The 1,065,811-nt window shown below is 44.0% G+C and overlaps 2 protein-coding genes across 6 annotated transcripts; one reads left to right on the top strand and one right to left on the bottom strand.

Moving 5' to 3' along the window:
- Window positions 1-20,107: 20,107 nt before the first annotated feature.
- DPF3 (double PHD fingers 3) lies at window positions 20,108-278,718 on the top strand. Its single transcript, XM_044230777.1, has 11 exons — window positions 20,108-20,139; window positions 123,198-123,358; window positions 149,919-150,026; window positions 168,445-168,572; window positions 176,220-176,315; window positions 184,744-184,822; window positions 204,224-204,361; window positions 221,234-221,362; window positions 267,979-268,091; window positions 277,967-278,048; window positions 278,584-278,718. Exons 1-11 carry the CDS (start codon window positions 20,108-20,110, stop codon window positions 278,652-278,654), a joined length of 1,137 nt encoding a protein of 378 aa, XP_044086712.1. The 3' UTR covers window positions 278,655-278,718.
- Window positions 278,719-332,765: 54,047 nt separating this feature from the next.
- On the bottom strand, window positions 332,766-886,254 carry RGS6 (regulator of G protein signaling 6). 5 transcript variants are annotated; one of them, XM_044231757.1, is made up of 19 exons: window positions 886,104-886,254; window positions 862,259-862,362; window positions 496,547-496,646; window positions 423,691-423,741; window positions 420,574-420,680; window positions 419,316-419,367; window positions 413,715-413,779; window positions 410,152-410,228; window positions 407,699-407,780; window positions 405,715-405,789; window positions 403,965-404,063; window positions 402,837-402,898; window positions 385,893-386,003; window positions 379,517-379,642; window positions 371,881-372,067; window positions 357,634-357,723; window positions 353,843-353,896; window positions 341,545-341,611; window positions 332,766-333,026 (listed from the first exon to the last, which is right to left on the bottom strand). In XM_044231757.1, exons 2-19 carry the CDS (start codon window positions 862,343-862,345, stop codon window positions 332,860-332,862), a joined length of 1,659 nt encoding a protein of 552 aa, XP_044087692.1. In that variant the 5' UTR covers window positions 862,346-862,362; window positions 886,104-886,254; the 3' UTR covers window positions 332,766-332,859. The 5 variants fall into 5 exon arrangements, with proteins under 5 accessions (XP_044087692.1, XP_044087693.1, XP_044087694.1 ...); XM_044231758.1 differs by lacking the exon at window positions 353,843-353,896; XM_044231759.1 differs by lacking the exon at window positions 341,545-341,611 and having other exon boundaries at window positions 332,947-333,026.
- Window positions 886,255-1,065,811: the final 179,557 nt, after the last annotated feature.

Genomic DNA, 1,065,811 nt, shown 5'->3' with positions numbered 1-1,065,811 from the left:
AGTTGAAAACATTGTTAAGTTGAAAACACACTTAAGGGATACCTGGGTGGCTCTAGTGGGTTAGGCGTCTGCCTTCGGCTGAGGTCATGGTCCCAGGGTCCTGGGTTCAAGTTCTGCATTGGACTTCAAGCTTCTTGGAGAGCCTGCTTCTCACTCTCCCTCTGCCTGCCACTCCCCTGCTTCTGGGCTCTCTCTTTCTCTTTCTCTCTCTCTCTGTATCAAATAAATAAATAAAATCTTTGGGGAAAAAAAGAAGACACATTTAACATGCCTAACCTACAGAACATCAGAGGTCAGCCTAGCTTGCCTTAAATGGGCTCAGAACTCTTCCGTTAGTTTACCGTTGGGCAAAATCATTCAACACAAAACCAACTTTACAATTAAGTGTTGGATATCTCATGTAACTTATTGGATGCTGTACTGAAAGTGACAAACAGGATGGTCATATGGGTGCAGAGTGGTTGTCAACGTGTGGGTTGTTTACCCTCCTGATCTTGGTTGGAAGCTGTGGCTGGCCACCACTGCCCCACACCGTGAGAGAGGATTCTACACATATCACTATCCTGGGAAAAGATAAAAATTCAAAATTCAAAGTACAGTTTTCACTGAATGTGTATGACTTTTGCACCATTGTAAAGTAAAAAAATCGTAAAACTAACCATCCTCAGTCAGGGACCATCTGATCTGCTCAATAGTCCATTGGCCTAAGAAAGCCATATGGTCAAATCTGAACTCAGTGGGCATGTAGTATCCTACTGTGGGCGAAGAGGGAGTAAACAATTGAGAAAAAGAATATAGCTATAACTTAAATGAAGAAATATGTTTCTAAATAACCCATGGGTTGAGGGAGAAATTTTTTTTTAAAGATTTTTATATATTTGTCAGAACAAGAGAGAGAGCACAAGCAGGGGGAGCGTCAGGCAAAGGAAGAAGCAGGCTCCCTGCTATGCAAGGAGCCCAATGCAGGGGCTCAATCCCAGGACCCTGGGATCGTGACTGGAGCCAAATGGGCAGATGCTTAACTGACTGAGCCACCCAGGTGTCCCAAGGAAGAAATTACAGTGAGCACTAGATTAATAATGAAAAAAAAAAAAAAAAACCAAACACATTACAATCCTAGGATGCAGTTAAAGCAGTTTTTAGAAGAAAATTTATACTTAAATGCATATGTTAAAAATGAAGAAAGACGGACAATTAGTGGGATAAGCATTCATCTCCAGAAGTGAGAGAAGAGCCTCCCTGCACTGGTTGTGTCTCAGGAGGGTGCGGAGTGGCTGGGGGACATGAGCAGAAAGTTACTTTCCACTGTTTGTTTTTTTTTTTCCTTTTAAGTTTCATTTTATATGCACTCACTTATCTTTAGGGAAATGCAGTATTGAACATGGCTTATAATGCATCCGTTATTTTGTATACATTTGGTTTGAGGAGTTTGAAAGAAAAAAGAAAAAGAGCAAAAATAGACTGGTTTAGGAATGAGAGGGAAGACATAATCATAGCACAAAACAGAAAAAGATTAGAGGGATTTTGATAGACTGTGACATATGACTCCATGGCAGTGAATTTGAAGTGGTATCTTACCAAAAGGGGTGGTATCTTACCAAAATACAAACTATCAAATTTGACCCAAGATGAAATGAAAGAGAAGAATAGGTTACTTACCAGAGGAGATATCAGAAAGATGATTCAAAATCTGCCATTAAAAAATCTACCATTAAAAATGAGCCTGGATGTCTCAGTGGGTTAAAGCCTCTGCCTTCCGCTCAGGTCAGGATCCCAGGGTCCTAGGATTGAGCCCCACATCGGGCTCTTTGCTCAGCAGGGAGCCTGCTTCCTCCTGCCCCCACCACCTGCCTCTCTGCCTCCTTATGATCTCTGTCTGTCAAATAAATAAATAAAATCTTTAAAAAGAAATGGGGAACAGATAGATTCAAAGCAGAGTGTTATCTAATCTTTAAAGAATGGATGATTCTGGGGTTATTTAATATATTCCAAGCTACAGGAAAATATTAACTCCCCCAACTTATTTTACAAAGCCAGCATAATTTTATAATCCAAACTGGGTAAAGGTAGTACCAAAGAGAATTCTAGAACAATCTCACTAATGAATATATATTTGCAGAAACTGAAAACATCAGTAAATCGAATCTAGCAGAAACAGCCTAGAAGTTTATCAAACACACACACAAAACAGAACAAAACAAAACAGTAGAAGTAACCCCCACTCCTGATGTACCAGGACCAGAAAGGCTTTCTTGAGATGATTCAATATCAGAAAACTTTGAATAAAATTCATAATAAGAAAAACTATATGATCATATAATAGAAGCTAAAAGATATTTGATAAAATTCATCTCATTCCTAATAAAAACTCTAAGGAAATAGTAACAGAAAGAAACAAACATGTCAAAAGCTATTTATCAAAAACTAAAAGCAAATAATGTCCTACGTGGTGAAACATGAAAATAATTTCCATTAAAATCATTATTATAATTTGAATGGCAAATTGGAAAACAACAGAAAAACATTTTTTTCCCCTGATGATATGATTATATACCTAGAAAAACTCACAGACTCAGGTTAAAAAAAAAAAAGAGAATATAAGAATTAATAAAATAATCTGGGGGTGCCCGGGTGGCTCAGTGGGTTAAGCCTCTGCCTTCGGCTCAGGTCAGATCCTAGGGTCTTGGGATGGAGCCCCGCAACAGGCTTTCTGCTCAGCGGGGAGCCTGCCTCCTCTTCTCTCTCTGCCTACTTGTGATCGCTTTCTCTATCAAATAAATAAATAAAATCTTTAAAAAATTAAATAATCTGGTAATGGGGTTGGAATTTATTTATTTATAAATTTTTATTTATTTATTTGACAGAGATCACAAGTAGGCAGAGAGGCAGGCAGAGAGAGAGAGGGAAAGCAGGCTCGCTGAGCAGAGAGCCTGACGTGGGGTTCGATTCCAGGACTCTGGGATCATAACCTGAGCCGAAGGCAGACGGTTAACCCACTGAGCCACTCAGGTGCCCCAGGGTTGGAATTTAAATACTTGTAAAGAGCAGGGCACCTGGCTGGCCCAGTAGATAGAGTGTGTGACTCTGGATCTCAGGGTCGTGAGTTCAAGCCCCACCTTGGGTGTAGAGTTACTTAAAAAGAAAATCTTAAAAAAAAAAAAAGTGAAAATGGAAAAAAGTATTACATTTACAACAACAAAAACAATGACATACTTAGATATAAATCTAACAAGACACCAGACTTATAAAGAAAGCTACAGAATACAGTGATAAAAACACAAACGAAGATCTGAATGAATGCAAAGGCCTATCATGTTCTTGGATATGAAGACAATATTTAAAATGTCATTTCTCCACAAGATAATATATACACTTAATGCAATTCCATTTAGGACACTCATAGGTTTTTTTTCTGAACCAGATAAAATAATCTCTAACTTTATAAAATAATCTCCAAGCGATACAAAGTATAACTGATTTGTCATGGGAAAAAAGCATATCAGCTATCAGAACTGACTGGTATAAGCATTGGTGTTGGTCTAGGAATCATTAGAGCAGTGGAACGGTGAGAATCCAGCCCTGGCACATTAGAGATTAGTATCCACAAAGGAGGTATTTGAATTCAGCAGCTAGGGGATGAATTAGTTTTTTAAAAAAGGTTTATTTATTTATTTTAGAGATAGATAGAAAAAGAGAGAGCCCGCCATGAGTGTGAGCCTGGGAGAGGAGGGTGGGGAGAGGGAGAAGAAGAGGGAGAGAATCCACAAGCCAACTTATCAGTGAGCATGGAGGTGATGCGGGTCTTGATTTCACGACCCTGAGATCATAACTGGAGCCTGAGATTATGAACTGAACCAAAACCAAGAGCTTAACCAACTGAACCACTCAGGTAGCCCAGGGATTAAACCCTTTTAAAAACTATGTGAGTTCAGGGCTCCTGGCTGACTCAGTTGGTGGAACACGTGACTCTTGGTTCTGAGTTCAAACCCCACCCACACTGGGTGTAGAGCTTACTTTAAAAACCACTTAAGTAAATAAATAAATAGATAAAATCATGTGAGTTCAGCTGGTATCCTGATGGAAGAAGAAAGAAATTTGGACCTCCATCTTACTTCATATGCACAAATAAATTCCAGATGGAAAAAATGATAAATGTAAAAAATGGAATAAATATTTTACAAGATAATTGAAGACATTACATGTGTTTTCTAAAGATCAAAAATGCCTTTTTAACTAAGCCCAAAAGTTATAAAAGAAAAAATAAACATATTTGATTAGAAGATTAGGGGTTAAAAAAAGGGGGAAGAGTTTTAAAAAATAGATTTAAAAAATTCATATCATGAATGGTACCATAAGCAAAGGGGCGAATGATAGCTAACATCTATATATTAGAGATGGTAGTCAAAGAATTAATTTCTATAAACTTAATCTTACAAATTGCAGTTCTTATAAATGGACAAGAAAAATACTAAATAATTCCATAGGAAAATGGGCAATTGATTATAAAGAGAAAATTCACAGAAGAGCAAGTTCAGATATCCTGCCATATATGAAGATGGTCCAGTTTCTTGAGGTCAGGACAGGGCCATTGGCAGCCCATTCCTATCACCTAGAAAAGTTCCTTCCTCTGCACTGAACACAGCCAGGATGCTTGGTTTTGCAAGCCTTTTGTGGGCTGGATTTTAGCCCCTACAAACTGTGCACATTGCACAATGCATGCAGTAGTCCAGAATCAGAGAAATGTAAGTTCATAACGAAACACCACTTTATACCCATCAAACTGGCAAAAACAAAAACAAAAACAAAAAAAACAAAACAACCTGTAAAACTGTAATACCTGTTGCCAACAGGGATGTGGAGGGAAAGTGTGCTCTCGTATGTTGAAGTTGTAAAGCGTTCCAGCCTTTTTGGAAGGCAATCTGGCACTATCTATTAAAATTAAAAATACATCTTCCCCTTGACCCTAGAATCCTACTCCTAGGAATCTATTCCATAAAAATAAAAGTGCTAATTTGTAAGGACATGTGTGCAAGAATGTTTATTGCAGGATTGTTTGTAGCTGCCAAGAACTGGAAACATGGTGAATGGCTGTTCATCAGGGAATGGCTGAAAAATTAAAATATATTCCTCCATAGAATATTACATGGCCATTAAATGAAATGAATTATCACCTTACCAGATGTCTGAGAGAGATTTCCATGAGATAGCGGTGATTCAGGAAAGCAAGATGCAAAATGAGTGTAATATGATTCCATTATGGCAAAAAGCAAAACAAAAAAACCCTCCCTCTGTTTGTGGGTGTGTATGAATGGGAATGTGTGTGTGTGTGTGTGTGTGTGTGTATGTGTGTGATAACAAAGGGAAATCTGCATGGACACAGTCTAGTTAATGTTAGAGGGAAGGGAGGAAGAGTTGCCCACAATAAAAGCAGCAGGTGTGATATTGTGTAATATTGTGCGAGCATCTGCGCACAGCTGTGTGTGTGTGTGTGTGTGACTATGTGGGTCTCTCCTTGACTCACAACACATTTATTTGCACCCTTCCGTGTTGCTGGGAGGGTGACATTTCAGGGGACTTTCATTTTCACAACTGTTTCTGGTATATTGTTCTGATTCTTTATAGGGGACATGTATTACTTTTATATCCATTTTGAAAACGAAACAACCACAAAAACCAAATAAACCCCGAATTCCAACTACTAATATGACTCCGTGACACACATATTCTTATTTATAGTTGGCTCGAGGGGACTCAAGTTGGAAAAGTGATGCCACAGAATGAACAAAGCAAATGTCTGTTGCTCTGAAGTATTACCTTCATCACAAATTATGGGGCAGTTGGGAAAATGTTTTAAAGGTGCACGTATATTTTGTTACGGAACATCTTCTGGATGGTTTCGCTGTGTCAGCAGAATTATTCGCTGCCTTTTGTAAACTTTTAAAAACTTTTAGTAGATGTCTGATAGTTCGGTGTTTGGTTTTTCTTTATGGGAGGGCTTGGAGGGGGTAAGGGGGAATGCGCGGTATAAGGAAAAGGTGGGCTGGCCTGTCCAGCTGTGGGGGGCTCTAGCGCAGTGTTAAAACCATCAGGTGTATGGTTTTAACCATTAGGAAGGAGGTTTCCGACTTACTTTTCAGAAAGGGCTAATGAAAATGGCACTATGTGGTATTACAAACCCAGCATTGCAACTTTTTAGATTTGGGAGAGAAATTCATTTTTTGGCGTTTTGGACCTGAGAGGGTTATTTGCACTGGGGTTTAGAGAGTGGGAAACGTGTTGACCTAGTTTTAAGGCAAGGCTGCTAGTTAGTATGTATTCGCTTTTACCCAGTTACCCCTTTACAAACCGAGAAAACAAGGGAAATCTTTCCTGCCTGGTGAACGAGGATCCTGAGAGTACATACACTTAACCAGGCTGAAACGAAGACGGCGCTTTAGAACGGTGCCTGCACTTAGGAAGCGCTATGTGAGTGTTGCTCTGATTATTATTATTATTACTGTTACTAATCGTGTCTCATTGATTGGGTTCGACTGCTTGCATAGGAAGCACTTACTTTCTTTTGGGAATGACTTACAATATAAAGCGCTGATGTCGTTTAAGATTCTGCCGTGCTGCCCGAATTACTCTGTGTGTGGTATTTTACCCAACGCTGTGAACTTGAGGGCACTCTCTTCTATTTGACGGCAGAATTAAATCAATAGTTACTTATAGTCACCTCCTAATGACATTTAGCGATTTAATGGGACATTAAAAATACTTTTGATTTTTTAAAAAAGATTTTATTATATTTATTTAACAGAGAGCGAGAGAGATCACAAATAGGCAGAGAGGCAGGCAGAGAGAGAGGTAGGGAAGCAGGCTTCCTGCCCAACAGAGAGCCTGATGCGGGACTCGATCCCAGGACCCGGGGACCATGCCCGAGCCGAAGGCAGAGGCCTTAACCCACTGAGCCATCCAGGCGCCCCATTCTTTTGATTTTTTTAAAAAAAAAGAGAGAGAGCACACAAACAGGGGCAGAGGGAGAGGAAGAAGGAGAAGCAGACTTTCCTGCTGAGCAGGGAGCCCGATGTAGGGCTCATCCCTGGGACTCTGGGATCACGACCTGAGCCAAAGGCAAGTGCTTAACCGACGGAGCCACCCAGGTGCCCCAGTACTTTTGATTTTTAAAGATAAATGTGTTTTTCAATAAAATCAGCTGTTGTCCATGCTCGGTTTGGGATGGGACACAGAGAAAGTATAGCCTTATTGGGATATCCAGCAGTGTTCACCAAGGATATCCTTTTCCAATAATTAAAAGAAGAACCTTTGAAAACATCATGCGATGAGGACGAGTTAAGTTTTGCTTTTGGGTTTGGTGTTTTGTTTCATTCCGTTACAATGTCCCACCACCTCCATGACCTCTATAGTTCTGAGTGCAGTGTCTTGGAATGCTGTACTCTTTCTACCTCCTTCACCCTCCCCGAGTTCTAGATAAGCTGTTTTGACCCACCCACTGGGAGAGCAGTCCTGGTGTGGGAAGGTCAGGAGCCCAGACAAGAAGCCTGGAGACGAGAAGGCCTCATTTCTCTGTTAGCTGTGAGCCAGAAAAAGCAACCCCCTGCAGTTGGAAAAGTACCCCGGTGCCTAATGACAATCGTGGGAGTGTAGAAGAAATGCAGGAGGACTCTGCCCCTCTCCGACCTCATTCCTTGTAGTCCTTACTTAAAATAGTAACCAGTTAAATGTGGTGACCAGTGGTAGCCTGAATTTTTACTCCTAATGCTCACCTACCTGCCTTACTTTTGGGAAATGATGAGTATAAGTGCCAGCCTGTTGGGTATCCTCTCCTAAGGGATTTTATCTGGGGAACAGAGTTATACCCCCTTCCCGGTGACACCCTGTGCTCTTGATGCATTTAAGGCATCTGCTTTCCCTTTGTCCTCTGGGTCCTGAAAACAAGATTGGGAATGATCATTGGAGTTTTCATAGTCTGCTCTCTGGGTACCTCTCACCAGAGTGTCTGGGGCACGGATCTGTCTGTGACTTCTAGGCCATGTAGTTACCGGAAGCATCAGCAGTCAGTAAGTATGGCTTTTGGGGATTTTTCCAAAAGGCAGGGCAGACCTGGTCTGTAAGATAACATCTCAGGCAGTTCTGCTTGGATGTTCAATTTCAAGTAATCGACCGTTTCGGGGGACATAGATACAGGCTAGAGATACAATACAATATACACTAGGTATACTAGGCTGCCATTCACATAGGAAGGAATGGGAGGTGTTCCAGATTTTACAAGCTAAGAAGTAGCATGTGCTTGTCATCATTCGCACTGCAGTTGCATGGGGCATGTCTTTCGAAGTTCTCTCCAAGCAGGGATAATGCAGGTTCCAATATACTGCCGGCTTTTCCAGAAATCCAGGCACTCTGATCAAAGTAGATCATTGCATGTCAGGGCTTCTGTCCCCTTCCCCAACCACCCCCCCCAAGACTTGCGATCCTTCTTGACAAAATTGGAATAGCCAGGAAACAGTTGTTTCATATTATGTCAAATCTACTGAATCTAAATTTCGGACAACAAAAGAAACTGGAATGGCGAGCAATTTGAGGTAAGGCTATGTGGTTGATTTTTTATTCCCCCTCTCCGTGTAGTAACAGATCTGATGCCAAACATCTTTGGCTATAGAACTGAGCATGCTTTTTCCACCTGACTCAGCATGGGTGATAAATAAATCAGGTATGTTTTACAGCTCTTAACACTATGTAGGATCATGGGTAAACTTTTCTCAGAGGTAAACCATGTTCTTCACTCCCCCCAACTTTGCAGATGGACTCGCCAGAGCTCAGAGAGGAAGAGACGGCTTGCTTTTTATGACATGCACATTTTGGTTGACCTAGTGGGGCCGTTTCCTTAATTTCAACCAGGTGACACAGCCGTAGTTCTTACTCAAGTGTATCACTCAGAAAGTATCCTAAAGTCCAAACAGTCGAGTTTTCCATTGCTGCATCAGTTTGACAGGTGGTGTATTCCCTGCACAGCAGTGCCCTGATGTGGCATTAATCCAGGACTGTTTGCATGGACCTAATGCCCTTCACTCATTCAGCAAATATCTTGTGAATCCTGCTATGTTCCAGAATATGAAGAAAAAAAGGACCCAGTTGTGTCATACTGATGCCTTTTCAGTTTTTTGTTTTTTTTTTTTTTTTTTTTTGCCTTTGAGGTCTCACTGTGAACATTGCTGTGTTTGGCAGTTTCTTCCAGAGTTGGAACCCTGCGGGGTTTCCCAATTTTAGGACTTTCGAAGGGTGCCTTCCCCACTATCTGACACTAGAGGGCGCTCAATCGCCAGTAACAAATTTGGACACTTCGATTTTGCTGACTATTTCAAGACTTTGGTTTTACTCTTTTCAGTAAAGAACAGTTGCACAACACCGGTCTCCTTCTAATGGGATGTCAAAAGAGGGGACCTTCTAACGTGGACTACACGTTCGTTTCCATGAAGGCTTTCCCCCTTAAAATCCAGGCTATGTAATATCCCTGTTAACAGTGGGTAACTTGCTAGGAACTGCGCGTCCTACGCATAACATTCAATGGCATCCTACTGCCATCCACCACATCCACGTGGGGGTCCATGATATGCCAAAAGGAAAGTCTTGACAGGACAGACTCCTTTACGAACTCAAAGAATTTACCGAGAGGCCAATTCGGCTCTCATTTTGCTATTCCCTCCAACGCCCTTTTCCCTTGAGCACAGGGAGTCTGGCCTCCCATTTTGGCCCGGGATTTTTCTGGCTTCAGCCGATTTAAGGGATCACATTCTGTTAACCCTGGACTCCACCTAACTCCCCCATCCCGTATCTTCTTTTCTTTCCTTCTTTGTACCTTTCAAGCACCAATCAGTCCTCAGTCCTCTAAGGAGAACATATTTATCGAACGCTCACTATGGGTCAGTCGCTTTTTCTTTATGTCCCTTACACTGTCACGTGTGTACCTCCCAACAACCCTCAGAAGCTGGTTCCAAGCTCCCCATTTTACAGATGAATAAACTGAGGGCCAGGATTAAGTCACCTGCCAGAATTTGTGTACTTTGTAAGTAAGTAGTCAAGCCAGGTTCCAGTTCTATGATTTTCTGATTCGCTTTGTTCTGCACTGCCCTCCTTCCTCAGACTTTCACGCTGCTTAGCATTGTCATCAGTGGCATCCCCTTGTATCGATCCTTGTCATGTGCCTTGGTTTTTACCAGGTGAACCAAAATTCACAACGTATGATGAAAACTAGCGAAAGACAATGTAAAAATGAAAACAGACCTCAATTTGGATGAAATCGCTGCTCCCACCCCCATGATAGTTCAGAATTAAAAAGAAGCCAAACTTGACGTTGGAGTTGCTTTGGTTCTTAGGTAAAACGGGTTCTTGGTTCGGCCCTTTTGTGATGAAGATTTCACCTTAGGAGTCACGTTGGAGCGACTAATATGCAAGTTTAAAACATTTGTATTTGATTGTCTAGGAAGACTTCCTAGAAACCCGAAAGCTCATTGACATGAGCTCATATGTTGGTCATAGTGATAGCTTTAATGTGTTGAGTTTTTCAGGGCAAGGAGTTTCTGTGTTACTTAGTATGAAATGAGAGGCTAACATGAATATAGAATCACCAGGTTGAAAACTGAATTCCCTCCAACAGTGTATGTTTTCTACACATCTAATACGGTTCTAAAGGAAAAATGACTGTGGAAATATCTGGGTTAGTGAGTGTTTGGCATTTATTATGAGTAGAGATTTTTATTATTTTTTTAATTTTTTATTTTATTTTATTTTATTTTTATTATTTTGAGTAGAGATTTTTAAAAGATGGTTTTATTGGGATATCATTTACATACCAAACAGTACACCCATTTAAAGTGTATGATTGAATGGGTCTTAGGATACTCACAGCTACGTACAGCTATTGCCACATTTGGTTTTGGAATATTTTCATCACCTGCAGGAGAAATCCTATATCCTGTATTGTCACCCTCCTTTTCCCTATACCAACCTCACGTGTAGCCCTAAGTAACCACTAATTTACTTTCTGTCTATGGATTTCCCTACTCTGGACTTATACAGGCATAGAATCTTATAGCATGTAGCCTTTCGTATCTGGCTTCTTTCACTTAGTATACTGTTTTCAAGGTTCACTCACGCTGTGGCATGGGTCAGGGCTTCATCCCTTTTTTGTGGCTGACTAATATTCTGTTGGATGACATGTCACCTTTCATGTATCCATTCATCTGTTGACAGGCATTGAGGTGTTTCCACCTTTTGGTGATTAGGAACTTTCGTGTGCACATTTTGGAGTAGACATATGTTTTCCCTTCTTTCGGATATCCACCTGGGAGTGGAATGGCTGGATCATAGGGCAATTTAGGCTTAATTGTTTGCAGACCTACCGGATTATTTTCCAAAGCAGCTGGACAATTTTACAATCCCGCTGGTAGTGGATGAGGGTTCTGACTTCTCTCTGTCCTTTTCAACACTTGCTGTCATTTGACTTTTTGATTCTAGCCATCCTAGTGGGTGTGAAGTAGAGTTTTTTTAAAAATAATTTTTAAAACAATCCCTTTAAAAATTATATTTATAAAATTATATTATATATAGTATATATGTATATATACTATATATTATATTATATTATATTTATAAAATTATATTTATAAAAAATTAATAATTAATTTAAAAAATAATCCCTTTAAATAGGGATTTATGTCCCTACATAGTTATCTTTGTTTTTATTTATTCTTTCCACTACCCTTTATGAAGTATTTGCTAGCCTTGGACCAGGCTCAGGAAATTTAAAGGTGCTACAGCTGCCCTCCACATCTCCTGGGACAGGGAGACAGAAAATGGGACACACGGCAATATAAGTGTTTCTCCTTCTTTTATCTGTTTTACTCATCTCCCCAGCCCCCTCCCCTCTGGCAGCCACCAGTGTGTTCTCTGGAGTTATCAGTCTATGTCTGATTATTCATTTGTTTTGTTTTTTAGATTCTACATATGCCTGAAATCCTATGGTATTTGTCTTTCTCTGTCTGACTTATTTCATTTAGCATAATACCCTCCAGGTCCATCTATGTGTCACAAATAGCAAGATCTCATTCTTTTTTATGGCTTAGTAATATTCCATTGTGCATGTGTATATACCATGTCTTCCTTATCTGCTCATCTCTTGATGGACACTTGGGTTACTTCCATATCTTGGCTATTGTAAATGATGCTGCAATAAGCAGGGATGCATATATCTTTTCAAACTAGTGTTTTCATTTTCTTCGGGTAAATATCCAGTAATGGAATTACTAGATCATATGGCATTACTATTTTTAATTTTTTGAGGAACCAAGTATTTTAAATAGCTATGGATAAAACTCTGTGAAAGCCAAAAGTAGCAAGTGACTAATTTGAGATCCATTTAATCTGCATAGGTTTATAGTCACGCCATGAAATAGAGAAAAGCATTTAATACCAGCTTTATGAAAAGCCATTCTAGAAACATGTTGGCTTTCAGAGTCATTGTCATTGAACCCACTCATGTCTAGAAAATAGCCCTGGTTTTCAGAATTGTCACTGAGTGCCAACTATTACAATATGGCAACGATACCAATTTTTGCCTGTTGAACGGGGATAAAATAAGTTGATTGGTGAGAACAGAGGACAAGGACATATGGTGATTTTGGGAATCCAGGTACCAAAATAAAATTCATTTCTTGCCTAGACCTTGATAATCCCATTCCATTGGATTTGTGCTTTTCTTCTTCACCAGAACCGGTTGCTTCCTTTCTGTCTTCTCTTCCAGAAGTCCCCCTCACTCATTTCCCTGCCCGGTTCCTCCGCCATTAGTTTCTTGGGGGGTTTCAGGCCGCCAAGCCTCTGTCTGGAAGTCCAAAGCCTCATCACAGAAGCAGTCATCAGGGTGTCTGGCGGTTGGCTTAGAGGCATTTAAAACACACTGGGCCCACTATGGGCTTCAGGGATGTTTTCTGACCACCTCCCTCTCCCCTCTTGAATCGAATAAACATGGAGTTGTCCCTTTGTGGTCCTGTAGACAAGAGTCCACCGCCTAGAGCTGTCAGAGAACAGAAAGCACCTGCCGCAATTCAGGAGGGCGGGTCCCCCTCTTGGCCGGAAAGTGGGACATTTTAGGTCCCTTGGCTTATCCCTCATCCATCTCTCCTGCTTGCAGACACCTGTTTTAATAGGGTGGCATGAATATCTACAGAACAAATAGACTTCACATGTTCTCCTGTGCTTGGATTTCAGACCTCTCCTGGATGAGCCCTCACGGCAGAGGAGAAGCCTGAGGTCCCAGCAATGGTGTGAGTGTGGGAAACGGGTGCCTCAGAAGGGTCTCCATACTTAACGCAATACCCCTCAGAAAGACCATTTTGTAGATGAAAGGAAGTTTCTTTCCCTAGGAAATGGCTGAGGGAGTAAGTTTATTTCTTTATATGTGGACTCAGGCTTAAGAGAAATTGGTTCACACGTGTCTTGGTCCAAACAGGGTTCTAGTCTCTCGTCATGGTGGTAATGGTGGAGTTCTTTTTTCTTTTTCTTTTTTTCCTTTGCTCCATCCTGCCTTTCTCTGGCAGGAGGACCTTGCCAGGTGCTTTGATTTTGGATGCGGGGGCTGCCAGGCGACGAGGCAGCTACAAAGGCAGTCCTGACCTTCCTGTCTGGTCGGTGCCAGCATTTCAGATGTGCTGTCCATGGAGACAGGCCAAGAGGGGACTTGGAAAACGTGGATGGGCAGGTGGTGGGGGGGATAAGAGAGAGGAATTAGCTCTCTTAGATAAATAGACACAGCAGAAGGTCTATAACCAGTGGCTCTACTGGGAGGAAGAAGTAAGGCCCGCTGTGGTTGTCTAGCATGAGTGCGGGACAGCAGGGACTGGGCCAGTCCTCAGAGCAGACTGGGATTACTCTGTGTGCTGTGAGTGGAGAAAGCTCCGGTATAAAAATAACCCATTCGCTGGCTTTCCTGGTGCCCAAGATTCTAACCAAGGCGTTGCTTCTACGTGCGTGCGTGCCGTGTGTCTCATGAAGTCTTGAGCCCCTCCTTGTGAAGGAAGGTTTTGGGGCGTCCTAGAATCCCCTGTTAAGATGCAACTATCCAGGAGGGAGAGTCTATTAAGCCGATTCAGAGCATGCCCTGAAAGAAAGGGTGGGGATTAGCAGGAAGGGATTTGGAAGAGGTCCTTGACTCAAGGTGGAATCCATACAACAAGGAAGAGCCGGAGGACAGGGGCGGAAGAGGATCCCAGCCCTGGTCACTGGCCTGCCAGGGGAAGAGACTGACACTGCTTTCAGGGAGTGATGAGGGGTGGGGGCTCAGGCGTTCCTGTGAGGCAAGCCCCTCTGCCACCGCAGAAGGTCGCAGTGCTTCTATTGGCCTCCAGCCTTCAGACCTTGGCTCTGACGTCTTGTTTTTCCAGGCAAGGGGAGCTGACTGATGTCCATTCCCAGAAGCGAGAAACCTGGCAGCATCCGGGACCTTCCCGGGTCCCGCAGGCCCACGGCCTGCCTGCCACCATGGCCTGCAGGTTCCTAAGAAATCCCCGATTCTGCCCCTCCTCTTCTCCCTGATACCACAGCCTTCTGGCAGGTTCCCAGGCCTTCAGCTCACCCTCTCTCCAATTCATGGTCACACTGCTGATGGGAAGGGCTTTCTGAAAAGGCAACCTCTTCATCGTCACCCCCAGTTTAAAAATCTTTCCGTGTCGACCGGTTGCCTTCCAGGTAAAACTCTTCCTCTCAGCGTTGGCACCCACTCCTGTCTCTCCAGCTTCTTGGGTCTTGCTCAGACCTCTGCCACTCCCTGCCTACCAGAGGGATCCCAGAAATCACAGCACTCTCTCTCTCTCTCTCTCACTTCCCGGGGGGGGGGTGGTTTACATGCTGCCACTTCCGTGGGGGACATTTTTCCTTCTACCATATTCTGGGTCTATGAATATGAACCCTGACCTTCCCGTCTGGCTGTAGTGCCTCGTCCAGCCCCACAGTGCCCCCTTTCTTCTGCTGCATGGCTCTGTGTTTGTCACTGCCTGCTTTTCCCTCCCTCCGTTTTAAAGGTGGGAACTGTCTTAGGTCTCTCCACATCCCAAGACCCAGCATGAATGAGGCATGGTGGCACAGAGTAGGGAACCTACAAATATTTGTTGGATGAATGAGTTGTTCTTAGATTATAGTTTGGGTCTGGAAGGCCTGTCCTTCTTTGGCTCATTTCTGAAGTCTACCCAACCAAGGCCCAAATTAAATGTGACCATCTCCATGGGGCCTTTCCCTTCTGCCAACGTTGGAGGTACTTGCTCCCTTCACAAAGGTTCCTGGACATATATCCCTTCTCCCCTGTTGTAGACCGACTTGTGAAAATCTCAATACCATGAAACCTTGAAAACCCAAAGGAGAGAAGGCACTCCATAAACACCCAAGCGTGCATCCATTGGGATTATGGGCACCGTGCCAGGAAAAGGAGAGCCTGGCTGGGCAGGCTGCTTTTCCCTTTTAAGTCGCATCAAGTAATTACTCTGCTTGCTTGTAGGGTTGGGCCTACTATCTTTATTCTCTCTCCAGATGGACGGGAATTGCTTTTTGCGGGTTTTTTTTCCCTGTCTGGTTTATTTTTGTATCGCCACCTGTGCCTAGCACAATGCCTCCCTCAAAGAGAGCCTCCAGTGGATGAGTGAATGAATGAACTGAGTTAGTGGGAAGCAGCAGGCATTGGTTTCTGTTCGGCTTTCCCTTGAAATAAGAGGTTTCAGAGATCCGGCCCTAGGAGTGTCATGCGTGCCCAAAACTTGACTTTTTTTTTTTTTTTTTCTTTTTCTCCTTCTGTGCTCTGAGATATTATGAAAGGAAAGGAGTAAGACCCTCTCCATCCACATCCCCAAGAGGAGAGAAAATCAGATTATAGTTTTGGTGCCCCCTTTTTGGCTTAGTGTCTAGAACATACCAGAGCTGGTTCTGGATCTCAGGGAAACAGCCTGGCCAATCAGCTGCCAAAGCCATGACTTATTGTTTTGTGGATGAATAGGGGGATTGAGGGTGAGGTTTTTCTTAATTTTTACACACCTATAGGACTTAAAATTCCTTCAGCTCCCAGAGACTGTTGCATTTATTTTGGACGGCTTTTGTGGCACACTTCCTCTTTCAAATGAACTCTTTGGCTGTTGGTGATTTCTGCATCTCCTTCCGCCCTTTCTCTTATTTTGATGTGCCTCAAGAAAAGTCAGCCACAGAGGCCAACATTTGCTACAGAAATGCCATTCTTCCCTGCTTCTGCAGGGGCATCTCCTTACGGCTTTGACTCATGGTCTGCTGAAACAGCCCTCAAGCTTTTTAAAGGAAAACAGATTTGGAAGTCCCTAGTGGTTTGGGTACTTGGGTCTGTCTGTGGTCACACCCCAAATGTTCCTTTGGTTGGTGGCATTGGTCACATACTTGAGATGGATTGGGGAGTTTTGCTAACTGATGTTAAGGCTGAATTTGTGAAGGGTCCACAAGATGGGTTAACACGACTGAGAAAGGCCTCACCCTCCACACACTGTCTGGAGCAATCCTGTATAATACAAATACAATACCAGCTGCATGAGTAATTCAAAATTTCCTAGTAGCCACCCTTCAAAAGAAACGGGTGAAATGAGCTTTAATAACATTTTTTACTTAACTTAGTAAGTCCAAAATATTGTCATGTTAACATGTAATCAATATAAAAATCATTAATGAGCTACTTTACATTTTTTTTTTTGGTATTAAGTCTATGAAATCTGGTGTGTACTTAACAGTTACAGCCCACCTCCATTTGGACTAGTCACATTTCAAGTGCTTAGTAGCTACATATGACTCCTGGCTCCCATGTTGGATAGCATAGCTCTAGACTTTCTGGGTGGGATGGAGAGTGGTTATTCTGGGCCCCTTCTGACCTCCAAATTAAGCTACCCAACCAGCTAAATCATGATGAGAGAGATGGGCAACTAAACTCAACAACAACAACAACAACAACAAAGGAAATTGAAAGAGAGGGGGAAGGGATGGAGTATATTTAAATCTCTATCTATATATAGCTATGGAGTATCCAGAGCTTCAGAGATGGGTTTTAAAAGTCTTGATATCACAATCAGCAAGAAGACATTTTTTGGGCTTAAGTAGTTATATGGTTCCTAACTAAAGTAGTCTGATTTATTATTTTGCCCACATGAAAGTTGTTCTTTGTTCATTCTTCTTGATTTCATGAGTTTAAAAAACTAAACTTGATAGACAATTTTAATTTTTGTTGTGTCTTTTTGTTCAGATCCCCTGCATTCCTTATGCCATCAGGAAAGAATTAAATATCTCAATAAAAATGATAAACAACATGTATTGAGAGGTTGCTGTGTGCCAGACACTTGATGCAAGTCCTGAGTCCTATGAAATAGGCTCCATCATTACTGCCATTTTTCAGATGAGGAAACTGAAACATTCAAGTTGCTAAGTAAACTTGCCCAAGATACCCCAGCTGGTAATGGTGAACTCGGGCAAGTAGATTTTGAGGTCTACACTTCTAACCATATATACCACTTCTTTGCAAAATTAATGTGAAACTTTGCATTCTCCGAAACTGTTCAAGAGTCAGTCTCCTTTAAACATGACCACTCTAAGCACCCTTGCTTTTGAGTGTCCTGGCAAAAAAAAAAAACATATGTCTTTTTGTGGGCCGGAGTCAGTACATCTTAAGCCCTATTTGGAAAATCTGGCCTCACTGTTGAGGGGTCAGACCATTTGCAAACTGACAGAATCTGCCTCACCATTGGAAAAAACAAAACAAAACACAAAACTTTGATCAATGGTATAAAAACCAAAGTTAAGGTAATAACTCTTATATGTCTTAGAATTGTGAAAGGTGGATTCACAACAATTCCTGTTTACTCAAAAGTCATACCACTGATAGACTTAAAATGACATTCACTAGATTATAAAATGCAAGAGTAGCCTACTTTAAAAAGATTATCTTTAATTCATTATTTTTTCCAGTTCAGTCATTATAAAATGCAACTTAAGTGTTTAAGTTCTGGATAAAATTTCTCAAAGTGAAGACAGATCTGATCTGCCATTTTCAAGTGTGCCAGGTAGTAAGGAATTATGCTGGTTTCTGCATCTGGGCCTTAACACATAAACGATTATACATGTTCAGAGTCTATATATCTTTTCAGTTTGTAATATAAATTTGTCTTCCTTCTCCTATTAATCTGTAAGCCTCTTTCAGGGTAGGCTCCACATTTCTTGCTTCCTTTATCAAGCTGTGTATATTAAAATATGCTGTTGTCTTCCAGTCTGAACTGCTGTGGTTTTGATATCTCAAAGAGGTTGGTGGGAGTTCTGGCTGATATTTAAAACTCATCATAGTTCTTGGGTCTGAATACAGTGCTTGCTTTTTAATGTTCTCAAACCCCATCCCAGGCTAAGAACTAGCTTCTGAACCATTCCTTTGACAAATTAATAAGAAAGGGATTTTTTTCAAACTTTCATTTTAGAAAAATGGATAATTTTTTCAAATGGCAAGATGCTGTGCAAGGGGGTGACAAAAAGTACTGGCCTATGCTATTAATTAGGCAGAAAGAAGGAGTTTAAATTTCAAGCCTTACAAACATACCCATTCAGCCCTGTTCTGTTTTTCTGTAACTCTAACAGTGTATGAACGTGAACCCTGAAAGTTCTGGAACTTTGTTGTTGTTATTATTATTATTATTATTTTAATTCATTGACATGAGATGAGCCCTGAGAAAGGAAGTGAGAGGGCACAGCTCTGAAGAACTGGCAATTTGGCATCTCCAATCTTCTTAAACCCCTCCCCCGCTATTTTAGCTATTTGACCTGATTAAACAACTTTGGGATGTTAGCCAGATTTCTGTATGCTAACGAGGCCCCTATTCATGATTTAGTGCGATTTCATCTACTGGGGAGCTTCCCCGGCTGCCCAGTGGAAGCCTGGCTTCACAGAAGTCTCCCAGTTTTGTCAGGGGTTCGCCAGTGAGGAGTTCAAGCTGACTTGGAGCCAACACAGACAACGAAAGCCTCGGGTCATAGCGGATTATTCAGTAGCAAATTTTCCACCTTGTATCTCAATAGTGAAAAGTGACGCCAGAATCCCGTGTGCTACTCCCCGAAAGAGACTCTGGCAATACCTTCGGTCTAGTTACTCTCTTTCCTAGTAGCAGAAAGCGTTTCTAAAAGTTTTCTTAAACCTTCTCTGTCCCTAAGCCTAAAGGTCAGAGCGCCAGGTCCCACTTGGCTCCCCAGTCGGCCGGAATCTGATCATTTCAGAAGTTTCGGCGGGGGGAGGGGAGGGTGTAGATGAGAAGAGGTAGTAGTGGGGAACCGCGCAGAGTGACCACCGCGCATTACGTAACGAAAGCCCTGGCTGCAGGAGGGAGCGAGCCTGACATTGAGACATTCCAGGGGGAGGGGAGTTGCTGTCCTGGAGTCGCCAGGAACGGCGGCTGCAGTTCCAAGAAACCGAGAGAGAGAGAGAGAGAGAGAGAGAGAGAGAGAGAGAGAGATGGCCGAGATAAAGAAAACACTACGGGAATGAGAATGTTAAAAAGCCTTAGGACCCAGAGCATTAGCAAACGGCTGGGCACGTGTAGTAATTTGTTAGACGAAACGGCAGCCTTCCAACTTCTACAAGGGAACAAGGGGATTTGCCCTTTGGGGGACTAGAAACGTTAACAGCAAAGCCAAAAGCTAATGAATGGGGTTCAGTGGTTTGTTGGCAATACTTAAATATTTCTATCCAGGAGCGCAAACTCTCTGCAGTTACTCAGAAAGTAGGATCTCAAACCAAACTAGAATACTCTCCCGTGCGTCTCCACTTTCCCCAATCCGAAAAGGAGCTGCTCGCGCGGTACTGCCCCTTTAAGACCTGCTTGCTCTCGGGCTCTACAAAAGGGAGTGACCTCTGGGCTTTGACAGCTCCCCTAATAACTACCACCGTGCAGGCCCCGCCCATCTGGCGACCAGCAGCGCCAATTGGCCAGCAGGCCGGTATCCCGTGCTCTGATTGGCTCGCCGCTTCCCCTGAGCGAACCTTTAGAACTCTGAGACAGACAATATTCTGTTACATTGTAGCAAAATGGCGACTGTCATTCACAACCCCCTGAAAGCGTAAGTAAGACTAAAAAATGTACATATTCCGCCTGGTTTCAATATGAAAAAAAAAGGCGCCTTCCGCGTGCCGAGCGCTGCCAATGCACTGCGCTTGCAGGCGCCTGCAGCCGCGGCGGGGCTTCTCTTTTCTTTCAGCTCTTACTTCTTCATCTTCTTTTTTTTTCCCCCCAACGCGCAGAAATGTCAAGAGATGAAATTAACAAGAAGAAAATTGTTACATTTGTGTTCTGCTTAATTGGAGGACGCACCGAGACGGGTTTTCGGCAGGGGAGCCAGGCGCTCGAGCGCTCTGCAGGGGGGTCGTGGGCAGCTCGGGGACAGCACGGTCCCCCGAGTGCCCGGCCTCGCGGGGCGGCGAGCGCGGCGCGGGGGGCGGCCGTGCTGGGGGCGAGCGCCGGGCAGGGGCCGCCTGGGTGCACTTGGCTGAGCCCCGCGCCTCCTGAGTCCGCAGCCCCTGTCGGGCTGCTGGGTCCGCCGGGGCGAGCGGACCGTGGCACCTCCGGAGTTTGCCGGGCGCTTTACGCCTTCCGATCGCTTGCGGGGAGTTTGTGCAAACCTTCCGGAGTTGGGAGGACCGCAGGGGGAGCAGTGGGTCCCGGGAGCCCTGCGGCCCAGGTGGTTGCCCGGGGCTTTCCTGCAGGGGCAGCCCCCCGAGCGTGACGGCGCTCCGGGCGGTCACCGGTGTGTGTGTGTGTGTGTGTGTGTGTTTATGCGTGTGTGTTTGTGGGTGAGCTGGCTGTAGTATATTAACGACTCGGGTTAACTTGGGGTTGATTTGGAGGCAGGGAACCTGCAGGTCTTATGAATGGTGTTCTCGCCTCCTCTGGGTGAAAAGCCGAAGCGGGCGGAGAGGCAGCTTGGGGCTCCCCGCCTGAGCAGGCAGCTTCTGCTCCCGGCCAGAGCGAGGGGCAGGTGCCTCTGGCCGCCGCCGGGAGACTTTGAGCGGACGCCCAGATCCCGGACGCAGGGGGGCGGGCTGGGCGAGGACATGCGGGGACCAGTCCCCGAGTCCGACAGCCAATTCCTGCCTGCCTTCCTTCCTCCTCCTTTTCATCCTGGCTTCCTTCCTTCCTTCCAGTCGGTGGAACTGTTAAGCCGCCAAGTCCGAACGCGATCGCGGAGCTTCGGAAAACTAGCGTCGCTCTACAAGGGGTGCTATTGGCAATGATGCTGGCAGAGGAGAGCTCCCCTCCGGATCGCCGCGCGATGTGGCTCCGGGGTCCGCGCCTCTGGGACCAGGACTTCCCAGCTGGGCTGGAAGCCTAGGGCGAAGGGAGGGGGAGGTGCCGGTGGGGGGCGTTTCATGCAGAATTCTCCCGGGTGTGTGACCGATGTCCGTGCAGGTTCTTTCAACTCAGCGCACCGCGTTGGCACCCCAGGCTCCTCCTGGAGTTGAAAACCAGGTTCGCACCGGGGGAGGGGGGGCGCTGTTCCCAGCGCGAAGGAACGCGCGACAGTAATAGCACGTGTTTGCACCAGCTTATCTCCCATCAGTAATAGGGAAAAAGGTAGTAATGCCTCCCGTATCGGAGTTTTAAATACACATATATATTAAAGCTGCCGTTAAGAGGATACTGTAAGATGATGTTGATCATAGAGCGGCTCCCGGCTTTAGTTCTCGCTCGCAGGCTCCGATACACTGCACTTGAACGCCACAGCGTTTCACCCAAGAAAGAAAATGTTTTATGGCAGAATAAATGGGCGAACTTCGCAGCATCCTCGCTCCGGGTCGCTCGCCAGCCACACCGCTGATGCTGTGAGTTTCTACCGAACCTACAGCTGGTTTGCAGTTTCCCCATTTCCAGCCGAAATCACATAGGCGGGCCGATGCCACCTGGTAAACTCAAGTTAGAGAAATCAATTTCACATGTGCGCCAGGTTTGTTTCCTACTGGGAAAGCGGTACCATCGTTACCCTGGAGCTTGCTCACGCGCGGGCAGGCGCAGTATCTCTACGCTCCAGGGTTTCCCAGCTCGCTCCAGTTTTTTTGTTTGTTTGTTTTTTGAACTGCAGAAGGGTGCGTGTTTGGCGAGGGTGTCTGAGTAGGGTGGCATTAGAGGTGGAGGAAGGGACGGAGAAGCGGGCTGGTTGAGTGGAATTAGTTTTGAATTATTATACTCGTACTTTGTATAATTAGAGACAGTTGCAATGAGATGTTTTGTAATTCTGTGTCGCCATACGCACACACACGCACACACACGCAAACGCACGCGCTAGCATATACACAACACCCCTGCCTGCTTTTTCTAGATGGGAGTTGAGTGGTCATTTTTAGTTAGCCTCTCCTTTTTGCATCCCAAACCCTTTCCCTGGAGGTAATGGGGTGTAAACAATACTCACCTCCCTCTCCCTGCGAGCCAAGCCTCCTGCGCTCCGGACGGTTTTTAACTCCTAATGCGGGAGCACACACGTTGTTATTGGGAAACCTATACCATAAGCCTTAATTTTAGAAAACAACTTGTTTAATAAAGCATCTTATACATTTCATTTGTTTTTAAAAGTTGCTAATCGGGGAAACAATACACACGTAAATAAATTATGCATAGGATAAATTAGAACAAAGCGCAGAGACACATCCAGCTAAAGGGATGGATGGTGGTGTTGGGAGGAGGGGAGCAGGGAGAATGGTTTGGAGAGCTAGGTTTTTATCCTCTTGTGTCCCTCCTGACAATGAAACGGAGCTGAACGACATTAGCATTTTCTCTGTGTGCGTCGGAGTCTCTCTCTTCCTTTCCTAAAAAAAAGCTAACAACACGGACGCCCCCTACAGAAACCATCACACAAAGGTTTCCTCTAGGATTGGGGAATAAAGTGGTGGTAGGTTAATATGCTGGGGAGAAGTAAGCTCCGGTTTCATGCAACACCTCTGTAGGGCTCTGCCTACCCAGAGTATGGACCATTTTTCATTATAGCTTTTCCATGTGGGACATTTAATAATTTAGTAGCTCGGGTGACTGGATGGTACAATTTGAATCTCATTGCTTTGGGGTCTTCCTTAGGGTCCCAAGCTCCTTGGAACCACATCTCCTCTCTTAGCAGTTTGGCTTTCTTCCTGCCTGTCTTTGATCTCCCCTCAACTCCCTTTCTTATTCTTCCTCCTCGTACCCTTCACCCCCTTCCTCTCTGAAGCTGACAGTCTGGTTTCTCTCTGTTGGCGCCTTTAACATCTTATTACTGCCCAACAGGGTGTTAGAGGCAGAAACAGGAGCCGCCTGGACTGATCAGATCACAAAGAGGACACGGCGGGTGGCCCCACAACCAAGCAGTCACATCTGGACAAATAGAATTTAACAGCATTGATAGACTTGTATGATGTGTAAATGGGTATTACATATTATTTAATTTAGCAGCTACATTGTCTGAGCTTAGACTGTGAGTAACCCTCACTTCTTACGTGGACAAGCAAGTGAAGGGCCATGTAATGAGGTAAAACCCATGCAGGTAACATAGATATGGATTTGGTAAAGGTCTATGTAGAAGTAAGTCACATAACGTATTCTGGTTGATTTCTGTATACCTAGGAAACATGATGCTTTTAATATAGATTCTAATCTTACTCGATATTCTAGTTCAAGTAAACCACCCTCCCCCAAATCTGCTATCAACACTTTAAACAACTTACTCTTTTATTAAGTTATCAAAACCCTGGTTTGTATGCACTTAACTGGGAATGTCTGCCACCTTCTGCCAGACTTGATTATGCACATACGCATCTATTATTATAACTGCCTGCTTAGAAAAGAATAACTGTTATTATTATTTAATTATTCTATATAAACCAACAGGGCTTTTCCTCAAGTAACTATTTGTTTAAAAAGAATGAGACCAGTGAACTATTTCGTCATGCTTCTAACTGTGAACCTACAGATACATAATTGTACTGAAACTCTTTTGTAAGTAGTTTCCCTTGCTTGGAGGTATGTGTCTCTATCTGTTTTGTTATTAAGGACACAGTTCTGGGAGAAAAAAATACACACTTACTTAGCCAAGGTTAAACAACAGGTCATGTGAGTAGATGGACTTCAAATCTTCATCTCTTTATACATCCTAGGATATGGGTATACTGTATTGTAATCTAAAGTGGTTTTAGTGCCTGTGAATGTTGTGCAATTGTGGCCATTTGGGAGCCAGACCTCACTCTTGCTGTGGCACTCAGTTTAGATATCAGGGAAGAGAGGGTGGGGGGAGCTGCATTCCTGGTTCTAATCTCCTCTTAGCTCTTTCTGTCTGAGTAGGGGGGACCGTGGGTAGGTACTAAGTGGGGGATATGGCGGTTGGGACTTTGTGAACTTGTTGCCTTTTATGGACATTATTTTAGCCCCTTATGAAAAAGGACCCTCAGATATTTTAAGCCAACAGATGCCTAAGAGACACCTTCTCCATTTACTTCTGGTTGCCACTCAAAAAAAAAAAAAACAATCCCTGAATTCCCCAAACTTCATTAGCACACATTATTTTTCAGCAGGAAGAGTGTCTGGTTTTGATGAGATACCCATAAAGGATATTAATTTCTGCCAGAACCCAAGTAGAGGCATTGTCCCAGGGTAAATCTCTGAAAATAGCCTGCCTTGCAGACCACCTGGGAGACCTCTAGAGATGGCTAAGAGAATGGACAATGCCGAGATCCCCAAGGTGGGCTGGCATTCAGAGGGCACTTAATTGGACATCTCATCTTTCTCTGTCTTTATGCAATCATGCAGGGAGCTGGAATTTGGATACATCTGAGAAAGACCATAATGTCTAAAGCTGCTTCAGAGCCCTCTGCTCAGATCAAGGCAAAAAATAAAATGCCACGGTCAGCAGGCTTTGTTTTGCACCAGAAACAGAAAGGAAACTGAGGCTGACTTCTCTGTTTTCAAAGCAGAGCCTCCACCGATGGTAGTGGTGGTGGTGGGGGGGGCGTGGTGGGGGGGGTCATAAAAGACACCAGAATCCAAGTCTGTTTATTATCCCAACCTCGACAAAATAACTTTTGTGGTTTTTGAATGTTCTGAAAGTCAGTAGAAGACAGAAGCGTAGCCAAATGTGGCAAGCCCAGGATCTAAGAAAGACCACAACCTGCTGAAGAGTTTTGGGGCAGCCTCGGTTTATCCAGCAGGAGCCACTGTAAGTGTGATTCCCAGCTCGAGATAGTCTTTGACTATGTAGCTCTTTAACAAGGAAAGATAAAGTGTGGCCTGGGGCTGGGATGGGTGGCGAGTAGGTGAGTGGGTAAAACCCCTGTGTGGTCCGGAACTCTGAAAAGATGACCGTTTCACGGGCAGAGAGCCCGATATTCTGATCTATAGCAAGTTCCAAAGTTTTCTTTCGTCGTGTCAGTGACTGGGGCGTGATGAGGTGTTGTGGTGTTTTTCTCATTTGTTTTTCTTATTGGTCCGGTTACTAGTGTTTCACAGTCTGTGAGGCCATATGGATGAATGGGGCTTAGCATCGTAAAACTGTCACCCAAGGAAGGTTTTTGAAGCCTGTGATTTGCATCAGAGTTTTAAAAGCAGTGGTTAGAAGGTGTTGGGTGGGGGTGGGTGGGAAAAGGGGAGAGGGCTGTTTTGGGAATTTCTAGGCTGTGTTTGTGAAAAGTAGTGGTGTGGGGGGGTGGGAAGGGGGAGAGAGAGAAGCCTTGAGAAGGCTAAGAGTTAGGGGCTATGTTTGGAAGTAGGGAGGGGCGAGGGGATTAGACTCAGAGTGCCTAATAATGGGGTTCGAATAGCCCACAGTGAGTCCTTCTCCACCCCGGACTTGGATAGGTGTCTGGGAAACAATGATGACACATGCCTAATCCCCCTTTTCCCCACTTCTCTCCCCCCACTGAATCCAGAGACTGTGGTCATCTCAGGTTGCTGTGACATGAGCGCATTTGTGTCGTTATTCACTTTGAAAACCTGCTGTGTGTATTAATTGCCATTGGAAGCTCCAGCAGAAAAGGTTTTGCATCTCCAGCTTCCCACCTGGCATCAGTGTGGCCCCTATCTCGAACTGTGTCACTCTCCCATGTTCATTTCTCACCACTTGCTTGTCTCTGTAGCTGTGATGACTTCAGAGTCACGGAGAAGAAAAAGCTCTGAGAGAGAAATCCAGAGCCCTGAGCACCTGCTCCCAGTGGCGCCATGAACCTGCCACTGAATCTTGGACACAGAGCTTCTCTGAGCTGCAGACCCCTTGTCTTTAAGGCGAGGGGGATGCACCCAAATTCCCAATTGGATGCCCAGATTCGTTTCAGGTCAAAAGCTTGGTGGTAGCTCTTACTATGGTTGATTAGGAGAGGGGGGATGGTTAGGGGCCAAAGTTCAAATTCTTTCTCATTTTTAAAGTGTGTTTCTGAGGGGGATTTGTTAAGACTGGGGAGTTTTTTGTTAGTTTCATCTTCTTGGGTCCAGTCCTGCCACATCATGCTACCGGTTGGGGTTCTAACCCGGATGGCACCCCTTTCCCTTCTCAGCACCTAAGGCTGAGGACCAGGTGGTGGGCCCTTTAGAACATGGGTTTTTCTTCTGATTCTCCTCCGCGAATACTTTTCTTCTCATTAGCACCCCAACCAGAGGAGGGAGAGAGGAGAAGTGGGAAGACTTATCTGGCCTCTTTTGCTGTTTATTAGCACTCAGATAAAGTTTTTGGTGGTAGAAAAGACTGGAATTATTGACAACACCTGTCTCCCCTCCCCCCACCTTCTTTTCTTTAAATGTGTGGAGGGAGAGGGGGAAGCAAGCAGAAGATTTTTCTCTTTTGGATTTCATTTATCCACAGTCTCCCTGGACATGGTCTCTCCTCCCCTATGGCACCCATTCTATTGACATGGAAATAAAAGTGCTTACTTCACTTCCATATGGGCAGCTGCAGAGCCCTGTCTGTTTAGTGAGCTGAAGTAAGTGGACCCGTACTGATGTCTCACTGTGCTTCCTTTAGTGGACCCCGTGTTGCCGCTGAGGGAATGGAGGTGGCTAGCAGACTTGCAGGGGCTAGCTGTATCCTGGTGGGTATTAGCAATTATCTAAATTGGAATTCACTGCCTCTCCTCTTCCTCCTCTTGTGATGTGCCTCCAGAATATCCCAGATTCCTCTGGGGGAGTTATTATCAGGCTTTCCTTTGGTTGAAACCTCCTTTGGTAATTTTCTACAAGCCTAAAGGAGGAAGAGGGGGTTGCAAAACCCATCAGAGAATTCACAGAAGCCCAAATTGTGATTCTCAGGCAAAATAAGAGAGAAACCAAAATGGTTACCCTGACCTCCAGCAGACAGACGCAGCCCCTTAATTTTTTTTCTCATTGTGGTAAAATATACATAACATGTATATTTAACATTGGTGACATATAAATGGGCCTTTGGAGCCATTCTATAGTGTACAATTCAGTGGCATTAAGTACATTCATAATGTTGTGCAACCATTGATAGAATCCATCTCCAGAATATTTCTATCATTCCAAGCAGAAACTCTGTACCTATTAAACAGTAACTCCCCATCTCTGGTAACAGCCATTCTGCTTTCTGTCTTTATGAATTTACCTTTTCTAAGCACCTAATCACACAATATTTGTCCTTTTGTGATGGTTTATTTCACTTAACATCATGTCCTCAAGGTTCACTTATGTTGTAAAATGTGCCACAATTTCCTTCCTTTTAAAAAAAAAGATGTATTTATTTATTTTAGAGAGAGAGAGTGAGAGAGAGAGAGCAAGCCTATGAGAGTGTGAAAGGAAGGGGGAGCAGAGGGAGTGGGAGAGAGAAACTTAAGCAGATTCTCCACTTAGTAGGGAGCCTGACTTGGGGTTCCATCTCACAACCCTGAGATCAGGACTGGAGCTGAAACCAGGAGTCAGATGCTTAACCGACTGTGTCACCCAGGGGCTCCAAGAATTTCCTTCCTTTTAAAGACTGAATAGTGCTCCATGGTAGGTACATACCACATTTTGTTGGTCTACTCCCCTGAAGAGGGACACTTGGCTTCCTTCTGTCTCTTACCTATTGTGAGTAACGTGGTTATGAAGATGGGTGTGTGCATAGCTGAGTTCCTGCTTTCAATTCTCTTGGGTATATGCCCTTCATTTTTAGACTCTTTAAAACTTAGGGACTACTTTTCTAAATAGTAGAGGCAATGCCCACTTTGTAAACTTAGGGAAAAATACTAATACTGTTGTAAAATGCAACCTCCTTATCCCCTCTCCCCTGTAGGAATACCATTATTTTTTTGGCCAGGTGACTCCTTTGAGAACCCAAAGACTCCCTACTTTTATCCCCAGCCATGGAGATCGCATTCCCCTTGTCTCCACTGCCTCTGGAGGGCTCGGGGTGTGTCAGGGTTGGGCGTGGGGAGGCTCCAGGACCTGGTGAACCTTGGAGTGAAGGTATGGTTTGTTTCCTGGGCAGGGTGGAAGTTTCGTTAGGCAACTGGGGGCAAGGGAGCACCGGGGAGCATGGGACAGCTTAAAAGGCCAGAGTTAGTAAATCAGACCTATCGGCTTCCTCAGCAAGAAGGGTTTGGGAGGTCTCCTTTCTCCTCCCTTCCCCCTGCACCCGGCCCTGCTTGGCCCCCAAGGTGTCCGAAATAATGGGTGCGAAGACATTTCCACAGGTGTGAAGTGCACATGGGACGTGTAACTAGGAGGATGGGGGTTTCAGGGAGCTGACTGAGGCCTTCTCAGAGTCAACCATTCCTCATATATTAAACATTATTTTTATATATTAAAACTCAAATAAATGAAATGAGTACGGCCTTACACAGCAAGCCTAATCATTGTTTCTCAGGAAATGCAAAGCCTTACTCATCCAGCTGCGTGTAAATAGCCCCAGATCTCACTGGGATTTTCCCCATTGTCTGGGTTTGAAATAGGTGAGAATATGAGCTTAGGGGAAGCCCTCATTTCTTTTCCCATTGTCAGCTCTGAGCTGAGTGGGCCCCACAACATCAGAGGAAACACAAGCTCGGAGGGCAGAGGGGAGAGCTTTCCGGGAGCTTGGGCTTCCGTCATCTGGCAGTATCTGGCTCCTTCCATCAAGTCAACTTTAAGGAAGAGGGGAGGAGAGGCGGGGGGGGGCGGGGGGGCTCAAGCTTTGCTCTGCTGGTCAACGAGGAAGGTGCGCTTTTAACACAGGAGATCAGGTGCCCGAGTTGATTCTTTATGTCAAAGTAGACCATGGGGCGCATGGTGGCGGTGGTCAAAATTCTAGAGAGTTCCATCTTCATCACCAGCCTTCAGAGTCAAGCTTGCTGCAACACTCCAACATTCCTTTACCTTATAAAAGCAAATTAAGTAAAAAATGTCACCTGGGCTCCCATTATCCTCAACTAACAACTCTTTACATATCTTTGTTTGCTGCCCGGTGAACTCAGGAGAACTGTCTCACCCTCTTCGGGGCTTTCTTCATCCTGTCCTGGCCAACACCGATGGCCAGCTTGCCCCTCAGAACTCGGGCAGCAGGGTAGCCTCCCTCCCTGCATCCAGAAGCTTCCCCTCCAAGGAAGGCCTCCAGTCTGTCCGTGTCTCCTTCCAGACTCTGGTTCTTTGGCAGGGCAAAGTAAGTCCTTGTAAGCCAGAAGGCGGGACTCTCCCCCTAGGCTTTTCCTAGGGAAACCACTGTGGATTGGGGGGTGGGGAGGGGAGGCAATGTGGTGCTGGGGATGGGGGAGGGCAGGGTGGATGGGGTAGTGGGAGTGGAGAGAATATATTCTCTCCTGCTAATTATTTTCCCTGAGGACTTAGCCAATGCAGAACCATCTATTATCGTGGGAGCGCTCTATGGTGGTTCTGCCTGTGATGAATGCTAAGTGGAAACAAGCAAGAAAAATTAACAGGCGGCTGCTTCTGTCCACCTAATTAAAATGCATATCCAAATGCATAATTCCTTATGTTTCCCCATGCACACACTCCCCTTCCAATCCCAGTTCTATGGAGGAGAAAAAACACTTTCCCCCAATCATTTCTCTTGATTATATTTCCATCAAGGAAGAGCTGGCGGGTTCCCTTAGAATAGAGAAGGGCTGTTCTTGTAACACTTTGAAAGTCGCTGTTTTGTAACTTAGATTGATTCTGAAAATTCTGAGCTGTTTTTTGTTTAAAACGAAAAACAAAAACTTTATCGGACTGCAGAAAAAAAGGGGAAGGAAGGATGTAGAGAAAGAAAGGGGGGAAAAAGGAGAGAAAGCAAGCAAGCAAGAAAAAAAAGTTCCCATCATTTTTGCTGACGTTTTTGTTTTGTGCTAAAAGTCTGTGTTTTTTTTTTTTGTGTTTTTTTTTTTTTGTTTTTTGAGTTTTTTTGGGGGTTTTTGTCTTTTGGTGCTAAAAGTCAGCAATGAGAATTTTTAAGGTCTTTCCTATCTGCCCTCCCTCTGTTCCTTTCCCTGACTTGGCCCTACCTCCCTCAACCACCCCCCCCCCCCGCCCCCGGGCAAACATCACCCAGAGTTTTGTAGAGAGATCGGAGAAGGTGCAGCTATCTGTGATCAGATAGAGAGAGAGAGAGAAGAAAAAAAAAAAGGCAAAAGCTTCTGCATTTGGGGCAAGATCAGAGATACTGACATCACGTTTCCAAGTATGTTTTGAATCCAACAAACAATACCTCTTCATCCATATCTTCTCCCCTCTTTGTTTGCTGATCATTTTCTCCCCATCGAAGAACAACTTTATTCAGTGGCCATAAAATATTTAACAGACGCGAAACTTAAGTCGCGGGGTTCAATTTGACGTCACGGCTGTTTCTGCAGCAACCCCCCTCCCTGGACGGTAACCCCCCCAGCCCCCCGAAGCCCCTTGACTGCCCTCCACAGCAGCCCCAGCTGTTGATTTATCAGGGCTGGCTGGCTCAGCAGTGCATGGAGATTGCTTTTAATTAACTCTCTTCATTTTTCCCAATCTTCAGGGAGCAGCAGCCCTTTAATGATTTTAATATTTTATCTGGATTTATATCCGCCTTATTTGTTGTTGTTTGACTTCCGCATTTGTTCTTCCCGAATCTCTTTCAGACTGATGTATTTATTGGCCCTTTCCCCCAGCCCCCAAGACCTTTCTGGAGAAGGGATGACGTGTTCTAAGAAGGCCCCGTCTACCCAACTTTTCTAGCACCTGCCCAGGGAGAGGGGCCGGTGTTGGCCTGTGTGATGGTTTGGGTGAGAGCCTTTGTGTTGGGATTCCCAGGCTCACCTGACTCAGCTGCAGGAATTTCTGAGCTTTCCATTAAAAAAAAAAAAAAAATCGGAATTTTAGAAAGTAAGATCTCTTTGCCTCTTTCGGGCTTGCTGCTTCTGAAAGGGAGGAAGCTGCCTGCAGAGTTGGATAGAGGCTGCTTCCTGGGTCCCCAGTTAGCTGTAGATGGAGGTCTGGATGGAGGTGCAAGTCAGATCTTTGCCACTTGATGTGGCTTCCGAAATGGCTGGGAAGAGCCTGTGTGGAGGCGCCAGATGCCTTCTCTACTCCGGCTGCCTTCTCCCTCAACCCTCAGTTCTGTGTTCCTGTGCCTGCTTCCCAATGTGGGGGCAGGTGGGTGGGGGGAAACACACCATCACTTGCACACCTTCCCAGCTCTGCCTTCCAGCTGCAAAGTCAACCCCTTCCCCCCACCCCACCCCCGCATCCCAGAGAGATCTGGCAGGCAGACTTGCGTGGGGGGCTCTTTTTCGGCACCAGCTTGTCCACAAAACGCCTTTTTGGCATCTCGGTTTGGTGATGTGTCTTCGGGGTGACCTGTTGCTAGGCAACTGCCAGCTAAAGTTTGAGCCTGATCTGGGGATTGCAGAGAATTGCCCTGGGTGACTCGTATTCACATTTCGGGACCTGGCTTTGCAATTCTAGCTCTGGGAGTAGGAGGCCGAAAAGACATATTTCCCCGGGTTTATGGAAAGAGGTATTGGTTTTTAAAACCGTGCCCAGCACCTGGCACACAGTCAGTATACCTAGATGTTGGTTTTGGTGATGAGAACGGTGATTTCTTCCCCTCTTCTTGCCCTCATCCTCTTCGCTCTGCTACTTCTGAAAACCTAGGCCATTTCAGAGACCAAACTCTATGTGGGAGGCAGAGACAGAAAACCATGGTTTCCACCCCATGCTGTGGGGTTCAGGCTACTTAATGTCCTGTGGAATGTCTCTTCCTCATTTCTCCTTGGCAACTGTAGACCCTTTTGAGAATCCTATAATTGTGGTGGGTTGTCTTCTCAGAAAAATAAAATGCATATACATGTGAACATCTACATGTGGGGTTCCTGGACCTTGAGGAGCCCATTTGTGGATACCCTGGGGGTCCAGAGGCTCCAGGTTAAGAACCCCAGAATGCAGGGCGTGGGAGAGCTTGTGATCTTAAACTGATGCTTCTGTATCCCTGCTCAGAGGGACCATGACCCCATCCTCTCCTATAGTCTTACCAAACCGCTGTGGCTCCTCCAGCCCCTCCCTGCCCCAGGCACATTCCGCGGGCACCTACCTGCTCAACTTCCAGGCACTTCGGAGGCCCCCCTTTTTCCAGTGAAGTCCTTGCAGACCCTCAGGTAGAATCGGCCACGCCTGCCTCGGCGCCATCGTCCCAAGATCTTGGCCGCTGAACTACTCAACTCTGGTTAGTTGGAACAAGGCCCTGGAAGGCTGGAATGGTGGTTGCCTGTGCCTGTCCACTCCAGGCTCTAGCACAGCAGGCCTGGAAGAACTCCGTGTGGAATAACTGAGCAAATGAAATCTCAAGCAGACATACTGCCCTTCCTACTTACTTCGCTTCCGGCCCCGTAGGGTGGACACGTTTCTCACTGTCTCCCTTGACTGTAGGAGTCTGGAAAAGGCAGCAGAATTCCTCTCTCTAAATTCTTCAGTTTCAGGAGTTGGGAAACAGGCACCAGCCTAGCCTTGCTTGCACGTGGCATGTTTGGCTCTGATGAACGTCGGTGTCAGTTATACGAGCCCTTTGTTTCTTCACCGCTTCATTTTTGTGGAGCGAAGACCCACTTTGGTCTTGGGAAGCCAAGACAAGTCTTCTCACTTTGCTCCTTTCAGGGACGAAGTAAGTAACCTGAGGCTTGTGAACAGCTACTGATAAATTGACCATGTTTTTCTTGAGCATCTACTATGTGCTCAGCTATGTATGTATAGGATTTCCTATAGCGTTATTTATTTATTTATTTTTAAAAAGATTTTATTTATTTATTTGACAGACAGAGATCATAAGTAGGCAGAGAGAGAAGTGGGGGTGGGGGAAGCAGGCTCCCCGCTGAGCAGAGAGGCCCGTGCGGGTCTCGATCCCAGGACCCTGGGATCATGACCTGAGCCGAAGGCAGAGGCTTTAACCCACTGAGCCACTCAGGTACTCCCTGTAGCATTCTTTATATCTGAGGATTTTTAATGAGTTTTTAAGATGGAGGAGGCCAGAAGGTGAGAGTACCATAATGGTTTAGCCCAGTGTTGGGACCTGTCCCATTGAGTTTTGGAGGTAAAGATGGCCCAGTCACTGTTTTCAGATGTATATTCTTGGAGACGATGCATTTTGCGTACTTTCATGGAACCAACACCTACATGGATAAAGCTTTCTGAATGACTCGTTGTCCCGACTATGTTCAATGCAGATAAATTCGCTTGACAGTGAAGCAAAAAATGATGTCTTGGAGATCATGTGGGGGTCTCCGTTTTTCATATCAAGAGAGAGAAAAATATCACTGTCACTTTTGTATGTACCCTTACTGCTTTTCCACGCTCCACATCATTCCGCGGTGGGGCTCTTTGGGAGAAGGGACCACCCAGCAGAGAGGCCTGGTTCTGGGTCAGGAGTAAGGTGAAGACCAAAGGTGGTGATGGGCTCCTCGAGTCAAGTTTTATTTCAGATTCTGGTCCACCAGACATCCTGGTGCAGGAAGCCAGAGAAAATGCTGATGGCGCACCAAACTTAGGTTGTAGAAGCAGAATTGTACAAAAGTGTTCGTCAACTCAGAAAGGTCACACCGCACCAGCACTTTCTCTCCAAGTGACTGTGCCTTAGTCCCAGTGTGTAGCCTTCGGTGCAGAGGACTCGCACAGGGCCGGCCGGTTCCTGGTGCTCATTTCCTTTCTGGGCAGTCATCCCAGTATAACACATACTTATACATATTCTGTCCTCATTTTATCTAATTACACACATCTCTGGGGGATGGGAAACAGGTTTGGATCATTCGGTTTTAGGTCAGTGATGCACAAGGTGGCTGAGATGAACCCTCCTCCATAGAGTTCTGTGAAATTCGGAGAGTTCCCATGGTTCCGCGGTCCAGAGCACACCAGGGGGCATTGGTTGCCATCCCAGGGGCTGGAGTTTTGGGTCAGCATGAGAGGAGGGATGGAGCCTGATTGGTTCGTGAGGCTGAGCCTTCTGAGACCAAGCTAGCCCTTGCTGTCCTTTGAGAGGTAGGATTCTTGTGTTAGTATTTGTTGAGCTGCCAAAGTGAGAAGACCCTATAGTATAGGTCCCTCTTCTGGCAATCATTCATTCCCACCCATGACCTGCCCGGAATGGGATTGGTTTCCTGAGAAGTACAGAACAAAAGATGCTCTGATTGATGGAACGATCTTGGTTATTGCCCCGTGGAGTTCCTGTCTCCTTTTCGACCCAAATGAACTACTTTGGACAATATGAAAGATCTGAAACATGCCCACCCTTCTCCAAGACCCACGTTGGGCAGCCTTGGGCCACTTCCTGGCCTCTCTCCTTCAGGCTGTATTGTAGCTTTTTGAAATTCCCAGGAAAGAAAAGTCCGCTGGTTACCCTTTTATTTTTCTTTTGCTTTCTGCTTCTTATTTCATTTCTTGACTCAGGCCTAAGCCTCCCCAGCGTTCTCTGAGCCCTAGATAGAGGAATAATCCACTTAATGCCTAATATCAAGGTTTGTATCTCCAGCCTTGGTTTCTTTCTGACCCCTTGTCCCCTTTGTCCTTGCCCTGTTGACATCTTTCTCCTTTTCCTCGTGCATCGTACCTTGATCAAAAAGCCCTGAAGGGGCACAAAAAGAAGGGAAGAGTATTTGCTTTGTCCCCAGGAGGGCACACTCAATCTCGTGCATGTGGGAGTGGGGAGAAGGAAGGAGGAAAAGGTCAAAGCTTGCACACAGCAAACCAGGTGAGAAGAAACACAGTGTGTGAGGTTACTCTGCACTAAATGAGCGGACCAGCCCCTTAGGGGTCTGTGAAATCAGAAAAGAAAAAGCGTGTCCTGAGCTGAGTCTGGAAGGACAATGGGGTCTGGTCAGGCTTAGAGGAGCAGTGGAGGGCGGAGGGTGGGGAAGGGCAGGCATGACAGGGAAGTGAACAGAGATCTGGGAATCATTTGAGTAATTCCTTCTAGAATCCCCTTCCTTTCTGGGGGAGAAAAGGCCAGATGGGAAGGAATGTGTGGAAGGGAGCGAATGGATCTGTTTGGCTGGATGGGAGTGGAAAGGTGGTCCATGAACAGAAGGTAAAGATGGGAAATAGCCTGGCACCTGGTTGCTCTGAGTGGAGTCCCAGTGTGGCAGCTAATCCCTGGGAAGTACTTGAACACCTCGGAGGCCAAGAGAGGCTTCAGGGGGAGGCTGAGCTGCCAGCCTCTGGCCCCCAGCAGGGAGGAGGATTGCCTGCCTCTAAAGACTTCCTCACTAAGGTTGAATGGAATCCTCATTCTTGGTTTCCTACATAATATGTTCTGGGTCCTTTTCAGGGTTCCTCCCAGAGGTGTAGGGTGCAGGGGGCACGCGGGGGGCCTATGCTGGTGTGAGCCCCCATCCCATCCACTATAGGGCAGTCCTGGCCCACACATGGGCAGAACTGTGGGGCGCCTGGGTGGCTCAGTGGGTTAAAGCCTCTGCCTTCAGCTCAGGTCATGATCCTAAGGTCCTGGGATCGAGCCCCACATCTGGCTCTTTGCTCAGCAGGGGCCCTGCTTCCTCTTCTCTCTCTGCCTGCCTCTCTGCCTACTTGTGGTCTGTCTGTCAAATAAATAAATAAAATCTTAATAAATAAATAAATAAATAAATAGGGAAGGACTGTAGCATAAAGCCTGTTGAAGCAGTCAAACTAAAAATCTTTCCCCCTTTCTATCATTCAGTCACCACATCTTTTCTTTCAAAATAACAGCAATAACCCATAAAGGGTATAAATAAAATATACACATGCGGTCAAGGGAGGAAACCATAAACGCTGATCCTCGTGGCTCAAATCAAAGCCTGGTTCAAATCGGGGGAGCGGGGCTGCCAGTCTCTAGGACTCTAGGATGGTGTTTCCTTCTGGGACGACTCAGCTGGTTTATCCTGCAGGTCTTACTCCCTCAAAGCCACCCAGGCACATGGGCCCCCATGGCCCATTCAGCCTGTGCACCTGTGTGTTGCCCTCTCCCTCCTGCAGGAAGGCCTGGGGCGCAGGGAGCTTTCGGGGGGAGGCGGGACATCACCCCGGTGCTCAGCGTTCCTTAGAGCCCTGCACTCTGGACGCCCCAGCACTGTCCCAGGGGACAGCAGTGTGGCAGGCAGGGTCTCTCTGGCTGGGTTCTGGAACTCGGATGCAGGCTATGGGGCTAGAGAGTCTGGGTGCAAATGCAAAGTCCCTGACAGTGGGCAGGATTCCTAACCCCTCTGTGCCTCCGTTGCTTCATCTGTAAAATAGGAACGATAGTTTCTGCCTTCTGAGGGTTGTTGGGAGAATTAAATAAGTTAATACATGTTAAATGCTCGGAAGAGTTGGCCCTTATGACCTTCTTACTAGATGTTCACAGGGGCCCTGCTTTTCTATCTGTAAGATGGAAAGATGAACTAGCTGATTTCCCCCCACATGGTCGTCTTAAGGAAAATGGGATCTTAAGTAAGACAGCCTCTGATTTCGTCAGAAGAAAGAAGCTCTAGAACTCTATGGCATTATTATTATTATTTTATTTTTTACTCTTTGAAGAATGTGTGAGGGAACTTTGGGAAAGATTTCTCTGTGGGATGTTTTGTCCGGGAGTTTCGATTATTGCATGCTACTTAATCGGTGCCCACGGTGGGTCCTTCTGGGAAAGATCGAGAATGTCATCGAAGCAGAAACAGCACTCGGAGGTGAACAGACTCGGCTGTGATTGAACTTCAGGCTCATGCTTCCATCTACTGCAGCCTCCTCCAAGGGGGAGACAAGCCCTTCCTTCCTGGAGGAGCCCAGCCCCATCCACAGCTAGAAGAGGGCTTGGAAGTCCTTCCGAGCGAAGTGGGGGGCCGTGGAGAGTTGGTCTGCGTTCTCGTGCCGGGGCGGGCACCGTGCTGGTCTCTGGCCCTCCTTTCCCGGCGGGCGTGTGTAAGCATGTTCCTAGCACACGCTTGTGGTCGGCAGTGCTCTGGATTTGACAAGCTGGCATTCCACACTCCAGATCTTCCAAACACCAGACCCCTATGTTATTTTTAACCGTCCAAAGTTTTTTCCACGTGGTGTAATTGATGGGACTCGGTAGCCTAGTCAGAGGACCTAAACTTCAGCTCGCCTGGCCTCCCTTGAATGGGCATGTGTCTGATGGCCCAGCAGAAAAACCACCCTGTTTTCTGAATTGACTGGTCTAAATTTCCCCACCCGCCCTACCTCCCAGTTCATCGCTGGGGGAGAAGAGCATGCAGATAACCTGAGCTCGCCTGTTTCTGTGGCTCCAGATAGGAGGGAGGAAGATGGGTGCTGTCTGTGACTTTCTCCTCCTTGTTCTCTCTGAGTCCCATTACTGAGGGACAAAGTTCCGGGTCCAGAGAGGTGACAGGAAGGGCACTGAGGAGGTTGGTCCTCAGTCTGCTACCTCCTCAGTCTGCTCTGGCCTCTTTTCCAGCCCCTATTTTCCCTGAGGGCTAAGTCACATTCTCATCGCCCTCTGGGGACAGTCCTGGACAGATTTTTTTTTTTTTTTAAAGAGCCTGAGATCTTGTTGTGTCTGGTGACCACTGTTCTTGTGATAATGGAGAAGCTTCTCAATTACCCACGTTCAGGAGAAAGTGCACTGTTTCACTGCCCTGTCATGTACATCATGAATTTCTCCAGCTTGTGTCTTGTTTCTCTTTTTCATTCACAATCTCTCCAGACAAGGGTGTACTTGGCATTTATTTTATAGTAGTAGAGCAAATATAATGTACCAGTTATGGCAATGGAAGCAAAACCGATTTGGACCTTATCTTTATAGAGCTTACAGTCTAGTTGGGGAGACAGACACTAATCATATAAATATATAAATAAAAGTTGGATCTGTGTTATACTGGAAAAGCCAGGAGGATGTAAGAGAGTATAGCAGGGAACACTGTTCTGGTCTTGTGTGTTGAGGGAAAGTCTCCTTAAAGAGGCAACATTTTATCCCAGGCAGAGGAATGGCACAGGCAAAGGTCCTGTGGCATATTGGAGGAACCAGGGAAGGCTGTTGGGGCTGGAGTGCCATAAAAGAAGGGAAAATGGGGCTCATGGTATGGTGAGAGGTGAGGAGGGATGAGAACACACGGGCCTTGATGGGAATTTTAGAGATGTGTACTTTTCCCAAAGAGCTGGGACCAGTTGTAGAGTTTTCAAGTTAGGAATTGGCTTGATCCAATCCACATTCTAAAAATATCCCCCTGGATATATAGGGAGATTTAGCAGTAGGCCATGGGAAGGGAAGGACAAGTAAGTTCTGATGAGACTTTTCTGGGTAAAATGTAGAAAACAGAAATACGATAGGAGCATGTAAATGATGGACAGGGTATGAACTGGAAAAGGCCATGACAGTAGAGTTCTCCCTGTACCTGTACCTGTACCTGCTTTCCTCCTTCCGGTCATTCTCAGGCCCATCTGGTAGTAGAAAGAAACTGACGCCCTGTCCCCAGCCTTGGAAGCTTTTGATTCTGTGGCTAGATGGATTTTCTTCCCAAGTAGAGCTTGGAGCAGTTTGCCTCCCTCTGCTGTGCCTGCGTCTTGTTCCAAACCGTTCCTTTGGGCTTCTCAAGGTTGGACTAGCTACAGGAGGTGCACCTGTGTGACTGATGGACCGGTAGGCAGCTGGCCTTCCCTTAGACCGATCGAACCAGAATCTTGGGGGTGAGGCTGTGCAGTCTAATTCTTCTGTCTTCTAAAGCTTGAGAACCACCGTCCCTCCAGCCCTGTACCTGCAGCAACAAATGTAATGAAGCTTTAACTGTGGGGTTGGGTACATGTGGACCAAGGGCTTTGGAGGCACAGATGGTCTCCTTTGGGCCAGGCAACAGTACACCGGAGCAGACAAGGATCTGGGGACCGTAGTATCCTAGCTGACACCATTACAAAGTGACAGAGCCCATGGGAGGAGGGGGCTCAACGCTTCATGGCTATCCCCAGACACCCCACTGTGCCTTTCTTCACCCCTCTATTCTCTAGTGTGCAAGGTGAAAAAATAGTGAATCCTTACAATTTCCAGATGTAGTTCTTTAAAAAAAAAAAAAAATTCAGTACCTTTTTTTTGGGGGGGGGCAGGTTTCAGAAGATCCATCCAGAAAGTAAGTATCTAGCACAGGAAAGGGTGGAATGAGGTGGGTTTTTCATTATTTTAACTTTTTTTAGTATGGATGATAGCAAACCCGTATGAAAGTAGACAGACTAGCATAAAGAACCTCCATAAAGCCATCACCCAGGTTCAACAGTGATAACGGGGCCAGGGGCGGGCGTCTTTTCAATGGTTCAGACTTTGCCCTGGGATGCCCTCATTTTTATGTCTGTTGAATGAAACACCTGATAGAATGAGCAGAAGGATCAGACGAGCTTTTAAAGGACCCCATACGAGCTAATGACCAGAGAGGGAGAGAGCTCTTTTGACTCAGTCTGTCCCTTAACAGGACAGCTCATAGGCATAGCCAGTGACTGGAACTGCAGATCTAGGGAATATCTTCGAGACTACCTGTGGTCTCTCTTACTGTCTGGACACAGCTGCAGAGGCCTGGTGAGGTCTAGGCCGGTGTCCAGGCCTCACGCGCCTCATAAAGGCACAACACACCACGGAGGGTCTCGGCACTTTTTTTCTCATTTGCTTTTTTACTTTTTACTTTTTAAAGTTTAGATTTATGTAGCATTTGACATTATATAAATTTCAGGTGTACAACATAACGATTAAGTATTTATATATATTACAAAGTGATCACCACCGTAAGTCTAATTAACATCACCAGACATACAACTTTTTTTTTTTTTTTGTGATGAGAGCTTTTTTAATTAAAAAAAATTTTTTTAGAAGATTATTTATTTGAGAGAGAGTGAGTGTGAAAGAGAGAGAAGGAGTTGGGGGACAGAAAGGGATAAACAGACTCACCACTGAGCAGAAAGTGGGACTCCGGGCTTGATCCCAGGACCCTGGGATCATGACCTGAGCCAAAGGCAGATGCTTAGCCACCTGAGACGCCCCGGCACCCTGAAAACTTTTTTAAAAATATATTTTTAGAAGTTTTTTATTTATGTAGGTAATCTTTACACCCCATGTGGGCGTTAAGCTCATGACCCCGAGATCACTAGTCCCATGCTCTTCCGACTGAGCCAGCCAGGGGTCCCTAAAATCTACTCTCTAAGTAATTTTCAAATATACCATTATTTTTAAAAAAGATTTTATTTATTTATTTGACAGACAGAGATCACAAGTAGGCAGAGAGGCAGGCAGAGAGAGAGGGGGGAAGCAGGCTCCCCACTGAGCAGAGAGCCTGATGCCGGGGCTCGATCCCAGGACCCTGAGATCTTGACCTGAGCTGAAGGCAGAGGCTTTAACCCACTGAGCCACCCAGGCACCCCTCAAATATACCATTATTAACTATAGTCACTATGTTGTACCTTATATCCCCAGGACTTACTTATTTTGTAACTGGAAGTTTGTATCTTTTAAAGACCTTCTGCCATTTCACTCCCCCAACCCTCCTTCTGCTCTCTCATTCCACATATAAGTGAGATCATATAGTATTTGTCTTTCTCTGTCTGACTTACTTCTCATAATGCCCTTGAGGTCTATCCATGTTGCAAATGGCAGGATTTCCTTCTTTTTTATGGACAAATAATACTCCATTGTATATATACACATGCCACATTTCTGTTATTCATTCATCCATTGATAAACACTTAGGTGGTTCCCATGTCTTGGCTATTGTAAATAACGCTGCAATGAACATGGGAGTGCAGATATTTTTCTGAGTTAGTGTTTTCATTTGCTTTGGATAAATACCCAGAAGTGGGATTGCTGGACCATAGGGTAGTTCTATTTTTAATTTTCTGAGGCTTCCTCCATGCTGTTTTCCACAGTGGCTGCACCAGTTTACATTCCCACCAGAGGTATCCAGGGGTTCCCTTTTCTCCACACCCTGGACAACACTTGTTCACTCTTGTCTTTTTGGTAATAGCCATTCTAATAGGGGTGAGGTGGTAGCCCATTGTGCTCTAGTGTTTGTTTTCGTTCTGGGCTCTGATGGTTGGACTTTGTTGGCACAAAACCACAGGAGACAGAAGCCCTATGAAAAAGCTGTCCAGGGTCCCAATGGTTGACATCACCTCAACCTTTGCTTCCTCCTCATGAAAAAGACCTGTGGTACAGCCTGGCGGTCCCCTGATCTGGTTAGAAAAGCATATAAAACAAGTACTGGTGAAAGCGAGGTAGACTGCATGTGTATTCCCCCTTAGTTCTACCTGTCCTAAAAGTCTAGAAGTTCTAAGGCAATACATGACAAGATACTGGGAGCCATAGACTTTCAGGGAAGGAAGCAATCAATTTCACCGGCCAGCTTCATGGAGAAGGTAAGGCTGAAGGGGGCCCTGATGGATGGGCAGAAGTTAGGGAGCAGAGGAGAGAGAAGCCTTCCCTTTAAGAGGGGGGAGCCATCTCTTAGCCAGGCACATGAATCAGGAATTATTTAGCACTTCCTGAAGTGGAGGGCTCTGTGCTTCACACTGGTGGGGGGAGGGGGATACCAAGGAACAGAGGATACAATTTCTGTTCTCCACGAAATTTCTGTCTAGCTGAGGGACAAGACGTATGTTGAATATTAATGTAAGTTGAAGACTTTAAGACTCTAAGCTGCAAGTTGACTTTTAAGATCAGCCCAAAGAAGAAGAGTGCACTGGAAACCAAGAGGCGCATCCCAGAGCAGAACACAGTAGTAATGTTAATGGCCGTGGACCCAGTGTCTTCTGAGTGTGTGTGTGTGTGTGTGTGTGTGGCCCACGTGCCGGTCGTTCCACAGCAGCCTCTTCAAGTAACGCTTGTTCTCGTTCCAGTGACCATCTCTTAAACACCTACACTCTGCTCAGTGGTCCTGTGCCGCGTGCTTCACACATATTAACTCATGCCGTCCTCCTGGGAAGCAGATAACAGTAACTATTTTGTAGAGGAGAAAACTCTCCAGAGTTGAAGCAACTTGCCCATGATGCTGAGCCACAGACCAGGGTCTGTTCACACAAACAGGGTTGGGTTCAAAAAGGAATGGCAGCCAGACTGGGTAGTTGGGAGAGGAGAGGCTGGACCAGCAATGAAGCCCCCGGTTATAAGCATCGGTATGAAAACCTTGGTGCTGATCCTGTAGGTGCTGGGGAGATCTTTAAGATGTGGCGGGATGGACATTGAAGGCAATTAATTTGTGGGAAGGCTTGAGTGGGGAGGCTGTAGCAGAAACACAGAAGGAAGGGACTGGACTCTGTGGGGGAGGGGCGGCGGTGGTGGGAATGTGCCTGGTCAAACCAAGTAATGAAAACCCTCACAGTCCATCAAACTTGATTAAAATCAAATAAACACTCCAGCAAACCCATCTCGCACCAAGTGGGGATAGAGATTCCAGATCACTCTTAGGGCATTAATGCTGGTTTCAATAAAGCTGCAGGGACATAAAGCTTCATTGATATATAATTTTTTAAAAATATGTGTATGGTCCTCATCGATAGGCTCCCTTACACATTATGGTTTTGGCCCTCAGCTAGGTCCTCAGTGCCCAACCATAACCTCTTTCCTGAGCCTTTTTCATTTCTCCCCTGCAGCACTTGTTCCAGGATTTTCCATTGACCTGAAAACCCACTCCATCCTCTCACTCTGAGCAGATGATTTCACCAGACTTGTACAGGAAAATCAAAGGCACAAAGCGAGGAACTTCCTTGTCATTCCTGCCCTCCACCTCACTATGGCAAAAGCCACTTCTTCAGAGGGGCCTCCCCTGACCTTCACATTTGAGGCAACAGTTGCCCTGGTATATTACGTTGGTATATTTTTTTTCATAGTGCAGACAACCATTCGAAATGATGTATCTGCTCTTCACCGGTTTTTAGTCTGCCGTTTCCCTTGGAATGTAAGTTCCATGAGAGCACAGGCCTTGCCTGTCTTGGGCACCGCAATATCCATAGCTCCTAGTACATACTAAGTGCTCGGGACATGGAAAGTGCTGAAAATAGAAATGAATAGGTAAATTCCCATGGCTTTGGCCAGTGCTCACAATTCGATCTTCTCTCCTCCTGATTATCCTATTGCCCACTCCATTTCTCCTTGGCGTTTCCCTCCAAACTTATATCCTAAATGAATTCTTCTTCTTTCCTTAAAGCTGCTAATTCCCCTTGGGGCTCACTATTATTGAAGCAAAAATCTCAGGGTCATCTTTGGCTCCTCTCTCTTTTCACCCCCACATACACCTGGTCCCTGGGTTCTGTTGACTTAACCTTGGCAATGTCCCTGGACTCTGTCTCCTCCTCCAATTACACAGGCAACACTAGTGCTCATAGGGACACTGGCAGGAGCTTCCAAACTGACTTCTCAGCTGCAGTTTCTCTCATGTCAAGCTATCCCTAGTCATAGGGAGTTTTGCATCCTTCAGTTTCTTTATACTGTCAGTGGCTCCTAATGATTATAGAATCCATCCATCTACCCATCCACCCATCTGTGCATCCATCCATCCACCCACTCACCTAGCCACCCCTCATCCATGCATCCATCCACCCACCCACCCAGCCACCCCCATCCATCCATCCATCCATCCTCCATCCACCCATCCATCCACGCATCCATCCATCCATCCACCTCTCCATCATCCATCCGTCCACCCACCCACCCACCTAGCCACCCCCATCCATCCGTCTGTTCATCCATCCATCTATCCACGCATCCATCCATCCATCCACCCATCCATCATCCATCCATCCACCCACCCACCCACCTAGCCACCCCCATCCATCTGTCTGTCCATCCATCCATCTATCCATCCACCCATCCATCCATCCATCCATCCACCCATCCATCCATGCATCCATCCATCCATCCATCCATCCATCCATCCATCAATCCACCCATCCATCCATGCATCCATCCATCCATCCACCCATCCATCCATCCACCCACCCACCCACCTAGCCACCCCCATCCATCCATCTGTCCATCCATCCATCTATCCATCCATCCATCCACCCATCCATCCATCCATCCACCCACCCACCTAGCCACCCCCATCCATCCGTCTGTCTATCCATCCATCTATCCATCCACCCATCTGCCACATCCACCCATCCATCCACCCACGCATCCATCCATCATCCATCCATCTACCCACTAGCCACCCCCATCCATCCATCCACCCACATATTCACCCATCCACCCACCCACCTAGCCACCCCCATCCATTCGTTTGTCCATCCATCCATCTATCCATCCACCCATCCATCCATCCATCCATCATCCATCCATCCACCCACTAGCCACATCCATCCATCCATCTGCTATTTACTGAGTACCAACCTGTGCAGCTCTGTGTGGGTGCTGGGATGGAGAACCGAGAGCACAATCTTTGCTTTCATATCAACTTTCAATCTTGTAGGTGGGGACAGATAGAAATAGCCAAAATTATTCAGGTGTTACAGGGGCTTCAAATCATTCATCGGATATTTATTGAGCTCCCACTATGTGCCACACACAGTGGGTGTTGGGGACACAGCAGTCAATAAAACAAAGTCCTTACCTTTGTGGAACGCACATTCTACCGGACAAATGCTGTGGAGAGAATGGTGAAGGGGTATACGTGTGTGGATTTGCCCCTTTGCAGGCTTGTTCAGAGACGGCTTCCCGGAGAAGGTGACAGTTGAGCAGAGACCTGCAGAACTGGAGGGACTGGCACTCGCAGATGTCTGGGGTTAAGGAAAGGCATTCTAAGCAGAGGGAACAGTCCATGCCCTGTGCTGATGCCCTGGGCTGGAAGTGGGCTTTGAGGAGGAGTGCATATGGGGTGTGATGGGATGCAAAGGAGGGGAGGAATCTGTTCTATGTAGAGGGACTGGGGACACCCTCACAGGATGCCACCATCCTAGCCTCACATTCACAATTCAGCCCCTTCCCATGAGTCCATGGACTCAGCTCAGATCATGCTGGACTATGGACTTCCCGCCTCCTGGCCTTCACTTCTCTGGCATTCTCTGCTAGGACTTCCCCTCTGACCCCATGCCCCCGCCTGGTGATCCTCTCCAGGTTCCACTCACCCTTCAGGGTCAGAGCCTCCTTTGGCAGAGCCATTGTGCTTTGTTCCTGCTAGCAGAGCACTCAGTGTGGGCCTCTGGTGGACTTGTCTGCGCCAGTCCCCTCCGCCTTCCCGAGCTCCTCACAAGGAGGAACCACCTCCAGGGGCACCTGGCTCAGTGGGGTAAGCCTCTGCCTTCGGCTCAGGTCACGATCCCAGGTCCTGGGATCGAGCCCTATATCGGGCTCTCTTCTCAGCGGGGAGTCTGCTTCCCCCTCTTTCTCTCTGCCTGCTTCTCTGCCTACTTGTGATCTCCGTCTGTCAAATGAAAAAAAAAAAAAAAAAAGAAGGAACCACCTCCAGCCCTTTGCCCTGTGTGAAGCACACAGTAGGTGGTTTAATGTACATCCCTTGCAAACTTCGTTGGAAAACAACCCATTTTATTACCAGACCACTCTGTTTAGACATGTAGGCAGACATACATGCCCTTCTTCTACATATTATTTGCCCTTTTTTTTTTTTTTTTCTTTTTGAGTCCTGTAGTTCCTAATGAGAGCAACAGGGTCATGAAATTAATTTGTCATTCTGGTGCCAGCTTCACTCAGCTGACTCATGGCCTGGGTTGGGATTTTTAAACATGTGTTTCTCATCTATGTGATAATTTCTCTTTTCCTTCTTGGTTGTTTCTCTTCCCCTCAGATTTGTGGGTGGTAACTGCCTTTGGGTCTCGTGGCACCTACACCTTCTCCTGCATCTTCCAAACAGATGCTTTCCAGCTTTGGGCTGAGAAGGGGGAGGGGGACCCTGACTTGGGAAGGGTCGGGAGGAGTAAAGACGAAATGAGATTCCCTCCCCTCTTGAAATGCATTAGATCATATTTGTTGGAGAAACGCCTGATTTTTATTTTATTTATTTATTTATTGCTATGAACTGAATCATATGTCTTTCAGAGGATTCTGTGATCTTCCCTCCATGATGGAGAAATGAGAATATTTCCCGGTGTCCTGAGATTAATTTGTTAATTTAAGTATTTATGGAGTACCCGCCACTATTCTGGGTGTTGGACATAAAGCAGTGAAAAAAATGGGTGAAATCCTTGCCTTCCTGGAGCTTATGTTCTAGTGGGGCAGACAGAGGATGACCTAAGTAAATAAATAAATGAGATGGTAATAACGTATGAAGGTAATGAAAGCGGGGAGTTGAGACAGGGAGTGTTGGGGGAGGACAGTTTAAAATAAGGTGGCCATGGATGACCTCCCTGAAAAGTGTTATTTGAGAGTCACCTGGGAGAAGCAGATTCAAGGCAGAGAGAACAGCAAGTGCCAAGGTCCTGAGGTAGAAGCATGGCTGCTGTTTTGAAAAGCAGCAAGAATGCCCATGTGGCTGGATGGAGCAGGGTGGAAGAGAGGGAGAATAGTAGGAGAACTTTAGCTTATCTTTGTCACTGGGAACCCACTAGAAGATTTTTTACAGGGTCTCCCCGGCTGCTGAGTTGAGAGTTTATGGAGGAAAGCTGGGGCCAAATAGGGAGACCAGGAAGGAGGCAGTGGGTGGAGCAAGGTGGAAATTGTAAAGGTTGTGAGAAGTGGCTGGATTTTGAATACATTTCATACATAGGGATGGCAGCATCTGCAAAGGAATTGGAAGTGGGCTCTAACAAGAGAGGTTTCATGGGTGACCCCAAGGTTTTTGGCTCAAACAAGCAGACGAATTGGATGATAGGACCATGGAGGCAGTGGTTGGTTGTGTGTGGGCTCAGCTTCGCCCTTGGTAGGCTTGAGATGGTGATTTGACATCTAGGTGGAGATGTCCAGTAGGCTGGGGCGTTACTGGGCCTGCCTTTGTTGGACCTCCACCCAGGGAAGAGATTAGGAAACATTCCAGTGGGTCTTACTGGGACATGGATGGCAAACTGGTTGATCCAAAGGCACAGGGAATTATCGCTAGGCATGTGTCACTGAACTTAAAATTAAAAAAAAAAAAAATCAGTTAAAAAAGCATAGTGGGATTCAATTCAAGAAGTATTTACTAGCATCAACTAACAGGCCAGACATTGTGGAAGGTGCTGAGGGTGTAACACAGGAGTTCATAACACAAGGACTGAAATGAGTTTTGCCTCTTAGAGCCTATAGGCAATGGAGAAAGTTGTGCAAAGCCTGCATTTTTATTAGGACAGTGGCAAATCCACAACTAATATGAGAATAGACCCTATATCTTGATGAGTAAATTAAAACCTTTACTCATGACACTCTTATTTCCATTATTGTGATAAAGCCAGAAAATTTGAAAATGTTTGTGGTTTTCCAAATGGAACGTTTTTTGCTGAGAAATTTGATTTGGAAGTCCTTGTGACCGTGTGCAGGTAGAAGTGAGCGCTGAACAAGCCTAAACGCTTTTCCATGACCAAGCATTTACATAGGAGGCCCGTGGTGATAGAGATTAGATAAGTCATCCTCGGATGGGAAGTTTTGTTTTTAAAAACTGCTATAATCATGCATGCCATTAAAGTTTTATTTAGTTGAGCCTCAAAAATGGATGAGAAATTTTTTTTAAAGGATTTTATTTATTTATTTGAGAGAGAGACAGTGAGAGAGAGCATGAGCGAGGAGAAGGTCAGAGGGTGAAGCAGACTCCCCGTGGAGCTGGGAGCCTGATGCGGGACTCGATCCTAGGACTCCGGGATCATGACCTGAGCTGAAGGCAGTCGTCCAACCAACTGAGCCACCCAGGCGTCCCTGGATGAGAAATTTTTGTCAAAGTGATAGCAAAGGTGATAAAAATTCTGTTAGGAATATGACACCCGTGGTTCTGGAACATTCTGGCCCAGTTGCCCTATTGTCTGCCACCGTTTACTTACCCAGGGGTGGTGGTCTTCATCATTTCGGTCTTTGTGTCCCATGAACTGGGAATTGGACTAGGGTAAGGAGTTGGGTGGTATTCTCTCTCTTGGCATCAGATCATGTCTGTCTTTATTTTGGACCCGATCCCAGGTTGGGGATGTCTTGAGGAAGAGATCCCTGACCCTAAACTAAGTCTTGGAGGGTTGGGGAGATGACGTTGGGAGTAGCTCCTTGTCTAGCATGAACTATGCGAAGGTGACAATTTTGTCTTGTTCACTACGGATCCCCAGCAGGTGACTCAGTGCCTGGTGCAAAGTAGGTGATTGACAAGTATTTGTTGAATGAATAAATGAGACGTGCCTCCCACCCCCCACCGGTCAAGCTGTTCTGTCTCTAGAGCAAACAGAGTCTGAGACCAGCTGACTTTGAACAGAAGTGCGTGGGAGTATTGCTCAGGCCCATACCCTCTGGCCCCTGGGCAAGGGTAAGGTCAGATAGAGTGGCCTGGGCACCAGAATATACCAACAGACATGATGGATGATTCCAGAAGGTTTGGGGGAATGGTGTGGGGTGGAAGGAAACCACGGAGGACAAATGAAGTTAAACTGTATAGTCGAAGACAGAGTTAGCCAAAGATGGTAAAACGCTCAGGCGAAAGAGGTTGCCAGCTGGGGGACTTAGTTTAGCTTTTGGGATATACCCTCACCCTCCCACACCAGGGATTATTTTGAAATAAATCCCAGATAGCATTTATTTTATCTGTAAAAACTTTAGTATGTATCTGTAAAAATCAGGATTCTTTTCTTTTTTTTTTAATATTTTTTTAAAAGATTATTTATTTATTTATTTGACAGAGATCACAAGTAGGCAGAGAGGCAGGCGGAGAGAAAGGAGGAAGCAGGCTCCCGCTGAGCAGAGAGCCTGACGTGGGACTCGATCCCAGGACCCTGGGATCATAACCTGAGCTGAAGGCAGAGGCTTTAACCCACTGAGCCATCCAGGTGCTCCCAGGATTCTTTTCTTTTAAAAGATTTTATTTATTTGTCAGAGAGAGAGTGAGCACAAGCAGGGGGAATGGCAGGCTGAGGGAAAAGCAAGCTCCCCAGTGAGTAAGGAGCCCCATGTAGGATTCGATTCCAGAATCCCAGGATCATGACCTGAGCTGAAGGCAGATGCTTAACCAACTGAGCCACCCAGGTTTCCCAAAAGAAGGATTCTTTTAACAAACATTGTCATCCAAGTTAATAATAATTTCTTAATATTACAAAATATCCAGTTAGTGATGAAATACTTGTCTGTATACAAACCCACTTACATATACACAAACACACAGATATATTATAGTTCTAGCAGTATTTGAAAAATAACTTCATTGCTTTTATGGAAATGTGTACTTGTTACTGAAAATTGAAGTAACACAAAAAAGTAAAAAGTTGGGAGCAAATGTGGGAGCGAACCCGTTAGACGGACTTCATTTCAACTATCCCTCCATGGGTATGTTCACTTAGGAGAACAAACAGAAGATGGCTATAGACACTGTCAGAAATACTTTAATATTTATTTTAAAAATGCTAAGTATTATTTTAAATATTTTATTTATTTGGGGGAGAAAGAGAACATGTGAGCGGGGGAGGAGCAGAGTCAGAGGGAGAAGGGGGTGGAGAATCTCAAGCAAACTCCGCATTAAGTACAGAGCCCAATGCGCTCGATCTCAGGACCCTGTGTTCACGACCTGAGCTGAAACCAAGAGCTGGTTGCTCAACCCACTGAGCCCCTCAGGTGACCTGCTAAGCGTTATTTTAGAGCTGAAAGGGCTCCTAAGGCTTTTGCATAAGGCAGGGCTGGACTGCAGAGCCCTGGAGGGCTGGGCTGTGCCTCATCTGTATTTAGATACCCGCCGCCCCCATCATGGAGCTTGGCACCCAGTGGTCCATTCCAGTGGTTTGAATGGAAGAGGCGCTTGAGAAATCACTAGCCGTCTTGTGGAACTGGAGGGCCCACGAGGTGAAATCACCTGCTGAGATCCAACAGCTGGGGAGGCCACAGGGGGGGCGGGGAGCCCTGGGTCCTCACTCTTCCTTTGGTGTGGGATGGAGCTTTGTGGCCCTGTGGTGGTTACACACCCCTGGGCTTGATTCTCCTCTGAATCTTGCCCCATGACTTAGCAGCAGTTTCTCTCTCTCTCTCTCTCTTTTTTTTCCCCTAAAGATTTAATTTATTAGAGAGAGAGAGAGAGAGAGAATGAGAGGGGAGAAGGTCAGAAGGAGAAGCAGACTCCCCGCAGAGATGGGAGCCGGATGCGGGACTCGATCCTGGGACTCCAGGATCATGACCTGAGCCTAAGGCAACCGCTTAACCAACAGAGCCACCCAGGTGCCCCTGGTGTGACGTCTCTTACCGGCACCTCGCACCTACTTCAGAGGACTGGTGCGAAGAGTCAATGAGATAATGCTTGGGAAGCTTCGGGCACGGTTCCTCGTCTGTAACAGGGGCCCCCTCAACGTTGGCCATGATCGTTACCGTTCTGTGTAGGAACAGCAGCAGCGGTAGTAATAGTCCCATTCTTTTTTTAAAAGATTTTATTTATTTATCTGAGAGAGGGAACACAAGCAGGGGGAGTGGGACAGGGAGAAGCAGGCTTTCTGCGCAGCAAGGCTAGGATCACGATCTGAGCCGAAGGCAGATGCTTAACCACTGAGCCACCCAGGCGCCCCTCATCCTACTGTTCTTATCCCACTGGAAATGTCAGCTGGAGCTCAAAGGAAGTGCAACCCTCCCCCCTTCCCCTCCGCCTCCACTCAGGTTCAGAGGGAACCCAGTTTATAACTTTGACTTTTGCTTTATTCCTGCCATTGGGAAGAAAAGATTGCTGCGTGTGGGAATCCTTTTCCTGGATTGCGTCAGCTTCTGGCTGGCCGTTTCCGTTTACGGGTCAAGGTTCACGTGTCTTCTGTCTATACGTAGTTCAGCCGTGCTGCCTTAACGAGAGCTTTGCAAATAATTATTCTAAGCTCTCCAAATAGAAATCCTGGGCAAAGGGCTGGGTGCAAGACGTCTGGCCTCCGGTCTGCTGAGTTAGCAGCTCTTCCAGGGCCCTCCTCCAGGCCCTGGGTCTGTCAGGTCACTAATGGAATCTGCTGGAAGCAGATGAACTCCTGAAAAAAAAGGGCCAACAAATCACTCCGATGGCTGGTGTCTGCCCCAGGATGGCTGGCACTTCCCCGTCCACTCATAAGTCTTCACCCCACATTTCGTACCTCTCTTGGGGAGCCCCCACTTTCTCTTGCGTGGTTCCTGGGAGGCATGGAGGCTGTTCTGAAATTTCAGCCCCTGACAGCAGGGCTGTGGCCTGTGCATGTGCGAGGGCCATCTGTGTGGCCCGGCGCGCCCCCCACCCCCCATGTGGGAGGCCTGCAAGTGGGTTGCATATGTTATTCACACTTCTGGGTTGGGGTTGGCTTAACCATGTGCTCTAAGTCACGGCTGGAAAAAGGGGGCCAGGCAGGTAGGGGAGAAAACAGCTATGCTTTTAAGCCTAGGCCTGGTCTCTTCTTTCCTGGCCAAATGTGTGCTCTTTTAAGAATATGATCCCCCCCGGGGCGTAGGATCCAGGCTTCACATGGGTCTGCCCCAGCCCCCTGCATTTCTCAAATGCAGCTTTCCTCCCTAGCCATCTACAGAGCTTGGGGGGCCTTCAGAAAGCAGGCTGGAAGTGCCAGGCCACCATTGTGACCTCCTTCCTCCTCTTTCTTCAACCCTCTTGGCTCTCCTGAGGTTGCCTCATGGGTTCCTGGGTAAATTGCGGGTGTTCTGGGATGTGCGTATGCGCGTGCGTGCATGTGTGTGTGTGTGCATGTGTTCTGATGGCTATAACAGGAGTGATAAGAGAAGAGGGAAAGATGCTCTCCTTCTGCCTCAGAGAGGGGGAGTCCAGTGGGGAAGGGTTTTGTGGGGCCAGAGAGCTTGGAAGAGAATCTGAGTAGTGGAATGGGGGTGTGGTGGTCACTGGTGATGTGTCGGGGTTGGAGGAAGCGTAGACATCCTCTCCCCACGCCGTAGGTGGGGAATGTTAAGAGAAGTCTTGCCATGCCTAAAGCCATCACGTCGGGATGAGCTATGTGAAGACCCAAACAGGCCAGGCCACAGAAGACACTCATGACACACTTGCTTCTGTCTTTCATTTTAACTCACCCAGCTCTTGGAGAGCAACGGGTGATCTAGATTCTAGAACATTCCCTGCTAAGAACAGAAATTACACCTGAGTACAGGTATCACGGTTTTCCTGCTGATCACTCATGTCTTAACATGAGAGGCTTAACCATTATAGCCTCCTGAGGTATGAAGTCCCTGCCAACAGCACCCAGGGGCTCAGTCCTTGGTGCTCAGTCCTTGGTGCTGTCTTCTGTCTTCGGCCAGGGACTTGGGGTGGCGCATGTGCGCTCTGGACCACGTGGACATTTGGGACACTTGCCTTCCCCACCTATGCCTTGGCCAGCGGGACTCTGAGAGTATCTTAGATCCAAGGCTCCCTGTGAGCTAAGCTGTGTAGAAGCAGGATGAGCCCAAGGAGAAGGTTCTAGGCTGATCTGGAGGAGGCCTGAGTTTTGTGTCTCCCAGCTGGCCAAGTCCTGCAGGCACCACCTAGAATTGTCCTCCTACAGGTCAGTATCACTGAAATGCGTTTCAACATGTTGGACTGACCTATGCTTTTTCTACAGACCACGCTGCCTTGGTCAACTCCCCAGACTGTGCCTCAGTTGCTTTTTCTGTAAAACAGAGCTAATAATAAGGATCTGTTGTTTCACCAGGGGTGATGAGAAGATGATGTGTGGGAAATCTCTTTAGAAAGAAGGCAACGGATGGGCTCATTTCCTATTTCCGGCATTCATGCTGTTATTATTATTTTTGGTCATGGCAGATAAACCATTGGAAGTTCACTTCATTCATCTCACAGATAAAAAGGTGGAGAAGTAAGTATACATCGTCTTTGCTTCGTAAGTCAGAGTGACCGTCACTGGCGAGTCGGCACTGGAGCTGGCAGAAGCTGGGCCCGGGGTCTCCCAGTTTGGTGTCCCCGCCCCTCCTGCCTGTTACTTTTTCATATTCCATATCAAAGTCCCAGTCATCCTTTCAAGTCCTATGTAGCTTGGATTCTGATCATCTGGAGACTGCACAACTCTTATTAATATTAAAGGGGAGGGTTTTCTTAACCTGCTTCCCTCTTTTCTAAGCGAGTCTCGGAAAGGAGAAGGAAAAATGGAATTGCAAGGACATCCATACCCCAGAAGGAACGCATCCTGGTTTGTTGCAAATTCGGGTTCCTGCTGGTGACTTTCAGGTTTGTGAGGAGTGGAGTGTGAATGGTATCTGATTAGCGGCAGGACTTCTGTGACCATCAGCAAGCTTTGATTTCAGGGTTGGGCTGGAATTGCCAGTTTGATCGTGCAGTCCGAGAGACCCAGAACGTGCATTTTCCTTCACTTCAAATCCCCAGTCACTGATTGGCTGATAACAGCTCTATCTAGCTTTAGTCAGGCAAAAAGCAGCTGTAAGCGAACATCCTGTAAATGAACTGGATTTTCCTATTGACGTCATCACACCAACACTGTTTTTGTTTTTTGGTTTTTTTTTTTTGACTTCTTTTTTAATTACTTTGCAACTGGTAAGGGTCCTTTGAGATTAGCTCTCCATTTCTCAAGCTTCCAAAGGAAATATTCTCTCAATAAACATGAAATCATGGAAGAGGTTGGTGTTACTTGAAAAGTCTGTTCTTTAAGAGAAGAAGATGGTCTTCAGATTTGGAGGGATTCTAGCCTATTGGCTGATTTTGTGAGTGTGTGTTCTGACCATTGGTGGTGATAGGGGAGCTGGAGCAGGAGGTGTGTCCCATGAACGCAGAAAGACAGAGCTATTCAGCCCGGTTTCTCAGGTTATCCTTAAGCCAGTCAGGTCAAGAAGCCTGAGTCATGGGGCACCTGGGTGGCTCAGTGGGTTAAAGTCTCTGTCTCTGGCTCAGGTCATGATTCCAGGGTCTTGGGATTGAGCCCTGCGTTGGGCTCTCTGCTCAGTGGGGAGCCTGCTTCCCTTCCTCTCTCTGCCTGCCTCTCTGCCTACTTGTGGTCTCTGTCTCTGTCAAATAAATAAATAAAATCTTAAAAAACAAAACAAAACAAAACAAAAAAGGAAGCCTGAGTCATTCCCCTGGTCTTGGAACTGTGTTTCTGACTTAATGTCCGCTTGAGGCAGCTTCAGACTCCTCTGTGAGGTGGGTTTCAAGTTCTTGTCCTTAGTTTGGTGCATTCTGAATGAAATGAAAGTTTATAACTTTTTTGGGTAAAAGATAGTGAGATATTTCCAAAACCTACTGACTTATTTTGTACAGGCATCAGATCAAAATGCCACTCGGGGGAGAACTAAAGGATCTTAGAGTGACTTTTTCATTTTATAATTTTAAACATTTAGAAAGTAACATGCTGACTGTAAAAAATGCATAGAAGAAAAGGATGTAAAACAAGACAAAAGAGAATAGAAAAAAAAAAGAAAGAGAAGGGAAGAAAAAGAAAAAGAAAACCAAAAAGAAAGACTTCTTCCCTGACTCCCCATTTTGTTCCCCACTGTTAAGGACAACTTTTTGGTGTATCTTTCCAGATATTTTCCTATGATTCTGAAAACACACACACACACACACACACACACACACACGGCTATGTTAGGATAGTTGTTGGGTATTTGAATTAAAAAAAGAAAAAGTCAGTTGTAGGGTAATTTCCTTTATTTCTTTGACTTATGGTAAATTGAGAGAAAACTCATTCAGACCCTTGAAGAAAATCCTTTCGACAAATACTTAAAATCTCTAATCAGCCTATAATTTACACATTGCCTGGGCTCTCTTTAGGCAAACAACGTGTCGTGTGTGGCCATGAAAGTTAATCTAAGTTTTTTAACGAAGTGCAGGCTGACCGTAGAGATCAGTATATGAGGTAGTAACACCGCCTGTGTGTGGAGAAGAGATCTTGGGGTGTTTTTTATAACATTTGATCAGTGGCATACAATTTCTCCAGGAATCTCAGAGGAAGATATTAAAGGTCGAATAAATGCGTAATGTGAGAATGTGTGACATTTGTTGCCAACCACAGTGACAGGGGTGCCCCATAGAGTGTGAGCTGTAGGAAGCCGTGGATGGGTTCGCTTAAGATGGAAGGACCCGCCAGGCAGGGCGTCCCCTTGGTTTACACATACAAGCCCCTTCTCCCCTTCCTAAGAATGGGGGGCTGGTAGGATTACCAAAACAGGCTCTGTAGGACAAATTGGATCCAGATTTCAGCTTTTCCTTTTCCCATGGACTTAATGGTCATTAGGCTGAAAGAGTTCCCATCATGTGAACTGTGGTTCGGTTCCGGGCTGGTGCACACATAGGTCTCCCGCTGTGTTTTCACCTGTAGCCTGTTCTCGGATGGAGGAGCAGTGGGAGCCTCGAGTAGAACCTTCCCTCCAAAGCAGCAGCATCTCTGTTGCCTCCTTTGCCTCAGTTCTGTGGGTCCATTCTTCTGCTGCAACTTGACTCTCTCTGGAGAACCGGATCTGGGGCTGGGAGCCCAGTGCTGTTTTCCCCCCTGCCCTCCCTTCAACTACCTAGCGCACCTCTTAGCTTCCCCATGCTCAAAAGGGATAATGTTCTCCTTGAAAGCGTCTTTTGAGGATTAATTGATGTTTGCTCTGTGCTTTGAAGAGAGAACCCTATCAAGTCTCTCTACTGTCCTCAAAGCTGGCGGCGGTTCCAGCTGGTGCCAGGCCTGGCCAATCGGGACGCAGCGCGAGCCTGCCTCTCATTGGCCGCCTTTCTGGGGCATATCTGTCGCCTGCTCGTGGCCCACAGTAGAAGGGTGACTCTCCGAATAGGAGGCACAGACCCTCCCGTGGACGTTGTACATCGCATGGTTTTCACTTGGAGTATTTGCCCCCCTCTGATCGTCCCTGGGGAAGTTAGTTTGTGGCTTTCTGTGACACTTCGCCATTTAGAAATTGTTCTTTCTTTCTCTTTGTAAAAGCTGTGTAAGTGTAGTTGGACTCTGCCATGTCTCAAAGAAGTGCCTTCGCCAGGCCATTTATATGGTAATTGCGTGTGGTTTGGGGAGGAAAAGGATGTTACCTGTTTGATGATAAGCACTTTCATATCAGTGACTTCTTTGTTAGAGTTGTTTAATCAAAGAAATGGAAGCTGCAACCTACTTATTGGGAAGATCTAGATAATAGAGTGTGAGTTAAGGACCTGAGGGTCCCAGGGAGAAGATGGTTGAGAAAAAGAAAAAAATAAAAATAAGGCTTGTTTTAAGGACAGACCAAGTAGGGAATTAAAACAATGGAAGTCAAAGACATCTTTGTAGTTTTGTCATCAAGGAGGACAAGGCTGGAGGGCAAAGCCGGCCAAGCACACTAGGGTCCCTTTCTGTGTCCTCAGATGGGCGTCAGGACATGGCAGGGGATGGAGAACCTGCTGCTGACTGCTCCAGTGGGGAATTTCAAGGGGAGCCTTCAGATCCTGCCATTCCTATCAGCCCCCCAGCGTCGGAGCCTCAGGAAGTGTCTCAAGCACCTGGGGGCTTGTTTTTAGCACTGGGCTTATAACTAGACATCAGTGTTTCACTTTTCTAAATGATATTCCTTGTTTCTTGCAAAATTCAGGATCTGGCAACCCCGAGGCTTCATCTCATCAAGGTGAACGTCAGCAGCGGCAGCCCTTTTTGATAGGGGCAGTGAGAAAGACACTGTCTGGTTCACTGACCAGGGCACATGCTGACTTCTCACCTGTCCGCGAGGTTAGTGGAGGGATAGGGAGCACAGACATGTGAGCACAGACATGTACACACACATGCACACACCTGTTGCCAGGATTCAGGCCCAGAAGGGATTACCTTATAGAAAGCTCAACTCTTTGCAGGTTTAGGGTGTGTAATCTGGACAAGAGATTTGAGAAAATTGAGTCTTAGGGTGAGAGGAGGATAATCAGATGATCAAGGCACACAGGGAAAGAGATGCTGGTGTCGTGTGCATTGCAAAAAGCTAGTGTCTTTCTCTGGTACACCCAGGTGTTTGGAGCAGCAGTGTGCTTCAGTGTAGGGACTGGGCAGAAGCAGGGACAAGGGGCTATATTTGAACCTCTGTGATGCTCTGGGTAGGGCATGGGGCACTCAGGGAGTTGATCAGTATTGGCTAATGAGAACCAGCCGTGGGTTTGTGGATGAATGCAATCTGGAGAACTGGAAGAATAATTCCTCTTCTCCTGTTTGCAGTGTGCGCACCACCATAGCAGGCATTGTGAACTCTGGTGCGTGTGGTGGCCAGGCTTGGCGTGTGAGTGAGTGAAGGGATGTCTGGATGGGAAAAGCAGAATAAGGAGTGGAGAAGATGGTGGTCAGCTGGTGCCCATCCAGTGAGATGTCCAAGTTCAACTCCAGCTTATCACATGGGAAGGCGAGCCCAGCATTGCTCACGCCTGACTTTTCAAGAGAGGCTTGAAATCTGAATTTGTCTGCAAACTCTAACAACTTTTGATGTGATGAATTAACTTTTTGAAAAACATAGTGCAGCCAAACAAAACATACTCAGGGGCCACGTTTGATCTGTAAGTCCTAGATTTGCAAGCTCTGGGGTAAAGCCTGGTTGGTGTCTCCTTACCAGCTCTACTGGGGACCAACTCTACTTTGCTGTGCTTATGGGATGAGGAGGAAGGAACTGTTGTAGATAAGAATGGTTATGAGGACAAAGTTGGGGTGGAGGTGGGAAGGGAAACTTGGACCACACCATTACCAGGCTAGACAGGCAGATCTGGATCCGGGTGTATTGGCCTCAGCACAGTTGCAAGGCCAGGCAAGAACTGTGCAGAGAGGCAGGTGGGAGGGCAAATCCAGGGGAGGCGGGCTGAGGGAAAGGGCAGAGGCCATGAGTGGCAGTAGTATGGGCAGCAGTGGGGCCCGGGAGAGAGCAAGAGCAAGAAGGAGCTGGGTGGACTGTGTGGCTGAGGTAGTTTGCCCTCTCCCTTGCTCTAGCCTGGTGGGTGTGTGCAGCCCCCCGCCAACCATGCCCAGCAGAAAAGTGTCCTGGCTACACGGGAAGCTCTGTTCATTGTGCATCTCTTCAGAAAGACACAAAACTCGGTCCAGCCTCCCAAACTTGTAATCATAGATAGGAATATAAGTCTGTCTTACATGAAGAGGCAGTGTAGCCTTTTTCATTTAGTAGCCATGCAGCTGGGGCAAGTTAGCTTCTTTTTGAGCCCACTTCGCTCATGTGGGGATAACAGCAGTTCCTACCTTGTAGGGTTGTTATGAGGATTGAGTGAACACAAATGCCTTAATATTTGTGAAGTGCTTAGTACAGGACCTGGCACAAAGTAAGTGTTCCAATTGTGCTCATTGTCATTGTGAGACAAGCAATAACCTCAGCTACCTTGTGGTTAAGCACAAAATCCTTCGTCTCAGCAGAGAGTCGACAATAGATGCAGTAAAATTTGACTCCTCCCCTACTGCAAATGCTTCCCTAGACATAAACTCTTTGGCCTGAGCTCCTGTTTGCCAGAAAAGCAGGAGACATTGTACTCACCTGATAAGGGTCACCTCCAGAGCTTAGGTAAGTCTGTTTGGCCCCAGTACCACCTGGTTTATATAATAGTGTTTTCATTCATCTAACAAATATTGGCTGAGTAACAGCTATGCTCCAAGCATTAAGAAAGGGTTTTGGTGATGCTGACTAGAGGAAGAGAAGCGTTGGGCCTGAAGGTACTGAGTCTAACATGTAGGATAAGCTGGTATAACACAGATCTCCAAATAGAACAGCTAAATAAGATAGAAGTTTATTTCTGTCTTGTGTAAGCCCCAGGGTAGGCACACCAAGGTGGCAAAGTAGGTCCATGAACTCATTCATGGACCCAAGTTTCTTACTATTTTGCATCTCTAAGTCTGTGTTTCAGGGCGTGGGAAGTAGGTGATGAAATCCAAGACAAGGAGCTAATAATTAAGAAGCATCCACTCCCATCCCAATGGTTGGAGCTTGGTCATATGGCCACAGCTAGCTGCAAGGGATGTTGGGAAATGTAGTCTAGAGCAGATGGCCAGGTGCCTATGCAAAACTTGGGAGTGGAGGTTATTATAAGAAGAAAGAAGGGAGAATGAATACTGGAGGGAAGCTGGCAGTTTATGATTCAGGAAGATAGGGAAGTAAAGGAATACTCTAACAGACAAATGCTCTATAGCCCCAGCTGTAATCCTTGAGTCCAGAAATATGTTGTGGCCCTCATGGGAGCTTGGGATTTAGAGTCAGACTTTTGGGTTCAAATCCCAGTTCTATCACTTACCACAGGATTGGTATAAGAATTAAGTAAGTCAATCCATCTGGTGCTTTTAGGATATGTATGGTCTGGTCCAGAGCCAATGCTCAGCAAGTGTAAGCTATTACTGTTAGAGGGTGGGATGTGTCAAGAAAGTCAATGACTCAGGATCTGGGGAATTGCTCATGGATTGGCCACCTCCTTTGGTTTTATAGCTTCCCATACGCCTTGTCTCTCTGGATGCAAGCACTGGGCCTCGAACCCTCGGCCCATCTCGTTGCAGAGAAATGTTAATGAAAACAAGCAAGGCCATCTGATGGAGTCAGTGTTTTGAAAAAATAGAGTCAATTTATGTTTGCCTGAACTGGACCTAGGGGATGAATTTAGAGAGGATATTTCAAGGTCAGCTTTCTACTGCTTGAGTAGGAGCCAGTGAATTTAATACATGGTCTGTAAGCCTCTGTGGGAAAAGTAAGAGCCCTTCTTTATTGGGTGTGTCTCTAGGTAAAGAGCTTGAGAAATTACTTTAAAATTTTCCTATGTAGCTAAGTAAAAGGGATAGTGAGGCCTCACAGGAGCTGGGGAAATCTTTGCCCTTGGGGAAGCCCCTGGTGGCCTGTCTAGGGCCCCCCCAGCAAGAGGGGAAAACTGGAAAAGCCACCCCTGCTGGATGCTGCACTGGCGGGAGTTGGGGTGTCCTCTTACTGGGAGCTGGTGTTCTAGGATATGCAGAAGGTGTCATGTTTTCCATCTCCTGCAGATGTCATATGGAAAGAGAATCTTCCTAGCTTCAGAACAAGAGACTTAACTTTCCTTGGCAACTCACACAGTGGGTAGATCTTAGCAGAAAAATAAACAGACACTGAAAGATGATTTTCTACCAGTTTTCTGCACTGTCTCATTTTCAGAGGCTTGAGGAGGTTTTATACCCTTTTTAACCCCAGATCTGGGAATCAGGCCACACACTACTCTGGAAAAAAGTAGCATTGGATGCTGACTCACAATGGGTACCATTTTGACACCCTAAAAACATCTAATGGCCTCCCAGGCAATGGGGTGGACATACAGGAGGGAGCACATGTTGGAAGACTCACATGTTGGAGGACCGCACCTGTGCCTGTTGGAGAGCCAGCAGAGGTGGGCCAGGGCTGAGAGTGGGGCATCTGAAGGATTGGGTAGGAGCTAGTTCACAGGCAAGTAGGCAGGTGGTTGTATCCCTCCTGCCTGCCTCTCGTAACCTTGGCTGACCTCCTGGTCTTGACTTCTTGGTGTCATGAAGATCCTATACCTGGCTAGTCTGGTTCTGTAGGTGTTCATGGGCTTGGGTTTTCACCCACATTTTCTCCAGCTCTGTGAACCTCATATCTTCTCTCTCATCAGTTCCCAACTGGGCCTTCACTCTTCCTTACCACTGGGGTCAATCTTTTATTCTCTTTCCCTTAAGGAAATCTTATCAAGGGAGTGGGGACAATAGTGAGATCTGATTCAACGAGGGTCTCCAGTCCTATAGGCTCCAGATGAAACTGGGATGCTGTCTCTGTGTGAGATGACACTTGTCGTTTCAGGAATGTCCCTCCCAGGGCATCAGATGTATACTCTGTGCCTAGACCACACCATCCAGAGGTGCTATGATTTAATATTAAGTAGAGTAGATCCTGTAATTCTCTTGAGAACAAAATAATTTTTTAAAGAGATTTATTTATTAATTTTAGAGAGAGAGTGTGAGAGAGTGGGGTGAGGGTCAGGGGCAGGTGGGGAGAGATAGAAAGAGAGAGAGAGAGAATCTCAAGCAGACTCCCCACTGAATGTGGAGCCCGAAGTGGGGCTTGACCTCACGACCCTGAGATCATGACCTGAGCCGAAAGCAACAGTCACAGGCTTAACCGACTGAGCCACCCTGGTTCCCCTTGAGAGCATAAGAATTTTACATTGTATTTGGGTTTGTGTGTGTGCATGTGAAGAGTGTGCATTTATTGAGTGTGAGCCTTTCAAACAGGCCATACATGCTATAATCCTGCTTTGAATTTCTTCATTTTTTAATCACCTGGGCACCTGGTTGGGGGGTGCCTCTGCTGCTCTGAGGGACTCTGTATGCAGGCCTGCTCGAGCAGGGGTAAACAACCCTTCTTACACAAGAGGGCAATCCAGGAAAAATCAACAAACATATTTACAGGTCATCTCTGCCCCTTCATCAACCCAAAGAGAGCGTTATGGAGTCTCATGGTGGGTGGGGCGTCAAGGAATGTTGATTCTTACAATTTACTCTACTGATAATAGTATCAGTGAGAAAAGGGGCACTGCTTTTTGAGTCATTGAAAACGTAATATCCGGATGTTTGGAGACAGTTTTCCAGTTTTTCATTCTGAAATTAGACGTGGGGATGCCCACGTGATCCTTGTCGCTGCAAGGATGCACCCCGGCATCCTCGGACTCATGCTCTCAGTCCATCTCTCGCCCAGCATAGAGCCCAGTGCAGAGTAGGTGCTTAATAAATGACTACTGGGCAGCAATATGGTAGAATGGCTAAGAACACAGACTTCACCAGACTGCCTCCTTCTGTCACTTAGTAGCTGTGTGACTTCGGCAAGCTTCTTAACCTCTCTGGGCCTTTGTAGTAGTCTGTAAAGTGGGGAGGATATCAATCCCTACCTCATAGGTGGGGACTGAATGAGTTAATACATGTTAGTACTTACAATAGTGCTTCGCGTATACAAACCTGTGTAAGGGTTACCTGTTGTTATAGATAATGCTGTTGAGCTGAGTGGAAACCCCATGTCTAGATAGTGCTAGAGCCTTACAGAGAATTCTTTCCAACCCTGGCTTCTGCTTAGTTACCGTTGATCAGATTGTCTCTCTAGTCTCTTGTCTGTGAAAATACATTTGATTTCCACATGAAATAACTATATTCCTCACTCCAGACTTCAAAAAAAATTGTATTTATGTATTAACACAGAGAGAGAGAGAGAGCAAGAACACAAGCAGGGAGAGGGGTAGAAGGAGCGGGAGAAACAGGCTCCCCACTGAGGAGGGAGCCTGATATGGGGCTCAATCCCAGGACCCTGAGATTATGACTTGAACTGAAGGCAGCCACTTAACTGACTAAGCCACCCAGGCACCTCTCCAAACTTTTTATTTAAGGCAAAAAAACCCAAAAAACAACCCTAAGTATTTTTGAAGCAGACATGGGTCCATGTGTAATAGATAGCGCCTTGGATTAATAACCTGGGTGAAGGCTGCCCAACCAGATTTGGGGAAGCTGCTCTTTTCCAAAGAAAGTTCTGGGCTCTCCCCTTCCATCTCTCCTCACAGAATGCCCTGCCTGTTCCCTCAGCCACTGGATCTGGTCTTTGCATTAACAGGAGAGCTCCTGGGCGTGAAGCATGCCAGATACAGTCTGGCTCCCGGAGCCTTGTCTACCTAATGATTTTATTCATAACCACTTTATTTTCATTCACTGACTTTTTCTTTAAAGTTTTAAATATTGAAATACAGCATACACACAGAAAGGAGCTCATGTGTCCGGCTCAGTACACTTTGACAAGCTGAACTTATCTGTGTCCTCAACACCCAGATTAAGAAACAACAGGACGGAAACCCAGCTGTGGCTCTTCCAGTTACTACCTCACTCCTTACTGAACTCTGCCAAGGGAGATCATCCTGGCTCTAACCCCGTTGGATGGAATCTTCTAGAATTTTCACTCAGTGTCTGGATTTTCTCCTTCAACACTATGAGAGTCATTTATAGGGTCGACTGTCCTCGTAGGTTGTTCATACTTAGTGCTGTATAGTATGCCATTGTGTGAGCAGACCATGATTTCTTTGCCATTCTACTCGTGATGGGCTTGTGGCAATTTCTGGTTGGAGAGTTCTAGGAGTCTCACTACCGGGAACATGGTGGCACGTCTTCTGGGGGTGACATGCATCTACCCAATGATGGGCTAGCTGGGTCTCAGGGTGGGTATCAATTCTGTAAGTGCTGCCAAACACTCTTCCAGAGTAGAGGTGCCAGTCATTTGCCTGATTTTGATGAAGAAAATTATTCCATATTCAGATTTGATTTGAGTTTTAAAGCAGAATATCACTGAACTGATTCTGTTGATTTCGTCATTCCCATTTCTCCCCTCTCATGTGCGTGAACCGTATGGTAACCAGGCAAAGTCACTCAAGTTGCTGTAACTACCTTTTTTGGGGGGGAGGCTCTTGACTTTTAGACCTGCTACCTAAAATGGAAGGTTTAAGATTCGTCTCCCCCACTAAAATGTCTGCTTTATTTTCAAGAATAGAAAATACTGATCACATCCCCTGGGGGGGGGCGGGGAAAATTCTCTTCCACCCTCCCAACCCTCCTTACACCTTTTACTGAATGAAATTTAGAGCTTGGGGAAGTTTTGAGGGAAAATCAAACACCAGTGAGATTATGGATTTTCTGGATCTTGCTTGCTGGATCAGTCCACTCATAACTTCAGTTACAGGTGCCCTTCTCTGGTATTTGACAAAGCTGGGCAAATGGAGAGTGAAAAGTCTCCTGGTCTAGTCCTGACTTTCAGTTATAGACAACCGTGGTGCAAGGTGCTTTGTGGTGCAGAGAGACAGAAAGGCTTCCTGTCCAGCCCCAGACACCTTATAAATAAGGACCTCTGAGTCCTAGAGTCCTAGAGGGACTTTAATTGAATCTGTTCATTTTGGCTTGCCCTCCCTTCCTTGACCCCCAGACGACAAGCTAGAAACCACATCCCAGAGAATAACAGCAAAAATATAATTTCACACACTGCTTCCTCATAAAAATCACTCACAAAGCACTCAAATCCTGCAGCACCGGAAAGTTATTCTTTTATTTTATAGATGAGAGAATTAAGACCCACAGAGTTGACTTGACACTACAGGATCCTGGAAGAATGGGTGGTTGGAAGCCAGGTGCGTGCCTGGGATTTGCCCTTCTAGGAACAGGGGAGTCTTTTCTAAGAGGAGTTTTAAGGATGCGTGGCTATGTCAGGAGCTCATCCTGAGGTCCTTTTGATGGGTGACCTTCACCTCCCAGAGCTTGGCATTTTATCTGGTTAGAAGTGGTCTTCGGTGAGGACATATACAAGGAACTGATCGCTGGTTTGTTTGTAGTGGCTAAGAGTGGAAACTCAGTGAGCACCTACGTAGGGAAATGGCCCCGTAGCTACGCTACCTTCATACCTTGGATCGTTCCAGAGCTGTTAGAAGGATTTTGGCAATGTGTGGCAGAATAAATAAGAGGGAGAAAAGCGTATATGTGATTCTATTTTTTTAAATGAACAATAACCACCCTCCTCAAAACCACAATTAGTGTGTGTGTGTGTGTGTGTGTGTCTGAAATTACATGAGTCTGGGGAAAAGTGTGGATGGACACAAACTCACATGTTAACATGGGTTTACCTGGGGAAAGAAGGGCTGAGGTTGGGAGTGCTGCTGTGGGAGAACAAGCTATAGCAAAATAGCATGCGATAAAATGTCATCTGAATAAATTATATATATGCATATATATGTATCCATATGCATAAGGAAATGCATAAAAAGTACATGCATACATTTGAAAGGCAAACGAGTTGTTCCAGAAAGAACAAGGCTGTGAACCCTATATGGGTCAGTTCGCTTGCAAGGGCGCGAGCTCACTTCTGTGGCTGATGGCTTTACCCCCATGTCGTTATGTTGTAAGCGAAGGACGTTGGCCGGAAGTGGAATGGGAAAATGTGTGGGTGTCTGAGCACGGGCACGCGGCTGCATTCGGCACACCAGTGATTGTAATGACCACCCAGCTGTGTCTACCGTGTGCTGGCATTTTCGTACTTTCTAGAAGTTAGACATTTTTGTCTCTGTTTCACGATGAGGAAAGCTGAGGCGTGAGTACCTCAAGGCCACGTAGTGGGTGAGCGGTGCTGAGGTTCAAGCCCAGGTCCGGAACTGCTGCATTTTAGATCTCTTCACAGCTTGGGGTTTAGTGGGGGTGCTCGGGGCTGGCCTGCTTTGCTCTACACAGAGATTTTTGTGAGGTCCTCTCTCACAGGATCCTAATGTGTAGGTTTTGCTGTTAAACTGACCACGCCACCATCTAGGGAATGTTTTCTGCATGTTCTCGTTGGCCTGGTTTTGGATGGCAGAGCTTCTTGCCCGGGTGAGGGAGAGCAGCCTGCTCGGGCCTCTTCCTTGAGGGAGCAGGGCTTCATAGAAAAGTAGGGCACATGGACACCCACCTCAGGACAGGTGAGAGACAGACCGGCTTGTTAGAAAAGGAGGACAGTGTGATCACATCTGGCTTTTTTTGGTCCCTGGCCCATCTCAACAGCCACTTTGGGAGTGAGTGCTTGGGTTTTATGGGGCTCTCTCTCCCCGCTCTCCTTGACCCCTCCCCCTCCCCCCTTCCCAGCCCTGCTAAACACAAAAGAGCAAACAGTCCTGGCTTCTTTGGTGGCCTGGGAGTGTGACTCCAATCCAAAGTGCCGAGTACTTGCGCTGTCACCAAGGTTGCCCCAAAGTGAGTATTTAAGATACAAATCTCAGATCTGCAAGTCCATGTCACCTGTGACCCCCTTCTCTCTCCTTGGCTTTGCTTTCCTCATTCACCAAATGGGGGTCGGATTTTTCTCTTGCTGATGATTAAAAGAATAGGCCATCTAGAATCCATTTTGTCAAATGATAAGAAGCGAGCCATCTGTTTAGAAAGGCAAGGCTGTTTCTGCGAGTTAGGTTGTGGCTACAGACAACAGTGCTGCCGACACCAATGGTCAGCGCCATTTTTACCGAACAAGTCTGGGTGTTTCCAGTGCGGCAGGACCACTGTTCTCTACAGGGAGCTGGGTCTTGTCCACAGCGGAACTGGTGACTTCCAGGAGCCGGGCTGTGGTGAACGTGGCTGCAGAGGGTGAGGTGGCCACCAGGGTGCCCTTCCCTGGGCCCTCCTGACCTCTCTCTGAGGCTGCTGATCCCCTGGTGTGGCTGCTGGAGCCCCTGCCTACTGCCTTCCTTCACTGTCAGAGGATGCACCGGGGGTCCTGGTGGCGGGGGCGGGGGGTGGTGCATGCAACCAGAATGAGGAGAGAGCGTGCGGCAGGCTGTGGTCCACACTTTCACTCCTGTCCACAGATTGCATACTGAACTCATTTAAAGGATTTTGCTTGAACGACCAGACAATTTGTCCTCAGCCATGAAGCTCAGTCTGCACTCCTCTATGCATGATAAAGTGTGGGACTTGGACACCTTTTCCTCTATCCTTAATCCTCTTTGCATTTATTTTACTTAAAAAGTGATTTCCGGGGTGCTGGGTGGCTCAGTGGGTTGAGTGTCCGACTCTTGATTTTGGCTCAGGTCACGATCTTAGGGTCGTGGGTTGTGCATTGGTCTCTGTGGTGGGGAGTCTGTTTGGAATTGGGATTCTCTCTCTCCCTCTTCCCCTCCCCCACCTTGTAGTTGCTTGCTCTCTCTCTCAAATAAATAAATAAATCTTAAAAAAAAAAAGATCTCTTTCTGACCAATTAAATAAAATGGATAGGACCTAATTATACATCCCTCTTCTGTTTGCAATTTTGAATGGAGAAGGTTAAATCTGTGCCCTGCTTGATTCTGCTTAAACATAGGGATAGACGGAGCAGTTCGGGAGAGCTTTCCTGTATCCTACAAACTGCTCCTAACTCTTCCCTGTTCCCATTGGGACTACAGAGTCTCCTGAGGTCCCCAGACAGAGTGGTTTACGTGGGTCTAGATAGGACGAGGGCTGGAGTTCCCAGTGGGCTTCCAGGCACTGGATCCTAGGGTATCCTTTAGAGAAAAGGGGAAAAAAAAAATCCACCCAAAAGGGGTGATAAAGGAATGACATCACAGTAGGCATAGCAACTGCAGGGTAATCATAGTCTCTGCACGAAGTGGTCAGAACCCCAAGGGAAGGCCTAGTTTCATTGTGTTCCTTTTCCCATCGGAGTAGGCAGGAGCAAGGAGGCCTGGAGGAGGGGTTGCTTATCCCATTGCTAGTTGAGGCCGGAGGTTTCTTCGCTTTCTCAACCCGCCTCCCTGCTCGGACAGTCTCTCTGGGGGTGGTGGTGTACCTCCTTGAAGTGTTTGATTCTGTTACTTTATTATCATAAATTCCAAGAGTTGCCTCCAGAATTTGGCTAGAGAGGGGGAACAAAAACAGAGGGAAGCCCATCAACGGAGAGGAAGGTCGAGGAGTGAAATTGTCATCAGGAAGTTTCGTGGAAGCCTGGAGCCCAGTCCTCAAGTTCTTCTGCCCAGAGGCGAGGAGCTTCCCTGACATGCACACATGGTCTGCCTCCTGTCCCTTACTTGCTTCTTTGGGCTTTGGCTTCTGTAGCAGACGGTGCTGAGCTGGGTGTAAACCACTGAAGCTGTGCTAATTTCAAAATCACTTGTGCCTAGAGCCCAGAGCAATGCACCTTCCTGGGGCACCTTGTAGATAAGGCAGCTGTCTGTATATGGTGAGGGCTGACACTCTGGGACAGCTTCGAATGTGGTCTCAGGAGGTCATCTCAAACACACTGCAAGGCTTGTAGGTATCGAAGAGTTGATTAAAGGACATGAACTGGGGGACTGCTATGCTGGGGCTTTGGTGATATTCCACACCCAGAAATCATTTCTCCTTTCCTGTCATTGTGGGATGACTACAACGGATCCTGCCTGGTTGCTGGTTCTTGGAGGTCAAATCATGGTTGTCTCTTTGTCTCCCTGGCACCCTTAGATTCTGAAATCTTAAAAGTGGGTGCGGAGCCTGACCAATGCAGGTGTAGCTATCATGAGGCTGAACGCACCATCTCCACTCTCCAGCAGGGCTGCTCATCCCCAGCCTATGGACTGGTAGTTAAAGCCTTTTGGGAAGTATGCTCTTTGACTTCTTTGGTTCGAGTATCTGGAATTTTGTCTTCTTTACGCAGAACATCTGGACAAGCTGGAGAAATCCCTTACCCAGCAGCTCTCGGCTATGGGTAACTTTGTAGAGTGAGTTAATTATTTGAATTTTTTATTGAGATAAGATACACACAACAAAAAGTTCACCATCTTAACTGTGCATGATTCCTTGGTTTTTAGGTTAAAAATGTACGATTCAATGGTTTTAGTAAATCTAAATATTGAGCAACCATCACTACTACCTAATTCTGGACCTTTTTGTCACCCCAAAAGGAAATCTTGTACCCATTAAGTAGTCACTCCTTATTTCCCCCTGTCCCCAGCCCCTGGAACCCACCAGTCTGCTTTCAGTCTCTCTGGACTGCCCTACTTTGAATTTGTCATATGAATGGAATCAGACAATATTTGTGGCCTTCTGTGTCTGGATTCTTCAACTTAGCATGTTTTCAGTGTCTAACATTATTGTAGCATATATATCGATACTGCCTCTTAAAAAATGGCAGAATAATATTCCATGATGTGGTATACCACATTTTATTTATCCATTTAAATAGGTTTGATGGATGGATCAATCCATCCATCCATGATGGACATTTGGGTTCTTTTCCACTTGTTGGCTATTACGAGGAAGCATTCAAATACAAGTCTTTGGGTGGACATACGCTTTTAGTTTTTTTGACTGTATACCTAGGATTGAAACTGCTGGGTCAGATGATAACTGTATGTTTTATTTTTGGAGACACCGCCATCGGTTTCCACAGTGGCTGCGCTGATTTACATTCTCACCAGCAAAAGTGTGAGGGTCCCATCTCCCCACTTCCTTGCTGACACTTGTGACTATCTGCCTTTCTGTTTCTAGCCATCCTCGTGGGTGTAAGTGGTGTCTCACGGCTTTGATTTGCATTTCTCTAATGGTTAATGATGCTGAGCATCTTTTCATGTGATTTTTTACCATTTTCATACTTTCTTTGGAGAAATGTCTATTCAAATCCTTTGCCCATGTTTTCATTGGGTCATTCGTTTTTTGGCTGTTAAGAAGTGAGTTTGTTTTAATGCATCATTGTTCCTTCCTCTACTCTGACATGGTCTGACCAGTCCGTGGAGATGGAGGGTTTAGTGGGTCACTTAAAAGCAGCCAGAGGTCTGGTGTTTTTTTTTTTTTAAAATATTTTTTTATTTTTTATTTTTTAATTTTTTAATTTTTATTTATTTGACAGAGAGAAATCACAAGTAGGACAAGTAGGCAGAGAGGCAGGCAGAGAGAGAGGAGGAAGCAGGCTCCCCGCTGAGCAGAGAGCCCGATGTGGGGCTCGATCCCAGGACCCTGAGATCATGACCTGAGCCGAAGGCAGCGGCTTAACCCACTGAGCCACCCAGGCGCCCCAGGTCTGGTGTTCTTGGAAGGAATCTCTTTGTTGCCCACACTTAACAGTTTGCTCCCCCAGAGCTTCAGTTCTTGAGCCCATTCTTATTTTGCTCTCGGTTCCTTCCCCGTTGAGCTCCTCTGCACCCATGGTGTCTACTATCATATAAATGTTGATTACTTCCAAATGCATATATCCAGCTTGGAGTTCTCTCTGGAACTCCATATTTACTTATCCACATGGAATGTCAACATGTCCCAAACCTGCTACATTCCTCTGCCAAAGCTTCTCCTGGGTTCCCCGTCTGGATGACTGGCAGCATCATCTACCAGGTCAGAAAAGCTGGAAGTCATCTTTGACTCCTTTCTCTCTCTCTAGGGCACATCTACCCTCTTCCTGTCATGTAATACGCGTTGGCTTTCTTTAGTAGCTCTCTTTCACTTGTCTTCAGTTCTTCACTCCATGCCGACTACCTTAGTTCAGGTCTTTGTCATTCCAACTAGATCCCCTAGTTTTGAGTTACTTCCATCTATCCATCCTCTGCCAGAATGATCCGGTTATATTCCTCCCATCTTAAAGTGGTGCCTTGTTACCTAAGATAAACTTCTTACTCCTTTGTGGAGTGTACAGGCCCTCTTGGATCTGACCTCTATCTATCTCTCCAACTCTATATTCCCCTGCTCATTCTTTCCTCAGCCCTAATTTTAGCCATAAGGAGTGCTTTCAGGTTTCTTGGATGGCTTGTGTTCCCTCAAATCTCCAGTGAGTTTTTCCTCTGTGGTCAAGGATAGATTTTCAGGGCTGGATTACAGATCCAATGTGGCCCCAGTTAAATATGACTGTGGAGAGCCAACATGGTGACTGTAGCTTAGATGTAGATTTTGATTTAGTAATTTATTTATGTGAAAGGATTTCCAAACTGAATAGAAATTATTATGAGCCACCTGTATTGCAAAGGGGATGGACTTTTTGGGAAAAATTCTGACATCTGCCCCATCTATCCGTAGCCTGTTGTTACTTTAGTTAACTTTCTGAATCAAGAACACCAAGATACATGATGTGACAAGTATATGCGTATTTTGGGAGCTAAGGGCACAAAATATTTGAAATCAGATTTGGATTCCAAGGTTGCCGTAGCTACTGACTAGTATGAACACGAGCGTCACGTGTTTGTTTGCAGCGCTATACCTCTAACCTCTGTGGCATCTTCTTGTTTTGAAGATGTTAGTCCTTAGATAAAGAAGCTCAGTGAAACTGAAAGAATGATTCCTGGTCCTTTCCAAATATTTTTATTTTAAAAAATTATTTATTAGATTTATTTATATATTTTTTTGTTTTTGTTTTTAAATTTTGTTTTTAGATTTATTTATTTTTAGAGAGAGAGAGTGAGCAGGGGGAGGGGCAGAGGGAGAGGGAGAGAGAGAGAATCCCAAACAGATTCCCCCCCTTGAGCATGAGCCTAACTCGAAGCCCAGTCCCAGGACCCTGAGATCATGCCTGAGCTGAAACCAAGAGTTGTCCAACTGACTGAGCCAGTGTGGCACCCCTCTCCAAATATTTTTAAAAACAACTAAATTTAGTTTGGATTACTCTTTAGTGCTTTCTTACTCTCCCTCAAATTTTTTACTTAGAAAAATTTCAAGTTTCTGGAAAGCTGCAGGAAGACTACAGTGAGCATCACTGTCCTCTTTGCTCAGATTTGCCATTTCCTAGTAGTTTTCCACCTCACTGTCCCCTTTTTCCTCCCCTGTGTGCACCCCCTGCCCCACTTCCCCTAAACGGTCTTATCGTCCTCTTTGTATTTTGGTCACAGTATCACATAGTCTGAAGTGGACCGACAATGCTTGATGGGGCAGAGAAGTTCGTTGCCGGATTCCCCTGCGGATAGAACTTTATTCTCTCACAGTTTCCAAACTGAAAGAGAAGCTGTGGGACCAGATCAATGGCTCCTTCTGAGAATTTATTCATCCTCCCTTCATCTGAAGCTGCAGATGTGATCATCTATTTTTTTCAGGAAGAGTGAGATTTAGTTCACAAAACACCATCTCTTCTGGGGATGGGTCGAAGCTCCTGGCAAAGCTGAGTGCCAGAGCTGAAGCTCTGAGCTGTTGGCTCAGCTCTGCCACCGACCGGAACACCCTTGGCCTGTTCCAAGCACGTTCCTTTCTCGTGGTGAGCCTCAGTTTCCCCAACTGTAGAATGAGAGTTTGGATTCCCTGCTCTTTAAGTCCCCTTCCTGTGCTCAAGCCCTATGACACTGTGACAGCCAGAAAAATTCTGTCCTTCGGGGGAAATTGCCACAGATACTCATCGCGCTTGTGAGGCCAACTCCAGGATTGATCGCTGGCTGGGCTTCGGCCGGGACCATTTCTACTTTTTGACAATCTCCCCTTGTAAGAACCACCAGTGCCCTTTCTGCCTGCGGAGGCAGGAGGTGGGCTTGGCGGGGACGGAGGAAGCTGCGGGAACTCTGACCCTTGGTTGGAGCCTCCCCAGCTCCTTTCCTTTGAGGTTGTCTGCTTGTTTAATTTGTCGTTTGCCTTGCTTCCCACGCCCTTTTATAGCTACTTTTGTTCAAGGCTATTGCCATCTCCTTTTCCTGTCCCTGGCCTACCTCCAGGTAAAATATCTAGGGAGGACAGCAGCCACCTGAAGATGCGGTGAAGTGGGTGACGGTGGTCGTGGGTGGTGGTGGATGGTGCTGCACACTCATTGGTGGGGTCGGTGTCATTTGAAGTCCAGAGAGTGGGTGGCGCATTGATACCGTGGGCGTGACTGGCCTGCAAGGTTCCCACCCACAGGGCCCCCCTGCAGAGGTCCTGGACTGGCCAGTCTTCTTTTATCATTTAATCCCCATGGGTTGGGTTTGAGAAAGTTCTCATAAAAGAGAAAAGGACTTCGATGTGGCAGAGTTGAAGAAAGGAGCTGTGGGAGCCGGGTGACAGGGTTCGTGTGTTCATTTGATAAATGTTTATTGCAGACCTACTATGTTATGTGCAAGGTCCGTTACTCAAAGTCTTCAATCTGGGTAGCCGCTGTTCATGTGCTATGTGTTTAGAAGCATTGGAAATAGTACCAATAATGGTCACACTTCCTCTCCCAAGAATCATGTGCCAGGCATGTGGTTAAGTGGGTTACATCTATTCCATCGAATCCTGTCAACCCCTCTGACAAGGTAGACCCTGTTCTCTTTCTCCAGGGGAGGAGAGGGAGGTTTAGAGAAGTCACTTGCTCAGGGTCAGGCAACGGGAAGGAGGAAGAAGTGGGGTTTGAGTTCAAGTCTGATTTTCTTTCCTCCTTTTTTTTTTTTTTTTTAAAGATTTTATTTACTTATTTGACAGAGAAAGAGAGATCACAAATAGGCAGAGAGGCAGGCAGAAGGAGAGGGGGAAGCAGGCTCCCTGCTGAGCAGAGAGCCTGATGCGGGGCTTGATCCCAGGACCCTGAGATCATGACCTGAGCTGAAGGCAGAGGCTTACCCACTGAGCCGCCCAGCCGCCCCAAGTCTGATTTTCAATCCTACCTTTGTGCCTCTTTGCCTTTGGTTTATGGATGGATACTAAAGTTTTCACTGGTCTACAAGCTAAGGACAACAGAGCTAGGTTTTTAATAAGGCTTTATTTAATTCAGTGGCTCTCAACTGAGATGATTTTGCCCCAAGGGGATGTTTGGCTATGCCTGGAGACATTTTTTGGTGGTCACAACTTAGGAGGCGCTACTGATGTGTAACGAGTAGTGGCTAGAGCTGCTGCTAGGTCTCCCTCTGTGCACAGGACAGCACCCTTGTCCCCCTTCGTTCCCATAGCAAAGATTTAGCGGCCTCAGTTGTCAATAGGGCTAAGGTTGAGGAACTCTGGTTTAATTTGAAGGATTGCTCTTAATCTTATATTATTCTGACTTTCAGGATATGTACTAATTTTTTTTTTCTTTTAAGAAAGAAAGTAGTAGCTAGATTATCCTTATTTGACAAAATAAAAAAAAATTGGCAAGATTTTGTTGATCCATCTAATTTTTATTGTTGTTACAAATTTCCTGGATGATGACATCCAGACCTCTAGGAATTGATGTTTTACAAACATCAGTTTGCAATGTACAATTATAAATTGTAAATTTATAAACAATTCCTTGATATAGGAATCATGTTTTACAAATACTGTTTGTTGAGGATTGACCAAAGAAAGTGGCTTGAGTTGCCCATAAGGACAATGCCTAGGGTGCCCTTGGGCTCTTGGGGTTTAATAACAAACGTTTGTTGACCACTTAGCGCCTCCTACATGCCAGGCCCGATGAGAGGTCAAAAGAAATTCTGCCTTGATGAGTTTATAATCTTCTAGGACAAAAAGCGTATGTGCATTAAACCAGTAGGGAATGAGGAAAGAGTGTGGCAATCGAGGGCTCAGTTTAGTCACAAGTTGATGGCAAAACCAAGGGGTTTCTACTGGAAAGAATTTTAGGTTTCTGACTTCAGCCTGCCATCCACTAATTTATGGGACCTTAGACAAGACACTTAATTTCTGCACCTCTTGCTTTCTTGTTGGTTTCCTGGCTTGGATGAGGGCCCCTCAAGCCTGAGCACCGACACCTCCTTTCCTTCCTATCTCTAGTGGGGCACCCAGTCCTGTGGATTCTATTTTGGAAATATCTCTGGAGTCTGCCCATTCTCTTCCGATTCTAGTGCATTCTCCACCCAGCAGCCGGAAGAATCTTGCTAAAACATAAATCTGATCATGTCACCTGTCTCTGCTTAAAACCCTTAGTGGTTTCCTCATTGCCCATGGGATAAAGTCCAAACTCCTTGGCAAGGCATTCTTGGCTCTGTGGTCTGGGCCCGGCCAACCTCTTCTGTCTCCTTTCTCTCCTTTGCCCTTCACCGCCACTCACCCCACGGTCTGGACGCGTCAGACAGCTCATTCTTCTCCGAGCACAAATCGCTGACCCATCTCCCTGGAATCTCTCTCGCCTCTTTTCCACCTGGCAAAATCACAGTTACCTTTAAAGGTTCGTCTCCATCATTTCCTCTGGAAGACGCTCCACGTCCTGGAGGCGGACCACGTTTCCTTGGCTCTCTCCCGCATTGGACTATGGCCCCCGTTGAAGACAGGGCTTGCCTTTGCCTTGTGTCTCGAATACTTCATTCCCAGCATGGTCATGGCAAATGGCTGCTGTCCAACCATGCTTGAGTAGAAAAAAAAGGAAAAAGGCGGAAAATTGAAAGTGGAGATGAAAATGTTTTTCCTTTGTTTACCACCCAAGGTGGCTGGTGGCATGAACATAAAGTAGTGATTATTGAGGACCTGAAAAATGAGAGGCTACACGCTTGCAGCACGTGGTCTTGTCATCGTTTCCAAAGGGAGACGATGCTAACTTTTGAACCACAGATGGAAAAAAACTTCGAATTTCCTCCATTATATCACTGTTCACATGCACGCTTATGCATACGGATGCGGTATTGTTAAGAGTAAAGGCACGTGGTTGTCAGGTACTGGGAACTGGTATATCAGATAGAAAACTCCAGATGGCTAGAATTTTGTGCAATTCAGCAAAAATGTGCCTTGTTGGTACAGGACCATACATGCCTCAAATCATGACTCAGTGGCCTCGACCTGCCTGGAGACCGCTAGTGACAGTCTGTCCTTTGCTCTCCTGGAACTAGGGCTAAACTCAGAGCAGGGGCAGGAAGGAGGAGCTTGGTTTCCTTTTTCTTTTTGGTCCCATTTTTCTTTCTCCTTTTTCTGATTCCCCTGTTTTTTGTTTTGTTTTGTTTTGTTTTCAATATTATCTGCCCCAGTCACCCAGATTGGCCATGGTACATCAAAGAAAGAAGCAGCAAAGAAATGAAAAGAAAGGTCTGAACTTGCGTAGTTGTTTGCAAATGACACTGTATTAACTTTTATTATCTATATCTGTGGATATGCCTTATTTCCAACACCACCTCCCAGACTGTATACAGTTCCGTCGAAGGGAGGTATTTTCATTGTATACTTTTACACCCTGTTCGGGTGTCTTGCCCTGCGGTAAGAGTACATGAACGTTTGCCAAATGAATGAGTGAATGGGCTCACCAAGTAGGAAGAAATTTCCCTCTTGTGCCAGTTCCTTAGGGCAGCATGTCTGTTGTTTTTCCTATTTTCTGGAAGGCGTCTTCTTCCTTTTACCCAGAGCAGGTTAGAGGCAGTTTTCTTGGACTCTCCTTCTGGGAGCTGGTTTGACTCTCCTCGGCAAACCCCCTGAGATCTCAGAGACTTCGAGTCTCTGGGTCAGATCCCTCCACTTCCGGACCCCTGGAGGTGGCCCGATCTCAGCAGGGGCCGCGGGGAGTCAGCAGGCTGCGGGGAGGAAGCCCAAAGGATTAATTGGTTCAACTTTATTACAAAGGCTGGTTCTATTGTTTACAGGCCAGTAAAAACCGTGATCATCTTCCCAGGCTGGGCAGACAGCAGCTAGCTGCTTTGATGCATGTCTTAGAGAGATAAGGAAAATTTATCCCTTGTTTTGACTTCAGGATTTCTCTTGGGTTTGTTATTTAACTCACTGTTCAGCTTTGTCTCCAAATGTCCCTGGTCTTAGACAACTTTTTCAAGTTGTTGGCAGGGGAGGTTCAGATTAGAATTCTATAATTTAGGAGTCGAAAGAGACCTGGGTTCAGTGACCGTCCCTAACCTACCCCCGTCTCTTCCCACACTCCTGGTCTCCCCCTAGAGCAGAGCAGTTCCAGGACACACCAGCTTCTCGAGTAATCTGCACGTATCGATCCTGTCTAAAGGACAGGCTTTTCTCACGACCTTCAGCAGATGCTCCCCCATCCAGGACTACATCTGCTCTGCTGAGACGACTTTCTAGAGCTCTCCCCCGACCCCAAGTTCCCAGCTCCTCTTCCTAGCATTCCCCAGAGTCCATAAAGGATAGTGGCTTAACTCTGAACAGGGGTGGGGGGGTGAGGGGGTGGGTTCAGGGGAACTCTGGGTTGGGAGAAGGTTTTGAAGGATTTCAATGGACAGGGAAGAGAGAAGAAGGATGAAAGGCAGATCACATTGGTGAACACCTGGGGCAAAAGTTGTGAGACGTGCCACAGACCAGTCCTGGCAGCCCCAATCCAAAGCCACATCTCTCATCAGCCAGGGTGGCTCCAAATCCATCTTAGACAACACCGAATAATCCCAGGAATTTTTTCCAGGCGTCTGACCCTGGGGCAAGGCTTGGGGCAGACATTCCTTTCCTCCAGACTTCGGGAGGGCCCTGTGTTGCCGGATTTTGCTCTTCAGAAGGTACAGAGGACACACTCAGAGACGGCCTGGAGTTGGCGAGGGGCAGATCCCTCAGTTTCCTTGAGACTTTTCTTTGCCCCTCCCCCCACGTCATCCTCACTGCCAAGACAAGAGCTACACCTCTCCCAAGGCTTTACTCGTGCTCTTCCCTGTCCTCCCATACCTGTTGTCCAAGTGCGTCCATCCTTCTCCAGAGATCCAGCCTCCTCCTGGAAGGAAGCCCACCTTTTCTGAGTCCCCAGAGCCTACCCCCAACCCCTGGCTGAGGGTGGGGAGGAGATGGGCCCCTCCCAGAGAGCAGAAGGGAGCTTCCTACTCTCCTCATTTTATTGCAAATCAGTATCCAGGGTCAACGTGATTTTAACACATTAAAAACTCATACCCAAGCCCCCGATTTTTCATGTTCTCAAGCTGTTTAGTTCCATTCCAGGGAGAGAGAGGCAGCCAAGAAGGAGAATTCTTAGTCTTGGGGAGAGGACTGAGTGCAGAAATGTCTTGGAAATGGAAGAGTCCCTTGGCTCCTTGCTACGGCAGCACTACAGCCCATCTATAACCGAGGCTGAGCTCCCCCTCTCCGCGTCGCTTATCTCTGCCTCACATTCACAGACTCACCAGCCTGGAGTCTCTCTGGATGTTGGCCAAGCCAGTTGGGAATGCATAATAGCTGAGATATGGGATGGGGTGAGCCCGCCATATCCTTGCGCGCCGCCGTGAAGGTCTTCCTTCTCCCCTTCTTTCCCCTCTTCTGGCCTCTTCTCTGGCACTGGGAGCTAATCTTTGTGGTCCCACTTCCCTTGTATTTGAAAGAAGGGGGATCCATATTCCATGTCTGCAGGTGGCTGTACTAGTAATTATGGACACTCCTTAGCGAGCGGGGTGGGGAGTTTGGGTGAGCAGATTTAGACCAAATGGAGTTCAGCTAGCTGCCATTTTAAAACCTCAGGTAAAGGGGCTTAGGAGCTTAAAACCTTCCCTATAACTCCTCCCTCCACCTCTACCCCCTGAGCTTACTTGGATTTTATGACCAAGATTTTGTCCTTCTGTTTTGCTTTCTGGCAGAAATAGGGATAAGGACAAGAAAGGCCTCTGGAGAGGAGTCTAGCCTGATGGGAGCAAGGGCTGCTGGGAAAGTTGGTGAGGTCTTGGTGGGAATCCAGAGCCTGTACTGGAGGTGCGGTGCCCTGCACCCAGGTGGCACAGAGTCCTGCTGTAAGTGCTTCTGCTCTGGGAGAGCCTCACAACAGTCGAGTGCCCCTTGAATCCCTGAATGCTGATAGAAGGACGGTACAGTTGGGAAAACTAGAGCTTCCTTTTTGAAGACGTCTTGGGCGCTGACAGAATGGATCATTTCCATTCCACAGACAAACTAGAGTTACCAGGGGGTCTTCTGGTATATTCTTTTCTTCCAGGGTCTTTAATTCAACACTATTCTCTGGGCCTTGGTCTCTTTCCCCTAAGTGGGTGGTGCACTATTGATGTACAGGACTATAATAAGGTCAGATGCCTCTGTTGTTTTACTTTTTAAAATTGTGTGTGTGTGTGTGTGTGTGTGTGTGTGTGTGTGTGTGTGTGAGAGAGAGAGAGAGAGAGAGAGAGAGAGCACAAGAGAGGGAGAAAAACATTTACTCCAGAGCTGTGGGGGTGGGAGTGGCGTTACTTGATGGATTAGTTATGGGAGAAGATGCTAGTGATCTTTGTTTCTAGGATGGTTGGTTTGATCTTTGTAAACCTTATCATTTTTTTTTGTTTGATTTCATGTTGTTTTGTTTGATTTTATATTCATCCCTCTATTATTAATCTGCTCAGGTGGCTGTGGTACAATACCACACACTGAGTGTCTTAAGCAACAAAATTTATTGCCTCACAGTTCTGAAGGCCAGAAGTCCAAGATCAAGGTGTTGACCGCTTCTGGCCGTTTGCTGGCAGGCTTTGGGGCCTATTGGCTATTAGAGACATTACCTCCATTTCTGCCTTCGTCTTTACATGGTGTTCTCTCTGTGTGCGTGCCTGTGTCCGAATTTCCTCTTTTTATAAGAACACCAGACATATTGGACTAGAGCCCATCCTAATTACCTCATCCTAACTAATTACATCTGCAGTGACCCTATTTCCAACTAAGATCACATTGTGAGATGAGATGCTGGGGGTTGGGAAGTCATCAACGTATGCATTTTGGGGGAAACAATTCAATCCATAACACTCCCCTTCCTTTTAAAAAAAACTGTGAGTGTGTTTTTTCTTTTTTGAGTAAGACTTCTATATAATAAAAAATTCAAAAATTATAGCAGAGTAAACCAGAAGAGAAAAATAAATCTAAGCCTCCCTCCCATCAGAGCCAACTATTGGTATTGTTTTGTTTTTTCCCGTCTATCTTTTTAGAAATGTCTGTGAACATAAATTTTCTATCTATCCTTCTTCCCCTGCCTCCAAATAGGTGTGTTCCAAACGCCCTGTTCTGCAACTTGCTTTTTAAATTTAATGATGCATCTTGAGATTATTCCCTATCAACAGCCCTTTGTCTCTCTTATTTTTAACAGATGCATAGTATTTCATTGGGTGGATTTACCTTGATTTATTTTATTTTAAGGTTTGTTTATTTGAGAGAAAGAGAGAGTGAGCATGTACAAGGTGGGGAGGGGCAGAAGGAAATTATCTTCAAGCAGACTCCTCCACTGAGTGCGGAGCCCTACTGGAGGGCTACGCATGCTGCTTGATCCCATGAACTTTGAGATCATGACCTGAGCCGAAACCAGGAGTAGGACATTCAACTTGATTGAGCCACCCAGGCTCCCCACCATGATTTATTGAACTTCACCTCTTTTGATGGACAGTTAGGTGACTTCCAATCTTTGCCGAATGAAAAAAAATTTATATATATTTCTCTGCCCATCAGTGTAGGTCATCTGTACATCTCACTCTTTAAAGTTCTCATATAGTATATTAATTGAGTACATTTGAAAAATATTTGTTAAGGGGCGCCTGGGTGGCTCAGTGGGTTGGGCCTCTGCCTTCAGCTCAGGTCATGATCCCAGGGTCATGGGATCGGGCCTCCATATAGGGCTCTCTGCTCAGTGGGGAACCTGCTTCCCCCTTTCTCTCTCTGCCTGGCTCTCTGCCTACTTGTGATCTCTGTCAAATAAATAAATAAAATCTTAAAAAAAAAAAGGAAATATCTGTTAAGTTCCCATCACCAACAAATATTTGGTATTTCATTATTTTGCTGTATGCATATTTACTTAGCCCAATGGCTTGTTCTAAATCAGCAATGAAAATTTTTACATGTAGATCTCTAATTTTGATAACTCGTCTTTGATTATTCTTTATCGTTGGTTTCTAAAAGTGAGTAAAATAATCTGGAAATTGCTAAGGCTCTGAATCCGTATTGCCAAATTGTGTTCCAGAAATGTATCAATTTATATTTTTGCCAGCAGAGTGCCCATCTTGCCCTACTAGCTTTATTACTAAAACAAAAAATTTTGCTAATTTGGTAGGTGGAGTATGGTGTTTCATTGATTTAATTTTTTATTTGCTTGTAAGCTCTTTTGTGGCTTATTTGTGTCCTTTGGCCTCTAATCTATTAGAGTCTTAATGCTTTTTATATTTGTTTCTGTGTTCGCTTTATATATTAAGGATATTGATTTGTTGTGTCTGTTATATTGTGGCAGAAGTTTTCACCAGATTGTGGTCTTATTTTTTTTTTTTTTTTAAAAGATTTTTTATTTATTTATTTGAGAGAGAGAGAGACAGTGAGAGAGAGCATGAGCGAGGAGAAGGTCAGAGAGCGAAGCAGACTCCCCATGGAGCTGGGAGCCCGATGTGGGACTCGATCCCGGGACTCCAGGATCACGCCCTGAGCCGAAGGCAGTCGTCCAACCAACTGAGCCACCCAGGCGTCCCTGTGGTCTTATTTTTAAAAAGCTCTTTTTTAAACCAACTTTATTGTGGCATAATTTACATATATTCATGTGCACTCATTTTTAAGTATATAGTTCTATGAGTTTTAACAGATGTATACACTCTTGTAACCACAACCACAGTAGAAGATTTCTCTTGTCCTCTTAAATTTCCCAATGTCTCTCTGTAGCTCATTCCATTTCTGGTCCCAGGCAACCATTGATCTGCCTTTTGTCACTATAGATTGGTTTTGCTGCTTCTAAAATTTCATGTAAATAGAATCATATCATATGTACTTAACAAAAAACCCATTTATCCATGTTACCGTATACAGTAGTATTTTTTTCCTTTTTATTGCTGAGCATATGCCATCGTATGAATATACCACGATTTTTATCCATTCACCGGCTGATGGACATTTGGGTTGCTTCCAGTTTTGGGTATTATGAATGAAGCTGCCATGAGCATTTGTGTATACGTTCTTTTGTGGACATATTTTTCCCCTCATTTCTCTTGGGTAGTTGCTTAGAAATGAAACTGCTCAGTCATATGGCAAGCACATTTTGTTTTGTTTTGTTTTTTATAAGCAACTGCCATACTCTTTCCCGAAGTGGTTGGCCACTTTACATTTCCATTGACAATGTATGAACATTTTGGTTGCTACATATTTTTACCGGCATTTGATATGATTAATCTTTTCAATTTTAGCTATTTTAGTGGGTGTGAGTGGTATATCATTGTAGGTTTTTGCGTTTTTGTTTGTTTGTTTGTTTTTAAAGATTTTATTTATTTATTTGACAGAGAGAGATCACAAGTAGGTAGGTGGAGAGAGACGGGGAAGCAGGCTCCCTGCTGAGCGGAGAGCCTGATGTGGGGCTCAATCCCAGGGCCCTGGGATCATGACCCGAGTCGAAGGCAGAGGCTTTAACCCTCCGAGCCACCCAGGCGCCCCTCATTGTAGTTTTAATGCATTGTCCTGATGACTAATGATATTGAGCATATTTTCATGTGCTTCTTGACTACTTCTGTGTTTGTGAAAAGTCTGTTCAAATCTTTGCCCAGTTGAAAAGGGGATTGTGGGGGTGCCTGGGTGGCTCAGTGGGTTAAGCCTCTGCCTTCGGCTCGGGTCGTTATCCCAGGGTCCTTGGATCGAGCCCCACGTTGGGGCTCTCTGCTCGGCAGGGAGCCTGCTTCCTCCTCTCTCTCTGCCTGCCTCTCTGCCTACTTGTGATCTCTCTCCCTCTGTCAAATAAATAAATAAAATCCTTAAAAAAAAAAAAAGAAAAGGAGATTGTCTTCTTATTACTGAGTTGCTAGGGTTTATTTTTTTTAATCTTTTTTAATAGATTCTGAATATAGGTCTTTTGTTATATATATGTACTATTAATATTTTTGGTTGTGGCTTGCCTATTTGTGTTCTTAACAGTGTTTTTTTTTTTTAAGATTTTATTTCTTTATTTGACAGACAGAGATCACAAGTAGGCAGAGAAGCAGGGTGGGGGGGAAGCAAGCAAGCTCCCTCTGAACAGAGAGCCTGATGCGGGGTTTCGATCCCAGAACCCCGGGTCCATGACCTGAGCTGAAGGCAGAGGCTTTAACCCATTGAGCCACCCGGGCGCCCCTGTTTTGTTTTTAAATGAGGATAAAATAGGGGTGCCTGGGTCACTCAGTTGGTTAGGCCTCTGCCTTTGGCTCAGGTCATGATCCTAGGGTCTTGGGATTGAGCCCTGAGAGGGGCTCAGTGTTCAGTGGGGAGCTTGCTTCTCCTTCTCCTGCCTGCTGCTCCCCCTTGCTTGTGCTCTCTCAGTCTGTCAAATAAATAAAAAAATAAATTGTGATAAAATATATATAAAAGTTGTCATTTTAATCACGTTAAGCATACAAGTCAGTGGCATTAATTACATTCACACTGTTGCACAACTGTTAATCCTGTCTTTAGCAGTGTCTTTTGAAGAGTAGAAATTTTTAATTTTGATAAAGTCTAAATTATTTTTTTCTTTTTGTGATTCTTGCCCTTTGTATCTTCAGAGTCTTTGCCTACACCAAGCTCATGAAGACTTTCCCTTATGTTTTCTTTTGGGAGTTTTATAGTTTTAGCTTTTGCTTTAATTCTGTGATCCATTTGGAGTTTTTGCACTTGTGTGTGTGTAATAGATGAGGTCAAGTCTGAGGTTTATTTATTTATTCCTAATACTGCTGTTCAGTTAAAATAGACACAGGTAAACATAAGTAGATATTAACTATTACAGTTGACCTTTGAACAACATTGGGTTTGAACTACGTGGGTCTACTTACAAGTGGATTTTTTATAAATTTATTCTTTATAAATATACGTATAGTATTACACATGTATTTTGTCTTTTTTTGTGAATTTTTAAAAAAGATTTATTTATTTGACAGACAGAGATCCCAAGTAGGCAGAGAGGCAGGCAGAGAGAGAGGAAGGGAAGCAGGCTCTGCACCGAGCTGATGCGGGGCTTGATCCCAGGGATCATGACCTGAGCCGAAGGCAGAGGCTTTAACCCACTGAGCCACCCAGGCACCCCTTTTTTTGTGAATTTCTTAATAACATTTTCTCTAGCTTACTTTTTGTGAGAATATAGTATGTAATGCATATGACATACCAAATATGTGTTAATTAATTTTTTATGTTATTAGTAAGGCTTCCTTCAGGTCAACAGCAGGCTGATAGTCAACATACGGAGCCCTGCATTGCTCAAGGGTCAACTGTATTCCTTTTTGTTATCCTCTGATTTATCCCATTGTTATTTAGCTTAGAAGTGCATACTCCTAATTCAGTTATCCTGTGGATATTCATCTGTGTAATCTGCTGGATTCTTTTTTTTTTTTTCTCTATTTTTCTCCTCAGTGTTTTGATTCACTTAGAATAGGTTTGGGTTTAAGAGTTGAAGGCTTAATTTAATTTTCTTCTCTCTCCCTTCTCCCAGCTAAGTGAATAGTGGGAAAGGGAGTTCTTAGTGGGGATGTAAGGGGAAGAGACGGTAGAGCTTTTGGGAAAAGGGGGCCACTTGAACTTGGAGGGAGCCTTGGAGGAGCATTTGTGGGTGACCAGCCAGAGAGGCTGGCTGGGCCAGCCCATGGGGGACTCGGGAGTCCTGAGTCATGTTAGCATTGTATAGTTTGGTTCTGATAGGGAAGAATCGGGGCATGAGGACTGAAAGTAGGTGCTGGCAATTTCTTGTTTGGGGAGGGACTAATGGTGCCAGAGAGGATGGGATAGGCTGGGGCGTGGGGGAATGGCCAGTTCTTGACTTTAGAAAGAGTGAAGCCAGAAGGAGGAATTAAAGATTAAGCTTGAGGTTGATGTTGAGAGGCTGGCTAGAACTTCTGTACTTCGCCAGGACATAAAGAAAGCAGGAGAAGAATCTGACTTTCAGAAGGATTAAAAGAAACTTTTAGAGAAAAATGGTGACTTTCCTTGAGAGGACAATTAGAATAGTTCCTTATATTTTGTACATGTCAAAGTTTCCAAGGTGCTTTTATATACTATTTCTCCCCCCCCCATTCCTGGTGGGCAGGAATTACCCCATTTTCCATCTTATAGATGAAGAAGGTGAGGGTCAGCTCACTTAGGAGTCTTGTCTCAGCTCGATTCTCTGCATTAACAGGCCCTTGTGGTGTGAAGAGGGGGAAGCCAGGAGAGGATTTTGATCTTGGTTTTGCCTCACTTGCTGCGTGAATTTGCTGCGCCCACCTTCAGCACCTCAGCTTTCTTATCTGCTCAATGGGCTTGGTAATATCTGTGCCCTTAGCCTCACACAACGGGGAAGGCCAAAGAAAATAATCCAAGTGAAAGAGTGTTGACAAATAGAAAGCAGGATGTAATATCGATCCTCTTAAGGTTGGAATTTCATCAGACTGGGATGGAATTGGCTGGTCGCAGGGTGGGGAGATGGGGAGACCCAGGGTCATGTCACCTGCAAAGGCTGAGCTGCTGAGGAGGAGTATAAAGTATAGGAGTATAGAGTATAGACTGTCTCCGGCTGGGTGGGGAAGGGGGCGCAGGGTCTCTGAGTCGTGGGAAAGATGCCCATACAGCCTCTAGGGCTGGAGGTCTTTAAGGTCAAGTTGGCAAAGTCTGAGGGCTCATATATAGTGGGAAGAAGTCTGTATTTAGATTCAGAATGTAGCTTTTACCATGTGCAAAACCTGGGACGAGACTATCTCTTCGAATCTGTTTCCTTATCTTCGCAACGTCACATGATACACCCTGGAAATATGGAACTGCTTAGAAGTTCAAACTCGCCATGCCTCTGTGCCTTTGGTCAAACGACTCCTTCAAGCAGACTTGACTTTGAGGAAGGGACAGGAGCCAAGGAAGGCAGGTGGTCTCTAGAAACTGAAAAAGATGTGTAAACAGGTTTTCTCCTTGAAGCCTCCAAAAGGATCCCGTCCCGCTGACACCTTGACATTAGCCTGGTGAAACTGATCTTTGACTTCTGGGTCTCCAGAACGATAAGCTAAATTTTGTGGCGCCTTAAGCCATTAAGTTTGTGGTAATTTGTTAGAGCAGCGATAGGACATGAAAGCAACGCCCTGAAGATTCACTCCTGTTGTTGCCGTATGGGCGCCTTCCGCTGAATGGATAGATCTCAGCTTGCTTATTCTTTTACCATTTGATGGGCACTTGGGTTGTTTCCAGGTTTTGGCTGTTAAGAATAAAGCTACTCTGAACATTCATGTGTACAGATCTTTGTGCGGACCTATGTTTTCATTTCTCTTGGGCAAGTGCCTAGGAGTAGGACTGCTAGGTCGTAACTGTATGTTTAACTTTGTAAGAAACTGCCAAACTGTTTTCCAAAGTGGGTGTACCATTTTGCATTTCCAACAGCAGTGCGTGAGAGTTTCAGTTGTTCTATAATCTTGCCAGTGCTTGGCATTGTCAGTCTTTTTAATTTTGCCATCATAATAGTTGTTTAGTGGTATCTCATTGTGATTTTAATTGCATTTTCCTGATGACTAATGATGTTGAACCTTTTTTCATAGGCATGTTGGCCCATCCGTAGTACTTCTTTTGTGAAATGTCTGTTCAGTGCTTTTTAGCCATTAAAAAAATTGGGTCATTTGTCTTCTTATTATTGAATTTTTAGAGTTCTTTATATATTTTGACTACATGTCCTTTATCAGATGTATGTTTTGCAAATATTTTCTTCCAGTCTGTGGCTTGTGTTTTTATTTTCATATTAGTGCCTTTCCAAGAGCAGACAGTTTAAATTTTGATCAAGTCCAGTATATCCATTTTTGGTTTTATGGTTTGAGCTCTCTGTGTCCTATCTAGAAAAACTTGGCCTGACCTAAGTTCATAACGATTTTCTTTCAATTGCTCTTATAGAAGTTTTGTCGTTTCAGCTCTTACATTTAACTGTATGATCTATTGGGAGTACATTTTTTATAGGGTGTGAGGTAAGGGTTAAGGTTTTTAAAATTTAAAATAAGTTTTTTGGTGGGGGTGATGTCTTTGACTGGTTTTGGTATCAGGGTAACGCCGGCCTCACAGAATGAGCTAGCATTGTGTTAGATGCTCTGGGAATAGAAAAGGGAAGATCCAGCCACCGCTGGAATCACACACATACACACCACCCCCCTCCCAGGAGGATAAAGGCAGAGTTTGATGAGCTCCAGCACAGAAGTACAGATGAACTGCCATTGGCATTCAAAGAGAAAAGAGGCAAGGGAAGCCTGGGAAAAGGCTTCCTGAAGGTGAGGACACCAAAGAAGGGCTTTAGTAGGGCTGAGGCCTCGCCGGACTCTGGAGGCACCCTTCACGTGCTGGTCTCTTGAAGAGGGCTCCCTTCAGGGCACAGGGAATAGAACACAGATGGTGCCCACCTAGAGTTGTACGACATAGAGACCCTGTTAAAAGAAGTCTAGCAGCTGAGAGACTATCAGCTGGTGGGGGTGGGGGACGGTGGTGGCGGAGGCGGAGGGCAGGGACCCGTGTTCTGGAGTGGAGGGGGTTCTATTAACCGCGTGACTCATTTTATATAAACATGCCTTTGTCCCCCCATCTTTTAATTTGAGCTCCCACTGATCTACCTCCTCCTTGCAGTGAAGGTGGGGCTGGAGGGCCCAGAGAGGAAGGTGGGAAGGAAGGGGGCCAGCCCTCAGGGAGCTGCCCCCCCACCCCCGTGCTTGGCACCCTGGATACAGGGTCTCCTTAATCTTCCCACCAGCTCTCCACCCGAAGCTTCCTTCTTGCCACTTCTGCAGATGGAAAAAGGAGACTCATAAAGGTGAAATGCCTTGCCCAGGGTCAGCCCTGGGTGGGCTGTGGGGCTGAGGGTGCCGGTGGGCCCGCTGGGGCCCCGGCCCCATGCTCCCCTCTGCTCTGGGAAAACCATAATTTCTGAGGAAAGCAGCACCTAGAAAGGAACGGGAACCAGGCAGAGGTCAGGACTAGATATTTCGGAGTGGGTCTGTTCTGATTTAGCAAAAACTCTCTCAGCACCGCGGGCTGGACTGTGGCGGGCGGGCTGCGTGGTCAGGGTTTGCAAAGCTTCCAAAGATCCTTTTGCTAGAAGGGCTTTAAAAGCTGCATGCTCTCAGCAGTTTCCATCAGCCGGGATTCTTTCCCCTCCAGAGTGAATCCTGTCAGGGTTTTGCTGGCTTATATGTTCCCACAACGACCCCACCTCTCCCTCACCTGAGCAACATCCGCTTTGCCACTCACCCCATTTTCTGTCACCAGATAGCTCTAGAAAGAATTCTTCCCCAGCGCTGAGTTTTGGCTCCTAACCTCCCCCTCTTCACTCTCTCAGCACCCCTGGTTTCTCCATCACAGATGAAGGAACACCAGGACCTCATTTTGATTCCAGATTTGGGGGTTTGTTCCCCTTCCTGGTCTCCCATTTTGAACTATTTTCAAAAGAGCCCCTGCAGAACAGGGGTACTATGGAGAAGCTCGTGCTGTGAGTGTGTCCGGGAAATCAGGGGTACACTGTAGGAACGTTCTCATTGTCTCTGCCTCCAACCCCAGCCTATTGATTCCAGTCCTCTGGAACATCCCGAATGCCCTTGTCCTCAGACCCCTCTCAGGCACCCTTGCCTGCTTGCCTTTAGGTATTTGGCGTCTTGTCCTTTGTTTGGTCACCATGGGCCTGCCCCTGCCAACTCGGAGGCAAACAGAGATAGGGCCAGGCCCTGGCTGCCCAGCCTTGTGAATAGCATTATACACTGCTCTCGTCAGCAGAAAAAGTAGTCCCCATAACTTGCATTCTAGAGGGCCGTGTCCCCCACTGCCCTGGAGTTCCCTTCCTCGGCCTTCAAGGCCTCTGCACCCGGCCAATCCTGCCCACCCGGCTAGCAGCGCTCCAGGAATCCCAAAGTGCAGCTCGGGTTGGCTCTGGGTGACTTCGTGGGAAGGATTCTGGGTTGGTTCTCCTTGCCTCCACCTCCTTCGGGACTGACTTGCCCAGGAGGATGATGCCCGCAAGCCCCTCCCTCCTACCACACCACCAGCCCTGCTTCCTGGCCCTGCCAGAAAATGCTTAGCACATTAGCAAGTTGAGCTGCCACAGTTGTAGTCATTTAGAAGGCTGCAGAGAGGCACAGAGATTTCATTCTGGAAGTCTTTCCAGCTGCATGCTATTTTGACAACACAGGGTGGCACCGTTACCAGGAACCTGGCCTGCCTGTGAGATAGCAGTGCTGGGGGGTCTGGGGGTGGGTTGGGGAGGAGGAGGCCAGGAGGCTGGTGGGGACAGCAGCAGCAGCAGCCGTGAGAAGGGAGGGTGGAGGGCGCCAGTCTCTGTTCGCCCTGGCTGGCCTCCCTTCTTGCCTTCCCGAGCTTGGCTGGAGCAGATCTTGGATACTCGCAACTTCTTTCCAATTGCCTCAGTGCAGGGGCTTCTGCTTGCGAGAGAGGCGAGAGGCAAGAGGCTCCAAGACGGCCAGAGAGGCAGTAAGACAGAGAAAAGAAAGCAAGCCCGCCAAACATTTTCCCAGACTCGGAAGACCTCGCCGCACATGCTTCCCTGCCGCTTAGTGGCCGAGCACTCCAAGGCAAGTCGCCGCCTCTCCAGAACTCACCATCCTCATCCGCAGAAGGGGGATCCCAGGACTGACCCCCTGTCTCACCGCGAGGTTAGGGGCAGACGAGAGACGAGACACGTGGACGTGTTTTGTAAACTGTTAAGGGACAAGCATCAGCATACCTGTGCGCTAGACTAGACTATGTCTAGTAGATCTTTGAGTTCCTCCCGTGAGGTCTGCTTTGTTGGATAGAAAAGTAAATATAGTGACTTTCTCAAAGTTTCTGATTCTCCTCATTGATGATCCGTGTGGTGAAGACAAGTAGGGCTGTGAGCGTTTTGGGTTGTTAGGGTTGCCGTAACAAAGTACAGACTGTGGGGTGTTTCTTTTTTCTTTTCTTTTCTTTTTTTTTTTTTTTAAAGATTTTATTTATTCATTTGACAGACAGAGATCACAAGTGGGCAGAGAGGCAGGCAGAGAGAGAGGAAGGGAAGCGGGCTCCCTGCTGAGCAGAGAGCCTGATGTGGGGCTCGATCCCAGGACCCTGGGATCATGACCTGAGCTGAAGGTAGAGGCTTTAACCCACTGAGCCACCCAGGTGCCCTTGTGGGGTGTTTCAATAGCGGAAATGTATTGTCTCCGTTCTGGAGGCTGGAGGTCAGGGTCAAGGTGTCTGCAGGGTGGCTTCTTTCCTAGGGCTGGGAGGGGGATTCTGGCTTTTAGAAGCATCGCCCTAAGCTCTACCTTTATCTCCCATGGTATTCTCCCCATGTGCCTTCTCTGTATCCAAACTTCCCCATTTCATAAGGACACTAGTTGTGTTCAATTAGGGCCCACCCTAAGTGTAACTAATCACATGTACAGTGACACTATTTTCACATATGGTGGGCAGGGGGCTCCTGAGCCCAGGGGCCAGCTTCAGGACAGGGGAGACCAAGGCTTGACTGGGAAAAGAAGTTATTCTAATGCACACATAGGTGATGACTGGGTGAGGGACCCCATTTTCTACTACCGTTCCTGGATTTTGGGGTGTGTGTGTGTGTCTTTGTTCCTAGAGTTAATTTTTTTTTTTTCCTTCTGAGTCCCTCCTGTTAAATAGAGTCACTCTGTGTGTGTTTTAGACCCCAGTGCAGTGCCCATTCTCACTCTTCAAACCCCCTTCCTTCTTATGGCCCTCTATCTCCCTTCAAGCCACTCACCCCCCGCATATGTGACCCCCCTCCTTTATAACTCTGAAGCCTGGGGACACAGCTACCAATACAGTAGCTCACCCTCTTCATCTTCCTCCTCTGTTGCCATCCTTTTGGTCCTCTGCCACTGTCCCCTCCCAGAGCAGATCCCTGACGGGAGCACCCCCTGCCCCTCCTGCCTCATGCGTCCCCCTTCGCCCTGGTTGCTCGCACATCAGCAAGCGTGTTCTGAGTTGGCGGGATCCACACCGAGCGTGTTCTTGAACCACAGCTTTGGCGCTGGTTGTGCACGGCACAGGTAGACCTTGGGGGCCCTGCCTTCTGTAGTGGCACCGCTCGTATCCTCCCTGGGATGCGCTGCAGTTCAGGAAGGGGCTGATGTGGAAGGAGGCATTTACAAAGCCATCCCCGGAATAACAAGAAGGAACCTACTGAATTCTTACTGCTCGGCAGGCTTGAGGCCGGGCGCCTCCGCTCCCCTGGCTGTTCCTCCCGCCAGTCCGAAGAAGCAGCTACTCATTTGCATCATCCTCATTTTCTAGATGGACAGTGGACGTTTTGAAAGGACTGAAAGGAAATGGCAGGGCTCGAAGTAGCTCAGCTGGCGAGGGAATTCGCACCCCTCTCTGGAACCTCAAATTCTTTGCTCTCCTCACAGCGTGGCTCTGAGTGTGGGGTGGGAGCCGCTTGCTTCAGCCTCCCTGGATGGCAGAGTGTGAAGTCAGGCTCCTGCTCTCCACCCTGATGTACGGAACCCGAAGAGGGTGGGATGGGGCTGGAAATCTACACTCCAAAGGAGCCCCTCACCCCAGGACTCTTGCACACGCCCCACTGCGGTGCCTTCTCCCTGGTTCCCAAGGAGTCTCAGAACCTGCTCGTCCCCCACACGGGGTTCTGAAATGTGGGGCAGCCCAACTTCCCCTTTCCTCCCTGGCATAGAGTGGCCCCAAATCTCTGGGAGAAGTAATGCGACTGGGCTGCACATGGGTTGGGAGAGAGGGCTTGTGAGGACCACGTTGAGCTGTGGCCTCTTACCTTTTCTGTGGCTCCCGTGTTGTTCCCCTGCTGCGCTCTGCCCAAGGTCCTCATGGGAGGAACCAGGACTGTGTCCTTAGGCAGCAGCCAGGCCAGTGCTGGGCAGGCCTGAGCGCCGTCTGGTGATGGTGTTCAGTTTCCCTGTGATTGAAAGGGAGTCAGTATTTCCGAGTGAAATCTTAGCGTGAGCCCAGCAGGATATGGGGCCTCCGTGTAGAACCATACTTCCTTTCCCTGCTTTGTCTTCCTCTGCACTCATTCTGCCTACCTCACGTTCTTCAGTTTCCTGCACATTCCAGCAACTGAATATAAAAAGTCTGAAGGAAGAAGTTCTGTTGTCCTGTTTACTGATGGACAGCAATGACTTGCTCACCCACAAGCTTTAATTCAGATCCTGTGGACCATCTGCTGGATCTCCGAGGTGGTGGTCCTCACAGACTCTTAGGAGTCATACAGTATTGGGGCTAGAATGTCAGCCCCACGAAGGCAGGAACCTGCCATAGGCCCACCGTCTAGAAGGGTGTCCAGCATGTAGTAGGTGTTCAGTGAACATTGCTCGACTGAGTAATGTTAGAGCTGAAAGGCTGTGCTAAGTTAAGCTTGTCCAGAAGGACCGGGGGAGCGAACAGAAGCTCAGAGAGGTGAAATCACTTGCTTGAGTTGTCGCAGCGTGTAGGTGGTATGGCTGGGGGCTAGAACCCAGATCAACAGGATTATTCCTGAATTGCCGAGAGTATTAAAATCTAAGTCATGGCGTTTGAAATGTACGTCCTATACCCAGAGATCTCTGGCTATTTTTTTTTTTTTTTTTTGGTGGGAGAAGCTGTTCAGACCCCACTCTTTTTCTTGGGTCCCAGACCTCAGGGATCTGGACAGAATCAACAAGCTGTTTTTTTTTTTTTTTTTTTTTTTTTTTTTGCCCCCTCTCAGAATAGACAGCATCCCTGAAAATGCTAGTTTGGATTTTCAGGCTGACATTCTAAACACTACCTCATCCTAAAAGTAAATGGTGAACTATTTTCATACACTCTTAAAATTTTAATTTGGAAAACGCCTGTCCTTGGAATGCAAAATTCACCAGGCATTTTATATCCTGCAGGCTGAACTAGTTACTAGAACCTTCTTGCCAGTCCCGCTTGTGAGTCCCACTTGTGGAAAAGGACCAGAGGATTTGATCAGAATAGTGACTTACTCTCTGAGTCAAAATGTCTTGTTGGCTTAAAAATGTTCACTCAGTTCAGATTTCTTCTTTCTTTCCCTCCTTCTCTCCCCCTTTCACAAAGTGGGGCATTTTGATGCTGTGGTGGGGAGTGGGGGTGAAAAATTAAAATGATGAATGTGAGCATCAATCGGACAGTCCTAAATTTTGCCTCACTTGAGCACCCTCCAACACTGACTCCATTTCCGACCTCCTCGCTCCAAGACCCTTCATCCAACTTTGGTGTTCCCCCTTCCTAGTCTTCTCTGAGCTTATCTTTTGTCACCCCCTCCAAAGTTAGGGTGGGGTGGCCTCAGGGAGGGAGGGAGAAAGATCTGTTTCTCACACTACCTCAGATTATTTATTTATTTATAAAAAGATTTTATTTATTTATTTGACACAGAAGGAGAGATCATGAATAGGCAGAGAGGCAGGTGTGGGGGTGGCGGGAAGCAGGCTCCCTGCTGAGCAGAGATCCCGATGTGGGGCTCGATCCCAGGATCCTGAGATCATGACCTGAGCCGAAGGCAGAGGCTTTAACCCACTGAGCCACCCAGGCACCCCTCGGATTTTTTAAAAGCTGAAAGTCTAGTGGTTTGTTTTGTTTTAAAGATTTTATTTATTTATTTGAGAGAGGGAGCATGAGAGGGGGAAGGTCAGAGGGAGAAGCAGACTCCCCACCCAGCAGGGAGCCGGATGTGGGACTTGATCCCAGGACTCCAGGCTCATGACCTGAGTGAAGACAGTCGCCCAGCCAGCTGAGCCACCCAGGTGCCCCTGGTGGTTTGTTTCTGAGGCATTGTCAAAAGGCTGTTGTGTCAGAACTAGCCAGTTCAGAAGGGCAGCATCCAAGTTATGTAGGAGTCCATGTTGTGTACCCTTTCTAACCTGTCAAGAACAATAATAATGATAAAGTTAATGACGTGTTTATCAAGACTCTGCTACGTAGTAAGCACAGCCTAGGCACTTCCCCTAGTGTGTGTTTGTCAAATCCTCCTAACAATCCCAGGAGACCTGTACTTCGATCTTTATTCTATTGACGGGAAAGCAGGGACAAATGTCTGAAGGAGCTTGCTCGAGGGCATGCAGTGACTGAGGAAGGCAATCACAGAATTACTAAGTGACACAAACTCATTAAGTCTGCACCCTGAGTAGGTGAAATGCTGGCTGCAGGGTCCTGCTTGGACGTCTTAGTGTGGTGTGATGGCGGCCTTCGGAATGCCCACGGTCAGAGAGAACTCACCCCCTCAACCGTGTCGGTAGGCAAGACTTCCCACAGGTCAAGCCAGAAATGAACCCAGGGATAGCTTCCCAAAGGTGCAGACCAGCCTGGGGGAATGGTGTAGAGCTGAGATTCGATGCTGAGTTTCTTCCTGCTCCTGCTGCATCTCAACAAATATTTAAGCACTGAGCAGTTATGCGGACGAAAGAGAGACCAGTCTATCCCATGCCCTCCCGGCCCTCACAGCTTAGAGACGGGCGCCGTTCCCTCTGTGGTAAGGGACACACAGCAAAGCACTCAGGGAGAGGGGCCAGGTTGCTGAGCCCTCGGGGAAGGACTGACACACAAAATCATGTCACGTTTCCAGAGTCACTTAAAGGTACTTCCATCACAGGTTTCCCACACTGCCAGAGTCGGGTCAGTTGCAAGAACAGGCTCCTTTTTTTTTTTTTTCCCCAGGAGAAAAATTATTACAGTGTGAAATGTTTTTCCAAAGTGTGCAGGACTAGACTCTGTCATCACATCAGGTGGTGAGTTGGGCGCGTTCTGAGTCCCTTAAAGCCCTTTGGCTGATGTCAGTAGTAGATGTGGAGAGATGAGCAGAAGGTGAGACCTGGCTCTTGTTGTTGCCTTATCCCACTACCCAGCACAGGATGGAGGGAACGTTCGCTGAGGGAACTAAATGAGTGAGTAGAATCAAGGTTCTGAGAGTTCCCAAGAACCCATGGCTAATACTGTTGATGTTGGTCAAGCAACACGATGACCGAGAAGTGGCCTTTGGGTTTGGCAAGACAAGGAGGAAATTAGTTAGTATGAAATAGTGGCTTCTGAGGAAGGATGGTTAATGGTTTCCTTTTTTGTTTGTTTGTTTTTTAATTTTAATTTTAATTTTTTTTAAAGATTTTATTATTTGACAGAAAGAAATCACAAGTAGACGGAGAGGCAGGTAGAGAGAGAGAGAGAGGGAAGCAGGCTCCCCGCTGAGCAGAGAGCCCGATGCGGGACTCGAACCCAGGACCCTGAGATCATGACCTGAGCCGAAGGCAGAGGCCCAACCCACTGAGCCACCCAGGCGCCCATGTTTGTTTGTTTTTTTAAAGATTTATTTATTTGAGAGAGAGGAAGAGTGTGAGAGAGCACATGAGTGGGAGCAGGGGCAGAGGGAGAGGGAGAGAGAGAGACTCCTAAGCAGCCTCCATGCTCAGCATGGAGCCCAATGCAGTCCAGGGCGGGGCTTGATCTCACAACCCAGAGATCATGCCCCAAGCTGAGATCAAGAGTCAGATGCTTAACCGGTGAGCCACCCAGGTGCCCCTGGTTAATGGCTTCTACAGGGAATGGACAGATGAGAATATTATGCATTTGAGGACAGCTTGTCCATACATGGAAGGAGTGAGGTGGGATCCTTGCTAGGAGGGCCCTTGGACAGTTAATGGCATCTCCTGCAGTCCCTAGTTAGTGTGTGAAGGTGGAAGAAAGGGAGGCCTTTGAGGGGAGGAGCGCTGGCCAGGTCCAGAAGAGGCAGAGTGCATGGGGCTCTGGTTCAGGAGGAGGGCTCGCCTTGAAAGAGAAGACAGACCTTTGCTTAGAAACTAGAGTTGTGTTTGAAAAAGAAAACATCGATTTTCCACACCCTAGCTTTTTACCAGGACACGCAAAGATGACCCCATGTGCCCCTGGTAGGTGGCTTCTGCTCCTCTGCTCTGAGAGTTCTGGCTTCACCTCTGTTTTAGAAGCGGCAGGCTCTCTCCTTCCTCGGTGACAGCCTGTTGGAGATGGTCTTGGTCAGTGTGGCCCACGCCGGGCAGCGTGGGGCCGCCCCTCGAGTTTGGAAGTGTGCGTGTGAGCGTGCGTGAGTGTGTGTGAGTGTGCAGGAGTGCGCCTCCGTGCGTGTGTGTGCGTGTGTGTCTCCAGGGCCCGTAGGTCTCTTGGTCTGCATCTGAGGAAACTGAGGCTCGGCGGGGAGCGTCACTGTCTTTTGTTACTTTCCTCAGTGGCTGGCTCCGTGCCTCGCGTGTGGCATGGATGGAACACACAGTTACTGACTGAACAAGGCGGAAGTGGCAGGGGGATGGGGACTCACAGAAACGGATTGTTATTTGGTCACCGTCTTTCCTGTGTATTCTACACCAATGTCCCGTGACACCGGTTCCACTGGCGTGGTGGGAAGGAATCTCGATGAACGGGATGGACTCACCGAGTGGACTCAGCCCTCTGAGGGCGGCCTGCGGGTCACAGCCTGGCCTTGGCACTGTCTCGTGTCTTCCACTTCCTTTACTCTCTGCCCCCTTATTGAAAAAAAAAAAAAAAGATACAACTGCTCAACCCCTGCCCCCAGTACTCTCCCAATTCCAGTGAAAGAAGGCCTTGTGCTTAAATAATCATGTGAAAAGAAAAAAAAAAATCCCACCCTCATAGAAATGTGAAAGGGTACTGGCTCCGGGCAGCTTTCAGTCTTCATTTAAATTAGGGATTTTGTGGATTGTTGTTGTTTTGTTGTTGTTGTTGTTGTGGGATGGTATCCAGTATCCCAATGTTCATGTAATGCCTTGACTTCACTATCGCTTCTCCTAGGATAATTATAGGTTGGCATAATGTGCCCATTGTTCTCCTCCACAAAGCAGCACTGTTGCGGAACGGTGGAGGGTTGGGAGGGGTGCAGTGTGGATCTGGAAGGAGGACCTTTGTGTTTGTGTGAGTGTGTGTGTCCTGGATGGCCAGGCTGCATCTTAAATTATTTCTTGGGTTCCTTCTTTGGGTCCCTACCCACCTAGGCGCCATTCCCGTCGCTGTGTGTCCCTCCTGTTCCTCCCCACGCTCCCGGTTTGGGTTTCTCTGCACACTTGCCTCCGGGGGCGTCACTCGGGGCTGGGCACAGTCTGAGGGCCTCAGTGATGGCTGCTGAGCTGAGGTGTTGAAGAAAGCATTTTACATTCTTTCAGTGAAATCCTTTTCTTGCCCAAAGAGGACAGGCCCAAGGGCTCGTGGTATGGCAGATGACCTCGGAGGTCATTCGGGCCGGCCCTTATCATCTGGACATGTTTGTGTTTCTCATTTGAGTTGTTCAGGGCCCTTTGGTCTACAAAGCTCATGATACTTTTTGGGACATAGTGGATAACGTAGACATTCATTCACGCATTCGACAGAAGCTCATGGAGGGCTCGCTGGGAGGCCGGGCCGCGGACAAGATGGTGGCTGTTTGGTGATGACAAGCGTGTCAGCAGCTCTGGCCTCGTGACGCTTCCGCTCCAGCTGCCCATTTCTGTGGCTCTTGTCAGACCCGCTTGACCGTTACGGAGTCCAGAGCTGGGGGACGTGCTGGGCTTATCTCTTATAGCCAGAAACTAGAAGTTCATGGCCCACGTGGCAGCCTTTGCCAGGTGACACTTTTTTTTTTTTTTAAATTAAAAGATTTTGCTTATTTGTTCATGAGAGACAGAGAGACACAGAGGCACAAGGAGAAGCAGGCTCCCCGCTGAGCAAAGAGCCCGATGCGGGACTCGATCCCAGGACCCTGAGATCATGACCTGAGCTGAACGCAGATGCTTAACCAACTGAGCCACCCATGCACCCCTCTTTTGTTTTTAAAGATTTTATTTATTTGAGAGAGAGAGTGAGCTCGAGCAGGGGAGGGGCAGAGAGAGAGGGAGAAGCAGCCTTCGCTGAATAGGGCGCCAGCTGTGGGACTCCATCCCAGGACCCCGAGATCATGACCTGAGCCGCAGGCAGAAGCTCAACCAACTGAGCCATGCAGGCGCCCAGTTTTTTTAAAAGTGAGATCTCTCAGACTGAGATGTCCCCCACAGACCTTTATGGCAGGACGGATCTCACATTTCCTTCCCCACTTCCCCTCTCGCCAGCCCCTTTTGTACTGGGCCTGGAAGCTCTGGGTAGAAATGTTTTATACTTTGGCCATTAGCAGTTTTTTGACCAAGCACCACTGACATGGAAACTACCTGTGTTACCGTGAGCCTTGGAAGCGGAGGCCTTCCCTCACCCAGAAAGAGGCAAAGGCAGACTTCAGCGAGGCCAGGGGACACAAAGGCCCTTGGGCTGAGGTTCTGTGACCACAGGCCTAGAGGGAGAGAATTTTTCTATCCTTGGAAGGAAACTGCCTCAGTTTTGCTGCCTGGAAAGGCAAATATTACACAAAAATATATGTCTGTAAACTAACGCTCAAAATGAACTGGGATTCCATAATTTTATCTGGTGATCTTACTGTGTGGGGTGGATGGGAAGGCGGGCAGTAGGCAGGACCCTGCACCTCCATGAGGGTGATGATGGCAGGATGTGGTCATTGGAGCCCCGAGGTCCTGAAGGATAATGTGACAGTAGCCTCTGACCAGGTATCAAACTGAGACAGGTCAGGAAATGAGAGATCTAAGATCCTGGGCATTTGTGGTATTTGGAGAAATGACCATGGAGGCATAGTCCTCACACAAGCCAAGAGAAAGGTCTGTAGCCTTGCTCCTCACCAGTTGTACCTGAAAATACATCCCGCAAAATGAACAGGTGCATTCCCTTTGTATATATTTTACAGGAACCCAAATTCTTTCCTCCTGGAAAGTTAAAACACCCAGGGCTAAAAATACATGTATTCAGGGATATCCGAAAGGGTGTCTCAGCCTTGGGGGGCTTGGGGCCACGTCTCTTGAGGTGTGTGCTGTCCTGAGAGGCCGAGGGCTCAGCCTCTTTGCTCTCATTCCCAGGAGCGGATTCTGAACGTTCAGACTCTCCCAAGGCATTGCGTCTGAACCCTGGGTGGCCCCTGGAAGATCAGCTACTCTGACAACCAGGAACTCACCCAACTTTTGAGCCATGAGGGGTCTCACTTTAACAGACGGGGAATCTGGAAGCCAGAAAACTCCATGGTGGGCTTCAAGTCCAAGGTCATGGAGCAGGATGAGAACCGGGTCTCTTGACTCCAGGTCATCCACGGTTTTCCTCTGCTGTGGAAGCTCCTGGGTCTTGTTGCCTCTGTCAGATAGAAGCATGTTGAGGGTAGAGACAATGTGTCAGTCTTCTGTAGTGTTCAGGAGGCTGGTGACTGTCCCATATACCCAGCTGTTCCTTAGCAACAGGCAAGGGAACACTTGCTTGCTGGTGGTACTCACATTTGTTGGTCCTTTGGTCCTTGGCGGGAGTCCCTATCCCATGACTCATCCCACACTTGTGTTTCCTCAGCTCTGGGACTGGGTCATCTGGCTAGTGGGTGCCTGGCAGGGATGCTGTCCACCATGAAGGCTGATTTCCTGAGGAAGCTGGTACTTCTTACCTCTCAGCATCTACCTTTTTTCTATGCCCGTGGGAGTCAGTGTGTGCAGCTCTGTTTTCTCCCACTGTTCTGTATACTCATTTCCTGGCTGTAAAGACAGACGAGGGGCAGAGGCCTCACATTCTGTGTTTCGTTCCTAACGTTTGGGGTGACATGGCCCGAACAGGCCTCGTCCTGGTGCCGCTGAGTCTGAGTGTTGCTTTCCTGGTCTGTCTCAGGAAAAGAGGGATTCTTTGACACTGAGCTGTGTGAGGACTTCACAGACAGTGGTGGGGGAACACGCTTCACAGTGGAGTGGACGCTATGTAGCGTCTGAGGCGAGCAGTGGCCTGAGCTGTGGGCGTACACAACCACAACGAACAGCTCACAGTGTGGCTCTTTGTGAATCACCACCTACTTCCCTGACGTCGTGCGGATGCCTCCAACCAGGTGTCCAAGGGATGGGCCTTGTCTTGGCTCTGAGCTCCATTGTCACTGTCTTTCGGTTTTTTCCCTCAGTTCTCTGAGCCCCCTGGTGCCCCTCCCTGGTCACCCTGGACCCCTTAGATCCTTGTTTCAAGGCAAGAGCCTCATGGATCCATTCGTGGACACGGCCAATGATTACCCCAAGTCCAGGCACCAAAACAGTGCCTGCATTCTCTGTAGTTCCTTCTGTTTCTGTGGCTGGTGTCCGGGTCCGCGTGGGTGCTGGGACGGGTGGGAGGCTACCTCCTCGGGCCAGGGTTTCTTCTGAGGGAGCTGCCTGTGAGTGCAGGAGTGGTTTCCCCTCGTGCTGCACGGTTGGTGGGATCGTGTCAACCACCTGGGGTTGGGAGGGAGGAGAACACCTGTGGCGTGTGTGCTGCCCAGAGAGGCATCCCCCATTATTCCAGAGACCCGAGCTGCGCAGAAGTCAGTCTGTGGCTATTTCCCCCTGTTTTATGAAATGCTACCATCCCCTGATGGTAGCAGCCTGAGATTTAATTGTTTCTGTTGTGCCTGTTTGTAGGCAGGATCAATGTACCAATCCATACCCACCTGCCCGTCTGCCCATCTACTCCTCTGTCCACGGCTTACCCACTGATAGATCAACAGATCCATCTACCTACCCGTCCTTTCCTCCATCCATGTGTAAGGGACGATACATTGACATATACTTCAAGGGACCAGATGAATAAAGTAAATGAGGAGAATGCAGCAGATGAAGACAAGAGGGAGTGGTAGGGACTCGGGACAGTTTACTGAGCTGCCGTCTACAACATTCCCCAACTGACCGCCTCTTGATAGGTGGCCCCTGATGACCCGTCTTTATATGAAAGGCATTTGGGTAGCATTTGAGCAGCCCAGAGGTGTTGGGGTGGGGCCGGGCCTGGCTCTTCAGCCTTGTGTGGGAATTTGTTGGTAAAATTAGACTCTGGAATGTGCATCAATTTGGGCTTCTTAAGGTTGTGAATGGCAGGAAATCCAACTCAGATTGCTGGGGCACAAATGTGTGTATGGGCTCAGATAACTGAAAGTTCAGGAGTGCGTCCCCTTCACTTGGGCCTGGGTCTGGGTGTTCAACAAGGTCATCCAAGCTCTCTCCACCTCCCCTTCCTATTGGTTCTGCTTTCCTTGACACCAGCCTCTTTGCAGACGGGGCTGCTTCTTGGATGTCTCCCAGCAGCTTCAGGTAAACACTTTTAATCAGCTTTTCCACAGGAAGAGAAAGAAAGCCCCTCTTTCCCACAGAAACTCGAGGGTTGACCTGAGTTTGCCTGTCTTCTACCATGTGTTCACCCTTGAATCAATCAGTCAGGCCAGGAGAGGTGGTTTTCTCCTGGATCATAAGCCTGTCTCTAAAGCTGCAAGTTTCAGTCACTTGGTGGTGGGGGAAAGAGGGTTCCCTGGAGGAAAATGGGGGTATTATGATGGCAGCTCCGTAGGCAGACATACCTGTGACGCCCACAGGGGGATGTGTTGGCAGAAGGACCGGACTCTTGCATTTGCCCTGTAAAGCAAGGCCCAGGACGCTGAGCATGACTCCCCGCTCCCCTTCCTGTCCTAGCTCCCAGCTGGACGTCTGTCCAGCTCCCGTGGTGCACAGGAGGAGGAAAGCATGGGAATAGGTGGGCCAGGCGTGGGCCTTGCACTGCCTCCTACGCATGTCCCCGAGATGCTTGCCTCTGAGGAAACCAATGTTTACTCCAGAGCGGAGACTTTCAAAGTGTCCGTTGTTTGGGGAAAGGACAGTAACCCGAGGGGGTGCCGAAGGGCTCAGAATGCTCCGTGAACTCCCACCCAGCTTCTGCCGTTGCGGGAGGAGTTGCCAGGATCCAGGCCCCCCTCTGAGTGGGGTTGACTCAGGCCGGGATATGGCCGCACAGATTCCAGGACTTGGCCCAAGGCAAGAACTGAGGCCGTGGAAGAGCCATGCTTGCAATTTGGAGCCTCTGACTTCCACCCTGGGCAGAAGCCGCCTGGAGGAGAGGGGGACCCAGCTTCATTCTCTGCAGCTGGCAGCCCCCGGTGCAGCCCCAGTGGGGACCCAGAGTCCTCCTTTGGAACTTTGGTCCCAGAGAGTAAATCAGGCAGATCAGGTCTGACCACAGTCACGTGTAGTGGTCTTACTGCCAGAAATACCAGCTCTCTCAGGGTTGAGCAATAGTTTTCTCCTCACCATCAAGGATGATCTTAACTGTTTCCTACCTTGGATATTTGTTACTGTTGAAAATAGTTCCCAGAGAGCAGAAAGTGAAGAGGAAGATGGAGAAAAGGTACATGGAGATCATAAAAGGATGTGTTTATAAAAACACTAGAAGCTATCGATACATAAAACTCTGCTTCTAGGGGGAGTAGAATCACTCACCGTGGAAAGCGTCCAAGAACCTTCATACCCTATCTCACATGCTGCGACAACCCAGTGAGGTTGTTAGGGAAGGGCCATTTTCTTTTGGTATGTCTATATCTCACAGATGTGGACATGGTAATTAAGAGCATTTTTAAGAAGTTTTTTTAAAAATAAGTTTATTGGAGTGTGAGAGAGAGTAGAGTGAGAGAGATCATGAGTGCGGGAGGCAGAGGGAGAGGCAGAAGCAGACTCCCCGCCGAACAGAGAGCCCAACGCAGGGCTCTGTCCCAGTATGACCTGAGCTGAAGGCAGATGCTCAGCAGACTGAGCCACCCAGGCACCCCCATGAAGGGGGTTATTATTATTTTTTTTTAAAAGATTTTATTTATTTATCTGAGAGAGAGACAGTGAGAGAGAGCACGAGAGAGGAGAAGGTCAGAGGGAGAAGCAGACTCCCCATGGAGCCGGGAGCCCGATGCGGGACTTGATCCCGGGACTCCAGGATCATGACCCGAGCTGAAGGCAGTCGTCCAACCAACTGAGCCACCCAGGCGTCCCGAAGGGGCTTATTTTTAAGAGGATTAAGTTTTGTTGTCTCCTATCTATGCACCATGTGTAGACCTATCTCCTATGTGCCTTACTTCTCTTGTCACTTTAATACCTCACTTTACCCCAGTGGGGAAGATCTGCCCTCTCTCTGTCATCCTTTTCTCCAATTCTCCTTACCTTCCAGATTCCACCTTTATCGAACCTTCTGGAATGATTCCAGACTCAACGAATCTCTTCATTCTTTTTATCAGCAACAGTGCTTGTGGATTGCATTTATTACTCTCAGTCTATTTGAGTTAGCGGCTAAAGACGCAAGAAAAAAATCCCTGCCCTTCAGAGGCCTACATTCTAGGAAAATGGCAATAATAAGACCTAAATGAATTAATATACATAGAGTGCTTAGCATAGTGCCTGAGACATAGTCAGTGCTCCATAGACCAACATGCCAAGGTTTTATGTGATATTTAATTCATGCAACCGATTTTCCTGTCTCCTTTCATAGATAAAGAAAGGGATGCTCAGATAAGTTATGCGATTTTCCTGTAGTCACACAGCTAATTAGCAGGAGAGCTGGGCTTCAAATTCTAAAACTCTCCCTTTCAGTGATGAAGGCAAATGATGCACAGTGTTGTTATAAAATAAAATCCTTGTTCCTTTGGTGCCTGCCTCAGTTTGCCCATCTACGGAATGGGAGGGTGGAATGATTACAATTTAAAATAGCACCATTGTTTGCAGGAGAGAGGCACATAGGGGAATGGAGCATGGGCTTGTGGAAGATTGCTGGGGTCTCCCACTTGTCTTCTTTCTGCAGAAAGTAAACTCAGATCCAGACCATGTCTGATCTAGGAAATTCTGATCACAAATCCAGAACTTTGGGTGCCTCTGGGGGGTGGGGGGCTCTGCATTGGGCCGAATGGCCCCTCTGATTCCCAGAACCTGACAGGGCTTTGCTGGTATTTGCTGACTGACAACTAGCTCATGTCAAGCTGGTTTATTTAGTCACTGGGCCTGATAGAACCAAAGCAACGGGCTAACAGAACTAGGGGGCAGCTCGTTAGTTGCTTTTCCTGAGCACTAACTGTGTCCCTGGCATGGAGTGAAGGCTTCCGGGTGCATTTTTTCCCTTTATTTCTCGTGATACAAGGACCCTTCAAAATCAGTACTTCAGTTGGGGGAAACAGACACTCACACAGACATGTCTCTTAGGTACCTCACACTTTATACTTAGGTGGATTTTTTGCTGCAAAGTAGGATGTTTTCAGTATTCTCGAGCTCAGGGCACAACCTTATTTCCTACTACAGTCCCTCACTGTCGCTGTAACAGTTCTCAAGTGCATTTTGCAGCAGAACATACCTTTCTAGACAGAATAGAGGCCCCACAAGGAGGTCTGTGTCCGAATGCCTGGAATCTGTGAAAAGGTTCCCTTATAAGGTAAAAGGGACTTCGCAGATGTGATTAAATTAAAGGTTTTGAGAGGGGGAGATTCTCCTGGATTATGTGGGTGGGTCCAATGTCATCACAGGGGTCCCTATATGAGGGAGGCAGGTGGGGTCTGGGCCAGCGATGTGACAGTGGGAGGTAAGGAGCCACAAAGTGATGACCGCAGGCATCCTCCTGAACCTGGAAAAGGCAAGGAGACACACTCTCCTCAAGAGCTTCCAGAAGCAAACAGCCTGCCTTGACCTTGATTTCAGCCCTTTGCAACTCATTTCTGACTTGTGACCCATAGAACTGGAAGATAATGAATTTGGGTTGTTTGAAGCCATTACGTTTGTGGGAATTTGTTACAGCAGCAATAGGACACCAACATGCCGCCTTTCCACCGGTCCTGCTGGATATTCTAAAGTTGCAGCCAACTAAGCTCCTCTTCCTGTGGGTCCCAGTGCCCTTTAATCAAAGGGGACAGGTGCTCTCCACCCACCACCGGGAGGGTATGTACTAGAGTTGGGTTTTTGCGGGTGGGGGTGTTTTTGTACTGAACCATCCATGCACTTGTGGTTGTGCTTCTGACCACTGACCCTCCTGGCTAGACAGCTGACTGGTGGTGGGGGGCAAGACGAGCCAATGGCATGGAGCTGTTTTATTTTTTAATACATTCTGCTAATGCTTATCTGTGTGGACAGAGAAGCCAGTGGAACAGATGATACTGTCTGGGAGTTAACTCACGAGCTTTTCCTACTACTGATGATGGCGGGGAGTCGCAGGTGGGACCCCACGTCAGAGTAACAGCAGCTAATATTTACCCATCACTCCTGGTGAGTTTCTATCATTGGTTCTCAGTGATCCGAGGAGGAGGATGCTACAGTCTTCCCCCTTTACAGATGAGGAAAGGGAAGATCAGGAGGTTAGGGGGTCAGACAGCCAGTAAACGAGGAGCCAGGACTCAAACCCAGCACTCTTGCTGCTCACTTGAATGGTGGGCCCCCTCTCACACATGTGCTAGAGCACGGCCTAGGTGCTGCTTAAGCGCTTACTGGTTGAATGAATGACTGATGGCCACTCAGGCCAGGAGCATTTTATGAACCCCATCCAGAGGCAGGTAGACTGAGGGGCTGCTGGAAAACCCAGCTGGACAGCAAGGAATTTATTCCTGCAGGTGCAAAGATAGCACAGGCCTGGCTATCTTACTTAGCATCTCCCATCAAGACTCATGGGGAGGCCCAGCTAAATTCTTGTTGAATTTGTCGGCATCTTCTATCCAGTGGAGCCCCAGGCGCCAAGCAGGAGGCAGGGATGGTGATCTCTGGAGATCTCCCTTGCCCCTGGGGCTTCCCACACCCCCCATCTTGGGATGCTCCAAATGGCCCAGCTGGTGATCAAGGGGGATGTCGGGTGTAGGCTTGTTAACTTCCTTTCTTCCTCACTGAATATGGATGAGAGAGATGGGGAGGGGGCAGTGGTGATGGACATAAACTTGGTACGAAGCTGCAGGGGACCCCTACGGCCTTTGCCCGTCTAGAAATGACCAATGTCCCTAATATATGACAGCCTGTGTGGCTGCTTCTTCCCTTTTGCTTTCTTTTGTGTCTTGCTTTTGTGAGCGAGATGAGAATTTACCACTGATGAGCCTTGTGTTACATAATGAATAGAAGCCAAGTGACCCCAGCTGTCTCCCCCTCCTGTCATCCCCAGGAATGTCTTGTCAGCCTTAGTGGTCTTCACTGGGCTAGTTCAGACGGCTGCTGCTGCTTCGTTAAATGGCCTTGTGGCTGCCGTCTGAGGCTTTTGGTTTCCTTCTTCAAATCTCTCTCAAGTTATTAGTTCATCTACAGCAGTGGTCAGAGCAAGGAAATCCTATCGATTTTCCTTCTTTGCTCTCAGTTTCTCCATATATTAATTGGGTCTAACCGCGTTCACCGTCCTCCTACTTTAGGGAGATTCAGATTTTGGTGTCTAATGGGAGGGACGGAGAGCAGTTTTGACTGGACCCAGGCTACTCCAAGTCCGCGAGGGCACAGATTTTCAGACGGAGCTCAGTTTTGCATTTCAGTATTGTTTTGTTTTTGTCTTTATTTTATTTCAAAGAACACTCTCTGTTTTGGATGTTTTCCAGTCTCTCCAGTGCTGTGGGAGCCATTCACCTAGAGATGTCACATCCGTGATGGGAGATTTGGGGGGGCGGGGGGAGAGGACGTTCAGGACAGCTCTGGAGATTTGGGCCCCCTCTCATGCTGGGTCACTGGAAACGGCCTCCGCTAATTGGACCTTGTCCTGTCAGGACATATCAGACAGGGCCACGGCCCTCCACCTACTGCCCCCTCCCCCAACCCCGCTGAGCTTGTTGGGGGTGGGACCGTCTGCAGAAGCAGGTGTCACTGCTGCTGGGTCCTGGCAGGCTTTGTTCCTCTGGGGCGCGGGAGCCGGCCAGCAGTCCCGTGGCCCGAGGTTGGGAGGTTTTGCAGAGCTGGCTTCTCTCGGAGCCTGGGAGAGCCAGTGCTGAGGTCAGGGCTATGGGCGGGTCTGTGGGGCCAGAACTGGTATGTGTGTGTCCTCATGAGTGAGGATGTTTGCCTTCGAGAACAATCCTAACACTAGAAATGTGGGCAGGTTTTTTTTTTTTTTTTTTTTTTCCTTTCTTTGGCCATTGCCTTCTAAAAAAGACAAAACAAAACCCTTTAGTCCTTGAATTATGTTACGGTGAACATAAATTTTGGCTGCAGGGAGGGCGGGAGGAAGCACAGTTGTGCCCCAGGTCCCGGAGCAGGAAGCCTTCCTCCCTTTTTGTTGCTGCCTGGTCCCTCTGGCCTGCCCTTCAGAGTTTCCTTGTGACTGTCCCCAGTGAGGGCGGGAGGGCCCAGGGCTGCGGGCTTGTCTTGTTGACATGCTGGTGTGTGCCCAAGGACAAGCACACGGCTCCCTGCTGGCTCTGCGGGAAGGAGCTGTGGGGGCAGGTCCCAGTGCCCGTGGCTGGGCCGTGCCTGCCGTGGCCGAGTGGTGCCACGGCCCGTGGACAGAGGGACTCCACGCAGCATGGAGCATGCCACACTCTTCCCCGAGCCCATTCCCCCCGCCACCTGCCCCTCTCGCTGTCACAGGTGGCCAGTGTCTCGGAGCCGCCTGCGTGGGTGGGAGCGTGTGGCCCTCCTGCGGAAGGACGGGGGTGTCAGGCAGCGTGGCTGTGGGAAAATACGTCTGTGGGTTTGGGCTGAGCTGTACTCTAATCCCAGCTGCTCTGTGGCTTCGGTTGAATTCCACGTCTTCTGTGTGCTTCAGTTTCCTTATCTATTAATATAATGATGAAGGAACGCCCACGGCGCTTGAGTAGGGGCCTGCCACTGAGCTGTGGCTCCACCGACTGTGCTAAGATGGTCGAAGCTGCGACGTTGGCTTTGCTTGAGCTGATGGTCCATCACCTATAAAGTCCTCCAACACCCTGCAGAGGACGAGCCCGATCCAAGCAAAGCAGACCCCACATTGGGCCTGATTACCTCTGGGTTCATGCTGGTCACAGGCAGACAGCTTGTTGGGTCCTCACAGGCCTCCCGAAGCACCCCTCTCTCCCCGATGTTTAGTGGTTAGCAAAGGGGCTGGTGGGCCCTGGCAAAGTGCGGAGGCTGCCAGGGCAAACCTTCAAGCCAGCAAGTCAACATTTATTTATAGGTCTTGGAGGGATTCAACACCCCAGGCAGTGGAGGAGAGCCTGGCAGAGGCAGCTACAGGGGACAGGGGGCAGGGCAGGGGGCCAGGGGCCGTGATGGTGGGGACATGGCTGGAGGAGACAGAGAGGCCAGGTGGCATTTGGAGAGCCAGGGTTCCAGCAGAAAGCAGCACATTCCAACACAATAAACTGAGGTGTGTTTAATAAGATGGCTATTTATAAAAGTGTGGGCAGGGAAACGTCTGACTGAGATAGTGCAGTACCCGGGGGCTAGGTCAAGGGGAGAGGGTAGTTATATGGAGAGGGCTGGCTGGCAGGAGCCGTGACCTTCAGCTGACCCAGCAAGGAGGCGGCGGGGGGGGGGCGGTAAATGCCCCATCTTGCTCTCTTCCCTCCATCTCACCCGCTGCTGGCATCTGCCCTTGGCCCCGCTGCCAGAGGCAGAGGGAAGATGGCAGATGGCTGACCATGTAGGACATGCTCCTGGAGGCCCGGAGCAGGGAGAAGAACGGTGGAGAGAGAACCTGGAAGGGCCAGTGGAAGAGAGTTGGCACAGAGAAGCAAGGGCTTGGGGAAAAGGAAGGCCGGGGACATTTAGGGATACAAGGGTGAAGAGAGTTGAGCTCCCCAGGGGGCCCAGCCAGAGGCCCTGGTGCACAATGATTAGTATCAGTGACTCAGAGAGGCAGACAGAATGGGGACTGATTTCACCCTACTTCTGTGTGAACCGCTCAAAGCCCGTCTCCTCATCCATGAAGTGAGAATAATAAAGATGGTATTTCCTACTTCCTAGCGGGGTATAGTGCAATACTAGAGTACCCTGCAGGAAGCCGGAGACGCTGGAACCCGGTGAAGACAGGGTTCCCTGAAATCGCTTTCCACGAAACAGAGCGCCCCTCCGAGCAGGCCGCAAGGATTGTGTGAGGCCCAGTGGGGATATCATTTATCCAACTCCTGCGCACCACATACCTAGTTTGAATGCGGAGGTGAACAAACTAGGCCAGGCTTTCTCCCGGGGAGCTTACGTGTCTAGTGTGGAAAGACAGATAGTAAGTAAATATGAATAAAATAATTTTTGATAATTTTTGATAGTTGGCAAAGTGCTCAAAAGACCAGAAACCAGGGTTTACCCAACCGGGTTGGGTAAAGAAAGAGTGAGGGCTGTAGAGCAGGAGTTTGGGGAAGGAGGTGAGCATGAGCACAGGGCCCAGGGCCCAGCGGCCGCTGCCCTGTGACGATGAGGGGAGTGAGTGTCCCCTTGACCTGGAGGGGACCTAGCAGGTGCCAAGGCCTGGAAGAGGGGAAGGCTGGTGTTTCCGGGACAGAGAGGTGGCTGGGGGGATGCAGCTCCCCGCTGGTCAGAGCAGCGGCCCCTGGGGGGACGTCAGGACTAAGTGGAGAGCACCCATACGTGCTCGAGGACCTTAGTTGTTCGCTGATATTGAGATTACTTTAACGGAAATTACTGTTTTAGAGCAGGAGGGCAAAAGAAGTGCGTAGATACGGTATAAAATGCCCCAGTGGCTCAACAGACATTGACTGCCAGGCAGTGCCGAGCGTCAAAGAGTCCAGACTTGGAGATGGGAACGCCTGGTTCAAGTCCTGGCTTGGCTGCTCCTTAGGTGGCCCTTGGGCCCACGACCGCAGCTGTCACAGTGTTCTCACCTGTGTCATGGGGAAGAGGAATAGAGGCTCTCACATGGGGTTGCTGCAAAGATGAAAGCCCTTATTCTTTGTCATGCACTTAGAACATTCTGGAACCTGGCCTGCAGTAAGGGTGACCTGGTGGTATCATCCCTGCTGAGGCTCAGGAGTGGACCTGGTGCCAGAGCGGGGGGCCAAGGGTGCCTTCGGCAAGGAGCTCATAGGGGGTTCTGAGACGTGTGTTCGTGGGGATACTGGCCATGCAAGGCAGTGTATGCTGATCATTGAATGAGCAGCCCCACTGGTGGGGTGAGGGGGGGCATCATCAAAAGGCTGGAGGAGGGAAGGGAAGGCTTTCAGGGGGTTGTAGAGGCAAGAAGATGAAATTACGGACCAGATATGACGGCATCAGGCAAAGCAAATATAATCAAATCGGGGCTTCTGCCCTTCTCAAAGAGCCTTTTGTAGCCATGTGCCCTTCCCCAGGCTGGGCCTCAACTTACCTCTCCTATGGGTCAGAAAGGCAGATTCCCCACCCCCTGCATCACCCCCAGGGGCCCCTAAATCTGATGCAAGGTGCTGAGACTCTTCTACCCTCAACTTCCCCCAGGCCAGAGAGAGGAGAGGTTAGAGGTTGGAGGATGGGACCTGGGGAGCTGGTGGGACAAGTTGGAGGTGGGCGGCGGTGTGGATGGAATTAACCAGAACCCTGTGTGTCTGGCAACCGGCAGATTCTTGTGGTAAGATAAGTGGAACCCTCTGCAAGGTAATTATTAGAGAGCATAAATTCCCCAGATAAGCTGTCCTCAGAAGAGATATTGATGGCTGTGGGCATGTGCAGGAGGCTGCCCTCCCTCCACAAATATTGACTCCCGTCCCCCACCTCCTCTGTCCCCCTCCTCTGCCTTCTTTGTTGCCTTTCCTCTAATCAGCGGCCAGTCCAGCCCTTCTCCCCTACAGACCTCAGCCTACAGCTCAAGGAGGCTCTTCTTTCTGCTTGTGTCTTGGCTTTCTTGATGATGGAGGTCCCAGAACACAGCATGCCCACCCGCACCCCTGCGGTTCAGCAGGATTGGTGGACCAGGAGCAGCCCCCTGCGGAGAAGAGTTTCAAAGAGCAGAAGGAAGCCCTGAGCTTCCCCTGGGTCCAGGTCCTCCGAAATGTACTTACCGGGGGCTGTTGGGTCAAAGTCAGGATCTGATTAGGGCCAGGGCCCTACCTGGTCTCGGGGCTGAAGAGAAGGCTAAGCAGGTGCTTAGCACAGCAGCAGGCAGTGGACTCCTGTGGGTACCTGCCCTGCTCCTAGCACTTTCGGAAGCCCCTCTTCTCTCCAAGCCGTAGGCCTCTTGGGGAACTCACACTTCGGCTCACATTCTCTAGGTATTTGTTTCACAACTATAAAAACAAGCAAAAGGCCTGATGAGGGTCAGCTGGAGGAACAGGACCGCTGGAGGCAGTCTTTCCTGTCTTGTCCTGAGTTCTGTTCTGGCCCGAGACCTGTACCCCAAGTCTTGACTAAACCGGATGTGACCTCCTTAGAAGCCCATTTATAGCCACCACCGACCACGTTCAGGGCAGAGGGGCCCTTACCTCTCTCTGACCCTGAACAGCTTATCAATGGAATGACCTTATCATGAGAACTGGGACCGTACTGTGCAAGATGGGTCCTATCTGTCAAAGCTCTCTGCCTGAGATAATGCTGTTAAGTAGAAGCCTTTCCAACTTCCACGGTTCTCTGATGTTCTAATCCCAGTCAGACTGGACTCACCGCCTGGCTGGCTCACTTCCCCTCGCCCCTGTGTTCTGACTCTGTGCGTGTTCCATTGTTTGGAGTAGGCGAGGATGATTCTCTCCACTTGACACTTGGGAGCCTGGGGCTCAGAGGCGTTGAGAGACTTGCCGAAGATCCACAAAAATCCACCAAATTTCAACTTTGACCTGGACCCCAAGTCCAACCTTGATTCCCACATGGGCCTCTCAGGGGCCAAGCCCCATCCCTCCACTCCGGGGCATGACAGAATGTCCTCACCACAACAGTCAAGGGCTGGGATGCCTCTGGGAGCCGAGTGCAGCCTCTGATCACATTCTGGAGAGCAGAAAGGGGATGAGGGAGGCAGGGAGGCACCCCACCAGGAGAAGCCTGAACATGAGCCTCTCCTGTGCTTGGTGGTGCCTAACAATGATACTGGGAAAGGGGGGCCAAGGAGGGTTTCGGCACCTTCCTGTTGGGCAGGGAGCACCCCAGGGAGGGGACAATGATCTCAATGCCCCCATTTTCACTCCACAGGAGGAGATGAGGCCTCTGCAAGCCATAGGGAGCATGCTTTGCCCATCGGCCAATAGCGCTTTCTAATGAAAAAGAGCTTTGGAGAGAGGCTAGAGAAAAAGGAATTTCCAGCGATGAGTTTTGCATCCTGTAGTTAACTATAATTAATAAATAGGTAGGGTAAGCTAGTGCTTGTTTTCCTTATTATTAGCGGTATTTATGGGTTTTTATTAAGTTGTGCCAAGCTGGGATAATTGTAAAACACTCTGCTTGAACTGTGTGACTCTTGGGCCTCCTGTGCTATTTTCTTTCATTCCAAGGGCAGAGTCTTTTCATCATTCAAGACTTAGGTTATAAACCAGGAGCTGGCAAACTTTTTCTCTAAAGGTACAGAAGGTCTTGCAGGCCACACAGTCCCTGTTGGAACCCCTCAACGCTGCTGTCGCGGTGGATGACAGTGACCGGACCATATGTCAATGAATGTTCATGGCTGTTTTCCAATAAAACTTTATTTATAGGAATTTGTGGGGGCTCCCTTTGGCCCAGACCCCTGCTGTAAACAGTGGAGAAATCCCGGGAGGAGGAGCGTGGGCATGGAGTATCTGATCTCAGCCCTGCCCTGGTGTGACTAGAGGAAATTACTTCCCCTCTCTAGTGATCGGTTTTCCTTGCAGGACAACAAGCGCTTTGCATTAGACAATCTCTAACACCTGGGATTCTTATGGTAATCTGGCATTTTCCTTTTTGTCCCCTCAGTCAACGTTCAGGGAGCCCCAGGGCCTCTGAAAGCCCATTACCTCTTGCTCACCTTTGGGATGGATTTGGTTTCTAAACCACATAAAATGTTTTGTATTTCTCTGATGGTATCTTTTCAGGCAGCTCCGTAACCAACCTACTTCTCGAGTTGCTAAGAGGTGGCTCTGTGATATGCTCCGTGACTCACAGTATCTCTGGAACTGTTTGGCAGTTTGGGAAACTGAGGCACAAAAAGAGAAATGGCTTAGATTGCTCAGCCAATTAATGATGCCCTTAGAGAAACCTGGCGCCTGCACACCCCCCCAAAAAAGAAGCGCTGTTCAGCTTGTGCCAGTTCCAGAGGCTCAGCTCTCGGTGAGGGACAGTCGTGTGTCTGTGAGGGGCTGGTACTGTGAGGGGCTGGTACTGGCCAAGAACAAGGTTCTGGACTGAAAACTTCTCGCTTCACAGCACCACTTGACAATCAGCACAAATCACTGAGCACTCTGTGTGCCTCAGTTTCCTAATCTGTGAAATTGGGGGAAATAATAAGATGGGGCCATGTGAGGAGGAAATGAGATAATCCGGTCGAGCACTTATAACAGTGGCACACACAGTAAGTGCTCAGAAAATGGCGGCCAGGCCACAGTTTTTGTGAGCGCCATCTTGTCACTTTTCTGTAAGTAGGCTGAGGATGTCTCTTCCTCATTTTTATATCCGACTCATCTTCAACTTTGGGATTGGAGATGTGGGCTGACCTGTCTGTCAAGTGATTCTTGATGAGGTGGAAAGACCAGAGGGAGGGAACTTGGGAAATAGGTCTACGAGGAAAGGAGGGTCAGATTTTAAATATAGTCAAGTCCTCTTATGTTATTGGGCTGTCAAGAAAAATAGACCTCCTTTCGGTGGTTTGGAGGTTCTGGTATCTTTTATTCTTAGACCACAATGTAGAGGTTCTGAAGGAAGACTTAGGTATTTCTAGGGTGCACTTAACTTTTGGTTTTGGTCTTCTTAGTTTCCCGGAGTATTTCTATCTTTTCTACCAGAGAGCTTAAGTTTGGTGATATGACCAGCCTCTTGGTCAACCTGGCTTTGTTCTGTCCTTATTAAAAGGTTTACAAGCATGTGCCTCCAAAAAACAGCAGGCCTGAGGCAGTTTTCTCAGAGGGCTGCCAAGAGAAATTGGGGTGACTCTCAACCTTGTGGCAGGTTAAATGAGACTCAGTGCTTCTTTGTTTGGCTTGATGTCCCTTAGAAGGGCAGCCTGGAGATCATTTGGTCTGCAGGGCGTTTGCTTCTCCTGGCTGATTTTAACCAACTCTGACAGGAGGGCAGAGGCCCCCAAGCGAGGTCAGGACCACAAATCCCATCCCAGCAGGTGCATGATGGGGAGACAGCGCCCTCCGGATGACCTTCAAGTTCCCATTGATTTCCCGTCAAGCCGTGCTTCCCCACCCCCATCCTGCTCCTGCCCCTGCCTCTACCCATAGTCTCAGTGCTCCTGAAGAGGACATGGATCGGCTCTCTGGGAAAGAACATGCAGAGGAGGTTAATTCAGAGACAGGTCCTTTCAGGAAACCGGAGTAGGTACACTGGGGACCATCTTTCGATACTGCTAGTTTACAGTGCTAGTAGCAGGCCTGGAATGTTCTTTTTGGGCATAGAAAAGAAGAGCTGATGTCATGAAGGGCATCATTTATCCTCTTGGCCCGACTTCTTTACAGGTTTTGCAGTATGTGGGTGGCATTGTTGGGCCATGGGCCAAATTCATGTATGGACAGTGGAATGGGCTCCTAACCCACTCATGACTAAGTGGGCAAAGATGATCAGAAGGGAGAAGGCGGTGGTGTCATTCTCATTCCCTGCGCTCGGGGCCTCCTCCTAGCGATGACTTCCTTGCCCTCTGGAAAGCCAGGCTCCCATAGCTTTCAAGCTGTCTCTTGCAGGTAGCCTCGGTCTTTCTCTTCTTTGTTCAGTGTTATCTGTTGAGAAATTTCTTCTGTGCCAAATCATGTGATGGGTTCAGAGAGTGGTAAACAAGAGAAATAAAGACCTGGCTCTCATGGAGTTCATAATTTTATTATATAGAAACAATCAGCAGGCAAAGAAAAGAACAGAAAAAGTTTGGTTGTGGTAAGTATACTGAAAAAGATAGAGTAGAATGGGACACAGCAAGGACTAGGGCAGGAGTGGAGTTGGGTGGGCTGCCTTAGGGTGGGTCAAAGAAGAATCTTCCAAGAAGAGCCCAGCCATGAGATGACCTGGGGGAACTGTGTACCAAGAAGAGGGAATATAGCACATGCAAGGGTCCTGAGGGGATGATTTTGGTATATTCGCAGGGCAGAGAGAAGCGCAGTAAGGATGGAGTTGAGCAGGCAAGAGCGGGTGCAGGGACAAGGAGAAGTAGAAAAGGTGGGCACGGCTGGACAGTGTGGGAGCCCATAGCTATGGGAAGGAGTTTAGATTTTATTTTGATTGCAGTGAAAGCTTTTGGAGGGATTTAAGGAGGAGAATGTCATGATCTGATTTCCATTTTTAAAAGATCACTTGGACTGCTGCGTTGAGAATTGACTACAGAGGGTGTGTTCTTTGTGGCTGTGTTTTAAATGCCAGGCCAATATTCTCTGTATCGGGGAGGGTAGCCTTGAGGCCCTTGTATTCTAGCCGCAAAGATGGGGGTCTGAGAATATGTTTGTCCAAGAATTGTCTCTAATCAATCGTCCGCTTCTCCTGGAGAAGCACACCCAGGGGACAACATACTGGTGCCTGGCTTTTCTCTGGGGTATCAGAGAGGACTCAGTCTAGGAACTGGGGAAAGTAAAAATCCTCCCTCAATCAATGAAGTTTCTGTGATGGGTATGTGTTTTCTTTCTAGGTATGTGTTACCCTAAGATAAAGCAGTCTTTTTTTCCCCCACTTTTGAAAGTTGGTTGCATTCTACACATTCTTCAGGCTCCAGAAGAGAGATTTATTTTGTCACGTCTGGATGCCATTTAAAAGGCAAACCTTGGCTACCAGAAAAGCTACAGTCTTCTTCCTCCCCAGAGCATCCCCCTTTCCTGACCCCCCCCCCCATTATTTACTGGAAGGAATCATCCTTTTTCCCTCCTGCCTCCAGTCTCTTGTCCTTGGCAGCCCCTTGACTTCAACCCTGAGTTGCGTATGTCATCAGAACGCCCAGTGGCAGCTCAGAAATCACGGCCAGGTTCAACATAAATTCCGTCTTGCTTAGGCAGCTTTGCATAATAAGTCCCTGAAAAGTCTTCACCAGGGTAGATGCTGGAAAAGGGATTTATTGGGTCTAGCAGGACTGAACATCAGACTGCATGGCATTTAAGTCATGATGGGAGTTTTAGGTTCAGATTCTTCATCGGTCTTGGCTTTTGCAAGGCGATACCCTTCTCCCCAAGGTGCCTTTCCTGTGACGTTATGAAGGTCAGAGTTACTGCCAGAGTGACTCAAAGAAAGTCACCATCTCCTCCATAAATTTGCATTCAGCCGGCCTCTTGGATGTTTTGTGAGGGGTGAGGATTTCTGTGGGACTAGTCTGCTATAGGTTAGTGTTGCTTTGTCCATGCCAGCTGCCAGGAAAAAAAAATTTTCAGGAACAAACCCAGTTGAGTTAAAGTCAGTTAACTGGGCTGTCCTGTTCTGCCATGAGAACGTGGCCAAAAGAGCATCACAAGGCCCTCTTGTTCTTCCCCTTGCCTTGGAGGTTGGGGAGCCATCCTTAGGTCAGTGAGTCTCCTATGTCTCAGAATCACTGGGGGGTCTATCAGAAACCCAGATGTCTGGATTACACACCAGACCAGCGGAAGCAGAATGTCACAGCCTCCCCCGCCCTCACCGATCCTGACACAAACCAAAGTTGGAGACCATTCTCCTGGAGAGTGGGGGTTGGTGTTCTGGATAAGCACTGAAGGCGCATTTCCTGCATCAGCAGAGGAAGAACTAGTCCCCACCCCCTCCAGGTGGTCTGATGACAGCACGGTATTCAGTGAGCTTCTCGAAAAGTTCAGAGAAGCGGGAATATGCATTCTGTGTCTTGCAGAGTGCCATGAATTTTGTAGATGGAGAAATGAAAATCTTGAGAGCTGAAGGGATTTCTTTAAGATGCTAGGGAGCATTCAGGGAGATGGGAGCTTGCAGGACATCCGTTTTCAATCAGCCAAGCTTGCACACTGGAAAAGCTGGATGACTTCAGGGTTACCTCATCTGCATGTGGGGAGACATCAACCCAAGCATCTCGGCTGGGAAGCTTCCATTAGGATGGCCTGGCGTTTCAATCACGTAATCAGTATTTATCACGTGCTTCTATATCCCAGCACTGGGGTTGGTAGGGTAACATGGAAATAGAGAACTCTTAGTTCCTGTCTTCAGGATTCCTCTGTTCTAGTTGGGTTGGGAGAGAGAAGGAGGATGGTAGAGACTGGCCAAGCACAACTGAGACAATCAGGGAACTCTGAGAGGGCAGAGAGAAAACACTTATGGGCAGGGGTAGCTGCAGAGGTGTCCCGGAAGAGGCAGGCTTTCAGCCAGCCCTTGAACAGGTTAAGATTAGCCAGGCCAGGGGCAAGAGGCAAGAGTTTCAGGTGGGAAGAAGAACCTGGATAACATATATGGTTGGGGTCCAGGGGTAGGACTGTCTGATTCATCTATGCAGGAAGGTCAGATGAAGATTCATTCATTCATTTATTCATTGTTCAACCCAACATGGCAAGCTCTGTGTTGGGCGTGGGGATAGAGCCGCAGACAAGCCAGGGGCTGGCTCTGTACTCGGGCAGGCTTTGAACTCCTGATCATGCAACAGCTCTTCAGCTTTCCTTGATGCCTTACGCTTGACCTCAGCCACCCTGCCGCCTCAGGTCTTGGGACAGACGTTTGGGTTGACGTCCCCCAGCCTCAAAGACACTGCGTCAGTGAGTGTGGTGTGTGGGGTGTGTGTGTCGCGCGGAGGGGGTCAACTAGCTGAAGCAGATGGCGTGCCACAGACGGGCAGAAATGCTCCTCTCTGAGGGGAGGAGAAAGGAGCCACTGTTGATGAAAGGGATTTCCCTCTGTGTGCCAGAGGTTCCTTGTCATTTAATTCTCTCACAGACCTGAAGTAGGGGTTGCGGGAAGCAGAGCTGAGGCTTGGGGAGGGTAAGTAACTGGCCCCGGGGGGTTGTGTAATTAGTCAGCCTTGTTGCTGGGCTCAGATCTGCCTGATCCCATGTCTCTGTTCTTTCTGTGCCACCCCACTCCCTTGGCTCTCCAAGGGCGCTGTCAGCCTCCAGAGGAAATTGGGCACCAGTGGGAGCCATCTTGGCTTCCATCCTGAGGTGAGAAAGACTAAAAACTGGGCTCCAGGGAGATTTCTTTTTGTCAGGATGGGTAGAAGAGCTGTCCTGATTACAGTCAGGGGACTGCTGCAGTAACCCAGGAGCCGGGGGTTGAGGACTGAACGGGAGTGGTTGCAGGCATTTTCTCGAATTTTTTTTTTTTTTTTTGACAAGTTGTGACTAGGCCTCCATGCAGTCTAAATCACCAATCTATAACCTATACGTGCAACAAACTGAAGACTGTCCAAGTGGAAGCACCTACTGTATGTGTAGGAGTTGTTGTTGAACGCAGTTCACCGGTGTGCTGGGCTCTGTGCTGACGGCGGGGGAGAAGTCAGGAAAAGGGCCAGGCTTACAGGGTCACTGGAGCACCTGTGTGGTTTAGTGCAAAGCCTGGTGGCTGTGTGCGGTGGCCCTGGAGATGTGGTCTCTGCCCTCAGGGTTTATAGCCTCGGAAAGAAGACCGACACTAAGCATGGCATGGAATTGAAATTGACCTCATGAAGACTGTTGCCATCTTTGTTGGAAGAGGACAGAAGGAGGGAAGAAGGGGACTGGCATCATGCTCCACCATCCTCTAGGGGCCTTTCCTCTTTTAAATATCAGAAACACTGCTTTAGCTTGGGCTGCTGTGACAGAATATCAGAGAGCAAATGGCTTAAGCACCAGAGATTCATTTACTTCCCCAGATATTTATGTCTGGAGGCTGGGAAGCCCGTGATTAGGGTGCCAGCATGGTCTTGTTCTGGTGAGAAACTTCTTGGCTTGTAGATGGCTGCCTTCTTGCTGTGTGCTCACATGGGAGAGAGAGAGAGAGAGAGACAGAGATGGAGGGGGGAGAGAGAGAGAGAGAGAGAGAGAATGAGAATGAGAGAGGCTGGTCATTTTCTCATCTCTCTCTCTCTCTCTTTTTTTTTTTTTTTTAAAGATTTTATGTATTTATTCAACAGAGAGACAGCACAAGTAAGCAGAGCAGCAGGCAGAGGGAGAAGGAGAAGCAGGCTCTCCGATGAGCAGGGAACCTGATGCGGGACTCCATCCCAGGACCCCGGAATCATGACCCGAGCTGAAGGCAGATGCTTAACCAACTGAGCCACCCAGGCGCCCCTTTCTTGTCTCTTCTTATAGGGGCACCAATCCCATCATAAGGGCTCTATCCTCATGAACTAATTACCTCCCAAAGGCCCATCTCCAAATACAAGAACTTTGGTGGGGGGGGCGTTAGGGCTTCAATGTATGAATTTCAGGTGAAACAATTCAGTCCACAGCAAATTCCCCACCTGGCTTTCTTTGAAGGGCAGCTCTAGGAACAATGTCACTGTGAGGAAAATGGAAAGCTGCTTCTGCCTGGCCAAATATTGCCCCCCACTAGCTAGGTTATCGTAAAGTGCTGCATCAATGGGAGATGGCTTTCCACAGTGCAGTTAGAGTTAAATGTATTTAAATGTATACAGGAGGAAGTTAGCATATTGGGTTCGCTGAGACTTAATGTGCGTTTGTGGGCGGTGGTGGAAGGGTGGGCAGCTGGGTGAGACAGCAGGAAATCCAGGTGCCCACAGCGAAGAGGAGGGGCCCATGGTGGGGAAGGAGGGGCCAGAGAGCCTGCCGCAGGCTAGGGCTTCTTGTTATCTCTGCTTATCTCTGTTTCTGTGCGCAAATAGCGATGATGGGCCAAGGTCCTGTTTTTACAGTCAAAGGGGACTGACTGGTGGCTATGCAGTAGGGATGGAGAGAAATCAAAGACTAAGAAATCAAAGACTCCAGTGCCAGATGGGATGAAGGAAAGGGAAGGGTCAAGGACACCTTGCTGGGGAGATACAGGAGCAGTGTTCTCTGGGGTCTCCCCCGCCCCCACCCCAGCAGAAGAATGGAGACTCCGGGGAGGGAGCAGGCTTCTGGCAGGACGTGAGGAATTTGCTTCTGGACACATGTTTGGGCTATGGCAGGACACCTGTTTTTGGGTCAGAACACAGGACCAGAGGGAAGGGGAAGAGGGAGGAGCCCCAGATGTCTGGGTGGGAGGGTTGGACCAGAGAATCAGCTCAGGGCAGTGGATATGGGATTGAAGAGAACAGATGAGGTGTTAAGAGAGAGAGGAAGAAGCATGAGGCAGAGAAAGGAGCAGAGGGTCTTGGAGGGCCTGGGATGGGCTCTGAAAAAGCACATCTGGAGCCCAGTTGGCAGTCATTTCAGAGAAGTCTTATTTATACCCGTTCGAATCCTCTTTGGTTCCCTTTTTCCACAGATATGCTCAAGGAGGGTCCGTGGAAAACTCTAAGAACTATGGCTTTCTTACTCCAGATTTGATCGCTGAGGGATCTCACCCCTCACGGTGCCCCCAGCACAGGACAGCCAGCGCTGAGCCAGGCCTCAGGACGTGGGGTGGGGTGGGCTCCTGCTCTGGCAGAGAGCCCCGCAATTTGTTCCCCTGTGCCTTTTCTGCTTCTGATCGCGGCCGTGGGTAGCCTGAGCTAGGCTGTTGATGAGAACATCATTGTACTCTGCCTTGTGCCAGCTTCTTCCATCCCAAGACATCTATCATCCTGTGGTAATCCAGCCCTGTTGGTTTGATGCAGACAGGTGATGGCTGAGGCTGGGCTGTGCCTGACCCAGCCTGGGGCATGCTGGTCTCTGCTCCACAAAATGAGTCATTCACTGCCAGCCTTTCCCCCGCTCTCTCTGACCCTTGCAACTTGAATGCAAATGTCACCTGTGGGACCCTATCATTGTGGGATTTTTTTTTTTTTTTAAAGATATCCCATATTGAAAAGGACATTTGTCCTCTCTCCTGTTTAAATTGCTTTCCACAGGTTAGGAAGACCTGGCCATCGATTTTCTTCTACAGAACAGAACAAGCCCTGTGAAGATTTTGGCTAATTAACTTTTGGAGAGGTGCTGCTTGAATTTATCAAAAAGGCTGAAGTCTCTTTTCTCCTCTTGTATCTTGAAAAAGGCTTTAAACTTTTGTTTCCGAGTTGCTGCCAACGCCTGGTCTGTTTAAAAGTGACTTCCCTGGAGACAGGGGCAGGGAGGGTGTTGGATGTCACATTTTTGCAGGTTCAATCTTTAATACAGTTGTTCCAGTCTGGAGAAGGGTTTCTCTGTTTATGTAAGAGAGGTATCGTTCACACAAAGATTATGTTTAAAAATACACATTTGCCCCCCAGCACGCCTGTTACTCATAACATTGCATGTTATGGAAAGTGGAAAGTATTTAAGATGAAATTAATTTTCGCCCAGTGTACCACTTTGTTTGACTTTCTCATTCCATTTGGTGTGGGTCAAACTCACTTTTCATTTTCAGCAGCTTCCCTTTCTTGTTCCTCTCTTTGGGACCATTGGAAGCAAGTTAGGAGGGTCTCAGGAAAAATCTAATTGGAGATCCCGCTGTTGTTTTCCTTGATCCCGGCTTCCAGAGTTTGTTTTGAAGATGGAAACCTTCTTTCCAGTCCCTGAGTTCTAGGATGCCATTTGCTTGGCTTATAGATTCTCCTTCAGCATAATTTCTGGGGTTAGAAGAGTTAAATCTATTTTGGCCATCTGCCAAAACATCGTGGGAAACCTGATGACTGTTTCTCACATTGGACACCTCTCTGTTATGTGTTCTTGTCAGTTCTCATCAATGTGGCGCGGCTGGTCGCTGTTTCGTGAAGGAGCTGGAGCACGCAGGACACCCCGGATGGGGCTGTGTGTCATCTTGGCTGGGCTGAAACTGTCTGGGAAAGTTCTGTCGCGCTGAGCTATGTCACGTTATCAGTGGAGGCATTGAAGCTGGTGGGACCCAGATGTGAATGCTTTGTAGGAAATGGTTCTTTATTTTTGATCAATCTCATGATCCTTGTTACGATCTTTGATTACATCAGCTCATGTTCTGTTTTATAGCATTTTAATGGGCTTCCATCCCCCCAGTTCATTTCCAGCTGTGTGGCTATTATAATTTGATTACGGTTTGGTTTTGCAACTGCTAGGACACTTGCTGAGCACGTTATGCCTTCCTCGTGAGGCTGAAGATGTTCAGAGAGGGAAAAGGAGCAAGGGGCACTTTTTTTCTTTTTTTAAAGAGGTATGTCAATAAGTAATTTCCAAAAGATGCCTCAGTAGCTTTCATGGTTGTATCCTCCCAGAATAAGAAATTTGTTTAAACTCTTAGGTAGACTCTGACCTGATTTTTTTTTTTTAAGAGTATAGAAAAATTCCTCTCAAATTTTGCTTTCTTTAATTCTCTAAATATTTTGTTTAAGAAATACATTTTTTATAAAGATTTTATTTATTTATTTGACAGAGAGAGATCACCAGTAGGCAGAGAGGTGGGCAGAGAGAGGGAGGGAAGCAAGCTCCCCGCTGAGCAGAGAGCCCGATGCAGGGCTCGATCCCAGGACCCTAAGATCATGACCCGAACCAAAGGCAGAGGCTTAACCCATTGAACCACCCAGGTGCCCCTAGAAATACATTATTATTTTTTTTTTTTTAAAGATTTTATTTATTTATTTGACAGAGAGAAATCACAAGTAGATGGAGAGGCAGGCAGAGAGAGAGGGAAGCAGGCTCCCCGCTGAGCAGAGAGCCCGATGCGGGACTCTATCCCAGGACCCTGAGATCATGACCTGAGCCGAAGGCAGCGGCTTAACCCACTGAGCCACCCAGGCGCCCCGAAATACATTATTTTTAACTTAGAGACTTTCTCACCCTGATTTTGGCTTCTTCAAATCTACACAGAACCAAAACAAAAGGACATTCATAATATCACTTCAAAATGAGCTACTTGATTCTCCTCTCTGGCCCAGCAATCCCTGTGGCTCCTCCCCTTCCTGCCTCCCCCTTCCCTCCCAGCTCCCCACAAAGAAGTGCAAGTCTACTGGCAGAGGTTATGGTATTACATTTGTATTTCTTTGAGACATTTATTAACCTCCAGCATGTGCCTGTCTTTTATTTGTTAGGTATTTGATCTCCCTGATTTTTTTTCTTTACATTCAATCGGTTTTATCAATGTTATATTTTTGGTCTTTGAAAAGGAGCCTATCTTAAAATTAGTAGCATCACCACATGTCCAAGGATACCCAAGATTCGAGAACATAAAATTTACTGTGCTTAATCTCATCACCACTCCAACAAACCAGAAAGGTCTTTCTCTTCGTGTTGTAGACCCCAGGGATTAAATTATCTTGAATTCAAAATTCAACTATTATTACAAATGCTCCCTTTGTTTTCAATTAGAAAGTTGTTTTTTTTTTTTTAAGTGTGTGGTTTAGTCACCTCCTTTCACCATAACAGCTCTGCTTTTATGGGATGTTTCCTCAGTCTTTCTTGTCTGTGTTTATATGGTTGTTTCTCTTCTATTGTATTGGAAAGCCATGCGTCTATGCTGGTGTTTTGGGTTCATTTTAGAGTGCCTTTGCTGGCAATTACTGAGAACAAAGTGTGGCTAAGGGAGGATGTGAATGAGGGGACTCTAGAAGCCTGAGCTCCCGGTAAACCCAGGTAGAAGATTGTTCCAGAACCTTCTATTCTGGAGCAGCACTTCAGTACTTCCTGGAACAGGAAGTTGTCCGGGTGGTTTATCTAGGGGCCCTAGGCTCTTTGTTAAAGGGGATTCGAAATTCCCTGGTGGATCTGGTATGGGAAATAGAACCTGGTTGAGACCTGACACCAGCCTGGATTCTAACCCTTGCAAGGCTCTCGGTCTGAGTCGCCTGGGTCTTCATAACTCTGTAATGTCCCCAGGGAGGTAGGTGGGTAACATCGGTTTCCCTCTGGGTGTGTTTCCATTTTTGCCGGCCTCAGTCCTCCTCTTTCCCTCTCCTGGGCAGGCTCGGGGACCAGTTCTACAAGGAAGCCATCGAGCACTGCCGCAGCTACAACTCGCGGCTCTGCGCAGAGCGCAGCGTGCGCCTCCCCTTCCTGGACTCGCAGACCGGGGTGGCCCAGAACAACTGCTACATCTGGATGGAGAAGAGGCACCGCGGCCCAGGTGAGCCACGCCAGCCTGGCACGGGAGCATGTTCTGGCTTCCCCCGGGAATCGCCACGGTGTGGCTGGGGATGGGCAGGTTGTTCCGCGGGCCTGGGGTACTCTCTAGAAATTCAAGCACTTTTCCAGCTCTTGGCATGAGGTTCAGGGATGGTGTGGGGCAGCGAAGCCACTTGGTGGAGGAGGCAGCGGTAGAGTGAAAGAACTCAGGACTTAGACCCCCAAAGGGAAGACAGGGGATGCGACACCGTCTTTGTCTTTTGCCTTTGCTTCGCTGAATGGTTATAAACCGGAAATCCGCGGTCAGATCTGGGTTTGACAATTGGCTCCTTCATCCAACCTCTCTCCTTCAGGCTCCTCACCTGGAAAATGGGAATAATAATAATAGTATTTACTTCAGGACTTTATCAGGATTTTTTTTTTTCTTTATCAGGATTAAATGGAGATATTCCTAAAAGACATAAGAGTTTGTGCACAGTATGTGCTCCAAAAATGCTGGCTGGAATTGTAGATATTACTATTATTGTTATTATGACACTAGTCTTCTAGGTGCCAGAGAACAGAATAAAGACCAGTGGGTGGAGATTAGGGAGGCAGCCAAAGGGATGCAGTTTTCTGGCTGTTTATGGGTGTACTTAAAAAATTTTTTTTTATTATGAAAAATTCCAAACCCATTCAAAACTGGAGAGAATAGTAAAATGAGTGTCCATGTACTAATCTCCTGGTGTCAACAATGATCCATTCATGGCCAGTCTTCTTATACCCACCTTCCACGTCCCTCGACCCTTGGTTATTTTGAGGTAATCCAAAGCAACAAATTATTTCATCTGTAAGTTTTTCAGTATGCATCCACAATAACTACCAAAGCTCCAAGTTAATAATAAGACATTAATTGAATCAAATATTTGTTCAACATTTATTTCCCCCTGTAGCTGAAATCAGAATCCAAGTAGGATCCCTACATTGTTAATTGGCTGATGTATTTCTGAAGCCATTTTAAGTCTGTAGGTCTTGGTGTGTGTGTGTGTGTGTGTGTGTGTGTGTGTGTGTATCTGTCTCTCTCCCCCTTGCCTGTTATTTGTAGAAGAAACTGGGTTGTTTGCACTGTAGGGTTTCCCAGAGTCTGGGTTTTCTGATTGCATCCCCATGGTGTTATTCCTGTGAACTGGTATTTAGGACTAGAGACCCAAGCAAATTCAAGTGCAATTTTTTGGGGGGGCAGGAACAACTCCTAAGTGGTGGTGTATACTTGCATCATGAGGCTCATGTTGCCTGGTTATTTCTCTGTTACTGATGTCAGCAGCCTTCCTTGATAGTTGCCTAGATCCTTTATTCAATTAAGGGCTGCAAAAAGGTAACATTCAATTCAAGGGCTGTCACTACTTTTTCATTTATTAGCTCTGTAACCTATAAAGAGAAGCATCTCCTCATTAAAATTTTGGTTATTGTGAGGTATAGTTCTCCTATGAAAGGTGGGATAAAGAATTTTGCCCCTTTATTTACCAGTTTATTTTATTTTAGTGTTCATCCTGATAAGTGTACTCTTTAACCCCTATCCCCTATTTCACACCCCACACTACCTCCCCTCTGTTAACCATCAGTTTGTTCTCTGTAGTTAAGAGTCTGTTTCTTGGTTTGTCTCTCTCTCTCTCTCTTTTTTTCTTTGCTTGTTTGTTTCGATTATTAAATTCCACATTTTAATGAGGTCATTATTTGTCTTTCTTTTACTGCCTTATTTTAACTTAGTATTGTACTCTCTAGCTCCATCCATGTTGTTACAAATGCTAAGATATCATTCTTTTAATGGCTGAATAATATTCCATTGTGTATATATACTACTTCCTCTGTATCCATTCATCTATCCATGATGAATGGACATTTGGGCTGCTTCCATAATTTGACTTTGTAAATAATGTATTTACCAGTTTTCAAAATAATGAGTTGGTTCCCAGTATTCACCAAAGGTGATCAATAAAGTTATTATTTTGTTGAGTACCTGCATGGATTTACAGATTAAAACACACCGGATACATTTTAATCCATTGTAGCTATTACTCATATTGATGCTTCTATTGTCCCATCTTTGGCCACTGGGGTTTGGGCCAGTGTTGGTGTTTTGAAAGAATACTAGTCATTTCAGATAACTACCTTGCTATCCTAATATTAAGATGGAGGTTTTAGGGTCATCTCATACACTTCGTGCCCAGACCTGGGACCTGCTATTTCTCTAAAAAATCCTCTGGCCTTTTTGTAGGAAATGTTATTTAAAGACCATAATCTGGTGGTGCTTATTATTGTTCCTGGGTTGGCTGCTATTTCTAGGACTTTTTAGGGAGCAGATCTAAGAAATATGATTTCTTTTCTGAAAAGAGAAAATACACCTATATTTCCCATTCATTTCAGTTTTACACAGTTTTTTTTTTTTAAAGATTATTTATTTATTTATTTGACAGACAGAGATCACAAGTAGGCAGAGAGGCAGGCAGAGAGAGAAGAGGAAGCAGGCTCCCTGCTGAGCAGAGAGCCCAATGCAGAGCTCGATCACAGGACCCCGGGATCATGACCCGAGCCAAAGGCAGAGGCTTTAACCCACTGAGCCACCCAGGCGCCCCCAGTTTTACACAGTTTTAACTTAAGTCTCTTAATTGTCTGTCTCCTTTCTCCCACACTGAAAAAATCCTGGCTCTTAATGATGCTAACATAATTACTTATTTGTTTTATCCCACAACATACACACCAGAGTATCAGAAGAAAATGAGACTTCCAACGATAAAATTACTGAAAATGGTTTCTTCTCCTCCTCCTCCTTTTTGTAATTCCTTTTGTCCTTAACATATTGCCCATTAAGGATGTAGAGTCCAATTAGTGTGTTTTAAGGTCACTTGAAAGAGTTCCTCTGAGTGGTTGTGCCACTAACTGAATGCACAGTTAGATTTGCTTCATTTTGCTTTTACTCATTAGGTATTCCTTTTTAAAAAATTTCTTTTTAAAATTAGTTTTTATTTTGAATAATTGTAGATCCACAGGATGTTGCAAACATAGTACATATGTTCTGTGTACTATGGATACATGGCAGATGGATCCTCCATATCCTCCACCCAGTTTCCCTCAATGGATACATCTTATGTAATCATAATACAATCTGGAAACCAGAAAATTTGATATTGGTAAATGTGTGTGCATTGTTCAATGCCATTTCGTTACACGTAGAGATTTGTGGAACCACCTTTATAATCAAGATACAAAACTATTCCATCACCAGAAAGATCTCCCTCATACTACCCCTTTATAATCATACTCACCTGCCCCTCATCATTTCAATAATTTTACAGTGTCTTTTTTTTTTTTTAAAGATTATTTATTTATTTATTTATTTGACAGAGAGAGAGATCACAAGTAGGCAGAGAGGCAGGCAGAGAGACAGAGAGGAGGAAGCAGGCTCCCTGCTGAGCAGAGAGCCCAATGCGGGACTCGATTCCAGGACCCTGAGATCATGACCTGAGGCGAAGGCAGCGGCTTAATCACTGAGCCACCCAGGCGCCCTAATTTTACAGTGTCTTAAACATTTCCTCTACACACACTGAAAATCTTGGCGGACAGAATTTTTGCTTTGATTATCAAACCGTTAACTTAGAATATTTAAGAAAATGTCTATTGTATTTACTCACATTTTTACTCTTTAATCATTCATTCTTCCTTCCCGGTGTTCCAAGGTGTCTTCTCTCATAATTCCTTTCTGATTAAGTACTTTTCTTTTAAAGTAGATCTATTGGTAACAAGTTATCTTAAATTTTCTCTCTTCTGAGAATGTCTTGATTTTTTCCCTTTGTTCCAGAAGGATATTTTTGCTGGATATAAAATTCTGGGTTACTAATCCTTTTATTTTTAGCATTTGAAAAATGTTTTGCATTTCCTTTTGACATACGATGAGGTTTGTGTTGAGATATTTGCTGTTATTCAAATTCTTTTCCTTTTTAAGTGGGTTGTCATTTCTCTATCACTGCTTTCAAGACTTTGTCTTTAGTTCTCAAAAATTTAATTTTGATGTGTTTTGGTGTGGATTTGTTTGAGTTTATCCTTTTGGGGATTTGGGGAAATCTGTAGGTTTATATCTTTTGCCAAATTTAGCAACATTTCAGCTATTATTTTTTTGAATATATATTTAACCCCACTCTCTTTCCCTTATTCTTCTGGGACTCTACTAGCAAATTTTTTAAAATTAATATATAATGTATTATTTCCTTCAGGGGTACAGGTCTGTGAATCATCAGTCTTAACACAATTCACAGCACCCAACATACATAGCACATACCCTCCCCAATGTCCATACGCCAGCCACCCTCTCCCTCTCCTCCCACCCTTCAGCAACCCTCAGTTTGTTTCCAGAGATTAAGAGTCTCTTATGGTTTGTCTCCCTCCCAATCCCATATTGTTTCATTCCCCCCCACCCCCCATGACCCCCTGCTCTGCCTCTCAAATTCCTCTTAACAGAGATTATATGATAATTGTTTTCTCTGACTTATTTTGCTTAGCATAATACCCTCTAGTCCCATCCATGTCGTTGCAAATGGCAAGATTTTGTTTCTTTTGATGGCTGCATAATATTCCATTGTATATATATACCACATCTTCTTTATCCATTCATCTATTGATGGACATCTAGGTTCTTTCCATAGTTTGGCTATTGTGGACATTGCTACTATAAACATTGGGGTGCATGTGCCCCTTTGGATAACTACATTTGTATCTTTACAGTTATACCCAGTAGTGCGATCACTGGGTCATAGAGTAGCTCTATTGTCAACTCTTGGAGGAACCTCCATACTGTTTTCCATAGTGGCTTTACCAGCTTGCATTCCCACCAATAGTGTAGGAGGGGTTCCTCCTTCTCTGCATCCTCACCAACATCTGTCATTTCCTGACTTGTTAATTTTAGCCATTCTGACTGCTGTGAGGTGGTATCTCACTGTGCTGTTGATTTGTATTTCCCGATGCTGAGTGATGTTGAACAGGTTTTCATGTGTCTGTTGGCTATTTGGATGTCTTATTTGCAGAAATGCCTGTTCATGTCTTCTACCCATTTCTTAATTGGATTATTTGTTCTTTGGGTATTGAGTTTGAGAAGTTCTTTATAGATTTTGGATACTAGCCCTATATCTTATATGTCGTTTACAAATATATTCTCCCATTCTGCCAGTTGCTTTTGGTTTTGTTGACTGTTTCCTTTGCTGTGCAAAAAGTTTTGATCTTGATGAAGTCCTAATAGTTCATTTTTGCCCTTATTCCCTTGCCTTTGGTGATGTTTCTAGGAAGAAGTTGCTGCGGCTGAGGTCAAAGAGGTTGCTGTTTGTTCTCCTCAAGGTTTTTGATAAATTCCTGTCTCACAATGAGGTCTTTCATCCATTTTGAGTCTATTTTTGTGTGTGGTGTAAAGAAATGGTCCAGTTTCATTCTTCTGCATGTGGCTGTCCAATTTTCCCAACACTACTTGCTGAAGAGACTTTTTTCCATTGGACATTATTTCCTGCTTTGTCGAAGATTAGTTGAACATACAGTTGAGGGTCCATTTCTGGGCTCTCTATTCTATTCCATTGATCTATGTGTCTGTTTTTGTGTCAGTACCATACTGTCTTAATGATGACAGTTTTGTAATAGAGCTTGAAGTCTGGAATTGTGATGCTACCAACTTTGTCTTTCTTTTTCAACATTCCTCTGGCTATTTGGGGTCTTTTCTGGTTCCATATAAATTTTAGGATTATTTGTTCCATTTCTTTGAAAACAACAACAACAGATACTCTTTTGATAGGGGTTGCATTAAATGTGTAGATTGCTTTAGGTAGCATAGACATTTTCACAATATTTGTTCTTCCAATCCATGAGCATCAAACGTTTTCCATTTCTTTGTGTCTTTCTCAGTTTCTTTCATGAGTACTTTATAGTTTTCTGAGTACAGATTCTTTGTCTCCTTTGTTAGGTTTATTCCTAGGTATCTTATGGTTTTGGGTGTAGTTGTAAATGGGATCGACTCCTTCATTTCTCTTTCTTTTGTCTTGCTGTTGGTGTATAGAAATGCAACTGATTTCTGTGCATTGATTTTATATCCTGACACTTTACTGAATTCCTGTATGAGTTCTAGCAGTTTAGGATTGGAGTCTTTTGGGTTTTCCACATAGAGTATCATATCATGATATGATATGATAGCGTGAAAGTTTGATTTCTTCTTTGCCGATTCGGATGCCTTTTATTTGTGTTTGTTGTCTGACTGCTGAGGATAGGAATCTAATACTATGTTGAATAACAGTGGTGATAGTGGACAGCCCTGCCGTGGTCCTGACCTTAGTGGAAAAGCTTTCAGTTTTTCCCATGGAGAATGATGTACGCTGTGGGTTTTTCATAGATGGCTTTGATGATATTGACATATGTACCCTCTATCCCTACACTGTGAAGAGTTTTGATCAAGAAAAATGCTGTACTTTGTCAAATGCTTTTTCAGCATCTATTGAGAGTATAATATGGTTTTTGTTCTTTCTTTTATTAATGTGTTGTATAACATTGATTGATTTGTGGATATTGAACCAACTGTGCAGTCCAGGAATAAATCCTACTTTGTTATGGTGAATAATCCTTTTAATGTACTGTTGGATCCTATTGGCTAGTATTTTGGTAAGAATTTTTGCATCTGTGTTCATCAAGGATGTTGGTCTGTAATTATCCTTTTTGTTGGGGTCTTTGTCTGATTTTGGGATCAAGGTCATGCTGGCCTCATAAAATGAGTTTGGAAGTTTCCCTTCCATTTCTATTTTTTGGAACAGTTTCAGGATAATAAGTATTAATTCTTCTTTAAATGTTTGTTATTTAAAGCCATCTGACCCTAGGCTCTTGTTGGGAGATTTTTTAAATTTTTATTTTAAAGAATTTATTTATTTATTTGACAGACAGAGATCACAAGTAGGCAGAGAGGCAGGCAGAGAGAGAGGAGGAAGCTGGCTCCCTGCCGGGTAGAGAGCCTGATGCAGGGCTCAATCCCCAAATCCTGAGATCATGACCTGAGCTGAAGGCAGAGGCTTTAACCTACTGAGCCACCCAGGTGCTGCTTGTTGGGAGATTTTTAATGACTGCTTCAATCTCCTTACTGGTTATGGGTTTGTTCAGGTTTTCTGTTTCTTCCTGGTTCAGTTTTGGTAGTTTATGTTTCTAGGAATGCATCCATTTTTTCCAGATTGTCAAATTTGCTAGTATATAGTTGCTCATAATATGTTCTTAAAATTGTTTGTATTTTTTGGTATTGGTTGCAAGCTCTCCTCTTTCCTTCATGATTTTATTAATTTGGGTCCTTTCTCTTTTCTTTTTGATAAGTCTGGCCAGGGGTTTATCAATCTTATTAATTCTTTCAAAGAACCAGCTCCTAGTTTCGTTGATTTGTTCTACTGTTCTTTTGGTTTCTATTTCATTGATTTCTGCTCTGATCTTGATTATTTCTCTTCTCCTGCTGGGTTTAGGCTTTCTTTGCTGTTCTTTCTCCAGCTCCTTTAGGTGTATGGTTAGGTTGTGTACTTGAGACTTTTCTTGTTTCTTGAGAAAGGCTTGTATTGCTATACACTTTCCTCTCAGGACTGCTTTTTCTGTGTTCCAAAGATTTTTGAACAGTTGTGTTTTCATTTTCATTTGTTTCCATGAATTTTTAAAAAGTCTTCTTTAATTTCCTTGTTGATCCATTCATTCTTTAGTAGGATGCTTTTTAGCTTCTATGTATTTGAGTTCTTTCCAACTTTCCTCTTGTGGCTGAGTTCTTGTTTGAAAGCACTGTGGTCTGAAAATATGTAAAGGATGATCCTAATCTTTTGGTGCCAGTTGAGACCTGATTTGTGACCCAGGATGTGATCTATTCTGGAGAATGTTCCATGTGCACTAGAGAAGAATATGTATTTTCTGTTGCTTTGGGTTGGAATGTTCTGAATATATCTCTGATGTTCTTCTGGTCCAGTATGTCATTTAAAGCCTTTATTTTCTTGTTGATCTTTTGCTTAGATGATCTATTTCAGTGATGGGGGTGTTAAAGTCCCCTACTATTACTGTATTATTGTTGATGTGTTTCTTTGATTTGTTATTAATTGGTTTGTATAATTGGCTGCTCCCATGTTAGGGCATAGATACTTAAAATTGTTAGATCTTCTTGTTGGACAGACCCTTTAAGTATGATATAGTGTCCTTCTTCATCTCTTATTATAGTCTTTGGTTTCAAATCTAATTTATATGATATGAGGATTGCCATGCCAGCTTTCTTTTGATGTCCATTAGCATGGCACATTGTTTTCCACCCCCTCACTTTAAATCTGGAGGTGACTTTGGGTCTAAAATGAGTTTCTTGCAGACGGCATATTGATGGGACTTCTTCTTCTTTTTTTTTTAATCCATTCTGATAACCTGTGTCTTTTGATTGGGGCATTTAGCCCATTTACATTCAGGGTAATTATTGAAAGATATGAATTTCAGGGGCACCTGGGTGACTCAGTGGGTTAAAGCCTCTGCTTTTGGCTCAGGTCATGATCCCAGGGTCCTGGGATTGAGCCCCACATTGGGCTCTCTGCTCGGCAGGGAGCCTGCTTTCTCCTCTCTCTCTGCCTGCTTCTCTGCCTACTTGTGATCTCCATCTGTCAAATAAACAAATAAAATCTTTAAAAAAAAAAAGGAAAGATATAAATTTCATGCCACTGTATTGCCTATAAAGTGACTGTTACTGTATAATGTCTCTATTCATTTCTGGTCTGTTACTTTTAAGCTCTCTCTTTGGTTAGAGGACTCCTTTCAATATTTCCTGTAGGGCTGGTTTGGTGTTTGCAAATTCTTTTAGTTTTTGTTTGTCCTAGAAGCTTTTTATTGCTCCTTCTGTTTTCAATGACAGGCTAGCTGGACATAGTATTTTTGGCTGCCTATTTTTCTTGTTTAGTGTGCTGAATATATCATGCTCAGTCCTTTCTGGCCTGCCAGGTCTCTGTGAATAGGTCTGCTGCCAATCTAATATTTCTACCATTGTATGTTATAGACCTCTTGTCCCGAGCTGCTTTCAGGATTTTCTCTTTGTCACTGAGACTTGTAAGATAACAAGGTGTGGACTTATTTTTATTGATTTTGAGGGGGTTTCTCTGTGCCTCCTGGATTTTGATTCTTGTTCCCTTTGCCAAATTAGGGAAATTCTCTGCTATAATTGGCTCCAGTATACCTCTTGTCCCCCTCTCTCTCTCTTCTTCTTCTGGAATCCCAGTTATTCTAAAATTATTTTGTCTCTTGGTATCACTTATCTCTTGAATTCTCTCCTCGTCGTCAGTAGTTGTTTGTCTCTCTTTTTCTCAGCTTCTTTATTCTCCCCTCATTTGGTCTTCTATATCACTAATTTTCTCTTCCGCCTCATTTATCCTAACAGTAAGAGCCTCCATTTTTGATGGCACTTCATTAATAGCTTTTTTGATTACAACTTGGTTAGATTTTAGTTCTTTTATTTATCCAGAAAGGGATTATCTAGTATCTTCCATGCTTTTTTTGGAGCCCAAGTAGCACCTTGATAATTGTCATTCTGAACTCTAGTTCTGACATATTACCAATGTCTATATTGATTATGTCCCCAGTCATTGATACTGCTTCCTGTTTTTTTTTTTTGTGTGTGTGTGTGTTAAGTTTTTCTGCCTTGTCATTTTATCCAGGTAAGAATAGATGAATGAGAGAACAAAATACTAAAGGGATAGCAACAACCCCAGAAAGATATACCCTAACCAAATCTGAAGACACCCAAAGATGGAGGGAGAAGAAAGGAGAAAAAAGAAGAAGAAAGGAGAAAAAAATTTATATATAATATGCATATATATATATATATATATATGTTAGACTGATGAGTAGAACAGAGCCACAAACTAGATTTTGGGTTTATTTTGGTCTGTTAGAAGAAACTACCTCCCTCCCCAGATTTTAAAGAAAAAAAAAAAATAGATATGTAGATATATATCTATATATCTGTATCTATCTATCTATCTATATATAAAGGGTAAACACAATGAATGGATGGAATGTGGCTGTGAAGATGAAAATTAAATTCTAAAAAAGATTCTAAAAAAATTCTAAAAAAGGAATTGATAAGAAATCGGTTGAAAAAAGAAAAAAGAGGAAAGAATGTGTTTAGCCTGGAGACCAGAACAAAGCCATGCGCTAGATTTAGGGTGTATTTTGATCTATTAGAAGAAACTGTATCCCAAAATTTTAAGAGAGAAAACCCTATATGTGTACAACAAATAAATTTAAATACAATAAAGTGATAGAATATGACTATAACAATGAAAATTTAAAAAGATTTTTAAAAAAGTTATTGATAAGATAAAGTAGTTAAAAAAATTAAAATAGAAAGGAGGAAAAATTTTAAAAAGTAGAATAAAAAAATAAAATTAAAAAAATTTAACTTTGAAAGACTAAAGAATCATAGGAAAAAAGCCATGAATTCTATGTTTTGCTTTCCCCTAGCTCTAGAGTTCTGCAGTTCTCATTGATTGATGAACTTGGTCTTGGCTGGATGTTCTTGCTAATCTTCTGGGGGAGGGGCCTGTTGCCATTATTCTCAAATGTCTTTGCCCGAGGAGGAATTGCACCACCCTTGCCAGGGGCCAGGCTAACTAATCTGCTCTGGTTCATTCTTGGGAGCTTATGTTCCCTGATGCTTTCCGTACAGCTTTAGCAGACGGGAATGAGGATTGGCCTCCCAATCTCCGACTGTAGAAGCCAAGAGCTTGGGGCCCCACTCCTCAGTGTGCCCTCAGAGAAAAGCAGTCAATCCCTCCCATACCCTTGGTTTCCAGCTGCTCTCCATGCTCACCCGGCCTGTGACTGTTTCTATCTGGGGCGCTCAGCCCTGTTTGGAATCTCCAAACCTAGCAGATTCCTGCTGCCATTATCGTGCCACTCCTTCTGGAGGGGGAAGAAAGGGGTCTCCCTGGATCTGCCCCTTGTGGGGTCCCTGCTTGAAAAGCAGTGGCCTGATTGCATCTTAGGTTATAGTTTAAGGTAACTCCAAGCTGAGAGCCCTTCCTCCACTCTGTCTCTGCTGCTGGCTTCCCGCTCCAATACCTAGGAGCTCTGCCATACTCAGACATCCCTGGTCTTTCTGTCTTTCTGTCTTTCTGTGACCCCGCAGGTCCTGAGACCACACTGTCCCTTCAAGGGTTCCTATCCCCCCACCACCCACGGCTTAGCCTTTGGAGTGATGTCTTTCAGTGGAGCAGGCTTCTAAAAGTTCTGATTTTGTGCTCCGCTGCTCTACTGCTTGCCAGGAGCTAACCCTTCCCCCCTGTCTCACCTCAGATTCACTTCTCTGCATGTCTTATCTTCCAGAAAGTGGTCGATTTTCTGTTCCTAGAATTGCTGCTCTTCTTCTCTTGACCTCCTGTTGAGTTTGTAGGTGTTCAGAATGGTTTCATAACTATTTAGCTGACCTCCTGGGACCTGACGATACTTAGGTCTCCTGTTTCTCTGCCATTTTGCTCCTCCCCACTTCTCCTAAGAAAATTTTTAAATTTTTTGTTATATCCCACAAACCCCCCAGGCTCTGTTTGTTTGTTTTTGTTTTTAGTCTGTTTTCTATGTTGCTCAGGGTTATTTTTATTTTTCTTTCTTCAAGTTCACTGCTTCTTTCTTCTATTCTCTACATTTGTTATTGTTGTTGTTGTTGTTTTTTTTAATCAGCGGATAGAATTTTTTTTTTTAAAGATTTTATTTATTTATTTGACAGAGAGAGATCACAAGTAGGCAGAGAGTCAGGCAGAGAGAGAGAGAGAGGAGGAAGCAGGCTCCCTGCTGAGCAGAGAGCCCGATGCGGGACTGGATCCCAGGATCCTGAGATCATGACCCGAGCTGAAGGCAGCGGCTTAACCCACTGAGCCACCCAGGCGCCCCTGTTATTGTTGTTTTATTGTGTTTTTCAGTTTCCATTTGGTTCTTCTTTATAACTTCATTTTTTTGCTGAGACTTAAAATGTTTTCATTTGTTTCAGATGTTCATGATTATTGTTGAAACATGTTTATGATGCCTCCTTCAAAATCTTAATTCAGATAATTAGGATTTGGGATTGGTATTTCTTTTTTTTTTTTTTTTAAGATTTTATTTATTTATTTGACAGACAGAGATCACAAGTAGGCAGAGAGGCAGCCAGAGAGAGAGAGGAGGAAGCAGGCTCCCTGCTGAGCAGAGAGCCCCACTGAGCCACCCAGGTGCCCCAGGATTGGTATTTCTAATAATTTTATCAGAATATTGTCAGACAATTCTAGTATTGGTATTGATATGTTATCTTTTATTCAAGTTGAAATTTTCCTGGCTCTTCACATACGTGATTTTGATTGAGTCCTAGACATTTTGGCCATGTTGTTATAAGACTATATGTTCTTAAATAAAGTGTGCAAATATTTTAACCATTTAAAAGTTGGATTTTTTAAAAAATTGAATTCATTTAAACAGTGTTTCAGTTTAAGGTGTAAAACATGTTAAATTTATACATTTATATATTATAATATGATTGCCATTGTAGTGATAATTATCAGATCTGTCACATTGCAAAATAATCTTTCTTTAAGTGGTTGGAATAATTGAGTTCTAATCTCTTAGCAAATTTGATGATTATAATATTGTTGTCTGTTTTCTCTATACTCTATATTAGATCTCTAGAGGGGAATTGTTTGTTTTCTTATTATCAAATTTTGATAGTCCTTTATATATTTTAGATTCAAGACCTTTATCTGATATATGTTTGCAAATATTTTCTCCCTGTCTATGGCTTATATTTTCATTATCTTAACAGCATCTTTCAGAGAGCAGATACTTTAAATTTTGATTAAGTTCAAATTTATCAATTTGTTATTTTATGAATTGAGATTTTGTTGTTCTATGTAAAAAATTGATACTTAATCCAAGGCCAAGCAATATTTGTTTGTTTTCCCTAGAAGTTTTATGATTGTGGGTTTTATACTTAGGTCTATGATCCATTTTGAATTAATTTAAAAATATAATTTGTGGTACAGATTAAAGTTTATCTTTTTGCAGATAGCTATCTAATTGTTCGATCATAATTCTTTGAAAAGACGAGCCTTTCTCAACTGAATTGCCTTTGTAGCTTTGTCAAAAATCAAATGTTCATATGTATGTGGGTCTATTTCTAGACATATAGTTTCATTTCATTGATCTATTTTTCTATCCTCACACTAATATCCTACTGATTTTGTCATGCTTTTTGAAATCAGGTAATGTTAGCCCTCTAAATTTGTTTTTCTTTTACTAAGTTATTTTGACTATTCTAGTCCTTTGCATTGCTGCATGAATTTTCATCAGTTTGTCCATTTTTACAAAAACTCTGCTGGGATTTTGATTGGGATTATGTGGAATCCTTAGATTAGTTTTGGGGAAAATGAACAATTCTCAATCCTGAGTCTTCTAATCCCTGAATATAATATGTCTCTCCATTTGTGGTCTTCTTTAATTTTTCCCATTGATGATTTCTAGTTTTTCATGTATAGATATTCCACATTTTTGTCAGTTTTATTTCTAAGTACTTAATATTTTTGACACTATTGTAAATGGATTTAAAAAAATTTCAATTTCTGATTATTCCTTGTTAGTTTACAGAAATATAGTAAATTTGGTATGTTCATTCTGTATCCTACAGCCTTCCTGTACTCATTTATTTTTCACATCTTTCTATGGATTTTCTACATAATTGATTGTTAGTGAAAAAGAAAACTTTTCAATATGGATGACTCTTGTTTATTTTACTTGTCTGTTGCACTGACTAGAATGTCTAGTATAATATTAAGAAAAAGTATTTAGAGAGGACATCCTTATGTTTTTCCTGATCTTAAGGGAAAAGTCCATTATTAAATACAATGCTAGCTATGGGGCATTTTATGGTAGCCTTTTATTAGACTGAGGATGTACTTGTTTCTAGTTTGAGAATTTTAAATCAAGAACTGATGTTGGATTTTATGAACTGATTTTTCTGAGTCTGTTGAGATGATCATGTGATTTTTCTTTTGTGGTTTGTTAACATGATGGGTTACATTGATTGATATTTGAATGTTTAACATTGTACTCCTAGGATAAACCCCACTTTGTCATGATGTATTATCTTTTTTATATATCATAGATTCATTTTGTTGAATTTTTATTAGAGGTTTGCATCTATGTTTATGAGAGGTATTTATCTATAGTTTACTTGTTGTAACACAACACTTGTTGTGTCTGGTTTGAGTGTCAAGATGATGTTGGCCTCATATAATGAGTTGGGAATTTTTGTGTTTTCAGTTTTCTGGAAGAGTTTATGTAGAGTTGATATTTTTTCCTTAAAGTGTTTTGTAGCATTTACCAGTGGATTCATCTGGGCCTGGCACTTTCTTTGTAGGAATGTCTTTAAAACTACAAATTTAATTTCTTTAACAGGTATTTAGGTTATTCATTTTATACTGACTGAGTTTTGGCAGTTTGTGACTTCAAGGAATTTGGCCATTTCATCCAAGTTGCCAAAATTAGTTGTAAAATGCTGTTCATACCTTTGGTGTATTATTCTTTTAATATCTATAGAACCTTGTGATATATTCTCTCTTATTCCTTATGTTGATAATTTGAATTTTCTTTTTGACCCAATCAGTCTAACTGGAGGTTTATCAATTTTATTGATCTTCTCAAAGAAATAGCTTTTGATGTAATAGATTTTTCCCATTTTTTTTCTGTGTTCTACTTTATGATTTCTGCTCTGATATTTATTTTTCTTTTATTCTACTTACTTTGGATTTAATTTACTCTTCGATTTCTTCCATTTTTTTCTTTAGATGGAAATTGTGGTTATTGATTTGAGACTGTTCTTCTTTTCTACTATAGGTTTTTTCCTGCGTAGTTTATCCCCAAATATAAATACTGCTTTAGTCTCATTTTACAAATGTCAGTATCGTATCTTCATTGTCATTTAATTAAAAATGTTTTCTAATTTGTCTTTCAAGTTCTTCTTTTACCTATGTATTATTTATAAGTGTGTTACTTAGTTTCCAGACATTTGAGGGATTTTCCAAATATATGCCTGTTACTTATTCCTCATTCCTATATGGTCAGAGAATACTTTGTATGACTTGAATCGTTTAAAATTTATTCCGACTTGTTTTATGGTTCAGAATATGGCCTATCTTGGATAAATTTTCTCTTTGGTCTGGAAAAAAATGTGTATTTTCTTGTTGGTGGTTGGAATGTTCTATAAATATCAATTAAATCAAGTTGGTTGATAGTATGGCTCAACTCTACATCTCTATTGATTTTTCTGTTGATTTGTTCTATGAATTATCAAGAGAGAGTATTGAAATTTCTATATATATTTGTGACTTGGTCTATTTATCCTTACAATTTTATTAGTTCTTGGTTCATATGTTTTGAAGCTCTGTTATTAAGGGAATACACATTTAGGGTTGTTACATCCTCTTGATAAATTTGTCCATTATCATTATGTAAAAACCTTCTTTATCTCTACTAATATTCTTTATTATTCAGTCTGCTTCCTGTGATACTAATATAGCCATTCCAGCTTTCTTTTGATTAACGTTAGCATGGCATATCATTTTCCATTCATTTACTGTTAATATATTTGGCTCTTTATGTTAAAAGTAGATTTTATTTTATTTTATTTTTATTTTTTATTTTTTTAGTAGGCATATATAGTTGTGTCTTGCTTTTTAAATGCAATCTGACAGGGGCACCTTGGTGGCCTAGCCAGTTAAGTGCCTGACTCTTGATTTTGGCTCAGGTCATGATCTCAGGGTTATGGGGTTGAGCCCCATTTTGGGCTCTATGCTGGGCATGGAGCCTGCTGAAGATTCTCTTCCTCTCCCTTTCCCCTCCTCCCCCACTCATGTGCACACCCACATGCACTCTCTGTCTAGGAAAAAAAAATGCAAGCTGATAATCTGTGTTTTTAAAATAGGGATATTTAGATTCTTTACATTTAATGTGATTATGGCTATAGTTAGGTTTAGAGCCATCATTTTGCTATTTGTTTCCTATTTATCAGTCTACTTGTTCCTTTTCCTCTCATTTTTTCCTTTTTGGGAATTAATTAAGTTTTTGTGATTCCATTTTATTTCCTTTCTTGGTTTGATAACTCTTTGTTTTGTTATTATAGTGATTGCTTAATGTTTGTAATCTCCATCTTTAATTACAATTTGCCTTCAGGTGATACTTTACTATTTCATGAATAGCATAAAAGCTCTACATTACTATTTCAGTAAACAGAATAATGCTATCCATAAAGATATCCACACCTGGAACTCATGGAAATGTTACCTGACATGGCAAAAGAAACTTTGCTGATATAATTAAGTTAAGGACCTTATATGGCGAGATAATTATTATTAACCAGATGTTGTCAATATAATCATAAGGGTCTTTTACGGGAGAGACAGCAGGTCAGAGTCAGAGCAGGAAATGTGACAGCAGATGCAGAGGTTGAAGTGATGCCATTAAGGAAGAGGCCACAAGCCAAAGATGTGGGTGGCCTGTTGAGGCCAAGGAATGAAACCCTGCTGAAATCTTGGTTTTAGCTCAGTGATACTGATTTTAGACTTTTAACCTCCAGAATTGTGGGACAACAAATTCATGTGTTAAGGCTCTGAGTTTGTAGCACTTCATTATGGCAGAAACAGGAAATGAATACAAATGTACTTTTATTTCTTTAAAGATTTTATTCATTTATTTATGAGAGAGAGAGAGAGAGCATGAGAGGGGGAGGGTCAGAGGGAGAAGCCAGCTTCCTGCTGAGCAGGGAGCCTGATGTGGGACTCAATCCTGGGACTCCAGGATCATGACCTGATCTGAAGGCAGTCACTTAACCAACTGAGCCACTTAGGCACCCTACAAGTGTACTTTTATCTTTCCCTTACTGACCTTTGTGCAGTTGCTGCCATATATTTTAGTTTTACATATGGTATAAACCTTTTTACTACACTATCATTATCTCTGTTTAGTTAGTCATCTTTTAAAGAGTTTTAAAAAAATAAGAAAAGAAACCTTACATAATTACTCTTGTATTAAACCATTCCTGATGCTTTTTATTTCATTGTGTACATCTATATTTAGATCTGGTATCACTTTCCTTCTGCCTAAAGGACTTCTTTTAGTATTTCTTGTAGTGTGGGTCTGCTGATTAATTTTTTCAACTTCTGTGTATCTTGAAATATCTTTAGTTTGCTTTAGTTTTTTTGAGAGATATTTTTATGGAGTATAGAATTTAGGTTGACAAGTTTTTTCCCCCCCTTTCAATACTATGATGATGTTGAACCACTGTTTTCTTGCTTGCATGGTTTCTATTGTTTCTGATGAAAAATCACCCTTGTCTTTGAGCCTCTCCATATAATATGGCTCCTTTCTCTGGCTGCTTTTAATATTTTTTCTTTATCCCTTTTTTTTGGTTTGGTTGCCTTTTTTTTTTTTTTTTTTTTTGGCTGAGTGGCTGCAAAGACATTATCAAATTATTTATAATGTTAGCATTTAAGTATTCATATCTATACATTAAATAACTACATAGACTATCACTATTTTGAACAATTATGTTTATGATGTGCTTTGTTATTGTTTTCTTCTCTTTTTTTAAAGATTTTATTCATTTATTTGACAGACAGAGATCACAGGTAGGCAGAGAGACTGGGAGAGAGAGAGGAAGGGAAGCAGGCTCCCTGCTGAGCAGATCACCCAATGTGGGGCTTGATCCCAGGACCCTGGGATCACAACCCGAGCCAAAGGCAGAGGCCTCAACCCACTGAGCCACTTAGGTGCCCCTGTTTTCTTCATGTTTCTTGCACTTAATTTTATTGAATTTCTTGAATTCTTTATTGAATTTCTTGAATTTTATTGAATTTCATAAAATTTTGAAAATTTCTAGCCATTATTTCTACAAATGTTTTTTTCTTCCCTTTCTCCTCCTTGGGGACTCCAATTACACAAATATTAGGCTGTTTGAAGTTGTCCCACAGCTCACTATGCTGTTCTTCTAAAAAAATTCTTTTTTTCCCATGGTTTTCATTTTGGATGGTTTCTATTGCTGTGTTTTCAAGTGCACCAATTTTTTTTTTTCTTCTGCAGTGTCTAATCTGACATTAATCCCATTCAGTATTTTTATCTCACACATTGTGATTTTCATTTCTAGAAGCTAAATTTGAATCCTTTGCTCCAACTCTTTGAAAAGTGTTTGTGGAATTTTGATTGGAATAGCATTGAAAGTATAGATTGCTTTGGGAAATATAGACATTTTAATAATGTTTATTCTTTTGATCCATGACCATGGAATGGTCTTCCAACTTTTTGTGTCTTCTTCAATTTCTTTCATGAGTGTTCTGTAGTTCCTTGAGTACAGATCCTTTACCTCTTAAAAAAAAAAATGAGGCAACTATAAAAAATTTTGAATCTTTAAAAAAAATCAATTTTTTACCTAACTTTTGGACATATGGAATATAAATGATTTTTTAATGTTCTTGCTGCTAATTTTACTGTCACTATCAGTTCTTTGTTGGTTTTAGTCAATTCTTTCCACCCTTATTATAGGTCATATTTTTCTGTTTCTTTATATATGCCCTGTAATTTTGGGTTGGATGCCAGACATCATGAATTTTACCTTGTAGGTGCTGTCTATATCATTTATTTTTGTAAATATCCTGGAGCTTTGTTTTGGGACAATTTACTTGGAAACAGTTTGATCTGTAGGTGATACTAGAGCAGTGCTTAGTCTAGGGCTAAATATTCCCTTTCAGAGAGATAAGCCCCTTCTTTGACTATATCCAGTACCTTACAAATTATGAGGCCTAACAGCTGGTAAGAACAGAATGTTTCCTGTCCCTTTGCATACCAGGCACTCTTATTTCTATTCTTACTGGGTGGTGCTTTCTTCAAAATTGAGTAGTTTCCTCATAAGCATGCACTAACTAGTACTGAATTGAATACTCAAAGGGGACTCTCTGTGACCTCCAAAGTTCCTTCTCTATGCAACTCTCCTCTGTTTAGTATTCTGTTTCTTGAATTCTAGTCACCTTGGTTTCCCCAGACTCTCAGCTCTTTCTTTTCACTCAGTCACAGAGAGTCTCTTGGTTTCTACCTAAGTTCCTCTTCCATGTGCTGCAATCTGGAAGTTCACTTGAGGTAGTGAGGTGGGGCAATCATAGGGCTTGTCTTGTTGATTTCCAGTGTTTCAGGCATCACTGTCCTTCATTTCCTGATGTCCAGGGTCTTGAGAACTTTTCTTTTGTATTTTCGCTCTCTTTGGTTTCATGTAGGAGGGTAAATATGATCCTGATACTCCCAGCTAGCCAGAAGCAGATGTTTGCCTTTTAAATTTAACTGTATAAAATATTCACATGGTTCTAAAGTCATATCAATAAAGCATGGTGTAGTCAGAGAAAGTCTTGTTCTATTTCTGTCATTTTACTCTGTCCCTTTCCTGTTTCTATAGACAACTTCCTCTTCACCTTGTTACTATTAATTTGCTTTTGTTCTTTTTCTAAGTAACTTTTCCCTAAGCTTTTGGTTTGAAAAAACTATGAGAACACATGACATATATATTTATGTGTATATATATATGTATATCCCCATTTGTTAGACAAATGATAGTATGTTATACACGCTATTATCCACTTTGCTTTTCCCCCTCCATTGAAGTATATACTTCCCTTCCTCTATGTCTCAACAGCTTCATAATAGTCCATTATGTGTATATCCTATTGTTTATTCAACCAGTTCCCTATAGATAGGTTATTTATAGTCTCTTTCTAGTATTAAACATGATAAAATAGATACATATTTTTGTATTTTTGCATCTGAATCTGTGATATAGATTCCTGGAAATGGAATTGCAGGGTCTAAGGGCAAATTCATATGAAGTTTTGCTAGAAATGCTAAATTTTCCTCCATAGGATTGTACCACTTTGCATCCTTACCATTCTTACCATCTGATCTTTGGATCAGATTGGTAGGTATATTTCTAACAATATTTCAATAGCACAATAGACTGCTTCATAAATGGGTGAAATGAAATGAATGAAATGAATGAAAGGGTGAGGACTAGAATAATTGAAACAAAGGCCAAGGTGGAGACCCTTGTCAGAGATGTTCGAGAGGTGATTCTTATATCAGGTAAGAGTCAGACCCAATAACATTTAGGCTCCCTCCTCATGTTATAATGCTATTATTCTTAAAGTTTCTTTTTCTGATGAATTTAGAAGGTATGTAGTGGTTGTTTTTCTGATTCCCCATACATTTTCTGTGCCTCTCAGCAATGCTTTTATATTATCAGGATGCATTTCTCCACGAGTTACTTTAGTTGGTGATGTGGAAGGAAATGAAAAATAAATTCCATAAGTGGCTTGATGGAGGTGGGTGGGAGGGCTGGGGGATATTTTCCTGATAGTTTTGGTGTGAGGAGCTGCTTTCCCAAGGAAAGGACTCTGGGGTTCAAGCATGCTGTGTGTGGAGCAGTAATGGGTTGGCTTGGCGGGGAGTTAGGTTAGTGGAGAAGTTTTGAGCGTTGGCTGTGACCTCTGTTACCCTTTGAGTTGTATGGCCCTGTACCAGTTACTTAATCACAGTTAGCCTTACTGTCCTTGTCCTTTAAATGTCTCACAGGACATAGGAAGGATGGTTGAGATACAGGTGAGTATTAACAGTGAGTGTGAGGTACTAGCCTAGGACAGTGTATGAGTTCAGCAAATGTTAGCTATTGTTACTGTGTCAGTTTTTGAGTGTGATGGGACCAGTGAGGGGCTTAGGAAGCTCTGGGCCAGAAGGAGCAGGCAGCAGACTGGATTTGAGGCCTAGCTTGCCAGTGTAGTCTTGGTACATGGGACATTAGAATTGAATATTAGAGAGAGAAGCTTATGGAGAAGAATGGGAAAGGTGGTTGGAGGGGTTGGTTGGTGAGCCAGATAGAGAGCTGTGCTGAGGACTGAGGTGGGGTGTCTAGTGCCCAGACTTCATGCTTTTAGAGAAAAGAAAAGGTGCTGTGGCCAGGGATGGTTGAGGGGGACTTCACTGAACAGGTGGTCCACAAAGTCAGGACAGCTTTTAAATAAGCCGAGATAAGAGAGGAAGGCAGAGAACCAGGAAATATCATGGGTGTAAGTGCTTGTGGGATACATCTTGCCCACACCTCAAGACTTGCCTCTGGAGTTATGGCTCATCCCTCCAGCTCTGTAGAGTTGGTCTAAGTTGGTGTTTCAGCCACAAGCATTAATGGAGCTCCTGTTATGTCCTGGGCCTTGGGAATATAAATATGAGTAAGAGTTGATCTAGTTGCATCCTCATGTAGGAGTTTTCCAAACAACAATGGCCTTGGTTATCTCTGATGTTCTGATTTAGTAGGATTGAGCTGGAGTCCAGGCATCTGTCCTTTCCAATAACTACTTGTGCCATTCTGATGCCCAGTCTTGGTGAAGAACCCCTGGCTTGTGTCATTATCTGTTTATAAATATGAAGGCTATTGTTGACCCAGTGTGGAGACATTCAGTAGGAGCAACATGCAGAGGAGCTTTTTAATGGCAGTGATGTCTGAAGAGAAGCCTGTTGTTCCATCCCTTTCCTGTCCAATGCGGGGTGGGCAAAGGGAAGATGATGAAAGGGAAGCAGTGTTTGGATTCTTAATTTGGAACCTTGAATCCTGTTACCCCAGTTCTGAGCAGGTATGGTCACTGCCTCTCTCCTGTAACTCCCATGCCCTCTAGTTCCTCAGCCTCTCAGTAGACTGTCCTTCAAACCCAAGTGAGTGGACGGGAAGGATGGTTGAGATACAGGTGATCCCTGTCCACCCTGGGGACAGAGAGTGGACAAATTGGCGTAAGCTACAGGAAGGTAGATTTTGATTCAAAACGAGGGTGAAGCAAAACTGTTTCTCACAATGAGAGTTGACCAGTCACAGGAAGTCTGTCTGGTGAAGCGGTGAGGTTTCCATTACCGGGAGTGTTCGGCGGCGGCCTGCTGGTCCACCTCTCTGAGATGCGGCAGGGCGGGCTTGAACTGCCACCGTGCAACCCTGGCTGGGGGAAGAGGAATTACTCCAGTTCTTCTCTTCTTTTTCAAACCCTGTTCCTAGCTCCTGTCATCCTGCCTTCTCTTTTCTATCCCACTTTTTCTTCTGATTTTTTAATAGCTTATGCTGTGTCTGTCAGAGATAACCATGACATTGAGGATCCCCCTTGGTGATTTGGTCAATGCTGGTAGCAAGCGACTTGTCTGGAGTCTGCTGACCATCCAGGCATCAAAGCCCACCCTGCTGTTTTTTTCTTTGGAGACAGTTCTCCCTCCAGCAAGTGTGTGAGTTCCTGTGTGGGTATGTGTGTGTGTCTGCGTGTGAGAGATGTCTGTGCTGGCACATGAAGATGGGTGGTGTAGCTGGACTTGCAGCTCAAAGTGACAGAAAAGCAGTTTGCTTAGTGAAGGTGGCTGTGGCCTTGGTTACCAGGAAAGACTGGTCCCCCTCTTGTGTCCTGCCTCCTTTCCTCCCTCCTCCATCCTCCCCCTAGCCCCAGGCTCACTCCTTCAGGTTAATTTCCCTGGCTGCAGCTGTGACTCCCTCCTCCTCCTCCCCCTTCCCTCCCTCCTCCATCTACCACACACACAGGCTGTGAGTTATGTGCCTCCTGTTCTAATGAGATAAACAACATAACTCTCACGGGGCTCTGCTCGTCCCTCTGTAAGTGGAACTCCAGGGCTGAATGTGTTGGCCCTATAAAGGCACCCTGGTGCTTGTCAGCCTAGGGAGGAGGGCAAAGAAGGGGGGCTGGAGCCCCAAGAGAGTTCTTGGGGCCATTTGCTTGTTGAGATGAGGTGGAGTCAAGGCAGACATCAAAGAGAAGCACGCGGGACGGAGGCCTTGTCATGCCACATGGCCATGGCGTCCATACTCATCTAAGTCAGCTAACTCATGATAATTAGTAACTGACATTTGCACGAGGCTTCATGGTTTCAAAGAGCTTCTTCTTGAATTTAAGCTAATCCCCACAACAGCCCCTGTGAGGTAGGTATTATTAATGTTCTTATCTTACTGGTAAGGAGACAGGCTCAGAAATGCGTGGTGATATTTCCAAGGTTACAGGAGTGGTGGTATGAGGACTCACGTGTTCTTCCTCTGCCCCGTGGGCCTTCTGTAATCCGTCAGAGAAAGTTAAAGAGTGGTATAAAAATAGTCCCTCTTCTGGCCATTTAGACTACCTACTACTAAGAGAGTGAGTGAGTCTGCAGCTAGAAAGTGAGTGGCCCGAGGCTGCCTTGAGGCTGCTGGCCAACAAGTGCAGTGACCAGGGTTTCAGGGAGGGCAGAGGCCCTTGGGCAAGTGTTGACAATTCTGACCTCTTGTCATTTAGATCTTTTGAAAGTGCTGTCTGAACTAGTCCCTTCTTCCTCACCTGCCCTTCATCAGGTTAGAAATGCTATGAAGCAGCGTGTGGGGCAAGAAGGAACTTAAGTCACAGAGACTGCCATCTTGGGTTGAGTTCTGTACTCACTCCTGGGGCTACTTCTGTGGTCCCTCTTAGATGGTTTAGATGTGGGTGCATGAGTCTCCTGGAGCCAGGAATAACAGGTCATTCACTTCCTGCATTTCTGAATCTGATTCAGTTCTGGTTGAATTCATTTGATAAGTACTTCTTGATATGTCTACCAGGGATTGCGCCAAGTATTAGGGTTACTAGAGATGGATATAGTTCCTGTCATCCTGGGTCTTATAAAACTGGTAGGGGAGATAGTCCAGTAAGCTGGAAATTAATGACAGCATGTTGGGGGAAACACTGGAACCTTGAGATGATTTTGGGAAGGCCATGAAACCAGTCTTGGTACATCCGAGAGAATATCCAGGCAAGTGACGAGATGATGCTTAGACCTCCAGGGGTTCTTGGCCAGACGTTGGAAAAATCTATAAGGTTCTTTAAAAAATAGTTGGCCTACTTCCTCTATCCACTTACACTCAGAGTGGGTAGTTCTGGAATGACTTTTTGGCCTTACTATTATTAAGAAGTTCTCCAGGTTCAGTCTAGATTTTTAGGTTCAGTCTGGATGAAGAATCACTAACCCAAGATGAGTGGGGGTATGTGAGGCTGGTTCTGGGTTGTAGAGTACTGGCTCAGCCCTTGTACTTCACCTCTGTTGGGATCCTGGGGCATACCAGCCCCAGAGGTGGCTCAAGGGACCAGAATCAATGCAGCCATTCAGGAATTCTAGAGTCAGAGATGACATGGCCCTGGAGTGAATCACATCAGAAACATCAAACTGAATGATCCAAAGGGGCACGTGCACCTAAATGTTTATAGCAGCAATGTCTACAATAGCCAAACTATGGAAAGAACGTAGATGTCCATCAACAGATGAATGGATAAAGAAGATGTGGTATATATACACAATGGAATACTATGCATCCATCAAAAGAAATGAAATCTTGCCATTTGCGAAGACCTGGATGGAACTAGAGGTTATCATGCTTAGCGAAATAAGTCAATCAGAGAATGACAGCTATCATATGATCTCACTGATAGGAGGAAGTGGAGATGCAACATGGGGGGTTAAGTGGGTAGGAGAAGAATAAATGAAACAAGATGGGATTGGGAGGGAGACAAACCATAATTGACTCTTAATCTCACAAAACAAACTGAGGGTTGCTGGGGGGACCCTCAGCAACAGTTTGATGTTCCCGGTGGTGCCTTCCTTCAAAAATAGGTCAAAACTGGGCCTTCTGTGGAAGGGAGAGCAATCTTACTTTGATTCATTTATTCTTTTCCAATCAACCACAAGCCTGCTCCTCAGAGCACAGGGAGCTCAGAACTTTGAGATCTTCTACTATGCAGAAGCTATGAAGTTAGCAACAAAGTTAAGTATTAGGATGACTCTTGGACATGAAAAGCCATTAGCGCATGACATCAGAGATTTTTCTGGAGCCTCGAGGCTCCATGATCCTAATGGTTTCTGAGAACCCAAACGGGGAGGGGGTAGGGGACCTCCAGCTTTTTCATTGCCTTGCAACCTGTGGGAACAGCTATGTGGTTAAAAATGAAACTTAGCACAGAAAGAGTATTTGAAAATTTTGCTTCCTATAGTGCTGGAATAGTTGTTTCTGCTTTGGATCCAAACCAATAAGTGGGTAGAGAAGACTAGTAAGAATGAAAAATGAATAAAAGGGTATATAGCAGTGAAGCTTTTGTAGATTGTCTCGGCAGAAGGTCCCCAAATAGCAGACAGCAGATGGGAACAGAGTCGTGATATTTTCTATCTCTGTGGCCCTAGGTCTAGGAAGTGGCCTTCCCACATGGGTCTGATGGTGGTCGTCACATGTCCCATTTACCTACAGACTGAGTTGTGACTGATCACAGTGAAGCGGGAATGTATTCCTTTACTCATTCATTCAGCAAATGTTTAGTTTGATTCTTCTAGGTGTCACACAGAGGGTTCTGGGGATTCTGATGAGGATGAGACTAAGTCTTGGTCTTTACCAGGATTTTTACTCTAACAGGAGTGGATTGCTTAGCTTCCGCTTGTTTCTTTTGGGATGCACCAGGCAAGTCTTTTCAGTCTGCACACCACCTACCCAGTCTTAAGCCCCTCTCCTTCTCTCCTTAGCCTCCGCCCTCTGCCCCTTTTTTTCGAATAGCCCATGGTCTGGAGTGAAAAGTCCACCCACATTGCTCCACGTCCTCTCGCTGCCACACTAAGTGCCCCAGGAGCCGTAAGAATGTTGTCTGATAGGCAAGAAGGCTCCTCCCGGGGTGGTGGTTATGAAGATGACGCTGGTGTGGAACTTTGTTGCCGAAGGCCAAATCAAAATGGAGACTCTGGAGAGACAGTTTGGTTGGTGTATCAGCCCAGTCACTGGACTCTTGCCCATTTCTTTCTGTAAGGCCCAGGCAAGGGGGCAGGGATGTAGAAGAATGCTGGCTCTGCAGGCCGAGGATCCTGGTCCCCAGAGTAGGCTTCTATTCCTCTGGAGGTTCTTGGGGCTCCCGCTGGCTTCAGTGAGCTGCCAGCAGCTAACAGCGGGTAGAGGAAGTCAGTAGGTAGGAGATTTGGTTCCTTGATCTGGTTTCCTTAAAATGCTTCCCAATCCCCACCATCTGTAGGTAGGCAGACTGACTTCGGCTGCTTTGCCTTGAAGAGAACCTGCTTAACCTACACCTGTAGAGAGGGGCAGTTGGTGGGTAGAAGCTGGAGGTCCACTGCCTTGGAAACACTGTATGAGGTTGAATCTGGAAAGATCCCTCTGATCTCCCCAGACCAGGAGGGGAGAGCTGTTTTGGTCATGGTGATGATGGTCATGGACTTGCAGAGACAGCATGGTGGAGCAGACAGGGCAAGGGTCCTAGGGTCAGATGAACTCGATACTGCCTCTGCTCTACTGTTGACCAGCTGCATGACCTTGACAAGTCACACTACCTTTCTGGACTTCAGTTTCCTCTCACTGTGAGTGAGAAGCTTGGACAGAAAGGTTTCCAAGGCCCCTGCTAGCCTGAAGCCTTTAACCTTTATGCTGTCTCTGTCCACAGGCCTCGCCCCGGGCCAGCTATACACATACCCTGCCCGCTGCTGGCGTAAGAAGAGACGATTGCACCCGCCTGAGGATCCAAAGCTTCGACTGCTGGAAATAAAACCTGGTCAGTGCCCTCTGGAGCTGGTGGGAGAGGTGGGGAGGTCTGGGCTGGCCCAGGCAAGGTTGCTTTTCTCCTTTGTCTATAGAGCTAAGTTCCGTGGGAGAGTGAACCTGGCCCATGGTGCCCAAAGGTGTGCCTCTCTGCCTGTTCTCTTGTGTAAACATGTCCATGTATTTTCCCAAGCGTCTCTTCCCTCTGGTGTCTTGTGCCTTCCCTTTCCTCTCATCTCCCTCTTGCCACCCTGTGGAGTAAAGCAAGCAGGCAAGGGTGGGAACAGGCCCAGAGGAGGAATGGCTTTCCGGACAGGGCCCCAGGAGCTATAAAAAACAGAACCCATCTGGGCATGGAAATGGAAGAGTCTGAGCTCAAAATTTGCCTCTAGGTGATGCCGAGTGCTTTGTGGCCATGCAGAAGGAACCAGTTACTTTTCCAGACCACTGACCTGTTAGAACACTTCTGACTCGATGGCTGCCTTCAGACCTGTGTCTGGGTTGTAGCAAGGCCAAGTGATCACCCTGGGTCTTCATCTTTCAGGGAGCCTCTGGTTTTGGGGGTGCTACTAGGGCTGGGAGGTGACTCAGGGTGGTGGGAACAGTGTTTTTAAGTGGAACAAAGGTAGAGCTGACATGTCCCCTCCCACTGTCACCAAAAAACACAGACCTGACTAAGGAAGGCTGCCTGGCAAGTTTCCCTCACACCTACCTTTCTATATTGACTTCTTAGGCTGTGTCTTCTCTGCAAAATCTCTGTTCACAATTGTTTGGGATGCTTTCACTCATGGTTCTATGGTTAACCTGTTTCAATTGTTTATTTTAACCCAGATTTCACTCATCATAGAAGTTTTATTTGGGGCGCCTGGGTGGTTCAATTGGTTGGGCGAATGCCTTTGGCTCAGGTCATGATCCTGGAGTCCTGGGATGGAGTCCCACATCTGGCTCCCTGCTTGACAAGGAGTCTGCTTCTCCCACTAACATTTCTCCACTTATGCTCTCTCTCTCAAATAAATAAATAAAATCCTTTTAAAAAAAAGTTTTATTTGTTGGAGATGGGTGGGGACTAGGTTTTTCAATGAGCTCCATCCAAGTTCTCAATGGCCCTGTAGAATTTTCAGACCCTTGCAAACACTTCTGGGTGGTGACTGAGATTGTTCCAAACTTTCTTCTTAAGATGGAGTTTGGGGGCGCCTGGGTGGCTCAGTGGGTTAAAGCCTCTGCCTTTGACTCGGGTCATGGTCTCAGGGTCCTGGGATCGAGCCCCGCATCAAGCTCTCTGCTCAGGGGGAGACTACTTCCTCCTCTCTCTCTGCCTGCCTCTCTGCCTACTTGTCATCTCTGTCAAATAAATAAATAAAATCTTAAAAAAAAAAAAAGATGGAGTTTGATGGAGGGCCAAGTCTCCCTGAGCAGCATAATCCGGTAGAGATATAATGCCAGCCACAAGTATCATTTTATACTTTCTGGTAGTCACATTAAACAAGGGGAAAAAGTCCAGGTGAAATTAATTTTAATTATAGATTCCATTTAACCCAACACAGCAGTAATATTATCATTTTAGCATGTAATCAATATAGAAATGATGAGTGAGATAGTATACATTCTTTTTTTGTATTGTTTTTTAAATTCCAGTGTGAATTTACACTTTTAGCTCATCTCCTTACAGACTGGCCACATCACAGGCCCAAACTGGCTAGGGGTGCCCATATTGGTGGGTGTGGTCTTGACCGCACAGGCAGCCCCAGGGAGCTCGGTGGAGATGCAGAATCTTGAACCTCACCCCAGACCTGCTAAGTCAGAGTCTGCATTTTACCATATCCCCGAGGACTGCATTCCCCACGATGCACACTGAAGTTTGGGGAAACACTGGTTTTAAAGACTCCCACGTGGCCAGATCAGAAGTCCGCGTGGCGTGTCACCCCTGTTTCTTTATCTTAGAGGTGGGGACTTCCTCCTTCTTTGTTCCAGAATCATTGATCCTGTTTTTTTGGAAGAGCCATAGATGAGTGCGGAGGTAACCCCTGGCTCGATCTTTATTGGGACCGGTTTCATTCTACCCCTTCTGGGGCTCTGCAGGAGGGGCTGTAGTGGGAGGCTGACTCCATGCTGGGTCTTCTGTGTGGATTTTGAAGGGAGGGTATTGCTGACGCGTCTACCACTAGCTCGGTATGTCTTTGTGGCATAGTGTGCGAACCCTCTGGGTATATTTTCCCACCTATACACAGGCAAAGTGGTACTTGGGGTTTCCTAGTTGGGTTTCCACTTAACCATGAGGATCACCTAAATCATATGTAATAGTATTTGCCCCCCACTTTTTTTTTTACTGCCCCTCCCCCTTCTTACTCTTTTAATTAAAAATTTGAAAAATTTGAATAACTGACACAGTCACATGTTTTGACATTCCAAGGATAAAAAGCATATATTGTATGCAGAGTGAAAAATGAGACCTAGTCCTCAAAGAGGCAATCAGGCCCATCAGTGGCACAGTCTTTTCAGATCCTTCAAGAGATTGTCTATGTGCACACCAAGAATTACATCCATATGACCTTTTCCTTGTCTTTTGATATAGCAGGCCACCTTGTGTTTTGCCCGTTCCATTGAAAAATGTGCCTCAGGCATCAGCCCTATCAATATATAAAGAATTTCCTCATTCTTTTTTTACAGTTACACAATATTCCATTGTATGAATGTACCACAACTATTTTAACCAAGTTGTTCCCAATTTTTGTCTCCAGTTTTTCCAATTTGCAGTGAATATTTTCATATTCATATATGAATTCATATTAACTTTCATATTGGAGGACATCTCATATGCAGCTTGTCAGTTTAAAAGATTGTAAGTACTTGATGCTGATTTAAATTGTTAATCTTTGTTCTTAACATTTATAGAGAAAGTCTTTTTATAAAAAGATTTATTTATTTATTTTAGAGAGAGAGAACAGGAGCAGAGGGACAGAGAGAGAGGGAGAGAGAATCACAAGCAAAACCCACACTGATCTCAGATGGAGCTTGCTTTCATGATCACAGGACCCTGAGATCATAATCTGAGCAGAAAGCAAGCATCAGACACTTAACTGACCATGCCATCTGGGTGCCCTAGAAAGTCTTCTTCTTCTTCTTTAAAGATTGTATTTGTTTATTTGACAGAGAGAGAGGAATCACAAGTAGGCAGAGAGGCAGGCAGAGAGAGAGGGAAACAGGCTCCTTGCCGAGCAGAGAGCCCTATGTGAGGCTTGATCCCAGGACCCTGAGATTATGACCCGAGCCGAAGGCAGAGGCTTAACCCACTGAGCCACCCAGGCACCCCTAGAAAGTCTTTCTTAAGAACACTTTGTATTAGACTAATTGGATTGTCTTTTATGGAATTGAAGACATTTCATGCTGTTAAATACCTTAAACATCATTAACTCCAATTCCTTATTTTATGAGGTTCAGGCAGGTTAGGACACTTACTCAAAGTCACACAGTAATTCTTGTGGGAACAAGCAGAGAATACATGTTTTTTGTATTTCTCTGTTCAGTGCTTTTTCTGCTTCTTTGCATTGTTCATAGTTATACTAACTTAAAAAAAACTTTAACAAAGCTTTTCCCTTAAAAACTTTATTTTATGATTAGAAAACTAATATTTAAATGATTCAAATGCACCCGAGAGATACTTGGAATTCCTTTAGTTATAAATGTCAAACACACAATCTAACCAGCCTAAGGTAGAAAGAAGGAAAGTTGGTTCATGTAATGGTAGATCTCAGAGCTGCTCTGGTTTCAGGCATAGCTGCGTCCAGGGGTTCAAACATTGTAGTGAGGGCTCTGAGCCTCTTTCCACCTCTAATTCTCTCCTCTTTGTGGGGCAGACAAGGTGGCCATCCGGAGCCCCAGACTCAGCACTCCTTGGACTCAGCAGAAAGCAGCAGTCCTCTTCGATAGCTGTGGCAGAAAATTCCTGGGAAGGACTGATTAGCTGGCTTGGGTTTGCGTCTGCCCTACCAATCACTGCCACCCAGGGGATGGGGAACTCTGATTGAATCATCATCGTCATCATCATAACCAGTGTCTGAACAGCACACTGTAATTTACAAAGCCCTTTACAAAGCATTTTCATTTATAGCATTTCCTTTGGTCCTTACCATAGCCCTGGGAGGTAAAGCAGGAAGGAGGGATCAAAGTGGAATAAGCCCACTTTATATGTTAGGGAAATCAGGCTGCGGACAGCGCCAAGCCAAGCAAGGTTTACTGTGCTGCTCACATTTCTGGGAACTGACAGTCTCATTGTTAGTGAGACTGAGGAAGAAGTTACTTTATGAGCGTCTCGCCCTCTTGTCTACAGACACGTACTTTGAGCACACTGGCCTCCCCGTGGCTGAACGTGGAGCAGCTGTCATCACAGCTGGCTTTGGGTTTGCCCCATCCTTGGACCTGTCATGGCCTGTGGGTGGTGGGAATGGGAAGAGCCCCAGGGTTGGGAGTTTGCTGGAGCCAAGTGCCCACCAGCCCATCGTGCCTCTATCTGTGATCCTTTGAAAGGTGTCCTTGGTCTCTGCCCTTGAACGTGGGGCAGAGGCTGAGGTAGATGGTCCAAGTCTCAGGCTAATAAAGACCTCGCCCCTGAGATGTCTAGAATCCTGGGGGAGGACCTTTCTGGGAAAAGTGAGTGCCAGCTTGTTAAGGATGGGTTCTCAGAGGCATATCCGTGTCCCAACGTGGCAAAAGACCTTAAGTTTGAGGGTGTGTGGTTGGCTCAGTCAGCTAAGCAGCTGTCTCCGTCTCAGGTCATGAGCCCCGTGGCAGGTTCCCTGCTTCTCCCTCTCCCTCTGCCTGCCTCTCTGTCTACTTGTGCTCTCTCTCTGTCAAATAAATAAAAACTTAAAAAAAAACCCCAAAAGATCCTAAGTTTGTTGGGCTCACCCAAGGCAGGCTTGTTCCTTCCTGCCACCATCCAGGCACTGAGAAACAGTAAAAAGCCAGGCCTGAAATAAATAGCTCTTTCTCAGGTGAACTTATTTCTCCTCTTTGGGGAATCAGATCTACGGCTAAGCCTTCGGAAAACAAAAACCCCCAAGCCACGGGGCAAATGCGAGTCACTTCCATATGCCGCTCTGAGTCTGTACTGGGAACCTGGGGACCGCGCTCAGGCTGCCCCTCACACCGGCGGCCTCCGCAGAGCGTCAGGGCGCATCGTGAGAACGCGAAGCAGCACCGTCTCTCTCGTCCTGGAGGTGCCTCACGTTTGACGTTGACTTTTTCACACAAGACAAAATGTCAGAAAAGGGCCTTCCTCCGGGGCCTCAACTACGCCCCCTCTGGCCGCATGTTTGCAGAATGCTGTCCCTACTGCTGGCTGAGCAGAGCCCAAGCCGGCTCTCAGCCACTCTCTGTCCCTTTGGGCACGTCCCCACCTTTCAGCGGCTCTGCCCACTTTTGAGTGTGGCTCAGGGTAGAGTCATGGCGAGGGTCCCTGGAGCATTTGCTATAAACTCCTAGGAGGTGGCGACAGGCAGTTGATTGAAGGAAAGCCCGCCTTCCCAGCGATAGAGGAGCCGCTGAAGGAAACGGACGGGGGGAGACACACTGCTGTGGGACTGGGTCTAACCTTTTGGAAGGTCGGCGCTTAGTACCTATCAGTATTTAAAAGACAATCACCTTTGGCCTAGAAATTCTGCTGCTAGGAATTGATCCTACGGATAAATATATACTCCAGATGTGTGCGGTCATCCATTGTGATATTGTTTGTAACAACAACAACAAGAAGAAAGAATGGGAACAGCCAAAAGGTCCGTTGATAGGGGACTACTTAAATATATAGTACATTCATCGAATAGAATACTATTTTGGCTTTTAAAGAAATGAGTAGAAAAAAAAAGGAAAGATATCTAAGATATATTGTTAGGTAGAAAAAGAAAAGCAAATTGCACAACATTATGTATAATCCTTTTTGGGCAAACCTTGATGAAAATCGATAATCAATTTGTCTAACCTGAGCTGAATCTCTTTAAATTTATGGAAACTAGAAGACTAAGTTTATGTTGAAAGAAAACCAATGAATGAACCAATCAATCCTTGGCACGCCTCCACTACCCAGCGCCTAGGATGCCATGCTATCTTCTCTCTTCCCTCCCAGGCTCCCGCCGTGAGTCTCCTGAGGTCCCTTTGACAAGCTCCAGGAATGTAGTTATGTCTGTGATGCTCGGAGCCTCCCCTGGGCTTCACCCTCAGCACCCTCATTTCCTCGGGGGAGAGGGAGAGAAGTTCCTCTGATCTGTGAGAGATGGGGGCACTGGCCCAGAGCAGAATTGTCTCAAGGCATGAGTTTCCTTCCATGTCAGGCCCCTCAACGGATAATAAGGAGACGCCGCAAGCAATTTATCATGCCAACACCCAGTTTGTACCTTCTGTCTTCCTTTGTGTCCCTGCCTGGGTCCTGCCAGTGGTAGGCAGCTTTTGGCAACAGCAGCCATCAAGTAAGAGTTGTCCTTGACCTCAGGTCTGCAGAGCTGAGGGCTCTGTCAGGAAACCAGGTCAAGGCAAGAGGAAGGGGTGTAGATTAAGGAATCTCGAGGGACCTTGGAGAAGGTCTGAGGACAGGGCTGCAGAACCGTCTACCTCTGGTTCAGCCCCCGAAAGGCACAGAGCTGGTCTGGGTTAAGGACGCGTCTTGGGGCGGGGAGAGGAGAGGGGGGGATCACGGCTGCTGCTCAGTCATTGTTCAGGGCTAGATCACACACCAATGGATTACCCACCCCCCACATCCTGCTTTCCTCGTCCCATCTCCCTCATTGTGACTATGACATCCTGCCCGTCTTTCTGTACTACTTGCTGAACATAAGAATATGTCTGTGTGCGGGTGGGATGGGGCTGAGAGCTGGGGAGAGCTCTCTGGGTCCTGAAAACATTCTGTGTCCCCGGACCTATGTGTTTCTCACGCCTAACATCACCCCTCCAATCTGTCTTGAATAAATATCTTGCAACCTCCTACTTGCCTGGGCGTCTGAAGGACAACACATACAACATTATTTCTCTCCGCTGACTGACAATGGACTTCAGTGTTCCCTGCAGCTTGCACTTGGCTGCAGAGGGGAACGCAAGGTGTTTCACGACGCAGCCATCACAATTCAGGCAACATGAAGACTGGGGCAGAGGCCTGGTGCCAGAGAGGGGGGCCTCCCCTGGACCATTTCCCCAAGAATGGAGCTCTGTCCTCGCGAAGGGGGAGCCGAGCTGGCAGGAGAGAAAGGTGGATAGTAAATATCCACCAGAAGGCCCTGGAGCAGGGCAGATGTTGGGCAAAAGCCAGCTGATTAAAAATGAGGCCTTTAACTTCACTTTGTGTGTGTTTGTTTGTGTGTGTGTGTGTGTGTGTGTGTGTGTCCGTGCGCACGCGCGCCCGTGTGTTTGAATGAAGAAAAGAAAAAGGCTGGGAACAAACTTTTCCTTGTGTCTCTTTGGATTAAATGCTTGGCTGGTCTGCCTAGATCAGTTTAGCATCTTCCAACCCCAGACCTTTTGCTACCCCTGGTCTAGGGGAGACTTTATCTTTGTTTTAGAGGTTGGGGAACTGTGGCACTGAATTAGGAGGTTAATTTCCCCGGGGAGATCAGTGGTGAGGCCAAGGAGAGAACCCTCAGGGAGAGCCTGTTGGAACGGGCACCATGTTGCTCCAGGACCCAACACACACGTTCACGGTGGTGTTCCCACACCAACACGACCTTTATAACAGATGTTCTTTCTGCTCCTGGAATGTACCTGAGGCCTTGTAAATCCCTTCTGCTCCAGGATACATGGGGAACAACCCGGCTCTTTGCCACCCTTGCCGAATTCCAAGGGTGGTGGAAGGGAAGGCAGCCAGGAATAATAGGGTTCTGGTTCTTTCTCTAGGTTTTTTTTTTTTTTCCTTTTTCTCCCCTTTGGCAGTCACTCAATGACTGGGGATGAATGACCCGGATGGTCACCACCCACCTCACATCGTTGGGGGAACATAAGCAGAAGGGCCGGACCCCTGAGGAGACGGTAGGCCAGGGTGCCTCAAAGCAGAGGGTGCCCCAGCAGATCAGCAAGCGAGTCATGGGGACCCTCCGAAGGGTGCCCATCCCCCAAGGGGCGGTCCAGGCAGAGAGGCTTGAGTTCTGCCTGCTTGGGCAGGGGTGGAGAGGCCTGTTTCGCTGGCCTAGGGTGCTGTCCCCGCCACACTGAACTGCCAGCACTCCACAGATGGGAGCAGGCTGTGGCCAACTTCCCCAGCTTTTGCAAATCCTGCATCTTAATTAGTTCCCTACTGCTTTTGTACATGGCCCACATTTTAATAGTCTCCAGGCTTCTTCCACCATTTGCTCTCTGATGTTCGGCGTGATTTCTCTTCTCCTCCAGACAGTCCCCTTGACTCCTCCAGCACCCTCCCAGTCCAGGAACAACTTAAGGGACGCCGATGTGCCAAGCGTGTAGCCTGAGATTGATGAGCCTGTCAGCGGGCTCCCTCTGCCCCTCGCCCTCCGCTTCCCCCGGGTGCTCCTCCCGGGTTGAGCCTGCAGGGGGGTGGGGGGGGATGTGTGAGAGTGGGCGAGGTGGGAGGCCAAGGAAGGGACCCATGGAGCCCCCAGCCAGGTGCGAGCCAGTGGACACCGTGAGCTTCTCCCGGCCTGCGGAGGAGTCTGGCTGTGTCCTTCTGAGGGGGAAGGACACTCCAGCTCCCACCCGCATCTGTCAGTGCTTATCTGGCTCGGCGCGGGGGGCTGCCTGAGCTTGGTACAGCTGGGAGAATGGATGCCTTCAAGTGCATCAGGGGGAAATGACCAGTCATTTATCTCCTTCCCGCAGTGTCACAGCCCGCAGCCATCCATCCTGGAAGCTTGCAACAGCGGCTTCTTCAGCTCTCGTTGGCCTCAGGAGCAGGAGAGCTGGGGAGAGGTGGGCAGCCCCCCGCTTCACGCTGCGACTGTTCGTGCTCCTTTTGCTTTCCTGGCAGTCTGGGGGACCGAGCTGGGGCTGTCTCAGGCCTGCTTGCAGCCTGCGGGGCTCCGGGGGCTGGGGCTGGCGGACGACACGGGTGGCAGCAGGGAGTGAGCGGGGCAGCGTGCCCAGCTGCTGCCGAATCTCCATGGTCACGTGGGCCGTCCCCCTACCCCCGGGTGACACCACGTTTAGAACACGGGTCTTCAGCCTGTGGAGCCGCCCTGTGACTCCCTGCCCATTCGCTGGTATCTTTCCCCACTGGGAGGTACAGTCCACACTTTAAGGGCAGGGACCCACCTGTTTCTTCATGTGTCTCCCCAGCACCCGGCAACAGGCTTGGCGCATAGCAAGGGGACAGTAAAGATTTATGAAAGGGATGGAGGAAAGGTGCCCGTGTTTGGTCTCAGCCTCGGAGAACGCGGTGTATCGGACCGCATGCCGGTTTCACAGGTGAGGGAGACTGAGCAGAGAGAAGCCCGGGGCAACTGACCCCTTGGGCTTCCTGTCCGGTTCCGAGCCTGGGCTGTGGGGCCTGTCCCAGCTTTGCCATCTTGCCTCTCTTCGACTTTAGGTCATAGGGGCCTTTCCTGTGCCTGACTGCTGTGCTCTGCAGGAGAAAGGGCACCAGAGGATCCCAAGGCCTGGGTTCAAGTCCAGACCCCTCCAGCCAGGGGCTGTGTGATTTGGGGCAGTTACATAACAACTCTGGCCTTGGTTCTTTGTCGGTGAAAGGCGGACCCTGGCAGCTGCTTTACTCACATTGTAGGGCTGTTCTGAGAGTCCCCAGGGAGGGTGGATCTGGAGGGTTTCCACGGTGACGGTGTCCCCATGCTGTGCTACTGGGTGGGCCGCGGGGGTCTCTGCTAACCCCGTGTCTGTCCCCTGCACAGGGACGTGCCCGTTGCTTGAAGAGTGTGTGCTGGCTGGCCTGGAATGGCACTGCATTCTGCCTTTGAGTCTTTTAAAAACCCCAAGTATGGGACCTTCTGCACTGAGGAAAAAAGACCTGGCACCTGGCTATGGGATCCGTCTCCACCAGGCCCACAGCTTAAAAAAGTCACCCCTTGTGTCCCAGAACTCTGGCATCCATTGCCCAGGGCACAGAGGTCAACTTGGAAGGCTTCCTTCCCACTCTACTGACACCTGTCACCCCATGGTGTGGTAGGCCAGGCCTGTCTGATTGGCATGGCAAGGCCGTGTTTGCCCATGGCCTTGGCTGGTCTCCCTTCTTCTGGAAAGCCCTTCCTCTGGGGACTTGCTCTAGTGTCCCTACCTCTACCCCTCAGTGCTGGGCACCCGGCCTCCGCACCTGCCCTCTGTCCTTGTTCACTGTGTGGGGATGCCTGTGCTCAGGGGCCAGGGGCCTGCTCCAGACCCCTACTGCCCTCTGGATGTTTCTGGAAACCAGGGTGTGCGTGCCATGAAGACAGGGCTCCGGTGGGTCGTGCGCAGCCCAGTCCTAAGCACCGGGCCCATCGGGGGGTTCCCACCCACATTGCAGTAACTCCTGATCGCTCTCCCCACTCTGCCTTTCCTCCTTCAGCTGTTTTCTTAGTGACCCTCTTAAAATACACTCTTTGCTCGAAACTTCCAGTGGCTTCTGATCACACTCACAGTGGCAGTCAACCTCCTCTCGGTGGCCTGCATGGCCCTTCCAAGGCCCCTGTAATAACTCTGGATTGGTCTCCAGGCAGATGGGCCCTGGCTTCAGGCCATTGTATCAATGTCTCCTTGGCCCAGCATGTCCTTTCTAAGATATCAGCGTGCCCCCTTCCCCTCTCCTCAGGTTTGTGTTTTCCTGGCCACATTTCAAAATGTAACCCACCCCCACTTCCCCCAATACTCCAGCATCCCCTTCTCTGCTCTGTTTTCCCCCAAAGCACTGATTATCATCTGTTGTGCTCTAGGTCTCACTCATTTGATTTTAGGTATTGTTCCCCCACCCCCAATAGCTTCCCTACTAGAATACAGTTTCTATGAGGGCAGGACTTTTCCTCTCTTGTTCACAGTGGTGTCTTCAGCATCTAGAATAGAACCTGGTGCATAGTAGGGGCTCAGTAATGGTTTGTCCAATGAATGAATAGGGCAAGGAAGGCATTTTCCATGCAGTTCTGCTGTGATTTCCAAATCTGCAGGACGGTGCCCACCCTGGACCTGAAGCAGGGCCAGCCTCTGGCCTTCGAGCTGGGTCTCGCCCGTGGCCCCCTCTGTCCCCAGTACAGCTCTGAGCTCAGCCTCTTCACGGCTGCTCTCCCTGGGCCCATGCCCCAGCTGGGGGAAGCTGGGCCCCACTGGTTCTGATGGTTGAGAAGATCCGAGGGTTAAGACCTTGCTGGGAAGTGCCACAACTTTGTGGAGGCAGAAGGGAGGGCGCTCACGTTGCTTGAACATCATACCCCTTGTGCAGACACTCTGTGTCCCTTGGCTCCGTTGGCCCCACAGCAACGCTGGGAAGTGGGGTGTGATCGCTTAGTTTTACATACAGAGAGCTTAAGGCCCAGTGTGTGGTGTTGGGAACTAGAGCCGAGCTTCCACTCCAGAACTCTTGCACTTTCTGGTTATCTCTACCCCTTGGACACAAGGGAGATGTCACTCCTGCATGAGTGGCCACCATTCCTCCCTTCCCCCACCGTCCTGCTAAGCTGCTTTGACCTGGTCTGCCAGCCAGCCCAGGGGTGAGCTTCCTTTGGCCGTGTGGGTGTTTTTCTGGGTCTCCAGGGTGGGGAGATGCGTATCTGTGGTGTTCACCCCTAGATGAGGGGGTGCACGAGGGCCCATCCTTGCATGCGGGCTGCGCTGTGAGTGGATAGGCACACCAGGAAATGGGGGGCAGAGGCCATAGGGGGAGACAGGCAGCCCTCCTACTGTGTGGCTATCCTGGGATTCTAAAACAGGTGGTAATAACGGGCCTGCAGGGTGCAGCCTGGGTGATGGGTCCTCAACGGGAGCCTCATCTATTTTGAGTCTTATGAATCACAAAATAGGGAATCAAGAAACAGGGTGCCAAGAAAACAGGGTGCCAAGAAAATGGCACCCCCTGAGGAAGGAGCAGATGGATTCCCGGGCCTACGACCATCTCAGGGAACCGGGGCTTCGGTCTGTTCCCCACCCGATCTCTTCCCCCCATTCTTTCTCCCCATGAGTCTGAGAGTCTGAAGGAGATAAATGAATTAATGACTCTTAAGCTCCTGGCTTCTTGGTGTAAGTTGGTGTATAAATCCAAGGAAATAGGATGAGCTTAACTCCTTACACTAATAAGCACTCGGAAGCGAAAACTGCACATTTGTATTTTTAAAGAAAAACTAGAGGCAGGTAAAACAACAACGACGACGACAAAAACCGAAAAAACAAAACAAAAAACAACCAAAAATCTGAGCACTCCTGATGTAGCAGGAGGATCGTCTGCCATTGTCTGTGGGGTCTCTCCCTCCCTTTTGCTCTGCTGCTCTGTTTCCAGGCCCCTGCGTCACAGAGAACCCGTGATGGATGGACGGATGGATGGGTCTTGTCGGGGTGTTTCACCACTATTTCCCTCGGGGCAGACTGTCTGTTGGCGGAGCACAGCCTCCCGAAAGATGGTATCTCTTGCAAACTCGACAGCTAACAGACAGCTCCTCTCTTTGTATATTTCCCCAAAGAAGAACTGTCTTAATCTGTTTTTTATATGGCATATTTTATTATAATCCATATATGACTTGCAGGTTCCCAGTCCTCCACCCTGAGCCAAAAAACGCATGAGGAGTCAGAGGCTCTGGGAGCCTGTGACATCCAGGCGTTTGCATTTTTAAATGGCCTGGGATTTAATTACTCACTATGCTCCCATGGTGCACTTTCGGGCTCATCTCGCCTGCATCCTGTTAATGAGCTCCAACAACCCAGCAGAAGCTCTGCTTTCAGTGTGTTGGGTGGCAGGCTTGGGGCACCTGTGTCAAAAGCCTGTGGCTTTGATTTCCACCCGAGAGGATGGCTGCCCTGTCCACGGCCCGAGAGAGAAGCCACGGCTCTCCTCTGACATTTTTTCTTCTTCTTTTTGCTTCGATTTGTGCATTTCTCTCTTTCCTTCTTTCTCTTCTTCTTTCTTTTTTAAAAGGCCTTCTGTGCTTCAATCCTTGTTTGTCTAAGAGGTTTTTTTCTTATTTGGAAACCGATTTGCTTCGGTTTGCACAGAAGCTGTCTCTGGTGTGATGGATCGTGCTGGAAGTCACCCAAGGAGTATCTCTGTTCCCAATTAGAAGTGGAGGTAGAGCTGCTTACAGGGGCCCAGGGAGGCGGCTGGCTTGGGTGACAGCTGCTGCCGCTCTGGAGAGAGTAACGATCCGTGGGTTTATATCCCTGTGTATAAAATCAGGCTAATTTAAAGATGAATTATGTGTGGGTTTTGGACCATTTTCTTTTAATGTTAAATGTCTGATGGCTCTTGTCAGGTGATGTGGTCCCCAAATTGGTGCGAGGGTCAAAATGAGTACACGTATAAAGAATGACTAAATCCTATGTCTAGATGGAATGTATTAGAATAAAACAATCAATGAAATCCCTAAGGGCTTGCTAGGGAGCGTGCCTAGGATGCACGTTGTGCAAGAGCTTGGACCTGTTACCTTGTTTTTCCCTTCACTCTGGGACCTCCTGTGGTCAGGGGCCAGGGAATGTACCCTCTGTTGGTTTGCTGGGAGGGCACTGGTTAGCCTGTCATTCTGACCTTGCAAGCCTTACCCAGAATGCTTTGAAACCAGGGTTTGCCAGTGGTCAGCTAGAACGCTGTCCTGGAAGAGTGCTCCTCCGGGGATGAAGAAGGCGACGTTAAGAACCATATCCTTCCATTTTGGGGGAAACAAAATAGTAGTCCCTGTTACTTTTAAGGGTAGAAACCTGCACCGATACGGCAGCCACTGGCCACAGGTGGCTGTGGAACCCTGGAAGTCTGGCTAAATCTGAATTGAGAGGCGCTGTCATTATAAAAATAAACACCAGATTTTGAAGACTCAATGCAAATCAAAGAATGCAAAATATTGAATTAATTTTTTTATATTCACTACATGTTGAAATGATAATGTTTTGGATAGGCTGGGTTAGAAAAAATATATTAAAATTAATTGCACCTGTTGCTCTTTCAAAATGTGGCTGCTGGAAAGCTTAAAATTATGTAAGTGGCTTGCATGATGTTTCTATTGGACTATGCTGCTGTACCATTAAAATTAGAATTATTCTAACTTCACACTAATAAGCGGTAGCATTTATAGGGCACAAGGACAATGCCAGGCTCTTCACGTATTCAATCTAATTTCGAATTATGAGTTTTGAAGAGAAGAACCAAAACCCAAACAGAAATTGATATACTTCATTTTCCGCTGTGTTTCCATGCTTCTGTGCTGGTTTTTTGTGGGTCATCCAGTTTCTTTATGCAGTGTATTTATTACCTTGTTTCATTTTCCCATCAATATTATGAAATATTGTGGCCATCCTCAGTTAATATGTAAGGAAACAGAGACTCAGGGGTCTGAAGAACTAGCCTTTTGGCTAATGGTCCTTTGACTAATACATTGCCAGACTAGAGCTTGACTCCAGGGCCATCTGGAAACAGCACTTCTATGAACCCATCAGATATTTTGGTAATGAGGCAAGGATAATGCCACGGAGTTCCTCTCTGACCCTGGGAAGGGCTCCTTATCATTCTGTGCTACACTTTCCTCCCAGAGGGGTTGGACTCTAGATGCTCCTGGAAGTCCCTGGAAGTCCCTCCTGGCCCTTTACCTATAGAGAGCCCATCTCGCTGTTCCTAATTTGGTTCTTTTGTCTCTCTTGGTGCTTCAACTGTGCCCATCTGGTAAATGACCAGAGGACCCAGAGAGTGGAATGCATTGTGGGAAAACAGGATGGAGGAATATGGAGCAGGGGAGGAAGATGGAGTTGGAGGAGGAGGAGGAAGTTCACAGTGGATGGAGAGTTCCGTGGGGGGCGGTCAGTACTGTTGCAGAAGGGGTGAACCCCACATGGGATGTTCGTATATAGCAGAGCCCAGAACCATGACACAGACCTGCCTCAGCCTCAGTAAAGGGCTGTCTTTTATCTTGAAATATGAAGTCTATGGAGAGAGTTTGGGGTGCAGTGGAAAATGCACAAACATTTTGGAAAGGACTTTTTGAGGAAGAACCAAAGAGAGACAAAGCAATGTCTGTACGAGCTAGAGAGTATGTGAACGGCTTGGCGGGGCAGTTTGGGGACAAGGCTGGGCTTTGCCCCCAAACAGCTGTGTGATATTAAACAAATTCCATACCTCCCTAAGCTGCAGCGTCCTCATCTGTGAAACGGGATAGTAACTGCTCACCTCTTGGGTCACGGTGGGGATTAAGCAACACACAGCTAGGGACAGCTACCGTATATTGAACGGTTCATGTGTGCGGAGCCATCCTCGTGGACACAACCGTATCAGTGCCCTCTGGGGCTCAGCCTGGGCCTGCAAACTGCTGATAAGGATGCATCAAGTGGGGCTCCCATCCTGATCTTAACGGCATCTAGGAAAGACCACTGGGCTGCGTTCTTGTTCCGCTGTGTGACTTTCTGTGAATTACGCAACATCTCTGAGCCTCGGATCCCTCATTTATAAAATGAGGTGATTAAAGCAGATGATCTGTGAGGCTTTTTTTCAGCTCTCAAATGCTGGGCGATTCTGGAAATGGGATTTATTTAGTGTTGAGAGGCTACGGGGAATACTAAGATACGAACTTCAAATATATGTATATGTGATTACCATAAGTTAAGAGGACAGTGACCAGCTGTTCTCTTCTGACTGAGGGCAGGACACAAGGCAACATGCTTTAATTGTTTTATGAGAAATGTTTGGAAGCCTTTTTTTTTTTTGACTTGGGAGAAAGAGTGATGTCATCAGAGCAGGCTCTGGGGTCGCACGCTCTGAACTCGTTAAGGCCGACAGTGCACTATTTTCCTGACACTCAACTTCAGTGTAACTGACTTCAGTTACTGACTTCAGACCCATCACCTGGGTCTTCCCTGACCCCCTGATCTAGAGCAAGCCGCCCACTGTATTCTCCCTTCACATCGCACTCTGTTGTTTTCCTTCGCTGCCTGTAGGACAATTTGTCATTCCGTATTAATTTTGTATGCAGTGTTTAGTATCTGTCTCTTTGGACTGTAAACCCCCTAAAGGCCAGGACTGTCTTTATCTGGTACACCTCCTGGGTACCCAGGGGAAGCACCGTGGTTCTTTGTGGAATGAATATGTGTGTGGATGAGTTCCGGGGCTGGTTGATTTGGTGGTAGTTTTTCTTTTCTTTTCTTTTTTAAAAAATTTTATTTATTTATTTGACAGACAGAGATCACAAGTAGGCAGACAGGCAGGCAGAGAGAGAGGAAGGGAAGCAGGCTCCCAGCTGAGCAGAGAGCCTGATGCGGGGCTCGATCCCAGGATCTTGAGACCATGACCTGAGCCAAAGGCAGAGGCTTAACCCACTGAGCTACCCAGGCACCCCTGGTGGTAGTATTTCTTGATGGAAATGGATGGAGGGGGATCCTGGGTTTGCCGAAGACCTTGTCTCTCGAGGGACTTTAGATACTGTTTCTCCTTCCCACTGGCTTTTTCTGGGGGCCGGTCACTTGTAGGTATGGATTTCTTCAGTTTTAATGAGATGTCCTAGTGTCCCTTTCGTGTGGACTGGCCAGCCTGCCTCTGGTTCTGGACAGATGGAAGGGGTAGACAGAGTTGCATTTGAGTCGCAATGAAGCCCAGCAGAGCAGGGTTTGATTTTGCTGGTTATTTCCATTTCTGCCCTGTCCCCCTGCCCCCACCCCACCCACTCTTCATCCTGGGGCCCTGAGCTGGGCCCCAGGAAGCTGACCTTGGTGTGCTGTGTCAATGAGACTGCCTTGCCCCCTGGTGTCTAGTTGAGGTTGGCCAATCAGAAGGCAGAGCAGGAAGACAAGTGTGGAAAGAAAGAGCTTGGGCCATGCGCCTCTTTACCTTGGTTCTCTCTTTCATGAGCTCACTGAGGCTGCAAGCCACAGATCCCTCCGGGTTCTTGCAAATGCTCTCCCCATGTCCCCTCTGTCTCCCTCTGTCTAGGAAGAGCGGTGGTAATGGCGCCCCATTGCCAACTCCCGGGGGTACTTCACCTTTCCGTGTAGTTCCCTCACTCTTGTGCACAACACTGTGAATAGCCCTACACCCCACTCTCAACTCCGCCATTCCCTCCGCCATTCCCAGGGACCATTCCCTTCCCGGGGCTGCTTTCTAGGGCACCAATCCCTCATATTCTTGTCTTTATCTTACCTGATAACAGGACAGAGGCCACACATCTAATTGCCAAGGGGGTATGAGGTACAAGATCAGAGAAGAGATCAGAGGAATGTTTCTTAGCAAATCAAAACAGGATCCCCTGTACCTGAGGCTTCTGCTTTTACTGTAACAAAAGCAAAAATAATATCCCTGGGGCGCCTGGGTGGCTCAATCCTTAAGCATCTGCCTTCGGCTCAGGTCATGATCCCTGGGTCTTGGGATGGAGCCCCACATCTGGCTCTCTGCTCTGCGGGAAGCCTGCTTCTCCCTCTCTCACTCCTCCTGCTTGTGCGCCCTCTCTTGCTGTGTCTCTCTCTGTCAAATAAATAAATGAAATAAAAAAAAAAAAGAAAATCTCCTTTTGGGTTAAGAGCTTGGGGGGTATCTTGAGAAAGGAGTTCAGCTTCTTTCTCTGGTCTCTTTCAGACAGGGCTGACTCTGGCTACCAGAACTTAGCTGGCCCCATGACCTCAGGCCCCATGACCTCAAGCCCCAGGTAGCCGACCAGACTCTGACCTTTCCAGAAAAGGTGCCCTGCTGTGCAGGCGCTGCAGCTCCCAGCCACGGAGCTGGGGTCTGCTAGACATCTGTGCTCCCTATTCTCTTCCCTTGGCTTTGGTGGTCTTTGTATCCCTCGAGGGAAACAGCCTCTCTGAGGTCGAAATAGTTTTTCATGGAGCAACCTGGAGCCGGGCACCCAGCATGGCTGAGGGGAGTTCACGGAGTTGCCAGACGAGACCTGGGGTAGAGGGAGAGAACACTAAGATTTGAGGCTAACGTTGGTGTATTGCTGTAGAATTTTCAAAATACTTTCACGTAAGGGGCATGTTTATGCCCCACAAAAGGCCCTGTGGGGGTACTGGCCATTGTTGTCCTCACTTTGTGGATGCAGAAACGGGCTCCGGGATCGTTGAGTGGCCTGTTCACCGCCACTGTCCGTCTGGTGCCCTTCGCTCTCCTCTGCTCTGAGGCTACGGACAGGGTTGCCATTTGTCTCTGGGGCTGGAAACAGGAGACGGGGAAGCCAGACCCAGCTCCGGGGCTCCTGTTCCACCCAGAGGTGAGGGCACAGGCTGCCTCTAGCCCTACCCAGAGCGCCAGTTCCTGCGTGCTCTCCAGGGCCAGCCCCTGTCCCTCCTGGTCCTCCTGTCCCCCCTTGCTTCTAACCGCCTGACCCTGCTTCTCTGTCCTTACTTTGCAGAAGTGGAGCTGCCCCTGAAGAAGGATGGCTTCACCTCGGAAAGCACCACCCTGGAAGCCTTGCTGCGGGGTGAGGGTGTGGAGAAGAAGGTGGATGCCAGGGAGGAGGAAAGCATGCAGGAAATACAGGTATTTCTGCGCCTGCCTGTGGAGGGTGTGTCTAGAGCGCGGGCGCCGGGCTTCCCGGAGGGCCCGGGCTGGAGGTGGCTCTTGCTCCCAGACTGCCCGGTGCACGGCTGCGGGCAGACTCATCCTGCCTTCCTCCCGTAATCCGGTCTGCAGAACAAGTCTTCACCCCTCTCTTGGTGTCCCCATGTGGCTGTTCAGAATATATCTTTCCAGCCTGCTGTATGCCAGGGGCTGGGCTAGGTCTCGGGGACACGATGGTGAGCAAAACAGACAAGAGTCCTCACCCCGTGGAGCGGGCAGGCCAGAATTCAGGCTTGAAACCTCGGGGTCGTCTACACCAGTTTGTCCCCAGGAGTCCCTGCCTTCCTGAGACCCGGTCCTCACACCCTGTCCTCAGCTCTAGTTCTCAGCACGGCCCTCTCCTCCTTCAAGGCCAGTGTAGCGTCATGCTCCAGGCGGGGCTGGTGGATCCTGTCCCTGCTGATTTCCCGCCCACTCTTCCCAGTCCTGTGGAGGCTCTCACTCCCCAAGATCGCCGTGGCGCACTCTGACCAGTTCTCATTCCTTTGTCTTCAGTCTCTGTTGTCGAATTCGATGGTTGGCATGGAGTATTATAGTAATATTAATTAATATAAATATTAAACAATAGTAATAATTAAATAGAATTCAATTATTAAAATAAAGTTACATTGATATTAAATGTATATTTCATGATACTTTATATTTTGTGTGATACTTACCGCATATTACATATTTATTAATTGCATATCCAATGTAGTGTTTAGTATTTGCATATTCATTTACTGACGTTACAATTAAAGTAATAGCAGTTACACGTCTGGTTTGCCTCTTGAGTGCCACCGGTCAGTGAGTTCCAAGGACTCGGGGACCATGCGGTCGCGCTCACCATCATCCCCTTGGGGCCTTGCCCGCTCCCACAGAGCCGAGTCTCAACAAAGATGCAAAGGTGCAGCCGAGAACTGGCTCCTCCCCTGCCATCCCAGATGGGCCATCGGTCCTGTCCCTGTCACAGCACGGCCTCTGTGGGTTGCCTCTGCTCCTCAGAGCTACGGCCCTCCTGAAGGTCCTTAATTGCTATGACCTCCACGTGCCTAATGCACCTCGGAGTCATCTGCTGCCCCCGTCTTTCCGTCGCTCCCAGCGTCTGGTGCATCAGAATCCAGCCCGCTGTGCCCGCAACCAGAGCACAGGCTTCTCTCACCGTGTGCCCCCATGACTGCCCCGGTACCTGGTTGCTGTCATCGCCTGTCTGAACGGCTGCAACAACTTTCTAAGCGGTGCCCCTGCTGATGGCTGAGAGGGAGCCCTTTAAACCGAAGTGGGATCCTGTTTTTCCTGTGCTCCAAACCAGACACAGGCTCCTGTTCTCCCCGAATAGAAGTCAAGGCCCTCTTACCTCTCCGACTCGGTTTCTGGGCCTTTCCCTTGCTCATTTCTGTTGCCGGCACCCTGACCTCATGTTGTTCCTTCTAGAACACACCAGGCACTCGGTTGCCTCAGGGTTCTGCTCGGCCTGTCTCCTCTGCCTGCAGGTTCCTCAGCCCAGGCATCAGCTGGGGCCTCACCTTCACCTTCTTCAATCTGTGTCTCTTCCTCTCTGTGAAGCTGACCCTTACCCTGTGGGTACTACCGCATCCTGTGCCCTCCCCGCCCTCCAGATCTCCCGATCCCCTAACTCTGCTTTCCTTTGCTTTTTCTTTTTCCCCATAGCTTTGATCACTATCTACCATACTTTGTAATTTGCTGATTTATAATGTTATTGGGTATTTTCTGTTTTCTTCCAATGGCATGTAAACTCAAGGGTGGGATGATTGTCTTTTTCACTATATACCTGAAATAGACAAACAGTGCCTAGTGCTTAGTAGGTGCACAGTAAGTATCTGTTGGGGGATGTACAAGTGAACAGATTCCTGACAGTCGCCCCAGGGGGCAATCTGTCCCTTCGCGGACATGAACTACTTTGCTAGCTGATCTTTCATCCTGAAAGAAAGCTCTGCTTGTGCCCATCCCTTGTATAAAAAACTTAGCTGAAATGCTTGTGTCTTACTGGGTAAATCCAAAATGGTGAGTGTGATCTTCTTGGGCCTCCTCTCTCTGCTCCTAAGCTAGTTTTCAGGCTTATTTTCTTCCACTTCTGTGCTCCCCTGTTCTGCATTCTTCCTTCTCTCCTCTGTTCCTGTGGTCATATCGTGTCCTTTACTTGGGGAATCTTTTCTTCTACTCTACATGTATAAATACACCCAACGGTCAGGCTCAGCCCCAATGCCACCTCTCTTGATGGTCCCACAGCCAGAGGGATTCTTCTTGTCACTGGCATTTAGGATGACTCATTTTCTTCTTTGTTTTCCCTATTCACATTTCTCCCACCTTTCCCCAGTTTTCGGACTTCTCAGGTCTTTGAAATTAAGGCATATCATATCTGTGTTGTGTAGTTAGTATAATTTCACTGAATCAGTGGATCGGACAGAACCATTGCCCAGAAACCCTGACACTCTAGTGACAGATAGCCTCTTATGCTTTCAAGCTGGTAGGTTCAAGGTCCTCTCAGGCAGTGTTGGGCTAATCTATGGGACATAGCTATGGAATCATCACCATTGCCATCCTCCCTGATGTGAAAAGATGAGGAGAGCATGGGCAGAGCATGGGTCTACCTTCTACCATGCTAGAAGTGGAAATCAGGACCATAAGCCAAATGAGTTTATGTGTTCTCATCAACTTTGGTTATAAAAATAAAGTACGTATGTAGTAAATGGATTATATTTGTTCATTTGTTCATATTTTTCATTCATTCATTCAACCAAAGTTTATCGAGTGTCTCCTCTGAGAAGGTACTGTGCTAGGTTCTGCGGGGACAGAGAAACCAAGAGAGAGCAGTCCCTACTGTTCATATTTATATTCTAGTAATGACAGACAGACAGACAGAAGACAAGTACACAAACGAAATAATTGCATTTCACGATAAATGACCATAAAAAGAACAGAGTGTGAAGATTCAGTATAAGAGAAGGAACAGATTCTAGGTAGTATCCTAAGTGAGATAAGGGATTTAACCTCATCCTAAAGGATGAGAAGGAGCGGGCAAAGTAAGAATATGGGGAGGAGATTTCTGGGCAGAGGAACAGTATGCTTGAAGGCCTTGAGATAGGTCTGAGTTTATAGTTTTGAAAGAACAGACGGAAGATGCAGAACTCATACAACTCAATAACAAAAACCCAAACAATTCAATCACAAAATGGGCAGAGGACCTGAACAGACATTTTTTTTTCCAAAGAAGACATGCAGATGGTCAACAGGCACATGAAAAGATGCTCAACATCATTCCTCATCAAGGAGAAGCAAATCAAACCATAGTGAAATCAGCCCACACCTGTCAGGATGGCTATTATCAAAAGACAAAAGACAACAAGTGTTGATGAGCATGTGGAGGAAAGGAAACCCTGATGCACTGGTTGTAGGAATGTAAATTGGTGTAGCAACTATGGAAAAATATGGAAAAGTACGATGGTATAGAACCACCATATGACCCACAACTCCACTTTCAGGTATGTATCTGAAGAAAATGGAAACACTAGTTCAAAAAGATGCATGCACCCTTATGTTTGCTACAGCATTATTTACAGTAGCTAAGACATGGAAATGATCTAAACGTCCGCTGATGGATGGATAAAGAAGATATGGTATGTAGACGCAACAGAATACTACTTAGCCATCAAAAAGAATGAAGTCTTACCATTTGTGACAACATGGGTGGCTGTAAAGACATGATATTAAGTGAAATAAATCAGAGAAAGACTACCACATGACTTCACTTATTTATAGAATCTAAAAAACAAAACCAAACCCAGACTTACAGATATAGAGAACAGATTGGTCATTGTCAGAGAGGAGGGGGATTGGGAGGGTATGAAGTGGGTGAAGGGGATTATGCAGAATGTAGTCAGTAACATTATACTAATTTTGTAGGGTGACAGATGGCAACTAGCCTCACTGTAGTGACCATTTCGCAGTGCCTACAAATGTCAAATCACTGTGTTGTTCACCTGAAACTGATGCAATATTGCATGTCTATTACACCTCGATAGATAAAAAGAAAAAGAAAAAAAGGAAAAAAAGGAAAGAAGGTTCATGTGGCCAGAGCAGAGTGCTGGGGTGCCAGGGAGAGAAGGGCCTAGGATGGAGTGGGAGGGTTGGGCTGTGTCCGATGACTCTGGCCTCTCAGGACATGGAGGAGGCTCTTGATTTCATGGAAATGAAGAAGGAAGCCATTTTATTTATTTATTCATTTATCTATCTATTTATTTATTATGTTAAAAAATATTTTATTTTATTATTTATTTGACAGAGAGAGAGATCACAAATAGGCAGAGAGGCAGGCAGAGAGAGAGGGGGAAGCAGGGTTCCTGCTGAGCAGAGAGCCTGATGTGGGGCTTGATCCCAGGACCCTGAGATCATGATCTGAGTCAAAGGCAGAGGCGTTAACCCACTGAGCCACCCAGACACCCCTGAAGGAAGCCATTTTAATGAGGGCAGCGAAAAGAGACTGGATGCAGGGCTGTGGAAGAAGGAGGGAAATCAGTTAGGAGGTTTTTGCGCATTCCAGGCTACAGATAATGGAGTCTTTTAACGGCATTCCTTCATCTTTTTTAACACAACCACAAACAATTGTTATCATCACTGTAAAGACTGTTTAGAGTAACAGGGAGAAAAGTTATTTTAAAATGTGTTTATTTTCCAGATAATGTCCTTGGACAGGGAATGCAAATGTGTTAATGGGGGTTCAGCTGCATCTTAGTTGGACCTCTGCCCTTGACTCCTCTGCACAGGATGCCCCCTCTGCTTCCTGAGCCCTGAAGGCATGCTTTGTTTGTTAGGAACTCCTGGCTCCTCCCTGGTTATGTAGAGAGGCTTTTGGGTGTCAGGGCCACACCATCGCAGGAAATGCAAACACACTGGAATGGCCTCTGTCACTTCAGAGGTCTGGGGAACAGACTAGGGGTTCTCAAGATGCAGGGAGACCAACAGGAAAGGGAGGGAGAAGTCCATTTACTTCTGGACATTGAGGCCTTGTGGTGGGCAGTGCTGGTGACTAGCTAAGTCACCTTCACCAGGTTTCACTTCCAACCTGGGGTTCAGGTTGCAGGTCAAAAATATCTGCATGACAAAAAATGAGGGTGGAGTCAGGTTGTACGGCATGCCAGAGGCCATGACCTTTAAATTCGAGGTCCTTGGAACTCACCATGATTAAATGACTTCAAGACCCAGAAGTTGGCAAGACAGCTGTTTGAACAGCCACAACAGTCATAACAACAACACCTCATATTTATACCACATCTTTTCACCGAAGTTTGCCGAGTGTTCGACTTGTCATCCTCTTGCCTTCCACTTGTGTTCCCACCTATGGTTCAGAAAGCCAAGATGCAGACAGCCTAGGAGGCCTGATGGGAACTTGGACCAACCTTTCCTCGCTGTGGGCCAGAGGCAGTGTCTCATAGACAGCACTACTTCTGTTAGATGGCTGCGGTGGGCCCAGAGACCCCTCGTGCTGTCAGCTGATGGCTTCCCAAGTAAGCCTAGTAGAGAAGCCGGAGGAATATTTACAAGACCTGTTTTGAGCTCTGTGTGAGTATTTGTAATCAGCAGTGCCCTGACACCTGTGACTGGGAGAGAACTCTGATGAGAAGGCCGTGGAAGAAGGTCTCTGGAAACTCACCCTTGGGCTTCCTACTTGGAGGACAGCCTGGAGGCATTGTCTGGGAGGAACAGTGCTGGAACAGTGATGATGATTCCATGTGTCAGTAAAGTGTGTGCTGCCTCTAAGCCTTTTCATAGTTTGTGTCATTGTCATGCCATCACAGGGATGGATGCTGATGCTGTTATCCTGTATAGTATGGTGCCTGCCCTCCTTTCTAGATTCTTCTCATGCCAATCTCTCCTGAATCACTGAGCTCTGGTCACCCTGGCCTCTTTCTGCAACATGGACAAGCCATGTTCCTTTTCCTTCCTTCTGCCTGGAACACTTTTCCTTTCTCCCTGCCCTTGGTCTCCATTCCCAAGGCTAGTCTCTGCTCATCCTATATATCTTAACTCACTTAGGTCACTTCCTCAGGTAAGCCTTTCCAGACCCTCAAATTAGGCAAAATTCCCTCTAATAGCCTCACTTAGCAGCTTGTACTTGCCTGTCATTGTGTTTATGGCAGTTGTAACTATATGCTGTGGATGTTGTTTAAATCTGTCCTCACTTCACTATACTGTAGAATCCTTTTAGGCCACCGACTATAGTTATTCTGTGGCTTGTCTAGCACGGTGCCCACCATATAGTCAGCACTAAACAAGGGTTTGTTGATCAAATGAATAAATGAATTTCTATTTTATAATTGGGGAAACTGAGGCATGAAGAGGCGATGACTCACCCAAGGTTGCACAGTGAATCCATACAGAGGTTTCTACGGCTCATGACATGGAGTCCAGTGAGCTCCGTGCCCCTTCTCCTTATCCCACTTTATCCCACTTTCAGTCTGGGGAGCTGGGTCCTCTGCCACTATTTTTCATTCTGCCCTTAAACCTAAAGACACACAGCTTACCTGCCCTCCCCTCCCTACAAAGGGAGTGAAGTGTTCAGGTTCCTACAGGAAGGGTCTACATAATATACCTTCAATCTTTAGACACATGGCTGAGAAACGACCAGGAGACTCTGAGCTGATGAACCTGACTTGGCTTTGGCCATGGCTTCGCTGTATGACCTTGGGCAATTGAAACTGTTTTTAGCCTCAGTTTATTCACCTGTAAAATGGAAATTGGATTCTCTGCTGCTGTGTGAACCACAGATCTGTTGGAGAGAGATAATTAAATTCATGAACTTTAAGCTTCATTATAAGTAATGTGCTGTAATGAAAATCCATTTTTCTTAAAAAAAAAAACGATGGATGAATAAGAACAACACATTAATGTCAAATTCTGGTCAGATGAACAGGAAATTGCTTGTTTTCATCAAATAGGGCAGGGTCCCAGAATGGCAGAGAAAGGAGGAATGTATTTTCATATTTAGGAACAAAAGGAATGTTACATTAAAAAAGTAAGTTTTGGGGGCGCCTGGGTGGCTCAGTGGGTTAAAGCCTCTGCCTTCGGCTCAGGTCGTGATCCCAGGGTCCTGGGATCAAGCCCCGCATCGAGCTATCTGCTCAGCGGAGAGCCTGCTTCCCTTCCTCTCTCTCTGCCTGCCTCTCTGCCTACTTGTGATCTCTGTCTGTCAAATAAATAAATAAAATCTTTAAAAAAAAAAAAAAAGTAAGTTTTGAAAAACATCTTGGGTTCACGTAGAAAAGTGCCCCTACTAGAGTATACTCTTTTTAGAAAATGCTTTTTGGGTAAAAAGAGTTGAAAAAAGTCAGTGTTCTGGGAGGACCAGGCTGGAAGGGGCCCAGGGGTTTGAGACACTTGTTATGGCCAAGAGCTCGGACTCTGGGCGGCCTTTTGGAGGCCCTGCTTCCCCAGCAATGGGAGTATCTTCACCTTGTTAGAGCACAGCAACAAAACAGACCTCCTGCCCCTGCCTCAAATTACCCTCTGATGGCTTCCTCCTTTGCATTTTATTTCTCAACCCCTCTGCTCATTTTCTTGTCATTTCAGAGGGTTTTGGAAAATGACGAAAATGTAGAAGAAGGAAACGAAGAAGAAGATTTAGAAGAGGATATCCCCAAGCGCAAGAACAGGACCAGAGGACGGGTAAGCTGGGGACACCGTGAGGGAGGGAAGAGTTAAGGGAGGCGGAGGCCCGGAGAACAATTGGTCCCCAGACCCAAAGTCCCATTGCATTTCCTCTCATATCCATGGTCTCCCTTGAAGAAGACACAGAGAGCAGGAACTCCAGAAGAGCTCTGACCCCAGGGGATAGCCTGTAAGAGTTTAGCGCTGGCCAGAGGGAGAAGAGGAGAGAGAGGGTGTCCTGAGGGGACAGTGAGGGTCCTGGGAGGGTTGGGGTGGGGGTCCGGGGAGGGTGGAGGAAGGGGAGAATGTGACTGCTGTACCCATGACTTGGTCTTAAAAGAAGGCTGCATTTTCCTGTCCCTGGGGCTGCCCCAGAATCACCTGCTTTGGGGTGTTCTTCACTAGGTGGAGAGTAGAATCACTCTGGGAGAGCGTGGCGGCCACAGCTAATGGTTTCCAAGTGGGAGGGGGATGGGCTTTTGGTGTGGGGCCCCGGATGTGGCAAGAGGCGGCCAGAAGCCTGGGGCGTGGCCGAGGGGAAATCCCTGGTGGAAGGTATACAACTTATGGGAGCGGTGCTTGAGGGGAGGGACCCAAGGCTGAGCGGTGGTGCTCTCAGGCTTGCGAGTTGCTCCTCCAGGGTCCTCCAGGGTCCTCGTGTTCAAGCCCAAGGGGCTTTTGGTGGTCACCCTCAGGGGTCTGCAAGGGCATTTGACAATGAATAATAATGAGGTGGAGACAGACCTCCAGGGTAAACTTGCTTGCTGTCTAGAGAATTAGGATTAGGCATTCTAGCCCCTTTAGGCTGTAGGCAGGACCTCTTACCCATGGGTGCCCTTTGGGTTGGGGTCCAAGGCTATTCACGGTCTGCCTCCCAATTCTTCTGCTTCTTGGGCTTCAGTATCCATCAGAGTCACCAGGAGACCCTATCAAAATGCAGATTCCCAGGACCCACTCCCAGAAGTCCTGATTTAGGAGGTTGAGGTTAGGGTTCAGAAAGCTGTATTATAAGCAGATTCCCAGGTGGCTGGTATAAGCAGCGGTCCAGGGCTGCCCACATTGAGCTCGGCTGCTCTGGCTTATTGGCAGGGGCTGGCATTTCTCAGGCCGGGCAGGGCAGCTCTCTGATATTGGATGCCTTCTCTAGTGGCCAAGCAGCTTCAGCCATGATCTTGTTTTATTTGTTCTTTACTCCCACTTTTTGTTGGTACGTATATTCGACTTTTGGGAGAATATCTGAAAGGAAGTCCTAGACATTTTATCATTTAACCTGCACATACCTTAATGTATTTCTCTAACAAATAGCGCTATTATATCCAATAAAAACAACGACACTTCTAATATCTATGCTCTAGTCCCGGATGATTTCCCTGGATTTTTCTCACAAATGCCTTTTTATAGTTGGCTTGTTTGAAACTTAAGCTTTTTTTATTCGAGACATACCTCTTCCTTGCTCTACCCACCCCACCATGCACACACATATTTTTTTCTCCATGCTATTTATTTGTTGAAGAAGTTGGGTGGTTTTTATTTTGCAGAATTCCCCACATTCTAGATTTGGTGGATGGGTGATATTTAATGTATCCTTTTCACTTTCTGGAAACTTGATTAGGCTCAGACTGTTTGAATATGGGTGTAAATTCTTTTTGGAGGGGCAAGGACCCTTCCTATTTCTCTTACTGTATCATGTATCACATCATGAGGTATGCGTTGTCCAGCTGTTCTGCTCTCAGGGCTGAGGTGGGGGTGGGGAATGGATCAGTAGATTCAGGTGTTGTCAGCCGGATCTCGCCCTAGAAGGTTCCCCATCAAGTTCTCCTCTAACTGTTTCAGCAACCAATGATAATGCCTAGACTCATGACTTCATTGCATTGCATTGCAAAGTAGTGAATATCTAATTCCATCATTAGAGGAGGTTTTAGAATCTCTGGACCTTGTGTGAACTCCAAGAGCTGTGTGCCACCAGGCCTGCTTCCATCCCGTCCCTCACCCCAAACCACAGTTACTAGGGTAGATTGTGGACAGTGGTCCTCTTCACATCTTCTCCACTCCCATCCTAGATCTAGATGATTGATCTCGGCGGAGCATGGATGTGAACTGGGTGTCTCACCTGTAAGAACACAGCAGTAGTACTCGCTCAGTGTGCTTCCTGGCCACCAGGCCATGTGCTGGGGCTCTTTACAACAAGAGCTACGCATTGAGAGTGACAACTATGTACTTTGTCCCGCACTCTTGATTTCTCCCCTGTTCCTCATAGGGACATGTGGCAACTGAGCACTTAAAGTATTGCCAGTTCAAGTTACAATGTGCTGTAAAGGTAAAATACATACCAGATTTCAAACACTTAGTATGAGAAGAATGCAAAGCAGCTCATTAATATTTCTTATATTGATTATATATTGAAATGATAATAGTTTGAAAAATTGGGTTGAATAGATGATATTATTAACATCCATTGTACCTGTTTCTCTTTTTACTCTTTTAAAAAAAAATATGGCTACTAGAAAATTTAAAATGATGTGTGTGGTTTACATTATGTCTCTATTGGCCAGCACTTCTTGTTTCATTCCCAGATTCTGGGACTATTACTCCCAGACAGATTATGGAACTTGCTCAAGGTCATCTAACCTAGTAAAGAAGAAGTCAGGATTTGAACACAGATCTGTGCTTTTGTTATGGAGTCATGCCTGGCCCAGTGCCCATCACGGGACTAAAGACCAGCTTGTCGAATGAATGACTGAGTGTTAGGAAAGAAAGAAAAGTTCTGTTTCAACTTTCTGGGAGTGGAGAGAAGGCCTGAGGACAGTGAGGGAGCTGGATGGGCTTCGCCTCGCTCAGGGCCCATCTGATGTTGACCAAGAGCCAGCTAAATGGCTCGATGTTGGGTAGGGACACCGTGGACATGTCACCCATGGTGGGAGCCATGGGATGGCCTAGAAGGGCGTGAGCAGGCCTGCCTGGGCTGGAATACAGGTGTGAGGCTGCTTCACCCATAGCCTCAGTTAAGCTACGCTTTTAAGTGGTATATTCAGGCAGCGGCAGGTTCCCGGAGAGCGTTTCTGTTGTCAGAACTGATAGGTGGAACCTCAGTGTGTGGTCCCTGGGCTTCGACCTCAGGACCACTTGGGGGTTATCAGACACACAGGGCCCTGGACTCCACCCGAGATGGACCAAATTAGAGCCTGCACTTTGACAAGACCCCTAGGTGCTTTGTGCACTCATTGAGGAAGTCAGGGGTGAGGTAGTGATTCCAAGAACAGCCTCTGCCCTGTTTGAACCATGAGTTCAAATCCCAGCTCCACTATTTACTAGACTTTGGGTGAATTATGTAACCTCATCATCTTGATTAAATTATAGCAATACTCTGGGCCTCAGTTTTTCATCAGGAAAATGGGAGTACTAACACCCAGACAATTCTGAGTGCTTAATAAAGTCTAGACATTGCTCAGAGGGTGCAAAGGGAACAACACTTGGAGTTCTGACGATCAGATCCAACAATTAATAATTGCACCTTTGCTAACTTTAGCCCAAGGAATCCAAGCTCTTTAAAATTCATGAAAGCCCTGGAAGCCATCCATGTGAGCATTATCAATCAATCAATCAATCAATCAGGAACTGTTTATTGATGTGCTGTGGTGCAGTCCCGTGCTTCTCAAACTAATGTGCATGAGAAGCTCGTGGTGATCTTGTTAAAGTGCAAATTCAGACGCAGTGGGTCTGGGGGTGTGGGAGGCACTGAGAGTTTGGTTAGCAAGCTCCCAGGTGATGCCCGCACTGCTGGTCTGAGGGCCACATTTTAAATAGCAAGGATGGGGGGGCACCTGGGTGGCTCAGTCTGTTGAGTGTCTGCTTTCGGCTCAGGTCATGATCCCAGGGTCCTGGGATGGAGCCCTCCATCCAGCTCCCTGCTCGGCAGGGAATCTGTTCTCCCTCTCCTCCTCATTCATGCTTTCTCTCTCAAATAAATAAATAAAATATTTTAAAAACCCCACAAATAAATAAATAGCAAGAATAGGGAGCTATGGTTCTCTCCCTCCCCTTTTTTTTGTCTCAGGAATTCTTTTTTTTTTTTTTTTTTTAAGATTTTATTTTATTTATTTGAGAGAGAGAGACAGTGAGAGAGAGAATGAGCGAGGAGAAGGTCAGAGAGCGAAGCAGACTCCCCATGGAGCTGGGAGCCTGATGTGGGACTCGATCCCGGGACTCCAGGATCACGCCCTGAGCCGGAGGCAGTCGTTTAACCAACTGCGCCACCCAGGCGTCCCTGTCTCAGGAATTCTTGACTTAAAAATTACTGAGAGCCCCCCTGAAAGCTATTGTTCTGGTGGGTTATAACTAGTGATACTTATTGTATTAGAAATTCAAGCAGAAAAAATGTTAATCTTCAGAATACACCAGCACCCAGAGCGAGGACATCATCATGTCAGGGAGCCTCTGGAAAATGCCGCACGGTGCACTTGTGAGAGAACGAGAGTGTAAAGTTTCAAGGAACATTCTCGGAATATTCAGTGCTGTGATGCAGACCCCCGTGTGAGCCATTACTTGAGAACAGCTCCCCTAGAGGAACTAGCTCCCTGAGCCCAAGTCAAGGGTCTTTTAATTGCAAGAAACTCCACACTTCAGCAAAAACGGGGAGTATTTGAAAAGCGGCTGGGTTATTGCCCCAAATATGTACAATTTCTGAAGCTTCAACTCTCAGGAAGGGCAAGAAAATGGCAGGAACTTAGGACAGGGAAAGAACCTAGGCCGTTTGTGGACCCTGCTGCTTCTTTATTTTTCGGTCAGAAGACCGTGTTTCCTGCTTCTCTGTGTCCTTGGCTCCCTAGCTCCCGCATTGACGGGCTCCCAGTTCATGTGCCTGTGTTCACTGCAGTCATTGCCGCAACGCTAGGTGCTTTGGAGGTGGAATCTGATTGGCCCAGCTTAGGTCATGTGACCACCTTTGAGCCAGCCAATCAACTGAGGCCAGTGGGGCCAGGCCACGTGGTACAATCAAGGCTGTCTTAATCAAGGCTTACCAGTGTCTGAATGGGAGGTGGGGTGGGGAGGAGTGGAGTGGGATGGACAATTCTCAGAGAGGGAGGACTTCCCAAAGTTTTACAGAATAGAGACTAGAACCTAGGCTGTGCTCCTTCTACTGATTCTGTTACTGTGGATGAGTCACAAACCTTAGAGCTGGTCTCATCATGTGCCGATGAGAATAGTATTACTTTCTGTAACTCATGGTGTATGGTAGGAATGAACTGATTTAATACATGTAAGAGAGCTTGGGATGCTCTGGGCCCAACATCGATCTAAGTGTTGGGTGTTGGTACCAAAGTGTGAAATGCCGTCTTTGCTCTTAAGGACCTTGGGATTAAATTGAGGAGAAAATGCGAGTGGCCATGATACAATTAGAAAACAGCAGGCTTCTGCCTGTGCGCTAACCAAATGCAATAAAAGTTCAGAGGAGAGAGAAGAGATCAGCTTGGACAAGAAGGGGACGTAATTTATCAAGCACTTCCTGTGGCTGTGGCTCTGTCCCCTGTGGTTTCACACGCTCTTAGCGCAAACCCTCTCAGCAACTCTGCACTAAAGGTGTTGCTGTGCCCATTTTACAGCTGAGAAAATGAAAACCTAGAGAAGTAACTTGTTTACAGACACATGCCTGGTGATTAAGCCCATGCCTGACTTTAAAGCTGATGTTCTTTTTACTCCTTGGTCTGGCGGGAGGAAAGTTCTTGGAGGCGTGGGATGTTAGTGGGGCAAAACCGCGGAGCACTGTGGGTGGCAGAGGAGAGGCTGGTCAGTGGCAGGGATCATATATGAGCATGAGAGGAACCTGATAAGACTGGCACTAGGTTGCTGTTGGGTGTGTCAGTGGGTGTTAGATGGCAATGAATGAATGAATGAGTGACCCTAACTGATCTGGGAGTCCCAGGGTGGACTGGGAAGGGCAGTGCAGAGGTAGAACCCCAGCTGGGGCATTCTTTGAGCCACTCAGGGTCAGTGGATGGGCTCCTGGATTAAAATGTGGAACAGAAGGGAAACGCAAAGTCTAAGATGGCCTTTGAAGGAAGAAACAACAGCATTTTGATATAAAGAATGAAGGAGAACCAAAGATGGCCGACTCGCTGACTGACTGACCGACCAACTGATTCAGCCCAGGCTTATTAAATGTGTCTTAAGTGGCAGGCCCCGTATCAGGTTCTGAATATAGTGCGGCCCAAGTAGACGTTTTCCAGCTCTTATTCGGGCCCGTATCAGGTTCTGAATATAGTGCGGCCCAAGTAGACGTTTTCCAGCTCTTATTCGGGAGAGAGATCAACAGGTACAGCAAAAACATGTATAATATAATGTCAGACCACGCTGAGTGTCGGGACCAAACATACAGCTGGGCAGGGGAAAGAGAATGATGGAGAGGCTATGAATGGATCTAGGTTGGTCAGGGAGGGCTTCTCGGGGGAGGTGACATCTGAGCAAACTAGTGGGATTTCAAGTTTGAGCGATTCCCTTGCATGTACCCATTTTGCAGTTGAGGAAACCAAGGCTCAGGGAGAGTGTGGAAGCCACGGTGCTGGTCTGTCTTGCGGGGTGAGATCCAGCCCTGGCTCTCAGCGGGGGCCCTCCCCCTTCCGCTGGCGGCTCCCCCACGAGTGCGCCACTTCCCCTCCTCTTGGCCCAGGTGGTATTTTTAGTCTCAGAGCCCCTTCCCCGCGTCTGCTGTTGGCTCGTCATTCTGCTTGACTTGCTTTCACCTGCTGCAGGCGGCTGTGACAGGGCTGCGGGCTGCGCACGTCAAGCTGTCCCTGGCTTCACCATGGGGGCGTGGGGGGGGGCAGCTGAGTGTGACCTCCCTCCCTGTCGTCCTCGTCGTTGTCGTCGTCGCGGTAGCGGGCAGGCGGGGAGGCCTGTCTGTGCCCCCGGGTGACCGCAGCACCTCACAGCTCCCCCTGCAGGTCACCTCTAAGTAATGCGGGCCGGGGGTGGGGGGGCGGCTACTGGGGGCAGCCGGCTTGGATGGGGGCTGGGGAGGCAGCGAGGCAAAGCGGTGGGAGGGAGGGAAGCAGGGAGGTGGAATTTCGTAATTTGTTTTGGAGAGAGATGCGCTGAGGAGGCGGCGGAGGTGGTAGCTTGGCAGGTGGTGTTGACTGTGAAGAGTGCGCGTTTTGTGAGAGCGTGTGAACATCGCAGGCCTGGGGTACAGGCCTTTCCGCTGTGAAATCCCCCGCAAGTGAGTGAGAGAGAGAGAGAGTGTGTGTGTGTGTGTGTGTGTGTGTGTGTGTTTGTGAGCATCACAGTCCTTTTGGCCCTGAAGTTCCCAGGACCGCTTGTCCAGGCCCAGCCCCTGGGACTGCCCCGTTTCCCCTGCACCCCAGGTGGCTGCCATGTTTTATTTCTCATCTGCTGCGGCCCCTTCTCTGTCCCCAAAGCCCTCAGCAGGCCCTTTCCCTGGTTGGGAGTTTACTGCTACTCATTACCAGAGAATGACCTGGAGGCGGCCGGGGTGCTACCCACGTGACCGTGTGGGACTTACAAAGGTTTAAAAATAAACCTTGCCACGTTCTTGCAGCCGCTGTCCCGGGGCTGCGGGCTGCCAGCACCCTCTCTGGCTGCTCTCCTCCACCCCTGGAGCTGGAACGCTTCCCGCCCCCATCCCAGGCCCGGCCGGCTCTTTCTGGAGATGCCCGCAGGGTGGTGGGATCAGGAGTCTGGCCCCAGGAGACTGTGAGGTGTCAGGGTCTTTGTTACTGGCCAAGGCCTGAGGCAGGTCACACCGGGAGGCCTCAGCGGAGGCTCACCCCCAGAAGGAGCAGGGGAGAGGGCTGAGGAGAGCTCACCGCCATGCCCGGGCTGGATTCCAGGCCTGGCTGGCCCCTGAGAGACTTGAAGAGGACTGTGCGAGCCTGGGGCGAGAGCCCGGGGTGATGACTGCAGTCACACTCCCTGCTCCAGGCCGCCATCATCCGGTCGGCTGAGGGGAGCAGGGTGGGCACTCCATGTGGGGCCGATGACGCTAGAAGGGTAGGCAGCGGCGGGGGGAGGAGGTCCCTGTGGCAACCATAGAGAACAGGGACGGGGAAGATGAAGGCTTTTGCAGTCAGACTGTTGTGAGTTTACATCCTGGCTCCGCACTTCATAGCGGAGGGACCCTGGGCGAGCTACTTCACCTGGGGTTGCCTCAGTCTCCCGATCTGTAAAATGGGGAGAAAAGTCGTACCTCTCTTGGAGTTTGAGCATTTCATGAGATGATGTGGGTGAGTAGCTGAGTGCTCCGGAGCAAGTTCCCTGACCTCTCTGGGCCTCAGTTTCCAGGCCTGTAAAATGGGGTTGGTATTGGTTCGAAGGCTGTGAGGAAGACCGGAGGAAGAGAGGTAGGTGAAGCGCTCGGGGCCTCACAGAGGACGTGCTCAGGAGCCGCAGCGAGCATCTCCATAACGGGCATCCCGGTTCCTTGTCTCCCCAGGCCCGTGGCTCGGCAGGTGGCCGGAGGAGGCACGATGCCGCCTCTCAGGAAGACCACGACAAACCTTACGTCTGTGACAGTAAGTACGGCCAGGGCTGCCTTCCTGACCCTGCCTCTGCCCACCCCCCCCCTTGCACCCCTTTCCCTGCGCTTCCCTGGCTGTCGCACCCCCAGCCTCAGCCTCGATGCTCCCCCTCTTGGGCCTGCCCCCTAGCTTGCATGCCTGCCGCCAAGGCACCATTTCTTGTCGCCCGCAGCTGGTCAAGGCTTCGCCCACCCAGGTGTTAGTGCGTGAGGGAGAAGCCAGCCAGGGGCGCCGGCCTCCTGTCTCTGGCCGCTTTTCCACCGTGGCTTTCTTCTGGCGAGCTCTCTCTCTCTCTCTCTCTCTCAGATTCATCCTCTGTTTCTTTCTCTGTTTCAGAGAGTTACAAACAAAAGCATAACTCAAACTCCTCCGACAAAGGTACTTGGCTCCTTTGGCGTTTCATGTTTCGCTTTCATTTCCTTCTCTCTCTCCTGTCCCAGGTAGGGCAAGTTACGAATCTTCCTCGGACGACGACTTAGCTTAATAAGTGGCCCACTGGAGGTCCAGCTCCGGCCTTTCTTGCTTGCTTCAGAGGCACCTCTTGGGCAAGGACTGGCTGGTCCTGGTTTAGGGGGTGCAGACAGGGCTGGGGCAGGGAGCAGGGATTGACCCTTCAGCTCCGAGGGATTGCTCTCGGCTGGAACACTGTTGTCTTTCTCTCCTACTGGAGCGTTGGGTGGTGGGTTTAAAATCCTTGCCCTAGATATCTCTCACTTTATGGGGCGCCATCTGCTCGTTTCACAGCAGGGACTGCCCTAGAAACCACACTCCCTGACCATCTTCCCTTCATGTCTTTTCTGCTCCAAGGACGCAGAGCTGGGCCACGGGGGAAGGGCAGCGAGGTGGCTCGGGCAGGGCTGTGGCTCGGTGGTTCCTTCCGCAGGCATCTGGCGGTGTCCGCATTCGCTGTGGAAGCAGAGGGCGAATGGGGGAGACGGGGCTCAGGGAGCACATCGGGGGTGGTGCTCCTTTCCTCCCTCTTCACTGGCCTCTTTTGATTTCAAAAAGTTGTTCTGTGCCTGGTGGGGTGACAGCTGGTTGGAGAACATTTTGCTAGAAGAACTCAAACTCCATGACCCCCATTTGGCTGCTTAATACACCGTACCGATGGCACTCACGAGACAACTCTTGCAGGTAACATCTCCGTCCCACAGCGGTTTTGTTCCAGAGCCAGGAGGAGGCAGGGCACGGGAGCTGGTGACTCTTGGCGAAGTCAAGAGGTCCCTGCTTTGGCCTGGGTCTTGCCTCCCGGAAGGGCCTCTGTTTTGTTCGGCTGCACCGAAGCCCTAGCACGTGAGCCCTCTGGGGACTGGTTGCGGGCTGAGAAGGGTCCTTCTGACCCTGGCAGAGTAGACTTTCCAGCTGTGTCTGGCTGGAGCCGCCCAGCCCCCAAGAATGCCAACAGCTGCTTTGGGACTGGGGCACTGCCATTCAATTTCTCTTTTAAATAGCTTCATTTTTGTGATCTGATTTTCTGCTCCCATAGCTAGTGGGATTACTTTTTTGCTCCATCTCTTCAGTTTTCATGGGACTTGCAGCCCATAATCCCATAAATTCCCAGACATCCCTGGCACGCCCTTCCTCACCCACCTCTGACTTCCTCTCACCCACCTCTCAGTTCCTCTCTTCACTCCTTTTTCTGCCATCCTCCTCCTCACCTGTTGCCTCCATGGAGCCCCCTCTGTGGGTGTCCCTCTCTTGCCTGCCCCCCCCCCTCTTTCTGCACCGAGTGCTTATGTCCTGTCCTTCCCCCAACCCTTGTCACTGTGATTAGGAGCTCCCAGGGCCGTTTGCTCTTTTCCTGCCCCCTTCCCCGCAGTCTCTTCCTCCTTCTGTTTACCCCGTGATGCTCCGGACGACTATACAAAGGCCTGATGTTGGCTTTCTGGAAGTCTCAGTGGCTGATTCCTTGGCTCTGCCCATGCAGCCGCTGCCTCCCTTCTCCTCCCTCGGGGACCATGGTCCACCGTAGATTGCCCTTCTCTCTCCTGGCTCTCGTAGGGAATTGTGTGGCAGCTTGGTGATTAATAGACTTTATTTTTATCTGGTGCCCTTCAGACACATGATCCTTTGGGATAGGGATGACCTTTGGAGAGGTCATGAGGCCCACCCTCCACCCCCGAACTGAGCAAGGAATGCTTTTAATAATCTCTAATGGATCCTAAGTAGAGAGGTGTCCGGTCACCTCCTTGAGTGTCCCCAGGGATGGTGTTACCATAAACTACCCTTTCTTTCATGGTTCCAACTGTGCTCTGAATGATTGTTTTCCCTTAAAAGGAGATAAATTTTCCATTTTAGCAGATTTTGTCTTTTGCCCCCTTATCTTTTACATATCTTTCTCCCCAAAATAGGCACATTGAGTATCTTGTCTATTCTGGGGGTGCTTTTCACGTCCCCTTGTATTCTTGGTTTATTATCTAGGGCCACATCCCATAACCTCTGTGATGGTCTGCTCTAAATTCCCTTCCTGGTTTACGTTTAAGTCCGGCACTCCCACTGCAAGTAACACCAAGGCCAAGTAGCCCAAGAGCAGCAGACACACTTCCCTGTTTATTTTACACATCGGCTCTTAATAACAGCCGGTATGTGTAGAGAACTGAAGTACTTGCCCCCCCCCCATTGCCCTGTGCGCTATGCCCACGACCTCCCATGCCAGGCCTGTCCTGACCCCATGCCTCGCCAGGTGCATGCCCCTTTCTACTTCATGCATTTGATGATTCTTTCTTCCATAAATCACTCTGCATTTAGCCCTATTGAGTCTCAATAAAGAGATACAATAATATGTGACTTCAATATACAAGATTCAATAAAGGCAAATTTAAAGACATTGCCCCGTAGTTGAATTTCATCCTCTGCAGATTTGCAATCCCTGCCATTGTTGTGTTGTCTATGGTTTGATTTGCATAATCCCAGAGTTATTTATGAAAATATTAGGCCACCTTGTACCCCGCCACCTCCTCCTGGGTTTATATGTGGAGTAGTAATAGCTATCTTTCAGGTGTGATTATGTTTAACCCTTCTTGGTTGTATTCCTAAATGTAGTTGTCCTATTGTGTTCTTGGTCCAAGCATCCCTCTCAGGATGGGTGGTTGAAATATTGTCTTAGCTGCTAACTTCAGGTGATAGATAGTTTGCCTGTTGCCTTTCACTCAGCCATCGAATTTATTCCATCTCAGAGAAGTACTAAATCATCTGAACATAATTTATTTTTTTTACCCAGTCTGTGTGGTGTGTGTGTACGTGAATGCTTCATCTTCCAGCAAGTAACCAATCCCTGTAATTATCCTTAATGTTTACCAAGCTTTAGGAGTAAAATTCTGGTTCTTCTGTTTCAATCTCTTGCCAAAGAAAAGTGTTTCTTATCCACAGAGCAACTGAGTATGACTTTGTGGGGAAGGCTGTCGGTGTTTGTCGAAATGTGGACCTGGGCCATCTGCACAGAGAGAACCGAGATGCTTATTAAAATGTGATTCCTGGGCCTCATACTGGACCTTCTGCATCAGAACTATGGGGAGCAGGCTCAGGAACCTATATTTTTTTGCGAGCTCCTCAGGGGAATTCCTTCTGTATTATCAGAGTGACTGGTCTACTTCATTCAAATTTGAAGGCTTCTAGCCTTTTTATTGTTCCCTGCTTTTGGCATCCGGAAGTTCTAGAGTCTTCAGGAATTCTCCAAGCCCATGGCCATAGGCTTGCCGCACTGTTTTAGTTGGTCTCTTTAGAAATTTTCCTTTCCCGTTTTTTTCCCAGCATTGATCTAAAACTCAGCAGTCCTCTATAAAGCTCAGCAATCCAGCACTTGGCCTTAATTTACTTAATAGCTTTAAATCCTAACAGTATCATTAGCCCCCTTTTAAAGGTGGGATGATAACTGGAGACAGACATACGAAAGCAATCCTTGGGTTGGGCTACTGGGATGTTTTAAAAATCGTTCTAAATGTTTATCTCTTCTCTCTCCAACCGCTCCCAGCCCTGAATTTTCTATTAGCATCACTGGGACTGACTCTGGATGAGACCCACTTTGCCATTGTCTTTGTTCAAGTAGCATCATAGGAGAGAGGATGGTGGTGGGGTGGGGGGATGATTTTCAGATGGGAGAAACGGAGAACATTGTGTCTCTAAGCAGCAGCCATGTAGAGTGGAGCAAAGCCCCCATTTACCCCTTTCCCTGGGCACAATGAAAGTGAGTCATGGAGGGTTTTTTTTTTTTTTTCCTTCTTTCCCATTTTTTTTCTTTTCTCTTCCTTTTTTTCTTTTTTTAAAAAGATTTTAAAAATTTAATTGAGAGAGTGAGAGAGTGCAAGCAGCGGGGAGGGGCAGAGGGAGAGGGTGAAGCAAGCTCTCCGCGGAGCAGGGCTCCATCCCGGGTCCCCAGGATCATGACCTGAGCCAAAGGCAGATACTTAACTGGTGGAGCCATCCAGCTGCCCATTCCCAGTTTTTTCTTTAAAAATTTAAAAAAAAATTAACTTTAAGTTTATTTTACTGTAGAAAGAATACTTAACACCTACCTTCTTAATACATTTTTAGTGTACGATAGATATTGCTGAATACAGGCACGGTGCTGGGCAGAAGATGTGTACGGCTTATTCATCTTCCTCGACTGAAACCTTCTGCCCATTGCTTAGTGATTTCCTAACCCCCTTCTCCACCAGCCTCCGGCAACCACCACTGCCCCCTCGGATGCTACGAGGTTGGCTACTCGTGTAAGTGGAGTCACGCAGTATTGGCTTTGCTGGGACTGGCTTATTTCACAGCACAACGTCCTCGAGATCCATTCATGCTGTCGCATATTGAAGGATTCCTTCTTTTTTAAAAGATGGGGAATATTCTGTTGTATGGATCTACCAAATTTTCGTCATCAGTTCATCTGTTAATGGACAATTAGGTTGTTTCCACATCTTGGCTACTGTGAATAGTGTTGCCATGAACCTGGGAGTGCTAATATTTCTTTGAGATCCTGATTTCCGTTCTTTTGGACAAATACCCAGACGTGGGATTGCTGGAGCCTGTGGCAATTCTATTTTTAGTTTTTTGAGGCACCTTCGTACTATTTTCCAGAGCAGCTGCACCATTTTGCATTCTCACCAGCAGCGTCCAAGTGTTCCAGTTTCTCCACAGCCTTGCCAGCGCTTGTCTTTTGTTCCCAGTTCTTTCGGATCGCGGTGATAACGCCTGCTCACAGCGCTTAGAGCGTGCAGAGTGCGGTGCCGAGCGTGTTCCGTGCGTTGTCTCTGTAAGTCCTCACCGTAACCTTGAGAGGCAGGGACAGTTGACCTCGCTTTAGTATGAAGAAACCAGGGTGCAGAGAGGTGAAGGGACGTGTCCACACATACTGCCGGGAAAATACGCCCTCCTACCCTGGAGTTTGGCTCTCCTGAGAGTTGAGGAAAAAACACGTTTTAAAAGTGAATTAGGGGTGCCTGGGTGGCACAGCCAGTTAAGCGTCTGACTCTTGGTTTTGGCTCTGGTTGTGATCTCAGGATTATGAGATCAAGCCCCGCATTGGGCTCTGCACTCAGCCCGAGGTCTGCTTAAGATTCTCTCTCTATCTCGCCCCCTCTGCCCCTCCCCTGCCTCAAATAAATAAATAAATAAATAAACCTTTGAAAGTGAATTAATGGAGCGCCTCAGTGGCTCAGTTGGTTGAGTGTCTGACTCTTGATTTTGGCTCAGGTCATGAGCCTGGGCCCTGAGTCGGCTCCTCACTGGCCGTGGAGCCTGCTTAGGATTCTTCTCCCCTCTCCCTCCGCCCCTCCACCCCTCCGCCCACCCTGTCTCTCCATCTCTAAAGAACAACCGGAAGTGAATTAATGATCGCATACATCTCACTGATGAGATGAAGCCATGTCCGCTGGTAACAGATGGCTTCTAGGCGTCAGGCTGGCAGGAACGGAATAGATTATACACTTTTAAGCCTTTTACATTTAAATCTATTAAAATCACCCTCACCCCCAAACTGGGGCATTAGAGTGGATTAGTGACAAAAGGCAAATAGGCATGGTGAGAGCCCTCCCGGGAGCATGACTCAGCTCTGAGTGCTGTCTGGTACTCACACTCCAGGAGTGGGGGCGCCCAACTCAGTCTCTAGATCAGTAAAAACCTTGGTCCCCATCACCTCTCCCCCTACAGGCATGTGTTTTTGATTGTGTGGCCCGTGACTGAAAACACGGCCACTTTGCGGTGTTGCCTCCCTTCTAGAAATTCAGTGGGGGTTAACTATGTCCAAATGGGGCAGTTTCAGAATAGGGTTTGGGGTTCCTTCCTGCCATTCTTGGTGGTGGAATCCTGGAGGGAGAAGGGTATGGGAGGAAAAGCAAGAAGTCTGGGGGTATGGTCCTGGTTCTCCCCTTCAGGGGCTAGGACGTCTCTTTCCTGATTCGTCAATGAGGGGTCTCCTTTCTTGAGTATCTCGACCTCCCCCATCAGCACCCCTTCCCCACGCCATGGGCTCCTTTCTTCCCAGGCAGTGGCTTAACGATGAGTCTCTTCTCCCTGGAGACAAGATGTCGGACCATCACATTCGCAGGCTGAGAGGGGCTGTGGGCTGGGTGGACTGGCAAATGGGGCAGATGCAGCTTGTACCCAACGTAGTCTCAGAAAATCTGCTTGACCTCAACTTCCTAAAATTACTCTGGATTCCCCCTTACCTGAGTGTACCGGGAGAATCAGATGACTATTGCAGTCTTATTAAAAAAAAATTTTTTTTTTTTTTTTTTTTTTGAGGACATTAAGGCCCCACATTCTCTAAGGCTCATGTGCTTTTAGCTTCGAGCTGCAGTGGAAAAGCCAATAACGCGGCCTTCAGGCTGTCTGCCCCTGTCACTGAAGGGAAGCCGGGCTCATCACTCAGTTGTCCGCGCTATTATCTTGCGGGTCCTTGCATGGGGTGCGGCAGGGGAGGGTGAGGAAGGCTCCGTGCCCCAGAAACTTGATTTGTGGAGCAGGGCCAGTGGCATGGGATTGATCCCTGGAGATTGAGTGCATTTGTTACGGCAAAGCTGGGTCTTTTTAAATATTTAAATGCCATCCTGTCACGGACACAGGTTGCACGGTGTCCCAGCAGGGCGGTCCCGCAGGCAGGGCTGAAGAGAAGCTGCCCGCTTTTCTCCCTGCTCCCCTCACACCTGCCTGTCTCTCCTTCCTTTGCTCCTGCGGCCTGCCCTGCCCTCCCCGCCCCTGGCCCGCACCTCCGGGGCTCTCAAGGACTTGGTTTGCCTTTTCTGAGCTGTAGCCCACGCCCTCTTGAATTATTTTGTCCTCCAGCCAGAGCCGATTCTCAGCTAGCCGTTCCTGAATGCAAACTTGGTGGCAAATAATTCCCACCAAGATGCAGAGGACCAGTAACAGGATAGATATGAAAATGGGCAGCAGTTTTTTGGTTTTTTTTAATGATCTTTTCTATGGAAATAATACCTACTCATTGCAGAAAAATCAGTAATCACAGATATGCATAAAGGAGAAATAAGTCACCCATAAGCTTTCTCCTGAGAGATAGCTTCCGTTTTGGTTTTGTATACCATTTGAGGATTCTATCTCCGTCTCTCTGTACAGACACACACACACACACACACACACACACACAAGCACACAGACATACACATGTACACACATGTGCGCGCATGCGTGCACACCATGGTACACTGTTTTCACGCATCCCCCCACTCACCAGTACATGGGAAGCATCGCTTTAGGTCAGTAAAGGCATGTTAATGACATTGGAGGGCTATATGGTGTCCCATCACGTGGGCACGCCCCAGTTTGCTCCAGCCGTGTTCCGCTTGTTGGACATTTAGGCAGTTTAAAGTTTGTTCACTATTGCCAACAATATTGAGGCTGTATCTTTGCATAATGCTTTCATGATTTCCTAGGAGTGGAGTTGTGAGGTCAAAGGGCCTGGGGCACAGCCTTTGATGTGTCTCACTTCCAGCTGCAGTGGGGGGTAAGGGAAGTGGGCAGCAAGGTCAGGGCCGCCCAGGTGAGAGAGAGAGAGAGAGAGAGCTCTGTGAAGAGGGACGTGACCTGACTTTGGAGTGAGAAAAAGCCGAGGTCAAATGGCGGTTCTGCTGGTCGTTCGCTTGTTACCTGGGGCCTTTTGAAATAATCATTTTGCAGCTGGGAGGCTCCAGGTCCAGGTGTGGAGTGGGGATGGTGCATGGTTGGGAAAGGCGCGTGCGATGATGTATATAAAAATGTTTGCACCTGGGATATGCTTAATGAATGTTTCTTCCTCCTTCGCTGGTTCCTTCTGTCCTCCATCTCCAGTAGAGTTGGAAAGATAAGGCCGCTATCACAGAGATAACACCCGGCCAGGTATAGTTCACTGAGGAGATAGAGAGCGCAGTCGGGATTCAGGGGAGGGAGTGGTGGGCGGGGGGCAGGAGCTGGTGTGCCAGAGGCTGCTTCCCTAGGAGGCCAAGCAGAGCTTGCTTGAATGTGTTTTGAATTGAATTTATTCTCCCCGGAGGGAGGGGTATGTATGTGTGGGAGTTGGTGGTGGCAGACCAGCGGGGTAATAGCAATAATAGCAGAAGTTCGTGGACTTATATTATGGGCCTGGAACGTTCTGTGGGTTTTATCTATATTAATTCTTTAACCCTCACAGAAGTGCCATGAGACAGATGGTATGGTCACCTCCATCCTACAGATAAGGAGACTGGGGAGAAGAGGGGTTAATTAGCTTTCCTGAGGTCACCCAGCAAAAAAAATGGTGGAGCCAGGATTGGATCCCAGTCAGCAATGCCTCCCTCCCCCACCCTACAGTGCCTCCCCCCACTCCTGTCACTCACCTTTTCCTGGGATCTGCCTTACCTTGTGTAGGCCAGCACCTGTCACACTGGATGATGGCAGTCTGTCAGTTCTTTGGGCTGGACTGTGAGCCTCCGGAGGGCAGGAGGTATGCTACATTCACCCTGCATCCCAGCCCTAGCACAGTGGTTGCTCCCAAAATGTGCAGGAGTGTGGGATGCACAGAGCAGGATGGGGAGAGACCAGCTTGGCCAGAACAGAGCACTGGGGTAAGGAAGATTGGGGGGTTCAGCATGGGACAGGGGAACTGGGAATGGCCGGCTGATTTGCTTAGAGGTGGGCCTGCATCATCCGTTGTGAACATGATGATCCCAGAAAGGTGTGTTCTGGAAAGGTGTATTCAGGGCAGAGAGCCCGCAGCCTGAGGGCTGAGAAGGAGATAGGAGAAGATGTGAAGTCTGGATGGTGGTGACAGCAAGGACAAAGTAGATGGGGCCAACAGGAGAGACTTTATGAGTGAAAATCCTGCAGAATGGGATGTGGGGTCCAAGCGAGAGGGAGGAGCTCTCGAAGTCTTGAGCTTGGGTCATGAAGACATGAGGAGGCTTAACTGGAATATTCTAGAGGAGAGGTTAATTTTGGGGAATGAGGAAACGGACACAGGAGTATGTGGAACTAGTAGGACATCCAGGCAGCAATATTTACCACACGCTAATGGGTATTTGGTTCCCCAAAGGAAGCAAGGCACTTATGTGGATGCTGTAGGTGGATGGGGGTCTACCTCGGGGAAAGGCCAGTGGGACACACCGGGTAGGTCGGGACTCCCAGACAAAGCCCCATCTGCATCTGAGGCAGAGTTGATGGCAGATGTTCCTGTGGAGAGCCTGAGGGAGAGCACCCTAGCCACATTTCCAGATCTGGGGGCTGCCATACTTTATGGTAACATGTCTAATTTTTTTTTTAACATTTCTTTGTTTATTTTCCCCGAAAATGTTGACATTTACATTTATTATTTAGGTAATTTTTAATGCATGATTAAAAACAGAATTATATTTTGTCCTTTAAGTAGATTAAGGACGTGCCAGGGTAGGACACACCAGAATAAGGGCTGAAGATACCGTCTCTGCAAGGGGGCCCCAGGAGGTGGTTCTTGAGTCAGAACTCCAGGATTTGAATCTTTGCTACATCATTTCCTGGCTGTGACCTTGGGCAAATCCCCAAACCTCTCTGAGCTTTGCTTTCTTTTTGTGTCAAGTGAGCACAGTAAGATTAACCTTAGAGGGTTTCCCAGAGGGTTAAATGAGACTGTGTGCAAAAACAGCTCACTGTCTGGTTCATAGTTGTGCTCAATAAATATTTATTTATTTTTTTTAATGCCAAGTTAGGAAAGTAGAGCTTGGGTCCCCAGTTCTGTTCTGTGCCCTGCCTGCTGGAGGCGTCAGGGACCAGAGAAGCTAGCAAGCACGCCTTACGTTGAGTGGGTGTAAGGCCATCACTGTGTTGAGTACTTCCCAAGGATGAGCTCTTTCAGTTCTCATAACACCCAGTGACACCCCATTTTCCAGACCAGGAAACCAAGGTTTGGAGAGATTAAGTAACTTGCCCAAGGTCACCCAGCCAGTTACCTGCCTCAAGCAGGCAGATCCCAGAGTTCACTAGAGTTCTGCTACCCTGCTTCTCAGTGAGGCAGGGAAGAGTCCCACTAACACACTTAATGCTTTGGTTTGGGGAGTTTCTGCATTCTCTGCTGGGGATCTGAAATCGGGTTATATAGTATTTAGAAATGGAAGGCTTGTTGCTTGTCTCCATTCTTCCTGTTTTTTAAAAACCAGAGTCACATTCAGTATACAGCAAATTCCTGAAATAAGCAGAATGCCCTCCCTCATTGAAGACACAGGACTTGCGGATCACTGGCATTTGATAGATCCTGTCTCTGGGCTCATTCCTAATACATGGGTCCGTGCCAGGCCCCAAGGAATGTGGCTTTGAAAAATCAGGATGTTACATCCCACCCTTATTCCATCCCCGCTGTGCTTCTATCTGGAAGAACTCGGTTTAAAATAAGCACCAAGTGTGGCCTGGAAGAAGAAACGAAGCCACAGGAAGGCAGCTGCCGACCTGGCTTGGTTGGGGGATGGGGATGGGGATGTAGGCAGCCCTGGGTGGGTCCTAAGGCCGAGAGCAGACACTGGTTTTCTCTCAGGGTCCAGGGACTAGTTGCTGAGGCATACAGGCCTCAGAGAGCCCAGAGAAAACAGAGAATCACCAGTGCTAGAATCAAAGGACTTTGAGATCATTTGATTCAACTGTCCTGTTTTACAGTTGGGGAAACCAAGGCCCAAAGAAGTATGGGGTTTGTCCACAGGTGCATAGCTAGTGAGTAGGAGAGCCAGGGCCAGATCCCCGGCCTCCCAAAGGCCACCCAACATGTCTGGGCCTTGGACATCTGGACCAGGAGGAAGAGCCCACTGGGACTTGCCCAAGGGGGGCCTCTTGATGCCAAGACACTGCAGGACCCGGGCTCCCCTCATTTGGGTTCGTGGAGCCATCATTGGCTCTTTAAGGCCTAGGCATTAAAAATAGTCGTAGGGATTAATACCCCACCATGAGCAAGTCTGCCCTGGTGGCTTTTTGAAGTAGCCTCCGAGTTTTATCCCACGCTGAGTCCTGCAGGGCTTTCCTCACTGGGGCTTCTCCCTACCCCGGGGGACTGGTTGCCGGCGTTCCTCCATCCCCCACATGGTTCTGCGGAGAGAAGTCAGGAAGGCATGGGCAGCCCCAAATGTCTATGACCCAGTCTGGTAGGGTATGATTCCCTTGTCAGATCAGCCTCCTTGTGTATCCGTCCTGGGCCCAGTGGGACATAGGATTCTACTCAGAAGGGCTGAAGGGAAGAGAAGCGGCTGACAGGACGATGAAGGAGATGTGGGCCCGAAAGCCAGTGCCGGCAGGGAGAGGGGGAAGGTGCCAAGGGGCAGGGGGAGGACACATGGTGCCCAGGACGAGGGAGGGTGGGGTGGTGCCTGTGCCAGCACGCTGCCCAAGCAGGGAGGGCAGGGCACAAATTCCCATCTTCCTCTTCTCACCCGCCATTCTTCTGTCTGTGCCTCCCGCCGGCCAAACCAGAGGCAGAGGGCGAGGGGCCGTGGAGGTCAGCTCCAGGCAGTGGCAGGGGCGTCCCGATGGAGGATAGCACATTGTTCAGTCACGTGCTTCAAAGCCAGGCAGACCTGAGTTCAAATCCTGCCCTGCCATTGAGGGAGTTGCTTCAACGCCCTCAGACTCAGTTTCCCCATCTGTAACGTGGGGCCGACAATCCTTATCTTGTGGGCCGCTCTGAACTCCCGCGCGGGACCGTGTGCCTGCCTCGCAGTCTGTAAGTGTGGCGGTCTGGAGGCCTCGGCCGCCGACAGGCACTGCTGGGTCGATTTTACAGACTGAGGAAGTGGAGCTGCAGAGAAGGGAAGTAGCATCCTCGGGTCGTGTGAAAAGTGCCACGGGGCAGAACTGGGAATGAGATGCGGCCCGGTGACTCCCAAGGCCCAGGCTTTGTCGTTGGACGCTCATCCTGTAATTGCTTTCAGTCTCTCGGAAACCACTGGCTCAGATACCCACTGCGTGCTCCAAGTTGGGCTGATGAAAATGTGCCAGAGTCATTAAGTTATCAGTGGGGAAGGCGGCTGCTTCTCCCCTGCAGGAAGGATTCTGCTGTCTGCGGCAGCCGGCTTTGTTCGCACAAACTGCCCCTGATTCCCCGCCCTCCTCCTCCGCCACTGCCTCCTCCCTGCACCCTGCTCCCCCAGACTGGGCGCCAGCAGGGTGGGCTTGGAGCGGGGAGGGGGGCGCTGTAGGTATTCTGGGGCAACACTGAAGGTATTCATAACTCCAGGCGGGAGGTGCTACCTGGAGAATCCAGCCCCTGGATGGGGAAGTGGGCAAGCACTATTTCTGCAACTTGACAGATGGATGCGCCCCAGGGGAAGGAGAGAGAGGAAGGCAGGCTGGACCTTCCTTACTGTCACAGCCGGTCCCCTCCGAGCGCCGTGCCAGGAACACAAATCCAGGTGCACATTTGCCAAGGTGAAAAGAAGGGCCTCGGGCTGTGCCTGGACCGGGCTTGACCCGTCCCTGGGGTGATGGCTTCAGAGGGCCAGGACACAAAGGAGCGGGCTCCAGGGACAGAGACTGCGGTAGGAAGATGGGGCGCTGCCATCTCTGAACGCTTCAGCAGTCCTGGGGCTCGGTGGGATTCTGCACGGTGGAGAATTCCAGAGTGAGGCTGCTGACGTGATAAAGGGATAGCAGATGGTTCTAAGACTTTATTTTCAGTGTACTTTCCCCACCCTTTTTTTCTGGCGACTCCCTGCCCCCATCTGCAGAGGAGAGATGACTAGCTACCCCCTCCCCTTTTGGGTTTATTCCCTTTGCTTTGATGGCCGTGATGCTGGTAATAGCGGACAATGGCTGCCCCTCCCGACCAGCCAGGCTCTGTTTCATTTTTTTAAATTTATTTTTAAAAAAGATTTATATATTTATTTGACAGAGAGATAGAGAGAGAGCACAAGTAAGCAGAGCAGCAGAGGGAGAGAAACGGGCACCCTGCTGAGCAGGGAACCTGATGCGGGGCTCTATCCCAGGACCCTGGGATCATGACCTGAGCCGAAGGCAGCCACTTAACCAACTGAACCACCCAGACGCCCCTCGGCACTGTTTTAAATGTGCTTCTTTCACAGAGAGGCGCCTCAGACGAAGTGAGGCAGATGTGCTGTGGTGATCATCCCTGTTGTCTCCAGAGGATGCAGAGGCACAGAGAGGTTTAGCAACTCAGCCCAGATCACACAGGTGGTCGGTAGCAGACGTGACAGGGCTTTGAGTCCCAGCAGCTCAGACCCAGCCTACCCCCTTACTCACCAGCCAGAAGCTGCCTCTCTGAAGGGTGGCACAGGCATGCCTGGGCCAGACTTTCAAGGTTACCGCAGAGGGTGTTTTACTCCCAGCTCAGGGCTGCTTGGGGTCTGTGTTCCATGAGGCAGCACCTGCCTATTGGCACTGTCAGGTTCTTTGTTTTGAGTAACTTATTCCCTGATCTCTGACCCTAGCCCCAGCAGGTTTCCAAGACCAGATACACAATTTATGGGGCCCAGTGCAAAATGACGATGAGGGACCCTTTATTCAATATGTGTTCAGAATTTCAAGATGGTGACAGCAAAGCCTTAGGCCAAGCGTGGGGCCCTTCTGAGCACGGACCCCGTCTGAAGGCACAGGTCCCATGCCCGTGAAGCTGGTCGGTCTGTGTTCAGTGTGGCAGGGAGGTATCATTAAATAGCACTGGGTTTTCCTTTGCTTCCAATCCAGTCAAAGTAGGATTTCTAAGGATTTCTTTCCATCAAAACGTAGCAGTCTGATCCAGGTACAATTCCACTAAGATAAATCTTAGAAATCTTTTGTCCCTGGGAGGAAGTCATTCAAAGGCCTGGTACTTGGGTTAGAAGCTTTATTTTGGGGTCAGACATCTTGCTGTATTATCTCCAATTCCTCCTAACCCTGCCTTTTAAACTCCCTCCCGCCTCCTTCCTTTTAGCCTGTGAGCCTGCTCCAGGGTGTGCCCTGTTAAAGAACGAGGCCCACTCAGCCTCCCCGACCCCCATGCCCATCCGCCACCCAGCCTCACTGGTGGCAGGAGTGGTCTGTCAGCCCTGTCACCACTTCCTCGTTTCCGGGAGCACCCTAGGCCTCTGAAGTCTTGTCCTCCTTGAGGTCGTGGATTCCCTTCTCATGAAGGTGGCCTCCTGTCACCTCCACGGATCTCTTTCTAGTCTCTGTCTTTCTTGACCCTTCTCAGGCATCTGGTATTCTCCGGACTCTGCCGGCTTCTCTTCTGTAAAATGGGGACTTGGGTTGCTGTGAGAAAATTGACTGGAAACAAGAGAACAGGTCTCACACTTGGTACACAGTCAATAGCTGTTCGCCGTGGCCGTGACGGTTTGTATCCTTGGTCCTGTCATCTGGAAATCCTACCTCTTTTTAAAAAAAAATTTTTTTTGAAAAATTCCAGTATAATTTACATCCCAGTATAATTTACTACCTTGAATACTAGTTTCAGATGTACAATGTGGTGATTCAACAATTCTATATATTTTGTGCGGTGTTTATCGTATTAAGTATACTCTTGATCTCCATTCTTAAGATACTGGAGTTTTCTGAGTTCTGTCCTCTGTCCACGTTTTTTCTCTCTCTCCATCATCTCCGAACTCCCGTTGCCACCCTTTCAACCTCCCACATCCGTGTCTCTTTCCTAAGCTCAGGGTGTGCAGGGCAACCCCAGATTGAACTCATTCTCTTCCTTCTTTAAATCTGGTTTTCCTCCTCATCCTTAGGCCTATTGCTCTGTAGTGTTTTTGTTGTTTCCCTTAACTGACCTCGCGTGCTGGCTGTGCGCTTCCCCATGCTGGTCATTGGGGATGCAGCAGTGTGCCAAGACACAGGGGCTGCCATGCTTGCTGCTGGTGGGGGGCACACATAGTGATCCATGATTTGTCCTAGGAAGGTAACAAACTGGGGTCCTAATTTTGATCGGAGAGACTTCCCTGGAGAAGGACATTTGAACTGACATCTGAAGAATGATGAAGTGTTAATCAGGCATACTGGGGCTGGGGACCATTGTGGGCCATGGGAAGAGCTTGTGCAAAGGCTCTGTGGTAGAAAAAAAGATGTTTATGGAGTAGAAAGACAATGGGGCAGAAGAGCAGAGAAGGTGGTAGAATGTGGTGTCAGGCGAGGCTGGGGAGCTAAGCTGGGGCTGGATGGGGCATGGCCAGGAAGACCAAGTTACTGTCATTCTCGGTTCTTCCTCGCTGCTTGTACCCACCCCTTGCCACCAGACTCCTTCTCTTTAACCCCTCTTCCATCCTGAAATCCTCATTGTTCACACATAGAAAATTAAAATAGCCTCTTGCCACCTTCAAATCCGTCTTCTGCGCTATAGTCTTAAATAGGATTTCTAAAATGTAAATCTGAATAAGTCGGTCCTCAGGCTACAATCCTTCCCTAGCTCCCCATTTTCCGGACAAAGTCTTGCCCGGCTTCCTTGCTCGTTCGCTCCTTCACGTCATGGGGCTGGGCACATATGAGGTGTTAAATACATGTTTTCTTGAAGACCTGATGATGAAGGAATAAGATGGGATAAACAGGTGGAGAAAAAAGGCAGCTCCATTAGGAGAGCTCTGTAGTTCTGTGTAGGGGGGTGATGGGTACGAGGTCTGGTTTCCATGACCTCCCTGTACTGTCTGCTTCTGTTTCCTCTAATGACCGAGCATGAGTCTCACTGTCCCCACCGGCCACTTCCACCATCCCAAAGGGCAGGTGCACCAGGGTGAGCAGAGTCAAGCCCAAATCTATTCATTCTTCTAGCAGAGCGGTTCTTAGACTGTAGCGTGTAGGGGAATCACCTGGAAGGCTTGTTAAAACAGAGATTTCTGGCCCCATCCCCGGAGCTTCCGATTCGATAGATGTAAGCGGGAGCCCAAGAACATGCATCTCTAAGCTCTTCGCAGGTGACGCTGATGGTGCTGGTCTGGGGACCACTCTTCAGGAATCTCTTTTCTAGCCAAAGGATTTGCTTTAAAAATAATGACTCTCTATGGTGTTGGAGAAGGAGATGTGGGAAGCTTTTTGCTTGGGTTTGGTTTTGTAGGTTTAAAGACCTATTACTATGAGATTAATGTGGATAGATGGATCAGATTCTACACTCTTCCCTCCCCCCCGCCATCTCCTGGCTTTCCCACAAAGTATTTCTGTGTTCATTCATCAGTTGGTCAATGGATGCGTTCTGAGGCCGTGATATGTGCATGGCAACACAAGATGTGGAGTTGTTATTAAGCCGAAACTGGCATGAAACTGTCCTTAAGAGAAGTCCTCTGGTACAGATGTAACTAGGATTTAAGGACATCAAAGAAGAAACGCCTGTTTGGGTGGGTCGTGATTCTCTGATCCGTGGAATTGTCCCAGGCATCGAGCATTAGTGGGAATAAAACAATCTGATGAGTGAGACCACATGACTTTTAAGACCCTGAAATTCTGTGATTAAGGAAGATGGTGGCAATTGACATGACAAAATGGCGCAAACGGAATGCTGTGGAGTTGGTAGTAGGGAGGTCTGCAGACTGGTTTCCGGAGTCAGCGGAGGCGTCCTCATGGAAATACTGAGATGACTGTCCTGATTCTTTTTTTAAAAGCAATTCTCAGCCATTTCTTTTTTTTCTTTTCTTTTTTTTTTTTTTAAGATTTTATTTATTTATTTGACAGAGAGATCACAAGATCTCTCTTGTGAGAGGCAGGCGGAGAGAGAAGGGAGAACCAAGCTCCCCATGGAGCAGAGAGCCGGATGCAGGACTCGATCCCAAGATCCTGAGATCATGACCTGAGCTGAAGGCAGAGGCTCAATCCACTGAGTCACCCAGGCACCCTGATGACGGTCCTGATTCTTTTCTTTCTTTCTTTCTTTTTTTTTTTTTTAAGATTTTATTTATTTAACAGACAGAGATCACAAGTAGGCAGAGAAGCAGGCAGAGAGAGAGGAGAAAGCAGCAGAGAGCCTGATGTGGGGCTTGATCCCAGGACCCTGAGATCATGACCTGAGCTAAAGGCAGAGGCTTTAACCCACTGAGCCACCCAGGCGCCCCGACGGTCCTGATTCTTAATAAACATTTACGCTTTGTTACTAAGTGGATTTATAGCCGATGACCCCACTATTTGCTGTTTATTGACCTCAGATCGTTGCAGAGGTTAAAAAGAAGAAGCCACAAACAGGCCTCTAGTGTGCCTTGGGGGCCTCTTTAGGTCCCATTTCCCCAGTCAAATGGAATTGAGATGTGGAGTGCCGTTTTATTTTTTTGATATATTTACTAGAGAGAGAGAGAGAGAGAGAGAGAAAGAGGAAGAGAATGTAAGTAACCAATTGTAGGACTTGAACTTAGAGCCACTGGGTCACCAACTTGAATTTCAGACTCTCACCTTATTAAGAAAGTCCAACCAATTGTTAAATTTTACAGTTTGAGGCCAGGGTCAAAGTCCCTCTTTCAGGAGGGCCCAACCCTTAGCACTTGGCACTTCAGGCTAAGCTGAAGCCCCTCGCCCTGGCCCCTCGCCCCTCTTCAACATTTATCGGCATCTGTTATGTGCAGGATACTGAGTGAGATACAAATATTATCTACAACCCTTCACGGTAAGTAGTACTATCATCATTTCCAGATACGAAAAAAGGCACAGAGAGGCTACTTAGCTTGTCCAGTTTCACACAGCAATTTGCCTCAATTCATTTTTGGAAGTCAATATAACCGTAAAATCAAAATGTGGTAGAAGATAGGTCAAAAATTCTAGCTCCATCTCAGATCTGAGTATAGATCCAAAACACAAGATTGGAAAACAGAATGCAGCAGTTTATGAAGTGGATAATGTACTTTCACCCAACAGGGAGCATTCTAGGAATATAGGAATGGCCCAAGAAGAAGAAACATTAGGAAATCAACATAATTCACCATACCAACAAACTGAAGGAGAGTCATACACTAGTAGATACTGAAAGGCTGATCAGATTTTCCTGTAATAAAACTCAACACAGGGATAAGAGGAAATACTTAAATTTGGTAAAGAATAATAATTAGCCACACGTATCGTTCTAAATTGTGAAGCACTAAATCCAACTTCATTGACAGTGGGGGTGGTCTGGTCTTCAGCCATTTAGCTGGGCTTCTGCTTCTGAGGTACTGGGCAGCCAACCAATGGAACTGCCCCTTTCTTCTTCTGTGCTCCAACAAAGACGTATTTATGCGGCCGGGTGTCCTTGTCTCATACTGTCCACGCGAGAGGTCGTGTTTGTGAGGACACATTCCTAGATTTTTGGGTACCAGAGGCTTCCTGGGGCACCAAGGGCACAAGTTTTTGGTTGCCACATCTACCAGTGATGGCTTGGCTTCATGGTTTTCATGGCAGAAGAGAGATGTGTTTTTCTAGCACGGATCACCATGTGATACATCAAAAATATTATCTGTATCAACTTTTGTACTTTATACAGAGTTAACCACCATGTGCTGGGGAAGGAGCACTGCATGGGGATCCGGGAGACCTGAGTTCTCGTGACTCTGCCTCAATTAGCTGTGTGTTCCCAGGCAAATCACTTAGGCTTGCTGGGCCTCACTTGGCTCACCTCTGCCATGGGATGTTGGACTGGATGGACTGCCAGTGCTCTTTGCCCTCAAAGTTGTAATCATCATCACCCTTACCATGTGCCACACACTGTTACAAGTGTTCTGCACAGAGATGAACTCAACCCAGCAACACTATGAGTTAAATACTATCATTATTCCCATTTTCTCTCTGCAGAAACTGAGGCCCAGAGAGGGTAAGTGACTTGCCCAGGGACAGGAAAGGAGCTCTTACAGAGTTCAACTTCCATCCTTTACTTTTCTGGTTTTTCTAATCCAGGGCCCGTGCTGGGGTGTTGGCTCTGTCCAAGAGTGGGAGACACTTCCCCGCAAGGGAAATGCAGCTCTGGGGCAGACGGATGGGAGTCACTTCCTGGGAGAATGCGGGCAGTGACTGCAGAGGTTGCTCATCTTTGCTTTTTCCCTCTTCTCTTTCCCTGTCTAGTCTGTGGCAAGCGCTACAAGAACCGGCCAGGACTTAGCTACCACTACGCTCACACTCACCTGGCCAGCGAGGAGGGGGATGAAGCTCAGGACCAGGAGACCCGGTCCCCGCCTAACCACAGAAATGAGAACCACAGACGTGAGTTTCCAGTCGTTGGGTTGGGGCAGTGATGAAGTGGGTGGGCAGGGCGAGAGAGTGTTCTTTTCACCTCTGGCATCTTTGGTGGCCCCCGTGGGTTGGTTTCAATGTCCTGTGGTGACTTGGCTCTTTTAATGTAACCCCAGCTTCCCCGTGGGTCCTCTGAGCCCCAGGCTTAGAGTGAGCTGGGCCAGGTGACGACCCCAGTTCTGTTCCCAGAGGAAGGGAGGTGAGTGTTAAGCAGAGGGGAAGCCAGTTATCTGGCTGTTGTCCAATGCCAGACCTGTTTCTCTCCTTCCCTCAGCTCTAGAAGTTCCATTCACAGGGGCTGACCTGACTTGGGCATAGCCTTTTGGCATGTCAATTCAGATGGACATTTCAAATGTTGCCTTGGCCACCAAGAGCTGTAGAATATTCTGGATCTGTTGCCTTGGCTGTTATAGGGGGTCACAGTTTTGGTTCAGGGCTCTCCTGCCTTAGAAATACTGCCCTTGAGCCTCCATGCTTTTCACTCAAACATTCCCTCAGCAAGCGTGATGAGTGCACTTGTCAAAAACTCAAAATGGGGTGGCATGATGGAGTCTAAGGAGCTTGTTTCGAGGTGTGGGTCATTTTAAGATCATTAGGTGAAGAATAACTGTGGACATGCCCTCTATTTTTTTATTTTGTTCACAAGATTTTGTGGTAGGTATTCTTCAGGCGAACGATGCGGTGTAATGAAAGCGATCAGACTCTAGGGTCTGGGGGTGGCTTCTGCGCATTTTAGTCCATCAGCTGAGTCAACGGATGTCCATCGGCTACTCATCGGATATTTGAAATAATTACCATACTCTGGCCAAGACCTTTCTTGGGATTAGTGTCAGTGTTGCCTAACCTCACCCTCCTTTCTCCTTGTGACGTCGCCTTCTGAATTATGGTGCTCAGGCTGCCATAACAAAATACCACAGACTGGGTGGCTTAAAGACCAGAGATTTCTTTTCTTGTTCTTCTGGAGGCTGCAAGACCCAGACCAGTGTGTCATGGGGGGCGGTCCCCTCAGAGGCCTCTGTCGTGGAGTTGTAGGCGTCCGCGCTCTCTCTGCCTCTTCGCACGGTGGTCCGTCTGTGATCATGCACCTCTGCTGTCTCTCTGTGTGCCCCAGTCTCCTCTTGGAAGGATACCAGTGACTTAGAAGGATACCCACCATAACCCAATCACCTCTTTAAAGGCCCTATCCCAGAAGAGCCACGTCCTGAGGCCTGGGTTGGGGCTTCAACATACACATTTTTGGGGGGACCCAGTTCAGCCCACATACCTTCTTTAATACCTACTCACTCACGGGGTTCAAGCCTTTCATGTGACAGACCCTTATTTCCTTGCCTGCTCTTATCATCTGGACAGAACCTGGGAAACAGGACAGGGGCATCTGGCCCACCTCCCCGTGCCAGCTTCTGAGTCGTGCTGAGTGCTCTCTCTCTCTCTCTCTCTCTCGCTCTCGCTCTCGCTCTCTCTCTCTCCTCCCTGGGGAGAGGTTCCTGTGGTTGAGCCTTTCAGAAAGGAAAATGTACAGTGCAGCTGGCATTTGCGTCCCTCTGTTTCTCCTCTTATCCCTTCTCTGATCTAAGTGGCCTAGGCATACCTATTGTCTCTTCTGGCAAAGGAGGCCGAGAATGATCTCTTTTGATTGGGGTTGCTATCTGGAAAGTATTTATTAGCCACGGTTGCTCTCTCTGAAGTATTTGTTAACTCGGTATTATTTCCCAGTCCTCCCAGTGCTGGCTTATCTTCTTTACATCTCTTCTCAAATGTCAAGCCATTTGGTCCCTGTGTTGTGCTTTACTCATGCAGTAGGGTCTGGAATGCTTCTCTTTTGTCTGTGTCTCTTTTGTGTGTGTGCACCGCGATGGCCACAGCAGAGGAAGGTTCCTCGTGGTCCCCCAGGTACGCTGCGAGCCTGAAGCGGATCAAGGAAATCTCTTCCTCAGACATCCCCGCTGGCTCCCCCACACCTGCACCCACCCCCGCTGGCTCTTGACTTCTGGGGTGTGTGCTGGCCCATTTCCCTCCGTCTACCGGGATCTCCTTGAGTACGCTCGTGACGCAGCGTCTTCTGTCTCCTCATGTCTTCACCGTGAGGCCAGATGGCCTCGCTTAGTCAGGAAATGGTGTCTGTCTTCCTCCTGGATGGAGATGCGTCCTGAGTCTGACTGCGAGTCCTCTCCCCTTCCCTCTCACCTGCTGGTGACAAACTGAATTCTTCAAAAAGCCTCATCGGACTACCCCAGGGTTTTGAGCTGCATAAAAAGCAATAGCCGTCCCTGGATTCATCTGGGGCCTCCTGACATGAGGAAAGTTCCAGAACCTTCACAAACATCTTTTTAACAACATCTGCTCACAATGCCTCTGAGAACTCTGTGATTAACTCCAATTTTGCTAGCAAGGAGGGTGTGGCAGGAAGGCCCCCGGGTCCACAGAAGCCATTCCTTTCCTCTTGCCCAATTTCTCTGAAGAAATCTAAGAGACAGAAGCTCTTCCCAGGTTCTCTGCACCGTGCACGCCACCCATCTGTCTGCTGCTCTGAATGTCTGCTCCGTTCCCTCCCACATTCCCCTGGTGAGCGGCCCCCCAACCATTTTCTCGTGAGCGCTAATTGCCGGCATCATTAATACCCAGTCATTAGCTGCTCCCACTGTTTGGGGTGGGGGTGGGCTCCCATCCATCCTGCCCCTAAATGCCACTGGGGCCGTGTGGTGAATTGAACGTGACAGCTCTGCAGCCTCGAAGGTCCCAGCTTTGTGATCCTTCCTTGGCAAGGCTTCTGGGCTGGGGGAGGGAGGCAGGAGAGCTTCATCCAAGAGGCTGATCTGCAGTTTCCCCCAGGAAAAGTTCTGGACGCCGACAAAGTGGGAATGCGGACTTCTCCCTCTTTAGCAGAGCCGCAGGGCGACCCAGCTGCTGGTGAGCCCACGCAGGCCCGGGAGAAGCAGCGCGGCTTGGGCATCTGTGCTCGCACCACCTGCAGCAGGAGAGACCTTCTGACTTTGGTCTGCCTGCCGTCCCTTGCCGCACCCCCCGACTGTGCCTCCAGCCAAGACGAGGCTCACGCCTGTGCCTGCTGCTGCTTTCGGGCAGAGCGGACTGCAGGAGCCAGCTCTGACCTCCCTCCCCGCCCAGCCCCAGGCCGCCCCAGGCCGCCCCAGGCCACGGGCTCAGCAATCCATGGCCCCTCCTGCCCATGTTCTCTTGCCTTTGTTCCTGTCCTCGCTGCTCATTTTCTCCTGAGGACACCCTTCTTGTCCCTTCTGTAGGTTTGTCCCCTTACCTTCATGCCCTTGACTCTCTGCCTCCACTCTAGGCAGTGCTGGGATGCTTGGAGCTCCGACCTTCACCTTGGGGGAATAGTACTTTTCTGATGGGATCTTCCCTACCTAAGCCGTCACCCTTCCCCTCTCTCTCTCCCTGTGTGAGGTCAGATTCTTCTTCCTTCTTGCATTTCTCTGAGCACCTTTGTTTGCGTTGTACAAATGAAATCACTGTGTGTGTGTGTGTGTGTGTGTGTGTGTGTGTACCGGTACACACACGTAGACTACATGTGTGTGGGGGGGACTGGGGCAGGTTAGGACTCCGTGTGGTGCCACTCAGAAGCATTCTCTCTCTCTCTCGCTAACAATTTATTTATTTGTAAAAGATTTTATTTATTTGAGAGAGAGAGCAAGCAAGCATGAATGGGTGGGGGGCAAAGGGAAGGAGAAGCAGACTCCCGGCTGATCAGGGAGCCCATGGGGCTTGATCCCGGGACCCTGAGATCATGACTTGAGCCTAAGGCAGACGCTTAGCCAACTGAGCCATGCAGATGCCCCTATTTATTTTAGAGAGAGAGAGAAAGAGAGAGAGAGAAAGAGAGAGTCCGTGAGTGAGCAGGGGGAGGGACAGAAGGTGAGGGACAAGAAGAGGGAGAGAATCTCCAGCAGACTTCCCACTGAGCACAGAGCCCAGTGTGGGGCTCAATTGCTTGATCTTGAGATTAGGACCTGAGCCGAAATCAAGAGTCAGATGCTTATTAACTGACTGAGCTACCCGGGCGGCCCACTCAGAACCATCCTCTTGTGACTTCTGAAATGCCACTTGGTATACAGTCCTGGGGGACCAGCGTAGCAGAGAGAACTGGATCAGAATTCCGAGCTCTTTGACCCATGCTCACCATGCCGCAACTCTTCTTGAACTTCCTTTTATCTTCCACGCACAATGAGAATCTACTAAAGTGATGATTTCAAGGTAGTTTTCTGGGAGGTGGGGTGGGTGTGAGCACTGATGAGGTCCTGTACCAATGGAAAAGCTGTGTAAATAAATTCAATCTAATACGTGCATCCGTCTGTCCATCCATCTATCCATCCATCCACTGGCTTCATATCCCTGTACTAGATACTGTCTTAATCTCTGTCCTGAGAAGGAGTGTGTAATGGAGTGTGTCTAGAATAGTGAAGGGCCAAGGGCTCAAGGGCATGGTACACTTTGTACCCCTTAGGGCAGCCATGCTCCCAGTGTGACATCAGAATCCCCTGGGAACTTGTTGGAAATGCAGATTCTTGATTCCACCAGACCTGAAACAGAGACTCTGCGGGTGGGGGTGGCAGTCTGTATTTTACTGGGCACTCTGGGGCACGCAGAAGCTTGAGAACCACTGCACTGGGGATTTGCGAAGACTTCACTCAGGAGGGGACATTCAGGTTAGCTCTGGAAGATTCAAGAGGAACTTCCCAGGAGGGAGAGGGCTTCCCAGGTAGGGGCAAAGGCAGGGAGGTATGAAATAGCACAATGCCCCAGACAAGGGATTGTAGTTGGGTCTGATGGTAGCATTGGAAGAATGGTGGGAAAGTGAGCAGGAGCTGCCATTGGAAGCATCTTCTATGCCAGGCTGTGTAGCTGGCATCCTGTGTGCAAAGGAGAGCCACAGTAGCAATTACTAGAAGGCAAGGACAAATGATTTATAAAGAAAGTTGTTTGATATAGTATTAATTGTCCCATGGTATATCTCTTTTACCTGATAGTGTAAACGAGTAGAAATGTCCTGTATAACATACTTGGAGCTCCTAAGAGGGAAGTGATTTTAAAAACATGGATCTATAAAATTTATGTCAAGCCTGTGTCTCAGGTCCCTGGAATGGAAGTTGGGTTGTCCTGGGTCCTGATAGGCGTCTTTTCTTCTGCCCAGTGATGGTGTGCCTGGCACATAGGTAGGCTTTCGGTATCTGCCAAGAGAAGAGAAGGCCCCACACTAGCACGCCTTTGGAGGGCATATTGTACTCCGCAGGACTGGAATAGGAGAGCTGAGTTGATTAGGGGTAATGTCGGCTGATTAGATAATCTGAAAATTAGTCTGATAATGTGCAAATTACCTAAAAGAAGCATATGATGTCATTGCTACACTGATGGGAAAGATCTAACAGACGTTAGTCTCCTGACATCTCTGTCCTCTAGCATATGGCCCGGGGCAACGAAGAGAGCTTTAGGAGAGAGAGTGAAAATTGCCTTTGACACAAGCTTAAGGATTTTGGATCACTCTGAAGGTGCCTGAGAAACCATAAAGCACACACAATCCACCACTTACCAACCTTGACTCGGGAAATTCAGGCTTTGTTCCAGGGGAGAGAGAAGAAAATTCAGACACAGGGCTCTGTCTGGAGAAGCGAGCTGCTTCTCACTTCCTGAAGAATGAATTTGGAATCTAACCACAGGTGTTCTTCATGTGAATTATTATTTAACTAAAGAGTTATAGATTATGAAGCAAGCAAAGAGCAACCTGAAGGCTCCCTCTGGCCTTGAGGATAGAGTTGGAGTTAATTTTTCAGGGCTTTTGGCTGGGAGAATGGCCATGGAATTGGCCAGGCCAGAGTCTGAATTCCGTCCCTGCCACGCTGCCATCTTGTGCCTGTGTGATGGTGGGTCGGTCCGTCACTCACACTTCTTTGCTCCTTTGTTGCGTCATCTGTAAGATGGAGAGAGTAACCATACTGACCTCCTGAGTTTGTGCTGGTCTTCAGCGAGATGATGTGGGTGTTTGGCACCTTGCCTGCCCACTGCGAATGCTGATATCCCATCTCTGTGCCGTTCGGACCAACAGAGCATGTCTATGACCACAGATGGCTAATCTGAATCAGGGCTTGTCTGTGGCTGTGTGATACCGGGAAGCTAACTGCCTATGAGGGGACTCGCTGGCATCAGGCGTACCTACCAGAGCGCGGCCCGGCTGTGGTGCATCTTTTGCGAAACCATAGATAGTCCCACACAGGCGAAACATGGGTATTTACTGAGCACTTACTGTACATGTGGCCATGTGTGGGAGGGACTAGGTATAATTGGGCCTTTAAAAAAACATAGCACATTCCCCTTACCTTCCCGGGATCCTCTTTGATTTCTCTCACATTTTGGCCCAATTACCTAGAAGATTCTGGACTGAAGAGTTTCACGTTCTGAGTAATGACCATGACAGTAATACTTCCTGACAGTCCTTGAATGTGTCAGACAGACACTGCGCTGGGCAGGCCACATTTCTCTCATTCCCTCTTCGCAGCAGCCCCATAAGGAAGGTGGGTGCTGTGTCCCCTAGAGGACACCAAGGCACATGGGCTCCAGCCGATGTGCTTATAGACGTGAAGCATGAATGTGAATTCTCCCATCATGTGTCACTTCTTGGGAAGTGTCTTTAGGCCTTTGATTCCCCCCACCCCCTGCCTTTATCAGAAATAAAATTTCACATAAGAGAAGAAAGAGGAGAAGAAAGGACAGAAGGCTTACTAGGTGCCGGGCACTCTGCACATATTGTCTCGTATAAAGTTCACAGCCCATGAAGCACGTGCTGGGACTGAGGCTTGGAAAGGTGGCATTGCTTGCCCCAAGTTACATGGTTAGCAGGATGGGAAGCTGAGATGTGAATGTACTTGAGTTGGACACCATTCAATTAAGTCAGGACATTGGAGCCTTAAGTGATGGCTCCTAATCTTAAAGATGGGATCTTTGTCCTAGTGGTATCTCTTAATTTTCACCTGTAGGCCAATTGTGGAGTGCATCATAGGGTACAGCGGCTTTTCAAAAGAAACAAATGTATTAATGGACACTTCTCTTGGATTGCCTAGTAGAATACCAGAGACTAAATGCCTTAAACAATAGGAATTTATTTCTTACAATCTTGAAGACTGGAAGTCCAATATGAAAGTGCTGCTGTGTCTGTGTTCAGTGAGGGCTCTCCTCTTGGGTTGAAGATGGCCACCTTCTTGCCGTGTCTTCGCATGGCTTTTCCTTGATACAGGATGGTAGAGAGAAGTGAGCTCTCTGGTGTCTTTTCATATAAGGGCACTATTCCTGCCGTCCTCATGACCTCAACTAAACCTAATCACCTCCTAATACCATCACCCGGAGGGGTAGGGTTTCAACATATGCATTTTGGGGGAGATGCAATCTAGTCCATGGTAAGCATGTTTAATCTTCAAAACTAACTTTAGCTGTTTGTGGTTTATGTGAAACGCTCCCCATTACAAATTCTGCCCAAGATTTTAATTTGTAAATGAATCTCACTCTAGAAAAAAAAAAAACGTACATCGCGTAGTTCAGTAACTTTTCTGCATCTTCCATTTGTGCCTCTCACAGTCTTTCCTGTCTTAGCTCTCGTATATTTCTCTTTCTGACCTCGTTCTTTAAAAACAATAATGCTGTGCCCAAAGTGAAACCTAGGATTCATCCTTGGCTTTATTTTCCTTCACTACCTGCATCAGCTTCCCCTCCAAAATAGACTCCAAGGCCGTCTTCCTATCTTCATCTCCTGGCCTCCACCAGATCCTGCTTGGAATCCCTGCAACTTCTTTATTGGTCTTTTAGCCTGTTTTTACTCCATGGATTGGCCAAAGCGGTCTTTTTATTTATTTTCATTTAAAGGTATGTTTTTTTTAAGTAGGCTCCACACCCAGCCCAGAGCCCAATGCAGGGCTTGAACTCACAACCGTTAGATTGAGACCTGAGCCGAGAGCAAGAGTCAGAAGCTCAACTGACCAAGCCCCCGCGCCTCAGGTGCCACAGGTCTTTTTTAAAACATAAAATAGATTATGCTATATTCCACTTTCAGAACTTATAATGCATTTAAATACGATCCAAACTTTTCACCTTGTGGGTCTGTGTTATTTCTTCTCAAAGTGAGATCAGTAGCTTCAACATGCGCTGGGACCCAGGTGGCCAACTCCTCCAGGTTTGCCCAGGACATTCCCAGTTACAGACTGAAAGTCCTGTGCCCTGGGAACCCCCCAGTGCCAGGCAAACCTCCACGGTTGGCTACCCAGTGGGGGAGCTTATAAGAAATGTGGAGTCTTAGGCTCTAAGCCAGACCAATGAATCCTAATCTGAATTTTAGTGAGAAGCCTACCTGGTTTGTTTGCACAGCACTCACATTTGAGAAGCCCTGAGGCCTGCCATCCACCCTGACTTGACTTCCCTCAGGTGTGTGGCTTCTGTGGCCAGGGCACGGTAGTAGCTGGTGGGCCTGGGAGCCAGTGTAGCCACTTGCTGACACGTGACCCAAGACTGCCTTGCTTCTTTGTGCCATGAGAGTCATCTATGTAAAACCAGAACATTGATGCGTCTATCTCACGGGGCTACGTGAAGATTCAATAAGTCAATTCATATAAAGCACAGCATGAACAGAACACATATGGGACATGCGTGTGGTCATAGAGCAGTGATTCTTAAGCTTGAGCCCATCAGAATCACCTGTTCCTTAGCATAGAGACTGCTCGGTCCTCCTACAGGAGTTTGGACTTGGTAGGTCTGCGGAGGGACCTAGTATTTGCATTTTTAACAAGTTCCCAGGTGAACCATTGCCTTAGAGAAATCCAGTTTTTGGAGGCTGATGTTTAGTTTTTTTTTTTCTTTTTTCTTGTGGATTCACCGAATTAAGATGACTGACCAGGAACAAGGTTGCACTGTGAAAACCAGGGGATAGACTTAGTTTTCACTCTTTTCCTAAAGCTCTGTCCTAGGATGGCAAACGACGTGTCTGTGGCTCTCAGCAGCGGCTTCCTGGCTTGCTTTCTGGGTGTGTCCCCCATCTGGGCCCTCATTCCTGGGCTGGGCTGCCCTTCTGCTCTGTGGTCTCTTGACTCTGTCCTAATCCTCAGACATGACAGTAGTCATATCCTTTTCATTTTCTCGAGGACTGCTTTTCAGTCCGAAGGACCTAGAAAATGCTCACCATTGTGGGCTGCTGGGGTTGACATGGCCGAGTCCCCTGGAGGTGGTGGTGAGGAGGGGTGGAGACAGGCAAGGCTGAACAAGAGACCGAGGGGCTTGCTGAATTCTAATATCACAGTCATAATATCCTGACAACTTATACGGATGAGGCTTACCGTGCTCTAAAACACAGAGATGTCCTGCAATTCTCTAAGGGGAATGACTCCACTTCATTCAGAGCCCTGTTGACATAGTTACTCTCAGATTAAATGTTGCTCCTTTCCTCTAACTCATTTGGTGGCAATAACAAGTTGCTACGCCAGGGCATGAACTGACCCACATGACCTTCCACTGGAAAATTGAAATATCTTCTCGTGCTTTCCCTAATCAGCCCTGCAAAAAGTCATCAGCTCTGCTTGGTTTTTTTCCCCTCACTTCTCTGAAGCCTTGGTGACAATCCCAAAGTTGCCAGCCAGGGGCTGGAGCACAAAGGACATGGCCGATGGGTCACGTGACCACCTCGGCCTAGAATCGGGGATGTCCTGTCCAAACTCCCGGCCACTCACAGCTCTAACCGAGTAATGTCTGTCAGGACGGAGACATCGATGTGAGCGGATGTGTCTTCTGTTGTCACGGCACAGCGTTTAGGAGTCAGTGTTCTCAAGGTGTGTGTCTAATGGTGTGAGTTTTGGACTCCACAAAAATGGAAGAAAAGAAGTAGATGCAAGGGTGAGTGGGGTGACTGGCACCACCTTTAAACTTGTCTGGAGATTCTGCAGCCCCTCAGACACGTAGTAAGACAAGCTGTTCTCTCTCCAGCTCTGTGGGGTTCCTGGTGAGAGGCCCTCGAGCATGGGGTTCAAGGGGCTCCGAAGCCAACCCAGTCTGGGAATTCTTAACTCCCTCCATCTTGGTTTTCCAAGAAATGTCTCAGGGAGAGGATTCCTGAGGGAGGGAAGGCGCCCTGGCTTTCTCCACCACAGCGTTCTTCTCTCCGATGGCGACTTCTGCTGCTCCCTCTTTCTGTCCCTGTGATGAACAGGACTGATGCCGTCAGTGCCTTAGAATGGTCACTTGGTCCTCGGGGGACACTGGACACCCACTCGACTCCTAGTCTTTGACTTCCCTTTGCCTCAATGTTTGCTTTGTCCAAAGCGCCTCTGTGAAGATTGTCCAGCCTTTCCTGAAGTGTTTGCTGGCCAGCACGGCGTCGGCCACGGTGCCGGGTGCTGGGGATTCCGCCATTAAGGACACTGCTCCTGCCCTCAGGGAGCTGGTGGCAGACAGGGAGAGAGACACGGCCACGCACGTGACACAGTGACGAGAGGCTGAGGTCCCTCTGTGTTTGGAAGACGTCCCTTTTCTGATTCTTCCTTCGCGCCATTAGAATCATCGAATCATAGGCTAGAAAGGGACCTTACAGTGTCCCCTAGCATATTCTTCTGCCTCTAGCCAGGCAGGCATGCCACCCTGGGGCCCAAGGCCTCTTCAGAGAAGCCCGCTCCTCCTCCCGTGTCTTTGTCCGACTGGCTCGGCTCCCAGCTTTTCTGCAAGAATCTCTGCCACTTCAGCCCATTCTTTCTCATGTCGTCCTGAACACCACGGACTGTGGCGAATTTAGGCCCATCCATAAACTTGAAGACACTGAATCAGCCCTCGGCCTTCGCTTCCGCCGGGGCGACTGACCTCAGGGCCTGGCATCACTCTGCCTTGGCAGCCCCTCTCAACCCCACCTACGTTCACTTTGTCCCCAGCGCTAGGGGGCACAACGGCCGGTGAGGGAGAGCGAGTTCTCTGCCGGGGAGGACTCTGGCGGCCCAACCGGCGGGTGGGGAATGGCCTCTGGTGTCCGTTTCCCTGCCGGGCTCCGCGGTCCCCTTGCCTTCCCGCATGGGGGGAGGTCGGCCTCGTTTGTCTTCCTTCTGGGGCCCTGGGGTGGGGCCTGAATTAGTGGCCGGGAGGAATGGGCCTGAACGGAATCCCAACGTTTTTATTCCTTGGATCTGTAGGATTTATTTTTTCATCAGTTCTGGGGAAGCAGGGAAGAAAGGTGTCAGGCCTTGGGGATAATTTATATGAGTAAACACGTAAGGAGTAGGGTGAGCAAGAGCATGAGAATTAAGGCCATTTATCCAGGCTTTGAGGCTCTGTTTGCCCTCTGGTCCAGCCTTCCCCACAGTCTTTATCTTGCTCCTTTAACCCTCTCCTTGCCCTGCTCGGCGTGGGCCCACGCAGAGCTGTGTGCAGCTGCCCCGGCGCCCGCCCGCCGCCCGCCCCTCCCACAGCCCTCATTAAAGGCTGGGTACAAGGTAGCGGGATGTGGTGGTGGCCTCCAGCTGAGGCCTGCTCGCTGATTCTGCAGGGAAGGCACGTTGGCGTCCACCCTCCCTCCTCGCCTTCCCTTCCTCTTCTTGCCGGGCCTGGCCCGTGTGCGTGTCCTGGGTGGCCAGCCTGGGGCTGCCTCTCTGCGTTCCCTCTTTCCTCGGCCCTTTTCTTTCCTCCGTCCTCTGAAGACGCGCTCTGCACAGCCAAGTGGCCCTGGCTAGGATGCTTTACACTTGAGAGATGAAGTAATAACAGGTGGCAAGACCAGAGGCTGCCGGAGCCCAGGATTCCGGTTGCCATGGAAACAGGTCAGCCCCGTGGAGGGATGGGAACTGTCAGCCAGGGAGGGTGGTGGGGGAGCCAGTAAGAAGGGCGCGGAGAAGCAAGGCTCCTCCTGGAGGGCTCTTCTCACTGCCCCCCTGGTCCCGCAAGGGCTACACATCCCAACTCGCAGGCCCGGAAGGGAGAGCTGGTGGGTGGCGGGGCTGGGCGGCAGGGCTGGGCGGTAGGCATGGAGCACGGCCGCGTGCTTGTGCGCACCAGGCCCTGGCAGGCGGTCTGAGCGTCTGCTCAGAATGTGAAGTCATGCTTTTGTGGATGGGCTGTGGGGTTGGGAGGGCGGCGCGAAACTTCTGGCTTGCTTCCGGTTTCCCTAGGACACTTGGGATGCAGCTTCTGTCTTGGCAGGACCGGATGGGGGGCTGTTGCTGGTAGCCAGGCTGTCCTGGCCACGCCTCCCATTTCTGGAGTGGCAGGCAGGTCGCTGCAGGGATGGGACCCACGGGGGGAAAGACAACCTTGTCTGGGTGGTAGTTTTAGGGAAGATTTGGGGCCTCGTTAGCCAGAGACATGTGGCCCTATCAAAGTGGACTATAAATACCTTTCCAGAAGGACTGATCACCCTTAACTGAGTGTGGTGGTGGGACTCTTTGGGGCTTGGCTTTTCCTTTCTCTTGGTTTGATTGGAAGGCTCCCTCCCACCTCCTACTGATTTATATATGTGTGCATGCATGTGAGTGTTTCTTCATGAACTTTGTTCTTGATTTCCATCCCTCCCCTCTTGAGCTTTGTAGAGTTAGTTCCCCCAGGTAAATTCCTAAAGCCTCAAGGCTCACTTTATTTTCTTGGCAGCTTCCTTGTATCTCTTACATGATCTCAGCCCATGAACATTCATCAACAGAACGCCAAATCCATCATTATGGACGCTGCCATCGAGAAACCATTCGGGTCTTTGCCCTCCCGTTGTCTTATTCCATGAAGTGGGACTCAATTTCCCATAAGCAGAAGCAGAATCTCTATTTAAATCCCTCTTGCAAGGTCTGTGTGAGCTTCCTATTTATAGTAAAATCCTTTTTATAATGATCTCATACACAGTACCAGGAAATTGCTCATGGCTGGGTCAGGCCATAGGCCAGTAGAGCTGTGGTGTAAGCCTTACTTAAAAAAAATTCCTTCTAGAGCCTCTGAAATTCTCTGGAGAAGTGTTTTCACAGAGAATGGGACAATAAACAGGATTGCCCCGTATGGATTACTGTGGTAGGGACATGGAATTTAAGTTCAAAGGGAATTTCTGCTTTTATGAGGCCAATCGCAATCATTTTTATCCCTTTGGGCTTCCAAAATGACGTATTGGGTGAATCAAGTTGAGTCTAAAGAGATTTATGAAATGTTTTATATGCAAGGTGTGGCCAGGGAGTGTTTGCCTCTGGACTTTCCAGGAGACAGAGTCTCTGGGGACATAGACGACCCACGGGTGAAGCCAAGACCATAATCTCTTTGGTTTTTGGTTACGTCATCTTCAAATAATCCCCGCTTTACCATGTTTTTGTGAGAATCAGTGAAACAATGTACGTAAAACCTCCAGTGGAAGATCCGTCATGGTTTTATAGTGTAATAAATGTCTGCTTCTTTTTCTTTTCAAGAAACTGTTTAACAGGAGGGAGGCTACATGGGTAGGAGCAAGCTGGTGTCCCCTTGTCAAGGACAGTGAATTGTGGTCTTATGCTTTCTTACGTGTTTGCGTACGAGATGGTGTTTCCCCTCCCATAGTAGGGGTGTGTGGGGTTATTATTCCAGCAACCCAGGGCCCTCAGCCACCCTCTCTTGTTTGCCGTGGGAGCTAGACCTGACACTAGGCCAGAGGACTGACCAATCCATCCGGACGTGGACCAGCACTTCTCTCTGAGGACTTGGGAAATAAGCTGTGTCGTGAATGATATTCAGAGTGACAGATAACTCTACCACAGGGAAAACAAACACAGTGCTCTGTCCCCACTAGGAGGATGTCCCAGGGGTGTCACTGGGCTGTCTGCTCACATCTCTGCCGTCCTTTTCTAAGCCATTTGTCCTCTGCATTGTGGTTAACCATTTCCTGGGTGCAGGGCCAGGTGTTTCAGTGATGAGTTAGATATGGTATCTGACCTGAAAGAGGAGATCATTCAGTACAGGGAGTAGAGGCAGGTGTACCCATGTAGAAAGAAGAGAAGGGTCAGAAAGTGATGTCAAGAGAATGGCCTCCCCAAGGCCTGACCGGTCCTTCTGGCTGGGGACCTGGGAGAGCTCTATAGGAAAACCCTCACCCTGAAACCAATCCTAAATACCCAAAAGTATGAGAACCAGAACCAGAAGCTTTTGCTTTGTCAATCCTACGCCATTTGACCAAGATGAAACGAGGCTCTGAGCTCAGTGTTACAAGAAGAGTGTAGGATTTTGCCAAAAATGAAGCATAGGTATTCACTGTCACTTTCTTTCCTGGGTCACTGCTAGACTAAAATGGTACCCCTGATATGTCACAGCTCCACACAGCAGAGCCTTCAACTGGGGTCTTAGCACCTTCTTTTCACCCTTGGCCAGGGACTTTGTATGGCCAGCAACCAACACAGATATATGTGGGCATCCTGCTCTGATTCAGCCCTCTTAGAAATTTCTCTTCATTAGATGAATTAAATTCTGTTTCTTTGTTCTTTTTTACACAGGACCAATTTCTCTATCACCATCTGCTTTGCCCAATTAGATCATTTCTGAATTTTTAATTTCTTGCAGTATTGGAGCCCCTGATTCAATGAGGGTATTCTTCCCATGGTCTGTTGGTGGGAAAGACTGTGAAGAATCACCCAGGTGTTCCTATACTCTATTCTACTTCATCCTCATAAGTCACAAGGCATACACCGTGTTGGAGAAAACCAGATTCTTTGGTTGTTTAAAGATTTTGTGAAAGGAGAGAAAATCTGACAGGAGAGGTAGATGGTGAGGCTTCGGCTCCTGAGATTTTTAGTGGGATGATACACGTGGATGTCTTTGTATATGTGCTGCCGAAGTGAGCACACACGTGGATGTCTTTGATCTTTGATTGCTTTTCATATGGGAAGCTACCTGAGTTGTGACTGGCATCTCCATATTTTCTTTCTAGATCCTATCACTCATGAAAGTTAGCTCTGGCTTACACTCAGCCCTGGAATTTCATACACCCCACTTCTTCCTGTTCCCCTTTTGATTGATTGCTAGGATAGACTCCTAATGAGAAAATCCCGAGTTTATTTGCTTCGTAGACATGCTTGGATTTTCTTGAGAGTTCTAGAAACGTTGAAGAAGGCAAATGAGAGAGAGGGATGAAAGGAGCTTTCTTCTGGATTTGGGCAATGAAAATTTTAGAGGACAATTTTTGCAGGGGTACTGATTTGGGAGATTATTTGCAAAACCGCTTTTTAATGACCTGTAGTGTCTTTGAGATGCAGTGAATGATAAAGAAAAAATCCACACCCAAGAGGCCGTAGGGTGTGGCCAGCTCCTCTGTCTGCCCCCAACAACCAACACCTTTTTTTTGCAGAGAATTGTCTGCCTCCCTGAAGATGAAAATCAATGACTTAGAAACTGATTAAACAATCCAAATAGCAACTGATAAATGGATTAACTCTCTATAATGTAATTCTGTGAGCTTTTGTCTTCTGCCTTCCCCAGGTAAGTTTTTCTATTCCTGGAGGCAAAGCAGAGGCATGGAAGAAGCGAAGGCCAGAGGGAATCATATTAAAGTGGGTGAATCCGTTTATCACTTACTGTCTGGATGGTATTTCTGCTCACATATCTGCTTCCTTTTACAGATTCGTACCCTACGGGACCCTGATTAATGTTAGCCAGTAAATAATGAAAGATAGCAGCAGACATTGGGTATAGCGAGGAGGAAGGTACCCCCGTGGTTTAGGCTGATCCCATAAACAGGCAGACTTTTCTTCTTAGTTGCAAACAGGGAGTGTTCATGTGACAAATGAATCTCCACAATAGGGATCAAAAAACAGGAGAATGGAGGCATTTCTCCCCATGCAAAGAAACCTGTCCAAGCTATTTCAGCCATCCCCTAGAACTGAGAATGATCTCAGTGCTTGAGAATGTGCCGTTCTCACAAGCTTTGTTTTTTAAGATCAAGTCCCAACATTCAACTTTGCCTTTGGATAAGGACCTTGGGCAGGGTGGCTTAGGAAGGTCTTGAGCCTCAAGGCGCGCTCACCAACTCACCATTCAACTTATCTTTGGCAAGAGGCTGAGCTGAGTGCCCCGGTCTGGTTCTAGGCTCTTGAGGTTTGTAGGTTAACTAGTTCTGGGTTCTCTCCACACACGTGAGTCTGGACTTCAGGGAGATGAGGCTGAACAAGAGTGGACCTTTGTGTACCTGGCAAGATGTTCATCAGAGTCCCCAGAAGCATCTTCAGTGTCCTTCCTGGAAATGACTACCATCAGTGCTTCTTTGTTTTCATTTTCAGGGACAGAAGGAATACCTCCCAAACAAGAGCATCTTTCCCAAGGACAAAACCTAGACATTGCCCATTCTCTCTCCCACTCATCCCACCACTGTTTATGGTTGCTACCTGCTGTTTGAGGCCTGAGCCCTGAGAGCTGGTTGTTCAGAGATGAGAGAAGTTGACTTGACTAGTAGGCCTTCTGGATGCTTTGTTCATCCAGGAAACGCGATCAGAGGAGCAAGGTAGTTTCTATAAAAAAATATTGCAAATATTGCAGAAGTTAAACTAAACTCTGGGTAGCTTGCAAGGGATTAAAACTATTGAGTTGAATGTGTGCCTGGGTGGCTCAGTTGGTTGAGCGACTGCCTTCAACGCAAGTCATGATCCTGGAGTCCCAGGATCAAGTCCCACATCAGGAATCCCTGCTCAGTGGGGGTTCTGCTTCTCCTTCTGACCTTACCCCTCTCATTCTCGCTCTCTCTCTCGCAAATAAATAAATAAAATCTTTAAAGAAAAGGAACTATCGAGCTGAAGAGGATCAAAAAGAAAACATAGCGCAAGGGCCAGTAGAAACGCATGTCAGCCTAAAATCAGATTTTTTTTCCTTTTAATGTTTCTATAGCCCAGAAAGGACCGGATGGGACAGTCATTCCCAACAACTACTGTGACTTCTGCTTGGGGGGCTCTAACATGAACAAGAAGAGCGGACGGCCTGAAGAGCTGGTGTCCTGTGCAGACTGTGGACGCTCTGGTGAGTGTGGCCCCTTCTTGCATCTGTGCCTGTAGAGCGGGAGCTGTTTCTCTTGTATCCCTCCGCCATCTTGTGTTGGGGCTGGAGGGTGGAGTGGAGAAGACGTGGAGGTGATTCTGAGTGCAGAGGAGTTTTCAGGTCATTTTGATATTTTTCCTCTTTGAGTCTTAAGAACCAAGAGTTGTGCCCTGGGATGTAGGAAGAGGGAAAGGAGATTTTGACTGGTCTGGCCTCTCCATGAGGTGGATATTTCTTTGTGTGTATTGTCGTGGACGACAGTGAGGGAATGTCTGAGAAACACCTAGAGACACAGGCAATATGCTTCCTTGAATCAGATGGTGTGTACCTAACACAGAGATGTGTGTGTCCTATGGACGTGCCTGGGGCAGACTGGAAGAGTGTGGAAACAGGAATGTAGGGAAAGCAGCTATGTCTTGAACTGTGGGAGTCTGAAACACTGGGGTTCATGGGCAGCTGGGTAAAGACCATCTCCATTGGCCGTGCATCCCATTTTCTCATATAAAACAGACAAAAGAGACCCTGATAGATCAAGGGGGCCAAAGGTCAGGTGTTCTCAGGGCTGATTTGGAGTTAACTTGTTATGTTTTGAAATTTTCATCTTTGAGTTCTCCAAAGACCAAATCTGACAAAAACAGATTTGGGTCTTATTCTCTCATTCTTAAACTGAGTTCAGGCCTTCAAGTTTTGTTTAAGATGTTTCATTTTGCAATTCTAACCAAACCATTATCTTTGGCTGGTTGTGGTTGGTTGGTGTGACCTACTTTTCATATTGTTTGATGTACTAGTGAAGCCAAAAGCACAAGGTAGGGAGGAGAAATGATCTCAGGTTCATCTTTAGTCTGACCCAGCGCTGACCAGTGGGTGAGATGCTGTTCGGCTGGGTGGCTGGTATAAGCAGTGAGAAGCCACTTCTCCTTCCCTTATTTCTCCCTAAGGTCTTTTCTGCTCCAAGGCCCGGGAGACGGACCGAGGTGACCACACCTGGGTTTACTGTAACAACTCGGTTCTTCCCTTGCAAACCTGAACTTCCGTCCTTTTATATTTGATGTTGAAGTTGTTTAGGGTTCCAGACTGACTTGAGTAGCAAATCTGTAATTGGAAAAGGACTGTGATCTCTATTGCACATACCCTCAACACTGGGACCTGACTGGGTGCCCATCCATGTTCATTTGTTTTCTAAACATGATACCTCACGTTGAACTCTTTACTCTGCCGGGGCTAGCTTAGAGGAGAGGGCTCACGTGACAGTGCACTCTGGGTTTTAAATACTTAAAGTGAATAGTTTTAGAAATAATTAAAGAAAACGAAACAAGTGAAATTCAATTCAGTGTTTTTTAAAAGCAAACGATCAGACAAAGTCTCTATCGCCCGAAGCAAAGTCACCTGGCAGAGCGATATTCTAGGCAGAAGGTGATGGACTGTTCTGGTTTGGGGTGCATTAGAAAGGGCAGCTTCAGAATGCTCACTGCAAGCTGCTTGCATCTTCCCTTTTTCTTCCCTACGAACAATGGGGTACTTGGATCTGATCCACGGGGGACCAGAAGTGGGCAGTTGGTATTGTCTATCCAAAGCCCCTCTCCTCGCAGCCTTTATTCAGCGTTCCTCCACCCAACCCTCCACCCCCCGCCACCCCTCTCAACCCAAGATCTGTCTGCTATGTGACTCAGGGACTATTTGATACCAGCCTAGGTATTGTCATTGCATTTGCCGATTTTGGTGGATGATTTAGTCAAGGTCTAACTCTGATGCTCCTGAAATAGGCAGCACCTTGGGAATAAACAGGTGGCATTAGCCCATGAGACATGCTTGTGAAGGCAGGTGGGCGAATACTTCTCTAGGGCCTCCTTGGAGTCCTTCCAAGGAAGAGTGTGAAGTTCAGAAAAACTGTCTTTCCCTTCCCATCTTCCCCGCTACCGCTGTTTCCTGGGGAGAAAATGAGATTCTTAAAATTGACACCATAAGTGAAACACTGTGACCTCATTCTGGGGCAGTCTTGGGTCTCATTTACAGTGTGAATAAGTTTAAACCTGAGTTCTCTAGATTTCAGGACACTATATTTTATTAGGCTTTTGAAACCCCTAATTCCCGCTTTTTTGGTGCTCTGAGTTAGGGACTGGACAACTCTGGACTTTGTGGAGTCACGAAGACCTGGGTGTGTTTAGTGGCTGGAGGGTGTGCGTGTGTTTGTGTGTGAGTGTGCACGTGTGCACGTGTGTGCACACAGGTGTGTATGTGCGCCCGGGTGCACATACGTGGGTGCACATACGTGGGTGCAGATCCCTGAAGTTTCCTCCAGTCGTTAAAGAAAACGAGAGACTCTTCTATTGCCTACCGCTTGTCAGACTTTGCAACTTCTCGCTTTCAGTGCAAATGAACTACATGCTCTAAGTGCAGAACTGAAAGGGTGCCATAAGAATGGGATTAGAAACGGGTACAAATAAAAATAAAACGGATGGAGGCTTGACCATCTCGAATGGGTTATCCGACAGTAATACCTTTGTAAAGCTACTGTCAAAGCGAAGGACAAACAGTGTTCAAGGAAACACCAGCTGAAAACACCAAAGAAATTACCAACCAGGCTTAAAAACCACTAAGGCAACTCCTTATCTGGGGCGGGGCTGAGCGGGCATGCATGCGTATGTGTGCGGACAGAAGAGGAGAAGGACAGACTGCGGTTGAATCTGTCACCGTCAGAGCTGTGGACACATGCATTATCGTAGAGATGGTGCCTTTCTGGGGCGGGAGGAATCCTTTCCCCCCGAAATGTTGGCTTTGTCCCGTGACCCTTGAATCCCAGTCGCCGGGTGATGCCCCCAGCTAATCCCTTTTGGTGTGAAAGGGCTTTTGGTCTTGCTATTAAGAGTAACGTAAGAATGTAATAAGAATATTAATAATGCTGTCTGTTGCTTAACCCATGTGCTGATATATTCATCATACATGTCAGCTCATTTGGGAGGAGAAGGCAGGAAGGAGGAGGCAACGGCCGCAGCACGCACCACGGAGGACTTATTCGGTTCCACGTCAGAAAGTGACACGTCAACTTTCCACGGCTTTGATGAGGACGATTTGGAAGAGCCTCGCTCCTGCCGAGGACGCCGCAGTGGTCGGGGTTCGCCCACAGCAGATAAAAAGGGCAGTTGCTAAACCCACGGGACAGACTCTCTGGGCAACTAGCCGTCGCCCTCTGACTTTGGTCACTATTTTGGGTCTGATATACATTTTTTTTTTTTAAATGAAAGTCAACTTTAGGTTTTCCCTTCATCCTTGCTTTTTCCCTCTCTCCTTCCACACTCCTTCCCGCCCCCTTGCCCCCGTGTCTTGGGTAGGTACAACAGAAGCACAAACTACTGAAACAAAACAGAACAAAAGAGCAGGATAACAGTCCTTCAGAGAGATGCCATCATGACGTGCTGTTCATTTTCCGTAGAAATGGGAAGTTAGGTGGATTGTCTCTCTTTGGGAGAGGTGGGGGGGGGTGGGGAATCTTTTTGACATGAGCAGAGTCAATTTCCTCACTTTTCCTATTTATTGGCAAAGCGAAGAGAGGAGGAACATTGGGTTTGGAAACAAAAAATGAATAACATTAAAATGATTACTTATGTGTTCTAGCTATTATTAGAAATGGACCTTTTTTTTTTTCTTGAGAGAGAGAGAGAAGGGAAATCAAAGCAATGGAAGCGATATCCTGCTTGGGAGAGAGCCGCTGGGGGAGGGATTGATTCAAGGACACCTAGTCGGGAGGATTTCCTCGCTGGGAGATGATGGCACTTTTGTACCCCACGGAGTGTGTGGCTCCCTACAGCAGACCCCCTCCCCATTTCTGCTCCCTGACCTTTCCATCTTCCTCCCTGCTTGCGAGAAAATGTCAGCAGCTCCTGGGAAGTCTGGGCCTCCGTGTGTGGCCTCCCTCCAGTGCCTGGGCCCCGCCTGCCAGCACCTCCTGGACTCCTCCCGGCACCGGCATAGCCGTGGTGGTGTTGTCCCTGGGGCTTCTCCTCACTTTCCTTCTGGTGAAGAGCAATTTCCAAACGCAAGAACGGAATACAAACAGAAAGTCATGGACTTGGCAGTGACAAAGCAACCCGAGGCCGCGCTCACGGATGGAAGAATGATACCTCACAGTATACGTCCCTCTCCCCTGGCCCCTGTTGACAAACATAAATTCCCGTTGGACGATCAAGTCTCCCGTGTTTCTTCTTCTATTTTTTTTTATAGTGCCCTCCAGGCACTTTGTTTTATGTTTCCAATAGCACCTCCTGAAATAAACCAAAGCAACACTTGTTCAAGGTCCCTGGGGCGATGGAGAAGACCGTTCACCTTGTTGGCAGTCCCAAGAAGGAACAGCTGTGCAGTCCTAGTTCAAAGGTACGTGTCAGCTGGCCTGTCTTACAGGGAGGGCAAAACCATCATAGTTGTTTTCTGTTGTTGTTGTTTTTTGTTAGCTAGTTTGTTTTTTTCTTTCCTTCTTTCCTTTTCCTCCCCTGGCTTGTCTTTTGTTTTCCTGGGCTCACACCCCCAGTATGAGTGTGCCTACGGGTGTAGAGTGTCTTCCCTCCGGCCCTCTGCTTCCTGTGTGTGCATGCTTCCCGATGTGAGCCTGGGCCTAGTGTGGCAACGGAGGCTTGCTTGGACTGTGGGAGGGGCCCCGTACGGAGAGTGGTGGGCTTCTGGCTTCTGGCTTCAACCATAAGAGAAAAGTGGCTGGGGAAGTGCTTGGCTCCCTCTGCCTTCCTTGGCTGCAGCTGGTGGGTAGAGACCAGGGATCTGAGGCTGGGGCTGGCTGTTGTACTTGGGCAGAATGACAGAGGGCGGCCACCAGGGTCTGCATGTCTAGGGCCGTGTTCTTTGCTCCATGGACCGACTTAGCTGCCAAAGGGATGAGTCCACATTAAAGAGGACCTCTGATTAGGAAAACACTCAACTGCGCTGATCTGAAGATCCTAAACTTCCACTAAGTGTGGTCAGGGTCTCCGGCCTCCATGAGAGCACAGGTCCAGAGACACGGGTACTGCCATGGGGCTTGGGTTGGGAGAGCCAAGTAACCGCCCCCCAGACAACAGGCTGCTTCTAAGTGTTTGGGAAGATCCACTTTGACAATCCAGGCTTTGGGAATCTTCATGAATGAGACCTCTCATTAAAATAACAAACGCACCGAACAAAAGCCAAGACTAAGCAAAGAAACCCGCGAATGGACCCTTTGTGCTTCCCTGGTAGCCTGAGACAGAAAGAACTTCTACTTTTCTCCTGCCTGAAGTGTGTAAGTGCTGGCCTGGGCATTTGCTCTCATTTGTGAGAGGATGAAAGGAACAACCTCATCCATTTTGGGGATGTCCTGCCTAGTCTCTGTGTGGCCTTGCTCCTAGAGAATATGGGATAAACCCTCCATGTTGTAATATTCCTGTCCTGCATGCTCACCTGTGTGAAAAAGCCCACATAGTTGGTTCCCGTTGACTTCTGTTAAGGGGGTACAACCCGTTCTTGCTGTCCTTCTCCTCCTTGTCATCTGTTCTGTCGCTTTGACTTAGATGTTGGATTCATAGCGCTGCGACTTGCTCTCATTGGTGAAGTGTGAGCTTCTATGTTAATAAAAATATGTCCAACCAATCTATATGATCATTTAAAATCTGTGTAGTTGTTTGTAGTTGTAACATTTTCAATGACAGCTTGCCTTTGAACTTGAAACTAAACAAAAACTTAATTTAAATTATAAAAAGCCACCTAATTTCAGAGTCTAGCTTGGAGTTCTAAAGGAGAACCAAAAGGAAGACCTGTCTAACAAGGCAACGTCCCATGGAAAGATTTATCTGAGGGTGGCTGTTGCTTCTCTATTTTAATTTTACGAGCAGAGCCTGATCTTCAATTTCTCCTTTTGGGGGTAGTAGACATTCTCATCTTTCTCAGTTGGTGCGACCAACCAAGCATGGTAACCTATCCTAGCATGGCCTGAGCCCCTTGGTCTCACCTTGCTTATGGTATCTTCCAACAGACTCAGAATTTACATCCTTTCAAAAAAAAAAAGAAGAAGAAACCAGAGGGGACTTTGAAGATGATCAAGTTCAAATTTTCCACTTTTCAGCTGAGAAAGATCAATCCAGAGAGGTTGAGTGAGGTTTGAGGGAGTGGAGTGAACGTGGCTTTGAAAACAAATGTCTTAAGGTGAAGGAAGGAAACTCAGAGGAGGCACAGGAGGAGGAAGCTGGCTATCGTGGGTTTCCGAATGCCTGCACGGTTGATGTTACACCTTTGCCCCCCTTTCTCTCTATAACAACCACCGACGTTCATGTACCTACCAGACATTGTTCTGAGTGCTTTCCCTAGGTCAGTTCCTTGAGCCTCATGATTACCCCAGGAGGTAGGTGCTTATATTAGCCCCAGTTTACAGATATGGAATCTGAGGCTTAACGCTAAGGTTCAGCGATGTCCTAAGGCCTCCCAGTTAATAAGGCGCCTGATTTTGATCCCTGGCAGCGTGACTCCAGGACCTGTATTCCTTTATTATTGTTCTGTGGTACCACTTTCATGGTCCTATATATGGAATATAGGAATATATGAAATACACCCATATCTATTTTTTAATTTTTTATTTATAATTTTTAAAAGTTTGGATAGCATTAGTTTATTATAAAAGAGAGACATGGAAATTCTTTACATGGTGAGAGAGTTCAGAATTCAGTGGAATGGCAGCTTCCTGTGATGCCTTTTCAATAGTGATTTTTTTTTTCCAATCTACGCATTTCCCAACAATGTCACGCATCGCCTCTAAATAAAAACTAATCCTTGTCATCTAGAACTACTTTCGTGCCTCTGTATCTTGGGGGAAGAACTTTATTTCCAACTTTCATGCTGACTGGTTGAATCTTTCCACCCCTTCCTTTAGAGCCTGAGTCAACAAGCTAGTACAGTTGTTGACAATACTTTTCCTTGAATTTTTCTGGAATCAGAATGCCTCCTTTGGTTATGGTTTTGGCTGCACTTCTTTCAACTAATGCTCCTTTTCCAACTACTACTTGGTCAAAAAGGGGAAGATATAGAAAGGTAGGTAGGTAGTTAGATAGCCCCTGCTTTTTCTCAGGTCCAATCAAAGAAAGGGGTGTTGTAATGAATATAGCTTTTAAAGATAACCTTATTAAGGCAATTTTAAAATGGAAGAGTAAACAATTAGATCCCCCGAAAGACAATTCCAGTTGAAATTCTGTGCAGAATATTGCAGAGAACTCATCTTCTTTCTAAACTATCAATTCTAGACATTCCCTCCTGACTGACATCTATTAGGAACAAAGCCTTTTTTTTTTTTTTTTTTTGGTGACCTCAGGAGTTGTAAGAGATGTGCCAGCTCTCAACCCATCTATCATTTTGTTGTTGCTCTTGTTAAATAAGTGTCACTACTCAAATTCAATATAAAAGAAATTACGATCATCAAGATGAAAAAGATCTGACTAGCATCCTTTGTCCTCAGCTCAGGAAAACACCACCGAAAGTGCTTCAGACATGTCACCAAAGTTTCCAAGTCTTAGCCCAAAGATAGGAAAACCAAAGATACAGAACTTTCTAAATTTGTTACAACCTTCCAATCCCCTGGGGAGAACTGTTGATGTAAAAGCAATGACTGTTGTTGTCTGTCTGATGTTTTTTTCCCACCTAGAACAATCTACTCCTTTATTTCTGTTACTGAGACTGTGTCGAGATCAGGTCCTGTAACCCTGGGAGTGAGAAATACACTTTTAATTTTTTAAAGGTACTTTAAAGTCAGTAATGCAATTTGCTACTGGTATTTTAGAGAGAAGGATTTAATAAAAATATGATGTTCACATCCATTGTACCCCTTTAAACCTTCCTGCTTACTTTGCATCTCTCTACCCACCTAATGGGCTGCGGCCCGATATTGCCTTTAGATAGCACTTGAGGGAACACAGGATCATTACTCGGGGAGAGAACTAAAAGCTGTTTGGAGGTAGTCACTTCATGGTAAAATAAAACTAATTAATATTATCCCAGTATGCCTCCTGTTACATCTGATGAATATGATCTTAAACTTGTACTTAAAGTTTGAGTAGTTTCATATAGTAGGAATTTTTCTGCAGGAGATTTTGTTTAGTGTTTGGAAGTGAAGTTAATTGTGTTGTAAATTCTTGGAGTGAGGCATTTTTGATTCCAAGGAGTAGAAAACTAGAGTAGAAATAAAAAGTTCTGGGTTCTGGACCCAGTCCCTGTGTGAATTTGTTGCCATGAACCTCTGCCTCAGTTTCTCTATCCTTAGCATGTGGATGTTTCTTACCCTATCATAATATATAACCAAGATTTTCTCATGATGATTCTTAAAACCACCATGGGGGATGGGATAGATGTCATTCGTTACCATGTTACTGATGAGGAGACAGGCTGACCACATTAGGTAACTGAAGTTCCAGCCTCGCGGTGTTCGGATCTTCTGATAATCTTTTCTCATTCTGTACTGACTTCTCCTGTAGATTGCAGTTTTGAGATTTATTGAGTAAAATCAGTGAAGCTTTTGCAGTCTTTCATTCAAGACCTCCTCGGATTGAGAGGAGGTATTTGATGCTGTAAAAATAAAACAAGACAGAGCAGAATCACATTAGAGTCCTGCTGAGACAGAGCGACGTTGAAGTTCTTGTGAACTTTCCCAAGGAACTGAGGTTGAGCTTCTTAAACGGGCAGTGTTTTGGTGGTGACATCAGGGCAGGGGTGAGGGTGGGTGGGGTGAATGTCAGGGAGTGAACACTTCACAAGCCCAAGTGCTTCTAACACTGAAGAATTGAATTATATGATACTGTTTTGGGCAATAAAAGTGATTTCTGGCCATTTTCTCAAAATAACAGTACAGGAAAAACCATTCTGCTTGATTGATTTACAGAATACCAAGAATGATGGAAGAACACTGTCAGAACTGAATTATTAGCTAAAAAGCATTGTCAGTTAGGTTTTCAAAGTATCTCCATACTGGCCTTCAACCAATGATGAAGGCCTAAAAATTGTTAATTTTGAAATAATTTCAGATTTATAAGAAACTCATGCAAAAAACACAAAGAATTCTTATGTACTCTTGGATTCTTCAACTAATCTCAATAAACGGATCACGATCAGGAAATTAATATTGATGCAATACTTCCCCATCTATAGACCTTATTCAGATTGTGTCAAGAGTCTCACTAATAATGTCCTTTTTCTGGTCCAGGATTCATGTAGGATCACATGTTGTATTTAGTTGTCATGTCGTCTTAAAGTCCTTTAATCTGGAGCAGTTAGTTCCATACTCTTTGTCTTTCATACTGTGAAACTAGTCAATTCCTAGGAAGCCCTTCTCTTTGGGATTGTGTACTATTTCCTAAGGGCTACCTACAGTCGGGTTATGAATTGGGGTAAGAGTACCGTAGAAATGGTGTTGCATCCTTCTCCGGCCTCGTATCAGGGGGCACGTGATTGATTTATCCCATGATTGGTGACTCCGACATTTGTCCTTTCAGCTCAGGTTCACGCTAGTATATTTATATACTTTGCACAATAATATTTTCATTCATATATGCCTTTGTTTATTTGGTGACTAGCGGCTGAGTAACAGTGAACTATGTATGACTGTTCAGCTCTGTGAAGGATAGGCTGAAGTTAAACATGGGACCAATGGATTTGGTGTCCTCCGGAGTTTTGGCAATCCAGGTGGGCAGAGCAGATAGTCACAAGTAGTTGAAAAATGTGTGAGAGCATCATGGCCTGATATGTGATTTTTTTTTTCTTTTTTTTCCGCTGGGGATCACAGTAGCCAGGGAGATTTTCTTAAGAGTGCTTATTACAACATGACTGTAGTCTTTCCCATCAAATAGATGGTGTGTTCCTTGAGGGCAAAGATGATGTCACTCATGTCCCTTGGACAGTGCCTGATGCCATTGTGCCATAATTATTTGTTGAAATAAACTGAGAACTGAGCAATGTTTCTGAGCTAATTAGTAGAAGGGTTTAGTGTCTCATTCCATACATGGTGGATGTTCCATAAGTACCGTGGACAGACAGGTTGGAGAGGACATATCTGGACACAGTATCTATTGATCAAGTCAGAGGAGGACTGGTTCTCCAGGAGCCAGTGAGGTAGTGATGGGGGTGGGAGGGCAGGAGGGAGAATGAGGGTGTGAGGAGAGGGTAAGGGGAATGTTGAAGATGTGTGTAAAGATGGAAAGGTAGCTTCCTTGAAGGGGATTGAAAGCAGAAGACTGAGAGGCAGGGAGACATTTTCGATGGCCTGCGTTTTGCCCAGCCAGAGGAAATGAAGGAGGAGATGGATGGATGTTAGGAGGACAAGGTTGAGAACCAACCAGCTATTTTCTAGGTTGCTTCAGTGGGGGCAAATAAGTGTGTGTGTGTGTGTGTGTGTGTGTTGAGGGGTCAAGGATGGAAATTTGAGGAAGTTGAAAGGGCATGAGGGTATGGTATGAGATAGACTCACTAGAAGAGTGGTAGATGGTTTCTGACTGGAGGGGTTGCAGGCACTGAGAGAGGCACAGAAAGACTCCTGCAAGGGAGTGAAAATTTGGGGGCCCAGTAAGCGACCATTTGGCAGGCACCTGTGGGAGGTTTGAACGCCAACTCGTTTTATCAGTGGAGTGAAGGGGCTAGAGGCAGGAGGGACAGCGAAAGGATGAGCACTAGGGCAGGCGCTACAGTCTGGGAGAGGGCACTGGGAAAGCAGACTTGAGAGGTGAGACCGTGGGGGGGCCTGGGATGGGATTCAGGGGAAGGAAATAGGAGCAGATGGAGAGGGAGGGCTTGGTGGTAGGTAGAGGTGAGGCTCTTCTCAGCCTCCATCTGAAACCATTAACTAGACAGATAGAGTCAGTCTTGGAGGCATCTGTAACAGTCCTGTACCCCTGAGCCCTGAGCAATGACTTGGGTATCAGAAAGAAAGATGGTGGATGGCAGAGGGCATGTGTGTTCAACTGAGCGGCTCATTTGGTTTTGAAATTTGGTCCTTGCTGCCTTGGCCATTTTCAAGTTGGGCCCCTCCTTCCTCCCCCTCCCCCAGCCTAATACGTAACATGACCTGTTTAGGGGTGCCTACCTCTGCTCTCTGCTTCTGGGGTGAAATGTGATAGTACTTGGTTGTATTCCTTTGTGTGGAATACTCCATTCCAAAGACTGAAATAACTTAGCAGATTTCATTTCAGCTAGAAGTAAAATCCACTCCTGGTGGGTACTCATCCAGGCTAATAGACCCATCAGGTCTGAACTGCCACCAGGTTCCAAGGCCGACCTTTGGGATCACTGGGCTAGTTGAGAACACGAATGAAGCTTTGGGCTTGGGTCCCTTCCTGAGTGATTCTGACAGCCTGCAATCATTTGGGGTTGGGGTTGAGGGTATGTGCATGAAGGCTGAGGGCCCAATGGGGGTATCTGTTGGGGCTTTTGTCACCGCCACTGGTCCCACACCCTAGAACTACACATTTCCACTTAGGTGACAGGCAGACCGATTGCACTGGAATGGTCCTTCTGGGGTCTTTTAATAGCAGAAAGATTCAGCAAACCAAGCAGAGGAGAAAGAACAATAGATTTTGCCAGCTCCCATTCTTACCTACTCCACCACCTAGGGACTGAAAATCCCGCCGTGTTCCTCGCTGTTTCTCGTGGCCTCTGGTTGCCCCGGGCGCAGACGGCCTGCCCCATCGCTGGCTGATCTTGAGCTGCTGGGGCTCGGCCCAGGAGACGCCAGCCTGGCTCTCCGTGCACAGAGCTGTGGGCTCATGCGCATGGCCGTAGCTAGTAACTTCTCAACCTTCCTTCTTTCGTTTTTTCTTTTCAACTCATTTCATGGCCATCACCCCCTTAATTTGAATCTTTCCTTTTTTAGATAGTTGTCCTGTGCTGTTGTTTTGTTTTATCTTTCATTGCCTTTCCCTCTGCAGTCAACTCTCTGACCTGGGGACTCCCGCATCCTCCAAGCAAGCCATTTCCGAAGAAGGTGACAAGAAGCCACGTTGATTTATGCCTCCTCCTCCTCCTCTTCCTCTTCCCTTGCCTGGCCCCCTCCTGAGCGTGTGTTTCAGCCAACACAGGAGCCTGGATTGTGGAAAAGCCTCTACTGCGACTCAGCTCAGCTCAGAGAAGTCTTGGGAATGGCCTAAGTTTGTGCAATAAGAAGATTTTTTTTTTCCTTTTTTAAAATTCTTCATTACATTTTCTTTGAGTGTCTGTGAGAACGTACCCAGGTCAGACTGGAATTGCTCTACAATAGAAATAACTGAACACGAACAAACTGATGAAAAAAAAAAAAGAGTTAACTATTTTATTTATTTCAATATTTAAAAGAAAAAGTGCTGACGTAGCACCGTATTTTTGTTTAAAGTACCTTCTACTTCGAAAGTTAAAAGCAATTTTGTGAAGACACGAAATCAAAAGAGTACTTAATGTAAAATAAAGACTGCCTATTAACTCTAAGGAAAAATACCCCACATTTTTAATAAGAAAATAAAGATCAACTCTGCTCTCTCAGGCTTTTAAAAAAGCCATTCATGTATGTGCTTTAGGTATTTTTATTTCTGCGAGTTGGTAAGTGAGGAGTGATTGTTTTTTTTTTTTTCCCTTCTTCAAAATTCTGTTGAAAGTGTTGGTGATGTTATATGGTTATATGTTAAGACGTGACAGAAATAAATTAGCCACAAAGGCTATCAGGAGTCTCTCCACTCCTGCCCCTCCCCCCAAAAAACCCCTCTCCCCGCCCCCTCCCCGTAAGCAATCCCCATTTATCTGGATGTCAAGAAGCAGCTCTCCTTCTGGTCGTCATGTCTGATGAGGCCTAGTTCAGAAAGGAATTTCATCTAGTGATTAACCATATCTCTGCGAGTGCCACATTTTCAAACACAGCTTTGTTTTAAAATAATGCAGTGAAGAGAGAGAGAGAGAAAAAAAAAAGGACGACAAAATATACATCAGCTGAGGTGATACTCACTTGGTCGCCCAACAGCTTCCAGAGGAGACTGGCAAAGGGAGCCTTCTGCTGATCTGGCTTTGGGGGGCCTAATGTTCTAGAATGTCCCCAGGGGCAAGGAAGGCCAACCTGAGTGACAGAAGCCTCAAGCTCAGCTGCTCGTGGGGGTGAAGGAGAAAGGTGCGTGCTCTAACGTGTTCCCTTGTGGCCGTGTGGGTGACAGTGAACGTGATGGCTATGAAATGGAATTCATCTCTGTGTCTGTGGCCTAGCAGAGGAGCTGGGCTGACTGGCTGGGCCACTCCGTTCTACTCCAGGTCTTCTGTGTGCCCACGTTCTTGACCTTGTCTCATTGGCAAACAGAGTCATCATCATGAACGTACAGCCTAATGCCAGATATACCCTCATCAGCAAGTCCTTGAGTTTCAGTGTTACTGAAATGGGTCTGAGCTTGCGACTCTCTCTTGCCTTTGAGAGGGGAGATTGGATGGCACAGACATCCTGCTAGCCCCTTCAGCTTTCTCATTCAAGGCCAGTCCCGGGGGGAGCTCACGGAGAGCGTCTTTGTATACTTCTGAAGCCCTTTTCGGTGACATTTTCTGATAGAAAAGGTCCCTTTTCAAAATGCTAATAATTATAATAATAACCCACTCTCCAACCAACTCCCGCAAGTTATAATGTGTAGAGTTGTGATAAAGCTTTGCATAATGTAGGGTTTGTATCAAATTTGTGTAAGTTTCTGTTAAATAAAAGCCTGTTTCCAATGCTCCTATAGCATCTCTGTAAATTTTGCTTTACTGACCTCATCCTACTTGAGTTCGACTTTCATATCATCTTGAAAGGCTTCTGCCCACTTGCACGCCCAAGGTGTGTTGAACCTTATTGTTTTATTCAGAAGTGGAGTGCAGAACAGTGGTTGCCGCTGGCTCGGCTGACAGGTGGTTGGCTTGGGAAGTGAATGGTGCCCAGAGCTGGTGCCAGTACCTGGTGTCTGAGTCCAGAGTTACTGTCATCGACCCATCGTCACCACGGCCATTGTCACTCTCTCCACGGAGAACCTCTTTACGTGTCCAGACTTGATATACCTGTCGGATGTTGCTGATATATCTGGGCCAAGAATAGTTTGGCATAAGAATGCAAGATTTAGTGTGTGCTTGGAAAGATCTGGGAGGTTAATGTTTCCATTGCCTGAGAAGTGCTCTCGGTATAGTGTCCCCATGCTGCCAATCGGTACCGCTGTCAACCAGACCCTCTGACAGGTCTCTTCTTGTGTGTGGAAGTGAATACTTTTCTCGTTTGGGTGCTCTAGGTCAGGTGGAACCAGACCAGCCTTTCAGGCCATGTCTTGTCCTCTGAGCATTGTCACATTGTGACATTTATTATGGGCATATAAGTTTCCCTAGCAGTTAAAAGCTACCCCCACCCATGTACTCTCCTTAGAGTTTTGTTTTCTTTTTATTGTCATATAATATGCATTATATAATATGTACCATTTTAATGTTCAGTGGCATTAAGTGCATTCACACTGTTGGACAACCATCACCTCTGTCCATCTCCAGAAATTTTTCATCTTCTCCAACGGGAACTCTGTGCCTGTTAAACAGAACTCCTCATTCTCTCCTCTCTTGAGCCCCTGGCTACCCCTATTCTACTTTCTGTCTCTGTGAACAAGGCTGCTCTAGGTATCTCATGTAAGTGAAAACATACGGTATTTGTCCTTTAGTGGCGGCCTTATTTCTCTTAGCATGATGTCTTCAGGGTTATCTCTGTTGTGGCAGGTAACAGGATGCCCTTCCTTAAGGCTGAGTGACATTCCATGGTATGCATACACCACATTTTATTTATCCACTCATCTGTTGATAGATACTCAGTGTAAATAGGTTTTTCACATTTATTATGTTATCACCCGCTTCCTATAGTGACTTAAATTTGAGACACTAGATACAATTCAGAGGTCACCAATGGGATTAAATATCTTCTCAGGACGGAAATTGCACCTGAAGACTTCCTTCTAATTTGTGACCTAGAAAAGGGGACCTTGATTCTGATGAGCAAACATTTTCTCTGTGTAAAGTAGATCTTACCCCGTGACATAGGCTCTCTTTGTAGGTATTGTCTTTGGGCTGCTTTTAGGGATAAGATGTCTAGCACGCAGCTGTAGTACCAGTGCAAATAAACAAGGATTAGAGGGGACCCAGTAGAGTCATTTGTCTTTAATCGTGGACCATGAGGTTAGGGAGTGCCTTTTTCAAATGATAGTGAGTTGTTGGCAAAGTGTGCATGTGGTTTATTTCTGTAAAGGGTCACTGATCAAGAGAGAGGTGGAAAGTATACACGTGAGCCAAAGAATGAGAAAGAGAAAAACCACTTTCCTCATCCATTTGGAAATATATTAGCTCCTATCAAAGGTTAGTTCTGGGGTCAAATTCAGATGCCTACAGAGCAGGTATCTTCAGTGAGTGAAGCAGGCCAGGCATGAGAAAATTAGCAGTGCCAGGGAAAGGGGGCAGCCCTTGACACTCAACCTTAGGACATGTGGAGACCCTAGGCAGAGGGAGGGAGTATATGGAGCCAGACAGCACCCACGCTTTGAATGGGACAGCTTCTATATACACTCAAGGGATACTACCAGCAGGCATGGGGCTTAGAGTTCTCAGGTCCCAGGTTTTTTGAAAGGGACCAAAAATTCAGAAATTTTGGTGAGATCTCCCCAAAATGTTGGTAGTAAATTGAAAACACTGAAAATCAGTTTTGTGTGGACAAAACTATGAGTGTGTATCAGACACCCTTTGATGACTTTGGGACAGCCTTCCCCAAGGGCTCCAGTCTAGGTAAGGTTGAAGCTGAGGATGGAATGCCTTGACCAAACTCCTTCGCTTCACCAATGGATGTGTCTAATGGTAACCTGACAGAATTGTTATGTGCTGGGAATGGGCCCCTGGGTTGGTCTCTGGATGGAGCTAGGTCATTATTGAGCACATTAGGAATTCAGAATGAAATTCTAGTAGAAGATATAACCCTATCCAGTCCCTCTCCCTCTGCATGTAAACAAAAGTGTTTCTCTTTAAAACCCTGGATGGGACTATACAGTTTAAAGATATATATATATCAGTTTATATATATATATATATATATATATATACAGTTTAAAGATATATATATCATATGATATATATAAACTATACATAAATAAGTATATATTCATATATGTATATATAATATTTATATTATATTTATATATTTATATTTGTATATATAATAAATATAATTATACATGTATATAATATATGTTATATATTATATTATATGTATGTTATATATTATATGATATATATCATATGATATATCACATATATCATATAATATATATTATATATACATATATAAATATATACTTATTTTCATATCTATTTAAAGATTATATGTATATTTTTAAAGATTTTATGTATTTCAGAGAGAGAGAAATCTTGCACATGAAAGAACATGCAAACTTGGGGTGGGGGAAGGGGCAGAGGAAGAAGCAGAATCCTGCTGAGCAAGGAGCTCAATGCAGGGTTTGATCCCAGTACCCTGGGATTATGACCTGAGCCAAAGGTAGATGCTTAACTGACTGAGCCACCTAGGCACTCCAAAGATATGGTTTTTATTCCTTATCTTTATTTTACTTTATTCTTATAGCTGACCAGTCTTCTGTTAGATCATATTCCTTATACCCTTCTCTTCTTTTCTAAGATCTCCAAATTACTCCATGTGACTAGAACTCAGTTCAAGTTTTACTGTATCTCCAAAAGAGCAAATTTAGAACTAACTTTGATTAAAAGAAATATATATTTTTAAAGGATATTAGAAAAGTATATACATAAAAAAGTATATAAAGTATATATATTTATATACATATCAAAAAGTATATATATATAAATATGAATGTGTGTGTGTGTGTATATATATATATATATATATATATTTTTTTTTTTTTTTTTTAAATTAGAGAGGGGGAGGTGGGGAGAGGCAAAGGGAGAGGGAAAGAGAGAATCATAAGCGGGCTTAGTGGCTAGTGCCTAGCCTGACATGGGACTTGATCTTATGACCCTGAGATCATGACCTTAAGCCAAAATCAAGAGTCAGATATTTACCTGACTGAGCCCCTCAGATTCCCCTAAACAAATACATATTTTACAAAGCGTTCTCTGAAATGAGATGCATAGAAGATGTAAAATACTGAAAAGAAATAAAAATTCTGGAGAAATATACTTATTTATATTTTATATATTATTATACATAAATATATATATTAAAGATTTTATTTATTTGAGAGAGAGAGAGAAAGAGCATGGGGCAAGCAGAGGGGGAGGGAGAGGGACAAGCAGACTTCACACAGAGCACAGCGCCCAACACGGGCGCTTGACCACAGGACCCTGAGATCATGAGCTGAGCAGAAACTAAGAATTGGATGCCCCACCAACGGAGCCACGCAGGTGCCCTGGGGTTAATGTATATTTTGTATAAAAATATATATGTCACCCCAGAATTTTTGTTACTTAAATTCTTCTTAAGTATTTCACATCTTATATGCATCTTATTTCAGAAGACACTACAACGGAGAAGATATTTCATGTGAAGTAGCATATACAAAAACCAGTCACTTGGGTCAGGGTTGTTTTCTTGCTTTATTTCCTTTGGTCCAGATGAGGAGAAGGCTATTCTGAATAAGCAGTTTGTTTTCCCTTCGCTTTATAACAGGGACTCTGTAAACTTTTCCTGTAAAGGGCTAGATAGTAAATATTTCGGCTTTGCAGTCCCGATGTCTGTTGCCCCGATTCAGGTCTGGGGTTGTGGCATGAAAGCAGCCACGGACAATATATAAAAGAATGGGCACGGCCGTCTTCCTATAAAACTTGATTTATAGAAATAAGCAGCTCACTGGTCAGATTTTGGTCAGATTTGGCCCGTGGGCCATCGTTTGCTGATCCTGACTCAGAGAGTATTATACTGTTAAATTGGGGGGTAGCAGTGTTGACATTTAAGGCCTTTTCTAAGCATCAGGACTCAGAGAAGAATTTCACATCACCAGGGGAAGGGCAAAAGGTGCATTTCATGATCAGTAATGCAAGCTGTATTGAGGCCCATATCCAAAAATGTTTTTGAGCCAAAAAATTCGATCACAAGATGTTAGAAAGCCATTAAGTTTTCTAGTTTTGGTGCCGAGTCCAGACGACAATAGTACAGTGCTTACCAAAACTACCTGTGAATAATCCAGCCAGTTGACATCCTCGCCATACATAATGGTGACTCTTGGAGCCATAATGACTAACATCATTCATCTCTACCGACTTAAGTATGAAAAAGGGCCAAATTTAAAATAGCTGAATTCAGGCAAATGGCTCCTAGGAGCTAAGGTCATGGTTTGGGTACAAGGTAAATGATAAAGGACATATTTAGTAGAGCCCAGCTTAGGCGGCGTGGGGTTGCTGCAGTTAAATAAATGGCCTCTTTCCGCTCCCCCAATGGCTGTGGCTCCCTGAAGTCGTTAGTGATGAGGGGTGTTGAGGTTGTCGCTGAGGTGCATGTCTACCTAAGAGCTCCGACGCTTGTGGTCACATTCAGAATCAGAACACTCCTTCCACTCAGTACCTCCCAGCCCAAAAAACTGATGAGTAATCGTCTTTCCTAAATGGTAATGAAGATTCCTGATGCCAGACATACTACAGAATCCAAACCTTCTTGCAAGTGAGTGTGGGATGGTCCTGATGGGCCAGTCATGCTATGAAGCAGCGACCTTCCCAAATTTAACTAAGAGATGTTCTTCAGCCAGTGTGAGAGGACACTCCCTTGTTTTGAGAGAATGAGTTGCTTTTCAGATGTCACGGTGTGTGTTAGGGGTGCTTATTGCTAAGTTCCCTGAATTACTTCCAAGTTTTCTTAATAGGGTTCAGGTTTGCAATCAGTGTGTTGTATGTCTGCTCCATTTGCTCCAAGTTCCACCCTGTGATCATACCCAAGGTCACCCAGATGTTCGCTTTTAGGCATTGACTAGAAGGAGAAAGATTCTAGTGAGAAAACAGTATGTTTTATATTTTGAATAAATAATGACTCAAGGAGCACAACCCCTTGGTTACCTGATCTTTCCTTCCACCAGAATAGGAACTATTTTGATGAGAGGCGGTAACAGTGACCACCAATGGTTTAGTACACGCTTGACTGATGTGATTACGGTGACTGTGCTGTTAGGGATCACCTGGCAAGACACCGTCGTCACAGATGGACCTGGAAGTTCTAGCGGAACTGGCTGAAGGAGCAGCATGCTGTTTAGTTTTAAATTAGCGAGATGCCAGGCTGTGTTATACTGGGCACAATGTGCAAGGGCTGGCGAGTGCTTCTCCACGTCTCCTTAATATTTGACACCACTGTGTTTGAATGCACTGAAAATAACTGGGAAAACAAAAAAGTACAGAAAAGAATCTTAGAAATAATTAAAGGGATGAACAATAGAGCCCTTTAAGAAAAGCCGAAAGGATTTGGGGTTAACTTGGGGAAGAGGATTGGGGCCACTTAATAACTATCATTATGTGCATCACTGAGACAAAAGACGATGATCTTTTTGGTCTCTAGAGAGGACAAGAGAAGTTGGGGCTGACAAACGGTTCCTTTGACATCAAGAATTTGTGACTATTGAGGCTGATCTGACCTCACTGATAGCCAAACACTTGTGCGTAGGAGTTAGGGGTGTGGGCTAGATGGTCTCTCAGGTCTCGCCAAGTTTGGCAGTGCTCTGAATTGTAGTTGGGGAACCTGCAAGGTTGGTGTCTGACTCACCACCCAGGACTGGGGAGGCATGGGGAGAACTGGTCTTATGAATGCGTATTGTGATCATGAACCAAAATTACATTTCCAGGCTTGTTCCTATTCATACGGAAGCAATGTCACAGGGCTGTGTGGGGACTTCCATTGTTTGGGTAATGTGAGACACCAGCTGGAAAGTGAATGCAGTGGCAAGAGACGTTTTCCTCCAGAGAAATGTTAAATATGTAAAAACCGAACAGTGAGAAGCAACTGGAAAGGACAGTAAGGCCGAAAGGCTCCAGGAGAAAATAGTTTTGCTGACAACTCCATCTGAGTTCTGAGTTTCAAGCCAGTTCTCATCTCACTGGGCTCCCCCATGCCCAGCATCATCATCGGGGCACAGAGTTCGTCCTTGCTCGTAGGACCCAGATATGATTCTCAACTTGATTTTGGTTGAACAACTTCACCAATATTCATGGTTGTCTGCTCCCCTCTCCCCAACTTTGTAGGTAGGGGAAGAAAGATCTTATTAAAAGATAATTTTATATTTATATGTATGAAACAAAAACTCTGTTGGAAAAGGCTGTGGTCAGGCTTCTTTCTATATTAACTTAGAAAAGAACTTTTATCGTTTTGCTCTATGTTTGATTTGAAGATGTAGGAGGGATTGTACTGTAACTGTTGGTGTATGAAATCAACTTTCTGAGGACCTGAAATATAAAACAGGCTGGGAATGGGGAGAGCTTGTGTAAGAATGGGTGAAGGAAGGATGTGACAAGTTTTTGGCTTTAACGCTTAGGCTGAAATTTCTCCCTGGCTGAGTGATGGGTTCTAAGAGACTGGCAGTTTCCAATCCTGAGATGTTCTTTCGTTAAAATAGATTGTTTTCCCTCCGTAGACATCAACCTTTTTGTCCGTAATTGAGAAACAGATCAATACATTTTGGCCACATACTGTTACTTTGTATAATGACCCTCCAGTTATTGGTTTGCTTTATTCTTCTGATCAATTAATCAAACACTTATTGAATGTCTTCTATGTCACAATCCCATGCTTAGTTTTGCAGGGTATGAAAGAGAAGCAAAGGGGAGTTGAAACAAACTTCTCGGGGGTACTTTCTGTGTACTATCCCCAATAGGCTTCTTATAGATGTTAGCTTGTTAAAGCCATCTATCAGTCTTTTCAGGTTCAGATTCCTATTCCTATTTCACAGATATGGAAGTTAAGGCTCGGGGAGATTGAGTTGACAATGGCAGTTGTCACAGCAGGTAATGTCTGATCTTTCCAATCGAGGATTTTCTGCCTCTGACCCTCTCCACTGTTTAAGTCATCTTTTTTGTTCATGGAGAGAGGAGACAGGTGGCTACCATATTATTCAAGATGAGACCATTTATAATTAAGTGCCAAGTTGGTACAAAATGTGAATGCCATACGGGTTGAGCGAAGGGAGTTTCTGGTGAAGGTGGAAGTAGTGGGACCATGAGTACAGTTGGGGTGAGCAAAGAGAAGACAGGCCATTGAACGTGGGATGTACCTGAGCTAAAGCTCAGAGGTATAAACTGCACGGTGGTGTTGCAGGCAGAGTGAAGTGAGCCTGAGTGGAGTTGGGGAAGGTCCTGGGCTGTGGAGAGAAGTCAGAGGAATGCACAGAGCAGCCATGTCTTGGTGAGGCTGGATCCACAATGCTGGAAACAGGAATGATGAATGGGATGTTTGGGATGGCTATGTGAGGACAGCCAAGCTCCACGTCTAGAAGTTTGGGTTCATATACTCTTCCCTACCAGACTGTCTTTGACCCTGTTGTGACTGTGGGATCGTACCACTTGCGGGGGGGAAGAAGACGTCAGGATTCCTTCTAAATGACTGCGATGGAACCCCAGTGTAGCCTTTCTTTTGTTTGATGCTTGGCCAATGGAAGAAACGTTCATCTTGCTGAGTATCGAATGATTCCGTGGGCTCTTTCTACCAAGTATTATTCTGAAACTGTCTTCTAGTATCTCCGGGTTTGTAACACATTTGAGGAGGAGTGTGGGCTATCCTGAGAGGCTGGTTGGCCCCAGACAGCTTTGTATCTAAGAGACTAAAATTTGGGATCAAATCGATGAGTGTCCTTTTTATCACTTTGGAGCAAGTTGACTTGAAAAAGTGTCCTTTATACCTACCAGTCATTGAATGGAGTTGAGGAAAATCAAGGAGAGGGGGCTCAGATTCTGGCCATTGCCCTGGTTTGGGGGAGGGGGGTGCAAGCTCGTTCTGGCCCCGCTGCCTGCTTATGCTTAGCCATTTTCCATGTGGAGGAATCAAGAAGTCCCGAGATTACAGTTCCTGAGTCCTCACACCCATTTCGACCTCCCGTGCTCATGTTTCCCTGCTTCTTCTCATTGGTGGGTTCTTCACTGGCTCCCAGGGCTGAAAGAGGTGTAGCCCTGCGTGGAGAAGATGCACTGTGAGTCCAAAGAGTAGGGCCATCTTCTCTGGGTGGCCAAGAACGGTTGGCATTTCCACCAGGCTCTCCAGGTTAGTTTCCTAGCAGCCTGGCCGGGTTACTGTCCCACTTAGCAGGTGCATGGGCCCAAACTCAGCAGGGTTAGATGAGGCAGTCAGCATCGCAAGGGAGGGGAGAGCAGGGGCCGGGGCCGTGCTAGACACTAGATCTCCCGTGCATTTGCCTTTGCTTATCATTTGCCTGAAATGTTCAGTGGCACATGTTGTTGCGGGTATGTCCCAAAGTGGCAGAGCCCTGGATGGAGAGGGTCACCTGCTGGCACCGAATTGAAACCCCCGATAGAGGAATACCCATCTTCTGAGAAAAGCAATACGATGCCAGCTTCTGGATCCACCCCTGCCCCCCGCGCCCCCCCCCCCGCGCTCCACCCACGCAGACATTTACGCAGCACCCGGGCCTCATGTGGCACCGTCTCACCGAACCCTGTCGAATTCTCTGTTTCCTTCCTCTGCCTTTCAACTGTAGCATTGCCGCAGATCTGGTAGGACCGGTGCTGTGCAGCCCAGTGCTAACTGCGGCGGGTGCAATGTTCTGTGTCTGTTTCATGCTGCCACCTACCTCACCTATGTACTGGCTTGCAATTTCACTGTGTGCCCTGCAGAAAACACCCCAGGCCTGCCTCTAATGGCACATTAGGTCCATCACAGGCAGCTCTCAGAGTTGATTTTGCCCTACAGAGGTTGAGAAGGTTGGCTTTAAAAAAGAAGTCCCTGCCTGGTGATTGGCGCAGAAAGAGATCTTCTGAGACAGCAAGTTGCCCTTCCTGCTCCCTCTCCATTAATTCCAGGAAACTCTGCAGCTCACTCTCCCCTGCCCCCATCCTCTGGGCTCTGAGCTGAGCTAATCACAGCTCATTTCTGCTGCATGCCTCATTTGGGGGAAGAGCACTCCAGGGCTCCCAAAGTATGAACGGGGAAATTAAGGACAGTTGGCCAAATGAGTCACCCTACCGTCACAGGGACAGCCCTCCTCCTCCCCCCGAAGGTCCCCGTGCCTTGTTCCAGGATTTACTGGGAAAGGGTTTCTCCTGGGGCTTTTCCTCTGGACCAGATGGGGTTTTGTATTGTAAAGGAGAGAAGGGACACCAGGCTCCCTGACCAGTCACACGCCATCATGTGTTCTCCAGTCTTGTCACCTCCACTAACAACCCTGGCATGTTGGGCCCATCTTACAGCTGAGGGAAAGAGGAGGAGGAATGACAAGCAGTCACGTGCCTGAAACCTGGTAGATGCACATGTCTCTTTGACTTCAAAAGCCGGTGTTCTTTTGTTCCTTTCTAACCATTGACCGGGGAGGGGGCCCTTCTGCATCACCCCCTGTCCACTTCTTAAACCAAGAGCTCTGGGCTTCTGTACACTCTTGTTTCCTCTCCCCCAACCTCCAATGTGAAAGTATACTTTTTTTTTTTTTTTTTTTTTTTTTTTGTAGGAACGAGAGTCTTGCTGGCTCCTGGGAGAATCCATCCTGGCCGGGAGTCCTGTGACCCCCTGGCCGGTGAGCACTGTGGGTTTAGCCAATATGCTAATGAGCCTACATTTCCCAGCAAGGGCTGACTGGGGCATTGCAAAGAGCCAGCTGCCCTGGCCGGGCTCCCCTCTGCCAGGCAGCTCTGTAGGACCGTACTAGGTGTCTGTGCATCTGTCCAGAGGGGAGAAAGAGCTTCCTTTCAATCCCAGACAGGATACTTGTCTTTTCCTGGGGCTTCTTTGCCTCTCATTACCTCATTTTAAGGCTCCAGGCATCATCTGGTTGATCTGCTTCCAAAGAAACTCATTCTCTGTCTTGGTAAATAACAAAATCCAACCTAGTTTATTAGTCCGATGAACTCCAAGTTCCACGATACCATTTAGGTGAGAATGTGCCATTAACCAAATGAACAAACCTACCTTTTTCTTCCATCCCCCTGTTTGCTTGCCTTTTGTCCAGAGGAATGTTTCTTAGGAGGGTCCTTTTTCTGTGAAAGCCTTTAGAGTTATCCCCGTTGGGACACTTCTTTTACCCAGGAGGCCGTGGAAAGGGAGGTGGGTGCAGAAAGGACAGCACCCAGGAATATTTGGGCCCCAGGATTTTGATGTGCATTCATCCTTCTGGAAGGCAGGGTCAGGGAGGAGTCAGCTGGCGAGGCCCCAGGGGCTCTTTTTTGCTGTGGTGGCTGAACAGGAGCAGGGGCAGCCCCAGGAGCAGGACGCCACGATTCCAGACCACCTGACTTACACTCCCAGGAGCCAGTCCACGCTGTAGAAAGACCTAGGAGACCCGAGTCAACCTTCCAAGGGGCCTTGCTGCTTCCTTGCCCCATGGCCCTGGGCTGGTCACCTTTGGGGGCTCTGTGTCTTCAGGTATTTGGAGAAGGGTTTGGCCCTGGGTGGTCCCAGGCTCACTGTGGTGCTGACGGTCAGAGGCTCTGAGGAGACAGAGTCAGGAACCTGTGAGGGAGTCACCTGGTCTGACAGACTAGCTTTGCATTTTTAACTGTGGCTTTTTGGAAGTCAAGTTTTTAAGCCACGGGGTGTTGGTTCCGTGGTGGAAGTTCCAGGCCTTGTTCCAAGGGTTTGGGAAAGAGAGATGGCAGTTTGTACCTTACCCTGCGCCCCCCCCCCCCATTACTGGTTATGCTGTGGGAGCCGAGGTCTCCCCTGTCCTCTCTGTCCCCACACCCCTGTGAATCCCGGCCTGCCCAGATCCATCCGTCTCTTTCCCTGCTTGGAGAGGCAGATGGAGAACTGACTGGGCTTGGTTAGACCAGGCATCTGCCATGTGGCGCCCGGGACCCCTGTGGGGGGCGCACCTGCGGAGAAGCCTTGATATGTCACCCAGCTCTGGACCTGCAGAGATCAGGCTCTGTCATCTCACAGGCTGGGCCCATTCACAGGAGGCTGCATTGGCCCCTTCTGCCACTCTGTCCGAGGCTGCTGGGTGCAGAGACCAGGCCTCAGAGCAGACCCAACAGAGGGGGAAACAGACAGTCGCTGCCAAGATTTCAGAGCTTGAGGAGCATGGAGGCCTGAGGCTCTGGACTCCAACTTGAGTGCTCTCATCTTTGGACCTCCTCCTCCAGCTATCCCCTCTATGCAGGCTCTGTACCTCCCCTTTTGGTTTTAAGGAGCTCATTAGCTTCTTTGCCTTAAAGCTCTTCCAGTTCCTCACCTTTAACTCTGTGAGGGTCGGGTTTGGAGGTGGCCTGACCTGATTTTGCCCTGGGGTAACTCAGGAGTGCCTTTAATCCAGGACCCTGGATTAGCTGTGGGGGCTGGGATGACACGTTCTCCCAGATCCTCACCCCCCTGCTGACTGCTCCGATTCCCCTCGCACTCCCTAGCCTCAAGGGGATGGGCTCGTGGAGAGGAAAGCAGGACCTTAGCACAGGAGGGCAGCCCTCTGACTGGAGAAGCCCCCGGACGCTCAGAAGGCCCAGTGCTCCCTCGAGGGTCGCCCATTGGCCCTTCAGCCTCCTTGTATGAGGAGAAGGGTCTCTCCATGGTCTGTCTCCTGTGACTCAGTGGTGTGGTAGCTGTTGGCACAGAGGTTGGGTTATGAGGCAGCCGTGCGTTGTGCTTCCGCCAACTGTTCGCTAGGACCTCTTGAGTATATTCTCCCCAACTCTGAGCTTCAGCTTCTGTAAAATGGGGACAGTGACACCTGGGTCACAAGTTATTTCAAGCATTAGAGGAGGACGTGTGTTCAAAGCGTCCAGTGCTCAGGAAGCAGATTGATAAATGGGAACTGTTCGCAGTCATAGTGCTGAATACTCTTCTGGGGAAGACTCAGAGAGTTGAGTTTCTACATCTTTTTAAGAATTCAGCCAGAATGCTTGTTGTGTCTCCTGAATATGTAAGAACCTAGATCTCTTTTCTGGGTTCTTATTTTCATTCTCTTACCCATTCCTTCCTGCTTCCTTCTTTGTCTCCTGTCTCCCTCCCCACCCCATGTCCTTCACCCCGGATTTACTTGTTCTTCCTCTTCTCACTTCATCTCTCCTCTCTGTTCTCACGATTTCTAGAACCTGTGATCCCCTCTTTACTTATTCATGGTCCCACATGCATCCTGGGAGTTCTGAAAGCTGGTGTCATCAGCTTCCCTGCTTGCTATGAGTTCTACCTCCCAGCTCCATGAAGATACTCTAGCTCCCCCCCAACTGCAGGCTCCACTCCTGGCTTTAGGGTCCCCACCCCTCTTGAGATGGAGATTTTCCCACAGTGATCCTCCGCCATCTTGGATCTTTCTTACTTTTAGTCTTTGAGTTCCCAGCCAACAAGGCAGGTGGATACGTGAGCGTGGAACTCAGGGCACAGGTCTGTGCTGGAGAGATCAATTTGAGAATGACAAGTGTGTAGATGATATTTGGGGGCAAGTGAGTTTAACTAGATAAAAATAAGGGTCTAGAGTTAGAAAGAAGAGGGGATTCCAACAAAGGAGATTGATCAGGGATAGCTGGGGAGGTGCAAGGAGGGCAGGAGAGTGCAGAAAGGGGGTGGAGGGTGCTGGCCCTTTCGAGGAGTCAGGCTGAAAAGAGGAACAGAAATTGGGTCCTTGGTCGAGGGGATGCTCAGTCAGGAAAGATCTCTTTGAAAGACGGGAGCTCTTACAATGTGTTTGTATGCCAGCAGAACTGTTGACTAGAGAGAGAAATGGATGCCAGAGGAAAGAACAGCAGGAACAGAGTTCTCAAGGAGGCATGAGAGTTTGGGATCCAGGCACAACTGGAGGATTAGCCTTGGGTAGGAGCTGGGAGAGTTTGTTTCTGATAATAGGAGGGACACAGGTGCAAGGGGCTGCTGGGGGGATGTGCATGGAGAAGGTGAGATCATTCTATTTTGATGACCAATGTATTTTTTCAATGAAATAAGGAGAGTGTGAGGAAGTGATACAAGCTCTGGGAGACTGGAGAAAATGGAAAGGTGTGGGAGAGTGGTTTACCCAGGGAGATATGGGGGTACTGCCAAGATTTGTGGCGGCCATTTCAAAGGAGGCTGGTCAGCACCATGACTGGGATATAGGCACAGAGCAGGCAAGGCTTGGGCTTAAAAGAGAGGGAGTCTGAAGATATGTGCACAGTTGTGACTTCAAGGACAGACGTGGAGTCTCTGGATACAGGTGTGCAAGAAGCCGCACAGGGAGGGTGGTGCGTGGTAAGGAGTTGCAGTCGGAGCTTCCAAGGAGGGAAGGAAGTTGCCGGGGCACTCAGTAATGGTGACCCAGCCTCTGATGAGCTGTGCCCTTCTGGTGTGGGCTCCCCTGTTCTCCTCTTAAGATGGTTAAATAGACGGTACAATAGAAAATGGTGGAAAGCAATGCTTGTTCTGGGGCTAATTCATTCATCGTTGCAAGAGTGCGGCTTAGTTAGCCTGCAAGGGCACTCAGTGGTTCATAACGACACAATGGAAATGCCCCCTTAACTCTCCTCCTAACACTGGGGTGGGCACTTGGGTTTGCTCTTATTGACACAAAAAGAAATTTTCTGAGCGCTTCGTTGTCTAAGGGGTCTTATCTTGGGGAGACAGTGTATGTTGCCTGTCTGCAGCCCCTGAGAGGAAGCGAGGGCCTCCTGTTTATGCACGGGACCCATGGGTCTCTGGCACACAGAACTGCTATCTGGAAGATGTAGCTTATGCCTGGACACCGGCCAGTATGAATTGATGTCTTTTGCATCCAACAATCACAGGACTGTCTGAAACACTTAAGAGTATGTCAACAGTAGGCTATGAGGTTGAGAGAAATGCAGAATTTCTGGGAATGAGAATAGAGGCTATTGGTTGGTGCCAAAACAAAGCAGAAGAGTGGTAAAACCTTGCTTTTTCTTTTTTGTTTTTTGAAAAGTGTTTTCTGGTTTAGCAAAGTAGTAGCACATACCCTATTGCCATGATCCTCACAACTGAAGGATGAGAGCAGGAAAGGTTCTGGAGCCTCATTCGACCAAGGCGGACTCAGGATCAGAGTAGCTGGTGGACTTGCCTGTGGTCCCATATTCCAGCATTGTGGCATGGTTTGCTGATGTGCGGGAGCCTTGAGGAGAGTCTAGGAGGCAGAAGTTCCCCAAGTTTGGCCCCAGAACTCCCACCCCTGTCAGGATCTGCATCTTCCCTGGTGGTTCTTACGGGCTCTGAGGTGGGAAAGCTGCAGGATCACCATAGTGGCTTTGCCTTGGCGTGGGGACAGGGGGAGACCAGTGACTCTTTCCTCTCTGAAGTCCTTGTGCCCCAAAGGAAAAGAAGAACTTCCACCTCAAGGCAAGGAGCGTGAGAGAGGTGGAGCTGCTTGGGAAGGGGTGGGGAGATTAGGCAGTGCACACGGCGGTAGACAGGAAGTAGAACAAGGGTACCAGATATGATCAGCCAGCATGGGGCCTTGGCCACAAAGCAACATTAGACCCCCCCATTCCTCTTCCAGCCTTGGAACTCTGCCTCTGACCGTGGCTGCAAGGGCCTTCTATGGGAGATCATGGGCATCCTTCCTAACATCACTCAAAGTGGCCTAGTGTGGGTGCCGAGAGTATGCGCTGGCTGTGGTCCGGCAGTGCTCGCAGCCTCTCAGCGCCTGGGTTTCCTTGTCTGCTTTGGTCTTTACAGAAGTGGGGCTGGGCTTGAAGGATAAATACAAATCCCAAAGGTAGGCAAAAGGTGGAGGTGGTTTTTTGTTGATTCTTTTTTTTTTTCTTATATGAATTACCAGTTTCCCTCATTCAGTGAGAGTTGTTTTGGTGGAGGGCTGGGGAGAGAAGTCAGATTAGAGAGAATGAAGACTGAGTGGGGATCCCGGAAAGAGAAGAGGTGGATTTAGGGCAGGGCATCTCAAAATTCCCCGTGCACACGACTCACCTGGAGATCTTGTTAAAATGCAGATTTAGGTTCGTAGGTCAGGAGTGGGTGTTTCTAACAAGCTCCCAGGTGATGCTCAGGCTGCTGGTTCATGGACCCCACTTTATGTAGCTGGAGTGTAGACCATCTGCTTGACAGGTTTGGCTGTGAGTGGGAGCTGAGGGATAGGACAGAGAGACCTTTGTGTGCAAAAGTGTGAAGTGTAAGAAGAGCAGATTTTGGGGGTGGGGTGGGGTGGGGAGAGGGAGGAACTCAGCAAGTGTTTTTCTGTGTGGCTGTTGCATGCAGTGTAGTGGTAGTTGGGTCAGTGGTCATGAAAGAAGATGAATCTAAAAAAGGCAGTTGTGACCAGACAGCAAAGAGGCTTGTAATGCTAAGGAGCTTAGTTCTCGCCACAGGCAATGAGACACAGAGGAATTACTTAAGGAGGGGTGGGTTGATACCGCAGGAGTGCTGGAGGAGTTTTAAAAACTATTAACCACTATTTTTTAAAATCTCTTTAGAAAGGATCTTTCAGATCATTTTCTGTGAAAACAGAAGTATATGGCTGTGGGAATACAGCCTCTTCATCCAACCACCAAAGATGGCCACGGTCGGGTTAGTGGTCCTAGTTGTTTGGATGGGGCTCTGACTCTGAGAAAGGGAAACAGGAGTTAAATATTTTACTGGTGAACTGCTTAAGGCTTGAATCCTTAATTCTCACAGGAGGCTTTTAACCTATTAAGCTTATCAGCTTCTGGCTCAGAGGAAGCCACTCTTTTCCTTTTATATGAAAACTCAGCTTGGTAAAGGTTGCTTGGAGGGCGGGAGTAAGAAGGATCCAAAGGTCTCAGCTGTGAGGCTTGGAAGAGAATGTTGAATTGATTAGTGATGTCTGCTGTGAGTATGGGATGGAAAAGTGGCATCTGTGCCACATATTTAGCTCTCTCTGAAGGGAAGTTAGGTTTATGGTGACTCTCATTCCTATCCTTCAGGTGAACCAGAACCATATCAGAGATGCTCATTTCATTTTCCTGGTTATGGAATGGGAGTTGACTGCCCCTTTTTCAGAAGGGACTTGTGAGTCTTCCAACAGTTATGAGGCTCTGGTCCACATTTACAAACTACCAGCAAAAGCTCTCCTGCTGCGGTACTCTAACATCGATGGGTGTTATTATCCTGAATAAACTACTTGTCTTAAAGCATCATTTCTGGGACGCCTGGGTGGCGCAGTTGGTTGGACGACTGCCTTCGGCTCAGGGCGTGATCCTGGAGTCCCGGGATCGAGTCCCACATCAGGCTCCCAGCTCCATGGGGAGTCTGCTTCGCTCTCTGACCTTCTCCTCGCTCATGCTCTCTCTCACTGTCTCTCTCAAATAAATAAATAAAAAAAAAATCTTTAATAAAAAAAAAAAAAAAAAAAGCATCATTTCTATTAAATCTGAAGACAGATGCTGATACCTGGAAATAGCCATTGATTTGCTTTCTCTTGTACTATCTCAACTCCCTAATTTATCCGGAGGAAAAAATAAAGCCCATGTAAAATCAACTCTTCTAGCTTTCTAAGTAAACAGCGAGATCAATCTTATTCATGAATTTGTTGGATAAATGTTTGTTTGATTATAAGGAAAGGCAGATTAATCTTGAATGAGAATTTGACTGGTGGAAAATGATCTATGAGCTGGACCGAGTGACCAAAGACGCAGGAGGAGTGCAGAGCTGGTAGTGCCTTTGCGCTGGAGGTCGGAAGCAAATGCAGAGACCAGACTGTGCTGGGTTTTAATGGAATCCCATGGAGCCCAGGGATGTTTCTCCTTTGAGCAGTGTTGGTTCAGTGTGATTCTTGTTTCCTTCTTGCTGAGGGTGTTGAAGGGCATTGGGGACCTTGGGGGCTCAAGGGGCTTTGGTAGGAGGCATCAGGGGAGGCTAGCTGTCACCACCACCATCTTCACTTTCCATTCTCCTGCCATCTCGATTTGCAGAGGGAGCTAGTGACTCAGGACAATTGGGAGGTGAAGAGGGAAGAGGGTTGGGAGCAGTTGGTGAGTCTCTTTTGGGGCTTTAGGGTGGAGGATAAGGGTGATGGGTGTCTTGACTGCAGCACAGTCTGGTGAATGCGAGGAGGGGTACTCTGTCTGTCTGCTCTTTTGTTCTTCTCCTAAATAAAGTGAAAAGGGAACACTCCTGTCCTTTCTTGACTTGACAGTGTAATGGAGGTGTCTGGGCCTGTTATGAAATTGGCTCTGGTTGCCAGACATCTTTTTGTGCTTCTCTCAGAGGCTTTGCCAGGAGAGCTGATGGGGGCAGTCCACTCAGGGTAGCGCTAGGGAGGACTTGGACAGCCGGCTCCATGCAGGAATAACTGGCCAGTAGGACTAAGTGGGATGGTGAGGAGGGAAGAGGGGAATGATTCCTTTCCTCTGTAGCCCCTGGCAGAGGAGCTGTAGCTAGTGAGGTCGAGGACCTCTGTTGAGATTCTTAGGAGCCAAAGCCCAGTAATCCCACCAGAGGCTGCTGGCTCACTTCTGGCAACCTCCAGGGCCCCTTTGTATGGGATGGACTGGCTTACTCCTGGGCCATTCTTCCCCAGGGATTTCCAGGATTCGTCACTGAGAGATGGTGAGGACTTGACACCTTGTGTCATGTGAGGAAGCCTGGCTTTCTGAGAGGTTTTGCTTGAGGTATGGAACAATGAAGCCCAAAGGGGAGCCCTTAGGGGAGAGCTAGTTCAACTTTGGGTGGTACAAATTGAGGAGGCAGAGGTACAGAGAAATTCAGTGACCAACATTACTGTGCCTTAGCCAACTTCTTATGAATAAAAGGGGGAAATGCTGTTATGTTTAACATCTCAAAGTAAGAAGCTGAAATGATGCTGGGCAGCTGCATTTGGGTCATCTTGGATATCATCTTGGAACATCTTGGAACATCTTGGAACACCACCACGTAGTGAGAAACCGCAGGGTGAAATAAAGGGTCCAGAGGACTAAAGGGTGAAGACATGGATGCTAACCTAGCCTGTCTCCACAGCTTGCTGGCTGCCTTAGCCACTCTAAGTGGCAGTTTCCTCACCTATGAATCAGAAATATTTATACCTGTCCTGTCTACCTCACAGAGTTGCTGTCCCTGCAACAATGAAATCAATAGTTTCATCAAATGAAACCATGACTAGAAAGATGCTTACTTGAAAACGCTAGGAGTAACGATCATTTAGCTATGCGAGCACTGCTCCCTTTTGGCCAAAATACTGACTATAGGTTGTTGCTCTGCTCGTATAGTCTAGTGAACTTCCGGGAAGTCCCTGACTTTCTAAAATGAGGGACTCGTTCCAGGGAATCTGATCAGAAAGGTTGTTGGAGGTGAGAAGTGCACTCAGAAAGGTGGAAGGAGGGTGGAACAGGGTGAGGGTGAGACAAAGGAGTAGAGGACAAGATGAGAGGCCAAAGGCAGCAGCTTGTACGGTGGAGAAGGGCTCTTTGGTCCACACGTCCAGCAGGAAGCTGTGGATGCGCTCCCATTGTGTTGTGAGTTTTCACACCTACTCATTTCTTTTTGTAGTCATCCCTACATCATCCCTTAAGTTATCTTTGTTCCCGCTCTTAGCTCTTTTAAAGAAGATTTATTTAAAAAACAAGACTCTCCTTGGAGAAGAGGAAATGAGATAAAATCCCAAATCCTACTTCTGCCTTTATTATTCAGCCCTGGACCTCACTGTGGCTGGGATCCTGCCTAGGCAGTAGTCCTATCAAATGTCTGGCTTTTCTAGAGCCTTCCCCCCCAACCCCTTACTTTTCCTCCTTTGCCAGTTTATTAGTTATCTCTTGCTGTGTAAAAAATTGCTCCCAAACTTAGCAGCTTAGAGCAACAAACATTAGCTCATAGTATCTGGGGGTCAGGAATCTGGGAATGGCTTAGCTGCATGGTTTTGGCACATGCTCTTCCTTTTTTTTTTTTAAATTATTTTTTATTTTTTATTTACATATAATGTATTATTAGCCCTGGGGTACAGGTCTGTGAATCGCCAGGTTTATACACTTCACAGCACTCACCATAGCACACACCCTCCCCAATGTCCATAACCGCACCACCCTCTTTACCCCTCTCCCCCCAGCAACCCTCAGTTTGTTTTGTGAGATTAAGAGTCTCTTATGGTTCGTCTCCCTCCTGATCCCATCTTGTTTCATTTATTCTTTTCCTACCCCCAAGCCACCCACATTGCCTCTCAACTTCCTCATATCAGGGAGATCATATGATAATTGTCTTTCTCTGATTGACTTATTTCACTAGCGTAATACCCTCTAGTTCCATCCACATCGCAAATGGCAAAATTTCATTTCTTTTGATGGCTGCATAGTATTCCATTGTATATATAAACCACTTCTTTGTCCATTCATCTGTTGATGGACATCTAGGTTTTTTCCATAGTTTGGCTATTGTGGATATTGCTGCTATAAACATTTGGGTGCACATGCCCCTTCGGATCACTACATTTGTATCTTTAGGGTAAATACCCAGTAGTGCAATTGCTGGGTCATAGGGTAGCTCTATTTTCAACTTTTTGAGGAACCTCCAAGCTGTTTTCCAGAGTGGTTGCACCAGCTTGCATCCCACCAACAGTGTAGGAGGGTTCCCCTTTCCCCACATCCTTGCCAGCATCTGTCATTCCCTGACTTGTTAATTTTAGCCATTCTGGCTGGTGTGAGGTGGTATCTCATTATGGTTTTGATATGTATTTCCCTGATGCCGAGTGATATGGACCACTTTTTCATGTGTCTGTTGGCCATCTGGATGTCTTCTTTGCAGAAATGTCTGTTCATGTCCTCTGCCCATTTCTTGATTGGATTATTTGTTCTTTGGGTATTGAGTTTGAGAAGTTCTTTATAGATTTTGGATACTAGCCCTTTATCTGATATGTCATTTGCAAATATCTTCTCCCATTCTGTCAGTTGTCTTTTGGTTTTGTTAACTGTTTCCTTTGCTGTGCAAAAGCTTTTGATCTTGATGAAGTCCCAATATTTCATTTTTCCCTTGTTTCCCTTGCCTTTGGCGATGTTCCTAGGAAGAAGATGCTGTGGCTGAGGTCGAAGAGGTTGTTGCCTGTGTTCTCCTCAAGGATTTTGATGGATTCTTGTCTCACATTGAGGTCCTTCATCCATTTCGAGTCTATTTTTGTGTGTGGTATAAGGAAATGGTCCCGTTTCATTTTTCTGCATGTGACTGTCCAATTTTTCAAACACCATTTGTTGAAGAGACAGTCTTTTTTCCATTGGACATTCTTTCCTGCTTTGACAAAGATTAGTTGACCATAGAGTTGAGGGTCTATTTCTGGGCTCTCTATTCTGTTCCATTGATCTCTGTGTCTTTTTTTGTGCCAGTACCATACTGTCTTGATGATGACAGCTTTGTAATAGAGCTTGAAGTCTGGAATTGTGATGCCATCACAATTTCAATATTTCGTTTTCAATATTCCTCTGGCTATTCGAGGTCTCTCCTGGTTCCATGTAAATTTTGGGATTATTTTTTCTATTTCTTTGAAAAAAATTGATGGGATTTTGATAGGGGTTGCATTAAATGTGTAGATTGCTTTGGGTAGCATAGACATTTTCATTGGCACATGCTCTTTTCTGAGATGGTGGCTGGACGTTGGATGTTTGAGGCTTGGCTGAGGCTGAAGGAGTCACTTCTAGGCTTGCTCACATGTTGTGGATAGGCCTTCCTTCATCTGCATTCATCTCAGGCTGTTAGACTGAGGGCCTCAGTTCTCTGCTGGTTGTTGGCCAGAGGCTGATCTCAGTTCTTTGCCATGTGGACCTTTCCATTGGGCACCTTGTAATGCAGCTTCTGACTTTATCCAGAGTAAGGTGGGGGGAGGGAAGCAGGGAGGGTTGGGCAGAGGGAGGGAGAGACCAAACGGAAACTTGAGTTGTCTTTTTATAACTCCAAAGTTGCATATTGTTTTTCCTCTCTTATGATTATTTGTTAAAACAAGTGAAGTCCAACCCACATTCAGTGGTTGGGGAGTGGCCTCTACCTCTTGAAAACAGGAGGATCAAAGAATTTGCAGGCATTAAAAAAAAAATACCACAGCCACCAACATTGCTGCCTGGTGATCATTTCCATCCTCCCCTCTCCTCACCATTCTGTCTGACTCACAGGGCTGTTCTCCTGCTTGTGCCACCAACTTCCCTCCTGGATCTGGGCATTTCTAGAGAATATGAAGGTGCACTTGACCAGACGCTGGGCTGTGAGAGAAGCCTCCACCAAGACCTGCCCCAGCCTTGCAGGCAGGGCTCTGAGACCAGGGACTGAAGAGCTTCAATCCAACACCAGAGAGAAAGGATTGGTTTCCAGAGACTTGATGCATCTCCTGGGACAAAGATGGAAACTGATCCTGGTAGAGCCTAGCTTTGGCCCTGGAATCTTCATCAAAAAGTGATCCGTGCTATCAGTGAATGGAATCAGATATTCCTGAGACTATTTCATATGGTACTTCCAAGCTTGAGAGTGAGGGACAAAGCCTGTGGAAGAAGAAGCATGTTGTGAGAGAATCTTCTTGTGAATTCTTCCCTCTATAATGCTGAAACCATCCAGTCATCCAGAGAGTTGCCTGGGTCAACCATTCCAAGAGACCACTTTATCTAGTTTCAAAGACCAGTAGCTTGCTCAGGGTAACATACTCACTTTGATTCTTATGTTACTTTATCTCTCACTTGATGCCATGGCCCACCCTTCCATTTTCTTTCTTTCTTCTTCCCTTTCCTTCCTTCCTTCCTTCCTTCCTTCCTTCCTTCTGACATTTTCTTTCTTTTAAGTTTTTATTTGTCAGAAAGAGAGAGAGAGAGAAAGAAAGAGTGAGTGCACAAGCAGGGGGAGAAGCAGGAAGAGGGAGAAGCAGGCTCCTGCTGAGCAAGAAGCCTGATGCAGGGAGCCTGATGCAGGGCTTGATCTCAGGATCCAGGGATCATGACTTGAGCCGAAGGCAGATGCTTAAGAGCCTGAGCCATGCAGGCATCTTTTTTTTTTTTTTTTTTTTTTTAATGTGTTCTCCTCCCTTCCCTTTTCTTGGATGCCATTAAGGGCTCTCTCCAGGCTCTCCTGGCCCTTTTGTGACCACATTATCTATGTCTTTTTCACTGAGTTCTCTTCTTGCTGCCCTGTGATGCCTTCAGTTCCATTGGTTACCCTCCCCCTCCTCCCAAGGAGATCCTTTTGACCTTTCTCTCTGTGGTCTTTCCCCAAATATTTCACCAAGTACCAAGGCTCCACCTACCGCTCACACTTGATGATTTCTAAATTGACATCTCCAGCCTGTCCTCTCTCCTGAACATAGACTCGTATTTTCTCCCTGACACCTGAACATGTTCACCCAATGTCTCATCTGCACAACAGATGTCATGTGCTGAAAGTAACTCTGTATTGCTCTCTGCAAGCTCGCCATCCCTATCTCAGCTAATGTGTGGCCCACCTTCTCTGTGGCCCAATTTGGGAAACTTGGTGTCATCTTTGACTCCTCCCTTGTGCTCACACCCTTTGTCTAGCAGGTATCATGTCTTGTTGACCAGTTCTACTTCTCAAATATTTCCCACACTTATCCCCACAGTTATAAGACTGATTCTCTACTAGTGTCCCAACTCTGAAGCCTAAGCTCCACATTAGTAGGAGCTTTTGTCTGTGTAATTCATTGTTTAGCACTTCCCACAATGCCTGGCACATCATAAGTGCTCAATAAAAATTTGTAGAATAATTTTTACTGGATATTATAACTTGTCTTCCTTCCTGGGATTGATCCTTGCATCGGTCTCACTGCTTGGTGGGAAGACTGCTTCTCCCTCTCTCACTCCCCCGCTTGTGTTCTCTCTCTTGCTGTCTCTCTCTCTGTCAAATAAATAAATAAAATCTTTAAAAAAGAATCTCTGAGGATTCCTCAGTGCCTACAGAAGCAAATTCAGATCTTCATGCCTGCATAAGGGAAAGACTTTGACAGTCTTTCTCCTTACAGTTTTAGCATCATCTTTTGCCACTCGCCTTTTCTTCTGCTTTCCTTGAGCCACACTGTTTTGCGTAAGTGGATCATGTACTTTAAATTTCCTGATAGTTCTTCTCCCTGTAGTGGTCTTTTCTCTCTCTCTCTCTTTTCTTTTCCCCCACTTAGAAAACTCCTCTTGGGGAGCCTGGGTGGCTCAGTGGGTTAAAGCCTCTGCCTTTGGCTCAGGTCATGATCCCAAGGTCCTGGGATTGAGCCCCGAATCGAGCTCTCTGCTCAGCGGGGAGCCTGCTTCCTCCTCTCTCTCTCTGCCTGCTTCTCTGCCTACTTGTAATCTCTGTCTGTCAAATAAATAAATAAAATCTTTTTTTTTTAAAAAAAAAAAAGAAAACTCCTCTTCATCCTCCAAGGCCCAGATCAAATATTATCTCCTCTCTGTGTCTTTCCCCAAGTCCCCCATTATTTATTCCTTTTCCATCTGTAAGAATTTTATTTGTTCTCCTGTTACAGTGCTTAGTATATTGTATTATAATCATTTAAAAAAATATGACCTTAATAGTTATGTGTTGCTGTATAACAAATTACCCCAAAACCTAACAGCTTAAAACAATAAGCATTTATTATCTCATAGTTTCTGTGGGCAGGAATCCATATGGTTTAGCTGAGTGCCTCTGGATCAAGGCCTCCCATGAAGTGGCGGTCAGCTTGTCATTTAGGGCCATGGTCTCATCTGAAGGCTTGATAGGAGAGGATCCAATTCCAAGCTCATTCACATGGTTGTGACAGGATTCATTTCCCCCCCAGGCTATTGGACTGAGGCCTCCCCTTATTTGTCGCCATATGGATTTCTCCATAGAGTATCTCACAACATAGTAGCTGGCTTCCCTTAGAGTAGTTTTTGAGAAAACATAAGAGAGGGTTCCAATGATGCAAGCCACAGTCTTTTTCTTTACTCAGTGTTAGGGGGGAAATCCCATCACTTCTCATATTCTGCTTGACAGAGGTGAGTCAGTAAGTCTAGCCACACTTAAGAGGAGAGAATTACACAAGCTTATAAATACCAGGAGAGGGGAAATTTTGGTGGCCATCGTACAGGCCACCTATCATACTTCCTGAACTTGAGCTCCTCAAGGCAGAATCCATGTCTCATTTTTCTTTGAAACTTCATCATTTAGCACAGTTCCTAGCAGTTAATAGGTGCTCAATGAATTTAGTCAAATTAAATAGAATTATCTTTCAGTAAGAACCTAATCACATCAGGTAAATTGCAGCCAGAAGAACCCTCAAAAATAGAATAAAAATGATTTAAAAAATAAAGTGTAAAACAAAGTGTCACAAAAGGTCACAGGCATACTCTCAGTCCTCTGCTTCTAGACACTTCTATGATTGCCTCCCTGTTTCACATAGAAAAAGACAAAAAAGCAAGAAAGTATCTTTTTCCTTTTGGCTTAGTACAACTTTGAAATATTTTTGAAAGAAATAAATAATACCATCTCAAGGTCCTCAGAGAATTCAAGAACTTAGACTACTCATGAATCCATCTTCCAATTTATGGAAGACTGGCAGCTGGAGGATACAGGTAATCACGTGTTGATGAATCACTGTTCTTTTCCACCAACTATCCATCAGTTATACCACAAAACCCTCAGGAAGGAAGCACAGGGGTTGCACAGGGATTAAACACAATCTGAGCAACAGTTTCTTCATCAGGCTCACTTTTCCAAGGAAAACCCAGAGTCTTTAGCCAAGGCCCATGGCTAGATGCTCCTAATGTCCAGAGAGACACAACCTGAGATGCACAACCAATGTCAGGGATTCTTATCTGATATTCATGTTGGGCCCTGGAAAGTGATTCAGTCTGGCCTCCACACACTTGTGGAGCAAACCTCACCAGCAGATGGTTGCCTACAATCTCAATTCCAGCTAAAGGTTTGAAAGACAAGTCAACCTGAGTTGCTTCATTCCAATGGTTACATTTCCCCCTCTGCCCAAAGAGGTCCTTTCTATTTTTTACTTTGGGTCTTTCCTGAGTATCTCATCAAATGCCACGGCTTCATCTACCACCCACACCTGATGATTTCTGAATCTACATCTCCAGCCTGTCCTGTCTCCTGAATATATGTTGGTGACCCTCTTCTTCCACTGCTTGCCAGGCAGTACCTGTGCCCTGTCCCATGACCTGCTCACCCCAGATCTAATATTCTTCACGGATGAAAACTCTCCCAAGGCCTCTGCCTGCAGATTCATTGACAGCACATCTGATTAGTGCAACTTCTTGCATGGATGTAGGCGGTGAGATTGATGAGAAGTGCTTTAGGTTTCTAGACTTCTTTTGCTTTCTTTCATAGTATTGGACAAGTACTGGGCTCATCCAGTGAAAAAAGAGAAGTGAATTCTAGCAGTACTAACTACTTATTTTAATTTCCGTCCTAGTTTTTTTTCTCACTTTTGAGTTTTAGCTGGTGAACTTTAGAAGACTTGTTTATCCCACCAACCGGGATGGCAATTTGGGATTAATGGTATCTCTGAAAATACTGTTCATGAGTGGCATAGGAAGGGCCACAGCTTTGTGGATAGCAGATTTTTATCCTTTCGTTTAGTATATTGGAAAACTAACACTCACAGAGGCAAAATGACTTGTCCAACAGACTCAGAGGCTGCAGTAGATCTCAAATTGTGGTATTTGTCCCATGAGGATAGGATTTGGTTTTTCTCATTGCTGTATTCCCAATGCCCAGAAAAGTGCCTACCACATTTATCTATTCAACAGATACTATTAAGGGAATGAGCAAATGGATAAATCATCACTGGTCCTCAGGTGTGGTGATGAATTAGGGATGCTGGTATCATTACTGTGGCTCTTGACATCCTAATAGCCCCATCCTAATGGCCCCAACCTGGGCCAGCCAAGTAACTTCTATAAATCCAGGTCAAGTCTGCCTCATCCTATTATTTCACTTGGAGGGATCAACCACTACCCTCAGGTTTATAGCTGAGACTCTATCTTGGACCATTCTTGACCATGAAAACTTGGGTGGGGGGAGACTTCTAGGGGCCTTTGAGAATGGTGCCATGAGCCCTTAGCTGTTTAGCCCCATTAAATGTGTCCTTAATACTTTTGTACAAATATGCTTTCTATTGTTATTGATAATAATGACCACTGCACCAATCTCTGTGGCTTGCCTCCCACCTGGTACTTGGGTGCCCTAGAGTTTGGCAGCTTTGTGGGAGGATAAGCAGACCTCTAAGATGAGTTGAATTTGCTGCTGCACAGTGAAGTGTTTGTTCGAACAAAATGCAGCTAGGGCTCACACCATCATTTATTTTTAATGCATTTTTGTTTGTTTGGTCTTTACCCTTTCTACTCTCTTTCTCCTCTTTTCCCTTTGAAGTACACTAAAAATGGTAAGGAAGAAAGGGAGCCACGCAGGTGCCTCTGGAATGCTATTGTGATCATCGATTTGCAGATGTCTTAGCATTAGAAGTAACGTTGGGGAAGGTGAGAGTTGAATCTGCAGACCATTGCAGAAGGTTTACAAAGCAGGGCTTGGGAAAGCATCCATGTGAAGAAGCAGTGCCTGGTTAACATACTTGTCATCGCATATGTGTGCAGAGGTTGAATTCTTGATTGTTCAGAATTGGTTCGCCCCTTTACAGATGAAGTATAATGACTCAGAGCCTCATTCCCTCCACCTGACAAGCTGGTTCTCAAAGTGAGGGGTGAGAGAGAGAAATAGAGGGAGGGAGAGGCTGAGACAGAGACAGACAGGAGTGAGGGAGAGAGAATAAATGAGAACGAATGGATCTGATTGAATGAGAGGCTTCCCAAAGTGAGCTACTAATACTTTTTTCTTCTCAAATTACTCTTTAGCATGAATGATTCCAATTTGACGGCATTTTGCATAATTCTTCAGTTAAAGCTTCTTATATAGTTTTGCAGTATGTAAATATTAGAAATTTTGTGTGTGTATGAATATAGAGAAGTGTTAGAAATTTGAACCAAATTATTTTTTAATGAATGCCCATGGAGACTTGTTTTTGGTGCCATTTCAGCCTGGAATCGATCCTACGTATTTTATATAATGTAATTTCTGTAAACTAAGCATCAGACCAAGGAGCACAGTTTGAGGTTTGTATCTACTTGCCCAGGAATCATGGATACTTAGGTTTTTCTTTCCCGAGAAATTAATTTTTAAGAGATCAACATTGATAAATAAGGTAATAAAACATAATTAGATGTTTATAATTTCACAATGAATAAATAATAGACTATGCTAGTTCCACAGCATATTATTATTTGTATCTGTTTTATTTATATTTTCAGCTCATACCTAGCAAGATAATGTTGTGTTTGTTTTTTTTTTCCTGGAGCTATAATTTGATCAGCAATGTGGCCTAGCCTAGTCCAAATTAAATATTGGTGATGATGAAATAAAAGACTCTTTTAATAAGGACCATAATATAAGAGATGCATGTCACAGCCCCGTGTCCAGTTTTGCCCAGGGTTTGTTGACAATTAACTGTGTTTTTCTTGCGGTGTTGAGTATCTGTAGAGAGACATTGACTGGTTTATGACTTCTTTTAGCTTCTAAGTCACAATTGTAATGTGAGGGTAATCAACAAGGCCTGTTTAGATATTTCTTTCCCTGAAAGGTTGGGAATATCCACGTGTGTGGGCAGTAGTACGTGAGCAAATGTAGGCATAGGCAACCTCTGAGAGTGAAATTGGTTCCTGCCTGGTTATCTCTCCATGTGCCTTCTCAAATACCACGAAATCCCATTTGCTGTTCCTGGCAATTCTCCATCCAGGGGTTCTGAAGAGATAAGAAATGGGTTCTTTGGGTGGTGAGGGAGCAGTCCCTGCTTTCAGATGCTGGCCCTTCTCTCTTTCACTGAGCTCAGCAGACTCTAGTCAGCCACCGTAGCCTTGGGGATGGGTTTCTTTCTGAGAAGCTTCTTATACCCGGCTGGTTCCCTCTTTCTTCCCATCTTCTGAAATAGCACCCTGAAGACAAATTCCTATTGTCTGAAAACCTTGTTCAGAAGTTCCGTTTCCTGCCATGGTGGCCATGTGTTAATTTTTTTTTCCCCCTAGCGTTTACGGAGGTCAATTTTGGAAGGGGTTAGCGTTGCATTAGGAAGGCCTCTTTGCACCAAGTCACTATCGGACCAATTAAGCAAGCAGGCAGATTTACTGAACCCTCCTGATAGAATGAATCTGGCGGAACGCTCAGGAAGGACTTGGTTTCTAATGATCTGGCTGGGCTGAATCATGCACACTGCACCACTTTCTAAATTCATTTTAGTAATTGGAATCTTATAAATGTCCTGTTGAATCATCTGGACCAGGGGGACCTGGGATGGGTTGTTTCCCCTTCACTCCACTGGGCTAGTTGAATAGCAATACAGGTATGCCTTGTTTTAAGAAAACTGGAGATGAGAAAAAAAAAAATCTACATTTCCAAGCAAATGCATTAGAGACTGATAGTTAACTCTACAAAAGAGTTAAGAATCTTTAAGTAGTGAGTGACTGTACGTAAATTGTTCTACAGCGGCGTGTCTCTTTTTTTCTACCCTTGAATTGGGAAGACTGTATCTACTGTCTTTGAAGAGTTTTATGAAGTAGTTCTGGGCAAAAATAGGGAGTTCTAGCAGTCAAACTTAGAAATGGGCTACTAGCACTTTCCTTAGAAACTTTTCCCTTTGTCCAACAGTGTGCATTATTTCAGTCATTTCCACGGTAGATAAGAATTTGTATTCTTACAGTTTTATCTGGTGAATGACTTTTCCAGTTAGTGGAGTTAGGCAGGAGGCAGCCCACCTGTTATGACAACACTGAGGACTTAGCTCTGGACATAATTTTTGTACCTGCTAATGGCTACTGGGGTGACTTTAGTTCTCGTGCCTCGTCCTCCCCAGCTAAGAAGTTGCATCCCCCACTTTCTTCTTGAACCTCAGTGACACCTAGGTTCTGAGCTGAAGGACCTCTCCAGCCATTGGTGAGGCTGATCTGACTTCTACATTTTTCTGGGGGTACTGGGGGAGCTGGGAGAAGGCAGTGTGAACTTTGTCCCCTTCCTTTGGGTTTGAAGGTCCTTACGGGAAGCTGATGACTTTCTCAAGACAGGAACACAGAAAAAGCCCCAGGGACTTTTTTCAGAGACTTCCAACAGGAGTTTCCAAAACCCATTTGCTACTGTTCACTGGTCAAAAGCTATCCCAGAAAATGTCTTCAGAGTTCGACACCATGGTCTAGGAGAACGTGAACATAGCATTAGCTCTTAATAAATATTTATGGAATGTTGTTGGCGCAAAACACACATACCACCCTCCACCCCTACCCACAGAGGCACTCCACATGCACATTTGACTACTGAATTCCATGTCGTGCTCTGGAATGTGCTGACCTTCCTTCCGAGGGAAGATGACACTGCGCAAGTGTTATTATTAGTAGGGCAGCTTTTGCTCTGATCTGTCAACACTCCCTCACTCCGGCTCTTTATTAAGCAATGACAAACTCAAGAACCTGTGGCAGTCGACACAACGAACCCCCCCCCCTTTCTTGAAATCTCTTCTTTTGGCTGCTCTGACCCCATTCTTGCACAGTTTGTGTCTACCTCTCTGGCCGTCCTTCCCAGTTTCCTCGCTAGTTTCTTTCTTTTCATTGTTCAGTAGTTGAATCTAGGGCTCCTCTACAAGCAGTCCTAAACTTTTTTCTCTCTTTTCTTCTCTCCTCATCCTTTCTCTTCTCTTTTCCCTTTTCTTAGATAACTTCATTTGTTCTCATGGTTTTGATGACTGCCAATTTAGCAACGGCTCCTAAATTGATATGTCCAGTCCACATTTCTCTTTTGAGTTAGAAATCCGTATCTTTGACTCTCCCCGTGACATTTCCACCAGCGGTCTCCCAAACTTGGCAAGTTCAATATGCCCCACACAGAGCCCCCGCCCCCCATCATCCCCTACTACATCTGCTTCCTCTCTGCTTGCTATACTCTTTCTTATCTGAGTAAGTTTCTCTGTAACCCACCCAGTTTCTTAGGTCAGAAACTTGAGACTCTGTCTCAGTATCCCCACATGCTCAACCTTCAAAGAATGGTCGGGTCCTATCCATTATTTCTTTACCATCCTGAAATTTCCACCTTGGTTTAACGATCCTTGTCTCTCTCCCAGTAGCTGCGTCAGCCTTCTAACTGGCTTCCTGGCAGCAATTCCTACACCTCTCCTTTCCCCTGCCCCCCACAAATTCTTTTTTTAGACAGAAGCTTCTTCCTTCCTTCCTACCTTCCTTTTTGATGATTTAAATCTTTATTTGTGCTTTCCTTATTTAAAAATACCTTTTCAACTTTCCATCCTGAAAGGATGATAGCTTCGTAGAAAGTTACAAAAATATATTATAGGGAGGTCCCCTGTGTCAGTTTTTCCCCGTGGTAACAGCTTTCGTCACTACAGTACACTCTCAGAACCAGGCAATTGACGTGGATGAATTAGTCCTATTTTACCAGTTTTACATGCAACACAGACATATGGTGTTTATGTGTCTGTATGTGTATGGCTCTGTGCAGTCTGACCACATATGTAACCACCACCACCATCAAGGTACAGACTGCTTCATCACCCCCAAAGGTATCTCATGCTAAAGAATGCTCCTTTAAAGCACAACAGGATCTAGTCACCGCCTTGCTTAAAACCCTTTAATGAGGGGCGCCTGGGCGGCTCAGTCGGTTAAGCATCTGCCTTCGGCTCACGTCACGATCTCAGGGTCCTGGGATCAAGCCCCGTGTTGGACTCCCTGCTCAGTGGGGAGCCTGCTTCTCCCTCTTCGTCTCCTGCTCCTCCTGCTTGTGCTCTCTCTCTTGATCTCTCTCTTTCTCAAATAAATAAATAAAATCTTCTTTAAAAAATGCATTAATGGTTTTCAAGCCCCAAATCCTTAAGAAAGTGCTGTGGGTGCCTGAGTCTTCTGGCTCCAGCTGCCTCTCCTGCTGCGCCTCCCCTGCCCCCGACCCTCACCAGCCCAGCCAAAGTCCTCTTCATCTGCCAGGTATCAGCTTTAAAGATCTTTCTTGGAAGGTTTCCTTGACACCTCTGACTAGGTGAGGTTCTCATGTGGTTTGTTTTCATTATGATTTGCCTTCATGGAACCCCTCACATGTGTGTACGTAAATAGATACGCATGTGGCTTATGATTTTGAGTTCTCTCTGGTTGCACTGGAAGGGCCCCGGTGTCTTGCTCACCGCCTTGTCTTTTCTGCCCACTGCAACGGCTGGCCTAGCGGGTGCTCAGTGAGTGCCCGTTAAGGTCACGAACAATTATTGCAAGTCCGCTGGCTGTGGCTAAGATGTGGCCTGAGGCCATAGAACTGGACAAAATCGTCTTGTGTGTATGGGTATCTGTTCCATGGACTCATCTTCAACCTTCCCAGGGGTGCCCTATCTGAGAAACCAGACATCATGGCCCAAACCACTTGAAACCTCAAGCTGGTGTTTTCTTTCTTGCTCCCACCTCAGTATTGTCTCTGGGAGATTGGAATAGAGGGTAACCCTGGCCAGTGTTCTTCTGAGACAGATCTTTGAAAAGTTTCCAAGAAGATTAGCTGGGTGGTGGTGTTGGGGGGGCACCTGGATGGCTCAGTCTGTTAAATGTTTGCCTTCGGCTCAGGTTATGATCCCAGGGTCCTGGGATTGAGCCCTGCATTGGGCTCCCTGCTCATCGGAGAGCCTGCTTCTCCTTCTCCCTCTGCCTCCTTCTCTGCCTACTTGTACAGTCTCTCTCTGTCAAATAAATGAATAAAATCTTTAAAAAAAAGAGTATGAGCTGGATTTTTATCTAGGCTTCTTTCTTTCTGGGTCAGTGTCACAGTGTCACTTTGAGAGGGTTATTCGTCTAGTGCGGTGGGAGCTCCTAAGTTGGATGGCACCTGGTGAGTCCTTGAAAGGCTTTTAGATCTTTCCTCTCCCGGTGCTTCCATGGGTTCCTTGCGAAGCGTCCCCCATGCTCCCCACTGATGAGTCATTTCCATCCCCACTCTTACTCCCTCAGGGATAAGTCTGTGGGGTTTGCATCTGTGGAGCTTCATAGTTGAAGGGTCCTTATGTTCACTGCATAGACAGTGTGTTCCCAAGTGACCGCAATATAACCAGCAGTCTCAATACTTGGAAGGGAGGAAATGGGGACCTCTTGCTGGGATGTGGCTTTGCCGAGTGATGGTGGTGTCATGTGGGGTCCTGACCATCTTTGGAGGGCACTAGGTTGATGGGACTAACGCTAGCTGATGTCCCCTCTCTGTGCTATCCTTCTTCGGAAGCACATTTCCTTATGTGCGAGGAGCAGTGCAATGCGCTACGTGGCTGGTTTGGCAGAGCTGGGAGCTCCGGAGCAGGGCGAGCCCCCAGCAGTAGGCAAAGCCCTCAGTTCGTCTGTGACAGACTCAGTTATGGGCTTTGCCCTGGGTGCTCTGAGCAGATTCCTGCAAAATCTGGGAACATCACCCAAGTTTCTCTTCCCTGCCAAGTAGAAGGTCAAGTGTCTTCACATTCTGTGGCTCCTAGCTGTCCTCTCAGTGCTGGCACTGACCCTAATGCTGCCATTTCTGCTTCTTGCAGGTCACCCAACATGCCTGCAGTTCACCCTGAACATGACCGAGGCTGTCAAGACCTACAAGTGGCAGTGCATAGAGTGCAAATCTTGCATCCTCTGCGGCACCTCGGAGAATGACGTGAGTCTGGGACTCCCCTTGCAGGAGGGAGCACTCCCAGGGGTGGAGAGGAGGGGAGGATTCTTGTCAGTGGGCTCCTGGGGAAAATGTCAGTTGGAGCCTCCCCACCCCCCTTGCCTCTAGGACCTTTGGGATCCTTGCACAACAGGGACCCTGGGTACTCTTTGTGCCTGTGGGGAGAGGTGTGGAGGTGATGGCCCGAGGGTGCCTCACTGACCACTTGCCCTCCAGGGCTCAAGGAGAGGCAGCGTTGCCTGCTGCTTCTGTGATTTCACTGGGTCTCACTGTTAGCGATAATAAATGCAGAATTAGAAAAAAAAAAACCACTTTCTGTTATAGACGATTTCAGACTTATGCAAAGGAACAGAAATAATGAAACTGATGTAGCCTTTTACCAGCTTCAGCTCTGATCAATACATGTCCAACCTTGTTTTATAAATACTCCCACCTCCTCCCACATAATTCCAGTCATAATATCACTTTACTTGTCAATATTCCATAGGTTTACAAAAAAGAGAAGGACTTACTTTTTAACAAAAATGATAAATATGTTAATGCAGCTAAAAAAATCAATAATTTCTTGATATAATCAAACATGCAGTTAACATCCTAATTACTGCAATTGTTTTAAATGCTGTCTGGTCTTAAATTTTTTTTATATAGCTTTTTTATTTGAATTAGGATCCACATAAGGCCCATACATTGTGACTAGTTGATATTTTCTTTTGGGAGGGGGGAAGGAGGGGCAGAGAGAGAATCTTAAGCAGGCTCCATGCCTAGCACGGAGCCTGAAGCAGAGCTCCATCTCACAACTCCGAGCTCATGACCTGAGCCCAAATCGAGAGTCAGATGCCTAACTGACTGAGCCACCCAGGCGCCCCTATTTTTATTTTCTTTTTTTTTTTTAGGTTTCATTTATTTATTTGAGAGAGAGAGAGAGAGAGAGCGCGCATGAGGTGGGGGGAGGGTCAGAGGGAGAAGCTGAGTGGGGAGCTCCAAGTAAGGCTCGATCTTGGGACTCCAGGATCATGACCTGAGCTGAAGGCAGACGCTTAACCAACTGAGCCATGCAGGTGCCCCTGGGTACTCCTATTTTTAAAGTTTCTTTTAATATGTAGGTTTTCCCTCCATTTTGCTCTTTTATCCCCTTCAAATTTTTTTTTTAAGATTTTATTTATTTACTTGACAGAGAGAGATTACAAGTGGGCAGAGAGGTAGACAGAGAGAGAGAGGAGGAAGCAGGCTCCCTGCCGAGCAGAGAGCCGGATGCGGGACTCGATCCCAGGACCCTGAGATCATGACCCGAGCCGAAGGCAGTGGCTTAACCCACTGAGCCACCCAGGCGCCCCTATCCCCTTCAAATTTTTGTTGAAGAAATCAGTGAGGGGTGCTTGGGTGGCTCATATAAATATATATGATATATATATATAATATTATATATATACTATTATATAGGATATATAATATAAAATGATATCCTATATAATATATATTATATATCCTATACATTATATAGAATATATATTATATAATCTATATATAATATAGATTATATATGGACCTTGATTTGATTATATACACATATAAACATTAATACATATAAACCTGTATATATTTATATATATCAAGACTACTTCATAAATAGTGGTGTATTTTTCTTTATCAGAAAGTATGTAATGCCTGGTACATCTCTCTTTTGTTAAGGTAGCAGTATCGATGATCTTCAACGAAACTACTGCATTAGAGGCTGCAAAATAGTGATATTCTATATAGCTAAGAAATTTTATAATTCCTTCTTTTTTATTAGCTGGAGTAATAAGGCAAAAACTTTTGGTTTCTGAGAGTAATTTGGCTACTCTCAGGTTTAGATTATACAGAAAGATAGGAATACACACACACACACACACACACATATAAGTGTATATATATGAAGATAGATTATATAGAAAAGATAGGGAAAATGCTTGATTCTTTCCCTTTATTTATCAGTTTTCACAATTACAAGGTAGCTTCAATACCTATCCATGAAAAAAAAACCACTCAAGAAAATAGGAATTGTGCAATACTTTCTTAATATTATAAACTTTTTATACCTTAGAACTAAAACCATTATTTTATTGAATGAGGAAACACTAGAGGCATTTCTACTAAGATCAAGAATCAAATAAGGATGCCTGCTATTTTCATTATTATTATTTTTTTTATTGGACTAGGATATTTTATTTTTATTTATTTTTTAAAAATTATTATTTATTTATTTATTTTCAGAAAAACAGTATTCATTATTTTTTCACCACACCCAGTGCTTATAGAGATATTAGCTAATGTGATTAGAAAAGAGAAATCAACTAGAGGTATAAGAATACTAACAAAGTAGCAAAACTCTATTTCATAAACTATAATAGTATATCTGGGAAGCCCTAGAGAATCAGTGATAAAGCTAACTCAAACATTAAAAGTAGCAGGATATAGAATTATCATACAAAAATTGATAGCCTTCATGTGCACAAATAACAACCAGTTCAAGTTTACAGTAGTAGAGAAATCCCATTTATGAGAGCAACAAAAAACAAATACTCAGAAATAAACCTAACAATAATTTGTAAAATCTATATGAAGAAAAAAAAATTTTAAAGAAAATTTTAAAGCACTGGGAAAAAACACAGAGGTAGACCTGAGCAAATGGAAAGACATTGTGTGATCTTGGATAGAGCGATTCAACATGATAAAGATGTCAGTTCTTCCTGAGTTAATTTACAAATTTAATTCAAACTCAATAAAAACAGCGAACATTTAGACAAATTGATAGTAAAGCTCATCTGGAAAAATAAACATGCAAGAATAGTCAAGAAAACACTGAAAACAACAAATTATGAGGGGAGACTAGCCCTCCCAGATATTAAAACATACTATAAAGCCTCTAATTAAAACAAGATAGACAAACAGACCAATGGAATAGAAAAGAATCCATAAATTGACCCATCTACATATGGACATTTAGTATTAGGATAAAGTTACATTTTCATTTCTAAAATTACATTTTCATGAATGGTGCTGAGATAATAGGGTACCCATTTGGGAAAAGATAAAATTAGGCCCATATCTCACAAAATACATAAAAATAGTCTCCAAATGAACTGGGGATCTAAACATAAAAAATAAAACCATATTAGTGTTAGATCTCAAACTAAGGCAAAACTGGGATACTATTTCTTATCAATAAAACTGGGAAAAAAGTATGAGAATACATTCTGTTGATGGCTATGGGAAAATTGACATGCTCATACACTGTCAGTGGGAATACAAAGTGGTACCAGTCTTCTGTAGGGACATTTAGCAATACTTAACACAACTACTATGCCTTTACCTCTTGACTTAGCAATCTCATCTATTAGGAATCCACTATAAAGATATAACACAATGAAAATACATGTGCATAAAGTTATTCATGGGTGCAACTGTTTATCATTATAAAATATTAGAAATGACCTAAATGTTATACAGAAGAATGGTTGAATAATGATGGCATAGTCACACATTGGAATACAGCTATAAAAAAATGAGGCAGATTCCATACATTGAGATGGAATAATTTCCAGTTTATTTCCAAATTTGCTGTTTTTAAATGAAGAAAGCTAAGTAAAGACAACATCTATATAGTATGCTGTCATTCTTGTAAGAAAAGTGTAAGAAAATATACATGTATCTGTTACTTGTGTTAAAGAAACACAGGAAGGATAAAGTAAAGGAACTAAAGAGACTGCTTACTTACCAGTGGGTGGGATTGAGGTAGAAAGAATGGGGAAACAGGTGTGGGATAGTAGGGAAAAGGGGAGATGGCACTTCTCAGGGGATGCCTTTTGGTACAGCTCTAACGCTTAGGACCAACGTATTGTTGCACATATCCTGTTACAGGTAAATACCAAAATCAGCTAGGATGTAGGGGGGTTGGGACTAAACTGGGATATGAATAGTAGCAAATGAACCTAACTATAATGTAAATAGAGCAACCATATTGAAGGGTGGGGAAGGAAAGAACTAACTTTCGTAAATTTAGAAAGCTGTATATGACTGTATTTTAAGACTAAAGGATAGAAATGACTATGTAAATATTATACTTTAGTTGGTAAATGTGTTTCTTTTTTTTTTTAAAGATTTTATTTTTTAAAATTTATTTGACAGACAGAGGGAGATCACAAGTAGGCAGAGAGGCAGGCAGAGAGAGCGGGGGAAGCTGGCTCCCTGCTGAGCAGAGAGCCCATGTGGGACTCGATTCCAGGACCCTGAGATCATGACCTGAGCTGAGGCAGAGGATTAACCCACTGAGCCACTCAGGCTCCCCTAGTAAATGTATTTCTCACAGGCATGTAAGTTAGTCATTCTGCAACTACTTTATGTGTGTCCAGGTGTGAACTAATACTGATACATTTTACTAATGAGAGCCAGGTTTCTCAATGCCAGAGAAAGAATAATCAAACAGAGGGAAGGCTACACTGAATCCTATGGTGTTGGGTGGAATAGGGGTTATCAGGGAATGTTTTGATACAACATATTGTGTGTATATATGTGTGTGTGTATATATACACATATATATATCTATATACATGTATGCATACATATAGATAGATACAGAAATAAATACAGATGTGGGCATGTGTCCTACATATACATTTACTTCCTAATTCTATTGGCTGGGAGGTCCTAGAAGCAATGACAACCCAGAGGCAATGAGAATCCATGGTACCCAGATATTGGTTTCTAAATACCATTCTCCAATAAAAGGAACTAGGAACCCTTGGATAAATGGCTGATGCTAGGGTTGGAAAATATAAGGGGAGCTTGGAATATCCTGTGGTACTGGAAAGTAGGGAAATGATCAAAAATTGATAAAGGACACAGGAACTAATTTTTGAAGGAACTCCTAATGATAAGTCTAGGACAAGTTGAACAACAAAATAAATAATGATAGTGTTGAAATGTAATTCAAAGAACAAAATTCATACTGATATTACAAAACTTGAATAAATAAATAGGGAAGAGTTAAATTCTTCCTCAGAACAGAATTATAATTAATAAATGTAGAGGGAAGAAGGAAATCACTGGTAGGCAAGCATCACCATTCTGGTTGTTGTAAGCAAGATCTGGCTCACTAATGCCAAAATTAGTGAGAAAAGTATGGTCAGAAACAGAATATTTGCATGATCTCAAAGTATCTCTCTCACCAGATTACTTTTAATACATTATGAAGGGAAAAATTACAACATTATAGTGGAAAAACTGACAGACACTACTTTACACAAATCAGAGTAACATTATTAGTAACAAGACGTATTGGTATCAATGTGCCCCCATACGATACACTGAGAAGGGCACATCATCTCTTTTGTAGTATTCTTGCCAAAAGTGTATAACCTCAACCTCCTCATGAAAAAAGATCAGACAAACTCAAAGTGAGTGACATTCTACAAAATCACTGGCCTAGTTTCTTCAAAAGTATCAAGGTCATGGAAGATAAAGAAACTGAGAAACTGTCATAGATTCAAGGACACTAAGAAAACATGACAACTAAATACGATGTAAGATCCTGGATTGGATACTGGAAAAGAGGGCAGAAGTGTGAAAACTGGTGAATTTCAAATGAGGTCTGCAGCGTAGTCAATAGTATAATGTTAATATAATATCCAGCTTTTCATAATTGTACTATCATAACATAAGACAGTAACATTAAGGGAAGCTGAGTAAAGTGTGTACAGAAACTCTCTGTACCATTTTGCAACGTTCTCTGAGACTAAAATTATATCAAGATAATAAATAAAAAAATAGGATGTTTCCCTAGCATCTTCCAAAGGTGACAACCTTTTTTTTAATAGTATCTTTATGAACTCAAGGATTTAAACATATTTGATTGATTTCAATCCATTACAGTAAAAATTGTCTTATATTTGGGCAGTGAGAGTGCAATCAGTTTTGATCTTTAGTCCTTTTGACATGACCCCAATAGTATTTGCTTTCTAATATGTGAAAGTATTTACACATTTCATGCCCTGGACCTGGAACCAGCCATTTCTTCAAGACTCCTGGTTCCCTTTAGTGGCCAGTGGTCTGTAGAGAACATAATAGGAGTGCTAAGGGTGCTGATTTTTACTGCTTTTGTCATTGTTTTGGGGCATTTTAAATGGACAAAACTAGACAATATGTTTTATTTGTTTTAAAGATAAAATGCTGTATTTGTATGGATACTTGAATTTATACTGATACTTCTAATTCATACGCAGAACTAACAGTAGGGTTTTTACTTAACTCAATCAATCTTACATCTGTATTTTCTTTCAAGTATGTCAAAATTCTTCTTAGTTACAACATAATCACTCATTTGATACATACAGGTCTCAGAATATTAATTCCACTATTACCACTAACAATGTGGTGTCTGGAAATACACACACACACACACACACACACACACATTTTTGTTCTTAAGGTATACTTGACTCAGGATGTATAGTCAAGCTACTTGTTTTAAAGTCACTTGGAATAGTTACTTTCTATGTGGTTATGCCATCAACTAATACATAATTAGATACACTTGTTTCATTTTTCTTTTTTTTTAAGGGACAATAACAGTGTGAATTTTGTTTTATGACAATGAAAAATATTTACTCGTTCCAGAATCAAGTCTCTTAAATAAACAGGATATTCAAAGAAATCTAGCTTCTGTTCCTACTCTTTCATACTATTGCCTCACTCTGCTCATAGGTGACCATTAAAAAAATTATGGCTTATCTTTTCCTTCTATTTAAATATAACACATTACACGTATATGTGTATGAATCCATAAGAATTCATGTGTATGAATAAAAAAAAAGAACACATTTTCGGGGGGGGGAGGTTGGAGTACCAGGTGGTGGGTATTATAGAGGGCATGGATTGCATGGAGCACTGGGCATGGTGAAAAAATAATGAATACTGTTTTTCTGAAAATAAATAAATTGAAAAAATTAAAAAAAAAAGAACACATTTTCTTACACAATAGTAGCAGACACCCCTGTTTTCCACACCTTGCTTTTTCAGTGGATGTCCTAGATTACTCACTCCACCACAATGTATAGACATAATCTTTTTTCCTACAGCTGCATAGTTCTTCATTAGTTTATTCACCTAGTCTCTTACTGATAGACATTTGGGTTGGTTCTGGTCTTTAGCTTTACAAATAGTATCAATATGGAGAGTTTTCATTGACTTGGCAGAGCTGTAGGGGAGGATTCAAGGGGTGAGGCTGCCAGGGAAGTAGAGTTCTTCGCACATAGTCAGAGATTTACCCTGCACAGACCAGAATGGGGTTCCTATTCTACTGGAACTGTAGCCATTCTACTGGAACTAGTTCTTGGGGACTTGAGAGTTAGGAGGCATTTAAATTGTGTTTTTCATTGGGGTTAGCATGAACTGGCTGATATGGGTGGTTTTGATAGGCAGTTATCTTAAAAAGCACATGAGAAAGAAGAGAATGTGGTGCAAGACAACAATCAGCCATGAAAAATGTATTTAAATCCACAGACGCCTGGTTTCCCTTTGGGAAAATCTGATCCAGGGTATTCTACCTTCTCATATTTCTTGTATCAGCACTATATCAGGAATTATGTGTCTTTAAGACTTTGGTAGTACTCTCTCTGACAAATCTCTCCCTATTTTCTGTTCCCATCCTAACTTATTCGTCCTTGAATTATTCCTAAATTATACTGTAATGTAGTTCACTTCAGCACCAAGACAATGGTGTAAATTTTTTTGGAGTAAACCACACTGTCCTGGTTTTCATCCTACCTCTTGGAGCCTGTGTCTTAGTCTCTTTTTTCTCTGCCTATCCCTCAAGATTGGTGTTCTCAGGGTCTGATTTTGGCCTTTATCTCAATAATGTTTTTTGAGTCCTTGATTTTTCAGAAGTTTCAATGAAAGCTATGGACTTACTCTTTTCTCAGAAAAATGTACATTTGTACCTATACATTAAGTTGTGCATATGATTTCAAGAAGGTCATGGACATCCCTCCATGACCTCAAGTTCAAGGACATCTGTGACATACTCTGGGCTTCCTCTCTTAGGACCTCCATTATCATCTAATCACCAATGATTCCCAAATCCATATCTCATGGTCAAGCATCTTTCCTGATGTCCAGCTGCCTCCAGGTCATCTCCATTGCGTGATCTGTGAATGTGCAGAACATGTCTCTAGCTTAGGCTGCTTTCTGGCTCCCATGGATCTACTCTTCTGCTCACGTCTCAATGGGTAGCTGTATCATCCGGCTTGCTGACCAAGCACAACCTAGGAGACATTCTTGATTTCTTTGCCATCATCTAATCAATAACTTTCAAATGGGAACAAGACCCTTGCCTTTCCCCTATGCCCCAATCCTAATTCAGGCCACCATCACCTCTTACCTGGATGGTGGTAGTAGCATTCTAAGTGGTTTTCCAGCCTCTAGAACCAACCTTCCTCCACCCAGGTATCTATTCTTACACAGCAGCTGGGGAGAGCTTTCTAAATTCCATGTGTGACCAGTCACTCCTCTGTTGCTAACTCTTCAAAGGCTTCCCATTGCCCTGTTGAAAAGTGTCAGGGTGATAAAAAAAAAAAAAAAAAAAAAAAAAAAAAAGTCTTCATGATATCTCCTGCCTTATTGCTTGCTTGCCAGGGTTTCCAACTTCAATATCTACTTTTTCGAGGATCATTGTGCTGAGGGGAGCCAAGGTGAGATTTGATGCAAAACTTAGTTTTGCAAACATCTTATAAGCCATTCAAGCAGGTCCAAAGAATAGAGCAGAACTGAACCTGGATAATGGGGAGCAGATCACAAACACGTAGCTACTGTGTACCAGTTCTGAAGGAGATGTGGAGATGAGTTAAGACAAGGTTCTGCCCCAAAGGCCTTACAATCCATAAAGGAGTAGGCGAAGGAGGCATATTCCAAAAGAACTATTCAAGAAAACCTTCGTGCGTAGATGTCTACCATATACCAGGCTTTGTGCCATGAAGGAAAATGCAATTAAATGTCATAAGAAAGAGGGAGGACTATGGGGATGCAAGAGGGGTGAGAGAATTTTCATTTGAGCTAGATTAGGGACATCTCTGTAGGATGGAGGAGCTGGAAGACTTGAAGGGTGGGTAGGGAATGGTTTAGAAGAGCAGGGGTCAGGGCCTGGGAGAGCGTCTAGGCCCAGGAACTTGGGGAGTGAAGGTGAAGACTGCATCCTTTGAAGTTAAACACCATGCTAGGGGGTCCTGTTCTCACCTGGGCTCCAGCCTCCAGTCCCTGAGGAGGCTCTGGGGATCTGAAAGGTGGTATCGCATTGTTTGCATTCCTCTATATTCTTGTAATGAAACCCTGAATAGGTTCTGAGGTGTTATGGATGTTACCATCAAGGATGGCCGTTGCCCTTTTCACAGATGGAAAGGGTGAGGTTAAGAAGAATTTAGCTAAAATTTGCAAACATTTGAAGTATTTTTTGTGTACTAGGCAATCCTTATGGGGAACGTAGAAGCAAAGAGATGTGGTTTTCCTCCTTTATGGAAACAGAGTTATTGGCTACAGGAGTCCTGAAGAATAAGGAATCTCTTTAAACTCGAATGTAAGGTGGTAGTCAAGGCAGGCTTCTTGGAGGAGGCCTGATTTGAGCAGAACCCTAAAGTGGGAGTATGGTTGGCATAGTTGGGGAGACAGGGGGATTTCCAGGCCTGGGCAAAGCACTGAGTACATTCAGGGGGCAGTGAAGACCTCAGCTGGGGCCTGGAAAGGGGGACTCAGGGAGATGGGTCTGCACGGACCAGTCTGGAGGAATATTCACACTCTCTCTCCTCCCCTCTACCCACTCTGTCTTCCACCAGGACCAGCTCCTCTTCTGCGATGACTGTGACCGTGGCTATCACATGTACTGTTTAAATCCCCCTGTGGCTGAGCCCCCAGAAGGTAACGATGATGAGGTCAACAGTAGCAACAACAGCTACTCCTACCACTTAGGGAGCCCTCACTATGGTGCGGGCCTTGTGCTAAGGTGTTTCCTTGTCTCGTCTCATTCAATCATCACAGTCCTGTGAGGCATGTAGGACCGCTACCAGTTGACAGATGAGGAAGCGGAGGCACGGTTCCACCCCCTGGAACTCCAGCATGGGGCTGAGGAAATGTTCCTGGACGTGTGGCTGAAGTGGTGCTGGTGGGAGGGCGGCTGTGAGCTTCTCGGGGAACAGGCTCAGGTCTGGTGCTGTTGCTGGAGACCCCGTCCAGGAAGGAGGTTCAGCTGATGGCCTCCGAGCACCCAAGTGTTCTCTGAGCAGCCCTTACCCTCTGCCGAGTTACAACCTCCAGCCCATGTTGAGGACCGGGCCTCGGTCTCTGAACTGGGAAAGTGGAAAGAGCAATGGGGCTTGCAGGAGTCAGGGCCAAGGGGCGGGGCCTCAGGGCGGGAGAGGGGCCGCTGGTGACCAGGGCGTCTCGTCTCTTGTAGGAAGCTGGAGCTGCCACCTGTGTTGGGAACTGCTCAAAGAGAAAGCCTCAGCCTTCGGCTGCCAAGCCTAGGGCCCCAGGTCCCAGACCGTGACCTGCTGCTGGAGAGGCGTACGCGGAGCCCACTTCAAACCGGATCAAGCCCCCACTCCCAAATATCCAGAGAGACCAACTGTAAGGAAGACCCGCGGTCACAGAGGGCTTGGACGTGCGGCACCGAGAGGGTGAGGGGTCTGCTTACCTCCTACACACAGGTTGCAGCATTTCGGCCAGCCCCTCCTCGTTTCCACCGGAAGGATGTCGCACTTTTGAAGAACACCCCCAGCCCCAGCCCTGTGGGACCCCCTCACGTTGCCCCTGGCCCTGCAGCCCTCTCACTGGTTCCCATTTTAAGGGAAGCTGTTTTGTGACCACCGATCGGTCACTCATGTGTAGTCTGGTGTTTTCTATCTATTGTGTTCCAAGAAATCTTCACACAGCCTCCCGCCTCCTGCTTCGGCTCTTTATCCTGAACTCAGCAAAGGAACAAAAGGCTGTGGAGAAGTTGTTATTTATTACAAGCCTCCCTGGAAACTTCCAGACTCGGAGTCGGGAGGCCATCTTGATGATGAAACTCCCTCTTTGTTCCTTGGTCTCTGTGAAGAAGAAAAGAGGTTTTCTGCCCTCCCCCCACCCCCCCAACCCCCACCCAGATACCTCGTGATGTCTATACCCAGGGTGGTCTCTTGACGGGGCTGGAGAGGGACGAAGTGCTGAGGGGTGGGTGGAAATGTTGGGAAGCAAATTCAGAGGTCCTGCCGCAGCCAGTCCGTCTTTGTTATCCATCCGGGGGGGCTTTGTGGTTCCTCGACCTTCGGAGCTGGGGTGTCCTTGAGGTGAGCTAAGGCACAGCCTGTGGCCGGGGAAGATGCTAGGGCTCTGCCTCCCCACCAGCCTGGGTCTGGAACTTTCCCCGGCGGGACTCAAGAACCAGGAAAGTGGGTGAAGGCTGCCCAGTCCAGAATCTGAATGTTGGCACAAAGGACGCAGCTTTGCGAAACCCGTCAGTATTGGTGTGGCACCACAAAGTCCTTTCCCCAAGTAATTTCTTCCTTCTACACGGTGTGTGTTGGCCACTGTCTGCTGACTGTCACCCGACTCTGGGGATTTGAGGATGGGGTCGAGGTGATTGTCACCTCAACAAATAACTGGGGTGGGGGGGATTCTTTATGATCACGGCGGCAGTGACGCACGCTCCTCAGCCGGAGGGCTGCTTTTGCCCTCTAAGCTCCCCAGTACGTGCTGGACTCTTGTTTTCCAAAAAAAAGAAAAAAAAATGTTTTGAGAAGAAAGAGGTGGGAAGCTGAGCTTCTGAGAAGCCTGTGTTGGAAGTCAGCCCTGAGGGCCGGAGTGGCTCAAGCTGTCTTTGAATCTCAGAGGCGATGGCCACGGCAGCAGCACACAGTAACTGACACGTTTCTGGAAAAATCATTTGCCCAAAGGGCGGGTCTCGGTGAGGGGGACCCTCGCGCATGCTTGGCTTCCTTGAAATCAGCTCCATCTCCGTGGCCCGGCTGCTCCCAACAAAGGCCGAGGTTATTTTTAGTCCTCCAGCTCCTGAGGAAGCCCCTGGAGACTCGGAGGCTTGTTGGGCCACTTCTGCCCGGCTGTGGGGTTCGCTCCATGACTTGGCAAGAGCCTCCCTCCTGGGCTCACTGCTCTCGGCCAGTGGCCTCAGGGCAGCCTGGCGTGGAGCCGAGCGGGGCCGGTCTCACCCAGGCCCTTGCAGAGTGACCCGTGGGGTCAGTCTCCTGGAGGGGCCCGTGGCCTGTGAGTGAGCTGCGTGCATACAGAACAGGCTGGTTTGAAGGGCCCTGTCCAGACGGGGTTTTCATTCTGCTCCTATGATATGTCCTTCCCCCTGCTGGCTGGGGAGGCGGTTTTGGATTCTGGAGGTGCAGGGAGGGTTTGGGGAGCTGCTGTGCCGTCTTGTCATCTGTTCCCCAGAAGTGTCACATCAGAGGAGCGGATGTCCTCTCCCGACTGCTCTGGCTCTCTGTCTTCCCACAAAACCCAAAGTGGGGTGTCCTCAAAGGCTGATTGCTGGTTTTGAAAATCACTTTGACTTAATTTTAGAGAAAAAGTGACCAGAATGTTCCCAAATGCCACAATGGCTTAAAGGTTAAAAAAGGAAGTCTGAAACCCCAAACTGGGGCCCTCCTACTTGACAAACCCTCTTTGGAGGGTGTACACATGCGTTCCACGAGGGGGGATTGAATCTTGCAAGGGAAGGTGCTGTAACCCACAGTGGGGTCAGGGACGGGAGCTCAGGGCCCTAGAATGGGTGTGAAGAGGGTCCAGAGTTCCCTTCCTGGTTGCATGCCCAGTGGGATCAGTGCTGCCTCTTCCTCTTTGAGGTCTCAGTTTCCCCATCTGGAAAGTGGGAATAGCAAGGCCAGCTTATGGGATGACACTTTTGGGGGACAGCAAGCAGACAAAATCTCTAGAGTCACATTTATCACTTTCTGTATTGAGACCAAGAAAATGATGGTAAACTTCAGATTGGTCTTTCTCTGACCCCCAGAGAATGAGCTAGAATCATGGGGTGCACGTGGCTGATCAGGGTTTTGGTTTTGCCTTTGCTATTCAGTAACAAAGTGACCTCGGGCAAGTCACCTAGCGTCTCTGAACCTCAGTTCGCCCCACCTATAAAACAGAGATAATAACCCTTGCCCTGTCTGTTCCACAGTGACACTGGGAGACTGAAAAAGCTTAATGTTATATAAACAACCACCGGAAAGCAGGGCTTTCTGGGGAGGGATCCCTAATGATTTCTATGTCCCTTTCTTGTGTGAATTAGCCAAGGTTATCTAACCTTGAAAAGATAACTTTGAACCTATAACCAGAATCTCCCTTTTGACCCAAATGGGTTTATGTTTTAGGGGCTGGGCTGCCTGTGGTCAGAGGCAGTAAGCCAAAGCTGTGACAAGGACCCGTGCTTGGGTTTGCTGTTGGTGGGAGGTGAGGGATTTACCCTGGGGTTGGGGATTTCAGAATGAAGATACTTGGGGGTACTCCTTTCTACAAGATCATCATCACCTAGTCTGGGGAGCCAACTTCTGGAGAGGACTATGATTCAGTTCAATGTAACATTCACTTAGAAACTTTGGTGTAAAGCCCAGCTCGGCTACATTTCTAGCTGGTTGACCTTGGGCAAATTCTGGGACTCCTTTTCCATGTCTGTGAGGCAGGGAGATGTGGCCTGTCCAGCAGGGTTGTTGCCGGGATGAGCACTAGGGCTGGTGAAGGTCTGGCCCCAGGGCCTGTCCTGATGGAGGCCCCCACACTTGGGTGTCTCTTGTCACTGGGTAGAGAGGCCACCAATGGGAGATAATGACACTCTTGCCTGCCAGCTAGAATCCCTGGAACAGCCAAGGAGACTTTGCACCCCTATATTGTGGCTCCACCCAGCCAGAGAGGGGGCGAGGCCATGAGATCTGCGCCGGAAGTGGAAACCCTTTTTTTTCTGAGACAGTTCTTTTTTGCTCCTGCAGCAAATCCAGTGCTGGCAACGTTGTGAGGCTCTCCAGGCAAGGCCTCTGCTAGGAGACTGACATTCTGTTTTCCTTCTCAACCCCGCACGGACGCCTAGCACCTAGAGCAGGAGCCCCAGGGTCCCACGGCGCCCCTGCTGCTGTCAGCGCCCCAGGGCCTGGTGGGAAGTCGAGGCAGGCCGCAAGGAGCAGCTGCTTCCTGGGGCTACGCTCAGATGGGAGACTGGAACTAGGGTGGTGAGCCATGGGTGGGTGCAAGGGAGGCCGGAGTCCTCCAGAACTGAAAAAGGTGACGGGTTGAAAGTTTCGGGTTCAGATTTCACTGTGATGGTTTCACGATACCCCAGAGAGTTCCGCTCGTGGTGCATTTTAGGCTTTCTTCGTTGAACACAGTAGAAGGATTCCTTTCAGCCCTCCCCTTGAAGAGCTCAGATCATTAAGGAAGAAAAATGAGATGATTATTATTACTTTTCCTATTGGGGCAAGTTTAGGAGACAGAGCCGTGTTCTTGAAGAAGGATTACTGGCAACTTCAGGCTTTAGATTCAGAGAAGAGGGGCCCCTGGGTCTGTGGTTGAGGGGAGGGCCGGGAGCCCCACGGACCACATTCCCTGTCCCTAAACTGGTTTTCAAGCTAGGCTACAAGTTGGGGGATGGCAGCCTCCCTTCTTCTCTCACTCCCTGACCATCCCCCAGGGCAGGTCCCTCCTCAGGACGTGCGGATGTCACACCCCAAGGAGATGTTGACTCCCTGGGCCAGAGCGACGCTCAGACTCCAGCGAAGACACCCAGCCTGCCACAGCTGGCTCCTTTTCGGAGCTGTGCGTTGGTGTCACCTGTAGTGGGTTCATTATTTTGCAGGAGGGAGGGAGGGAGGGGGGCCCAGAGGAAGGAGAGGGGGAATGTCAAAGGTCTTTCGTCTTTCATGTCAGGCAAAGCAAAATGAAGAGAAGGTGGGGAGGGCACTTGAGGAGGGCCCGGAAACCTGATTTGCACTTAGAAGTCCCAGAGTTAAATAACTAGAGGGTGTGTGGGGGGAGGCAGAGCGCTGCTGACTGCTCGGTGCCTTGAATGTGGGAGGATGAGCAGAGCCCCCAGACAGACGCACTGAGGGCTTTCTTTGAGCATCTCAGCAGCTGCTCCCAGGAAGGCCTGGCTGCATGGCCCCCTCTCCATGCTTCCAGCCCAGGCTGCTGAGAAGAGAGGCCCAAAGGAAGCACCTCCAGGAAATGGTGATGGGGAGGGGTCTGGGCCTTGCCCCGTCCTCCTCCAACTGGCTTCGTAGAATGAACAGGGGGCTCCCTGTGTGAGGGGAAGGATCTGGAAGTGGGTGGATTCCCAGGGAATGTTCTGTCTTGGCTCTGAGTGAGGCCTGGCTGTGTCTCTGCTGATGGCTGAGACCTGGCGTGACTCCCTAGGGTCTTATGCGGCTGTGGGGGGTGGGCGTGGATAACAGGGGTCAGAGGGTATAGGAATGCCCCTTAGTCAGTCTCTTTGTTCCCAACTCCCTTCCTTTCTTTGCTCCAGTGCCTTGAAAGAGGGTCATTCCAGGGTTTCCCCCTCTTTGGCCCCACCAAGAGAAGGAAGCATTTGTGCTGATGGTGACATTTCGCAGGGCAGGCCAGAGGAAGGCAGGAACCGGGACTGGCGGGCAGCCAGAGCCCTCCTCAACAGAGATATAAATACCAATAATGACCTCTAGCCCAGGCAGCGAGCAAAGTGGCCATTGAGGGCAGCACCGACCCAATCTGGCACGTACGTGCACCGTGGGGGAAAGAGGGGAAGGGGAAGTGGTCCCTGCAGGACTTGGGGGAGGCCCCCAAACCCCTGTATTTCCCCTCAGTCTTCTCTCCAGGTTATATTCACGCCCACTGCATCCTGTTTGCCTGCCTCTTTGCATCTCTATTATTTCCACCAATGTTACCAATATTGATGATGAAAATGGGGACACACGCACACACACAGCTTGACAAACTAAAGTGAACCTTCTGCGTTGCTCCAGGATGAGAGGGAGAACTACTTGTCACAGGGGGTCTTTCCCTGAGGTCCAGCCGGGCCCACCCCAGGCTCCAGCCCCTGCACACCTCCGGGACTTGTACTGGGAGCCTTATGCTTGGAGGGCCCCTGACGCACCCTCTCTCCTTCCCCTCTTCCTTCACTTCTGCTTCTTTGCGGGGAAGGTGTTTGGCAATTACCGCAAACTTGGAAGCAAACATCTCAATTCTGCTGTCAAAGGGACACGCAGATTTTATGGCTGGAATTGGGATTGTGGTTCCTATTGACTTTGCCCTGTCGTGTTTACCTCCCACCTGAGACCTTGGTTCTCCTCTTGCTTGGCCCGCCCCCTCCTTTCTTGCAGCCGCCCCTCCCTTCCCTCCTGCCACGCTAGATGCTGAAGGGCGGGGTGCTGGCGGGCACGAAAGAAAAAGAAAATATACTCCCTGCACATTTTCAACATGTAGTTGAAGAGGTCTAAATTGGGTACTGTAGAAAAAAGAAGGGAACATTGCTAGATAATATGTGAGTGACAGAATGAAACTGTAGAATGGTTCGCTCAGAGCAGAGGAGGTGGGAGCAGGTGGCCGGAGAGGGGCTAGGGAGGCAGAGAGCCCTAGCTTCCAGATGCATCTGGTCCCTGGAACATTTGGGAAAGCAGGGGAGTCGCGCTGTGGTCGGAAACGGTCAGAGGCTTCATGAGCGTTTGTGCCTTTGGTTGGGAAAATGAGAGAAATGTCCACCTGAGTTCCTCACTGTTTATCTGCCATGTTTGCCCACAGGGCATTTTTGTTCTGAAGGAAAATGAGCACATTTCTTGCCCGCCATGAGCGGTTGCTGGGCAGGCTGGTACTCACTGAAACACTTGGCAGGGCACCCACTATGTGCAGAGCAACACCCTAGGTCCCCTGGGGGCTGGAAAAAGAAACCACATCCTGGCCCAGGCTTCAGCCTGCTTTTCCATTCCCAAATCACAGTCTCCCAGTGTTCTGATCTCCTGTCAGGTAACGTACCATCCGGGAAGGCCTCCATGTATCTAGGTCTCTCCTTTCGTGTTCATGTGTGTGCATGGATAGAAGAAGAGCGGGCTCAAGCATCTGGTTGTTCCCACCCTCTGGAGGTTGGGCGGGAAGAACACAGTTGACCCCAGCCCAGTTGCTTGTATCCATTGGCCCAAGCACCGGCTGCCTTTGGAAGGCGACCGTCTTTACCACGCGTTTCAGCAATGATGAAGGCACCTGGGTTGGAGTGCGCTGAGTGGCCCAAGGAAACAGAGGCTGTGCCTCCAAATGCCGCTTTAGACTCCCGGGGTGGTGGGCAGGGAGGTGCGATGGGCAGGGCCCGACCAGAGCTGGAAAGTGACTCACCTGACGGTCTTGTCCCATCGCCACTCGGAAGAGCAGAGGGCGAACGGTGGGACGGGGGCATCATGCTCAGTCCGGGTGGACTCCCACGGAGATCCCGCCAGCCTGCCTCGGCGGCCTCCTGTGCGGGGCTGGCAAGGGCAGCAGGAGGTGGCGTGGGGGGAGAGGCTTAGCGTGAGGAGGGGTTTCCAGGAACCTTCTCATGCCCACCTTGGTTCAGATGCTCATGGGATCACGCCTCAGTAGACTCCCTGTTGTCCGAATTGACAGCATCAGGAATAAGCCATTTGTTCCATCTTTTCTCTGCACATGTGATGGCCAGACTGCAGCTTCTCCCTGCTCCCTGAAGCAGTCACACTGAGCTTGCTTTCAAGCAGGGTGCCCGGGCTGGGGTGGGGCAGGTATCTGCCCCGGGGTGGGTGTTAGTGCCCGGTGGGCCTAATGCAGCCTTCAGTTTCTCTGTTGGGGAGGCTGTGGGAAGGCTCTTTAGGGTCCCTGGACAGGATGTGGCTCTAAGCAAGGCAGAATTTTGCTGATTTCTGTGAGAGACTCGGGGACATAAGATGGTTGGCCCCAGGACTGGGTTTTAAAGTGTGTGAGAACCTGAAATGCATTCTGGGCTTTGACCCCTGCCCGTGTGAAAGCCTTCGGTTCTTTTGAACTGAGCCTCCTTTGAATGACCCTGATTGACTGGGTCTCTCCTGCTGGTGACAGAGGGGAGAGTCATCTGACCTGGGTCCCGTCCAGGCTAGACAGGCAGCACCACTCCCCGGCAGCTGGCTTCAGACTCTGAGCCCACTGGCCCCCTCAGCTCCACGGGAAAGGGCCTGGGAGCAGGACAGCTCTGAGCCCCGAGACAGTCTCCCTCCCACCTCCACCCAAGTAGACTCTCGGGCTGAGAACACAGCCTGCTCAGCCCCCTCCCGGCCTGATGCTGACCCACCGGACTGATGAGGAAATTGACACCGGAAGGACAGACTGGCCTGTTCACATGACACCATGCACTGGGGCACAAGCCAGTCCTCAGGTAGGTCTGCTCCCCCACCCCTCGTGTTTAGGCTGAGGGCAATTTTAAAGCCCAGTTTTTTTTTTTTTTAATTTTATTTATTTATTTGACAGACAGAGATTACAAGTAGGCAGAGAGGCAGGCAGAGAGAGGAGGAATTAGGCTCCCTCCTGAGCAGAGAGCCCGATGCGGGGCTCAATCCCAGGACCCTGGGATCATGATCTGAGCCGAAGGCAGAGGCTTTAACCCACTGAGCCACCCAGGCGCCCCTTAAAGCCCAGTTTTGAAAACATTCCCTTTTGAGAGCCAAGAAATGGAGCATCTCTGCCAAGAAGCCAAAAGAAATTCCTTTTCTTCTTCTAGCTCCCTGATGCCTCACCGTGTTCTCCTCAGGAGGAGGCTGGGTTCTGGGGGCTCTGGTGAGGGCGGCCAGCGCATACGAGGCCTGGAGTCGTGGGCTGGCTAGGGTAGAAAGGATGAAGGGGTCCTTTAGAAGAAGCTGCTTGTCCGGGGGCCTCGTGAGGGAGCTCATGCCCATGTAGGTTCTGGGAAGGGTGCGGCAGCCCTTGGGCTGGGCTCAGAGTTGGAGAAGTCTGGGAAGGACTTAGTCTTCCCTGCTCTGTCTCAGCTGGAGAATAGATCCTGGGGGCCGTGCAGCCTCGAGAATCTACTGGCCCCAGATGGCTTTGGCTGTATTCGGAAAGGGTAGCCCTGGAAACGTCCCAGCCATCTCCCATTGCTCAGTCTCCACGATATCTCTAGACCCGCAGATGCGATGCCAACTCGGGGTGGGCACAAGAGAGGGAAACCCTTCCGACAGTACATCCCCATCGCTCCAGAGTGCTTTCTTGTCTCGTGTACTCTCTCAGCCCACCCCCGCCCCGCCCCAGCTCGCTCTGAAACGCTCAGTTGTGACCGAATGGCTGAGAGAGCGGGCCTTGGCGATAGACATGCTTGCGACAGGGGGTCTTGCTTTTACGCCCCCTTGGACTCCCTCCCTATAGGACCTTGGGTACCAACACCGCATTACCTCCTGCTGACTGGACAACTTGGGGTTTTTGCCTTGAGCAGCTCGGGCACATTGGACAGTGTCCAGGACGGAGGCTGGCACAGCTTTCATGAGACTAGCGAGAAGGGCTCCAGGCTTAGGAAGCTGTACAGAATGGTCTGAAGACGTCCCTGTTGGTTCCTCTCAAAAGCAACCAGCACAACAGGCAAACAAACAGTCCCCCCAGCCCTGCCCCCAGCTCCGCCCCCCCCCCGACTCTTCCAGGTGTGATGTGATGCACTCTCAGTGTGTAGGTGTGTGCCCCGCTCTGCCCCCGTCTTCTGGGGTGCTCCTTTCTCCTGTGTCAAGTCTCCCTTCTCCCGTGGCTCCCGAAGTGGAAGGTGCTGTGATGTTTCTGCCCTCTCTGTGGGATGTATCACGAGCTCTCGTATTTCAGTATGGGAGGTGAGGCCGTGCTCCATCTCCCACTGTCTGAAGGGGCCACCCGGGTTCTGTGACTTCCCCGAGAGCTGGTGTGCTCTGCAAGTCTCCAGGAGGATCTCCAGGTTGGAAACAGACCACATCCCAATTTTTAGGCCCACCTGGAAGCCGAGGCAGCTGCTTTGTTCGGGAAGGTTGCCTGGAGGGGCTGCCCAGGACCCAGGACCCCTTCCTCTCTGCCTGCCTTTGCCCCTGTCCTGACTGGGTTCTGGCAGGAGGGCAGGAGATGTCAAGACCAGGAGCCAACATAATGTGGCATCAAGCAGTCTTTGTCTTGGGGAGCCTGCTGGATGGCAGGAGATGTCAAGACCAGGAGCCAACATAATGTGGCATCAAGCAGTCTTTGTCTTGGGGAGCCCTGGAATCCCAGCCCGTCTGCGGAGCCCTTGCACGCTCACAAGGACTGAGTCACGGGCCCCGTCCCTTCTTTGCTGTGGTTAGTATCTTGTTCTGTGGTTGGTTAGCCGTGTTGATGACCTATGTAGCAAATCTCTTTTGTCTGCAATTTAGAGAATGTGTAAACAAATAAAAGGCTTTAAAATGCTTGGGAACTTTTGGTTATTTCCCCCCTCTTACCCATTTCCTACCCCAGTCTTCAGAAAATCAACTGGAAACACACGGATCCTGGGACAGTAGGGCTCTTTCACGCTGGGGTATACAGTGGGACTACATGTGTGCACGCAGTGTGCGTGTGCTTGCGAGTCAGGCTCCAGAGAAACCCCGGTGCTTCCATGTATGTGAGGAGACACTCAGTCCGGGGGTCAGTTGTTGCTGGTGAGGGGCTTCTACGACCCCTCCCCAAGCTCCTGGGAAGCCTCAGTACCTGCAGCTTTCGTGGTTACAGCAGGCACCTAGAGCTCCCCGGAGGAGGAGGCCCCCATGAGAGGCCAGGGCATTCTGGAGAGAACCCCCTGGAATTCTGGGGGAGGGGAGGTGCATGATTGAGATGACTCATGGCCCAACAAGATGGGGGAACTTGGTGGGGGAAAGAGACCTCAGGCTCAGGACCCATCTAGAAGCCCGATGAGTCATTGCTCCTCCCCTCTCAGGTCAGAAACCACCTTCCATAAAAGGCAGTGAGATGGCTGCCTTGAGCAAGGAGCAGGAGGCTTTGCAGAAGACACATCTGCGCTTAGAGTCTCCCCAGCCTGCTTAGCAACTACCTTAAAGGAACAGTGGGACTTCGGGACCACGCAGCCAGAGGGGTCCTAAGGCCAAGGGCTCGGAGTCAGTCTTCCAAAAACACACTGCAGATAAGTCAGCAAATAAAGCCTCTCCCATGTATCGGGCACTGGGGGTCCAGCAGGGAAGACAAGGCCCTCCCCATCACTCGGCTTACGAGCCAGACAGGAAATAACACAACATATGATGGCCAGGGTCAAGGGGGATGTGTGGGGGAGGGGCTAGAGCCCCAGCAGGGACTTTGGTCTCAGTCCATCAGTGGGCTTGTAGTTGGAATCTGTTTGGGCTTTCCAGGAAGACCCGGGTGGACAAGGCAGTGGGGAAGAGCAGGTATCCCTCAGTGCCTCTGCTGGGGACGTGCTTTCCTGTTCTGAAGTTGGTGTGCCTTCAGCCTTTTCTTTCCAAGCTGAGTCTGGGCTCGTTTTCTCTAGCCCATGAGCCACTGCTGCTGCTGTAGACACCTGCCATCCAGCAGGTTGCCGGGGACAACTTGCGTGGGGACATCTCTACGGGGGTCAGAATGGAAAGGCAGGCCCTCCACCCAGAGTGATCTCAGGAGCCACAGATGTCCGCTGTGGGGGCCCATTAGCTCAGGACAAAGTCTGGGTACCGAGAGATAGCCCAGGTACTCACGCACAGGTCTTCCGTCTGCAAGGACGGTGGGGAAGTTCCCCCTCGGAACCCTGGGAACCCAGCTTTGCCTCCTAGGCTCATTCCACCAGTTGCTGAGAGAGGCAAGCAGTCAGCTGGGCCTGGGAAAGTTCTCCAACACAGCCCAGACGCTGATGTTGCTCTCGGGAGTTGCGGGGACAGTGGAGGGAGGGGGGACCTGGAGGGACCCACCTTATGTTCAAGCAAAGCCCAAGCAGGTGGGTGAGGTAGGGGACTAAGAAGAAGGGACCAAGGGGATAGCACCCTGTGTTAGAGAGAGCCCAAGGCTGTGGACTTGGGACACAGACACAGTGGGGTTTCCCCATCTTGGAGCAGAGGGGACACTGGGACGGGAATCAGAGGCTACAGTCCTGTTGTCTAGCCAGCTGACGTGTGACTTTTCAGACACGGGCATGAGCTTCTATCAGCTCAGCAGGTTTAGAGAAGGGGCTAAGAGGCCAGGTGGATGTACGCACAAGCACCATATCCATCCTGCAGCCCCGACGCCCAGGCTCCCAGCCCTCCGTGGTGGCTGACGCAGTCTGCCCCACGCAGCCCCGTGTGTGGACGGGCGGGGGAAGGCCAGACACAACGAAGCCAGAGGCTGAGCTGGCTCTACATCACCGCTCTTCAAGTGAATTCTGCAGAAGCCTGAACTTCTGGAAGGGACTCTGGGGGTGCCCAATGTCCTCGGACGGCAGGGGTGGAAAAAACGTTCCTGGGCCCCAACCTTTCACGCAAGCCACTGACCAGCACCAATGGGATGTCATCTAGTTCCTAAGCTGCTCGTTCGCTGCTTTAAAAATCCCACAGTTTGAAATCCCACATCTTTGGGGCCACATGGTAGGGGCCCTAGGGGGTGTCCCCCGAGGCTGCAGGAGGCAGTGGGATGACGGGAGGCCATTTGTCAAGTACAAACAAGTTCCGTCTCTGCTCCCAGCTTTCTCCAAAAGGGGCCTGACTTCCACCAGGGGCTTCTCCCTTGGGTTCCTCTTAAGCAGAGCAGAGGAACGTGGGTGTTATGACTGGGAGGCTTCACTTCCTCCTGTCCTGGGGGTCCCTGCGGCCTGCAGGACCCGCTGCCCTCCCTCCCCCACTGCACTTCCCATGCTGCTCTGTCCTACCTGGGGTCTGCTGTCCCCTCCTTGTCCCCAGCTCCAGCCGCAGTCCCTCAGGGCTCTCCAAGGGCCAGAACAACAGCGAGCTCCCAAGGTGGGTGGGTTGAGAATGTTCGGGCTAAACTTGAGGTAATTAGCATTGTTAATGCTCGTTCTGTGATACCACAGCTGTGAGCCTCATTAAAGTGCTCTCCAGGGGGAGGAAGCGGGATTCAGGTGTCAGCCCTGCTCTTCTGCACAGCGCCTGCTTGCCATCTCCAAGCCTCTGTTCAGAGGCCCGATTCGCTCCCAGCCCTCCTGGGCTCCCGCTCCCTGTCTGCTGGCATCTGGGCCCCCGCCTCCCTCAGCTGGGCCTGCTCCTTCAGCTTCCCTCCAGCGGAAAGCTCTCAGGGAGCCAGAGGGCGGCTGCTGTCCACCCAGCCCCAACTCAGCTTCTAGAGAAAGGGTTCTTGCCTCCGCAGGATACCGGGTCCATCCTGGGAGCACCCGGGGCTTTTTATCCAGGCCCGTTCCCTCTTTCTCTTCCTGCCCTGCCTCTGCAGAGAAACCGCAGGGCCTGGTGCCCCCACCCCGGCTCCTGGCTGCATCTCCGCACTCCGCTCGCATCTGCTGCAGAGCCCCCTTCCTCAGAAAGAAACCAGAGTCCCTCCGGTTTTAATTTCTGGGATTCCTGATGCCTGGGAAGGGAGGGAGGGGGACAGACTGTTTGCCAAACAGAGAAATATGAAACGCCCTTCAACCCCCTTGAAACCTTGAGGAAAATAATGCCGGCCCCACCAGGGATTACACACAGGCTCAACCCCAAACAGAGGGAAAACACAATTCCAGAGAGGCTCCCTGGGGTCTCGGGGTGCTAAGGAGGGCCTGGTGGTCTCCTTACAGCCCTGGGTCCTCCATGTCCACAGAGGTGCATGGAAGGGTCATCTTAGACATTGTTCATGACATAACTTGACCATCTTCTATGAGCTACAGACTCGGAGGACACAGAGCTCAGTATCAACCTGAGAGCCTCTCAGGGGGAACAAGGGCTCCACCAGGGGGACGGACACGTACACAAGTGACTTGAATTCAGGATGAGATGACAGAGGTATGGTCCTGAAGGGAAATAGGGGGCAGAGGAGAACGTGCTCCAAAGGGCTAGGCACCTTGGAGCCGTGGGACTCCCACAGCAGTGGAATTTGGGAGTGGGCTTTCCAAGTGAAGACAGAAATGAGAGCAAAGGCCTCCTTTTATCTAGGGGCCATGGGCTAGCCTGGGACCTGTGCCTTAGGCCCCAGGATCCAGGCTGCCGCCCAGATCTGGGGGAAACTCTTCCACCGGCCCTAGTTGCCAACAGCGCTGCACAGAGAGCCTCTTCTGAAGCTAAGAGCTGGTGTTGGAGGCTCTCCGAGCCCTGAACCTGTGCGAGGTAAGCAACTCTACTGCCATTTTGTTTGACGTGTGGGCTTGGATCCTTGCAACCCTTACTCCTTCTCCCCGCCCTCCGAACATCCTCCCCAAGGGTAGGTCCTTAAGCTCGTCTTAGTTCTTGAACCTTCATCTCGATCCTTTTTAGGTAGATCTTTCACAATCCTCCTTTCCCACAACTACTCAGAACTTCTCCAACATTCCATTTGGTCTTTTGTCAATGAGTCCAAGTTGTGAATAAGTCAGAAGAAATGGGGTGGGGCCTGGAGATACAGGTCTTTTCCCCTCTGGGGCAAGGTCCTGGCAGAACCAGCAACAGGTCCTGCACCACGGGCCCTGGCTCCTGTGGGGAACGTGGATCTGCTGAGTGGGAAGGCCCGGGGTGGCCGAACCTTTACCCAACACTCTCTTTTGGGTTACTACGGCCCACTTAGAACATGAACCCTTCAAGTCCCACTGCATTATTTACAAGATTTACATTAAGTGGACCAGCCTGTGTTGTTCTTAAAGGAAATCCACTCTGCACTTAAAAAAATAATAAATTATGAAAATAATTTCTATGCCTCTCTGAGGCAAAAAGACCAGTGCTCTCCTTAAAGAGCTCAGAAAGGACCCTGAAAAAAGACATTATTAGATTAATTCCAAACAGCCAACTAGAGGTTAAAGCCATTTGTGAAGAGCACCTAAAAGCACAGGGCTTAAAACCGGTGGTTTATAACTATCTTTTGGTTTTAAAGGACTACGTAAGCTCATGACCCATCTTCCTCCAACCAGGCTCAAACAATGGAGGTGGTGAAATGCAGCTCTTGTAATGGTGCTTTTGCTGTGCCATAAAGTCATTAGCCTTCCTCTGGTTACACCATTCCAAGGATATGCGCTGCACCCCTGTATGCTTTTACTTATGTCTTGAGGCCGAAATAATTGCCCCCAGGAATACAGTTCCAATCAGGGAAGGCAGAAAAAAAATTTTTTTTTTCAATTACTAAAGTCACTGGGCTCTCACACTTGGGGACCTATTTGCGGACTAGAAGGAGGCAGCCAGAAAGCTCATCCCTGCCTCAAGGCACACTGAGAAGCTGCTGGTCTGGGGGTGCTTGGGGGCCTGAGAAGTCTGGGAGGGAAGGCCAGCGCTGCTCCTCGAGGTCACTGCCGGTGAGCATTGTTACCTGCCCTCCAGGAGCCTCAGCTGCCTCATCTGTAACACGGGGGTAAGGATACACATTTGTACCCATTTCGTAGAGTAGCAGTGAAGGCGAAAGACAGTCACACATGTATAGTGCCTGGTGAGGCTTAAGGCAGAGGCTTAACCCACTGAGCCACCCAGGTGCCCCCCTCCCACCATTTAATCTCAGGTGTGGCAATAGCTTCGATCTAGAAGAAAAGTGGGTAAGATCCTATCCTCAAGATAGGAGGAGTTCCCTCAAGAAATTCAGGCACAAAAGGCAGAGGAAGGGGCACCTGGGTGGCTCGGTGGGTTAAGGCCTCTGCTTTCAGCTCAGGTCATGATCACAGGGTCCTGGAATCGAGCCCCACATCGGGCTCTTTGCTCAGCAGGGAGCCTGCTTCCCCCTCTCTCTCTGCCTGCCTCTCTGCCTACTTGTGATCTCTTTCTGTCAAAAAAATAAATAAAATCTTAAAAAAAAAAAAAAAGGCAGAGGAAAGTCCATGAGATGGGAACCAGAGAGAGGTGGCTTTGGCCCTTGGTCTCTGACCAGAGATAATTTCATCAACCATATGTCTTGCATTTGTACAAAGAGGCAATGGGACAACGCAGGTAAAGCTCTTGACCCCATACCTGGCACACTAGAGGTGTCCACTAGTAATTGTACAGTCTTAGACTATGGAGTTTATCCTCAGAAATGAGGGGAACATGTCCAAGGTCACAGAAGCTGTCAGATAATGAGAGTCACGTCAGGAGAGGACTTCTAACTAGAGAGAAAGCTAGGAAGGCTTCAGAGAGGAGGTGCCATTTTAGGTAATCTGGACATTAGGTGATGGAAGGAGCAGCGAGAGGGAGACAGAGAACTTGCGGCATGTGTGTGGACATAAGAAAATGTGGGTAGTGGTTCAGACAGGTCAGTGTGGACAGAGTTTCAGGAGCTGAGGCAGAAATGCCTAGGGCTGGGGTGTGACCTGGAAAGCCTTCAGCAGGGGAATGGAGTTGGGAGCTTCTGATGGAGAGGGTCTAAAGGCTCCTGAGTAGGGGAGGTGTGGTGGACTGCGCTCAGCCTGCTGGATGGGAGGAGCAGGGCCTTGTCCCGCAGAGCTTGCTGCTCACCGCAGGAGGACACACAGGCCAGGTCAAGGTCAGATGCCAAGTGGGGACAGGTGCCCTGTGGACTGTAGTTCCCAGGCCAGGGTTCTGGGGTCTGAGAAGGAGGGACCAGAGGCTGTGCCCCCTCGGCTCTCTGCCCTGTCTGCTGAGTGGCCCACTCCCCTCTCCACCTGTTTCCCAGGGGTCTGGAGGTGTGTTAAAGACGGCCGGGGCAAGCTGTGCAGGGGGCCCTACCCTCCTGTGAGTCCCTCTGGCATTTCCAGTCCAGGGCACCAGGAGGTTCAGCTAGCATGGTGTGGAGGGGCTGGGCCCAGGTCCGAGACTCAGAACTTGAGCACGGACAAGACCCCTGGATAGTCTTTCTGTAGTTCGTGGATGGACTTCCAACCTGTCTGTAAAATTTTATGCGGGGTGTATGTGTATGTGATGTGTATGGATTCTCAAAGGGATCTGTGACATCCCCCAAGTTGAAGCATGCCTTGTCAGCGTGATCCCTACTTTCTCCAAATGAAGAAACTAAGGGAGACTGACTCCTGATGGCTAGGGAACCGCTGTCCGCAAACTATGTCTGTCAGGAGAGTAGGGGTGCTGGGAGCTGGACCCGGAGTGGAAACAGAAGGGAGAGAGGGACTGGGGTGGGGGGAGGAAAGGAACGCCCAGAACTGCCCAGGGATTAACCATCTGTGTGTTTTGTAGGGGCCAGTCCCCCCGGGATACCTGATCCCCTTCTCCAGCTATTGTTCAAATGCTTTCCCAGGGATGGACTGGGCTGGGCTGGCAGGTGGGGGGGGGAGGGGGAGGGGAGAGGGAGAGATTGAAGGCCGAGGCAAGCTGGGGGTGGAGAGAGAGAGAGAGAGAGAGAGAGAGAAAGTGAGCGCGCATGCTTGAGGACTTACAAGGTCGGCAAGCCCTCCTCAGCTGCCCTCAGAGGGGAGTTCACTAGACTCAGGCCATCCAGGGCCAGGATGGATGTGGAGGGAGGCGGAGAGCCTCCCGCAGGATTTTCCAGAAGGCAGTTCCGCAAATACAAACTTAAGGGCTGAGTGTGTTTCACAGGTTTGCTAGCTGCCCTTGAGTCTTGCCATCAGTTTAAAATCCTTTTTCAGGGGCGCCTGGGTGGTTCAGTGAGTTGGGCCTCTGCCTTTGGCTCAGGTCATGGTCTTGAGGTCCTGGGATCGAGCCCTGCATCGGGCTCTCTGCTCAGCGGGGAGTCTGCTTCCCCCTCTCTCTCTGCCTGCCTCTCTGCCTACTTGTGATCTCCGTCTGTCAAACAAATAAATCAAATCTTGAAAAAAAAATCCTTTTTCATTCCCCCTCAGCCTCACTTACCCACTTCTCAGGCTGCCATTACTGGCCTTGAAACCACAGACTCTGGCAGCAGGAAGCGATCTTAGGGACCAGTGAGCCCAGTGGTTTTCACACTGTGCTCTGATGGGCCTCAGGGGCCCCATGAGGTCAGCAGGTGAGGGAGAGCCTGACTGATCTTTTCCTCCCAGAGCTGTGGCCACCAGGCAGCACAGCTCTACGGGATCGGAGGTCCCTCTAAGATTTCATTGGGGGAAGGAGTTCCTTGGCTAAAACATGATTCTAAGCTCCCTGCCCCACCCTCAAATTTAGAGAAGGGGAAACTGAGGCTGAGACTTGCTAGGGATGATAGGGAATCTAGGGGCTGAGCTGGGTTTCAGGTCAGGCCTCTCCTTTCCCAGGCCAATTGCCTGGTCTCTTTTTCCTCCCCGGGGCTCAGCAAGGGAAGGGAAGGCCTTGCAGAGAGGGACGGGACTGGGTGGTGTTGAGGCCAGGGAAAGGGGATGTGGGAACCCCAGAAAAGTGCAGCTCTTCTTATGCTAAGGCATGGGGAAGTCCTCCCCCCAGTGCCCTGGCTAGAATCCTGGACCTTGGACCTGGCCTTCTGTTCCTGCCCAGCAGGGGAAGAGGGGCAGAGTGGGGGTGAGGAGTGGGCCGTGGGATGGCGAGAGAGACCCCAATTTCATACTCCAGAGATTTAAGCTCTTTACGCCTCCAGTGCAGGGGTGTTGGGATGACTCTGTGTCCCTGTCAGCTTGGTGGGAGGCTCTGGCAAGCGCCTCTCTCTCTTTCTTCCAAGGCTCAGTAGACAGATGAAAGCAGGCCCCAGCCGCTGAGCGCTGAGCGGGGGTGCTCCAGCAGAGGTGGCTTCTGGACAGCTGTGGAAGGCCTCGTTTGCATATATGCAAATGAGTGCCTGGTTCCTTTCTTTCCCAGCATCATTTAGGCAGACCCAGGTGCTGTTGGAAGAGTCCCAGATCCTGCATCAAAATGCCTCTTGAATGGGTTGTTGGTCTGCCAATGTGAGATTTCCTTTGAACTCCTTCCCAAACTCTGGGAACCTTCCCAGTCCCCAGCTCTGCCTCCCTTCCAGTCACGGTAGCTCCTCAAACCCTAAGAATGAGAGCTGAAGAAAACGATTTAGAGACAGCCAGGGGCAGAGGGCAGGGCAATCAAGAGGTTCTAGACGCTGGTCCTGGCTCTGCCACGGGTTCGGTGTTGCCTGGGGTCAACCGCCTAACCTCTTGGCACTGCAGTGTCCCCAGTGGGTAAACAGAGAGAGGGACTGGAGGTCCCTTCCAGATCCAAGAGTCTGCAAATGTTAGTGAACACCTGTGCCTTAGAGCTCCGTGGGGGTCACTAACAGAATTCAAGGCCACCAAACTGAAGCAGAGGGAGGAGGACACAGGCTGTCTCAAGAGGGGCAACACGGCTGGTTCAGAAGGGAAGGATGCAGAGCTGTCCAGCCCGCCCTCTCTGCTCTCAGTCCTTTCTTGGCAACTACTTGCATCCCCTTTCTCTCTCTCTTTCTCTCTCTCTCCCTTTTTAGAGAGAGAGAGGGGACAGCAGAGGGGCAGTGGGAGACGGAGAGAGAGAATGCTAAGCAGGCTTCACGCCAGCACAGAGCCCCACGGGGCCTCAGTCTCACAACCCTGAGATCATGACCTGAGCTGAAATCAAGAGTCCACACCCAACCAACTGAGCCACCAGGCGCGCCTACCCCCCTTCTGCTCTTAAGACTGACATTTCTCTCTTTTTCAGTGCATGTGGTGAAAAATGAATGCCCTCCAAAGCCAGGTCCAGGGAAAGTGACCCCCAGAGACGGAGTCAGATGTCTGGTGGGGGTCTGATTCCAGATTCCCTGTAGAGAACGCCTGTTGGCTTGGCTCAGGGGAGCACCAGGGGACCCATCAGCCGGGGCCAGGAGGTCAGGGACACAGAGGAGAAACAGGACCGCCTGAGGCCCAGAGCCGGATGCTGGGAGAAGGTATCTGGGTGCTGAGCAGACACTGAAGGACTGTCTACTACACCCTGTGTGGTGTGAGGTCCCGAGCCTTACGATGAAACAGACACTGGGTTAACCGTATTTCATACAAGATTGAACAGACCAGTGAATGAGATGCTACTCTTATCACAGTTAATCCTCACACCTTATCGCTATCCCTTGAGGTGGGTCACTCTACCCACTTTACGGATGGGGACTCTGAGTCTCTCACAGCACCAGATTTCTCTTCTCTGAAATAGTAACTTCTATTTAGTAGGACTCTTGTAAGGAATAAGTGATGGGAAGTCGGGCAAGTGCTTAGTAGAGTGCTTGGCACATAGGAACCGCTTCTTTAGGATGAAGTGGCCCTTTGGCCTTTACCTGAAGCCCTGTAGGAATGGGGAATTCGATGGAAGGAAGTTCTACTTCCAGGCACCTCTGACTATTGAAAAGATCTTTGTTTCCTGAACTTGTAGACGGGACTGAAAACGGACACTCAGTAACTTCTATCTGCTGATCTTAACCATCCCAGTTAGGGGCTGCGGCAGACAGGGGCTGGTGGCGCCTTGAAGATGTCCACGTCCTTGTCCTCAGAATATGTCACGTTGCATGACAAGGGGGCCTTAAGGTTGCAGATGGAATCAAGGTTGTTCATCAGCTGATCTTAAAATAGGGAGAGTCATCTGGATTACACAGATGGGTCCAACATAAAAGGGTCTTTAATTTTATATATATATATATATATATATATATGATTTTATTTATTTATTTGACAGAGAGAGATCACAAATAGGCAGAGAGACAGGACGCAGAGAGAGAGAGAGGAGGAAGCAGGCTCCCTGCTGAGTAGAGAGCCCGATGTGGGGCTCGATCCCAGGATCCTGGGATCATGACCTGAGCCAAAGGCAAAGGCTTCAAGCCCCTGGGCCACCCAGGTGCCCCTAAAAGGGTCTTTAAACATAGAGGAAGGAGACAGAAGAGTCCGCTTCAGGTCAGGTGATGTGAGAAGGATTAGAGCCACCACTACTGGCTTCCAGGATGGAGGAAGGGGAGTCAAGGCATGTGGGCGGCCTCTAGAAACTGGAAAAGGCGAGACAGCGGATCCTCCCCTAAGGCATCCAGAAAGAATCCAGCCTTGCTGGCACCTTGATTTTAGGACCTCTGAACCAAAAGATAATGAATTTGTGTTATTTTAAGGCACCGGCTTCTGATACCAATGATAAAACAAAGACAAAAACAAAAAATAAAACGAATAGAGGGGCATTCCAAGCAAACCAGATCCTTGAAACCAGTATCTTCTTCGTCTGAGTGTCTTCTCCAGGCTGTAAACCCTGGTCCTTCGAGGGCTCCTTACATGCATGTTTCAAAGAGGGCGAACCATGTCAGAACCAAAAGGAGAGACATACGGTTAGCAATTACCGGGTTGCTGGTGACTTTCCATGGAGGCGAGCCCCCCGGGCGGCATAGACTGGGTGGAGTGTAGACCGCCTGGGTTCGCGGTGATGGCCTTGGTGATGGAGAAGAGTAAATGCAGGCATAATTTATCACGTCTCGGCCCCTCTCAACCCCCTGCTAAATATCAGAGTAACCTTTAAAGAAGGCAGAGACCATCAATTAAATAAACAGATGCCTTGATGGAGAATAGAAGTGTAAACACAGGCACCCTTTCATAATTTACTGATGGTAAATCAGCCTTGTTCTCTCAGTGGGCTGTTCTCCAACTGCACGAAAGAAAAAGGAGGCAATCCATCAGGACAGGGCGAGGACCTTCGTGAGACCCGCTAACCAACAAAACATTACCGAGAAAGCTTTGATATCTTCCTGGGGTTGAGATTTTTTTTTTTTAAAAACAAGACTTTGCATATGAGTTTGTTTGGAATGATTGAGGAGGTGCCTTTGGCGGTGTGGGAGGGTGGTTGAGATGACTTTTGGACGGTTCATACCGCCTTTTACTTCTAGTATCCAAAGGTTGGGATTTGCTCTTGCACGTTCACGCTCGTGATTAAACCACATACACAGGTTGCTTAATACCGCTAGAAAAACACACCGAACCATAGTTCTGGTGGCTTGAGGATGCGTATGACATATTCAGCAAAACTGGGCCGGGAATTAATATTGCTAAGGTCAGTGTGGTCATTTGGGGCACACGAGGGGAAATCTTTCATGAGGGTTCACCACTCTTCGGTATCTTAGTTCATCTGTAATGGACTGGCAGAGAGAGATGGTTATTAGAAAATCAAATGCACTTAAGAGTCCCCCCATGAATCATTTATGGAAGATACCATGCTTCCAGAGACCATGAAAACATGGCTGTTAAGGGCAACTCAGTCACTATTTCTGGATGGCTTTCAAGCATGACTACAGACTTGAGAAATGGGCCTGCAAGAAACTGGGAAGATCTAAACTTTCAGGGGGAAGGGCAGAAGCATAGACAGAGGTGAGCTTGGGGGGGCAGCCTTCACAAGCCACCACTTGGTGATACCCATCCTGGGAGGGGTCCCTCGTAGGAGAAAGTGTCCCTGGCCTTCCTCTCCTTCCCGTTCCCACTATAGGCCAGAGGAAGAGAGGTCAGCTGAAGCGGCAATTAATTCAACAGAACCGAGGTTTGGGCAATTAACTTCTAAACATGCAAGCAGTTCAGGAGGGGGAGGAAGTGGTTTCCTCCTAGCACGGCTGGTGAAAGACGGTGCGATGTTATCAAGACTCTTGGGTAACCAGCAGAAGTGTTTTAATCCCCACTCTGCCCACACTCAGAATATCGGAGCCACGAAAGCCGAATGATGGGGGCCTCAGGAGCCGAAGAAGGAAAGAATCGGCGCTCTGTGGGTCAACTATAAATAGAGCTTAAGATCTTTCTAGAAGGCTGGGGGAAGCAATCAGCTAACCAAAGAACTGTGCAGGAGTTTGCCCAAGGGTGCTGTTTGACCTAGGCTTTTTGTTTCCTTTACAGTCAATAAGTGAGGGGAAATGTCTTTGCTTCTTGCAGGTGTATCTGATCACAGCGGACCTCCTGCTGGAGAGGGAGTGGAGGCTGCACCTTCCTTTGAATTCTGGCACCACCGTGTTTGAGTTGTGGGATCCTCAATAAGTCACTGAACCTGCTCTGACCCCCTGTAAAGCAGGGGTCAAAATACTCACAAAATCTCACCCTGTTATGAGGATTAATAGATGGTTAATAAACATGCACTACTTTCTAGGGCTACAGGGAGACAAACTACTGGCCCAGGTGGTTAGATTTTGGTTCTTCTAACTTCCACCACCTGCCCATTCTCTTCTCATAGAACAGGGGGGCACACCAGGTTCCTCCACAGTCTCTGGGTGACTCAGATGCCCCGGCCCCTCTCCTGGAGGTTCTGGTTCAGAAGAGGTAGGTTGGGCCTAGGAATTTGTTTCTTAGCCCTGGAGATGTTTGAGAAACCTGGATGGGATTATTTTCTTCTTCGAACATCTCAGATCGTAAGAGTTATAGCATACAGAGAAAAATGCAGAATTCCACCACCTCTAGCAAGGAGGGCTAGAAAGTTGCATTTTAATTTTTTAAAATATTTCATTTGTTTGTTTGTTTGTTTGTTTTAGAGAGATTGAGAGAGAAAGAGCGTGCAAGAGTGAGCTCAAGGAGGGGAGGAGGAGCAGAGCGGGAGGGAGGGGAGAAGAACCTCTTGTAGACTCCCTGTGGAGCATGGAGCCAGGCATGGGGCTCGATCTCCTGACCCAAAGATCATGACCAGAGCTGAAACCCAGAGTCAGACACCCAACAAACTGAGCTACCCAGGCACCCCTGGAAAGTTGTATTTCTTTTTTTAAAAGATTTATTTACTTATTTTAGAGAGAGAGAGAGACAGAGAGAAAGAGAAAGAGCATGCACACGTGAGTAGTGGGGAGGGGCAGAGGAAGAGAATCTTTAAGCAGACTCCGCTCAGAGCCTTCAGCCCACTGTGGGGTTCATCTCATGATCCATGAGATCATGAGCTGAGCCAAAATCAAGACTGAGCCACCCTGGTGCCCTAGCAATTCTATTTTCATTTCCATTGTTTTGTCAATATATTCATGAAGGAAAGTTCTTCCTTCCCATTGGAAGGAAACTCATGCTGTTTTATGTCTTTTCAGCTTCCTCCTAGAGAACAAAAGTCCTGCAGTCATGCTAAGTCACCAGACACTGTCTCAGCCCAGAAATCAGAATCCCCAGGCCCATGCAACACCAGCGCTACAACTCATCGATATGGCTATTTGCTTGGCAGGAAGCCTGTGGTTGGTGAAGGGATGGGGACAGTAGGTTTCTTTTTCCTCTCAGTTCCTCCTCCTGGGCAGTCATTATCCTCTAGCTCATCACAACACTTCCCACACTCAAAGGAACTGGAGACCATTTCAGCTTCTCCTTACAGGAGTGTTAACCCCTCAAGAAGGCCCTTCTTGGACAGTGCCCAGCCTGACCACATCTGTTCTCTCTTGCATCATTGGCAAGAGAAATAGGGGAAATATCCAGTTGTTCCTGCCCGGGCATACATCAGGATTTATAGGTTCTTCTAAGCTGCAGAATTAGCTCCTTCCATCCATGTTGGGGGAGCCAACCAGCCCATCTCTTCCTGCTTTTTAGATGTCCAGCCTGGAATCCATCACGGGTCCACTGTGTGCCTCCAGTCCCATGAGACATGTACCAAGCTTTCTGAAGTCCCTTTCATGAGATTTGAGATGGGAAATAGGCACCTCCCACTCTCCCTCTTGGAAGGATTGAAGCTTACAGCACATCAATATGTTTTTTTTCCAAAGAAATCTCTACAGATCTCTGCAGATCCTTTCCCTTAATCTCTGAAAGCCAGACCATTTCAGGCCCTCAGTGTGAGTGTCAGTGAGAAGCTTGAGTTTGGTAACAAATTTTTGGATCTTACCTTGAAAATGTGCATCTTCTTCCAGCACCACATTAGAATGTTACGGCTATCATGATGCCTCAGACAAAATTTAACATCGTGCTATATTTACTTTGGTCTTGATGCAGTCGCAGGTGAAGATGGTGTAGCCAAGGGAGTTCTGATGCTTGAAACAGAGATCACTGTGCATCCATGCTCATGCCATGCATTTCTTGTTGTCTTGTTGTTGACAGTCTCTTGGGAATCAGCAAATTTGGCTGGGAGTCTTGGGGATGCCCTTGGCCAGGGAACACACTGGGTACTTCTTAGCCTTCCCTTGGAGAGCATTTTTAGAGAGAGCAGTGAACTTTACAGAGAGTTCAGTGAATTTTTGCTTCTTTTTGACTTCTTTGCTTCTCCGTATGAAGACTGATTAAGCCTAGCTCCCCTGGAGTCAAGTGTGGTTGGGTGGTAAAGAATCCCAGGTGTTTGTTGCTTTCCATTCTTGTCTCAGACATTTGGAGGACTCTTGCCTCTGGGGCTGGGGAGGGGCAAGGGGAGGAGAACTGGTTTCCCAGAGCCTCTCTTGGTTTTAGGTGGCAGAAGGGGAAGTGGGCATTGGGAGGAGAAGAAGGAGGGGAGAGGAGAGCCTGCCTTTGAGGATTCTACCACCAAGGATTTCCAACTGGGGACTGGCCTAGAAAGGATACCCACCCCTTCAGCCTAGATGTACCCATTCACTGTAGCTATGGGCAAATTTTGCATCTGCTTTACATGTGGGTGTTTCTCCTCTTCTGCAGACTAGTCTGCTCCTTGGCAAGATGAGAGTTGGCTGGCACCTCCGACCAGCACCCACACAGCCTCTCCTGCACGTCATTGGACACAGCAGGCACCAGGTCAATGTGGAGGTGCTGAGGCCCACTGGCTGAGATAGAAGTAGAAACCAGAGAACCTCCTTTCCACTTAGTTCTGTTAATGCAACAAGTGCTCATTCAGGGCCATCTAGGTGTCAGCACCACACAGAGGCATTGCATAATTGTTTGGTCTGAAGCCAAAGGAAAGATGAAATTTACTTGTCCAGCCAAACCTGGCTTCATATGCTTATTATGAAAAATATATATCGGGGAAAAAAAGGAACGTTAGGATGACAAATATTACCCATAACGCTACCACCAAGATAATTACAGTCAATGTCTTCTTAAATCTATTTCGTGCCTATTGTTTTAAATAACCGAATTCACTTTTATATTCAATTTTGTTTCCTTCATTTCCAGTATCATGTAAAACTGGTTTCTAAACGTTGTTTTGATTTTTCATATAACTTTTTTTCTGTTTCTAAAAATAATGGATGCTCATTGTACAAAATTTGGGAAAATGGAAAAGTAGGGAGAAGAAGCTAAATAGCATAACACAACTTTGCCCAGATATAGCTACTATATTTCCTCCTAGTCTTTTTTTCTATGAATTTATTTGTGCATATTTTGGAATATAATATAAAACTGTATGCTGTTTACGGTTCTTTTAAGTGTTTTTTAAAAATCAGTGAAGTAATATGTACACATGATTAAATAACAGTGGCAAGTGTAGGAGAGTTTAGGCTGAGGAGCAGTTCCGCTGTTGACCTCCTCCCATCCCCAGTCCTGATCCTCAGAGGCAGCTGCTTTGAGCCCTTCTGGTATTTCTGTCTGGTGGTTATGTCAGCCTGTGTCTCCAGTTGACATGGGTCTACCACAATTTCCTGCTTATCAGTGTTAGACATTATCCCCTAGACTTCCTGCTCTCATGATGTGGCTTCTCCAGCCCCGTCTCCTCGACGGTGATAATTCCCCCACCGGTTCCTTTTCACTACGAGCAACAAACTCATATCTTCTTAACCTTGTTCTGTCAACTCTACAGTTATTTTGACTCTCCGTGTCCTACAGGGAGGATAGCAACTCTCCCCAGGTGCCTGCCCTTTCTCAGGTCCCCTTCCCAGATTCCATGGACCAATGGCACAGTGGGCAATAGGTTAGCTTTTCCATAGTGTTCCACATGCCACCATTAAGTTTTCCCTCTTTCCTAAATGTTCTTCTGGAAAGCTGAGAATCGGTAAACAGTGTTTATGACATGGTGGCTGTGTCATCATGGTTCCTGCAGAGCCGAGCAGTAACCCAACCACGCATTTGTCCTTTGAACGGCTCTGTTTTTGCCTAGGTTTTCCTTGTCTATTTACTTTCTCTTCAACAAATTTTCTCTTTTACCCTAACTTTTTCATCCATCCAGGTATGTATGTTACTTTCTAGAGGCTCTTCTCCTGGCTTCTCTGTCTCACTCTGACCTATGCTGACTGTAGATCAATATCTTCTAGGTTTCTGTTCAGTTACAGTCCATTAAGTAACTTCCAGAAATGTGGTGTGAAGAAGGTAAATTTTTGGAGTCCTCAAATATTCCCTATCACACCTGATTTGTGCTTTTGTCAGGTGTGGAATTCTAAATTCAGGGCAATTTGCTCTCAGAACATCGAAATCATCACCCTCACCACTTATGAGAAACCTAAGGCCAGCCTAATTCTGATTCCCTTGCAGATGACTTCTTTTTTACGCCCTGGAAACTTTCAATATTTTAACTTCATCCCTAGGATTCTGAAATTTTCAACCATGTACCAAGGACATGTAGTTTTCCAGTCATTGTGTTAGGCATTTGAGAGTCCCTTTTATTCCGGAGACTCGCGTCCTTCAGTTCTGGAAAGTTTTGTTGTATTATTATTATTATTATTATTTTTTATAATTTCTTCTTCGTATTTTCTCTATTCTCCCTTGGAGCCCTGCTATTAGAATACGGAGGTTTTGGATTGAGTCTTGGTTTCCTTATCTTTTCTGTCCTCTATAATTTTGATTTACTTTCTTGAAGGGTTCCTATAATCTGGGACTTCCATATCGATACATCTGTGTGTATATGTGTGTGCGTGTGTGGCTACGTGTTTAAGAGTAGAACACACTGATGTCTTATTGCAGATGAGGTGGGGGGGCACTTGACTGCACCGTGTGCCACAGCACAGCAGAGTACGGGAACAGACCGTCCCATCTACAGATATTCAATGAGTCCTTCTGCAGTCACTCCATGGTCTCACTCCTGCCCTGATTCACACTGACATTTCTGAGGGCCCAGCCTTCTTCCTTTGGCCAAATCACCCAGAAATGTGTTCTAGATTGAGGGACTCCTCACCCCACTGGGTCAGTTAACTCCCTGTCCATCCAATTTCCAAGCTGGTCACGTCTTTTGAAGTTGAGCTCCCCTACTTGCTCTTTTTCCCCTTCACTGTCATTTAGTGGGGTCTCAAAGAGAGATGCGTGTAGTTAACCTGCTATTTTTTTTTTTTTTTTACTGGAAGTCTCTGTAACATATTTTTTAACAAAAAAACTTTATTGAGAGAAAATAAAACAAAATGCACCCCTTTTAGGTGCATAGTTCATGGAGTTTGAACAAGCACATCGCAGTCAAGATGTAGTACATTTCCATCTCCAAGACATTCCTTTGTTCCTCTCCTGTCAATTCTTACATCTCCTTCCTCACCCAGCACCAAGGAACTACTGGTTTTGCCTGCCCTTGGATTTTACACACATGGAACATACAGTATGTCCACTTTGTGTCTGGCTTCTTTTTCCTGGAATGATGTTTTTGAGATTCTTCTAGAATGTTGTATAAATCACCTGTTTGTTCTTTTTATTGCCAAGGAATATTCTGTTATTTATAGGATCCACAGTTTGCTTATTCATTCATTCATCTGTTGGTCAGCATTTGGGTTGCTGCCCATTTTGATGAAGTGATGATGAGTGTTCATACTCAAGTATTTTTTGTGGACACACACTTTTGTTTTTCTTGGTTAAATACCTAGGAGTGGGGCTGCTGGATTGTGTGGTGACAGTATGTTTAACTTTATGAGAACCTGCCAAACCATTCTCTAAAGTTGTTGAACTATTTTCAGCCCTCACCAGCAGTGAACAAGGGTTCCATTTGCTCTGAATCTTTGCAATACTTAGTCTTTATTCCCCCTTTCTGACTGTAGACATTCTGGTAAGTGTGTAGTGCTAGCTAATTGGTTTCCTTCGGATTTCTCTGATGGCTACTGATGTGGACCATCTTTTCATGGGGTTTGGTGACTTGCATGCTTTTTTGGGTGAAGTGTCTTTAAATCTTTAGCTCACTTTTTAACCCCTGGTTACCATCTTATTTTGTTGGAGAGTTGTTTTACATTTTAGAGTCAGGTCTTTTGGTCAGATAGTCCCTATGTGTCTTTAAGCCTTGTCCTTCCCCCATTATTATTGTATTATAAGAAGTGTTTCATGTAATTACTTTGTTTGAAAACAAGATATTTAACAATTCTTAATATCCTGCCATATGCATGTGCCATTATTTATTTACTGGGTTTTGCTGTTGAACACTTATGTTTCCACTTTTGTTTTGTGGTTGCTCTAATAACAGTACAGTGCACGTCCTCTTGCAGAAATCTCATTTGTTCCTTCAGGTAGATTCCTAGAAGCAGAGCAACAAAGTCAAAGGGTAGAACATATGAAGGGCTTTTTGATATGTGCCACCAGATGGCTTCCCGAAAAGTGTGTACCAATTTAAAGCATCACCAGTAGAAGATAACCCCCACCCCCACATTTATACCACTGTTGCCAGCTTTGGGTACTCTTATTTGAAAATTTCTTTTTACTAATTTAATGGGTGGTCATGGTAGCTGGTTTTAAGCAGCATTACTTAAATTATTAGTGTGGTTGGACGCCTTTCCAAGTGTTCAGTCATCATTTGCTTTTCCTCCTCTGTGAACTGTTTATTCATATCTTTTGTTCTCAGATGACTTTCTGAGGCACGTTTCCCAACTCTGCAAAGAAGTTTCAGTGGGCGGAAGTGTTCAGCGTTGGAGGTACGGGAAGAGAGAATCAGGTTGGCAGCTGACTAGGAAGCAGGGGGCTGGCTTGATGAGGCACCCCGGGCATTCGGGCACCCTGCACACTCCTTTCTCCTGTTCCTTTCTGTGACTAGCAAGAGGGTAACATGGAGGGGGTCCTGAAGAAGGAGGGACAAAACTTGCCTTCGGGGAGTTGAATGGTAACTTTGTTGCCTCCTGGAGTAGTTGATAAGCAAGGTCACCAGACAGGAGCAGAATGGCTCCAAGGCCTGCAAGTTTTGGTAGTGACCTCAACAAAAGAATTGCCAGACCTAAATAATCAGTTTGTCTCTCAGGAGTGGGGAAAGGTTGCAATGCTCAGTAACCAAAATGAATGTGAAGGTGCCCCCAGGCCTGTGGGGAAAAGAAGGTCACATGAGTTGTAATCCTTAAATTTCCCTAGATTTTGACTCAATCTGGTCATGCAGAATGCTCCCTGGAATATTTTAAGCCCAGGAGTGCCTCATTCACTCTCCCAGTAAGTGCTCCAGTATAGAGGTGGGAGATATCCATCAACCATGTGTCTCTCAGATATTCATCAACCATGGTCTTTGCCTGGTCCTTCTAGGAGTCCTAAGGACATGTCTCCCATGTGTTCTTGATAACATTTATGGGGATGCCTGAGAAACACTACACATAAGCCCACCAACAAGTCTTCCCCACATATCTCTGGGAACTCCCAGGGGCTCACAGATGAGGGTTCTCCCAGTATTGCTGGGGTCCCCAAATAGTGTCTCACAACTGTACTTCAACATGCTCCCCTGCCCAGATATCCTGGGAGAACCCAGGGAGAGATCACAAACAAGACCTCCCCTTTCTAGTGTAACCAGTGTTCCAGCTGGGGGCTCCCCAGGTTCTAGTGCCTCCCACTGGTCATCTGAACAGGCACTGCTAGCTCTTGGGGGTGATGATGTCCTCCTCTCATGGAAGCCTTTGGGATGCCATACCTGCAGAATAATTTGAAGCCAAGTGGGACAGAATCTATCTTTTTACTCTGTTGGAAAGGGAGTGGCCAAGCAGGGGTGGCCATGACTCAATGTTTTACATAGTGTTAGTTGACAGGTCTTTCTATTTTTACTGACAGTTCTCCTGTTCTTAATGGGATTCTGATCAGAGCCTCTGTGGGCTGGGCCAGGAGATGCATGTGAATGACAGAATTATCCTTCTGATGATGACAGAGGCTCTGCTGCTGGGTTAAGTTCACCACAGATGGCTGCTTGTTCCCCCCAGAGCATACCCTTTCCAATCCATAGGCCTTATTATAAATGGGTGTACTGTTCAAATTCTAGTTTAAGGATGAGATAAAGGGATTTATTATAAGATATTGGGTTGATGTGACCAAAGGTCAGGAGACCAGCCAGGAGAAACGCCGGACTGTTGGAGCAGAAGCCCACTGCTGGGCCCACCTGCATCTATGTCATGATTTCCGAGGCAAGGCCTGAGCAATAGAATTTCTATCACAATTCCTACCAAGAACCAAACACCTCTGTCCCCAGTTCTGATCTGGTGGCACATGGCTGCCACCTCACATTACTCATTTCCACTTTCTATCTGATGGGTGTGTCTGCTTGGTAGAAAGTAGGTCACAGGAGGTCTGGAAATGGATGTGGTTTTTTGTTCTCTGTCTCTATAGGGCAGGGAGGCATGTGAGAAGGGGTTTGGCATGAATATTAGGTGAGTCATGGTGGGCTTCTTGTGGACACGTCTACCAGCTTACCAGAAATACACCGACATGGCGGACCTTCAGCTTATGTTAGAACCATGATCGGGGATACAGTGTTGTCATGGCTGCACAGTCCTTACATTCTGTGGAGGCTGTTGCTTTGGTATGAGGATTCATTCTCTCCATTCCTTGTGGCTATTGCTCCCTATTGGGTAAATGAGCTACTTAGAGTACCTCGTTTTGGTATTAAATAGTCAGACATGGGCACCTGAGTGGCTTAACTGGATAAGCATCTGCCTTTGGCTCAGGTCATGATCCCAGGGTCCTGGGATGGAGTCCCATGTTGGGCTCAGTGGGGAGCCTGCTTTTCCCTCTCTTCCCTGCTTATGTTTTCTCTCACTATGTCTGTCTCTGTCTCTGTCTCTCTCAATTAAATAAATAAATAAATAAATAAATAAATCTTTTAAAAAAAAACAGACAATGTTACTAACTTCTCTTATTCTCATTGGTTGACTAAATTGATTCATTCATCAAATATTTACTGAGTGCCTATTATGTGTCATGCACTGTGATAGTATTTGGGATATTACAAAGAATATGATATAGTCTCTTTTTTTAGGGATCTTGCTGAATCACAGGCAAGAGGGACAAGGCACCAGGTTATTATGAGAGAACTGTGAATGCTGGGATAGAGGCAAGGCCAAGATGACATGGTGGGGCTGGGGTAGTGGGATGGATGTTTATATTGTTTTAGGATTGAACACTGCAGTAAGTCCCAAAAGTCAGAGAGGATGGAGATTGGAAATGCTTTCCTGGCCAAAGAGCCACATGTGCAAAGGAGAACTTAGGGAACACAGGACTCACACAGGAGGCCAAAGCACAGAGTCTGGGGTGGGAGTAGGGACAGACAAGGACAAAGGCATCGACAGGGTCAGGTCATGAAGGATCTGAAATTCTGTGATCTGAAATTTAGATTTCATCCTGAAGAGAATTCAGATTTTATTCTGGAGATAGCTTCCAAAGAGTTTTAAGGAGTAGAGCAGTGGACTTAGATTTATGTCTTAGAAAAATAAGACAGCTATATGGCAACCATGTGGAGTATGGACTGGAGGGGCCCAGGGAGAGCAGGTTGAAGAGCTAGTACGATGAGCAGTGTTGAGACAGGGTGGAGAGGTGGAAGAGATGTATAAAAGTTAGACTCCCCACCACCCCAAAACTCAGGACAGGTCTCATCTCCATAGGATGGTGGGAATGAAGCAAAGGGAGAAGTAGATGTTTTCAGAAGTAGATGTTTGAGGTATTACCTGGAATCCTTCAAGACTAAAGGACTTAAACCTCTAGCCCCAGGGAGAATCGTCCTCAGCTAAAGACTGTTATCGTGTCCAAGGCCACACCACCCTCATGGATAGCTTACATTCAGTGTTGGGTTGACATCAGGGTACAAAATCCACATCCCAGCCCCCCTGTCCTGCCTTGACACAACTCTGAGGCTGCTTGGGGTTGGCTGAAGCCTTGGTTGGCTCTTCACTGCAGCTCAACATCTTCTTTTTCCAATCCTGCTTTCCTCCTTTTCTTTCCACAGGTGGGCATCCCAAGAACCTTTTCTAGCACCTTACACTACACTTCATCTAAGAGGCTGCTTCATGGGAAACCCAAACCTGGGTGACGTCCAACCTCTTGGTTTGTGAGCAGCATGGATAGTGACATCATTCACTGATCCGTAGACTACAGAAAGAGGAGGTGGCTTGGGAGGGACACCAGGAGTTCACCTGTGGAAAAGTTGAGCTTGAACTTCATGAGACTTCAGGGATGAGACTACATTTCAAGGTCAGTGTGTAGGCTGCAGGTATAAATCTGGGAGTCATTAGTGTTCGGAGCATCAGTCTGTCTCACCTCGGGCTTTTGCATTTGTTATTCCCTTGATGCCTGTGTGGTTAGTTGGTTCTTCCTTGTCATTCAGACTGTAGCTTCAGATGTCAGCTTTTCCAAAAGGACCTCTTAGTCACCAAATCTAAAGTGCCACCCACTTCTTTGTTATCACGTCACTCTACTTTACCTTTCTGCATAGCACTTTGTGCTATCTGATGTATTCTTATTTGTATCTCTGTCCTCCCCCAAATGGAATGTAAGTCTCTAAAACAGAGGGTCCTTATGGAAATTGCTCACCTTTCTGCCCCTAGCATCCAGAAGAGTGCTGGCTCATGATAGGTGTGCAATAAACATTGAACAATCCGCTGAATGAATCAGTTCTTTGTCTGCTGTGGGCACTTATTAGATGGTTTGTTAGACTGAGCACCCCCTACATAATACATCAACTGAAATTACATATGAGGTCCCAAACCCTTTGTCTCCAAGTTTCTGGCATTCTCTGAAACAAAGCCTGCCTGAAATATGGCCATTTACGCTATGTGAACCCAGACCATCCCTTCCTTGGTCACCAGTCATTTCACCTCTTGGGCGATGATTCTTTCTCATTTTGTTTCCCCCTGCACCACTGGCTTGATTGGTGGTGATTAGCAGAGGGTAGTCCATTTATGTGAAACACCTGCTTCCCACCTGTGTCCTCATGAGCAGTCAGCTTTGGACCTAGTGCAGGAAGCTGGTGGGTGTCCTTCATAGCTGAGTGGGCTTCCAGAATTTTCTCCAGGAGTCAGATCCAAACTGGCACCATATGGGTAACCATCTGTATGTCATTGTGCCAGCATTGCATCAAACACATCTGCCGGCTTGTGAAAGAGACCAGGGGAGGGCTGGGGCACCAAGGAGGATTGACAGAAAACCTGGCCCAAGAAGAAGGCTGAGCCAGAGAGAGAAGTTTCCACTTTGTGAATCAGGTTGTCTTTCAATTAGACCCTCTTTACTTGCTCATGAAACCAGCAAACATCGGCCCAGAAGGGTGTGTTCTTTCATTGCTCTTATCAACCCACTCTGAAGAGAGCAGATAAATGTGTCAAAAGTTACTTTAGGGATGCCTGGGTGGCGCAGTTGGTTGGACGACTGCCTTCGGCTCAGGGCGTGATCCTGGAGTCCCCGGATCGAGTCCCACATCGGGCTCCCAGCTCCATGGGGAGTCTGCTTCGCTCTCTGACCTTCTCCTCGCTCATGCTCTCTCTCACTGTCTCTCTCTCTCAAATAAATAAATAAAATCTTAAAAAAAAAAAAAAGTTACTTTATCTAACCCAGAATGAAAAAGCACCTCCTGGGGCATCAGAGTTCACAGGGTAGGGGAACTAGACAAGATGGCGGCTGTGCTTATGCCTAGTCCCTGCGTTAATAGCGAAGTCATTCGTCCAACATCTAGTCAGGCTACGCAATGGGCCAATTACAAACGTTGTTCCTTGGGTCACTGAGAAGACGTACAGAACCAAAAGTCAGCACATCTGATTGGATGGGACTGGGCGGATCATACCAGTCCAAAGTGCAGGGAAATCTCTGAGGGGAAGCTGAGGGTACTCTGCTTGAAAACACTCCCTAGTTCTGCGTGTGTGATTTGCACACATGGTTCTGCTATCTCAACCAGTCACTCAACAAGCTATTGTCCCATGGGGTCATTGGGTGCTTTGTCACCTCCTCTGTTATGTTATTTGTTCTTTCGTGAATCCAACCATGTGATCCTTTTGAAACGCTTTTTAACTGTTCCGTGCTGTAGTAGGCACAGGCGATCCAGGGTTGACTGCAACATCATCCTTGCCTGGAAGGAGCCCAGATGGCCAGAGGAGATAGATGTGCAGATAATATACCATACCAAGCCCCTAAGAAGGGCATCCTTACCCCAGACTTGGGGGAAAGAGGGATCAGAGGAGGTTTCTGGAGAGAGGGAGGGCTTGAGCCAAGCTCCGAAGGAGGAATGGGGTTCAGTGAGGAGGGAGGAGAAGGGAAAGCATTCCAGGCAGAGGCAGCCGCATGTGTGAAGCCGCTGGTGAGAGAAAGCAGAGCTCCCAGACGCCGTGAGCCGGCTCAGTCTGGCCGCGACACTGGCGCCAAGAAGCCGAGGGGCAGATGTGGCGTTGGGACACCGCCCGAAGCATAAGGAGAGCTCTGAAAGGATGGGTGGGAGGCGGCAGAGGGTCAGACCTGAAACCTGTGGGCCATGATTCCTGCTGACTTGCACACGGAGGGCCCTGCTAGGCTGTGGCTGTGGGAAACCGGAATGGACTGGGAGCGAGGAGGGTGGCCGAAGAGATCCAAAGGCAGATTTTGTCACCGATTGGTTGTGGAGGGGCTGAAGGAAAGGGCAAAGGGTCCTGCTTTAGGCTTGAGGAAATGGATGGCCGAGGGGGTGCCACGAACAAGGATGAGGCACCTCAGGGAGGAGCAGGTGGGAACACCCTTTCCTCTTCTTCAGCCTCGGAAGGAGGCGTGGGTCCGCTCCATGGCTAAGAAGGAGCTGGGCAAGAGGCTTCATCTACAGGGACTCCGAGGTCCCTTCTGTCAGCAAGAAGCTGCTCTTAGAAACGAGACCGCTGTTGAATCCCCTTGGGAAGCCCGAAGGGGAGGGGATGGCCACACGGAGCACTGGCCAGTAGACACTGCCCGCACTGGGGCGCAGAAGGAGGCCACTGCCTGTGAACTAAAGGAAGTATTTTTGCTCTGGATGCGGACTGGGAGTGTGCAAAGGGGGCCCACGGCCCACACCTGCTCACACGGCGGGGCAGGTGGAGCAGGTATAGGGCAGGGCTCTGGCTGGCATGCTCTGGAACACCCTGATCCCTTTGGAGGCCAAAGTGGTGGCCAGTTCTGACCGTGGTTAGCCGGAGACCCAAGTCCTAGCTCCTGGGTCATGTAGGCAGCAGAAGAGCCACTTGAAAGAGATCACGTGCATAGATTAAACCAACACGGACCCCGCTTTCTCTGGAAAGCAATTTCAAAACCACTTCATCTCCACCTGCATTTGGCTAATGGCCTGATTATAGCCACACTAATAACCTTCAAACACTCTCAGGAGCGGCTTTGGCTCTGAAAGTTCCGCCTCCCTTCCTCCTTGCCCTATTTCATGCTTCTCTGGGACTGCAGGGACAACAGCTGTTTATTTCTCCCAGGGCCCGAGTTACTTGGAGGAGAGGCAGATGGCTGTGGGCTAATTCCTGAAGTATCCTTCTGGGGACCATTCGCCCCCGCTCCTCGGCCGACATCCCACACAGGACCACAGGTCAGAACGCGAATGGTTGCCATGAATATGCATGCCGTGGATGGAGACTGATTGCTTCTGTCCTGTAGGGCAAAACTGTCGCCCTGGGTGGGGATGACATTTTTGCTGAGATACAGGGTCTGGCTGGGGGAGGAGTGTTGTCTCCTGAGTCCCAGGGCAAAATGTTTTAAGATTTAGGATACCGGCCTCTCCGAGAAAGGTGTTACTGTTCGGAGAGGGAGCGCGGAGAGGGCATTGTGTCTGCCGGACGGTCTTTCCATTCAGTTCTTTTCTCTTACCTTGACAGCACCCAACTGGTGACAAGCCTGGATGGTTGGGGCTGCAGGAGGGGTTTTATGACAGGTGAGAATCTGGATGGGTGAGCAGCAAGTTGTTGTTTTCCGGTGATAAGGACCCAGGTGTTTTGGTTCCAGGAGTTGGCAGACAGTGCTCCCTCAGCTCGTCCCTTGCCCCGTCTCTTAGATTCCAGATCCCACCCAAGCTCCATGGTTCAGCGTATGCCCTACCTGCCTGCTCCTTGGATCCATCTCTGATGAGTCCAGGCCCCATGGAGCTGACTTTTACTCTCTGCTACTGACCATGGCTGGCCACGTCATTGCAGGCTGCTTGCTGGCTCTGCATGGGTCTCACCTGGGCCCTGAGACCGTGAGCACTGTGTGGTCAGAGACAGTGGCCTTGACTGTAGTTGGTCTCAGGTAGCCCTCGATTAGTGCTGAGCAACCAGCATTCTAAGGGACGAGTCTCTAGGACCTCAGTGGGGCTGGTCACTATCACTGGATATTGTTATCCTGGGGCTGTCGGACAGCTTCCCCAAGAGAGACGCCACTGAAGACGAATCCATCTGCTTCCCTGGGCAGTGTCTCTGGGCATGGGGGCTGGACATTTCCTCCTCCTCCTGCCCTTCTGTAGCCGCTTAGTGGGTCTGTAGGATGCATTCTGAATTGGGTTTGTTACTAGGATGACTGACTTCCCACCTAGTGCGGCAGCCAGCCAGAGTGCTGCACTCTGGCCTAATTTCGATGGTCTGCTAGAGATGGTACATGTAGCACATGACAGTGATGGCCGGGGACAGTGATTACCTGTTCAAGGGCCCTGTCCACTCAGAGACTTCTATAGTCCTGTGCTTTTGCCCATGCCATTCCTTTCCTGAAAGATCTCTCCAGCATCTCTTTTATTAGTGTCCCCCTTGACAAATGCCTACGTACCCCGTAAGCCTCCATCCAAATATCACCAATCCTCTGTAGTTTCTCCCAACCTCTGGCCTCCAGAATTCCAAAATAGTTTATACTTCCTTTCACTTTAGCGCTTTTCACATGAAGCCGTATTCATCTATGCGCCTATGCCCCCCGGCAGACTCCCGGGAACCATTCAAGGGCACAGACTGCACCGTGGACGCCTTTCTGTCCTCGACACTAGCCTGATATATCCCGAGTGCGTAATACACACTGGGCGACGGGCCCGAGTGAATTCTGAGGCAACAGGGAGGCCCTGGGATGTTTCAAGCAGGAAATGAGTGTATGTTGATAGCGCTTTTTGACCGAAGACAGGGATGTGACTGCAAACAGCCAAGGTCAAGCTCTGTATCTCAGCTAAGGCAGAGGCAGTACAGATGGAGTGAAGCAGAACTGACAGGATTCGATGTGCAGTAGGACTGGAGGCTGAAGGAGAGGCAGTCAAGGTCGGCTGCAGGCTGTTGGACGGTGGGGCTGTGGAGTATCACCAAGGGAGGCAGTCATTTGGGAAGATGAAGAGAAGGACATGGCTGTGTCCCAGAAGCTCATGAAGGACTTCCCAAACCAAAGAAAAACTCAGAGCATTTTTTTTCCCCCAAACAAGTAAAACGAGGATCTCTCCAATGAGCAGCATCAAGTTGTAATGGTCAGCGCAGGTAGATTGGCTATTTGTGTCCTGGGTGGAAGGGAGAAGTATGCAAGCCCCAAGTCTGTGTCCAGGCATAAGTTGTAGCTAATTTCAACTGCTTGGTGTGAGGGCTAAGGCAGTGAGGAGGGCAAGAGCTCCAGCCCCTGGAGGGACAGGACAGGTGTACATAAAGCCTCTGTGTGCACCTTGAAGGTGACACACTCGAACTTCTTCCTCTATAGAAAGTGAAATGCCATTCGGGTTTTGAAAGCAATGTCTATCTGTTACCAGGGATGATGGCCTGGGTTAGATAGCCACTAATCTGAGCTGTTTGCTTGTCCCTCCGATCTGGAAATAGCAGCTGAGTGACACGAGGAAGCAGCTTTCTGTGGTGGGGGCTGTGCTGGGCTTCTTCCAAGGACACTGGGAGACGTAAGTCACCTTTCAGACTTGAGTGGGAGGTGGTATTTCAGGTTGGTTTGTATACCCGGGACTCTAGCATCACGGTTCAGACAGGTGTGTGGCATGGAAACACATCTCCTTGGGTATGTTTTTATTACATTCATGGCCAAACGAACCCAGTTTTCTTCAAAGTGTAATGTTTCCTGGTGACATTTCAATAATTGCTTTGACATGAGGAGAAACGGGGCTGTGCTAAACGTGTGTGCTTTTCAGAGGCAGGGTCGAAAGGGGTCCACGATGGAGGTAAGAGAAGTGAGAGAGAGAGGCAAGAGGTGAGTGCTGAGAGCTGGTGAATGCCACAGGAATGTAGAAGCCAGGCCGTGCTTCCTCATAGGGAACGCTGTTTCTTCTCTAGGAGATTGTGCTCAGATGCCCAGCATCTAGGCACCCTGGACCTCCCTTAACAGATGACGCTGTAAATTTTCAATGAATTTGTTCTGTTCATAGAGGGATGAATTTCATATGAATATGAATTTAGAATTCTGGGCAAGAAAAATTTCTTCATTGCTTAGGTACCACCCCTGAGTTAGAGACAGTGTAGGGCTCTGTCGTTGGTATCAATAATATCCTTGTCTGTTACAGCCCCCCTTGGGGAACATCAGTGCAGGTAAGTCTGAAGGTAACTTTAATAAACAAAATGAGGGGTTCAGCCTTGTGAGCTTGGGGACCCTCTGGCAGCAGCCACACTCTTCTGATGGCACCAACAGTTCCAGAAAGAAGAAGGAAGTGATCTCTGCAACAGAGGTCAATACTGTCACAAAGCCCTTGGATTTACTTCACCTGGAAGACCTGCAGAAGGCATCTCAGTCTTGGGCTCTCAAACCGGACCTCAGATGTAGAATTTGGTATAAATTAATATTACTAATGAAATCTGCATGATTTTAGAGCTCCTTTGAAGATCATTTATCCTTCCCAAGGGATAGGGAAGCAGGTTAGGAGCACTGAGGGCCTGGAAGAGGGCAGCCTTGGGTCCATCGTGCTGAGAACCCCCAACTGACAGATTCCTACATTCCAAGGCTGCACGTGTCCTGGGACCACTGCATGGCTTTCGCGACCTCCCTGTATCACAAAGCTGTGTCATTAGGAATACTCGTGTTGATGACATTTCTGCAAATAATTCCGTTCCACATGTTTAAAACCGACAAAAGTATTTATGCTTCAAAGTGCAGGAAACATTCTATGAAATTACGGATCTGTCCTAACCTGTCTGCTTCTTTAATGGTACACTAAAGGAATGACCTTACTGTGTTGGGGACCTGGGTCCGTCAGCTATAAATCGTCATCTTTTATTTTATTTCTATTGTAGATTCCAGGATGATGCTGTTTGATGAAGGCTCAGTATGCACTTTTTGGGGAAGAGAACAACAGGATCTCTCTTTGTTCTTGGGAACTCCATAGGTGGCAGGCCAGTGTGTATAGGTGCCCACCTTTCTGCGGCCAAACGCGGACTATCTAAATGGGTTTTATGGGACTTGGAGGATATGTCCTAAATAGAAAAACAGGAAGAATAAAACCTGTATTGCTTTTGTGAAAAGGAAAGCAAAAAGGTGACAGGAGAGCCACAAACAAAGGCGAGCTGTCCTTAGCTGTGTTCAGTGGAGACTGGAATTTGGTAAGAGCCCTGTTCACCTTGAGCCCCACAGAGGGGTCTGATGACTAAAAAAGTAAAGGCCTATGTGCACAGACCGCTGCCCAGAGAGGCGGTCCCACCAGATGGCCCTTGAAGACCAGGAGGGGGCGCTTCCCGCCATCTTGGACCCCTTCCCAGAGTGGAACAGGGCAGATGAGAAGGAGATGTGAGCAGAAGTCATCCAGCCTAGGGTTCAGGTCTGTGCAAAACACCACACACACGTCGGCTTCCAAATGGGACTGGCTTTTATTTCTAGAGGTGGTGGAGGATGTTTCATTCCAGCCGTACTTCTGAGGACAATCTGGATGAAGCTGGAGACTGGCATGCCCACTCCCTCTCGCTGTTGTCTTTAGGCCACTGAAGAGTGAACTCTGCTCAGGAGCCCTTCTCCATCCCGAGGAATGTTGGCTGGTGGTCTGTCCTCTCCTCATCCTCAGTCCCTCATCTATGGACCTCCAGGTCACCTCTCCAGAATCCCCTGGGATAAGGACTTTAGTCCCCACCTCCTATGCTCTTCCTCTATTCTGCCTCTCCCAGTCATCCTAAGTGGCCTCAGTATCCACTGGGACGACCCTTCCCTCCTCCACTCTGGCCTGCCTCCTCCTCTCCAGTTCCACTACTCCCATGGCCAGATCCCAAACTGCTCCACCTCTGAAATAATCAAGTCTGAAATGCCCTCTCAAACATCACCTCCTATCGTTCCCCCTCCCACTGCCTTTATTCTCAGGAAGCCTGCTCCTCGCCGGCCAGCTCTGTTCTCATGCCCCTTGGACCAGGTCTTAGGTGTTCTGACCCCACAGCCTTCTTCCATCCTGATGTGATCCCTCTGAAACATCCTTATCTCTTCTCTCCCTGTCCAACCCCCATGTTCGTTGAGTTATGGTGGAGCTTTATAATCTCCCCCAGCATGTTGTGAGTCTGTCCTGTCTCTCGCTCTTTACTGCCAGGCCCTGCCCTGGTTTGAGACATCATGATACCTCTTTGGTCCGTAGCTCTGACCTTTCTTCTTCCTTCACCCACCCATTGCAGGCCTCCATATACTCCATGCTCCCGTCCGGGGTCCACTCACGGCTTCCTAAATAGGCCAGAAAATTTCATGCCACCCTCTTCCTCTCTTCCTCCTACATTGAATGAGTTGCATTTTATGTGTAGCTGTGCCCCTCTGCCCTGTGTCCCAGTTGGTTGGTTACATGTCTGTATCTTCTACTGGAAGGTGTGGTCTCTGAAGACAAGGACCACTTTTACTCAACCGTATAAGCTTAGCAGCTAGCTCAATGCCTGTCACATGGCCAATGTCAATAAATATTTATAGACTTAAATGTGCCAGGATGTGCCTTCCATTAGAACTGCCCCCTGGGTTGTCAGGTCAGCTACCAAATCCTGCCTCATTCCCATCTATCTTCTTTGGGAGGGGGGAATGCTCTCCTGCTGTCTGCCAATTCCTCCTTCCTCTGTGGGGCCAATTGCTGGGGGGTCCTTCCCATTCTGCCATAACATGAGGCTGGGTTGTGGACAGGGTGGGAGGGGCAGCAGGGAGCAGGGGAGTGGCCTGGAACACTGCATGAGTGAACTGGCAGACGTTCTGTGGGCTTTGCCAGATGGTACCATGTGGGAGAACCAAAAGGAAAGTTGGTTTTCTCCAGCCCAAGGCTCAGACTCCTGAGTGCAGTCACAAGCCTTAGTGCTACAGGCTTAGGAGGAAGAAGTATCAAGGTCCCCTCTGCCTTATGCCTGACCAGGAAGGGACCTGGTGGATGTTGTGTGTGTTCATGTATGTGGATGTTGCCAACCACTGAGCATGTCCAAAGAGCTCAAGACATGATTCACAGTGGGACAAGAGGAGCAGCCATTGATTCAATTTGTAATTTATTGTTTGGTTTGATCTCAGTGTTTTCCCTTTGTTTCTGACCTGATGGATTTGTCTGCAGGCTCAGTGGGTTCAAGCTGGCAAAGTTTTGCATACATAGCATTTAATGACTTAATAGATTGGCCCATGGTCATGCGCATGAGTGTTTGCAGGCATACATGGAGTCTCCTCGACCCCCAAGTGAGGGGCCTTTCTTCCAGAAGACAACCCAGAATTGGTTGCTTTGTGAGAGTGACAAGCAGAGAACCAGTGGAGGGGGATGGAATTGGTTTAAAGAAATTCTGGGTGTAGCCAGGCTGCAACACATAGGCCTTTACCCTCCATCTTTGGTTGGAGAAGGAGACAGGAAATTACATGTCTTTTCTGAAATTCAATCAAACCCTCTTCCCATACAGTTCTCAGGATGAAAGACCCATAGGAAGCATCTAGTCCAATGGCTCACATCTGACTGTGTTATCAGGATCACCTAAGATTACATTTTCTCCAGTTTTACTGAGATTTAATTAACATATCACATTGTATTATCTTTAGGTGTACAACATAATGATTTGATATATGTATATATTGTGAAGTGACTACCACAATAAGTTTAGTTCTTTCTTAGCAAATTCCAAATATATAGTACAGTATTGTTAACTGTAGTAGATTCCCCAGAATTTATTTTTCTTATAACTGGAACTTTGTACCTTTTGATCACCTTCATCCATTTCCCCCATCTCCCATTCCTGCCTCTGGCAATCACCAATCTGTTCTCTGTTTTTGTGAGTTTCTTTGTTGTTGTTGTTGTTTTTTAGATTCCACATATAAGTGAGATCATATAGTCTTTGTCCTTTCTGTTGAATTATTCCACTTAGCATAATATCCTCAAGGTCCATCCGTGTTGTCTCATATGGCAAGATTTTCTTCTTTTTTATGGCCTAATAATATTTTATATGTGTTTTCTTTTTATATTATTACTTATTATATATATTTCCTTTTTTTCCACATTTTCTTTATCTGTTCATCCATTTAATGGCCACATAGGTTGTTTCCTTGTCCTGGGTATTGTCAATAATACTGTAATGAACATGGTAGTGCAGATGGCTCTTCAAGACAATGATTTCATTTCTTTTGGATATATACTCTGAAGTGGGTATATATTGCTGGATCATATAGGAGTTCTGTTTTCAATTTCTTGAGGTAGATCTATACTGTTTTCATAGTGACTGCACCAATTTACCTTCCCACCAACAGTGCTCAAGAGTTCCTTTTTCTCCACACCCTTACTAACTTTCGTTATCTCTTATCTTGTTGATAATAGCAATCCCCTATGAGTAGCGATCTTGAGCCCCTTTTCATGTGTTTGTTGCCCCTTTTCATGTATTTGTTGCCCATTTGTACATCTTCTTTGGAAAAATGCCTATTGAGTTTCTCTGTCCATTTTTAAATTGGATTTTTGTTGTTGTTGTTGTTGTTATTAAGTTGTTTGAGTTCTTTATATATTTTGGATACTAACCACTTATGGTTGGCAAATATTTTCTCTCATTCACTACATTGCCTTTTCATTTTGTTGATGATTTCCTTTGCAGTGAAGATAGGATACTCACTAAAAATGGAAATTCCCGGGGTTCTGCTCAAACCTCCTGATTTGGAACCTCTGCAGGTGGGGCTTGGCATTCTTTATTTTCAACGTTTGCCTCAGGTGGCCTGAGGTACCATGAGCTGCCTAAGACCACACAGCTATTGGTGGCAAGATCCAAGACCAGAACCAGAGTCTTGTGACTCCATCAAGGGCATTTCTCTTACAGTTTGAATGTCCCTAGGGCTTAACGCTTTGGGAAACAAGGCTTATATTGGATGCAGGAGAGTGGGTTGAGTGGATTTCTTATCCAACAGACTAGTAATCCACCTAATTTAATTAGTTCCTTACAAGGCAGAGCTCAAGGGCTTGAATTATTGACATAGACATAGACCACTTGCTCTGACATAGTTGACATAGACCACTTGATCTGGGATGACCTGTTACCTGCTGACCTTGTCCTTGCAACTACGTAGGATTTCAAAGTCCTCTGTGCCTACCTCCACCCACGCTCTCTGGGGACCAGCCCTGCTCTCTTGGTGACTTAGAAAAGCAGGCTTGGATTTCTTTCTGATCTATAGCTGTCTCATCTCCCATCCTTCCTCCCCACCTCCTTCCTTTCTTCCTCCTCTTTGTTCTCTTCCTTCCATCCCTCCCTCCTCTCCCCCCCTCCTCTCCCATTCTCTTTCTCTCTCTTTTTTACTGGAATGTGATCCAGATATCATACAGTTTACTCATTTATTTTATTATTTTTTTAAAGATTTTATTTATTTATTTGACAGAGAGAGATCATAAGTAGGCAGAGAGACAGGCAGAGAGAGGAGGGGAAGCAGGCTCCCCGCTGAGTGGAGAGCCCGATGCGGGTCTCGATCCCAGGACCCTGAGACCAGGGCCTGAGAAATTTACTCATTTAAAGTGTACAAGTCAATGTTTTTTTTTAATATATTCATAGGGTAGTGCAACATCATCACAATCAATTTTAAAATATTTTCATCACCCCTGAAAGAAATCTCATAGCTATTAGCAATGACTTTTCTGCCCCCTCTTCTGGCCTACCCTACCTAGCTCTAGGCAATCACTAATCCACTTCCTGTATCTATAGATTGGTCTCTTCTGCACATTGCAAATAAATGGAATCATATAATATATGGTCCTTTGTGACTAGCTTCTTTCACTTAGTATGTTTTCAAGGCTCATCTATGTTATACTATGTATCAGTACTTCATTCCTCTTTATGGCCAAATAATATTCCATTACATGGATATATCACATTTTGCTTATGCATTTATTAGCTGACAGACATTTGGATTATTTCCATTTTTGGTTATTATGAATAATGCTATAAATATTAGTGTCTAATTTTTGTATGGTCAGATGTTTTCTTTTTTTCTGGGTATATACGGAGGAGTGGAATAGCTGGGTCATACAGCAATTCCATGTTTAACCTTTTGAAGAAATGCCAAAATGTTTTCCGAAGTGGCTGCATGATTTTACATCCCCACCAGCAGCGTGTGAGAACTCCAGTTTCTCCACGTCCTCACCAACACTTGTTATTATCTGTCTCTTTCATTATAGCCTACCCAGTGGGTGTGAAGTGGTATCACACTGTGTTTTTGATTTCCGTTTCCCTGACGATTTATGGTGTTGAACATCTTTTCATGAGTTTGTTGAACATATTTTCTTTGAAGAACATCTATATCAATCCTTTGCCCACCTTTTAATTGTGTTGTCTTTTTATTACTGAGTTTTAAGAGATATATACTATAGAGATAAGCATCTGTCAGTTGTATAATTCTCAAGTATTTTCTCCCAATCTAGGGATTGTCTTTTCTCTTACTTGATGGCATCCTTTGAAGCACAAATGTTTTTAATTTTGATGAAGCTCAGTTTCCTAGTTGTTGTTGTTATTTGCATTTCTGGTGTTATATAAGAAATGATTGCTTATTCCAAGGTCATGAAGATTTGTCTCCATATTTTCTTCTAAGAATTTTACAGTATGTCTGTAAGACATACTGTAAATGTAAATACATTAATGTCTTTGATCGATGTTGAATTCATTTTTATATGGTGTGATGCACGGGTCCAGCTTCATTCTTCAACTTTAGTTGTTCCAGCACCAGTTTTTGAAAAGTTCTTTCCCCCACTGAATTGTTTTGGTACTCCTGTTAAAAACCAACTGACCATAATATATGGACCTATTTTTAGACTCTTGACTCTATCTCATTGACCTACATGTCTATCTACACCAGTACCACACTGTATTGATTACTGTAGCTTTATAGTTAAGTTTTGAAATTGGGTACATTGACTTTCTGCATCTACTTTTCAGTGCACACAGCAAAGGCTGGGATGTGGTCCGAGTGGAAGGGCCTGAGTAGGTGGGTTGAGGGTGTGTAAGGAGAGGTAGGTCTCTGGGAAGCAGAAGGGATCGAGATTCTGGAGGCCTAGTTTTTTAATCCATAGGCCTGTGTAACCTTATGTAAGTTGGTTCATATTTCTGGGCCTCTGTTTCCTGTTCTGTAGAATGAAGACTCCAGGATAGTTGGTTGTTAAGAGAATCTTTAATTCTAATAGTCAGGAGGCACAGGACACTCAGTTTCCATAGGCAAAGTCTACCACAAGACCCCCTGATGTTATGGCCAAGCGTTCGTTAGACATTCACTCACATGGAACTTAGGTATGAGACAGGAAATGTACAAGATGATTCTGGGCTATTTTGCCGTATCATATAGTAACAAAGCTATCAAAGACCTTCCAGGTTATATGTAAAGGACTCAGGAGCCAACATGAAGAGGCTCTTACCCCACATGGGACACTTTGGATATCGATATCGATATCAATAAAGATAATAAATGAGATTGAAATAATCAAATGTATTTAAATTCATGAATTCATAATGATATTCATAATGATATTCATAATGATATTTATTTGGAACTTTTGGATTTTGAGGTCTCTAACCAAGAGAACCCCAGGTCATCTCTTCCTCGTGGCTTGGGTTTCACGACTGTACCATTCTACCCTAGATCCCTATGTCCCTGGGATTTGTCCCACACTTTGCTTCAGGTATAGTTTATCACTTCATTATTCTGTGTTAATCTATTTGCAAAAAGACTGGGAAAGCTCCAGAGGTATTGGTAGTGGTCTACAAAGCACTACTTGTTAACTGAATAAATAAAGATTCACTCTGATATGCACCATTGCTTCCCTTGGCTTCTGAGTGAGTAGCTTCTGGTAGATGAATAATTGTGCATTCTCTTCAGTGTACATGTTTTCTCATCATGTGCTCTCTCAGACGAGCCCGGGGATTTGGGGGACTTAAGAATGACTGTTTACTGAAGAAGTTGTGGCCAACAAGCCTGTGGCCTGGCTGGGAATAGGGACTTGGACTCTAGGCCCTGTTCCTCAACCTCCTCTCTGCCTTCTGCCTCAGGACCCGTTTCTTTATGCTTAAAAACAAAACATCAGGAACGTCCTACTGATATATGCAACAGTGTGCTTTGTGCTAAGTGAGGGAAGCTGTACTCAGAAGCACATACTGTATGATTCCCATTCTGTGACTCTCAGAAAAAGGCACAACTTTGGGTTCAGAAAACAGATACATAGTTGTCAGAAGCAGGTGAATGAAGAGAGGGGATTAGCTACAAAGAATCATAGGGAACTTTTGGGGGTGACAGAATTACTCCTTATCTTGGTTTTTGATGGTGGTTACATCACTGTGTCAGTTGGCCAAAATTTATAATGCTGTATCTAAAGAGTGAATTTTACTGTATGTAAATTATACTTTAATAAACACAAAAATGCAGGGCAACTGGGTGGCTCAGTCAGTTAAACACCTGCTTTTGGCTCAGGTCTTGATCCCAGAGTCTGGGGGTCAAGCCTGAGTGGGGAGCCTGCTTCTCCTTCTCCCTCAGTCCCTTCCCTGTTCCCCACGTGCTCTCTCTCGTGCATACTCTCTTTCTCTCTCAAATAAATCATCTTAAAAAAAAAAAAACCCACAGAGGCGTTTGGGTGGCTCAGTGGGTTCAGCCTCTGCCTTCGGTTCAGGTCATGATCTCAGGATCCTGCAATCCAGCCCTGCATCGGGCTCTCTGCTCAGCAGGGAGCCTGCTTCCCTCTCCCTCTCTGCCCACCTCTCTGCCTACTTGTGATCTCTCTCTGTCAAATAAATAAATAAAATATTTTTAAAAAATTCATGAAAATGTGAGCCATGTGCACACACACCTTCACTATGTAATTTGAAAATCTCTAAGGTCCCCCTCAGGGTCAGGATTCACTGGTTCTCCACTGAAGGTCCACTCACGGACAGAGCCACAGGAAGAGATGCCCAGACCTCATCTCATTTTAAAACTTCCTTCTTTCCCAACTCAAAACGATCTTCCTGGGATGTAATGGGCAAAGGAGGAAAAACAGGCTTCTTTCGTTCGGTTGGACATTTTAGGAACAAGGCCAGTCCCTCCACGGACATACGTGCAACCGTGGGCATGCTGACCGTTCTCAGAGGACAGGCCTCACCTAGCCGTGGGTCGCCTAGACCTGAGCTCTGAATCACCGGCCTGAAATGGCATATTTCTGAGCAAGAGCTCAGAATCCCCAAACCCTAATGAAACAGCCACGGAGGCCTGTCAGGTGGGTAAGGATCTAGATGGAGAAAGAGGGCTTCTGCTTCCATTTTCCATCCAGGGTCTGAGGGAGGAGCTCCCAGAAGTCTGGGATCACTGAGGCCATCCAAGCGACACAGGGCAAGGGAACCAGGTTCTGGAGGGAAAAGGAGAGCAAGGGGCTGGACCCTGGCAGGGTTACACTGCTACCTGCACAGGCCGAGAAACCACAGCCTCCCTGCCGGCAAGAAGAGCCAACTGTCTGTCTGTCTGGGGCCTGTCTTCAGGGAAAGCTGCCTCGGAGGGATCTAGAAATGTGTTCCCCCGCCTCTCAGTGCCTTTCTCAGATGCAGCGATAGCTAACGCCAGCTTCTGTTTCATGGGCACCTACTACGTGCAGGGCACATCTCATTCACGACAGTCGTAAGATTTTAAAATCCCCCCCCTTTTTTTTAAAAGATTTTATTTATGTATTTGTCAGAGGAAGAGCGCATCAGCATAAGCAGGGAGAGTGGCAGGTAGAGGGAGAAGCAGGCTCCCTGTTGAGCAGGGCATCCGATCTGGGCTCGATCCTGGGACCCTGGGATCATGGCCTAAGCTAAAGGCAGACACTTAACTGATGGAGCCACCCAGTCGTCCCAGGACTTTAAAATTCTTATCCCTGTTTTACAAATGAGGGAACGGACACTCAAGCCGAGGATGTGTGGCTCAGCCTTGGCAATCAGGGGCTGTCTCTCTCTTTCGTCTGTTGAAATAATCCAGACCTGACCAGGCTAGCTGCAGGGCCCTGGGGGGACAGAAGCCACGCTTGAAGGGAGCAGGAGTGTAACAGAGAGCTCTGGTCCTGATGGAGCTCATGTCAAGCTACATCCCCCACTCTGAGCCCCTTTAGAACAAGTCGCCCCATGTAGCTTCTCCTTGGCCAGGGAGCCCTGCCCCTCGGTGTATGGGGTCAGGGACAGGCTCGGTAACCCCATGGCGGGTGCCGAAGGGCTGGGTACAGGGATAGGGGTCCAGCTTCATGCACAGGAAGTCCAAGTAAGGGAAGCCAGGAGATCAGGTCACATGGACGCTTCTGCTCAGGAAGGCAGACTGAGGGAAAGCACGCCACGAGAACGCTGAGACCCAGTGGCAGACATGTCCCTCAGAGGGCCTCCTGGTTGCTTCTCTAAGCCACAGAGTTTGGAGGCTGCCACATCCCAGAAAAGGTCCTAAGAGATGGGTGTTGACCCCCTGGAAGCTGGGACCAATGAGCAAGTGGAGGCTGGCACCAAGGGAAGGGACAGCCTCATGGCCTTTGCATCAGGGTCCCCAAGAGGGAGTGGGGACGAGAGGCTTGCAGGGTGGAGCACAGACATCCCTGGTGGGCACAGCTTTTCGTGTTCTAACTGGCAGCCCCAATCTCCCCTCCGCCCTGTACCTGAGCAGACCTCTGTTCTTGGGGGCCCGAAGTATACCTAGACGGTGGTCGCTTGTTAAAGGAAGGTTCTGTAAATAAGCCAGATTGCTTTGCTGGATAGGAGGAGTTCTGGGTTCCCTGGAGGTGGTGGTCTTGATCCAGGAGGACAGGGAAGCAAGGTTTTCTTGTGGTGGGCCAAGACCTGACAGCGGGATACCCTATAGACTTGACGATTCAGGCGCTGTGGCCGGGTGGACGTGGCCTTGACTGGGTGAGGCAGGAAGTCCCACTCTGGGAGGTGGCCCAGGGGTTTGGAGACAAGTTGATTCCCTTGCAGGTGTGACTGAGGACCCATTCCTATGCCTTTAAGATCACAGCTACCTTCAGAAGCAGGGTTTCTGCCACTGAAGCAGGCTGCTAGGTACCAGCCTTGTTGTTAATGGAAAGACCGCAGGTGTGTGTGGCTCCTTTTTCCCTCACTCTCGTCCTCTTCTTGTCAACCTGACTTCCAGGCTCTTAGAACCCTGCTGCTTCAATATTAGTGGGAGAAGGGATTGTCTGTCGCTTAGGAAACCAAGGCTCCCTGTAAGCAGCGCCATCTGTATGCAGCAGACCTCAATCTTGGGACTTTATTTGAGGGCATCAGCGTGTTCGTCAGGCCACTGAGTTTTGTGGCTGAGTACAAACCAGGGGGCACAGAGGCCATGCAGCCAAGGAGAACTTGGCAGGGTGGGAGGCCCCAGCCTCCTGGGGACACCATTGTCCCAACCTGCCAGGATGAGTCCCATACCCCAGAGATCTGGCTTTCCTGAGCTTTCTGCTAGGGAGTGAGGCGGCGGGGGTTGGGGGGGGGCAGATGGTGCCCGTGTGTGTGTGTGTGTGTGTGTGTGTGTGTGTGTGTGTGTGATTAATGGGGCTGGGTGGGGAGTGGGGAAGGAAGAGAGGTGGTACATTTTTGTTTTCCTAGCAGCAAATCCTGACCAATAAACCCCACACCAAGGAGCCACACAGAGTTAGCTGGATTAGAGTGGGTTCAAGTCATTTATTTTTAGACTGTACCAGCATGTTGGGTTCTGGGGTCCAATCCCCAAATTCCAGAAAAATAAACTAATGAGAACCACATGCACTATGAGAAGGCCATTCCAACGTGTCCGTGATCATGCTGTGAGTGGGCGTAGTATACAGACCTGGAACCCTCCCTAGACAGCTGACAGCAGCTGGCTCTGAGCCCTCCTTGGGACTGGGGAGAGGGCCAAGACCGGATCATTTGAACCCTGTCCCTTTAAGGCCCCGAGCCCCTTATTGCTACATTTGCTACTTTGCTACTTGATGGCCCCTGGGTCGTGCCCAGGGGAGGCCTTATCACTGGGTGGTACTAATGAGTAGGCTGCTGGCCTTTGTCCTTGCCATTGTGACCACAGCATAGAACTCTTTTCCGAGGGTCCCGGGCTGAGTGGTTATGGGGGATTCATTTGACCACTATCTAACTGTGCCACATAGGGTCCTTGCTACATACTCAGCTTGGCCATCCCTGCTGGAAGCCAGTGGCCCATTATCTACCCCCAAAGCCAGGGCTTTTCAGCCCAGCAGCCCCACAGCCCAATGAAGAACACCTCCCTCCAACATATTCTGCAAGGTCCAAAGACCAACAGCCTGCTATCCTTTCCAGCGTGGGGCAAGGCTTCTTAGTGGTGGCTTTTGAAGCCCATGCATTTGGAGCACAAGGGGAAGGGTGCATTTTAGGAGAAACATCAACTTCCACCGAGAGCCAAAAGGCCGGCTGGGTGGCAGGCTCCTGGTGGCAGGCTCCTGGTTCAGTGTCCTGTTGGTGAGGTAGTTTGAACACACCAGCCATCCTGCCAGGAAGAGCACGCCTGGAGCATGTCCCCATCTGTTCACCAGTCTCAGCAACAACTCGGAGTGGTGAGTGGGGCCCCGGGGGGCTGGCCTGGACCTGACTCCTCGGCCCTCGTGGGCCGGGGGCACCACCCAGATGACTGCCCTGGTGGGCTGGGCCCCACTGTGCTCCTGGGGGATAGCCACACCTGACAGCAGAACGAAGCATCACTTTTTGAAAGAGAAGGAGCCCTCTCCCCAGCGAGAGCATTCCTGCTGCTTGGGCTGAGCCCTCTGGCTGCTGCTGGGCACTTTGCACATGCCATCCTCCAAGTTTTCTTCTTTCCACGAGGCAAATGTGATTTCAGTCCGATGTCTGGTGCCTGGCATCCTTACGTCTGACTTGCTGTCTGGGTGGTCGCTTCTGCGGCTGCCCTGTGGGGCTGCCAACACGATTTGTATCCTGGGAGCTGTCAATGGGAAGAGTCCCAGGTCCAGAGATAGTGCCCAGTCAGCGGGGGCTAAGGAAGCTTCCGGAGGCAGGGGAACCTACTTTGCTCTGGAACTGCCTTCAAAAGTCTACTCTGGTTTGAAGTTTTGGCTGTGTAGACCAGGCCAATGGAAAACTGGCCAAGAACATATTTTTGAAGTGTGTTTGCATTCTAAGGTCTGCACAGTAGATGGACCTTGGACTGGCCAACTGGGCAGAGCAACGGCACCCCCACCCCCTGCATTGCTTGGCTTGATCTACTGGGGAGAACATGGTGGTCACAGGACTGAGCATGCCTGGTTGGGAGACGGGGTGACGATGGGGTTTATTGCTCTGGATCTGAATATGTCTGGAGCACCCTTACTTCTATTGAGCCTACGGGCCCGTCCTTTCCTCCGGATGTCCCCAGGGGTGTTTGGAAACCTTCAGCTTTCACCATCTCAGAGGTACAGTCCACCTGGCTCTGGGTGGGCCCTCTGGGGGCCTCCAGGGCTGGTCAAGTCAGCCAGCACTGCTCAGGAGTAGAGGCCAGGAGGATTGGGGAAGCCAACCCTGTGCTGTCCACAGCCCATGGGGAAGGGCAGGAGGCAGCAAGGAATTTGCCCTGGTAACTGAGGGCACAGAGGCACTGGCTGTTCTAGAACTTGCCCTGTCCACACACCCTGTGCCTCGATGTCAACACAGCTCGGGGACCTTTAACAGGGAGGGGCTTTTTTTGGGCAATGTTGGGTGCAGAAAAGCTTAGGCGGCATTTTGGTTCTGAGAAAGAAGCCCTGTGTGAAAAGCAAGGAGATAAAAACGGGTGGAACCAGGAGAGGAGATCCAAAGACCCTATTACATGGAACAGGGCTTCCTTTCACTCACTTACTCATCAAGTAGTTACTAAGGATCTACAAGGGCCAGGACCCCTGCTGAGGTTGTGTGGAACCAGGGTGTGGGAGTGCCTGACGGGAATCTACGTCTGTATTGCCACCACTGGAGACAACCTCAGGACCCAACCCGTGTCATCTCTCTACTGTCTACTGTACCTGGCAGAGACAGCAGCTACAGCCAGTGGGGGAAACTGAGGCATGGTGGTCAAGAACTCACAAGGGCACAACTGTAGCCAAGACTCCTAATGCCCATAGTAGTCCTGCTGTGAGGGATGGAAGCCCTGGGGACAGGGCCCTGCGGACAGGGCCCCATGGAATCAGACATACTATGGCACAGACTTGGGGGCTACAAAGATGGTCACGGAAGCACTCAGGACGCAAGGTCTGCAAACAAGCTTATGAACCTTTGGTCACCAGCTGGTGAATTTGCCTACATGAGTAAAGAAATACCAGTGATCACTTTGTTTTTTTTTTTTTCTGCTTCTGTGTTTGCTGTTTTTTATACTCCCCAGGGAAAATTTTCACCTATGGCCAAAAATAGATTGAGGGAGGCTAGTTCTAGCAGGTGGAGTGAGTGTCTGAATTAAAAAACATGTTGCTTAATAGCGCTCCATCTGAGGGCTTGCGGGTGTCACAATGGTGACAGTGAAAGCGAGGACAGTTATAGCTACCGTTTGCTGAGCACCTACTTTGTGCCAAGCACCTGACTCAGTGCTTTCCATATATTACCTCCCAGCCCATTGGCAGATAGTCATCTTGACACACACGAAGGGAGTACAAGTGGGTTTTTTGCAGGTTTCCGCAGGTTCTGCTTTGTGTCGGCTTTTTCCCTTGAGGACCTACTGTTTAGCAGGTGACCCTGCTGGGCTGTCAGAGGAGTGTCTGGCCCCGGCCTAGGCCCTCCGTCACAGGCTCAGCCCCAGCTTCAGCCCCAGCTGAGACCTGGCCCAGCAGGGGCCCAGCCATGCCCATCAGGATGCCACAGTGTCGAGCTGCCAGCTGTGTGACCCAGCCACCTCCCCCCTCCCCGGGGCCGGGAACTCTCCCAGCTTCCACCGGGGCTGCCGGAGGGGAGGATCCCAGTGGCCCCTGAGTTCACGGCCATGTTTATTTTGAGTCGAACAGGAGGGAACAAGCCAAGGAGAAGGGGCAACACCAGAATAAATTAGGAAATAATAAATGTTTTAAAAGATGGTCAGAACCTCCACAGCTGTCAAACCACGAGCTCTTTTGTGGACACCGGTGCTTCCTCTGGTGTGGGACCCTTGAGGCGTGTGACAGGACCCGAGGGCAGCCCCACGCCCGTGGGGGCCTCTTGCAGAGCGGGCCTGGGGGTGCCGAAAGAACTGGTGGGGGGGCAAGCCGTGAGTTTGCTCACCATTGTAGCCACGGCGGGGACGCGTTGCGCTGGGGGGCCTTCCACAGACATGGGGTGAGGCAGGGGGCCGTCAGGACACAGTGGCTGTCACTACAGGGGGTGCGGGGCGTAATACTGGATGTGCTCAGGGCCAGCCGGTCCCCCTTGCAGGTGCCGGAAGGCGCGCTCCCCCCAGACAGAGGGAAGAGTGACGGTAATAAGATTATAATCTCAAGTGATATGTCATGGCAGGAGCCCCACGAGTTGACGCGCCCCGAACGAGTTAGGGCCCGGGACCTCCTCGAGAACGGGGCGTCGGCGCACAACTGTACAAGGAAGAGAGGGTTGTCAACGGGGGCCTCTGCAGGGCCGAGCCCAGGCTCTGTGGACTCGTTCTCTACGGCGTCCCCAGTCACCCACCGAGTCTCCCCTCTGCTGCCCGTCCTCGCCCTCACTCCTTCTCTTTCACAGTGACCAGGTCCCCTCGGAGGGAGACTCTGTCCGCGGAGGTGGAGCGCCGCCGCCTGCCCGCGGGGTCGTCGGGCCCGGGCCCCGCGGTGGGCACCGTCAGGAGGACTGCATCAGGCCGGTGAGCCGCTTGCCCGCCAGCGACTTTCCCTGCAGAGACAGGCGACAGAGTTGGCACGCACAGGCGCGCAGGTGCACACACACACATACAGACAGGGACAGAGACAGAGAGCCAGACAGGTGAATTAATTGCTGCAAGAGCCACAGAGGCCAAAGGACTTCACTAACTGACCCTGTTGATCTCTGGGTTCGGGAGCCCTGACTGCAGACAGCCGGAACCAGCAGGCCTCTGGGAGGCAGGAAGGGCATTGAAGGTGTGTTGCTGGTACTCTTTTTGGGGTGTGGGAATTTTCCGTACCCCAAAAGGAGGCACTTTCACTCGTAAGTAGAGTGTCTCCTACTACTTAATTTGACCCTGCACTTAATTTGATTCAAGGGAGGAAGGAGCGTGGACTGGGGGGTGAGCTCGGGGAGGGTGGGTTGACCCACACAGGGGATGGTTGGTTCTGGGTGACTAGAAGCTAGGAGAGACCCAGTCTTAAGGATGCAGGAGATGTGTGAATGCAGAAGAATGCAGACAACCTGGGATCCTGTCTGAAAGGCAGGATGGAGACCTTTTTGGGAGAGACACACAGGCTTGCCACCTCTTAACGACCGGTTCTGGGACTGAGGAAATACAGGGGCCTGTGCCAAGGCTGGGAGTCGGGGCTGGGGATCGGGGGTTCCCACAGGCCCCAGGGCGACACACTCCTGCTGTGGCCTGTGTTCCTGGCTCCCTGGGTAGGGAAGGAGTGTGATGACTTCCCACAGGGACCTCTACCAGCCCTTCACTTGCCACCCGCACAGAAGGTCTTGAAAAGGAAAAAAACTAAATGGGACCATATTCTAGTGCCTGAGGCACTGAGATCCTGGCAGGGGCCAGTCACTTGTGTGCCTGGGAGAAAGTGGCCGAGGAGCCTCTGAAGTGGGACTGGGCACCACAAGGGTGGATGAGGAGGATGACCGAGTCTCCATCGTTCTGCTTGTTCCCCTTGACGCAGCCTGTGCCCGTTCCCAGCTCACCCTCTAAAGGAAGCCAGAATGTCGGACAGGGGTCTAGAGGAGAGCCTGGCTGGATCCGAGCAGACTGATCTCTGTCTGAGAAAAAATACTCAAAACCCATGCTATTACTGACAGCCGGCCGGCGACACTGTCACCATCTGTGAAGGGGAGCACATGTCCTCATCGGCATGGGCTGCGGTGTTTGGTACTGAGAGGCCGCAAGGGCCAGCGGTCTCTCATGTTCATTTCCAAGTGGGGTGTGAGGGCTCATCTTGTTTACTGGGCTTGGCTGCGTGCAAGCTGGAGGTAATTAAAAGAAATTGATCAGGTTTGTGAAGCCTGGTAGAGTACTCAATAAACTGGCTGATTGATGAATTGATGGATAATGGGTAGATCTAGTAAATGAACAAGGGTTGTGAGTTTGCTGGATGCAAGACAACATGTCATCTGGCTTAGCTCTCCACAGAGGGACATGCCAGCTTGACTTTGAGAATTCCAGTGGCATGCACGGGAGCTTGTCCAGAAATGGAACTGCCCCCGGGAGCTGTCGGAAGGTCTGTGTCGACGTCCCCTTGCTCTATTTCCCCTAGTATTTCACTCCTCATTTTCACAAATAAGACCAAACTTCCTTTTTTCTCCCCTATTTTAAACACACACACACACACACACACACACACACCACACATCTCCCCAATAGCAACCTTATCTGCATCTTCAAATACACTAAACTTAGCCAGCAGCAGGGTACATGTATATCAGGCTAAGGATTTTTTAATCAGAGTTTTTAATCCTAGAGGGTTACAGTGCCAGTCTTTGCAAGTCACTAAAAGCTAGGTGGCTATTCCTCTGTGGAGAGTGGGTTAGATAGGACAAGAGCTTGCAGCTGGCAGAGGCTGACCTTCAAGGACTTTGTCCAGCCCTGGATTCTAAGGCACAGACATGGCTGGTGCTCTCCTTGACTGCCCTTTCTTAGATGGAGCTCGAGGCATTTGTCATCATCCTGTTGGTTCACCTGCCTCCTTGGTGCAGCCCTGAAGGCAGGAAGCGCCGGGATGTGTGTGTGAGGTCCTCTCGGGGGAAATGTGGAGCTGATGAGTCTAGGGGCCTCCTGGTCCAAGAGTTCTAACAAACCTCCCCCGGCCCCCTTCACCCATGTCCATCCCTGCTCATGTGAAAGGCACTGCGGGATTCTGCTCGCCTCTCGGTGCCCCTTATTTCTGCAGTTACCGCGCACCAAATACTGGCTCCTCCCCGTCTCCTCTTGTCTGTTTTCCATCAGGGCAACAAATGACATCTTGTGTCACTAAATGTATATCTTTTGGCTTGACCACCCATGGTATTCGGGTCTGAGCTGGCGGATGTGGAAAAAAAAAAATCACTAAAGCCCCCAGATAGCAGTCTATTGTGAGTGTGTATGTGAAGAGCCCAGAAACAAAGCAGGTGACGTTTACCAGGCATCCAAACCCTCATTAAGGCTTCTTCCTCATTAGTGAGATCATTTTGGCTGGAGAGGGGGCTGTAGGGTAAGCAAGGCTGAAGTTTCTATATCTGGATTATTATGGGACTGCCTATCTGTTTTAGTGCCTTTGGTCCTGAGGTGCCCCACCTTCCACCCCTCCCTGTTCTGTAGAAGGGGCTGTGTTGGGCTTGGGGGCGCTAATTAATGTCCTCCCGCTTGAGTCCTGGAGCTCAGCCTCCCAGCTCTGCGGCTGCTGTCAATGCCTTCCCCTCCCCTCCCCCCCAGCTGCTTCCATCTCTCAGGACTTCAGAGGCCAGCCTAGATCACTTGCCCTGAGATTGTTCTCAGCCTCTCAGCAATCCAGGTGGTGTTCCTTGGCATTTCTGTCTCCCTCCCCCCACCCCTGCACACACACATTTTTCAAATGCCAGTTCTGCTGCTAAAGGAGGTCGTGAGGTTTCGGGTCCGCTCAGGGGGCAGCTCAGTCCAACTGCAATCTGTCTGCTACTCAGTGACCTCCCGCGTGGGGCTGGAAGGTGGTTATTCATGCAGGACGCAGGCATGGCTAGATGCCTGGCCTCGGGCTTTGGGGAAGAAATCCTGCAATCACACTGGCTCAGCAGCTGCCTCTCTTCTGAAGAGCTGAGGCTCCTGGAATTTTCAGGGATCAAAGAGAAATCTGACAGCAGAGGCTACCTGTGTTTGGAGATGAGCTACCCCAGGGTCTGTGCTGCTAGGTCTTGCTGGGAGCCCCTGAGCAACCTGCTCTGTCCAGAGAGGAGAGCTCCTGCCCTGCACCCTCCTGGGCTCTTTCCTCCCTCTTCTTCACCCCCTCCCCTGCCTCATTGGATGATCCTGTAGGAAACAGGAAGGGCAGGGGAAATTCTACTTCCACCCGGCATCTTGCACAGTTATAGGGGAAGCCATTGTCTCAGGGTCTGAATGTGTGATGTTCCCCAGTGCCAGTCAGTTGGGAACGGATCATGGTACAGGGAGCTGCAGCCAGCTCCGCCTGAGGCCTTGGCGTAGCTGAGTGAGGCGGCTGAAGGTGGCTGAAAATGCTATTAGCAGGCAGCCTTTGTCCCAGCGAAAAAATACACAGTGATTAAGAACTGAACTGCAGAAGGTACATTCCAGAGACACCAAAGCTCTGCATCCAGACAAAGTGCTTTTCACCTTTGAGACGGTTGGGAAAGTTAATCCAAGAGAATCAGGATCCTTCAATTGCATGGCCTGGGTTCACAACACACCCACCCTCCACCCTGACTAATCACTTCAGCTCTGTGGCCATCTTGATGGCTAGAAGCCTGGAAAGAAGGTGGTCATGGAATCTTTTGTTTCTAAAAGGAAATGCACAAAAGGAATGGCTCCCTTTTGTGCAGTGCTTTAAGAGAAATCGACATGCTGCTTGACATGCTGTGGCTCTGGGCGTCGCACTTCCAGATATTAATCAACAAAGCATGCACGACCCGGGGTACCAAGAGCTTTCGCCACTTACTTACCTGGGTCACTGATGCTACACTCTTTGGCTGGGAGGAGGGCTGTGGCTCAGAGAGTAACCTTGGGGGTTAGGTGGCATTTTGGGGGCAGCAGAGCCAAGCGCTAGGGACTCAGGCAGGACTCTTTCCAATTCTAAGGGAGTAAAGATATCTGAGCTGCTGATGGGACTCTCAGGCTGATTTGCCCAGGTGATCTAAGACCAAAGGTACAGATCTCAGGTCCACCCAGTCTAAGGCCACGTTACTATGGGGATAGAGATCAACTGTGGTTGCCTCTGGAGGAGAAGGAGGGAACTGATCGGAAGCGGCATGAGGTTACTTTCCAGAGTCATGGGGCTTAGGTGACACTGGTGCATAGATTTGTTAAATTCACTGAACCACACACTTCAGATCTGTTCCTTCTGCTATCTGGAATTACCATCAAAAGAAAAAGAAAAGATTAGGGGAAAAATATCCATCACATCTCTCCTTTGAAGTTTCCCACTCCTTACTCTCTTTCAGTGGCTGGCCCCATGAATTTGCCTTTCGGCTCAATCCAATGCTTCCTCCTCCAGCGTAGGGGAAACCCGGCTCCTCTGCGAGAGGAACTGGAACTTGCAATAGGACCAGTTTGGAACCCTGTGCCTAGTGCGTTGATCCAAACGGATCACCTTGTCGTGATACGGGCATTTTTCATCCTTATTAATGAAAATCAGGTTTTGCTGAATGAGGCTCGCCAAATGACCTCAGTGGGCAAGAAGTGGAGGCTCCAGAGATGAGCCGTCCTCTCAAGGAGACTGAAGGACACCCACGAGGAGATGATGCTCGGGTTCATAAATGATGGGTGAGCTTGTGATCACAAGCCCGGGTGACCTTGCTGAGGAGAGCAGCCAGGAGCCCAAGAGCCAGGTGGGAAGGTAAGGGTCCTGGCTTGGGAGAAGTCAAGAACCTGAGTTCATCGGGTGACTTCTCTGGAGGTTGTTGACCCCTGGCGCCCCTTCTCCACAGAACAAAACAAAAGGAATGATTTCAAAAGGGCCTATAAGGAATTCTGTGACATCCTCTTTCTCAATGGTGTTTCAAGCTGGGGAGAGAGTGCCTACTTGCTTGGGGTGTAGAGGTTTTCAAAGTTGGCAGAGGATTGGCAGGAAAATCCATCCTGAATACAGAAGAGTTTCAAAAATCTTCTCAACGCTCCATCTCTCATCCACTCGCCCTCTGTTGAACTTCATGCAAGGTGGGGCAGATGAAAGGGGGAAAACCTGGTCTTGGGACTAGCCAAAGCTCACACACTGCTAATCCACAGCAGAGCTAGGCCAGAGCTGCACAGGGAGGAGGGGAGGGTGCTTCTGGCTTCCTCACTCCTCAGTAGTGGGGGGGCTGGAGCCCGTGGCAAAATCCATTCCTGGGGTCTGTATGACTCCTGGGTCCTTGCAAAGCTTTCTGATCTCTCTCAGGAGCTGAAGGGCATTTTATATGGCTTTAAAATATTCTATTTGACTTTCAAAAATAAGATGCCACAAACATAAAACAAACACTCAAATAAAAAAAAGTCAAGGAACAGGTGAAAATTGAATAATAAAAAAAAATCCACTGGCTGAAGAATTAATATTCATCCCTGTACATGTAAACCTGTTAAAAAAATAATGAATATCATCATAATAAAAATAACGGATTCTTTTCACACAGGTCGCTACCTTAGGTCCAGTGGTATAAACCACTGAATTTTGCCAAGGAAATGGCGGGCCTATGGAATCTACCAGTAGTTGTATCTTCTGAAAACAATTCCCATAAACGGTCACTGGGACTGTTAGCAGAAAACTTACTCTAGCCTATATTGGCAGCTACCAGTGATTTTAATTTTTCCTTAAAAAATGTTTATTTTTAAATTTAGAAATGTGAGTTTCCAGCGCTCCTAACTATACTAAATGTGAAAGGACCAACCTATCCCATATCCATCTCCTAGGGACCTTCTCTGTGAATTTCTTATCCTTGCTTGGTGGGCTGGCGTCAGGATCCCAGGTACACTCCTTTCTCTTCAATTAGCGCAGACCTTGATGGTGACAGGGTAGGGATAGGCCTATTATCAGGGGTACAGGTTAGCTACTGAGGACTGTTACTAACAGCCACCTGTTGACTGAACATTGAACAACTATTGGGTCAAACACACTAGGCATTGCCCAGACACTTGTGTTAATGTCCCCACTCTCCTTGCCAATCTAAAGTCTTGAGACACCTTAGGTTAAAGTCTTAGGGTATATTACGTCAGGACAGATGAAGATACAGGCTCAAACAGAGTTTGAGTCCCTTGCCTGGAGCATACAGCTAGCCAGTGGCAGAGCGAAGTGGGTCGGCCTTCATGAGCCACACACTTTCTACTCTGTATGCGGCCCTCACTCTCTCGGAAGGAGGCACATGGAAACGCTCAGAGACTAGCGACTCCTCCATGCCCATCTCCTCTAGGCAATCTCTTTGGGCAGCCCAGGGAGATTTTCTCAACCTCACTGAGAAAGAAGCTTCCACCCCTGGGCATGCCTGAGACCATCTCAAGCATTTCTGCTCTGCCTGACGTTCTTCCCTTCCTCACATTTGGGACTCCTGGGAGAGAAGGCGCCACCTTCTGGCCGGCAAGCCTGGCAACGTGAGCCTGGCTGGGGCACCGAGCTGGGCACCCATCACCACTGCCTGCGGCACGTGGCTTTAAGGTGCACCTGCTGGACAGGCCAAGTGATGCCACCGCTTCTCTTTGTGCTCTCATGTTATTGGTGCTGCTGCCTCTAGGGTCTCCATAGCAACTGTCCCACGGAGGAGAGAAGCAGGTGTAATGTTTACCTTTCTAAGGAGGGGCAGCCAGAGCTGCCTTTCTCCAATTAGAACCAATTCCAATTAGAACCAAGGGCCTAAATCAGGGGGCTGGAGAAGTCCTCTGTGGGTGGTGTTCCTAGCCCTCTGACTCCTATCCTCCATCCGGCTCATCACTTCTGGGGCTCTTTGCAATGGCCAACCTCTGCCTGTTAGTTTTGGTGGGTGGTGGGACAGCTTCCTCCACGTCCCCCAGCTATGCAGGGACAAATCTAGAACCAGGCAGGCATGCCAGAAATGACAATGGGAGAGCAGCTGTGCCCTATGCTGGTGGCCCACTGCCCAGGCACTGATCCCCCAGCTTCCTTCCCAAGCCGTGCATTTCCACCTTGCCTGTGATCTTCCTGTGCTGGGGAAATGCCTCCCACCTTTCACATCAGATCTCCATCCGTCCTTCCTCTGGTTCTGACTGAAAACCATGGTGCTCTCTGTATACTCAGCCTGCAGGGAAGCTTTTTGGGGGCTCAGGAGTGGAGTGGAGGTGGGCATTTCACTTGTGAGATCCCTCAGTAGTATATCTCCCTTTAGCCCATGCAATGCCTTCCTCTTCCTTGTTCCTCTGTCTCCTCCCGGATGTACTTTAGGATCTTCGTTCTGGTTCACTCCAAATTAGGCAATGGTCAAAAGACTGGAGGAAACAGGGACATGGCTGTGTTGCTACTAGCAACGACATGATGCTTTTTTCCAAGTAGGACATTCAACTGACCCTTGGCCATGGCTCCAGGGGGGAGTGCCACTGAAGTTTAGTGGAAGAGACAGCAGGAAGAATCATTTGCTTGGCAGCATGTGACTCTCCTGCAGAACCATGGGACTCTAACTCCGCCTCCCAAGGGCACCTCTCCTCTCCTACATACACGGTTACCCAAAACTCATCCATAGGTTGGGGCCCATGGTTAAGCCAGCTGCCAAAGCAGAGCCTAGAAGGCACAGGCAGTGAACTTGATGACCGCCTCCCTCCACCCCAAAGCATAATCTTTCCATGAATGTCCATGTCCATTGGGACACAAAGGCAGGGGAGAGCTACTTAGTTCTTTTTCTTCCCTACCACCAGGAACACGCCACAACAGGCATTTATCACACATGTATTTCTGACCTGAAAAAGTGCATCAGGGGATTGGTAAAGCAGCATTTTCAGAGATCTCTTGATAGAAACTTGGGTCAATGGATGGGAACCTTCTTCCCTAAGGACCCTTTTTATCTGTTGTTGTAAAGCTTTTTGCGTCTGTGGAACAGAGGATAGGTGCTCGCCCAGCTTCCTTCTCCCCTGATGGTCTAGTATGTAGAAATGTGAGATTTGCAAGTTTCCTGCAGGACTTGGCCCTGGGCCACAGAGGAAGGGTTATGGGAACCATAAGCCCAAGGATGCTGCTGTTGGATTTAAAAAGCATCATGGAAGGTAGTGAGCATTTCTCTCCCGTTTTGCTAGGGGCCCAGGAGAAGTGATCAGTACCTAAAGACATTATTTGCACATTGCCTCTGGGACAAGGGACTTACATCTTAGCATCATTTTGGAACCCCTGGCTCCTTGCCTCTTATGAAGAAAAAACTATGGACGCAAAAAAAAAAAAAAAAAAAAAAAAAGGCAGAAAAATGGGGACACCAAAAACTAGGTGCTGCTGACTGTTCGTGGAACGAGGGCGTGGGAACGAGAGTGATGGGCAGAGACAAGGCCACGGACAAACAGATCATCTCTTCCGGATTTTGGAGCACCTTCTGTGCAGAAGGATCCCAAAAAAGGTTAGAGAGTGCGGACGCCGGGATCACTCACCCACTGCTGGAAGGAAGCCACCTCGGGGGTGAAATGCAGCGGCCATTCTGACTCTGCGCCAGCAGCACTAGGCAATTGTGTTTTTAGGAAGGGAAGTGAAGAATAACTTATCCAGCTGAAACCATGAATACCTGCGGCTTTCGGGATGGCCCCTGCCCAGACATGCGCACGGCTGCAGCGGGCATGCAACGCATGCGCAGAGGCACATGCAAGGCGGCAGCGTATGTTACTCACGTCCCATACACTGAATGCAGAGGCCCGGGCCAGGCAGGCCGCGCAGGCACCTGTGCGGACAGCGGGGGGCAGGCTCGCGTGCGTGTTTGCGGCGCAGGCGCTCACAGAAGCATCTCGTGCAAGCTGCATAAGCAACCATGTGATTGGCTGCAGAGCTTTCTATCAGGCTCCTAAAATGCCAATCTTTGACAAACACTGCAAACTTCAAGAAGTTACTTAAAAAGATCCATATGTAAAACCCGGATTCTCCCCCCGGAAGAAGCCATTCGTGTCCGTGGAAATGGCCTCGCTTCGGTGTCTGTCGATACTACAAGCAGGAGAAGCGTGTACCCCGGGGATCTGGTTTTGGAGGGATTTCAAAGCATCCCCTGCCACTTGCTTCTGACTCCTCCGACAACCCCACTTTGTAGTGTGTGGCTGAACAAAATCCAAGCCTTTGTTTATCTGGCAGACGGAGCGGCCAGACTCGGTGAGGTGGGGCCGCCCAGGGCGGCTGCAGACGGGCAGACAGCGGAGAGGTGAGGGTTTCTGGGAACGAGGCTTCTGTTGAGTGGAATGCTACATCTGGAGGGCTGCATTTCACGCTCTTATGGGAAGAACCACTCCTGATCCGTGTCTGGAAGCAGGAGGTGTCTCAGGGGTTGTACGCTTCGGTGGGGGTGGGGGGCTGGTAAATGCCAGGTCCTGATAAAGGATGCAACAATTTCTAGGTGGCTCTCCCCACTCCCCGTACCACACAGCTCCCATGGCCTCCTGGGAAGTGCTGAGGGGGCCCCCAAGAAACTGACTACAGGGCAAAAGCTGGTTTGCCAGTCACCTCGGTCCCTCTGTTCTCAGGGAAAGCAGAGAAACTGGCTCTGGACTTTAAAAACAAGCCAATAATAAGAGCTACCAAATATCAAGTCATTCTATGAGCTGGTCACTGTGGCAACTGGATGCATCTAGCATACACTGTCTTATATGAGATATATACGTAGCCGCCCTTGACTGCAAAAGAAATAGAACGATGCCTACTCAGAGAATACTCTGGGAAATTAAGTAAGGTAATAGGAACTAAGCAGGGGGTGGGGGCAGCGGGGACAAACAAAAATGTAACAATGAAAATAGTAATGGGAAGGGTTCCACTTGAGCACATATGCTACCAACACTCTGCTAAGCACCTGGTGTATTTTTCCCCCACTTAATTATTTACTCTTATCTCCCCTCTACAGATGAGGAAACCGAGCCTTCGAGAAGCTGCTAAGCAGCAGAGCTGACATGGAACCAAAGTCCTTGCTGGCCAAGCTCAGCGTGGTGCAGACACCCACAGTAGAGCACTGTGAGCCCCCGAGAAATGGCAGGGACTACTATTACGCCCTCATTCAGTGCCAGCATCCACTGTGTGCAGTAGGCTGGGGCTGTGTTACACCCGCCGGCCAAGTGAGTGGCTCCCCTGGGGTCTTACGCCAATCTCAGGCGGACAGACAGGAGTCAGCCGGGACTGTCCATCTCTAACCCAGCCTGCCTTTCTGCATTCCGAGCGACGCCAAAGGGACATTGTTCTCGGGGCAAGGTGAACAGGTGGTCGCAGTTGGAAATGTCGCTGCCAAGTTTTAACAGCATTTGGCTCTGGATGGCTGGCACTGCTCAGGCACAGCCCAGATGTGACTATCTGCTACAGCCGGGGTCAGGCGTGGTCTGGACAGCTCTGGGCAGTAGCCACGAGGAGCCTCTCAGAGCAGGAGGGGCAAGGGGCACCTTGCTGGGCTTCCTCATACGGTCCTGGGGAAGGTGGAGAGGAAGAGGACCCTGACACGAAACCTGAGCAAAGCTGCCGAAGGGCAGGTTGGGAGTTCCAGTGGCCACCAACCCACCTGCACTTCTTCCTGGTGATCCTTCCCATAACGTCCTACAAATCTAGAAACAATTTGGGAAAAGCTACCTTTGAGAGCTACCAAATGACGGGCTCTGGAGCTGTGTCATTATCAAGGAAACCACCATCAAGTAGAGGATCCCTGCGTGGCTATCACTCACAAATGCCAATGGTTGACTCCTCTACATATTTAGAAAAATGGATGCCCCAGAACCTTCCAGTATCATCCAGGAGAGAAAACCCATCAGGACTTCCTCTCTACTTTTGCTGCAGATGACAAGTTTGGGTTGGGTTTTGTACTGATTGCTCTAGCTCTATGTTCCAACTTAATCCGTTATGATCTAAAGGCCAGGCCTTCTACCCTTGTTTGACGGTCCCATTGGGCATGAGGGTTCAGATGCATCCTGCTCTTGGTGCAAATGAGAAAGGCCAGGGGCGTGGCATGGAATGTTCTCCAACCCCTGAAAAAGCATGGGTGCCTTCCGGATCCCCCTACCTTTCCCTCTCCACCTCTTCTATTTGGGTCCCAATGGTGTCTGACAGAGTTTTAAAGGACTGTCTGAGGGAACATAGTACCAATCAACCCTAAGTGGGTTTTCTTTAGCTTTAAAAGATGTCTTATTAAAACTTTGCTGACTTTACGGGGATCGCCATGTTTAATGAGAGACCTCAAAGAATCTGAAAGCGAGAGATGAGGAGAGGAAAAAAGCCATAAGCTGTAATCACCATAATTATACAATCCCATGATGAGTTGAAAGCAGCCCCGATAAAGCCTGGGAGAAGAGGGAGTGTCATCTGCAATCGTGCTGGTCTTTAGGACAGCTGGAAAGAATGTGACATAAGAGCCCTTCCTTCCCCGGAGCTGGGCTGAAGAGAAGTCCTCCAGGCAGAGCCCAGGAGGAGGGGCCCCAGAAGGGGAGTTTCTCCCTGGTCTGAGGCCTTGGGGAGCGCGTTCTGCTCACGGCCACGTGGAGAGGGGCCTGGAACCAGCTCGCCCACCTGAAATCTACTATTAGCATTGGGTGAAAGGCACCTGGCTTTCTCATCTTTGCTGTTTTCAGAAAAGCACCCTTTCTGGGTGGGAAGGAGGACAGGCCAAGCTCTCTCCAACTCAGAGCCAGAGTCCCCCATGCACAAGCCCACCCTGGCTGTGCTTGGCCTGACTGTACCATCGTCACTCAGCTGCCCTGGGCTAGCAGGCGCCGGTGTCCTCTGCTCGCTGACCTCCTTTCAGGCATTGAGGGAGAGAGGCCTCTTGCCAGAGCTCAGCTGCAGCAGCCTCGATTGACTTAAAAAAAAAAAAACACCCAACAAAACAAAAGGCAAGGATGAATGTGAAAGGCAGTAATTCCACTCCTTGACAGTTTCCCTTGCTTGGCCTGGGCCATCATCTGGCTTTTTCTCCCTCAAGGCCTCCAGAGGCGAATCTGACTCTTGGATCCTTCTCCTCCAATCTCAGCAAACTCCCTCCATATGATACACTTTCCTTTTCTAAGGCTTATTTAGAAACCATAGAATAATAGTAGTAGGATCCATTTAACAAATACTTAATGCACCAGAGGATTCCAGCTAAAATAGAGGCTCAAGGAGCACCTGGGTGGCTCGGTTGGCTGAGCAGCCGACTCTTGATTTCTGCTTGGGTCTTGATCTCAGGGTCGTGAGCTCTAGCCCAGCACCGGGTTTTGACACTCTGGGCATGGAGGCTGCATAAGATTGTCTCCTTCCCTCTCCTTCTGCTCCTCCCCCACATTTCTCCCTCTCTCTTCTTCTCTCATTCTTCTCTCTATCTTCTACTCATTTCTCCTAGCTTTGCCTGAAACTACCCAGAAAAGCCCACTTACCGTGGAAGACAGACACAAATAGATCTCCCGTTGGGAAACTAGTCTCCTGAGGGGCTAGGCATCTCTATCCCACCTGACATGGCTTCCCCAGCTACTCTCTTCCCAATTTTCCCTGGATTGTCCAAGTTCCTGACAAATTGCTTGGGGGAGGGGAGCTTAGAACCAAGATTCAACACAGTCCAGAACAACACAAAAGCTGTGCGACACTTTTCTCTTTTGGTCATGCCACTTTGGTTATTATAGCCTAAAGCAGCAGCAGCTGCTGCTTCTGCTGCTTCTTCTTTTAAGGCAATTGCATCTTGCTTTTGCTTCTATGAAACTCATAGCCAACTACAACCCCAGAATTTCTTTTACTTGAATTACAGCAAAGGCTATGAATGCCATGCTATAGTTATGAGGCTGAATTTTTTTAAACATAAATTTTATCTTATGAAATTTTATGTGGTTGTTTTGGACCCACCATCCCACCTGAAGGAGATACTCTTCCAATAGAATTCCATTGTCTACCGAATGAACAACACCTTGCAGGTGCGGATCTGTGAATAGGACCGATATGTTTTCTCTTCATCTGAGTCCTCCAAAGTGATGTTGATAGGGTAGGGCTATGTGACCGGAAACTGCCTTTCTGGTTGACACAGATCTATGAATTCACCCTCTTACCAGCCATTGAATACACTTGCTTTACTCAATTCTGGGCAAACACAGAGAGTGGAGGTGGGGGCGGGGAGGGACAGGAATATTGGTTTCAACCTTAGGGCAGCTCCCGAATAAATATTCTCTACAGCAGGGGGCTGTAGTGATGACTGTCAGCCTTCTACCATCCTCCACGCTGACAAGGGGGTTGTGGAAAGTTCCTGCCAAATAGAATCCCAATAAGAACCCTTTCTGTTGGGACTGAGGTGCTCAGGTCGAAAGGATTCAGCGGTGATAAGGGAGAGTGGAAGGATCACTCATTTCAGGGCCCTGCCCCTGCTGGGGAGGGTCTCTGCTCCCAGCCCTGCCTCACCTTCCTATCTGCTGGGGAGCCACCGAAGGGTCCTTCTCTCATGGGCCTTCAGGTAACACCAAACTGACAACCCCCTCCTTTCAGGGGTTGAGCCTTTCTCAACCCCCTCCCCCGCAGCAGTGTCCAGTGAGAATTTGGCTACATGGCCACATTTCACAGATCGTTCCTATGGAAGATTTTATATCCTGCCCTCCTTCCAGAATGCTGAGATTCCCAAACTGGACTCGAAGCAAAGACATACACTTGCCGCTGTACAAAAGGGGAGACCCCTGAGTCATTTTCACTGGGAGCTCATTTGGGGGGAACTCCAAGGTGGTTTTACTTCTTAGCCTTTAAGGTCCTTAGACCTTGAACTCTGACTTTTAACTTTCCCGTCTGGACACAGGCAGACTTGGGTCTCTTCTCCTTGACCCTGCCATTGGCAGCTTTGTTCCCTTCCTAGGTTCCTGCTATTCCAAAGCCTGACTAACCCCTGGGGGTTTCTCTCTCCATCCCCTTTGTCCTCGGCGCAGGATAGAACTGGATTCCCTCCTTTGCAGAAGTGGGTATCCTGCCTACTGAGCCATCTGTATTTCTCGCTCTGCCTCCCACTGAGGGCCCTGCGGTCACCTTCACCCTCTACCTTCTCACTGGACAGATGGGAGCCCGCGGCTGTTCCGATGTGGCTGCCTGGGGACAGGTGCCAAGCGTCTGACTATGTAAGTGACAAGGAACAGGATGAAATCCCACAACCCCACCAGCCGCTATTAAAGTGAGAGCTCCTTCTAGAAGGACGTCTTTCCTGAGTTGGGGGGTGAGGAAGGCTCTGATGTGGCAAAGGGCTGCAGGTCACTTCCCAAAATAGACTCCCGCCTGGCACATACAGACACAGTTTGCCCCCAGCCTGCCTTGCGGGAGACTGGCAGGGTCTGCGATTTGGATCTGAATCAGTGGCTGTAAACACACAGCTGTGCCTTTCTGCCTCAGAGGAGTTCCATTTGCACTTGACTGCTCCTCACACTAGGGTCTAGGGAAGGCGAAAGAGGGCCTGGGTGGTGGGGAGGGAGGGCTGGCGAGAAGAAGGGAGGGCAGCTCTGCAGAGCCTGGCTCCGTGTGCCCCACATGCCGCCTGTGTGGGGACACTGAGTCACTGCTGGGTTTTCTCTCCGGTGGGGGGGGGGGCACTCCGTGCGGGAGAGGGGGTTTGGCTGCTTTGGGTTGACAGGTTGAATCATCAGCTGCAACAGCTGGGGGTTCCTCCTTCTGAAAGGAGCAGCAGGACGTAGGGCTAAGCTTCTCCAAACTGACAACATCTGACCCTTTGTGATACACAAAAATCACACTCTTGCCCAAAGTTTCGGAAGACCCATGCCCGTCCCTTGCCATCAGGAATCCCTGGACCACGTTTCCTTTTCTGCCTCCCAGCAGCCACGCTGATTTGGTTGTCCGACACGTTATAGCATGTGCATAAAAAATAGACTTTTACATTTGCCTTTTCCAGCTACAACCCTCTACTACTAAGTAAGCTTTGGGGAGCTTTACTTGGAGCCAAGATGGAGAGAGAGGGACAGAGGAGGCTTCGCTGACCACCAGCTATGACCAGGAGAGCACACACTTGGGTAACCTCCTTTTGCCCATCTCTGAGAGAGGACAGTGGCCAGCTGGCCCAGAGTTCTCCAGGGACCCAGAAAGTGTGGGAGCAGGTGAGCCACCGAGTGATGCTGAGGTCCCCAGATGCTCACCTTGTGTTCCTTCCCAAGCCCTACAAGGCACGGGGTGGGTGGGGTGCCGCGGCACCCACTCTGGAGCCTGCCCTTCTGCCCAGTGGACCTCACCCCTTACCTCCCCCTACACACCCAGCTGGGCATCCCTCTGGAAGGGCGGGGACTGCAGAACTGGCAGGCATGTTGCTGACCGTGTTTCTGGGGACCCCTCCTCCCTGCCCTTCAAGGATCACAGGGTGTGTGAGCCTGGGGATCTGAGCAGGCCTATGGCTTAGGGAGCCCATGGCCCTCTTAGTTCTGCTGCTGCTTTATCCTTACAGCCTTGCCCAGGGCTTTTAAATACAGATCCAACTCAGTGCTATCCATGGTTTCAGTCCTGTCTCCAAGGCTGGCAGCTGCCTTCCCATCAGGAAGGCAGCTAGCTCTTTGTTCATTCTGAGAGATGATTCACACAATTCAGGAATCTTAGCCTAGAAAGAAGCCCAGACCTATGGGCTGGAAAAGTCTTTCCCAGCTGGAAAAGTCTGTAGAGATTATTTAGTCCAAGCCATTGTATTTAGGAAGAAACCAGGGCTCAGAGAGGGCTAGCGGTTTGCCTGAGGTTGCCCAGGTAGCAAGCTGCGACTAGAAGCAGGAGCCATTCTGCGTGGTCCCAGAAGTCCTCACTGCTTGAGACAGGCAGGAGTCTACGCTTCCCCTCCCGGATACTACCACGGAAGTCCTCCTCCATCCCTAGGCCACCACGGTTTTACTACTGCCGGGCCTCCGGGCTCTGATGCTCTGACGTGGTAGAGCCTAGAATGACAGTCCGACCCAGTGGTTCCAGAGGGGACCAAAAATTGTCTGCAATCAAGACCGACCCTATATAAAGATTTTTAGCCACAAGTTCTTTGCTGGAGGCCCAAAAGGATTTTTCTTTTTTTTTGGCTGAGGTCAAAGCCCTTTGGGGGCTCTGCTGAGTCTAGGTATTTGAGAACTCATTCCATCCGAGTGGGTGGCTGTCCGCCAGGATGCTGCGGGGGGAGGGGAAACAGCCTCCTGGGGGAAGGAGCTGTTACTGATGGGCTGGTGGGGCGCTCTGCCTGTCTGCCCGCTGCTGCCCCCCACCCCCCCCTGCAGCCTCAGACTTCTTCCTGTTCAGCATCTGGGCCTGGAGCTGGGGTTTCTTCCTGCAGAGCTGCCTGGAAAGGAGGGGAGGTGAGCGGCTGACTTTTCCTCTCTCATGAGCTTTCCTTTTGGCCGGGGAGGGAGGAGGAGGGTAGAGGGAGGGGCGAGGGAGGGCGGGTGACAGCTGGCTCCCAGAGCTTCCTGGTCTCTGCCTGGCTTTCCCTCCGCATTCCTTGGCTGGCAGGATGGAAACGCCTGTGGCGGAGAAGCTCGTGGGAACAGGCCAGGCCCCCTCAGCTTCCGGGCCTGAGGTTTCAGTTCCAAGGAGCACCTGGACGAAGCTCCATTGCCAAATTCTCTCAGGTGGGTGAACCTGGTCCTCAACTCAGCTCCCCTCTGGGGGGCCTCTCGTGCTTGCTCAGGCACCTCAGTCCCATTTCCCATCTTTGGAGCCTGAGGCTCTGGCTGATGAAGCTCTCAAGGGGGCAGCTGGGGCTTTAGCCAAACCCCCAGGCCCAGGTGTCAAGGAAGGCTGCTGCCCGCCGCCACCCCCCTGGAGAGCATCACCCCCGAGGCCGCTTCCACAGAACTGTTCTCAAGGAGAAGAGGACGTTCCCTGCTTCTCCTCCCCAGGGAGCTTCAGCAAGTGCTCGGAAAGGGACAGCCAAATGGCCGCTGCTGAGCCTTGGCAGCAGGAGCTTTGCTTCCTGTCCCCTCCTCCTATGCCTCCTGGGTCCTCTGTGTCAGAGTCAGCCCATGGCGGGTGGGTGGTGGCTCACAGGAGACCCTGAGGGAAGGAGCATGCATAAGAGAAGGCAAGGCGGCAGCAAGCCTTTCTGCTCTGGCCACCCTCACACCTGCCTCGTCGCCAGGAGGGTGGCAGAGAACGAACAGCAGACTGCTGGGCGCTGATCGGCAGGGAGCAGTCTGGAGTTTGAGAAGTCCCCTGCTCCACCAGGTGGTCACAACAGGACCCCCACCAAGCAGTCGGAGGAGGGGGACAGGGAGGCAAAGATGAGCCACAGTGGTGGCCCTCACGCTCCCCGCGGTGGCTCTCCCATTTCACAGCCATGGTGGGAGGAAGCCTCCCAGTGCACAGGACTCAGGGGGTATAGGCTGGGTTCATATAATTCGAAACCACGTGTGGGTCCATCCTCCCCCTTGTGAAGCTGCTGTAGGTTAGAGTTCTTGGACTGGGCCTCCTTGGAGCAGACCCCCACCATGTGCAGTGGTGTGGGTCATTCACTGCTCAAGGGCAGGTGAAGGTCAAGTAGGGGCTGAAATCCAGCCTGCACCGTGCTTGGTCAACTGGCCCTCTCTGGGGCTGGGGCCCATCGGGGGTATCCTGTCTCCTGTTCTGAATGAAGGTTGCACCTTCATTCAAGGTGCATGGTTGAACCATGTCATAGACTTTCAGTTACCTTTGGTCTTAGACATGAGCCTTCCTACCAAATCAGCAGGGCTTTGTGCATCCCCTGGGGCTCGAGCGTCCCACAACTTCAGATGTTTGGCATAGCATATCCCCCTAAAAATGCACTGTATACCAAGTTCTGGGTGACTCAGAATGAAATTTCCACTGGAAGGAGAAGCTCACAGAGCTGCCTCTACTGGGCATTGCAAGGCTTGTTCTGCACCCAAACTAGCATGGCCCCAGTAGCTTTCATGAAGCACGTGGAATGACTCCTTAGCATCTCCTAGGAAAGAGGCCATTGCTGGTCTTTAACAGATAAGCCCTCCATGTCATAAGACCTCTTAAGACTTGGAAACAACAATTTGCTATCTCCAAAGTTTTCTCTTTTCCCAAGAAAAGAAAGGACACTGGCATAGGAGGCCAGTTGAGGGAGCTCTCCGACCACCTGGATCCAGGCCTCTTGCCATCGTTTAGTCCTAGCTGGTAGCTGGCCACATCCTTGGTCCACAAACTGTGTAGCTTCACTCCTTCGTTTTTTCATTGTTAGTCCCATGACATGGGTGGTCTTCGTATCCACCTTTCCCAGTAACGTGGGAATGCTATTCAACTAGTCTTCCATTGAGTTTTATAGTTTGCAGGAGATAGCAGATGACTTAGTCATACAGATCTCCCTTTAGAGAGATCTAGCACGTTATCGACAATATATCCGGAAAATGGCTACCAGATTGCAAAGCATATTGGTTGGTGGGTTAATTCCATTTGGTTAGAACACTGGGATGTTTTAGACCAAGTTCTGGTGTTCCAGCTTCAAATCCTCTGAGAGTTGCCACTGTCCTACAGTCACAGACCATTTCCTCAGACACAGCCACATCTTGTGGGGATGTGGTGTTGCCCCCAGGGCACAGGAAGTGTGGCGGCATCAATGTAAATCCATTTCCACCACTGGAACCGTAAACTTGGAATGCATCGCCCATCAGGGTCATCACAAAAAGAACAGCAGGGAATTTATAACTTTTTTTTTTTTTTTTTTTTTTTTGCAGTTTGGACCTTTTATCATATAGATGCCAAAATTCTCAGAAGCTTGGAAGATTTTTCTCCTCCAGCTAGCCCTGAAAACATCTCTGTAATTTGTCCCACATGCACACTTGAGACGCCTGGAAGGTGTCTGGTATTTTCTCGTTCCAAATGCTTTGTTAACGGACTTCACAAAACCACTGACCCAACACTACTTCTGGGAGGAAGGGACATGATTAAAAGCTCTTCACAGAGCTTCACCGAGATCCTTCTTGCCTTTCCCGATACCCACTTCTTGTGAAAAGCAGCCTGGAGATGTTTGAGCCTCTTGTCTGGGGACCAGCCTTTCTCTCTCACACCCTCAGCCCACATGTCAAGCTGAAGGGTTTCCACGGGGCTCTGGGAGCTCTCCTCTCCTGAAGTTTGCACCCAGTGGTCCAGCTGGCCTCACAGGACACTCTAGGTTTATCGACAGAATCCTTAAATTTCCTCTACCCACAGCGTGCACCTCAAAAGCAAGAGGGAAGCCTGGGTTCCCACCACTCTGCATAGGGCTGCAGGGGTGGGGAAACTCCATAGGCCTTGCCTCTGACAGCCTCTGGCAGCCTCTGTGTGTGGGAAGCCACACAGCCATGGCAAACCAGCCACGAAGACACACCAGGGACCGCAGGCCTTCTATTCGGCAAATTCTGATTTCTCATGAGGAAAGGCCACAGAGAGAGAGAGAGAGAGAGGACCAAAGAAGCAAAGGGGTGAACACTCATATCTTAAATCGTCTCCTACCACAGCTATTGTGATGTTTACATCTGTAACAAATTCAAAATCATGTCTAAATTCCGTAAAAATGCATCTAGCTATGACAGGTTGCTTTCAACCCAGAATTCTTAGAATTTATGTTAAAAAGATGAACGAGATCTACGGATCACACAAGGGTCAGGTTTATAAGGACTCTTACCTTCAACAGAGGGGGAAGAAAAGGGCAAGTCAGCATCAGTTGGGTTGCTGTCTTTTGGGAAGGGAAATGGGATATGGGCGTCCCGTTCTCTGGCTGCCATTTTGCTTCCCCCTAGTCTGACATTAACAGTGCTGGTTGGGCTCCATGGACTCAGCAGCTTGTTTTTGATGAGTGAGGGGCTCGGTGAGCCCAAATCCTTCCTGAACACTGAGGCCCATGCTCGAATCTTGGAGAGAATGTCACAAAGAGGAGAGATGGGTCTGTGGTGTTCTACAGACCCCAGGACAGAAGAACCTGCGCCATGCGCCATGGAGAAGGTCCACGAATTCAGAGGTCTCGCCTCTTAACCATGGGGTCTCCTATCTGCCACCGTGTTGCTCTCCAGCCCCCTCGAAGCTGGATGTGCATGAGAAACAGGCCACTTCCCTACAAGAAGAGTCAACCCGGAGCCCACCTTCACTCCCTTGGTCACAGTCAAGGCCCCAGGGAACTTGATCAGGTCTTGACCCTGGGAGCACAGGGGAGAGCACAGGGACTTCCTCGGCTTCATGCCTACTGCCCCTCCTCTCCCTGTCCCGCTACGTGGATGAGGCTGACAGGGACCGTAAGGGACGTCGGAACTCATGCAGAGGCCACTAACACACACGGCAGCTAGACGGCATCGCCAGGACCCATGCAGCACGGCACCTTCTGCCCCCGCAAAAGCCGCTACGTGGCAGCATCAGCTCGCGACCTGCACCTGTGTGATGGCTAGAGCTCACGGATGGAAATTTGGATTTTTTTTTTTTTCTTTAGATGAGCTATGGTTCTGAGCCAATCTATTTCATGGTACAGTTCGATGGCCTTCTCCCTGGGCTGCCGCAGAAGATGCATACGCCGTGCAGCCCCAAGGGCAGCAGGGTCCTTCCAATTCAAAGCCCTGAACAGAAGATCAAACGCGCGGCCCGAGGCTGGGCGGCGGTGTGCACCTTCTGCAGAGGGAGGTGCTCAGGGTCTGCACCCCCACCCCTAGAAGAGAAGCGGCAGACGCTCGCAAAAGAAAAAGGGTGTATCGAGTCGGGGAAAGCCTTGGACTCCCTCCCGCCCCGAAGGAAACGACAACCAACAACAAAAAAATTTAAGAAACAAAGAAAAACCAGAAGAAACGTTGAGGGAAGAAAACCAGCTGAACTTACCACACTGCGAGTGAACTTTTCTAAGGAAGTTCTACGACCTTGCTCACTTTCTGGCTTTAGGGGGGGAAAAAAAAAAGGTAGGGAGAAAAATACAGAAAAAAAAACTCTTCAGCTTACATGTGGTTTCCAAACAGCAGCAGCGGCAGCTAATGAACAAAAACAACAGCAAAACAGGGGGAAAAAACGGGAGAAGAGAAGCAGCCAGCGCCGTAGGTGAGAGGCAGCGGGAGAGACAGCTAACAGAAGCCTGCCAGAGATGCTGCCTCGTTAGCAAAGGGGGTGTTTGCTTCTAAGGGCACCGCCCGTGGCGCTGTTGGGCTCGGAGTCCAAGCCTCTGTGCCTTTGCACGAGACTCCGCCTGCTCCCTGCGTCCCACGGGCTGTGCTCCCGGGCTGGCGCCCCCCAATTTGCCCCCATTTGCAGGCAGATGCCTGGGGGCCTCACATGGGGACCCAGAACAGACTACTCCTGAAGGTTGGGGATCCTGATGGGACGTCAGGACGTGGCTGTGGGCAAGGTGAGGTCACCAACGCCTCTGGAAGTAGGGCCTAGGACTCTGGGATTTTTTTTCCCCACCCAGACGCAGCCAGAAATTTCACTCACTTCAGGGACTTCCTACTGGTCCCCTGTTGAATTTCATTCTGTGTCCTTAGAGCAAGGAGGGTCTGCCCATGTCTGCTCTGTTGACAAAATGTTTTGGGCCTCAGAAAAAGTGTTTTGAACAGAAAGTGCCCTCTCAGTGTGTAGACAGGTGACCCCTTCTGAGGTTTACGCGGGGCAGGTGACAGGAGGCTCAGGGACCTCTGTGAAGAACTCTTAGCTAAGGAGCCCCTGCCAGGGGCAAGAAGAGGCAAAGCCCTTGACACCTCCTCCCAGGCCTAGTCACTCACTACCGCACAGTACCACAGGAAGAGAGGAGGGTGTGGTGCGCTCCCGGCCCTCTCCCTAAGTTTCCTGCTTTGCCAAGAGGTTTGGGAGAGAATTACATGAATTATATCCCAAATACTGGCTAGTTGATCCTAGAGCCGTCCTAGAGCCCTGTTCTAGGGTCTTGAGCCCGAGACTGGGACATCTGGAGAGTATGGTCACTCACATGGAAACACACACACACTCTCTCTCTCAGCAAAAATGGAAAGTGGAGAGCTGAAGGAGCGGCCAGGTGCCCGTGGGTCTGCAGGGTGCTGGAAGCAGGGGGTGGGGTGCGTGTGGGGGGCAAGGGCAGCCACCTGACTGTGCGGTCAAGGTCAGAGGGCTCCTTTGGTGGTGGTCATGCCCCTATCCCCTCTGCTGGCTGCCAGGAGACAGGACGTCGCAGAAGGAAAACAACACAACACACACATACACACACGACACACCATGGCAGAGCCAGGCTGGTCCTTTTCCTCCCACAAGAAGCCAAAGGTTACCGTAGCAAGTCTTGGCTCTGGGGACGGCAGGACTCAGCTTCCATCCTGTGCGCGGCATAGGCGGCACACACTCGGCTGGGGTCGGGCTGGTCCTGGGCCCTGCAGCTAGCACGATGTGCCTGTCATTCTTGTCCTCTGGCTACGGTGTTGCTGCTCACAGATGGGCACCATTGTCTGACTCATTCGGGTTCCTGCCTTGCGTATCCTGGAGGAGCCCTGGAAACCCAGCTCACCTGCTCCTTGAGAACCTGCTTTGCTAGAGCAGCTAACCTTATCTTTGACAATATTGGGAAAGAGGATGACCTAGGGAGGAAGGCTTGGGAGGCTGTGGCTCCAGACTCCATCACGAGATGGAAAGGCAATAAAGTGAGGTAGGATGAGATTCCCTCTTGCAGCTGGAGCGTGGGACCTCTCACGTACCTTTACGACCTGGACATTGATATCACACAGCAAGCCCATCTCTGACATCAGGGTACTTCTAGGCCTACCTGAAAATGCCGAGTTACAACTCCAATCCATACCTGGAAACTCTCAGGGAGAAATGGAAGAAAAAGTAGGTTTTGTCACTGTTTTTGGAAACGATTAACCCCTGGATATTGCAAGGGCATTGGCATCTGCAAGAACTTTTCTTCCAGAGAACATCCCTTCATTTGGGGGCTGGGAGGATCACTCTAATCAGTTTCACATGTAACATTTCACAGGCAAGCTGTGGCGGGTCCCTTCCTCACGTGAGGGGTTTCCTCTGAGAAGTTCTCCTCTTAAGGGAGGACCTGTGGGCACAGGTGTATCGGTTCCACTTCCTGAGCTGGAGTGTGTTACCCCTTTGTGTTAAGACCTCTAAGAGGACTGCATGGACTCTGGCTTCTCCTGGGTATGTGGCTGGGCCCAGATGAGCCAGACTGCTAGAAGCTCAGAATTTCTCCAAACTGTGACCAGTTCAGGGTCTTGAGACAGGAGAAACTGGAACATTCATTTTGGCCTTCCCCCATGAGATCTGGGCTGGAGATACCAGAAGTGTCTGTAGCTTTTCTTGAAAAAAATGGGCATCTGGTGTTCCCCTCCCTCAGAACCCCCCTACCTACACCCTCCTGCAAGGCCAACAGCCCGAGGCCAGGCTTCCCATTTTCCATTGAAGAGTGACACTTGTTGGAAGGGGTGCAGACAACCAATAAAGCTGGGTTTCTGACAGCTTGGGCATTCCAGAATTCCCTTTCCCTTCCTCAGACTATCAGGAATATTCTCAGGGCTACCTAACGTCAGAAGAACGGGAAACAAAGGCTGTTCTAGACCCTGTAGTTCAATGGTACCAACCAGATACGCAGACAGGATCCTGGCACACGAGGGAGACAGACAGTACACAGAGAGGAGGACTGTGTGGCCGGGAGAGGCAGCCCGACAGAGGGCGCAGGGGTGGACAGCCGTAAGCTCAGGGACTGGGGTTGGCTGCGAGGGGGAGCCGAGGGGATACCCATGGTCCTGAGTGGCGTGGCACGGAAGCTGTGGATTTGGGTGCAAGGAGAGCCGCACTTAACCACACGTGGGCCTCGGAGCAGAGCTGCAAAGCGCAGAGGGTTTGCAGGCATACTGGAGTCCCAAACCATCTCTCCTGCCTCCCCTTTTCCAGACCCCAGGCCCCTCCCGCTCTGCCTGCCCTCCTCCCAGAAACCCAGGAGAGTTCTTCCTGTTTCAGCTGCCCCTTGTCACCTACATGCTGTGGGTCCCTGGGCCCCACCCCACCCCCAGTCCAGATGCCAAGGGCTACAGGGAACCATGACTTGATTCCAAGGGGAGGAGAATTACGAAGCTAGCGAGCAGTTATTTCGTGGCTGAAAGAAAAGGCAAGCACTGTGGGGCATCGGGGAAGGGACAATTCCAGGAGTTACTTCCGGGGCCAGACTGGTGTCTGGGGGGAGGACTTGAAATCTGTAAGGTTTCCTACTCAGTGAGGGGGTCGCCCCGAGCCTTGCCTCGTCCTCATCACTGAGCAGGTCAGATTTTACCTAAAGTCTGTGGTAAGGGGGTCAGACGTGGCAGTGAGGGGCTCTTTCCGGTTTCCTAAGGGATTTGCGGATGTCACCGCCAGTCCTGAAATCTTATGTTGAGCCACCGTGGCCTTGATATTTAGTCACCTGCTGTGGGCAGAACGCACAGGCCAAGGTAATGGGGCCATGGAGACAGGAGGCTACACCCTGGACCTGGGGGGTGGGCTGAGGTGGTGACTCTTCTACTTGTCTTCCCTTAGAAGGGGAGCAGATAGAGAGGGGAAAGAGGAAAAGAGAAAATAAATAAAACCCAAGGGATGATACTCTCTTTTGATGCCAGCAGCAAGCAGCAGGCAAGGGTTAACAGTGCTAAGAAAGGCAGGCCTGCCCTTCCCAAAGATACCTTCTTCTTGGCCAGCAGCAAGTCCTGGTAAGCGTTCGACCGGAGGAAGCGGGCATAGCTGTCACTCTTCATCAGCTTGTAGATGTGTTCCTGGGAAGGAAGGAGGAGGGAAAACACAAGAGAGAGCTGTCAGCCACTGCTAAGGAAAGGGGATCATTTGGGTTCCTGTTTGAAGAAAGAGACCAACAGGGGTACGCTTGTGTGCATCTAGGGACACTTGTGGTGTGTTTGTTTTGTTCTTTTCCCACCCAGAAACACCAAACAACATGTATCTTCTCCCTTAGAATGATATCTCCTTGAGGATCAGGTCCCAAAGGCTTTGTAATTGGGCCTTGGTGCCACGTGGAGATGCAATATTGCTTAATGATTAAAACCACAAGCACAGCAGTGAGTAGGAACCAACTAGTGGTACACCCAGCCACTTGGATGAATCTCCAGGGATTTATGGAGGGAAAGAGCCGATCCCCAGAAGATTACACACTGTATGATTCCATTCGTGTAACATTCTCAAAATGACAAATTACAGACACGGACAACAGATGAGTGGTAGCCAAGGGGTAAGGATGCGAGGGGGTAGGGAAGGGTGTGGTTATAAAAGACAATATGAAGGATTCTCGGGGTGACGGAGTTGTACAGAACTACACACACACACACACACACACACACACACACCAGTACAGGTAAAATTGGGAAACTGGATACACTTGGTGGACGTAGCAATGTCAACATCATGGTTGTGATATCATTCTACGGTTTGCAGATGTTACCATTATGGGAAACTGGGTAACTGGTACATTTCTGTATTAGGTCTTGCAGCTGCATGTGAACTGAGAAGTATCTCAAATTAAAACAAAACAAAACAAAACAAAACAGGGCGCCTGGGTGGCTCAGTGGGTTAAGCCTCTGCCTTCAGCTCAGGTCATGATCTCAGGGTCCTGGAATCGAGTTCTGCATTGGGCTCTCTGCTCAGCAGGGAGCCTGCTTCCTCCTCTCTCTCTCTCTGCCTGCCTCTCTGCCTACTTGTGATGTCTGTCAAATAAGTAAATAAAATCTTAAAACAAAACCCAAAAAAACCCAACTCCATAGGCAACGGTGCAATTAGGTCAGTTGTGCCTGTTCGAGCTGGAAGGGTGCCCTTGGCAACCATCTACGGGGCATGTGAGCAAATACGCCAGGCCTAAGGCTTACATCCAGGAGGGGCAGATGCTGTGGCGTGGTGCCCTCTCCTCGCCCGGGCTTCTAGAGGCATTTGCATTCTGGTCTTGTTGCTGAATTTCACCCTTGGCTTCCAGCTAATTCCTATAGTCTGTGGGCCCTTCCTCACAGATCTGTCCTCACCAAGGGCAGGGTAAGCCGGGAGCCTTAAAAGAGGGCATTTGTTGATTGGGAAAAGATTATTTATCAGTTGTGATGGAATAAATGTGGCTCAGCTGTCCAAGAAAGCCTGGCTGTCCCAAGAGTGGACCTGTTAAGAGGAGTGGTGGGCTTTCCCTAGGGAGGACAGGCTTGCTGGCGGAGGCTGGCCTGGTAGAGGAAGCATCTTCTCTTACATACACGCACTGTTCATCCCATGAATCTGGCCGAGGGCTTCGGGGCTCGGGGCAATGAAGAGCCCGTCCGTGAGGAGATAGTGCTCAGCTGAGAGGAGGGATTGGTCATGAAGGGCCTTCTCCCTTGGGACCTGCCTTCCAGGGGAGGGTAGAGGAAGGGAAGTCTCCCCTCAGCGGGGGGGGGGGGGAGCACATTTTAGAGATGCCTGGCCAGGAGCCAAGCAAAATTCATGGAGGCAAGCAAAATTCAACAGTAGCTTGGATCTGAACCGACTTTGATAATCCAGATGTGGTGCATTTCATAAACTCAGTGAGAACACGCTTCCCCTAGTGTTTTCCTGCAATTTTCAGACAGAAATCCAGCCCACTTTAGTGTAAGTTCCGTAAAGGTAGAAACAATATGTCTTTATCTCTTACATGTACAACGTGAAGCACAGGATTCAGTGTTAGTGACATTGTTTCCTGGTTCATGGCTGGGCTGGCGTGAGTAACATTCTGTGAGTTTATAGGCACCATACTTGTGATTTCTGCTCGCCTCAGCTCCTGCCTTCTGCTTGGAAGGGGAGTGCGGCTCACACGCAGCTTGAAGGAATCCCATGTGTGAACATCTTGGATCATCTCTAATGGCCTCAGAGCCTAGGCTGAGGTGCTCTATGTGTGGTCTCTTTAAATTTACCGTTTAAATCATAGGTACAAATGTTAATGACTCACTGTCTCTTTCTTCTTGTCTCCGGCATTGCTTGTGTCTGGCTGACAGAGTCAGGTGGCTCCTGATTTCATCTGGAGAGACCTTCCATTCATACCTGGACCCTCTCCAAACCTTCTCCAAGGTAACAGGCTCCTGCTACTCATCCCGGCTTCTCGGAGGAATCCCAATCCCAGGTCTAGCTCACACCCCCCAGCCCCACGACGCGCCGTGCTGCCCCAAGAGAAGTCGGAGATTCCTCCTAGTCCAGCACTTCCGGCCGTGGCAACAAACTTCGCCCCGATCTAGCTAATTCCTCCAGCCTCCGTGTAGGACGGAAAAGCCTGGTCCATTAGAAGGATGAACTTGTCAGTTAAGAAAGAGCAGGATAAAGCACATGTCTCAACATTTCGTCACAGAAACAAGTCAGCAAATATTTAACGAGCGTCTCCTAGGGACGAGCACCCTGTCAAGCATTGAGGTGACAAAGTCCCTGCTGTCATAAAGCTTAGAGGCTATGAAGCACGATTGAAACATAAAGTCATAGACTACAACTCCCAGAGCAGTTTCAGGTCCCAGCCACTCGTGAATTTTGCGTGGCTCCTTGTGGTGGGCTCACTCCCGTCAGCAACTTCTGTCGACCTTGGGGCATATTGGAGCTAAGGGCTCCAAGGTAGCCGTGTAAGCACAGGGTGTTGAGAATGGGTGTATATGGGATGGCCCACTCTGTCAGAGTAGGGTATGGCCTCTGCCCCCTCCGGGCCTCCATTTCCCACAGTCCAGTGGTCCATGACGGCCCCCTACTCTCCTCCGCTCCCCCAAGCCAAGAAATGGGGCCTTTGGTAGACCCAGTTACAGAACTCTGTTCTTTCCTCCTTGCCGGCTTTGTCTAAGAAGCACAAAGACAGTAAACAGGGGGTGGGTGAACGGAGCGCCGAGGTTTTTCTGGGAACGAGAATTAAGATGGGACTCGGGGTCTTTGGCCAATTCCCAAATGCAATGAGTTTATCACCGGCAGGGACAGCAAGTGTACAAAGCTCTTGGCAGTGACCTCTACTGATTTATGGGAGGTTCTGGTTTGTTTCCTCTGCTCTGAAGACAACCAGTCTTAAGGGAAATGTACATCCAGAATCTGCAAAGAGCCACTGGCAAAACCAGGAAGCCCCCACTGACAGAATTCCTCAGGGGCAAGAGAAAAAGTAGTTTGGTCTTTTCTTATCTTCTTTGCCTTTTCTTCTGCTCCCATCCTCCCCTCCTTCCCTTCCTCTCTGTCCTTTCCCTCCTTTCTTCCCTTTTCTCCTTCTTCATTTCTATCCTCCCTCCTTCCCTCCCTCCCCCCTCCCTCCTTCCCTCTCTTTCTCCTCCTCCTTATTCCTTCTCCCCCTCAAGAAGAGATAGCTGAGTTGACTATGAACAAGTGGAACTAGCAGGGTCCCCATCTGTCTTCCTGACACATGGGAGAGTGAGGACGGCTCTCCACAGCCTGAGCAACGGACTCTCTAGGGCCCTAAATCCTCCCGAACATCTTAGCCGCAGTTGTCAGCGTGGGGAGGGCATCACACCCCTGTGGGAGCTGACAGCCATAGCACAGGGATGTCACCCTGACGAGACACTCCACCTACATCTCCTCTTTGGGCCCGGGCCTGGGATGGGAAGTTCTGCTCGCCGGGGATGCTAAGGTGAAAGCAACAGCAGGAACCCGGAGGGTGCGAGATGCATGTGGGCTCTGGAAGGAGCAGGAAGTGCAAGCTGTCTCAAAACCACACCTGCTTCAAATCAATGCTTTGCCATGATGGTCCTCATTTGGGAATCTCCTGTATTTTTAGGCAAAACACAGGGACCCTCGCAAGCACTGGGGAGGGTCATCAGACAAATACCTGGAGCCTTGGGCCCCAAGCAGGCTGGAGCAGCTGACTTGCTTAAGAGCACCCTCATGTCCTCCTCTTCGCGGTGGGTCCCTAAGACAGCGACTATCTCATTTCCCAGCGTTCGCACATCCTCCTGGAGTGGGACACCACTCAGCTGGAGCATTGCGCAGCTGCCGAGAGCCCTTCTTGTGACTTTTGAGTGCACTGTTTTTCTTTTTGCAGAGACATGGGCCTCATCGCTGCTCTCCACCCCCCAGATTTCCTGGAACAGCATCCAGACTTTGGGGACTGCTGGGTCCATCGTAATCCCTTGGAAAAAGGTGAGGCTGTAGGGTAGAAGGGGGTGTTGCTGAGCAGAGATGTGGAAGCGAGCCTGGGCTGGGCGCCAAAGGCTTGGATTCAGGTCCTGACTCTTGCCCCTCTCCGGCCCTTTCTATCACACAATTCAATGAGGACTTTAAAGTGAAGGCACGATAGAAACTATATACATGTAATGTAGTAATAACAATCAGCCTTCATGCTGTGGCCGTCCTTGCTAGGGAGGACGTGGGGGTGAGCCCAAAGATGGCAGGATCCCTGAGGCGGGAGGTAGGTCGAAGCAGAGCCATAATTTAGTTGCTGTTGTGTGCTCTGAGTCAGTGCTTCAAGTTAAACAACCCCATTTTATAGATGAGGATTCTGAAACTCTGAAAGGTTAAGGGATTGGTCCACATACAGAGCTAGGATTTGAACCCAGAACTGTGTGACCCTCCCCCCAAAGCTTGTACTCTTCCCTGGCATGTTGGTTTTCACCGTCCTTGAGCTGGAGTTTTGGGGGGAGTCAGTGTTGCATGACTGGGACAAGAGGTTCTCAGTGTGTCCTTGGCAGAAACATTAGGGGTCTCTGCTTGAGTCCTGAACTGAGTCATCCTGGTGGTAGATGAGCTGCCTTTTGGGACCCATTTACTACCTCTGCCATCGGTGATGGGGATGCCTGGGTCACTCAGGGCAACAGGTGCAGGCTTCTTACCTCACAGACCGTGTACAACTTGCCTCCCATGCCAGAAGGGAGGTCCTGACCTGGCAAAACCCTGGGGTCTGACTGGGCCCTTGGGAAGCCATAAGCAGCAAGTCTGTATCAGAGCAAGTCACCCAGGAGATCCCTTTCAAGAGACTCAAATATCGTAAGCCAGAGGTCTTTAGACCCTAGGCACGGTTGGCTGAGGGTTAGGGGAAATTAGCACTTGTTTCAACCTGGGTCCTGCAGGGGGACGCAAGATGGGGCTGCACAGTGTTGAGAACATGATGTGAGGCCTAAATCAGCACCTGCTGAGTAGACGTAGGCGAGGCAACAGAAACGATGTCATGGCAGAGTGGACGCCCACTTGTTGTCCTCATGGAGCAGCTTTGGATGACCTCCTAGGATCATGCGGATCTTAAATGAGAAGCCTCCATTTGGATTTCTTCGTCCTTCCCAGCAGAGCTCGGGGACACTTGTTTCCATGTCATGCAGCATTCCAGTCATAAGAGAGCGTAAGAATATGTCCTCATTTGCCTTTACCCTGCAAAGCCTCTGTATCAACACATTCAATGTGACTGACCAAAGGGTGCAGTCCCTTGAGGCTCTTCAATCCCTATTCTGTGCACACGAGTAGCTTTCAAGACAGCTCTGTGTATTGTCTTTTACCTACCCAAATGCCATGGGCATTAACTCAGACTGGTGTTTTCCTTTTCCTCTTCAAGGTCATGGGGTTTCGTGCAGGCAAGCTATGCTCTGAAGCATCAACAAAGAAATTTTGGAATTTAGCTCTCTGGCGCCTTCTCTCTAGGAACTACTAGTCTGCGTGGTAATAAACAGAACCAGATCACAAACAACAGGTCTGTTCTTTTGGAGAACGCATCCCTCCCTCTGCTGTTCATCTCCCTAAAATAAAACCACCCACAGAATAAAATGAGTAACTCCTGGAGCTAGCAATGCTATGGCATTCTTTATTACACTATGTTGGGCATGGGAAGTCTACCAGGAAACGCCCTCCAATCGAGGATTAATATCAGGAAACTTGGGGGCAGTCTTGTGATAAAGACACACAATGCCAGCATGGCCACCACCAGAGCAAAGGTGACCAGCCTCCAGCAGGCTATGAAGGCTTCTACTTCTGAGTAATCTGGGACAAACATAGATGTGTACTCCATATAAAAGCTTTGCCTTTTAAACAAAGCACGTGTTTGACGCCTTGCGTTCCTTAATCAAGTTGCTTTTAAACATCTTAGTTGAGATAATAATAGAAATCCTTGACTAGAGGTTTCTTGTATATTTAAAGGAGGTGGAGACTTGCTGGTATCTTTCTCATCTCTTTCATCACCCATCCCCACTTTGTTGCACTTTGATCATGCCATGCATGGACCATGGCCAAGTAGAGTTTCAGGAACTTAGATGGAGGTCTACTCCTATGTATCTGTATATTCCCAGAGCCTAGAACACCTGGCTGTTAGTGGGTATTCCAAGTTTTGCTGAATTAGTATGTTGTAGAAATTTAATCTAACTGGCATTTATTGATCACCTACTATATGTGTTCCCCAAGGTTGTTCGGCAAGATTTTTCAAAGTGGAAAGCCAAGGGACAGATTGTCCTTCTATTTTCTAATGACAGGTGCAGCTGAGAGTGTTAATGACTCCAGACTGAGCTGTCAAAGAAATTTTTTCAAAAAATTTGAACCACAGGCAGAGTATTACCTTAGTGTTGTGGGGACTTATGGAAGGTAAAGAAGACCAAATTCTCATCAAAGAACTTTTAAGTCCAGAGGTGCTAGAAGGCCCAGAAGAGTCTCCATGGGGCATTTTAGCAGCTCAGGTAGGAAAGGAGCCGGGGTTGGGGGGGAATGGGGGGTTGGGACTCAGACTGCTGGGAAGCCAACATAGGATCCTACAGGAACTGGAGCCAAAGGCTGGGTTGGTCTGCCTAGTTCAAGCATCAATCCATTTGATGGACATATTTCCAATCCAATCCAATCCCAATGAAGTGTTTTCTCAGGCCTGCTTTGTTTTGTTTGTGAAGAAGGGTATGCTCTTAGACAAGCTCTGCCTGATGGCCAAGAGTCACGGAGGCCTCCCACTTCCTTTGCAATTTCCCGCACTATAGAATGTCACAGCTCACAGGTCAAGGTCTCCCAACTGGAATGGGAGAACGAGCGTTCATGAAATGGATGGATGGGGAGATGGCTGAATGACTGAACAGGCCCAACGATACAATCCTGGGAACACCCGAGACTTTTCAAATTGAAGCCAGGCAGCCACTGTGCATCCAGCTGACTTCCATCTCCCTCCCGCAATCTGCAGAGGCTCTGGGAAGAGGGGACGGTCCTAAGAGGAAGCCTTAGGTTCTCAATAATTCCTGTGGTTTCATTCTCTCCACCAAAAACCACCAGCAAAGCTTTAGATTACATGCTCTGAGATGCAGATCTCTCTTGCTCCAGCTCACCCTGCCCCCCACCTTCTGATACCCTCTCTTAGCTCAAAGCCTTCCATGCCTTGTTACCATCTTCACAGCGACAAAGTTTGAATTCCTCAGGATGACATGTGAGGCCCCCAGCATTTGGCTCCTACACATTTTTCCTGCATTTTTCTCCTAAGAACTCCTTAGATGAGCAGACAATGGGGAGAATTATTTTTTGGTCTAGCTTGGAATTATAAGACCTTGGGAATACTAGAGCCATTCACTTTTGTCAATTCATACACATAAATATGTAGCGCTTTTTACTTATTCAAAAAAACTGTCAGGCCATTAGCTCATCTTGTTTCTCAAAAACCTTTAGAGGACTATACGGAAGCCATCATCCTCATTTTCTAGATAAGAAAACCAAGGCATGAAAGGTCAAGGTTCTTGCCCGGGACCATATAACAAGTGAGTGGCAATGCAGGTCGTCTGATGCCGCATGGTTGAGAAATGGAGAATTCAATCCATAGTGTAAAGAACTGAGTCCTTAAAACAACAGTAACAAAAAAAAAATTCATGGCCCATTTTCTTTTTTTCTCCCCTTACAAAGCTAAATCTGTGAAATTGGAACAACACAGCAAACAGCTGAGGGCTATGGTCACAGCCCACAGACCTTTATGGAAGATTTGGTCTTGGCCCAAATTTTCAAAAAAGCCAAATGGATCAGCAAAACACAAGTTGCAAATGCGGGGTCCGTGCTGACGGGGTGTCTTGTGAAATATTTCCACAGGAAGCAAACACAGGCAATTAACTTTGTAACAATGCATGCGCTCAGATAAAAAACAAAATCCTGGGAGAGAGCTGCCACCCCACCTCAGTCCTCATTTCAAAGGAATCCATAAATCTAGCTGACCTTTCTGGCTACTGACCCTAATAGTAGGGCACACAGTCACAGGTCTATGGCACTCTGAGCCCCCCAGTGGGGGCTTCTGAGGAACACTTATGACCATCTGAAGAAGCCACTCACACCTCCTGATCCCATAAAGGAGGATTTCAAAGGGTTTGGGAGTCGTTATTCCCACTTTGCAGATGGGCAGAATGAGGAAAGCAAACTTATGGCTTAAACGTGCTGTCCTAGACAGAGCAGGTAGCAGAAGCCGTTTCAGAGCCTGCTTCCTGGCTCGACCCTTCCGTAGAGAAGGGAGGTCCCCCAGCTCTCAGCACAAAAACCCAGCCCTCAACAGTTAACGATCCAGTGTGTTCTGGGTAGCTGACCCTTGGCCCAGGGTCAGGAGATATCAGTGCAAGTCTAGACTGGTCTTGGACTGCTAAGGAATTTAAGCTCTTTTCCTTACCTGGAAGCTTTGGAACCACACCTGTGTGTCTGGGGCGGGCGGCTGTGTGGACCAGAAAGGGAAAGCAGTGGGAGCCTTGTGGTACCAGCTGACTTCTCAGTCTGTTCTGTGAACTCCAATCCTTACTCGGACTGATTCGCTACCACACCAAGAGAGAGCCCCTCTGACCTTCTCTCCCAAAGAAATGGAAGATTAACCCCTCCCAACCTGCTATCTTCTACCTTTCTGGGTTTCCTGAAGCATTTCAGTGATTTTTATGATATATGGTTTAGCACAAGGGTCTCAAGCGACAGGCCTCAAACTCACATCTGGCCCCTTATTTCTTTATGGGTTGTGAGCTAAGAATGGTTTTTACATTTTTAAATGGCTGAAAAAAATTAAAAAAGAATATTTCACAAAAAAGTATATGAAATTGAGCTTTCAGTAACTATAAATAAAGATTTTTTTGGGAACACAGCCATATCCCCTCCTTTATGCTGGTTATATTGTAATGTTGTTACAGTGTTGCTGTTTTTACATCACAGAACTGAGTAGTGATGACACAGACCATATGACCCACAAAGCCTAAAATTTATACTGTCTTGCCCTTTACAGAAAAAGTTTAGTTTTTAAAAATTGAACCCTGGTTTGGTGTAAAAGGCAGGCTACAGAATCACCCTATTTGCATAATCACCCTGTATACATAAATTGAGGAGGAAAATACACTAAAACGGGCATTGTCTCTGGGTGCTAAAATTACATGAGATTATTTGAATTTTTTCACCAAACATGTTAAACATAAAGGTATAAAAATATTAATCACATTAGGAAAATAAAATAGTAAGCATTTATTCTATTTTAGTATAGGCCCAATCATCTTAGTTGTTGATGTGCTTCATTTCACCTGGTCCCCTTTCCGTCCCCATGTGTGGGGACCCTGGTACCTTTGTTACACAAATGAGGAAAGGAAGACCCAGGGAATTCAAGTAACTTGTCCAAGGTTACACTGCTAGTTCGAAACACATTGTATGTGGGCCTTCTTTTCACTACATATGTATCGTGCACCCCAATGTTCATAGCAGCAATGTCCACGATAGCCATATTGTGGAAGGAGCTGAGATGCCCTTCCACAGATGAATGGATAAAGAAGATGTGGTCCATATATACAATGGAATATTACTCAGCCATCAGAAAGGATGAATACCCAACATTTGCATCAACATGGATAGAACTGGAGGAGATTATGCTAAGTGAAATAAGTCAAGCAGAGAAAGATAATTATCAGATGGTTTCACTTATTTGTGGAACATAAGGAATAGCATAGAGGACATTAAGAGAAGGAATGGAAAAATGAAGGGATGGGGAAATCAGAGGGGGAGATGAACCATGAGAGACCATGGACTCCAGGAAACAATCCCAGGGTTTTAGAGGGGAGAGGAATGGGGGGATGGGTTAGTCTGATGATGGGTATTAAGGAGGGCACGCATTGCATGGAGCACTGGTTGTTATACACAAACAATGAATAATAGAACACTACCTCAAAAACTAATGATGTGGGGCACCTGGGTGGCTCAGTCAGTTAAGAGTCTGCCTTGGGCTCGGGACATGATCCCAGGATCTTGGGATCAAGCCCTGCATTGGACTCTTTGCTCAGTGGGGAGCCTGCTTCTCCCTCTCCCTCTGCCACTCCTCCTTCTTGTGCTCTCTCTTGCTCTCGCTCAAATAAATAAATAAAATCTTTAAAACAAAACAAAACAAAACAGAAAAATCCCCAAAACACCAATGATGTACCATATGGTGACTGACATAAAATAATAATAATAAAAAAAGAAGCACATTGTATGTTTATAGTGGAAACACACTTAAGAACAAAAGGGAACAGGTTGAAACAAGTTTGCTTAGAAAGTGTTTTATTTGAAATCCAGGATATCGACTCTAACATAATGAGGAACTTAGAGAGGCTCTGAGTAGCCTCTCTGAGTCTACTCTGCCTCAGCAATGAGGTATCCTTTTTGTGGAAGTACCTGAAAAACCACAGAGCACTGTAGAATGAAGGCTGTTTATTCAGAAACTTGTCAAGGCACAACATGCTGACTTCCTAAGATTTCCTATCCCAACTTTCTCAAATGAAAAACAATATAAATGTCAAGAAGTGAGGACTGGTTTACTAAACTATGGCACTTCCACACAATGGAATACTATGCAACAATTAAAGAACCAGGCGACAATCATCTTGTTATTGCTAATGTGGGCACTGTAGCTCCGAGGCTGCTCTGTGATCAGGCAGGAGAAAGTGAATGAGTAATGACGTGAGGTACTAGGGCCATCATCTGTGGCATCCTTGAGAACCGAGATTCTCAGTATAGAGAAAGGGGGTACAATATAGAAAGAAGAGGTTAAATAAAATCCCCTGTAATTTTCAATTTGAATAGAAAGTATAAGTAAGAACTTATGACATATTTTTAATCACTACCAAAAACCACTAATTTCCTAACTCTGTCCATTGAAAAGGTCTAGAGAGGATGACCAACCCAGGAACAATGAGCACCTCCAAGTGCCTAGATTATTGTCTCTAAGAACCATTTCCCACCAAGAGAAACTAGGGATCCTAGGAGAAATGGCTGATTCCAGGTCTGGGGCAAGGTCTGGAAGATCTTAGCTTCCTTGTTATGTGGATGACATCAAAGGTTACCAGGACCATGTAAAAAGGAGCCAATGACTGAGATGGCACAATCCAAGCACCAATAAAAATAATAAGCAAAATGGACTAAAACACACCAAATGTGTTTAAGCCTATGAGTTTACAAAGATACTAAAAACAAAACAGGAAACCCTGATTGGTCATTGGAAGATGATAGTAAACTACTCATTATTTTGAAAACTAAAAAATAAAGGGAAAAAGCCAAACACTTATCCTATCTTTCCTATATAAATTGTATTATTGGATGCTCTAATAGGAGATATACTTGGTTATTTGTATTTCAGCTATTAAATGAAGTAATTAACTAATGGATCTAAGCAATAAACATCAACAGCTGCTAAAATCACTAAAAGAGAAAACTATACCTTATGTGCCTTCTGACAAGAGAGTACAACATGGTTTATGAAGCAGTTTTGCTCACAGACATCAAATGTAAATCCAACTAAATATCTAAATCAAACTAATTTGTAGGAAATATGGAGGGTAGAAGGACATGTTAAACAGCACCACAGGGCTGCCATAAAAGAAAAAAAAAAAACCAGGCTGTGGGACTCTCTACAGGTCAAAAAATACAATTTCTTCATGAAAAAAAGTGCAAGGGGGCAGGGAGGGGAGTAGAGGGATTTAAAAGAAACCTATAGATTAAAAGGCACATGAAAGACATGTCAATATGCTGCAACATGTGGGCCTGATTTGGATTCTGACTTTATTTTATTTTATTTATTTTAAAAAACATTTTATTTGTTTATGAGAGAGAGAAGGAGGGAGAGAGACCGACCATACAAGCAGGGCAAGTAGCAGGCAGAGGGAGAAGCAGACTCTTGTTGAGCAGGGAACCCAACATAGAGCTCAATCCCAGGACCCTGGGATCATGACCTGAGCTGAATGCAGAAGCTTAACTGACTGAGCCACCCAGGCACCCCTGGATTCTGATTTTAAATTAAAGGTTAAAAAATGGCATTTATACCACCGCCATAAATTTGAACATTTGCATATAACATATATATGTTATAAAGAAAATGTTGCTAATTTTTAAGGTGTGACGGTGGTGGTAGTAATGCTACATACTAGGATTCACAGGTGAGATGATGTAATGTCACAGAGTTACTTTAAAATAACCTAATGGAGGCCGAAAAAGTAGCTGGGGACACAGATAAAATGAGATCAGTCCTGTATTGTGATTGCTCAGGTTGGATGTTGTTCTGCTCTTTCTACTTTATCACATGTGTACATGTTCCCATAATAAAAGATTAAAATAAATCCTTCCTCCCAACATCTGGCTCGTCGACTAGTTCTGACTAGTATCTCAGGTCTTGTATTTCAGGAGCGATGGAGAATTGAGCTGTGTGTTTCAGATCATTCATCTGAGGGGCCTCTCTAGTACCCAGGGAGGTCCTCCATCACTTTCCTCACCAGAGTACATCAGTATGTGCTTGGGAGCATATACACAGACACATACAAAAAAAGATTTCTCATGATTTAAATATTTTGCTTTGAAGCTGCAAAGAGTTATGAGAGGGTTGAGTTTTCATAAAGTAACAACATGGAACTCTGTAGAACCAAATTTGCCTGGCACCAGCATTCAGTGGAGCTACCACGAGAGGAAAGGAAAGACAGTTATGGGGTTGGTTGAGCTTGGGCGGTGCTTCCGTTTAGAAGTTCTCAGAAAATAACCAGGCAGATCCGGATGACAAGGGACATTGGTTCTGTTCCCATGCTATTATTTGCATCAGTGCCACTGAGTTTCCTAAATTGGATAATAATGTCTGTAGGAAAGTGATGTAGGCCAAGTCTCTATTTGGGGACCCCCACAGGTGAGAGAAATGAAGAGGGTTGAAGAGACAAGCCTGAAACTTTAAGCCCCATCACCCCCTGGTGTAGGATGGGTGAGAGGGAATCACAGTTAGGGCCTGGAAAGTGGACAACAGACTGGATGGTTATCTTTAGAAATGTACCTCTCAGCCCTCAAGGTAAAGCATGTTTAGAGTGGCTTACGTGGCTTCTGCGTCTTTTGCCAGCCTCCCCAGCATCTGCGCCCAGTTGTAGCACCCAGGCTTAGGAGTCCCTCCCGTGGCCTTTCTTAAACCTTAAACCTTAAACCTGAGACTGACCCCAGTTCTCCAACTGGTAAAATTCCCCATTCTTTTGTCTTTCTCCCCAATGAGCCCATAACCTCCTTGAGGTCAGGGGTTCCCTCCTTCTTAGTGGTGTCTCATCACATAGCACAAGGCCTGGGATAGAGAGGTGCCCCCAAAGAGTAACTGCAGAGTTGAACGTCACTATGGAAGTAGAGTAGGTAGTGGTTATGAGCTGGGCTTCACGATGAGACGAGACTCACGGCCCTGCCAGCTCCCTATACCCACTTCGCTGATGTGTGTTAGGGTTTCTGGACTCTACTCCTGACTTATTACAGGACCTCAGATTTTATAAAACACTTTGAGATTCTCCTGGAAAGGATAACACCTATAACTAAATGTCCATCTCTCTGCAACAATGTAACTGATCCAGGAAGACAATACCAGGAAGAATTTCACTATCCACTTACCTGGAATGGTTTCTCCTGATGGCCTTACAATAATCAAACCTGAAATTCTAGCTACACACAATGCCTTGGACCTATATGAAAGGGTGAGGTGGTGAAGTGGACAAATGAACACTTTTTGAGTAGATAAGAACTAATGGAGTAGATAAGCAAACCTGGGCATCTTCGAATGTGTATCTCCCTCCATCTTTGACGTTTTGGCTGGTTATCTCGTAGCTGTGAGAATCCAGGTTGATTGCGCTTGGGGCCCCTGGAGCCAGGAACTCTTGCCAGATTTCTTCTACCCTCTTGGCCACATCCTGGAGGGGTTGTTTCTTGAGGTCTTGGACAGCCAACCAGAACCTGGGAAGCATAAAGAAAGTCATTTCCACGGCTCTCAGCCTCTGGACTCTGCTGGATGTGGTCCCAGAAGACACAGCCCATAAAACTCGTTCTGCTGCATCTCCAGACTTCCCCGCTGCCGCTACCTAAGAGCAAAGATGGTAGGGACTGCTGGAAATTCACAGGGTGCTACATTATTGTGGAGAATTGAAAGGAAGCGCCCATTAGAGAAATCATTGTACTTCTGGTTACCAAGCGGTTTCTTTCCCTTGACATCAAGGTTTCTCAAGCTCTGCACTATTTCCATGTTGGGCTCAACGATTCTCTTTTGTGAGGCTGCCCTGTGCATTGTAGGATGTTGAACAGCATGCCTGGCCTCTACCCACCAGATGCCAGTGGGGACCCCATCCCCAAGTTGTGATAACCAAAAATGTTTCTAGGTATTACTGAATGACCCCTAGGAGGTGAAATCCCCTCTTGGTTGAGAGCCAGTGCTCTCCACAGGTCCCCTGACACAGAGAGTGTGAATTCGTTTGTCATATCTGGTTGGGATCAGTTTGCAGCATCAAAATCTGTGAAGGAAATCACAGAGGCGGAGAGAAGGTTGGAATCGTAATGAATATCTGAGCTGGAAGGACCCAGCTATTCATGTTGCTGATGGAAAAGCAGTCAATTTGCAAGGTCGCTGTCCAGCATGATGCTTAGCATATAGTAGGTGCTCAATAAATGGCTGTTGGCTTGAAGATGGGCTCCTGAGGAACAAAGCTGGAGAGGCACACATGAGCAACCTCTATGCCAAAAGATTCTCCAGAGAGCACTGGAGAGAAAACCTCTAGCTCACTTCCATATGTGCTTTTCATGAATTCCTCAGCATCAGCATGGCAGCGGCTGTTGGAAGAGCTGGGTGTGAGCTCTTTTCTGCTGAGGGCAGCAGCAAACAGGGCTAAGCTTGGACAACAGTTCCCTGGTCGTGAGGATGATTCCTGAGGCAGCCCTGGGGAGGGCTTGCAGCAAGACCCAGATCTGGGTAGCATACTTTGTGCCTTGTGAACAAGACAGGCCAGTGTCCCCATCAATGAGACATGAGGACGGGCCCCAGGCTATGTGGTTGCCACAGCCATAGCATTCACACATACGCTGGTCAATGAAAGGGCAGGGACAAGAGAAGCTGGACCACAACACGGCGGAAAGTGCGTTCAATCTGTCATCGAATTGCACCCAAAGTAAGATGTACTTGTTTTTCCCTTTTCCTTTTCTTTCTTTCTTTTTTTTTTTTTTTTTAAGGTTAAGCATGTTTTTCTGTTGCTGTTCTTAGAATTGTCTTTGGAGCCAAGTGCATGGCCCAAAGGCGCCACTCAGTGGCCAACTGTGGTAATACAGCTCCATGTCCACCAGGAGAGAGGTGTGTGTGCCGGGACTCTGGACTCCCACCTCTTGTCCTGCTTTGCCATTTGGGATTCTAATAATCTCTTTAAAGAAAATCCTCATGGTTCCCTTGTTGGTCCTGAGCAGCCAGAGTCCAGGAAGGAGATTTAATGGCCTCACTTGACCAGAAGACCAGGAAACACAGTCCTCATCTTGACTATGCTGCTGTCTTGGAATTGTACCTTTCTGTGCATCCCTTCCCCCATCTGTAAAATGGGTATGAAGTGGGTGGTGGGTCTCAAGAAGTTCCCATCCAGGTGTAACAGAAATGCTTTCAGTTCCCGTGGGTGAGAGCTGTGGGGAGGTCAAAGGGGACGGCCACATGGTCAGTACCGGGCTTCCTCCTTGGGTGGCTGGGCGTTCTCTCTGTGGGGAGTGGGGTTCTTCCACCTCCCAACCCCATGTCTCAGGGTCCTTAGGCCTCTCCGTCCCCCCTCGACGTCTGCTGTGGAATGAAGGAGGTGGCCAGGACACAAAGATGAACATGGTCATCTGGTGATGTCTTTGTCAGAAAGGCAGGGTGTGATGGGCAGGTGAGAATTAGGAAACCCAGCTCTGAAGAAGCAAGATGCTGTGGGTTTTTCAAAGGACCGGAAGGAGTGCTATGGGCAACTCACCAAAGATGGAGTCAGCGAGTCTTTGGCAGCCACGTGCTGGGGCTGACTCGAGAAGGGCCCTCCCTCAGGGATTTGTCTCTGGGGTGAGTCCCCTGGGGCTGGAAGCAGCTCCTCTGGGCCAGCATCCTTCCCGAGCCTACCCAACCCTGCAGTTTCTCCCACACATGGATGGTTCCTGGGCAATTTCCTGCTCCCTCAATCAATGTCATGTGGGGGTCACCTTCTGTCACTTTCTGTCTCTTGTTTCGGGCTGCTCTGAGGAGAAGCTCTCAAGCTCTGGGAAGGTCCAGCAGCTTCTGAGCTCTGCAGACTCCTGCGGTTCCCAAGGCCTCAGAGTCCCTTTGGCAGAATGTCTGGGAGCCGCAGTCATGCCCATCACCTCAGCGGGGTATAAAGAAGGTTTGAAGTGGATGTCCACGGAGATTCCAGAATCCCATGTAACAAACTTGTACATAAAAATTAAAAGGTTCCCTTTGCCACAAACCAAGAATTTTTCAAAATAAAAGTGCAAGAAGAAACCACGGGCCTGTTCGAAGACGAGGAGGAGACGACATTCCTCAGACAGCCATCTTTCCTCCCTGCCCTCGCAGGGACCCTCTCAGCCTTCTGTCAGCCTTGCAGATGACCTGCCTTATCCTTCTCAGGTGACAGCAAAAATGCTGTCACAACAGCATCCTGACATCCTGTATGTGTTTACCGTCCCCGGCTTCGGTGAACCTTTGTGTCAATTTGAAATTCAGAGCAGGCTCCAGTTTGCATTTGCCATCTGTGAGCCCACTGGCCTGAGGCAGGAGCGCGGCGCTCGGAGCCCCTGGGCCCCAGTGGCCCAGCCACACCCCCTCTCGGGGCCACGGAGCTCCCCGCCACACACCCCGGGCGGGCTTGAGGCCCGTGGAGGCTGGGGCAGCTTCTGCCTTCTTGAAGCCTGCAGGTACAGGTACCGCTCCTCCCTGAGGACGCCAGCCAGAGTGGGGGGACGAAGCCGGCATCAAACCCGCCCGTCCTGCACGAAGCCTCTGTGGCTTGCAGCAGAAGGGCTGTCATGACTGGCAGCCCACAAGGACTTGCTGGTATCAGGGAGACCATCTGTCCCGCTCCGCTGGAGTCGTCAGAGCGTGGGGAGGCAGCCCGCGCCGGCATGGGGTGTGCGGCGATGGCTCAGGAATGCAGGCCTGGCACCGGCCTGGGTAGGGAGCCCATGGGGGCTCTGACGCCCCCGGGGCCCAGCAGCAGCCGTCGTGGGGGAGGGTTCCAGGGGTGGGTGGTCCCCGGACTGCCCCCGGTAGCCTCCTCTGCCCCAGGACCTCAGTGCTGGCAGGGAGTGGGATTTTCTCCTGGAGGCTGGCTGGAAGCAGCAACAGCAACGCAGCCACTGTCCCTCTCTTGCCAGGACTTCTGGGCAGCCCCTCAGTTCTTATTTTTCCTATTTTTTTTTTTTTTTCACAAACTAGGGTTTTCACGGCTTGGAAAAATCTAGCTTTTAGTTCATTCCCAAAGAAAAAGCAAACTTGATGCTGAAGGAAGGCTTTCTGTGCCCTCTGCTGGTCAGCAGAGACTCAGGAAGGACAGAGGCAACTTGACGGGGTCCCTGGTGGGGCGGAAATCCTCCAGGGGGGCTACCGCAGCCACCAGCCCCAGCCCCGCGGCCGCTGAGTTCTGTGTCTTCCAGGGGCAGTGGCTGAACTACCACACATTGTCATGGCAGCGCGTGCGCCACCTCTGCTCCGATTAATCATGTGTTTGGTTAGTGGTGAGTCCTGCTGGGCCTCATGAACCTTCGCAGGTCCTCCCAGGACTCGGGGCAACTCTCGGAGCCGGGAGCTCTCCAAGCAAACCCGGCAGCTCCCCCGTGCTCTCTTTAATTGCTTCTCCCTTCAGCTGACACTGTGTGGAACTGGGATAATCAATCTGCAGGTTAGAAGAACAACCACGTTCTCTCAGGAGACGTTACAGCTCATAAAAAATGTACGGGCAACGCTCTTTGCTGTGGGTTTTGAGTTTTAACTCGTGCCCTGCCGTGCAGAAGGGGGTGTTGCGCCAGGGAGGGAGCAAGATGGGCATAGGGGTGATGGGGAGGGGGCAAAGGTGGACAAGGGACTCCCGTCACCATTCTGGGAAAGTGCACAGGGAAGGGAGGATGAAGTCAGATAATGCACTCCACGTCCCTGCTTCTCGCCTTCTGGGTGACAGCCCGTGGGCATTGTACAGCCCAGCAAACGGTTACCTTGGGGCCCCAGGCCATCAGAATGGAGCCCTGGGCTCAGGTCGGGGTGCCACAGAGAGCGCAGGTTCTCACGCCCTGAAAGGCGCTGGGCCCCCAAAGATGAGGCCCCTCCCTTCTCAGTTCACCATGAAGGGGGACTGACTTGAACTTATGTCCTATTATCACGGACACCTTCCCTTAAAGGATCCAGGGTGATGCTTTGCTGTTGTGAGAGTGACTTCTACTGTCTCTTTGGGGCTCCTCTGGGCTGCCCTCTAAAGCTCTGGTACACATTCAACCACGTGGCTACTTCGCCAAGGCCGTGCAAAAATGTTACCGTCTAAGTACCCCTTTTGCTCTTAGAGTGATGCAAAGGCATCTGGGGGACGAGATGGAGATGCCCTTTGCAATGGATGCGGTTGAGTTCTGGTTGGTCTCTTTTTTCCATCCCCGAATGCCAGTTGCCTGGGCTGCTGATCCGTCCTGGGGAGAAGGGAAAATTCCCAGCGTGCCCAAAGCCAACAGACGAGCAGGACCCCTGGGTTATGCCACGTTCTTCAGCTCCAGGGGGCACCATTCACAGGGAACTTGCTGAAGGCCCATCTGCGGGGCACCCATGGCCGCCCTGCTCAGGGGAGTCCTTGGGCCCTGGGTCACAGTGGCGGCTAAGCCACTCTCTGTGGCTGGAGGACTGACTGCAATTGGGAGGAGAGAAACCACCTGGTTAGGGATGACCGAAGGGTCCTAAGTAGTTGTGTGATTTCAAACCGAACTTTCCCCCACGTATCCAATTATGCTGACTATCATAAAAGTGGAACTTGGGTCCCCAGAGAGGATTTTATAAGCTCGTGGGCTGTACTTTTTATCTCTGGCTGTTCTATTTTCTTTATCCTCTCTCCTGTCATGGATCAGAGGGGTCCCTCTCTAAGTGTGGATTTATGCATTCATGCTGGGGGTATAGATGAGTCGCCGGCACACTCCTGAGTGCCCCTCCCCCACGCCTCTTTCACCCAAGATTGAGTGTAGCCTCCTGCCACAGGAGGAAGGAGCTGGTGGAGGCTTGGGGGGCCGGGGCGGGGGTGGGGAGCGGGGAATGGCAGGATGAGGTGCCCAACACCTGCCAGGGACAGACTCCCCCCTGCCCTCTTAGCCTTACAAGTAATGCATTTTCGCTGCACACGTGTGGCTCTGGCTGCACTCAGACCGGGCGCGGAGGAGGGGCTGAGCCAGCAGATGTTCCGGCTCAGAATGACCCTCAAAATGACCAGGACCCGGTCTCTGTAATGGTGCAGGTGGCAGGAGGGTCAAAAGGCCACGCATAGTCTGAGAAATAACCAGGTGAAGGAAGCTTCTAGACGGCTCTCTTAGACCGCTTTCTTTGGGGGGGGGGTCCTGCAGGGAACAGAGATAAAAAGGAGAATTTGGAAAGACTCCTCACGGGGGTCTTTGGGCTCGGTGTGGGTCCCAGGGCTGAGCCTGTGCACAGAGAGGCCCCGGAATGCAGCACCTGGGACCAGGAGGGCGTGGCTTCCGAAACCCCACCCACCTCCTCCAAGAGCAGCCTGGGGAGGGAGGCTGGTCTGAACACGGCCCTGAGGGAGAGTCCGAGAGCCCAGGCCTTCGGTTACAAATGCCTGCCTAGGAATTGAAGCAGAGCTCTCAGGTGTGTTCAGGACAGGGCCGCTGCGTCAGGAAAGAACTCCTGTGTCCCGACTGGGCCTCAGGTGTGCAGCCTTATCTGCTGTACCGTAGCCTCCGGGTTGCCTAGAAAGGCATCGGGTGCGTAGGGTTAACCGGGACCCACACATCCTGCTGGAGCCGTGTGATGTGGGAGAGCCCACGGCCACGCGGTGGCTGGTAGGGTCATTTCGCTGAGAACACTCTCCCTCCTTCCAGTTTGTCTATCGGTATCCTGTGTATTCTTCCGAGTCCGGCTCATGACTGGCTACTCCGGCTCACATTCATCCCTCCCTTTTATTAAACGTTTCCAAAACAGTTCCTAGAGTTTATACTCATTGATAGTCATTTAACGATGTAATTGTTTCTTGTGTTTTTTTTTCCTCAAGTGTCTACAAGATCACTGGAGACAAGGATCATGCAGTTTGCCTTTCTTGCATCCCTCAGCCGACTCCTGCGGAACTTGATGCAGCCTATGTGTGGAATAAACGGCGCCTGACCGATGAATGGGACCGATGTGGTCCCTGCTGCCAAAGAAATAACACGGTCTTTGCACGGTAACATCAGAGCGGACAGTCCTTTGCCCACAGTATATGCTCTGACTTTTTAAAGTTAAAAAACGTTTAAAAATGGAATAAAACCACCCTTTCTGAGAAAGACACCACTGGATGATGGGAATTAACTTTGCATGCAAAAAAAGAACCTGATGCCAAGAAAAAGGTCCTGAGCTTTCCATCTGAGGAGTCACCAGTTAGCTTGGATCACTCGGGAGCTCAGATACATAGATCTCTGTTGATTCGAATACAATGGAAACCTGAATAAACCACAAGTTCCCCAGCCTTTCCTGACAATGGACCCCTTCCCTCTGAATGCTTTCCCTTTCCTTTCTCTCTCAATGGGCCTCCTGTTTTGAAGGTTTTTTTTTTTTCTTCAACTGAACTGTAATTATTAATACATCAATGCATTTCCCCCATCTTGATTAGCTGGAGACCAAGAGCGATGATCGGGTGTTCTCATTGGCAGCAGGTGACCAGAGCAACTGGGACACAGTGTTGACTGAACTCCCCCCCCCAAAAGGAAAAGCATGTTTTTTTAGCTTTTATGGATATGTCTCCAGACATTGAACCATATATACTCTGGCTTCTTGAAATTCTGAAATGAGCTCAGGGATCCCTCTTTTTTCTAGTTAGCTTGTCAAGTGTTGGGGACCCCTGCCCGAGACGTTTTGAAGGAGAGGGTCTCTGAGCTACCTTCCCACTCCACAGCTCCCTGGTTCTCTGTCATCAGACCCACTGGATCATTTGCTTATCACCGGAGACATGTTCCCAACAACTTGAACAACTGGACTTACGGGACAGAAAATGCTGGTCTGGGGAAGTGATGATGCAGGGATACCGGAACTGGGCATCCAGTTCATCCTCCACTTCTGTCTTGGCCAGATTAGCGGGGGTGTGAGTTTTATTGAGAAAGGGAGGCGGAAGGGGAGACTGAAGGTGCACATCTCCTCATACACACTCTGCACACGGAGGCAGCCTTGGAGAGGGTTACCTGAGGTTTTCTGAGCTGAACTCGGACTCCAGGAATCTCCGGAACTGGTCCTGCCCCACCTGGTCCTTTAATACCTCGTCGAAAGAGAAGCCCCACCTCTTGACTCGCTGCTGGCTGGGCTCTTTGCTTTTGGGGAGAACAAAGGTTATAAAAAATGATCAGTGCTAAGCAAAAAACACTGTCTCTTATTCCCTCTGCCAACTCAAATCTATTTTGCTGCCGCATGCCGAAGGGCAAGGTCTCAGATCTAAGTGATGGGTTTGATAAAACCTGCACAAACTCCAGTTGCCGACTCGGCACAACCTCAGCCAATGGTCAAGTGTCTCTTTAGACAAGGCATTTCAAAGGGGCCACATTTAGGCGAGGGTTCCCCCGGAGACCTGCCAAGTGGCTGCTGTCTACAGGGAGGGAAACAACCCCGTTCACTTGGCTTCCCTGGACCCTGCCTGTCCACTACCGCCCAGCTCTTGACTCTACAGCTTCTCATCTTGCTTAGATCCAAGTGGCATCTGAGCAGTCAGAAACGCATCAGCTCCTCCAGGATGAACCCTACCACTTGCGTAGAGGCAGACTGTTGTGTCCATGGAACAACCATCTGGTCAGCCTCTCTGATGTTCTGGGTGTTGTTCTGAGCATCTTATCTCTGCTAACTCACTGGGTCCTCACAACTGCTCTGTAAAACAAAGTACTAGTATTGGCCTCATTTTACAGATAGGGAAGCTGAGGGCTGTGATCGCCTGCCCAGAGACACACTGGGAAGTGGTGGAGTCCAGACGAGTCCAGACAAATGTGGCTCCAGAGTGCAGCCCTTAGCCTGACAGTGCTGTCCCACACCCATGTGACCCTCCTCAAACCAAAGCAGGGGTCGGTCTTATTCTTTCACTCTGGGAGGATGAGCCTAGTTCCTTCAGCTCTGCCTTTCCGTTTGCAGTTCACTCATGTACTTAATCCCCTGACCCTTCAAGTAGCTTTGGGTCTAGGTCACAAGCCACACGCTATAACCGCTATATGCAAAGAGTGGTCTGGGGACCAGCAGTGGACTCTTAAGCTCTGTCTCAAACATGGGGAATCAGAATTCACAGCCATTGAGATCCCTGGGTGAGTTAAATGCTCACTAAACTTTGAGGATCATGGGTCTGGCAATACTTATTTTCCTTCTTTTTAAAAAACTGACACACAGTTCTTATTATCTCTAATAGACATTAAGTGAATAAAATCATGGAGTTGATATATTCTCATATTTGTCTTAGACAATGACACTTAGTGAGGAGGGGGAAGAGGGCGTATGTGTTCAAAGGTTTGGAAAAACAAATAGGTCCAGCCAAGTGTGGCTCAATGGAAGTTTCTGCTACAATAAGAGTATTCTGTATCTCTTCCCTCTGTCTGGAAGCTCCTAGACTCATGTGGCTCTTGAGCACTTGAAACATGGCTAGTGTGACTGAGGAACTGATTTTTATTCTTTTATTTATTTATTTATTTATTATGTTATGTTAGTCACCATACAGTACATCATTAGTTTTTGATGTAGTGTTCCATGATTCATTGTTTGGGTATAACACTCAGTGCTCTGTGCAATCCATGCCCTCCTTAATACCCATCACTGGGCTAACCTATCTTCACTCTCCTCCCCTCTGAAACCCTCAGTTTGTTTCTCCAAGTCCATAGTCTCTCAAGGTTCTTTTCCCCCTCTGATTCCCCCCCCTTCATTTTTCCCTTCCTTCTCCCAATGTCCTCTGTGTTATTCCTTGTGCTCCACAAGTAAGTGAAATCATATGGTAATTGACTCTCTCTGCTTGACTTATTTCACTTAGTATAATATCCTCCAGTCCCATCCATGTTGATGGAAAAGCTGGGTATTCATCCTTTCTGATGGCTGAGTAATATTCCATTGGATATATGCCATATCCTCTTTATCCATTCGTCTGTTGAAGGACATCTTGGCTCCTTCCACAGTCTGGCTATCATGGACATTCACTTACACCATACATGATGATTTTTAAATTTTATTTCATTTTAGATCATGAAAGTTTGTCTGTTTGTCTGTCTGACAGACCAATCCCTCACTGCCAGAACTTCTGATTTAATCATCCTAGGGAGGGGACTGGGCATTGTTTTTCTTGTTGTTGTTTGTTTTTTATTTTTTATTTTATTTTATTTTTTAAAAGATTTTATTTATTTATTTGACAGACGGAGATCACAAGTAGGCAGAGAGGCAGGTAGAGAGAGGAGGAAGAAGGCTCCCTGCTGAGCAGAGAGCCGGATGTGGGGCTCAATCCCAAGACTCTGGGATCATGACCTGAGCCGAAAGCAGAGGCTTTAACCCACTGAGCCACCCAGGCGCCCCTGTTGTTTGTTTTTTAATAAACTCTCCAGGTGGTTCCAATGTATGGCTAGAGTTGTTGGCCAAGAACTTCACTTATGAAAACCAATAGTCCCTCAAATTGCCAGGTATATGAGAAGATGGACGGATCTGCTCTGAACGGTGATTAGTCACAGTGACAGATTAAGTGATAAATGACCCCCAACGAAACCCACTATGTCAGAAATAGAGGGGAAGTACGAAAACCAAACCAAACCAAACCTGTATCACACCCTCAGGGGAATTTAAGAGGGTAAATATAAAAAGAACAGGGCAGGCTGCTACGAAGAAGGGGTCCAAGAAATATTAAGAATTCCTGGAAGTGAAAAGCATGACTATCACCCAGCCCTCCCGAAACTCAGTAGGAAAAAGAAAAACTCATAAAGTATAAAATCATAGAATGAACATTACTGAACACCAAGCTGAAGGCTCTGAAGAGGAAGTCAAGGAATTCTATCCTTGAATATAGAATAAAAAGACTAAGAGATGGGAATTATAAAAGAGAAAAGATAAAGAGAGATGGCTGTCCGATCCCAGAGGCTCAGAGTTTCTACAAAAGGATTTCCTGAAAAGAGAGGATAAAACAGAAAAAAGAATATTACTGATTAAGAAAAGGGGTGAGGGGAGAGAGCAAGAGAAAGAAAATACCTTGAGTTAAGGAAAGATTTACATTCTTGGATCAGATTAGAAGGGATGACATAGGGCCCATCTAAACTATTTGAAAGCACTGGGTGTGATGCATAAACAGTGAATCTAGGAACACTGAAAAAATAAAATAAAGTTAAAAAAAAAGAAAAAAAGAACTCCTAGAAATAAGATACTCTTCTACCAACTATTTCTCTTTTAACGTTGATGGAGAAACGGAAGTCCCAAAATGTTGGTTTAAAATGTATCAGTCTTGGGGTGCCTGGGTGGCTCAGTGTGTTATGCCTCTGCCTTCAGGTCAGGTCATGACCTCAGGGTCCTGGGATCTAGCCTCGAATCAGGCTCTCTGGTCAGCAGGGAACCTGCTCCCCCTACCCCTCCCCGCCCCAACGCCTGCCTCTCTGCCTACTTGTGATCGCTCTGTCAAATAAATAAATAAAATCTTTAAAAATAATATATCAGGCTAACATACCTATCAAGAAGAATGGGACTTGGAGGAAGCAAAGGGAAATTCCTATTTTTTATTTTACATACTTTATTATTATTTGCATGGTTGATGCCATTAATTAAAAATGAAAACATTTATAGCAAATATAAATAGAATAGAAACTAGAGTAAGGAAAGCTAATACAAAACTTGATAAATAAAGCAAAAATCAGGGAAGAGGAAAAGAATGAGATTTGGAAACCATGAAATATCAGGAAAAAGATAAAATACATAATCCAAGTAAATATAACTGTTTTTTATCTCAATGTCTAAAGCAAAACACGCCACTAGAAAAGTGGGTGAAGAACACAAAACAGTCAAGTTCACGAGAGAAAAATGAATATCAACCATGAGAAAAGATTCTCAAGTCTTTTAGCAAAGTGAAAAACATGAGATTTTTTATTTTAACTTATCACATATGTGAAAATGACAAAGACTGATAATTCTTGAAGATAATACTTGAGTCAGTGAGGAATGTGGAGAAATGGACACTTTTAAACTGTGGGCAGGAAATAAAATGATATTATTTTGCTTAAGAGAATCTAGTCCTATGAACTAAAATAAAAATAAACATGCCAGTCCTAGCAATTCCACTCTTGGAAGTTTATCCTAAAGTAGTAATTGGACTTGTGTAGAAGGATGTTCTTTGCATCATTGTTTACACTAGCAAAAAGAAGAAGAAGAAGAGGAAGAGGAGGAGGGGAGGGGGAGGGGGAGGGAGAGGGGAGGGAGAGGGGAGGGGAGGGGAAGGGAAGAGGGAGGAGATACAACCTTAATATTTATGACCTGCGGACTGGTTAAACACATTATACTACACTCATGCAAGGGGACACTATGTGTTATTGAAAAAGTTAAGGCAGATTTATATGTGTTTACAGAGAGAGATTCCCATGATATATTAATTAAAAAAATTATGGGACAATGTATATATAATGAATCCCTTTATGCAAAAGAATACGATACTGCATATACATGAGGATCTAAAAAGAGAGACTCTAAATCAAAGGTTCCCAAACTTCCTGAGTTCATGGCACCCTTAGAGTCTCAGTTACTTTTTCATGGGACCCCTGGGCAAAAAACCCCACGTAACAGCTTTGTTTTTTAAATAGGTCCAAAGGACTTAATATGTATTTATGTCCTAAAACTTAGTAGCTATAAAGTATATATAAATTGAAAGAAAAAAAAATGTTTACTTCATTCTTAAATAACCACAACGTGTCCCTGCTGAGCACTGTACCTCTTCTCAAACTTTGGAATCAGGCTCGACCCCAACACGCTCGTTTTCTGTTCCATTTTGATTTTTGCACAATACTTGCCTTTTATCAGCAACTGCCCTGAAAACTCAGATTTGCAAAGAAAGGAATGTAATGTGAAATGTTGAAAATGGTGAAGTACTTCAAGCTAGTACTTTACACTGTATCAGATGCACAGCAGCCGTCACCGAGCTTCCCTCGAGGATACAGAATATGCTGGGGTGACCCTGTGAATTCCCTGCAGGGGCCCAGGGTGCATGGGCTCCGTTTGGGAACCACGACATTAGACTGTAAGCAAAGATTCTTTCTGGAAAGTGAGATTAGATGGGAGGGAGAGAAACTTTTCTCTATTATGCCCATCTGAATAGTTTGAACTTTTATTATAATAAGCAAAATATAAAAATAATAAAAGATTTCATTACTTTCTTAAAAGATTTTTAATTGTTTTTAAGACTCAATTTATTTATTTGAAGGAGAGAGAGAAAGCATGCATGCAAAGAAACGAGTAGGGGAGAGGAGCAGAAGGAGAGGGAGAAGCAGGCTCCCCAACGAGCAGGGAGCCCAATGTGGGGCTCAATCCCAGGGTCCTGGGATCATGACCTGAACCAAAGGCAGACGGTTAACTGAGCCATGTAGATGCCCCAGACTTTTATTACTTTTTATAAGTTTTTTTTTTTCATTTTCAGAAAAGAAACCAGAAAAAGAGCAAGAGTGAAGGGGAATGAGGGAGATATAGAGAAATGAAAAATGAAATAAAAAGGCTTCTAGCCGAGAGGCAGAGGGTGCCAAGGCACACCACACCAGGTGTGTCTGTGCACTTCCCTTGGTGACTGTGACTCTGGTCCCAGTCCCTCTGGGCTTTGGCTCCTGGGCTGGTAAATGAGCGCCCTACCTTCCCTCACAGGCGAAGAGCTACTTTTAGTCACTCCCTAAGAGCAGAGTGATGAAAAACACAGCTCTGGAACCTGTTGTCTGGGTCTGACCCTAACTCTGCTACCCACTCGCTGAGGGACCTCGAGCAAGCTCATTAACTCCTCTGTGCCTCAGTTTCCCCATCTGTTCAATGATGAGAACTCTGTTTAACTGTTGTGGGGACTCGCTCTTATTGCTGCTGCTGCAAATTGGTCAACAGATTTTTTTGTCCCCCCAGCAATCAGAGCTAGGATGAGTGGGGGGTGCCTGGGTGGCCGTCAGTTGAGAGCCCGACTCTTGGCTCCGGCTGGGGTTCTGACCTCAGGGTCATGGGATCGAGCCCTGCATCTGTTGAGCTCTGCGCTCAGCAGGAAATCTGATTCTCTCTCTCTCTGCCTCTGCCCCACCGTCCAGTGTCTCTCTCTCTTCTCAAAATAAATAAAATATTAGAAAAAATAATTAAGACTGTCCCTGTTCTCACGATATCCAAGGGTCAGAGAGAGGTCAGAGGAAGGCACTGGGGATCCATGCACACACCAAAGCTATAGGGAGGTAGAACCGTGTGTGAGCAGAACTTACGTAGGAGGTAACCAGAGGGGTTTCCGTTCTAGTGATAAAAACAGTCCAATTGAGATAGGAGATAATGTAATCTCACCATCATGTGATTTTTCTCCACATCTCTTTCCTTCTCAAACATTAAAACTTTTTTTTTTTTCTTTACCTCATCTCTAGGTCCCATAAAGTGATATCATCACTGATCCAGGGATTGGATGGCTCGGCCGGCATGATCAAAGGATCATATTCCACATACTGTTCCGTGTAAGCAATTAAGCTGCAGGAAGAAAGCAAAGCATGCCGCTGAATTCCTGTAAAAATGTTTTCTCTTTTACACAAACATCATAATGGTCTTTATAGAATTCTAAGTTAAAGGGAATCGCCTTTACTCCCACTTCTGATGAATCCAATTGTTTCCACTTGTGCTTATTCCCTTTCCATGACGAATGTACCATTTTTGCATTATGCAGTCATAGTACCTGTAGGCATTTTTTATATTTTCCCCACTTTACTCTGTACCTGGACCCTGGCTGCACTAGCCTGACTGATACACAGGTCCAAACCTGCTTGTGTATCACCTCTCGCAGAGACCGCGGCTCTCAGGGCATCTGGGTCATAACGAGGACACTAGAGTCCCTCCAGGCTGTCCCTCCTGGCTGTCAGGCAAGTGTTCCCAGCTGGGAGATTTCCTTATTACAAAGACTAAAATCCTGATAGGCCAAAAGGAGGTTATGCATTATAAGCATTATTCCACAAAACAACTTAGTTTTTCCAGTTATAATTCAAGCAGCTGCATTATCTTTCTAAAACAATAAAATAGTACTAAATGATTTCACACACACACACACAAATAGCAATTTTAGCAAAAAAAAAAAAAATAGGGATTTTTTCCTCCTATCCCTTTTCACAGACTTATACTTTCTACCCTTCTGTTTCCTTTAGCAGTTAGCTGTATATTTTTAAATTTGGTTTTTATAGTTGTTCTTGATGATCAGTTTTTGATGAGGATTTAACTTTCCCTTTACCAGTCCCCAACTCCCCCACCACCTCCTCCCATGAGCCTCCTAAGAGACATATAATACTTTGGTAAACCAATATTTATTATTGTCCACATTATTAAACTAGATACAAATTGTATTTTGCTACGCTAAGGAGCCTCTTCAAGGGTTCTAACAAATCTGTAAAACATCTCTAGCAATAATTTTCCCACATCTTAAACACATCACAGGATCGTAATTCGTTCTGTCTCCTCCGCCTCCTAGAGGATTTCTCTTCAAAGTCTCGAGTCCTCTCTCTCCAGTTTGGACCATTGGCTCTACACGCCTGATGCCAAGTCACCGTCCTGGGAAGTCCTTCACTTTCTCGTGGAGCCCTTGCTTTTCCGGACTTCACGTCTGTTTACTGGCTTTCCTTCCTGTCGTGTTGAAATCCTCCTCGAGTAGTTTCCTAAGAAAGGACGCACAAAGGCTAAGTATTTCAAGTCCTTGTGGGTCTGAACGTATTTTTGTTTTATCTTTATACTTGGCGGATGGTCCTGGGCGCAGAACCCCAGGTTAAAAATCATCTTCCTTCATGGTTCTGAGGGCGGCGCTCTACTGTGCTTTCTGGCGTCCAGGGCTACTGCTGAGAAGTCTGGATCCAGCTTCTTCTGCGACTGTCTTTCCTCGCTGGAAACAGAGCCTTCTGTTCTTGTTGCACTGCCCTGAGATTTCACCCCGGCCCTTGCTGGTGGTTTTTATTTACTGTGCTGGGTATAAGGTGCAAGAGATTAAAAAAAAAATTTCCCAGAAGTATTATTTCTTGGCTAATTTCATTCCATTCATTTCCTTGGTCTTCTCTTGCTGCAATTCTTTCTAGGCGAACATTGGACCTTCTGGATTGGTAATCTAGTTTTCTTAAATTTGCCTTACCGTTTTTCATCTTTTTGTCTTTTTGCTTGACAGTCCTTTCCATCTTGTTATTTATTTATTTGCTTTGAATCTGGGCTATCACTTTCTTAAGTTTCCAGAGTTCACTCTTGTTTATCATAGATCTAGTTCTTGATGTATGGATGAAATATCTTGATATCTGATATTAATATTTCTTCTTTTTTAAAAAAATATTTGTTTGTTTTAGAGACAGAGAGAAAGTATGAGTGGAGGGGGAGGGGCAGAAGGAGAGGGAGAGAGAGAATTTTAAGCAGACTCCTTGTTGAACACAGAGCCCGTGGTGGGGCTCAATCCCTCAACCCTGAGATCATGACCTGAGTCGAAATCAAGAGTTGGACCCTCAACCGACTGAGCCACCCAGGTGCCCGTGATATTAATATTTCTGAGGATATGAATTCTATATTTTTATTTTCTGGGCTTTTAAAAATAGTTTTTGGTCCCTCCAAGTCCCATTTGCTCTTTGTTTTTATCATACACCATCACACTGGGGTTTCCCTTGAGTGTCGGGAAAATCTCTGGACATCCACTTGTGTGTAAGAGTAAGATACAAAAACCTGCTTGGAGATTCAGTGTGTATGGTGTGTATGTGGACAAGGGTTCATTGTCAGGTCATGGGTAACTCACCAGACTTTTCACTAGAGCTCCAATGAGGGATGTGGGGACTTTCCCTGGGGGACATTGATTTTTCTCTAGAGCAAGGGTAGGTAAACATTGTCAGCAAGACTCCGTAAATATTTCAGATTTTACAGGCCAGATGGTGTCTGTTGCAACTACTCAGCTCTTCTATTGCAGCAAAAACCAGTCATAGATAATTCATGAATCAATGTGTGTGATTGGGTTCCAATAAAACTTTATTTGCAAAAACAGTAGGGTGGAGAAGACTTGGCCCACGGCTTGTAGTTTCCTAGTCTCTTGCCTATGGGCATATACATCGAGTTCCTGGAGGGCTAAGAGCCAGGCAGAGACAGGAGGGAGGGTCCCACTGTTCACTAAGTTGATCCTCAATTAATTTTCTGTTTTCACCTGGCTATTTATGATGTGAGGCGCCTGAATTCTGAACTGATGTTGACTCAGTTTCTCTGGAGAATAAACTGTTCATCTTCTATGATGGTAGAAACTAGGGAGAGATAGTTTCCTAGTGGGGCAGTTACCTAGGGATCCAAAGATCCAGAGACAGACTTTGCCCATTCCTCTGGGTTAGCCCCAGGCTTTATTCTTGCTCTCCATGGTCTCTTGTTTTATTCTTGTTCTCCATGGTACCTTCAAAAGCCAAGACCAAATTTTGTTGGGCAATCTGGCTCACTTTGTTCCAATACTGACACTTAACACACAGGTTATAATGTTCTTTGCTCTGTCCTCAACCATCTTGTTTTCCTTTATTTTTAAATTAAATTTTGAAATATTTCAGGAATACAGAAAGGCGTAAGAATTGTAAGGACATCATCCTTGTTCTTGCCACCCTATTAAAAAAATAATACAATAGAGACAGGGGCCCATGGTTATGCCCTAATTCCATAGACTCTCAAACTTGGAAAAATTTGTTGAACCTGTTAATCCATTAATTTGTGGACCATGTCACTCATATCATTTTTATTCCTTTACTTACACATTGCTTTTGAGGAGGGAGAGAAGAGAAACATATGTCCACAGTATTGTCTTGAGTGAACTTGTTATAATTAATATGATCATTTCCTTTATAGCTGACACAGATTAAAAATTTTTTTTTTTTTTAGTATACATAATACTGTAGTAGAACACCGTTGTTCACATAGGTTTTTCCATCTTCTGGGTTATTTATTTAGAATTAACACCCACAAGTGCAATTATTGGGCCAAAAGGTATGAATATTTTTATGGTTATCGATCCACCATAAAACTTTTCTCCAAGCACTGCCAACTTGAGTGTCATCAATCTCTCCTGAAATGATAAATTCAGAACCACAGTTCTTACTACTGAATTGCAGAGGGTAAGCATGGTCAATTACTGCAGAAAGTGTGAAGAAATTAGCCAACAGCTATAACTCATTGCCAATCAGAAAGTGTGGTCCACAAACCAGCAGCATAGTGATCGCCTGAGAGCTTGTAAGAAATGGAGAATCTCAAGTCCTACCCCAGACCTACAGAGTCAGAAGCTGCATTTAAACCAGATTCCCCAGGTGATTCATATGCACAGCAAAGGCTGAGAAGCACCACATCTTATTTGATATTCCGAGGGGTTCCGGTCATTTTATTCATCCAGTCAAAATGGAGGAGCCTGGGATACTTTCAGTTTTAAACAGGGCTCCAGATTTTCCCATCACCTCACAGCCTCCTCACTTTTCCAGGTGTGGTTTGTTGCCCAGCAGGGTGTAGGAGGTCCAAGGTGGAGAGCCTTGGTTCTCATTCTCGGGTGAACCATTTGAGTGATCTTTGTCAAGTTCGCCATGTTACATAATGGCCTTGTGGAGCACTCAGGACCATTTGAGGAAAGAAATGGAAAAGTATTTCAAAAGAATCTTCCAAATTTTCTATACATGTAAAATATGTGATTGCAACCACCATGTGCAGTGGAGGCATGCTGTCCTCATAGGAGCATAAGGTAGGCAGTGTGCCCAGATGGAACTTCATCCCTAAGAGCTCTGTGGCCTCTCAAGGCTCTGGGGCAGCACTGTGGCAGGAAGGGTGCTGTGACATCTCCATAGGGAGCCATCCCTTTGCCACTTGGGATAATTCCATTCTTTTTGAAAGAAATGGGATTGTACATTAAGGTACATAATAGTTTCCTAGGGCTGCTCTAACAAATGACCACTTACTTGGTGGCTTAAAATGACAGAAATCTACTCTCTCTTACTTCTGGAGGCTAGAATTTCTGAAATCAAGGTGTCAGGAGGCCTATGCTCCCTCTGGGACTTGAGGGGAAGAATCTGTCCATCCTCGCCTCTTCCAGCTTCTGGTGGCTCCAGGAAGTCCTTGGCTTGTGGATGTGTAACTCCAATCTCTGCCTCTGTCTTCACATGACTTCTCCTCTGAGCCTGGTCTTCTTCCCTCCTCTCTCTTACTTGTTATTGGATTTGGGGTCTACCAGAATAATCCAGGATGATTTCATCTCAAGATCCTTAATTCACATTCGCAAAGAGTCTTCCCAGATAAGGTCACATTCACAGGTCCCACAGATTAGGACTTGCACATACCCTTTTGGGGGCCACTATTCCACCCATTGCAGGGAACATGAAAGAATCCAGGCATGAAGCTGGAGAGGGCACACTTGACCACCTGACTCCTTCCCTTAGATCGGCACAAAAACTAACCAGCAAATGGTAACCTCAACCCTGTTTCAGGGACAATGGGTCATGTGAGATGTGTCTGAGTCATGATGAGGTGTTGGAGCTTTCCTGATTATTATGTACTTGGGCGTCCACAGAATTCTCAGAATTTGAGATAGTGGGTGTAGTCCATGGGGCTCTCCTTAGCCGTGACACTTTTGTCTCTCAGAATGTCTGCCCCTAGCCATTCCAATGACTTCAGCCTCCAGTGACCCCAATCTCCAATCAAAGACTTCTACCAGAGCAGCCCAAGACAAATGGTGTGTGTGTGTGTGTGTGTGTGTGTGTGTGCGCGTGTGTGTGCGTGTGTGTAGGCAGGTGTCTGTCTTATAACTAATTAATTTCAAGTTATGGGGGATTTTTTAAAAAACCAGAAATGGATATCCCTCAAGTAATACATAGGGATGGAAAGACAAAATTTCCTCCCTGCCTTCCTTATCCATCCTCAGATTTCCATGAGACAGGCTGGAGTTTGTACCAGCTGCCTCTCCAGGTTGTTTCTTGAGCTCTTCCATGTGGCCACACCTGCACCCAGTGAAGGCAGGTCTGACCAGCCATGCCACACCTAGGTTCCTGGATGGAACCCAGCAGGAGTGCTTGGGATGAGAGGGGGCAGGGGAGGCTCAGGAGAGGCTGGGTAAGAATTCTGAGTACTTGGGTGCTTGGGGGATCCTGCCTGTTTGTGGCCTGGTTGCTTGCCAGTGAAGATAGCTGTCGTGTTGACCAGCCCAAGGCACCTGAAACTTAGAGGGCCAAAGAGCAGCTAGGAGGATGTAAGTTGTAATGAAACATGGGCTCACGGCCAGGTCTTCTTTAGAGAAATCTGGGGATACCTCCAAAGGGTAGAGGAGAGGTAGTGAGAAGAATGGGGATATTGGCTCAAGAGAAGTAGTTGAGAACCCAAGGAGGATTTTTGTAACCACTGAAGTTAGGAGTGCAGGATAGGACTATGTAACCTGCTTTAAGTGTGACTGAAGCTGTGCCTATGGCCTCACCCCACATCGTGACTTCTTAGACTAGGGTTTAGATGGGACCCTAGATATGCATGGAAGAACATGTGAAGAGAGGGGTAAGAACTTCCCACAGAAATGCCCAGCAAGCTATACCAAAGCAACAGAGCTCCAATTAGGATAATCACTAATCAGTTACCCAAAGCCAATGATGGGCAGCATTGGTCAGCAGGGAAGTTTGTTGTATTGGAAGAGGTACAGCTATTTTGTTAGAGTTTAGGTACATGAATAAAGTTGGTTAGAGGCTTTGTAAAGGAAACAGTAAAAATTATACGGACAGGTGCATTTTGAATGTAATATTTTATTGATAGAAGTGGGATGTACTGACTAATCACTTAATTAGACTGGGCTATACCAGGACCTTCTGATCAAGCAAGAGACTTGACTTTTTTTTTTTAAGACAGGAAGGGAAGGGGGATGGGCAGAAGGAAGGGGGAGAGAGAGAATTGCAAGCAGACTCCCTGCTGAGGGAAGAGTCCAGTATAGGGCTTGAGCTCATGACCCTGGGATCATGACCTGAGCTGATATCAAGAGTTGGATGCTTAGTCAACTGAGTCACCCAGGTGCCCTGAGATCTGGAAATTTTTAAAGGTATTTTAGAAAGGAAGATCTTGAGATTCTAAGAGGAAGAGAGAGATTGGATGGTATATTAGTCTCTTACAGCTGCTATAAAAAACTGCTACATATTTAGTGGCTTAAAAACCCAAATGTATTATCTTATAGTTCTAAGGGTCAAAAGTCTGAAATTAACACTGTGGGACTAAAATCAAGGTATCAGCAGGACCGAGTTCCTTCTGGAGGCTCAAGAGGAGAATCCATTTCATTGCCTTTTCTCCCTGATAGTGGTGTCCCACATTCCTTGGGTCCTGACCCCCTTCCCTCTTCAAATCCAGCAATGCCTGCCCAAGGCTGGATCACATTGTGTCACTCAGACACTGACCCTTCTGCCTCCCTTATCTACAACAAGAACTCTCCTGGTTACACAGGGTCCACCTGGATAATCCAGGGTAAACCCCTATGTTAGACTAACTGACTAGTAATCTTAATTCCATCTGCAAATGTAATCCCCCTTTGCCATGTAACCTAACATATTTTACAGATTCTGGGGATTAGGACCTGGGCATCTTTGAGGGACAATTATTCTGTCTTCCACAGGTGTCTTTTGAGAGGCATTTGTGCAGAAGATGGAGAATGAAGTCACTTAACAGAGGGTGTGGTGGTAGGTAAAAGGTGTACACCAGGCCTGCATGGACTTTTTGGGAATGGCACCAACATGTTTTATTTCATTGTCATTGTTACGACCTATGCAAATAATCTCAGTGTTCATGAATCTATGCTCACCCGTGTACTGTTTGCCATCACTGCATGGGAAACACGGGAAACAGCAAAATGCCTTCTCTTGGAGGTTCCTATGAGTGGCTTTGGCTGTTAGGAGTCTGTTGCCTTAACTCCTCTCCTAGCTTTTGCGGGGTTGATTCTTAGAGAGAGGGGCCGAGAAGGTTAACTCCATAGTCAAAGGTGGCAGAGCGCTGAGAGAAGGTGAAAGAATTCCCCACCCCAGAAAGAGATGGAGGAGGATCTCCTCTTCCCTCACCTTCTCAACTCCATGAGACTGGCCAGAAACAGCACAAAGGGTGGAGTGTAAGCAAGCACTGCTCGCCTTGTCCCTGCTCATCTGGGCCGGAGGTGTCTTACTTAGGAGCTAACACTTTCAAAGTGGGATACAGAGGCAAGGACCAAAGGGTTGGTTGCCTAGGATAAGACCTAAGCTTCAGGCAGAGAGAGTACAAGGCTTTCGTGTCTGCATTTGGGCTGTGCAATGCCATTTCTTAGGTGTCAAAAGAGGTACAAATGGAGACAGAAATGTCATCTAGGGATATAGTGAGTGTACTTGGTTGGGTTGACCCTTGCTCTGTGTCTCTTGGGGTCCAAGTGAAGCAGTTAGGGATCCTGGGAAGTGAGAAGCCCTCCAGAATGGGTAAACAAGGCAAGAAAATGGGGGTTCCTGCTCAGTCTTCACCATCTCCTGGGAATTGCACCCAACATGTACCTAGGGCTACTTTAGGTGCTGCCAAGTGTTTATAAGCCTTGCTCCCAGCCACAGTAGATCTGTCCATGAATGGATACCTTACTGGCCCAAGCAGTGTTGCTACCCTCTTTCTCTAGCTTCAGGTATAGAAACTGCAGTTACAAAGTTCAGGGGTTGGAGGCATCCTGTTTCCTAACACCTGTCTGTGATAAAAGAGGCTGAGGCCAACAAGGAAAGTGGAGCAGGACAAGAGGTGAAGAAGGAGCCTTGGGAGTGTTTGGGGCCCTGGCTCCAGATTTTTTTTTCTTTTAAAGTGTGGAGCCCAGCATGGGGCTCAAACTCATGACCCTGAGATCAAGACCCAAAGCTGAGATCAAGAGTCGCTCACTCAACCAACGGAGCCACCCAGGCATCCCCTGGCTCCAGCTATACCAATACTTAGGGGTGTGGCTGGCCTTCCCCAAGCTCAACTCTGCAACTCCTCCTTGTAGGGTGTGGCCAGCACATGCTCCTTTCATTGGAACTGGGTTCAAGCTGGGGTTCTATTGCCTGGCAACAAAGCAATAGTATTGAAAGAAGGATGAAGGTGATGGGTGTGATGGCAAGTTCATGGAGGCACCCTTTGTAGCCAGAGAGGCTTCCTCTCCCCCAGAACATGCACTTCCTTGCAGGGCAGAGACAAATTATCAGAGTATCCTGGAGACACACTAAGACAATGAAATGGGCCAGCAGGCAATGTGGGAGGCAGCAGTACTGTTGGAGTCCAGAGTCAACATCAATGGCTGCAGGAAGACTTGAGAAAGGACAGGAAAAACACAGAGAGAGAACAGAGAGGTATGGAAAGAGCTTTGCAGACAGCAGGCACATAACAGTATACAAACAACAATGTCCACAGACCACTGGGTGTGGGTGGCACCAAAGCAGAATTGAGAGGTGTTACAGACTGAATTGTGTCCCCCCAAATTTCATATGTTAAAGCTCTAATCCTGCAATGTGACTGTTCTTGAAGATAGGGCCTTTAAAGAGGTCACTAAGGGTAAGTGAGGTATGGGTTGGGGCTCAGATTTGACAAGACTTTGGTCATAAAGAGAGGAAGAGACACCAGAGATCTCTCTCTCTCTCTCTGTGTACAGAGGAAAGGCCATGTGATGACACAGAAGCAGGAGGTCATCTGCAAGCCAGGAAGAGAGGTCCCACCAGAAACCAGCCCGGCAGGCACCTCAATTGTAGACTTCCAACCTTCGGAACTGTGAGGAAAATAAATATTTGTTTTTTATGTTGCCCAGTCTTGGTATTTTGCTATGGCCACCTGAGTTGACTATTATAGGATGAAATTGAAAAGAGAGAATAAATACAGGAAATCCAGAGGAAGTCCATTAAGAGCATGATTTCTCATTGAGAAGTTTTAACATCCTTGTCTCCTTATCTCTGCCTCCTTCTGATTAGTATATGGTGGTGTTATTATCAAAGGCAAAATTCTCACATCATTAGAAGGTGCTGACACAGCAACCATCCACCAAACGTGCCATCCACCAGCATCAGGGGTTTGAACTGGTTCTTGGGTGAGTACGCAGCCGGCCAATTTATCCCTATAGTCCCTTCCATTTCCTTGTAGAAAGGGGTAGAAGCTCATCTCCTGGCTGCCAGGGTTAGGACCCATGGTCAGTCATTCAGTCAACATTATTCAGTACCTACTAGTGCCATGAAATAATGAACAGCCTTCTGGACCGCAGGGCGATGCTCACACCGAGCTAATAGCAAGGTCATGGCTTCTAACAACTTTGACCAGTAGTCATGGGTTATTACACACACACACACACACACACACACACACACATTTTATATGTGGGGCCTCATATACGACATATATAGGTTATATATATTATAGTTGACCCTTGAACAACATGAACAACATGGGGATGGAGCACTGAATCCCGGTGCAGTCAGAAATCCATACAACTTCGGACTCCCCCAAACTTCACTGCTAACAGCCTGCTGTTGATCAAAGCCTTACTGATAATATGCACAATGCATATTTTGTATTTCGTGTATATGATGTGTTATATTCTTACAATAAAGTAGACAGAGAAAAGAAAATATTATTAAGAAAATCATGATTATGATTAAGAAATTAAGAAATTATGATTAAGAAAATCATAAGAGAAAATACATTTATAGTACTGTACTATTTTATTGAAAAAAATCTGTGTATAAGTGGCATTCAAACTCATGTTGTTCAAGGCCCAACTAACCCTTGTGTGTGTGTGTGTGTGTATATATATATATATATATATATATATATATATATAATGGGGGGTCTATATATGTATATATACATATGCACTATGTATATACATGTATACATATACAGTCATTCATGTATGTATGTATACATGTATGTATACATGTATACATGTATATACATAGTGCACATGTATATATACATATATATATAATCCATTAATATGGATTGCTAAATCTAGAGAGGAGAGAAATAACAAAAGTGAATTTAGAAAACTTTTAGGCCAATCACTTAAAACATTCTGAGAGAAAAGTTTTAGAATTCATCCTCTTTCCCTTAACAAAAAATTGAGACATAGTTTTATTACAAATTGTAGAGAATATGACAAGAAACGTAAAACAGGTGAGTTGGAGGAAGAAGCGAAGGGTTGAGGGGTCTCTGGAAGGGACCCCTAGAGCTTTGCACACATGAGGGGTATGGTCCACAGAGCAGGTGTGGGAGATGATGGAGACACAGAGTCCGGGGAGATGGACAGTGAGGAATGGTTCACAGCTATGGGATGTGGGACGACGAGGCATGGAGTGCAAAGTATTATGGGACAGTGACTTTCATTTCTACTTTAGAAATGCAATACAAATACGCTACAGCACTCATGAGAAATTGGGGCCTCTAAATGGGGAGGAAACCTGGAAACCATATGTGGGAAAGGTGAGTAGGAGAGGGTGTTTGCAGTCCCTTGCACTGTATGTGTGGTTTTCTAGACCTGATGCACGAAAGAGAAACAAGACACCAAGAGGTTCTGGCTAGAGAGGGAAAGGACTACAGTACTACAAAGAGGGAAGAGGAACTTCTGGTTCCCATTTCATTCATTCATTCATGTTGGGGAAAGGTGAGGAAAAGAGAGACTATCAAGAACTCCTGAATTGTGGGTCACCAAGAGAAAATACCTTCCATGGAGAAATGTGAGATGAGTGAAGGCCGTGAGGGTGAATTGAGCCTCTCAGAAGGAAGACTAGAGGCCAGGCCAGGTATCTCAGCCCTTCTAGCTTTTGGTTTGCATCCAGTGGCCCTGGCTATCACGTTGCCTCTGATCTTTCCGTCCCTGTCACCTGAGGTGGGCTGGGAAAAAGAAGACACAGAGATCCCACGGTGTCTGGAATCACAGACAAGCAAAGTTGTAATGACCTCTTCGGCCCCATTCTTCCTTCCCCCAAACTTTCATTAAGCATTAAGTTCATGGACTTCCATCACCCTAGCTGGTTTTTTTTAATAACCCTCAGGGTATTCAGGCCCTTGCTGTCTTATCTCATTTCGTTAATTACATTTCAGGATCATGGAGGGTTGGGAGGCAGAGAAGGAACCAGCATCCAATTTCAGAGAGCAGCGCAATCCCGAGATGGGCAAGCAAGATGATGTAAAAAATCAATTCAGCAGTCAGCTGTGATGCACAAATGGCTCCGAGGGATAGGGTAAGGACAGCCAAGTGCACAGGCGGATAGGGAATGAGACAACTCGATCTCTCTGTGCGGGGCAGTATGATGTGACTTCTGCAGGGACGAGGCATGGCTCAGTGCCTAGCCAGTGGGGAGAGGTCTCTGCAGAAACCCTGCAAAATGCAGGGGCTTTTTGGACCACTTGGAACTGAAATGTATACCGTTTTGCATTCCCATATTGGTTTGTCAAGTGCTGTAGGGCTTGGGTGAATAAAAACGGGGCTCCGATGAGGACCCTGGCAAAGGATGGTAAGACGTCCATTGTTTGGCGATCTCGCACAGGTGAGCTATACCAGAAATGGCCTCTGGGCAGAGTACAATGACACAAACCCTAGGCCTCAAGGTTCATCGTCTGAATTCAGAAGAGCACGCCCCTCGGAAAAGACTCTTTGCTCTTGCTTCAGGACCAAGGCTAAGGGACTTGGTCGTTTGATTTCCTGGTATGGTAGATTGATTTAAAAAATGAGTCTATTTCTCCAGCCCTTGAATCCGGTCTGGGCTTGTGACATGTGTTGACCGATAAAAGACAACAGAAGTGCCAGAGTGTCAGTTCCAAGCCTCAAGAGGCTTTGCCTGCTCGTACCCTCTCTCCTGGAATTCTACTATTCCCACGGGAGCAAGGTCAAACTTGCCGGAGGATGAGAGACTATGTGAGGGAGAGCTCAGCATCCCAGCGGAGGTCATGCTAAACCACCTGGAGCCAAGCACATGAGAGAGCCCAGCCAAGAGCACAGAGCTGTCCGTGGCTGCACATGGATACCAGCCCGAGCCCCTGGGAGCCAGCTGGCACATAATCACGCGAACCGTAGCAAATGCCTGCTGTTGGAAGCCACTAGGGTTTGAGGTCGTTTATTACTCAGCGATATCTAACAGAAACACCTGGTCTGCCTGCAGACTGTTGACCAGGAACAAGAAAACAAACCAACAATCAAACAGCTAAAAAGCAGAAACACAGACTCGAAGGTTGTAATGGTCTGAGGCTCTTTACGGAAAGGGAAGAAGTTTGTGGCACTTCATAAGACGCTGATCATTGGCAGTTGCAAAGCACAGTATAAAGTATGTATTCACCCAGGAAAATTAACTGAAATATAGTCTCCTTTCTTTAAGAAGGCAAGTGCATGAACCATACCTAAGAAAGATTCTCGTTTGGGAGCACCTGGGTGGTGCAGTCAGTTGGCCATGCAACTCGGTTTGTTTGGTTCAGGCAGTGATCTCAGGGTGGTGAGATCGAGGCTGTGTCGGGCTCCGTGCTCAGCACAGAGTCTGCTTGGAGCTTCTGTCTCCCTTTCTCTCTGCCCCTCCCCCTTTCTCTCTCTCTCTCTCTACTAAATAAATCAATCTCACACACAAAAAAAAAGAAAGTAAAGGAAAATATTTTCATCTAAAATACTTAAGATAACAGACTTAAGGTGTTAAACACTGTTTATCTGGGAGATTCATTTGTGTGTGTGGGGACCATACTACCTGAAGCAAAAATCGGGGGCGCCTGGGTGGCTCAGTCGGTTAGGTGAATGCCTTCGGCTGAGGTCATGATCCCAGAGTCCCGGGATTGAGTCCTGCATTGGGCTCCCTGCTCAGCAGGAAATCTGCTTCTGCCTCTGACCCTCCCCCCATCATGCTCTCTCTTTCTCTCTCAAATAAATAAATAAATAAAATCTTAAAAAAAAAAATCAGGTAGCATCTTAGATAGAACTTTTTGTTGCTTCCAGGTGCAAAAAGGCAGCGTATGCTGGGAAGTGGAATTTGGTTGTCATGATGTTGGCCCTTAGCCACGCATGGTGACAATGGGACAGTGCGGTTGAAACCAAGATGACCCCAGAAGATCTGCACAGAAGAACCAAGCTCTTCCCATATGGCCTTTCCTTCCTCACAGGTGCCAGAATAGCGGTGCCATAGGAGGCTGCCGGGGCAGAAACACAGATGTGGGCTGCAGGGCCAGCCTTCCTGGGCAGCCTGTGGGCAGCAGATGGGAAAGAGACAGGGTGGAAGAGTTGCATTTGCAGAAAGCCGCTGTCTGCAAGACCAGCTTCACTTCGTGGCTTGCCCTTTATGGCTTCCTCTGAACACCATACGCCCAGTTCTTTCTGTTCCACGTACCTGAAGTCTGCTCCTTTCCAAGACACCATTCAGCACCACAGGGTGCTTAATGATAAATAAATCATTAAAAATGATAAAAATAATGGTTCATATTTATTGCCTGTATAATAGATGCCAAGGACTGGATGAACTCATTAACCCTGTAAGTTAGTGCTACTGCTCTCTCTCCTTTAAAGAAACAGAACGGAGGCACAGAGAGATAAAGCAGCCTACCTAAGGTTGCACAGTTAGAAAACAGGCAGAGGCAGGACCCCAGCCCTGACGCCTGGCTCCACACCCATCCCCTGATTCGTCCTGCTGGGCTCCTTCAGTAGGCAAGTGTCCCTATTCCCTTCCCGGCTGGGTGTGCTCACAACCTTTGACCACAGCCCTGACCCAGCCCATCACCAGCCCTGGAGCCTCTCGCCAGCATCACTTCCCAGGGAACTACATGGCATGCACCTGTTCTCTGGGGGACGAGGTCCTTTGCCCGGCGGCTGATTACGACCCATCACCTGCCGGAGGCCCAGGGAGAGCAGCGCTGGCTCGGGGATGTGTGCGCCCACCTGAGACAGCTCAGCTTTCAGCTTCGGTGAGCAGAGCAGTCGCACCCAGGGCCAGCTGCCAGCGCCTCCTCCCCGTCCCCGCCCCCGCCGCTGCAGACGGCCCAAGGCTCTGGACTGCTTTATCTCCTGCTCACACCCGTCTCCTCTCCCTCCTCCTCTCCCTCCTCCTCTCTATCTGGGAGTTTCCTTGTGGTTCTAATGAAAAACCCTTGTGTCACATTGAAAAGTTGCCAGTTATGGCTGCTGGGAATAAAATCTGGTCTCTGCTGGGCGGAGACTCCGGAAGCTTCGAGCTGGGAGTGAGGACAGGGTGGTTGGAATCATCTCTCCGGTGCCAGGCGAGCAGCCTCAAGCATAATGAGATGCTGCCAGGTGGGGCCCTCCCTGATGGCGCTAAACAAACACACACCAGGCCCTGCCAGGCTCCCCGCCCCACCCGGACCGTCTCCGGGCCCCACCTCAGCCCCGCACACCTGCCAGGAGTCAGTGGGCTTCCCTCAGGCTGACTGGCTCAGGCTCTTTCCCCACGTCCCCCAGAGATCAGACGAAGCAGGGTGCCCCTTCTTCTGTGAGCTCTCAGGTCACACAGCTCCGGGCTGAGCACAGAGCCTCAGGGCTACACAGTGGCTTCCCCAAGGAGACCTGGTCAGTGCACCTGCAGATTATTCAAAATGCAGGCTCCTCTGGATCTACCTGGAGTCACTGAATCCAAATCCCCACAGCTAGGGTTTGGGAAACCCCATTCTGAACCCCTCCCTGCCTGGACAGTTCTGCTCAAAACCACTGGACCCGAATGAACTGACCCAAGGGAAGATGCTTCACCCCATCCCCCCAAACCGCCGCCACACACACATGCTCTCCTAGGACTGCAAAGTCTCATGTGCCCTTCAAAGGCCAGGTGTGACTCGCACTGACCCTCCCAGCACATGGGGACGTCATTCCTGACCCTCTTTCACAGAGACGGAAGCCCAGAGCCCCTTACAGGCTACAGCACCAACGCACGCAATGTCACCCCACCACCTCCCTCATGGCCACTCTCTGGGACAAAGGCAACCACAGTGAGATCAGAAAGCAATGTTAGAGGCTGGTACTTGGGGAGACCCCCAACATGACAGCTGGGGGAGGGCAGTGGCTCTGTGGCTAGCAGAGTCAGCAGCAGACCTGACTCCACAGAAATCCACGTCCAAGTGCAAGCTGAGCTCCAGCCTCCAGCCACCTTGCGGAACACTTTCTTTGGAGAAAACGGGAATCTCAGTGATTCTCACAAGGGGCGATTCTGCCTCCCTCCTGGCTCTGCCCTGGGAACGTTGGATGATGCCTGAAGAGATTTTTGGTTCTCATGATTGTGAGGTGGGTTTTGGCATCTAGTAAGTAGGCAGAAGTCGGGAAGGCTGCTAATTATCCTAAAATGCAGAGGACTGCCCAGGATGTCAATAGCGACATTATCAGTGAGTCCCGGGATAGACGGAGATGCCGGCTCCAAGCCAGGGATGTTCTTGGTCCCCTGAACACAGGGTGCTCACTTAGCGTTTTGGATTTGGGAGAGGAATTTTTCTTAGCCTCAATTTCTTGTTTTTCATCTAGAAAGAGGAGGGAGATCAACCTGGGGGCCAGCAGAGACAGGCTCACAGGTTGAACACACAGCCAGCCCTCTGTGTGAGCTGGGTTTAAAGGACCCACTTTACGCCAATATCCAGTAAATGCTAAGACCCAGCTTAAAACCTTGTTCCCTCAGATACTGGGTCATCGCTTAAGCAGTAGCATATGGAGGGACAATCGTTCGGTGTGAGACTGTCTGATCAGATTTATTCCATCACGGATTCCCCAGGGGGTTTCTCCTCTTCACCGAGGATTCGAAAAACAGACCATTTAGTTGACAAAATTGAGTTTCCCCTGCGTTAACAGAGTGGGAGTGGAACCAGCTCCGGGTGCAGACTATAGCACGAACGTTCCTGAGGAAGCCGGGCTGGAGGTGCCAAATATTTTCTTTACAGTTGATTTGATGCGGTTCTGGGATTGATGGTGTGTGGAGGTGGAACGCCTCCTGATGGCTTGGCCCCCTCCGACGAGCGCGGCCAACACCTCAAAGGACACACATCATTTTCCTCCCCCGTAAAGGAATCTGGGCATTTTATAGCTGAAAAGGGACCAATTCTATTTGAATTAATCAAGAGGCTGAAGGTAAAAGTGCATTATGTAGCTTTTAAGGACATTCTTCCTGGATTGACAAGGTCCCGTGGCCACCCCCTGGAAAGCTTCAACAATGGAATGTTTCTTGACATCACTCAAGGGAGGTCTGCTGTCTTAGCGGTACTTGAGTGGGGTCTGTGTTTTTTCACTCATCAGTTTAAGAGATGACTATGGTCTGCCTCTTGGTGTGGTACATACTTGTTAGCCATGACCCCGTAACATTTTTCTTTTGTTAAATTAGAGGAAAACAGTAATATTATTGAGGGGAAACATACCTTTCAGCCACTTTGGACATTTTTAAACAATGTCTGTCAATCTGTGCATTCAAAAATGTTATCTGGGGAAAGATAGAACAAAGGTATTAAGATCAAACTTGATTTTTTTCCCCTTCTCCCTATGAACCCAAACCTTGTATTTCCATCCATAACCAAACAGCTCTTCTGGCCAGCCTTTGCCAATGCGCCAGCTTTGCATTCCAACAATCACTGGCCCATCCGGAAGTTCCCACCATACTCGGGAATCACACTCCACAATTTAGCCTATGCTAATAATCTGTACTGTGTTGTAGCCTAAGTCTTGACTCCCAAAAGTGATTGCAAGCTTAAAGGCAGTGGTAGACATCCTAGGAAGCTTAGCAGCACTTAGAGGCACTGTAAATATCTGGTTGGACTGATTTCCAGTGATTTCCCTCTGCACACCTTTCACAACTACATTACACCCACCATATGCTTGGTGTACTTGACTAGATCATCAAATAGCGACTTCACATACGTCCTCTTGCCCATCCCAAATAAACTTGTCAGGGGTGGGCACCTTTGGGTTTCCCCCTCAGAAGCTAGTAAAACATAACATAAAGACCTTGAAGTCACTTCATTGTCAGTGAACCCTAGAAAGGAGTCATGTAATTAGCTATTGTCTGCTGTCCCTGGTTGACCAGTTAGCTTCTCATCATGAAGGAAGGCAACATTGAACCAAATAAAGCTGAACTGGCACAGAGAGTGGGGCTTTCTTTATTTGTAAACTTGCCTTTTGAATCACAACAATAAAGTCTGGTGGTTCTGAGCTGCCTTACTCTGCAAGTTCTTTACAATCTTAAGGACTCTGTGACATCTGTTCCCCCATCCCCATCAGTCTCCACAACATTCTGTGGGAACCCCAAGGGACTGGGATCACTCCTCTATGTCTGTCTCTAATAACTGCTGGGGGAACTCAGTGGAGATTTTGTCCTCTCGAGCTTCGGTGGGTTGTTCGCACACAGCACTCAGAGGTTCAGGTCATCCACAGCTGGGTTCCACTGTGGTTTCCAGGAACTCAAAGCTCACTCAGCCTTCAGAGGTGAACATTCAAAGGGTTTTCAACCTGGCCACGTCTCCTCCTGGGAGTGCAGTAGTCAATTCATTCACCTGTTTCCGGATGTCCTCTTTTGTAGTTTTCCTGATTGGCTGACTGGGTATGTGTACGGGGCTTTGCGACTGGGACTCTTCTGTCACGCCATACACTGACTAGAGAAGAAGCAAGAAGATAGAATCATGCATCCTCAGAGGGGCAGGGCGCCTTAGGGGTGGGCACTGCAAGAGCTCTTTTGATGCTTCCAATCCCCTCTGTAATGTCCTGACAAAAAGTGACCAGCCCCTGCCAATTTCTACAGTGAGGGGACCTCTTCCTCTTCAGGCAGCTTGTCCCATCTTTGGGCTACCACTGTTAGATGATCTTTCCTTTCACTAAGCAGCAACCATCTCTTGACTATCAGCGTGTCTCCAAATATGGCCCTAGACCATCTGCGAAGAATCATCTGGGGGTTCTTGGTAAAGATGCACATTGCTGAGCCCCAACCCCAGACCTACTGAGTCTTTGTGGGCAGGGTGTGGGAGCCTACACTTTTATCAAATGGCCCAGGTGATTCTGAGGCACAAGAAAGTTCAAGAACAACTGTTGAAAGTTATGCATGGAAGAGCTTCTCTAGATTTTCTGTTCCCTGGAGATGACATGCTCCTCTGGTATAAACTGGAGAGGGTTTCAGACTCTTTCCTTTTCAGCCAAACAGCTTATGGCCTCAGTTTCTTCCTATGCTATGGCTGCTTATTAAGCAGTTTCCTTGTGCTGGAGACAGAGGAAAGATAATCTTTGCTCTGGGTATGAAATGAAACCCCAAAGGCTATGCAATGTATAGCTGAGATTTATAAAATCAAGAAGGGGTCAGATAGAGAGGATGTGAGGTCCATGAAATTCTGGAAGATTAAAATTAGGGGGCCCTTAAAGATTAAATGAGGATGTTTTAAGACTAATATCATAAGGTCTAAAACCTACAAGGGCATAACTCATCTCAGTAAAGAATAAAATATGTAAGTGGATTCAAGAAGTTGAAATATATGTCATGTCTTGTGTGTGTGTGTGTGTGTGTGTGTGTGTGTGTGTGTGTGTTTGAGAAAATGAGAGGATTGGCCATTACAAGAAACAGCAATGCCTTGGGGTACAACTCTAGCTTCTTGAAATTAATATCATGGGGGACAGATATGTCCTCCGACAATACCAGTTGTGGGGCAGGCCGAGGGGGGCAGCCTCGAGTATGTCATGGCCACTGTCACTTCCAGGAGAGTGAAACACAGATAAACGATGGTTGGCCCATTCACAGCTGGGCACGATGGTGATTTGAATTTGGATGACCTAGCTACATAAAAGACTTTCAAAGTACTAAGCTCACCTTCACCAGTGGGACTTGGATAATTTTTGTTCCTTTAGTTTCTTTTCCTTCCCAGAGCCAATTGCTACTCACCCTCCACACCTCAGCACACTTGAGCCTATTTTGGAAGCCCTCAGGGAGCCCTGGGTCTGGTGTCCCCTCCTGGCTCCCTGGCACCATCCAGCATGTCCCTGCCACAGCTCTCTGGACGGCCTGAGGGTTCACCCCCTTCCCCTGCACCCTCTCTCCCAGGCTGTGGGTTTTGTGACAATTTGTGTCACTGTATTTCAGCAGCAAGAAGGGCGCCAAGTACACACCAGCCACTCCACAAATATTTGTAGAATGAATGAATGAAATGGTTTCGAAGGACAAAATGGGGTAGAATTAATAAATAGCAAATGACTGTTTGAACAGTACCAGAAACAGAAGGGCTATTTGCATCAAGAATTTTTAATTTAGCTAAACTAGCGAACCTTTTTAACCTTTTGTGGGTTCTTCAGACGTCGGCATTTCCTGATATCCATTTCTGTTGTGTTCACACAGCCTGGCTGAGAAAAAAAAAAATCATATAAATTACCAAGTGAAAATCACATCTTCCATTGTGACCCAAGCGACACCATGAGACCCAGTCTTTGTCTTTCCCATTACAGGTATTACATGATTAACTCCACTTGGCTGTTCACAGTTCCTTTTACAAAGACGTTTCGTCTTTAGCATGCGTTCCTGCACAGAGCCCCCATATGAAATATCAAAGCCTACCCCTCACTATCTAGGGGTAACAATGCAGAGGGTAGAGTGAAGAGTTTATAAGCATAAAAGTCCTTTTTTTTTTAAAGATTTTTATTTTTTTGCCAGAGAGTGAGAGAGGGAGCGCAAGTCGGGGGAAGAGGAGAAAGAGAAGCAGGCTCCCCGATGAGCAAAGAGCCCAATGCAGGACTTGATCCCAGGACACTGGGATCATGACCTGAGCTGAAGGAAGATGCTTAACTGACTGAGTCACTCAGGTGTCCCCCGAGTAAACTTCTTATTCAGAGTGGCCAGATCGTTTCAACCACAGCCTTTGTTACTAAACATTATCTGACCATCTACAACAATCCAATATCACGATGGGGAAATACTTTGTGTTTTGCTTTTAACCAGCTTTTAGACATAGTTTGAGGACATAGTTTCCTCATTCCAGTTCCATTTCATGAGGGAAATGCAAGATTTGTCTTAATCATAGGAAATGAGAAATACAATCGCACTTCATTATGCATGGAATTTGTCTTTGTGAATTCACCTACGAGCTAAACTTTATTCATAACCCCCGAGTCCCTCTTCGTGCTGCTTCGTGATCACTTGTGGACACAGACAGAGCAGCAAAGGCTGTGAGGGGCCCACTGTGTGTGTTCCCGGTGAGGCAAAGGTGAGATTCTGCCTTTCTGTTTCATCTCTTACTGTGAACAAATGTTCTTTTGACGATCTATTTAGGACCACCTTTTCCACATTTCTCTGCTTTTTGTTGGTGATTTTGCTATTTAACACAGCCCCGGAGCACAGTGTGATGTGACCTCTTGTGTTCCTACTCGCAAGAGGGCCATGGGGTGTGTGACAGGGAACACAGGTATGTCAGTTAGAGAACACTGGTGGTCCCGAATTCAGTATTCATGAATCAACAACATACATTAAATAAGAAGTCTTTAAACAGAAGCAGGCTGTGGACATGGTTACCTACCGATCAGCTGAAGAAAAGATTGGGACCAGAGGAACCAAGCCCTGCGTGTCTCCCGGGATAGTGGCTCAGCCCTGACTAATTCAGCGTGCACAGTTACTTTGCAGAATGTAACTACCGTGAATACTGACAATGGACCGCATTTGAGGAAGATTATTCTAAGATATAGAGTTGAATGACAGCAGAAATGGAAACTGCTTGTTCAAAGCGAGGGGAGGGAGAAACATCTATCATGCAAATGGATGTCAAAAGAAAACTGGAGTTAGCTGGACTTATATCAGACTTAAAAACCAAAGACAAACGAGAGGAGAAGAAGGGCACTGTATCATAATAGGGGACAATCCAACAAGAAGTTCTAACAACTGTAACTATTGATGCACCCAATTTGGGAGCACCCAAATAGACTAAAAAAAAAACCCCAAAACAAAAAAACCAAAAAACTCAGAAACTGCTTATTTTGGGGCTGTAAACTTCTGGGGCCCAGAGGTCCCAGGGAGTTCCTACAGTTCTCCTGTTCCAAGTCCGTATTTCATGGATGAATAAGTCTTAAAAGCTGAAACTGTCATACATTCCAGACAACCCACCCACATTATATTGACGGAATGGCAAAACCAATTTCACAAAGTTCAGCAATGTTCTTTAATTTTAAGAATGAGACACCTGGTGGCTAAAGATAGTCTTTTCTTTCAAGTGAAGGAAGAGGGAAACAAAACAAAAACACAGAGAAGCAAGGGGAGCTTTCTCACCACTGGCCTGTGCACATCCCAAAAGGCCCGTTCTTGACTATCCAAAATTTTCCTTTCCGTCTTGTCCTTTTTCCGATCTATCCTGGAAGAGCAAAGAAAGGAAATCAGAGGCTCCTGTTTCTAGGGGTTTAGTGCACACGGGGCTCTTGGCATCTGTGCGGTCCCTGCTCTCTGCAGGGCTGTGACATAGGGGCGGACCCTTCCCTCAAAGGAACCTCCAGAAGTCCACACGTGGGATGAGTATTTTTCTTAGGCTGGACTGCAAGTCATCACAGATGTGGACTGAATGTGGTGGGCCTAAGGAGAGAACCAGAATCCAACTGTCCAAGTGAATGATTAAGATTGAGATTATTCAGAATTGAATTATCCCTGAACACACCCCCACCCCCCATCAAAGTGGATACTGCGTATTCAAATTATAGGAAAGAATATAACAATAGGCCTGCCGTGTTTCATCCTCAAGTTTGAGAATTTGCTTTAGATTCAGAGTCAATAGAAATGTCTTCAAAATACTGCAATTGCATGTTTTAAAAGTCACTTAAAGCCTCTAGCTTTCTAAAAGCAGAGTAATAGCCCTAGCATGTGACAAGAACCAGAAGGCAAATACGGCTGGCTTCAGCTGGGGGAGGCACAAATTGCAGGAGGGAAGTTACAGGTGACAAAGACAGATTCATTATGTTCTGATCAGTAAATAGATAAGAGGTTTTTTTTTTTTTTTTCTTTTAAGCCTGTATTACATCATATTACCTCTCTAAGTAAAAAGTAACGGATTAATTGTGTAACTTCTGGTTCTTGGCTCTCTTGGGAGCACTTTAGTTTACAGCCCTGAAATAAACCATAATCACCCTGAGATTTCTGTGATAATTACTGTGTACTTCAATGGCCCACAATTATAATATAATCACGGACTTAATCAAAAAAGTTAATTGAGAAATACTGTATATGTACAAAGTAACAATTTCCCCGCCTTTTCAACATACGATGCTGGGTGATCCTTAATGTGAAAATTAGCTCTCCTCTTTGCTTCGCAGTGGCTTCTGAGTACACAGGTTGGATTCTGCCTCCTCCTCCCCCCTCAACCCTGCTCCCACTTTCTCTTTCCTCGGGGCCCCCAGCTCCTCCAGCTCAGCTCAGCTTCCAGTGCCCACCTCACTCCTGGCTACCGGCAACACCAGGTAGGCTCTGTGGGCATGTGGAATTGTGGGCTGAGGGGAAAGGTAGAGACTGCAGAGGGAGGGGGAGGGCCATTGTACCATGTCAGCCACTGGACCCGAAGTCCTTGGGTCATTTCCATCTATGACCACACACCTGTGAGGGATGCCCAACCGTATGGCCTGAGACCCAGCCCTGGGTGACAGGCTGCAAAGCTGCCCAAAGAGTGCAGAGGGGTCCTGCTCAGGGACAAGTGGCATCCAGAGAAAAGATGCTTGCCTTTGCCTAGCTCAGTGTCCTTTTCTGATCCCCTCCTCTGCCCCATTTCTTCTGTGAACACTCCTGGTTAAATCAGAGATCGTTGCTGGAGAGGGCGAAAGAGAACCCAACCTGAGCTAGTTCTTCTCCTAGAACTGAAAGGACCTGGTTGACAACTGTGCTTGTGGACAGGGGGCCACAAGCCCCCCGTCCACAGGGAGGTAGGAATTTCCAGTATACCCCCTGGGGAGGGAAAATTATGGGGGAAACATTCCAGCTAGTCTTTTATCTCTTATACTCCGGGGGAGAAAAAGGGCCTTTACTTTGTTGGTGGCTCTGAAAGAAGGAATTGAGAAAGCTCAGGCCCATCCTTTCTGGGTCCCGTGCCTGGGCCAGCCTATTCTTGGGACACCTGCCCCCTACATGCAGTGAACTTACAGGGCTCCTATCTGCCCTGGGCTATGAGGTTCTCAGGTATTTAGATCTGCTCAGCATGGGCAAGTTGAATTCCAGGGTAATTCAACAGATCCAAAGTAATGCCCCAGAACCTGGATTTTTTCAGCAATAATCATAACACACTGGACTCCAACGTCTGACTTCTGTGCCTTATTTCTGATGTTCTCAGTCCCTCCTCTGGGGGCAAAGGGAGAGGGACTGGCCTCCCTAAAGCTCCAGCATGTTTTCCTATGCAGAGAGAATCTCCAGAAAAGTGGGTCTGATGTTTTTTTCAGCCCCTGAGCCCAGAAGAATACTTGGAAATCTCTTTAGGAACTAGAAACTTCTTCTAACCAGATTTCTACGTTGGGGAGCAAGCCCATTGCCTGCTAAGACACATGCTTTTGAAGTTATTTCAGAGTGCCATTGATTACAAAGATGAAACTTCTCCATCTTGACCTTGATTTCTACTCTGCTGCTCTCGTGCAAGACAACAGCATTTGACCAGCCGTGGCTGGCCGGCCGTGGAAGGAAACCACTCTCCACACCACCTGCACATTCCCGACAGTCTTTCTCTCTTTTCCAGGGTCTCTGTCAAGTTCACCTACTTCACTTGAGCTTCTGCTTGCATAAAGATGAATTCCCACTTCCTTGCAAAGGCCCTCTGGAGTCTTGCTAAGTTTTCCTAATGAGAAATCAAAATCAACGAGAAGGCATTAATCCTTGTAAGTCTGCACATTGACACCTATGCTTATTACAAGGCGGTCATCTATTTTGGTTACTCCCAGCGGAATACCGGCGCCCCACTTTAAATCCACTGGATATGAACCCAGTGTGATTCGGCCCCAGACCCTGCTGTACAGAGCAGAACTATTAATATTCATTTACACGCCCATTAAATCTGAAATCTCTGTGGTTCACCTGAATCCTCTTTTCTCGTGTGTTTTACACGAACGCAACTCACGTGGCACTTTTCATTACTACCACGCAAAAAAGGGAGAAGGGTTTGTGGCTATTGATGTGGGATTTGGGGAAGGGACGGGGGCTGGGGCGCTTTTTGCCGCATATTGGACATCCCCGAGAGCAAAAGCAAGAAGGGATTTCTCAAGATGCATCTTCCAGCAAGCTGGGGCCCAGGAGGGCGGCAGGAAAGAGAAACACAGATGACCTGGCATTCGTGCCTTTGAAAGTTTGGATTCAAAAGCAGGAGAAAAGGGAAAGTCTATATTTGTGATGTTCATGAAAGGAAAACCCAAAAACAGAAAGAAAGAAAGGGCATCCAGGGTTGCCTTTAGAGGAAGAGGGGAGAAGCTTTTCTCTAAGTCTGTAGTCTTACCTGATGGCACAAGGGGACAGCGAGGGGGGTGTTTGACAGGTCCCCTAATGATCCACCTAATTCTGATGGAATGCAAGGACAGAGCCCACATTATGTTATGTATTTTCATAGAGCTCATGCCAGCACTAATTGATTACCCTCATTAGTGGATTATTAATATAAAAGGAGCTTCAGTTGAAGATCAACCCACATAAACTCAGTTATTATCAAGGCTCAGTGTATGAGTACCTAAAAAAAAAAACCTGTTCCTTTCATTCCTCTACTGTTCATGGGAAGCAGAGTTGGTGATGCCTACGTATCAGTCAATTAGGGAGCAGTTGCATAAATTATGAACAGACATGCCATGGAATACTAGGCAGCCATCAAAACCAATAATGTAGATTATTATTACTGACATGGAAAGATTCTCAATATGCTTACAGCATATGATCAGGGAAAGAAGCAGCTTACAAAGTAATGTTCAGGCTATGATTCAAGGTTTTCTTTTTGTTTTGTTTTGTTTTTGTACAGGAAAAAAAATGTATGTACAGAAGAAATGTTAAGGGAGAAGGACTGCAGGCTTTCTCCTCTCCTTTCTTCGCCATTTGAATTAAAAAAATTAAAAAAAAATTTTATAAACATAAAATGTATTATTAGCCCCAGGGATACAGGTCTGTGAATTGCCAGGTTGAATTTTTTTTTTTTTTTTTACAAAGAGATTATGTTATCAGAAAAAAAATTAGTAAAATTACTGAATTTTTAAAACAAAATACTTTTTATATTTTCTAACCCACTTTTAGGCAGAGGTCAACTTCAAAGAACATCTTGAAGCCGTATTCTTTACAAATACCAAAGCAGAACAGTATAGGGCAAGAGAGAAGAAAATGGAATAAAATCTATCTGGAGTTGATGCTATCTTTTCTAAAAGACAGGACCTTTTCTAAAACATGGAAAATGTGGGGAAGAGAGACACAGTGGGGACAGGCCACATGCTTCTGCAGGCTGGGTCTTTCGGTCACACTAGGGGAGGGATGCAGCATCTTGTACGGGGTACACAGAGGTAGGAGAACGGATTCTGAATGAGGGGCGATGGCTGGTAAGTGAGGGCTGATGGGGACAGGAACTAGGTGTCCAGATACTCAAATTCACAGAACAGCCATGCTAGGGTTTGCTTGGGAAGATCATAGTATTCCAACATATTTATGTGTAATGGCTCCCATTGATAAGCACACTTTGGCCAGATCCTGAGGCCCTGGGTCAAAGGTACCATGTCCTCCAGAACTGTTTCCCCACTGGCTTGTGCACAGGTTCCCAAGAGGAACGAAGTCTGATGCAATGGGCCTCACACTTATTGTGGGAAACTGGGGCAGCACGAGAGGGAGATTTGGAAAGAAGGAGCCGGAAGTCCTGTTAATGTTGTTGGTTGACGGGGGAAGGACTCCTCGCTGCCCCCAGGGCTGCCCCTCCCCCTCGCTGCCAGCCTTTCAGTCGTTTCTTGGTTCAGCAGCTTCTGTGCCTTCTGGAGGGTATGTGACAATTTGGTCAGTTTCCCAGATTCTCTGTGACCCATATAAAGTTTGGTTTAGGGGAAAGAATCTGCAACCATAAATCTGAAATATTTCAAAAATTATCTGAGCTTTGAGTCCTCTGTGCCGTGGCTCTGTTAAATGGGAATGGGTCTGAGTGTGGTAGGACCTCCGAGTTTTGCAGGAATCACAGTTTTGAAAGAAGGTGGTGCAGGGGGAGAAGTGGGCCTGTCTATTCATCGGACACATATCTTCTGGATTGAATTTGGTCCTTAGAATCGACTGCCAAGAATGGGGGAGTTGGGTTAAAAAATGCAATTAAAAACTATCATAGAATAAGTTTAAAAAATTCTCATATTGTCTCCGTTTTCTCCTTCTGGTGCAGCCGTATGCACTGAAACACAGGTATCGATCAGATTCCTGGAACGACCACCACAATCAGGATACAGAATAGTTCCATCATTCCCAAAAAAAAACCCTTTACAGCCAAATCATGCCCCAACCTGTAACTCCCAGCAACCAGTGATCTGTTCTCCCTCATGATGGTTTTGTATTTACGAGAGTGCCATGTAAATGGAATCACACAGCGTGTCATCTTTGGAGACTGGCTTCTTTCATTTCACGTAACCTCTGGAGTACTCATCTAAGTGCTTGTGTGGAACAACAGTTTACTCCTTCTCAACCACAGAGGAGAGTTTTATTTCCCTGAATGGACATACCAATGTTTATTTCACCCTTTACCTCCTAAAGCACATCAGGGTCGTTTCAGCCTTTGCTTATCACAAGCAGAGCTGTTATACCCAGGTTTTTGTGTGAACAGGAGTTCTGATTTCTTGGGGGTGTGTACACAGGAGTGGGACTGCTCAGTTAGATGGGAAGTATATGCTTAACTTTGTAAGAAACTGCCTGTCCATTTTCCAGAGTGGCTCTGCCATTTCACATTCCCACTAGGCATTCCCAGGACTCTTTACTTTGGCCACTCTGATAGGTCTGCGGTGGCATCTCACCCTGGATTTAATCTTAATTTCCCTAACGGCTGCTGTTGTTGAACATCTCTTAATGGGTTTATTTGTCATCCTTAATGTCCTCTCCGGTGAAGAGTCTGTTCAAGTCCTTTGCCCATTTTTGAGCGGTTTGTTTTTTTACTGCTGAGTTTGGAGCACTCTTGTATAAAGATGCAATTTTATTGGGTGTTAAGAAGACGTGAGAACAAAGGAGCCCAGATAAAAGGGACTAGGGAGAGAAAAAAGGAAAAACAGAAGCGGAACCAGAGCTGCAGATACGGTTTTACTCTCCTCCCACACTTAAGCCGAGAAATAACCGCACTTACCGCTTCATAATCTGCCAGTTCCAGTCTTGCTTTGTTCTGCATTGTCCTCTTACAGAGATAGATGGCTGAGGGAAGAAGAGGAATTACATGTGCAGAACCGGCCGTGCGGTGGCGTCACAAATCTGTCCACCCGTCTGTCCGTCTGCTCATCCAGCCAGCCCTCCCTGCGCCCAGGGCTGCGCGGTGCAGAAGATGCTTCCACGATGCTTAACCTCCAGGAATCGTCCTGATGCTCAGTATCGGAAGAACTCCATCGCCCACGTCTTGGCTGCTCCCTTTAGTTCTCCTCACTCTGTTTCACCACAAGCATCCCCCACCAGGATCATCTTTGACATACACGATCATGTTCCCTTCCTGCTTCCACTCCCTGCCCTGCTTCCTCAGTGACCTCAGAGCACGGTTGGTCTCCTTAGGGTGGCATGCTTGGTTCTTTAAGACCCAGTCTGCTTAGCTTATCAACCTCTTCTTTCCCTGCCTCACTGGGCATGTGAGGTTCCCAAACCCCTTTCAGTTCCACGTTTCTGCCTATGTGTCTCTGCACAGGTCTTTCCACTTCCCTCTTCTTTTCCTCTCTCTGGCAACCTCCTCCTGACATTGAAAGACCCAGCTCTGTGTTCAAGGTAGCATCTCCCTACCCTCACCCATGAAACTTGATTCCAGTGCACCATAATTATGGGTTTATTAGACTGTCCCCAGCTCTAGGCTGAGGGCTCTTCAGGGGCAGAGGTTGCATCCTACAAATCTTGAATCCCTACACCTAGCACCAGCACCGGCCACCAGTGGAGTGGATGAACAGTGGAAAGGGTGGACAGCTTGGGTCTCTCTTTCCAGGCTAAGGAAGGATTACTGGCCCTCAGTTCCAGAGGATTCTTTCCAAAGCCTGCTTTTATCACTTCCTCTCCCTGCCTCTGCTTCTTCAGTATCTCCCTCCTTCTCCAGGGTCAAGTTGAATGATCCAAGGAAGACAACAGATGAACGGTACAAATGACCGATAGGACGAACAGGAGAGAAGGTCGGAGAGGACCCATGGCTGACCTGTGGTTTGGCAACTTAGTTAAACTAGGAGATCTAGTCAGCTCCTTGCTGGATCAACCAACCTCCTCCATGCGGTCTGAGAAACATGCTCACGCCAGCTTACGATACGCTGGGAGATCGTGACTGGCAGCCTACTCTAGTGTGCTCACGCCCGTTGAGCTGTATGTGAGAGTGAGTCAGTTGCGTGTGCTCTCAGATCTGTTGATGTCAGGCACACCTGTTATTTTCATAATGCAAGTTCCCTCAATATGACATTTCACTGATGAAATTAATGTGAAAAGAGAGAGTTGTGCTTTCCAGAAGACCCAGGTGAATGGTTCAGGACAACCCGGGGAAGAAGAGTTGGCCGACACAATTGTTCATGAGTTTGGTAGAAGTGAAATAACTGAGAAAATGGGGAGAAACAATAAAAATCTGAGAGCAGTCAACATGCAGGTTGTTTCAAAAGTGTGTTTGAATTCTTGATGCACTTTAAAGATGCCCACACTGGATGGTTTATCTTCAGTGTTTAGTTAAGAAAGAAACTCCAATGATTGGGGCCTTTAATCTAAGAGAGTCTTTGGTCCTATCTCAAAATGCTGTCAAATGATTGTTCCTTTGTATAGCTTATGTTGGTACAAAGTGATTACGGTACGAATGTATCTCTTCTGCATAATCCTCCACTTACCAGCTTTTCCAGAGAACCAGGTAGCCATAGCTCTCCATAATGTATGCCAAAGAGGCATCTGCTCTATTACAAGGTACCTTCTTCACTCTCTTGGACCACCATTTAGGCAGCCGATGGAATTGGGGGCCACTAAAGAGAAGCCTGTCACCAGCTCCACTATGTTGTTCTCATTGACCCAGGGGCAGAGCTGCTCAGTGGAGGTGGAAGCTACTTGGCCAATGCTGTCCCAAGCAGTACTTTGTACTGGATAAATGGAAAATGCAGGAAAGTCCAACCCAGGTTGGGCTCTGGACTTTACTTAAGAATCATCCTGAGAAATTTTTAACCCATCTGGGTCAGAATGGGCTAGCTGGCTTAGAAAGTAAAATACCATGTCCAGAATGCAAAGTGGGCACCATTCCTGGTGGCCATGAGCTACCTGGTCACGTGCTTTCAGCTTGCTTTCCCCATGGCTAATGTCACATGTGAGGGAGTCTTCTCACTACAACCAGCGAGGTAGGGTGTGGCTTTTGAATCGACCTTTTCTTGATATAGATTTTGGGGCTTGTCTCTCCCACTGTAGTACTTTCAATGGTGGTTGCTCTAATACCTAACCAATCAAATGGCCATTGGCAATGGCAGCCAGCCCTATTACAAGGCATCTGGGGGAAGTGCTATAAGCTCAGAGGTTGGTTTTTCTTCGATATTTAAGTTCTTATTGTTAAACCTTTGTCTCCTTGCCCTCACACCTGCCCTTTTACCTCCTGGCATCTCACTGGGATGACTCACTACCATCTCAAGCTTGCCACATCTCACCACGATAAAATAAGAAAACATTAAAAACTGTATGAAGTGAATGGACTCATACGCTACACGTGCGATTAAACGGTAAGAAACTATTGACCTCGTCCTATTTCGACATAGTTGAAGAACGGATTCCCTTCCCCAACTTTGTCTTCATGAGTGACATATTTACCTCAATCTCTTAAATCAGGGACCCCATATAACATGTATTTCTCTGCGTTCCTCATACCCTCAGATCACTTTGTAGTACAATGGGATTTTAGCATTGGAAGTAACCTTGGTGACCATCAAGCACAGGCCCCTCGTTGCCAGATGGGAAAACCAAAGGCCCAGGGAGGTGATGGGATTTACCCACGAGTCAGTTGGTGCTGGGGGTGGAATTAGAACTGATGGCTGCTTCGGAGTTTTTTTCATAATGACATTTGCCGCTCATTCATTTATTCATTCATCCACCCATTTAAATATTTAGCAAGGGCCTCTTGTGTGCCAAGCACTGTTGTTATGGTCTTGAGGCATCACCATAATAACCTCTACCACCTGTACGAAGCTCACTGATATCAGATGCTGTTCTAGAGACTTTCCAAATGTTCACTTATGTCCCCATAATAACCTATGAGGTGGGTTCTGTGTTTATCTTCATTTTACAGCCGAGGGATGTTTTTCAGGTCATTCCCCATTGTTGACAGTCCCTAGAGCTCCTACCTCCATTCTAAATGTCTTTCCTTGACGCTGACGACTTTTTGATAAACCTGCCCCTCCCAAACGATTCGACCTTCTCAGTCATTCCTCATCGACATAAAACCTCTGAATACTCAGGTCCGCCTCCTCACCACCCTCTTCCTCCCCATCAGGCTGCCTCCCCCCGCCTGGAATTTTGGATGGTAAGGCTGTGATTTATTCAAATCTGTGCCCTAGCGACTGACACAGAGTAGGTGATCAGTAAAGGTTTATTGAATGAGCCAAAGTTTTTGGGTTCTTCATCAGTCCAAATCACACCTATTCTGATTTCTCACTTTGCTTTCACCTCCTCTCTGCAAGAGGGCCACCACGGGATGCACACTGTCGAACACGACCTTAGTCATAAGAATACTAACCACCACCACGGTTTCCACTGAATCCTTGCTATAGGTCACGCACCAAACTTTACAAGCATTGCATTTCATCATAACAAAACAACACTAGAAAACAAGGGCAATTATTATTATTCTGATCTGCCCATGAAGTTTTTGAGGCACAGAGAGGTTAAGTAACTTGCCAAGATCACACAGCCAGTGGAGTCAGTTGATCTTGGAGCCGCTGCCCTAACTTCTCTTTTGGTAAATACTTTGATTTTCGGGCTGAACTGCTTTGGAAGTGCTGGTGAGTACTTTGGATCCGTACCTTGACTTCTCCACCTGATTTGCCCAAGTCAAGGCATAGGAAGTCAAAATAATTTTGTTTTAATGAGAGCCTGATATAAATTGTTATTTCTAGCCTTGTTCATGCTGCGCATAAAATCATAATGTGGAGAAGCTCTGTAGGGATGGGGGACTAATGGCCTGGTGTATGCAGTACCCAACAGCTGAAGCTTGTGGGTCCATATTTAGGTGGGTATTCTCATCTCACTAGGGTCTAGTTATCTGGTCCTGCCATGTTCTCCCCCTTCCCCTTCACTGCCCGTAAGGATATTGGTTTTTAGATTCACCAGGGCACACGGCTGCTGCATGACTCTGAGCTACAATGACTCAAATTTCCAACTGGGCTTTCACGAGCAGTATTCCAGCCCCCGAAGAACTTGTTTTGTGATGAGCCACATGTAGCTCTGATTTTCAATTGGAAGCCTTGCCTCTCCACTTATCACATCACTTAGAGCACAGCCCCGTTCCAGAGGGACCCAGAGTGGTGCCTGCAGACAGCTGTGAGGTCCATCAGAAGGCCTCCCCCACCGCCCCATATAAGGACCATCCTTCAGACCTGAAAAGCAAAGAACTGTGCGATTGGTGGGCAATGACTTGTCCGCACCCCACCCTCAGCTTTGCCCCCACCTGCTGGCTGGGGTTGGGAGGGAGCCAGACTAGCGCACTGCCAGGTCTCCTGGACAGGCTTCCCTGAACACTGCCCAGCTGCACAGCTCCCCCCCCCCACCCCAGTCTCTGCAGCTGCCTCTGCCTTCCTGAGCAAGCCATCCTGCAAAGGACCTAGAGAGAAGCTCTGGGTCTCACCAAGTACTCCAGTCCCAAGGAGAGTCACTGTGGACTGCAGCCAAGTCAGTGACAAGGACGCTGTGTAAAGGGACAGACCATGAAAGAAGCATTGGCCTGGAAGGCTCTCGGATCTGAGTTCCAATTTTGATGCTTGTACTGAGTGTCTGTTAATCACCTTTAATAAAGAATCAGGACTATCTGCAACTATTTACTGAGTTCCAACCATGCCTCAGCCCTGCACGGGGCACTGGGGAACATGAGAGTGAACAGGTAGGACCAGTCCCTGAGCTTATGACTGAGCATCTAGATAAAGAGAATGCAAGGTGAAAAGTGTGAGGGTATGGCCTCTCTGAGGCTCAGGTTTTTCATCTGGAGTATGGGGACAATATAGCTTCTTCAGAGGAAGTCTCATAGAGAGTATATGGCCAGAGTCTAACAGATCCCTGCCTACTCCCTTCTTGCCAAGCTCCCAACTTCATCCACTCTTATTTTCCTCGACCAGGATACCTTCGGTACATTCCTCCCTGGTCTGTCTCCCTTTCCCACTAACGTCTAACTATCAAAGCCACCAATGAATTATTAATAAGTCCTGACAAGATGGTGAGAATGGAAAGAACTAGGGGGAGGTGGCCCCTGGAACCAGCCCTCCCTGAAACCCTGCTCCAGAAAGGACTGGTCAGCAGCTGTTGTCTTGGTTCTCCATGACTCCACAGCTTGATAGAACTTTTCTCCCCTTCCCCCATTCTCTTCCAAAGGCTGCACCTTTCAGTGTGCTCTGCCTTTCTTCATTATGTGGAACAGGGAGCTTATTACATGTCAATGGTATGAAAAAGATTAAGCAGGAAAACGACCCCTCCTCCCTGAGTGGCTGTCACCCAGACACCAGGCATTTGTCTTCCACACTCCCAAGAGTGACACTTCTTTACTGCTCACCGTAGTCGGTGTTTTCAGGCTCCCAGCAGTTGGAAGGCCAAAAGTACGGGGCCTGCAAAAGAGCACAGGTGTCAGGACTCAGAGGAATACTGGCACCTGCTCTCCTCTGCCGGGAGGCAGGGTCCACCTTCTCTAGCACCCAGTGACGACCCCTCCCGGGGACATGCTCTGCCCTGTCTCTTTTGTGCCGACACCACATCCCCAACTTTCTCCTGTTCTTAATTCAGTTGAGGCTGTCAACATTTTAACCCAGGTATTGAGAAATGAAAGCCAAGGTGAGCAAAATAAATGCAAAAATGAGAAACTTAGTTTAGAGGAAAAACATATCTTATTCCCAAGACAAGAGAAGTCAGACCGGCACAGTTTACTGGGCACACAAGCTCCAAGTTCCTTTTATCCCTTTGAATCGTGTGCCTCTAAAACTGATATGTGGAAGCCCTAGCCTGCAGGGTGGCTGTATTTGGAGTAAGGAAGTAATTAAAGTTAAAAGAGGTCACAAGGGTGGGGCCCTGATCCCATAGGATTAGTGTCCTTATTGGAGGAACGGCCAGGGAGCTTGCTTTCTCTCTGTCTCTGCTGTATGAGGAGGATAGTGGGCTGTCGGAAAGCCTGAATGCCAGCTCTCACCACAGACTTAACCTGCTGGAAATCTGACCCTGGGCATCTGGCCTGCAGAACGGCGGGAAATAAATTTCTATTGTTTAAGCCCCCCAGTCTGTGCTATTTTGCTATAGTAGACAGAGCAGACTGAGATACCCTTTGTCTCTGAAAAACTCCACTCCAAACCCCTTGGTGTTGACCTTGAAACAGCCCCTTATCATCTGCCCATTTCCCTCTAGGACAAGATCTGAGAAAAGGAGAGGAAAATGGGTGGGAGGGGTTAGGCTGTGGATAGAAACTTCACACCAGGAAGGCAGCATGACAGAGCAGAAAGATCAAGGACTTTGCCCTGAGGCTGACCCACACTCAAATCAAGGCCACCTCCCAGATTTACTAAACCTCAGAGCGCCTCAAAGTTCTCATCTGTCAAATGGGTAATATTTACCTCCCAAAATTTGTTCTTTAGAATGAATGGGGAAATATGTGGAAACCCCACTCCCCCAACAAGAAATGCCCCAAATAAAAGCTTGTTCGGCCTTCCCAGTGCTAGGTGGAGGTCAGGGTTACTCCCTTAAATAATCTTGGTTTTGCAGGTCCTTCTAAACTGAGATCAGATGATAAGAGACAGTTCTTCAGAGCAAGGGGCTGGCAGGCCTACCTGGAAACGGTAAAAGGTGCCATCATCCTTCATGGTGAGAACGTGGTCTGAGATCGGAAAAATATAGCCCTGGGCAGCTATAAGGCTTCCCAAGTGTATTGCTTCAACTGCTTGGACAGGACAGGAGAGAGAGACAGAGAAAGAGAGAGAGGAGTATTTAGCAAGCCGTCAGAGTGCGGGGCTCCTTACGTGGAATGTAAGTCAGCAGGAGGGTAGAAGGGCAACCGGAAGTCAACTGTCCTCACCCTCAGATAACTGCATGATTGATTGATTGATAACTTTCGATATCAATGCACTGGTCTGGATGGGGTGGGTGTCAGGGTTGGGAAAGGCCAGCATGGGTCTGGGTCTCATCTGGATGCCAGCTCTGAGACACACATTGCTTGACTTCCCCCAAGACCTCCAGAAGAAAGTAGCTTCATGGTGAAGAGCAGGGCTCCGGCACATAGACACCTGTCCTCAATCAAGGGGAATGTTTCAGGTAAGTGCTTAGCAGGGCCTGGAGCTCAGTAGGTGCGGGGAGCCCAGATTCATGCTGTTACTTTCATCATTTTTATCATCCCCAGCAGTGAGCATGCAGCCTCACTGCCCAGAGAGACTCTGGACTCCCGTGGCATTCCCCGATATGACAGTCCCACTGGAGAAGAGGAGAGCACTTCCATTCTCTTGTGGACATAGAGTAAAACCTCACTTTCTTAGAAAATTGGAGGAAGGGCAGTGGGGAGTGGCAAAGGGAGGCCAACCTGACAGAAATATGCTCATTTTTGCCACAATCAACCCATTGTTTTGTGACTTAGTGCCAGCCCTAAGTAGATCCATGTAGTTAAGAATTTATTTTTATTCTGAGGAGAGCTAAGGAAAAAAATAACAAATCTAAATGGTTCTACCATGCATGATAATCTTCCACAAATATAAAAACACGCTTACTGGTAGAAACTTAATTTTTGGATGTGGAAATTACTGCTATGCCTAAGGACTCTAAGGAATTATTAATTTTGTAAGCTCTGAATTTTTTAAAGCAACTTGTTTTGTCTTTACTCACAAACTTCTCAAGAGGTTGGATATAATCCAAGTGTTTTGCTTATTTAGAATCACCTATCCTTTGGAAATAACTGGTGGAATCAGAACGAAGTTGTATCTTATTTGCTTAGTGATGCCCAGTGTGCTTTTTAAAGTCTACATGCTTCAAGAATCATGGGTCCAGCAAAAAAGAAGAATTTCGTCCCTGGCGGCTGCTCCTTCCCCAGGGAAGAGAGAACAACATCCAGTAAGAAGGTGATTTCCATGTTGCCAATGTAGGAGCAAGAACTCTCCATCCTCTGTGGTTTTGCTTACATATATGGTAGATGGGGAGTAAGACGGGAGGGAGGGGCAGATCTTGGATGAACCTGGCTTCCCAGGGCCTTGATTTGCCTCATTTCCACTCTTCTATTCCCAGCTGGTGAATTGTTAACTCCTCCTTATCCGTTTCTCAGAAGCCCAAACAGTTCCCAATACCTTGACGTCCTCCCAAGGCTGTTCGAGTATAAGAGACCTTCACAGATACGAGCCTTATTATTCACGACCTTTCAGGGAAGCTTCTCAGAAGAGGGCGGGAGGCCTCCTGAAGCCTATTCCCCCGCCCCCAGCTGGCTCCGGGCTCTCGCAATACTGCCACTGATACTAATAATCATAATAAAGTATGTGTCAGAAATACAAGGGTAATTGTGGAGAGGGAAAAGAGACTGTTGCTGGAAGAGAAGCACCGTGAAGAAAGGTGGTCCTTGGGCTTAGCATTATAAATGCTAAATGCAAAGAAACATTGACTTTAAATACATGGAACTAAACCGGTAGAAATGTATTTCATCCAGTGGACAATGGCAAAGCCAGGCTGCACGAGGGAAACATGGGTCATAGCTAATTTGAGTTCTTTCCTGAAAAGGATTTGAATTCAGTTTCCCCCTATGGATTAAGAGCTTGACTAGAATTAAGAATTTTCACTAGTCATGGAAGTGGCCATTAATCATGATGGGGAAAAAGGCTAGTGTCACTTCCATTAGTGACCTGCTTTTGTGGCATTCAGATTTCTGGCAACTATATTTCATTGAACTCCATGTAAATTGTATTGTTTCATATATAGTATATAGTTTCATAGTATATTAAGGGTATCAGATTAAAATAGAGGAATTCCGAAGGTAACACAGTGACTGCCGGCAAGGAATCACAGACATCTAGAAAGGGCATTAAAAAAAAAAATCTTTAGAAAGCTTAGCCATTGGAAGCCATTTAATTTGGCACAGAGAAGTCTAATCCCCAAGAACACAAGAATACATTAATGGCTATTTATAAATAGCCATTTATATTATATTATATTATATTGTATATTATATATAATATATAATATTATATTATTATTATATTATATTATAAATGGCTATTTATAAATATGACCTTTGGGCATTGAGGATACTCAGTTAAAACAGGAAGTAGATAATAAATTCTGAGAAGTATTAGCTGACACATGGATAGTAAGTTTCACTTATCTGCAATTTTTATTTTTCTGCAACTCCTCATTTTCTAATTATGCTGTGAAAATAAATTTTGCTACTTATTTTCTGGTGGGAGGACAGATTTGGAAACTGTTTTATTGGCCAGAGTTTTGTTGTTGTTTTTCTGGTAAGATTTTCTTAACTGAAATGCACAATTAAGGTTGAAAAAAAGAATCATTCTTTCACTTCTTGAGGAAGCAGAAAACAGAAGGAGTTTCAGCAAATAATTAAACATCTTAATTGTGGATCAGGCAATCTAATTTTAAGAGCTGGTTCTAGAAGGCTGTTTCGTGATAGCTCTACAACTTATCTTTAATTGCTGTGGCTAACGAGAATTCATCTCATTTCACACGTTATTGTATTGGGCTCTTTGGCACTCTAAATAATTGCTCTTTTCCTCAAAGGGTGATTTAGATTTAAAGATAGATATTCAGTTGAGAAAAGAAATTAATTTTATTTGCAAATAGAGTGATTCCAACTTGGGATTCACATTTATAAACCCAGTTCTCTGGAGGCTAGCAAATCTGGTCTGGAACTTGTTTATGGGATGTTTCTCAGCGCCATGGAGGATAAAGTCAGGGTCAAGTACCTGGGTCCTCGATGGAAAGGTTCTTCATAAGCCACTGTACAATGTCAGTACCTGAAACGATAAAGAAATTTGAACTGAAGACATCATGGATGCTTGTCCTGTGGTGGAGAAACATGTTTATCTAAGGAAGTCCTAATTCCAGTTAGCACACACCCAGAGAGCTGGGTAATATTGACAATTTTCTATCCTAACTAAACACTTCTATCCATTAGGACACTTGCATAGTCATAGTCCTATTTGTTTCCAAAAAAAAAAAAAAAATCCTCTTCCAATGACTCAGGATGATCTTGCGTCCACACTTCTAGGGAATATCTACAGGAGACTTCCTGCAAATACAGATATTGATGACTTCCCCGAGACAGGCTTGGTGAAGTTTTACCACACTTGGCTCCCGGGACATTTCCTGAGGGAGGAGGCCTCTTCAGCTCCCTACCCTGACAAGGCCTGACCAACACAGCTGCCCTTACATGTTCCTAAAACAACAACAATAACAATAAACAAAACTCTTTTTTTTTTTCCTGGCATGGACCTATTTTAAAAGAAAATGCCCCTGTTTCTGGGGGAGAAACTTCTTTGTGTTCACCAAAACCTATTTCCCCTATTTTTTGGGTCACTAGATTACATTTCGAGACTCGTCTGCCATTGGGTATAGATTGAGTTCTTACAATGGAATATGGCTAGAAGTGATGTATACCACTTCGAGGCTTGGACCATAAAAACTCCCATGTGACCCTACACAGCCTTCATTCCCTATCTGCTGGCTGAATGGAGAGAACCCCAAGAACCCAGAGGAGGGCAGAGCTGCAAGGTGGAAGGAGCCTGGGATCCTGAACAACCATGAAAATTGATGCCCATTTTGGGCTCTGATTTGATTGAAAAATAAACTCTGTTGTGTTACGCCCCAGAAGTTGGGATTTATCTGTTTTGATATTGAGTACTACCTTAACTAATATAAAATTATAAGAATTGGAAAGGACTTTTAAAGCTTATCTACTCCAACCCTAGCCCATACTGGAACTACATCTCTAATCCCTGGACAGGAAGTACCATAATCTTACTGGGAAAAACCCTAGTACCTGGGAATCACAGATTCTTCCCTAGGCAGCGTGGCCTAGTTAAATCATCTTTGATTTCTCTGAACAGAAATTTGACCCTTTCTGAATTCCTCTCTTTGGACTAAGTTTTGCCCTCTGATGACAGAAAAACAAATCCAGACCTTCTTGCTCTGGAGAAAGTCTGTCCCATATACTATCAGCATTCTTCCTGAGTTTTCCTCCCTTGAGATGAAACACGCCTGGGTCCCTCAGCTATTTCCTCCCATGACATGACTTAGAGCCCCTCCCATTTTGATCATAGGTCTCTGAATATGTTTCCTTTTGTTTGCCTCCCTTTGAAGATGTCACACCTGGAGCCAACGGGGGAGTAGAGGAGTTCAAACTTCTGGAAAGTTCTGTACTTCCGGTTAATTCACCTTTGTCTCTCAACCATTGCACTTGGAACTAGTGCAGATCTAGAAATGTGGCTTTGTCACCTCAGGATGGAATGTCTGATGGAAAGCAGCCTGAAAAGGGCAACCTTTCTAGATGTCTGAATCCTGTCATGTGTGGGTCTGAGGGTTGGTGTGAGAGATAAGGTCTCCCCATAGCTTTCCCAGAACAGAGTCCTAGCTGAAAACCTTTAGTGAGCTTGCCCTTTTTCCCAGAAATAAAGTTTCCCAGACACTTGAATGGTTTCCAGAGGTGAGAACAGCACAGGCCTGTTTCTCTCCAGCTCTCTGGAGGGGGAATGAGCTTTGTGCAGTAGACAACCAGGGCCCCATCCTGTGTGACCAGCCGCCATTTCAACCTCTGAAGCAGAACCTGTAAGCTTTTCCCCAGTCTTGCTCCCAGATACCATCTATGAGCTAAACTTTGGATCAAAACCCCTCCTAGTCATTCACATTCTTTGAGCGAAAGGAGAGTATGTCTGTGTGTGCTGATGTGTGTTTGTGTGTGTGTGTCCATCTCCTCCGAATTATACAAGTTCAACATTTGTCCTAGGAAATGAAGAACAAAGCAGAAATCAAATAAGAACTGTAATCCCAAGTTGGGGGTGGGGGAGAGACTCTAACCTGTTTTTTCCTCAAAAGAAAAATAGTTCTTTTTTGTGGGTTGCCTGGAAACGGATAGGTTTCCAGCATCAGCAACAGCTCTCCCCCGGGCAGGCGGATTATCTTTCTGCTGAGCTTGCTGAACCATTATTTATCACCTGCCAAGATTGATTACTCACCCTGGGACAATGACAGCCCTTCCTTTCCCCTGTTAATTACTGTCATCATTAATATCCATGTCACTAATTAGTATTCATTCACATTGAAACTCCTTCCTTGCTATCATATCCGTTCCCCCCTCCACTCCACCCGAGACTTCAGCACCATTGTCTAGATTTCTACCCCCTTTTGGTTTTTTGCACTCCGTGTTTGGCCTAATTGCTCTCCCCAGTCCACCAGGCCCTGGTTTGCATTCACAGAGCTGAAGGATCACATTTAAGACCTCCTCCCGCTACCTCTTTTATTTTGGTCAAGAAGGGAAAGTCACAAAAGCCTCTTGCTTTTTTACCTAGTGATGTGGGGACCACAGACCTGGATTTCTTGTCCCTGATGCGACCACTGCAACACTCAGGGTTTTTGTCTGGGGACAGGTGTGAGTGTCCTCGAGCCCCAGTGAGGGCCGAGCCAGATGCCCTGGCCGTCCTGGGTCACTGCCCTCAGTCTGCAGCCGTCACCACCTCCCCGCTGTTCCTCACCCACCCTGGGCCTGCAGGGTGGATGTCAGCAAACACAACAACGCCTCTCGTGGCGGACATTCTTGTTCTCCTGGGTGTGGGGTATTTCAGGCTTCACCCAGGAGCGGCCAGCCTCCAGCCTCGTGGCAGGAAGTAAATGTTGCATGTTCAACCCCGGGAACAAGTAAGGGAGGGAAATCTGTCATAATATTATGTCCTTTAAAAGACCTACAATTATTACACTGCCAAATCAGGAGAGAATAGTGCAAGCAATGGCCAGCAGAAAGCATTTTTCTTCTTTTTTCTCTTTCCTTTCTTCCTTTTTTCCCCCCTCTGGCCCCCAATCATTCCTGCCCTCCTATTCTAAAAAGAATTTGAAGCAGATTATTTTTCTGTTCTCTCTCAAATGAACTGTTGCCCTTTGTTACCACTGTTGGATTCCATTCTTATCTGAGTTAAGCTGCCCTGCTCAGGACTTAAAATCAGTATAGAAACATTAGGGGCATTATGGACATTGCGGAGAATATGTGCTATGGTGAGCACTGTGAATTGTGCAAAACTGACGATTCACAGACCTGTACCCTTCCCATATCATATAATACGATACATTATATGTTACTAAAAAATGAAAAGAAAAGAAAAGAAATGAAAGAAACACTAGGGACAAATGCAGAATAGCTACCCTTGATCCCCAGAGGTTCTAAAGACACTTGGCTGAAAGTTTTCTTTTTGAGGCTAACACATCCACATATACTCCAGGGATATCCATGAACTATACCAGAGGGCGCCTGAAACTCCTCCCAAGCACACATGGTTTGTTATACATTAAAGGTGCACTTTCTGTTTCTGTATGTGTTGTATGTACGTATTCCCATTGTGTCTCTTACATGTAAGTGTGTCTCTGGGCAGGCTGTTCAGACACAGCTCAGAAGTTCTCAAGTAGGGGACTGAATAATTAATTATGGCTCATCCATACAATATTTGTAAATATTTAAATATATATATACATATATATAATACCTACTGTATTAAATGAAAAAGTAGATCAAGCACAGCGTGTATTGTAAAATGACATTTAAAAAATTTTAAGTGACCTTTTTACAGTAGGAAACACATATTTACATTTGTATCGCATTAATTACGTATGTATAGGTATGTACAGGTACTGGGAAGAAAAGTTCTGGAAGAATATTTAAACTGTTGAAGTGATCTTGGAGAGGTAGGAGGGTCAAAATATGGGAAGTTTCTATTCTTTCCATGCCCTTATTATTTGGAGCTCAAGAACATTAATATGTTGTTCTTGAGAACACATGCTATATTTGAGAAAAACATTTTTCAATTTTAAGAACAGAGAGGGGTGCCCAGGCCTCTGAGACTGCTGTGGACAGGCTGTGGGGAGCCAGGTTGCAGACACACAGTGGAGAGAGTGAGGGGAACCCTTGGCTGCTGGTCCTAGGCCCTGGGCATGTCCTGCTCCCCAGGGAAAGAGCAGAGAGGAATGAAGGCATGACTCCCAAAGCTGCCTTTTCCCTGAGGAGTAAAGAATGGGAGACTCACTCCTAACCCTCAAGCTGTCACTCTCTCTGGCCATTGGGCCAGCTCCAGAGCCTTGTGTAGACGCTAACGGGGCTGCTCACCGTAGTCCTGGACTAAGGGTGACTATCTGCATCCCTCGGTATAAACTGGATTTGAGTAAGCTGGTAAGATCTTCTCATACTTTAGGGAGTTCTCTTTCTGGTTTGGGGGAGACCCTTACTATCTTGTCCTCAGGTGTTTTGAGTACCCCCCCCAAAGATTAAGGGATACCTGGAACTTCCAGGTACAAATAAGTTACAAGCTAAGGGCCTCCTCCCCTGAAATACTTTCCCCATTGTCTCCAAAGTATTATATCAACCTGAGCCAAAATCTGATTATGTAAACTTGAGAAAAGACCGGTTGGAGGCCCCTGTAAATTTCAAGTCATGTGCAACTTGGTAGCTTATAAATCAGAGTTCTGGTAATTGAAGCAATGGAGAATTTACTTGTCAATCCTCACCACTGGGGAAAGACAACTTCACTTGAGTGAACTCTTTCTGGAGCCCAACAAAACTCAAGATTGTTCCTGCCATGAGTGACTTTCTGGTACTCCTCAGTCAAGGTTATGATCCAGGCCACCCTGGGCTTCTCATATATCTTCCAAGGTCTCTGCTGTACCTGTGGGTGAAGAGGGCAGTTCTGTGCCACTTATTGCATGGGTGCCCTGTGCAGGCCAGTACTCGTGAAGGAGGGAGACATTCCCACATGCCCACTGGGTACTAGGCCAGAGTCAGGCACCTGACGCCGAAATTGCATATCGTCTCGACAATAATTGTGCGAAATATAATAACTAGCGTAGTCATTTCACAGATGGGGCCCAGAAAGGCCTGAGGCCACATACCTGTAAGAGCCAAGTCTGGAATCCAGGAAAAACTCATACCAGATACCATGTCCACTACATGTTTTACCTCTCTTATTCTCAGTAGCTTTCCAAACAGTACTCAGAACAATAATTAGAAAAGGGATGCTCTGTACTCATTTTCTTTCCTGAAGCAGAGACATTCATTTAGTGGTAATAATAATTACTACTAATATTAGCTATTGAGCTAATGATTCATTAAGCACTTTCTGTATTCCAGGCTTTGAAATGACCCTACTATAGTAATCCCATGATGTAAGTATATTATTACCATCTCCACTTTGCAGGTGAAGGGAAGGACATGTTAGAGTTTTAGACCTTTACTTTTATGCCTTAGTTAAAACACACACACACACACACACACACGTGCCTGGGTGGCTCAGTCAGTTAAGTGTCCAACTCTTGATTTCAGCTCAGGTCATGATCTCAGGGTCCTGAAATCAAGCCCTGTGTCAGGTTTCATGCTCATCGGGGAGTCTGCTTGAGATTCTCTCCTTCCCTCTCCGTCTGTCCCTCCCCCTTCAAATAAATAAATAAATACATAAATAAATACGTAAATCTTTAAAATACACACACATACATACAACGCAACAGCCAGCCAGCAGGGAAAGCTGAACTTACGTAAGAGATGTTAAACTGTAGGACTCCGGGCATGGTGTATGGCTGGCACAAAGACAGGAGAGTCACGAGGTAGAACTCTGTGCCATGACCAGTCTAGTGGCATTCTGAAGAGTAGCGTTTGGTCAAGGCGCTTGAGTTTCTCCAAGGAAAAGCGTGACAAACTTCACAGACATGCTTGTTTACCGAGCATATGAAGCAAGAAAGCATGGTATTGATAAAGTCGGACTTGAGTTCAATTCATGCTGCGTCGCTTACGGACTGTGTGACTCTGGGCTGGACCCTGAACCACGTGCCACCCCAACCTCCATTTCTTCATGGGTGGATGGGGGTGGGGAGTTCTGCCTCCTTAAAGGGCACAGTGAGATCATGAATTCAAGGAAGTGCTGTATGGGCCATGCGGGGTAAGCATTAGTACACACTGGCTATGGACAGGGTCTGTGTCTTCGGGACCTTGTCTTGGAGCCAAGTGTCCACTCAAGTCATCCGCATGCCCCTGGGAAAGCAGCAGCTGCTGGGAACTTCAGAGGGTGAAGGCAGAGCACGTGCCCTTACCCCATGGCAATTCAGTCCAAAATAATGAACTGAGCTCATTCTTGTTCTGGGTGCACTGGTCCCGGACACATCCCCCCGCTGGCGTCCTCTGCCTTCTCTCCTCTCCTGCCGCACGGACCGCCTTTCCATTCCCAGAATGAGCCACGACCCGCGGCAGGGCCTTTGCCTCAGCGGTTCCCTGGGCGGGTCACGCGCTCCCCTTTCTCCACCTCTGCCCTTAGCTGACTCCTGCCCCGACTGGCTCAGGAAGCCTTCACCGCTCTTCACACCAGGCCAGGCCCTTAGGCTTTCACTTGCAGACAACGGGATTCCTTCTCCATCTGGAAGTCGACATCCGCGCTGTGGTTACGTGAGCCACACCTGCCTTCCCCTCTCCATGAGCTTTCTGGGGCTTCTGTAAGACAGTACCAGCAACCAAGCGGCCCAAGCAGCAGAAATGGGTTGGTTCACCGTTCTGGAGGCCAGACCCTGCAATCGGGGTGCTGACTGGGTTGGCTCCTCCGAGGGTGGCGAGGGAGAATCTGCTCTGTTCCAGGCCTTTCTCCTTGCTTCTCTGGGTTTTCTGGCAGTCCTGGTGTCGGCTGGCTGGCCCGCACATCATCCTGATCTCTGTCTTCCTCTTCTCATGGGCCTCGCCCTGCGGTGTGCCTCGGGTCCAACTTTTCCTTTTAGGGGGGCATCAGTCGCAAGGGACCAGGGCCCACCCTCACTAGCTCATGTTAACTCATTTCATCTGAAATAACCCCCTGGCCAAATGAGGTCACGCTCTGAGATAATGGAGGTTAGGACTTCAACATGTGAACTTTGGGGACGACACCATTTAACTCCAGCCCTTGCTGAACTCTCACTCTGAGACAGCAGGACCCGGTCGTACTGTCCTCTCTTCGGCGTGGAGCTGGGCTTTCCTATACGCTCACTGAGCAACAGTTATCTTCCAACAGACATCACATAACATGTGTTCATTACAAATCAATGCACATATTCATTCCATTTAAGAAATTTCTCTCAATTTTCATGACCCCTGAAAACCTCCTCCCAAACCAGCACGAACTGCAGATTGGTGTTTTGTGACCGCTGCTTTCAAGGACAGTTTCGGGGGTTTTCTGTTAAAATTCACCTCTTTCCTCGTATAAAGAAAGCTTCACAAATGAACGCTTGAAAAAATAGGAAGCAGCAAGCCCAAGCCTCCTTCTTTTCTTTGTGCAACCCTGGCTGTCACCTGAAGAGGACGGTGAGCACAGGAAAGGCGGTCTTCGACTCTCTCCTTTGGGGCTGACAGCCACCGTCGCCCTCCTGCCTCTTCGCCTGTCCCTCTGCTCACTCCACCGGCTTCTAGACTGCAGAGTTCAAACTGCCTTTGACTGGCTTTGATCCACTGTGTGATTCTCCCTTCTTCACAGGCTTCCGCAGAGTCTGACTTGGTTTTGAACAGGTTGGAGGAATGAAATCCAGACACGCCAAATATAATTTTGAACCCAGTGGGACCCATGCATCACCACTGCATCCACTCCTAAACCGGGGCCTGGCAGGGCCGCTTCCCTGGGGTTTTCTTCCAGGCCCTGTAAACTGGCTTGCCGGCCTCCATGGGCATGTGGCCACTGCGCCCCTCAGCGACCCAGGGCCCACACCGCAGGAAGGAGGGCCGGCTGCCAGGGACCCCCTAGTGGGCCTCTCCCCAAGTCCAGCCTCCCCGGCTCAGATCCTGTGTTTCCCCATTCTCTGAAATTTAAAGCTTCCCTGTGCATTATGAAAAATAATAGGGGGCAGGAGACCAGGCGAGGTTATTACCAACTCATAAATCAACCAGGAGGCTCTGAGGGTTGCAGTGAGGTGTCTGGGCCCCCCGGTTTGTTATCTCATCCAAGCCCCCACGATTGATTCATAACCTCATCACCCTCCTGCGTCCCAATCCCAGGCCTTCTAATTGTCAGCAGCCGAGTACATGATTTGCAAGAGGATGGGGTGGCGGCAGGCGTGGGGGCAGAGGAGAGATTAGTTTTGTCAATCATTAGCTTCTGGGGAGGCTGGGGAGCACTCAGGATTTAGCTTCTCAATCAGCTTATTAAAGAGAAGGCTGAGCACCGTTATGCTGATTGGGCCTTGGTGCAGGGAGACACGGAGGACACGGCCTCTGGGGGCGTGGCCTCTGTTCCCAGAGGGTGGTGGCCACGGAGGCTCGCCTCAATCCAAAGGCAGGAATGATGGGCTAGCAGACTGGGGGCTCCTGGGGAGAAGGGAGCTAATGCCAGGCCTCCAGCAGCACCCATCAGAGAGCATTACGAATGCTCTGAGGGCGGTTAAGCGATCTGGGGAGGTTCTGGGGAGGCCCGGAGGGGACTCTGTCGGGGGCGGGCATCAGGGCTACATTGCCTCCCAGTATTGTCTAATGGCCATCTCCTTTGTGCAAATTCTGGATCTGAAACGTGGTTCATGAGCACAGGCATGTACACTGAAGTTAATCTGGGGGGCTAAGGCTTTCTTGAGGGGAGCAGGAGGGAAGAGACTTTATGATGCCCAGGTCTGTGGGCTGTGGTCGCTTCTCTGGAACGTGATCCATCCGTCTGCACTAGCACGTGGTTATACTCATCCAGTTCCGCCGCACGCTTTAATGCTTCAAGACTGCCAAGTGCACCGGACATCTGCCACCAGCGTGGGATGGGCGAGGCTTGCTCAGGAGGACGTGTGAGCAAGCCAGGGTTCAAGCAGAGTCTGGCACACACAGGTTCGTGAGCAAAGATTTGATCAGTTTTGCACTGATTCCAGCTCCAGTCCCCGGGAGCCTGCCTCTGGGCTTTGTCAAAGAACAGTTCCAGCATGATGTGGCGAATTTTGGCCATCAGACGGACCAGGGTTCAAGGCCTGGCTCCGCCCCTTGCTAGAGCATCCCCTTGGATGAGTCCCTCCGCCACACAGAGCCCCAGCTGACCTACCTGTGAAGTGGGGTCCATCACAGAAGCTCCCTAGCATTCTGTTATGATTGCTAGAAATGAGGTTAGAGACACCACCTGGGTCTACTTTCCACCTACACCCCGTGTGGACCCCTGCATCTGTCCGAACTGCAATCTGGAGCTGCTCTCCCAGGGAAAGGCCCCCTACCTGGAATCCTGCTTCTCTCTCCACTCCTGTCCAGGCCCATGCAACAGGCCCTAAGGGGAGCTCACTGCCATTCTGATGTGGCTCTTCCCAGCTTCTCTGTTTCCTTCTGTTCTGATGGAGAAGCTCATCCTTTTTTTTTTTTTTTAAGAGTATTTATTTATTTATAAATAGACATATTGGCAACTTCATCCGGACGCCATGTCAGTGAGGTCCTGGAGGGGAGCAGGGAGCCCCCTGTAAACACCACAGTTAGGGGCCACAGACAGAGCTGTGGTCTGGTTAAGGGATGATGAAGCCATCTAGAGCTGGAGCATCAGCGAGAGAAGTTTCTAGCACTAGGTCTAACAGGATCAGATGCTGTGACCTCTCCTTTACACTGACGTCCTGCTGGTGTCATTCGGGCCTGATCTGCTACAAATAGCCAGGGAGCAAGGGGACCTGTTAGTGCAGCCCACAGTGGGAACCTCTGAGCATGCAGAGCGGGGTGGGAATGATGGAGGGGGCTCTGGAGGGACACAGGGAGAGGATCCAGCTCAGAAGGGGAGGGGAGAAAGCATTTATTATAAGGCCTATCTTTAAAGCATGGTTCAGGCGTGCTAATTCTGTAGCATGCTTTACTTCAGCAGAACGCAGGGCTGGAGGATTTTGCTCTGATGTCCTGGTTCTCTTGAGACAGATACTTTACAGTTCTAAGGGGATGTAGGGCTTAAAGGGGCTGCACACATGCCAGCCCTAAGTCATCGTCCTAATACCCCTGAGCCTTTACCAGGTGCTCCCACTTTACAGCTGGGGAAACGGAGGCTCAGAGCCTAATGGCTTCTTCATTCGTTTATTTGATTGAGCTCCTGCTATGCCCCCTGCTGTTCCTCATCTGGAGGTGTGACGGCCTCTCCAAGCTCATGACTTCATGGACAAGTCTGGCAATTAGGGAGCAAGCCACACAAAGACAACAACAGCAGCCAGCCAGCGCAACAGTGAGAATGGGCTGACAGGAGAGAGGGAGACTGCGGACTGCAGAGGCTGGGAGGGGAGCGGATGGCATTTCCCCGCGGGCCTGAGCAGTAGGAAGGACGGGTTGTGTGATATTTGGAGGAAGAGCAGGGGATGCAAAGACCCCCAGTGAGACTGGGGATGCAGGCCAGGCTGGCTGAGACTGAAGAGGGAGGGGCCACAGCACCCAGGGAAGTGTCTGGAGGGCTCTGAGAAGGGGAGGGGTCTGGGGTGGGCTTTCATTCCTTTTATGGATTTATGGATTTATTTTAAGGTTTTTATCTGAGTGTAGTTGATACACAATGCGAGGTTAGTTTCAGGCATACAACACAGTGATTGCACAAGTCCATATGTGACACCGAGCTCATCCCAAGTGTAGCCATTACTGCCACCATCCAATACCATCGACTGTATTCCTTATGCTGTGCCTTACGACCCTGTGTCCTCTTCCTCCCATAACTGTAAGCCTGGACCTCCCGCAAACCGTATAGCGCTTCCTCAAAAAATTACAAATAGAAATACCCTGTGATCCGATAATTCTACTGTTGGGTACTTACCCAACGAAAATGAAAACACTAATTTGGAAAGATACACACACGCCATATGTTTATTGCAGTGTTATTTACAACAGCCCAAGACATGGGAGTGTCTGTCCATAAACAGATAAGGAAGCTGTAGTATGTACACAAAATGGACTCTTATGCAGCTGAAAAAAGGAATGAGCTCTTGCCATGGCGCATGTTTTTCAAAGATGGCTTTGGCTCCTGGGAGAACGGATTGTAAAAGGAGGGGAGCAGAAGACGGGAGACCATGCAGCTGTCATTTTCAGTGGGTTGGGGGAATCTGATGCTGGTTGGGGTCCATGGTGGCGGTGGATTGAGAGAAGCAAGTGGGGTCCAGGCTACCTTGGAGTCAGGGCTCCTGGTCCTCTCCAATGGATGCAACATGGAGTCTCAGAACAAGAGTAGTCAGGATTAACTCCCAGGTTTCTGGCTTAACTAATCGCATGCCTGGGGGAACTTCAACTAACTGAGCAACAGAAGCAGACTGGAGAGGAAGCCTGGGTTCCTTTGTTGGCCACGCCTTCTCTGAGATCTATACATGGAAGTCATCAGAGTGGAGGTGTTGAGTTGGCCATTGGACAAATGAGTATGGAGTTTTGGGGGGGGAGCAGGCTGGCGATGCTATTTGGGAGTGACTGGTGTGTAGGAATGAACGGAAGCAGGGGCACTGGTTGAGGTCAGCCATGGAGAAAATGTAGATGAGAAGACAACCGCTTTGGAAGGAAGGTTTGGCATGGGGACACAATGTTGTCCTTCCTCAGTCTGAAATGCCTTCCATTATTCTGAATGCCTGGGCTTCTCTCTTCTGTGATTTCTCCCGTGATCATGGTAATCCAGCATGAAAAATGAAGCTTCCACACTGGATCTGCTCTGCCAGACTCCACCAGAACCAGATGTTAGAGCTGTTAGAACTCTTGCTCAGGTCTCCACTGGGGGGGAAAATCCATACTACCACCATTTAGGGTCCCTCACAGCGCCACCCAGTGACCAAGCCAAAGAGACAGTTAGGATTTTGGTGTTTTCTTCTGATTTATGATAAGTTAAAACATGTTTGCTGGCCTTCCTAACACTAAAAGATAGCCGACTCCCTGAAAGCATCTTGTGCGACTCTGGAGCTGGCCTGTCACCCGGCACGGCTGTGTGAACGCTGGACATAGTCATGCAGCCTGGGAGGTGACTTCAAGCTCCAGATCCCACCCGTGTTAGAAGAATTTGGGGTGGAAAGGTGTCAGGAGACAGGCATCTTTCTGATGTGCGAGCCTCATTTCATACCAATCAAGACAGAGAGAAGCTGGCTTTTGTCTAGGGAAGATGCTGAGAATATTCTCAAATGAAGAAACCTTTGATAACTAGGAAAGAGTAAGTATAAAACCCAACATGAGTTTATTCTTTCCGGCCTCATTGTCTCATCACCACTCCTGTCCCAAGTGCTAGATACTTCCAAAATGGAATAGGATTATGGTGGTGAATAATTAAGGATATTGTTAGAATTAATAAAGAGAATACAATAAGATCCAAATGACAAATGGGAAGAGCTATGTGAGGAACCCCAAGTCAAGGGGAGCTGCTGTAAGTGATCACATAATTTAGTTTAAGATCCATGGAAATAATAAAATAATAAAGTCAACTGCACTCATTTCTTGGTCTGTCTTCTCCACTGGGTCTCTAAGGGGAGTGACCCCCATCTTCCAAGCTCTGTCTCCCTGACTCATTGCACAGAGCGCATCACGGATTTTCAATAAACATCTGATGAATATATTACAGAGTGTTGGCCAAAATCAATTATTTGCATTTTGGAGTAGCTAATAACTATGCCGTCTTTTTCTTCCAGATGCTGGTTTCGATAGGATTGGTTACTCCTTAGGGCCACTACTGAATCTCGATAGAAAGTCAGCCCAGGTCTTTGGTATGGAAAGTTACCTTGCTGTTAGCCAATGCAGATTATTTGTGTGTATGTTAAAGGGTGGGGGGCAGCCTAAGGTCTTATTTTAAGTTATTTAGGACTAGCCCATGCTTTCCCACCCTGATTCTCCTGGTGCTATTATAGTAAAATATGGTTGAAGCTCTGAAAGAATTGTTAAAGCCAAAATTAATTTTGAGGTTGCACAGCTCAGCCTACAGGCAGAACTAAAGGCTGGAGTCTGATCAATACGTGATTAAAAACCCTGCCCATTTTTCTAAAGCTTTTTCTCAGTAGTGGTCAGACCCATGCTGGTAGAGGGCAGTGGATTCAGAGAGCCAGACTTGGGAGTTTATTAAGTAGGGGCTTGTGTATCGTTTTGAGGGATTGAGGTGAGGTTCCGCTGAGACATTCCACAAAAACAAAACAAATCAAACCAAACTAACAAAAACCAACAAAAAACCCAAACGAAATGACAGTGACTTAACCAAGACAGAACTATATTTGGTTAAAGGAATTCTAGAGGTAGTGGTTCCATAGGTCCTCAGGAATCCATGCCTTGATGTTTTTCTTCCACCCTCCTGGTGCTTGGCTTCTACCCCCAAGGTCACTTGTTGGCTCAAAAAGTCTGCCAAAGCATCAGGCATCGATTCCCAGCTTCAGGGAGGAGGAAGAAGGAAAGGCACAAGAGCTAAATGCCTTTCCCAGTTGACATACTTTCTTCAGGTACATTTTCCTGGAGTTCCTGACTCCATTTACACATCGTGAAACACAGAATAATGCTTCCCCAAAGATGCCCATGTTCTAATTCCTGGAACTGTGATGTCTACCCTACATGGCAAGAAGGATTTTGTAGATACAATTAAGGCATTGAAGATGGAGAGATTCCTGGACTATCCAGGTGGATCCAAAGTAATGGCAAGGATCTTTATAAGAGAGGTAAGGTGTGTCAGAGAGAAGAGATATGATGACAGAGCAGAAGAGAGTGTGTGTGGGTGAGAGAGAAAGAGAGAGAGGGAGAGAAAGAGAGGGCATAAGAATAAGTGAAGAGAGAGGTGACGGAGGGAAGGAGAGGCATAGAGAGAGAGGGAGCAATGGTAGCTAGCTGCCGACTTTGAGGATAGAGGAAGCTTATGGAAAAAGGAATGCAGGCAGCCCCTGGAAACTGGGAAAGACAAGGAAACACACTTTCCCTCAGAGCTTCCAGAAGGGATACAGTTTTGCCAATAGCTGGGTTTTAGCTCTCCAAGACCCATGTCAGACTCCTATCCTCCATCTGTATTGTATTAAGCCACTGAATTTGCAGTGATTTGTTACAGATGCAATAGGAAACCATACATGTCTTTGGCCAGAACTCAGTTACTGACCACACCTCCCTGCAAGGCAAGCTGGAAAATAGTCTTCTACAATGGGCAACACTGTGCTCAGCCAAAAATGAGGCTTTCTTACTAAAGAGGGAAGGAGAAAGAGGTGCTGGGGTCAGTTCCATCAGACTTCCAGGTGGGGCTTCCACGCAAACAAAAAGGTTTCTATATTTAGGAGGGAAGAAAAGCATTTTTCTCGAAATAGAACTGTCAGCACTTTGAATCTACATTGAGGAAATATACCTAAGAAGGCAGCATAAAAACTTGAGAAGTATTGTGGCAACTGATTAAAAAAGGGGGTTTGAGTAGTTCTTTTGGAAGAATATTTTCTATTATGCCTGTTTATTTTTATTTTTTATTTTTTTACTTTTACTTTACTTTACTTTTATTTTATTTCAGTGTTCCAAGATTCATTGTTTATGTACAACACCCAGTGCTCCATGCAATACGTGCCCTCCTTAATACCCACCCCCAGGCTCACCCATCCACCACCCTCCACCACCCTCCCCTCCAAAACCCTCAGTTTGTTTCTCGGGGTCCACAGTCTCTCAAGCTTGGTCTCCCCTTCTAATTTACCCCAATTCACTTTTCCTTTCCTTCTGCTAATGTCCTCCATGTTATTCCTTATGCTTCACAGGTAAGTCAAACCATATGATCACTGACTTGCTCTGCCTGACTTATTTCACTCAGCATAATCTCCTCCAGTCCCATCCATGTTGATACGAAAGTTGGGTATTCACCCTTTCTGATGACTGTGTAATATTCCATTGTATATATGGACCATATCTTTCTTATCCATTCACCTGTTGAGGGCATCTTGGTTCTTTCCACAGTTTGGCAATTGTGGCCATTGCTGCTATGAACATTATGGTACAGATGTATCTTCCTTTCACTACATCTGTATCTTTGGGGTAAATACCCAGTAGTGCAATTGCAGGGTCATAGGGAAGTTCTATTTTTAATTTCTTAAGGAATCTCCACTGTTTTCCAAAGTTGCTGCACCAACTTGCATTCCCATCAACAGTGCAAGAGGGTTCCCCTTTCTCCACATCCTTGCTAACACTTGTTGTTTCTTGTCTTGTTAATTTTGGCCATTCTAACTGGTGTAAGGTGGTGTCTCAGTGTGGTTTTGATTTGAATCACCCTGATGGCTAGTGATGATGACATTTTTTCACGTGTTTGCTAGCCATTTGTATGTTTTCTTTGGAGAAGTGTCTGTTCATGTCCTCTGCCCTTTTTTGACATGATTATCTGTTTTGGGGGTGTTGAGTTTGAGGATTTCTTTATAGATCTTGGATATCAGCCCTTTGTCTGTAGTGTCATTGGTGAATATCTTCTCACATTCCTTGGGTTGCCTCTCTGTTCCATTGAGTGTTTTAGCTGAAATAATCCAATACACTGTGTCCTGCAGCCTTGTCTGAGCCCAGCTGGGAAGTCTGGAGCTTACAACAGGGCTTTGAATTTGAGAGAAATAGCTCACTCAGTTATCAGTAAGACTTCTGGTCTCCAAAATTTCTCTTTTAAAAGTCAGGTGGTGAGTAACTATAGCTCAAAATCTACTTCTTCTCTTGTCCCAGCTAGCTGCAAGGGCTGACACAGAAATTCCAGGTAGATCATCCAAAAGTACATGGAAAATATAGTTGATACATCACAGATGCTCAGTAATTTCTTCTTTGAATAGATGAAGGAGTAAGTGAGCAGGTGAACAAACGTATTAACTTAATGGATTTCAGGATGGTTTCATCCTCTCTGTCAATGGGAGAATCTCTTGTGTCTTAGGATTGCATTAACTGCTGTGTTCAAAGCCTGCTGAGATGCTGTTCCTCAGCCAAGGGGTCACAATCCCAGGGCGATGATGGGCAAGTAAACAAATGATGTTCTTCAACACATTGAGTGCAGTGACAGCTATATTTGCAGGATGCTAAGAACACGGAAAGGACATTTACAGCAGCCCTGGTTACCAGGAGCACTTTGCTGGAGGAGGTGATGCTTGAGTTGAATCTTAAAGAATGAACTGGAATTAACTAATAGGGGGATGACATCCCAGCACGAGAAAGCAACACGTGCAAAGCCACAGAATCAGCAAACATTGATAAAGTGCTCACCATATGTCAGGCCCTGTTCCAAACACTTCACACAAATCAACTCATTTACATGCACAGAAACCCAGTGAAGCAGGTACTGTCATTATCCCCATTTTACAGGTGGAGAAAGAGAGGCAGAGCAAGGTTAGGTACCTTGCCTGAGGTCACATGGTCTGTGAAGCTGGGATTTGAACCTAGACATGTTGGCTCCAGGATCCAGGCTCAGAGTCATTCATTTTCATGGCTCCAGGGAAGGGTGGAAGGGTAGTGAAAGGTGTGAGTAAGGAAGCAAGCAAAGCCAGAGCTCAGAAAGCTGTAGACACCATTAAGGATGAGTTCCTTCTAAATCCTACCGCAGAAGCAGGGGTCCTTTAGCGGGGTGAGATCAATTATTCTGTTCTGCCAGGTGGAGAAGGGGGGGAAGAGGCAGGAGCAAGGACCAGGTGGGATCCTCAGGGATGTGTGCTAAAGCTATGGTACTGAGGGAGGAATAGTGATTTCTGATATAGACTGAAGAATATACATAGATTTGGTTAAGACAATGATGCCAGGTCTCTCCCAGGACCTTTACTCTTGGATGTCTTATCTTCTCCATGAACTTTTCTCTTATGTGTTGCAGTCAGGAAGCTAGCTCACAGGGCCCATTGCTTGTGACACGTCTTTACCCCCCAAAGGTGAGAGACGAAGGCAGAGGCTTCCCCTCTCTCTTTAAACAACACCTCTCACTCCCTTGGACCATATAGTTGCCAGAAGAGAACCCGCCATTGATGAACTAGGAAACCAAACTTGAGACAGGGACAGTGGATAATATCTACCAGGATTACTAAGGTCAAGTTCAAAGGCAAACCAGAGGTAGGCAGAACAGATAATCCCAAACCACAGACGGTCCACGGTCCACTCTGAGGATTCTGGCTGCTGAAAAACTCAGGCACCTTCTCTACATAAAAGATCCTTGTTTCCATGCTTTCCAACTATACTGCAAGATCCTAACACACATGGACCTTCCCCTCTAATTCCTGTCTATAGTACCCTGGTAGCAATGTATCACATGAGTACTTAAAAATGTTGGCCACATGCATGATCCAACACTTGCATATACATCATTCAGACTGTCATAGAGCCTCTGAACCCTTTGCCTCTGATCAGATGAAAGACAACCAGCAGGGCAAGAATTAAGTGGAGCAGAACAAAGGAATGTGTCTCTGGATTAAATACTATCTTCTGGGACCTGCAGACCACCGACAGTAGGTGTTATAGGGGTTTAAAGCCATGGTTCCAACCCTCAGAAGGCATAACCATGAGGAACCAGCATGTGAGAGACAAAACAAAGGACGTAGAAGACCACAAAGGAAGTTACTGTATATGACATGCCAAACTGTACACTGAGCCCTGGTCAGGGGAGAAAAAGATTCTAGCCTTCAGAGTAATTTGAGAAATTACTCTGTAATTTGAGAAATAGTGAGGGAGGTTTTGGAGGTGCCAGATGCAGGCTGGGGCTCTTGGAGGGGACCAGGTGGTTCAGAGAAGATGGCGATTTTGCTGAGTAAGGTTGAGAGCATCTCAGCTGGAGCCCTGGTTTTGGGGGGACAAGCCAAGATCTGTGCAGAAAACCCAACTGAGAGCATGCCTTTCCCAAATTTCTGCCTCGCCTGCTTGCCCAAAACAATTCTAGTTTGACCCCTCTGTCTCCTTGCCCAACCCCACCCCCTGCCTTGATCCTCAAAGGAGGGTCCTTGTAAACCACAGCATTACTGGGTTTTGGCCACTACGCGGGGAAAGAAAGTGGGAGGGAGATACAAGGAAGCCAAGTTCAGTAATACTGGAAGGCTTTCCTGTTTGGCTCTGTTTAGGGTGGAGGTGATGGAGAAGAAACAGCATGGAAAGGCTCCAGTGGGTGAGAGAAACAGAAAGGAGAAAAGAGAGGGCTCTTTGAAAGAGATGTTATCTGGGTCCATTGAGCCCCTTCATGAAGTTTGGGAATGACACACACTTTGCATTTCCTTTAGGTTATGTGGACGATTGCCTTTTAACACTGCCCTAATCTGTTTTATTTCGTATTATGTGCTGTGTTATCTGAATATGACAGGCCCTCCCCAGGCTACCTCGGCCTTGTGTTGCAGTGCAAGCCTGGAGGTCTGGAGCCCACTGTCCTACCTTCCCTAAAAACACGTATCCAAGTGCTGCATGATAGGCGATGTTTCCCCTCCGAGTCCCATCCCTCCCCATCCCCAATTTCTCTCTTTCAGGGCCAGCTTCAGCCTGTCTTTCTTTCTTTCTTTCTTTCTTTCTTTCTTTCTTTCTTTCTTTCTTTCTTTCCTTGACAGACAGAGATCACAAGGAGGCAGAGAGAGAGGAGGAAGCAGGTTCCCTGCTGAGAGGAGAGCCCGATGTGGGACTTGATCCCAGGACCCTGGGATCATGACCTGAGCTGAAGGCAGAGGCCTCAACCCACTGAGCCACCCAGGTGCCCCTCAGCCTGTCATTCTGTCTTTCTAGTACTCTCCTTCATAGACTTCTCCAAATCCCCCAGCTGGCAATTTGCACCACTCTCAAAAGCCAGACAGCAACCTCAGCAGAAGGCAGGAATTGGTTAACCCATCACTGCCCCCCTTTTATTTCTCAAGGACACACCTGGTGCCTTCCACATCTACTTACCCTGTCCCACTCAGTGTCATCCTGCACACGTAAGAATCCCCACATTCAACTAACCATGCAGGACGGTGTTTTTCAACGTGTGGTCCCAGCATGAGTCTCACCTGGGAGCTTGTTAGAAATGCACATTCTCGGGACCATGGCTATCTTCTGGAATCATAATCTCCAGCTATTGGTGTTTGAATAAGCCCTCATCAAGCTGACAACCCCTGATCTTGGAAAAAGCTGGACAAGAGTGGACTCCTTTTTACCAATACCTTTACTATCCTATTTCTAAAGGGTTGAAAGTGGTAGATGTTATGCCCACTGGGTTTTCTGCTTCTGAGTCAGAGATGAGGTCTTGCTGCAGCAAGAGGGGGGCCCTTCAACAGTCACATGGTCTTTAATGAGAGGATCCAGGACCCATTACAGGTAGGCAATGAGAGGTACCTGGCCAGCGAGAGAGGGAAGACCTGCAGGCCTCAGTAAGAGATTGGTCCTGAGAGAGCCAAGAATGCTCAGGGGGCCTCCCCTTCACCATCCATTGCTTCCAATATGAGGGGAGGGCTGGGAGCGAACGGATCCTGCTAGGGTTCTCTGAGAAAGAGCACCATTTCAAGTGAGGCTGACTCTTCCAGAGAGAAATTAAACTTCCCATCTGTCTGTCTGTCCGTCCATCCATCCATCCATCCAACCACCCACCCATCCATCTACCTATCCATCCATCCATCTACCCTTTTATCCAGATAACCCACAAATATGTATGAGATGACCTTAACTCGAGCTAGAAATGTTGGGAGCAGGTACTTCTCCTCCATCCTTAGTGAATAAAACCCAAATGCCTCTGAATCCCCGTTACTTCTGTCTCATTTTTTGTTGCTTTGAGCTTCTTCTTCTCTTAGTCAGCCTCTTTGCCCTTTGCCATGCACACATCTGGAACCCCTGTTCTCTAGCGCCATTGGTGTAAAAGCCCTCAGCTAAGCACAGAAGGACCCCCGACCTCCTGGTCTTCGCTTCTCACTCCCCTAGAGTTGTTTCCAGGGCTTTTTTTTTTTTTTTTTTAGAGGGAGGGAGGGAGAAGGAGAGAGAGGACAATGCGGAGGCAAGGGAGAGAAGGAGAGACTCTCAAGCAGATTCCTGGATGAGCTCAGAGCCTGATGTGGGACTTGATCTCATCACCCTGAGATCATGACTTGAGCTGAAATCAGGAGTCAGAGGCTTACTTCTTCACTGACTGAGCCCTTGGGCACCCCTCCCCGACCCCACCACCTCAACTGGGGTGAGGAGGGGAAAGTAGGCATCTTACTTGCCCTTTGGGACATTTCTTCTTTTTCTTGTGTAAAAATTCCTGAGGACTTGAGGCTTCTCTCAACTCCTCCTGTGGCCTCTCATCTCTACTTTTGTTCATTCCTTCTCATTTGTGAAAGACTTGACACGATTTTATTCTCCACCCCAAATCCTGCTGTTGTCCTTGCTGATCATGTTGTCCACGTCGAGGACCCATTGAATACGTTGGCTTGACAGTTCTCTGCTCTTCACTCCAGGGACCGTCAACGGCAAACCATATCCCTCTTCCTGTTTGTAGATCCCATGGAGATTCTGGAGTCGGAAGGGAGTAAGAGTGACCAGGGTTCTGGTCCAGGGCACCAGAATTTAGAAAGCACCACAGAATGATTTTCAAAGGTTATGCAAACACTTAAACATTCGGGTTCTCCAAACACATTGCAGCTCTCCAGGCGTGTCCTGTTTTGAATGGTAAAGTTCAGGCCTCTCAGCAGGTTGTAGAAAGTAGAAAGGCAGGTTGTAGAAAGTCCATCCCCCAGCCTCTCCCTGCTTACTCCCTGGGTCTTTTGTATGTGCTATTCCTTTGCTCATCACACCTGGCCTATCACCAAATCTCCTTCAGGGCCCCTTTCCTATCTCCAGACTCCACGTGCTCCCACAGCCCAGACCCCTGCATCTCCATCCAGCTGCTGCCTGGACACCATCTCCTCCTGGGTCCCTCACTGCTCTCCCTGCTGTCACCCTTCCTTCCTGTGGCTGCGTCCCCACGTGGCGGAAAGAGCCGCCACACGTGCCCGTCAGGTCAGATCTGCTCAGAACCCTGAAGTGGCCAACGTCCTTACAAGGCCCCATGAGACTCTGTCTTCGGAGCACACTCCCCACTCAGCTGCTTCCCCAGAACCCACGGGCCAAACCCTCCATCACCCTCTCACCGAGGCTTCTCTGACCACACAAGGAGCACAGTGTACGTCCCCATGCTGTGCTCCCAACTCCTTTTCCTGTTCTACTCCTTTCCCCGTTCTACTTGTTAACCTTTTAAAAGCATTTATCCCCTTTCACCTACTAGATGCTTTTTTTAAAAAATTAAATTAATTAATTTATTTTCAGAAAAACAGTATTCATTATTATTTTACCATACCCAGTGCTCCATGCAATCTGTGCCCTCTATAATTCCCACCACCTGGTACCCCAACCTCCCACACCCCCACCACTTCAAACCCCTCAGTTGTTTTTCAGAGTCCATAGTCTTTCATGATTCACCTCCCCTTCCAATTTACCCCAACTCCCTTCTCCTCTCTAAGACCCCTTGTACTCCATGATATTTGTTATGCTCCACAAATAAGTGAAACCATATGATAACTGACTCTCTCTTCTTGACTTATTTCACTCAGCATAATCTCTTCCAGTCCCGTCCATGTTGCTACAAAAGTTGGGTATTCATCCTTTCTGATGGAGGCATAATACTCAATAGTGTATATGGACCACATCTTCCTTATCCATTCGTCCGTTGAAGGGCATCTTGGTTCTTTCCACAGTTTGGCGACCGTGGCCATTGCTGCTATAAACATTGGGGTACAAATGGCCCTTCTTTTCATGACATCTGTATCTTTGGGGTAAATACCCAGGAGTGCAATTGCAGGGTCATAGGGAAGTTCTATTTTTAATTTCTTGAGGAATCTCCATGCAGAAAATCAATAAAGAAACAAGAGCATTGAATGACACATTGGAACAGATGGATCTCATAGATATATACAGAACATTCCACCCTAAAACAACAGAATACTCATTCTTCTCAAGTGCACACGGAACCTTCTCCAGAATAGACCACATACTGGGTCACAAATCAGGACTCAACCGATACCAAAAGACTGAGATTATTCCCTGCATATTCTCAGATCACAATGCTTTGAAACTGGAGCTTAATCACAAGGAAAAGTTCTGAAGGAACTCAAACACCTGGAAGCTAAAGGCCACTTTGCTTAAGAATGCTTGGATCAACCAGGAGATCAAAGAAGAACTGAAACAATTCATGGAAACCAATGAGAATGAAGACACTTTGGTCCAAAACCTATGGGATACAGCAAAGGCGGTCCTAAGGGGAAAATACATAGCCATCCAAGGCTCCCTCAAAAAAATAGAAAAATCCAGAATACACCAACTATCTCTACAACTTAAAGAACTGGAGAATCAACAACAAATCAAACCAACTCCACACATAAGAAGGGAAATCATCAAGATTAAAGCTGAGATCAATGAGGTAGAAACCAGAGATACAGTAGAACGTATCAATGAAACTAGAAGCTGGTTTTTTGAAAGAATCAATAAGATCGATAAAACATTGGTCACACTAATCCAAAAGGAAAGAGAGAAAGCCCAAATTCATAAAATTATGAATGAAAAGGGAGAGATCACAACTAACACCAAGAAAGTAGAAACAATCATCAGAAGTTATTATCAACAGTTATATGCCAATAAGCTTAGCAACCTAGATGAAATGGATGCATTCCTGGAAAACTATAAACTCCCAAAATTGAACCAGGAAGAAATTGACAACCTGAATAGATCAATATCTAGTAACGAGATTGAAGCAGTGATCAAAAATCTCCCAAAAAACAAGAGCCCAGGACCTGACGGATTCCCTGGGGAATTCTACCAAACTTTCAAAGAAGAAATAACACCTATTTTCCTGAAGCTGTTTCAAAAAATTGAAGCAGAAGGAAAACTTCCAGACTCTTTCTATGAAGCCAACATTACCCTGATCCCCAAACCAGGCAAAGACCCTCCCAAAAAGGAGAATTTCAGACCAATATCACTGATGAATATGGATGCTAAGATTCTCAACAAGATCCTAGCAAACAGGATCCAACAGTACATTAAAAAGATTATCCACCATGATCAGGTGGGATTCATTCCTGGGCTACAAGGATGGTTCAACATTCTCAAATCAATCAATCTGATACAACAAATTAATATGGAAGAGAGAAGAACCACATGGTCCTCTCAATTGATGCAGAAAAAGCATTTGACAAAATCCAGCATCCGTTCCTGATTAAAACGCTTCAAAGTATAGGGATAGAGGGAACATTCCTGAACCTCATCAAATCTATCTATGAAAGACCCACAGCAAATATCATCCTGAATGGGAAAAAGCTTGCAGCCTTCCCGTTGAGATCAGGAACAAGACAAGGATGCACACTTTCACCATTCTTGTTCAACATAGTATTAGAAGTCCTAGCAACAGCAATCAGACAACAAAGAGAAATAAAAGGTATCCAAATTGGCAATGAAGAAGTCAAACTCTCTCTATTCGCAGATGACATGATTCTTTATATGGAAAACCCAAAAGACTCCACCCCCAAACTACTAGAACTCATACAGCAATTCAGCAACGTGGCAGGATACAAAGTCAGTGCACAGAAATCAGGGGCTTTCTTATACACTAACAATGAAAATACAGAAAGGGAAATTAGAGTCGATTCCATTTACTATAGCTTTTTTTTTTTTAAAATATTATTTATTTATTTGTCAGAGAGAGAGAGTTCGCACAAGCAGGGGGAGCGAGCGGCAGGCAGAAGGAGAGGGTGAAGCAGGCTTCCCGCTGAGCAGGGGCTGAGCGATGGCGGGCTCCATCCCAGGACCCTGGGATCATGACCTGAGCTGAAGGCAGACACTTAACTGATTGAGCCACCCGGGCTTCCCAACTAGATGGTTTACTTACTACCTAGCGTCTGTGCCCCTGGCTGAACTACAAGCTTCTTCCCTGTAGATAAGGCAAGGACCTTATCGATTCTGTTTGCGGACACATCCCAAGCCCCTGGGAACATGTCTGGCCCATAGTAGGTACTTAGCCAAATGAATATGATTTTCATGCAGACTTATTTTTAAAACAATGATGAGATTCCCAGATGTATCAGCTACGGTTGCTGCAGAAACAAAACAAAACAAAACAAGAAGCCCCCCCAGCTCCACCCCCCAGAAAAAACCTGCCCCCAAACAACATTGCTTATCTTGCTCAGCAATCTGCCATCCAGGCAGAGCCAGATGGGCTCACCTCGTTTGGCCCCGTGCAGTCTCCGCTGAGGTGGCTCCCCTGGGGACAGGAGGCTCTCCTTTCCAGATGCTCCCCAGGGCTCGCAAGTTAGCTATGGCTGGTGGTCAGGAGCTCAGCCAGGGTAGGGGCCAGGCCCTCTCTGTGGGCTGCCTGGGCTTCAGCACTACTTGGGGGTGGGATTCCGAGAGCAAGCATCCCAAGAGAGCAAGGCAGAAGGGCACGGAATTTTTATGACTTCGCCTCGGCTACCATGAAGTAACCTAAGTTATAAAGCCTTCCTTGGGCCGTACTGCATCGGCCTCTGGGGAGGGAAGAGTGACAGACTTCTAGAAGAGCACGCAGGACAGGAGAAAGCATTCCACACGTCTCCTGAAATACAATTTGCCATGCAGGGTTAGCGCCCAAGTCTTGTGAATGGGGTCAGCCATGTCGAAAGAGCACTTAGGAAGGACTTCTGCAAATGATAAACCTCTGACAGGGAAAATTAGGAGGTATTGATCGAGTGACTATCACGTCATACTGAAGTAGACCAAGCAGGGAATTCGGACTAAAAGTGTTTTTAAACAAACCCCAACTTTACTTACTGTGCAACCTTGAAAAAGTCACTTAAGGTCTCTGAGCCTTAGCGTCCCTGCTTATAAAATGGGAATAATAAATTTATCTTGACTGCTCGACCCTAATAATCTAATAGGATCCTGCCTGGATAAGTGTTCCCCAAACCATGCAACAGTTTGCTCTATACCCTTGCAGGCCAATCATGGTCTAATGGTCGTCTGGATTTTTATTCTGAAACCACAGGCCACAGGGAAAGGAACACCTACTGAGCTGTGGGGCTGATGCCCCCAGACTTTACGACCAGGCTTGCTACTGATTAACTGTGAGATGCCGAACATGTCATCACCTTTCCTGAGCTTCAGTTTTTGTCACAACGTGGAGGGATAATGCCACCTCCCTGCTTAACTCAGAATTACGGTAAGGACTTGATATAGATGAACTCAGGGGCATATAGTAAAGACTTAAGACTATGGGAGAGGCCACTTAGTAATAATTATCTTATTACCTAAGCACCCATGATTTTCTATTCCTGAAGAATGAATTTTTCGTCAATACCAAAGTAAAAGATTTTATTTTAATAAAAATAAAATAAAATTCAGAAAAATACATGAAGCAAAAAGGAGACATTAAAAATCACACCTGGTGCAGCCACTCTGGAAAACAGTATGGAGGTTCCTCAAGAAGCTAAAAAGGGAACTATCCTATGACCCAGCAATTGCACTACTAGGTATTTGTCCAAAGGTTATAAAAATAGTGATCTAAAGGGCACGTGCACTCCAATGTTTACTGTCAAGCAATGTCCACAATAGCCAAACTATGGAAGGAGCCCAAACCTTCATCAACCGATGCATGGATAAAGAAGACGTGGTATGTACATGTACGTATGTACACACATGTATATATATCCTTACACGTAACCACATACATGATGCAATAGTACTCAGCCATCAAAGGAATGAAATCTCGCCATTTTCAACGACATGGATGGAACTAAAGGGTATTATGCTTTCCGTCAAAGAAAGACAAATATCATATGATTTCACTCATTTGTGGAACTTAAGAAACAAAACAGAGGAACATAAGGGAAAGAAAAATAAAATAAGATGAAAACAGAGGGAGGCAAACTGTGAGATTCTTCAGTCCAGGAAAGAAACGAAGTGTTGCTGGAAGGAAGGTGGGTGGCGGATGGGGTAACCGGGTGATGAGCAGTAAGGAGGGTCCTTGATCTTATGAGCACTGGGTGTGACATGCGACAGATGAATCACTGACCTCTACCTCTGAAACTAATGATACACTATATGTTAACTAATTTAGATTTTTTTTAAAAAATCACATAATTTCCCCCCTGAGATTCTCCCTCTTTCTCCTCTTTTTATGAAAACAAATACTTATATTTTTATAGGTAGCTCCCTGCAGTTAAAAAACAGTTTTCCACTTTGTTTTTGCAACGATACTACAGCAATCAACAGATTTTTTTTTTCTCTATCTCCTATAATTTCCTTCAGATAAAACTCTGTCAGTGCAATTTCTGGCTTACTTCCAAGGCTTCTGAAACTGCTACACCAACTTCTCCTTCATCTGCTAATGCTTGTCTCCTCGTGTCCAACACAGCACTAGAAATCGGCCTTCTTGTTTATCATTGTCAGTCTGACGGGGAGAAAATGGTCCCCCACTTCAGAAAATAACTCTGTTTTTATCAGTGAGATGCCAGTATTTCTGATACACTTCTTGGCTATTTGTATTTCTACTACTGGGGTACCTATCTTTGTATATTGATTAATAGGGACTAATAAAGTATTAAGGGTAAAGTACTTTATCTGAAATTTGTGCTAATGCCCCCTTTCAATTTGTTATTTATAAGATGCCTTTGGAGATAGGGTTTTTAAATATTTTATGTTCCAATCCATCAACTCTTTCTTCTATGGTTTCCGCCTTTGTTGCTGGGCCTACGATATTGTCAAGGTTTTTTAAGGGATGAGCCCCTATGCGTTTTTGTTGAATTCATGTATTCATTCATTCAACAAATACTTCCTGCATGCCTGGTCCTATTCTTAGCACCGGAGTATTATCTAAAGCACAGAACTGAGCTCAGAATGAGAACGTTTATTCCTGAAGGGTTTAGAAACTGAACTGAGCACAGACCCCAAGCACATTCCAGTCTGTTGAAGGACCAGCGGCACAGAAGACTTCAGCCCCTGGCGGGCATTCTAGCGATGCCGTTCAGAACTCAGATTCTGGGATCTTGGGGCATTTGACAATGACTCAAATCTATACGGGCATGACAATACTCCAGAAGGGGCAACTGGAACCACCATGAACGGGAAGGACGGAAATGATGCTGGAGAAAGTAGTTAATATTCATTCCATGTTAGCCCAAAGGGAATCGTCATCAATGACATAACGTTTCATTTCACTAGTCAGTTAAATGCAGATATTATCTATCCCTCACAACTCCTTCTAGAATCCTTCTGAATCATAGAATTTCAGCAAGGGAAGAACAACCTCTCCTTTGAGGGTTTTACACTGAGAAAAGCCAATGAGCGAGGAAAGAGCATCTTGGGGTTATTGTCCCTTGGCTGGACCTCATCGACTCGAGGGAAATTGCAGTGTCTTCTGGTTTCCAACCCCAACCTAGACAAACCTCTGCTTATTTCTCTGTTATACTTTTTAATCCCACATTCTTCTTTTGAAGTGAAACAATAAATCCCCAGAAAACTCCCCTGCAAATGAAGTGTTCCACGAGAGGCACAAAAGCCCAGCCCATAACACAGAGGACATTCTAGCAAAGACTGGAACAGGGCAGGATATGTGGGCTGCTCTCCTTACCCTGGAAGAGGACACACGGGTCCATGCGGAGCACGGGAACTTACCAAGAAAAGCCCCAAGCAGGTGGCCGCCCCAGGAAACCCTCCCCTCTCCGTCTACTGGAACCAACTCGAGCCTGAAATACCACCTGTATGACTTCACTGGCCGAGTAAATGTCCCCAGGAGACTGGAAGCCTCACGAGGAGAGGAATACATCTGCTTTTGTTGATCGTAACCGTAGCCTAGCACTGAAGGCATGCATGGGACGGTGGGCGGGCTCCCTGACATAGGACTTGTATGTGCTACATGAGTTTATGATGGGTACATTGCTAGTAGTTATTTCCATCTCACCTTACATCTTAGAATTAGGTGCCCGCTGTTTGATTTTGAGGGGAACAAGCCAGCCTGAGGCCGTCCAGTGTGTGAAGGAGAAACAGATAGAGATACATGGAGGAAATACAGGTGGAAAAAAAAAAAAAAAGGCCGCATCCTTGGGACCCATTTCTGGTTATTTCATGATCTTGTCTACAGCCAGCTCTGACACAGATGGTTCCTAAATGAATCTGTCCAAAGTTGTGTTCCTGATTCAACACCTTGTTAATGGACCATCTTCCGAAGGCCAGAAGTTCAAAATCAACGTGTCGGCAGAGCTGGTCAGCAAAGCTAAGGCTCTGAGAAGCTGCCTGGTGCCTCTCTCCTGGCTTCTGGTGACTCCTGGCTCTCGTTGGCTGGGAGACCCATCATTCCAGTATTCCAGTATCCATTTATTGAATGTTAATTTCCTCCACGTGTGACACAACCTTATTTGTCCCTTACTCCTCAAATTTGACCCTGCCCTGCCCTATACAGGCACCTACTTCCTATCTCTTGGCCCAGCTCATTGAAACTGGATCTGAGTTGTCCTGAAAAAAGGTTCATTTCTCTCTCTGACTCAGCTCCAGCCAGGGTCACCTCTCCATCTCAGACTTCCCATTTCTCTTGATTTGGTTTCCGCAAGGATGTAGACACTATTAAGAATGACTAAGCTACCTCAGGCCTTTATTATAATAAAGAATAAGAATGCTGTGCATACCCACGTAGATGATTCTATATTGATTTATGTTCTTTTGCAAAGATAAAGCTGCATGTTATAGTCACGGTGATTCAAGAATTCCATCCTCACATCCAGTGCAACCCCCAGACAAGTCCGTGAGGTCGGCAGGTGGCATTACTGCCACTTTTCAGATGAGGACTCTGGCGTCCCTGCCGCATGCCGCAGGTCAAGGGTGCAGTGGCCGCCAGGAAAGGAGGTGGTGGGAGCTGCAGGCGGGGTGGGGGCACCAGGGGTGTGCCGTCCACAGAGAACTGAAGAATCACCAAAGGCATTGGTGATGAATACACTCCCCCACTCAACACCCCACGGACAGAGGTCAGGGCCTGGTGGTTCCCGAGGCTCCTGGAAGGGGCACATCCCAGACACTGGGCTCACAGTTAGGAGAAACTAGATCCTTCTTTCTCAGGAGAGCACGGAGGGTCAGCTTGAGGCAGGGAGACAGCCACTGAAGGCATGATGACATAGCTAGGAATTCTGAATTTGGGTGATACCAATTTACGTCTCTGTTCCATGTGCAAGACATGTCTATGCAGCATTTGGTTTTGTTGAAAATACAAGCTATTCCATTTCCCATCATTTTTATTTTTATTTTTATTTTTTTTAAACATTTAATTAATTTATTTGTCTGAGAGAGACAGCCAGAGAGGGAACACAAACAGGGGGAGTGGGAGAGGGCGAAGGGAGAGGGAGAAGAAGGCTTCCTGCCGATCAGGGAGCCCGATGTGGGGCTTGATCCCAGACCCCGGGATCATGACTTGAACTGAAGGCAGACGCTTAGCGACTGAGCTACCCAGGCACCCCCGCACCATTTTTATTTATTAACAAATCTTAGCCTACCTCCCTCTACTCCCTGGCTCCCAGCCCTTCCGGCCACTCTTCCTCCCTCCTGATCTTCACTCCATCTCTCCAGTCCCACGCTTTCCCTTTCCCCTCCGCACACTTTCAAACCCTGGAAATGATTCAACTAACCCATGCTGCTGGCTGTCCTTTTCCTTGTTTCACAGAGAACAAGAGATCCTTGGTAAATTTTAGGACAGAAACCAGTACAATAAAACTGAACTGTGCTCATCTTTTTGGCAGAAACAGCCTGTTAGTTTAAAACGGAAATTATTTGGGGTGAATGGATGTCCCCGCCTGAGGCCGGGATTCCTTCCAGGCTGGAGTTTCCAAGCTCTCCTGGAGTGCAATGCACAGGATCACCACACGGGAGCGCTGTTGCACCTGAAAGCCACAGCGCTTCCTCCAGCATCATCTCCAGTTAGGAAAAGAATGCCAGGATGCAGGATTGTGATATCGATTTATTTCTTCTAAATGTATAAGCATGGGTACTCTGAAAGGATTGCTTAATTTCTTAGTTCTAGAGGTGGTATCTGAAGTCTGTCTGATGCCACAGCATTTTCCAGAGACAGATAACGAAGGCCAAGGGAACGGTGCTTCCTGCTGAAGTTACTTACGAAAGTTGTTCCCGAGTTTAAAAGTACTCTGGGCCCCCAGGTTATACGGATCAGATGAACGTGTGAACTGCAGCGGTCCAGGAGATACAAGGGGAGAAAATGAGTAGGTCAAGAAGAGGTTTAGATTTCTCTAAGGATGGTAGAGGGGAGGCAGAGCGGGGTTGAGTTAGCCTTGTAAATTGCACAGTGGCTTGGCTGCTTGTGGCTGCTTGTGACACGACTGTCCTTAAGACCTGCGTCCAGAATTTAGGAGACTATGGATTGGAGGCCTCCCTTCTCCCAGGTGTCTGCAGCCACCTTGGTTCCTCAAATCCTGAGTTTCTCCTGGCTTAGAGAGCGTGCTGAGCCTTGCCCACAGACAGGGGCAGTCTTGAGCTGATGCTCACTCCAAAGCAGGCTCTGTATTTGGAGAACCTCACAGAGAACAGGGGATTAAAAAGTGAAGGTTTTCTGGCACTGTGAACCCTTGACACGCACCCGTTTGCACCTGGGGAGGAGAACAAAGGAAGTTGGGACAAGCCCTCGGTCTGAGACATGGTTCTGTCACGAATTAACGATTGCACGGTGCCAGCCACTTAATCCAAAGATCTTGGGTCTGTAATCTGTAAAGTGAGGGGCTTGGCCAAGCTGCCTTGTAAGTCCTTGTAAGACACATACTTTTCCTCCCCCTACCCTGCTCACTGGTAACAGCCTTCCTGGTCCTTCAGGACATCTCACTCTCTCGCACCCTCTGGCCAAACTGAATCATTTACCGCACCCTAAACCAACCTCCCTTTCCTATTGGTCCTTCCCTACCTTCCGCTCCATTCTCATGTTTTACTCCTATTTCAAGCCCTAGCACAAAGGCCGCCTCCTCTGAGAAGCCTTCCATGACTCCACAGGTGCAGAGAGTATCCCTGTCCTTTATGAATTTGCTATGCTTTGTCTATACTTCCCTTTTAGCATCTACCATTTTCCTCTTGTGTTATAATGATTTTTGGAAACTTTTTGTACCCACTGGGTCTTGAGGGCCAGAGTTTGCATCGGATTCGTTGACCCCACAGGATCCAGCCCAGGGTCTGGCACACACAAGGACCTGGGAGTTGGCCGAAGGAGTTACTAATCACGTGCCCACACACATTGTGCTTTGTGTAATGGACCTGAGTTTGACTTAAATACTTTCTGATGTCCAGTGGACAGGATGTGGTCGTTGGTGCCCTCACACCGTCTCTCTCCTGTAGCATAGGCAGGCTTGCAGGCTGGGACCCTGGGGCCAGACTGCCCAAGTTCCTAGCCCGGCTCTGCCACTGGCAACATGGGTGAATGCAGGCAAGCTATGAGGTTTCTCTGAGCATCTGTTGCCTCATCTATATGGTGAAGGTCATGAGAGCAGCCACTTCCCACGGGGGCTAGGAGGATAAAAATGCCTTGTGACTTAAACTCAGGTCAGGGAAAATCCACGGCACCACTTCTGTATTCTAATGCGAGAAGGCATTTCCCTGTGGGAGCCTCATTTCCAGCTTCCCAAACCCACCAGATAACGGGAGCCCCTAGTAAGCTCTCATGGGCTGCCCTTCATAACATAACACTTTAATGACTCCCAGCCCTGGCCTCCTGCCCTATCCCTCCCCCAGTAACCCAAACTGATGGATCCCCTGATCCCCACCTGGGTCACCCAACTTCTTGTGTTGATCTCTGTGCCTGTTCACGTCTCTGGTTAGTTTCCCCGGCATCCTCTGCGGCGAGCTGGGAAAAGCCACCTAAGACAGCCTGCTCCCTGGGTGGGTTCCAGCCTTGCATCGTCAGAGTGCAGCAAAACAGAGTCACTGGCTCTCACCCCAGCCTGCCACTGGCCACTTGCTAAATTGCACAATTTGATAATGGTGAGTATCCCGTGTTCCCCTCCTAGGCCCGCCCAGGCGCCAGTCTCGTTTCTTATCTCCGGGGTGTTATGGCTGTAATTCACCCGACCACTCGGGACTTGCATTCTCTCAGCATATTTGAGCTTTTATCTGCTGGGCTTCGAGGGGGGGAGGAAGACAGGAAAGGGGATCAAGAGAGGTGAGAAGGGACAGTGCAGCAGAATAAATGTGCTTCGAGTCACCTTCGTGAGGGGAGGTCGGGAACATTTTCTTGGGCCTAGAGCTCAGCCCTGGGTGTGCCTCCCTATCCGCCGGTCCCCTCTGTCGGCGGCACCATGATTTCAGAAAAAGACAAAAGCAAAAAGCAAAAACCCTACAAAAAACAAAAACCCAGACACATTTTCCTATCTTCATGATCCTGTTCTAATGTTTTTCTACGTACTTCCAATTCCATCGCCTGGCATGGAAATGCCATGGTTATTTTGGACATAGACCCCGGCAATCAATGAGGAGGTCTGGTCGCCACTTGGACTTCTCGCACACTGCCTGGGTTCAGTGACCTGGCGCCGTGGCTCCTGCGTGGACGTGCAGGCTGTGGTGCGGTGTGGAGGCAGGGAGGGAGAGTAGTGGAAACAGGCATAGCCTAACCCGTCCTCCTGCCTCCAAGGTCCCGTACGTCCCCTGAGCTACACTATAAACCACTGCCACGTGAAGCCAAAAGCACAGCCTTGGACCTGCCCATCAAAACCCTGAGTACGGAAGGATGTGATGTCACACGGTCCAATTTCTTCTCGTCTCAGATGCAGAAACTACAGCCCAAAGAGGCAGGCATCAAGGCTGAACATCCACATAGACCTGAGAAGGTGCCGGGTGCTGTGCCAAGTGCTTTATTTCTGTGCTGTTCTGTTTTGTCTATTTCTTGTCTATTTTGTGGATGAGCCAACGAGGCACAGATCTGCTAAGTAATTTATCTGAGATCATCCAGCCAGGGGATGGCAGCAGCAGGATCCACCCAGAACCAGCCCCGGCGTCTGGGTTGTATCTCCCCTGCACGATCACTGTTATTTATAGCCGCACTGTTAATCTCAAGGGCCACAGGGTCTAGAAGGGCTTCTTGTCTCCAAACACAGGTTCCCCGTTGTCTGGGGCGAACACACACACAGACACACACCCAAGATCTTAAGCCTGGGTTTCTCCCTCTTGCCAGCTTACTGCCAAAACACCTTTTCCACTTAGCGGCCACCCTTTCCCCAATGCACTGGCTCCTGTCAACTGCCAGCGACGGGAAGGCACAGATGGAACAGAAGATGTGAAGCATCGAACCCTCCCCGGATGGCATCACCAATGTCTCCGTAGATCTTTCCAGGTCTTCCCGGGCCTGGTGCTGATCACGCCACTTCACTGGCGGGGAGCATTCCTGAGACCAGAACCCTGGCTGCCCACAATCCACGTCTTGTCTGTATGCAGATGTCACGGTCAGGGTGCCACACTGCCATCCCCGAAGGATCAGGTCCCTGGGCCTTCCCTGGAGGCAGCAGTAGTAACAACAGTATCTGCAGAAGAGAGAACGCTGGCGGCTGGCATTTCCTGGATGCCTAGCAAGGGCCAGGCACGGTTCTGGGCATTTCCTATGTCCCCTTTAAGCTGTCTGACCCTCACACCACCACCACGGGGGTCCTTACACTAGTATCAGACCCATTTTGTGATGGAAGAAATTAAACATCCACATAGCTGATGTCAGGGGCGGGATTGGAACCTAGGCGGTCCGCTAAGTTCCTACTTACCACCACACTCTAGCTGGCTCAGAAAGCTCAACGAGAGAAATGCTTGCTTCCTCCTGAGCCTGGGTCTGGAGGATGGGTTCCCTGTGAGCGGTGGGAAGCGACCGACTTGGCTTATGCTGGTGTGGAGCCGAAGGTCAGGTGTCAAATGCTACCTGCTTCCAGCATGCACGGAGCCCCACCAAAAGGCCTGAACAGAATGACTCTGCTTGAATTTCTTTTTTGGGGGGGAGGGGTGGGGGTGTCCCTTTATATATTAGGACTAACTTGAGCTGGAAACACTTTGGGGAATTTAAGTTAAGAGAATCAACCTCAGTTACAAATCTTTATGAGTTTAAGGCTTAATATGCAGTTCGGGAATATTTGTAAAATATTCCCATTCAGAGCTGAGAGCAGGTAATCAGAAGAGACGAAAAACAGCTTGCATGTTTGTGGCCAGGGTTTGCAGTTTTCCAGGGGTAGGGACATTCAGATCAACGTTTCTCGAAAGTGAGGAAAGATACAGACCTCTGCTAAAAAACATGTTTTCGTGGTGTTCCAGTATTTACATTCTTTCTATTCCAATGTTATAAACATAAAGTGAGGAATAAACTCTTCATGCTTTTAGTTCTTACGTAAGTCATACAGCCAATGAATGTACAATAAATACAGAGATACAGTAGAGTAAGACTCAAATTCAGAAGCATTAATCCTTGTGATGGGTGTTGCTTTGCTGACCCAGAATTGCCACTCTTTGGTCAAACAATACGCACTCACCATTTTTGTAGGTCAGGAATACGAATGGCAAAAACAGTAATTTACATGTTGCGTTTTTTGTTAACTTCAGTCTTTGGATGATGAAGAAGGCGGACCCTCTCACTGGAGTCTCTGTTTTTATTCTTGTCATCATTACTATTTTTAAAATAATGTACTTTCTTTTACAGAATCAGCCCAAGTGTACCCTGAGATACATGACTTAAAAACTTGAAAAAAAACCCAAAACTTAGTTCCATCGAAATAAGAGTTATTTTGTATTTTCCACTGAGTTGTTTGTACCAAGAAGGGAACCAAGGAAAAGTCTGTGACCACTAAACCAGGGACGATGCAACAGGGCAGGCCCTCGTGATGACTCTATTCTACCATCATTTTTTATCTTTCCAAATTACTGTGAAACCTCTGTTTGTACAGACTGCCACAACTATATTTAGCAGAAATGTATCAATTACCTAATGCGCCTTCTTCTGTCCTTTATCATTAGACTGTGGCACTTCAAGTAATGTGTGACACTGATGTACTATGCCACTTCTGTGATGCCAAATCGATTTATTAACGACTCCAAGAAACTAAGATCCCAGTCTAGAAAAATGTCATTCCACTGTGAACCCTCATGGCAAAAGAGAAGTTTTGCTTTTGGACCTGATGATAGATTTCAACACAGCACAAAATGAGTACAAGACAGACATTGTCGACCAAACGACAGCCCGTTATGCCTTGTAAACATTTAAAATTAAATGATGTTATTTACAGGCACTGGTAACAGGCACTGCTATCTCGTGGCAGTTGCCAGTCAAAAGGTGATCGTTTAACATGATACATACGTATAACTATCATCAGCATTGAAAAGATGACCACAAACATTGAAAGCAGTGCTCATTTAAAAAATCAAATGACAAAATCAGAAACATTGGGAGAATCTGCAAATTCTCAGGTCATCTGAGAACCATTAGGAGTCTACAGATCTTGGTGCAAAGCCAGTCTTGTGTTGGCACAAAGAAAAGGACCCTCAGCCTTTCCTTTAAGGAGTAAGAGTTATTCATGCAGTAATAAACACGAGTCAGCTTGTTACAACTTGATTGAAATCCAACTTTTTGGGGAGCATGTCTTCTGCAGAAAGCAAGAGCCAAGTATTCCAATGACCCTACTTGGCGTGGAGAAGGAGGAAGACTGCCTGAGAGCAGAAGGCAAGGCAAACCCTGAGGTTTAATCTCTGGCCGGGCTTTCGAGAGAGTAGGGCTCCTTCTCTTACTACACTGGTCACTTTCCCCATGCCATGCAGATCACAACAAACATGGTAAAAGTAGAGCACAGGGGCACCTGGGTGTCTCAGTCGGTTCAGCACCTGACTCTTGGTTTCGGCTCAGGTCCTGCTCTCAGGGTCCTGGGACCCAGCCCTCTGTCATGCTCTGTGCTCAGTGGGGAGTCCACCTAAGATTCCCCCTTTCCCTCTACCTCTCTCCCTACTTGCTCATTTGCTCACTCTCTAAATAAATAAATAAATGAAATCTTAAAAAAAAAAAAAAGAATAAAGCACAACTTAAGAAAACAAGGTGGTCATGGTGTTCTTGATCAGTTAGGAGGCCAAGTGATGGTTCCTCCATCGCAGCAATGAGCCATTTCCCCAGAGCTTCGACAACGGGAGGACGGTGGGATTTTACTATCATTGCATCAGAAAGGTCATGCAATCTGGGTTTCACCCAAGGTCAGATTCTAGAAGGAAGAAATGTTTCCTGAACAAAGGAGCTGTAAAAGAGGGCTGTTACAGCTCACTTCCTGGGCTAACACTGACCTTGCTGGGGTGGAAGCGGCAGTGAAGGAAGACAGTATGTATCTGAGGGACAGGAAACAGCAGTACCAGAGAGTCCTGGAGGGAAGCAATGCTTTCCGTAGAATCAGTCAATACAGACTCATTACTGCAAGGTGGGGCTCTGAACAAGCACACAAGCAAAGGCTCGGGGTTTTGGAGGGGAAAACACCTTGGCCCCTTAACACAGGCATCTTGGGGTAATGCTGCATGGGATGTATAAGAGAGAACCCAGAACCTTCTGGAATGATCTAGGCTCTGCCACAGGGGTTATAGGGGGTTACGTTTTTGTTTTTGATTTTTTTTTTTTAAGATTTTATTTTTAAGTAATCTCTACACCCAAGGTGGGGCTTGAACTCACAATCCAGAGATGGAAAGTCACACACTCTACCAACTGAGTCAGCCAGGTGCCCCATGAGGGTTACCAGTTTTTAAGAGAGGAGGACCTTGGGGCTTGGCATTAGATCGTACAATAAAATATCACATGATACAGGGATGCCTGGGTGGCTTAGTCAGTTAAGAGGCTGCCTGTGCTTGAGTCATTATCCCAGGGTCCTGGGTTTGAGCCCCGCAATGGGATCCTTGCCCAGCAGGGAGTCTGCTTCTCCCTCTCCCTCTGCCACTCTGCCTGCTTGTGCTCTCTCTCTCTGAAAAATAAACAAAATCTTTATTAAAAATGACATGATACAATACAAATCAATATAATTAATTATGAACAGTAGGTAAAATGTCAAGGTAACTAAAGAAAATTGTGCAGTTGGACCTTGAACAACATAGGTTTGTACTTCTCTGGTCCACTTATATGTAGGTTTCTTTCAATAACTACAATTCTGTACTGTAAATATGTTTTCTCAACATTTTCTTTTCTCTAACTTACTTTATTCTAAGAATACAGTATGTAATACATATGATGTACAAAATAGGCATTGACTCTTTTCTGAAGATTCTTATTTATTTATTTGTGTGTGTGTGAGAGAGAGAGAGCACATAAGCACAAGCGGGGGGAGCAGCAGGGAGAAGGAGAAACCAGCTTCCCCCTGAGCAAGGAGCCTGATGTGGGACTCGATCCCAGCACCCTGGGATCATGACCGGAGCTGAAGGCACCCAGGCGTCTATAGGTGTTGACTCTATAATCTCAGAAAGGCTTCCAGTCAACAGTAGGCTATTAAGTTTTGGGGGAGTCAAGGGTATGTGCAGATTTTCAAGTGTGCAGGGATGAAGGGTAGGGGGGCTGGTGCCCCCACCCCTCCATAGTTCAAGGGTCAAGTATATGTCATTTTCATCACCAAATGCGGCCTTAGGCATTCTCATGAGTTACACTCATAAAGTCTGAGTTAATGCTACATGCAATACTTTAACAGCATGTACCAACTCAACTATAAAATCGAGCCTGGATGCCCACAGTGAGCAAAACCAAAAGCCCACAGCAGGCTGAGGCCCTCCCTCCACCCTTCTTACCAAACACAGCCTTCAGGAGGCCCGGTTCCCTGAGTCTATGACCTGTAACCATCCTTGACGGAATGGTTGCCTCATCAGTCTGGGCTCCGAACTCCCCAGGTGGACACACCTGCCTCGGGGCACAGTAACTGCAGACATTGCCAAGCACAAAGACGATACCAGACCAGAGCCTGTCACTACGGATGGGCTTCTCTCGTCTCTGGGATAAGTCTGAGAGCCAGTGATGGAAATTAGCGCTCCCTTCCGCCACCCAGCCTGTACTCCCCTCCCGCACACTTGACAGGCTCTGTGACATCCCCGGGGCCGTCACCTCTACCCGCACACGGCTGCCTCTACCCTCCATTCACAGCATCCCACATGCATGCGGCACGAGTGCTTGGGGGATGTTTCGCTAAGTAGCATTTTCCTTTATAGTTGAGAACCCCCTGGCCAGGCTCTTGGGTGACATTTAAAAACCCCCTTATATTCCCTCCCATTTATTGTCTACAGTAACTTTAACGTCTGGATTCGGACATCCCCAGCAGCCTGAGGACGCCTTGCAAAGGAGAGGGCCACATTCCATACAGAAAACAGCAGCCCCGAGAAGCTGAAGCGGCATTCTGATTTTCCAAAGAAGGCAGGGACCACAGTTGCTGATTCCAGTTCAGGAAGTGGAAGATGACATCCCGGTCACTATAGGAAGTCCCCGGCAGTGGCTCCTTCAGCGGAGAGGGGGCAAGCCCAGGGAGGGATCCTGGGGCAGGGGTGACCCACGGAGACCCAGTCCTGGACTCTGACTTCCGGGCGCCACATGACAGGAGGCTGCGAGGGCGGCAGGTGCGTGTGTTTGCGTGCGTTTGTGCGTGTGCCAGTATAAACACCATCTATGCCATCACGTCTAAGCTTCCCACAAGAAGCTTGGGTGGGCAGCAGAGCTTTACTGGGAAGGTAGCTGAGGCTCAGGGGACTACCCAGCCGTCTCCTCACCTTCTTGCTTGGGGGTCCCCGTCTCAAAATGTGGCTGATTCTGTTGGAAACACCTCTGACTGTCAAGGAATTTCCCCCCAGTTACGCTGATCTTTAAATCAGTTTCCTGCAACCTCCTCTCACCCCAGTTCTGCCTTCTTTGACTTCTTGTGCATCCCTTTGAGTTTTTTCTCTTCTCCGGGGTCCCTACTCCCTTGCACGGTCCTTCCTGCTGATGGATTTTCCAGCCTCACCACCCTGCGGGTCACCGTCCGAGTGAGAAACTGAGATTTGTCATTGTTCCCTTAAAATGGGTGCTGCACCATGTAGCTGGCTCTTCTGGTGTCGCGCTATGTCACCCCTCTTAATGCAGACACTCTAATTCCACCGGTGGCAGCAACAGCAGTTGTGGGCCCATCACTCAGCCTTTGTTTTGGCCCGTCTTCAGTATATGACAAATCCCATTATAGAACATTTCATTTCATTTGGTCCGTCCGTTGAGATCCTTTAAAATACTGTCCTTCAGCCTATTTGTCATGCTGGCTCTGTGGGGTCACACACAAGGCATGCAGATTCTCTGCATTCCTGGGGACAGCTCACACAGCCTGCTGGTTGGCCGAGGAAGGGCTGGTGACAGGAATTCCCCTGAGGGGCGGGGGGAGAAGAGAAAGACAGTGGGGTCAGCTTGGGGGAGAAGAGAAAGACAGTGGGGTCAGCTCACCCCTGCGTGATTCCCTGGGTTGGCTGGTAGCGTCCAGGGCTGGGAGCCGTCTGTCCTGTGAGCCTTCCCGAAGAATCACTCTCCTCGTGTCCTGACTGGCTTCATCTCTTGTTACTTTCTGTTCTCTTCCCACACGTGTCAAAGTCTTATTAGAATATCCACAGATACGATTGGTGAGTCATCTGCTTCCTCTGAGACCTTCCCTCATCCTTCTTGTGACTCCGAACCTCTCTTTCTGTTGTTGTGGTTTCCTCTGAAAGTTTCACAAGACTGCAACCTTTCTCAGTGTTAGCCTATTTGAATAGGATTCGTTCAGCTTGGGAGAATTTATGTTTTTCTCCTCCGCTTTCTTGCTTTGGTACATGTATCCTTTTATAACCTAAGCCCTACAGAAAGCCTCCTATGTTGCTTTTAAAATTTTATTTAGATCCTTCCTTTTCCTCACTCATCAGAGTCACTGGGAAATCCCAAACTGCCACAGAATTGCAAAGTGGGAAGGGACCTGGGAGGTCCCGCCGTCCGAGCCTCCCCATTGAACATCCCTCACTTGAGCAACATCTCACAGATCTGAAACCATTTGTGAATTCTGCTCTTTATTTCTAGTAACAAAGCAGTTGTGATGCCTCACAAGTAATGGAATGTGTTGCAACAGTGAATCTTGTGAGCCAATTGTCGGAGATTCTCCCATCTGCTTTGAAGCCCTTCAGGGGAATAAGCCAGGGCTGGGAAGGCTTAAAAGAGACAGAGTAGAAATTATTCTTTAGGAACTGATCCAACCCGAGGAGGCAGACGAGGAAAATCCAGTTAACATACCTCTCTACCCCTACTCCAGGAAACACATGGTGGTTTGATTTCATATCAGGGATTCGTGTTCATAATGGTACTTTCAAGTAAAGAAGATAAGATGGCAAATTCTGATCGTGACATTTTTCTAACTTAGGGATACTCAATAAAATGAACGTTTATAGCATTGAAATAGTGAAAAACAAATAAAAATGTTATCAGCGGCGACCAAAAAAAGGGAAAGAGACCTAATAACCTAACACCACTCACAAGCAAAAACTGCAGTCAAGGAAATTCTGGAAAGAATCAGGGGAGGAAGGCTCAGCGTGTCACTGCCGCCCTCCCCTGGGTCCAGGCTCCTCAAAGTCAAACCCAGGAGGAAGCAGAATGGGGAGACTTTGCCTGGGAATCTGGCAAGGAGAGAACTCTTCCTTCTCTTAAAGAGGCAGAGTGGTGAGGGATGTGGGGACAAATGAAGGTAAGAAGGTAAGTCAAGGCTGGGCTGACTTTCAGTGATGGAGGGCAAGTTCAAACATCCTCCCGTTTTCAATAAGTGTGTCAGGCTCGCTCTGTAGTCTGCCAGACCTCTACTTAGACATATGCATGGAACAAATTCAATTAAAGAAACAACACTGAAGAGTGGTGAGGCTTAGTGAACAGAATCAGCACAATGGTCATTTATTTATTTATTTTTCTGTTAAAATGTGAGAACCACGACAGGTGAGAATTTCATATGTTCTGCCTACAGCCTTGTAGCATTGGGCCCAGCATGTTGGAAGTGCCTTGCACAAACTTGACCTTCGGTTAATATTTGTTGAGTGAAAGAAGCAGAATGAACTGCTAAAATGGGGAGGTGGAGGAAAGAGAAATGGGAAGAAATTTTAATATATATTTTTCACAGCAGGGAGTGGATTGATCTAAAACTGAACCATGTGTTCGATACAAATATTATGACTCCAATCCCTTTTATAGTCTTTTTTTTTTTTCAGGCATCTTTAAGGAAACAATATAGTTGCATAGTAAACATTTACATGGGGTTCAGAATTCCTCTAGGGTTTCTTCAGTATCTTTTACTTCTGTATATAAGTAAAATTCACTGAAATATATGTTTTTTAGTAAAAAAAAAAAAAGGCCTAGGGTATGATCCTCATTTTACAGTTTATCTAGACAGACTTTGAAAGAATCTAAACTGATATCTACCTGATACTCAACATTGTTATTTTGGGATGGTGCAATCTGGAAGATTATTTTATTTTTTTCCCTTGTATTTGCCCACAACTCTTCAATTCTTTGAAATGAAAGTGTATGATTTTCATAGAAACAATATTGCAATTTTTCCTTCAACATTTTATAAAAATAGTCACCATCTGTCACCATGCAACATATCGTGGTGAGCACTGAATAACGTATAGACTTGTCAAATCACTGTGTTTTTACACCTGAAACTGAGGAAACGATGGCATGTCAATTATACTTGAACTGAAAAAGAAACTGCAGATAGTTACATCATACATGTGAAAGGCATAAATATTCCCCACCACTGGATATTCGGCTATAACATTAACATGTAATTGATACTTAAAGTTTTTTAAATAAAGTAAGAAGATAGTAACAGTAGATATTGATATATTACGTGATCGCCACAGATGGAAAATGTCTGATCATTCGATTTTGTTTCTATTAAGAAATAATTCATGATAATTATGAGTAGAGACTGTAGGTTGGGGTTGCCTGGCTCATTTACAAAAGTCTTCTTAATCCAGCTCACCAATTCCTTCTCTCTATTGTTTTTCTTTATAAAGCCGACTGTCCCAGGGGCTCCTGGCTCTATGACTGAGCATATGACCATAAGCTAGCTAAGAAGGTTCCATTTTTAGGAAGCCTAATTATTGCCTATTAGCTCTCCAGTCATTTCTAGAATCATTCTAAAGTGCCTTCCATGGAACGATACATTCCTAGACTCACCTACTTTCTTTTCTCTTTCTCGTGCTATGGACAAGATAACCCAAGGCAGACTGCTGGGAAGCATGGAAACTGCATGGTGGCATGTGTTTGTCTACATGCTTCAGGAGTTTGAGTGAATGACTGAGTTGTCAGCCATGAGGCTGTCTTCTATAAATAACATTTTTCTACTCAGAACACATTAGCTCTAATTTATGTTTTTTCATTTCAGCAGGAGATGTTGTAGGATACACAATGGGAAGTGACCCAGTTTAAGAGTGAGGACACTGGGATCCCATTCCTTGTAGGCACTACTGGGCAACACAGTAGTGTTGCTTCTTTATGGATTTGCTTCATCCCCTAGAAACAAGAGGGTTAGACTGGATTTCTGGTTCTCAACCCTGGTTCCGCATCAGAGTTACCCTGGGACATTTATGAACTAGTGATGTCTTATCCTCACCCCAAGCTGTGGGGGTACTTGGAGTTGGACAGACTATAAAGCTCTGCAGGTGATTCTAAGTATAGCCAATTTGAAGGACCACTGAGATACTTGATCACCCAACTACCCTTTTTCTCAAATCCTATCTTACATCACAGACTGTCTCATGACAGGCATGGTTCTGGTCCCCCAGAACTGAGAAAAGTGGTGGTCAAACTGTGTCAGACCCTCTTGTGTAAGGCTCAGAGATCCTCAGGTAGGAGGAGACAGAAAAGCACCTTATCTATCTAAGCAGACATACCAAAGATGTGATGACCTCAGACTCTTTGTTCCACGGACATGTCATGCTGGGTTCAGCATTATCTTCAGAAGCTTGCCACTCTTTATTTCATTTGGCCATTAAGAGAGCTTCTTTTTCCTCCACTTGTCCGACTCGTGATGGTGGACATTTGTATCACTGCCAGATGGACTTATAATGTTATTAGCTGCTGCTTCTCTACCTTTGTCTGTTGGTAGCTCATCTGGGAATTCCAAATCTTTCCCCAGTACAACTTCTTGTTGAGTGGAGTGACTATGCCCTTGAAAGGGCACATTGACCCAAGAGACTAATGTGGGAGCATCCAGAGAGGCATTTGTACACCCATTGTGTCCAGACTGCCTGGGTATCTTTGTAAAGCACCAGGCTAGGCTGAACCACCTTCCCCAGGTTCCCTTTCCCCAGTGTTTCCAGTTACGGTGGGCCACGAGAGACATTCCTTGTGGGAATGGAGAGCAGAAGTGAACACAACTCACACCCTGTCCCTTATCAGGTGGGCTCACCTCCTTGGGGCGGGACAGCGCCAGCCTTGCAACTGCCCCACCTTCCCCTAGATTTTCCTTTAGCGTCCTTTAGCATGTGCTGCAGGACAATGACATCATCAAGGGAGGCAATGAGAACTGACAGGGCTTTCAGTCAGTCTTTAGGGGTTCCAATGTGGGCCCCAGCTTGTCCTTGTGCTCCCTATAACAAATACATATACTTATATGCTACTTCTCGGTGGTTCTGCGTCTCTGACTGGACTGAACGACCTTTTCAATCTTCATATCCAGTGCTACCTCTATTTGATAGCTTTAGAGGCTTCCACTCCTCTGGAGACCAAAGTCCCTGTCTGCCCTTCTAGCCTCACAACACTCCATTCCCCTCAGCCTTCTCTCTGCTCCTGCCATCATGATCATTTTCCTGTACTTGATGTGCTCTTACCCATGACAGGGATTTTTCACATGCTGTTCCCTCTGCCCACTTGTCTCTTTTTAGCCATCTCTACCTGGCTCACACCAACCTGTCTGTTGTACTTGATGTCAGCCTACTCAGATTCTGTGTTCATTTCCTACATTACACTGTACCTCTCCTCTGAGTGTCCTCACTCACGCTTGTTCATTTATATGTGGCATGTCTTGCTTAACATTTATGTCCTCCCTTGGATTCTAAGCTCTGGGAGGGCAAAGAGGGCTGTCTATTTTTGCTTTCCGTTGTATTTTCCCTACATACCCAGTACCTTGCTTGGCACACAATGAACTTTTCTTCCTGGCACAAAAAATATCAGTGGAATAAATGAATAAATAAAAGATGCTGGACAAATGAAGGAGATGGAGGAGGAGCAGTATGAAAACACCAAGGGGATGAGGTGTGGGGGCAGCCATGGCTTGGAGCCCAGCCAGGCTTGGGGGTCCGTCGGGACCAGCCACTGGGGCGTGGTGGGGGATGCTGATTCTGGCGGCACACAGTTAGGTGTTGTGTTTCTCTCCAACAAGAGATTAGGAATTACTTAATTGCATAAGATGAATGCTTGTTGCGAACTAGACAGATTTCCCTTTTCCATGGCCAATTTTTGCTAACAATTCTTCAAAGTCATGACAGTTGATATTCTTATCTATTGAAGCAATCACAATAGAGTGTTCAACTTTTTTTTCCCCCTTGAAGTTTGAATTTCTTTAAAGTAAAAGCACAATTTGGAAAAGTATCATTCCCTTCAGAATAAATTAGTGAGTGTCTGCAGAAGAAAGAAAACAATTAATACATTCATGGATTATGGGTAAGTTTTTACCGTTCTTTCCAACAGTAATTTATAGAAGAAAAGCTTTCTGCCCTGATTTTCGTTGATTTATCGCTGTGCTTGCATTTGCCAATGTGTGTGAATTTCATAATTTCTGCTTCCAGCCTAGCACAACATCCTCCTTAACTCTGGACACAACTTTGGAACATGAAGTCTGAATGGAAGGTTCTAGAAGATCAGTACTTATCTGTGGCCCAAAAAAGGAAGTAGCCAGGAACCTGGATGGTTATGTCTCTAGATTTCAGACCCTGAATAAGAGCTAGGAAACGTGATTTTCGGTTTGGATTCCACCACTAACTAGCCATGAGAGAGCTCACTTAACTGGCATCTCTCTCTATCTCCTTGCCTATAAAATGAGTCAGTTGGACCAGCAAATCACAAAGGACCTTTAAGCTCTGGGATATTAGGATTCTAAGGTTTACCCTTTCTGACAGAAATTGTGGTAAATGGCTCTTATTAGACAGATACAATGATACAATAACTTTTGGGGAGATTGCGTAATAGCAAAATTTATGAAATTGCTTAATTGTGAGCTTTGTTCTGTTTTCCCCTTAAAACATTTTACCTCTAAAAGTTTCTCACATAAACATTTAAAATCTAAGTACAGCATATTTTTGCACAAAACATACCCCATCATTTTATTTCACGTGAAAATATTGGTTTATGATTAAAATTTTCCACAACTGTCCCAATGTTTTCCTGTTTCTTCCTCTATTAGACCTTCTCTAGCATTAGTTAGGAATTTTCCAGGCCACCACAATAGCTGATGTGAAAGGTTTCACTTTTAACTAAAACTATGGCTCTTTACACTCTTCTCTTTTATTTGGCTTTCAGCTATTTTAAGGACCCATTTATTTTTTTGAAGATTTTTTTTTTTTGCAGTTTTCCTACATTTTGCTGTTCCTACCATCTGTTGTTGAGTCTTTAACTACACGAGTCTGTTTATTTAGCATGTGCTCTCCTTGGACTTTAACTTTAAATTCTAGTTTGACTTTTATTGTTAACTTGAGGATGTGCAATGGAATCAGAAAAATCTATGAAAATTAATTCAATAGTCTCATTTAATTAGTGTGATCCCAAGACTTTTATTCACATGGGATAGACTTCAACTTTACTAATTTACACTAAGTATTCAAACTTGAATATAAGCTATCCAAACAGTTTTATTGTGGGATTCTTTTTCTTCCTCTGAGTCTTCAAAAACAGCTTGTGTCTGAATGATGCGAAAACAAACTAACCAGCCATAGTTATTGGTGGCTCTTGGGAAGTAAACAATTACACCATTGGGGATGTTCTTGCTTATGACAATTAGTTTCCAAATATTTCCTAGGCCATGCATCAGGCCCTGGGGACTGTGATGGGACAGGTGGGTGACACAGTCTCATTCTCAGATGTTGGAGGGGCCTTTCTAAAGTTTCTCTGGCATTGTTGGGGGATACTTCGTTAAGTTAATTTAAGTGATTTCCCTCCACCACACTTCCATCACCCACTTGTGTCCTGTTTTTTGCCCCAGGCAGCAACCAGGGGGATCTCCCTGTCTTGGGAGGGAGTGATCAGGCAGACCAGGAGTTAGTCCTCTGTATGTGAGTCCAAAAAGCCCATTTAAGCTTTTAGGGCCTTCCAGGAAAAGCAGTGTATGGGATGAATAGTGGTAAAGGAGAAAAGGAAAGGAAGCTGAGGGTCCAGGCACCCCTGAGAGGCATGGGTTCTCAGTTGCACAGTTGATACAACAAATATTTGGGCATCTAGGATACAGATGATCTGCACCCCTCCACGTCCCAAGGGAAACTGAGGGAGTCTGCAAGGTCCTACACCTTTGAACCTCAGCCCCACAACCGGTATCTGATATTCCCAGCATGATGCAGGAGCAGAAATAATGTGTCTAGCAGGTGGGCCTGAGATGCCCAGCAGGATTTCCCACAGCTAAGAGGGGTAAATTGAGTATTTTATGTGTTTCCAAAAAAAGCACTGATGAAGCACATGAAAGACAAGAACACTACAACTAATACGACTACTAAGAAATATACCAGCCCTTTCTCTGTAATGTCCTTTGCAAATATCTTCTCCCATTCTGCGGGTTGCCTCTTAGGTTTGTGGACTGTTTCTTTTGCTGTGCAGAAGCTTTTTTATCTTGATGAAGTCCCAAAAGTTCATTTTTGCTTTTGTTTCCCTTGTCTTTGGAGACGTGTCTTGAAATAAGTTGCTGTGGCCAATATCAAAGAGGTTACTGCCTTATTTCTAGGTTACTGCCTTTCTTCTAGGATTTTGATGGATTCCTGTCTCACATTTAGGTCTTTCATACATTTTGAATTTATCTTTGTGTATGGTGTAAGAGAATGGTCCAGTTTCATTCTTCTGCATGTATCTGTCCACTATTTCCAGCACCATTTACTGAAGAGATTGTCTCTTTTCCATTGGGTATTTTTTCCTGATTTGTTGAAGATTAGTTGACCATAGAGTTGAGGGTCCATTTCTGGGATCTCTATTCTGTTCCATTGATCTATGCGTCTGTTTTGTGCCAGTACCATGCTGTCTTAATTATCACAGCTTTGTAATAGAGCTTGAAATCAGGCAATGTGATGCTCCTAGCTTTGGTTTTCTTTTTTGACATTCCAATCGTGATTCAAGGTCTTTCTGGTTTCATACAGATTTACGATTATTTGTTCCAGCTCTGTGAAAAATGCCAGTGGTATTTGGGTAGGGATAGCATTGAAAATGTAGATTGTTCTGGGCAGCATAGAGATTTTAACAATGTTTATTCTTCCAGTCCATGAGCATGGAATATTTTTCCATCTCTTTGTGTCTTCCACAATTTTTTTCATAAGTGTTCTGTAGTTTTTAGAGTATAGATCCTTTTCCTCCTTTGGTTTATTACCAAGTACCTTATGGTCTTTGGTGCTATTATAAATGGGATTGACTCTTTAATTTCTCTTTCTTCAGTTACACTGTTAGTGTACAGAAATATAGCAGATTACTGTGCATTGGCTTTGTATCCTGCCATGTTGCTGAATTGCTGTATGAGTTCTAATAATTTGGGGGTGGAGTCTTTTGGACTTTTGGATCAGTGTTTCACTTCATTATTTGGAGTATTAAATAAGAAAACATGTATGAAGTACTTGATTAACCAGGAGCAAACAAACTTACAAAAGCACAGCTCCTTACTATGTGACTTAAGGAATGCATCCCCAATTGCCTGAACCTTTCCTTTTAAGAATTTTGAGGAAGCAACACAGGACTCTTGCTGCTGTCTGCTGAAACCCCCCCGTGCACCCTGCCTGCTAATACTATTGCACAGCGTAGTCTTCAGACACTTTTCTTCTTCACGTTATCCCCAAAAGAATACTGAAAACCTAGGAGCCCTCTTACATATTTTAACATAACATCTAAACATTTAAGAGGCTGCAAGGATGTAATTTCAGGGGCAATGTCTATGATACCCATGCTTTAAATATATTTTTTACAAAACCTCAGAGACTCGAATCATACAGTTTATGAAAAAGGACTGCCACAGAACCAAAATGGCAGGCAAGGCCTGTTCTCCCGCAGAACAAGTTTACGGAAATATGTGGAAGTCGTCCAACGCATGTCCTCTCCAGTTAAAAGACTCCTTTTCTGCTTGCCCTTAGCTCAGGATTTCCCATTGACCCCATGGAGAACTGAAAGGAAAAGAGGATTCCAGGGTGCACCTATGTATCTGACACTTGGGACACCCTCTCCTTACTGACAATAGCCAACAAGTGAACTTGAATAAAACAGAAATATCTACAAAAAGCACAATTTAGGTAACTACTAAATCATACTGCTGAGTAACATGTCACTTTCTTGATTTTTTCTTACTTTTAAATTCCCAAAATGACCAAAAGAATAAATTTCACTTTTAAAGCAATTTATAAAATTCAGTCAATATTTCATGCTCAGACCAAAACTTATACTTACCACACAAAAATATTACCCCTTGCATTTTGCACTGCTTTCAATTTCAAATACAAAATTTAAATTCAAGTATAAACTCCAAGTGGTTACACAGAATGACAGAATTGAAATAGCTTATGTCTGTTTCATTGTGCTATCAGTGTTTATTTTAATCTATTGAGACTATTTAAATAGTGCCATAGAGATTTGAGACATGAACTGTACCTAATTCCAAACTGTTATGCACTTGGTCTCAAAATGAGTGCATGTCCTGTTAATTGTATTGGGAGTCCCTGGTAACTATTGGTTCTCTGAGTTAGCTTCCATGTAGAATAGGAGGTTATTAAGGATAGGTAATTACAATGTGCTAAGTTGAAACATACATATATAACATTATATCTCAATAGTAACTGTAGCAATTAAGAACTCTAAGGCCAACAAAATAATTTTAGGGGGAGGAATAATTTTTTAAAAGATTTCATTCATTCATTCATTAAAATATTCATTCATTTTAGAGATAGAGTGCAAGTAGGGGAGGGGAAGCAGAGAGAGAGGGAGAATCTGAAGCAGACTCCACACTCAATGCAGAGCCCGACATGAGGCTTGATCTCACAACCCTGAGATCACCACCTGAGCAGAAACCAAGAGTTAGATGCTCAACCAACTGAGCTACCCAGGCACCCCAGGGAGTAGAATATGTTAATACCAATATTATTTAGACTTGTATGGTGGTAACATGAAGAATGACTTTCATTTCCTTTTATTATTATGCTAAAATTTTCTATAGATAACGTCTCCCCTTAAGGTCTGCATTTGGAGTGGAGGCTCCCACAGCCTTGCTCTGGGTTCTCCCCTGGAGGACAGGTGAGCATCCTCAGGAAAGAGTAAACCAGAAGGAATTAGGGTAGAGAACACTGCACTGAAGATGAAGTTCTCTGCTTTTTCCCTTCACAATTTTGAAAAGAACTGGGCATGTAATCCATCAAGGGAGGGTGTCAGCTCCATGCAGGAATATCGCCTGCTTGGGGCTGTTACTAAGCAGAATGGTGGTAACTGGATAATAACCGGGGAGCAGTCAGATGGATCATGTTGCAGATTTGTTTATAGAAACTTGACAGTGTGGGTTAAACACACAACACCCAAAGTAAAACAGCCTGTCTGAAAATACCCAAGCTGAATTGTTTTCAATGGTCTTCTGTCTGCTAAAACCCTGAAGTCAAATTATGAGGCTGGGTATAATCCAAAAGCACAGCAATGTCAAGTTCATCTTTTAAAAGTAAATGTGTTTGTTTATTTCCACCCTATGATATGGTTTTATTCTATGTTTCTTTAAAATCTCAACCTCAATCTTTCTTACCCATCCACACATACCAGTATATATGTAGATATGATTTTTGCATGGTGTAATTGTAGTGTATATACATATACAGTTGTAAACTCCTAAAAAGTACATCAACAATGTATACATAAAATAAACATCAATTGATGGGTGAATGAATAAAGGTATGGTAGATATACACAATGGAATATTATTTGGCCATAAAAAAGGAGGAAATCATTTCATTTGCAACAACATGAGTGGACCTAGAGGACATTATATTAAGTCAAATAAGTAAAACAGAGAATGACAAATACCATATGATCTCTCTTACAGGTGGATTCTGAAAAGCAAGAAAGTAAGCAAACAAACAAAATTGAACTCATAGATCCAGACAACAGATTGGTAGTTGCCAGAGGTGGTGGGTAGGGGGTTGGGAAAATGGGGGTCAAAAGGTATAAATTTCCAGTTATAAATAAGTTATGGGGTATCATGTACAGCAAGGTGACTCTAATTATACTACTGTATTATATATTTGAAAAGTTGTTGAGAGAGTAGATCTTCAAAGTTCTCATCACAAGAAAAAAAGGTTGATAATTTTATGTGGTAATAGACATTAACTAGACTTATTGTGGTCATCATCATTTCACAATATGTGCAAAAATCAAATCATTATGTTGTCCACCTGAAACTAATATAATGTAAATAATTACATTTCAAAAATACACATACACACACACACACACACATGGTATAAAGTATAGATATAGTTATAGATTTTACCACTCTGGAGAAGATATTCATAAATGACACTACAGACAAAGGGCTGATATACAAGATCTATAAAGAACTCCTCAAACTCAACACCCCCAAAATAGATAATCATATCAAAAAATGGGCAGAAGACATGAACAAGACACTCTTCCAAAGAAGACATACAAATGGCTAACAGACACATGAAAAAATATTCATCATCAATAGCCATCAGGGAGATTCAAACCAAAACCACATGGTGATACCACCTTACACCAGTTAGAATGGCCAAAATTAACAAGACAAGAAACAAGTGTTGGAAAGGATGTGGAGAAAGGGGAACCCTCTTGCACTGTTGGTGGGAATGCAAATTTGTGCAGCCACTTTGGAAAACAGTGGGAAGCTCATAGAGCTTCCCTATGACCCTACAGTTGCACTACTGGGTATTTACCCCAAAGATAAGATGTAGTGAAAAGAAGGGCCATCTGTACCACAATGTTCATAGCAGCAATGGCCACAATTGCCAAACTGTGGAAAGAGCTGAGATGCCCTTCAACTGACGAATGGATGAAGAAGATATGGTCCATATATACAATGGAATATTACATAGTCATCAGAAAGGATGAATACCCAACTTTTGTATTAACATGGATGGGACTGGAGGAGATTCTGTTGAGTGAATTAAGTCAAGCAGAGAAAGTCAATGATCATATGGTTTAACTTACTTGTGAAACATAAGGAATAACATGGAGGACATTAGCAGAAGGAAAGGAAAAGTGAACTGGGATAAATTGGAGGGGGTGATGAAGCATGTGAGACTGTGGACTCCGAGAAGCAAACTGAGGGTTTTGGAGGGGTGGGGAGTGGGGGTGATGGGTGAGCCTGGTGGTACGTATTAAGGAGGGCATGTATTGCATGGAGCACTGGGTATTATATGTAAACAATGACTCTTGGAACACTGAAAAAATAAAATGAAATAAATGTAAGTAAGTAAGTAAATAAATAAATAAATAAATATTTTAGAAATGCATAATGGGGGGAAGTATTGAAATGGAGAAACTATATTTTTTGCCTGGCGTTTGTTGGTCACATGGAGTTTGGTGAAACACACCAGCAAAAGGAGACTAAAACCTGGAATTAAGAATTATCTAGGAAGATATTTTTTCCCCTTTCTTTCACTCTAACAATAACCCAGGCTAAAATGATTATTCTCATCATGTCCCTTTCTGAGGCTCTTTTTCCCCTCAAGAATCTGTGAAGAGCTTGTCTCCCTACTCAATTTTGCTCCTTGACATCTACATGCATAGCTCTTAAAATCCAGATTCTGGACTACCCAATATTAACAGATGTCTTCTAAAAAAAAAAAAAGGCTAACTAAAAACTCATTAACTTGTCTGGATTCCCACTTTCCAGTTTATATACTCTAAAGATCTCCTTTATGTTCTTACCAGTTCTGTATTCTGCACCAAAGAGTATTCTTCTGATATAGGTTGAGTGTATGACCAGAGATAGAAGTTCTAGCTTCCTTCTGTTACTCAGTATTACATACAGTTTATTGAACAATATGAACTAAATGAGGTACAAACGTCAAATGATTTTGCTTTTCCCTGATTACTGTCCTGAAACATGAAAAGTCAGATTTCCACTTCTTTTGTTCAATAATTTCTTTGTCAGAATCTTTAGCTTTCTGGTTACTACAATCAATTCTATTTAAAATTTAAATCCCAATTGACTCTCTTCTTTCTTTTCTATGAGCCTTATCTGGAGGATCTTGTGGAACGGGGTAAGTTCTGCTTCCCTGTTTCTCCTTTGTTATCTCTCCTTCAGTCTCCATGGAGATCCTTCCTTGAGTCTCCAAGGGTCACAGGAATCCTGAGGGTGAGAATTCCATATTTTTCTCCTTGGCCACCATACCACATTATGATTCCTCTTTGCTTATTGGTGTGATGGGCTGCCCCATACAGCACCCCATACAGCTTCTTAGCTTCCAAAAGCAGACATTCTTGGTTCACATACAGCCACAAACTCAACAAGGTACCTGCCATGCTTCCCATGAACTTTTCCATATTTTTCTTCTTGGTGGCAGAAGCAGGAAAGAACTAGGGGTTCAACAGCTCAGGAAGAATCTAGCCAGAGAGGGAATCCAATGTGTCCCTTCTTGTGGCACCCCTTATCACCACCAGTGATTTTCTTCCTGCCCTCCTCCCTTGGTTTAGAGGAAGGAAATACTTGGATTTAGGAAGTGTTTTTTAGGAAAATCTATAAACAGTGACTCTGTAGAGTCCCCTCTTGGAACTTCCCAACTCATCTTCCACCCCAGCAGTTTGCTCATATGTATCAGGATAAAGATGGGAGTGTTTTAGACAATACTGATAGTCAACAATGTTAGTTAGCTATGGTGAGCTCAATAAATGTTGCTATCATTATTAATTCCCAGGAAAATAATACTCTAGCAGCATATTACCTGAAGAATATATAAGGTAGAACTCTGTAGAAGATCCTGAGCAAATGATATTTTTCTTAGATCTAGAAAATAATCTTTGAACCATAAATTAGGTAAAGTATTATAATCTAATTTTATGTAAAAACAACTTCAAATTTCCTTTGGCTGCCACTTAGGGAAGAATTAGGCTTTATTTGTGCAGAACATATTAAATGACCATTAAAAACATATTAAAAACACATTATGTTTATATAAAATTATATAAAAATTTTTATATAAAATTTATATAATATAATTTATATAAAAATTATATAAAATATATAAAAACATATTAAATGATCATTAAATTAATGGTCTCCATGTTCACCATCTTTGCATAGACTTCTTACAAGTAACATGATTTTGCTACTCTTCCTACCAGCAACACATATGGACATCTCTGTGTCTAGAATTCTGTGCTATGACAGTCGATTCAATGAAATCAACAGTCACTGTTGCTAACCCAACACCCTTCACTACACGACACAGTGTCCATGATTCTTTCTTTGAAAAAGAAACCAGTGACCCTGGATCAGTTACAGTAAATCTGGACTTATTCTTTTTTTAAGTTCTATCTCACCCTGATATAGAATTTTTAATAGAAGTGTTTAAAACAATTTTTTTAGTGAACAAATTAAAGGGTTGTGTGGTATAGTTTCACTTTTAATAAATGAGCTGTCTTTTTCTGCTTTCATTTCACTTAGCATTTCTTCTCAAAGGAAAAAAAAATCAAACAAGGAAAAATGTGAAAAGGATGAATTAATGTGACATTTAGAGTAAGATTTTAATGGCACAAAAGCCAAGAATACCAGAGTTATGCCTTTTGCTTTCACAATTATAACTTGACAGGATTTCAGGATGTTGTTACTAAAATGAACTTCATCAGAAGAAAGTTAAAATGCATACATTTAAGGAAAATGTGTTAGTAGAGTTATATTTGCTAAGGCAAACACAGTGTAGTCAATATTTAATTAAGCATTGTCCTTTTCCGAGTTGGCCTCTCAGAGGCTACCCTCTTATTTCAATCAGTGTTGGCTGCGCTACAGATGTTTTTTGAAATCCTCTTTGGGAAAAACCTCATGAACAAATTTGTAAGGACAACAAGAAAACCAGCTTCATTTATTCAGAGTCATACCTTATTTAAACCAAAATTACATTGGTAATTAGCATTTCCCAGACCTTCCTCACCAAAGTGACTCCAAATTACTTTTTGTAATAAAAAAAGGAAAAAAGAAACTATTTTGTATTGTGGAACACTACGCACACAAAACAGTTTACATTTAAAGAAAACGTTTATGTTAACATAACTGAGGCTTAAAAAAATTTTTTTTAACACTCCAGATGTATTGTCTCAATCACAATACATTCCCTGCCCCTTAGAGGTAAATGGTGGTCACTTCCATACTTTTCTTGTCACTTTTACTACCAATTTTATATCCCTCAATACTATCATTCCATAGTTTGTTTCTTTATATTTTATTTAAATAAAATTGTATAGCATATATCCTTTGGCATCTGCCTTCTTTTGTTCAGTATCTTGCTCATGAGATAAAACTAAGGAAAGCATAGGCAAACTATAGCCTGACATCTATTTTTGTAAACGTAGTTACATAGGAATACAGGCATGCCTACTCATTTGCATATTATCTATGGCTGCTTTTGCATTACAATGGCAGAATGGAATAATTTCAACAGACTGTACCTCACTAAGCCTAAAGTATTTGCCACCTGCTGTTTACAGAAAAAGTTTGCCAACCCCTGACTTAGGTATTTTGCTTGATTCAAATTTGCTAATATTTTGTTTTAAGATCTTGCATTTATTTTCATGAGAAACAGTGGACTGTAGTTTTCTTGTAATGTTGTGGTCTATTTTTGGTACCAGCGTAATCTTGGCTTCAGAAAATGATCTGGGACATGTTCTCATCTTCTCAATGTAGAACTGGCATACCTTCCTTTAAATCTTTAATTCAATTTCCCTAGGAAGTCAAGCGGCCTGAAGTATTGCTTGTGGGACATTTTTAACTATGAATTCAATTCTTTTAAACAGGTAATGTCCTATATAATTTTAAGATTCTCCATTTGTCGGTTTTGGTAATTTGTTTGTTAAGGAATTTTTACCTTTTATCTAAGCTGTTAAATTTGTTGGCATAAGGGTAATTTTGCTATATACAGCATTTTATATCGACAATTATTTGCTTTCAGTTTATTGTTTTCCAGCATTAACTATTTCTCAAGAAAAACTAGCTGTTGTTCTAATTATTGTTTTTGAAGTTTTTTTCTCTTGCGTCTTCATAGTTTGTATCGTTGTCTTTGGTTTTCTGTAAAATTTTCCTTAATTTATCTAGTTTTTTTTTTTAATGGTTTATTTGGCTTTCTGAATTTGTAGGCTGGTTTTGTGTTTTTTTTTTTTGTAGTTTTGGAAAGATTCTCAATTTCTCTTCAAATATTGCTTCTGCCTCATTCTCTCTTCTATATATGAGACTCCATTAAACATGTTTCATTTTCTCACATATTCTATACCTTTTACTCTTTCCTCTCAATTTCTCTTTTAAAGATTTTATTTATTTATTTGAAAGAAAGAGATCACAAGTAGGCAGAGGCAGGCAGAGAGAGAGGAGGAAGCAGGCTCCCCGCTGAGGAGAGAGCCGAGTGCCTGGCTCCATCCCAGGACCCTGAGATCATGACCTAAACTGAAGGCAGAGGCTTTAACCCACTGAGCTACCCAGGCGCCCCTCCCTCTCAATTTTTAATCCTGTTCATTTTCTGTCATCATCCTCTTCTTCTTTCTGAACGACTTTCTAGTCCAATGATTCTCTTTACAGCCACATTTAATAGGCTATTAAACCCATACAACATTCTTAATCCTCATTATGAAGTTTATCTAGTTCTAGAATTTCCATTAACAATGTACTATGAATTTTTTTGTTTGTTTCTCATGGTTTGCAGTTTTTTGCTAAAATTTCCCTTTTTGCTCTCCGTTTCCTTGAACACAGTCATGACAATTATTTTAAAGTTAGTGTCTGATAATTTCAGTCTGGAGCTCCTTTGAGTTTATTTCTGTCATCAGCTGTTTCTACTAGCTCTCATTCATGTTAACTTGCCACCTTATGTGCCTGGTTATCTTTGATTGCATACCAACTTTATATTTGGAAAGTCACTGGTAGAAATAATTGGAGGACTAGAATAAAGTTATCTGCTTCTTCCAAGTGCCAAGGGGCACAACCTGGAACCACTTTTCATCAAGAAGTTTAGATTTTTGTGGTCTGTGTCAATTACTGAGAGCTGGCCTTCAGTCCGTGTGGAGATGGGATATTTTTACTTCACTTTTAACCTTTCAGAGTTTCGATTCAAAGCAATGAATTTACCAGGATGCCCATCTTCCGTGGTCTTTTGACTCCAATTTTAGTTATCTTCATCCCATTACTCTCTTAAAAGCATTATGCAGCTTTGCCATTGCCTCTTTGGATTGTCAAATTTCCCCATGAAAAAAAAGTCCCCTAAGACAGGATTCCGTCTATAGATTTTCATATTATCATGAATCTTGGCTCAGTAATTCTTCATTCTCTCATTAACTCTCCAGTAACATCAAGTTTATTTTTTTCCCTCAGATTTTAGAGTTGCTCTCAGACAGTTGGTCTGAATAAACCAGTTCCCTATTCCCCGAAGCAGAAAAATGAAGCTCTATTTTGAAAATATATATGTACATGTCTTCATATGTATATGGATATGGATTTATGGCTTTGCTTCTGTTGAGGATATTTCAACAAATTTTAGAAGCTTTAAAACCTCTTATCAGAAAGAAATTCTGGAAATAATGCAATGACAGCATTCTTAAAATAAATATGCCACTTCTCAAGGTGACTATATGAAGGAAATAATACATGCATACATATAAATTCTGGCATGCTAATTGAAAATAAGTTATATGTATATACCATTCACTGATTTAATATAATTAATCACAAATGCAGGAATAATAGGACTATTTAGGATATATAAAAGTTATTTACATTGAGACTTGGACAAACAAAATTTATATTATAGCACTATGAAGTAATCTAAGCTAACTATTCGTTGAGTAATCATACAATATAGGTTTATGTCAGTGCAATTTGCTTTCAGGATTAATATTATAATGTGTATTTCCCAATACACTTTGAAAGAAAATTATTTATAAACTTGTGACCTTTTTTCCAATTAATAAAATCTCTGTCTTCTAAGACATCCTTACTCTGTCATTTTCTTCATGCTACAATATGTTTAGTGCAATTTTGGCACTGTGTTAGTTCTTTATGGCTGCTATAACAAACCACCACAAACTTTGCAGATTAAAACAACAGAGATTTATTCTATTATATATGGAGGTCAAAAGTGTGAAACCAGTTTCACTGGGCCAAAACCAAGGGAGTCACACCACCTCTGGAGGTTCTAGGGAACTTTTGGTGGCTGGCCCATGCCTTCACTTTTGGTCACATCACTCCAACCTCTGATTCTGCGGTCATGTGGTCTCCTCTTTTGTCTGTGTCAAATCTTTCTCTGACTCTCTTCTACAAGGATACCTGTGACTGCATTCCGGGCTCAGCCAAATAAACTGAGATCATCTCCCCATCTCAAAACCCTTAATTTAATCGCTTACATAAGACCCTTTATCATCATAAGATAAAATTTACAGGATTCAATAATTAGGGCCTGATATTCTTCTTCCTCTCAGTGATACAGGAACAGAAGGAGAAAAAAAAGATCAAGAATGTTGATGAATTTGGGAGGAACTCTCATTTTTCCTAATGATATTCTCTTACTTTCTCATCTGGAAGTATCACGGTCTAAGAGAAAACTGGAGGTCTAGATTAACCCAGGGGTAGATTCAGTCAGAACATCAAAAGCACTAAGTGGAAAGCAGTAACTTCAGACAGACCTTCATACACTCCGGTGAAGAATCACAGAAGGATAGAGCCAACATGGACCACAGATATTGTTTAATCCAAGCTTATCAATTAACAGGTGAGGAAAATGAGGTCCAAGGAGGGTCAAAGTTCATACATTTAGCAGCTCAAGTCACTGAAGCAGTTTATAGCCCTGGACTCTTACAGCTTCCATGCAAACTGCACCACCAAGAAGTCATCAGGAAAACATTTTAAAATGTTTATGTCAACATAAAGCCGTTAAAAATAAATTTGTGGACTACAAAAAGAGACAGAAATGTATACATGAAGAAATGTGTTGAGATAAGCAGAATAAAACTACGTGTATATACCTAGCATATAATCTGAAAATTATTTATAATAAAAATTCATAAGAAAGAGCTAGCATTCCTCCGTTCTTTGATTGTGATAAAGAGGTAAAAATTGGGACTAATGGATTAAAGCTATAGGAAGGTAAGTTTCCATCCATTATAAGGAAGAAGTTTCTAAAGGTTGAAGTTGTCCAAAGATGGAATGAGAGATGATGACATTCATCATTGGCAGTTATTAAAGCAGAGGCTGGAGAGCATTGGGCAGGAGTGTGGTGGTTGTACTGATTCCCAAATCCAGACAGGTTGTATTAGATAATCTGGGAAGATGATAAAAACAGACCCCAGGCCTCTGGGGACCCTGAGATCTGCATTTTTAATAAGTTACCAAAGTGATTCTCATATTCAGGGAGAATGCATCAGTCATCTAACTATTCCAATTCAAGAGTCTATAATTTTTTTGCAGAACGTAATGGAAACAACATTGCAAAGGTAACATGAAATCCAGGTCCTATCTTGGTTCAGTCCCTAACAAGCTGTGTGATTTCTGGGCACATTACATCATGTCTCTGGGACTAAATTTTCCTATCTGCAAGAATAAGTGAGACTAGATGAATCTTACGGCTCTTACATGCTAGGAAATTGTGTTTCTGAGGGTGGACTAGAAGAAACTAATCTTCAAAGTCCCTGGAAAATTCCTCATGACATTTAGGTGACAGAGAATTATCCTGGAATGACTGCCTAACGACAGCTGGGGAAGGCCGTGCAATCTGGCTGGTTTCCTGGAGTTGGCTGGCATTCGGCTCAGGATGTGTCTATCACATGCAGGGCAAGTGAGGAGTAGATAGGACTGGCAGGCTGGAAGTTGGAAACTCAGAAACCTTACCATGTTCGCTCCAACCAGCTTTATTACCTACTTAGTATTCAAAAAGGACCCAAGGAGGAGGATCTGCTGTCCTGAAAAGGGAGTGTTTAAGCTCACCATGAGATGCCCCTTCTGTGTGCACCTTGCTCAGAAATACCAAGCCTCTGGAAGGTGAGATGGGTTGGCATTTATTTTCATTTCTTATGAATAAACCTAGCCCCCCCCAAACCAAGAGTCTTGGCTTTTGATCTTGGGTTCTCTTTTCTCCTTTCTTCATTATTTTTCTCTCCTATTCTCTATCTGTGTTCCCTGAGGATCATTTATTTCTAAGCTTCATCTCTTACAGCTCTTAATTTTTCACTTCTTAGTTGGAGGGGATTGTATTCTAATAGCTATACCCTATGTTTACTCTTTTTCTTCTAAACATATTCATTCCTTTTCTCTCAGGACATTTACCCTCTGGGTTGATCTTCCCAAACCAAAGATTTCTAACCCACAGAGGGGCCTGGTGACTCAGTTGGCTAGGTGTCCAACTTCTGATTTTGGCTCAGGTCATGATCTTGGGGTTGTGAAATCAAACCCTATGTTGGGCATTGTGCACTAAGCATGGAACCTGCTTAAGATTCTCTCTCTCCCTCTGCCCTTCCCTTCTCATGCTCTCTTTCTCTTAAAAAAAAAAAAAAAAAAAAAAAAAAAGATGTATAACCCACAGGTGAACCAATGGTCATCCCTTCACTCTCTTCATCCTAGTAACATCTATGTATGTGCCCATGAGTTTTTATCTGAAAGGTAAAGATAATTTTCTCACATCAGCAGGAAAGTTTCAAACTCAAAATCATAGAATATGATGGTGTGTTATCTCAGGCTAGAGAGGAGATAGACCGGTATACAGCTTATACAAATTTTAGGACCTCATCATGTCCCTGAAATCCCCTGTCACTTAGGATCTGATGATTCTTAAATCCATATCTCTTATAGAAAACATTCCCCAGAACTTTATTTCCTCATTTCCAACTGTCTCCTGGATAACACCACCTAAATATTCCTTCAAAACTTCTAACACACATGACTAAGACTGATCCTGTGTCTTCTCTTTCAAACCTGAAACTTCCTCAAGTCTTTATACTGGGTAAAGTCTAATAAGGTTAGATCAATAAAAGTCTTTTATTTTTAAGTCTATTTATTTTAGAAAGAGCACAGGTCATAAACGGAAAACCCACAGCTAACATCATAATCAACAGTGAAAAAATGAGATATTTTCCCCTAAGAACAGGAACAAAACAAGGATGTCCACTCTCAATATTTTTATTCAACATAGTACTGGAAGTTCTGGCTACAACAAATGGGCAAGAAAAAGTCATAATAGGCACCCAAATTGATAAGGAAGAAGTAAAGCTTCCACTATTTGCAGATGGCATGATACTACAAATAGAGAACACCTGAAGAACTATTAGAAGTGATAAATGAACTTCTATATACTAATAATGAAGCCACAGAAAGAGAACTTAAAAAAACAATACCACCTACAATTGCACCAAACATAATAAAATACCTAGAAATAAAGTTAATCAAGGAGTTGAAATACCTGTACTCTGAAAACTATAAAACATTGATGAAAGAAGTGAGAACAACACACACAAATGGAAATACATTCCATGCTCATGGATTGGAAGAACAAGTATTGTCAAAATGTCCACACTACCCAAAGCAATTTACAGATTTAATGCAATCCCTATCAAAATATCAATAACATGTTTCATAGAACTAGGACAAACAATTTTAAAATGGATATGGAAACACAAGACACCCCCAAAAGTCAAAGCAATCTTGAAAAAGAAAAAGCTGAAGGTAGAACAATTCCAGATTTCAAGTTATACTACAAAGCCGTAGTAATCAAAACAGTATGGTACTAGCCTAACAATAGACACATAGATAAATAGAACAGAAGAGAGAACCCAAAAATAAACCCACAATTAGATGGTCAATCTTTGACAAAGGAGGCAGGAATATACAATGGGAAAAAGGCAGTCCCTTTAACAAATGGTGTTGGAAAAACTGTGGACAGCTACATGCAAAAGAATGAAACTGGACCAATTTTTTTACATCATACATAAAAATAAACTCAAAATGGATTAAGGATCTAAATGTGAACACAAAACCACAAAAATCCTAGAAGAGAGCACAGGCAGTATTGTCTCTGACATCAGCCATAGCAACATTTTTCTAGGTAGGTCTCCTGAGGTGAGGGAAACAAAAGCAAAAATAAATTATTGGGACTACATCAAAATAAAAATTTCTTCACAGAAGAAAACCCAACAAAACTAAAAGACAACCTACTGAATGGGAGAAGATATTTGCCAATGACATATCCAATAAATGGTTAATATCAAAAAATATATAAAGAACGGATACAACAAATAATCTAATTAAAACTAGGCAGAGGGGCACCTGGGTGGCTCAGTGGGTTAAAGTCTGTGCCTTCGGCTCGGGCCATGATCCGAGGGTCCTGGGATCGAGCCCCACATCAGACTCTCTGCTTGGCAGGGGGTCTGCTTCCCCCTTTCTCTCTGCCTGCCTCTCTGCCTACTTGTGATCTCTGTCTGTCAAATAAATAAATTAAAAAATTCTTAAAAAAAATGTAGGCAGAAAACATGAACAGACATTACTCCAAAGAAGACATGACACATGAAAAGATGCTCAACATCATGAATCATCAGGGAGATGCAAATTAAAACCACAATGAGATAGAACATCACTCTTGTCAGAATGGTTAAAATAATAAACACAGGAAACAACAAGTGTTGGCAAGGATATAGAGAAAAAAGAACCCTCTTGCACTCTTGATGGGAATGAAAACTAGTGCAGTCACTGTGGAAAACAGTCTGGAGGTTCCTCAAAAAATTAAGAATAGAATTAAGATATGATTCAGTAATCACACTCCTGGGTATTTACCCAAAGAATAAAAAAAACCACTATTTTTAAAAATTATGTTCAGTTGTCCAGCATATAGTACATCGTAAGTTTTTGTTGTAGTGCTCAATGACTCAATAGTTGCATATAGCACCCAATGCTCATCCCAACATGAGCCCTCCTTGATACCCATTACCTAGTCCCCCCATCCCGCCTTTCCGTAACCCTCAGTTTGTTTCCCAGAATCCAGAGTCTCTCATGATTTGTCTCCTCTGATTTCTCCCCATTCAGTTTTCCCTCCCTTCCCCTATGGTCTTCCACTCTATTCCTTATGTCCTATATATGAATGAAACCATGACAGTTGTGCTTCTCTGACTTATTTCACTTAGCGTAGCCTCCTCCAGTTCCACCATGTAGATGCAAATAGTGAGTATTCATCCTTTCTGATGGCTACGTAGTATTCCATTGTATATATATATATACACCACATCTTCTTTACCCATTCATCTGTTGAGGGGCATCTAGGTTCCCTCCACAGCAAAAACACTAATTTAAAAGGATATATGCACTCCCATGTTTATTGCAGCATTATTTACAGTAGCCAAATTGAGGAAGTAGCTCATTGATAGATAAATTAATAAAGAAGATGTGATACACACACACACACACACACACACACGAGAATATTACTCAGTCATAAGAAGAGAATGAAATCTTACCACTGGCAAAGATGTGGATGGAAATCTAGAGAGTATAATGTTAAGCAAAATAAGTCAGAGTAAGACAAATACCATATGATTTCACTCATATGTGGAATTTAAGAAACAATACAAAAGAACAAATTAAAAAAAGAGATAGATGAACCCTTAAACAGACTCTTAACTATACAGAACGAATAGATGATAACCGGGAGAGGAGGGGAGGGGTGGGTGAAATAGGTGAATGGGATTAAGAGTACACTTATCTTAATGCATAGAGTTGATGAATTACTATATTGTACACCTGAAATTAATATAATACTTCATGTTAGTGGTATTGGAATTAAAATTTTATTATTATATTTATTTTTATTAAATAATTATTATTAATAAAGATTTGACCAATAAAGTTAGATCAGCTATTTAAAGGACTGATATTTTAAGGAAAAAAGACAGTGTAACATGATAGGAAAGGTTTTATTTTCAGCATGAATGATCCAAATGGTACTTTCTGTTGAGGTTCTCTATGGGTCCTGCATGAATTACAAGAGAAATTTAATTTGTAGGATGAGAGGTCAAGAAATGTCTACCACCTCTTGTGTCACTAATTCCAACTGACAGGCACCAAATATGTAAAGTTGTAAACAAATGCACCATAAAGCCTGCTTCAAAGGGACTCATCTGAAAGAAATAATATCCACTCAACTCTGATCTTTTTGTGTCAGTGGGCATCATGGATCCTGTCAGTGTCAGCTGTGAATTCTAGAAAGCTTTCTTTATTTCAGTGTTCAGCTCTTATATCTTCCTATCACCTATACCCTTATTTCCTACAAATTCTTTTTTTCAGTCTATTTACTAGGTCTGTGTATTTTCCTTAATTTAAGTGTTCTGATTTCTTTCTTTCTTTTTCTTTTTTTTGCCAATACATTCTTTCTATGGGACCTTTTCCTCATACTGTAGAACTTTCAGTTTGGAGTCTCTCACCCAGACTCACTCAATCTGATCTATTACACACACACACACACACACACCTGCATATTCCCACATATTAGTTTATTTATTTGGTGTCGGTCACTAACAGTTGTTTCTTCTTTATCTTTGGGGTGATTTGGATAAGTTGGTAAGATTCTCAACTCATGGCTGTTGCTCAGGGATAGCACAGAGATGGGCCTTCCAGCAGGGATACATTCAGATTAATGTTATTCCCATCTCTGGATTTTACTTGGCTTCTGAGGAAGTGGTGGTAGCTTTCTAGAGCTTCTCTTAGTGATGGTGTCTTGAATGCTCTGGGACACACCTTACATGTCCCTCATCAAGACAGTTTTTGGGAGGAATCTCATACTTCTCAGCTTTCGCCACAGGACAGTCATTGTGATCTTTGTCTCCATTGTCTTGCCTTCTCCATGGAAGTCACTTTCTGTGTTATTCAGGTGGTCAGTCACATGTAGGTATGGGCAGTTTGTTGTCCACCAATGGAAGCGACAGGAACATTGTGTTGGTTACACCAGCCTGGGTTCATCCATAACTTTAAATCTTTACCTTTCAACCTTTATTGAGGAAATGGGGTCCTGATACAGAAGAGAGAAAGCTACTCCTGGCTGTTACCCATGGAGGGGAAACTCTAATGTCGGTGACAAAACTCCCAAAACATATGAGAGGGTATCTGCTGGTTTGCAATGGGTGATTGGCTATTTCCCTAAAGGTTAGAAGGATGGATGGAAGTGCTGAGTGGGAGAAAAGGCTGCAATGTGGGCTGATTGCCATTTTGTCCACACAGTCTCCATTGGTACAATAACAGAATGGTCGTAGATTCATGGATTTCCACCTTGGGTTTAGTACCTGAAGGTCTCTATCCAGATTTTCCCTAGATGTAGCTCTCTAGTCTGGTACCAGCAACTTGAGGACATTGAAGAGGTGTAATGTTTTCCTAAAATATCATCCCAGATTTTTCTCTAGAGGAGGTTGGTGGAGGTAAAAGCTTGGGGCTGCTGTCGTGGTGCTAGCACTCTGGCTATGGGTTTAAGACATAATGCTCATGGGATTGGCTACAACTGTGACTCCATCCATCCAACAACTTTACAGCTAGATTCTGTTTCCGTCTGTGGCTGCTGAGTCCCCACGGGTGCAGACTTAAGTTCTTCTGCGCTTGTTGGCATTGCCAGATGAGGTTCCTCTATTCCAACGGCTAACTGTTCCCTGTGTCACAGCAGGTGATGGCTGAATGTCATGGTTGCTACCTTGAACAGGCTGAACATGAGATTTATCTTTTGTCCTGGAGTTTGAGAGGTGTTAGAGGCAATTTCAACTCCAGCCTGAGCTATGCGCTGTGCAGGACATGCTAGCGCTCAACAGTAGACACTGACTTAGTGACCAGCTCAGGCAATGGTGGTTAAGCAGAAGGTGAGTATGTTAGCAAAATGCATTCTAACAAGATAAAACTACTAGTATCTGAGCCTTTTGAGGACTCTATCATATAAATAGAGTTGTTTTTTAGCTTTCTGCACTGACTAGTGATGGTTACGTTGTCTCAGAGCTGTGCCAGTTACCATGAATCCATTTGCTTTTTAGACCCCTAAGTTTTGTTGTTGCTGTCTGCTGTGTTGTGACGTGTTAGGACATATTTCTCCATGAGTATCTCACATACCTGCACATCTTTTTTTTTTTTTTTTAAATTTTATTTATTTATTTGACACACACAGAGAGAAACCACCAGTAGGCAGAGAGGCAGGCAGAGTGAGAGGGGGAAGCAGGCTCCCTGCTGAGCAGAGAGCCCAATGCAGGACTCGATCATGACCTGAGCTGAAGGCAGAGGCTTAACCCACTGAGCCACCCAGGCGCCCCACATACCTGCACATCTTGAGAGTGAGGCATTGGTTGTCTTTTGTATGGACTACCTTTAAAGGATATTTCATCCAAGGATGTTTACTTATCACATTGTATTTTTACATAACGGCATCCAACTCTGGGATTATATCTTTAAAAAATCCTTTATTATCATTTTTGTGGGGTGTCAAAAGAGAAAAAGATGAATGTATCCAATCCATCCTGTTAACTGGGATCCCATTTTGAATGAGTCCCCCTTTGCACGACATCTAGTCACCAAGTTCTATCAATCTTTTATTCCATCCTTCCCTCAGAGTCTTATAGTCACTATTCTTTCACAGGGGGCACTGGAGGGGGGGGTGGTCCTGGGATTAATAAGCTGTGTGACCTTGGAAAAGCAATGTGGGCTGATTGCCATTTTGTCCACACAACTACTGGGTCCCTCACCTGTACAATGGAGATAACACTTCTTACAGGACTTTTGTGAAGATTAAATGAGGAGCAGCTCTAAAACTGTGATTCCAGTTGACACTCTGGCCCCTGATTTCCTGCTTAGACTCCCTCATCTAAAAAGGCTCGCTAACTAGTTTCCATGTTTCCTGTCTCTTCCTGCTTCTTTAAAAATTTTTTTAAATTCAATTAGCCAACATATGGTACATTGTTAGATTCAGAGGTAGTGTTCAATAATTCATCAGTTGTGTATAATACCCAGTGCTCATCATGTCACGTGCCCTCCTGAATGCCCATTGCCCAGTTGTCCCATCCCCCATCCACCTCCCCTTCCACAACCCTCAGCTTGTTTTCCAGAGTCAGGCTTGTCTCCTTTTCTGATTTCTTCCCATTCAGTGTTCCTTCCCTTCTCCTATGATCCTCTGCACTATTTCTTATATTCTACATGTGAGTGAAACCGTAGGACAACTCTCTTTCTCTGACTTACTTCACTTAGCATAATACCCTACAGTTCCATCCATATCAATGTAAATAGTAGGTATTCATCCTTTCTGATGGCTGAGTAATATTCCACTGCATATTATTCATTCATCTGCTGAAGGATATCTCAGCTTCTTCCACAGTTTGGCTATTGCAGACATTGTTGCTATGAACATTGGGATGCTTCTAACACAAGGATGTGATGTCCCTCCTATTTAAAACCATTACCTTTGGGATAAAGTCTATAAGTCAACTTCCTTTACTTTATCTGTTATCTTTTTAAAGATTTCATTTATTTTGTTTTTTTGACAGAGAGAAAGAGAGTGAGGGAGCACAAGCAGAGGGAGTGGCAAAAGGTGAGGGAGACGTGGGCTCCCCACTGAGCAGGGAGCCTGATCTGGGCCTTGATCCAAGGACACTAAGATCATGACCTGAGCCAAAGGCAGACACTTAACCAACTGAGCCACTCAGGCCCCCCTATAGTCTCTTATTAAGGTTAATTCTTCTGGATGTTCTGTCAATGTGCTCCTCTCTTCAAATATAGACACACACATGTGTTTTAAAATATAACCACATAAATGTGAATGATGGGCTGAAGTCTGCATCAGTAGCATTTTGATTCTTGATGTAAAAATATAACTGGGCTTCTCGAAAAAAAATAAAATAAACGAGCTCATTTCTGCTGCAAACTGTCATACTTTTCATGCATTTGAGTCCGTGAAAATTCTATTTTCTCTGCCTGGAATGACCTTCCCCAGTTTTAAACTGAGTTTAAGATCCAGTTCTAAAACTATTTCATGTGGTAGATCATTATAATAATGGCTCTAAAGAATCATGTCTCCCTAGGTCAGTGTGACATTCTATTCCTATACCAGAAGGTAGAGTTGGTTTCTCTATCCTCTTCAATCTAGGCTGGTTTTGTGATTAGCTTTGAAGAACGGATTGCATGCACTTAACATTGCATGAGTTCTGGAACTTAGGCCTTAAGAAGACTTGTAGTTTTCCCCTTTTCCCCTTAGAACTCTGAGAGAATCAGGCTGTGAAGAAGCCCAGTCTAACTTGCTGGGTGACACAAGGTGACACAGAGGAGAACTGAAACCATCTGAGAGTAAGCACCACTGCTAAACAAATGAGTAAGGCCATCATAGACCTCTAGTCTCCACTGAACCATCAGATGACAAGGGCCTCAGGGGTAAGACCATCAGAAGAACTACCAGGATCACTAATTCATGGAATCATGATCACAAGAACTAAAAAAACCATTATGATTTGTGGTGGCTGGTTATGCAGTAATAGAAGACAGATATACAACCTTAGAGAACTGTTCTAGAGCTCCTCAAGAAAAACTCATGATTCTTTCTTTTGAGCTTTGTTCATTTTTTCTACCATAACACATAGCTCATATAATTTTTGGTCTATCTGTGTCTGTTTCTTTCATTAGATTAACAGCTTTCAAAAAGCAGAGACTAGGTTTTTACTCGCCTTTTCATCCCTGTGACTACTCTAGTGCCTGGTATATAGCAACCGTGGGCATTTATTACACAGGTTATATGTATACCATTTCCTCAACGGCTTTCACTGTCTTCTGCAACTCATGGTCAGTCATACATAAAATTGTTCATATCCTCATCATTTTCAGTTAATATTCCCTTCATCTTCTTGTTCTTCCTCAATGGCCCTGGTTTCCTGCAGCCCTCTAAGGTGGTGGCTATTTTCCCTCCCATGCCTTATACATCATAGGTTTGAAGGCAGGTAAGTGACACCCTAGCTTCTCATGTCTTCTTTTAGAATCTATTCATTCCCTGTCTCTTCTCCCCAAAACAATAAGTTTGACTCTCATGACATCAGATTAAACCACCCATACCTCTTGTTGTGAAAGTCACCTACTGATGCCTAGGCCTCTGTCTCTCATTCCACAAAGATTTTATTTTTATTTATTTATTTTATAAGATTTTATTTATTTATCTGATAGACAAAGATACAGCAAGAGAGGGAACAGAAGCAGGAGGAGTAGGAGAGGGAAAAGCAGGCTCCCCACTAAGCAGGAAGCCTGATATGGGACCCTGGAATCATGATCTGAGCCAAAAGCAGATGCTTAACAATTGAGCCACCCAGGCACCCTTCCATGAAGATTTTAACCACAGACTCACAATCATCCTCTTTAACTAACCCCCGATAGTGATTTCAATATCCACATAGCTCAGTCTTCCCAAATCATGGCCTCTTAGTTCCTCGACCTCCTCTCTTCTACCTCCATCCTATCTCAGTCACTTATTTTTTATTTTTATTTTTTAGCCTATCTCAGTCATTTATTTTTTTGTTTTTATTTTTTAACTTCAAAGTATTTCTCCATGAAATATTTATTAATTAAAAATTAATTACAAAGTCAGGAAGATAGAGACCCCCAAGGGCTGGAGGAGGCCAAGCATGCCCACCAAAACCTCATTGTCCAAACTGGCGTGTAGGAAGGTGGAGGCTGGCAGCTAGAGCTGGGGTGGGAACACGGAGATTCTGCCCGAGTTTTACTCCCCAATAAACTGTCACTCTACTTATTTCACTCTAACCTATTTATCAATAAAAGCTTTTTATCTCAGTCATTTATTGCCATGGTCATACCTCATATCTGTGACCACCAATACACTGCAATTCCTCCATAATTCCAATTTCAAATATTCCACTATCCAATCACCAGTCTCTACATTTCTAGCTCTTACTTTGGCCTCCAACTCCAAAACTCCTTTTTCACCAGACTACAAAGTTTATGGTCATCACTATGCCTCACTGTTCCTCACCCATCTCATGTTTCACTTCCATCCTACTCAGTTAAAATTTAATGGTCAATCATTTCAGTTATTCTCTTGCCTCTCTCTTGATTTATTATACTCTCATACTTGCTATAGCCTTAATTAAGTCTAGCTTTCTACCTGATACATGTCCAAATCCAGAGGGCTAAATGTGCCTGGAGAAAGAATTGCTCCTCTTTAAATTCATAAATATTAATAATCTCAAGAGGGTCCTTAATGCTACCTCACAGTCAAACTCTTTTTCCTTAGACCAGACAATCTCTTTACATTCCTAGATGACTATTCCCCAGCTTCTAATCTCTTCTCAAACCTAACATTTCCACCTTCTCTCCTTTCCATATTACTAAGAAAATAGAAACAATTAGAAGGAGACTCCTACAAGCTCCTACCACTCCACCATGGTTATTTGCAACTCTGTGCATCTACTATGGCTCCACTCCTCTTTCTATGAATAAATTGTACATATTTCTAGCTAGAACCACCCAACTAACATGCACGAGATTCAATCTCTGACCTACTCAATGAGATCACTTCTTAAATTTTTCCTGTATCTCCTGCGGCATTTTCCCCTCTTTAGTGGGTCATTGCCATCATCATACAAGCATGTCGCCTTCACATTACTTAAAAACCTACATGTCCTGACTCCATTTACCCCTCTAGATTCTACTGCAGTTCTTCCTTTTAAGGAAAACTTCAAAGATTAATTAGTCTCACTACCTCCCATTCTGGCTTGAAACCACTCCAGTAAGGCTTTTTGTGGTCCCTTTCCCCAGACGCTTCATGGAATGTGCATTTATCAAGGTCAGCAGTTGAATGCAATTGTTGCTAAGTTCAAGGTTGATTCTCAGCGCTTCTTTTACTTGATTATCAGCAGCTTTTTACACAGTGGATCACTCCATTCTTCCTTGAAACACTTTCTAGAGAGTCTGGCTTCCAAGAAACCAAGTCCTCCTGATTTTCCTCTCTGTCACCAGCTGCTCCTTCTGTTTCTTTTGTGGATTTTTATACGCCAGAACATGCCTGCCTTGGAGACTTAGCACTTGCTTTCTGGAATGCTCTCTCCCTCAATATCCACATGATTCAATCTTTCATCTCCCTTCCATCTTTACTCAAATACTACCTCTTCAGAGAATTTTTTTGGCTTCCCGTTCCAAGGTTGCAACACTACTATCTCCCTTTCACACTTTATTTTTCTCTTTGGCTTTTATCTCTACCTCAAGTTCTAAAAATCTTTCTTATTTATTTTGTTGTGTCCTCTATTAGAATCCAAAATTTCATGATCAGAAATTTTGATTTTTTTTCATTTATTTCCAAATCCCCACTGCCCAGCAATATTTAGAAAATAGTAAGCACCCAATAAATTTGTGTCGAATGAATGACCAAGTATACTGGGAAAAAAACCAGATGAAACTTCTAAAGATAAAAAAAAAAAAACAATTGAAATGAAACACCTAAAATCTAGATTAAAGAGAAAAACATTTTTCAGAGAACAACATATTATGAACAAAAGTAATACTCCATGGTTCATCTTAGGAGTCTAGCAGAAATTTGATACCCAAACCAGCAGGAACAGTAATAAGAACAACAAACTAATCTTCCAAGGGAAATAGATCTAAAGATCCTAAACAACATTTTATCAAACAAAATCCAGAAATGTATGAAAAAATATATCATAACCAATATTAAAATTCCATTTAAATAAATTTCAAGATTAGAGCAAACTAACAATACAATTATCCTTCATTATCCAGACCTATTTGGTACCTACCTGAGTTCAAACAGTGACAGTCTGAATAATGAGTTAGGATATTTATAGGTACCTCAGTTGAATTTACTTATTTTTTAAGGTGACATATAATATTGATTCCTTTTTTTTTTTGGTCTGCTGTTCTATGAATTTTAACCTACGTGTAAATTAATGTCACCATCACCACCACAATCAGGATACAGAATAGTTTCACTGTAACCTTATAAAATTCCTTCCTGTAATCCCTTTATAGTCATATGCTCCCTCAGCTCTCAATCTTTGGCAACCACTGATCTGTCTCCATCACTAGAGTTTTGGGCTTGTTTAGAATGTCACAAAAATGGAATCATATAGAATACAATCTTTTGAGACTGGCTTTTTTCACTCAGAAAAATAACTGTGAGGTTCATCTAAGTTGGTGTTTGTATCAATAGCTCACTCCTTTTTATTGATGAATATGGGTCTACCACAGTTTGTTTATTCATTCACACATTGAAGGCATTTAGGTTGTGTCGAGGCTTTGGAGATTATAAATAATGCTGTTCTAAAGACTCATGAGTTTTCGTCTACATGCACATTTTCATTTCTCTCAGATAAATACCATGGAGTGGGATTTCTTGGTCATATGGCAAGCATTTGTCTAACATTTTCCAGAGTAGCTGTATTTTTACCTTCCACCAGCAGTGTGTGAGAGTTCCAGTTGCTCCATAACCTCAGTAGCACTTGGTATTTTCAGTATTTTTTATTTTAATTATTCTATAATTTGGAAAGTGAATAACTATATTTTGATAATGAGGGGAATACCTAAAATTTTATCTTAACTTATTTGGTTATTTGTTTAGGTATAAGGGACGCATACCTATGTGGTTAAAATTATGAAGATAAGCAACAAACTGATCAGGATAAGAGTAGATAGTGGTACTCGTGGTGGAAAGGGAGGCAGATGTCTCCATTAGGCTCATGAGGGGCTCTAAGATACTGATGAAACATTATTTAGGAGGCAGGGTGGTGGACATGAGTGGCCTGATTTAGTATTATATCTGAAACTATATCCATGCATTTGATATACTTCATAATTAATTTTAAAAAATGTCTGAGCATACAAAACACACAAAATCCTCAAAGTAATGCAGAAAAATATACTGAAACCATTTCTTTTCAGAGTTCAAGTACAGTGAGTTAGAAATCTAAAAGCATTTTGTAGAATTTGAACACAAGACTTTCTTAAAGCTTGTTTAAAACTAAAATACTTTCTTTAATATATCTATGCTTGTGTACATCTCATAGGTCAAATTGCTGATGGGCTATCCAGTTCATTAATGAGCTTGTTTCGTTCCAGAAGCCTCAACCTGTACACAAAAGGGCTGGGCATGGTAAAGCAATTCTGAATCACCGGCAAAGCGTAGCTTCTGAAAACCATGACCAGCTTTAAACAAAGCTCCACTTTGTTTAAGAAGCACATTGAATGTATCATCTTTACTAGTCACAAGTTCTTAGACACACCTCAGGGCACAATCAAGACTATACAACCCTTCAGCAGACTTTTCCTATTGCCACCAACATTTGTAAGGAGAATGTTTACCTGTGACAACACTGGGAATTTTGGAGAGAAAGCTCTTGACTGTTCTGATGGGCACACCACCTGTCTTGTCATCTTGCATCTTTGTAATGATGTCTTCGATCTGAAAGAGGATAAAGAAGTGTCATTTCGTCCCATAAAGTAATAGTCTATTAATAGCCAAATGAACATGTATGAACAATAGCGATAAAAAAAGGCCTCCACCTAGACAGACAATAAACACAGTAGCAGGATCTGTAATAAACCAAGCACTGGGGATGGGAGGGAGGCCATGAGGTTATATATAACAGCATAAAGCGCAGTCTCTAGAAGAACAGACACCTAGATAAAGAAGGTAAGGAGGGAGGAATATTAGGATTCCTAATGAAATCGAACTTGTAATTCAATATGCAATGAAACTCCTCCTTTTCCTAGATTTGGTTTATATATAGGCTGAACAGTATGAAGCACCCGGCCTGTGGGACCACTGCAGGATCCAGGCAGAGTCACACAGGAGAAAAAGAAATACTATAAATTAAGACATGAAAAGTTCTAATCCAGAGAAATTAGAGGGCAGGCTTCAGTGGCTGATGGTGGTGGTGTGAGGGTGATCACTTTACACCAAGATTAAAGTGGAACAAGGACAGAATCTTCCCCTTTTGGACTAAAGAAGACCACCACAGCCATGGTGGGCTGTGGCTTCAACCCAGTGAGATTTTACTAATAAAACAAGATATTATGTATGTATGTTGAACACAGAACTGACAGAGAAGATAGACTACTAAGGATGTAGGTGCATAAATTGGGAAACCAATTTGTAGCGAAGAATTGATAAGCCAGATGTAATTTGCAGGAAGATTTAGAATAGGACACAGAACAATTTATGACAAGAACATAGGTCTTATTGTTTGGGGAGTTGGGGGGTAGGGGGCACCGGGAAAGGGGCAAAGATGATGCTTGATTTTACCACAGATCTCACTCTCCTAAGCAACAGAATATCTGTGAAACACAATGGTGATCCTCTGAGCACTGCCATAAAAGTTGCACATAACTTTAAGTCCAGAAAGCTAAAACTCTAGCCCATCTAGTCTAACATACTTCTATTGCAATTTGAGGTTGAATTTCTCAAAGTTACATGGCAACTTGTTTGATAGATATGAATAAGTCATTAGAGACTAGGTTAGGATATAGAATAACTTAATAATAAGATATAATAGCTAAAATATATTAAGAATTTACTGTGTGCTAGGTGTTATTCTAAGTACATGCACATATTATCCTATTTAATCTTCATGATTACTTCACAAGCTAGATTCCACTGTTATCCTCATTTTTCAGATATCAAACCAGGGTGGATCGGGTCAAGGTCTTCTAAAAAATAACCTTCAAAATCACAATGGCTGAGTATAACCAATTTATTTCTTTCTCTTGCTTCAAGTCTATCACGGGTCACCAGGGGGACTCTGCTCATTGTAATTACTCTGGGACCCAGGCTGATGGAACAGCCACCGTCTTGAATGCTGCTCATCATTGTTCTAGAGGGACAAGAGAGAATTCTGGAGAATCTTGCATTGATTATTAAATGTTATAGCCAAGAAGTTGGATATAACACCTTTGCTCACAATTCTTTAACGACAACTAGTTATATGGCACCACCCAACCACAAAGGAGCCAGGGGGTCCAGTTTTCTGGGTGCCGGGAGGAAAGGGGAACCAACAATCTGTGAGCAGCACCAATGACCACCACAGAAGTTAAACGACCTTCTTAAAGTCACACAGCTACCCAGCTGAGTTTAAACACAGCCACAGACCTCAGAGCTCAGGTTTCTAACCCCTAGGCTGGGCTGCCACTCAGTAAGATTCCCAGAAAACCAGCCAAGCAGAAAGACTGCTTTCCTCTGGTTATTTCTAGGTTTTCCTGAGAAAGCACTGATAATGAGAAATAATCTTAAGCTCCTGGCCCTTTAAGGGGTGGATGGCTATATCAGGCTGAGAAGAAAGGTTATTCTCTACAGACCTGCATTCTGTTAAAGGCCAGGATAAGAAGACTTTTCATCCACATTCATGTTAATCGTCTCAGCTTGTGCCCCTACCTTACTGCCCCTAACCTTAACCCGATGATTTAGAGTAGTCTGAGTATTCCTTACTGATAGTCAAGGAGAATTATTCCTAGAAAAAAAATGGTCATATTTTCAAAGTAATCTATGCTTTTGATCTGGTGGGCTATCTGAAACCATATATATCAGTTACATTGATGCTTTTTATAGAATGGACTCAAAATCATTGGGAATTGGAGGGAAGCCAATATTTCAGTTCACTTAGACTCCTGACTTGCCATTAGATGATAATAATTTTGAGTCTCTGCTGATATGGGCTGGATTTAAGGACTGGCTGTGCAGAGGAATGTTCCACAATTCTTTTCTTCCATGCTCTGTGTAGTCATTTCATCACAGCACTGAATCTTAAAAGGGAGTATTTATTAAAGAAGACCTATCTTCTCATGGGGGCTCACAGTGTGCCAAGAGGTATATTATTTATCAGAGGTTACAGTCAGATCAAAAGGACAACCCCCTTAAGTGACCAGAAAGGCAGTTACATTGTAGCAATAGTTTACAACACCAGAGTTGTTGAAGAATGTTCATTGGTCCCCAATTTTTGACTCCTCCATAGTATTAGTATTTACCCAATTCCATGCCCTGGCCTCAGAGTGGGCAGAAAGTCTGCCCCTGGACTTTTGGGTTAGGCCATGTGACTTGCCTGGTTAATGGGAAGACACTGAACATGATATGAGCAGAGGCTTTCAGTGTACCTGCATGGTCATGCTCACCTTCTTCTCTTGCCTTCCTGTCTCAGACAGTTGTTCCAAGGTTGGGGGCAGGTGTGGTGAGAGACATCTGGAGCAGAAGGGACCCTACCTGCAGCTAGATAGGTCAAGCCTCAGTTGACCTGCACACTCAGGAGCTTATTGCTATATACCCCTGAGTTTGGGTGGTTCGCTAGGCAGAAAAAATGTGTCTCTAGTTTGCTGATGCAATGGGGCTTTAAAATAAAGGCACCTATCAAAAATTGCTGAAGCCACACAAACCCTTAGCAGTAAGAATCAATGAGTCCTAGAGGTGGGGCATGCTAAAATCCAATGCTATTTAAGGATGCAGAAATTCCAATTATACCATCCACCATTTACTTAAAAATTCTCAGGGCCTCTACTCTTCTGTAGTTCATTCTGTTGTTGTGTTAGGAAAATTTGTGATAGCTGAGTTTGATTCTGGAACATGGTCTTGTGCAACATCAGTTAATAATACTACCTCTGAATTATTATTATTATTATTATTATTATTGGTCCTGGTTTCTGATGAAACGCCAAGAGTACAGACCTACCTACCAAAAAATCCAAAGTGGTCTCCCAGGGGATTATATAAATTACAACGGCAAACATTTCAGAACATGTACATATGATCAATGCTGCCCTTGGTATTGTTTTAAATAAATGATCTAATTTATTTCTCAGTCTTAAGAGACTACTAAGTCAGTTACTTAGTAAAGATGTTGAAATTAGGCTGAGAAAAGCTATATTTCTCCATGAACAAAATGGCTAGTAAGTGGCAAAGCCCAAACTCTTGTCCAAATCTTCCTGACTCTAAGCCTCAAGCTCCAGCAAATCCAAGATTCATCTTATTTTCAACCAGTGTCTGCTGACATGCTCTTCAGATACAAGACACTTAATACTGTTTGCACTGAAGGGGAAGTTCAGCTCAGTCACAAGGGGGTGGAGAAGGAAACAGAGAAATCAATCCAGATAATCAGATTATCAACCATCTCAGGATTTATTTTGGTCCAACGACGGCTGATGCCTAGCTGCTCTGTGTTTTTCTCTTTTCCTGGAGACTTAGTGAGATTTATCTTCTACTGGTAGATCAAAGCTCCTGGGACCAGGGAGATGGGAAGGTATCTACTTATATTTTCTTGGCTACTCAGTCCCATCTAACTTTTGACACCTTTTGTTTCTGGAGAAGAACAACAGTAATTCCCTGACACCCTTTAATACAGAGCTGTGAGTCATGAGGGAGAATGTTGGACCTAAGTTTCTCTCGGGCAGTCAATATGAGGTGGCCCTGATTTAGCAGCGAGTGATGCAGAAAACCTCGTTGGCCAGCTCATCAGGTTCTGCCAGGATGAGTCCCAAGAACCAGGACAACCTCCTAAAAAGGAACTCAAAACTCAGCACTGACAGGCAGATAGAACTTTCTTCCAAACAGCAGGGCAGATCGAAACCATTGCACCACAGGGTGGGTTTCCTCGGAACTAAGGAATGTCATGAGACAGTAGACGGAATTCTCTAATGGAGCTGTGGAGTGTAAGAGAGGAGTGAGGAGCAGCGACCACCTCTCCACAAAGTGAGGCCATACTAGGGGTGCAGGAAGAACACTGGTTGGAGGCCCAGGAGAAATGATAGCCTTAGCTTCACTGATTTTCTGGAGAAGTAAACTCTCTGGACTTTACTGCCTCATCTCTACAGTGAGGAGCCTGGTCACTAAAATGAGATCTCTAATTCTAAGACATGAGAGGTTTCTCTGGCCTGACAAATGCAAAGCTGTCTGCGAGGAAAGGAAAGGACAGGACAGGCAGTCGGGCCTCTGGGTCCCCATTCTCCATGCTGCTCACCTGCCAGGTGGTTCCGTGCAGAACCTTCTCTTGGACTGAGGCACAAGGTGGTGTGCTGAGCAGGACTAGGGAGTTTTGATGCTTTCAGAAATCATTTTGGACAAATGACATTAGAAGCCAGAGACATGATCCAAAGAGGCCCTGACACTGCTCTTTATTGATCGGTCCGCGCTCGCTCATCTCTGCTGATACAGATGGCCCTCCTAACAGAAATGACTAAGGGCCAATATTAGTTTTGTGTGTGTAAATTAATTATCTGGTGAACTGATTTATTTAGCTTGTTCAATTTTTCCTCAGTGGAAGATTAAAAAACTAAGAATAGCGAAACTATATTGCCATTATTAAACCATAAGAGACTCTTAATCTCACAAAACAAACTGAGGGTTGCAGGGGGAAGGTGCGTAGGGAGAAGGTGGTTGGGTTATGGACACTGGGGAGGTATGTGCTATGATGAGTGCTGTGAAGTGTGTAAGCCTGATGATTCACAGACCTGTATCCCTGGGGCTAATAATACATTATATGTTAATAAAAAAAAAAACAAATTAAAAAATAAAGATGCAGGAACACTTAAAAAATATATAAATATTATATATGTATGTGTATATATGTGTATATATATTATATATAAATTTATAATTACAAATTTATTAATTTATATATTATATATAATTTATAATATATTATATATAACATATATAATATATAAATAAATATATAATTTATATTATATATTTATTTATATATTATATATATATAATATATTATATTATAATATATTATATTATAGGTATCTACTTATAGATACCTAGATAGGTATCTACTTATAGATTATATTATAGGTATCTACTTATCTCTATAAGTAGATTATATTATATTATATATATATTATATTATATATATATATATTATATATATTATATATTATATATAATATAAATATATAATATAAATTATATATTTATTTATATATATTACATATATAATATGTGGATATTGTGGATAATCCACACACAATATATATGTAATATATATAAATTAAATATATAACTTATATATAAAAATTAATATAAAATTAAAAAATTATATAAATATTATATATATGTGTATGTATGTGTGTGTATATGTATCTATACATATAGCTATCTATATGTATATGTATATAGACATCTATATGTATAGATAGATATCTATATGTATATATACTTATATATACATAGATATACATAGATATAGATATATATGTATCTATATGTATATGTATATATAGGTATCTATATACATACATATATATATATCCACTACAACATTAGCAAAAAAAGTATGCCTTAGGCATGAAGGTCTTTTTTATTGAAGCATTTCATTTTGACCTTGCAATCAATTGCCTATTTCTTGCCACTAATGCCTGTCACTCCAGCTCCTACATTTCATTAAAGACCCCCTCTGTTTTGGTGTCTGTGAATGAGTGAAAAGGACTCCTTGGACACGTCTTTTCAGCCCAGAGGCAGGACTCAGAGTTGGCAGATGATAGTCATATTTCTTAACCCCGAATGTGTATGCTTCACTGACCATGCTCTGTCCCATATGTGCTCCATGAGATCGGGCTATTTTTCATTTCTATTTTTAAAAACATAGCACACAGCTACTCTCAACTTATAAATGTACTCAGCTTCCCTTACTGGGTTAGTGGACATTTACTGAGTGCCTACAAAGTGGTAGGCAGAGTTTCAGTTTCTCCTGTTGCAGAAGTGAGTAAGACAGTCACCCTTTCACCATAGACTAATACATTTCAGAAAGATTCAGGGCTTAAGGCTCAAAGTTCTCAAAGTTAAGGATGTGGCAGCAGAGCCAAGTATGGGCTCCAAAGATGCTTGACAGTGAAATACAAAGTAGTAAGAAATAGTACTCTCAGAGGTCATCACAAGGGGAACCCCCCTCCCTTTTTCACCATCCTGTTCAAAAGACGATGATTTCAAAGGCAGGAGGGGAATTCTGAGAGTCCTTGTGGTGGCCATGACAGTTATTGAAATACTTGTTAATTTGTTTTCCCTTAAACATGCTTTTGAATCATTGTTTCAGTTTGAAATGCTTTTGATAGAAAGTAAAAAGAGAAAGAAAGAAAGAAAGAAAAAAAAAAAGAAAAGAACGAACGAAAAGAAAAGAAATTCAACCTCTAAACATGGGGGATAATTTTTCCTACGTAACAAGCAGTGTGTATGAGAGCATTACTGCAGTTACACGAGTCTACGGTGGCCTTCCCCTCACGCTTCCCAGACAGCTGCCCTAGCTCTAGGCATCACATTTAACAATAAGAAGAAAGACGGGAAGAAGGGTGGAGGGTTGGTACAGCCATACTGTTCCTTTTATCCAGAAAGCATATACCCTCCCAGAAGATGCCAACAGATCTGTGCTCTAGTCTCATTGGCCAGAGCAGGGTCACATGGCAAAAGGAGCTGAGCAAAGGTTATTCAGGTTATCCAGTCTTCACACCACATGGAAGCATGGGAAGGGGGGAATGGAAATGGGGTTTATTTGGTTAATCAAATAACATTGTCTGGCAAAGATCTTGTGTGAAAGAACATTCAGAAAGGATGGTTGGGCAGGCCTGATTCCTCCCTACTCTGTTCTCCACACTGCAACCTGTGTGATACCCTTGAAGGAAAAAATTCATCATTCAACTCTCCTGCTGAAAAATCTGTCCATGGTTCTTAGTGCTTATTCTGTTATAAGCTCTAATACGACCCTCTACCTTTTCTCTATATCAATTACCACTCTAACTTGTACTTGCATTTCCCATTAGACTGTTTTTCTCATCATTTAATTCTAATAGTAGGTGACCAGGAAATATTTATTGATGAGTAATTGAATGAATGAGTGCTATATATTCTTTTTCAATTGAAGGATAATCCACACACTAGTTTCAGGTGTGCAACATAGTGATTCAATATTTATGTACATTACAAAATGGTCACCACAGCAAGCCTAGGGGTTATATTCCCTGTGCTGTACACTATACCCTCTTGTTTTATTTATTTTAAAACTGGAAGATTGGGGGTGCCTGGGTGGCTCAGAGGGTTAAAAGTCGCTGCCTTCAGCTCAGGTCGTGATCCCAGGGTTCTGGTATCAAGCCCCACATCAGTCTCCCTGCTCAGTGGGAAGCCTGCTTACCCCCCTCTCTCTCTGCCTGCCTCTCTGCCTACTTCTGATTTCTGACTGTCAAATAAATAAATAAAATCTTTAAAAAAATTTAAAACTGGAAGATTGTACTTCTTAATTCCCTTTACCTATTTTGCCCATGCCCCTCCCTCCTCCCCTCTGGAAACCACCAGTTTGTTCTCTATATCAATGAGCTTGTTCCTATTTCTCTTGTTCATTCATTTGCTTTGTTTTCCACATATAAGTGAAGTCATGTGTCTTTCTCTATCTTATCTCACTTAGCATGATAGCCTCAAGGTCCATCCATGTTGTTGCAGATGGTAAAATTTTTGTTATTTATGGGTAAGTAAAATTCCACTCTGATGTATATATAGATATATCTCATATATATAGATATATCTCATCTTTATCCATTCCTCTATTGATGGACATTGAAACTGCTTCCACTTCAGGAGTGCTGTCTTTTTTTGAGAGAGAGAAAGAGGTGGAGGAGAGGCCGGAGGAGAGGGGGAGAGAGAATCTTAAGCAGGCTTCATTGCCCAGTGCAGAGCCCAGCATGGGGCTTGATCTCAGAACCCTGAGATTATGACTTGAGCTGAAATCAAGAGTTGGATGTTTAATGACTGAGCGACCCAGGCGCCCCTATGAGGGTTATATTCTTAAAGGACTTTATCTTGGATTCCAGCATTAAATGGGATGCTTAATATATTAGGGTCTTCGGGATGGTAATATCTGCGCTTTAAAGTGAACTTGGTATTTGCATTTTTAAAGATCATTCTGCTTTGGAAATGGATTATATAAACAGAAATCTCAAGATTCCACGAACCTCAGCAGTAATGTTCAAAGGATTGCTCCACAGGCACCCAAGGATCAGTTGAGTTTAGCAGCTCCCCAGTGTACCCTGACATTACACAGGGGCAACGTCAGGGTAGAAGGATAAAGGAGTGTTACTTGTTTTGTCTCCTGGAGACTTATTTTTATGGCTTTAATATTACTATATGTAGTGCTACATAAATTGCTTTTATGGAAAACATTTTCCCCCATTAATTGAAGAGAAAAACAGACAAGAATGACGCTCTAGGTCAGTGAAAAATGGCTTGTTGATGATATTGTAAGGCAAATGACTTTCCCCTCCGCTTGGCTGGAACAGCAAAGCTTTAGAAGGCAGAGTGTCTCCTATATAAGAGTCTATTTTTTCCTTGGAAATATGAGTGGAGCAGGTCCTTTGGGTGAGCCATCGAATAAGGAATCTCTGACTGCAGAAGGCCAGCTACAATGCAAATGAGGAAAATGGACACTGATCCATAAAACATTCTAGCAATGTGGGAGGATCTAAAATCTCTATTATAATCTTCTCAAATTGCCCTAATTCACATGCCATCTGCTTCTTATTCTCCTCCTTTTATAGAGAAACACACTGATACTTAGGGCAAGCAAATTGTCCAAGGCCAAATGAAGCTGTTAAATAATGGGAAACCTAGGCAGTCTTGCCCCAGAGCTGGCTCTCTGGACCCCTATACCAGCCGCCAGGACCGTCCCAAGCAGAACTCGGTTCACGTAAGTCTTTAGCAGAATGGAAGAAAAGGCAGAAGATGGGGTCACATCCTATGCTGAAAAGTTTAGTACACAGTGTGGAAGGCAGAAGAAATGATCCCCTTAAAAGTTGTTCACATCCTACTTGCTGGCGCCTGTGAAGTAGGTTACCTTTACCTTATGACAAAAGAGACTTTGCAGGTGTGATTCAGGTTAAGGTCCTTGAGGTGGGTGCATGATTACCCTGGGTTATGCAAGGTGGGCTCAGTCTAAACACATGTGTCCTTGAAAGATGAAGACTCTTCCCAGCTATAGTCACTTAGAGAGAGATGTGACCATAGAAAAAAAATGTCAGAGAGATGAGACCCTGTTGGCTTTAAAGATGAAGGGAGGGACTACAAGGTAAGGAAAATGACCTCTAGAAGCTGGAAAAAGCAAGGAAACATATTGTCCCTAGAGCCTTCAAAAGATATGCCGTCTGGCCCAAATCTTGATTTCAGCCCAGGGACAACTGCTTCAGACTTGTGACAACCAGTATGTGCAATAGTAAATTTATCTTGTGTTAATCCATTAAGCTTGAAGCAATTTGTTACAGTAGTAATAGAAAATTAATACATACAGTGACCCCTACTCATGAATAAATGTTTGGCATATCAGTATTCTACATTAGAATGTTGTCCTCCTGAAGAGAAAGTAGGTAGATTTCCCCACATTCCACTGCCCTCTGTTCCTTCTGAACAGCTTAATAGCCAAACCAGGGAATTGTAGTAGAGTCTGCTTGGGGGAAGATGTCAGGGTTGAGGACAGTGAAAACATCTGTCTATAACCTGAAGTAATTGCTTCCGTGACATTTTAAATGCTTCTAGTTTCTGGTCTACCTTGGACCAATTAGATGGGTGGCTCAGAGGTTACTTCCAAGGACTTCTTAAGTGGGTCACAGTAGCCCATTAATTAATGCCAACACCACATTCTATATGTGGAAAAACAAATTTCCTTTTTCATTTCCATCTCACATTTTATCTTGCCACATTCTTCAACCTGGCCCATGAAGGGAGATCTGGCCCGTAGGGAACACCACAAGACAACACAGCCCAAATAATTAGGGAAGCAGGATAAAATGCTCCAAATTTGAATATCATCTTTTCAAACCAAGTTTCTATAGAAAGATTCTAGTTTTAACATGTATATCACCTTTCCCTTACTACTGGAGAGAGCCTATCGATAGCTTTGTTTCCAAAGACAAACCGGTCCACCCAGTGTCCTGGAATATGACTACCATTGTTTTCCTCCCAGAGAGGAGCAAGCAATGTAAAACCTGTCCCTCTGACCCGTCCCTCTGAAATCACCCATTCTTTCCGGCTCACTTGCTTTCTGACTCTACCTCGCCACCTTGCCCTACTCTGAACTCAACAGCTGAAACGGCGGCTGGAACAAATTTTACGACTTGAAATAATTTACGTAAATTATCCCCTCCTCAAAAACCTGCTGTGATTCCCTCTTGCTGCAGAATAAATGCCTGGTTTCCTACCAGGGAAATGAGGGTCCCCTATGATTTGGTGCCGAATGACCTTTCCAGCATCAGCTCCCAGAATGCTTTGTGTCTGTGGACACACCCCTCTGCCCACAACTCCCAGCACTCTCTCCGGGCTCACGCTGTGCTTCACCTACCCACGGTCAGCCCACCCGGGTTTTAGTCATGCTTCCAGGCCCTGCTCTAGGAAATGGCCCTTGATATCGCAGTCCATGCGCACATATGCATTATAAATTGTCTATATTTTTGGCTCCCTTTTTCCAGTCCAAGGATCTGAGGCAAGAACCAGAGCTAACTGCTTGGCTCAGGACTGCCTGTTGCTCATGCTCGGAAGAACCCAAAGTGGTGCCATTTCTTGTGCTAAACATCTCACTGAAGTTGGCCATTGCACCACCACCATTGCCCACCTCGGGGGCCCATCCTGCCCAACTCTCCTCAGCTCAGTGACTGTGCTTTTGTATAGTGTTGTTTCATCTGACCCTCTCCCTGGTCCGTCCCGAGGGGCCCACTCTGTTTCCTCAGATCCCAGCCTCATTGCCCCCAATTGTGTCATTTTCTCTTTCCTGGGCATTTTGATTGCACCGTTCTTCATGTCTGATGTCCTGAACTGCTCCAGTGAACACGAGAGTTACTCCTGAGGGAGCAGACGGAGACAAATCACAGTGTGGGGGCCCTCCCTTCCATAGGGGCAAAATCAGGCAAAGCAACCCTAAAGGAGAATCAGAAGGGGAATCATCCCTTATTCCAAATATATTTGAACACTCACGATGTGCCAGGTGCAGGGAAGCAGACAGGCACGTCCTTCCCTTGGTGCTCACCTTCTAGGGTGGAGGCCCCTCTGGGATGTTCCACGAGCCTAAGGAAGAAGGGGTACAGTCCCCCAGTGGGCTGTGCAGTGACACCACTGACTTCAGGCGACTCTGGCTTCTTCTCCTGAGGAAACCCCTGAGCCACTGTGCATTGCATCCTGGAGTCTTGCTGGACCCCGTGGGGCAGGGCCCTGGACAAGCCTGACTAGAGTCGCCGGTGGGACCCTGGCAAGCCTGCCATCTGGCGTTTCACATCTCAAGCCTCTCTTGATGCTGATGAATGCTCGTTCTGAACATGCAGCCCCGGAGGCTGTTTTCTGGAACACATGCCTAAGTGATGCTGGACTCCCCTTCCTGGGCTGTATCTCACCGTGCAGTGGTTGTTGTTCCCCGCCCCCAGCAGGGTGTGGGTCCTTCCCCTCACCATGTTCCCATGCCATAAAATGCCCCATGCGTCTTCTCACTCCTCACATGAAGGCAGAATGTGGCAGCCCCTGGTCTTTTTGAGCTGGCTGGTCTCTCCCTTTCATTCCAGCCACCAAAGGATTAAACAGACTAGATGAAGGAACGATGGGCCATTTTATCCCCTTCTTAGGCTTGATAGTTCCCCAGATTTCTTTAAAGGAATTACTTTATTTCAAGAAGCAAAAATTTATTTCTAAAATGTAACGAGTATGGAAGCAACAGCTCTGTGCCCAGCCGATAGTTGCTTCCAAGAAATGTTTATCTCTCCTCCTTCATAATAGATTTTCCTTTCTTCTTCCATCTGAGGCAAGGGAGTAACCACAAAAGATCCTGCTGTTCCCTTTGGAGGGCAAGGGATGGGCCCTTCTTTTGCGGTGTTGCCTCTGAGGCCAGCAGCTGTGACCAGGGAGCCATCCTTCCCAAACAAGTGTCTCTGAAGTCACTTCTCGCTGAGTGGGACCCACTGTGCCTCAGTTTCCATCTACGGAGAAAATGATGATTTCATCACCCAACTCTCCATTAGCCCAAACTCCCCAGAGCAGGGCTTATTTTGGCCTTGGATCCCAAGTCCCACCACAAGGCAGGGTAAGCAGCAGGACTTGCCGCAGGGAAGCCCAAGCCTGCCTAAAGGAAGGACAAGCATTGCCGACCGAAGAGAAGGTGTGCTTTTTAATTTCCAATCCCTTTGCCTATTGCTCCTGAAAGCACAGACTGAATGAAAAACTTTTTCCAACTCCAAGAAAATGAGATTGAAGGCAGTATGTACCTCTCCGATTTCATTCTGATTTTACTCTCAGGAGCCGGAGCAACTCTGGGAAGCAGCTGATGCACCATCAGCTGCCCATTGAAAACCTGGGGATAAATACTGGTAACTGAAAATAAACCCGGCAAGAGAAAGGAGAAAGGCAGGGTCATTTGCCAATGATTTCTGTTCATCACCCAGATGGGGTGTCTTTTGCAGTTACATTTTTGTTTTGTTTTGTAGTCTCCCTGCATCCCTTCTGCAACAGGAGGGCACGTACATGTCAGGTGGAGGCCGCAGGCAGAGCAGTGGGTCAGGCCTTGGGAGCCGTGGGTGCCCAGCCTCCGCCTATGAGGGAGACAGGTGGGCTGGGGTACCCGTGGTCCTGCTGCCTGCCAGTCATGAAGTCATCCCGCCTTCCCCTCACAGTCATCAGGAGGGATCAAAGTTAGAACTACCTGGTGACTCTTCTCCAAGGAAAAGGAACTTCTTCCTCTACTCATGGGTTACAGAGTCATGGGGATCTAGGAGACGGAGAGGAGGGACACCTATCAGGAAGCTACTGGATTTGACACACTGACCACAACAATCTGGGGGGAATAAAACACTGTGTTTTATTCCCCTTTCCCCAGGAGGAGCGCTTTCATGGGGACTAAAACACCTGCGGAGGGGCATCGACAAGATAAATGGCTGGCGGGGGAGGGGCCAATGTCAGCGCTGACAGCAGAAAGACCGAGTCTGGGGTGTAATTTCCACAGGATGGCTCTTACTTCTCAGGAGCCTCCTGCTGCGTCCGTGATATTCCTAGTATGCCTCATTGTGAATCCCCTGGTTATGGCTGAGTGGTGTCTCCCCCAAATTCATAGAGTCTTCCAGGGCCTCAGAAGGGGACCTTGGTTGGAGAAAGAGTCTTTGTAGAGCTAATCACATTAGAATGAGGTCATTTAGCTGGGTCAATGCAATACGACTTCTAAAAAGGGATATTTGGACCCAGAGATGTATAAAGGCAAGATGTGAAGACCCAGTGAGAAGACAGCATCCGCAAGCCAAGGAGAGAGGCCTGGGACACATCTGTCCCTCACAGCCCTTGGAAGGAACTAGCCCTGTCAGATACCGTATTCCTCAACTCGAAGACTTGAGGATTTTGAGACAAAACCTTTATGTAGCTTAGGCCACGCAGTCTGTAATACTTAGTTACAGCAATAAACTGATACACTCTCCTAACTACAGACCACAGACCTTAGTTTTTTCCAGCTATTTCTGTTCAGCATGCAATGAAAAAGATTTCTGACATGCTCTCTTCCTCTCCCCTCTGAGGTCCCTCTCCCCAAATGGCTCTCTGCACACACACACACACACACACACACACACTCTCTCTCCCAGGAGATGATGACTAATTATTTTCAGATTAGACAGTGCTCCATGTGTGAAATTAACTAATTTGATATCTTGTGTATTGTCTGGTTCTCAGGAAGCCACACCACATACTACTTTGAAGCTCTGGTTTTCTAAAAGCCAAGATTATGTCTAACATTAGGGTTGGGAATGAATGCCAGATTGAGAGACCAGATTCACAACTTGGAGGGTCAAGAAAACACTATTTCCCAGAATCAGGAGTGAGGAATATCATGATTAGAGTTGGCCTTTTGTTTGTTCTAAACTATCCATCATAAGGTATATATAGGAACTCCTACACTTAGGGCACAGATACATAGATAAAACACCACACACAGTCTGAGAGATAAATGACTTAGCAGCCAAATGTAAGATATTCTGCTAGTGAATCAACTGAAAACTTAAAGTACAATTTGGCAGCAAACAAACAAACAAACAAACAAAAGCTAAAGGTTGATTGGATCTTAGGATGGATGTATTAACAGAAACATACTGCCCTTAATGAAGGAGGTAATAAGGCCCTCATCTGCACTGAAGAGTCTGCACTTAAAAACGCCAGGTTCTCTTCTGGCACCAGACTTAAGAGGACAGCCATGAACCGTAGTGAACATAAAAGCCAGTGACCTAGATATTACTGAAAACATCAAATGGCAGGAGTAGAAGTTGGCAGGGCAGTGATTGCTCCCTTATTCCAAGTATCTATCAACTTGAAACCACCGTCCAAGTAAAAAAGTGTGCTTGCTCTCAAATGCAGCTTCCACGCAAGAACTAAAGCCCTTTCTACGGTCCTTTCTATGTAAATATCCTGGAGCTGCCCCTGCCCAGTTCTTGAAACATTTCCCAAGCCAAGGCATGGCCCCTGGGAGTCACTTTTGCAACTTAAAATGCACCTAGTCGGCTCGGAAGAGAAACCTGTTAGCCCATTAGCTTAGTCCTCCCCGGGGTTAATCATTACATCCAGGGAACTCAGAGAAGAGGACCACATAGAGGACTGGGCACAGTGGGAGGTAGGGAGGCAGGAGGAGGGGGGAGTCTGAGACTAGAATTCTAAGAAGAGAAGGCCCAGGTGAGGGGCTGCAGGCAGAAGGGGTGTGGGTGGGGGAGGGGAGGGCAGCGTGTCCTGGAGGGAGGGAAGAATGGGGTGAAGTGTCATCTCCATAAACCCTCAGAACGGCTTTTCTGCCTGTGGGTCTCACCCGTTGTCAACAGGGAATCTCTTCCCCTCTGAGGGTCTCCGTCTGCTCAGGAATGAACCGGACTGGCAGCAACATGGAACGCATTTTTGTAGAAAATGTTTAAGACAGGTAAGTCCCTTCGTTTCCCTGAACCCCCAGTGCTGCTGTGGGGGCTCTCTGGCTGTGTTTCCAGGCCGGTCCAGATCCGCCTGCATCATCCCTCCTGCCGTCAAGGCGATGACGGCTCCATGGGGGAGGGGCGGAGAAGTGGGAAAGCAGCTGCTCTCCCTGACTTGTCTTCTCTGTGGCCTTAACCTCTGAGCCACCTGCCCTGCCTCTTCCCCAGGTCAATGTAGGGTTCAGTGAGATACACATGGAAACTCTTCCAAGAGCTGGGAGGGGGGCACGCTCAGGCCACCCTCAGGTCCCACTGTCCCCAGAGAGAGGTGGGGCTTGGCATCAGCCTCTGGGCGTGGGTCCTGGCATGGTGGGGGCTTTCCAGCACTGAGCCTCAGGGGGAAGGACAGCACCATCCAAAATACAAGGGGGGTCCCTCAAAACGTCCTTTTCGTGTCGAAGGGACCTCCTTTCGGACCATGTACTTGCTGGCTCAGACATTCTCCTTGGTGTCCAGGAGCCTGGGAAGTTGGGAGGCAAAGGTTCAGGAGGGGGACTGGTGAGTTGGAGGGAAATGGCGCAACCTGAATTTGCCGTAATGGGTGTGTCATGGAGAGAAGAAACTTCCATTGGATAATAACTTCTGACAGATAAAAAGCCTTTGCCAACATGTAGGTCATTTTGGGATGCAGAGATTTGATGGGAAGTGAAATTTGATGTGTGTGCGTGTGTGTGCGCGTGTGTGCGTGTATCCATGTGTGCGTGCACGTGAGTGTGTGTGTGAACTTGGGACCTTGCCATGCTGGAAAGAAAACTCAGCCAGTAGGCATCTAGGTTTCAGGGGCTCGGCAGGCAGTGAGGGAAGGAGAGCCCTTGGGGAGTGCAGTGGACATCACTGCATGCTTTAGAAAGGGCCCTTTCCCAGGGTTGGTGCTCCACTGGGGCCCGGGCCAAAGCACTTGGGGTTTGAGCCCCAAACACCAGCTGAGGGAAATATAGCACAAACTTAGCCCCCCAGTGAGTTGCTGGGAGAAGCAAGATTTTGACAGTATAAATGGTTGATGGGGTAAAATACAGCAGTGGGGACTGTGTCCAAAGGACAGAAAGAAGCCAAGGAGTTTTCTAGAGTTCTGAGCCTTTGCAGAAGCAGGTGTTGACTGTGACCACCGTCTGACTGGGAGGCAACAGCCTTCTCCCAGGGACATACCAGTTAGTACCCCCCTTCTCCCTCGTCACTCCCCAAGCTGGCTGGACTGCCCCATGGCTCAGGCAGGAGCCGACCGCATTCCCAAGTGCGTGCTCAGAGTTGACAAAGCTTAGACAAAGCATCAGCAAAGAACTTGACTTGACCTGATTTCATAATAGTAATTTTTTGTCTGAATTACCATTTGCTGCAAATAGCAGCTAGATTACTGTGCATCCTCTAAGCTTGTCCCATTCCCAAGGGGAACAGAGGAGGTGGGGGTGGGGCTGCTGCCTGAGGCCCCCAGTGGGACGGTGCCCTCCATGGACCAAGAAGCACACAGAACTCGGCCTTGCCTCTAACAAGCCACGTTTTTATGGGTGATTCCCCAACCTCTGTGCCTCAGTTTCCTTTTGCAAATGAAAGGGTTTCAATGGTCCCTAAAATCTGTGCCAGCTCTTCTGAGTTCTATGATTTTGTCCGCCAGAGATACAACTCCTCGTAGCTGCTCAGGACAGGCAGGAAATGCTGCTTTCCCTGAGGAAGGCCCCCAACCCTCCCTCCCTACCCTAACCAAAGCCCCCCCCCCCTCCGCCGCCCCCGCCCCTGTCTCTTGCAGCAGCTTCTCCACTTCCTCCACAGGATAGACTGGTTTCCAGCACTGAGCAAGGAATCATGCCCCATTCTGGGGTCCCAAATCAGGACATCCCCCCACATTCTCTGTTAAGTCAATCAGTAATAAAGGTGACATTATCATCTTCTTATGCCTCATTCTTTCCACACTCTCATTGCATCCAAACTCCGATGGGGATGGGACTCCGATGGGGGCGGGGGGCTGTTATTAAATGGACTCTCTAAACCCCAGCAATAACCTCCAGGTCCACAGTGTGAGGGCAAACCTGCAGCCTAGGTGCAAACACTGCCAACTCTCTCTTTTTTGGCAGAGCTTTTAAGGGTTCTGCAAAACTCCGCTCTAGTTTGGGAGCCATCTGGAGCCTTAGGAGCTAAGTTCAAGTTGTTCTCAAGGAGACCTGGTGTTGGCAACAGCCCACAGTGTCTGGCAGACGGTTTCCGCAGCCAAGGGGAAGCTCGGGGGCTGCAAACAGCACCTCCAAAGTAACTCGGGGCTGAACCGTGTCTACCCGGACACAGAGCCAAGAGTCCTTTTGGTTAAATAATTCACGAGCCGCCTCTGGGTCTGTAAACACAGTCCTGTCTAATGTGGGCCGACAGGTGATTTCATGCATCATTTAACTCTTTGCTTTGCAGAGGAATGCAACAGATTAGATCATCGGAATAATTTTCACCTTTATGAACAGCTTTTTTCTCCAAGGGACAGAATAATGCAAACATGAACCATAAAAGAAGAGGCCATGGGGAAAAATAAAATTGAGTATTTGTTACAAAAATAAATTGGTCAAACCCCTTTCCTCTATAGGGAGTGGTCTTAATGAGAGGTGTTCAAAGGCAGAGGGAGATACTGCTTGTGCTTGGCTCCAAAGAAATCTCAGTGAAAGAAAAGAGAATGGAAAAGAGAGAAGGAGAGGGCGAGGGAGGGAAGGAAAGTGGGGGAGGGAGGAGGAGAGAGACAGAGAGAGAAAGAATGGAAACAAAAGAAAAAGGCAGTACACCCTTGACCTTGGAGCATCAGTCTGAAAGGAACATTGAAGTCCCAGGACAGGCAGCCCTTGCCTGACACCAAGAGGAAATGCAGCTCTGTAAGCTGTCCTCCCTGGACCATCATCTCGAGCAATATTCCATCCTAGTCAACCCTCTATAATGACAAGTTAACCGGGGAGCCCCATCTTGCAGAGCAGAGGGCGTGAACAAACCCGGCAGGAACACACAGCCTCCTATCGATGTCCAGATTGCAAATGAAGCCTGAACGCCCGACCCTTTCTCTGACATACTGCTACCCTTGGGCAGGAAAGTTTTCAGACTCCGTGGGCAAACAGCTCCATCTTCCTGAACAACAGGGCAGGTTTAGGTGTGGGAGTGCTTTACCACAGCAAGCCAGTGCCTGTGCAACGCCAAAAGCTTCCGGAATCTTCCTGACCACGGCTTCCAGACCAGGAGCCTCCTGCGCCTTGCACAATCCCAGGCCTGTCACTTGCCTCAGTCACGTCCCTCTGCAGACCGACCCCTCCATATGGGCTCTGTTGAAAGCCCTTGCTCGCCTGGGCTGGCAGCCCTGTCTGCATCTTCTCAGATAAATGGATTAATTGGGGGCAGAGGAAGCTGTGCTCTGAGGCACCCTGCAGACCACTGGGCTTTGGAAAGAGGGCGGACTGACAGAAACTCACATCTTGTCTGGGAAGATGGGACACACCAAAAAGTTTTCAGATGTCACCTCCATCTGGCCAGGAGTCCCTAGGTCCCATGCCAGGCTGCTGTGAGAGGGTTTGGAATTCGTTCTGATGAGCGTGCGATATTAAACTTAGATGTGGGCCCAGTGGATCGGAAAGGAAATAAACATACACTAGCACAGATTTTAAAATCCTGCTTAGGGATGCCTGGGTGGCTACGCTGGTTAAGTGTCTGCCTTCAGCTCAGGTTATGATCTTGGGGCTCTGGGATCGAGTCCCTCCTCTGGCTCTTTGCTCAGCGGGAAGCCAGCCTCTCCCTCTGCCTGCCGCTCCCCCTGCTTATATGCTCGCTCACTCTCTCTCTGATAAACAAATAAAATCTTAAAAGTCATGCTTAGTGGAGATATAGGAGACGTTAATGCCCTTCCAGACGAATCAAATTCAGGGAGAGAAGCGGCAAAAGCCTTGATTTTTCAACCTGCCGACGAGCACCCTGGCATGGGTGGGGGAGAACAGGCTCCTCGAGTGCCCTGATTCCCCTGTCCGTGGGTGCTCAGGGTGCTGCTGCCCTACGGCCCTCATGCAGGTTCTCAAGCACTTCTCCCTTGTTTACCGTCTACCCTTCAGAATGGAGGGGTGCAGTGGGGAGCGCCCGGATCGCAGACACACCAATGAAAGACAGCAAGAGCTTGCAAAATGCCCTCTGCAGAAGCACTGCTCCTTCCCCGGGGCCTCCCTAACATCCACTGGCTGTGTGTCTCACACACACACAGGGCGGCCGTTCAGTACACGCACTTAACGTATTCGTTGTCACGGACAAAGCCCTCTAAGTAGGGGCAGACGTGGACTGGGAAGTTTAAAACCACCATCCTGGGCTGGAGTCCCAATGATCCTAATAGGGCTCCCGATGTCAAGGAAGCATTTTTACCTACAATGTCAGTCCCTCCCTGACATTGTGCACCTGCTGTGTCTGGCACGGTGGAGAACAAAAAAATGTGCATGTTCCCTCAAGGGGTTCATAGCTCATCACGTGGGAGGCTTTTTTTTAAAAAAAATTTATTTATTTATTTATTTGAGAGAGAGAGAGAGAGAGAGAGAATGAGCGGGGGAGGGGCAGAGGGAGAAGGAGATTCTCTCCTGAGACCCCTGGGGAGCCGGGCGGACTTGGGGCTGGATGCCAGGAGCCTGAGCGGAAGGCGGTTGCTTAACGGACTGAACCACCCAGGCGCCCCTCCGTGGGAGTCTTTACTCCACTTAGAAGTTTGATGTGGTGGCATCTGCCCTCAAAATTTGAGGGTTTCTGAGGGGGAGGCGGTGGGGAGATGGGGTAACGGAGTGATGGGTATTAATGAGCCTGGGTGTTACACACAATTAAAGAATCACTGAACCCTACATTCAAAACTAACGATGTACTATGTGTTCGCTAACTGAACATAATTACAGAAAGAAAATGATAAAATAAAATAGAATAAGATATTCTACCCAGTTAAAAGAAATTCATTACATGGACAAGGGCAGTCAGTTGTAGTCAGAAGTGGTGAGGAGAATGGCTGCCCCGTGGTGTCCTCCCCCAAACAGGCCTTAAGACTGCATTTTGAGGACAGCCCTGCATGCCCCTTCCTTCTCAGTCTGGCAAGTTCCCTCCTTCTTTGTACTACAGGTGCCCCTCCTCCTGATGGTGGCCCCTACCTGCCCCATAAGATTCCTCATTTAGATGCCCTACTTGGCCTCCATTTCCCTAAAAAGCACTCGCCACACCCCAGATCTCCCAAACTGCTAGTGACATTTAAACGAACCTATTCTGGCTCCCTAATTCCAGGACCTCAAATGGAAAAAATTGTGTGTCGTTGATTAATTGATACTTGCCTTCTTTATAAAAGGATTCCGACATGGGTTTTGTGGACACGTAACACTCGTGGAAGCCTCGTCAGGGGGGCATCTGCTTGGGGGTTGCTTCCGTGTGTCCACAAACACTTCCTCAGAGCAGGCAGTGCTGTGTCCCCAGGCATGTGGCCTTGAGTATTTGCAGTCCTGTGGGCTCAAGACACAGGGTGTGGGGGAGGGGCTGGAGGGCCCTTTAGCACTCCTCACCAAATCACCATGAGGGGTCAGAAGCACCTTGGAGCGTGTGTGTGTGTGTGTGTGTGTGCAGGTGCACACACGACTGTAAGTGTGCATGCGTGCCTGTGCCCGTGTGTGTGCATGTAAGAGAGTGGGTGAGAGAATTTTCACTGAAGCTTTCCAACACCTAAAATGACAAAGACGTGTTTGTGTGTGAGGGGAGTGCATAGCTCACATTTCCCTCAGTCGAGTCAGATTTTCATGTTTTGTGTGCAAGTCGAAAAGTTTCAAGTGTCTCTGCTTCTTGTGACTTCTCACGTCTTACCCATTTTCTTGTTCCCAGCAGCCTTGTGACCCTCCTGAACACTCTCCTGGCTTGAAATGTGGAGGACTGGCCCTCCCAAGGCTGCTGCTTCTTGTCCTTGGTGCTCCATCTACCGCTAGTCAACGTGGCTACCTGTTCACTGGTGATTAGTCTGTATTAGTCACGCTTAGCCTCCTCTCTTCCCTTTCTGCCATGAAGTGGCTTTTGCTCGAATTACCAGAGTCATTATTTCATCTTCCAGTCTGCAAGGACTTTGAAGGTAGGGACCATCTCTTGCTCCTTGCACAAGTAAATGTTGAATACTCTTCCAGATAATACTTGTCGAGTGCCTCTCATGGATTGCATGCTCGTCTAGACTGACTCCATTTCACCCAGACAGCAACCCTGCAGGGTGTTCTATTTTAAAGCGAAGCTCCGGAAGGGCAGAGAAGTACAACAGAGGACGGCTCCGTGGCAGTCAGGAGGGACGGAGGCCGGGTTTGAACACAGGTATCTGAGATCCAAGGCCAGTACCTAACAGCCCATTGGCAGCTTTAGTCCTTTTGGTCTTACTCTAGTTGCACCAAGGACTAGTTAACACCTAGGCTTGGCTCTTGAAAGAAAAAGTGTTATTTTCTACCGGGAAAGGAGGTATGCCTGACTGGTGATGTCTACTGTTTCCCCTCTTGCTTAATTACGCCTAAGGAAGCCAGATGTTTAAGTCATTCGTGTATTACAAAGAAAATTAAAAACACAGCAAAGTACGATTATGCATCTTACTAAGTTGTGATAGTTGGATAAAACTTACTTTAATTCTTGGCTAAAAGAGGTGGATGGCATTCACCAAGCAATTACATGTCACTGCTGGGCGCTGGGCAGGGTGATTTTTCACGATTGGCTCATCTAGCCCTAATGCCAGCCTGCAAGGGGCCCTAAGGATTTCCCTGCATCACAGGGAGGGGGACTGGGGTGCAGTTTGCTCCAGGTCATCAAGATGGAAAGAACAGATGTAGGATTTGAACAGGGATCTAAATTAATGTAAGACTGATTAATTTTTTGCTTAGGTAACACATACACGTGATAGAAAATTTAACAGATGGTAAAAGGGCTCACTAAAAAGTAAGTCTTTTCTCAGTGCCCATCCCAGACTCTTGAGTACCCTTCTCAAGATGCATCCACTGTTATGAGTTCATGAGGATCCTGTCAGTGATACTCTGTTCATAGAAAACATGCCCTTTATATGTAATAGCCACGATTGCTATCAGCATTGTTTTATAGTACGCTCAGTGCTCTGTTTTAGTAGGGGTCATATACTTAAAGGACATAGTACTCCTTCAGAAAAATTGACCAGGTCTTTGCAATGATGAGTCTGTATGGACCACCATTCAGTTTGTGACCTTTTGTTCTTACAAACGATGTAGCAGTGAATATTCCTGTGCCTACATTATTTCATACAATTGCACATACCCACAATTGCACCAAAATATAATGTAGCATAAATTTCTACAGTATCTCTGAGTCAGAAGACTCAGCGAATTATATTTGGATAAATATTGGCAATTTGTTCTGAATAAATATTGTAATAATGCATGGTCCCACTCAAAATTGATGAGAATACTTGATTTCTCTACAGTGTTGCCAACAGTAAGTCACTAAACATTTTGATCCTCATTCACGTGAAGTCTGGGAACTTTTTAAAAAATCAGTAACTCTCAGTAGTCTTAATGTACATTTCTCATTTTGAGTGAGAATAGGTCTTTTATTTTCATTGTGTGCATCAAGATTATTTCTTTCAGGAACAGCCTACTTAAATTCATTGTCCTTTTAAATTTCCATTATTTTTATTTATTTATTTTTAAAGATTTTACTTATTTATTTGACAGACAGAGATCACAAGTAGACAGAAAGGCAGGCAGAGAGAGAGGAGGGAAAGCAGGCTCCCTGCTGAGCAGAGACCCCTAATGTGGGGCTCGATCCCAGGACCGTGGGATCATGACAGGGGTCGAAGGCAGAGGCTTTAACCCACTGAGCCAGCCAGGTGTCCCTCCATTATTTTTAAAAAGCAGTTTTATTGAGGTATAACTGACATACAAAAAGCTAGACATATTTCATGTATACAGTCTGGCGGATTTGGAGATAGGCATATATCTGTGAAATCATCCTCATTATCGTAATCAAGGTAAAACACATCCCAAACTTTCCTCCTGCTCCATTTTGTCTTTTGTGTGTGCGTGGTAAGAACACTTCCATGTGAGATCTCATTTTTAAAAAAATACTTATCTATTTAAGTAATCTCTGCACCCAGTGTGCGGCTCAAACTCATAAGCCAGAGATCCAGAGTGAAATGCTCTACGGACTGAGCCATCAGGAGCCCCTAATGTGGGGTCTCCACACAAGTGTTTAAGTGTATAAGACTGAGCAGTTAACTATCATTTTCAATATGTTAAGAAGTCCTTTGTTTGCAAATTATTTTAATCAGCATGTTATTTTTCTTTTTACTGTGTTTATGGTGCTTTTTGCAATGCAAATGTGTTATTTATAGTAAATAGGATTTATTAATATTTTAATTTATAGTTTTTGCATTTTGAGTCAAAAATAGAAAGGTCTTCCTCACATCTGACTGGTAAAAAATTTCCATTTCCCCCCCCACTGCCATTGTAGTTTTATTTTTTGCATTTAAATCTTTGAATCATCTGGCAAATTAATTCTGGTGTAAGTTTTGAGGATGAAATACAGGGTTCTTTGGAGTATGGAATCCTTTTTCTCCCCAAAGAGGTGTCCAATTATTTTAATAGCATTTTGAATAGACTTTTTTTCCATTGATATAGAACACTGGATTTATCATATGTAGTCTAGTCTACTTCTAAACACTTTTCCATTGACCTTCCTGGCTATTCAGTTATGGTACTGTGTATCTCTTTATCTATCAATCTATTATTTACATATCTATGTCTGTATATCTATTTATTCCCATTGAATTTGTATTTTACAAAGTGTATTAATATAATCTGCATATCACAAGTTAAACTGATTACTGGTTCTAATATCTGTGCTTATTTCTTTTTCTCTTCTACTTGGGCTGGTTAGGATCTCTGGAGTAATGTTAACATATACGGTTGATTAAGGTGTACTTTCTTGTAGCTGACATTAATGGAATTGTTTCTACTCTTTCTCCAGTAAGTATATTAGTAGCTCTGGGGAACAGATGTAATTAAGTATGTGTATGAGTCTGTGTGTGTGTGTGTGTGTGTGTGTGATATGAAGTATTTTATTACGACTTTTTCATCAAGAATGAACCTTAAATTTTATCAAATGACTCTTCAGTTACTGTAGAGATGATAAAAAATGATTCCTAATTTTGACACATTATATGAATTAAATTAACATGGTTCTGGATTTTGAAACATTCTTACACTTTAAAAGAATAAATCCAATTGGTTGTAGTGAATTCTGTCTTTGTGAGTGCTTGGATTTTCTTGGTAATATTTTAATTAGGATTTATTGCATTCATATTAATAAGCAATATTGGTTTTTATTTTGCTTTTTTGTACTCTTTTAATCAGGATGTGGCTGATGTATGCTAGCTTTAGAAAAAGGAATTTGGAAGTCTTCTTTTTCATATGTGTTCCAAAAGAGTTTTAATTTTGGGCCTACTTTTTCCTTAGAGGTTTGGTAGAAGTAATCTGTGAAACATTGTGGGTTTCTTTGGAGAGCTTTTTTGTTTTGTTTTATTTTGTTTTGTTTTGGTCTGTTTGGTCTGTTTTTTTCCTGTGTTAATTACTTTCTTTCTTTCTTTTTTTTTTTCCCTGTTGGGGCCATGGTTGGTATTTACATTTTCCTAGTAGATGATTTACTTGCATCCATCTTGGTTAGTTTCAAATGATTGTGGTTTTTTTTCCCCCTAAAGAACCCATTTATTTGTTGGTTAATAAACCAACCAGTTTATTTGTTCTTTTTTTTTTTTTTACTATGTTACTGTTTTCTGACTTTATTAACATTACTATTTTTCTTATATTCTTCTTAGTTTAATTTTTTATTTTTAGCTTCATGGATGTAAGACAATGCATTCATTTCCCATCCTTTTTGTTCCTTAATTTAAGTACTTCTGTCTATAAATTTTTCTTTGAGGAGCTGCTTTAGCTAATCCCAGAGGATATGCAATGCAGTTATAACCACTATCTAGTCCTTTTTCTTCAAATGGAGTATGGCTGACACACAATATTACGTTAATTTCAGGTATACAGCATTGTGATTTTTTAAAAAAGATTTTATTTATTCATCAGAGAGCGATAGAGAGGGCATGCAGGCAGGCGCAGCTGTAGGCAGAGGGAGAAGCAGGCCCCCCACTGAGCAAGGGGCCCCCTGCCGGACTCGATGGCAGGGCCCTGGGATCATGACCTGAGTGAAAGGCAGACACTTAACTGACTGAGTCACCCGGGCATCCCCAGCATTGGGATTTGACAAGCCTATCCACTACGCTATGCTTGCTAGAATTGTAGCTACCATCTGTCACCCTACAACGCTATTACAATACCACTATGTTCCCTGTGTTGTAACTTTCATCCATGTGAATTATTCATTCCATAACTGGGAGCCTGTACCTCCCACTCACCATTACTTATTTTATGCATCCCCCCACCCCCTCATCAGTTTGTTCTCTATATTTATGAGTCTGTTTCTGCTTTTTTTTTAAAGTTTTTTTTTGTTTTGTTTTTTTAGATTTCACATAGAAGTACATTCATATGGTATATTTCTTTCTTTTTGACTTATTTCACGTAACATAGTCCATCCATCATTCATGCTATTGCAAATAGCAAAAATCTCATTCTTTTTTAATGGCTGAGTAATATTCCACTGAAGCTATATACCATATCTTTACACGTTCATCTATCAATAGACACTTAGGCTGCTTTCATACCTTGGCTACTATAAATAATGTTGCTGTAAATATAGGGCTACATATATCTTTTCAAATTAGTGTTTTTATTGTCTTTGGGTAAATATACAATCTACTATTAGTCATTTTAAATATTATGTAATTTCAGAGAGCAAGGGAGGTAGGCTCCCTACTGAGCAGAGAGCCCAATGTGGGGCTTGATCCCAGGACCCTGAATCATGACCTGAGTCAAAGGCAGAAGCTTAACTCACTGAGTCACCCAGTTGCCCCTAAATATCATGTAATTTCAGATTGATTCTTTTTGACTCATAGTGATTAAAGGATAATATCTGTACCACTTTTTTTTTTAAAGATTTCATTTATTTATTTGACAGAGAGAGAGAGATCACAAGCAGGCAGAGAGGTAGGCAGACAAAAGAGGTAGAAGCAGGCTCCCCGCCGAGCAGAGAGCCGGACATGGGGCTCAATCCCAGGACCCAGAGACCATTACCCTAGCTGAAGGCAGGGGCCCAACCCACTGAGCCACTCGGGTGCCCCTCTGTATCACTTCTTATTTGAAAAGCTTATTTAGATTTTCTGTGTGGTCCAAAGTACAGTCAGTTTTGGAAATGTGTTAGGGACACCTAAAAAAAATAAAAGATCTATTCTTGGTTTTTAGGGAAAGAGTTTGATGTATATAACTTCAATAACTACGTTATTTAGGCCATCTATATCATTACATTCTCTGATCCACTTTATCTGTTAATTCTCCTATAACTAAAGTGTTTCTATTTTTCCTTGTATTTTCTGTAGTTCTTGCTTAATGACTTTTCATACTATATTAGTTGGTATAGTACAGAAACACCTATAACTGTTAGATCAGTGTCAGGGATCCTGGGTGGCTCAGATGGTTAAGCATCTGCCTTCAGCTCAAGTCATGCTCTCCAGGTCCTGGGATGGAGCCCATGTTGGACTCCCTGCTTAGCAGGGAGGCTGTTTCTCCTCTTGCTCTGCCTTTTTTCCTCTTATGCTCTCTCTCTCAAATGAATAAATAAAATCTTTAAAAAAAATCTATTAGATCATTGTGGAAGCCACCCTTCATCATACAACGGATCTTTATTTTCCTTGCTTAATGCTTTTTGCTCTAAATTTGATCTTGTTTTATACTTAAGATAATGGTCTCTGCTTTTCTTTTTGTTGGCATTTGCTATTCCTTTGTTAATCCTTCTATTTTCAAGTTTCTGAGTTACTTGGCTTTAGATATATATCTGGCATATAGCACATGGTTAAGTTTTACTTTATTACTCAATTTTAGAATCATTTCCTTCTAACATGTGAGTTTAGACCACTTATATTTATTGCTATGACAGACATATTCTTAATTCACAATATTTTGTCATGTTTTAAGTTTCTTTTTTTTTTTTAAGATTATTTATTTATTTATTTGACAGACAGAGATCACAAGTAGGCAGAGAGGCAGGCAGAGAGAGAGGGGGAAGCAGGCTCCCTGCAGAGCAGAGAGCCTGATTGCGGGGCTTGATCCCAGGACTCTGGGATCATGACCTGAGCCGAAGGCAGAGGCTTTAACACACTGAGCCACCCAGGCGCCCCATGTTTTAAGTTTCTATTGCTTTATTTTTTTAAAATATAATACTCTACAATCTATATTTCCTTTATTTGTTTTTGTGAGTATTCCTCATACTGTTTGGGTAGGTTTGGATTATGAGTAATTCTTTCACTTATCTTTTATAACTAAACTTTAATTATTTAAATCCTCTATTTCTTGAAACACTGACAGCATTCACTATGAAAAATAAAAACTGTTCTGCATTTTCTGTTCTTTCCATCACCTGAATTTCATTTAAACTATATATGTAATACATGAGTAATTATATATACACACCTATATATACATACACACACATATATATACAATTATATATACACATAAAACTAACATACACATATACTCTTACAATTTTTACTTTTGTATATTTAACTATACTTATAAATCAAGTCCTTGATTTATCACATTTAAATGAGAGCCTTTCAAGGGAAGCAAAGGCAAAAATGAACTTTTGGGATTTCATCAAAATCAAAAGCTTTTGCACAGCAAAGGAAACAGTTAACAAAACCAAAAGACCACTGACAGAATGGGAGAAGATATTTGCAAACGACATATCAGATAAAGGACTAGTGTCCAAAATCTATAAAGAACTTAACAAACTCAACACCCAAAGAACAAATAATCCAATCAAGAAATGGGCAGAGGACATGAACAGACGTTTCTGCAAAGAAGACATCCAGATGGCCAACAGACACATGAAAAAGTGCTCCATATCACTCGGCATCAGGGAAATACAAATCCAAACCACAATGAGATATCACCTCACACCAGTCAGAATGGCTAAAATCAACAAGTCAGGAAATGACAGATGCTGGCGAGGATGCGGAGAAAGGGGGACCCTCCTACACTGTTGGTGGGAATGCAAGCTGGTGCAACCACTCTGGAAAACAGCATGGAGGTTCCTCAAAATGTTGAAAATAGAACTGCCCTATGACCCAGCAATTGCACTACTGGGAATTTACCCTAAAGATACAAACGTAGTGATCCAAAGGGGCACGTGCACCCGAATGTTTATAGCAGCAATGTCCACAATAGCCAAACTATGGAAAGAACCTAGATGTCCATCAACAGATGAATGGATAAAGATGAAGTGGTATATATACACAATGGAATACTATGCAGCCATCAAAAGAAACGAAATCTTGCCATTTGCGACAACATGGATGGAAGTAGAGCGTATCATGCTTAGCGAAATAAGTCAAGCGGAGAAAGACAACTATCATATGATCTCCCTAATATGAGGAAGTGGTGATGCAACATGGGGGCTTAAGTGGGTAGGAGAAGAATCCATGAAACAAGATGGGATAGGGAGGGAGACAAACCATAAGTGACTCTTAATCTCACGAAACAAACTGTGGGTTGCTGGGGGGAGGGGGGTTGGGAGAAGGGGGGTAGGGTTATGGACATTGGGGAGGGTATGTGCTTTTGGGTAAATTGGAAGGGGAGATGAACCATGAGAGACTATGGACTCTGAAAAACAATCTGACGGGTTTGCAGTGGCGGGGGGGTGGGAGGTTGCGGTACCAGGTGGTGGGTATTATAGAGGGCACAGCTTGCATGGAGCACTGGGTGTGGTGAAAAAATAATGAATACTGTTTTTCTGAAAATAAATAAATTGAAAAAAAAACTATGAAGAAAAAAAAATAAATGAGAGCCTTTGATCTTCAGCTAAAAGTGATGAAAAAATAAATATATACCATCTTCTGCTCTCTCTACTCTTAATATTATATTAGTTCTAATATTTATATATATTCAGAGCTTATATTTTTTTCTGTAAATAAAATTTCCATATTTATTTTAGATTGAGTCTAAATGTTAAATGGGCTCAGTGTTCACCAGTTCTTTTGCCAGGAATTTTCCATTCATATTTTAGTTAAAGTCTTTCCTTTAAGAGTTTCCTTTTCAGAGTTTTTTAAGGGATGACTCAATGGGAGCTATCTACACTGGGTTCTTAAATGTTGAACAAGTTTTATCTATTGCCTTTATTTTTATTATTTATTTACTTGTTTATTTAAAGATTTTACTTATTTATTTCACAGACAGAGATCACAAGTAGGCAGAGAGGCAGGAAAAGAGAGAGGGGGAAGCAGGCTCCACACTGAGCAGAGAGCCCGATGTGGGACTCGATCCCAGGACCCCAGGATCATGACCTGAGCCGAAGGCAGAGGCTTCCCACTGAGCCACCCAGGCACCCTGATTGCCTTTATTTTTAATGACAGTTTGGCTGTACATAATATTGTTATTAGGCCACACACTATTTTTCCCCCTTTCATTGAGGGCTTCATAGGCATTATCTCTGTTATCTTTTGATGTTTCTGTAAGTAACTCTTGGGGCTAAAGATACTTTTAAAAACCTGTGATTTTATATAGGTTACTTGATATTTCTGCTGGGTTGACTAAATGATTATTTCTTATCTCTAAAGTTTTTAAATACTCCTAAATCTAAAATATAGCAGTGCAGATGGCTCTTTAGCAAATTTCTCTGGAACATGGTAGATCCTTTCAATTTAAAAATTCAAGTCATCTTTTATTTTTTGAAAGATGTGTCACATTATAATCTTTAGCTGTTTGTGTTCTATTTGTTTCATTCTTTTCCTCAGAGATATTTCACTATGTATCTATGGAGGCTTCTGTGTCACCCAAATCTACCATTTCATCTCTAATCCCCTTTTAATCTGTTATTTCCATTTTCTTTCTTGCTTGCTTGCTTACTTGCTTTAAAAATCCCATCCTTCAGATCCCCTATCCTATTTTCAGCAGTGTCTATTTTACTTTCTGTTGCTTTAAATCCATCTTAGCTTCTTGGGTGATCTGTAGCATTTATGTTTCTTTTCCTCTCATTTCACTGTATCATCCCGGACCACTTCATCTCTGTTTTGAGCTCTTTGGTGGTTTCTTTAAATTTTTATGGTTACCTTATTTTTTCATCTAGCTGTTAGAATCACTACAGAGTGTTCTGTTTCTATCATTTGTTTTCTCCTTTTCTCTTTTTCTACTGCAGTGTCTTTGTATTAGCATGTAGGGTGTTACAGCATCTTGTGTTGGCTTATTTTTTTATTGTCACTTTTCATTGAATGTAGAGAATTCTTTTTGATCCATATATTTGGAAAAAGTTTATGTGGGCTAGGAGGCAGGATGTTGTGAGTTGGTAAAAATTTGCCTTGGTTCACTATTAAATCTTATTACAGATGCTTGTGCTGTTTATGAGTTATTTTTGTCATTGCTTCTTCTTAGCCAACAGGGTGCAGCAATGCCTTACCAACAGGCAGTTTGCTCTATACAGAGCATAACTGTGCATTTCCCTTTTCAGCTTCATTGGCTACCACATGGTGTCAGGTAGAGTCCAAAAATGCTTGTGCTTCCAGGTTTGTTAATACTCTTGCCATTTGCCACAGAGTTGCTCATTTTAATTATTTAGGGTATGTCTACTTTGGACTGCCAATTTTGGGGATGTATTTTCTTCTCAGTTTGTCAAAAGCCACAACCTGGTCTCAATCATCTCTTAGCTTTTCCTGAATTTCTGTTCCACTGCATTTGGCCAGCCCTATGTCATATATTGTGTTTCATGGATACAGAACCTCCCAGTTTTTTTGAAAAGGAATTTAAGCTTTTCACTCTTGTCTGTCTTTCTTTTTATCTTTCTTTCTTTCAAAGATTTGATTTATTTAAGAGGGAGAGAGAGAGAGAGAACATAAATCAGGTGGAGGGGCTGAGGGAGAGGGAGAAGCAGACTCCTTGCTGAGTAGGGAGCCCGTATGGGATTTGATTCCAGGACCCTGAGACATGACCTGAGCTAAAGGCAGATGCTTAACCAACTGAGCCACCCAGGTGCCCCATCTTGTTTTTCTGTTTTATGATTTTGAGTAAGAAGATGGGAAGAGCTTTCTTTCTAATAACATCTTAAAATTTAAAGTATTACCATGCTGTTTTGTTACTGCAAAGTTTACAGTAGAATCATATAGGTCTTCTTTCCACGTTAGCATTTAGAATAGTTGTTTGACAAATCAACACAGCACCTGTCACTGGAGTCAAAAGAAACCAAATCAAGTTTTGAACCTTGAGGCTCTAGATATGTTGGAAAGCAGTTGGCTGGGATAATTAGGTAAAGTAGCTATAGCCTTTGACAATGGAAATAGAGAGAAGGAGCAAGCATACACATTATCACCATTCAGAAGGTCCCAAAGAAGCTTCTCTAGGATGAGAAATCATTGACCTTTAGAAATAATTGATTTAATTCTGGAAGGATGGAAGTAATGTTAGATTAATTTAAAAAGGAACCATAACATGAATCTGGAGAGAGCGATGGAGAGAATTAGAACAGTTTTACTTTCTCTTTTTTTTTTTTTTACAAATGTTCCCTCAATCTGCAAGACTTGAGTAATTGTAGTAGTACTAAAATAGTAGTAGTAGTAGTAACAGTAATACCACCTACTGTGTGCTTAATTATGTGCCTAACCCAGTGTCAAATGTCCCCCATATCTCTATGAGGTAGAGCTATTATTAGCCCCAATCATTCATGAGGCAACTGAAATGGAGCAAGCCCAACTAACTAGCTCAAGATCACACTATCAAAAAGTGCTTTTACATCTTTTGCTCTAATCAACATCAGTCATCAGTCATCTAACTAATACTATCATTTTAATGGGATTGCATTCTAATTCTTAGAGCAATGTTTTGTGTGTGTGTGTGTGTGTGTGTGTGTTCTCAATTATCAAGGCCTAGGAAACAACTTGCATATGCAGAGCTACCAAGTGGCCACTTGGAGGAAGCAGATGTACTGATCTCGCTGTGGGGATGAGGAGGCAAGCAGGGGGACAGAACACCAATAAATGGCCTCTTGAATACAGTAAGAGATTATTCTTCTTCTTAACAAGGAACCTTGCATCAGGCAGCCTAGGGCTAGTGCAGCTGCTTAATATCATCAAGGAACTGGACGTCCTGCTACATCAACCTTAACTGTGCAACTTTCCTTCTCATAGTCAGGAGTGGCTGAAAGAGTCTTTACCTATTCAGGAGAAGAACTGCTTTCTCCCAGGGCACTCTGCTTAGATGGTGTTGGAATTATGTCTACTGGCTACCCCAAGCCAAGCCATAGAAAGGCTGAGAGTTTGAGGCTTCTGACCGTGGTAGCAGAAGCAGACAGGAGAGAAGGAGTTGTGCATAAACAATGAATCTTGGAACACTGAAAAAAATCAAATTAAATTAAAAAAAAAAAGATAGAAGGAGTTGTAACAAAGGTTAAATGAGCCAATTTTTTTTTTTTAATAGAAAACTACTACCCATAGTGTCTTCATTTTAAATGAGCCTATCTGTTGGGTCTGCCATACTGCCTGGGAAAAACTTACTTTTGTGAATAAGTAGTGGAAGCACTTGACTCCTTCCTAGCTGCTGTCTTGGATTACAAACATGGCCTCTCAGAGTCTTCATTGTTCATCTGGAAAAACATGGCTATGAACTGTACAGGGCTGGGTGAGAATTTAATGATCTAATGCTTGTAAAACTACCTGCCCTGGTACCTAGCACATAGATGGTAGTCCTTAAACATTACCCCTAGGTTTAAAACATTCCAATCTGTCAAAACTCTTAATTAACTTAGGAGTTATCAAACACTCTTGCTAAAAGAAAAAGATTCTCTGGAAAATGCAAGGTGATTTATTTTGTCAACATTGAATTACAGTTCTCTCCAGGGCAGCTATTACTCAGTTCACCCTACACAGATTTCATGATTTATTCAATGCTTCAACTACAGCTAAACATTTAGCAGGTGCTGTATTTCCAATTTACTGCTGGGAGCATTTAAAGAAAACACAACAAAAATCCCTCAAACAACATTCCCCAGCTAAAAGGGAAGAAGCTGATGATAATGCTATTCCAAATATCTCCAACAGAAACAAATTTACATCTCCAGATTCTGTTATTTCTCTACCTTGGACTGAATCACTCAGCTCAGCTTTTCTGCTGTGGGAACTGCATGTGGTGATGTCAGTGGAGAAATTCCATCTTGGCTCTTGTTTCTCGTCTTTCAAGCTGATATTTATGTTTATAACTCTGGTCTTGTTTAGGAAAGTGAGTTTAACAATTTACTAAGGGCATCTAAATATCATCTTCATATGTAAATAGTTCCTACCAAAAAACAAGTTAGTTGTGATTTGAAGCATGGTGGGAGGAAGCCTGGAAATTCCAGGGCATAAAGCCTAAAGTAATGTTTCGCACAATTTCTGTTATGTCTTCCAAATATACTACAACTAGTTTTCATGAAACTTTGAATGCACAGAATTTCTCACGTAAGGAAAAAATTCTCTATACACCATCTATCTCTCACTTTTACATAATTTGGAAGAGGTTCTCTGAGGAGCCCTAAGGCAAGGCATAGTAAATGTATTCCTTGTTTCCAATTTCCATAATGTGGAGGGAGTGACTTCTGTCTGCTTATCTCAGCAGGAAGTGGCCAAGCTGGATGGTGCTGAATACATTTTCAAAGGAAGAGCAATGTGGCAGTGGTAAAATCGCAAAACTCAGGAATGGAGGATTTGAGTTCAGTCCCTGTTGCTGACACTTGTTATCTGTGTCACTATGGCCTACGCTGTTGTGTGCTTCACCCAAGAGGTGTCTCAACACCCTTCTCTCTCACCATCAGTGTAAAGGCTGGAAAAGCTAAACACTCTCTCAGTCTTTTTATGCAGCCAAGACTTCCACGGGACATGGTTCTGGCCAATGAGAGGTGAGCAAAGTCTGCAAGCCAGGGGATGCCCAAGAAAGTTTAATGTTTCATGAGAAAAGACACCAGTATGGCTGATATTCCTCCTTCTCACATTTCTTCCTTTGACCATGTCTGTGACGTGACACCAGGCGCCAAAGCAGCCATCTTGTGACCTTGAAGGAAAGGTCAAGAGAACAGCAGAGAGGAACCATGATGTCTGTGTGCTGCTCAACACTTGAGGCAATGGTTTGCCTCCCAGCCTCTTTTTAGGAGGACCTCTCCTTCCCAGATACAAACACAGTAATTCAGGTTTTCTGCTACTTGGAGACAAACATTCCCAACAGACACAGTAGCTACAGAAAGTTACTTTATCTCCTCCTCTATAACATGAAGATATAAGTAGCATACCCAAACTCATAGGTATGGTGAATTTTGTTAAGTAATGCATAAGAAAATACTCTGTTAATCACAAAGTTCAGAGACAAGAGAGCCAAGATCTCTGAAAATGTTTTGTTGTTTTGACTTCATGGGAATGGCTGAGAGTTGAGGAAGAAAGTATCAAAGGCAATTGTATAACCAGCCTCACTTGTGATTAGATGTAGCCAAATGATATCCCTTGGAAAGTGCAGGCTTTTAGCTCCTTCTAATACCATCATTTTTCTGTGTTCTTTTTTCCTTGCCTTAGTTTGCCTTCTCCATCCTTCCTCCCTTCCCCCGTCCCATATACATATAGTTTAGCTCCTTCTTTGTTTTTTGTTGTTGTTGTCGTCTGTTTCATTTTTATTTGAATTTTAGTTAACATACAGTGTAATGTATGTTATAGGGCTTGTCACAACAAGAGCGCCCCCACTTAGTGCCCATCACCCATTTAGCCCCCCCCCACCCCTCCAGCAACACGCAGTGTGTTCTCTAGAGTTAAGAGCCCCATGTTCTGCATCATGATGCTGTTAGTTCGTCGTTTGCTTGGACTGTCTTTGAAGGAGCTGGGGAAATATAGATACAGAGATGGGAGAGTTCTGGAAATAAACTGTCCTCTCTTGATCTTACCACCTGGCTCCCTGATTTCAGGGCAAAAGGGAAGAAGCAGTTTAATTGTCAGAGGGAAAACTCCTAAGAGACTTGTAAGAGAAACTGCAGTAGATATAAACTAGGGATAGGGGGATATAAACTAAACTGTGAAGGAGAGAAGAGAGAAAAAGAAAGAGTTAAAGCAAGAAAAGCAAGCAGTCTTTACTGAGTACCTACCAGATGGCAGGCTGCCACTGTGCCAGGAGCTGTGGCCACCGCTGGCTTCATGGTGTGCCCTGCACATTGGCCCAAGACCTTGACCTTGGAAGGGGCTCATGCTGGTTTTAAGGCTCTGCTGTTGCCATCTTGACATTCTTAATAATGTTTGAATAAGGATCACTGCATTTTAACTTCGTACTTCACACTGTAAGAAAAGTGGTGTCTCCTGACTGGGACGTCGTGGATTTTAACCTGTAACTTCCCTGGGAGGGAGACAGTATAATGCCATCCCCCAGATTAAGAAAGAGAAGCACAAATCACACCCAGCAAGCCAGAAGCATAGGTAGAATTCTAACTCAAGTTGCTGCAGCTCCAAGGTTATTCCGACTCCAAGATCATTCCTTGTTGATGCCTCATCCCCTTCCAAAGAGCAGCTAAACTCTGCAAGTGCCTGGGAAGCAGGAATGTGAGCCTCCAGAAGAGCAGAGTCTCCAAAGCCAGAAAACAGTAGCACAGAAGAGACCTTTGAGGCTAGTTAGGTTCCTTTGCTTCATATGGGAGAAGGGTTATCAAAGTGATATGGGGGTAACACCCCCGCTGCTTGGTCCTCTAGCTGTCATCTATAGGGTGCTATTTATGTGCCATGGTCTCTGCTAAGCCCTTGACATTCGATCCTAACTGCCTTTTTGCAGCAGAGGTGTAATTCATTACTCCCTTGACATATGAGGAAACACTATCCAAACATTTTAGAATTTTGCAAACACTTTCCATCTGCGATTTCACTTTACTCTAACCACCATAGGATGGTTGAGGCATCAGCCTCAGCAACATTTGACAACATTTGACAAATAAAGAAACCAATTCCTGGGAAGACTCAGACCTTTCCATGAAAAAACACATTGTTGGTGGACAGAGGGAATACTGGAACCTGCCCCTCTCATCTCCGATGGATTCTTTTCCCACTAAAACACAGTAAGATGAAAAGGCAGGAATAAAAGATGTCAAACAAAACCCACAAAACTTCATTGGCCTCTTCGTAGCTTTCTTCCCTAACGGTTCTTGGCAAAATGATAAGTGATAGCAGAACCATATAGAAACTTATTCCCGAGTTTTCAATGGGTGCCTTGATCTCAAAGCTATCGAACAATTTGCCAGGGAAAATCGAGGTTGGGTACCAAAACAAACAAATAAACAACAACAGCAACAAAAAACCCCAAAGCCCCCACCAGGCAACTAAACAACTCTACAAGCTTATGCAGAAGCTTAATAATGAACACTAGTGTGGACAACCTCTTCAGAAACTCCTCAGTGGCCATCCTTGAACAGCACAAGTTAACTGAACCCGAAACTTCAGACTACCCACCCCTCCCCTTTATGGGCATCACTCGGTATCCAAGAACCGTTCCTTCTTTTTTCAATTACCAGAAATCCTAGGGCTGGAGATTTCTGCTGGGGCCTCTTCAGAATACTGCCTAAAGAAAATGAAGAAATTGAGCTTGACCCTTATAATCTTTTCATTTAGCAAGGGAACTGGGAGCACAACCCTTTGCAATTTCCTACTGCATTGCTGAAGGTCATTCTTCCTTTTCTATCAGAAGTGAAACTTCTATGACAATGGCTCTGAAACCAAACCACAATTCTGTATGCAAATGGGCTGTGTGTATCAACGATTATTATAAAACCCAACAGTGGTCTTTTGGAGGGACAATGACAGAGCACTTGAAAGAACTGGTGTATCCTAGAGATGCTTTTCATCATCATCATTAGAAATGAAGAGGAAGAGGAAAGAGACAGACCACACGAACCATACAAGGGCAACTGCCAGATCACCAGGAAATGTCTATGCCAGGTTTGACTGTAATAAGTTTATGCTAGATTCATTTGGGTGGAAGAAAAAAAAAAAAAGAACATCTACGATGTTTTCTCTCCTATTTATTTTTTTAAAAAAGGCTTTCTTGACCTTCAGTAGCAGGATTATCCCACTTTGATGTGAGTACATTAAACATTAATGATCTTACCATACTAGTCTTCCAGACCAAATCTTATTAGCATTTAGTTCTGACACTGGTTCTTGGTGGTGAATTATTTAAAAATTATAAGAGTCTGAGGTTGTGTGATAAAAATCACATAGCCACATAATGGAGATTATTAAAGGCATTTGAAGATGTGAACTAGGCAGGACCAGTAGTACATGAGGCTCTTAATCTCTGTTTGGCTTTCATTAAAATATTTTGTGGAGCAAAGGACCATTCATTTTGTGACACAATTCTGAGCAAGGCTCAAAAAGCTTTATTTAGGTGCCTTGTCCCTTGTAGGAGTTTAGGACTCAAAAGATGATCTCCCCTTCTCTCCTTACTCCTTAGCTAGAGTAATCACATGAATCACTCCCTTACTTTCTAGAATAATTCTAAGACAGGGTTGCCCAGTGCCTAGGACATAGCAGAATCCTTTTTTTTTTTTTTCCTTAACTCTCTCAAGAAGAATACTTGGTTTAACTTTCTGGAACTGGCAAATAGACATCTGATTGTCCTTGACATTCCCCTAGTCCCTGTGAATTCTGAAGGCTCAAATATGAAATTACCATCATGGAGGAAGGCAAAGTCATATGAGTCCCCAGAAAGGCCTGGCTTGCTAATATTCTCTGAAGCAGTACAGCCTGGGTCATGGGAAGCCTCAGGAGAGGCTGGCTATGGATGTGTGGATGGATGCAATGTGTGTAAATTATGCATACAAATATGAAGACAGAGAGGTCCCAGTGGGGTGGCTCCAGGCTCCCCTGCAGAAGCCTCAGGCAGAGAATCTTCAGAAAGGGCACTCTGTGGAAATTAGTTACCCAGGTGTATCTTGTCAAATCTTGGTTGAATAAGATGGAGGGGGTTGGGCATGACATAGAGAATGTTTCCTTTCCTGCAGCGCTTGTCCCTGATAACTAAGCTAATGACCCACACTAGCTTCCTCATTCCTGACCAAATGGGAAGCAAATGGAAACCACTGTAAGGAAGGGGCAGTTGATGTGTTGGAGTAAAGGTCAAGAACCTAGGAATCAGTCCATTCCAGAAAGACAAAGGTCAGTACTTTAAACCAGGGGGTCTTTTAAAATGAAAGGCTTAACCTTTTACTTCCTTGAGAACAGGGCAGAGAAACAAACCCTCCCTGATACTGGCTGGATCCTGGCTTCTGTCCTACCTTGGGTGCCAGGGCTCCACTCCCGCAGCCAGGAAGAGAAAGGAGCCCCAGCAGCCTTGGAGAAGCCATCCTGGCCCCCCATAAGGCCTTGCACCTGTCTCCGCTCAGCGGTGCACAAGGGCTTTGGGAACACTGGGGTGGAGAAGGGGCTGAAGGTCATCAATAATGCATGACCGCCGCGCCAGGAAGAGCTGGCGGAGGGGGAAGGGTGGGAGGCAGAGGCAGGAGGGAAGCTGTCTGCTGAAAGAGCCCACACAGGCAGCGTGCACCCATAAAACTCAGTTCCTACCAATGGTGGGGGGGGGGGAGACAGAACTGATGATAGTCCTTAGAAGAAAGGTTGGGACCAACTACTGGTCACAGGACCCAGAATATGTCTCCAATCACAGAGCCATTCTTTGAATGAAGTCCCGGTAATACAGTTTGGCCAGTTGCAGTAGCGATGATGCAGGTGGCCCTGAGCTGTGGGCGCTCTCCTCCACAGCCTGTGACCGGAGACTTGGCAGACCAGGCATGTCGTCTCTATGACCCGTGCTTTTCCCAGAGCTTGAAAGAAATAGCCTCTTCAACAGAGCACAGAGCTTCAGAGGATTTGCTGTTGCTTTCCAGGCATGTGTTCTTTCAAATGCATGAATTAATCATAAAATTGCCTTTATCAAGTAAGCAACCTAAGCTTCACAATACCGCACGAGGCCCAGTATACAGGAACTTCTCTAAACCAAGTACGAACATACCCGCTGCCGGCTTCAACCATATGAAGAATCGGAAAAGCGTCTAGTGAGTGTCGGTTCACGGTCTAACTCCTCATTCACAGAACAGTCATTCACAGTCATTCACGGAACAGACATCGATGAACTAGATGTGTGCCAGCCGTAGGTGGGGTTTTAGGGCCTACTCCCAGGTTCTTAGACAAGATACACTTCCTTCCTCTTATGGGTTATAGCCTGAGGAGTCAGGAAATTGGGGCTCCCACAGATATTTCCCTGGGCTCACCCTCACTTAGGCCTCTTAGGACATGGATAGGGAGGTGCCAGGGGTTGGTGACAGGTCCCCCCCAAACAGCTTCAGCTCTGCATTAAAGGTTTTTATGTAGACTTTCAAAGGGTGTGTGGGCAAATCACTGGTGTGAGGGAAATAGAGACATGAACACAATATATGGAGAAGCTAAAAATAGGAATTTAAAATCCAGAGAATGTTCCATACCAGATAAAACCAACTGCACACAGAGCAACCAAGCACTGATGCCACGGTCACTCACTCTGTTATCCTATCGAGAGAGGCCTGTAGAGGAACAGATTCTGAGGATAATCCTAAAAAACATGAAGTGACTTGGTGATTTGTACCATTCTGTTTAGATTTAGAAAACTGACCCACATCCAAATGTTCCAAAAGCTCTGGCTGCAAGTGGCTAGCTCCCTTCTGTTCTGTTCCCTCTGTAACAATTGCAAGGGAAATGTTGTACCCCTTGTAGCTTGTGCTGAATATGAAGGTGTGTATGTATATATTTTGTCAGCTGGATGTATATGTCTTACTCATGGTTAAGTGCTCTGGATGAGAATCCCACATTTTATTTGAGCAGATGTCTACCTAAAGTGTATTGGATTAGATGTTCGTACTAATGAGTAACATCAATGTCCACAATAGCCGAACTATCGAAAGAGCCTAGATGTCCATCAACAGATGAAAGGATAAAGAAGATGTGATACACACACACACACACACACACACACACACACACACACACTGGAATATTACGCAGCCATCAAAAACCCTGGAATCTTGCCATTTGCAATGACGTGGACGGAACTAGAGGCTGTTATGCTAAGTGAAATAAGTTTATCAGAGAAAGATAATTATCTTTGATCTCACTGATATAAAGAATTTGAGAAACAAGACAGAGGATCATAGGGGAAGGTAGAAAAGAATGAAACAAGAGGAAACCAGAGAGGGAGACAAACCATAAGAGACTCTTAATCTCAGGAAACAAACTGAGGGTTGCTGGAGTGGAGGGGGGTGGGAGAGATGGGGTGGCTGGGTTATGGACACTGGGCAGGGTATATGCTATGGTGAGTGTTGTGAAGTGTGTTAAGACTGATGAATCACAGACCTGTGCCCCTAAAACAAATAATATATTATATGTAATTAAAATTTTAAAAAAAGAAGTAACTAAGCAGCGCAGTGTTGAGCATCTACTGTTTGCAAGACAGAATTCTAAGCGTGACTCAATGATTCGTCAAAGACCCTGCCTTCCCTGAGTGTATGGAATTTTAGGGGACTAAAATAACAAAGATACAAGTAAGTCTAAAGTAGGATAAAAGGTAGGAATGGACATAGGGGAGGAAAACAGGAAATTTAGAGGAGACAAAGATAATTTCTGCTTGAGTTGATCAAAAAGGGCTTTGGAAGAAGGTGGATTTGAGTTGAGTCTTGAATGACAGCTGGATTTCCTACATCCTGGTGTTGGAATATAGAGGATGCTTGGTTAATATTCGGTGTGGGGGGCACCTGGGTGGCTCAGTGAGTTAAGCCACTGCCTTCGGCTCAGGTCATGATCTCAGGGTCCTGGGATCGAGTCCCGCATCGGGCTCTCTGCTCAGCAGGGAGCCTGCTTCCTCCTCTCTCTCTCTCTCTCTCTCTGCCTGCCTCTATGCCTACTTGTGATCTCTCTCTCTGTCAGATAAATAAATAAAATCTTTAAAAAAAAATATTCGGTGTGGGAAGATGGCAGAAGTTAAAGATAAAAATAGGATAAAGACACCCTTAGCTTTTATGCAGGGTTGTTCTGAAGGCCAAACCAAAACAGATGGGAAAAAGAAATAAGAACTATAAAAATAGCATTAAGAACTAAAATCATTATTATTTAGAGATATGACAATATATCTGGAAAACTATTATAAATATTAAAAAATTCAATTAGACGGCTGGGGGAGGCTCATGTCTAGAAGTCAGTGGCTTTAATATTTATAAATTATAACTAGTTAGAAATTTTCAAAGGAAGTAAAGACTACTTTATAAATACTTAGAAATAAATGTGCGAGAAATGTGCAAGATCTGTATAAATTAAACTTTTAATTAGTTTAAAAGCACGTTCAGGGACGTGCAGACCACTAAGGAAATAAAAGGCATACCCCATCTTTTGGCTGGAAAACTCAACATCTTAAAGATTCAATTCTCTTTAATTTAGTATAAAAGAATTTTCAAATAATCCCAACAAAAATAACAACAGAATTTTTCTATGGAGTCATACAAAAGATGATTCTAAAGTTCATATGGAAAACAGAATTAAGAATAAGAAAAAGAAGGAAAATGCAAATTATAACAGACATTAAAACATATTTTAGATATATAAACATCTTGTTTTATTATCGGAAGAAATAGAGCCATGGAACAGATCACATACCAAAAGCAATCTCTTATTATCTAATAAAGGTGACATTGCATGTTAGTAGAGAAAAGAAGTTATTCCCAAATAGGTAGTCAACTAAAAGAAGACAAGTTTTGGATCTTTATCTTATGCCTTACATCAGTATAGATTCTAGATGAATCAAAGATTTATTTCATTTTTTTAAAGATTTTATGTATTTGACAGAAAGATCACAAGTAGGCAGCGAGGCAGGCAGAGAGGGGGGGGGAAGCAGACTCCCTGCTGAGCAAAAAGCCCGATGAGGGGCTCAATCGCAGGACCCTGAGATCATGACGCAAGCCGAAGGCAGAGGCTTTAACCCACTGAGCCACCCAGGCACCCCTGAATCAAAGATTTAAATGTAACCACTAAGCCATTACAATCCAGACAAAAATACCCAGAGAATTTCTTTATACAACTACGGAGTCAGAAGAGTTTTATGTGTGTGACCCCAAAACCAGAATCCACAAAAGAAGATAATTTTGACAACGTAAAATGAAATAAAAATCTGGATAGTAAAACCTACTGTAAATTAAGTCAAATGATAAATGACAAGTTTTCACTCCTATTTACTTAAATAGGAAAACTTCCTCAAGACAATAAGAAAAAGACTAGAAATACAAATGACTCTTTAATACATGAAAAGACCCCCTCACTTCTAATACGGAGAAAGTAACTAAAGCACAGAGACTTGACATTTTTCACCCCTGATCTTGGTCAAGATCAGCAAGTTTAACTTCCTCAGTTGACAAAGTTGTGTGGACTAGATTCTCAGACATGGCCTATGGGAGTCTAAATCAGTAATATTCTATAGACAGCAGTTTGGCAATGTTTATCAGAAATTTAGATCTCTGATAAATCAAATAGTCTTTGATCCATACTTCAACTTCTTAGAATTTACTCCTTTAGATGTGAGATGTCCTTTGGTCAAGAAAATTCACTATAGTATTGCTGTGAGACCAGAGTGGAAACTTAAGGTCCACCAGTAGAGAACAGCATCAGTAAACTGGTTTTTATCTGTACTGTGAAATTCTTTGCAGCTATCTAAAAGAATGAGTTATTGCTAAGCATGCTAATGTAAAACTGTTGTGTAAATCTGTCCTATTCGGCCAGTCAGTGAGGGAGGGATCCCCTGCCCTAAATGGTAGAAGGGCTGACAGATACAATGCCTGACACCAGACAGATGAGACAGGTGACAATGTATTAGTCATATATACTCACAGCCTGGGGGAGGAGGACGCTGCACGTCATGCTGGGCCATGTAGGGGGTTACATTCCAAAGTGGAGTGAACCGGTAGGGGCTATAGGACACAGACTATACAGTAACAAAAGGATGAGGTATCCCCTTCTTTCTAGGGGAAACATGTGATTGGCTTGATAAACTTATTCTAAAATTTATACAGAAAAGGACCCAGCATAGACAAAACATTCTAGAAATGGAGGACTTACTACACTTGATTCCAAAATTTACTATGAAAACTACAGAAATCAAGGGTATGAAACTGGTGTAAGGAGGGACACCTGCGTGGCTCAGCGGGGTAAGTGCCTGCCCTCTGCTCAGGTCATGATCCTGGGATCCCGGGATAGAGTCCCACTTCAGGCGCCCTGATCGGCAGGGAGTCTGTTCCTCTCTCTCCCTCTGCCCCTCCCCCCACTTATGCACACACATGCATGCTCTCTCCGCTCTCTTTCTAACAAAGAAATAAAATCTTAAGAAAAAAGAAAAAGAAACAGGTGGAAGGAAAGCAAAATAGAACAAGAGAATAAAATTGAAAAGCCCAAATATATACCCACACATATCGGTCAAAGCAATTTCAACAAAGGCAACAAAGATTTTTCAATGGAAAAAAAAAGTCTTTTTAACAGGTGGTGCTGGAATGACTGGATATCCAAATGGAAAAAGACTTATACCTCATATCATACATAAAAATTAATTCGAGTTGGATTATAGACATAAATGTATAAGTTAAAGTGACAAATCTTCTAGAAGAAAATATAAGAGAATATCTTTGTGAGTTTGGGAGAGGCAAGATTTCTTAAAACCCAGAAATCAATGACCATAAAAGCAAAAAAAAAAAAATTGTAAACTGAACTTCAAAATTTAAAACTGCTCATCAAAAGACACCCTCAATAAAACAGCACACCACAGATTGGGAGGAAATATTTGCAGATACTTATCTGACAAAGAACTTGTATCCAGGATCCCCACAGTTTAACAATAAAAAGACAACACAATTTTTTTTAAAGACCAAGAAATTGGACAGGAATTTCACAAAAGACAGATACATGGCCAATAAATAAACTTGAAAAGGCAATCAACAGCCTTAGTTACAGGGAAATATAAATTAAAATTTATATTAATGAGCTACTACTATACTCATTAAAATGAGCTACTACTATACTCATTAAAATGACTAAAATTGAAAAGGCTGGTAGTATCAAACATTGACAAGGACATGCAGCAACCCAAGAACCCACACATTGCCAATGAGTGTGTAACACAGACCACCATTTCGGAAAACTTTTAGGGTTTTATTTTTATTTTTTAACTAATTTTTTTTGAGTATGGTTGATGATGCATAGTGTTATATTAGTTTCAGGGGCACTGCACAGCAATTCAAATTCTCTACACATTTGCTCTGCTCACCGCAAGCAGAGCTACCATCTTCTTGGACAGTTTTTTTTTTTTTAAAAGAGAACATTTCTTTTGTGACTTAGGAATTCTACTCCTAGGTATTATCCAACAGAAATGAAAACATATGCCTGCAAAAGGCCATGAACGAGAAGTTTTACAGTAGCTTTTTCAGACTAACCAAATACCAGAAACATTCCAGGTGTCCATCAACAGAATGGATAAACTCTCGTAGAGTCAACCACAAGCTGGAACACTACTCAGACATAAAAAGGAATGAATATTGACATACTCTGCAACATGGATGAATCTCAAAAATGTTTTTTTTTTTAAAGATTTTATCTGATAATTTTAGATAATTATCTAAATAATTAGATTTAAATAATTTAGATAAGATTTTAAATAATCTCTACACCCAGAGTGGGACTTAAACTCATGACCCCAAGATCAAGAGTCACACGCTCTATTGACTGAGCCAGCCAGGTGCCCCAGATCTCAAAACTGTTATGCTAAAAGAAAGCTTCCAGACACAAAAGAGGATGTACAGTGTGATTGCATTTATATGAAGTTCTGGAGTAGAAAAGTGGATTATGGTGATAAGAATCACATTTGTGGTTGCTTCTAAGGTGGGGGGGATTTGGAGAGGGGGGAAACCCACGAGAGAACTCTCTTGGGTGATAGACATCTTGTAGCTTTTGACAGAGCTGTGGGTTACCCAAGTACATGCCTTTGTCAGCACAGATTGAACTGTGCACTTAAGAGCTATGCATTTCACTATATGTAAATATATTTCAATACAAATAACTGAAAAAAGTTCTCTCCAGATGTTTGTAGGCACATCTGATGCGTGGTTCCATTCACATGTGAACTAACACTAACAGCAGTTTCTTTCACGTGATTATTTTTATTAATTCCGTCCTCAGTGGCCGCTAAGATCCAACAGTGTGTCAAGTACCAATATTAAGCCTTACAATGATATATTAATCTCCATAAAATATTCTAAATATATTTTATTATATATTTATATAGAAGTTTATATATAGAAGTATAAATGTATATACTTCTATATACTTATATATCTATATATTTATATTTATTCACATATATTTAATATATTATATATTTATATACATTATATATTTACATATATTATATATTTACATATATTATATATTTATATTACATATTTATATTTATATTTTATATTATATAACATATTTATATACATACGTATGTATTTATATATATAGAAGTATGTATTTATATAAAAGTAAAAAGAAGTTTACAGAGGGGGAGTTTGAAAGGAAAAGGTGCTTACTACAACTAGAAGCTGGAAGAACATGTTATTGACCCGAATTATTGAATTTCTTTGTGCAGAGTGACATCAGCAGCTGCCACACTGGTTTCCTGGAGGAGGGTGAGCAGCCGCTCTGGGGCGGACAGGAGGCCGGGGAGGGAAATGAGCAGAGAGGGGCTGTTAGTCTTCCTTTTCCAACTGTATCAGAGCTCTCGCTCTCTCCCTTCTCAGTTGCATATACTGGAGTTCTGTACGAGATAGCTTATTTGAGAAAAGAATTCTGGCGTTAAAATAAAAAAAAAAAATCCTGCCTTCTTTTCTCCTACTTTAAAAATCTACTATTCTAAGGTAGAGATTGGTGGCCTGGAACATAATTTTTGAATGAGAACAAACTTTTTAAGTGGACTCTGGTTTTGGCAACACCCCCAGATGAGATCCCTGTCTCAGTCTGTTCAGGCTGCTCTAACAAAATACCACAAACTGGGCAGCTTATAAACAACAAGACACTTCTTTTGCACAATTCTGGAGGCTGGGAAGTCCAGGATTGAGGTGCTGGCAGATTTGGTGTCAGGTAAGAGCTCAGTTCCTGGTTCACTGGTGGCTATCTTTTCACTATGACCTCATGTGGCAGAAGGGGCAAGAGAGCTAGGCTAGTCCCATTGAAGAGGGATCCACTCTCCTGACCTAATCATCTCCCAAAGGTCCAACCTCCTATGGAGTCAACATATGAATTTGGGGAGCGGGGGGAGAGACAGATATTCAGATCATAGTACTCCGTAACCAAATGAATCACCTTCTTCAGAGTTCCCCTTGTCTGGGGTACCTGCCCAGTCTCCAGCTCCTCCAAAGGATTGCTCACATCATCTCCTTCCAGGCCTGAGGTGGGGGCCACGGAAGCCATGTTTGAGCCATGTGACTCTGTTCATTTCAGTAAGTCCGCTGGATCAAAGGTTGACCCTAATCCCAATCCAGAAGAATGAGGTCCCTCTCTCTCCAATCTGGGGTTGGGACAATAGGCAGTAGATCAGTTGGATGGTTGGAGGTGAGATGCGAATGCCTAAAATGAAAGGAACCATGGAGCCAGGGCTGGGGCACAGAGATGGGTGAGAAGAGGCACCTGGGTGGCTCAGTCGGTTAAGCGTCTGCCTTTGGTTCAGGCCATGATCTCAGGATCCAGGGATGGAACCTTGAATCGTGCTTCCTGTGCTCAGTGGGGGGGCCTGCTTCTTCCTCTGACCCTCCGCCCTGGTCGTTCTGTCTCCCTCACTCTGTTCTCTTTCAAATAAATGGATTAAAAGAAAGAAAGAAAGAAAGAAATGGGTGAGAAAATGAAGGAATAGAGAGAGGCAAGGAAAGGGGGACCATGTGTGGTTCTACAAGAGGGACTAATCCCTTCCTCCAATGTGCAGAGCCTGCTGTGCGGAATCTTCTGTTGCTCCATTCTCTTAAGACCTTCCATCAAGGTGAGGGGATGAATGGGTTTCCACTCTTTGCAGTCAAAGGATTCTAACCATGGCACCCACTCATTTACTGTTTGGCCAGTATTTGTGTCTAAGAAGAGCGATATGGATACTAAATCAGATGTAGTAAGCTCCTACTTTTGAAAATAAAGCCACTGAAGAATGCAAAGTACTCAGCACCACGGTTAGCGCTTTTGGCATCTTTTTTGCTAATTAGGTATGAGGGTTAATTTTATGGGTCAACTTGACTAGGCCATGAAGGGCCTAGAAATGTGGGGAAACATTATTCTGCGAGGGCCTGGGAGGGTGTTTCTGGTTGAGATTAACACTTGACTCAGTAAACTGAGCAAAGCAGTTTGCCTTCCCCAAGGTAGGTGGGCCTTACCCAATCAGCTGAAGGCCTGATAAACAGAAAGACTGACACCCCTGTGAGTCAGAGAGAGTTTTTCCTCCATTCAAACTCAAAACAAAATATTGGCTCCTCCTAGGTCTCAGGCCTTTAGACTGGAATGGAAACATCAGCTCTCCTGACTTTTGTACTTGAATGGGAACTATACACCAGCCATCCTGGTGCACATCCTGCCCTCACATTGCAGATCCTGGGATTTGCCCACCTCTATAATCGTGTGGCCAATTCCTTCTAATGCATCTCTTTCTGCTTATAGATATTCTATCAGTTCTGTTTCTCCGTAGAGTCCTAGCTAACACATCTGGGAAGGTACTTCTCTGGACGCAGCCTAGAAGCAGATGGTTCCGTTGTGCGAATTACAAGTTCCCCTTGTGGTAGGAGGTGGAGAGAAGCAAAGCCTGGGCTGGATTTCAGGTCCTACTGGTTCCCTTGGGCAACGTCCTGAGGAAGCCCAGCCTGCCTATCTGCCAGTGGTGGCCCTGCTGAACAGGAGGTTGGCAAACGAGGGCTTCTGGGTCAAATCCAGGCCACCACCTGTTTTCATCAGGAAGTTTACTGGTGCACAGCCAGGCCAATGTGTTCCCTATTGCCTGTAGCTGCGGCAGAGACTGCGGATGGCTCATAAACGGAAAGTAGTTCTTTACCTGGCCCTTTACAGAAGAAGTTCACAGACCCTTGGCTAATTAACCCATGTCTGACCTTCATTTTCTTTAGGTCTGCACTCCTAAATAATGAAATGTACCCCTGGGTACAGAATATACACATCAACTGTTGGAACTGAATGGTGACTTGGGCCACTTGGCTGATATTGACTTATACACACAGTGCAATGCGGGATCCCAGAGGAGTTCATTTACACCCGGTAGGGTGAGCAGAATGTCCTCTGGCAGGGTAAATCAAGTCTGTTGGTTTTAAGAATCTGTGTGATTCTGTTTCCATTTAAGGGGCAGAGGAAGAGAACAAAAGCCAGACTCTATCCCATCAGAAGAAACGTTCAAAGCCTTTCCCCAATCCCAATGTGAGGAACGCGTGCACCAGTTCCAGAGTTTCTGTAAATAGGCCTCATCTGTCGCTTGACTGCTTTTCTATGCTGCCTCAGGAATCTTCAATGTGCAGAGGGGTCGGGAATCATAAGAGGCGGTAAAAACCCAATTTTCTCAAACTTGTTTTATGATCGTGGCTTAAAATAAACCAAAATAGGTGAATGGGAGGATGGGGGTTCTGATGGAAATATCGAGTAAGAAAACACCTGTTTAGTGTAACTATATACAGGTTTTTCTTTAGGGTCTCTTTAAGAGGAATAAAAGAAACTCACAAGCCCAGAAGATTTTTTTTTTTTCAAAAGATGAGTTTAAAAGGGATGAAATTCTGACAGATGCAGAATAACCACAATAAAAATATCTCCAGAGAAAAACCAGTATGCTCTAAGGATACAAGGGAGCATTTCATAGAAGACTGAAAGCTGTCAGCAGAGTATTGTGTTCAGAAAATGCTACCCTGTTCGCAGTTCAACAGCCCATGTTGAGGTTCCTGGATCATGTCTTCCAGGACAGATCTGGGCCTCTCTTCCCAGGTCAGGGTTTGAAGTGAGATCTTTACAAAGATATCTCCTAAAGGGGGTCAGTCCCTCTGTCCAGTGCAACAAGAGGGCTTACTTCTAAGCTTTTAAGAAGGTACAAATCCGTAATATATTGCTTATGGTCAAGAAAGCTTTGTCTCCTGCCCATCCTGTGGAAGAAAGCCTGAACAAGGGGATGGTGGAGAGAAGGCAGGCCAGCAGGGCACTGTAGTTTTAGAGATAGCCTGTAGAGGGCACTGTTAAAACGGTCTAATGGGAAAGTGTAAGTAAACCCACCATAGACAGGAAAAGAAAGGTTTGTTTCATGACAAGATCAGCTCTTTCCCGTCTGGTCCATAGTTATGGATAACTCTAAGTATATGGGATTCCTCAGTCATTTTTAATTCCACTGTCCTACTTGCCCTGAGTCAGCCTTCATTCTGTGGGCCCAGAATCTCAATGTCCCCCCTTTCCCTGGCCACGAAAGATGTGGCTGTCACTCCTCTTCTGTCCCAGTGGTCAGGTAAAATGAGGTGTTGTGACATCTCAGAAGCAGCTTGCAGCCACTGTGCCAGAAGAGGGATGAGCAGAACCGATGACAGTCGGAGGCGGCTGTCCAGAGGTCAAATCTGTGCTTCTGACTCGAATGCAGATTTACTAACTACAGTGCTCGAGGTCCTGGTAGGGATTAACTTCATCCCACACGCTCAGGGAAAATCAATAAACTGGGGAAAGCAGGCTCCACATCTGGTGGGAGGATATCCACCCATAGCCTCTTTTGCCCAAGACAGTCTGACCCCTGCTGCTCAGAAGCGGTGGGTTTAAGCAAGTTCCTGTGCTCACGTCTCTTAGACCCAGCATCTTCTGGAATGTGCTACTTAACACCGGATTAAAAAAACACTTTGGCCTATATATACATATATACATACATATATATGTATACATATAACACATACACACATGCATATATGCACATGTACCAACGTGCATGTGTGGGTGTTACACAGCTGGACATTCACGGCAACTAGTTCAGACTTAACAATAGAAGGCCCTTTGGGGCCTTAGATGAAAATCATTGAAAAACGACCAGCTCCTAGAGTAAAAACAAAATAAAACAAAACACAAATATCTACTCTTCAGCTTTCTGTCATGTGTGTGGTCGGCCCCGAACACGTGGGTCCTCCTCAGTACTGCTGACGAACTCAGCAATGACTCCCCTCGGCCCCAAACCTGCCACGGTGAAGGGAGGAGTCCCCAAAGGGAATCTTGCTTACCGCAAGGTTTGTGTGCCTTGCCCTTCACATCTGTGGGCCAGCTGCTCTGCTCCAACCTTTCTAGCTCTTTCTAGCTCATCGGGAAGGTTGTTTGGCTGTTCTCGATTCAACAAACACTTTCCTTGGCGTATACCGGGAACTCTGTCAGTACTGTGAGGTTCCAGAGATGAAGTAAGACACGAAGCAGATCTTAACTTTAAATTGGGTGGGAAGAGAAGCCGGACAGACCACTGTCACACAAAGGCGACCAAATACACGTCTGCTGGTGTTTGAGGAGTGTTGCGGCAGCATTAAAGAGGAACAGTGAACTCTTTTTTTTTTTTCCAATTTATTTATTTTCAGAAAAACAGTATTCATTATTTTTTCTCCACACCCAGTGCTCCATGCAAGCTGTGCCCTCTATAATACCCACCACCTGGTACCCCAACCTCCCACCCCCCCGCCACTTCAAACCCCTCAGACTATTTTTCAGAGTCCTTAGTCTCTCATGGTTCATCTCCCCTTCCAATTTACCCAAAAGCACATACCCTCCCCAAAGTCCATAACCCTACCCCCCTTCTCCCAACCCCCCTCCCCCCAGCAACCCACAGTTTGTTTCGTGAGATTAAGAGTCACTTATGGTTTGTCTCCCTCCCTATCCCATCTTGTTTCATGGATTCTTCTCCTACCCACTTAAGCCCCCATGGAACAGTAAACTCTTACCCAGGAGTGTTGGAGGTGGATGTGGGCCATGAAGAATTAACGGGAGGAAGGGAGAAGGGAGAGACGGGCTGGACATGGCAGGACATCACCTGCCTGTCGACAGAGTACGTGACAGACGAGCATCTGGCTGTGGTGGCTTGCCTACCAGCCTCATGGAAGGACACAGGGCAGAGAGCGACACGGATGGGTCATGAGAACGCCATGCAAAGGGCGTGGATTTAGGAACGCAGGGAATGAGGAGTTGAAAATTGGAGCCTGGGAGATCAATGAGAAGGATCTGGCCACAGCCTGGCCCGGGCAGACCAGGACGGGGAGAGTGAGAGCTGGAGCACCCCCAGGAGAGCAGAAGGCTGGAGCCAACAGGCAGGGTGGTGGTGGTCATGTGGGGAGAGGCACAGGTAGGGAGCAAAATTCACCCCAACTGCTTTTCTGTGTCTTCTGCTTGGAGGATGCCTGCTCCCCCAGAGTCTGCAAATATGAAAGAATCTTCTGCATTTGAAAAAACCCAGATTTATACATTCCTCCCCTTTGCCAGCTGCCAACAGTTCGACCCAGCCCTGAAGGTTTCACTGGTGGGACTAGCTGCTTTCATTAACTAGTCAGAGGATCTGCTGAGATAGGGGCAAATGGAACATTCCCTTGAGGCCCCTAGGAGGACCGTTTCTAACTAGGCGAATTTTCTCCCACGACCCACCCAGCGTCCCCCTCGCCTCTGCAGCTACGAAAGCGACACTGATGTAGCAATCAGCAAATCAACCCCCCCCCCCGCAAGCTGCCAGTTAGAAGTGGGGAGCCTGGATCCTGTCAGAACAAGAAGGTTTTGAAGTCTGAGATTCGATAAAGGATCAGTTTAAAGGGGCTTCCCAAATACCTTACACAGAAGCTGTAGAAAGGAACGGAGCTGGGCAGCAAGCCAGTCCTTGGAGGGTGAGAAGGAAGCCTGACCACCAGCCACCCTGGCAGGGAAGGAAGGCACTGGGAGGCACTGGAAGGTGGCCTGAGAGTGGTCTGAACAGCTTGTGGGTGCAGCAGGAGGGGGTATGGGGATGTCTTTGTGAGAACGAACTCAAAAGCGGTCCAGGGTCCCAGAGGCATACTGGGTATAACTCAACTCCAAGGTCGGTCCAAGCAGCCTTCACACAGTGGCCGAATTCTTAGCAAGGAGTCACTGCTCCTTTGTCCTTTTGTTTTACGAGACATTGATCTTTCCCACATTTTCCTATCCCCACTTTCTTATTTGTGGTTCCCCACAACAAAATGAAAAGTTCATTCTTTTTTGAATGAAAAGTTCTATTGGGCTGAATGGTGACGAATGAGCACATTTTAAACGCCAATTTTCTTCATGCTTATTTTTCTCATTTTGTCTCCAAACTGAGGAGTGACAGGCAAAACAACAGTCTGACAAGGAGTAACCAAAAACTTTCAGCAGCTCCATTAATGAGGGTCATGTTTACACTTCTTGTCATCGACTAAACATCTGCCTAAATAGGTTTGCTTAGTATAAAAAGTCATAACCATCTGTCCGCACCCGATGATGCACTCTCCTTCAGTTGTGTACGTCTGTGACAATTGCAGGCTTAGCTTTTCTGTCAGAAGGGGGCCCTGGCTCTATAAAGGGTTCTGGACGTGAAGTGGGACCACAGGGGCTGAGTCTCACTTTTGACCATTGGTGACCTCTGCTTCAGCAAGTGACCTCTGCTTCAGCATTTGTAGAAGGGAAGCACTAAGTACTTCCCAAGGAGCAAGGAAGGGTATCACTTCTATGATATTGGGCACTGAGCAATTAAACCATAATGTCCTGTGGAATTTTTGCTATGGGGTGGGCCGTAGGGGTGGGGACTGCTACTTAGCTGGGTTGTCCAGGAAGGAGCACAACATTCATGCTTCTGTGAAAATGGCAGTTCGTCGACAGGTGGGGTCCTAGGCAGTAAAGCACTCCTCCTGACAACAGGCTTTCAATACCACAGAGACAACAGAGAAAATACTAAGGCCACAGGGAGGACATGGGAGCCAAAGCAAATAGAGAGGGAGAGCATATAAGTGAAGAGATCTGGAATCAGGCATCGCTTTCCAGATCAAGCTGGTGGAAAGCAATCACCAGACAGTGAAGGAGGTACAAACGGGGAGATTCACACTTGACTAAAAGCAATTCCCAGAGCTGCTGATTGAGGGTTAACACCAATTCGCTGGTAGGGAGAGTTTAAAGACTTTTATCAGAAAACTCTGTATAATCCTTCCTAATTTGTTATGTATACATTGGTTATAATCCTCATGTCAAAACGTGGGTTTAGTGGCTCATCCGAGCCCTTTGCCATCTTCATAGTAATTGCCATTTCAAGGGCTCCCCTAGATACTGGCATTTATAAATACCTAGGCCAAGTGGACCTTGGCTTAGTCTTACAATCAAGACTCAGGTGCCCAGAGTAAGAAAAAACAGGGAAACTGTTTCCATTTAAAATGCTGACTTTACCAGACGTTGTTGTCAGAGTAAGACATCAATGACAGAAACACACTAACGTAGCCCCTTGAAGGAGCTGTCCTCCTGCCAAGCCTTCTTGCCCACATTTCTTCAACCCCCAGGCTTCTAGAGTGCCTGGTCTTCTTTCCCCCAAGCCTCACTCCATTCTCAAAATCTCCTTGGCCAGCAACCCTACCGCCATCCACCATTAAATACTAGATTTGTGCCTTCAGCTCAGCACACAAGCCAGTTTCCCTGGATTATGACCCTGGCATCCCCCTCCCCACCCTACCCACCAGGCTGAAATTCCCTCTTTGTGCGTTGACCTGGCAACTCTGGCGGGTCCCTGGGGTGATTCCACTTCCACGCCAACCAGACCACTATGACCTTCTTCCCTGCTTATCACCCCCAGGGAGCACCCCCTTCGCCAACCTCTCACTGCTACTCCTGGGCGAATATAAAGTCTATTTTTAGCAGTGGGTTCCTTTCATTTCATAGTATTATAGAATGATTCTCAGTATTATGACATTACTTAAGAAGCCAGGACATGAGAACAATGGAAGAAAATTACAAGAATAGAGTTTTCTAGTGTCTTCGGAAGGACAGGTTTTGACTTGTGAAATTGTACATATATAATATATCTGTTATCCTACAACCTAATGGAGAATTTTGGCTCATGTCTTCAACCGAGGGGAGCAGAGGCACATGCAGAGCAAGGGGCCTTCATGGCCCATGTTTGTCGCCCTGTCTTCCAGCTCTTCTCCTAGAAACAAGCTACAGACTTAGAAATCTGACATATTAAGGGTTTTTTGAAAATTTGGGCATTTCCAATGGTTTAAGGAGCCCCGTTGCCTGAAAAGGGTAACACATTGACTATCTGTCATAGTGACCTGAAAAGTAATCAGTGCTAATCTACTGGTACCCCATCATCAAGCCATGGAAAAGGTCATATGAAGGTCAAATACACTTGGCAGAGAGAAGTGACAATCAGGGCACTGTACTGTCCTTATAAACTCCTCTGTGGATGGCGCAAACTCAAAGGTCTACCGCATAGCCAGGATCCTAGAAGTTTTTTTACTCTTACTGATGTTCCCTTCCTTGTCCATCTCAAGTCTGGAATACATGAATGAACGAGAGCATGATAATCTTTGAAAAGAGTTCAAGGTCTAGAAGTGCCCTTAAGTCATGATACCTTTGTAGCAGTCACAGTGATTAAAAACAACAACTAATAACAACAACAACAAAAAAACCCCACACAAGCAAGATCATTTCAGGCCTACTAAAAATTTTCCAATGGCCTTCCCCACACTGTGTATAAAATTCAAATCCTTGAGGATTTGGCCCTGCAGGATGAGGCTCTTCCCTACCTTTCTAGATGCATAGGTTACCATGTCCCACTTGCTCATCAACCTCCCGGCATTCTTCTTCCTGTTCCTCAAGTTCATTCTCCTGCCTCAGGGCCTTTGCCCCTGTCCCTTGCATTCTCTGTCATACAATGGGCTTCCTCCAGATTTTTGCATATCTGCCTCTTCACAGAAGCTCTGCCTGACTGACCTGTATGAAGAGGCCTCCTCCCCCAGTCACTGGATCCTACTTCTCCCTCTTCTTTATTGCATTGATCACTCTAGCAGTGGAAACTCAGTCTCTTCTGGAATTCATAAAATAAATGTGACTAGGTCCCAGTGGTTTCTCTTGTCCTAAGAATCCTGTTTAATTTCTCACTTTGAGATAGCTATGTATGACTTGTTCTCTGCATTAATACATCACTAAACATCTTTGTAGTAATAGTAACCAATAACTTCCAGCAAATCCACTAAGGTCACGGTCAAACTTATTGTCATCAACTAAACATCTGCCTAAGTAGATATTCTTAGTGTATAAAGCCATAACCATGTGTCCACATGAGGTAAGGCACCCTGCTTTTGTTTCACAAGTATGTTGAGAACTGCAGGCTTAGGTTTTCTGTTAGAGGAGATATTTGATTATAGGAGGAGCCCAGGACGTGGAGGCAGAATACCTGGGCTGAGTCTCGCCTTTATTAGCTGGTCCTAGGGAGGTCTCAGGCAAGTGACTTCTGTTAACATCTGTAAGAGGAAAGTAAGAACTACTTCCCAGGATGCAAGTGAATGTTTAACCTGATAATGGGCATTGAGTGATTAAATCAATTGTTATTGATTTGCTTTCATCTCTCTCTTGTCACTATACTGTGAGCTCCATGAGCACAAGGCCAATGTCTCTCTCTTCATTACTATGTCTGCAGTGTGGGGAATGGTACTTGACCTAAACCTGGAGCTAGCTACATCTGTTGGGTAACTACATTAGCAGCTGGCTTTCACAATGGTGCTGGGAGATAAATACATCATCTTCCCTTCACATGTGGGAAACCTGAGGTTATAAATGGCTGGCCTATATGGCAAAGCTAAGACTTGAATCCCATGTGAGCATTCTTTGTACCATAACATGACAGTTCATTTTATGGATCAAGTTGACACAGGGTACCCAGATGTTTGGTCAAAAATTACTTGGGTATATCTGTGAGGGCATTTTTGGGTGAGATTAATATTAAAATTGACAGATCTAGTAGAGCCCTTCACTCTCTCTAGTGTGGGTGGGCCTTGTTTAACCAGTTGAAGGCCTGAATAGAACAAAAAGGCTGACGGTCTCCTAAATAAGTAGTTCCTCCTGCCTGACTGCCTTTGAGATAGGACATTGTTTTTTTATTTCTTTTCTTTTTTCTTTCTTTCTTTCTTTTTTTTTTTCCAGCCTTCAGACTTGAACTGAAACATTGGTTCTTCCTATGTCCTAAGCTTGGCAGTCATTGACCTGGAACTATACCATTGGCTCTCCTGAGTCTTCTGCTTGCTGACTCATACTGCAGATACAGAGACTTGTCAGATTCCAAAACTGCATATGAGCCAATCCCTTATGACCTCTCTCTCTGTCTCTGTCTCTCATTCTCACTCTCTCTCTCTCTCTCTCTCTCTACACACACACACACACACACACACACACACATGTGTGGAATTTAGAGGAAGAATTGAAGCAGGACTTCACGAATATATTCTATATATCCCTCAATGGCAGTAAAATTCCTCCCCATACTTCAAGGCTGATTTCCTCTTTTGCTATTTGCCAGAGAAAACTTTCCACCTTTAAAGGCTCCATGTGGTTAGATCAGACCCACCAAAGTGATCTCCTGGTCATAAATAAAGTTGTGCCATAGTACATACTTAATCAAAGAAGTAAAATCCTTCATATTCATCAACCCAGAGATTATGCAGGGCAGTGCAGGTGCACCCTTGGGGGGCCTCTTAGGATTCTGCCTACCACAGCACCCTTATTAAACTCATAAGAGTCTGGACACCTACAGGCTACACTCATTCTTGTGCATTGGGCCTGGTCTCTGAGGTAATTAACTGTTTTCACTTACAGGATTGATCCCTCATCCCTCTTCTACCTTCTGTTTGTGCAAATGACACTCACATTCTCATTCATGATGAGGTAATGGAGATGAAGGCACTCTAGAAATGATGGATTTCTCTTTAGCTTTAGCATTTTTTAAAATTATTTTTTTTTAATTTTTAAATAAACATATAATGTATTCTTAGCCCCAGGGGTACAGGTCTGTGAATCACAAGGTTTACAGACTTCTCCTTTAGCATTTCTTAATTACTATATCATTTAATCACAAAATTAATGTATGTTCACTAAAGATACACTTAGGAAATTAGTATAGGGGGCACCTGGGTGGTTCAGTGGGTTAGGCCTCTGCCTTCGGCTCGAGTCATGATCCCAGAGTCCTGGGATCGAGCCCCGCGTCAGGCTCTCTGCTCAGCAGGGAGCCTGCTTCTCTTCCTCTCTCTCTGCCTGCCTCTCTGCTTGCTCGTGATCTCTGTCTGTCGAATGAATGAATGAAATTTTTTAAAAAAAGAAAATTAGTATAGTAGTAGTAATCTTTCCAAACTTAACCATCTTACAAACTTAACCATCACACAAGAGAAACAAACATTTTGTTAATTGTAATACGAAAGCAAAATCCTAGAGCAGACAAGCTAACTCGTCCATGTGCTACAGTGCCCTGTGGCGCTTGCTGGAACCTGGTGGTGGGTGAGGGTAAGTCTTCTGCTGAAGGAAGTGAATGTGCACCCCTAATTAACCCATAAGATGGTTAATTTGGAGGCAGAGAACAAGGCAAACTGCAGTTCCCTCTTTCTGCCATAACAAATCATCACAAACTCAGTGGCTTCAAGTTACTTAGGTTTATTCTCCTACAGGACTGGAGGTCAGAAGTCTAGCATGGGTGGTAAGGCTGTGTCCGTTCTGGAGGTTCTAGACAAAAGTGCATTTCCTTCCTTATCTCAGCTTTTAAAGGCTTTCTGCATTCCTTGGCTTGCAACTCCTTCCTTTCTTCTTCAAAGCTAGCGGTAGCATCACTCTGACCTCTGACCCCCTGTCATCCCCTTATTTTTGACATGAGGCCCAGACAGATAATCTGGGGTAATTTTCCTAATGAAATAGCTTAACTTACATATGCAAGAGCCTTTTTGCCATGTAAGGCAATACACACACAGGTTCTGGGCATTCAGACATGGACGTGGTTGAAGACCATTACTCTGCCTGTCATGTAAGCCTTGGGTCTGAAGAGACCAGATGCTTGTCAGTCCTGAAGGCAGTGGAAGGTCTGGAGTGGTGCCAGCGGTGGGGGCTGAGCTGTCTTAATCACACATGGTCACCAGTGCAGGGAGAAGAACCCCCAAGCTTTGGATGCAGCTCTGAGGAGGTCTTGGTTTGAGGGTTCACAGACACGCACTGAAATCCTTTTAAGGTTCTCCTTAAGCTGAATCAACGGTAGCTTTCCCAAATAGATGCAGCTCCATGCCCTTGTCCTACGTCATGTTGTCAGGTCTGTCTGCAGCCACCCAAAGCTGCTCAAAGATGGAACCACCACAAAGGTGACACCCTAGATGTTCTTTAGGGCAGGTCTCGGGGATAAAGTTCACCACGAGGGATTTTACTTGAAGCCAGTAAGTGAAGCAGACACCCTTGTAAGGCAGGAATGTGGATCCATTGCTGGTAACCATACTTCCTCTCATCTCTTATTACTTTAAAGCCTAATAGGGCCCTCACACTCTTCAACAGCTTCTCCGTGCTGGCTGTGCAGTGTCCTTTCCTCCCTGTGTCCCTACCCCTTGCTGTCCCTGCTGTCTCTCCTCATGCTGTGTTAGCTGTTGGCCTAATTTAATGCCAGGCTGGAAACTTTCCTCTCTGTTGTGATTAAAGGAAAAAAAGGAGAGAAGAAGAGGTGATCTGATTACTTGCATATGTATGGTTCTTTGATTAAAGAAGAAAGGTAGTAAGGGAGGAGGTTGTCTGAGGGAGGAGGCTATCTAATGACCCACATACATAGTATTTCTTCAGGCTCAGGTTTCTTGCCCATAATACAAGCTTTGAAAGGCTGACTCAACCTTCTCAAGTCACTCTAGAATGCTCACTTTCAATTATAGGTGACCTCATACATCTCCGAGTCGATTTTCTTAATGCCGTGTCTCAATTGTAGAGCCATGATTTTATCTCTAATTCACCTAATTTGCTGGCATTGCTCTTTTGGCATAATTTCCAGTTTAGGGAAAAAAGACTATGGATGGCTACCATGCATTCCAAGTCATCAGGGGCAGGAGGATGGGGCCGGGCCCAGGAGGGATACAGACCCTGAGTTCTATATAGACAACCTTGGCACATGTTCCAGCATTTTGATGCTGGCATGAAGGCAGTGCATTTCCAGCAGGCCAGCCTTTCTCGTGTTCAGTACCTTTCCTAGTGAAGAGCCATGGAGAGTGAGAAACTGAAGGAGGACTTGAGACTATCTGATCTATGACCTTCATTTCATAGAGGACAAAATGGAAGCCCAGAGAAGTCCAGTGTCTTGCCTACAGTAACTAGGCAGTTTGTCTTCAGAAGAGAAACCAAAGTCCAAGTCTTTTGATGATAAGGCAACATCTGCTCCCTTATAACATGCTATTCATCCTTTTCGCCTTGAGGAATAACCTCGGATGTATCGGGTATGGTGAGGCCACTCTTGGCAAATGCCAGGTAACTTTCCTCTCTCCTGAGCCAGAGCATATGCCTAGCTTTTATCCCATTGACCACGACTGTTGGTTCTGGAAACTGGATGAGTTTGTTTTATGGTGGACAGAACAATGCCCCGCCCCTGCCAAACAGGTCCACATCCTAATCTCTAGAACCTGTGGATATGTTAACTCCCATAGCAAAAGGGAATAAAGGTTGCAGATGGAATTAAGATCGCTAACCAGCTGTCTTTAAAAGTTTCTTTTTTTTTTTTTTCAAAGATTTTATCTATTTATTTGACAGGGATCACAAGTAGGCAGAGAGGCAGACAGAGAGAGACAGAGGGTAAAGCAGGCTGCCTGCTGAGCAGAGAGCCTGATGCGGGGCTCGATCCCAGGACACTGGGATCATGACCTGAGCTGAGGGAAGAGGCTATAGTCCAGGGAGCCACCCAGGTGCCCCGAATCAGCTGTCTTTAAACTAAAAAGACAATCTGGATTATCCAGGTGAGCCCAGGGCAATTACAAGAGTATTTAAAGAGGAAAAAAAAAAAAAAGGCAGAGTGATACCATGTGATGAGAACTCAACTCACTGCTCCTGGCTTTGAAGAGGGAAGGGGGCCATGAACCAAGGAATGTGGGAAGCCTCTAGAATCTGGAAAATGCAAGAAAACAGATTCCCCTCTAAAGCCTCCAGAAAGAACAAACTTTGCCAACAACACCTGGCTCTTACCCAGTGAGACCTAGGCCAGACTTCTGACCTACAGAACCGTAAGATAATACACCTGTGTTGTGTTAAGCCACAAAGCTTGTGGTAACTGGTTATAGCTTCTCTAAAAACCCAGGACAAAGTTGGAAGGACCTCACACAAATCTGTCACCTGTTAAAATGCTGTGCTCTTATGTGGAAGGTGGGACACATGTCTCCAACCAGCTCCTTGATGTTGACCAGGTGTGAACCTGGTGGTGTCTACAACGGAAACAAGGGCACAGGCACACTAGTTTCTCACTCTCAAACGCACCACCCCTTCGTTCCCTGACCTTCTGAACGCATTGCTGATGCTCCTTCTCCTGTACCCTTAACAACCCAAATGAAAGTCACAGGCTTCCTGGTCACAACTTTTTCATCCTTCTGCTGGCATAATGTGCGGCATACAGGAGGGGGTCTGTAAACACTTGTAGGACTGAAATATACGCCTAATGGGGATGCTCTGTGTCTTTTTGCCATTCTCAAAAAAAAAAAAAAATATATATATATATATATACACACACATACACACACAGCACATGAATTAAAGGATTCTACTTCACCTTAGGTATCCTAATAGTTTCTTGTGGCTGATGAGGGCTGGGGGTCAGGTGTGCCTGCAGGCAAGGTGAGCATCACGGCCTTGGCTGTACCCTAAAGTTCTTGAATGTCTCATCTTCCCCAACCACCTGGCAACAAATGAAGATGTATTTTGAGGCCTGGGTGACAGGCAGTGTTGGAAGTCCAAACTATTGTCGCTGCAGTGGAACAGCTTGTCACAGCCGCCTAATTTATTCTCTTTCTCTGAAATCCTGGCACAAGATCTGCCACTGAAACTGCTTTTGTTTAAGACTCAACGGTTGCCGCCAACCCAGCCAAAATGTGTAGTCACTGTGCGCGTCTGGTTGCATGCTAATTGTGGCGGTGTCCTCTGGGGACATCTGAAAGGCTGGCCGGTTGACAACGAGCACCGCGTCATCGTCTTTGCCAGTTGTCCTCTCCCACCCTTTCCCATTGGCAGTTCCTGGGATTTTGCTATTTCATTTCCTCTCTCTGTTTTTGCTTCCTGCCCGAAAGGATTCCATTTGTTCTGGCTGTCACCCAGTCTCATTCTTTTCCACGGACCAACATTGTGGGCACGAACCTGGTTACAGCTGATGGCTGAGTGCAGAAAAGTTGCACATGAGCTGACAGCTGGCACATATGTGCATTTTGGATGCAAAGATGAGCGTGTAGCAGAAGGGGACCCGATTGATCTAAACCCTCTGTGTTCTCAGTTTCCCCCTTCAAGTCCCTCCTCCAGGAAATCTCTCCCGAATGTTCCCCTTACACAGCACCTCCCTTGCAACACTTTTGGCGTGTGTATCATGCTGCTATAAATTCTAGTTTTTTGTTTTCTCCTTCCTCCAAAATGTAAACTTCCCGAGGGGAGGACATATATATGTTTTACTTTCTGCCCTCTGGTATCCCTACAGAACTGTTTACTCAGTAGAGACTAAGCCCATATTGATACATAAAATGAAAGGTATGTAGCACTTCATAGAGATAAAATATTGGGGGAGGTGTGGAGAGGGAAAGAGAAAGTTGGCGCTTGAGCAGGAGCTATTCTCAACAGTCTATCATATAATGCCATCTATAAAATCACATTAATATAACATACATTGATTTCACATCTCATACGTAAAGGGCAATCAACCAATTCTTACTAAAATGGGCCGACTGTGACATTAAAACACACCTGAGTTTCTTATCATTAAATATCTTAAGGGGCGCCTGGGTGGCTCAGTGGGTTAAGCCGCTGCCTTCGGCTCAGGTCATGATCTCAGGGTCCTGGGATTGAGTCCCGCATCGGGCTCTCTGCTCAGCAGGGAGCCTGCTTCCTCCTCTCTCTCTGCCTGCCTCTTGTGATCTCTCTCTGTCAAATAAATAAATAAAATCTTTAAAAAAAAAATAAAAAAAAATCTTAAGCAGCACAATCACAGGAATCAGAGGTCCATCAGGATTTAAAACACTTTTCAGCATTTCAAATACTTCAATCTCTCTGAGGCTGCAGACCCAGGACCCTGAGAACTGCTTCCTTTCCCATACACACTTTCCTCTGATCTTCTACAATAAACAGTAGCCCACCAATGTTGATCAAGCCATGCTGGTATCTCAGTTGTCATCCCTTCACTTCAGGGGGCTTTTGAACTTAGAACCTCACACAACCCACAGATCCTAAGATTTCTGGCATGAAGATTCCCAGTAGATTTCTGATATTTCTTGATGGCCTGTAATGTTGATCTCTGTGTGAAATCAACTTGGCCAAACAGGAGTGTCTATCGGTTATGGTGACTGTGGATGCAGCCATATGTGCACAGAAGGATAGTGACCTCCATTATTGGCAACAGGGACTAAGCTCTTAGAACTGATTTATTGAACAGAATTAGCTTAGCACTCAATGCAATATTGTCTTCAGTTGTGTCAATAAAGGATACTGGATGCAGCTGAGTACAGAACACGACATCTAGGAATGTGAGGAAATAAAAAATCGAGAGAAAGAAAACTTAGTTCTGGTTACCAGAGAGCTTGAGCTTTTGGTACACAATCAGAAACAGGCAACACAAACTAAGCAGTGGGTTGTTTTATTTAACTCAACAGATCAAAGGATATCGTTTTTGACGTGAAAGAAGAATAATGATTGTCTGTCCAGCTTGCACATTTTATAGACAAAAAAGCTGAGGACCAAAGAGATGACATCCATAGCCCAAGGACACCCATGTCTGGGAAACCCATCTTCTAGAACTCAGATAAGATTTTGTATCATAAGATCAACCTTTGTAATCCTAGAATATCCAAATCTAAAAGAATTTCCAAAATCAGGGCCAATTTCCTCTCTTGTACATGCATTCTTCAGCTATTCCCTGAAATGAGGTGTTTTCTATAAACATAATCACATACGAATTAACCAGCAGCATGGTAGACTTCAAGACATGCTTGAATTTCAAGTCCTAAGACTGAATAATCCCTTTATTCACTCACTTAGGTTTATTGAGCATCTACTATGTGGCAGGCAATGGGAAAGGTACTAGGGATCCAATAGTGAATGACACAGACAGAACTCATACCCTCATGCAGTTTACCTTCTAGTAGGAGACAGACAATAAACAAATTCAAAAGTAAAACATGCAGTATGTCAGATTATGAATAGTGCTACAAAGAAAACTCAAGCAGGTGCCAGAAACCAGGCATCCTGTGTGGAGAGGGTATAGGAAAAGTTTTCACATGGGGTAGGCTTTGAAATGGTATCGTTTCAGAAAGGACATAAAGAAGATTAGAGAGTCAATCATGCAGTTACCTTGGATAAGAGTGTCCCAGGCAGAGGGCACAGGAAGCGCAGAGACCCTGACCATTCAAGAGACAGCAAGGAAACCAGTGTAACTGCAGCAGAGTGAGCAAGTGGGAGCAACAATGGCAGATAAGGCCAGAGGGACAATGGGGGCTAGGAGCCAGCTTGTGCACACTTCCACTTTTATTAGGAATGAAATGGGATTTCCAGGCAAGAGTTCAGTCTGGTTCATCTGCCTGTGTGTTGGGAACTGACTCTAGGGGAGCATGGGCAGATGTGGAGAGACCTGGTAGAAGGGTAGTGCATTGGTCTTGGTGGCTTAGAAGAGGGCAGGACTGGCAGAGATGGTAGATGCAGGGCCCACAGGGATTCAGTACTATACTAAAGAAGGATGCAAGAGAAACACAGGAGAACAGAATCCCAGCAAGGTGTTTAACATGAGCAGGTGGAAAGACAGCACTGCCATTTGCCGAAACAGCCTTGTTTGGCAGGAAGACCAGTCTCCTTACCTGCTGAATATCGCTGGGCAAGTCACTTAACCTCTCTGACTCTCAGTTTCCCTCGCTGTATTCGGTAATGTCCATTTACTTTACAGAAATGGAGAGTCCACCAAGAAACATGCAAAGCGCCATCTTTCTTGGCATAAAGCATGTAACGCCAAAGGTGGTTCCAGTCTGTGGGGAGGGATTTTGCCGTAGCTGTTCTGCCTACCTGTCTTCCTTCTCCCTACCAGCCTTCCTCACCCTAAATCTTTCTCTTTCTGAGCCAACGGTACATGAATAAGTGCTGCAAAGTCTATTAGAAGCTGCAAGCAACTTAAAGGAACTGGTGAATGAAATCCTATTTCAGGTGAGGATGACTGAAAAATCATATGTTCCAGAGCCCGTGCTACTAAGCACACGAATGCAGCCTCATTCTCCCTGATTTGTAATGGAGAGTGGGAGGAAGTAAGAACAATATCACGGGGGATGCTATCCCATTTCCCTCAGGTGGAAACCACCCATGAGAGAAAGTTCATTGCCTATCAAGCTGGCGGGGAGGTTGTTAAAAATTGCTATGGAATTTAAAAGAAATAAAATAGCATGTAAAAGGAAAGAGAAGCCCAGAAAACTCCCCATTCCATACCTTTGGAAAAAAGCCTCTGGGGTGCCTGGGTGGTTCAGTGGGTTAAAGCCTCTGCCTTTGGCTCAGGTCATGATCCCAGGGTTCTGGGATCGAGCCCTGCATCGGGCTCTCTGCTCAGCGGGGAGCCTGCTTCCTCCTCTCTCTCTCTGCCTGCCTCTCTGCCTACTTGTGATTTCTGTCAAATAAATAAATAAAATCTTTAAAAAAAAAAAGAAAAAAGCCTCACTTTCAGGTACCAGCTTGTCATTCTTAGGTTAACAAGAGAAGGCCTCCAGAGGGACTGGTAGAGTTCCAGAAAGGTGAGCTCGCCAGGAACTGGGGGTGGGCAATTTTGACTGAGTGTCTCCTGTGATGTCTTGGGTGCAAGAATAGCAGTCTACAAGGCAAGCCTAAATGCTAGCAAATCTCAGTATATAAAATGTAAATGGTTTAATAACCATTTGTAAAATAATTAGGGAGAAATTATCACTCTTGTAAGTTAAGTCAGATCCTTCTGATAAATGGTTGCATGTGTGTATGTGAGTGTGTGGATACGTATGTCACTGAGTCATTAGTGGTTCTGGAAACTAACATAATGACAGAAATAACCATATTCTATGCTTCAGGGTAGAAATTAATTGGCTATGGGGAGAAAAACACTTTTTTTTTTTTTGCTTATATTAAGAATCACTAATTTAAGTGGGCTGAAAGAAGAAATTCAAGTGTTAGGAATAGTCTAACAACAGAAGAAGGCTTTCATTCTTCTCCCAGTCCAGGTAATTAGTTTCTTCTCTGACTTTTAGTTTGTCATTTGTACCAGGGAGTTAGAATGACAAAAAATAAATTTGTCACCATGGTTTGCATCTTTCTCCCTTGTCACATCATCACCCAGTCAGCTCATGGGTGAGCTGACTATTTCTATTCCTAAAAATAGGAAGCACACTAGATCTGGCCTGTGGGCCAGAGTTTTCTGGCCTTGATCTAAAGTACTGTGATGAGGGGAGGTGGAGGTTGTGGTGAAGGTGGTGGTAAATGAACCTTCATGAGGCAGACAGTGAGAGCTGCTCTCTGGCTCAGCCTGGATGTGGTTAAGTCTTGGGTAGAAAGAGCGATGCCTCCTATCCCCAGTGCACTATACCTGGGAAGAAATCCAGAAATGACTGTCCTCAGCTTTGTTCTGAGCCCTAAGCTTTGAGATTAAAAGAAGTATCCCCAATTGCTCCCCAAAGCCCTGACATCTCCTTGTGAAAGTGGTTAGAGGCAGAAGTTTTCTCTCCTCTAACTCTTTTCGTTTCAATTAATATTTCTTGAATCCTGCCCTACATACCAAAAAGCTTATGAGTAAATCTGATTTGGAAAAAGCAGCACAGTACTGAAGAAGGTTGGATAATATGGAAGGCAAGTGTGGTAGATTAAAGATGGTGGCCAACTCTGCTATACCACCCAGTAAGGGTGGTTCTAGGTTCTCTTCTCTTAAAACCAGGAGGACGTTGTAACTGCTTAACCCTTAGAATATGGCAGTAGCTAATCTGGGCCTAGGCTTAGGAGATGTGTAGCATCCACTTCCTTTCTCTTGAAATGGTCACTCTTGGGAAAGCCATTTGCCATGCAAATAGTCGGAGACAATCGAGGGTAGGTGTAGTTGTTCAAATGGATACTCCCCCTGAGCGTACCTTCCAGCCATCCCCACCAAGACACCAGGCATGTGCATGAAGTTGTTTAGAATCCTTCAAGTCACCCATCTGCCAACTGAAACTACTGACTGATCTCAATTGTTGTCACAAGGTATAAAACAATCTCCTAAAGGGGCTCTGCAAGAATTCCTGATCCTCAAGACCACAAGATATGATACGATGAAATGGAAGCTGTTTTAAGCCATTGAATTTGGACCTAGTTTGTTGCATAGCAGAGAAAAGCAGAAGGGTAAGTATGATGAGATGTACTCCTCCTACCCACCCCACCCCCCAAAAAAGGCAGTGTGACTAAAAATTCAGATAAGCAAAAAGGTCAATGTGGGCTTGACTCATTAAGGAAAACTATAGGAAGGAAAGAGACTGGAGGCTGGATCAAATAGAGGGGAGGGAGGCTTTGTATAGGCAGGTAATTCCTAAGAGGTCTTCTCTGCCCACTAGTACCTGACCAACACCCAGCTGGCAATGCTCCATTTGAGCCATCTGGCCTTTGGCTGAACCAGGGGGCATGTTCCCCATTAAGTGGGGACAGACACAGGGTCAGGGTGCTTGGACCAGAGAAACTGCTCTGCTGAGAGTTCCTTGACTTGCCAGGTTTCTGATGATGCTTTTGTATATGCAAAGATGCCAATTCTTATGCCACTATCCTAACCAAGCAACACCACCAATTTTACCAGTCCCAGTGTTTTCCAGATGAGGATATCTCACATTTATTTGGCCAACTGCGAAGTCCTCACATAGAATATTTGAAAAGTAAATCCCCACAATTCTGCTAAGACAGCTATCCCTAATTCCAACCTCCCACATTGACGGCAGCATGTATGTGATCATTACGCGGGTTTATGAGAAGATTCTCTAAGCCCTTCCTCCAGCTCCCTCCTGGCAGGCATCGGGGAGAGGTGTGTCAAATTCATCCATGACAGTTGCCAAAAACCAGAATGCAGTGTTGAGAAGTTCTTAAAAACATGATATGTTGAAATACATCAAAGCCTCTTTGAGCTGACAGATGGGACAACTGAGATATCGTGATGGTAAATGGTTGACACAAGCTGGCAGGAACACCAGTAAAAGTGAAATTGAATCTGCCCTTTGCATCTCCCTGGTAAAGACCAAATGTTGTAAACTTGAAAACTCTCTTGAACTTCATGGTTCCAAGTGGTAAACTCATTTATTTTGGGATGCTTGAATTGCTTTCACTCCTGATAAGAGGGCTTTCTAATTTCTCTGCTCAAAGACAAAAGATTTGGAAAATCTTTTTGTGAAAACCCCAGAAGGGTTGAAAAAGAGAGTTGGGAACTCATTTCATGTTGACCTCATTTCACTTGGTAATAACATTTTTGGTGAGAGTGCTTTCCTTTCCCCTGGATAGCAGGATGAACTTTAAAGAAATGAATAAGTAAAAACCTTTAATTTCAGGTTTGGTGGCTTTCTAAACCTTTGCCCACCAGGAACCTCTCAAAGTGAAGATATTGGCATAAAGTCTGTCCTTCTTTATAGTTATCTACCCACGCAGATAAACTTACATACATTAAACATTGGAAAATGCTGCCTTGAGTGCTTTAAGATAAAATGTTTCATAAGTTTTAAATTTCACAGATACCAGTCAGAGTGAGTGAGACTCCAACAAAGCTTCATGAGCACCTACTATGTACAAGCAAATGTAGGCCCAGGATCCCTTGTTTACAAATCTGAAATACAAAGATCCCTGAAAACAAATCTCTCATAACTTCTTTGGTGGCCACGCCTGACCTGAACTTATTGACGGAAGGCTACAATAGCCTTCCTCTATTTCCACTTACTGTAAACATTCCCGTATTGCTCTGCAAAAGTGTTAATGAGCTGGGTTTCTGCTGTTGCCCCAGACCCTGCTAGAAGTGTCAGTATACAGTATATGTACAGTGTGACCTTTCTAAAATTAGAAATATATCTCAGCCCAAGAATTTTGGGCAAGGCATCAGACACCTTAAACCACATGAGACAGGTTACTGGGTGTGCGGAAGGGAGCAGAGGCAGGAAAGGTTATGGAGCAGGCCAGAGATGAAGGCCATCTGCAGACAGCCCACAGGTAGCAAAGAAGCCACAGCCAAATCTGCCAGCGCTGACAAAGCTGGGCAGCCTGAAGGGTCTGCAGAGAACGACACCTGCAAAGGTCAACGTGATGCCAATTGGCTTTCCAAAAGAGTCTAGTGACCTTAAAGTGGAATCTCTTAGAGTATGATCAGGATGAACGTGAACCTTCTCTGAACTATTAATTATGAAATTACAGAAGTTACAATGTACAAATAAATCTCAGGAACTTAGAAGGGTAAGATTTTAGCATATCTTACAGTTTATTTATTTTTTTTTATTTTTTTTTCCAATTTATTTTCAGAAAAACAGTATTCATTATTTTTTCACCACACTCAGTGCTCCATGCAAGCTGTGCCCTCTATAATACCCACCACCTGGTACCCCAACCTCCCACCCCCCCGCCACTTCAACCCCCTCAGATTGTTTTTCAGAGTCCATAGTCTCTCATGGTTCATCTCCCCTTCCAATTTACCCAAAAGCACATACCCTCCCCAATGTCCATAACCCTACACCCCTTCTCCCAACCCCCCTCCCCCCAGCAACCCACAGTTTGTTTCGTGAGATTAAGAGTCACTTATGGTTTGTCTCCCTCCCTATCCCATCTTGTTTCATGGATTCTTCTCCTACCCACTTAAGTCAAGCGGAGAAAGACAACTATCATATGATCTCCCTGATATGAGGGAGTTTATTTTTTTTTAAAGATTTTATTTATTTATTTGACAGAGCGAGATCACAAGCAGGCAGAGAGGCAGGCAGAGAGAGAGGAGGAAGCAGGCTCCCTGCTGAGCAGAGAGCCCAATGCGGTCCTCGATCCCAGGACCCTGAGATCATGACCTGAGCCGAAGGCAACGAACGGCTTAACCCACTGAGCCACCCAGGCACCCTATCTTAGAGTTTAATCTGCCCAGAAGCTTCTCAAGTGAGAGCTGGTCCTCTCCCACCCCCTGAGTCTGGCCAGCTCATAGCTGCAGGGGTCCAGGCTGCCAGCAAGTATCCCCACCCCACACAGGGGCAATGAGAGTTGACAATGGGAAAAAGTGTTAAGACTTGTAAGTCTTTACAAGTCCTGTTAAGACTTGTAAACACTAAGGACTGGGCCAGCCCAGAGCCGCACGTCGTCAATGCCACCAAAGGAGAGGACCCCCCTGAGGAAGCCAGCACTGTGGAGAATAGGGATGGGGGAGCGGACAGAAACCTGATGATGTGAACCCCTGGATCCAGCTGTGGCTAACATATTTGACCCTCTGCCATCTGCTCTGTGAGCCAAAAAATGTCCAGCTTTGCTTCGGCTCATTTGAGCTGGGTTTCAGTCACTTGTGAAGAAAATTCCACAAGCAATTGGCTCCAAAAGTCTTCCAAATTTGGAGATTAAATGTGTGTTTTTTTTTTCCCCCCCGAAATGTCAAGTTTAAGAAAACTTTAAAAGAATTTCTTCCTTCCTCCCTGTTAGAGACTGAATTATGTCTTCCCCCAAATTCATATGTTGAAGTCTTAATCCTCAATGTGACTGTATTTGGTAACAGGTCCTTTAGGGAGGTATTGAAGGTTAATTGAGATCGTGGGGCAGAGTCTTGATCCAGTAGTACTGGTGTCCTTCTAAGAAGAGGAAGAGGGACCAGGGCTCTTGTGTACTCTCACTCTCTCTGTCTCCTTGCACAGATAAGAGGTCATGAGGACACAGTGAGAAGGTGGCCATATACAAACAAAGAAGTGATACTTCACCAGACACCAACCCTAATGGCACCTTGATCTTGGACCTGCAGCCTGCAAAACTGAAGGGAAATAAATGTCTATTGGTTAAGCCATCTGGTCTGTGATGTTTTGTTATGGTTGCCAGAGTAGGCTCCCTACTTCACATTCTCTGTGAAGTTCCTGAGGGAGGCAACTGACAGCTTCTCCCATTGTGAGGGTCACCCTCAATCCTGCATTCTCCAACACCAACACCCCTCCAAAGGAAAGGCCATGATGAGAATAAGCAGGAAACTAGAGCCTGCCTTCCAAAATTTGGAAATGCAAGAAGGTACTAGTGACTCTAACATAATAGAGGAAGAAATCCAAGAGGCTTTAGGTTAATTTTTTCATATTTTCTTTAAAAGTTACACTAATTTAATAACCTCACTTGAAATCACCATGACTGGAGATCAAAATCAAAATATTGTTTTACATTTATTATGTATCATGACTCAAAAAAATCTCTAGAATAAATTCACCTTTGACACTAATTAATAAAGACAATTTGCTCTAATTCAACTATTTTCAAGTAAAGATTAGAACATATTTTTAAGTAAAGCTTAGGAGAGGATGGTTTTGATTTTGGGGCTATAAGACTTCAGTTTTAGATAAGAAAACTCCCAAAAGAACTTGTTACAGGATACATAAGATGGTAAGAGAAGAAGTCTCCTTATTTGGAAAGATTCATACTAGAATCTCATCAAGTTTTCTATAGGGTATTCTTGTCAGGATTCTAGGGGGTCGGTAACGGGTTTACTGAGTGGTAGGGAGTTAGGGATATGGTTTCATTTTTCTCTCGTCACTTTCTGTGGCTAATTTTCTTGAATCTCCCTTCCTTATGGCCAGGCAGTATCTCAGAAACATGTCACAGATTTTCAGTCACTTTGACTTGTAGGAAGAGTCTTATTTGTGGAAACTAAGATTCTTTCGTTTTCTTAAAGGTCTAGTGGTCTCATATCCAAACTTCAATATGAGCCAACTCAAAGCTTCTCCCCTCCCACCCCATCTTCTGTGACCTGGCAGTGACCTTTCCTTTTGCTCACTGCTCCCCATCATCACCTGGCTGCTTGTAGCTCCTCTAGGGTCAACCCAAGGAGAGAATCATCAGTGGAGTGGGGTCTGACTGTCTTGGTACATCATCAGTTTGTGCTGTTGGAGTAGGCTCTTGGCTCTCAAAGTCAGCTGTGTGAAGCAAGCGGTTACATGTTGGAACTTTCCTGGGAAACTTTCATTTGTAGGTTCTTCAGGGCCCCATATGGAACTGCCTGTGTCTAGTTCCTTATTGTAGTTGAGCAACCATTTAACTGGTCTTTTATGACCCACCTCCCCATCCCTGTTTGTGCACAAGCATACGTGCCCTCGAGTGCATGCGTGCAAACACACACACAAACACACACAATCTCCTACCTCAGCATGCACATTACAGTTCGGGTCCACTGCCTGGGTTAACTCACCCCAAAAGTTCTACCTCCCAGGCAGGGAACTAGCAGTAACTGCTCGAACTCTCTACCTTTCCAGTGTTGTACATTTTTCTGCGCCAAATAGCAGAAGTGGAGTTTGCCAATACGGACACCTGCCTCTTTATTTTTAAGCCCCCCATGTCTTCACTGTGCTCTACTCTGATGGCTGCAGGCACCTCAGCAGACAGCTGCTTGGGGAGAAGAGGGATTGTTGTCCTAGTGTTCAGATTAGAGAACTTCCTCTTAGCACTCCACATTTCTCTCCATGGCATGCGGAAGGAAATGTCCTCGCCCTCTTTATGAAGCCCACAGCTCCTTACAGAGATGACTATCCCATATCCTTATGGGTCATTAGTCATCCATGACGCAGGCTAGAGGTGTGATGGGCTGGTACTCACGAGACTGGTTTGGACATCTTCTATTCAACACTCTGCAGCCATGTCTAGCACCCTACTCTAGAACATTCGATAATTATCACTCATTTTCAACTTCGTGGTATTAATGCCTTCTGATAATAAACTATGTCCCATTCAACATCCTCACTTCAAATTATGTTGCTGGAAAATTAGCAACTCAGTCCTGAAAACATCTTACCAAACTTAGTGAGCCAGAAGTGCACCTTGACTGAAACATCAGCCTTCCAGGGATTCTGCTCTCATAGTGATGACCATTATGACGATATAATAGAGCACAGTAATCATACTTTATACAGGTAGAGGCCCACATAAAACATGCCTTTGCCATAATACTGTTTTCTGATTAAAATATACAGCTATGTAAATATTTAAATGAAATATTCTTAAATTTTTATTTGTTTGAAAACAAATGGAGCAGATACCCTGGGTAAGCTATTTGCTAGAAGCAAAGTACTTTGGGGGATTTATGATTTTGTTGAAGTTGTTTTAACTAGGTATTTCAAATTCTTGTTCATTAAGTGTTTTTCTTTAACCTTCAGTGACCTGATTTCAGAGGACTAACGATGATATTGCACAGTTCTATTGTAGTTAGTGTTAGTGTTATATGGTATGCTGACGTCTTCCCATATCTTTTCTTAATCTCAATTTCTTAACTCTCTGGGATAAAACATATTGCTGGGCCTTTAATAAGTTTGTTATAAAATAAGAGTACTAAATCAGATCTAGGTCACCAAGCAGGTAATACAAAGCAGAAAGCAGGAGTATGGAAGAGCGGAGAGTGTGACAAACTTGAAATCATATGCTACGTAAAAAGAAATAGCTTCCAGGGGCATTTGGGTGGCTCAGTTGGCTAAGCATCTAATTCTTGATTTCGGTTCAGGTCATGATCTCAGGTTGTGAGATCAAGCCCCACAGAGGGCTCCATGCTCAGGGTGGAGTCTTTTTGAGATTCTGTCTCTCGCTCTGCCTCTGCATCTCACCCTGATCAATCTCTCTCTCAAAACGAACAAACAAACAAAGCAAACAAAATTTTTATAAAAAGAAGTAGCTGCTATTCAGAGCCAACTAACTTGGATGCACAGTTCAGATGTTATCTGATTGTTTGATTTTTTTTTTTTTTTAAGAAAATTGAAGGGGCACCTGGGTGGCTCTGTTGTTAAGCGTCTGCCTTCGGCTCAGGTCATGATCCTGGGTTCCTGGGATCGAGTCCCATAGGGGACTCCCTGCTTGGTAGGAAGCCTGTTTCTCCCTCTGCCTGCCTCTCCCCCTGCTTGTGTACCCTCTCTCTCTGTCAAATAAATAAATAAAATCTTTAAAAAAGAATAAAGAAAATTGACAATTTTGGCTGAGCAAACTACTGATATTTTAAATTTAATTTTATATTTTCAGTGTTCCAAGATTCATTGTTTATGTACCACACCCAGTGCTCCTTGCAGTGTGTGTCCTCCTTAATATCCATCCCCCTCCCCTCCAAAGCCCTCAGTTTGTTCCTCAGAGTCCATAGTCCCTCATGATTCATCTCCCTTTCCAATTTCCTCAAATTCACTTCTCCTTTCCTCAAAAAATAAAAAATAGAGCTACCCTATGACTCTGCAGTTGCACTACTGGATATTTATCCCAAAGATACAGATGTAGTGAAAAGAAGGGGCACATGCACCCCAATGTTCATAGCAGCAATGTCCACAATAGCCAAACTATAGAAAGATTGAGATGCCCTTCAACAGATGAATGGGTAAAGAAGATATGGCCCATATATACAATGGAATATTACTCAGCCATCAGAAAGGATGAATACCCAACTTTTTGAAATCTACTGATATCTTATTGAATCAAATTGATACTGAATTAAAATTTTTAAACATCAAGCCAAAACAAAACAAAACAAAATCCCACAATTGCTGATATTTGCAGGCTGCTAGTTTGTGACCTCTCTTTGCAGCCAATATTGTTGGTTCCAGTAAAGAGTATCTTCTCAATGCAGACCCTTTGGAGCAGTCTCCTTCAATTAAGGTATTTGGAGGGGGAATATTTTTTCGAAGTTCCTAGTTTGTTGTTGAACTTGTGGACCCTGTGATGAAAGAAAATGACTAAGCTTCTACATTCTCCTTGACGCCCAGAGAGCACAGAAGCAAATCTGTGGCGCAATCCTACCAAGCATATAGATCTGGACAGAAGGTCCAACCCTTTGGCCCTATTTTACACATTTTCCTCCCCTTTTCTTTCTCATTTACTTTTAATTAGTCATCTGGCTGTATTTCATAAAAAATGTATAGGTCCATTTTAAATTCTTCTTGGAACAAAGCAGGGTATAAGTGAACTTCACAAGATTGAAAGAGACATTCAATGAAATAGACATTATTTGTGTGACCTAGACATTATGGGTCCTATCGGACAAGTGAAAAAACTGAGCCGGCCCAAGGTTAATTGACTTGATGATCACTGACGCTTGAGTCAGAAAGTGGGAAGTGTGAAAAGTGTGAAGACCCAAACCCATCCATTCTGGCTCCACGCCAAATGACTATTCAAAACAATGCAGTCCCATGGCAGGAGCCACAAACTCAGACGTAACCCACACTTGGATTCTGTGGGATCTGGAGAAGGCCTCACCAGAGCCACTACACGTGAAGGGGAACAGTTCCCTAGAAATAACAAATGTGATCACAGTAAAATGGCGCCCTCTGAAGTTGTTCAGTGTATGGAGCATGCCCCTATGAAAGGCATTAAAATCCACTGTGCTAACAACCACATCCAATTAATGAGCTGATCAGGAACCCCAGTTTGAGAACCAGGCTACAGAATCTGGCCAACTGGAGGTAGCTGCATATTGTATGAGGTAGCTACATATTGTACCTATGTGAGCCTGTAGACATAAAGTGGCCTGTCCACCAAGAGCCCTCAGGGCAAGGCAGCTTCTAAAATTGGGGCCCTGGGGCAGCTTGACCCGTGAAAGCACGCACAGAAGTCCTTTGCACTTCTCTGTAACTGAATCCCCAGAGTGTGTTCCAAAATGAATCAGCTGTGTACCAAACTCTGTTCTTTGCCTAGAATTGAATTATAGTGTGGTTCCAATGTATTTCGATTAAATTATAACTGTATAAGAGCACAGGATGTTCCCAGGTCTTAAGACATTTGTTGTTCAAATTCAGTATTGTTCTTGCTCTTGTTTCTTTCCTCATAAACAATGCTGAAGCGGTGGTTTTTAAACCTTTTAAGCAGCAAACCTCTTTTTCCCAAATAACGCAAGCTCCTCCCGTACTTCGTGGCTGTGTGATTACTGGGAGCGAGTCTTGTGGGCTGGCCCTGGGTGGGCTGCCCTTATGGACCAGAGCTGCTGTAAAGACAGCCTGACCCCTCCAGTCCCTCCTCCAGGGTGGCCCCGCCCTCAGGGCTCCTCAGCTATTGTCTTACTAACGAGACTGCTTTAATGTGATCCAGATGCTTAGAGGAACCTCTCAAGTAATTTCAGAGAATCCTAGGGCTCTGCAGAACATAGTTCGGAAACGACTCCTTTTCGGGACAGGTTGTCGATCTAGCAATTGCCTGGATGATAACCCATGAGGGGCATGACGACATCACCAGAACAAATCCAAAATATAGTGCCAGCTAATTCTGGTTTCCACAGCAACTTCTGACAACACTGGCAAAACTCCCACTGAAGTAGAAAGAATCATGTGAATATTTTTTAAAAAGTCCTCCTCGTCGCTGGTGTCAACTCATCTCTATGACATGTTTTTGGGGGTCCGTGTTTATATTACAGGGTAGTATTAGAGTCCTTGCCCCAATCCCAGGGCCAATAAGGTGGCAGCTGCCTGGAGTTATCAGGGATGTTCAAATGAAATTCTAAACCTGAACAAAATGTAGTATAACATTGTTTACAAGGAACAAGCGGTTTATTATTTAAATTTAAGAATATTTAATAGAGATTAAAAGATGCATGTTTTCGAAATCACAAAGAAATGCTACTCAAAGCGGGGGGGGGGGAAATATTTTACGGACATAAAAAACAGGAAGAAATATACATGTTTGAGTCAGATGTTCCTTGTAAATGATTACTTATTTCTATCCCTAGTAAATGTGAGCAACTAATTCTATTTAGTAAGGAATGGTAGAAAATGTGAAATGGGAATGAAAGTTTTACAAATAAGCAAATATTCTCTTTTATATACAGCAGATATGGTAAATAGTTATTTGGGACATAAAGAAAGAAGAATGGAATTTTTAGTGATAGAGTATCAGCTTCTTCAAGGCTTCCCAAAAAACCGTCAGCTGGATAAAGAATGTGAGTGCCCCCTTCCTCGCCTGTCTAAGGTATCCACATGTCTTGGTCCTTCTCTGGCAACCAATGAGGAAATAAATTCAGAACCCCCATTTAAACACAGACTTCAGTCAAATAGCCACGAATGGCACTCTTACTAGACACAACAAAACACAGTTTATGCAATAACTGTGGCAGGTCCCAGGACCCCAGCATTACGGTGTCTCTCCTACTTTTTTATAGTTTTTGTGTATGCTGTCTTGACCCAGTTTTGAGGCCCCAGCTAATGACCAGTCAGTCAAAGACCACTGGCTTTTTGAGCAGCCAATGAAATCCATGTCCCCAGTCACCTCTTGTATGGGGCGTTCACACCGTGGGCCATTGTGCGCCCACCCTAATCACCCTGGACCAGGTACCAGACAACCAGGATTAGCCTCTTTGCCCCAGAGTCTGCTGAAATTATTTAATTGGCGTATCCTAAACCTGTTTGCTCTGCTTCATCCTTTCCTTCCTGTGGCAACAACAACAAACACACTTGCCCTCTCTTCCCCACCCCACTCTGCTTGGCAATAGACCCCCAGAGCTTCCCCTGAGTGGCCCTGTGTGGCATGCTGTGTTCTGCCCAGGGAGATAACAAAACTGTCAATCTCCACTTTCTCTCTCTTGATCTGCACCTGGCCTCACATACCTCAGCCAAGGTAACATGATGGAAACACTATTACCCTTCATGAAAAACTCTGAGGCTAATGGTAGGTAATGCTATCAGGAATGTCTAAAAAGCATGAGCCGCTTCGTGGTGCCCACAAGCCCACACCCACTGTGAGTGATTGCTGTACAGGGACTGAGTGTTCTCTGGGCAACAAAGGGAGTCTACCTTTCATTCTATTCCTCCATCCAGGGCTTGTAGTTTGAGACACAGAGAGATTGGCTGCTTCTGTCTGATGTGTTCTCCCTTGGGCATAATGAAGGGAAGTAAAGAGCCCTTTGTGAATTGGGAATTTTCCAGAAATAACCCTGGAGATCACAGAGTAGGTGCAAAGGGGTTTCTGGCAAGCTCAAATTGGATACCAATTTAAGGCTGCTGGTTGACACGTTGCAGAGAGAAGCAATGAACCAGACCTGGGAGTGGGGCAAGGACTGTGGAACGGACAGCTCTCCTCTATGCATTGCCAAGTTAGCAGACACAGCTCTACATGGGAAGGCATAACACAGAAGTCCAGGTCTGAGCAGACCATCACACAACTGGCCCAGACTTGACAGTGTTGAAGGAAGATGCTTCTGGTTATATAATGTGATGACTTCTGCAAAATCACGTTTTTGTTACCAAGCACCAAGTTTGATAATTAACCTTTTCACACCAGAGAAAATATGGCTAATAGGACAGTCTCTACTTTGTGCTTTTCCAAAGAACAGCCTTGTGAATCAAACTGCTAGCAGAATTTATCTACCCCAAATTTGACTTAAAAATTATTTCAGATGAATTCATACTTTAAAAAAAAATTAAAGAGTTCATTAAGGCCACTGGACTATTTGTAAAACATTTGTGGTTGTGTTGGTTCAATAGAAGAATCCTTCCCATATAGTGTTACCATGATCAAAATATCATTTAAGTATATTCTGTCATTAGGATCAACAACCCAAATACTATAAATATCAGTAATGTAGAGCATCACATAGGATCCACTGGGATGGTAGTGAGCAGAAAGTCTCTAAAACATAATGTCAGATAGATCTTTATCTATAAATATAGGCTACATTATGCTGTAGTAACAAACAGCCTGCAAATTTTAGTGGTTTAAAACAATGAGGTTTGTTTCTTAGTCATGTTACAAATCTATCATGGGTTGGCTGGCACTCAGCTTTCTAATATTCTTTCTCAAGATTCAGCTTGACAGGGAAGCTACCACTTGCACTAGTTCTTAAAATGGCTTATATTCTGCTAACCAAAGCAAGTGTCACACCCAACTTCACTGGCCATATTCAGCTTCAAGGAGGTAGGGAAATCATAGCCTCCCATGTTTGTAAATAAAGTTTTATTAGAACACAGCCATACCCACGTGTTTACATATGTCTGTGGCTACTTTTGCCATAGAGTTGAGTAGCTGTGACAGAAACCATATGTGGTCCACAGCCTAGAACAGTTATTATCTGGTCTTTTAAGAACAAAGTTGTGGATCTGTAGTCTACTGTAGTAGTTGGCTTTCACTAGGTGATGTTAGAGTAACAAACAACTTCCAAATCACAGGGGCTTACCAAAACAAAGATTTATCTGTCGTTCACATTACATAGCACTTAAGGGCAGGCTGTGGCTCTAATTTGGGTCTTCCTCACAGGCTGGTAGAGTATTCCCCATTACAATATGTCATTTTCATGCAGAGATAAAATAGCATGGCTTAATCCCACGATGGCTCGCAAAGCTTAAGCACAGATGTGCTTAGTTCTATCAGTCTGGCTCATATTTTATTGGTTAAAGAAAGTCACATGGCACACTGTGACGTCACTGGATGGAGAAATGTACTCCTCACCACAAGGAGGCACTGTCAGTTACCTGACTACTTACAGGGGTATGTAACACTCCTACAAAGACACAATACTTAGGAGTACTAACACAATTGACCATCCCTACATGAGCAAGTTTGAGGAGAAAGCAGCAATAGTTGTCACAAGACAGTAAGAAGTCACCCATGTGTGCTACAGTCTTGGTACTGTGGAAAACCCAGGACCAAGAGTTAATCAGCTGTTTATCTAGAATAAGTCACTGTCTTTCTCTGAACCTCAGAGTCCTCCTCTGTAAAAGGAGGTGATTAGAGGGCATTGGTGTTTTCAAACATTTTCATGTCAATGCATTTTGAGGATCAACCCTGTGTGTGACCCCTCCCCATACCCTGCATGACTATTGCTCTACTTTGAGTAACTACAGACTGAGAAAATGAATTTGGCCAAAACCATCCTCGTCATTAATTGCAAACCATTCTTACTATACCTAAAGGTGATGTTGAGACAATTGTGAATGACAGCACTTCTCTCCTGGCATGGCAAATTCCACTTGAGCAGATTTCTACAGGCTAACAGGGAGATGAGAGCAAACATGTTGGCTTTAAAGGCAATTATTCTAGAATTACAGATAGAATCTAGAATGCAGACAGAATCTAGAATATTCTAGCACTACAGACACTTAAATTTATGCCACAGAGAGATACAGTGACACTGGTACTCAGTTCACTAGATGACACTCTGGGTCTCTGTGGCTTGGGCTATCTTGTTCAATACTCAGGAGTTAGTACATAGTTGTACTCATTAAATATTTTTTAACTAATTGATAAAAAGAATCATGTGATCCCTATGCTTTTCTAATAATTTTTATCCTTTCTGTCACTCAAGCCCAAGAAGACATTTGTAAAAGAATTCTGATGTATGTGTGAATGAATCATATGCATGTTTGCTTTAGAGATAATGCTTGACATTTATGTAGGTATGCATGGCTTGCAACACTTCCTTGGCCTTCCAGGGATCTTTGTCCCATGAGTTGGGATCACTGGACCAAAGAAACAGGTAAATTCATCTTGTAGTATAAAAACTAGCCTCACATCTTCCTTCTATTGTAATTCAGAGTCTTCATTCCAATGACACTGCTTATCCAGAGGGTAAACTACAACTGAGTGATTGAGTAAAATTCTCTCTACCTTCAACAAGTTTCCCATTGGGGCTAACAGATGGCCTATGTGGTCGGAGAATACTTATCTGTTAAAAAGGACTTCAGTTCAAATTTCCAGGCATGTTCTAGCCCTGAATAAAGGCTAAATGGGTAAATGATTAAATCCATACACTTGAAAATTATGATCTTTGTTTGGCATCTGCTCACATATTGGGCTGTTTTTATTAGTTTTTAAAAATTTTCTTAAAGATTTTATTTATTTTACAGAGAGAGAGATCACAAGCAGGCAGAGAGAGAGAGAGGGAAGCCAGCTCCCCACGGAGCAGGAAGCCTGATGCTGGGCGATCCCAGGACCCTGAGGTCCTGACCTGAGTCGAAGGCAGAGGCTTAACCTACTGAGCCACCCAGGTGCCCCTGTGTGATTAGTATTTAATCCTCATTATATATCAGAAATGCTTCATCAAAATTTTAAAAAATATAGGAGAGGTACAAGACCCCTATGAGATTTTTTTAAAATTTTATTTATTTATTTGACAGAGAGAGATCACAAGTAGGCTGAGAGGCAGGCAGAGAGAGAGGAAGGGAAGCAGGCTCCCTGCTGAGCAGAGAGCCCAATGCGGGGCTCGATCCCAGGACCCTGGGATCATGACCTGAGCCGAAGGCAGAGGCTCAGCCCACTGAGCCACCCAGGCGCCCCTCCGCCACCAGATTCTAATGCAGTTGCCCAGACATGAACATTTTGCTTCACAAGCTCGTAGGTGATTTAAGTGTGTGTCTGTGGTCAAAACCCACTGGCCTATATCAATAACTATTACTTCACCAAAATTAACTAAATGAGTTTATTTTTGAGTGCCAGAATCTTTTCCCATACCTTCTTAAGATCCTGGGAATTTCTTTTATTATCATAGTTACATCAGACAAATTAGGTTATTTTTCTTTGGAGAATCTTGTCAATGTTTTCATACTGCTTGGGATTTTTTGATCACCCCATTTACAAAGTCCACTTCCTTATAAATTCAGGGTAGGGGGATTCCGGGAGAATATCCACAAGGAGAATTTCTGGGACAAATTGCAGGGATGATGAAACAGAAGGAAACACAGTTTTTTTGGTTTTTTGGTTTTTTTTTTTTTGCAGGTACTTTTCCCTTGCAATTGACTTAACATGTTAGTCCTGCCCTTATGTGATCCATAAATCCAAAGACCATCAAGAACACAACTGCAAACTGATCCTTCATTCCATTCACGTTGCAGAGTGAATATAAATGTCAGACACGTCAGTCCCTCATCGGATTTCATTAGGAGCTAAGTTTTATCAGGATACAATTTCCAAGTTAGAGCTGAAAACCCAGCTAAGGAGGGAAAGAAAGAGAGAGATGATCAGCATGATGGGTAGAAGCTAGAGGAAGGGCCTTCCAAGTTCAGGAAGGCATAGTTGAGTAGAGCTGCCTAAGACAGCAATTCTCAAACTTTTTGGTCTTCATATTCTTATTGAGGACCCCAAAGAGCTTTTGTTTGTGTGGGTTACCTTTAGTGCTACTTGTTAGATTTAATTCAAAGAATTACAAGTATATGTACTTAAAAGTATACTTAAAAGTTAACAACAAACTATTACATGTTAACAAATGGAATGCTTTCATGAATAATATTCCCCCCCCAAAATAGTGAGGAGGTTAACATTGTTTTATATTCTTTGTAAATCTCTTTACTATCTGCCTAAATGGACCACACTAGATTTTCATATCTGCTTCCACACTGAATCTGTTAAGCTACTGCATGTCATGTAGCATCCAGAAAACTCCAGTATGTACTTGTGAGCAGGGAATGAAAGAAGCAAATGATGTTCGGGTGATGTTCTGTAAAGCATTTGACCTCATGGAAACCCTGAAAAGGTATCTGGGACTCCTGGGGATCCCTGGGTCATACTTTGAGAACTGCTGGCCCAAGACAGGGGAAGCAAATAAGATGGTTTTCATTGACCTAGCTGAGAGTTTGCTAGGATTTCTTCAATCAGTTCCTCTTCAGTGTTGTAAAAGTACCTACGGGGGGTGGGAGGGTAAAGCCAGAAATTAACCCCACTATTGATTCTCTTTTTTTCGCTGTACATGCCTTTAGAATGAATGTCTGAAGGAAGCTCTGTTTCCTTGAAGATAAGCAATTGCATTTGGTCACCCAGATCAAAGTTTCAGAAAAAGATAGCAGACGATGATGGTATGAAGTTGTAAGAGCTCTTACAATGATATTCTCAAGGGTGGGAGAGTTACCCCGGAAGGATCTGTTGGGGCTACAGAGCCCATAGCTCCATCAATCAGATACTTCTTGTTAGTGTGCTTAGGGCTCACAAAAGGGTACACCTGAGGCATAACCCAGGTTTTCAGGCAGCTCACATTCTATTTCAGAAAAGAAAAATTTAGAAAGAAATCTAAACTAGCATACAGCCACATGTGACATCTTATGGAATACTATAACATGTTAGAGAAATTCAGAGAAGAAAGAAAGTAGGTAGACGAATCAGGACAAGTTCTCATGGTAGTTAAGTACTTTTAGGTGTTTACAGAGGCATGGGAATGGGGGAACAAAGAGTGGGGAGGGCGAGGGGTAGGGCTGTACCCAGAGCGGGTCATTGAAGACCTCCCTCCTCTGTACAACAAAATTGTCTTCAGAAATGATTCCAAATAAAACAAATAATAATAAAGGCCAGAAAAGAAAATATAAAAAATTGTCTTCTATTAAATTTTGTGTGTCTATAATTAAGCCAGTAATTAATGATTATAATACCAAAAAAGAGAAAAGCAATAGACTAATAATTTTTAATTATAATAAAGTATTTTTTTAAAGGCACATAAAAGAAGCACTTCCAAAGGAGTCTGCTCCATCAGGTTCAGAGAAAGATCTATATGTAACACTGCAGTCAGCCAATCTTCCTTTTTTATCCTTACAATTCTTGTGCTGTCATTTTTTACTTTGAATTTACTTTTAAATGCAGGAATATGTAGCATCCCAGGGCTTAGAGACACAAAGTATGTTGGAAGCAACTTCAAATAATTCCAGTCCTTATGAATTTATACTATGTATCATTCAGGGCTCTCCAGAGAAACAGAGCCAACTGGAGACATGATAGATGGATGGATGATGGACGGTAGACAGATAGATGGATAATGAGAAATTACAGAGGTTAAGAAGTCCTATGATCTTCCATCTATAAGCTGGAGGCCCAGAAAAACCAGAGATGTAATTCAGTCCAAGTCTGAAGGCCTGAGAAACAGGAGAGCCAGTGACATAAATGCCAGTCTGAGGGCACGGGATGAGATGAGATGTCCCAGCGAGGGCAGCAAGGCAGGAAGAAAGAGGGAATTCCTTCTTCCTCTGTCTCTTTTTCTACTCGGTCAATAGATTGGATGATGCCTACCCACATTTTAGAACGGTGAACTTCTTCATTGAGTCTACTGATTCAGATGCTAATCTGATCTGGCAATATACACAGGCATACTCGGAAATAATACTTATTTTATTTTATTTCAAATAGTGTTTAAACTGGTCAGCCCATGGCCAGTCAAGTTGACTCATAAAGTTAACCATCACATATTCGATTGTGTATAACTAAGTCCATGTGTATAGAAATCAAAATGTACATCTGAGAGTTCTCCAAATTAACTTCCAAAAAGAATACGATATTTCTTAAAGAATAAGTCATTAAGATGCTATTTGATTATTTTTTCTTTTTCTTTTAACCTTTTATTTAAATTCTAGTTAGTTAGTATATAGTGATACATTATTATTAAGACTAAATAATCATTGTACCAATTGTTTAGACCTTAGACCCACAAAAGAATTTTCTGGGGAGGACTACTGTATCACTGACATAATTTAGAATTGCTAGAACCTAAAAATAATAAAAAGCAGATCTACTTTTAGTCCATTTTATTATTGTTTCAGCATTTTCCACAAACAATGCATGCCTTATTGCCTGCACCTGGGGCTGATGGCACTTGAGGCTTCATGCTGGGTCACCCTGGATATGAGAGGGCAGTGTATCAGTGTGGGATGAAGGTATGGGGGGAGGTTGCTTTAAACCCCACACTAACTCTCCCTCCATCTGAAAGAGGACTTTATCTCCCTCCATATTGACCTCAGCCTGTTCTTCCATACTGATTAAGTTCTTCCCAACTTACCTTTTTTACTAAGGCAAAATATCTGGTGGGCAAAGCATCCTATGATGGGAATCAAAACTACTCCTTCGAGCTATAAGGACTGCCCTGATGCCAGCAAGATCCTGTATACCTGACCCCAACGCAATGACTGACCTGATCTTTACTGCCCATCCGCACTTACCCATCACTCTTTGTCCCCCATTTTCCTTATATGAACCCAGAAGAATTTCCAGCTATTTGGGGACCGTCTTTGAGAAGCTAGTCCACTGACTTCCTTGTGTTGACCTCACTGGAAAAAATCCCTGTCTCGTTTCACCACCAATCATCTCTCTGCCTTTGGATTTTGTCAAGGGCAAGCAGCCAATCCTGGTGTGTTAGGGACCTCAGAGCCATGTGCTCTGGCACCCATGAGCCCAGGGTAGACATGATTTTTTCCCTTCAGAAAGAGTCAATGGCTGGTGGAGGGAGTTTGACTATTCTTGGAGCAACTTCCTAGTGGAGGTCCAAGGGATGATACTATGAGATCACGAAGAGGCAGTCGGCTTCTCCTTGAGAGAAAGGGAAAAGTGGGAGCACAGGCTAGGGAATAGATAGGATCACAAAGCAGTGGGAGCTTTTATCCCCCTGGTAGCAGTTTTCTCAGTGAAGTAGTAAGTGTGGCTTATTTGCTTGGAGAGAGGTACGTAGGATTGACACTTGAGGACAGTAAGGAAACTCTAAAAAAGAAAATCTCCAAAACCAAGAAAATAAAATTAGACAAATAGTAAACAGAAGCATGGAATGGGGACTGAGAATTCTCCTGGAGGTCTTACTGATGACCTTCCCTGCCCAGCATTCTAGCTCTGCTATGCTCCCTGGGCTGTGGCTGTTAAGTCAATATCTCTTAGGAAATACACAGGGTCTTCAGAGTCTCAGGTTGGCTCCATATGTTTCACTGCTCCTAGGGTAGACTGCAGGGATTTTTCCAACTTGCTAAATATATCTGCTATTTCTATCTTCTATATATAATTAGAGTCACTGATTCAGGCCAACAAAAATATTGAGGAATAAAATTCAAAGTAAAGCTCTAACAAACCTTTGGAGAGCAACATTTCTAGTCCCTGAGCTCCCAGCCTGTTATTTCTCTAACAGAGTGAATTGCATTCCCTTTATAGCTTCCTCATAGCTCTAGAAACTTAAAAGTCTCTTTGTCCCAGACTGGAGAGCTGAATCAGTCACACCAGATGCCAGGGTTATGAAGGTAAAGAGAAAAATGTACATTTCCTAGAAGAAATGTTTGAATGCACCCTCCCCAGATAAAACCAAAGGAAGCAAGGTGGTTCACTGCAAACAACACATTTAACTTTCATATTAAATCTAAAAGAAGGGGAAGGGGGCCTGTCTAGTTGGAATGGAAACATTCTCCAACTCATGTGATTTATGCCTTGAAGGATGTGCCAAAGGATCTGGGAAGAATCGGAAGGCAATGAATATATATGGCAAATATGCAATGGAGAGCCCAAAATGAATCACATTATCATGTGTAATGAGCCTTTGTTTTGAGGTATATGACCCATTTTGTTACTTGTCATGCCATTCAATTTTGTCCCTCACACTGCATTATCCACAAAGCTACTCGGGGATATTCAAGTCAAGGGTGGCTGCAGAAGTCAAGATTCAAAGAACTGAGATTTGCTTGAATAATATCTGTAGAACCAACTATTTCCTAGGGATGAGCAACACAAGGAGAAGTTACTCTAGTTTTCCATCTCTGATATTTGTGACTATCCCAAAGAGTATAGCTCCGAAGTTTTAAACATATCCCATGACTATAACCTAAAATAAATGAACTCCAGGTAATACCATATCAAAGGGTATGTTAAAAATTCTTTGAAAGCCATGACTAGTATCTCTTCCCCTCTCCCAACACATGAGAGTCAATTTCTGCCTAATTTTCTTCTGAAAGTAATGGTCAGTTCCAAGCAAATATCGTCATATCTGTGATAAAAATTATCCTTAGAACTTGTTTCTCTCTCTCTCTCTCTTTTTAGATTTTATTTATTTATTTGAGAGAGAGAGCATGAGAAGAGAGAAGGTCAGAGGGAGAAGCAGACTCCCTGTCAAGCTGGAAGCCTGATATAGGACTTGATCCCAGGACACTAGGATCATGACCTGAGCCAAAGGCAGTAGCTTAACCAACTGAGCCACCCAGGGGCTCTTGGAACTTGTTTCTTTTCCACTTTTATTCTCCTGTATCATCCCTCAAGGGCAATTTTTACCAGTTAAAAATGGCAGAAAACACCATTACTACTAATTCTAAGCATAATTCATGATAGAAAATGTACTTATCACTCAGCACATTTATTTATAATACCGGGGGAAAAAAAGGAAGTGTAGGGACTCACTCAGATGCCTAGTGCTGGTCTAAAGATTATTTGGAAGTGAAAATGATACAGAAAGAAATCTTATCTGAACTTACCTTTATCTAACTAAAGCAGAGCCTCCCAAACATATAACTGCCCTTGACCTTCCTCCAAGGTTTGCTGCAAATTCAACTCTCGCAGAGACTGACTGCCCACTGCCATTAGCATCAAAACACCAATAGAGTCTTTCATATTTTCCCACTGAAACCCTAACACTCCCCTCCCCTGCCTTTTGTTAAATTGATATATGCAACTTTACCTCTGGCTAAGGTAACTAATTACTGAGCAATTCTCACATGCTTGTGGAAATAACCTTTGTGTTTTCTCCTGTCAATCTGTGTATTGTTAATTTGCCAGAGGCCAAGGATTGGATCCAATTTGAAAATGGAGAGATTTTCTCTTTTCCCAACAAAAACAAGATGAAGCTTTGAAAAAAAAAAAGTCATTATTTGATATTCCAGCATATTTCCTCCATCAAGTTTCTAAAATAAAAAATTGTTAAATATAGAAGTGAATATTATTATTAGTTTTTTAGATATAGTAAGTGGTATGGCTACAGTGGGCCAGGCACTCTGAGATGCTTTGAGTGGGCTTGAAATTGGTATAGTTCCTTGGAAAGGAATTTTTAAATATGTATCATTAGGGGTGCCTGTGTGGCTCAGTCGGTTAAGCGTCTGCCTTCAGCTCAGGTCATGATCCTGGAGTCCCAGGATCAAGCCCTATGTCTGCATCAGGCTTCCTGCTCAGCAGGGAGGTGGCTTCCTTACCCTCTCTTTCACTCACTCACTCTGTTTCTCAAAAAAAATAAATAAAACCTTAAAAAAACATATGTATCATTAATGCTCCTATCTTTAGAAAAAAATTTCATTTCTAGGCATTGAAGGAGATAATTAGAGATTCTCTCATATAGCTATTTAAAGGGATGCTCAATCTAATATATATATTTATTTTCATAAGAACAAAAATTAGAGGAGTGCCTGGGTGGCTCAGTGGGTTAAGCCTCTGCCTTCAGCTCAGGTCATGGTCTCAGTGTCCTGGGATCAAGCCCCACATCGGGCTCTCTGCTCAGCAGGGGCCTGCTTCCTCCCTCCCCCTCTGCCTGCCTCTCTGCTTACTTCTGATCTCTCTCTGTCTCTGTCAAATAAATAAATAAAATCTTAAAAAAAAAAGAACAAAAATTAGAAACAACTTAAATGCACAGTTAAATAAACTGAACAGTTAAATAAAAAAGGACAGTTAAAAAAAAGGGGGTAAGATAAAGTGATAGAACTGTATGATCTGAATGTACATGTTGAGAAAGGGTATCTTAGAAGGAAATACATCAAAATGCCAATAGTTTTCTACAGTCTGGAGAATAACGGGTGATTTTTTTCTTGAGATAAGGGTCAAAAACAAAAACCCAAACCAAGCTGTAGGTAGAACCAATGTGTACCATGATTACCAAGGGGCCTGGTTAGCAAACATCACCTGGAGAGTTGGATCAAGGAATAGGGATGGATTTAAAGCTTTAAAAAATAAAACAAGAAAGCACACAGTACTGTTAACTAAAGGGAGGAGGGTGGTCCTTGTCAACATATACACAGACTTGTTCCCATCTGCATGTGTTCAACCTGATTTGAGTTCCTACAGTCCACAAAATCCCCTGCTAGACCTTTTCTTTCCCTTCCCTTATAAAGGCATGATTTTAATTGTTGGAATTAGCTATGAGTTATCATTGAATGGGTGAACACTGAAATACTAAACCACATAGTTAAATGTTGTAGAAATATCTGTTACAAACCACAAAAATAACATTCATAACAACAAGCCATCCCCCAATCTCTCAAATGTAGAAAGTTCTGGAAATAACAATCCCCACACTCTTAGTATCTTGATAAGGAAATGTACATATTCATTTTTAATTTTAACATACAACTTAAATCCCCTGAGGAAATGCCTTCCACTATAAATTGATAGTGACATAATTAATAACAATAGCAGAGCCAGCAACTAATAATGAGGCTGTAAACTTAATTAACAGCAATAGTTACCAAATGTGGGTACTGTAACAGCCTGAAGAGTGACTTGAAAGCAGAACACGGCCCCTTGCTATTTGCCCTGCGTGGAACAGCTCTCTATCCAACTGAAAGTCACTTCTGATAGCCAAGAGCCTTCATCAGAGCTGCATTTAAACATTAGACTTGCATCAAAAAATCCCCCAGGAATGAATTTCAGTAAATCCTTAACTCACACGGGTTTGCCGTCAAGGAGGTGGGAGGGAAGGAGGGAGAGAGCAGCAGGACTGGAGCTCTAAAATCACAATAAATCTAGAGGCAGAACGTCATGCTAATATAAAGGATTCCCTCTGTTTAAGAGACAACAGGGCCTAAATGGAGTCACTGGTGCTAAGCCCGTGTCCCCTAACCTGAGACTTACTACCTAACCTAATTGCAGTTTCAGCCTCTTCCAGGGATGTAACCTTAACAAGTCAGTCTGGAATCACCTGGTCAGCATTAGTAAGGTTATTTTCCTGGTAGACCCCCTGCCTTCCCCTTGTCTGAGCAATCCACTGTTTACTAATAACTTCCTTGCCCTGTTGCCTTCTGTCCATAAATATCTTCCATTTTGTATAGCTCCTTACTATCTGCTAGACAGAGTGCTGTCCAATTCATGAATCATTGAATAAAGCCAGGAAGATTTTTTTTGAATTGACACAGTTGAATTTTACTTTTCAACACCTCAAATGGAAAAAAAAAAAAAATCAAGATCTTACAGGAATGCCAGTATCACAGGGACACTCTGGTGGGGTTGGAGAGAGGGAGGCTGAGGTTTGGGGGCTAGGCATGGACTCTTGTATCTCCCAGCATGATTTGTATTTTACATTGAAATACTTTAACATCAATGTTGAGTTTTGCGTATGTGCATTCATGTTTAAGCCACCCCTGAGAGTAATTCGTTAACATGTGAAGTATCCTAAGAAATATAGAGACAGTGGTGTTAACAAGTGTTGGAAAGATCCCAGTTGGAGTTCACGCTCCTTGAGGTAGCTTTCACAAAAGCTTCAAACACCCCTTTGAATCTGCACCAGAAAGTTCATTGATTGGCATAAAGGGATATTAGAAATCATTTTCCAGTTGTGAAAGGAGAGATATGAATGATGTGTGAACTGGCTAGAAACGCCAAGTTTTGCCCGAAGCTGGTGTCAAGCCCGGCTTCTCATCACATCCCACTTTCAGAGGAGGGCCAACTAGAACATCTGGTTCTCTGTCCAGAATAAGTGATCTGCAGTCAGACCACTGCCTGAGGGAGGTGCTCACAGGGGTGCCTAAAAGGACAGATGGAGGAATCCTTGATGTTACAGAACAGGTTGTATGAGTGCTTTTGAATTTGCTTGTTAATAAATGTTTGTGTGTTTTGTTGAATCGGGTCTGAGGCTGGTTTTCATTTTCACGGACTCATTGGTCGAGAGATGGTAGGGAGAGACTTTGGGTGTTCATGGCTGAATTCTCTCACTGGTTGTAACTGACAGCCCCCAGCAAGAGCTACCAGATTGGCTTAGGTCACTTCTCCACAACCCTCTCCCCAGCAGCCCCCCACCCTCCTCACACAATGAAGGCCTTGCAGTGGGTAAACAAGATGGTGAAGAAGAGAAAAAAGTCCCTAAATTCTGGTAAGCTAGAGCTTAAATGACAACAGCCATTAGTTTTTTGTTTTGTCGAAGTATAAACCAAAACTATTTAAGACCATAACCATGGAGCAGCAAGTGCTTCTGAGAAGGAAGGGTAAGATGTGAGGTTTGGTACCATGATAGTCATCAAAAGAGCACTGGATTAGGAGTCAGGAAATCTTGGTTCTAGGTTATTATGACAGTTAGCAAGTACCTTAACTTCCCAGCTGCCTTTTTGTGGACCTCCTTTCCCTCTTTACCAGGTAGTTGTGAAGCTTATATAAGAACAGAGGAGGAAGAAAGTTTTGGCTACACTGTAAAGCTACACTGTAAAACCCAATACATCAGGTAAGTTTTGTGCCAGGTCAAAAAATACTAATTAACTATCAACTGTGTATAGACTCTGTGCCAGGTTGACATAGTCCAGAGTTTCAGAAGTAAACAAAAGCTTATACTTAACAAAAAGACTTGGATAAGAATGTTCATAGCAACTTTATTCATAATAATTCCCAAACTAGAAACAACCTAGGGGAACCTCAATCTGGAAATGGGTAAACAAATTGTGGCACGTCCATGCAAAGAAATAGCAGTCAGCACTCAACAAGGCACTAATTACTGACATATTGAAAAAAAAAGATGAATTTCGAAAATGCCACATGAAAGGCTCATGCAAAATAGTATAGACTGTATCTATTTACCCCAAACAGTATATATACTATGGGATTCTAGGACTGTATGGAGTTATAGAAGAGGCTAGCCTCATTTAGAGGAGAAATACCAAAACAGTGGTTACCTCTGTGCAGCGGGCATCACATAGGTATATGCACTTGCCAAAACTCATTGAATAGAAATTTAAACTTTGTGAATGTCACCAAATAAATTTTAGAAATTTATGAAATAAAATCTTTAAAAGTTTATCTTTTTAAAAATGTTTTAATTTTTTTGATTTTGTTATGTTAGTCACTATACAGTACTTCATTAGTTTTTGGTGTAGTGTTCCATGATTCATTGTTTGGATATAATACCTAGTGTTCCATGCAGTACGTGTCCTCCTTAATACCTATCACCAGGCCCACCCATCCTCCCATCCCCCTCCCCTCTAAAACTCTCTGTTTCTCAGAGTCCATAGTCTCTCACGGTTCATCTCCCACTCCAATTTCCCCTCCTTCATTTTTCCCTTTCTTCTCCTAATGTCCTCCATGTTATTTCTTATGTTCCACAAATAAGTGAAACCATATGATAATTGACTTTCTCTGACTTATTTCCCTCAGCATAATCTCCTCCAGTCCTGTCCATGTTGATGCAAAAGTTGTGTATTCATCCTTTCTGATGGCTGAGTAATATTCCATTGTATGTATGGACCACATCTTCTTTATCCATTTGTCTCCTGAAGGCCATCCCAGCTTTTCCCACAGTTTGGTTACTGTGGACATTGCTACTATGAACATTGGGGTGCATGTGGCCCTTCTTTTCACTACAACTGTATCTTTAGGGTAAATACCCAGTTGCACAATTGCTGGGTCATAGGATAGCTCTGATTTTAACTTTTTGAGGAACCTCCACACTGTTTTCCAAAGTGGTTGCATCAACTTGCATTCCCACCAACAGTGTAAAAGGGTTCCCCTTTCTCCACAACCTCTCCAACGTTTATTGTTTCTTGCCTTGTTAATTTTTGCCATTCTAACTGGTATAAGGTGATATCTCAATGTGGTTTTGATTTGAGTTTCCCTAATGGCTAATGAATATCATTCTCAATGGGGAAAAACTGGGAGCCTTTCCCTTAAGATCAGGAACACGATGAGGATGCCCACTCGCCACTATTGTTTAACTAGCAACAGCAAAAACAACTCAGACAACAAAAAGAAATAAAAGGCATTCAAGTTGTCAAAGAAGAAGTCAAATTTTCTCTTAGCAGATGGCAAGATACTTTATGTGGAAAATCCAAAAGACTCCACCCCTAAATTACTAGAACTCATACAGCAGTTCAGTAATGTGACAGAATACAAAATCAATGCACAGAAATCAGTTCCTTTCCTACACACTAACAATTTAACTGTAGAAAGAGAAATTAGGGAATCGAATCCATTTACAATAGCACCAAAACCCATAAGATAACTTGGAATAAACCTAACTGAAGAGGTGAAAGATCCATACTCTAGAAACTACAGAACACTTATGAAAAAAATGGAAGAAGACACAAAAAAATGGAAAAACATTCCATGCTCATGGATTGGAAGAATAAGTATTGTTAAAATGTCTATGCTGCCCAGAGCAACTTATACTTTCAAAGCCGTCCCCATCAAAATACCAATGGTATTTTTCAAAGTGCTGGAACAAACAATCCTAAAATTTGTATGAACCAGAAAAGAGCCCAAATCAGCAAGGAAATGCTGAAAAAGAAAACCAAAGCTGGGGGCATCACCTTGTCTGATTTCAAGTTATATTACAAAACTGTGCTCACCAAGACAGCATGGTCTGGCACAAAAACAGACACACAGATCAATGGAACAGAATAGAGACCCCAGAAATGGACCCTCAACTTTATGGTCAACTAACCTTTGACAGAGCAGGAAAAATTATCCAATGGAAAAAAGATAGTCTCTTCAATAAAAGGTGCTGGGAAAAGTGGACAGCTATATACTGAAGAATGAAACTCAACCATTCTCTTATACCATACACAAAGATAAACTCTAAATGAATGAAAAACCTCAATATGAGATAGGAATCCATCAAAATCCTAGAGGAAAACACAGGCAGTAACCTCTTCGACATTGGTCACAGCAACTTCTTTCAAGACACCTTTCCAAACGCAAGGGCAACAAAAGTGAAAATGAACTTTTGGGACTTCGTCAAGATAAAAAGTTTCTGCACAGCAAAGGAAACAGTCAACAAAACAAAGAGGCAATCCATGGAATGGGAGAAGATATTTGCAAATGACACTACAGACAAAGGACTAGTATCCAAGATCTATAAAGAACTTCTCAAACTTGACACCCAAAAAACAAATAATCAAGTTAGAAGATGGGCAGAAGACATGAACAGACACTTCTCCAAAGAAGACACACAAATGGTTAACAGACACATGAAACAATGTTCAGCATCATTAGCCACCATGGAAATTCAAATTAAAAAGTTTTATCTTGAAAAACCCATATGCAGTATTGTATTTAGTATTTAGTGGCATTTATTATTTAGTGGTAAAGTGTACTGATTTCTGCAACTTTTAAAAGCATCAAAAATAGGGGCCCTAGGGTGGCTCGGTTGTTAAGTGTCTGACTCATGGTTTCGTCTCAGGTCACGATCTCAGGAGTGTGTGATCGAGCCCTGCCTCAGGCTCCGTGCTCAGGGTGGAGTTTGCTTGAGATTCTTTCCCCTTACTCTCTACTCTCTCTGTTCCTCCCCTTGCTTCCACTCTCTCTCCAAAAATAAATAAATAACTTCCTTGTTAAAAAAAAAAAAAAGCATCAAAAGTAAGATGGAGAGAGGGATAGACATATAGACAGTCATAAAGTAAATACAGCAAAATGCTAATTATAAGATACAGGTGGCAGGTTTATGGGAACTCCCTGTATACTTCCTTCAGATTTTCTATTTGTTTGAAAATTATACTAAACAAATGTTAGAAAGGCCTCTGGCCACTCTCCCCTTCCTTTCATTTTGCCATGTAATTTTAAGATATTAAGAAAATGAAAGTGTGTGATAAACACAGTTGTTGTGAGAACACATTTTTCAATGCATCAGGTAAATTGCATTGTCTATAAATCGTGCTTGCTTTCTTGAATTATTGAAGAAGGTACAGAACTCTCTCACAGTAAGTAGCTCCATTTGATTTGGAACAAGATATTTTTTTAATGGCCTTTCAGAAGACTCCAAGAAAATAACTCCACTTTCTCACACAATAAATATAGGATAATTTCTAGAATTCATGTGTCTCTGTACCAAAAGTGCATCTGATATGCAATACCAGACACAGAAATTAAAATTTGTTGGTTATTCACAGATTAAAATATGCCAAATAATATGCATGTCCACCAACCATCTATTAACAACAAGTAAATTAGCAGAAGAGACTGGGGCCATATAACCACATTTTGGGTTTGGGATTGCAAAAAGGCAACCCTGAGCCAATTCATTTGGTCTTAGATATTAATGTCTGACAGGTGGGGGGCTGCTACCAGGTAAATGGTGTCTCCTTTGGCTGTGACACTCTAGATAAAAATATGTGAAATAAAATTGATAAAGGAAAAATTATAAATGATCCTTCTGGATCCAGATACCATTTATAAAAATATTTAAAGCAAGATAAATTGCTTCCTTCTTTTTTTAAATTATTATGTTTAGTAAGCCAGCATATAGGACATCATTAGTTTTTGATGTAGGGTTCAATGATTCATCAGTTGTGTATAACACCCCGTGCTCCACACAACACGTGCCCTCCTTAATACCCATCAAAGGTTATTTCAATTGTCTGGAGAAAGGCCTTCAACATCCTTCTATCACTATGTCACCAGCTCTGGGCCCCGCAAGGCCAGGCTAGTTCTTTAAGAAGAGGGAGGGACACGAGTCCTCTCCAGAACATGTTCTGAATCTTCACTTGATTTTCCTTTGGGCTCAGGTAGCGTTAGATTTCTCTTCCTTCGTTTGCCTCACCAAACCGAGTCTGGGGTCTTTAGAGCCAGACAGACCTACAGTCTGATCACGCATCCATCCAACCTATATATCTTCTGCCTACCTGCACCCACATTATGCCAAGTACTGTTCCAGGGACTGGGGGTATGGTCCCAGTTTGGAACACACACAAAAATTTTAATTTAATTTAATTTAATGGTAGTGAGTAAAGACCCTGCTCTCCCAAAGCTGACATCCTAATGAGAGAAGTCAACAATAAACAAACCTTTAAGTGAATACTATGTTGGATGGCAATGGGAGCTGGGAAAAAACAAACAAAACAAAACAAAACCAAAAACAGCAGTGTAAACTTGTCTATCAACTATAAAATGGGGACAGTAATATCATCTCTCAGTGGGAGATGGGGTTGACAATACAGTGTCTCCCCACTTTTCCCACCTTTTCTCACCCTTCTCCCCAAATTTGGAAATGGAATGATAAGATTTCCCTGAAGAACTCACAGAAATAATGGATTATATTATTATTATGCACAATAATATTAATTATTTATAATAGTTATATTTATAAATGTAATATTTTAACATTACTATTATAATATAAATAATATAATATATAATTATAATAATATAAAAGATAATATATAATAATATAATATAATTATCATACTATAAGATAATATAATTATCATAATATAATAATGTAATATAGTATAATAATATAACAATTAATAATATAATTATAATAATATATGTTATATGTAATATGTATTATACAGAAATATTATATATTATATATTATACTACAAAGAGGATCTTACTCTCAAAGTAAGTCTACAACTTGACTGAAGGCCTAGCATTAAAACATCAAAGAAGAAGTAACACGGAGAACACTGGGAGATGGGGAGGAGAGTGAGTTGGGGGAAATCGGAGGAGGAGACAAACCATGAGAGACTGTGAACTCTGGGAAACAAACTGAGGGTTTTGGAGGGAGGCAGGGGGCGTTGCGTGAGCCTGGTGGTGGGCATTAAGGAGGGCACGTATTGTGTGGAGGACTGGGTATGGTGCATAAACAATGAATTTTGGAACACACACAAAAATTTTAATTTAATTTAATTTAATTTTTTAAAAAAGGGGGGAACATACCAGCCCAGTCAGAAGACAGTCACTACAAGCAGAGACGGAGAGAGACTAGGACTGATGGTGTCTCTCTCTCCCTGCGGCATCCAGCCTCACAGCAGATAGGAAAATTGGAGCTTAGACTCTCACGAGCCTGTGACCCGGCGAGTAAGATCTGCTACCACATCCAGCCTGCTCTGTTTCAATGCCTAAGCGACCTGATGACCCTAAATTATGTACTCAAATGAACGTGCCCTCAAAGAGAGTGTCCTGATCAAAGAACGCACGTATCTGGTACACAGGATAGTAACTGCACAATCACGGGCTGGCATTCCTGTTTTTATACGTCAGTCCCTTCTGAGTCAGGATAGGTATGTCTCCTAAGCACACATTCATCCTGATTATACAAATCAGAAGGTGAACCTACACAGGGGAGCTCCAGATCTTGGAAAATGGTTACCCCTCTGAGATCTAGTCATTGTGTGGGGTCTTGCCAGGGATTAGCCTGTCTTAACTGCTTGCCTTCCTTTAATTGGAAGGACTAGAACGGAATGACTGGAAAAATTAAAGGCAATGGGTGCTAATATGGAGCATAGCAGGTACTCAATCAAAGACATAAGCCCTATAGCGTTATAAGGATTCAGCCCCACCCCTTGGATATATATGCCCTTAGCTTTCGGTCTGTCTTAAGCAAGCCTTCTACCTTGTCCCTTCAGCTAACTGTGAAACTGCAGAGGTAGGCATCACGCTGGTCCTCCACTCCCACTGAAGGTTCACATATAACCAGCTCTTCCAAACACACACTGGAAAAAAAAAACAACTTACTGAAAATGGTGTTATAAGCATTGTGTTAATTGCAAGTGCACAAGAATCAACCTGGATCCTTTGATGTGGATTTAGATTTAAGTGATGTGTCACAGGCAGAAGTTGTGAAAGTTGCCGATCTCAGTTTATTTTAAATAGTTTCCACATTTATAAACAGGTTTTAAAGGCCTACAAGCCCTCTACTCCATAAACAATGTACCCACCTGTGAAATGATTCTACTCTACCCCACTGGAAGAAAATACCAAGGTGGCACTTGAGAGCCAGAGAATCCCATATGCTCAAGGTCCAATGGAAAATGAAGGTTATCTAACTAAACCCCCAAGAAAGGCTGGAGCCCCCATTCTTTACATTTCTTCTGAGTAGTTGTCCAATGCTTAGACATCATCAATGAGAGGGAATGCAACACCTCTAAAAAACCAGGGCAAAGATGCCTACATTGAAAACGGAGCAGTCTGGCCCCTAAAGAGTGACAGTCTGAGGAATTTGACTTTTGTGAACAGAGATCTCTTTGAGACGATCTCTCTCTGTCAGTTCTACCCGGTTTGGATTTAGACCTTCACACCCTTTCAGGCTACAGCCCATCCAAGATTTAAGCATCCTGTGAGCTACCCAGTTCTTCCTCACACCACCACAGACAATACCCACTCGTGCCTCATAGACACCTACACTCTGTTCGGTGCCCCAGGAAGTGTCTGACTTTAGGCTTGTCAGGACCTCTAACTTCAACTACCACTGTCTGGTCTCCTCAGCTCTCATTCCAGCCCTTGTTCCTTCCAGGTCTCTGAGTACTCCCTCCCCATTGGGTTCTTTGCTCCTGTACTAACCTCCCTCAGACATGATTAATCCCACTGTTGGTGGAACTCTTGGTTCATGGTCAGTCAAGTCCCTGGCATTCTTACCCTTACACAGGATAGTCCCTCCACCTTCAGGGTTCAGCCCAGACCTGCCTCCTTCCTGTGGACACAACTTCCATGTCAGACCTATCAGGTGGAAGCTGCCCATTCTCTCGCATTCTGGGTGATGTAGGGGTAGAGGCAGGAGAGTTATCTTAGTTCTTACTCTCCTACTTCCTGACCAGCAGTCTTCTGTCTGTTTAGATTGAAACCTGAATAGTGAAAGGAAGAGACTATTCCTTTCCCAGAGAAAGATAGCAGTGAGTACAAAGGACCTGAGGAAGGAGACTGACCTCAATCTAAATCCTTTTTATGCCCTTTTACAGTGGTCTCCTACCACCTTCTTAGTCATGCCCCCTCACTCATGAGGGACATCAGAGCCTAGATCACTGTGCATCTTTCTATCCCTAACCCTACTTATCCTGCCCCATCTTGAATAAATTTCTATGTCAATGTAGACGATGCCTTCAGAAATACAGTTCTAAGGTCCTGGACCACCAACAACACCTCAAACAATGCCTGGCTCATAAATGGCTCATCCAACAATTGTTGGAGGAGTAAATAAATAAACTCTAATATACCACATCATACTCTTATTTCCACTAAACCTACTCTTTGACTTTATGGACAGTGTCCATTCGTTGGCAGTTAAATGAAACCCCAACAATGATAACAAGTGAAAATTAATGTGGTGCTTAGTTCAGTGCCCAACATAGGTCTTCTTCATGCATTATTTGTTTTAACCTATATGGCTGATATTCTCATTACTTCCACCATACAGTTTGGGAACTAGCTTCTAGTCCAGCCTCCATCCAAGGGACACTTACTCATTCTTTTTTTTCAAGATTTATTTATTTACTTGTGAGAGAGTACATATGGGAGAGAAAGTGAGGGGAGTGGATGGACAGGGAGAGAGAATCTTTAGGCAGACTCTGAACACAGAACCTGATGTGGGGCTCAATCCCACTACCTTGAGATCACGACCCGAGCCAAAACCAAGAGTCCAATGTTCAACCAACTACACCACCCAGGCGCCCATACACTTACCCATTCTTTTTTTTTTTTTTAAAGATTTTATTTATTTATTTATTTGACAGAGAGAGAGATCACAAGCAGGCGGAGAGTCAGGCAGAGAGAGAGAGAGAAGCAGGTTCCCGCCAAGCAAAGAGCCCGATGCGGGGCTCCATCCCAGGACACTGAGATCATGACCTGAGCTGAAGGCAGCGGCTTAATCCACTGAGCCACCCAGGTGCCCCACACTTACCCATTCTTTTTTTTTTTTTAAAGATTTTATTTATTTATTCGACAGAGAGAGAGAGAGAGAGATCACAAGTAGGCAGAGAGACAGGGGGAAGCAGGCTCCCCGCCGAGCAGAGAGCCCGACGTGGGGCTCGATCCCAGAACCCCGAGACCATGACCCGAGCCGAAGGCAGAGGCCCAACCCACTGAGCCACCCAGGCGCCCCCCATTCTTTAGCAACAACTTCCTATCATCTCCCCTCAGCGTCCATTGTCCCTACCCTGAAAATCACCTCAATCTTTTATCATTTTAATAGCTCATTTCTCTACTCCTACTGGTTCAAGGCTTAGCTCTGCTGAACTGAAGAGGGAAAAAAATGCAGATTGGTTCCTAGCATTTATGGTCTCTGTGTGACACAAAATTTTACATGTCAGCTTGGTTAGGCTACAGGTACCTAGGTATATCATTGAATACTAACCTAGGTGTGGCTGTAAAGGTATTTTGCAGATGTGACTAATATCTGTAATCAGTTGACTTTAAGTAAAGATGGTTTTTATCAGTAATGTTGGTAAGTTTCATTCAATCAGTGGGAATACTTTTAAAAGCAAAGCTGAGGTTTCCCTCAAGAAGAAGAAATTCTGCCTCAGGGTAACATCTATTCCTGTCTGAGAGTTTTCCTTCTATAGGCATGCCCTACAGATTTCAGACGTGCCAATTTCCACAGCTGCATAAATCAACTCATTGAAATAAATCCGTACGTGTACACACACACATCCGTGTCTACCCTACTGGTTCTGGTTCTCTGGAGAACCCTGACAGAGTTTCCAGCCTCAGTTGGGCCTCCAATATCTTTTAACAGTTCTTTTTATCATCCCTGGTCACCTACACCTCTCATTCCTCAAACCCTCAATTAGTTAATTCTTCAAGCTCCTCACTCTGCCCTACTCTCTTTCAGCAGGCCACTTTATTTTTTTACTTCATGAAGACAATGAAGGCTGATAGGTCTGAACTTCAAATTCCAACCTCACACGTATAAAAATCTCTCTGCTTGCAGTCACCCTGGCCCTTTTCTCTCAGCACTGACCGTAATTCCCAGAAGGGACATCCACAGGTACTGTGTGACATTACTTCTCTCCTCACCACAAGAGGGGATGCCCAATCCTTGTGAAACTAAACTAGACATTAGTTATTTTTCCCAGCACAGTGTTTTTCCCTCCTTTGGAAGAATCATTTCTCCCTTTCCATTTGGATCAGTCAAAGTTGCTACCTTGCTACCTCAATCCCAGGACCATGAGATGAAAAGTAGCTCAGGTTGAGTCCTTCATCATACACTGCATGTCCCTTAACAAGTGACTGGTCTACAGGATTGGCATAGGATGCAAACTGGGCCAAACAGGGCCATTTTCAGTAGTGTTTTTATACTGAACGATGGACGGGAAGTCTTATTCCTCAGGCCTCACTCTGAGCTGTAAGGATGTGAGTTTAGATCTACCAGTGGCCCTATAAACCATACCATGATGAACATAAGTTTAACAGATGGGCAAAGGGGAGGAAGGAAAGAGATTCTTGATCATATTGTTTGAGTCTCGGAAATCCCTTTGGGGAGCTCTATCCTTGGACTTCCCAGTTCAGTGAGCCAATACACATGATTGCTAATTTAATCTGTGCATCTGTCACTTGCATACCAAAGTCTTGAATACTATAGGAATAGATTTTCAAGAAATTTGGAACAAGAACCCTAAAAGACTCTACCAGTCATCTGGGGAGACCTGGGGCCAGAATCAATGACATGTCACATGTTTTAACAATATGGTAAAGAGCACTGCTGAGTCTGCAGTCTCCACAAGCAGACACCAGAGCCTAGCTCTGTAGGACCACCAGCCTGCAGTAAACAACTCTAGTCCTGAGGGGGTCAGATGGACACCAGGCATCTACTAACCACCAGGGCTGTGATTTTCCACACCAAAGTCAAGACCTGTTCTACCAGAGGTGAAAGGGAACAGGGGCTGGTACTTAGAGCCATTGGAGGGGATAGGGATGGGAGTGATGGATCAGGGAATTAATTATTTAATAATCAGCCTTTTGGGGTACCTGGACAGCTCAGTCAGTTAAGTGTCTCACTCTTGATTTTAGCTCAGGTCATGATCTCAGGGTAATGGGATCGAGCCCCGAGTCAGGCTCTGTGCTCAGTATGGAGTCTACTTGAGACTGTCTCTCTCCTCCCTCTCCCTCTGCCCTTTCCCCAACTCATGTGGGCACGTGTGTGCGAGCACTCTTGAAATAAATAAAATCTTTTAAAAAATAAAAAATAAAAGCCAGCATTAAAACTTGTGGATATTTTAACTCAAAAATTTTCATAGATCATATAATTTTTATTCTTTTTTTTTTTAAGATTTACTTATTTATTTGAGAGAGAGAGAGAGACCAATGAGATCAGGACCTGAGCTGAAATGAAAAATCAGATGCCTAATGGAATGAGTCACCCAGGTGCCCCCAGATCATAACACTTTTAGAAGAGCTTGTTTTACTATAGTTTTCTTAAGATGTTACCACTGGGGGAAATCAGATTAGGGGTATAGGGATCTCTGTATTATTTCCTACGAATGTATCTACAACGATCTCCCATAGAAGGGGACATACAAACAAGAACCATTGTAATAGAACAAAAGTGGAAAAAGCAGGAAAACATCTTGTATTTCTATCTTCATTTAATGGCACCAACTGCTATCACATGAGCCTACTTAGAATCTTCAGTCTATCTTGTCCTCTTCCTCTCCCTATCCTCTTTGCTCTGTCCCTAACCCTGTCCATTTCACTTCTAACATCTCTCTGAACTGTCCTCCCACTACTATTGCCATATTCACTCCCTTCCTTCAAGCTCATCTTCTACCACTCACCCGGTTGTGACAATGCATTTGTGGATCCCTCCTCCCCCACCCACCCTCTATTTCCTCTAAATACCGGAATTATCTTTCCCAAACACAATCTTATCAGGTCACACTGATTAAAGTCCCCCAGCAGCTCCCTACTGCCAAGATCACAAACACAGTTACTAACATGTCCATCTATCTTTGTGTATTTATCTACATTCTTACCGGTATTAGATGTGCTCTTTCCTCCTGGGAAAGATTATCCAGCAAGATCCAGTTCGAATGCCCATTCTACTGTTAAGCCTTCCTGGCACCCTCAGGCAAAATTAGATGCTGTCTCTAATCTCTGGACAGTTATGTTTTTATGATTATTGGTGCAGGAATTGCTTTTCCTCCATTCCCAGTGAAGTGCCTGGAACACAGTAGGTGCCATGAATAGTTTGTTGAATGGCTGGTGTCAGGAAGAAGCTCTAAAACATTTAAGAACACCATTGACCAAAATACCAAGGGTTTTCTGAGTACCCTCACTTGCTCTCTCTCGCTCTTTCTCTCTCTCTCTTTTTTTTTCATTATAATATTACACACTGGGGTAGTATTCTAATCGGCAGGCATCTGACTTCATTACGAAAAAAATGAGAAGTAAGAGTCACTCTTTGTAAATTTTCCTTTATGGCAATTTGATTGAACACATACATTTTAACATTAAGGTACATGCAACAACTTTGTATTTTAAGTCCCTTTACAAACACTACAGCAAGAATCAATTCCTTTAAAAGAAATGCTGTTTATAGGGAGACATAGAGGGGGTGTGTGTGTATATATTTGGTTGGTCTGATTTATTGGGTGTTTTGTCTAGCAGTGCTTCTCAAACTAATTAAACTGTATACAAATTAACTGGGGAATCTTGCTAATAGGATGATGTTGATTCAGGAGGTGTGGGGTGATTTCATGGTTCTACTCATCGAACAAGCTCCTAGGTGAGGCTGATACCAGGGGCCCCTGGGCCATGCTGTGAGTAGTGAGGCTCTACAGGGGCCTCCATGATAGAAGTGGCAGCTCCAGGGCCCCCAAACATGAAAGCAAGGCATAGCTAGTAGGACAGTTTCTCTTTTCATCCAGAGACCCATACAGATATCTCCAGTTACATGCCATCATTTAGCTAGTTAGAAGACAGAAGAAATCATATTCTTAGCCTGGTACACTTTGATATGATCTAAATTCTAAAATTTTACCATCTGATATAAAATGCTAAACAAGAATATGCCAATTAAAATGGCCCTTTCTTTAAAAATACTGGTGCTGAAGGCCAACTTATAACTTGCTTTAGGGACTGCTAAATGCCTAATTAACAATGATTTAAGTGGCATTTTCAGCTGTTTCCCTTTGAAATTTCAGTGACTGAGGTTGATTGCTTTCTTGAGGTGGGTGGGCATCGGTTATAGATTTGGATTTTTATTTATTCTTAGTTTTCCAGAATGAAGTGAAAATTACATCAAAACACCCTTGGCTCTGAGGAAATTTTCTTTTAAGCTAGAAAACTGAACACTACAAAGCCCATGTTTTTTCAGAGACTTCAAATTAGTCTTAACAGGAGCAGGAATCCCAAATGTTAACAGCTGTAAGCACAGAAAGATAATAGAAATCAAACTTACAGAATGAGCTGAAGTATCCATTCATGACACTTAGTTCAATAAAATACACACATACCAGCCACCAGTAAATACGGCAACATAGATGTATTTACTGGTATAGATATTTAAGTTGTATTAAGTGAAGAAATCAGATTTGATTACATTTAGTATGAGCCCATTTCTGGGAAAAAGTATAAAATGTATGCTAGAGTAACACTCTAACTTATGAACATTAGGATTTTTGGTAATGGTATTATAAATAGGTTATATTGTATATTACATATATAATAGAATAGGTTATATTATATAATATATATTATAAAATAGGTTATATTATATATTGTGTATCTATCTAGCTATATAATAGAATAGGTTTCTTTTTTCCAAAGTCAGCATTTTTTAAAATCTTATCTATAATGGGCCTAAGTTCACATATCCCTAGACTAACCAAGAATGCAAAGTTCAAATGCTAGAAAACAGCATCTTTGTTTATTGTGGAAAAATATAAATATAGGAATATATATATATCTTTGCATTCTTTGAACTTTGCATATACATATATATACATATATATATATATAGAGAGAGAGAGAGAGAGAGAGAATGTGAGAAGACAAGATAGATTGACTATAAATATAAATATAGGTCCTAAAGCTGACCAGGGGTTTAATGTATTAGTGGAGAGTAGTAAATGCTCAACACCACTTGGCATCAGGGAAATACAAATGAGAACCACAATGAAATAACACTTCACACTGGTCAGAATGGCTGAAATTAACAAGTCAGGAAACTGCAGGTGTTGGCGAGGGTGTGGAGAAAGGGGAGCCCTCCTGCACTGTACAAAGCTGCTACAGCCACTCTGGAAAACAGTATGGGGTTTCCTCAAAAAATTAAAAATACAAACCACTCTACAACCTAGTGACTACACTATCAATCATTTACCCAAAGGATACAAAACTACAAAAGGATACAAATCACAAAAGTGATTCGAAGGGTCGAAGGGGCACTTCACCCCAATGTTTATAGCAGCAATGTCCCCAACAGCCCAAATATGGAAAGAGCCCCAAATGTCTGTTAACAAATGATGAATGGATCATGAAAATGTATATATCTACACATATAGATGTGTAGATATATACAGTGAAATATTACTCGGTGATCAAAAAATTGAAATCTTACCATTTGCAACAACATGGATGGAACTAGAACGTATTATACTAAGTGAAATAAGTCAATCAGAGAAAGAAAATTATCATATTATCTCACTCATATGTGGAATTTAAGAAACAAAACAGAGGATCATAGGGGAAGGGAGGGAAAAAGAAAATAAGATGAAATCAGGGAGACAAACCATAAGAGACTATTAATCTAGGAATCAAACTAAGGGTTGCTGGAGGGGAGGTGATGGGGAATGATAACTGGGTGATGGGCATTAAGGAGGGCGTGTGATGTAATGAGCCCTGGGCGTTATATACAACTGATGATTCACTGAAATCTACCTCTGAAATTAAGAATACACTATATGTTAATTAATGGAATTTTAATAAAAATTTTAAAAGATTTTATTTATTGGGTGGGGCAGGGCAGAGGGAGTGGGAGAGAGAGAATCCTCAAGCAGACTCCCCAGTGAGCAGGGAGCCAGATGCAGGACTCAATCCCAGGACCCTGAAATCATGACCTACGCTGAAATCAAGAGTGGGCTGCTTAACTGACTGAACCACCCAGGAACCCAACATTGAACCTGTCTTTCGTTATGATTCCTGTCAGGTCCTAATGAACAAATAGGAGTTCTGAGACTTGCCACCCAAACTAGGTAAATTTCTAATGTTATGGAAAAGTAAAAACTTTTGTGGCAATTCTGACAGATTTGAAGGTCTGGGTCAAGGCCTTGAGGGATGTTGAATTCCTCAGGCTTGCTATCATCCATTTGTTCCACACAAACTATGGTCTTGCCCTCCTTACTTGAGTTGTGTGTTAGGTGTGGCAACTGGAGTTCATGGAGGAGCTGGTGGGTGATTTACAGGTCAGAGGCTCTTAATCTGGGCTCCATGGATCAGATGCAGGGGAGAGGTCTATGAATTGCACCAGAAATTAAATGTAAAATACTATACATCTATGTATACTTGTGATTTGTAGAAATCAGAATCCACGTTCTTCATCAGATTTCTGAAGTATAAAGTGCCTTAAAAAGTATCACGAATCACTGATGTGCAACTTTTCACAAGCAGGAAAAAAGTTTCAGCCATCTGTGTTTCTTATATGTATAATAAGAAATATAAAATTATTTTATGTAGCCAAGTCAAACACACAAAACTAAACAAGACCTTACAGAATAGGAAAGGAAAAACCAAAACCTCTAAAGGACAAAAAATCCATTCTCTTGTTACCTGTTGCAAATTGGACCCCTCCCTTCTCAGTAACTTGCCTTAGTTGTTTAGGGAAAAAGAATCTCAATAATAAATATAAGTCGAATGGCTCCCCTAAATTTTGTTACAAAGTGCTCTGATGTATTTGCCACATCTAATTTTCTTTTCTCTCTCTTCTTGCAGGCATCTTCTGGGGTGTTTCTCAAACTTCAAGCTTGCCTGGAATAATCCACAAGGCATATTAACCACACAGATTCCTGGGTCCTACCCCCAGAGGTCTGGAGTGTGTCCCAATGAGTGACATTTTTTTTTTTTACAAGCTTCCTAAATGATTCTGAGGCAGGTGGTCTTCCCACCATATGTGGCGTAGAACAGGCTTAATAAAAACCTTGCTTCCATTGCAAAAAGTCCTTTCTGGATGGACTGAAGCAATTACCTTTCCCTCAGGTATAAGCCACCTTCCCTTCTGACTCTGGGAGGTCTGGTCTTCTAAACTGTCCTTTTCCATTACTAGACGGGGTAGTTTCACCTGTCCCAGCCAGTTCAAGCTTCCCAGGCTGTGTCTGCATGAATGGCCTTTACATGGGCTACACCAATGTGAACCAGAAACAATATGCATCCTCATCAGAGACAGTACTTAACACATTCATTAGACGTTGAACACAGACTTCTTCTTACCAGGGACAGGGACTAATGACTCTAATGAATGAGCACTTTAATTCAGTCTAATAAAGGTGACAATCAGAGGTGTGATCAAGACCCAACTAATGAGTCTGCTAATTGAGCTTCACGGCTACATTTGGTTTGCTTTTAAATCATTACCAGAATCTTCTTAAGAGAGTAAGTTATGTGCAGATGCTAAAACCAGAAGCCCAGGTTTCTATGTTATTCTATTACTGCCTTCCCTAGTAAAAACTGGGAAGAATAGCTCAGAATTTTTCTTTCTATGGTTGATAGTCCAATCATTTGTTTCCCAAGCTCACAGTGAAGACTAATGAGAAAATTTCACCAACAAATTTGAACTCTTGAAGGGAAAGTCTGTATAGAATTCTAAGGAGTTTTAATTAGCATGCAGTTAAACCTCATTAATTTGGATTCCACAAACATAAAATTTGTTATAATTTGTTCAAAAAAAAAAAAAAGCCTGCAGTAAAGTTGGTCTTTGTGGTACAAAGAGAGGCCTTTTTAAGTAAATTAATGAGATAAATAAAACGACTCAGGAAACATTTAATCATCATCATTACTGTTTTGGAGCTGAAAAGAAGCTTGGAGATCATTCAGCTGAGGTGACTGATTCTCAGTTGCATGCACAGTAAACAAAATCAGCCCTTAAGTCTCCTCTCTTCCACTCCAACTCTCTCATCATCCTAGTGATTATGACTGATAATATTTCTATTAGATGTATATCTTATTATACTCAATAAATATTAGCTAGCTACCAAGAACCCAGATTTTCTTCTGGAGTACTTAGTGGCATAAGGGTTACCGAATCCATTTGACTTTTCTTTTTGCAAATTCACCCTCCCTTTCTAAAATACAGGTAATAACCCTGGTTATACTAGTCACATAACCCTTAAACTTAACTGCAGCTCATCAAAGTGGTTCCATTTTATAGTAGGGAAGGTTCTTGCATCATGTTGACTCTATGAAGGCATGAACTGGATGTGTCCCACCCTGCACGGTATCTTAGGTTCTTCTGGAGATGTGGAAAACGTTACTGCTGAAATCTTTCATAAGGAAAATATAACACTCATGGCACTCACAACAATTTCAAGGGTTCAAGTAGATGCTAAGAAGTGTAGAAGAGGGCATTCCCCAGAAGGCAAGTGGCCTGGATACCAGGATGGCCCATAAGGTGCCATTGGTCTGGAGTATTCCCTGGTCTGGGATGTGGTCCTCAGCCTTCCAGACTCAAAACCCGGGTTATTACAGGCAGACCAGATCCCTATTTGAAGGTGGGGATAAAGGACTTCCATCAACTAAGTTCAGAGCTGCTGAGTCATGAAATCTTGTATGTAAATATATTAACTAAAATGGCAGTCAGACTCCAAGGCTCATACCAGTAGAGTCTATCACTCTATTCTAAATTATATGGGAGTCAGGGGCACCTGGGTGGCTCAGTGGGTTAAGCCTCTGCCTTCGGCTCAGGTCATGATCCCAGTATCCTGGGATCGAGCCCCGCATTGGGCTCTTTGCTCAGCAGGGAGCCTGCTTCCCTCTCTCTCTGCCTGCCTCTCTGCCTACTTGTGACCTCTCTCTCTCTGTCAAATAAATAAATAAAATCTTTAAAAAAAATTATATGGGAGTCTAAACTAACCAGCAGATTGCTCAGTGATATGAAACCAGAGTAAGAGTAATTCGTAATACATTTCAGTGGCATGTCCACAACAGAGATGGAGTGGATATATTACCCACCTACTTCACATCCAACCTCTCCTCCTCCTCCTTGTCAGCACTTCTACCCTGTGGAGCTGCCAACAAATATGTTTAATGGAATTCACCCCAGTTAAAAGGCAGGGTTCTTACTGGCTTAAGCCAATTAGCACACAGCACTCCTCTTGCTCACGTAATTGGACATGAGGTTGGTATGGAATCAAAACTTGCCCAATCAGTGAATCTCAAGAATTTTTACTTTTTTATGGAGAAAATACATGCTTTCCATCTACCACATCACCTGTTCATGATGGTGTGTGGCTGAACATAAAAGTAAATTCAACTATACAATGATTTAAATAAATTAGGTGTCTTCCTCCTATCTTTGCCCCTCCAATAAGTAATAAAAAGAAAAGTAGTTGTAGGTAACCACTGTCCTTTGTTCAGTCTTAAAAAAGTCAGAACTAACGTTTTCTCAGTTGTCCTGGCCTTTCCCTCATGAGCATAAGATGACTTCTACAGATTCAGAAATGATGACCATTCTCAGACAGTAGGATAGAAGAAGGTACAAGGAGGAAGAAGAGCACTTGGAAAGCCAGAAAACTTTTAAAGAAAGAATCAGTAGACTTACACTTGTGTCTCATTGGCTATGTCACATGGTCATCCCTAGATGCTAGGAAGTTTAGAAAATGTATTTTAGCTGAGTCATTGCAGGAACAGATGTTCATGTTAGTTAGGAAGTAAATTCAAGTGTGTGATGGATAACATCATGTAGATCTTTGTGAATAAAGATTGAAAAATCTTGTAAATTCTTTTGACATGTAAATAATTACAATAGCAATAATAATAGAAGAAACATTTTTCTTCCAAGATATGATGTTGTGATTAGCTTTGTGTGATCTACTGGGCTCTGATTTCAGATAGAGGAATGGAAGCAGTGTGGGGGGGCATAGGAGTGGGTAATGAAGAATCAGCATCCTCTTATAAGGTCTTCAGGTATGAGTGAGCTATGAGTCATCTGAATCTTCCCAAGTGTCTCCATTTCAATTCTCAGGGATCCATTTTCCCTTCTCCATGCCCTAGCTTTCACTTACAGGACTTAGCAAGTCTGTGAATTCAGCCTATATTGTAATTCAATAAGGCATAGTACCAGAACTCATGTTTGATGCCCAGTTTCATCAACTCTGTGTCCTGATACTATGCCTTGGGGTGATATTCTTTTAGGACAGCATAGAAAATTCCCTTGTCAGGCACCTGGGTGGCTCAGAGGGTTGAGTCTGCCTTTGGCTCAGGACATGATCCCAGGGTCATGGGATCAAGCCTCTGCATTGGGTTCCCTGCTGAGAGGGGAGTCTGTTTCTCCTTCTTTCTCTGCCCCTCCCTTCTATTTGTGTACATTCTCTCTCTCCAATAAATATATAAAATCTTTTTTAAAAAAAGAAAAAAAAGAAAGAAAATTCCCCTGTCTTCTGAACCAAGAATTGAAATCCTTGAGCCCATTTTCTTTTTATTTAAGTTCTCTAGCATGAGTTCACATAGCCAGTGCCACCACATTTCTTTGAAACATTATATAGCAGCAGCCACTTGAGTGGCTGCTGGTTAGCCATCAGTTAACCATAGCCAATATTTAAGAAAATATTTCACTGTATATTTAAATCCAACTAGATTAAATAACTAATCACAGATTCCTATTTTCTTGACAGTCTGTTATATGAAAACATTTCAGGCACCAGTTACTAGACTTAGTTGCAAAAACAGAATCTACTTTAACCAGGCTAAGTAGAAAGAAATTAATAAAAGATATTAGGTAGCTCACAACATTGCTGGAGGGCCTGGAAACCAGCGTGGATGCTGTGGATCCAGAAACATCTCAGCTAGGAAAAAACACTCAACCACATCACACACTGACAATGGTCCTCATTATGTGACACTAACACTACTTGGTTCTAGATCCTAGAAACTCTGTCAACCACCTCAGAAGAACCATACCCATGTAGAAACATTTCTACCATGTAGAAATATGCATGAGAAAGAACATACAGCCTCCATTATTGCTGTTGGTAAATACCTTATGAACATGAAAAAAGTCAACTTTAGATTAAAGTGGATATTGAAGAAGGCTGAGCACAAACAGAAAGAAACTGAGTCTTTGAAATAACAATGATCTAGTAGATCAAAGCCACTGGAAAACCCATTCTACCTTAGATTTTCCAGGGAGGTGAGTGAATGGATTTGTTATTAGTTATGCCATTTTACATTGGCTGTTTAACATGAGGTCCTAATCCATTTAAGAGAAACACTTACCATGCAAACACAAAGATCATGTCTTTGAGCTAGGGTGCTCTTTTCCCTGCATAGTGCTTGAATGGACACTTCTAATTTGTAGCTTACCAGGTTTCTATCTTCTCTTCCATAGACTGGCTGATCTCAATGATACAATGTTAAATATGGAATGAAAATTTGAAGTCTAGATAATCTTGGAAATATGAGAAGATAAAAGACCTTAAGTCACAAAAGGGACATACTTGGTTATTAAAGAATATGACAAAGAGGGGCGCCTGGGTGGCTCAGTGGGTTAAAGCCTCTGCCTTCGGCTCAGGTCATGATCTCGGGGTCCTGGGATCTAACCCAGCATCAGGCTTTCTGCTCAGTGGGGAGCCTGCTTCCTCCTCTCTCTCTCTTTGCCTGCCTCTCTGCCTACTTGTGATCTCTGTCTGTCAAATAAATAAATAAAACCTTAAAAAAAAAAAAAGAATATGACAAAGATACTCAAACCAAAAATGAAACAAACAATAGAGTGAAAAACTATCTGCATAACATACGACAAAAGGTTGACATCCCTAAGATGCAATGTTTCTACAAGTTGATTAAAATAAATAAATAAATAAATAAGCTACTTAATAGTAAAAAAGGCAAAGCACATGAACAGGTAAGCAGTCAAAGACTGCACTCAAATGTACATTAAATGCAAGAGAACACTCCCAAACTCACTAGTAGTTAGCAACAAGAAATCAGTTCTCACCAAAATTTCATGATATTTAAAAAATGAGCACATTCGGGGAAGATGAACAATCATGAACATGACCAACACATTACCGGTAGGAACACAGTCAGTCCTTATGATTTGTGGATTTTTGTATTTACAAATTCACCTACTCCCTGAAATTTATTTGTAACCTCAAAAATCAATACTTGCAGTGATTTTTTTCAGTCACTTGTGGTCATTCATGGATATGTGCAGAATGGTGAAAAATTTGAGTCATTCACTGGGCACATTTCCAGCTGAGGTTAAATAAAGTAATCTTCCTCTTTCTCATTTCAGCCCTCACACCATAAACAAATGTCCTTTTTGCCATCTATTTAGTGCATGTTTTCTGCATTTTTTAAGTGATTTTGTTGTTTTAAGTGGCCTCCAAGCATGGTGCTGAAGTGCCGTCCAATGTTGCTTAGCACAAGAAGGATGTGATGTGTTTTTTTGCTAGATCAGCTTCAACGACGCTTGAATTATAGTGCTGTTCGTTGTGAGTTGAACGTTAATGAATCAATAACATAGAAAAAATATGCTGTCTTTAAACAGAAACACACATAAAACAAGCCTATGCCTTGATTGGTTGATGAAAATGTTGGAACCAGAAGCTCACAGGAACCTAACCTTGCATTTCCTCTAATGATTTAGCATTCACTACTGCAGTGTTCATGATGACTTTATAGGATATAATTAAGTGGAAAGCTAATCAACTCTAATTTGCCTTGAGCTTTTAAGAAATTAATGTTATAATACTCATAATAGTAACAGTGAATATAGCTTTGGACCCAAAAATACCGATTCTGCAAATCTATTCCCCCCAAATAAAGACAATGTTTAAAATGGCAATAAAACATGTAACAACATTAGGAAGTTCCCTGAATATTCATTGATGGAGAAATGCTTGAATATCTGAACATATCCATACCATGAGAAATTATACAACAAGTCTAAGGAAAAAATGAATAAATTTTTAAAAAAATCTATCAGTCTGTGTCTATATCTATATCTATCTTCAGAGGTTTTTTTTCAACTTTCCCTTATAGTATAGATTAACTATGATTAGGTGGAGTTTATCATCCATTGACCTGGATTTCTAAGCAAACTGACACGTACATATTTGTGTGTGTGTGTGTGTGTATACTTTTTTTTTTAAACCTGGAGAGTTTTCTATTATGACTTGAGAAATATAAATTTCAAAACAATATGTGTAATAGGACCCAGCTGATAAAAATAAACAACAGAAGCAAAAATAAAAACCCTCCAATGACTGTATATACCTTTGAATGGGTAATGCAGAGAATGAAGTGGAAGGAGCTCACCCAGCTACTAACATTGTTACCTCAGGGTAGAAGAAACAGAAGAGTCAGGTAAGATTTGCTTTTTTCAGTCATATATGCATTCTCAGTTACAATGAACACATTTTTAAAAAATATTTATTTATTTACCCGAGAGAGAGAGAGAGCACACATGTGTGTGAGTTGGGGCAGGGGAGGGATGAGGGAGAGAGAGAATTCCCAAGCAGACTCCCCACTGAGTGCAGAACCTGATGTGGAACTTGATCCCATGACCTTGAGATCATGACTGAAACCAAGAGTCGGATGCTTAACTGAATGAGCTACCCAGATGCCCTACACATTTTTTTTTTTAAATTTAAGGAGAAAATATAAAAAAAGAATATTCAGTTGGATGTGACTAAACAATATGCCGTTTCTTTGACCCTTCCCCCAAATTTCCAGTGTTTGTGCGATATAGCTCCAGAATCTGTGTTTTCACAGGCACTTCAGGAGATTTCTAGAGGGGCTGGTGATCTTCTCACCACACCGAGAAACCCAGCTCTGGGCTAAATTTGCCCTCCTGTCCAGTCTTCCCCAGGGAAGACCACTGATGAGCCTGTTTCAACTAAATGTGACCATCACCCAGTCACATGAGGTAGCTCCCACACCACCTCACCTTGATGGGAGCTTTGGGTACTCTCATAGTCTTCAGCCACGCATTGCTGGAAATTCTGTTTCTTTCCCACCACAGAGAGCTAAAGGCATCTGTTGTGTGTCCACTTCCCTCATTTAACCCTACAAGAGCACCTTGATTTTCCTGTCTTCAAGATGTTAGAGGGAGGGGCCTGCTACCAGCCCTTGAACCAATAACTTTTTCATTTTTTTCACAAGATCCATAGGAGGAGAAGCCATTGCTATACAATGAAACCCGTGTCTCCTATGTGCCCATTTTCCTTTGCTGAAGGAAGGACGTGGCTATCTTTACCACAAAATCAAAGTTCTTTCTTTCTTTTCTACATTTGCAAACTGCATGTTTCTTCCCTCCAAAAACAAATATATTCTCATTTTTTATAATTACTGAAGGGAATTGTGACCTTTTTGCCCACTGTAAAAATTCAGTGTTTCATGAAAGGCACAGAAAGAGGGAAGCAAAAAGAGGAAAGCATGAGATGAGGCATAACCAGAGAGGGAGAGAGAGGTGGGGGCCATGGGGGGGGGTTGAAGCCTGATTAGCTCTTCAATATTATTTTTACAAATTCACTATTTCAATTCAACTGTTGCCAGTCAGCAAGTATCATGTTGAACTTACTTTAATTACTGTTTCCTTAGTATAAAATTGTGAGACCTGCAATTTAATGTGTACTTTCCTTTATGTGTTAGTGAAATAATCTTTAAATATCTTATTACATTTCATAGTTAAAGAGCCTGCAAAGAAATTTACCCTATATGGAAGAATTCTGCTCTCCCCCACAATGACAAGATTGATAACTCCTTGCGTTGGAGCTATGTCTTACATTTGTTTTCTTGTCCCGGCAGTAGCTATTAGGAGGACTTAGGATAAATGGCAAAGCCTGCATGCTTTGAATACATCTGTGTTCTCTTCATAATATACATGACATCTTTGCATTTATAGAGAGCATGATCTGACAACCAAAATATTGGACAGCACCCAGTGAGGTTAGCTCAACTAAAGGCTGGCTCTACTCTGTTCGGAGTCAGGCATATGCCTTACCTAGTGGGGCTCTGAGGTTATCACTCCATCTCTCTGAAATGAAAATGTCACCTCCATGGAACAAACTAGAATTGTAGTTCATGTGATTCTCTAAAGAGAATTTGGCTACAATGCACAAGGTAAAATGTATGCTCATCTGCACTGTTTATCGTGAGATCTTTTGATGGTAGAATGAATATTGAGGGGAATACAGTACTATTACAATACCTAAGATGCTTTCTGTCCTTCAGAAGCTAAGGAAGAGCTGGGAAGAGCTCCAGAAGATCTGGGAAGTTGACAGAGGAGCACAGCATTCCCTCTCTATCTTAAGAAGGCTGCCTAGAGAAGGAAGAAATGATTAGCCGCCTCTGATGCTGAAAGCAGCAATGGCAGCGACAAGTTGCAGAGTCTGACAGTGAAATGAGTAACAAAGATTAAAACTGGAACTTCCCCTGGTCATTGTAATCCAGAACTCATTTGAGGGAGGGCTTCATGGTGTACTGGTGAGAGCCCTAGACTAGATGATAGAATAACTCTGCTCAGTTGGGGCTCTACCTCTTGCAAGTCAGGTGACACCATGCAAATCATTTCTCAAATCTCATTTTTTCTATCTATAAAATGGGAATAATTTTGATATCATATGCTCTTCATGCCTCAAAGCAGGATGGTTTTCTTCCACCCTTAACTGTTTCCTTCCCTACCTGCTTTCTGAAAAAGGACTGTACCTACATGTTCTTCTGGATACTATAGGTATAATTAAATTATTATGCTATCAGTTGCTACTTAATTTTTTATTTTCTGCTAACATTTGCAAGTGTCAGAGATAATAACAAGATGGCAGCCAGATGCTTGTGTTATTTCTCAGTAGCCTTTCAGAAAGTTAGCTCACGGGGCTCCTGGGTGTCTCAGTGGGTTAAAGCCTCTCCTTTGGCTCAGGTCATGATCCCAGGGTCCTGGTATAGAGCCTGCTTCCTCCTCTCTCTCTGCCTGCTTCTCTGCCTACTTGTGATCTCCATCTGTCAAATAAATAAATAAAATCTTAAAAAAAAAAAAAGAAAGTTAGCTCACATATGATTCTTACGGCTAACTTCTAAATATAATAGTTATATTATATATGTATATAACTATTATATTATGTATATAACTATTATATATTATATATAATATTAAATATATAAATATATACTAAATATTAAATATAAATATAAAATATATGTAATAATATATTTGTACATAAATGTTTATATATTTCTAAAATATATTTTGATACTAATATGTGTAAAATATATATTTCATACACATGTATAAAATATGTTTTATATATAAATATATTATATATCTATAATATATAAATATATAATATATATTTATTTATATGTGTGTATATATAAAATACAAACATATTTAGGAAGTAGCCACAAGATACATAGATATAGATATAAATGTATGTATATGTGAACTTTTAAACAGTGTTTTGTTTTGTTTCCAGCTAAGTGAAAGTCTCCATTATACCTTACCCAAAGGAACTCGATGTTAACTCAAAAATACATGAAAGAAAAGTAGCTGCTCCATTCCCTCAAATAAACTGGCTCCGGTGGTAGTGCCAGATGAGCCAATACCCCACCCAGAATTAGCTTTACCTTCAAGAACCACCTCCTGAGCACCATGACTTACAGTTTCAAGGGGGAAGTCAGGTCACCAAGAAAAAGTCATACATAATATACTCAGTGTTAAATAATAAAATAGTGTCAAATTAAAACAAAGCCACACTTAGACAAGGAGAGACTATTTATTTATTTTTTATAGTTTGTTTCCATTTTTATTTTGATCTGTCTTATCCCTCTTGAGACTCTTGATGCAACAAAAAGATTAAATTAAAAGATGACAGCACTTTGATCTTCTCCCTTTGAAAGCTTAACTGTCCTTGGTAGTTTAATATGCAGATATTTTAGGGTAGAGTTTTATAGATGCATTGTTGGAGGTATTTTCCGCCTCCCATAATTGCATTTCCATGTGTGCCTAGCTGTGTTTTGGGTGTGTCTCTTGAATAATGAAGAAAGTTGTGGAGGTAGTGCCTACAGTGCACAGTGCAAAGCCAGCCCAACTCCTGGGCAGAACAGAAGCCCCCTGCAGAGCCCAGAGCCCATGTGGTCAGGAAGGCACCTCCCCCCGCCCCCACTGTAATAATGCTCAAGGGGCTGGTGACCAGGATCCCCACCCAGGTGGCACCTGCCCAGTGTTCTGCCCAAGATGAGCCCAGCTGCTGCCTGGGGGAGCCTGTGCCATTGTGACAAGGGTTAAGCATGTGGTTCCCTCACTGCTGGCTGTGAGTCCAGAAGGACCTCCCGGTTGGCTAAGCTCGATCTTGCTCCTCCCGGGTCTTCCCAGCACTCAGCTAGCTTCTGAACCAGAGGCAGCAGGTGTGATGCAATATTGCTCACACGCCCGCTCAGTAAATCGTTCCAGTCTAAGACTTTATTTTAAAAGAGTTCAGAAGGGGAGGGGCATTAGTGCAATAGGGGCAATGCTCTGACCGTAAGATCTCTAAGCCTCTGCCTCATCAAAAGTCAGGCAGAAAAGGCTTCCCTTTTAATCAGGAGGAATAAACAGGGCTGGGAGGAGTGGGTGTAGGGAGGTAAGCAGGTGGCATGATCTGACAGTTGGACAGGAAAGGTTTTGTTGGCAGCCAGCAGATTCTCAGGAAACATCATTAAGGAGGGATTATTCCTTATTCCAAAATTTGCAGACCTCAGGGGTGAGCAGAGGCCTCTGGGCTTAACTAAAGTTTGGTCAAGTCAAATTAGCAGGCATTTTATCCAGGCTGATCAGTGGGGCACCTTCACTAATCATTTATGAGACAAAGAATGGGAGTTTGGAGTGTCTGCATCTGGCCTTGTCACAGGTAAACACATAGGTCATTTATGAGTCTTACATGAGTCACATGGGGGAGGTGAGTCTGCAGTTAGCTGTTTCCTAGTACACAAATGGATGGAGGACAGTTCTTAATCATCAGGATGAGTATATTTCTTAATCATCACTGTTTTCCAGAAGCATAGGGCTCAGGTGAAATTCGACATTGTCAATAGTCAAAGAGAAATTTTCATTTAACTCCCTAATTGCTGATGTTTATGAATAAACCCTCACCTACCTGGAACCATTTGCCCTCTATATTCAAGACAATGGCAGCTGTCAATGTATTATGTTTTTGATATTAATCTCAAAGTCTGTCCTCACATACCATTACTCAAGATGTTGTGACAATTTGATGATGATACAAATGTCTTTGGGAAGAAGAGCCTACTTTCCCATTAGATAGTGTTGTTTCCTGGGGTGTCTCACAGGACTCTCTGGCCAGCTTGAGTGGACAACATAACAGAGTGCAATCTGAGATGGGAAAGAGAAGTGTATGTGACTCAACCTTTAAGGGCACCTCTCTTGACCCACTCCAGAAGCTCCTGGGAGTAACATCAAAGATGCACTCATATGAAGTCTTGAGTAGCCATCTTGCCTATTTCATAGCTTCCAAGGGAACATATACAGGAGTAGTGGTAAGAATCGGGAAAGCAGCCCGAAGATGCTAAGACTATTTCTCTCCCAGGAAGAAGCCTACTTAACTACAGAGCTCACAAGTAAGCCCTTAGTGTTATCTCAAGAAATTATAGAATAATCCAGGAGAATGCTGGTCTCGCTAGCTCTGGCTTCCTGTCCACTCCTACCCACTTCAGTCCTTCATCCAGGCAATGGAGTATAATGAGGCTTTACACCTGATAGTAGGGGATTTAAAAAGGAATATATGGTCAAGTACCTATGCACAAGTACTTTTGCACAAGACAAAAAAGGGGTTATATTGTGGGTTTGTGTCTGAGAAAAGGACTAGAGAATCACTCCTAGATGCCCTGTCCTAATTTGGAGGTCTTCTTGTATTTTCCAAAATTAAGAACAGTGACAAACCCATACTGAGAAACAAACATTGATAAAGCATAGAGGGAGAGATATCACAGAAAGGAAGAACACAGAACTGTAATAATTTATTAAATCTCTGATGTTTCCCTGGAGAATTTCCAAATGTAACATGCCTGCCAATTTTTTAAAAAATCTCCACCGCATAGAGCTACCCACAGCATCTATTCACAGCTCCCACTGACAAAAACACTACCTTCATGGCTCCGTATAAATCACAACACAATCTGCTTCCAGTTTCCCCCTTTCCCTCCTCCCTGATGAAATTGTTGGCAGCCAACACAGGCAATCAGTGAGGTCAGCTTGGCTGAACTGAGTCTTTGATTAAGTTATTGATATGAATATAAGACCAGACAGCTAATCATGGGTACTCAGCATAATTACCATCATCATCTCCCCAAAGCAATTGCCCAGTGATTCATGTCTTAGGAGTCTTGGTGGAGAGCCCTCAAAATGGACATAAAAGGAGTGGTGTGCAGTTGAATCGTCAGGGGGTTGCTGTTCATTGGTCCCAGCTATTTTTATTTTATTTTTAAAATTCTGGCCTTTTCCAGGCACAGCAAGATTTATGGCTCTAGGTATTCTTCCCCAGCTAATGTGTTGGTTCCACATTAATTTCTTTGGAGACAGCTTCCAGTATTTCCAAGTCCAACTTGAGATCAAACCTAGCTGTCTGACCACTCATCCCTCTCAACTTATGGCAAAGCTAGCTAGATTTATCTTTAACAAATTTAATGGCCAGGTCTAGTTTTTCATTTTAATATTAGACGTCCTTACCACCTGCCCCTTTCCTTATTTTTCAAGGCTTGATGAAAACGTTTACTATAACTTCGAATTCCTCATAGTCAAGAAGAAGCAAATGAAAACTCACCCCTCCCTTCCCTTCCCTCCAAGCTTCAGGCTAATTTGGTGAACCTTGGGTTTACTAAATCCAGAGGCTGTCTTTAAATAGGGTCTTTTCCAGGTGAACCTGGCATATCAGGTCTATTCCAAGATGATTCTTGGGTTTGGGGTCCTTGTGGATCTCAGGAACTTAACACCATCTATTATATATTATATACTATGATGGTGTTATATTATAACACCATCATCTCTATTGGCTATTCAGGCTCTCCCTTCTAGCTGAATTCCTCCCATCAGCTTTTATTCTTTCAAAGAGCTCCCTTCTAAAATAAATAGTTTCTAGTTCTCAAAGCCCCATATTCCTCTAGCTACTGTTTTTTTTTTTAAAGATTTTATTTATTTACTTGACAGACAGAGATCACAAGTAGGCAGAGAGGCAGAGAGAGAGAGGAGGAAGGCTCCCTGTGGAGCAGAGAGCCCAACATGGGGCTCGATCCCAGGGCCCTGGGATCACGACCCGAGCCGAAGGCAGAGGCTTAACCCACTGAGCCACTCTAGCTACTGTTTTATTACACCCTTCACACAGCTCCTCTGAAGGATGTGTCTATAGTTACATCTCAATTTCCTTCCCCCTCCACTCACCTCTCCACCTTCTGATTTGACTTCAAGACCCACAACTCCTCTAAAACAATGCTTATAAAGGTCACTGATAACTTTCAGGTCTCTAAATCCGAACTATACTTTTCAGTCCTTTTTATTCTTGGTATTTTAGTAGCACTTGACACTTTTGACCACTTCTTCCTCCTTGAAACACTATCCTCAGCTTCTGTGACACCTCGATCCAGGGTTTCCTCTTATCTTTCTGGCCCCTGAAAACTTGCAAAATTTGTCTCTTGACATCCTATCCGAATAACACCAGCCTGTGGCCAAGATTAGCATCAGTGGCCTCCTTGGTTCATGTATATTGGTTTTAATTTCTTGGCTGTGTTAGGCCTTTTCTTAGGAATCTAGGCTCTCCCATGTTCAAAAGCCAAAAAATAGAAGAGAGAGCTCTGATCTTGAGCAAGGATAAAAAATGTGACTTTGGTCTTTTTTAATTGGTATTTTGTTATTAAGTATATGGATTGGTAATATGAATACATACACATAAATGTTTATTATTCTTTATCCTTATCACTCACTTAAAGACTTGTTTGGAAGCTATCCCTTTATAAGATGGTGAAAATTATAAAACAAACTGACAAGGAAAGAAAAGTAGGAAAGGAAAGTCAATAGCTTTAGGAGAGTTCTAAGATGGGATACTTGGAGAGGATTCAAGATAGGATGGGGAAAGGAAAAAGACCAAGTAGACCAATCCTAAACATCAGTTGCATTTTCTACACTATAGGATGCAGTGACTTGAAGGTGTATTTCCCCTCAAGATCATTCTCACTGAGGAAGAGTTTAAATAATATTGAATCAATATCGAATATTGGCAAGGACTCAAAACTCAAATTCTTCTTTTTTTCTTAATGACATAAAAATTATTTTCCTCAAAGATTTTCCACCTCAAAGTACACATAATATTGTCTAATGTTCTTCTGTGATAAGGCAAAAATAGGTATTAAACTTAGGACAAATTTGAGGATAAAATGAAGATTTGTGAGATCTAAAACTATGCAAGAAAGGTAAAGCAACCTGATCTAGAAGATTCTAGAAACTCAACTTTCTGACAATGAACAAAAAGGAAGTAGGTGCAGTTTGTCTTTTCCCATTCTTTTCTGAATAACTTGCTTCTTTTGGCCTAAGAACAGTGTGCTTGGTCTGCCCATGGTTCTCACTAATATAGAAATCTTTTAACTCACAAGCAGGCCAACCATATTCTTCAACACTTTTTTAGATGAATTTCTCCATCCACAAAATTCCCATCACAAAGGAAATGAAGCAATTCAAGGATGACTCAGCCTGATTATCAGCTCCTTGTAGATAAGAGACCCACCATATCCTAGGTATCTTTGTGTTCTATGGACTCTGGTCCATAGAAGGATGCTCTGTTGGGTCATTTGCTGAATAAATACAGCAATAATCAGTTTGAATAATTCTTAAGTAGCATTTTACAGATAACCAGATGATTAATAACTGTATTAACTTCATCAATATACTTCTACAGATTGCTTTATAAAGAGTAATTACACAAGAAAGAGCTGGACCACACTACAGTCTTCATTCTTAAACTCTGAAAAATTAACCCCAAACAATATGTAATGTACAGCCCAAGGAATAGTTAATAATGTTGTAATAACTTTGTATGTAACTAGGTTTATCATGGGGATCATTTCATAATGTATAAAAATATTGAATCACTGTGAGGTACACCTGAAACCAATAGCATATTTTATACCAACACACACCCGTGGCCTAGAGATGGAGGATGCCATTATGATTTATGTGTTCTTAATACTGTATACTCCTTGAGCAGAAGACATCAGGGAGAAAGTCAACACAAAAAACCTTCTGGAGGGGCGCCTGGGTGGCTCAGTGGGTTAAGCCGCTGCCTTCGGCTCAGGTCATGATCTCAGGGTCCTGGGATCGAGTCCTGCATCGGGCTCTCTGCTCAGCAGGGAGCCTGCTTCCCTCTCTCTCTCTCTGCCTGCCTCTCCATCTACTTGTGATTTCTCTCTGTCAAATAAATAAATAAAATCTTTAAAAAAAAAAAAACAACTTCTGGAGTAAATGCTGTTCAGTATTTCTCTCCTGGTCACCTGTCCCCAAACTGAATGCCATCAAGTAGGGGACAAAAACTAGAAGCCTGGAGAGAGGGAGAGGGTTTCCTGTGACTTGCAAATTAGTCACCTGTACATAGGCAACCACATCATGTCCCTCATCTAATTAAGGATTTGAGTACAAGCGCCTCATTTTCTGTATCTTTTTAAATTTAATTTTTTAATTTTTTTAAATTAGCATATAATATATTATTTGTTTAGGGGTATGAATCTGTGGTTCATCAGTCTTACACAATTCACAGCACTCACCAAAGCACATACTCTCCCCAGTGTCCATCACCCAGCACCCCATCCCTCCCAACCCCTCCCCTCCAGCAACCCTCAGTTTGTTTCCTGAGATTAAGAGTTATGGTTTAACTCCCTCTCTGGTTTCATCTTGTTTCATTTTCCCTCCCTTCCCCTATGATCCCCTGTCATTTTCTGCATCTTAAGGGAATTCTGAATTCAAATGTTTCATAATTGAAATGGCATACTTTAATGAAATTACTCCTTTCAAAAACAATGGTAATCATTTATAAAACCTAGGATCTTGAACTCAAAAGACTCAGATGATGGCTTCCTTTTAAAGTACTGAACTTGGGTATCTTTTTAATCTGCTTTTCATTTTTCTTATTAGATGCCTGAAGATAGCTCATATTTTGTTCTTAGAGCATCACTCACTTGCACAGTGATTATTTCATTATTTCATATTATTTCATTGATAGATAAAATTACTCTCCTTTCATGGGAGAGCAGGTAGGGAAGAAGAGCAATTAGGCTCCCCAATTAAGTGATATAATGTAATATAAAGTATTATACAGTATTCTCCCCTTACGTCCAGTTCGACTTGCTGTGGTATCAGTGGTCAATCCGTGATAATCCAGGACCAGTTACCTGTGGTCAGCTGTGATCCAGGAGCAGATGATCCTCCTTTTGATGTACTGTCAGAAGGGACAAGTAGCCTAACGCTGTGTCACGAAGCCTATGTCATTCCCCTCACTTCACCTCAGCATGTAGTTACTTTACCTTCTCTCATCATCACAAGAAGAGGAAAGGTACATAGAGTACAGTAAGATATTTTGAGAGAGAGAGAGAGACTATATCATGTAACTTGTATTACAGCATATTGTTACAAGTCTTCTATTTTATTAGTTATTGTTGCTAATATCTTACTGTGTCTGATTTATACATTAAACTTTATTGTAAGTATGTATGTATAAGAAAAATCATAGTCTGTGTAGGGTTCAAGGATGTCTGTGGTTTCAGCATCTACTAAGGGTCTTAGAATGTATCCCCCATGGATAAGAGGGCGCCATTTACCTAGCTCCTAACGGCATTCAACAGGGTTAATTCCTTCCCCCATCCTTTTATGAATTCCACTATTAATGAATCAGTGGAATTTTAGGCTTAGATAAGTCAGCAGCACTGACCAGGCTATGTGGAAACACTCAAATGATATGTTTGAAACAGCCTCTGGTGTATTTTATTCACTCAGGAAATGGCATCTAATATGCTCCAGTACTGTCTCAGGAACTGGAGGTAAAAAGGTAAATAAACCCAATGAGGAGGAAAGGCCAACAGACAGAGTATTGCACTAAGGGACAGTGTTGGTTAGACATGGGATAAATGTCTTAAAACTCTGGGTCACAGATAATAGAAAACCCAACCCTAAGTGATCTAGCCAAAAAAGGAACATTCTGGCCCAAATGAATGGAGAGTGGAGGGAAGAGCTGGTCAAGCCTGGCTTCATGAAAGGGCCCCACACAGGGTCACCAGGACATTCTTTCCTTCTCCTTGGTCTGCTCCATCTTCCTCCGTGTTGGCTCCAAACTCTGAGGCCTCCTGCCTGTAACCTCTTGACTGTAGCAGCAGTGAGCCTGGCTTACATCATGCTCAATCAAGCCTAGAGAAAGAAGAGAGGTTCTCGCCCATGAAATTTAAAGTTCTCATTGTGACTCTCAAATGGGCTCAAGTTGGCTTGCACGTCCTTTCCTGGACCAATCACACAATGTAAAAGGAGATTAATTTATCACTTCCGCTAATCCATAATCTATCTCTAGAGCAGAAGGCAAAATCAATCTCAACCAAACCAAATGAGTAAATTAGCACCCGCAGCCACAAACACAGAGAACACTTAACCCTGCACTAGGCACATCAAAGCCAGAGATGCATTCATTCACTTTGTCCAATTAGCAATCTTCCAAGGTAGATACTATTATTATCCTATTCATAGAGGAGCTTGAAGTAGACACTGCTTAATAACCTCACTCTGGGTTTCTACACATGATGAACCATTTTGCCAGGAAGAGGCAGAGGGCCTGATGAGTGTGGAAAACAAGAGCGGCCCAGGACTCCAGATAAGCTCAGGACACAATGGGAATCAGAGAAGTGGTTGAATCTGAAATGGAGGAATGGAAGCAGAAGCGTGAAGGAGGAGTGAGAGAGAGCCAGGGTGAGGTAGGCGCTGGACAGGAACTGGATGTAAATGTGCTGACCAAAGACATGCTGGATGATAAACGTGAGCCAAAAGATGAAAGACCTTGTAATCCATATGAGGAACATAGAATTTGACCTTGAGAATGATCGGTGGCCATGGAGGACTTTAGTTAAGACACTGACAGAGCTTACATTGGATAATGTGGACGTAGGGATGGACCAGACTGAAGGCAAGGAACCAGGTAACAGGTTTTTGCAATAAAAGTTTACCTTGACCCATTTCTAATTCCTAGTTTCCAGCAATCCCATGTACCTAAAAGCCACAGTATTATAACCGTTAGACATAACTGAATACCTACTGTATTTTTATGTAACTCTTTAGGGAGTAATTACATTTATCATATTTTATATCACATATTTTTAAACTAAAAATAAGTAGCTTAAAAATAGTCTATATGGAATAATTACATTTTTAAAACAAGGCACATGTAGAAAAAGTTACGGATAATTAATGGTAATTACATCTGAGTGAAGGATTGTAGGGTTTTTTTGCTTTCATTGCTTAAAAGTAAACAGACATTACTTCCATAGTAAGTTTAAAAAGGACTGCATGCAATTATAAAAAATTCAAATGATATGCAAGTATCATACAGTAAAGTGGAAAGCAACCACTCCCATCCCTGAGAAAATTCTATTCTTTTCCCAAGAAGAAGAGTAACCACTATTAACAGTTTGGTGTTATTCTTCCAAATATATTTATGTGAGTGTACATATAATATTATACATACATATAATGTATATGAGAATATATGATTAATATTATATATATTTCATGTAAATTATATTTTTGTATAAAATGTCTTACAGAAGGGGTCATACTGAAATAATATTCAATAACTTGCCTTCATCCAGGTAACAAAATACCATGTCCATCTTACCATATCTATCTTTCCATCTTTCATATCAAAGACGGATATGTTATGTTATGCTTCACTATCTTAACTGATTCATGGTGACCCAAAACAGAGGCACACTGTGACTGATTTACATAGTCTATTATTGATGAATACCTGATTTGTTTCTAATGTTTTCTTACTACAAACAATACTTCTGTGAAACTCCTAGTGCATGTACCTTCTTGTAGGTGAGCAAGGATGATTTAAGTTAATTTCTAAAAGTAGAATTTCTGGGTCTCAGAGTACATATATTTTAATTTCTGATAGAAACTACAAATTGCCTCCCCAGAGATGAATCCAATTTATACCCCCAGCAGCGAACAGTCGATGACAGTCTCACCATATTCTCATCAACCCTAGAGATGATCTATTTCATTTTGGTCAGTGGGCAAACAAATAGCATTTCATTCCACAGAAACACTTTAGGAAACACTGTTCAGTAATTATTTTTGGTTTTTGAGCATTAGCCAGGAAACTGTTTTTATTTCAAATGTCTTCAATAACCTCTCCAAAATACTCATACCGAAACCGTTGTACAGAATATTAATTCACTTCTTTGACTTAAAATCTGAATTAATTTTCAGCTGATTTCAGTTATGGATCAAAATTGATAGTCTCATAAAAGACTATGGAAGGAGAAGTATAACGATATGGCTAGAATCAATGGAGACCCTAGAACACATCTGTATGCTTGGGTTCGGAAAGCAACCCTGACCTGGGTAGCACTGACCTATGAAACGGGACAAGAACAGGCACATATATTGTCACTTCGGAAATTTTCAAAGAACAGTTTTAAAAGCAACCTGCTTGTTTATTACATAATCCCATATGCAGAGCTCCAGGGGAACTGTTTCTTATTCACTCCATAGGATAGCTCATCAGGGCAGAGAGGAGATGCATTAAAGAGACTTTTGGATATTTACAAGGAAGAACGAGAGTAAGCTATTGCGGAACAAGGATAGCATCTTGGTGGTAAATATGAGCAACTGAGGGAGGGGGTGGACCAATCCTTAGAGGTGGCAATGATGAGACCACAGGAGCTAAGCATCATCTAATATGGGCTTCTTCATTGGGGGAAGCTCTGCTTCCTATAAAGATTACACTGTGACTATTTAGGGATTGTATTCTGGACCTGCATGATTCTGCCTCTTCTTGTGTCCTCTCTGTTCATGCTCTCAGGGGGTCCAGAGATGGGACGGTTACTAAACCATCATGTAGAATCCAAGAGGCTATGCAGGAAGATATGGCCTGGGGTCCAAGGTGCCTGAATCTCACCGCTCAGGGCCACGGATTTTATCTCATGCTGGTGAGCAGAAAGTTGGGTGGTGCTCCCTTCGGATATGAGCATAGCTCTACAGGTAGATACTATCCCTGTTTTACAAAGGGTGTAATTGAGGCTCAGTGAGGCAAGTCACCCACCTGAGATCACCTAGCTTCTGCGGTAGTCCACTTCTAGGATTGCCCCAAGGATGCCCACCCTCCTGGTAATCTCACCCCGTGCAGTCCTCTTCCCATGAGTGTAGGCTGGATTTAGTGCCTTGCTGTCAAGAAACAGAACAGAATTACCAGAGTGTCACTTTAGAGATTAGGTTGTAAAGCCACTGCAGCTTCAAGTTCCGCTTGCGGTGACAAAAAAAGGTTTGGAACCAGTGGTGGTGACAACACAGCACTGTGACTGTACTAAATGCTGCTGAATTGTATGCTTAAAATGACTAAAATAGGAAATTTTATGTCATACATATGTGTATATGTGTGTGTAGCCCTAATAAACAATTAAAACAAAACAAAACAGCAACAGGTAGCTTCTGTCTCGGGACTCCCTCTGAGATTCCTCTCTGTGGGGGGAACTGGCTGCCATGTTGTGAGTAGCCCTTTGGAGAGGCCCAGATGGTAAGGAAGGCCATGTCTCTGGCCAACAGCCACTAAGGATCTGAGGCCGACAGTCATGTAATTCAAGTTGGTCCTCCTTTGGTCAAGCCTTGAGATGACTGTGGCCTTGGGAGCAGAGGGACCCAGAGAAGCCATAATCGGCTTGCTTGTCCACAGAAACTGAGGGAGGAGCTGAAGCTGCTCAGTTTGAGGTCATTTGTTATGTGGCCACAGAGAACCAACAGCTATGAACTGACAAAGCTGCATTTCCACCCAGTTCTACCTGCCTCAACAGTCTGAGGTCTCAATTAATTCATTAATGTATGCCTTCACTCACATGTGTTTTTGTGCCTGTGTATCTGGTATCTACCATGCTAGAGACAACACCTGGAGGGAGGTACTAAGAGTCTACTTTTTCTAAACAAACAGGATCCATTCTACATAAGCTCTGACTTTACATCATGGGACCAACTTGCCAGTTAAGTAGAGCTGGGCATTGCAACCATGAGTGCTTCCATCTACCTCCCCTGTTACCTCATGTCAGTTCCCCTTCCTTCCCCCTGTCCTTCCTTCCTTCCTTCCTTGGTTCCTTCCCTCCCTCCCTCACTTCCTCTGATCTCCCTCTTCCCTACTCTCCTTCCTTTTTTCCTTCCTTTCTTCCTTCCTTCCCTCCCTCCCTCCCAGAGTCAGCTTCTACAGTTCCTGTGGAGAAAGGGCATCTCCAGTCATAATAAAGCTAGAGGCAAAGACACTGCACAGGGCCACCTGGGCACTGGTCTTGCTTCAGCTCCCAGGGCAGGAGACTTGTTCGTCCAGAGTTTGGCTACAGAATCAGAAGAGTCAGTTGTTTTAAAATGTTCTGATTTTGGACACTAGCCCTTTATCTGATATGTCGTTTGCAAACATCTTCTCCCTTTCTGTCAGTTGTCTTTTGGTTTTATTAACTGTTTTCTTTGCTATGCAAAAGCTTTTGATCTTGATAAAGTCCCAATAGTTCATTTTTGTCCTTGCTTCCCACATTCCTAGGAAGAAGTTGCTGTGACTGAGGTTAAAGATGTTGCTGTCTGTGTTCTCCTCAAAGATTTTGATGGATTCCTTTCTCACATTGAGGACCTTCATCCATTTTGAATCTATTTTCATGTGTGGTGTAAGGAAATGGTCCAATTTCATTTTTCTGAATGTGGCTGTCCAATTTTCCCAACACCATTTGTTGAAGAGGCTATCTTTTTTCCATTGAACATTCTTTCCTGCTTTGTTGAAGATTAGTTGACCATAGAATTGAGGGTCTATTCCATATAAATTTTAGGATTATTTCTTCCATTTCTTTGAAAAAAATGGATGGGATTTTGATAGGGATTGCATTAAATGTGTAGATTGCTTTAGGTAGCATAGACATTTTAACAATATTTGTTTATCTAATCCATGAGCATGGAACATTTTTCCATTTCTTGGTGTCTTCCTCAATTTCTTTCATGAGTACTTTATAGTTTTCTGAGTACAGATTCTTTGCCTCTTTGGTTAGGTTTATTCCTAGGTATCTTATGGTTTTGGGTGCAACTGTAAATGGGATGGACTCCTTAATTTCTCTTTCTTCTGTGTTGTTGGTGTACAGAAATGCAACTGATATCTGTGCATTGATTTTATATTCTGACACTTTACTGAATTCTTGTACAAGTTCTAGCAGACTTGGAGTGGAGTCTTTTGGGTTTTCCACATATAGTATCATATCATCTGTGAAGAGTGATAGTTTGACATCTTCTTTGCCGATTTGGATGCCTTTAATTTCCTTTTGTTGTCTGATTGCTGAGGCTAGGACTTCTAATGCTGTGTTGAATAGCAGTGGTGATAATGGACATCCCTGCAGTGTTCATTTCCACTGACCTTAGCAGAAAAGCTCTCAGTTTTTCTCCATTGAGAACGATATTTGTGGTAGGTTTTTCATAGATGGCTTTGATAATATTGAGGTATGTGCCCTCTATCCCTATACTTTGGAGAGTTTTGATCAGGAAGGGATGCTGTACTTTGTCAAATGCTTTTTCAGCATCTATTGAGAGTATCATATGGTTCTTGTTCTTTCTTTTATTAATGTATTGTATCACATTGATTGATTTGTGGATGTTGAACCAACCTTGCAGCCTAGGAATAAATCCCACGTCGTCGTGGCAAACTCAACACCCAAAGAACAAATAATCCAATCAAGAAATGGGCAGAGGACATGAACAGACATTTCTGCAAAGAAGGCATCCAGATGGCCAATAGACACATGAAAAAGTGCTCCACATCACTCAGCATCAGGGAAATATAAATCAAAACCACAATGAGATATCACCTCACACCAGTCAGAACGGCTAAAATTAACAAGTCAGGAAATGACAGATGCTGGAGAGGATGTGGAGAAAGGGCAACACCTCTACACTGTTGGTGGGAATGCAAGCTGGTGCAACCACTCTGGAAAACATCATGTAGTTTCCTCAAAAAGTTGAAAATAGAGCTACCTTAATGACTCAGCAATTGCACTACTGGGTATTTACCCAAAAGATACAAACGTAGTGATCTGAAGGGGCATGTGCACCCAATGTTTATAGCAGCAATGTCTACAATAGCCAAACTATGGAAAGAGCCTAGATGTCCATCAACAGATGAATGGACAAAGAAGAAGTGGTATATATATATACAATGGAATACTATGCAGCCATCAAAAGAAATGAAATCTTGCCATTTCCAACAATGTGGATGGAACTAGAGGGTATTATGCTTAGCGAAATAAGTCAATCAGAGAAAGACAACTATCATATGATCTCCCTGATATGAGGAAGTGGAGATGCAACCTGGGGGGTTTAGGGGGTAGGAAAAGAATAAATGAAACAAGATGGGATCAGGAGGGAGACAAACCATAAGAGACTCTTAATGTCACAAAACAAACAGGGTGGTGGTGGGGAGGGGGTTAGGGAGAGGGTGGTGGGGTTATGGACATTGGGGAGGGTATGTGATATGGTTAGTACTGTGAAGTGTGTAAACCTGGTGATTCACAGACCTGTACCCCTGGGGTTAATGATACATTATATGTTTATTTAAAAAATTAAAAAATTAATTAAAAAAATGTTCTGTGAAACACAGGCACAGACTGATTGTGTGAGTTCTTCCCAAAGTCCTTGAGATAAAGGCCCATAGAATGGGTAAGAACTGAACTTCTCTGACCCAGAGAGAGGGCGTTTTGCAGGATGGACTATGTGCAGGCCTGCTGGAAAATCTGAAGGGCAAGGAAAATGTTACTGAAAAATACCACATGGGCTCTTACTCTGTTTAGACACCTCTTTCCCAAAGAGATTTTATACCCACAACTGAGTGATTTGGTTTTTCCTTTAATTGTGTCATGGGGGTACAGCCTGGTCTCTCTCCTCCCCACCTCAGCGCTAGATTTGGTTATTATCCTTCTCCTGCTGGTGAAGATGGCTTGTTTCATAAAGTAGAGAGTAGGCTCTAATTTGTTAAAAGAGACATGCGCATGAAAACAACAGAGACCTGAAGTGAGTATGTGCTGAACAGTCCTTGGAGTTATACATGCTACTGCTTGCCATAGAAGAGGTAGATGCTTGATTTTGATTTAAACCCAAATCTACCTAAATTTGCAACCAATGTTAAAATGTTCCATTGTGCCAGTTCCTAAGATGTTTACCAGTCAGGGGTGCTCACTAGAGCTCATCTAACACTCAGAGGACAAGCAAAGCCGGTGTGATGGGGAACGACCCAGTTTGGTTACGATATCTCTGGTGTCTTACATCACTTTGGTTACTCCCACAAAAATTAAATTTTTTCAGCAATGTAAACTTAACAGTAAATATCTCCTTTTAGGAACCATCCCTATATCGTACCATACTCCCCTAATCCTTCAATGATTTCCCTAGCCGTGTCCAAGTGGGATGTCATTCCCCAGCCAAGCATCCCAAACAGCATTCGAGGCTTCTGTTTTTTGTGTTAGCCTTAGGTGGTTCTATAAAAAAGCCAACCTCACTGAGAGAATTCTTTTTGAGTCTGCTATCCTCCTGAAGATCTGGGGCTTTTGAGCTAAGAGAGGCACAGACTGTGATCTTCACAGCAAACTCTGGATTAGGTGCACTGAAACATATGGCCACGGAGGGGGACTCATGCTACTTCCAGGGACATCCCTGTCCAGCTCTTTCTCCTTGGGCCACTCCCATCCTGCCAATCTCCCCCAACACCTCTAAGTTGGTCAAATCATTAGGGGAGGCCAATGCTGCTTACTCCCCTGTAGGGGTAAAAGTTTCAGGTGCAAATACCCTGAGGGGACATGAGAGGTGGACAAAATGAATTTGAATGGAGACGAATTTGGATGGGGTACATGAATGAATTTGAATGAGGCAGCAGAGACTTCAGCAATGTGGCTGAAAGACAAGAAGGGGTCAGAGCCCTATGTCCCAGAGGTAGTGAGAGTCAGGGTACAGGTGGGAAGGGAGGGCTGAGGGATGAAAACACAAGCATCTACCTCCCAGCTCAGCTGAGGCCAGCTCTACCAGGTAGGGGTCAAGGATTACAGCAGCATCATGCCAGCCTCCAACTTCCTATTTTAAGATGACAGACCAGATTCACTCATACAGAAATCAAAGAATATTACACAAAGCAATAATCATCTAGAATTTCTTAATTGCAAAAACATAACAGATTAGATCACTTTAGAGAATCAAATAACTGAAATGTCCCTAAGTGGAAAGCACTGTGCCAAAATGACTATTTAGAATGCATACACCTGGGGTCTCCCAGATAGAAAAGATTTTAGGAGTTGGGGGCCACGAGTCTCTACCACAGCTAAGCAACTACGCTATTATAGTGGGAAAGCAGCCACAGGCAATCTGTAAACAAATGGCTGTGGCTAGGTTTCAATAAAACTTTATTGACAGAAATAGTCTGTGAGCCAAATTTCATCCACAGACTGTACTGTATGCTGACCTCATGTTAAATTCATTATATCATGTTAAATGGAAGATACACCTTTCCACCACTCATACCTTGTACATTATAACATCTTACAATGGGTTAGGTTCTAAAACTAGCAAAACAATAGACAGAATTATCTCATGGATTTTAGAATTGCCAGCGGGAACAGCTACCTACTGAGGGAAGAGTGCATCGTGGCTCGCATACCAAGTTCCTTCTCGGTAATTCACTCTGACAGTAGAAGAGTTCATGCCACTGGAATTATCACTCATGCCAACGGTTTCTCCTGACTTAAATGCAAATGTGACAGGAAATCAGTGTATGCAACAACCTTGAATAATGTATAGGCTCCGTTTAAAGGAAAGGTAGAAACTCCTGCACCTTGAGCATTGTTTTATACTACTTTTAGTGTACCCTTGCTTACATATGTATAAAACTAAGTCAACTCGATGCAAAAGTGCTTTTGCTTATTGTTCTCATGTAATTCTGAAATGAAAACACATACAAAAATTAAATACAAAGTTAGTAATGGTCAATCATGTGAAAATAATGTAACGGATGAGGGTGTCCTGCAACCGTGAAATCTTTGCTTGTAGAACGAAGTGTCACCCAACTGCCATCACCCTGATGGCGTGGTGGTGCAGCACCACGCCATCTCTGGGCCTTCACTTCACACATGACAGTATTTGCAAATCCATTTCCCTTCTTTTTCCCCCTCCACGGCCAGGACGGTGTCATACCCTCCTGGAGAAACAAAGTCCCGAAGTTCAGCAGGTGATCCAAAAATACACATACACACTTTTTCCAAAGGGGACCCCAAGTGCCCCAGGAATGCACCTGAACACCCCAGTTTGGAGCCGATGCCATGGACGCTGGATAACTGAAGCCTCATTATGTGTCTGAAGGGAGTTCCACCCTCCTATAAACCCCTCTAGTGTTTCCTATTTTCACCATTTAGGAGACACTAGGCATTTACGTTGTTTTTCTTTCTATATTGATGACTGGATGCTTCAGATGACAGCCCAGGCCGGTGGACTGTTCCCTGGAGGCTCAGGTTCTAACCCACCCGAGTTATGACTGCATGACTCCAAGAAAGCCACTTAATCTTCCACATGCCTCAGTTTCCCATCTGTGGAGTAGGGGGCTACACCCAGTGGTCTTCTCCATCCCTCACTTCCTCTACTGCTAAAAGAGCTAAAAGGGAGGGAACTAAGTCCAAGAAGAGCATCTGACTAAGGTGTACGCAGAGACAAACAACATTTTCCTTGTGGAAGGAATCTCATGAATGCCCTTGCTTTGGAAGAAAAACATCACAATTAGGGAATATTACAACTAAGATAGACCATAGAATGGAAACTGGGGACCTGATGTGCTATATCTTCTGATTTTTTTTTAAGAGAAGCAGGATTATTTGGATTTGTTAAATAAAAAATTACCAATCTTAAAAATTTGGCACTTTAGGACACGTGGGTGGCTCAGTCAGTTAACTGGCTGCCTTTGGCTTGGGTCACGATCCTGGGACCTTGGGATCAAGCCCCACATCGGGCTCCCTGCTCAGCGGGAAGCCTGTTTCTCCCTCTCCCACTCCCCCTGCTTGTCTTCCCTCTCTCACTGTGTCTCCATCAAATAAATAAATAGACTCTTAAAAAAATTGGCACTTAATTTTTAAAAATACTATTAAAGAAAGCACTCACCCAGCCCTTCCATTGTCCCCTTATAGTTTCTGCTCTTTGCCCACCATTCTGCTGGGTTCTTTTTGCATTTGAAGTGCTCTGCACATGTGTCCACTGCAGAATGGGGCACCTTGGAAAGGCAGGACTCTTGCCTGGGTTCCGTATCTTTAATGAGGTCGGAGGTAAGCACTCTAGCCTGGGCTTGCACTCAGCAATCACAGAATGTTTGGAATTTAGAGGACTAGAGAGTGGCATCTGGAACATTCCTTCCAACTCAACCACCCTTTCCTTGGTTCTCACATGGCTCCCACAGGAGGTCAGGAGGCACTTAACTTCATAAATTAAAGCAACTTATGGCTCTGGGGGAATTTATGAATTTCAAAAGCATTTACTGAATTCAGCCTCAGGTTTCTCCCCAATACTCAGTGTTGAGCTGCTGCATCAGCTTTGGGGGATTTTCATTTTATATGAGAATAGATAGTTTTGAGGAGGATACCATCCAGGGCAAGGGAAGAGGGACCCAGGTGGTAGTACCAAAGTGGAAAAATCAACTTTGATGTGCACTTGACAAAGGCAGGAAGGTCAGACCCCAACTATTTGGAAAGGAGAGTTGCTGTGGTGTTTTTGTGAAACATTGCTACTGAGAACAATAATTTTGTGGTATATATATTGTTCCTTCCCCTGTTTTTTTCCCCCTCATTAGGCAAAGAACTACTGAAGAACTATGGGGAGACAGAATCTGACGTCCAGGATGCCCCTTCAGAGCTGGGTTTCTGGGGGAAAAGGAAGAACTGTCATGCAATGGCGGAGACTCTGGGTCCCCCTCCTTCCAGCACCACAGCAGCTCTGGGGGTGGCTCAGAGCCTCTCCTCCCACCCCACAGGGGGGCAGGCGATAGCATTAATCAGCCACTGTCTAATTACCAGCTAACTAATTTGTTAGGAGGGGAGCTCCCAGGTCCCTGCTGTGTCTTAATAATTAATCCATAACCTGGGTAATCTGGCAGCCCTTGATCTCCTGATAGAAATCCACAGTGGGCCCTATCCCTGAGTCACAGAAGAGAGAAACCCAAGAGAAGCCAAGAGTTGTCTTTAGTCTTCCCTCTCTCAATGCTGTCAAATCTGCCTTCTCGATGTCTCTTGCCTCTCTGCCACTGCATTCTCTCTGCTTCTCCTCTGGCACAGGACCTCCCATCTCTTGCCTCCACCACTGAAAACAAGTCTCCCTGCCTATCCCCCACCTCTCCCCACTCCACCCCATCCTCCTTTCTGTTCCCAGAAAGGTCCATATGACACAGGTTAAGACATGTCACTTCTCTACCTAAAAACCTTACCTAAATCCCCCCACTGCTTATAAAATTAAGTCCATGATCTTGTGCGTGGCATTCAGTCTCCCATGATCTGAACCAGGGGCACTGCCTTGGAGAACAAGCACTTATTCTTAAGTCAACCACATTGACACTGGCTGACATGAAGGGCTCAGCCCTGGTGGGTGCACAGGGAGAGCACACCCTTCTGTGACTCTGCACACTGCAATAAAATGGTGACCATGGGGTAACATGATTACTCGCCATCCAAGAAGGAGCCTGTAAGAAACATCTTGTTCATTTCCCCAGCCCATCACCATCTTACTGGATGCTTTGGATGCAGTTGATTGCTCTCTCCTCTTTAATCCAGCTTCCACTTCTCTTCTTACTGGTTCCTTATCTTTCCTTGCTTTTCCGACTGCTCGGTCTGGGTTTCCTTTCCTAATTCCTCTTTTCCTTCCTCCTATTAGAGGATCCAGGAGCCCTTGAACCTCTTTTCAGTCTTTATATTCATGCCCTTGGAGATCTTATCTGGTACTGTGGCTTTTTCTTCTTTTTAAATATTTATTTATTTATTTCAGAGAGAGAGAGAGAGAATGCGGACACAAGAGTGGGGGGCGAGGTTAGGGGGAGAGAGAACTTCAAGCAGAGTTTGCATTGAGTGTGGAGACGAATGCAGGGCTTGATTTCACAACCCTGAGATCATGACCTGAGCTGAAACCCAGTCAGATGCTCAACCAAGTCAGATGTGCCACCCAGGCACCCTTGGTGGTGTAGCCCTTTAAAAGAACTTCTAGACTCTGATGACCAAAACTCTGTAGTTCTGACTTCTCCTTAAGCCCAGACTTGAATATCCAATGACCTACTTGATATCATCACTAGGAGGAAGCTCAAGGTCACTATTGAAACTACTAAGTTTATTCATTACCCTTTCAATCTGTTCCTTCCTCCAGTTTTATCTTATTCTTTCTAGACATCTCATTAAATAGCAGCATTATCCATTTAACTACTCAGACCAAAAATTTGGGTGACTTCTTAAGCTCAGACCACCCTAACTAAAACTATAACTGTCCTTCTCCCAAGGATCCCTCCTCTGCTCTATTTTCTTTCTTTCTGCCACAACATGTAGCATCTTCTGAATATGCACTACAATTGACTGTTTTTTACTTGTTTACTGTTTCTGACTTTGCCCTGCTAGAATATAAGCTCTACAAGGGCAGGAATCTTTGACCATTTTGCTCACAGGTATATCCAAACACACGGAACAATGGCTGGTCCATAATAAGTGTTCAATAAATATTCATAAATGAACTCTGATGTTTGACTCATCTCTTTCCTTCATAGCTCACATATGACCCAACGTCAATGGTGAATGAGCACCTTCAAAACACACAAGCACCTGACTTCTTCTCACCACCACCACTAATACTCCATTCCAAGCCCCTTTCTTCTTTTACTTGGAATGTTCCAGTAGGCTCTCACTGGATCTCCCTGACCAACTAGAATCCATTCTTTAGTGCCCAAAGCATCCAGAATGTCTCTTTAAAGCCTAAATTAGATATGTGCCTTCCATTACAGATAGTGGGTCTACATAAAGTTCCTCCTACTTTGGCCCTGCCCATATCTCTGGTCTCACTTCCTGCCACGCTGCTCCTCACTCCACACTTTCCAGCTGCAGTGGCCTCTTGCTCATTGTTGGACAATCAACCTTACTCTGAACTCAGCTTTCCATGTGCTCTGTGTCTCACCTGGTAAACACCTCCCAGACCTTCATGGGGCTCCTTCTTCTGATGACTTAGGCTTCTGTTCAAATGTCCCCTCTGTGGGGAGGCCTTTCTTGACCACCCCATATGCTACCTTCCACCATCATCAAACATTATCCCTAATCAAAATTTCTCCATAGCACTTGTATAGGAAATAAGACTTATTTGGTTACTTGTCCATTGACTGTTTCCTTCATGAGAATGTAAACTTTAAGGGGACAGGGGCTTTATGTTGTTCATTGCATATACCCAGAGCCTAGAAATGCCTCACACATAGTGGATGCTCAGTAAATATTTGCTGAATGTATGAATAGAAAGCCACTGAGGTAGCACCCAGTCCTCTCCAGAGCGTGTACTCTTCATGCGGAAGAGGTCTCACATTAGAGGAGGCAGTTCTACTGGTGGAGTATTTCCCAGGCCTGACCTTGCACCTCACTGGGGTTCAGGCCAAAGTGCAAACAGCAGCCAAGGGCTTCCACCATGACCATAAGGGCCATTCAGAACTAGTGTTCTGTCCTTACACTGATGAACAGTTCAGTCTGTGCTTGGCTTCTGTGAAGGTCTGTCAAGGGAAGAAGTCTAATAGGAGACAGCATCTCTCTGGAAGCCAGTTTAACCTGAGGGCTAATAAGAGAGACAGATCCAATTAAGTCCTTGGAGGTGGAGAGGATAAAGCCAACCTGAGAGAGTGGACAAGAGAAAGAAAATTATCTACTACCAACCGGGAAATGCCTTTCATTACTTTTTATTTATTTGTCTTGTTGCCTTTTATTTACTGTGGAGCTTACACCAAACACTCAGCCTCTAGGCACAGAGATGTGCAAATTAGATGTTTTAAGGAATTAACAGGAAAAGGAAGTCTAGAAGTTGCTAAAGCATTAATGCTAAGAAAAGGTTCCTAATCTCCTTTGTCCTTTTGCTGGAAAGTGAAAGGAGATTCTCCTTCAGTACCTCCTCTTGACAGAGCCAGCAGAGGAGAGCAGGACAAGGATGTGCACTCAGAGGCGTCACAGGAAGGTGTGAATTCTTGCCTGGGCTACAGACTCTGGGCAAGTCACTTTCCTTCTCTGAGATTTCCCTCTCCTCACGTGTGGAGTGATGGTTTCATTTTTCTTCTTACCATTGTACTCCCTTCTCTTGAGGATTTGTCTGAGACAGAGATAAGCAGAGATAATGGTGCAGCCTAACCTACTTGCCATCTGCTGTCAAGATGAGAAAGAACTCCGCAGATGGTGGCCAACGTGTGCTGTTACTCCCACCATCAGGAAAACAACCCTTTGAAGTCCCCAGATCCAATATCATGGGGGTATGCCAGATGCACGTTAGACAAACACCCATTCATTGATTATTAATTGTCAGGTGGGAGCTGCTGTGCTAAGAGAGGTCCTCTACATTCAGGGAACTTCTGGTCAGCAGGAGGAGTTAGATGTCAATAAGCAAAATGCCCCAGTGCATGTCTACCTGCTCAATGATCTCAAGGAAGGCCACTCATCTCCTTGAAGACACGCAATAGAGGCTCCTGACCCTGAAAAGGGACACTGAGTGAGTTCAAACGGGTGAGCAGAGGCTTCCCAGGCAGGGATGCAGAAAGGGAACAACCCATGCAAGTGCTTAGAGGGGAGGAACCATCGTGGGTTGCAGAAAGGAAAGTGACCACAGAGGTCAGTGTGGATGGAGTTGAACACAAGAGGTAGAGAGGTACGATGAGGCCTCTGGTGGCCTCCTGGAGACAGGGAGAGCATGCGTCAAGACCTCATTTATAAATACAGATGCGAGCCACAGTTTGCTTATTAGATTTTTAGGAAATAGTGTATTGAACATTTTTTATCTTGATTACTGACTTTTGACACTGCCTTTTGTTTGCATCCTATCTCCATCCCTTAACCCTAACATCCTTGGAGAGCCATGACAGGTTTTAAGAAAAGGAGTCAGATGATCAGTTTCCCCTCTTTAAAAGATAAGCAGAATTCACTTAGAATAATAACAATGAGATAATTTCTTAAATAGAGTAGAAGGGGTACCTGCGTGGCTCAGTTGGTTAAGCACTGGGGTAATGGTTTCGGTTCAGGTCATGATCTCAGGGCTGTGGGACTGAGCCTGTGCTGGGCTCCATGCTCAGCAGGGAGTCTGCTCGAGGATTCTCTCCTTCTCTCTCTCTGTCCCTCCCTCTACTCTCATGTTCACGCACATGCGCTCTCTCTCTGTCCAATAAATAAATCTTTTAAAAAAATAAAAATATAATATAATAAAATAAAGTAGCCAGGGTGTGCCTAGGTAGCTCAGTTGGTTAGGTGTCCAACTTGGTCTCATCTCAGTCTTGATCTCAGGGTCATGAGTTCAAACCCTGTTTAGGCTCCTGCGTGGGTGTGGAGCCTATTAAAAAGAAAAAAAAAAAGTAGAGTAGCAAGGAAGCATTCCCATGGAAAATGAGCTAAGGTTATCAAACCTATTATGAAAATAAACATATTGCTAAGGAGGAGAGAGAAATCTCTTTCTTCCTGATACCTAGTAGTGGTTTGACAAGTTCATTCAATGAGACAACCTACACTTTTTTTTTTTAAGATTTTATTTATTTATTTGACAGATAGATCATAGGTAGGCAGAGAGGCAGACAGAGAGAGAGCGCGGGGGGAAACAGGCTCCCTACTGAGCAGAGAGCCCGATGTGGGTCTCGATCCCAGGATCCTGGGATCATGACCTGAGCTGAAGGCAGAGGCTTTAACCCACTGAGCTACCCAGCCACCCCACAACCTACACTTCTAATCTCAAGGATTTACAGAGATTTCAAAAGGACTAAGGTAACGATTGAATGGCTAAAAAAGAGGCACCATCAGGAATTTCTGCTCATTAACAATGCCGTCCAGGCTTTGAAATGCTGCACAGCTTGGTGGAAAGCTGGGATCCCATTAACAGTGATAAACTATAACAAAAACTTTAAGGAGTAAAACTATGTAACTCAAATTCTCAGCTGACCACACTTCATCCCCTAGAATCTGCTCTCCATACTTCTAGAAGTCTCTGGGCTTTTCCCATGTACGTGCTCCAACACTTCTCATCCCAGGAAGCTCCTTTTGGGTGCCCACCCTGCCCCAGTGCAACCAATGGAGAACTGGGGTGTGGAGCACGAACCCCATGACTCTCCACTGGCCCTGAAGCATCAGTTGCTGGGAAGCTGTTGGGAAGCTGCTCTGGGGACCTCCTCCCCTGCCACTGTCACCCTGGGTAAACCCACAAGTGGCCATCACAAGCAAGCAACAGCTGTCTCCAACTCCCTACCACGCATATGAGATCCAAGATGTCTCTCTCCTTATTCCCCGCTTGCTTCACAGAATCCAATGATGGAAAGATAGTCCTTTTTCATACAGAAATAAGAGTGACTGAACATTGAAATTGCCAGTAGGGAGTAATGAAGTTGACAATTTATTTACCAGAGTGAGAAAATAGCTGCTGCTCTTCCCAGAGAGTTCTGTGTACTGCTCTCCCCTGGGAAAGATAACCACTGAGGAGGCACAAGGCTGCTAGGCTCAGGCAGCCTCGATAGACTCCAGGTGATTGGGGGGGGTGCATGGCCAGGTGCAGGTGCAGGGACCCGGGCATGTCCCTCCACCAGGGAAAGGAGACACAGGTTGGTTGGGTAAGGGGGACAGAGATTTGACTTAACAGAAAGTTGCCCAAGGCTAAAGGTAATCTGGAATCTTGTGCATTTCCCAACCATACACTATTTGTTTCTTCCTAAATAAAACAATACATGCCCTCATACACACACATGATACTAAGGGGGTAGTCAACGCTAATAAATCCAGCCCCAGGTCAGCCAATGGGGAGCTGGCAAGTAAAACCATAAGAAAAAAAGGATGTTATATAAAATGGGCAAAAAAAAAAAAAAAAATCCGAGTTTTAGCATAAGAATTCAGATGGCGTGGTTGTTATAACCATGGGTGATAGTTAAGGGGTCATCTGAGGGCTCATTAGTTCAAGGCAGAAAGTTCCTATTTTGCCGTGGTTCAGTGACCAGCTGCACATTGCAATTTGACGGAGAGCTAGCGTCTCCTTCCCGCAAGAGCCTGCTCCTAACGTTAGGTAATGAAAATCACTTATTCCACAAGGATCAAGGCCCTACCTTTTCAGTGAGCTTCTAGAGGCAGCTCAAAGTGTAGATCCCCTTAACTTCATGCCTGAATCTCTTATAGAGTGTCTTGCTGCCCATAGCCTCTCCTTCACGGCAATTATCAGCCTAGGTAATTAAACATGAATTTGTATGATTATTCATTAAGGTCTCTCTCTTCCCCTCTAGACTGCAAACTTCACAAGACACGGAAAATCAAGTCTCGTTACTCTGGCTGCTGTTCCTGGCAGCCAGTGCGACCCCTGACACACACTGGAAGTGCAGGGAACAGAGGAACAGAAAGCACTACCCATTTAGGCCTTCAGATGTACTGTTCCACCTTAATTGTAAACAAAGTTTTATTGGAATGTAGCGACACTGTTGTTTAGGTATCATCCACAGCTATGATGTGGAGTTGACTCGTTTTGATGGAGACCATATGGCCCACGACACCTAAGGTGGTTACTCTCTGGCCATTTATAGAAAAAGTCTGCCAATCCCTGTATTAGACCACGGTTTTCACTAAGCTTAGAATGACTCCTCCTTCATACTCCCAGCACCTTTTTCTTACTGAATACTGCCCCAGGCCCTCGGGCTTAAGAAAATGGTTTTTCACTAGAGATAAAAATATTCCTTGGTTGGGACGCCTGGATGGCTCAGACTGTTAAACATCCAACTCCTGGTGTCAGCTCAGGTCATGATCTCAGGGTTGTGGGACTGAGTCCCGCACTGGGCTCCATGCTTGGTGGGGAGTCTGCTGAAGAGTATCTCCCTCTGCCCCTCCCCCTACGTATGCTTGTTCTGGCTCTCTAAAATAAATAAATAAATAAATAAATAAATAAATAAATCTATCTTTAAAAACAAGATTGCCTAGTAAATTTCTCTGCTCAATATGAGTCTTCTTTCTATTACTAAATTCTTTTCTTTCTTTCTTTCTTTCTTTCTTCTTCTTCTTTTTTTTTTTTTTTTACAACTAATTACAATTAATTTTAAGGTTTGTTGGGATTATGAGGGATTAATCAGCCTCAAACTAGAAAAAGACAGCTCTGGGCTCATCCCAGGCACCACATTTCCAGCAAGACCAGGGAAATCGAAGCTGTGTCATGACACAGGAAGAAGCACATGACAGGTCAGTAAGTTAAAAGAATTACTTGAAATTGTGTGCATTGTAACAAGTAGTGTAAAAATGGGAATACAGAGAAACAAAGACTGAACGGAAGATTCAATATGAAGCCAATTGTTGGGATAAAATAGTGGAATTATCATTCATTTTTTTTTCTTTTCCCACGTGTTAACCTCCATGGACCATGACGCCAATGGCGGCCGTGCAGGTACCCTGCAACAGACAGGCCTTGCATCATGTGGTCCTCACGGCAAGCCCAGAGCAAGGCACAGTCTACTCTGTTCCTTGTGATAATTATGTTCTACAAAGCATCTGTTCATACTGAACCACCGCTCCTAGAAGAAACACAAAGTTGGGTTCCTGGGAGCCTTTGCTCACATTTTCATCAATGGATCAACACAAAAAGTTGGCTTGCGTGTTTCTATTTCAGGACACCTTATTTAATATATTTTGATTTGCTAACATTGAACTCATAGGCAGTAGCCCTATAACTCATGCCTTGACAAAGTTTACCAACCACACACGTCTTTTCCCTGAGTCATGTCACAGCCTCCTTGCACTTAGGAACACAAGAGAGAGCACATCGGCTCTGTTGAAGGGGAGCCAACTTGAACAGGGAGATCACTGACAAAAAGCACAAAGAATGCAAAAAATGCGGCAACAAATAGAAGGAAAAGAGGACACTTGTATGTAGCCTAAGGGGTAAAGCAAAGAGTCTGAAGATTTGGTTCAAATGTATTATTATTTTTCCCATTTTACTGATGGAAAATCTCAGAAGAAAGAAAAGAAGAAAAGGTTGCAGGAGGAGATGGTGGGGGAGTGGAGCAAAGGACAAGGCTTCTAAGATCCCCATTTTTTTTAAGGGAACATTAATGGGTATTTAAAATCAGGAAGGCCTTCCTAATGTTGAACTTGTCTTTGAAATTTCAAACTTGTTCTTTGTTTTGCCTACTGCCAAGACAGCAAAAGACTGCCAATCTGCATATACAGGCACACGAGTCCATTGCCAAGTTGGAAAGGGTCTGATCTAAGGAACCAAGCTAGATTTTTACGGCAGAATTAATAATCAACTGGTACTAACAGACCACCCATGTGCCCTGAGCTTTTTAGGGTGGCAGACTCAGCACAACACACTTGTAGCCACGATGACACTGACATCTCTGAAAAATGTCATCATTATGTCAACCAAGTTTTGTGTTTTTAGGGGTGTACTGCAGTGGGGTTTCCCAAAGTATTCAAGACAAGTTCAGCAGTATTCTGCCAGGCAAAGTTCATTTACTTAGGACCAAGTATCTTAATGTCAATCACATAGTTTAAAAAAAAAAAATCAATACACATATTTGAATAAGGCAGGACATTTGCTTAGATGCATTAACACCATCAACCAATCATGATGGCTTTACATTTCCCAGGCTTTTTAGAGCTTTTTGAGGGCTTTTCTATTCATTCTCTTTTTTTATTTGAAGCATTTGCTATGTTTACGAAGCAGAAAATCCACATGGCCATTTCTTGACATTTTCCATTCAGGTAGAAACTGACCCTTCCACCTGAATGTGTTTGATCATTACATCAGCCTTTCTGCATCTGAACACAGTCCTCTCAAGGGCTCCAAAGGAGTTCTGTTGCCCTAGAGACAAACATTATTCCCATGCATTTATGCAATCAGATCCCACAACTGCTTCTACTGACTCACTGAAGCTGGGACACATGTATTCAGCGTCTATTTAAATATCACTTATTGCCATAGTAGCTAGGCACTTGGATAAGTCTGCTATTTTTGCAAGAAAATAGAAAAACAGTAGAGAAAAATAAAAAGATGTTGGCGCTAAGGCCTAGCTGCGATCATTTGCCTTGGCAAATAAAGCAAGGTGAGAATCAGGTCAACCTGTCCCCAATAAAAGGCATCGGTCATCTGGAATGTTTTTGTTATCCTGGACAGAAATAGGTCACCTTAGCACACGCAAAGTTGCCCAACTGAAGTTCTTGGGAAGTTAGAAATAAAGGGAGTAGACGTTTAGCAGAAGACTTGCCCCCCTCCCAAAGGAGGCCAAGTGCTGGAGATGAACAAGTCAACACCTGCTCCAGGAAATCTACCTCCTTCTACCCAGGTGACTTGCAGTCTCCCGTTAGGGTGCTGGTGACGTGCCGCATGGTAGTCACGCAAACTCTGGTTGTGTTTCATCAGCACTGGTGCCCAATGAAATGCACTCTGGGCAGGATGGAGCACAGATTTTGTCTACTTTGGGGATTCTTGGGTTTCATGTGGCTCAGCGAGTTAGAAATGGGATCAGACAGTGGCATCTGCTTTGGTCCACGAAAGAGCAAGGCCAGTGGACTTGGCCACCATCTCCAGCCACAGGCTCTGAAGGCAAAAGCACCAGACTCAGACCACCAGACGAGGCCCCACCCAACGAGCTGCCTAAAGGCCAATCCCTTCTTAGAGACTCATTTTTGCCATTGAGAGAGAGATAACAACGACACTGACAGGATTGTTTTGAAGATCAACCACGTAATATTTGGAGTGTAGTCAATACATCAGAACACTGGGAACAGATGCTAATTTTCACAACTTTTAATTACTACAATCTCTTTCATATAGAGCATTTATATCGAGTCTATAATCCCATCCAAATAATTCACCCTGTATGCCAGTTAGCTACACCCCGTTCCTCATGTGTAGTATTGTCATCTTGTGGTGTCAAATACTGACTGAAATAAATGTGTGATGGAGAGGACTTGGGTGTAATCATGATGGTTATGAAGAGTTTTCTCTGAGGGGATTTGAATAAGATTGGACCCGGCACAAAATGAAACATGTCATTTACAGAAACGCTCAGAAAGGAATAGATAAGTACATACATTTAACAAAATATATATTTGTGCAAATAATACTTTGTGCCAGTAGGAGAAAAGTATGTATCTTCTTGTGCTTAGGCAAATGATAAGCTTTGCCAAATGACAGAAAAACAAATTTGACATTTTCCATGTTGACTCCAAGACGAACCATGTAAAGGAATGTATGCAAGTTCTCCTCTCCTGCCTGTTGTTTCAAACTAAGCATTTCTGGGCCTGGAGTTTGTGTGATAGCCATGGAAATGGCCATGGTTTATTTACAGCTATTACATAATGTGTACAAAATATATTCAGGGAAAGCATAACTGAACTATGAACTCAGTAACTAACAACAATATCATTTTTTTATGATAAAGCATTTTCTTTTCTTTTAAATTTAATTTTTCCAGTGTTTCAGGATTCATTGTTTATGCACCATACCCAGTGCTCCACACAATCCGTGCCCTCCTTAATACCCACCACCAGGCTCACCCAACCCCCCACCCCTCTCCCTCCAAAACCCTCAGTTTGTTTCTCAGAGTCCACAGTCTCTCATGGTTCGTATCCCACTCCGATTTCCCCCAACTCAGTTCTCTTCTCCTCCCAGTGTCCTCCGTGTTATTCCTTACGCTCCACAAGTAAGTGAAATCATCCTAATGGTTTCCCTTAAGTGGTTGATTGAATTGGGTTTTTTAATTTGTATGTATATAAAATAACTTTGTTGTATGAACAGGTCATGGCTAAATGTCCGTATTTTTTATTGTTTTTATTAAGTATCTTAAAGAAGGTATTTATAGGCTTCACAGACTCTTTCTGTAAATTATATAATTTATTTAGTCAGTAAATGCTTGTGGAGAACATTGTAAAAAAAAAAAAAAATCAATGAGGTCCAATTCCTGCCCACAAGAAACTTTTTTTTCTTAATTTATTTCCAGCATAACAGTATTCATTGTTTTTGCACCACACCCAGTGCTCCATGCAATCCATGCCCTCTCTAATACCCACCACCTGGTACCGACCTCCCACCCCCCACCACTTCAAGCCCCTCAGATTGTTTTTCAGAGTCCATAGTCTCTCATGGTTCACCTCCCCTTCCAATTTCCCCAACTCCCTTCTCCTAACTCCCCTTGTCCTCCATGCTATTTGTTATGCTCCACAAATAAGTGAAACCATATGATAATTGACTCTCTCTGCTTGACTTATTTCACTCAGCATCATCTCTTCCAGTCCCGTCCATGTTGCTACAAAAGTTGGGTATTCATTCTTCCTGATGGAGGCATAATACTCCATAGTGTATATGGACCACATCTTCCTTATCCATTCATCTGTTGAAGGGCATCTTGGTTCTTTCCACAGTTTGGCGACCGTGGCCATTGCTGCTATAAACATTGGGGTACAGATGGTCCTTCTTTTCACTACATCTGTATCTTTGGGGTAAATACCAAGTAGTGCAATTGCAGGGTCATAGGGAAGCTCTATTTTTAATTTCTTGAGGAATCTCCACACTGTTCTCCAAAGAGGCTGCACCAACTTGCATTCCCACCAACAGTGTAAGAGGCTTCCTTTTTCTCCACATCCCCTCCAACACACAAGAAACTTTTTGAGAGAGAAACATCTGACCAGTGACTCAAAGAATGTGTGAGTTGGGGATACATAGAGACAAGATACAGGGACAACAAAGTTCCTTCTAATTAGAAAATTCCTATCAAAAGCAAACCTCTGACTCAAATGTTACAGAAATGGCAGAGGCTATCAACTGGCAGGAAATTCTTTAACTGTGTAGACTGCTAGAGAACAATGCCCTAAATGGCACATTATTGGGTTTGATACATTGGTCGTCTAGAATATTTACCCTGAGTTGAGCCAACACAAGTAAATAGAACTTCCAAGACAAAGAGACTTGACTCCCAGCACGCACCAGACCCCTCAATCCCCGAGGCAGACCCAGTCACACAGAGGCAGCTCAGATCCACAGAGGAAGGAAAAAGCATTCTCCACATCTAATTTGAAGTGTGAGCACATCTGCTGTGGTGTTTCTTTTCTTCTTTGTTTTCAAACTCCTCTGCAATCTCTTTTCCCACTTGCTGCAGGACCCCTCCCTGTTTCCAGGTTTAGTGTGTTATTTGTGTCCTTTAAACTACGTTGTCCCCCCAACCCTCACCCTATTGTAAATTGCTGTACTATTTACGTACCAAATTGGAACTGTGTGTCTGGCGTTAGGGGTTGAAGGTTAATAATTGTTCTTAGTGAATGAATGGGAAAACCACTGTAGAACCAGGCAGATACAAAAATGTACCTGCAATTATGCCTATACTGTTATGGTAATTTACAGACCTAGAGTATAAGGAATTGGCTGGACCCAATGTCCATTAATCACACAAATTATACCAGAGGCTACGCTGGATTTTGGGTGCACACACAGCAGAGATGTATTGTTACGAATGTGAAAGGTACAGAGACCTTTGTGGGCACAAGAAGCCATTCAGCTGGGTTTGAACATTACAGCACAATTACCTAAGCTGGGCTTGCTTTGTCCCAGCAGAAATGGAGCACTGCCATTGAATACTTGATATCCTGTAGTACTTAGCTTCTCATTTTAAAGTGACATAAAGTAAGGCTATCATCAGATTGAATAGAAGAGGACTTTTAAACCTGCAATTAATAGCCCATCTGAAGGCTAGGAAGAAAGCGTGTTCAAAACCACAGCCACAGAAGCATCCACCTTTGCCCTCCATGGTCTCCATCAAACGTTGCAGGGACTCTACTGTGTGGTCCATAAAAGTACTAGCTTAGGGTGGGCCACGGGAAGTGAACTGACCTGACATTATTCTTTCTTCTCACATGTATATCATGTATAAGAGACAGTATGAAAAGGAAGTCATCAATGACAACAACACTAGCTGTCTTTGTAAGAGCTTCAGAATGCATTTGTTAAGTACTGCTAAACCTTGTCCATTCCAACATTTAACAAAAAATAGTCACTGGCAGATTTCCCAGGATGGATTGTCCTTCTTCCACAGCACAGAATTGCTGCTGACCTTATCTAAAATAGTGTATGCACTCCTGCAATTTATTCTCTGCTTCTTTGAAAACATCATCCATATTTTAATTTGCTCTCATCTGGACCAGGTTTCCACTCGACTTTCAATGTGGATGGATGTTCCCGTCAGCATTTTTCCAGAATAGCCCACCCACCATCTCTTTCTCGCTGAATTAAAAAGCCCACAGTGTTGCTGGTTTGCACCCCCCAGCATCGACCTTGCATTTTAAAACTTGGGGAGTTTTCTTTTGGAGTTAATAAGCTGTACATGTTCAAAAGAAAAAAAATTGGGAAAAAAACTCAACCCTGATATCATTATGGAAAGAACAATTTTCATTTCTGAATTGTTGCAAAAATCCAAACTGAACCATAATGCAAAACAAGAAGCAGAAAGCAACAAATCTCAGTAATTTTCCTTCCCCTTTCTGTAGTAAATTGGTCACTTAGTAATCCCCAAGTATACACACATTCATCAGTAACAATCACTCCTATTGCTGCCACTGTATATTTGCATAATAAAGACAAATTGTTGGTAACTCAAATTAATTATAATGTGAGCTACCCTTACACCTTGTATTAGGCACATAAAAGGCACTCAAATGCTGGTTAGAACAAAAGAGCCTCATGCTGTTGGTGGGAATCAGCTCTCTTGCATTCAAAGTTAGCAAGAACCTGATGATTTTATCACATTGTTGAGCTATTTCCAAGAAAATACCTATCTTCCAGATCTGGTTGAAGAGTTCTCCATTCCACACAATGCAGACTGTAGACAGTATATCATGCTGAAGGAATCTGCTCGGTCCTGGTCCTGCTAAGCCCTGTTCTATGGCATACAGAGGTTTTCTGAATCCTTACACCTGGAGGCTCAAATCCCAGTGATGTCAATTCAGCTTTTCATTCTTCAAAGGCAGACACATTTAAGTAACAAGCAATTTGCTCTCTTGCAAAACTCTGAATGATGGCAAAAATGAGTGTCCTGTCAGCGCCTGTGGTCAGAAAAGACCTGGCTTTGAACACTGACTGCACAGCAGTTACAAGGGCCCAGATCAAAACATCCGGTAACATCTGGTACTGATCCAGATGGCATAGTAACTACCCAGCAAAGCAAGTTATTTCATCTGCTACACACCTAGTCACAAAGATCAAGGATGGGAAATCCCTTTCCCAATTTTCTGAACTAACAATGACTTTCTAATATGTGAATTATTATTAAATGGAGACAAATAAAGGGGGGTATTTTTAATATCAACACTGTAGAGACACCAAAGACACGCATTACAATGTCAAGTTTCCATTCTCTGACCAGGATTTTCCAGGACTAAGAGAGCACCTGAACACAGATATAGGTAGAGAATTATAGGACAGGAGGTTCTTACACTCTGGCTGTCAAGACGTGTGGGGTGAATTTTCAATTCTTAACACTGCTGATGAACCTAAATATGCCTCAGAAGAATAGACTTTGGGGCATTTCTGAGACAGTCTCCCATGATAGCCAACTGAGTCCCTGATGACCTAAGGTTGAGACTGTCTTAAGAGAAGAAAGGTTGTGGGACGCCTGGGTGGCTCAGTGGGTTAAGCCGCTGCCTTCGGCTCAGGTCATGATCTCAGGGTCCTGGGATCGAGTCCTGCATCGGGCTCTCTGCTCAGCAGGGAGCCTGCTTCCTCCTCTCTCTCTCTGCCTGCCTCTCTGCCTACTTGTGATCTCTCTCTGTCAAATAAATAAAATCTTAAAAAAAAAAAAAGAGAGAGAGAGAAGAAAGGTTATGTATCATATAGACCAAGATCAAGTTGCTGCTGTCTTTTATGAAGGTTGGAGAAAGCCATTCAACAACTGCATCCACTCTGTGTAATTAAACATTCAGCATCTTTCATATTCCACGGTAAGAACAGCTACTGTATGGGAAGTCCCTTTGTCTAGGCCAACTCAAGAGTTTTGGTGCTAAGATGCTGGGGACACCTGTGTCACTTAAGTGCTACAACCAAGATGGCAGCTCAAATATAAGCACAGGTGTCATGCACTGAGGTTTCAATAGACTCTAGCAGTTCTTGCCACTCTAAGTTATCACATAAATAATGGAGAAGAAATGAACTTGCTTTATAATTCTCCCACCAGTAAAAGCTCAAACTTCCTTCTCAACCTCCCATTCATTTCCCACCTTTGAAAATCCAAGTAATTATCAAGAGATGGTCTGCTATACCAACATAGAGAACACCTGACCCATCAGAACAAACAGGTAAAAAGTTGTGTTCTTCTGACCGTGATGTTGGATTGGTATCAATCCTTAGATAGCAGTGGTTCATGAACTTTAATGATGGTGGGCCTCTTAAAACACTGATTGCTGCCTCCCTCTACTTTTGATTCAGTAGGTTGGGGGTGGGGCCTTAGATTTTGCATTTCTAACAAATTCCCAGGTGATGTTGTCCTCCAGGCTCAGGAACCAAACTTTGAGAATCACTCTTATACCAGAGGATTCCATTCACAAAAAAAACCTAAAAGAGCAGCCTCTTCAGGTATGCAGTTAACAGAACAGTGCAGGAAGGGGACACCTAGGTCATGCAGAATTGGTGCTGGCAGAAGCCAGTGCAAATAACTTGGCTGAATTATCCCCTGCTCCTTCTATGACCAGAGACATACTTTGTGTACAGCAGGGGCTAACACAAAGGCTTGCCCTTCCTTGCCAGGGGGCTATGTTACAGTAATCAGTGCTGTTGCCTGTACTTGCTGGGAATATCTGTTAGTTCTATCAACAGGGGACCCACCACGTGCCGGGCTCTATTATAAACTGAGCAGGGCTTGCCAGCTCAGAGCGGCTGCGTAGAAGTTGTTGAAACATGAAAAGCTATCCTGATAGCCCTCCTTAACCAAGTCAGATGGATTTGAGGGATCCCTGCAGGCCCTCCACACCTGGGGCCAACACTCAGATGCTGGTTAAGCATACATTTTAGCCTTGGGAGAATTGCAAACAGATAACTTGCATAGCAGGAGAAAAAGATCTTTGCTTGCAATTTTTGGAAAATTCTGTTCCAATGCTAGGGCTCATTTGTCCTTTTTTTCATTTCTCAAAGCAGTACCTTATTTTCATAAGAAAGGGTCTTGGGCCAGATTTCTATTTTATAATTTTCTGATGATTTTTATGACTGAGCTTCTCTTAGTTTTCATTGGAACTCTGTGCTAGATTCCACAGGACAAAATGGGGTATATGAATGTTCAGAGACTACGCTTACTGATACCTACACTTAAGGGAGGGGCATTTGCCCGATCAGATGATAACAATTCTTTCTTGATCTATCACAGCAATCGTCCTGTTACAAGTGCAGGACGATTCTAAGTCTTAAATGCTGAACTCTTGATACTAATTATGAAGACCTTTCCCCTTTAAAATATTCTGTGGTATTACCTGAGATGTTCACTATCAATATCCTGTCTTGTTGTGTATTCCTACAATTTATGTACTATGTCACCGGGTAGCAGTAATAAATATATCAGCACTTCTCAGCCTTGAGTAGGGCTCTTCCCAAAACTTTATTCATTGTGAAGAGTTTGTATATACTGGACATCAAACTAGGAACCAACAATAGGAAAGATGGATTTGTAGGGCCCTTACATTACTAAAAATATAATAATTTTTTAAAAAAATAGTTAAACTTCAAGAAACAATAAACACGAATTATAAAGATATTTTGATGCAGCTCTTAACAGAAAGAAGAAACTAGAACTGGGAGAGGTCTAGAACTTCTCAGGTAGGAGGGGAATGAATTGTATCTGGTGATACGTCCATTCCAAGGACCAGGGTAGTTTAGGAGAAAAGGGGTTTCCCTCCTCAGAAGGTTAGGCTCTTTGGATGGAAGCCTCCTGAGATAGCGTAAGTGTGGGCTCCATCCAGTAGGCTGGGAATTAGTAGCCCCCAAGAGCCCCATCTTATTTCTTCAGGGCCCCCTCCCGTCTTGGTGGAAGGGTCATTTCACAGCCCCTGACAAACACCAGAAAGGCTGGGGCTGAACTGTTTTTTCCAGTCTCTGAGCTGAAAGGCTGTGGAGAAGCAATAGAAATCAGGAGTGTCCTCTGGGGACTGCTGATTTTGGGGGGGGGGGCGGTGATTTGGTCCAATTCACGAAAGGAGACTGAGGTCCAGGCCATGTCTGCAGGGAGGCCAGGGCTGGGCAGCCTCAGCCACAGACAAACGTCAAGAAAGGTGTCAGAGCTCGGTGTGGCTCAGAAGCGGCTGCAGTGGCCCTAAGTGGAGTTACGTTGGAAATGACAAATGAGGGAAAAGAAAATGGTCTGCCGACCTGTCCACCCTCACACGCGGTTTTCAGTGAGTGCATCAGAATAGCCAGCAGGCCAGCCAGGAGCAGTGGCTGAATCTGTGAGACATGGGGAGGAAACGGACTGGCCCCGTGGTACAGAGCTACCTGGTGAGATGCAAGGCAGGGAGTTGGGGCGGGGGACCGGGGGGTGCGGCCCATAAAGGACCAAGGGCACATAGCCAGACTGATCTAACCCTAGGAAGGACAGATTCTCATGTTCTTTTAACATCCAGTGGTGGATGTTAAGACAACAGAAGGATGTGGCTTCAGGCTTTTCTTAGTAATCTCCAGGTGATTTTTCTCTTATAGTTGAGTGGATAATTTGTAACAAAGCTGCTATTCATAGAATGAGATGATGAGGGGCACTTACGTGGTTCACTCGGTTAAACGGTTAAACGTCTACTTTGGGCTCAGGTCATGATCTCGGGGTCCTGGGATCAATCCCCACATCAGGCTCCTTGCTCAGCAGAGAGCATGGTTCTCCCTCTCCTCTGCTCCCCCTGCTTGGGCACACTCTCTCCCCTTTCTCTCTCAAATAAGTAAATACATTTAAAAAAAAAATAATGAGATGATGAGACCTCAAAGATCATTTAGGAATCACCCTGAACAGACTTTTGATTTTATAAATAAGAAAGTAGAGCCGAAAGCTCCAGCGATGGGCCCCAGGTCAATTACTTTATGTTGTGCTCGTAGACAAAACCAGAAAGACTAAAAATCTTCCAGTTTCTTATATCTACCCCTCTGGCCCTTTACTCAGATCTCCTGGAACCCAGACGTAGTAAAAAGTGATTCCTAATGGATCTTCCTGAGTCTAGGGCTGGACTGGCCTCAGTCTTCCTTTGAGGTCTTCCCAGGACCTGCTCCCCTGCCTGCATAAGCCATCTGCGTACCCTGCTCCCAAGAACCTTTTCACTCTCCCGTTCAGACACCCTCTTTGCTACCTTGGTCCTGGGCAGGAGAATTGAACAAACAGGTGTAAAGCTAAACCTAGACCTTCCCGGCAACACAGAATTCCAATCTTAAACATGTATCTAAGGGAAATGAGTGCTTTGTCCACCAAAAGGCGTGCACACAGGGAGGTTCAAGGCAGTTTCATTCAAAAGTACCCCAAATTTAGAAACAACTCAAATTTTCATCAACAGGTGTATGAATAAACAAACTGGTTTGTTTATACTACGGAATGATACACAGGATTTAAAAATGAGGGGAAAAAACTTACTGATAGGTACAACATAGAAAAATCAGGGCACCTGGCTCTGCACTGGGCAGACTAGCCATCCCGCATGGGGCCGCCTCCATCAGGGGCATGTGGGCCTGAAGATGTCCCCGGGGAGAAGCCACCATGCAGGCCTCTCTCCTGCATAATCGGGGTGGGAAAGGCACCTGCGGGTCTCCTCCACCCAGAGCCAGAGGCTGTGGTCCTAGAAATCTGAAATTGTATTTCCTTGCGCAGGGGGCCCGAGCATCCTCTCAAACTACTTTGTGGGTGAGGAATCCCAGCAGCTTCGGGCCACTTATCAAGAGGATACAAAAGGCAGCGGTCTGACATGTTTTTGAAAAGGGGCTGACTCTCTTATCTTCCCTTGGAGCCTCAGCCATAGCAAAGCGGAGGTTTCTGTGTAACTTTTCTATGGAGGGGAAGGGGCAGGAGGGGGCCATTTGGTTGTTTTAATCCCAAGAATCTGGGGGCATGGAGTATTTCTCAATAAAATCCATGAGACAGACCCAAAGCCCAGATGGCCAGCTCCTGTTGGAACCTCCGGCCCCCGGTCAAGGTGGGAGGTTCCTGGAGAAGAGAGAAAGGCGTCACGTCGCGATGGCTCTCTTCCTGCACGCGCATTTGCTGGGTGAGACTCTTGGCAAGCGTCAGCATGAAGGCAGCATCCTGGTACCCATCACTCTGGGGCTCCACAGAAATCAATTCTGTCCCGAGAGAGGCTATGGGTAGGCTCCCCTGGGCTAGGAAAAGGGATCCCAGACAAAAGGAGTTCAGCTTTCCATGTCCACTTCAGGAAAATGACTGGACGCCTGAGCCTGGCTCTTGAGCAAGTTTTCTCGGCTTTGGCACTACTGACATCCTGAGGTCAATAACTCTTCACTGGGGCAGGGGCTGTCCCACCCATAGTAGGACCTCAACGGCATGTTCAGTCTCCACCGGCTAGACATCAGCTGCACTGCCTCCCCCAGATGTGACAACGGAAATTGCCAAATGCCCCTTGGAGGCCTGTATTGCCCCTGGTTTGGAGCCGCTGGCTGAGAGCAAGAAAAGCCTCAGATGAGGTGAGGTCTGGGAAAAGCTGGGGAAGTAGCCCTCTGCTGATTCCTCAAGAAATTAAAAATAGAGCTTCCCTATGACCCTCTGCTGAAATGTCACTGTGGTTTAACTGACTTCATCATTCTTCTGAAGCACTTCCTGCCCCTGATAGAGGACCGGTTTATTTTCTCTCTGGCTCCCCCTACGAGATGGTCAGGTCCTCAGGTGGACTGACTCTGTGTCACCGCTGTCATGCCTGAGCCTCACCCGCAGCTGGCCCTTGTCAGTGTCCACCAAGCACTTGGAAGGCATCCTGGGACATGGTGCTGGATCAAATGCCAAACCCATAACTTCTCATGTACTTAAAAAACTCGTATTTTATAGTCACAGTCGGTGGTCATTGCAAAATATCAGAAGGGGGTCGGCAGGGCACTGCCGGAGTTATGTCCATAAATGCTGCAGAGTCCTGTTTTTCAGAGTGTAGGTTAGACCCCACTTGTAGGTAATACAGTCAGCTTGTGGGTTACAAGCAGCATTCTTAGTGGAGAAGAAAGGAACAGAAGGCAACACATCAGGACACATCACATATACTCAAAGTGTTTCATGAAACATTTATATCTATGTGTTTATAATTTATAATATACGATACATGATATACAATATTATATACACAGCATATACATAGAAGTGTATGAGTTCTCAGTTGTATGAAAATAAACTTTAAAAACCACAACCTAATTTTTATAGTCCCCTAAACAGTAACTAATACCACTCACTGAGCCTCCGGGGTGCTGTAAGGATAAGATAACATTCATGAAATACATTGGCTTCCTCCCCTGGAAGGCAATACTAGCTTACACAGGAGAACTATGACATCATCTCAAAAGGACTGCTGAGTGAGGTTCTATGGAAATCTGAAAGAGTTCAAACGCATCTTAAATCATCACAGTTCTTGATTTTTGCAAACTAGCAGAGCCCATCAAGAAGGGAATGAAATGGATTTCCTTGGAAGCCCCACCCTGCCCATGAGCCATTTTCACATCCCTGAGCAAATCTGAATCTTTGTGAAACTCCCAGATTTAAGTGAGTTAGCCAGAATCATGAAGTCTCAGGGAAGGACCATGAGGTATGGGCAAGCATGTCAAGGAAGGTTAATTAAGAGGTCAGCTCCAGAGCCAGATGACCTGAGTTGAAATCCTAGGAGACACTGGGCAGGTAACTTAACTCCCTTGTTTCTGTTTCCTCCTCTGTAGCACGATACAATAATAGTACCCAACTCATAGGGTTGTTGTAAGGATTAAATGAAAAAAAGGACCCAAAGCACTTGTTGATAATTCAGATTTCAGTATGAAAGGTCAGGCTAATTGAGCTGCCTTTTTGTGATACTGTTTTCCTCTCCTTCTGCCAATCAGGACAGTAACAATCGGGCTATGAAGAATAGTAAGGATCAGGCTGCGAGGTTTTACGATATAAACCAGAGGACATGCGTGTGTTTCCTCTTCCTGCTTCAGAAAAACAAAAACAAATGCAAAAAACCCAGCTTCTTCTTTTAAAAAAAGAGTGGCGGGGTGGATTGGTCCCTTGGGCAGCCGACACTTGATTTGGGCTCAGCTCATGATCTCAGGGTCCTGGGATCAGTCCCCTTGTCTGGCTCGGGGCTCAGTGGGGGACTCTGAGATTCTCTCTCTTCCTCCCCCTTGTCCTTCCCCCGCTCACACTCTCTTTCTCTGTGTCTTAAATAAATAAATAAATCTTTAAGGAAAACAAAAACAAAAACACCTCAGCACATGTAACCCCCATGATACTTTAGGTAAGAAGTGATGGAAAACGAAGATTTATCAAAACCTCTCATCATCTGGCACCTAATCTCTCTGACTCCCTTGATGGATCCCTGTGTTGGGAAACATTTGTCCATTGCTAGTAGAGCCCGGCTGCAAAAAGCTTCAAGGAATCTGCTTTTCTCTACCACTAGGCTGGTGGTTCTTGTGTATTACACGTCCCTGCTTGAATTTTTGCAATAAATGGAAGTTGTCATTCCTCCCTACAATGACTGGCTGGAAGAGAAAGGAGACGTTGAAGGGATTTGTGCACGCACGTGAGCACATGCATGCTTGTGCCTATGTGCCTACGTGTGTGCACACATCCTTTCAGCTTCTCTTTTTTCTTTCCTTTTTAGTGTGTGTGTGTGTGTGTGTGCGCACAAGAGAGTGTATACATGCATACACGCATCTACGGGTTTAAGGAAAATGGTGAGATTTAGACATGCTGGTGCTTTCATGATTTGGTTGTATGTATAACATAAGCCAAGAAGGAAAAATTACCTGGGGCTCTTAATTTAAAATGCATAAATATAGGGAATTCTCATAAAGGTTTTAACATATTGTTTCTGTGTAATCCAACACAGACAGCTTCTTGGATATATTCAGAAACACACATGCACATCGAATAAATAAATCCATCTTGTGCATCCCTTGCATCTCCAAATCTATGGTGGGGGGGGAATTGGTAAACCTCTTATTAACACCTTTGAGGCTGATTTTTGAGGGCTGTTCTATACCTGTCAGAGGTATAACAGATTATTTTTGATTGGATTATTCTCTATACCTAGAATGAATGAACAGATGAACATACAAATAATTGTGTCCCTTGTGATAATAAAGATTGAACTTATTTCAACTTGTATAATTAAGGTATAGAAATCAATGTGGCCTAAGGAAATTAAAGATAGTCAACTGAAAATAAGACAGATGAGAATTTTTTGCTTTTTTTTTTTTTTTTTAGACCTGGCGTTAAAGGTGATTTTTTTTTAAGATTTTATTTATTCATTTGACAGACAGAGACCACAAGTAGGCAGAGAGGCAGGCAGAGAGAGAGAAAGGGAAGCAGGCTCCCTGCTGAGCAGAGAGCCTAATGTGGGGCTCGATCCCAGGACCCTGAGATCATGACCTGAGCCGAAGGCAGAGGCTTTAACCCATTGAGCCACCCAGGCACCCCGAGATGAGAATTTACATGCTTGCCTTTGCCTCTTCCTATACTTCAGCTTCCATGGGGATTTTGTAAATGAGTGATCTCCTCACCCACCATGGAAGCAAAGACAATTTTCACCCCTTTGGTGCTACTGGGAAGTAAAGGAGGCAGCTGAAAAAATAAAAGGATGGAAAGATGAGGGATAGAGTGAAATTTATAAAATATATATAGGACAAATGCAGATTTGCCAATGTTTTGTGATTTTGGTGGTTCCGAATAATTATCTACCAGGCTTCACAAGTATCACTTACAAGACCTACTTTAGTCTTTATGAAATAATTTAGATAATGAAGGTATAGAATAAGATCATCTTGGTGGGCAAAGCATATTAGTAAGAAGGGAATACATTACAGGTGCACCGTTCTTCAAATACGTTGTGACTATATTAGCCAGGGAAGGCTAACTGTTGTAACAAACTAGCTCCAAATCTCAGTGACTGTGAGTAAATTTTGATTTCCACATGGAGGGGCAGTTCTCCTGGGTGGCTCTCTTCTGCCCCAAAGAAGGGACCTGTGCTCCCTCCATGTAGGTGATTCTGTTATCTCCTAGCCAGTGTTTTTCAAATGTTCATGTGTATAGGTATTGGCCTGGAACTCGTTAAAATGCAGATTCTGGATCTCTCCCCTTGGTACTCTGCATCTGCCGGGCAGAGGAAGAAAAGGATGAAGAGTAAGTGACAATGTGGGCAGGAACCCATCACCGGAGCCAACATCTCAGAGCCGGTCTCAGTCACATGGCCACACCTCATTGCAAGGGAGGCTGGGTAATGTACTCTAGCTATGTGTTCAGGAGGAAAAAAGAGTTTAATTAAGAGTTAGTCACCCTATGCCACAATAAGAAAAGAAGCAATGAACTAAAGAAGCAACGAACTAAAGAGATTTCGAATTTCTAAATTATTAATCCTTCCTCCTTGTAAACTTGAATCAGATTTATTCAGGAGCAGAAGGCGCAACCCTCCTAACTAAGCCTTGTTTCTGCTAAAACCCTAAAGCTGTAGTCTAGAGCATTCACTGAAATTCTTAAAGCTGTCATAAAGCAATATACCATAAACATGAATTTCTTAAGCAAGTCATAAGGGACTAGCTACAGTTTTCTCTAGAGATTAGATAAGTAAATTTTCTTCTTAGACAGTGTCTGTATTGTAATTTAACAGTGTATGTTAATCCCAAAGATACAGTAAAATGTTTGTCTCTTGAGTCCAGAAAGATATTCCTGATCCTTATGTCATCAATCTACTAGAAGAGTCAATTCAGAATGATAAATGTGTTCTCCAGACAAAAAGAGAGGGAGGGAGGGAGGAGGCTCTGAGCCTGCGGAGAAATTGTTCAGTGATTAGATTTGGTGTTATCCAGATAACAAAATGACGGCTTCTCAAAAGATCGTTGTCAAAACACAATTTGATTTCCAGTGCCTGTACATATTGATTCAGGAGTAGTTGTGGTGAGGTGGAGAGGGTGTGAAGGTGATCTTTTTGCCTCAGGTAGAACCACCTGTGAGCAAAGGGGAACAAGATTTGGAGGTCATTTGGCTAGGAGAGGGTGGAAAAGAGAATTAATTTTCAACATCACCTTAAAGCAAAGCCACAAGAGACCCCAAACTTTAGAGATCTCTCCGGTGGCTCTTTCTCCTCACAAGGCAAGAAGTCCAAGGTTCCAAGGAGATGTACTCTAGCAGACCCCTGTTGCCTCCTCCTAGACCAGCAAAGCCCAATAGAAATGTTAGGGGAGCCACAAATGCAAGCTCTATACATAATTGTTAAAACGTTAGTAGTCCCGTTAAAAAGTAAAAAAGATAGCAGTGAAAAAAAATTAATACTGTATTTTATTGAACCCATCATACCCAAAATATTACTATTTCAATATGTAATCATTAATATAAAATATTTACTTCCCTTTTCAATTAAGTCTTCAAAATCCAGAGCACACTTTACATCTACAGTGCATCTCAACCAGTGTACGGTGGCCACAAAGTGGCTGCTGTGTCTCAGAGCACAGGCCTAGATAATGCTCTGGGTTCCTGATCCAGGAATGCCCTGCCAGCAGGACCCTGTGTACACTCCCAGGGCCTGCGAAAGCCTCTGCTGAGCCCCAGGCTCCAAGGTATGAGCGGATCCCAAGAGCAGGTGTTTGAGGGGCGAATGGGTGGAACCTCACCAGCCCGGCTGGTGTGCGCCTCCATGTGCACCAGGCACTGCACAATGAAGGATGTGGCAGGGATGGACAATGGAAGGAAGCAGAACGCAGGCCAGAAGCTGGCTGTCTCCCGAGCCCACCCCCCGGGGGCATAGGCCCTGAAAGTGTCTAATCCCTAATTCAAACCTGGCCTGTGGATCCATATAAAAGCACATTTGTCAAGATTGTCAGAGGGAAAACATTTATTTTGTTGACTTGATTTATGTCTTTTAAATATTTAGTCATTTGGGAATTGCTCATCTCTTTGTATTTTGGTCCAGCCTCCTAACATTAAGGGAGCAGGAGTTGCTTTAAAAATTTGATTAAACTCAAGGCACCTGGGTGGCTCAGTTGGTTAAGCATTTGCCTTTGGCTCAGGTCATGATCCCAGGGTCCTGGGACACAGCACCACATTGGGCTCCCTGCTCAGAGGGGAGTCTGCTTTTTCTTCCCGCTAATGCTCTATCTCCATCTGTCTCTCCCTCTCTCAAATAAATAAATAAAATCTTTTTAAAAATCTGATAAAACAGTAGTAGTAGCAGCCTGGATTACTAACAAAATCGGCAGTCACCCAGGACAGAGGAAAAGAGCCTCATACTTTCATTTCAGAACACGGTGGGGATAACCTGAGAGGATTTGAGATGCTCCAGAGAGCGAGCCCCTGTATGATGATGGACAGCTCCCTGCTGACCTGCTCTTCCCTGGGTCAGAGCCGGGTTTCCTGGCTTTAGCGTCTATAATAGGTCCCAGTGGGTAAATGCCAGGAGGTTTCAGATGAGTGTGTGTCCTCAAAAGTTTAGGGCTAAAGATATTGCTGGACATATTTATATTACGGAAGTAAAGCACTGCAGTTCAAACTAAGCCTCTGTTCCCTTGTTTTGTTTGCTCCTATATCCCCAGAAACTCAAACAGGACCTGGCACGTAGCAGGTGCTCAGTAACCCTTTTTTTGAATACATTGTCCTTTCTACTTTGGCTCTTTATACAAAAAGCTAGAAATCAAATCTCATGGACTGCTAGTCCCTCTGATAGAGCTTAGACCAGTGGTACAGGCAATATGGGCGGCATTCTTTTTCTGTGTATTATGCATACTCTCTATTAGCTATTAGTAAGAGCTGATAGACAGTATTGCTGGCAGGTGTATTGTTATTAAAATATGTCTCTAATGGTTAGTAAATATAATTACCCTGAGTGCCCCCAAATTCCTCTATCTCTACCACTCAGACTCCTTCCCCAGAATGCCCACCAGAAATCTCCCCATTCTTCAGCAACTGATGGCTTAATACCAGGCACAGCCAGCTCTTCCAGGCAGGGTTGCAACAGGGCCAGGGTCACTGATCAACACCCTCCCTGTGCAGGCTGTTCATTACTCTACCACCCCTAGCTGGTTCATATCAGCTACTGTGTTTTAGATGTTCTGACCCATTACTCCCAGTGATAATATGTTAGTTTACCTACAATACACAAATGGCCCTATCTCATGTTGGTTATTAATGGACTTTCTAAAACAAGGATTCTGTCTTACCACCAATATGCCCTAAAGTTCCATTAGTTATAATCACGGATGGGGTAAGGAATTAAAGCAAGAAGATCAAAGTTATTATCTGGCCTACAGCGACTTTTCCCCTGGAGAGTACCGTGATGCAGCGGTACAAACGATATTAATATTCAGTGTTCAAATACTGTAACAGATAGATGTAGCAGACAGACACTAGGATGGCCCCCAGTGATCCCCATATCTTAATATTCATGTGCTTGTGTGATCCCCTCCGCTGGAGTGTAGGTAGGACCTGTGATTTGCTTCTAACCAATGGAATATGGCCCAGGTGATGGGAATGTCACTCCATGATTACGCTCTGCAGAAATGTAACTTCCACCTTGCTGGCAGACTCTCTTCCTTGCTGACTTTAACGAAGTGAGCTGCCAGGATGGGGGGAGACCCATTTAGCAAGAACTGAGGGGTTTTCTGGCCCGCAGCCAGTTAGGACTTGAGGGACCTCAGTCCTACAGCCCTATGGGAACTGATTTGTGCTATCAACTACATACACGAGTTTCAATATGAACCCTTCCTTAGCTGAACTTGCAAATAGGACCCAGGCCAGCACAGACCTCATGAGAGCCCCTGAAGCTGCAGATTTAGTGAAGCTGGGCCCAGATTCCTGACCTACAGACACTATCAGATAACTAATATGCATTGCGGTAAGCCTCTACGTTTGTGGTAATCTACTACACAGAAGTAGATAGCTAACACGGTTGGCCAATGCTTGGGTTGAAATGTACAAATACGCATGTATGCACATACACATATGTATAAATTTGTGTATAAATACCAAAGTCTTCAACTAATAAACGCTTACCAGATATGATCTGCTCAGCTACACTCAGATTCAGGGGAGAGAAGGAAGATTTTACTTTGCTTGTATAACCTTTTGTATTACCTTACTTTTGTCGCTCTCTTCACATTTTTATAAATTGAAAAAAAATCTAGCTTAAATGTACAATAGATTTGAAACCCTTTTGTTTCAAGTAGTAGAATCTATCTAAGAAAATATATTTATTTTTAGAACTTCAATCTTGTATTTCTACCTAGAATAAGATTATGAAGCCAATAAAACACGAGTCCACTAGTTCTGATGCACTAGTTTGCAAGAAAGAGACCTTCGAAGGGCTTGCCTTGCTGACCTCACAGGTGGGACCTCAGGCATGCAAGGCAGGGGTGTGCCTTACTGAAGATCTCAAACTGTGTTGGGGAGGGGGTGCTGTGGTTCACCTCCTGCTTTTTCAGGTGATGCTTTTAAACCCACTGTGACCCCTCGCTTTGAACTTCTGCTTTAAGAGCAAGGAGCAGAAACTGGGGGTCCACAGATCAAGGCTTAGACCACGAGGCAGCTCCCACAGGGCACCTGTCACCAGCCCACTGGGCTGGATGCGGAAAGCTGAGGACTGGGAACTCAGGGTTGGGCAGGTGGGTCCCTTTGCTCTCCTTTCCTTTAGGCCACTATACCCAATAAGCAAACATTTTCCTTTTAAAAAATAAAAAGGGTGTGGGAGGCACGTGGCTGGCTCAGCCTGTACAGCATGTGACTCTTGATCTTGAGTTCAAGGCCCACATTGGGCATAGAGCTCACCAAAAACAAAACAAACAAACAAAAAACAACAAACCTCTCTTAAAAATATTCTCCCTTTAGAAGTGACTTATTCATTTGAAATGCGCTAGCAAATTGGGAAGGAATTGAAATAAATTACTGCATCTAAAGCAGCGCCAGCAGTTAAAACAGGATCTAGCAACAACACACGCAAAATGGTCCCGTGAACAAATGAATGAGCAAGGATTAAAGGAGTCCAGCCGCCAGCCCTCAAAAATCATCACCAAACACCAGGAAAGAAAACATTCAGGATAAAGTGAGAACGTCTGAGAAGGAAAAAATAGTAGAGTGGAGTCTGGAGTGTCTGGAATGGGACCCCCGCCCCCCCACCCCCCGCTGTGTTCTGTCTGCCGAAATCAACGGGTCCAAAGAGAAGCACATTCTTCCCTTATAGTTTCTCCAGTCATGAGACGGAACCCCTCTTACTGAACATTTTTTACCTCGAGGCTTAAGAATGGCTCCCATGCTTCTTTTCTTAGGCTTTTCCAACTTCCCTCCATCTTTGGTCTGTTTCTGAGACCTATCACAGGCTCCGCAGAGACACCTGGCTAGCTGAGTGTGTGAAGCAGCTTCACCCCCTGTTCCCTCTTGCACTAAAAATCTGCTGGTCTGTATTCAGGATTACCAGTGGGAAAATAAGTACACAGAGAAAGAAGTTTGCAAATACAAGTAGTGCCCTTGAATTTGCACTTTCCTGCATGTCTTTGGAAAGTAAGAAACATGGCAAAAGAAACACAGAATGACAGCAGAAGGGCTGAGCTTGAGGGCAGGAAGAGAATGGAAGTGGCAGAGAAGAGGACCTTTCCTAACCAATCAGTTAAAAACCAGTAAGGTGTGGAGGGGTCTGTCCCTGTCTATCTGCCTCTGTCTGTCCCTCTCTGTCTCCAAAATGGGGATCGAAGGAGGGGCGGTTTGAAGGAACTTGCAGAGGGAAGGCAAATTTTCAAACATTCAGATGAGTTGCTGCAAAGCCACTCTAGGATCTCTCAGCATATGTTCCCTGTGGAGTTTCGATACACCCCGGAATACAGGGAGTTTATAGAAAGGGGTTTTCTAGAATGTGTGACAAATTTACGTCAGTGCATTATTACACGAAGCATCGCAGGGATTTCCTGAGAGGGTTCTGCCTTCCAAAAGAACAGCATGTCCACGGAGAACAGGCCCTTTTTGGATCGGAGCTGGGGAGCCACACGAGGCACGGGCGCCGCGACGACCGGGCGCGAGCACAGCCTTGGCCAGGCGGAGCCCGGACCGGCAGCTGGCTGCCTGGTTTCCTCACGCTCACGGCACATCCCAACACAGTTGCTCTTTTCAGCGGTATTTTCAGAAAACGGAGGGCTGGCATTGGTAAACATGTTGCTTGGGTGGAAAGATGCCCATGCGTAAAGCAAGCTGTAAAAATCCGTGCGGCACATTTTGCCAGACCACAACAAATAAAAGCAGGGCCCCCAAGGAAGCCCGGCAACACTCTAGAGCTCTCAGATGCGCAGCCAAGTACCTGCAGCTGCGGGTCGGGGGGAGGGGTCCACTGTGCTCCTGCTAGGTAAGGCGGGATCAACCCACTGTGGCCTCCCGCCACCTTTCCTCCTGTGATGCAACCCCTGGACGGTTTAGGCCTCCTTCTCAGGCTGTTTCCTACGAGTGAGTCCACCTGCTGGGTGCATGTCCCCCGGAAAGTCTTCCGTGCCTCGCCAGGCTGACGCACACACACGCTGTGTTTCCTGGCCTGGATCTGACTCATGTTCTAGGCTTGGCGAACATCCCAAGGGGAGCCCTGGCTTCTTGGCTTTTCTCTCCCTGGCACAGCTCCTTACTGGAACTCACAGAGAAGTAGTCAAGCGGCCGCCAACTTAGTCAGAAGACACAGACCTAAGATGCAGCCCCACTTCCCGGTCCCACCCCAGACCTGGATGGTTGCTGGAGCCACGTCCTCTTTAGAGGTTTGCAAAAACTGACTCTAAATTTCGGAGCAGAAAATAAATGACAGCAGTCATAGTCAAACACCACCTTGTCAGGCCTGTTGAAAAACAGCCTGAAACATGTTACCTTTGTTAAAATGGTAGAATAAAATACGGTTACAAATTTAAGTGTCAGGGGGAGCCTGCGTGGTTCAGTCGTGAAGCAGCAGCCTTTGGCTTGGGTCATGATCTCAGGGTCCTGGGATCGAGTCCCACATCGGGCTCCCTGCTCAGCGGGGAGTCCGTTTCTCCCACTCCCTCTGCCTGCTGCTCCCCCTGCTTCTGTTGTCTTATGCACACACACTCTCTCTCAAATAAATAAATAAATAAAATCTTTAAAAAAATTTAATTGTCATTATTTATTCAGAGTGTACCTATCCTCCTCAAGAGTGATCACCCTGCATGTCAAGATAGACAAAAAGGAAGGAATGAAGGGAGGGGAGGGAAGGAGGGGCGGAAGGGAGGGCTAAGTCATGAAATGTCCCACTTCTGGCAGAAGAATGCTTGGCATGTAATTGCCCCTAAACCATGCCCCTGCATAGCTATGAGCTACTTGCTCAGGCTTTCTGAGGCTCAGTCTCCTCGTCTCTACAAAGGAAAATCATCCCTGTATCAGGCCTGTGTTGAGGACTGGGTAAGACGATCCACTTGGGGTAGCCTGCACAGAGATGGTCTCCAACCCTGCACTCTGGGTCTCCCCACCCCCCACAGCAGGTCAGGCAGGGGATGCAGTGGCCTCACTGAGCAGCCGGATGAAAGAGTCCCTCTGACCTGCACTGGACACAGAGAGCAAAACAAACCACATGCTGATCCAACCAGGTTTCTCTTTACTTCCACAGAACAACATAGTTCCAAGACCCTGTGCCCAGAAGACAGATCACCGGATACCGCATTTCCCCTGCCCCATTCCTGGGCTCTTTCACTCTCCTCACAAAATCTGCTTTAAAAAGTACAAAACATTACAAACTAAAAGGCAGGTAGACAGGGAGGACAGGTGGACCCTGGGAGAGTAGGAGTCCAACAATCAACATGCTGCCTAGAATAGGTCATTTTTTTCTTTCCCAAAGCCTTCTTAGATGCGGAACCACCACCACATGGGACATTTCCATCTTATTTGCCTCCCCCGTTACCCGCCTTTCTCCTGCCACTCACCTTAGGAAAGGTGAAGAGTCCCTCTTTCTTTCTTTCTTTTTTTTTTTAAAAATATTTATTTATTTATTTATTTATTTATTTATTTGACAGAGAGAGAGATCACAAGGAGGCAGAGAGGCAGGCAGAGAGAGAGAGGAGGAAGCAGGCACCCCGCTGAGCAGAGAGCCAGATGCGGGGCTCGATCCCAGGACCCTGGGACCAAGACCCGAGCCAAAGGCAGAGGCTTTAACCCACTGAGCCACCCAGGTACCCTTGAAGAGTCCCTCTTTCAATGGCATTTGAACAGGAACATTCTCTCTCTCCTCAGATAGAGATCACAAAGCTTCCACGACTGCAGAAACCAAGCTTTTGGAGCCTGGCTTTCTCCCAAGATCCCAGCTTTCAAGGTGTCATTATGAAGGCACTGAGTTATAATGGCTCAACGCAAACCCTCACTAACTGCATTCTTGTGGGAGCCCAGTGCCCTCCTCGAAATTCCTGTGTACTCCTGGAGGGCTTCCAGTCTCTTTGTCACCTGTTGACTTTGATCAGCTGGTCCCAACGAGTGTCATTTACCTTTTACCTCCTGTTGTGATGCTCTTTTGCCCCTCATACTAACTCTAATAAGGAAACCGTGAGAGTCTTCATCTCCCAGAGATGAATCTCTAGTCACACGGCAGTCTTTTGTGAAGATTTTGGGGAGTGCGGGGGGCAGAGATCACACCCTTGCCGAGTCCCACAGTCCCTCAGTGTCGCCCCCACCTTGACAAACATCTCCCAGTTGGGAGGGTCTCCTCAGTAAACCCCACTCCACGCCCTCATTCCCATCACACTTTACCTCTCCTCTCTCCACTCCCCACAACTCAGAAAATTCTCCTGATTCCACCTTGCAGAGTAATTCTGCATCATCTCTATTGAGAAGTGTTCCCTCCAAACAATTCGGTGGGAAACAGAGGCAGGGTGGGCTCCACTGCTCTCCCAGTCTGAAAAGACCATCAAAGGTATTTTCCTCCATAAAGAGTTGAGGATAAATCCAACCCTTCCCTTGAATGGGAAACAAAAGAGCAATCCTTTATTTTTTTCCATGTAGCGGTTTCCCCCTCTTTCTACTACACCCATTAGGCATTTTGTGCTCATTAATGTAAATTAACAATGTCAAGTATGTGCCAGTGCCAAGTACGGACTATATCACAAAGTTTTGATTCTTGAAATCTTAATAAAGAATTCACATCACTCAAATTTTCATAGCAGCATTCTGCTCTGCTATTCATCTTGCCCTTGAGTATATTGTAAAAACACAGTGGGATAGATGAGAGGAAGAACAAAGGAGATGAAGGGATTTGAAGTCAAACAACCCAGCTACGTCTCTCCCTTCCCATGGGTTTCCCACAGAACTGAAAGAACAGGAGGAAAACAAAGAACACAGAAGCACCATCATACAGTGTAAGGAAGGATTCACATTTTGCTTTTCTTATTTATTATCCAACATTTGAGTTGGTAGATAAAGTCAAATAGTTTAATTCAAGCAAGGCTGGCCATAAACAAGATTCTACATCAAAGGCATCATTACTGGGCACTCCTATAGTTCTGCCAATTGCTGAGGCTGAAGGAGAAGGATCCAGAATGATGCTCAGAAACATTATGGACATGGACTATTTCACTAATGACTTCACCACAGTGTCCGTGTTGAGCCCCCTAAGTCATGGCACTTGTGTGGAAGATCCCACTTGGTCTCCTGCAAGACGGCTCTGGCATCAGAATTGAGAGACACAAGCAAATGTGGGCGCACAGCACAACACCAGGGATCTGTGTGCACAAAGGTAAGGCCACATGAGGACACAGGGAGAAGGGAGCCCTGTGGAAGCCAAGGAGAGAGGCTGTAACACTCATGGATTCTTTCATTGTCCACTGTGATATAATTCCATGAAACCAGAAAAGGTGTGTGTCCATTCACAACACCTCCCTTTTTATTTTTGACATTCTCTAATCTTTGGATCCTTCAGATGCTGAAAAGGATGTTAATATGGTCCTATTAGTTAACTACAGCTTCCAGGACAAAAGACCACAGACTGGCTGGCTTAAACAATAAACATTTATTTCTCACAGTTCTGGAGGCTGGATATCCAAGACCAAATCATTGGCAGGTTTGGTTTCTTTGGAAGCTAAGGCCTCTCCTTGGCTTAAAGATGACTCCCTTCTCCCTGTGTCTTCACACAGCCTCACCTTTGTGGGCACACATCTTCTGTGTCATTCCATGTGCCTAAATCTCTTCTTCTTAGAGCGAAACCAGTCAGATTGGATTAGGGCCCAACCTAATTTAATAACTTCTCTAAGGGCCCTATCTCCAAATACAGGCGCATTCTAAGGTACTGGGAGGGGAGGGGTTTAGGATTTCAACATATGAATTTGGAAGGGGAACACAAATCGCCTGGTAGCAGTCATCCAGGTAAATCATTTATCAATGGAACTGAGTCTCTCTCTATTAACACCACCTCTGTCCATTTCCTGCCACATGCAACCCAACAAGAGGAATCATTAGTAAACCAGATAGTAGTTCACTTCTGTGGCATTTGATCACTCTTTAGTATGTTTATTAGCTTCCAATTTTATATGCTGCTTTGGTGGTAAGGGGAAAAATTCTGACTTTATCCAAGCACACTGGGTTTGTTAAAATGACTTATACTTTTGCACCTGAATTCAGTGCACATCAATGCACAATATAGGCATTAATTGCCTAGGGAGGTGGTTTAGATTCTATCTAAGCTTTGGACAACACTTACCATTTACTGAACACCTACTATTTCCCAGGCATTCCTGAGCTCTCTAATACAACGTACATTAGTTCCTAGAGCTTACCCATGAGTTGGCTCATCACCTAAAGGGTAAAAGATGTATGGATAAAGAGCTAGAGTGTGATAAAAAATACTTCCATAGAACAATTTATATTAACTGAAACTTTTTTAAAATTAGCCAGATTGGTCAACTTTGCAAATGTCTGCAAAGTTCCAAGTTGGCCATACCTAGGCATGTTAATGGTGTCCTCCTCAAACCCTGCCTCATCCCTGAGAAAATAGTGACTCCCCATTAATTTCTGGTGCCCATGCCTGAGGATGCAAGGTACCCTGGTGAGGACCACACCTGAGAGAAGAGGGAGGAACTTGTTTCGGCTCAGTACACTGAGTATACCATTGGGATTCCTGAAAGGGAAAAGGTCATAGGCTGTATGGCTAAGCACAGGAAGCATCATAAAACTCACATAGGGTGGCTGCCTAGCAGAGTAAGTGCAGGGCCAAGAAATCTGAAGCAACTGAATCCAACAAATCTGATAATGGACACCATCACATCCGAAGATTGCTTTCAGCATCAAACAGCCAAGAAGGGTTCAAAGTACAACCACCTGGACAGCCTCACAGATGGTGATGCTCAGACCAAGAGGCAAGGTTCTTGGGGAATGAGTTCTTTCTCATTTGCCATTTGCTCCTTCCATCACTTTTCTCCAGATGACTCTTCCCAAGGAGCATACTCCCTTGCTCTGCTCCAGGGCTGTCCTGCAGGAGCCCACACTCTGGCCTCACCTTCCTGGGAAAAAGCTTATCATTTTGGAGTTCTACTTCCTTTCCAAAAGGCATCATTAATGGTGAGATAGGATTTGGGAACACTGCCATATGCCCTGGGATGGCTCACTTGATGGCCTACAGCCTCAGTCTTTTCACCTGTAAAGTGGGACTAATTACTCTTACACCACAGAGTTGTTTCATGAGCAAAGAAGAAAACAGAGGGCTGCGCTTCATAATTTATCGAACATCATAACATCAACAATCATACTAGCAGCTAACTTGAACAGAGAGCTGACTAGAGACAAGGCACTTTATACACATTAGTTCATTTGTCTTGTAAACAACCCTACGAGGCAGGTGCTACTATTATGCCCATTATTCAGATGAAGACAAAAATCACAGAGAAAAGGGCAGAGATGGGATTCAAACTCAGCATCCAGAGTCCGTGCTATGTCCCACAGTGCTACAGGGATAAACTACATATTCTATACTGTGGGCTCTTAGGCTTCCTAACTAGCATTTGTTCATTAGTATTTGTTAGCATTAGTATGTAGCATTAGGATTTGTTCATAATTTGGTAAACAAATTCATCCAGTAAATTGGCTGCTGCTATTACTCTCATACAAAAGGAGTGTATCAGTACTGAAATTACCTTAGCAAATGTCTTTATTCAACCAAGTAATTCTAGCAATGGGCTACAAAGCACCAAGAAATGAACACAATTTTGGGCAGATGGTAGGTTGAGGAGGGGAGTTGTTGGGTCTTTAAATACCCCCTTAAAATAGCCTATAATCACCTAAGTGTAAGACCCTAAAAGAGAAAGCCTCCAAGGAGACTGGCTGTTATAGACTGAATTCTGTACCTCCAAAATAAATATGTTGAAGTCGTATCCTCCAGAGCCTCGAGATGTGACCATATTTGGAGATAAGGGCTTTATCGAAGCAATTAAATTAAAATGAGGTCATTAGGGTGGACCTTATTCCAATAGGACTGATATCCTTATAGGAAGAAGAAATTTAGACACAGAAACACACCGAGGGAAGGCTACGAAAAGATGGGCCATCTGCATGCTAAGGAGAAAGACCCAAAATATATCCTCCCCTCATGGCCCTTAGAAGAAACCAACACTGCCACCAGCTCCTTGATCTTGGGTTTCTAGCCTCCAGAACTGTGAGAAGATAAATTCCTGTTGTTGAAGACATCCTGTCACTAATGCACCCATCAAGAAAAAAATTGTGTCCTTGGGGGCATGAGGCATCCGAGGAAGCACCAGAATGGACGAAAGCATGGTGGGCCTCTCTCTTCCCATTCACTTAATGTTTCATTTACTCTTCTCGACAAGCCAGCCGGTAAATAGCCTTACCCCCACCTTCATACAACAACTAATTGTACCTTCCTAAAGCTTTTTCAGCATGTTTTCCACCTGTCCACACACATCCAGTAGCCCCCCCACTGTCTCAAGGGGAAAGTTCCAAGCCTTCCCCAGCAGTCCTAGAAATATCTGTCCTGTATAGCCACAGGATAGAAAATATAGCCTTGCAGAAGCTCGCATCCACAGCACAGTGGTAAAAACAACAACAACAACAACAACAACAATGGAAAAAAAAAAAAAAAAACACTGGGACTCTCCTCCCAGCAGGAGGAGGACACTCTGCACCTACACATTCCACCTGGGCTGTGAAGGGATGAGAAGCCAGATTTCCTACAGTGAGTAACAGACATACGCACCTGGGAATAAAAACATTCTCCAACTCCTAGGGCTGCCAATCCTGGGCTGCATCCCTATTTCTAGTGGCCAGCTTTCCCACATTGACTTCTTCCCTCCAGCTGCTCAGAGCCCACTTGGAGGTGAACCCTGAATGTCCTAGTGCCATGCTTAGCCCACCTGTCGGTTCTGCCCTACCTGTGCATGGTGTTCAAATGATCTTTTATCTTAAGGAACCCAGAGAGATCTTTAGCGCCAGGTGTTATCTGCATGGTTTGGGAGATGAAGTTACTTTCATAAAAAGATACAGCAAAGAGGATCTTTACCCTTCTGGTCAGTCCTAATGACTGCCCTGATAATTACAACAGACTTAGAGCAGCGATCACACAGACCTCCTGTTCTGATTCCATCAGTTCCTGGCTGCCTATGTCTTGGTTGACTTAAGAACCTCAGCTTTTGTCTTCCTGCAGGCTCCTCTTTGAGCCTGGAGATAAATGAGGAGCCCCATCACCCAGGCAGCAGGCAGGCTCTGGAGTCAGCCTGCTGTCCGGCTGTCCCGCTGTCCCGCTGTCCCGCTGTCCCTGCGAGTCACAAGCCCAGTGTGAGCATAACAATGAGGCTGCTGCCTTTTCTTTGAACCACAGCTTAGGGACAGAGCCCAGACCAGTGGCCCTTTGTCCAATTCCTTATGTGACCTCCGCCTGCCAGAACTATAGATCCCATCTGATTTCTAGGGAACTGTTGACCTGCGAGGTCCTTGCCACCTGTCTCATTCATGCAGCCACATTCTGTCCCTGCACACTCATCGACTTAATGAATAAGCATTCCTGCTACTGTCAAGTTCAATCTTGACAATTAAGGCACCATCACACATCACTGCTCCATTTCTAAGCCCTCGTGGCTGCCACCATTTGGATGGCCCTTCTCGATGCTCTGTCCTTCCAGTCGCTGGTTCACAAGCCCTGCCTGCATCCTGGGATTAATCGTGGGCATTATAAAACTCCTGACACCAGGGTACATCCTAGACCAATTCCATCAGAACTTCCAGGAGTGGGATCCAAGCGTCAGAATTTTTTTTTAAAGGTCCCAGGTGATTCTTATGTGCAGTCAAGTCTGAGAACAACTACCCTCAGCCCTTCCCTGGTTGAACCTCACTTCCTCACTGGCGCAGAGCTGAGGTCCCTGCACAGCATGGGGCTAAAACTAGATAGGTAACAGCAGTCTCACAATATAATGCCAAAGTGAGAGAGTGAAGATAAAGGAGTCCCCAGCCAGCTCAGTGGGTAGGATGATATTAGAAGGGGACATGGCCAATTGTTCGACTTGCTACTGGGCTATAGAAACTGGGTCAGAGCTTTATGTTACAATAACAAAATGGCATGTAGTGAATCATAATTGGTAACCAAAGAGCCCATCATAAATTTCAAGGCGTCAGGGGCACCTGGGTGGCTCTGCCAGTTAAGCATCTGCCTTTGGCTCAGGTCATGATCTTAGGATCCTAAGATCAAGCCCCGAGTCGGGCTCCCTGCTCAGCAGGAAGCCTGCTTCTCCCTCTCCCTCTGCCCCTTCCCCTGCTCTCTCTGTCACTCATTTTCACTCTCAAATAAATAAACAAAATCTTAAAAAAAATACATTTAAGGATACCAAGCCACTAATAATTCAGGTTGGTAAGCAGAGCCCAGCTCACTGCCATGGGTTTCCTGTGGATGGGCCCTTTCTCCTGAAATGACACAACTGTACTGAGTAACCACACAGAATATTATTAATCAGCACCGTGGGTGGTTTGTTCTGGAAGGCATATCCCGGGTGGGAGGCTGAATTAGCTGACCTTTAAGATCTTCTTTAGCACTGGCAGGTCTTTGATTCCGGGTGACAAGCCCTGAGGGTTTTAGAGAAGGGTAGGGAGGAAGTGACCTGTTGCTTGCCGGGACTGAGGATACGCACCGCAGAGCTAACCCGAGCCAGGAGGAAAAGAATGTCCTGCTGTTCAGACAATGTCAGAGGTTGGGTTTGTCACTGCAGCAAGACCTGAGCGAAGGAAAAGACAGTCATTCCAGTTCCAGAAAGCAGGGGGGTGTGACTCAATGTGACAGGCAGGAGGACTGCGTGGGTAAGAGGGGCCCTGCACTCTGGAGGGAATGATCCATTTCTCTGCCTTGTTGACTGGCTTCCCAGAAAGCCAGGAATGAAACCTGTCGAGTGAAGCATGTAGCCCTAGAGATATTTACATCGATCCAGATCACCTTCATGGATGGGGCCAAGTTCTCAGAGGTTTTGTTCCTTCCTTCTCCCTTGCAGTGCATTGCCCCTCTTAGGCTTACAGAAACGCAAGAAGTGCTTTTCTTTGCATGCTGTTTTGTGACATGGTCCTGCCCTTGTAACTCATCAAGGTGTCCTGTGACAGGCGGCCTCCCTGGGGAACAGCCACAGAGAAGCGATGAGGGATCTTCCCACTCACTAGGAAATCAGAACAAACAACCTAACAGTTGGAGAGAGGCACTTACAAATAAATACATAAATAGACAGACAGACAGAGTAGTCAGAAAGAACACTTAGTCTCACTTCTCTATTTAGAAAAGGAAAGTCTGGAAACTTGAATTAGCTGGGACTAACAATAAATTAAATAAAAATCACTTTTGTGTAAGTTGGCTGGAGCCTGACGCCAAGGCCAAAGTCAGACATCTCACCCCATACAGCCTGGTTAGCACCGAGCACGGGGATCAAACTCCACGCAAACTATCCCTATCCTCCCATCAAGAGGTCCTTCAAAGTCCCATTAATAGCCACAGGGATAGACCGGGAGAACGGTGAACTGTGCTTCTCAAAGGTGAGTCAGCATTCAGCCCAGTGTGACCCCCTTGAAAACAAGGTAAACCTCCTCCCCTCCCACCACTGTCTTTCGGCTCTGCTTTCTGCAACTGGCTCAGTCCACCTACCTCCCGAGGCTCTGCTTTGAACTCACGGTCACCAGAGAGTGCCAGGAGAGAAGGCTTAGCCACCCCCCCCCATACCTGAGGCTTCCAGACTAGGCTACAAAAAGAACCCTCAGGGGCTGACACAGGGGAACCACCTGAGTTCAACAAGATGCAAGGTTTCTCAACAGAGCACTCTTGGCAGTGGGGTGGGACAATTTTTCACTGTCTGGGACTGTCCTGATCATGTCAGCACACTTTACATCTCTAACCTCCTCCCCTAAAATGCCAGTAGAGCTCCCCAGTTAGAGTAGAAAGACCTAACTATGCCCCATTCTTTTATGAAAGGCCTGGGGAAGGGGTGATGACAAGTTCTTCATAGACAACCCCTAAAAGGACATCCCTGCTCTTATAGGTCTTATTTGTATGTGCTTCTGCTAAAACTTCCTTCAAACAAGTGTCGGTGGTTTATAAAATGACTGTATGCTGGCCATCGCTCCACAGGAAGCCAGAAACCCCACCAGAGAGCTGACTCTGGGTGGTGGTCTCCAGCCGCTGTTCCAATATGGCAGCCGCCATCGTTGTTCCGTTGATGGGGAATGTACTGCCCTCAGGAATGAGCCGAGGTCATCCCTGGACCATTCATAAGAAAGTTCCACTTAGTATTGCATTGAAATTCATCTCCCTGTGACTTCTGACTGCTGGACCTGAGTCTGACCTCGAAGGGCCACAAAATGTGAATTTGCTACCTCTCCCCCACAGCTGTCCTTTAAATATTTGAAGAAAGCTGCCTTATCTCTCCCGATTTAGCAGGCAGCCCCATTTGACTCTTCTTATACTGTTTTATCATTTTTAGATAGCTTACTGTGTCTCAGTCCCTTTCCTGATGTGACCCTTGATCATCACAAAACCCCATCAGGTATGCTTGGAAGCTGCTGAGCGATGGGCTTGAGTCCACACAAGAGTAAAGGGCAGAGCCCATATTGACTTGTTTTCAAGGCCACACTCCTTTTACTATGAGCCTGTACTTCCCACGCCTGACCCCTAGAGCACCCTGGGAAGGCTTTTTTTTAAAAATAGAAACACACATTCTAAAAGATATAATGAACCAGAACTAGATGATTCTGATAGAATGAATTCAGAGATCGGCATTTAAAAACTGCTGCCTTCCATAATATTTAACCTCCTCAACTTTTGGTTTCCCTTTTTGGGGGAAGAAACTTACTTTTTTACAAATCAACTTGTAATTACAATATGTTATCCAAGTGTGTCCAAAATAGATCCACTGCCTTTCTTCCTCTGGGCTGCTGTGCCCAACAATAAAAATGGGAGTTCAAATCTGTCACCCATGAGAATGGGAATCGCCCTCCGCAACATGCACCCCCCACCATCCTGCCAATGATGGAGATTCAACATGGCCACTCACCTCTGATTTTGTCCCTGTGGCTTCTTTTCCCCATGTTAGTCTCCGTAGAGTGCATCTCTTGAAGGCAATTAAAATTACACAGTGCCCTGATTTCAATCCTCCTGTAACCATGCTGAATATTTTCCACTTAAAAAAAAATTAAATTTTAATTAAGTTTTTTTCATCAAAACACCAGTCCTGCTGATAATGTCAGGAAGGTCTGAGAAAGTAATTACGTGCACAATCTGTTTTTGACACACTTCATTCTCCATTGGGACATTTCTTCTGTCTCCTTTACTTCATTAAAAATCCCCTGTTGCCATAGGAAGGCTTCCTTTCTTCCCTATTTACCATAATAGAGATTAAGAAGGGTGGGGGGCTCTTTGGTACACAGCAGGAACACCTCCAGCATTGAATGAGCCCTGTTAGCCATCAGGTTACACAAGGGAGTGTTCATTCTCCATTCCCATCCCCGCTTCACGCCCCCCCCCCCCCCGCCCTTGAGAATCCCATGCCAGCCCAGAGTTACAGGAGCACACTCCGGTGGAGCCCATTACTTACTCCTCTTCTTACCCCTTACCCAGTCTGAAAGATTTACCCATTACATTAAGAAAAGAAATATGCTAGACTGTCTGATTTCCTGAGGAGAGACATGATAAAAATAATCCCCAATTATCAACAGCCTCAAAATTGTTTCTGTTGGGCATCTAGCAAACCAGCACCTATATTTTCTATGCGTGGCGCAATCTCCTTGTATTGGTTTCCTAGTGCTGCCATTACAAATTGCCACAAACTGGGTGGCTGAAGAAAAAGAGAAAGTAAAATGAAATGTAAAAAACAAAAAACCCCAAACAAACAACCACCCCAACACACACACACAAGCCCCACCAAAAAAAAAAAAGAAAAAAAAGGAATTGATTCTCTCAGTTCTGGAGGTCAGAAATCTGAAATTAAGATGGTCATAGGCCCGAGGGGAGAATCCTTTCTTGTCTCTTCAAATGTCTAGTGGCTCCTGGCAAGATTTGGTTAACAGAAGCCTTGGCCACCGTGACCTCTCTGTCTCCCCTTGGCCTTCTTCCCTCTGCCTCTGTGTTCTCTTTTTCATACCCAGACAGCAGTCACTGGATTTAGGGCCCACTTTAAACCTATGATAATTCCACATTGAGATCCTTAACTAATTACAATCCACAAAAATCCTATTTCCAAATAAAAGGTGACATCCCTAGGTTCTGTGTGGAAATGAATTTGGGAGGACATTATTCAACCTATTATACTTATCCTGACCCAGGCCTTATGGGTTTATCCAATAGTGATATGGAAAAATCTGAAGCCACAACCAAGAACAGAAAGACCAAGATTCCTGAAGTGAATCCACTGAAGGATAAAGGAGAAAATGCCTACTAAAGGAACCCCCAGGCATACTTTTGTTTGACTCACATTTCCAGCTGGCAGAAGGCAAACCACAAGGCCCAAATAAAAAGATTTGAAGATGTAAGCAGTTAAATTTGGAGACAAGGGATCCAAAATTTGTAGACCAGAACTAATTGGCATGTATCATTTTATCAAGTATAATTATTCCTAACCTATGCCAGTCAGCCATGGAACTGTTACCTCTACTTTTGATCTTTATTTAATAAACATGAACTTGTATTCTTCTCTGACAATTTGTTCCAGGGTTCAACACAATAGAGTTCCAGAAATTGAGGCTCTCCTGTAATTTGGTCCCAAACTTTCTTTTAACCCATATATCCCACTATTTGCGACTTTCCGTGTACTCTCTAAGTCAGTCAGCAGCACTTTTATTGAATACAATTTCTACTTTTTGCTTCAACCTCTTCCCTCCTTCTGGAATGTTCCTGGCTTTCTTTTCTCAACTTTTAACCCCATGGGGTGGTTTTAAAATGTGTTTGCAAATTCTTCAATACTCCTCCCATCAAAAGGTAGACTAAATCCTCTTCTCTGGAGTATGGTCTGGTCTAGTGAGACACCTCTAATGAACAAAATGCAGTGGAAAGTGGAAATGATACAGCATGACTTCTGAGGCTAGGTCATGGAAGATGATGGAACCTCTGCCTGGCTCTCTACCCATGTGACAATCATCTTAGAACCCAGATAACCAACCTCAGCCAAGAAGCCCAACAGCCACATGGAAAGGTCATGTGTAAGTGTTCTGGCCCCAGCCCCAGCTAAGGCTCTAGCCAACAGCCAATGTCAACTGCCATAAACAGAAGTGAGCCAGCTCTCTGATGGTTCCAGTCTCCTGCATTCAGTCTACCCCAGTCGACACCAAGTGGAACAGGGACCAGCTATTTACACCAAGACCCACCAAAATTGCAGATTCATGAGCAAAGTAAAAGTTGTTTTAAGCCATAACTGTTGGGTGTTTGCTATGCAATATTAAATAATGGGAACATTTTACCTCTAGCCATCTTAAATTTTTAAAAATCCATTCATGGGGTGCCTGTGTGGCTCAGGCAGTTAAGGGTTCAACTCATGGTTTGGGCTCAGGTCATGTTCTCAGGGTTGTGAGACCAAGCCCCAGGTCAGGCTCTGTGCAGGTTATGGAGCCTGCTTAAGATTCTCTCTCTCTCCCTCTTCCTCTGACCCCTCCCCCATCTCTAAAAAATCCATTTTTTTAGACAATGTGACAAGAACTTACTTTACAACACCATATAACAGTTCAAACTCCACCTATCCAAAGTAAAACTCAGCTTGTCCTTCAAATCTTATTTTATCCTAGTTTTCTACCTAAGTTAATGTTACCATCATTCATCCTACTAAGCAAGCTAGAAACATAGGGATCATGACAACACCCCTCCCCCAGACCGTATTCAATAACTACCAAGTTCTATTGCTTCTGCCTATTCCACTTCTCTAGAATCCATTCATGGCTCCCTTCTCCATTATGTCCACCTGAGTTACCATCACCTTTCACCTGGACCCAATAGTACGCTCATGGATCTTGCTACAAGTCCACTCTAATGGCACTAGAATGATCTTAGCAAACCACAAATGTGTTCCCTCCATTTTTCATACTTAAAACCCTTCAATAATATCCCACTGTTTTTAGGATAAAACCCCCAGTTCTTATGGCTATCGGGTTCTGCATGATCTGGCCCCCACCTCCCACTCCAGACTCATCTCACTCTGAGTTCTCCCTTGCTCTTTGGGTTTCACTACCATGATGTTTACACACTCTTTCAACTGTGCTGTGCTCTCCCTCATCGCCGACCCTCAGCAGCGGCTGCTGCCTCAACCTGCAATATGATTCTGCATCCCGCCGCTTGCTAATTTAATCTTGCCCTGTCCTTCAGTCTTCTCTTAAAAAGCACTTCTTCACAGAAGCCCTTTGCTCCCAGACGATGTGATTCTTCCATCTTGTATTTCATATCACATACCGTATTGTATATGTATACACATGTGTGATTTTTGATTTACAGGTGTCTCCTCTACTAAACTCAACTCCAAAAGGGCAGGAACAATGTCTTCTTTTGTTCTCCACTGCTCCTGGTTCTTACTCACATAGTGCATGTACAACAGTTATTTGCTGAGTGAAGGAGCCATTTCTTCTCTATCTTTAAATCTAGCACAATACCTTGCTCCAAATAGATTTTCAATAAATTATGAATGAATGAAGAGTGCTATTTCAAGTCATTGCAAAGGGTTCTTGAATCATAAAAGGCTTAGAAGAGCTTCGAAGCTCAAAAATACAACCATCTTTTGACTGTTCCTCTGTGAGTTCAAGAAAGAGAATGTTCTATGGGTATGACAAAGTCCATTGGAAGAAAGGGGATTAAAAAGAGAAGATGGGACTTTGTGAATGTTTCCTTAAGGGCCTAATAGCTTTAGTTTTTTGTCAGTTATGACTCCCAAGCTTTGTTGAGAGGGCAGTAATTGAAAATAACACTACAGAGAAAGAAATGGGAAGAAAGTAGTCTCATGATCCATGTAATTGAGACCAATTTTTTTATAGTTGTAACTTTTCTCTCATTTTTTTTTATTTGAGTGTAGATGACACAAAATGTTACATTAGTTTTAGGTTTATGACATAGTGATTGGACAAGTTTATATACTATGCTTTGTTCCTGCAAGTATAGTTACCATCTGTCACCATACAGCACTATTACAATATCACTGACTATATTCCTTATGCTGTGGCTTTTATATTAATGACTTCTTCATTCCATAACTGAAAGCTTAAATCTCACCCTCCCCTTCATCCATTTTGCTTAACCACACGCCCCCCACCCCAAACTGGGAATCATCAGTAATTTTTCTCTAACTTTTGTGGGTAAGGGTTTTCTAGACTAAATACACCAAGAAGATTGATGGATTTCTAAACACATAATGGCCAAGTGACCTGATCATGGGGCATCACTGGCTCAAGATTCAGAAACAATTTCTCAGTTTTTGGCAGTGTCTTACTGATGATTTTGAGATTCTCCAAAGATGAATACAGCTGTTTCTTCCATTTCTTTTGTCTTCTCTACCTCACATCCCTAAAAGTCCTGCAATTAAGGGGCACTCTGGGTGGCTCAGTTGGTTAAGTGTTCAACTCTTGATTTTAGCTCACGTCTTGATCTCAGGGTTGTGAGTTCAAGTCCCACATGGGGCTCCAAAAGTCCTGGGACTTATATGCAATTTATTAATCTGAAATTTACTGGGTTCTAATCTTATGGCAATAAATGTTACTGACATTATACAAAGATTTTATTAAGCATTATCTTTCCTGTGTTACTTTTTGTTATATATATATATATATATATATATATATATATTATTGAGAGAAAAAGTGTGACTTAACAATCTAAATAAACCATCAAAATAAATAAGTTAGATATTTGAGATACAAAGCCAAAAATATCAGACATTGGACCTTAAAGACACGTTTTGACAGGAGAAAAGTCTATGAAAAGCTGAATTTTCTCTTAGCTCAGAAACCACTTCCATTTTACTGTAGGGTTCATTGCTTTCACCTTATCATTAATTGCTCCCCCAAAGTCATTAATTGTTGGCAAATGGGTCATTTCAGAACTGATGACCTGCAATGCTCATAACCTTTCATTTCCAACTTGAACAGCAAAAGGCCAGTAGTCTCTTATGCACAATTCTGCAATAGACATGAATGTTATTTAATCAACAATCAACCAAAATAAAAGGCAAATGGAGGACAGGGAGGAATAAACAAACCCAGAAGAAAGTTATCTTCTTTATCCAGGCTTCTCCCTCTTTTTCTTCCTAGACCTCATTTTGGTCTTTAAGAGCTGTTTCCCTACTACCTGCTTCTTGCCCAATGGCCACTGATGACAGGAGGAACTTTGCTCTGAGAGGTGGGAAAGAAGGATTCCTGCAAATGCTATTAATATATATTGATTAGTATCCATCTGAGATTGTGTTTGGCTTTTATTTCAGAGTGACCATCTTCAAGGTTCCTCAATTTATGAGCCTCTCTTACTCATAAGTTAAAGAACCCCTTAGATCATTTGACCCAGCACCTGCTCTCAACGATCACTACTAAATAAAGCCTCCCCTGTTTGAAAAAAGGGAATGGAACCATCCTTGAACATTAATGGAAATTGATTCTTGAGGGAACAAAATGTAGACCAGGTTATATTATGAGACTATACCTACAAAGATTAGTCTATGAAGAGCTGGACCATAGGGCCCTACCTGGCCATCAGCAACTGGCTGATAACAGCCCTGGAAGAAAGAGCATCTCTCTTCAAACTACCCAAATACCATTGTCCTTAATTCCCTCTGATTTACATCAGAGAAATGCATGAAACAGATGGAGGTGATCTCAGAGACCCTTGGGACTTCCTCTGAGTGATTTTCACACCGGCCTTGTGAAGCAATGACGCAGAAAAGGGGACTACATCAGTATATTTATTTTAATCACTGGAAAGGTTTCATTTATAATTCATAGGTATTCAGCCTGCTTGGGATGCCTTATTAAAAAGGATGTCATTTTTTTTTACCTCTTTGTGACCACAGGAAACAGAAACCTCTCAAGTGTGTTTTAAGAATAAATTGTTACCAAAATAGAAGCTGGTGCCCACTAATTACAGTGCTATCCAACCGGCATTTATAAAATCATCATCATCACCATATGAAGAGAAGAACATGCAATTTAGGTTTAAGCTAGTACAATTAACAGGTTCTTAAAAACTCAACACCATAACAGTAACTCTCTGATGACTGCTAAATATACCAATTCTTCTCTCTCAGAAAGCCCTGGCTGAGTGGTTCCTCAAAGGTGGGAAACTAATAGTAGGGATCATGAGAGGAACACTGGAGGAGAAAAGGTTACTTCAATATATACTTAGTGGAGGCCACACTGCTAATAAGCATTTAAGATCCAGTGTAGTCCTGAATACTTGGGGTGGGGGGAGACTGTTGGTGTAAAAAACATAATCTAAGAGTGCAATTTGATAAGGAATCATATGGAACATGGTACTGGAACTTATTTCTGGGACCAAAGTTTACCCTGAGCCCCAAGGTTCTATGCAGAGCATGCAAAGATGTGTTCAGGGTTGGACCCACATGCTGGAGGAACCCAAGTGAGGACAAAGCCCAGAAAAAATGATGGGTTTCTAGAAGTACACCTTTAGGACATCTTTGGGGAGTATGGGATGTCATCCAGAGTTGAGAACTTTGGCCTGTGCCGTGGAGGACTGTCCTCACTGTCCAGTGGAGGATGAGCTCGAGGAGACTCATGAAGATGACAACTGAGGCTCAGCAGAGGTGCAGCTTTTGAGAGTCAACCCCTGCAAAGAGGGGTGGGGACCCAGATTTGTCCCTACAGACCCACTGGGGCGCTGTGACTGGCCACTCAGAGAGAGGGTGGAGAACCATCAGAGGCTGGTGGACACGGCAGTTCCAGGGCTGCATGATGAAGACAGAGATAACCTTGGGCAGCTGAGGCACCATATTCTTAAAACCGGTCCTCAGGGTGATGGAATCTTCATGAAGACTGGAGTTCCTGGGTCATATATGAGTCATCAAAATGGGGATCAGAGCACCAATGACCTGTGTTAACGTTCTTTAGCTAGGTGTCGTTCCCTTCCTCTGCCATATCATGGTCTACTGAGTGCGTGAATGGTACAGAAACTCCAGGTGAGGGCTGTGATCAATCATACAGACTCAGAGTACACCAGGTGCTTGCTTATGACGAGGATGGAGAAGGATGGGTTTTTACCTCACAGTTCTTACCATCTGCACATGACAGTAGATGGTAAAGCAATGTTAAAATAGAGTTTGTTGTCTTGACAGGAACAGCTGCACATTTTATACAATGAGAGTTAGAATGGTCAAATAACCTCTCTCAAATCAAAGGAAAGGCAGCTGGGGTTGAGTCCATGCCTATGAATGAAAGATGAAGGTGGGTCTGCCAGCAGTCCACTGCAAAGAGCCTCAAAAATCCCATGCCTGGCTCACCCCTCTCCCCAGGCTCAAGGTCCAGCATGCTCAGAAGCCCAGCCGAAAACTCTCAGGTGAAGATGAGAAGCCGGTACAAAGAGCCATTCTGGAAAAGGTCAAATCCCACTGTGATCTCAGATGCTGGTGATTTGCTGCTTAATGTATCAAGGATGGTTTACTGCAGGAGTGGGTTTTGAGAAATGCTGCTTTAATTCTGAAACAGATTTCTGTTGACATTTCTAATGATGCTTCTGGAAATCATGTCTGCCCTTTTTACTAATAACAATCCCATAGTCATCAGTTCCTTCCCTCCCCCTCCTTAAGCCTCTCAAAATGGAGGAAACAGCCTGGCTTACCAGGCTATAGAAGAAACCCTCTGCCATCGCTCTGATGCTGTCATCAGCTCACTACCAATGAGCATGTGGTGTCAATTCCATGTCATTAACTATACTTTTCTTGGGAAAAGGTGCCAGTCATGTCACACCCAGAGCTTTGGTGAGAAAGCACTATTTAAAATGATTATAAAGCCTTTTTCAACTATAAAGATTTGCTGTAGAAAAGCTGAAATGGTAATAGGGGTATAGTTCCCTTTCTGTGTACAAAAGATCTTATCCAGCACTCAAGCTAAATGTGAATCTGATTTGCTTTTCAAGAAGCTGTTATGGCTGTTGGTACCCATGAAGTGTCACTTGGCCTTATGCAAAGACCATGCCCATTCCAGGGGGAGCAACTTAGCATGGAGGTCAGATGGTCACTGGTAAATGATCACATGAGTCAAATCCATCGAAAAATGTCAGGACTTTTTTAACTAGCAATCAATGAGAGAATTTCTAATCTTCCCTTTGGAATGTCTTGGTTGCATTTACAACTCTAATTGGTTTCCTTAACAAGTCTCATCCGAATGAAATAACTGAGAGTCAAATGGGGGAAAAAAGTCTGTCCTTTCTTTTGGTATGTTTTTTAATTTATTATTTAAATATGCATGTATAAGCACAGAATATCAAGTGGAGGGGAAAAAAATCTGCCCAAGAAATGTGAAATACTCTCATAATGAGTGTTAAAGATGTGTTTGGGCTTCTGATGCTTTATTCAATATTTTTATCTTCTATGATGCTTAATTTTTTTTCCTTGCCATGAATTTTCCTACTTCCTTTTGTTGAATGGATAGGCAGAAAACTTAATAAATCTTTGGAGTTTTGCTAAAACTCTACCTATCAAGAGCTTTATTTCCTTATATTTTAATACTCAGAGCTAACCCAGTATTTCTTTTTCTTTGTTTTCTTCTTATTAAACTCAAACCAAAACAATCATGCTTTCCCACATGAAACCAGCTTTCACCGTAAAAGTCAAATTAACAGTGATTCATATGGACCATAGATGTCTCTAACCTGGGTGTGCAGAAGGTAGTTAATGCCAGGTGACTAAACGAAATCACAGTGTATTATGTGACTAAATTATACAGGGTCACTGGTTGTAAGCAACAGCAGTTCTGTCCAGCTACGTGAAGCAGAAAAGGAATGGACTGTGGGATGCTTCTCTCGCTGCCTGTCAGCACTGCTGCCTTCAAGTGTTTCTCAAGGATCCTTTGATCTCTACTACATGCCCCCCAATGCCAAAGTTCAGAAGAAGAGTACCAATGGGCCAAACCTAAGTCACTCCATACCCCTGCTCTAGCTGGCCAGGAGCAGGGAGATGGAACATATGGCCCTTCCAGGACATGAAATAGAAGGACTCTTCCTTAGAAACAGAAACATAGGTAAAGACCCAGTGCAGTGAAGTAGGTTTCCATCAGGGAGAATGTAAATGTAATTCTGCCACAGGAAGAGTGATGAGGACACTATCCCTTCCCCTCAGTGTACTCATGAGGTCCATTTTTGTGATGCTGCTGGAAAGGCATCGAAGTTCTCCACCCCCATGGAGGTCCTTACCCATTCTGCACTTACATCCTGGTCCTCCATAACAGGTGACAGAACTCAGCTTCTCATTCAGAGCATCTATCAGGCCCCTGAATCTGAGGATTCCCTAGATGTGCCTTTTTTTAAAAAGATCTCATTAATTTATTTATGGGGGGTAGAGAGAGGCAGTGAGCAAGCAGGGGGAGGGGCAGAGGGAGAGAATCTCAAGCAGACTCCACACTGTGCATGAAGCCCGACACAGGCCTCCATCTCACAACCCTGAGACCATGACGTGAGCTAAACACTTAAATGGACTGGTCAACCAGGTGCCCCCATATCTGGGTCTTCTGTTCTTAGAGTATAAATTTTGCAAAAGTGTTAATACATACCATATTGGTTTCGCTCATATGTGGAACATAAGGAATAGCATGGAGGACCACAGGGGAAGGGGGAGAAAACTTAGTGGGAAGAAATCAGGGAGGGAGACAAGCCATGAAAGACTCTCGACTCTGGGAACCAAACTGAGGGTTTCAGAAGGCAGGGGGAGGGTGGGCGGATGGGCTAATTGGGTGATGAGGATTAAGGAGTGCATATGTGGTGATGGGTACTGGGTGTTATACACAGCTAATGAATCGTTGAACACCACGTCAAAAACCAGTGATGTCCTATATGTTGGCTAATGGAACATAATAATAATAATAAAAAAGAAAACAGTAACAACAAAAAACCTACCATGTAGGGCTGTAGAAAGGATTAAACAAAACAAATACGTAAGGCCCCTGGCACAGATGGGCATAAAACCACCGAGGACATCCAGCTTGACACCCAGGTGTTGCAACCTAGTTTGTAGTACTTGAGAATCTGGGGGTCCTCTCAAGTTTCAGACTGCCCCTCATGAATGCCCACGAACTCTGGCAATCCAAAGGATTTAATTTTATTGAAGAGCATTCAGGGGGTGGATATAGAAAGGGCAGTAAGGCGAGTTGGAACGTAAAAATGAGAAAAGTAAACAGCCTGAGGCATCCTCTATTTCCCTTAGAAACTGCATGGGATAATATCTTTCAAGGAACTCGGTTCTCAAGCCAGCATATAAGGAAAGCAATTACATTACTGTAACTGAATGTTGGTATGATAATCCACTAAAATGAGAACTTCATGGACAGCCTATTCCAATGAACCGAGCAAAAAACAAACAAACAAACAAAAAAAACCACACCTGTTCAAAGGCTGTTATCCTAACGAAGCCTGGCAGATCTCTTTACTTCCTCATCTCTCAGTTCTCTTAGAGTTAAAAAATATTTTATTGAACACCTGACATAAACCATATACTTGCTTTAATTTGTGAATACAAGGTCGGTCGGTTCCTTCTTTGTAGTTATCAATACAGAGACTGCCTCTCCTTTTGGGGATAGTGGGTGAGTGAATTACATCTGCCCAGAGTACAATATAATTCCTCAGGAGAAAGACTTTGTCAATCCACCACAGCTGTAATATGGGCAGACAGGCCGCTCGGGCAGGGAAGGAGGCAGCACCAGCAAAGCAGGATTTAGAGAAGGGGAATACATGCCAGAAAAACGGTGCAATGAATTTCCTTGCCTTCAATCTCAAACACACACCACTGTCCAAATTAAGACACTAAGGAAGAATAAGAAAGTTGAGATCATGCAAAAATGTTCTAGCTAGGTGTTTCCTTGATTCCTCCTCCTCCTCTTTCTATTTCAACAGTAGGGTGAAGCCTAAACACTTAAGACATCCTACTATTCAGGAAAGTAGATGTGTTATTTTAATAACCCTCCTAAAATGGCACCATATAACCATCTGTTATGAACCCCTGCAGTCCTGCATTCTCCACTCTTCTCTGAATATCAATATCGCAAAAGCCACCCACCCGTCCACCCACCCCCCCAAAAAAATATCGGGGGAAGAGGAAGAAAGAGAAGTTTGGCAGAAAAAAAAAGTATTAGGCTGCTCAGAATGCATTTATGTTAACTATTTCCCACCTCTTTCTCATGTCATAAACAGCTATGAAAGTGGGGACAAATTTATTATATTAAATACAAAGACATTTCAGAAAGTGGTAGATGCAGGTCAAGGGAAAAGGAGGACTCAGATAAGTTTAGAGCTGGAAAGGAGCTTGCTGATAATCCCATCCTCACACTTCACAGCTGAGAAAACTGAGGCCCATGTCCTTAGGTGAACCTCACAGTAGCATCAAATGAGAGTCTGTTCCAGGTCTAGAACCAAGTGAATTTCCTGCCCCACAGGCCAGGAAGCTCTTCAAAACACCAAAATCCCATGAAGTTTACCATAAGAAGAAATACTGAAGGCCAAAGTTTTTGTGACATTGTGCAAATGCCATAAAGAGAATTACAAGACATTGATCCCACCCTAGAGGTTGGTGAAGTCAAGGGACAAGATAGTAATTCAACTCCTGCACATGTACAAGAAACACAGGCAAGAAATTTAAACTATTTTAAAAACATGTGGGAAGCATATTAAGAGGCACATTCCTGCTTCAGTTTCTGGCCCCAGAGATCTAATTAATGACTAAGTTTATGCACACAGAACCAGGGAAAATTGAAATGTCTCTGTTGGGTTAACTCTGAGGCTCCAACACTGAAGTATTAGCATATCATTCCAGGCAATCCTAGAACAACTATGTGGGGGCTTTATGGAAAGGCATTAATACCATTCCAAATGGATGGGGCATTGGCCATCACCTATGAAGAGACTTATGGACTAAATAGAGACAAAAACCTGAGTGGGTATGGGAGGGAGGGTCTAGAAACAGGTGATACCGATCCCTTTAGAGATGGCCAACACATTCAGAGATAACTGGATGCAACAGGAAATCACCAGAGAGCTTCATTAAATAAGCAATCTGGGGCATCTGGGTGGCTCAGCCCATTAAGCATCTGCCTTTGGCTCAGGTCATGATCTCAGGGTCCTGAGTTCAAGCCCCACATTGGGCTCTCTGCTCAGTGGGGAGTCTGCTTCTCCCTCTCATTCTCCCTCTGTGCTTTCTCTTTCTCTCTCTCTCAAATAAATAAATAGAATCTTTGAAAAAATAAGTAATCTAGTCAAAGCTGATAATGGAAGAAAAAGTACAGCAGCAGTATACATAAGGGGGTTGATGCAAGTTGTTAGGAAACCAGTGTAGAAGAATATCTAGGCAAGAGAAGACTAGAACCCCAAATGGGTTTCATTTTGAATTACAACTCCAATCAATTGAAAGTGATTGCTTAGAATTCTGTTAAGAAATTGCTGAGTCTCTGCCAAGAAAGAGCATTATGATCTGCCATGGGGAAACCCACTTCCATGAAGTCTATACCATAGCTTACTGGTAAGTATAGGAAGAAAGACTGAATATGAATGATGGTCTCTATAAAGCAGAAAATGATGTGTCCAACAATCATGTAAGAGTATGTCCTTTGCTTTAAGAGATGAGTAGACTGCTTACCATAATAGGCAAGCTTGGGTCATGGCAGAAGGTGATCAGTAGGTGATCAGAAGGTGAAAGTAGAGGAGCCACACATATTTAGGTACTTACCTGGTGGAAGAACAAGCAATATCAACTATGTCTATCAATTCACACACTGGGGAACCCTCGTATATAGTATTTTCCCATCCTCTGATTGGAGGAAACACTGGAAAAGGAACATGTATAAGGCACGAGATTTTAAAGAGTAGGGGGTTATTGTAAGCCTGGGAGAGGGAAAGCCTAGCAAATTCTCTGAAGGAGAGAAGCAGGAAGTATTAACAGACTTCATTGTTCAGCCTGGTCTGCATTTTCTGATCTTCCTGCTGAATCCTTAGGGTCCCCTTTCCACACATAGAGCAGAGGGTACCTAGTGGGAAATTCTGGACTCCCTCAGCAATTCAGTTCTAGGACTGGAGCTGAGTAGAGTACACCTCTAAATCCATAAAAGATAAAACAGCAACTTTTGTAGCAACATGGACAGGACTGGAAGAAATTATGCTGAGTGAAATAAGTCAAGCAGAGAAAGTCAATTATCATATGGTTTCACTTATTTGTGGAGCATAACAAATAACATGGAGGACAAGGGGTGTTAGAGAGGAGAAGGGAGTCGGGGTAAATTGGAAGGGGAGGTGAACCATGAGAGACTATGGACTCTGAAAAACAATCTGAGGGGTTTGAAGTGGTGGGGGTGTGGGAGGTTGGGGTACCAGGTGGTGGGTATTATAGAGGGCACGGATTGCATGGAGCACTGGGTGTGGTGAAAAAATAATGAATACTGTTTTTCTGAAAATAAATAAATTGAAAAAATTTTTTAAAAAAAGTAAAAATAAATAAATAAATAAATAATTTCATACAAAGGAAAAAAAAAGATAAAACAGCAGATGAGAGAGGACGAAAATTGCAAGTATTGGAAGTACTGAAAGGCTAAGGTAAGTAAAGTGTATGGGGGTGAAACACCATGAGAGATCTTGAAATTCAGATGAAAGAAATGCAGCCAGTATTGGAGCCATAAAGGGATTTTCAGGGTGATGTAGGAACAGATCAATGGGTGCAATCATGATTCAATAAGAAAAGAACACCTTGTTTCTCCATACGCCATATATCCTTGGTCTTCCAGGTTCCTTCTAAGAAGAAGCCATCCTGGTGCATTGAAAGTCAGTCTCATTTTAAATAAAATATGGCTTTAAAAATAAAACACAGGTATATAAATGCCGAGTAGAGCACCTTTCCTTAAGTTCGATGCCAAATACCTTTTGACTGAATATGAGCAAAACATTGCCAAAGATACCAAGATCAGTGAAGCCAAGTCCCCGACCTAAAAGAGTCTACCAGAAGCTGATGATACATATTACATCTGGCAGAGGAAAGACTACAAACAAAATATGTCCAGCTTCTACACCTCTGACTGCTGATGTGTTAACTAAGCATAGAGAACATTTAACCACAGTATTTGTCAAATAATTCTTCACAATGGCTGAATTTCTTAATTGTCCATAGGAAAAGTGCATGTGAAGAATTTCTGATGTTTCATGCTTGAATGATGTACACAATAAACATACAGAATATACACAAAATGAGGACTGTCTTCATTCTCTGAAACACCAGGACCAAATAGAGTGACTAATAAATATCCAATGCCTAATTAAAATAACTGAATAAATAGGGTTGCCAGAGTGGCTCAGTCAGTTAAGTGTCTGCCTTTGGCTCAGGTCATGATCCCCAGGGTCCTAAGACTGAGTCCTGCATTGGGTTCCCCACTGAGCCTGCTTCTCCCTCTTCCACTCCCCCTGTTTGTGTGCGGTGCTCTCTCTCTCTCTGTTAATAAAGAAATAATAATCTTTAAAAAAAATAACTGAATAAACAAATGGAGCCAACAGTTCCCACCATCCAGTTGCTCCACTATGGAGATGAACTGTACAAATGGTTGTAAGACAGTATCTGGAGAGCTCTAATATAGCTCTGTAGAGAGTTATGTGGGGTAGGGGTGAAGGAGTGACCAAACCAGAGTTCGGTCAGACTTCCGGAAGATGGTAGCCTCTGGGATGGATCTTGCAGGCCACCTAGGATTTTATTGCACAGTTTTAAAACTTGCTTTATAATCACAACTCAAACTTCCACGGAGTCCCACCCAATGGTGAGCCCATAGTAAGCCCCCAAATTAATTAATGTTATCAAATCTATAAAACAGGTTTACTTCTTTAATGCTCATTAAAAAAGTAGAGAGGTAAGAGCTGAAATAATGAAAAAGGGGATGTGCCAACCCTTGACACCCAAAATGCTCTTCTCTATTTCGCTCACCAAAACTGCCCCTTAAATTATTCAATCTGTCCTAATTAACTCCCCAGAGAATTATCTTCAAGGCACTGCTTGTTGCCTGAGGCCAAACTCCAAGCTAGCTCGGGGATGTGGGAGGGATACAAAAGTTTCTTTGCACTTGAGGATTTCAGTTACACAGCAAGAGAGAAGGGGATAAAATTATCTCATAAAAATTACAGTTGAACCCAAAGGGGCATATGGAACTTCATCTTATAGGCTGTCATTGGCAGCTTACCAGAAAATGTCCTTTACAAAATAAAACTCTAGATGTGGAACATAACGATTTTTAAATATCTGAATGGAGAAAGTAAAGTTCTCCTCAGGACAAAGTGATGGTTTCTTTATGTTTCTTATGTAGACGAGGAAACCCTGAAAAGAAAAGACTCCAGCAAGAGATCCCATTAGAACCTTCAAACTAGACCCAGTGAGATAATGATGCCCAAAAGCCAGAGCCAAACCCTAAAATAGCTTTTAGCAAGATGGGCTTGTAAAAAACATTTGAGGAGCCAGAATAAGATGACTGGGGGGCAGAAGGAGGAATCTGGCCCAAGAGAATAGCTTGGGAGCAAAAGAAAACAAACAGACAAAAACTAAGTCTGAGTCAGGCTTGGGAGAAAGGAACACAAGGGTGAGGAGGGAAATAAATGATGGAGACAGTCACGTTTAGGCGAACCAGCATAGTCTGAGTTCTCCTCAAGTCAGAGCCTGCCAAGCATGGGAGCTGAGGGAGTTAGGGAGTACCCAGGAAGCCGTGACTGAGGACCAGAGTCCAACACTGAGGCCTGCTGGCGGGGATCTCCCACCACCGTCCTCTTCCCTGACACGTATCAATTCAGTAGCTCTTTCTGCTACGTCCATGGATGCGTCCGGCATGCGCCATAAGGCGTAGCATCCGCTGTCCGGGAGCTTGCTCTAGTGGCAATGGGGATAAGACACAGGGTCGTTTTCCAAGCTGTGAAAAAGAAAACCACAGACCCAAAATGGTGTCACATAGTCCAAGTCACCAGACTGAGACTCAATATTCAACCTAACTACAGCTCCAGCCTACCCTAGAAATGTAATCTTAACTGACCAGTCAGGAATTTTCTCATCAGCATTAGGGATGCTGGTCGCAAGGGTCCTCTCCACCCCCACTCCCCAACTGAAGACAAGGTAATCCACTTGGTAAGACATCTCCCTGTTCTAAGGGAAGAAGAAAAATCCTTTCTTTTCTTTGCGAACAACTTACCCTCCCACCCTCCTTCCTATAAAAACCTTCATTGGAGCTCCCCTCTACTTGCTGGATGGGATGCTGCCTGCTTCATGAACTGATTCATAAAGCCAATTAGATCTCTAAAATATGCTTAATTGAATTTTTATTATTTAACAGATTTGGTGACAGTGCTGGGATCTAAAGGGAACGTTCAGTGACATCTGGGGAACAAGAAACACAATCGTGATTCCCCATGAACTCTGCATCTCCTGTTTCTTCTGCACTTTCTGAGGGCCGAGTGAGCCCCTTTCAGATCTGAGCTCTGCCGTTTTTGTGTTCAAGGCCTCCATCTAAATTGGCTTTCCTTTACAGGGCAAGTCAGCTTGAACCGGCAGATAGTTGTGCTTGGAGCCCAACTCAGCTGGCAGAAGGATCTTCCGGAGCTCAAGCCTCTAGCCTTTCAAATCACAATTCCCCAGGGTGAAAACCCCAGCCCTTGGGTCTATCCCTGGAGTCCACACTGGGAACTGTTGGCGACTGCTGGAGTTCTCCAATTTGTTTGGAACGAGTCCTCAGTCCCCGTTCCTAGGGATTTGCTGCTTTAATCCCTTCCCCAGTCCAAGGTTCCACAGGACTTGGGGGTACACACAGGGCCTTCTTATGGCCCGCCCTCAGGAACATCTCTTGACTACTGTTGATACATTAAGATGCACATGTTTGTCTGCCTTGTTTTTGAAGATAAAAGTTATCACTGGGACTCCTGGGGTGGGGTGGTTAAGCAATGGGCTCTTGGTTTCTACTCAGGTCATGATCTCAGAACTGTGAAGTGGAACCCGGCCTTGGGCTCTGTGCTCAGCAGGAAGACTGCTTGAGATTCTCTCTCTCCTTCTCCCTCTGTCCTTCTGTCCCTCCCCTGCTGCTCCCTCTCTCCTCTCTCTCTCTAATAAATAACTAAATCTTTTTTTAAGTTAAAAAAAAAAAAAGTTATTGCTAAGGGATTCTCAGAAGCCAGGAAAGCTGCAAAAATTGCTGGGCATAAGCCGAGTGTTTATAGGCTGTTAGTGCACTAAGCACCTCAAAAAGATTCTCGTGATGGGATAAATGGGTCATGGAACGGGTTAGATTGATCCTACATCACTCACCAACCTCAAGAAAGCTTCCATGTGATGAGGTACACTGCGTATGCGGAACATGAACAATCCCCAACACAGCAGCACGTCCCCTCCAGGTATCAGTTTGGCTCAGAGAAACCTGAAGCTTAGCTACTGGGATCCTTAAATTCTAAAGAGTCAAGTGTATTACCTTCAGTCACACCTGCTTATTTTATGTCTGAGAAGTTAGACCTGGAAATGGCAGTTTTCTCAAAAATTAAAAAAAAAAATTTAGAAAGCTTGTTTTGTGTCCTGAAGAATCTGGCTTGGTAAACTGTCAGATGGGGGGCCCCAAAATAAGGCTAGACAGAAAAGTCAGTTGCACCCCAATGGCTGGAAAGAAATATGGTTTAATTCCATTTGCAGCTAGGGTCCTAGCAAACTGCTGCCAGCCCTCAGGGGAATTGCAACTCAGAAGGACTCAGAAGGGCAATGGCCAGTATGGGGAATGTTCCAAATAGACAAGATTGTTCATTTAGGAAGCACACTTAAAAGTGAGGGTCCCCAAATCAAACAGTTTCAATGGGCAAGCAGCAGCCTCCAAGAGGCTTCAAAATTCCAAAGTAGTTTCATTGAAAGATTCAAGGCTGATGAAACATGAAAGATGTGAGAGATACCTGGAACGCCCGACTGTAAGAGTGATGGAACTCCCACTACTCCCCTCTACCCTCCTCTAAGGCCCCATTCTAGGTTGGATAGGTTTGTCCACTCTGAAAAGACAACATAACCAAAAAAAAAAAAAAAAAAAAGTTTGCTGAATTAATGGCCTTACAGATACCCCGACACCTACCTTGAGAGGAGGGGACCCCTTCTGGACCCCTCCAAGAGTTGACAAAACTAAGGAAGGTTCTGGTAAACTGCTATGCTAGTCCTTTCAACAGCCCAGGGGGAACTCAGATAGATACCAGAGCCTACAGAGAAGATCCTAGAAAAACTAGCAGAAGCCACTGAAGGAGAAGATTTAGTTCTCCTATATCTCTGTCTGTCGTGCCCAGTCAAGAAAGGAAAATGAAATTTCACGTTGCTCCTTTCTTTCCAAATCTAGGCCCATGGGTCACCGATCCTCTCTCTCCCAGGGATACCCATAGCCTTCTTGCTTGTCTCAATGTGCATAACTAGGCTTGTTTTTTTGTCTGTCTGGGACAAGTGTGTTGTTGGTTTTTTCTTGGGCTATCTTCAGGAATGACTCTGGGTCTTGGGAAAGGAGTACCATTCATAACCCCTTTAGGATCTCTGTTACACCCAAGGCAGGCTCTTCAATACTGTCAGAAATATTTAAAATTAGAACTATGTACTCAGAGGGAAAGAAACAAATTGAGGATAATAATGTAGTTGGTTGGGTGGACCAACATATGATATCATTTAAGTTACAACTCAATTCTTTGAGGAATTAAAATAACTGTCCTTATCTTACAAATCTTTGCAAAACTAGAAATGGGGCTCTAGAGGCAATTCAAAATTCACCTACTCCTTTACCAAACCCAAAACTTCTTATCTCAGACAAATTATAAACTATTGGCTCTGGGAAACCAAAGTCCTTTATGGGCAGAACTTGCATTCTTTCTTTGCCCTTAGAGTTATAAATCTTATCTCTTTGAAATGTTGTAGGCATAGCCCAGAATCACTTGAGACTAAAGGAGAAAGGAAAAAAAAAGGAGATCTTTTTAAAATGCAAACTGCTAGGGGCTCCTGGCTGATTCAGTCAGTGGGGTGTGTAGTTCTTGATCTCAAGGTTGTGAATCTGAGCCTTACGTTGGCTATGGATATCACTTAAAAATAAAAAATCTTACAAACAAAATAAAATATAAACTTCTAGAAGAGCTCAGCCTCCTTAAGATTAATTCCAGGGACAAATACAAATCTTAAAAATCTTCTCTGCAAACATTGTTAACTACAGGGTCTTTGCATCTGTCTCTGTATATGTGCCCATATTTATATATATATATGTAGTAGGAGTGAGATATTTTTCTACCTCTGGATGGTACTGCTAAAATTAATTTGTAAAAAAGCTCTATCTAGTTAGTTTGAAGGCAAGCACTTGTAAAGCACTAGGCACTCTAGAACTCTCAGAAATATAGAACCTAACACAATGTTTTTTTCAAGTTCATGTGATCTGGAAAAATATTCGGTTGTTGGCTTAATTAAAATAGACATGTCTTTAGAGTTATCAGCATTAAAATTGAAACTTTTATCCTGCCTGGGTTTATTTAAGGTCAAATACATTGATGTTATCCATTACAAAATGTTTTTTAAAAATAGCTTGGGATAATGACTGACTTTGATGTCTCATTAAGTTTTTATGAGCAATTCAGGCATAATTTTTAAGAACAAGTAAACTGAATAGATGTAAACAAAACTAAAAATTTGAGGCAGACTTTTAAATAATCTCCCAAATCTTTCTGGTAACCTAAAACCTTAAGGTTTTGCCAACTTAGGTGAAATGATAAATTAAATTCATTTAATACCCAAATCAGTTCCAAATAAGATAAAATACTAAAACATTAGTTACCGAACATAGGTTTATCTACTTTTGGCTTCTTATTAGAGAGAAAGTAAAAGCTATTTGGATGTGTTTGTGCTACACTGGAAAAATTAAAAAGGAATATGCCTCTAAAAATTTTGAAATGTATTCATAAATTTACAAATTGACAGAATGCTGGTATAACAGTTCACAATTGCTTACTCTTGGTTTTCACTAGAAAGTTAATATTTCTAAGGGTTTTTAAAAATTCTAATGCACGTAATTAAAGCCTCTAAGGATGGTGGAAAAGGAATCTCCGGGCGGGGGGGGGGGGTTGTGATATGTGATTAGCTGACTGATGCAAAGGGCAACAGCAACAGAATCTGTAAAGGTCATGGCACTTGTGGATGAAGTTCATTCTGCTTCTACAAAAATGACCTCTTTTTAAAATTTTTGTTCTTAAATTTATCTACCTGATAGAGAGAGCCCAAGTAGCAGAGTGGCAGGCAGAGGGGAGAGCGAGAGCAGGCCTCCCACTGAGCAGGGATCCTGATGCCCAGCTTTCCCAGGATCATGACCTGAGCGGAAGGCAGACGCTTAACCTACTGAGCCACCCAGGTGCCCCTACAAGAATGACCTCTTCTTGCCAGACTTCTGCTCTCCCAATATCCTTCCAACATGGCAATAGTCAGCTCTCAGATTAGAAGAATCAAGATGGGTGGATAATGGTAATAAATTCAGTGAACACTCATAGTTACAGGAAACCCAAGAAGGCCCCTTGGTTCTTCCCATCTCCCCAGCAAACAAATCCCGTGTTTTGGTTTTTACATTCCTTCACCCACCACGTGGCATTTAAGAGGACTCAAATTATGAACAGACATGGGTGGAGAGATTTGTATAAAATTGCAGAAATAGTCTACTATTGCAGTGTCCAATTGGTCAAGTCCATAATCCCGGAAAAATTACTTTTGTCCCCAGAGGCCTCCAACCTTCTCCCCCTGGAGCCTTGGCATACCTGCAATTGACTGCATTCAGCTGTTACTTAGGATGTGTTTTCACTGTATTCTTGTTATCAATATTATGTTTTCTGGATTGTCTGAGACCTTCCACTGTCACAAAGCCAATGCCTCTTAGTGGCAAAGACACCATTAGAGAATGTGTTTCCCACTGGGAACCTTCCACAATTTCTAGTCACTGAGCAAACCACCTCACTGAACAAGTCATATAAGCCTTAATGAAAACCTTGCAAACTTCTTTGGATTATCACCGCCCTTATCACTTAAATCATCAGACAAGTTTGAGAGAATAAATAGGATCCTCCAACGTGAAACTTCTAAGTGTGTTGGGACTACCAGAATTCCCTGGGCTAAGGTCATAACGGCCTTTGGTCTTGCTGACTGTTCGTAGTTCCTGCTTTGAGCAACAAACTCACTCTCTATGAGATAGTAACCAGCAGACTAATGCCAATTAGTTATACAACCTTCTGCTTGTCCTTTGTTATCTCCCACTACTATGTCCAGCTACTTTAAGTATTTAAGGTCTTCTACTCAAGCCTGTTATCAACAGGTTAAAGAAGACTTTCTAGATCCTAATTCAGAGGTTTCTATTGGTCATAATCTAGAGCCTGATGACTGGGTATATGGGAAATATTACCAGAGGAAGACAGTGTTTGAGGCCTGTTGGAAGGACCTTATCAAGTGTTCCTAACCACTGACACTACTGTAAAACAAGCAGACACCAGACCTTTGAATCCAATTGATGAGGAAGGGAAGAAGCTGACAGCAGGTTGATTGCTTCTGCCCAAGAAGACAGGTAAAAACTTCTAACTGAATATGAAACCCTTTCTCCTTCTTTTCCTTTCCTTCATCCTGGCATTAGCCTGGAAAGACAACACCCTCAATTGTATCCCCCACACCACTGCTAAGGAGTTGGTGGGTAAACTCTGGAATTTAGAACAACTTTTTATTTCATGCTAGAAGAAAACCTAATTGTGACCTAACTTTTCACAAGGAAAACAAGACATCTTATTGGTCGACTCCCCTGAATTTATATTGTTGTATTAGAAAACACCTGCCAGGAGGCTTTCACGATTCAGGATTCACTCCTTTTGGTACAACTCTATCTCTTTGTTTAGGGATAAATGTAAATGAAGTATGATTAGGAACCTCTCCGTAATTCTCAAAATTGTTGCAGAAACCACTGCTAAAGCAAAAGCAGCTCAACAAAGATCCTTAAACTCTCCAACCAAAATTGTTCTTGATAAGAGAATAGCCATTTGTGTATCTTTTAGCCGATGAAGGGGGTGTCTATACTGTGGTTACCACTACCTGCTGTACCGGGATCAACACATGAGGGTAAGATAAAGCTCAGTTAAAATCATGGAGGAAGCCATGTATCGTAAGGGTGTCTCCTTCAACAGGGTCTTTCTTTGGTTTGGGTCTTGGGGACCATGTATCCAAGGTGTACTCCAAACACTGGGAATTATTCTGTTTATAAGAATCTTAATCATCTCCCTGGGGCACTGTATTCTCTCAAAAGCTTTCAGTGCATCTTTGTAGCCACTAACCACCAAGCAAATGATCTCCCTAAGATCAGAATGCCAAGAAAGGAACAAGGAAAATGACCAACTTAATGTGAACCCAAAGTCATGACCTATGAAGACTCCAGAGGTTAAGCAAAAATATCATGACCTTGGATACCAAAGAAAGAAAAAAACTATGAGAGCTTCAAAGCAGTAACCAAGAGTGGCCCTAATGCCTTAAATTCTGATCACATCTCTCAACTAAGCTGAGAGTCTGATCAAAAAGAAGGAAAACCAGGGCCCTAAGTGGCGCCGTTTAGGACAGTTCACTGAACTAGGACTCAATATCTAACCCTAACTTCAGCCCAACCTCCCTCAGAAATGTAGTCTTAACTGGTCAGTCAGGAATTTTCTAATCAGCACCAGTGAGGAATCTGTCACGTGGGCCCTCTCCATCACCACCCCCCCAATAAGACCCCTGCCCTTCCTCCTCCCTAAGGGAAGGTGACTCTGCCTATAACAATCTTTCTTCTTTTGTTAATAACTTCTCATCCCACCCTTGTCCTTAGAAATTTTGTACAACTCCTTGGAGCTCTCCTCTCCTTGATAGATGGGATGCTGCCCAATTGGTGAATCATGCTTAATAAAGTAACTTAGATCTTTAAAATGTATGGGTTGAATTTTTGTTATTTAACAAAGTAAATGATAGGGAAATAGTCACTCTTAAAATGCCTTTTGTTTTATGTAAGGGAACAGGCCGCCTTGAATGTGTGGAGGACCATCATGGTGGACTAAAGGTAGCCACAAATTCTTTGTCATTATCCCTTTCATTTAACAAAAAATACATTATACCTTTGTCCATATTTCTAGTTCCTGCCACAGAGCTTCCGAGACTCTTGAAATTTCCTGAGCAATAGGAGTGACTTTTGTTATTCATAATGAACCCCTTGGACTATATCTGAGTTTACACTATCATGATCACTCAAGATAGGCCATTAGATAGTTTAAAGAGAGGCTGACCACACATGGGATTACAGGATTAGAACTTTCAACCCCATTCCCCTACCGCTGGGGAGGGGAGAGGGAATGGAGATGGAGTTTAACCACCAATGGCCAAATGACTTAATCAATCATTCCTAGTCAACAAAACCTCCATAAACACTCTTGAACCATGAGGTTTGCAGAGCTTCCTGATCAGTGACTATATTGATGTACCAGGAGGGTGGGACACCCTGACTCCAAGGGGACAGAGGCTCCTACACTCAGGATCCTTCTGGCCCTCTCCATGCCCCTCTTCATCTAGCTGTTTATTTATAATCTTTATAATAGACTGTAATCCTAAATAGAGCACTTTCCTGAGTTCTTTGAGTCATCCTAGTGACTTACTAAACCCAAGGTGGGGTTGGGAGAACCCCTTAGGTGCAGTTGACTGGGGAGAAATGTGGACATCTTGGGAATACCCTCGGTTCTGGCTGGGACTGAAGTGGAGGGCACTTTTGTGGAACTGAACCCTGAACCTATGGGGTCTGTGCAAACTCTGGGTAGTTAGTGTCAGAACTGAATGGAATTATAAAACACCCAGTCAGTGTAGGGAATTGTTGGAAAACCACACTGGAGCGCCACTGAAAGGTGGTATTTCTTACCCCTCTCTTTAAATCTGAGCTGCCCCCATGACCGCTTAACTAAAAGAAGGTAGAGGAAATAGCATACTGACCATTTCAGGCCTGAGACTTTGAAAAACTTGGAAGCTTCCACCTTGTTTTTTATTGGTTTGTTCATTTATTTGTTTGTTTTAAGATTTTATTTATTTATTTGTCAGAGAGAAAGGGAGAGGGAGAGAGGGGGCACAAACAGGGAGAGCAACAGAAGGAGAGGGAGAAGCAAGCTCCATGCTGAGCAAGAAGCTTGATGAGGGACTCGATCCCAGGACCCTGGGATCATGACCTGAGCAGAAGACAGATGCTTAACTGACTGAGCCACCCAGGCGTCCCAAAAGCTTCCACCTTGAGAGCCCTAAGTCATCAAGTCAAAGTTCAGCTACTTTGCTGGAAAGGCCATATGAAGAGGAAAGGCTCTGAGACCACCTGGAGAGAGAGGAGGTCTGAAATCCCCATAGTCAAGTGGAGGTTCCAGAAACTCCATCCCAGCTGCTATCCAATTGCAAGAGATGTGTCAAGGACAACCAGAAGAACTGTCCAGAAGCACCCAGTAAACCTCCAGAAATGAACTAAACAAATATTTCTTGAACATGTCCATTGGGTGAGACTCAAACGAGGCACTGGGAGCACAGGAGAAAGAGGATCCTTGCCTTCAGGGAGTGTCCTGCCTAATCATCTCATTCCCTTTTGTCTTTCTTTAACAAAGCTGTCAACTTGTATCCTCCCTCTTTAGAATCCCCATTTTCTAGGGTGATCTAGGGTTAGAGTCAACTCATTTCCTTATCTCCATAAAGTTTTCCCAGACCAACCCCTTCTTTATATTTCAGTGTCTCTAAGTAAAATAAGGCCCCAAATGGGCCTAACAACATTTCCAAAAGATTGTTAGGAGATCAAAGCAGAACATGTTTTAAGAAACTTAAGCCTTTTAGGAAAAACTTATTAGGCAAATGACATTTTATTGTTAGTGCTATCATGTTTTGCCTAGAGAAATTCTGAGAATTATGTTAGAAGCAACATCAACCAATGACCATTGCCCATAGCACCTGCCAGACAGGTAAGATGTCAGTTACTCTGTTTCTCCGCTTTGCCAGGGCTGACATGGAGCAGGAACAGATGCATGCGTATGCTTTGTGGGATCCAAGGGGGAAGGAGACAGGCTCCTTCTACATCCTACCAATATAACCACATGTTTCTGAGTGTCACTCAACTGACAGCCTACTGTCTGTCAATAAGCTGGACACTGCAGACCGTGCCTGTGCTGGCGCTTCTGCTCATAATGGAATGTTTATTTAACTAAGGCTCTTCATCAGAGACTTCCAAGTACATAAGAGTACTCAATGTTTTTTAAACATCCAACAGTTGGGGTTGGCAGCCAAAAAGAAACACAATCATGGGCTATCACGGTGCCAGAAGCACAATGAGACATACAAGCAACAATTAATAAACACCAATTGTTCATAGCATATGTGGAACAATCCCTCAGGTCGAAAACATGGCACAACACAACTATTTGTTAATCCTATTGAGGGACACGTGACAAGGGTAAACTTAGGTCTGACGGAACATCAGAAATAAACTAGATTAATGAAATCAAGCAACTCTGAGCTAGACTGTCATAGTTTATAACATTTGTTTTAGTCCTACAGGACTCTCAGTCCAATAAATCTGACTCTCAGTCCAATAAATCCTCTGTAATAAGACGGAGTCGTAAGCATCTCCATAACTATGTCTTTAAAAAGTTGTCCTTGCTTTTTTATAATAGGCAAAAAGCTGGAAATAGCCGAGATGTCCTTCAGGGGATGAATGGTCCATCCGCCCCATGGAATACTGCTCAGCAGTAAACAAGGAATGGATTATCGATCCATACAACTTGGGTGAATCGTGAGGCAGTTGTGCTCAGGGAAAAAAGATGACCTTACAAGGTGATACACTGTATGATTTCATTCTTGAAATGACCACTTCTAGAAACAGAAAACAGATTAGTCATTGCCAGAGGTCAGAAGAAAGGAGTGTAGCTACGTGATACAGTGATTTATAAGAAATATATATTTAGTCAGTCAGATGACTATTTAGTCTGAATGACTAAAATATATATATGGTCTTTGCCCACAGTGACTGAAAATATTCAGGGCCATAAAGGTGGCATGATGTCCTGTTATTTATGAAGGTGGCTTTTGGACCCCACTCAAGGGCAGGGGCTGCTTGCCAGGAAAGCCAACCATGTGATTAAAGGGCTAGAACTTCCAGTCCCAGCCCCACCTCCAGGGAGGGGAAACCATCTACAAGTTGAATCAGCCAATGATCAGTGATTTAGTTAATCGAGACTCTCTCGAGAAGCCTCCAAAAAACCCAAGAGGAAGACTTTACAGCTTTTTCTAGAGAGGTTCCATACTTGGGGACCCAGAATACTTCCCTGTGCCACAGAACCTGGCTTCAGGCTCCTTGAGGACAGAAGATCCTTTGTTCAGGAGCTCACCCTTTGTACCCCTTATTGTATCCTTTAATAAACTGGTGAAGGTAAAGTAAGTGTTTCCCTGAGTTCCGTGAGCCACCCTAGCAAATTAATCGAACCTGAGGAGGTCACTAGAGCCTCCAGTCTGTGGCCGGACGATCAGAAGCACAAGAAACAGCCTAGGGCTTCTGATGTGGAGGGTAGGAATCAGTCTTGTGGAATTAAACTCTTAACCTGTGCAATCTGGTGCTGTTTCCAGGTAGATGGTGCCCGAACTGAGTTTTAGCACAGGGATCTGGTGTCACAGAGAATTGCCCAGTGTAGGGGGAACTTCCACAATATTTGGTGACCAAAAGTGTCAGAAGTGAAGTATTCTGTGTGAGTGGTGATGAAGACTCACAGGTTACAAACAGACAGTAGGGGAGAACTAGATTTTTCCCAACACACATAGAGAACTGAAGTCTTCCCTATTTAAGCTACAAAAGAGGGGCTCATAGGAGCCTTGAGTTAATGAAACTGTACTGTATCTTGGCTGTATCAATGTCAATAACCTGGCTGTGGTATTTTGTAAGATGTTACTGGGGGTTGGGGGAGAACAAGGTAAAAGGAAATGTAGGATCATTTTGTATTATTTCTTACAAGTGCGTGTGAATCTACAATGACCTCAAATTTCAAAAGTTGTTCAGAAATTCTGGCTAATTATGTCCTGTGCTAAAACTCTGCTAAAACTTTCAGGTGGATGCTATGTTTTTCATTACCTTACATTTTTAAACCATTAATGTGTTCTACTAGAAAGCGTTGTTTCCCTAAGTAATGAAACCCAGCTTAAAAATTCATTTGTTGGGGCACCTGAGTGGCTCAGTCGGTTAAATGTCTGCCTTCGGCTCAGGTCATGATCCTGGGGTTTTGGGATCGAGTCCTATGTTGACTCTCTGTTCAGTGGGGAGTCTGCTTCTCCCTCTCCCTCTGCTGTCTCCCCTGCTTGTGCCCTCTCTCTTTCTCACCCTCTCAAGTAAATAGATAAAACCTTTTTAAAAAATTATGACTTGTTTTTAAATCATAGCTTAAGAAAAAATTTAACAATTAAATATTAAAATGTACTCAGGCTATACTTAGATGTTATAACTCTCATAATTCTAAAAACTGAAGAAGTGTTAGGGTAATAAAATGTCCTTTATATACTGATTTCAAAGTGAAGGTAACAATTCCAAACTTTTTTTTAGCAGTACTATTATTTTCACCCACCATTCTTAAGGTGGCTTAATAGGTTGGTGACTATATATCCACAGTAATTTTTTTTCAGTTTTTAAAATCACTTAATCTTTAATCACATTCTCAAGACCCTCACCTAGAAGGCCCCAAAGTTCATGCATGGCAGTCTACTTAAGTAGGAAAATGCAAAAGCATGGGACATTCTGATAAGACAGTTGTTTAACACTGATCTTTTGACTTGGAACCGTTTTAATCACCTCCCCCTCCCAAAAAAAAAGAAAAATGAAGCATCAGCTTTTTCTCTCCTGAGTAATGCATAAACCATATACGTATCCCCACTTCACGGCTCCTCTCTACCCACTGGGGGTTGGGCTGAAGCTGAGAGACAGCATGAGGAGAAATGGGGTGTGGAGTCAGGGGTGGGGGCTTAAATGGGGTGATGGGTGAAATCAACACGTGCATTGCTCAGTCATTCAAAAGACAAACAAGCAGAAACTGCGTTTTCCTTACCGATTCAGCTCTATCAGTCCCGCCAAGTCAAATGTCCTCCTGACCAAAACAGCCTCATGGAATTGGCTCCCTAGAGTCAGCCCCTTCCAAAAACCCTGATTAAAAGATCTCCGCGTGCAAAACAGAGAATTCGGGTGTTTCTGTTTTCTGTAAGAATCACCTAAAAAACACCCAACCAAAAGGCCTGGAGGGATTCAGAGTTGTCTGCTGACCAAACACACAATGGGATAAAAAAGCTGCCCAGGCCCAAGCACTACCCAGCAGGACGCACAGCTGTCCTCATGCCTCCTTTGTAGAAAACGAGTACCACCCCTTAATCTAAGACACTGTGTGAGGAGGGCACCGCTGAAGAAGGCACGGGATGGCTCTGACTGGACACAGCACATCTGCAAGGATTTTGCAAGGATTGCAAACTTTCCGCGCCCTGGAGACAGGAGCTGTCCTGTGTAGACCGGCCACACACCCTCTCAGGGGCCTCCTCCCTCGCTTGACCAGCTGCCGGAGAGTGACCCCTTCACTGCACGGTGGTCCCCGCTAGGTCAGCCGACCCCACCAGGCAGCCCTTCTGTGGCACACCTGCCAGGAATCTGTCCTAACTGTAGACGAATGAACATGCTAGAAAAATGAGTCCTTCCTCTCTGAAGGGGCAACTGAAAGAGAGATTCTCACCCCAAACTTCCCAGAGAAGTTGATAAGAAGTGGCTGTATCCTGTTTACTGTACTTCACTGGGCGAAAGTTTACCTTGAAAGGAGGGTGGAAGGGGACCCAAGGAGCTGGGAGAGGGGAGGAGGCCACTTGCCAGCACAGCCTCCGCACATCTCCTCGCCATTCAGCAAACCCCAACCTCATACATGATACTGGTGAGTTAGCATTTTTACATCACAACTGAGGAGTCGTAAGGTGCCCAATTACGGCCCTGTGGTCTGGAATAGCTCCGTTCAGCCCTGGATGGGTGATACCATCCCCTTTGATGCCTCCCTTTGAAGCCAGGCAGCACTGGCCTTCCGCGGGAGTTACAAGTGACTCAGCATCAAGGCTGCCAGCAAGGACTGTCCCCTCCCGCTATCTGGAAGGAAAAGCTGGAACACTTTCTAACTCTGTTACAAGCTTTTGGAAATCTGAAGGAAGTTGACGTGTTTTGTATTTGTTGACTAGTAAAAGAGAACCATGGAGAATGATTAACATTAAAAATCTTTGCAAAATGTCAACAGCCTCGTTCTCGTCCCCAGGGTTCTTACCTTCCCTGGTCACATCATTTTGTCTGACTCTTGGCCTTTACATTAATTAGTATTGGATAAAAGCACTGGGGGAAAGGGTTGGGGATAAAAAGCTTCAGTCGAATTCAGTCCTTCATTTCCAACATCTGTGTCACTGAACCGTTCCAGACACTTTTATATAAACTGAACAAAAAAAAGAGCTCTTTCTGTAGTGAAAGTTATTAAGGAAAGATAAACAATATATAATTCCAAAAGATTATACAAAAGAAAATCATCTTTGGATTTCTGTAGCTATAATAATGCCCAGTTACTGCAAATGCTTTTCTATTTCTATTCTAAAGAATCCAGATTTGTTTTTTTTTCACCAGCAATGAACTGCTCAGAACCTAGGGTAAGCTGTTTATAGATTAACTTCTCTATTCAAATGCCGAGGACAATACTTGCTATGTGGAGGCGCCCTATGGTGATTTTTTTCTTGTACATGGAAGAATCCGATTTCAAAGCTCTTAATTTAAATATAGATTTTCATATAATAAGTCTTTACCTACAATCACAGGCTCATTTGTTGCTGTGATTTTTCTGTGGGCCACGTTCATTATGAAGAAGAAACTTTGATTAAGCCTATCCTTGCCTGTAGTGCTTTGCTGCGAACCTTACAAAGCAGGTTGAATTGATGAGATCCTTGGGAGTTGATAAGATGAAAAATGCAGCTGCAGACACAGAGACATTTTTATCACTCGTTCTGAGAGCTCACATGGAATAAACAACATAATAAAGCAAAGGAGACTGTATCAGCAGAGACATTAAATGTTTGTTTGATTATGATACAGTGGTAGGTAAAAGAACCCAGTTCTGTGCTCAGGCTCGAGGACACCACAAAGCACGTGTCACTTAACTTCCACATCCTGCCCTCATTAGTGCCTCAGCCAGCATGCAAGGAAGTTTTAAGGGTCCGCTCTATTACTGTGACTCTGTAGATTCGACTTACTGATATTCTGGGGTCATTTCATTACCCAGAGTAGTCAGGCTCTGGCCAGCTGGGGATGAAGTCAGTCCTTGAGTAGACGAGGGAGAGGGGGCTTCTGTTACAGAGTCAAGAAGAGGGTCAAGAGTTTTTCGTCTGCCCCAGGCTGCAAATGTTTTTTCAAAGTTTAGAGGAATATTTCTCAGTAAAGACATACCGTTCTTGCTTTACCAAGGATTTTGTGTGAAAGGTTTTGGGCAGGTCAAATTTTTGAAAATCACATTGCTAAAAATTCAAAATTGGGTCTGTTACTTTAAGGAACCCTCTTATTAGTTTTCCAGCATTATGAATACTTTTTCATCACAGGGACAAAAGGTGGCTCCTAATTTACCTGATTCTAAGTTTGATTTTGGCCACAGATTTCCAAAAGACGGGTTATACCTTATATTAGGATCACATCATGTAGGACTATACTCTGTGTTTATTCCACTCTCTAAAGCCTGTGGAAACTGAGGCAGAGACTATCTGAGATATGGAGTCCCCTTTGAGAAATAAGAAAGAGCTTCCCAACTGTATTCACAATTTCTACCAATTAAACCAAATCTTGCCTCTTCTATGTTAGAAGAGCTCTTTCTTGGGGCACCTGGGTGGCTCAGTTGTTAAGCGTCTGCCTTTGGCTCAGATTATAATATCAGGGTCCTGGGATCAAGCCCTGCATTGGGCTTCCTGCTCAGCAGGAAGCCTGTTTCTCCCTCTCCTACTCCCCCTGCTTGTGTTCCCTCTCTCGCTGTGTCTCTCCCTGTCAAATAAATAAAATCATTAAAAAAAAAAAAAGAACAGTTCTTTCTCAATCCCTACATGTTAAGCTGTTGAATACTGCAGATTTAAACTAAGAAAAAATAGATATATTATAATAAAAAAGAACCCTAGCCCTATGATCATAAATTTTGAGATTTAGAATGAAGTCTTATTTATCATAAGATGAGAAGCTTACAAGTTGCTTGCCTCAGTCACATAGTGAATAGTAACCTAACTAGAAAATGTTTAGTCTTCCATTCCATTCCATTTTTTTTTCTACATGTCAATTTCTACCATAAACAAAAGAAAGATTCTTATGAACTATTCAAGTTGAACAAAAAGGTAAAATAGAACCCAGAATACCGGCCTGCTTCAACTTGGGGACAGAGAAAGTGAAACTATGGTTCATAACAAACACAGTGATGTCTCTGTACTGACTGCAGAGGCTCAGCCCTAGACCGAGTTTCCTAGAGAACTGGTACCAAGGGGAAATCAATTTCACCAGGGGAAAGTGAGTACATTTACTGAAATGCAAAAAAGCTAGAAAAGATGTATCCTGGATTTGAATGTGGCTCCAAAACATACTTGCCATGTGCTCTTGGACAAGTAAATTTAATCTGAGCTCATTTCCCACCACCCCCACAGACCTCTTCCAAGCAGAGCAGGCAGATCTCCATGATCTATGCCAAGGGCCCCTGTTGTTTTGGCTACGGATTAAGGGATGAGACATCCAAAGCTAAGTTAAGGCAACATTGACTAAAAGATGGACTGGTTCAAACTCTGTCAAAGGTTATTCCCATTTGGCTAGGGACAGCCTGACTCAGTCAGATGCCTACCCTGAGCACTCAAGCAGCTCAACCTTAATGCCTAGAGAATCAGGAGGCTAACAGAATAAGCTGAAAGGCCCATCATAATATTGGAAAGCACTGGTCCCAGCCCCGAGCAAGCAATGATTTTGTGATGCTGTTGATGACCACGTATCTTCCATACAATGAAGTATATTCTAGATTAGGGTTTCTCAGTCTTGGCGCTATTGATATTTTGGGCTGGGTAATTTTTTTTTTTTTTTTTATTGTGGAGGGTTACCCTGTGCATTAGAAGATAATTAGCAGCATCCTTGGCTTCTACCCACTAAATGTCAGTAACACGCTGACCCCAGGTTTTGACATTGAAAAACAGGTCCAGACATTGCAAAATGCCTGCTCGGGCAGTGGGGGCAAAAATAGCCCCCAGTTAAGATCCATCTTCCCCGAGGAAGGCACTGTTGTGGGTACTGGGGACACAAAGAGAAAGATGCAGTCTCAGTCCTTGGAAAGCTCTGGTAGTGTGAGAATTACATGTGACCCTACGTTGGGCAATGCCCCCAGCGCACTCCAGGCAGAGAGATGGTGAGCAGAGCCTCAGGAGGATAAAAGAGCTCGGTTCTGCCGAGGATCAGTCAGCGACTCAAGGGGTGCCCTGCTGCCCAGTGCTTCCATGAGTAAGAAGGTAGTAATAAACTCCTACCCCTTCCCACCTTCTCCCAGAATGATACTCTTAAAGGGGCGGTGTGTGGCACGCTACAGGTGACCACTATGAACTGCACATCCATGTAGGTGAGGCTCTAGGCTATCCAACAATGGGTGTGCCTTGAAAGCTGACATTCTACCAGGGTGGACACGTTTATAACGGAAGCCACCAGAGCCTTCTCCTCCGCCCTCCTTCCGCCTAGCATTAAAGTGCCCAAGTGACCCAAGCCCCCCACGGCTACGGAGTGGAGCACCACGTATTAGTTGGTTGGCAATGCAAACAGGTGAAGCATGGTATGTGAAACGTGTCTGCAGGTCTGGTCTCACTGCAGGGAAATGTACAAAGCTGAGTCAGAGTCTCTACTGTGCTGTCATCAGCTGCGACTGAAGTTTCTGAGCTAGTGGGGAGGGGAAGCTGGGGGTGGCGGTGAGTCAGCGCTGATGTTCTGTTGGTCCAGAGCATACATGAGTCTGGGGGAGGGGACTATTGTGAAACATAGTGGACCAGGGATTCAGCACACTCAACCTCCAGACCCTAGTCCTCCTAACTGGCTCCGGGGACTGGGCAACTTGCCCTCTAAGGACTTGGGTAACTCAGCACCTGTTAGTGAAGCTATAATATATGCAGCAAAAAGCAGCCATATTTGGTGTTCTGTTTGACGAGCTTTCACAGCCGAACACACACCATCACACAAAACAAGCTGCAGAACTTTTCCAACCCCCGCCCCCCCCCACCGAAAATTCCCTTGTGCTCCTTGTGGATCCACCCTCTTCCCTGCCACCCAGGTAAACATTTCCTAATTTCTTTTTCCACAGGTTAGTTTTACAAGGTCTTGGATGGCACATAAACAGAATTAGAGGATGTGTATTCTTTGATGTCACGGTTCTTTTATTTAATATTTCAAAAATTCATCCATGCTGTCTTGTGTATCCGGAGATGACTCCTTTCACTGTTGCGTTGTATTCCCCTTGCATGAGGACCACCATTGAGCCAGCTGTTATTCTCCTGTTGATAGACATCTGGGCTGCGTCCAGTTTTCAGCTATTACAAATCAGGCTGCTAGTAACACTGTCATTCATGTCTTTTCATAAACATGTTTCAATTTCTTTCATGTAACTTTGTCTTTAAAACAGCAGGTTGTCCCATAATAGTAGGATGGATTTCTCTGCAGGCACCGGGGGAATTACTACAAGGGTAAAGGGAGGAGAACAGAGCAAATGCAAGACTCTTCCCATCGTGTTTCCACCAGAACTGCTCTTCCATCAAAAATGAGAAGGCATTTCTCAAGATGTCATGTGAAGGGAGGGGTTCACACACAACCTGAAAGCCATCTCAGTAGGTACTTGCTAATATCCCTTCTAGCTCTAAGAATCTATGATTCTTTAGTGGTTGCAAGGAAAATATTTCACAGCTTATACTTAAATTATGTCCTTTAAATTTTTCATGATTATCTACTATTCAGATTCCTGCAGCGGACCCTGCACTGCATGGAAAATACAATACAAATTCATCAGCGAGGCCTTTATCATTTCTCTCCCAGTCAGTCTGGATATTTTTCAAGGATTATGTCCAATGCTTCTCTTTCTTCCTGCTCCAATCACAGGACCCCGCTGTCCTCACAAAACAAAGTGGGTAACACCCAGCTGTACCTTCACCCTAGCTATTTCTGCGACCAGAATATTCTTCTCGCCCTCACCTGCCAAGGTCCCAACCAGATTGAAGTTCTACAAACTTGGGATATTTTTCTGCATCTGTGAGAACACATATGTTATGTGTGCATATAGTGTCATAGTGATGTGTGCACGTACCTAGATCCTCGCTTCTAAATCCAAGAGCCAGGGAACGTCTCCTTCCCTCCCTTTCTCCTTTGATTTATGTATAACACCAAGAATAGTCCTTTTTCATACAAGGCTAAAATCAATACGGGTTGAATGTGATTTGTGAGTATGTATGACTGTTATTTTCCTAAAGCTTTAAGCCTAGTGAAAATGCAGGCTGTTCACAGAAAGAGCAAAACCTAAAGGACATGCATGGGACCTTCACTTGCAAGCTTACCTTGCTCAGTGACCTTTCAAATGCATGACCAATTTTGTAAATCTTGCCTCCCACAAAACTACCACTGACACAAATGGCCCGTTGAAAACTACTGCTGATTTTCTTTCAGGACAACCGGGGTGTGATTTCCTGTCAAAGCCCAGTAATATCTCAAAAATAAAATAAAATAAAAAATGCTTCCCAAGCGCTTACGGTGCTCATTTCTGCCCCATGGTCTAAGGCAATGGCTATCTGGCACCATGTTAAAAAGCTCAGTCTCACTCTTATTCACTCATCCTTCACCTCAAATATTTCCTCCTTAGCTTCAGATGCTGTTCCTTCGCTTCCTTTTTACATCTACTCAGGAAAACTGAAAGAAAGGCATTTGTATTCCTTAAACTACGCCTCAAAATCAATCTCATTACTCTTTGGAATTAGTTTGCATCAACTGTAAATCCTCCAACTTTTATGTGTCCTGGAAACCTTACAACATAACAGAAAAATAGATAATATCCATCAAGAAAACATGCATCAAAGCAAAAGAATGGATTAATGTCTTTTGGAAGATTCCACCAAACCCTATGCCAAATAATAAAATTTGGAAAAGGACGAAGCTGTAGAGAAGCATTTTGGAGGATCGATTTTTTTCCCCCCAAGTAACCCTTTAAGCACCAAAACCACTCCATTTCTTCCTCTATCCTTTTAAATTAAAAAATAATAAAAAGTATAACCATTTCCTGCATTCTAAGTAGGCTGTGTTAAAAAGAAAAGTCATTTTATCTCGAGGTCTCGTGATTGTCATCAGGCAATCCACTGACCTGCAGGCGGGTCCCAGGAAGAACGGCTGAGGAGGACTTGGGTAGGGCAGGGTCTGGAGCTATTAACATTCTGTTGACCACAGGAAGGTGTTTGGGAATCCTGGCTCTGCCGTCCTGACCACGGGCTGGCAGGTGCCACCTCTCACCACGGCTAGTAGCCGGGCTCTTCTTGCTCTCTGCTTTCCTGCTTCCACTCAGACAACCAGGTGTATTCAAAGGGTGTCCAAAAGGAAAGTAAGTCATTTTTCCAGGAAAAACAGGATGTCTCTTTGATGAGTAAGGAGCATGAATATTCATGCTTGTGTAGTTCAAATATGAAATGGGGGCATAAAACCTGTGAAGAGTAAAACCTCATGAGGGTATGGGGTGTGTGTGGGATGGGAAGGGAGTAAAGGGGAGGAATGACCCAGAGAGTAATGGCTTTCTGATCAAAATGAAAAGATTATTGGCAGCCATCAAGCTGGAGTCTTTCCTATTTCACCCAAACTTGTAATCTAGGGAGGTCCCTCCGCTATAGCCTTAGTCAGAAGCTGATGTTCACCAAAGGCTGCAGAAAGCATGTTTTTATTTTATTTATTTTTTATTATGTTATAGTGGTAACCACACAGTAGTACTTCATTAGTCTTTGATGTAGGCATGTTTTTAAAAGGGGGGTGAGGATAGGGCCTGGGACTTGTAGCAAGGACCAGAAACAGAAGTAACCATCCCTGAAGAAATGCTGACGATCAAAGTGGCCACATTTTCAAGTCCCTTTTCCATCGCTGGCAGGCACAGAGACTCAAAACTCTCTATCGGCAGCTGACCATTCTGTTGGATGGAAACAGCCAGCTGTGGGGGTTATCACAGGTCCCTACAGGTCACTGGGCAGAGAAAACAGGGTGCCCAGCCCTGCAGGACAACAGACATCTGTCCACCCACCATACAGCCACCAGCGTGGTCCTTCTAAGGAATAATTCTTACCTCTCCCCTGATCAAATCTCTGCCACGACTTCCTAGCATAAGCAGAGTTAAATGCAGACTCTGCACCATGACCCCTATAACAAAGCCCCCCCGCCAGGTCAAGGCCCCACATACTCCCAAGTCCAGTGGCATTTCTGCCCTCTGTCATCCCAAGATTGCCCTCACTCATGGCCTGGGTGCTGGCTCTTCCTCCTGCTACAAGTGTTTTGACCCCAGATCTCTGAAGCGTTATCTGCATCTCAAACCTCAAACCTCCATAAGGCTTTTCTTAATGACCCCGAACATGGCCATGTAATACTCTCAGTGACACCCGTTAGCGCCTGAAAGGATCTAATGGGACTTATTATCTGTCCCTTGCTCTAAAACAGTAGTTCTCAACTGGGGGTATTTTGCCCTCCAGAGGGCATTTGGCAATGTCTAAAGACATTTTTGGTTATCTCCCCTGCGAGAGGAGGAAGGAAAGATTCCTGGCATCTAGTGGGTAGAGGCCAGCAATGCTGTCAGACCTTCTATGATGCATAGAACAATCCCACAGCCAAAAAGTGTCCAGCCAGGAACATCAACGGGGCTGTGGCTGAGTGACCCTGGAAGGGAACAGAAACTCCTTGGGGCTGATACCAAGGGCAGTCCCCTGTGACTTTAATACTACCTGACACACAGTAGGTGCTCAATCAACATTTGTAAGCCTACTAAGCTACTCTTTTTTCTGGGGTTCCCTAAGGACTGCGTGTGTCATTGCCAGACCATATGATATCAATAGCTGTGTTATTTGTAGCACATATTTGTGTATAGTATTCATATCCATTTATGTTTACACATCTCCGCAGCAGCTAAGCACAGCACGCTATGCTCTGCTACTGGTTATTCTCAAATAATCTTTTTGATGTCATTACAAATTTGAGAGTTGAAAGATTTCTATCAGGCAAACATCTCAACAGGAAGTGCAGACCTGATGTTTGCATCTGAGCACCTAACACCAAAACCGGGCAAACAAGGTAAATAGTGGCCCTTATAAAATGGCGAGCCAACAAGGATTATTGGCTTGAGCCATGCATTATGGGGTGGGCCATGTGTGAAAAATGGGCTTCATTGGTGAGAATCAACGAGATCAATGAGATCAATGGTGGTAGGTCTACGTCGTGTTAACATAGCTAAGCAGGAACTGTTTACTGCACTTGCCTCCCCTGCGATGCTCTGGGTTAGCAGGGACCCCGGGAGGTGTTCTGGTGAGACAGGAAGAAGAGCCACAGCTGTTGTACTTCTGCATTGGGTAGGTCGGGGCTGGTGCCACAGGCCATGGCAGCACTGTTTGTCATTATCTAAGGCTGGCCACCTCATGGTCAAGAGTCAACAAATGGGCCTGCCCACCCTCTCTGCAATGCCTCCTTCACCTGCTCTGACTCCCGGCCAGGTGCATGCTCAGTTCTGTGATGAAGATCAGGCAGTTGCTCCTGGAGGTTGGCCCCGTTATGGACATTGCTTGACGGCAGCAAGAGACCAACGTGGCTTCTAGTCCACACATGTGGATGCCAGCTCACCCTCATGGGTTCTGCTTCATCTTTGCCTCCTCTAGTTCACATCCAGCATCCCTCCCCACTGCCTGCGCACCAACTGCAGGCCCCAGGATCAGTCACAGAGGCAACAACACTCCACTGACTGTTTAACCGGATCCCACAACTGCAAAGGGAAATCCAGACAATAATCCCAGCGCCCTCTGCTTTTCTGATCAAATCCTGACTGAGACACTTGAGATGATGCTTTGGTGGCCTTTCCACATCTTCAGAATTCTGAGACATGCTCCGTGTCAGCAAGGTTGCGACATAGTTGGGGTCCAGGTCGATGGGATCTTATTAGAGGGATGGATTTTAGCATGTGGATACACTCAGCTTTGACGCCAGATAATTAGAAAAAGACTTAATAAATCAGATAAAGTGGTCATGCTTATGCCTATGGTGAGGGTTCTCTCCATCTTTTTAAATATCATTGGAATTGATTTTGATGAAACAGGCCTGATGCATGGCTTTTAGGAGCATCTGATGATTTTGTCTCCTTTTATCAAAATCCCTTGTGCCACATCATCGCCCTCCCACTTGGTGTTGGGTGAGGAGACCTCGGATCAATGGGCACAGATGGCTGGCAATGTTTAGTGACCGTCCCCTGAGTGATTAAACTCACTGGGAACAGGAGCGGGGGGTAAGGTGGAGGCTCTGTGTGCCCTGATCCTCCACAACCGATCTTTATTCTGTGCCTGTAACTCTGTGCATTTAAATCTTTTGCCTTTGTCTTGATGACCTGCTCATGGAGTCCATTTTAATAAACATTTTGCTCAGTAACTCCTGCACCATTTTCCTGCTGATAAAATAGAACATGGCTGGCACGCTGTGTTCCAGGGCAGATCGCTCATCATTTGGCCTCTTATCCATTTTTCTTGAACTGCATTACAAAGATGACAGAATTAAATGACCTTAGCAGAATCTGACAGTTTATGAAGGCAAATTAGCCAGCATAGGGTCAGAAAGAACAAACCACCTAGGAATGGCTTTCAGCAGGTAAAGGCTTAGAGCTCAGACAAGTGGCTGACCCTTGCAGCCCAGGACGGGTGGCAGACCAGAGCCGGATCTAGAGACCAGTCTAATACAAATGCTGGGGACAGCAGGGATCAGCAGGTGGGCAGGGAGAAGGACAGAAGAAAACCTTCAGCTACAAGAAGACGGAAACCGATGATGCTGGTAGGCAGGGGCACGTCTCTATCTTGGAGCTCTCTTACACACACATCCTCATGTACACACACTTCAACACCAACATACCTGAGCAGGCAATGAAAAGATGAGGACATCGGTCACCTGCCAAACTGGCCACTGCTCATAAGCAACACTCCTCGGGCCTGATTCTGTCTGTGAACCAAGCTCCCATCTTCTACGGTCCTGCCACATCTACAGGGCTTAGGGGTACCTGGGGCTTGAAGAACTTTAATAACCTCCCAATTCAGATGGTGCAGTGATATTACACCTTTTAAAAGTAGCTGGGGCAGACTTTATTACTGGCCCCGATTTTTCACGCCTCTGCTTCCGTGCCTGGCCCCAGCCCCATAAATGAACAGGGAACCGCCCCAGCCCATGACTCTGAGCTTGGCTCTGGGACTGGCTTTGGAAGTGACAGCATGCCAGTTCTGAGTCGAAGCCTAGGAGATGTGAAGAGCTTGCCCTGGATGGTCCATGGGTCCAAGGAGGAGGAGAGGCCAGTGGAAGAGAGCCGCACTCCACCTCCCACCCGCTGAACCACACATCTGCAATGAGACACAGAGGGCCAGCTGCTGCCACCGGAAGTACGGCAGCCTGCTGGAATCCGGCCAGACCTCCACCAACCTGCCCCCGCACAGTAATAACCAAGTCAGGGGGTGGTCACACAGGGAGAGCAAATTGTTGGAACACCAAAACCCTTTTACGAACAAAACCTACAAATCAGTCGGGTAGAGTGGATCTGTTCTATCTGAGGCAGGATGTAGGTCCTTGAGTCCCCTTGTCCCCCCTCATTATGACAGCTTCTGAGGCACCTCCACAAACCACAGTCGGAAAGCAGTTACCGTAACGGAATGTGCCCTGGATTGGGAAATAGAAGTCCTGAGTTCGAATCCACTCTGTGTCACTCAACCCCCTTTGAGATCCAGTTCCTACCTGCGTGAGGAAAGAGGGAACGATGATGTTTGACACTAGTCAAGCAGTCTCTGAGGTTGATTAGATAAGGATAAGCGCACACATCCAGGTACACGGATAGAAAGTATCATGGTCATCATTACCACCCCCTCCCACCGTAATCACCCATGTGGTGGGGAGACTTGCCAGAGCCATGCCTTCACCGTGACTGAAGCAAGAAGTAAGTGTGTTTGGGGGGTTGACAGAGGACAGGGCTGGCAGCTTTCAAGAGTCCCTCCCAAGACCCCCAATGAACTTCAGATGAAAAGTGGGAAACACATAATTTTTGTCTACAATTTGTTTTAAGTGTATGACAAATTACAGATACGGTGTTCTTATTGCTTTGTGTGTTTTCTTATGCTCAAGGCAACAAGAAAGATCTATAGGGTTTAGGCTTTGGTAGAGCAAGAGAGGCACACACAGATGAGGGACTCTCGGGAGTTGTTCTCTGATGTCAAGGGCCCATTTGTGGCAACAGGCACTATAGCATAACACATGAGACCAGGGCTTGGGAAACACACCAGTCTGGGGGAGGCCTGGAGCTACTCACTAGCTGTGCAACCCGGCTGGCAAGTCTTTTAATTTCTGTCCACCTCAGTTTCCTTATCTGAAAATGGTGGTTATATTACCTATGCATTGGATTATTGGAAGGATTAACTGAAATTATATCTATAAGATGATTAGTGCAGTTTCTAAGAATCCAACACACAATTACTGTTGTAATTATCAATGGCTGAGGGACTGTTTTATGCCCCTTATTCTGCCCTCAGAGGACCATTATGATTGCAGTGACATGACAGGCCTTCTAATTAAGAGCCTGGGCTTTGGCGATTGATGAATATATCTTAGCATCCTGCCTTGCTGCCACTCAGCTGCTTGGTGACCTGGCACATAGTGCAGAACCTCTTAGCCCCTGGAGTAGAAGCCAGGTCTTTGCCCTGGAGGACTTGAAAGCCGGCCTTGCAGGGGGGATGCAGATGACCAAAACCACCACTAATGGGCAACATGAAAGCAATGCAAGCACAAGGGCTCCAGGAACAAAAAAGAGGGGGCAGCTAACGAGCAGCCAGGACATGTGTTGGAGAGGGTGGACGTGAGACCGATGGACTGGCCTCCTGGCCCTTCTGTTGCTGGGAGCACAAACACTCCTCGCCAATCAACATGGGAAATGCCACCATTTGCCCAGCGTGACAAACACCATCAGAATAAACCTCATGCATTTTACAGCCATATTTCTCCAAGGTCCAAGCCCTGCCAGTGGACTCTGGCCCCTCCAGAGTGATTAGACCAAAGAGACCAACAGCATCATAGCTAAGGAGGAGGGACAAACTGAGCGATAGCCCATAGGCAGGGAACCATCCGGTTCTTTTGATGTTTGTACTTAAGAAACATCCTGGACATGAATTAAAATCTACCAAATCATCAGCCAAAATCTGCCAGTGTATATGGGCACACAGTGATTTAGGCAAGTGGTCTGTCTGCTCCTTTGAGGCTCCCCTTTTGAGTCTACGCTGAATGGCTATTTGAAGCTCCCTTGAGCTCTACACCCTCCCTGGATGCTGCTGGGCACACACATACAAAGGGGGTCCTCCTCAGGCCTCTTGATCTGCAGAGGCAGTACCCTCTGGCAGGAAAAGGCATTTTATCAAAACCCTGTTGGGGGTGCCATGCATAATACATAATAGCGATGCTCTAGAAATTTTAAAATGTTCATGTGGCTGTTACTCAAGCTCTATTTTAAAGAGATAAATGTGGACAGAGTAGATGACCCAGGCTGTCTTCCCAATTGAGATTCTATTTGATTTGTAATGTGTAAGTGGAAATTTACATAGAAACACTGTGAATTCTACTGGGAGGTCTACTAATTTAGCATTAATTACCACTTCCTTTCCACATGGCATGGTCATTCACCAGTTAAATTTGTTTCCGGTCATCCTGGAAGGATAACAGCAAGAATATCCCTCCACGTCCAAGATGGTATCTGTCAGCACTTCTGCACCTTTTTGCCACATAAGGAAAGTTGGATGTAATTTACTTTAGCTAAAAAGGATTGATTTCTTTTTACAGTAACTGTGGAAAATAAAATGTTATTCAGTAAAAGCAAAGGGGGAGGCAAGATAGAAGGAAGACAAGGGTCACCAACCATGACAAACCGAGGCCCTCCTCGCAAAGAGTTTAGTGAGCCAAGAGTAGAGTGTCTTCAAAGTCAGGCATGAGTTTGGGTGTGATTTGGGGAGCTATGACAAGCACCAGTGGTGCTAGGTAAGAACGTGACCTAGTGAAAGAAGATTCTTCGGGCCTGGGTTGGTTAGTGTGTTCAACAGATTTGAGAAAGACAAAGGTCAAGACAAGGAGACAAGTGAGGAAGCTAGTGGACCTGACGAGATCCTGAAAGGATGAAGGCCTGGCAAAGAGTGGCCCTGCCTCCTGTCCCAGCAGCCCCACACAGTCCTTGCGGTGATGATCTGAGCCGATGGAGATAAAGAATCAGGGAAAAGCTCTTTTGCCTTCAGCCTTTCTGGTTTTAGTTACTGCTTATTCTACAATAGATATCCAATGCAACACGTTATGAAGAATTCAGGTAGAAATTTTACATAGAAAATGGCACAAGAATGTATAGGTTGGCGTGAGTGAGGACGATGTGCTGGGTCTACACTCTGGTTGCCAATGAGCTGACGGCGGAGGAGGGTGGGAGATGGACATGGGAGAAGCAGGAAAACAAACGGTGGCTCTGACAAGGCCTATTAGACAGGACAGACTCACTCCCAAAAGAGTGTGTCAGGAGACCCTCTCGCTTCCTGTTTGCGTGCATCTGCATGCAGTGGGTCAGAGAGGGGAGGGCACTGGGACACACAGACCATGGTGGCCACCGTGACAGAAGAGAAGGTGTTCTCTGCTGCCCAGAGCACCAAGAAGAGAGGGTCTCTTCCCACAGATCCACACTTTATTAGCAGGGTAATTTGGGGCAACATACTCTTAGTTGCTTTAAGGTTTTTATGTGTGAACTAGGGATGATGGTAATACGTGGCCAAGTGGTGAGCATTAAATAAGAACATACCTGCCGGGCAGCCAACGAGGTCTGCAATATAGCAAGGCAGGTGAGTGTGTGAGCCTGAACAAAAGAACGCCACAGGGATAGCTGTAACACTGACTTTTAAGGAAGGAGGATTCACAGTCTTCTTCAAAAAACAACACACATTCCACATCAGCAAGTCTTATTTTTGGCTAACAAATCCATCTTCTTACTCGTCAGTGACAAGGTAAAACGTGGTGGCGGAAGGAATCTCAAGTTGGAATCAAGCAAACACAGGCTTGAGGTCTAATTCACAGAGCACCTGTGTGATATTGGACCAGTCACTTCCCTTCACCACATCACCTCAGGTCCTCCGAGAGCGATGCTCGTGGATAACAGCATGTTAACGTGCGCCAGATGCGCAAAGGGCAGCACAGTCTTAAAGCCACTTAACGTAGTATCTGTCCATGGCAAGGGAGTGGCAGCTACATTGTTTTTTGGGGGTCTCCTAGAATCCCCACATATAAACATATGTAATTAAATAGAAAATTTTTAAAAATACATAAATAATATTTACAACAAAACTAGGTGATAAGATACCATCCCCTCCCCCCAAACACCAAAATTCAAGCAGGTAAGGATAAACCATCAACAGCTACATGACTAGTCAGCTCCTGTTCCCAGACAGAGCCTCCCACTGGAGAGAAACTCCCAAGAGAAAAATCAAAATTGAGCAAAATGGGAATAACAAAGATGAAAAAACAGAAGATCCAAGTAACAGTGGGGAAGGAAAATAATAGTAGGATATTTCAGACAGTAAGTTTTTTTTTTTTTTTTAACATTGCATGAATAGAAGAGGGAGTTCTGTGAAGTTAGAAAAAACTATCTTAACCAAGGCTTTTGGTAAAACTTCAGGAAAATGAGCAACAGAAAAGCACTGAAATCAAATTCTACCCAATATTACTATAAGAACAAGAGAAAAGGGAATAAAATAACATCTCTACAGATAATAAAAGCACACCAAGGAAAACAGCCTCAAGAATCAGATCACAACTGTAATACTTAATTTCTAAATGTGCAAAAGACACAAAGATATACTAGACATAAAGAAAACAAGAATAAATAAGAACTAAAAGAAATTCAGAAATGAGGTGACAGAACTTGAGAAAGTTTGAAATTTTTAGAAATGAAGTCTTAACTAGAAGGAACTTAAGAGTGAGTTAAAATGGGGTGCCTGGGTGGCTCAGTGGGTTAAAGCCTCTGCCTTCGGCTCACGTCATGATCTCAGGGTCCTGGGATCGAGCGCTGCATCGGACATTCTACTCAGCAGGGAGCCTGCTTCCCCCTCTCTCTCTGCCTGCCTCTCTGCCCACTTGTGATCTCTGTCTGTCAAATAAATAAATAAAATCTTTAAAAAAAAGAGTGAATCAAAAGGATGATAATACCTTGAGATAAAGAAAATTTTACAAGGAAAAGTAATGTTTTTGAAGAAAAGCAAATAAAATGCAACATAATAAAATAACAAGAGACTCTGAAAGGGGAAGGAAAATTTAGAACAAGGGAACATAATGGTTACAAATAAAAAATACTTTGATAAAGGAAACTTTCCTAAAATATAAAAATTTAGAAACTTCATGTTAACATGTTGTTAAAAAAGAAAACACACGTGAGAATTATGACCCAGAACTACCAATACCAAGACACATACTACCAAAATTTCAAGACTTTAAAGAAAGGGGAAACAAACAAACAAACAAACAAAAACCTTCTGGGATCCTACAAAAGAAAATAATGTAACTTACAAGAGAAAGAATACTGGATTATCAGAATGTATGGCAATATTTTACGCCAAAAGACAATTGAGGAACATACCTAGGTGTGCAAGGAAAGAAAATAAAAGCCAAGCATTTTATATCCATCAAAACTGGGTATCTAGGGATGCCTGGGTGGCTCAGTCAGTTAGGTGTCTGCCTTCAGCTTGGGTCATGATACTGGGGTCTTGGGATTGAGTCCCATATCGGGCTCCTTGCTCAGTGGGGAGCCTGCTTCTCCTTCTGCCCTTCCCCTTGCTTCTGCTCTTTCTCACTCTCCCTCTCAAATAAATAAATTCTTTAAAACAAACAAACAAACAACAACAAAAAACTGGATATCTGTAACTCCTTTCTTCCACCTTAAGAATCTTTGTTCTCAAGGGCACAGAAGATGCTAGATTTAAATATTTTGTAATCACTCATCTGCTCTATTCCACATTATACACACACTAATCTTAATACTGTCACCAATTATGATCACTAAAAAGACTTTAAAAGTTTTTGTGCACATTAGTTCAATTTTCCCTATACTTTATGGTTATGTCAAATCTGTATTATCAGCTAATAGTTATTTACATGCTATACATTCTCTCATTTACCCCTCATTTAATGTGAACTCTTAGTTTTATATATTTAAAGTCTATCACCATCTCTGTCAGTGGTTCTCCAGTCTCTTGGTTGCCTAAAACTCATTCTCTAGTAGATTCTCTAGGAAGAAAGGAGATATGGATGACATAGGGAAAAAGTAAAACTCTGTAGTCCTGAATTGTAGACATTAGGTTAAATTTGTGAAGTATTTTAACTTTATTTATATTTAAATACATATTTAATTATAATGTATGTAAAGTCACTATATATGTAGGTATAGAAAAAGACATGTAGATATAAATATTTCCTAGCTCCACCATGGAAAAGATACAGGAAAAAAGGGAGGCTTCTTGGAGAAATGGCTGATTATTGGTCGAGGATAAGCAATGTATGAGATGAACAAGGAACAAAGAAAGAAGAAGTCAGAGAACTAGAGTGAGAGCCAGAAGAATCAGGAAACAAGTCAACAAGGCTCCCATTGGCCAAAGGATAGGACAGTCTGAGCTTTAATAAGGGTAAGGTTTGCCAATGTTCACTAGCCTTCCAGTATGTTTCAGTCTAGTAGCGCATAAGGACATTTAAAAAAAAATTGGTCATTTTCTGAACATGATAAGAAAATAATTCACCATCTTGAAAACTAGGTAAATAAAAGGAAAGCTGAGCATTTGAGTTGCTTTTCAGGTATGACTCTATCACTGGGGAACCATATGCTGATAGTCATTTACTCTACATAAACTATTCCAGCTAATAGTAAAAGTAAAGATGAAATGACAGAATATTGCCAATATATGCCTCCTAACAGGTCCAGTATTGAATAACTACTTGATAACATCAAAAAACTGGAAGACTAGATATCCTATTCCCCCTGATGAAAGAACCCAATACCACCTATAGTCTTAACAAAAGGATTAAACTTGGGTTTGGTAAAGCCTGTATATCTGGCTACCAATAAGCCGGAACAGCACCATGAGTGTGCAGTTGCAAAATCTACACTCTGGGAAGGTCAGTAAGTCAAGCAATCTAGGTTCTTTAACAGATGCATTGCATGACAAAGAAAGCAACAGCGAGGAGAGGGCTGTAGAGGGAGAGACAGAAAATTACCAACAGGAAAGACTAAACTATTACACCTGGGGTTGTGTGATTCAGTAATAAAACTATAAAGAGACAATGAAACAATTACTGTGAAACTCAAGATAGTGGCTTCTTCAGAAGGAGGAAGGAACTGTGGTTGGGATGAGGGACACAGGTGGGGCTTCTGACTTGACTGTCAAAGTTCAAGTTCTTGACCTAGGTAGTAAGTTACAAAAATGTCCACCTTCTCATAGTTCACTAAGCTGAGTTCTTAAACTCCAGCATGCCTGGGAATCTTTGAAGGGTCTGTTAAAACAGAGGCCCCACCTCCACAGTTTATGATTTAAAAGTCTACACAGAAGCTCAAACATGTGTATCTTGAGCAAGTTCTAAGACAATGCTAGTGTTACTAATCTGGAGACCACACTTCAGGAATCTTTGCAGTAAGCTATCCTTGTTTTGTCTGTTTCGGTTTCGGTCTTTGTTTTTGTTTTTAGTCTGTGTCTTACTTTTCAATAAAAAGGTGAAATGGATGGATAGACGGACAGATGGACAGGCAGGTGGGCTCCGGGAGTGGGTGGAAAGAGAGGCAAACTGACAAACAGAACTAGGTAAAAAAAAAAATCATGCCAAGCCATGGGAAGATTGCCTTACCACTCATATGTTATACACCTGGTCCCTCTTTGCTCAATGATGTGCTATCCAGTGAATTCATAGGTTTGCTGGGTATCCCTCTGTAACCTCAGAAGCTTTCTCTCCCAGTCATTATCTGAGAGTTTCTCGATCCAAAAGAGACACTGGAATATACTTGGAGCCCAGGTAAAAGACAACTTATAATGGTTTATTGATAAGGTTGGGCATTGTTTTTTTTCCCCTAGGAAAGACATTTTATGCACAAGGCCATCACCTCAGTATCTCTCTACAATCTGGAACTTTCTTATTAAAGACAAATTCGTTCTACTGGATCTTCTTCAAGAATTCCCTCCAGAAGACTGCTGTGGGACTATTTAGAAAAGATGAAACTTGGTTGCACAAATTACCAACTAAATATCTATAAGCTATTTCTTATCTTCTCAACACTTACCCTCAGACCAAAATAAAAACCAAAGTGCACTTCAGAACCAAGAACAAAAATGTGGTATGTGTTCAAATTTCAGAGGCTGAGCTTCAGACATTTATGTTGGGGGAATGTTTCCTAGAAAGAAACAAAGTAAAAGCAGAAGTAGTAAATAAAGTAAAAAGTGTCTTGAAATATAAAAGAGAGCGAAATTCCTAGAATTTTAAGAAAATCAAACCGTAGTTATGCAAATAGCAAAGGGCATTCACAAGAGTTATCTAGCCAATAAATTCAATTCTGCAAGTGTTTATGTGCCTGCTGCATGAAAGTACAAACATGAATAGAACATAATCCTTGCCCTCAGGACATTAAAATTGAAAAAGGAAGCTCTATCACATTTTTAACTCTAAGGTCGGGAAAAATGTGAGTGGTAATATGAGATACAAGAAGGTTTTGCTTGGGTAAAAAGAGAGAGATTTGATTTATTACAGGCAAAACCACAGCTGGCCTGCCCCACTGATAAAAATGTCATCTATGAGTTCTATCCAGAATGTCCAGAGAAGGCTTCCTACAATTCACGTTTCTCATAGACTGCTGGCTGACATTCAATGCATGTAGCTTCATACCTAGTGTCACGATGTGATTCCTACAGGGCCCATATACAGTCTAATAACCTAGCTGCCTTCTAGGGTTTAGCACAGTCCTTCTTAGACTGGGGACCACGCACATATCCATAGACATGTGAATTTTCTACCGAACCACTGTTTATGTATTTTGTTTAAATAATAATCTAAAAGATATTCCTGGAGGCATAATCAGATCCTTGTACTCACAGTGGTCCCTGGGCCAACAGCGTGAGCATCAACCCTTAATTTGTTGGAAATGCCAAATCTTGGGCCCCACCCCAGTCTGCGTTTTACCAAGATCCTCAGGTGATTCATCTGCACATTAAAATGTAGATGGCACTAAGTTATATAACCATCGTAGAACTGAGCAATGCCAGGGGCTTCCGTGTTCCTGTTTTTGTTTATAATTAAGTCGACACCATGTAGTGCCACATTAATTACTGTCGGCTGCAGAGAGGTGGCCAGAGGTGGAACTGATGTCTAAACGGTGCTTTCATACCGAACAAAGGATGAATAATGTCTCAGCACACTGTGAAATGGAAGGGTTCGTCGTCATCGTAACAGAGAGAACTGTGGGAAAATGAAGGCGTCAAAGGCCACGGCGGTTTTCAGTCAGGATGTCATTTCAGTAAAAATAACATCATCTGTCATGTCAGGTTCATGCTGTTACTTTGAAATTCTGAAGTTTTTCTTGCCTTTAATTTTTAAGTCTGTTCTGTTAAAACTTCATTTTCAAATTTTCACTTTCTAGATGCATCTAGGCTATAAGCAAGTATATAATCAGTTTATACATGGCTTTATGGTTGCACATAGTTAAGTAACATTATAATAAAAATGGAACAGCACACCTACATTCACAAGACTGTTTTCCTTTAAAGGGAAATAGCTCTCATATTTAGTAAACATTGCAACGGTAAAAATAAAGGATAGGCAGCAGTTTTGACAGAAGAAAGGAAAAAGCATGAAAACACAGAATACCTGGGAATCACCAACAACACCATCTAGAGAAGACTCTGAGAGGCCAAAGAAACATCTCTCCCATCTCACATATCTTTGTTTTGGATGGCGGAGGACATCAGCCCAGAAATAGCATTTTCAGGGCCCCAGAAGTCAATGCCGTTCCTCCCACGTCATTTTAAAACACTAAACAAATGTAAGATTAAAGGACATTCAATAGCTCCTAGAGAAACATCTAGATATAATAACAACAACAACAAAAATAGCAACTACTACTAGGCATTCTTCTGAGCATTTTACTTACATTAACTCATCTATCTCTATTAATAACCTATGACAAAGTCATTCCTTTGGTAGATTATAAAAAAGGCCATACTTTTTATTCATAGATTCTGTTTCTACACTTTTGAACTGACTGGTGCTAACGACTTGCTTTCCCCAATGGAAGGTGGTAGAAGTGGTGACGTGCCATTTCTGAGTCCAGGCTTCATGTGGCCTTGCAGGCTTCCAGCACGTTCTTAACTCTGTGCCTGCTATGCAAATAAATCCAGGCCTACTCATTCAATCTAAGAAAAAAATAAATGCATGATTTGATTTTCTTTCCTTGATGGGCACAGTGCAATTATGATCTTCTGTAATTTTTTTCTTAAGGGACAAGTTGTTTGCTACTATGATAACTTTCCCTAAATTGTTGTAAATATAGAAATATATAAATTTGAGAAAGCAAGAAGGAGCTAGAAGTTAGCTGAATGACGGCTGCTGCTGGGGAAAAAGGAGATACGATGAAAAGGGATTGCTTTCTTCCTGTGCTTTCAAGAACTTGACTAAAATTGCACAAAAGGTATTTAGTTGCATAGATAAGCCAGGAAAACCATCAGTTTAAAAATCATGTCAAAGTGCTAAGGTTTTTGCTTTCCTTCCTAAGTCCTACTTAAACACAGCGCATGCCACATTTGACACTCACATATCCTCATACTGCAATCAGGAGATATATTTAAAGATGATTCCTAGAGGTCAAGGACAGCGCTGGGACAGCTGGGACGCAGCTACTCGTGGAGACACGAGTAGGACCACACAGGTGCCAAGAATGAACTATTTTCTAGGTCTTAAATAGTGGCACTATCAAATTCTAAAGATATTTTGTACATAGTGTGCCACCCTGAACAGCAAGCCAAATCTTTGGTTCTTCTTCTGAAACTTACAACAATCTTGTAGTCTGGATTTTCTAGAACATGTCCGATGTCTAGAAACTAGACTGTTCTGTTCCACTGTCAAATCTCCATTGCAATTTTGGCTGAGGGCTTCCTAGACTTTGTGACTTCATGAACAAGTAAACTTTTAGGGGGAGAAAATAGTGACTGAGGAACTGACACGAGATTGCCAACTTTCAGCCAATGCAGTTACTTTTAAAACAATAAAAAAGTTTTTAAAAGTTCACGGTATTTCTGCCCCTGACATGGCTGTATTATCTTGAGTAAATTATTTAACCTCGCTAAGCCTCCATGCATTCAATTGTAAAATGTCGAGAGTAATAAATGTCTCCTCCTCCAGCTCGAGAGTATTTATACTAACATCTGACACTCTATGTGCTCAACAAAGATATCCAGGACTATTATAAAGATTATCGCTGCCATCATTTTGAGAAAAAGTAATGGGGCCAATGACAATTAATCCTAGCCAGGGTCAAAGGCAAGAGAGCGTCCTCACAAGACCAGTGGCAGAGCTGTCTTAATACATCTGACCCAGTCTTTTACTAGGGCATCAACAGCTCCCAAGGAGAGCAACCCCAAACCTATTAAACCTTAGTCAATTGAAAGAAAGGGCCTCCAAAGAAAGAAAAAAATCAGTATTTCTCTCAGCACCCCAGATGTGATAGGACGGGATCTGGATGTGCAGGTCAAATTACCAAGTCCAAGCCCAACTCCCAACCCAGTGGGACCATCACTCTCTGTCCTTTGCCCATGTCTGCAGCCTTTTTGTGTCCATCTCCTGGGCCCTTGGTCCAAGCCGCGCACCTCACTGACTCAACTATGACATTATATTCCAGATACAACCTCCATTAACTCTGCTCACACAAACCGCTGTCCTGTGTCTGCGTCCATCATGCACTCAACCATGGCGCTATTGTTAAATGTTTGAATTTATGCCATTTTCTTAGTTAAGGAGATTACTAATCCATCATACAAGCAGGCTGAGCATCATAACCATCATTTGGAGTCCACACCCTCACATCCAACACACCACAAACAGTCAGCTGGATTTCCTGCCCATCTTTTTTTTCTCCCCTAGGCATGTTTACATAGTTTTGGTTCATGAAAAAAACTTGGTTTCAAGTGTGCCATTGTTGCTGCCCTTTTCAATTACTTGAGCGTCTTTCAAGTTACTTCACAGTCTTCAAAGATCATCATTGAATTGCTGTGTAACACTCCACCAAGGAAATGTTTTTAATTTACTTAAGCATGCCTCTCCTAAGGGACATGCCAAGCTTCCCCATTTTGGGCTATTATAAATAGAACTAAAATGAATAGCTTCCATGCATATGGATTTTTCCATATTCTGAAATATTTCCTAAAATGAGATGCCCGGAAATTACATTACTGGCTCAAAAGAAATGGGCCCTGGGATGGCTCTAGAGATATACTGTCAGATTGGTTTTGACAAAAATATGGATGTTTCTTGTGCCAAAGTACCTATTTGCATCTCAGCCATTTCCCAAGCAACTCATTCTGTCCACTCTGGCTTACACATCTCTGCACCCCCTCTTCCCTCTCTTCAACTCCCTGCTGTCTACACCACCTCCGCCTGTGGACCATCTACCCTGGGCACTGATCCTTGACAACCCTGATTGTCCACAGACACCCTGAACATCTTGCCATGGTCCAGGACTCTATGAGTCATTCCTAATGTGTTCCTTGGGGGTCCCTTTTGCTCTTCAGGGAACTTTCCATGGATGGGATATTAAAATATGCCTAGAACTCAACAGACCAATGTGTTTTAAGTGCAAACATATTTGAAGTTCACAACAGTTTGATCTGTCCACCAGATAATGTGACAATCGTATACTTCCTTAATGCTAAAATATTTTTTAAGACTAATAACGTACAAGAGGACCCATTTCATTACAGTTCTGATCTCACTAAGAATCATTTGTTCTGTGTGTATTTTGGAACATATGATTGATGAATACTGATGTGGTCTGTAATGTGAAGTTTTTCTTAAAAAGTGATTTTTTTTAACATGCCTCCACTAAACTTAGTCTTCTGAGAGAAGAAACTACCATATTTTTCCCTGTAGGATTCACACTCAAAGATCTTGATAGAGATACAAAAGGGAAAAGATACAAAAGGGAAAAAGAAAAGAAGAGGGAGGAGGAGAAGGACAAGAGAAAGAAGCAAGGGAAGTAGGAGAAGCTGCAGGAGAAGGAAGGGAAGGACAATCAAGAACTAGGGTTGTGAGCCTTTGGGAACTCTGCACTATCAGTAGGTGACTTCAGAGACAAGATTCAAGGTCATGATCAGGACTAAAGATATAACTAAATCTGCTATTCTGCACATATTTCACCATGAAATCCTCCTTTATAGTCATGCAAGAGAGAGAGAGAGAGAGAGAGAGAGGGAGGATGGCTTCTGAGAGCCAATTATACTGAATACTTTATCAGGGCCTCCCCTCACACCTCCCTACTAGGGGAACTTTCTTCCGAGCAGACTGTTGTTTAACAAGACAGCAGAGGCATCTCCATGTTCTTCTACTGATGTCATGAACTAGCCCGGCAGATAGGCAACAGAACCAGGTATCATATCTGAGAGCGCATTTAAATGTCCACAAACCAGCCATGTAAAGAAGACTCTATTACTGTCCTGGAAATAAGTCTTAATGGTGTGTGACTCCCTTCGCCCATGCCTAAGTTGAAAGCCTGGCGATGGAGGCCACCTCCTTGCTGTGTGACCCTGGTCCTTGAGCTTACAGCTTCTCGTCTGAAAAACAGGAGGTTGGCAGGAAGATCTGTGAGATGGGGATAATAACAGCCCTGATCTCATAGGCAGGGTTGCTGTGGGCTTAATGAGTTAATACATGCTCAAAACAATCACTAGTATATACTAAGTGCTCAGTAAACAGGGAAGGGTTATGGTCATTGTTATATAAGCCAACTGATGAAAAAAACATGCCATTCTGAGGGATGCACAGAGGTCCTGTATCTTTTCAAGTGTGTACACTGAGAAAGAAGTCCACATACACACTGCTCGTATATGAGGTTTCTTTGGCAGCCCCGCAAGTACCAGGGCTCTATGCATTATAGAAGTATGATAGCACAGGAAATAGGCATTTTCTAGAATAATTTACCTAAGAAGCAAGAAGGTAACACAAATAAAAGGAGAGTGTGGGGGTGTGATTTTATAGGGGACAAGGAAAGGGAAGCTCATCTTCTGTCTGAACGGCACAGTCACCAGTTAGTTCAAAGCAAATTACTGCTAATTAGGAATCGAGGCCCAATTTTACCGAATCTTCCAAATTTTCAAGATGAACTATAGAACTCTGTATTCTTTTTTTTTTTTTTTTAAAGATTTTATTTATTTATTTGAGAGAGAGAGACAGTGAGAGAGAGCATGAGCGAGGAGAAGGTCAGAGAGCGAAGCAGACTCCCCATGGAGCTGGGAGCCTGATGTGGGACTCGATCCTGGGATTCCAGGATCACGCCCTGAGCCGAAGGCAGTCGTCCAACCAACTGAGCCACCCAGGCGTCCCGAGAACTCTGTATTCTTAAGTACAGTTTCTGGATCATTAAATGTTGCGAACTATTTCAGTTGTTTCTAAAAACTCTGTGCAGGTCAATCAAAATGTATTTGTGAGACAAATCTGGCCTGAACTGTGACAGTGTGTCTTCTTTAAGCTTGGAGAAAAACCACGTCCTTCAGCCAGTGTCCCCCAGCCCCATACCATCCTAAGAATCAGTTCCCACTACGTTCCTGCCACATGGAGGTGTGAAGAACGTCAGCGCTCTGCAAATCCCCACACACTACCCTGGTGCGAGGCAGTCAACAGCAACTCCAGCAAGGGCCTGTTGTATACATGACTATTTACCCATCCTCAGGGGACAGAGAAGAAGTAGGAGCGGGAGCTTCCGTCTCAGTCAAGAGGATAGACACGTGCAGGTGAAGCGTCAGCATTACGTCCTACATAACTGTTCAGTTGTGTGATGCCCATTTGAGGCACCAGAGGGCTTTGGGACAGGACAAGGGTCCTGAACCAGACCATGAGGCTAGGGGAGCCTGCAGAGAAGACCGAGGGGTATGTTCCAGGTAAAGAGTTGAAATGAGCGGCAGCCCAGTTGTCTCAGATAAATGCTGGAGAAGTTGATATGTTCTGGTTCGTTTTTAGAGTATGTTTTGTTTTGATTTGGTCAAGGAAGCATATAAGCCACCCCAACACACTACTGCTGAGGGTCATAACAAACACTTGTGTTGGGGTCATTGACTGTAACCCCAAACATTCCTGAGCCTCTGAACATGATGTGCTGCTTGGCTGGTGGCACCAGGCCACCAGCCCATAAGAAGCCACAGTCCGGTGAGGGAGGAGGCTGTACGGAGACACGGGGGCAGGCTTGGGGGTCACGGCCATGGAGGGCTGTGTCCAGGGAGAGGAGGTGCCTTCATGCAGAAGCTGCCAGCTGGGCTGCATCTGGGGTGAGTAGGAGTCTGCCAGGCAGACGAGGGGGAGAAGGCGTGTTCCAGGTAGCAGCAGCAACACATGCCAAGGCGGAGAATGGTGAAAGCTAGTAGTTTATAGCAACAAAGACACCCGCCCTCATTTCCACCTCTTCATTCTTGGTCTGTTTCCTAATTACGGCCTTCCTGTGTCTCGGCAAGACAGGAATCTCTGAAGATCCTTAAAGATTCTTAAAACTTGCCCTAGTGTGCTGTTCATTCACGTGAAAAAGCAGCGAGGATGGAAACCCACCAAAGACCAACGTAAAGAGCATGTGTGACGGTGCCCGTGTCCTGTGCTGATGTATTGAACTGTGTCTGTGCAGTCTGGGCAAAAAGATAGGGCTGTCAATAAAATCAGCTCTGACCTTATTTATTTGGGGATAGGGTATTCTCTGCTTGGCCTTCCAATACATGAGGATAGGTTCATATATCAAGAATAGAAATTGAACAACAAAGCTCAGAGTTGGTTTTGATATGAGCTCAAGGTCATTGTATGTTTTGTGTTTTGTTTACATCTCTAAGTGTTAAAAAGAATTTTTTTTTAAAGTTAGTACTTATTTTTGCTCAGAAAGGGAAAGTTATACTGGGTATTTACCCTAATGATACAGATGTAGTGAAAAGAAGGGCCATCTGTACCCCAGTGTTCATTGCAGCAATGGCCATGGTCGCCAAACTATAGAAAGAGCCAAGATGTCCTTCAACAGATGAATAGATACAGAAGATTAGTCCATATATACAATGGAATATTACTCAGCCATCAGAAAGGGTGAATACCCAACTTTTGTATCAACATGGATGGGACTGGAGATTATGCTGAGTGAAATAAGTCAAGCAGAGAAAGTCAATTATCATATGGTTTCGTTTACTTGTGGAGCACAAGGAATAACACAGAGGACACTGGGAGAAGGAGAGGAGAAGGGATTTGGGGAAAAGTGGAGGGGGATATGAACCATGAGAGACTGTGGACTCTGAGAAACAAAACTGAGCATTTTGGAGGGGAGGAAGGTGGTGGGATGGGTGAGTTTCATGTTGGATATTAAGGAGGGCACATATTGCATGGAGCACTGGGTGTGATGCATAAAAAATGAATCGTGGAACACTGAAAAAATAAAATAAAGTTTAAATATCAAAAAAAAAAGAAAGAAAGAAAGGGAAAATTAAAAAGGTATAAAGCTAAAGAGTTCAGCTTCGGATCACCACTGTCACGTTGCAAAAGGCCATGGCAAGGATACTCTAAGGGTACTAGGGGAGTAATTTTTAGCATCCTGGCTCCATTACCCGCTGCATGGAGCAGTATTTTCACCCTTTCCTTCTCTTTCTGACTGGCTTCTGATGGCCCTCAAATCCCCAAGGGGAGAAAAGGAAGGAGACTGTAATAGCTTGCTCCAAAGATGGTCCCCAGTGGACCATGCCTCCTGCCCCACTTTGTCTGGGTTCTCCTGCATAACCAGTGGAAGGTTAATGCTGCAGTACTTCTAAGGCTAAATCAGAAGAACTTTTGTAGTGTCTGCCTTGATCTCCTGGGACTTTCAGCTTCAGAACCCAACCACCAGACCAGGAGAAGAAGTCCATGCCACATGGAGAGGACACATGCCAGCCCAGTGATGAGCCATCGTGGACATGTTCAGCTCAGTGAGTGTTTAGATGACTCCAGCCCTAGTTTCCATTTGAGAGCAAGAACATGAGACATCCCCCCCACCCCAGCAAGGACAACTGAGTTAAATGCAGCCAACCCCTGTAAGAGCAACTTAATACACAGCAAGATAGAACCAGAAGACAGATATTAACAGAAGAGGAAGGAAAATCTGAAATTAAACCAGACTTTTCTACCTGTAGCAACATGGCAAATAAGACTGAAATTTGTGGCCCAATTGAGCTTTTTAAATTTGAGTTTAGTTATTTATTATTCCTCCCCCCCTTCCCTAGTGATCACCTAAGGATAATCAAAGCATATGAGTGTGCATTTTCTGGGAAGAGATACAGAATTAACAAGCCTCATTTCATATGTCTATGTATTTTTCTTAATTGTCTTCAAAGTTTACTTTTTAGCCTAGGAAAACAAAAGCAAAATCTTCAGAAACAAAGCAAGATTAGTCTCCACCAACATCCTTCATGTATTAAAGTTAACAATCAAATACATTGATAGAGGCAGTGTATCAGCCTTTCCTATCTTTCCATTTTTAACTCTGAAATGGGCATGACATTGGAAATGTAACAGTTTTTCCATTTTCATGGTGATGGCATTTGTTTTTACATTAGATCCTTAGTAGCAAACTCTGGTGTGCCTTCTATGATAGGCTGGTGATTGGCAATTACCTGCCCCATCGGCACCCATTCCCTATGTATTCCTTGTTAGTGCCCTCCACTTTGTTTGAAACTTTACAGGTCAGCTAAATACAGAGTGTTATCCTTGAAACTGGACACCATTTAGAATTAAGAGCAAGACTGCAGGGGAGTTCTCACAAATCTTCTGCTATCCTGATAAAGGGAGAGAGCTATGGCCAACACCACTGCTTCACATCTCCCTTCTAAAGTATGGACATGATAAGGGCACCTGGGTGGTTCAGTCTGTTAAGATTTGACTCTTGATTTTGGCTCAGGTCATGATTTCAGGGTCATGTGACCAAGCCCTACATTGAGTTCCACGCTCAATGGGGAGTCTGCTAGAGATTCTGTCTTTCCCTCTCCCTCTGCCTCTTGCCCTGCTCATGCCCTCTCTCTCCCTCTCTCTAATAAATAAATAAATAAATCTTTAAAATGTGGACATGATGCCGGCAGTCACAGAAACAGCCATCTTGCAACCATGAGGCAAAAAGTGTAAGGATGAAGGCGAACATAGTAGGAAGAGCAAGGAAGAAAACACAAAAAAAATCAGGATTGCTGGTAGAACTGCCAAAGCGCTGAACAAAGCCTTAACACTGCCTATCTCTAGATTTGTCATGTGAGAAAAAAAAAAATACCCCAGTTATTAAAACCACCAGCGAGTGCTTGTATTACCTGAAACCAAATGTGTTTCTGCTTGATCGAGTTAGATTACTCATTAAAACCTGACAAGTAAGATTGAGTTCAATTATACCCGCTCAAATATAATCTTTCTTCTAGACTCTACTGTGGTCCCAACGGTCAATGAGGTACATTTTGCCCACTTCATGAACACTCATTTAGATAAATGACATTTCAGCACTGAGAACTTGTCCTTTATGAAGAGCCTGCCATGAAGAGCCAACGACTCAGACTGATGATCAAAAAAACATCAGATAAAAGAGCATTAGACTTTCAAAGGCACAATGTAATGAGTGGAGTGACTTGTGGGAGGGCTTTTCTTTTCTTTTCTTTTCTTTTTTTTTTTTGGCGTGATTGTTGTGTAATAGCAATAATATTCCTGCCTTTGGAAAATACTTGCAGAAACAACTGTTGTGGTTATCAAACATCTCAGCTTTGCTTTAGCATTTAATCACCCACAAAACCCTATTTATTGTCTCTCTACTCCTCCATGGTTATCAGAATCCCATAATTAAGGCATAATGAAAGTAAACAGTGTCACAGAAAACTAGATGTCTTCAAAAGGAGAGTAGTTAAGACAAGACAAATGTTCCTAAAGATAGCATCCGAGCCAAGGAGAATTGCTAAGGCTCTGTTTGTGTGTGTGTTGGTGGCAATTAAAAAGAACCATCATCCAAATGAAGTATTTAGGGAACAAATTGCCTCTTGATGGATAATAAATTAATCTGAGGAATTCATATTGAAATCAAATAAGCATGTCGGCACAGCAAGACCCCTACACCAACACACAAACCCCAGGAAAAGGAAGGCCGCTCATCTCTGAAAAGCTCAACTGAAGATGACTAATGGCTTATTAAGAGCTTGTCTTGTCTCCATGATTTATACCTAAGTTATTTCTGAAGTGCTTTGTTGTGCAAAAGATGGCATGCAAAAATAGATGAAAGTCCATTCATAAAGCCAGAATGTAAATCCAGTACATGTAACGGGGAGGAACCAGACTCTGTAGCACTCACACTTAGATGTGAGATTCCCGGTAGCTAAGGCAAAAAGAGAAAGCGTTTGCTTTCTGTTGCTTCCATAGATAAAAGGAAGCATAGCTATTCAATAAGAGAGAAGCTTTGTCCTGGTCGGGAATTGAGTTGGTAATTTAGGGTACAAGAAATATTAAGGTTCATCACGTCTCAATCACCTTTATCTTTCTTCAAGGCACACAATTCATTGTTCCGTAGTTTTAGAATACAGCTGTGTAGCACATACACACCTTTAGTGACTTCTTTGACGTCTGTCATCCCAAATAGACTGTAAACCCCGTGAGGAAGGAGGGATTTTTTGTCTTCTTCCAGAGCCTGGCTCTGTCTCTGACCCATTTTTGATTTTTCAATCAATATTTATTGAATAAATGAATAAACAGTTTTGTCAAAGACAAAATTTGAAACCCGGAAATCCCCTTTCCCGAACCGCCATGTACAACACTTGTACCCGTGCGTAAGGTGACACGTAAAGCCTGTCGCCTCAGCACTGTCTGCAGTGACCTCAGCAACAGTCAGAATGAGCCAGCCTAAATGTCCACCCGCAAGACAGTGGATTCATGTAATAGAATCTGATTTAAAATTTTATTTTATTTTTTTTTAAAGATTTTATTTATTTATTTGAGAGAGAGAGACAGTGAGAGAGAGCATGAGCGAGGAGAAGGTCAGAGAGCGAAGCAGACTCCCCATGGAGCTGGGAGCCTGATGTGGGACTCGATCCCGGGACTCCAGGATCACGCCCTGAGCCGAAAGCAGTCGTCCAACCAACTGAGCCACCCAGGCGTCCCATGATTTAAAATTTTAAATAAATAAACTGGAGCAATATAGATGAAAAGAGGTTATGTGTAAAATAGGCTTACAGAGAATAAAGCTTAAAGAGTAACATGCACATGGGGTGCCTGGGTGGCTCAGTGGGTTGAGGGCTCTGCCTTCAGCTCGGTTCATGATCCCAGGGTGCTGGGATCGAGCCCCGCATCGGGCTCTCTGCTGAGCAGGGAGCCTGCTTCCCCCCTCTATCTGCCTGTCTCTCTGCCTACTTGTGATCTCTGTCAAATAAATAAATAAAACCTTAAAAAAAAAAAAGAGTAACATGCACATCACTTTAAAATAGACAACAGAATACTATGTACAGTTGTTCTGCAGTAGACATGGGACAAATACACCAGATTTAAGAGGTTGGTTGGTTTCTAGAAAGAGAAGGAGAATGGGATTGAGAAGGATACACACTGGGCGTCAGTCATATCTCTGCTGTTCTGCTTCTGAGGCTGACTGGTGGTTACACAGCTCTTCCCTCCCTCTCGACCCACCCATGCATGTGTACACACATGTGCCGTGCATGTGTGTACATGTGCTCACACAGACATGCATACACGTACAGACACTTTCTTGCATGCCTGGAGTATTTTAAAATAAAAAACAAGAGCATTCTGAGAAGCTGTCCCAGACAAGAGGACTCCAAGGAGACTGGGAGCCATGCCGGCTAAGTGTGACATGGTGATCTGGGTGGGGTCCTGGGATAGGAAAAGGATGTTAGGTAAAAACTGACCAACTATGAAAAAGGTCCAGACTTCAGTTGATACTAATACATCAATATGGATTCATTAACTGTAACAAATTCCTTACCCGACTGTAAGATATTAATTAGAGGAAAAACTGGATACACCAGTATTATGAGACCTCTCTGAACTACCTTCCCCATTTTTCTGTAAATCTAAAGCTGTTTCAAAATAAGTTCATTTTTTAAAAAGTAAACACCACAAAAATATTCTTCAAGTGAACCTTTCTCATAGCAATCCTTCAAAAAAAAAGAAAAAAAAAAAACAAACAAAACAAAAAAAAACATGGGCTAGAACAAACCACTCTGCTTAGGAATGGCCTTCCCGTAGTCCCAGGGCATTGGGTTTTGATCACCAGACTTGCAGAAGAGAATGCAGAGAACAGGAGGTAATACATTCCCTGTTATTTCCCTCAAAGATGAGAAGGCTCAAGTCTGCCTTTTGTAAGAGCCGGCTGACGGTCAGACGCGTACTTGCTCCCGGGAAGCGGGTCCATCTGAGAACAGGGGCCCCAGGGAAACAGCCACCTGCCTGGCGCGGCCACTTTCCACTCTCAAGGCCTCTCCCGGCCGCATCTCTGTCCTGCTTGTGAAGGCCATTCTCATAGTCAAGTGAAGCCAAACTATTTATATCCTCTTTAGAGGAAAAAGGAGTAAAAACGATTTCATGGTGGATACGGTCATGCCATCTGGATTCTAATACATTTTAAAAGGAATTGCATTATCAAAGCCAGGTTCAGATGAGATGAAAACCACAGAAGTGTAGACCCACAAAGAAGCTTGGAGCTTAGCTCCTGGGGCCTCTTGGTTTAACGATGAGTTAAGCAAGGTCTTGGGAGTTGAAGTGAGTTGGTCAAGGGCCCCTCACTCTGCTGGGTCCCTTCAGAAGCTAAGTGCATCTAATGCTGTCCTCCTGTGAGCGAGGGAAAATGGGACCTCAACAGTGACCAGGGCTTCTCTCAGGGAGGCAATGGGCTAAGCGCCTCCGCTTGCAGTAGAGAACAGGCTAGGGGAAGACCAGTACAACAGGGGAGAGAGGCCCAGAGGCTCTGAGTGAGAGCAGGCAGGGAGAACAGGACGGGGGCCTGAGAGACAGTAAGGGCAGGTGGAGATGGCCTGTGGGGAGCGGCCGTGCAAAGTTCTCTTCTTGTGCAGAGAGGCTGGAGAGCCCGTTCATACTGCTCGTGATGCTTCTGCCCTATTACATTTAAACTCGTAGGTCACTCCTCTCCCGGGAACCCAGTGAAGGACACCACACTCACAAATGCTCATTTAGAGAGGTCTGCTACGTGGAAATCACTGAAGCAGGACTTCATGATGAGGAGGAAGTAAGGCCCCTGGAAATGAGAGATACTGGGAAGGATGGAGGACTCTCATGGAGTGTGGCAGCAGAGGTGTGAGTCAATCCTACATAGATTTCAAGGGCAGGGACTTCAGCAAGGCCAAGCTGGGTCTGCCCAATGCTCCATTCCAAGTACACCAGCCTGGAAGTCTCCAAAAAGAGAACTTCATGGAAACTGCCCTACCTTCCCGCTAACCTTCTCCAGGCAAGTTTTCACTGGTCCGTGTGTAGATTTGATTATTGAAAGGAGAGCTGCCTATAAAAATCGTTTAACTTTGCCAACAAGGGAACTATGGAGGCACCATAAATCTAAAGGGATTCAGGTTTTATGTCTAGCCACTACTGACAGCATTTTTTAAAGATTTTATTTATTTGAGAGAGAGAGCCCAAGCAGGGGAGATGGGGAGGCGGGTAGATGGAGAGGAAAAAACGGGCTCCCTGCTGAGCAGGGACTCCTCCACTCCCCCCACCCAAGCAGGGCTCGATCCCAGGATCATGGCTTGAGCCAAAGACAAACGCTTAACAGACTGAGCCACTCTGGTGCCCTATTACTGAAGGCTTTTAAAGAATTCTTATTGTGTGGTGGTAATGTAAGCAAAGGAGGACTCAAGACAGAACCAAGAGCAGTTGGAGGAAAAAAAGGCTGTAAAGGAGACTAAGTGAAACTTCCAGGTCTTTAAGGCGAGAATCACGAGACATTAGCATCAGATTCACTGAGGAAAGGAGGTTGGTCCTAGAAGAGAATTCTTAACCATTTTGAATATCTATTAGACTTTTCCAGTACAATGACATTGACGACCTTGCCAAAGCAGTGTTCCCTGGCCAAATATAGTTGCACAAGTTGTTGACTGAACAAGAATATCAGCCTGCCTTGTGCTCATCCCCTCATGGAAAGGGATGCATTCTTCCCTAATTGGGGGCACAGATACCTCATGTGCTTGTAAAATAACTGGTATTTCAGCAGAGTGGAGGCGGCAAAGCCCTAGCATAATGAGTTGAAGACTGAACAGAATAAGAGAAAGAGGGTACATTCTAGGGTCAAAGCTCAGTCCTCCTCTTGGGCAGCTTCAGCCCGACAGAAAGAAGGATTGTCACTAGGCAGGAAAGAGATGGATTCAAGGAGAGGCGTTAGAAGAACAAAGGGAAAGAGTAGAAGGGAAAAAGGAACTATGGTGGAATATGGGTTCTGGCTTCAATTGCTAATGAAGCTTAGCTATTTATTCTGTTAATTCTTGTAGAGCTCCACAGAGCTTTCACAGGGGTGTTTTTACATAGCATTGGCCTCTTAAATCACCTTGGGAGATAGGTAATGCAGGCTTCTTATTTCCCTTCCACACATGAGAAAGCCGATATCCCAGATGTTCCATTTTAAGTGACGAAGCCAGGGAGTGAATGCTGTAATGGACCAAGGAGGGGTCTTGCCTGCAAATTCGGGTGCTGGCCCCAGCACAGTCACACAGGGGCAAGTTAACATCAAACCACAGAGCCTCTGTTTGCACAACTGTTAAATGGAACATGTGAGATCTGTCTCACACAGACATGGGAATGGACTGAGATGCACAAACACCACCAAGAGAGCTTAATAGGTGAACTCTCTTTCCATCTCTTCTCCACCTGGAACTCATTTTCAGATGATCTGGCTCCAGGTCAATATTTAGAAACAAGAACACTGTTACAGGCATTACTCAGTCACTTATTTCTAAATCTATGCCCGGTCTGGTTTAATGGGAATCCAAGAGTTATGGTGTAGAAATTAAATTTCTTAAAGTATTTTTGCTGTTAATAACATTTGATGTGTTCCCTTTACCTAACACCTTACAGCATGCCTCCCAAAAGTACCAGTTAGCTCTAAGGCTATTTCCATTCTCCCTTCCATCAGTCCCTCTAGGGATTCAGAGCTCAGCTGTGTGAGGGGAGATGGAAGGACAGTCCCATGCGTACCCGAGGGAGTTCCCATCACACTGAACTGTGAGTTGGTTAAAAAAAAAAAAAAAAAAAAAAAGTGGTTCCTGACCTGACCAGGGAGGAGGCTAGGAGAAAAGATGAGAACCACCCTCTTCACGGCTGCCGTATGCCATGGAGTATTCCTTAAAGGAATGAAGATGCATTAACATAAAAAAAAAAACAAAAAACTTGAAATGATTTGGTTCTAGTAAATATTTTTTTCCCACTAGAACATTTCTATCAAAAGATTAGGAAGGGGCACCTGGGTGGGTGACTCAGTGGGTTAAAGCCTCTGCCTTCAGCTCAGGTCTTAATCCTGGGGTTCTGAGATTGAGCCCCGCATCGGGGTCTCTGCTCAGCAGGGACCCTGCTTCCTCCGCTCTCTCTGCCTGCTTCTCTGCCTACTTGTGATCTCTGCCTGTCAAATAAATAAATGAAATCTTAAAAAAAAAAAAAAAAAAGATTAGGAAACAAGGCAGGGAAGTTGCTTTTCAAATCCAGTAGTGATTCCTCTTCTTAGAAAACCAAATTGGATAGAGCAGATAATCTTCATATCCCTAACAGGAAAGACACAGCGTAGACTCATTAACCCAGTTTTAATCATCAGGAAACTAATGCACGATGTGTAGACTATAAACTCAGGTCATGTGATCCTGGCCTAATTCTTTTGGCAATATTTAAATGTCTGTCGGCGGTCACAGCATTATTTAGTGTTGTTCCAGCTGTGTGAACTTATTTTCCATCATTTGTAATATTATTCCAGAGAAACAGGAAGGCTTCCCTCAAGCTCACATTGGGAGCAATCTGATTTGGTTCCCTATGTGGTAGACACACAGGGCAGTGGGGAAGTCTCCATTTTCAGTCCCGCTTTCATTTCCTGAATGCTTTCCATGCCCCAGGTTGTGCTCGAGGCTACAGGAAGCTGTCAAAATTCCAGTTCTCCTTGTGGAAATTAATTCTCCCTGGGGCACACAGGAGCAGAATGAGATCAGAGAGCCATGAATGAAAGGAAGAGAACCTAAAGTCACAAAGAGATAGTATCCTTCTGAGTGGGGCTGGGGCTGCTTCAAGCAGGGTGGCCGGGGAAGGGCCACTTAGAAATGATGAGAATCTCAGAGTTGCGCAAAGATCTAGAGCAGGAACATTTCAGCAGAGGGAACGGCACGTGCGAAGGCCCTGAGCAGAGAGTGAGCTCAGGGCAACTGCAGAACGAAAGGGAGAGCAGGGTGTCGAGAACACAGAACAAGGGGAAAGTGGTAGCAGATGAGGTGAGGGACACAGGCAGTCACTCGCTGACTGCAGTGAGTACAAAGGCATGAGATGAAAACACAGATGTTATTCTAAGGAAAATGTGAAGCCGCTGGAGAGGTTTTTTTTTTTTTTTAAGCAAGAAAATGACCTGGTCTAACCTAAGTCTTCAACAGCTCACTCAGGAGGAGGACAGAATGGGCTAGGACGGCACAGGGAGGCAGGGTGGGAGCGGTGGGGAGGGGGGCAGTGCCTGAAGGGAGCAGAGACGCAGAGACCCACCGGTTGTCCAGACAAAAGACAATGGTGACAGTGTCAGTAAATGTACATGAAATTATTTTAATGAATCCTTTCAAATGAAATTCCACTTGCTTCACCAAAGAGAGCAGAAGGCTTAATGGGCATGTGGGGTTGGGTAAGGAAATGTGGGGCTGACATCTGTCAGCCTCTGGAGCAGGCCAAGGAGCCCGTCACCCAGTAACACGCTTCTGTGATAACGGGCAGCAGGAATGCGTCACAGCTGGAGGCTGCCTCCCTAATTCAGGTGACTGGCACCCACACTGTGAACACATTGTGTCCCAGAGATCACCAATGAGCAGGGAAGGCCACAGATCAAAACCCCGTCACCAGCACCTGGCAACACAGAGGCATGGGGCAAGCGCCTTTATTTTTAAAAACAAGGTTTTATCTTCAATGCACAGAAAGAGATTTTTAAAAATATTTATTTATTTATTTATTTATTTGACAGAAATTGAGAACACAAGCAGGGGGAGCTACAAGCAGAGGGAGAGGGGGAAGTGGAAGGAGAAGCTGAGAAGCTGGTTCTCTGCTAGGCAGGGAGCCCGATGCGGGGCTCAATCCCAGGATCCCGAGATTGTGAACTGAGCCAAAGGCAGATGCTTAACTGAATGAGCCACCCAGGTGCCCAAGAAAGAGATGTTTCAAAAAGTCTCTGGAGTTCTCTTTGCTTAGTCCCCAGCACACACTCTTGCTTGCCGGTCTTTACCTCATGGATTGCACATTCCCACCTGGCCGCCTGGTTCTAAGATTTCTCTAACCTTTTTTTTTTTTTTCTTTTTTTTTTTTCCCCAATTTATTTATTTTCAGAAAAACAGTATTCATTATTTTTTCACCACACCCAGTGCTCCATGCAAGCTGTGCCCTCTATAATACCCACCACCTGGTACCCCAACCTCCCACCCCCCCCGCCACTTCAAACCCCTCAGACTGTTTTTCAGTGTCCATAGTCTCTCATGATTCACCTCCCCTTCCAATTTACCCAAATTCCCTACTACTCTCTAACGCCCCTTGTCCTCCATGCTATTGGTTATGCTCCACAAATGAGTGAAACCATATGATAATTGACTCTCTCTGCTTGACTTATTTCACTCAGCATAATCTCTTCCAGTCCCGTCCATGTTGCTACAAAAGTTGGGTATTCGTCCTTTCTGATGGAGGCATAATACTCCATAGTGTATATGGACCACATCTTCCTTATCCATTCATCCGTTGAAGGGCATCTTGGTTCTTTCCATAGTTTGGCGACTGTGGCCATTGCTGCTATAAACATTGGGGTACAGATGGCCCTTCTTTTCACGACATCTGTATCTTTGGGGTAAATACCCAGGAGTACAATTGCAGGGTCGTAGGGAAGCTCTATTTTTAATTTCTTGAGGAATCTCCACACTGTTCTCCAAAGAGGCTGCACCAACTTGCATTCCCACCAACAGTGGAAGAGGGTTCCCCTTTCTCCATATCCTCTCCAACACATGTTGTTTCCTGTTTTGTTAATTTTGGCCATTCTAACTGGTGTAAGGTGATATCTCAATGTGGTTTTAATTTGAATCTCCCTGAGGGCTAATGATGATGAGCATTTTTTCATGTGTCTGATAGCCATTTGTATTTCTTGATTGGAGAAGTGTCTGTTCATATCTTCTGCCCATTTTTTGATGTGTTTGTCTGTTTCGTGTGGGTTGAGTTTGAGGAGTTCATTATAGATCCTGGATATCAACCTTTTGTCTGTACTGTCATTTGCAAAATCTTCTCCCATTCCGTGGGTTGCCTCTTTGTTTTTTTGACTGTTTCCTTTGCTGTGCAGAAGCTTTTGATTTTGATGAAGTCCCAGAAGTTTATTTTCGCTTTTGTTTCCTTTGCCTTTGGAGACGTATCTTGAAAGAAGTTGCTGTGGCTGAGATTTCTCTAACCTTTATTTCTGCCACTAGTAGCTAGAGGCCTGTTGGCTCAGACAAAGACTCTCTCCCCACTAAACCTTAGTCAGATTCCTCGGAGTCCTCTTTCAGTAGCTAGAGGCCTGTTGGCTCGGACAAAGACTCTCTCCCCACTAAACCTTAGTCAGATTCCTCGGAGTCCTCTTTCAGACCTGGCCTTGCCCTTGGCCTCTGTCCTTGGCCTGCTTATTCCAATCTTAGCAAGAATCTCGCTGAGACCATTTAGGGAAAAGCCCCAGCCTGGCATCTGATCACCCCTGATATCTGACCCAATTCTTCATCTCCCACCTTCAAGATCCTGCCAGCCTGCCTTCAGCAAGCACCCTCCTTACCTCCTGATGTTTCCCCTTACTCATTTTGTGTCCACTGACCCTCACGCTGCTCTTTGGCTCTAAGTCCCCACATGGCCTTGCCGTGTTCAGAGCTGGGCCTGGTCTCTCTCCCCTATAGCAGAATGACCCTGTAGCAGCCTCGTGAATGAAGTTCTCCTTACCATCTTTAACAAGTGACTCAGTAATCCTTTCTTTAACAGCTCCCTAGGACTAGAGTCATAAATATAAATACGGAAGAGAAGAAGCTTTAAAAATCCGAAATCTCAAAGGGATGAGCTCGTCCACGTGACTTGCTTGGAAAGATCTTTCATGATCAGAACTGGTTGTTTATAATCAGGAGAAAGGATTCCCCTTGGCCCACATGGAGCCTTCGAAAAAAGTTAGTTTTAATAACTTAATGAAGAGCCATGAACCTACAATTTTATCCAAAACCTAGAACAAACCAAGAGTTACTCCTGCATTCCCCCAACCCCTGCTGTACCCACTTTCCTGACCTGTGCGTTTCTGTTCTTCTTTAAAAAGGGGAGGAGGGTTATTATTGAAGTTCTCTTACTTCAGAATTTTTGGAAAAGTTATCGCACACATCGTGTTCTTCTGGAACGTCCTTTTCCACCCAGTCATAACTAAGATTTACCTGTGTGGGGTGTACTTATACTTGATTTGAGTTTTACTACATAATATTCTGTTGAGTTCCATTTTTTTAAAAATGCATTTCATCTGAACTGTTGAAGGAGACAAACATACAGTAAAATATTCTAAGTCTTCCTAATTCAGTATTTTATAAGCACGGTCGTAAGAGCCTTGGTATTTCCCAGTCAGGACCACTGTTTGGGGGGCCTTGCTCATCAGCTGCAAATTTCCAGGCACTACTGAGCTGACTGATTAGAAGCTGAATCAAGAGGAAAACTTTTATTTTTAACTTCCAGTTCTAAACTTATATTTATTGTTGCATGCTTTTAGGGAGCAGTTTTTTAAGAGTTTATTCTGTCATTTAACTGCAGAGGAACAGGTCGACTTAATATACATCAGAGCATGCCTGAAACAAGCCCCAAAACTCTTCTGGTCAGCGTTCACGTATGGATTTTTTTGAAAGGAAGAAGAATTAAATGTGTTAATCCTGATAAAGTGCAGTAGGGTGAAGATAGAAGTTGTAGGAGAACAGAAGAAAGGGAGAAGCCCTTAAGAGAAAGCAGAATAGGGGCGCCTGTGTGGCTCAGAGGGCTCAGGTCATGATCTCAAGGTCTTGGGATCGAGGCCCACATCGGGCTCTCTGCTCAGCATAGAGCCTGCTTTCCTCTCTCTCTGCCTGACTCTGCCTACTTGTGATCTGTGTCTCTCTGTCAAATAAATAAATAAGATCTTTAAAAAAAAAAAAAAGAGCAAGCAGAATATTGCTGGGAACATTGTCAGAGATGCTAAGGGGACATATCCAGCCTCAAGTAAAGTGTCCGTCCAGCTTCCTTTGGAGGTGAGGAGTTAGGCATGAATGCAAAGAGAACACCAACAACTAGCTTGTCATCAATTAGAAATAAGAAACCCGAGGGAGGAGTCAAGATGGCGGAGAAGTAGCAGGCTGAGACTGCTTCAGCTAGCAGGAGATCAGCTAGAGAGCTTATCTAAAGATTGCAAACACCTGCAAATCCATCGGCAGATCGAAGAGAAGAAGAACAGCAATTCTAGAAACCGAAAAACAACCACTTTCTGAAAGGTAGGACTGGCGGAGAAGTGAATCCAAAGCGACAGGAAGATAGACCCCGGGGGGAGGGGCCGGCTCCCGGCAACGGCGGAGCAACGGAGCACAAAATCAGGACTTTTAAAAGTCTGTTCCGCTGAGGGACATCGCTCCGGAGGCTAAACCGGGGCGAAGCCCACGCGGGGTCGGCGTGGCCACAGGTCCCGCAAGGTCACAGAAGGATCGGGGGTGTCTGAGTGTCGCAGAGCTTGCGGGTATTGGAACTGGAAAGCCGGCTGCAGAGACAGAGCCGACACTCAGCTCGCAGCTCGGGGTTACCTTGAACCGGTCCCAGGCTCGGTGAGCTCGGAGCGCGGCCGGAGGTTAGGCAGACGCGAGTTACTGGGTGCTGTTCTCTGAGGGCGCACTGGGGAGCGGGGCCCGGGGCTCTCGGCTCCTACGGGCCGGAGACCAGGAGGCCGCCATTTTCAATCCTGTCCTTCAGAACTCTACGGAAAGCGCTCAGGGAACAAAAGCTCCTGAAAGCAAAGCGGAGCGGATCACTCAGCCCGGCCCCTGGTAAGGGCGGTGTAATTCCGCCTGGGGCAAAGACACTTGAGAATCACTACACCAGGCCCCTCCCCCAGAAGATCAGCAAGAAATCCAGCCAAGACCAAGTTCACCTACCAAGGAGTGCAGTTTCAATACCAAGGAGAGCAGCAGAATTCCAAAGGAGGAGAAAGCAAAGCACGGAACTCATGGCTTTCTCCCTGTGATTTTTTAGTCTTGCAGTTAATTTAATTTTTTTCTTTTTCATTTTTTTTCTCTTCTTCTGCTAAATTTTTTTTAACTTTTACCCTTTTCTTTTTTAACGTTTTTTAACTAGTTTATCTAATATATATATATTTTCTTTTTTATAGTTTTCTTTATTCATTTTCTTTTTTTAATTCTTTTCTTTTCTTTTTTTTTTCTTTCTTTCTTTTTGAACCTCTTTTTATCTCCTTTCTCCCCCCTCACGATTTGGGATCTCTTCTGATTTGGTTAAAGCATATTTTTCTGGGGTTGTTGCCACCCTTTTAGTATTTTACTTGCTCCTTCTTATAGTCTTAGCTGGACAAAATGACAAGGCGGAAAAATTCACAACAAAAAAAAGAACAAGAGGCAGTACCGAAGGCTAGGGACCTAATCAATACAGACATTGGTAATATGTCAGATCTAGAGTTCAGAATGACAATTCTCAAGGTTCTAGCCGGGCTCGAAAAAGGCATGGAAGATATTAGAGAAACCTTCTCTGGAGATATAAAAGCCCTTTCTGGAGAAATAAAAGAACTAAAATCTAACCAAGTTGAAATCAAAAAAGCTATTAATGAGGTGCAATAAAAAAATGGAGGCTCTCACTGCTAGGATAAATGAGGCAGAAGAAAGAATTAGCAATATAGAAGACCAAATGACAGAGAATAAAGAAGCTGAACAAAAGAGGGACAAACAGCTACTGGACCACGAGGGGAGAATTCGAGAGATAAGTGACACCATAAGACGAAACAACATTAGAATAATTGGGATTCCAGAAGAAGAAGAAAGAGAGAGGGGAGCAGAAGGTATACTGGATAGAATTATTGGGGAGAATTTCCCCAATATGGCAAAGGGAACGGGCATCAAAATTCAGGAGGTTCAGAGAACGCCCCTCAAAATCAATAAGAATAGGCCCTCACCCCGTCACCTAATAGTAAAATTTACAAGCCTTAGTGACAAAGAGAAAATCCTGAAAGCAGCCCGGGAAAAGAAGTCTGTAACATACAATGGTAAAAATATTAGATTGGCAGCTGACTTATCCACAGAGACCTGGCAGGCCAGAAAGAGCTGGCATGATATATTCAGAGCACTAAACGAGAAAAACATGCAGCCAAGAATACTATATCCAGCTAGGCTATCATTGAAAATAGAAGGAGAGATTAAAAGCTTCCAGGACAAAAAAAACTGAAAGAATTTGCAAACACCAAACCAGCTCTACAGGAAATATTGAAAGGGATCCTCTAAGCAAAGAGAGAGCCTACAAGTGGTAGATCAGAAAGGAACAGAGACAATATACAGTAACAGTCACCTTACAGGCAATACAATGGCACTAAATTCATATCTCTCAATAGTTACCCTGAATGTTAATGGGCTAAATGCCCCAATCAAAAGACACAGGTTATCAGAATGGATAAAAAAACAAAACCCATCTATATGTTGCCTCCAAGAAACTCATTTTAAGCCTGAAGACCCCTCCAGATTTAAAGTGAGGGGGTGGAAAAGAATTTACCATGCTAATGGACATCAGAAGAAAGCAGGATTGGTAATCCTTATATCAGATCAATTAGATTTTAAGCCAAAGACTATAATAAGAGATGAGGAAGGACACTATATCATACTCAAAGGGTGTGTCCAACAAGAAGATCTAACAATTTTAAATATATATGCCCCCAACGTGGGAGCAGCCAACTATATAAACCAATTAATAACAAAATCAAAGAAACACATCAAAAATAATACAATAATCGTAGGGGACTTTAACACTCCCCTCACCGAAATGGACAGATCATCCAAGCAAAAGATCAACAAGGAAGTAAAGCCCTTAAACGACACACTGGACCAGATGGGCATCACAGATATATTCAGAACATTTCATCCCAAAGCAACAGAATACACATTCTTCTCTAGTGCACATGGAACATTCTCCAGAATAGATCACATCCTCGGTCCTAAATCAGGACTCAACCGGTATCAAAAGATTGGGATAATTCCCTGCATATTTTCAGACCACAATGCTCTGAAACTAGAACTCAACCACAAGAGGAAGTTTGGAAAGAACCCAAATACATGGAGACTAAACAGTATCCTTCTAAAGAATGAATGGGTCAACCGTGAAATTAAAGAATTGAAAAAAATCATGGAAACAAATGATAATGAAAACACAACGGTTCAAAATCTGTGGGACACAACAAAGGCAGTCCTGAGAGGAAAATATATAGCGGTACAAGCCTTTCTCAAGAAACAAGAAAGGTCTCAGGTACACAACCTAACCCTACACCTAAAGGAGCTGGAGAAAGAACAAGAAAGAAACCCTAAGCCCAGCAGGAGAAGAGAAATTATAAAGATCAGAGCAGAAATCAATGAAATAGAAACCAAAAAAACAATAGAACAAATCAACGAAACTAGGAGCTGGTTCTTTGAAAGAATTAATAAAATTGATAAACCCCTGGCCAGACTTATCAAAAACAAAAAAGAAAGGACCCAAATAAATAAAATCGTGAATGAAAGAGGAGAGATCACAACTAACACCAAAGAAATACAAACTATTATAAGAACATACTATGAGCAACTCTACGCCAACAAATTTGACAATCTGGAAGAAATGGAGGCATTCCTAGAAACATATAAACTACCACAACTGAACCAAGAAGAAATAGAAAGCCTGAACAGACCCATAACCAGTAAGGAGATTGAAACAGTCATTAAAAATCTCCAAACAAACAAAAACCCAGGGCCAGACGGCTTCCCGGGGGAATTCTACCAAACATTTAAAGAAGAATTAATTCCTATTCTCCTGAAACTGTTCCAAAAAATAGAAATGGAAGGAAAACTTCCAAACTCATTTTATGAGGCCAGCATCACCTTGATCCCAAAACCAGACAAGGATCCCATCAAAAAAGAGAGCTATAGACCAATATCCTTGATGAACACAGATGCGAAAATTCTCACCAAAATACTAGCCAATAGGATTCAACAGTACATTAAAAGGATTATTCACCACGACCAAGTGGGATTTATTCCAGGGCTGCAAGGTTGGTTCAACATCCGCAAATCAGTCAATGTGATACAACACATCAATAAAAGAAAGAACAAGAACCATATGATACTCTCAATAGATGCTGAAAAAGCATTTGACAAAGTACAGCATCCCTTCCTGATCAAAACTCTTCAAAGTGCAGGGATAGAGGGCACATACCTCAACATCATCAAAGCCATCTATGAAAAACCCACCGCAAATATCATTCTCAATGGAGAAAAACTGAAAGCTTTTCCGCTAAGGTCAGGAACATGGCAGGGATGTCCATTATCACCACTGCTATTCAACATAGTACTAGAAGTCCTAGCCTCAGCAATCAGACAACAAAAGGAAATTAAAGGCATCCAAATCAACAAAGAAGTCAAACTATCACTCTTCGCAGATGATATGATACCATATGTGGAAAACCCAAAAGACTCCACTCCAAAACTGCTAGAACTTGTATAGGAATTCAGTAAAGTGTCAGGATATAAAATCAATGCACAATTGCATTTCTCTACACCAACAACAAGACAGAAGAAAGAGAAATTAAGGAGTCCATCCCAATTACAATTGCACCCCAAACCATAAGATACCTAGGAATAAACCTAACCAAAGAGGCTAAGAATCTATACTCAGAAAAACTATAAAGTACTCATGAAAGAAATTGAGAAAGACACAAAGAAATGGAAAAATGTTCCATGCTCCTGGATTGGAAGAATAAATATTGTGAAAATGTCTATGCTACCTAAAGCAATCTACACATTTAATGCAATTCCTGCCAAAGTACCATCCATCTTTTTCAAAGAAATGGAACAAATAATTCTAAAATCTATATGGAACCAGAAAAGACCACAAATAGCCAAAGGGATATTGAAAAAGAAAGCCAAAGTTGGTGGCATCACAATTCCGGACTTCAAGCTCTATTACAAAGCTGTCATCATCAAGACAGCATGGTACTGGCACAAAAACAGACGCATAGATCAATGGAACAGAATAGAGAGCCCAGAAATAGACCATCAACTCTACGGTCAACTAATCTTCGACAAAGCAGGAAAGAATGTCCAATGGAAAAAAGACAGCCTCTTTAATAAATGGTGTTGGGAAAATTGGACAGCCACATGCAGAAAAATGAAATTGGACCATTTCCTTACACCACACACAAAAATAGACTCAAAATGGATGAAGGACCTCAATGTGAGAAAGGAATCCATCAAAATCCTTGAGAAGAACACAGGCAGCAACCTCTTCGACCTCAGCCACAGCAACATCTTCCTAGGAACATCGCCAAAGGCAAGGGAAGTAAGGGCAAAAATGAACTATTGGGATTTCATCAAGATCAAAAGCTTTTGCACAGCAAAGGAAACAGTTAACAAAATCAAAAGACAACTGACAGAATGGGAGAAGATATTTGCAAACGACATATCAGATAAAGGACTAGTGTCCAAAATCTATAAAGAACTTAGCAAACTCAACACCCAAAGAACAAATAATCCAATCAAGAAATGGGCAGAGGACATGAACAGACATTTCTGGAAAGAAGACATCCAGATGGCCAACAGACACATGAAAAAGTGGTCCATATCACTCGGCATCAGGGAAATACAAATCAAAACCACAATGAGATATCACCTCACACCAGTCAGAATGGCTAAAATCAATAAGTCAGGAAATGGCAGATGCTGGCGAGGATGCGGAGAAAGGGGAACCCTCCTATACTGTTGGTGGGAATGCAAGCTGGTGCAACCACTCTGGAAAACAGCATGGAGATTCCTCAAAATGTTGAAAAATAGAACTGCCCTATGACCCAGCATTTGCACTACTGGGTATTTACCCTAAAGATACAAACGTAGTGATCCGAAGGGGCACGTGCACCCGAATGTTTATAGCAGCAATGTCCACAATAGCCAAACTATGGAAAGAACCTAGATGTCCATCAACAGATGAATGGATCAAGAAGATGTGGTATATATATACAATGAAATACTATGCAGCCATCAAAAGAAATGAAATCTTGCCATTTGCGACAACATGGATGGAACTAGAGCGTATCATGCTTAGTGAAATAAGTCAATCAGAGAAAGACAACTATCATATGATCTCCCTGATATGAGGAAGTGGTGATGCAACATGGGGGCTTAAGTGGGTAGGAGAAGAATCAGTGAAACAAGATGGGATTGGGAGGGAGACAAACCATAAGTGACTCTTAATCGCACAAAACAAACAGGGTTGCTGGGGGGAGGGGGGACGGGAGGGGGGGGTGGGGTTATGGACATCAGCGAGGGTATGTGCTTTGGTGAGTGCTGTGAAGTGTGTAAACCTGGCGATTCACAGACCTGTACCCTGGGGATTAAAATATATGTTTATAAAAAATAAAAAATTTAAAAAAAAGAATATTATAATTCTAGGAAAAAAAAAAGAAAGAAAGAAAGAAGAAACCCAAACACTGGGAGAGAAAAACTCCGATGCCTTGAGGCCAAAGGAGGGCCCAGGTATCTACCTGCAAGCATCTCTGAGTTCTGGAGCACTCTGGGAAAACTTTTATCCTCCACAGTATCCTAGCCACACAGCACAGGAGGCAGAAACTGGTCAGCCCTGCTTCTCTTCCGGAGGGGCACACAGCTTACTTAATTGGAGTCTTTTCTAAGAGAGTAATCATTTATTATGTTTTACTTCAGAGATTTTAAAAAAATGACTTTAGTATGCCTCTAAGAGGAAAGAACAGAAATAAACATCACAGTCTTGTCATTCTACGCAAGAAAAGGAAAGACAAACACAACTATAAGAGAGCCCAAGGGAGACAAACTTTTCTCATTTATTGTGCCATGAAGCAAAGATAACAGGCTTCAAGTCAGGAAAGTTCCTTCTCATGAGGATCATTTGAACCCTTCTGCTGCTTGTTCTCTTCCTAGTAAGCATAGCCCCAGTGTCCACACTCTTGGAAATAACCTGTTTGCTCAAATAAGGATGGACCAGAAGAGCCCTGGGCAGGATTCTTGTCTCACAGGTGGGCCCGGTGCTCAGGGCTTCCAAACAGAGACCAAGTTGTTCGAACCAAACAGCCCTGGGTTGGAATAGCTGCTTTACCAACTAATCCTGGAGCTTCTGGGCCAGTTACTCCACCTCTCTGGGCAACAATTTCCTCACACACAAGTTAAGGCGATGCTAATGACCTCATGGGCTTAAAATAAGATAGCATTAACTCCTTTCCCTTCTGCCTTCTTGATTCCTGCCCCTCACGCCCTACTCTTGGAACAGGGATTACTCTTAAGTCTTTCTACATATCTGGAGTCTCTACCATGATCTGTGAGGAAGAAGGTTATTCCCAATAAGGCACATTACAGGTAATCAGCACAGCTCTATGCTGACAGTGAAGCTAGGGCTGCCCATGTTGGGGGGGGGGTATCCTTGCATGTCAAATTAGACCTGGAAACAGATCAGGGGTGTGGCCAGGGAATCTGGAGTTAAACATCATGTGTACACATGTATGACCCCTCTGGAAAGGTTGTCCACCTGATCAAATATTTAAGTATTTTTCCATTCTGCTTATTATTTGAGAACAACTTGGACTTCAGGGAGTCGAGCAGCTACAATATTATACGCTGAGCTGGGGAAAATTAACATTGGTCTCTGTATTTTATATACGTGCAAGTTTCAGCAGAAAAATCAATAAATGAGGGGCGCCTGGGTGACTCAGTGGGTTGAAGCCTCTGCCTTTGGCTCAGGTCATGATCCCAGGGTCCTGGGATCGAGCCCCGCATCGGGCTCTCTGTTCAGTGGGGAGCCTGCCTCCTCTTCTCTCTTTCTCTCTGCCTGCCTCTCTGCTTACTTGTGATCTCTGTCTGTGAAATAAATAAATAAAATCTTTAAAAAAAAATCAATAAATGAGCTTTGATCAGGTCTATGTAGGCTTGAGAGGTTTCAGCTGACACACTTCTCACTGACTGCTACAGACAAGAGAAGCCCAAGCAGATGCTCACCGCAGCTTCCATCACAATCGCACATTCTCTCGAATTGAGAGAGAATTGAATTTTTTTTAATTTTTTATTTTTATTTATTTATTTTTATCTGAGGCAAGGGGAATTATAGGATCTGTGTGTTTTTATAATTCAACCTTTTAACTTTACCAATGAGGGACCCACAGCTGAAAGCAGCCAAAGAACTTCTCAAAGTGGTCAAGCTAGGACTTGCAGAAGAGCCTTCACTGTTTAATCCGGAAAGTTCTGATTTGTCCCCAACTCCAAAACCACTGTTTTGGGAAGGAACGAAACCACAAAGGCCCCTGCCTCGTGAGACTTCATCACATGACTATGGCTACTTTTGGCAATGAGAATTTCTGCTAATTCTCCACTCCGAGGCTTGGAGGTACAGCTACAAGCGAACGTCTCTGCCCCCTGGGGTGACGACTTCCCCTCCGTCTCCAAGACTACCTCAGCCCCCGAGTAGACTTCCTCACTCTGAAATAAGGGATGCAAAAGGCAGATGGCATTTCTCATTCTTGAGGACACTGTAACGTCTGGAGCTGAGGACCCAGGCATGAGCATACCTGGAATTGTTGTACCCTCAATGTGACCATATGACAACCTGGTCTGGGGGACAGCTGAGCAGGCCTTGAATCCACTTGTCATTCTGAGCACTGAGTAATGCAGAGAACTGTCGAATCACTATAGTATAGCCTTGAAACTAAAATAACACTGTAGGGGCACCTGGGTGGCTCAGACAGTTAAGCACCTGAGTCGATTTCAGCTCAGATCATGATCTCAGGGCCATGAGATCAAGCCCCACATTGATCTGGAATAATATATATATATATATATACATATGCACTGTGTGTTAGATATACATAACAAAAAATATAATATATATAATAATATAATATATATTATATATATTTGTATATATAAAATATAATATAACACATACACACTGTATGTTAGCTAAACATATACAAAAAAAAAAAAGCTAAGGAGCCTTGTTATTGGAGTGGAACTATTTCAATTCTCTTTACGCCAACTGGAGTTGGGGTTCTCTGTAAGCTGCAGCCCAAGGTCCTGATGCAATGTCCCTATTGTGTTGTGTACTAGAAGTATTGACAAAACAATACTGAGATCCAGGACTCATTTCACTGTAACCGTAAAATATGCTTCCCCGCCCCACAAGACTTCTTTCTGTTGTTTCTGGCATTCCTTCTATCTCATCTCCTCTCATTCATAGGCAACAGTCTAAGTACTATGAATAAATGATTGAATAACTCCAACTCTAGTCTTCTAGATAGTATTCTAATATATACTGTACTCTAAAAAATACTTTAAAAAATATTTGAAACACATATGACAAAAGGCAAGCAGTTAACTCTTGCCTGAGCTAAATAAAAACTTACCACATTATTCTCTGTACTGTTGTTGGTTGATTTGGTGGTTGGGGAGGGGGATTGTTTTTTATTGTTGCTTTGGAAAAACATGTAAATAAATATAAGGGAAAAAAGCAGGCATGATAGTAATTTTTTAAATTAGAAGAAAGTTTCCCTGAATTTATTTTTTTAAAGCTATTTGTTTTTTAGATTTTATTTATTTGAGAGAGAGAGAGACCACGAGGAGTGAAGGACGGATAGAGGTAGAAGCAAACTTCCCACTGAGCAGGGAGCCCAAAGTTGGGCTGGATCCCAGGACCCTGGGATCATGATCTGAGCTGAAGGCAGACACTTAACCAACTGAGCCACCCAGGCACTCCTAAAAGCTTCCCTGATTTTAAAACTTCACCTTTCAGATTGAAAAATTTTACTGAGTCAAAGAGAGACTTGTTTTTTCAGAATAATAATAATAATAAGCTTAGAAATCCTGGTAAGGCTTAATAAAATGGTATTGGGACATATTTCAGAGAAATTTCTTCAAAGGTGGAGGAGAAGATTCTGCAGTCTTCCTGAAGACAGAGCAAGTAACTTGAAAAAGAAAATAATTCATCAAACATCAGACTTCTCGTCTCAGCAACACTGACTGGCAGACAGCAATGAAGCAGTGTTCACATCCTATGGAGGAAAAGGGCAATCCAGGACCACACAGCTGAGGGGAAAAAAGATACTTTTAGAAACAAACTCAAAAAAGTATACCAAAGGTGGGCTTTAAGAAAGCACCCCAATCAAATAAAAATTACATGGAAGCAAAGATCTCAAGATTTAGATAGAGAAGAGCGAGTGCAAAAACAGGTTAAATACATGATAATGTAGGTAAGTAGAGAATATAAATGTGCCTAGTGATGTGTTTTAAAAGCTTTGATACTTTAAACAACAAGGACATGCTGTAAAACAACTTAGAAGTTAACAGTATCTTTTTTTTTTTCCCCTCCAGGTAGGCTCCACACCCAATGGGGGGCTTAAACTCACAGCCCCTAGATCAAGAGTCACATGCTCCACTGAATGAGCCAGCCAGGTGCCCCGAAAGTTAACACTATCTTAAAACTAAAATTCTAGATTAATTCAATTAGCCTCAGAATTTTCAAGGAAGAAGAAAGGAGGAAAAATAAGGACACAGAAGTCTTCTAAATGCTCTACTTCAACGGCAGGAGAGTGTGTGGGCTTGGAGCACAGTAATAAACACTTGAATTGAGGGAGGACATCTAAGGGGCTCTTTCAGTTTCGTATATTGGTGGAGAAATGCAGTTTGATATCCGGCTGTTAAAAACAGAAAGAGGAGAGCATTGACAAAAGAGATCCATTGAGTTAATAAATTATTAGGGGCAAAGGAGGTTTACAAATTCTGATAAATACAGTAAAAGTATAAAAGGAGAAGAGAGAAAACAAAATTTAAAATAAGAAGTAGAAGATGGAAGAAATCAAATCTAAGACATAAGCTACAACCATGATGGTGGGCAGATGAAATGGACAGTGTGGATCTAGTAGCCTGGGCACTGGGGGCCTGGGAGCCATCAGAGGGTGCTGGGGGATGGAATCCCAGTGTAGAGGGATTTGCGAATTTTGATACCATTACTGAAAATGTGAAAAAGCTTAAAGAGATAAAGACAGAAAATGCCTATGTGCTGGCTTAGATATGCTGGGAGACAGTACTACCAAGATACATGAATTAGCTAAAATTTTGATATAACCTAAACACAAGCACCAAGGGAATCCTTCTTGGAACATTACAAAATGTTTAACACTCATTTAAGAGAATACATGCTCAAGAATAGACTAGAAAAAAATTTGAAGAAGAGTAACAGGTGTGTTTGCTTTATATAGAGTGATATGGCTTTCTATGTAGATATAAATATGGGTTCTGCTGTAACCACAATAGTTAGGAACAGATAGAGGAACAGATGAGCAGATAAAGCAAGAATTAAAGAGCTTCCAGGTAGACCAAATTATGCAGGAGCACTTTGTAAATATTCAACATGGCATTTCAACATCATTTCCCAATAGTCTGATAACTTTGGGGTGGGAAGGGGCTTTCTGTGCAAGCCATCAAAGCCAGAAACTATAAAGGAAAAGACTGAAAGATACGATTACATAAGATTTAACATTTCAGAAGGAAGAAAAACACTCAACTAAGGTTAAACAACTAATAGGCAACTGGGGAAACTATTTGTACTACATTAATAGGTAAAGACTAAGATTCTTACTCTATGCAGAGCCATTACATATCAATAAGAAAAACAATCCGACAGAAAAGTAAACAAAAATATAAAGAGGAAACTCATATACAAAAGTCTAAGAACGATATGGAAAGATCCTCAATTTTACCAGTCATTAATTATAAATCGATAGATTCTTATCTTAATTACAAAGCTTAAAAGGATTGTGAATAACCAGTGTTGGCAAGGCTCTGGATAATTGTAATGCCTTGTTTGCAAGAATGTAAATTAATATGATCCTTCTGATAATTTGGATACATATATGAATACATACACACACACACACAGAACACACACACACAGGTATCTGTTACATTAGACATCTTTTAATCCAGCAATCCCGCACCTAGAAACAAGTCCCAAGTAAAAAGATGTTCATTATAGTGTTAATCAGAATATTAAAAACAGTGAAAACAACTCCAATGCCACACAGTTGATTATATAAGAAATGGGATGTCCATACAATGGAATGTTATGTAACTATTAAAAACGATTTTATGTAGCTACAATGATGTAGGGGAAAAAAAGATGTCCATTAAGGGAGAAGAGGTAAACAGACCAAATCATCACGTATAACTTGTCCCATGGTTGAGTGGTCAGTACCGATCAGTGGAGAAATTCAGACTAAAACTATTCTGAAGAGGAGAAATGAAAAGAACTTAAATTAAAAAATGGAAGGAAAAACTAGCAATAAGGCTGGAGTGAGGACAATAAAACAAGAACACAAGAAAAGTATGGCTACAGAATATTTCATCCTTTTTACCCTGTGGACTGAGGAACCGAACGGGAAGAGAGCCATGCAGGGTTAGGGTGGCCCTGGTTGGTTGCACAGTGAACCGTCACCCCCACCCCCAAAGCTTGCTCAGGCACTGGCCATTCTCCTTCTAGTAATGGCATTGCAAAAGGAAGGAGCAAAATGCAAATGCTGGGAAGAGAGAAGTAAATTTACAAGTGATCTGGCCAAATCTCTTGGAGAGAAGGTCTAGGTTGGAGTCTGGGAGAGTGTTTTCCTTCAAAAGGGAAAAAGTCTTACAATTTGAAGAATGCACAAAATTAACCTGAGCCCTGTGTTGAGAAGAACTCCTGAGTATTCCTGACTTCTGTTCCTTCCATTGACTTTGGTTGGACCGAGAAAGTCAGTTGATGAGGATTCAGCCTACATGCTCTGCTACCGGGGGACCTACATAAACTGGTGCGGGATTGTAACAATTGTAGCCACCTAGGAATGCACAGAGGAAATGCCCGTAAGAAGAAAGTTCAGCCTGGGAATACACAGAAAAATTTATAAGCGTTAATAACAAAATGTTAACAATAGTTATTACTTCTAGATGGGGGGGATCACAGGTAATTTTCTCTTTCTTTTAAATACCTTTATCTTTTTTTTTACAGTGAACATGTATTATGTTTATAATAAAAAGCAATCTATTCTACTTTGTGCGAAAGAAACAACCAACTAGACTATGGGAGAAACAAAATGTAAAAGAGCTTTATTTGGATTCCATCTTTATCCTGTGTCTGTTCATAACTTCAGACATAGTATGTGTGCATATATATATTTTTTTCCTAGACTATAAAATCCTTAAGTGCAAGATTGTATCATTATTCTGTTGGGCACACAAATAATGAACAAAGACATGAATTTATGAATTAGTGAAAATGACTCTTTACAATGAGAACAAAGAAATTAAATAATATTTCATAAATGCTCTGACTAGTATGATCTCCCAAGTCCCGGTCTGCTTTTAAATTTGGTAGGAAAAGTAGCTGATTTTCTTAATGATAATGATACCTAATTGGAGAGGTCAGACAGAGATAAATAATCAGAAATTATATTTGCACACGCCTTTACCCAAAAAAATAAATGAAAGAGATAAAGACTTAAAGGAACATGGCAGGTTTTTCCAGAAAACCCTGAACAAAACATGATTTACATGACAAAAGATCCTTTACTAAAATATTTCTTTAAAAAGATAGTTCACTTAAAAGTTTGTTTCCAGGGGTACCGGGTGGGGAGTCAGTTGTGGGCTCAGGTCTGATCTCGGGTCCTGAGATCAAGCATCTGGCTCTGTGTTCAGTGTGGCATCTGCTTGAGATTCTCTCTCCCTCAGCCCCTTCCCTTGCATGTGTCCTCCCTCCCTCCCTCTCAGATAAATAAATCTTTAAAAAATAAATGTTTGTTTCTACATTAGTTAAGAAGAGAAGCTAAATAAAGGACCTGAAAACAGGGGCATTGCCAGTTGAAAACAGGAATAAAGTTTCTCGGAAATTATCCAGTAATTTAATGGGAAAATAATATGACTTATAAATGCAGTATCTGCTGATGACTGTCTTACTATTCACTTGAGGGAGAGTAAAAATATAAAACCTAGAACGCCAAACATTTAAACCACCTTCTATATGACAGAGACTCCACTGAGATGACACTGGAAAATAAGAAAAGGCGTAGGGTATGTAGATCCTCAGGAAAACAGGCTTACACCAGTGCAACTTCAGAAAAATCAGATATTTATGTTAAGCTTTCCTCTAAAATTCTTGTATTTTTTCACCAATAATGGCATATGTTAAATCATTGTGAAGGCAAAAATTTCCAGTTTGAGGAAAAGCTCCCTATTGTACATTTTTCTCTGTTAGAGAGGGAAGGCACTTTCTTTAGGCTATCAACAAGCTGTCCATCTTTTCTCTGCAAGTACCTTGATTTAATTTTTGCAGCCTTTTGGAAAAAAACATCTTAAATGATTTCCAGCAGATACTGCCTAAATTTAGAGGGTGATTATGACTAACTTTTAAATAAAACTATGGAATAGAAAATTAAGCAAAATCTGTTAGGTTGGTACTATTCAAAAGTTAGGTTGGTACTATTCAAAACAAGATTTAAATTTTAACACCCCAAAATGCTTTTGAGACAGAAATTACAATTTCAGTGATAATTACAATTACAGTGATAATTTTGTATCAATAATATCTATAAAGTAGCAAGAATAACTATTTACTTCGTGGCAGCCCCTAGTCCATAAGTTTTGCACGTATGGACTACTTTTATCCTTACAACAACATTTGGAGACATAGGTCCTACAATCATCATCTCCATTTTATAGATGAAGAAATTGAGCCACATTATGAAATTTGCCTAAGGTCATACACCTATCAGTGGCAGGGCCAGGATTTTAACTCAGTCAGTCTGAATGTGGCACCAGTGTAAATTAACTACTACCAAGTAATCCTCCACCTCATCTACACAGGAGAAGCACTTGGGGAGTTGTTAGAACTCTTGATGCCCCAGACTGCATCCGGACCAGAGGCATCAGTTTCTGGGGGTGACTTCCAGGCTGCTTCGTTTGTAAATTTCCCCAGGTGGGGCTGATGTACAGCCTGATAAGACCTGAGGTCCGCAGCAGGACGATGCCTGGTTACAAGGCTAACTTTACCTCTAAGGGGATGCTGCTTCATCTCTTTGACGTGAAAGTTAACATCCATTAACCTCATCAGTAAAACACAGATTAAGGGGGCGCCTGGGTGGCTCAGTGGGTTAGAGCCTCTGCCTTCGGCTCAGGTCATGATCCCGGGGTCCTGGGATTGAGCCCCGCATCGGGCTCTCTGCTCCGCGGGGAGCCTGCTTCTCTCTCTCTGTCTGCCTCTCTGCCTAGTTTCTCTCTGTCAAATAAATTTTAAAAAAAAATTATAAAAAAAAAACACAGATTAAGTTGCTAATTGAGTAGAGGACTAGTTACTACCTAAAGGTCTACAAACCACTGCTTTCTCAGACACAGGAAGTTTCTGCCTCCTCATTTAAAACACATCAAGCTATGGTGAGCACTGTGAGTTGTGTTAGACTGATGAATCACAGACCTGTATCCCTGAAACAAATATTACACTATATGTTAATAAAAATGAAATAATAAAATAAAATAAATAAAACACATCCAGCTTCCACCTACGTTTACCACCTCCCCCCCACCCCGAAAAGGGAGCTAGGGATTAAAGGAGCAGATGTGTGAGTATGGGCTAACGGGTTACAACCCCACTGGAAGGAACCAGTTACACTGCCCAACACCCTGACACCATGATCTCTTTAAAATGCTTTTTACATCTGTTCTTTACATATATGTACCTGTATATGTAAACATGTGCACACATGATTCCATATATACCTACATACACATGTAGTCTCACATATAAACCTATAGGCACATATAGTCAGATATAGAGGTCAGACTGAATGTGATTCCTATAAAGTAAGCCAAACCCCGAAGCTGGCTTTTGCCTTTTGATCACTTATTTTTTTTTTCCAATTTATTTATTTTCAGAAAAACAGTATTCATTGTTTTTTCACCACACCCAGTGCTCCATGCAAGCCGTGCCCTCTATAATACCCACCACCTGGTACCCCAACCTCCCACCCCCCCGCCACTTTTGATCACTTATTTAACTCAAGTACCTGCGCTCTGGTTTTAAGGCCCTACAGGAATGACCACAGCAAACAGGGAAACAAATAGGCTGCCCAAGTTCAGCCTATGCGCTCTTTACAAGCAGTGGGACTACACACAGAGGAGATCCTGCCCCTCAGAACCACTCCAAACAACCTATTAAACTGTGCTCCTGGATGAGTACAAGGAAAGTTGCCTGTCCCTAGTCTTGGATGGGGGGGAGGGGTATTGACCCTAAGGATTCATTGCAACCAACCAAAACTCATGCAAGTTTGCAGCACAATCCACACAACAAGCAGGGTCCCCAAACACCCTGAAACAGAACATGTCATGTTAAGGGTCATAGCTGGTAATACCTCAGGCACATAGCTAAATTCATCTGCAACCTAGACCTGGAAAAATCCTCCCCAAGTTATAAGAAAAATGAGCAGCTCACACTTGAAAATTAATCAACTAATTGGTTAATTAATTCACCACACACACACAGGTATACAAAGCTAGGAAACAAGACACAATCAGTATCAGCCAACAGAATCAGACTCAAAGATTTCAAATACTGGAATTATGCAATTGAGAACAAAGTACTCTTTCATACGGTTAAGCAGTACGAAAGGAAATTTGAAAATATGGTCAGAAAAAATACTATTATAAAAAAACAGAACAAATATTAAGAAGTAAACATGAAAGAGTTTCTAGAAATAGAAACATTAAAATCAAAATAAGAAACTAGATACATTTAACAACAGATCAGACTAAGGGCAAAATAAAGACATTTTCAAGCAAAAATAGAGAGCTTGTCACCAAGAGATCCTCATTGGAAGAAAGCCCACAGAATTCAGGTGGAAAAAGTGATCCCAGTTAGAAGATCTAAAATGCCAAAAAAAAAGTTGGCAAAGAATGTGGTAAATACGTGGGTAAATGTAAATAAACATCTTCCTTTAAAAAGTAACAAACTCTTATGTGATTAATAATGTTTCAAACAGACTAAATACACAATAATGATAGCATGCAGCACAAGACTAATAGGAACTAAATGTTCTAAGGTATTATCTGGGAGGAGGAAAGAGACTGGCTAAATTTAGACTTTTTATAGTCTATTTATACTTAGTTTATAGTTAGACTTTTATAAATTTTATAGCTTATAGTTAGACTTTTATCAGTACCTATGTCAAATTCCTAGGGTTACTGTTACAATATACAAATGTAATATGTAACAAACTAGGAATTGAGATGAGAAAAAAAATTATAAATCCAGAAAAAGACAAGGAAGAGGAAACAAGGCAGAGCAAAGAGAAAGTACAAAATGTGAGAAATAAATTCCAGTGCATCAAGAATTACAATAAATGTAAGTAGATGTACCAGATGATCCAGTTAAAAGTCAAATGTTGTCCGACTGATTAAAAAATAATAATAAAAGACAGAGGAACTAGTGAGTAGAGAAGCCGGTCCTGTTAGAGTCATTCGGATGGGGCTAGCAGAGAAAGGGGGTGCAATGGGACAGGGAAGGGAGACAGAGAAAACTTTTATTGTCCAAGGGTTTGAAAAGCTGAACTATTCCCACATGAGACTTTGTCCTGCCAAACTGAACTCTAAATTAAATCAATACCAGATCAGTGCTCCTTGATCTCTAATGCACACACAAGTCACCCGAGGGCGTATTAAAATGCAGCTTCTGATGCAGCTGTTCTGGGGCGAGGCCTGCATCTCTGCATTTCCATCAAGCTCCTCTTGGTAATGTGGAAGCTGCTGGCTCTGGACCCCACTTTGAGTAGCAAAATATTCGAGTATATGGTAAACACAGGCTTCATTTCTTTATAAATAAACTACTAACACATAAGGTAGATATCATACAGAGGAAAGCAAGAATAGGCCCACAATCGAACTGCAAGACCAGATCTCAAAAGTTTGAAAACCAAAGTTTTGTTTGTTTCTTCGGCTGGCTGGGTTTTATTGATGGCCGAGAAGCCCAGGAGGAAAACCTGAGGGGAGGTTAGTCTCTGTTCCACTGCGTGAATATCCACATTCGGCTGGGAAAGTCCCCAGTGTGTTTGATTAATGAGTGACACATTGGACCCTGTTTAAAATTAAAAAAAAAAACCCTTGAATTCCAAAATACATCGTCCTGGAGGTTCTGGATAAGCCACTGTGGGTCCACAGTGCATTTCTCTCATTCTTAAGCTAACTAGAGATTTTACAGTCTTTTTAAAAACATTTGTCTCTAAAGTCTAAGAACACTGGGAGAGAAAAAGGATATAATTATTCAGCAAAATGATAATTATTCAGTCTCCAAAACTGTTTTTTTTTTTTTTTCAGGAAGTTCAGTACTTTAGTAAAATCCCAAGCCAATACTCACATGGAGTTTTATTTTTGCTACCTGAAGACGAAATAACACTGACCTAATTTCAGCTCTCAGTGGATAGCCACTGAGTATTTCAGAGGCAGAGCTATCTCCTTGGATATGTCATTCTGTGAGATAGAGGCCAAATTAGCTTAAAGCCAGAAAAAAATCTATTGATGAGACTAAATAAAAAATATCTCTCTAAAATGTGATTCCTATGAAAGTGTTCTTATCTTGTAAAACACAATCTCAATGAAATCCAAACTGCCAAGTTAATAGCTTGGAAGTAGTAACGTATGGGTCTATCTATAGACCGAAAAACCTTTGAGAACAGGATTTTGCCCAACTGTTATCGACCTTTGATTCTCAAAGCACGAAAGCTGGAAAGGCAGCAAAGGTAAAATCCCCAGTGTCTTGTTCCCTCCTACAGTCAAGCCACACACCTTTGGAGGTTAAAAGTACTTCGAAGGCATTAATGATAAAGTAGTCACATCAGGCATGGCTGCATTTGTGCCTTTTGAGATCCTTCTGTATGTTATGGAGGACTTTTCAACTTCACCTGCACAAAAAGAGCATACTCCCAATCATTTACCGTAACTGCTGACCTCAGTCCACAAAGTAACCAGCTACCATAACCATCAACAGGCAGGGGCAGGATTTAATGACAGGGCTATTTTCTTTTTCTTTTTTTTAATTTTATTTATTTATTTTTGACAGAGAGATCACAAAGAGGCAGAGAGGCAGGCAGAGAGAGAGAGGGGGAAGCAGGCTCCCCACTGAGCAAGGAGCCCGATGCGGGGCTCGATCCCAGGACCCTGAGATCATGACCTGAGCTGAAGACAGAGGCTTTAACCCACTGAGCCACCGAGGCACCCGGGGCTATTTTCAAAGCACAAGTGCCTTGCACTCTGCTCTTTTTCAAAGAGTCATTTGCTAACCTCAGTGTATTGGAGAGGCTCTGTCAAAGGTTTGAAAATAAACGTCCTGATGATCCCAGTGGCCTTTGATGGTTTGTTGTCTTAGGGACAAGGAGAATATGACCATAGGAAGATCACTTTCAAAGGGAAAACCTGTATTGGGAAGTCAAGGATGGGTAAATAATGAGTGAGCTCGCCTGAGCTCTCCCGAATTTACCAACACTCCCATGAAGACTTCAGACCTTGGGCATCATCAGTTCACCCCAAACACATATTACCATAAATATCAATCTAAAATTACTTCAAAAAATAGTCATTTCCAGGGCGCCTGGGTGGCTCAGTCAATAAGTGTCTGCCTTTAGCTCAGGTCATGATCCCAGGGTCCTGGGATCGAGCCCCGCAGGGAAAAAATAAAAGCTGTGACTCTAACCACACCCCGCAAAAGAAGAATAAAATAAAGAGGAAGTCAGGAGCCAAAATAAAACCAATGCTAGATGCTGAGATAACATTTTCAAAGTGTTCCAGCTGGATATTTAATAAAAGTGGCAATTATCCTATTTCAGTTTCAATTCAGAAGGCTCTCCTTCTAGACAACATATGTTAAGCTCTGGTAAAACTTCTCCTTAAAACACAATGTATGTGAGAATGCTTACAGTAGATTTTTGGTAAATATAAAATAATTCTGACTATTGCAATATTACAGCAGATAATGCCCAAGATATGGTAAAAAGACATGACAAGATTCACCTATGGAATTTAGTATATTTACAGAGATAATATACTTTATAATTGCCATATCGTTGATGGGGACATTATTATATTTCCAGAGCAAGTTTTTTATTCTCTGATGCTTCACAAGATAAGTACACATGGCAAATCTATAGAAGGGAGATCTCTTTGTGTGCTATTCTTTGACAACTAAATACAGCATCTACCCAATGATCTCTCATTTGTGACGCACCGAAGCTTCTACTGTTGTGCCATCAAGACCTTATCTTCTAGTTCTATCTCCTTATGTGAGGCTCAGTAGCCCAACTGAACTGACATTTCTGCAATTCTAGCCTGTCAGTTAAACTGCAACAAAGCAGTGAAATCCCATGGAACCGAACAATCACGAAGTATTCAGTTCTGCTTTCTCACTCATCTCCTTTTATGGCTGAAGATACAGAAATAGTTGCCTAATTTTAATGATTTGCCCAAGAATATCAGGGTGAACATCCTGGTACAGTTGAAGGCATATTTGAAAAATACTTTTTTCCCCCCAGCCATGCAGCAATGTAAGTAATTTTTTTAACTGTCTCTTTTTGAGAGTAACCTTGAGGAAAGCTGCCAACTCTTATTTTCAGAGGTATTTCCAGTTCATTCTTTCCAGTGCCCCAACGTCGACCATCTGACATCTGTGGCGTGTGAATCCATGGAGAGGACCACCTCTTCATGGTGAACAACTTGCCTCATCGCTCCACCATCCTGGTCACCCAGCCTGACCCACTGAGCTCTGCAGTAATCACTCCTTTGCATTTGTCCCCAGGTCATCTCTGTCTCTCTCTGTTCCATATTATTCAGTTGGCAAAGCTATCACCCTGGTTAAATACAATTGTCCTTGGATTCTCTCCCTACGCCAGAGAAACTGACCCAATCTGAGAAAATAAACAACTGTCCTGGCTGGCTTTGCTTTAAAAATAGGACTCTAATCTGAAAGGCTTTCAGCTCTGCTCAACAGTCTTACCACACACTTCCCTGGCCAACTTATATGAAGACTGCTAGATAACTACTTTATACTTCTTCACACTCATCTGATGATCTTGATTCTTATTTATTCTTAGAAAATAGGAGCAGGCAAAAGACGACAGAGCCCCTTCCAATAATACGTATAGTCACCTACGCATGTCCATAACTATCTAGAACGTGCACTGCCTTAACTCCAGATAAAGTGGCCAAGTCACCACTTGATACTCTAGATCTCACACCCTCTTACCTATATACAGAGACTCTCTGTCAGTTCCCATATCTCTAATAAGTCCCATCACTTCTCAAACATATTATAATCATTCCCACTTTAAAAAAAATAAGGTAAATATTTCTGACCTCACATCATATATTGTTCTTCTCCCTCACACTCCCCCATAGCAAAAATCTCTCAAGAACTATGTATCTGTCTCCATTCCCTCATTACCCAATCTCACCTGAACCAATTCCAATCCAGCACTGCTTCCATCCCACTAGTGACACTGATATTGGCAATAGCAACAAGAGCTCATGCAGCTACATCCAACATTCACATCCATGCATAAGGTCTTCAATCTGTCAACAGCATTCCCGTGGTTCTTCACTCCTCCTTCGTTCTTGGCACTCTCTTCTTAAAACTTTGAAACACTTCACTTACCTGAATGTCCTTCTACCCTCAATGGCTATTGCTTCTTGGTCTCCTTTACTGGTTCCTCTTCAGTTCCTCAATCTCTAAACATTGAGAGAATCCCAGGATTCAATCCTCAGGCAACTTCTCTTGGCCCGCTATACTAACTCCCTTAGGGATCTTATCCAATCTTATAAAACTAAGCCCACCTGCCAATTGAACACCCAATCTCACCCCTCCAAGCATAACCTCTCTCCAAACTCCAGGCTCATACATGCAATGGCCCACCTGCTCTTGAATAAGTAATAGCCTTTCAAATGTTTTTCTCATCTAAAAAAAAATGGTATCATCATTCAGTCAGATGGCCAGGCCAAAGTTCACATCCAGTTAACAAATTCTAGAAGCAATACTTTCAAAATATATTCTGAATCCAATCACTTCTCAAAATCATCACTTACCAAATACATACAAACTCCATCATCTCTCACCTGGACTCATGCATAAAACTCCTAGCCCATCTTCTTGTCTGTTCTTGTACCCTCTACAGACAACTCTGAGGTCATCATCCATTTAAAACAAAGCAGATCATGGCTCTCCCACATTCAAAACCCTGATGGCTTCCCATCAGAAGTCTCTGTTGTCTGGCTTTCTCCCCTCCCAGTTTCTCCTGTGCTCACTCCTCTCCAGCAACACCAGCTTCCTACTTATTCTCCAAACACCCTACGATGTTCCCGCCTTGGGGCCTTCACAATTGCTGTTCCTGTTGCCTGAAGTATTCTTCTCCAGGGTATTCACATGGGTTTATTTTCTCTCACTTCCTTTAACTTCTTGTTCAAATGTGCCCTTCTCAGAAAGACTTTTATCAACCACCCTATCTAAAACCATGCACCTTGCCATTTTCTAGATCCCATCTCCCTGCCTTGTCCTCATAGCACTCATTCACGATGTCACGTTGCATCTTTGTTGACTTGCTTATGACCCAACTCCCTCACTAAAATGTAAGATTCGTGGAGTTAGAGACTCTGTCTCGTTCTTCATTGCCCCCACAGCATCTAGAGCTGAACCTGGTTCATACCAGATGCCCAATAAATGTTTGCTGAGTGAATTATCAATTTAAGCAATGAATGAATTACCAATTTAACCAATATTAGCTATGAGTATGTGTAGTCAGGCAGGCTGTCCCCACATACCAAAAAGATAAAGTAAAATTTTGATTAATATATGCCATCGAAGCAAATCTGTATTGTTTTAAGGAATTTCATTCCATTCCCTAAGTAGATAATAAGGTGGAAAGAATAATGGAGAGTTAACTCACAATTGGTCTTCTTACCCCCAGTTTCAGGTTAAAGATATCATGGATCCGTTGGGTAATTAACGACAAATTTTAATCCCCTGCATAGATGTTTTGACCAATTGTGACCTGAAAGTCTCATGAAAAGAAAAAAAAAAAAAAGTCATTTTCCCAGCTGAAATTAGGATCTCAGAAATATGCTCAAAGGCTCAATCTTATATTATAATCAGCCTCTCTATTGTTCAGTAATTAATATGGCTACATAAGGGATACAGTCAAGTGCCAGTTCTTTCTTCATTATGCAAATGCATGTTCTCTGCCCAATTAGATCCCAAGCTCCCTGAGTATAAGGAACTTCCTGTAATAACCAGAATATGTTAGATCACATCAGGTAATCCAAATCATGTTTCATTATCATCCCCAAAAATAGCAATAAAAGAATATTGCTTAAGATACATATCTAATACCAGTTGGCCACAATTCAGTTTATCATAGATGATTAAGGATCCAGAAAGACAGTCTCTATCTCAGTGCTTGCTTTCATAACCCCTGGGGCCATAACCAATGGGATAGAATGTGGTGGGTCATGTACCAGTTCATAAAGCCTCCAACACTTTATTCACATTTCAGTGGCCAAAGCAAGTCACATGACTCCTCCCTATCTTCAGAGGAAGAGGGGAGGTGAGATCCTACAATTCTGCCAGAATCTTTGCAACCCTCTTGACTGCCACATAGCCCCTACAAAGCCCTGAGTAACGACTTCTATAATGGCAAGTAAAAACATTCCTGTTGACCTCATACATTCTCCCCAGTCACATGTGCGAGCACACAAAAATGGCCATTAATGGACAGCCCCAACCCCTGGTGGCAAAACCCCTGGAAAAAAGAAAGAAAGGAAAGAACTCATGTTTCCAAAATAAAAAAGCAAAATTAAACAATACTGAACACTGTAATTAAATTAACTTTAAACAAAAGCAAAATTAAATACTTCCTAGGCATTTCACAATAGCAACCAAAAGTTTCCATCACCAACGCATAAACTGTATTTGAGAATAAGACTCCAGTAAACAAAACTCTGCTGATGCTTCCCTGGTGATGTTTCTAATTTTGTAGGCGCTTGATGGAAGATCTTTCTTGGCTATAATCCAGGTTTAGCTGCACCCTATCTTTTTGGATAAAAATGAGCTCTGACCTCAGATGATTTCAAATTCAGCTCTTAAAGATGATCCAGAAGCCAAAGAAACAAGATAAGATTAATGAATAGCTAAAAAGCATTGGTGTCTATGCTGACATTTGTATTGACAGGCTATATATGCTTTGTAAGACAATGACAGATATGCCAGATGGATGAAAGGGGAGACATAGTTTTCTATAGTTCACATTACATCAAAGCATATACCATAGTGAAAAGGTTGGGTGCGGGGAGGCATAAATGCTAAATATAAAGATGATAAGCAATTAAGGAAATAAAGAGTAAATGAATGAATGCTCGCAGGGAAATTATTTATATACCAAAAAACTATTATAAAGCTTTCATACTCTACACAGATCTAATGACATTAATACCTGCCCAACTTCATGATGCATAGAAGAGGACATTTTAAATCATCAAAAACCTAGTGAAAAGCGGTTTGCTGCCTGATGCCCCTTTGTGTGATTGGCCCAGTACTATCTCACAAGAATGCTGGTGGACAGAGAAAAGAAAATTCTCAATGCATCTGAACCCCTTGCCTCTTCCGTCACAGAGACCTGCTCAAAGCATGTAATTTAGGCAAACAAGGAAGTATGCAGCTAAATGAGACACACTCCAGCAGAGGTATCTTAATCTGCTTTGGCTGCTATAACAAAATCCCACAGACCGGGCAACTTAACAACAGGAATTTATTTCCTAGCAGTTCTGGAGGTTGGAAAGATCGAAGTCTGACATGGTTCAGTTTCTGGGGAGAGCCCTCTTCCTGGCTTGCAGATGGCTACCCTCTTGCTGAGTCCTCACATGGCCTTTCCTCTGGACTCAAGCTGAGCTCAATCTCTCTCTCTTCCTTTATTGAGGTCACTACTTCCACCAGTAGGGCTCTACCCTCATGACCTGATCTAACCCTAATCACTTCCCAAAGACCTTATTCTCAAATATCATCACACTGAGGATTAGAGTTGCAATATATCAACTGGGGTGGGGGTGCCCACAAATAGTTGGGCCATCACAAGAAGTAACACACGCTATGACTGGTTGATCACAGAACATGGGTTCTTTCCAGAAGCATGGGTTCGAAACACAGTTCCAGGTACCAAACGATATGGCACTTTGTTTTAAGGGCCAAGGTACTTCAAGTTAAATGAGAAAGCACAAGAGAAAAAGACTTCATTCAGTTTTTAGTGAACATATGATATGTTCTGTCAGACCCTCCCAAACCACATTACTGCTCTTCTTCCAGGATAAGCCCTTCTAATTGCATTACAAGAATTTGAAATGATGGAACAGATGCATACACATAAAACTTCCAAACAAAGTCATTATAAAAGTTGAAAAATCACCATCCTGCTCTGGTTCTCACAGTCCCTGAGAAAAGAATACTGAAAATAAATCCAGTGGCAAACTGCTGACATAATTAACTGCTTCCTTGATGCTAGGCCCTGGGTTAATTGCTTTTGGAGAGGCAGTCTAATGTAATAGGGACAATTACCCATTTTACAGATGAAGAAACTAACGCCCAAAAATGTTAGATAACTGGTAAAACATCACCTGGTCAAAATCACGAAAATCAAGTCTTAAACAATGTGCTTTCATCCATGAAATCATCTTTGGACTGAGAAATAATTTGTTGGACCACTAACTAGTAATGGGACCACAAACAAGTGACTTAACCTCTTTGGAATTCGGTTTTTCCATCTGTCAAGTCAAGGAGACTATGTGATCACTAATTAGGTTTTCCTTTCTCAGATGTTATGTTTATTTTTCAGTAACACTTGACTAAAAACAACAACAAAAAAAGTTTTTTACAAAAACCTGCCTCACAGAGGTTGTTAAAACGAATGAGTTGCTGGATTAAAAAAAAAATTGCTTTTGATAATAACCATGTAATTTTAGAGTTTCTTCATCTTTGTTTCATGACCAAATAAGCACTCCCCAATTCTAACCAGCTCTCTTGAGAGATTTTTACACCAACAACACTGGAAAGAGAATGAGGATGTGCATATGCTCCCATGGAAAGAAAACTGCCACGAAATGTATGCTCTGCTGGCAGCTGTGTCATTGCAACAACTTCAGAGGAAATTTTCTAATGACGGGTATTCTAACATGAGTGTTTGAGACCCTTGTTGAAGCCTCAGCACATCTCAGAAAACTGGATTGATTACAGCCACGCCTTCGGCAAGTCAATGTCTGTGCTCTGGAAATACTCCCATGGAAGATCACAAGCAAAAATACAAGTCATAAACTGACAATATGATAACCAGCATCATATCCCAGGATAAACAAACACGTTCTTCATGGCAGATTTAATGGCAGATACTCATCAATACCATTCTCGCCTCACGGCATCCAGAGAATTCAATGAAGAGGTCAGCAGACCCTTCAAGAGACTCGGTGAGAGTGTGCCTTCGGGGCCGATCCAGATGGAAATTCTGTAAGGAATAAAATTCAAATGCTCTGAACATCCTGAGAACCTGGAGAGATCATGGGGGACAGGGCTCATTTGTGAATAGTGGACCTTGGACCTTCTACGAGCATTAAGGAGAAGTACAAGATGACCCTCAAAAGGTCCTTGAAAGGAAGCATTTGAAAGTCATTCAAGAAGTCACTGTAATACAAGTTTGCTAGTTTGATAATGAGTTAAAAATGAGAACACAAAAGGAAGGAGGGGATGATAGTGAAGCAGAACTTCCTAAAGTAGCTCAGCAGTAACTATTGTGACAGGCAACGACGTGGACAGACCAACTCACTTGGCACATTGCCAAAAGATCCAGTGGCTCTTCTGGAGCAAATGTGCTGGGAGATATCCAGATAGTGAGAAACTAGCAAGAACATCACCACAGATGCTCCACACTCTTCTTGGAGCAGCTGTGGCTGCAAACTGCAGTGCATCTTGGACCTGTCGCATGGTGCAGACAGAAGCGGGTCTATGGCAGCAGACGGTCTTAAGAGGACCGTCTTCCTAGACGGCAGAGATCTATCACGACACCAGCACGCATGCTGGCACTGCATTCATTGCAGGTAACATGAGAAGGATATGTAATTCTTGAGAGTGACGATGAGGTTTTCATGCCAAAATACGGACACCAGCATCCTCACGATGTTTCCTTGACGAGCTACCATCTGCTCACAAATGGGAGAGAAACTTAAAAGCATATTGTGTTTCCTGCAGACATATACAGCTGTATTATAGATGGTTGCAGATGTAGTACAATACAAATGTAATTTTAAAATACACAGGCCAGAGGCCCAGATTTCATGGTAAAAGTCTTAATGGGGGGGTGAATACATTTTAAAATGCATGCAGAAATACTTCCGTCCATTCGTACATGAGTTTAGAAATAAGTACATGAGTTTAGAAATAATTCTAGAAGTTGTATAGAAGTCCTCATCAACAAAAACCATTCTTTTAAGGCCAATTAAGAATAAGAATATAGCATATTTGATTTATTTGCAAGGTCGGTTTTTAGTAAAGAAAAAAATTCTCTATGGAGAGTTTTCTCAGAAAAAGTAATCACTTCAATATCTAGAGTTCTGAGCCGATGGCAGGCAGTAAACATTTTAATCTCATCTTTGGTTATCTGTGGGGATGGCTGTACTAGAGAAAGTTATTTATACACCAATAAAGCTCTACACTTTTACTATACAAAGAGTCAAATATATAAAGTCATTTACACCCTTCCAAAATTAGACACAGACACACCAAATTAGATATGGATTGTTTTGACTGCCCAGCAACCGCCTTGCCCTTTATCTGGAACACATTCCCTCCTCCTCCTTCTTCTTTTTTTTTTTTTTTTAAGATTTTATTTATTTATTTGACAGAGAGAGAGGTCACAAGTAGGCAGAGGGGCAGGCAGAGAGAGAGAGGGAAGCTGGCTCCCTGCTGAGCAGAGAGGCCGAAGCGGGACTCCATCCCAGGACCCTGAGATCGTGACCTGAGCTGAAGGCAGAGGCTTTAACCCACTGAGCCACCCAGGTGCCCCCACATTCCCTCCTTCTACAGGAAAACTTCTCCCTTCTCCCTTCCCACCACCCATCATTTCTGCCACCTTCTATGTACAGGTAACCGACCTTGGTCTGGTATGTAACCAAAACCCAGCCAGAGTCTTCCCAGGGTGTACATTCTGGAGCGCTCCCTTCCCAGGGCATCTGTGAAGCACAAGGCAGAACTCTAACCCAAATCCACAGCTGCCGCTAAGTGGGAGAAGCTGAGCACAGAAAGAGACCATCACAGGAAGGGTTAGGGGCTCAGGCTCCTGAGTGCCAAGAGGTCCCTGCACCCGCCCTGCTCTTTGTTACATAAGTTGCTCAGCTTGGTGTTCTCCTCACTGGAACTCAAAGTGTCCCAAGTAATCAACACCAGGAGCCAATAAAACATACACGTGCAAGTCTAATGGAAAACGTCTGTTCTTGGTTATAAACCTCTGGAATGAGTCACACAGGGCAGCCCAGGACCATGTACAGAATGCAGCACCCCCTCCCCCTCGAAGGTCCACACGAATGAGGTGGATTTGGGTGGGACATTAATGGTTTTTGTGCTGTGTTTGTTGTTTTGGTGGAGAGAGCTGTCCCCAGGTGAGAGAAGAACATAAACGTGGAGAAGACAGCACGCATTCCAGACTCCGGCAGACTTCCCCCCCATTCCGAGGGTTTTGCTGGAAGCTCACCACGCAGAGGGCTTAGAAGACAGAGCAAAGGCTCGATCACTAGGTAGCGGGGTGACCTGAGTTTTCTTAACTTCTCTGAGCTTCACACTCCCTCGGGTGTTGAAGGAGAATACCCTCTCTGCTGCAGGCCTCCAAGGAGGTGGCTTCTCTCCAAGTATGTCCCTCGACCCACCTGCTTCCTGATCGCCTGACATGCCTGGTTAGAATAGTGACTCCTGGAATTTTGAATCAAAGTCTGCATTGTCAAATAAATAAATAAATAATAAATAAATAAAACCAATCCTAGGTGATTATTATGTACACTAAACTTTGAGATCCATAGTTATAGGCATAAAATAAGGGCCAAGTTTCATGTGAACCCACAATAATGTTCACTGGATGCCTCCTATTTACTTCTACCAACCACACACACACACATAGACACACAGATGCACACACACGATCCCTCAAAGGTTAATTAGAGGCAGGAGAATTCTGCAAAACATCACAAAATCTATACTTTAGAAAAGAGAAAAAAAGTAATTAACAGTATCAGGCTGCCCCAAGCGAGTACTTGCTTATCAAGATCTCTGGGAGGTGAAGCAGTGAGTCTCAACCTTGATTGCACAGTAGAATCACCTGGGAAGCTTTCAAAAACTCCCCACGTTCAAAGCTGTACCCCAGACGAATCAATCAGTCTCTGGAGGTGAGGGTCTAGGCATTAGCAATTTTAAAAATTTCCCAAGTGATTTCATTGTACAAGCAAGGTTTTAGTATTTTTAGCAAGTATGGAGAAGAATGTCAACGGCATCCAGTGAGATAATGGGGAGAAAAACTTGGGTGCTGTTAAATGAAGCAGGCATAATAATTTAATTGGTTTCTCTCTGATATACATGAAGTGAGCCAAATCTTACTCCCCATCCTTTTTTTGTAAAGTGATAGACAAAATACTTAAAAGTGTATCAGTAAATGTATACCCACGAATTGGCAAAAACAAGTGAGTCTGAAAATACAAACGGTTTGTGAAGCTGTGGATTAACAGATTATTTCCCGGCACTGCTGGTGGGAGTATATGCTGATACAACCACTTTGGAAAGCGTGCTCACATTATTTTGTCAAGCTGAATAGTCTCACAGCCTGCAAGCCAGCAGTGGCCGGTGCTCTACCTATAAATACACACACAAGAGAAACCTTGGCACAAGTTACCAGGGAGCAGCGCTGGTGATAGAAGCCATAACTGGAGACATCTTAAATGACCCATGACAGAAGCATGGGTAAATCACATATAAATAAATATAAATTAAATACAAATATTATACTATAAATATATATACTATATTATAAATACAAAAAATTATACTATAACTTACAGAGGAATTGCATTACAATCACAAAACAAAATATTACACAGCGGTTATAGTGTGGCTGAATCTCAGTAACACAAGGTTGAAAGAGCAAGGTGTAGGAGATTGTATACACCAGGAAGGATGTCTCTTCCAAAGTTCAAAGACAGGCAAAATGAAACAATGTATCACTTATACATGTGGCTAAATATGGCTACAGCAAGAGAAGGACAGATAATGTTCAGAATAGTTGTTACCCATGGCGGCAGAGAGATGGAGAGGCTAAGGCATAAAAGAATTAGAGACGGATGTAACAAAGAAATAATGTTTGGATTCTTGGGTTAGGCAATGTATTCACAGGTCTTCACTTTAAAAATAAGTAAAATAGGGGTGCCTGGGTGGCTCAGTCTGCTAAACGTCTGTCTGCTTTGGGCGCAGACAGGGTCCTGGGATGGAGTCCCACATCGGGCTCCCTGCTCAGTGGGGCACCTGCTTCTCCTTCTTCCGCCCCCCCCACCCTGCTATGCTCTCTCTCTAATAAATAAGTAAAATCTTAAAAAAAATTAAAAATAAGTACAAGAGAAGAAGGCCATGCATGGACAGTTGGTGGTATGTCATGAATGAAGAATTATTATTCTAATTCTGAGCACTAGAGTTCCAAAGAATGGAAGGAAAAGAAAAAATCTTTAAGACAATAGAACTCAGTACCAGTAAGAGGGAAATTCAAGGGATTTAGGATGGTTTTAATTAAAGTCAAATATTAATAAGCTTGAATCGTCCCATCTCCTGGGGTCTATCTCCTTTTAGAAGCAAAACTCTCAAAGTTGTCCTGCCGAAGTATGGAATTGTCATCTCAGAGCAAAGTAGCCCCTGCACGTGGCCAGCCAGAGGCAGCTCTGATGAAGCTAACTGAAAACTGTTAGGAATCACGACAAAGAAGGAAATAAGTCTCCCAAGTAGCAAAAAAAAGAAAAAAATGAAAAACAAAAATCCAATTTCTAACGTAATAATTCCCAGTTTTTTAAGGGTTATAGTCCACATAATTCAATATGAAGTTAATTATAATTTTATCTCTGACACAGGAATCATTAGAGGTGATGTCTAATATCTAGTATTTATCATTATTCAGAAAGGGAGGAGTTAGTTATTTCATGATACCCTCACCCAAAAGATAAATGACCACGGCGACGAAAATTTTTGTTCTTTTCTTCCCCCACTTTTGTATTGTAAAATCTATCTGAACCATTTGTCTTATCTCAATTTCTCTTTTTATTTATTTTTTAAAAAGATTTTATGGGTGCCTGGGTGGCTCAGTTGGTTGAGCAGCTGCCTTCGGCTCAGGTCATGATCCTGGACCTCCAGGATCGAGTCCCGCATCGGGCTCCCAGCTCCTTGGGGAGTCTGTTTCTCCCTCTCACCTTCTCCTCTCTCCTGCTCTCTCTCACTCATTCTCCCTCAAACAAATAAATAAAATCTTAAATAAATAAATAAATAATTTATTTATTATACTTATATTTATTATATATTATTTATTTATTTATTATAAATAAATATTTATTTATTTAACAGAGAGAGAGAGATCACAAGTAGGCAGAGAGACAGGCAGAGAGAAAGGGGGAAGCAGGCTCCCCACTGAGCAGAGAGCCCCATACAGGGCTTGATCCCAGGACCCTGAGATCATGACCTATGCTGAAGGCAGAGGCTTAACCCACTGAGCCACGCAGAAGTCCCTCAATTTCTCCTTTTAAAACCAAATGACAGGCTCCGTTCTTTGCCATTAGAAACTGCAGAAAACATGTTTTAACTTTCAGCACGCACTTGAAGACGTAAGCGTCAGGTCCGCAGTTCTGACAGGCGGCAGTCGGAGACAGGACAGATTGGCTCAGCACTGGAGTCAGTAGGTCTTAAGATCAATTTCATAGAGGAATTTTGCAGAGGATCTTTATCCTACACCACAAGGGTCTTATTATTCTGAAGACAGTGTTCCCGTTTTGCCAAAAATAAATTCTTAAACTCCTACTTTGTATGACATAAAATGAAAACAGAAAACTAAGTCTGTTTGCAGAATCGTTAACGGCCCTTAGCCGTGGTTCTCGAGTTTGGGGATGTCTACAGAATTCCTGGAGTTTGTGGTAAAAGCAGGTTCCTAAACATTCTCCCAGAGCTACTGAATAAGAAACTGAGGGAAAAGACCAGCAAGTCACATTATTTTTTTTTTAAGATTATATTTATTTTCTTGACAGAAATCACAAGTAGACAGAGAGAAAGGGGGAAGCAGGCTCCCCGCTGAGCAGAGAGCCCGGTGCGGGGCTCGATCCCAGGACCCTGAGACCATGACCTGAGCCAAAGGCAGAGGCTTTAACCCACTGAGCCACCCAGGCGCCCTGGAACCTGCATTCTTAACAAGCCCTCTAGGTGTTCTGATGTAAGAGACCGCTGGATCACACTTTGTAGAAAATGCTGTTTTATAATGATAATAAAAATCTGAGCAAGCACCTGCTCTGTCCTGGACGTCAGGCACACTGCAAGAACCTCTGAAACTATCCATTCAACTTTCATAGTAAGTTTTAAAAGATACGCTGTGGTCTTTGAGAAATTTTTTTTAAAGATTTTACTTATTTGAGAGAGAAAGAGAGAGCATGTGGCAGAGGGAGAGGGTGAAGTAGGCTCCCTGCTCAGACCCCGGGATCATGACCCAAGCTGAAGGCAGACACTTAACCAACTGAGCCACCCGGGCACCCTGTGGGCTTTGAGAATTAATGTACTTTCAAAAAAACTCTCCCATCTCTTACCTATAAAGCCAGATAACAAATTTTCAAGCAATAAACAAAAGCAACATTGTTGAAGTGGCTTTAATCACTTGAAAATGCTACTTTCCTTGGCTTCCTGAGGTGTTCATTCAAATAAATAATTGCCAAATAATGGCATGAAAAGCTCTGTAAGAAAAATTCCTCATGTGAGGGACTCGAACTCCTAGAGAACCGAGTAGATGAAGACTGCTCAGAATGCCGATATGCCGTGTATACCCTCTGACACCCAGTCCGTCCAGAAGGAGCCTCCTCATCACCATGGACAGACATTGGGGAGTAGTCATTCACTTAATTAATTCATCTGTATAGATTTCACGAGCATTTCAATTTAATACCTTATGAAAGTGGTAAGGATTGAAGGTAAGGAAATGTTACTATCTATGTTCATTCTGGTCATCCATTAATAAATCCCTTTAAAGATTTTTGAGGGGCACCTGGGTGGCTCAGTTGTTAAGCATCTGCCTTCGACTCAGGTCCTGATCTCAGGGTCCTAGGATCGAGCCCTGCATCAGGCTACCTCAGAGGGAAGCCTGCCTCTCCCTCTCCCACTCTCCCTGCTTGTATTCCCTTTCTTGCTGTCTCTCGCTCTGTCAAATAAATAAATAAAATCTTTAAAAAAAGATTTTTGATAAAATAACCCATGAACATGTTCTATGTTAAGCACCAAATGTACTAAAAATATCTGTTGTCCAAATATTATAATAAGATTACAATGCTGTTTGATTAAAAGGTATATACCAGGAAGCTTTTTTTTTTTTAAAAAAAAAACAAAATGTGCTCTTCTGATCTAGAGGTAGATTTCTCTTCCAAGTCTCTGAAGCTAGAAAAGCTCTTCCTGATGCTCAAAAGACATCTTTCTCGGTCCCCTGGCTGTCTCCTCCTCTCCCTCCCTCTGACATTTGCACAGGTACCTAGAAGACCTCCTTTTGCTTTCAACCTTAGCTTCCACATGAGAGGAAACAAGCCATGCCGCTAAAATTTCTGTATCGACTAGAATCTATATAAGCAGGAAGGTCATTAGGGTTGGATGCAGAAGAATGAAGGTCAATAGAATCGTTTTTGATCCGGTCACTGTTTTACTGAGTTGGGAAGATCAGCAGTCTTCTCAGTGACTTAGTGATAAGGACAGAATTTACAGCTCACATACTAAAAATCATGACCATATCTCCTGATAATACCTTTATCTCTAGGTTTTCAATTTTATGAAATTTTACCATGAGGAAATGTCACAAAAATAAAACTTTTCATTCCTTCTAAGCAGACTTTTTCTTTAGTATATTCTGTTTTTGTGTATTAAATTAAGCCATTTAAGTGTTATTCTAATTTCCTATGTGCTAACATTCTCTTACCTTTTTTTTTCTTAAAAAATTAATTATTTATTTGAGAGAGAGAGAGAGAGCAAGCGAGAGAGAGAGTGGCAGGGGGAGAGGGAGAAGCAGGCTCCCTGTTAAGCAAGGATCCTGATGCGGGGCTCTATCTTAGGACCTTGGGATCATGACCTGAGCCGAAGGTAGATAGTTAACCAACTGAGCCACTGAGGTGCCCCTTACCTCATTCTTTAATTCTTTTCTCTCTTAATAGTTTCTGCTTTACCACTTGTAGTGCTGGTTTTCCATGTGTAAAGAGTCACGACAGTCATTTAATGGTGGGCTGTAACTTTCACCATTACAAAATATCCCCTCTCGTCCACTTAATGCTTTGTCCTCAAAACTGTTGCTGGTTATATTACCAGCTGTGCTTTCTTTTTGCTTGCACTTGCCTAGAATCCATCTGTGCCTGTCTATTCATTGTCAAACCCAGTGCCATTCTGTTTAGGTACTTCTCTTGTAAACAACGTGGAGACAAACTGTGTTTTTTTGTTGCATTTGAGACTCTGTCTTCTAGGAGAGAAATATAAGGAAGTTTTGCAGCGTAATGATTTATCACAATTTCTTATAGATCATGTGTTCACCTTTTTTAATTTCTAATGATACACATGGGTATGTCAAAAAAAAAAACAAAGAAATTAAACAAAGACACAAAGTAAAAAGTATGAGCTTGCCTTGCTCCCATATGCCTCTAAAACTTTAAGCAGTTTATATTTATTCTCGATTTTGAGAGAGAGATTTTAGGATACACTGTCTCCTTTCCTTTTTGTCTCCATCTATAAAAACTTTGATTGGTTAATCACATAATTATATACCGAAATCTCTGTTTCTCTTTTTATCAGAACTAAAGAGTACTATTCAAGCACCATTGTGAAGTAGGAGAAAATGGATGCCTTACTTCTCCACTCCACCTTCCCGCCCCTTCTAATTTGTTACTTTTTCACCCATATCATTTGACGATGTCAAGCTTTACAGCATTTCTGTTTTGTTCAGTAAATGTAACTTATCTTTCATGCATTCCCTAAGGTTAATTCTGAAAACTGAGAACTAAAAAAAATAGTTCTAATATTATGATGAAATATTTTTATTCAGTGCAGATTCAGATAGTGAGACCAGAGCAGTTAAAGGAGATGTCATCTTCTGTCACGACCTCAGTTCCAAGTATCAAGTTCAAATGTATTCTTTATTCTTGTACATCAATTATTCAGAATTCTGCCACATTCCAGTTGACTTCATAGTTAAATTACATGTAGTTTAGCAAATTTTTGTTTTTCTAAGAATATCTAATCTTTCTTTCCCCTTGTTGACAGAATAAACCTGCCTTTACTCCAAGTCAGTTGACAGTCAGTCTTACACAGGTCTACTGTTCAGATTCTCTCTCTCTCAACATCTCTCTCTCTTTCTCTCTCTCTCTCTCTGTGTGTGTGTGTGTGTGACTCTTCTGTGTGCTTATTTTTGATTATTCCATTTCTTAAATTTTTTTAATTGCTATTTTGATACAGAAAATCTTCATAAAACAATTGGAGAGACGACATGGCAGATAAAATCGGTAGCCCTTTCCCATCTGAACAGTAGGGATGGGTCAACAGAAGGTTTCCCTCTCAAGGCTTCAAGAAAAGGAACCTATCCGCAAATGGGGCAGGTGACTGCAAGAGGACAAAGCTAAGAGGCAAAGCTCCAATTAGGTTTAGGTTGATCACCAAGGGGATCCTAAGGGCCGGTGCCGCAGCCAGTCCCTCTGTGTGAGCTACGTGGGTGTCAAGTCCAATCCCATCTGTTTGCTTCTGGCTCACTGCTCCTGACTCATCCACTCCTTTGCTTCCTACTGGTGGGATCTTAGGGCATTTTTCAAAAGATTAGCTCTGTTTTTACTGTTATAGAGAAGCTGTAAGCACCTCTGAGCTTTCCCAATATCCTTTGCCCACTTAGCTGAGCTTTCCCCATATCCTGACCTGTGGCTAGAAGCCCCGCCTTCATTTTGAACCTAATGCCCTTATTAAGGAAGAGGAAAGCAGGGCCAATGTCTCGGGCAACTCTTCTGGGTTCCAAAAAGTGGCAGTTTCCAAATTAAAATCCTTCCCCTTGCTGTGTCCCGTTTCCATATTCTTTCTGCTGTTCTGCTGCCTCTTTCCTTGGGGGTTTCCAAGGTTTTGCTGGGATTTGACTTATTTCTAAGAATGAATCAGGAAGGCAGGAGTTAAAACGTTTTCTCTGTCTTGAAATTAGAATCACCGCCACCAAAAACACACTGAGAAAAACATTTCTCACTCTTAATCTCTCTCTCTCTCTTTTTTTTAACTCTCTACTTCCCAGCTGAGAAAATAAAATCCTGGCTTTCTATTATGGCCCATAATTTCAAATCTCTAGAATTAACTCTGGGCAATTATTTACAAATCACCATCATAATAAAAGTAATATTAGTCTCTCAGTATTCAATGAATCAGCAACATAGAACACAGTCATTGCATAGAACTTGTGAGGCCGAGGGAGTTGGACCTTAACTCTGGCTGGTGGGATTATAGGTTTTTAATTGAGCTTGGTTTGGTTTGGTTTGGTTTGGTTTTGCTCTTCTCTGTTTTTCTTTTAAAAATTCTACAATTCCCATGTATTATTGGTGAAATTAAAAAGATTAAGAAAATAGGAATGTTGATGGTTTTGTCTGTTACTTTAGAGATGGCATAAACAATTTTATAGCTCCACTTTTCTCTTTCAGTGGCAAAAACAAAGTCTGCTAAAAGGAAGAGTATAACAAAGGGCAGTCTATATTAAGAGCAGGCTGACCTAGCCCTACCTGTGAGAGCCACTCAGAAGAGCACGATTGCCTAAAAACTTGCAAATACTTGATGAAGAGTGGTATGTCCATAAATCTCCATTCTGATTCAAAAGGAAAATCAGCCCCGAAAAGGCCCCCATTTTCTCCTGCTGTGTGATTTCTCTGGCTGTTGTACTGTAAAGGAAGACAGGCCTCAGGCTGCCCAATCCACTAAAATGGAAGGAGAAGTCCTGTGCCTTCACCTTTGGCAACACTGTGACACCTGATGCAGTGGTTAAGGGCCTCACTGATTGATATAATCCTAGGATGGACTAAAAAAATTCTGTAGTTCTGAAGCCTGATGGAAAATCAGGGTTAAAGTGGCCTTTGGCAACTCTGTTAAAGTGAAAACATGTAAAGATAGGTACTGTTAATTTAGCTGTCATTCACCCTAGGACACAGGTACGATCTGTTCCCAGAATCCCGAGTCAACATTCTCTTCGGCTCAGTTTGCTTTGTCTGGAGGAGAGCCTCATGCAGGCGCCGTGGGTCAGCCTAACTCAACAGCAGGCTTCCTCTCTGGGAGCGATTGTGCCTGTCTGAAGTCTGCAGACGTGGGCTGTGATGGAGAGGCAAAGGAGAGCAACATTGTTGCTGCCACATGTATTTGGCAGGATCTCCAATAACCCCTGACTCACACCCTATAGCGAGTCAATCTTTCTCAGCTCTGAGCCTCGGTCGGGGCCGACCTCTCCTCTGCCTGGTTCCCACAGCAGTCACGTGCCCAGCTAGCTGCCTGGTGAAGTATGTCTGTGTGATGGAGTCAACAGATGCTCGTGGCCAGAACAGGACTTCTCCCCGGCTCCACTTGTTAGCTGCTTGAACTTCAGTGACTTCCTGGGCCAAAGGGGGATAATACCTCCCAAGTTTGTTGTATTAAACAAAATAAGGTCCATAAAGCCCCTGGCCCAGGGCCTGACCTGCAGTAAATACTCCCTACACAATAACCATTTCTGTTGATTCCATGACTCCTTCCAAACAACACAGTTTCATCATGGACTTCCATGGCTTAACAGTCAAAAGCGGCCAGGAAGAAATCCTTGATACTACATTTGCCAGAGCAGCGTATTATCTGGAGCCGCAGCTCTTGGTGTACATTGTATTGTGCACGTGTGAACCACTGCCTACTCGGATTACTGCTGGAGATGGCATTTTGTGTGGAAAGTATCTGCTGTAAAGAAAATGGGGATTGACTATTCGAGCATTAGTCTTTGTGCATATTCAGCCTCTGGATCATCTAACAAAACCAGAGGACCATAAGACAGGCAAATATAGGAGTTATTATGTAAAGTTTTAAAAAAATTATTTGTTAATATTAGAAGACCAGGAGTTGCTCAGTATGGCTGAAGATGAGTATGACTTCAACTGAGGGAGATAAATTTTTTTGCCATGTCCAAACTCAAAGAGATCTTTCTTATGTGGTATTTGTCCAGCAAATTCTGAAATGATGATAATAGCTAACAAATATAGTAAGAGATATTTCTAATGCCATCAGAACTCCTTTGAGTGGGGGATGAGATGAGAAAAAGAGGTTGGGAGAAGAGAGGGATGAAGGAGAAAGGAGTAACTATTTACACACACACACACACACACTGGAGCCTTTCAATCTCCTCTTCTACATTGATGAAAATAAGTTAGTTACTCTTTAAAATGAAACACTAAGCATTGGAACCTGGACTACCTAATTGATATCCTCATCACAAGTCACTTAAATGCTATATAATTACATAACTATTTTTAGAAGTAAAAACAATCTGAGGGGTTTGAAGTGGTGGGGGGGTGGGAGGTTGGGGTACCAGGTGGTGGGTATTATAGAGGGCACGGCTTGCATGGAGCACTGGGTGTGGTGAAAAAATAATGAATACTGTTTTTCTGAAAATAAATAAATTGAAGAAAAAAAAGAAGTAAATGTTTCAGATTGCCAAATATAAGGCTAAAAATAGGTATTAAACATGGGAATTTTAAAAGCAATTAAAATAAAATAAAATGAGAGATGTGGATATGTGCCATGTCCCAAATCCAAAACCAAAATTTCAACATTACAGCCATGCTCAGATATGAAAAACAAAATTCAAGGAGTGAATCTGTTCCCAACACTAGCCTGGCAATTTGAAAAGAAAAAATAAAAAAATATATACCCAGGGAAAAATACTGACTGTAACTTTCTGACCTCTCTAATCAAGAATGGATAATCTTGATGAGACTCCAGAGCACAAAAGGAGAGATCTCCAAGAGCTTCATGACTACCAAATTCTTTGAGGAAGAGTTTGAATTCCCCAATACTCCTCTAACACACAAATAGACACACACATATCACATGTTCTAGGATATGCCCTAGAACCACAGTCACCATAGATTAAGACTGTAGCATTTGCTGTAGTTCTTAGAGCAGCAAGACCTCTGAGAACACATCAACGTACTACTCAATTCTGATGTGACCTTCCTCTGCCAACATGCCTCTAACTTGGTTTCTACTCATCTACTCAACTCAAGCTATATGACCCTGTTAAAATATAAATATGGATGATGCCAAGAAACTATGGCTATATACTAGCCCTCAGCCCTGTGATAGTGCAAAGCTATCAAAAGTCAACCAAAAATAGTAGAGAAGAAACCATGAAATAGTAGAAGAGGAAGGCAAAGATCCCAAAAATAAGCACAACATAAAACATAAAATAAGAGGAAAAAAGGATCTAAAGCAGAGAGGGGTTCTGTATTTGAGAGAAGAATTAATAGAAGTGAATCACAACTACCATGAATAGTGCCCCTTAGAGTTAGGCAAGATGGCAGCCTTAAATGGAATCTATGAGAGTGACAGAAGAACAGAATCTCAGTTTGTTTTAAGAGAAAATCGAGAGGCTAAAATATACACATTCAGGCGGATAATGTCCGATGAGACCGAATTTCCTAGAATCAGATGACAGATTATAACATCTTGGTTGTGCATACCAATTCCATTCTGAGAAATTTAATCTCTGGTCTTCCTGCTCATTCCCTTGTTCCCTCAACTTGCAGTTTCCCGCAGGTAGTGCCACACTTTCTTATCTTTGTGCAGGCAGCACTCCCCATCTAGACTGAATTTTCTTCCCTGAGATCTTGGATTTCTTTTCATTCAGTCGCTAAGTTTTCTCCTATAGTAAGACCATCCTTATCTTTTTCACCCATACCAAACTAATATGCCATTCTTTAGGTGCCTATGCTACACACTTTCACTACAGGATCTACTGCACATGTCTGTCTGTCTCTCTACACAAAATCATGAACTATCTGACCATCTAATTAATCTCTATGTCCCATGGGCCCAGTACAATGGATATCAAATAATAGGCATTTGACAACTTACTGAAACCTACAATGTTGTGGCACTATTCTAGACCCTAGAGAGGTAGTGTGAATAAGACAAAGTTCATGCATTTTCAGACAATAAACACACCCATAAAACAGCATCAAGTAGTGACAAACAGCAAAATAAAGCCAGGTAAGGAGATTGACAGTGATGGGGCAAAGGTGGTTAATGGGGAGGAAGACCGGTTTTGGATAGGATGATCAGAAAAGCTCTCTCTTAGGAGATGATATTTGAGCAGTCACTCAAGAAATAGGAGAGACAAATTTAAAAAAAATATGGAGAAAAGTGTTAATCACAGGATTTCTTTTTTAGGGAGATTTGATCTACTTGTTGAAAAGAAATGTCTTGGTAGGCCAGTTTGAAGTAGCAGATGGGGCTTCCAAAGGACTGACTCACATGGAAAGGAACTGATTTGCTGCTGAAGCATGGGGGGAAGAGCAGAGACAAGGGGAAAGGAGGGAAACCCAGCAGCAGGGATTATGACCCTCTGGGTTCCCTTCACTGCCAGCTTCTGCTGAAGTCTTGGAACCCATGAAACACTTGGTGGACACATGAAGAATCTCAAACAGCCCACATGGTTGTAGGAGCCCCAGAGTAAGGCAGCCCCTGCCTGAGACTCAGTGCCAGCTGGTGGGCTGTAGGCTGGAAAAAGCAGGCAGGTATAACACTGACAATCCAGAAGTAGGTCTAGAGACTAAATGGAAGACCACAAAGGAGCAGTGGAAGCTGGGTGGAAGCTGGGAGGACAGTTCATGGAAAGTCACCATTGCCTAGCAGCTTCTTCAAGGATAATTCCTAAATCTAACCCAAATCGCTTGATCTGCTTAACAGTTTACAAGAGTGTGTAACTCTGAGTTAGTCTTCATTATAATTCAACTGTCCAGTTTGTACCAGAGACTTCTCATGGCGTAAATTAACAAATAATAAACCACAAATAATGACAAATAATAATCCACACCCATTGAGCACCTCCAAGTTACTTTATATCTATCACTTCTAATCCACATAAGATTCCCACAAGGCTCTAACAAAGATGGGGTTGTGAGAAGTTAAGCAAAGTCCTTAAGATAGCACAGAATTAAAATTCAGAAATTTCTGATTCCAGAGCCATAATCTTTCTTCAACACTGAGCCACTTCCCGAAGCAAGCCTTCTGGTTCAGGATTGAAGTAAAAATCAAGGCCCCAAATTCCCCCAATGAACCTGTAGGACCAAAGTCATTATAATCAGGGTTTGGGGGAGAAAGGCAAAGTCTAGAGAGAATTAAGGTAGACAGAATCCCAGGTATGCTTTCCCATGATCTATAGCTCTACCCATTTCCTAGTCCAAAGATGACAATGAGCCTATACTGACATAAATAAGTGATTAGGTAAATAAATAAATAAATTGAGGAGAAGAGATAGATCTTCTACGCAGAAGAATTCCAATTAACTTACGTAGCTACTTTGCCCTCAAGGAAAGGAAAGATAACTCCCCACTTAAGTGTGGGCTGCACATAGTGACTTCAGTCCAAACAAGAGCGCATGGAAAAGATGGATAAAGAGTAACTTTATAGCTGAGAACACAATGAGTACTACCTCAGCCTGGTCATCAAGGTCAACATCAACAGTGCTAACTCATGTTAGGTGAATGTACATTTGATATCACATGATGAAAATGACATTCAGCCCCTGTGGTCTCTTTTCCAAAAACCCACAGCCCATTCTACTCATGAAAAAATCATCAGACATCATCATCCGCAAGTGAAGGACATTCCACAAAGTATCTGAGAGTATTCCTCAGAGACCAACTCCGAGAAGATGTTATGGCCAAGAGGAGCCTAAGGATGTAACTTACTAAATACAATGTGTTATCCTGGATGGGATCCTAGAACTTAAAAAGGCATTATGTAAAAACTAAGAAAATCTGAATAAAGTGTGAACCTCGGTTAATATTTACAATATTTATTGATATTGGTTCATTAGTTGGGATAAATGTACCATACTAATGTATCAATTAATAATAAAGAAAATTGGGTGTTGGGTATGTAAAAATTCTTTGTACTATCTTTAAAATCTTTCTGTATATCTAAAAATGTTCCAAAATAAAGTTTATTTTTAAAAAATGCATTAGGGATTTTTATAAATTGATGTATTAGTGTCACGATAATTTTTCCTGTACTAATTTGTAGGCTTAGTTAGTAGAGCTCTGACCAAAATCCCACTGGGATTGTTCTGGGGAGGGATGGGTTTAGGGAGATGACAAAAATAACCACATTTACCTGGACTAATATTTAGTGGAGAATGGAAGATTTAAAAGAAAGTTAACAAGGGAATTTGCCTTGTAACATAATAAAATGTATTATAAAGAATAAAGAATTAAAATAGTATGGCTTGATTAAAAAAAAAAAGCTACACTACACAAGTTGGATAGTATTGAAAACGTCCTCAAGCAAGTGAAGGAAAATGTATGTGTATTTAACATAATAAAGAAAGCATCATAAATCACTGAGAAAGAGATGGGTTACTTAATTGGTAATTTGTGGGAAAACTGAAAAGACTCTTTACTTCACATACCAAATATTTATGAAATTCAAAGGAAAAAATTAAAACTCTAAAATACAAAGACTTCCAGTTTCATCTCTGATATATAAGGATCCTGAAAGTCGTCACTCGAACCTTTACAACAATAAGTGTTGGACGACACTTTGGCCTGTCAAAGAACTGAGTCTGCAGGGCGAACCGCCAACCCCAAATCTGGAGAGACAGGCGAATTCGGCACATCACATCCAAGACGAGCTCACCTGAAGCAGAAGCTGAGAGAGTCATAAACTGGTAAGAGTGCTTAAATGGTATTTCTCCAAAGTTGCTGAAAGCTGAATGTGGACAAGTGTGGCGATAAGAAATTCCTAAAAACTGCAGTACTAAGGGGACCCCCACACTTTCGTGGTTTTTCCCTATCTGCAAGAACTCCAAAGATACCCTCATGGCTCTAGCAGAGAAAGAAGAGGAACTGTATTATTGACTGGGTGGCTTAAACAACAGAAGTCTATTTTCTCACAGTTCTGGAGGCTGGAATTCCAAGATCAGATGCTAGCATGGCCAGGTCCTAATAAGGCCCTCTTCCTGGCTTGCCGATGACTGCCATCTTACTGTGTGTTTACATGGACGTCCTCGGTATGTACACATGGAAAGAGAGGCAGACAGAGAAACAGAGGTGGAATTAACTCCCTGGTGTCTCTTCCTGGAAGGGCACTAATCCTATCCAAGCAGAGCCCAGTTTCATAATCTTATATACATTAATCATGGTCCTAAGGCCCTAGCTCCAAATAACATGACACTGGGGTGTAGGGCTTCAACACATGAATTTTTAAATTTTAATTCCACTGTAGGGTTTTTTGTTTTGGGGTTTTTCTTTTTTATAATTTTATTTATTTATTTGAAAGAGAGAGCGATCACAAGAGGCAGAGAGGCCGACAGAGTTGAGGGGTGGGGGGCGAAGCAGGCTCCCCACTTAGCAGAGAGCTCAATGCAGGGCTCGATCCCAGGACCCTGAGATCACGACCTGAGCCAAAGGCAGAGGCTTAACTCATTGAGCCACCCAGGCAACCCCAGGATTTTTTTTGTTTTTGTTTTTGTTTTTGTTTTGCATTTATTCTGTGCAGAACTTACTCCTGGGCCATAAGTTTTTTTTTCTTCAGTTTCTTGTGGGATACCTTTTTCTTTGGTGCAACCTCCTCTTCTGGCTTAGGGACAATTTGCTCTTTTTCAGGAAGGATCACCTCGATGTGGCAGGGAGAGCTCATGCATGGGTTCATCTGACCAGGAGCCCTATAAGTTCTATGCTGCATCTTGGGGGCTTTGCTCACCTGGCTGGGCTCAAAGACAGAGAATCGACATCTACACCCTTACGTGCAGCATTACTCCCTGCACTGTTAAGCATGTTTAGTAAAAATGCCCCACTCTTCTTGGGCCACCGACCATGTGCCCAGCCCCACTCTGTAGTCTGAACATACCTACCAGCTCCACCACTGTAGCGACAGATTGGTACAAGCAGCTTCGGAAAAGTGACATCTTTGGGATACTTGGTGGCTTTTCAAATATGCATACGCTTGATGGCCTGGGTGATTTCGCATGTGTCCTTAAGATTTTATTTATTTATTTGACAGAGAGATCACAAGTAGGCAGAGAGGCAGGCAGAGAGAGAGGAGGAAGCAGGCTCCCTGCTGAGCAGAGAGCCCGATACAGGACTCCATCCCAGGACCCTGAGATCATGACCTGAGCCGAAGGCAGCAGCTTAACCCACTGAGCCACCCAGGCACCCCGCATGTGTCCTTAAAGTAAACATAGAGATATGAACATCCTGATTTGCAGGATTTTGTAGGGTTTTCTGTGTCAAGTGAATAGAGAACCATTTTCAGAGATCACCTCAGGCCGCTTAGCGGAAGAGTAATTCCACTGTAGTTAACATACAGTGTCACAATGCTAAGCAAAGTAAGCCAGTCAGAGAAAGAAAAATATCATGTGACTTCACTCGTATTTGGAATTTAAGAAACAAATGACCAAAGAGGGGAAAAGAAAAAGAGACAAACCAAAAAACATGAATTTTGAGAGACACAAATGCAGTAACCGTTGACAAATAAGTCCAAAGCATTCTCAATAACAAAGGCGTATTGTCCAAGGGAAAAGACTATATTAGAGCCTTATTCTACCTGGGGAAAGGACATTTCTCCTACTCCAAAACCTTTTAGCCTTCTTGTCTCAGATAATGAAGTTTTAAAAAAAAGGAGAAAGCTAAGCCATACTTCAGAAGGTCACAGAATGCTTCCCTTTCCCCACAAACTTCAAGTTAGTACCAAACTTTACCAGCATAGTAACAGTAGATTATGGCTGAAAAGGCTGCCAAACACAGACTCTATCTAAGGTGTTTTTATTGAATCCTAAAGACAAAAGGAGAGATAAGAACAAGGACCGTAGAAGAATTTAAAGCCCCGGTTCCTACAACTATAGCAAACATTAAACACAGTCCAACTCCTAACGAGATTAACATAAAACATCACACTAAAGGCTTATTACCACTCAATGCATTATGTTCAGTTTTCAATAAAAATTACAAGGCAGCTAAAAAGCAAGGAAAAAAAACAGTCTGAAAAAAATGAAGCAATCATCAGAACCAGACTGAGATATAACACAGATGTTGCAATATTCAGAAAGGGAATTTAAAAATAACTATGATTAACATGCTAAGGGCACTAATGGGAAAAGTAGACAATATATGAAGACAAGCAGGTAATATCAGTGGAGAGATGGAAACTAAGAAAGAATCAAAAGGAAACGAGAAAATCAAACACACTACAACAGAAATGAAGAATGCCATTGATGGGCTTGTAAGGAGACTAGCCACGGCTGAGGAAGAAATCAGAGAGTTTCAAAATAGGCCAATAGCTATTTCCCAAAGGGAAATGCAGAGATGGAAAGAGAGAGAGAAAGGGATGAAGAAGATGGGAAGAACAGAGGAGAAGAAAGAAGAGGAAACCATACAAGAGCTGTGGAGAAATTCCAAAGGTATAATACATGTTTAACTGGAAAACCAGAAAGGGAAGAAAGAGAGGATAAAGAAATATTTGAAATATTATTGACTGAGAATTTCCCAAAATTAATCACAGACATTAAAAGCATTTATCTAGGAAGCTTAGGACACACTGACCAGGATAAATACCATAAAAATCTATATCTAGGCTATCATTTTCAAACTATCAAAAACCAAAATTAAACAGAAAATCTTGAAAGAAACCATGGTTGGGGGAAGGAACCCCCTACCTATAGAAAAACTAGAGTAAGAGTTATAGAGGACTTCTTATCAGAAACCATGCAAGAAGTGAGTGGAGTAAAATATTTAAAGTGTTGGGGGAGGGGAAAAAAAACCCTACCAGCTTAGAATTCTTTATCCAACAAAATTTTCCTTCAAAATGAAGGAAAAATAAAGACTTTCTCAAAAAGAAATTAAGGGAACTCATTCTCAGCAGACCTGTACTGCAAAAAATGTCAAAAGAAGTTCTTCAAAAAGAAGATCAGAAACATATTTACATATTTAAAAATTAAAAGAGAATCTACTTGGAGATTTATCTAATATCAGGTTGGGACATACTGCCGGCACAATCACAAAGGAAGAAAACCACTAAAGAAAAGTTGTATAGGATGCCTGGGTGGCTCAGCTGTTAAGCATCTGCCTTCGGCTTGGGTCATGATCCCAGAGTACTGGAATCAAGCACCATGTCAGGCTCCCTGCTCAGAGGGAAACTTCCTTCTCCCTCTCCCACTCTCCCTGCTTGTGTTCCCTCTCCTGCTGTGTCTCTCTTTGTCAAATAAATAAATAAGACCTTTTAAAAAAATGTTGTATAAATTTGACTAAAAAAAAGGATCAACATGCCAGAACATGAGATAAAATTAAAAGCTATATATATGCCAAAAATCAAGGAAAAATATTTACCAAAAAGCTAAGAAAATATTAATGCCCTAATATATAAAGAGCAAAAGCTAATTGAAAGAAAAATTTCTAATATTTCAATAAAAAAACAGGGGCAAAAGGGGCTAAGAAATAAATCAGTCACAAAAGCATAACAATTAAGAAATAATCAAAGCTTGGTAATAATCAAAGAATATAAATAAAATGCAATATAAGTTCATTATCAAATTAGCCTAAAAATGTTTAAATACTCATGAGGAAAAAGAGCAATGTAATAGATACTGCTTACTTGTTAAACAAAAGTTGGCAAATGGTGTAAAACCACTCATGTCTACAACCTTCCTTGACCTAGGAATCTTATTTCTAACAACTGAAGGAAATAACATATTTAAAAAAACATTCACTCAGATGTCCATCAATAGAGGAATGGATAAAGAAGATATGGTACATGTACACACACACAGGAATATTACTTAGCCATCAAAAATGAAATCTTACCATTTGTGGTGATATGGATGGAACCAGAGAGCATTATGCTAAGTGGACATAAGTCAATCAGAGAAAGACAAGTATCATGATTTGATTCATTACATGGAATTTAAGAAACAAAAAAGAGAAGGGGAAAGGGAGGGGAAAATAAAATAAGATGAAATCAGAGAGGGAGACAAACCATAAGAGACTCTTACTTACAGGAAACAAGCAGCATTCCTGGAGGGGAGGTGGGTGGAAAGATGGGGAACTCGGTGATGGGCATTGAGGAGCATGTGTGATGCAATGAGCACTGGGTATTATACAACTGGGTATTATACAACTGATGAATCACTGACCTCTACCTCTGAAACTAACAATACATTATGTGTTAATTGAATTTAAATAAAATAAAATTTAAAAAATAACAGCATATAAAATATTTCTACAAGGATGTTCATATTTATAATAAACTCCCAAAACAGATATGAGATATCATTATATGGTTAAATAAGGTACAATACAGCCATATTTTAGAATATGCAGATAGTGAAAAATCACCAAAGTCTTAACATGGAAAAAAATGTCATTAAATAATGCCTGGTGATCAGACAGTGAACAAAACTGTGTATGGAAACCATTTAAATATATGTAATTTTGAATACATTTTGCAGGTACATACAAAATATAAAAGAAATGTCCCAAAATGTTAACAGCCATTACTCAAGCTTAATGTGTTACAGATGATTTTAAGACTATTTTTTAAATTATGAACTGAATGAATGCTTATACTGATATTATATTACATTAATGAATGCACATATATGCAAACATTCATTAGGTTTATAATTTTTAAAATACCAAATTTACCAAAGGAAAATTCTTCACTACTGAAACTCTGAGAGGAAATAAGTAATAAATAAGTAAGGAAATAAGTAATGAAGTCAGGAAATAAGTAATAAAGTCCTTCAGATTTTACAGTTTCAACAATATGCTGTTATAATCTCTATTATAGCACCATTTAATTTTTCATAAGATAGCAGTAGTTCTACTATTAGTTACAGAAACAGACATGGAAACTCATCTCCTGACTCCCAATACAATGGTTGTTTCACTCCCCTACAGTGATAGGTATAAAATTTGATCTTCCTGAGAGGTGACATCAGCAAGACAACAGAATAAGAAGTCCAATATTGTTTCCCCTCAGAGACACTGATTTATCAATGATCCAAAAAGCCTTTATAAGAACCCCCCAGAAATCAATTAAGAAGTCACTGTATCCCAGGCAAGCACAAAGCAAAGAATAATCTCATTGAAACTGGTAAGACAAAGCCATTGCATTTCACCCTTCATAGGCTTTCCCTGGCACAGCTTAGTGTCATCAGGGAAAAAAACACCCAACTTGCAGCTTCCCCTTTAGGAAGGATAGAAAAGAGTGAAATGTATGTCCAACATTCTGACTTTTCAGGGGGCTGCCTGACACAGAGGGCTTGAGTCAGAGCACTGGTGGGGGACTGGCCTAATTGGGATGTCTGAGGGCCACTGAGAATAATAGAGAGTTTGGGGGCTTTTTGTTGCACCAAAGAACCTACAGTATGCAGAGATATCAGACAGAGAAAGATAATGAAAAAGAAATCAGCAAACCTCTGTTTGGGAAATTATACACACAAGTCCAGAGAAGATGATTCCCAGAAAATGCTGGAGAGGTCTCCAGATCCTCTCATGGGGCTGACCTGTGGTCTTCCTTTATATGAAGCCAGTCCATAAAGACTAAGAAAGGTGGCTCTTTTCTTAATTGGACAAATTCCAGCAAAAATAACAAGCATAAAAAGAAAAAGGAAAACATGGCCCAATCAAAGGAACAAAATAAATCTCTAGAACTGAACTTAAAAAAAGGGAAATCTATTAATTACCTGAAAAGAATTCAAAATCACCTTATTGAAGGTGTTCAATAAGCTAAAGGAACACAGATAGTCAGAGAAAATAAAGAAAATTGATGAGTGAACATACTGAGAATATCAACAAAGAGAGAAAAACTATACAAAATAACCAAATTCTAGAGCTGAACAATAAAACTGAATTGAAAAATTCATGAGAAAAGTTCAACAACAGACTTGATAAAGCATTAAAAAGTCAGTGAACTTGAAGACAGGTCACTTGCAATTATCCAGTCAGGCCAGTAAAAAGAACAAAATGAAGAAAAGCAAAGACAGCTTAAGAGACTTATGAAATACCAACAGAGAAACAAGATACAACATTATAGGAGTCTCAGAAGGAGATGAGAAAATAACTTATTTGAAGAAATAATGGCCATTAACTTCCTAAACTAGAAAGAAAACAGACAACCAAATTCAAGAAGCTTAACTAACTCCAACTAAGATGGGTCTAAAAAATCCATGCTGAAACACTAGAGTCAAAGAGAGAATCTTGAAAATAGTGAGAGTATCTTATCACATACACAGAAACTCCTAGGAGATTGTCAGTGAATTTCTCAGCAGAAACATTAAGGACAGAAGAGAGTATGATTATCAAAGTGATGAGAAAAAGAAATAAAATGCCAGCCAATAACAGTGTATATGGTTGAACTGTTGTTCAAAAATGGAGAAATAGGGGTAACTGGGTGGCTCAGTTGGTTGGGCGGCTAACTCTTGATTTCAGCTCAGGTTATGATCTCAGGGTCCTGGGAACAAGACCCACGTCAGGCTCCACACTCTGCAGGGAGTCTACTTGAGGGTTCTTTCTCTTCCTCTCTCCCTTTCCAACCCCACCAAAAAATAAATAAATAAATCTTTTTTTTTAAAATGAAGGAGAAATAAAGACTTTACCCAGATAATAAAAGCTGAAGAATTTCATCATTACCAGACCTACCTTACAAGAAATGCTAAAGGGCTTCCTTTAGCATTTCTTTAGCAACTCCTAAAAGGAGTTCCTAATGTGGTTGAATGGATTAAAAAACAAGATCCAGCTATATGCTCTCTATAAGAGATTCACCATTTCTAGAAACATAAAGCTTGCCAAGACTGAAGCATGAAGAAATAAAAATATGAACAAACCTATGTAACCAGTGAGGAGGTTGAATCTGTAATCAAAAATCTCCCAACAAAGAAAAGCCCAAGTCCAGATGGTTTTGCTTATAGAGTCTACCAAAAGCTTAAAGAATTTATGTTAATCCTTCCCAAATTCCTCCAAAAACTTGAAGAGGGAAGACTCTTAAACTCATTTTATGAGGCCCATTATCCTAATACCAAAACCAGATAAGGACACTACAAGAAAAAAGAATTATAGACCAATATCTCTGATGAATATTGATGAAAAATCCTCAACAAAATACTAGCAAATGGAATTCAACAGCATGTTAAAAGGATTATACACCCTGACAGTGTATATTCCTAGAAGGTAAGGATGGTTCAACATTTAAAAATCAGTCAATGTGATATACTACATTAACAGAATAAAAGATAAAAATTACATAATAATCTCAGCTGATGCAGAGAAAGCTTTTGACAAAATTCAAGACTTTCAAGGTAAATACACATAACAAACTAGTAATAGATGGAAACTACCTCAACATAATAAAGTCATATATTAAAAGCTCACAGTAAACATCATCAGTCATGAAAAAGTAAAAGCTTTTCCCTTAAGTACAAGAACAAGTCAAAGACGTCTACTCTCACAACTTCTATTTAACACATTATTGGAGGTCTTAGGCAGAGCAATTAGGCAAGAAAAAGAAATAAATGACACCAAATTGTAAGGAAAAAGTAAAATGATCTCTCATTACAGATGTTATAATACAGAAAACTAAAAATTCCATGGGAAAAAAAAACCTGTTCCAATTAACAAATTAAGCAAAGTTGCAGAATACAAACTACCATGCAAAAATTAGTTGTGTTTCTATATACAAACAATCTGAAAACAAAATTAAGAAAACAATCCCATTTACAATAGCATACAAAACAATAAAATCCTTAGAAATAAACTTAACAAAGGAGACAGAAAACTTATACATTGAAATCTATAAAGCATTGCTGAAACAAATTAAAGACAATGCAAATTAGAAGACATCTCATGTTCATGGGTTGGAAGATTTAATATTACTGAAATGTCTATATTACCCAAAGTGATCTATAGATTCATGGGGATCCTTATCAAAATGGCAATGGCAATGTTTGAAGATAAAAAAATTTTTTAATTCATATGGAATTACAAAGGAGCTGAAATAGCCAAAAAATCTTGAGAAAGAACTACACAAAGCTAGAGGCCTCACACATCCTGATTTCAAAACATATTACAAAGCTACAACAATCAAAACAAATGCTACTGCATAAAGACAGACATAGAGACCAATACAACAGAACTGAGAGGCCAAAAACAAAGCCTAGGGTATGTGGGCAAATGATTTTAAACGAGGGTTCCATGACTACACAAAGCAGAAAGAATTGCTCTTCAACACATGGTACTGGGAAAAACTGTATATCCACATACAGAAGAATGAAGATGGACCCTTATCTTACACTATAAATGATAGTTAACTCAGAGTGGATTAAAGATCTAAATGTAAAGCCTGAAATGATAAAAATTCAAGAAGAAAATATAGGGGAAAGCAGCATGGAATTGGATTTGGCAATGCTTTCTTGGATATAACCCCAAACTTACATCAAACTTATAAAAGTGTATAGCAAAGAAAACAATCAATGGAGTCAAAAGGCAACCTACCAAATGGGAGAAAATACTAGCAAACTATGTATCTGGTAAGAGGTTAATACCCACAATACATAAAGAACTCCTAAAACTCAACAATAAAGAAACAAATAAACTTAATTAGAAATGGGCAAGAAACTTGAACAGACATTTCTCCAAAGAAAATATACAAATGGTCAACAAACATGCAAAGACCCTCAGCATCACTGATATCAGGGAAATGTAAATCAAAATCACAATGAGATATTATCTCATGCCCAGTAGGATGGCAGCTATCAGAGAGAGAGAGAGATAGGAAAGAAGGAAGAGAGAGAGAAAAAGATAGAGGGAGACAGAAGAAGGGAAGAAGAAGCATTGGCAAAGATGTGGAGAAATGTAAACCCTCGTTCACTGTTAGTGGGAATGTAAAATGGTGAGCTGCTTTGGAAAAGAGTATGAAGTTTCCTCAAAAACTTAAAAAGAGAATTACCATATGATCTAGCAATCATATTTCCATATATTTTGGATATATATCCAAAAGAATTGAAAACAGGCTCTTGGTGATCATCTACACACCCATATTCATTACAAATCACTCACAATAGATGAGAGGGAAAAGCAAAAAAAAAAAAAAAAAAAGTCTATCAGTGGATAAGATAAATAAAATGTGATCTACATAAGCAATAGAATAGAATTCAGCCTTAAGGAAGAAAAAACTGGGTGCCTGGGTGGCTCAGTGGGTTAAGCCTCTGCCTTCAGGTCAGGTCATGGTCTCAGGGTCCTGGGACTGAGCCCTCCATCGGACTGAGCAGCAGGGAGCCTGCTTTCCCCTCTCTCTGCCTGCCTCTCTGCTTACTTGTGATCTCTCTCTCTCTCTGTGTCAAACAAATAAATAAAATCTTAAAAAGTAAAAGGAAGAAAAAACTTTTCTATGCTACAATATAGATAAGCCTCTAGGACATTATGCTAAGTGAAATATGCCAGTCACAAAAAGATGAATAATTCTACTTTTATGAGGTATCAAAAGTGGTCAAACTCTTAGAAGCAAAATAGAATGGGAGTTTTCAGGGGCTTGGGGGAGTGGAATAAGGGCTCAATGAGTACAGAGTTTCAATTTTTTGAAATGAAAAAGTTCCAGAGATCTGTTACATAATAGTGCACATATAGCTAACCCCTCTATACGGTATATGTATAGGGGCAGGGTGGGGGCATGGTGATTATAACCAAAATGTTCATTTCAGCATTATTAATAAAGTATTAGAATTGGAAACACAAACAGAAGAGCTAACTCTGTAAGCTATAGCCTAGACATTCATTGGGAAATCATCCCAACTGTCTTAAAAAATATCCATGGCCACCTGGGGTGGTCATTAGAACTCTTCCTAAATATTCCAATTTTCTTCCTTCTGTACACATAGTAGGACTGCACTTGCCTACCTTCTCTGAAGTTAGCTTGGCCATGTGATTTTCTTTGATCGAAGAAATGTAAGCAAATGACGTTTCCCTTCTAGGAAGACTTTAAAAGCCAGTGCAGTGTGGTCATATTTTCTTCTGCTTCGATGACTGTGAATGTTTTTGTGTAAATGGAGCCTCCATCAGTGTCAGCATGGGTCCCTGAATTAGAATGAGCAGCTTCTCTGTCAATCTACATTAGACATGTAACATGAGCAAAAGAATAAACCTTTGTTGTGTGAAGTCACTAAGATTTGAGGAGTTATGTTAACACAATATCTAGACTGATATAGTGTCTACTCCATGGGAAAAATGCTAATTACATTAAATAGTATAAAGAAATACAATAAAAATTGTATACTCTATGAGTGTACCTCTAGACATCCTATTTTATAGACATCCTCTTCCTAGGAAGATACTAAAAGTACACATACCCAAATATTGATAATGACTGTCTTTTGAGGGATATGTGGGAAAATTTTTCCTACCTCTTTATCACATACATTCATAGATTATATTTAATGGGAAAAATAACAATTCTTATCAAGCATAGAGGTCAAAATAAAAAAGCTCAGAAGGGAACTCTATCATTTAATATTTGCAAACTAAAAGTTTTCCAGAAAGAAGGGATTATTCTTTCATATAAACCTGCTCCCCTCAAAAATGGGAGCTACGTGGCCAATGTTGATTTATATATTTATGATTATCCACAAACTTGTGACCTAACATAGTGTGTCTGATATGCAGTATTAAATAAACTCAAACACTAGAAAGTTTTTTATTGCTTAAGTTCTAATTTCTTCTCCTTTCCAGATTCTCAGTTCAATACCTCGTTCTATTCAGGCCTCAGAATCCATATCAGGTACAAATCAATCCAATTAAATATTGCTTTATTTAAAGAACAGCATTGACCTGTTTTACTCAGAAATAAGTTAAGACACTGATCAGGAAAAAATGACTTCACTTTTAGCTGTAGAGCGTATAACCCAGGGAACTTGATTTCTACCACAATCCCTCTACCCTTTTTACCATGAAGATAATGATATTGCTAACAAAAGATATTTCTAATTAATTTACAATGATTTAAACAAAGCATTTATGGTCCACTTATCTTACATAATGATATATAGTAGTTTACATCATGATTGAAAGTCCTCTTCAGATGCAGCAGAAAGTCTACATTTTTATAGAAAGAAAGAGATAGAGAGAGAGAGAGAGAAAGGAAGGAAGGAAGGAAGGAATCAGCTACAATTATGAAATATTTTCTAGTAATCATAAAACTTGAAGACTTTTTCCTAACTATAAGAAACACTGATTATGAAAACATGTGGCACAAAGTACAAACCTATACCATAGTCAACCACATCCTTGAGATGGTCAACAATGATATCAAGTGATACCTGCTTTTCTTTGGTATTTCCATGACATATTTCACCAACTTTTATTTTTTAAACTTTTATTTCCTTATCTGCTAAATATGTGCCCTGAAAGTTTTTAAAATCCTATCTGATAGTCTTTGTTTTTTCATTTCAGCATTTAGTCCATTTATATATAATGTAATGACTGAAGTATTTCTATTTACATCTACCATTGTATACAGTACTTTTGTCCCAATGTTCAAGTTTCCCTCTTCTTTCATTGACATTGGCTTGTTTTTGATTATTCTACTTTTAACCTGGTAGCTCTTTTTATATACTCTTATAAAAATTATATACTCTTTTACTATTATATACTCTTTTACTATTTATTATTATATAATTATATACTCTTTTACTATTCTTTTAGGGATTTTATATACTCTTTTACTATTATATACTCTTTTACTATTCTTTTAGGGATCATTCAAGCGGTTATAACATGTGTCATTAGTTTATCAGAGACTAATACTGACTGATACTTCTACTTTGTCCCAGAAAATGAAAAAACCTAAGGACTTTGTATCTTTCAACCTCCCTTAGAATAATGAGGAAGCAACAGACAGGATGAAGAATTAAAGAAAGAGAAAAGGCTGAATATGTTGCCTGGCACTCAGACTCCCATTTAACCTTTGAGAGCGGATTGCTGGCCCCCTCAAGGGGAAAAAAAAAAAATCCATCACTACTTAGACTTCAACACAAGCCCCTAGTTTAAATATGATACCCAGCATTCTCTTTGAGTTCTATAGTGAGCTGGTTCTCATCACAGAATAAAACAGATGACCTGAGGCCCAAGAATGTTCTTTCTCATCGAATGGCCCTCCCTCTACCTAAGGGAGGGGAGAGAAATGCTTGTTATGATGGAAAGTTAGGGGACACTTCCATGAGGCATTGCACTGGAGCTTATCACATCATACCACAAGACAGCAGGAACCAGGAAACACAGTTCCCACCACATCTGCTGTTGTGTTCAGTTCCTGCTCCTGCAGCAAATAAGAGCACTTCTGGGTGCTAGATGCAGACTGTGCCAGGGAAGAGACTCTCCATAAGGATATAACATTAGAACCCAGAATAAGCCTTGGGAACTTTCACAGTAGCCCTTATCAGTGAGCATCAGTGGTCTCAATACCTCCATGACCAAGAAACCCAGGACGTGAAACACATTCCGAGGATGCACAGCCTGAACATTAAAATACAGCGATGGTTCTGATTTTCTTACATGGCCAAGGACCAAGATAAATGTATGTCAGGAATCAACAAGGCTACTGTTAGACAACTTCCAGCAAGACCTGCAGTCTTTGGCTGTCAGGGATTATGCAGTGGCTGCTGCATGTGAGGCCAGAGGCCCCCACAACAGAGACCCAGGAGTGGTCACTGCAAGAGGGATCACGAGATACCGCGTCCTGCTTCAGGTGGTGCTGTGACTAACAGTCAACGTCCACATCCAGTACATGTTACCCATCCACTGTCGACTGTCCCCAGTGATCAGATTCTTAATAAGATATAATCCTGCCTAACTCATCGAGGGAACCCAAATAATGAGAGTCCATATTATGCTAGAAATAAGCTAATGGGTCACAGGGATTCTGTGTTTCATGATTCCAACCATTTAGGTCATATTTCAATTACAACTGAACCTATAGATGAGGAACAGTCAGAAAGATGCCAAGAAGACTCCACAGTTCTTTGACTCACTAGACAACCAAAAGCAACAAAGAGTCAGCCCATGCTTATTTTTCAACTTTATCTTCTGTGGATTTCACCAGAGCCACAAAACCAAGCAAGCCCTAAGCCTTCCCTTGATACGTCAGCTACCTGCATGAATCCCCTAAGACTTCTGTAGCCATTACAGACACATTGCAATGGAGCACAGACACAACCTCAGAATGGGATCTCTCTGTGCTAATTAAAACAGTAACAGGGGTGCCTGGGTGGCTCAATGGGTTAAAGCCTCTGCCTTCGGCTCAGGTCATGATTCCAGGGTCCTGGGATCGAGCCCCGCAACAGGCTCTCTGCTCAGCAGGGAGTCTGCTTCTCTTCCTCTCTCTCTCTCTGCCTGCCTCTCTGCCTACTTGTGATCTCTGTCTGATAAATAAATAAGTAAAATCCTTTAAAAAGAAAACAACAATACTACATTAGCAACACGTAACAGAAGGATACATGTCCTTTGGAACTAGATTACGAAGATATTTCTTTAGAGATTTATTCATTGCCTTTGGAAGGGAAGCAATAGCAGTGATATTTTTATGACGAACATAAAAGTCACTATCCACAGAGTTTAATGTGTTTAAAGAAATTCTCCTTTCAGAAATAACAAGCTGTATTAGCTAAGAAGGGGGAATGACACAGGGCTACCCTCTGAGCATCTACTAGTTCCTCACTTGTCTTTTTATTTCCTGTGACTCAGTGTCATCGGGACTCAAGAATTCAGCAAACAGCTGCCAATCTGGGGAGGGAGTATCTACAAACAAGGTTGCAAAGCAAACATGAACAAGCCAAACACATACTCAAGTGTCCAAGGTAGTCTGGGGGTGTGGCTGAAGGCGTGGGTTCAGCAGTTGTGACTGATGAAAAGGAGAACGATTTCCAGCCAAATCTGAGCTAATGCTTTTGGAAGAGCAAAAGAGCCGGGAGTCAGAGAATAGCCTACCTGCCCCCACAAAGCTGTGAGGCAGGCCTTGTCACTGCACCGTGTAAACCCAATGCAGTGTCAGTGAGGGCCAGCAGCACAAACAGGCAGTCGCCCAGCGTGCATCAATTCCTGAACTAGAACAACCACCACCTATGGGATTCAGATCCTAAAGCAGTTTCAATCATGTTTCATGAATTAGCCAACAAACACGTTCCCAGCAGAAGATGGTCAGGAAGATGGAAACTGCCGGAGAAACAACTGTGTAAAAAGAATAAAACTGGAGCCTGTTTTGGGCTTTGATTGGCCTCTATCCCCTTTATAAGAACAATGATCAGGATAAATCATTATGGCAAAACACAGACCTTGAGCTTCACATGCAATGACTAAGGAAAACAATAGGCTAACCTAGTTTGGAGTGGATCAACCCCAATTCCTGGGCAGGTTTCACGGTATTTTGGAACCCTAGGTCACCCCAGTATCTGACACAATACAGCAGCTTTATAATGAAGTAAACAACCTCTCAGATCCACAATTTTTAACATCACTGATTGCCTGTCACTGGGCGACAACTGTTCATGGGACTCCCGACTGGAGAGAGCCAGCAGGTTCAGCAGCGCGCTGTGGAGGGCATTCAGACTCACATGATCAGCGGCATAATAAACACTGCTATAGACCGAAAGGATCTTTGGACCTGACCTCAAAATGTGTTTGCCCATATGCTTGTGTACACACACACCCATACAAAGCATGTGCACATCATTTTCAAAGCAGAGAAGATGGTCCATTCCTGGGTAGTTTCCGGCCTTCTCGGTACACGTCATCCAAACCCCCCACCTCAACCCTGGCCTGAAGAATCCGCTGCCACCCATTTTCTCTCCAGCCTCATCTTCTCCTCCTTTCCCACACGCACAGGCATTCTCTCCTACCCTGATGCTTCTTCCCACTTTCTGGAAGCTCTGGGTCTAGATCTGACCATGTCTGGACACTTCTCCAGTCATTCCAGTCTCTCTACAAATATTCTGCCACCAAACAGGCTCTTCCGAGTTCCCATCTCAAACAGCCCCCTCCCTGTCATGCTACAACCCCTTGAATGTGCTGCTTTCTCTGTAGCAGACACTACCTGATGCGGGGCACTTGTTTGTTCTATCAAAGGACCATAAGAACACCTCTCAGTATCTGAAATCAAACCACTAGATGGAATTTATTGTTCATTATAATACAGATAAGCAATGCTGGCCAAAAGGTCCCTCCAAGCAAAAGAGATGGCTGATCTCATGGAAGGTTCTGGAAAGCGTGGAATTCTGTGATTGGCAGATGTTCCGAGGCAAATGTGGGCCAACATCAGTTGGGTGTTCAGGTAAGGCTACTGTGGACTGGCTCGCGCTCAGAGGCAGGTTTTCTGGAGAGGATCTATCCCCGTTTGGGTGACTTTCAGATGTGAGGAGCTTGACACTGGTTGGTTTTAAAACCAGCTCTCACCAAAACAAGTTGGTATTGACCCAATGAACAGATTTAAAATGGGTCTTGATGGTTACCTGTCACCATAGCTACAGAACAATCAGGCTTCTCCTCAGTCTGTGGGAAATCCTGTTTTATTATTCTATGAGGTAAATACCCTCCACACAATCAGGTTTGTGGGCATGACCCATCCTATAGCCCCAGTACCTACTACAGCACCTGCCACATTCACCACTGAATGAATAAATTAATGGTTTTTGGCAAAATGACCGATACTTTACTTTTAAGGTTCACCTCTTTATTTTCAGAGCATACTACATAAGTGAAGACAATGGCTTTGTAATCATACAGTCCTGGCTTTGAACTTGGAATGCAATTGGCCTTATGGCCATATAGTCCTTGCTTTGAACTTTGACTGCTGTTGGCCTATCTTATGGTCTTCCTGAATCTCCATATCATTATTTGAAAGAAGGTTGAGAAGAAAGAACACCTGTATCTACCCCCCAAGGTCTCTGAGGATTATGGAAATAACGCCCAGTTTCTAGCATGTTCAGTTTTCAAAAATATGAATCAGGTATATTACTACTTGGAAGGTCTCTAAAATGTTCAAAGAAAACATTTCAGATCATAAAACCTAGGACACTCTGGCCTGGCCCTGTAGAAAGGGACAAAGCCAGGTTTGAAATAAATACTCCAAGAGGTCCTCCTGACCCCAAATCCTCTCATCTCCTCTCCCCCAACCCCAACAACTACAGTCCCCATCACCCCCTGGAGTTGCACCTCCCTCTGTGCTCCCCACACAGGCCAACGCTCCTGGTGTTCCCAGCATTACATCTCCCAAGCTTGCAGATACGTTAATGGAGTTAAATCATTTTCTCCAAAGACAAAGCGAAACAAAACAAAACAAAAAAACACTATTTAGCAAGTGCACTATGTTGATCTACTTATCTGACAAACCCTGTCCAACTCACTGCAGCTTGTCATCTAGCAGAAACCCGACACAGCAAGACAAACGATACGTTTTAAAGGGACGCTCAGACACTGAACTGGACCTGTTGGGGCAGAGGACTCTACAGACCTTGAAGTTCAAGGTGAAGTCAATCTATGTTGTTGCTTTGCCCAAGTCCAGTCCCAGAAAAAATGATAGTTTTCTACATCTTCATAAGATTTAACATTCCCTCTCTCTCTCTCTCTCTCTCACACACACACACACACACACACATAGCATTTCACTCAGCAGTACTGTCCCTAGCTCTTACCAGTCAGTATCTCTAATACCTTTAATTAGGTTTATGGGCACAAAGGAGCCTCAGGCTGAGTATTTATTCCTTTGTAACTGTCTGAAAACTGACAAGAGCTGACTGTATCTGCTCACACTGATAGTGAACTCTACTTCCTCTACAAGACATTGTTTCACATTATCTGAATTTTATTATGGCATTATTGTCCCTGGATCTCATTAATACAGATACATTAAACCGTGCTCTGTGTGAAATGTAATAAAGACTACCGTAAGGCCTGTGGGGAGATAGCCCTGGGTTTGAATCTTCTCTCTCCCGCTTACTAGCTGTGTCACTCTGGGAAAGCCGCCAAAGCCAGCTGAGCTGATGTACCCCCATCTTATGAAACTGTTCTGAGAATTTCAACATATAAGCCATAGGCACAGAGCAGGTACTTATCAGGTGGCAGCTTAAAATATGCAGGGGTGCCTAACACTTCAATCCGCAGCCTGCCGAAGTTGGGTATAAGGCTATCGGTGACTTTGGCAAAGGGTTTCGAAGAAAATAAAGAATCGATAGGAGTGTGTGTTCTCTTGGAGAACAGGGGACAATCAGGAACAATGGGAACCCACTTGACTCAGTGTAGGCCTGGGGTAGAACTGGTTTCACAACCCAAAGTTGAGCCACAAATTAAAACCTTTCCAAGAATTCTTATGAGTCGCCCCTGAAATTGACCCGAATAAAGAAAGCCAGTGTTAGCCACATATCTGAATTCTGTATGCACATTCAACATCAGGAATAAGAAAGTGTGGTGAATTGCAAGAGGGCATGCATTCCATTAAGGGTTCTGAGAAAGACCACATCTTCTCTCAAGTTATCCACAGAAAGTCGACTTCATTTACCCCTGCTCTTAGGAAGGCACCACCTAGTGGCTGCTACCAGAAGTAACAGTGCAAAATTTACCTCTGGATCTCTTGGAGTGATCTATTCATTTTTTAAAAAATTTACTCATTCAGAAAATATTTACTGAGTCCTTATTATACACCAGACAAGTGCTAAGTGCTGGATGTACAAAGCAGAATAAGATTCAGTGGCGGCTTTCCGGGCTTCAAGCTCTGTTACAAAGCTGTCATCATCAAGACAGTATGGTACTGGCACAAACACAGACACATAGATCAGGGGAACAGAATAGAGAGCCCAGAAATGGATTCTCAACTCCATGGTCACTAATCTTTAACGAAGCAGGAAAGAATATCTATTGGAAAAAAGATAGTGTCTTCAATAAATGGTGTTGGGAAAATTAGACAGCCACATGCAGGAGAATAAAACTGGACCATTTCCTTACACCACACATGAAAATAGACTCAAAATGGATGAAATACCTCAATGTGAGGTAGGAATCCATCAAAATCCTAGAAGAAAACACAGTCAACAACTCTGTGACCTCAGACGTAGCAACTTCTTGAGAGACTTGTTTCCAAAGACAATGGAAACAAAGGCAAAAATAAACTATAGAGACTTCATCAAGATAAAAAGCTTCTGCAAAGCAAAGGAAACAGTGAACAAAATGAAAAGGTAACCCACGGAATGGGAGAAGATATTTGCAAATGACATATCAGATAAAAGGCTAGTATCCAAGATCTATAAAGAACTTACCAAACTCAACACCCAAAAAGAAATAATCCATTCAAGAAATGGGCAAAAGACAAGAACAGACAACCAAAGAAGACATGCAAATGGCCAACAGACACATGGGAAAATGCTCAACATTACTAGGCATCAGGGAAATACAAATCAAAACCGCAGTGAGATACCACCTCAAACCAGTCAGAATGACTAAAATTAACAAGGCAGGTAACAACAAATGTTGGTGAGGATGCAGAGAAAGGGGAACCCTCTTATACTGCTGGTGGGAATGCAAGCTGGTGCAGCCACTCTGGAAAACAGTATGGAGGTTCCTCAAGAAGTTAAAAATAAGCTACCCTACAACTCAGCAACTTCACTACTGGCTATTTACTCCAAAGCTATAAATGTAGTGATCTGAAGGGGCACCTGCACCCCAATGTTCATACCAGCAATGTCCACAATAGCCAAACTGTGGGAAGAGGCAAGATTTCCATTGACAGATGAATGGATAAAGATGGGGCGTATATACCTATACAATGGAATATTACTCAGACATCAGAAAGAATGAATACTTATATTTACATCAGCATGGATGGATTTGAAAGGTATTATGTTGAACAAAATAAGTCAATCAGAGAAAGACTATTGTCATATGGTTTCACTCATATGTGGAATATAAGAAACAGTACAGAGAATCATAGGGGAGGGGGGGAAACTTAATGGGAAGTAATCAGAAAGGGAGAATAACCATGAAAGACTCTTAATTATAGGAAACAAACTGAGGGTTGCTGAAGGGGTGGTGGGTGGGAGGATGGGGTAACTGGGTGAAGGGCATTAAGGAGGGCATGTGATGGGATGACTGGGTGGCTCAGTTGGTTAAGCCACTGCTTTTGGCTCAGATCATGATCCCAGGGTCCTGGGATCGAGTCCCTCATCAGGCTCCTTGCTCAGCAAGGAAACTGCTTCTCTCTTTGCCTCTGCCTGCCACTCTGCCTGCTTGTGCATGCTCTCTCTCTCTCTCTCTCTCTCTCTCTCTGACAAATAAATAAATAAATAAAACCTTTAAAAAAAAAAAAAGCACGTGATGTGATGAGCCCTAGATGTTACACGCAACTGACAAATTGTTGAATCCTACATCTGAAACTAATGATGTATTATATATGTCTAATTAAATTTAAATTTAAAAAAAAAGATTCAGTGGCAGCTTTCAATGAGCACATGATCAAGATCTCTGTTGGGCAATGCAGCTACATGTAGCCAGAACAGTAGAGATCACGATCCTGCTCTAACTTGGACCAAGCTCTGACCCATCCCCTCCCCTGATTTCCCTCACCTCAGACGAATTATTTGCAAATAGATGGCTCTCCTTTGCTTGAGTGCACCAAGGCCTTTCCACCTCATCCCTTCTGCCTCCATTAACCATCCTTTCAACTGCACCAGGGACAGTCTCATTCCATGCTCAAAATGAAATTTCTTGCCCAGTCCTCCCCTGAGGAAGGCTTGGATTTGGGGGGGAATGTTGTTCATTTTCTTTTTTGTACAGTTTAACTGCTTCCCATGACTCAACCTGCCTGGGAATGTTTCCCTTTTCATCCCCACGCTTCCCTTTCTCCCTCTCCTTCTGCTAAGAAACAGACAAGTGAAAGACAATGGATTGAGAAATAAAAAGAACATTCTAGTCCTGCCTTTCTCCTAGTTTCATTCCCTGACATTTTAAGCAGACATTTTCAGAACTCTTATTTCAGAATTTCCTGTGGCACATTCTAGTGAATACCTAGTTTTAATTCCTTGAGGGTAAATTTGATTTAGGGAAATAGTCAAATTTCAAATGGAGTCCCTACTGATGACTCAGATAGGTGACTGAACTGGGTTCATGTCATCATGAGTCCAAAAATGAGTCGTAGCTATTAAAGAAGGAAATTGACTTTCTTGGGTAGCTGGAAGGCAATTTAGAAAGGGAGCTCCTCCAAATGTATTTTGAGCTCTGAGAAGCTTCAGCGAAATAAGTATATATCTCCCGAGGCCCTTACTTAGAAAAGTTATACTCATTTTGGATGCATAAGTTTTCTCAGTATTTTAGGATCACATATGAAAAAGTACTAAGGAAATCAATGGGGATGGCAGGTTGGTGATCAGGACTGGGAGAGTTATAGGTGCTCAGGGAATGGCCCAGACCATCTTCTGAAGCTGTGATTGGCCTAGAACAGGCAGGACATCCCTTCGAACTGAGTGAAGGCTGGAGGTAAAGATGGATACAAGTTCAGAGGAGGTAAGTCTGAGCTGGGGCATGAAGAGAGAGTGAGTTTACACAGAGGGAATGAAAAAGTGCCCACCTTGTGAGCCCAGATATATTTACCAAGTGACACATTTATGTATGCCCAGCAAAGGTCATTACTGAAGGAAAATCAGACATAAAACTGGAAGACAGGTGGAGTACAGCCCAGTTAGGAAAGTCACTGAATACTACTCTGAAACCTTTGGACATTTTGCCATGGATGCTGGGAAGCATGAAAGAATTTTGAGCAAAGGACGTAAGAGATCAAAGTGGGGTCTTAATCACACATGACAGGGTAGAGGCAGCCGGGCTCAAAATTGGGAAAGGCCTGTGGATTTAGTCAGATGGAAGTTCAAATTCTAGTTTTACCACTTACTGGATCAGTGAGCAACTATGTGAAAGTCAGTTTCCTCATCTGCAGAATGGGAATAATGGCAGCATCATCAAGTCCTTGTGAAGGTCCCACATCTGGCACCAAGTCAGCACTCAAACGATGACCTCTATATTCCAGCACATTAGTGGTTGTAGATCAGAAGACAGAGCCAACCAGCCAAGAGGGATCACTTAGGAGGACACTGTTACCATAATTCTGAAATGGCATGTTAACATGTTCAACCAAGCAACGGTGTCCTTCCCCCAAGGCAGTGGAAATGAAGGGTTTGTGGCCACACATATATCAAAGAAAGTCAAAGAAGTTTGGAGATTTAGATAAGGAAACAGGAGGGAAGGGTCAGGTTCAGGCTTAGAGCCTAGGTTCTGGGGGAAAATGGTGCCACCAGCAGAGTCAGGGAGGGGAGAGTGGGGTTCCACATAGGACAGGACCTACGTTGGCAAGACATGGGAAGGAAGAGGTCTGAACAAACTGGGTTTGCTCCTTCAATCCCTTGGAAACTTTGCTCTTCCCAAATACGCTGTCATCCCAGAAGCTTTCCCTAACCAGCCCCTACACACATTGTCAGTGTCCATCCCCAGTTCTTCAGAACAGATGGAACTACCTGATATGGTATGTGTTTGTTTTCTGGTGGGTTTTATGGTCTGGTTGTCGGCCAAAGAAAACATACGCTCCAAGGGACACAGCCTTTGTTTCCTTTTGCTCTGTATCCCCGTGGCTAAAGCAGTGCCTGAGACACAGTAGGTGCTCAATATAGATTAGTTGTTGTAATTAATATGTTTTCAAGAGTGCCTGCCATATAAAACACATTCAATAAATTAGCATTTCTTGGTGAATATCTCAAAAAATTATAAAAAGAGAAAGACAGATGGGAAGTACTATACCTTGAAGAAGTCACACTTACTCACCAGGAAGAGGAAGAAGAATTAATGAGCTGCTGGGGTTATAGATTAGCAAAGCTGGGCCTTTTTTAGAGTAGGAAAGAGTGATGAGATGTGCCCCAGGGAGGCCACACCACAGACCATGTAGCCAGAGGCTCTTCCACATGCTACTGCTGAAAATAGAAAAGGGAGGCAAGACTAGTCTTCCTTGGGACAGCTTAACGGCTATGAAGGGGGAAGAAAGGGTATATCTTGGCAACAAAGAAGCAAAGAGCTTGGGGTGAACAAATTTCTGACGATACGAAACTGACCTGCGATGGCCTCTTTGGCCCAATCTTTCCCTTTTCTCTTGTCAAATCATTTGGAAATCCAGATTCTGGCAGAGTTCACAAGAGCTCACTTAGCTGGGAGACCAAACATCAGGCTAATTAGCAGATTCATAATTGACTGCCCCAGATAAACAGGATTGCAACATCAGCTCACCCAGTAAATATGCCTACTATGCATTGAGAACATTTTTGGCAAAGTCATTAACACAACTTCACAGCTAAACAGGTCTACACTGAGAGTGGAAGAGAAGTTCCACCACTTCTCAAGCTTTCCTTGGGCTCAGAGAGGCCACAACCGCTCAAGACCTCCTCTCAGGAAGCACCCGGTAACATGCAATATTCCAGAAGACTCTTACAGGCACTGAGCAAAAATTTCCAAGGCCATCTTTCGACTCAAGTTAAGATGCTGCTAAATTTGACAGCAAACAAGGGTGAGTGGCAGCAGAGTGCTCTGGAGTCCATCCTCAAGCCATTCAGTGAGATGACAGTGTTAGCCGTCTGCAGTCCCCTAATCACAAAATACAACGGCCACAGTCTCCATCTGTATCAAGGCCTTGGTTTCAGAATGTGAATAAACAAACCAAGAGGGGACATAAAAACCCAACTCTCTGTGGCCTTCCAGAAACCACAGGCATGACAACACATCCTTAAAACATGTCTTAGTAGACCTGGGAGAAAGACACATTCCTCCAAAATCTTATCTTATCAACACGGGAAACAACGGGTCCCCATGAAATCTCTGAGGCTCTGTCATGCTGAAAAGGAATGTACCCACGTTCCTTCTTCAACTGTTGAAGACCTCTAAAAAACCCCTGCTTTTCAGATTAATTTAAATCTACCAAAATTCCAAAATCTCACAAATGCAATCATGATTCTGTTCTAGAATTACCAGGTGAGACAACTGTGTCAATATATTAGGAACATTAGATAGAAAAGCGTGCTGGCCTTCGCGGTAGTCACTCTGAGAAGGGGCACACTTAATACCCAGTGCTCCCACTGTTCAGGCCATTTAAGAGGAAAGAATGCCTGGCAATCTGAGTTCCTTGCTTCACTCTGTCTCTGACCAACTGCTGGGCCAGTTACTTAACTTTTCTATTTAAAAGGAGTTATGAGGATTTTGTAAGAATTTTATGAGCTGATAGCAAAGGACTTTGCATGCTGTCTGGCTCACGGTTAGTTCCTTTAGGGATCCAATTTCTGAGTTTTGGGGGTTTTTTTGTTTGTTTGTTTTACTGGATTTTGCTTTGCTTTTGTTATTTGAATGCTGCGGTTGCATTTAGAGGGCAGCCTCTCATTTCAGCAAGATGGTAAGCTAAGGTGACACATTCACATATTCTAGCCACAAGCACCTGGAAATACCAGTTTCTTCTTAAATGCATAATTGAGCCTGCAGTAATGAAGGAGAAATTAGCAGGGGCCAGAAATGAAGCAGCAACGGAAAAGCAGAACTAAGCAGAGGAATCAACTGGGCAGCTTCCCCCAGAGGTAAGGGAGGTCATGGGGGAAGAGGATGGAATAGAACAAGTGTCGATCCAGGAAAAATAATGGTTTAGATGTCAACTAGCACAGAGGGACCAGAAGCAAAGCCCAAAGGGCCTACCCAAGGTGGAATTTTGGCTGCCCCATGAAGAGTGGGAACCACAGAGAAAATGGGTTGAAAAGCATTCTCCCCCCAACTCAGATGCCTTATAGACCTCTGTTTGACTTCAAGAAGGGAAGACAAAAGGTCCTTGAAAAATTTAAACCCCAGACTTCTGCCTCTGGGGTACAATTTTAGGCTACCTGCATGGTCCAGAAATACCCAACCTGAGAAATTAACATATAACCATTGGTTGTGGGCCAAAAGAGGCTGAAAATCTAGAGCAAAAACTCCCATGACTCATGCCCCAGACAATTACCACAGAAAAATCAGCCCCACTAAGCTCATACATTACAACAGCACATTAAACAAGAGAATTCCAGCTCCAAGAACTAGAAATAGAAAAATCTAAAAGAGAATATAACTAAGTATGTTGAAGAGGAGAGAAAAACAAATCTTCTCAGATGCTAAAAGCACATTTGATAAAATTCAACACTCATTCATGATTTTTTAAAATAAGAAAACATGCAAGAAAACACTTCTTACAAATCTAAGACCAGCAGGACATTTTCTTAACCCAATAAAAAGCACCCATCAAGCAATCTACAGGAACATCATTCTGGCACAGCATTACAGCTCTCATTTTAAAGTCACGAGTAAGACAAGAAGGTTCTAGTGCTCCTCAGAAAACATTATGTAAAGGGTCTGATAGCAAATACTTTAGGCCTTGCAAACTAGAAATCTGCTGCCCAAACTAGTGGATTCTGCTATGTCATGCAAAATGAGCCATAGACAATATGAGTGTGGCTGTGTCTCAGTAAAACTATTTATAAGGGCAGTATATTAAAAATCCAAGCCAGCACCTTAACACAAGAAAAATAAGTGAAAGTCACTGTGATATTATGATGTAATAAAAAATTTATATTTGACTTCGCTTTTGGTTCCTGGCACAGAGCTCCTAAAATCCTTGGAATTTATAAGAGGAGTACCTTTTGTTATTCATAACCAGCCCCTTTGAACCATACCTAAGTTTATGCTAATGAAATGACTCCAGAGGAATGATCCTGGTTACCACTGGGGAGGGGAGAGGAGCTGGAGATTGAGTTCAATCAGCAATTGCCAATGATTTAACCAATCATGCCTATGCAATGGAACTTCCAAAAAAACCCAAAATGATGGAGTTTGGGTTTGCGAATAATGGAGGTGCCAGGAGAGTGGTGCTTCTAGACAGGCCATGGAAGCTCCATTTACCCCCACTCCCGTACCATGCTCTATGCATCTCTTCCATTTGGCTGTTCCTGAGTTGTATCCTTTATAATAAGCCAGTAGTAGCAAGTAAAGCACTTCCCTGAGTTCTGTGAGCCATTCTAGCAAATTACCAAACCTGAGGAAGGATCATAGGCAAAGGAAGTCATGTGGCAAACAAAGGCAAAAGAAAAAAATTAAATTTCCTTAGTACTTACAGCCCATTAACAAGTCCTTGAAACAGGCAGAGTGACATTCCTCTAGGAACACAGCTGTCTCAATGTTAATACTTTGCTAAGGGCAAAAGGCAATTTTAGCCTGACCCTCAGGATCCTATAGCCTACTTTAACATATAAAAATTCCTTTGGAAACTTCCTTTATCTCTACTCCCCAAGATATATGTTGGCAATCATTCCCCAAGGATCTGGCCCACTGATATACATCGGAAGGGTCTCATGACTAAGGGTTTACTAGATAGTAATAAATGACATCTTCCTAACAACATCTAGCCCCCTCAAGCTCCTGGAAACCTTGCTTCCAAAATTCCTTAGAGACTTACACCCACCTCCCACTTGAAAGTATATAATCAGCCACTCCTCACTACCCCAGTGCAGCATTTTCTGGCCACTGGTCCTGTCCCTGTGCTTTAAGAAAACCATGTTTTTGCACCAAAGATGTCTCAGGAATTCTTTCTTGGACATCAGCTCCAAACCCCAACATCTTTCCTCCATGTGGCAATAGGTGCTCCATTTTTTGGCCAAGTCAGCTAAAAGCATGGGAGACCCAAAGTTGTGACTGGTTTCTGATGTGGGGAGTGGTCTTGTGGGACTGAGTTCTTTAATGTGTGGCAATATTAATGCCAGAATTGAACTAAATTGTAGGACATCCAATTTGTGTCTGCAAAAAAAAAATTAGAGAATGTCATGTGGGGAAAACCCACACATTTGGTGTCAGAAATGTTCCAAGTAGAGAGATAGTTTTCCTTTACTCATGCAACTTGGGTGAGGGGAAGGTCTGTCATTATCAAAAGATTATATATCTACATAGGAAATGTATATCTACACACACACACATATATATACATCTATCTATCTATATATATGTCATATATATCTACATAGGAAATATAAGAGTGTCTACAGTAAAACATGAAAATTCAGGAGAATTCAGCAAGGTATACAAAAACAAATAACGTTCCTATGCACCAGTAACAACAGGAAGGGAAAGAAACAATGCCATGGGGGCACCTGGGTGGCTCAGTGGGTTAAGCCGCTTCCTTCGGCTCAGGTCATGATCTTAGGATCCTGGGATCAAGTCCCACATCAGGCTCTCTGCTCAGCAGGGAGCCTGTTTCCCTTCCTCTCTCTCTGCCTGCCTCTCTGTCTACTTGTGATCTCTCTCTGTCAAATAAATAAATAAAAATCTTTAAAAAAAAATGCTATGAACAAAAGCAATACAGACTATGGGATACTTAAGAATACATTAACAAAGATACATAAGAAGTATGGTAACAATTATGAAATGTTACTGAAAGACATTAAAAAAAGAACTAAATAAGTTGGTCCGTATTTGTGGATGAGAAGACTCAGTATCATAAGAGGATAAATTCTCATCATATATCTGTAAGACATCTGAGTAATTCCAAAAAAAGCAAAATGAGTCCTCTACAATCCGAAGATGTAAAGAATCTGGTGTAGTCAAGAACGATTCCAAAGGTGGAACTGAAGTCCAAAATACGTAAAAGAGCGGCTGGGGCACAGTAAACAAACACACGCTTCACCAAGAACACAGAGCCTCAGAGCACATCCACGTACATACAGGAATGTGGTATCTGACAGCCCCGAAAAGATTCAGTATATGGAAATGAGGCAACTGGTCACCCATACGGAAAAAGAGTAACGTCCGTTGTCATACAAATACATAAAAATTAATTCTAAGTCACTATTAAACACTGCATTTCAAAACTTTAAAAAGAAGGTATTAGAAATATTTTTATAAGATTAGGAAAGAGGAGGATTTCATAAAGAAGACACAAAAAGGCATACACCGTAACGAAGAAATTAATACACTCTATTAACATTTCGCACTGCTGTTGAATAAAGGACATCATTGAAAAGCGAAAATGTAAACCACAGACTAGGCAAAGACATTTGTTGCTCATCAAGCTGACAAAGAATTAATATCTAGAATATAAATGATTCTTGTAAATCATTAAAAAAAAGGCCAAAGGCAGTATGAATGGGCAATTCACCAAAGAAGAAACTTGGGGGGGTCCACCAAACAGATGACAAGATGCTCTCCACCACACTAGTAAGCAGAGAAATGCAAGCTAAAATGAGGAGATACAGTTGCATGACAATCAAACAGGCAAAATTTGAAATGTGATCCATCCAGAGAATGCACGGAAACAGTACCTGCTGGTGGGAACATAATTACAATTGCCTTGAAGTGAAGGGAAGACGTGCATATTCTAGAACGAGGGATTCCTCCTCCAGGGTTTTGCTTTAGACAATCCCTAGCGCACGCGCCTAGGCAGACAAGCACACATGTTCGCCGCAGCACATTGTGCAACAGCAAACAGGTGGCATCATCTAACCCTCTTCGTGAGCGGACGAATACACAGATTGATTCATATAAAGCAATTAAAACCAATCGGCATGGATAACTCTCAAAAATGATGTCAGGGGGAGACACACGGTAAGATACAATTCATGTGAATTTTAAAGCGCTCCCCGCAAAAGGCATAAGCCTACATGGGAATGAAGTGCCGCGACTCGGGCAGAGGGCTGCATGCAGCCGTAAGGAGGGTGGGCACCGGGCGTGGGGAAGGACAACGCTTCAGGGGTGTCTGCAGTGTCTCCTGTCAAAGGAAGAACCAGGGACGAGAGAAAGACGAAGGAACGGGGCCCAACAAACATGGCAGTGCGTCAGCCTCTGTTGAACATCAGAGCTGGCCTGCCACCCTGCCAAAAAGCGTCCTGTCATACAGTTCCTGCCATCTAGTGTCCCCGAGTGCTCTCCAGGCTTGACACGTTTTATAATTTGAAGTATTATTTTACAAAAGAAGTCATGTTCGGAACACACCTGAGTCTCCGGACATCATTACGAGACGTCTACACCCCCGCTTTGCCTTAGACAGAACCAGTGTTCTCAGCCCTCAGCACTCACTTCTGAAGCTGGACCTGATGCCACTGGTGCTTTCCTTCCTCAAAAAAAATTTTAAAAATAAATAAATAAATAAATAATAAAATCAAAGTTTCCTACAAAGCATGAATATTTGTCAAACTCAGAAATATTCACAAGAACGTGAATATTTCATATTCATAGCTCTGAAGACAACTTGAAAAGGATTCCAGAAATGTTTGCGGCAATAGCAACATGAATGGAAGCATTAAAGGATTACACCTGTCCCAAGGTCACTACTTTGAAGAGAGTAAAATCCATTTGTACTGTAAGTCTGATTTTTTCTTTTTTAATTCAGCAGGAACTAAGTCATTCCTCTGATGATTGTCAATGTTCTCCTGTGTGGGAGTTCACACATTGCACCAAGAATGCCCTCTGAGGGTTACAAATGACACCACATCCTTACAAAGAGCCCACGATTCGACCCAAGGCTCGCACAGGGGTTTCGAAGGACTGCAGGGCCTCACCTCCTCCCAGAGGGATTTCCCTAGGTATTTGGCTCAGAAAATGGAAAACACACTAGTCAAACATGGAACGCCATGGGTCAGCAGAAACCAAACGGTGTTTGCACGGTGAGATCAGATCCAGCAGCTGCGGAAAGGACAGAGCACCCACGCGGGGACAGCGGTGGAATCAGAGAACCTGACCCACACAGCGTGAGGCACTCACCAGCCACAACAGCCGCCGGCATCATTTCTGAATCTGCTCACTCTTCGAATCCTAGAACATCATTACGAGAAATGTCTGCAAGCCTGCAGCCCACTCTGCAGCCAGGAGTTCTGTCGGTGCATCACACAGAGCCTTCATCATGTTGACAACATACGTGGCAATACGTTCAGTGAAGCATAGACATGTTTATTTATAAGTATTATTTATTTCACAAATATTTATTAAGTGCCTACTACGGCCAAATGCTGGAGTACCATACAAATACTGAAAGAAGCCACATCCCTGCCCTCATCAGGTGTCTGGAAATGAAGCACATTGTTCCCCCTAAAAATGAAAAATTTCTTCTAACAAGATTTTAATTTCCCCTTCATTTGTCTCCATATAAATCTACCTTCAGAAGGGCTCCTATTAAGCTTTCAAATCTACAAGATTACACTCTGTCCCTACAAACTACGACACATTAAGATTGCTATGTTCACGGTCCCTACTTAGTAGAACAGATAAAATGAAGTCATTAAATATGTAATTCATCTTACAGAGGAACAGAACCATGTTTTATTTTACAGGAGCCACTGGATGATTAACTTGGCTTACTTGACGAGGGACATGCACTAGAAAAAACTGCCAAAATTTATTGTTTGCTTACTGTATGCCAAGCAATGTTAAATACTTCCCACTTATTAACTCATTTAACCCTCATTACATCCTGGAAACATGGTATTCCTTTTATCCCCAATTTATAGATGAGAAAAAAAGAGGCCTCCAAAGACAACTTGCCCAGTCACACAGCTAGTAAGTGGTTGAGGTACAATTAAAATTCTCATCCAAGCTCTTCACCACCGCACAAAACTGCCTCAGACACAGAGAGAAAAGATGGCAATAAAACCTCTCTCCTAAAGAAACATGTAAATTTCAGGGCCTTCTCCTAAAGAAACGTCACAGGTATTTAAGTCATGGCTAATAGCATCTGCTTTACAGAAACTGTTTAAATAGCAAAAAGAGGAGTAAAAAAAACAGAAGAGCCTAAAAATCCAACAGCACAGGCATTAAAGTATTTAAATCAATTACTTTTATACTTTCATAAGATAAAGCCATTAAAATAAATGGAGAAAGAATGTTCAGTATCAAAAGAAACAGTCATGACAATCTTCAAAATACAATAGGCAGTGTACAAAATTTACAAGAATATAGAACCTGATCCTTCCTTTTTTTTTTTTAAGATTTTATTTATTTATTTGACAGAGAGATAAATCACAAGTAAGCAGAGAGGCAGGCAGAGAAAGAGGAAGGGAAGCAGGCTGCCCGCTGAACAGAGAGCCCGATGCGGGGCTCGATCTCAGGACCCTGAGATCATGACCTGAGCTGAAGGCAGAGGCTTAAACCACTGAGCCACCCAAGCACCCCCTGACCCTTCCTTTTTAAAAGAAAATCATATCTGTATGCATAGAAAACTAGCTGAAAGGAATATACGATCGGATTTTAATAGTTATAGGAGTTGTCTTGTTATAGGTGATTTTAATTTATTAACTTTTGCTTTTCTGTTTAAAATTTTTTCTCTACAAAGCAGAAACCCATCTAATAATTAAATGACAGGTGTCAGTAACTTACAGCCCAGATTAATATCAAAGAGTATTTATAAAATGCCTAGTGGCACATAATTGTTATTGACCTCTAAATCTTTTGTGCTCCCCAGTCACTTAAAAAATGGAACACGTACTTCCAGTACATCAACATTTCTTCATTATGAAAATACATAAAAACAAAAATCTTAAAAGGTAGTATTTAATGGGTAATAGCTTCAGTCAGAGAAGATGAAAAAGTTCTGGAGATGGATGGTGGGGACAGTCACACAGCATTGGGAATAGGGATGTAATGCTACAGAACTGTAGCATTTAAAGACAGCTAAAGTGGCAAATTTTATGTTATGTGTATTTTACCACAAACAAAAAATCAGTAGTAAAAAATTAAAAATAAATAGGAATTCTACTATCATTTTTTTCATGAATTATCTTTCATAAACCCTGAGCACCAACAGAGCATAAACACTCTGTGGCATGGGAGGAATGGAAATACAGCACAACATCAGCACAAGAAGGTGGGAACCATCGCAGAGAAAGCAGGAAAGCCTTCTTGGAAAAAACTGCAAGTCTGAGATGAAGCTTAAAGGTGAAGATAACTTCAACAGGCAAAAATGACATTCATGTATGTGACATGTACATGTACATGACATTCATTGTTTCTTAACAAATGGACACTTCCTCCAAACTCCTGGTTTTTCATCTGATCTTCAAAACTACCTGTCAAGCTAGATTCTACTCACATAACCTAAGTCAAGGGAAAGGCATGGGCAAAATAGAAGCAGGAAAACCAGGGTGGCTATGAGGGTCCGGTGAGCATAGGGGAAGAAGAGAAGAGAGGCATTTACCCGTTATTTGTCAAAAACAGATGCTTTCCAATGGTGCCATGATGGAGAGAGGATTTCACTTTCAAAAGAGTCATCAGTCCCAAGTATATGGCTGTCTCCTTTGACTGGAGACAAAGGCAGGAGCTAGGAGACAGCCATAGTGGGACTAGGACTAGAAAGACAGCCAACAGAGGAAATATTATATAAGTAGTTCTGATAGGACTTGAGGATTGTTAGGACACAAGGGTCGAAGAGAAGGATAAAACATGACTCCTATCGTAGAATCAGATAAAAATAGAGAGGTTGTAAGGAGCTATTTGGAGAGGAAGAAAAATGAAAACTTCAGTTTCAGAATTTGATGAGCTCATGGTACAGTTAAGTTGCTATGTTCACCTTCTGGTTGAAATACGAGGCTTGAAATGTAGAATTTTGGAGTCATCTCCAAATGGAATAAACAAGACTGCCAAAAAACAGTACCTCGGTGTGGTGAAAAAATAATGAATACTGTTTTTCTGAAAATAAATTGGAAAAAAAAATTAAATAAAAAAAAAAAAACAGTACCTAGATGGCACATTCAGATGTAACAGTCTTACGTGAGCAACTGAACCCCTGGGAATTAAAAATTCTGGGGAAGGAACAGGACTTTTGCAAATGGACTATTCTCTCCAGAAACCAGTTTCTTCCAGCTTGGATAAGTCTTGATTGATTGGTCCATTAGTCAATAATCAGAAATATACCTATAAAAGATAGGATGAGAAGCAAGGCAAAAATACCATACATCAAATAAAGAAGAAAAAGTAGTTTCAAAGAAGGTCACAACAGCAGAAATAAATGCTTCAGTAAGGTAAACAATCAGTTTGCAGGATGTAGGGGGCAGAGGGTTAATAGACACAGTCATAAAAATACCTCGGAGGGGAACTGCAGAATGGAAAGGGTAACACAGTGGGTTTTAAGTGTTAAGCAGTGAGTGAATGATAAGGAAGTGAGGTAGCCAGCAGAAATGACTAATCTTGAGAAGCTTGGCAACAAAGTAAAAGGAAGTACATAGAATTACAGTTCCAAGAGAAAGCAAGGCAAAGAAAAGGGTGGTGGTTCTATTTAGAGTTAAAGAAACCTGAGCATCCTTATTGAAATTGGTAAGAAGATGAAAGAAGAAAATGCAAAAATACAAGGCAAAATCAGAGACAAAATAATGCTTAAGAAGAGGGAGGGAAGACTAGAGAGAACCCTTTAAAGAAGGATAGATTTTTTTGATAAAAGAGGGAAATTTTTTTTTTAATTAAGGAAAAGGAGATCAAATCAGAGAACGCCTATTAGATCACCTTGACATTACCAGGAAAACTGGAATCACGGTCATCTGCTATGACTGGAATACACTTGAAGGGAGGGAAAATACTCAGTTAACTACCAAAAAGTAGGTTCTAGAAGTCAACTAGGGATGAGTATGTGTGTGTGTGGGTGAGTCTGTGTGCACATGCACACATCTATACACAAACACAGACACACACCTTTTGATTAAAATACTTCTTTCAGAAACTGTGGATAAATCTGGAAGTCTACTTCTAGTTTATATTTTGGGTTTTTCTCCCACTTTAAAGTTATCTTAGCCTGAATGGTTGCTATCTTTGTATATAAGTCTATTTCAAGACAGTGTGCGGAGGAGGGGACAATGTAAAACAAAAACGTTCATTTGTCAAGGCAATCATATGACAGAAAAAGAGGCAAGATTCAAGAAAGAAATATTAATATCTTATAAGGCCCTGAAACATTCAGTAATTAATTTTTCAGCAGGAAGGTTTTATTCCAATGTAAGAATAGCAGTCATCACCAAGGCATAGAGGAGAAAAACAAACAAACAAACAAGGAAACTAAGAAGTAACAGAGAAGCATGGCCATACACTAATTCCTATACACATGAACCTCATCCAAAAAAGAAGATGGCAGAATCTGATAATGCCAGTGGGACTGGTTCTTCCAGACAAAAGAAAGGGAAGGTAAGCCAGTTTTGTAACATTAGGCAAGGATTTAGATTTCTCCTGCAAAGGCACCAGATGGACTGTAAAATTCTTCAAAGGCAGAAATGTCATTTTACTCAACAAATATTTAACACCTATGTTCTAGACATGAAGCTAAATGCTGGGGAGAGAGAAGTAATTGGCTTCATGTATTAGTTATCTGCTGCTCTAAAACTCAGTGCCTTAAAAAAATAAACAATTATTATCTCAGTTTGTGAGTAGGTGGCTCTTGCTCTGGGTCTTTGTGTTGAACATCCCCAAGTACACCTCCAGGTTCAACGATCACTAGGAGGGTTCACATACATATGGTATTACTCGTGGCTTTGATGACAACAAAAGTATATAAGGCAAAAACCAACAAAGGGAAAAGGTGCATGCAGTTAAGTCCATAGGAAACCAGGCACAAGCTTCCAAGAGTCCTTTCCCCATGGAATCCCACAGGACAAACATAATTCCTCTAGCATCATATTGTGACAATAATTTGTAAAATGTTATCTACCAGGGAAGCTCATTAGAGACTCCATGTCCAAGGGTTCTGTTGGGGGCTGCTCATCCATGCACCCTCTGCCTAGCACATACCAAAATTCCAGACTCACAGATAAAAGCAGGTGTTCACCATAAGTAATATTGTTTGCACACTTTGGGTAATGTCAACCACTCATCATTAGGGAGTGGTGGGAACCTTCCCTAAATCCAAGTCCCCAGATGCTAGCCAAGAGCTGGTCTTACACGTAGGCCTTTCTAAGGATAGCAATCTTGGGTCTGCTACGTTAATTCCTTCCCACACAGTGTCTCATGAGGTTGCAGTCAAGCTGTTGGCTGGGTCTCCAACATTGGAAGCCCTGACTGGAGCCTTGACTATGCTTAAAAGAAAGTTCACTTACATGGCTATAGGCTGGAAGTTCTTCACCAGGTGATTCTCTCCACAAGGATACCTGAATGTCCTCAACATACAGTGTATCCCACAGTGAGCAATCCAAGAGCATCCCCCAAATGGAAGCTACCATCTCAAAACTTATCTCAAAGTGACATACCATAGCTTCTGCTATTGGTCACAAAGACTAACCCTAGCAAAATATGGGTTTGGGAGGAAACTAATGATGCTGAATGCTAAGAGTTATGGATTAATTGGGGCTATCTTAGAGGCTGGCTACCATAGTTACCTTCAGGACCAATGATTCCCATCTATCCTACATGCAATAAACACTAACTTCTCCCAAAGTACCTAAAAGTCTCATCGCACCCCAGCATCAGGTCCCAGTCCAGATTCTTATCTAGATCTAGTCTAGATCAGGTCTAGGCATGGATGGGATTCATTGGGTGTAGTCCCTGACATGGAGCTCACTGACTACAGTTCCTCTCAATGTCTAAGATATGTGCAACCAAAGCAACTGGCTATCTGTCCCCACACACTCAACACACAACAGTGGGACAAGAAGAGGATTACCAGTAAAAACACTCCTGACCACAAACAGGGAAATGGGAAGCATGTAGGACTAGCAATTCTGAAATCATACCAAGCACATGGGAGTCCTTTGCTGAGGTGTGAGAATAATTTTCTATGGCCCTTAACACCACCCTCTGGACTCCTGGTTTGGGCTTCTGGTGGTCCTTCCATTTCATGGAAGTTAGCAAGTGTTTGCAGCTGAGTAGTTTTCTATGCCTGCTTCCTACTTGTGATACTGGGGGTCCAAAACCCACTTTTCATTTTGTACTATGTGCCTTTCATTTCAAGTGTAACTTTTAAAAACATTGAAGATCTTCTGTGATTCCTCTTAGGCTTCATTCCATTAGACAGAAGCCATATCCACAAATCATTTTGCAATGGATCCTTCCTCACCTTGGGCTTTTGCTGAGGCACAATGTCCTTGAGCTTCCAAGAAGCCCTATCATTGACCAAGAAGGTCGAGGAGGCAAACCCTTATCTCCTGAAGGGCTTCTTGGCAGACTGCTCAGTTCTCTGAGACACCATCTTTGATTTTTGAGATTTTGAAAAGATTTTCCAGTCACACTCTTGGCATCATGTGTGTTTTCCTAAAAGTGCCCCTAAATTTGATCTTTGCTCAAAAGCCATTTCTTAATTTTAGTATCATGTGCCATCTGGAGAGGCTGTGAATCTTCAAAAACAGCAAGTCCTGGCTCTTTTTGTTTATTAGTTCTGCCTTCAGTTGCTCTGTCCTTGCAGTTTTACTATAACCAACAGGGAAAAAATGGAAGACACAACACTGTTTCCAAATCTCCTTAACCGCATCACCCAGCTCATTAGGTATCTTTTCTACTTTCCACATTACTGCAGATGACGGTATTGCTAAGTTTTTGCCACTACATAGTAAAGACTCTGCTTTTCCAGTTTCCAATATGATTCTCCTCATTTTCCTTTAAACCTTCCCTGGTAGCTTCCTCGGAGTCCAAACTTCTGTGAACAGTGTACTCATGGCACTTTAAGCTTTTGCTAACATGTTCCTCAAAATCATTACAGCTTTTCTACCACACACTGCTTAGTTTCAAACCCCTACCATACTTTTATTGCTTGTCATATCAGTACCCCACTTCTAGCACTAAATTCTTACTAGTTATCTACTGCTTCATAAGTTATCTCAAAGTTAGCACTTAAAACAATATGTATTGTCTCACATACTTTCTGAGAGAAATTGGGAGGCATTTAGATGGTTTTGTTGCAGGTTCTCTCATGAGGTTGCAATCGAGCTGACAGTAGGGCACGCAGCATCTGAAGACTCAACAAGGGGAAGACCTGCTTCTAAGCTCAATCACACGGTTGTCAGCCAGCCTGTTTCCTACTAGCTGTGCTACATGAGCTTCTCCCCACACAGTGCCTGTCTTTACAACATGGTGGCTGGTTTTTCATAGAGTGAGTAAGAGAAAGAACCCAAGGCAGAAATCTCAGTCCTTTTTTTTTTTTTTAAAAAAGATTTATTTTATTTATTTGTGAGAGAGAGAGTCAGAGAGCATTAGTGGGGAGAGGGGCAAGGGAGAGAAAGAGAACCAAACTCCGAGCTGGGGAGGGAGCCCACCAAGGTGCTTTATCTCCTGCCTCTGAGATTATGACCTGAGCTGAAATCGAGAGTCAGGCACTTAACTGACTGAGCCACCCAGGCATCCCGAAACCTCAGTCTTTTATAATTCAATCTGGGAAATGACATTTCATCACTTCCATTATAATTTATTTGCCAAGGACATGAGTACCAAGAGGTAAGGATCACTGGGGACTATCTCGGTGGGTGGCTACCACATTTCCTTCTGGAGGTCTTAATGGGATGACAGCCATCAACAACTACTTACAACAAAATTTAATGAGGGTCATGAAAAACATATGGAGAAGTCAGCACCAGTTTACCCTGGGGGAGCCAAGAAAATAGGACAGGGGAGGTGATGTTTAATTTAGAGCCTAGAGGGATGAATGAGATTTGTCAGACACATGGCAGAGCCCTGGCCTGCTGGACGCTTTCCTTGCATTTCTCTTTTTGCATATCCTACCTGCCTGGTAAATTTGATAACCTCAAAGCTCTTCCTAAGAGCAAAAACGGAATGAGTTAATTTAATATCAATATTTTTAGAGGACACATTACCATTTAACAGATGAAGCAGAAGTATAATGGTAGGTGATGGATGCTAGGCTTGGAAATGCCTCCTCTAAAGGTCAAATTTACTTTAGGGGGAAAAAAAAAAAGAAATGATGAATAGAGTGAAAACGTACCACTTGATAACAAATGTGCAGGTCAGAATAAATGTTCCTAATTTTGTAAGGCACACAACTATGCAACACACAATAGTGATTATTTAAATAAAAGACAGGGAGAAAGAAATGTGAATGAAAGGACCCTTCACAAGAACTAGATGTAAGCACTATCTAAAGGGGGGGGGTGTAAAAGTAGGCCAGGCAAGCACACTGAAATATTAAAACCTCCCTCTTTTAATTTCTCAGTAAAGGAGTGTTACAATCATATAAAAATTTGTGAAGTATAAGTAAGTGTAAGGAAGAAAACAGAAGTCACACATTTCTAGGGATCGCTACTAATTAGGTTATAGACTGTTCCCTTTCAGACCACTGGGGAGAAGTGGGGATGGACACACAGACACAGCATGGAAGAATGGAAGTATGTGTACATATTTTTGGAACCATGTCATTTTTAGAAATAGCTCTGTTTTTCCTGAATACAAAATTAATACCAAAACTGATATATGGGTAATGGTTTCTTTTAAGTCTAAAGCATTATGGAGAGATACAGGAAAAACACTGTTTACTCTTAACATCTGGTATTTTTCTTACAGGCATTTTCAATGCAAATGGGATTTTAGTTCAAAAATAGGCTCGTGCTGTTTTGTTTAGCCCTTCTCTCATTTAAAAATACATGGTGGTTATCTTCCTCTGTTAATACATGCACACATTATTTTTTTCAATGACTGCATACTTCCAGAAGAGCTCTCTACCAGAAGTTATTTAACCAATACCCTACTAGGGGCACCTGGGTGGCTCAGTCAGTTAAATACCTTCCTTCCACTCAGGTCATGATCCCAGGGTCCTGGGGTGGAGCCTTGTATGGACCCCCTGCTCAGCAGGGAGCCTGCTTTTCCCTCTCCCGCTCCCCCTACTTGTGTGCTCTCTCTGTCAAGTAAATAAATAAAATCTAAAAAAAAAAAAAAAAGAAGAACCTATTAATGAGCATTTGTCCTGTTCCCAGTTTCCCACCATTGCCAGCAAGGCTCCGTAATTACACCTTTATGCACACATCTTGACACACCGACACATTATTTCTGCAAGACAAACTTCTGGAATCGGATGTGATTCCCCTTTTTAGAATGTGTATGCATATTCCACCACAAATGCTACACCAGTGCACACATACCAAGCGTGTAAAAATGTCTCCAGTTGCCACCTTCATCGTTACTAAGTGCTATAAGCAAATATTTTTTTTTAAGATCTTATTTATTTATTTGACAGACAGAGATCACAAGTAGGCAGAGAGGCAGGCAGAGAGAGAGGAGGAAGCAGGCTCCCTGCTGAGCAGGGAGCCCGATGCGGGACTCGATCCCAGGACCCTGAGATCATGACCTGAGCTGAAGGCAGCGGCTTAACCCACTGAGCCACCCAGGTGCCCAGCAAATAGTTTTAACTTTCATTTCTTCAGACATAAAAGGCAATTAATACGTTAAGACAACATATCTTCAGATGTTTAAGTTATTTGAACTTCTCTGTAAATTATTCATTGTTTTTTGCCAAATTTTCTTGAAAGTGTTTGCTGGTTTTGTATTGATTTGTAAGTCCCCTCCCAGCCACCCAAACACACCTCCATTCGTACATTTGCAAGCCCTGCAGGACGTAAATGAGAACTCACAGAGCTAGTCGACGGCTGAGCCACATGCAGATCGTCCTGACTGAAACGCAGGCTCTTCTCACCAACCTGCCTCCTCTTCAGCATGGAAAGCAGGTGCTCCCAAACTGTTGCCCTTTAGAGTCACCTGGAAAGCTCTTAAAACTCCTGCCGCCCGCTTCTCACCCCATATCAATTAAACCAGCCAGAGTATTTTTGAGGCAGCCCAGGTGATTCCAAAGGGCAGCCACGTTTGGGAAGCACTAGCTGAAGATTTCATCCCCAGCTGCCAAGCATGTTGCTGGCTCGTGGCCCTCAGCTGTCAACCCATTCCCCAGTTGCCCCTGGTTGAAGGAGTAACTTACTTAGCCGGGACTCATGTATCCCCTCAGGGCCTGCTGGCGTCTGATGCCCAGAAGAAGAAAGATATGCAGACCCATCCTCGTTGCCCAGCTTGAGACCCGTGTTCCAGAGCCCCAGTGGGTAGGCGGGGACCTTCTGACTGCAGAGCAGCACACCTTCTTCTGCTAAGCCTGCCCCCTTATCTTCCCCGCCACCACTCCCTGCCCACCCGCCCCCCCACCGAGTGTGGACCCTGAGATACCCTCCCATAATATCCTGCATACTCATCTCTAAGGCTGCTGACCTGAGGGCACCCGACCTATGTCATGTACCATATGGAACTTCCCCTAAAAGAATAAACAAAATCTTCCTCGATGGCCTTCCCTACACCCTAAGGTAGCAATCAAAGCACATTCAAAAATCCTCTCAGGGGGACATATTTCCTATGGACATAAATGAGTACAGGGTGTCCACTTGAGGTGATTAAAAAAAAAAAAACTTTGTGGGAATAGTCATGATGGTCGCATAAAACTATGAGCATAGCTAATGATACTGAATCGTACGCTAAATGTGGTTAAAACAGCAACTTTTATGTTTTAGGTCTTTGACCATGACTAAAAAGTTAATAATGTAACATACCAAAAACCACTGAGTGGTATACCTTAAATGTGTGAATCGTTGGTTTGTGAATTATATTTCAAAAAGTTACTAGAAACATCCTTTCATTGCAGTGTAATGACACAGCGGTCAACGAATGAGTAAATTAATCGTCTCGGCCCTGTTAATCCATAGAACAATGACAATAATTTGAAGCTTTCGTCAAAGGGTTTTCTCTCACTCAACGTCTCATTCCCTAAAACACAGAAACAAAATGCTTATTGATTTGTACTTTACGTATCTTTGGTCAGCAGTAATTCAGGATTTGTATGCTGAGTGGTATGGGGAAGAGAATAAGCAATTTCTTGGGCCAGCTCCCAGAGCGGAGAATATTTAAAGACTACTTGAGGGCTAAGATATTGGCAACATCACCAAATTCAGTTTCGCAGCAGTACAAATGTTCCATTTTACTGGAGCCACCAGCTCACACGTCCAGAAAGCCACCAAGAGGCTAGATAACAGACCCGTTTCTAAAGAGAAGGAAAAGCAGGCGTGTTTACAAAAACAAGAATATCCCAAAGGCAGCCGTGTCCAGAAGATAACAAATGCAAATACCCATCTCCCCAGAAACACCGTCTACGGCCACTCCTCCAGGATTTATAAAGTACTGCCCATCTGCAAACTCCTCCATAATCACTATCATTAGCTATCCCCAAGAAGCCCAGAAATTTCCTTCTTTTGAGAGATTGGCAGGCCTCTTCTCTCAATGCATAGCTTTCCTTAACAAGAGCCCTCCATTCAATAAAGGCCAAACCTCCGATAAGGGGAACCATCACTTACAGTCTGTGGCTTCTGCTCCTGGCCCTTCACAATCAATGTACTCCCAGGAACCAGCCTGATGGGGTACGAAGCTTATTTACTGAAGTGTTTAAGAATGAAAGAAAAAAAAAAAAGAATGAAAGAAAACATTCATGTCAAAAATGCTACCCAGAGCAGACTAGGGTTAAAAATGGGATCGGTTTGGAGCTGGGGACTTGAGCTTCAGCCTTGAATCTGAAGGCTGATTCAAGTGATTCAAGGCTTGAATCTGGGGCTGGTATCCTCTGTGACCCTGACCTAATTAATGAACCACTCTGAATCTCAGTTCCTTTATCTGTCAAATGGGCTTAATGATCATACTGCCTATCTGACAGATTATTGTGTGGTCCAATGAAATTAATGGATCTCTAAATATTCCAAAAACTGAAGTTCTATACAAATGTGAAGGAGTCCTAGAACACTTCCACTTCCTAAATAGCTCCAGGGCAACACAGCTGAGGGCCTTGGAGAATAACACAGCAGCTTAAATGTGAGAGTACAGGAAAAGATAGGAATCCAGGTTACCTCTTCATGCATCCATTTCATAACCCACTTGAGACCCAGCTGTTACCTAGTAGAAGCTCCTGGCCAAGGTATGAAAGAAAATAAGGCCTAGAATAAATCAAGAGCCTTAATTTAGACTGATAGAATCATTTCCATTGGAGACTTCAAAGTTTGTGTGCTTTATTGTTATTGTTGGGTATGTTTTGCTTTTCTTTATTACAGTTGAAGCACTGGTTTAAGATACTCCATTCCTTCTGGAACTTGGGCATTCCTACTTTCTTTCTAGAAAAGACCTTGCAGAGAATGAAATTTTCACAGCATTCTTCACTGCACAGCCAATTCTCTAGTGGATTTTAAAGGAATCCTGTGAGGTAAGACCAAAACCATCAGCTCACTGATTTTATATTCCACAAATGTACAACCTCTGAAATTTCAAAGTCAGGTACTTATTTTTTCGCCGCTGAATGAAGACTTAGATTGGGACTCATGCGCATTCCAAATTTAGCAGAGCCTCCGTGGCTGGGAGCAGTTGCTTAACAACGGCACACATTTGTGTATTACCTCACAGGTTGCCAGGAGAGGCCACCGGCAGAGCCAAAAAGCAAAGTCAAGTCAGTCACAAACAACTGACCAAGAAAATGGATCCTGAAATCAAGAGAGAATCAATGATGCTCTTCCTTCAAACACATTTTCTTTAGGAAGTCCTGGCAGGGGAGGTGGAGACATCAGGATAGTTCTGACCAGTGAAGTCACTAATGATCTTTGGGCACTGAAGAAGTAATCAACTCTTAAACAAATTTCAATCTCCCATCTTCTCTCCTCTTTCCTTTCCATGTCAAATTGGTCAAGTGAACAGTACACAACTTCTGCCTCCATTTCCTCTCCACACACTAAAGGGCTCTCTCAGGGTTCACCCACCCTGGCTGTCTCATCACCAAGTCATGAATACTTACTGTCTCATGAATACTTACTGTCCTCCTGCTGGCATGTAACACTACCGGCCATTCCTTTTTCTGGAAATAGCTCTTCCCCTGACTCCTCTGATAACACTCAGCCTGGCCCTGTACCCTCCCTACACCATTTTCCCAACCGTGTGCCTCTCCTGGTTCTTGATGACCTAAGTCCCCTGGCTTCTACTTTAGGAATCCTCTACTACTCACAACCATCAGAGACACGAGCTTTTCTGTGGCTCTGTCCAGCCACAGAACAACTCCCAGCATCTCTCTCTCTTGAAAATCAAACTCATATTTCCAATGGCCTGCCACATATGTCCACTTCTCCCACCCACCATCTTTCCTACAAAAACAACCTCCTGTTTGTGGCTTTGCAAGTTATGTTATTCTCATTTCTCACTATTGAAAGGAAAGCATCCTTCTATCCCACCTGTCTTAATAAGTTTCCAAGTGCCACGAATGTCTCAAGACATCCTTCATATCCATGGCTTCCTTTGCATGAAAAGATGTTGCAAACACTTCCTATGTGAATTCTTGTTGACTGTAGCTTCTGAGTCAAAAAATTTTGTACCACAATACTAGATAATTCTCCTTGTGGCAACAGATATATCACAGCCTGGTTCAAAAATTGCCAGGGCTTATGCTTTTTAAATCCAGATTTTGCATCATAACATCCAAGGTTCTCCATAATCCAGCTGTCCTCTTGCAAAACCTTAGAAGGTCACAATGCTCAGATGAGTTTGGATTCCTAGCCATTTCTGTAAACTTGCTTTGAACTTTCCCACTTGAAATGCTCTTTTTTGCCCTACCTACTCCCCTACCATCTCAACCTATTAAAGTTATACCTTTCTCTAACACCTAGCTTAAACAACTTCCATAGTGAAAGTTATTCTGATTTCTTCTGTCAAACATGCCTTGTATACAAAAGCACTTTGCACCATTCATGGGGCTTTTATCAGGGTCTGTAATAGTGAGGGGCACATTTTCTTTCCTCTGAAGATCACAAGTGTCTCAAAGGGATGGACTCAGGATCAAGGTTTATTGAAAAGAGCATGAACTTTGAAACCAAAATAATGAGAGTATGTTTCCACTTACTGGCTAAATGATCCTAAATCTCTCTGGTTTAATTCCCTCATCCATAAAATGAACCCATTATAATGATTGTGAATTGACTTTCTTACCCAAGGGGGTGGGCAAACTATTGCCCACAGGCCAAATCCAGCCCACTGTCCATTTTTTTTAAAATTTCTTTTCAGCATAACAGAATTCATTGTTTATGCACCACACCCAGTACTCCATGCAATACGTGCCCTCCATAATACCCACCACCTGGCTCCCCCAACCTCCCACCCCCCCCACCCCTTCAAAACCCTCAGATTGTTTATCAGAGTCCATAGTCTCTCATGGTTCATCTCCCCTTCCAATTTCCCTCAACTCCCTTCTCCTCTCCATCTCCCTATGTCCTCCATGTTACTTGTTATGCTCCAGAAATAAGTGAAACCATAAGCCCTCTCTGCTTGACTTATTTCACTCAGCATAATCTCTTCCAGTTCCATCCATGTTGATATAAAAGTTGGGTATTCATCCTTTCTGATGGAGGCATAATACTCCATAGTGTATATGGACTACATCTTCCTTAACCATTCATCCATTGAAGGGCATCTTGGTTCTTTCCACAGTTTGGCTACCGTGGCCATTGCTGCTATAAACATTGGGGTACAGATGGCCCTTCTTTTCACTACATCTGTATCTTTGGGGTAAATACCCAGTAGTACAATTGCAGGGTCATAGGGAAGCTCTATTTTTAATTTCTTAAGGAATCTCCACACTGTTCTCCAAAGTGGCTGCACCAACTTGCATTCCCAACCAACAGTGCAAGAGGGTTCCCCTTTCTCCACATCCTCTCCAACACACATTGTTTCCTGTCTTGCTAATTTTGGCCATTCTAACTGGTGTAAGGTGGTATCTCAATGTGGTTTTAATTTGAATCTTTGATGGCTAGTGATGATGAACATTTTTACATGTGTCTGATAGCCATTTGTATGCCTTCATTGGAGAAGTGTCTGTTCATGTCTTCTGCCTATTTTTTGACATGATTATCTGTTTTGTGTGTGTTGAGTTTGAGAAGTTCTTTATATATATATATATGGACCACTGTCCATTCTTATAGATAAAGTTTTATTAGAACACAACCATGCTCATTCTTTTATGTACTTTCTGTGGCAGCTTTTGCACCGCAATAGTAAAGCTGAGTAGGTATGCTAGAGACTACGTGGCCCACTAAGTCTAAAATATTTGCTCTCTGCTCCCTTGCAGGGGGAGAACTCCTTTTACCTTCATTTCACTCTCTTTTAGGTGGAGAGGTAGAATAAAGATATTTTCCAGCCTTCCTGAATCTAGAGGTGTAGGGGTTAATTAGATGCATTCATGCAAGGAGTTGTAGAAGGCAGGTAAGATGGTGGCCATCTTCTGGGTCCCTGACTGTTCACAGCAGTCAAGGGATGTCATGGAAACATCAGACTTTTGAACCCCAGCAATATCCCAGTGCCCTTCTCCAGCTTTCTGAGGGTGAAGAAGCAACTGCAGCAATGACAGCAATCACAGAAATTTCTGATTCCAGCGTCTCAATGCCCAAAGGGCAACTGCAGGGGTGCATTTTGACCTTGGCTCCACATTGTTCTGGAAATCTTGTCCCACAGGCTCACCTGTCCAGTGATTTTCGTAAGCACCCAATTCTCTGTATTAAATCTCTTCTTGTTTAAAATTTATAGCCAAGTTTCTGTGTCTTATACTGAATTCTGACACAAAGCGAAATGATAAACATCTAGCTGAGTTACTGAGACATGAAATGACAGTGTCTGTGAAAGAACGTTATAAACAGTAAAGCTAATGTTTTCTGTAAACCCTCATCTCATCCCCCATAGACTGACCCCCACCGCTAATTCAACACAGTGCCCTCGTCCCCAGAATGCTGATGCTCCCACAGCTCTCTTCCTCTTCCCTCTACTTGAGCAATGCCATCTCTCCTTCTCCAGCAGACCCAAGGATTAATGGTAAACTTATTTTGAAAGGTTGACACAAAGCCAGCTCCCCAAAACAATGCACATACATTAAAATGTCAATGTAATTTCAGAGGTCCATGGGCCTTCTGAATTTTATCTATGGATCTCTAGGTTATAAAACCTGGATCTTCTATGCAAATGAGCATCTAAACCTGTATATTGAGAACCTGATTGTTCTTTTGAGGGAAAGCCTGATGTATGCACCTGCCCACTGAACCTCCAATAGGCAACTCAAGCTCAGTATGTCCACATGTGCTTTTATCTCCCCACTGCCTTTCTTCTTTTGTTGTTTATCAAGTAAGTGAATGACACTAGCATCCCTTACAAGATGTGGTGCCATTCTTCCCTTCCTTTTCTAGAGACAGTTGCCAAGTCTTAGTCAGTCTACTTCCTTAGCTGCTTTCGAATCTATCCACATCTCCATCTCCTCTGTCAGTAATTTGCCCAGCCAACCCCATCTCTAATCAAGATTGCTACTGAAGCCCTCAGATTGACCTCTCTGCTTCCCCTTAGTCCTCTCCAATCTAATCCTTTTCCTATACCTTAAAACATGCATGTCAAATCCAATCAGCCTTTCTTGTTTAAAATCTTCAATAATTCCATGTTATTCTCACCATCGGCCTTCACCATGCCTCCTGAATTGCCTCCATACCACCCTACTGTATAAACAGTTTCCAGAACCAGTCTTTGTCCTTCCCAAGGAGTACATGCCACTCCTTCCCTGTGATGTCCTTCCTCACCGTTTTATATCCTGCTGCCACTCTCCCACCTCCCCCCCACACACACATACTTTCCTCCTTACTGACACCCATCCTTCCGTTCACAGCTTACCATTTAATTCCTCACTGACCAAATGTTTGTTGAGCCTCTACCATATGCCAACTGCTGAGATAGCGCGGGAGATAGAACAATAAAAGGACAGTCACAATCCTTATCCTGTCCAAAGTCAATCTCATAGAGGCATTAAATAAAAAATGGCAAGTACGATGGTTCCCTAGTTGCCCTCAGGCTGCGTCAGGATTCCCCACTCTGGGACACCATCACCCACATCTGTGATGCCCCAACCCCAACACCACTATTGGCTCATCAGTCTGTCCCAACAACCGGACTATAAACTAGTTACAGCCAGGACTGTGTCTAGCTTATCATTTCATTTATCATCAATACCTAGTACTATACCTGACACTCAGGAATTGTTTAATAAATCCCTATTGATCATGAAAGTTCAGTCATAAATACCAGCTGAATGAATCTGCTCAGTTTAGGAATGGCCCTATAAGGGGAATATGATGCAAACAACTGGCTTTGGGGGTCCTCGTTTTTTGTTTATCTGGTCTTGACCAATGCTTCAGACCATTGGTAACATGCTTCTAACTAACACCGGACTTGCTGCCTGCATTTCACGCTAAGCAGCTATTCCCAGCAGCCCTTCTTGCCTCCAGGATAAAGAGCTGCATGCTCAACAGTGTACCTAATTAGAGGCACCCCTGGCGACTCTGGAGGCCTCGGAAGGCCATTCACCAAGCTGTGCCCTTGGCCACTGGAACCTAAGCAACGTCGTAGACCGGTAAGCACAGGGGATTCGGCAGCCAGGAGAGGCCCAGAAGCTGGGCTAAGTTAGATCTCAGAAGCTTTGCTCCAAGTTCCTTGCTAAGCCAGCCCTGAATCTGTGTGTATAAACTACCACTGCATTTCTTAATGTGTGTGAAACTGGTGGGGGAACAGGGAAGGCAAAGAAAAACTGAGGATTAACTATGTCCTTCTTTATGAAAAATAATAAGGTTATTTGAATAAACGTCAATGAGGTTTTCTTGCATATATAACAATACAAGTGAACATTAAGGAAGCACCTGCCATGTGCCACATTCTCCCCTCTTGAGGTGCATTGAATCATTTCATTCTCTCAATGCCCCTATGATGTGAGCTCCATCATTATCTCATTTGCAGATTAGTAAACAGAGGCCCAGAGGGATTAAGGAGTCTCTCCGAGGCTGCTTCCCAGCCAGTAAGTGACACAGCAGGATGCAAACCTTCAGCATGACTCAGCCCAGGATCAGAAAGTCTACACTTACATCCCTATATGGGAGGGGCAGTATTCTCCCCTCATCCTGCCAGGTCCCAGGCTCCAGCGCCAGCAAAGCATGTGCATCAGGAAGGACTGAGAACACATCCTCTGTGTTAGGGGCCTGCTTTTTTCTTTTTTTCTTTCTTTTTTTTTTTCCTTTCTTTCATTCTTTTTTTTTTTTTTTTTTTTTTTTTTTAAGAGAGAAAGAGAGAGCTTACATTTATGCCAGAGGCAGGGAGGTATAGGCAGAAGGAGGAGGAGAGACAGAATCCTAAACAGGCTCCATGTCCAGCATGGAGCCTGACCTGGAGCTCAATCTCATGACCCTAAGATCATGACCTGAGCCAAAACCAAGAATCAGATGTTTAACTGACGGAGCCACCCAGGTGCCCCCAAATCTAGATTTTTTCCTAAAATTTGGGATAAGAAAAGGACTACAGAAGGTTTTAACCAGAAGGACATGTGGTAATAATAACTGAGAGAGGCTTATGAGGGAGGAAGAGGGTTAAAGTTAAAATGTCCAGTTATGGGGCACCTGGGTGGCTCAGTGGGTTAAAGCCTCTGTTTCGGCTCAGGTCATGATCTCAGGGTCCTGGGATCGAGCCTCACATCGGGCTCTCTGCTCAGCAGGGAGCCTGCTTCCTCCTCTCTCTCTGCCTGCCTCTCTGCCTACTTGCTATCTCTGTCAAATAAATAAATAAAATCTCAAAAAAAAAAAAAAAGGCCAGTTCTGACATGTTGAGCTCCCAGTGCTAAGGATGCTCTGAGGGCCATTAGAACTGGGACTAGAGCAGAGGATCAGGGATACAAATAATAGAGAATGTTCTGGCTACTTTGTTATGAGGATATCCTACCTCAGTCCTCATTTCTACCAAGAAAAGGATCATTTTAAATACCCCATTTTTGGTTTGGGGGGTATGGTGAAAATATAGGCTGGTATGAGTTTCCCGGGGCTGCTGTAACAAAGCATCACAAACTAAGTGACATAAAACAACAGAAATATGGTGTCTCAGAGTTCTGGAAGCTAGAAGTGTGAGGTGAAGGTGCCAGCAGGAAGCTCCTCTCTCTTAATGCTCCAGGAAAAAAATCTATTGCAGTCTATCCTATCTAGTTTTTGATAGATCCTTGGTTTGTGGCTACAAAACTCCATCCAGTCTTCACATGGTGTTCTGTGTGTCTGTGTGTGTGTCTGTGTGTGTGTGTGTGTGTCTGTGTCTGTGTCTGTGGGTCTACGTGTCCAAATTTCCCTTTTTATAAGAAATCAGTCATGTTGGATTAGGGGTCTACCTTACTCCAGTATGACCTCATCTTAACTAATTACATCTGCAATGACTCAATTTCCAAACTAGGTCACAATTTGAGGTAAAGGCAGTTAGGACTTCAAGACAGTTGGGGCAGAGGCCACAATTCAATCTATATCAAAGCTCTAAATGGAGGTTTCCTTTCTTACAGAATCAGGATCCATAAGAACAGTTCTCTTAGAAAATCACTGTGAGGAGTGCCTGGTTGGCTCAGTGGGTTAAAGCCTCTGCCTTCAGCTCAGGTCATGATCCCAGGGTCCTGGGATGGAGCCCCTCATCAGGCTGTCTGCTCCATGGGGAGCCTGCTTCCTCCTCTCTCTCTGCCTGCCTCTCTGCCTACTTATGATCTCTGTATGTCAAATAAACAAAATAAAATAAAATAATAAAATCTCAAAAAAAAAAAAAGAAAGAAAGAAAATCACTGTGTTCAAGGAATCATGCAAGTCCTAGAGGGAAAACAAAAGATGAATTAGATCCTAATTCTCAAGGGCCTTCCAATGAAGCTAGAGGGAGAAGACATACACAAAAGCTATCTTACAAATAAGTAGGTTATAGCTGACTTGAAAGTACACTTGAAAGGACACCTATTGCTGAAAGTGAAGGCATGGTAAAAGATATCCCACACCAGTGGAAACCAAAGGGGAGCAAGGATAGTTGCATTTATATCAGACAAAATAGATTTTAAGTAAAAAACTATAATAAGAGAAAGTTATTGTATAATAATAAAGGGACCAATTCATCAAAAGGACTTTAACAATTGTAAATACATATGCACCCAACATTGAGCACATGAATACATTAAGCAAATACTAACAGATCTGAAGTGAGTAATAGACAATAATACCAAAATAGCAAGGGACTTCATACTCCATTTTGAACAATAGATAGCTTACCCAAACAGAAAATCAATAAGGAAATATTGAACTTAAACTACGCTTGAGACCAAACAGACCTAACAGATACACAGGACATTTCATTGAAGAGCAGTAGAATACACACTTTTCTTAAGTGTACACAGAACTTTTTCTAAAACAGATCATATTGTGAACCTACAAACAAGTCTTTTAAAAATGTAATAAGATTAAAATCATATCAACTGTCTATTCCAACCACAGTGGTATGAAACTAGAAATCAATAACAGTAGGAAAGCTAGAAAATTCATAAATGCAAAATTAACAATACACTCCTGAGTGGTCAATGGATCACTAAACAAATAATAGGAAAACCAAAAATTATCTTGAAACACACAAAAATGGAAACACCACATATAAAAAACCTAAGTGATACAGCAAAAGCAGTTCTAAGAGGAAAGTTTTAGCAGTAAAAACCTACATTAAAAGAAACAAGAAAGATTTCAAACAACATAAATTTATACCTCAAGGAAACAGGAAAAGAAGAAATGAGCCCAAAATGGGAAGATGGAAGGAAAGAAAGGTTAGGGTGGAGATGAAGGAAACAGAGATGAGAAAAAATAATAGAAAACAAATAAAATTAAAAGTTGATTTATTGAAAGACAAACAGAATTGACAAAGCTTTAGCCAAAAAGCTTTAGCTTTTCAGCAAAGCTAAGAAAAAAAGAGAGAACTCAAGCAAGTAATGTGGGAAATGAAAGAGGTGACACAGCAACTGATATCACAGAAATAAAAAGATCATAAAAGACTACTATGAACAATTATACATCAACAAACTGGATAACCTAGAAGCAATGGATAAATTCACATACACATACAACCAACCAAGACTAAATCATAAAGAAACAGAAAATCTGAACAGACCAACAATGAGTCAAGAAATCAAATCAGTAATCAAAAAGGCTCACAACAAAGAAAATCACAGGACCACATGGTTTCACTGCTGAATTCAACCAAACATTTAAAGAATTAACACCAATTCTTCTAAAACTCTTTCAAAAGATTGAAGAAGAAGGGGCACTCCCAAACTCATTTTAGAGGCCAGCATTATCCTGATATCAAAGGTAGACAAAGATACTGTAAGAAACATCACAAGCCAATAACCTTTTTGAATATAGATGTAAAAATCCTTAGCAAAATACTAGTAAACCAAATTTAACAGCACATTATAAGTATCATATGCCATGATGAAGAGCAATTTATCCCTGGGATGCAAGGAGGTTCAACATATGCAAATCAATAAATATGTTATAACATATTAACAAAGTGAAGGATAAAAATCATACGATCATTTCTATGGCAGAAAAAAAAACAACAAAATTCAGCATCTTTTCATGATAAAAACTCACAACAAATTAAATATAAAAGGAATGTATCTCAATATAAGAAAAGCTATATATGACAAGCCCACAGCTAACATACTCAACAGTAAAAAGCTGAAAGCATTCCTTCTAAGATTAGGAACAAGACAAGAATTGCCACTCTTACCACTTCTATTCAACACAATACTGGTGGTCCTCGCCAGAACAATTAGGCAAGAAAAAGAAACAAAGGCATTCATATTAGAAAGAAAGAAATAAAATTGTCTCCATTTGCAAATAATACGATCCTAATATATAGAGAACTCTAGACTCCACCAAAAAAAAGAAAAACTTAAGATAAATTCAATAAAGTTGCAGAATACAAAATCAACATACAAAAAGCAGTTGCATTTCTATACACTATAAATGAACTATTTGAAAGAGAAATTAAGAAAAAAACCCACTTACAATAGAATGAAAAACATAAAACACTTGGGAATAAATTTAACCAAGGACATGAAAGACCTATACACTGAATATTATAAGACACTGATGAAAGAAACTGAAGAACAGTGTGGAGATTCCTCAAGAAATTAAAAATAGAGCTTCCCTATGACCCTGCAATTGCACTCCTGGGTATTTACCCCAAAGACACAGATGTCGTGAAAAGAAGGGCCATCTGTACCGCAATGTTTATAGCAGCAATGGCCACAGTCGCCAAACTATGGAAAGAACCAAGATGCCCTTCAATGGATGAATGGATAAGGAAGATGTGGTCCATATACACTATGGAGTATTATGCCTCCATCAGAAAGGATGAATACCCAACTTTTGTAGCAACATGGACAGGACTGGAAGAGATTATGCTGAGTGAAATAAGTCAAGCAGAGAGAGTCAATTATCATATGGTTTCACTTATTTGTGGAGCATAACAAATAGCATGGAGGACAAGGGGCGTTAGAGAGGAGTAGGGAATTTGGGTAAATTGGAAGGGGAGGTGAACCATGAGAGACTATGGACTCTGAAAAACAATCTGAGGGGTTTGAAAGTGGCGGGGGGGGGTGGGGGGTTGGGGTACCAAAAAAAGAAACTGAAGAAGACACAAATAAATGAAAAAATATCCCATGTTCATGGATTGGGAGAATTAATATTATTAAAATATCCCTACTATACAAAAAATATACAGATTCAATTCAATCCCTATCAAAAGTCCAATGGCATTTTTCATAGAAATAGGAAAAACAATCCTACAATCATATGGAACTGCAAAAGACATAGAATATTCAAAGTAATTTGTGAGAAAGAAGAATAAAGGTTGGGCAACAGAACTCCTGATTTCAAACTATATTACATATCTATAGTAATCGGAACATTATGGCACTGTCCTAAAAACAGATACAGAGACCAATAGAACAGAATAAAGAGCCTAGAAATAAACCCACACATATATGGTTAAGTAATCTTTGAGAAGGGAAACAAGAACACACAACGGAGAAAGGATAATCTCTTCAGTAAGCAACATTAGAATAACTGTAATCTATATCCAAAGAATGAGACTGGACCCCTATCTTACACATCTCACAGAAATTAACTGGAAATGGATTGAAGACTTAAATATAAAACATGAAGCTGTAAAACCTCTAAAAGAAAACATAGGGGAAAAGTTCTTTGACATTGGTCTGGACAGTGGTTTTTTGATGTGACACCAAAAGCACAGTCAACAACAACAAAAAAAAACCAAAGGGGACTACAACAAGCCAAAAACTTGCACAGCAAAGGAAACAATCAACAAAATGGAAAGGCAACTTACAGAATAGGAGAACTCATTCATAAACTATATTTCATAAGGAGTTATATCTAAAATATATAAGGGGGGGGTGCCTGGGTGGCTCAGTGGGTTGAAGCCTCTGCCTTCGGCTCAGGTCATGATCCTGGGGTCCTCGGATCGAGCCCCACATCAGGCTCTCTGCTCAGTGGGGAGCCTGCTTCCTCCTCTTTCTCGCTCTGCCTGCCTCTCCGCCTACTTGTGCTCCCTCTCTCTCTCTCTCTGTAAAATAAATAAATAAAATCTTTTTTAAAAAAGTTCTTTAAAATATATAAGGAACTTATACAACTCAATAGCAAAGATAATAATCCAACCTAAAAATAGGCAATGGACCTAAGTAAACATTTTTCCCAAGAAGACATCCAAATGGCCAACTGGTACATAAAAAGATTCTCAACATCACTGATCATCAGGGAAATGCAAATCAAAACCACAATAAGATGTCACCTCATACCTGTTAGAATGGCTATTACAAAAGATAAAAAATAACAAGGGTTGGGGAGGATGTGGGAAAAAAAGAACACTTGTATACTGTTAGTGAGAATGTAAATTTATATAGCCTTTATAGAAAACATTACGGAAGTTCCTCGAAAAAATTAAAATAGAACTACCATATGATTCAGCAATCCCACTTCTGGGAATATATCTGAAGGAAATGAAATCAGTATCTTGAAGACAGATTTGCACTTCAATGTTCACTACAACACTATTCACAATAGCCAAGAATGGAAACAACCTAAGTGTCCATCAATGGAAGAAGGGATAAAGGAAATGTGATACATACACACACACACACACACACCCCTGAATATTATTCAGCCATAAAAAGAAGAAAATCCTGCCATTAGTGACAACATGAATGAATCTATAGGACATTATGTTATATGAAATAAGCCAGAGAAAGATAAATACAGTATGATATCACTAACATGTGAATTTTTTTTTTCAATTTATTTATTTTCAGAAAAACATTATTCATTATTTTTTCACCACACCCAGTGCTCCATGCAAGCCGTGCCCTCTATAATACCCACCACCTGGTACCCCAACCTCCCACCCCCCCCGCCACTTCAAACCCCTCAGATTGTTTTTCAGAGTCCATAGTCTCTCATGGTTCACCTCCCCTTCCAATTTACCCAAATTCCCTACTCCTCTCTTTTTTTTTTTTCCCAAGATCAATGTTTATTTCAAAGTAAATCCCTACTCCTCTCTAACGCCCCTTGTCCTCCATGCTATTTGTTATGCTCCACAAATAAGTGAAACCATATGATAATTGACTCTCTCTGCTTGACTTATTTCACTCAGCATAATGAGAATTTTTTTTTAAGTTGAACTCAGAACCAAAGTGGTTGCCAGGGTTTGAGAAGTGGGGAAAATGAGGAGATATTGGTTAAAAGGTATAAACATTTGGTTAAAAGATGAGTAAGTTCTGGGGATCTACTGTATAGCATGATGACTATAGTTAATGATACTGTGTTTTGTATATAAAAGTTGCTAAAAGAGTGATCTTAAACATTCTTATCACACACAAAAAAAGTAACTATGTGAGGTGATAGATGGGTTCATTAACTTCATCATGGCTAATATTTCATAATATATGTATTCTCAAATGATTATGTCCCTATGTGTATGTGTGTACACACACACACACACACACACACACACACACTTTTGTCAATAAAGCTGGAAGGAAAAAAAAAAGGTTCTTCTGTCGTACTGCCTAGGATTTCTTATAACTCTACCTTTCCCTATCAGATATCCTCTTCCAATTTGATGGTCCTCAAGAGAAACCCAAGATAGAATATACTGGGTCAGCTACCCTTTGGGTTCTTTGAATCTCATAACTCTGATCTTTGTAAGAGCATGGGTTCTGAATCCTGGGCCAGATTCATGGCCCATTGATCCTACCATTATCAGAGTCTAGTAATGCTGACTCCATATTTGACCATCAAGACATCTGTTATGCATGTACATACAAGTAAGCACATACTCTAACAGCTATCTGTAAATGAACCTATTAGTCTCGGACAGTAAAGCATCAGGGTCAAAGCCAAGCTCCACTCCTACTTAGAAGGTGTAGAGTCTAGACAAGTCACCTAGGTTTTTGGTCTATTTCTTCATGTATAAAACAGGGATAATAACAATATCTATGACCCAGAATTATAAGAAGATAAAATTAAATAATATAAAGCATTTAGCATTGTGTCTGGAATATGGTAAGTGATCAGTAGATAGTAACTATTAATTTCACTATTTTTATTACTGTTATTATTATATAATTATTGGTCTACCACCCTTTAATTCATCTAGACTCTCCATGAATACACTGGATAATGAATTTCATCTAAAACCCACTCACTAAAAAATATTTTGTCAAGGTGTATGCAGTTCATGGCAGCTATGATATGTTGCCATGGTCACAGCCAAGCAGTAGTTCCAATTAAAGAACCCAATCCTAAAAAAAAAAAAAGAAAGAAAGAAAGAAAAGAAAAATTAAAATAAAATAAAAATAAAAAAGAACCCAATCCTAGTGACTTAAGAGATGAGTACTAAAGGGACAAGTTCCCTTTAGCAGTAAGTTCTCTCTTACCTTACAAGGTTTTTGTTTGTTTGTTTGTTTAATTCCAGAAGTCTAATTAGTGCTATTATGCTAAAACCAAACACTTTTCTGTTTAATTCTCTTTAACTGTAAAGACAATAGCTTTTTAAAGTAAACAGACCCTTTTCAAAACAAGCCTTATAACATCAACTAAAACACCAAAGGAGTTCTGTATACAAGGCTCCAAAAAAATCAGTAGAAAAGACACTGCTCTTATATAATAATGAGGACCTTTCCTTCACAAATGAGAAATTCACCTAAGAAGAAACAGAGATGAAAAATACACCTAAAATAAATATTCATTTACATTTATGTTTTCACATTTATAATTTTTAATGTGATTTAAAATGATGAAGTATTACTGCTAAGGTTTATACCAACCAAGACATAGGATTTGGCCACACATATCAACCTGGAAAACACAGATCAAAAGCCATAAGATGTACTTTGTTACTCTAATTCTAGGGATTTAGCCCAAGGAAATAACTACTAAGGTGCACAAAAATGTAATGAGTAGTTAAAAATGTGGCTTCTAGATATGAAACAAATTAAATTTTGTCTTTTCTACTTAATAGCCAAGTAGGAAAATTGCCTACTTGTTCTTTGTCTAAATTTCCTCATCTGTTCAACAGAAAGAATGATCCCTATATTTCACAGAGTTATAGGCAAAAAGAGTGAAAAAGGAACTAAAACAAACCCTTCAATACACAAAACACAGTGTAAGGCCTCAAAGAACATGAGCTATTATTTGGATTGGTTGGGTAAATCATGATAGACTGATCAAATGCAATACTGTTCAGCCATTAAAAATGGTATTCTAGAATAAACATAAGCAAACCATGGGCCGACCATGAGCCAAACTTGGTCAACTGCCTGTTTTTGAAAATAAAGTTTTATTGGAACATAGCCACACTCATTCATTTACATATCTCACTATAAAAGCAGAGTTAAGTAGCTGAAACAGAAACTGGATGTTCCACAGAGCCTCAAATATTTACTATGTGACCCTTTACAGAGAAAGTTTGTTGACATCGGATCTAGAGGAGTATTTGCTATTGTGGGAACATGTTCTCGACCTATTAAGTGACAAGAAGTTTTCCAATGGCAAGTATGATACATTTACATTTTTTAAAGATTTTATTTATTTATTTGACAGACAGAGATCACAAGCAGGCAGAGAGGCAGGCAGAGAGAGAGGTGGGGAAGCGGGCTCCCCACTGAGCAGAGAGCCCGATGCAGGGCTCTATTCAGGGATCCTGAGATCATGACCTGAGCTGAAGGCAGAGGCTTAACCCACTGAGCCACCCAAGTGCCCCAATACATTTATATTTTTGTTGAAATGTGTATAGGAAAATAAAAGTGTGAAGTAGGTATTATATTAAAAATTGACTATAGTTCTCTGAGCAAGGGGGCTATACATTTTATTTCCTTCTTTGTGTTTACCTATAATTTGTAATTTTGTATAGTAAACATGAATCATTTCTGCAATAAAAAATGATAAAGACACTAAGAAGGAAAGAAGCTATTTTAATTGTGACATAGAAAGAGAACAAGGAACTCATTTAATAGTAAAGCAAGATGGAAAGATATTTTTAATTAGTGAGAGAAATATGGGTTTGTAATCTTCATTTCTTCTCCTTCTCTCTCACAGATAGGAATTTGAAAAGCGGGGAGAGAGCAAAGAAAGAAAGCAAGGAGGGAAATGTGACAGCAGAGTTGTTACACGATGTGGACAGCCGCCAAGCTCAATTATTCCTAAGATAAATAAGTTGCAAAGCTCGGAGAGATGCTACCAATCTTTGCAGCAAAGACTGAGTTACACAATCCAACCAGTATATGAAGAAGTCATGTGGTAGCAAATCTCATCTGGGAAAGATAACAGGATGTTTCAGGAATGCTTATCAACAGGTCTGCCCACTGAACATTTATTTATTGCCTACCTGGTGGCAAGCATTTACAATATCATAGGGTGGCAAACACAAAAGGCGAAACATACAAAAATAAACATATTTATATGGAAAAGAGGGTGAGTGTTGTGTCCTGTCAAGAAGAATCATGTTCAGGTTTTTACTCAGACACTAACTGGATGAACGACGTAACACCAACCACTGAATTCCAGAGGGAGAACACTCTGTTAGGTTCTACCTGTTGAATCTGCAGTAAGTAAGGAGGGTTCAAACAGAGATGTCCTTTGGCAGTTGGACACAGGCATTTGGAGTTTGGAAAGGAGATAGTATTTTGAGGAATCCGTAAATCAGTGTATGCAGAGCACAACGTTGCCCCTGGACTGCGTGCAGAAGAGAAGGGGGCCAAGGACTCACGGGGTGGGCAGAGATGGAGACTGAGAAAGAATGTGTAGGGACTGGAGCAAAACCAGGACAGAGTGCTTGTTAAATGCGTGCAAGAACCATCTCCACTATTTAAAACTTGCTGGAAAATGAGCTCTTTTAATAACCTGTGCAGCTGTAGCAGCAGTTGTGATTAATGCTATATTCCTAGGTCCCAAAGAACACAAACCTGCTTTGAAAGTGTGTTTTCCCACAATTTTTCAGCCTTGTTCTGAGCAGAATACATGCGTTATACCTTTCTTCATGTGGCGCCATGTGGTAAGAGGAACATGAATGGCCATTCATTACTGGTTTGCTTTGGTTTGGTTTGGGGCTGATATGGTGATGAGGAAAAGGAAGAGACTGAGCACTACACTGTACCCAGCAGAGTCCTAATTTTAGGGTAATGCCCCAAAATACCTAGGATGTAAAATTTGTCTTTTAAGATCAGTTGGTGACCACCAAGAGGATGAACCCAAGTACTATATGCCTAGACTGTAGCACTGTCCTCTGCTAAAATTGATTTGAGTGGCATGGCTCTATGGCTGAAGGCCTGGGAAATACTATTTCCCAGGACACCAGACCACAGGGTCAGAAGGTCTGGCTCTGCCACTAAAGGGTGGGTGATCCCACACAAGCCTCAGTTTCCTCATTTACAAAGTTTAGATAAATAGCATCTCAGGACTTCCACATACATTATATGAAGGGTATAGAGAGCTGGAAGAAACTATAAAATGGAAGGTAACATTTTTTTCCAAATTTATTGGGGTATAGCCGACAAATAAAACTGTACATACATAAAATATCCAAAAATCATGATTTGATATACATTTTGAAATATTTGCCACAACAAAGTTAATTAACACATTTATCACCTCACATAGCTACCTCTGTGTGTGTGTGTGTATGTGGTGAGAATCTTAAGATGTACTCTACTAGCAAATTTCAAGTACACAATATAGTATTATTAACTATAGTCACCATGTTGTACCCTTGATCCTCAGAACTTACTCAACTTATAACAGAAAGTTTGTACCCTTTGACCCATATCTCCCTGTCTCCCCTACCCCTAGCTCCTGGCAACCACATTTTCTCTCTGGTTCTAGGAGCTCATTTTTACTTTTTTTTTGGATTCCATGTATAAATGAAATCATACAGTACTCGTCGTTCTCTGTCAGGCTTATTTCACTCAAAATAATGTCCTCTAGGTTCTTCAGTGTCATTCCTAAAATGACAAGAGTTTTCATCTTTTTTATGCCTGAGTCAAATTCCACTGTATATACATCCCACATTTTCTTTATCTATTCATCTACTGACAAACATGTGGGTTGTTTCCATATCTTGGCTACTGTGAATGTAAATCAAGACCACAGTGAGATGTCACATCATACCTGTCAGAATGGCCTCTATCAAAAAGACAAGACATAACAAGTGTTGGTGAGGATGAGAAGAAAAGGGAATCCTTATTCACAGCTGATGGCAATGTAGGTTGGGGCAGCCCCTGTGGAAAACAGCATGGAGGTTCAGAAAATGAAAACAGAATTAGCATATGATCCAGCAATCCCGATTCTGGGTGTCTAGTCGAAAGCAACAAAGTCAGTATCCCTAAATGATCTGTGTGCCATGTTGTGCACTATTCCCAGGAGTCAAGATCCCACAACAACCAAAGTGATGGAAGTTACTATTATCACTGAGTACCATAACTCAGTGATTCAAACATTTTGTCCATGAGATTGTGATATTCCTGCTCTCAGAGAAAAGACCAGAACGAAGCAGCTTCCCAAGTGGCTGGCCTGCTCCTTGAGGGCTTGTGAAGAGAGCACGGGCAGTAAAGAAGTGGCCTCACACTTAGAGCGGCACCGCAGGCACAGGCTTTCTCACTGCGAGCCCCTTTCCACCCAGGCAGAGTGGGAATAGCACCCGGGCTCCGGCAGAGGTGCTGTCAGTGTGAGCCACCATGTGCCAAAGCACTGGCCCGATGCCTGGACAAAGTGGGTCCTGGAGAAGCGAGAGCCATTTGGACACTGCATCTGAAACGTAGGTAGCTGGCACTTATCCTACTGGGATATTTCAGAACACACAGCCCAACACTTCCAGCAGCTCAATATGCTCTTCTTCATTTAAAAAAAAAAGAAAGAAAGAAAGAAACAACAAACAATCAACCAAATAAATCTCTTCATAAAGTACTGGAATAAACTCTGTGACCCCTCGGTAAAGGAGACACACTATTCAAGGAGTGAATGACAGGATCTGTGTATTATTTATAGCATCCTATGAATATAACTGCTTTCCAGGTTAACTTATATATATACCCATTCTCCAGCTAGACTCCCTGTGGGTTCCTAGAAATGAGTTCCCACTGGGCAGAATCACTGGGTCTTGGTTCCTATGGAAATATTATCCCAACAAGGAAATTTGCGGAGGCTTTTTCATTCTCCCCCACCCCACAAGTCCCCATAAGCTGAAGCTACAAAATTCTCTGTAAGAGGCCAGTTAGTAAATATTTCAGGCTTGGTCAGTCACATGGTCAACATCTGCCACAACCACTCAACTCCTCCGTGGTGGCCACGGACAACTAATACACGAGCAGCGTGGTTGTGTTTCTGTAAATCATGATTTATGAACACTGAAATTTGAATTTTACGTAATTTTCACACATCATGGAATAGTGTTTCTTTTTTTAATTTGTTCCAACCATTTCAAAATGTGAAAACCATCCTTGGCTCAAGCACTATACAAGAACTGATATGGGGATGTGTTAGGTCCAAGGGCAAGTAGTTGGCTGAACTCTGCCCTAAAATCTTAACATGTCATCCGCTACAGTAGATTTTGTTTTCAACTACTGACCTCTCCTTCCCCAGAAGGCAGTGAAGATAGTCATATTAACCAATCCTTTCAGAAAGAAAAAGCTCACTCCCAACCCTTGCTAACAATTAGGCTTTATCGTCTGTTTCCTTGACTAGCTCTTTGGAGGGGCTCATCTGCTTTGAGTCATTTTAACACCAGGCTCCTGTGGCTTTGTGCCTATATAGCCAACACCATCACCTGTGCACCTTTGGTCTGCCCTTATGTGTTGTGACTTACCAGAACATGAAAAATGGTGAAAAGAGAGGCCTCAGGAGAGCTGGCAAGCAGTCTGGCACATTCCTAAGCTAAGAAGACTGAATTTTCCCATGCTCTCTTATTGCTTAAAAAAGAACAGAAGATCATGGTATTCTATCATACTCTCTGGCCAGCCATGAGGAAAGTGTTTATTCACTGTATTGTTCAGTACCACAGTTTGTATATATTCTAAAATATAAAATAACTAGAGATGAACATTCCCATAGGAAAGCCACCATTAGAAGTCTAGAATAAAGGAGCTTTCCCTTCATTTATTTAGAATGCCTCTGCTTGGGGGGCACCTGGGTGACTCAGTCCGTTGAGTATCTGACTCGTGATCTCAGCTCCAGTCTTGATCTCACAGTCATGAGTTCAAACCCCATGCTGGGTGTGAAGCCTACTTTAAAAAAAAAAAAATGCATCTGCTTGGTCACTTCCCCTCAATGCCCTATGAAGACCCTAAGATAAGCACCCAGGAAGGAGGCAAGGAAGGTCTTTAACTAAGACACCCACCCCCATCCTTGCTGCCAGTCACTGAAAGGCTCTTCTTTCCTGTCTTCAAAGGGATATTAGTAAGTACAAACGGATATCCTAGACTTAATTTGGGTTGCCATACATCTACCACCCCAAACACTGAAAGAAAAAATCAAGCCTTCAGCACACCCTCTCTGTAGCTATGAAAAACAGATAAAATTCCAGAAATTATTTTTCCTTCCCTTTTCTAAGATAGTGTAGTAGCCAGAATAAAGCCCTCCTCCCTGTCAAGATGTCCACATCCTAACTCCCCAAACCTGTGAATATGCTGCCTTACACAGCAAAAAGGGCTTTGCAAGTGTGAGTAAGTTAAGGATTTTGAGATGCGGAGGTTACCCTGGATTTTCTGGGAGGGCTCCATGTGATCACAGGTTCCTATAAGAGGGATATAAAATGGGCAGAGTCAGAGAAGAAGACACGATAGCCGAAGGTCAGAGAGACGCAGGGTCATGAGTTGAGAAATGTAGGCAGCTTCTAGAAAAACAAAGGAAATGGGTTTTCCCCTGAAGCCTCCAGAAGGAATACAGCCCTGCCAAATCATTGGAGAATTCTGACCTCCGGGACCGTAAGAGAATAAATCTGTTTTGTTTTAAACCCCTAATTTTATGGTACTTTGTTACAGCAGCCATAGGAAACTAATACAAGCAGCTGCTAAAAATGCCCCAGATAAAATGTAGTTCCTTACAAGCCAGCCACTTTCTCTCACTCCACTTAACCCTGAAAAATGACAAGAAACATCTATCCCTCACTCACGCAGGGTCCCTAAACTCCAGAACTACCGAATGCTTAGATAAAACGCAATATTAAAGGGAAGGTTGAAAGGGTGAGTGGGCAGCAAGAGAACACCGCAGTCATATACAAAAAGCATTATCCGGGAGGGCTGCAAAGGATGAGATAGAAATGGAATGTGCCTTATTTATAGCAAAGCCTGCCTCCCCTCGCAAGTGTGTGACAGAAGAGCTGTTTTAAAGTTTTATTCTTCAAACTTGGCTGTGGAACTTGGCTGCATCTCAGAACTGTGCTTTTGTATTTAGCTTTAAAATATAAGAAGCAACCCCATGGCTAAACTGGAGGCAGAGGTGGTGCGGGCAGGAAAAATGCAGGGGGTGGGGAGTGGAGAGAGGTTGAAACATTATTCTTATTGAGTTAGTCGCTTAAGAAAAACAAATAGAGAATAAAATAGCAAACGGCTTGGGAAAGTGCCAAGTTGGAAATTTCTCAATACCCGGGCGTGGAGGCTCTCCAGAGAAGGGTGGGGCTGCAAAGCCAGTCGGACATTAGGGTAGGGATCTGGTTTCGAGGTAGAGAGCAAAGAATACTCTAGCCCTAATTATTAGAGATCCCCTTCCTGGCTTGCTTGCTGGCTTGCTTGCTTTTTTAATTTATGTTTTAGAAGAGAGAGAGAGAGCATGAGTTGGGGGGAAGGGCTGAGGGAGAGAAAGAAGCCAGCTCTGCACTGAGCAGGGAGCCTGATGCGGGACTAGATCCCAGGACTCTGGGATTGTGACCTGAGGTGAAGGTAGATGCTTAACTGACTGAGCCATCCAGGTGCCCCTCTCACCCTCTTTCTTTCTTTCTTTCTTTTCTTTTCTTTTTTTTTTTTTTAATTTCTTTTCAGCATAACAGAATTCATTGTTTTTGCACCACACCCAGTGCTCCATGCAATCCGTGCCCTCCCTAATACCCACCACCCGGTTCCCCCAACCTCCCACCCCCCGCCCCTTCAAGACCCTCGGGTTGTTTTTCAGAGTCCATAGTCTCTCAAGGCTCACCTCCCCTTCCAATTTCCTTCAACTCCCTTCTCCTCTCTATCTCCCCATGTCCTCCATGCTATTTGTTATGCTCCACAAATAAGTGAAATCATATGATAATTGACTCTCTCTGCTTGACTTACTTCACTCAGCATAATCTCTCCCATTCCCGTCCATGTTGCTACAAAAGTTGGGTATTCATCCTTTCTGATGGAGGCATAATACTCCATAGTGTATATGGACCACATCTTCCTTATCAATTTCTTTCTTTTTTTTTTAAATTTTATTTATTTATTTATTTGACAGACAGAGATCACAAATAGGCAGAGAAGCTGGCAGAGAGAGAGAGGAGGAAGCAGGCTCCCTGCTGAGCAGAGAGCCCGATGTGGGTCTTGATCCCAGGACCCCGAGATCATGACTGAGCCGAAGGCAGAGGCTTAACCCACTGAGCCATCCAAGCACCCCTCCCACCCCCTTTCTTAAGTTCAATGAACACTGACAGCAATCCGGGGAAGGCCAGCCTATATTTCCTCCTGGAAAACAAGATATCAGGAGTCATGATGCAGGTCATGTCCTCTGACCTAGAAATTCTAAATTTTGCTATTAATAACAAGGAACTGAATAAATTACAGTATGTTATCTACTTGTAATACAATATAATCTTCAAACTTATGATTATGATGACATATTGTGGCACAGATTAATGCTTAGGATATGGTAGAAACACATAAAATAGTATATATGCCATGATTACCCACTAGGCTAATAATATATGTTAATTTTTAAGTTTTTAATTGAAATATAATTAACCTGTATCACATTACTTTCAGACGTACAATATAGCTATTCAACAGTTCTAGACATTGCTCAATAAGGTAAGTGTACTTTTATTTTTTTTTAAGATTTTATTTATTTATTTGACAGAGAGAGATCACAAGTAGACAGAGAGGCAGGCAGAGAGAGAGAGAGGGAAGCAGGCTCCCTGCTGAGCAGAGAGCCCGATGCAGGACTCGATCCCAGGACTCCAAGATTCTGACCCAAGCCGAAGGCAGTGGCTTAACCCACTGAGCCACCCAGGCGCCCAAGGTAAGTGTACTTTTAGTCCCCTCTATCTATTTTATCCATTTACTTGCCTCCCCTCTGGTAAATACCAGTTTGTTCTCTATATTAGAGTCCATTTTGTCTGTCTCTCTTTTTCTTTAAATATTTTATTTATTTATTTGATAGAGAGATAGAAAGCACAAGTAGGCAGAGAAGCAGGCAGAGGGAGAGGGAGAAGCAGACTCCCTGCTGAGCAGGGAGCCCAACGTGGGGCTCGATCCCAGGACCCTGGGATCATGACCTGAGCTGAAGACAGACGCATAACTGACAGAGCCCCCAAGGCGCCCTGTCTCTTTTCTGTTTATAAGTTTTGTTTCTTAAATTCCACATATGAGTGAAATCATATATTTTTATGACTTATTTCCTTAGCATTATACTCTATAGGTCCATCCATATTGTTGCAAATAGCAAGATTTTATTCTATTTTATGGCTTAGTAATATTCTGTCATATTCCTATATATATAAATACCACATCTTCTTTAGCCAACCATGGATGGACATTTGGGTTGCTTCCATATCTTGGCTATTGCAATAATGCTGCAATAAACATGGGGGTGCACATATCTTTTCAAACTAGTGTTCTCCTTTTCTTTGGGTAAATACCCAGTAGAGGAATTACTAGATCATATAGTAATTCTATTTTTAGTTTTCTGAGGAACCTCCATACCTTTTTACACAGTGGCTGTACTAGTTTGTATTCCTATCAGGAGCACACAGGGTTCCTTTTTTTCCACATCCTTGTCGACACTTGTTACTTCTTGGTTATGAGTCTAGCTATTCTGTTAGGTGAAAAGTGATACCTCATTGTGGTTTTAATTTGCATTTTCCTGATGATGAGTGACATTGATCATCTTTTCATGTGTCTGTTGGCCATCTATATGTCTTTGGAAAATGTCTATTCAGGCCCTCTGCCCATAAAGGATTTTTGTTATGTTGTATGACTTCTACATACATTTTGGATAACAACCCCTTATCGAATATATCATTTGTAAATATCTTCTTCCATTCAGTCAGCTGCCTTTTTTGTTTTGTTGATGGTTTCCTTCATTGTGTGAAAACTCTTTATTTGGGTATAGTCCCAATAGTTTAATTTTACTTTTGTTTCCCTTGCCTGAGGAGACATATCTAGAAAAAATGTTTCTAGAACTCTCAATGAAACTACTGCCTATATTTTCTTCCAGGAGTTTTATGGTTTCAGTTCTCACACTTAGGTCTTCAATCCACTTTGAGTTTATTTTTGAATATGGTGGAAGAAAGTGGTCCAGTTTCATCCTTTTGCATGCAGCTGTCCATTTTCCCAGCATCATTTACTGAAGAGACCAACTTTCCCATTGTACATTCTTGCCTCTTTTGTCATAGATTAATTGGCCACATCATTGTGGGTTTATTTCTGGTTTCTGTATTCTGTTCTATCGATCTATGTGTTTGTTTTTGTGCCAGTACCATACTGTTTTGATTACTACAGCTTTATAATACCCTGAAGTTTGGGACTTTGATATCTCCAGCTTTGTTCTTCTTTTTCAAGATTGCTTTGGCTATTCAGGTTAGCCCTGAATATTATATATTATATATGTGTTAATATATACTTATATAAAATAAAAGCCTGGGTGGGAGGTTGGGGTACCAGGTGGTGGGTATTATAGAGGGCATGGCTTGCATGGAGCACTGGGTGTGGTGAAAAAATAATGAATAATGTTTTTCTGAAAATAAATAAATTGGAAAAAAAAAAAGCCTGGAAGGAAATAGACCAAAATGTTAGCTGTAGCCATATTTGCATGGTAGGAATATGTGAGTTTTTTTTCTATAGTTCATATGTTCCTTTGAAAACGAATTATTACTTTTAAAATGGAAAACAATGAATTTTTAAAAGGAAAGAAAGAAAATCAGCAGAAAGCTCAGCATTACCAATATTTTACCAGGTGAGCTTCAGAACTAAAAATGTTTAGTATTTTCTTATTTCGGGTTCTCCATATGAAGAATAAGGCTATTATTACGCCAGGCACAGCTCCTAGATTTAGTGTAATAAAATACATTGCCTCCTACGTACATCTATGTTTTCTTATCACCAACCTTTGCTTTCAACAACTCCCATCACCTAGAATCATTTCTTGGCTTTCCCTCCAGAACAAAATCCTCCCCTTTCTTAAAGATGCAATTCATGTCATTTCTCTTGAAATTCCTTCCTCCTCTGAAAGCTCACCAAACTTCCTATAATCAATTGCAAACAACTTTGAGATCAGACACATGAAAAAATGCTCATCATCATTAGCCCTCAGGGAGATTCAAATTAAAACCACATTGAGATATCACCTTACACCAGTTAGAATGGCCAAAATTAACAAAACAGGAAACAACATGTGTTGGAGAGGATGTGGAGAAAGGGGAACCCTCTTACACTGTTGGTGGGAATGCAAGTTGGTGCAGCCTCTTTGGAGAACAGTGTGGAGATTCCTCAAGAAATTAAAAATAGAGCTTCCCTACGACCCTGCAATTGCACTCCTGGGTATTTACCCCAAAGATACAGATGTCGTGAAAAGAAGGGCCATCTGTACCCCAATGTTTATAGCAGCAATGGCCACAGTCGCCAAACTATGGAAAGAACCAAGATGCCCTTCAACGGATGAATGGATAAGGAAGATGTGGTCCATATACACTATGGAGTATTATGCCTCCATCAGAAAGGACGAATATCCAACTTTTGTAGCAACATGGACGGGACTGGAAGAGATGATGCTGAGTGAAATCAGTCAAGCAGAGAGAGTCAATTATCATATGGTTTCACTCATTTGTGGAGCATAACCAATAGCATGGAGGACAAGGGGCGTTAGAGAGTAGTAGGGAATTTGGGTAAATTGGAAGGGGAGGTGAACCATGAGAGACTATGGACTCTGAAAAACAGTCTGAGGGGTTTGAAGTGGCGGGGGGGGTGGGAGGTTGGGGTACCAGGTGGTGGGTATTATAGAGGGCACAGCTTGCATGGAGCACTGGGTGTGGTGAAAAAATAATGAATACTGTTTTTCTGAAAATAAATAAATTGGGAAAAAAAAAAAAACTTTGAGATCTCCTTTGTTTTTTTCTACATAATTTAATTTCTTTAAAAAAATTACAAACTTTAGGATAATGTAAACCCAGATTCAAATCTCAATACCAGTCATTTACTCCTTCTGATCCTGTTTCCTTGCATGTAATATAGGAGGACCACCGCTTGCCTAACAAGCCATTTTGGTGTTTACATGATTCAGTGTGTGTGCAGTACTCAGCACAGTAGCCAGTATACAGTGGATTGTCAATAAATCCCTACTATCTTCCTTAATCTTACATCAGCAGATCTACACTAAAGAAAATACTGAAGGTAATTCTCCAGACAAAAAATAATAATAATAATCATCCCAGAGCTAAGCACAGAGATGTAGAAAATAATAAATCAAAGAAAACAATATTTTTTTAGTAAATTTACACAACCATTGTATTTAGCAAAGAAAACAAAAATTTTACAAAAGTGGCCAAGTCCAGTAGGGTTTTTAAAGTAAGGAATATTCAATCAGACCATATTCCAGGATGTCAAGAACCATCTTCTTTTCAAGGCAATTAACAGGGACCCAGTAACCTAACTGGGGTGCTCATTCCAAATATAAGTCCTATTTCTTATGATTATTTAATTCATTTTCAACAAATATTTGATTGATTGATATCTTTTGATGTTATTTACCACAGAGGTATGAATATTCTTTTGGTGTGAATGTGTGTCTATATCTATATGTCTACCTCATATATTTTTTTTCATTCCCTTACTGTACTACATTTTTAGAAGTAAGAATGCAGATCAAAAGACTTGTCCATTTTCAGTTTTGATTTCTATTGGCAATAATGTTTTTTAAAAATAATGATCCTATCCCACAATGGCTGAAACACTTATTTTCCCTTCACAGATATCTATAGACTTGTAGTTTTTCTTGCTAAAAATCCTGAGAATGAGGACTTCACTCTATGACCATTCAAGTTCTCCATAGTGTAGGAATACCACAAAGGATTGTCAATAATGAGAGAATAAATTCCCAAAATATAAAATCTTAGACTCTTTGAAATGAAATGAGGGGGGAATGATGGGGAAAAAATGAAATGAAGCCTTGAGTATACCAAAGGCTTTCCAAATTAGAAAGCTATGGACTTTGAAAAACAATCTGAGTGGTTTGAAGTGGCAGGGGGGGTGGGAGGTTGGGGTACCAGGTGGTGGGTATTATAGAAGGCACATCTTGCATGGAGCACTGGGTGTGGTGAAAAAATAATGAATACTGTTTTTTCTGAAAATAAATAAATTGGAAAAAAAAAGAAAGCTATACTCATGGAAACACATCATATTAACCCACACTGAGCTATTCTCGACACTAAAAATACCCTCCCTTTCATCTGCAGACACTGATAGCACTGGTCGGGGACTTGCCCACACTCCCATCTCTTGCCAACCAAGATAATGTGATGGGGAGCTTTTCCTCTGACAATTCCAATCCTAGGGGAAAAGAAAAACAGAACAGTTTTTCCTAAGGCAATAAAAAACCTTCAAAATACTTAATGAAAGGAATCTTAAAATTCGGATTGAATGGTTAAATTAGTTACCCAGAATACTCTCTGAAGTTAGTCCTTGGGATAAGAGAAAAGAAGCCCTAAATGTTCAAGACCAAAAAAGCATTTTGTTTGAAACACACTGACTTGTCTGACTTTCCAAAGTTTTACTTGGGTTAACTTTTTAAAGAAAATTTAAAAGAAAACATAGAAGGCTATAAAAAGAATACATAGGTAAGGAAATGTGGATGTCTTTATTTTAGATTATGAAAGCCCTGGCATGTTGGAGCTGAAAATACTTTCAAAGTCCCCCAGCCTATAGAACCCCTCACTTTGCAAATGGCGGAACTAGACTTGAAACCGAAAAGACTTGTGTGCAGCCCGAAGTCAGCTAGTGGTGCAACCAGAATCGATCCAGAGACACCCTGGCCCAGTTACACACTCCTTCCATGACACTTGACTTCTCTGCACACAACTCAGCTCTACAGTTACTTGGTTCAAAATTTTGTTGCTTCCAGGAGATCTTCTGACATTTCCCAGGTGTAACCTGGTGAAAAGATACCTCCTTATTCCCCTCAGATTCGCCCTACATCTCACTGGTCACCCAACCCAGTTGGTTGTACCTCCAAAACATCTCTCAAGCCCATCCCTTCATCTACATTACCACTGTCATTGACAGGGATGTCATTTTGTCCTCACCCAAATTCCAGTAAAATCACCAAACTATTCTTCCCACTAATCTTACCATCTCTCTCATATGCTCTCTGTACAAGTGTATTCTCCATACTGATCGCACGACTTCCTGGCTTCAAGTTCTTTCATGCTCACTTTCTTTATGAAGAAAAACAAGGTTTCAGTGACTTTCCTTTGCTTTGGGGTTAATACCTGCATAAGTCAGAGACTCATCAGGAAACCGAGGGCACACATAAGACAATCCAAGAAAGGTTTATTTCCAAAAGGACCAAGTATAAGGAAGTGGCAGAGAATGGGAGAACCACAAGGGAACACTCAGAAGCCTCTGACTTGTGTGTAAACCCGTCACTTTGCAGTTGACCTTGTCACCTGCTCCTAACAGAAAGGATATAGAAAGTTATGTCCAAGATTGTGTTTTAAAAGATTGAAACTCCCACTACCATCCCCTCCCTTCTGCCTCTTCTTCCTTGCTCACTCTGATGAAACAAGCTGCCTTGTTGTAAGCTACCCTGTGGAGAAACACATGTGCTAAGAAGCCAAGAGTGGCTCTAATCAACAGTTAGTGAGGAACTGAGGCCATCACTCCCACAGCATTTGGGGAAGTGAATCCAGCCAACAACCACATGAGTAAGGTTGGAGTGGGCCTTTCCTCAGGTGAGCCTTCAGAGAAAAGGGCAATTCTAGCCAACATCTTGATTGTGGGTCTTGTGAGAGGCACTGCCCCAGAGGGCCCACCTAAGATTAATGACCCATGGAAACTATGACATAATAAATGTTGTGCTTAAGCCAATTAACCCCATTACATATTTGGGGTATTGATTATACAGCAATAGAGGACTATACAAATGCCAGTCACCCAGATGCCCAAAAAAAATGAGGAGAAGAAAAGGGTACTTGAACCCAGAGGAGAGCAGTCTGACCTGGGAGAAACCATGACTTTCAGTCAAGGGGCACAGGCAGTGCAAGACTCTACAGAGAGGGAGCCATGGGAAGGAACACCCTGGCTTTGCTCTTTTCCCTCTCTCCCATCTCTCCCCAGGCTTCTACTGACCAAACTTCATTCAAAGCCAGAGATTCCAAGAGCCCTGCAGATGAGTCTACCTCCTGAGGGAGGGAACAACATGGAAGGTGGGGGTGGCGAGAGGGGGCAGAATGTGGATGTGCAGGTGCAAAGGGAAGATACCTGCATAATGCCCTAAATCTTTGGAAATATATGTAAGGTCTTTTGTGATCCAGCCCTAATCTCCCCAGGCAACTTTATTTCTAACCTCCATCACATATACGTAGCTCCAAGAAAACAGCCACTTGAAGTTCCCAGAACTCAGTTTATAACATCGCAGCTTTGTGCCATGTGGTAGTCTTTCTGCCTCCTACACTGCTTTTTCCCCTGCTCTGCCAGGTTAATTCCTATTCATCTTTCACAGATTAAGGCAGGTGCCAAATCCTCTGGATGTCTGCTATGACATCATCATCCTCTCTCTCGATATGGACTTCGTGACCCTTCTGCCTCATTCCACATTCCTCAGCTCACCTCTACCAAGGGCCTCTTGTAATTGCCTAGTTACCCATCACTGACCCGTTAGCCTACAGGTTTTGTCAGGGCACAGACTTCATCTTGCATTCCTAGCATCTGGCATGCAAATGACACTTAATGCATATTTGCTGATTAAATTATTGCTAATCCCCCACTATGCCTTGGTCATCAGGATCTAGAGGTTCCCTGTCTCTCAGTTGTGCTGGCCATTACCACTGCCTTCTGTGAATCCCAAAACAATGTCCTAGTCTTGGCTTGCTCATCAGGCCTGCTTCTTCCAGGGTAGATTTTTTCCCCCCTTCTTGCTGCATACCACTGCCTGTGTAACTAAAATAGTACTACATTTACTTTTTGGAAATATGCCTAAAGCAACTTCTGCCCAGGACTGCAAGGGCCCTAGAACATTAGGGAAAGTGACCTTGGAGTATCAGGGCAACACAAAGGCAAGACCCAAATTCCAGAAGAGAAGGATTAATAACTGGAAACTAACAAGGGAAGAAAGCCAGCAATGACACACAAGAACACTGGACTTGTCTTCTTTCTCTAAGACTTCCAATTCATCCTTAACACTCTGTGTTACTGACAGCATCCAGTGCTACTATTTAAGCACTGTTCCTGCTATCTGTCTAATGCACAATCAGTACCACCAAATAGACATGTACAAACGTCTTAAATGTTACTCATGAGCCAAAGAAACAGGTCACCACCAAGAAAATAGTTTAACTGTTGAATGTTAAATCATTACAAGCACAGTTTTTCTTTTGATGCCTAACTACATTAGGTCTTATCTCAATCCAGCGTAAGTTATGCAAGACTGTTTAAAATATTTCCAGAAAAGTTCAAAGACCCTTAAAGCACGTCGGCAGGCTCACAACATTGTTTTGACATCCGGGAAGTTTATTAACTTCTAATGACGGAAAACTTACAGAATGACACTTGTAAATCATTGCAGAAATGCGTGTTTACAATATTCAGTCCAGTTGCCTCATTTCACAGAAAAAGAAATGAAGCCAAAGTAATATTCTATTTATTACGTTGATGGGTTGCTGGGTACACAGGGTTCACTTTATCATGCTTGTTTCTACTTTTTGTGGATACTGAATATATTCTTTTTGTGTCAGAAGTATTTTGTGTAGGGAAGGAAGGAGGAAAAGAAAGGAGAGAGGGGGAAGTCAAAACAAGAAACAGAGCTAGGAAAATGAAGTTGCCCATCCAGAGTACCAAAGCAGTAGTGTGGGGGCTGGGGCCAGACATCCAGAGCTCTCTGCTCCCCGTCTGGCATATTCCATCACACTGTACTGCCTCCTGACCCAAGTCTGGGTCAAGTTAAGCTACAATTTTCTCCGTCCAACTACCATCTAATTGCCCAGAGTTCTACGAAATCAAATTACCAGTCCAGTTGGCAATTTCTCAAGAGACATTATTAACACCACTCAGAGAACTAAACAAAATCGGAACACAACCTACTTGTACTCAAAAGAATTCTGAGTTTATTAAAGAAAGTAAACATTTTAGAAAATTTTTACCCAAGATACAAGAGTACCAGCAAGCAGAAGGATGCTTTAGCATTACAAATGTTCAAAGTTCACCCAAGTCAAGTCTCTGAGAATAGGGGTGAGAAAAGCAAAGATCTGCTGCATAGTATTTTCATTTATTTAATTCATCCCATGTCTGTTGAGCCCCAGCTATGTGGCAGTGGTAATCTGCTGTTGATAACGTGGTGGTGGGAAGGACAGTAACGGGGTAGTCAGGCTACCTGGACACAATCATGGCTTCACTGGGAAACTGCTGAGTAACCTTATGCAAGTTACACACTCTCTCCATCCTTCAGTTTGCTCATCTGAATGAGGGTGTTACAAGTAAATCCTTCACTTGTAAGTCTATGTGACAGGAGACTGGTTCTTCTACACTTGAGAGGTCTATAAATAATTATAAGCTCAAAACCCCACTTCAAAACACCAACTTTCCCATTACTTTGCCATGCATACGCTACCTGAATATTGTAAAATATATCAATAAGTGTGTTTCAAACTCAGATTCTCCTAAGAAGTGTTTAAAACTCAGATTCCCAGGGTGTGTCTGAATGGCTGAGTTGGTTAAGTGTCTGCCTTTGGCTCAGGTCCTGCTCTCAGGGTCCTGGGATTGGCCAGTGTCAAGTTCGGTGGGGTGTCTTCTTCTCCCTCTCCCTCTGCCCTGCCCCCCTCCCTGCTCATTCATTCTCTCTTTCTCTCTCTCTCTCTCTCAAATAAATAAAATCTTTTTAAAAATTAAAAAAATAAAAATAAAATAAGACTCAGATTCCCAGGACCTAGTTTAGTCCTATGAAACAAATATATCTTGGTTATATTTGGGGATCCTTTGGGGATCAATATTTTTATAAAACACCCCTAAATGATCTGATATTCAGCCAAGTTCAAATATCATCCCTACTTTGGACAATTCAATGACCCAGGATCTTTTGGATGTGAGACTATAAAAAAGGTTATCAGGGTCTGGGTGACTTAATGAATAATTAAATTCTTCTCTTAAATAGATTTTTAATGTGACCAATACATTTTTCATACATACCTCCAACCCCAGATGTGAATGTGAAGGATGAAAAACTAAATTAGAAAGTCTGTTCAACTCAATAAATAAATCATGCCTTGAGAAAGTACAACTTCTCACAGCTAATGACACAGAAAACATGAAAAGAAAATGAAGAAGATCCTGAGAGTGTAGGCTTAAGAAACCCACCCATCATTACTCATATGTCAGAAGGTTACCATCCTAAATGGCATTTAAAAGTCACAACAACATCATGGACACAATCATCCCACTTATTACTCGGAAGTTTACCCGAAAGCTCCTTTTCTCTAGATTTAGCTTTTTAAATGTCAGCGTTTGAATCAACACAACACAGTCCAAGCAAAAACTTCACACTAAAAACATCTGACATGAGTAAGAAACAACAAACAAGAGAATGAAAACAACAAGAGCAACACTATTTGCACAGTTTTTAATGCAAGTTTCTGTTGTAGACCTCTAAAAAAGTTTGGTTTTAAGAGCTTACAACCTTGAAAAAACCATTACAGAAGAGGACTTCCACAACATTTGTTTTGGATTCACCTTGATTTCAAGGTTTAATCTTTACTGACATTTTGAAGATAGTGTCCTGCAATATTGGTTGTATTGGTTGTAGCCAATGGCTGGTGGACAGCACTGCTTTGAGTAGAGAACTAGGTAAATAATCCACAGTTGAAACAGAACCGTAATTTAGTGGAATTAACTAGGTTTAAATTACTCCAGGTCCTAGACCCATACTAAACGATGCCTCTTTCTCATAGATCAAACAGATGCAATATCCCTTTTACAGCTATTAACTAACATAGCAAATAACATGAACACAAGCATACCACACACACACGTTTGTCGTAAGTAAGCTAGATCTATTTCCAATATAGAAAGCAAATGGCCAGTAGCCATATCTCTGAAGAACTACAGCAATTGACAACTTTGTATCTAAATTAAACCCAAAAAGAGTCCCCCTCCTACCATCCAAAAATTAAAAATCAAGTTCCCACAAACGAGAAGGAATTTTTCCTTTCAATATAATATCAAACATTTATAATACCCGAAAGGTGTTTGGTGGCCCACCATGACATTTACCTTTCCTACCAACCACCTTTAACAACCCATTGGTTTATGATCTCCTGAATAATATAAAAATTATTGAATTTAAATTAAAAAAATTATACTGCTCTCCTGTGTCTTCAAAAAGCAATTCACGGGGCGCCTGGGTGGCTCAGTGGGTTAAAGGCTCTGCCTTCAGCTCAGGTCATGATCCCAGGTTCCTGGGATCGAGTCCCACATCGGGTTCTCTGCTCAGCAGGGAGCCTGCTTCCCTTCCTCTTCTCTCTGCCTGCCTCTCTGCCTACTAGTGATCTCTGTCTGTCAAATAAATAAATAATATCTTAAAAATAAAAAACAATTCACTTATAAACATACTTTAATCAACTTATTAATAGTATCAACATGTATACATTTTATAATTTAGTTCCTCTCCAAATGACACTGTCTTTATAAGACCTAAAGATAAAAGAAAAGCATTCATTATGGACTACCTCCATGCAAAATAAGATGTGAAATGTCTCATTGACTTACCTAAATGAATCTTCATAATGACCTTACAAGGTAGTATCCTTCCTCCCACCTTTTATTTTTCTTTTTAAAAATGAAGAAACTAAAGCTCACAGAAGTTAAATAACACAAGGTCACACCACTAGGAAGTAATAGGGTTGCAATAATTTTAACCTAGGTCTGATTCCAAAGCTCATATTTCTATGAACTTGGCATAGGGTTTCCCAGCATGGGTGGGTTAAGAAGGTAATGATGAATAAACATCTTTCATTCTGTATGCTTCACTAATTGGTTAGCCCTGTTAATCTCTTTTTTTCTTTACTACAACTTAATAGGCATCTCTGTTAGAGAAGGGTTATCTAAACCTTCTCCTACAAAGCAAAGGATTAAGGAATTTGAGACTCAAAGCAAGATTAGTTTGAGTTCTATCTTTATAAGGAAAGAGAAAAACTCACCATATTGATCATCCAGAAATATCTAGTTCAATCTTGCCAGTGTGATTAACAGAGATCAAACATACAGTCTTAGAGAATACACGGAACCCAGCAGACAACTCAAATATTTAGTGAAATGAATGAAGATTAACTCATTTTTCTTATTAATATGTAACACAGTTAGGTTAAATTTTCACACATATGCAAACCTTAAAAAGATGTATTAATAGGAAGCAGTCATTCCCTCAGATTCAACATGTGCACAAATAAAACTTCCTGTGTCATAGTTCCTTCCTTTAAGACATTCTTCCAAATATCCCTATTTGAATTAATAGCGTCAATGTCTTTCTATAACCCAAGGTCAAAGCACAGTCTTCTTTTCTGTTCCCCTCTTAATTCTGTATTCATTCAGTTTCCAAGTCATTTTTTAATTCAGACTCTTTAATCCTTTTGCTCATTCTCAATCAATTCTGAGGGGTATTTTCCCTGCTAGATTAATGTCCTCCTTAACCATTCTCACAGAGACAGAAATACCAATAACCTACCTCCAGAGTCTCAAATCTGCCATCATAATAATGCATCTGGCACACTGGGGCAAGACTCATAATCCCAAAGAGATATTAATTTTACAACTCCTAGCACAAAAGTTTTTCATGATTAAATTGTCTATGATTCACCGTTCTCAAATCTGGCTCCATCCAGACTCTTCCCAAAACCTTACCTCCATTACTCCATCTAAGTCACCTCTGCCCCCAAGTTCACTGGTTCTGGTTCCTGCTCATTTTCCTCAGCTCCTTCCCTTTAATGAATGCATCTCGCTACCTGGAATGTTGTTCTTCCTTTCTGCTTTCCACATAAAGCGGTCTTACCCATCCTTTACAATGGAGTTCAGAGGCCACTCCTCTGCCACTACACACCTGGCCTCTGAGCCTGGAAGTGATCACCTTTCCTCTGCTTTCATATAACATTCTATTTGCACTTCTCTTTTGGAAATTAACACTTAGATTATTACATTTATTTGCATACATCTTCTGTCTCCTACCAAAGGCAAACATCTAATACATGCATACCTCTGTATCTCCCACACAGCATCTAGACCAGATCTTATACATACTATGGGCTCAAAAACAATCAACTGATAAATGTTACACAAAGGCTTTTACCTCAAAGGTGAATATATTTCCTCTGCATTGCTTAGGCAGTCTTTGCATTTAAAGAAAACCAAATCAGGGGGACGCCTGGGTGGCTCAGTTGGTTGGACGACTGCCTTCGGCTCAGGGCGTGATCCTGGAGTCCCGGGATCGAGTCCCACATCGGGCTCCCAGCTCCATGGGGAGTCTGCTTCGCTCTCTGACCTTCTCCTCGCTCATGCTCTTTCTCACTGTCTCTCTCTCTCAAATAAATAAATAAAATCTTTAAAAAAAAAAAAAAAAAAAAAAGAAAACCAAATCAGGGGCACCTGGCTGGCTCAGTCTGTAGAGAATGCCATTCTTGATCTCCAGGTTGTAAGTTCAAGTCCCACATTGGGTGTAGAGTTTACTTAAAAATAAAATCTTTAAAGAATACCAAATCATATGTTTCAAGTATGACAAACCTAAGTTCCTTAAATTTTAGAATTGGAAAATCAGAGGATGTGAGAAGAAAACTATATTCATTTATCAGTCAAGGCAGTTTAGGCAGAAAACATTTGTCAAGCTGTCAACCATCACTCAACCCTACGCGCACACACACAGAGACATCCCAAGCATTTCACAAGAGGCCTTACTTTGCGGTAGACTATCATATTTGGAGAACTCTCCTCTGGGTCAGCAATTCCCACTGCTTTTTGATCCCCAGATCCCTGAGCCATCATGGATGTCTTCACTCACGCTGCAAAAGTAAATGAATAGACCATTAGGACATGACAAAATCATATAAAGAAAGCTCTACAATGCAAAGAAGTAAGTATCTTTTGGCATGTGATACAAAAATAAATTATGATGAATTTATTTTTCCTCATTAATTTAAGAAGTATTTTAAAAAAATGTTCAAGGGATATTTGGGGTCTTGTTATCCAATATCCAATATATTATTCTTTTTGTTTTTTTTTAAAGATTTTATTTATTTATTTGACAGAGATAAATCACAAGTAGACAGAGAGGCAGGCAGAGAGAGAGAGAGGGAAGCAGGCTCCCTGCTGAGCAGAGAGCTCCATGCGGGACTTGATCCCAGGACCCTGAGATCATGACCTGAGCCAAAGGCAGCGGCTTAACCCACTGAGCCACCCAGGTGCCCCCCCCAATATATTATTCTACTCCCAAAGCAACATGTTCTCTATTTTGAGGCCAGAATCATGCACCCTAGGGGAAGGCTTATGCCAGTCCCACATAATCTCCTGAAGATAGATGAAGCCAACCATCTTGATGTTGATTTTGTCTTACCAAACCTCACTTTCTGATTAATTCTATACAATAAAATCTGAATATTTTATCAGTTAAATGTAAATCAAAACCACAAGGAAATAGTGCTTTATATCCCCTAGGATGGTAAAAAGAGTAAAAAAGACAAACCTCAAATAACAAGTGTTGACAATGATTTGGAGAAATCTGAACACTGTACCTTGCTGGTAAGAATGTAAAATGGTCCAGTCTCTATGAAAAATAGTTTAGTGATGCCTCAAAAGTTGACACATAGAATTACCATATAACCTGAAAATGCAACTGTACCCCAAAGAACTGAAAACTAGTATTCAAACAAATACTCAAGCACAAACATTCACGGTAGCGCTATTCACAATCAACAAGACATGGAAACTCAATGTCCATCAACTGACCAATGGATAAACCAAATATGGCCTGTCCCTACAACGGAATAAAATTCAGCCATAAAAAATCATAAAGTATTGATACACCCTACAACATAGATTTATCTTGAAAACATTACGCTTTATTAAAGAAGTCAGTCACAAAGATCACTGCAATGGACTGAATGTTTATATCCCCACCAAAATTCCCATGTTGAAATTCTAATCCCCTAGTGTGATGGTGTCAGGAGGTACAGACTTTGGGAAGTGATTAGTGCCCTTATAAAAGAGACCCTGGGGAGCTCCCATGTGAGAACACAGTGAGAATACAGACATCCAAGAACCAGACACCACATCTGCTCGAGCCTTGATCTTGGACTTCCCAGTCTCCAGAAATATGAGAAATTTCTGTTGTTTATAACCCAGCCAATCTATGATACTCTGTTATAGCAGCCCGAACAGACTCGGATAGTCACATATTGTATGATTCCATTTACATGAAATATCTAGAAGAGGTAAAGCTAGGGAGATGGGAAGAAAATCAGTAACTAACAGCAGCTGGGCCGAGGGCAGAATGGGGTTATTGCTTAATGGATATGGGGTCTCCTCTGGGATAACGAAAACATGTGTGAACTAGATAGGGGCGATGGATGCAGAACGTTCTGGATGTGTTGAATGTCACTGAAATGTATGCTTTCAAGTAATTAATTTCACATTATGTGAATTTTACCTCGATTAAGTAAAATGAATATTTTTAATTTGACCTTTTTAAAAAGCCTGAAAAGATATCAGTGAAATAATGACAGCATATGGAATTTTTGAGAAAAGAAGTTCAGTGCTTGGTCTCACACTATATTTGCTGTGCTACTTCACACATGTTAAACAACCTATTGGGTTCTCTTCGTTAACTTCCTTTTAAAACAAAACGTACCTGCTGGGTACCCGGAACCATGCTAAGGCACCTCCCTCTACATTGTTCTCATCAGTTAAATGTGAATTCCATGAAGTATGTACAAGTAAGTGTCCAATAAACTGAGTGTAAATGTATCATATAAAGCCATAAAAGTCCTATACAAATGTTATCACTAAGCTAAGAGCCTGCCTGGGTTATTTGCACAAAATTCATAGGGTTTTCATAAAAAAAAAAAAAAAAACTTTTATAAATACCACACTTGACAGAAAAGGCCATTTCAATTCAAAATAAAAACTCAGGAAATGTTTTATTGTAAAATAAGTTGGTACCAAAGGTCATTCCATAAAAACAAATTTGGGTGGAAGATGGACAAGAGACAGGAATTTGTCATTTGTGCTAAGAATTTAAATGCCCTTAGTAAGTATCCCATTTGAATGTTGCTTGCTTTCTTCATCATTTGTGAATTAAGAAGCATTATAAAAGTTAGATTACATAAAGAGATAAAGAACGTCATTCTCTTATCTCCACGCACTGTAATGTCAGTGTTTCCATGAATATAGTACTACATGGAAATGCTGATTATTAATTCCAATCAGCAGCTTTTAAATAAAAGAACAACATGCTGGTATATTTTTAAACAGCTACTTTTTTGCCTATTCCTTTGCCTGAATACAGAATATGACAGAGCATGAAAAACAAAAAATTGAGTCCATTTATGTCTGCTCATTTATCTATGTAATAGAGCCATTTTGGGTTTCTGGCTTTGTTTGTAAATGAACACTCAGACTTTAATGAGCATATTATCTCCCACCTGGAAAACTGTGCTGTAACAGCAAGGTTGGGAATGACCTAGAAACAATCCTGTCAGCCCTGCCTTTGCCTTTCCCTGGCTGCCCCCCACCGCCTACAGAAACATTTCTGGTGTTACAACAGGGCTGAGGTTCCAGGACTGGGACTTGAGACCACCAACTGATGGCAGACCGTCTCCATGGCAGGAATTCCAGTGAGTCTCGTATGTAGTAGAAAAGCTTCTATTTTTGGTTCCTCTAGCAGCTCATTTTGAAACTCAATGTCATTTAACTTTTCTATGTCTAGAAAGAATCATTTCTAAAATAGTGATCTAACCACTTTCCAGTCCATGTGTCAACAGATGTTAGAGAAATGGGATGTAAAACCCATACAGGTAAGGAGGTTATAATTATATTCATTGACTATGAAGATAGGGTTCATGACAGTAAAGGGCTAGATTCTCATTCATTACAATACAGAATGAAAACTTTATTTTTTAAGTTAAGTATGACAGAAATGGAACGGGAATATTTTAAATTCCACGATAGTGAAAACCCAAAAACTTTTTCACGATATCTCTACGTACTTCATGTGTTTGCACACAGTAAGTAATTTAGGGCCTTTTATTTTAATATTTGAAAAACATCGATGTTTTTCTGAAAACACACAACTACACTTCAGCAGAAAGAACATGTTAATGACATTCTTTTCCTATTGTTAGATTACAGCTAACAAAGGGGAGAACTGAAAACGTATTAAGAGCTTGAGTTTTAAAGTCCCCAAGAAGAGACAGGTAGCTCAGTGTTTACAAGCTGCTGTGTGTCATCATCATACATCCAGATTTTGGCTCCCCCACTTATAAGCAGTGTGATCTGGGGCAGTTTACTTCACCTCTCTGTGCCTTTGCTTCCCTATCTATCACCAGCGTCCCAGTACAGTGGAAAGCCTTGTGAACTGGGTGGTCTCGTTCCCCGACCTGATCTGTAATTAAGTAGCTGTCACAACCAGGTCAAGCCACAGCCTCTCTGGACCCCAGCTGGACAACAGCTGTAAAAGCCTGCATCTTCACTATTCCTTCCAGTTCTGCCCTAGAGCCTCAGAGCTTCTCATTTCCAACTTTCCTACGAACGCTCCTCAGAATGTTCCATACCACCTCACTTCAATCATCACAGCCTATATCCTAGCCCATGTCCTCCGGCCATGGCAGGGCTCATGCTGGACTTGTCCTAGAATCACAGAACTGCTGGAGCGAAGCATCCCCTCCCAGACTCCGCATCCCTCCCCTTAAAGCAATTTCTGTAATGCCACCCCCCACCCCCAGCTGCAGTGGGACTCCGCATTTCTTGGAGCAAACACACTGAGCATCCGTGCACAAGGCTGCATGCTAGGCCCTGGAGATACAAAGATAAATCAGACACAGATGCTCTCATTAAAGTGTTCAGAGTCCAGGAGGAGGGGGACAGACACGTCCACAGAAGCAGGACATTGTGCCATGTGGGTGTTTAGTTATGCTGGCACAGGGCAGAACCTGGCAACTGAGATCAGAAAGATCAATAGGAGTCTGGGGGAGAGAGAAGAGGCCATGCCAGCCAAGGGGAAAATACAAGCATGGCCCTCTGGAGCCCCCAGAAGCAGGAGGCACCAAGAGAAAAAAAAAAAAAAAACATAAAGACAATCTGATCTCAAAATTGAGCAGAACAGTCAAATGTGGGGTGAGAAATAACAGAGCTTTGCACCTCTGTTTACTGTTTACTCATTTATCACGGATCTCTACTCAAGACAGTTCTGCTTGGGTGGTCTTTGTTGGTGGGGTTTGCCCCTCTCTCCCCAGCACCTTGGACAGGACATGGTATATCGTAGACACTCAAATATTTTTGAGTGAATGATGAAACTGATGAGATTCTACCAAGATGCAGTGTACTCCTTCTGGAACATTCATCTGGACAACAAGCCTTTAAAACTGCCCCCACAAAGAAGGCTTTTTATTGACAAAGAGCTATGTGCAGAATCACACTTGTCCACAGGGTTTATTGGTCTGGGTCAGCCCTGAACTCAGGAATCCACGAGGTATTATTTACTTATTTATTGGAGAGAAAGAGAGAGAGAGAGCACACAGGCACGAACAGGGGGTGGGGAGGGGCGGGGGGGGAGAGAGAATTTTAAGCAGGCTGCACACGCAGCATAGAGCTTGACATGGAGTTGGATCTCACGACCCTGAGATCATGACCCAAGCCGAAATCGAGAGCTGGACCCTTAGCTGACTGAGCCACCCAGGAGCTCCATCCATGAACAGTTTAGGTAAGAAGGAACATGTGGGAGAATGGAAAGTACAGTGAGGAGAGACCCTGTGAATAACAGAACAATGGAGTGTCTATGACTCAAACTCTGATTAGTAAATCTTCCGCAAATCAGGACTGCAATTTACTCCAAACTTCTGTTGTGTTTGTAGCTTGCAGTTACAACAAATGCCAGCTGTTTTCCTTTGTAATGCCAGCCTCTCCAGAGCAAGCGAAGCCTAGGGTCCAGCAGATAACAACGCTGAGCCTAGCAGGGAGAAGGACCTCCAGAATGTAGAAAAGGAAGGGGCTCTGAAGTCAGATCAGAAATAGCATCTCGGCTCTGGCTACACCAAGACTTCTGGGTAGTCTTTGGCAATTGACTACCTCCTCACATCCCCAACTTCCAGCTCTTCGCCTGAAAGATGCGAGACCCCTACTTTGCAGAGTTGCTTTAGAAGAGGAAATAAAATAAGGCATGCAAATTCCCCAGTGCAGAATGAATGTAGCCACTGACCAGCAGTCTGGTTTCATGAAATCCCAGGCCACCAGTGTCAAAACTGTTGGAGAAACACTTCACCCACCTCGGGGATTCAGAGATGAAGCCATCAGCTGTTTAACAAGCTTCTCTGGTGATCCTGACTCACAACTGCGAGACGGACCACTGCAGTGACCCTCCAATGCCACTGAGATCATTGTCACATGCAGCTAAAAGCCTTACACGTCATGCCTGCCCCTCTTTGTGTCTAGCTCTCAAAACCCCATTCAGGGAAATATCTTGCAGGAGAGGTAATCAAAGCCTGACTGTAATGTAGTCTGAATATTTGTGCTGCCAAATAAGAATTTCTGTTGATATTATTTCCTCTCCTCCATATTGTATCAACTTCACATTGTTTGCCTCAGCCCAGTAAGACCCAATGGATTTTTTTTTTCTCTGACATCAGCAATGTTAAGCACTTCAGGAAAAAAGATTTACAAGATGTGTGCTAGCTCAGTAGTACAAGCTTGTTTATATAGCTCTAATCTGACTGAGTGGGCAGGAACCTCCAGGGGAAGAAGACAGAACAACAGCTCTGAAGAACAAATAACTCTTTCTGGTTAGAGGTCTGCCAACGTGACATTTCCTACATAGACGAACTCAAAGTCCAGATGCTCAGTGGAAAAGAAAGAATCAGCTTCAGGTCCTACACCAAAAATCCTAAAGCAAGGTGCTGGAGCTCAGGTCCTAGCGGCCAATTTTGGTGGCCATGCCAACCACCCAGGATTCTACTGGGATATAATCACTTGGTCATTTCAGGACATCAGTTAGCATTTGGTGGGACCCAAAAGCTGGTCCAGGACTTGAACCAGACTAGTAGCCACAGAATCACCTGGGCTTGACTCTAAAGATATATGTCCCTGGGTCCCCTGATCCAGAAATTCCAAACAGGTAGGCCTAGGGTTGCCTCTGGGATTTATAAGTTGAACAGTCCCCAGGTGATGTGGAAGCCCACTCGGGTCTGGGAACCACTGATCTAGATTCCACAAGCCTGCCTTCCCTTCACCTAACCCCTCCACCCCAGCCACGCCACCTACTGTCTGGGAAACCATGCGGGGTGAAGCTCCTTCAGCTTTCCTTGTATTTGGGCAAAGACTCTCTGTGCTGAAAAAATCAAGGGTCCTGGAGTCAAAGAACAAGCTCTCAATCCTGGCCACACCATGCGATCATGAACAATTTAGCGCTATACTTACTTAGTCTCTCTGAACCTTGGTTTCCTCATCTATAAAATGGAACAAATACCAACCACCGGTATCAGGCATTCGGAGCCTTGTCTGCTTCTCAGAATTGCCCAGGGAAGGTGTCACAGAAACTCCAACAGGAGGCTGTTACTATTTCCAGTCTACCAATGAAAAAACTGAGGCCCAAGAACATAGGCAACTTGCCAAATTAAAGTAGCTTGTCAACCAAGAAACTAAAATCCAAACCCAGGACTAACTCCAATACCTGCATACTTTCCAACCTGTCAGTCTTGGCCTCCAGTTACATCCCCTATATAAAGTATTCAAAACAAAACAAAAACAAAATTTTGTAAATATATTATATATATATATAATATACAAAATTTATATATATACATATAAAATATAAAATTCAAGTATATACTTAAATAAAAAGTAGTTAGCAGCTCTATACTACATATAAAGTACTTAGCAGTAGGTACTTTTGGTACATTGTACAAATGGCACATAGTAGGTCCTCAACAGATGTGTGGTTCCTGCCTTCCATTTCCTAGCAGATCGGTGAAGTTGACTTCCCCATGCCAACTCCACCTTAAGACATACATAAATACAAGACTCTTCAAGTTGCCACAGCTGCCTTACAGCCTAACGAAACTAATTTTTATTAAATGTTGCTTACAAAGATAAACACTTTTGCATTCTTCATATTAAACAAAAGTCCTAAAGAAATTAAACTGGGAGAAACAAGATGTTTTTCACATAACGGGATGGGTTGGCCATATGATGTGGCTCACTGTTCTATTACTGCTGAAAGTTCAGGTCTTCCCAGGCATCCTTTCTCACCAGTGCTCTTAGCCCCACACTGCTCTGGACACGCCCAGACCCTGCCACCTCCCCATCTATTCTCCCTGCCTTTCGAACTCTTCTTCTATTAACAGTTTGCTTCCTATGGCCTTACAATTTCTCTCTGAATTTTAACCTTCAGTAACCTTCATGAAAACCTGGCTTCCCCCCAAAATACCCCCCTCTCTGGGAGCCCAGCTGTTCTTACCCCACATATCTCAAACCAGAAAGTAAGATGAGCATCCTCCTGGTTCCCCATTGCAGCTTCAAACAATTTCTCTCCCGTCTTCCTACACAAATTCCTGCTCTTGTGATGCCCAGATTATCTAGCTATGCCACTTTCCATCCATCCTCATTACTGTTTCCTGCCTCCCTTCCATGAAGCCTTTCCATTTCCTGAGGACTCCCACTTTCAGTCCTTTGAGGTTTCCTTCATCCTTCACTCCTTCATCAACCTCAATGACTTGAACATCAAAGACCTCTCTGGAAGGCTGGTTCTTTCATCCTTTTATTTTCCCACCCGAACTCTTTTCCTCCATCCCTCTGCCTCGCCACTGACTCACATGGCCACATACTGAACCCCATCATCAAAGGTAGCCATGCCACCTCAGATACCAGTTCACTTACCAGTTATTTCCAGTTCACTTACTATACATTCACTGCACACATTTTTCAAATTTATTTAGATATTTCAATCCATGAAACTCACGAATTTTTACCCTCCATTACTACTCCTGCTCACTCTGCCTTTACGTCCTTCTCTCAGTAAGCCCATCATCTGATTAACCACTCAATCATACCCTTGCAAATATCCTCAGCTGCCTCGATATGTCCTTTCCGCGGCAGATTTCCAGGCAAAACTCTGACACCAATGGAACCAGAACATCCACCACACAATATCTACATAATACCTCAATATCCAAGCTCACACCCAAGCAGGTGTACTCTTTGTGGTGGGAGTGAGGAAGAAATCACATAACCAGACTGACCTGGCTCATTTTAAATGCATAAGCCCAAACCTTAAATTAGTCAACACTGCTGTCAAATCTAAGATGTTTTCCCACCAAAGTTGCTGTCTCCTTATCTGATTGGCTATCTCATATCTTCTTTTTGTTCCATCTTCACACACAGTCTCAGTGTGTGAGAGGCTCACTCCAAAATTCACTGAAGAAACAGAAGTCAGCAGAAGGCAAATCTCTCATCCTGAGGCACCCTCACCTAAACCACCATGTTCTTTGACATTCCTCCTCTTACAGTAGAGGAAGTATTGTCGTATTTCCTAAACAGAAGTCACTCAACTCTTGCTCTTCATCGTAACATGAATTTCCTGGGGCTTCATTATGATGATAGTGGATTATAGCTCAAACATCTGTAAGACACAAACTCTCTGAGGACTTCTCATAGAAACCTAAAGTCAATAGAGGAGACACAAACAAGAACACAAGTGGAATTTGAAGTTTCTAGCACCTAGCTAAAGCAAACATTAAACACAGCTCAACTCTTGGCCAAGATAAATAAAACCTCACACTAAATGTCCAGTTACCTTAGATCTCATTACTGGATACACCATGTTTGGCTTTTGACAAAAAATTACAAGGCATATCTAAGACAAGAAAAAACACAGTCTGAAAGGACAAGCAATCATCAGAACCAGACTCAGGACAGAGATGCTGAAATTATCAGACAAGAAATTTTAAATAACTATGATTAAATATGTAACAGGCTCTAATAGAAAAAGTAGACAGTAATGAAAGTGGAGGAATAGAAACTCTTAAAAACCCTCAAAAAAGTAAATGTTAAAATTCAAAAACATGTTAACAAATGAAGAATGCCTTCCAAGAGCTCACTGATAGACGCAAAATGGTCAAGGAGTGAATCAGTGAGCCTGAAGGTCAACAGAACCTTCTCAAACTGAAAAAAAAAGAGAGAAAAAGAAATTTCTAAGAACAGAGACAGAACATCTAAGAATTATGGCACAATCCAAAGGTATAACATAGGTGTAATTGGAATACCAGGATTAGAAAGAGAAAGGAATAGAAATATCTGAGGGAATAATAACTGAAAACATTCCAAAGTTAATGATATACACCAAACCACAAATTGAGAAAGATATATATATATATATATACACACACACACACACACATACACATATACACACACACAAAATGTAATATTACTAAACCATAAAAAATAAAAATTTGCCATTTTGCAACAACATGGATGGATCTAAAAAGTCTAATGCCAAGTGAAATAAGAGAAAGACAAATACCATATGATTTCACTCATATGTGGAATTTATCAAACAAACTTAAAATAAGACAAAAAAAAAACCTCTTAAATATTGGAAACAAACTGGTGGTTGCTGGTGGGGGCGGTTGGGGGGAGGATGGGTAAAATAGATGAAGGGAATGAAAAGTACACTTACGGTGAGCACAGTGTAATGTATAGAATTGTTGAATCACTATACTGTATACCTGAAACTAATATAACACTGTGTATTAAAAAATTAAAAAGTAGCAGACCTTAGGCCCAGCTAAAAAAATAAAAATTTAAAAATTTTTAAAAAAGCCTAGGTATATCATATTTAAATTGCAGAAAATCAAAGACAAAGAGAAGATCTTGAAAGACACCACAAGGCAAAACCCTTACCTTAAAAGAAAGAAGCATAAGAATCACAGGTGGCTTCTGATCAGAAACCATGCAAGAGCAAGACAGTGGAGTGAAATAGTTAAATAGTGAAAGAAAAAAACACCAAATTAAAATTCTGCATCTAGTGAGATTCTTCTTCAAAATGAAGGAAAAGATAAATCTTCTCAGACAAATAAATAATGACTAAGTTTATCTCTAGTAGATCTACCCTTCAGGAAATGCTAGAAGTTCTTCAGGTGGAGGGAATTACATAGGTCAGAAACTTGGGTCTACACAAATAAAGAGCAAGCATCTGAGAAGAAATAAAGGGAAAATAAAATCCTTTAATTTTTAATTGACTTAAGAGAAAGGAATAGACTCTCTTGAACAATGTTCATGGGACAGAAAAAAAAAATTTTAAAAGATCAGCATATCAGGGGTGACTGAGTAGTATAGTCAGTGTCTGGCTCTTGATTTCGGCTCCAGGTCATGATCTCAGGGTGGTAAGATCAAGCCCCTCATTGGGCTCCTCACTCAGCAGTAAGTCTGCTTAAGTTTCTCTCTCCCTCTGCCCCTCCTCCCACCTCTTTCTCAAAATAAATTAAAAATCTTAAAAAAAGAGAGATTAGCATATCAAGGCATAACACAGAGCTCTGGAATAGCCCTTTGTAACCAACTAGTTCAAAGGTTGGCAAACTGAGTCTGAGAGAACAAATCTAGCTTGCTGCCTATTTTTGTACAGTCTGTGGGCTAAGGCTAATTTTTACATTTTTAGAAGGTTGCAAAAACTTACAAGAAGAATACTTTGTGACACATGAAAATTGTACAAAAATCAAATTCCTGTGTCCATAAATAAAGTTTTATAAATAAACACTTGTGTTTACTTATCGTCTGTGCTGCTTTTGCACTACAACAGCAGAATCGAGGCGCTGCAAGAGAGACCATATGGCCCACAAAGCTCAAAGTATTTACTATCTGATCTTTTTCATAAAAAATCTTCTATTCCCTGAACAAGCCCAACCATCTAATTTTTCAGAGGATGAACCCAAAGTCTGAGAGATCAAATTATATTCTAATGTCATCTGGCTGGTTAGTAATAGAGCCAGCATGAGAATGTAGGTCTTCAGGTTCCAAATGTCTTTCCTCCCACGTGAGAGGACTTATATTTTATTAGTATGAGATCTAAAATCATAGTGTCTAATACTACTGACTGTAGGGACTGCAGAAGCAACTCTTGTTATTCTCTGATTTCACATGATAACGATTGTATCCCTGCCAGGGAAGAAGTAGGAGTGACAGAGAAGCTTTGCCAATTTTTATACACAAGAAGGGGATGACTAAGAAATAAAGAGGAGGGCGTGTTCCCAGGGGACCTAAGAAGAAAGGCACTCCTATTGGCTTTTTTTTTTTTTTTAAAGAATGTCAGTTATATTCCTTGAGATTTTCTTCGTTTTTCTTCTTCTTCTTCCTCTTCCTCTTCTTCTTTTTTAGAACTGGTAAAGTCATTACCTTTTACCCTCAAACTAGGCATTTAAATATCTTTTTTTTTAAAGATTTATTTATTTGACAGAGACAGAGACCACATGTAGGCAGAGAGGCAGGCAGAGAGGTGGGGGAAGTAGGCTCCCCACTGAGCAGAGAGCCTGATTCAGGGCTCAATCCCAGGACCCTGAGATCATAACCCCAGCTGAAGGCAGAGGTTTAACACACTGAGCCACCCAGATGCTCTAAATATCTCTTTTAATCCACACAGAAAGTACTTCTTTTCTATGACTCCCTACTATGCCTGCGTTTGGAGCAGCAGTAATAAGCTTTTCATCTTCTGGAGATAGCAAGGTTTAACAAATAAACAACAAAATCTATTCAGGAAGCTCATCAGGCAGAAGCAAAATAGGTCAAAAAATAACAATTGAATAGGTTTCTGAAGGTTTCTTATACTTTTACTTGTATTTGATGAAAGACCAAAAAAAAGTTCGATTAGTGTATACTAGTTCCTACAAGGAGCATCTACCTTATTATAGAATGACCCTCAAGAACTAGGAAAGCCAGATAAAATTTGAAAAGGGAAAGCTCCCGAGGCAATGAGGACATGTGAGACCAAGATCAAAAAAAGAGAGGGGAAGTGGGGGAGTGTCGAGATGGGCCAGACATTCCATGCAACTATTCTATAAGCATCTAGTCAAATTCAGCATCTATTCAGGAAAATACTCTTAGCCAATTTTGAACATCAAGGAACTGGCTTAACCTAATAAAGGGTATTTATGAAACATAGCAACCATAATATTTAATAACCACACTTTGAAAACTTTCCCACTGAGATTAGGAATGAGACAAGGCTGCCTGCTATGACCACTTCTATTCTCTGTTATAGTAGAAGTCTAAGCCAGCACGACAGGCAAGAGAAAGAAATGAAAGGAAGCAAAGGAAGATTGCAAATGAAGAAGTTAGTTTGATTGTGCACATGGAAATTCCATAGTAATCTACACAGAACTCTTTGAATTAATAACGGAATAAGGAAAGTCACTGGATTCAATGTCAATAAATAAAAATCAACTGTATTTTTGTATACCCATAAACTAATAATCAGAAAACATGTTGAAAAATGCTATCATTTATAATACCATCAACTGATGTCAAATACTAGGAATATATCTGAAGAAAGATGTGCCATACCTTTACCACATGGAAAGAAACAAAACAATAACAGAGATGAAAGATTTAAATAAATGAAGGGATACAATATTAATGGATTGAAAGAGTCAACATTTTAAAGACATTCGTTTACTTCTAAATTAGGCTAGAGATTTAATGTTGTCCCAATCAAAATATCATCAAAGGAGGATTTTAAAATTTATACTGTAATGCAAAGGTGTAAGAAAAAACAAGCTGTTCTTAAATAAGAGCAAAACTGGACATATGCTATCAGATATAGACCTCTTATTAAGCTATATTAAGACAGTGTGGTATCAGAATAAGAATGCCAAATAGAACAGAAGGGGCTAGAAAGTAGATAGAGACCTACGTATAAATGATCACCTGATTTATACTGAAAGTGACATGTCAGAGCTGTGGAAGAGACTTTTCAATAAGTAGCATAGGAAGTTAAGTAGATATACATATTGAAAACAAAATAAATATGGGTCTCTTTTTCATGTCATAGGCAAAAAATCAACCTCAGGTAGATCTTTTACCTACAGATAAAAGTCAAAACAATAGGGTTTCTACAAATCAAAATGGGAAAATAACTTCACGGTCTGAGGGTAGGCAAACATTTCTTCAGCAGTCACAAAAACAATAACCATAAAGGAAGAGATTAACAACTTGGATTACACTTAAAGCAAGATCTCTTATTCATCAAATAGAGTCACATGGCAAGCCACAGAATAGTAAATGGTATTTTGAATACATGTAAGTGGGGAAAATATTTGGATTCATATTTGTTTTAAGAAAAAGACAAACCAGTTTTAAAATAGGCAATAAACTAGAACAGAAACTACGAAGATTAAAAAATAAAGTGACCCCCAAAATATTAGAAAGACACAACACCATTAGTCACCAGAGAAAACTGAAACCACAATAAGACCCCACAATGCACCCACCATAATGTCTAAAATTAAAAAGTCTGACAATCCCAAGTGTTGACAAGTATGTAGAGAAACTGAAACACTCACAAACCGATGGCAAGAATAGAAGCTGGTACAACCACCTAGGAAAACTCCTTATAAGAACTTACTGAGTTGGATGTATGTACCCCACGTCCCAGCAATACAGTCTTAGGCGTATACCAAAAAGAAATGCTTTCATATATACACCAAACACACACACAAAACAGTTAAGAGCAGCATTATTCATTATTCATTATTCAGTAGCCCCAAACTGGAAATGTCCCAAATGCCCATCAACAAACAGCAGATAAACAATCTATAAAATATCACAAAGTGGGTTTTGCTATATAGCAACAAAAACTAGTTCCGCTAGTAACATGGAGGACCCTCTCAAACAATATTGTGCACAAGAAGCCACAAAAAGGGAGGGGGACATACATATATTGTAATTCCATATACATCTGGAATACTCCCAATAAGTTGGAACACCATGGTATTAGAAATGAGGTTAACAGTTACCACTAAGGAAGGAGAGGGTGTAGTTACTAGGAGGGAGCATCGTGGGGCATCTTCCAAGGGAATGGCAATATTCTCTCTCTTGATCCAGGAGTGATAATATGGATATATTTACTGTTTGAAAATTTATTGAGCAATGATTTATGTACTTTTCTGTGAATGTCTTATTCTCTAAAATTGTATGTTTAAAAAAGAATAGTGCAAATATTCTGGGAGAAGAAGAATATAGCATCTCTTGTTCTCAAGGTGACACCTGAGTTGTCTCGGGGTTAGCAGTGCAAAAAGTGAGAGAACTGTAGGGTTGTAGGGATGGTGGGAGCCAGAGGTCATGTCTGTCACCACTATATCCACTTTCTCTGGCATTTGTGTGTGGCAGCTGTAGATCAGAAGCAGTAATCCTTGAATAAGAAAGATGGTATAGAAGTGAAGCGAGATTAGAAACATACAATTGAGGGAATGTTTCACATTATCCGAAAGCTTTATTTTGGATAATGACATTTTCTGACTCTTATATAAAGGGTCTCAGGATTCTCAAACAGTGCCTGAAACACTCTGCATTCATTCCACTGTAGAGCAAATAAAACCGGAAGTCCTTCAGCCAGGTGAGAAGACTGGGGCAGTTACTGTTTCTCACTGCCCAGTATATTTTTTGCTCTCATATTTGCTTGTTCAGATAGGGAAGGGTGGGCCCGGGGAACTATCCTGGCCAGAGTATGCTGTATCACTGGACATACTGATTGGATCAAATTAGATCAATCAGGGTCCTTCCCTGAGATTGAGATAAGGACACTGGAAGAAAGAAGACCCCTTCTGTGTGAGGGACAGTGTGAAAAGAATATAAGGACAGGGATATTAGTGATCATCTTCTTTTTCTCTAGTGTCACCAAAGAAAGAAATCAAGATAATGGGGTATCAAGTTTAGAATGCTGATAGTATCTCTGAAGTTTCTGGATCCAGCCACGCCTGAATTCCCAAATGTATGAGTCACATAAATACCTTTCCTTGAGTTGGTTTAAATTTTGCTTTAATTCAGTTCTTTTAGTTAGTTTGGTTTTTTTCTCTATGCCAGAAAACCCTGAATATCTGTTATCACCCCGACCACTAGGTATATATGTGACATTCAAGTCCCAATAAACTGGACCCAATTTGAATTTCTACTCTTGTCAATCACTGTCCATCTTCCTATGACCAACAACATATCTAATCTCAGCCCCAGGGAAATTTACCCCAGCCAAGAATTTCCAATAAGCAAAGTTCTACTTCCAAATACACATTTGAGAGCCAACAGGTCATTCCTGGTACAGATAATTAGAGAATACAAGAAACTGGGGCTTAGACACAGATTTTGTAAAGTGGGGGAGGGAAGTTGTAAGGCAGATGGCAGGCAGGGGAAGCGGTTTTCGCAGAGAAGCTTTTGAAAGCTACAGGAAGCCAAAGAAATGAAAACCTGGAATTGACAACATATGCTTTGGCAAGAAGCTGAATACGCTACACGTTGGGGTGAGACATCTGAGAACTTCCTAATCAGTTCTGCCACGCAAGTTAAGTAAGGTTTATCCCAGATTCATCCACTTTACCCTTGAGCCACAGGAAGATCGGGGAGTCAGCAGTCAAGCTCACAGTCAAAACGTCAGAACGACACTGAACCTTTGGACAGACAGCCTGACACCGGGCAAGGAAATACCCATTTATTTGTAGGGGAATTGTGCATTGACTCTAAGAAGCAAAACCACTTATGAGCATTTCAGCAGAAGCATGATCTCCTAGAATATAGCAAGAACTAGAAGTTCACTGTGGTACACCCTCTATTACCAACAGAAGGTGTGAAATGTCACTCACAATGCCCTGTTTTCTCTTTTCACTTTTGATAAGCATAAATATTCATTAAACAGTTTGCTTACCACCTAGATTTCCCCTGTCCCTGTCTCCCCTTAAATTTTCAGCTCATCAACATGGACTTCTCCTGCCTGATAGGTTTTTAAGGACCTAATTCTCAAGAGGGGGATGTTCTTTGCACACTTTGTCACCTCTATCCTTTTACCTACATTGAAATGCCTCAAGAACACCCTTGCCAACTCTGTCCCCTGCCCCCATCTCTGCAGGCCCCCAAACCATTGGTTAGCAAACGTCCAATTCATCCACCAATGTCTTCAATGAAATCTCCCAGTAATCCCTCCCCCATCCTTATATGTGCCTGTCTTACCACATTCTGTTTCTCTTTTCTCCCCCCACAGAATTTTAAACTTCTTGAAAGCAGGAGCCATCATATCTGATTAATCTTGATCTAGAAAAGGGTGTAGGGCAGTGGGACCTACTGCCAAAGAGGACAAACCAGGCAAAAAGCAGGGAATAGCAGCAGAGACCGTAAAATGCCCTGGGGTAAGAACCCCACCCACCCCAACTAAGAGCTGCCTAACCATAGATTTCCAGGAACAATCTCTCTTTCATTAATGCCCTCAGAGCTCTCACAATTTCTCAACCCTATTCTGTATTCGGGGAGAATGTGGATCGATAGTGTTGAGCTGCTTTGTCCAATGTCACAGACCCCGGGGTTCTGGTAGAAGCCAGCCAGCAGCCAAGCCGCTAAACTATCTGCCATTCTAAAAGGTAAAGTGCCCTCCCCTAAAAAAGAAAAAAAAATCTAAAATATAATCAATAAATTTATTCTTTGTGAAGGCATCCTTTCTATTTTGACCAGCTGCTGAATCAGTCTTTGTTTTAGGAAGTATGGTCAGCAAAATGATATAATGGCATCTTCCTGCTTGGTTTGGAATCTGAACACAGTAGCATTTACACAGCAGCTTAAGGGAAAAATACTTTGGACATATTTTCGAGTTGTTGTCTTTCTTCCAGAGAGGGCACAAACATGAAAAACAAAGCCAGCTCAAACATGTGTTCAGGTTGGACCAGGCAATGTACATCTATACAATATTTTTCCAATTGAAATTAGTTGCTAATGATTAAAATGTATGGCAATAAGGGCTATCTGAGCAGCACATACCCTTTGCTTTAACACAGTCCTCACCTGATCCTAATGCCTTCCGAACCCGGGGGTTCAGTGTCACACACCATTCCTCGTCACACATGGGTGGGTTGTTTTGCTTTCAGAAAAAAAAGGAAAGTGTTGTTTGGTACCCATGTTTCTATCAAAAATGAGTCAGAGGTCCCCAGGTTTCCCAAGGAATGGGCTCTTAACTCTGAAAGCAAACAATAATTGCTGTACTCACCAATTATCAACTCCTCTACCTGCAAAGCTTGCTGTTATCCTTCTCTTCACCTGTGAAATTTCTACATCTTTCCCAAAGCCCGTCTCAACTAGGTCCGATTATACGGTATTGTCTCTCTGCACTGAAATGCTTACTGTTTTTGTAATCTATTAGCTACCTAATCTGCTTATGAAATCCCATGCATTTTCCCCTAAACTGCCCTTTAACATCCTTCATTGTTAATTTTCTATTTATTTCTATTATTTTTCCAAGATAACTGATGTGATCTAAAGGGTAAGGCCTCAGTCTACCCTTTCTTTGTGATACATCAGAGACACCTGGAACTTTGTGGTCAGATGAGATTGGAGTTTAAATCTCTCAGTTTCTCTTTAGTCAATAACTCTCTGACATAGGGCATGTGGCCGAACCTCTTCTTCAGCCTCAGTCTTCTTATTCATAAAATGGGAGTAATAACACCTAATTCTTGTTAAGAGGCTGTGATCTACAAAAAGCTTTACAAGTGCTGAGTATTATCAGTCTATTTCTTCAGTCTAGATCCATAGCTTTGTAGGCCTGGCAACTTTTTATTTAGGAAACCAACAAGTGCTTTCCCAAGCACTGACAACATGTGTGGCCCTGTGCTGGGTGCAGGAAAAAATCATGGTTTAAAAAAAAAGCAGACCACAGACAGGGGGAGAGACAAATGTTAGTGTATAATTACAAATTACAAACCAGGATGAGAGCCTCAGTGTATCATCAACCCCAGGTTATCTAGTCAGGCAAAATCAAGGAAACAATAGGAACGGAATAATAACCACGTGCACCCTGCACCTACACCTGCTCCAGCCCATGCCCCCATACCCTGGCCAGTCCATGCATCTCTACCCAGACTCGTTCATCCTCCCTCCCACATTCACCCACCCAGAGCTGCCACCCTACAATAACTCTGCAAACGTTCACCAAACTCCTACCGTACTGAACACTGTAAGAGACACTAAGGACAGAGAGGAAAAATACCACACGGCCTTGCCTCGCGGGTGGCTCACATTCTGACACAAGAGACACGCAGGCAGCAGCAGTCCCTCATTTTCACATCTCTTCCTGCTGGGGATTAATGGTCTTCAGGCTCAAGGAAACAGACAAATCCTTGGCTACTGCAAAGGCATATCTTTCCCATTCCACCCTCTCCACCTAGTGTCTGGCCTGCTTGTTTCCTAAGAACCTTCTCAAATCTATGGAGCAGGGTTCTCCAAGGGACTTCGGAGTGCCCCAGATGTTAGGCCGATATAAGCAAGTCCTCAGGAACAGAAGAAGGGGCAACCATTATACCGAAATATTTACTTCCCAAAAGACTCACTTTGGAAGTGGTCATCAAGAGGACATGACCACCAGGTGACCCAGGAGCTGGACCTGGGCCCTCAGAGGCTCCTCACCCCCTCTCCTGCCCTTGGAATGTTTGCTGGACCATCGTTCCCCTAGTGGGAGCCATCTGCAAGGACACAGGCCTTGGAGAAGAAGGGGTTGTTAAGCTCCCTCTGGACTGAATACATACGTGAACCCCTTCAAGGCTGCTATAAAAACCTAAAGATTCTGGCAGGCAACACATTATGGAGATCTATTTAGCTTGCAGCTGCTGGAGACAAAGCTCATATGTAAATTTCCTTACCAATTAAACCTGCAACTACCAATCCAGTTTTCCAGACCTGTTTTCCCAGACTCCTTGCCCTCCTGTACCCAGATAGGTTTCCAATTACACTCAGCAAACTCCAAGGGCTGCAGACCAACAACAAGTAATCAAAATTATTACAAAATAGGCAATCGGTGTGGCAGGGTCCAGCCCCTGGCATCATGGTGCCTCCTTCATGAAGCACGCTATGTGAGTTCTCTTTTCCTCCTAACCACGCACACTCCAGGAGCACTTTGTTATCTCTGTTCTACAGAGGAGGAAACTGAGGTTCAGGAACCCAATCAACAGGGTTCTTCATTTCCTGTTCTATTAGTTCAAGAGGCACCAGCGTCGGGTCTCTGTCTGGGCTCAGAGCTGGCCAGGTGTCGGGGAGCACAGTACAGGGGCCCTGGGTCCTCCAGAGGGCAGCCACGCTAGTTCCCGTTCGTGCAGGTTCAAGCAGCCATCATCGGAGAGGGCTTTGCTTGTGGTGTGAAGCCCTCCTGGCAAGAAAATATCTTCCTGGGTAGAGCAGACACTAGGGAATAATAAGGGCATAAGAGAACTTACTGCCTAAAAACTTAAAGGTGCCTTTTTCATTTTACGGTTTTCCTTAGCATCTACAGAGACCAAGACAGCGGGTCTCCACAACTTATTTGGATAGGCTGGTTGTGAGAACATCAACTTTGTTCCTATTCAAGTATTTACATATTTTTTAAGTCTCCATCCATAAAAAGGGGGTTGTCTGCACCCTCTGTTTCTAACACCTAGGTAGAAGGATTAATTGTCTGATCACAAGGCAGCTATGCAAGGATGATCAAACATTGTAACTGGGGTATTTCGGCCAGCTGGACTCTCCTGGCCTTCAGATGCATTCATTCAATGTCCGTAGAGGGAAGTAATGAAGAACACCCTTGGGTGTCAGGCAGAAATCAGGCCTGGGTCTGATTTCTGGCGTGGCCACTGATCGGTTTCATGGACTGACGCAGGTGAATGTTTTCTCCAAGTCTTAGGTCCGCATTTTGTGATGTTCTAATGATCATTGTTCTACCTTCTGGATGCAGTTGGGGAGAGGAGTCTAGGCCACTGCTTCTCTGACTTTCTGCTTTTGTAGTTAAGATAATTAATAGTGAATCTACACACATACACTCTTTTGGAAATGTACATGTGATAGAAAATGAATTGCTTCTTTCAGATGTCAGGAAGGCAGCAGTGAAGCATACATAAGCTTTGCAGTTTGTAACATTTCAAGCAGGTACTCTGAGTTATTTAAGATAACTCATTAAATGTTCATTTTAATGGCCTACTCGTAAGCACTTTTGCTTTCCTTGCTGTCTGAAGAACTGGGTTTCGTGACTGAATATTACTCTTACTATAGACTTAATGGTTCCAAATTTTGGATGATTACCTTTTTTATCTTGACCAAATTTAAGAAAGTTTTACCCACAGATAAAACTAATATTGATTCAACCGATGCTTACTGAGGTCCTACTGGCAGGTGCATTGCCGGGCACTAGGCAGATAGATGCCAAGAAAAATGAAAAAGGGATTCTTCCCCCAAAGAGCTTATCATCTAGTTCTGGATATCATTCCCAGACCTCAGAGTCAGCATCATCTGGGGACTTGCCAGAAATGTAAATTCTCAGGTGTCACCCCAGACCCGATTACATCAGAGACTCTGGGGTTGACCCCCAACCATCTGTGTTCGAAAAAGTACCCTTTGAACAACTAGCATCATCGTCAAATATCATAACAACAAATAGGTTAGTTTATTAACTAAATCTCAAAATTTCATTTATCTTTTGAGGAAACAGACCAGGGGGCAAAGGCCACATGAGGTGGAGAAATTAAAACCAGAATTCAGGTATCCCCCCTCCAAACACACACTCAAACCTACACATGGCCAAGGTTCTTTTTCTTTTCTGACACTTTAATCCCTAAATCTGATGGGGAGCCCTAAGTATATCCAACCCAACGTGAAAACCTTCATTTTTCAAAGAAAACAGAAAAACAGAGAAACTCCTCTCTTGGAAAATAAGGATCACTAACAAAATTCAAATCTGATCTATCAAAACCATACAGTAAACTAGCAGTAATTTCCCAAACCTTTAACAGTCCAAGTTCCATTTTCAACATTTGAAAACTAGGAAGGCTGGGGGAGAGAAGCATAAAAATGCAATGAATAATGTGATCAGAATAAAATCTGGGAAAATATACAATATGCAGAAATATCAACTGTGGTTCACCTTCCATGGGAGAATTACAATCCCTTTTCTTTGTATTTTTCCGAATTTTTCCCAATGGTTACATATTACTTTGGTAATTGAGAAAAAGTAAAACTGTTTTTTGAAATGTTACCTCCAAATCACTTGACATGAAGGTTTATTTTGTAATTCCATTTCTCTCCATACAGCAGGATACTGTGTGTGTGTAGTAATTATTTATATCATGCCATATGTTACGATGAAGATGAAATTCAGTAAATATATTCCTTCCAGCTGGCACTAACATGAAGAGGTTAAATGCTTTCCTAGGTTCAAAGCACTATGAATTAAGATAAGCTAACTGCGAAGTAAAGGAAACATTTACTGAAATCTCTGAGAGCATCCCTTTTGAAAAACGTTGATGTGACACATAGCTCCTTACTCATACCGCCCTGATGTTTAACCTCTGGCACAAAACAGAATGTTCAGCAATTCCTGGCAAAATCTTAGGAGTTCAGGGGATAAAATGCATGGGGGATATTAGAGAAATAAGAAACAGAATGATCCTACTTTCACATAAAATTCTGTCCCTGTGGATAAAAAGACGTCCAAAATTACTGGCAGATTTCATTGTCCTCAGTACCCTTTAGAAAATGTTTTTTCTTTATCAAGAAATGTTTGCTCATTAAAAAATATCTATATCAGTTACTTTATTCGAGAAGTCATAAATAAACAAATAAATAAGGACCGTCTGATTTAAAGAGACGTTTCTGCCGTAAAAACATTGCTGTAATGTTTCACTTTATAAGACAAATTCATCGCATGAAGAAAAACTAGCATTGCTTTACTGAAACTCTGAGCAAAAGAAACGCAGTGAGTGTTAATTCAAGTCTCTTAAATGAAGCAGAGAAGTAAAGTTAACCAAGGTGACGACTACAGAAAAGGAAATCCTAGTGGCTACCTGTTTTACCAAAATATCTCACAACAGCTGATATTTCTAGAATTTACAGACGCTTTCAGAAAAGAATGAGTTATGAGGTGTATATACTATACCCCAACATTTATAGTATCTAAGATCACCAGACTTATGCAACAATTTGGCTTGACAGTAGTATCAGAGAACTCAGAAAGAACTTATTATCTTAGGTTTGGCTGTTTAGCATGCAAGCTTTCACTTACAGAGGGGCATTGCCAAAAAGCCTCAAATTTCCCTCAGTTCTCTGCTTACTTTCTTTCACAGAGCAGTCTCACCCATTGCAAAATTAATAAATAATAATAAATGATATGAATGTACAACTTACAGAAAGTTTCTCCAACCCCTAGCTCCCATTCCATATAATTACCTATCTGCCTATGGAAGTTGGTCTATAGAAGCCTTGCTGTGAATGTAGCAAGCTAAAACCTACAAGAGTCCCATTTCAACCACTTTTTGACAGAACCCACACAAACTTGTGGCTCAGTCTGTAACTCCCTCCAGACCCTTAGAAGCCTGGTTCGCATTCTTCCATCTCTCAACCCCCTCTGGTGAGAAAAGGGTCCAATGTTGGGTTTTGCCTTATAAAGACTGCCTGTTTCTGCAGTTTTACTTTGGGGCTGCTCAAAGGTATTGATTAGAAATTACAAATCCAGCTTCTAACCATTGATAAATGCTGAGGAAACAATACCAAACCAACGAGCCCCAAATATCTTCAACCTGTAACACAGAAATATCACTCTTCTCAAGAAATAATGTTCCTACTCCATCAAACTTAAAAAATAATAATAATAAGATAAGATAGAACAGCTTTCATTCTGAACAACATTAAATTTTCTGGGTCACTTTTTTCTGTCTCATCGGGCCACGTTTACAACCTGACAGGGACGGCAAAGACGGTCTCTTCACGCTGCCAGGTTGGTTGTCGCCCTCTGAGAACGAATACCTTACCGTCCCCTTCCCTGCAGCCGTTCCCCCAAAAACAGACCTCCCACCCGCCCTGCCCTCCACACCTCACCACTCGCTTTTCTTTTCCTCCAAGCCCCAAAAGTGCGAGCTTCTCAGAAAGAAAAAGTTAATGAACCTCTGCTCCTGGGATAAAGGTGCCCCACCTGCGATCACAAAATCGGAAGACTGGAAATTCCTAAGAGCGCGTCCCCTCTGCGCGCTGGACCCACTCAGTGAGCGCTTCACACCCAGAAACCCGGGAACATGATTTATATGCAGACCTGCACCCATCCCACACAAGTCCGCACGCCAGCTTGCCTAACCACTTATGTAAGCTCGTGCCTCTACAGTCCCAAACTGCACACACACACACACACACACACTCACCGACACCTGTCACGCATCTGAAATGGACAGCATCCACACCCAGGAGATGAAATGAAATCAACACATATGAATTGGGGGGGAGGGGTCTACCGTTTTAAAACATCTTTTCCCCCCATTTGTTTCTTGCCCGTTTTTGTCACAACTACAATTACCTTAGCAACCAAAGAATTGCACTGACTCCCCCTCCGGCTTCTGAATTTCTCCTAAAGCCAAGCTTGCGCCAGGTTCATGGAAAAGCTAGAGAAGCCCAGAGAACGAGGGACCCGCAGCCTCTGTGGGGCGGAGGGGACGTCCGAGGCGGTGTCCCCGCTGCTCTCCAGCGACCCGCCTCGTCTTTGCGACTTGCCGCGGTGGCGAGCGCGGGGCTCAGCGAGCGGAGAGCGAAGCCCGGGGCCGGCGAGGAGGCGCGGCGGGTCGCATGGTGCCTGGGGCGCGGGGCGCTCGGGGTCTCCGGCGCTCGGCCCTCGCCCGCCTCGGCCGCCCCAGGACGCCGGGGTCCGCGGAGATTGGTCCGCCCCCTCGGCGCCCGCGGGTTTCCGCAGCTGGGGGAAGCCGGAGCCGGGCGGAGCTCTCGCCGCGAGCAGGGCCGGGCGCAGGAGCTGCCCCAACTAGCGAAGTCGCTCGGCTCCGCCGCTCGCGAACCGCCGCAGCGGCGCCCGCTGTCGGGTGTCTAGCAGAGCTGCAACCCCGCGCCGCGCGCACCTGGGCGCCGGCACCTGGGCCCCGAGTCGCACGGCGCGGGGCGGGGCCGGGGCGGGGTCGGGCGGGGTCGGGGTGGGGCCTGGGCGAGGGCCGGGGCGAGGGCCGGGGCGGGGGCCGGGAGGGGCCGAGGCACCTGCGCGCGCCCGCCGGGCTCACCTGCTCCCAGCGCCGCGGATGCTGCCGACTGTGATTGTGATGTGCACGAGCCAGGGAAAGCCTAGAAATTCCTGCACTTTAGCTGCGTCCGAGAAAACTGGCAGACTGGCTCAGCGACGCGGAGTCTCCTTTGGTCAGTCCCGAGAGCTGGCCGCGTCTGGAAACTTCAGTGGCGTCGAGGTTGTCTAAGGGATTCCAGGTCCGAAGTGATTTTGCCCGGTAGCTTGGAATCGCCGACGTGTGCCTGGCGCCCCCTAAATTAAAATGGGCCACCGCGATCGTCAGGGATATTGTTACTAACCTCGTTATTTTTATCGATTCAACATTTACACAACGTGCTGTATTTGGAATATTTTATGAGCATTCGTATCTGGAACACCACAAAAGAATTTTTAAGAAAAATTAACTCTGCAAATATTCTTGGGGAAAAAAGAAAAAAGTTGAAGACAGAAAATGAGGAAGGGTAATTTGAACAGAAGACATCCTTTAATGTGGGGTCTTTGAAACTGGATATTTACCTAAAACCTCAGGAAGATGCATGTGAAAACAATAAGATTGTGGGTGCTGGATGGTAACCATGGGAATGGTATGCAATATCGATGTAACCAATATCAAGAGTAAATTGAAGATTTATTCTTGAATTGTATTGTGTTACCAGGAAAACAAAAACTTGAAATAAAAGGTTTCTAAGGACGGACGACCTGGGCTGTCTTCATCCACTTGGGTCCAGATGTTGAAATTTAAAGTCTCCTTCCCAATATAAGAGCTCCCTTCCCACCGTCCTAAACTGAGTAGTGGATATATTCACTCTTTAATCCAGTAAGCAGCAATTAGCATCTGCCCTGTGTCAGACCCTCTGCTAAGCACTAGAAATTGATGAAGTCTCTGGCCTCAGACCCTTTTGCCTAATGGGGACAGTGACACATGCAGATATATGTATTACCTTGGGCTAAGTCACGAAAGTGGTGCCACCAAAACCTGGAAGAAAACCTGCAACCTAAGGAAACCACACTTAAAATTAATGAGTAAAATATAATTTCAATTGATGTCCCAGTTATTTGGTTTATTAAAATTGAAATATAAAATGTTTCCTTCCCCAGGTTTAGCACTTGGCTTAAGCATCTTTGTGGAGCTGGCTGCAGTTGTGTAACACTTGGAAAACAGGCTGCTTACCAAGAGATCGTTGGTGATTGGGGCTCTTCCTCCTCGTGGACTCTGCATTTCTGAGACCAGCAGAGGGTCAGTCATGAGGGAACATCTGAAGAAAGACCTCACTGTGTATTTCCCTTGATACAGTAGCATCGAAAATAAAATACTTCGGAATAAACCAAGGAGATGAAAGATTCACATACTGACAATTGCAAGGCACTGGTGAAAGAAATTGAAGAAGACACAAATAAATGGAAAGATGTCCCATGTTCATGGATTGAAAGAGTTAATATTATAAAAAATATTCATACTACCCAAAGCCATTTACAGATTCAGCATAATTTCTGTCAAAATTCCAATACCATTTTACACTGAAAAAAAGAATCCTAAAATGTATATGGTATCATAAAAGACCCCAAATAGCCAAAGCAGTAAAGAGCAGGAAGAGTAAAGCTAAAGGCATCTCACTACCTGGTTTCACAAAGCTATAGTAATCAAAACAGCATGGTATTAGCGTAAAAACAGAGAAGTAGACCAATGCAGAGCCCAGAAATAAGCCCACTCATATACAGTCAATGAATGTTTGACGAGGGAGCCAAGAATATTCAGTGGGGAAAGGATAGTCTCTTCAATAATGTATATTAGGAAAGCTGAATAGTCACTTGCAGAAGAATGAAAAGGGACCCCTATCTTATACAACTCACAAAAATCAACTCCAAATGGATTAAAGACTTAAATGTAAGATACAAAATGGAAAAACTACTAGAAGAAAACAGAGGAAAACCTCTTTACTGTTGGTCTTGGCAATAATTTTTTGGATATGACTTCAGAAAACACAAGTAACAAAAGTAAAAATAAACAAGTGCGACTACATCAAACTAAATAGCTTCTATATGGCAAAGGAAACAGCAAATGAAAAGGCAGCTTATAGAATGGAGAGAAAATATTTTCAAATCATCTAGCTGATAAGGGTTAATATCCAAAATGTATAAGAACTCAAATAACTCAATAGAAACCAGTTTAAAAAATGGGTAAAGGACTTAATAGACATTTTTCCAAAGAAGACATACAGATGGCCAACAGGTACATGAAAAAATCTTCAACGTCACTAATCACTAATTTTAAGGAAATGCAAATTAAAACCACAATAAGATATCACTTCACACCTGTTAGGATGGTATTTTCAAAAAGACAAATGACAAGTATTATCGAGAAAGTAGAGAAAGGGGAACACTTGAACACTGTTGATGAGAATGTGAATTGGTGTAGCCACTATGGAAAACAGTACAGAGTTTCCTCAAAAAATTAAAAATAGAACTACCACATGATCCAGCAATTTCACTTCTGGATATAAAAAAAAAAAAGATACGTGCAACCCCATGTTCATTGCATCATTACCTATAATAGCCAAGACATGGAAACAACCTAAGTGTCCATGGACACATGAATGGGTCACACACACACACACACACACGCACATGCACATGCACTTACTATTATTATCAAAATTATTATGAAATTCCAATGGAATTTTTCACAGAAATAACCAGTATTTGCTATACCAAAAAGAAGGAAATCTTGTTACTTGCAACAATATGGATGGACCTTGAGGGAACTAAACTAAGTGAGATAAATCAGAGAAAGACATATACTGTATGAATTCACTGTGGAATCTAAAAAAGTTGAACTCACAGGAATACATAGTAGAATGGCAGTTACCAGGGGATGGGAGAAATGAGAAGGCGTTGATCAAAGGGTACAAACCTAGTTATTAGACGCATAAGTTCTAGGGATCTAATGCACAGCATGATGACCACAATTAACAATACTGTATTATACTTAAAAGTCATTAACAGAGTAAATTTTAATTGTTATGCACACAGAAAGTGGTAATTCCATGAGGAGATGGAAGTGTTAACTAACCTTATTATGGTACTCATTTTGTAATATATACATGAATCAAATAATCACAGAGTACACCTTGAACTTCATGTTATATATATCGGTAATATCTCAATAAAGCTAGGGACAAATGTTTATATAAAACCATATATAATATATGTACTTATATTGATATATTTTATATATTATATGGGCTTTCTAATACATGATATATAATTTCTTATATAAATATGGAAAATATTTTATTTCATTGTGTTCAATTTCATATGAAATATTTAATTACACACATATACATATACTTACATCTATAACACGCACATAGACATATATACTATAAAATTTTATAATGTATATAATTTATATATAATTTAATATAACACATTTATACTATAAATATAATTTATATATATGTATATAATAAAAATAACTAACTTCATAGAGACAGGCCATAATTTTTGCTGCCATGTTCAGCACATTGGTTTACATACCAAGAATTGAGCAAACAAATACATATATTAAGGATATAGGAGGCAGTTTTCTCAGTGTTGAAGAAGGGAATTATAGGTATAAAAAGAAGGAAGATTAAAGGAAACCCAGTGATGTGACTTGAAATTAGAGGAAATGGTATAAAATTATTTTTAATTTACATAGATAAAAAGATAGAAAAATATATGTAGAGGTATATGTGTGTATATATGTTGATATGTTTCCTAGTTCTGTCCACTGAGAAAGTCTGAATCCAACAGTACCCCAGTAGCTATGAAAACACCTAACACTCAGACTCTGATTTTTTTAATTTAATTTTATTTTTTCAGTGTTCCAAGATTCATTATGTACCACACCCAGTGCTCCATGCAATATGTGCCCTCCTTAATACCCTCTACCAGGCTCACCCTACCCACCACCCTCCTCCACTCTAAAACCCTCAGTTTGTTTCTCAGAGTCCACAGTCTCTCACGGTTCCTCTCCCCTCCAATTTCCCCCAACTCACTTCTCCTCTCCTTCACCCAATGTCCTCCGTGTTATTCCTTATGCTCCACAAGTAAGTGAAACCGTATGATAATTGACTTTTTCTGTGTGACTTATTTCACTCAGCATAATCTCCTCCAGTCCCATCCATGTTGATACAAAAGTTGGGTATTACAAGGGGTGTTAGAGAGGAGTAGGGAATTTGGGTAAATTGGAAGGGGAGGTGAACCATGAGAGACTATGGACTCTGAAAAACAATCTGAGGAGTTTGAAGTGGCGGGGGGGGGTGGGAGGTTGGGGTACCAGGTGGTGGGTATTATAGAGGGCACAGCTTGCATGGAGCACTGGGTGTGGTGAAAAAATAATGAATACTGTTTTTCTGAAAATAAATAAATTGAAAAAAACAAAAACAAAAACAAAAGTTGGGTATTCATTCTTTCTGATGGAGGTATAATACTCCATTGTATATATGGACCACATCTTCTTTACCCATTCATCTGTTGAAGGGCATTTTGGCTCTTTCCACATTTTGGTGACTATGGCCATTGCTACTATGAACATTGGAGTACATATAGCCCTTCTGTCAGACTCTGATTTTTATTTTTTTTTTAAAGATTTTATTTATTTATTTGAGAGAGAGAGACAGTGAGAGAGAGCATGAGTGAGGAGAAGGTCAGAGAGCGAAGCAGACTCCCCATGGAGCTGGGAGCCCGATGTGGGACTCAATCCCGGGACTCCAGGATCACGCCCTGAGCCGAAGGCAGTCGTCCAACCAACTGAGCCACCCAGGCGTCCCAGACTCTGATTTTTAAATACCATTCTCCACCAAAAGGAACCATAGCTCCATGACGTAGTGGGTGAAACTGGAATAATTTGTTGTGCAAGAAAATAAGAAGGTACTTAAAGAATTATGGAGCTATGTCAAAAGAATGTAGGAGCCTGAAGAGGTCTCCACTGGCCAAATCTAGGACAATTTAAGCATCAAAATGAATAATGACAGTGACAAGTTATAACTTTTGAGTAAAATAGAAATCAATGAGTCCATTCTGGTAGAAAGAAAAAAAAAGGAGAAAGGAAAGCTTTACTGGTAGAATACCACTAATAGGTGAAGAAAGAAAGAATTAGAAAATCACCATTTTGCTGCTACTGTTATAAATGATTCAAGCCAGAATCATGAATGGATGTTAAAATTTGTGAGTAAAATTTGATAAGGAACAAGATATTTACAGAGTCTCAATGTATGTCCCCCAAAATACCCACTAATTCTCATCAATATATCATTAATTATTAATTAATAAGCACTGCATATTTACCAGTTAACATGACTGCTATAATACTTGGGAGATAGCATCTTAATCAACCGGCAAAAGCTCACATAAATAAAAACTGGTAATGGAAAAAACCAACCTCGTGTTGCCTCCTGATATAATACAGTGAGAACACAGCAGTACTTCTACATAAATATATAAGTCATGATGAAGCATCAGACAAATGCAAACTGAGAGAAATTCAAGTGACTGGCATGGACTCTTCAAAAAAGTGCCAAGGCTATGAAGGTAAAGATTGTTCCAGATTAAAAGTCACTATAGAGACAAGACAACTAAATGCAACAGGTGATCTTTAATGGGATCCAAGACAATATTGACAAAAATGATAATAATAGCATAATTGGTAAAATTTTAGTGGACTTAATTAGATTAAATTGGGTCAATGTTATTTTCCTGTTGTAAGATTATACTGTGGTTATTTAGGAGTTTGTTTTTGTTTTGTTTTTAGAAGATACACACTGACGTACAATGGGGTAAATTAGTGAGCAAGGGAGCAAGCAAGCAGAGTGGGGGGTGGGGGTTGAGTTGTAACTTACTCTCAGTTGATTCAGAAATGTTAACAACTCCAGAGTATGAGGGAGCTCTTTGAACTATTTTTCGCAAAAAAAAAAAAAAAAAAGTTTATAAAATATTTTATAATATTTTATGACTTACATAATATTTTATGTATTTATGTAAAATATAATATTTTATGACTTACTTTATAATATTTTATGACTTACATAAAATATTTTATAATTTAAAATGATTTCAAAATAAAAGTTAAAAAAATCAAGGTGTAATTATCCTCTTTACAACAAAAACAAAGAAACAAAATGACAACAAAAACCGCCTTTGCTTTCAAAAGTGTTTGCCATGGGTTTTCTTTAAGAATCAGGTCACTGTTAGCTGTACTGCAAATATGATCTGATCTACTATTTTGCGAATATACAAGATAATGTGATTCAGCCTAACATGTCATTCATTCACTCAGAAATTATTTAATAAGGAAGGGCATGCTGTGTACAGGATCTTTCCCAAAACTCCTCCATAGTATAAAATGAAATACATGTATAGGTAAACTCCTAAACCTTTTGATCACTTCATCACCAAGTGAGAAGTTGCAGGGAAGTATGTAATAGAACTGATCATGGTGTAGCTCTCAAATGGGGTGACAAATTGAACAGAATGAAAACAAGTTGGCAATTTAGTTGCAATGACTGAATTGGCAGGCGAAGGTGGGAAAATATGGTTAGTGTCAGTGCATTTGGTGCATGTGTGCATGGCAATGAGTTTGGAGAGCATAAGGGCTTTGGCACTATGTGGTCTATTTCCCAGGATGGTGAATTTGTGACAGTTGACAGCTGATGCTGCTTTTCTTAAGACCCCCACATTTTCTTTCCCTCACTCTGTAGTGTAGTCTTTTTCTTTTCCTCAGAGTTAAGGGCTATTTTCTTTACACTCTGACAACAAAAGGAAAAAAGATTCTAAGTAAATGTTCCCTCCTGTTTAGTCCTGAGAGGAAACAAATTTCCTGGTTAGGTACTTTAGAAAAGGGTATTCCTCAAGGGATGGCTTGAAGGCCAGAGCTTCCATATCACCTGAGTCATTTATGAAACTTAGCAATAAAGATTCTAGAAGGCCATGGGACCAAGGAATCTGCTTTTGATCAACAATTTGCATTAGTTTGCAAACTGGCTTCTGTAAATGGAGGGCAAGGAGACTGAGAAAAGGGGCAGGACACTCCAGATTGATAGGTAAGAATTTTAATAAACAAGGGAACTTACATATGAGTCTTGTCTTGAGCAGCCACAAGGTAAGTAAATCCCTGCATCCACCTGCCAGAATCTTAAAGTTTCTGTAGAGACCTCAGCAGGGTCCAGCCCACATATCCAGTCCAGTTGGTCTCAACAACACATTATTCTCACAAGGCTGCATCCTTGAAATGGCCCCAAGTGTAGGAAGAGAGGACAAAACGTATATTCTGAGGATGGGGAGGGGGTGAGAAGCCTCTAGTTGCCTACATCCAGCTTGAGGGTGAACTAGTGGTCATGTCTTCTTGATTACCTCCCTCTGACAGTCTGTGACTGACCCACAACCTGTGGGATGCTTCCTTCTTAGAATGCCCAGCATTTCTGTTACTCCTAATTGCATAATCTCTTTCTCAGGAGAGGACTGTGGCAAGCAAGCTCATTACAGCATGAGGCGGATTTCACGATGATAGTTGAGCACTGAATCTGCGGTTTTGAAAGTCATGTGTCAGGAGATGGATGTGTTTATGTCATGGTGCTGGAATGGTAATGTCTGCAACTCAGAAGGAGTGTTAAGTCAGGACAGAATTCATATTTACAAAGGCCCAGTGCTTCATAATCGAGATGCAGGGATATGTCCATATGTAACCAATACACATAGGAGAAAGTTTACATCAACAACATTTTTAAAAACCTACATCATGGGGTGCCTGGGTGGCTCAGTCATTAGTTAAGCATCTGCTTTCAGCTCAGGTCATGATCCCAGGGTCCTGGATGGAGTCCCACATCGAGCTCCCTGTTCAGTGGGAAGCCTGCTTCTCCCTCTCCCACACCCCCTGCTTGTGTTCCCTCCCTCCCTCTCTCTCTCTCTCTCTCTCTCATTCTGTCAACTAACTAACTAAATAAATAAATAATCTTAAAAAAAGGAAAGAAACCTATCTCAGCCCCAAAATAACCATGAAACCAGTTGTTTGGGCCAAACGTCTTCATCAGATCATCTCAGAGACTCTCTTTCTGTCGGATACCACCATCCAGATGTTGTGGTCAGAACTGTCACAGACTAGGCGGCTGCTTGTGTGATGTGACTTGAAATGTTTGACAGGTCCCCTCAACCAAAAATATCTTTTGTTCACCCTTCCCTCAACACCCTCCTGTGGGGTGTGGGATTCCCACAGTTTATCAAATTCAGTTATAAACATGTCTGTTTGGGACCACGGTAAAACGGTCAGGGAGGTCCTTCAAGAAGAAAGATCCTTCGTTGAGGCAAAAATCTGTCAGTTACAATCTCCATCAAAATCCACCTAAGACTGCAGGTAGCACCCCAAAATAAGAACATTGAAGTTGAACATGTAACACCCTCTGTAAAACACAGCTAAGCTTTCTTCTTGAGGAGAACCATACTTTAAGCCAGAAGAGGCCATTCGCAGGTGTTGAAGTATCAGAGCTCCGCTCCCTGGGTATTCTCGACCTTCTTCAGAATCTTGTGTTTGCCAGCTCCTCATCGATATTCTGAAAAGCGTAGAAATGAAACCGGTGCTATTTGCCCAGACCAAAGCCCAGGTGGATAACCCTGTTTCTCGGGACAATAGAACTGTATGCTCTGCTCAAAATAAACTTTCCTGTAGTGTCTTTTGTCCCTTTTCACACCATCACCCAAGACCCAGTAGCAGTTTTCTCTTTAGTCTGTAGAACATTTTATGACTTGGAAAAGTTCCTTCTTTCTCCTTTGTATCCAGCCACCTCCCTCCACCCCCACTAGGCAGCCACGAATCTGTTTTCTGTCCCCATGGCTTTGCCTTCCCCATAATGTCATACAAAAAAATTGTACAGTACACAGTTGTTTGTGTTATGCTTCTTGGCATAATGCCTTTGAGATCCATCCACAATGGCGCATGCCGCCTCAGTCCGTTCACTTTTACTGCCGACTAGTGTTTTCATTATACGGGTACACCCCCATTTGTTTATCCATACCCGCTGCCTTTTGATTGATAAGTATCATGCTTCTGATATGCTCTTCTCCCAGGAGGCCATCACCCATTTGAAATTTACTGATCTATAGAACATGCAAATAAACTCTGCAATCAGACACTGTTTATTGTCTACCAAACCCATTCCCCCTATTGTCCCCATCCTTGGACCTTGAGTACTCTCTGCTTCTTTACTGGTTTCCTCCACTTCTGGCAGCCATAACTAAGAGGACCTATTCCCACTTCCACCAGAGTGGATCTTCATTAGGACTAAACTGCTCATGGTAGATCCATTTCTGTGGCCATGTTGTAGTTATGACCAATAAGACTTGATGGAAAATCTGGGGGCGGGGGGTACGTCTGCAATAATCTAAGGAATCAGTACCAGAGATGTGAAACAGGTGGAAGTTAAAGCCATGGAAATTAGAGAATTTTCTGTAGCAGCGACAGTGTCTGCAGACAGCAAAACGGGTTCAAAATCGGGAGACTCCTTCAACCACATAATTTGTGTTAATTATACTTACTCAGACACACACACATATCCTGCTACAAGCCCATGGACCTTCCCCTCCCACTGAAAATCACTATTCTAGTCCTTCTTATGAGGTTTCCAGCTGGAACCTCAGGAACTAATGGATTTTAACCTGCATCTCAGCAAGATGTAAGTGTGTCCATTAGATTTAATGTACACACAAGTAAGTAGTTAACATCTAAAATACTCTGACCAGAAGAAATGCTATTTTAAGGGGGAAGGAGTGGCACCCCAAGTTGATCTTCTCTCCATTCGCAAGAAAGAATTATATGAGAGATCTTTGAGCTCTTTTCCAGTAACTCAGAATGTCTTCTTACTCCTCTTTCTTTCCATTCTGACCTCCTTTCCTGAGGAAGTGGTTATTTCCTCTCTCGTTCTCCACAGTAGACCTCGGCTCCATCATGCACACTCAGCCATCAGCCCTCCTTACCACCGCCCCCTCTCGGTGCTTCAGTGTGGGGGTTTTCCTTCCATCTCCTTCCCTACGTGGTTGACATCACAACTCTCATCATTTGTAAGGAACATGATTATTCTACAGCAAACTGGGAACATAACAGCAACCAAAGGTAATTCCTAAATCTTATAGTCTGGGTAATCATACTGCTCCGCTGTCTTGTGTATGTTAACCACTGAGAAGCAACAATTAGTACTCAGTCTCCTCTTCTCCTCAGCCCTAGCGGCAACAGATGACAAAGACCTGGGTCTGAATTAACAGGTGTTATGGGTTTTCCTAAACCTAATACAATTAGTTTACCCTGTTCATGTGAGGGTGGGCTGCCTGTATAATATTTCTAGCCTTTCTACATATTTTGAGTTCCGCTAATTTCTCCAATGAGAAATATTTCTAATGTACACTGTGCTAATTAACAAATCCTCTGGTGTTGATGGGATATAAAGATAATTGAGCTGTGTTTATTAAGCCCACCCCCTCACACACACGCACCTGGGGTTCATGTAAGAGTCTCTAGGAAATCTCTAACTACTCCTGGAATAGGCACTCCTAACTAGGATATTTCAAATATTAAGTAACTGCCTGCTTCTCTGTTCGTTAAACTTCTCTAACACATGGACATCTTGTTGACACTCAGGTTAAAAACACAGGTGCCTCATCCCCAAAAATCTGTTAAATCAGAAACTTACAATAGGACTAAAAAAATCATTGAGGTACCATGCTCTCAAGGTAATTCAAGTGGGTCAAATACAGCTTAGAGTTTGAGGACTCCCACTGTAGAGAGGAAGAGGAGGGGGCCCTGTCCTGGCCCTTGCATGCACTCACTCTGGAAAAATCTAAACAAGTCAAGGGATGAACCAGCCCTCAGGCTCCTTCTTTTCTGAGGCTCAGACTATCCTAGAAGCCGTGCGGAAGTTGGAAGCAACTCTGGAGGATTTACGAGCCAGAGATGACAGAATCCACTCCTGTCCTTATCTGGAGTTCCCCAAGCTTCTCTTGGTACATGACCACAAAGGAAATGGGCCCTTGTCTCTTTCCTATTTGCCCCAGCACTGCAGCAGGTCATAGATTGGTTTCGAACATCCTTTTTTGGAAAAAAGAAAAATTCTTCTCTAACCAAGAAGAGAAGAAGAATTTGAATACATGTAACTGTTCAGAATCCATACTGTCATTTACCTCAGGTGGGGTTCAAACAAGCCTTTATCATAGTAATTCAAGCCCCTTCAGACTTATTATATTTGCCTTTCATTTAAATATACATGTTAAAATGCAGTAAAATTGTATTATCCCTAAGAAATAGAACAATTGACTAAAATGAAGATTAAAAACTAATCCCCAGGGGAAATGATTAGAATGCTTAGTTTTGAAATGATAGGTTGTTTAATAGACTTGCATACCAGGAATGAAAACTATTTCACGTAATGGAAAAAGATCGAGGTTTAAGAAAATATACACACATAAATATTTATACTGAGAGAGTATTTTTAAGCAGGAGATTTTTTTTTCTAACTACTATATCAACTCAAATGGGAACACAAAATTATTCTAGGGTAAACCAGCTCTCTGTTTGCATCTTTTTCCTCACAATTAAAAAGTAAAAGATTTCAGCAATAAAACCCCATCCCAATAAACCATGCATTTTCTTTCTCTTGGGAGGCCTCTAAAATTGGGCAAAATTAAGAGAAGGAATCTATTAACTCATCCTTTCATGGGATCAGGGTTCAGCATGTGATTTAGTGTAGCAAGGGGAAAAAGCCTGTCGATGGGGAGTTGTCTCATCTTTTAATTGTCTCATCTTGGTAAACATAAGTGTTCTCCAAATGGGATAAACCCAAGCTGAAAAATCTAAGAACCACAGTATAAAATGTTCAATTAAAGCATTTTTTCCAAGTTGGCCTAGAGGAGAGAAACTGGAATTGACAAGAAAGCACCTGACATTGGACGTCCTACGTGAGAGCATTTGCAGTGAGCCTGAAGAATATATTTTGCCGATGAGGAAATAGGCCCAGAGAGAACCATGAAATGCTAAAGGATTACAGCTGGAACAGACTCCACTCTCTAATTACTGCCCTGCTTTCTCCCTAATGGTGCCGTTCAAAGGTTTTGCTGTTGTTTGTGTTTCTTTTTTAGTGGAATAACACTCAGGACTCACATAATAGAAGGAACAGCTAGGCCCTATGGCAGGGGTGGAGGGCTGCTGCCCAGGTCATGACTTCTACTGACCTTGAGGGCTCCCAGAGTCACCGAGTGAAGACACTGTGCTTCCCATCTCTTCCAACTCCCTGTTGTTTGACCTTGGAAAAGTCTAATAATTCAGTACTTCTGTCCGTGTTTGTAAACAGTGGTGGTAAAAATCTTTTGCCTGCCAAGCTGTTATGATGTATACTTTTTAAAAAGCAGCGGCAAGAGAAGGGGGTGTGTGACAGCAGCCTGGAACCCTTTCTGTGATGAGGTCTGTCACTGGGACTATGAGACCCCAACATAGGCGAGGGGCGCTCTGCCAACACGAAGGCCTATTTCCCATCACCCCACATCTCTACACATCAAAGCTGGCAGGAAAATCCTGTAAGTTAAGTGTCTAAGGCCATTGGCTACACTGAAGATAGTTTCAATACCAGAAGCTTTGGTAATTAGCTCTGAACTCCTTGCAGATTGACCTTGGCTCAGGATGTTAAGCCTAACCCAGGGGTGTGTCACCCAAAATGATGACCTATGGCATCCTATTTCTGCATCTGCTGGAAACTGACCCTAGGCTTTCTTGCCACCTGTTTTCACCATTCTCCTGCCTGGAGGGGAAGGCTGAACTGAGTTTCCTCACCTTAATCTTCTGGATGATCTTAAGGCATGGGTTCTCAAATGGACCCCCCCCCCAAATAAGCTGGGATGCTCCTTGAAATGCCTGTCCCCAGGCTGTGCACCAGGAGGTTCTGATTCTGTGACTTTTGTGGGTGTCCCAGGAATGTGGATTTTAACAAAAAACATGTCCATAGATCACTGGCCCTCCATTCTTCATGCTGCAAGCTGACCCAAGACGCAAATCTGTCAGGCTTACCCCAGCCTCTGACGGCTTCATTGCCCATTTCCTTCAGGTGTCTGCTCTGCCAGGTCCCTCAGAGACCCACACCACAGAGCACTGCATCTGAATGCATGTGGGCTTTCTACCAGAGAACCGGTTCCAAACTCAGGTTTGGCTGCCCACCGCTCAAAAATCAATACTCGAGACAAGTGATGGTGGGAAAAGAAAGTTTACTTTATTCGGGAAGCTGGGAAAATGGTGGACTACTGTCTCAAGGGCCTTCTTCCTTGTCCGGAGGAAAGCCAGAGGGTTTTAAAGAAAAAGAAATGGGTGTAGGGAGGGGGCTGAGTGCAGGAACCCCAGGTGTCCAGGTGGTTAGTCATACCTCGGCATGACCCTCAACAGAAGTGCTGGCATCAGTGGCCGCTGTTTTTGAATGGAGTCCGGCCTTATCTTCTGGGACAGCTGCGTCCTTTATGCCTGAAGACCAGGGGTCTGCAAATCTCCAAAGAAAGTAAGTTAGCTCTGCTACAGATCAGGGACTCTGTCAGCACGGAAGGAGTGCATAAGCTTGAAGCAAGTTCCCCTTAAGCCCTGCTGGATCCTAAAACATCATCATCTCCCAGGCTAATTTTCTTTCCAGTTGCTCAAAACCCAGAGGATTCCTGTCCCCACCCCCACCCCTTTCTCCAGCAAGACAACTTACTCAATTTGAGGAACCTAGATTTACAAAACACACGGGCCTATTCACTCACGTTCCTTGAGGACAGCTTCTTCCCCGGCCATTCCATCCACAGGGCCCTTTAGCAGCTGCTGATGGGAAACCTCAGTCAACAAGAAAGAGACATTTTGGGGCGCCTGGGTGGCTCAGGTCATGATCTCAGGGTCCTGGGATCGAGCCTCACATAGGGCTCTCTGCTCAGCGGGGAGCCTCCTTCCTTTCCTCTCTGCCTACTTGTGATCTCTCTCTGTCAAATAAATAAATAAAATCTTTAAAAAAAAAAAAAAAAAGAAAGAAAGAGACATCTTGACCCAGGCCACTGGAAGCTCCAGAGCCACGTCAAGCCTCAAGCCTAGCTTGATTCTCTTTCTTTCCATCTGCTTTTGTTTTGTTTTCGGTGCTACTTGAGCTTCCATACTGTGAAGGTCACTCATCTCACGCCCACGCAGCACGGAGGGCGAGAGCACGTGTCTGCTGTTGCAGTCAACCAAATCTTAGGAGTCATCCTGATTGGACTATGCCCATTTCATGCCTGCCTCTCAACCAATGATAGCAGACGTGCGGATGAGCCATCCCACCCTGACGCAGGGGCGTGGCCTCAGATTCCCCCAATAGTGCGGGCTCTTCGGGGGAGGAGGTGGGGGAGGGGGGACTCTGGCTCCTTCTAGGGTGGAGGAGGGGAGGAATCAGGTGCGTGTAGCCTCATGACAATGGCCAGAACCGGCACTGCTGGTTCACGGCTCACTCAGGGGATTCGCAGGCATCTCTCCGACTGGGAGCTGCAGAAACCAGGTACGGAACAAGCGCGGCGGTGAATCCGCTACACGTGAATACAGGTGAAGGCCCGATGAGGGGGAATAGAAGGGCAGGGCTTCCATCGCATGAGAAGGGTTTACCTGACACACACATTTCTCTTCTCCACTGGCTCCTCCAAGTTGAATCTCCAGGTTTTCCCCCAGAAAAAAAAAAGTTGCTTCACATTTAATTGCTCTTCTTCCTTAAGTAACTTTGTATTGATTTAAAAATCTGACGGGTATCTACTCTTAAAGGCGTGGTGCCTATTTGTGAGCATAAAAATATGCTCCAGCAGAAGAACTAATGAGAGTGAAACATTTCTAACCATGAGAACAGTAGCACATATGTCTAAATTCTTTTTTTTTTTTTTTTCCTGTGAGGACACTGATAGCATATTGTTTTTTGGGGTTTTGTTGTTTGTTGTTGTTGTTTTTTAAGAACATCTGTTTTATGATTAGGGCATTTAGGATCCAGAGACAAAAAGTATTGATTCTTTTAAGAAAAACCAACTAGCAAAATGAAAGAAGCTAGGAGGAATCTGAGTGAAGGTGCAAAGCCAAGATATATATATATATAAAATCAGTGAGGGTTCCTGCGTAGAAAACAACTCACCAGAGTCCACCAGAGATCTCCAAGAAGGGACGAGAGAAGTGACACCTGGAGTTGGTCCTTGGTGTAGGTTTCCCTAAATCCATCACACCCCAGCCCAGGTAGGAGGTAGCCAGTGAGGATTGCCCTAACCTTGCTCCCAGGGTAATCTGAGGACTGACTTAGAAAAGGATGCATATGGACTAGCTGACAAAGAACCTCTCCTCACCTATCTGAAGAGACAGGGTAATGGACAATTGTTCTTCTTCTACTGGGTGTTGTCTTTTTGGGATGTGGTGCCTAGAACTTGGCAGTCAGCTGGCCTGAGGACCAAACCCACCTACCAGGGAAAGCGGGATGGGAGAGTCTCAGAGAAGCAAACAGGGCATGGGTGCACCCTGAAGCCTGCCCTGACTCTGTTCTTCCTCTTACACAATGTAATAAACTTCCCTATATTGAGCCAGCAGGAGTCAGGACTTTGAATTACTTGCAGCAGAAAGCTTTCTTGCACAGTGGGGTTTTGGTGACCATAAGTTCTAAGAGTTAAATTCAAGCAGGGAAACTTGACAGTTCATTTGATTGATGGGTCAAGGATGTTTGGGGCTGCAAATGACAGAATGCACGACGAACAGGCTTTACCCAATGAGGATATTTCTTGATCTCACCTAACAAGAAGTGAGTACCTAGGTACTTCCTGGCTATCCACCTAATTAGACTCCAGATCTGTCACCCTCAGAGAGCAGTGTCAAAAAGCAGCTAGGGAGACATGGAATTATTTTTTTCATGCCTCTGCTTCATTCAACAAAGAAAACTTCTGAAGCCCATTCGGACGCTTTCTCTTAAGTCCCATTGGCCAGAACTGGGTGGATTACATGGCCACCCTCCCTTTACCACCTCCCTGGTGGTAGCTTCCAGCATCTCTCTCATGGAGATGGCTCTGCCAGGCAGGAGCTTATGGGAGAATGATGTAGGGGCGCCCTGTCTACTTAGCTGAGTCCCCTGCCCAACTTCCTCCAACCCAAGTTCTCTGAAAGGAGAATTTCATACTCTCTAGCAGAAAATGTATAATAAAGTATCAGTTTGGTTCCAAATATTATATACTTAATGAATAGCTGGATGTCAAATTCTTAGAAACACCTGCAAGCTGTGCATTGTGTGATATGTCAGCAGCAGAGAGAGCAGGCGAGGAGGAAGCTCCCCCTTTGCCAGTGAATCATTACAGAGCTCTCTTTCTGGGCAGAAAGTTAGTGAAGGTAGCGTGGGTCCCCCATAGGAGAATCACGTGTGTTCAAGTCCTTGGCTTGTTAAAAGGGTCATTAGACTAATTTGATCCTTGAAGAATTTAAAACTATGCCTGGATTTTACTGTGTCTTTACAGTTTCCTACTTGGTTCTTTTTTTCCTGCCCCAACACTAAGACCTTTGTCTGGGATCTGGTCCAAGACATTTTCTACCGATATATATTTTATAGAAACAGTAAAGAGGGAAAAGAAAGTAATACGATTTCAGGATCTAATGTATGCTGGACACTGTATGTGGTACTTGCCTGTTTTGATTCCATTCAAGACCGTCTAGTAAAAAGAATACAGGCTAGCTGTGTGTCCACACACAAATCCCTTCCCCTCACCAAAATCCTAAAATAGGGATAATAATAGTAACTACCTCAGAGCATTGCTACAAGAATTAAAAAAAGATCACCCAGGCATAGGGCTTAGCAGGTTGTAAGTGCTCCGAGTACAGTCAACAACCCTCTGAGCTTGGTATCACTGCCTCCGGTGATGAGCTGTATCCGGGGGCTTATGAGAACTGATTTTTAGATTTGCAGGAATTTTGCAAGGAGCTGTAAAACAGTTGTTAGCTTGAATGTGAATATTTACACCACAGAAATCAGCAAATGCTGCAAAGCAGAACTTTTCTTCTTCCAGGACAGCCAGTCCTGTATGCCACTGATCAGCTCCATTTGATAAACAAGATTCAGAGAGGTTAAGTAATTTGGCCAAGATTACACAGCAAGTAAAGGGCAGAAATGGAATGCAACCTTAGTTCTCTATCATTTCAAACCCAGCATCTTTCTCCTCTTTTGCAAGTATCATTGTAAAATATTGTGTAATTTTCCCAGCCCATCATTCTTTCGTTCAGGAATTCTTTACTGAGCACACACTTATGTGAGGACTCTGTTCTAGGAACTGCATACACTACCCTCAGAGGGTTCTTATCATCACATTACAAATAAACCTTCAGATCATTTTCATACAGTTCCATTCAGGCCACTGCACTAGGTAAGTGTTACTACCCAAGGACTCTCTTCACTGGAGAGTTGGATGAAATTGTGAGCCTGGTGATCAGTCATGGGGCGGGCTTCTCCTTACCCCTGCTGCAGCCCCACTGCAGGGGGACTTTCCTTCCAGACAGGTCCAGATTGGAGTGTAGACAGATCATTTAAAAACCTGCTTACCATATGTTTAGATATGACCCTGTCCTTGGATTTTTTCTGCTTTCAAAGAGCAATCTTCATGAGAAAAAAGCCTGTGTCATCATCTTTCCTCCATTCACAAGAAAGAATTATAAGAAAGGTCTTTGAGTTCTTTTCCGCTAACTCAAAATATCTCCTTATTCCTATTTCTTTCTATTCTGACCTCCTTTCCTAAGGAAGTCATTATTTCCTCCCTTGTTCTCTGCGTTAGACCTTGGCACCATGATGCACACTCAGCCATCAGCCCTCCTCACCAGCGCCCTCTCTCGTAAGTCAGTATGGGGCTTTTCAATTAGCAATAATCGCGCCTCGGATAAACCTCATTGGCTACGATACTGCCATGGGGCTTTTCCTTCCATCTTCACCTTCTCCATGTTGTTGACATCACAACTCTCATCATTAGTAAGGAACATGATTATTCTACAGCAAACTGGGAACATCACAGCAACCAAAGGTAATTCCTAACAGTTTGGATAACAATGCTGCTGAGTTACCTTGGGTGTGTCTTGATATTTCTTGGGTATGGGTACCTGAGTCCCCCCTTCTCCACAGCACTAGGGCCAACAGATTGTAAAGACCTGGTCTGAATTAACATATATTATATGCTTCTTTTTTTTAATTTATTTTTTATTTTCAGCATAACAGTATTCATTATTTTTGTACCACACCCAGTGCTCCATGCAATCCATGCCCTCTATAATACCCACCACCTGGTACCCCAACCTCCCACCCCCCCCTTCAAAACCCTCAGATTGTTTTTCAGAGTCCACTTCTTTACCCAATTAGTTTATCCTGTCCATGAAAGGATGGGCCACTTGTGTGTTGGGAACATCATAAAAAAAAAAAAAAAAAAACGAAGAAAACCAATTGACTCACGAGCTAGACCCAGACCCTAGGAGGCCTCTCCCTCCTTCCCCTGTCCTGAGAATATGCATTTTGCTTGCCTTTCCCACTCCCAGAGGCTACTTCAAGGACATAAACTTGAGGTAGTAATACAGTGTTGAGAACACCTGTACAGTATATGTGATTGAACCCAGTGATGGCCTCTTTATAAACTTTTAAGCTTTGGCATTCAACTTGCTGCCACCCAAGAAGAGCCTCATAGGTGAGTTCTCTTTGCTATTATTAAAATTGCCACCCCCAACCTGGAGTGGCCCTCCTCTTTCTTTGTCTCTCCCTGCCTTCTGGGTACAGAGGTCAGTTTCAGATTATACCAGGAAAGCTCCTGAGAGGGTTGCAAGCCAACACTGTGTAATAGTTCTAGCCTACATACATGCCTCATGTCTCACTCATATTACCAGTGAAAAATGGGATTTTTACATAATCCAAAAGGAATCTTAATTTTGGCTGAAGACGGATGTTTTGCCCACCTGGGCAAGTGGGAATAGAAAAGGGATTTTATAAGATTTAGAAAAAATACAGAGACATAAGGTCTGGTGAATTGGTGTGTAGCAGAGCAAAGTAATACCTTTTGTCTCCTAGAAATGAAGCCATCTTAGCTAAAGGACAAGCAATGATATTGGCAATTCTGTGAAGAAATGTCTGCTCTGCACTCTGCCTCAGTGCGAAGGAGCAGCATTCTCTGCCTATTTACTAGCTAAATGTGCTGATGCCTCTGCTTTTTTGCACCTTGCACTTCCCTGAAGGTGTAAATATTTACGTTTGTGAAGACATTTACAAAGTGCTTTCACATATTTCTTTTCCTCAAGACTTCAAATCAAGCCAGAGCAGGCAATTTTTCTTAGGGGCAAAGAGCTCAGAAATGATGGGAAGTCAAACAAGGTCATAGCAACAGAGCTAGTAAAAGAACTCAGGGATCATTGCTCCATAGCTTGTCACTTTGCCAGTCAGGCCCCAAGGGATACAATTCCAAAGGAAATCCATGTTTCCCCAGATTGCCTCTTCTCCTGGGTTCCCACTCTGAGAAGTACACCACTGCCCAGTCACCAAGCTGGTGACTGACATCTTCCTAGACATCCTCACTCTCATAGCCCATCCTTCATACTAATTCTCAAACCGTTCCCTCCTCTCTTTTCACTGCTGTCCTCATCACCTTTCTTCTGGACCCTTGGAATAGTGTTTTAATAGGTCTCTGCCTGTGGTTTGGGAACGCTTCCTTACCCCATTGTCTACCACCCAGCTGCCGAGGTGAGCTTTCAGTATGAGCCCTGCACATATCACTTACCTGCATGAAAGTCTTTAACAGTTCCTCCTTGAACAGAGAAATCCAGCCCCTAGAGTCTAACCCTCTGTGTCTGTCTTTCTCTTTCTCTCTTTCTTATACACAGAGAGGAAACTATATGCTCCACCCCTATTGAATAGTATTCAGCTTTCTGAATATGCTGTTTATTGTCCCTGGGCAGGCATTCCATCCGTAACTGCCTATTCACCTGGCTTATGAGTTAAGACGTAGCTTATATATTAAGTTACATCCCCTAAGAAGTTTACCTGATCCAATAGAAATGACACTACCCATCTTGTGGCACATTCTATGCTGGACATACTTTAAGGGTCTGTAGTGCCTTATCATACTTACCTATTTACTTTCTGTCTCCTGCAAAACCTGAGCTCCTAGAGGATAGAGAAATATTAATGATCTTTGTGTGTCCAGTGCCTAGCATGGAAGAAACACATCATGCATTATAAATAAATGAATTAACAGATTTCTATGTCAAATAATGATTACTCCCAAGTGTTTGAATCAGATCTTCTTTTCTCTACTAGAGAAGTTTGAAGAAGTCCAGGGGATACTCAAAACTTTGTCTAGTAAATTTGTCCTATGAATGGATTACTCCCTTTTTCAAGGAAAAGAAATAGTCCATAAATGACCAATCCCTCAAGTCTTTACACTTGATCTTGACCCAGCAACTGCCACCCTAAGGATTTTTTTTGCCTTCTATTGACCCAGTCATGTACTTTTCCAATTTGTTCTTTTTAACGTGGGTCATGGTTTCTCTTTCCTTTGTAGATTATTGATTTTAGATGAAGGGACTAGCTTGTACATACTATTTGTAAGGAATAACACGGACACTGAATTGACCAAACCTGAAGTTTTGTTTTAGGAAGCTATGGGAAATCAGTCTGGGTGATAGGGGCAGATGTGAACAATGGCACGTTGGTACTGCTAGGAGTCGGCATGTCCAGAGTTTCCTAGAGTGGGGTCTGTGTATCATCGTGGTGGAGTATAATTTGATTTTATATAGATATATGCAAAAAAATGTATACGCTTATTTATGTGTACTAAAATGAAGCTCATTATTACTTTAGTTCCACAGTTTCACATATGTCATTGCCAAGAATTTTTTTAAGTACTTAAGTAAACAAATGAATCAATTTAGAGAATAAAATGTTAAAAAGTAAGTGAAAAGTCAACATGGCGAGCATTACAAAGGTGATACCCAAATGACTGAAGCTGGAGAAATGCTGAGTCAGTCTAACCCCTCTTCATGTCTCAGATGGGGACATCTAGACCCAAAGAAGATAAATAACATGTCCCAGTCAAGCAGGTGGAAGGCCTGAAATGCTAACATAAAGAACAGCTCAGCAATAATTCAGACACTGACTATACAGCTTGAACTTATTGAGTAAAAAATGTTTTTTGTTCTTATTAAATGAAAATTAAAAAAAAAAAAAAAAAAAACTTAACTCCGGGAATGCTTGAGGGCAGGGAGGATGAGTTGAAAGAGGAGTAAAGCCTAGCTTCATTACCATGGCATCTCCCCAAAGTTGCCATTCCCTACCACTCCTAAACCATGGAAAATGCCAACACTGGAAACCTGCTAGAAGATACGCTGAAATGATCAGTCACTCCGTGCTGCCTTCTCTGTTCCACTTCATCCCACTTGAAGTTCTGCCGGCCGGGAGTTTGGCTGTCTTGGCAAACATGATGATGGTGTCAAACCTAATGTTTGTTAAATTTTTGCAGACAGCCTGGCGCCTGGGTGGCTCAGTGGGTTGAGCCGCTGCCTTCGGCTCAGGTCATGATCTCAGAGTCCTGGGATCGAGTCCCGCATCGGGCTCTCTGCTCAGCGGGGAGCCTGCTTCCCTCTCTCTCTCTCTCTCTGCCTCTCTGTCTACTTGTGATTTCTCTCTGTCAAATAAATAAATAAAATCTTTAAAAAAAAAATTTTTTTTGCAGACATGCTGAGGAGACTTCCATGGGGGCCTATTGTCAATTATCTGGAAAAAGAGAAGTTTGCAGACATTAGAAACAAGAACTGTGTGGGGTTAGGCTCTGGGTTTTAATGAGAAGAATTCAAATTAGAGTGTTGGCTATTTCCTATAGCTTGCTCAAAATAACCTGGGTGCCTGCTTCCTTCCCTTGCACTTCATTTTCTGTGCCTGCTCACACTGAAGATGCAGTAGAGATGAAAAATGCTCCTTGGGATCTTGCACCAATGCCGTTTGTTCAGAGAAACATAATTTAGCTTTGACCTGCCCTCTTATGCAGCAGTGGGCATGCTATCTGCAGGCTCCCATCAGATTTACACTTGAGGAAGCTTGAAGGTGATAATAGGAACACACACACCACACACTGTTGATTTTACCTCTTGGATGTCTCTTTCCATCACTGCCACCAACTTTGCCCAAGCTACCATCATTCCTCGCTTGGGCTGCTACAAGACCATCTTGTCTGCTCTTTCTACTTGAATCTACCCCATCCTCACCCAGTCACACTATAACCAGAAAAATCTTTTCAAACACAAGGCTGAATATATCCCCCGTTACTTCCATGACCACCACCACCAGTTAAAATCATTCAGTGGCTTCCCATTGCTTGTATGATAAAGACTGGAACCCTTGACATGGTCCACAAGCAAGGTCCTCCCTGATCTGTGCCCTAGAAACTCTCCAGGCTCACTCCCTCTCCCCTTTGCTCTCTCTGCTCCAATGCACAGTCCTCACTCCAGTGGCTTCTGCCCACCAGGCCCCCACAGGGCCCCAGCTCATGCCCTGTCCTTTCTTCTTTATCTGCCTAATTTTTGATCATCATTCAGATACCAATCCAGTCATCACTTTTTTTTTTATTAAGGAAAGCTTTTCCCGACCCTTTAACCCCCTTTCTCATATTGCCTCTGTGAGCCCAATAGAGACCTCTCCTTCTCAGCAGTCATCACTGCTTCATTTGCACATTTACTTAATGATTAATTGATTACTAGTGTTACCCCTTCTGATGGTGGATCCTTGAAGGGAGGGATCACATCTGTTTGCTCATCCTTGTATCCTCCATATCTAATACTGTTCCTAGGACACAAAAGAGACTCCATGCTTCTTGAAGGATGTAAACATTAATCCCCTGGAGGACCCAACCCTCTCTTTCTCACAGAAATCCTTCCCAAGGGAAAGGAAAGTATTACCACATTCATCTATAGCCCTTTCTCTTCCTCAGTTTGGACCCATAAGCTTTCTTGTTTTCCATCCTTACCTTAACGCTCCTGATGGGATACCCTCTGTAGACAATAGGTTGGTTGAGGTGAGGGGTATCCCTGAATTTTCCTGAAGTGCTAGGATTACATTAATACTATGCTTTTCATCATAACCCATCTGGTTTCAGCCTGGATCTTCTGAAGGAATGGCCCCTGAATAAATCACAGTGCCTCTCTCAATTCTTGATTCAAAGGGAAGATCTCATATATCATTTTACCCATTAAGTTAAAAATACATATTTTCTAACCTCTCAGTGCAGAGGAGTCTTAGGTGCTCACTTGTATTGTGGAGCAGGTTTAGGGAAGGAGGGCAGAGAGGAAAAAATAATGGTGTCAAGAAAGGTGACTCAAAGCTTTCCACATGAAGCTTTAAAGAATCAGTCTTCATGGGGAAAGGGGGTGACAGAGACAGCAAGACAAGCAGCAGGACCTTCAAGGCAAAATAAGGTTAAGAAAAGCTAATGTAATGGTGAGATTTTCTTTCTTGTCCACTCTGCCCCACCCACATCTCTGTGCCTTGCAGTGGACCAGTCCTGTGCTCTGCAGTAAGGTGGGGCGGGGTGGGGGAGGTGCCGGTGAGATCAGTGCCCCCTGTAGGGTCCCCACGGTCACCCTGCTCATGTCTTGCCTGGTGCTTTGGAAATCTAGTTCAGCATGTGAAGAGGGAGCTGTTATTGGCACATTCTTGAATTTTATCAGTGTGTTTAAACAGTGATTACTATGAGGACAGGCAGAAGACCAAGAAAAGGCTATAAGCACTGGAAATTAATCTGCTTGTTCTGTGACAACTGGGCCAGCTTCCACATGCCAAATGTTTGGGGCAGGGTCAAATCAAAGCTGCAGATGGTCACTGGTAGAGAGCTACTATTTTGGGGGCACAGGTCATGGGAAAGACTTACAGTTCAAAGTTGGCTTCTATGTCTGTCCCATGACTTTTCCTTCAGCCTCATGTATCACAATCATCAACAATCCATCAAATTTGAGGAAATATTTGGATATTTTGCTTAAAGGCCTTGATATTATGCTACCATAGAAGCTCAGAAGATAAATGGATTCCCTGGACAGAAGAGAGGGCAGGCAGACTTAGACCTCTCCTGCCTCTCATACAAGGGGAAAGAAAAAGGAAAACATTTAAATTTTGTGTTATGTTCTATCTAAGTATGTATTTTTCAATCTCTGATTTGAGCTGAGTTTGGAGAATTCTGCATTCCTTTCAAAAACTACAGCTGTAGGGGTACCTGGGTGGCTTAGTCGGTTAAGTTCCCAACTCTTGGTTCCAGCTCAGTTTGTTATCTCAAGGTTGTGAGATCAAGACCTGTGTCAGGTTCTGTGCTTAGCAGGGAGTCTGCTTGAGACTCTCTCCCTCTCCCTCTGTTCCTCCCCCTATTCTCTCTCTCTCTCAAAAAAAAAGATAAAATCTTAAGAACAAAAACTAAAACTACATCTGCAAAGAATATAGAAGACCACATCAATTTATCTTTTTTAAAAATAAATATTTATTTTTTTAATTTCTTTTCATTGTACCAGAATTCATTGTTTATGCACCATACCCAGTGCTCCATGCAGAATGTGCCCATCATAATACTCACCACCAGGCTCACCCAACATCCCCCCCGCGCTTCAAAACCCTCAGATTGTTTTTCAGAGTCCATAGTCTCTCATAGTTCATCTCCCCCTTCAATTGCCCTCAACTCCCTTCTCCTCTCCATCCCCTCATGTCCTCCATGTTATTTGTTATGCTCCACAAATAAGTGAAACCATATGATATTGACTCTCTCTGCTTGACTTATTTCACTCAGCATAATCTCTTCCAGTTCCGTCCATGTTGATACAAAAGGTATTCATCCTATTTGGGTATTCATCCTTTCTGATGGAGGCATAATACTTCATAGTGTATATGGACCACATCTTCCTTATCCATTCATCCGTTGAAGGGCATCTTGATTCTTTCCATAGTTTGGCGACTGTGGCCATTGCTGCTATAAACATTGTGGTACAGATGGCCCTTCTTTTCACTACATCTGTATCTTTGGGGTAAATATCCAGTAGTGCAATTTCAGGGTCATAGGGAAGCTCTATTTTTAATTTCTTAAGTAATCTCCACACTGTTCTCCAAAGTGGCTGCACCAACTTGCATTCCCACCAACAGTGCAAGAAAGTTCCCCTTTCTCCACATCCTCTCCAACACACGTTGTTTCCTGTCTTGTTAATTTTGGCCATTCTAACTGTTCTAAGGTGGTATCTCAATGTGGTTTTGATTTGAATCTTTGATGGCTAGTGATGATGAACATTTTTACATGTGTCTGATAGCCATTTGTATGTCTTCATTGGAGAAGTGTCTGTTCATGTCTTCTGCCCATTTTTTGACATGATTATCTGTTGTGTGTGTGTTGAGTTTGAGAAGTTCTTTATAGATCCTGGATATCAGCCTTTTGTCTGTACTGTCATTTGCAAATATCTTCTCCCATTCCGTGGGTTGCCTCTTTGATTTGTTGACTGTTTCCTTTGCTGTGTAGAAACTTTTGATCTTGATGAAGTCCCAAAAATTCATTTTTGCTCTTGTTTCCTTTGCCCTTGGAGACGTACCTTGAAAGAAGTTGCTGCCGCTGATATCGAAGAGGTTACTGCCTATGTTCTCCCCTATGATTCTGATGGATTCCTGTCTAACATTGAGGTCTTTTATACATTTTGAGTTTATTTTGGTGTACAGTGTAAGAGAATGGTCGTGTTTCATTCTTCTACACATAGCTATCCAATTTTCCCAGCACCATTTATTGAAGAGACTTTTTTCCACTGTATATTTTTAGCTGCTTTGTCGAAGATTATTTGACCATAGAGTTGAGGGTCCATATCTGGGCTCTCTACTCTGTTCCACTGGTCTTTGTGTCTGTTTTTATTGCCAGTATCATGCTGTCTTGGTGATCACAGCTTTGTAGTAAAGCTTGAAATCAGGCAACGTGATGCTGCCAGTTTTTTCTTTTTCAACGTTTCCTTAACAATTTGGGGTCTTTTCTGATTCCATACAAATTTTAGGATTGTTTGCTCCAGCTCTTTGAAAAATACTGGTGGAACTTTGATCGGAATGGCATTAAAAGTATAGATTGCTCTAGGCAATATAGACATCTTAACAACGTTTATTCTTCCGATCCATGAGCATGGAATGGTCTTCTGTCTTTTTGTGTATTCTTCAATTTCATTCATGACTGTTCTGTAGTTCCTCAAGTACAGATTCTTTACCTCTTTGGTTAGGTTTATTCCCAGGTATCTTATGGTTCTTCGTGCTATAGTAAATGGAAGTGATTCTCTAATTTCCCTTTCTGTGTTTTTATTGTTAGTGTATAAGAAAGCAACTGATTTTTGTACATTGACTTTGTATCCTGCCAGATTACTGAATTGCTATATGGGGGTGAAGTCTTTTGGGTTTTCCATATAAAGTATCATGTCATCTGCGAAGAGAGAGAGTTTGACTTCTTCATTGCCAATTTGGATACCTTTTATTTCTCTTTGTTGTCTGATTGCTGTTGCTAGGACTTCTAAAACTATGTTGAACTAGAGTGGTGAGAGTGGGCATCCTTATTGTGTCCCTGATCTCAACGGGAAGGCTGTGAACTTTTTCTCACTGAGGATATTTGCTGTGGGTTTTTCATAGATAAATTTTATGAAGTTCAGGAATGTTCCCTCTATCCCTATACTTTGAAGCGTTTTAATCAGGAATGGATGCTGGATTTTGCCAAGTGATTTTTCTGCATCAATTGAGAGGACCATGTGGTTCTTCTCTCTTCTCTTATTGATTTGTTCTATCACATTGATTGATTTGCAAATGTTGAACCATCCTTTCAACCCAGGGATGAATCCCACCTGGTCATGGTGGATAATATTTTTAATGTGCTGTTGGATTCTATTTGCTAGGATATTATTGAGAATCCTAGCATCCATATTCATCAGGGATATTGGTCTGAAATTCTCCTTTTTGGTGGGGTCTTTGTCTGGTTTGGGGATCAGGGTAATGCTGGCTTCATAAAAAGAGCCTGGAAGTTTTCCTTTTGCTTCAATTTTTTAGAAACAGCTTCAGGAGAATAGGTATTATTTCTTCTTTGAAAGTTTGGTAGAATTCCCCAGGGAATCCTTCAGGTCCTGGGCTCTTGTTTTTTGGGAGGTTTTTGATCACTGCTTCAATCTCGTTACTAGATATCATTCTATTCAAGTTGTCAATTTCTTCCTGGTTCAATTTTGAAAGTTTATAGTTTTCCAGGAATGCATATTTCATCTAGGTTGCTTCACTTATTGGCATATAGTTGATAGTTGATAGTAATTTCTGATTATTATTTCTATTTCCTTGGTGTTAGTTGTGATCTCTCCCTTTTCATTCATAATTTTATTAATTTGGGCCTTCTCTCTTTTCTTTTGGATTAGTTTGGCCAGTGGTTCATCTATTTTATTGATTGTTTCAAAAAACCAGCTTCTAGTTTCATTGATGCATTATACTGTATCTCTAGTTCTTATCTTATTGATCTCTGATCTAATCTTGATTATTTCCCTGCTTGTGTGTGGAGTTGGCTTAATTTGTTGTTGATTCTCCAGTTCTTTAAGGTGTAGAGACAGCTGGTGTATTCTGGACTTTTCAATTTTTTTGAGGGAGGCTTGGATGGCTATGTATTTCCCCTTAGGACTGCCTTTGCTGTATCCCATAGGTTTTGGACCAAAGTGTCTTCATTCTCATTGGTTTCCATGAATTGTTTAAGTTCTTCTTTGATTTCCTGGTTGATCCAAGCATTCTTAAACAAGGTGGACTTTAGCTTCCAGGTGTTTGAATTCCTTTCAAACTTTTCCTTGTGGTTGAGCTCCAGTTTCAAAGCATTGTGATCTGAGAATATGCAGGGAATAATCTCTGTCTTTTGGTATCAGTTGATCCCTGATTTGTGACCCAGTATGTGATTTCTTCTGGAGAAGGTTCAATGTGCACTCAAGAAGAATGAGTATTCTATTGTCTTAGGGTGGAATGTTCTATATATATCTATGAGGTCCATCTTGTCCAATGTGTCATTCAATGCTCTTGTATTTTTATTGATTTTCGGCTTGGATGATCCATACTGAGAGTGGTGTGTTAAGATCTCCTACTATTAATGTATTCATATCAATATGATTCTTTATCTTAATTAACAGTTTTCTTATATAATTGGCTGCTCCCATATTGGGGGCATAAATATTTATAATTGTTAGATCTTCTTGGTGGATAGTCCCTTTAAGAATCATGTAGTGTCCTTCTGTATCTCTGACTATAGTCTTTAGTTTAAAATCTAATTTATCTGATATGAGAATCGCTACCCCAGCCTTCTTTTGAGGCCCATTGGCATGAAAGATGCTTCTCCTTCCCTTCACTTTCAGTCTGGATGTATCCTTAGGTTCAAAGTGGGTCTTTTGTAGACAACATATGGATGGGTCCTGTCGTTTTATCCAGTCTGCAACCCTGTGTTGTTTTATGGGTGCAATTAGGCCATTCACATTGAGAGTGATTATTGAGAGATACATTTTTATTGACATCATGTTACCTGTGAAGTCTTTGTTTCTGTAGATTATCTCCATATATTTCTGTTCAATGATATTCTTAGGATTTTTCCTCTTTTATAGAACCCCCCCTTAATATTTCCTGCAGTGTCGGCTTGGTGGTCACATACTCTTTTAAACCTTGCCGGTCTTAGAACCTCTTTATCTCTGCATCCATTTTGAATGTCAGTCTTTCTGGATAAAGTATTCTTAGCTGTATGTTCTTCTCATTTAGTGCCCTGAATATGTCTTGCCAGCCCTTTCTGGCTTGCCAGGTTTCTGTGGACAGATCTGACATTATTCTGATTGGCTTTCCTCTGTACATATGAAATTTCTTTGCCCTAGCTGCTTTCAAGAACTCCTGTCTACAATTATAATTCATCATTTTCACTGTGAGGTGTCTCGAGGTCTTTCTAGATTCTATGATCTTGGTGGGAGATCTTTCTGCCTCTAGTACACGAACTCTGGCTCCACTCACAAGAAACTTTGTTTTTCTTTTCTCCTCTTGTGGAGGAGATATCTGCCTGAAGTTCTGAGGGTTCATACTTGTTTCCAAGTCTGTGGAAAGAGAACCTCCTTTTTCTAGGTTATTCCATTAAGGAAAAAAAAAAAGTCCCAGGATTACTTCTGACTGGACTAGCTTGGTCACATGACTACTCAAACAGTCTCTGGTCAAGGATTAAAATAAGATATTTCTGAGACCTGGATTATTTTCCCACCCCTAGATCTGGGAAGGGAGTTGGTGAAGGGATGACCAAACCCCATGCACTGAAAGTGTAGCAGAAAGGGGCAATAGTTTCCAGGAAAAAACTCAAGATCTTCCAAGAAAAAAAGGAAATAGATTCTGGGTAGCAGAAGCCATGATTATCTGCTACAATGGCTGAAAAATATTTTTGTCTGTTTTATTACACAAAACTGTTACGTTAAATTTAAAAATAAATCTGCCAGTTATTTTACCAGCAAAAAAAAAAAAAAAAAAAAGGGAAGGGTGGTTACTGGGGGAGTAGTTGAGAATTGTAATCCAGGATCACGAAGTTATTGCAAAACCATAGACAAATTCTGCTGAGTAAAGAAGAACACTGTTTTATATAGAAAAACAGGGAATTTGGGATGGCTGTCATAAACCAAAAGTCCTTTGGAGTAAATTAGGAGTTGAAAATATAGTGGCTTCTCATTGGCTGTTATGACAGTCTTTCATTGGTTGAGCTCTTGCCAGGGAAGGAGGTAAGTCTTTCTTCTTCCTTCTGGGATAGTAAAGTAGAATCCACATACACCATCCCTGTCTTCCTATTGGGTCTAGGATTGACCAGGAGTACTAGGGTGGAAAGAGCTCCCCCTGCCGGCCCCCAACGCCATTCTAAATACATTTTCTGTTATTAATCTCCACAATATCTATCAGTTAATATCCACTTATTTTAATATTAAGTACAGAGTCCCATATTTGAATATAGATATTATATTATTGTAATGGCATGTTTGTCACTAATCTTCCCGAGTGGATTATAACCCGATGAGGGCAGAGACTGTTTATCTTATTTATCCATGTTTAGACAAGCAGTGGGATGTGCAAAAAGTTGGTGCATGAAGACAACAGTAGAATTTTTATTTATTTTTCTTACCTAATTTTTGAGGGGATTAAAGCAAGCCTTATTAACATTTAGTATACAGATGTATGGGTTGGCAATGATACACTCATTATGTTCAGAAGTGGTAATGGTAATAAGGGGTCCAAAGAGAAGAATGTGAACTCCACTTATTTATTCATTCCTCCAGTTCCTGGCCTCCTACCCTCCACTCTCTCTTCCCCCACCCAGCATCATTAAGACCTACTGCTTGATGTTATGATTTGTCTGACTAACCCCAGGACCTATCTCTCAGAAGCTGTCCTCATCAAAGTGGGACACCCACATTCTTTCTGACACCAGCAAACTCAATATCAGACAAGTCTGTTAATCCTGGTGATCTTCATCTAGAGCTTCACTGTTAAAAAACTCAGCCTTTCAAAATGTAGATTGGAGACCTCAACAGTCAGCCAACTAGGATTTATCAAACGCCTACTCTGCCAGGAAGAGTTAGAGAAAGGGATTCATAAGGGAAAGGGCTTTCCCTCAAGGAGGTCAGCTAGTTAGGAAAAGAAGTCATGTAATTATAAGGATGGCTGACATGTAGAGAGGGGAAGATGACTATAGCATGTGCTTTCTTCAAAAGGCATCATATTCCTAATGCAGTTTTAAAGGGAGCATTGCTTTTTACAGGACAAAGACTTCCTGCATCCCAGATTCTTGGAGTTCTTTTCACTATAGGGTTGGAACCCTGCCATGCCTAGACCAATGTCAGTATGTCTTTTGTAGTTAGAAACAAAGGAGGCTAGATACATACCTGGCTGATCCAGTGAGTCAGGAAATCAGCCTGTCAACAAAATCCAAGGAGTAAAGACTAGACTCTCAGACGAGGAATCAGGCACATCACCTTTCAGGGCTCATTTCAATAAGGTAAACAAGATGGCTGCATTATCTGTCAGTTTACAATGGTTGCAGGCAATATCGCCAATGCCCAATTTTATGTTTCATTAAGATTTCAATTAATCTCTTCCTCATTTAGCCTGGGAGAGGGATTGATCTGTCTTTAAATAAATACCACACAATCTTTTACTTTCCAAAGGCAAATAAGCTTATATATTTGATTTATGTCCTTTGTCATGTCCAGAAACAGCATCTATTCGATTTCTCTAACTATAACAACTTTGTCAGAAGTTGCATTTCTAAGAGTTTTCCTCTCTGTCCCTAAGAAGAGAATTTTTCTGTACCTGAATCTTATATTTCCCAACGTTCCACACCTCCCCGTGAGCATACAGACTTTCAAAAACTGTACTAAATAAAATGCGCCATGAAAATAAATAAATTGGAAAAAAAATAAATAAATAAAATGCGCCAAAGATACCCAAAGTTCCCTTGGAGGTACCCAAGTCTCCACATCTAACATGAACAAAAGGTTTTGATTTTCTTTACGCCAATAAGATATGATATCACTCAAGTGGCTATGAAAAGAATGAGTTACCAAAAGAACCTCTGGTAGTATTTTTTGTCTACAAAATGAGTGGGGCAATTCATGTTTTTCCAAGCCTGCTTCTCTCTGAATAAAAAGAACAATATCTAAGAGGAGAAAATAGGTCATTCATGTCCCATAGTTGAACCATTTAGATGTTTTTTTCTGAAGCAAGTAACAAAAAACTCCACTCTCAATGGCTTAAACAATAAAAGTCTTTAATCCAGCATGCAACAAGAAGTCCTGAAGCACTTTAGTTTTCCATTGTTCAACAATGTCTTCAAGAACCAGCATATTTTCTCCTCAGAATATGGATTCTGGTCTCAAGCTTGACCCATTATGATAGAAAGATGGCTGCAGCAACCTCAAGCATCACTTCCTCCCATATCAACATCTGAAGACAGAATGTTCCATCTCTGTTTGCCTTTTAAGATAAAGTTTTTTGGGGACATCTGGGTGGCTCAGTGGGTTAAAGCCTCTGCCTTTGGCTCAGGTCATGATCCCAAAGGGATCGAGCCCTGAGTTGGGCTCTCTGCTCAGTGGGGAGCCTGCCTCCCTCTCTCTCTGCCTCCCTCTCTGCCTACTTGTGATCTCTGTCAAGTAAAATCTTTAAAAAAAAAGAGAGATAAAGTTTTCCTTTCCAGAAGCCCTGTGAAAAGGCTTTCCTCACATTTCATTGACTAAAATTGTATTACACATTCATTTTTTTTAAGATTTTATTTATTTATGTGACAGAGAGAGAAACAGCGGGAGAGAGAACACAAGCAGGGGGAGCGTGAGAGGGAGAAGCAGGCTTCCCGCGGAGCTGGGAGCCAGATGCAGGGCTTGATTCCAGGACCCTGGAATCATGACCTGAGCCAAAGATAGATGCTTGATGATTGAGTCGCCCAGGCACTCCCCCATTCATTTCTAAACCAATCACTGACCTTATCAAGATTTAATCCCCAAGTCAGCCGTATGATCAGTTAATGTACAGATTAGCTTTGTATCAGCAAGAAGGAATGACTGTTATGTAGGCAATCAACAACTTCCTTGCACAAGATCAACTGAAAAAACCAAGGAGATAGAGATGGGATGAGGATTGACCCAAGCAGCTTTGAAGAAGTCATACAACTCTCACTTCAGGATTGGCCTGAGCTTTCAACCACTGGCCATTCCATCAGCATCTGAACTGAGTATATTGTCTCTAAGACGTCTTTGTTAAAATGTATACGAATTAATTGTCAAGAAGAAAGACCAATAGGTAACCCATTCCTACTGGCATGTAGACAAGAATTTATCAATCAGATTAACTGTAAGATAGGAAATATATTAATAATTGGTTACACGTTATCACCCTTACCACGTGCTTGCAATGTATGGGGTGCTTTGCATGGTTTATAGGTTATACAGATAAAAACTGAAGCCAAGAGAAACCAAGTAATTGCCAAAATTCATGCAAATGGTTTGAGGTAGTCTGGACTTGAAATCAAGGCAGTCTGATTCTAAAGTCCATATTCTTGATATAGTTGTTTAATTCTTGAATTGCTTGGGGGGAAGCCATGAATTTAGAAATGTATGGACTGCAGGATTCAAGTTGCTTGTACCAATCACATCAGCAAAGGAAAATGAGATTACCTGGATTGGCTCAAACCACACAGTGCCCACCCCTAAAACTGTGGGGTTGGGCCAATTCCACCTAAACAACACAGATGTTACTTACTGGGGAGGAGTTAAAGTCAGTGTTGGAGGAATAATCACAAGTTCTTAACAGCGGGAAAGCAGGGGACATTTGAGAAACGGATGCAGTTTACAAAAATACTTACTCAAATTGGTGAAACCCTACTGATATTCCAGGGAGGAAAAAAAAAAGTAACTCTGATGGAGAATTTTCATACTAAAGCCTATTTAAAAAAAAAGCCAAATACAAACTCACATTTGAAAAGTTTGATTCTGGGTCAGTTTCACATTTTTTATTGTTTTTGCTCATCAGTATTTCTTACTTTTTCTATAGGCAACTTGCATGATTAAAAAAAAATTAAAAGCCACTTTAAAAAAAAAAAACAAAAACGGAAAGCGTGCTTTACTGACACATACTTGGAAAGGCAGCCCAGAGGACTTCACCAGCATATGGGTTTTCCCCACATCAACACCACTTAAAGGAAATTGGATTTAAAGCAATAATATTGGGGTCATTCTTCACTTTAGAGGAAAATTCATCATTGGATGAATGCTCCTAATGCTTTTAAAATGAGTTATAATCAATAAAATTGTTCCTGCATATTTTGGGAACATTTCTATTGCATATACCATGCCAATTTTATAGAATATCCTATTTCACAGATGTTATAGGCTTCAGACTCAGCTGAGTATATTTCTACTAGATTGTACCAAACACTGGTGACCAATAATCATTTAAAGGAGAAGTTTCAATAAGCTTCAAAAAGATGAAGGCTTTATTTTATATGCCATGCCCTTGGTTATTCCTTTGAGAAAATTATTTTTTTAATGATCATTGCTCTTTTGAAAGGCATCCTCTCTTATTGTAAACATGCTTTTATGAAAACTAACAATGGTGATGAGAACAGCAGCAGGTGTCCCTCTAATTCCTGACTGCCTTCTTTCATGTTCCCAGCCCTACTAGACAACAGTCTGTCTGATTCAAACTTAAGTGAGTAAATTTAGGTGGGCAAATTTTATAACCACCATATTGTTGGGGACCGCCTCCAGCCGGGAAAATCCCCACCATTACAAGATGGCGTTGGCTCACTGCCAGCAAAATACGCTGCAAGTGAACACCGAACTTTCTGGTGAAGCCCACCTAAAGGAGGACATAGTCATTGGCTGTTTCAAATTTAATCAGCATAGTAACAGGACTCTCGTTGGCTCTCCCCATTGTTTGGCCCCTTATTGGTCACCTTGTTCACTGATTGGTCATGTAAATGTATATAAGTGTGTGGGCTTGGGGTAATAAAGAGAGAGAAGATACATCTGAACCGGGGCTTCTTGTCATCCTTGCGGGTCGAGGGCGACAAATGGTGCCGGCACCCGGGAATTGTTAATGAGTAAGTAAACCTTGCAAGGAGAAAAACCGCAGGTAAGCGGGGAAGGAACCACAATTAAAGTGGTGGGAATCTTGCACAAGACCGCAATAAGAAGCGGGCGGCCATAGAGCCGGGATTTTCTTAAGGGACCACGATTGAAGTGGTGGCAATCTTGTACAAGACCGCAACAAGAAGCGGGGCAGCCATAGAGCCGGGATTTTATTCCGCGGTAAAGCGGGGAATAAAGGTCGACTGAAGTATATGTGCGTAAAAAGTCAGTGTGTTAGTTAGTGTCTTTAACGTCCGCGTCTGTTGTCTGTGTGTTCATAATGGGATCTGAAGTATCTAAAGTGTGGTTAGAAGGGTCTTTAAAAGACCTGCTGTAAGCCAATGGAACTCCACTAAAAGCAAAAACTGCTCGGGCCTTTTTGAATACAGTGGAAAAGGCAGCTCCATGGTTCCTAGATGAAGGCTTGCTAAACATACCTCAATAGGACCACCTGTGATCCAGGGTTTGGCCCCTGTAAAACCTATTAATGCCTCGGGGCCATATCAACCTTTGCCATTGAGGACCCGGTGCCACAGGCGAGACATTATCATAAGCTGTTCCATGTGAATGCTTTAACTCTTAGCCTCAAATTTAACATAACAAAAGCACAGGCACGGGACAAAGTCTCCTGCAGAAACTGCTTGACTTTACTACCTGCACCGTCCTTGGGGGTTAATCGTAAGGCTCTGTTACCTAGTCATATATGGCAAATGGATGTCACACATGTTTCAGAATTTGGAAAGTTAAGATATGTTCATGTACCTGCTCTGGAATAATTTTCGCCTCAGTGCATACAGGGGAAAAATCCAGAGATGTTATTGCCCATTGCCTACAGGCTTTCGCGGCATGGGAAAAGCCATGCCAGTTAAAGACAGATAATGGTCCAGCCTACACCTCACAACCCTTTAAAGCCTTCCTACAACAACTTGACATTCACCTGATACATGGAATACCCTATAACCCACAAGGACAGAGTGTTGTGGAGCGCGCGCATCTTACAATAAAAAATGCGCTTTATAAACAAAAAGGGGGAATAGAGGACACCTTCAGGTCCCCTAAAGATAAGCTCAACACCATTCTTTTTATTTTGAATTTTTTAACGTTGGACAAAACAGGTAAATCAGCTGCAGACAGACATGCAAGTGCTGTTGCTGCTCCCCCTAAGCCTTTAGTACTTTGGAAGGACATCCTCACAGGAAAGTGGAATGGACCAGATCCAGTGTTAGTATGGAGTAGGGGGTCTGTATGTGTTTTTCCACAGGAAAAAGAGGCTCCAATTTGGATCCCAGAGCGGCTGGTGCGTGCAGCCTTGCCTCTGAACACCAGTCATGATGCTGAAGATGCTGATGATAATGCTGGGGATGCTACACCTCCTGCGGCAGACTCAAGCCAGAGAGCTGTGAGCAGTGGTTAAAGCATGGCTATATCCTTTACCAGTGACTAACTCTTCTCTCCTATTCCCTCCTCTCCCTTTGATGCATGGCAGGTCTGTAACTTGTTAGGAGCATGTACTGATATCTCAGCAGTGTCCCATGTTAAATGGTGGCAAATTCCTCAACTGTTCTTATAAACAAAATGACTCTAGTACCTTTGAGACAACAGTTAATGTGTCTTGTCCCAATAATATTACTTATCAGCCCACTCCCATATGCGTTCACCACCATTCCTTTTCCTCGTAACAAATGCTAGCAAGCTGAATGATACGTTGAATTGCACTAAGAATTGCTATCTTTCCCAGTGCTGGAATGTCACAGCCTTCAAGCTGGCTGTGATTATGCGTATCCCTACTCCTGTTCCTATCCCAGTTTTCATTCCAGAGGACAAGTTACCGGTGGTGCTATCCAGAAATAAGAGAGATTTTGGTATCACAGCCGCCATTGTGACAGCATTGGCTATATCTACAGCAGCTGCCACGGCAGCACAGTCTCGCTTGCTGCAACTAGACCCACTGCGGAAGCTGTGAACACCCTTGCAGCAGGAACGGCAGCAGCCCTTCAAACACAGACTCAGATCAATGCACATCTGCAAGCAGGAATCCTAATAGTCAACCAGAGAGTGGATTTGGTTCAAGAACAAGTGGACATATTGGGGGCCCTATTGGGACTGGGTTGTATAGCACCCTTCCCGGCAATTTGTGTAACTCCCATAGCCTATACAGAAGGTTTCCCGACAGCTCTCCCAGTATTTGCAGGGTGCTTGGTCTGACGATTTTCAAAATTTCACACGAGTACGCGTGTGCAACCAGCTTCCCTCCCAGAGCTATTTCAAACATTCAGCAATATGTTCCAGTTTACCAAACAATGGGCTGGCACAATTGGTCTTCTTGTCCTCCTTCTTATTGGCATTCTGCTTCTATTCAGAAAAGTTCGCCAATGGAGAACACAGCAGCGAGAGCAGAGCCGAGCTATAGTACAAGCCCTTATGTCAATAGAAGCTGGACATCTCCCCAGATATGGCTAAGCATGCTAGATCGGTAGTCAAAGACGGGTAAGATCAGTAGAGAAGCATACCAACCTAAGACAGGACAGAGATCATTGATATCTTGTGTCTGATGACGGGTAAGGATGTTTTCTGCTACTGACAACCTAAGACAGGCACGATCTCTGCCATAAAACAAAAAAGGGGGAGATGTCGGGGACCGCCTCCGGCCGGGAAAATCCCCGCCATTACAAGATGGCGTTGGCTCACTGCCAGCAAAATACGCTGCAAGTGAACACCGAACTTTCTGGTGAAGCCCACCTAAAGGAGGACATAGTCATTGGCTGTTTCAAATTTAATCAGCATAGTAACAGGACTCTCGTTGGCTCTCCCCATTGTTTGGCCCCTTATTGGTCACCTTGTTCACTGATTGGTCATGTAAACGTATATAAGTGTGTGGACTTGGGGTAATAGAGAGAAGATACATCTGAACCGGGGCTTCTTATCGTCCTTGTGGGTCAAGGGCGACACCATATTATAGAGGACAAAATTGCAGCTTTGAGAGATTAAGCTTTGCTAAGTCTTCTCAACCCCCTAAGTACAGCCAAGATTCAACACCTAATTTTTCCTTACTCTAGTGCCCATACTCTCCCCACTTCACTAAGCTGCCTTGTGGACAGTCATTCCTTCATTCAGTAAATAATAATTACTGAGCATCGATGATGTGCCTAGCACCATGGTAGGCAGTGTGTAGAGAGATAAAACTCTTGGTCTTCGTGGATTATGGTCACTGAATGGAATGACAGGCAAACACATCAACAAACTAATGAATATCTAACTGTGAATGGCAACAAGTAGGATGAGGGAAAAAACCCAGAATGTTTTCTGTCTGAAGATGGGCAAAGTTTACGTAATCCAATCTAAGTATGAGGTATTAAGAAGAAAATCTCTTCCTTCTAGCCACCACTACTTATAGGTAGAGGAAGCAGTAAGCCTCCTACCGGGTGGTGAGTTATAATAAAAGCCAGGTCAGACCAATTTCTGCTGCACACACTGAGAAAGAAAATTGTCACTGAACTGAAGCCGAACTTTGTGGTCTGAAGTGATTAGTTGCTCCTTTGGAGAGGTAATTACTTGCTCCTGATAAATCACATAAGCTATTTTCTGATAGACTTCAATGAGCTCAAGAGTCCTTTCTAGAAAATTTACTGTGCTGGATCTTCTGTTTGCTCCTCCATCTCTACTCCATACTTTTGCCCAGCCTCCTGGGCCCTGGAAGCTAGCCTGCATGGACTGCATTTTGTGCTTCCTGGCATTCCAGTTTGGGTTAATTCTGGCTCAGTGAGGAGCACCAGCAGGAGGCTGGAAGGTGAAGGACAGTAGAATGGGGTTGGGGTCTCCACACGCTGGTTCTCTCCCTGCAGAGATGCCATGGGTGGGCTGTCCCCTCGACTGAAGGCCCTTGCTCCTGGCAGACAGCAACTTCTAGGTAGCTCCTATCTTCGAGTTTACCCTTTCGTTGCACCATCAGGCCCAGGAGTAGAAGTGGCTACCACTGTTGCTAGACCTGAGGGCCACACCATCCCTTGTTGGTATCCGCAAACTCTACACACACTGTAACAGTCTCCCTTCCAGTGTCTTCACATTACCCATTTTGAGTGAGCCATTTGCTTCCTACCAGGACTTCAACTAACATGTCCACTGTCAACTTTAGCAACTGTTCAGCTACCTATGACCAATCTCCCAGGTGTCTCATGAGCTTTATTGAGACATTCTTAAAAAAAAAAAAAAAAAAAACCAGAAACATTGGGGAGGGTATGTGCTATAGTGAGCACTGTGAATTGTGTAAGACTGATGAACCACAGATCGGTATCCCCTGAAACAAATAACACATTGTATGTTAATAAAAAATAATTATAAAATGATAATAATACAAAAGTGATTATCTAAACCAAATTTTTTTCCTACAAAATATGTATCAAGTAAGAAATACTTAAGTTAATATGCTCATAGGACTCCTCCCTGGCAGCAAGTTTGAAAAATACCTTTGGTATATATGCTTGAAATTTATTTGTCTGAGATGTTACTGTAATAATATAAGCCCAAAGAGAGTCACACATCCTATTCCGTACACTCGATAAAGTTCCAAATTTCTGCCCTTTGGGGTACTGAGATGGCATCTTTCATGAAAAGTTTATTGAAATTAACTGTGAATATTCTAGCAGCAGACTCTGCTGCCAAGCCAAAACAGGATCACAGAAATTTGCCCCTCAGTATCTTAGCACAAGACAAGTTTGGAATCAGAATCCTAGAGTGAGGTATTGGCCCTGTTACCTACACTCTATACTCTATTTAAAGGTGGAACTACCCAAACAACACTTCTAGAAAGTTCACACATTTGAAGACCACTCATTTCAATGATGACAAAATTCTAACATCCACTCAATTAATCAAAGCCTTTAGTGCAGATCAGACATAAGGAAGTATAGAGTATAGACTTTATTTAGAACTTTCAGATGCCAATTAACTATCCCTTTGGTGTATGATTTGTGATTAGAGTACTTCATATATTAACTAACTGCTTCTGAAGTACAGATAAAAACCAACTAACACACATTTTTCAGTGTAGAAATGTTTTAAAGGAAATTACAAACAATATAGCAAACAGATACCGCTGGACAGAGCACGGCCTCCTAGGACACTGGCTCAGGTCACCTCTTCCTCTGCACGTGGAGCACATTATATTGTCCTGCTACACTATTTCTGTAAGATCAACCTGCATACAAAACAAAACATTAATGCAAAATCATCATAAACAAATCATAAAATGCCATCGTATTATAGAAACCATACTATATTTGTAGATCTCTGATTACCCATTGTCTTATAAAACCTACATTTAATTTCTAAGAAAGCATTCAGTTTATCGAATAACCCTATTGGCAGCTCAGCGACATGCTATTCTTTCTAAATTTACCATTTCCTTTTGCTTCTGAGAGCAGTTTAAAGGGTTGGCAAATCGAAGTCCATGCCCTGGGAAGCACTCCGTGCAAAGCACTGTGTCATTATACTGTGACATTTGCTCTTCCCTGACACCATCCACCTTCAGAACGTCTTTCTGTAGGAAGAGAAACCACTCTCACACCTTTACTCCAGAAGGGATCCAGCCTGTCGATCTCAGTCCATTCATTATGAGGCAATGAATGCGAACATAACTTTCAGGCTGCCCTGGGAGGACTTGAGAAGGAAAATCTAGGGTGACTGTAGGAAGGCTGTACCCATCTGGCTGAAGATTATTGGCAATTATCCAGTTTTTAAAGCGGGGAAGAATCTATTTTTATGAGGCTTATTGGTGGCTAATTGCTTGAAATGTTTGACAGAACACAGTTTCTCAGGCATTCAATCAGCTCTCAGTATCTTTCCTTTTCTAATGTGGGCACAACCCATTACAATTGTTTCCAAAGGACTGTCCATAATATTTTATCAGGAAGGAATTTCATTGTATTGTTTGAAAGAGAAGGGCAATTAGATGCCGTTAAGATGAAAAACATAGGCACTTCACTGAAATGATGATTTCAGTGGATTATAATAAGATTCATGTGTAATGCAGTCATTTGAAAGATCGTTCAAAAACTAAGCTCTTCTATTAAAATCTCTGCTTTGTAATAAATACAAAAATAAAATTTTATGACTGACATCTTACACTTAAGTTAGGAATCCATTAACTGATTAAATCAGCTAGAAAGTGCTTTAAAAAAAAAAAAGATGAGATACTTCAAGTGATTTATCCAAGTAGAAAGAAGTGGAAAAACATGACAAGGAGGTTCTGGGGAGAAGCTGGAGAAGACAACCTAAAGTGTATCTCAGAATGCTAACCAAGCTAGACAGAAACTAGCTAGAATTCCTGGAACGGTGCTCAGAAAGACTGAAAGCTATCTATCTGTACAGGACTATAGCAGTTTGCCGGGGGTTGCTTTTGTTTAAACACCTGCAATTGATCTGCTACTCCTCTCCTCAAGAGGAGTGTCTCTGCCTCCTCTCCTTGGGTGCAGGTGGGCCTGACTCCTTCAACCAATACCAGCACTATGTGCCTATGTGACTTCTGAGGTGGGCTGGAAACAGCTGGATAGCTTCCATCTGGTTTTGTTGGGATGTTTGCTCTGAGGGAGGCCAACTGCCTTTAAAGAATTCTGATGACTCTGGGACTGTCCCACTGGAGAGGCCACGTGTAGACGCTCTTGTCAGCCAATAGGGAGCATTAGTGACCAGCCATGTGACAAGCCATCTTGGACATCTTGTCCAGTTGAACTTGCAAACAACTGTGACCCCAGTAGACATCTGACCAATTACCTGAGAAATGCCAAATGAGATCCATCCAGCCAAGCTCTCAGAATTTCTGTCCCTAGGATAATTTGTCTTACAGCAAAGGTAACAAAAACAATAATGATTCATGGACCTACAAGAGATCTGGGTACAAATATTATAAACTAGAATATTCTGTGAGCTGCATTAGGCAAACTTTAAAAAAAAAAAAAAATGGACTTGCCTGGTTCTGGCAAACTCCTAATAACCGTGGAACCTTCTTTTCTTTCCCAATCCAGAAGAGTGTTTCTGTCCTCCAGACATCAAATAAAACTGAAGCAAATTACCCCTTAATTCTGGAATCATTTTTTTCACATTTCATTTTACTAAAAGTCTCTCTGAGGACTAACATATTTTCTCAAAACATAGAGATTTGAGATGGGGAGAAAATTTTCATTTGAAAGGAATTTACTGTTTTCAAGCCCAAACTGAATCGAATCCTCCTCGGTTCCTCCTGAACTAAACCTTTTTCACTAATAACAGCTTTATTCTTAAAGGTTTCACTAGCTCTGAATCAGGTTCTATTGTGACTCATGTGGTGCGTGGGCAGGAACTGAAGACTTTCTAGAAGGGTAAGTTACTATAGGGAAAACATCCCAAATGCTTTTGAAAAGGAAGTAGTAACAGTTATAAAACATCCATGGCACAATCTGCAGGCAGGCCTAGGAGTAATGTACGAAGGGTTCGCAGCAGGTATGTGATTAGAAAAGGAATAAACTAGAAAATAACATTTCATAAAGTGGGTTTGAACAAAGATCTTAGGCTCACCAAAAAACATCTGACAGTTGGCCTAAGAGGAAGACAAGTGCCGTAGAATTGCCAGGGGTTGAAAGGAAAGCTGAAGTACAGAGCCATAGAATCAGACTAACACTGCATCCTATAGTGCTGTAAGGCAGACCTCTCCTGTGTGATTATGCTGCCCACAGAGCATTAGAAGGACTCCAGATGAATCAGGCTGACCAAGCCTTTGGGCTGTGCCGGGCAGAAATGTGGCAAAACGGCAACAATGAAAAATTATCTTTGTTGTCTTCCCTGCTTTTCCTTTCTGCAATTGACCACCCCACCCCGCCGAAATACACGGCCCCATGTGCCCATTCTACTTAAGCATCCCCTCTGACCAAGTGGGTATGACCTATTTGGTTAAGAGTCCTTTTTAAGGGAGGGTTTCCCTAATGGAATTTTTTTCCAACTCTGTCCCGTCCCCACTAATCACAAGCTGTTCTCCAATATCCCCTTCTCTGACTGCTAAAATCCCTTTGCAACTCTGTTAGGGAAACGATCCAAATTCTTTATCTAAGACTATCCTTAACTTAACCCATTTTACAGCTGCTTCTCAATCTTTCCTTTAGACAAAGCAGATATTCTTTGTTTCTTCTGCTGTCGTTCACTGTGTTTTCATCTCTGCCTTGCCCCCAACATGAACTGCCCCCCTTCTACTCCACACATACCTAAGTCCACCTTTCTCTCAAGGCCCACATCAAATATGACCACCTCCATGAAGCATTCTCCTCTCCTGGCAAACGCTAGTGGTCATGTCCTCCTCTGAATTCTAGATCGCTCACCTAGCACTTAGCCTGTGCTGTGTTTTAATGTTATTTCCGTATTTATATTGTTCTTTCTCCATGCGGGCCAGTGACAATAGTATGCATCTCTGACATCTCTGATGCACCATGCTTTGTACTCAACCTCTATCAGACAACAGTAATGCTTCGATCAAGAGATCGTCCATACAAAAATTCATAGGTACTCTTCCTAGGGAGGTAATACATTTAAGTCCTATTGTTCTTACTGTTTTCAACAATACAGTAACTCTTAGGGGTATGTCTAAGGAGGTTTTTTTGTTTGTTTGTTTTGGTTTTTTTAGCCCCTTTAGACCAGAGTACATCTTCTTGAACAATTTATGGTTCCATCATGGCCTGTATGTCCTCATGATTAGGACAGAAACCTGTGCATTTTTGCAAATTCCCTTGACCACCTCCTCCTTTTTCTCATTTGATTGGCATCCTACCTATATCTGGTCACCCTTCCACTTATGGACTTAAGAACACTGTAGTGCAGAGTATGAAATCTGGCCAATCTGAGTGGCTGTTGGGGGTGGGGGGAGCAGGTGCTTCCTGTAGAGTGAACCTTGATCAATGAGAAATAGATCTGAATGGGATGAAGACAGATAAATTCTCCCTCCTCTTTTTTGCCTCTTAGCTACTCCACGGTGTGATTTCTTTTTATAACTCTCCCAGGAGAAGTCCTGGATGCTGAATGGACACACCTGCTGAACAGCCAGCTTTGTCGCTTGTCTCTTTGTCTTTCAGTAAAGTGGTGACTGGTGTGGTGATACATTGTATCACTTCCCATATCCTTGCTTATTTTTTTTTTTACTTTACTCTTCCTGCTTTGGGTTTGCATCTCCCTTAAAAAAGGGTTAGCACTTTAATCTTTGTCTCATGCTCTGTTTTCTGGAGCACCCAGGCTAAGATAGTTCCTTTTATTAATCATCACTTTTTACTATCGAGACTTGGGAGTTTCACTTCACAGAATGGGGTAAAAATAAAAGCCTTCCTATACTATCCAGTAGTTAAATATTTATCCAGCAGTTTATTATTTATCCACTAGTTCAATACTTGAGCTCCCATCTGCCCATTTAATTAAAAGTCTGCCTTTTTTTCTGGACTCTCCATCCTCTTTTGGACTCCAGATCTTGCTAGTGCGCAGAGAGCCAGACCTGGACATTCCTGAATACTAATGGAATCAGGATAATCCCTTGAAGCTAGGAGACCTCATAAGTGTGAGAGGTTGTTGTCTGCTAAGATCCATTCTCCTCTTCTTACTTAGTTATGTAGTTTTAGGGGGGTACATAACTGTCTTAAGACTGCCTTTCCCAGGAGCACCTGGGTGGCTCAGTTGGTTAAGCATCTGCCTTTGGCTCAATCATGATCCCAGAATCCCGGGATCAGCCCATATTGGGCTTTCTGCTCAGTGGGGAGTCTGCTTCTCCCTCTGCTCCTCTCCCTGCTCATGCTCTCTCTCTCACTCATTTACTGTCTCTCTCTCTCAAATAAAGGAATAAGTTCTTCTTTTTTTTTTCCAAAAAGACTACATTTCCCAGCATCTCTTGCATCTGGGATCTGGATAATCACATGACTGTTCTGGCCAATGGGATATGAGCCGAAGTAATGTGTGTGCCATTTCTAGCCCTTGCTTTTAAAAGAATTAGCATATAGATCTCTGGCCATTTTCTCTTCCCTTCTGGCCAAGACATAAAGAAAATTGGAGTAGCTTTCTTGTCCTGAGATGGCAGCCACAAGTTGAGAATGACAGCTGTTCAAATAGCCCGGGACAGCTTACCTGTGGAATGTTACAAATGAGGGAAATAAATTTCCACCTTGCTCAAGATACTGTATTTTGGGGTCTCTCTTATGATAGCAGTCTAACCTATCTCTTGTTTAATATAATATACACCAGATCCTGGTTGCTGCTATCACCAAACTTAGAGATGAATTTTTGTGCCATGTTCCTGCACTTGTTGCTGGTGTTTTAGTCTGTTGTCAGCATCTGCTGAAACCCAGCATCCTGAAGATGTGTTCCCCTGTACGACTCACTAAGTTCTTGTTTCTGGTCACGCAACCACATTCAGGCCAGCTCAGTCCTTTTAAACAAGCTTGGGAAGAAATGAGTCCTCTGTGGAAGACTCTGCTAGTGGCTAGTTGTTGACCCGTTATGTATTCTCTCCCTTTCCCTTAGAAATAGAAGCCATTTTGTAATGGAATGGAATTTGCCATTCTCCCTCAACCCAACACAGATTTTGCCCAAAGTAAAGAAGCTCCTTGCACCTGAGGATGAGCATCTGATACGGTTTTGGAAGAAGTCTTTGGAGACTTCAAGGAGATTTTAATCTCCCAATATAGGCACCTCCTTTCCACCTTGTCACTTCCTTTTTCTTCTTAGAATGGAAACCGGATATGAGGCCTGAGCTGGAGGAATCAAGTCTGATGCGTGGGATGGCAGAGCAGGAGGATAGAAAGATCCTGAAACACTAATGGCATCAGAAAGCCACTTCACCAGTCTTAGACTGTCTGGCCAGCCTGTTTCCATATGAGGAAAAGTAAATCCCAATTTCATTCTGCTTCCAGAGTCAGGATTCCATTATATGCAAGAAGAAGCAACCTCTAATGGGTAATGGCCTGCCAGAAGCCCTGGGTTTCTTTCAAGGATTTGTCAAGTTGTACCCAGCAGCCTTCGACTTATACTGCAATTATTTTCCCTAGAACAAAACAGGCAAACAAAGTTCTACCTTACGAAAAATGCAGTACACTGAAATTACTTGTTTAATGCTTGTATTTCCTCCCAGACTCTAAATCCCATGAGGCAGGAACCATGTTGGTCTTGTTCACTGCCTTATCCTCAGTGCCTAGCACTCTGCCTGGCATATGTCCCCAATGATATTTTAGATGGAACAAGGACTAAATGAAAGAATTTCAACACACTAAATGTATTAAATTCACATTTGGAATTCATGAAGGACTGAATGAAAGAATTTCAACACACTAAATGAAAGAATTTACTTTCTTTCACTATTACTGACTTACTTAAATCACTCATTATTGAAAGGCAACTCATTCGTACACTTATTCATTCATTCATTTATCCAGCATTAATTGATGTGATATGCACAGTGGTATAGGCACCATACTGTTGAGGGCAAAGTCACTGCCCCCAATGAGCTTAACTTCTAATGGGAGGAACAGACCAGTAACTCTTACACAGAAAAAGAAGAGTTTCAGAGAGTGATAAGGAGAGTAGGCAGTGGAACTACTGCTAGTAGTAGTAGTAGTAATACTACTACTTCCTGGAATATTCCAGGAAGGCCATATTTCAGCACAATTCATGGTCCTCAACATGGCTTATACCTTAGTCAATTCAACCTCAGCAGTTCAAGTCCTGAGAGTGAGTTGTTTTCTAAGGGATGAAGTGGTCCGTTTTGCTTCTGAAATTTGGGATCATATGCATTTCTGAAGAAAATAAAAGGCAGAGAAGGAGAAATAGAGGAGAGAGAAGGAGGGAAGAAGGAAGGAAGGAGAGGAGTGTGGGAGGGAAAGGAGGAGTTTCGTCCTACTGGTAAGCACACCTTCTGTGTAGCCACAGAGAGATGCTCTAGGGGTGAGAAACAAGGCCAAAGGGCAGGGTCTTTGAAAGGAGCTGGTACTGAAAACAATAGCTAATACCCCACAAGAACAGCTTTTGAACTCTCCCCTGATATAAAGAAGGTACTACATTATTAATGCTGCAGCCCCTGTTTATTTTTCAAACCCTTCAAAAGCCTCAATCCTTGTTCCTCCTCATATCCACTCTGAGCCCTGCTGACCCCCCAGGGGAGCCTTCAAATGAAATATGAGGAGAACCACCAAGATTTTCTCCATGGGCTCTGCCCTCTTTCCACCACTTGATCTCCCCAAACAGTAAGCTGCCTCCCATAGAACTAGCTCTTGCAAGAACTGCAGTGAAGAATATTTTTAATTTCTAACATCCAGAGATGGCTGTCCTATGGCCTTGCTCAGGCTGTCTAGAAATCAATGTCGGGACGCCTGGGTGGCGCAGTTGGTTGGACGACTGCCTTCGGCTCAGGGCGTGATCCTGGAGTCCCGGGATCGAGTCCCGGGATCGAGTCCCGGGATCGAGTCCCGGGATCGAGTCCCGGGATCGAGTCCCACATCAGGCTCCCAGCTCCATGGGGAGTCTGCTTCGCTCTCTGACCTTCTCCTCGCTCATGCTCTGTCTCACTGTCTCTCTCTCTCAAATAAAAAAAGAAAAAAAAAAAAAAAAAAAAAATTTAAAAAAAAAAAAAAAAAAAAAGAAATCAATGTCATGTGTCTTTAGTATATACCAAGTTAGTTCAGCAACTTTATGAAGGAAAGAAAAATGGACTTGGTCATGTTAGTGAAGTAGAAATATTCGTTTTCTTTGGTGTTGGCTAAACCATGATTTGTTTACAATGTCAGTAGAATTTCTTCCCGTGGGTGAGTTAGAATGGCCAGGGTTAAGGGGAATGGATGAAACTGTCCAAGCTCAGCTGAGGGTCATACTGAGGGAGGGAGATGGCACTGGAGAGAAAGTTGCGATTGGCCATGTGCCCACTTCTGCAGGATGGGACTAGCAGGACCAGAGTAAGGCAAGTGAGGCAGCTAGGGCACGCTGAGTAAGGAGACATCTCACTCCTGGGCGCTGGCCCTGCTCTTGTACACCCTGGCACGGTGTGTCCAGGCACCCTTGCCTCTAGCTCCTAGTTCTGGCTCCAGGGAATTGAGTTCTGTCGGGGCTACAAGAGAGTGAGGAGAGCCTGACACAGATTGTCTTAGTCCTGACAAATGGGTATGAAGAGGTGGAAAACAGGGCTGGTGAACAGCTGTTCAACAGCTTTACTATGAAAACAGAATAGACCTCATTCTCTGGCTGAGAAGAACAAAGTACATCTTGGCTTCGAAGGGACAGGCCCACTTTCCTGAGAGAAGAGGAGGGCTGGTTATAAAAACGCAGCCTTGGGGTGCCTGGGTGGCTCAGTGGGTTAAGCCGCTGCCTTCGGCTCAGGTCATGATCTCAGGGTCCTGGGATCGAGTCCCACGTCAGGCTCTCTGCTCAGCAAGGAGCCTGCTTCCCTCTCTCTCTCTCTCTCTGCCTGCCTCTTCGTCTACTTGTGATCTCTCTCTGTCAAATAAATAAATAAAATCTTTAAAAAATAAAAAATAAAAATGCAGCCTTTCAGTTTGGCGCCATCCCTCTCACTCGTGATCTCCTCTCTTTTCTACACCGCACCTATCACCAGAATAAAATCATATGAAAACTTAAGTCATAAAATGAAGTGGGGGAAGGAAATATGTCTGAACTGTTGAGAGAGGGAGCAGATTCTCCATAAGAGATTCAGACTCCACGGGCGCCTATGTGGCTCAGCCCTTGGGCATCTGCCTTCAGCTCAGGTCACGATCCCAGGATCCTGGAATTGAACCCTGCATCAAGCTCCCTGCTCAGTGAGGAGTCTGCTTTTCCCTCTCCTGCTGCCTCTCCCCCTGCTTGTACATGTTCTCTTTCTCTCTGTCAATTAAATAAATAATCAAAAGTGGGGGGTGAAGAATCCAATCAAGAATCAGGATTCTTAACCAAAAAACCTCCAATCCCCAACCAACCACCCTCAGGTGGAGTGCTCACACCCTCTTGAGAACCCCGCCCTCATGCTCTTGACCTTGAAGACGCTATGTTTTCTTCTTTACCTCTTCATGTAAGGATTTGTGTTTCTCCTGCTGGATTGCAAATTCCTGGAGAGTGGAGACCATCTCCCCTTCCCCCACATTCCCTTGAGATACAGCAGAGACCCTGACACAGTGTGTGCTGTGGGACTTAGTTTCAATGGTGGGATGCAGCACAGTGACACTAGGGACAAGAGAAAGCAGACTTCTGTGTTACAGGCTGGCCATACAGAGGGCTGTACCCAGGGACAGGGGACAGGGTAACACGGAGCTGGAGCTATAAGGGGCAGCTTATATATGGCAAGTGGGATAGGCTTAGCTAGGTTTCTCAGGCTCCCTGTGGATTGGTCAACGTGAGTAATTCCATGGGCTCTGGGGCACAGCGCTGTCCTTAGCTGCCTGGTACTTGTCCTTAGGGCAACAAGGCCAATACTCAGCACCATGGAGTCTGAGAGCCCCTAAGGGAAGTGGTTGTCAGGGTGGATTTAATGAGCTGCTCAGAAGGGGGAACTGACAGCCTCTAGCTAGAGCCCCAATACAAGCTGAAGACAGCATTCAGAATAAAATAATAATTATATTACAGGTGCTTAATATTACTTTAATATCTGCTGAAATCTTGCATTGATTTATAAAGCCTGAAATCCCTTTCTCTGAGCTATGTCTGAGCTGACTTAGGACACAGTTCAGAAGCTTAAATCATAAATGCCCCTGAAAGAAAGAAACTGTGTCGAACTCAGCCCATCAGAAAAGCAAAAGCTCAGACAAGGGCCTGCACAGGAAGAAACTTCGAATGTATCTTCTACACACAGACGAGGGCTTCTTCACTGTTTTGCCCAAGACCAAGGCTGGCCTAAAGAAGGGCAATTTAGGGGCAGCATCTGGTAGAATGAAGGGACAAGCAAATGCACCAAACACTGCTGTGGACTCTTTGGGAAGAAGAACAAGAGAGACCAAGGAGCAAAAAACATTCTTATTCAAATTATGCAGATTTTCTATTTCCTTCACTGCTTCCATTAAACCTGCCAGAAGATCCTACCAGGCATTAACTGTAACCTTTGGGTTAACTTTTTTTTCTCCTGGGCAGAAAGCATTTGCACTGCAACAGCGTGAGATTCATTTGTAATGCTCCTGGTTTTCTACACCACAGCCTCTACCTTAATAGAGTTGTAAAATCACGGAATCAATCAAAATAGGAAAATCAAACAAAGGCAAACATCCCTAGCAAATCCAACATCCTGACACAGGATAGACTTGTTCAGCCACACCCAGCACAGCACGGAAAGTGCATCCAGTAATCCCATTTGCCAATTTCCAAATTTGGAAAAAATTTTCATGACAAACTATGTCTTTTAAAAGTGCTGCTCAGAAAGCAGAAACTCAAATAGACATTTGTACACCACTGTTTGTAGCAGCCTTATTCATCATGGCCAAAAGGAGGAAACAACCCAATGCCCATCAGTAGATGAATGGGTAAACAAAATATGATACATTCACACAATGGAACATTATTCAGCTATAAAAAGGAAGGACACAGGCTACGCATGGATGAACCTCGGGGACATCATGCTCAGTGAAATAAGCCAGACACAAAAGGACAAATACTGCATGATCCCCCTTATATGAGGCACCTAGAAGAGTCAAGTTCATAGAGACTGAAAGTGGAATCATGGTTACCGGATGCTAGGCAGAGGAAGGAATGCGGAATTAATGTTTAATGAGACCGCGTTTGAGGTGCTGAAAATGTTCTGGAGACAGGCCGTAGTGATGGTTGTGTGACCACGTGAATGTATTTAATGCCCCTGAATTATACACTTAAAAATGGTTAAAGCGGTAAATTTTATGTTGTGAATATTTTACCATACTAAAAAGGAAGGAGGAATGAAAGAACGAAGGAAGAATGAAAAGAAGGAAGGGAGAGAAGGTGGAAGGAAAGGAAGGAGGGAAGGAGAGAAAAAATTGCTGTCCAGTTGCTGGGCTCGCTCTTAGTTTCAGGAGATTGTTATTTTGTTTGCTACTGTGTGTCAGGTAGTGGGCCAAACACCTGTCATTTTACCTTCACAGCACTGTGAGGACTTGCTCTGCTTGTTTTCTAGATGAGAATACAGCGATCAGAGAGGTTAAGTCTGTTCCCTTTCACCACACAGCAGAGATGGCTCTGTCTCCATTCAAAGCCTCTGCTCTTCACGGGTCCCCTTTACTGCCCCCTGCTCCTCTTTCCAGTCAAATCTTTCACTTCTGAATAAGGCAGATTTCCAAATTAGCTATTGTATTTCCAAGTTCTTTCATTCTGTGCTTTCCGAGAGGGGGAATGAAAGTAACTTTCTCCCCTGAATCCACAGTGAGTTCCCCGCCCCCCCATGAGGTCTTCTAGCCTCAAGGCTCTAGTCTTGGTTTTTTTTCTCCCCTTTCATAAGCTTCAGGCTCAGCATCCTTCCTAGTTGAGAACCAAGACAAGGGGTGTGTGGAGGGCGGGAAAGAGAATGAATCAAGAAGTGGATGACACCCAGAAAAACTGATATTCCAAGTATGTCTGGTAAAAAGATACAACAGAAGATACACAGAAGCAGAATTTTGGTGGGACTCTTAAAAATAGAAGTTTAAGTCAACAGCCCCAAAGAAAGGAAGTTATGGCAAGGATAAAACTGATGAATTAAAAAAAAGAAAGAAAGAAAGAAAGAAAAAAAAAAAAGGAAGAAAAAACCTCATTTCTGTAAGGGTTTGGAATAGATTTCATCCATTTACGCATAATACCAGTTCAATTTTGCTAGATTCTGCCCAATTGTACTATTTGATTGAAAAACTCCCTCTAAGATCTAGAACGCCCTGGGGATTTCAGAAAACGGAAATGAATGGTTTGAGACCCCCCTCACACCAGGTGAGCGCCCCACCTCGGGGGAGATAAAACATTTGATTGAGCTGGAGGGAAAAGGCATGGCTCCCCATTTCGTCCTGATTCGAGAATCACGCCCAGCGGCTGCCACCGGGATCGGGCAGGCGCAATCCCGGGAAACTGGGTGCCCCTCAGGCGGGAGGGTGGGATTGTCCGTGGGAGAAGGAAGCCTTGAGTCACCGAATCGATTCTTCTTTTATCCGATCCCGTGGGAGGAAGTGTGGAAAACTGCTCATTTTTCAGCTCCTCTTAGTGAGAGTAACAGGAGCTAGTGGCTAAGGAGAGGGGGCGGCATTGTGTTCACTTGTAATTAGAACCAAGGAAACCTCCGTGTAAACCAGAGCCAGAGCCTTGCTGGGCGGCCGCCCACGGCTGCTCCCGGCACAGCTGTCAAGGAGGGACACCTGCCCTGTCGCTCCGCTCTCCTCCCCTCTCTCCTGCGCCACCCCCTGCGTCCCCACGCAGGTCGGGCTCAAATACGGTGCATCGGGAAAGACTTGTTTGAGGTTCAGCTGTAAGTGGGTGGCAGGACATGATGAAAGATGCCCGAGGACGCTTCATCCAAGGGTGAGAAGTAGAGTGAGCTGGAGAAGACCGGAGGCTGCCGGCGAGGTCCCCTGGCACAGTAATTCAGGGGTGAGAGGGGGACAGGCAAGGGAACAGCAAAAAAGGGAAGGGACGAAGGCGATCACCCAACCTGATGGCCGTCGAATGCGTGGGAGGAATGAGACATACCCCGGTTTGGAGTTTGTGGGTGGACACCTGGGTCACAGGAGTGTTCACATGTACAGGTTCACAGGGAGGCAGGAGTAGAAATGGATTTTGAAAGGTGTCCAAAGAGGTGATATTTGGGGAGTGGGCTTCTTGAGAATTAGCTCTCAGAAGAGAAAACAATTCAGAATGAAGAGCTATAAAGACCAAACCTTGGGATCCCCAGGGCATGGTCTGAAGGGAGAAAAGTCCCCAAACACACCAAACACAGAGGCAAATGAAGGAACGCAGAAGCTGTTCAGGGACCAGCAAGAAAGGGATTTGGGGGTCTTTGGGAGGCAGTTTGGCTTCGATCAACTATACATCTATGGTCTGTGTTGGCCTCCATTTTCGTGAGTGGAAGATTCTGGGGGAAATGTTCTGCTTTGGGATTTTTCCCTTTCAGTCACTGGTTTGAGACTGTGGGTCTGGTTCAACCATTCTTACTACCCTGAACTCACCAAATAGCTCCTCACCCCTAAAGAGCACAGACACTGAGAACAGTGTCTTGGTGGAGAAAGATTTATACCTAGGCTGTTCTGCCCTGATGGGACCAGCAGGAAGCCCTGGGTGGGGAAAGCCTCAGCAGAGCTGGGAAGCCCCTGAATCATCTTCTCCAGCACTCCTGCCTCCTCCCACGGGGACTCCTCCCAGGAGGCAGTGCAGCCCTTAGCTGGGCTCTCTCAGTGGACATTCCTGGCTTCCTGAGCACACCCGGCAGTGGGCCGGACCCCGGCAGCTGCTCCTCGAATCACTGCTTGTAAGGTCTCTCCCTCCAGATTTTTTATGCCAGGGCTCCAGGGGGCCTGCAGGCCCTGGACAGTGACAGCAGCCAAGACCTGCAGCCTCCGAATCCTTTCCTCTGGGGACTCTTGGCATTTTTGATGTGCTTCCTGGATCCCAAGCAGGTATCACGTGTGAAGACCCAAACCCAGCATGCTGGCTCTGGTGAATCTCAGACCCTCCAGACTTATTAGCAACAACTCCTTAAGCTCTTGCGTTGGTTACCCCGGTAGTGCTCAGGGGCCATCTGCAAACATTACCCCCTACCCTTGCCTCTGAAGAGCCTAGGGTACCTCCCAGGAAGATGATGATGTCAGTTCGCTTTACTAACACTGAAGACTCTTCCATTCGGTTTTTCTCCCACACTGGAGGTGAATGAGACACATGTCATTGTTATCCTGACTCTACTCAAGCTTTCTTCAGCCTTCTTGCAAAGGGACTAAGAATTGAATGGGAAGAAGAAGAAGGAAAAATCTAAAGATTAGTAGAGATGGTTTTGCCTTCTGTTGTATGGGATCGGGCACTGTGTCCTTGCAAAAGAAATCAACTGAGTGGGCTCAAAGACATGGGTGTGGACTTTATTCTTTGGTAAACCGTACTGCATTAAGGTTTGATATGCTAAAATGGTTTGAGGGGCTTTATCTAAAAGTTTTGCCTCAGTTTATTAGCAGGCATTCTATAACTCTCTTTCAAAATGGATATTTTAATTTTAACTTAGTACATTGTGTCATTTTCCTTTGTTGGGAAAGCTGGTCAGGTTGGGTTTTGGTCTCAGCAGTGACTCTAGCAACAATGTCAAAGGCATCCTCTGCGCTACTTCTCACAACACCAAGCTGATTTTCAAGGCCGATCTGGCACAGGAGCCCAGGAAGCAATACTTCGAAAATCAAGGCAGGTTTGCACACCTGTCCCAGCCTGAGTTCCCTAGAAGCGCAGCCTGAGGCAAAAAGCTTCTGTGCTGCTCCTTATTAAAGACTACAATCCCAGGGAAGTCAGAGTGAGGAAGATAAGGGCAAGCAAGAAAGGAGGAAGTGCTGGAGTCAGGCACTACCGATTTCTAGATCTCAAACACTTGCCTTCTGAGGGGTGCAGGAAACCGCAGCTCAAGGCAGGCTGTCCCTGGAGGAAAGGAGGGCATATCCACAGATCCCATCTCCTGTGGGTCGGAGGGCTGTCCCACAGGACATGAATCCCCATGGTTTTTTGATCTTGGCACCCCAGAGGATCTCACAGCAGAGCTCCTGCTCCCACTAACCAGGATGCTGCAGGGCAGGAGTTAGAAGGAGCACAGTAGAGCAGAAGGCTAAGGGACTGTGGAATTAGGCCCTCCTGAAAGTAACTGGTGTCCTTGAGAGGTTTGCTGGAGCTGTCGGGCCATCAAAGGTCTCACGGACAGGAGAGATCAAGAGGACCAGAAATGATTCATGAAATGTACCTAACATAACATACCACAAGGTGCCTTTCTAGAACATTCTTCCATACCTGCATTGTGTGATCACTTCTTTACAAGGTCGAGATTTCAGGATGGCATTCCATCTGGTTTAAAACAGTACAGTCAGCTGGATAATTTTTCTGGAAAGGATTACAACTGGTTTAATAAGGGGGAATCCCACATTGGAGTGTAAACACAAAATGAACCTGCTTTCCCTACCCGCTCCTACGAGGCTCTAGGGAATACCCCTTCCCATGGAGGAGTGAGCTGCTTTCATGTTATTTCAACTTAGCCCATACCTCTTCAATACTTTCCAGTTATCAAAGTCACCTTATTCTAGACCTTTAGTTCAGTCCTGTATATTTGAGTCTTTCCATTTCAAATTCAGTTCAAAGCCCTCCATCCATGCACCCCACCTCCACCAAACCCAGGTTGGATAAGAGTGTGATGGGGTCATTGTAGACTCTCCTGGACACCTCCACTCCTTTCCTGTGCTCCTCCCCAACCCCTCCAGTGTCAAGGTGGGAGGAAGAAAGAGCGGGGAAATGGCATTGTCTCCATGAAGGCCTAGAAGACATATGACCCTTCCCATGATTTGTTACAATTAGTGTTCTAGCTGTTGTTTTCTGTGTTCTGAATGGGGATGGTTGATGATCTCAACAGGCTTCATTGATGCGAGACACAGTTTCCCAAGGTGTGGGGGGTTCCTTAAGAGGAGTGATCCCATCATCAGGATGACCTCCCAGGAGCAGTCCAAGCTATACTTCTGGGAGGCCTGGGATCTTTGCTTCTTGCTATGATGGACCCCAGTGAGCCCTTTGCCCACTTCATCAATTTGAGAAGGCCCATACTCCTGGAATCTGCCACCATAAGTGGAACCTATTTCCTATACCTCCAGGAATGGAAAATTTAAAAGACAGTCCTTGTTCCTGCCTTGCTTAGTCTTCTGTCTTCCTCATCTCATCCATGGTGCTTTCTCTGGTCCCAGCCAGAAGATGAGATGTTGGCCTGCCCTCCTTGAAGACACTCAAAAATTGTACAAATGAGCTTCAGGTCTGGGTTCTTCTCATTGTCTTGGAACTTACTTCCCATCTCCATGAGGGGTGAAAGAAAGGTGAGACATAGCTGCTCTTCATCATGTCCTACTAAGAAGATCATTTCTCTCCTTTAAAGTCCTCTATTAGGAGATGGTAGGGAAGTTTAGGATGGGGTTGGAGGGACCCTGGGAGGTTGGAGTTCGTGGTGGTATGGGATCTGCTGTAAGCATTGCCTCTCAGCAAATCATTTTGGAACACTGCCATCCCCAACAGCTGGCCATTCTCTGCACTTACAATGTGGGGAAACTTGAGATTTTTGTTTCCAGCAGTAAAGTTACTTATCAGTTCCAGCCAATATGAGAAAAAACTCCCACTTGTTACCTATCTTCATCTTGTTACATAAATATCCCCAGTAGCTAAATTTTTTAATACTAGCAATTCTAGTGCCTTTTGGGGTGATGTCACAACCTCTATAAATTCATGTCTGTTTTTCTAAATATCTTCATATTCTGGCCAGGGAGGTTTGCTGCTTTTTCCTCTATTATTTAGTTCATTTTCAGTCAATTATTTCTGGTCTTAACTTTTGGAATATCAGCCATCACATCCCAGCTTTGGCAGCAGGACACAAGAAGGGAAGGCCAAGGGCCTGTCCACCCTGTTCCCGAAGACATTCTGGAAGGATCAAATAGTCCTTTGGCTAAGTTCAGAACTCAGTCCCGTGATCCATACAGTCACAGAAGAAAGGCAGCCCTCTGGCCAAGTGCCTTACTGCCTCCAATGCCACAATGGTGACATAAGGCAATGCTCTCTACCACATCTGCAAAGCAAGAAAATGATAAATCATTCTCTTTCATAGTTTATTTTATTAAGAACATTCTTGGGGCACATGGGTGGCTCAGTTCAGGTAAGCATCTGACTCTTAGTTTCAGCTCAGGTCATGATCTAAGGTCATGGTATCAAGTCCCACATGGGGCTCTGTATCAGCGTGGAAGCTTGTTGGAGAGACTCTCTCTCCCTTTGCCCCATCCGCCCAAATAAATAAACAAATAAATACTTTTTCTTCAAAAAACACTTCTCAAATTATTTTATTAAAAAAGCAATGAGTGTTTATTAAAAAGAAAAAAAAGACAAACCAAAAGTAAACAAAGAACCCCCATAAATCCAGCCATTAGAAATAATCACCAAGGTGTACCTCTTCCAGAGTTTTTCTTTGTGTGTCTATAGGTCTTTGCTATAAGAATGGGTTACCCATCTTGGCTCCTGGGTGGCTCAGTTGGTTAAGTGTCTGCCTTCGACTCAGGTCATGATCCCAGGGTCCTGGGGTGGAGCTGTGCATCAGGCTCCTGGCTCGTCACAGAAGTCTGTTTCTCCCTCTCCACCTTCCGCTGCTGTGGGCACCCTCTCTCTCTCACTAACTCTCTCTCTTTCAAGTAAATTTTAAAAAATAGGTTACAGTACAGACAAAAGGTTGATATCCAGGATCTATAATGAACTCCTCAAACTCAACACACACGAAACAGGCAAACACATCAAAAAATGGGCAGAAGATATGAACCGACACTTCTCCAATCAAGACATACAAATGGCTATCAGACACATGAAAAAATGTTCATCATCATTAGCCCTCAGGGAGATTCAAATTAAAACCACATTGAGATATCACCTCACACCAGTTAAAATGGCCAAAATTAACAAAACAGGAAACAACATGTGTTGGAGAGGATGTGGAGAAAGGGGAACCCTCTTATACTGTTGGTGGGAATGCAAGTTGGTGCAGCCTCTTTGGAGAACAGTGTGGAGATTCCTCAAGAAGTTAAAAATAGAGCTTCCCTATGACCCTGCAATTGCACTCCTGGGTATTTACCCCAAAGACACAGATGTCGTAAAAAGAAGGGCCATCTGTATCAGACACATGAAAAAATGTTCATCATTATTAGCCCTCAGGGAGATTCAAATTAAAACCACATTGAGATATCACCTTACACCAGTTAGAATGGCCAAAATTAACAAAACAGGAAACAACATGTGTTGGAGAGGATGTGGAGAAAGGGGAACCCTCTTACACTGTTGGAATGCAGGTTGGTGCAGCCTCTTTGGAGAACAGTGTGGAGATTCCTCAAGAAATTAAAAATAGAGCTTCCCTATGACCCTGCAATTGCACTCCTGGGTATTTACCCCAAAGATACAGATGTCGTGAAAAGAAGGGCCATCTGTACCCCAATGTTTATAGCAGCAATGGCCACAGTCGCCAAACTATGGAAAGAACCAAGATGCCCTTCAACGGATGAATGGATAAGGAAGATGTGGTCCATATACACTATGGAGTATTATGCCTCCATAAGAAAGGATGAATACCCAACTTTTGTAGCAACATGGACGGGACTGGAAGAGATTATGCTGAGTGAAATAAGTCAAGCAGAGAGAGTCAATTATCATATGGTTTCACTTATTTGTGGAGCATAACCAATAGCATGGAGGACAAGGGGCGTTAGAGAGGAGAAGGGAATTTGGGTAAATTGGAAGGGGAGGTGAACCATGAGAGACTGTGGACTCTGAAAAACAATCTGAGGGGTTTGAAGTGGCGGGGGGGTGGGAGGTTGGGGTACCAGGTGGTGGGTATTATAGAGGGCACGGCTTGCATGGAGCACTGGGTGTGGTGAAAAAATAATGAATAATGTTTTTCTGAAAATAAATAAATTGAAAAAGAAAATACAATAGGTTACACGTCTATAGATCTTGGTAAATAGGGTTTCAAGACTAAATCTTAATCAATAGCTAATTTGGGGGGAATAGCTGAGGACTTTCGTATTTCTTTGAAACACAACACAATTTATTTGAGCAGTCCCCCTGTTGTTGGACAGGGAGGTTATTTCAACTAATATTCTTTTGCTGCACATTTAGGAGGTTTCCAACTTTTCAATATCATACACAGTGTAAAGCTGGAATAACTGTTTGAAAATTAATTCCAAATTTTAAATATCCAAAGAATAAGGGGGGATCTCCCTATATTTGAAAAGGAAGGGGAAGGGCACCTGGGTAGTTCGGTTGGTTGGACGACTGCCTTCTGCTCAGGTCATGATCCCGGAGTCCCGAGATCGGGTCTCGCATCAGGCTTCCAGCTCCATGAGGACTCTGCTTCTCCTTCTGACCTTCTGCCCTCTCATGCTCTCTTTTACGCTCTCTCTCTCTCTCTCAGATAAATAAATAAAATCTTAAAAAAAGGAAGGGGTGGAGAGACCCCCAAAATGCTTAAAAAATGTATTACGAGTTTCAAAACCTTCTTCACAATCTGCCAGAATGACTAATACATGAAAAATCAATGACTGAGAAGAATTCATTTTAACCAAAATTATCGTATCAGCCAGCTTATGTTTGACCAAATTGCTTTGCTTAAACTGCTTTCAGCTAAATCACCTGGAGCTGAGTTAAATAATTAAACTTTCTCGGAAAGGATTAAGGGTGACCCACTTAACCTACATGCTCTTTATAGCAAGTGCGGGTAAAGTTGCTAGAATGCACTAGTGCCCTTTCAGGCAGAAAAGAGAAGTAGACTTTTAAGATCCAACTTTTTATTTCCCCATCCCTGGAGTTTTGCTTTGCTCAAACAAAATTCCAAAAAGTTTAGAGCACTCTTCAGAATATTTAATTAGAGATGTTCTGACATTCATCAGACATAAAAGAGAGGCTGCCCAGACGCCCCACCCAGCCCTGATTTATTAGAAACAAGGAGGCCTTTCGCATCCACTTCTTTTGATTCCTGTGCCAGAAAGAGAACAGGAATCATTGCTTTCTTTCAGCTTTTCTTAGGATTTCTCTGAAGCGAAGTTGAATGTACGTCACAAGCTTGTGTACATGGATTCCTCTCTCCAAGGGGCTCTTCCCCCTCGAGGCACTAAAATAATGTCTTATGGCAATGAAGGTTCCTTTGTCCTTTTCTGACTTTAACCCATTAACTCCAGCAATAGGACCCTCTGCAAGGATAACCAGAGGTCAGTGTCGGGAAGCAAATGGGCAGCTCTGAGATCATCACAGTCCGCCTACCCAGGATCCCTTAAAAAAATGGGCTCTGCAGGAGGCCCATTGCTTGGGCCCCTGGGTGGCTCAGTGGGTTAAGCCTCTGCCTTTGGCTCAGGTCATGGTCTCAGGGTCCTGGGATCGAGCCCTACATCGGGCTCTCTGCTCAGCAGGGAGCCTGCTTCCCCCTCTTCCTCTCTTCCTCCTTTTGATTTCTCTCTCTCTCTCTGTGTCAAATAAATAAATAAAATCTTAAAAAAAAAGAAAAGGAAACCCATTGCCATGAACATCCGAATCCGAGAGGGCACCCTTTAAAGTGTCAACATCTTTGTTTCTGTTTTAGTCATTTGCAACAGCAGTCTTCTCCAAAATACATTTTATAGTTTCTGGCTTTTGAAGCAGAATATGTAGAATATAATTAAGCCTTTTCTTGATGGGGTCACGTTATGGTGCCATCATTTAAAACTGTTATTGGGAGCCAATTTCTGTTCCAGGCGCTATGCCAAAAGGATACAAACATAAATAAGACACAAGCCCCACAGCAAAGACTCCACAGCCTCATGGGAGAGACAGAGGACTAATCAACTCCTTACAAAACTTCCTGATAATTAAACAGATTGTGAGAAGGGTGCTTTGAGAACACAGAACGTAACATCTAACTCTCCCTGACTATTAGAAAGGAAAATGTTTAGAGAGAAATTGATGTCAAAGATTAAGTAAAAAATGCTTCCGTTCCCAAATGGTCACAAATGATAGGACAACATTCCAGGCAAAAAGAAGCACGTGCAAAAACCCAGAGTCTGAGGACATGTCTAGGGAAACTTCTCTTAGTTTGGGAAGGCAGTGTGCATTGCCGAAGGGCAGGAATGTGGACCAAGCCTCAGAGAGGCCAGTGTTTAACAGTGAAGGATCAAAACAGGACTCTGGAATGCCCTTTACCGAGTTCTGCTAGGCTTGTGACATTCTTTTTTTTTTTTTTTTTTTTAAGATTTTATTTATTTATTTGACAGAGATCACAAGTAGGCAGAGAGGCAGGCAGAGAGAGAGGAAGGGACGCAGACTCCCTGCTGAGCAGAGAGCCCAGTGTGGGGCTCAAACCCAGAACCCCAGGATCATGACCTGAGCAGAAGGCAGAGGCTTTAACACCACTGAGCCACCCAAGCGCCCCAGGCTTGTGACATTGTTGGAGGGTTTTTAAAATCTAAGGTCATTGATAGGTTGTATATGCTAAAGAAATATTTTTGAGTTAAAAAACCTTTTCAGATTAGCATATTACAGATTAGAAGTTTCACTTTTTTTAAAGATTTTTTTTATTTATTTGACAGAGAGAGAAACAGCGGGCGAAGGAACACAAGCAGGGGAGTGGTAGAGGGAGAAGCAGGCTTTCCACCGATCAGGGAGCCCGATGGGGGCTCATTCCCAGAACCCCGGGTTCATGACCTGAGCCGAAGGCAGACGCCTAATGACTAAGCCACCCAGGTGCCCCTACAAGTTTCACTTTTTAATAAATCTTTGTAACATTTTTTTTAAAAAGAGATACTTCTTGTTCCATTAATAAGCAACACATGCTCCTTTATTTACCTTATTAATTATGCATGGAAGGCATAGTCTCTTGATGAATACATTTAATATGAACATCTTGCCTTGTGTGTTTTGAGGTTGAACACACCTAATATAGAATGATTTTGAGGACATTTTACAGTAGCAAAAATAGACAAAAACTCCTTTCATGACCTAATGTTGGAATGCTTGCCTTTGGTAGGAAAAAAAAAAATGCCACTGGGTTTATTTTTGAAACATTCATGTTTGTTTCTGAATGATGGAATTAGAAAAGGCCTTCAGGCTGCTCTTGTCCACCCCTTCCTAGCAAGGAACATTTGATAGGTATTGGGTACTGGACATTCAACTGTGTATAAGAGTCATGAGGATGAGTAATATCTTGATACACTATATAAGACATTTTATTATATAACTGCAACCTCTAGATCTGGTGAAATCATCTTGAAAAGACTTAGAACATTTCTCTCTCATGTTTTCTCTTCGCTTATTGCATTTCACAGAAGTACCTACATGTATCCCATCTTTCGTCTTTAACCCATTATGGGCATACTTTTTAAAATGTAGGACCTAAAATACAAATAACTTAGAATAGAATAATAGCTTAGAGCCCCACCATGCACCCCAGTGGTCACTGGCTATCCCAGCTGAGTAACTGTTTCGAGAGAGCTTCCTTTCTACCCAGCTTCTAACCACCGTGCACACCCACACTGAAGGACCAAATGCTTCAGCTTTAACAGGTGGGAATAATTATGTAATTCTAAAATTTTTATTTCATATTCAGAAAAATAGAAACTGAAGCAGGAAATTTAAAAAAAATTTTTTTAGAGGCATAAACCCCTTAGGACATCTGAGACATTCCCTGGCTGGGAACTCCTGAAGGGTTTAAAGCATAACTTAGTTGGCACTTTTTTTTAAGACTTTATTTATTTGACAGAGAGAGACACAGTGAGAGAGGGAACACAAGCAGGGGGAGTGGGAGAGGGAGAAGCAGGCTTCCAGCCGAGCAGAGAGCCCAATGCGGGGCTGGGTCCCAGGACCCTGGGATCATGACCTGAGCTGAAAGCAGAGGCTTAATGGGTGAACTACCGAGGCGCTGCTAGTTCGCATTTTTAAACGATTTTTCTGGCAGCACCGTTGGGGATGAGTTAAGGAGCAGTGAGGCTGAGCCAGAGAGACCAGCTAAGTGGCTGTTACAATAGTCCAAGCAAGAAATAAGAAGTTTCTGGGCACCTGGGCAACAGCAGTGGGCAGTGGATTACTATTACAGGTCAAGAGCAAGGAGTTAGAGAAATTAAAACCATTTTATCTGTAATTCTGTGAACACTGACCTATTACGGCCACACCTGAGCTGTGTAGAGCTGCTTGTCCTGAACTAAATGGGTGGCCACCAAGTGCTGTGACTATCAACCATCATGACTGCTCATTTTCTTTTCTTAAAGATTTTATTTATTTATTTGACACAGAGAGATCCCATGTAGGCAGAGAGAGAGGGGGAAGCAGGCTCCCCACTGAGCGGAGAGCCTGATGTGGGGCTCGATCCCAGGACCCTGGAACCATGACCTGAGCTGAAGGTAGAAGCTTTAACCCACTGAGCCACCCAGGTGCCCCATGACTGCTCATTTTCAGTCACGTTTTTGCCCTTCCCTTGTATTCATCTTTTGGTTCTTTCTATGCCTTCTGGAGCATAAAACTCTTCCCTTCTAATTTTTTTTACTTGTAATCTGTTCTGAGTTTAGAAAGAGATACCTAAGATTACTAGAATTGATATGCAGTAATGATAGCTAAGTTATTAGTGTGAGACTCAGCGGTGGTCCCTCAAAAAAGAAAAATATAATGCTTTGAGGAATATCCACGAAATTAGTGATGTCTCTTTTGTCTGCTTCTATGTGCTGTTTGTCACAGTACTCTCGCGGGGACCTGTCTTAGTTTGGGTTCCCTCAGAAGGAGACCCTAAGGCAAGGTCTCTAGGGTAAGCCATTTCTGGGAGAAGTGAAGGCAACACCCGTGGGAGCTAAGGGTATGTTATTGAGGTAACGGGCACGTGGACACTTGTTGCTTATCCTCGCTGGGAGGACTCCGGCAGACCACACGAAGTGTGTGCTTCTGAGTTAGCCCACACGAGAGAGCATTTGCACACCAATTCACATAAGCTGTTGGTTGAGGGCTACATCTGGGGAGCATTTACTCCCCGGTATTCTGGCCTGCTATGTAAGCAGCAAAGCGGGCTCCAGTAGAAAGAGAAGGTCCTCGGGCAGAGAAATGCAGTGCTACCAATGAGAAACCTGGTGTGTGGAAGGGGCACAGGGGCCAGAAATTGGCAATGTCTGCCCCAGGGTCTAGGGGGTTACCTTTAGAGAGTGCTGGAAGTCTGTATGTTTCCTTATTGTCATTGTCATTGCCACCACATTTGACCACTTAGAGCTCCCCAAATTCACTCAGAGCTCTGTGGCTTCTCAGCGTCTTCCGTGGCTGCGCTCAGATACCAAATAAACGAAGGTCGTGATGGCCAATTGTATATGTCAACTTGACTGGCTCTGAGATGCCCAGAGAGCTGGTAAAACCTTTCTGTGTGGGTCTCCGAGAGTGTTTCTGGAACCAGTTAGCGTTTGAATTGGTAGGCTGGGCAAAGGAGAGTCTTCACTCAAGCAGGTGGACATGATCAAGTCAACTGAGGGCCGGAAGAGAAGAAAACGGGCGAGGGGTGAACTTGCTCCCTGCCTGAGCCAGGACTATGGCTCAAACCAGTTCCTGACTGAAACACCAATGTGTTCTAATTAGGTTAGAATGATTCTTCCTCTATTTCCACCTATCTTCTTGCTTCACACATTAACAAAAATGACTATTTCTGTGATAAATAAAATACCTACTTTTAAAAGTCTCTATTATTCTGTAATTAAAGATTGAGTATTTAATCTTTAGTATTCAAAATTGAGTTTTGACCCAGAACTATGCTATTGGAAGCAATTAAATTAAATATAGGTGAATCTCTCCCATGGTCTTTTCCAAAAGAACTGCTCCATAAAAATCAGAGCTAGAAGAATTTTGTTGGGCCATTTAGTTGAACTCCTGATTCTTAGAGATTTGCAGAACTTATTTCAGAAAACTAAATGTCTGTTATTATTAAAACTCAAATGTTATTTTTTAAGTTAACATATGATGTAAAGTTCTGTGACTTTTGACACATGTATTGATTTCTGTAACTACCACCACAGTCAGGAAACAGTACAGTTCCATCATCCAAAAGGGCGTCCCAGGGAAATCTCACTTTCACACTGCCCCAATCTCTTGTCTTTTATTGTACATCAGTCTTTTCAAGAATGTCATATAAGTGGAATAATACCCTGTATCACGCTTTAGCATAATGCTTCGAAGAATATTCAAACTGTTGCGTGCATGAGTGGTTCAGTCTTTCTTACTGCTGCATACAGTATACAATTACTGTATACAATTACATTGTATACTTGTACCAAATTTGTTACTTATTCCCTTTTTAAATATTTTATTTTAATTAATTAATTTATTTGTTTGTTTATTTATTAGGGAGGGGGAGGGGCAGAGAGAGAAGTAGAGAGAGAAGCTTAAGCAGGCTCCACTCCTGGTGCAGAGCTGAACGCGGGGCTCCATCTCATGACCCTGAGATCGTGAGCTGAGCTGAAATCAAGACTCAAGCACCTAACTGACTGAGGCACCCAGGTGCCCCTACTCATTCCCTTTTGATGGACATTAAGGTTGTTTCAGGTTTGGGTAGATTTTTGATAGAGCTGCATGGACCAGTTTTCATTTTCCTAGGGCAAATAGAGAGGACTGGGATGGGTGATCAATCCTGCTCTTCCTGTTATATTTTGAGAGCTAAGCTTTTTATATAGTCTGCATGCGAGAACTTTGTGTGATTTATAAACATTTCCCCCTGGTATGCCATATGTATTTTTATTCTCTTAACAATATTTTTATCAGAGCAAAAGTTTTTTTTATTTTGTTGGAATCTAATTTAGCAATATTTTCTATTGTGGGTCATGCTTTTGGTTTCCTGTTTAAGAATTCTTCGCCTAATCCTGATCATGAAGATTTTCTCCTCCATTTTCCTGTAAAAGTTTTATAGTTCTGTGTCTTACGTCTAGATCTATGATCTGTTTATGTTCATTTTTGTATCACTGTGAAGCTTAGGTTTTCTTTTTTTTTTTTTTAACAATTCATGTGTTTTTTTTTAACACATGAATGTCTACTTGTTCCAACAGTGTTTGTTGAAAAGATAACCCTTTTTTCACTGAGCTGCCTTTGAACCTCTGTCAAAAATCAATTGGCCATATTTGTGTAGGTCAATTTCTGGTGTCTCTATTCTGCTCATTTTTCTATTGTTTGTCCCCTCACCAATACCACGCTGTCTTGATTTCTGTAGCTTTTTATAATAAGTCTTAAATTGTATAGTGAGATTCCTTAAACTTTTTTTTATTTTTTTTGCAAAGTTGTTTTGGTTATTCTAGTTCCTTTGCCATTCCAAATAAGTTTTAAACTAAACTTATTCACATCGGCAAAAAGTTCTTCTGGAATTTGTATTAGAATTCTGTTAAATGTGTAGAGAGGTTTAGGAAGAACTGACGTTTTTACTATGTTGAGACTTCCAATTCATGAACAAGATGTATATCTGCATTTTTTTGTTGGAGATGTCTCTAGGTTCTTTCATGACTTTGTAGTTTTCAGCTTACAGAACCTATGCATGTTTGGTCGGATTTAGACCTCAGTATTTTTTTTTTCTTTTTTTCTTCTTTTCTGCTGGGGAGGGGGGTGACTTTTGTATTTGTATTAAATTGGGGGCTCCAATTTCTCATTGCTAGTATATAAAAATAAAACTGATTTGGGAATTGACCTAGGACCTGTCACTGAGCTCACTTATTAGTACTAGGAGGGGTCTTGTCTTTGCTTTTTGTAGATTCCTTGGGACTTTCTTAATCATTTAATCTATGAATAGAGACAGTTTCATTTCTTCCTTTCCAATATGTATACTTTTCCCCTCTGCCCTATTTCACTAGCTGGGACTCAGTACTGTGTTGAATAGGAGCAAAGAGATTGGACTTCCCAGTCTTACTTCTGACCTTAGAAGAAAAACATTGCACCATTAGGTATGATGTTAGATGTAGATTTTTTTATAGATGCTTTTTATCAGGTTGAGACTGTTACCATCTACTTCTAGTCCACCAAAAGTTTTTATCATGATTGAATGTTGTATTTTGCCGAAAGGTTTTTTTTTTTCTTTACCAATTAGTATGAGTAAATGGTATTTCTTCTTTAGATTGTTAATATGATATAACATTTGTTGCTGTTTAAAAATTGATCCAGTCTCTTGCATTCCCAGGATAAAACCCACTTGGTCATGGTGAGATAGATATATAGGTATGTAGGTAGGTAGGTAGATGGATGGATGGATGGACGGATGGATGGATGGACGGACAGGATGTGCTGGATTTAACTTGCTAACGTATCTTTGGGAATTTTGGTGCCTTTGTTCATGAGGGATATTGGTCTGTGGTTTTCTTTCCTTGTAATCTCTTTCCTGGTTTTGCTATCAGAGTAATTAAGTAATCATCTGAGTTGGGAAGTGTTCCTTCCTATTTGATTTGCTGGAAGAGATTGCATAGGGTTGGTGCTATTTCTTCCTTAAATGATTGGTAGAATTTATTAGTGATGTCATCTAGGACTGGAAATTTCTGTCACAGAAGGTTGTTAACTATGAGTTTAATTTCTTTAGTACTTATAAGGCTATTCAGGTTGTCTGTTTTATATGGGTGAGTTTCACATTGGGTGAGTTTTGGTAACTTAAGGCTTTCAAGGAACTAGTTCATTTCATCTGCTTTAGTTGAGTTTATATATGTAATATTGTTTTTAGTATTTCCTTCTTATCCTTTTCAGGGTCTATAGTGAAATTTCCTTTTTCATACCTGGTTAATTTGTTGTAGGGTGACCAACCATCCCAGATAGCTCAGGACCGGGGCATTTGGGATTGGAAGGACAACATGGCAGGTGCCAGCAGGGGGCAGTTTTAAAGTGCTAAAACTGGAACATCTCAGGCAAATCAGGATGAGGTGGTTACTCTTACTTCCTTTCCCCCCTTTAGCAGTCCTTCTAGAAGTGTATCAATATTATTGGTCTTTTCCAAGAATCAGCTTTTTGTTTTAGTGATTTTTTTCTATTATATTTTTCCTGTTTTCAATCCCATGGATTTCTCCTTTTATCTTTATTTCCTTCTTTATGCTTGCTTTGGATTTATTCTCTTTTTCTTTTTTGGTTCCTTAAAGTGGAAGTTGGGATTATTAATTTGAAACAAGTATTTAATGCTATAAATTTCCCTCTAACTACTGCTTTAGTGGCATTCCAAAATCTTAACATACTATATTTGCATTTAAATTTAATTCACAATATTTATACTTTTTTGAGACTTATTCTTTGATGCATGGATATTTAGACATGTGTTGTTTGATTTTTCAAGTGTTTGGTAGTTCTCCTATTATCTTTTTTCTTGATGGATTGTAGTTTAACTCTATAATAATTACAAAACATACTTGTATGGTTTCAATTCTGTTCAATATCTTAAGGTTTCTTTTATAACGCCAGATAGGACCTATCCTGGCAAATAGTCCAAGTGCACTTAAAAATATGTGTAAGCTTCAGCACCTGCCTACCACTGACCTAGCAGTGGGACATCTGGTAAATCACCTTATCTCACATGGCCCTCTGTTCCCATGTCTATAAAATTAGAGTGAATTAGATAATCTCTAGAAGTTCCCCCTCTGTCTTTAATATGCACCCCTCTTCCATGAGTAAATAGGAATGAGACAGCTTCCTTCCTGTCCATCCACCGACAATAATAAACCAATTTTATCTTCTCCTGATGATTGGACATGGGAGATACAATCTGTTTCCAAAGACTTGTCTTTAGTTGCCCAGAAACCATAAGGAATTTGAAGAACTATATACAACAATTTCATTCTTAAAAGATATTTTCTTAATAATATTAAGAAAGGAGGATGAGACTGTTCATTTTTTCTGAGCTTGAAAAGATATTGCAAGCTCTTTGGTCTCTTGCCAGTAAGCCTAGTGATAAGATTACTATTTAGATCTGGGGTCAGAGAAGTGACTCCATAACCTCGTTGGTGAAGAGAGCTGCACGCGCAGTCCCTTCTTTTTTCCTGGTCCATCTCAAATATTTCACAAGCATCACACCCATAAAGTCTAAGCTCAAATAAAAACAGGAAAGATGGGTTTTCAGAAACCTATCCCAGAACACGTCCTCAAGTAGAGAACTGAAGAAATCAAAGGAATAAGAATAAAAAGCAAGGCAGCAGCTCCAGGGAGAACTTTCTGAATCTTCATCCTCACAACATGAACAGGGCTTAATGTCTCTTCTATTTCCACACGGGCCATTTTTGAGGGGCCATGGTACTTTATAAAAAGCAGACATTAAGAATTTTGAAATAAAAGAGATATTCACTTATTAAATATCACCTAAAATCAAGAGACCGCTCTCTCCCTGAACACCTTCAGTAGAGAGAGCTTACAACCAGGACTCTCTGACATGATTGGAAGGACAACATGGCAGGTGCCAGCAGGGGGCAGCAGCTTGGCAGGAACATGGAGGCAAGGCCCTGGGTATATGGAGAGGCCCGTGAAACTCTACCAACAGTACACAAAGATCGACTCAAAATGGATAAAAGACCTCAACATGAGACAGGAATCTATCAGAATCTTAGAGGAGAACATAGGCAGTAATCTCTTCGATATCAGCCACAGCAACTTCTTTCAAGATACGTCTCCAAAGGCAAAGGAAACAAAAGCGAAAATAAACTTCTGGGACTTCATCAAAATCAAAAGCTTCTGCACAGCAAAGGAAACAGTCAAAAAAACAAAGAGGCAACCCACGGAATGGGAGAAGATATTTGCAAATGACAGTACAGACAAAAGGTTGATATCCAGGATCTATAATGAACTCCTCAAACTCAACCCACACGAAACAGACAAACACATCAAAAAATGGGCAGAAGATATAAACAGACACTTCTCCAATCAAGAAATACAAATGGCTATCAGACACATGAAAAAATGCTCATCATCATTAGCCCTCAGGGAGATTCAAATTAAAACCACATTGAGATATCACCTTACACCAGTTAGAATGGCCAAAATTAACAAAACAGGAAACAACATGTGTTGGAGAGGATGTGGAGAAAGGGGAACCCTCTTCCACTGTTGGTGGGAATGCAAGTTGGTGCAGCCTCTTTGGAGAACAGTGTGGAGATTCCTCAAGAAATTAAAAATAGAGCTTCCCTACGACCCTGCAATTGCACTCCTGGGTATTTACCCCAAAGATACAGATGTTGTGAAAAGAAGGGCCATCTGTACCCCAATGTTTATAGCAGCAATGGCCACAGTCGCCAAACTATGGAAAGAACCAAGATGCCCTTCAACGGATGAATGGATAATGAAGATGTGGTCCATATACACTATGGAGTATTATGCCTCCATCAGAAAGGACGAATATCCAACTTTTGTAGCAACATGGACGGGACTGGAAGAGATTATGCTGAGTGAAATCAGTCAAGCAGAGAGAATCAATTATCATATGGTTTCACTCATTTGTGGAGCATAACCAATAGCATGGAGGACAAGGGGCGTTAGAGAGGAGTAGGGAATTTGGGTAAATTGGAAGGGGAGGTGAACCATGAGAGACTATGGACTCTGAAAAACAGTCTGAGGGGTTTGAAGTGGCGGGGGGGTGGGAGGTTGGGGTACCAGGTGGTGGGTATTATAGAGGGCACGGCTTGCATGGAGCACTGGGTGTGGTGAAAAAATAATGAATACTGTTTTTCTGAAAATAAATAAATTGGGAAAAAAAAAAAAACTCTACCAACAGGAAACCAATGTGTTCTGCTTTTGGAAGAGGTTGATTATGAGCTGGTGCATCATATGATACTCAAGATGGGAAATATTTGGAAGTCTGAAAAACTTTTAACTTTTTATTATGAAAAAAAATTTTTAAGCTTTTATTTATTTGAGAGAGAGAGTGTGTGTGTGCTAGAACACAAGCAGGGGGTGGGACAGAGAAAGAGAGGGACAAGGAGACTCCCTGCTGAGCAGAGAGCCTGAAGCAGGGCTTGATCTTAGGACCTGGAGATTACCACCTGAACCAAATCAGACGCTTGCTTAATCAACTGAGCCACTGAGGCACCCCAATTATAAAAATTTACATAGACATGTGGACATGTGTGTGCACAAACACACAGGCATACGTGTGTGGACACACACACACCCAGAAGTAGAAAAATAGAGTAAACCCATATATCCAGTCTTTAAATCATCATTTATCAGTGTTCTGCAATACTTTGTTAAGTACAACATCCATTTTCTTTCTTATTTTAGAGACACTTGGAGTTTTAAAATCTAGAATGTCTGTTCTTCAAAGGTGAGGTTCAGTGAGTAGTCCGACCCTAGTACAGTCCAACACTACCATTAAGGACCTAAGGTTCCTTCACTCTTTTTGCCCTGATACCCTTAGGTTACAGTTTAATTGGCACAATGGCAAGATGGCTACTGTACCTCCACCATCACATCAACATTGCAGATGGGAAGAAGATCCAGGTTAAGAGGCACATGCTAGAGATCACATTTTGCATTGGAAATGAAGACAGGGTCCCAGGGAGAGCAGTGAAATTTGAGAGCCAAAAACAAGCTTTCCAAGCCTCCTAAGAAATAGGGGAGAATACTAGGAAGTCCACCTGAGGAAAAAAATGTAACATTATTGATCACTTTTTACAATGATCACACTGTATTGATACACTTTTTCCAATGAGACCCAGTTTTTAGACAAATTATCTCATTAAATCTTCATAGTCACCCAACCGAGCAGGTGAAATCATTTTACAGGTGATGAAATGAGGTCTTAAGAGACCTAGTAGCTTTCTCAAGACTACAGAGCTGATAAACGTTAGCTCCAGAGCCATCCCCTTTACTCTGTCCTCATTTCTCTTATATTGATCCTCCCAGAGATGTGGTAAATGTCCCTATAGACTGAAAAAAATCCATAATCCTCCTCATCAAAAGCCACTATTGTATTTACATTATTTCAAACTCCGGAACATAAAAATGCAAATTCTTCTCATGTCCAGTATGCAACGCTGCCCACCCAGCTGCAAGCCTGGCTGTGCCTGCCCCACAGGGGGCCCTCTGGGTGCTGGTCTGTGCTGCCTCGGACAGAGGCCCCCGGCTCTAGGCCCAGATGCATCTGCTTAAAGAAATGGAGCAAAACCTCCACAAAGTCATGTTTTTCTTTTTCCAATAAAAGAAAATGCACGTAGATGCACTGGGCTCAAAGTGACCTTCTGTCAAGGGCTTCTGCATTGTATTCAAAGAAAGAAAATATCATTTTGTGCCGAGCTCTTGGGACAGATTAATCATGAATGAAACTTCACATAAAAGCAAAGAGAAGAGATTTGATGAAGTTCAAAATTTTTTTTAATTTTTTATTATGAAAGTTGTCAGAAGTACACAAGAGAGGGGAGAACAATATAATGAACCTCATGTGCTCATCCCCGTGATTGAACAGTCACTCACTTTTGGCTCTATTATCTTCTTTCCTTTTTATCTGCCTTCATTTCCCCCCCTCCCCCACGGGTTGTTTTTTTTTTTAAGCCAGTTCCTGTCATCAGGTCATGTTGCCCCTAACTCTTTTCGTACATATCTCTAACAAATACAGACTTTTTTCTATATAACCCTAGAGCCATCATCACAGCCAATGGTATTAACATCTACTCTGTATTCAAATGTTCAAGAACCAGTTTCTTCAAACCAGGATCTAAACAAAATCAAGTCACTGCGTGTTTGACTATGACCTTTGTTAACTCTCTTTTACCCTGAGTTAACATGTTACCAGTGTTGGTGAGGTCCTCAACTCCTTCAGGTCTTCAAGCACACTCTCTCCTACCTCCAGGCCTTTGTACTTGCTGTTCTTTCTGTGTGAGACATGTCCTCGGGGCCAGACACATCACCTCAAAACAACCTACTTGTCCTTCAGCTTTCAGATCAGATGTTCCTCCTTCTCTGAAGTGTGTCCCACCAGACCTTCTGTTACTCAATGCAGACTCTGATTCAATAGTTCTGGGGTAGGGTATGAGATTCTGCATTCCTAACAGGATCCATGATGATGAGTGTGCTGCTGGTCCGCAGATTGGACTTTGAGTAGCAAGGAATTCAATTATTCCACACTTGATCATAGCACTTATCGTATTATATTGTCATGGACTCCTTGAATCTCTCTGTCTGGCCCCAGACCAGGTGGGGGCAAACTCCTGGAGCTTTTACAACCCAGCTAGATCGTTTCTTTTGTCTTGTACATGGCTATATTTGGGCTATAACAGCAAAGTTGAATAACTGTGAGACTGTATACCCCACAAAACCTAAAATATTCAGCCTCTGACCCTTCATGGTAAAAGTCTACTGGTTTTGCTCTAGGTTGTAGTGCAAAGATGATAGCTTTTTCACCAGCATGTCTCAGAACCCAGTGCAGGACTTTGTATGTAGTAGTTACCCAGTAAGTACTTCTGAGATGATGAATGATTACAGTAGTTGGCAATAACTGAGAGCTTACTATATGTCAGGCACTGGGGTAAACACTTTACGTTTACTCAGCATCTCTAATTCCCCCATTAACCATCTGTGGAAAGTAGACTGTCCTGTTTCAGATGAAGAAACAGAAGCTTAGAGGTGCTGTCCAAGTTTAGTGTAACACAAGCCCCTGTAATCTAACTCCACTACACTTTCAAGAATGAAAAACGTTAGCTATGGAAAGCAGAAAGCTATGGAAGGCAGAAGCTGAGTTTTCTGGGTCCACTTAGGGTAGCCTGAGCCATTGTCTCTGTGAGCATGGCTACCAAGGGGACCCGGGCAAAAATTCAAAACATTTTTAATGTTTATATCCAGGTAAGCTAGGTCGGTTGAACATATATACAAACATACAAAAGCACCTTTTTATATTGGATAATTCTATCCATTTATAATGGGTCGCAGCATCTCTTCTGAGTCCAAAGAAAGAGTTGCATCTAAGAGAACAGCACTTCAAGACTATATACTACCTGGGAGCTCCTTTCCCTACAATTGCCCTCGCTTACTATCCTGAGAGTTTCCAAGCTGTGGTGTGGGGAGAGGAAACACACACAGAGCCCAGGAGACTCCTGATTTGAAGAGATAGAACAGAGCCTGGTGGAGACCAAAGCAGAGCTGGCAGGACAGAGTACAAATAGAAGAGCACTGTACAGAGTGAGAATCCTAGAGATGAGCAGGGGGGGTCTGCTTTGAGTACTTAGCAACGTAGTGACCATCACAGTCATGTGAGGAAATTACTCAAGGCCAGGGAAAGAACCCCTCCAAAAGATGAGATAGAAGAGTGTAAAACCTCAGAATTGGCAAGGAAATGGATTGACTACTCAGAAGAGTCTCTAGGTCTTACCACTTAGAGAATCTTAAAAGCAAAACTGTAAGGACCAAACTATTTCCAAGTAGTTTAATTGTATCTCAAAACTAAATTTAGGAATATTTTTTTAGGAAGACTAAATATCTCACACTCAATGTAAAATTCATAATTTGTAGCATCCAATCAAAAATGACCAGCTATCTAGGGGAAGCTGAGTGGCTCAGTCAATTAAATGTCTGACTCTTGATCTCAGATCAGGTCTTGGTCTTACAGTCATGAGTTTGAGCCCCACACTGGGCTCCACAATATAGAGCCTACTTTAAAAAAATTACCACGTATCTAGAGAAGTAGGAAAATATAGCCCATAATAATAAGGATAATCAATTTTTTAAAAACTGACACAGATGTAAGACTTAGCCAACAAAAGCATTAAAAACAGTCACTATAACTACATTCTCTATGTTAAAACAGGTAGACATGGAGTAAATAAAATGACCCATATTGACCTATACATAAAAACTATAATATCTGAGGTTAAAAAAAAAGAAGAAAAGGAAATTGGATGGAATTAATGGCAGATTACTCATTTCAGAAGAAAAGATCAGTGAACTTGAAGATGTGACAGTAGAAACTACCAAATGAAATCGAGAAAAAATAACTCTTTTTTAAAATGAGCTGAGACAACTTTAAGTGTCCTAATAAAAATTTAAAGTTGGGGGCACCTGGGTGGCTCAGTCAGTTAAGTGTCTGCCTTCAGCTTAGGTCATGATCCCAGGGTCTTGGGATCCAGTCCCACATCAGGGTCCCTGCTCAGCAGGGAGTCTGCTTCTCCCTCTCCCTTGCCCTCCCCCAACTCGTGTGCTCTCTTTCTTTCTCCCTCTCTCTCTCTTAGAAGTAAATAAAAATCTTCAAAAAAAATTAAAATCAAAAGATAAAGATTGTCAGATTGATGGGGAGAAATAAGATGTATCTAACTATATGTTCTATATAGTGAATGCTCATTCACTATAAAGACATAAATTAGACACAAGTTAATTGTAAAAGAATGGAAAAATGTTTATCATGCTAATCAAAAGAAAACTGGAATAACTAAATTAATATCAGAAATATTCAGAGCAAAGCATATTACCAGTGGTAAAGAGGTAATTTCATAATAATGATGGACCAATTCATGAAGAGGACATAACAATAATAAAGGTTTATGCACCTAATAATAGAGCTTCAAAGTCCATGAAGTAAAATGTGTGAAAATTTCAAAGAAAAACAGACAAGTAACAATAGTCAGAGATTTAATTGCCTTCTCAATAACTAATAAAATAGACATAAAAATCAGTAAAAACAGAAAAGGCTTGAACAACACCCATCAACCAATGTGACCTAATCAACACTCCACCCAACAGTGGCAGAATTCACATCCATTTCAAGTACACAGGAAAAATTTACCCTGTTAGGCCAAATTCTGGGTCATAAAATATGTCTTAGTAAAGTTAGAAGGATTCAGTTCATCTAAAGAATGTTCTCTGACAGCAGTAGAATTAAATTGCCAAGGCCTCTGGAGAATTTCCAATTATTTGAAAGTTAAATAACACACTTCCAAATAATCCATGAATCAGAGAAGAAATCAAAAGGAAAATTAGAAAGTATTTTCCTCTGAAGAAAAATGAAAATACAGCAATTCACATTTAAGGAATGCTACAAAACCTTCACTTTTGAGAAATTTATAGCTGTTTTCTTTTTTAGGAGAATTGACACAAATGCTGCATGAATTTCAGGTATGTTCAACTTCTCTATGGTTTATGCTATGATCACCACAAGTATAGCTGTTATCTGTCACCATAAAGTACTATTTTTTTTAAAGTTGTCCTTTTTATTGTAGTTTAAAAAAAACATAAATTTTATCATCTTAAATATTTTTTTTATTTTTCCAATTTATTTATTTTCAGAAAAACATTATTCATTATTTTTTCACCACACCCAGTGCTCCATGCAAGCTGTGCCCTCTATAATACCCACCACCTGGTACCCCAACCTCACACCCCCCCCCGCCACTTCAAACCCCTCAGATTGTTTTTCAGAGTCCATAGTCTCTCATGGTTCATCTCCCCTTCCAATTTACCCAAAAGCACATACCCTCCCCAATGTCCATAACCCTACCCCCCTTCTCCCAACCCCCCTCCCCCCAGCAACCCACAGTTTGTTTCGTGAGATTAAGAGTCACTTATGGTTTGTCTCCCTCCCTATCCCATCTTGTTTCATGGATTCTTATCCTACCCACTTAAGCCCCCATGTTGCATCACCACTTCCTCATATCAGGGAGAGCATATGATAATTGTCTTTCTCCGCTTGACTTATTTCGCTAATCATGATACGCTCTAGTTCCATCCATGTTGTCGCAAATGGCAGGATTTCATTTCTTTTGATGGCTGCATAGTATTCCATTGTGTATATATACCACATCTTCTTGATCCATTCATCTGTTGATGGACATCTAGGTTCTTTCCATAGTTTGGCTATTGTGGACATTGCTGCTATAAACATTCAGGTGCACGTGCCCCTTTGGATCACTACGTTTGTATCTTTAGGGTAAATTCCCAGTAGTGCAATACCTCAACTCTATGGCCAACTAATCTTCGACAAAGCAGGAAAGAATGTCCAATGGAAAAAAGACAGCCTCTTCAATAAATGGTGTTGGGAAAATTGGACAGCCACGTGCAGAAAAATGAAATTGGACCATTTCCTTACACCACACACAAAAATAGATTCAAAATGGATTAAGGACCTCAATGTGAGAAAGGAATCCATCAAAATCCTTGAGGAGAACACAGGCAGCAACCTCTTCGACCTCAGCCGCAGCAACATCTTCCTAGGAACATCGCCAAAGGCAAGGGAAGCAAAGGCAAAAATGAACTTTTGGGATTTCATCAAAATCAAAAGCTTTTGCACAGCAAAGGAAACAGTTAACAAAACCAAAAGACAACTGACAGAATGGGAGAAGATATTTGCAAACGACATATCAGATAAAGGACTAGTGTCCAAAATCTATAAAGAACTTAACAAACTCAACACCCAAAGAACAAATAATCCAACCATAAAGTGCTATTACATTATCACTGACTATATTCCCTATGCCCGGCCTTTTATTTCCACGATTAATTTATTCCATAACTGGAAGTTTATATCTCTTATTCCGCTTCACCCATTTTGCCCATCCCCTACCCCTTATCTTTAAATTCTTGTATTGGGAAAGAAATAGAGGTATCCTAGCAATGACCTCAGTTTTCACCTTAAGAAACTAGAAAACAGCAGAAGAAATGAAACAATAAATATTAAAACAAAAATCAGTGAACTAGATAACAGAAACACAGTAGAGAAACTCAATAAAATTAAAATCTAAGTCTGTAAGATGATCAATAAAACTGATAAATTTCTAGCCAGACTGAGCAGGAAAAGAAAAAAAAGCCACACACAAATTTCCAAAATCGAGAATGAGAATGGCTATCCATTCTAAGATATTAAACAATAAGGAGATATGGTGAACAACTTTATGATAATTTGATAACTTAGATGAAATGGATCAAATCTCAAAATGAAAGAGATAAATTGAATAACTTTATATCAAAAAGAACTTGACTTTGTAGTTAAAACCATTCGCACAAAGAAAACCCAAGGCCCGGATGGCTTCATTGATGATTTCTACTGAATAGTTAAGGAAGAAATAATGTTAATTCTACACAAATTCTTACATAAAATTGAAGGGGAAGGAAGACTTCCCAACTCATTCTATGGGGTCAGCTTTACTCTGATACCAAAACCCAGACAGATTATAATAAAAGAAAACTAAAGATCAAAATCCCCAAAGATCAAAATGCAAACTTTTTTTAAAGAGGGAGAGAGAGACTCTTAAGCAGGCTTCATGCCCAGTGCAGAACCTAATGTGGGGCTTAATCTCACAACCCTAAGATTATGAACTGAGCTGGAATCAGGATTCAAATGTTTAACTGACTGAGTCATCCGGGCACCCCATATATACAAATCTTCTAAATAAAATTTTATTGAACTGGATCAAACAATATACCAAAAGCACAATATATCATGACCAAATATAATTCATCCCATGAATGCAGTATTGTTTTGATGCTGGAATATCAATGAGATTCACCTGTTAACACACTTTTTTAAAAAGTTATTTAAAAAGAAAGGTCATATCATCATTTCAATAGATGTAGAAAATGCATTGATAAAGTCCAACATCCATTCCTGTTAAAAGAAAAATAAACTCTCTGAAAACTGAGAACAGAGGGAACTTTTTCAACTAGATATTAGTAACTTAGAAAAACTTAACCACTACCGTAATACTTAGGGGAAAAACATTCAGTCTTTCACCATTAATAACCCAGATAAGACAAGAATGTCCACTCTCCCCAGTTCTACTCAACATTGTACTGGAGATTCTAGTCAGTACAGCAAGAGAAAACTAAGAAATAAAAGCACCCAGATTGGAAAGAAATAAAGTTGTTTTTATTTGTAGCCAATATTTGGTGTGGTTATTAAGAAAATTTGTTGGAATCTATTTTTTAAAGCTACTAGAATTAAATGAATTTGGCAGTTTTATAGTATATAAGATCAATATTAAAAACCAGTACTATTTCTATTTACTAGCAATCAAAAATTGAAATTTTAAAAAATTATCACTTATAATAGTGTGAAATACATAGGAATAAATCTGACAAAGAATGTTTAAACCATGGGAATTGAAAGCTGCAAAAGTAGCTAAGGGAAATTAAAGAACTCTTGAATGAATAGAGATATATGCTTTGTTCATCAATGAAAGACTTAAAATTGTTAAGATGTCAGATTTCCTCTAAACTGCTCTATAGATTCAGTGCAATCTCTGTCCAAATTCCAGCAGGTTTTTTTTTTTTTGTAGAAATTCACAAGCTGATTTTAAACTTGGTAAATATAAACGATCTAGGATAACCAAAAATAACTTGGAGAAACTCACATTTGGAAGGCTAACGCTATCTGATTTAGAGCCATGTTATAAAACTACAATAATCAAGACAATATGGCATTGACATAAAGATTAAATAAATGAATGGCACAGAACAGAGTCCAGAAATAGGCCCACACGTATATGGACAACTGTGTTTTGACAAAGTTGCAAAGACAACTTGGTGGGGAATGGACAGTCTTTTCAACAAATGAGGCAGGAGCACTTGGAAATCCATAGCTAAAATTTAGAACTTCTATACAGTCCTCCAGCACGTGTAAAAATTAACTCAGAATGGATCACAGACCCAAAGACAAGAACTAAAATTATAAAATTTCTAGGAGAAAATGCAGAAGAAAAATCTTTGTGACCTTGGGCTACACGGTTTCTTAGACGTGATGCCAAAAGCATAGTCCATAAAAGCAAAAATTGGTAAATTGTACTTCACCAAAATTAAAAACTTCTCTCTGAAAACACTGATAAGAACAGAACAAACCGGGGCGCCTGTGTGGCTCAGTGGGTTAAGCCTCTGCCTTTGGCTCAGGTCATTGATCTCAGGGTCCTAGGATCGAGCCCCGAATCGGGCTCTCTACGGGGCTGGGACCCTGCTTCCGCCACTCTCTCTGCCTGCCTCTCTGCCTATTTGTGATATTTCTCTCTGTCAAATAAATAAATAAAATCTTAAAAAAAAAAAAAAGAACAGAACAAACCAAACCAAACCAAAAGCAAACAACTGGAAGAGTGAGGAAAGTATTTGCAAAGCATATATGTGGTAAAATCTTTATATCCAGGAAGTATAAAGAACTCCCAAAACTCAAAAATTTGAAAACAATGTAATTATTTTTTAATGGGCAAAGGATTGGAAGAGACATGTCACCAAAGAAGGGATGTAGATGGCAAATAAACACATGAAAAGATGCTCAACATCATCAGCCATGAGGGAAATACAAATTAAAACTACAAGGAAATAGCACTCCACCCTTATTAGAACGGCTAAAATTAAAAGGTGTGGCCACGCCAAATGCTGGCAAGGATGCCAGAAAACGAGCAGTCTCACAGCCTGCTGGTGGGAATGCAGAATGGTACAGTCATTTCAGAAAGCAGTTCAGCAGTTTCCTAAAAAGTTGAAATACTCCTGTCACGTGACCCAGCCATTCCAGTCCGTGGTATTTACCCAAAAGTACTAAAGGCGCATGTCCACACCCAGAGATGCACACAGACTTACACCTGAAGGTTTGTAGCAGCTTTGTTGGTAATAGCCCAAAGCTGGAGACAATCCAAATGGGCAAAAGGCAAATGAGTAAGCAAATTGTGAAATATCTGTGCAATGGAATGAAAAAGTAACAAACAATTCATACAGTCAATATGGATAAATCTCAAAATAATTACGCCAAATGAAAGAGATACATACAATGTGATTCCATTTGTATAACATTCAAGAAAATGCAAAGTAATCTATAGTAATAGAAAGATCAGTAGTTGCCTAAGAGAGGGTGGGAAGGGGGAGGAGGAAGAACTTACAGAAGGGACAGAGAGACTTGTGAGGCTGGGGGATGTGTTCATCATCTAGTTTGTGGTAAGAGTTCACAGGTGTATTCATGTACCAAACTGTGTAATTGTCTGCATGAAATATGCGCAGGGTATTGTATGCCGCTTATCCTTCAGTAAAACTGTCTTTTAAAAAAGATCCCTTCTTTCAGATTAATAGGGGTAGGATAGAGGTCATTAAGCAAAGCTGAATGAAAAAAGAAACACTTGTCCCTTGAAATGTTGTGAGCAAATGCAGTTTTTTTATGAAGCTTCCCTTCCCGCATACATGGGACCCGTGTCCTCCCTCCCTGGCATTCTATGAAATTCCAGCTGAGCGGGCGTCCAGGGATCGTTTCCAAGAAGGATCACCTTAGCAGCGACTCCTTCCCTTGCTTTCTCTCTCCCTTTTCTTCTTCATGGAACTTATTTTCAACTTCCCTGTCAGTTGGGGAAGGAGACGACTTACTAATTCACACAAAATTGCAGGGGAAAGAAGGAAAGAAGCAAACATGAAAAGCAGCTCATTCTGCTACCTCCTTTGGCTCTGCACCTCAACCCCTGGTGATACTTGCATTGTTTTAAACGATATTTATTTATTTACTTATTTATTTAAGAGACAGAGAGGGAGAGAGAGCACACATGCACACAAGCGGGAGGTGGAGGACAGGAAGACTCCCCGCTGAGCAGGGGTGGGGTGGGGCTCCATCCCAGGACCCTGAGATCCTGACCTGAGCCAAAGGCAGCTGCTTACCTTACTGCACCACTCTGGTGCCCTGATATTTGCATCTTAAAAGAGGCAGTAGAGGGGCACCTGGTAGGCTCAGTAGGCTAAGGGATCAACTCTTGGTTTTGGCTCAGCTCTTGATCTCCAGGAGTCATGAGATGAAGCCCCACCTGAAGTCTGTTCCACATTCTTTCATCCTGCCTCCCTCTCTGCCCTGTTCACACTCTTGTGTGCATTCTCTCTCTTTCTCAAATAAATAAATAAATAAAATCTTTCTTTAAAAAAAATAGAAGGGCAGTTGCTTTTATCCAAAATAAACAAGTGTTGCAAGAACTAAAGGCAGCATCAGGGAAATACTTTGGGATATGGGGGATTTGCTGACATCTATTTCATACGTTAATTCAATCCCTCTATACACAAATTCCCTATGCCCTCTATTCATTGGTTAAAACAAATTTATCTGACATCTGAAAAACGAATTATTTCAGAGTTGTAGCCATGTGCTTCCTCATAAGTATACATAACTTTGCATTTGTAGTTTCCAGATGGGACTGGAATGTATGAGGTCAAAATACCAGAAGAAATGCTTCTCGAAAGGAAGCATTTTGTAAGGCAAAATTCCCAAACATCTCATCTCCTGAGGGTTGGTCCCAGGAGAATACTAAACTGATTTTCAGAAAATGAATTATGTCCTGGATATAAGCCCTATAAAGTGCCTGAAATGTTTATGAGATACACAAATTCTCAGAGACCGTGGGCCCAGAAAGAAGACATTCTTTTTTTAAGAGATGCCATTTTTACTTTGGGACTTAAAAAGTATTTACTGTAGAGCTCTTCTATGTCAAGCCCTTTGTTAAGCAATAGGGACCCAATCATGAATAAGAGAGTTACCCTCCCTGGCTTTATTGAGTTTAAAGCCTGGAAGAGAGGACATATACCCAACAAGCAGTTCCAAGCATGATGAGTGTTGGAGATTGCTGTGAGCATGCAAAGCTGGAGAATCTAACCAAGGAGAGAAGGCTTCCTGGAAGAGGTAATATTTGAGACTTACAGGATGATGAGACAAAGATAGAGGGAAAGAGAATTTCAATCCAGGGGTCCAGTATATGTCAGACTCTTAGAGGAGAAAGCATATTATACTGGAAAATCTTAGAGATGATTTGATTAAGTGGTATGAATGAAGTAGACCAAGGGAGAAAGTAACTCAAAATGAAGCTAGGGAGGTGGACAGGAGATAAGTCTTCCTTGAACAGGTAAAGAATCTTAGTCTTAAGCCTAAGAACCATGATAAGCCATTAAAGGGATTTAAGCAGTCAAGCATCGTGATCACTTGAGCATGTCAGATTCAGAACCTAACAGTTTCTCTGAGATCATTCTATCACTGTATGTCCATGGTGGTTGAGTTGGGTCCCTGAGCATCACTGCCTGGGCTCACATTCTGCCTCTGCCCTGTTCTAGCTCTACAAGGAATCTAGCTTCTCTGAGCTTCCATTTCCCATTTATAAAAAAGAATATTTTACAAAGGTGGGGAGAAGGGCACCTGGCTGGCTTAGTTGGTAGAGCAACCAGTTCTTAATCTCAGGATCATAATTTCAAGCCCCACATTGACTATAGATACTACTTTTAAAAAAGAAGAAGAAGAAGAAAAGAAAAAAGAGAATAATAATGTTATTGTCAAAGAGCTGTTACAAATCTTGGGGTGCCTGGGTGTCTCAGTTGGTTAAGCAACTGCCTCCAGCTCAGATCATGATCCTGGAGTCCCAGGATCAAGTCTCATATTGGGCTCCCTGCTCAGCAAGGAGTCTGCATCTCCCTCTGACCCTCCCTCCTCTCATGCTTTCTCTTTCTCTCAAATAAATAAGTGAAAATCTTAAAAAAAAAATTGAACTCCATTAGTACATGTAAAGTATTTGGAATTGTGCTTGTCATATAGAGAAGGCTCAAGAAATTTTTTCCACTTATATTTGTATAGCCCTTAGGAATCTCAACTATAATATGTCTGCAAGTTTTGGTTTATCTCCCTAGATGTTACTTCTCCTTTAGCTTTCTCCATCTTAAAAAAAAAAAAATGGCATCCACTATTTATAGAACCCCAAATAACTACATCATTAGTATAAGGGTAGCCATGTCTGCCCACACACAATCATGAGACTATAAGGAAAATTAATTATCTTGAACCTTGGTACTAAGTAGAGGGAGGAAAAAATCATAAGGACTGTAACCAGAGATAAAGAGGAATATTTTACAAAGATAAAAAGGATAAAGGATAAAAGTTCATCAGGAAGACATAATGATTTTAAGTCATTATGTATTTCTTTTTTTTAATTAATTTTTTATTTTTTATAAACATATATTTTTAATCCCCAGGGGTACAGGTCTGTGAATCACCAGGTTTACACACTTCACAGCACTCACCATAGCACATACCCTCCCCAGTGTCCATAACCCCCCCCAATCCCCCTCCCCCCAGCAACCCTCAGTTTGTTTTGTGATATTAAGAGTCACTTATGGTTTGTCCTCCTCCCAGTCCCATCTTGTTTCATTTATTCTTCTCCTACCCTTAACCTCCCATGTTGTATCTCCACTTCCTCATATCAGGGAGATCATATGATAGTTGTCTTTCTCTGATTGACTTATTTCACTAAGCATGATACCTTCTAGTTCCATCCACGTTGTCACAAATGTCAAGATTTTATTTCTTTTGATGGCTGCATAGTATTCCATTATGTATATATACCACATCTTCTTTATCCATTCATCTGTTGATGGACATCTAGGTTCTTTCCATAGTTTGGCTATTGTAGACATTGCTGCTATAAACATTCGGGTGCACATGCCCCTTCGGATCACTACATTTGTATCTTTAGGGTCATTATGTATTTCTTATTAGAGTTTCAAAATGCAGGAGATAAACTTGGTAGAACTAAAAGGAGAAATAGACTAATTTGGAAATTTTGACACTTCTCTTTTAATGATAGACCAAGTAGATATTTTTTTAATCAGTAAGTATTCAGAAAAAATGAACAGTATTAAGTGGCTCAACCTAATTGACATTTCTAGGACACAATGACCAAAAATGGTAGAATATACTCATTAAATGCACATTAAACATCTTCCACAATAGACTACCTTCTGGGCCATAACACAATCTCAAAAATATGCAAAATATTGAAGTCATTCAGGGTATATGTCCTGAGCACAATAAAGTTAAATTAGAAATCATAACTAAGATATTTATAAAAGTTCCACATTTTAAAAATTATACAACATACTTCTTAATGACCCATATGTCAAAGAAGAAGTCATAAAAGAAAATAGAAAATACTTTAAATTGAAAAATTCTGAAAATACAACAAATGTATAAGATGCAACACTGCTTAGAGGAATTTATAATCATAAATGCTGCTTAATAAAAAGGAAGGCTTAAAACAATGATCTGAACATTGTTTTAATGTCTAGATGTTAGTTAGACATGTCTCTAGATGTTGTGCTAGACGAAGAACAACATTTTAAACCCAAAATAAGTAACAGGAAGGAAAGGATAAAGGTAAGAACAGTAATTTTAAAAAGGAAAATAGAAAAACAGCAATAAAGTGTTTAAAAGTCAAAATTGCTTCTTTGAAAGATCAATAAAATTGGCAAACATTGACAAGACTGAATTTTTAAAGAGAGAGAAAAAACTCTAAATACCAGTATAAGAAGGTAACTACAATATTACATACAGTAAAAGGATAAGTGAATACTACAGGCATCTTTATGCCAATAATACAAGTTACCAAAGACACAAGAAGAGATAGAATATCTGTTGAACTGAATTTGTAATTAACCTTTCCACAAAGAAAACTTCAGACCTAGATGGATTTAGTGATGAACACTTAAGGAAAGAAACAGCAAGAATTTAAGGAAGAAATAATTCTACCCTCACAAAAATTTTTAAATAATAAAAGAAACATTTCCCAATTTGTTTTTATGAGACCAGCTTAGCTAAAGCAAAACTGCAAAGATATTAAAAGAAAGAGAAATTACAGAGCCATCCTACTCATGAACATAAACTTTAAAATCCTTAACAAAGTGTAAAATGAATCCATCGATATATTAAAATAGTATTCCACCATGAACAAGTGGGTTTTAATCCAAAATATTTTGACAGAATATTCTAAAAACAAAGTCTAATATGATTTATGAAATTAGCAGTATAAAAGAAAAAAACATAATTATCTCACTCAGAGGAAAAACATTTGACAAAATTTAACACACATTTATGACAACTTTCTGCAAACCAGGAAAAATGGAAACTGCTTTGGTCTTAGGGCAGCTACAAAAAAATCTATAGCAATGATGGTTATACAACAATATGAATGTACTTAATGCTAAGGAACTGTATGCTTAAAAATTGGTAAAACGGTAAAGTTTGCATCAGAATCCCTGTCTCTGTTCTGCTCTTAGGGACCCCAACTTAGAACAAACTATCATATCACAGTAATGGACTTTAAGACAAAAATGTTTAGTAGAGATAAAGAGGGTCACTTTGTAATTGGTAAAAGAAAAAAATAAGAGATTCAATTTACTGGGAAGCTCTAAAGACATTAAATTTGTATGCATCCAAGTAATTAAGGAAAAAATGGACAGAACTCTAAGAAATACACCAATCTATTATCTCAATAATTGATAAAACAAACAGAACAAAGAAATCAGCAAAGATACAGAAAATCTGAACACATTTAAGTTGGTCAGTAAGCCTTTGCTTTGTCTTAAAAGAGGCTTAAATCCCACAAATTGTGTTTCCAGATTCCTTTGTCGGTTGGTTTCAGTTTATAGTCTATCCATGGGAGGTACTGGTCAGAAATCAGAAGGCAGAAGGGAACGGGAAACCCCTTTTCTTTTCTGTTTTGGTGGCAACTCCACCAGCAGCAATCCATGTAACTGCTGGTTACTGGGGTCCAACATCATCTGTCCCTGTGCAGGCTCCTATTTGCACAAAGCAACAGTGATGGTTCTAATGGCAAGAGTGGGCACTCAAGCACCTCAAATGTGCAGGGACACTAGGCTCTTGGATAAAGCCATGTTTTAACTTTTTCTCCTGGGAGAATGAAGAATGCTAATGGCTTTCTACAGTTACTAAGCATTCCCCATCCCCTCCTTTCTTTTTTTTTTTTCTTTTCTAGCTCTATAACAAATTTGTAACCAACTTCCTGTATTAAATTCTCTCTGAAACACCTGGAATGGTTTCCACTTCGTTTGGAGGAGACTGACTGATACACCAATACAGCATAACATTGCACCCAACACTGCAGATTACATTGTCTTTTCAAACACATGTGAAATATTTCCAGCTTGTTGTTTTGTTTTGTTTTGTTTTGTGACCAAGAGAGAAGAGTGAGTGAGTGAACAGGAAGAAGGGCAGAGGGAAAGGAAGAGAAAAAGTTAAGCCGGTTCCATGCCAGTACAGAGACTGACACTGGGCTCAATCTTGTGACCCTGAGATCATGACCTGAGCCCAACTCAAGAGTCCAGTGCTTAACCAACTGAGCCACCCAGGTGCCCAGAATATTTTAGCACTTTGATGATTCACTGGATCACCAGCAACTGAAAGAATACAGAAAATATTCTCTGATTACAATGTATTGAATCTAGAAATAAATTGTAAAATACAACTAGAAAAAATGTTTGGAAATTAAAGAATGACAATAAGTGAATCAAAGAAGAAATAGCAGCTACTGCGTAACAGCGAACATGTACCTTGCTCTTACTGGGTGCCAGACTCCATTTAATCTGTACAGAAATCCACCCAAAGTAAACATCATTATTATTTTCTCCCATTTCCGCAAACAAAGGAGTCAGTGGCCCCAAGGAGTGATTTACCAGAGTGCACACTGCTGGCAGTGCTACATTCAGTCAGTAAAGCCCTAGATTCCACAGTTGTAATCAAAATGCTGGACTGTCTCTCATTTTAAAGGAAATTGGAATTATTTCAACATAAATGATCATAAAAATAACAGTACCTATTACAACTTAAGAGATAAGATAAAACAGAACTGACAAGGATATTTATAACCTTACATGCTTATGTGTATATATGAAAAGATAAAAGGGTAGAAATTATTGAGCTATAGTTAGAAAATGAGATGAAGATTTAGGAAAAGGCTAGCAAGATAATCTCAAAGGCAATGGGAAGAAGAAAATAGTAAAGATAAATACAGAAAATGATGAAATAGCAATGGAGAAAAACCAAAACCCAAAGATGATTGGCAAATTCACTTTAGATGATGCAGTCATTAAAAAAATGAGATCTACAACTTTGTGCCTATACATTTGGAAATTTAGATGAGATGAGTAAATACTTGGAAAAACTGACTCAAGATAAATTAGAAAATTCAAATGCCTGGAAACCCTAAAGGAAATTCAATTGACTTTTTAAAAATCCCACAAAGAAAACTTGAACCATAGATGGCTTTCTAACTAGTTCTACCAAACAAATTTAAATACAAATAAAATAGTCTTTTTTTTTTTTTTTTTTTTATCAGAGAGAAAGAGGGGGAGAGAGCAAGCACAGGCAGACAGAATGGCAGGCAGAGTCAGAGGGAGGAGCAGGTTCCCCGCCGAGCAAGGAGCCCGACGTGGGACTCGATCCCAGGACGCTGGGATCATGACCTGAGCCAAAGGCAGCTGCTTAACCAACTGAGCCACCCAGGCGTCCCCAAATAAAATAGTCTTATGCAAGCTATTACCAAGTATAGAAAAAGAGAGACCTCCCCCCATTTGTATTAAAAGTCAACATAATCTTGAACCCAAAATCTGGCAAAACATAAGAAAGGAAAATTATAAGGCAATCTTTCTCATGAGCAAAAATGGAGGAAAAATTAAGCAAAATATTAGCAAACCAAATCAGTGAAGTTGTAAACATGGTCCCTTGAATTATTTCCCACTCTAAGCAATGTGTGGTTTTTCCTCTCACTGCTTTTAAGATTTTTTTCACTTGTCTTTAGTGTTCAGCTGTTTGATTATGATGTGGCTAGATGTAGATTTCTTTGCTTTATCTTGTTTGAGGTTTGCTGATCTTCTTGAATTTGTAGATTTATGTCTTCAGAGAAATTGGGTAACCTTTCAGCCCTATTTCTTCAAATATTTTTTTCTGTAACATATTCTTTCTCTTCACGTTGTAGGACTCTGTTAGACCTTTTGGTGTTGTCCCCTAAGTCCCTGAGGCTCTTAATTCTTTTCTCCCAATCTTTTTCTCTCTGCAATTCACATTGGATAACTTCTATTGCTCTATCTTCAAGCTCACTAACTCCTACCTTTTTCATGTCCATTTTGCTGTTGAATCCATCCAGCGAAATTTTTATTTCCCTTACTGTATTCTTAGTTCTGAAATTTCTATTTGTTTTTTATTTCTCATATCTTCTGTTTCTTTGCTGAGTCTTTCTATCCTTCCATTCATTAGAAAAAAAAATTCTCTCTTATTTTTTACAACAGTTTGTAACTGCTACTTTAAAGTCCTTGTCCAATAATCTCAACGTCTGTATTATTTGAGGAATAGTGCCTGTTGATTTTTTGTTTCCATAGAAATTGAGATTTTTCTGGTTGTTAATATAGCAAATAATTTCATCTCATATACTGGACATTTTGAATATTATGGCTTTAGATCTGCTTGGGTTCAGGCATTAAGTTCTGACCAGTCTTCTGTGGAATGTAATGCCAGAGTCAAATCTGTTTTAATGTCTTTTCTGTGCTATTCATGTATGTTAGTCCTGTGTGCCTCTCAATGGCCAGTCTGGGACTTAGGCAGTGGTCTAACCAGGAGCTCATTTCCCATGTCTAGGGTGTGCTATTAGGGTCAGGTCCGACTACACACAATTCAAGAATGAACCCAGGAGCTTTGGGGGATCTTTTCCCCCAATTTCCCCCATTTCTGTCATATTTCTGGTACTTTCTGATTTCCTGGGGCTCCTCTTTGTGGACCAATTGCCAGAAAAGTAGGCGTTTTTTTTTTTTTTTTTTTTTTTTGCTTTGCTGCATATTTCCCACAACTGCACCTGTTAACAGAAGCCAAGTGACAGAAAGTCAGAGGGATAAAACATAATAGAAACTTAAACTTGTGGGACCATAGCCCCTTTGATCAGAGAGGAAACTTTCCCTGTTTCAGCTTCAGGTGCTTGCAGGTTCTACTCCAGATACTGTCTCTCCGCTCACACCGCTGTCACAGGATTGCCTCAGGGTTAAGGTGCAAGAGAATGAAGAAAGCAAAGAGGATATCTCAATATGTTAAGAATCCCCTTTCCTACTCTTGAAGCCAGAACTAAACCCTCCTTCTCACATCCATGTCTTGGCGCCTCCTTTCTGGTTTCAGAATGTTTTGAGTCCTGGCTGGGGGATTGCAGAAGAAAAAAGGGGGGGAAATGAATAACTGTTTTGGTGATTCTTGGAATTCTGGTCTTCTTCCCCAATCTTCCTACTATCACTTATTTTTTAGAGTCCTCACATATCAGTTTCAAGTATTCCATCCAGGCTTTATAGCTGTGGTCAGTGGGAACGACAAGGTACAATGTCTACTCCACCTTACCAGCAACTAGAACTCGGGCTCCTTCTATCTTGCTCTTCGTCATCCCCAATGGTCCAAGACAGCTGGCAACATTCCAGCTTTTATGTCTTCATTCCAGTCAGTAAGAAGGAGGAAGATACAAAGAATGCATCCCTCCCTGTAAGGATGTTTTCTAGAATCTCATATAACCTTGTCTTATTTTCAGAACTTTTAACACATTTCCAAGTGGGGTTTATTCTAGATAATCTTTTGCCTAGTTATGAAATGGTAGCTGTATTAATAAGAAAGAAGACAATTAAGATGTGGGGGATAAGTAGCAGGCTGCCACAAGGACTTCATTTTAGTTCTTTCCAAGTTCTTGTTCTAATCTTTATCTCTTAAAAATACCTGAAGTGTGTACATCACTGAAATCAGTCCTCATGTATTATAGAATATGGAATGATTGTAGAACAATCCAGGCTGCTCTGCATTTTCCACTAGTCTCCTGCAGTACCCTGGGAGGGGCATGTGGACAGCCGAGATGTGTGAGTCAGAGCAGAGGACGATGTTTGCCCCCTCTCCCACCTTACCCCCTATAGGCTTCACTTTAGCTGGTCTTGTTGAATTTTACCCGATTGTGATTGGAAGAAGAAGTAAGAATGGGCTGACCTTTTAAGAGCTCTTTTCCTTTCATTTCCTTGCAAGCTCTAGCCCTGGTTTCCTACCCTCCTGAGAGCCTCATCCTGGGCTAATTGGCCAGCCTCTTGGCAGTCTGCTGGCTGTCAGGAGGCTTGGAAAGAACATGGAGTTTTTCTGATTCTTTTCAATAAGAATGAGTAAGATGTATTTATTACAAGATCAAAGAAAGGAATTGATAGGAAGACATAGTATAAAGAATAATTGAAAAACCAAAGGGGGAAAAAATAAGAAACTGTGGATTTAGGCAAACATTCTTCCTAAAAGATCTGTATTTCAGCCTCTGGCGTGTGTGTGTGTGTGTGTGTGTGTGTGTGTGTGTGTGTGTTTTAACATGTCTTATTCATTAGAGGCATAACCTCTTTAAGTTTGTCCCTGGGCTACTTCTGGTCTCCTTCAAAAAGATCTCTGATGGTATACTATTGCCAACCTGTACATACCTAGTTGCCTGTGACAAATCAATCTTCACACTTTCTTCCTCTTCCCATATCTGGAGCTTAGATTTGTAAGCCCTGCATTATCCATCATATTTCATTTAGACCAAGCTTCCTTCCCTGCCTTAGCTGGGATCGTTCTGACAGCTGGGAGCTTGCATGTCATTGCTTGAGACAGGCGGGCTGCATCTCAGAGGGGAAAGCTGCTCTGTAGTCACCTGAGCCTGGGAGGGGATCCACATCTTCTGTGAAGCTAGTCTGGGCCCAATGGCCCAACCTAAACTTTCTAGAATTCGATTTTGGAAACTTCTGTGGCACTAATTCCCAGCCTGAGGCAGATATAATTGTTAAGTCAGAAACTGGTACAAGGAAACTTTAGATTCAACATTTAAGTGGAATAATGCAGTATTTGTCTTTCTCTGTTTGGCTTATTTGACTTAGCAAAATGTCCTCCTGGTTCATCCATTTTGTTGTACACGGCAGAATTTCCTCTTTTCTAGGACTAAATAATATTCCACTGTATGTAAATAGGTAGATACAGATCACATTTTCCTTATCCATTTTTCCATTAACAAACACTTAGCTTGCTTCCATATTACCATGGCTACTGTGAATTTAATGCTGCAACCCACAGGGGAGTTTAGATATGTCTTTGAGATAGTGACTTTATTTCCTCTGGATATATACCCAGAAGTGGGATTGTTGGATCATATGGTTGTTCTATTTTTAAATTTTTGAGGACCCTTCATACTGTTTTCTCTCGTGGCTGTACCAATTTATATCTCCACCAACAGTGGGCAAGGGCTCCCTTTTCTCCACATCCTCACTAACACTTGTATTTGACTTTTCGTAATAGCCATCCTACCAAGTGTGAGGCGATAGATACCTCTTTGTGGTTTTGATTTGCATTCTCCCTGATGATTATTGATGCTGAGCATGTTTCCATGTACCTGCCCTCCATCTTTTTTTGGAAAAACATCTATTCAGCTCCTTAATCCAAATTTTAATTGAGTTATTTAGAGTTTTTTATTTGTTTGTTTGGTTTTTGCTACTGAGTTATATGAGTTCCTTATACATTATAGGCTTTTTTAGGTTGTTTTTGTTATTTTATTTTGTTTTAATTATGTTTTGTGAGTCACCATACAGTACTTCATTAGTTTCTGATGTAGTGTTCCATAACTCATTGTCTGCATATAACTCCCAGGGCTCCTGCAGTCCGTGTCTCATGGTTCTTCTCCCACTCAGGTCCCCCCCCCCCCACTTTATTTTTCCCTTCCTTCCCCTAATGTCCTCCATGCTATTCCTTATATATTTAGGATATTATTTCCTTATCAAATATATGGCTTGTGAATATTTTCTCCCATTCCATAAGTTGCCTTTTCATTTTGTTGGTTGTTTCCTTTACCAGCAGGCTTTCTTCATTCTTTTTCATTCTTTGGGTTTTTTTTGTTCCTCTAACTGGGTAATCTCAAATGACTTCTTAGTTTTCAGATTCTTTTTTTGGTGCCATCAGGTCTGCTACTGATGCCCTCTATTGTACTTTTTATTTCATTCATTGTACCCATCAGATCTAGAATCTCTTGTTCTTTTTTATGATTTCTATTTCTTTGTTGAACTTACAATTTGTTTATATTATCATTTTCCGGATTTCACTGAGTCGCCTATCTATGTTATAGCTCATTGAGTTTTCTTTTGCATCATTTGTTTCATTTTGCATCATTTGTCAAACAATTTATTTCTTCGTGGTCAGTTCCTAGAAAATTATTGTGTTCCTTTGGCAGTATCATGTTTCCTTGATTTTTCACATTTCTGTAGCCTTGTGTAGGCGTCTATGAATTTGATGTTGCAGTCGTGTCTTCCAGACTTTATGGACTAGTTTTAGTGGGGAAAGATATTTACCTATGGGTGTAAGGGTATTGGCCAGGTGGAGTGTGGCAGCTCCTGCTCCAACAAGGGCACAGTGGTGTAGTCTGGTGCTTCTGCATCAGCCAAGACCAATGTTTGCAAGGATTGCAGGGGTCCTCAGCAGCCAACACCATAGGTGACCACAGAGAGTGAGAGCTGTTGGATCTTTAGTGGCAAAGGTTCTGGGCTCTCCCTGATCTCCTTTCCTTCCACAGGGGAAGCTGTGGCCAAGGGACTCACTCTGGTACTAGTTCTGGCTTTGGAGTGTGTTCCCAGTGGTGATGGCGCCAGTGTCGGATACACAGGCACCCAGAGGGCCATGGAGCCAGTGATCTAGAGCACAGACCTGCGCAGAGTTATAATTGGTTCATATCCTACTACAGATGGCTCCAGTGCCCTTGGATGGGCACTTCCAGAGTAGCTGCAGAGTCGTGTCCTGAGCACAGGTGTGTGCATAGTAACCATGGCTCTGGGGATCAGGATGTAGATGTGCCCGTTGAGGTGGTGGCCCAGTGCCCTTGACACAGGTCCTCACAGAATGGCTGTGGAGCCAGGGTCCTTGAGCTGGAGTATGAGCAGAGGGACTGTGGCTCTGGGGTTCAAGGGGTAGGCACACCTGCTGCAGTGGTGGTTCTAGGTTCCCCAGTGTGGGCACTCACAGAGGAGCCACAGAGCTGGGGTCCAGCTAACTCAAGGCACAGGCTTGCTCATAGTGACCATGGGTCTGGTAACTAAGGACAGGTGCACACAGAGAATCCATGGCCCTTGGGTCCAGTGCTAATGTGGGGCTGGGGGACGGGTGTCAGGCCTAAGCCCAGGATGACACAACAGCAGCTCATTCTTAGGGCCAGGCCACAGTAGCATCTCCCTCTCCGAGGGGTCTACAGCAGTGATAACTGTTGGCTAGCTAGTAATGTGTAGGTGTCCTCTTGAGAGCAGGCCCCTTGGGATCCATGCCAACAAACACTATGGGGTCCTCAGCTCTGACAGCTGCAGGGAGTCTGTGGCTGTCTCAGAGGCTGTTGAGGTCCCCAGTGATGAATACCTTCAGGGTCCATCATGAACAGGCCACTAGGAAATGCAATAGCACCCTTTGATGCTGATGGCCCGATTCTATTCTTCTATGTTCTAGCCGTCTCCAGACATTTCAGCTACGCATCCTCCCAGCAACCCTTCTCTGTAGTTATGCTCCATTTTTGGTTATTCTTGATACTCCACTGTATTGCTCCACTGTATTGTTGGACTCACGTCCTCCGAGGACTACTTTGGCTTATGGATTGCTGTCTAATGTTTTTTACTGGAAACAAAGGGTGGTGTCACCTATTCCACCATCTTGCTGATGTCTTTCTTCCAGGTATTAGTGATTTTTAAAGCTCCCTGGCAATAGTGATCTGGTACTAATGTTTAACAAGCAGCTCTCCAAAAGAAAAAATCTTTATGCATATACCTGTGTAAGTGTATTACAAGTGTTAGTAACATAAAAGACATGTAGTACACAATTTATATATAAAAATAAAACACAGTACCCTCTGTTGTAAATTTCATTTAGCCAGTTAAATCTCACAGAATGCTTCCGTTGACTCTCAGCAAACTCTTGCATTTCTGGTTGGCACACAGTTGCAGTTGACAAAGGAATGTAGTTCAGATATGAATGTTGGTATTTTTATTTATGTTGATAAGGAAAATGAAAATGAACCATGTAAAAAATATGTCAGAATTTGACTTGTCAATAACTTGAGTAACTTAGTTTAATCAGATAACTTTGAAAGCTGAAAGAGTATTTCCTCAACTTCTTATGTTATTGACAGTGTGATGGTTACAAACAGACATACTTTTAACTTGAGATTTTTCTTGCTTCTTGAAGTGGGCCAGTAATGCTATAAACTTCCCTATTAGGACTGCTTATGCTGCATTCCAAAAGTTTTGGACTGCTATGTTATCATTTTCATTGGTTTCCATGTATTTTTCTGTTTCTTTTTTTTTTTTTAAGAGTTTATTTATTTATTTGACAGACAGAGATCACAAGTAGGCAGAAAGGCAAGTAGAGAGAGAGGGGAAAGCAGGCTTCCTGCTGAGCAGAGAGCCTGATTCAGGACTTGATCCCAGAACCCTGAGATCATGACTTGAGCCAAAAGCAGAGGCTTAACTCACTGAGTCACCCAGGTGCCCCTTTTTGTTTCTTTTTTGACATGCTGGTTGACCCATTCATTGTTTAGTAGCATGTGGTTTAACCTCCAAGTATTGTGGTCTTTCAAATTTTTTCTTGTGGTTGATTTCTAGTTTCAGCTTTGTGGTCAGGAAAGATATAAGGTATGATTTCAAGTTTTGGTATTTGTTGAGGCCTGTTTTGTGGCCTACTAGGTGATTATTCTGGAGAATGTTCCATGTGCACTGGGAAAGAATGTATATTCTGCTGTTTTAGGACAGAATGTTCTGAACATATCTGTTAAGTCCATCTGGTCCAGCACGTCCTTCAAGGCCATTGTTTCCTTGTTCATTTTCTTTTTAGATGATGTGTCCATTGATGCCAGTGAGGTGTTGAAGTCCCCTACTATGATTGTATTACTATCAATTAGCTCCTCTGTGTTTTATATATTTGGGTACTCCCAGGTTGAGTGCATAAATATTTACAATTGTATTATCTTCTTGCTGGATTTTCCCCTTTATGATTATATAATGCCCTTCTTTGTCTCTTTTTACAGTCTTTGCTTTAAAGTCTTGTCCCATATAAGTATTGCTACTCTGGTGTTCTTTTGACATTCATTTGTGTGATAAATGTTTCCCGACCCTGCCACTTTCAATCTGCAGGTGTCTTTAGGTTTAAAATGAGTCTCTTATAGGCAGCATATAGATGGGTCTTGTTTTTTTATCCATTGCATCACCGAATGTCTTTTGATTAGAACATTTAGTTCATACATAGTCAAGGTAATTATTGATAGATATGTATCTATTGCCATTTTGTTCCTTGTTTTAGGACATACTTTTAAGTTTAATCTGCATTATTGACATTTCTTCTGTCATTTTCTTAACTCTAGATAATCAACGGATCAAGCCCTAATTATAGTATTTGTCAGTTACCATGGTGTAAATACTCCCATCATGGTCAATTTTTTCTTTAAGATTTTATTTATTTGACAGGGAGAGAGATCACAAGCAGGCAGAGCAGCAGGGAGAGGGAGAAGCAGACTCCCCACTGGGAAAGGAACCTGATACAGGACCCAATCCCAGGACTCTGGGATCATGACCTGAACTGAAGGCAGACACTTAACCAACTGAACCACCCAGGGGCCCCATCATGGTCAACTTTTAGCCAGCAATGTGCCGTCACAGAGCAAGGAACTGGGAAGAGATGAACAGGAGCATTACGTTATATAGTATTTCCATGCAAATACAACACATGAAAATAACCTCAAGAGTACAGAGAAGAGTAAAATAATTAAGGAGTGATAAATATTGTTTTTAATATAATTTAGCTAACTATACCTTTATATAATTACTTTTTAATAATAATTTTATTCCACCACTCCTTCCCAAACTTTCTGAAAATTTCCGACCCGGTTTTTATGAGCTAGTATGCACCATCTCCAAGACATACTTCCCCCAGATGGGTCCAGTGAGCAGTCAGGATTGGAAACCCTACTATAGAGGAAAAGCAGTTGTAATTCTGTTGCCATAGAGTGATCGAAGTGCTTCCTCAGTGGCAGGGTTGGTTTACATCAGAGGGTATGTGTCAGAAAAGAATTGCCTTTATTTTTGGACAGTAGCAGCGGTAAAAGTGTGAGTTCCCCTGCATGTGAGAGGAGGGCAGGTGCCACCAGGCACTGGAGAAACCACTTTGCCCGCAGAACAAGCTGTCACTCCATCCCAAACAACCCTCTCCAGATCAACTTAAAAAATTACTACCTGATCTTGTCCCTTTTGCCAGAGGAAGGTGTCACCCCCACCACAGGTGTCTATTTTTCTAAATACCTAGTATCACAAAGCACACCGGGGGCGGGTCCACGAAGCTGTGTTCTAGGCCGCAGTCATTTCTCCCCGTTAGATTGGATAGCTCAACCTCCCAGCATCCCTGTTTCCTTGCCGATCTCCGGAGTAGAGCAACACCTGCTCTGTCTGCTTCTCTGTGCTGATGAAAGACCCAAAATAAGGCCGGTTTGCAAGTGATCTTGAAATAGTACAAAACTCAACATTTCCCCCTACAGTGTACCATGACTAGAGTCTCCTTACTGCTATTGAGAAACAGAATCCCCTAGTGGTCCCCAAAGTGTGGGTTTTGTAAATGGTTTTGTTGTTGTTGTTGTTGTTGTTTTCATTTTGTGTTTTACCATGATTTCTTTACTAAGTCTCCAACTGAAGGTCGTTGGGGTTACTTCTCTGGCCTTTTGTTAGAACAAAAAACACTGAAGTGTCTTCAGGTATATCTTTGCTTGTATGTGTGTATATACATATTTACTTATATATTTGATATATTTTATATACATGTATACAAATTTACAAAATCCTAGAGTGGAATTTCTGGGCCAAAGGAATGTGAATTTATTTTAAGATTTATTTATTTTGGAGTGGGAGAGAAGGAGAGGAAGAGAATCCTCAGGCAGACTCCTTGCTGAGCAGGGAGCCTGATGTGGGGCTCAATCCAGGACCCTGAGAGCATGACGTGAGCCAAAATCAGGAGTCAGATACTTAACTGACTAAGCCACTCAGGTGCCCCAAAAGGAATGTGCATTTGAAATCTTCATAGATACTACCTGCCAACTTGCCCTCCAAAGAAGTTACACTAATTTACATGTTCTCCAACAAATATGCCATTGTGTATTCCCTGCTTTCCTTTTATTGTGATTTCCTTAAATTTTTATACCCCACTCATGCCCTTTAAATTCACTTGTATTAATTTTTTGGAAGCCTGTTTATTCATATCTTCCGCCAATTTTTCTTTTGGATTCTTGGAATTTCTCTTACAGGTTTGTGATAGCATTTTCTTTTTTGTTAAAATGGATAAAAAAAAAAAAAAAACAAAGAAGTGTGGGCTTTGGAGTGAGATACGAGTTCAAATGTGGCCTCTCTTTCACTTACTAGTCCCTAGAAAATACTCGATAGGCTTTTGTTCAGGGAATAGCAATGTTCCTTTGGGCAATATAGGTCCCCTCTCAGAACCTTAGTCTCCTTGTTGGGAAATGGGGTAATACAATCTGTCACTCAGGGTTTTTATGAGGATGAAATCATAGGAAATATTTGTGACTTAGTAAATGTTGATGGTGATGATGCTGAGCCCTGCCTTTGTGAAGCTTCCTCAGGCCAATCTAGAATGAGTTTCTAGAACCAGCCTTTGTTTCTGCTGCAGCCTCATGATCCAGAAACAAACCAGACCTTTTGCGTTTGACTCGTGGCCCCTGGAAGTCAGAATGGCCATAGCCTTCTCTTCCCCCTGGGACTGCCTGGGGAATTACCCACCACAGAGAAACGATTTCTGGCAAGTTCCTCGTCCTGTGGCTTTGTAGTCCATTTCCTCACATTTCTTCATAATTTTCTGTTTGCAAATGCAGAACAGTTGTGCAAGTTCATTGCTGAGATCCTTGCACTTTAAGATAGTCTAGTTACTAAATGGGATGGCAGCTTACTTCATCACGCTTGTCATTTGTCCTGGGACTCTGCCTGTGCAGAAAGTACCAGGTGTCCTGTGCTCTTCCAGGCCTCTGAGGGCTCCCCAGTAGTGCTTCCATCCCGCTTTGGTTTTGTGTATGTGGTTTTCTTCCTTATTCTTGTTTGTTACTATCTTGTCTCCTGTCTCTCGCCACTGGCACCATAACAGGAAGCCCCCAGCATTTAAAACTGCATTTCCTTGAATCCAAGATTTCAGCCTCATTTCCAGGGCTCTCATTCACTCCCTGCCCTGGAGGGTTGACAGGCTCTATGCGCACCCCTCCAGGGAGGCGGCCTCAGCCACTCTGGTGCCCTTCTAGACTGAAACAGCTTCCCTTTGTCCAAAGTTGTCTTTCTAGGACTTCAACCCATGGGTTCCACTTTCTCCCACAGTAACAACACTGCCTCTTACAAGACAGCATTCTCGATACTTTCTGATATAAAGGACTAGCTGGGGTTAAAAAGCCAAACACACAAACAAATCCCAATTCTCTAGTCCTACTCCATACCCAGTGAATCAAAGATCATGGTACAGCCTGGATTCCATATTTTTAAACAGACCTCCAGCTGATTCTGAGGATAAAAAATACTTTTCTGAAGGTTATTAATTCTATTTCCAAACTTCTCTTTTTTCCAAAATGAAATATCCCTTATTCCTGTAACCATCTCTTCTAAGAAATGGTCTCCAAACCACCATCCAACTTGCTTGTTCTCTAACACAAACAACAGACCCCATCAATTTCCCTGCTGAAATAGGACATTCACATGTGAAAACAATCTTCATGTTTTAATGTATTTATTCTTTTAACAAATGGCTACCAAGCACACATTGATGACAGACATTGTTAGGAGCTAAAGATAAACAGAGAACAAGATAATCATCATTATTTCACTGTCCTCCTAAAGCTTAGAGAGAGAAAGGAAGGGAGGGATGGAAGCAGAGAAATAAGGAAAAGAAAAGAGGGAAGAAAGGAAGGAGAAAGAGAAGGGAAAGAGACAAATAATCACAAAATGTATGAAATACCATGAAAGAAGCAAGTGTGGAGAGGAACTAATTTCCCTTTGCTGATGTCCTAGCTGAGACCCCTACAATAAAAGATCAATAAGAGAAAAACGAACAGAAGCTTATTAACATGTATACCACACATACACATGGGAGATACTAGGAAAACTGAGTGACTCCCCAAGACCCTTAGAATTCAGGATTACATGCCATCCTAATAGGGAAAGGGGAGTGGGAGGTAGGCCTCTTAGGGGAGAGTAAATGGTTTTTAGGAAAGATGAGTGGGCCTTTAGAAGAACAGGTAGGAGGTATGATGGTTTGTGGTGAAGTTTGGCTGGGTATGGTATCACCTTCTGGTCTCCTCTCCTGAGATGAGTCCACCTTTCCTGGTTAATGAAACTCCAGGGAAGGAGATGTATGACAAGTGAGTTCCTCTTGGAGGATCTGTCTTTAGGCATATAAGGGAGTTCAGAGAAAGCCTCTCCTTGCATTTGCTGGTTCTCAGGTTCCTACAGTGCAGAAAAATCAATATGCCAAACACATATTTTGGGGTGCTGTTTTCTGCTGCCATCACAAGCAAGGGGCTGGAATGGGATGGTCAGAGAAGGCACTGCTCTAAGCTCAGACCTGTAAAACGAGAAGGAGCTAATGTAAAGAATGCAGAGACCAAAGGAGGGGGGAAAAGATGAGTTTAATGGACAAAGACTCTTAGGTGAGCAAGAACCTGGTATGTTCGAAGGGCCCCACGATAATCCACATGCCTGGAGCATGATGTGTGTGAGGGAGGTTTAAGGTCAAGTTGGACAGGTGAACAGAGGCTAGGCCACCACACCGGATGGATTAGTACAACAGAATTTGGATTTTATTCTAGGCAAAGTGTGAAGCCACAGAGAACTTCAAGGTGGGAATAACAGGATTTGGCTTTTCTTTCAAGAAGGTTATTTTTCAGAACTTCTGATATAAACAAAGTATCCAAATCAGTATCTTTTCTCTTCTCCTGGAAATTATACAGAAGCAATAAAAAAGAAATGAAAAGGAAAAACCCACAAATTCAATTTCAGCAATACTAGGAGACTATTATAATTCATAGCCTTCAAAATATGCTAAAAGATGCCCAAAGCAGCTAAAATAGGGTAAAATGTAAAGGCAAGAAACAGAGAGAATCGCAAGAAGGTTCGGTGGTATGATATCTACAAAGGTGCCATAAAATACTCTTGCTGCAAGTGACGAGGCTCACCCAAAGTGCAAATGTCTCTTATTTACATCGCAAGTAAGGGAACTGAAATGAGCAGGGCTGGTGACCTCCTGGGTCTGGCTGGCATCAGAGAAACAGTGGGAACTAACTGCACAAAGACTCACCAGATGAGCCGTAGATGCGGAAGGCAGCCTCTGCAGCTGCAGATAGTAGAGAGCCTTCGAATTATGAAGTCTTAAAAGTTACTGGCTGCCCTACCCCAAGAAAATTCCTGCATATAGCTTCCACAAAAATATAGCTCACTCAAAGTTGAGTAATCATAAGGAGACTGACACAATGTTGATACAAAGATATCATAAGGGAAAAAAAGGTGGAGAAGAACAATGAAACTTACCAACAGATCAAATTGCTATCAGAAAACTGTTCCAATGAAATGGATAGAAATGGCTGGCAGATACTTAGCTAAGAATTAAAATGAACCTAATGAAATATTTGGCTTCTGCAAAAGAAAATCCACAAAGCACAAATGTAAGAAATCAAGGAGGAGATATCAGCCTTCAAGAGGAGATAAAACCTGAGCTACTATAACTCGGAAAAATGTCAAAGGAAAGAAAAAAGCAAAATTTGGAAAGAGCACAGGGAGCACAGGTATTATAGAAAAAGGTACTAAGGGACACAGAGGACAGAAATAAAAACAAAGACTAAAATGAAATGCAAGCAGAGGAATAATTAAAAAGGGTTAGAGAAAACAGTTGGAGAACAGATGAATTAAACTGGATATGCCTTTATTTTTTTTAAGATTCTATATATTAATTTAGTGAGAGAGAGAGAGAGAGTGTGTGTGTAAATACAAGCTAGGATGGGGCAGGGGAGTGACAGAAGGAGCAGCAGGCTCCCCACTGAGCAGGGATCCCAATGCAGGGCTTGATCCCAGGACCCTGGGATCATGACCAGAGCCAAAGGCAGATGCTCAACTGACTGAGCTCCTCAGGTGCCCCAAGATATGCCTTCAACTGAAAGAAAGAAGAAAGTCAAGACAATCAAAGAGAAGAACATGTAAAGGTAAAATTCACGAGCTCTTTCCTCAGTCTTAAATTTTTGTCTTGAAATGGCACATCCTATGTCAGGGAAACTTATTCTTGACAATGTAAAAATTATACAATAAAAAGTGGGAGAGAGGGAAGAGAAGCTTGTTAGGGATCGTAGAGTAAGTTCACAGATGACCTCATCTGTAAAAATGGGAGCCAAAGATATCATTTAAAATTTAACAAGTAATTAGGGGCATGTGGGTGGGTCAGTCATTCAGGGCTTGACTCTGGGTTTCTGCTCAGGTCATGATCTCAGTGTTCAGAGATCTAGCATCGGGCTCCATACTCGGTGAATTTGCTTGAGATCTCTCTTCCTCTACCTCTCTGTCCATCCCAATTCCCTCTGCTTGCGTGCTCTCTCTCTTAAAGAAAAAAAAAAATTAAAATTTAACTAGTAATCAAAGTCAAAGTTCATGTAACAGTTCCAAAGAAATGCTAAGAAAGAGAACATTGACAAGAATCAGGTGAAGGAGGAAAAAAATGGGGAGTGGAAGTTAAGACATAGTAACTTTATAACATCTCTTAGTATGGAATGAATAGATACTTTCTAAAGAAACAGAGAACTAAGGGCATTAAACACAATTGCATTACAAGTTACTGTTGGTTAAAAAACAAAAATAGATCCCTTTCTAAATAGCAAAGGACTGCCCAGAGACCCATTGCAAAGAAAAAAAAAAAAAAAAACCCACATGGTTAAAAAACAAAATGAAAAAACAAAAGGGGCGCCTAGATGGCTCAGTCAGCTGAACATCCAGCACTTGATTTTGGCTCAGGTCATGATCTCAGGGTCGTGAGATCAAGTCCTGTGTGGGGTTCTGCACTCAGCAGAGTCTGCTTGATATTTTCTCCCTCCCTCAGCCCCTACCCCCCTTATTCTCTCTCACAGATATATAAATAAAATCTTTTTAAAAAACCAACAAAATAAGAACTCCTCTACATTCAGAAAACAAATCAAAATGATAGAACTGAAACCAAATATATCTGTCACATCAATTAATATAAATGGCTTAACTTACCTATTAAAATAAAAAGATTTTCCAGGGGGTGCCTGGCTGGCTTGGTCAATAGAGCACATGATTCTCACTCTTAAGGTCATGAGTTTGAGCCCCACCTCAGGCTGGAGGCTACTTTAAAAAAAAATTGTAAAAAAGTAAAAGGATTATCAGATTGGATTGCAAAACAGAAACTACCTCTATGCAACATATAAAATATACACCTGAAAAAAAATTAGTGTATACAGCAGGTTGGAAACAGAAATCTGTGCTAAGACATAGTAGACCAAAGCAAGCAAACAAACAAAAAAGCAGAGGTCACAGTCTTAAATATAATCTAACCTAGAATTTAGGCCAAAAAGCATTTAGTGGAACAAAGAACAAATAAGATATAGAATACCTAAATAATTAATAAGGTCTGTCTAAATTGATAAACATCAAACTGTGTATCCTAAAAATTAAAAGTATACATTCTCTTCAAGTGCCTGTGGGACTTTTGTAAAAACTGACCACATATTAAATCTGCAAAGAAAACCTCAGTAAATTTCAAGGAGTAGGAATAGCACAGACAAAATATTCTTTTTTTTTTTTAAGATTTTATTTATTTATTTGACAGACAGATCACAAGCAGGCAGAGAGGCAGGCAGAGAGAGGAGGAAGCAGGCTCCCTGCCGAGCAGAGAGCCTGATGCTGGGCTTGATCCCAGGACCCTGGGATCATGACCTGAGCTGAAGGCAGAGGCTTTAACCCACTGAGGCACCCAGGTGCCCCCAGACAACATATTCTAATGAAAGACAATAAAATTAGAAATTAATAACGATCAGAAAACAAAGTTTCTTCCATCAGCAAATTTTGAACACTCTTAAACAATTTTCGGGGCCAAAGGAAATACAAACAAAATTTTAACTTAATAGAAAGAAGAAGAAAGACTTTTTGGATATATCAGAACCTACAGAATACAGCTAGTCACACTCAGAAGAAATGGTAGAACCTTAAAAAATATTTATAAAAATAAACATGGAAGAAAACCAAACATGTGAATAAGGCATCTGACTCAAAAAGTCAGGAAATAAACAAGAAAAGAAATGAAAAGACAGGAGATATCAAGACAGATAAAAGCAAAAATTGATATGTTAAGGGAAAAACAGCAGATAAATAACAATAATAACAACAATAATAACAATAAATAATAACAATAAATAAAAAACAAAATATATATATAACATATATATAAAACATATAATATAACATATAATATATAAAGTAACAAAATAAATAAAAAATAAATAACAACAATAATAACAATAAAACAATAATAACAACAATAAATAAGTTAAAAAGTACAATCTTCAAGAAGTAAAACATCGATAACCCATGTAGGGCACACGGAGATGGGCCACCCCAATTCTCTCTCCTTGAAAGACTTTTGGCCTCAGCCTTCAGCAGCTCTGGGGATTGCCTCAGCTGAAAAGAGAGAGCCACCTCACTCAGGTGGACACATTTTCTGGAGTCACTCAGATCCACTATTTATTGGGGGCAGGAATAGAGAGGCCTGGCTTTCCAGCTCACTAGGGAACAGCTCTGAAGGAACATTCAAGCTCCAGAGCTGCCCAAGAAGTTGCCAGACGTTGTCGGTGGTCCTGCCTCACTTCTCCTCTGCCGCTACTATCCTGCCCCACACCATGCACAGGTGTTGATTCTACTTGCATTCCCTGATAAACATCTGTGCCCTCAAATCTCCTCATAGTCCTCTACCCTGGGAATCCATCTCCCAACAAGCCACTAGCTCTGGTCAGCAGAGGGAGGCCAAAAGCACACAGACACGGAATGCGAAATGGTAAGAGGATGATAACCATAGATACAGAGGAAACTAGAGAGATACAACATGTCCATAGGAATGAAATGGACAATATTCTAGGAAAATAGAACTTAATAAAACCAACTAGAAGGAAGAGAAATTCACAACAGGTCTATTCCATAGGAAAAGGAGAGAATGTTGTCAAAGAATTGACTCCCAGGAGGGCATCAGGAAATTCCATAGAGGAATTCTGCCAAACCCTCAGAGACTAGGTCATTCTAACACATACCATGTCAGAGCATGGAAAAAGAAAGAAAATGCTCAAATTCCTTTTATGAGGTCAGCATAATAATGATAAAATCTGTCCAAGCTTGTACAAAACAAACCGACTATAGGACAATCTCAGGTATGGATAACATTTGTGAATTTGACAGCTCATTTAAAATCAATACCTCATGACCAAGTGGGGTTTATTCCTGGAATTCTCATAGGACTCAATATTAAAGAAACAATATTAAAGAAAAATTAATATGATTTATCAGATTAATGACTCTAAGAGAAAATCATGTAATCATGTGCATAGACCTGAAGCAACATCGGACAAAATGAGTAAACCACCTTGATCAAAATGCACAATACAGAAGAAATGTATGGACACGTCTCAGCATGATTTATCTCCTTCATGCCCGATACCAGGTGAATCAGGAGCTAGGAGAGGCCGTCTCACTAAAGTCAACAAGGCATATGCTCTCTTTCACCACTGTTATTAACATTGTCCTGGAGGTACTAGCCAACACAGGCAGGAAAGAATAGGAAATTAAACATATAAAAAATTTAAAAGAAGAGGTTAAAATTGTCATTATTTGAAGATATTACTCTTTACCTGTACAACCCAAGAAAACCAGCTGAAAATTCACTGCTAAGAGCTCAGTGCCATAGTGGGATACAAAGTAAATATACAAAATCAGTAGTTTCCACAGACATATAAATGGCAACTCTTCAGTAAAGTGGGAATTTTTTTTTTGAAATTTAAGGAACAATCCAAAAACATAAAATACCTAGGAAGAAGCTTAACAAAATATGTACAAAGATATCTGAAGGAAAATATTGAAACACTAAGAAGACCCACCCAGGTGATATGCTCAAAGCAGTACCAAGAACCGTGAGGCCTTCTCTTCCTGTACTTGGAACTTCCACAGTCACACTTTGTCTGGTAAACTCATGGGGGATGGACTGTTTGGAGTGCTTCAGAGGTCAAACAGAGAAGTGGGGTTCACCTAATGTAGGCCAGGCTCTGACTGAGGACCCCACCACAGAGGGTTGAGCGGTGGTCCATCCGCCCTCCAGGACTATAAGGAGAATAAGCAGGCCCTGAGCACTACACAGAAAGCCCATCACCTTCACCAGGAAGGTGAAGGGAGCTAGGGTGAGCAGCAGGTCTAAGGAAGGGGGACCTCATGGCGACCAGCAGGACAGAGGGCAGGTCAGCCTGTTGGCCACATGTTCTGTACCCTCTCTGTGCCTCAGTGTGCTGTCTGTGAAATGGGGATAATAAGGGAGCCTTCCACATGGTATTGTGAGGGTTAATGGGGTGATACATTCAGGTGCTTGGAACCATGCCTGACTCCTGCAGGCATTACAAAGTATTTACCGGTGTTCTTACACCACAGATGTAGGAAGGAGGAGTGGAGGTAAAGAAGTGATCTAGCACCTTGTCGGTTGATAAAACCTCTTCCAGCTGGCCATTGGGCTCCCTCTTCCAGAGCCCTGGGAGCCATGTCCTCTGTCTGGAAAATTTCTTCTGTGGAAATATGAGGAGCTCAGAGGGGTCAGGTGCCCATCAGGAGGACACACCACAGAAACCACGTATGACTCCCCCATGTCCCTACATGGTGAGGCCAGTCAATGCCAAGTCAGGTGGGGCAGTTCAGAGGCAGGGAGCACCTGACTTTTCCCCTGGACTCGGGACCATGCATCCTCGACCACACTGACGTGGTGCTTATAAGTGCAAGTCGTCAAACAGAAGTCCTTTCCCAGCCTGCTACCCACCAGGGCTGCCTGCACAGGAAGCAGCATTTCCATTTTGCCAGCTGCCCACCCCCCAACCTGGGAGCCATCTTTCACTTTCTCCCTCCTTCACCCCCCACAGCTCATCTGTAGGCAGTCACTTTGGTTGTGACTTCAGATGCATCCTGACCTCAGCCTTTGAACCCTAGCACCTTGATCATTCAGGCTGCCATAACTTCTCATGCAGACCCCTGCAAAATCCCTCTACCTAGCCTACCTTCCTCTGCTCTTGACCTCTGGCAGCCTGAGTAATCCTTTGATTTTATTTTGGTGTGTTTTTTTAAAGATTTTTTGTATTTACTTGAGAGAGAGAGAGCACACAAGAGCAGGGGGAGGGGCAGAGGGAGGCGGACAAGCAGACTCCCCACTGAGTGTGGAGCCCAGCTTGGGCAGGGCTCGATCTCACAACCCCGAGATCATGACCTGAGCTAAAGTCAAGAGTTGGGTGCTTAACCGACTGAGCTACCCAGATGCCCCAAAGTGATCTTTCTAAAACATACACAAGAATAGTCCACAAACCCTGCTTAAACCTTTCAGTGGCTCCTGTCACCCTTAGACTACAATCCAAGGGCACAGGGGACTTACTGGTCTTGGTTCCATTTATAACCATGTTACCTACCACAGTGTCTGGTAGACATTGGTAGAACTTAACAAATATATTTGTTGAATGAACCAGTGAGGGAAAGAATGAACACATGAATGAATTGGAGTCATTCATGAGCTCAATTTCTGTGTTGCACCAATGTGGCTAACAGGAACCCAATAGGGTTCCAATGGGAACATAGTTGAGTTCATACAGGGCTGGTGAATCTTTTGCATCCTGGACAGAAAGAGCCTCTCAATATCATTTAACTTATTGCAAACTATTCAAAATTCAGTATAAATTTTCAGATCATCGATCTCTCATTTATGACCACATTTGTTCAGCCATAGTATGGCTATGCCGTTAGAGGCAAGGTAGGGATAATACCTTTCCACCATGGGCCAGGAACTGCAAAACAATTAGATTGCATGCAGTGGAGTATAATAACACACGGTGGCAAGGGAGGCAGGGACACTATCATGAAAGAACGTGGCCATTGCCACCAGACCAGCCTGGCTGTGAAACCTGTCTAGAGCAGCTAGTAGCAGGATGTCCAAGTGCATCACTGCTGAAGCCCTGGACGGAGTGTCATTTCCTAGATGTGAGACCTTGGGCAGGTCACTTGGCCTCTCTGACTCTCGGCTGCTTACCTTTAAAATGGTGGGAATGCTATATTCTACCCCATCTGGGAATCGAATGAGATAGTACGCATCACTTAGCAAAAGCTGGGTCTTTCCTGAGGTTGTAAATGCTCCGTAAATACTGCCTCTTTATTTTAATAATCTTGGGCATAACCATTTGTGGGAATTAAATAAAAATTACTCGTAAAATCTATACTGTTTAGAATGAATGTTCCCTCCTTTCAACACCAACTGTACCTCTCCCCCGCTGCCCACAGGGAGACAGAAAACCAAGGATAGCCATTCACTGCTAGAAAAGGGAAATTTGACACCATGTGGACACTCATGAGGGGGGAAGATGTAAGGGAAGAGTTACAAGACACGATTTTTTAAAAACCAGGCAAACAAACCCACAGGAAGGCTAGACACTATTTAAAGGGCCTCTTATTGGAAACCCAGGAAGAGTGTGCCAAAGACCAAAAATACCAGGCACTCGAAACCAGTGAAGTCAAAGAGAATACCACAATGAAAAGAACACTTCAAAAACTGTGACGGGAGCCCAAGTACCCCAGATGGGAAAGCCCAGAAAACACAGCAGCTGAACACCACTCAGCTGCACACGTTTATGAAGTACCTACCCAATAACCTGGGAACTGGGCCAGAAGAGCACTTTGCAAAAAACCCCTTGGTCAATAAGAGCTCTTTTCACTACATCACAGGGAGGAAGTGATCATGGCTTCCCCACGTCTGACAAAGAGGAAGCCACAGGGGAATGCAGCTGAGTCCTGACTACCACAGCTGCCTCAGTGGGACAGAGGACTAGGGTGTGTAAGGGGACGCATGGCACGTCCACCACTGAGGCAATGTCTCTTCTCTGTCTTGGCCGTAATATTTATAGACCCAGATATACATAAACATAAGGGCTACACCTTTTTTTATATAGCTTAAAAGATGTCACAGTAACTACTGAGCAGAGATGCCGGAAGTATACCTAAGAGGTCTGTAGCACCAGGTTTTCAGGCTACTAATCCTCAGTTCATACAAAGTCAACAAATGTGTATTTGGCTTTTAGGGTTTTTAAAAAATATTTATATATTTATTTTAGAGAGAGCATGCACAGTGGGAGGTGGGAGCGCAGAGGGAGGAGAGAGAGAGAATCTCAAACAGATGCCCTGATGAGTGCGGGGCTCAACATGGAGCTCCTTCTCATGACCCCTGAGATCCTGACCCTGACACTATGACCTGAGTGAAAATCAAGAGTTGGACACAACCCACCAAGCCACTCAGGTGCCCCAATAAATGCATATTTGTTAAGAGGTCGAGTTGCTCATGTCACACGATGTCTTGAAGGAGCCCCTGTCTGGCCCTTTAACTCTCTCAGGAAATATTCATTAAATGGCTTTTTCCACAATAAAAGATGACTACCGATGTTGTTCTTTATTTTACCAATTTGGGATACAGGTAGAGTCTGGAATGACTCATTGTCCTCACAACCCACCGCCTTCACCAAGCTCTCAAACTTCAGTCGAGTGCAATTAAAAATTTTATGTTTGCCTTTGTGTTGAATAAGAATGCTCAATCTGAAAGGAATATCTGTGGGGAAAAGGCAACTTTGTGAGTCACTTTTTATCATCAAGGTCAACAATAAAATCATTTCCCCCTTCATGTATTTACCTTTGCCACACGTTCTAACGTTTTCTCCACAAAGACAAACACCAGTTTAATTCTTTGCTTGAAAATTTTAATGAGGACTTTGGCCCAGCTGAGCGAGCATACACATAGATACTGGCACAAGCTGTCAACATTCTCCAAAAAAGCCAATGTTCAAATCCCTGGTCTTTACATGGTTTATATACTATTTTTAAGAGTGAACAAAGTGAGAGCACTGACGCCCACTGAGAAGGTTAAGACTCAGACCCTAAGATGGTTAACTGTATATGTCAACTTGTCTGGGCTAAGGGATGCTGAGGTATCTGACAAAACATGATTTTCGGGTGGGTCTATGAGGATGTTTCCAGAAGACACTAGCATTTCGATCGGTAGACTGAGTAAAGAAAACATCCTCACCCCCCACCCCCAGGCGGGTGGACGTCATTCAGCCCATAGAGGACCTGAACAGCACAGAAAAGCATCAGAAAGATGAATTTGCTCATTGCCTAAGCCAGGATATTGGCACTATTGGCTCTCAGGCCTTTGGACTCAGGCTAGGACTCTATCTGTTCCCCCACATTCTCAAGCCTTTAGGTTGGGACTGGACCCATACCATAGGCTTTCCTAGACCTTCAGCTGGCAGAGAGGAGGTTGTGGGACTTCTCAGCCTTCATGATCACCTGAACCAGTTCCAAATAATAAATCTTCCCATATAACTATCTATAACCTATTGGTTCTACCCTGACTGATACAGACCCTTTGAGGTAAGGTGATCTGAATAAGTGTGGCGTGACTGTTGGTACCTGGCCATGGCTTTGGTGTGGGCTGCTTTCTCCTGAGCATTGCCCATATGTCTACATGAGCCGTGTTCTTATGAATACACGCTCATTACTTTTTACATGCCATCGTATACAAAAGATGGTGGTATTTCCAAAACCATGACAAGTAATCTGTGGGCAATTTTAAAGTATGTCTAAAGTCCAAAGACCTATATGAACTCTGACTGAGAGACTAAAGTCAACCCCATTTTTATTTCTGATTTAGAATGTACATAAATTTTTATTTTCAACTTGGGCTTTATGATTGTGGCAATGCAAATGAGCTTAAACTCTGATATGACAAAACTTTGTGTGATAAAACTGATCAATAAAGAACCATTATTGCAGTGACATTTTGAAAGTCAGTCATGCAATTTTGAACGAGTTCCAGAAGTTCTGTGGCTTGACAAGAAAGATGTCAGGGCTAGAAATAATACAATTGAAATCAAATAAAAATTGCTTAAAGCTTCTTTCAAAATTTCAGAATCACTTTATATGAGACAACTTGGTCAAGATTTATCTTACAGATCTGACTGAATGTGTTTCAGCTCAAGAAGAGACAGCCAAGAGGAATGCCTGGGTGGTGCAGTCTGTTAAGCATCAGACTCTTGATTTCAGCTCAGGTCATGATCTCAGGGTGATGAGATGAAGCCCATGCTCCATGCAGGATGTGGCGTCTGCTTGGGATTCTCTCTCTGCCCCTCCCCTGCTCGTTCGAGCATGCTCTCTCTCTTTCTCTCTCCTTTGCTAGGATCAAAAAAAAAAAAAAAAGAAGAAGAAGAAAAGAAAAAGAAGAAGAGACAGCCAAGCTGAGATGATGCATTTTTACATGTTCCAAAGACATATCTGAACTCTGACTGAGAGACTAAAGTCAACCCCATTTTTATTTCTGATTGGACTAAAACCATTAATGAATCTGACATTTCACTGTGCTTAGTTTGCTCCATTTTAGATGGTATGTGTGTGAAAATGTGTTCTTTTGGTCAAATTAAAGAAGTTTTCAGTGAGATAGGTGATGGATTTCAGTAGTGCTGTCTCTGCTATTCATTAAGGAGATTTATGACGAAGCCTCAAGACCACATCGAATCTGCTGAGTTATCATTTACTTCAGTTTGTTCTGAACATCCTTCATTGCCATGTGGACAGTAAAGCTTATACTCTAAATGTTGTTTAACCATCTATCCATGCTCCCAGTTAAAATTTTTTAAATTAAGTTTTAAAATGATCCTGCTGAGGGGCACCTGGGTGGCTCAGTGGTTAAAATGATCCCACTGAAAAAGAGAATGGTATTAAGAGCCCTCTTCCTCCAGCCCCACCAGACACACACACACACACACACACACACACACACACACTTTTCCATACTTTTGTCTAGAAACACAAGGTGTATTTTCATGTAAGTTAATTTAGGAGAAAACTCAACCCATCTTGGGCAGGTGGATCACCTCACCTCACCTCTCCTGGATTAGAAAACCATACTGTAACCCACAATGAGATCTTCCTTCCATAAGGAAGGCTGTCCCTCTGCGGCTCCTACCTACCGCACACTAAAGTCAGCAAAAGAAACCTTCCACTACTGTCCTGTTGAAACCCAAGTGGCTGGAGTTTGCCGGACACAGAACAGAGAGTCAGGGCTTCTTTACTATGTAGGAAGGAATGAGTATCTCTAGGAGGGTTGGAAGACTACCAAGGAGGGAAAGTTGGAACATATCAGTGGTGTGTGTGTGTGTGTGTGTGTGTGTGTGTAAAGGCAAGAGAAGGACTCAAGGGGATGAAGGGCAATGAAGCTGGCAGAGTAAGGCACTCTGGAAGCCTAAAGAACAAGACCATCAGATAGGGGACGAAAATGAGTTACTAAAACAGATGACAGCCCCTAGTCAGTGACCCTGGGGCTCTTTGGCTTGCTTATTTGAATGCTTCAGAGAAAGAAAGCTTAACCATCCGGCTAAGTTCAGCACCATTCTAGCTAGGAGGGAGAGGTGCGCTGACCCTTAGCAGGTGACTATGGTCCTTCTCAGAGCCTCTGTGGCAAGCTAGCCCTTTCTTTGGAGCATCCCCAGGTCCTCAAGTATCTCACCTGCCTGAGTCCTCAAGGCTGGTTCCAGTTCCCCCGACCTCCCTCTGGCAATTGTCTGTGAGGCCCCTGCCTCGCTGGTTACAAATCTGTCTCCGCAGGAAGGGACACGTGGTAAGAATGGGGTACGCGTCCCCGAAGCCCTCGCCATCCTCAAATACAGCCTCTCTCAGCAATGCCTGCTCTGTGTAGAATGCGTCTCTGTTTCCAAGGAGCATGGCCACTTTGCGACAAAAGCCCATGGGAGTTGGGGTTTTCAGAGCACTTTAACGCATCTTTTCTTGGTCGTCCCAATAGTCACGTGAGGCAGGAACCAGCCTGTGACTCCCACTCCGGGGCCCCTCTCACCTCCACTGTACGTCATCCCTGAGCCACCTCCGACTCGAGGCCTTCTCTGGACTAAACCGTGGCCAGACCCATCCCAGACATCTCTGCTCTTTCCCCTTGCGCACCTGCTATGAAATGTTTTCAGCAGAAAAGATATTTCAGTGGGTTTTGATGTCGGGGGTTTTTGTTCACTTTGTTGTTGCTGTTTTGTTTTGTTTTTAGTACTGTTTGTTGTTGGGGTCCAGAGCCAACGGCCAAGAAAGAATTCTTAAGATGTCTTTGGTGGGGGAAAGGTGGTTTTATTAAGGCCCGGGACAGGACCCGTGGGCAGAAAGTGCCCCGGGATTGTGAGCAACAACTGATTATATACTTGGGGGCTGGGGAGAGCACACTCCCAAGAAAAGGAGCATTCCAGAAAGGTTTTCCTATGTAAGAAGACTGACAGGATACGGAGGCCTTGCTGTTGTCAAACCAAGGTTGTTTCTCCCTCCAGCAAGGCACTACCCTTAAGACGGTTCAGCGGCTTCCCGGAGGAACATTCTGCTCTGCCTGCTTCAAGTATTCATCAGTGGGCCGCAGGGTAGGAGGACAGTGAATTGTACCTACATTTCCTTCTGCCTTTGTTTCCCATGTCAGGTCTCAGGAGGTACAACACAAATGGAAAGTTCAGAGCTTTTGCCAAACAAGGCTTTTGCAGCCTAGTCCTATTTGAGCCCTTCCCCGACCTTTTGCATATTGGAAAAGAACTGGAGTGTGCTGTTGACCCGCTGAATCACAACACAGCTCTTTGCTGTTTTTTTTTCTTTTTCTTTTTTTCTTTGTTTTTTGTTTTTTACCATTGCTTCCAGAATTAGGCATCACCCTGTGATGAGAATGCAAAGGGGCACAAATGGACTTGCTTTGCTCCCACTTTATTGTTAACTATCTTTTGGTAGCTGAAAATGCCCTGATGAAAACATCGTTGGGGCATGCCCTAGAGAGCTAGGTTTCTTTTGTTGGGCTTTCAGAGGCCTTCCCTCCCTAATTAAAGATTTTATTTATTTATTTGACAGAGAGAGATCACAGGTAGGTAGAGAGGCAGGCAGGGTGGGGAGGGAAGCAGGCTCCCCGCTGCGGGGGATCCATCTCAGGACCCTGAGACCATGACCTGAGCCGAAGGCAGAGGCTTAACCCACGGAGCCACCCAGGCTTTCCTTCCCTCCCTAATTAAAACAGCCATTCTACCCTACTAAACATAGATGTATGAGAAGTCGCATGTCTTTTCCAGTTCCGTCCCAGTTTAAAAGTTAGGGGAGATTTGGGTTTTTCAGGAGACATAAGGAAGAATAGCATGGGCAGTGGTGAGGGGAGGAAAAAAGAACAGAAAGAAGGGGAAGACCAGACGAGTACTCTTTGCTTCTCATGGGGTCCTTTTATAAGGGTCAGGAGCTAAAACCAGACAGGAAATCTAAGAGAAGTTTAGAGCTGGAAGGGCATCTAGAAGTCATGTCCTCAGTCCCTTTCCTTCTCATTTTTTAGATAAGGACAGGGAGCGTCAGGTGAATGGAACCGGCTTGCAGGAGGCCAGACAGTTATGGAGGAGCTGGGGCTGACGGGTTAGTATCCCAGCCCTGGGAAGCCTCAAATCTTCCCCAGTAGATAGCTGTCCCCAGTAGATGCCGGCTTCCCCAGGAGTCAGTCCTGGGAGGTCAGCCTTCCCAGAGCCAAAGGTCAACTTCCGTTTATTTCAGAGCCAAGAAATGAGGATGTGGGCCTGAATGATGCTATTTCAAATAAGTTACTTCGTTGGTTTTGTGCCAACAAGAATTTTCAAACTACCCTGAAGTCACTGTGACTCCCCAAGAACTTCACCCTTGGTTGTTGTCTGAGCTCCCTTCTGGGGGACGAGCCAGACTCAAGTGTTGCAAATATTTACTATTTCCGTTCTCCCTCCCCTCCCTCTGTACTTCCACGTATAAACACATGCACTTGTCTAAGTTAACCAGATAATTCAGGAGAGATCGGTCTGTTCACTCTGCTCACCTCACAACTGCAGCTCTGAAACTGGCCCCAGGATAGACCTAAACTAAACTAAAAGCAGCCACGGCGAGCATTAGAAATTGTGCTTCCTGTTCTGGCAATCTCCAACCGCGGGACGCCTCCTGCCTTGGAACTTTGCTGTCTATCACAGAACTGTGAAGTGTAAGTGCAAACCTGTTGTGATTTTATAATAAAGGAGTTTGTTGGAGAGGGGCCAGAGAATCTTGTTGTGAGTGTCCTGAGATGCTAAAACGGCACTCAGTTTAAGTTTTGGCTCAGCCCCACGGTGTAACTGGCAAACAGTGGCTCTAAAGGACTCGCTCAGGAATTGGTTAAAAACCCGTTTTGTACTTACGGAATGCAGCTAAGTAGTGCTTCAGAGGAATTTCATAGCTATAAACAGCTACCTTGAAAAAGAAGGAAGAATAAAATAAATGTACGTGAGACCTACTGATACAAATAAGTTATTGAATACATTAATAAATGACAAATCTCCTACAGAGAAAAATTACAAATAACTTGTATGGATACCCCACTCTAAAAGGGGGAGGGTGTATGGAGAGACGTCTGTGGGTTAAGCCTCCATCTCTTGGTTTCCTCAGGTCATGGTTTGCTTGAGGTCATGATCTCAGGGTTGTGAGATTGAGCCCCATGTGGGGCTCTGAGCCCAGCAGTGATTCTGTCTCCCTCTTTGCCCCTCCCCCCTCTTGCACATGCTTGCTCGCTCTCTCTCAAATAAATAAAATCTTTTAAAAAATAAAAAAGAGGGGAGCATGGAAATTAGTATGGGAACAATATGGACCGTCTTCAAAAAGTTAAAAAATAGAACTACCCTATGATCCAACAATTGCACTACAAAGTATTTACCCAAAGGATACAAAAAATACTAATTTGAAGGGATACGTGCATCTGAATGTTTATAGCAGCATTGTCAACAATAGCCATATTATGGAAAGACCCCAGATATCCATTGACTGATGAACAAATAAAGAAGTGGTGTAGGTATGTATGTATATGTGTGTGTGTATGTGTGTATATATATATTAGAATATTCCTCAGCCATAGAAAAGAATGAAATCTTGCCACTTGCCACAAGGTGGATAGAGCTAGATAGTATTATGCTAAGTGAAATACATCAGTCAGAGAAAGACAAATACCATACGATAGCACTTCTATGTGGAATTTAAGAAACAAAACAAATGAACCTGGGCAGGGGGGTTGGGGAGGAGATGCAAACCAAGAAACAAATTCTTAAGTGTAGAGCACAAACTGATGGTTACTGGAGAGGAGGCAGCCAGGGGATGGGTTAAATAGGTGGTGGGGATTAAAGAGGACATTTGTCAATCAGGGAGACAAAGCACGAGAGACTCCAGAATCCAGGAAACAAACTGAGGGTTGCAGAACAGAGTGGGGTGGGGGCATGTGGCAACCAGGTGATGGATATTAAGGAGGGCACGTGTTGTGATGAGTAGTATGCAACAAATGAGTCACCGAATGCTACAAAAAAAAGGACACTTCTGATGAACATGGTGATGAATCACTAAATTCTACACTTGAAACTAATATTACACGGTACGTTAACTAACTGGAATGTAAATAAAAACTTGGAGAAAATAAATAAATGAAAGAGGGGGAGCATCATTCCCGTTCTTGAAATGTGAGCGGCCTTCCAAAGAGTATGGAAAGGAGGTGAACAAGTGTAACTTCACAGAGGAGAGATCTAAAAACACGCCTCATCCAGGTGACCAGCATCAACATCTGAGGGGCTATGTACCATATGATTCCAACTATCCACCATTCTGGAAAAGGCAGAACTATGGAGACAGTAAAAAGTTTGGTGGTTGCTGGGGTTAGGAATGGGGTAGGAAGGATGAACAGGCAGAACACAGAGGATTTTTAGAATAGTGCAGTTATTCTGTATGATACCATAATGATGGATATGAGTCATTATACATTTGTCTAAAACCATGTAATGTACAACACAACATTAGACCCTAATGTAAACAACAGAAGTTAGATGATTTTGTTGTATTGCAGGTTTGTCAGTTGTAACAAAGGTACCACTCTAGCGGAGGATGCCAGTAACGCAGGAGTCTATCCATGTGTGTGGGGAGGAGGTATATAGGAAATGTCTATATTTTCCTCTTAATTTTGCTGTGAAACCAAAACTGCTCTAAAAAATTAAGACTTCTTTATTAAATTTTAAATAAAAATAAATTTAAATTCTAAAAGGACATTAAGTTAAAACTAAGAAAATATAAACAAAGGACATTAGTTATTTTTTAAAAGATTTTATTGACTTATTTGACACAGAGAGAGAGAGAGAAAGCATGCACAAGCAGGGGTAGTGGCAGGAAGAGAGAGAGGGAGAAGCAAACTCCCCCCTGAGCAGGGATCCCCAGGTGGGACTTGATCCCAGGACCCTGGGATCATGATCTGAGCCTAAGGCAGATGCTTAACCAACTGAGCCACCCAGGCGCCCCAGGACATTAGTTATTAATAATGTATCAGTACTGGGTGATTGTCCTAAATGTCCTTTACTCATGTAAGATGTTAATAATAAGGAAAACTAGGGTGGGATATTTTAGAAACTTCTGTACTATCTGCTCAGTTTTTCTGTAAATATAAAACAGTTTTACAAATAAGCGTTATTTTATAACAAAGAAAAGTCTCAAAATCAATAACCTAGCTTTCCTCCTTAAGACAATGGAAAAAGAAGAGCAGCTAAAAGCAAGCAGAAGGAAGAATATAATAAAGATCAGAGAAGAAATAAGAGAGAGAATAGGAAAACAATAGGGAACGCTCAGGTCTTTGAAACAGATCAACACAAATTACCAAAACCAACTCAAGAAGAAATAAAATATGAATAGACTTGTAACAAGAGATTGAACTGGGGGTGGCGGGGAACCCTACCCACAAAGAAATCTCAGGCGCAAATGGCTTCACTGGTGAATTTTACCAAACATTTAAGAAAAAATTAATACCAATTCTTCTCAAACTCTTCCAAAATATAGAAAAGGAGAAACTACTTCCAAATTCACACTTTGAAGCCAGTATTACCCAATGTCAAAAGCAGATAAACACATCACAAGAAATGACAGACTAATATCTGTTATAAATATGGACACAAAAACCCTCGAGAAAATATTACCAAACCAATCCAGCAACATAGAAGAGATTATATACATCATGATCAACTGTGATTTATCCCAGGAATGCAAGGTTGGTTTAACATCCAAAAATCAGTTTATATACTACAACATATCAAAAGAATAAGGATAAATACTACATGATCATCTCAATATAAGCAGAATAAAAATTTGGATAAATTGAAAAACCTTTCATGATAAACACACTTAACAAAGTAGTACTAGAAGGGAACTTCCTTCATCTTAAATATGGTATATATGAAAAAACAATTGCTCACATCTTACTAAAGGGTGAAAAACTGAATGCTTTTCTCCTAAAATAAGGAACAAAACAAAGATGATGTCTTATTTTGTCACTTCTATTCAACATATTTTTCAAATTAGATACCTGATAAGGCACTTTTATCCAGATTATAGAATGAACGTTTACAATGGTAAATAAATAACTTATTATGGGCAAAGAATATCAATAGATACCTCTCTGTACCAGAGGTTCTAGTCAGAGCAATTATGCAAGGAAAATAAATAAAATGTATCCATTTGGAAAAAAAGAGGTAAAACTATCTCTGTATGCAGATGACATGGTTTTAGAAATAAAAAACCTTGAAGAATCCACTAAAAAAAACTATTAGAATCAAAAAATGAGTTCAGCAAATTTTCAGGCTATAAGACCAATATATAAAAAGCAATTATATTTCTATATATTTGCCTTCAACAATTCAAAAATAAAATTAAGGATATAATTCCATTTATAGTAGCATCAAAAAGAATTAAAATACCTAGGAATAAATTTCATAAAAAGGCTGCAAAATTTATAATCTCAAAACTACAAAATATTGTTGAAAGAAATTCAAAGAAAATGGAAATACCATGTTCAAGGTTCAGAAGTTTTAATATCATTCAGATGACAATACTCTCCAGATTGATCTACAAACTCAATGTAATCCCTATCAAAATCCCAGCTGGCTTCTTTGCATTAATTGGCAAGCTGATCCTAAAATTGGTGTGGAAATTTGAGAGACCCAGAATAGCCAAGACAATCTTGGAAAAGAAGAATAAAGATGGAAGTTTCCTGATTTGGAAAATTTACTATGAAGCTATAGTAAGCAAGACAGTCAAGTACTGGCATGAAATAGACATGTAAGTCAACAGAACAGAAGTGAAAAATAAACCAAAACATTCTCAGTCAATGGATTTTAAACAAAGGTACCAAGACAATTCACTGAGTAAAGAGCACTCTTTTCCATAAGTGGTACTGGGACAGCTGGGTATTCACATACAAAATAAATAACTTGAAACCCTACCTCACACTATTTACAAAAATTAACTCCAAATTCAACAAAGACCTCAACCAAATAGCTAAAACTATAAAATTCTTAGAAGAAAACATGGGTATAAATCTTAATGACCTTTTAATAGGCAATGACTTCTTAGCTACAACACCAAAAGCACAGGTAACAAAAGGAAAAAATAAATATGCTGGACATCATCAAAATTCAAAACTTCTTTGCACCAAAGGACACTGTCAAGAAGTGAAAAAATAATCCACAGAATGGGAGAATCCTTTTTTCAAATAAGATACCTGATAAGGCACTTTTATCCAGATTATAGAATGAACACTTACAATGGCAAATAAATAACTTAATATGGGCAAAGAATATGAATAGATACCTCTCTGTGCAATGGGATATTATTTGGCAATAAAAAGGAATTAAATACTGATTCATATGACAACATAGATGAACCTTAAAAACATTATGCTAATTATACACAGTCAGTCACAAAAGACCTCACATTGAGTGAGTGAGTTGAGTCTATGTATATGAAAAGTCCAGAATAGGCAAATCCATAGAAAGAGAAGTAGATTCGTATGGATCAAGAGCTAGGGGTGGGTGTTATGGGGAGGTATGGGGAGTAAGTGCTGATGGGGATAGAAAGTCTTGTGGAGCTGATAAAAATGCCCTAAATTTGATTATGGTGATGGTTACCCAACTATATAAATACATTAAAAATTAATAAATTTTATACTTCAAATAGGTGAAGTATATTGTATGCAAATTAAATTTCAATAAAGCTGTTCTAAAAAAAAAAAAAAGTTTTTCAAGCCTAAGCTGACAATGGTCTTCCAGTCTAAGAATTTGTAGAGGTAGAGACAGTGATTGGAAACTGAAGAGAAGATCAGAGGAATTTTCCCCATGATGGGTAAAGAACTACTTTTCCTTCATTTTATGATTAGTGAGAGGGACATCAAGGTGACCACATTAGAAACTTGATAGGAATCCCTGGGGCATGCAGTGACGTACACATGAAAAATCTAAAAGGTAGGAGGTGGCAGCAGCAACAGAGAGCTATAGTTGGGATATAACTATGCTCCACCAACAGAAGGCCTAAGGCATCTGCTTTTGGGGAAAGGTATGGGCATCTGACAGTCACTTAAGTGTGCTTAGTGATCATGGCCAAGAGCTACAAGGATGGCTGGAAGTGTCCAGTGGGATGTCCAAAGCCTGAGGGAGAAATCATGAGTCTATAGAGACAAAGTATATCCACCTCCAGCAAGGGAGTCACCCCAGTGAAAGTCACCTTTAAATACCTTTTTAGTCTACATTCAAACACAGTGTCACCCAGGGCTGGAATTCGAATAAGGGAACTGAGGAATTTCAGGTGGGCACAAAATTTAAGGGGACACCAAAAAAGTCAGTAATCAAGATGAATAATATTCTGATTTTTTTGGAAAAATTAAAATTAAGGTTAAAACATCCATGATGAACGAAGAAATAGAATTTTAAATAAAGGGTGATTAGTAACAGTGCCACGCCAAGTCATATCGGAGCCTGAGGTGAAAGGAAACATGTATGTGCTCTATATACACTTTTTTTAAAAAGATTTTATTTATTTGCTTGAGAAAGAGCATGAAAGGGGAGAGGGTCAGAGGGAGAAGCAGACTCCCCACCGAGCAGGGAGCCCAACACCAGACTCGATCCCGGGACTCCAAGACCATGACCCGAGCCGAAGACATTCGCCCAACCAACAGAGCCATGCAGGCGCCCTCTCTATGTACAGTTTTAATGTTTCTTTTTCATGGTAACCTTTTTCCAGAACATTAACATAGTTGAAAAAACATTGAGAAGTTGAAGTGTATTGAAACCACCTTACTTTACATTTACATATTTTATTTATATCCCAAATACATTTACTATCATTTTAATTTCCTGGCATTTATGGACATAAACTTATCAGTATTTTCAAAATCATTATATTTGCTTATGTCGTTTTCAAATGAGAGAATTGCTGTGTTTGGCAATTTCTCTTGTCTAAGTGACTATTTGAAATCATTTTTTAATTAATTTCAACTTATCCTGTCTTTATTTAAAATTTTGACATTTTATTCATCAGATTTTTGTATTAGTTCTTTAGAATTATACCTTAAAATATTATTTATATTGTTTAGCTATTTGGGGGGCCCTTAAACTTTATGTTGTAATCTCAGCCCTGATGACAGTCACATTCATCTCTGACAGGGAAAACTATTCCTGACATCTCCCCTCTTTTCCCTCCTCCTCCTTTGCTCTTGAATGATCAGAAATGGTGGTTAACAAACTGAGGAAGGAGGGTGGAGAGAGTGGGAAATCTTGAAGAATTCAGTCAGGCCCCCTTTACTTACAGCAAAGCTGAGTTAAATGAAGAAAGACCTGCAATTCTTTTTTTTTTTATTTATTTATTTTCAGCATAACAGTATTCATTATTTTTGCACCACACCCAGTGCTCCATGCAATCCATGCCTTCCATAATACCCACCACCTGGTACCCCAACCTCCCACCCCCTCACCCCTTCAAAACCCTCAGATTGTTTTTCAAGTCCATAGTCTCTCATGGTTCACCTCCCCCTTCCAATTTCCCTCAACTCCCTTCTCCTCTCCATCTCCCCATGTCCTCCATGCTATTTGTTATGCTCCACAAATAAGTGAAACCATATGATAATTGACTCTCTCTGCTTGACTTATTTCACTCAGCATAATCTCTTCCAGTCCTGTCCATGTTGCTACAAAAGTTGGGTATTCATCCTTTCTGATGGAGGCATAATACTCCATAGTGTATATGGACCACATCTTCCTTATCCATTTGTCCGTTGAAGGGCATCTTGATTCTTTCCACAGTTTGGCGACCGTGGCCATTGCTGCTATAAACATTGGGGTACAGATGGCCCTTCTGTTCACTACATCTGTATCTTTGGGGTAAATACCCTGTAGTGCAATGGCAGGGTCATAGGGAAGTTCTATTTTTAATTTCTTGAGGAATCTCCACACTGTTCTCCAAAGAGGCTGCATCAACTTGCATTCCCACCAACAGTGTAAGAGGGTTCCCCTTTCTCCACATTCTCTCCAACACATGTTGTTTCCTGTCTTGCTAATTTTGGCCATTCTAACTGATTTAAGGTGATATCTCAATGTGGTTTTAATTTGAATCTCCCTGAGAGCTAGTGATGATGAACATTTTTTTCATGTGTCTGGTAGCCATTTGTATGTCTTCATTGGAGAAGTGTCTATTCATACCTTCTGCCCATTTTTTGATATGATTGTCTGTTTTGTGTGTGTTGAGTTTGAGGAGTTCTTTAGATCCTGGATATCATCCTTTTGTCTGTACTGTCATTTGCAAATATCTTCTCCCATTCCGTGGGTTGCCTCTTTGTTTTGTTGACTGTTTCCTTTGCTGTGCAGAAGCTTTTGATTTTTATGAAGTCCCAAAAGTTTATTTTTGCTTTTGTTTCCTTTGCCTTTGGAGACATACCTTGAAAGAAGTTGCTGTGGCTGATATCGAAGAGATTACTGCCTATGTTCTCCTCTAGGATTCTAATGGATTCCTGTCTCACGTTGAGGTCTTTTATCCATTTTGAGTTTATCTTTGCGTGCAGTGTAAGAGAATGGTCGAGTTTCATTCTTCTACATATAGCTTCCCAGTTTTCCCAGTACCATTTATTGAAGAGACTGTCTTTTTTCCACTGTATATTTTTTCCTGTTTTGTCGAAGATTATTTACCCATAGAGTTGAGGGTCCGTATCTGGGCTCTCTACTCTGTTCCACTGGTCTGTGTGTCTGTTTTTATGCCAGTACCATGCTGTCTTAGTGATCACAGCTTTGTAGTAAAGCTTGAAATCAGGTAGTGTGATGTCCCCAGTTTTATTTTTGTTTTTCAACATTTCCTTAGCGATTCAGGGTCTCTTCTGATTCCATACAAATTTTTGGATTATTTGCTCCAGCTCTTTGAAGAATACCAGTGGAATTTTGATCAGAATGGCATTAAAAGTATAGATTGCTCCAGGCAGTGTAGACATTTTAACAATGTTTATTCTTCCAATCCAAAAGCATGGAATGGTCTTTCATCTTTTTGTGTCTTCTTCAATTTCTTTCATGAGTGTTCTGTAGTTCCTCGAATACAGATCCTTTACCTCTTTGGTTAGGTTTATTCCCAGGTATCTTATGGTTCTTGGTGCTATAGTAAATGGAATTGATTCTCTAATTTCCCTTTCTGTATTTTCATTGTTAGCGTATAAGAAAGCCACTGATTTCTGTACATTGACTTTGTATCCTGCCATGTTGCTGAATTGCTGTATGAGTTCTAATAGTTTGGGGGTAGAGTCTTTTGGGTTTTCCATATAAAGAATCATAAGACCTGCAATTCTTTTTTTTTTTTTTTTAGATTTTATTTGTTTATTTGACAGACAGAGATCACAAGTAGACAGAGAAGCAGGCAGAGAGAGAGAGAGGGAAGCAGGCTCCCTGCTGAGCAGAGAGCCCAACGCGGAACTCGATCCCAGGACCCCGAGATCATGACCTGAGCCGAAGGCAGCGGTTCAACCCACTGAGCCACCCAGGCGCCCAAGACCTGCAATTCTAAATGTAGTTGAGGTTGAGATGATTTTGTGGAACCAAATATCTTAATTCCTGACATGAGACTGATTTTGTGACTTGAGGGGATCGGAAGATTTTTTTCCTCTCTGCAAGTGACTGAGATAATCTGGAACCTACCTTAGATCTCAGAAGAATCAGGAAAAGGAGCTCTACAGAGCAAATCTGAGCCAGGATCAGGGGGTAGAAGTACCAGTAAGGTTGTTCGGGCCAGTACCTGAACACTCAGTCCTTTCTGTTCATTGCATTGGTTGTGGTTTTCCATAAAAGTCTTATACAGAAAAGAGAGGACCTGATCATAGTGACTCCTTAGCGCTTCAGTGTTTCCATGTTTCTCCGGACCCTGAATTTAAGTAGATCAGATTCATTGTCTGAAAGATATGCCTCTTCTTCAGCACTATTCCCAAACTGCAAGAAAACATTTTCTTTTCTTTCCCCTTTGAAATGAGTGATCCACAAGTCTACTCTGCCCAGATGGAAGTTTGAAATATTTATTTCTTCCAATTTTTTAATCAAAGCTAAGACTAGGACCTATTCTAAACCACAAATTTCCTTTTAATAGAATGATTTTTTTTTTTTCTTTTTGAGAGGGAGAGAGAGAGAGAATAGGAGGAGGGGTAGAGGGAGAAAAACTCAAGCAATCTTCAGGCCTAACATGGAGCATGCTTGGGGGCTTGATCTCACAACCCTGAGATCATGACCTGAGCCAAAATCAACTCAACCTGCTATGCCACCCAGGAACCCCAATAGAATGAATTTTAAAATCAAAAAATCCCTCTAACAACTTTCTTTTCCTCCTCTCAATTACAGTGTTTCCTTTTCAATCTCACTCAACATTGTCTTGGTTTTAATATCTTCCCTTTTCAACTCTCTTCCACTATAATTTCCTAAGGGAGTGTGAGTCTTCTGTGTTACATAGTTCTATTCGCTTCTATCAGACAGAACCCTTCTACTGCAATAACCCCGTTATTTCAAGGGAGATTGGAAAAGCAAAGGTACCAGTGAAGGCAATTTTGTTTGTGTAAATTAGAGTTAGTGCAACTGGCTTGGAGTTTCATGAGATAAGTGGGCTCATTCTAAGATTTTAGGGAGCATAAGACTTAGAAACTATGCCCTTCCATGTCATGAGTGAGGTTCACCGCCCCTTCCATGCCATGAGTGTTTCAGAAGGTTACAGTGTGCTAACACTCATTGCTGTCCAGAAGCTGAGTATAAGCACTTATTCCCAAGCACAGTCTGCCCAGGGCGGTGCATGTTCAAGTGCCTACAAGAAAACCCAAGTCAATGCATAATGCTGGGTCCAGGCAAACTTTGCCTCTTAAAAAACAGGTCTAGTTTTTATTTCTGCACAAAAATATACTCTTCAATGCCTTGAAACACACAACTCCCTTTGTCTTACTTTTTTTCATTTTGGATAGGATTATGCTGCTGGTTCTTCACACTACTATAAGAGAAAGAACAGGGTGAGAATGATGACAAACAGCAACGGGCATGCACGTCAGGTAGACATGGGGACCGATGGGGACTGTGAAGGACTGGAGAGTACAAGCCCCATCTAGGAGGGACAGCACGGTCACCCTGGGGGAACACTGGATGTATGGCCAGGTGTTCCTACTGTTAAGAAGTTCAGACATTTATGTGCTACCTTCTTACTCTTAAATGTTGGGGTTTTGGTTTTTTTTTTCCTTCTAATATGCTAAGACCCAATACTGAGGGACTGAACTACGCCATCTACAGGCTGGGCTTTACCAAAGGAGCAGAGACTTAAGGACATCTGCTACACACGTTCAGGAATTTTGTCAAGCTCAGCTAAACACTTCTGTAAATAAAGGAACTTCTGTTTCCTTTCTTAATTTGGAAGAGTATACATATATGGGAACACGCAATCACTGAGCCTTGTTTAACCATTCATGCCCAGCTGCCCTGTACTCAGGAATATGCTCGTGAAAGGAGCAGCCCAATTGCAAATCAACACCTGTAATTCAAGGTGAGTTTTGATTAGGAACTTATATGTGAAAACATTGCTTGTTTTCTCTGCTTACAACATCTTAATACATGGGATAGATTACCTTTGACTAAAAGCCATTGGGACTCCCCACTATATCTGAGCTTCTATTTCTCTAAAATGTAATTCCTAAAGCCATTTGGACTCCCCATTATATCTGGGCTTCTATTTCTCTGAAGTATAATTCCCAATCACTTTGGAGCTCCCAGGACTCTTCTAAGTATAATTAGGGCACACCACATAACTATTTTATTTTGTTTTATTTTACTACCCGAACATACCCTCCAAATTTTGTATTCATACAGTGTTAAGAGACACCAGAAACCTCATTATCTTAAAAAGCTTTTTATTGAAATGTCTCCCATGTAAGAACACTGCTTTCATAAAAGAAGAAAGAAAGAAAGAGAGAAAGAAAGAACACTGCATAATAAAGCTGTTGTATGTACCTGGGGAACTAGTTCCCTGGGGAATATTGGGCCCTGGCTCAGTTCCATAAGGCAATCAGGTCTTAAGAGTATTTTTTTCTGGGAGAGAGGAAGGAGAGGGCTGCAGTCACCCGACACTGTCTAGAGACTGACCAGCATGTCAACAGAGAAAGATGTGTGAAAGACCTCTGGGGTGTCATTGGATTATGTGACCCCAGAAATGGGCAAAACTCTGAAATATCCAAACAGAATCCAGGTAGATGTCATTTAAATATCGTAAGAGTTGTGGTCTGGGCAACAGGAACAAGGGAAAATCTCAGAACACACCCAGGCAGTAGAGAGATTATTTGAATCCAATCAAGTTGCAAAGCACACTTAGGAGTGGGAAGGGAATGGATAAGTAAGTCAAAAGAAACAATGTGTAAGGGCACCTGGGTGGCTTAGTTGGTTAATTTCTGACTCTTGATTTTAGCTCAGGTCATGATCTCAGGGTCATGACATTGAACCTCCCACCACCCTTCAGGTAGTGCAGGGTGTGGAGCCTACTGAAGATTCTCTCTCTCCCTCTCCCTCTGTCCCTCCCTGCTACCTGCAAGCAGGCACATTCTCTGTCTCCTCCCCCGCCAAAAAAAAAAAAAAAGAAAGAAAGAAAGAAAGATTTATGTTCATTTCAAAACAGAGGAACTGGGCTAGCAGACAGTGTCATCAAAGTAACAATTTTTAAAGAGTTCAAGATGTAGTGGGCCTCCTGGGATGAGTCCCCTACTTGCAAAAGTTTTTGACCTCTCCTTGGCAGTGGAGTTCTTCGTGGCTCCATCAGCAACTTCAGTTCCTGAGATGACAGCCTCAGCCCGGGGATGGAGTAAGGGCTGCTTTTTCCTCAGATGAAGATTTACACTCTAAAATGATTGATACTTTCAATTGATACTTTCTTATTAAAGAACAGATTTTGTGAACATTGGGACAGTCTGTGTATATTTGATGCTTAAGATGTCTAAAATGTTTAAGGGAATTTGGTGTATTACAGAATAAAACATTGCCTTGTGATTCCAATTTAAAAAGTAAGATTGACTTCAGCTTGTGATTTTTTAGTTCGTCGATGTTAGAATCTTACAACTTTACGGGAAGTGGTTAAGATTGATGGTCACTAAAATTTCTACTAGATTTATTTGATCTGTTAGGGTTAGGTACTTGGGAAAGTTGTTTATTAGTTCAGACATTTAAAACCTTTAAAAACGAAAATGGAATATAAGACCTTTGTAAATAATGTTTAAGGGATTTTAAAAGAATTTTATTAACTGGGCTCAATAAAGCTGCTTGATAAATAAAATATAAGATATAAGTGAAGTGTTAAAGTTTAGAGAAAAACTATGTTTTTGAATTTATAACATTAATAAATCAACTATTTATTTTAGAACCTCCAAACAGCCCCCCAGGTAACCCTCAAGGACAGCAGAGATGTGCTCTGGCCCAGTGTAAGAACTTTTTGGATCTTAGGGTTGATTGTGCCACCTTGTCCATGTCAAGAGACCTGGCCAAGAGAGTCAATTCTGTTCTCAGATCAGTCAGATTAAAGATGTTGAACAAATCGAACAATTTAACAAGATTCTATCTCATGCTTGCGTGTAGGACCGGTTATGAGCTGAACAAGCCCGTCCTGATGAATGGGATTGACCACAAACAAAATTAGGATGTTGAAGAGGTTGCTTCCATATGATGATGGCATTTCCCACATCCTTTGGTGTGTGTGGGGGGGTGTCTCTCTCAAATCCCTCCTTAGCATTCTCTTTCCTCTCCACCTTCCCTTATGTTCCAATCTCATTGCATCTGCTCTGGGTCATTTCTCAGCACGATCCTGTGTTAACTCTGTGAATGACTAGATTGTATATCCCCTAACTCCATGGTCTGTAATGTCACTGCAACTTGAGATATACAGTGACCCCTGTGTAACCTTGGACGAATTATCGACTTCTCTGAGCTCCAGTTTCTCCTTTTGGCAGAAGGGGCAATAATGCCTACTTCATATGATAGCTTTGAAGATCTAATGGAATATTTGTAAATTATGTAGCATGGGCCTAGAGCAATGTAAGCGCTCAGAAAATGGTATCTCTTTTTAATAATCATTATTAATAAATTTTGGAGCAGCTGGGTGGCTCAGTTGGTTAAGCATCTGATTCTTGATTTCTGCTCAGGTCATGATCTCAGAATTCTGGGATCAAACCCTGTATCGCGCTTCCCACTCATCAGGGAGTCTTCTTGTCTCTCTTCCCCCCCACTTTTTTTAAAAGATTTTATTTATTCATTTGAGAGAGAAAATGAGAGAGAGAGAGCATGAGAGAGGGGAGGGTCAGAGGGAGAAGCAGACTCCCCACCAAGCAGGGAGTGTGATGTGGGACTCAATCCTGGGACTCTAGGATCATGACCTGAGCCAAAGGTAGCCGCTCAACCAGCTGAGCCCCCTTCTCTCTCTCTCTCTCTCTGCCTCTTCTCCTGCTCGGGCTCTCTCTCTCTCTCAAATAAATAAATCTTTAAAAAATTATATTATTAATAACTCTTGAATTGGAAAGACATCAAACACATATGTGGAATTTCCGTAAGAAAAGGAGTTGCTACCTTCCACCAAGTCCCTTCCTAAAACAGCATTGTGTGAGCTGGAGCTGAGTCATGAGAACCCAGTTAGACACAGAGGTTGATAGATGGGGACCCGTAGCACCTCTCTGGAGAGTGGAGGGGGCATCATTTTTGATGCGGCCTGGCTGGGTCCACTGGACCAGCTGAGAGGATCCTTGGCTTCACACGGGTTAGAAATCAAATGTGAGTGGGCAGGAAATAAGAGCAGAGTTTATTGAAGACATAGAGCACTGATGCAGACAGAGTGTCTGGGAGACTGAGAAAGGAAAGAAGAACAAGTCTTATCTCTGCTTGGGGTCCAGAGTTTTTATTGAGGACGGTAGTCTGGTGTCCGAGTCCTCTCTGGCATCCAGGGACTGGTCAAAACAATGGTGAGGCTCAGGTGTCCTCCATAAATCTCTCATGCCCTGGAGCCAGGGGTCTTGGCATTAGGAGTCTGTGGTGTCTTGAGTCTGTGATCTTGAAAAAGCGAACATAACCACCCCATCTAGTCACTTCTCAGATGTTATCGATTGTGCTGGGAGACTCCAAAGAAATCATTAATTCCTTGACCTTCACAAGGAAAACAGGCATTGTTTGTACTATCAGCCATGATGCAGGGTGGAGTGCAGGTCCTAGTGAGAAGAAAAGCAGGAAAAGGAGCAAAAAAAACCCATATGGGTTTTCATGGGATCCCTTTAGTTTTCTTATCTCAATTTGATCTTGATTACCTACAGCTTTCTTAACCATAAAATAGAAATAATTACAATATTGGCTTTGTAGAGTTGGCCTAAAGATTAAATGAGGTAATTACATAAACTGTTCCCCACAGAGCCTAATACATGGAAAGCTGGAAGTGCTTAGAATGTCCGCTCCAGGAGTTCCGTCTTGTTTGCAAATGCGTGCCTGATGTCCGGCTCAGTGCCTCGTTCCATGTAGGAACCCAATAAACACTTAATGAATTAATGAATATTATCAGTATTGGCATTGTTTCTTTTGGAAAATTAAACAAGAAAAGTCAATTCCTGGGGCGCCTGGGTGGCTCAGATGGTTAAGCGTCTGCCTTCAGCTCAGGTCGTGACCCCTAGGTCCTGGGATCAAGCCCCATGTTGGACTCCCAGCTCAGTGGGGAGTCTGCTTCTCCCTCTCCCTCTGCCTCTCCCCCTCCTTGTGCTCTCTCTGTCTCTCTGTCTCTCTCTTTCTCTCTCAAATGAATAAATAAAATCTTAAAAAAATTAAGAAAAATCAACTCAATGGATAAGCTTATATATCCACATGGACAGAGTATTCCTGAATCCTTGGGTAAAAGCAGAAGATTGGTCAAGTCCAGCTTGGGAGTGAGAACGCAGTTCCAGAAGATGTAGAGAAAGACGGAGCCTTAACACAGCACTGTAAAAGAAGAGAGTGTCGCTAGCCTGGGTGGGGGGTGGGGGGAGTGGTCTTCCTGAGACCTGTAAAGTTGAGGCAAATTGACTATGTATCTGGACTAGAGAAGATTTCCACACTTCCTGGCAGATGCATGCCGGCAGGATGGAAACAGACACATCAACTTTGACAGTTTGATGACGCTAACCATTGAGGTCAGTCCACTAACTCCTTTATCCTAAAACTGGCTCTCAAAGCAACATTCTGGTTATAATGTAGTTAGTGGTTACAAATGAGAAGTGTGTGGGCATGTTTGGCTTGCACAGTGATTTTTAACATTAGTTGTTAATATTTATACATCAGGAAGTTTCTCATATAAATCTAGATCTTTAGCTTCTGAAAAATCAGAAACTCTGGACACACCAAGCTCTGAACAGCAAAAACTGGGTAGAGATCACTTTGGCTGTGTATTTTATAAGGGGACTAGGGTTCCCTGTTGGGCACAATCTCCATGATTCCCCTTCACCTTACCTTTGGTCAGTTCATTTCTTTACCTGCTTGGCCTGATCAGCACTTGGATTTGCCATCCCTCTGGGGAGCCAATATGCTCACCAGCTGACATGGTATGCTACCATTAAATGCTGCAAATTAATGAGTTGTCACTTGGGCTCTTGCCTCTACCTCTTATGAGTTTGGCTAGTGTGAGTCAGTTCCTCGGGTACTGACTTGCAACACCTAAACCAAAATCAAATGTATGGACTTGCTCAGGGTGAGGCTCAGTTTCCCCCAAGAGGTTCTGCCTCAGCCGATATCAGCTACGCTCTGAACATAACTCCAGCTTACCACTTATCTTCGTGAATTCCTCAATGCCCAGAGAACACCTGCCACATGACGTCTGAAGGGCAGAGGCATCATTCACCAGCTGAGTTGCAAATGAGGCACTGACCCAGTTAATTTGTGAACCTACTGCAGATGCTGGAGAAAGCTTTGTTTATGACTGCCCTTGAAGGACTTGGCCTTGAATGTCGCCTGATTGTCTTGTGCATAACAAAAGTCAATGGAAAATTGCTCTTGGCAGACTCATTCCTCCTTGGTTTCCCTGCCATCTCTTTGTGGCTTCCTTCATTAGTTCCTTTCCTCTCAGAGAAAGCCCATGACCTTGGAGGCTGTTGTGCTTCCTTTCTGAATCTGCATCACCCCTATAATGGAATGAAGGTGTCTTCCTGCTACCCTGGGGTCTACAGGCAAGCAGAGACCACAGATGCCCTCTCAGCTTGCAGCCTATCCTTCACAGTTTCATCGCAGCAGGAAAGGGGTCTTTGCAATCCACAATCTCTTTTTTTTGTCCTTTCTCACATCAGAGCAAAAGCAAACAATAATTTAAATAGCAACTTTTTATAATAAGAAAAACCTTCAGCTTTCAACACAACCAGAAAGGAAGCCATTTGTCGCCTGGAATAAGCTGTCAGCATGCATTTGGCGTTACTTCCCCACTGGGGTGATGGATATGCACTGAGCCATCTGTACTTCTCCATCAGTTCTCATGACCAGTGCTGGGCATTTGCAAGTCACATTAGGAAGGTAGTTGTGGTCAGACATTGAAGCTAACGAGTTTGAGGATGGGCTAAACCCTTAGCCTCACTACTGTTGCTCCAATTCCTACAGTGATCAGCCTACATAGCCACACACTTTAACATGCGACATACCTCAGTCACTTCTCTTTTTCTTTACAGTAAGGAAATAGATGCTGAAAAATACATCGTCCCCTTTGTGAGTGCGTAGAAAACAACCTTGTATTGAATTCTGTACACAGGAGGCAGGAAGTCTGCAGTGTCTACCGCTATGTGAATGGATTCTTCTAGAAATGTTGAAATTGACCATCCACTCTATGTGTGATCCATAAACCCACTTACCACCCTTCCTTCCCCTAGGAAAACCCAAGAATAAAAGAAGCTTGAGGAGGGGCGCCTGGGTGGCTCAGTGGGTTAAAGCCTCTGCCTTCGGCTCAGGTCATGATCCCAGGGTCCTGGGAGCAAGCCCTGCATCAGACTCTCTGCTCAGCGGGGAGCCTGCTTCCTCCTCTCTCTCTGCCTGCCTCTCTGCCTACTTGTGATCTCTGCCTGTCAAATAAATAAATAAAATCTTTAAAAAAAAAAAAAGAAGAAGAAGAAGAAGAAGAAGAAGCTTGAGGAAAGCCACCCTTGACTGCCTCCAGAAGCCATTACACTTTTGTTCCTAAGTCACATAAATTTCTACGGCTCACTACTGAGTTTCCAATGTTTGTGAAGTCTGTTCCTCAGAAATGTTTGGAACATTGCCACTGCCTTATTTGCTCAAGAAGAAAAATAGTAAGTCAAGGAGCCGGAAGTTAAAGGGAGGCCGAAACCTCTCCAAGCCCTCTGATCTTGACATCCACAAAGAAGTTATATGTTCGCCATCCTGAAGAGGAAGAGTTTAAATGCCTCTGATTTCTGAAAATTAAGTATTCTCTCATATCTTTTCATAAGGGCAGTAATTGCTGAGCTGCGGAAAAGATAGCACTCTAGAGAGAGTTGATATGTGTTTCCTCGCTCTGCAAAACGACCACACACTGTTTGATGGCTTAGAATTTCTAAAAGCTTTACCTTTCCAGCTGAAAGTGACTACAATCACGGAACCCAGAACAATGAAAGTCTGGGCAGAGCAATTCCTTTCTAAGCACCACTCCCCAAGATGGAACATGGAACCATTCCTTAGAGCTTGAAAGAGCTGGTTTGGTAGGTCCTTTAAGATTTAAACTCTAGAAATAGAGTAGGTGCTGAAAACAATGGAAACAAATGAATGATCAAAATAATAGCCACGCAGACTCACAATCAAACAGAGGAACTTGTGGAATTCCTGATCCCAGGAGGGAGAGGTGGGCTGAAAGCTATAAATCCCAATAAGGTTTTCATTCTTATCCAACCCCACTCAGACTCTTGCACAGACTAACAGCCTTGGGCATCTTATCCCCACTTCTCTTGCTAGCTGTGAGTCTACCCTCTTCCAGTGCTCTTGACCCTTGATCAAGTTTAGGGCAGGACAGCTGCTTATGACAACATTGCCTTCCTTTCCAGGCCTATTGTATATGGCGCACACTATGGCTTTGGTATTCAACATGAGGGGTTTTGCCCAGTTAGCGATGTAAATGTCCATTGGAAAGCCAAGGCCCAAACAATGGTTGGGGTTTACTTTGTCTGTAGCATTTCACTCTGATAACTCCCCGCTGAGAACACAGTCCAATGAATGCTCATGGATGGGTAGGGTCCCAGGGGTTTGTGGAAATGAAAACTATCACCCCATTGTGCTGGCTTGTCCCAGAAGCCTCTGGAGATCCAAGAATACAACTACACTACCCATATAAAAGGCTTCTCTCCCCACTACTTCATTACAACTAGAATGTTTCTCCCTGCTGCTAGCATTCACTCTGCCTCCTTTTTGTACCCATGTGCAAGACACCCCATCGAGGGCATCTTCAGTGTGCTCTATGGGCTCGGGGCTGCTGTGTTCAAAGCTGGGCCCATACACATTGTCTTTCCTGCCTCAGGTGCTGTTCCAAGGCACGTGCTAGACCCCTCACGTGTCCTGCTTCTCCACCTCTGCACCTGAGCCACAGGTGACATAGCCACCTTGCCTTCGTCCCAGCCGTGTGAAAGCCTTTGATTTTCCCTCTTCCATCTTCCCTACTCACCATAGAAACTCCTCCCTGGAAGCTCACTTTGGATGACCTTCACACTCCAACTTCCTTTCAGTAGGAATATATGAATTTTCTTTTTCTTCCCAGGATAAGGATAAGTCAGGAGATTTAGGACATGAAGAGGAAGAAACTCAAAGATGTTGCATTTGGCTGCTATGTGGTCCCCAGTTTTCCCTCATGGAGAGAGAGAGAAAGTATGCCTTCAGCCTGGGCTTGGCCCTTGTACCTCCACCATCTGTGTTTCAGATTTAGCTGAAAGAGGTGATTGTGAAAAGGAAGAGGTATAGTGTCTGGTTTGTAAAGAATCCTTTATGGTCTGATTACATTGTGATTATTTGCATGTACATTCTTTTTCCCTAAAATAAGATGAGAACACACAAGGTGAATGCATATAAACGTTGGTAATGCTATAACCACATGTCCAGCTTAGTGGGCTCAAGACATCACATAATATTACTTGAAATGAAAGCTATTATTTTCAGTGTCAAATAAACACATGAGTTGAAGGAACTCCTTTTATCCATATCTTTAATGTTATGACACTTTTTTCATCTGCATGAAATTTAAAGGATGCTGGCCTATTCAGACAGAAATTTTCCTACTCAGGAGGACACCTAAAATAGGGGTTACTTAGCAAGATAATCACTGCCTCTCAAAATTTCCTTAAAGAGGTTTTAATTAGAGTTCTCCAGGGCCTCAGGTTATGAGTTGTTGAGGTTTGGTTTGGCTTGGCTCTTGTGTCTGGATGGTATTGAACTACTCCCTCCCGTCACACAGGAGAATCGTTCCCGATGGGCAAAAGTGAAGTCAGCTCCAAGGGCGGATCTGGGCTTTCCCAGATTCATTACTGCTGTGATGAATAACCCACTGATTCTGCGGGGGTAAAATACATGTATCTGTGTTTAGGTGCAGGTAAGAGCAAACCCATATAAATAGAAAGGCTGCGTGTGTCTGTAAGGGGTATATGTGGAGGGGGGTAGTTTCCTGCAAGTGCAGATTGGCAATAGGTGAGAAGCTTACTGGGGGTGACTAAACCATACAGGAAAGTTCGAGTGCTTGGAGTGCTTGGTCCTGGTATGGGCAGAGCAGATGCAACCCAAGGCAGACATCTGGGGACAGCGTTGGGCCCAGGGCCAGATTCTTCCTTGTGACTGTCCACGACAGCAATGGTTAATTATGAGGCAGAAGGCATTTGGGATTAAACCAAAGGTGGATCTGGTCTCGGCTTAGGAATCCAAGGGAAAGACAATTTAAGAGAGTCTAGATTGGTAAAGAAGTAGCTGAGAGAGAAATCGGTTCCAGGGGTGAGGAGTTTAGGGCAGTTTCCAAATTGAATTCAAGGAGGAAGGAAAGCCAGAAAGAATTTTGTTTTTGTTGGGCGGGGGGGCGGGGGGAGGGTGGTCATTAAGAAGGAAGTGAGGCTGGTAAAGCCTCAGAAGTGAAATGAAAGACCTCAGATGAGAAGTCAAGCTTTTCTCTGACGTTATCACTGCGTGAAAATCTGCACAGTGCCTGCCTGTGAGCCATGATCAACCCTCCCGGTGCAGAATAAAGGATTTAGCCTCTGGCAAGAGGGGTTGGATGGGCTGGAACGCGTTCAGATGGAGGACAGAAGGACATTGTGGCATTGTGGCCTAGAAGACAGAGAGCAATAAACTGACACAGGACCTCCTCCCAATCCTACCAGCTAGGTCCTAGCTGAGGGCCTAGACACGGGCTTCAAAGGCCAGACCTCGGTTTCCTCATCTGGAGCAGAATCAGGCAGGCGACCTGTATAACTGAGTCGATACCCCAGGAGATGCCCACCTGCATCTTACCATCTAGGGGGCAACTAGGTAATCTCTAAATGCCCTTCCAGTTCTAAAATTTAACATGCCGTGGAGGAAAAAAGGTCAGGCTTAGGATTCATTGCAGCAGAACAAACCCAGTTTGATTCTCAGGGCTGACCATGACTAATTGTAAGCTTGAGAGAGTTCTTAACCTCCCTAAAGATGAGGGAGGTCTCTAAAATAGGCACGATGGTAAGCCTCCTATCAGTCCTTAGAAGAAATACATAAGGCAATGGGTTCCCTTCCATAGTCACTGTGTGGCTCCTGGGAGGTCGCCATGTTCCCAGCCCCACTCCCCCCAGCAGCCAGGTCTGGGCCCATGACTCGGTCTCACGGATTGAATGAAGAACGGGCCAGGCTTCACCAGAACATTTGTTTGGTTTTTTGCTTTCTTCCATTTTCACTGGGGACCTGGGATGGAGATAGCCTGGCTCTGTGACCCATTTATTTCTCCATATGAACTTCCTCACTACCTTGCCCAATTCTTGTAACATCCAGTTAATATTCCTTTTTAAATCAGGATCATGACATAAACCATCTTGGGTAAAATTGACATCCCTAATATTTGAGTTTTTTTATTAAAAATATCTTAGCTTTCCATTTATTTCAAATCTTACATATCCCCCCGCAAGGGAATTTTTAAGTTTTTAAAGTTTATGTGCATGCATTTTGTCCTTGTCTACTTGGATAGTTACAACAAAATCCCATCAACTGGGTGGCTTAAATGACAGACATTTAGAAATTTCTCACAGCTGGAGGGGCGGGCAGTGGCTTAAATACCTAAGTGGTTTTTTGTTTTGTTTTGTTTTCTAGGATAAGAAGTCTAGATACATGGTTGCCAATGTGAGCTGAGAGGGTTTGGGATAGTAAAACTAATGTCTCCTCCATACTGGGTCTTTGCCTTTGGGCTCAATGTGGTGCATCAGCCCTAACTATCACCTCCACATTCTAGGCAGGGAGAAGGAGGGGAAATGGCGGAAAGCACTTCTCTCTAGGGAGCAAAGGGTTTCCCAGATACTGAGCAAGATGCTGGTTTATGCCTTATAGTAGCTCCAAAGTGGGTCCCACTGCTTCACTTTACACAAGGGGAATATTAAAAAAAAAAAAATTCTTCCAAAATTGCATTTCTCTCCCCCTCCGTAATGGGGATTCTGCTGGAAATGGAGATAGAGGGAATACGTGTTGATTGAGTAAGCCACAACATGATTCTGCTCCAATGTAAAACCAAATGCATCGTCCATCTCCATGATTAATTTGAAATTCTGAAAACCTCACATCTGGAGACGTGTGGCAAAGAATGGGTCTCATTACCCATTATCCCCTCCTCCTCGGAATCAGAACCTGGATTCACGACCACCATGTATTTCACAATCTCCTTTGTGCCTAGAGTGGCCATGTGGCTAAGCTCTGGCCTCTGAGATGCAAGCTGGAATGCTGTGCTGGGCTTCAGGAGGGCTCCTTCAGACAGAGAGGGTAACTTTTTGTCCTTCCCACCTTCCTCTTCCCACTGCCTGGGTATATGAGTGTATGGATCTAATAGAGCCGTACAATGTGCGAGTTGCACCTCCACTTGTATGAACAATGACAGTGACCACCATTTGCTGAGGGCATCCTACACACCCAGCCCTGTGTCTAGAATTACCATGTTGTCTCCTTTAATACTGATAACGTCCCATGAGGGAGGGATTAACATCAGCATCTCCTTTTTAAGGATGAGGAAGCAGAGGCATATGTAGAGAGTCCAAGTAACTTGCCGTGGACCAAGTGGTAGAGTCAGGACTTGAACGCAAGTCATCTGACTCCATAGTTCACTTTCTTTCACACCACACCACATCACTCACTGTCCCAGCCTTTCTGAGAACTAGCAGAGGAGAGTTGGGAAATCAGTGCAGGTATGCAGTCCGTAGTCTGAGAGGCAGTCTCTGTGTCCTTCCATGTCTGTGCATTCTTGTGACCAGCAGCTTCTCCTGAACACCTACATCCTCTCTCTGGCTGCATTACCCTGGACTAGTTACTTAACTTCTCTGTGCCTGTTTTCTCATCTGTAAAGCAGAGGTAATCTACCTGATGGAGTCCTCGAGAGGATTTATGAGTTAATATGCACCAAGTCCTCACCTGGAGAGTACTCAGCCTGGACTGGCTATTACTGTGGCGGCCACTGTTGTCACTTCCCAGGGAAACAAAGCCCATCGGAGCATCACACTTTCTCCAGTGTGAACCACAACTTGTCCATCATGAAGATCACTCTGGCTATGACAGGTGCCCTGGGAACAAGGAGGAGAAAAAGGCAAGAAAAAAGCAGAAGCCTCTAGATGACCCCTAGACCCAAGACTGTATCTCCCAGAAACACTGCCTGCCACGTGTCTGGGTGGGATGTCTACCAACCACCTCCTCCACCCCTACAACTGTTCCTGTGGCCTCTGTCTTCTCTGTCCCGCTGGGCAGGGCCCAAGATTGGCCAGGAGAGGGCTCTAGGCCAGAGAGTCACTTGTTCGAGGGTCAGTATTGAGACTGATACAGCCCCTCAGGACCCTCCTAGGCCCCTGACCAAGGAAAGAAGGGGAATTCCAGAGCCCGCAGAAGCCCAGATTTCAGAAGTCTGCTTTTTTTTTTTTTCCCCCCACACATTAGCATTGGGTAGCCCATCATTCTGCTTCCTCAGTAACAAGCCCTTTGGACAACAGCCCGATTGTCTTGCATGAGTTTGACCCTTAGGTCTTCTCTCTCTTTGCTCATCCCCACTTCTACCCCTTTCTTTCCATTGCAGTCAGACATGTGGACCCCTATTTGGCCCCGTATCTCCATCTTCTCCTTTGAGGCATGGTATACATCAGCTAAAATCACTATCCTACATCTCATAATGTTTCCCCAGCCCACCCCACCACTTCACTCATAGAACAAGGTTAGGCATGTCTTCTATTCAGAAGTCTCTGCCTGTGTTCAATCATCCAGCCAACTCGGAGTCAGGGGTATATGGTTGAGAGCTCCTTACAATGCCACAAGCTATCTCAAATGGCTGTGATGACATCAGTAGAATCCCATGTTACATTCAAGGTCTCAGAGCCGTCTCCTATGTTATGTGGACCTGAATCCCCAGGCACCCAATGCTAAATTGGACAGGTTCTATACTACAGAGCAGTAATAATTAAAACGGTATGGTACTGGCACAAAAACAGACACATAGATAAGTGGGACAGAATAGAAAACCCAGAAATAAGCCCACAATTATATGGCCAATTAATCTCTCCTCAAAAGAGGATTGAATATCCAATGAGGAAAAGATCGTTTCTTCAACCAATGGTGTTGGGAAATCTGGACAGCAACATGCAAAAGATTGAACCTGGACCACTTTCTTACACCATACCAAAAAAAAAAAATGAATTCAAAGTGGGTTAAAGACCGAAGTGTGAGACCTGAAATCATAAAAATCCTTGAGGAGAGCATAGGCAATAATCTCTCTGACATTGGTCATAGCAACATTTTTCTAGATATATTTTCTGAGACAAGGGAAATAAAAGCAAAAATAAACTATTGGGACTTTATCAAAAGAAAAAACCTCTGCCCAGCAAAGGAAACAATCAACAAAATGAAAAGGCAACTGGGAGAAAATGCAAATGGGAAAAGATACCTGTGGACAATGTACCTTAGGTGGCTCTTTCATGTCCTATAAGTGAACACACGTCTCAGGGGTCCTCTGGCCAGTGGAGGCAATGATGGAGAGAGCCCGATTCACACTTCTGTTGTCGATTCTCCACAAAATGACCCTGTTTCCTGCATATTAATGCATTTCGGATTTAACTGGTTAGGATGACCAAGCCATTCTGTTGGTAGCCTAGGAAAGGGCTCTTTTGTTTCTTCTTGTCCTTAAAGCTCAAAATATTTTCCAGAAAGGCAGAGTAATGGGTTGGCTTGTCTTCCATTATATAGCTGTCTTTAAAATCTGAAGCAGTACTCCATGGTTCCTGTAGTCGATGGGCATCAATCTCAGACCCCGTGGTCACTGACAGTCTGGCTCAGCTAGTGGCCTGCCATTGTCCCTTGGAGCCATGTCTCACATACCAAGGATGATCTAACTGACTCCTTCAACTTTTTAAAGAAGGACTGTAAAAGAACAAGCTGTATGTGCTCCACGTGGAAACTTTCCTTCTATCGCTCTGCATTTTTACAGGACAACCAGAGAGCAGCCTCGCGAAAGGCGAGAAGAGTCTGAGCATAAAGCTGTCCGGGGGATTGCAGACCAGTGCTGATAACACATGGAGACCCTGTGGAAAGTCAAAACTGTGTGCAGCCCCTTGTACTGGAGGAGGGGAAGCCACTGATCCCAGAGAGTTTGTTGCCAAGCAACCTGCTGAGAGCAGGTGGGGTCATCCAGTGGACAATCTGGTTTGCCCACCTGAGGAGATGCTGAGCACTGGCAACACTGTGTTTTGGGGAACACAGACGTGTGAGGGTTATGATACAGATTTTCAAAATTTACCTCTTTAAATGGTAGTTGAGTAAATACCTCAAATGCTGTTTGACTTTATTAGTTAGAGATGTGTACAATTAATTTCAATGTGCAATTTTTTTCTGAATAATCTTACCATTAAGTAGACTTTTCCTGTCCCATGGTTTTTTGGTTATAATTTTCTTAGAATACTATTGGTTTATTCTTTAACTTTGTATCATGAAAATTCTAAAATATATACAAAAATAGAAGGAATAGTATAATGGACCCTCCTTGCAAATCATGAAGCTTCAACAGTGTTTGACTTACTGCCATTTTTTAAAAAGATTTTATTTATTTATTTGTTTGTTTGTTTATTTTGAGGGAGGGGGAGAGAGAGAGTGAGCAGGGGGAGGGGCAGAGGGAGAGAGAGAATTTCAAACAGACTTGCACTGAGCAGGAGCCACATGTGGAGCTTGATTCCATGACCTGAGATCATGACCTGAGCCAAAATCAAGAGTCAGATGCTTAACTGAGCCACCAAGGCACCCCAGCACATTGCCAATCTTAGATTATCCATACCACCATTCCTGCTAACTCTTATTGGTTATTTTTTTAACAGTTTTTCTGAAGTATAATTTTCAAATATAAAATTCACCCATTGTAAGCGTGTAAGTCAATGCTATTAATTTGTAGTTCTGTGTAACCATCACAACACCCGATTTTAAAATGTCTCCAACACCACAAAACTTCACTCGTTCCTCTTATAGTCAGTACCTGCTTCCATCTGCAACCAGGCCATCCCTGATGTCGCCTGTCTCTACACATTTGCCGTACAAGTCTTTGTGTGACGCCCTGCTTTCATTTCTCTTGAGTAAATACCTAGGGATAAAATTGAAGGACTATATCGAGAGTTTATTTGACTTTTTAAGAAATTGCCAAAATGGGGTGCCTGGGTGGCTCAATGGGTCAAGCCGCTGCCTTCGGCTCAGGTCATGATCTCGGGGTTCTGGAATCGAGTCCCGCATCGGACTCTCTGCTTGGCGGGGAGCCTGCTTCCCTCTCTCTCTCTGCCTGCCTCTCTGTCTACTGTGATCTCTGTCTGTCAAATAAAATTTAAAAAAAAAAAAAGAAGAAAGAAAAGAAATTTCCAAAATGCTCTTCAAAATGGCAATACCATTTTAAATTCTCACTAGCTGTGTAACAAGGTTCCAATTTCTCCACATTCTCACCAGTACTTGTAATTGTCTATTTCATTGTGGTTTTGCTTTGCATTTCTCTAATGACCAATCACACGAAGCATCTTGTTTTTGCTTTGCATTTCTCTAATGACCAATCACATGAAGCATCTTTTCATGTGCTTACTGGCCATTTGTATACTTTCTTTGGAGAAATATTCAGATCCTTTGCCCATTTTTTAAATGGGTTATTATTGAATTATAAGGGTTCTTTCCATATCTATCTTTCCATATATTTATTCCATATCTTTCTATATATCCATATTCTGGATACCACTCCCTTAATAGACATACAATTTCCAAAAGTTTTCTCTCATTCTGTGAGTTCTCTTTTGACTTCCTTAATGGTGTCCTTTGATGCACAGAAGTTTTTACTTTTGGTGATGGCCAGTATTTTTTTTTTCTTTTCTTGTGCCTCTGGTGTCATATCTAAGAAGGCATTGCCTAATGGGAGGTGATAAAGGTTTATGCCTATGTTTTTGTCTAAAAATATTATAGTTTTGATGCTTTTCCATTTGGAGTTAACTTTTGCGTATGTGTAGAGTCCAAAGTACACATTTACATGTAGATATTCAGTTGTCCCAATACCGTTTATTCTTTACTCATTGAATTGTTTTGGCATCCTCGTTAAAAATCATTTGTTTAAAAATGTGACAGTTTATCTCTAATTTTCATTCTGTTGACACCTAAGTCTATGTTTATCAGTACTTCACTGTCTTGATTACTATCGTTTTTAGTAAGTTCTGAAATCGGGAACTGCCAAACTTTGTTCTTTTTCAGGATTGTTTGATGATTCTGGGTCCCTTGAATTTCCACACAAATTTTAGAATCAGCTTGTGAGTTCCTACAGAGAAGCCAGCTGTGATTTTGATAGGGACTGCATTGAAATTGCAGATCAGTTTGGGGAGTATTGCCTTCTAAATAGAAAATCTGCCAATCCGTGATCATGGAATGGCTTTCCATGTCTTAGATCTTCTTTTAATTCCTTTTAACAATGTTTTATAGTTTTTCAGAGTGGATGTTTTGCACCCCTTTTTGAAATGTATTCTTAAAGGTTTGTTTTTGGGTTTTTTTAGAGATTTTATTTATTCGAGAGACAGTGAGTGAGACAGAGAGAGAGAATGAGTGGGGCAGGGAGCGGGCCGAGGGAGAAGCAGACTCTCTGTGGACCAGGGAGCCTGACACAGAACTCCATCCCAGGACCCCAGGATCATGCCCTGAGGTGAAGGCCGAGCCACCCAGGCACCCCTATATTCATAAGTTTCTTATTCTTTTTGATGCTATTATAAATGGAACTGTATTATTAATTTTATTTTTTAACTGATCAGTTCAAGTTTAAAGAAATATAACTGACTTTTGTGTATTGATTTTGTAGCCTTCAACTTTGCTGAACTCATTAATTCTAGTATTAAGTGAATTCTCTAGGGTTTTCTTTAGACAAGACCATCTGCAAGTAGAGATAGTTTTACTTCTTTCTTACAATCTAGATACCTTTTACTTATTTTTCTTGACTAACTCCTCTGGCGAAAACTCTGTCAGAATGTTGGATAGATGTGGCAAGATAGGACATAATTGTTTTGTTCCTCATCTTAGGGGAAAAGCTTTCAGTCTTTTACCACTGAGTAAGATTGGTTGGATTTGCCAAACTCCTCACTCCACCTTGCCAAAAGTCCCATGTAGCTATTCCTTCTTTAAAAAAAAAAAAAAAAAAAAAAAAGATGTATTTATTTATTTGAGAGAGAGAAAGAGGGGGGTGGGGGGAGAAGGGATAGAGGAAAGAGAGAATCTCAAGCAGACTCCCTACGGAGCACCGAGCCCAACTCGGGACTGGATCCCATGACCCGAGACCATGACCTCAGCAGAAGTCAGATGCTCAACCAACTGAACCACCTAGGCACCCCTCCCCTTGTAGGTAATCTGTGGCCCTTGTATTATTGTATGAATTTTAAGATCAGCTTGTCAACACCCACAGAAAAAGTAGCTTGGATTTTAATAGAGGTTATGCTGAATCTGTCTATCAGTTAGGGGAGTATTGTCATCTTCACAACATTCAGTTTCGCGATCCATTAACATGGTACGTGTTCTAAGGTGGACATCTGTCCACTCTCTCAAGAATTGATTTCCAGGGATGCCTGGGTGGCTCAGTGGGTTAAAGCCTCTGCCTTCGGCTCAGGTCATGATCCCAGGGTCCTGGGATCGAGCCTCGCATCGGGCTCTCTGCTTAGCAGGGAGCCTGCTTCTCTTCCTTTCTCTCTGCCTGCCTCTCTGCCTGCTTGTGATCCTCTGTCAAATAAATAAATAAAATCTTTTTTTAAAAAAAAGATCTGATTTCCAGAGAACCTCCAACTCTTAGTGATCTAATAAACATCCTTATAAATAAACTTGTTTTTTTATGAGCCTTTGTGAGAATATTTTGGGGAAAATGTAACCAGGAGTAGAGTGCCTATACATCTGGTATGAATATATTTAAATTTATCAAATAGGGACTGCTCAGAAAAATGGCCATGCCTGTCTACCCTCCCACCAACAGTGCATGAGTGCTTCCATATTCCCTGAATCCGTGCCAATAATTGGCATTTTCAATCTTCCTACTTTTTGACACGCTGATATATGTAAAATAATATCTTGCTATTGTTTGAATTTGCAGTTATCTGATAATTAATGTATTAGAGACCCTTCATATGTATGATCAACTTTTGGGTTTTCTATCTACAAATCATGTGCTCATGACTTTTGTCCATTTTCCTATTGGGGTTTCTCCTATTTGGGGAGTTTGTTATATCCTCTAGATCCTTGCTTTTCAAAAGCATTGGCATCAGCAGGAAGCCTGTTAGAAATGCGGAATTCAGAGCCCCACCCCAGACCTACTGAATCAGAAACTGAAGTTTAACAAGGTCTCTGAGGAATTAGTATCCCTAGGAAAGTTTCAGAAGCAGCCTTCTAGATATTAATATAATTTCCAGTTTTAGACATTACAAACATCTTCTTTCATTCTATCAACAGAGAGGCATGGTTTACTTTTTTGAAAAGCAAGACTTAATTTTTATTTAAACAAATGTAATTTTGTCAGGTTTTATACGGTTCGTTCAGAACAACATTGTTGACATTTTTCCTATGAACCAAAGAGTTTAATCTTCTATATTTAGCTCTTTTATCCATCTTGAGTCCCTCTTTTTTACAAGGTGTGAGGTAGGCATGCATTGTGTCTTTCACCATACAGTGGCCACTGTCCCAGGACCAATGGTCAGACAAGCCAACCTGTCCCCATCAATTTATGCATCATGTTTATCTTAAGTTCTGATATAAATTTCTACCTCTCCTAATGAGCTTTCTCCTCTGTTCCAACAGTCTATTTGACAGTTCTTGTGCTGGTACCACACTGTTCGGGGCTCGTGTGGTTTTTATTATAACTCTCCCATATGTTTAATATATGATCGAGCAAGTGCCCTTCTTTCTTTTTTAAAGATTTTATGCCTTTTTTATTTTATTTATTTATTTTTAGCTTAAACAACATAAATTGATTTCTTCATAATTCTAAAGTTATTTATTTATTTGAGATAGAGAGAGGGAGGGAGAGCACTAGCAGTGGGAGGTGCCGGGGACAGAGGGAGACAGACAAGCAGGCTCCCCATTAAGCAGGGAGCCTGACTGGGGGCTTGATTCCAGGACCCTGAGATCATGACCTGAGCTGAAGGCAGACGATTAACTAACTCTTTTTGCTTCTTTGTTAACGTTAAATTTATCTTACTTATTTGTAGACTGACTTTTTTCCATATAGATTTTGGCATAAGCTTAGAAAAGTCTCAAACAGTTAAAAATGAATCTTCATTTTGATAATAGTAAATTTTTAAATTTCAGATAACTGCAGGAGGAGATTGACATGTTTATGTTGGTATGCGGTCTCAGGGTAAAACACGGACTATCTTCCCATTTGTCAGATCTTCTTCTATATACTTTATCGAGAACCCACATTTCTTAGTTAATTCTTAAATCCATTTTATCTGATACTGTGGTAAATGGTGTGTTTTGTTTTTGTTACATTAACTAGTTAATTATTGCTGGTATAAAGAAATAGCATTGGGGCGCCTGGTTGGCTCAGTTGGTTAAGCAGCTGCCTTCGGCTCAGGTCATGATCCCAGCGTCCTGGGATCGAGTCCCGCATCGGGCTCCTTGCTCGGCAGGGAGCCTGCTTCTCCTTCTGCCTCTGCCTGCCATTCTGTCTGCCTGTGCTCGCTCTCTCCCAGTCTCTCTCTCTGATAAATAAATAAAATCTTTAAAAAAAAAAAAAAAAGAAATAGCATTGGGACGCCTGGGTGGCTCAGTTGGTTGGACAACTGCCTTCAGCTCAGGTCATAATCCCAGAATCGAGTCCCGCATCGGGCTCTCAGCTCCATGGGGAGTCTGCTTCTCCCTCTGACCTTCTCCTCACTCATGCTCTCTCTCACTGTCTCTCTCTCTCTCAAATAAATAAAAATAAAATCTTTTAAAAAAAAAGAAATAGCATTGTTTTTTTTCAATATTTCTTTATTTTAGAGAGAGTGTGTGCACGCGAGCAGAGGGAGGGGTCGAGAGAGAGAATCTCAGGCAGACTCACCGCTGAGTGCGAAGCTTGATGCAGGGCTCAGTCCCTTGACCCTGATGTCATGACCAGAGCTGAGACCAGGAATTGGACACTCAACCCACTGAGCCACTCAGGTGCCCCAGAAATGGTATTGGTTTTTAACTGATCTTTAACCCAGCAGTATTTCTGCGGTGATTTAAAAATATGTCCACATATTATTTGATTCTCCTTCCTTCAAGAGGTGGATCCTATTCCTATCCCCTGAGTATAGGTTTGGTGACGGGTGTTAACAAATGGAATGTGGTGAACGTGATGATGTGAACGTGGCTTCTGAGGTGAGGTCATAAAATGCTTCACTGAAGGTCATTTACTCTAGGAGGAGCCACACTGTGAGGACACTGAAGCAGCCTCATGGAGAGATCCATATCATGAGGAACTGAAGTCTTCTGTCCATGTAGGCTCCAGCCAACATCTTGACTCCAACTTCGTAAGAGAGACTTATCCACACCACCCATCTAACTCACCAATGGCTGCGTGTTCTAGGAAATATACCAGCTGTGGCAAGTCTATAGTGACAGAAAGTCGATTAGTGAGTGCTTGGATTTGGATACTAGTAGGAGAATGGGATAATAGCTAAAGAGTATGGGGTTTTTTTTTGAGGTGATAAAAATGTTCTAAAGTTGACTATGGTGATGGTATTAACCCGTGAGTTAATACTAAAATTCATTGAACTGTACACTTTAGATGGGTGAATGTAGGATGTTTTGGGCTGAATGTGTCTCCCCAAAACTCAGATGTCTAAGCCCTAATCCCCATAATAATAGTATTTAAAGGTGGGGTTTGGGGGAACCTGGGTGGCTCAGTGAATTAAAGCCTCTGCCTTTGGCTCAGGTCATGATCTCAGGATCCTGGGATCAAGCCCCGCATTGGGCTCTATGCTTAGCTGGGAGTCTGCTTCCTCCTCTCTCTCTCCCTCTCTGCCTGCCTCTCTGTCTACTTGTAATATCTCTCTCTCTCTCTCTCTCTCTCTCTCTCTGTGTCAAATAAATAAATAAAATTTTTTTTTTAAAAAAAGTGAGGTTTGGGGGAGATAATTAGGCTTAGATTAGGTCATGAGGGTGGACCCTCAGGATGGGATTCATGCCCTTATAAGGAAGACAGGAAGTTTCTTTCTCCAGGTGCATGCATCAAGGAAAGTTTCTGTGAACACACAGCAAGAAGGTGCTGTGTACAAGCCAAGAAGAGGCCCTCACTAAGAACAGGACCTGCCAGCACCTCGATTCTGGACTTCCCAGCCTCAAGAACTGGGAGAAAGAAGCATCTGTTGTTTAAACCCCCAGTCTATTTAGTTACAGGCCCCAGGAAGACTGAGACATGGCATGCAGGTAAGTCATATCTCACTAAAACTATTGAAAGAAAGAAGGAAAAGAAAAAAGAGAAGAAAAGAAAGAAGGCCACCACAGAGATCTTTGCACCAATTCATGCCCTCCTTGGACATCAGTTCTGCATACCATGGGATAAGGTAGCTTTTTCCAGGAAGCTCAAAAAACTCTAGAATGTTTTCATCCCTAATTCTAGACTAATGGGGCCAACTCTGTATTTACGTAACTAAGAGGAATTCATGAGAGACCTTTTATAGGACACAGACAATTTCTCTCGTTTCAATAAAAAACGCATGGGATGCCTAGGTGGCTCAGGTGAGCAGTTAAGCAGCTGCCTTTGGCTCAGGTCATGATCCCAGGGTCCTGGGATCGAACCCCACATCAAGCTCTCTGCTCAGCAGAGAGCCTGTTTCTCCCTCGCCCTCTGCCTGCCTCTCTGCCTACTTGTGTTCCATCTGTCTGTCAAACAAATAAATAAATACACACAAAACTACACTTGTTCATAAATTGTGGGGAAAAAAATATCCAAAGGAAACTATAGTAAATTTTATATGAAACAAAAAATGTGTTTGTTTGTTTGTTTTAAAGATTTTATTTATTTATTTGACAGACAAGTAGGCAGAGAGGCAGGCAGAGAGAGAGAGGAGGAAGCAGGCTCCCTGCCGAGCAGAGCGCCCAACGCGGGACTCAATCCCAGGACCCTGAGATCATGACCTGAGCTGAAGGCAGAGGCTTTAACCCACTGAGCCACCCAGGCGCCCCGAAACAAAAAAATGTTTTTAATATGAATACGAGGGAGAAATAAAGTCTTATACATCAGTTCCTTGCTTTTCTTGCTTTGTGTATAACACTGTTGACAAGAACCACCGGCACAGGTCTTTCCCAAAATATATACAATTTGGGAGTGCAGGCAGCATCTGGATATATTTGATGTTGGCTAAAACTTCCTAAGTGATTCCAAAGCTGATATTTCAGTTACCTAGTAATTAGTAAGATGTGCCATTAGAAATTGTTTTGCTCTACAAAATAAACTAAATTCCTTCTGTGTTAAATTCCCTAGAGAACTCTCTTCATTCCTAAGCCTGCTCAGTCTGGGAAGGCTGATTGCTCAGCTCATGGAGCCAAACTATATTGTTGTGCTGCATTTAACATGTTTAAAGTAAATTAATTCAGAGTCACTGCTAAGTGTGAGCTCATCAATAAATGAAGCACAACAAATCCAATCTTTCTCCCCTAAGTGGTTCCAACAGCTGTCTTTTCACTCTCCCTGCTCCCCCTCCCCATGCTTGTTCTCTCTTGAAGAACCGGGGTCTCCTTAGAGCTGGGATTTTCACTTTCCATGTATCCCTAGCCCCACACCCACATTTTCCCCAGCACCTGATCCAAGAATGGAGGTGACGGATGCAGAAATTGCCCAGCAGGGTAGACCATCGCTGTGGCTCTTGTGACATTCACGCACTAAATCAGGCTCTTGACCCTTTAAAAGAACGTCTCAGAATCTTTCCCTCTTTTTGAACATGTAGTTAAGACAGTCCTCCTCATCTGGTTTCCTAACCACCACCAGATTGGAAATGGCTAACTGGTTATTAGAGTTAAACCCCTGTCAGAGGCGACAAGTGTCAGTTAACAAACAAAGGGAAGTCCTGAACTTGAAAAATCATTTCAGTCGCTTGACATGAACACAGAGAAACTTAGATCTCCATAACCTTTTGGGAGCTCTGGTCCTGAGACTTTGGAAGATTGTGCTATGCTCAAGAGAGTCTAACTCAGAGAGCAGAAAAAATATATAATAAAGTGATATGTTTACAAATGTATGGAAACCTTTTATTTTTCAAAAAGGTAAAAAAATTTTAGACTTGATGCTTAAAGAAGAAATTTTTGTCATCTAAGAATTAACCTTTTTAAATAGCCCATTCCTGGTTATGAGGTAGGCAGGACAGGTCCAGGACCCAGAAGGGTTCTCACAGGACCAGCTAAGAGGATCCTTGGCTTCAAGGAGAAGAGAAATCAAACGTGAGCAGGAAGGAAATGAGAGCAGGGGTTCTCGAAGACAGAGAGTGCAGATACAGACACCGTATCTAGGAAAGGAAAGGAGAGAGTCTGGTCTTTGCTCGGGGTCCAGAGTTTTTAATGTTCTTTTGTATGAGTTGTCTCAGGCTTCCAGGAACTGGTCAAAACGAGGATGAGTGCTCAGGTGTCCTCCATAAGTCACTCATGCCCGGGACTCGGGGGTCTTGGCTGGAGTCGTGTCTGGAGCCCACGATCTTGAAAAGTGAACATAACCACCCCACTCGGTCACTCCTTAGACCCTCTCTGCTGTGCTGAGAGACACCAAAGAAATCAGCTCCTTGACCTTTGCAAGTGGGATGTGCATACTTTGTAATATAAGGCTTGTGTGGGGTGGGGGTGCAGGGGCTTACAAGAACAAAAGCAGGAAAGGAGCCAAAAAAGCAGCTCTTCGTGGGGTCCCTTCAGTTTCCCTGTCTCAAGGACTCTGAACCTGACATTGGAAACACTGCAGAACCAAGAATCAGGTGCTAGCGTTAGTGATGCTCGCATAGAGATATTTGGTGAATTCCAGAGTCCCTTCCTTAAACAGTTCCTGAACACGTAGAATGTGCCAGGTACCGTCAGATGACATGAGGAAACAAAGACCAATCGGCCGGCCCCCGAGAACCTGCCAGGCTCTAGTACAGAAGACTTCTAGATTAAGAAATAATTCCCACCCAGTATGTTGCCGTAATAGAGGGCTTCAGAGCCAGAAAGGGAGTTCATTCTGCTTTGAAGGGATGAGAAAGGCTGTAGAGAAGATGTAACTTTTAAGGTGTGTCTTATTGGGGTTTTAAGGGTTGTAACAAAGCTCTCTCTATCCTCTTGGAGTTTGAACCAATTAAGAAATATAATAGGGAGTAAAATATTGCATATAAAACTGGATTACACAATGAGGTTTGGACCCACAGGCAAAAAAAAAAAAAAATCGTCCCTACCTTTCTCTCAAAGCCTAGACCTCAGGAACTGCGCACAGACTGAGTTCAGGAGGAAACTGGGTGAGTGGGGCGGACTCAGCCAGCAGGCAGGGTTGTGGACTGCCACATGCAGGCTGAACGCAGAAGAGAGGAGCGCCCTGTGTGGGAGACATTTTTAACACATCAGCCTCACCATGTAGAGAAATAGGAGGCAGACAACTGTCAGATCCCTCCGACTCTCCAGTCCAAAAAATTATGCCTCCTTCCCTAAAGACATACAGCCAAGCAGAAGAGAGGGAATGGACGTCTTTCTGCAGCCTCTACCCTCCTGGTGCCCTCCTCTCTACTCAGATGTGAGGAGCAGTAGGAAGCATCCATGCCAACAGGTCTGGAGGAATAAAGGATATTCAGCAATAGATTCTCCTCAGAAAGCAAGAGAAAAGCAGAGAGATTTCTCCATGTATGCAGTGCTTTGAGAAATGCGGCAAAATCACAGTTCCTTGAATATGTGAGTTTTCTAACCAAAGAGTTAGATGCTCCTGAGTAAATTATTATATTACTCTAAGTCAAAGCCTTTATTTTTAATGATGGAAGCCCTCCATCCAGGATCTAAAAACAGATGGAAGGACTCCACAGCGTGGGGTTCACTGAGCCTTCTGAATCTGTGGGATGATGTCTTTCATCAGTTTGAGAAAATTTGCGGTCATAATTCCCTTAATATGGCTTCCATCACCTCTCCTTGCTCCTTCTGAGACTCAAAACTCTCCCACCTGTCATGCTATTCAGCTTCCTTTCCCCATATTTGTCCTCTGTATCCTTCGTCCTGAATGTTTTCTGATGACCTATCTTCTGACGAGGTAGTAAACTGTGTTCACAATCTACCCTTATATCGTCATTGAGTTCTCCTTGTTAGATACTGTGGTTTTCATTTCTAAAACGTCCATTTGATTCTTTTTAAAGATTCTATCCCAAAGGTCTGGTGACATTTTCTATTCTGTCATTGCTTACGTCCATCTTCTCTGCTCTCTCAGATGTAGTAATCCTGGCTATTTGAAAGTTCTTAACCACTGCTGTCTGGACCCCCTGTCATTTCTTTCTATTGCCTGATTTTTTTTTTTTTTACTTAATTATCTGTGACCTGACCTTTGCTCCTTGGTAGATTTTTACTGTATGCCAGACATTTTCATAAAGACCTGTAGAGGCTCCAGGTCCTCATCAGGCATCAGGCAGGAGACAGTTCCTCAAAGACTGAGCTGAATCAAGACGTGGATACGGTATAGGTAAGAGTTATGGGAAAACCCCATTCACCTTCAGCTTACCCCCTTTCCTAGGGTGTGACTCCCCAGAGATTTCAATTAGAGCCTGGTCAGCCTCTGTCCCTGTAGGACTGTAGGAGATTCAGCTCTACCTTTCAGATGGTTTGTGCTTAGTTTTTTAGCATCTCATCTTACACAGATTCCGAATTCGGAGTATATCAAGAGGGAGCCCAGTCATCTGCTTGAGCTCTCTCTGATCTTCTGTTGGGTCACCTCTGTCTCTCATAACTGTCATAAACTCTTTGTCCTTCTGCAGCTGGCTTAGGGGGAAGCCTAGGTTCCTAGGCTCTAGCAGCTTCCAGAATCTTCAGGTGAAAGGGGCCCGTGGGGCCTCAGGACGGTACCCCACTCCCTACAGCCTCCATCTGTCACCTCTTTGCATTCAGTTCAGCTGTCCCCACCCCACAGCCATTTTCCTTTCTTCAGCACCTCCAAAAAGTAGACTATTTCACTCTGCCATTTACAACTTCTTACCTAACTCTTCGGTCACCCATCCAGCCTCAGATTCAGAAAATGTTATGGGATGGGGGCTGGGAGGCTGGGTGGGGGGGTGCACTAGCCACATGTTTGAGGCTCCTCAAACCCCTGCTTTGGGCAGCCCAGCCCCACAGGACCATTGGGAGAGTTACCACTTCTCTGCCCTCCCCTGTGGGCAGCCTCAGCCCAGACCACAATCAGACAATGACCCGGGGAAGTGAAAGGCAACCAAAGGTCCTCCACTTTCGACAGTTTTCCTCTTTCTGAAATATTAGTCCATTGACTCTTGCAGCTTCCTCAACTCTCAGATGCCATTAAAAGTAGCACTGTGTCACCTGGGTAGTTCAGGTGGTTAAGCGTCTGCCTTCCGCTCAGGTCAGCATCCCAGGTCCTTGGACTGAGCCCCGCATCTGGTGAGTCTGTTTCTCCCTCTCCCTCTGCCCCTCTTCCCCACTTGTGCGCGCTCTCTCTCAAATAAAATCTTCTTTAAAAATTAAACAAAAAAATAAGGCTTTCATAATTTAGCAAGCTTTTTCCTTGCTTTTGCCAGTAGGTGAGTTGGTCTGCCATGGTCTACTATAACCCACCCACAAGTAGAACTTGGCTTCACAGGTCTGCCCTTGGCTAAACTACTGCCCACCTTGCACCTTCCCCCCCAAATGTGCACTCTCCATTCCCTTACTCTGAAGTATTTTTACTCATTGGATTTTTCACTCCTATAATGGCAAGGAGTGGTCATCACGTTTCTGACTCCCCAACGACCAGGGTCTCCCCTGTCCGCTAAGGATCTGTGCCAATGGGGAACAGGGGTAGGAGACCCTCAACCCCCTGTATCTGGGGGACAGGGCTCACAGGCTGAGCTGTGGGCCTGGAAAGTCTCCGATGCTTCTCACACTCCCGGATAATCACCCTGCTCGAAGGGGAGATGCATGACTTTTAGAAATGGGATGGAGAAGATTTTTTAACAGCAAGGACTGCTTAGAAAAGATTTAAGCAGAGGGATGTTGTTCAAATTGTGGCCCTTATAGTTCTCAAGTGAATGGAAAAAGTTCGAGGAAAACATTTTTTTAAAAAATATTTTATTTGTTTATTTGACAGAGCTCACAAGCAGGCAGAGAGAGAGGGGTGGGGAAGCAGGTTCCCTGCTGAGACCATGACCCAAGCTGAAGGCAGAGGCTTAACCACTGAGCCACCCAGGCGCCCCAGAGGAACACATTTTTAAATTGGGAGATTTTAGTGTATGCTCACACACAGACAAATCTAGATTCCTGTTGTTTCTTTAAAAACTAAGTGATCTGAAAACAAAACAAAACAAAAAACAAAGATCTGGTAAGTGAGCTCAGAGTCTCAGCGCAAATGCTGTCTTGAGGTGAGACGTGGCCCCTTCTGCAGGTGACATGAGTGAGGCCCCCTGCCAGTGGGGCCTGAAGTGAGGTAAGTGGGCTGCTTCATGTGAGCAGGATTCCCTCTCAGTGTCCGGCTGGAAGAGACTTTGTCTCAGTCTGAGAGTGAGAGCCAAGTCCTCCTCACCGGGCTCTGTCCCCCCACCCCACCCCGCCCAGGGCCTCCCCTCAGTCAGGCAGCCCCACGGCCCCCTGTGGGCCCCTCCGTCAGCCCTCGCCTCGCACACCTGCCTCTCTTGTCACAGCAGCGGGCACGGCCACTCAGGAAAGCTCACTCTGAACATTCTTCTTCTTTCCTTCACTGTGGCTTAAATGGAGTGTTTATATTTATATTAATTACAAACAACTTCATCATCCAGTGGGAAAGCAAATACGTGCCCCTTCCCAGCGTCCTGGGTCCCCACACAGTTCAACTGTGCCTCAGACAGGAAGCCAGTTGCTAGGAGACCAGCAGGCAAACTTCAAGAGATTTTCTACCTTTTCCCTCTGAAATTCTGGGCCTAACCCCAGCCCGGTGTAGCCTGTCAGTACATTTAGAAAAAAGGAAACAGAAAAGTCCCTCTCTTCCTCCCTCCCTCCCCCACACTCCTCCCTTTTCATAACTTCAAAGGAGCCTTTGCATGTATTATCAGAGAAATAACAAAACTGTTTATGAACACACCGTAAAATATAGTCTCAACTTTTAGGTTTCACTTTTAACTCTGGGGTCTGCTTTCCTTAGGATAGTGATATGATGTGCTGGTATCGAAACCCCTCGGAATTTGTGAGGGCTTTTTTTTTTCTTCTTTTCATGTTCCCTCTTCTATGAGGGTGATGGGTTGGACCCCAGCAAGAAACCTAAAACATATAAAAGAGGGGCACCTGGGTGGCTCAGTGGGTTAAGCCACTGCCTTCAGCTCAGGTCATGGTCTCAGGGTCCTGGGATCGAGCCCCACATCAGGCTCTTTGCTCAGCGGGGAGCTTGCTTCCCCCTCTCTCTCTGCCTGCTTCTCTGCCTACCTGTGATCTTCCTCTGTCAAATAAATAAATAAAAATCTTTAAAAAAAAACATATAAAAGAATTGGGGAACTTCTTCTGCATTGAGTTTTTAATATCAAGACTCAACTTGTTTGGTCAAATAGGGTGGTTCCCTTAGAAGGTGCTGGAATCCCATTAAAGGAGAAAGTCCTAAACATTCACAAAGAACATAGGCAGCATCGGTAGGACATTGTTAAGCATGCTGTGTCACAGGCATGCCTAATTTTATTCTTCCAGTGGCAGATGATAAACAGGATGTTGAAAAATGGAGATTGGGGTCTCTAACTGCACAAGCCCCTTCGTGCGGGCACATTGGTAAACAGGAACCCTGCCAGGCATCCGGAGCTGGGGATCCCATGCTGGCTTGCCGCATTTCCTAGACCGTTCCAGCTGGGATAGGCTGACCCCAGTACTATTCCAGAACCCATCCTTCGAGCCTGAAAGATCTATAGGAATTGGCTGTGCAGTCAGCTTATAAAGACCAAAATGTGTAGAGTTTAGCCCTTTACATGGAAAGTTTTTAGACCTCCCCTTTAAATCGATGCCTAAAATTTTAATTTTTTTAGTCCTTCCCTTAGAACAAGAATATTATCTTTCATAATATTTGTTAAGCCAACTAAAATATTGAATTCAGCTTCCTCGTTTTCTTCTGTTGTTCAGTGTATAATGAATCGTAGCTGCGCGACATGACTTTGGTCCCTCCCTAGAGCCATCTCGTTCGATGGGCTATAGAATGTGGAGGATTTCTTTTCTCACTTTATTACTCATACATTAATCATCTCATTTGGAATTTTCTCTCCTAGAGAGGGGTTACTTCTTTAGTTTTTATCCAAACGGCGCCTTTCAACCATTCCAGCATCTGGTTTCAAAATCATTTCTATTAAAGTTAAAAATGATCCATTATTCTCTGTAAATATTACGCTGCTACCTGTCATCAAAAGCATCACTCTATTTGGCTAAATATTGATATATTATTTCAGGCTTTGACACTTATTTGTTTTTGTTGAATACCTTGACTCATGGCTATTTATTCAGGTTTCTTCTATCATTTTATTAAGTGCATTTGATAATGGAAACCTCATGTTTAGGGTTTTCAGTTTTTAAAAACTTCAGCATTCATGTCTCAGAAGATTTTTTTTTTCTCTTCAGCCTTTATGCTTTACTGAGCTCTACTGTCTTATTTTCTGTTTTTATCATTATCTTGACTTGTTCTCACACTTTCAAGGATCTGGAAAAATAGACTTGTATCTATTTATCAAAAAAAAAAAAAAGTCAATGACCATAAATGTAAGAATAAAAAGCAATCGGCATCACCCTTTCAGACACGCTACCTCTAGACCTTCACAAACGCACATTTAAGAGCCATTTGAATTGTTTAATCTTACAGAATGTTCCTCAGCCACCATAGGCACCTGTTGTGAATACCACGGAATTGCAACCGTGAATCAGAACACAAAGAGAAGCCAGAAAACGGACACCTGGCGCCGTAAGAAGCAACCCTTTGCTGTGCCAAAACTATTTCTTTGATGCTAAGAGGAAGTATTTGACAAGTTAATCTGTCTTTTTTCCACCCGAGGCACTGCCAGGGCACAAATCCGTCCTACATTTCACGGCAGCATCCGGTTCCCATAAAACTTGAGGCGGTCTGCCATGGCCCCCCTTTTGTTTTAAAGCCCCAGAGCAAGAGACAAAGACAAGCATTTCTCTGATTCCTGATGGTGTCAGAGGAGGGTTTCCAGTGACAAGTGACCCTGTACTAGCGCCAGGGGCCGCATCCTGAGTGACCAGGTGTTCTCTTGCACACTGTGTATGCTGCGTGGGTGCATGGTTTGTGGGTCCTGTATAGCATGGCACCCCTCTTCCTTAGATTTAAGGGTGGTGCTGCAACTGAGGGGCCATTCTCTTTGGGATCCATCTGCCTCAGGCTTCACTGGGCACAGAAAATCAGGAAGTCTAGGATGACATCTTGAGAGCATCACCCAAGGCCAGGAAGGGGGCAGGAATCCCTGGCTTCTGAGCACAATGTCCCTGGGATGTGAGGGGACCTCAGAGGAACATCTGCTAGAGGCAGGGACCCCGGTTTGGGCAGTGACCTCCAGGCTGCAGCTCAACAGGTGCAGAACAAAGAGGATATTAAAGAGAGATGTGGTGACCAGAAGACAGGAGCCCTCTCTGCTAGGAGCCCCAGGACATTTATATGAGCCCTGAAGGGCAGGTGAAAGCCTCAGTAGTTACCAAACTTGAAAGCCCTGTGAACACAGCCAGATCTGAAACGATTAGCCAGATCTAGAGGGGCAAGAAAGAAATGTGACATTTCTTACACACCATTTTGTTCCACAAAATCAGTCTACCACATAAATAAGTTTGGGGAAGCCTGACACTCTTCTCTTCCTTTCTCTGCCCCACAGTGCTGAAGTGAGGGGGGAGCTCATGGTCTGGAGAAGAGTGGGTGTTGGGACCTTCCTTCCTGTTTCTGGAACTTACTGTAGGGGGGAAACGGTCTGTGTTTCTGCATCTGGACGCTTGCAGACCATGCTGTGGAGAGTCATGCTGGTCAGAGGAGCCAGAGCCTGGCAGCCCTCTCCGAGTTCAAGCACTTCATCCCCATCCCTGCTCCCTGATTCTTTCCACGCTGGCTCAGGTTCTAGAGGAGGGAGGTTATCGGTGGCAGGAAGTTTTGCCATCAGCCAGAGGAGGGGAAAATGGAGCCATCAATGCGAGGTCTTCTTTCCTCTGAACGCCTTCTGGGTTGAGGAATAATGTCTTTATCATTTGCGCGGTGCCCCGAGGACACCTTTGCTTTCGGGGACCTCCCTCTGCTCCCCTGTTTCAAGAAACGTCCTTGATAGTAACGCTTGGGGGCTCACCTGGCCCATGAGGGGGTCACTCCCGCTGTTAGCTGAGACACTGACAGGACTGTGGGTCCAGCCCAGGGGATCTCCGGGTCGAGCTCCTGTCCTGAGCCCAGTTGTCTTGCTTTCAGATGGTCTCCTGGCACAGCATCCTTCCCTGGAAGGCAAAGCTCAGAAGCAGACAGCAGAGGGCGCCAGCGGCCTGCCGTTGGCACTCAGAGGGGCCTGGCAGTCGCGGTTCTGAGGGCGTGCGGGCTCATCCCCCAAGGCACTGGGGCACACAGAACCTACACAGTCACTTAGGTGAATGCCTCCCAAGGGCCCACTGTGGCTTCCCTCCAAAATCAGGACCCGCGTCCCTCCGCAAGTAAACCCGGCCTTCCATGGCAGCCCTGCTCCTAGTAAGCAGCCACAAGTACAGCTCGGTTCTGTTAAACCCCTTTTTGCCCAGAGACTTGCAGGGGGGATGCACCTTCATTTCCAGCTCCTTTGCAGGAGACAATCCTGCCTCTCCTGGATCTGACCTGTCTGCCCCTTCCCTCTGTCCCTCTTCACACGATTAGTCTGTGGACACCTGGGAAGGCAGTAGAGGGACTCCTGGCTTCTGGGGGCCTTGAATGAACGAATCATCTACAAGAAGCGCCTTTTAGCCATGAAACTAATCCACTCGGCCAGCTCTCCGGTGCCTGGTTTTTGAGGCAGTGTTCTTAAAGTGAGACCCCTGCCCTTGGTGCTGTAGGGGTATCCTTTCCAAAGAGGGGCTGAGCCCGTCACAGCACACCTGGGGCTTAACCCCTGTTGAGCAAGATGTGAAGAGAAAAAGGAGCAGAGGCAACACCTGTCCTTTGGGTTCCCCACGTCCATGGGTTCGGCCAGGCCAGGGCTGCTTCCTTCCTTCCCTCAGCTAAGGCCTCGAGCGCTCCACGGGGCCTCGGGCTCTGCGCAGGTTCCCGGGGCAGATGCCGGAGGGTTATTTCCATCAGCCCCGACTGACTGCTTTTAAAAGCCCTCCCACCCTCACGCTGCGGGAGGGTGTCTTCCTCTTCCTACTCCCTGCCCACCACTGAGCTACCTGGCTGTTTCCCAGGGTCCTCCTTCTGTCCCCTGCACCCTGATCCCCCCACAGCACCACCGAGGCCTCAGCCACCCAACTGCCAGCTTTGTCCAGAGACACCACAGAGAACGCTGCTGGGGGCACCCACCGACCACGCTTCCTCACCGAAGGAGGCACAGTCAGCCTCCATCTGTGCGACACAACAAGCCCAGAGCCTGATGGGCCAGAAGAAGGCAGTGGGGACCAGAAGTGAGCCTAGAAGGGTGAGTAGGGGTTTGGATTAAGTGGAGGGTTCATAAAGGGCTCCCCAGTGCTTCCCGAAGAATCTTGTTTAAAAACGAGGGGTCCCAGTGTGGAGGCTGGTGGGTGGTGGCCACCGGCCATGTCCTCGGCCATTCAGCACCGTCATCAGGGACAGCCATTGAATGAGGCGTGTGATTCATACTTACTGTGATCCGCTTGGAGGGACAGCTGCTGTCCTCCATGACAGGGCCAGCATTGTTAAATGTATTCAACAGACTGAAATAGTCAGATTGAACAGGATGAAATTTAACTGAGATAAATGTGAAGTTTTGAAGGCAGAAGAGAGAATTTCAAATACCGCATGTGAGAACGTCTCAGGTGTTGGAGTTGCTTTGGAGGGCACGGCAGGGAAAACATGCACGGGACTCAGAGGCAGCATCGTGAGGGATATTGAATCCAGAATTGGAGAGGTGGTTACCAGCGCTGGGAGGCTGTGTCCGTTCCTGCCCATCACCCTTAGACGGGACCCCAGGCACATGGTGACCAGGATGGGGAGGGGACTGAGGCCAAAGCCAGGGAGTGGCAATGAGAAGCCCAAGGACACTTTTCCAGGAGAAAAGACGGGGATATGGAAAGGCCTTGGGAAAGGGGGGGCGACACTTTGGGGCTTCAGGGGACAGAATCAGGCCCAGAAGTCTAGGGGGAGCATTGGCCAGGCATTAGGATCTTATAGACCCGAGTCCAAACCCAGCTGAGTGACTCAGTGAGCTCCCTAGCCCTCTGGGTCTTGGCTTTCTCGGCTGTAATGCAAGGGTCCCAATACCACTGAGCTCCAGAACCCTCCTCAGGACAGGACATCAGCCACAAAGTGGCTAAGAGAGGGCCAGAAATGGTACATTCTTGATAGCATGGACCTCTGGTTACTGCTACGCAGCAGTTAGAGGGAGGCAATTTTTGGTTTAAGTGTGAAAAGACTCTTCTAGGCCTTGGAGCTCGCCCGGCACAGAAGGCAGCTTCGGCAGGTACGGGCATCCAGGTGGTGATCATACCGGAGGCGGCACGCTTTCTTGGGCCTAGCAAGACTGATTCCAAGTGTTTCCTTTCAACTGGGGAGAATTTCGTGATCGGCTCTTCCTGCCTTTGCGATAAGAGCTGTGCTCGGTGGGCGCCTGGGTGGCTCAGTGGGTTAAAGCCTCTGCCTTCGGCTCAGGTCACGATACCAGGGTCCTAGGATCGAGCCCCACATCGGGCTCTCTGCCTGGCTGGGAGCCTGCTTCCTCCCCTCTCTCTCTGCCTGCCTCTCTGCCTACTTGTGATCTCTGTCTGTCAAATAAATAAAATCTTTAAAAAAAAAAAAAAAAAAAGCTGTGCTCGGCTTCTCTCTAACTACCCCACACAGGCCCCCTTCCACCCGTCGAAGGGGAGGCGAGGAGAGGTCCCCCCGCTAGACCTGGGGAAGCTGTCCCTAACCAGGGGCGGTGGTCCCCATCCCGGCCCGCGGAGGCTGTGAAGGCAGAGACCGGCTGGAGGCAGCTAGGACGTGAAGAGGCCTGTGGGTGTCGGGGAGGGGGGTGTCCCTGCCTCATCTGACAGCATCTTTCTTAAAGGGTGGCGGTGGTACCTGGAGATGCTCCCTGCACCCCAGGCAGAGGCTTTCTTTGATTTCTGTCCTCCCCTCCCCCTGCCTCCACTGCTGTGTGTGGCCATTGGTCTGGCAAGCTAAGGCTGTGGGCCAGCTGGCGGGACACGCGGCTGAGCACAAGGTTCACAGAAGGAAGATGTTCAGGGCGTTAAGCGGACAGATCTCCCATATTAAGCTCCCCCAGCCTCGAGGCTCAGAAGGCAGGGCTGCCGCGCTGCCTCCCATACCTCTGGACGGCAGGCAGGGGGTGTCATGGCCCCACAAAATGCAGCTCTGGGCACCTTGTTTCCCTGGCAGCGGAAGCTCTGTCCCTGGGGCTCCCCAAGCAGCTGGGAAATGTTCCTAGAGCTTCGGCCACCGGACCTGCTGCCGGCTAGGGCTCCCCTTACCACTACCTTCCGACTGCCCTGCTTACCCTGTCCTTCTGGAGGCAGGAAGGCTGCCCCAGATAGCAAACCCCATATTCTCAGGAAGGTGGGGAAGGCCCAGAAAGATCACTCTTTCCCAGCCCTGAAGGTGTGGGGGCCCTTTCAGGACCCGCAACCACTGTCAACCTTCACCAGGGTTTTAGGGCACAGTTCTTGGTCTTCGTGGGAAGGGGCCAGGGTGAAAACTGATATCCTCTCCCTCTGCCGGCCTGTTCTATTGGCAAACCAAGGCCCTCAGACCCAGCTGGTGATAAAGTGCATTTTCCTGGTAACCGAGGATGCCGATCGTGACTGTATTGGTCTTTCAGATAACCTCGGTTGCGAAATTCCTTTTCAGATCTTTGCTCATTTTGTCTGTATGGTGGTCTGCCTTACTGATTTTTAGGAGTTCTGTATTCTGGATTGGAGCCCATTGTCGGGTATACGTTTTACATATGTTCTCCTCTCTGTCTTTTGAGGACTAGAAGTCCTTACTTTCAGCGAGGTTCAATCCTTTCCTTTATGATCCTATGAAAGGAACCTCTGCCTCTGTCGCAAAGATGTTCTTCGCGGTGTGGTCCAGAATCTTTAGATCCACACTTAAATATGCGAGCCAGTGGGAATGGATTTTTAGGTGAGGTTGCAGGTGGGGGTTCAACACTGACTTTCATCTGTGCGTGTTCCCTCGGCACCACTGAGATTGGGTGGTTTTGATTTTTTGTTGTTGTTCTTCCCTTCGTTTTTTAAAATAAAAAACGTTTTTATTTTAGACTAGTTTTTGATTGGCAGAAACGTTACAAAGACGGTGCAGAGTGTTCCCGTGTACCCTCCCACCCATGGTCTGGGGTACACGCGTCGTAGCTAATGCGTCATTATTAAGTCCGGGCTTTATTCAGATCAGGACCATTGGTTTCTGACAAAGCGCTGCTGGCAGATGCTGTGAGACCACGTCCTCGTGGCTAAACCTTCGGTGACAAGTGCGCTGTGGTAGGAGCCCACGTCTCTGGTCTCCGCTGACACTGGAGAACTCAGCAGGGCTTGCGTGGTGTGGACACAGGTCCTGGAAGATCCTGGGGAGGGACGTGTGGAAATTCTGCCATCGAAGAGCCTCCAGCATTGTAGACCCCCTGAACTCTCAGGCCCGGCCTTAGAAATCCTGAGTTTTAGTATGTGATGAGTAGCCTTCTCCTGAGGTCCTGTAGACTTCAGTTTTGTTAATCTTGAACCAAAGTTTAAAATATACCGATGATGACTTGTTTTCTGTTTTTATATTTAGTCAACATGCTGTACATCACATCCCCAGGACTCCCACATGGACATTTGTACCTTTTGACCCTCTTCCCTCAGTTTCCCACATCCTCTTACCCCCAACTATGGCCATCACCAGTCTGTTGTCTATAAGTTTGGAGTTTGGGGGGGTGTGGGGGGGTGGTTAGCTTTTGAGTTTTTTTAGATTCCACATATAATGGATATTATGCAGTGTTTGTCTTTCTCTAACATTTTACTCAGCATAGTGTCTTCAGTGTCCATCCATGTTATCACGAATGGCAAAATTTCCTCCTTTGTTATGGCTGCATAATATTCCTCCATGCTTCTGTGTGTGTGTGCACATACACACGTGTATACACCTTATTTTCCTGACCCTTTTGTTCATTGATGGACACTTGAGTTGCCTCCGTGTCTTATCTGTTGTAAGTCTTGCTACAGCGAATATGGGGGTATAGTTACATTTTGAATTACTGTTTTCATTGCTCTCAGATAAAAACCCAGATGTAGAATTTCTGGATCATATAGTAGTTCTAGTCTTACTTTTTGAGGACCTCTATCCTATTTTCGTGGCATCAACTTCTATTCCCACCAACAGTGTCCCAAATGTTCCCTTTTCTCTGCATCCTCACCAACACCATTATTTCCTGCCTTTTCCGTAATAGCCATTCTAACAGGTGCAAGACGGTATCTCACTCTGCGTTTGATTTGCTTTTCCCGGTGATGGGTGATGCTGAGCATCTTTTCTTGTATATGTTGGCCATCTGAATGTTGTCTTTGAAAAAATGTCTATTCAGACCCTCTGCCCATTTTTTAATCAGATTGGGGTTTTGTTGTTGTTTTTGTTTTTTGGAGGTTTTTTGTTTTGTTTTGTTTTGTTTTTTTTGCTATTGAGTTGTATGAGTTCTATATATTTTGGGGATATTAACCCCTTATCAGATATGGTTTCCAAATATTTTCTTCAATTTGGTGAGTTGTCTTTTTATGTTGCTGATGGTTGTTCAGCTGTCCGAAGCTTTTTAGTTTGATGTAGTCTCATTTGTTTACTTTTGCTCCTGTTACCTTTGCTTTTGGTGTCAAATCTGAAAAATCATTGCCACAACCAATGTGAAGGGGCTTAATGCCTATGTTTTCTTCGAGGAGTTTATCAAGTTTTTACATTTTGGTCTTTAATCCATTTTTAGTTAATTTCTATGTACGGTGTACAAGAGGGAGTCCTGTTTCATTTTTATGTATGGTTCCAGTTTTCCCAGCATCATTTATTGAAGATACTGTCCCTCTCCCATTGTATATTCTTGGCTCCTTTATCGTCAATTAACTGACCACATATGTATGTATTTCTGGGTTTTCTATTCTGTTCCATTTCTTTATGGGTCTGTCTTTATGCCAATACTATACTGTTTTGATTAATATAGCTTTGCAATATAGTTTGAAAGAGGGAGTGTAATGCCTCCAGCTTTGTTCTTTCTCAAGATTCCTTTAACTAGGGGTGCCTGGGTAGCTCAGTCATTAAGCATCTGCCTTCAGCTGAGGTCATGATCCCAGGGTCCTGGGATCAAGCCCCATATCAGGCTCCCCACTCAGCAAGAAGCCTGCTTCTCCTTCTCCCACTCCCCGTCTTGTGTTCCCTTTTTCGCTGTGTCTCTCTCTGTCAAATAAATCTTAAAAAAAAAAAAAAGCTAAACAAAAATTGCTTTGGCTATTTAGTTTTTTGTGGTTCTATACAAATGTTAGGATTGTTCTATTTCTCTGAAAAGTCCCATTGGAATTTTGATAGATTGTTAGATTTCTGTATATTGATTTTGTATCTTGCAACTTTACTGAATTCATTTATTAGTCTTAACAGTGTTTTGGTATAATATTTAGAGTTTTCTATAAATGGTATCTGGCTATTTGCAAAGTTACAGTTTTACTTTTTCCTTTCTTATTTGGATGACTTTTATTTCTTTTTCTTGCCTAATTGCTCTGGTCTTCTAATACTTTGTTAGATAGAAGGGGTGAGAGTGGGCATCCTTATTGTTTCTAATTTTAGAAGAAATGTTTTTAAGGTTTTCACTATTGAGTATAATGTTAGCTATTTACTTGTCATATAAGGCCCTTATTAAGTTGAGGTATATTCCCTTTGTTGAGAGTTTTTATCATAAATTGATGTTAAATATTTGCAAATGTTTTTTTCTGTATTTATTGAGATGATATATTTTTTTATCCTTCCTTTGTTAATCTGGTGTATGATCTTGATTGGTTTTTGGAGGTTGAACCATCCTTATATCACTGAAATTCTACTTGATCATAAGTCATAGAATTGGTGTTAAGTGAAGTCTTCTGGTTCTGGAATTTCTTTATAATTCAGTCTTAGTAGGTAATATGATTAGGAATTTTCCATTTCTTCTAGATTGTTCCATTTGCTGGCATATAATTTTTATATGTAATCTTTTATGATCATTTGTATTTCTGTGGTATCAGTTATAACATCCCCTCTTTCATTTCTGATTTTTATTTGAGGCCCTCTCTTTTTCTTGGTTAATTGACCCAATTGGTTTTGACAATTTTATTTATCTTTTTGAAGAACTAGCTCTTAGTTTCATTGATATCTTTTGTTGTCTTTTTAGTTTTTATTTCTGCTCCGATCTTTATTTACTTTCTTCTACTATCTTTGGGCTTTGTTTCTTTTCCAGTTTCTTCTGGTGTAAACTTAAGCTGTTTATTTGAGATCTGTTTCTTGATGTGTAGGCTTTTATAACTATAAATTTCCCCTTTTAGAACTACTTTTGGTGTATCAAATAAATTTGGATGTATTTCCATTTTTGTCTAAAGTATTTTTATTTCTTCAGTGACTCTTTGGTTGTCATTTAATCTCATATTTCTAACTTTTCCAGTTTTCTTCTTGTAACTAATTTCTAGTTCTTACCACTGTGGTCACAAAGTATACTTAATATGATTTCAATCCTCTTAAACTTATTAAGACTTGTTTTGTCGCCAAACTGTGGAAAGAACCAAGATGCCCTTCAACGGATGAATGGATAAGGAAGATGTGGTCCATACACACTATGGAGTATTATGCCTCCATCAGAAAGGATGAATATCCAACTTTTGTAGCAACATGGACGGGACTCGAAGAGATTATGTTGAGTGAAATAAGTTAAGCAGAGAGAGTCAATTATCATATGGTTTCACTTATTTGTGGAGCATAACAAATAGCATGGAGGACATGGGGAGTTAGAGAGGAGGGATTTGAGGAAAATTGGAAGGGGAGGTGAACCATGAGAGTCTGTGGACTCTGAAGAACAATCTGAGGGTTTTGAAGGGGTGGGGGGTGTGGGAGGTTGGGGGAACCAGGTGGTGGGTATTAGAGACGGCATGGATTGCACGGAGCACGGGGTGTGGTGCAAAAACAATGAATACTTTTATGCTGAAAATAAATTTAGAAAAAAAAAGACTTGTTTTGGCCTACCATATGATTTATCTTGGAGAATGTTCCATGTGCACTTGAAAAGCATGAGTATTATGCTTTTGGATGGAATGTTCCATTTATTTCATCCATTAAGTTAACCAGATCTAACATGTTTAAGGCTGATTTTTCTGTCTGGATGATCTATCCATTGATTTAAGTGGGATTTTAAATTTCCCTGCTATTATTATATTGCTCTCAATATACTGATTATATTCTCCTTTAGGTATATTTATATTTGCTTTAGATATTTAGGTGCTCTTATGTTAGGTGCATAAGTTTTTACACCTGTTATGTCCTTATAGGCTTGATCCCTTTATCATTATGTAATGGTCTTCTTTGTCTCTGATTACAGTCTCTGTCTTAAAGTCTATTTTGTCTGATATAAGTACAGCTACCCTGGCTTTCCTTTGGTTTCCATTTATAGAGAATGTCTTTTCCCATCTCTTCGCTTTCAGTCTTCATGTGTCCTTATATCTGAAATGAATTGTAGGCAGTGTAGAGATGGATTATATTCTTTCTTTTAATCCATTCAGCCACTATATCTTTGGATTGGAAAATGTAGTACATTTACATTTACTGTGATATGTAATAGGTGTGTCCTTATTGCCATTTTGTTCATTGTTTTCTGGCTGATTAGTACTTTCTGTTCCTTCTTCTCTTGCTCTCTTCCTTTGTGAACTACTTTAGTGGTGGTGCTTAGAGTCGTTTATCTTTTATGTGTCTACTATAGATTTGTTGCTTCAGGGTTACTATGAGACATGTATAAAAGAATGTATATTTATAACCTCATATATCTAGTTGATAACAACTTAAATTTGAAAACATTCTAAACTTCTACCTTTTAACTGCCACCTCAACATTTTTGCTTTTTAATGTCACAATTTACATCTTTATATCTTGTGAATCTCTTAACATATTATTGTAGTTATAGTTATTTTTACTACTTTTGTCTTTCAATCTTCATAGTAGCTTTATAAATAATCAATCTACCATCTTTACAACATTAGATTATTCTGAACTATACTGTGTATTTACTTTTATCAGTGAGATATATACTTTTGTATGTTTTTCCTGTTACTAATGAGTACCCTTTTGTCTGTTTGAAGTCCCTTTAAAATTAACTCCAGTCTTGTGGTGATGGAATTCTTTAGCTTTTGCTTGTCCAGAATACTATCTAGTCCTCTTGCAATTGTGAAAGACAACTTTTCTGGGTAGAGTATTCTTGGTTGGAAGTGTTTTTTGTTTTTTGTTTTTGTTTTTTTTTTCCAACGATGTGAATTTATCATGCACTTTCTTCTGGCCTATAAAGTTTCTGTTGAAAAATCTGCTGGTAGTCTTATAAGGGTTCACTTGTATATAAAAGTTATTTTGTCCTTTGCTGCTTTAAGAATTTCTCCTTGTCTTTAACTTTTGAGCCTCTTATTATAATGTGTGTTGGTGTGGATCTCTTTGAGTTCATCTTATTTGGAACTCTCCGGTCTTCCTGGACCTGGATAGGTGTTTTCTTCCCCAGGTTAGAGAGGTTTTTAACCATTTCTTCAAATTTTTCTGCCTCTTTCTCTCTTTTCCTTCTGGGACTCCTATAATGCAAATGTTGGTCCATTTAATATTATCTATAGGTCCCTTAAACTATCTTTACTATTTTAATTCTTCATTTTATTCTCTGTATAGGTTCTATTGACTTGTCTTTATTTCTTCTGCTTCATCAAGTCTGATGTTGAACCCATCTAGTGTATTTTTCAATACAGTACTTGTATTCCTCGGCTCTGTGACTTCCATTTGGTGCTTTAAATATTTCCCCTTCATTGAAATTTTCACTTTAATTCATTCTTCTCCCAAGCTTGGTGAGCATTTTTATGACTAATATTTTGAAATATTTATCAGGTGAATTAAAATCTTCATTTCATTAGGGCCTTATTCTGAGGTTTTGTTTTGCTCTTCTGTTTGAAATATTTTCCTCTGTTTCTTTATTTTTCTTTATTCTTTGTTGGTTGTGTGTGTATCTGTGTGTATGTGTGTGTTGGATTTTATGTATTAGATAAAACAGCCACCTCTCCCAATCTTGAAGGAATGGCCTCATGTCGGTGATGAAATTATTTTTCAACCCTGACGTAGCTCTTAATTTTCTCCCAAACCTTTGTGATTGTCCAAGCAGCCAATTTTATTTTTAGTGGCTCCAGTAGCTGAGGGTGTGCCAACACTTTTCCGTTTCTCAAAGGGGAGGATCTAAGTCAGCATCTAAATTGAGGCTGATTAGAAGCCAGACCCTTAGGCTGCAGGTTTTAAAATATGCAAATATACCTCTCTCAGGGGAAGACTGGGAATTGGCAGTTCTCTCCGCTCCCTCTGTCCTGAGCTCAGGGACGATAGTCAGTAAAGAACCATTTCTTTCTTGGCTACCATCACATTGAAATGAACACAAGTCCTGCCGGCCGCCAGACTCAGGTGACCAAGGGATGTCTCCAGGGTGACATCCACAAAAACTGGGGCACTGGTCTAAAAACTGGGACACCAGACATGTGTACAGGCTCCTCTCTGGGAAACCTGTGCTTTGGAGTGCGTGGAGGGAGAGTGGGAGGATGTGCCCAGAGAAGATTACAGTTGGCTTTTAGAAGTGTGTTTAATTAGAAGCCTGGCCCTTAGGGCAGAGCTATGAAGATAGGCTAATAGGCCTCTTTCACAGAAATACTGGGAGTCTCTGTTTCCTAAATGCTGTGCTCTAGAGATGGTAGCCAGTGAAATACTCTTTCTCCATATGTTACAGTTCTGTGAAGCCCATGAGCACAAACCCTACTGGCTAGCAGATCCAAGCAATTTAGAGGTGTCCCTCAGGGGGCAGCCACAAAAACCACGGTCCCAGGTGAAAGTCTAAGCTCCTTTCTGGGAGATACTGGCAAACTGGAAGAGCAGAAGGAGAAGGCAAAGATGGTGCTCACTGGCCCCTGCCTTTGGAGAGTGTTTCTTTCAGTAGCTCTTTAGATGTATGTTAAATTAGATGCCTGCTCCTCAGGCTGATACTTTAAGATAAGCAAATAAGACTCTGCCTTTTTTCTGTGTCCTGGAGTGGAGAGTTTGCCTCTCTGAACCTTTTAAAGAACTGTTTCTGTTTGCTCTAGCCTTGTGGGTCTCAGGGATGCAAGCCCATTGGCTTCAAAGCTAGATGTTTTGGGGTCTTATCTCTCACATACAGGTCTTTAAAGTTCAGATGCCACATGTGGGGTTCAAAACCTTTGCTCCTTAGCAAATTCTGGTTTGTAGGTTCTCTCCTGATTGTGGGTCACACACCAGGGGTGGGGCTTATGGTGAGATTGTGTCTCAGCTTCTCTTTCCCACTTTGATGTTGTTTTCTTCCTCATTTGCCCAATGTGTAACAGTCACTCAGCTAGTTTTAGGCTCTTTTTTCAGAGGAAATTGTTCCCTATATAACTGTAGATTCAGTATCTGGAGGAGGAGGTGAATTCCTACATCGCCGTCTTGAACTAGAACCTCATATTCTAGCCTTGGTGAGGCTCTAGGAGCCTGAGAGAGAGTGACTGATCACATGCAGACCAGAGGAGAGAAGGCCAGCTGTGGGTGATTCAAGATGGTGCATATCCTTTGACAAGCCTCTCCTTGAGAGGGGGAGTCTGTTTCCCCTAGACTTGAAAAAACATGGGAAAGTGGTATTCTGCCATTTCTGGACCTAGCTTTATTTTTTTATTTTTATTTTTTTATATTTATTTATTTGACAGAGGGAGAGAACACTAGTGTGCTTGAGATAACATAAGAAGGGGGAGCAGCAGAGGGAGAGGGAGAAATAGGTCTCCCCCTGAACAGGAAGCCAACATGGGGCTCAATCCAAGGACCCTGACATCATGACCTGAGCAGAAGGGTCAACTCAACCAACTGAGCCACCCAGGTGCTTCATAGACCTAGCTGTAAAGAAGAACAGCCACTTCCACCTTGGTCTCTTGGAACCTTGAATATCCTGTTAGAAGCTCAAGTAGCCTGTTAGGAAGAGCACATGGAAAGGCTCTGAGACTGTATAGGGAGGGAGGAGAAGGGGTCCTGCTGAGGGAATAAGAATGTGAGTGGAGCCATCTCGGACTCTGTAAACCAGCCCAGTTGAATACCACTAAGTCACTCCAGTTAATAGCACATGGAGTGGAAGAATCACTCAACTGAGTGATTCCTGACCTGTGGAATTGTATATAAGCTTACCTTGGTGAGATTGCAGGTTTGGTTCCAGACCACTGCAATAAAGCAAGTCACATGATTTTTTTGGTTTCCCAGGGCATGTAAAATTATGTTTGCCAAAAAAAGTTATATTTACATTATACAATAGTCTATTAAGTGTGCAATAGCATTATGTCTTAAAAAATAATGCTATACCTTAAATAAAAAATACTTTGGTGTAAGGGCACCTATGTGGCTTAGTAGGTTAGGGGTCTTCCCTGGGCTCAGGTCATGATCTTAGGGTTCTGAGATTGGGTCCTACATCGGGCTCCCTGCTTAGCAGGGGGCCTGCTCCCTCTTCTCCCTGCTTATGTGCTCTCTCTCTCTCTCTCTTCTATCTCTGTCTCTCTCAAATCTAAAAAATAAAATAAATTAAATCAAATTAAAAATAAATTTAAAAAATATTTTCTTACTGAAAAATGCTAACCATCATCTGAGCTTTCAGTGAGTTGTAATGTTTTTGCTGGCAGAAGGTCTTGTCTCCAGGTTGATGACTGCTAACTGATCAAGGTAGTGGCTGCTTGGTGAGGTGAGCTGGAAATTTAAGACAACAAAAAGTTTGCCACCTCAGTTGACTCTTCCTTTCATGAGCAATTTCTCTGTAGCGTGTGATATTGTTTGATAACATTTTCACCCACAGTAGAACTTCTTTCAAAATTGAAGTCATTCTCTCAGACTCTGCTGTGGCTTTATCAATTAAGTTTTTGTAATATTCTAAATCATTCGTTATTTCAACAACCTTCATATTAGTAGTAGATCCCATCTCATGAAGTCACTTTCTTTGCTCATCCATAAGAAGCAACTGCTCATTTATAAAAGTTTCATCAAGAAATCACAATTCAGTCCCATATTCAGGCTCTACTTCCAATTCTAATTCTGTTGCTATTTCTACCACATCTGCAGTTACTTCCTCCATTGAAGACTTGAACCCCTGTGTCATCCATGAGGGCTGGAATCAATTTCTTTCCAAATTTCTGTTATTGTTGATGTTTTGACTTCTTCCCGTGAATCATAATTTTATTTTTAAGATTCCAGTATAGTTAACATATCATGTTATATTAGTTTAAGGTATACAACATAGTCATTCAACAATTCTATACATTACTCAGGGCTCATCATGATTGTTTTATTTTTTAATCCCCTTCACCTAGTTCCCCCATCCCTCTGCCTCCCTCCCCTCTGGTAAACACCACTTTGTTCTCTATATTGAAGAGTCTTATTTTTCATCTTTTTTTCTTTGTTCATTTGTTTCTTAAATTCCATGTATGAGAGAAATCATATGGTATTTGTCTTTTTCTGACATTTCACATATTACACCCTGCCCATGTTGCAAATGGCAATATTTCATTCTTTTTTATGGCTGAATAATATTTCAGTGTGTATATATGTTACATCTTTATCCATTCATCTATGAATGAACACTTGGGTTGCTTCATTATCTTGGTTACTGTAAATAATGCTACAATAAACATGTGAGTGCATACATCTTTTTGAATTAGTTTTTTTGTTTTCTATGGGTAAATACCCCATTTTGGAATACTGGATCATATGGTAATTCTATCTTTAATTTTTTGAGGAACCTCCATACTATTTTCCATAAGAATCATGAATGATCTTAATGCCATCTAGAATTGTGAATCCTTCCCAGAATTTTTTCAATTTTCTTTGCCCAGATCCATCAGAGGAATCACTATGGTAGCTATAGCCTTATGAAATGTATTTCTTTAATAATAAAAACTTGGAAGTCAAAATTACTCCTTGATTCATGGGTTGCAGAATAGATGTTGTGTTAGCAGACTTGAAAACATTAATCTCATTGTACATCTCCATCAGAACTCTTGGGTGGTCCGATGTATTGTCAATGAAGAAGCAGTTAATGAATATTTTGAAAGGATTCTTTTCTGAGCAGTAATCTCAACAGTGGGCTTAAAATACTCAGTGAACCATGTTGTAAACAGATGTGCTGTCATCTAGGCTTTCTTAACCCATTCAGAGAGCACAGACAGAATAGAATTAGTATCATTCTAAAGGGCTCTAGGATTTTCAGAATGGCCAGTGAGCACTGGCTTCCACTGAAAGTCACCAGCTACCTTAGCCCCTAACAAGAGAGTCAACCTGCCCTTTGAGGCTTTGAAGCCAGGCGTTGACTTCTCCTCCCTAGTTATGAAAGTCCCGCATGGCATTTCCTTCCAATGGAAGGCTGTTTCATTCACACTGAAAGCCTCCTGCTTAGTGCCACCACCTTCATGAATGATCTTCGCTGGACCTTCTGCAGAACCTGCTGCAGCTTCTCTGTCAGCACCTGCTGCCTCACCTGGCACTCTGATGTTACGGAGACGGCTTCTTTCCTTAAACCTCACGGCCCAGCCTCTGCGAGCTTCAGACTTCTCTCCTGCAGCTTCCCCACCTGTCTCAGCCTTCACGGCATTTGAAGAGTGTTGGGGCCTACTCTGGATTCAGCTTTGGCTGGTTTCTCTCCAGACCACTAAAACTCTCCATATCCACAAGGCTGATTCACTTTCTTAACATTCATGTTTTCACTGGAATCCCACTTTTCATTTCCTTCAAGAATGTTTTCTTTGCGTTCACAGCTTGGCTCACTATTGAGTGCAGGAGGCCTAGCTTTTGGCCTCTCATGGCTTTCCACATGTCTTCCTCACTAAGCTTAATCATTTCTAGCTTTTGATTTAGAATGAGAGACACTTCACTCGTCTTTCACTTGAACACTTAGAGGCCATTGTAGGGTTATTAATGGCCTAATTTCAATATTTCTGTGTCTCAAGGAACAGGGAGGCCCGAGGAGAGGAGCAAAGATGGGGGAGTGGTTTCTTGGTGGGGCAGGCAGAACACACAGCATATATTAAGTTTGCTGTCTTCTATGGGTACAGTTTCTGGCACTACAAAACAATGACAATAGTGACATCTATGATCACTGATCACAGATTAGCTTAACAAGTGTAATAATAATGAAACAGTTTGACATGTTGTGATAATTACCAAAATGTGACAGAGAGACCTGAAGTGAGCAAATGTTGTTGGAAAAATGGCACCGATAGACTTGCTCAATGCACGGTTGCCACACACCTTCTGTTGGTACAAAATGCAATGTCTGTGCCGTGGAGTGGAGTGAAACACAATAAAGTGAAGTACGCCTGCTTAGTAAAGTGGTAGTTGTTTTAAGTAACTAAGTATGAAGTGGCTTCCATGGCCATTGATAACCAGAACACTGGCTAAAGGAAGAGAAGCTGACCAGGAGCCCTGGCCCCCAGGCACACCGTGGCAGGCAGTTGGAATAGGTTTGGGCTGTTGCCAAGATTTACCCTGGGAGGCTGGGCTGGTTCTGTTCCTGTCTGTTGCTTCAGCAAGCAGACTGCAAGGACTTTGGGCAGTTTCTGACAGATGGGCTTAGTGGTAGAAACAAGAAGTCTTTTTTGTCTTTTGATGGCTGAAAACAGGGACCAACTTTGAAATCTCTGACTCCTACCTGCTCCCTGATAAGGATACAGAACTGGTAGCAGGCTATTACAGGAACATCAGTAAAGAGATCTGATTAGACGGAGTGTAAAATTAATGTTGTGGCAGTTTATCCTAAGGAGAGGTGAGTGTTCTATACAATATTTCAGAATTTGGTTTTAAAACAAAGATTTAAATTGACCTCCACTAAGCAAATGCCTCTTGATTAAGAAAAAAAAAAGAAATAAGAAAATCTGGGTGTAGGGTGGGGTGAAGCTGAGAATTATCAGCCACTAAGTAAATGGCTTTTCAAAAGGGTCACTCTACACTTCCCTCATAGAGAATCCTGCCCAGCCAACTGGCCTCAGCTAGCCATTCCCACATGTTGAGAAGCAATCAAGTATCCAGGTATTTCAAGCAGACAGTATGCTCACCTGTAACACCTTGCCTGTTCCCTTGCTCAGGAGAGTTGCCCAGGGGTTTTTGAAAGCTAGGGTGGAGTTTCTCAAATAAATGGGTCCAGGGATCATCCATATCCTAAACCCTTGATATGCTTATTAAAATGAAGATTGCCAGCTCTACCAGACCATTCATACCGAATCCCTAAGCCTAGAGCCAAGGAACAGAAACTAATCAACTTGTCCAGGTAGTGCTGATGTCTAAGAACCAGTGACTCAAGCTTTCAAAGATTCTTTTACCTCTAGATTTGGCCTGGGATTGGACAGAGATGCTTTCTTGCATTGTCATTTGCAGGGAGAACATCTATATTGTATCAGAAAGAATGTTGGAGCACTTCAGAGCCCCCTCTCTGTTAAAGGCCCCCCAAAGAGGTGGTTTCCTCGTAGTCTTCTGGCCTTTACGTGCCCTTCTAGTCTTCTGCTGTGGCCCCCCACCCACCCCATTTACCATCTAGTGTCCATGATAGTGTCTAGGTCCCTGCAGCAAGGATCCATGCGACTGGTCAATGCAGGGGACCATGGGTTGGAGCAACAGAAGTGATAAAGTACAGATTAAATAAGTATTGGCTCTGGAATCTGGAGGTGTGGGTCTGAGTCCCAGCTCTACCTCTACCGTTTACCAGCTATTTTACTGCGAACACATTATTTGACCTCTCTAGTCCTTAGTTTCTCCTTTTGTAAAGTGGGGACAACAACAGCCCCACCTCACAGGGCGGCTGTGAGGGCTCAACGGGCTAATGCACATAGAGCATTTGTGTCCTTAAGGCGTATCATAGATGATTATATTATTGTGGGGCAGGGGCTGGAGTCCATGACCCAGGAGGAAAAGTTGAGAAAATGGGGGTTTTTGTCCAGGGAATAAATAAATAACACTGGGAAGACTTTGTATTTTCCAACATATCGATGGTTATTACTTGGGGAGAGAAATTTATATTTGTGTAATTCGAAGTGGTAGGGTTGGGAGTAGTCACAAAAACTAAAGGGAAATTGACTTTCCCTAAATGAAAGGAATGACTTAAAAGAGACATTGAAAGACCAGTGTGCTGCCCCAGTCAGTAGTGAGCTCCCCCTCACCGGAGATGCTTACGCTCAGGTGGCTGGACGACGAAGAGGAAATTCAGTCCTGTCTGGGCTGGGGGGTAGAACTGCCCATCTCTAAAGGTCCCCTTCCTTCCTGAGTCTGTGACTCATGACTCCAAGTTTATTTAAGATGAACAAGAGTCCACTAGAAAAGATGAAAGGATGATGGAATCTTTGCAAAGTGGTTCCTAGTTTGACTCTTAATTCTTGGCTTCAAGCCCAGGAAACCACCCGGTCACTATTTATTTATCATCAGTCTCAGAGACAAAAACCTGTTTCCTGCAACAAACATCCACTGGTTTCATTTTTGCCTCTAGAACCACTGACATCAAAACTGGTTTCTGCTTTATACCACAGTGTGTCAAATACTTAAAGATGGTGGTCAGTAACTCCATACGCCCATCCCTCCTACCTTCCGCCAGGTCTTTACTTTTTGAAGGTAGAATTGCTGGTTCTCAGGGCCTATGAAAGAAGCCCTGGCTTTGACTCCAGCTGGAATCATTAGTATAAAGCTAGACTGCATTAAGATGCTTGTTTTAATAGGCATAGCCTCATTGATTTGATATGAACCTACACTGAGCCAAGTTTCTCTTTGTACCAACTAAGACAAAAGTTTGTTAAGCTCATCCATTGCTTTAAGATGGCAGAACATGTAAATAGCTTAAAAGAGTTACTGTGTTCATGGACTCTTAGTTCTTTAGAAGAATTACTAGGTCAGTTACAAACCCATCCTACCTCTTCATTAGGAAATGTGACAGAAGGACCACCTCCAGGCAACTTTGTTGGTCACTTCTGGTTTGCTATTTGAACTTGAATAGAACTCCTTCCTTGGTGTATTTTCTAAGAGCGTTCACTTCCAGGAATACCAGTGGGTGAGGGTAGGGGGTGTGATGAGTGTGTGTGTGTGTGTGTGTGTGTGTGTGAGGGGCGCTGGGGAGGGGAAGGTAATGGCTCTCTGGGGTTTGCCAATGGGATCCTGGGGAAGCAACTTGAATGCCTGTTTATCAGGCCAGTTATGTAAATGTGTGTGGTGAGCTGGGGGTGTAGAAGGCAATGGGGATGGGGGCATCTGTTACCCCAGAGAGCCCATACCCTCCCAGGGCATTGATACTCTTGCAAAGGAGGCTGGATTTTATTGGTAGATACCATTTTATGATGCTTCCATGCTGGATTACAGAAATGCGTAGAAGTGTGGCTGGGTGGACTCATTAGCCCTATGGACGTGTGCTAACAAATATGTAAGCAAAACAACGTGTAGGGAGATTGGCCCATTTAAAGGAACACAGAGCACTTTGGTTAAGGAAAAAGAATGAGAGATGCACCCCCAGAATGGGGTGAAATCCCTACAGAAAGCATTTGTCTAACGATACAGAGGAACGTACGCAAAACTCGGGTTATTTTGTCTGGGAGATCATTCAGGTTGAAGATGGGTCATGAGAGGTCCAAATGGAAGGATAAAACGAGCTGCATATATTTAAAGGTGGGTGGTGCCTGGAAGAGGAGCCATGTAGCTGCGCGACGGTATGTGCTCAGGCAGGGCAAGTGATGGAAGGAGCTGTGTGGTCGACGGCAAGCATGACTGAAGGGGGTAATGAGAGGCAGAGAAGAGAAGGGGAGGGGAAAGCTCTCGGGTCTCATATGTGATGACTCGGGTGCACAAAGGCAAGTCAGGAGAAGATGCTCGATTTACGTGGATGGAGGGCCAGAAGGTTAGTCTGAAGGTGCATGGAGGGAACACAAGGCTGGCAGACCTGGGGAAAGGCAGGAGATCTGTGGAAAGGAGAGCAAGGAGGGGCCAGAGCAGGCGCCAATCAAACAAGGTTCTAATGATCGTCTCGGGAGAGACTGCCAGTGTCTCCAAGTCTCTGAGCTGCAACTTATCCAAAGGATATGAAGATGAGCAGCCCTTCCTTCCTTTCTGGACAGAAGTGGAGAAAAGGAGCTGGTCTACAGCATGAGGATTTAGGCAAAGGTTCCTTAACAGTTCGGGCAGGTATGAAGGCAGTCAAAACTTTGCTTGTCTGGGAACTTTGAGGTTTGACAGGCGCTCGGAGATTGGGGTGAGCAGGCTGGACTGAATCTGGATGTTGGTGAGTGGAATTCAGCACTCCCAGCCTTGATGCAAGTCTCCCAGTTTTTGTATTCCTGCGTAGCCACTCACTATAGGCCCGGCCAAGGGCCTTGCTTTCCTCAGCAGCACTGCCATCTAAACTGTCCGCCACCCCCCACCCCCAAGGTGACCTAGGCCATTTCTTGCTGACCTGGTAACTAGTCTCATCCTGTTAATGGTTGTGAGGACACTCCAGAACCATCCAGGTAACACAGGAATTTAAAATAGTCGAGTGGCACGGCAACAGGGAAATTCAAATCAAAACCACAATGAGATATCACCTCTCACCAGTCAGAATGGCTAAAATTAACAAGTCAGGAAATGACAGATGCTGGCGAGGATGCGGAGAAAGGGCACCCCTCCTACACTGTTGGTGGGAATGCAAGCTGGTGCAACCACTCTGGAAAACAGCATGGAGGTTCCTCAAAACGTTGAAAATAAAACTACCCTATGACCCAGCAATTGCACTACTGGGTATTTACCCTAAAGATACAAACGTAGTGATCCGAAGGGGCACATGCACCCGAATGTTTATAGCAGTGATGTCCACAATAGCCAAACTATGGAAAGAACCTAGATGTCCATCAACAGATGAATGGATAAAGAAGATGTGGTATATATACACAATGGAATACTATGCAGCCATCAAAAGAAATGAAATCTTGCCATTTGCGACAACATGGATGGAACTAGAGTGTATCATGCTTAGCGAAATAAGTCAAGCGGAGAAAGACAACTTTCATATGATCTCCCTGATATGAGGAAGTGGTGATGCAACATGGGGGGTTTGGGGGGTAGGAGAAGAATAAATGAAATAAAATGGGATTGGGAGGGAAACAAACCATAAGTGACTCTTAATCTCACAAAAGAAACTGAGGGTTGCTTGCGCGAGGGGGCTTGGGAGAAGGGGGGTGGGGTTATGGACATCGGGGAAGGTATGTGCTATGGTGAGTGCTGTGAAGTGTGTAAACCTGGCGATTCACAGACCTGTACCCCTGGGGATAAAAATATATGTTTATAAAAAATAAAAAATTAAAAATAAAATAAAACAAAACAAAATAGTCGAGTGGCAGAAAGATTCATGTAAGGGGGGCTCTAAATTATTACCTCTTTAGTAAAAGAAAAAAAAATGCCTTTTACCTAATCTCTCTTGAGCTATATTTAAGCCTGTTTCTCCTGCAAGGTGCTCTGTGGTTGGCTGACCCATGAAAATGATACTCAGGCATGTGGACACACTATGTGCCTCTCCCTGTAGCATCTGTTTCTTTTAACTGTCCATGGGTGTGGATGTCCACATGCTGAGGCTACTCTTTGAAAGCCCTGCTCCTAAGGCATCACCTCGGAACTTCTAGAAGATATAAACGCTAAGTCCCCACCCCAGCCCTGCTAAATCATAGATCCTGGGGATGTAGCCCGATGACCTATTCTGGTGGAAGCTCAAGTCTGAGAGTCAGTGTTCTAAAAAGCATAGCAGGGGGTGGAAAGCACCTGAATGACAGGAAAGTGGATGGAGGAGCTCATTCTGACCCTTCCATCCCATTCTGCTATTAACACGCCAGGACACCCTCCCAGAAAAACAACAGAAAAGCCTTAACCTTTTGGAGATGAAGACCAGGAAGATGTGTTACTGTGTCTTCAGTTTGCCCATCACTGTCTTTACACGTCTGATCCCATTTAATCCTTCAAACTCTATGAAACTGTGACAATTTTACCACGAGAAAGCCATGCTCAGAGATTTAGGTAATGTATCCTAGGACAGAGCTGCTGTGCAGTTGATGGGATTTGAGTCTCCCAACACCTTAAATGTTTTTCAGATGGACCCAATGCTTATTCCTTACGGATAGGCCATCAGGGGCCCAATTTCTACCGAGAAGAGGTACCCGACATTATTGTGGAATCATTCTTTAAAAAATAACAGCGTTCTTGTTGAACCATGCCCTGGGCTGCACTGGCCCCAGGTTTGTGGCCCAGCTGCGCCATCTTACACTTTCCTCTCTGGTTTGGTTGAGAGAGGGAAGCAGCAGCAGGTTGCTGAAACGGATCGGCTACAAGCTGAATCGGTTCAGGTTATTGTTCTGTATTTAACTAGAGACAAGTGGCTTAAGCTCACTGGTCTATTTCCTTTGCCCTTGGACTATCAATTTTATCCCCATCGGAGGAGTTGGTAACCCAATGTGACCCCATCTCTTTATCACAGGCAGCAGAGATGCAGCACAACCAAATGGCCCCTCCATCAAGGTAGGCTAGTGGCCCCTTCTCCCAGGGACTCCCAACCCCCCTCCAAGCCCTTCGACAACAATGGAAAAGCCCTGCAAACCAGGTAAGAATCATGGTCTAGACAGACCAGGATTTTGGCTTGCTCATCAGATTTATCTCATGGCATCCAGTCTTGCCCTGTCTTGTAATTCTAGAATTTGTAGGGTTATTGAACCAAATAGAAGGAAGGAACTCTGTCAGTTCTCAATTAGCTGCACCAGTGGAGAGGAACACTGATGTGGTAGATTTTAAAAATTTGGTTCCATTTGGCTTTGGAATGCATTATGATTTTTTCAGTAGATTAACTTTTCTAATTATATTTTACACAGCCTGATATTAACAGGCATTTGTATTCTCTGAGCACAGAACATCTAACTCCGATTTGGGTGATGCGGTAGAGGCAGTCCAAAAATGTGCT

The sequence above is a fragment of the Neovison vison genome, chromosome 13 (genome assembly GCF_020171115.1).
Source record: "Neovison vison isolate M4711 chromosome 13, ASM_NN_V1, whole genome shotgun sequence".
Lineage (NCBI taxonomy): Eukaryota > Metazoa > Chordata > Mammalia > Carnivora > Mustelidae > Neogale > Neogale vison.
This window is presented reverse-complemented; position numbering and strand designations above follow the sequence as displayed.

Excerpts from the sequence above, each read along its gene's own strand:
- DPF3 (XM_044230777.1), top strand. The coding sequence starts at position 20,108 with ATGGCGACTGTCATTCACAACCCCCTGAAAGC. Across the intron at positions 168,573-176,219 it reads AAAGCATGCAGGAAATACAG|AGGGTTTTGGAAAATGACGA; the intron begins GTATTTCTGCGC and ends TTGTCATTTCAG. Across the intron at positions 278,049-278,583 it reads TGTGGCTGAGCCCCCAGAAG|GAAGCTGGAGCTGCCACCTG; the intron begins GTAACGATGATG and ends CGTCTCTTGTAG.
- RGS6 (XM_044231756.1), bottom strand. The coding sequence starts at position 862,345 with ATGATGGCTCAGGGATCTGGGGATCAAAAAGCAGTGGGAATTGCTGAC. Across the intron at positions 407,781-410,151 it reads CAAGCAGAAGCTCAAGTGAA|GATAGATCGGAAAAAGGACA; the intron begins GTAGGTGAACTT and ends TTGCTCTTCCAG. Across the intron at positions 353,897-357,633 it reads TGCTGCTGGCCAAGAAGAAG|CCAGAAAGTGAGCAAGGTCG; the intron begins GTATCTTTGGGA and ends CCCCCCCTAAAG.